We start from the raw sequence: 1,153,433 nt of genomic DNA, 5'->3' as shown, positions 1-1,153,433 counted from the left end.
TGCCTGATAGGCTCAGTTTTGCATTTTGTCTTCTTTGAGTAAGAGTCAAAAGTTAACAGTTCTATAATTATCTTCATACCTTCCTAGGTTTCACATTCCAGCTATTGCTATATAATAGAGATATGCATTCATTAACATGCATTGGCCCATTAGCGTGCCATCAAAAATGTTGTGTGGGGAAGATTGATTTAAAGTTAGCAGGGTAGTACAACATGACTTTGCAGCCACAACCACCATTTAAACATTCAAAATACTAATTTTAAGGCTTGGGGTCTGGGATATTAGTTAAACAGGGAAGAAGCAAGGTTAGGAAGGCTAGAATAAGGTAGCAAGTTAAGTTTAATTGGGGTAAGGGGATTGGAGATTAGATTTGAGGCAGGTACCAATCAGAAGTGCAGAAGAGAGAGGCAAACAGTAAACTTTTGGCAGGCTGAGTAGTTTGTTTTATAAGGGAGTTCAGGGGAGTATAGATTTTAAACCCTTCCATCCCAATATTTGGTAGTATTGTGTTCAGTTTTGTTCTTAGAGTATATGTATTTTGGTAGGGTATTTTGGGTAGGAGTGGGTAGGATGGGGTGTCATAGAAGAGAGGATCTTCCATCCTCATGTCAAGTTGTTACATGAATTTTACATTAACTTGAAAATAGTGTACGGGGATGGGAAATTAGATTCATGTGTCTTGAAGAGCTGGGTGACATGGAGGGACATAATAGAATGGGGTAGACCATCTCTAAGGGTGCCTGTCTCTAGGAACGTCACGGTGAAGGGGCGGGGACACCGCTATTATTGAAACAAGATGGGTGTCCATCTTTCGTTTAGATAATACAGTCCGGGACGCCCAAATCTCAACATTTAGGTCGACCTTAGAGATGGTCGCCCTTGTCCCTGGTTTTCGGCGATAGTGGAAACCGAGGACGCCCATCTCAAAAATAACCAAATCGAAGGCATTTGGTCATGGGAGGAGCCAGCATTCATAGTGTACTGGTCCCCCTCATATGCCAGGACATCAACCGGACACCCTAGGGGGCACTACAGTGGACTTCACAAATTGCTCCCAGATGCATAGCTCTCTTACCTGAGCCGCCCCAACCCCCCCCCCAAACCCACTCCCCACAACTGTACACCACTATCATAGCCCTAAGGGGTGAAGGGGGCAGGGGTGTGCTGGTAAATTTTTAACAACGGGCTCTCTCTCCAGGCATAGCCAGCCCTGAAATTGTGTGTGTGTGTGAGGGGGGGGGGGGAGAAAATACATGTCTCTTTCTCCCCTCCCTTGTGTGGGCACGCTAGGCATACCTTTGCTGAGCCCCACCAGCCAATAAATGGACTGCCACCATTCTCTGCTGCTTGTTTCTGGCTCTGAGCAGCATGATGAAACCTTCTTGCACTTGCAAGAAAAGCCTCAGCCTGATGCTCAGAGTCAGAAACAGGAAGCAGGAGCAGCAGCAGTCTATTTACTTGGGTGGTGGGGCCAGCATCACTGCCAGCAATGTAAAAGAGAATTCAGGAGGTGGCCCAAGCCCACATTTTGGGAGTCAGTTGTTAAAGTTGCCATGGGGAGGCCTACTTTAACAACTGGCTCCCAAAATTCTTAAAAACTTAACAAACGGCTCTCGCGAGCCCGTGAGAGCCCACTCCAGCACACCACTGGAAGGGACCTGCATACTGCTGTCATGGAGCTGGGTATGACATTTGAGGCTGGCATAGAGGCTGGCAAGAAATGTTTTTAAATTTTTTTTAGGGTGGGAGGGGGGTTGGTGACCACTGGGGGAGTAAGGGTAGGTCATCCCCGATTCCCTCCAGTGGTCATCGGGTCAGTTTGGGCACCTTTTTGAGGCTTGGTCGTGAAAAAAAATGGACCAAGTAAAGTCGACCAAATGCTCGTCAGGGACACTCTTCTTTTTTCCATTATCGGCCGAGGATGCCCATCTCTTCAGCACATCCCAGTCCTGCCTTCATTACACCTCCGACACGCCCCCGTGAACTTTGGTTATCCCTGCGATGGACTGCAGTTGAGGACACACAAAATTGGCTTTCGATTATGCCGATTTGGGCGACCCTGAGAGAAGGACGCCCATCTCCCGATTTGTGTCGGAACATGGGCGCCCTTCTCTTTCGAAAATGTCCCTGTTTGTGAGTCCCCAAGTCATGCTTGGACCAATTACAAAGTTCCTGGGTTAGTTCGTGACCATCTAAACTGGAGGGTTTCAGATTGATATGGATTGATTTGATAATGGGGATGGAGTGTTTGTAGGTTTGAATTTCTTGAAAATTAGTGATTAAAGCTGAGGTCAGTTTAAGCCTCAAGCAATATGTTATTTGTTTTATTTATATGTAAGTGGTTGTGAGCGTGTGAATGCCAATGTTCTGTGTGTCAACCTATGGATTCCCGCACAAACAATTGACTTGTGAACATTAAAAAATTCTAATGTATGTTTGAAAACATTTGTTAAAATAAATGAAACAAACCAAAAAATATCCCAATTGGAAAATAAGTCTGAAAAATATGAAAACAAACCAAAAACATTTTGCTAATTTACTATGATGATTTTACAACAGCAGGTATTTATGTTAATACTATTTTTAAAATGGCTTATATTTTCTCTTCCTCTGTCGCTCTTATGCTATCCACCATTTTTCTTTCTTTCTTCATAGAGCCTTCATCTCTTCTTTTCCCTATCCCAAGCCCAGCCTAACTTGTTCTATACGTGTCACTGTTCATCCCTGAATCTGAGTTTTCATTATAAATATAGCTATAGATTGGAGAGAAATAGAGAGAAAAATAAATAACCACATATATCTTTACTTGAGCTATCATTAAGTTAAACTATAAGAACAGCTGCATAAATGTGTCCAATTTTTTTTCTTATTTTTGCTTTGGAATTGAAATACACTCTTGCAGCAAACTATCTCTGACCAATCAGATGTGATTTATGTCATAGAATCAATTGCCTTCACAGTGATCAATGGCATCCCCAAAGCACTAAAGGACTCTCACCCCCCACCCCCCACCCCCCAAATACCTCATTTACAAATATCAGGCAAAGGACAAATAGAAGAAAGTAAAAACCAATTCAAATTGTAAGGAAAAATAAATACCTATCATCCCACATCATGGAAGAGAAAAGGTGGTGTGACACACAAAACTTAAAAAGGCAAAATTAGAATACAAGATTCCACTAAGGGCCCTCTTTACTAAGTTGCACTAGTGTTTTTAGCACATGCAAAAATTAGTGCAAGCTAACCATGTAGATGCCCATAGGAATATTATAGGCATCTACACAATTAGCATGCACTAATGCTTAGTTCACACTAAAAACACTAGCACTCCTCTAGAGCATCTTAGTAAACAGAGCCCTGCATTTCTAGATTAATTACAATTACAAACCCCATCTTAACTCCCAATCAGAACGTTAAAGAAATAAGGGAACTAATCCCGTTTCTTCATCAAAATTCCTCCAGTTGAGCAGGGTCAAAAAAGTATATTTATTTCCCTGATAGTTACAATAGGATTCTTTTACTAAGCTTAGTCATATGCGGGTCTTTCCCAAGCACTAAGGCCATTTTTACTGCAGTCATAACATGGCCTATTTTCTACATTTTTCTATTAATGGCCATTTGCTAATGTTGCATTGCTCTCACTAACAACTACTTCTGTTTCCAACAAGTGAAAGGACAGCCATGGGAGTTTCCATGGCCCTTGATCTGGCCAACCTGTACATCACTCATTTTGAGGAGACATTTCTAGAAGAACATCCATATAAAGAATATGTGATATTTTTTAAAAGATACATAGATGATATTTTTTTTTATATGGAGATGTGATACTAGCAATTTGGACTCTTTTTTCATGTGGCTTAATACTAGGAATGATAATCTTAAATTCAAAATTCACTACCACGAGTCTGAGATTAATGTCCTGGATCTCCTTATCCGAAAAAATAAATATTATTTCACTACATCTCTCTACAGAAAGCCCACAGACTGCAACTCATTCTTACATTTCAATAGTTACCACCACCATAATCTCAAGAAAAACCTTCCACTTTGCCAGTTTCTATGACTGAGAAGAATATGCTCAGACTACGAGAACTACTTTTTGATGCTGCTTTTAACTCCTAACCCTTGTTCACTTGTTCAGTAACCTTATTTTATCATCCCACCTTAGTAATTCCCTTATCTCTTATTTGTCCTGTTTGTCTGTCCTAATTAGAATATAAGCTCTGTCAAGCAGGGACTGTCTCTTCATGTTCAAGTGTACAGCGCTGCGTACATCTAGTAGCGCTATAGAAATGATAAGTAGTAGTAGTAGTAATTACAACAAACAGTCCAGCATTATGGTACAAAGATTATAAAGCAGATGATACTCCACAGAACATACTGAGAAAGGGTACCTAAAGGCAACAAGTGAGGATCGAGACACATTATTTGAAACAAAGAATAAACATTCAATACCAGATATCGTATGCTCTCTCAAATTCCCAAATACAACACTCCATCAGATGTCACTAGCACTTCTTGGAAGGACACACCTGTTTTCAAGACAAACAATTGGCCGTGGCCTATACATGAGAGAGGAATCTGAAAGAGATATTGGTTCCCTCTAAACTTCCTGATCCTCAAACAGAACACCAAGAGGAAGCACAACCAGGACATTACAAGTGTGGCTCTTGTAGCGTGTGCCCACATGCAGTGGAGATTACTTCATTCAGACAACTGGAGACTGGACATGAATACAAATTCTCTCATCACTCTAATCGTAACCCTGCCAATATCATCTGCATTATTCAATACCCGTGGAATCTGCACTCCTGATGTCTCATTAGGATACAGCGGGTCATTCTGTCAATGGCTTGAAAATTTTCATTTTTAAAACTTTGACAGGAAATTGGGGAAGAGAAATCACAGAGCACATGCTGTTGCGTGAAGAACAAAGACTCATTTTTCAGATGCAGACACTTACACCTAAAGGACTTGACATGGACATAGACTATGCACCCTTTCTATAGGTCTACAGTATACATTTTAAAAATTGCCTCTTTTCCCCATGATATACCCTCTAATACTGTCTCATTACGCATAGCATATTGATTATTCATTTCCTCCACTAGTGTCTTAGCTCAGTCTCATTTTCATAGTCAGTATTAAATCTATAGTGATGTTTTCATAGTGGTCATTATTGTTCCAATGTTTCATATTGAATCCATGTGTCTCTTTTTATCCTAATTGCATATCTCTGATAAGATGAATACATTTATCTTTTATATATTTCTCAAGTTATCAAACTGGATGTTTAAATCACATATATCCGTTTCTTTTTGCTTATTGGCATCATGCTCTACGGGTGTATTTAACGACATAATCATTATACACACTTTCTACAGTTTCTGCACTTGGATTGCTGTCTATCCTTTTTTATGACACCTATCCCCGCTTTATGCATGCGCATGACACGTTTTGTTGTTTGGTGCCAATTAGTCACTGACACAATCAGATAAATGTCAGTCTTTAATGTGCCACGCACTCTTATCCCTTGGTTTCATCAGTTGATTTCTTGAGATTGCATGCGATCAATTCTTAAAGGTAGGTCCATGTTCTAACATTTTATTGAAGTATTTTAATAAGACACGGGAGGTTACCCTGCCGAAGGGTTAGGGTTTACTAGAACACCCACGTTGTTCTCCACATCCGATGGGCCTTTACCACTCACAGCCAGACAGATTACGGAAGCTTTTCATTTCATATCACCACGGTAGTTTTTCAGATCTTAAAGTTATGCATTGCTTATATTTTTTCATGGAAGGACCATGGCGAGATACTTTTTTCCATAATGCATTTTTAAAAAATCCCATCTGTGATATCGCTGCTATTCACCACACTATGGATGTTATTTTGGTTTGGAGGAGTAGCCTAGTGGTTAGCGTGGTGAACTTTGGTCCTGGGGAACTAGGTTCAATTCCCACTACAGGCACGGGCAGCTCCTTGTGACTCTGGGCAAGTCACTTAACCCTCCATTGCCCCAGGTACAAATAAGTAGCTGTATATAATATGTAAGCTGCATTGAACCTGCTATGAGTGGGAAAGCGCGGGGTTCAAATGTAACAAAAAAAAATAATTCACCTGCAGTATTCTGCTCACGACGCTGTTTCATTTCACCTTACTATGAACACTGTAGATATCGTCTCACCACAGGTCATTTATGCCACACTTGTGCACTACATACCTTTTTTTGGTCTTTAAGAATACTGTCTTCAGCATTTTATGCATTCATTTCTTAAATACTTTTTTCTATGCAGTATACATTGGAAATTTCATGCATTTATTTTATGTAGAATCAAATCTCCACATCTTCATTTCCAGGTTAGCCTTTATTATGAATGTACGGTTTCCATCACTGTTTATAGAATTACATTACAATGTTCATGTTGTGCAGAACAGCTGGTTGATTACAACTGTGTTTATGACATTTGACTCCTTTTTAACACACTACGGTCCATTGCATCCATTAGTGTTTTGTTCATTATGATCCCTTTATGTTTTGTATCTTTTGTATCTCACTTTTTATGTGCCTTGGTTAGTGTTTATATGTACAATTACAGTTTTTATATGTAATTTACACCAATTATTACAGAAATGTGTTTATGTACTATAACCATGCTCATGCGATATGATGTCTTCATGATCTTATTTCTTATGATTTATGCATGGATATTCCGCCTGGCTATTAATGTTTTTGGCAAACACGATATGTTCTACTTTAAATTTTAGCTGCTCATTTATTATTATTATATTCAAGTGTACATATATTTAAGATTTCATTTGTTTTTATTTTAATATGGGTTTACCAGCTCTTATTAGTGCTTTTACATATTATTTATATTTATTTATATATAATTTATAGATTCCTGCGGCAGGCACCTAGAGCACCAAACACAGCTGCTGTGTCAAGTCTTTTTGATGTACCTTCAATAAACATCATTCAGTTGGACAGATACGTTGACTTAGTGGTTTTTGGACATGCCTACTCTTCACCCTACTCCTTGGTTTGATGTCTACAATTATAGGGTTTGGTGTTCCTCCACCTAATGTAGTTGTTCTTTCGACCAATATAAGATAGGTTCGCCACTAGAAGTTGTAGGTAAATGCAGGCACCTGGTTATAGAACTGTCCTTTATAAGTATAAATTTAGGCACCCAGCCTAGTAAATTATCAAAGAAGCCCAATATAGGAACATAACTCTCAGAGGCCCTGTTACTAAGCCATGTTAGGTGCTAACATTCGCCTAATGTAGCAAAAAATGGATTGTTAAAAGAAGGTGAAAAAACCCCACAAAGACAAATCAGACAAAAGAGACTCGACATAGCCGTGTTTCTTAGATAGTGTTCATGCAGAACTTTGTGCATCATGGCATTCAGCAGTCCTGACTGGCTGTTTATGATCTATCCATCAACCATCATTTTTGCTGTAACATATCCTAGATTCATACGACTCCTGGCGCAGACATATGTTCGCCAAAACACGGCCATGTCGAGTCTCTTCCAAGTCCTTTTAAGCATAGGAGCCAACTTTTCAAAATGATTGGGGGTGCTGAACACAACCCAATATTCTCCCTCTTCCTGCCACTACAAAAAAGAAATCTTAGTTTGCATTCAAGGATCTCCTGTCCCTCTCCCCCTCCATGTATTATCTCCCCTCTCTCTCTCTTGTGCTGGCCATGCAACATCTCCTCTCTGTTTTTTCCGCCATCCAACATCATCCATCTGTATTTCCCAGGATATCTTTTCTATCTCTCTCCGTCCCAATCCAACATCAGCACTTGACCCCACCAGACAGCAGAGCGAAGGAGGGAAAAGTAAAAGTTACCTTCCTTCTTGACTTCTTCAGCTTTTTAACATCGTTGTCATCTGGGGCCACTGGGCTGGCACCTTTCCTTGGCTTGTTGTACCTCTCTCTGGGCTGGCTCACTCTCTGAGATGCCTCTTCCCTTTTTCATTTCTGTTCTGATCGGGGGCAGGGCCACCCGCCGGTAAGCACACCGACCGTCCGTGACCACCACACACCATATAGCTTCGCCTTCAGCGCTCTCCCTCTGCAGATTCCCACCTATGCAGGACAGGAAAAGGAAACTGCTTACTCTACACTGTAGCCTGCCCTGCACAGCTTCCGGGCCCAGAAGTTGGAACAATGAAGCTGTGTGCAGGGTGGTCCAGGAAGCATGCAGGGACTGCAGCGGGAGCCGGCCCGGGAAAGACAGGAGTTGGTCGGACAGACATGCACGCACAGCGCCACTGGCCCACTGCCTAAGTTCGGACTTCGGCGGCAGCTCCGGTCCCGGAAGCTTCTCTGTGCTCTGCCTCGGCTCTGACTGTGCCTGTGCAGCACGATGATCACCATCCCGCCTATGCGGGACCGGAAAGAGCAGCAAGAGCCAGAGGGAAAGCTTCCGATGGCGAAGGCAGTGTCACGGAGACGAAGACCGAGTCAATCCGGATTCCGGAACATTGAAGGAGGAGGCGGAGCGGACAGACAGCACAGCGACAGCGGTGCAGCAGGGCAAGGATGGAGTCGGGTCAGAACGGTGCAGGGAGCGGGAGAGGGACCGGGCAGGAGCCGGGAGGGACTTTATGCCCCACTTCACATCGTCACGTGCCACTTCTGAATTATTGGGGGTGCTTGAGCACCCACAGCACCCAGGGAGTCGGCGCCTATGCTTTTAAGTGTGACATGGACTTTGACCTACAATGCTGAAGTAAAGCTATTGTTCTACCAGACTGGGACTCTGTTGTGTTTTTGTTTGATTGCCTTACTGTCCGTTTACTGCAAAACAAACAAACAAACAAGGGGATTACCATGGGACACACTACAGTGTCATGTGGTAGTTTTTGAATGTATATGCACTAAACATATGCTAAATAATTTTTTGTAATTTTTCTTTTGAAGGGGCATGTCAGGAAGGGCCGCCGAAAGGGGGGGACAGGGGGGACAAAATTCCCCGGGCCCGGGCCTCCAAGGGGGCCCGGCGCCGCCGCCGCAGTCCAGCCCACCCACCTGCCCTCTGTCGCTCCCTAGCATTGAATTTAAGCGCCTCACCTTCAAAAACACAGCAAGCAGAGGCAGACCACTCCTTCCTTCCGTGTCCCGCCCTCGCCTGACATAACTTCCGTGAGGGCGGGACAGAAGGAAGGAGTGGTCTGACGCTGCTTGCTGCGCATTCGAAGGTGAGGCACTTAAGGTCAGTGCAGAGGGCCTGGGGGTGGAGAGAGGGCCCGGAGGCGGGTGGAGGGGGGCCCAGTGACCTCGGGTGGGGGGGCCCCGGGAGCGGCCTTGTCCCGGGCCTGGCCCAGTCTCTCGGCGGCTCTGATGTCACGAGCAGAGAATGGGCATTCCTGTGCTAATCTGTTAGTGCTTCTATAATACTGGTTAGTGCACAGATAATGCAGGAACCCTTACTACCTACAAAATTGGTGTTGGTAAATGCTCCCACAGTCCAATAGTCCAATAGTGAATCGCTGCCAACCATTCGATTACAACTTTAATCAATGTACAGCCCTATTAACAATATAAAAGAGGAAGAAAAAGACCTCAATATGAATATGCACAGAAACATTGAGGTCCTTATATCAAGTAGGGCTGGACTGGATGGGCCATTTGGCCGTCATGTTTCTATGTTTTTAAAATTTTGCTGTGCACTAATGGTAACAGTTCATGGCCGTTAATGTGTAAAAATTAAAAAATCTGGATTTTTATGGTCATGGTAAAAATCATATTTTTACCGCAGCTTAGTAAATAGACCCCAAGTTAGAAGCATAAATCCTTTGAATATTAAAGACACTCCCCCCAATATTCAGCCAGTGGCAGTCAGCATTTTTTTTAAATGCCAATCATCGCCGGCTAAATTATCCCCGATTTTCAGTGCCAGGCCATATCCGGGCACTGGCATTGAATATCAGGGAATAATTTGGGGTGGTAAGGCTACTAGAAGATATGCGGGCTTGGATGATATTCAGCTGGGGCTGCATAAGAGTTACACTGCTCTAGCTGAATATCGGGCTGCTTCAGCCCGTATAAGTTTTTTTTGTTTTTTTCAAAAAATAAAAGTCCTCGAACACCCTCCGATCCCAATGTCCCCCTTTCCTTTCTTCCCAGGTGCATTAAGGCCCACCCCCCACACAATACCCTCCACCCCCACATCCCCCCCAACGGTGAAGGCAAGCCCCCCCCCCCCCCCCTGAGCTTACCTACATCCCTGGTGGTCCAGCGGGATCATTGGGGGCAGGAGCACAGCTCCTTCGCTCCTGCTCCTTGCAGCACTTAGGGAAAATGACACACTTATGTTGGCTTGGGGTAAATTATCTGACATGAATCATGTTTCGCTACTTGCTTTATCAAGGATATACCCGCTCTTGCTAAAACATATCCATCTGTCTGCAAGATGGATCTGGTTTAGCAGGTAGGAGGAGTATATCCTTGATAAAGCTAGTGGTGAAACATGATTCAAGTCGGATATTTTATCCCTGAGCTGACATAAGATAAATGCATTATTTGCTATATAATTAATGAGGACATAAATTCAGAAAAGGTAAATTGTATGATTGAAAAGACCAGTGAGGATGATGGTGCTTAAATCTCGACAAAATAAGATGCACTCACTGAGTAGCACTGCCGAAGTCTTTGTTAAGTTATAATATGCTAAACTTGTTTTAACTCCAGCATAATTGCATGAAGTGAGCATTTCAAGCTGATGTTTACATTTCAGCTACCAGGGATAAGTTTATCTAGCTTAAAGAATAGCATGTAGTATACTCATGCATGTAAGCACTACTTTTCTATGCATTTATTCACATAACTACCACTACTACTACTTATTTCTATAGCGCTACACCATACACAAAAAAGACAGTCCCTGCTCAAAGAGCTTACAATCTAGATAAGACAGCATAAGATGCCAAATTCACTAAATGGTCCGAAAGTAAGGCACTGTTAAGATCTGTACTATGCACCAGTTGCATGAAGGTCACATACCTTCTAATTCTGTAAATGTAGTCCAAAATTGCACACACAAATTTGGGAGCAGACCCAATTTGTGCACACAATTTAATTCAATAACATGCTAATTAGTGCCAATAATTGGCTTTGTAACAAGCAATTATTGGCACTAATTACATTTAATTGAAGTTTATGGAACCCTTTTACAAAGGCATGGTAGGCTCTATGTACATGCAGTGTGCCAAATCAAGACTACTGCCAGGCTAATGTGCCCTCCTGGTGGTAATTTTGGATTTGGCCCAAGCCCATTCCATGGCACAATTTATTTTTAATTTCCTACTGCATGCAGTGTTTCTGGAGTTAATCGGCAGTTGGCATGTGCCAACCAGTCACCGTGCGTGTAGCGCGTGAGCTCTTACCACTAGATCAATAGGTGGCATTAAGGGCTTAGGCTGTAAATAGACATGCACTGGTTTCAATTTTACTGCAGGCCCTTTCCTCAGTCCATTGGGAAAAAGCCCTTTTTTCCAGATGTGGTAAAAACTGGCCCAGCACACGGCCAAAGCATGCACCCATGCTACCGCAGGTCACTTTTTGCCATGGGTCAGTAAAAGGACCTCCAATGTAGGTGTGCACATTTGCACCACATTTCAGTGCCTGAAATTAGGTGTGATTCCCAGGTATAAGTGCTATTCTGTGCCAGCTTTAAGTGCAGCTTATAGAATTGTACATTTTTCGGTGCTGATTTTTTTTGTTGTTGCCATATATAGAATCTAGCCCTTAGTGCTAAGCAACCCTTATAGAATAGCACTTAGCACAGATTCCCACACCCAACTTTGGGAATGAGGACTTACTCCTCCTCAAACCTGGTGTAAATGCCCATACGCAACTAAAGGTAGTTAGGCACTTAAATGACCCTATTCTATAACACTGCATCTAAATTTTGGAAATGCCCCTGATCCACCTATGCCTCTCCCCTGGCCATGCCCCCTTTTGAGTTGTGAGCTAGACAATTTAGGCATGTAAGTCCTAATTAGTGCCAATTAACATCAATAATTGATTAATTGTTCATTAACTAATTAGTTTGCTCATGGATGCATGCATTCAGTTATAGAATTACCTTTCTGATGTGGTCATAATGACTTTTCTTAGCTCCTGCTGTAAGCAAATCATTCTTTGTGTGCATCAATGCAAGCAAGAATTATTTCATCCATTTTTTCCCATTTGAAATATGTTTTCCCAGGAAAACAGTTGACAAGATATGACAATCCACATAACAACAAATAAGGCCATTCTGACACAATGGGAAATTTCCTACAGATCATAGACAGGGCATGCCATCTGCCCTTCTAAAGCCCATTTTTGCTTGGCACTTATGCCTTCAACAATTCCTGTAATGGAAGAAAGCCATCTTAGCAGATGGTCATGGATGTAGGCAGTCAAGAGACCATTTATGTACCTAAAATGTGGTATTTAAGCCAGGGCATGTTGAACTTCTGTTCTTATTTAAGGGATTATAGCATAGCTGGCTCATGAGATAACAAGTATTTCGCATGACTAGTATATGAGATGTTATAGCTAATTTCTGTTTTCAAGGAGCACAAAGTGAAACTGGGTTATTCAGTTTACCAATCAACCATAAGAGGCATTTTATATAGTACCTAATAATATGTTATGATTGTAATTTTCAGTAGCCTATGTTGCTGTGAAATACACTGGTTCATTTGTATCTGTGCAGTGCAAAGCTAATTTTGGAACTGAAACTACCTGGATAATTTCCCTTTAAAAATTCTCTACATAATCTTTATACACATTTTGTGCCATAGTATTTCCATGGATGATAGAATTTAAACAAAATTATGCATGTGGATTCAATTCTATATAGGTTTAAACCACAGCTTATCCATGATCCCACATTTTTTAGTCATGGTAAAAGCATGTGCATCATAAAAGCATGCACCTACATAGCAGCTGAGAAGGAATGTTGTTCATCCAATGGAATATACAGTAACTGGATAGTTCCTTAGTTTAGTGTCTAAAGAACACTGGGGGTCTTTTACAAAGCAGTGGTAAGACCAACATGGGCTTACCGCTCGCTAATCCGTGACTACCGCTGGCCCAACACGGTCACCGGAGGTACTTCCAGCTGGAGTGTGAGCCATTTTCGGCACTCTGGAAATTGGTTTTCTGTAGAGTGGTGCTAACTCAGCAGTAATTGCTGTGCACTGCCCGGTTACCACTGGGTTACCACAGGAGCCTTTACCGCCACTTCAGTGGGTGGTGGTAAGTGCTCCCTGCTGCATGGCCACACAGTAAGAGTTATCTCACCTCATGGCCATTTGGGGGGGGGGGGGCATTTTACCCACTGCGGTAAAAGGAGCCCTGGAGTGTGGGAAAAATGGCCCCACCATTATTGCAGTGCCCTTTTTTCCGCAGCTTAGTAAAATGACCCCACTGTTCCCTCTAAGCTGTACGGGAATCCTCTACCTACAGTCCTGCCAGTGGAGGGTGCTGTTTCAGTATCACATTTTGAATAGAGAGGGTCAGGCAAACTCTGCAGGACTCCAGGAAACCTGCCTGTCCCTAGTGATTGAAAACACAATATTGAAGCACCCCTCACCCCCCACAGACACACACACACACACACTGGCAGCAATGCAGTTGAAGGACTCCTGCTCAGCAGTGCTAAAGAAGGGGCAACCCGGAATTACCACCGGCCCAACATGGCTACCAGTGGTATTTCCGCCTCTGGCGTGCACCATTACTGGTGCTACTGGACATTTTTAAAACTTTACTGCCTAGGTAGTACAGGAGCCATTACTTCCACCTCAATGGGTGGTGGTGGTAAGTGCTCCCCCTCCCCGCGCCTGGCCACACAGTATGTGCAAGCTTACCACTTGGCTGTGTGTTTTTTCAGGCTTTTATTTACTGCAGTAAAAAGGGCCCTGTTGTATAGCAAAAATGGCCGCCACCGCAGGGCCATTTTTACTGCAACTTGATATAAGGACCCCGATGTTTCTGTGCATATTCATACTGAGGTCTTTTTCTTCCTCTTGTATATTTTTAATAGAGTTGTACATCAATTAAAAGTTTTAATCGCACGGTTGGCAGTGATTAAAATTTGTGTGTAGCCATTAATACAAAACATAGGAAATTCAACCATTTTACTCCAGTGGTAAAAATGACCTTAGCATGTGGGAGACACCTGTGTAAGGGAACACTGAGGTCACTTTTTATTACTGTTTAATAAAAGAGCCCCTAATTATGTACCAAAAAATGGAGGTTTAAGTGAAAATTGTTTATTAAAGCAAATGTATGAAACAAACTAAAACAGGTATGAAAGAGCACAAAAAACAGTATATACACCAATATATTTTGGGACCCTTTTACTAAGCTGCACTAAAAAGTGGCCAGTGCTATCCTCAGCATGGGTCTTTCTTGTGTGCTGAGGCCACTTTTAGTGTGGTGGTAAAATAGCCCCATTTTCCATTTTTCCTTTTAGTGGCCCCAAGCTAATTTCTCCTTTGGCGCATGGCCATTAGCGTTTGAGCCCTTACTGCCGTCTATTTTGTAGGCGGTAAGGGCTCACGTGCTAACCACGCACTAATCAATTAGTGCACATGACAATGTAGTTGCACTAACTGATTAGTGCAGAACACGCCTACTCTCCAGCCCCAGACACGCCCCAGCACTAAAAAATAAATTATACCTTTCAGTGTGTATGTAACGTGTTAGTGCGTACCGCAGCTTAGTAAAAGGATCCCTTTGCTTTCTATGCATCCCTATTAGATACCTCATAATTTTTCAGAATAACATTCAGATGTTTGCAGACGCCAAGTGGTTAGGAGTAGAGGTAGAATACCAAGAGGGGCATTTTTGAAAGGAGTGTCCATGTTGATATCGACGTCCTCGCAAAATGTCCCGATCTAGGGGCGGGGAAACCCGTATTTTCGAAACAAGATGGACGTCCATCTTTCATTTCGAAAATACCATCAGGGACGCCAAATCCCTAGACTTGGTCGTTTCTGATTTTCGGCGATAATGGAAACTAAGGATGTTCATCTCAGAAACAACCAAATGCAAGCCATTTGGTCGTGGGAGGAGCCAGCATTTGTAGTGCACTGGTCCCCTTGACATGCTAGGACACCAACCAGGCACCCTAGGGGCATTGCAGTGCACTTCATTAATTGTTCCCAGGTACAGAGCTCCCTTACCTTGTGTGCTGAACCCCCCAAACCCTCCCCCCATAACCCACTATCCACCACTACCATAGCCCTTACGGGTGAAGGGGGCACCTAGATGTGGGTACAGTGGGTTTGTGGTGGGTTTTGGAGGGCTCGCTGTTTCCTCCACAAATGTAAGAGGTAGGGGGGATGGGCCTGGGTACGCATGCTTGAAGCGCACTGCACCCACTAAAACTGCTCCTGCATACTGGACCTGCATACTGCTGTCATGGACCTGAGTATGACATCTGAGGCTGGCACAAAATATTTTGAAAGATGTTTTTTGAGGGTGGGAGGGGTTTAGTGACCACTGGGGGAGTAAGGGGAGGTCATCCCCTATTCTCTCCGGTGGTCATCTGGTCATTTTGGGCACCTTTTTGTACCTTGGTTGTAAGAAAAACACGACCAGGTAAAGTCGTCCAAGTGTTCATCAGGGACGTCCTTGTTTCTTTCAATTATGGGTTGAGGATGTCCAAGTGTTAAGCATGCCTAAGTTCTGCCTTCACTACGCCTCCGATGCGCCTCCTTGAACTTTGGCCGTCCCTGCGACGGAAAGCAGTTGGAGACATCCAAAACCGGCTTTCGATTATACCGATTTGAACAAAAGATGGGCTTTCTTCTCTTTCAAAAATGAGTCCACAAGTAAACTGCAGTAAATCACGGTAAATATTAAGGGCCCTGTTTATGAAGGCACGCTAGCATTTTTAGTGTACGCTAACTGTGTAGATGCCCATAGGAATATTATGGGCATCTACACGGTTAGCGCATGCTAATTTTTAGAACATGCTAAAAATGTTAGTGCGCCTTTATAAACAGGGCCCTAAGTGCCAACAGCAGACTCCAGAAAAGGACAATAAGGAGGGTGAATGTCAACAATAAGACGTAGTACAGCAGCCTTTGTAAGGGGTAATAGTAGTAATTAGAACTTTCCAAAGGGAAGAAGGAGACAGGATTTTGGATTTATCTCAAGCCTTTTCAGTAGCTCAAGGTAAGGTATATTCATGTACAGTAGGTCTTTTAATGTCCAAGAAGGGCTTACAATTTCATTTGTGGAGGAATAGCCAAATGGGTTAAGTGTCTTTCTCCAGATCACAAGGGGTGACAGTGGGATTTGAATATTATCCCACTTTCAAACCATTAGGCTACTCCTCCACAAATGATATTTGAAATAACCAGGTATAATATACAGATGGCCAAGGCTATAATTATAATAACAAGTCATGCTAATCCTTTGTGTTGAGCTTCTACTGACTGAATTAGGTTCGTTTTTCCTTGAATTGATGACACTTTCTACAGGTATAGATATAGTATGCATATAATGAAATATTGTAAAATGAGTTGTTTCTCTCCCTTTCCCCCTTACACAGACACACAGACCTCTCCACTCCCCCTCCCCCCCCCCCCACACACGTGCACACATTTGCTCCTTTGTATCGGTCCATGATGCAACCGCATCTCGAATATTGCATTCAATTCTGGTCACTGCATCTCAAAAAAGATATAGTGGAATTAGAAAAGGTACAGAGAAGGGCGACGAAAATGATAAATAGGATGGCACGACTTACCTATGAGGAAAGGCTGAAGCGTCTAGGGCTCTTCAGCTTGGAGAAGAGATGGCTGAGGGGAAATATGATAGAGGTCTATAAAATAATGAGTGGAGTTGAACGGGTAGACGTGAATCATTTGTTTACTCTTTCCAAAATTACTAGGACTAGGGGGCATGCGATGAAGCTACAAAGTAGTACATTTAATATGAATTGTAGAAAATGTTTCTTCACTCAATGTGTAATTAAACTCTGAAATTCGTTGCCAGAGAATAAGGTAAAGGCGGTTAGCTTAGCAGGGTTTAAAAAAGGGTCTGGACGACTTCCTAAAGGAAAAATCCATAGACCATTATTAAATTGACTTGGGAAAATCCACTGCTTATTTCTGGGATAAGCATCATAAAATGTATTGAGCTTCTCTGGGATCTTGCCAGGCATTTCTGACCTGGATTGGCCACTGTTGGAAACAGGATACTGGGCTTTATGGACCTTTGGTCTCTCCCAGTGTGGCAATACTTATGTACTTATGGGTTATTCGAGTTGAGGAAAACTATTTGAATTTTCGTAAGAAGCGTAATACTCATCTTTTTGAACAAAAGCTAAGTCCTTCTTGATTATATATGCTGAAATGATATGCTAACTTGTATAGCTGTCTGTGTTCATTCCATCTAATATAATAATTTGTACCATCAATGTTCCATGGCTGGCTGGCTGGTTGGGTTCGTAACATCCTGACGTCAGCAAGCCTCCAGTGTTCCATTCCCTCTCAATCTCGCCCTTGCGTAAAGATGAAATGACGTCAGAGGGCGGAACAGTGAAAGGGAAGGAACGCTGGAGGCGAGCTGATGTTAGGATGTTATGAACGCAAGTAAGACAAGTGAAGGCAATGGAAACCTGGACATGGAAGGGAGGACAGAATCCAGGGACATCAAGGGGAGGGGAGGGCAGGGCAGGGCAGGGCAGAGGAGAAACGACATGGATGGGATGGGAGGAGAGGAGAGAATCGCAGAACACGGATGGGCGGGCAGGGTAGAGGGCAATCACTGGACATGGAGGGGAGGCCAGAATCGCGGGACATGGAGAGGGCAGGGCAGAGGAGAATCGCTGGACATGGAGGGAAGACCAGAATCGTGAGACACGGAGGGGACGGCATGGCAGAGGAGGATCGCTGGAAATGGAGGGGAGGCCAGAATCGCGGGACACGGAGGGGACGGCAGGGCACAGGAGAATCGCTGCACATGGAGAGGAGGTCAGAATCGCGGGATACAGAGGGGATGGGAGGGGAGGGAAGAATCGCTGGACATGGATGGAGGAGAGGGCAGGGGAGAGAGGAGAAATCGCTTTGATGAGAGCCCTAAAAACATAATCATCATTACAAGATAGCCTTGCTAGCGCCCATTTCATTGTTTTTGAGAAACGGGCCTTTTTTACTAGTATTCCATATTTAACTGTACATCGTGTCGGACCCTAATTTAGGGGAAACAGCGGTTTTGAAATGTTGAATGACATTGACATTGATCTGGGATTTGCACTGATCACAGGTTGTTTTTGTTTGTTTGTTTGTTTGTTTGTTTGATGACCTTCTGGGAATGCCAAATGGTTTTTGAATCATAAAACCTGAGCAGGTCATCTCTCTTTCTTTTGGTGAAATAATGAATTGCCCTCCAAGCCTGCAAAATAGCTTCCTCTTGCACTCACTGCTCTTCCAGAGTCCATAAGCAAAAGAACAGGCAGTGCATGCCCTGGAAAATCTGGCTGCCATATACTCCACAAGCATCCATAAAAGCCATTCTCAGGAAAATGCTTCCATCACCTTCTGCATGGTACAGATAAAGTGGGGTTTAATTAGTAAACCAAGCAAACACAGTGGCACATGTCCAACTCAAATGTTGAATATAATGAGTGTGGCTTTATTAAAAACACGATTACATTAACAGTATCTCTGTATTATAGAAACCTTTATAATATTTATAGTCTAAGCAAACATAACAAAATGTGTCATAAAAAGGTCCTAAAATAAAAAGTACACTAGGGCAGGACATGAGAGCTTTGTTGTAATTGAAGAGGCTGCAGTTATTCATATGAATGTGAAAAAGGAAATTTGGAAGAGTTATAGCTCAAACAAAGCCCTTGAACATGACTAAAAATAGACTGGGTTGAAATGGCTTCCACTTCTGTTAAGTGTAATGCTTTACAGCATACTGCTGGAATCAAAAACACTTTTACTTACAAGTTATACTCTACGCAAGAAAATATACTGTCCTTTATACTGTGGAATTTTGACCTTCTACTGAGGTTAGGGTGGGAACATCTCTGATTTGCTCACCATGAAACTAGTCTCTTTGATATGCACAGGAAAAATAATTCTGACATTGTAGCAAAAAATATATATCTATTTTTAACTAAAAATAATATTGTTCCTTCTTGACTCTATAGATTCTCAAGTAGGATTTCAGCTGGGAAAGCAGATGCGAAATAGCTATTTTGTTCTCCTACTAAAATTCAATATATTGGATTGGTTGACCCCTTTTCAGAAACAAAGAGGAAAAGTGCTACCCATTTAACAAAACAAAAAAAGAGAGGGAGAGAGAGAAATTGCCTGTCCTGAAAGCAGATACACGAGAAGCATATCCCCTTATAATGCCAGCTTGACAGAATACATTGTTACTTTTCTTTTCACCCATATCCAAGACTGTGGCAGAAAACATCACATAACAGAACATACGTTTCAATATATAGTGACAATAATGACAACAGACAGGAAGGATAATGACTTGAAAAGCTATGTAGCTGCGGTTTTCTGAGTCATTCCTCCTAATACTAACTATTTCAGGAGAATGAATCCAGGGGAAGAGTTGCAAAAATGTGTGGGATGGAAATGGGTCTGCAAAGCTGAACAGGTGAGAGGTACAGCTGACACATTTACAGGAGCCTGTCAATAGGGACTTCTCAGAGCTGTTTCATAAGACTATAAAAGACATCTTGGAGTCAATATGCTGACTGCCAGGAGACACCATCCTGAACTGAGCATGAGGATGAATAAAAGATTAAATGCAGTGCCAGCTGTAGACAAGCTGAGAGCCGAATGCTGGCACCCAGGCCTCACAGTTGTGGGTGCCTGCCAGGTGGAATTAGAACTTCAAATCTCCATCTAAACAGAAAAATCTCCTTAATTTTTGAAACAAGCAGAGGGACAAAATTGCAAAAGACTGCCAACCTCATCAAATAAATCAGCAGCAATGCTTTTAGTACAAAAAAAATAATGGCTGAAGCTGAGATCTATTTAAATGCCTCCTTGTTTGTTTAAATGTCTTGAACATTTACTTGCTGATTGATGCCACTGCTTTGGTATATTTTTCATTTTTGCTTTTATTTATTTATTGGTGAGCTAATTAGATTTGTAAGCTCACACAGCCAGGCGATGCAATCGATCACAGAGAAGATGGATTTGCCACTTAAGCTAGGCGCTTGTCTGACAGGCTCACAGCAGTTTAAGAAGTTGAACACAAAAAGATATACAGCAAACAAAGAAACAGGTGAAGTAGGTCATGGCTTGGAGTGGGTCAGGCTTGCAAAATGCTAGTGCCAACTAAGTTGCTAGGCTGCATGCTGCACCTGAAACCATGTGTCTAATCTTTGTCTATCGTATGACATTGTCCAAGTATATTGTGTTCATGGAATCAGTCCTGATACTGTAGTACAGACAGACAAAGGTAAGAAGATATGGAGGGTAGCCTGCCTGGAGTAGCAGCTACAGTCCTAATCACCTTACTATGCACACTAAATGGACCAATTTGGTCTTTATCTCTCATAATTTGTTGTTATTATGTTACTGTCAGGCTTATTTTCAAAAGAGAAGGGCACCCATCTTTCGACACAAATAGGGAGATGGGCGTCCTTCTCTCAGGGTCGCCCAAATTGGCATAATCGAAAGCCAATTTTGGGCGACCCAACTGCTTTCCATCACGGAGATGACCAAAGTTCCTGGGGGCGTCTCGGAGGCGTAGTGAAGGCGGGACTGGGGTGTGCCTAAAGAATGGGCATCCTTGAGCAATAATGGAAAAAAGAAGGGCGTCCCTAATGAGCACTTGGACAACTTTACTTGGTCCATTTTTTCTTACGACCAGGCCTCAAAAAATTGCCCGAACTGACCAGATGACCACCGGAGGGAATTGGGGATGACCTCCCCTGACTCCCCCAGTGGTCACTAACCACCTCCCATTCTGAAAATAAAACTTTAAAAACGTTTTTTGCCAGCCTGAAATGTCATACTCAGATCCAATGCAGCAGTATGCAGGTCCCTGGGGGGGGGAGGTATGTGTGTGTCAGCGGAGGCATAGCGAAGGTGTGGACGTCCTTGTTTAAAACATTGGACATCTTGAACAGCCCCCCCCCCATAAGGATGGCCAAATTTCAAGGGAGTGGAGTGGAGGAGTGGCCTAGTTGTTAGAGCACTGGTCTTGTACTCCAGAGGTGGCTGGTTCAAATCTCAATGCTGCTACCTGTGATCCAAAATCCAAATAAATAAGGGGGGGCATCAGAGGCATAGCAAAGGCATGGGCATCCTTCTCACAGAAACATCCAGGCATGGCCATCCTTCTCACAGAAAAATCCACATTTTGGATATCCTCAACTGCGGTCGCAGGGACGGAGGCATAGCGAAGGACATCCTTCACCCATACTCTAAAAAAAAAAAGACATCCCTGACAAGCACTTGGACATTTTCACCTGGACTTGCATTTTTCTAAGGTTGTAGATGGCAATTTATTTAAGGTTGTAGACGGCTATTATACACGCAGCTTGTCTGCATGTCTGAAGCCGTCTATGGCATGCGCAGAGCAGCCACGCATAATGCTTGGCTGCTCTGCACTGGCTTCCCCTTAGGAAGGAAATCATGTGCAAATGAGCTAACAGTGAGCAGCTCATTTGCCTGCGATTTCCTTCATGCATGTCTGTTCTTTTCCGAATCGCTAAGGGATCAGTAAAGGAAGGGCTTTTTCCATTCAGTTAGTGCATCAGTTAGTCCACTGCAGTGCCCCCTATGTGCCCGGTTGGTGTCCTGGCATGTCATAGGGACCAGTGCACTACAAATGCTGGCTCCTCCCATGACCAAATGAGTTGGATTTGGTCATTTTTGAGATGGGCATCCTCGGTTTCCATTATCGCCGAAAACTGGGGACGACCATCTCTAAGGTCAACCATCTCAACATTTATATTGACGATCTCTAAGGTCGACTTAAATGTTGAGATTTGGGTGTCCCCAACTGTATTATTGAAATAAAAGATGGACGCCCATCTTGTTTCGATAATATGGGTTTCCCCGCCCCTTCGCGGGGACATCCTGCGAGGACGCCCTCAGGAAAACTTGGGCACCCCGTTCGATTATGCCCCTCTATGGGGGTCTTTTACTAAGGCACACTGGGCTTTTTTGCACACGCTAAAAATAAGCATGCGCTAAATGCTAGAGACGCCCATAGGAATACATTGGTATCTCTAGCATTTAGCATGTGCTAAAAACGCCAGCGTACCTTAGTAAAAGACCCCCTTAGTTACCATTTCAGAGTTTAAGATTAGCCAGATAGCAGTGATATTTCTCTGAGCTATCCAGATAACATTATGGGTTAGATTCTGTTGGGGTTGTTTACTAAAGCTTAGCATGAGTCATCTGCAACAGGGCCCATAGGAATAAAATGGACCCTGATGCAGATAACTCAAGCTAAGCTTTAGTAAATAGGGGTATATATGGAAGCAAAAAATTCAGCGTAACCCCCCCCCCCCCCCCAACAAAAAAAAAAACATTCTATAAGCCATGCTTAAAGTTAGGTACAGTTTATAGAATAGTGCTTACATCTGAGAATTGTGCCTAACTGTAGAGACAGCCTTTTGCACCAACTTGTGTAAGCATCTATATTAGCATATATCCACATTATTCTATAAGAATGCACATTAATTTTAGGAATGAATTCAATCTGCCAATGACCCTCCCAATACTGTACCCCATTTTTCAACTCACATGTAAATTTTAGATGCTGATCCCACTCCTAAATTTAAGCAGGGGGTATGAGGGTGCACTGCCCCCCACCAAACAATGTGGAAGAGAAAAGGGAGGGAGATTATTTGTTCTAGTATGTTTTTTGGGTTATGTATGGGAATTGTCTTCCCTGGTGTGGTGGGAATTGGTTCAGTGGGAATTGTCATGGGTGGGAATTGTCCAGATGGGAATTGGTGGGTGGAAACTGTCTGGTGGGAACTTTCAAAGTGGGAACTGACCTACAACCAATTAAATGTGATTAGTGCCAATAATTGCTCATTACAAAGCCAATTATTGGCACTAATTAGCTTGTGATTGAATTAAATTATGTCACAAATTGGGCACGTGACCAGATTTGCACATGCAATTTTGGCGACTTTTACAGAATTAGGGGGTATCTGTTTATCTCAATGATAGATATAGCAAACCTAAAAATATTCATAGGTCATCTAGGTAAGAAAAGGAATATCCAGGTGAAGATGTGCACATTTTCCAAAGCATTTTACAAAAAACTCACAGAACATGTATCATTTTGTAAAGTATATTAAGGACGTGGAAAATACACGTGTAGATTAAGACACATATAGTGGGAACATCCTCTTTTAGAAAAGAACATGTTCAAAAAGTGAGCACAAGTCTTGGAGTTTTAACATGTAAATACCACTACTTACAAATTTCAGCTGTGATTTTGCAACCAATGGAAGTCATTTCAGAAGGATTTTGTGGCTTTCCTAATTGCCGATAGCAATATTTGGGGGGAAGTTATCAACATGTGCTACTGTTGATAGTTTATTTTACTTTTATAGCAACAAATAATATACTCTTCCCTTTAAATCATACCAAAAGTATTCACCTTTAGATAAACCTCTCTTGAAAAAACAGCAATTGAAAGGAAAAAGCCTCAGTACAGCTCCAGGTACCACAAACCCTTCGGAGCTGGAGTTATCATCATTGGCATTAAAAAAAACTTCCTTACTTTGCCATTAACAAATTTTATTAAATATTCCACAAGCGCTTTAAAATGCTGTACTTATCCAAATCCTTAAAAGGAGTACATATCTTTGCAGTTTCAGGGGCCCTTTTACTAAAGTACGCTGAAAAATGGGCTGCGGTCGTGTAGGTGTGTGTTCTGGGCACTCGCTGATCCATTTTTCAGTGCGCCTGTGAAAAAGGCCTTTTTAAAAAATTTTGCCGAAAATGGACGTGTGGCAAAATACAAATTGGTGCACATCCATTTCGGGTCTGAGACCTTACTGCTAGCCATTGAGTTAGCGGTAGGGCCTAACATGGTAACCGTGTAGTAATCTCATTCTGTATATCAAGGGGTCTTATAGAGCGTCATCTCAATCAAAAGAACTATTGCTTCAAGTCCTACAGTGACAGTAGACAGTGGCTAGCATTTCGCAAGGTTGCTTCAGGATATCATCTGGGACAAAAAATAAAATAAATAATTCTTATTCTCTCAACATTTCTATATACACACAGTAAATATCAGGGTAGATACCTTTCACAGTGCACTCATGCTGCTGTCAAAAAGACTCACAATTCAAACAAAAAATGGTTCCTCCCTTTATTCAATGACATCAAATACTGATCCATTTAGCAACCAAAGTCCAACAAAGTGGGAGAAACTCTATACCAAATGCAGTGCAAGCTTAGATTTAAGAAAATTCAAGTAAAGTTTTAATCAAGAAATATATACAAGGAAAAGCTATGATAAAAAAAAATGCAGGGAAAGCTTTGATCACCAGGGCCAGTCAATTTATCCATTTTATCCAAATCAGTCATTTCAGATAAGATTTGTATAGTCCATTTAAATAGATTGTAGAACTCCTGCTACTGGGATTCATGAAAAGAAGAGTCCTTTCCTTTTAAGTTCTACAATCTATTTAAATGGACTATATGAAGGTTATCTGAAATGACTGATTTGGATAAAACAATTTAAAAGGCCAATAAATGTTCTAATGCAGGATAAAAATCACAATCAGAACAAATATACCAGCAATTCTACTTGATATTAAGTTGTAAAATCTTGATTCTATTATTCAATCACACATCAGCTTGGAAGGAGCAGCATTACGAGTTATAGATCGACTAACACCCTGGCGTAGAACTTGAAACAGTGACTATGTTGGCGGCTGGTATGAGAAGGAAATTTGAAGGAAGCTTGAAGCAGACGGCACTTAAATTTTGAAGCTAACTAAGCTAAGTACTTATAGTTGAAAGAGATTATACACAATATATACATTTGCATGAGAAGTTTGTATGAGAAAGAAAAAAGAAAGAGTAAATATACTCTGGACTTTTTGTTGGGGGAGATCTATGATAATATAAGCAGGAGTGAGCTATTGACACACTCACTTGAGTCCCAGGTGGCTGTCTTTTGGCAGGGCCTGGCATGCCACATTAAGGATGAACTGGCGGGACAGAATCTCCCCACCAGTTTGGATGACCTGGTTTCCCTATTCATCAAGGTAGACATTTGCTTTCAAGAGAGGGCTAAGGAATATGGAGGTAAACTCCACTATGCAGTCAATGACCCCATTTCAGGATCTCTCAGACTCACAGACGCCAGCTTCTCGTGCCCCCCCCCCCCCCCCCCCCCCCGGAGTGTAGGGACAAAACAGGCCTTGCACATGTAATGCTATGAACCTGACTTTCTTATAACAGATTTAGGCCAGTGTCAGTTCCTATGCAGAGGTTTGTTTGCAGACCTCAGGCACATTGCTGACACATCAAGGCAAAGTAAATTTCAATACAACTCTGTTTATAGAATTGGGGGACTTCATGGTCAGAAGAAATCAGTTGGTTGGTCCTCCAAAGAAACAACACTGGAAAACATCAGACTTTGTTATTCTAGTCAGCATGGCACCAAACCAGAGGAAAGGGTATAAGAACCTCTTCAATACGCATGAAGCAAGCTGGCTGTTATTTTGGGCAGTTAACGCGAGAGCTGCTATCAGCTGGCCTAAACCAGCCACATGACGAAGGCTCATTAAGCTGTGGTATCACTTGCTTGTATGCTGTTGCCCAGCTAGGGAGAGCTTACCTCCTGACCGATTGGGACCACCTGCTGCTGACCAACCATCCTAAGAAAGAGAGTGTCTGCCATCCCAGCTTTGCTGCCTGCTTCCTTCATCAACTCCCTGACTGGCTTCAGTTCCAAAGATCTTGAGTGTGAGAGAGCCCCTTTTCCAGTGGTCAAGTTGCACTTCTCTCTTGTTTTATAGTGCCTAGGGTGTCAGGAGTCCTAATAATTCAGGACTAGGTGCAAGTGTGTGTTATCTTTGCTCCACCTTGATGGGTACTTAAAACTCAGTTCTTTACCATCATTTTGTCCCTGACTGACACTGTTTTACTGCTACAAGATAACAAGCTTACTGCTGCCAATATTTCCAATAAAATAGCTTTTCTATTTTTCTGATAATATCTAAGCCTTGTGTCCTATTCTTTCAATGTTATCTTGGACTAAGAATTTAGATCTATAGGAGGTTGTGACCGGTAGCATAAGTGACTAAAGTTAGGACAGCAAAAGAACTGTCCTAACTTTAGCTGCAACTCTAACCAGGCACCAGTCTGAACATTGGCTGGTTAGATTCCAGCTTCCCACCCTGAAGTAGTTACATGCCACAACCAATCCCCTCCCCCCCACTCACACCCAACCCACAAGGCTGCGGCTAAAGGTCACAGCAAATATTTTACAATAGTGAGTGGGTTTCACTACTGCCCATGAGACCCCAGTGGAACACCAGGTATTTATAAATAGGCCCAGAGGGACCTACTGGAGTGGGAGGTCAACAGGGGTGGCTCGGTCAGCACTTAACTATGTGTGGGGTGGCAGGGAAGGATGATCAGGGCCACGGGGGAGGGAGAAGGATTCAGAGAAGCAGAGAGCATCTTATAGGAGTCCTGGCCAATATTCAGCCAGGGCCCACATAAGTGTCTTAAGAGGATCCTGGCTGAATATCATCCAGGATCCAAATAACCTCCTGCAGCTTCCTTAAATTCATTTAGCCCCCAGATTTTCAATGCCAGTGCCCAAGCACAGGCCAACATTGAATATCCAGGGCTCAATCTGCCTTTGGCAGAGTTAAAAAAAAAAAAAAAAAAAAACAAACATCACCACAGGCTGAATATTGGACCTACTATTTATACACAGAGAAAATGTATGCATGAAAATTTTACTATTTACACATACAATTGCTGAACAAGCCTTCTGAAATGATCTGCATAATCAAAGAATGGTACCACATATGCCATTAATGACTTCTTAAATTTCTATACATTTCAACCTCAGCTCTCAAGTTGATGTGAAAATTGTATCCATTAATTGCTTTAACCCTCCCTTATTAATTCTGCTGGATATCTCTAGCCTACTGGCTATTTTAGAAATATCTGAAAGTGATCCTGTGTGGCAAATGAAACATGCCTACTAATTTACTAATCGTTAATCACATTAAAACAATATTGATCTCCCAATGGGACAGCAATGCCATTGTTTTTAACATTCATACCTGAATATACACAAACACAAATCACTCCTGACTCTTCATTCAAATCACAAACCACTCACTGTTTGTATACCTTCAACAATGAATAAAAGTCTACAAAATCCAACCAAAGCCCTACCATATCTTATAAAAAATCTAGACAAACCATACTTAAAGGAACAATTGTTACCAATACTAATCTTTTCTCTGAACTCATATTAAAGAATAATATATATAATTATAATTCAGTGGTAGCTAATCCTGGAAACTTTTTCTAAACTGCAAAATGTCACCTTCACCTTCAGATGTAAGATTAATTGACAGTTAGTTCCATTTGAAAAACCAGAAAATAATTGTTTACTAAGGGGCCAAGTTTCAGACCATGGGAGTTAGCCCAGCTAACTCCTGCAGTCGGCGTTGATGATGGATATTCAATGCCAGGTCATTTCCACTGACCGGCATTGAATATTTGGTTAATTTTGGGGCACTAAGAACATAGCTGCCACATCAGAATTCAGAGCTAGCCGGCTAAGATCATAGTGGCCAAATATAAACCTGCTATTGACGCAACCAGATTTAGCTGCCAAAACTTTGCTGGTGATGCACTGAAAATTGACAAATTGCTGGTTATATCATTCAATGTAACCGGCTATCCGCTAAGCACCAAATGGGAATATTCAGCAGGAGACAGCTGGCTAACTCCCACTGAATGTCAGTGGATAACTGGTTAAGTACCATTTTTAACTGGCCAGGTGTATTGCCTGGCTGGATAAATGGTTTTGAATATTGGACAGTAGATTTTTTTTCTAACACTGTTAGCAGAGGGTAAGAGAATACAATGTTTGTTGTGGTGACCAATTTATTATGATTTGACTGAAAAACCAAGTAAGATGACAAATAGGGAAAATTCCATATAAAATTTTAAATGAGATGTACAGACACTTGTAACCAGTGTAGAATTCCAAACAGAGGACAAAGCATCAAGCTTCTGTCTACCCCACATTACTATAGCAGAACAATTTTGAATCAACTAAAGTTTTAATAAAAGCTTATTTGGTAGACCTAAATGCAAAGGGGTATGTCTACTTAAGGGTGTTAAGACATAATGCATACTTAGCACACCTGAAAACATTTACTGCAAAGCACATTAGCATTTTTTGGTAAATAATCTATTTGTGCACATTAAGAGCACATTGTGAATATTTCTGTATTTATTTTTTGGAGGGGCACGCTAGGGCAGAGAATAGACATGGATGACCTATCAGCTAAAAAAAGGGGTGGGCAACCTCGGTCCTTGAGGGCTGCAACCCAGTCGGGTTTTCAGGATTTCTCCAATGAATATGCATGAGGTCTATTTGCATACACTGCCTCTATTGTATGAACATAGATCTCATGCATATTTATTTATTTATTTTATAAGATTTGATATACCACCTCTCACATAAAAATTATATATTGAGGCAGTTTACAATAAAAGATAAAATCAGTTAAAAAAAACTCACAAAAAGACAATAGAGAAAAAAAACTAGATGAAGACATCACAAGATACAAGACAAGAGGAAGGTGAAGTAAAATAGCACAACAATATTTAACCAGTAAGCAATGCAAGTACTGAGCACCTTGTAACAACACATTATCTGTGCAAGAATTCCTAGACCTGATTACTCAAATGACACTGAATTACCCTAGGCTGGTGATCATGGGAGATTTCAGTCTACACATCGAAACCCCAGATACCACCACAGTTGCCTTTCTGGACACAATGACAGTACTAGGATTCACACAGGTAATCAATTCTCCAACCCACAAAAGGAGTCACATACTAGACTTGGTATTCTACAAAGGGGTTGATATCCTAATTCTGGGATAACAGTATTGAAATAACACCCCTATCATGGTCAGATTATTTTCTAATTAAATTTTCCGTAAGTGACTACCTGAAACAAATGGCACCTCCCAGAGTTTGGAAGGAGATCAGAGAAAAAAAAAAAGCTAACCGTTTAGAATTTCCTAGAGGACTTGGACTATCCACATTTGGATGAAAAGACAACTACAGTGTCAGAACAGATTGACATTTGGAATACACACTTAGCCATGACCTTAGAGAAAATGGCACCACTAAAAAAGGTCTTATGCCCCACTAACAAACGCTCACCTTGGTTTTCTCCAGAATTTTGGATCCTTAAATGTGAAGGGCGGAAACTGGAAAGGAGATGGCGTAAATCTCGCCTGGATGAAGACAGGCTAAACTGTAGGAAGCACACAACAAAGTACCGCCAAGCCTTAACAGCAACCAAAAAACAATATTTCTCTCAATGCATTGCACAGGCTGCAAATTCAACCAAGCAGTTGTTCAGTATAGTAAACAGCCTACTGTAATCCCCACAGCAGAACCAACCTGCTCAGTCTAAACTTTACTGCAATGATCTTGCTGCATACTTTGCCAACAAAATTAAAAGTCTCTACCAGAATTTAGTCAGTCCTACCTAGTCTCCAATCAGTTAACCAGGAGTGCACAAACTTGCCCCCTCATGACAGAGACAGATGGAACACTTTTAACCCACCCCTCATTCAGGATGGGCATCCATTGCAATTTCCCCCAAATAGTCCCTTTCTCCCCTCAGTCCATCTTCAACACATTTTTTTTTTTATCTCCAGTTCTTTTTTTTTTTTCACTTTTCTCTCATTTCTTCTTCCTCCTCTTTCCTCCTTGTCCTCTTTGTGACTCTGGGCAAGTCACTTAACCCTCCATTGCCCCTGGTACAAAATAAGTACCTGAATAACCTGAATAAGGAGGAGTGGCCTAGTGGTTAGGGTCATAGGAGCCACCTTTTCAAAATTATTGGGGGTGCTAAGCCCAATGGAAATGACCCCTCCCTGGACACACACAATGATTTTCTCAATATTGGGGGTGCTCAAGCACCCACAGAGTCGGCTCCAATGGTTAGGGTGGTGGACTTTGGTCCTGAGGAACTGAGTTCAATTCTCAGCACAGGCAGCTCCTTGTGACTCTGGGCAAGTCACTTAACCCTCCATTGCTGTATTGAGCCTGCCATGAATGGGAAAGTGTGTGGTACAAATGTAACAAAACAAAAAAATATATATATGTAAACCACTTTGAATATAGTTGCAAAAACCTCAGAAAGGCAGTATATCAAGTCCCATTTCCCTTTCCCTTTTCCCCCATCTTATTTCCTTCTACAAAGGAGACTTAGAGGACCTATGGTAAACAGAAAGGTAATATTTCCCTCCCTTTCCCTCAAGAAACTACAACAAAACCTTTGTGAATTCAGCTCGCTTAAAATCTCTCACACTTTTCTCATCTGTGTTCTACACTCACTGACAGAATTCACAGAACTCCAACCTGACTACAGAAATCACTTAGTGATATTCTCTCCTTAGAAAACTCCCCCTCAGGGCTGGTCTTAGGCAGGGCCAACAGGGGCGGTCACACAGGGCCTCATGCTTCCAGGGGCCCTGCGGCGCTCCCTTCCGCTCCCTGCTATTGCCGTCTCCTTTATACATGGGCCACAATCTGACTGCTTTGCCTCTGCTTCCCAGAGCTGCAGGGTGCCCTCTTGGCACATACCTGAAGCCACCCTGGTGGTCTAGTGGATTCTTCAAGGCAGGAAAGATCCCCAGTCCTTCCTGCTTGCTACCAGCGCTGATCCTCTTGCTGCCGCATAACTTTTTAAAAATGGCTGCCGAGACTTCTAGCGGTGACCTTGCAAAACTTCCACTGAAGTCAGGAAAGGGGTGTTAGAAACTTGTCAGTAGTTTTCAAAAATATCCTGGTCAAAGAAGCTCTTTTTTTTTTTAATTGGAGGGGGCATTCAACAACCCTTTTCAGTGGTGTTGCCAGCTGCCCTTATACAACAGAGGACTTAACAATTTTAGTGACTCCCTCAATGAGATCTTTGATTGCTAGCTGTACTATCTTTGCTGGGCAGGGGTTAAGAGAGCAAGATGTTGACTGTAGGCCTTTCATGATTTTTTCAGAGCCTCCTCTATGAACTGTTTGAATACTTGCATGAGGGGAGGTGGGAAGGGGAGAGGGGGAGGGAGTGCTCTCCTCATTAGCTGGTGGAAGGATCAATAGAACAGTCTAGTTCTGTTGCAGAGTTTGCAGTGTTGGCCCCTAGCACTTAACATTATAAGTATTAAAAGTGGCATTGTCCATTTAAGGGGCACCACTGAATATGCATATAAGGGGTGATCACACCAGAGACTATCCGTTCACTTTTGGTCTGCAATGGGTAACTTATTCATTTAGGGGTCCTTTTACTAAGGCGTGCTGAAAAATGGCTTGCAGTAGTGTAGGCGTGGGTTTTGGGCTCTCACCAATCCATTTTTTTAGCATGCTTGAAAAAAGGCTCTTTTTTGCCGAAAATGGACATGCAGAAAAATGAAAATTGCCCGCGTCCATTTTGGGTCTGAGACCTTACCGTCAGCCATTGACCAAGCGGTAAAGACTCACGCGGTAACCGGGTGGTAATGACCTATGTGCGCCAAATGCCACTTGGCACGTCTGTTACGCGCACCCAAAAATCTAAAATATTTTTCAGACACGCATATTGGACACACGCCAAAATTGAAATTACAGCAAGAGCCACACGGTAACTCCATTTGGCATGTGTAGTCACTTACGCGGCTTAGTAAAAGGGCCCCTTAGTGGCCAAATATGGCTGTTAAATGGATAGCTGTTGGCCCAGACTCCACCTTTCTCCAAACTCAGCCCATTATTATCCAGATAAAAATCTGGATGTTTAATGGTTAAACATCACAATTTTACCCAGAGAGGGCTGCATTCTATTGGGCTCATTTTCAAAACACTTAGGGACTCTTTTACTAAGCCACATAGGCACCTACGTGCGCCCATCGTGTGCCAATTCAGAACTACTGCCTGGCTACCACATGGCCTGGGTGGTAATTTCATTTTTTACATGCAACCAGAACATGCGATGGAAAATTTCTGGCATGCTGTACTAACTGGGTGGTAATTGGCATTGTATGCGCACTGACAATTACCGCCTGGTTAACGTGTGAGACCTTACCGCTAAGTCAATGGGTGGTGGTATGGTATCAGGCTCAAAATGGATGCACGTCAATCTTCATTTTGCCGCACTTCTATTCCCCCCCCCCCCCAAAAAAAAGGCCGTTTTTGCAGGTGCACTGAAAATTGAACCTGCACGCGCCCAATACATGCGTCTGTAGCAGTGCAGGCCACTTTTCGGCACACTTTAGTAAAAGGACCCCTAAGAGTTACAAAGTTCCATAGAGTACCTTGAAATTTTGTAAGTACAAGTGCTTTGAAAATACACCTCTCTCTCTATATATATCACACCTAAAAGTCAGCGCCAAAACAAATATGCTTAGATGTATTGTATAAATTACTCCTAAACTTTGGTAAGGTTTATATAGTATGCCTAAATCTAGGCATACTTATAGAATATCCCAACACTCATTTTCTGTGACTATTTATTTATTTATTTATTTTGCACATTTATACCCCACGTTTTTCCCACAGTTTAGCAGGCTCAAAGTGACTTACAATGTACTGATAGGCTATCGCCAGACTATATTTAGTTGCGGCCACTTATGCCAATGAAAACCTAATATAAATGCCAACACCTAAATTACGCGTGGAACAGGCAATTCTATAGCACTATCCACCTTATAATCGAAAGAGAAAAACGCCTAGATTTCGACCCAAATCGGGAGATAGACGTTTATCTCACAAAAACGAATAAATCGGTATAATCGAAAGCCGATTTTGGACGTTTTCAACTGCACTCCGTCGCGGATGCGGACAAAGTTGATGGGGGTGTGGCGAAGGTGGAACTGGGGCGTGGTTATTGACTGAGGAGAGATGTACGCGTTAGGGCGATAATCGAAAAAATAAAGGCGTTTTTACCGAACATTTACGCCACTTTTGTTGGACCCTTTTTTCACACGAACAGGTCCCAAAAAAGTGCTCTAAATGACCAGATGACCATCGGAGGGAATCGGGGATGACCTCCCCTGACTCCCCCAGTGGTCACTAACCCCCTCCCACCATAAAAAAATGATGTTTCACAACTTTTTATTTTTACCATCAAATGTCATACCCACCTCCCTGGCAGCAGTATGCAGGTCCCTGAAGCAGTTGTTAGGGGGTGCAGTGGACTTCAGACAGGTGGACCCAGGCCCATCCCCCCCTACCTCTTACAATTGTGCTGCTTAATGCTTATTAGTCGTCCAACCCCCCCAAACCCACTGTACCCACATGTAGGTGCCCCCCTTCACCCCTTATGGCTATAATAATGGTGTAGACTTGTGGGCAGTGGGTTTTGAGGGGGATTTGGGGGGCTCAACACCCAAGGGAAGGGTGCTATGCACCTGGGAGCTCTTTTACCTTTTTTTTGTTATTGTAAAAGTGCCCCCTAGGGTGCCCGGTTGGTGTCCTGGCATGTGAGGGGGACCAGTGCACTATGAATCCTGGCCCCTCCCATGAACAAATGCCTTGGATTTATTCGTTTTTGAGCTGGGCGCTTTCATTTTCCATTATCGCTGAAAAACAAAAACGCCCAGCTCACAAATTGTCGAATAAAACATGGACGTCTATTTTTTGCGAAAATACAGTTCGGTCCGCCCCTTCACGGACCCGTTCTCGGAGATAAACGCCCATGGAGATAGACGTTTTCGTTCAATTATGCCCCTCCATGTGTACATTCTAGGAACACCCATGATCCACCCATGGCCATGTCCCTTTTTAGATCCATGTCTTAGAATTTATGTGCATCACAGTATAGAATACACTTAGGCATTTATGCATGTAAATTCTAATTAATGCTAACTAGTGTCAATAAATGGTTGTTCAATTATCAGCACTGATTGACTTGTTACACTAATTAAGTTGTGTGTGCAAATTCAGAATATGACCAGATTTGTATGAACAGCTTAAGTCACACTATACAGAATTTGGGGGATAGGGGATAAAAAATATCCAAATAGCTGAGTTATGAGTTAATCAAAGTGAGTTATGCATTTTCCTGCAGGCAATAATATAAGCCCTAAGAGAATGAGATCACAAAGATAGATTTTAAAAAGTGGATAGAGAAAGCAGTTTTAGGACTGGTCATGTAAGGCGCCATACCTTTTTTCTACTGGACTGTGTTGGAAAGTGAGCCAGAAAAGCATGTTTTCAATTTTCATGCTGTTGACTGTAATTAGCCAGGTTTCTGAGATGTAATTATCTTGAAATCTCTAAGCAAACACCCTAGAGGAAATCACCCGCTTAAAGACACTGCAGCATTAAAAATAAATTATCATATTAATGGTGGGGAGTATTAGTATGGCACTGACTGCTTGTTCCTCCTCCCCCACACTCGCCCCCTGAACATGTGCTCTTTTTAAGGAGTGCTGAAAAAGAAATAAATTCCGAGCAGAGTCTGTAACATTTTATGGCTTGGCATTTTGTTTGTGTTTGTATAATTAGAAAGGACATATAAATTAAGAGTCATGGGAGTAAACAAAGCACTTTCAAAGGGGGTGGAGACAAAATTCCCTTTTAAACAGCTTTCTGTGCAATTACTCTCAAGTTCTGTCAAGCTTGTATTTGGGGTGCTGTAATCCTTTCACCAACTGAGACAGCTTAAGTGATTTCATAAAGATTGTTTTATAATGGCAATAAACTGTATTTACATGCAGCAAGGATTCATATCCCCAGTCCTCAAGTGGCGCAAAGAGGTCTGTTTCCAGGATAGGCTTGAGTGTTCATCAGATATTTACATATATTGGGTTCACAGAACAGGATAATTGACACAATTTGGCTATCCTGAAAACCAGACATGTTTGCTGTCCTCAAGATCTAGAATGTGTATCTCTGTTATAAAAGGAACAATGCAAATGTGTAACATTCACCCTAAAGCTGTTTAGCATGAAGCAAAAAAGTGCAAAATATACGTGCTTAAACTGGGCTTACAGGATGCTAACAGATGTCTTTCTTTACCCCTCTACACACACACCTAGTGACCTATCCCATCTGCCTTGAACCTTCCTGGAACCCCACACATCATGACACCCCTGACATTACAGGCCTCTACATAAGAGTGGTGTAGATACAGCAGGCCTTGGGTTCTGGTCCATCCCCCCCCCCCCCCAAATTAGATTCAGGGCCCCTGGTTTGACTGGCAGGGGTCCCCAACCCCTACCAGCAGAAGCCTTCTTCTAGCACTGTTTCTGCTGCATTGCTTGCCCTGCTTCCCCTCACGCCACATATGCTCAATGTTAATGAAATTGAGCATGCGTGAAGTGTTGCGCATGCTCAATTTCACTAAAACTGAGCATGTGCGCAACGTGAGGGAAGCAGGGCAGGTAATGTGGCAGAGAACAGCACTGGAGAAAGGCTTCTGCTGACGGGGGTTGGGGACCCTGGTCAGTCAAGTTATATGGGGTTGAGGAAGGGGCAGAGAGCAGCGAGAAGGTGGGGCAAAATATGCCACCCCACTTTGGGCTCCAGCACCCCCAAACCTTGAAGTCTGGCTACACACCTGCTGAACATATGAAAGACAATTCAAAAACTGGGCACTAACTTGTGCACATACATTGCTTATGTAATCCCCCAATATATGGGGATTACTGTGCGGTGTTAGTTTATCCCTGGAGTCACTGGGAGGGAAAGAGTGGGATGTCCCTGGGTGAAAGGGAAGCCCAGCCCAAGGGGAGTGTTGTTGAAATAATTTGCAAAGGAAAAGAGTTCTTGGGAATGATTGATAGTTGGGAAGGAGTTAAAGTTAATAAAACGGATTATAGTGGGGAACACAGGGTCTTTGATTGCCTGTACTCCCGCGGGAATTCTTGTAGGAAAGGGGAGTCCTGGAGTTGCATAATAAACCGGGGCTGAATTAAGGAGTAGTTGCTGCCCTAATAGTGGCAACTAAGAAGGAGTAAGGAGCTCCAGGTGGGCAAGGGGAGCCCAACCCGAGAGCAGGAGATAGAGTATGGGAAGTCTATTCAAGGCCAGGGTGCATCTAATTTAGCCAGCAACTGTAAGAGTTTAAAGAAAATGCTGACCATCACCAGCTGAATATCGGGGAGGGGGAGGGGTGTATATGTGCACGTATCTGTGAAATTGCTAACAGGGTTCCTAAAAACTGTTCTATAAATATCCGCTTAACTTATGTAATGCTCATTTGCAAAACGTTATATTCAGAGGTACAGCATGAGTGACACATAGGTTGGTCTTCATTTTACACGCATAACATACAGAATACTATAAGTTACACACATCCTTACTACTTTTAGATGCCAACACTTACACAAGCTCTCAGGCTAGTGTAATTGTGGGGGCCTAAATATTAGGGGTGCCAATACCATTTATGCTAGTATTCTATAATTTGACTTAGATGCCTAGTTTCCATTATAGAATAGGTTACTACCATTCAGCCTAAGGGCACCTAAAAAGAGGCAGAAATATGTAAAAAAGAAGAAAGCTTCCTCACGGGTACAAAACACACAACAAACAAACAAGTAAGGAACAAACAAAAGTCCAAGGAAACCAGTCCTTAATGTTCCATTCCATTCATTCAAAACACAATATAAGTATGGTGCAACAGGAGATACGACACAACATGAGCTGTGTTTCAGCAATGTTGCCTGCATCAGGAGTCCAATCCTCTATAGCACTGTATGTTCGAATAAGAAGAAAACCAAAAAGAATAATGAAGCTACTAGTGTAGTAGCATTGACTGATGCTTCAGTTAAAATTAGCACATGAGCCCTTACCGCCTACAAAATATGTGCAGGTAGATGCTTACTGTTTTAATGGCCATCCACTAAAGGTGAAGCAAAACCACCAGAGGGTGGAAAAGAACAGCAGTATTCCACAAAAGATTAGTACCGGGTAAAGGAGTGGGAACAGAACCAGGCTGTTCAAGAAGCAGACCCAAGGTGTCCAATGTATAAAATATGGTTTTATTGAAAGAAGACTCTACAAGGTACCCTATTTCGGCACTACAAGTGCCTTCCTCAGGAGTCTGGATGTTTTGTCTCGAACGGTTAGTGGACAAAGCGCACAGGATGAAGTCTCTAGTGAATGTAATTGTGGTCTTGAAAAAGACCTTTTAGAAGATTAAGCTGCTCCACGTCGCTAGTTTGTTGTGTCGTGCAGCAGCGTAATCTTCTAAAAGATTAAGCTGCTGCATGTTACTAACCGTTCGAGACAAAGCATCCAGACTCTACACACCAGGATTTACGCCATGTTTTCGTTGGTGTAAATGGATGCACGTAGTTTTAAGCACTGGGATATCAACTAAGCATATTCTAAATGCCTTGCCTAAACCTAGGCGCAGCTTATAGAATTTGCTTAGGTGAAAATGTTTTCTGCACAGATCTTTTAGGCACCATATATAGAATCCCCCCTCCCCCATACTTTTCAGGCCTGCCAAAAATCTACTGAGAGCACATTGCTTGAAAACTGTGCATGCCATGGACAAGAGTAGCAGCTTTTCTCAAAATGGTGGGATATTTATACATGTAATACAGCTCTTTATTTGTGAAAATGCCATGCAAGCTTTTAAAAATGACTGCCATAATATCACTAGCAAAAGATACTTTTATAGAGTGTCTATTTCTTGAAATAGACCCTGAAACAAAAGAGCAGTAGAGAGAGAATTGATTCCATATTCAAACTGGTCACATTTTATATGAGCTTCAATGTATCTTCTTAACTCTATTATATTTTTAGTCAGTGGCACATAAATCCAGGCCTGAAAACTAAGAGTGTGCATTCATTTGAAAAGATATGAAGAATGTATACATTTCCCAAGTTATTTCATCTCATTTTTTTGTAACCAAAACAACAAGAAAAAAATTATCAGGTTAATATTCAGCATATAACAGTCACTCCCCCAATATTCAGAACCATTTAACCTGCCAGGAAGGGCACCTGGCCAGTTAAATGGTATTAGGCGGGGAGAGTCTGATAGGTACTGAGGGAGAGAGGGATCTTGGGGTGATAGTATCTGAGGATCTGAAGGCGACGAAACAGTGTGACAAGGCGTTGGCCGTAGCTAGAAGGTTGTTAGGCTGTATAGAGAGAGGTGTGACCAGCAGAAGAAAGGGGGTGTTGATGCCCCTGTATAAGTCGTTGGTGAGGCCCCACCTGGAGTATTGTGTTCAGTTTTGGAGGCCGTATCTTGCTAAGGATATAAAAAGAATTGAAGCGGTGCAAAGAAAAGCTACGAGAATGGTATGGGATTTGTGTTACAAGATGTATGAGGAGAGACTTGCTGAACTAAACATGTATACTCTGGAGGAAAGGAGAAACAGGGGTGATATGATATAGACGTTCAAATATTTGAAAGGTATTAATCCGCAAAAGAAACTTTTCCGGAGATGCGAAGGCGGTAGAACGAGAGGACATGAAATGAGATTGAAGGGGGGGGCAGACTCAAGAAAAATGTCAGGACGTGTTTTTTCACGGAGAGAGTAGTGGATGCTTGGAATGCCCTCCTGCGGGAGGTGGTGGAAATGAAAATGGTAACGGAATTCAAACATGCGTGGGATAAGCATAAAGGAATCCTGTGCAGAAGGAATGGATCCTCAGGAGCTTAGTCGAGATCGGGAGGCGGGGCTGGTGGTTGGGAGGCGGGGATAGTGCTGGGCAGACTTATACGGTCTGTGCCAGAGCCGGTGGTTGAGAGGCGGGGCTGGTGGTTGGGTGGCGGGGATAGTGCTGGGCAGATTTATACGGTCTGTGCCCTGAAGAGCACAGGTACAAATCAAAGTAGGGTATACACAAAAAGTAGCACATATGAGTTGTCTTGTTGGGCAGACTGGATGGACATTGCAGGTCTTTTTCTGCCATCATCTACTATGTTACTATGTTTAGCCGGCTATCCAGCGATAGTCAGCGGATAGCAGCTAGCCAATTATATCACGATATATAGCCGACTAGCCAGGAATATTTAGCACAAGTTAAACAGCCAAATGTGGTTGCATGAATACCTGGTATATCTTTGGCCAGTTTGAACTTGACCGTCATTGCTGAATATTAGCTTGGCCGGTTAAGTTCACACCACCAAAAATAAACCAGATATTCAATACCAGTCACTAGAAATGACCTGGCATTGAATATCTGGCATCACCGTGGAATATCGGGCCCACTGTTTTTGAAAAGCTGGCCACCGCAGGCTTTTTATACATGAATATTCAGCTGTGGGCCATATCCAAACATCAAAGCTGAATATCTAGGTATATTGCAGCCACCGTTTTTTATCAGTGGGAATGGGCAATGTTCAACCCTGTACCTGGATAAAGTTTGGACAGCCTTTTTTCTGTCCTAACTTTATCCAGATAGTTACCCAGGTAGCAGAGTGGTCTGCCTGGATATTCAGCAGCACCATGCGAATAAGTGTCTCTGAATATCCAAGTTTGCCCCAGTCAGTGAGATTGAACTAGGAAGAAGCCTTCTTATCCAGCTAAATATTGCTGAATGTTGTCTTTATATTTTTTCCTTGTGTCATCAATCGTACACATTATTGCTCCATAATGTGCACTATCCCCCGGATTCCATACAAGGCATGGTGAGTAGCACATGCTCAATTTATGTGTGCTACTCAATTTAGTAACAAGCCAATCAATGATAATAATTGGCTGATAACAACCATTTATCATCACTAATTTGCAATAATTAGAATTTACGCGTGATTCTTTTTCTGCATATTCTAAAAAAGGTGAGTGTAAATTCTAATGTGCATAGCTGAAAAGGGGGGCACGGCTATTGGAGGAGTGTGGGCGTATTGGGGACGTTATGCAAATTTAGGCTTTTTGTTATAGAATTCGGGGGAACATGCCTATATTTAGGAACAGGTGTTTCTACCAGGTGTTCAGTGGCATAAATGGCCACTCCTAAATGTAGGCGCATTCCCTGGTCCTATGCACTATTCTGTACTCTGTACGTAACTTTTGGTACATTATATAGAATATAGCTAGGCGCTTTAATGGGATATGTCTAGATTTTAGACGCCATTTACAGAATGTGGCCCTATGAGAGTTACTCTATAACAGACGCCTATATTTGAAGCCTATAGTGCATGGGTTCTCAACCCAGTCCTCGGAGCACACGTGATCAGCCAGGTTTTTAGGATATGCACAATGAATATGCATGAGATACATTTGCATAGAATGGAAGTAGTACATGCATTGTGGATATCCTGAAAATCTGACTGGCTAGGCGTGCCCTGAGGACTGGGTTGAGAACCCCTGCTATAGAGTACTATTGCAAATGTTAGAAAGTACACCTGTATGCTAACACCTAGATGTTAGCCAGAACACACATAAATAATAGAATACTATAATGTATGTACATAGTTGTATAATCTGCCCAAACTCCATCCATGTACTTGCTTAATGGCAAAGTATACACCATCAAAACAGAGCACATACTTTCCACTAGTTGGTATCATATAAGAAGTCATATATGCACATTTTTCCTGCTTAAAGTTGGGCAGCTCCATATAGAATTACCCCTGTTTCTCTATGGGTGCACTGTTGAAGAACAGTGGGTATATCTGATCAGTAGGGTATACTGTTGAGCAAAAGGGCACACTATTGTGCAGTGGTATACACGATGGATGGCACTGCTCCCAAATGGAAAAGAATATACTGATTATGAGAATCATTAATTGTTTGTGAGCTAGAAGCTGAGATAAAGGACCCACTGTTATTACGCCATACTCAGCTTTACCTATAGAGTGCAGATATTTCCTTCAAATTCAGTGGAATGTGTCTCCTGCAGTTTCCTTTCCTCCCAATCCACTTACTTGCAGACTGCAATGAACAGGATCTAGCAGGGCCATTAAGAACCACTCAGCTGGAAAATAGTCTAGGGCTTAATCCTTTTCACTGGGGTCTTATTTGATGTTGGAAATGTAACAGTATTTTGAATTCCAAGGCTTGTTAACTACTCAGCTACTCTATAGCACACTGATCACTTCAAAATAAGTTTCCCATTGCTTACCTGTAGGTTTGTTATACAAAACATAGGGCTATTAAATAAAGAAATTTGTCCATAAGCACAGAATGAAAAAAAAATCCTTTGTGAAAACATCCTAGAATAATTCCTTTCACTCTTTTTTAGATTTCCCCCATGCTTTCCTTTTCTGCCATTCTTTAAATTTGATATTTGAGTTTGTCTTGATTGTTATCTAGAAATTATTCTATCAAAAAGTTGTTGTTTTTTTTTCTTATATCCACAATTTAGAAATCTAAACAAAAAAAAAATACTACATTGTGGACTAGCAAACTTTCAACAAAACTTCTACATCAATCACTAAAAAGCCTCTTTACAAACTTTTAAACCAGTAAGAATATGATGCTCCTCACATATGAAGGACCAGGTTCAAATCTATAGAGTTTGTCTTGACATCTATGCCTGCTTCAAGACATGTGTCAACAGAATGTTTGGCTTGGGATTGAAGGCATGACAAGAGGCAATGGTGCATACCTTTCTGAGACTGTAAACTACCTCAAAATTACAAAATTGAGGCCCAGATGATCAAAAGCAAATGTGGCTGCTAGAGGCCATTAGCACCAGCATAGCACTTGCATTTCCCTATGTCCCAGGATCAGAGCTGGCGAGCGCATGTAACAATGAACTCATCAACTCTAAACGCTAATAGCATGCAAACATGCTAAACAGAGACATTAGTATTCCTCTCCCAATGTTCAGTGGACAGTGTGCCAAACTAGCATGCTGCTACCCAGGGGCGTAGCCACACTTTGGCGCGAGAGGGGTCCAGAGCCCAAGTTGAGGGGGCACATTTTAGCCCCCCCCCCGGCACCGCCGACCCCTCCCCCCGCCAGCCCATGTACCTGACGGTGGCAGCGGGGGAGTGTTGGCGGCGGCGGGAAGGGGGGTCAAAAGGGTCAGCGGCAGGGGGGGCCAAGGCCAAATCTGGGGGGGCATGCCCCATGTGGCCCCACGTAGCTACGCCCCTGCTGCTACCGCTGTAAACCCTATGCCAGCTTGGAGTTGGCAATAGAGTTCACAGAGAATTGGGGAAGAATGGGGAACACTGTCCTGCATGCATCTGCATGCAAACAGGCTCCCATCCCCGCAATTGAAGAGCTGCAGCTCCCCCAGCAATAAACCCAACCTCGATCCCCCCCTGCAAGAGACCTGACCCTGACCCTGACACACCCCACAGGAGCCCCGACTCCTGAACCCTCCCACCCCCCTCCCCCATTCCTTTAGATGATGGAGGAGGGAGTAGCACTCCCTCCTCCTTCCAGCATCGCCTCCAAAATGGCGGTGCCCTACCCTGCCCAGTGCATCCTAGGATGCGCTGAATGGGGCTTCACTACCATATATGGTAGTGAAGTGCTGCTCAGTGCATTGCTGCAGTAGAAAATATTTTCTATTTTACTGTGGGGAGCACTCCTGGCAGTAATTGACAACCTGTCCACGTTGGCACATTCTATCTGATTACTGCATGAGTAGCACATGAGCCCTTACCACTAGATCGATGGGTGGTGGTAAGTGCTCAGGTAGTAATTAGCTATGTGCTACTTATAATTTTAGTGCATAGCCATTTACTTCCCCCGTTAAAAAGAAAGCCTTTTTTCCCAGCCGCGGTAAAAAATGACCTAGCGTACACTAATTTCTTGTGTCCAAACTACTACAGGCCACTTTTTACCACTGCATAGTTAAAGGTCCCCCTAGTTTGGTAAAATATGACATATATGACTGTAAGTGACAACCCTGAAGCATTCAGACAATTCTATAAAGGGTGCTAAAAGTTAGGCATCTAAAATCTAAGTGGTAAGCACTGTTCCCTTTAAGCTGAGTGGGAGTCCTCCAACTACATTGCTACAAGTGTGTGTGTGTGTGTGTGTGTGTGTGTGTGTGTGTGTGTGTAGGGGGGGGGGGGTGCTTCAATATTGTGTTTTCAATTGCCAAGGACAAGCAGGTTCTCTGAAGTCCTACAGAACTTGCCTATCCCTCACTATTGAAAATGTGATAGTGAAACAGCACCCCCCACTGGCAGGAGTGTAGGTGGAAGACTCCTGCTTAGTTTAGGGGGAACAGTGATGGTAAGCTAGTACTCTATAATGGCAAATTTGTGCTCCTAATCTGTTATAGAATACTAGCATAACTCAGTAATTAAGGGCCAGATTCTATATAAGGTGCCTGAAAACTCCAAGCGGAATACATTTCCCTCTTTCCTTGCTGTGTTGTATTTTTCAGGCACTTTCCTTCTGTTTTTATATTTATTTTAGTATGTAAACTGCCTAGATGGCAATGCCATAGAGTGGGGTAAAAAGCGTGAATTAAACCTGGAAACTTTGTTACCCGGCTGGAAATTTTAACTGGTCTGAAATTGGGAAAATAACAACAACAAAAAAATGTATCCTGCTGACTCCTAAAGTTACCCAAGCCAGCCTTTTGAATATCAGCTTCTGTAGTTTCACAGCGTGTAGTACAGCAATATTATATCAGCCTTGTAATATCTGTCAAAAACCACAGTTATCAAAGTTCTGCAACCAGTTGATGACAATGAAATCTAATCAACAGAATAAAATTCACCGTTATGCATAGCAAACGATAATTTAGGGGAATTAACCCAAAGAGGGCTTTTTATTGCACTGCTTTTAGCTTTCATGCTGCTCCCTTTGAACTGTAAACATACAGCAGACAGGCAGAAGAGCAAAAATTTAATTACAATGCTATTGTTTTGATGGGTTTATACTGATATAAAGCATTACATGTTAAGCAATAAGAAGTAAATTAGACTCAATAGTGTTCTTTCAACCTAATCAACTATTTATGTAAAACAGTACTCATTGTTTAACTTCCAATCTCAACATCTTACAGATTTGCAAACAATTATTGTGCTTGCAAAAGCCTCATAGGTTTAAAGCAGCAAACAGATGTGAAGCTATATAATAGTCATGGGTTCCTATAAGATTAGAAAGAACAATACTATAACTCATGGAGGGACATTTTCAATATGACGGCCATAATCCAGTTTTGAACATTTTGCAAAAAAATGTCTAGAAATCCAGAGCCAACATGGTCATTTTTGAACCAGAAACATGTTTATCTTTTTGGTTTGAAAATCACCCTATTTTAGTTGTTTTATGTTCAGTGTATCTTTCTTTTAGGGCCATTTTCAAACAAAAAACATCCAAGAGAAAAACACACAAATATCAATCCATTAGGATGTCTGGGGGCAAACACTCAAACTATACTGGACAGATAGATATCCCAGCAGAGCAGTGGGGCAGCCTAGCGGGCACTGCAGTGAACTTCACATTATAACCCCCTTATAATGTATAGTGAGCCCTCCAGGAATAGCAAAATATTTACTGTATCAAACTTACACCACTACATAACCCTTATTTCTGCAGGTGTAACCTATATTTTGTAGGTTTTGGAGCACTCATACTTAGAGTGGGATATGGGCCTGGGTCCCCTTCTCTACAGTCCACTGCACCAACCATGAGGCTACTCCAGGGGCCTGCTTGCTGCTCTAAGAGGCATGACCATTATATCTGCAGCTGTCATAGAGCCTGGTATGTACTTTCACTTTCACCGCTTAGAGGGATGAGAGGGGGGCCAGTGACCACTAGGGGGATTAAGGGGGTTGTGCCTTTAGCCATTCAATGGTCATGTGGTCTGTTTGGGCACCTTTTTGGCACTTAATCCTTATTGAAACAGATCTAGCCAAAAACGTCCTATTTCTTGCTCTGAATGTTTTTACAATCTTCATTATCATAGAAAAATTTCCAAATCGTAAGCCCGCCCTAGTCCTACCCACAACATGCCTTCAACATGACCCTTTGAGATTTAGATGAACTGCAGAGAAAAAAAGTCTTATAAATGAGTTTCAAAAATAGCAATTTGGACATTTTTATGCCGCTTTGTGCCATTATTTTATTTTTTACATTTTTCTGTTTCAAAAAATGAGCCCCTTGACTTTTTCACCCAGTTCTGATCTCAGCTCAACACAAACCTGAATTAGTCACAGCCCTATTGATGTCAAGAAGGCAATTGATAGAATAGAAAACCAATATCATTTTAAAGCACTATTCTGGTTTGGATGTAGGAAGTAGTTTATTGAAATGATCCAAGTATTATATAATCAGCCTACCTCTCATTCAATGGTCAATGGTCAGATATAGGAAAAGTTCACTCTATCTGGGGGAACCGAGAAAGACTGCCTACTGTCACATTTGTTATTTAATATAGTCTTGGAACTACTTTTACTGGCTATAAGGCAAATTGGGACACTAAAAGGGCTGACGTTTGAAGGCATGGATTTTAAACTTGAGTCACAGCCACAGAACTCACTTGAGGTGATAATTCAACGTATCAATAAATAAACCAAATTTGCTGGCCATCAGATCAATTAGAACAAATCATAAATTATGCCAATGAATAACCATTCTACCCAAGTAGATATATTGTCTGATGGATTTCTATTGAGCCCCACAGGGTTTCAAATATGTTGGAGTTGAAATTGGGGCAGATATACCTCAACTTAGAACTTTTTTTTTTTGTTACATTTGTACCCCTTGCTTTCCCACTCATGGCAGGCTCAATGCAGGGTTAAGTGACTTGCCCAGAGTCACAAGGAGCTGCCTGTGCTGGGAATTGAACTCAGTTCCTCAGGACCAAAGTCCACCACCCTAACCACTAGGCCACTCCTCCTCACCTCAACTTCTCATGAATCAACCTGATTACCTTCCTACTTCTCTCCTTATCCTTTCTGCCCAAATCTGGCTCTCTTCCAGTCCATGATCAAACCTCCCTTTGGACTCAGTTCTGTTTGTTACCTCAGACACCATAGCTCCTCTTCACCCCATCTATATTTCATCCAGTTGCTCTAAATCCTGGTAGTATCTGGGCCTTCAATTCATCTACACAAACACCAGTTGCATCATGCAGAAAGGTCTAAATCTTCTGTCTCTCTAACTTTATGTATAGAAATAAGCCTGTGTTTATCATCCTGAAATCCAACTGTCCAAGGAGTGCTATTACATTAACAGCATATATATACTTCTGTAGATAACCAAAAAAAAAAAACTTTTTCAATCTTTAATGAGTTAACCAGTACTAGACGACCTGTCCTGACCATTATAGCCTCTTATAGCTGACACCATATTTTTTTCCTGACAAGGTATCCTCCTACGGGAACCCTATATCCTCCCCTCCATCCATAACCTATTTATCAGTCCCAGATTCAACCCCCTCTCACACTTGGCTCACCTTCAATCAAATCTCCTTCTATTCTAGAGAAGACACTGTCCTCTATGAAGGTCACAACTTCCCCACTTGACCTCATGCCTTCTAACTGGCTTTATTTACCCATTATGGTCTTCTGCTGATTCTATTAGCCCTTATTAATAACATTTTGGCATCTGGTATCATTCCTGCACCATGGAAAAAGGCTATAATCTGCCCTATTCTAAAAAAAAAACCAGTCCTTGGACCCTTGAATTCTATCCAGCTATTGTCCGATTTCAAACCTTCATTTCATTTCATAGTTGGCTGGAAAAGATTTGCCTTCCAACTACTTTCCAAGCATATGGAAAACACAAATGCATTGCACCCCCACCACTCGGGCTTTAAAATTAGCCATTGTACCGAGAACATCTTCATCTTCGTTTTAAACAAAGTCCATAATGCCTTTGATGATGGAAAGATTGCCTTTGCAGTCTCCCTTGACTTATCAGCTGCATTTTATGTTGTAGATCACCCACTATAATCTCTAGATTAGAGGATGTCAGATTAACTGATATCATCCTTTACTGGTTTACTTCCTTTCTTCACAACCACTACTTTCCTGCTTCATTACATGGTTCTGCTTCCTCCAAACTTTCTCTTCCCTCTGAATCCCACGAGGTTCTATCCTCACCCCACTGCTCTTCAATATTTTCCTAGGTTCACTTGGTCTTCTCATTCAAACTCAAAGCCTAAGTGCATACTATAATGCTGAGGATATTTTCTTACTCCACTTCACCTATTCAAAAAACCCTAATTTTACCTAACTGAACATCTGTTGGTTGGCTATTTCCCGTTGGTTAAATTCTAATCATTTTGTCCTCAATCCATCAAAACCATAGCCTGTTTGGCTCACAAGTTGTTCTACCCAGTCATCTCTTTTCCTTACACTCTACGGTTCATTGGCAGCCCTTGTTGATGACTTCAAGTACCTAGGAATATTACTCAATTATCAAAACCTTTTATAATTCACAGCTGTATTTAGATCCCATTTCTTTGCATTACAAGTGGAGGAGTGGCCTAGTGGTTAGCACACCAGTCTTGAAATCCAGAGGTGCCTGGTTTAAATCCCACTGCTGCTCCTTGTGATCTTGGGCAAGTCACTTAACCCTCCATTACCTCAGGTACAAGCTTAGATTCTGAGCCCACCTGGGACAGAGAAATATCCAGTGTACCTGAATGTAACTCACCTTGAGCTACTACTGAAAAAGGTGTGAGCAAAATCCAAATAAATAAATGTCAATTTTAAATAGTTAGATAATAAAATAAAAAGCTTAGATACTGAGTTTGATTCCCGGCACAGGCAGCTCCTTGTGACTGTGGGCAAGTCACTTAACCCACCATTGCCTGCCGCATTGAGCCTGCCATGAGTGGGAAAGCGCGGGGTACAAATGTAACAAAAATAAAAAATATCATGATTCTGCTTCCCAGATGACCCTCCTTCACACCCTTCTTTTTCAACACTGTTTATACAAGCATTACCCAATTTTCTCTTAGGCACACACAAACTGTACAAAATACTGCAATATGTATTTTCTCATATGCAAGATGCTTTGATCACGTTACCCTTGTTCTATTCTTCCATCATTGGCTTCCAGTAGCATTCAGAATTCAGTTTAAAATCATAACACTAGCATGTAAGGTCTTATTTTGGCTTTCCTTTGTATTTGACCCCCTGTGTAATATGCTTGATTTCTTTCTCACCATTCCATTCTACTCTTAGGACAAGGCTTAAATCTACATGTCAAAGTACCTTCTCCACCCCTGTTCCCTCACTCTTTACATTACATGCAGATTACAGCAAAAGAAAGGGAGATCAATTTATCTGGGATGACAAACAACATCCATTTCATTAAACAAAATTAACCCACATATTTTTTTAAACAAAACAGTTTTATGTTGCTTATGAAGGCTTAAATATTCCATCTTAGAACCTATTAAATAGGGAGAGAATGCCATATTGAGGCAGCCTGATAGTACAAAGATGAAGATAATTGTCTAAAAAGGCAAATCGAAACAACTGAAGGAAATCTTAATAAAACCTGATCCCCACATTAATTGTCTATCCAAAAGAAGGAAAAAAACCCCAGCTAAATAAAAAGTTATATTTCCATATAAAGACTGAAAGATTAAGGTACATACTTTAAAATGAACCCTTGCCATCGCTGGTAACCAATAAAGTTTATGAAAATATGGTTTTGCTTATTCATCCAATTTAATTGAATATGTAACAATTATTGCAAGATTTTAAACTGTTTGTAGTTTCTTCATTAAAGTATTAGAATATTAGAGTAGCCCACGTAAACTACATTACAATAATGAGTCTTAAAGATCAGTAATGATTGTAGCACAAATTTGATAGATGGTAACTCATAACATTTTCGAATAACTCAATTTTCTTAATAAGAAAAATACAACTTTTTACTATCTTATTTACTTGATTAACCATAGTAAATTCACCATCTACCTCAACTCCTAAAATACAGGTAGAGAATTCAAATTTAAATTTGGTGTTTCTAATAGTAAACTTTTCTTTTCCCATAATGTCCTTAATAGGACCTACACACACAATCAAGGTGATGAAAAAATGGAAAGTAGATGATGCTCTCAAGACAGCAAACATTTATTCAAATGCATCTCAGACTTGAATAAACTGGAATTTAAAATCTTGATTCCATTTATTCCTTCAGGGGTGAGCTCCAATATATTTTGTGGGTCTGGTGTCATGGTATGTCCCAGGCAGAGTCCTCTGCTCTGCACAGCAGGCTAGGATGGTAGTTCATTTTGCAGTATGGCTAGTATTGACCAAACAGTACACTTTTCCCTATGCAGACCCAATATTTGGAACTGACTTCCTTTCAAATGAGATCCTCCTCTCCTTTCATGACTCTGCAAACCCAGTTGTTTACAGCTGTTTAAAGTTAGCCTTTTGATTGATCCAAATTCATTTATTCTATTATACAAAATATTTTATTGTATTTTTATGCCTGTTTTACTGTTGTAAATTGCCCCGGGGCCTTGTATGGTTGTATAGGAGCAGTCTATAAGGCTGTTAACTAAATAACTGAAATGGCTAATGTGAGCCTAATGCAGCTAAAAATGGAGTACCATGGGACATGCTCAGGTGTCCTGTGGTAATTTTGAAATATATGTGTGCTAGTCACACACTAAAAAATGTTTGTTTTTTGGGGGGGCTTTTTGAGGAGGTGTGTCAGAGGCAGAGAGTGGCCATAAACAGGACCAAATACAGAATCAGGGATATTTAATACATAACAAAATCAATTTTCCCAGCAAACGTTCATAAAGTATCAATTTTAAACAACATCAAACTTACAAGTCTATTCATATTTACACTAAAACATTTTTTAGTAAGGTGATCCTGCGGTATCACAATGCAAGTGCTATCAACAATCACTTTCTTGTTGTAGCACTGCTTACTCCTCATTGGTCCCTCATTTTATCTTTAATTTTTATATCAAAAATTCAAAACATGGCCAGGTTTCACAATCTTCTTCAGTGTAGAGCTCTACTTAAACAAGACAAAGACTGAATAAGTCAGACTAAATAACAAAAAACTTGCAATTTATAATAAAAAAACAATTCACAAAAAGCATCTGCAGTCTTCTCATATATCTTCACAGATTATAGTAATAATGTCTGACGTCACAAAATATATATAACAGCAAGTAATAAGTAAGCTAACATGCTGATTGGATTCAGCAGACCACTAATATAATGCTGATTGGACAGAACAAATGTCACTCAACTGGATCATACCAATGATCACCACTCTAGTTCTGCATTAAGATCAGCAGGAAAAAGTGTTTTCAATTGAAAAATCCATCTTTGCTCCTTATAATTTAACAACTGTTCAACATTCCCACCTGAATTGAACACTGTCTAAAATGTGCCACCGTAAATCTTCAAGTTGATGACTGCAATCCCACCAGTGCTATACTAACGGTGCTGATAGTACCTGATTCTTGATTCGTGATTTATGTTCATTGAGATGAACTTTGATAGGATGACATGATCGTCCAATATATATAATTATTGACAAGGGTATATAATCATATATTAGCCATCTTACAGGTGATATGAAATCTAGATGATATACACTGAAGAGCTGTGGGACATACCCAATCAGTGCCCTCGATTGTTAAAGGGCACCACTGACATTCACCACATTCACCAGTAGTAGTTTCTGCATAATCCAAATGCTTATAAGATAGAAATTCATCAACTGTCTTACTCCGCTGTAAAGCCCAGATTGGGTGATTTTTAATGCATTTATGAATTTACATTATGTTACAATGTAAATGAATTAAAGTAGCAATTTTGGAACTCAATGTTGAAAATGGTAAGACAACCACCAACTTGTCTTCTTCTGTAGATTGTTTATACTGAAGGAGAAGATCACATTGGGCATATTTTGCCCTTAGATATGCCTTTTTACTAGCTTCATAGGGTAACCACATTCTATGAAGTGAGATGACAAATCAGTCTGAAATTCAAAATCATCCAAAGAGGAACAGATCCATCTTAAATTCAAAGACTGACTGGATGGCAGTCTTGCTCTCAGGTGGTATAGATGGAAACTAGAAAACTTTAACATAGCATTACGAGTCATAGGCTTTTGATATAAAGTGGTTTGAATAGTAACACCCACTCTATATATCCAAACATCCAGAAATTCCAATTTTTGACAATCAAATGCATTGTAAACTTAAGATTACTCCACAATGCATTCATCCACCGTGTAAACCCCAACAATTGGTGTTCTGACCCAGTCCAGATTTAAAAAATGTCATACAGATGATTGCTACAGCTTTGGATAAAAGGACTCCACCTCAACATATTTCTAAAGAGTTTTTATTACAACTAGCTTTTGTTTCAAATTCACTATTTTGAGCAAGTTCAAGGAGTAGCCATGGGAGCATCATTAGCACCATCTAATGCAATGTTATATCAATACATACAAACAGTCTTAATGCAGAACTAGAGTGGTGGTCATTGGTATGATCCAGCTGAGTGACATTTGTTCTCTCCAAGCAGCACTGTATTGGCGGTCTGCTGCATCCAATCAGCATGTCAGCTTAGTTATCACTTGCTGTTATATATTTTGTGACAGATGCCATCGCTATACTCTTTGAAGATATATGAGAAGACTGCAGATGCTATTTGTGAGTTGTTTTTTTATTATAACTTGCAAGTTTTTTGTTATTTAGTCTGACTAATTCAGTCTTTGTCTTGTTTTTGTGGAGCTCAACCCTGAAGAAGATTGCAAAACCTGGCCAAGTTCCTGGCCATGTTGGCAGAGGCTCCTTTCCTTTTCTAAGCAAAGTAGCTTTTGAATTTTTGATATAAAAAAATTTAAGATAAAATGAGGGACCAATGAGGAGCATGCAGTGCTACATCAAGAAAGTGATCGTTGATAGCACTTGCATTGTGATACCTGAGGATCCTCTTACTGAAAAAAAAATGGTTTAGTTTGAATATGAATACACTTGCAAGTTTGATGGTGTTTAAAGTTTATGAATGTTTGCTGGGGAAATTGATTTTGTTAGGGGCAGAGAGTGAGTGTTCCTGAACTAACCAGTTAGTGCATCTACATTACTGCAGGTTAACTTGGATCGTGTGTGAGCCCTTACCACCTACTAAATGGATGCTCACATGGCAATTTTTAAAAATGGATGCGCACTAATGGTGATATTAGTGCTTGGCAATTAATACATAAAATAGAATATAGGCCATTTTACAGCTACAGTGAAAATGGCCTTAGTGCTCAGGAAAGGCTGGCTTATGTGCACATTAAGGCCATTTTTTACATCACTTTTGTAAAAGGACCCCTAAATAAATCCCTACCCTCAATACCCACTGATCGCAACTTTGCCACTAATGGCAAATGATTGACAAGGTGGAATGCAGTTAATAGATCTAGATAGATCTGTTTCTTTATCTAAAGTAATGTCTCTGTGGATAACACCTTTTCTTAAACCTGACTGACACATATCTAAATCATTATGGGATCCTTACTAAGGGGCGCTAACAATTAGCATGCATTAACCCCTGGATTCTATATAGTGCGCTTAGAGTTAGGTGCTGAAATAGGCGCATATTCTATAATACTTCATGTAACTTAATTGACTTAAGAAGCTAATGAGTGCTGATAACAGCCCTTAACAAGCAGTAATTGGCAATTATCAGAATGTATGCATGGAAATCGCTAAGCGTATGCAATAAAGAACTGTGCTTAAATTGAAAAGTGTATAGTTCAAAATAAATAGGTATAGTTTAAAAGGAGTGTATTTATGGCTGTTTTGTGGGCATGTCAAAATTTTTGCATGTAATTACAGAATACAGGTCAGCGTGCCTAAATATATGCACATGGATTTACAACAGGTTTTTACTGGCGTAAATCGACACGTGTAGATTTATGCCTATGTTTACTAAGGTGTGCTATAGGTGCGTTAGCGTGGTTAATGGTTAATGTGAGTTAAATGCTAATGTGCGCATAGAAATGTATAGGCGTGTTAGCGTTTAACCTGCCTTAACTTTAAAGACGCATTAAAAACGCTAATGCACCTTAGTAAACATACCCCTTAGGCTCTATGATACCAATTAAGCATTTTCTATAAACCGCACCTAAATCTTATAGAATATGCGCACAGAGTTTTTAGGCACCATATATAGAATCTGGCCCTAAATCATAAGATGCCCATTATATTCCTATGAGCATCTAATCATTTACACATGCTAATCATTAGCATGTGCTAAATCTGTTAGCAGGTCTTAGTAAAAGGACCCCTATATTTTTCCAATTTTTTTGCAATTGAATTAGTGCAGCTCCTATCAATTTTGATAGACAACTGGTTTTTGAAATAGGTCTATAATTATAACACAATTTTCCTTATTTTAGAAGCCTTATTTATGACTTTTATGAGTAAATACCTGAATTTACACATGTATATGCATGTTTTAAAGATAAATGTGTAAAACAATTTTAGAAAGCTAGCACTTACATCCAGTGTGCGTTTTCTAGCAAAAAAGGTGCCGGTACTCAAATACCAGGTCACCTTTCAGGGGTGGGGTGATCACTGAGGGACCCAACTCACAATAGCCAGGCCCCCTGCAACCAGTCACAGAATCTATAAAAAGGCAGAATTGGTGTGCAGAGCCTGAGCTCTTTCGTTATAACTTGGGGACCATGAGTCAATTTTAGCAGACAATGAAAAAGGTGCCGGTACTCAGTAACCCCTCAAAAAAAGCCCTGCTTACATAGTAACATAGAGGCATATTTTCAAAGCACTTTGGGAGGCTAAGTTCCATAGTAACATAGTAGATGATGGCAGAAAAAGACCTGCATGGTCCATCTAGTCTGCCCAACAAGATAAACTCATATGTGCTACTTCTTGTGTATACCTTACCTTGATTTGTATCTGCCATTTTCAGGACACAGACCGTAGAAGTCTTGCCCAGAACTAGCCCCACCACCCAAACACCAGCCCCGCTGCATTTTTCCTTGCTCAGTTCTCATTGGACTTCCCATTCTAAGCTTTGTTGATGCTTTTAGCCACACTAACTACATATTTATCATTCATTAGTTTTTTTTAAAACTCCTGAGGCAGGTGGTGTTTGCCGAAACATGGTGCCGTGTCGGGTCTTATCTACTATTAAAGAATATTTTGCCATCTCTCATTTCCTTGGTTTTGCTCCCAATTTGTGTACACAATTTAATAGAATCACAAGCCAATTAGTGCCAATAATTGTTTTTTTTTTAACAAGCAATTATTGGCACTAATAAGATTTTAGGCACGGGATCCGTGACTAAAATTTATGTGCCCCGAAAAAGTGTGCATGGAAATGGGAGGGTCATGGGCATTTTGGGATGGATCGGGATCATGGTTTTTAAGTTGCACATATGCATGTGCTGTCAGATCTATGCACGTATTTGATACTACTGTGGAAAGGGCAGTTTTCAGGTTGGGGACTTTAAGTTGATACCTCCTTAGTTGATGTGTCCATAGAAATGTATCCTCCTATTGTCTCTATTCTAATTAGATTGTAAGCTCTGTCGAGCAGGGACTGTCTCTTCATGTTCAAGTGTACATCTAGTAGTGCTTTAGAAATGATAAGTAGTAGTAGTAGTTCCTTTCATCATCCCCAAAAAGATCTTATTCTCAGTTAATGCATAATGCATGTCTTTTTTTAATCTATAAGAAAACCATACATTACTTTCATATTTTACTTTGTATTCCAATGGTGACACTACCTGAAGCATCTCTTTGTTTAGTACGGAAAGTCTTAATCTTAGGGATAGATCACCCTTTTCTTATCAGGCACTTATGAAGCTGGTGTATAAAGCTTGCCAATAGAAACACCTGGCCAGCCATTTCCAGTCCTGTCATATCTTGCCCTGGTCCCTCCTCTGATCAGGTCCTGGAAGCAGGCAATGATCCCACCCCAGAATAAGTCTGGCAAGGAGGAGAATGTCCTATAGTTCAAAGTTTGCTTGAGGGCTTTGGCAGCCATTTTGTGAATGTCTTCATGATTTTCGTGTTGGTGCGTATGTCATATAAATGTATGCAGAGAGTCAGAAGTACACACTGTGAGGGTGCAGGTGAAAGGGGACCCGGGAAGGTGCGAAGAAAGTGGGTACAGGGTGCCGGGGAATCCCAACGGGGCAGATTTCATGTGCACAACACCCACATCCAGAAAGCTGGGCTACCGAAGGCAGAGAGGATGGCTGGGTTAAGGAAGAAGGGGAGGAACTACCAGTCCCAGAATCCTTCGCTTCCCCACCTGGCTGTGCAAGAGTTAGGGGAGGAGATAGAAGATTGGGAAATGGTCTCTGAGGAAGGTGATGAGAGCCAGCTGGAGAGATTGGGGGCGGGGGAAGTTGGAGAGGAGGATAAAATGGAGATTGCTGAAGGGCTAGGGGAGGAACAGATGGAGATTGGAGCCCTGGCTCAAACCCATAAAGCTGCTGTAAGAGGGTGGCTAGCTGTACCTTGGAGAGATTGGTAGGAGAGCGGCTAAGGCACTGGGGGAAATCTCTACTAAAGAGGAAACAGGTGCAGCCTGTGGGAGAGAAAGAGAGCTGGGCACAATTGAAACCCCAGCCTGAACCAGGTGGGAATAAAGCTGTGTAACCGTGCTGTAAGAAGGTACAAGAAAGACTGGGTAAACTGTTTCATACTAAAAAGGTCTGGGCTGCAACCTACCAAGCTATTGGGTTTTTCCCTCTGATATTGTACTGTTCCCTAAGTGAAGTAATCTGTGCTAAAGTGAAGTTATATGGACTGTTTTGAACCTGAGTTTGAAGTTATATGGACAGTTTTTGAACTTGAATTGTGCTCTGGGCTGCTAGCCTAAACAACCTGGAGTGAAGGGTGTTTGTTGATTTGAAACAAGAAAATAAAAGCTCTTACTTATAAACATTGGGCTTTGAATGTGCCTCTGTGAAAGGAACGGAGGGAGGAGGAAGTACTGGGAGTTCGCAGGGCCTGGAGCCCAGGCTCAGAAGAGCCGGATTGCTGTGGAGTGAAGGCAACAGTCATGTGGAGAAAGAGGCAGCTAAACAGGGTCAAGCCTGGCTGGGTCCTGGATGGGTGACCCAGCTACAGCATGGACATTTGTACATACTTCTTACAAGTTGGTGTGCACTTGTGGGGTCATATGCACACCTATTTTTTAAAGTGTGCACCCACATACAAGCATTTTATAGAATACTAGTAAAAAAGGGCCATTTCTGATACAAATGAAACGGGCACTAGCAAGGTTTTCCTCGGAGTGTGTATGTTTGAAAGTGTGTGTGAGAGAGAGAGTGTGTGTGTGTGACAGAGAGAGAGAGAGTGAGTGTGGGTGCGAGTGTGTCTGTGAGAGAGAGAGAGAGTGTGTGTGAGACAGATAGAGTATGAGAGTTTGTGTGTGATACACAGACTCTCAGTGAGACCGAGAGAGTGTATGAAATCGAGAGTGTTTGAGAGTGACTGTGTGACACATAGAGAGTGAATATGATACAGTGTGAGACATAGAGTGTGTGAGAGACAGTGTGTGAGAGTGAGAGAAAGACACTGACTGTGAGAGAGAGAGAGAGAGAGAGAGAGAGAGAGAGCATGTGTGTGTGACAGAGAAACCTCCTCCCTCCCTCTCTGGTCTCAGGACCCCCGCTCCCCCCCTCTCTCCCCCTCCCCTCCCCCCTCTCAGGTCTCTGGACCCCCTCCACTCTGGCCTCAGGACCACCCCTCCCCTCTGGTCTGACCCCCTCCCTCCCCCCTCTCTGTTCTCAGGATCCCCTCCCAATGTCTCCCCTCTTTCTTTCTGCATCCTTCAGTGTCTCCTTTTTTTCCCATACCCTTCCATCCAGCGTCTTCCCTCTTTCTCTCCCCATCCTTCCACCCATCTACCCTCTCTCCTGATCCTTCCATCTTATGTCTCTCTCCCCCTCCTTCTATCCACTGTCTCGCTATCTCTCTACCCCTTTCTGTTCAGTGTCTCTTCTCTCTCCACATCCTTCCAGTCTCTCCCCTTTCTCTCTGCATCCATTCATCCATTTCCCCTTCCTTCCATCGTGTCTTTCTCGCCCCATCCTTCCATCTGTTTTCCCTCTTTCTCTCCCCATCTTTCCATCTGTCTACCCCCCTCTCCCGATTCTTCCATCCAGTGTCTCTCTCTCTATCCCCTTCTTTCCATCCAGGCCCGCCCACCCAACACAGACCTGCCAAGTCTCCCATGAAACACGCGGCACCAGCTCCCATTTCCGGCCACTGCTGCTTCTCCTGTTGAGCAGCAACGGCCGGTACAAAAACAAAAAGAGCTATTTAAAGCACCAAAAATGTTTTTAAAAAGCAAGCCCGGCACCGCAGGCAGCCATCAGGCATTGGCTGCCGGCTCTGCAGCCGTGCCTCTCCACTCTCATGTCGCTGCGCTCCTCTGGGGTCTGCTCCAGGGGCAGTGACATGAGAGGCGAGAGGACCGGCTGCAGAGCCGACAGCCAATGCCTGATGGCTGCCTGCAGTGCCGTGCTTGCTTTTTAAAAGCATTTTTGGTGCTTTAAAAAGCTCATTTTGTTTTTGTAGCGGCCGCTGCTGCTCAACAGGAGAAGCAGCAGTGGCCGGAAATGGGAGCTGGCACCGTGTATTTCGTGGGAGACTTGGCAGGTCTGTGTTGGGTGGGCGGGCTTGTTGGGAAAGTGGCTGGGCCTGGGCAGTGACCTTGTGGGGGGTGGATGGGGAGCAGTGGCTGCGGCGACCTCGTGGGGGGTGGACGGGGGAGCGGTGGCAACCTCGTGGGGTGTGGAGAGGTGAGCGGCGGTGACCTTGGGGGGCGTGGTGGTGAGGGCAGCAGGGGTGTGGCCTCGTGCTGCTATCGTGCAAGCATGCACGTCTCGGCCCAAGGAGGTTGAAGAAAAGGGGAGACAGGGTCGAGGTGTTCGTTGGGGGGGTGGAGGGGGAGCGGTGGCGACCCTGGGGGTGAAGGGGGAGCGGCAGCGACCTTGGGGGGGTGTGGTGGCAAGGGCGGCAGGGGCGTGGCCCCATGCTGCTATCGTGCGGTTAGTCAGTGCTGGGTGTGACATTAGCCTGATCTATGGAGCCTAGCAGACCAACTCCGAAGAAAGCCACAGACATAGGCAGCATGACACATAGAACGTTGGAGGTGAGAATTATTATATAGGATAACTCAAAAAATGTCCCACATTACAAAAAGAAAGCAAAAATAACTCATAATAGGAAGGAAAAGCCTCAAAGAACTCTAAGCAAGTTCAACTTATAGAGCTGTACTAATAATAGAATGATCAATTCTTCATCATTGGCAAAAACCTTCCCTCTATCATACTAGCAATGTTTATAATTAAAAAATCATAATTCAAATGTAGGGCACAGATTTATCATCATAGATAGACACACTTAACTTAATAATGCATCTCAATCAGCCTCTCAAATCCCCAGGACCATTTCGTTCCTATTAAGAGTTTTTTTCACTTTCTTTTTGTAATGTGGGGCATTGTTTGAATTATATTATTATTTTCTTACCACATCCCTTTTGGATCTTTATAGAATACTAACATACATCTAGCCAAACTCCTTTTTTTGGCATGTACATACATTTGGTCAACCTATATAAAATTGCTCTCCTCCACTGTTGTTTTTCAACCACTTTTAAGAATTTAATACGTGCTGTTGTAAATAGATCAATCACAAAGTATTCTCAGTAGGAGCATTATACTCCAGTGCAAGCCCTAAAAGATACTTCTTGCCATTAGTTAGTTAATGGACTTATTATTTACTTAATTAATTTCAGTCTAACTGAATGTCAGGATACCAGTACCATTTACCACAGAAAATTAGTCTTAATTTTCTTTAGAGGGTTCCTCTTAACAATGCAAGAAGATCACTAAATAAATATCAGGAACACTAAAAGAATCTGCAGGCTGCCCATTTGGCCAAGATCCATGACATGCATGTGGTTTATTTGGCTACCAAGGAAGAATGGTGTCCCAAATAATTACATATTTTGTATTCATAAATGTATTCTAAATTATTTGGGACCCTTTTGCTAAACCGTGGTAGTTTTGCACTTACTGTGCATTAACAGCAAAAATTAATATATAGTTAAGTATAAAGCATGTGCAGTAAATTCAGGGGTCATTCCTTGAATTTACTGCACTGGACAGTTAACAAATGGGCACTGCATTTAGTGGTCTTTTTACAAAGGCATAGCAAGCCCAATGCCAGTTCAGGACTACTGTTGGGCTACTGCAAGAGCCCGGTAGTAGTGCCTGCCCTCAGCATGCACCATTTTCAGCACATCATTTTTTTAAATTATGCAGGAGACTTACTCAGTGGTAACTGGGCTGTGCCAAATGCTGTCTAGTTACCACCAGGCTACCGGGGGAACCCTTACCACCTCCTAAATAGGAGGTGGAAGAGCTCCCCCAGGAAATGGCCACCTTGCAAGTGTTTCACTTACCATTTCTGTTCCCGGCCCGGAAATACTTTTTACCTGATGGGGATAAAAGGGAGCCTCAGCAGGTGAAATTGTTGTATGCTGACGCCACCGCAGGGTCCCTTTTACCGCCGCTTGGTAAAGAGGGCCCTGTATGCCTGGGCCCTGACATGTAACACAGAGTGATACTAACTTGTTCCCAGCACCCACAACACCCCTGTCAGCTCTTCACCTGATCCCCCAATTCCCCCAACCTCCAATCAGCACTCCCACTCCCATGACCCCTAATCAGCATGCCCAATCCCCTCAACCGCTTCACAGTCCAACACCCTCTGATCAGCTCTCCTGATTCCACTACCCCATCAGCTTTCTTGATCTTACCAAACCCCTCTGATCAGCTCTCCAGATCCTGCCAACTTGCCAATAACTTTTCCTGATCCTTACAAACACCTCCCCCTCACCACCACCAAACCCCTTCTATGAAGTAGAACCTTTACCTCTTATCCCCAACCCGACCCTACTCTCAGCTCCCCAGAACCCACACCCATTCCTAGAACTTAACCAGAGGTGAGCCATGGTGTTCCTGTGACAAGAAGTGGGAACAGTCCCCTTATACTCCTGACTCATCTGGCTCTAGGCTCAAAATTATGTGACTGACCCTAGCAGTAGTCTTATGGCATTACCGCTAGAGGTCAGCCTTTCAAGTAAGGGAAGGGGTAAGGGGATGGTATTTGATATACTGCCTTATTTATTTTATACCTGGGGCAGTGAAGGGTTAAGTGACTTGCCCAAAGTCACAAGGAGCTGCAGTGGGAATTGAACCTGTAACCCTTTTTCTCAGGCTTCTGCAAATTGTGGAATATCATCAAAAACTATGGGGCCATTTTACAAAGCAGTGGTAAGCCCAATGCGAGCTTACCGCACATAAATCTGGAGCTACCACTGGCCCAACACAGGCACCAAATCATAATTCCAGCCCCAGTGTGCACCATTTCCCATGTTAGGGTAAATAGGGCCCTATTATTTTGCACAGTGGTTACCTGGCAGTAACCAGGCAGTGCCGTGTTTTACCCAGTTACTGCCAGATTAGCACGGGAGCCCTTACCGCCACCTCAATGGGTGGCATTAAGTGGCCCCCCTGGAATGGCCACACAGTAAGAGAAATCTTACCGCATGGCAATGTCTTTTTTTGGCCTTTGTACCTGCTGCAGTAAAAAGGGCCTCATCGCAGGGCAAAAACGGCCACCGCTGTTACCACAGATTGGTAAAAAGACCTCCATATTAATACCACAACCAAATTTAAGATAGACGTACCAGAAATTCGAGAAACAATGCAAGTCAAAATGGTCTAAAGATTCTAATCTCTCTCTCTCTCTCTTCACAAACTTCCAATATCATAAAATAAAATAGCATTTAGATTTAAAATTCACAATTTCAAAATCACTTTCAAAATACATGATTATTTTCTTGTTGTATTATTGCTGGGATTGATGTATTATCTATTTATGAAGTTGTAGAATAGATATTGACAAAATATAATATTTTCTTTTTTTTTTTCAATTTTTTATTTATATCATTTTTCACAGTTAACATCAATAGCAACAGATCAAATTTCACAGTAGATTAATACAATTTTGGTATTTTTACTTCGCTGAGACTATGAACATCGATTGCTAAACAAGATAGAAACCCTATTTACCCTCCCTCCCTATTCCCTCCCACCCTTTAGAGTGTTTGTATAATTGGTTCTATATGTTCACATTTGCAGATAACCAAGTGTTATAAAGGTCCCATATCTTCATGTGGTGTGCCAATTGTCCTTTGCGCATTGCGGTGAGTTTTGACATCAATTGGATGTAATTCAATTTTTCCAGCACCGATGGCAGGTCAGGTAACTGAGGCTTCCTCCAAGCTGCCGCCAATACCAGTTTGCCCGCCACAAACACCTGTGTGGCAAATTGGTGTACATGCTTTTTGACTACTGGCGGTCTAAAATGTAGAAGACAGTATTCCATGCCCATCTGGTATTGAATGTTCGTCACTGATTTTACAAAAGCCAATATCTTTTCCCAATATCGAGCTGCATGAGTACAAGACCACCAAATATGATACATATCCCCCTCCATCCCGCAGTCTCTCCAACATAGGGCTGAGCCCGACTTATACATTTTCACCAGTCGATTGGGAGTGTAGTACCAGCTATATAAAATTTTGTGCCCATTTTCTACCATAGCGCTGGACACTGATACTCTAAGCAATGATCTGAAGGCCAAAGCCCATTGTTTGGGGTCATATGAGGCCCCAAGTGCAGTTTCCCATCTATGTGTATAGTATTCTACTGGATAGGTGCGAGCTAGTAGCGCTTTATATAGCCTGGAGACACCCCCTTTCCCTCCTCCTCCCATCAATCCCTTCTCCAGTTGTGTTTCTTCCAGACTGAGTTCCTCTGCCGCTCTCCGGCTAATAAAATCTTTTGCCTGCCAATATTGGAATGCCTGAAGTGGGGAAAGTTCATGTTCCTGACAAAGTGTTTGGAATGATGGTGACTGACCTTGATCATGCATTTGTCCCAGCTCACATAGACCCATATTCTCCCATTCCTTGTACGCTGTATCTATTCTACCCGGGCCAAAACGCGGGGCAAATCTTAAGTATGTGTGTTTAAAATATATGCGCTCTGGGAAAAATTGTTCTCTAATCTTACACCAAATTGTGAGTGGCCACTGGAGGATTAAAGGGCTCTTTTTAATTATTTCCTTAAGCTTATGTATCGGCAACCAGGGTATTGCCCGGAGTGGATATGGGTCTAGCCAGCTCTGTTCTATACAGGTCCAAATTTTCCGTGTGTCTTGTAGCCAGATTGCCAGAATACGCAGGTGCGCTGCATAGTAATAACTGCGAAAGCAAGGCACCCCATCCCCCCTCTTTCTTTAAACTGATACATTGTCTCCCGCTGTACCTGTGGTGGTCTCCTCCTCCAGATGAAGGAGAATACTCTACCCTGTAGACCCCGAAAGAAGGAATCTGGGATGGATATTGGGAGAGCCATAAATAGGTACAGGAGCTTTGGAAGAACCACCATTTTTACAGCATTAATCCTACCTATCCAGGATAAATTCAGGCCTTCCCAACGCTCCAGTTCCTGGAATAAGTCCTGCACTCTTTTAGGGAAATTGTTATTAAAGATATCTTCCAGGCGGCGTGGTATGTTAACCCCTAGATACCTAATGTGCTTATTGGCCCATCTGTATGGAAACTGTTCTTTCAACAATTTTAGGGTGGTACTATTTAAGTTTACATCAAGAGCTTCTGACTTCTCAAAGTTGATTTTAAATCCGGAGACAGCCCCATATGATTTTATTTCATCCCCTATGATCGGGAAAGCTGTTACTGGATCTTTTATAGTGAGCAAAATGTCATCTGCAAACAATAAGATCTTGGTTTCAAATCCCCCCCCCCCCCTTCAGGCCCTTGATGACCGGGTTGGCTCTGATTTTAGTCGCCAATGGTTCCATTACCAGGGCAAATAGCAATGGGGATAATGCGCATCCCTGCCTAGTGCCTCTATGGAGTTGGACAGGTCGAGTTAAAGTCCCATTAATACGAACAGTTGCCTCTGGTGTCTTATATATAAGATGTAACCATTCTACAAATTTTCCCCCCATGCCCACTCTTTTCAAGACCGCGAAGAGGAATGGCCAGCTGACCAGATCAAAGGCCTTCTCCGCGTCAAGCGATAGTATACATAGGGGTGTTTTGGTAATTTGTGCCCCTTGTAATATTTGCAAGGTTCGCCTTATGTTATCAAATGTTTGGCGATGTTGCACAAATCCTGCCTGGTCTTCATGTATGAGTAAAGGAAGACATTTCTGCAATCTGGTGGCCATGATCTTAGAAAATATTTTATAATCTACTCCAAGCAGAGAGATCGGTCTATAAGAGCTACATAGTTGGGGATCTTTTCCTGGTTTCGGCAGAACTGTAATTGTGGCCAAATTCCAGGTGGGTGGTAAACCTGTTGATTCATCTAATGAATTAAACACTTTAAGTAATATGGGGGCTAGCAATTTCCCGAACAGTTTGTAGAATTTATTAGTAAATCCGTCTGGACCTGGCGCTTTATTAAGGGACAGACCACGGATTGTCTGTTCCACTTCTTCTAAGGTAATAGGGACTCCTAGCTGCTGGGCCGAGGGCTCAGGGAGTGTCGGAAGATCGATGTCTTCGAGATATTCTGTAATTTCTTCCTGCTCCCTTTCATCTTCTGGGCTATAGAGGGCCTTATAGTATCCCCTGAATGCTGATTCTAAAAATTCATTGTTTGAATGGATATTGCCCCCCTCATCTCGTAAGCCCCCTATTAAGTTCCTGCTAGCCTGTTGTGCTTGTTTGTGGGCCAACAGCCTGCTGGGCTTATTACCAAATTCAAAGTGTGTCTGTCTAACTCGTTGTAATTTTTTCGCCAGGTCTGCTAATTCAAGGTCATGTAATTGATTACGAAGTTCAAGCACCCGTGCCCTGCGGCTAGAGAGGCCTTGATCTATCCCCTGATGCAATTCTGCCTCAGCAGTAGCCAACTGTTGGCGCAATTCAGTTTCTCTAGCACAACGTGCCTTCCACACCCGCGATCGCAGTGCTATTAAATGGCCCCGAATAACAGCCTTGAGCCCTTCCCAAACAGTGGTTGGCGACACCTCCCCATTATCATTAAACTGAATATAGTCTCTAATATATTGTTCTATTTGGGAGATATTAGCTGGATCTATCAGCAATGCGTCATCTAGGCGCCAGGTTCTGTTTTTTTGGTGCGGTCCCTGCCCTGTAAGTTGAAGTATCACCGGTGAATGGTCAGACCATGTACTGGGGAGAATCTGCAGGTCTCCAGCTACCCCCACGAGGGAAGCATCCCCTAGCCACATATCGATTCGTGAGGAGGATTGATGCACTGCTGAGAAGTATGTGTATGCCCGCTGTCCGGGATTATCCCTTCTCCAGTAATCTAATAGCTGCCAATGTGTAATAAAGTCCTGAAGTTTTTTCCTATCTGGCTTGGCATAGTTTTTTGTGGAAGCTGAATTATCTAGGGATGGGTTGATTGTCAAATTGAAGTCCCCTCCTATTAGCAAGGACCCCTCAATATTTCTAGTAATTACCTGATCTATTTCTGTAAAGAAGTCTCATTGTGGTATGTTAGGCCCATAGATGTTTACCACTGTATATACTCGTCCAGCTAGTGCCAGGACGATCAGCAAGTACCTCCCCCCCCCCCCCCTGTCTTTTTGTACCTTTCTTATTTCCCAGGGCTTCTTGCCACTAAGTGCTATAAGCACTCCCTTGCTTTTCGTACCATCTGTGTTAGAAGCAAAATAAATGGAAGGAAAACGTTTATGTTTGCATAACTGTTCATATCGGGGTTTAAGATGTGTCTCCTGTATCAACCCTATGTCTATTTGAAGCCTCTGCAGTTCCCGAAATAGTAGCTGCCGTTTCCTAGGTATGTTTAACCCTCGTACATTGAGTGACATACATTTAATGTCTCCCATTATACCTTAATGTGCATGCTGGCCATCTTCTATCACCGCATGCGTTTTGGTCAATCTATGCCTATGAACCAGATCGTACATCATATCTCTGCTTTTCCCACTCTTTCCCTTCCCCTCCGTTATGTCCCCTCCCCCCTCCTTTATCCCCCTACATAGTGTAGACACCTCTGTGTAACCCAGTGTGTGTCTAAAGTAGGAGGAGTGAGCCATATTACAACTTCCCACAATCATCCCTTATACAACAGTAACAAAACTACCTTTCCACCATGTCTGGAGAGATGCTCAACTTGTGCAGCTCTTTCATCAGAAACAGTAACATTGTCATCAAATTTTGTTCCAATTTATCAGTCTCCACTGTTTCAAGTGATTCGTGATGCTGATTGCTGGCGTTGTAGCCTCCTTGGGCCTTTTCCTGCTCGCTGCCACTTCGGTGGAGCAGAGCTCCGAGTGAGTTGTTTCCCAGGGGTTGTTGCCGGTCTCTCTTCCTGGCCCGCAGCCTCTGGACACCTCCTGAATTGTTTTGATCTGATGTAATTTCCCATCTTTATAGAAGACCAAAGCAAAGGGATGTTTCCATCTATATTGGATCTTAAGCTCTCTTAAGTATCTTGTGAAGGGTTTTAATTCGCCTCTCCTCCTCAGAGTCGCTGCTGCCAGGTCTTGATAGATTTCAATTGCATATGTGTCCCATTTATACTCTGGGGCCTGCCTTGCCATTTTGAGCACCTTTTCTTTCAATTTATAACTGGAGAAGCAGGCAATGATATCTTTAGACTGATTATTGCGCGCTGGTCCCAGCGCTCTGTGTGCCCTCTCCAACTGTACTGTTTCTGGATCCATCGCATCTCCATGCGCTGTTAATAGGTCACTAACCAGTTTTTGAATCACTTGCTCGCACTCTTGGTATGTTGGCGTCTCCGGGAGGCCCCGAAATCTTAGATTATTACGACGGCCCCTATTTTCCAGGTCTTCAATTTTCTCCAACAATTGTTGATGCTCACCCTGCATTTCTGTCATCTGATGGTCGATGGCGCCCAGCGCTCCGCTTGTGTCTCTGTATCTTCTAGGCGCGAGCCCAGTTCTCGAATTTCCCGTCACAAATCGGCCCCGAGCATCGCCACCTCAATTCGCAGGGCTTTTAGGTCTGCGCTGATATTTTGCAGCCATGTTTGTAAGTTTGGGACCCCCTCTCCCTCTATTTCCATGTCTTTCAGCTGTTCCGGCTGATTTCCTGGGGATCTGGGGCTTTCTGCGCTCGTTGGCTCTTTTGCCTTCCAAGCCTCCGCCATCTTGTTTTTTGGCTCCGCCGCACCTCCGGTATAAGCAAACCGCGAGAGATCTTGTAGCGCTCGAGTGGAGCTCATATATAGCTGCAGTTCTTTATCTGGGCTCAATTTAGCCTGTATTTCGGCTCTCCTGACGTCTTTTTTTGCGTGATAAACGCTCGTTTTTTCTGCGGGAAGCAGGAGCTGCACTCTTAAGCGTTCATGCAGCTCGATGACGTCACTTCCTCCCCAAAATATAATATTTTCAATAGGTTCCAATAAGAATATTTAATAATCTGGAATACCATTCTTTATTTTAAGCATTGTTTAGTGGTGTCTTGTGTAGCCTAGTTGTAATAGTAATATTTAGCTTCCATGTATGAAGTGTGGCAGGTAGGTTTCATGCAGGAAGTACATCACTGAGCAGATCTTGTTACCATTAATATAAGAGAATATACATAATCAGTGTCTACTGAGTCACACTATTATCTTTTTAGCTCCTACTGGTATAAAACAGAATTTCTCAGTGTCAGAAAGGATTATAGGTGAAGAAGGTTTTTTTTTCTATATCTAGGTTATAAATGCCTACTCTGTGGGAGCACCCCCAATATAGTAGCTCATTCACTCTAGAACAATGGTTCTCAACCAGTGTGTCAGGAGGTGGGAGGTGTGTCACAACAAATTTGGTGTAGACAGCTATATAGTTTCTGAGTACCATATTTGCAGGTTTTTGTGTTACTTCACAGTATCTGGCAGTGGAGGGATTTTTTGTAGCTATTACTGAGGTTACACGAGAATTTGAATATATATTTGTTTTGTTGTATGACATATAAGAAATCTGGGATTGATGTGTTGCATACAGCTTTTTTTCATATAGGGGGTGAGCAAATTCATTCTAAACTTATAATTAAACAATGAAATATTTAGGCATTTTATTTATTTATTTGTTACATTTGTACCCCACATTTTCCAACCTATTTGCAGGCTCAATGTGGCTTACAGTCATGCAGATTTTGAAAGTGTTGCGTTCTTTGATTGGTAGCCAATGTAGTTTTTCTCGTAGTGGTTTGGCACTGTCAAAATGTGTTTTTCCAAATATTAGTCTGGCTGCTGTGTTTTGGGCAGTTTGAAGGTTCTTTTTGATTTGATCTTTGCATCCCGCATAGATTCTAGTCAGTGTGACTTAGTACCATTGACTGTATCAGGTTGCGGAAAATTTCCCTTGGAAAGAATGGTTTTTTTCACGTGTTTTAAGTTTCCACATTGCTAAAAACATTTTCTTTTATGGTGGAGTTCGCTTGGGTCTATAGTGATAGGTTATGGTCGATTGTCACTCCAAGAATTTTCAGGTTGTCTGAGATAGGGAGGGTGTAGCCTGGGGTGTTAGTATTTGTGGGTTTATATGTATTGTATTGGGATGATATGGTGAGACAGTGTTTTTTTTTCTTGTTCAGCTCTGAATTTTAGTGTTTGGTGTGTCATATACAAGAACATTGTCAGGTGTGTCACAACAGAAGAAAGGTTGAGAACCACTGTTACAGAGAGGAGTAATTGGTGTTAAGTGTAGCATTCCTCATCATTTTGAAACATTGACTTCTATGCACCAGGAAATTTTTATATTGTCTTTCAACCCTCTGTCTACCTTTGTTTCCTTATGTGCACCCTAGACTACATTATTTTTATTGTGCCACACCTACACCTGCTGTGTGGAGTAAAAACAGAAGAGAGGTGCTCTGGATCATCTCTTCTATAACTTTTGGCAATTCACTCTGTGGGTCCCTTATCCTTTATGTTTACTTCTCCTCTAGTATGTACTTCCTCTATGTATAATGGTCTATCACTTTTTATTGGTTTCACACTTCCATGTTGTCACGTTTTCACAGCTAGAACTGGGTTGTGAGCCCTTGGGCCACTGCCGAGGAGCGGCAGTGGCAGGCAAAACCACCCCACACCAGAGACTAGGCAAATCTCAGGCAAGCAGTTAGGCTTCACCTGCACTTGGCCACTTTTCACCTAGAGTTGAGCTCTGGGCTTCAGGTGGCCAGCAGGACTTGCTGGACAGGGCAGGACTGGATAACAACAAGGCAGCACAGAGACTGAGGGTCAGAGGGGAAAGGGAGGAACATGGGCAGCAAGGCAGGAGACTGGGCAAGGAAGAGAAAGCTAAAAGGCAGAACAGAAAGCTGAAGAACAGCCAATAAACAGGGAACAAACACTGAATAACAAGACACAGAGCTAAGAGCTGCAAGCAGCCCCAAAGCCAGAACACAGACAAACAGAAACTAAACACAGAATAACAAACAGGAAACCAGGCAAGGAAAGCAAGCAAACCTAAACTAAACACAGACTAACTAGAAACAGGCAAGAATCTCAGGCAAACAACTGGACTAGCAGAAGTGCAACAAGCACCAACATACCAGGGCCTTAGACGCAATGCAAAGGCAAAGGCAGAGAGAATTCAAATGGCTAATAAGCCCAGCAGGCAGCTGAGACTCAGGTGCAACAATCACCAGGCAACTAAGTGTCGGGCAGCCTGGAAGATCTGGACTGGACTGAGCTGAAATCCAGAACGGGAGACAGCACACCAACAATCTAATACAGCCAGCACACAGAGACAGAGACAGAACTAACTCACAAAGAACAGACAGAAGCCAGCTCAGAAGCTGACCACAGGAAATAAGGTGAGTCTGAGAGGGGTCACGGCCACAGACGTGACACATGTGAAGTCCAAAAGTGATCTGACATATGAGGTTAGATTCTATAAATAATGCCAAAAACAATCAGCGCCATAAAAACCCTGCTTAAGCGAGATTCTATAAGCCACGCCTAAAATTCAGCGTGGTTTATAGAATTCACACTTAAGTAGAGAGTTGTGCATAAATTTAGGTGTGGCCATTTGCACCAATGAAAACATGGTGCAAATGCTCGCACCTAAATTTATGCGTGGAGTACCATTATTTTGTAATTACATGCGTAACTTGAGGCCTCGCCCTGTTCTGCCCCAAAACGCCCATGACCTCCCATTTCCACACCCCTTTTTTTTTTAACCTCATGAAAATTATAGGCACGGATCCCGTGCCTAACTTTATGTACATTGGTCCCAATTAAATCTAATTTGTGCCAATAATTGCTTGTTAGCCAATTATTGGTACTAATTGTCCTGTTACTCAATTAAATTGTGCATGCAAATCAGGAATGTGCCTAAATTTGCATGCACAATTTTTGGCGACCTTCATAGAATCAGGGGGATGATCTGCTATGTCATTTTGCTTGCGTAGGTAGCCATGTGTGTAATTATGCCTCATTCACTCTAATTCATATATGCAGTTTTTACAGTTTTTTGGGGGATGGGGAGGTGTGGATTCAGGAACAAATGTATCAAGACAGAACAGAAATGGATTAACCTTATGAAATACATATGATCAGTTTTTTGTAGTTTCTTTATAAGGACTTAAGGGTAATTTGTTCTTTTGCACTTTTTCCCTAAAACTACACATGAAACAAATGTCTCTAGAATGATTAAATGAAGGAAGATTGCAATTATTGGATTGTATATTTCTAAGAATGTGATTATTCCAATGTAGGGACAGTTTGTAATATTCTGAATACTCAGGATGACCTGTCTTACAAAACCATTGTTCTGAAATCCATTAGGATAATGTGATATCTAACGTGTAAGATATTTGGTTGTCTTGGAAATAAAATTAGTATTCAAAAACTATAAAGACTTCTCAGACGTAGACATGAATTCATGGTGGAGCAAGGTATGCATTACAGTACAAGGCAGTAGCAGCTAGAACATTTGACAGACTGTCAGTTCCAAGAAATGTGGAAATCACTGGATAGGTATCCTTACCAATAGAGATCCTTGAAAAGAAAAAATATTTTTGTTTGAGCTTTTTTTTTTTGGAGATTTTGCAAACTTTTTATATTTTTATTATAATTGTATATATTTTATTTTTATTGCTAAATGTGGTTTCATTCTTTTAGAGGGAAAAAAAGAAATTTGAACTTAAGAGGAAGGCAATATTCTGACAGAAGTGCAAGAGATGTGTAATGGAGAGACCTTGGATTCTGTAGGAAACTGGGTTTCAAGAGACAGAGGGGTCCTTTTACTAAGATGCGCTGAAAAATGGCTTGCGGTAGTGTAGGTGCAGGTTTTGGGTACGTGTTGATCCATTTTTTAGCGCGTCTGTAAAAAAGGCCTTTTTTTGCCAAAAATGGACGTGCGGCAAAATCAAAATTGCCAAGCATCCATTTTGGGTCTCAGACCTTACCGTCAGCCATTGACCTAGTGATAAAGAATTCCAGCGGTAATGACCTACGCGCGTCAAATGCCACTTTGTGTGCATCTGTTACGCGCGCCCGAAAATAAAAAAATATTTTTCAGATGTGCATATCGGATGCACATAAAAAATGAAATTACCGCAAGAGCCACATAGTAGTCGGGCGGTAACTCCATTTTGGCACACGTTGGGCGCGCATAGATGCTTACGTGGCTTGCTAAAAGGGCCCCAGAAAGAGGCTTGGAGCTTTTATGTGAAGTTCTCTGCAGTGCCCCACTGCTCTCCTGGGATGTTTGTGTACCCAGTCCACTAACAATGCTGGCTCCTCCTACATCCTAATTACTTGATTTATCTGTTATCCAGTTTTTCACTTGGACTTTTTTTAAATTTGAAAATGGACCAAAAATGAAACGCACAGAGCACAGCATATAGCCATTTTTGAGAAAAATAAGATAGATATTTTACTGGTTTGAAAATGATCATTTTCATTACTCCATTTTTTTATGTCCAAAGTTAGACTTAGGCATCATATCGAAAATGGCCCTTTATATGTATTTATTGTGTTATTTTATAATGCTAACTGCTTCAGAGCCTTTACACAAGGTGATATGTAAGAATGAGAAATAAAAATAATCATCCAGTTGATATTCAAAATAATTTAAGCAGGAAGGAAAGATCTTTGCCTGCTTAAATCATGCTCTATGGGCTGGCCGCCAATATTCAGTGGCACTTAACTGGCCACTGAATACCAGCTTTGACCAGCTATATTTGAAGTGGGCTATAAAGGGTCATTCCTAAGGCAGATTTGAGGAGAAGGTTGAATTTATGTAGATGCCACTGATATTCAGTGCCAGTATCCACATAGTTAAGCAACTAAATAGGATCACTTCAATAGCAGTCCTAACATTGGTTGGTTGTTTATCTATGCAGGTGCTGACACTGAATATCATCCAGCATCCACGTAACTTCTGGGTTGCAGCCTGAAGTCTGCTGATCCCTCACTCCCAACCTCCCAAAAGAACATCAAGATCCCAAACCCACCATCACCACCATCACAGCAACCATTTTGAGGAGGCAGTCATGACAGGTAGGAGCAAATGGGCATTGTTCCTGCCCATTTTCTGCTAGATCAGGGATCAGGCAGGTAGGGCTGCCATAAACCTGAGGAGGATCTGGGAGTGTATTTGAATGTTCGGAGGGGGAGGTAAGGAAGGGAATCCAGGGGGTTTTGATGTTCTGGTGGGTTGGGAAGGAAGGAGAGGGGGGATCCAGGGCGGTCTGTATGTTCTTCTGGGAGGTGATTAAAAATCATGGAAGGGGAGAGGGCAGGACCTGGCCAGATATTATTATATGGGTCCCAGTGATATTCAGCTAGGACCCACATAAGTGTCTTATGTGAGTCCTGGCTGAATATTGGCAGGGACCTGCATAAGCTTCAGTAGCTACAATCAAACAAATTAGCACCAGATATTCAATGTTGGTATTCAAAAATGGTCCAGCATTGAAAATCCAGAGCTAATTCTGCCCCAGCAATCAGTATTTATAAAAATGCTGAACACTGATCTTGTTAGAAACCAAAGAATATTGATGACAAGAAGCAAAATAATTATCATGGGAAGTACCATAATGAAATGATTGAGTTTATTTGGTATACTACCTATCTCGGATTTCCTCTTCTTTGAGAAAGAAGGGAAATATGTTTGTGTCTTCATGTTTCGGAAGGTGAATAAAAGGTTAGTCTAAATTTGGGTGTGACAGTTCTTGGAGATAGGTCTATGAGATGAGTTGAGGGCATTTGTGGAATGTCTATCATGGCTTCTCCTGCTGTTCAGTCCAAGTTTCCAAGTTTATTTAAAATTTGATATATTGCTCATAAAACAATCTTAGTGGTTAACAATAATAATAATAAAAACAATAACCTTAAGAGAAAAGAATGGCATCATAGACAGGAAAGAGAAAGAAGAAAGCACACATATATCATATCAGCTGATACAGGAGAACCCAAGTGCCCACCCAGGCAGAGAATCAGGGAACACTAAAAAAAAAAAGGAAGATCAGCTAACAAAAGCAGCTGTAAATAAAAAAAAAAAAAAGCCTTCAACTGTTTCTTAAATAGTGGTAAAGATGTTTCTAGATGCACATCTAATGGCAATGTATTCCATAAAGTTGGACCAAATTTTTAACTGATTGTAAATGTTTAATGTTGGATTGTCGTGGACCATGATATAATGCATTGCAATAATCCAGTCAGTTAAATACAAACAAATGGAGCAGAACTCGGAGAGCTGAAATAGAGAAACGATGGCAAACTGAATAAAGTAACAAGTTTATAAAAACTACTTTTTATAACAGCAGAAATCTGGGGCCTTAGATTCAGATTTTGGTCCAGTGTGACACCAAGAACTTTCACAACAGAATAAAAAGAAAAAACTACCTCCATTTGTCACCGGAGTCAACAATTCCAGAGCACCGGGCTTTGCAAAAAGGACTCCCAAGCAGTTCTCAGGGTTCAACTTCCACCTATGCATAGTTAACCAAGTTGCTAGAGAATTGAGTTTATTTATCAAAACGTGTATACCTGTGGACGTTGTATGATAAAGAGGATACAAGATTTGGACATTATCAGCATAGATTGAGCCAATCAGAAGAATGGGGATGAAAAATATATTAAACAAAGTAGAGGCTAAAAGAGAACCCTAGGGAACCCCTGAAGGGAGGGAATAAGAACTTGACTGAGAACCAAGCCAATTCACTATATTAGTAAGACCAGAAAAATATGAGGTGAACCAATTTTTTGTAAGCGATGTAGAACTAACATATGATCAATAGTATCAAAGGCAGAAGACAAGTCTAATGATATAAGGGCCACAATCTTATCTTGAGCAAAACATGGATAAGGAAGCCCTCACAGTTAAGCTGTGAGGGTGTTAACATTGACTGAAGCCAGGCAGCCAGAAGAAGAAAGGAAAGGGGGGGGGGGGGAGTTGCAGGAGGGAGTTAGTTTGGAAGTAGTTAGTGTTTAGGTTAGCAACAGGAAAGGGAGAAAGGGGATTGGGTAGGAATTAAGGGATAGGATTGGCTGGAAGGGAAGTGCTAGGATAGGGAAGATTTGGGCGCTCAGAATTAGTTTTTAGTTAGGTAGGAGAGGGTTAGGGTGAATAGGAGGGAGTGAAAGAGAAGTTGGGGGGGGTTTAAAGTAGAAAAAACGAAACAAATACTTATGTCTAATCAGTGGAGCACTGGCTAGAGCACTGAGCTTGTAATCAGAAGGTTGCTGGTTCGATTCCCCTTTAAAGATTACCTGAGGTGGGGGAGGCTGGTGTTTGGCAGTGGCGTCTTAGAGAACATCACGACGGCACTTCCGGTTTCGCGGAGGTGAGGAGTACGGAGGGGAATTTGGGTTGGTTTTTTTTTGATTGCTGGGCGGACAAACGGGGTTTTTTGAAGTGTGTGTTACGTTGGGAGGGGGTGGGTGAGTTAAAGTGTGTTGGGAAGGCACTTCCGGTTTGCGAGGTGTTAGGGGTAGACTTTTTTATTGTGGCTGCTGTGGCCTAGTGGTTAGAGCACCAGCCTTATAATCATAAGGTTGCTGGTTCAAATCCCACCTAAGACAAGTCACTTCAGGGACAAAGTTTGACACAAACCCAGAATACTTGAATGTAACACACCTTGATCAACTACTGGAGAAAGTGTGATCACAGCTGCAAATAATGAGCACCAATTTTATTAGGTGTATGTCACATGGCAAAAGCAGGAAGCTAAGCAGGTGCAACCCTGGTCAGGAACTGGATGGGCAAATTAGGGGACCTAAATCAGCAGTGTAACCTTTTTAAAAGGAGAGATTAAGGGACTCAAAATTGAAGGGGTGTTTGCTTGGGAGTGGGGAGAGTGAGTGATTGTGGGTAATTGATTATATTAAATAAATAAATAATTATATATATATATATATATATATATATATATATATATATATATATATATATATATATATATATATATACTGTTTAATGGGGCCAAAGAAGATTGTGAAAAGTGGGGGTAAAGTGAGTGGAAAAAAGAAACATGGGATGAATGTGTCTGGAGGGGGGAGTGCTAAAGGGGGTATGGGGAATATAGGGAGAGATGCTGATGTTGCAGAAGGGGTGAATAGTGGACAAGGTGTGGAAATGGGGTGTCAGGTGGGATTGAATATCGAGCAGGAGAGGGGGTAGCAGGATGCAATGTGGGACGGCAACCAGTGCGATGGCAGGTGGTATGCGGACCCGTGGTGATGTTCCTTTGCAGGATGCTGCGGCGGAGGATCCGTTGGAGGGGCCTTCTTCTGGGAGAGCAATGGGTGAGTTGGAGGAATTGTGTGTAACTGGATATAGAAGGGGGCGGGGGGGAGGGGAAGTACGGGAGGGGTTAGAGATCGGGGTAGTTGGGAAAAAGGGGTGTCGGGAAAAGGTTTGAGAAAGAAGCTGCGGAATAAAAAATTTTTGCGGAATTTGTGTCATGTGGTAAGGCGGTTGGATAGTGAAAAAAGGCAGAGGAGGGGTGGAACAGGTGATCCTATGCAGGTATGGGAATCTTCAGACTCCTGGGATTCATCAGGGTCTTCTTCATCTTCTTCGGATGAAGTAGAGGTGGAAAGGGGGAATGTTGTAAGTGGGATGCGGGAGAATCAAAGGGCAGGTATATTTATGGGTTCGAGGATGGGTCATACATTATGTAATATTGCCCCTCTGGATTGTTATATAACGTTAAAATGGAAGCAGAGAATTTTAAAAGGAAAATATATAGATTTATTTGCCTTGTTAGTGCGTGATAGGGATGTTAATGGGGGGAAGGATGGGGGTAAGGAAGAAGGAAAGAAGAAAAGAGGGAGGGTACCAAAGACAATCATGAATTGGTTGTTAAGTTTTCATGTTTTTGCGAGTGTGTTGGGAGGTCAGAAACCTGCTCTTTATCCGGGTTTATGGAATTACTGTGATTTAATTTTGAGATCCACCCTGTGTTTAAATGTCCAAGAGGGGGATTGGGAGGTCGGGGAAGGTCGGGGAGGGGAGGAGCTATGGGCGGCCCAGGTGTGGGCTGGCAAGGCCCCTTCTCCTATTAAGGTAGCGGCGTTACAAAATTGGTTGGGTCTGTATCCGTGTGGTGGTGATGCATATTTGTGTGGGTAGGTTTTTCGGAAGGTTTCCCGATCCCGTTTGAGGGACCGGTGTTGGATCATAAGTGTAAGAATTCAGTATCTGTGATTCAGCATGCGGAGGTGGTTCGGAAGAAGTTGATGAAGGAGTTGAGTCTTGGGCGGATAGCAGGACCGTTTGCTGACCCGCCGCTTAAAAATTTGGTAGTGTCTCCATTGGGTGTGATACCGAAAAAAGAGCCAGGTACATACAGGTTGATTCATAATTTGTCCTATCCTGAAGGTTCTGGTGTAAATAGTTTTATTGATCCGGATTTGTGTACAGTGCAATATGCTAGTTTTGAACAAGCGGTGGATTTGTTGAGGAATTTGGGAAAAGGTGCATTGATGGGAAAAGCGGACATTGAAGCAGCTTTCCGTTTATTGCCAGTGCACCCTACAGCTTTTAGGTTGCTTGGATTTAAGTTTGAAGGTAAATTTTATTTTGATAAATGTATGCCTATGGGTTGTTCTATTTCTTGTAATTATTTTGAAGCATTTGCTACATTTTTACATTGGGTAGTGGAACAGGTTAGTGGTTGGGATTCTATTGTTCATTATTTGGATGATTTTTTGTTTGGGGGTCCAGAAAATTCATTGCAGTGTGCTTCCTTGATGTCAGCATTTAGAACGGTGGCAAAGGAGTTGGGTGTGCCTTTGGCTAAGGAAAAAAGTGAGGGCCCAGTTACCAAATTGGTGTTTTTGGGGATAGAGTTGGATTCAGTGAGAATGGAGTCTCGTCTGCCTAAAGAAAAGATTGTGGTTTTGCGTCAGGAGATTGATAGGGTATGCATCAAGAAAAAGGTGACGTTGAAGGAGATTCAGTCGTTGTTGGGGCATTTTAATTTTGCAACGAGAGTGATTCCTATGGGACGAGTTTTTTCGAGACATTTAGCATTGTTAACAGTTGGTTTGCGGAAGGCGCATTTTAGAGTGCGTGTGACACAGGCAGTGCGAGCGGATTTGCAAATCTGGAGAGAATTTTTGTCGGTGTTTAATGGAACTTGTGTTTGGCAAGATGTATTGGTTTCAAGTGTGGATTTACAATTATTCACGGATGCGTCGGGAGAAATTGGATTTGGGATTTATTTTGGAGGGGCATGGTGTGCAGAAGAGTGGCCTCAATGGTGGAGAGAGATGGGTTTGTGCAAGAATATAGCTTTGTTGGAATTATTTCCAATTTGGGTGGCTTTGTGGCTATGGGAACGGAGGTTGTGTAACAGGAGGATTGCCTTGTATTCTGATAACATGTCAGTAGTATGGGCAATCAATAAGCAGTATTCGTGTTGTCCGCTGTTAGTGGAGCTGTTGAGATTGATTGTGTTAAAATGTCTGCAATTAAATTTATGGCTAACAGCGAGACATGTGCCTGGTGTTTGTAATGAGATTGCTGATGCGTTATCTCGTTTACAGTTACATCGCTTCAGAGCTTTGGCTCCGTCAGCAGATTGGGAGCCTACACGGAGGTCCGAAGATTTGTGGCACAATTTTCAGGAGGTTGTGAGGCGCTGTTGATGAGAGCATTAGCTCCTAATACTTGGAAGGCTTATGGAGTTGGATGGAGGCGATTCCTATCATTTCTGGCTGACAGAGGTTGGGATTTGGTTTTCCCAATTTGTGAAGAGAGAGTGGTCCGACTTATTGCTTTTGCAGTGGATAATAAATGGTCGTTTGGGATGGTATCTCAGACGATGGCTGCAATAGCATTTGTGTCTAAATTGCTGGGTTGGGGAGATCCAGCTGGGAAATATTTGATTCGTAAGTTATTGTGTGGTTTTTCCAGAGAACATGGGAAATCACGAATGGAGAGGGTGAGGAGGCCGCTATTTTATGCACAGGTAGTGCAATTGTGCAAGGTATTAACCAATATTTGTTTTTCAAAATATGAAATATTGTTATTTCAGGTGGCTTTTGTGGTAGCCTTCTTTTCAGCTTGCAGGGTTGGGGAGTTGGTAGCTTCATCAACGCGAGCTATGGATGATGAAGGTTTGAGAAGAAGGGATGTGGTGGTGGAAAAGGGGGTGTTGCGTATATATTTAAGGAAGTCTAAAACAGACCAAGATGGAAAAGGCATTTGGATTAGTCTGCGAACGCCTAAGACTTTGGAATTTTGTCCAGTGCAATGTGCAGTGGAGTTCAATGGTGTAAGACCGGTGGGTGGTGAGGTTTGGTTGGTGCATAACAATGGTATGCCTTTAACGAGGTATCAATTTGCAGCAGTGCTTAAGAAAGGTTTGAGATATATGGGTTTGGAGCCGAAGGAGTATGAGACACATTCCTTTCGAATTGGTGCTGCTTCCAATGTAGCCCAAGAAGGGGGTTCAGTGGCTTTAATTCAGCGGGTGGGAAGATGGAGGTCTAATAGATATAAAGGGTATGTTTGGGATGAGAAGTGATTAGGTTTATGCTAATTGTTCTATTTTCTTTTACAGATGTATTGCCTCTGGACATATGTGTATGGATCTGCGGACATTCATATGTCTTTTGGGCACACAAGCATGCTCTGGAATCAAAGTGGGGATCCAACCTGGGATTGGTGGAATTCGGTATTCGAATCCGCTGGTTGGCCATACGAGGAATGACTTGGAAGCAGTTGTTGCCAGCATTACTGCAAGCTCGGCGATTTTCTTCTCCAGTTCTAATTTGTATTCATTTGGGGGGGAAATGATTTATGTGCTGTAAAAGGAGTTCAGTTAATTCGTTTAATGAAAGCAGAATTATTGGAGGTGATGAGTTATTTCCAGGAGCAGTGATTGTATGGTCACAGATTATTCCCAGAAGAGTGTGGAGGGGGGCAGTTAATCCAAAAGGTATTGAGCGGTTGAGGCGCAGGGTGAATTGGGAAGTGTCAAAATTTATGGGGAGAATGGGGGGTTTGGTGTTAGCACATGATTTGATCTCATCAGATTGTGCAGGTTTGTATAGGCAGGATGGAGTTCATCTGTCCAATATTGGAACTGATATCTTTTTGAGTGCACTCCAAGATTTGTTGGAGGATTGCTTAAAGAAGGATTTGGCGGCAGCTTTGGTTATGGGGGAGCAGTGACAAGATGGAGTCTGTCACCGCTTGTGGCCTGGATGAGGGGTTTAAGAGGCACCAGAAGCGGTTAAAGGAATTGTATGAAATATATGAAATGGAAATGAACTCGTGGGCGGAACCGCCATGAGTAAGAGGTGGCTTGACGGTACCGTAAGTCACCTGGGGGGAGGGGGGTAAGGGGGGAAGAAAGTGAGCCAGTTCGTTACCGAATGGATTAACATTATTATTAATCACACTGTGAAGTGGGGAGAAAGTGAGCCAGTTCGTTACCGAAGGGCTTAACATTATTATTAATCACACTGTGAAGTGGGGAGAAAGTGAGCCAGTTCGTTACCGAAGGGCTTAACATTATTAACCGCATTCTGAAGTTAACCTGGTGGAAAATTATATGTTACTAAGTTGATGTTAAGTAAATGAATTTATTAATATTTGGAAATAAAGCTGCAGCCAAATTTTATTCCAAAAAAGAAATTGTTGTTTGAATTATTTAAAAAATTTTAAGTATGTGTTAAGGGCTGCCTGAAGTGTGAATGTCAATGTTAGGAAGCCCTCACAGTTAAGCTGTGAGGGTGTTAACATTGACTGAAGCCAGGCAGCCAGAAGAAGAAAGGAAAGGGGGGGGGGGAGTTGCAGGAGGGAGTTAGTTTGGAAGTAGTTAGTGTTTAGGTTAGCAACAGGAAAGGGAGAAAGGGGATTGGGTAGGAATTAAGGGATAGGATTGGCTGGAAGGGAAGTGCTAGGATAGGGAAGATTTGGGCGCTCAGAATTAGTTTTTAGTTAGGTAGGAGAAGGTTAGGGTGAATAGGAGGGAGTGAAAGACCCATCCCAGCCCGCCCTTGGTGGAGGGGTGTGGGTGGGGACAAAATTTTGAGATGGTTAAGGAAAGTGGAGGATTTGGGGGTAAAGGGTAGCAGCTTTTAAATGGAAAGGGGTGCCTGGATGAGGGGTTTAAGAGGCACCAGAAGCGGTTAAAGGAATTGTATGAAATATATGAAATGGAAATGAACTCGTGGGCGGAACCGCCATGAGTAAGAGGTGGCTTGACGGTACCGTAAGTCACCTGGGGGGAGGGGGGTAAGGGGGGAAGAAAGTGAGCCAGTTCGTTACCGAATGGATTAACATTATTATTAATCACACTGTGAAGTGGGGAGAAAGTGAGCCAGTTCGTTACCGAAGGGCTTAACATTATTAACCGCATTCTGAAGTTAACCTGGTGGAAAATTATATGTTACTAAGTTGATGTTAAGTAAATGAATTTATTAATATTTGGAAATAAAGCTGCAGCCAAATTTTATTCCAAAAAAGAAATTGTTGTTTGAATTATTTAAAAAATTTTAAGTATGTGTTAAGGGCTGCCTGAAGTGTGAATGTCAATGTTAAGGTAGTAATCCCTACTAACGTTTTTTTAGTACTACTGTATGCCCTCTCCTAAACCCTGTTTGATTAGGATGTAAGATTTGAGTCCACTGCAAGAAATTCCCCAACTGCATAAGAACAATTGATTTTGTCAATTTTCCCAAGCAATGTAAATTAATGATAGAATGATAACTAGCAACATTATGTCTTTGAAGTTATCATTTTTTAATTTAGGAAGGATTGAGGTCCTCTTCCATAATGGGAGAACCAAGCCTTTTTCCAGACTCTCCACAACCAACATATGTAGTAATGGTAAAAGCATGGTAGAAACGCATTTAACAGAACATGACGGAATAGGATCATAAAAAGCTATAGTAGCCTTCAAAAAGGCCAATGACCTTCCCAGATCTGCCTGAGTAGAAGAACAAAGAAGACCTACATCTAAATGTTCAACAGTAGATATTTTGAAAACCTGATTACCTACTTCTGTTGACCAACTACATTTTCTGTTGGTGATTTTATTTTAATTTGGATTTTGCTCACACCTTTTTCACTAGTAGCTCAAGGTGAGTTATACTCAATAGTTTGTTGTCCCAGGAGGGCTCACAATCAGTTTGTACCTGATGCAATAGAGAAGTGGCTTGCCCAAGATCACAAGGAGAAACAGTGGGATTTGAACTGGCCGTGTCTGGATATCAAGAGTGGTTGCTAGTCTGGTCGTGAGCCCTTGGACCTAGGCTGAGGCCTAGTATAGCTTTTAGGCCAAGGCCTAGGATGAACCAAACAGGTACTATACATGACCCCAGCTACCACTCCCTGCACACACACACACACAACCAATCTTACACTTCCAGAAAGGGGAAGATAGGGCATTCAGGCGGGCTTCATGGCCTATCTGGAACCAATACACTCAGAATTCAAGCACGCAGGCCTCACGGCCTACCTGGAACTGAATCATACTTAGGGAGGGGAGAAAGGAAGTAAGCGAGGGGTCCCCCCCCCCCCCCCCCGGGGACCGAAGCACCAGCAACACCCTCGGTGCTAGCAGTCAAGGAAAAAGGGTAGCATACACAGGAACACGACAAGTGAGGGACTGAGATACAATACTGAAGGCAGCGGCCCTCAGCAAAACAGATAAAAGTCAACAGAAGGGAGAGCGGAGCCTAACACATACACTAGCACAGAAAGGGACCGTGCTCAGTAGACAGGAGACAATCCAGAAAAGGAAGTACTGGAACAGACACCAAGGGAAGACTGCAATAAACAGATAACTGCCAGAGGCAGAGAAGCTCTACAGACAAAGGGTTAAACCCAGCTCAGCACACAAACAGAAACCAGAGGCAGGGAAAACTGCAGACAATGGGTTAATGGGCAGTACAAAGAAAAACAAACAAACAACCCCCACGGAGAGAAACAAAGGGCAGGACCTGACAGGTAGAAACAAAAACAGTAGGAGGGGAACTCTGAAGAAAGGGCAGCAAACAACAAACTGGGACAGAAGGAGATGCAGGGGTTGACAGGAGAGGTGAGCTAAATAGACAGACTGACATCAGCTCAGCCCCTGACGGACCAATCAGGAGCGGTTTCAAGCATTCCCCTGTCTGACTAGCAGGCAGAATCATAACAGTGGTGCTCTGACCACTAGGCCACTCCTCCACTAAATAGCTTTCTCAAAATATATTAGCCTTATGGAATAGATATTACAAGTTGGATAAAAATTAAGCTGAACAAAGAGAAAAAATGGGCAATCATGTCTATCTTTTCTGCTAAAATATATAAAGAAAATTAAAAAAAAATGTATCACTAGTAAAATGCTGTCTTTATTATATAAAAAGTATACAACCTTTGGGCTGTGGCCTTACCTATTCTGCAGTATAAAAACATGTTGTCATTTATTTTCAAGAGCAAGTAGATGCAAAAGGCAATGTAACTTCATCCCCTCCTTTGTTTGCTGATCTGAAAGTGGAATAATCTGATGACATTATTGTTCAGTCATTCCGTTTCTGTAAACTGATTTATGAGTCATTTCCTTCCATACTGTACTCTGCTGGTGTTCTTCCATGTGGGCTGGAACAGTATACTATTCAGATGTGTGGTCTTGACTCTGTAGACTAATATTTTATAAACTAAAGGATACATTTTTCAATTATATAATGATTTGCAGACCTTTTTTTATTTTTGTTGAAAGTAATTCAAAAAATGTTATTTTTTTTTTCAGTTCACAGCCAAGAAAGGGTGAGAAAGATATACTTGTTCTAGTAGATCATAGCCATCCAAAGACAGGGCCAAATAAATCAGTGATGCCAGCAGTTCCTAATCTCCTGACTAGACTTTTAGTTCTAATGTACTTTGTTAGTCAGCAAATACTGACTCCAGATAGAAGAGTGACTATAAGAGAAAATTGAGCAGATGCTCATGGCTCTTGAGAAAAAAAAATACTTGCTAGGAGCTTGGCACTGGAAGTTCAAAGAAAAATGCTAGTAGCACTTAAAGTGGCAATCCTGACCAAAACATTTATGGTCTAAAACTCGGTCCAACCTTTATATTATATCAAAGAAAACCATTTTTTAAAATCCTTTCCTCCCTCCAGGGGTCTTATATGGCAGCCCCTGGAGCTTTTTTTTTTTTTTTAAGTTTAAAAATCTGCAACAGAAGAGATAGGAAGGCTGCTATCCTTTCCGGAAACTCCTGCATTCACATTCTGACTCTAATGCTGATGGCCCAAAAGTCTTTGAATAAAAGGGAGGCTGGGGGATGGACAGTACTGTGCAGGCTTGGAAGGAGATCCAAGGAGAAGTGGTGACAATTCAGGACCAGTCATAAATCCCAACATAATAGATGAACCATTTTGGCTGGAAGGGAAATGTAGGGAAAACAGACTTGCTGGTGAAGGGAGAGAGCTGAGGTAGATGTGAATGCAGAGTAGGGAAGGTATGCTGGTAGGAGAATGATGGAGGCAATGGAAACACAGGTGAGAGGAGGTACGCTGGCAGAGGAAGGGTAGAGACAACACAGCAGATGTTCTGAAATCCTTGGGGCTGAAAATCAGTAGGAGGGAATCAAGCAGGACCACACCAAGTTGTTCTCACCCTGTGCAGTTCACTCACCTGCATCCCTACCACCACCAGCAGCATCACCACCCTGCACTTTGACATTGTGAAGGAGAGCATAACATGCTGTTTCCAGGGCATTTACTAAATCTTAGTTTGCATTTTGGCATTCCTTTTTTTCCATGCACCAATGTTTTTTTGGGGCCATTTTTGCTATTCATGTTAGGTATTGCCACTTAGCATTTTATATCAAATGTGTGCTGAATGACTTTACTGTGTATGCTAGGGGAATACACCTTTTAATCTTTTTCAGGCTCTGGATTTTTCTCTTTTGTATATATGGAATCATAGGCTGAATCAGTGTGGTTAACCACAAGGGAGTTCTAAGCCATAAATCATGGGATTTCTATAGCAGCTCAGATTTTCAATGTGGATCATATCAAATTTTATTCATGCCATTCAAAGTTTTGATACAACCGAGATTACATTTGTATATCTTATCTTGGGGAAACCCATCTGGCAGCTCTTAACCCAAAGACCCCAAAATAGCACTTTCATTCCAGCCTCTCCCTTCTTCCATCAGCACATGCACATTCTTTTCTAAAGAAGCAGGTTCTCTCCAGTGGGAAAGGATTTACCTTAAAGAGCCTGACGTAGATTTCCCCTGCCCACCACAAACACTCAAGAGACCAAAATGGTAATGAATTGAGTTAAAACAAAAAAACAGCACCACGGGCCTTTAAAATGGAACAAAGTTCTTTAATGAATGAGCCTTGACCCGACACGGGCCGTGTTTCGGTGACTAGCACCTGCGTCAGGGGTCACAGTGATGACGTGGAAAACTTGGGGAATAACTCGAATATTTTCATCTACAATATTCCTTAAAAGCTTTTCATCCATTTGGATACAGAAAGTGAAGGTGCCTTGGTGCTTTATAACTTTTGCTACGTGAGACGTGGGGTAAGGAATATTGTAGATGAAAATATTCGAGTTATTCTCCAAGTTTTCCACGTCATCACTGTGACCCCTGACGCAGGTGCTAGTCACCGAAACACGGCCCGTGTCGGGTCAAGGCTCATTCATTAAAGAACTTTGTTCCATTTTAAAGGCCCGTGGTGCTGTTTTTTTGTTTGGACTTTAGTTTGTACTTTGTTCCCTCTCTTTTGTTATACTAATGAATTGAGTTAGCCTCATTCTCTTAGGATTCCATAGCTGACATCATGATTTTTTAGGTTGTCTGGGTCTCGGAGCCACCGAGAGGGAAGGCGGGGGGGGGGGCCTAGTGCCCGCACGGCACTAGCATGGCTCTCCTGCTCCTGTGTGTCACAGAGCAGAGTTATCACGTTAACTCTGGTCCTTCTTTCTGCCACATCTCGCCTCCTGTGTAGGAAGTACTTTCTTTTTGGATATGGCAGGAAGAAGGACCTGTGCAGCAGAGTGGAGCTAGCAGGAGAGAAGACAGGCAAGTAAGCAAGCCTGGGGTGGGGGTGGGGGGGCATGCGGGCCCGGGAGGGTGTTTGCTCTGGACTCGGCTTCATCTCTCAGCAGCCATGCTGGGTCTTGCCATGTCTGAGTTAGCCTACTTAATGGATCAGCCTTTTCCTTCTAATTTCATTTCCTGGGAATTTCCTCCTTAAATGTCTCATCCACTTATTTATAGATGACTTTAAAAATAGGGTGTAATTTAAATTTCTTGTTTACTTCTTAATGATGGTTACTTCTTGTATGTGCTTTTGCTTTACATATCCTATTATTTCTTATCATCAAGTGTTGTACTTGAATTTTGTTATTTGAAACTGCATAAAAATACAATAAATAATAAGAGACCAATATGAGATACTTGTATGAAACATATACTGCTTTTTGGTCGTCTCTTTTATGAAGATATACAGCATTAGATAAATGCTGTAGAGTCTCTCACACATCATGCATGGAGGGGCATTTTCGATATGACGTCTAAGTCCAACTTTGGATGTTTTGCACAAAACATCCAAAATCCAAATAGGAAAGATGGTCATTTTCAAAAAAGAAAAACATCTATGTTTTTTTTTAATACTATTTTGAACAAGGTTTTATTGTTTATCATTTATTGAGCTTGTTATACCGCCCGTGTTGCAGGCAAATCAGAGCGGTTTGCAAATAAAATAACAATAAATGCAAAACAACAGCAGAAAAGGAACACCAAAAATAGACAGGAAAGACCTAACTAAAGAACACTCAGACATTATAAAGAGAGTAAACTTTATCATAAAAGACAAACAAACAAGCAAACAAAAAATAAAGAAAAGAAAAGCTGGTGCCTAATTTTTCCACTGCAGAGCCAGTTCAAATCAAACCGCACAAGCTTGTTGAAAGAGGTGTGTCTTTAACAGAGTACGGAAGGTGGTATGAGACAATACGAGCTGGAGATGTTGTGGCAGTGCATTCTATAAAGCTGGTGCAGTTTTGTGCTTTGGGTGTTTTGTTTTTTGATCCATTTTTGAAAAAAACCCCAAAACGAATGAGTGCAAACATAAAGATGTCATGCCATTTGGATGTAGGAGGAGCCAGCTTTTTTAGTACACTGGTCCCCCAGACATCCCAGGAGAGCAATGGGACACCCTAGAAGGCACTTCTGTGCACTTCATAAAAATGCTTCCAGGTGCACATCTCACCTTTGCTCCCTTATCTTGTCCCATGAGCCCTCCAAAACCCACCCAAAGCACACTGTCCCCCACTGTCTCCCACTACAATAGCCCTTATGGGTGAAGGGGCACCTATATGTGGGTACAGTAGGGTTTTGGTGACTTTGGGAGGGGGTTACAGTTTCCACCACAAGTGTGACAGGTAGAGTAGAGATAGGGATCTGGGTCCCCCACTCCATATTGCACTGCACCTACGACTACACTACTCCAGGGACCTGCATGCTGTTCTAATAGACCTGACTTTAACATCTGAGGCTGTCATAGAGGCTGGTAATTCATGTTTTTATTCACAATTTTGGGGGATAGGAGGGGTTCAGTGACCACTTGGGGGTTATTGGGGCTCACTGCTAATTCCTTCCAGTGGTCATCTGGTCATTTAAGGCACTTTTTTGTGCCTTATTCATTCTGAACAGCTGAAGGAATCCCAAGGGAGAGACAAAACTGATCAAACAACAAAGAATCAATCCCAACAATGTGAAAGTCTGGCAATGCAATCAAACGGACATAAGTAGACAACTACTCAACTAAATTCCAAATTGAAATAAATTTAAATAAGGAGAGTTCAGTATAGGCTGTACATACAGCCGAGCAATACATCAGTGAGTCAAGCTGCCACAGAAGCGGCTCACTTGAAAAGCTGTATACATCATGAGATACTCTCCAAACGACACTCCACATTTTTGATTCATTGCATAAATACACAGTGCAATGTGAAATTACAACCAAATACAAAAAATAGAACTAATAATGTGCTCTACAAATGCCCTCCATCACCAGAGTCCACCTAATGGAGGAGAAAAATAAACTCCTTATTACTGAGTGAAGTAGAGTCCTTACACTTCATTAGCTCGTCCACACTGAAAAATAGAGAAACAAACAGAAGCAAACTTATCTGAATTTTCAGCTCACAACTCCGTCGCTCATACACTGTAAGTTCCAAACGTCCTAAAGAAATTTTCATTTCAAAAATCTTCCTCAGATACGCCAGTGTTAACATACTGAAAAATCCTCTAACTTGAATCTGTGTGGATAACATGAAAGAAAATTCTAGCCATTTCTAATGAAAATAACAATAAATCTATGTTAAAAATTAAGGGGTTCTTTTACTAAGTGGCAGTAAGCACTAATGCATGCCTTCTGTTGCTAAAATGTGCTAGGGGTGTGTTTGAGGGGAAAAGTAGGCATGCCGGTACTAATCAGTCAGCATAGCTACATTGCCATTCACCAACTGATTAGTGCATGGTTAGCATGTGAGCCCTTTGCATCTACTAAATAAGTGTTGATAAGGGCTCACACACCAATGGCCCTGCACTAATTTGGAAATTAGTGCCTAGCCATTAATGGAAAAAAATAGAAATGTAGCCAATTTACAGCTGGGCTAAATGGAGCCTAATTATAGCACATGGCCTCTTTTAGTGCAAATTAATAAAAGGGCCCCTAAGATAAAGTCTACTAAACAAGAATTTCCTGAATCTTTGATAACATTGATCACTTCTGATAAATAGAGAACGAACAATCCAGCATTTCGCAGATTGAAATGCAAATGTTGCATTGTGATTTTCTTTTCTGTTTTAATAACCTCACTGAAGGGTATAAAAAATGTTAAAAGTCTTTGGAATGCAATTAGTATGTTGTATGAGATTTCTCAATTTGCTGTATCGAGTATCTTGGTGCTTGACCCTAGAGAATCCTAAAAACAAATATAGGCATTAAAATAACAACAAGATTCCACAGAAAGCAAATCTAAACTTCTCAACAATGGAGTGACACTATCAAACTTATGTACTCCAAAAGTCATTTTGGCTGCTACATTCTGAGCCAATTGCAATTGTATCAATGAAGTAACTGTATAACCAAGATAAAGTAAATTGCAGTAGTCCAACTGTGATAGAATAACTCAGGGGCGTAGCCACGGGCGGGCCTGGACGGGCCTGGGCCCAGCCACTTTCCCTCCAGGCCCGCCCATCCATGATCCCACATCCCCACCATTCCGGAGAGCTGAAATTTGAAGCAGCGCTGTGCTCCACGTGCCTCGCTCGATGACGCCGGTCATAGTCGCGCCGCTGCGCATCAGATGCGCTTCGCCGAGCCGCCACTTCAGTTCAGCCGGCACAAGAAGAAAAACAAGCGCGGGGCCGTGCCGCTGCAGGCATGCGCTGTCAGCTCTGCCTGTCCTCTGCTCCCAGAACGAGAAATTGACATCAGTGGGGGCAGAGGATGGGAGAGCTGACAGTGGATGAGTGAAGGCTGCTGAGGGCGGCCCCACACTTGTTTTTCTTCTTGTCTTGATGCTGCTGCTGCTGCTGCAGAGGGCCAGAGTGAGAGAGGAAACATGGCTGGTAGGGGAAGGGTGTCCGAGAGAGCAGAGGGGAGAGAAAAAAAGAAGAGGACGCTGGAGAGTACAGAAAGAGAGAGCGAGAGATGGGGAGAGAGGGGGCGTGGAAAAGAGCAGGGGGGAGCAATAGAGAGAGATGGGGAGAGAACATGGAAAAGAGCAGGGGAGAGAAAGAGGGGAGAGCCAGAGAGAGATAGGGAGAGAAAGAGGGGACATGGACAAGAGCAGGGGACAGACAGGCTGCTGGGGAGAAGGAAGGGGAACAAGGGGGATACCCTGACTGGTCAGATGGAGAGACAAAGAGGAGAAATGCTGGATGAAAGGAGGGTGAAAGAGGAAAAATGCTAGAAGGAGGGGCAGAAAGAGGGAAGATGCTAGATGAAAGAGGGGTACAGAGAGAGAGACAGATGAGTAGAAAGATGGGGGAGAGAAGAAGGGGACATGGAAAATGGCAGGAGAAAGAGAGAGAAGCTGCTGGAGAGAAACTGGGGGAGACCTTAGCTGGTCAAATGAAGAAATGCTGGATGAAAGGAGAGAGAAAGAGGGAAATGCTGGAAGGAGGGAACAGAAAGAGGGAAGACGCTGGATGGAAGGGTAGGAAGAGAAAGAGGAAAGCCACTGGTAGGATGGTGGGGAGAGAGAGGACATGCTGAATGGAAAAGCGTAGAGAGATAACTGTCTAGAAGGAAGAGGAGATAGATGGAGACAATGGATGGAAGGATTGGGAGAGGGTAATAGGTGGAAGAATGGAGAGAGAATGAGGGATGACACTGGATGGAAGGGTAGGAGAGAAAGAGGGAAGATGCTGGATAGAAGGTTAGGGAGAGAAAGAGGAGACGCTGGATTCAGAGAGAGGGAGAGACACTGAAAGGATGGGGAGAGAAAGGGGGAGAGGATAGAGTTAATGAAAGACTGCAGAATAAGAGGAAGGAAAGAACAAAAGTGAGGAAAAAATGAAAAGGGATAGGTAGATGAAGTAAAAAGAGGGAAATTAAAGAATGGATAGTAAGATCGGATGAAAGTTCTGGAGTGCGGAGCTGCCTGGAATGAATGGCGGCTCCCGCTCAACTGCCTGTCCAGGACTCCAGTCCAGCCCACCACCACCACCAAGTGCACGCCATGCAGTGCACGTTTTACAGGAGGGTTGCGGAGCGGAGGTGAGGAGCACGAGCCTGGCCCTGGAAGGTTCTTCTTCATGATTTGACATTATTTTGAGGCGAGCCCAGCAGCAATAGGAGCCGGTAATAAAAATTTAAATACTTTTTTTTCATCATAATTTTTAACATTGTGTGACATGTGCTGTGTAAATTTTATTAAATTGAGCTAGCTGGGGCCTGCTGCCTGCCTGGGGCTGGTGGTCACTATTAAAATTTATTGTTGGGGAATTTCTGGGTTGGGATGGGCTCCTCATTGCCCTAGGTAATATGGGTGGGTAATATATATATATATATATATTGTAAAGAGGAGGTGGAACGATCTAGGGGACAAGAAGAGAAAAGGAGAGAAAGAGACTACAAATCCCAACATGCACTAAAGGAACCCAGTGGTAGGAGAGGGTACGTGCATTCCCGAGAGTCACCAGAGGAGGGCTGCAGGGAAAGGAGTAAGGCCGAGTCTCCAACCTGGTGGAGGAGGTGGTGGGACAAGTGGGCGGAGAAAGAAAAGATACAAAAGATCCTTAATGAAGAAAAGGGGAGGCAGCTGAGGGAAGGGCGGGGTGAGGAGAATATGGACTGGGCTCCTGAAAAGGGGGAGGAGGAGGCGGACCCATGCCCTATGGAACTGACTGAACCGGAGAACGCCCAGGAAGAGCCAATGGACTTTTCAGCGCTGGCTCAGCGAAAGCCCGGGAGATAACGGATGCCAAAGTGGGTCCAAGCGGGAGGAGGTCAGGTGAGAGTGTGACTGACCAAGAGGGTGGAGGCCCTTGGCTTTGTTCCCGCGCAGAGCCAGAGCGAGAGAGAGAGAGAGGTACGGCGTGAAGGACTTGTTCGTGTTTGAAAAGCTAAAGAAGGACTGGGCTGCGGCTCATGGGTTTTTGTTTCACAAGAGACACTTGCCTGTGAAGAGAGAACAGGCCAGAAGTTTAATGTGGGGTGTTTTTTTTTACTACAACTCTCCGGGAGAGGGAGAGGGGAAGCAGCCGAGAAACCCGGGACTGTATTAGTGATTTGTTTTTTGTGGCAAAGTTTTCCTCTTCTAAGAGGTAGAGGGGAAGTAGCTGCTGAAGCCTGGGCTGTGTATTGCCCGGCTTGAAGAGAGTAAAAGTGTGGAGGACTGGGACTTGAATAAAAAGCCAGACCAAACGAGAGACTCTCATTCTATCCCCTGAACAGTTTTCTTTGTGGTTTTTTTTTAATTGAACTGTACCTGAATTTGTTTGTGATTTTCGGAGCTGCGACGGACGAGTGAGCTTACAATTGGTGTTAGAAGTGGGATTCCAAGGTTGTTTCGTGACCTGTCGCTCGAGGAGGCCAGGACATACAAGGAGGAGAAGCCCGACGGAGGGGCCAACGCTGAGAAAAGCGCAGACCCAGCTTGGGTTCCGGTAAGCGGGGCCCAAATAGGGGAATAGAGGGTTCCTAGGATAAGGGAGAACTTAAGTGGTGAAATCGCACTTGGAGTTTTTTGTCCTCTGCTTTCTGTTCCGCAGGAGTAGCTGTTCCCAAAGCCAGGATGGACCCCAAGGAGATCTTCGCCTGGATGACTATGCAGTTCCAGAAACAGCAAGAACTGGCCGCGGAGATGGTGGAGGAGTCCTTGACGGCCGCACGAGAGCAAAACAGCCGGTGTTGAATCTGCTCCAGGACTTTTTTCAGAGGGGGATCAGTACCCCAAGGGATTTTGGAACCGGAGGGATCGAACAGGGCCCAGGAGGAAGCGGTGCGGTAGGACCTTTATCCATGAACTCACTTACCTGGGGAAAGTTGTCTGAGCAAAATAATGTAGATGATTTCCTGACCGCATTTGAGAGGGTGGCGGTAGCCGCAGGATGGCCGCAAGAGCAGTGGGCCATGCGGATAGCGCCTTCCTTGTCCGGGGAGGCTCTGGCAGCCTTTAGAGACTTGGCACCGGGGGATGCGGCCCACTATGGGCGGTTGAGAGAGGCCATTAAGGACCGATATGGACTAAGTACCCAGGCTTACAGGCGAAAGTTCCGGGCCACTAAATGGGAAAAAGGGGAAACCCCTAAAGCCATGGCCAATAAACTGATGGACTTAGTAAAAAGATGGTTGGAACCAGATCACCACACCATTGCAGAAATTCTTCAAGAACTGGTAGTGGAACAATACCTGCAGGGCTTACCCGGGGAGATTAGGGCAGGGCTGATCCAAAGGGGTTGTAAGACGGTGGAGGGCGTGGTAGCTGGGTTGGAGTGTTACCTGGAAGCCCAACATTGGGGCGGACCTGACCGGGGGGGGGGGAAGCCCCGATCTCAAGAAGGCTGGGGCCCCACAGTTCCTGGCCTTAAGAATGACCCCCAGAAAGGGAAGGCCGGTACAAGTTGGGTTGGAAAAAGGCCAGTAGGGCTAGAAGGCCATAAAAAAAAAGCCACCTCTTACGAGGGAAGGGGGTGTTATGAGTGTGGGAAAATAGGGCACTTCAAGAAGGATTGCCCAGGGCGCGAGGGATGGATCTCCCAGGTGGCCCATGGGTTTAGGCCACGGTATACTGCCAAGATAGAGGTAGAGGGTTTACCCATTGAAGCCATGTTAGACTCTGGGGCTGACCAGTCCATGATATCTAGGAGCTTATGGGAGCAAATAAGGAAGAGGAGGACAGGAGGTAAGGATACCTATGAAGGAGCAGTGGCCATTCAATGTATACATGGGGCCAGTACTCGTTATACCCTCCATAGAGTTAACTTAAAGGGGCCCACAGGAGAGGTAGAGATAGCCCTGGCTGTTCTGCCCAGGTTGCCCCAGGAGGTGATTTTGGGAAGAGACTGGCCTCCATTTGCTGAATGTATGGGAAAAAAAAGAGTGTTAGTAACTACCCGTGCTCAGGCGCAACGGGACCCCGAGGCAGAGGAAGAGGGAATAGGAGGTATTTTTCCATTTCAGGGAGAGGTCTTAGGGGAGCCTGGGAAAGTGAGGAGGGATAGAGCTTCGAAGAAAAGGGAGCAGAGGGGTAGATGGGGGGCATTGGAGCAGGTGCAAAAAGAAAGCTACCTGCCGGCGGCCCCTAAAGAATTGAAGGAGCAGTTTCCCCAGTTTCATAGGGAGCAGGCGGCTGACCCTACTTTAGAATATGCCTGGGAGAGGGCACGACAAGGGGAGGGCATTGAGGCTCCGGGGTTCCTGGTGGAAGAGGACCTGTTATATCGTAGGGTGCCAAATTGGGAGAACTCTGAAGGAGGGAGGCAGCTAGTAGTTCCCCAGGCTTTTCGGGCTCTAGTGGTAAGACTGGCTCATGACCATCCGTTGGGGGGGCATAAGGGCTCCCAGGCTACCCTGACTCAGATACTGGCGCGATTTTATTGGCCTGGAGTTTATGGGGAGGTGGAGAAGTATTGCAAGTCTTGCCCAAATTGCCAAAAGGTGGCCGACCGGCTCCCACCTAAGGCACCGCTAAGGCCCCTGCCCAGGGTGGAACAACCAGTGAGGAGAATAGCAATGGATGTTATTGGTCCGGTAACAAAATCGCAGAGAGGCTTCCTCTATGTTTTGGTGGTCATGGACATGGCCACTAGGTATCCCTGGGCCATACCGTTAAGGAGCATATCAGCGAAGGGCATTGCCAGGGAATTGATAAAAATCTTTTGTGAGGTAGGGTTCCCCCAAGAGGTTTTAACCGACAGGGGATCCAACTTCATGTCAGGCACCTTAAGACAAGTATGGGAGGCTTTTGGGATACAGCATATTCGGACAGCGGCCTACCATCCTCAAACGAATGGGATGGTGGAACGTTTTAATAGAACCTTAAAGGGGATGTTAAAAAAAGCGCTAGGCGAAGATAGGACAGGTTGGGACCAGCTGTTACCCTTCGTGCTATATGCATATAGGGAGAAGGTGCAGGACTCATTAGGAGTTTCTCCTTACGAACTAATGTTTGGCCGGAGACCCAGGGGAATTTTAGATATATTGCAGGAACACTGGGTACCTCCGGAAATGCCCGATCAGTCCGTGGTAGAATATCTACAGGATCTAAGGGCCAGATTGGATAAGTTACAGGAATATTCCCAGGATAGGCTAGAACAGAGCCAACACTTACAAAAGGAATATTATGATAAAGGTACCCGAAAGAGGGAGTTTGTAGCAGGAGATAGGGTCCTTATCCTAATCTCTGAGGACCCTCATAAGTTTGCCTCTAGGTGGAAGGGTCCCTGGGTGGTGAAGAGGAGGCTAGGGCCCCTCACGTATGAAGTGGCGAACGAGAAGGGTCGGGTCCAAACCTTCCATGTGAACCGGATGAAACTCTGGGTAGCAAGAGTGGGGTGGCAGACCGGGGTGGAGGAAAAGGAAGGAGAGGAGTTGGGCCCGCAAATAAGGGAAATTTTCAAGCCCGGGGAGCCAGGGATTAATCCCCGGTTGACCCAGACACAAAAAAAGGAAATAAGAAGGCTCCTGAAGGGGTTTGATGATGTGCTAACGGCATGTCCTGGAAATACTCACCTCATGGAGCATGACATTATAACAGAAAGGGGTAAGGTGGTTAGGCAGAAACCATATATGCTTTCCCCCTTGAAAAAGAGAGAGGTTATAAAACAGGTGCAGGAAATGTTAGATTTCGGGGTAATTGAAGAGTCAAATAGCCCCTGGTCAAGTCCAGTGGTGTTAGTGCCAAAACCTGAAGGGGAGTGGAGATTCTGCATTGATTTCCGCCAGCTTAACACCATTTCTCAAACAGACGCATATCCTATGCCCTATGTTGAGGAGCTGGTGGACAGGCTAGGATCCGCTCAATATCTCACTACCCTGGACTTGACAAAGGGGTATTGGCAGATTCCTCTTACTCAGGGAGCTCAAGCTAAGACGGCTTTTAGCACTCCCATAGGCCTGTACCAGTTTAAAAGACTGCCCTTTGGCCTGAATTCGGCGGCGGCGAGCTGTCAGAGGCTGCTGGACAGGGTTCTTCGACCACATCAGACCTACGCGGCAGCGTATATGGATGATGTGGTAGTACATAGTGCAAGCTGGAATGACCATTTAAAACAGGTGGAGGCGGTTCTGCAGGCTTTTAGGAAGGCAGGGCTTACCTTAAACCCCAAAAAATGTTATTTTGCTCAGTACCGGGTGAAGTATTTGGGGTATAATGTGGGCCGGGGAGAGGTGCGACCCTTATTAAACAAGGTCCAGGGCATCCAGGAGTTTCCCCGACCCAACACCAAGAAACAATTGCGTAGATTTCTAGGGATGGTGGGGTATTACCGCAGGTTCATCCCTCATTTTTCCGTCATAGCCGCCCCCCTAACTGACATGTTGCGAGGGAAGAATCCGGACCACTTGAGATGGGGAGAGGAGGAGTTGAGGGTCTTTGAACAGATGCAGAGGGCCTTGTGCCAGGAACCGGTATTGAAGGCAGTGGACTTCGAGAAACCCTTTGTCCTTCAAACCGATGCTTCGGGAAGGGGGTTAGGGGCCGTTATGTCCCAGGAGTATGATGGGGAGGAGCATCCGGTGCTTTATTTAAGCCGGAAGCTCCTTCCTCATGAGGATCATTACTCCACCATAGAAAAGGAGTGTTTGGCCATACGATGGGCAGTGCTGGAGTGTAGGGTCTATTTAGAAGGGAGAAAATTTAAGCTGGTAACAGACCATGCTCCATTGAAATGGCTGAATACGATGAAGAATAATAATGGGAGACTGATGCGATGGTACTTAGCTTTGCAGCCATTCCAATATTCCGTGGAGCATCGCCCAGGGCGATGTTTAGGAAATGTTGACGCCCTGTCCCGGGTAGATGAGGAGAGAGAGAAGAAGGAGGAAGAAGGGGTGGGAGGAAGCTTAAGGGGGGGGGGTATGTAAAGAGGAGGTGGAACGATCTAGGGGACAAGAAGAGAAAAGGAGAGAAAGAGACTACAAATCCCAACATGCACTAAAGGAACCCAGTGGTAGGAGAGGGTACGTGCATTCCCGAGAGTCACCAGAGGAGGGCTGCAGGGAAAGGAGTAAGGCCGAGTCTCCAACCTGGTGGAGGAGGTGGTGGGACAAGTGGGCAGAGAAAGAAAAGATACAAAAGATCCTTAATGAAGAAAAGGGGAGGCAGCTGAGGGAAGGGCGGGGTGAGGAGAATATGGACTGGGCTCCTGAAAAGGGGGAGGAGGAGGCGGACCCATGCCCTATGGAACTGACTGAACCGGAGAACGCCCAGGAAGAGCCGATGGACTTTTCAGCGCTGGCTCAGCGAAAGCCCGGGAGATAACAGATGCCAAAGTGGGTCCAAGCGGGAGGAGGTCAGGTGAGAGTGTGACTGACCAAGAGGGTGGAGGCCCTTGGCTTTGTTCCCGCGCAGAGCCAGAGCGAGAGAGAGAGAGAGGTACGGCGTGAAGGACTTGTTACGTGTTTGAAAAGCTAAAGAAGGACTGGGCTGCGGCTCATGGGTTTTTGTTTCACAAGAGACACTTGCCTGTGAAGAGAGAACAGGCCAGAAGTTTAATGTGGGGTGTTTTTTTTTTACTACAACTCTCCGGGAGAGGGAGAGGGGAAGCAGCCGAGAAACCCGGGACTGTATTAGTGATTTGTTTTTTGTGGCAAAGTTTTCCTCTTCTAAGAGGTAGAGGGAAAGTAGCTGCTGAAGCCTGGGCTGTGTATCGCCCGGCTTGAAGAGAGTAAAAGTGTGGAGGACTGGGACTTGAATAAAAAGCCAGACCAAACGAGAGACTCTCATTCTATCCCCTGAACAGTTTTCTTTGTGTTTTTTTTTTAATTGAACTGTACCTGAATTTGTTTGTGATTTTTGGAGCTGCGACGGACGAGTGAGCTTACAATATATATATATATATACAGTGGGGGAAATAAGTATTTGATCCCTTGCTGATTTTGTAAGTTTGCCCACTGACAAAGACATGAGCAGCCCATAATTGAAGGGTAGGTTATTGGTAACAGTGAGAGATAGCACATCACAAATTAAATCCGGAAAATCACATTGTGGAAAGTATATGAATTTATTTGCATTCTGCAGAGGGAAATAAGTATTTAATCCCTCTGGCAAACAAGACCTAATACTTGGTGGCAAAACCCTTGTTGGCAAGCACAGCGGTCAGACGTCTTCTGTAGTTGATGATGAGGTTTGCACACATGTCAGGAGGAATTTTGGTCCACTCCTCTTTGCAGATCATCTCTAAATCATTAAGAGTTCTGGGCTGTCGCTTGGCAACTCACATCTTCAGCTCCCTCTATAAGTTTTCAATGGGATTAAGGTCTGGTGACTGGCTAGGCCACTCCATGACCCTAATGTGCTTCTTCCTGAGCCACTCCTTTGTTGCCTTGGCTGTATGTTTTGGGTCATTGTCGTGCTGGAAGACCCAGCCACGACCCATTTTTAAGGCCCTGGCGGAGGGAAGGAGGTTGTCACTCAGAATTGTACGGTACATGGCCCCATCCATTCTCCCATTGATGCGGTGAAGTAGTCCTGTGCCCTTAGCAGAGAAACACCCCCAAAACATAACATTTCCACCTCCATGCTTGACAGTGGGGACGGTGTTCTTTGGGTCATAGGCAGCATTTCTCTTCCTCCAAACACGGCGAGTTGAGTTCATGCCAAAGAGCTCAATTTTTGTCTCATCTGACCACAGCACCTTCTCCCAATCACTCTCGGCATCATCCAGGTGTTCACTGGCAAACTTCAGACGGGCCGTCACATGTGCCTTCCGGAGCAGGGGGACCTTGCGGGCACTGCAGGATTGCAATCCGTTATGTCGTAATGTGTTACCAATGGTTTTCGTGGTGACAGTGGTCCCAGCTGCCTTGAGATCATTGACAAGTTCCCCCCTTGTAGTTGTAGGCTGATTTCTAACCTTCCTCATGATCAAGGATATCCCACGAGGTGAGATTTTGCGTGGAGCCCCAGATCTTTGTCGATTGACAGTCATTTTGTACTTCTTCCATTTTCTTACTATGGCACCAACAGTTGTCTCCTTCTCGCCCAGCGTCTTACTGATGGTTTTGTAGCCCATTCCAGCCTTGTGCAGGTGTATGATCTTGTCCCTGACATCCTTAGACAGCTCCTTGCTCTTGGCCATTTTGTAGAGGTTAGAGTCTGACTGATTCACTGAGTCTGTGGACAGGTGTCTTTCATACAGGTGACCATTGCCGACAGCTGTCTGTCATGCAGGTAACGAGTTGATTTGGAGCATCTACCTGGTCTGTAGGGGCCAGATCTCTTACTGGTTGGTGGGGGATCAAATACTTATTTCCCTCTGCAGAATGCAAATAAATTCATATACTTTCCACAATGTGATTTTCCGGATTTAATTTGTGATGTGCTATCTCTCACTGTTACCAATAACCTACCCTTCAATTATGGGCTGCTCATGTCTTTGTCAGTGGGCAAACTTACAAAATCAGCAAGGGATCAAATACTTATTTCCCCCACTGTATATATATATATATATATATATATATATATATATATATATAGTGCCCACCCATATTAGCACTGGGCCCAGCCAAATTATCAGGTCTGGCTACGCCACTGGAATAACTGCCTGAAAAAAACAACTTAAGATGTTCTTTAGAAAAGAATCATTCAATACATTGAAGCTGATACAATTTAGTAAACACCTTCTAAAGGACACTCTTGATTTGAAATTGGTGGAGGGACATTTTTGATAGTGCATCTAAGTCAGATTTTGGACATTTTGCACTAAATGTACCAAATCTAAAAAGGAGATATACCCATTTTTGAAAAAAGAAAAACATCTGTTTTTTGAAAACACATTTTTGAACATGGTTTTGTGCTTTGTGCATTTATCTTTTTAGGCCATTTTCAAAGGAAACTGCACAAGTTAAAAGTGCACAAAATCAAGCCATTGGGATGTAGGAGGGGCCAACATTTTTAGCAGACTGGTGTCCCAGACATCCCAGGAGATCAATGAGGCACTCTGGGGGCCACTGCTGTGGACTTCATATAAATGCTCCCAAGTACACATCTTTGCATTGCTCCCTTATCATGTGCTGAGCCCTCCAAAACCCACTACCCCAAACTGTACACCATTACAATAGCCCTTATGGGTTAAGGGGGCACCTATATTTGGGTACAGTGGGTTTCTGGTGAGTTTTGGAGGACTCATAGTTCTACCACAAGTGTAACAGGGAGGGTGAGGTATGGGCCTGGGTCCACCTGTCTAAAGTGCACTGCACCCACCACTACACTATTCCAGGAACCTGCATTCTGATCTAATGGACCTGACTGTAACATCTGAGGCTGCCATAGAGGATGGTGAATGCTATTTGTATTCACATTTTGGGAGAATGGAAGGGGGTCAGTGATCACTGGGGGAGTAAGGGGCTGTCTCTGAATCCCTCCAGGGGTTATCTGGTCATTTAGGGCACCTTTTTGTGTCTTATTCATTAGAAAAACAGGTCTAGACCAAAATGATGAAGTTTTCACCCTAGACATTTTAGTTTTGCTCCATTATGGCTGTAAAATGTTCAGATTCCACCTTTGAAACACCCCTGACACACACCCTTGTGATTTGGATACACTGTAGATGAAGTGCATAGATGGTCGTTTGTAAAACAGGTTTTGAAAATACCAATTTGAATGTTTTGAGAAGAAATCCATCCTATTGGCATTTTATGACATATTTTGGACAGTTTTCTCTTTCAAAAATGAGCTCCATAGTCAAATAAAACAACTTCTAAGTCCCTCAAGAATGGTTCCAAGGTAAATTCTTTACCATGAATCAGTACTCTATCACAGATTGGATGCTTAGATGAAGATCTTAACCATAGAAATTTGGTCTTATCTGCATTAAGTATTAGATGGTATTGCTTAGCTCAACGTTCCATTTTTAAGAAGGAAGAGTGAATTATTGGAGAAACATTAGACAATGAAGTAGAAAAATGAATAAACAATTTTCTATTATCCATATATATAAAGAAATATCTCATAAGATCAAATAAACCATTTAAGGTAGACATAAAATATTTAATAAAATTGTAGAGCATGAGGAGCCTTGAAGCACCCTGCACATGGCCTGCCAGGGTTCAGATATATCAGTTCTCACCCTCACTCTATAAGACCTAAGCTTCAAAATGCCATCATACAATTGTATATCCTTCCCTACAATTCATAGCTCTCTCAGTAGAAATAGGAAAAATTCATGATTGAGGACATCAAAGGTGGATGATAAATAAAGTTATGATTAATGCCTGATGTCATCTCACGAAGATAGATCTTGCATCAACCAATAATGAGCCTAACAAGGATTCCATACTGAAACCTCTACTACATCCTGATTGTGTCTCTATCACTGCTTCATGCATTTCCAAATATTCTCCCAAACTGTTTTGCTGCGATAGATATAGTTAGGACATCCTTTTTGCATTGTTACTGCTCAAGAAAAAAAAAAAAGAATCACAAAAAATCCTGGACTCCCTCCTTCCTCACGACTATCCATAGAAAGAAATCTACTTTTCTGGCAGTTCAAAACCCTACCTATACTTCACTTGCTAAATAAAACTTCCTGTAAATGAGAAGCCCTTCGTAAAAGGACTTAAATGCGTATACCCCAAAGACATGTAGGGTATAAATACTGAGATTTCTTAGAAGCAGAAATAATGCACAAAAATACATATTTTTCAGTATGAAGGTGCTTCTAAAACAAAGAGGGGGTGGTCCTCATTGTTATGCTGATAGGACGTAGACACAGGAGGAACATAAAGAAATATTGCTTTACAGAATGAGTGAGGGATGATGCATGGAATAACCTCCTAGTTCAGATTTAAAAAAAATCTCCTTGAATTTTCTCAAATATAATTAGTGTTTGATAATGCAGAACATAAAAACAATGGTCATTAATCATGATGACAGGGACAGACAGTTATGAGTCTATAGAAGAAGCTTTCCAATGTACCGTACAAGCATATTAGCAGTAAAATAATTACACTGATTCAGCCACTGTGGTTTCTGAGAGTCCAACAGATCTGACCTAACAGCATTTGTTTAACTAAGGCATTTATTAGTATGGTAGCACCCTTCTAATACAACTAGAATTCATGTGGATATAGCAACAGATCAGGGTTGAAAATCAAAGTGTAGGAGGAAAATCATTTAAATAGAATGTCAAAATGCTAATCTCGGAAAAGTGACAGGGCTGAGCTCAGTTTCTAACTCAGTCTCTCACGTTGTTCTAGTGGCCCTGAAACAAATCTTTGTATTTTTCTGGAGCTAAATGTATCCAACTACTGAAATTTATTAATACTAAGCTGTGGTAAGAGCTAGCATGTGCTTACCGCAGCTTAAAAGGGTTTACCACAGGACATGTTAAGGAATCCTGTGTTAAAAGCCCACTGTGTACATGCAAGTTACAGGGTAAAAAATGTTTCTTTATTTCTCTGAGGGGGCATATCTGTGTGACGGAGAGTTGGCGTGACAGCACAAATCAGTTAATTCAGAAACATTATGGGGTCCTTTTACCAAGCTGCGGTAAAAAGGGCCCTGCGGTAGCAGCAAGGGTCATTTTTCCCACACACCGGGGCCTTTTTTACTGCAGTGGGTAAAAAGCCCCTAAAAAATTGACCAAGCGGTAAGATTACTCTTACCGCATGGCCATGATGCAGGAAGTACTTATTGCCACCCATTGAGGTTTCAGTAAGACCTCCTGCGGTAACCCGGTGGTAACAGGGCAGCGCACCATGCTGCCTGATTACCGCCAGGTTAGCGCTGTGGTAAAAATGACAAAAAATATTTTTGTTGCACTAGAAATGGCATGCGCTCGAGATGGAACTACCACTGGAGACCGTGTTGGTCCGGCAGTAGTTCTGGGTTGCTGCACAGCAACCTTTTATTAAAAGGTCCCCTATCAGGGGCATTTTCGGAAGAGAAGGGTGCCCATCTTCTGAAACAAATCGGGAGATGGGCGTCCTTCTCTCAGGGTCGCCCAAATCGTCATAATCAAAAGCCGATTTTGGGCGTCCTCAACTGCAGTTCGTCGCAGGGACAACCAAAGTTCATGGGGGCGTGTCGGCACCGTAGCGAAGGCGGGACTGGGGTGTGCTTAACACATGAGCATCCTCGGCCGATATTGGAAAAAAGAAGGGCATCCCTGACGAGCATTTGGTCGACTTTACTTGGTCGATTTTTTTTTTCACGACCAAGCCTCAAAAAGGTGCCCAAACTGACCAGATGACCACCGGAGGGAATCGGGGATGACCTCGCCTTACTCCCCCTGTGGTCACCAACCCCCTCCCACCCTAAAAAAAATTTACATTTTTTTTTTGCCAGCCTCTATGCCAGCCTCAAATGTCATACCCAGCTCCATCACAGCAGTATGCAGGTCCCTGGAGCAGTTGTGGTGGGTGCAGTGGACTTCAGGCAGGCGGACCCAGACCTATCCACCCCTACCTGTTACACTTGTGCTGGTAAATGTGAGCCCTTCAAAACCCACCCGAAACCCACTGTACCCACATGTAGGTGCCCCCCTTCACCCCTTAGGGCTATAGTAGTGGTGTACAGTTGTGGGGAGTGGGTTTTGGGGGAGTTTGGGGGGCTCAGCACCGAAGGTAAGGGAGCTATGCACCTGGGAGCAATTTCTGAAGTCCACTGCAGTGCCCCCTAGGGTGCCCGGTTGGTGTCCTGGCATGTGAGGGGGACCAATGCACTACGAATGCTGGCTCCTCCCATGACCAAATGCCTTGGATTTGGTCGTTTTTGAGATGGGCGTCCGGGCTTTCCATTATCAACAAAAACCGGGGACAACCACCTCTAAGGATGACCTAAGGACGACCATCTCTAAGGTCGACCTAAATGTTGAGATTTGGGCATCCCCGACCGTATTATCGAAACGAAAGATGGACGCCCATCTTGTTTCGATAATAGAGGTTTCCCCGCCCCTTCGCCGGGATGTCCTTGGAGATGGGCGCCCTTAGAGATGGTTGTCCCCGTTCGATTATGCCCCTCCACGTATGCTAACTGATTAGCAGAGGATTAGCAGGCAAGACCTTACCACATCCAAAATAGGTGGTGGTAAGCATTCACATGCTTATGGCAACATTAGTACATGGTCAATAATTTGAAAAATGGAAAATAGGCTATTTTCCAGCTGCGGTAAAAATAGCCTTAGCATGTCGGAAAACCCAGTGTAGGGGCATGCTAAGGCCACCTTTTTCCACAGTTTAGTAAAAGGACCCCTAAGTATGATATTTTTTCTACCTTTCACCAATAGAAGTTCTTGAGTTACACCCACGAAAGGACTCCTTCATCTGTCACTTTAAAATCCAGATATTATTTGTTTTAACAAGACCATACAATATAACAGCACTCTATATTTGCAACATTGTAAAAGAGTGCTGGTTTGGGAAGCATACCAGAAACTTTTAAAATGACAGCAATGCATATAATTTATAGCATTAAATAAATAAATAGGGATCATTTGAGCCATCATAAGATTGCTATGACAATCTATTAGCTTTGTAATGAGAGGTATGTTCCTAGGGCAGACATTGGTATTCTGGAAAAATTATTTAAATTTCCCTTTATTTCCTTGTGAACTAGTAGTATGGATACTGTATTTTTCAATTAGAATCTGGAAATAAAGGTTAGCAAACAAAAAATAATGATGCCCTTTTACTAAGCCATTGTAGGCCTACCGCGTGCTAAAAATATATTATGCACTGAGTGCTTCCTGTGGTAGTGTGCTGCTTAGTGTGCAGTAATTATGTGCTGGAAAATATCAGTAAAATACTTCTTAAAGAGATCTGGGGGGGGGGGGGGTACCTAAAGATTTAGGAAAATTCAAAATATGAAGATTAAAGGCCCTGTTTACCAAGGTACACTAGCATTTTTAGCATGTGCTAAAAATTAGCACATGCTGTGTAGATGCCCATAGGAATATTATGGGCATCTACATGGTTAGTGCACACTAATAACGCTAGCGCACCTCTAGTGCAACTTAGTAAACAAGACCCTAAGTCTTCTATTCTAATTCTCCAATTGTTCAGTCTAACGAAAAACTGCCAATCTATCCACCGCAGCAACATTTTTTAAATCCCTGAAGGCCTTTAACTTCAACTCGAATCTGATTAACTTTATCAAGCAATGATAGTGGCTGCCAGTGCAGTTATGTTGACAAATCTCATTCACTTTGAATGGGCTCTGTTGGCATTGCTGTGAGGGAACCTCTAGCACAGCTTTATAAAAGAGGGCCTTGATTTGTAAAGTCAGTTTTTAGTGCTTCCATAGTCTTATTTCATGATATCAAACTTAGTCACCAAAGCAGTTACCTCTGTCGTTATTTTCCCAAGAGTAAGTGGGAGCTTCAAACACTGCTTTTGTGAATTCCTTTCTCAGCAGTTCTCCGCTCCATGTGTCGCCCTCACTAGGTGCGTCTGATGCTACTCCAACGGCAGCACTTGCACCAGCGCAGAACACCGACATAGCTGCTGGATATAGCAGAATATTTGCAGCTGGGAGAGACAAAGTTATTTCATGCTCCAATGAAGTGGACGCTCCTTTGCCCATCTCCAAAGCAGAGCTCTCACAGCCGAAAAGTGCCTTCGAGAACCCAATGGTGTAACGGTCCATCTTCTGTTAACTTAGGGCACTGCAGAGGCTAGTGAGGAAACAGCTTTAATGACCTTCTTTCTATTAGTATATGGCATAATCAAAGAAGCTTCACAAAGGCAAAAGTAAGAGTGCCAGCAGAAAGATCTCACTCAGGAACCTGCTGCCATGTTGACTCCTCCCCCAAAACATGGCCTCCATGGTAAGTTTTGCAACTGCACACACAAATCACATGCTAAAAGTATTTTCTAATTTTTCTGGAAGTAGTGTGTCTGGGGCAGAGAGTGGGCATTTCTGTGCTAATCAATTAGTACATCTACATTACCAACTGCTGACTGATTAGCACAGGATTAACTTTGGTAAGTGCTCACATGCTAGTTTTTGGAATGGTCATGGCCATTAATTAAAAAAATTGGAAAACTGGCAATTTCCCATCTGAAGTACAAATGGCCTTAGCACACAGGAAAGACTTGTGTAAAGGTCACTTTTTACCACAGCTTAGTGAAAGGACCCCAAAAAGAGCAAAAGATGCTATTATTTAGAAACATAAGTGAGTCATAAATGTCCCTATTTATTAACATCAGCGCACATATTATTTAGTTAATAGTCCTTATTGCAGTACTTCTCTACCCAGTCCTTGGAGTACAACCAGACAAGTTTTTAGGATATCTAGAATGAATATGTATGAGATAGACTTGCATGCATTGCCTCCTTGGTATATAAATCTATCTCATGCACATGAATTCAGGATATCCTGAAAACCTGAATGTTTGTGCGTGCCCCAAGGACTGGGTTAAAAAACACTACCTGAATGGATATAATGGGACCTTCATTAAATAACACATGCATTAAACAAGGGGCAGGCAATCTCAGTTCTTGAGGGCCACAACCCAGATAGATTTTCAGGCTTTCCTTGATCTATTTGCATACAACGAAAGCAGTGCAAATAGGTATTATGCATATTCTTTGAGGAAATCCTGAAAACCCAACTGATGGTTTTCAAAAACTGAGGTTACCCACTCTTGCATTAGCCTCTAGTAAAGTAACCATAATTTTTCCTCAAAATATTTTCCATAGTAGGAGGGGAAAACAGGTTTGTGTATTAAAGTGATTACAAAGTGATAGGAAATGATTTTTTTTTGGCTGGCAGTAAATTAAGAAAGTGCTATACTTTAGGGAACTCCGTTGATTCAAACTGGTGTAATGAACTATCAATGAACAACAATTTCACCAGTATTTGTTTCTATGACATGTAATAAAATTTGTTTTAATTTTTATATGCAGTGCTCAGAAATTGCTTGTGTGCCTTATGCCATATGTGGTTCAAACGGCCCGTAGCATCCAACCATCATCACACTGTTCCTACCCTCCTCCTATTTGCGAAATGACCATAGTCTGTTGCAAATGTAACTACTGTCTAGTAGTAAAAAAGACCACTTATCTGTAGGTCTCCTGGTGATAGGGGATAGGATCAGTGTTTGTTGCTGTCGAGGCCTTCACCATAGTGCTAAAGTAAAATTAAAATTCATGAATTGTGTGGTTAGCACATGGGCATTGCCATGTGATGATTAGCACAGAATTAACACGTGAGCTCTTACCACCTAGAAAATAAGGGCTTATGCACTAATGACCATTATTGCAAAAATAGGAAATTCAGCCATTTACTAGCAACACTAAAAGTGGCCTTAGCGTGCAGGAAAGACCACTTTAGTGCTGCTTAGTAAAAGTACCCCTGAATCTAGCTGGTCATACTTATTGGTGCTAATTGGCTTGTTATTAATTATATTGCACATGCAGATTGGGCACACATTTAAATTTGTGTGAACAATTTTTGGTGACTTTTACAGAATTACGGGGATAGAGCTGAAAATGCCGTTTATGTGCGTATTTTTACTTCCCCAATCTAACCCCCTATGTTGAATGCAGCAAAAGGTTGCATCACGTTAATTTTTATTTTCATTGAGAGAGGAAAGTTTTCAGACAGATGATATAAGTAAAATACTTGGCATTGACAATTGCCTTCCAAATGAGCACTGCATTCCCCATGACATCAAGATGGCAGATGGTATCAAGATAACTTTTGATCTGGACAAATGTGCTAAGGCAACTTTTCTTAGAGGGAATTTGAACAAAACTGAAAACATCCCTCTGACTGATGTCTGTGAGATAAAGGATCTTGAACAGGAGCAGATATATAAATATTTAGAAGTAGAGAAAGGAGCAGTAATCAAGCATAAATCACTGAGAGAAAAGATCAGCAAAGAATTTTAAAGAAGACTAAAATTGATATTGAAGAGTTCAGTAGCATTAAGGAATAAGATACAGGACATTAATCAGTTAGCAATTCCAGCACTCTTATAAAGCTTTGGAACTGTGGACTGGCCTCTTATGGACATATGGATGAGAAAACTCCTCCAGGCCCACAAGGTCATTTATAAAAACTTGTGTATGCCAAGACTGTACAATCCCCAAGCTGAAGGAGGAATGGGTCTCATAGATATAGATTATACCCAGCAAGCTACTATCATAGGCCCCTGGGCTTATTTAGCAGTGTCATCAGATCCAAATATATAAAAGATGTTGAAATATGAAAGTAAATGTCCAGAGTCCATCTCCATCTTTAAACTTGGAAAAGCATTCCAATGAATGGAAGGAATGATTAAGAATCCACTGATATCAAAAGGGATGGAACTTGCAAAGGAAGAGAAAATAAACTCTTCAAGGAACAAGATCAACAAATGAAAAAAATACAAGTGGCAAATGCATAAATACAGCAGGAAATACAAAGTTTTTCTAGGAACTATTCATTTGTCAAAACTAGACTCATGAATAGTTAAGAAGAGGTGAATTGAAACCCAAGGTTGGGTGATTAATAGTGGCAACCCTGGACAGTGGATTAAAGATATGATGGTTTACAGCAAGCATAGAAAAAAAAAACCTGGTATGATAGACATCTCTAGATTCAGTAAGAAAGACTTGGAAATGATCACTCACCTCATGGCTTGTCTGCAAAGCTCTGATGGCAGAATATTTCTATACAGAAAGGCACAACAAGGTGGCACATCTCATCTACTGGAAACTTTCTAAATGTTATAACATCACTGTACCAGAAAAGCAATGGGATATGACTTTATGAAAATTATGGAGAATGAAGAGTTTATGATCATAAGGGAAATCCTCATTCTGAATAAAAAGCTGGTTGCAAAGAAATCAGACTTAATGGTAAAAGAGGAAAACACCTGAATGAAATTGATCATAGAGGTGTCAGTCTCAAGTTATTACTCTGAATTGTGAAAGAAAAAAATCTCTAAATCTGAGGAAAAGCAGTCTGAGACCAAGAAAGTGTGGCATAAAGATACAGAAATGTTTCCCATTATTTTGGGTGCCAACACTTGATTAAAAAGAATTTCCAAGCACACTTATGAAGTCCAAAAAAGAAGATCTTTTTGGCACAATGCAAGTAATATGGCAAGCATTAGCAGTAAATTTGAGAGCCTGAGATCATACTTCACATATACTGGCTTAGGAATGAGGTTCATTACTATCATGGCATGTGCAAATCTTACCCATTTGAAAACATTGCTTTAAATAGTGAGTTTGAAAAAATATTAATGTAAAAACGTCCTTATTACTTTTTATAAAGGAGTGCCTTAGTTGAGGAATTAGACATCTGATGTCACTGCAGGAATTAAAGTTGTGCAGTGATACTATTCCACTGTTCTACATGGCACCTGACTTTCACAGATATCCAGATACAAGTTCTCACTATCATAGTGTTAATGCCTCCTATTGGTGTCTTTGTGGGGTTACCTGTTGGGCTGAAGGAAGAAGAATCCAGAGCCCAGATTTATAGGGAGGAGGGGTTCAATCTACTATCTTCCCCACCAAAACAAAAGTCTGGTCACCTGTAATGTGGGTACCTACCAAATTCTAGCACCATTGACCTCTTCCCTCCCATTGATGTTATTGTGAACTGACCAGAAAAAGCAGGATGCTTCTGGTAAGGCAGAAAGAACAATCCAAAAAGGGTTGCTCCCTTAAGGAGTTTCATTGTGGGTGAATGGGAAAGAATGGACTCATTTATGCTACTGTACATTAGTAATTTGATCTAAAATGTGTATCTGACCTTGATAATTAATCTCTGAGTGGTAATATAATGAGAAGTTACTTAAGATAAAAGTCCAGAATGTGCCTATTCCAGGCTATTTTATAAAGGCAACGTGAGACACCAATGGCAAGTCATTGAAGACTCTCCTAATCAACCCCAATTAAACACAAATTCACATGCACAAATTTACACCTGCGCCAAAGATAGTGTACATTTGTGCATTCATTCTATATGTATACCAGCATATTTTATAAAATATGTGCATACATGAAAACTCTGCCTCTGTTTCAGTCAATAAACATGTCCAAGAATTCCTACACATGTCCTCTAATTCAATAAACTTGTACAGCTAAACTTACCATTAGCACCCACATTTGAACGTGCAAGTTGTAGAGGGGCCCTTTTACTAAGCTGCGTAATAGCCTACACACACATAATGCATGCCAAATCATCACTACTGCCCTGCTAGTGTGTGAACCAGGTGGTAATTCTGAATTTGGTGTGCGCTGAATCTCATGAATCTCTAGATGCAGTAAAAAATGGTCCAGTGTGCACCGAAAAGACATGCTTGCACTACCGCAGGCCACTTTTTACTGCAGCCTAGTAAAAACACCCCAGAATTTATTTATTTTAGATTTTGCTTACACCTTTTTCACTAGTAGCTCAAGGTGAGTTACATTCAGGTACACTGGATATTTCTCTGTCCCAGGAGGGCTCACAATCTAAGTTTGTACCTGAGGCAATGGAAGGTTAGATGACTTGCCCAAGATCACAAGGAGCAGCAGTGGGATTTGAAACAGCCACCTCTGGATTGCAAGGCCAGTACTCTAACCACTAGGCCACTCCTCCACTCCTCTCTTAGCAGCCATTTTGAAAGACAGCCATGAAGGGGCAAGAGCAACAGGATTGCACTCCTGCCCTCAAGGACCCCGCTGGACCACCAGGGTGACAGGTAGGCCTGGGGGGATCTACCTAGACATTGGGAGAGGGAGGGGCAGGGTTTTTTCAGGAAGAGGGGAGGGAATTAGTAACATGGCGGGGGGGGGGGGGGTAGAATGGAGGCCAGGAGGGGGGTTGGGTGAGTTTTATTGAAACAATAACAATAATAATTATGCAGGTCCTAGACAATTTTCAGCTAGGGCACACATAACTCTCTTATGTAGGCCCAGCTGAATATCAGACAGGCCCGCATAAACTCTGGCAGCCTACCTGCTCACACTTAGCCCCCAATATTCAGTGATGGTGCCTGAACATGGCCCAGTACTGAATATTGTGGGCTAATTCAGCTGAATATCGGGGGGGGGGGGGGGGGGGTCTTTTGGCTGATATTGGTTTGCTGTTGCTTGTTAACCTTTGTTGTGATTCATATGTGATACTTTAGTGATGGATGGTTTTTTTATTTTTTTTCTTAAATAAAATTTAGTTATTGATACAACCAAAAATGACTTGGACTGATTCTGTTTACAGAATATGAGCTCTAATGAGATGGGTATTTTCAAAAGGCTGGTGAGTACCTAGCTAAAGAATCCAGTACCTGGTGGGATTAGATGCTATTAAGAATAAACTATGCCTTCTATAGTTGAATATCTTGCCCCTCACATTTAGAGCTTTTCAGATGGGGCCCTGCAGTACCTGTCTTCCTTGAATATCCTTTACACCCTGATACATATTCTGAGATCATTCAATGACCATTGTATGATTCTACCTGACTCCATGTAGCTCAGACTGAATCCACCAAACACGACACCTTTTATTTCACTGCCCCTACCCTCTGAAACTCTTTACTGTTGACTCTATATAGCAAACTACCTTTAAAGAATTTTAAAATATTCTTGATACCACCCTGTACTATTTTTTTTTTTTTTTTGCTGGGATGAATATTTGACTGTCCTACTACTATATTGCAGTTCCTTTCATTTATATTTTAGTCTGTACACCGCTTTGCCCTACTTGTTAAAGAAGTACAGCAAGTTTCAAATAAATAAATAAATACAGAGAAAATCATACAATTACGAAGTAAGATACCTGTCAGTACCATCGACTATGCTGAACTTGACTGTCTAGACCCAGACCCTGGTGTTTACCCAGCAGACAGAACCTGGACCGATTTTGAGACACTATCAGAGGATATTATCTCCCAAATGCTCAAAAGATTTGCCAAATCTCACTGCAAACTAGATATATGTCCAAACAACCTTATGACATCTGCTCCTCAACAATTTATAACAGACATAACGAAACACCTGAACTATATGCTACAAAACGGAATCTTCCCAAAGGAGAAAGGAAACATTCTACTCACCCCCATACCCAAAGACGCAAAGAAAAGTGCCAACGAACTAACCAACTACAGACCAGAAGCATCCATTCCCTTAATAACCAAACTAACGGAAGGGTTGGCGACCAAACAACTCACAAACTACTTAAATAAATTTTCAATACTCCACGACTCCCAGTCAGGATTTCGGTACAACCACAGTACTGAAACAGTACTAGTCACAAATTCAAACAGATGATTGCAACTGGAAAGAACATACTACTTCTACAATTCGACATGTCAAGCGCTTTCGACATGGTTGATCATGGAATACTACTACACATCCTTGAGTACTTTGGAATTGGAGGCAATGGTCTCAGATGGTTCAAGGGATTCCTAACCACACGATCTTACCAAATGACATCTAACTCGTCCACCTCAGCCACATGGATACCTGAATGCGGAGTCCCACAGGGATCCCCCCTCTCACCGACTCTATTCAACTTAATGATGATACCCTTGGCCAAACTATTATCAAACCAAAACCTCAACCCATACATATACGCAGGCGACGTAATGATCTACATCCCATTTAAACAAGTTCTACAGGAAATTTCCAATGAAATCAACCAAAGTCTCCATATCATGCATTCCTGGGCGGATGCATTTCGGCTGAAACTCAATGCAGAAAAAACCCAATGCCTAATACTCACCTCTCAACATAACAAGAAAAAATTTACAGCCATTAACACACCAAATCTGAACCTTCCAATTTCAGACACCCTAAAAATTATTGGAGTTACCATCGATCGACACATAACACTCGAGAACCACGCGAAAAACACAACCAAAAAGATGTTCTACTCAATGTGGAAACTAAAAAGAGTAAGACCTTTCTTCCCAAGGACTATTTTCCGCAATTTGGTACAATCAATGGTGCTCAGTCATCTAGATTACTATAACGCACTCTACGCTGGCTGCAAAGAGCAGATAATCAAGAAACTTCAGACAGCCCAAAACACCACAGCAAGACTCATATTCGGCAAAACAAAATATGAAAGTGCTAAACCCCTATGAGAAAAATTACACTGGTTCCCACTTAAAGAATGCATCACGTTCAAAATCTGCTCCCTAGTTCACAAAATCATTCACGGAGAAGTACCAGCCTACATGTCGGACCTGATAAACTTACCACCTAGGAATGCCAAAAGATCATCCCGCAAATTCCTTGATCTGCACTTCTCTAACTGCAAAGGTCTAAAATACAAATTAATGTACGCATCAAACTTTACCTACTTGAGCACAAAGTTATGGAACACACTGCCGCGCAACTTAAAAATGATCTACGAACTAATGAACTTTCGCAAACTACTGAAGAGCCATCTCTTTAACAAGGCATACTACAAAGACCAAGCAATGTGAATATACACAACCCCCCCAACACACACATATATATTCAGAACTATCTAACAATATCTGCTTGTTTATTCAAATATTATGTTTTATCATTATCTTGTTGCCCAAGATCTTTCTGTAACACTAAATGTCTATTTTCTAATATATTTCCACCACTCATGATGTATTGTAAGCCACATTGAGCCTGCAAAGAGGTGGAAAAATGTGGGATACAAATGCAATAATAATAATAATAATAATAATAATAATAATAATAATTAATTAAATTATTTTTTATTATTTTTTATTTTCCATATTTCTATTTTGCATTTATATAAAAATATAAGCAAATTAAATTATCTATATAATAAATATAAATATATACTAAACAACAAATATATATACAATACAAAAACATAATGTAAAAAATAATAATCAACAGAGACAATCATTTGCATCCATCACTGTGATCTGCTAGAATGAAAAAGAAAAGGTTTTCCTAAAATAATATGTTTTCAACCATTTCCTAAATGATGCTTCATTTCTAAAGGCAGTGAATTTCACAGTCCAATGAAGAAATGATCTTGAGCACAGTCCACTATGCACAGTCCATCAGTTCAACCATATTTGTAATGTAAAGTTGTCTAAAAATATATATATATATAAATGTGATTTACATTGGTAGTCAGTGGGACTCCACAGCATATGGTATATCAGGTTGAGAGGAGGTTGAGAAAAGAGAAACAGGCAAAGGTTGGAATATGGTTCAGATCTGCTGAATGAGACATCAAGGAGCCACACTGCTGAGAGTGTTGCAGGATATGCAACTGTAATTCAGGTGTGTGCTGCAGCTTAAATGAGTAACCATGGCCAGAATTTTGACTGACATAGTGCATGCCTGCAGTTGGAATCAGCTTGTGTGGCTGGTAAGGAAGAGGGCCAAAGTTGTCAATGAGGCAAAAGGGAGGTGGCAGAGATTGGCAGTAACAGTTGTAGTAACTGCAGGACCCTTGGGGAAACTCCTGCTACTGAAGCAGGTTGTTTGAAAGTCCACTGAGTGCCACAGTAGTTCCTGGATATAGAGAGCCACTGAGATCCTCTCTGATCACTGAGGGAATTTCTGCCACAGTAAAAAGAAAGGAAAAGAAAATGAGAGTGAGAATGGTTAGCTGGACAATTGGACTGGACATCAGAGGGGTGGCAGATTTGTTAAGGGTCAGCTATGCCAAGGTGTTTTCTGGTGATGAAAGAGAGAGGAACCCTGATTCAAATGGTGATCATGGCCATCTGTATTAGGAGCTGTCTATGGTGCTGGAAGGAAAATTTAGTTTAAGTAAAACAGGATGTGTTGAAATTTATTTGAATTAAGCTGATGTATACTCTAGCGTGCAAAAATGAGTACATTTAATTTGAGAGAAAACTGCATCAAATAAATTGCTCTTTATTTTATTGTGGAAAAAAAAAACAAGTAACTGAGAACTGACAATTGAAAATTAAGGAGTCCTTTTACTAAGCCTCGGCAAAAAGTGGTCTGTGGTTGTGTGAGCACATCTTTTGGGTGCACGCCAGGCTAGTTTTTACTGCGTCCTGGAAAAAGGGGTTTTTTAAGGGGTTGGAAAATGGACATGCGGCAAATTAAAAACCAGCGCACATCCATTTTCAGCCTGAGACCTTATCACCACCAATTGACTTAGTAGTAAGGTCTCATGTGCAACCCAGGTGGTAGGCATGCAGTGCATTCCCATAGCTGTTTATCACTGGGTAAGCACCATGTGGTAGAAAATAGAAAATATTTCTACCGCATGTTTTTGACATGCGACAAATTAAGAATTACTGCCCAGGGCATGTGGTAGCCAGGCAGTCATACTGATTTGGCATGCACTGGATGTGCATTGGGCCTTACACACTATCTGTAAATGAAATTCTGAAGAATATCAGAGAAAAAAAAACAGTAGAATTCTGAGCAGCTTGATGGTATATTTTTTATTTCAAAATAAGGCTGATGTTAAGATACTGTGAGCACAGAAGTTTAAAGTCTAGCATCCACATGCTAAAATATTGGCAGGCACTTTAGCTTGCCTGCAAAGGAGTCAAAATTAAAAAGATTTGCTCAGCTAAATCTGGGTTTTGGCAAGGTAAATCTAATAGGTAAAAACAAATCTGGTCCCATTAAATGGAAAACTTTCTGTTGGTAAAAGTGCAAGACACATAAAGGGGTCCTTTTACTAAAGGGTGTTAATCTCTAAAATGTGCTTAGCTCAGGGAAAACAGGCTACTGCAAAACATATTACAGGGCCCTTTTACTAAGATGTGTTAAAAAGTGGCCTGTGATGTTACTAGCATGGGGCTTTCCAACACACTGAGGCCACTTTTAGTATAGCTGTAAAATGACCACATTTTCCATTTATTCCATTAATGACCATCTACTAATTCCTAACAAACTTCTAAGCTGAAAACTTCACTATGCTCGTAAATCTCTTATCTAATCTATATTCAATGCTCAAGTTGCTATATATATAATCACTACTGGAGGAAAAGACCTCAAATGTCCCAGCTTGGCAGCAAGTAAATATCTTCATGGCAGCTTTCACTGGGCTCCAGTCTTCTCATCAGTGTATCTATATCTATACCTACATCTATCTATCTATCTATAGATATAGAAAAAGATATAGATATTTTTTTTCAAGAGAGCATACCATGGGTGGAGAATTGGCATGGAAGCATTAACCATCTAGTGCATTTACATTAGCATGTGCAAACTGGATAATGCAGAGTTAATGCAGGAGTGCTTGCCACCTCCTAAAACAGGAGATGGGGCTTCCATGTTACGTTTTTACAGGCACAATATGCTAATGTGAACATTAGTGCATGACCTGAAAAAATATTTTTAAAAGCCTGAAATTGTGCCATGTTAAATCAGGGATTAGCATGCAGAAAAGTGTTGAATTAGGATGCATTATGCTCAGAATTCATTGCACTTTAGTAAAAGGGGCCCAAAATTAAGAAAAAAAAAGAGATTAAGAGGTGATTCAAGGACAAGATGTTTGAATTTAACTTTGACATGATATTCAGAACTAATTGACTTAATTTACCCTCACAATTCCTACCTCATAAATATCTGTCCTAAATCTACCAGCTCAAATGTTGAGAAGGCTAATCTAACAGAATATTCAGATACAAGATAGTTGAGAAATACAGCTGCGTAACTAACAAAAGTTTACCAGCTAAATTTACCTGGCTACCTTTGTCCCTTTAACCCATTAGTGCCCGATGTTCCCATATGGCATATTACAGGAACATTGGGCACTAATGGGTTAAGAAGGAAGTTATTAATGTAGGCTATTCTTAAGGTGATTTATATTCCTGTCAATTCCAGTTATTGGTAACTAGATCTCACTGTATAAAATGGGATCTGTGCTAAAATAGGATGAGTTAATGGTAAAATAACACATCTTAATGGTAGACCACATTGATAACTACACCTCTATGGGGTTTTCAGACCACAGGAATTAGCTGGGCTAACTCCCATGGTCCATGATAATGCCATATATTCAATGCCGTGCCATTTCCAGAGACTAGTACTGAATATCTGGGTTATTTTTGGCTGGTATGAACTTGACTGGCCAAGCCAATATTTGGCACAGGCTGGTAAAGAAAACCAGCCAAAAATATACTAGGTATTCACTTAGCCAAATATAGCTACAAAACTTGAGCTGAAAATCAATGGATAGCTGGTTATATCTTGCAATATAACTAGCTAGCTGCTAGCCTCTAACTACAAATTTTCAGTGGATTATGGCCAGCCATGTCCCAGCGAAAATTTATGGATAGTTATCTAAATAGCATTTAACCGGCTAGGTGCTGTTCCTGGCGAATTAAATGGTTTTGAATATCAGGGAGTAAGTGTCTTACGAAGGTCCTGACTGAATATAGGCTAGGAGCTACATAGACCTATTGGCAAGACATGTCTTATCATACCTGGATATTCAACAGTGCCTGGTACAGCCTGGAATTGAATATCCGGGCTTAATTTAGCAAGCCATAGTCAGTCCTTAAAAAACACTGCTGCTTGCTGAATATTGACCATATATATGTCTATTTTCTCAAGCTGTTGAAGTGTCCAATATCCTTTTCCAGTATTGCATTGGACAGTAGGAAAAATGCTAGCGGATTAAGGTGGTTACCCATGCAGAAAATAAGCACATTTCTATAACCTAGATTTCCCTAGGAGCAGGTGTAAATCTATAAATGTGCATTCTCCTTTTGAAAAGGGGAATTGAATGTGTATCTTTTAGCCCTACTCTAGTCCTGCCCAAAACATGCAAAATCCCTGACTCCTTGCTTCATTTCTTTGAAGGCATGAATAAACATGTGGATAATGGTGAGCCAGTTGATGTAGTGTATCTAGATTTTCAGAAATCTGTTGACAAAGTTCCTCATGGGAGAATCCTGAAAAAATTTAAAAGTTATGGGATAGGAGGCAATGTCCTTCTGTGGATAAGGAATTGGTTATTGGACAGAAAACAGAGAGTAGGGTTAAAATGACTGTTTTTTCTCAATGGAAGAAGGTGAATAGTGGAGTGCCTCAGGGATCTGTACTGGGACCGATGCTTTTTAACATATTTGTAAATGGTCTGGAAAAAAGAATGATAAGTGAGGTGATTAATTTTACAGATGACACAAAACTATTCAAAGTTGTCAAAACATATGCAGATTGTGAAAAATTGCAGAAAGATCTTAAGAAACTGGAAGACTAGGCATCCAAATGGCAGATGAAATTTAATGTGAACAAATGCAAAGTGATGCACATTGGGAAGAATAATCCAAATCATAGTTACCTGATGATGGGGTCCAAATAAGGAGTCAGCACTCAAGAAAAAGATCTAGGTGTCATTGTAGGACAATACACAGAAATCTTGTGCCCATTGTATGGTGGTGCCCAAAAAGCAGACAGGATGCTAGGAATTGTTAGGAAAGGGATGCAAAATAAGACCAAGAATATTATAATGCTTTTGTATCATTACATGGTATGACCTCACCTTGAGTATTGCATTCAGTTCTGGACACCGTATCTCAAAAAAGTTATAGAGGAATTAGAAAAAGTTCAAAGAAGAGTGACTAAAATGATAAAGGGGATGGAACTGCTCCCATGTGAGGAAAGGCTAAAGAGGTTAGTTCTCTTCAGCTTGGAAAATAGACAACTGAGGGGAGATATGATTTTGGTCTAGACCCGTTCCAATTATACCTAAGTCACAAAAAGGTGTCCTAAATGACCATATGGCCACTGGATGAATTAAGGCATGACTTCCCCTTACTCTTCCAGTGGCAACTGATCCCCAAACACCCCCCAAAATGTGAAAAGAACAGTACATATCAGCCTCTACTATAGCTTCAAAAGTTCTATTAGAGCAGCAAGCAGGTCCCTGGAGTTGCCCAATGGTCAGTGCAGTGCACTACAGAGAAGGGGACCCAGGCCCATATCCCACTCTAACTTGTACACTTGTGATGAAATGTATAAGCCATCTAAAACCAACTAAATGCTACTGTATCCACATATAGGTGACACTTGGAACTATAAGGGCAATTGTAGTGGTGTATAGTTGGGTACAATAGGATTTTGGTAGGTTTTGGAGGGCTCCCCATACAATATAAGAGGGTAACAGTGAGATGTGTACGTGGGACATTTTATGTGAAGTCCACTGCCACACTCTCTAGAGTGCCCCACTGCTTGGATGTCTATCCTGCTTATAATCGAAATAGAAAAACGCCTATATTGTGACCCAAATCAGGAGATAGACGTTTATCTCACAAAAATGAATAAAGCGGTATAATCGAAAGCCGAATTTGGACGTTTTCAACTGCACTCCATCGCGGATGCGGACAAAGTTGATGGGGGCGTATTGAAGGCGTGGTGAAGGCGGAACTGGGGCGTGGTTATCGGGCGATCAGAGATGGGAGCCTTTCACCGATAATGGAAAAGAAATATGCGTTTTTAGCGAGAATTTAGGGCACTTTTCCTGGACCCTGTTTTTTCCATGAATAAGGCCCCAAAAAGTGCCCTAAATGACCAGATGACCACTGGAGGGAATCGGGGATGACCTCCCCTGACTCCCCCAGTGGTCACAAACCCCCCTCCCACCACAAAATATGCCGTTTCACAACTTTTTATTTTCACCCTCAAATGTCATACCCACCTCCCTGGCAGCAGTATGCAGGTCACTGGAGCAGTTATTAGGGGGTGCAGTGGACTTCAGGCAGGTGGACCCAGGCCCACCCCCCCCCCCCCCACCTGTTACACTTGTGCTGGTAAATGGGAGCCCTCAAAACTGCCCCCAAACCCACTGTACCCACATGTAGGTGCCCCCCTTCACCCCTTAGGGCTATAGTAATGGTGTAGACTTGTGGGCAGTGGGGTTTGAGGGGGATTTGGAGGGGATTTGGGGGGCTCAACACCCAAGGGAAGGGTTCTATGCACCTGGGAGCTGTTTTACCTTGTTTTTTTTTTTTAAAGTGCCCCCTAGGGTGCCCGGTTGGTGTCCTGGCATGTGAGGGGGACCAGTGCACTACGAATCCTGGCCCCTCCCACGAATAAATGTCTTGGAGTTATTCGTTTTTGAGCTGGACGCTTTCGGTTTCCATTATCGCTGAAAAACAAAAACGCCCAGCTCAAAAAAAGATAAACGTCCATGTTTTTCGAAAATACGATTCGGTCCGCCCCTTCACGGACCCGTTCTCGGAGATAAACGCCCATGGAGATAGACGTTTCTGTTCGATTATGCCACTTTATGTGGCCAGTCTGTTAAGAATGCTGCCCCCCCCCCCCCCCCATACATCCCAATGGCTTGTTTTTGTGTGTTTTCCCCTTAGACCTTTTTTTTTTTTTTTTTTTTAAATGGTGACAAAAGAAAAATGCACTGAGCACAAAACATCTAGTAAATAGCCATTTTGAAAACAAAAAGAGACATTTTTCTGGTTCAAAAATCACTATGAGCCCTGTTTACTAAGGTATACTAGCATTTTTAAAGTGTGCTAAAAATTTGCATACGCTAACTGTGTAGATGCCCATAGGAATATCATGGGCATCTAAATAGTTATCACACACTAATGCTTAGTGCGCACTAAAAACATTAACACACCTCTAGTGTGGCTTAGTAAATGGGGTCCTAGTTTTGTCACTTGATTTTGGTACATTTTCAGCAACACATATCGAAAATCATAATGTATTGATTTTCCTTAGCTTATTGTTTATAGTAATGCGTTATAATTTTTAGATTACATTATGTCTTGTCAACCTGTGTTAATTTTATTTTAATCCACCCAGGGCTTTAATAAGGGTGAAAAATTAAATGTAGGCCCAATAAATAAGGATTTGGGGTTTTAGAAAATTGAATTTTATGAATCCTGTTTAAAATGATAGTCGTAAATTAAAACTGCATGTTTTTTTACCGTCTGTCAAGTAGAGAAGGTATGTGAGGAGATAATTTTATAAAAGATTCTTCATTTGTAAAACCAATTTTATATGCAGCAAAGGAGTTCTATTTTAAAAAATGGTGGTTTACATGTTGATATATATGTGTACCTACAATTCATCAGATACTTATCCGGGGAATTTTGTATAAGTTGCTCAAAATTAGGCACTAGGATGATTCATGCTAAGCATAAATTCTATAAAAGCCATTCCACATGGAAAAGCCTTCATAGAATACTAACAGTGCGCATTTTCCTGATTTCATACAAGTTGCCAAAAATTGTGTGTGCAAATTTGAATAATGAGTCAATTAGGGCCAATAATTTGCTTTTTTAAAAATATCTTTATTTATAATTTTGAATTAGAAAACGCGAACATAATAAAACAAAAGAAAAACAAATGACAGTGGGTTAACATTGAATATAACAGACAGCATATTTAAACAAGTAATTTATAATGTAAACAAATAAAACAAGCAGTTATTAGCCCATTAAACTTGCATATTTGTCTAGCAATGACCAAGTTTTACGAAAGGACAAAACATGACCTGTTCTCAAAGCAGCTATTTCTTCATATCAAGCAATTATTGGTGCTAATTGAAATCAATTAACATGCAAGCACGTAAATTTAGGTACATGATTTGAGCCTAAATTTTGCATGTGTCCTGGGAAAGGGGCACATAAATGGGAAGATGAAAGGCATTTTGGGGTAGAGAATGTGTGTGGATTCAAGTTACATGCACAATTATAAAATAAGGGTGTTCCATGCATAACTTTAGGTGGGGGCATTTGCACCACATTTTCATTGGTGCAAATGGATGCACCTAAATATATACGTAATCCCCTGTGCTTAAGCATTATTTGATAAACCACAGCTAACTTTAGGCGCAGTTTATAGGATAGTGCTTAAGTAGGAATTTTTTCATTGTTGATCTTTTAGAAATGATTTGTAGAATTCACCCCTTTGTGCTTAATTTTTGGCATCATCATTTACACTTGCTGAAACTGGTAACAACTAATAACAGTTAAGAGTGAAATTACATATATTCTATAACAATGTATGTCAAAATTCTGAGAGCATCCTGACCCACCCATGCCTTTCCCATGGCCACACATGTTATAGAAAATTAGGCACACATGTTATAGAATAGGGCATAGGGAGATCCACATGTAACTCCTAATGACTGCCAGTTTTTGTTAACATCGGGCAAGATGCTGCTGAGGCAGGGCTAAAATGCTACCCCAACTGGGCCGAGATGCTGTACCCCCCCCCCCCCCCCGCCAAGTTCTGACATCTCCCCCTTTCTTCCTCTACCCCATTCTCCAAGTTTATCTTTTTTCTTCATGTTCCAAAATCTGGTGGCGGCAGCAATTCCCATATGAGGCTCTGCTGCCAGCACTGGTCTCTTCTCTACTGTGGTCTGCCTCTGAGGAAACAGGAAGTTACAACAGACAGGTAGCTGCAGTAAAGAGAAGAGGCAGGTGCCGGTGGCAGGACGAATGGTAATCGCGCCCGCTGGCGGCGGCTTTTGGAACAGGAAGAAAGAAGGCAAACTTGCGGAACAGGGTGAAGGAAGAAAGGGGGAGATGCTGCTCCTGAAAGTGTGCTGCCTGAGGCCCCTAGTGGTCTGGCCACCCCTGAATTTAGCACTTAATTTTGGATAACCTACCCAGAATCCCATCCTTTGTATGCAATGTGCATAGATATTCCCTTGAGCATAGCTTAAGTGAATCAGAGGAAGTGTTGTGCTGTCTGTGCACGTTTTATAAAATATGTGGGCATGCACATACAGTACATCCACACATTTACATCAACTTTGGAGCAGGTGCAAATCTGTGCATAGAAATCAGCATTCTACTGGGGAACTTTCTGGGTGCCTAATTTAGAAATGCATATCTTACCTTTACCACTTGGGCATAGGTTTCCTATTAGAAAATTATCCCTGGAGAATATTCATTGACTAAACATTGTCTATTTCCTTCTAATTAAATGCAAATAGAAAACAAATGACTAAAGAAACAAAGCATCATATCACCAATGACTTCATCAGCCTACAGAATAGTTCACTGGCCAACAGGCAGATTGAAAAATGACATAGAATATAAAAATAATGAAGAAATGGAAGAGAGTTTAGCTTTCATGGCACAGTTAATTTTGTCTTGTATTATAATGCATGCCTGATTACAGACCAAGCAAAAGCTGTTTTCCTTTCTAGAAGAGCTACCATTTGTCAAAGCTATAATTACTTTGAAGTGTAAGATAAAAGCAACAAATCCTATGCAATAAAATTACAGCTATTTCCCATTTTTCATTATCATGCACTTTGTTTTATTACACTGGCCTCTCAGAGGCTTACTGTTTCTCTGTTTCTCAGACAGCAGGAAATACAGAGCTATAGGAACAAACTTTAAAATGCAGTGTCACCCTATACATAGCTACAGAATAAAGACATAAAATGAATCGCATTTAGCAGCTGAACATTGGATGTATAGTTCAGGATAAAAATATGCATGTGAGTGGCAATTCTATAACTTAAATTTGAACTTAGCACAAGCAAATACTTCAAGTACAGGTAATAATTAAAGTGACCAAATCATACAAACTCGCTCCACACCAGTAAGTCCTCTTAGCAATTTTTTATTATGGGGCCCTCAGAAATGCTGTTCCAACATATGCTCAATTATATTGAAGACTGAAGCATCAAAGTTGCATAAGTCCAATTTTTTACAAGTTAGGTTTCCAGAGCCAACATCTTCAATCTATTTTTGTAATACAAACTTAGGGGCTCTGTTACTAAGCTGCGTAGGCATCTACTTGTGCCCAGTGTGCGCCAATTTGGAGTTACCACCCAGTTACCACATGGCCCTTGCGGTAATTTCATTTTTGGCGCACGTCCACTATGTACATCAAGTGGCATTTGATGTATGTAGGTCATTACCGCCCGGTTACCATGTGAGATCTTACTGCTAAGTCAATGGCTGGTGGGAAGGTCTCAGACCCAAAATGGACGCACACCAATTTTTATTTTGATGCATATCTATTTATGTCAAAAATTTTAAAAAGGCATTTTTTACAGGCACACTGAAAAATGAATCTGTGCATGCCCAAAATCACACCTACACTACCGAAGACATTTTTCAGTGCACCTTAGTAAAAGAACCCCTTATTATATTTGGGAGCCCTTTTACAAAGGTGCAGTAGAGCTACCGCATGGGTAGCGTGTGGTATAACAGCACTACTGCATGGTGTACCGTGGCACCCTGCAGTAGTTCTGTGTTTGCCATGTGGTGTTTCCCATGACAGAAAATATTTTTCTATTTTCTAGTGTGATAGGTGGGGAGTAGGCATGCTTGGCGGTAATTGGCCATTGACACAAGATGTCCGATTACCTCCAGGTTAATGCATGAGCCCTTATTGCCTACTAAATAGGAGGTGTATGAGTTCAGGCAGTTAATTGCCATGTGCCAATATTTAAATTAGCACACAACCATTTATGATTTCCATTAAAATAATGAGTAGACAGATGTGGTAGCCGTGTTAGTCCACTTTTGAAGGTAATCAATAGAAATAGAATAAATTAAAACATAGAAAAGAAAATAAGATGATACTTTTTTTATTGGATAACTTAATACATTTTTGATTAGCTTTTGAAGGTAGCCCTTCTTTGCCAGATCAGAAATAAGCAAATTTTGATAAGTAACAGCATATATAAGTGAAACATCAAAGTATTTCAGTGACAGTCTGAAAGGATGAAGGAGGGGTGGGCTAGGTGACAAGCAGGGAGGGCTGAGAGGATGAGGGACAGGGAGATATGCATGGTGATCAGACAGTGACAAAGCAGTGGAATTTCATAGTTTATAATGGGCTAGAAAACCAAGATCTTTGTTAAGTTCTGTCTGCTGGGTGACAAAATATTTAATCATTTTGACTTCAAAGGTCTTGCGTTCCTGTATTGTTTTAAAGTTTCCTTTCAGTATTCTCACCATAAAATCATTGGTTCAGTGCTCTGGTTTTTTTAAAGTGCTGTCCCACAGAGGTAACATCCTGGTTGGCACTGGCATTTTTCATATGATGTCTATGTAAATTAAATCTCTTCTTCAGCATCTGGTTTGTTTCTCCAATATAGCACCCTTCGTCACATTTTTTACACTGGATGACATACACTACATTGGAAGATGAGCATGTGAAGGATTCATTTATGTTGAATATTTTTCCTTCGTGAATGAGTGTGGGGTCTTGTGAAATGTTTTGGAATAGTTTGCAGCTGGATATATTGCAAGGATGTGTGCCATTCTCTTCTTTTTGGGTCTCTGTTGAGATCTTGCTTCTTACCAGCTTGTGTTTTAAATTGAGTAGGCTGTTGGAAGGCCAGCACTGGCGGGGATGGGAATATCTCTTTCAGTAATTCATCCTCCTGGAGTAGTGGCTGCAGATCTCTTATGATTTTCCTCAGTTTCTCCAGCTCCGGGGATCAAAACTCCTTTGGCTACTACTTACAATTCTGACTATGCAGACAAACTCTGCAAATGCACTAGCCAGAAACTAAGAAATGAACTTATACATCAACTCTACAAGAAGAAGAAAATGATTAAAACCCAAAGGGATGAAATCAAAAGGAACCTGCAGGAACTACATCCACACCTTATGAGACAAATAAAGGAGGACCTGAATAACACCCAAGTGGAAAAACAATACATTGCTATCCACAAAAAAAGAAATGAAGCTGTCTCCTCTCCTGCACAATCACAGAGAGAAAAACAACTTACCTAGGAGCAGAAACAGCGCTGCAATCCTAACAGTCCCAAACACTTGGATACACTTTACAATCCATCTGAGGTATGTGAAATTCAAATCTGAACAAACCACGATATCAAGGAAGTCTGCAAATACCATGCAGGCAAACCACCTCTGATCACCCTATCAGAAACGTAAATGAATTAGGGATAGTAAACCTCTCGAACTAACAATTATCACTGCATGAAGTCTCTGTACTCTCCAAAGGACTCTCATTTTGCCCATCCAGCAAGCTTGATGAAATTCGATTATACTCAGATCTTGAAGAATTCTTTAGAAAACATCGCTTGAAGGTACATTTCACAACAAAGAAACTCCCAACAAACTGGAACACAATTTTAAACGAAAGAACACATATTTCACCCCACAGTGTGGACAAAACAAAAAGCTGGACAACTACATAGAAAGTTTCAGGTATAGGGTAAAATCACAACTTTCCAGCCAAGAAAAGAAAGTTCTGTACAACCTTACTCCACCAGAAAGAGCAGCCGTAAGCAACCTACAAAACAACCAACGCATTATCATCAAACCCATAGACAAAGGAGGCTCAGTGGTGATTATGGACACAAAAAAACACATTGAAGAAGGGCACAGACAGCTCTCAGACAACACATACTATAGGAAACTAACTGAGGATCCCACACAGGATTATATAAAACAGCTGAAAGACCTTACCAGAACATTTCCAAAACAAGTACAGCCACATCTGAAGAAACCCATTCCAAACCAGCCTTCTGTGGGCATATTCTACATGCTACACAAAATCCACAAACCTGGATACCCTGGCAGACCAATCATATTGGGTATTGGCACACTCACGGAGGACATATCTGGACTTACAGAGGGGATTATGAAACCTCTCATGCACAAGACAAACAGCTTCATACAAGACACCACAGACTTTCTGAAGAAATTGAAAAATACCAAACAATTACCACCAAGCACCCTTCTGGTCACGATGGATATAGAATCACTATATAGCAACATTCCCCATGTGGATGGGGAATGTTGCTATATAGTGATTCTACATCCATCTGCAAATGGCACTGCAAATGGCAGTTTTCATGCACCCACACTACCTCAGGCCACTTTTTACCACAGCTTTGTAAAAGGGATCCTTAGTATGGTATATGGTACTCATCTCAAAATAAAATATTTTTACCATAAGGGTTTAGCATGGAGATATCCACCCAACATGAATTCACTTTGTGCAGCAACTGGTTCAAGGATTTGTCTCCTGAAAAAAAAAAATACATTTATTGACACATTCTAAAGAGCAAAAAACAACTTTTCATAAAGATTTCATCCAGCATTCCCAAGCTTTCAGTCTCATGCTGCATACTCCCCAAATCTACTAGAGCAAACATTGTGATGATGTCTTTTTCGAACATGATGTAATACTTCCTGATTTGCCAAGCCACAAAGCTGGTGCCTATGGTGCCATATACAATTGTGTTTAATTGAACATAAGTTGAGAATTACTACAAAGAACTTGCAAGCGCCATTGATGTCTCAATGGCTTCAAAAGAAACATTAAAGAGTCATTTATAACAGTTAAAGTCAGGTGGGAGGGTAGTAATTTTGATCAATATTTAAATTTTAAAGAACAATGCTGGATCTTTTCATTAAATACGGTAACACCATATGGGCTGAATGTGGAAATTTAATAGATAACTGAGGAAAGGAAGGAGGTATATTCTATATGATAATGAAGCTGAGCAGAATCAAATGGAGTAGGGAAGGGTCAGTAGACTTCCAATGCACCAAATGCAATCCATAAAAAAAAATATCTAAAAGTTTATTGAGATGCCAATAAGACTCAACATGGTGCTGTGTTTCAGCAATTACATGCCTGCATCAGGAGTCTCTGTATTTTATAAATACTATTGTTTTTCAGATTGTGCCAGCCTCTGTTGATATGAACACTTCATTGTATAACTTAAAGAAAGGCAAAAAAAACCCTGTGCATTCATTATGATGTGCTTGGACAGAGATTTTTTGCCTTTTTTTAAACAGTTATATACCAAACCTAGATCATGTGATTTTGGAAGAGCAATTAAAATTGATTGGTATGAGAGAGTCTGTCTTGAAGTAGTTTTCTACTTTTCTCCATGATAGATATTTTTGTGTGAAAAGAGATTTTGACAGTTCAAGTGATTTGCCTAATCCCACAGGAGTTCCTTAGGGATCCTGTCTCTCAACTATGTCATTTAGGGACCCTTTTACAAAGGTGCGTTAGGCTCTATGCGTGTGCAGCGTGTTCCAAAATAAGACTACCAGCAGACTATCGCACTCCCTGGCGGGTAATGTCTGGATGATTTATTTATTTCCTCCCATGCATGATGCTTCTGGTGGTAATCGGCTGTTGGCACGTGCTGACCAGTCACCGTATGTGTAGCGTATGAGCCCTTACCGCTAGATCAATGGATGGTGTTAAGGGCTCAGGCCGGTTTTAGATGTGTGCTGGTTTCAGTTTTACCACATGCCCTTTTCCCAGCCCATTAAAAAAAAGAGCTCCCCGCTGCATGGCCACACAGTGAGAGTTATCTCACTGCGTGGTCATTTTTTGGGGGGGGGTTTACCGGCTGCGGAAAAAAGGGCCCTGATGTGTGGGAAAAATTGCCCCCATCGCCAGCGCAGGGTCCATTTTCCTGCAGCTTAGTAAAAGGACACCTCAGCTTGTAACTGCTGTTGATAAATCTTCAGAGGTAGCATTCAAGGAACTAACCTTCCTCACTGTTTACTAAGCCACACTAGCGGCTGCAGTGCATTAATGCCAACAAAGCCCATTCACAATGAATGGGCTGTGTTGACATTACCACATGTCAACCACTAGTGCAGCTTTGTAAATAGGGGGGCTTCTGTTTGGATTCAATCAGACAATGGATGAGGGCTGACCACTTGAAATTAAATATTGCTAAAACTCAGATTTTATTTTTATTAGTTATTCCAAACCTCTTTTGAGTTTGAAAATGACATGATCCCTATTGTGGATAAAATTTATAATTTGGGGAGAATTATAGATTTCTCACTCAGTTTTAAATTTCAAGTTCTTAAAATTATAAAACATGTTTTTTTTAAGTTGAGACTGTTAAGATGATTAAAAGACTTGCTTAATTGTCTCCTTGTGGGAATACATAAGAATCAGTTGAATGCTCTTCGGGTAGCACAAAATTCTGTAGATTGGGTTTTAATGGGTTGTAGTTGGTTTGCTCATATTTTGCCTATTCTAAAACAACTTCATAGACTTCCTATAGGGTACATAATTAGATTTATGATTTTATGAATTGTTTTAAACATTTTTTAAAACATGTTTATGTGATTATTGCTACTAAGCTGTGTATTTACAAGCGATAAGGTTTGTAAATATAGCTCTGTTGAAAGTTGCACCATATAAATCGATCATCTATATTTTATGTCCCTGGACCACAATTTTGGAATAATTTGCCATTGGAAATGAGAGAGATTCAAAACCTGGGAGTATATAAAAAGGAACTTGAAATTATTTTATTTCAACAGGCATACCTAGGAGTTCAAGATGAGGAGGGGCATAATCGAACAGGGCGCCCAAGTTTTCCTGAGGGCATCCTCGCAGGACGTCCCTGCAAAGGGGTGGGGAAACCCGTATTATCGAAATAAGATGGGCGTCCATCTTTCATTTCGATAATACGGTCAGGGATGCCCAAATCTCAACATTTAGGTCAACCTTAGAGATGGTTGACATAAATGTTGAGATGGTCGACCTTAGAGATGGTCGTCCCCGGTTTTCCGCGATAATGGAAACCAAGGACGCCCATCTCAAAAATGACCAAATCCAACTCATTTGGTCATGGAAAGAGCCAGCATTCATAGTGCACTGGTCCCCTAACATGCCAGGACACCAACCGGGCACCCTAGGGGGCGCTGCAGTGGACTAACTGATGCATTAACTGAACGGAAAAAGCCCTTTCCTTATCGATCCCTTAGCAATTCAGAAAGGAACAGGCATGCATGAAGGAAATTGCAGGCAAATGAGATGCTCGCTGTTAGCTCATTTGCACACGATTTCCATCCTAAGGAGGGGAAGCCAGTGCAGAGCAGACAAGCTGCGTGTATAATAGCCATCTACAACCTTAAATAAATTGCCGTCTACAACTAAAAAAAACTCAAGTCCAGGTGAAAATGTCCAAGTGCTCATCAGGGACGTCTTTTTTTTTTTTTTAGTATGGGTGAAGGACGTCCAAGTGTTAGGCGCCTTCGCTATGCCTCTGTCCTTGCGACCGGCAGTTGAGGATGTCCAAAATGTGGATGTTTCTGTAAGAAGGATGTCCATGCCTTTGCTATGCCTCTGACATCCCCTTTTTTTATTTGGATTTTGAATCACAAGTAGCAGCAGTGGGATTTGAACTGGCCACCTCTGGATTGCAAGACTAGTACTCCAACCACTAGGCCACTCCTCCACTCCCTTGAAATTTGGCCGTCCTTGTGGGGGGGGCAGTTCAAGACGTCCAAAATGTTTGAAAGAAGGACGTCCACGCCTTCACTATGCCTCCGCTGACACCCCCCACCCCCACCCCATGGATCTACATACTGCTGCGATGGACCTGAGTGTGACATTTCAGGCTGGCAAAAAAAGTTTTTAAAGTTATTTTTTTCAGGGTGGGAGGAGGTTAGTGACCACTGGGGGAGTCAAGGGAGGTCATCCTCAATTCCCTCCGGTGGTCATCTGGTCAGATCACGCACCTTTTTGAGGCTTGGTAGTAAGAAAAAATGGACCAAGTCAAGTCGCCCAAGTGCTCCTCAGGGACGCCCTTCTTTTATCCATTATCGCTCAAGGGTGCCCATCTGTTTGTTAGGCATGCCCCAGTCCCACCTTCGCTACGCCTCTGACACGCCCCGTGAACTTTGGTCGTCCCCGCGACAGGAAGCAGTTGGGGTTGCCCAAAATTGGCTTTTGATTATGCCAATTTGGGCAACCCTGAGAGAAGGACGCCCATCTCCCAATTTGTGTCGAAAGATGGGCGCCCTTCTCTTTCGAATATAAGCCTGATAGGGTAAGACAAAATGGGAAGCTATCAGATAGTTGGAAAAATCCTTGTGGTGTACCACAAGGATCTCCTTGGTCACCTACACTATTTAATGTCTTCCTACGCTCTGAGTTTGGCGCTAATTGGAGAAGGTTATACAACTTATAGTTATGCTGATGATATTACAGTGTTGATTCCAGTATAGTTGTTTATAATTTCTACGTCACCAATTGATTAAAAATGTTTAACTCTGATTAGTTCTTAGATGTTATTTTATTGATTAAAGTTAAACACTGATAAAACTAAATTTTGACTTATTTATAATAATCCTGACCCATTAGTGGACCATATAATGGTGGATCAAACTAGATATATATATATATTATCTATTTTAATTACAATATTGGGGGTTTATGTTGATCAAAATGTATCCATTGAATATTAGCTTAGGGGCCCTTTTACTAAGTCACGTAGGTGCCTACGCACACCCATTGCATGTCAATTTGGAGTTACCGCCCAGCTACCGCGTGACTCTTGCAGTAATTTCATTTTTGACACGTCTGCTACGTATGCCAGAAAATAATTTTTATTTTCTGGTGTGTGGCAGAAACCAGGTGGTAATTGTCATTCTATGCGTGCAGATGATTACCGCACGGTTAACACGTGAGGTAATCAGTCAATGGCTGGTGGTAAGGTCTCAGACCCAAAATGGATGCGTGCCACTTTTTATTTTGCTGCATGTCCATTTTTGGCAAAAATTTTAAAAAGGCCTTTTTTACAGGCATGCTGAAAAATGGATCTGCGTATGCCCAAAACACACACCTACACTAGCACAGCCCATTTTTGGTGCACCTTAGTAAAAGGACCACTTGATGCCTTAACTAAGGGTGTTGTTTACTAAAGCTTAGCTCAAGTTATCTGCAGCAGGGCCCATTTTATTCCTATGGGTCCTGCTGCAGATAACTCGAGCTAAGCTTTAGTAAACAACCCCCTAAGAGTGCCTTTTGCCTTTTGAGGCGTTTAAGATGCATACGAAAGTTTTTTTGAATTTGAAGAACTGAGACTATTGGTACAGGCATTGCTTTTGTCTAAGTTGGATCACTGTAATCTCATCTATTTAGGTTCACCTAGACATTTCACTTGAAGGTTGCAAACAATCCAGAACACTGCAATAAGATTAATATTTTCATTGCAGAAGAAGGATAACATTTCTATATACTTTATTGAACTGCATTGGCTACCTATAGAGGCAAAGATCATCTTTAAATTATTATTTTATTTATTTATCTTATTTATAGCCCACCTTTATCCAAAGCAGGAAACAAATTTACATACGTAACAACATAAATAGTCAATATAATCAAAAAACATAACAATCTACTTCATTCTTCAAGAAAGGCCTTTACAAAATTGTGAGTCTTCAAAAAACATTTAAATTGTTAAATATTTTCACAGGTTCTCAAATGTCCCGGTGAAGCATTCAATAATGATGGACTAGCAAAATTCTTTTGTCTGTTATACAAGGATTTAAATGGTAAATGTCCAACTTACATATTAGATCATTTAGAATTTACTCCCGAAATTAGGGACAGAAGATCTTGATGTAACTGATTTGTTGCTTGTCCCTCTATTAAGGGAGCGAAGAGATTTAAACTATTTGACAGACTTCTCGCAGTTCAAGCATCTAGGCTTTGGAATGATTTTCATCTCTTAGTTATCCTTTTCTTTATTTAAGAAAAATGCATTTCATCTAAATTTCCTAAAAGGCAGTTTTGGTTTTAATTTAAACTTCTTAATCTGATTGTATAATCTGACTGTGTTTCAAACTGGTTTATTGATATCTGTGAATCTGAAAACTAGATTTCTGATTTCAAACTGCCAGCAAGTATTAGAAATCTTTCTTTTGCCAAGTTTCTGAGCTCCTTCCTTCCCCCACCCCATCTATCTCAGGTCACCTGTTTTTTGTTTTTTTTTCTGCAGCCATTTTAAAAGCACAAGTGTGTTTTCTGTGGAGAGCTGGGTTGCTGGTCTCTGACTGGGAGAAACTCAGATAAGATTTGTGCTGGCTATATTTGTGGCTTTTCTTACCCTAGAACTGTGTTTTTTTTGCACATCTCTACCTACTATCCTTGTCTTCCCCTTGTCCCAATCAGCTTTGTAGAAAAGAGGCTTAATACAGGCCTAAGATAGGTTTTACAGCAAACACATTCCACAAGTTTAGGTTTACTACTTATCACAACTTAACTCCACCCGAATTACAACTGTCTCAAATTGCTGAGGAGTAAAGTTAATCTTGTACACTGTCAAGCCTCATCATAAAATACCTATTCATACCCACTCAACAAATCAAGATGACTTTTATTCTTTGTAATAATTGTGGAGCTTTAGTTTCAAGGCCAATCATCTGGAAACTTAAGGCTTGTCCTATCTGTAATCAGCTCGCTAGTTTAAAACAAGAGGTCAGTAAATTAAAGCAGGAATTAGATGCACTTAAAGCAACTTCTAAGACTGCACAAAATCAAACCAAATTCACACCACTGCCTCAAAGGATAAAACCATCTAAGAATAGATGGTTCACAGTAGGCTCAGGCAGACTTCGTCATGTGACACAGAGGCATACACCCTCACAAGTGTTACCCCTATAGAATTCTTTTGCTCCATTAGAGCTCTGTGAGGTTCCTAAAAATAGAACTGAGACAGAAGAAACAGCAAAAGCAAAAGAAATTAAGGTGGAACAAAAAGATATGGAGGGACCCAAAGACAGAAAACACACCAAAATATCAAATGTTGAAACACATACCAGGAAAAGGAAATGTAAATGGAAAGTGATGACCACAAATGCTCGCAGTCTTGGCAACAAAGTTCGTGACCTTCAAGCCCTGATATTGGAAGCAGACTTAGACGTTGTTGCAATCACAGAGACATGGCTCAATGGTTCCCATGAATGGGATGCAAACATACCAGGCTATAATCTATTTAGGAAGGATAGAGAGGGTCGTAAAGGTGGAGGAGTAGCTCTATATGTGAGAAATGATATCACAGCAACCGAAATGACAGGGACCTGGGGTAAGGAAGAAGCGATATGGATCACCTTAAAAAGAGATGATAGAACCTCTGTCCACGTGGCTGTTGTCTACAGACCTCCAACACAATTGGAAGAATTAGATAAAGACCTGATCGTAGATATTCAAAAGTTGGGAAAGAAGAGAGAGGTGCTGTTGCTGGGAGATTTCAATCTGCCAAATGTAGATTGGAAGGTTCCGTCTGCGGAATCGGAAAGAAGTAGAAAGATTGTGGATGCTTTCCAAAGTGCTCTGCTCAGACAAATGGTCATGGAACCCACGAGGGAGGGAGTGACGCTGGATCTGGTGCTCACAAATGCGGATAGCGTGTCAAATGTCCGAGTGGGTGCCCACCTGGGCGGCAGTGACCATCAAACGGTTTGGTTTGATATGACGGCTGAAGAGGAGGGTTGCCACTCAAAACTCAAAGTCCTGGATTTCAAGCATGCTGACTTTAGTAAAATGGGGGAATACCTAAGGAAGGAGCTGATGGGCTGGGAGGACGTACGAGAAGTGGAAGGTCAGTGGTCCAGGCTGAAAGAAGCTATAAATAGGGCCACAAACCTTTATGTAAGGAAAGTAAATAAAAGCAAGAGAAAAAGGAAACTGCTATGGTTCTCCAAGCAAGTGGCTGAGAAAATAAAGGCTAAAGAGTTCGCGTTCCAGAAATACAAAAAAACTCAAGACGAGGAACACGGGGAGGAATACCGGAGGAAACTGAAAGAAGCCAAGAGAGAGGTATGTCTGGTGAAAGCGCAAGCGGAAGAACAAATGGCTAGAAAGGTAAGGAGGGGTGACAAAAATTTCTTCAGGTATATTAGTGAAAGGAGAATGACTAAAAAGGGAATTGTGAGACTAAAAGATATTGCAAACCGCTATGTAGATAATGATGAAGAAAAGGCAAATTTGCTAAATAGATACTTTTGTTCTGTTTTTACTGAAGAAAATCTGGGAGAAGGACCACGATGGACTGGCAAAAGTTCATTTGAGAATGGAGTGGATATAGCACCGTTCACGGAAGAGAGTGTGTATCAACAACTAGAAAAACTAAAGGTGGACAAAGCCATGGGACCGGATGGGATCCACCCCAAGATATTGAGGGAGCTCAGAGAGGTTCTGGTGGGTCCTCTTAAAGATTTGTTTAATAAATCCTTAGAAATGGGAGAGGTTCCGAGGGATTGGAGAACGGCGGAGGTGGTCCCTCTTCACAAAAGTGGTGATAGGGAAGAAGCTGGAAACTACAGGCCGGTAAGCCTCACTTCGATTATTGGAAAAGTAATGGAAGCGATGCTGAAGGAAAGGATAGTGAATTTCCTGGAAGAAAATTAGTTGCAAGATCTGAGACAACATGGTTTTACCAAAAGGAAATCGTGCCAAACGAATCTCATTGAATTCTTTGATTGGGAGACCGGAGAATTGAACCGTGGACGTGCTATAGACGTAATCTACTTAGATTTCAGCAAGGCTTTTGACACGGTTCCCCACAGGAGGCTCTTAAATAAACTGGATGGGCTGAAGATAGGACCCAAAGTGGTGAACTGGATTAGGAACTGGTTGACGGACAGGCAGGCGCCAGAGGGTGGTGGTGAATGGAGTTCGCTCGGAGGAGGGAAAGGTGAGTAGTGGAGTGCCTCAGGGATCGGTGCTGGGGCCGATTCTGTTCAATATATTTGTGAGTGACCTTGCCGAAGGGTTAGAAGGTAAAGTTTGCCTATTTGCGGATGATATTAAGATTTGTAACACAGTGGACACCCCAGAGGGAGTGGAAAACATGAAAAAGGATCTGAAAAAGCTAGAAGAATGGTCTAAGGTTTGGCAATTAAAATTCAATGCGAAGAAATGCAAAGTGATGCACTTAGGGAGTAGAAATCCAAGAGAGGCGTATGTGTTAGGCAGTGAGAGTCTGCTAGGTATGGATGGGGAGAGGGATCTTGGGGTGATAGTATCTGAGGATCTGAAGGCGATGAAACAGTGTGACAAGGCGGTGGCTGTAGCTAGAAGGTTACTAGGCTGTATAGAGAGAGGTGTGACCAGCAGAAGAAAAGAGGAGTTGATGCCCCTGTACAAGTCATTGGTGAGGCCCCACCTGGAGTATTGTGTTCAGTTTTGGAGGCCGTATCTTGCTAAGGATGTAAAAAGAATTGAAGCGGTGCAAAGAAAAGCTACAAGGATGGTATGGGATTTGCGTTACAAGACGTATGAGGAGAGACTTGTGGACCTGAACATATATACCCTGGAGGAAAGGAGGAACAGGGGTGATATGATACAGACGTTCAAATATTTGAAAGGTATTAATCCGCAAACAAACCTTTTCCAGAGATGGGAAGGCGGTAGAACGAGAGGGCATGAAATGAGATTGAAGGGGGACAGACTCAAGAAGAATGTCAGTAAGTATTTTTTCACGGAGAGGGTGGTGGATGCTTGGAATGCCCTCCCGCGGGAGGTGGTGGAGATGAAAATGGTAACGGAATTCAAACATGCGTGGGATAACTATAAAGGAATCCTGTGCAGAAGGAAGGGATCCTCAGGAGCTTAGCCTAGAATGGGTGGCAGAGCTGGTGGTTGGGAGGCGGGGCTAGTGCTGGGCAGACATATACGGTCTGTGCTGGGGCTGGTGGTTGGGAGGCAGGACTAGTGCTGGGCAGACTTATACGGTCTGTGCCGGGGCTGGTGGTTGGGTGGCGGGGATAGTGCTGGGCAGACTTATACAGTCTGTGCCAGAGCCAGTGGTGGGAGGCAGGGATAGTGCTGGGCAGACTTATACGGTCTGTGCCAGAGCTGGTGGTTGGGAGGCGGGGATAGGGCTGGCCAGACTTATACGGTCTGTGCACTGAAGAGGACAGTACAAATAAAAAAGTAGCACATATGAATTTATCTTCTTGGGCAGACTGGATGGACCGTGCAGGTCTTTTTCTGCCGTCATCTACTATGTTACCACGTTACTATGTAAGTGATTATCTTGATTCTTTTTTTAATATTGTAAACCACTAAGAACCTGGTGAATTCAACAGTATAGAAATGATTTGTAATGTAATGTGCCCTCAGATGATGTGAGCATCCAGCAGTCAACCATGCCTGATATCACTGCAGATGCCACAGATACAGAAAGGTCAATTGCAGGGGTACCATGATGTTGTTGCTTCTGGGGCTGAGTATGAAAAGGACTCAGCAGTGGGTTGGCTTAGTCCTGGTGATCTAATCGAGGGAGCTGTGATTCTAATGGTGAGACTGAAAGCTTTACCATTTGGCTTGCCTGGTGCATCTTCTTCCAAAACCAGGATCCTATGTATTAAACCCCTAGTAGTTGCATTAAACATTAAACCATATTTGTGGGCCACCCTATTTAGTTTGAATGCATATATTCCTAAAAGTATCTTAGAAATTTCCTCTATTGTATAAATATTGGAGGTATGAAGCAGAGCAATGAGTCCAACTTTCTCATCTCAGGATGACAGTACTGGATGAGATTCAAGGTTTTACTGTCAACGTAGTAATAGACAAGACCTCATGAATACAAAGAATTGAGAATTTGAAAAATCAAGCTTGGCATCTAATTTTAAAAGATTTGAACTTTCCAAAGGTACTATCTCATCTCCACTGGACTCATTTAATAACATCTGAGATAGCTGATGCCATTTTCAGACAAGGCTGTTGCTTTAGTCATTAAGATATGATTTTACCTGCAGTTAGAGATACCTCAGGCCATATTGTAGACTAAGAGAAAGATCAGTTGTTTATGAATAGTTTGGACCTTTCTGCACATCTTGAATGTTCAATGAATAAGGAGCAGCACGAAGCCTTTCTTTTAGTAAGTTTTGTTTTTGCGCAGGGCTGGAATATAGGTCTATGACTCCAACAAATTTGAACTTTTTCCAACCTTGCTAAACTTAGATACACTAAGGTTTTGAACCTCACTCACATTAACAGCCAAAGTTAAGGAACATTATGTATACAACCTCTATGTTAACTGTTGGAGTATTCCCTGCATTTTGGGGAATGAGTAGAAATGTTTGTTAACAGCATATCCTATAATCTGAAATGCAATTAGCAACACCTGTAGCTGACTGCACTGCAATATCTACTACATTAACTGTTCATACATGACAGCATTTTACATGCAGAATTTGCCTTTGATGAAATTGCATGTTGTATAAAATCTATTCACACGTGTTTGTCTATCCTGGGTGGAGGTGTTCCACTTCTGACTGTATTTAATAAAATACATGCAAAAGGAAGCAAATTTAAAATAACTAATTTGCTTGTGCTTTAGACCAGGTATAAATATCTGAGAATATTTTCCATGAAGTCATTTTAAGTGAGGTTTAAGCCTACAGTTCCTTTACCCAGTCAGCACTAATACCCATACTAACTAGCTAACTTCTTTCTCCTTAAATAACCAAGTGTCAGCAAAATCTAAATAAAAAATGCTCTATTTTTGTGATGGGCTAAATTTTCATACTTTCCATATCTTGGGAATTAAATTTTGCCAGTCAAAGTGGCTTAAATGGTTAATTTCTCATCTATATAGGTTAATCCTTTTGAAATCCATCCCTCTCCCCCTCCCCCTCCCCCATGTTCCTTTGGTAAAAAGATTTGACATACCATATTCTTATGGGAATGGTAGATAATGAAAAAGCACCAATTATTACTTTTTGGTGAATAACAATTTTACATCCTAGTGACACCATCACCAATTTCTACACAAAAAAATGCTGACTCATAAGGCTCTATTCACTTTACCCGAGGCCCCTCTCCTTATTGTTCATTCAAATGTTTAAAACGTGGAATGCTAAAATATACCAAGTTCTGAGCAGTGACTTAATTGTTTAGTAATTAGCCCATAAATCACAGTGACACAGGTGTATGCTCCTACTATATCACATTTCAAGCAGCAGTATGCTTTATTTACATAATTCATTGATCTTTTTTTTCTGGATCCCTAGAGAGAGTGAACAAAGAGAGGGGGCTGAATAGCAGAATCTTCTGCATCTCTTGGTTCCAGATTATACCTTGCAATATATTGTGAGTTTCTTCAATTGATTTGGAACATTAAGCATTCTGTACTCTGTTCTGTAAATATATTAATATATTTATCATTTTTACTTACATATATTTGTTTATTTGTGTTCATTTGATATTCCACTTTTTCCTAAGGTAAGATACAAGGTGGATTCACATGGAAAAGGACAGAATATATACATGAAAAGATATAGGATACCTTAATAATAAGAATGTCTCTTGATGCCTTGAGTACATTAGGAACAAGTAAACATCTTAGCACAGGCAAAACTTAAAGAAGGGAGTAAAAATACAATATTTTTGGTAATGACATAATGAGAGAAGCCTCTGTTAAGTGCTTAGGGAAAGGTGTAGCTGAACTGCCAAGTTTTTATTTATTTATTTTGTGAAAGATGAAGTAACACATTTCTAGGGATATTCATTGATTTTCAGCCATTTTTGGTTAGTATACCTCTGAATTATCTGAATCAATACCAAGCTCCAATCACTGACCATTATAGCCTAAGGGGCCAGGAAAACATCACTTATTTTGTCTTGGCTACAGTGAAACTCACTGAGGTTAAACTCACAACCTTTGGGAATAGAAGCTAGAGGCTTGCAGTTGAAGCCACAGGCACTACACAGTCCAGATGCAAAACAAGTGAACTTGGAACATACTGACAAGTTAAAGAGTGATAAATCACCTGGACCAGATGGTATACACCCCAGGGTATGGAAAGAACTCAAACATGAAATTGCTGATCTGCTGCTAGTGATCTGCAACCTTTCATTAAAATCATCAATAGTACCTGAAGACTGGAGTGTGGCCAATGTGATGACAATTTTAAGGGTTGCAGGGGTGATCTGGGAAATTACAGACCGGTAAGCCTGACTTCATTGCTGGGCAAAATAGTGAAAACTATTATAAAGTATAAAATTACAGAACATGTAGACAAACATAGTTTAATGGTACAGCGTCAGCATGGATTTAGCCAAGGGAGGTCTAGCCTCACCAATTTGCTTAATTTCTTTGAAGGTGTGAATAAACATATCGATAAAAGTGAGCTGTTTGATGTAGAGTATCTAGATTTTTAGAAGGCTTTTGACAAACTACCTCATAGGAAGACCTTGAAAACATTAAGGAGTTATGGGATAGGAGGCAATGTTCTGTTATGGGTTAAGAATTGGTTACTTGACAGAAAACAGAGGGTAAGGTTAAATGGCCATTTTTCTCAATGGAGGAGGGTGAATAGTGGAGTGCGGTAGGGAATGCTATTTACCGTATTTATAAATGATCTGGAAATCAGAACAAAGAGTGAGGTGATTAATTTTGCAGATGACACAAAACTATTCAAGTTGTAAAAATGCATGTGGATTGTGAAAAATTGCAGGAAGACTTTAGGAAACTGGAAGACAGGGCATCCAACTGGCAAATAAAATTTAATGTAGACAAATGCATAGAGATGCACATTGGGAAGAATAATCCAAATCATAGTTATCTGATGCTGGGAGTCTATTACTATTATCTACTTTAGGTATCAGAATTCAAGAAAAAGATCTAGGTGTCATTATAGACAATATACTGAAATCTTCTGACCAGTGGCAGCAGCCAGAAAAGCAAACAGGATGCTAGGAATTATTAGGAGAGGGATGCAGTTCAATTCCCGGCACAGGCAGCTCCTTGTGACTCTGGACAAGTCACTTAACCCTCCATTGCCCGTCGCATAGAGCCTGCCATGAGTGGGAAAGTGCGGGGTACAAATGTAACAAAACAAAAATAAGACCAAAAATATTATAATGCCTCTGTATGCGACCTCACCTTCAGTATTGCGTTCAATTCTGGTCACTGTATCTCAAAAAAGATATAGCAGAATTAGAAAAGTTTTAAAGAAGAGCGACCACAATGATAGAGGGGATTGAACAGCTCCCATATAAGGCTAAAGAGGTTAGGTCTCTTCAGCTTGGAAAAGAGACTACTGAGGGGGGATATGATTGAGGTCTACAAAGTCCTGAGGGCCCTATTTGCTAAACAGCACTAAGGGTGTGCTAGCATTTTTAGCATGACCTTTTGTTTCGATAATACGGTCGGAGATGCCCAAATCTCAACATTTAGGTCAACCTTAGAGCTCGTCGTCGTTAGAAATGGTGGTCCCCGGTTTTCGGTGATAATGGAAACTGAGGACGCCCATCTCAAAAACGACCAAATCCAACTCATTTGGTCATGGGAGGAGCCAGCATTTGTAGTGCACTGGTCCCCTTGACATGCCAGGACACCAACCGGGCACCCTAGGGGGCACTGCAGTGGACTAACTGATGCACTAACTAAACGGAAAAAGCCCTTCCTTTACCGATCCCTTAGCGATTCGGAAAGGAACGGGCATGCATGAAGGAAATTGCATGCAAATGAGCTACTCACTGTTAGCTCATTTGCATATGATTTCCTTCCTAAGCCAAAGATGGCTTCATACATGCAGACAAGCTACGTATATAATAGCCATCTACAACCTTAGAAAAATACAAGTCCAGGTGAAAACGTCCAAGTGCTCATCAGGGACGTCTTTTTTTTTCTTTTAAGAGTACAGGTGAAGGATGTCTTTTGCTAGTCTTTTATTATGCCTCAGGTACGGGGGAGGATGTCTTCCGTCGTCCAAAATGTGGATGTTTCTGTGAGAAGGATGTCCATGCCTGCTATGCCTCTGACAACCTCTGTATTTATTTGGATTTTGGATCACAAGTAGCAGCAGTGGAATTTGAACTGGCCACCTCTAGATTACATGACCAGTGCTCTAGCCACTAGGCCACTCCTGCATTCCACTCTGCTCCACTCCCTTGAAATTTGGCCGTCCCTGTGGGGGGGCAGTTCAAATGTTTGAAAGAAGGATGTCCACGCCTTCGCTGTGCCTCTGCTGACAAAGACATATCTCCCCTCCCAGGGACCTGCATACTGCTGCAACGGACCTGAGTATAACATTTCAGGCTGGCAAAAAGTGTTTTTAAAGTTGTTTTTTTTAGGGTGGGAGGGGGTTAGTGACCACTGGGGGAGTCAGGGGAGGTCATCCCTGATTCCCTCTGGTGGTCATCTGGTTAGTTCGCGTACCTTTTTGAGGCTTGGTCGTAAGAAAAAATGGACCAAGTAAAGTCGCCCAAGTGCTTGTCAGGGACGCCCTTCTATTTTCCATTATCGCTCGAGGACGTCCATCTGTTAGGCATACCCCGTTCTACCTTCGCTATGCCTCTGACACGCCCCCATGAACTTTGGTCGTCCCCACGACGGGAAGCAGTTGGGGATGCCCAAAATCGGCTTTAGATTATGCTGATTTGGGCAACCCTGAGAGAAGGGCGTCCATTTCCCGATTTGTGTCGAAAGATGGGCGCCCTTCTCTTTCGAAAATAAGCCTGTCTGAGGCTCATTTTCTAAAGAGAAAAATGGCCAAACATTGATATAAATCTGTATTTGGACATTTTTCTCACAAAAACGTCCAAATTGGTACATTTGAAATCAATTGTTAGATGTTTTTCTATGAAGTACATAAGTATAGCCATACTGCGAAAGACCAAAGGTCCATCAAGCCCAGCATCCTGTTTCCAACAGTGGCCAATCAGGTCACAAATACCTGGCAAGATCCCAAAAAAGTACAAAACATGCTATACTTCTTATCCCAGAAATAGTGCATTTTCCCCAAGTCCATTTAATAATGGTCTATGGACTTTTTCTTTAGGAAGCCATCCAAACCTTTTTTTAAACTCCTCTAAGCTAACCGCCTTTACCACGTTCTCTGGCAATGCATTCCAGAGTTTAATTGCATGTTGAGTGAAGAAAAATTCTCAGATTCGTTTTAAATTTACTAGATTGTAGCTGCATCGCATGCTCCCTAGTCCTAGTATTTTTGGAAAGCATAAACAGACGTTTCACATCTACCCATTCCACTCCACTCATTATTTTATAGACCTTTATCATATCTCCCCTCAGCTGCCTTTTCTCCAAGCTGAAGAGCCCTAGCCACTTTAGCATTTTCTCATAGGGAAGTCATCCCATCCCCTTTACCATTTTCGTCGCCCTTCTCCAAGCCTTTTCTAATTTCACTATATCTTTTTTGAGATACAGCGACCAGAATTGAACACAATATTCGAGGTGCGGTCGCATCATGTGCGATACAAAGGCATTATAACATCCTCATTTTTGTTTTCCATTCCTTTCCTAATAATACCTAATATGCTATTTGCTTTCTTAGCTGCAGCAGCACACTGAGCAGAAGGTTTCAACGTATCATCAACGACGACACCTAGATCCCTTTCTTGGTCTGTGATTCCTAACGTGGAACCATGTAAGACGTAGCTATAATTCGGGTTCCTCTTTCCCACATGCATCACTTTGCACTTGCTCACATTAAACGTCATCTGCCGTTTAGACGCACAGTCTCCCAGTCTCGTAAGGTCCTCTTATAATTTTTCACAACCCTCCCACGATTTAACGACTTTCAATAATTTTGTGTCATCAGCAAATTTAATTACCTCACTAGTTACTCCCATCTCTAGGTCATTTATAAATATGTTAAAAAGCAGCGGTCCCAGCACAGACCCCTGGGGAACCCCACTAACTGAAGTCTATCAGAAGTGCATTCAAATCACAAGGGGATATGTCAGAGGTGGGTAAAGGGTGGGAACTGGGCATTCCTAACACTTGGACGTTTTTATGCCATAATGGAAGAAAACAATAACATCCAGGGCTATAAGTTAGACGTTTTGGTCTAGACCTATTTTATTAATGAATAAGCCACAAAAAAGTGCCTTAAATGACCAGATGATCATTGAAGGGAATCAAGGATGACCTCCCCTTACTCTCCCCAGTGGTCACTAACCCCCTCCCACCCCCCAAAATGTGATTTAAAACATTATTTACCAGCCTTTATGCCAGTCTCAGATGTTATACTCAAGTCCATTAGAAAAGCATGCAGAACTCTGAAGTAGTCTAGTGGTGGGTACAGTGCACTGTAGACAGGTGAACCCAAGCCCATACCTCCTCCTACCCGTAACATTTGTGGTGGAAACTGTGAGCCCTCCAAAACTCACCTGAAACCCACTGTACCCACATGTAGGTGCCCCTTCACCTAAAAGGGTTATTGTAGTGGTGTACAGTTGGGGGTAGTGGTATTTGGGTGGGTTTTGGAGGGTTCAACAGACAATATAAGGGAGCAATGGTGAGATGTGTACCTGAGAGCATTTATTTGAAGTCCACTCCAGTGCCCTCTAGGGTGTCCCATTGCTCTCCAAGGATGCCTGTGTGGCCAGTCTACTAAGAATGCTAGCTCCTCCTATATCCCAATGCCCCTTTTTGCCTGCATGCATTAGAAGTTAGGTGCACTGTGTTACAGAATACACTTAGCGAGCTGTTTGTGTAAATTATAATTATTGGCAATTAGTGCTGATTATTGCTTGTTAAGTGCTGTTAACAACGCTGATTGGCTTGTTAAGCCTTTTAAGTTATGCACATTGTTATAGAATATGCTTAGATTTCAGTGCGGATCTCTAGGTGTGCTATATAGAATCCAAGAGATAAGGGCTGAATATCAGCACTTAAGTGGCCATGTACTGAATCCACCCTCAGAACACCCTCAGCGTAACTGGCTTTGAGTTAGACACTAACTGCGAATTTCAGCTGCATCTTCCAGCACTTTACAAAGGTAAACATGGAAATGTCCCGAAAATCATGAATTGTGGCATCTTGTAAGTGCAAAGGAGCCCCCTGCCTCACTTTCCATGAAAGATTCTCCTTGCCCATAAATCTGGTGAATTTCTTGATAATGTCCCTTGGCTTATTATTAAAAGGTAGACTTAGCACTTGATGTGTGCATTCTAGTTCCACGGGTAGTTGTTTATCTCATAAGTACATAAGTATTGCCATACTGGGAAAGACCAAAGGTCCATCAAGCCCAGCATCCTGTTTCCAACAGTGGCCAATCCAGATCACAAATACCTGGCAAGATCCCAAAAAGTACAAAACATCTGTCCTCCAATAACTGCCAAATGAATGCTTGCATAATAACTGGGATGTCCTTTTGACCATTACACTTTGGAACCCCTAAAAATTGAAGGTTCTTCCTTCTGCTCTGATTTTCAATGTCATCTGGTTTATATTGCAGCCCCATATACTCCAATGACAGAGCAACATCCTGACACATGCATCAACCAGGGCCTCAGTGTGCTCCACAACTTTCGTCTCTACATTCTTCACTTGCATCCAAATTGATGCAGGTCTCTATGGATGAACTCAACTCATATACCAAGGTGTCCTTATTGACCAGCAACTGAGCATTGTAGCCTGGATCTTAGCAGTAGGTAAAAAAAAAAAAAGCTTTTTGGCATGCCAACAATTTCAGGCGGTACTTTACTATCTGGATACATCTCCAGAGACGGCATATTATACACTCTGGTAGCCTCCTGTCTCAACTACTGTAACATCATTTATATGTCTTCCTCTTTATTTGATCAAGCATATCCAGGTGGTGCAAAATATGGCAATAAGAATCTTATGATTGTATTATCCTTCTTTTGATTCAACACCATTAGTTTTTTTGTTTAGGGAATACTAGATTGATCATAAATTTGTAGATATGATACTCCGTGTTAATTCCTTGCCAGTATTATTTTGTGTTTCCTGGGATGTTCTCAGTTTCTTCTATGTGACTCGCTTTGAGCTGTATCTGCGAGATATAAAAATTGGAAAGTAAGTAAGTAAGCAAGTGTAGGCCCTTTATGAAACTGCATCGGAGCATGTTTTTGATACGTGCCAAGCCCCCTTTTACTGCAGTGGATAAAAGGCAGGTCTTTCTTTTTTTCATGAAATGACTGTGTGGCAAGTGAAACGCGGCCATTTCAGGTGGTGGTAAGGGCTCTCACACTAACCCAGCAGTAATCGGATAGCACACAGCACTGCCTGATTACCGCCGGGTATACACCAGTGGATATGACGCCCGCTGGGTATGGGAACTACTGCCAGGCTGCTCTGGTAGCCTGGCAGTACTTCCCTTCTAGTGAGTGGTAAACCCGTATTGGGCTTACTGCCGCTTTGAAAAAGGGGCCCTTAAATAAATTGGCTGCCTATTGAATACAGATTCCAATATAAGGTCCTCATGCCTACCCACAATGTTCTTCACAATGGCTCATTCTTCTCCCTTTTCTCTCTGCTTGTTGCATGCACCTCACAAAGGGCTTCTTTTACAAGGCCGTGATAGTGATTCCCACATGACAAATGAGAGGAAGCCTATAGGAATTGAATTGGCTTCCTCTCATTTGCCGCACCGAGAATCAGTAGGGCAGCTTTATAAGAGAGACCCTAAGAGCATTGCATTCACTTCACGGTGGCTTTTTTTTATGTGTTATCATTATGACATGTGCAACTGGATTTATTTATTTATTTTGGTGCATTTTTACCCCACATTTTCCCACAAGAGCAGGCGCAACGTGGCTCCATGTCATAGTGGTTTCTTTTTCGTTGCACCCTTACTTTGGAACTCGGTCTCTACTTTCTTTTGAATAGAAGGGGTCTTTTCTCAAATTTTAAACACCCCTAAAGTTTTCTTTTTAAGCTGGCTTACCTGAGCCTGATACCCTCAAAGGCAGCCCCAAATGCAACCGGACTTTGTCTATTTTCAAATGTCTTTACTTGTTCAACCTGTCTTTTTCTGTCTTTTCTTTATTCCTCTATTCTTCAAGCAAAATGACATTCCTTTCTAACATTAAAAAAAATATTTTATATAAACTGCCTCATCATGTTAGCAGGAAGAATGGTATATTAGCTACAATAAACTATAAACCATAAACTCAATCTTTTCCACATTTTCCAAGCACATATTTTTAAGCTCCTAATGCATACTACCTAGACGATTTTTCACATTCAATTATGAGCCCACTCTGTCGCAGGATTCTCCTCTTCCCCCATTGAGGACTCAACTTCTGAGTCATAAAGCAGTATCCAGTAATGTGAGTCTGGGGATCAAGTGTACCATCTAACCAATGTCATCTGATTTCAGCTTTGAGATATCAGGCATGACTCCACTACAACTGCAGAGTCAGATAAGCAAAAAAAATTAATCTCTCCATGTAAGCTGATTCACAGTTTAATCAAAGGTAGATTGGAAGCACTCAAGCTCTGCATTCATCCAGAATGACAACACATCCATTTTAATTTTAAAAAATTGATAATTCTTATAAATACAACTGTCACGGTCCCAGGCTTTAAACAAACAGTCACAAACTCTGGAATCAATGTGAGCCCTTGGCCTACTGTTGTCGAGTGGCAGCAGGAGGCAAACCCCCCCAAGCAGGACTGGACAGGATTCAGGATGCACTTGGCTTGGCTGGAATCAGATTCGGGAATGGACTTGGTTTGGCTAGGACCAAATGCTGGAATGGACTTGGCTTGGCTGGAAGTGGATGCAGGAACAGATTTGGCTTGGCTGGAACCAGATGCTGGGATGGACTTGGCTTGACTAGAACAGGATTCAGGATACTCAAGCAGGATTCAGGATTTTCAAACAAGCTTGGCAGGAACAGGATTCAGGTTACTCAAGCAGGATTCAGGATTTTCAAACAAGCTTGGCAGGAACAGGATTCAGGATACTCGAACAGGATTCAGGATACTCAAACAAGCTTGGCAGGAACAGAAGCTGAAAGCAAACAGGGCAGAGACAAGCAGGAAGGGGACTGGAGCTGAAGACAAACAGGGCAGACACAAGCAGGATACAAAGCTGACCCACACAGACAAACAACAGAACTATGGCTGAAGGCTGAACCTAGCACACAAACAGACCGAGAAGAACAGAAGCAGAAGGGCACACAAGCACCCTAAACAAGGAATCAAGACAGAAGTGCCCACAGGCACACAGGCTATGAACAAAGCAACAAGAAATCAAGGCAGAAGTGCCCACAGGCAAACAGACAATAAACAAAGCAACAAGAAATCAAGGCAGACGTGCCCACAGGCACACAGACTATGAACAAGGCAGAAGTGCTACACTGCACACGGACTAATCTGGAGACCTTTGGCATTGCAAAGACACTGAATGAAAGTGCACCACTTCCTTATAAACAGGACAGAGGCAGGAAATACACACTGAACACCAAAGTGAGGCTTGAAACACAGAGGACATGGAAACACTACAGGAAAGAGGCAGGAAACACACAGAACCTAAACTGAGCCTTGAAACACACAGGAAAGAAACCCTACAGACAGTAGCCAGCACAGCAGCTGACCATTGGGACATAAGGTGAGTCAGAGAGGGATTACAACCACAGTCGTGACAACAACATGCATTAGTTAACAAATAGTAGGGCTCATTTGACTCATTAGAGATGAATTAACAAATAAGAACCTAAGAATTGCCATAATAGGTTAGACCAAACATTCATCTTGCCCAGTATCTTGCTTCCAACAGTAGCCAATCCAGGTCACGATTACCTGACCGAATCCCAAAATGTAACAAGATTTCATGCTACAGACTAAAGGGATAAGTAGTGACTTTCCCCATGTCGACCTCAATATCACTTTATGGATATTTCCTCCAGGAACTTGTCCAAACCATCTCCTCCATTGCCAACTCCAAGCTGTAGAATATGGGCAAAACCATGAACTTTAAGACCAGGGCCTAAAAGAATAAACAGTTAACTAGCCTGTGTGACTTTAGAAACTTATGAGATGCTGAAGATACCATTTGTTCTGGGAAAAGAGAAGTACCAAAAGGGTGCAGGCATTTCAGAGAAAAGAGAAGTCATAAAAACCTCATAAACAAGATAACGTGGGTTAACAATCTAAGGGGAATAACATAAGGGAAATAGATCCTGGGAAAAAGAGAACTGTAGGGACCCCTGTGGAAGTACCCAGTAAAAGTTGAAAATAACTTGCAGAAGTAAATGAATTGTTAGCTTGTCAATTTTAGTATATAAGCAGCTTGATCAGAGTATTACTTTGGAGAAGAGAGGGTGGCGAATACTTTTGTGTAGTAGTTCCGTTCTCCCATTGAGAAAGTCATTGATTGTATCTGCATTGTGTAAGTAATAAAAATTGCTTTTCTCAAACGTGGTCTTCCTAGTCTTTTATCACTCCAAATTGTGGGTGGCTGGTACATAGGAATTTGGGTTGGTGGTAAAAAGACTACACAAATTAAAAATAAACCTCTGTTCCTTTTATCTTGCTGCACTGTATGCCTGGAATAGACTTCCTGAGTCAGTACGTCAAGCTCCATCTCTGGCTGTACTCAAATCTAAGCTAAAAGCCCACCTTTTTGAGATTGCTTTTAACTCCTAACTCCTATTCACTTGTTCAGTACCCATGTCTGTTTTATCATTCCCACCATAAGTAATTCCCTAATCCCTTATTTGTCCTGTTTGTCTGTCTTGATTAAAGTGAAAGCTCTGTCGAGCAGGGACTATCTCTTACATATTTAGTGTACAGCGCTGTGTATGTCTAGTAGCACCATAGAAATGATAAGTAGTAGTAGCAGTATACAGAAACTAAGAGGGTCTCTTACTAAAGGTTAGCTTGCGTTATCTGCAGCAGGTCCCATTTTATTCCTATGGGCCCTGCTGCAGATAACTCGAGCTAATCTTTAGTAAAAGACCCCTTAAAAACTCAATTGATTCATTACAAAATCCAATAATTTTAAAATAAGTGATGACCAACATAAACTTTTGCAACACATGTGATATTTCACTTAAATGAGACCTGGCATTTCCTCATTTTCTTTAACTAAAGTGGAGTCTCTAATATCTGAACCCAGACTCCAGTTTTCTCTAGGACCAATGCAGCTACTAAAATTGTACTACTCAAAATTAAAAAATAAACAGTAGCTAATTGCTAGAGAGTAAGATTGATGATGAAGGGCTAAGCTTGATGATCCTTAAATGTGCAACAATAAAGTGTTTTATTTCTGCTTTAAAAGAGGTGATAAAACTGTCTTGCAACTGTCAGATCTGCTTATATTTTTTATCTGTAAAAAAATAAATGTTGCAAACAAGTACTTGATATAAAAACTACAGAAAAGTTCAGATTCTTTATAAAAGAGTTGGGTTTTCTGTACACTAATAAAGTTTTCAGCAGCACATTCATGTCTTCAGATAATATAGGGTAATAAAGGGCCCTTAGAATTTGGCTGAGGGCAGATTTGGTGGAGTGCACAGCCGAGCTATTGGGGATATGAGGGAGGGGATGTTGGGATTGGGGAAAAGGTATGAGGGTAGGGGATTTGTATAGGGAAGAACTGGTGTCAATTGCTAGGTGACTGGAATTTACTGGTATGATTGGCAGAAATTGTAACGGAGATGGAGACTGGGATGTGTGAAGTGGAGGGATTTTCTGGCAGGAATCATTTGGTGAAAGGGTTCTGTGGGGAGAAAGCAGGTGCATGAGAGTGGATGCATTGAACATTTTTCAGAGGAAGTTGAGCTGGGCAGTAAAGTGGTTTTGCGCATGGTGTGTTGTGAATTGGGGGTGGGGAATTGTGTGTGACTTAGTGTGACTTAGTGTGGCAGTTCAGATGCAGATTCCCTCCGCCTTCCCTTCTTTTCTATAGTGGGTTTCTGTTGGTGGTGAGGAACTTCCCCATTTGTGGGTCTTGTTTCTGCTGGCACACTTAGGAGCCTCTTGGTGACTGCAGGTGGGTCCCAGGGGGCAGCAGGCAGACTGTGTTGGGCCACATTGGAAGCCTTCAAAATTGAGGGTGGTGCTTGTGTCCAGAGTGTGTGCCTGCTTCCAGCTACGGCTGTAAGTAACACTTGGGCTGGTAGTCAGTGGTGGGATTTTGGGAGCCTGCTGTACATCTTGGGCAGAGGCATAGTTCCTAGATTCCTGCCCGTCAGCACTGATGTTCATGGCTGGTAGCCAGTGGTGAGGCTCCCAGGGTTGTGCTTTGTTGGGGGGAATTTTAATTTTGTACTGCACTGTGGGTGAGTTGTGTGCCCTTAGGTGCAGTTGGTACTTTGTGTGCTGCTTGTTCTAGTGATGGCTCCATGGAAGGGTGGAAGACCTGTGCATGGAAATAAGGAGCTGGGAGATAAAAAGAGTGAAGCAAGGCTGTGCAGGGAATGGGTTCAGGGGTTATGTTTGCAGTGGTGGAAGGTTCATGGGATGGGTTGGGAAGCAGGTCAGAGTCAGGGATGCAGATGAGAATATGGGGTAGGGAGGACAGCCGCTTATGGGACTCAGCCTCAGTTCCTTCTGGTGGCTGCTAGTCCTGTCCCAGTTATTGATGTTGACCATCCATTATTCCAGATATACAGTGGACTTCTACCACCTTGAGGTCTATGGTTTCTGGCACTGGTGAGTCTTTATGGGATTTGGGTGACTTGGGTCTGGGGTGACAACAGATGGGAGGGCTATGCTATCATACCTTGGATGATACTTGTGGGATAAGAAATTCTTGAAGTACCTTAAGCATGTGGATAAGAATTTGGATCTTGAGAAGTGGGTATTCTATTTGTATTGTGAACTAGGTATTCTATTGCAGTCTGGGAGGCATCTGATTCTTGAGAGTCCTCAACTTTGCCCTTCTCTGTCTCATCTTTGGATAAGGATCTGGGTGGTGAATCTGGAGATTTGCCTAAAACAGGGTCATCTCCGCATTTGCAGCCAGTGACGTGGGTGTCTAGACAGGGTCATACCTTTTGTGAAATTGTTTCACTAGATGCTCATTTTTCGCAGAAATTGTGGTTGAAAATTCTCAGGGGTAAATATATGGATGTTTTTTTCTTAATTGGAATGGGAGTAGGAAGATAGTGATAGGAAAAGGATGATAAGGACCAGCTGAAGAGGAAGAAGGGGAAGGTTTCAAGGAATATATTCAACTGGTTACTGGGTTTCCCATGTTTTTGGTGGGGCTAAGCTGGCTCTTTATCCTGGCTTGCTGAGCTATTCAGATCGTATCCTGTAGGCGTATTGGACCTTTGGCAGATGGGCCTGGCTGAATTATGATGAATTGTTTCAAAAAGGCCTTGCTAAGGATAAATTTGAAGCACAGGGATTCTGGAATGTTGATGTCTAGTTCACTAAAAACATCAAATACGGTCTAACATCTCGTATCAGTGTACAAGTAAAAATTACATACAAGTAAGTCTGTGGTACTCACTTCTTCAATACATACTGTAAACAACAGAGCTTCACTCATCATCGGCTCAAAAATCCTCCATCCACCTTGATTTGCTTCCTTCTACTTAGTTCCATTTTTATTTGCCATACATATCTTTATAATTTATAATTTTTATCATTTATATAAAATCTCCCATTGCATATTGTTACTGAGATATCTTGGCACACTTATCTTTATAGTCCGATAGGGTCCCATTTTGCCTTTTATTTTATTATTTTCAAGTGAATATACCGTGTGCTCTGAATTCATTATTGCACTGCACAAGGTTGATGGAGGGTTTTTGAGCCGATGATGAATGAAGTTCTATGGGTTACTGTCCAGCTTATAATCGAAAGACAAAAACGCCTATATTGCGACCTAAATCGGGAGATAGGCGTTTATCTCCCAAAAATGAATAACGCGGTATAATCGAAAGCCGAACTTGGACGTTTTCAACTGCACTCCATCGCGGAAGCGTACAAAGTTGACGGGGGCGTGTCGAAGGCGTGGTGAAGGCAGAACTGGGGCGTGGTTATCGGCCGATCAGAGATCGGCGCCTTTCGCCGATAATGGAAAAAAAATATGCGTTTTTAGCAAGAATTTAGGGCACTTTTCCTGGACCCTGTTTTTCCACGAATAAGGCCCCAAAAAGTGCCCTAAATGACCAGATAACCACTGGAGGGAATCGGGGATGACCTCCCCTGACTCCCCCAGTGGTCACAAACCCCCTCCCACCACAAAATATGCCGTTTCACAACTGTTTATTTTCACCCTCAAATGTCATACCCACCTCCCTGGCAGCAGTATGCAGGTCACTGGAGGAGTTGTTAGGGGGTGCAGTGGACTTCAGGCAGGTGGACCCAGGCCCATCCCTCCCCTACCTGTTACAATTGTGCTGCTTAATGCTTATTAGTCGTCCAACCCCCCAAACCCACTGTACCCACATGTAGGTGCCCCCCTTCACCCCTTAGGGCTATAGTAATGGTGTAGACTTGTGGGCAGTGGGTTTTGAGGGGGATTTGGGGGGCTCAACACACAAGGGAAGGGTGCTATGCACCTGGGAGCTCTTTTACCTTTTTTTTTGTTTTTGTAAAAGTGCCCCCTAGGGTGCCCGGTTGATGTCCTGGCATGTGAGGGGGGACAGTGCACTATGAATCCTGGCCCCTCCCACAAACAAATGCCTTGGATTTATTCGTTTTTGAGCTGGGCGCTTTCATTTTCCATTATCGCTGAAAAACAAAAACGCCCAGTTCACAAATTGTCGAATAAAACATGGACGTCTATTTTTTTCGAAAATACGGTTCGGTCCGCCCCTTCATGGACCCGTTCTTGGAGATAAACGCCCATGGAGATAGACGTTTTCGTTCAATTATGCCCCTCTGTGTGTATTGAAGAAGTGAGAACCAGAGACTTACAGTGGTATTTTCTTCCATTTTCTTCTCTCTCTTTTTTCACTTGTATACTGATATCAGATGTTAGACCATATTTGATGTTTTCTGTGAAGTGTTTTGTATAAGATTGTGGTGAAGTTCTTTGGGTTGGATGTTTGGCTCATTGCCATGACTCCCTCCCCTGTATGGCCATTTCATGTATGGATTTTCCTTAATCTAAGAGATCCTTTACACAATTTCACTCAATTGGCTTTCTAAAAATATTTTCAATATAGCCAAAAGTATATGGAAGTTATGCACATATTACTAATACTTAGGCACACACAATTACTCATAACATATAGACATATATTTTCACAGTTACATTAGTATTCCATAAAAGAAAGTATGTTGCTTTATAGAATAAGCTCCTACCAGGTGTCTTGTTCATAGGTGCCCAGTAAGCATCTCCAATTAGGCACACTAATAAAGCAGATAGTGAGCCTATTATTTAAGAATACTTAAATGGGTAAGTGTTCTTATGGAATATCTACATAAACCTGGCATTGGTGCACCTAGAAGTAGGCACAAACATTTATACCAGCTATAGAAAGCTATGTGTTATTTTCCAAAGTAATTTTACTTAAATGGTAAATGTCCTTTGGTGCTTTGTTCCTGTAGCAATTTTAGCACATATACTTTGTCTTTGAAATTTGGTGCTAAGTCATGTATATAATGCACTTGTGTGCTTGCATGAAGAAAGTCCAAAGTCCTTACTTAGAACAGATCACCCCAGGTGGCCAGGGTTGGGGATACTGTGAAGGCAACATTCACAGTTCCTAGGAAAGGAAATATGGTCATCAACAAGGGTGATGCCTGATGGTCGGATTTACATGATGCATAATTCCAAAAGGGGTTTTGGAGTATGGCTCCTGGCAACAGCACTTTTGCTGTAATGGCCAGCTTATGAACTGTGTAAGAGTCTATTAAAAGAGGAGGAAACAAAAACATGATTGAAGGCTTCTGGCACCTGAATCCCAACACTGGTTCTGACTGAGCTAGGAGAAGATGAAGAAAGGCTTACCTACTGGATCAAATACTGCTGATTTTGTCCATCTGGAGGCATTTAAAAAATAATAAAGCTGATCATCACTATAATAGTAGGGCACTCTTGAGAGACTTAAAATGTGCTGCTTGTCCTGTTGACCTATGTCCTTTACGATTCCTAGTAGAAAAAACACTGCAGATACCACTCAGAAGTGTATAAACAAAAGACCAAAAGCAAAGAAAGGTAATATTCTCTCTTGTATGTATACTTTTTATAATTTTTTTATATTTGGCATTTATTAAAAAAAAGTGGTAAAGGAGCAAAGGAGGAAAACAACCTCAGTAAGTTGTGGTTTGTTGCACACAACAAGAATTTGATAATCACCTTAACTGGGTTACAATGTTGTCCATACCACAGTACACAGAATAGATCATTTGTCCAGAAGAAAACCTCCAACATATTTTAATAATGTCGCACTGCTCCTAGTAACAAAGTTATCAAAATCTTCAATTATCTTCACTTAAGTCTTCAAAACCTCTTGCAACTTTGGGCTTCAATATAAAAAAATTACTTCATCCACAATTACTTTTCTAATCAAACAACAGAATCATAACAGCTTTTTCTTGTAGCAGGAGCGGACCGAAAGGGGACCCGTTTCACCATTTGACTTCCTCAGGGGAACTGAGCTCACTGCATCGAATCCCAGAGATACTGGGAGCATTAGTGTGTCGAGTGAGTCTCAATGCCGACTGCTGAACAGGGCCCCCAGAACCGACCAGCATCATATCAAACCCTGAGGTAACTTGAGGATTTGACATCGTCCTCATCGGCACCAAGGAGTCTCAACACTAAGCTTCGGTCGAAGACCAAAAAGCATCACCATTGGTCATCCTGATCACATTGTGCCGGGAGCTCTGGGGCATCAATGGACTCAGCACAGAAAAGTGCCAGTGCTGGGAGGATTACTCCCCCTCTGTCCAGGAGGTGCATGTGTGCCTGTCTCTAGGCAGCCAGGTCCCGACTCCTGTCTCGGCTCCATCTGTTCTGCAGCGTGTCATAAAGCTGACACTCCAGTCTTTCCCGGTGTCAGCCCTCGATAAGCATATCTGGGCCTTGCTCCCTGAGCTGCTGGATGGCATCTTTAAATGCTAGTACATTGGCCACACTAAAAGATGCATAAAACAGAGGATCGCTGAACATCTCAGCAATTTAAAGACCTGAAAGAAAGAAGTGCCTCTAGTGGCACACTGGGAGGAGTTGAAGCATAACGAATGTGATTTAAAATTTGTTGTTTTGACCCGTGTCCTATTTCTGCATGGTGGTGATGTTTTGATGGCTCTGCTGCGAAAGGAACAATATATTTTCAAATGGAACACAGTGACCTTTTGTGGTCTAAACAGGGAAATCGATGGAGTACCCTGTTATAAAGTTTCCTGCACTTTTGGACTTTTTTATGACATATATATAGACCCTCTGCACAAGTGCTGGTGTTTTGTTGGGGCCTGATTGAAGCTCTACCCTCAAGATAGCCTTACAGTGAAGTTACATTGAAATATTTGGTTTATTGTTTGTAATTATGGACTTTAGGCATGATATAACAGAAGTTATACCAGAAAGTTTTGTTTATTTTTTAAGCTCCTAGCTCTACTTGCTCTCTTATGCTGATGCTGATGCTGTTGCTGTCTGTAGGAACCGTCTGACTGCAGCTCTTTTGAGCGATTACTATATCCTCCTGATAACACCTTCACATGCGAAACATGGACCATGAGGGGGATAAAGTTTGCTGAAAATATGAACTGTGCACTCAAACGCTGAAATTGAGCTTCTAGGAATATTTTGTACTTTGATCCTTTTGGATCTTCTGGATTTTTTGCACTGATTCAACACGCATCAGAAAAAGTATTACACACCCTGGACTGTTGCTAATAAGAACGACACCTTTTTATATTCGGATCACCACAGCACCTTAAGATAAGTGCCAATATTCCTTATATTTTACTTACTGCTCTTTATGGTATTGGGTTGAAAGAGGATGGTTATTGGTGCTATGATGGTGACATGGAGGGGCATAATCGAACGTCGCCGGCGAAATAGGTCGCCGGCAATCTATTTTGGCGGCGGCACAACAGCTGGCCGGAACCGTATTTTTGAAAAAGATGGCCGACCATCTTTTTTTTCGATAATACAGTTTAGGTCGGCCAAATGCCAGAGTTTGCCAGGTTTGAGATCGCCGGTTTTGTTTTTCAGCGATAATGGAAAAAAATGTTGGCCATCTCAAACCCGGCGAAATCCAAGGCATTTGGTCGTGGGAGGAGCCAGCATTTGTAGTGCACTGGTCACCCTGACATGTCAGGACACCAACCGGGCACCCTAGGGGGCACTTCTAAAAATTAAAAAAATATATACAAACAGCTCCCAGGTCCATAGCTCCCTTACCTTGGGTGCTGAGCCCCCCAAATCCCCCCAACACCCACTCCCCACAACTCTACACCATTACCATAGCCCTTATGGGCGAAGGGGGGCACCTACATGTGGGCACAGTGGGTTTTGGGGGGGGGGGGTTGGAGGGCTCAACACTTAGCACCACAAGTGTAACAGGTATGGGGGGGGGGGATGGACCTGGGTCTGCCTGCCTGAAGTGCACTGCACCCATTAAAAACTGCTCCAGGGACCTGCATACTGCTGTCAGGGAGCTGGGTAAGACATTTGAGGCTGGCATACAGGCTGGCAAAAAAGTGTTTTATTTTTATTTTTTTAGTGTGGGAGGGGGTTGGTGACCACTGGAGGAGTATGGGGAGGTCATCCCCCATTCCCTCCAGTGGTCATCTGGTCAATTGGGGCACCTTTTTGAGGCTTGGTCGTGAAAATTAAAGGACCAAGTAAACCTGGCGAAATACTGCTTCATGCCGCTTTTTTTTCCATTATCCGCGAAAGCCATCCATTTGGTAGCCACGCCCATGCCCGCCCATGTCCCGCCTTCGCTTCACCGCCAACACGCCCCCTTGCACTTTCGCCGGCGTGGTGATGGGAAAGCAGCAATGGTGTAAAAAATGCGGCTTTCGATTATACCGATTTCGCCGCTTTTGCAAAATCGCCGGCCATCTCCCGATTTATGTCGGAAGATGGCCAGCGATCACTTTCAAAAATAAGCCTGATGGCATCATTACAGTCACATGAGACCTTGGTCTGTGTAATGTGCTACAAAAACTGAGCACCCCTTATACTTTATATAACATATTATTTTGGGTATTTAGCTTATTTTTATGTTTTCATTTTTTTTAGTTTTATTTTTTATTCCTGTACTTTATTATTGAGGTTTGTAGAATATTTGTAGTTAAAATTTAATGCCAACAAATGTAGAGTGATGCACTTGGGGTACAGAAACCCAAAAGAGAGATACCGGATAGGAGAGGAGATATTAATAAGCTCGACTCGGTAGGGAGACCTTGGGGTGTTGGTGTCTGAGGATCTAAAGGTGAAGAAACAATGCGAGAAGGCGATGGCTGTGACCAGAAGGATGCTAGGCTGCATAGATAAGGGTATAACTAACAGAAGAAAGGAGGCGTTGATGCCCCTCTACAAGTTGTTGATCAGTTTTGGAGGCCATATCTTGCTAAAGAAGTAAAAAGACTGGAAGTGGTACAAAGAAAAGCTACAAAAATGGTAAGGTATTTGCATTGCAAACCGTATGAGGAGAGACTTGCTGACCTGAACATGTATACCTTGGAGGAAAGGAGAAACAGGGGTGACATAATACAGACGTTCAAATATTTGAAAAGTGTTAAACCACAAACAAACCTTTTTCGGAGATGGGAATGTGGTAGAACTATAGGAAATGAATTGAGGTTGAAGGGGGGGGCAGACTCAGGAGTAATGTCAGGAAGTATTTTTTCACAGAGAGGGTGGTGGATATATGGAATGCCCTCCCACGGGAGGTGGTGGAGATGAAAACAGTAATGGAATTCAAACATATGTGAGATAAACACAAAGGAATCCTGTTTAGAAGGAATGGATCCACAGAATCTTAGCGGAAATTAGGTGGTGACACTGGTAATTGGGAAGCAAAACCAGTGCTGGGCACACTTCGGTCTACACCATGATCATGACTGAATAGATATGGATGGGCTGGAGTATAAATTTTAAGGGGTTTCAACATTAACTTTGGAACTTTCTTCTCAAGGACTGTCTTCCGAGGCCTGGTACAATCAATAGTACTTAGTTATTTAGACTACTGCAACACACTCTATGCTGGCTGCAAAGAACAAATAATCAAGAAACTTCAGACAGCATAGAACACGGCAGCGAGACTCATATTCGGTAAAACAAAATATGAGAGTGCTAAACCCCTATGAGAAAAACTGCATTGGCTCCCTCTTAAGGAACGCATCACGTTCAAAATATGTACCCTGGTCCACAAAATCATTCATGTAGATGCTCCAGCCTACATGTCAGACCTGATAGACTTACCACCTAGGAATGCTAAGAAATCATCCCGCACATTCCTCAACCTTCATTTCCCCAAATGCAAAGGACTAAAATACAAACTAATGCACGCATCAACCTTTTCCTACTTGAGCACACAATTCTGGAACGCGCTGCCGCGCAACTTAAAATCGATCTACGAACTAACTAACTTCCACAAATTATTGAAGACCCATCTCTTTAATAAGGCTTACCACAAAGGCCAACAAATATGAACTCCTCCACATATACCCAGAATTGTCTTTACTATTTGCTTATATATTAACATCATGCTTTTCACTATCATGTTACCCAAGAGCCTTCTGTAATACTAAATGTTCAATTCTCATGTATCTCTACTATTCATGATGTATTGTAAACCTCATTGAGCCTGTAAAGAGGTGGGAAAATGTGGGATACAAATGCAACAAATAAATAAATAAAAATAAAAACTTAGTACAAGAACAGTGCTGGGCAGACTTCTATGGTCTGTGCCCTGAGAATTGCAAGGACAAAGCAAACTCGGTTATAAAGTATCACATACCATGTAAAATGAGTTTATCTTGTTGGGCAGACTGGATGGACCTTACAGGTCTTTATCTGCCGTCATTTACTATGTTACTATGTATTCTTTCAAATGGAGAAGGTTTGCCATCTGGTGTTAGGGCAAGGTGCTAGATTCTGTTTACTGTCCTACACAGTCCCTGCTTAAATACTTTCTGCACCTTTCCAAGTCTAGTCTCAAGACTAATTCCGTAAGGGTTCATCTCAGTGCAATTAGTGTTTATCATCAGCATGTAGATGGTAAACCCATCTCTGGAAAGCTTCTAGTTGTTCACTTCATGAGAGGTTTGAGCCCCCTTTCAAACCTCCACCTGTGTCATGGGACCTCAATGTCATTCTCATCCAAACTGATGAGAACTCCTTTTGAGCTACTGAATTCCTGCCATCTGAAGTACTTCACCTGGAAGGTCATTTTCTTGGTGACTGTTACTTCAGCTCATAGGACTTCAGGCTTTAACAGTCAATGCACCTTTTACTAAGTTTCATCACAAAAGAGTAGTCCTTCGCACATACCCTAAGTTCCTGCCAAAGATTGTGTCGGAGTTACATCTGAACCAGTCGATTGTCTTGCCAATATTTTTCCCCGACCTCATGCCCATTCTGGCAAGAGCACCTTGCACACCTTGAACTGCAAGCAAACATTGGTCTACTACATGGAGTGGACAAGGCCCCATAGAGAGTCCACCCAACTTGTTGTTTCTTTTGATCTCAACAGGATGGTGGGTCACCATCAGAAAATGTACAATCTCTAATTGGCTGGCAGATTGCATTTCTTTCACTTATGCCCAGGCTGGGCTGACACTGGAGGGTCATGTCCAGGCTTATAATGTAAGAGCCATGGCTGTGTCAGTAGCCCACTTGTGGTCAGCCTCCATTGAAGAAAATTGCAAGGCTGCAAAGTGGTCCTCAGTCCACACATTCACATCTCATTACTGCCTTGAGAGGATACCCAACGCGATAGTTGGTTCAGGAAGACAGTGTTGCAGAATTTTGGGTCTAGAATCCAACTTCTCCACTCTAGTTCCATTTTATTGTGTTCCAGGCTGCACTCTCACTCAGTCTGTATATAGTTTCAGATTAATCTGAGTTATGCCCTCACCGTTGTGAGGTCCAATTTACCAATGATTGTCGTTTTCTGTGAGCCTGGATGCTAAGGATACCCCACTTGTGAGAATTAAATGCCCTGCTTGTCCTTGGAGAAAGCAAAGTTACTTACCTGTAGCAAGTATTCTCTGAGGACAGCAGGGTTTATATTCTCACAATCCCTCTCACCTCCCCTAGGATTTGTCTCCTATTTTTTTTCTGTAGTATTTAACTGCAGTAGACACACATGAGCAGCAGGCAGGAAGGCAACCACACATGAGTGGTGGACAATGTCTCATGCTTCTCATAAAGCTTGAACTGGGTAACATGGCACCGCGTTACCCACTTGTGAGAATATAAGCTCTGCTGTCCTCGAAGAATACCTGCTACATGTAAGTAACTTCACTTTTCCTTTGTTCCTGACTTGAAGAATTGTATTTACCAATATTTCCATTATATCACAGGCAGATGGTGATACGTAAAAAAATTACAATTCAAAAATAAATATTTTTTAAAATCAAGTTTTAATAGATATTAAAAAGACATATAATAGGTTAGCCTTGTGTTTAGGTTAACAGCTTTAAAACCAGGGAAGCCAAAGTTAAAATCCTTCTACTTTTCCTTATGACCACAGACAAATCATTGAGGGGCCCTTTTACTAAGGTACGGTAAAAAGTGCCTGCAGTAGTCTGGACATGTGCACGATGGGCCATTTTTTACCACAGCTGGGAAAAAAAGCTTTTATTAGTGGTGCACAACTATTCACTGCCTGAGCACCTACTGCCACCCACTGACCTAGCGGTAAGGGCTCCTGTGCTACTCGTGCAGTAATCAGTTAGCGTGTGCTAATTTGGATGTGTTGCCAATTACCACCAGGATGTCATTACAGAATGCTAGCTAAGTTGGCAATGATGCACCTAAAGTTAGGCACACACAATTATACCAGTTCAATGGCAGGTGTAAATGTTCGAGCCTAAGTGCTCCATGAGCTGTGCAGAATCTATAATATTCTATAAGTTGCATTTATATCTTGGAGACACATCCATGCTCCATCCACATGTGCACTCTCTTGTGGTTATGTGCTAATGCACCTATGTTCTATTTTATAAACTAGCATATAGTGAACATGCAATTAACTCTGCTCTTTTGCAGATAACGCACATGTGACTACATATACACAGTTAAAAAATTACCCTTCGCAACTGTAAACACTCCAGGGACAAGGAAATACTTATCATAGCTGAATGCAACTCACTCTGAGCTGGAACTAAAAAATTGTGAACTAAATTCAAATAAAATATACGTGCACATAAACACATTTTATTTCTTGCCAGTGAGATTGCTTTTCCCAAAATTGCTTTTCTGAATCGAAAGCTTTTTCAGATCTTGAAAGCCTCCAAAGATAATTTGATTTTTCTATAGTGAACTTTCTAGAATACCAATATCCTTTAAATAAACTTGTATCGATTCCCAGTGTCTTTGTATCTTTTTACAGGTTCAGAAGTATTGAAATATAGAGCTAGTCTCAGCCTTATATTTAAGGCATTTGTTGGAATTCAAAAATCCTATTGCAAAGTCTCTCTCTGGAACAATTGAGTATCTATGAAACAATCTGAAGTGTTTTTCCCTGACACGTATAGGAAATTGCACTTTGTGAACTGCATAAAACTGTTTCAGAACATATATTCCATTATCTCTCATCTTGTATCTTTGGACTATTTACTTGTTAAGGCTTTTTGCTTTGACCTGATGAGAGAAGAGTAGGGGTCAGTATTGCACCTGTTGCTGTAGCTAAAAGCCTCTCATGTTTTCTTGCTGAACATATTGTCTGGTTGTCTTGACTAGACTGTATGCTCTAAGGAGCAAGGACTGTCTATTATGAGGGAAAATTTATAACAGAGCACCCATACTCATTCCCAAATTGCACTTATTTTATGCCTATTTTGTAAAGGCAAAATTATATATGCAAAATCAGAACACAAATATTATATGATATTTTTTTTTAATAATGAGGTATCAGCATTCACTAAAGCCATCTTAAAGAGTGCTTCAACTTGTACAAAACTTTTGGCCCACAAACTGAGAACCTTCACCTATCTTTTAAATTAGAAACAGTTATGGACATTTTCTCAAATAAAAACAAAATTTGTTGACCGGGCTTTATTTCAGCTGAGATGTCAGCTTCAGGGATCGAATCAATGTATTATGTGTCCATGAAAACCAGCACTTAAACATGTATGTACCAGCACATAGGTTTATGTTGTAGAATAGAAACATAAATTTGTATACATACATGATTATCTGAGCTACTTTAGAAATATAAATGTATATGTTTCTGATGCTGTCACAGAGATGGGTATCCCTTGCTTTTTGGGGGGGAAGGGACATTAACCATTGGAGAATTAAAGAGCCAACCTCCCCTAATCCCTCTAGTGGAGTGCTGCTCAATTGGAACAAGCTGTCAAAACCTATGTGCTTGAGCTTAGTAGCAGGTGTAAATCCTGACATTGATCTATTTGGACATCGACATTTAGTTGCCTTCTGAAATGGAGAATAAATGTGTATCTTCTAGGCAAGCTCTAATCTCAAACACACCTAGACCACTCCCCACTACCATTTGCATGCATTTAGGTTTTTATTTAAGATACATGTTTAAGTACCAGTTTATGTACATTTCAAATGCAAATGGCCCTTCTAAAATGGTCACCATAATTGAATTCAGCTGATAGACTTTTTGTAGAACAAAACGTTCTCATTTGTGAAAACCATCTTCAGAGTGCAATTTTATTATTTTGCCTGCTATATTCACCTGAATATTTTATAAATCCCTTATTTAATGTTTTATCTGTATTGTAAACCGCTTGGTACTGTATTGTTAAGTGGTATACTAAATTTAAGAAACATAAATATTTGAATGGTTTAAGGAATCAATAGATGGTAAAACTGGAGACAAAGGCAACAATATCTTGTGATATTATATAATTCAGATTCATCATATATAATGTTATGGTTATAATTTAAATCCTTGTAAAGAAATACAATACTTTGATCCAGTTTAGTATATTCCCCTGAAAGACATTTTTTAGTTCTTGGAAAAAATAAATCCAGGACACCACAAATGTTTTACTTTCTCTAATCCTACTATCATGATTTTTTTTCTGGCTCCATTAGTCCACAGACCTCATATATATATGCCATGATGTTTCTTACAGACACTACTTCATCTTCTGATAGATGAGAGAGAGAGAGAGAGAGAGACCTGTCTTTATGAATGGATATGGCAGAAGAAGTATATCAAATCTGTTCCTATTTAAGTCAAAATTTTAACATTTTAATTTTATAAAAACAAGCCACATGACCACATGTTCAGAAGTACTGCATTTATTTGTGCTATCAAGTATTTATGTCTGATCCCATTCCATTTCATCCTGGAGCTTTTGCTAGCCGTAATCTGTTGAAATGTTTGGGATCTTGCAGGTATTTGTGACCTGGATTGGCCACTGTTAGAAACAGGATAATGGGCTTGATGGACCTTCAGTCTGCCCCAGTATGACAATGCTTATGTTCTGGGTGGGAAAGAGTTGGCCTGCCATTCACCTGTCCCATTAGGCTCCCAACTCAATTAGAATGGATTCCTACTTGGGTAGCAGTACTCTCAGTCTTGTTTTGCAGCTTCTTGAGTTTTTCCTATCATTACACCTAGATCATTGTACTGACTATCCTCTTACGAAGGGACACAAAAGATATCTCCCAATACATACAGTGGTGGAAATAAGTATTTGATCCCTTGCTGATTTTGTAAGTTTGCCCACTGACAAAGACATGAGCAGCCCATAATTGAAGGGTAGGTTATTGGTAACAGTGAGAGATAGCACATCACAAATTAAATCCGGAAAATCACATTGTGGAAAGTATATGAATTTATTTGCATTCTGCAGAGGGAAATAAGTATTTGATCCCCCACCAACCAGTAAGAGATCTGGCCCCTACAGACCAGGTAGATGCTCCAAATCAACTCGTTACCTGCATGACAGACAGCTGTCGGCAATGGTCACCTGTATGAAAGACACCTGTCCACAGACTCAGTGAATCAGTCAGACTCTAACCTCTACAAAATGGCCAAGAGCAAGGAGCTGTCTAAGGATGTCAGGGACAAGATCATACACCTGCACAAGGCTGGAATGGGCTACAAAACCATCAGTAAGACGCTGGGCGAGAAGGAGACAACTGTTGGTGCCATAGTAAGAAAATGGAAGAAGTACAAAATGACTGTCAATCGACAAAGATCTGGGGCTCCACGCAAAATCTCACCTCGTGGGGTATCCTTGATCATGAGGAAGGTTAGAAATCAGCCTACAACTACAAGGGGGGAACTTGTCAATGATCTCAAGGCAGCTGGGACCACTGTCACCACGAAAACCATTGGTAACACATTACGACATAACGGATTGCAATCCTGCAGTGCCCGCAAGGTCCCCCTGCTCCGGAAGGCACATGTGACGGCCCGTCTGAAGTTTGCCAGTGAACACCTGGATGATGCCGAGAGTGATTGGGAGAAGGTGCTGTGGTCAGATGAGACAAAAATTGAGCTCTTTGGCATGAACTCAACTCGCCGTGTTTGGAGGAAGAGAAATGCTGCCTATGACCCAAAGAACACCGTCCCCACTGTCAAGCATGGAGGTGGAAATGTTATGTTTTGGGGGTGTTTCTCTGCTAAGGGCACAGGACTACTTCACCGCATCAATGGGAGAATGGATGGGGCCATGTACCGTACAATTCTGAGTGACAACCTCCTTCCCTCCGCCAGGGCCTTAAAAATGGGTCGTGGCTGGGTCTTCCAGCACGACAATGACCCAAAACATACAGCCAAGGCAACAAAGGAGTGGCTCAGGAAGAAGCACATTAGGGTCATGGAGTGGCCTAGCCAGTCACCAGACCTTAATCCCATTGAAAACTTATGGAGGGAGCTGAAGCTGCGAGTTGCCAAGCGACAGCCCAGAACTCTTAATGATTTAGAGATGATCTGCAAAGAGGAGTGGACCAAACTTCCTCCTGACATGTGTGCAAACCTCATCATCAACTACAGAAGACGTCTGACCGCTGTGCTTGCCAACAAGGGTTTTGCCACCAAGTATTAGGTCTTGTTTGCCAGAGGGATCAAATACTTATTTCCCTCTGCAGAATGCAAATAAATTCATATACTTTCCACAATGTGATTTTCCGGATTTAATTTGTGATGTGCTATCTCTCACTGTTACCAATAACCTACCCTTCAATTATGGGCTGCTCATGTCTTTGTCAGTGGGCAAACTTACAAAATCAGCAAGGGATCAAATACTTATTTCCACCACTGTATGCAACGTGTCTGGCCAACTACATATTTTGACAAAGTCCATGGATACTTTTTCACTGCATTCTTTGTATGAGTTTTCAGTATGAAAACACATGCATACATTCATTTAAAGCTTACCTAGGTAAAAATACTCACAAAATTTTCATTAGTTTTTTCATTAGTCACGCTTTTCATTAAAAATGTTATGCATATATTTGAAAATGTAACCTAGCATGATATTTTTGTTCCCTGCTGTACCCCCCCCCCCCCAAACAAATCTTCTCAATGTGAGAGATTTTTACTTTAGCTTATTCTTTTTATCAATAGCAACTCAAATTGAGTTATATTCAGGAACAGTGGAAGGGTTTACAACCTATCTCATACTCAAGCCTCCATGAGTACAATTGGCACCATGACTATGTCCTTACATTCCTCTCATGCTACAGCTGTAACCACTTTGAACATCCTTGTGGGTGAGTGATGATCTATCAATAGGTAGATGAAACAAATTTGGGTTCCTGATTTAGAAATGTGGAGGTGGTCATTACTGATAATATCTATTCATGCTTTTATCTTTGTATTGTTTTTATTGTAAACCTTTATTTTTCAGGCTGCCTCAAATAGGGTTCTTTGATAAAACTATCCAGTGTGCAGTGACGGCCAAAAAGCAAACAGGGCGCTAGTAATTATTAGGAAATAGATGGTAAATAAGACCAAGAATACTATAATACCTCTATATCACTCCGTGATGCAACCTCACATTGCATTCAGTTCTGGTCACCATAACTCAAAATGATATAGCGGAATTAGAAAAGTTCAAAGAAGAGCTACCAAATGATAAAGGGGATGGAACTCCTCTCATATGAGGAAAGGCTAAAGAGGTTATGGCTCTGGGTTTCTGCCAGGTACTTGTGACCTGTATTGGTCACTGTTAGAAACAGGATACTGGGCTAGATGGACCACTGGTCTGACCCAGTATGGCTGCTATTATGTTCTAAATGGAGGGTTAGGTGACTTGCCCGTGATCACTAGGAGAGGCAATGGGATTTGAACCTGGCTTAGCTTCCTTGCTTTTCAGCCTGCTGCTCTAACCATTAAGCTCATCCCAGTGGTGTAGCCAGAAGGCAATTTTTGGGTGGACCAACAGGTTGCATGGATGGGTATTAGAGAAACACCTGCCACATGATATGCCCTGCCCACGCCCCTACTCCTACCGCACACCTACCCCACCCCCAATAAATTCAATGGGAGTAGCAGTGCTGGCCTCAGTGGCTGCAGGCCACATTGAGAGCTAGGGGAAATAAAAGAGGGTGCACTCTTCATCATCCACTGAACCACGGTTCTCCAACACACATATGCTTCCCCCAAATATGCCCTATATATTATAGCGGGGCCCTAAAATATCAATACATCAAGAAAACTGAACAAGCCAAAGTACTATAGAATACTACATAGAAAATTGATGCTAGCAGAATACTTTGGTCACACACACAGAACACAAATGCCAAATATAGAATAAATGACCACAAGCCATAAACAAATTAAATCAAAATCCCAAGAGGTCAGACCTTGCATTTAGCACAGCACAGAGAAATACAAAGAGATGCATTTTCTCCTATACTATGCAAAATATGATAGCACATGCAAGAGACAGTGTTAGGGGTGATACAAGTAGGGCAACTGCATTTGGCCCCCTAGCCAGAGAGAACCCCAGGCCAGCTGGAAGCTAAAGACAGTGCAGCCTGTTAGTAAGCTTTGGGGTCCCCTCCTAAATATCTGCCTTGGGCCCCAGCCATATCTAATACCAGCTCTGGCAGGATGTGCATTTCAAATCTGACATATTCAAGTCACAAAATAGAAACATAAAATTCTTTTTTTCTACCATTTGTTGTCTGCTCATTTTTTTTGTTCAAGTCATGTTGGTCCCAGTGCTGGTTTCTACATACTTCTGTCTTCTCTTAACTCACACACCAAGGTCTCATATCCATTTGATATTTCTACTCTCTCTCCATGTCCACAATCCATCTTCTTCCATCTCTGTACCTCTATCTTCCTCCATGTTTAGTATCTCCCTTTCTCTGTTTCCCTATATTTTTCTGTCCAGCTTCTCCCCTCTCTTTGTCCTCAGTGCCAATATATCTCTACCCTCTCTGACCCTACCCCATCCAGCTTCTCTCCCTGTCACTCCCTTCCCTTTTCAGCATCTGGTTTGGTTGCTTGATTCCCTGCCTGCCTGCCCCCTACCCCACCCTCCCTTCCTCCCTCCCTCACACTGTAGGTTTAGTATTTGTTCCCTTTTCCTTCATCTCCTTGGTCTAGTATCTCTGTTTCCCTTCTCTCCCTCCTTGTGCTATACCAGCAGTTCTCTCCCTTCCCTCCAGTTCTCCTCCCCCTCTTTCTCCCATATCCAGCAGCTCTCTCCCTTCCATCCAGATCCCCTCCTCCTCCTCTTCCTCCCACATCCAGAAGCTCTTTCTCTCCAGCCCCTCCTCCTCCTCCCACATCTAGCAGCTGTCTCCCTTCTATCCAGATCCCCTCCTCCTCTTCCTCCAGCAGCTCTCTCCCTTCCATCCAGTCCCCTCCTCCTCTTCCTCCCATGTCCAGCAGCTCTCTCCCTTCCCTCCAGTCCCTCTTCCTCCCTTGTCCAGCAGCTCTCCAGCCCCTTCCTCCTCTCCCTCCCATGTCCAGCAGCTCCCTCCCTTCCATCCAGATCCCCATCCTCCTTTTCCTCCCACCTCCAGCAACTCTTTCCCTTCCCTCCAGTCCCTTCTTCCTCTTCCTCCCTTGTCCAGCAGCTCTCCAGCCCCTTCCTCCTCTCCCTCCCATGTCCAGCAGTTCTCTCCCTTCCATCCAGATCCCATCCTCCTGTTCCTCCCACCTCCAGCAACTCTGTCCCTTCCATTCAGATCGCCTCCTCCTCTTCTTCCCACATCCAGTAGCTCTCCCCCTTCTCTCCAATCCCTTTCCTCTCACAAGTCTGGCAAAATTATCCCTTCCCTCCAGCCCCCCCCCTGTCCTCCCCCCCCAAAGTCCATCACTTACTTTAGTTCTGCCCTCCTGATCCTGCCCCAAACCAACATCCCTTGCTCGCTGTCACTGCCTTTTCTCCCGCGGCTCCAAGTACGGCCGTCCGGTAGGCAGCGTTCAGCATTGCCTGACTGCATGCCCTAAAATTCTTCTTCTCCACAGGCTCCGCTGCCTCAGTCCCTGCATTCTTTTTTTTGCCCGTCGCGCAGCGCTGCCATTCACACAGGCAGCTCTGTTCCCCCCCTGCCACGTCCATCTGGCCCTACATAAACAGGAAGTGCATCAGAGAGGGCTGGATGGACACGGCAAAGGGGAGCGGAGCTGCCTGTGTGAATGGCAGCGCTGCGCGACAGGCGAAAAAAAGAATGCAGGGACCGAGGCAGTGGAGCCTGGGGAGAAGAAGAATTTCAGGGCAGGCAATGCTGAACACTGCCTCCTGGATGGCCACTACTACTACTACTATTTAGCATTTCTATAGAGCTACAAGGCGTACGCAGCGCTGCACAAACATAGAAGAAAGACAGTCCCTGCTCAAAGAATCCGGAGCCGCGGGAGAAATGGCAACGACAGCGAGTGAGGGATGTTGGATGGGCGGGCCTGGAGGGAAAGTGGCTGGGCCTGGGCCCATCCAGGCCCGCCCCTGGCTCATCCTCCACCATTAATCTACTCATTGTTGATGTGCATTGTCATTGTTTCTATCTTTGAGCATAAAGATTAATACATTTTGTTAATTTGTATGGTTTGTCTGAACCCTCCACCCCCTTTTTTTTCTGGGATCTCTCATAGTTGAAATACAAGTAGACCTGCATCGTGATTTAGCAAGTCTAGAAAATAATTTCTTATGGTTGTTAAAAAGAATGAAAAATTGGTATCTGTCATATTTGGCTGCACTAGGTGCTCTTTCATGTGCAACGGTGTTATAAGCTGTTCTAGCTGTATCTAACAATTGTCTATTTTCCCTTAAGGACGTGTGTGTGTGTGTATGTTTTTTTTTAGCTAGAAGCTATCCATATTATAAAAGCTTACAGCAAGGCTCAATTTTTCTGTTTTTGGCAGAGGAAGAGATTATGTCTCCCATGATAACCGCGTTGCAGGTTTCCCAGAACAGTGCTGCACTTGGTTTGTGCTTGTCATTGTTGGCTGCGTAACTTGACCAGCTGTGCACCAGATACAGCATGAAGTGGTTATCATTAAATAGTCACAAGTCTAACCTCCAGCTAAACAATTCCAGGTGCTAAAAAAGATGAGCTAAACCCAAACCATAAAAGACTGTGGAACAGAACAGTTTTTACCCCCAATTTACCCATGTTTACTCTTCAAATTAGAACCCAAGATAAGAAAATATAGTAGCTTAAAATAAAAAATTTATAAGGGTTTGAGAAAAAGAAAAACCCTGAAATTAGTCTCTTGTATCTTATTAAATGTAAATGTGCCAGGACTGGTTTCTTGTGAGCCAGCACTCTGAAATTTCTCCTACTGATTGATCCCTTTAATGAGCTACCTTTACCATTCAGGCAGTGTTTCGCAACCTGTCCTGTAAGTATATCTACCCAGGCAGTTTTTCAGGATTGCCACAATGAGTCTGCAGGAGATAAATTTGCTCACAGAGGGGACTTAAGGGCCCTTTTACTAAGCCATGGTAGGCCTACAATGGGCCTACTGCATGCTAGAAAACACTAACACGGGATGTGCTGAGGCATCCTGTGGTTACTTTCCATTTAGGGCGTTCTAATCCCACACTGGGAAAATATTATTTATTTTACAGTGTGGGAGGCATGTCTGGAGGCAGAGAGTACAAGAGAGTCTGCTAACGCGGAGAACTCAGTTCCCACAAGAAAACACAAATGGATCAAGGAAGGGGTGGGAGATGGACCACAGGTGCCAGAAACTGGAAAGACTCAATCTTGGTTCAAATTGTTTATTGATAAAGGACTCGACACAACATTGTGTTTCAGCCGTTAGGCCTGCATCAGGAGTCTGTATGAAAAAGACCTTTTTTATGGTTTACCACTTTGCATTTCATCACACCAGGACACTAGATGTTCATTTGTTCTCCAATTCATACAGACTCCTGATGCAGGCCTAACTGCCAAAACACAACGTTGTGTTGAGTCCTTTATCATGAAACAATTTGAACCAAGATTGAGTCTTTCCAGTTTCAGGCACCTATGGTCCATCTCCCACCCCTTCCTTGATCCATTGGAGGCAGAGAGTAAGCACGCCAGTGCTAATCAGGTAGCACAGGCAAATTACTGTGCATTACCCAATTACTGCAGAAGTAGTGCAGGAGCCCTTACTGCCTCCTAAATAGGTGGTGATAAGGGCTCCTAGAGGTAATGGGCATGCGCTAATGGGAAAACTGGCATACAGCCATTAAAAAAGGCCATTTTAGAGCCACACTAAAAGTAGCCACAGCATGTGGGAAACCCACATGCTATTCTGGAGTGGCTTAGTAAAAGGACCCCTTACTGAATTGTATGCCAATCGATTTTATACATACTAATTGTGGCAACCTTGGAAAACAAATGGCTAGATATGGTTCCAAAATAAGTTTTGGAAACACTGATCTAGGGGTCATGCTGTTCTTCAAGCTCATTTCTTTTCATCTACTCTATGATTTCTGAATGGTCTGTCCTCCTTGCTAGTCCAATCACATTCTCTTCCCAGCTTTGATGTAAAGTTCTATTTTATATTTTTCTCTGCTCTTATGTTATTGTCTACCTTTTGTTCCTACTTCATTCCTGCCTTCCATAATATTCCTGATCCAATTTAACTTTAAAGCCTCCTTGAATCTGATTCCCGATTTTCACCCTTGGCATTAACCTAACTTCACATGAATATTCTCTCTCGTGAATATTCATGAGAGAGTTTTGCATGCAATGGCGGGAGTGCATGCAGATCTCTCTCATTAATATTCATTGTGGATATCATGAAAACTTGACTGGCTGGGGTGCCTCCAGGACCAGGTTTGGGAACCCCTGGAATATGGCGTAAATGGTCACACCTAAATTTAATCGTAGGTCCAGGTGCTACGCGTATTCTGTAAAGCATGCCCAACTTTAGGTGCGGGTTATAGAATAGAACTAAGGACATTTTATTCCATGCTAATTTTTTTGGCACTATGTATAAAATTTAGTTCCAAATGCACATGCAAGTTATACAAAATCAGCTCTTACACGTGCAGCTGTTAGTTTCACATAAATGCTAGTTGGGTACACAGTGTTAACTTTAGTGCATGGCATGCTTAGCATGTAAATTCAAGGGGGCATGCACAGGGGAAAACACATGGGTGGTGCATGTCCAACATTTATACATGTAACTTACAGAATACTGTAAATTACACACTAAAGTGCCACATTTAGACTCAAGTATTTACACCTGCTATTGACATGGTGTAATTGGGTATGCTTAAATGTCGACATGTAGATGCTGACTTCACTAGTATTTTATAATGGAATATGGGTGCCCAGATGTCATTATAGAATTAGTGCTCAGTGCTCTCCATGTAGGCACCAAATTTGTGGTGCCATTATAGAATTGTACCCATGCCACTTACGCATGCCATTACAGAATAGTGCATAATTCCTCTGCTGCCATTTAAATGCACACTTACAAAAGAAAGTGCTGGCACTCTGTACTTTTATGTGGGCAAGAGGCATGCAAATGTGGGTGCCAGTTATAGATTTGTACGTTTGAGGGGAAATTCTATAAATGGGGCTCAAAACTCAGCGCTGAAAAAATGGCATGGTATTCTATTACAGGTGTTCCGGGATGGGCGGCCTTTATAGAATAGTTTGTAGCGCTGGGATTCATGCCCAACTTTTGGAATAAGGAGTCACACCAACTGAAACCAGGTGTAAATCCAGGGACACAAGTTCAGTGCGGCTCCCCCAAATTCTATAACACTGCATTCATTTTAGGGGAATGCCCCTGGCTCACCCATGCCCCTCCCATGGCCATGCACCTTTGCAGATCCATGCAAAAACATGTAGGCACTATTCTATAAATGGGCATGTGTTTTCATGTGGACTCTACCATTTCTGCCCAGTTTCGGCATCTTACAACCGTTAGAACACTTTTTCATGCCAAAAATTCAATGCAGAAGTAGTGCCTAACATTTGGCACCGTATATAGAATTTCCCCCTTGGTGCACATACCCTGCATAGCACAATTCTTTTCTACCTACTTAGCGTAATGTTAATGCAAGGCACCTCTGTCAAAATTCCAAGTGGGCACCTTTTCTATGCCTATATTTTGAAATGCAATCCAGGCAACTATGCACTTTTGGTACCTAGAACTGTCCAAAGTAATGCACAAATTCTTAAACCAGTGGTTCCCAAACCTGGTCCTAGAGGCACCCCAGCCAGTCAAGTTTTCAAGATACCCACAATGAATATTCATGAGACATTTGTGTGCACTGCCTCCACTGCATGCAGATCTATCTCATCAATATTCATTGTGGAATCCTGAAAATGTGACTGGCTGGAGTGCCTCCAGGACTAGGTTTGGGAACCATGTCTTAAGCACAAATTAACACCTGTTATGAAGAAGGTATAAATCTGTGCATTTATTCTAAGCATGCCATGTACATAAGCACCACCACAATGGGAAAAGACCAAGGGTCCATCAAGCCCAGCATCCTGTCTCCGACAGCAGCCAATCCAGGCTTCAAGAACCTAGCACCCCCCCCCCCCCACACACACACACACACACACAAAAAATGTTTTTAAATGATGTTCAATGGACTTTTCCCTCAGGAATCTGTCCAATCCCCCCTTAATCTCCGTAAGGCCAGCTGCTGTCACTACATTCTCCGGCAATGAGTTCCAGAGTCCAACCACATGCTGAGTAAAAATAACTTTCTCCTATTTGTTTTAAATCTACCATATTCTAGCTTCATCTTGTGTCCCCTAGTTCTATTGTTGTTTGAAAGTGTAAACAAATGCTTCACATCTGTCCGCTCTACTCCGCTTATTATCTTGTAGACTTCTATCATATCACCCCTCAGCCGCCTTTTCTCCAAGCTGAAGAGCCCTAACCTTCTTAACCTTTCCTCATAGGGAAATTGTTCCATCCCTTTTATCATTTTCGTCACCCTTCTCTGCACCGTCTCCAATTCCTTTATATCTTTTTTGAGATGCGGCAACCAGAATTGGACACAATATTCGAGGTGCGGTTGCACCATGGAGCGATACAACGGCATTATAACATCCTTGTGTTTGTTTTCCATCCCTTTCCTAATAATACTCAACATTCTGTGCGCTTTCTTAGCTGCCGCAGCACACTGTGCAGAAGGTTTCAACGTCTTATCAATGATGACTCCCAAATCCCTTTCTAGGTCTGTGACTCCTAACGCGGAACTTTGCATGACAGCTGTAATTTGGGTTCCTCTTACCCACGTGCATCACTTTGCACTTGTCAACACTGAACTTCATCTGCCACTTGGACGCCCATTCCCCCAGTCTCGCGAGGTCCTCCTATAATCTTTCACACCCCTTCTGCGACTTGACAACCCTGAATTACTTTGTGTCATCTGCGAATTTAATTACCTCACTAGTTACTCCCATCTCTAGGTCATTTATAAATATGTTAAAAAGCAGCGGTCCCAGCACAGACCCCTGAGGGACTCTACTAACTACCCTTCTCCATTGAGAATACTGACCATTCAATCCTACTCTCTGCTTTCTGTCTTTCAACCAGCTCTTAATCCATAGTAATACCCTACCGCCGATCCCATGACTCTCCAATTTCCTCTGGAGTCTTTCATGAGGCACTTTGTCAAACGCCTTCTGAAAATCCAGATACACAATATCCACTGGCTCCCCATTGTCCACATGTTTGTTCACCCCCTCAAAAAAAATGCAGTAGATTGATGAGGCAAGACTTCCCTTCACTAAATCCGTGCTGACTTTGTCTCATCAGCCCATGTTTTTGTATGTGCTCTGTAATTTTATTCTTAATAATAGCCCCTACTGTACTTTTATACATTTTATATATTTTATAAAATATAAGCACTGAAACCTTTCCCTTACTCTGCCAAACCTATGCCCTACGAATGCCTACAATAAGTATATATATATATGCATCATCTTATTAGATGCACGAGTACCTTTCAGCATGTAAAACATGCTTTATAAAATTATACCCATGTTGTTTTTGTGATTATAACTTCTTTATCTCTGATATCCTCTTTAAGACAAAAGTAGAATAAAATCATGCCTTATAAGAAGAAATAGCATTGCTGTACTCAGTCTATGTATATTTATTTTATGTTCTTCATCATGTAAATGCATTTCTTATGGAAATATTTGCCTTTTTATGGAAGACCTTACGCAGCCTATATTCTGTGAGAAGAAATTATTTATTCATATTTAAGTCTATACTATAGGAAATCTCCTTGAACTATGTCAGATCTGACAGAGTTATGTCCCTCAATCCATGATAGCACAGTTCCTCTTTTTTTTTGGGGGGGGGGGGAGTATTGCTAATGTTTGCTGCTTATTATATTCATGTCATTCAACATTTTAACAGTCATCTCAGTTAAAGCTCAAATGAACCATGGTTTAAGTTGGCACACATTCATCCAAAATATTTATATGAAACAACTTATGAGAGCTTTAGAAGAAAACAAGGCCTTTACATTTTTTTTTTCAGATTCAGACTGTACAGTCCATGATTTTAATCAACAAAGTGTTGATGGCATCTAAAGATTGAGAAAACAATATCTTGCCCAGAGATACGATAAACTTATTAATGAATTGTCAAAATAATTCAGTATAACAATAAAAATGGCATTATCTTCCTCCATTTTTAGAAAGCCAAATAGTATGTGCTTTCCTCTGTTGATTTCAGTGTTTTGGTGCTTTATTCACAGAATACCCAACGTTTTCTGGATATACAAAGCTTAAGAAGATACATTTAATCCACCAAAGCATCTTCCTTACCTGAGAAAATGTCATTATTATTTTTTCTGTCAACCTTTGCTAAAGCTTTGTGCTTTTTCCTGCAGTGCTGTATTTCTCCCCATCCTATTTTTACTTGCATGTTCCCTCCTAAGACATCAGATATATAATTTGCTTCCTGTATTCTTATGATATAGTTCAAGTAAGGTTTGGATTATTTAATTCATCTACCAAACTTTTTGTCTAAAACATTGCACTTTATTTCAGCTGTTTCTCAAAATATTTTGAATCTCTGTTTCCTTCTGTAAACCCTCCATTATTTTGGATTCTTCAATATTCTCTTTAACTGATGTACTAAAACATTATTGCCATTTGTTATCTTTTGGGGAAAATACTTAATACACAAGTTCTTTAATCTTTGTCAGTAACATTCTTTTGGCTCTGTAGCAGAATATTCTTTCATATAACGTGTTTTCTTTGTGAGTTTTAATTTACTGTTTAACATTTTAGACATTTCCTGAAATCATAGAGATTGAAATTCAGCTGCTAGATGTTTAGTTAAAGGTAACTTACTTGTTATCTTCAAACAAAAAGTAAAAGAGGCCTTTTACTAATCTGTGGTAAGCATTAGCATGTGTTTACCACAGTTTAAAATGACTTACCATGGGATTTGCTTGTAATGGCCATTAATGTAAACCACAGAAAATCAAAGTTTTTATGACAGCTGTTCTGTTTTTTGAAGAAGCAGACTTCCCGACCAATTGTATTTTGGACATAGAATAACCGAAGATTGCTCATCCTTTGTGTCAAAACTCAGTGCTTCATATCACTCTACACCTCATCTGCTCAGACTCTTGAGGCAGGCGTGACCAACGCCGAAACACGGAACTGTGTTGAGTCTACCAGTTTTGAGTCTACCGGTTGTTATTTAAGAATAAATTCTGTGTATGATATCTCTGACTCCCTCGTGTTTTTGGAAGTGTCTTTTCTCTACACTGCTCCTTTGGTCAACTAGATTTGGCCAGTTATTTTTAACCAGATAGTGCTGCTCTTTGTAACTGTTTAAAATTTGACTGAACAGTGAGCTGTCCAGACAAAAGACAACCAATCCACAGGGCATGGAATTTGAAATAAAGATTTGCCTAGTTAATTCCTACAGTGAAAATGACACATCTTTTAAATATTGACCCTCAAGCTTATTAAGGCTGCATGGGAGGAGCAGGTCTGGAAGGAAGAAAGATAGTTGATGGTGGATATGAGCCTAGCAGGCCGGGACATAAAGAACCCAGTAGAAACTTCAATGTGCTACCTCTTAGCAGCCTATTGTCACTTATCAAGCAGTTTACTAGAAACATTGTTGCACAAATAGGGGAGAACAACAAAATTTAGCCTTTTTGATGTATTAACACACTTTTCTCTCTCCCTCATTCCCTGTTTCTCCTCACCTCTAATAAGATATTAGAAATGCAGAAATATATCACTATTCTCATTTACGCAGACACTGTCTTGAATTCTATGGCCAATAATTTCTTAGAGCTGGCTAATTATTCAGAATTGAAATGAGAAAACTATATTTTGTCCACCCTTGGCTAGAAGATCTATGATTACAGTTTATCACTTGCCTGATTTCCTTGATGAAGTGAAAAGTATAATAGATTGGGGTGGGGAGGTATATTAAATGTAATCTGTCTACATTTCAGTTAAGCTTTTAATGACTTTCCATATACAATATTATGAATAATCTAGCTGGTCTTGCAATTAGCACAATTATCAAGTGAGGCCAAATAGAGGGAGATTCTACATATGATGCCTGGAAAATCCATTTTCATCTACGCGTATTCTTTAAGATTTAGGCACGGTACATAGAATACGCTTAGAATATGCTTAGTTGATATCCCAGTGTCTAAAACTAAGCAAATCTATTTATAACAACAGAAACGTGTAAATCCTTGTGTGTAGATTTATGTGAACTAGGCCATATTCTAAAACAATTTGCAAAAATTTGGGAATGCCCACAAAATGCCCATTTTACCACCCATAGCCACGCCTCTTTTAAACTGTGTGCTTTAGTATTTAGGATCAGTTTATTATAGCTTACACTTATAGGCTTATTTTCAAAAGAGAAGGGCGCCCATCTTTCGACACAAATCGGGAGATGGGCGTTCTTCTCCCAGGGTCGCCCAAATCGTCATAATCGAAAGCTGATTTTGGGCATCCTCAACTGCTTTCCATCGTGGGGACAACCAAATTTCATGGGGGTGTGTCGGAAGCATAGCAAAGGTGGGACTAGGGTGTGCTTAACACAAGGGCGTCCTTGGCCGATAATGGAAAAAAGAAGGGCGTCCCTGACGAACACTTGGGCTTTACTTGGTGCTTTTTTTTTTTACAATCAAGCCATAAAAATGTGCCCTAAATGACCAGATGACCACCAGAGGGAATCGGGGATGACCTCCCCTTACCCCCACCAGTGGTGACTAACCCCCTCCCACCCTATGCAGATGCCTATATGCATACAACATGTGTCAAATTAGAACTACTACCCGGCTACCAATTTTCTACTGCGTGGCACTAACTGGGCTGTAATCAGCAGTGTACTTGTGCTGACGATTACTGCCCACTTAATGCGTGAGACCTTAACCCTGTCAGTGGGTGGTGGTAAGGTCTCAGGCCCTAAATAGACTTTTATTTTGCTGCATGTCCATTTTCGGCAAAAAAAGGTCTTTTTTGCAGGTGCCCTGATAAATGGACCTGCGTGCCTCCAATACACATGCCTACACTAGCGCAGGCCATTTTTCGGTGCGCCTTAGTAAAAGGGCCCCTTAGATACCAAGAGTGTGTTGGTAGGGCAGAGAGAGGGAGTATCCTAGGCAGGCGTACTACTTCATCTTCTACTATTGCTAACACTAATCATTTCTTTTGTGTTAGTAGCCATACACAGTGCTGTACACAAACATGTAAGTGACAGTCCCTGCTTGACTGAGCTAACAATCTATTCAAGACAGACAACAGGCCTACAATACAGAAGAGGATTCCCTACTTCACAAAGGGAATCCATTTCTGTATGTCAAAAAATTAAACATTAACATTTATAGCTGCCCTGAAGTTCGTATAAGTGCCAGCTTGAAGGAGTAGCTGTATATGCTGACATTTCTTCCCCCCTCCAATAATCCTGCTCAAAAATCTGCCCCATCAACCCCTGACATCAAACCCCTGACACTCCCCATAGCCCACCACATTTAATTCTCTCCATCCTCCCATGGCAGATCACCCATCTCAACATCTAATTCTCTAACCTGCCAAGGCAGAAAACTCGCCCCGGAATCGAATTCCTGACTTCCCACATAGTACTATCTGCCCAGTATCTGATTTGCTTATCAATCATTAATCCCTACCACAGAAAGGACCCCATTCAATCACCCCTCCCATGACAAGTGAAGAATAACCCCTGACATATATCCCTGAATGCTCCCGTACACAAACCCTCAACCCCTCATCCCAATCCCTTCCCTCTGCATGCAGAGCGGGCAAATAAAGACCTTCTTATTGGAGAGATTGGAAGCTGGTGAGGGCATTAGAATTAAGACAGAGGTCTGCCTTGAGGAGGGTTGGGGTGAGTTGTGCCATGGAGGTGGCAGGATTGGATGCTGGAATGGGTGAAGTGCTTTGAGGGAGGAATGAGAGAGCTTTATGTGTGTGTGTGAGGGGGGATCCTATGTCAGGGGATGATGGTGACAGACATCAGGGAAGGTGATCTGCCTTTGAGGGGTCAGGGGTGGACTATCTCTTGCCTGGAGGCTCTCTTCAGTGGGAGTAGAAATCCTACAAAGCAGCCCCCACACGTGTATGTGTATGTGTAAATGTGTGTGTGTGGGGGGGGGGGATTTCTCCACATGTAGCATTCTATAATTGGTGTTCTCTCTGTACATAGAGTGGCTTTCATGTGCAGTCCTATGTTTAGCAGAGCTTCTTGTAAAATACTATGAGACCTTTCCATTTCCTGATCTCAGGGTGTGAATTTCTTTTTCCACATAGGATTAAATAGGAATTGGCATCCAGAAAACTTTTGTGTCATTTTTGGGGGAAATTATTTTCCAATTAATGTTGTTGATAGTGTGCCTTCTTCTTAAAGAAGGTGTGTTATGTATACATAGTGCTTGAGCAAATAAATGGCACCCAAAGTTAGGCACTGGGATCACCCACCCTAAGCTACATCCAATAAAGAGTATTCTGTGTTGAGCATCCTTTATAGCATACTAGCTTAGCCTAACTTTGCATGTGAGAATTTATGCGTGCCAAAGACAGGTGTAAATGCTGGTGCCCAAATGACATCAGTTAGGCACACAAGTGCAGGCATTCTATAATATTGTGCTTAATTTCTGGAAATGCCCCTGACCCCCTCCCCCTCCAAATAGGCATATCCCCTTTGCAGTTGCATGCTAGGAAACTTAGGTGCATGTTATAGAATAGGGAATAGGGCAGATCTCCTAATTACTGCCAATTAACTGCTTGTTAACTCCAATAAATGATTGTTAGCACCTAATTGGCTTATTGGTTTACATGCAGATCTGGAATCCATGCCCAAATCTGGGTAACTAATGCAGATTCTGAGGATCGTGTCTCTTCTTTACACATAGTGAGCAATCTTTCCTGATAGAATGCACATACACCATGGCTTGCACATGCACCCTAGAGGAAAAGTGCGCACTATCCCCCGGATTTTATAAAGGTTGCACAAAATTGAGCACAGATCCCAGATCTGTGCACAAAATAATAAGTTAATGAACTCTAATGATTTAATTATTTGAGTAAATAAGCACTTAATTGGCACTAATTATAATTTGTATGCAGATCTGGCTGCATGCTATTCTATAACAAAGGGCATTTAAATTGGATTGTACATAACTCAACAGGGGGCATGACTATGGGAGGGGCATGGTGAGTCAGAGGCATTCACAAGATTTAGCTGTAGTGTTAAAGAATGACAGACATCTGCATGCCAGGATTTCAGGTTTCAGCAGCTGCCAGTCTTGGCGTCCAAAGTTAGCTACAGAAATCCATGCTAAGCACTCTTCAGTAAAAGGCGTTTATCCCAGAGCATCCTTTACTGAATAGCACTGAGCATGGATTTTCCCAGTGCCTAATTTTTGGTGTCATTTATAGAATCTGTCTCAATGTACACATAGGGCTAGATAATATATATGGCACCAAAAAAATCGGCACCGAAAAGTGCTATTCTATAAACCGCACTTAAATTAGATGCGGTTTATAGAATAGCGCTTATGCCCCGGGGTCATATGTAAATTTAGGTACCCGTATTTGCACCAATTAAAATGTGGTGCAAATGTCCGCACCGAAATGTATGCGTAGAGCCCCCTTATTCTACAGTCATGCACGTAACTCAAAACCACACCCCCTCTCTACCCCAAAACACCCATGATCCTCCCATTTCTGTGCCCCCTTTTGGGCCACGCTTAAAATGTACACGTATAAGTTCTAATTAAATCTAATTAGTGCCAATAATTGCTTGTTAAAAAGTCAATTATTGGCACTAATTGGCTCATTATATAATTAAATTATGCACACAAATTTGGTGTGTGCCCAAATTTGTTGCAATTTTTATTGAATTTAGGGAAAATGTGTACTCCTTAAGGAGAGGATTCATAATTACCAGAGCTCGACATTCATTTTAAATGACAGCCCATCCCTACTATTTTAGATCTGCTTTTACATCAACTGGTTCCTCTTTATCCACATTTATTCAAGCCTTAAAAAAATTTACAGATTGATGAGACAAGGCTTCCCTAAGTAAGGGGCATGTTTACTAAAAACTGTTAAGTGTTTGCACTTAATCCACTGGATTCTATATAGCATACCTAGCATTCTGTGTCAAAATCCAAGCATGTTCTATAACAATGCATGTAACTTAATTGGCTTAATAAGCTAATGTCATGGCCATGGGGGCTTTTGCAATCTGTCATGGCCATAGGGGCCTTTGCAATCTGTCATGGATTCAGGGATAGTGAGTCCTTGGACCGCAGCCGGGGCTGTGGCAGACAAATCCTCTGGGTTGGCACATAGCAAGAGTAACAGGATTCAACAAGACAAGAACCGGATCCAAATGAGGCAAGAAAAGCAAGGCAAAAGGGTGAAACTGGAACCCAAGCAGAACAAGGCAAGACTCAGAACTAGGATAAATCTGGGTTCAGAATAGGCAAGACAGAATTGAACCTTAAGGAGAACAGGGCAAGATACAGAACTAGATTAAAACTGGGTCCAAGAAGATAGACAAGACAGGGGCAAGGTAAGAACTGGATCCGGACAGGACTGGACAAGACAAGGCTAAGCACAACTAGACAAAGCAGACAGGCAAGACAGAAGCTGGATTCAGATGAGGCAAGAGAGCAAGGCAAAAGGGCTAAAACTGAACCCATACAGGAACATGGCAAGACAGAGGAACAGGGCTAGAACTGGGTTCAGACACGGCAAGGCTAGGCAGGGCAAGAACTGGATCCATTTATGAGAAGTCACAACTAGACAAGGCACAAGACCTGACATAAAAAGTAGGGCAGGAGCGAGACAACGAACAAACAGAAATAAGACTAAACACAAGGAAGGAATGGAGCTTGGCTGTAGCAAGAACCAGGAATGGAGCTTGACTGAAACAGGAACACAGTTTGGTTATAGCAGAAACCAAGAACATAGCTTTATTGTAGCAGGATCCAGGAACAGAGCTTGACTGTAGCAGGAAGAGAGCATGACTGTAGCAGGAATGGAGCTTGGCTGTAGCAGGAACAGGGAAAGGAGCTTGGCTGTAGCAGGAATCAGGAATGGAGCTTGACTATAGCAGGAACAGAACTTGGCTGTAGCAGGAATCAGGAAAGGAGCTTGGCTGTAGCAGAAACCAGGAACAGAGCTTGGCTGTAGCAGAAACCAGGAACAGAGCTTGGCTGAAGCAGGAAACCAGGAACAGAGCCTGGCTGAAGCAGAAACCAGGAACAGAGCTTGACTGTAGCAGGAATCAGGAACAGAGCTTGACTGTAACAGGAACCAGGAAAGGAGCTTAACAGGAACCAGGAACGAAATTTGACTGAAAAAGAAACCAGGAACGGAGTTTGACTGTACAGGAACCAGGAATGGACCTTGGTTATAGCAGAAGTTGGAGCAGGAACAGAGCAATAGCAGAAACAGGAACAGAGCTTGACTTAGGAGAAGCCAATTACAAGGTTTAACTATACCAAGAGCCAGGAGCAGGGTAAAAATGTAGTAAGAGTCAACAGCAGTGTTAGACAGTAACAGGAGCAGGGTCAAACAGTAACAGAAACCAGGAGCAGGATGTGACTATAGCATGAGCTAGGCTTTCAGGAACAAGGTTCAGAAAAGAGACAAACATGAACAAGCATTCAGGGTGAAGACTCGCAGGAACAAAGCCAGGCAGTAAACAAGGCATACCGGAATAAAGCCAAGCAGGAATTGGATCCAAACATGGAACACAAAAACAAGGCTAAGAGACCTCATCAGGGTTGCCAGGTGGAAAATTTTTTTCTAGCCCAATCCAGCCCAAAAACCAGCCCAAAACCCGCCCAAACACAAACCCCGCCCCTGACACCCCCACCCCCGCGTCATCACCCCCGCCCCCCGCCGTCATCGGCCCCGCCCACGCCGTCACCGGCCCCGCCTCCCACGTCACCGACCCCGCCTCCCTGTCATCGGCCCCGCCTCCCATCATCGGCCCCGCCTCCCATGTCATCGGCCCCGCCTCCCACGTCATCGGCCCGCCCAAAACGTCACTAACCCCGCCCAAAAAACGTCACTAACCCCGCCCCCCCGCGGCCGAAAAAGGCAAAAAGCCGCCCAAAAAACCGCACAGAAACCCAAAAAGCCGCCCAAAAAAACGCAACCCGCTGCGGGCAAAAATTTCCCACGGCGGGTCGCGGAAAACCGCCCAATTGGGTGGTAAAACCGCCCACCTGGCAACACTGGACCTCATGCAAAGGCAAATCATGAGTCACAGAGTTCTTTATAAAGGTCCTCACTGATGATGTCAGAACCTCTGATGCCCTGGAAAGGCTTAAACACAGGAACACCAGAGCAAGGCTTGGATAGACTCTGAAGTGAGGCTTGGATGCAGGAACACCAGAGTGAGGCTTAGATAATCTCCAGAATGAGGCTTGGGTAACAGGGAAACAGGCAGCAGAAGCATCAATGCAGGAAAAAGGCAGTCCGGAGAAGCCGCAGAGCCACATCACTGGAAAAAGGTGAGTCTGGATGCAGGGGGCACGGCCATGGCCGTAACAGCTAATCAGTGCTGTTAAGAGCACTTAACAAACAATAATGACCATTAATTGCCAATAATTAGAATTTATATGCATAACTCACCAAGCATATTCTGTAATGCACTGCACCTAAATTCTAATACATGCAGCCAAAATGAGGAGTGGTTATAGGTGGGGAAATGTGCATTTCATGGGCATTCCAAACTTTACGTGCACTGTTATAGAATATGGCCCTCTGCGTCTAAATCTATGTGCTGGGATTTATGCCATGTTTTTGTTGGTGTAAATGAAGATGCATAGATTTAGGCGCTAGAATATCAATTAAGCGTATTGTATATACTGTGCCTAAATATAAGCGCTGCTTATAAAATATGCTTAGGTGGAAATACTGTTTGGTATTTTTAGGCGCCATATATAGAATCTGGCCCTATGTGGGTTAACAGTAAAAAGTAACCCACCTCATGTGCAAAGCCTCTGGATTAACTGTTGGGGGCATGTCCAGCATTTCCTATACACACAGATAAGTTTCCTAATGTGCTTTACTTTCCGGCACTATGAGTGCAGATGCACTTAATACCACCTATTGAGGTGGCATTAGGTGAAGCTGCTTTAACTGTACAATTGACAGTGAGTGCTTCCTACCATGTACTGACTGCAATGTGCAGTCCATGCCCAATGTGCACCCATACCCCACCCAGCCCTGCCCCATCCCATGCTAACCCCTAGATTGTATATAGCGCACCTAGAGATCTGTGCTGAAATCAGTGCAGATTCTGTAGCAATGTGCGTAACTTAACAAGCTAATGAGTGCTGATATCAGCACTTAACAAGCAATAATGAGCACTAATTGGCACTGATTAGAATTTAGGCACACAACTCACTAAGGGGCCCTTTTACAAAGGTGCGTAGGTGCCTACGCACGTCCAACAAATGTTAAATTGGCACTACCACCTAGCTACCATGTGCCCTGGGGCAGTAATTCCATTTTTGGTGCGTGACTAAAACACATTGTGACCCCACCTCCGGAAAAAAGGGCTCACCCTACAAATACCATAGCAATACCTCAGATGACCCCCCTGTCAAACTAACAGAGGTGAGATTCAATCATTTAAAACTATCCTCGCTTTCTTGTTTCTAAATCAAGAAGGGAGATTAAACTAAATAAGAAACTCAGTTAAACGAATATTGAATTCGGAAATAAATTACATTTATTGACTTGCAAGTGATTTACTATAACATTTTTTCTTTTTCTTTTTCTTGTTAGGAAAATAACAAATATTCACTCCATCAACACTTAAAGAAAATTTGTCAGATAAGTATTTCTCTTAAAAAACAACGGCTATCACATCAAATTTTACAAAAACAGTGCTTAATATTTTTTCTCCTTGAAATTGTAAGGGCTGATTCTTTGCTTTGTTTTTTTTCTTTCAGGTTCTCTTCCAGTCGTGCATGCAAGGTAAGTATAAAATCTGTAGCTTTGCTCTACTTCTCACCCCTGATCCGTGATAAGTTTCTTTCTCTAGTGTTAATATTGAAGGATCAAAGGATACTTCCTTTAGCTTTATTCTAGTTTTTCTATCCTCTTCTTTCTTGATGTGGACTCCCGTCTTCACTGGCCAGCATGAACTTGATAGAAGATTTGACTAGCTTGTACTTGATAGCAGATCCGCTTCACACTCCTACTACTCTATCTCAAAGAACTTAAAGAAAGAAAACCTGTTCCCTACATATGCATTCCATTAGTATATTAATATTTTCCTATTTGCTAGCTACCCCAAGTAAATAAAAATATAATTAGGTATCCCTAAGCTATAACCCACCCTCAAAAGATTTTTGAAATAAAATTATATAAACTTCAGATTATGTTGTAATCTGATTTTTAAACTTATACCTGTTAACAGCTCTCAGGCATTAAAAATATAATTCAGAAGTTTCTTAACTTTCTTTGAATTATTTTTAACTTTCTCTAGATTATTTATTTATTTTACAGCACATCCCTCTTTATATATAAATTCCAATTCAATTTTCTTTAAAACAGGTAATGTCTGTATTTTTCTTCCTCATTAATAAAAAAAACAGCACACTCAAATATTAAGGCACTGATCCAGCTGTTCAGGATAACACCTCTGTGCTTCAGTTTTTATCTGAGCCCATATTATGAACCTTTTAGGTCACACCAGGTCAAAATAAATATTTTATTAATCTGAGCTCTCAAGAACTGGGCTAAATTAAAGTAGTAAAGTTTAAGTTTAGGTGAACTACCTCCAGCTCAGTCTCTCACTCACAAACCTCAGAGCCAAAAATACCCGCGGGCTCTTTGTAATTAACTGCTATGATTCTGTGCATGCACACACACTACATCCAATCACAATTTACAATTTTTCTTCACTGTTAAGTAATTTCTTTAACTTTTCTGAGGGACTCTGACACCTGCGTCCTCTCAGCAGCTCAATACCCACCCAACTGTCACTAAAGACAGTTTAGAATCTTTACTTAACCTCCCCGAGCTCATGCCTTAAGCACGAGCCTCCTGCCCCGTTAAATCTCTTTTTTGTTAAAAACACAGCCTTTTTAGACTCAATTAAACAATTTTTAAACATCTACACAAACACAGCTGTTCAATTAAAAACAAATATTTGTACCTTGTGGCTCCTTCAGCCCAAAAATCCTCTTTTCCTTGTGGCACGAGCCTCCTGCTTCTCTCTTCCACGAGCCAGCACCGGCTCGTGCCACCTCCGATGCACCCAGCTCTACTCCTCTTCAACCTGGCGCGTGCAGAGCCCACAACTTGACTGGCCACATTATTAAAACAAAAAAACGCTGGGAGAGTGCACCGGAGCACTCCCCCATTCTTCCTCCGGTCCCACGCCGATTCTATTTTAATTTCGGAACCGGCTCGGTACCTTAAAACAGAGCCGGTTCCCTTAAGAGAAGGAATCCTCGGGCCCTGCGTCAGAAATGTACGTGTGACATCATTACGTCGATGTCAGACGCTGACGCAGGGCCAATCAGAGTCCAGACTCTCTTCAGGCTTCCTCTCTTCACTCCTCCTCACTGCTCCTCGATGCGGCCTCACTACTGCCGCCGTAGCGCCAACGCGCCGATGCGCCAAAAACGTGCTGGGCCCTGTCATGGACACTGCCAACCAAAAAAAACATGCTGGTGCAGCGAACGCAGCCAAAAATCTCCCCAGCAGCTGACGCGACGACCCCGGAGCCAGGTACATTTTTTTTTTTAACCCTCTATGGGTTACAACATGATAGAAAATATTTTCTATTTTCTATCATGGGGCCCTTACCTGGCAGTAATCAGCAGTTGGTGCATGCTTAATGCCTGGTTAGCGCATGAGACCTTACCAATAAGTCAATGGGTGGTGTTAAGGTCTCAGGCCGAAAATGGACGCGCACTGGTTTTCATTTTGCTGCACGTCCATTTTACGGCACATTAAAAAATCCTTTTTTTTTTCAGATGCACTCAGGAAATGGACCAGAGCACATTCAAAACACGTGCCTACACCAGCGCAGGCCAATTTTGGGTACTCCTTAGTAAAAAGGCCCCTAAGTGTATTCTGTAATGATGTGCGCCAAACTTCTAATGTGTGCAGGCAAAAGAGGAGTAGTTATGGGCAGGAAAAAGGGAATTTCATGAACATATCAAAATTTACACACCTAATTATATGGCCCACTGTGCCTAAATCTATGTGCCAGGATTTATGCCAGGTTTTCATTGGTGTAAATGGATGTACATAGTTTTAGGCGCTGAAACATTGACTAAGCGTATTCTATAATTGGTGCCTACATATAGGTGCCAATTATAGCATACGCTTAGTTGGCACTGAATTCAGCACCAATTTTTTTAGGCACCATATATAGACTCTCCCCCTAACTGCTTAGCATGAGACTTATACCACATTGGCTGTTTAAACATAAGCTAGATATTAGCACATTCTAAAAAAAACCCTATGCTGTTTAAAATGCACCTTAGTAAAGATGCCCCTAAATCAATGATGATTCTGCCCCATTATACCATCTATGCGTTCAGTAATTATGTTATTGATAATAGTTTCTACCTTTTTTCCCAGCACTGATACCAGAGTCACTGGTGTTTAGTTTCCCAGACCATCCCTGGAACCCTTTTTAAATATTGATATTACATCAGCAGTCCTCCTTCAGGTACTTTAGACAATTTTAATGGCAGGTTACAGATTACTAATAGGAGAGCTACAATTTCATTTTTGAGTTCAATCACTACTCTGAGGAATAGACCATCCAGTCCAAGTGATTTGCATCTTCTAGGTTTACTGAGATTTGCTGCTGTTCCTCCAGCTCATCACCATTAAATACCTTTTCTGGCATGAGTAGCTTCCTTACATCTTCGTCAGTAAAGGCCAAAACAAATAATTAATGTATTCATTCCACTATGACCTTGTCCACTTTTTCTACAAAGAATGTCTGCTATTAAAAAAATGTTCAATTCCTTTTCCTCTGTAGATAATTGTTAGTTGGAGACACCTGCCTTACTTTGAAAAAGGCAGGTTTCTTCAACTGACAATTATCTACAGAGTGCAAACAGTGGGTAGGTGAATAAATACTCCACTGGTTTCTTACATTTTGCACTAATTGACCTTTTTAGGGGTTTTTTGGGAGAAATTGACAAAGAGTGAATTGCAGTGCTCAAGATAATAAAGTACAAAATTATAAATATCCTTGTAAACACAGCCTTTTCTAGGAAATGGCACAAAATTCTGATAAATTAGGGGGAAAAAGCTTCTTTTACTATTACTTTAACAAAGGTATTCCATAAATAGAATTGAATCCAAAACAATATTAAGGATCTGAGAGTTAAAATTCCTGTGAAAAGTTGATGCATGTATTGGGTTCCTATTCACTTACAATACCTCCGTTTTATTAAGGCTGATTTTGAGTTTGAAATGTCTCATCCATGAAACAATCATAACAAAACAAAGTTTCAAGTGATGGATCAGAATTCAGATTCAAATAAATGCTGGGTGCTATCAGCAAAGACAGTAAATTTAAGCATAGTCTTGTATTATTTCTCCCAGTTATCATTATCAAAAATAAGAAGGAAGGAAGGAGGACAAAACTGAGCTCTGTAAGACTGTACAATCTAAAGCTCACTTAGGTGCCCTTTTACTAAGGCATGGTAGGCCTACTCTGACCTACCGCCCACTAAGGGCCCCTTTTACTAAGCGGTGGTAAGCTCAATGTGGGCTTACCGCTCGCTAAACAGGAAGTACTGCTGGGCTACCACAGCAGCCCAATGGTACTTCTCACCCCTAGTGCGCCATCATATCCAGCGGAACAAAAATATATTAATTTTTGTAGCACTGGAGTGTACCCGGCGGTAATTGGGTAGTGCCGCGCGCTACCTGGTTACTGCTGGGATAGTGTGGGAGTCCTTACCGCCACCTCAATGGGTGTCGGTAAGGGATCTCTCTGAAATAGCCACACGACAAGTGCTTTACATGCCGCATGGCCACTTCCTGCAAAAAAAGAGAGATTTCCCTTTTACCTGCTGCGGTAAAAGGGGGCCTCAGCAAGCATGAAAAATATGTGCTGACGCCAGCACAGGCCCCTTTTGCCTCAGCTTGCAAAAGGAGTCCTAAAAGAGCACTCTCGTGGGATGCGCTGAGGCATCCCGTGGTAGTGTTCTGCTTAGTGCGCGCTAACCCATTCTGGAAAATATTTTTTTTATTTTCCAGTATGGGAGGCATGTCTGGGAGTGGGGAGTAGGCATGCCAGCACTACTTGAGTAGCATAAGCATATTACTGTATGCTAACCGATTAGAGCGGGAGTAAAGCAAGAGCCATTACTGCCTCCTAAATACGTGGTGGTAAGGACTCCTGGTGGTAATGGCCATGTGCTAATGGGGAAATTAGCATGTGGCCATTATAAAAATACCCTTGAACGTGGCCATTTTACTGCTGTGCTAAAAAGTGACTGCAGTGTGCATGGGAGACCCATCTGCTGACAGCAGTGCTGGCCACTTTTTAGCATGGCTTAGTAGAAGGGAAAGGGAAGGGAAATGGGATTTGATATACTGTCATTCTCTGTTTTTTGCAACTATATTCAAAGTGGTTTGCATAGTATATACAGGTACTTATTTGTACCTGGGGCAATGGAGGGTTAAGTGACTTGGCCAGAGTCACAAGAAGCTACAGTGGGAATCAAACCTAGTTCCCCAGGATCAAAGTCTGCTGCACCAACCACTAGGCTACTCCTTTTACTAAGCTGCAGTGAGCACTACCGTGCTTACTGAAGCTTAAAATGCCTTGCCGTGGGGCACGCTCAGGCATTGTAGGGGTATTTCCCTGTGTGTCTCACCTTGCTGGTCTTGGCCTGCATAATCCTATGACATCAAGATGGTGTCTGCAACCTATGACCTGCACAGCAGTGATTTAGCTAATTCAGCTTTCTGGAAAATCACTAGCAGACATGTAACACCAAGGACATGCAGTGGGCAAACCAGCCCCCTTTATCTCCCTGAGAAGCTGAAAGGCTCCAGCAAGCTGGGTGAGAAACAGAAAATGCATATCACAATGTAACAACTTGAAGGTCAAGAACAACGGATCCTTCTTGCCATGCAGTGAGCTGAAGAAGAGACAGATTGGGTTCCTGCAGTCACCTGACCGAGAGGTACTGGGAAAAGCGGGAACAAGAAGAAATCAGTTAGTCGGAATCCTTGGAAGAAGGTGGAAGCTGGGAAGAAGACCAAAGAGACCTGATTAGGTCCACCATCTTGAACTGTGTATCTAGAGGAAAAGTACAGTGTGGTTCAGCTACCTGCAAGGAGTGACCTGTGCCCTCCCTGTCTGCTGCAGAGTACCGGTCCTAGCTCTGACTTAGACTCCCTGCAAACTCAGCTTGAGTCTCTGAAGTATCCTGTGCCAACTCCCGAGAGACTGCCATGGAGGTCAGCCTGGTGAGAGACACGGTGATTTATTTCCTATTAGTCTGGGTTTAGTGAGTGGTAATTCCTGAGCAAAAGACTGGGTATAGTCATACCGTGATCAGGAGATAAGCTGCTAATAACCGTACTACCTCGTAACATAGTTGTAGCATTGCCAATTAGTGGTGTAATTTTACCTGGTAACCAGTAAGGATCAGAGTGTGTAGTGTGACAATATAGTTTGTAAGTTTATCAGCCAGTATATTTGTATTCAGCTAAAGCTTTGCCAGAGTTTCTATATTTGTAACTTATCTATATTTTTCTTATCTATAATAAAGCTAATATATATTTCAGCCTGCTTTCTCAGTTTCAATTCTCTCTATCGGAAGTAATTGGCGTAGGGCCAATCCAAGGTTCCCTCCTCTAGACCGAGTACAGATTATTTTGCTTGCAGATAGTTCTGTTTGGGGAACCTTGGCCACCGGTGACGCTGGGGGGAGATTTCTCTAATCAGTACCACCTGTGCTATAATCCTACAGCATCCTGCAATAATCATGACATCTGTGCACACTTCCCATGTGCTAAAAATTAGACTATACTTTTTTTAGCACTGGGGGCAGGTCGGGGGCAGAGAGTAGGCATGTACAGTGCTAATTAGTACAGCTATATCACTGCATGCTAACCAATTAGTGCGTAGTTAGCACATGAAATAGGCATTGGTAAGTGCTCATGTGTTAATGGCCCCGTGCTAATGGGAAAATGAGTGCATGGCCATTAATTTAAAAAATGGAAAACTTGGCCATTTTACCCATGTGGCAAAAATAGCCTTAGTGCACAGGAATGACCCACGTAAGCATGTGCTAAGGCCACTTTTTACTACAGTTTGGTAAATGGGCCCCTTAGTAATGTCCTTGCTTTGTTTTTGTTTATTTATTTATTTGTAACATTTGTATCCCACATTTCCCCACCCATTAGCAGGCTCAATGTGGCTTACAAAATACCGTAAAGGCGAACGCCAAGTCCGGTAGGGGTAAACAAATATAGATTGAAATAAGGGTCAGGGAAGGTTAGGGTATAAGGTACAATAAGGGTCAACGATATTAAGGAATATATAATGTCAAATACGATCTAAGGTTATGTTGTGTTGCAGAGTTGAAGCATTTAAGTAGGCCTTTCAAAACAGGTAAGTCTTTAATGATCTCCTGAAGTTAAGATGGTCGTAAATCATTTTCACAGTCTTTGGTAGTGCATTCCACATTTGTGTTCCTAAATAGGAGAAATTGGATGCTTTTTAACACATCTTCCTGAGTCTATCTAGTGGGAAAGACCTTATCCAGACTAATGCTTGGCTTCTCACACCTACGTTGAAGAATTTATCTAATAGCAAGCAATTCAGCATATCAAATGCTGCTGTGACATGTTATGCCATGTCTCCTAGGCACACCTCAGAAACATATTACAGCATTAAATCTGGCTTTATTGTTGTGATCAGTTCATCACAACAATGATGGCCTGGGAGGACATACGAGAAGTGGAAGGACAGTGGTCCAGGCTAAAAGAAGTAATAAACAGGGCCACAGACCTTTATGTAAGAAGAGTAAATAAAAGCAAGAGAAAAAGGAAACCGATATGGTTCTCAAAGCAAGTGGCTGAGAAAATAAAGATTAAAGAGTTAGCGTTCCAGAAATATAGAAAATCTCAAGAGGAGGAACACGGGGAGGAATACCGGATGAAACTGAAAGAAGCCAAGAGAGAGGTACAAATGGCTAGAAATGTAAGGAGGGGAGACAAAAACTTCTTCAGGTATATTAGTGAAAGGAGAAAGACTATAAAGGGAATTGTGAGACTAAAAGATACAACGAAACGCTATGTAGAAAATGATGAAGAAAAAGCCAATTTGCTAAATAGATACTTTTGTTCTGTTTTCACTGAAGAAAATCCTGGGGAAGGACCGAGAGGGACTGGCAAAACTACACCTGAGAATGAGGTGGATAGAGCACTGTTCACGGAACAGAGTGTGTATCAACAACTTGGAAAGCTAAAGGTGGACAAAGCCATGGGACCGGACGGGATCCACCCCAGAATACTGAGGGAGCTCAGAGAGGTTCTGGCGGGTCCTCTTAAAGACTTGTTTAATAAATCCTTGGAGACGGGAGAGGACTTCTTTTAGAAATAACTCTAAGACGGTGTGCTTACACTGAGATGGAAATACACCACTATTTAAAGACATATTAATAATACAGCCAATATGGCCTAAAGTGTTTTTTCCTTACTGGCACTAAACAGCTAAGAAGGCAATAGGTCTCCAGAATGGTGGAGGCCTGCCTCATCAAGGAGGTTATCCTACTCAGTCTGTAAATGTGTCAGCAAAAGGAGGTAAGAAGATCCTCAGGCTCAGTAGATAGTTTAAAGGAAAGGAAATCATGACATAAACCCTGGTGGACCAGAAACAACAATTTAAATTTAATCCGATATGCCACAGGCAACCAGCGCAGCTGAGTTCTGGACCATATGCAATACCTGCAAACAAGAATTCAGTCACTGATCTCCGATTGGTATCTATGTCTTAAAATACTAGGGATAAGATGGCAGAAATCACATCTAGATTGAAGCTGCAGACATTTACACCTGCTCAAGAGCAAGCATACATGTTCATAGTTAAATACATGTATATTTTATAAACATGTATAAATGCATATAAACATCCATAAATTTGCATATACATTTTATAAACATGCATAAAATCATGAACCACTCATGCTCCACCCAATGTCTACCCCCAAACATACACATGTACACATGGTTTGCATAAAGAGTGTGCCACTTCATCACACAATGCATATATTTACTCATACCTGTAATTGCTTTTATATGGAAGGCTGAACCTTAGCAGCAATACTGCAAGAATACTGCTAGGAGTCAGTGATGCTGCCATTTTGAACCCAGCACCAGATGGCATGGGAGTGGAGGGGAAGCACTTCTACCCCTTGCCACTGGATCACCAACCCTTGCCTCCTGGTCAGTCCCAGAAGTGTGTGGCCAGAGGGTATGGAGAGAGGATTGGATTTGGTATAGGTGAAAGTGGCATGTTCTATGTTATAGGGGCTTGGTGGGGGGGGGGGGGATCAGAAAGGATCTTTGATCAGGGGAGCTGGGGGATCAGAGAGGTCTTTGATTGCAGGGGAAGGATTGGAGGGTTGATCATGTGAGGACTGGAAATGGGGGGCAATGGCCAGGTAACTGTTATTTTGACAGCACCAGGTCTGTGTTACCTGCATGAGTCAATAGTGCAGAGTGACCATGCTATCATCCTAGGCATCTAATGAGGTACCCCTGCACATACATGTGCCATATATGGTAAATGCACGGCAGATGCAAGGCAAATCCCCTCCACTTTTGCACAGCCTTTGCACTTATTGCACATTAATTTTTGCAGTTAATTTGGTAAGTTCAAAACTTTACCACAGTTCAGTAAAAGGGCCCCACAAAGCCATTATATTTTGGTATTCTTGGTTTCATAAGATATGTTTTACCTTTATTTGCTTGCATTGAGGTGGATTCTATTCTATTCTAACTATGTTTTTACACCACCCACATTCCACACAGGTTCATAGCAGTTAACACTCAGATAAGGACCTCAACATCTGAAGGATGTATAATGAAGAACAAATTCATAGATAATCATATTAATTTTCAAAGAAATACATTTTCAAAGCCTTTCCGAAACATAGGTAGGATAACAAAGCTCTCTAAATTCTTACACCTTGAAATGGGAACAAACAACTTTAAATGGATTGACCTGAAAACCACATTACTTTTTCAATAATGTATTCTAAAAAAACTATATGTAAAGTACTCTGTGGGAACTTGGGAAAAAATGCAATGCATGAGCAAAACTGAAAATTTAGTTTAGTTTAGAATATTCAATTCAGAAGTCTCCTGACAACTTGAAGGGAAGATTAAATACAGTTACGGACTTAAATATTCAGTCACTGATCTCCGATTAGTATTTATAGCCTATGCCGTTGGAAATGATTAGTTATAATGACCAGAAGCTCATTTTCGTTTAAAAGAAGCTGAGCACACTGAAGATAACAGTAATGGGTCCATATTATAGCAATTATGCTGCATGAGATAAAGAAACAATTGATGGTAGCTCTGATTTGGAAGAATTAATGAGAATTTGTCTGCTATGGTTTTTGTATGCTGAGCATTATTTTCTCTTTCAGCACAATTCAGACAACTCCATATGTTAACAAAGCATATTGTTTGGACAAGGGAGGGCATGCAGCTAGGAGACCTATGAAATACTACACTGAGATTGCGTAGGTGTGCACCAGTGTTTACACTGTGTACCAATGTTATTACATCATGATCATGTTTGTTATCTGTGGGCTGATCTCAGCCTCTTTTTGTTTGATTGATATACCATTAGGTATGAAATATGAACACGCTCAAGCCAGACAAGAACAAAGACTAACATGTTTACCTGACAGAATATCTTATAGCATTACAGTAACATGGGAGTCTGAGACACTTCTATTATTATAAAGTACAAATTTTATATTTGGACACATTTCAGAGGGAAAAAAAAGAATACATTTGACTTGTTTAATTAGACATATACCCCCAGATTCTATATAGTGTGCTTAGATTTAGGCGTCAAAATCAGCGCGGATTCTATAACACTGCAAGTAACTTAATTGGCTTAACAAGCTAATGAGTGCCGATAGCAGCACTTAGCAAGCAATAATGAGCACTAATTGGCACTGATTAGAATTTAGGCACACAACTCCCTAAGCATATTCTGAAATGATGTGTGCCGAACTTCTAACATGCGGAGGCAACAAGGGGTGTGATTATGGGGCAGGGAAATGGGTGTTTTATGGGCATTCCAAAATTTAGGCACCTAGTTATAGAATATGGCCCAATGTGCCTAAATCTGGGCACTGAGATTTACACCATGTTTTCATTGGTGTAAATGGATATGTGTAGATATCGGCACTGAAATATCAAATAAGCATATTCTGTAAGTGGTGCCTAAATCTAAGTGCTGATTATAGAAAACGCATAGTCGACATTGATTTCAGTGCCAATGTTTTAGCGCCATATATAGAATCTCCCCATAGTGGGAAATTCTATTTATGGTGCCTTAAAAATCAGCACCATAAAACTACATGTTTAGCGTGATTCTATAAACTATGCCTAAAGTTAAGTGTAGTTTGTGCAGCACTGCGTACGCCTTGTAGTGCTATAGAAATGCTAAATAGTAGTAGTAGTAGTTTATGGAATATGTCACGTGCTGTTCTTGTGACTAACATTTAGGTGCACCCATTTAGGCCACCTAAAACCAGGCCTAAATACCTGTACCTAAGTTAGGTGTAGTTTATACACATTCTATAATAGTGTGAATAGTTTTTTTAAATGCCCACAACCTGCCCATTCCACGCCCATGGCCACATCCAACTTTAGACTTTGTGTGCATTAGAATTTACACGCACCACATTATAATACACCTAGACAGTTGTGCATGTTAATTCAAATTAAAGCAATTAGTGCCACTAATTGGTTGTTAAGTACCAATTATCAGTGCTGATTGGCTTCTTAATCAATTAAATTGTGCTCATAATTTGGCCATGCGACCAAATTAGCACACATTACTTAAGACACCAAATATAGAATTTGGGGGATAGACCATACATCGGTGTCTTTCTCTTCTGTAGGATAGCGACTCATTCAGTCTTCTACATGTGAAGTCTTGTGGAGTCTGAATTCAATCTGCCCTCATACCTGAGGCACTTTTCTTGTGTAGGATTACAGAACATGTCTTCTGTTTTAGTGGGCGGAGAATAGAATTCAAAATTTGACATTTCTATGTTGACTTTTCATAGAAATGGTTTATTTAGACTTAATAGCTCAGGTATAATGAAACATTGAATTGTAATAGTCCTACTTAACCTTAAGATAAGGCTCAGTTCTGTGAACCAAAAATTACCTAGGGCTAGATTCAGTAAATAGTGCTGAAATTTAGGCTGAGATCCTTTTATAAGTTGTAGGAAAAAGGGTCCTGCTGTAGCAGCAGGGGCCATTTTTCCCGTGTGCCAGAACCCATTTTACCGCAGCAGGTAAAATGCCCACCAAAAAATGGCCATGTGGTAAGATAACCCTTACCGCATGGCCATGTGGCAGGGAGCACTTACCGACACCCATTGAGGTAGTGTTAAGGTCTCCTGCAGTAACCCAGCAGTAACCAGGCAGTGCATAGCGATGCTCAATTACTGCTGGGTTAGCGCCACGCTACAGAAAAAAAAAACAAATTCCAAAGCAGCAGAAATGGCGCACACTCCAGCCAGAACTACCATCAATGACCACGTTGGGCCAGCAGTAGCTCCAGATTAGCTGCTTTGGAAAAGTCCCCCTTAGAACGGATTCCCATGCCCAACTTTGGGTGCGAGGACTTACACCAACTGAAACCTGGTGTAAATCCTGGTGCACAAGTTGGGTAGATAACACTGGTATTCAATAACACTGCTCCTAAATATTTGGAATATCCCCAACCTGCCTGTGCCCCTCCCATGGTCACACCCTCTTTTGGGTTGTGCATGAGACATTTAGGGCATGCAGTGTTACAGAATATCAGATGCATGCACAAATCCAAATTAGTGCCTATTAAGTGTCAAGCAACTCCAATTAACATCAATAATTGGTTGATAGTACCCAACTGACTAGATTGCATGAGAATCTGGGCTCCGCACCCAAATTCGAGTACCCAACTTTGGGCAATCTATATAGACCCTGGGGGATAATTTAGACATATCAGATTCTGATGGGACCACATCTACCTAAATATCTAATTTCTGTCAAACAAATTAAATTTACTGACTAGTATCTCATTGGATTGCAGTATGGTTGGGCAGATTATAGAATTTATAACGAATATTGTGATCAAAGGAGAGCCTACATATTGTGTTCTTGATGAAGAGATCCTACTGTAAAATAAATGATTTATCTTTACTTGAACATGAAATGGTTTCTATTTAAAAACTCACATTTACTTACATTGAAAAACATTATTAGTACCAATTATGTAGACTGTCAAATGTCAGAGCTTTCCATTTGCAAAATCCATCATCTTTTCTTCTGTCAAAGCAAACAGATTTCATGTTTCCATTGTCATCTGATTCTTACCATGACATTGCCATCTGAATTTTTTTCCATGTAATTTACTGGGTGTGTGTACCCCATCAGATAGACAACTCATTGAGAGTTAACACTGTGATTTTAGAAGGATTAGGGTTGAAAAACTGATTTGCATGAATAAATTGGACATGTAAGTAATAATTATAGACAAGGCACTATCCCTCCTCATTCTAGATTAAGTATCCTAAAATTAAGCACCAATTTGCTCACTCAGGGTGTCTTTTACTAAAGTTGACCTTGAGTTATCTGCGGCAGAGCCCATTTTATTCCTATGGGCCCTGCTGTAGATAACTTGAGCTAAGCTTTAGTAAAAGATCCTCTCAGACTGTAGACTGCCAGATTTGCACATAAGTGCTAGTTGGGCTCTAAAAGGTATTCTGTAATCTTAGCTCCCAACTTACATAGTGTATAATTGCAAGAGGGTATTTATTTGGGTGGGGAATGGGTGGAGCATGGGTGCCTTCAACAATTATACACACTTTATAGAATAGCATCATTTATGCACCAAAGAACAGCATTTAGGCACACACATTTATGCCCGTCAAAGACATGGCATAAGTAGGTGTGCTTAAATGTTGGTGCATAAATGTCAACTTACACTAGTATTTATACTGGAATCTGAGTGCCCAGATGCCATATCAAATTCACACTTACCCTGTAATTCTATAAAAGTTGCCAAAAATTGTGCATACAAATTTGGGCATATGCCCAATCTGCATGCACAATTTAATTGAATAACGAGCCAATTAGTGGAAATGATTGACTTTTTAACAAGTTTCAAATTTATTTTATTCTTGATATACTACCCTGGGAAGTACCGTCTGAGCAGTTCACAATGTAATAAAATCAGGTGAAACGAAAATGAAAAGAACTACAAACGTTGATAGGAAAGAAACAGGCAGGAACAGAGAAGGTGGGAGAGCAATGGATGCATTAAACAGACTGGTGGTGAGAGGTGCCGGCCACGAGGAGAATGAAAGGAAGGGACCCAATGCACAAACTGAACAGACATTATCATTTTAATTCAGGTGGAGAAAGCATCTTGGAATAGAAACATTTTTAAGGCTGTTTTAAATAGGAAGTAAGAGGGATCTATTCTTTGGGAGAGGGGTAGAGAATTCCACAGGGTGAAAGCTGTTACAATAAAGATCCAAGAATGGATAGTGAAAAGAAGGAACCATTAATCAATTATGCTGTGAAGACCAGAGACTGCGTATGGATATAGGGAGACAGGTACCATGAGATCCACAGTGGTTGTTCGGAATTATGAATCTTATGGGTGAGAACAAGGATTTTATATGGGATCTGATGAGCAACCGGTAGCCAGTGTTCCTGGCTACCAGAGTCATATGAACATATTTATGGGAATTAGTGATAATCTTAACCCCCCATGTTTTGTACTATATGTAGGCACTAATTGAAACCAATTAATATGTACATGCCAAAGTGCATTGCAAGTTCAAGCCCTTTCCTAAGTTTAAAATGGCTCCCTCCTGCTTTTGTCTGCACACTTTGATGAAGGCATCATGAGAAGGATGGACTATTTTTGTAGCATGTTAGCTGTTTTGGAAACCATGTTAAATACTTAGGAGTAATTTTAAAAAGTAGGTCCAGATGACCACCGGAGGGAATCGGTGATTACCTCCCCTTATTCCCCCCGTGGTCACTAACCCCCTCCCACCCTCAAAATAATTTTAAAAAATATTTTTCCAGCCTCTATGCCAGCCTCAAATATCATACCCAGCTCCATCACAGCAGTATGCAGGTCCCTGGAGCAGTTTTAGTGGGTGCAGTGCACTTCAGGCAGGCAGACCCAGACCCACCCCCCTACCTGTTACACTTGTGGTGGTACATGTGAGCCCTTCAAAACCCACCAGAAACCCACTGTACCCACATGTAGGTGCCCCCTTCACCCATAAGGGCTATGGTAGTGGTGTACAGTTGTGGGGAGTGGGTTTTGGGAGGCTCAGCACCCAAGGTAAGGGAGCTATGGACTTGGAAGCAATTTTTGAAGTCCACTGCAGTGCCCCCTAGGGTGCCTGGTTGATGTCCTGGCATGTCAGGAGGACCAGTGCACTACAAATGCTGGCTCCTTCCATGACCAAATGGCTTGGATTTGGCCAGGTTTGAGATGGCCGCCATTAGTTTCCATTATTGGCGAAAACCAATGTCTTCCATCTCTAAGGGCGGCCCAAATGTTGAGATTTGGCTGGCTCCGACCATATTATCGAAATGAAAGATGGCCGCCCATCTTTTTCGATAATACTGTCGGGTATGCCGCTTTACGGGGCTGTCATTAGAGATGGCTGCCCCGTTCGATTATGCCCCTCCACGTTACCACGTATCAATCACCGATCAAAATCTCCTTCCTGCCTCAAATGTGTATTTTTTATTTAAATCACTCATCTGGTCACCGTCCATTGTAAATATCTATTTACTTATTTTTTCATTTTTTTAAAAACTTCTCAATATCATGTCCATTTGTCATTTAATTCATATTGTACAATAACACTTATCTTTTCCGAAGCTGGATCCTGACAGGCACCCATTTCACTGAGGGCTCATCAGGGCATCACTTCCAGCTAACTTCTACAACATGAAAAGCCAGTGTTAAGGACACATCTAAAAATTCACAATTCAAAGTTTTCTTCATCTGTTCTTTACTTACTATTAATGTTTGCACATATTCAGCGCATACAGTTTATGTCCAAAAACATGGCGGTGGCCTTTCAACTTATAAACCCTCCTATTATGACATCACTGATTTTCAAATAATTTAAAGCTTATTGGATGAAACATACTGACATTCATCATACAAAACAATTCCAATTGTTCCAGAGTCTTTAGATGAAAAATCCATTGTTGTTCTCTTTGAAGCAATAATCTTTAAACATTGCCTCTATGTGCTGAAGATAGAATCTTATCTATAATAAAGCATTTAAAATCTTCAACGGTACGTGAGAGGAACTGACAACGTTGTACCAAAGGAGCCCCTATCTTCATGTGTGAAATGTTGGAACGATGTTCATTAATTCTTATCTACAGTGGTCTAATAGTTTTCCCCACATAGAGCTTGCTGCGACTGCAATGCAGAACATAAACTACATGATCTGACCCACATGAAGCAGAAAAACACAAATTGAAAAGCTTGCTATCAGCTGGATTCACACAGTTATTATTAGTCTCTATTGTCATCGGACAAGTTTTACAAGAAGTTAACCTACATTTTCTATGACCCACAACTTCAAATGGATTCACATTACGCTTTATAATTGGTAACTGTGCCAGACTGAGCAATTTCTTTAAATATTTTTCTTCATGAAAAAGCCAGTCTGAACTCTTGTTGTGCAAACACAGGGTGTGATTTCAAAATACCTTCTTCCTGCCTCAAATATATTTTGAAATACGCAAAAAAATATGTATTTTGAGGGGTGTGTCAGGGAGGCAAAGAGTAGGCGTTCCTATGCTAAACAGCACAACTATATTACCATGTGCTAACTGGTTAGTGCAGAAATACCATATGAACCCTTATCACCTATAAAATGGGTGTCAGTAAATGCTCAGATAGCAATTTTTAAACATGGCCACGCATTAATGGCAACATTAGCTCATGACCATTAAACACAAAAACTAGAGAAATCAGTCATTTTACAGCTAAGGTAAAAATGACCTTAGTAAGCTGGGAAGACCTGGGTAAGGACGTGTTAATGGCACTTTTTTTTATCACAGCTTAGCAAAAGGGTGCCTTAGTAAATAGGCCACTAAATGCAATATTTAGTCATTTTTAGCATAACTCTTGTGTTTACTAAAAATTAAAGATCTGATGTTCAGTGGCAGCAGCTGTCTGATCAAGTAAAAGGTCTGTACTGATGTTTTACTTTATTCATGCATTCAGCAGTGCTATCTGTTTAAGGAGTGATGCTGAATATATGTGTTAGCAGTGACTTCTGCCACCACTTATCCATTCAAGTTAGGTTGAATGAATAACATCTGCTCAGTGACAAAAATGCTGACACTACACACAGACCCTATTAACTCTATTTTCCAGTACAAATATAACTTTTTATGGGTATAGCTATAATTGCATGCTCTATAAATAAAATTTACACATATACCCCCGGATTCTATACAGCGCGATTAAAGTTGCGTGTGCAAATCCAGTCTTATTCTGGATTTGCATGTGCAATTTAATTAGTTAACAAGCCAATCACCATCAATAATTGCCTTAATTATTAACACTAATTGACATTAATTAGAATTTATGTACAGATCTGTCTAAGCGTATTCTATAACATGATGCTTGTAAATTCTAAGTCACATAGTTGAAAAGGGGGAGTAGCCATGGGCTTGGAAAGGGCGGGTAATGAGCTTTCCTAACATCTATGCATGTGGTTATAGAACACACCCGGTCAGCGCTTAATGTAGGCATTTATACCAAGTTTAATTGGCACAACTGCCCCTGCCTAAATTTAGGTGCGTAGACAGGTGCTCGATGTATTTTATAAACCACGTGGAAATTTAGGCTTATTCTATAAAGTATGCCTAGGCATATTTTATTTTGGTGCTGATTTTTTAGGCATGATCTATAGAATCTAGTCCATAACTGCTGGAATTCCTTTTATTAAAAAGACATGCAATTGGCATCAGTTTTTGAATATCATACCTATAGAGTCAATAGTGGGTTTTACAGTCCTTGCTAAGATACTAGCCACCAACTCCACCAGTCAATGATTGCAACCAGTGAATCATCCTGAGAAGACCAAATCCAGGTACCACTATTATAACAGATTCCATACTGTTTATGAAATGTTGCACATGCTATTTGAATTCTTCGCATGACATGTAGACATTACAACATTCACATTAAAATCTATGCAAAACTAGGTAATGAGGTGCATAATTATCTAAATCAGCTCATTATCTAAATTTGCATAGCTAAGGAGGTCATTTTAGTATGCTTTATATATATAAAGGCAAGCATCAATTTTAGAAAGCCATTATTTACATGATTATATCGACAGCAGGCACACTTTGAAATGTGGCATGTTGTAGGCATGGTTTGAATGAGCTGGTAGTGTATGCAATTGACATTAATTTTAAAATCTGGACATCAGCATTTACGCCTCTTCAAGGCAGGTGTATATGTCAGCCAGTGGCTTGTGTGGGGTTTGAACCAGTGATTGTAGAGGCAATTGCACTCATCTCTATCATGTTAAAAGCCACTTCTGAATTTCAGAAGAAAAAGGTTTTTTTTTTTTTTTGCTTGAGTTTTTAACTCTTCCTAGACATTTTGTCTGGTAAAATCTGGCACTTACACATTCAAAATCTTGAGTGATGTAGCTCTTACTTTTTAAAATATTTTAATATGTTTCTTTGTAAAAAGGCTTTTCCTACTGGATGTGTTCAGTAGTGTAGCCAGACTGCCAGTTTTGGGTGGGCCTAAACCCCTACCCCTGCTCTCTGCCCCTTCTCCTCACCCCCCCCCCCCCAGTGTCCTCCCCCAAACTCAAAATATAAATACCTTAGCTGGCAGGGATCCCCACTAGCTACAGGTCTCTTTTTCCAAAAGCAAGAAATCCTACCAAGCTTTGCAGTTGTTGGCATATCTCTGCTCTGCTGCCTCTACCGGCACCCTGCTCATACTTGCAAGCTGAGCATGAATAGCGTGCTTGCAGTGGTGGCAGCCCAGAAACACTGCTACTGACTTCAAAGCTTGGTAGGAGTTCTGGACACCAGTGGAGGAGGTCTTCAGCTGGCAGGGCTTGGCTATCCCTGCTGGCCACAGCAAAGGTGTGCCAATGCTTGGTGGGCTTGAGCCCAAAGTGTATTGGCCCCTGCCCACCCAGGCCCACCTGTAGCTATAAAACTGGATGTGCTGCTATTTGTATGTGTCTTTTTGTGAATGTATTTTGTAAAAAAGGATTTGGAGGAGTCTTTTGTAAAATATCAAGAAAATTCTGCATATCATGACATGAATATCCCAAATCCTACTTAGACCACTGCAAAATTGGGGTCCTTTTACAAAGGCACACTGAAAAATGGCTTGCGGTAGTGTAGGCGTGGGTTTTGGGTGCACACCAATCCATTTTTAAATATGCCTGTAAAAAAGGCCTCTTTTTTTGCTGAAAATGGATGTGCGGCAAAATCAAAATTGCCATGTGTTCATTTTGGGTCTGAGACCTTACCGCTAGCCATAGATCCAGTGGTAAAGAATCTGGGTAGTAATGACCTATGCGCGTCAGATGCCACTTGGCACATATTCATTACGCATGCCAGAAAATAAAAAATATTTTTCAGACGCGCGTAGAGGACGCGTGCCAAATTTGAAATTACCGCAATGGCCACACAGTAACCGGGTGGTAACTCCAATTTGGCATGCATTCGGCATGCGTAGGCACCTATGCAGCTTAGTTAAAGGTGCCCTAGGGGATTTAAGCATGTAAAAAATGTACAAATTTTAACATATGATGGCACTCATTTTCAAAGTACATAGACTTACAAAGTTACATAGGTCTATGTGCTTTGAAAATAAGCAGCAGAGCATCTAATGTGTGTAATTAAAATGGGCTGTTATTGAGGGGACCAAGATGGCGTCAAGGACAGATGCTTTGGAGGAGTGCTCTGGGTTATTTAGTCTGAGATAGTGCTGCCACACTCTGTGAGCTTAGCTGATGGAGAAGCGGAAAGGAGTAACCCATGCCCAGAAGCCTCCACCTTTGGGAGCTCCAAAGTGCCCAATACAGAACATGATACCTGGATTGCTGTCTTCTCAAGCAGTAGCTGTGAATCTTGCTTCGGGGGAAGCCCGAGATGGTGGCTTACCTCAGTACAGACCTGGCTTTTCATAGCCCCAAACAATGGTTGGCAGCTCCTCAACCCAGAAGTACAGCGGTTTGGAGGGAGGATGCCAAATCATGAGTTCAGGAGAATGGCATCACTCTTGCCAGTGAAGGTGCAGTTGGCTTGGACTCTTTTTGAGGACAATGTCCTGCTGTGGAGGGAGTTGGTGCCCAGGCTGCTGGATTGTCTACTTTTTCTGGAGGAGAGAGAGCTGTGTTTGGGGAAACCGGCAATAGTAAATATGGAGTTATAAGGGATCAATCAAAACTCTGGACAATTCTCTTAAAGCTTCATTCTTTGGAATGAGGTCTGAAGCTGGAGTTGTGCAAGCCAAGGTTCAATTTCATGAGGAACTAGTGTTAAAACCTGAAAAGTGTTAGGAACCTCAGGAAAGAAAACTGGAATAGGTGAAAAATGTGGAATTTACAATAATAAAACAATGTTTATGTTTATTGTAAACTTAATATACTGCCACTTCTAAAACAAGGTTGAATCTTTATAACAGAAATTAGAGAATATGGAAAATCAGGTGAGGAAGACCGATTTGAACTTCCCAAGATCTCTGATGGTAGCTCCGGTGGAGATGGTTTATAAGTACTTTCATGAGATATTGTGTATACCATATGAAAATATGCCACCCATAGTGAAAGCCCAATACTTTGTTTTTTGGAGGAGTCTGTGGATCATTTATTCCTATGGATGAAGTAGGGGTAGCCTCTGACTCTCCAAATTTGACAGCTTTTTTCAGAATGTTTAATGTCGTCACTGGAAGATCTATGTTTTTGGTATTCTTTGCAGGGGAGTAGCCAGACAACAGATATTGGGTGGGCCTAGGCAAGAAGTGGGTGGGCACCAAGTGTTCTCCACCCCCCCCCCCCCCCCAGGCACCAAAAATATATCTCAGCTGGCAGGAAAATGCTTCTTTCCACCATGGCAGTCTAAAACAGGCATACGCTGAAAACTGAGCATGCACAGGTGCCGGTATCATGGAGAGTATTGTTTTCGTTACCATCAAAGGGAAGTCTTCAGCTGGCAGAGCTTGAGATCCCCACCAGCTACCGCTAAATGTGTGCTATTGTTGGGTGGGCCTGAGCTCTAAGTGGGTGGGCCCCGGCCCACCCAGGCCCACCTGTGGCTACGCCACTGGTTCTTTGCCATGGAACACGATAGAGATTACATACTGTGTCTTTATTTTTGTCATTTGAATGAGCAATTCGTTGGATCTACAATACATATATTTTATGACATGGCTCAAGTAACAAAAAAGCGCAGAAAAGATTTATTGGCTTTTAGGCCAATAATCTTGGTGTTAGGTGTCACATTTATATTGAAATTTCCTGCTAAATATTGTTTATCTTTTAGTGGTAAAAATTATGTTTCCTTTGATTCAAATCGGTTGCATGATTTTTTTGTGTCAAAGGAATTGGAAGGGGTTGTGGTTAATTCTCATAATTAGCACATACCGGCTTCAGGGATTAAGTTGCCTTTTCTGTTACTCTTGAACTAGATTTATATTGTGGGGTTTTGGTATAGACCTTATTAGTATTACTTCCTGTGGCTCCCTCTTACTTATTTGTGGACTAAAGGATGTTCTTGTTTGAGTAGATTGTTTCTAATTTATTTTCTGTTTTCTGATGTCAAGTTTGTAATTGCTTGAATGTATAAGAAATTATCTATAAATAAAAAGATTTGTTTTAAATGGGATGTTATCAAGTCTTAATTAATGACAAAAGTTTCTATCAAGGTAGCAGTCAGGATGTTAAGGGGTAATTTTGGAAAGGACTTTTCACATGTAGACCCCATTTTATGCAAGTTAAATTACTCTTATAAAATTACCCTATGGGTTCCACGTGTAAAAGTATGTGAGGGGGCAAGAAACCATGTACTTTTATGTAACCTGCGTGTAGGCATATACCTCCGGATTCTATATAGAGCGCCTAGCATTCCGCACAGAATCCAAGTGTATTCTATAACACGTGTAACTTAATTGGCTTAACAAGCCAAACAGTGTTAACAGCACTTCAAGAATAATAATCAGAAATTGGCAAAAATTAGAATCCCTAAACATATTCTGTAATACACTGCATCTAAATTTTAATGCGTGCAGGCAAAACAGGGGCGTGGTTATGGACGTAGAAATGGGCATTTCATAGGCATTCCAAAATTTACGTGCATTCTTATGGAATATTGCTCTCTGCAACTCACCCCAATACCCAAAGATACAAAGAAAAGCGCAAGCGAAATAACCAATTACAGACCAGTAGCATCCATACCACTAATAACCAAAATAACCGAAGGAATGGTAACTAAACAACTCACAAACTATCTAAACAAACACTCAATACTGCATGATGCCCAATCAGGATTCCGATCGAATCACAGCACAGAAACAGTATTAATTACCCTCATGACTAAATTTAAACAAATGATTGCAACCGGCAACAATATACTCCTTCTACAATTTGATATGTCAAGTGCCTTCGACATGGTTGACCACGAAATCCTATTACACATACTCGAATATTTTGGCATTGGAGGAAATGTCCTAAACTGGTTCAAGGGGTTCCTAACCCAGCGGTCATATCAAGTCACATCGAACTCAACAACGTCTGCTGCATGGACACCTGAATGTGGAGTACCACAAGGATCACCCCTATCACCAACCATTTTCAACCTAATGATGACCCCCTTGGCAAAACTCCTATCAAACCACAACCTCAACCCATATATATACGCCGATGATGTAACAATATACATCCCTTTCAAACAAGACATTAAAGAAATCTTCAATGAAATCAACCAAAGTCTACACATCATGAACACATAGGCAGATGCATTTCGCTTGAAACTAAATGCAGAAAAAACTCAATGCCTGATACTCACTTCCCAGTACAACACGAATGAATTCACCACTATAAACACACCTAAACTAAACCTTCCAATCTCAGAAACGTTAAAAATCCTTGGAGTCACTATCGACCACCACCTAACACTCGAAAGTCATGCAAACAACACAACCAAAAAGATGTTCTACTGCATGTGGAAACTGAAAAGAATAAGACCATTCTTCCCAAGATCCGTCTTTCGCAGCCTAGTGCAATCCCTCGTACTCAGCCATCTGGACTACTGCAACTCACTATACGCAGGTTGCAAAGAGCATATACTGAGGAAACTTCAAACAGCCCAGAATACAGCAGCCAGACTCATCTTCGGAAAACCAAAATATGAAAGTGCAAAACCCTTACGAGAGAAGCTACACTGGCTCCCACTCAAGGAACACATCACTTTTAAAGTATGCACATTAGTCCACAAAATCATTTACGGCGAAGCCCCAGCCTACATGTCTGATTTAATAGACTTACCACCCAGAAATGCTAAAAGATCATCCCGAACTTTCCTCAACCTCCACTTCCCTAATTGCAAGGGCTTGAAATACAAGGTGCTGCACGCGTCAACCTTTTCTTACATGAGCACGCAGTTCTGGAACACACTACCACGCAACCTGAAAACGATCTATGAACAAACCACCTTCCGCAAACTATTGAAGACCCATCTTTTTGAGAAAATTTACGGAAAGAACCAAAACACATAAAGCCCACACTCATTGTTCAGTTATGCATCAATACAGCCACTCCTGAATTCTCATCCCCCGGAATCTCACCACACTCATACCTTTACTCACAGAAAATGTATACCAAGTGTTTTCCTGTTATTATATATTGCCCCTTTTTGTCTCCCTTGTTTCCTTCCAATGTTTCAGTGCTTTTTCCATGATTATACTCCTTATCGATACTTTAACTTTGACTCAAATAACTCATCACAATGTAATCCATAACCAAGTTGTAACAAATTGTATTTCCATGATTCATAATGTATTGTAAGCCACACTGAGCCCGCAAAAAGGTGGGAAAATGTGGGATACAAATGCAATAAATAAATAAAATAAATAAATCTATATGCTGGGATTTACGCCACATTTTTGTTAGTGTAAATGGATGTGTGTAGTATTACATGCTAGGATATTCACTATGAGTATTACTACTACTACTACTTAACATTTCTAAAGCGCTACTAGGGTTACGCAGCACTGTACAGTTTAACAGAGAAGGACAGTCCCTGCTCAAGGAGCTTACAATCTAAAGGACAAGTGTACAGTCAGTCAAATAGGGCAGTCAAATTGGGGCAGTCTAGATTTCCTGAATAGAGGCATAAGGGTTAGGTGCCAAAGGCGACATTGAAGAGGTGGGCTTTGAGCAAAGATTTGAAGATGGGCAGGGAGGGTCTTGGCGAATGGGCTCAGGAAGTTTATTCCAAGTGTAGGGTGAGGCGAGGCAGAAAGGGCGGAGCCTGGAGTTGGCGGTGGTGGAGAAGGGTACTAAGAGGAGGGATTTGTCCTGTGAGTGGAGGTTTCGGGTGGGAACGTAAGGGGAGATGAGGGTAGGGAGGTAATGAGGGGCTGTGGACTGAGTGCATTTATAGGTTAGAAGGAGAAGCTTGAACTGTATGCGGTACCTGATCGGAAGCCAGTGAAGTGACTTGAGGAGAGGGGTGATATGAGCATATCGGTCCAGGCAGAATATAAGACATGCAGCAGAGTTGTGCACAGATTGAAGGGGGAATAGATGGTTAAGTTCCTAAATCTATATAATACGCTTAAGTGGAAATGTTTTCTGCATGGATTTTTTTAAGCGCCATATGTAGAATCTGGCCCATTTGGGGGCATAATTTGGGTGGGTGTGGACTATTATCATGCACGCCCATGTTAATGTGCATTAATATTGTTGAATGTGCATCATTTATCACATATACCTATTTACTAATTACATGCATTAAACTCTGGATTCTATAAAGGACACACAAATTTGGGTACCCAAAATTTGACATGGATCCCAGATTGGCACCCAAAATAATTAGTTAATGGGCTTCAATAATTTAATTATTGGAGTTAACAAGTACTTAATTGGCACTAATTATGATTTGGGCACCAATATGGCTGTGCGCTATTTTATAACAATGGGTGCTAAATTGAATTGCATACAACTCAAAAGAGGGCATGGCTAAAGGAGGGGCATGGGCGGGTCAGGAGCATTCATAAAAGATGCACGCAATCTAGCTTATTTTCAAAAGGGAAGGACGCCCATCTTCCGACATAAATCGGGAGATGGGCGTCCTTCTCCTGAGGTCGCCCAAATCGGCATACTCGAAAGCCAATTTTTTTGCGTCCTCAAGTGCTTTCTGTCGCGGGGACGACCAACGTTCACGGGGGCATGTCGGCAGTGTACCGAAAGCAGAACGGGGGTGTGGTTAAGAGATGGGCGTCCTCGGCCGATAATGAAAAAAAGAAGGGCATCCCTCACGAGCATTTGATCGACTTTACTTGGTCCCGTTTTTTTCACGACCAAGCCTCGAAAAGGTGCCCGAACTGACCAGATGACCACCGTAGGGAATCGGGGATGACCTCCCCTTACTCTTCCAGTGGTCACCAACCCCCTCCCACCCTAAAAAAAAATTAAAATACATTTTTTGCCAGCCTCTATGCCAGCCTCAAATGTCATACCCAGCTCCATCATATGCAGGTCCCTGGAGCAGTTTTTAGTGGGTACTGCAGTGCACTTCAGGCAGGCGGACCCAGGCCCCCCACCTGTTACACTTGTGGTGGTGGTGGTGGTGGTAAATGTAAGCCCTCCAAAACCCACCCGAAACCCACTGTACCCACATGTAGGTGCCCCCCTTCATCCCTAAGGGCTATGGTAGTGGTGTACAGTTGTGGAGAGTGGGTTTTAGGGGGGTTTGGGAGGCTCAGCACCCACGGTAAGGGAGCTATGCACCTGGGAGCAATTTTTGAAGTCCACTGCAGTGCCTCCTAGGGTGCCCAGTTGGTGTCCTGGCATGTGAGGAGGACCAGTGCACTACGAATGCTGGCTCCTCCCACGACCAAATGCCTTGGATTTGTTTGTTTTTGAGATGGGCATCCTCGGTTTTTATTATCGCCGAAAACTAGGGACGACCATCTCTAAGGTCGACCCTCTCAACATTTAGGTCGACCATCTCTAAGGTCGACCTAAATGCTGAGATTTGGGCATCCCCGACCGTATTATCGAAATGAAAGATGGACGTCCATCTTGTTTCGATAATATGGGTTTCCCCGCCCCTTCTCTGGAATGTCCTTAGAGATGGACGCCCTTAGAGATGGTCGTCCCCGTTCGATTATGCCCCTCAATGTTACAGAATAGCAGAGAACTGTGCCGAACTTGCATGCCAGGAGTTACACTAGGTTTCAGCTGGCATAGATCCTTGTGCCCAAAGTTGAGCACAGAATTCATCATTCAATGCTATTATATAAAGAGCACTCATCCCAGAGCACCTCTTATAGAATAACTAGGAAAAAATGCCCGTTTCTGAGTGCAATGAAACGGGCACTAGCAAGGGGCCCCCTCCCTCCGTCCCTCGGAGCTACTTGCGTTACTTGTTCGGGGTTCGCGTTCGCCTCGCATTTCGGCCCTCGAGTGTTATAGCTCCGCCCTCGACGTCATGACGTTTTGACGCGAGGGCGGTGCAGACACTCCAGGGCACATCGGATATCTCGGGCGCCTCAACTTCCGTGGAGGCTTCAGAACGTTGGGGTTGCCTTTTATATAGAGAGATTTTATCAGCGCATATTTTTCAGCACCATTTATAGAATTTCCCCATAACAGTATTAGTGCACAATAGTAACACTAGATGTTAATCTTTCAAACAAAACATAAATAGGTGAAGTTTGCCTGCCTATTTTGGGAAGGGGAGCAAAGGGTATGGATGCTTGGATAAAAGCACTTTTTAAAAACCTATGCAAGTCTTTGAGCTGATGTAAAACCTGGCATAGAAATTTTTCCCTATACATGTGTGTTCCCTTTGTAAAATGGGAAATATATGTGCAGATTATACTCCTGCCCAAAGCCATGTCCAGACTTACCCCCTTGAAATCTCTGTATGGTGTGGATTTCCATATATAAACAGCAGCTTTCTAAAATAGATGTTTACACATCTATGCAACATACATGTGAAAATACCACTATTTACATGTGAATCAGATTAAAAGGACCAACTCAATGTGCAGGGAAATACTTTCCCAGCATCTACATGCTACTTAATAATTGTCATCAATGCCCAAAGAAATTATGAAAATCTTTAGCACATTTAAAAAGTTTTGTTGTGGATCCTCAGAAACTTAGCTAGCTGAATGTATGTAACTTTTTCAATTGCATACACTGCCTTTTCTCCATGTGATTTAATTTTTAAAGAATTATGGAGCAGATTCTATATAAGGTGGCTAAAAAAATCTGTATGCAAAACATGTCTGCCTAAGCATATTCTACGAGTGGTGCCTATATTTAGGCACAGTATATAGAATACACTTAGTTGATATCCCAGTGCCTAAAACACCAATGAAAACATGGCATAAATCCCCGCATGTAGATTTATGCACACTGAGCCATATTCTATAACTATACGCATAAATTTTGGAATGCCTACAGAATGCCCATTTCCTCACCTATAGCCACACCCATTTAAACTGTGCAGTTTATTATAGAATATGCTTAGGGCCTTGTTTACTAAACTGCACTATAGGCACACTAACTTTCTAACACATGGTAATGACACCCATTATATTCCTATGGGAGTCTCTATCATTAGTGCATGCAGATTTTTAGCGCACAGTAAAACGTTTGCACGCCCACAGTGCAGCTTAGTAAACAGGGCCCTTAATGAGTTGTGCACGTACATTCTAATTATTGCCAATTAGTTCTCATTAATGCTTAAGTGCTGTTATCAATGCTGATTAGCTTGTTAATCCAATTAAGTTACATACGTTGAATACACCTGGACATTGGCACGGATCTCTAGATGTGCTACATGGTAGTATATGTATAATATGCTATTTAGCTTTCAAAATGTCAGTCTTGGAGTCTCTGCCAACATGTCTAGGTTTTGGTAACTTCATCAGGGTAGAGGTCCGAATCACATCATTGTAATACTTCTTCCAACAGTGGGATGGTGGGGTGGAGGGTATTTATTATTTATTTATTGGGACTTATTAACCACCTTTATGAAGAACCAGTATTGACTTTTTCTACTTTGGGTTAATGTATCTATATGGAAATTTGTCGATTGTATTGCTTTCTTTTTTTTTTTCTAAATAGGAACTCAAATATTCACTTTCCCTGTAGCTTGAAATTTAAATCATTCTTGTATCAGTAGAACAGTGAAGGTTCTACTGGCAATGCAAATTTTCCATCAACAATACTAGAGGGCAAAGTTGTCGGTGGCCAGAAAGGTGGAGGACTACCATCTCATTTTCAAAGGGAAACTCCTTATAGTATTTCCCTTCGAAGGTGTAACTGGTACATAGTGAAGGAGGTTCAAACTACAGGAAAGAAAGTTATACACAGAGATTTGAAAATGCAGATTCTCTATAGACTTTTCTTTCACCTGTTAATATGTGTAAAACATTAATATAGTGAACACAGATGGACAGCAGACTAATGGAAGGAGATCTCTAAAACAAGGAGGGGTGTATGTGTGTGGCTGTAATAGAAGGTGTATATCTTTTATTCTGAAAAAATGAAACAAGCATAAATGTATGAAAATAAAAATGTACTTAGCAAAGAGTAAGAAAAAAGATGAAACAGTAGGAAGACAAAAAGAGAAAATAATTGAAACAGGAACACTGATACCAAGGCAATAACACAAGCAGATTGGTATTACGAACAATGCAGATACTGTAATACCACTGCTTTAAATATGATATACCTTCTCCTGATTCTCCGTTATACACCATTTTCTGGCCATTGTGAGCCAGAGAAAATCAGGAAAGAATCAGTCATGGAAGGGTTTAGTTTTCATCCTATACAGATTACCTGTCAGCCCTTCAGCTCCACTTCACCATTGTATTCTGGTTCAGTTACTTCTACCAGTTTCTCCTTTCCCTTCTCTTTCCCCCAGCATACATATGCCCTCATTCACTCACACATACACACACACTAACAACCTGAACTTCCATATTTCAGGGCTTTGGAGAGAAACACCCTTGTTCTCATTAATGATCTCCCCATATGTCATCAAAGCTGTACAAGAATACCACAGAGACTACTACTCACTAAACCAATACAACAAATCAGCTATTGGCAAAAAAAAAAAATAGTGATTTATTTCACGGTCTATCCTATGCAGGCAAAGAAAAGGCACTGTGTGGCTCTTAAAATACAGAAAAGAAAAAATGATCATCAAAATAGATACAATGGAAGTTTTAGGCATTAACCACTCATTGGAAAACGACAGCTGTTATTGTGACAGGCTCTGAGAATGGCACCCCAGGTAATCAGATCGATAAATAATTCATCCCTTTCTTTAAATTACAGACTATTAAAGGACAATAATGATTTTTCTCCTGCCATCCTCAGCCATTCATTAGGACCAGCTCTCTTCTTGTTCCCCCTCCTTTGTTGCCCCTTTCTATCATCCTTTAGTTGTCTCTAATTGCAGTAGGACTTGCAAAACTATTTAACTATCTCCTGGAAAGGAAGAGGGTAATAAAGAAAGAAAGAAAAAAAGCTACACTATATCATTAAACCATGTTGTATTCATTGAAAGATTTCTGGGCCAATGCAGAATCATTTACAGTACACAGAGAGCGGACTCAGCAATAAAACTTGTACTAAACCAAATTTTTAATGGGCTTGTTAAAAAACCACTTAATGAGCTATACAAAAAGATTTAGCATGCATGCAGTAAAAATGTCAGAAAGAAAAAGGAACATAATTGGGGAAAAACCTAGTGTAAAGAAATGTTAAAATGGTATGGCTGGAAGAAAGACAACAACACAAGAATGAGGTTCAACAGATTTTGCTTGTTTAATTTCATAGTTAACTGGACACGTCTATACAAGTTATCTTTTATCTGGAGAACTTGATGTCTGGCCAAAAGATAATTGGTAAAAGAGGAGGGAACAGAAAACATGCAGGGAATATGATTATCTTTTAATCATTACTATCCTCTTACAGATTACCAGTTAACTCTGGGTGGAAAAAAATGCTGTCCTAAAATTAACCAGGTAATTTTATCCTGTTAAGTTTAAGCAGAGATTTTCAGCTTTGCATACTTAACCAGTTAAGTCTTAGAATATTTGCTTATAGATAAGTGATGCAGTTATCTTTAACTACAGATTCTGCAGCTGATCATTGACCCCATAAAGATCAGAGAATATGCATTGTCAAACAATTATTAACAAGGAGACTTGAGTGTCCTGGGGAGCGGCAGAGTGAATGCACTTATAGGTCAGTAGGAGAAGTTCGAATTAAATGCGAGAATGGAGAGGGAGCCAGTGAAGTGACTTGAGGAGAGGACTAATGTGGGCATAGCGACTTTGGTGGAAAATGAGTCGCGCAGCAGAGTTTTGGACTGATTGAAGAGGAGAGAGATGGCTAAGTGGGAGGCCAGTGAAAAGCAGGTTGCAGTAATCTAAGCAAGAGGTAATAAGAGCATGGATAAGGGTTCTGGTAGAGTGCTCAGAGATGAAGGGATGGATTTTGCTGATGTTATAGAGAAAGAAATGACAGGTTTTGGCAATCTGCTGAATGTGAACATAGAAGGAGAGAGAGGAGTCGAAGATGACCCCAAGGTTATGAGCTGATGAGACAGGGAGAATGAGAGTGCTATCCACAGAAACAGAGAAAGGGGGGAGAGGAGAGGTGGGTTTAGGGGGAAAGATGAGAAGCTCGGTCTTGGCCATGTTAAGTTTCAGATGACGTTGTGACATCCAGGCAGCGATATCAGATAGGCAGGCTGAAACATTGGTCTGGATGATGGTTGAGATTTCGGGGGTAGAGAGGTAGATCTGGGAATCATCAGCGTAAAGATGGTATTGAAAGCCATGGGATGATATCAGTGAGCCAAAGGAAGAAGTGTAGATGGAGAACAGGAGAGCACTGAGAACAGAACCTTGAGGTACACTGATTGGTAGTGGGATAGAAGTGGAAGAGGATCCACCAGAGTGTACACTAAATGTGCGAAGCAAGAGGTAGGAGGAGAACCAGGAAAGAACAGAGCCCTGGAATCCAAGTGAAGACAGCGTATCAAGGAGTAGGCTGTGATCAACAGTGTCAAAAGTGGTGGATAGATCGAGAAGGATGAGGATAGAATAGAGACCTTTGGATTTGGCCAGAAACAGGTCGTTGGAAACTTTTGTAAGTGCAGTTTCAGTTGAATGAAGAGGGCGAAAGCCAGATTGCAGAGGATCAAGAACAGGATGAGATGAAAGAAAGTCAAGACAGCGGCGGTGAATGGCGCGTTCAAGTATCTTAGAGAGGAAGGGGAGGAGGGAGATGGATCGATAGTTGGAAGGACAGGTAGGGTCAAGTGAAAGCTTTTTAAGGAGTGGTGTGACCACAGCATGTTTGAAGGCATTAGGAATGGTCGCAGTGGGAAGTGAAAGATTGAGGATATGACGGATAAAGGGGTGAGAGTAGGAGAGATGGTGTTAAGAAGGTGGGTAGGAATGGGATCAGAGGAACAGGTAGTTCATTTTGAGGAGGAGAGAAGACGAGTTGTTTCTTCATCAGTGACTTCGGGAAAGGAGGAAAAGGACGGGGGGCTAGGGAGATAGGGGAACGGACAAGAGGAGGGACAAGGGGAGGGAGAGGTGGGGTGGCTTGGATGAGAATTCAAGGTTTATCTTCTGAACCTTGTGGTGGAAGAACTCAGCTAGGGTCTGAGGAAATAGTGAGGGGGGAGTTGGAGAAGGAGGCACCTTGAGGAGAGAATTCAGTGTGGTGAAGAGAAGTCGAGGGTTTGAGCCAAGAGAATTAGTCAGTTGGATGTAATAGTCCTGCTTGGCAAGCAAAAGAGCAGATTGGAAGGAGGTCAGCATGAACTTGAAGTCAGCAAGGTCACGAGAGTTCAGCCAGAAGCGTTCAGCGGAATGGGCACAGGAACTTATTATATGTAAAGTGGATTAACATAGAAACTACGCTATTTTAACTAAAAATGCTCTATGAAATTACAACTTTGCTCTTGCTCAGCTCAAAGTTTCCCTCAGGAATACCTATGTATGTGTGAGTGGGTGGGGAGGACAAAGCAGTAATAAACACCATTAGGAACACCCTAAGGCAATAAGAAAAGAGTAAAGTGACATCAATATTGGAAGGAAGAGCTAAAGACCCCAAAAATGGCAGGACTAGACCAAAAGTCTCTCCCTAGGTGAATCTTCATTTGCCCACACACCCTACACTGAGCAGCTCAAGGCCCTCTCCCTACCCCCTCACATCCAATATCTCCTCTTCCCTTCCCTTTTCTACCCTCCATAGTCCAGCATCCCCCTTTACCCTAGCTTCATTGGTGGCCAGCATCTATCTCCTTCCCTACTCCTCCCTTTAATGTCCAGCATCTCTTTATGGTGTCTAGCATCTATCTCTCTTTTCCTACCCTCCCCCCATGGTGGTCAGCATCTATCTCCTTCCTTACTTCTCCCTGCCCCCCTCTTTGCTCAGCATCTCCCTTCCCTCCCCTCTTTCCTGACCTGAGGTGTTCAGCAATTTCCCTTACCATCCTTGCCACCTTAGGGCAGCATCAACACATCAGTCAGCATGCCTACACAACACTCATCACAGCAGATGTGGTGCCTTAAGCTTTTGCAAATGCTCATGCCCTCCTAAGTCCCATGCCTTCCAAAACAGAAGTTTTCTATTAGTACACTGTCATATCAGTGACACCCCCTAAAGCATGCCATCCTAGGCTCACACTTGATTCACCTAGTGGTAGGGCCAGCCCTAGGAGATGGGCATAACTCCTAACATTCATCTAAAGACCTCAGATCTTCTGGGTGGAGGAAGGTTGCAAAGAAGCACCAACGGAGTTAGGTTAGAATCAGAGTTTTATGCAAAAGTGAGCATATTTGAGGGGTGTATGAAGAAGTATCTATCTTTGTTGATGGGTTTGCCATGGAGAATAATGGCAACAGCCTATTTTCAGTTACTGAGGCTGAAAGATCATAGGAAAGGGTTTAGGGCTCATACTTTGAAAGGAAAATTGGGATGCAGCCTAATGTCTCATCTGCACTATTCTTCTGTCACAAGGGGGTCTTTTTACTAAGGTGCGCTGAAAAATGGCCTGCAGTAGTGTAGACATGTGTTTTGAGCGTGCACAGAATTATTTTTCAGTGCCCCTACAAAAAATGCCTTTTTAAAATTTTTGCAGAAAATGGACATGTGGCAAAATGAAAATTGCTGCGAGTCCATTTTAGGTCTAAGACCTTACCGCAAGCCATTGACCTAGAGGTAAGGTCTCATATGGTAACTGGGCGGTAATGGTCTATGCACGTCAAATGCCACTTGATGCATGTAGCTGCTGTGCGTCAGAAAATAAAAAAAATATTTTTCAGATGTGCGTAGCGGAACGCCCACCAAAATTGAAATTACCACAAGGATCACATGGTACCCGGGCAGTAACTCCAATTTGGCGCACATTGGGCACATGTAGGCACCTATGCAGCTTAGTACAAGGGCCCCAAAGGAGCTACTAGTGACCATTTCAAAATACAGCTTCTGGGACAACAAGATTACAACATGTGAAAGAAATAGACTTCATCTTTGCTGTAGTTTTCCTGCTGCTATTACTTGGAAAGCAGAATGGAGTTTTCAGTCTAGTACCAGAACCTTTACCTGAAACCATCTCTACCATAAATTGTTTGTGCAAATGATGGCCACTGTTGGAAAAAAGGCCTGATAGATAAAATATTAGCAAAGAAAATCTATTTGTTAGGATTTACTTACTGTCTTTTTGAAGTTCACCCAGAGCAGTGTATAACAACAATTAGCCAGTCATAGGTAGTAGACAATTACAATAGTCAACATATTCAAATAACAGTAGATCTTAGGTAATAAATCATGCACAGTATGCTACTTACAATGTCAACACAATACACACCAAAACATCTTAATCAGGATTCAGGCCAGGTTATAGCACTGAGAAAATCATTAGTGATCTCTATTCTGCTCTCAGAACTGGAAAAGATGCTTTGCTTGTTTCACTTGACCTTTCCACAGCCTTGTCAGTCATTCTTTTCTTGCTATTCTGGCTGTCTGACCTGGGCATCTCTGGTACAGTTCATTGCTGGTTTTCTTCTTTTCTGTGTGGAAGGACGTTTTCCGACTCTCTTTCTCCTACGGCTTCATCTACCCACAATCTTGACTGTGGTGTGCCACAAGGACCAGTGTAAGCCCAACTCTTACTTAACATCTTTCTAAGCCTATTGACTACTTTGGTGCAGGAATGGGGATAACAACATTTCATTCTGCCGTTGACATCCTTCTTAGTCAGTACACTGACTCACTCTTTCCAGAACTTTCTTACTTTCAACATAGCTACATAGAGACTGTTTAGTCCTAAACCAATCTATTTCACTCAGTCAAGTTTATTATTGATGACTCCTCACAGAAAATCCTCCTTCTTGCTGTTCTTATCTTATGCTTGGACTATTGCATGTTCTGGTCTCACTCAATCAGTTATCTGCGGCATTCAAGATGTGTAAAACACTGCTATCTGAATTCTGTTGCATGCCTCAAGAATGGATCTCATCACCACATTTTTTCTACGTCACCATTGGCTTCTCATGCCATTCTATGTTAATTATAAGATACTCACCCTTGCCTATAAAATTTTACACTCTGACACTCCTTACAATCTCCCTTCATTCATCATTCCCTATATCCCTGCCAGAATATTGCACTCTCTTAATGATCATTACCTCTTTTTCCCTCTTGCCTCAAATGCTACTTCCAGCTCCCCTCTGTCTGGAACTTTCATTTCCTCAATTCAAAGCTGCAATAAAAAAACTCACATTTTTTTCAGGAAATTTTCAGAGACAGTCTTGGTGGTGTACAGCGCTGCGTAACCCTAGTAGAGCTCTAGAAATGTTAAGTAGTAGTAGTAGTAGTAGTGTTACAGTTAGCCAATGGTCAGCCCCAACCTCTGTTTAGGTTGATTATCAATCTCTGTTTGAATGCTTCAACCTTGGTAGTATCAGTGGCTTCTGTATAGAAACAGAGAAAAATAAAGGAAGATAAAGACCAAGCCACAAAAATGTGCCCTAAATGACCAGATGACCACCGGAGGGAATCGGGGATGACCTCCCCTTATTCCCCCAGTGGTCACTAACCCCCTCCCTCCCTCAAAAAAAATTTTAAAAAATATTTTTCCAGCCTCTATGCCAGCCTCAATTATCATACCCAGCTCCATCACAGCAGTATGCAGGTCCCTGGAGCAGTTTTAGTGGGTGCAGTGCACTTCAGGCAGGTAGACCCAGGCCCATCCCCCCCTACCTGTTACACTTGTGGTGGTAAATGTGAGCCCTTCAAAACCCACCCGAAACCCACTGTACCCACATGTAGGTGCCCCCCTTCATCCCTTAGGGCTATGGTATTGGTGTACAGTTGTGGGGAGTGGGGTTTGGGGGCTCAGCACCCAAGGTAAGGGAGCTCTGCACCTGGGAACAATTTGTGAAGTTCACTGTAGTGCCCCCTAGGGTGCCCGGTTGGTGCCCTGGCATGTCAGGGGGACCAGTGCACTATGAATTTTGGCTCCTCCCATGACCAAAAGGCTTGTATTTGGTCATTTTTGAGATGGGCGTCCTTTGTTTCCATTATGGCCGAAAACCGGGGACGACCATCTCTAAGGTCAACCATCTCAACATTTAGCTCAACCATCTCTAAGGTTGACCTAAATGTTGAGATTTGGACGTCCCCGAACGTATTATCGAAACAAAAGATAGACACCCATCTTCTTTCGATAATACGGGTTTCCCTGCCCCTTCGTGGGGTCGTCCTGCGAGGACGCCCTCATGAAAACTTGGGCACCCCGTTCGATTATGCCCCTCCACATAAATTAAAAGACACTTTTATATTAGGCTAGTATCCTTAATACTGTAGTAATTTTTAAATTATTGAAAAACTCAAAAACACTAAGATGAAGTCAGCAGTCCAGCAGCGAGAGGGGTGCTATCCAGTCTTTTGCATTGAGTGTCACATGTATGATTATCTCCCAGTTGGTGAGATGTCATATGTGTGTCCGTTCTCTTGAGGCTAGAGTAGCAGACTTGGTGGAGCTAAGGGAGACAAAGAGGTACATAGAGGAGACCTACAGGGATGTTGTAGAGAAGTCCCACCTCCAGTCTGGTAGCCCCTGTGCTACCTTGGAGGAGGGAGGTCTCCTAGAAGGAGAGCATCACCCTGGTACAGTAGGAAGTACTTCTGTAGCCAGGACCTGCCCACCAGGGGATGTACTATCCTATCGCATTAAGGATATGTCTCCAAGTGCTGCCTGGGCGAGAAGGTTAGGACAACTGTTGTAGTTGGCGATTCGATCATTAGGCGTATAAATAGCTGCGTGGCTGGTGGGCGTGAGGATCGCCTGGTGACTTGCCTGCCTGGTGCGAAGGTGGCGGACCTCACACATCACTTAGATAGGATATTAGATAGTGCTGGGTAGGAGCCGGCTGTCTTGGTACATGTGGGTACCAATGACATAGGAAAATGTGGGAGAGAGGTTCTGGAAGCCAAATTTAGGCTCTTAGGTAGAAAGCTCAAATTCAGATCCTCTAGGGTAGCATTTTCTGAAATGCTACCCGTTCCATGCGCAGGGCCCAAGAGTCAGGCAGAGCTCCGGAGTCTCAATGCATGGATGAGATGATGGTGCAGGGAGAAGAGTTTTAGATTTGTGAGGAACTGGGCAACATTCTGGGGAAGGGGGAGCCTATTCAGAAAGGATGAGCTCCACCTTAACCAGGGTGGGACCAGGCTACTGGCATCAGTATTTAAAAAGGAGATAGAGCAGCTTTTAAACTAGAAACGGGGGGAAGGCCGACAGTCGCTCAAAACAGAGAAGATAGGGTATCCTTATAGTGAGGTTGCAAAACAGACCGTAGTAGATCAGGCATCCTTAAATAAAATAAAAATCAGACAAAAGATTGCAATTTAATACTGTCAAGTACTAAGCATGATGTAAATAGGAACAACAAACATAGTTTGAAATGTCTATATGCAAATGCCAGGAGCCTAAGAAATAAGATGGGAGAGTTAGAATACATTGCACTAAATGAAAAATTATATATAATAGGCATCTCTGAGACCTGGTGGAAGGAGGATAACCAGTGGGACACTGTCATACGGGGGTACAAATTATATCGTAGTGATAGGGTGAATCGAATTGGTAGAGGGGTAGCATTGTATATTAACGAGAACCTTGAATCAAATAGATTGAAAATTCTGCAGGAAACAAAACACTTCTTGGAATCACTGTGGATTGAAATTCCATGTGTAAAGGGGAAAAGGATAGTGATAGGAGTGTACTACCGTCCGCCTGGCCAGGATGAACAGACGGATGCAGAAATGTTAAAGGAAATTAGGGACGCAAACAAACTGGCCAACACAATAATAATGGGTGATTTCAATTACCTAGATATTGACTGGGTAAATGTAACATCAGGGCACACTAGGGAGGTAAAATTCCTTGATGAAATCAAGGACAACTTTCTGGAGCAGCTGTTACAGGAGCCGACGAGAGAAGGAAAAATTCTAGACCTAGACCTTAGTGGAGCGCATGATATAGTGCGGGAGGTAATGGTGATGGGGCCGCTTGATAACAGTGATCAAAATATGATCGGATTTGATATAAGCCTTAAAGTAAGTATAGGTGGAGGGGCATAATCAAACGCGAACGCCCATCTCCATGGGCGTCTATGTCCGAAAACGGGTATGTGAAGAGGCGGGACAGACCGTATTATCGAAAAAGATGGGCGTCCATCTTTAATTTTGAAAATACGGTTTGGACGGACCAAATGCCATGGATTTGGTCCCTTCTGAGATGGGCGTTTTTTGTTTTTTTTAGTGATAATGGAAACTAAAAACGCCCAGCTCAGAAACGTCCCAATCCAAGCCATTTGGTCGTGGGAGGGACAGATGTACAACACCACCATAGCTCTTAGGGGTCAAGGGGCAACTACATGTAGGTACAGTGGATTTTAGAGGCCTCCCATTTACCACCACAAGTGTTACGAGTGGGGGGGATGGGCCTGGATCTGCCTGCCTGAAGTGCACTGCAGTACCCAGGGACAGGACTTGTTGCTGGTGTATAACCTTGGCACAGCAGTTGACACCTGAAGACTAATCTCGCTGAAAACGTCCTTTATTTGAATAAGCACCTTTACTCACAGTTAACTGCAGATCAGAGGTTGTGCCCCACTGGCAACAAGTCTCGCTGGTACTGAGATTAGCAGTAGGTCCGAGCTGGCAGAATGGTGTACAATGCCCTCTTTCAGCAACATTCAAGGTAAAAACTAAGTGCTGTAACGTGGCTAACCCATGAAAGGGATCTAAAAGTGTCTTACACAAATGGACTACCGGAAACAAAACAGGGCACACTCTGACCCAGTAAGCAGGGGGAAAAGCACCATGAGAGTAGAGCCTACCAACTACCAACATCGTGAGCATTTAATACAAGCTAGTGGAATCACAGAGCCCAATACCCTACACCCACCACAATGCATTGCTGATGTGACTCTGCAGTGCCCTTAACAGAAAAGGTGTCACACTCACCTGAGACCCACATCAGAACCAGGAAAAGGCTGTCAGAGGTAGAACACATTCTGCTGTCACGGAGGTGGGTACAGCATTTGAGGCTGGGAAAAAACGTCTGTAAAGTGGGGGGGGGGGGGGGGTTGGTGGGAGGGGGTTAGTGACCACTGGGGGAGTCAGGGGAGGTCATCCCCGATTCCCTCTGGTGGTCATCTGGTCAGTTGGGGCACTTTTTTGGGACTTGGACCTGAAAAAAAAGGGTCCAAATAAAGCGGACCAAATTCTCGTCAAAAACGCCCTTCTTGTTTCGATTATCAGCTAAAGACGCCCATCTCTCCTCGGGCGATAACCACGCCCCCAGTCCCGCCTTCATCACGCGTCCGACATGCCCCGTGATCTTTGTTTGTCTCCATGACGGACTGCAGTTGAGGACGCCAAAAATCGGCTTTCGATTATATCGATTTGGGCGCCCACGGGAAACGGACGCCCATCTCCCGATTTGGGTCGAAATATGGGTGTCTTTCTCTTTCGAAAATAAGCTGGACAGGAAATCAAATACGTTAGCATTTAACTTTAAAAAAGGAGTCTATGATAAAATGAGAAGAACTGTGAAAAGAAAAACTTAGAGGAGAGGCTGCGAGGGTCAAACATTTGCATCAGGCTTGGATGCTGTTCAAAAACACCATTCTGGAAGCCCAGGCCAAATATATTCCGCGTATTAAAAAAGGAGAACAGAAGACCAAACGACAGCCGGCATGGTCAATAAGTGAGGTGAAGGAAGCTATTAGAGCTAAAAGAAAATCCTTCAGAAAATGGAAGAAGGAACCGACTGAAAATAATAAGAAACAGCATAAGGAATGTCAAGTCAAATGCAAAGCACTGATAAGGAAGGCTAGGAGGGACTTTGAAAAAAAGATTGCATTGGAGGCAAAAACACATAGTAAAATTTTTTTAGGTATATTCAGGGCTTTTTTTGAGGGGGTACTTGGGGGTACTGAGTACCAGCACCCTTTTCATTGTCTTCTAAAATTGGCCCATGGTCCCCAAGTTTTAATGAAAGAGCTCAGGCTCTACACACCAATTCTGCCTTGTCAAATTCTGTGACTGGTTGCATGGGGCCTGGCTGTTATGGGGTGCATCCCTCAGTGATCACCCCACCCCTGAAGGGTGGCCTGGCATTTGAGTACTGGTACCTTTTTCGCTAGAAAACATGCACTGGGTATATTAAAAGCTGGAAGCCAGCAAAAGAATCGGATGGACCACTAGATGACCGAGGAGTAAAAGGGGAGGTCAGGGAAGACAAAGCTGTAGCGGAGATTTTAAATGAATTCTTTGCTTCGGTCTTCACCGAGGAAGATTTGTGTGGGATACCGGTGCCAGAAATGATATTCAAAGCTGACAATTCAGAGAAACTTAATGAATTCTCTGTAAACCTGGAGGATGTAATGGGGCAGTTCTACAAACTGAAGAGTAGCAAATGTTCTGGACCGGATGGTATTCAGCCAGATTACTGATAGAACTGAAAAATGAGCTTGCGGAGCTATTGTTAGTAAGATGTAATTTATCCTTAAAATCGAGCGTGGTACCGGAAGATTGGAGGGTGGCCAGTGTAACGCCGATTTTTAAAAAAAGGTTCCAGAGGAGATCCGGAATATTATAGACCGGTGAGTCTGACGTTGGTGCCGGGCAAAATGGTAGAGACTATTATTAAGAACAAAATTACAGAGCATATTCAAAAGCATGGATTAATGAGATGTGGAGGGGCATAATCGAACAGCGCCGGCCATCTATATGGCCAGCGCTGCAAAGAGCAGTCCCGAACCGTATTTCGTATCTTTCATTTCGATAATACAGTTGGGGCCGGCCAAATGTCACAGATGGCCAGGCTTGAGATGGCCAGCAACGGTTTTCACTGATAATGGAAACCGATGCCGGCCATCTCAAACCCGGCCAAATCCAAGGTATTTGGTCGTGGGAGGAGCCAGCATTTGTAGTGCACTGGTCCCCCTGACGTGCCAGGACACCAACCGGGCACCCTAGGGGGCACTGCATTGGACTTGAAAAATTGCATACATCCCTTACCTTGTGTGCTGAGCCCCCCCCCCAAATCCCCCCCAAAACCCACTTCCCACAACTGTACACTATTACCATTGCCCTTAGGGGTGAAGGGGGCACCTACATGTGGGTACAGTGGATTTTTTTTGGGGGGGGGGGTTGAGGGCTCCCATTTACCACCACAAGTGTAACAGGTAGGGGGGGCCTGGGTCCACCTGCCTGAAGTGCACTGCACCCACTAAAAACTGTTCCAGGGACCTGCATACTGCTGTCATGGAGCTGGGTATGACATTTGAGGCTGGCAAAAAAATAATTTTTAATTTTGTTTTTTTTGGGTGGGAGGGGGTTGGTGACCACTGGGGGAGTAAGGGGAGGTGATTCCCGATTCCCTCCAGTGGTCTTCTGGTCATTTGGGGCACTTTTTGGAGGCTTGGTCCTAAAAATAAATGGACCAAGTGAAGCCGGCGAAGTGCTCGTCAGAGCCAGCCTTCTTTTTTCCATTATCTGCCGAAGCCGGACATCTCATAACCACGCCCCGTCCCGCCTTCCATACCCTGCGGAAAATAAGCTGGAAAGTCAACATGGATTTAGTGAAGGGTGAACAAACATGTGGATAAATGTGAGCCGGTTGATATTGTGTATCTGGATTTTCACAAGACGTTTGACAAAGTACCTCATGAAAGACTCCAGAGGAAATTGGAGAGTCATGGGATAGGAGGTAGTGTTCTATTGTGGATTAAAAGCTGGTTAAAAGATACAAAACAGAGAGTAGGGTTAAATGGTCAGTTTTCTCAATGGAGCATGGTAGTTAGTGGGGTTCCCCAGGGGTCTGTGCTAGGACCGCTGCTTTTTAACATATTTATAAATGACCTAGAGATGGGAGTAACTAGTGAGGTAATTAAATTTGCTGATGACACAAAGTTATTCAAAGTTGTTAAATTGCAGGAGGATTGTGAAAAATTACCAGAGGACCTTACGAGACTCGGAGACTGGGCGTCTAAATGGCAGATAACGTTTAATGTGAGCAAGTGCAAAGTGATGCATGTGGGAAAGAGGAACCTGAATTATAGTTAAGTCATACAAGGTTCCACGTTAGGAGTCACAGACCAAGAAAGGGATCTAGGTGTTATCGTTGATGATACGTTGAAACCTTCTGCTCAGTGTGCTGCTGCGGCTAAAAAAGCAAATAGAACGTTAGGTATTATTAGGAAAGGAATGGAAAACAAAAATGAGGATGTTATAATGCCTTTGTATCACACCATGATTTTTATTATTTTTTTTTTTTTTGTTACATTTGTACCCCGCGTTTTTCCCACTCATGGCAGGCTCAATGCGGCTTACATGGGGCAATGGAGGGTTAAGTGACTTGCCCAGAGTCACAAGGAGCTGCCTGTGCCTGAAGTTGGAATCGAACTCAGTTCCTCAGGACCAAAGTCCACCACCCTAACCACTAGGCCGCACCTCAAACATTGTGTTCAATTCTGGTCGCCATATCACAAAAAAGATATAGTGGAATTAGAACAGGTGCAGAGAAGGGTGACGAAAATGATAAAGGGGATGGGATGACTTTCCTATGAGGAAAGGCTAAAGTGGCTAGGGCTCTTCAGCTTGGAGAAGAGACAGCTGAGGGGAGATATGCTAGAGGTATATAAAATAATGAGTGGAGTTGAACAGGTAGATGTGAAGCGTCTGTTTACGCTTTCCAAAAATACTAGGACTAGGGGGCATGCGATGAAGCTACAATGTAGTACATTTAAAACGAATCTCAGAAAATATTTATTCACTCAATGTGTAATTAAACTCTGGAATTCATTTCTAGAGAATGTAGTAAAGGCGGTTAGCTTAGCGGAGTTTAAAAAAGGTTTGGACGGCTTCCTCAAGGAAAAGTCCATAGACCATTACTAAATGGACTTGGGGAAAATCCACTATTTCTGGGATAAGCAGTATAAAATGTTTTGTACTTTTTTGGGATCTTGCCAGGTATTTGTGACCTGGATTGGACACTTTAACTGTTGACTGAATTCCTTTACTCTATCTTAACTGCTGATTGAATTCCTTTAGACATTATCACTCCCTATGCCTTAGCTGTTGCCTGCTGTCCCAGTCCTAGCCTTCCTGCCCTCCTCCTCTACTCCTATCACCTTAGCCACTTCACACCTACCCGCATCCACCTTAGACCCTATATATGGCCCCTATACACATTCTCTTCATCGCCCTGTCCCTTCCTAACCTCTTCCCCTCTCCCCTTCCACTGTCTACCTCAGGAACTCATTGCCCACCCTTGTCCCCTCCCGTCCTGCTCATTACTCCCCTACCCTACCTCCCCCACCCCCCACCACCTCCCCAGCTCTCCTGCACCCCTCATCATTCCTAGCTCTCAACCTTCTACACTTCCTCCCCACCATTAACCCATCCCCATTCCTCCTTAACACATCCCGTCTTCGTCATCTTCGTCGACCCTCCTCCCCCACCCTCCTCCACACTCTCTTACTCCTTCTCCTACTTTCCACAGGTGACATCAATCCCAATCCATGTCCCCCTCACCTCTCCTCTCCATATCCACGTAACCGATCCCAGAATGTCTCCAATCTCATCTCTATTCCCCTTCTCCCCCCCCCCCACTTCCCTCCCCTTCTCGTGTGCCCTATGGAATGCCCACTCAGTATGCAACAAACTCTGTCCTTTCCTGGTTCTCTTCCTACCTCTCCCTCCGCACCTTTAGTGTTCATTCTGGTGGATCCTCTTCTACCTCTATCCCTCTGCCTGTCGGCGTACCTCAGGGTTCTGTTCTTGGTCCCCTCCTCTTTTCTATCTACACTTCTTCCCTTGGTTCATTAATCTCATCCCATGGCTTTTCCTACCATCTCTATGCTGATGACTCCCAAATCTACCTTTCTACCCCTGATATCTCACCTTGCATCCAAACCAAAGTTTCAGCGTGCTTGTCTGACATTGCTATCTGGATGTCTCAACGCCACCTGAAATTAAACATGACCAAAACCGAACTTCTCATCTTTCCCCCCAAACCCACCTCCCCACTCCCCCCGTTTTCTATTTCTGTTGATGGCTCTCTCATTCTCCCTGTCTCCTTGGCAAGAAACCTTGGGGTCATCTTTGACTCCTCTCTCTCCTTCTCTGCTCACATCCAGCAGACCGCCAAGACCTGTCGTTTCTTTCTTTACTTGATGAAACAAACAGGAGGTAAAAACCCTCACGAAACCGTGAGATATGGAGAAAAAAGTGAGGAAGTTGAATGAGGATACCAAATATGTTTATTCACATAAAAAATGACGAAATTGTCATAAAAAATGACCCGACAAGCCGTGTTTCGGCCCAAAAGGCCTGCCTCAGGGGTCTTTAAAACCTCAGAGAGTGTGGCTTGAAGTATGTACTCCAAGGCAAGTGATAAAACAAGGTTCTCTTGGGTCTCCTCTCTTCTAAAAAGGTTTTTTTTATTTTTAAAAAAAAGGAAGAACGGAACAGGCTTCAGGGCAGCACCGAAACTAAATCTCGGGGTATGAGGGGAAAACTCTGAGTTTAACGAGCCTGTTCCGTTCTTCCTTTTTTTAAAAAATAAAAAAAACCTTTTTAGAAGAGAGGAGACCCAAGAGAACCTTGTTTTATCACTTACCTTGGAGTACATACTTCAAGCCACACTCTCTGAGGTTTTAAAGACCACTGAGGCAGGCCTTTTGGGCCGAAACACGGCCGTGTCGGGTCATTTTTTATGACAATTTCGTCATTTTTTATGTGAATAAACATATTTGGTATCCTCATTCAATTTCCTCACTTTTTTCTCCACGTTTCTTTCTTTACAACATCCGTAAAATCCGCCCCTTTCTTTCCGAGCACTCTACCAAAACCCTCATCCACACCCTTATCACCTCTCGTTTAGACTACTGCAATCTGCTTCTTGCTGGCCTCCCACTTAGTCACCTCTCCCCTCTCCAATCGGTTCAAAACTCTGCTGCCTGTCTCGTCTTCCGCCAGGGTCGCTTTACTCATACTACCCCTCTCCTCAAGTCGCTTCACTGGCTCCCTATCCATTTTCGCATCCTGTTCAACTTCTTCTACTAACCTATAAATGTACTCACTCTGCTGCTCCCCAGTATCTCTCCACACTCGTCCTTCCCTACACCCCTTCCCGTGCACTCCGCTCCATGGATAAATCCTTCTTATCTGTTCCCTTCTCCACTACTGCCAACTCCAGACTTCGAGCCTTCTGTCTCGCTGCACCCTACGCCTGGAATAAACTTCCTGAGCCCCTACGTCTTGCCCCTTCCTTGGCCACCTTTAAATCTAGACTGAAAGCCCACCTCTTTAACATTGCTTTTGACTCGTAACCACTTGTAACCACCTGCCTCCACCTACCCTCCTCCTTCCTGTACACAATAATTGATTTGATTTGCTTACTTTATTTTTTGTCTATTAGATTGTAAGCTCTTTGAGCAGGGACTGTCTTTCTTCTGTGTTTGTGCAGCGCTGCGTATGCCTTGTAGCGCTATAGAAATGCTAAATAGTAGTAGTAGTAGTAGTAAACTCTCCTTCACCCACGATTTGTTCATCTCCCGTTCCCTTCAACTGCTCGCTTTAACTGAAACTTGGATAACCCCTAACAACACTGCCTCAATCGCAGCCCTATGCCATGGAGGATATCTTTTCTCCCACACTCCCCGCCCAGATGCATGCGGTGGAGGTGTTGGGTTTCTTCTCTCACCCTCTTGTAGTTTCCAACCCCTCCTCCTGCCACAGTCTCACTGCTTCTCATCCTTCAAAACTCATGCCATCCGGCTATTCTACCTGACACCACTCAGAGTTGCAGTCATCTACCGCCCCCCTGATAAGCCCCTCTCTTCCTTCCTTACTGACTTCGACGCTTGGCTCACCATCTTTCTTGATCCCTCATCTCCATCCCTCATTCTTGGTGATTTTAATATTCACGTTGACGACCCATCCAACTCCTACGCTTCTATATTCCTCACTCTGACATCCTCTTTTAACCTCCGACTATGCTCTACCACCCCTACTCACCGTAATGGCCATTGTCTCGACCTCGTTCTCTTCTCTTCCTGCTCACCTTCCAATTTCTGCACCTCAGTCCTTCCTATCTCAGATCATCACCTAATCACCCTCACACTTCATCACCCTCCCCAGTGGTGTGCTGGAGCCGGCTCGCACCGGTTCGCAAGAGCCGGTTGTTAGTTTTTTAAGAATTTTGGGAACCGGTTGTTAAAGTAGCTACTTTAACAACCGGCTCCCAAAATTTAGGCTTGCCGAGTTGCCATGCCTCTTCTTGATGTTCGCTCTGTCCTTCCCTGTGGCTCGATCTGCATGTCTCACCACCTCCCCCCTACTCCTGATGCAGCTCCTTTACAGCGATTTTGTTTTTCAGTGGTGCCAGCCGGCAGGCAGAGTAAGAAAAAGCACGTTGCTTCAGCCAATCCTGTGGACTTTACTTCAGCCTGTCCCGCCCCTGGGACAGGCTGAAGAAAACCCCCGGATTGGCTGAAGGAGCCTGCTTTTTCTTACTCTGCCTGCCGGCCGGCACCACTGAAAATAAAATCGCTGTAAGTTTTCTGTTCCTTTTTGCTTTCCAGCTTAACCTGAGTCAGGTCAAGGTCTGATTCTGCTCTTTTCCGGTTCTCCCAACATTTTAAGAGAGAAAGTTCCGCCCCAATAGCCAGAGAAAGAGCTTCTAATCCTGCAAACAGGAGAAACAGAGAGCAAACTGCCTGCAGGAGCTACTGCTCTGGTAGGAGATTTCCCCCAATTTCCTGTCCTTTTCTCTGCAAACACTGCTGCAGCTTTCTAACCTGGGGCACTGCAAAGTCAGGAGCCTGAGCAGACCTGGCCCGAGGAAAGGAACTTTGGGGGACTCTACTGAAGAGAGGGAGAAAGATGTGGAGTCCTACAAAGGGAGATTTTGGTGCCCCAGGTTTTGTGTCTAACTGGTTTCTAGTTGCTAAAATCCTGCTCTGTGAATTATATAAGGACTCAGGGGAGGGAAGAGTGAGGAAGGAGATGAGATGAGGGAAAAGGGAGAGGAGAAAAACTGCACATGGATAGGGTTACCATATGGCTCCAGAAAAAGGAGGACGGATTGACATGGATGAAGAAAATAGACAGAAGCTGAGGACCAGAAATGAAGAAGAAAGCAGGAAAGGAAAGAAATAAATGGAAAGGAAGCCCTGGAAATGGAGTTAAGAGGACAGATAGCAGCAGAATTGGATACTGGACCAGCATGATCAGAAAAACAGTCACCAGACAACAAAGGTAGAAAAAAATCATTTTATTTTCATTATAGTGTTTGGAATATGTCCACTTTGAGAATCAGGTGCTCAACATTAAAAGTTTATATTTATTTACTTTATTTATGGCATTTTATCGCACATTAAACATGAATTAGATTGGAACCTGGGATCATTTAATTTTTTTTTCCTGGAGTAATGCATTGCCCCCCCAGGCTCTCTCCCCAGCTATAGCCAGATCTGCAATTTGGGGGGGGGGGCACAGAGGGGACGGAGGAGGGGGGCGCAGAGGGGGACGGGGGCGCAGAGGGGGACCGGGGAGAGAGCCTGTTGTTAAACATTTACCAGCACACCACTGACCCTCCCCCTCAACCTCGCCCAACTATAACCACTGCCTTCAGGAATCTCCAGGCCGTCGACCCCCCTACCTTATCCTCTCACATCTCCAATCTCTTCCCTTCCATCTCGTCTTCCGAATCTGTCGACATGGCTTTCTCTGCCTACAATGAAATTCTCTCCACTGCTCTGGATACCCTAGTACCATCTGTCTCTCGCCCCACTGAGCGCATTAATCCTCAGCCCTGGTTAACCCCTTGCATCCGTTACTTTCGCTCCTGCACCCGATCTGCTGAACGACTCTGGAGGAAATCTCGCACCCTGTCAGACTTCACCCATTACAAATTCATGCTATCCTCCTTCCAGTCCTCCCTATTCCTTGCCAAACAGGAATATTATTCTCAATTAACTAATTCTCTTGGCTCCAACCCTCGTCGCCTCTTCGCCACCCTCAACTCCCTACTTAAAGTGCCCTCCGCTCCCCCCCCTCACTCTCTCCTCAAACACTAGCTGACTACTTCCGCGATAAGGTGCAGAAGATAAACCTTGAATTCACTTCCAAGCCTTCTCCTCCCTGTGACTTCTTAACCCACTCCCTCAACCAACCTAACCTGGCCTCCTTCTCCTCCTTCCCTAAGATCACAGAAGAGGAAACTGCTCGCCTTCTTTCTTCCTCTAAGTGCACCACCTGTTCCTCTGATCCCATTCCCACCAATATGCTTAACAACATCTCTCCTACAGTTAACCCCTCAATCTGTCACATCCTCAACCTCTCTCTCTCCACTGCTACTGTCCCTGACACCTTCAAGCACGCTGTAGTCACACCACTTCTCAAAAAACCATCACTAGACCCCACCTGTCCCTCCAACTACCGCCCCATCTCTCTTCTACCCTTTCTCTCCAAATTACTCGAACGCGCTGTCCACAGCCACTGCCTTGATTTTCTCTCCTCTCAGGCCGTCCTCGATCCGCTTCAATCCGGCTTTCGCCCACTACACTCGACAGAAACAGCACTCTCTAAAGTCTGCAATGACTTGCTCCTTGCCAAATCCAAAGGTCACTATTCCATCCTCATCCTCCTCGACCTATCTGCCGCCTTTGACACTATCAATCATAATTTACTTCTTGACACACTGTCCTCATTCGGGTTCCAGGGCTCTGTCCTCTCCTAGTTCTCTTCGTATCTTTCCCAATGCACCTTCAGAGTATATTCTAATGGCTCTTCTTCCACCCCCATCCCGCTCTCTGTTGGGGTTTCTCAAGGATCTGTCCTTGGACCGCTTCTTTTCTCGATCTACACCTCTTCCCTGGGCTCCCTGATCTCATCACATGGTTTCCAGTACCATCTCTATGCTGATGACACCCAGCTTTATCTCTCCACTCCCGACATCACGGTTGAAACCCAGGCCAAAGTTTTGGCCTGCCTTTCAGACATCGCTGTCTGGATGTCCAACCGGCATCTGAAACTGAACATGGCAAAGACTGAGCTCCTTGTCTTTCCACCCAAACCCTCTTCTCCTCTTCCCCCACTTTCCATTTCTGTTGACAATGCCCTCATCCTCCCCGTCTCTTCAGCCCGCAATCTCGGAGTCATCTTCGACTCCTCCCTCTCCTTCTCTGCCCATATCCAGCAGACAGCTAAGACCTGTCGCTTCTTCCTCTATAATATTAGCAAAATTCGCCCATTCCTCTCTGAACAGACCACCCTAACCCTCATCCACTTGCTCATTACCTCTCGTCTTGACTATTGCAACCTTCTTCTCACTGGCCTCCCGCTTAACCATCTATCCCCCCTTCAATCTGTCCAAAATTCCGCCACACATCTTATCTACCGCGTGAACCGATACTCTCATATCACCCCTCTCCTCAAGTCACTTCCCTGGATCCCGATCCGCTACCGTATACAGTTCAAGCTTCTCCTATTAACCTTCAAATGCACTCAATCTGCAGCCTCCCATTACCTCTCTACCCTCCTCTCCCCGTATGTTCCCACCCGTAACCTCCGCTCTCAGGACAAATCACTCCTATCTGTACCCTTCTCCACCACCGTTAACTCCAGACTCCGCCCCTTCTGCCTCGCATCACCATATGCCTGGAACAGACTTCCAGAGCCCATACACCATGCGCCCTCCCTGCCCACTTTCAAGTCCTTACTCAAAGCCCATCTCTTCTCCCTTGCTTTTGGTGCCTAACCACCTTCCCCATTCATGATACATACACTGACTACATAGTTTGTAACCTTTAGATTGTAAGCTCTCTTGAGCAGAGACTGTCCTTCCCCATGTTAAACTTGTACAGCGCTGCGTAACCCTGGCAGCGCTATAGAAATGCTAAGTAGTAGTAGTAGTAGGATGCTGGGCTTGATGAACCTTTTGTCTTTCCCAGTATGGCAATAGTTATGTACTTATGTTCTTCTATTTGTTTTAATAGTATTTCCATGTAATTTCATCGAGTGTCCCCTGGTCTTTGTAATTTTTAAAAGAGTGAAAAAAATGATTCACTTTTACCAGTTCTGCACCACTCAGGATATTGTAGACTTCAATCACTTCCCCTTTCAACTGTCTCTTGTCTAAGATATAGTAATATGAGTTAGTTAGAATATAAGGGTGCGTAGCTTAAGAAAAAAATGTAAATGGAGTCAGAAAATGTGTGAGAAAATTATCTTAGCTAGAGTAAGAATGGATATGCAACTCCTGCTATCATTTGTGCAGTCAATTTTAGTCCTTATGTGTGTGACTAGCTAGTTAATTGCTTCTTCTATGAAAGGCTTGTGAGAAGAGTCAAACTTTTGTCTGCTGATAGTAAATGTCTTCTGCAAAATGGACCTAAGTGGTCAGGTTTAGCGCATACATAGGACTGTATAAATAGCTGTCCTATCTTTATGCGCTAACCTATGGCCATTTAAGTCTGAATATTAACTTAACTGGTCATGTGCTAGCTGGCGCTAAAACCAAAAATGCAATGCTGGCTTTGTGTGAGCTTTGACACTGAATTATCACATTTTTAAAGTTGGCTACCACAAAAGTAGTCAAGCAGGCTAAATGAACCATTCTTTGGAAACGTGTATATGAAAGTACTGGAAATGATATCCAAGGGTGGGTTTCAAGTGATGGTTCAAGATTTTGCAAATCAGAAGAATCCTGATTAAAAGTGGAATGAGCAGCAGTGTCAATTCATTTAAAACTATCTTGCAGTGATCAGAAACAAAAAAAAGTGTACAAGTTCTTCGGTGGAAGAGAAGGAACTGAGATTCTTACAACCAGAAGATGATAGTTCAGATTGCACTGAGAGCAGTTTCTTCAGTTTGTTAGTGACTTTCAAAATAACAGAATTACAGTATGACCTCTTGGCCTATTTTACACTGGAATGGCAGTAGTTATAACAGCTTTTATAGGCAACAGAGAGGCAGTCATGTGCTTCTTCAATTTCTTAGCACAGGTCATCATTAAACCAGGTCTTTCTAGAGGTAGAGTAAGTTCACAGGTATACTCCTGAGGGTTTTTTTTTTCTTTTTTTGCATTTCCATTAGGGGCAATGTTACCATTTGGGGCCTTTCTCACTAAGGAGTCCTCTTACTAAGCTGCGGTAAAAGGGGACTTGCACTAGTATCTAATATATTTTTGACACACACTGAGGCCCCCCTTTACCACAGTGAGTTAAAGGCTGGCCATTTTATGAGAACATAAATAGCTGTGCGGGAAGTGAACCACTTACCATACGGCCATTTCAGATGGGAGCCATTACCACCACCCGCTGAGATGATGGTAAGGGCTCCTGCACTAAGCTGGAAGCAACTGGGCAGTTCACAGTGCTTTCCGATAACCGCTGGTCACATTTTGGCACTACAAAAATCTAAAAAATTACTTTAGCACCAAAAATGGCACGCATTAGGGGTGTGGACTACTCACATACTGCTGCAGCAGCCCAGCAGTAGTTCTGGATTGGCATGTGGCAAACCCGTTGCCATGTGCCAGCCCTTTAGTAAAAGGGACCCTAAGGCATTTTAAGAACAAAAGAGTTGGTGACGGGGGCTTAATCAAACCTTTAGTACCATTTAGGAATCCTCAAGGAAATTGAAAGCATCAGTAGGCATATCAACTCTAGTTAGCTAGCATGATATAATGGGTAATTTTATAACAGGTTGCTTGATTAAGATGGTAAAACAGGCACCTACATGTCTTTATAAAATACTAACGATAAACTGACAGAAATCACAACTAGACTGAAGCTGTGGGCATTTACACCAGCTCAGGAGCTGGAATGCATATACAATTTGTGGGACCATACGTATTTTATAAAGAATATGTGTACTGTGAAACTCCACCTGTGTTCAACCCAAATTGTAGCCCAGAACATGCTATGCATATGCCGCATAAATGTACCACAACGCCACTGCACCTATTTTTAGGGATGTAGCCAATTACCCTTAAAAATGCTTAGTGATGTGTGTAGGCATCTGTAGTAAGCCTTTTACCTTTTAATGTGCTGCTTAGCATATATTTGCATATGATGCAGTGATTAATTTGTCACACATTATTCTAGACTTTTATACAAAATACTTAGCATAAATTTCAAACAGCCACCCATAATGCAATTTTAACTTTCATTAAGCACCAATTTTGCCATTAACACATGTTAATGCATTGTTACAGCTTAGTAAATTATGAAGTATCATTTGGAATGCTCTCTGATACAAATAGGAGGAAAGAAGAGTACTCAGAGGACTGGGGACATGTGATCCAGCAACTTGGAGAGTGCCAGGAGATGAGCAGCAGTATTCTAGACATATTGAAGATGAAAGATTTTAGACACATAAATAATAGAACATAGATTTATACATTCAGCATTAAATATGTGATATGTGAAAGATATAAATCTAGTTCCAGGAAAACTGTGCAAATAAGAGACAAGCTTGACAGTGTTAAGAGAAACCAATATAGAATGATGATAACAATCCTAGTTTCTCCTAGCTACTTCAAATTTCTCCTTTATTCTGTAATGTGAACACTATTATTTTCCATAATTATTTTTGCTGACACTTTGGAAAAAAGTACCAGGTGCAAATAACAAAAATAATACCCATTAGAGGAAACTAGAACCATACCTAAAGTCTGTAGCACACTACAGATAATTGCCTTTTATATAGATATAGAAATACCTACATCTGAAAGTTAGTTTTCTGATGATCAAGTCTTCTGTGAAAAAAAATATATTCCACCCACTGTATAAATTAACTACATAACAGTTGCAAAATAGAAAGGAAGCCTGGGTTAGGAGGAGGAAAAAAGAGAGAGGGTTCACAGAAAGGTAACAGGATTGACCTGTTTTGGAATAATTGAACAAATAGAAGTAAAAAAAAAAAAAGGTATTTTTAAAACAAGAGTAATTATTCTGGAATGCTACACAGACACAGTGCTTCTCAGGTTTTTTTGGTTCACTTCCCACACACAGACTTCTTGTAAGCTCCACTTTCTTCCCTGGTTTGTTTCCATTGCACATCACAATATGGCACTTGCATCATTTGTGCCTCCCCTGAGGGTCTTCTTGGTTGACAGGTGCCTCCAGCCTATACTTTCTTGAAAAGATGTGATGCCGACAAAGCTCCAAAGTTAACTGAAAGATAAACTTGCATCGACTTATCTTCATGCTGATAACAGTATTGTACAACATCGCTGCTTTGATTGCATCCAGATCAAGAATATTGTGAAAAATCTGCAATGGTTAACAGGGACTTCCTGGTTTAATGGAATACTTTTGAGCCATTTCATCCAAAGTGTTGATCCATGATTTTGCTTTGCTGTATAAGGCTACTGTCTCAGGTTCTTCTATCAGTGAGAGTGCAATCTCAATGCTTTTTGCGAATGGTGAAACCTCTGTTTGTGACTGATTTACTGGTTCCATAATGCTTATATTGGACAATATTCAAGGTGAGTTAACCAGCCGGAAATGGCTGCCAACCACTGCCCTATCTGTATGTGCTAATCCATGGCCGGTTAAGCCTGAATATTAACTTAACCTGTCATGTGCTAGCCTTGCTTTTAAAAAAAAATTGGAAATCAAATGCCGAAGCCAGCACAGGGCCTAGCATTGAGTTTATGGTTTTGGCACCAGCGATGGACAAAAACTGCCCCCTGCCACCATCTGAATATAGTCTACATAGAGGGGCATTTTCGAACAGGGACACCCATCTCTAAGGGCGCCCATCTCTGAGGATGTCCCCGCGAAGGGGCGGGGTATCCCGTATTATTGAAACAAGATGGGCGTCCATCTTTCGTTTTGATAATACGGTCGGGGATGCCCAAATCTCAGAATTTAGGTCGACCTAAGAGATGGTCGACCTAAATGTCGAGATGGTCAACCTTAGAGATGGACGACCTCAGTTTTCGCTGATAATGGAAACCGACGACGCCCATCTCAAAAACGACCAAATACAAGCCCTTTGGTCATGGGAGGAGCCAGCATTCGTAGTGCACTGGTCCCCCTCACATGCCAGGACACCAACCGGGCACCCTAGGGGGCACTTTTACAAAAACAAAAAAAAGGTAAAAGAGCTCCCAGGTGCACAGCACCCTTCCCTTGGGTGTTGAGCCCCCCAAATCCCCCTCAAAACCCACTGCCCACAAGTCTACACCATTACTATAGCCCTAAGGGGTGAAGGGGGGCACCTACATGTGGGTACAGTGGGTTTGGGGGGGTTGGACGACTAAGCATTAAGCAGCACAATTGTAACAGGTAGGGGGGGGGATGGGCCTGGGTCCACCTGCCTGACGTCCACTGCACCCCCTAACAACTGCTCCAGGGACCTGCATACTGCTGCTTGGGAGGAGGGTATGACATTTGAGGGTGAAAATAAAAAGTTGTGAAACATCATTTTTTGTGGTGGGAGGGGGTTAGTGACCACTGGGGGAGTCAGGGGAGGTCATCCCCGACTCCCTCTGGGGGTCATCTGGTCATTTAGGGCACTTTTTGGGGCCTTATTCGTGAAAAAACAGGGTCCAGGAAAAGTGCCCTAAATTCTAGCTACAAACGCATCCATTATCGGCGAAAGGCGCCCATCTCTGTTCGGGTGATAACCATGCCCCAGTTCCGCCTTCACCACGCCTCCGACACACCCCCGTCCACTTTGTCCGCATCCGCGACGGAGTGCAGTTGAAAGCGTCCAAAGTTCGGCTTTCGATTATACCGCTTTATTTGTTTTTGTGAGAAAGACGCCCATCTCCCGATTTAGGTCGGAACTTGGGCGTTTTTCTCGTTCGATTATAAGCTGGATAGTCTTAAACTTCTTGACTAATTTCACTGAATTAAAAAAAAAATTCTGTAGTAACATTTCTTCCCTTGTTCAAGAAAAGGATTAACAGTTTGAGATGATATGCTCTAAAACAGAGTGATCAGCAGGGTGGTGATCTTTTTACCTAAGAATGGGAAGCTGTTCAAAAAGTACTTGGTTTTGGCGTCAGCTGTGAGCCAGAATTTGATTCCAAATGTATCAGGTTTGCTAGCCATGTACTGGATAAAAGGACACCTTGTTTTAGTAGGAAAAAGCTGTTCATTGACCATCATGTTTTCTCCTGGCTTTTAGCAAGCAAGAAAAATTCTCAATAAAATAGTCTTAGACTTCTGAAATGGAGAAATTTTAACTATTTTCAACTAAATTGATCTTATCAACTTTATGTCAAACCACAAATGCCATAAAATTTCCAGAATCCATTTTGTTGTACAGTATCAGCTACAAATCTGGGTCCCCATACAGTTGGCCAAAGACTTTCCACAGGAAGGCCATTTGCATTGTAAGCATGACAGGCATATAATCATGCAATGAAAGTATCACGTTTCTCAAAAGAAATTGTCCAGTTGTTGTCTTGGAACTGTCTCCTTGCCTCAGTTTCAGTATACTTTTTATATGATGGAAGATAATTTTATCAATAAGCAACTGTCATAGGCTTCCCATGCTGACTTCTTTCATGTTTGACACAGGGTATTAGTTCAGGAGTTCTGAATTACATTTTGTTAGGCCCATATTCCCAGGGTAGAAGTGCTTTCAGTAAAACCTCTTATTGCTCTGTCAGAAACAGCTGACCTTTTGCTGGTTGGAGCAGGAACATATATGTTATGTCATCATCCAGCCCATCCAATAACTTACAGAGATCATCCACAGACTTGCGAAATCTTTCCTGATTGTCTTTCTTAAATTTATGGGATGACTGGTTGCATCCGCACTCACATGCCATTCTAATTGATGAGAGCTTTGAATCATATCTGTCCATTTCTGAAAGACTGTAAGATAGTTTGCTATTATCATTATCCAAAAAGCTTGAGTTAGACATATATTCCTCATTGCTCTTAGAATCTGATCCACCGCTATTTATGCTTTATTGTCCATGACTTCATCATCCAAAACTTGAAGTTATTTTAGAACTTCCACAACTGTAAAATGATGTTTACAAGGCATGTTTATCAAAAAATAATGCAAGGGACAATATTGGTCATGCACCACAGAATATAGAAGGGGGTAGATATTCAACAAAATGTAAATGGACAGAAATGGCTTCTGGCCATTTAAATCACTTGTCCAGGACTAACAGGGCATATTCAGTGGCTTATAACTGGACAGTGCCACTGAAAATGCCCAGTTAACATCTAATCTGGAGCAAGCTATTTTGTGGGCATTCCTGGGGTGAAGTCAGCACTTAGGTGCCCTTCTACTAAGCCATTTAGGCGCCTAAGTGTAGGCTGGGTAGTAATTTCATTTTTTATGCACACCAGAATATTTTCAGCGCACAGCACTAACCAGGTGGTAATCAATATTGTCCGCACACTGACGATTACTGCCTAGTTAATGCATGAGACCTTACTGCTAAGTCAATGGGTGGCGGTAAGGTCTCAGGCCCAAAATGGACATGCACCAATTTTCATTTTGTCGCACATCCATTTTAATATTATATGGGGGTTTATGATACTTTTCTGCTGTTTACTATTGGTTGTGTATGCTGTTGTGATTGACTCTTTGTATTATCTCTCATTATTTAATAAAGACTTCTTTAATTTCAAAAAAGGCCTTTTTTGCAGGTGCGCTGAAAAATGAACCTGCACGCATCCAATACACGCGTCTACAGCAGTGCAGGCCACTACTGGGCGCATCTTAGTAAAAGGACCCCTTAGCTGGTTAAGTGCTAATATTCAGCATTTAAGCGGTTAGGATCACCACACAAATAGGACTGCATAAAACACAGTCCTGTTTTTATACAATTCACCACAGCACTGTGCAGTTACTGCCAGGGTGGTCTATGGGCAGAGTTTAGAAAAGCTGGAAGTTATACTGGTATCAGCAATATTCAACATCAGTGTTTGCATAGATAACTGGACAAGTAGGACTACACAATAGGTAATCCTAACTTTGCCCATTTAGCTATGCATGTGCTGGCACTGAATATCTAAACAGCACCTGCATAACATTCAGGTTCGCACTGACAGAGATGTTAAATGCCAGACATAATCCAGCATAGAATATTAGGGTTAGATTCATCCTACAGTAGTCAGCAGCTTTAAAACTAGTGGTGGTGGTGGTGGAGGGCGAGAGGGCAAGAAGGGGGTCAGATTTTAAGTATCAACTGCCAAAATGCCAAAAAAAGCATTATTGCCTAGCATGGCATGACTTTACATGTATTGCTTAATAGCAAAGCTAAAAATAAGTCTGAGTGAAAGGACTCTGGATCCTTCTTATGACTAGAAGTGACTGAAGCAGCATTTACAAACCCCTTCCCCAACACACACATACTTTTTGTCTCTATTCAAAGCAGGATACCAAGGTCAAAGTCAAGTATTGGAAGCGAGGTCATCTCACCCCCTGAACCAATCAATAAACAATATTCTTCTCTGGCTGCATCTCAGCAAAATGTTAGCATAGCCCATTTGTCATCTTTAACCCCTCACTTCCTGCAAGAGTTCAGGGTCTCTAAAATAAATGCATCAACAGCTGCAGCAGCTTCTCACCAGCAAGAATAAAAAGATTGTTCATTTTCACAGATAGAGTTAGAAAAACAATTTCGCTTGGATTGGATGTGCATATGATAAGGATGTCTGATGAAATGCCCAGATGAACTCATGGCAGATAGGATATATCTACTTATCAAACTTAAGTTTTAAGCAAACAAACAAAATATTCTACCAATAGTGAAAATTTCCTAGGGTTATGCATGAGTACTATTCTGATATTATTAATATATTGTATTGACTGTATGGCAATAATTTGTATTTGAAAAATTATTGACTAGTCTAGCTGTAGGAATCCTGCAAAAATGTATTTGGCAAAATGTAATATTACCACTTAGATGTTGCTGTGGTACTGCTCATGATATTGTGTTTTCTGGGTTAGTATCATTATAGCAATGCTGTAATGTAATTGATTAAGATGAATCACTGTGGTCTTCCTTTGGTACTACTTGAGTACACTATTTTTATTTCTATTTATAATCTGCCTAAATGAAGGTAGAGTACAAATAAAACATACTTAATAAAATATAATGTAAACACATTAAGGGATCCTTTTAATACTGTGCGCTAAAAGGTGACCCTGGCTACCTTTAGCGTGTGGGTTTGCATGTGTTGCATCCACCTTTAGCATGCTAGAAAAATGGTCACGTTTTTATTTTTTGTAATGGCCATGTGCTAATTTTCCCATTAGCATGTGGCCATTACCATGGGAGCACTTACTGTCACCTATTTACCTTTAGGAGGTAGTAGGGGCTCCGGCACTACTTCCATGTTAATTGGGTAGTGCGCAGTAATGTGCATGTGCTATCTGATTAGCGCAGGCATGCCTACTCTCTGCCTATGGGCACACGTCCCATGCTGGAAAATAAAAAATATTTTCTAGTGTGGAATCTGCACATGCTGAGCGGGAAACTACTTCAGGATGCCTCAGGGCATCCTGCAGTAGTGACCTTTTACCACATGTTAGGGCCTACCGCGTCTTAGTAAAAGGGCCCCTAAAAGCAGATAGCAAGAAATAATTTGACACATATTCGTGTCTCTAAATAGGATAACAGTAAGGGCAACAAACATTTCCCCTCAGTATTATAAAGAGAAATCAAGAGATTATTCCTTGAAGATCATACCATTCCTTTATCTTATATCAATGCCATCCTGTATACCGAAGTCCTCTGTAAGAAGAAGACTTTTTAATTTTTTGTTTTTATTTCTCTGTATCTGATATCTTCTTAAAACATATTGGCAGGTGATTCCATGCTCGAGGCCATGCAATAAAGTACACACTCTTATCTCTTCAAAATGTATGTTTTTGAATGTGAGAATAGTTAATAAAAGAGCACTTTCCAATCTCAATAATCTATTAGACCTATTAATTTTCAGGATTGCTGATAGATAATGAGGAGCATTACACATCAGTACAATGAATCAGGACCAGCATTTTGAGCTTCACCCTTTTTTTTCAATTGGTGGCCAGTGCAGATTAATAAGATGTGGTGTAATATGTTGAAATTTAGAAATGCAGTAAGCAGCCATGCAGCCACATTTTACATTACTTGTAGTGAGCAAAGACAGGCAGATGGAAGAATTCAGTATAAAAAATTGTAATAATCTAATTTACTGATAACAATGCTCTGTAAGACTGTCCTAAAGTCACTCTCTGGGATCATAGGTTTCAGTGTACACAGCTGCTCGAGTTTTAAGAAAGACTGCCTGGTATTTAAAACCATTTATTTATTTATTGCATTTGTATCTCACATTTTCCCACCTATTTGCAGGCTCAATGTGGCTTACATTGCTCTGCCCTGGCTATTGCCATGGCTGAATAGAAATACAATTAATAATAACACAAGAATATGAGTAGCGTGGAGGGGCATAATCGAACGTCGCCAGCGAAATAGATTGCCGGTGATCTATTTTGGCGGCGGCGCTACAGCTGGCCGGAATCGTATTATCGAAAAAGATAGCTGGCCATCTTTTTTTTTGATAATACGGTTTAGTCCGGCCAACTGCCAGAGTTCGCTGGGTTTGAGATGGCCGGTTTTGTTTTTCAGCGATAATGAAAAAAAATGCTAGCGATCTCCAACCTGGCGACATCCAAGGCATTTGGTCGCGGGATGAGCCAGCATTTGTAGTGCACTGGTCCCCCTGACATACCAGGACAGCAACCGGGCACACTAGGGGGCACTTCTAAAAATTTAAAAAATGTATACAAATACCTCCCAGGTGCATAGCTCCCTTACCTTGGGTGCTGAGCCCCCCAAATCCCCCCCCCCAAAACCCACTCCCCACAACTCTACACCACTACCATAGTCCTTATGGTTGAAGGGGGCACCTACATGTGGGTACAGTAGGTTTTGGGGGGGGTTGGAGGGCTCAACATACCACTACAAGTGTAACAGGTGGGGGGGATGGGCGTGGGTCCACCTGCCTGAAGTCCACTGCAACCAACATAAACTATTCCAGGGACCTGCATACTGCTGTCAGGGAGCTAGGTATGACATTTGAGGCTGGCATACAGGCTGGCAAAAAAGGTTTTTAGTTTTATTGTTTTAGAGTGTGAGGGGGTTGGTGACCACTGGGGGAGTACGGGGAGGTCATCCCCCATTCCCTCCGGTGGTCATCTGGTCAGTTGGGGCACCTTTTTGAGGCTTGGTCGTGAAAATAAAAGGACCAAGTAAAAGCGGTGAAATACTGATTAACGCCGCTTTTTTTCCATTATCCGTAAAAGCCAGCCATCTGGTAGCCACACCCATGCCCGCCCATGTCCTGCCTTTGCTTCGCCGCCAACACGCCCCTTGAACTTTCGCTGGCTTGGCAACGGGGAAAGCGGCGATGGTGTAAAAAAAGCAGCTTTCAATTATACCGATTTTGCCGCTTTTGCGAGATCGCTGGCCATCTCCCGATTTATGTCGGAAGATCACCGGCGATCACTTTCGAAAATAAGCCTGATAGTGAAATAAAACATTAGGTATAACAAGATTGATAATGAAATAACAATTAACGCAGTAATGTACTAGAGTTTAGGTGATGGGTCGTTATGATATGTTCTATTGAAGAGATAGGTCTTCAGTGATTTCTGAAAATTGATAAGGTCACTTATTTTAACTGGCCATGAATGACTCCTTGCTGGTTAAATGGCACCTAACCAGTTATCCATCAATATTCAGTGGGAGATAGCTGGTAATCTTCCACTGAATATTGCCAGTTAGCAGTTAGCTGGTTATATCGCATGATATATCCGGCTATCCGCCGATACACATCACCAGTTAAGTTTGGTTGCCAAATTAGGCTGAAATATCTTTAGCTGAATATTGGCTTGGCCGGTTAAATTTAAACCGGCCAAAAAACACCTGGATATTTAATGCTGGTCACTGGAAATGGCCTGGCATTGAATAACCAGGCTCAGCACCGACTGCAGGAAGCAGCCCAGCTACATCCTGCAGTCTGATTATCAAACCCAGAGTCTTCTATCCCTATCCCAAATCTGGACCCTAGAGTGAGTGTTCAATTTGAAATGACTTCTAAACTCTGAATTTATTGAGATAAAGTGGAATTTTAGAAAGGATGTTCAAATTGGAATAGCGAAATCCAGATCGGGATGTCTCAAGTTCTGCTGGTAATTCAGAACAGCATCTGCTGACTTTGAACCTGTTCTAAGTACATGGAAAATGGTTACATGTGCTATGGCATCCATGTTTACAAAATAAATGTCTAATATATCAAGAGGTCAAAACAGACACATAAGCATTTATGCTATGGAATAGCAACATAAATATTTACATGCCTAAACATAAAAGTTTATCTCAACCATTTTAGAAACATACCCACCAATGTTCAGTGCTATTAAACCAGTCAAAATTGGCCGCTGACCACTTAAATAGTGTTTTTGTGGCTAACCATGAGATAACCGGTTATCTCCCACTGAATATGTGTAGTTAGTGCCTGCTACTAAACCAGCTATATTGTACAACTTATCCAATTAGGTGTGGCTATTCAACGCCAGACTGGATAAGAGTAGCGGTTAAATCAGACCTCATAAATAGCAGCCCTATCTTTAACCACTATAACTTAACCAGTCGGCTGCTGAATATTGGCTGAAGTGGGTAAGTATTTAGCAGCCAAAAAAAAATACTGGATAATCAATGGCAGTCATCAGCCTGGCATTGAATATCCGGGTTTAATGTCAGTGGTGGGCAGTCAAAGAACTGCCCACCAGTGGCTAAATACTGGTTAGTTTGGCTTCCAGACGGACATCATGCACTGGAGGATTAAGGGAGCAACCTCCCCTAATATGTTTTGTGGAGCTTTGCTTAATAGGACAACTTTTCAGAAACCTAGACGTACTAGCTGGCAGACAAATATCCTAATATTCATCTGTTAGGACACAGACATTCATTCCCATTCTTCAGTTTTAGACATGTATAACCTAGCTTTGTAAAATTTGAGCTTAGATGTTTATGCAAGACCAATGTTTAAGTGTCAGTTTATGTATGTCTAAAATATGATGGTGCTTCTAAAACAGGGTTGTCTAACCTCAGTCCTCGAGGGCCACAATCTAGTCGGATTTCCAGGATTCCCCCAATGCATGAGATCTATTTGCATACACTGCCTCCATTCTATACAAATAGATCTCACACATATTCATTGAGGAAATCCTGAAAACCTGATCTGGCGAGGGCAAAATTGGACACCCATGTTCTTAAATAACCACCATGAAAACTGTCTAACTCCACAGTTGAATCTGTGAGAGCACAGTTTGTGATGGCGCCCTACTAACTATCATCACTTCTATTTTAGAAAGTTTTAAAGAAAATTTGTTTTCTTTCAGCCATAAGGCTACATTCAATAAAAGTTCCTGTAAGAACTCCACGGCCTGATTTGAGGAGGTCCCAAAGGGAAGAAAGAGCCAAATGTCATTAGCATACAGACAATATTTTACATTCATTTTTTTAAATTTCCAACACAGAGGAACCAAATGGATATTACATAAAATTGCAAAAAAGGAAGATCCTTGAGGGACTCCCACTATCATTTTAGTAGGAGGGGAGAAAGATTCCCCAACTCCCACTTCATAAACCCTGTCACATAAAAAGGTGCAAAATTAATGCATTACCACACTAGATAAACCAAAAAGTTAAAGACAATCCTTCAAGATTTGATGATTGATTGTATCAAAAGTGGCAGAGATGACTAGAATATAAAAAATAATTAAAGCAATGGCCAAGGCCTATGTGCTTTATAAAATCTGAATTGGTAATGGTCCAGAAATTCTACTTTGTCTCGATACTCGCACAATTGTGTCAATACTGTCTTTTCTATTATTTTAGCTAACGCTGGTAAAGCTGAAATAGGGTGATAGTTTGACAAACGTTTAAGGTCTAATGTATGTTTTTTCCACAAAGGCCATGTTGGTGCCAGTTTCAGTGACTCTGGGATCTGACCTTATAGCAAAGAGGAATTTACGATTGAGGTTGAAACCATGCAAACATGATTTCCCATGTGTCTAAGAATTAATGAAGAACAAGTATCTTGAGATGCTAGTGTAGGTCTAAGAGTCTTCAAAATCTAATGGATTTCAGAAACCCCAGCCTTGTTACATCAGTCCCATATATGATCTATCCTGAATTGGCAGTTTTCTACACTGTCTTGTGCTATTTTCTTGGTGAAAATGGTACTAAAGTCAGTAGTCAAGAAATAATTTCTAGTGGTCAGTGGCTTTGTATTCATAGTCAAAATTCAGACTGTCTAGAGCACTTGTCTAGGTCTGTTAAGGGCACCTTTTATTTTTATTTGCTAAAAGGAATGTCTTGCTTGGGATTACAGACTGCTCAAGAGTTGGTATCCATAGACTTCCTGCAGATACATTCTTCACATCTGAGCTTTTGCCTTACAGTCTTCAGTGCCTTGTTTACCAAGCATGATTGCAAACTTTGGGGCTGATGTAGAATGCTTCCTGCATGGCTACCACAGGTTTAACAGTGGTTTACCAATGCAGAAAGGGTTTCAACAGAAGTCTTAACTCATGCAGAAATCCTGACCACACACCACCACCATCGTTCCCTACAAGTTGAGCGGAAGTCCTCCAACAGCATTGCTACCAGTGTGGGGTGGTATTTCAATATTGTCTTTTCAATTGCTGGAGGCAGACAGGTTACCCTGGAGTCCTACAGAGTTTTCCTGTCCCTCACTATTTTTTATTTTGTTACATTTGTGCCCCGCACTTTCCCACTCATGGCAGGCTCAATGCGGCTTACGTATTGTATACAGGTGCAAAACAGCACCTCTCACTGGCAGGACTGTAGGTGGAGGATTTCCACTCAGAGGGAACAGTGGTCACCATATTAAAATGAATTCAAATGTGTTATTTAGCTATTCTGTAGCATGCATAATTAATACAAAGTTTTGGCCATTCAGCTTCCATTGGAAAAATTATACCAGGTCCAGAGAGTCTACCAGTACCCCTTTTCTCCTCCCAACTTGATTACCCAACCCCAGATGCCTTTCAACATCACCCATCAGCCTCCCACCCTCATTATACTTGGTGTCTACTGGCACCCTAACCACCCAACCTCACTCAAAAAAATGCACTCGTTGATAAGTGGCACTCTCCATCTCTTCATAAGGCAAACTACCCTCACTGATACATCTCAGGATCCACCGTGCAAGGCAGGGCACCACCATTTTTTAAAAGGGTAGCACCAGAGGCAGGAGTAAGTAGACATCACCAATCACCGCTCAGGCACTAACAGGAAGGGTGACATTTTGTAATCAGGTGCAGATAACTGCCATGATTTTAAAGCAGCAGTAATTTAAATGTTCATTACTTATAGCATGCCACCTTAGTTTTTGAGCAAAGGTTTCATGGTAGAGCCATTCACTGTTGGCACTATTGTGAAGCCTTTTGCACCAGTCCCTTAGTTTACTACATTAACCTTTTTGGAGGGTTGACTACGTTATGAGCCATTTTAAGAGAGTCATTGCATAGTGAGATCTGCAATTCTATAATAATTGATATAAGAGCTGGAGGTATCCATGAAGATGTCAGACAAACTGGATCAATAAAAGGGAAAGGGATGAGATTTGATATACCACCTTTCTGTGGTTACAATTAAAGAGCTGGACATATTTGGGCTCATTTTCGAAAGAGAAAGGCATACATCTTTCCACATAAATCGGAAGATGGACGTCCTTTTCCCAGAGACGTGCAAATCGGTATAATGCAAACCCGATTTTGGACGTCTCCAACTGCAGTCCGTCGCAAGGACGTCCTAAGTTCAAGGGGGCGTGTCGGAGGTGTAGTGAAGGCAGGACTTGGGCATGCCTAACACTTGTTCGTTTTTGACCCATAATAAAAAAAAAACCAAGGACGTCCATGACAAACACTTGGACGTTTTCACCCGGACATGTTTTTTTAACGAATAAGGCATAAAAAGGTGCCCGAAATGACCAGATGACCACTGGAGAGAATCGGGGATGACCTCCTGTTACTCCACCAGTGGTCACTAATTCCCTCCCACCCTCAAAAAACATCTTTACGTTGTAACATTTTTATTGATGACATTGCGGCCATACAAGGTATCATGCCAATAATCAGTTGCATAATTACATATCAGCACAACTGTATGACATCTACATAGCTTATCGGCAGTCATCACATTTCTCCATAAATGTTTAACATGAACACAGACAGCAAGAACTTGTTATAGCCAAACATTATAAACGTAACTACCCCCAGCCCCAGCAGAAGAAAAGAAATCTGATCCAAAACCCCTACCTCCCGGAGCCCACTATCCTCTCCCCCCCCCCCAAAAAAAAAAAGTTCCCCTCCCCCCTCCCCGGTAACCCATTCCAGGAGGCTTCCAGCATTGCAAAAGTTAAATTGGCAAGTAGTAACGTTCAGACAGATCCCATAGGTAGCTTTCCGGGATCTAAACTCAGTTTATTGATAATGGAGCTGCGAGCTTTAGGGGCTAGAGTAATAATATATGGTTCCCAGACTAGGTAGAAACTACGCTATTTTTTAGGTTTATAACCAGAGTCTTGTAACTCCATCAAGAGTATGCCAGCCTCTATGCCAGTCTCAGATGTCATACTCAGGTCCATGACAGCGCATGCAGGTCCCAGGAGCAGTTTCAGTGGGTACTGCAGTGCACTTCAGACAGGCAGACCCATACCCCCTACCTGTTACATTTGTGGAGGAAACAAGCTCTCCAAAACCCACCACTGTACTCACATCTAGGTGCCCCCTTCACCCATAAGGGCTATGGTAGTGGTGTACAGTTGTGGGTAGTGGGTTTTGGGGAGGAGGTTTGGGGGTTCAGCACACATGGTAAGGGAGCTATGTTCCTGAGACCATTTTATGAAGTCCACTGCAGTGCCCCCTAGGGTGCCTGGTTGGTGTCCTGGCATGTCAGGGGGACCAATGCACTACAAATGTTGGCTCCTCCCATGCCCAAATGGCTTGCATTTTGACGTTTTTGACTTGGACGTCTTTGGTTTTGAAAATCGCTGAAAATCAGAAACGTCCATGTCTAGGGATGTCCAAATCTAGGGATGTCCAAATTTAAGGATTTGGACGTCTCTGATGGTATTTTTGAAATGAAAGATGGGCTTCCATCTTGTTTTGAAAATACCAGTTTCTCCGCCCCTGGATTTTGCCGTTTTGCAAGACGTCCAAATCGCAACTTGGACGTTTCTTTTGAAAATGCCCCTCATTATATACAGGTACTTATTTTGTACCTGAGGCAATGAAGGGTTAAATGACTTGCCCAGAGACCTCACTACTCTTTTACTCTTTCAAATGGTGATCTTAGGTAGCTTTCCTCCAATTGAAATCTTCAATGATATATAATTATAATCTGACCATGCTATCAGTAAAATGCTCAGAGGATAGTCAGGTGTAACATCTAATGTTTCAGGAAGAAAAAGTTTGCCCAGTACTAGTGTTGCTTCTTAATTACGGTGTTGCTTCCTAATCTCTGCTAAGCTTCTTTGGATCCATTCCTTCTAACCAGGATTCCTTTGTATTTATCCCATGCATTTTGGAATCCCATTACTGTTTTCATCTCCACCACTTCCTATGGGAGGGCATTCCAGGTATCTACCACCCTCTCCATGAAAAATACTTCCTGACATTATTCCTGAGTCTGCCCCCTTTCAACCTCAATTAATGTCCTCTAGTTCTAGCGCCTTCATGTCTCTAGAAAACATTTGTTTGTTTGCGGAATAATACCACGTTTTTCGTGGACTGACACTTTCCACCACAAGTGTAACAGTGAGAGTGGATAATGAAGCTGCCATAGAGGCTGATATGGACTATTTCTTTCACATCTTAAGGGGTGGGTGGGTGGGAGGGGTCATTCTTTAATTCATATAGTGGTCATCTAGTCATTTAGGGCACTTTCCTGTGGCTTAGTCATTATTAAAATAGGTATAGCTCAAAATGTCTTAGTTTTAGTCCTGGACATTTTTGTTTTGTTCCATTATGGCAGAAAAACATCCAAGTGTTAGAAATGCCCTAACCCCACCCTTAACAGGCCCCCAACATGCCCTGTGTAATTTGGACACACTGCAAATGAAATGCATAGATAAACATCTGCAAAATAGGTTTTGAAAATAGCGAGTTGAACATTTTGGCAAGTAAAATGAACAAATGTTGTTTTATGCCACTTTTTTTAAAGTTTTTCTTTTTTGAAAAAGAGCCCCATAGGCATCCATGCATCTTTATAAGATAGCCACCTTCTTGCTGTCTCAGCCTCTACATCCAGATGTGCTCTTAAATCGATCTGACTCCTGGTAACAACACATTGAGGGACCCTCTCGTAGTTTTCTTGGCATAATACAGGAGTGGTTTGCCATTGTCATCTTTTGTGCAGTATGAGGCACTACTACTGTGCATTACTGCTGCCCAATATAAGGGCAATCCACCATTTTCTCAGCACCAATGTTTGGATTACAGCATTTGTTGGAGAACTGAGCTTTAATGCCTATCTACATTCAATGGTTTAGGGTTCCTAAAGAAGTACATAAGTATTGCCATACTGAAACATACCAAAGGTCCATCAAGCCCAGCATCCTGTTTCCAACAGTGCCCAATCCAGGTCACAAATATTTGGCAAGATCCCAAAAAAGTACAAAACATTTTGCTTATCCCAGAATAAACTGTGGATTTTCCCCAAGTCAATTTAATATATGTATGCACCTTAACACAATACCACTTGTAATTCTGTCACCCGGAAATGGCAATCGCCATTACGGCAAATGTAAGCCACATTGAGCCTGCAAATTGGTGGGAAAATGTGGGATACAAATGCTACTAAAAAAAAATGGTCTATTGATTTTTCCCCTAGGAAGCCATCCAGACACTTTTTAAACCCTGCTAAGCTAACCACCTTTACCACATTCTCTGGCAACAAATTCCAGAGTTTAATTATACATTGAGTGAAGAAACATTTTCTCTGATTCATAGTAAATTTACTACTTTGTAGCTTCATCGCATTACCCCTAGTCCTAGTATTTTTGGAAAGCGTAAACAAATGATTCACATCTAGCAGTTCCACTCCACTCATTATTTTATAGCCATCTCTTCTCCAAGCTGAAGAGCCCTAGATGCTTCAGCCTTTCCTCATAGGGAAGTCGGCCCATCCCCTTTATCATTTTCGTCTCCCTTCGCTGTACCTTTTCTAATTCCACTATATCTTTTTTGAGATGCAGCAACCAGAATTGAACACAATATTTGAGGTGCGGTCGCACCATGGACCAATACAAAGGCATTATAATATCCTCACTTTTGTTTTCCATTCCTTTCCTAATACTACCTAATATTCTATTTGCTTTCTTAGCCACAGCAGCACACTGAGCAGAGGATTTCAACGTATCATCAACATCGATGCCGAGATCCCTTTCTTGGTCAGTGATTTCTAACGTGGAACCTTGCATTACGTAGCTATAGTTCAGGTTCCTCTTTCCCACATGCATCACTTTGCACTTGCTCACATTAAACGTCATCTGCCATTTAGACGCCCAGTCTCCCCATCTTGTAAGGTCCTATTGTAATTTTTCACAATCCTCCCATGTTTTAACGACTTTGAATAACTTCGTGTCATCAGCAAATTTAATTACCTCACTAGTTACTCCCATCTCTAGATCATTTATAAATATGTTAAAAAGCAGCGGTCCCAGCACAGACCCCCTGAGGAACCCCACTATCTACTCTTCTCCATTGAGAATGCTGACCATTTAACTCTACTCTCTGTTTTCTATAACCAGTTTTTAATCCGCAATAGGACACTACCTCCTATCCCATGGGCTGAACATCGGGTGGTTAGTTCTATTTAACACTCCCAATTAGACCTATGTACTGGTTACAATCTGACCAACAGGTAATCTGCTTCCTATAAAGTGGTAGATACACAGTGAAAGAGAATGAGAGATAATAAATGACCAAAGGGGCTACAGCATTCTGGCCATAGTTTAGCAGCCTGTGGCCATATTTAACCTTGGCCTCATTGCTTGACAAGAGAAACTAACATGAGAAACTGCTGGAAACTGTCATAGAGCTGTCAATATCCCAACAAGCCTGTCTTTCCTTTCTTTGCCTTTGTTTATTTTTGCTGGTTGAATGGTTTGTGGGTGGCCTGGTTATCCACATGTAGAGCGCAGAAAGAGAAAAAGAAAGGCATTGAACTGAATTTTAAACATGTCTCATTTTGCATAGGCCCCAATATAATAATAATATATTATTATTATTATTATTATTATTATTGAAAAGTAATTGTCTCTAATAACCACACTATGTTTCTCAAGATTTCTGTCACTAGTATTCAGAAAATTAATTCTGCATTTGTATCATGCTGACCTCTTTATACAGGGCCTTTAAAGGCTGATTCATTAGGGTACATCTTGACCGGAAAGCTCAAGATTTCTAGTATATTTTCCATACTGCAGCAGCTGCCTAGAGAAAAGTGTTAGTAATATTAACATGCTTTGCAGGTTAGAGAGTCTGTTCATCTTAACGTTGAGTAATTTGCCTGGTTAGAACATAGAATATTAATCCCTTACTAACATCCAATTTAGGGAAGAAATTACTAAACTGTGGTACAATATGACATTTTACTGCTGCTTAGATTCACCTCAGCTTAGTGACTTCCCCCTAAGGAAGGTAATTACTAACGTGTGTTGAAGAAATAAGGTCCAATTTTTACCTGTTAACATACTGGTTAGAAGGGGGGAGGAAAACAGGTTTTAATATACTGCCTTTCTGTAGTTACAATCAAAGTGGTTTATATATTATACACAGGTAATTATTTTCTGCCTGGGGTAATGGAGGGCCAAATGACTTGCTTAAGGTCATGGGGAGCTGTGGTGGGACTTGAACCTGGTTCTGCTGGTTTGTAGGCTGCTTCACTAGCCATTAGACCACTCCATCTGCATGCCTCTAGTTAAGAAGGATATTTACAGCTGACTTCAATAAAAGTTGAAGAGTACCAGGATTTCATCCATGCAAAGAAATTACAGGAATAGCCATTGAAAAGAGATATCACTCTGGTCAGATCTCAAAGGCAGCAAATTGAGAGGTGTCACTGGAGCATGGCTACACAAAGATTTTTTGCCCATTAGAGTCTCAGGAACTAGAGTGCTTTGGAGTAGGACAAGATATTGGAATGTTTTGCCCCTCCAACCAAAAAAGCCCACACTGGGACTCTAGAAAGTGGTTAAATAAGTAGTCAGTGCAATACCAATACCAAAAAACTGAAAAACAAGTTTAGAGAACACTTTACAAAGAAGCATATATAGAAAATTTTAAAATCTAAAGCAGGGGAAGGACCCTGACTTCTATTCAAGATGGGCCCACTTGTTTTGACTTCAGGCTTTGTGAGCAACAGTAAGTGGCAAGTGAAGATCTACCATGCTATATTCTTCCACCAAATCAACCAACTGTAATCAGCTTTCCTGTGTTTATGGTTAATTGACAAAGATCTGAGTTTATTTTGGAACTAGGCAAAAAAGCCATTATTATCATGAATAATGTTGAGACTTTGAGCTCAGACTCACAAGATCAGTCCATGTAGCCTGGCTCTCCAAGCATGACTGCTGTAGCACAAATACCTTTAATGAGGAGTGTGTCCTCTGTAGAGTTGCTGGCAGAAGTCATGTGTTGACGGTGTCCAGGTTGATGGTGAAATTGCAAGTAGATGGCATGTGATTACTTTTGATGCAATCAAGCCTGGTTATATCAGATCCAGGGCTTTCTATAGCAGCCTGCAAAGGCCTGGGAGCTCCCCTTGAGGCGAGTAACTTCACCAGCTATTACTACAACTTTATGGGTGAAAAATCCTCTAAGACTGAAAATATCCTACTGACCAATTGGTTTAGCCTTAGTTGAAGCTTTAGGATCCATAATATATCATTGTGTTAAATGTGGGGGTTGTGTTTTATCAGGATCAGTGGAAAATGAAAATAAATGCAGCAAACATTGATCTGTTGCAAAAGATTTATTTGCTACAAATTGAGGCATTCACAAAGCTGAACTACTGTATATATACAACATTATTGAGATATCATCTGAAGAAGTAACTTTGTTGGTTGCCCATTACTTGATTCAGAATCAGACTATGAAGCTATCTTTCAAATGTAGAGATATAAATATTTTGGGTGGTAAAGGACTAGATTCTATATATTACGGCTAAAAAATCAGCAGGAAAACAAAATACACCTAGGTGTATTCTATAAAGTACTTTATAGAATAAGCCTAAATTTCTGCATGGTTTATAAAATACACCAAACCTCCGTCCCTGCAACTAAATTTAGTTACGGGCAGTTGCACCATATAAAACTCGGTGTAAATGCTGATGCCTAAATTATGCATGGCCAGGTGTATTCTATAACCATGCTCATAGATTTTAGAAACACCCACAATCTGTCCATGATTTGGCCATTCCACCCCATGGCCATGCCTCCGTTTCAATTATGTGGCTTAGAATTTACACGTAGCATGTTATAGAATATGCTTAGACAGTTCTGCGCGTAAGTGAAGAAAGCTCCTCCTCAGCATCTCAACGGGATGCTATCTTGGCCCCATTCCTACTGTAACATTCTAACAGAAATGAAATCCATTCGTATCACAAAGCCCTTCATTGAATATCCCTCTCCAAAGTTCATCACCAAATTTACAGAAAAATTAGTTTCTGCTCAATTATGAACATGCTTGCATTAATGCCTTACATTACAGGATTTAGAGGGGAATTCATCAAGCGGCATTAGGGCCTAAGTTGCCTTAATTGACCCTTAATGCAACTTAAATGGCCCAAATGCTGCTTGGCAAAAAATACCACAATGATATTTAAAGTCCCCCTGGTTGCACAGTAATGCATGTGTTGCATTTCATTACTATGCAGGTACCCTAACATGACTTATAATAATACACTGTAAATAGTGTTAGGGCCCAAAACTTACTATAAATTAAGTCCAGCTTTTTGCCGGGGTTATTATACTTTCATGAGCATCGGGCTGCAAAGTTGCAGTCTGAGGCTCCTGGGTCTGCAGATCTGGGTCCCTCCTCAACTTAAGCTCCCTCCCACACACACACAAGGAACACCCACCCCATAGGAGCTACCTTAAAAAATCATTGATATTCCGGGGGGGGGGGGGGGGGGCAGATGAAGTCATTCAGGGATCCAGGAGGTTTTCAGGCAGGAGCAATGCCCAGTCACTCCTACCTAGTCCATGCGTCATCTTTAAAATGCCACCCCTAGTGGTAGTCTCATGCAACTACTGCTAGAGTGGTGATATTTTCATACCATGATTGTTTTTCAGTTGTTTGCAGAGAAATTCATATTGGTCTTGAGGAGACCAGTGTAAGTAACTTTATGCCCTTACCTTCAGGTTCTATATATGGCACCTGAAAATCCGCACAGAAACAGAAGTGTATTCTATAACAATGCACATAACTTAATTGGTTAATTAGCTAATCAGTGCTGTTAATTAGATGTTCACAATTATCAGTACTAATTGGCATTGAGATTTATGCGCACAACTTGCTATGTCTATCCTATAATGTGGTGTGCCTAAATTCTAAATTGCATAGTTGAAAAGGGGGCATGGTCATGGGCAGGGCATGGGCATTTCTAATCTCTATGTGCGTTATTATAGAATACACTCAATCTGCACATAATTTAGATGTCGGGATTTATACCAAGTAAATTGTGGCCTAAATAGAAGTGACCAAATTTGGTCATGTGGTGAGCTGCTCAGCGTATTCTATATACCACATAGAAATTTAAGTCTATTCTATAAAATTTAGGCATACTTTAGAGAATACTCCTAGGCGTAATTTTTTCTGCGTGGAATTTTCAGGCACCATATCTAGATTCTAGCCCTTAGTGTTTTGTTTTAAGGTGTGTTATATGTCCTTATGATAGAGATCAAATGTACCCCAGATGCAGGCAATTTTCTGCTGAAACATGTTGGGCTTTTATTAACACATGTTAGGACTATACAAGCAATTTTTTTTTTTTACTAAAGTTTGCTTTTAATAAACTTCAGTTGACTATTTAGCTAGTGACTGGTTCTTTTGGCTGTTTTTTTTTTCTTATTCCTTAAAAGTTAATCCTTGAAAATGTTAACATATGTTCTTCACTGGTTATCACTCCCCTTCTTTATCTACTACTCCCTCCATTCAGTGGACTCCCATTTAATAAAGTAATTCCTTGAAAATCCTAAAGTAATCTTTGACATGCAACTAATAGATTCACCTTTAAAGAAGTCTTTTCCATAGTGATACAGGATGTCATACAAGAAGAGAGAAGCCTGCAGCACCTCTACAGAATGAGTGTGTCAAAACTGCTGGTGCTGCTCAGAGAAGAAAAGTTTAGTTCGACAACTGTACAGTAGAAGTTTGCTCAGTTCAGCTTAGGCCTGGATCTCTGCATAGAAGGACATAAATGCACAATCATGGTGGTCATCATGTCCACTTGGAATGCTTTGTTGGTCACTGTGCTAATAATAAGGATATTTTTTCATTCATATACTTTCTTGAATATTCACATAATTACAAAACTCTAATATCAGGGCAGGGACAATTTAGGCTTTAGAATACAGGGCATCTGAAACATATAAATGACCTTAACCCTTAGCTTTATCACTCAAATAGAGTTGGCCTGGCAACTATAATTTCTTAGTTTTAGACACCTTATTAGATTTCTCAGCCACCAGATTCAAATCTGTATATCAAGGGACAGTGTGCTACCAGAAGGCTATATTCAGCCTATCAGCATGTTTCCAATTTATAGGAATCATTTATAAAGTGCTATCAGCACATGTAACAGGTTAAGAGCATATGGATCAATATCTTCAGGTAGGGTAAGAAAGTGAAATATTGTTAATTAATTGAAATAATTGAAATGGACACTGAAATATACAGTATTCCTCAACTGGCTATCCATATATCTTCCAAAAATGTTTGTACTATAAGGCAGGAAGGTAACATGTAGTAAATTGCCTGTGGATGAGTGATAACACCGACATAAATTATTCTGTGAGCCTGGCCCTTTGTAACTTATATGGGGACCAGAAAACTCTACGGGCCAAATAATAGAGGAATTGTGTTAAATTAGACCACAAAGTTGGCCTACTAACCTCCTTCTAAAATGATTCTCATATTTCCAGTGATCCCACCCAGTTGTCAGACTCCCAGACTTTTTGAAGATCCTTCCACATCTGATAAGAGCATTTGCTTATTATTTTATACAGATTTGATATGGTACAGTATGCTCCATTGTTAGAGTGGTAACACATTCCTCTTCATTTTAAGATTTTTTAGGGAAGAATTTAAATCCCTCTAAGCCTTGCCATAAGCAGTGCTTTAATTGAATCCATTTGAAAATTTACTATGGGGGAATACTATAATTGGCATTAAGTTCAGTAAACATGAGAACAGTATTATTTTCCACTAGCTGCCCTAATCTCACAATCCCTTTTCTCTCAGCCAGGCCAGTTTATTGATGATTATTAATGTGTGATCAAGTGTTAAACCAAATGTAAGCATTCAAAGATTTTCACAAGGGAGACATGGAACCTTCTCTAATATTTGAAAAACCTTAATAGTAGCATCATGAAAAACTGCAGACCATTTCAAATAGGGAAAGCATGTAATTAGTAGCGCTAGATCTTGTTCCAGCTGAAACCAAGAGGACTGCATCAGATAGCCACCCTGTTTCCTATCATAAAAGAGCAGCTACTGTTCCCTAGCAGCTTTAAGAGTGCAAAGAGCAATGTGTGACTAATTACTTTTCCATAAAAATTTGACAGAGATTATCTAATGATTTATAAAATGAGGTGCATTATCATCACCTTAATGACTTCAAGCTGGCCCCACCAAGATAGCATCATAGGATTTCATCAATGTATGTCATTATTAACATGTTTAGCTGCATTAATTGTTCTCTATCCTTATTTAATAATATACTTGGGGCCCAGTTTACTAAGCCGCGCTAGAGGCGCATTAGTGCTTTTAGCGCCTGCTAACTGTGTAGGCGCCCACAATATTCCTATGGACACCTACACAGCATGTGCTAATTTTGTGCACAAGCTAAAAACTCTAGCACGCCTTAGTAAACAGAGCCCTTAGTCTGCAGAGAAGCCCAATTAAATCCTAAATACTCATATCCCCACAGGTTGTCCTATTGTTCATCGGCATTACTTCAGATATATTCCAATTAACATGATATCCTGAAAAGAAAGAGAACTTTTGTATAATGTATATGAATGCCAGCAAAGACTTCCCAGGTCCGTCAGGAACAAAGGATATCATTGGCATATGCCCATCAGTTTATATTCGCCCTGATGAAAAGTAATACCCTTTATCATATCATCAGATCAAAATGGCTGTGCTGCTCATTACTATGTATTTGGCTACTAGGCCCACAAATTAGAGTTTTAAAATATCAATACAATACTCCTGTAATCATTATAAACAGAGCTAGAGAAAGATGGCATGGTCACAGGGCTAGCTAGGATTCACATCCCAAACAGGTCAAATACTCTGAATATGCATATGCAATCTCACCAAAAGACAGATTTATTCACAATAAGATCAAACAGAAAGTCTCCCCTTCACATCATCATATCATATATATAAAATAAACCTACAATAATTCAATATCTCATCTACCTATTCCAGTTGGTTATGTCAATGTTAGATCAGCAGCAAATGAAACTGAACTTATAAGAGAATGAATAGAGGAGGAACAGCTGGGTTTAGCATTAATCTCTGAAACCTGGTTGTCTACCAGGCTACAGGATCCTTCATCAAATCAGAAATAAAAAAGAGAAGGAATAGCTATCATGTACAAATATTTTTCAAAGTAGAACTAATCTCTGACCTTAACTCTTCCAACTTTGAAATTTTTTCATGCAAAATAAGTGATGAAACACTATCCTAACCTTAATGTATCATCTTTTTTTATCGTTCAACAGTTAGCTGGCAAGCTTCTGAAGGTGATTTTTCTATGTTCATCAATAATATTTGTAACACGTTCACAAATGTTTTATTAGTGGGCAACATCAGTTTACATTTAGACAACAGAAGAGATGTGAGACACCCTGAGCGAGGGTTGAGGGTGGGCCTTTGAAATAACACAGCCAGACAAAGGGATATAAATGGGGAAAAAAAAGTGTTTGTTTAATTGAATCCTGAGGCCTGTTACTTCATAATGCCAGGAACACAAGGAAAAATGTCTCTGTAGTTCAGGCCTCTGGCTGGCAGGCCCAAAACACAGTCTGTGGCTGGTGGGGCTACCATGCCTCAACACAGCCTGTAAGTCCTCAGTTCTTCTCTGAGTTATAGGGTCTGGCTCCAGCCAGACCTCAGTGCAAGGCTCATAAGTCTCAAACAGGAAACAACAGTGATTTACCTCTTCCAGGTCATAATCATTAAACGTTTGTTGTAGAGGCAAGTGCTGGGGCTTCAATTCTTCCTTCCCTTGGCCTCCTTAACCTCAGTCTGGCCCTGTCTTTTATGCTTCCTGGCTCGGACTTCACCCTTCCCAACTCACTTCTTCCCAGGACAGAACTAGTGTTCTTAAAGTGGCTCAGGCTGAGTGACTATTCTTAAGGATGAGGGGCAATGTTCTATAAACCCCTTCACAAGATGTTAAAACTAAAAGTCTACTTTACTTCCTTACATCTTGGCAATTATCCCAGTCACAAGCTGCTTCATCCCACACCAGAGGTCCCCTACTAGATCTCTTAGCCTATAGACTGTAATGAATATGTAGGAGGTATCACTCTGAATACCAAAATAGCTCTATAACCTAATTAATAACCTCTTAAATACTAAATATCAATAGCAAATGAAATCACCCCCAATGTGGAGGATCTAGCTATTTACTTCAAACAGAAAATAATATCAGAAGTAGTATAATGAAGCTAAAAGATAATCCCATTGAACATGAGAACCAGCATATCCGAACAGAGGAACAAAAGGTGACAGAAAATGATTTTCCTTCCAGTTGCCCACTCCCTAGAATGTCAAATCCTTTTAATTAAAATATTCTTCCTCTCAATGCATTTTAGACACTTGTCCAAATCACCTATTAAAAGCTGCCCTCAGCTTAGTGATTGACCTTCTTAAATCAAATATATCTTTTTTTGTTGTTGTTGACTCATGGTCATTTCCCTGAGATGAAGAGTTCTATAATATTAACTTCTATACCAAAAAATGTATAGGCTTCAAGAAACAATGTTACAAACTATAGACCAGTGGCATCCATTCCCCTTCTATTTAAGATAATGGAAGCTGTAGTAGCAGCCCAATTCATAGATTACCTTTCCTCCTTCTCCCTTCTTCATAATTCTCAATCCGGTTTCAGATCATGCTACAGCACTGAAACAGTTCTAACTACTCTTATATCAGATTTTAGGAAAGAAATTAGCTTGGGAAAAAGATAATGTATTTATTTATTTGTACACTTGATATATCGCACAACTGATCCTTAAATGCGACTAGGAGGCTTATTTACAAAAGAGAAGGGCACCCATATTTCTACACAAATCAGGAGATGGGCATCCTTCTCCCAGGGTCGCCCAAATCAGCATAATCAAAAGCTGATTTTGGGCATCCTCAACTGCTTTCTGTCACAGGGATGACCAAAGTTCATGGGGGCGTGTCAGAAGCACAGTGAAGGCGGAACTGGGGTGTGCCTAACACATGGGCATCCTCGACCCATAATGGAAAAAAGAAGGGCGTCCCTGATGAGCACTTGGGCGACTTTACTTGGTCCTTTTGTTGTTACGACGAAACCTCAAAAAAGTGTCTGAACTGACCAGATGACCACCGGAGGGAATCGGGGATGACCTCCCCTTACTCCCCCAGTGGTCACTGCCCCCCTCCCACCCTAAAAAAAAACTTTTAAAAATACTTTTTTGCCAGCCTCTATGCCAGCCTCAAATGTCATACCCAGCTCCATGATAGCAGTATGCAGATCCCTGGAGCAGTTTTAGTGGGTGCAGTGCACTTCAGGCAGGCAGACCCAGGCCCATCCTCCCCTACCTGTTACACTTGTGGTGGTAAATGTGAGCCCTTCAAAACCCACCCGAAACCCACTGTACCCACATGTAGGTGCCCCCCTTCACCCCTTAGGGCTATGGTAGTGGTGTACAGTTGTGGGTAGTGGGTTTGGGGGGGAGGGGTTGGGGTGCTCAGCACACAAGGTAAGGGAATATGTTCCTGGGAGCAATTTATGAAGTCCACTGCAGTGCCTCCTAGGGTGCCCGGTTGGTGTCTTGGCATATCAGGGGGACCAGTGCACTATGAATGCTGGCTCCTCCCACAACCAAATGGCTTAAATTTGATCATTTCTGAGATGGGTGTCCTCGGTTTCCATTATCGCCAAAAATCGGGGACGACCATCTCTAAGGACAACCATCTCTAAGGTTGACCTAAATTTCATGATTTGGGCGTCCCCGACCGTATTATCAAAACGAAAGATGGACGCCCATCTTGTTTCGATAATACAGGTTTCCCCGCCCCTTCGCCAGGATGTTCTGCAAGGATGTCCTCAGGAAAACCTGGGAGCCCCTTTCGATTATGCCCCTCAACGTGGTTTACAGACAACCAAACAGCAGCAGTGATCCAAGGAAGGACAAACATTGCAAGAGTTTATCCAAATGTCAACTTTAATGGAAACATGACTCAACCTGGTCAAGTTTTGGAAAAACCTTCATCAGGGATCTATAAACAATAAATATAATAAAATCAATAAAATTATAAGAAAGATCATCATTAAAATTAATTATATAAAAATGAAAATAATAGTAAGAATGTAAACTTCCCCACATAAGTTTCCACAATACAGCCACAGATTCAAAGCATATACTGCAATACCCTGTCAACATAAAAAAATCACATAAATAATATTGCCCATAATGTATAGCATCAAATAAGATAAAAATCCTAACCATATACAGCCTTTACTTAAATAAAATTCTCAATAATAATATTCATATTATATGGCTCATAGGGTGAAAACAATGTTAATCATATGGAAAATGACTATAATTTTAACTTAATACACAAGTAGATAATCCAGCAGATTAGCACAGTCCCAAAATAGGTGAAAGAAGGACACCAAAACGGAACATCAGACCAAGGGATATATTATCAAACATATAAACGGCGAGTGACCGTACTCACCGCAAATGCGCAGTAGAGACCTTCTCTGCCCCGCCCCCATGTCAATACGTGATGACGGGGGGCGGAACACAGAGGGTCTGTACTGCGCATTGCTGAGGGAGGGACACCGCCGTCTAACGCTCCCCCCACCCGAGTCGCCGCCGCCACCCACCTTTACCCGGTCGGGCCCTCGCTCCACTATTGAAACAGCGAGGGTCCGGGAACGCAGCACTGAGCTCTGCTGAGTTGCCGACATCGCCCTTCCTTCTTCTTCTCTGCCTCTGTCCCGCCCTCGACGACGTTACGTCACACGACGGCGGGACAGGCAGAGAAGAAGAACGAAGGCCGACGGCAGCTCAGCAGAGCTCAGTGCTGCGTTCCCGGACCCTCGCTGTTTCAATAGCGGAGCGAGGGCCCGGCCGGGTGGAAGGTGGGTGGTGACGGCTCGGTGGGGGGGCGCGAACTCGGCGGTGGGGGCGGGCCTTTTAACCCCCCCTTCCTATAATAGCCCGTTTTTACGGGCTCAAGGTCTAGTAAATGTATAAATAATAGAGGTCCTCCATATAAAATAATTATATCACAAAAAAGAGGGAGACAATAATGGTTCTAGATCTATTTACATATCTGCATGAATTATCAATAAAGTGACGTTACTTCAATTGATTTTAAAAAACAAACCAAAAAAGCAATTACTAGTATAAAAAGAACACAGCACAGATGCTAACCCAGTTAAACAAACATATGTGTTCATTACTATTACTATGCATACCTAAGTGGTTTACAACATCAAATAAAACATTAGTCAATGCTGATGAAAAGAGAAAGAAAAGGGGAGGGGGAGGAAGGGAGGGAGAGGAGGGGAAGGAAAGGAAAAGAAGGGGTGAAACCTGGTAGAGAAGAGAGGGGAAGACTCATGAAGAAGCAGAGTTAAAAGAATCAGAGGAAAGTTGTGACCAGGAGTGCTTTAAAAGACTGTAGTGGCATAGGTGCTCTAAGAGTGGAAGAGAGACTGTTTCAGCGCCAAGAGCCCAAGTAACTAGAGGCCCCTTTTACAAAGTGGTGGTAAGTCTAATGTGGACTTACTGCTTGCTAAAAAGGAACTACCGCTGGGCTACTGCAGCAGCCTGGAGGTAGTTCCCACCCCTAGTGCGCTGTCATATCCGGCATGTAGCCGGCGATAATAAGGCAGTGTTGTTCGCTGCCCTGTTACCGCTGGTTTAGCGTGGGAGCCCTTACCACCACCTCAGTGAGCGGCGGTAAGGGCTCCCCTCCCAAAATAGCTGTGCAGCAAGTGCTTCAATTGCCACACGGCTATTTCTTTAAAAAAAGAAAGACTTGCTTTTTACCCGCTGCAGTAAAAGGGGGCCTCGGCACACGTCAAAAACATGCACTGATTCCAGTGCAGGCCCCCTTTTGGCTTGGTAAAAGGGGCCCTAAATGCAGTATCAGAGAAAGGAGACAGGTGCAGAGCTGAATGTGAGGGAACACAAAGCAAGTTATCAGAAGAGGAACATAAACATTGAGCGAGTGACCAGGGAATAAGCAGTTTGTTTAGGTATGCTGGAGCATGAGGGTAACTGCATTTAAACATTTACCCCCCATTTGCTAAGCTGTGCTAGTGGCTGCTGTGCAGCAATACCAACACAGCCCATTCAAAGTGAAAGGGATGTGTTGGCATTAGCGAATGGCAGCCGCTAGCATGGCTTAGTAAACAGGGGCGTTAGTCACTTGTAGAAGATCAATTTTGTGGTATATCAAGTGTTCAAATAAATAAATCATGATACTATACTTTGACATGTCTAGTGCATTTGACATGGTGGGTCACAACAAACTACTAAATTTATTAGATTACTTTGGAATATGTTGAGAAGCCCTTCTATGGTTCCAAGGATTTCTTAAGACAAGATCATACCAAGTAAAAATGTCAGATTCCATCTCTCCTTCATGGTTTTCTGATTGCAGTGTGCCACAGGGTTCCCCTTTATCTCCCATTCTATTTAATATCATGATGGCACCATTGGGTAGTAAATTAGAGACAGAAGGGTTCCACACTTATTTATGCAGATGATTCTTAACCTGATGGAGAATCTTTGGCTTCTGAATTTAAATTAAAACTAAACAGAGAAAAAAAATAAATTCTTGTTAATAACCAATCCCTTTGAGCACATCCCTAACAATAGTTTTACCCTATGGAATCCACACTAAAAATATTAGGTGTGACTATTGACCATCACTTAACTTTTGAACCTCAAGTATCCATAGTAGTAGCCAAATTCTTTAATACCTTCTAAAACAAATAAGGTCCTTCTTCTTAATTGAGGTCCTTATATTCATGGCAAAGTCTCTTGTCTTAACATAAATGGACTACTGCAAATGAAGTTATGTGGGCTGCAAGAAGCAGGTATTAAAAAAAAAATCAGACTGCTCAAAACACCATGGCTAGACTTATCTATAGAGTATCATGCTTTGAAAGAGCATTGTCACTGTTAGTTAAGCTACACTGGCTCTCTATAAAAGCTGGAATCACCTTTAAACTCTGTGTATTCATTATCAAATATTACCTGGCATGGCCCCTGAATATATGCAACTGCTTGTTTAATTTCCTTTATGCAATGCTGTCCTTGGGGTTAGAAATTACTTAATACGTCACTTCCCAAACTGCAAGAAAATTGTCTACGAATCAGATCTTTTGGCTGATTTTACTTATCAGGGCATGAAATGGTGAAACTCCCTACCAAAACTAATTAGATGTCAATATAATCACATGAATTTCCATAAAATATTTAAATCATTTCTCTTAAAAAAATTCCTGCCAGTGGAAAATAAATTCCCAGTCTAATTCAATCAGATTACAACTTGTATACCCCTACTGAAGCTCTAACTTTGTTCAAGACACCTATTATCCCATTACTTAGGCGTCACCTTAGTTTCTCATTTGACATTTTCATCACATATATCTAATTTATGCAAAAACATTTTTTTTTCATTCTCAGATAGTTGTGCTCAGTTAGGAATTACCTGGACTTCCACTCACTCATCTTACTACTAATTTCCAGACTAGATTATTGTAATATCATTTATCTAGGCGCCCCTGGTAACGTGCTTAAACATCATCAAACATTACAAAAAAAGTGCCATTAGATTGCTTTGCCATGCTAAGAAATGTGATCATGTCTCCCCCCTACTCCAAAAACATCATTAGCTCCCCATCGGTCAAAAAATTATTCATAAACTTTTGACCATCACTTTCAAAGCTTTTTGTATTGGGTTCCCACAATATCTGCTTATAAATGCTTATATTCCATGAATCCTGTACAGCTCAATGTGGATTACAAAAGAAAAGAGAACTGGGAATAACCCAATGAACTTTATATATTAAAAATAAACTAAAACAGCAGATCATAAAAGCTTAATTCAAATATTTTTGAAAAAGCAGTGTTTTCAAAAGCTTCCTAAAATTCAAATAAACTAGCTGGCATCTAACTTTCCTTGGAAGGCAGTTCCAAAATGTGGCAGCCAGTTATATGAAAGATGGTTTTAAAATATTCAAATAATGAACACCTTTAGCAGAAGGAAAATGCAATACCAAAGGATCTCGTAATTTTGACAGTATTTCCATGGTGAGACAGTTAATAAGAGAACACATATAATATGATGCTAAACCATGAAGTAAAATAGTAACATGCGGAGCTTGAATATGATCCTGGCATAAATAGGCAGCCAGTGAGCTTTAATCAAGACAGGAGTCACCTGTTCATACTTTCCCATGGAATTAATTAGTCTAACAGTTGTGTTCTGCAGGATCTCAGAAGAATTACAACCTGCATACAAAGAATTACAGCAATCTAACTGACATACAACTAATACTTGTGTTAGAAGTTTAAATTAAAAAGATTCAAAACAATTACAAATTCTATGTAAACAGAAAAAAAATAACAAGATGGGCAATATGCTTTTGAAATGAGAAAGTGCCATCTAATATTATCCCCAGGACCTTCATTCAGTCATGCGAATATTCAAACTCTGATGCCACAGAGAATGAAATGGAGAAAAGGCAATAAAGAACTTAGGGCATCTTTTACTAAGGCATGCTCACGTTTTTAGCGTGCACTAAAATTGTGGGCGCACTAAACGTTAGAGATGCTAATACATTCCTATGGGCGTCTCTAACTTTTAGTGTGCCCCCAATTTTAGAACACACTAAAAACGTAAGTGCACCTTAGTAAAAGACGCCCTTAATCTTTCCAACATTTAATTTTAACCTATGACTAGACACCCATTTTTCTACAATATTGACATGATGTTCTGCCTGTGTTCTAGTGTCAAACATCACAATCAATTAGAGCATTATGACTCTGAGGAAGCAAGTGGGAATTACTCAATGACCTATAAGGAGAGTTGATTACTGGGACTGGCCATTCATTAACTGATTCAGTAAATTTCAAAGCCTAGTGGTTAGGGTGGTGGACTTTGGTCCTGGGGAACTGAGGAACTGAGTTCGACTCCCACTTCAGGCACAGGCAGCTCCTTCTGGCTATGGGCAAGTCACTTAACCCTCCATTGCCCTATGTAAGCCGCATTGAGCCTGCCATGAGTGGGAAAGCACGGGGTACAAATGTAACAAAAAAAAAAAACAACAACAAAAACAGCACATACCAAAGCATCCATTTTACAGAATACTGGAAAAACCTATACAACAGTCAACCAGTTTAAAATGTCACCAAGTTCAATCAAGCAAAGTCCAGAATAAAAACTCACTTAAGAGTAGATGGTTGTACATGTCACTGTGCAAACGGTACTATGAAAAGTGCCCTTTATAAGTAAACAACATTGCTTTTCACTTGTGAAAAAGGTTTTCTATAAAATTGTCTGACCACATAGACATGTTAAAAGTACATATGCATGCTAACACATGTGCATTTCATAAAACACAAATAAACACATATAAAGAACATACCCACATTTACACCTTAGGAGCAGATGTGAATTTGTGCATAAAAATTGCAAGGTATTGGGGATGTCTTTGCCTGCATAAAATATGGCATCCTGGCCCCAAGATTCCACTATAGAACACTAGCATAACATCAGCATTGACACATCCATATTTAGGAACACCATCATACACCACATACACACATTGTGCTAATCTGAAGTCTCCCCCTTTACAGGTGCAGAATCTGCATCTAGAACCAAAGATTTTGGGTTTGAATCCCAGCACAGCTAAAGTCAGAGAAGACTAGGGTAAAAGCCTAAACTAATCCAAATTTTGTTGCTATTATTTGGGTTTCTGCCAGGTACTCGTGACCTGGATTGGCCACTGTTGGATACAGGATACTAGGTTAGATGGACCATTGGTCTGACCTAGTATGGCAGAAGCGGTCTGACTGTATGGGCAACCGGTCAGTGCCCAAGGGCCCAAAGGCTTTCTCTACCCCAGCTCACTATAACCACAAAACAACAAAATACTGAAAGGAGGTAAAAAACTTGAATCAGGCTTGTAAGCTGTTCAAAAGCACCATCCTAGAGGTACAGGACAAATATATTCCGCGCAATAGAAAAAGAGGAAAAAAGACCAAACGTTAGTCGGCGTGGCTAAACAGTAAGGTAAAGGAAGCCATTAGAGCCAAAAAACAATCCTTCAGAAAATGGAGAAGAGAACCAACTGAAAATAATAAGATAAAACATAAGTAATTCTGAGCCAAATGCAAAGGGGAGATAAGGAGGGTGAAAAAGGACTTTGAAAAAAAATTAGCATTAAAAGCAAAAACACATAGTAAAAAATTTTTTAGATACATCAAAAGCAGGAAGCTGGCTAAAGAATTGGTTGGGCCGCTGGATGACAGTGGTGTTAAAGGGGCAATCAAGGAAGACAAAGCCGTAGCAGAGAAGTTAAATGAATTCTTTGCTTCGGTCTTCACCGAGGAGGATTTGGGAGGGACACCGGTGCCAGAAAGGGTATTTGAAGCGGGAGAGTCAGAGAAACTAAACGAATTCTCTGTAAACTTGGAGGATGTAATGGGTCAGTTCTGCAAACTGAAGAGCAGTAAGTCACCAGGACTGGATGGTATTCATCCAAGAGTATTAATAGAACTGAAACATGAACTTGTAGAGCTACTGCTAGTAATATGTAATCTATCCCTAAATCAGGTGAGGTACCAGAAGACTGGAGGGTGGCCAATGTAACGCTGATATTTAAAAAGGTTCCAGAGGAGATCTGGGAAATTATAGACCGGTGAGTCTGACGTCGGTGCCAGGCAAAATGGTAGAAGCTATTATTAAGAATAAAATTACAGAGCACATACAAAAACATGGGCTCATGAGACAAAGTCAGCACGGATTTAGTGAAGGGAGGTCTTGCCTCACCAATCTACTGCATTTTTTGAGGAGGTGAACAAACATGTGGACAATGGGGAGCCGGTGGATATTGTGTATCTGGATTTTCAAAAGGCGTTTGACAAAGTGCCTCATGAAAGACTCCAGAGGAAACTGGAGAGTCATGAGATCGGAGGTAGGGTATTATTGTGGATTAAGAGCTGGTTGAAAACTAGGAAGCAGAGAGTAGGGTTGAATGGTCAGTATTCTCAATGGAGAAGGGTAGTTAGTGGGCTCCCTCAGGGGTCTGTGTTGGGACCGCTGCTTTTTAATATATTTATAAATGACCTAGAGATGGGAGTAGCTAGTGAGGTAATTAAATTCGCAGATGACACAAAGTAATTCAGGGTCGTCAAGTTGCAGGAGGAGTGTGAAAGATTACAGGAGGACCTCGCGAGACTAGGAGATTGGGCGTCCAAATGGCAGATGAAGTTCAATGTTGACAAGTGCAAAGTGATGCATGTGGGAAAGAGGAACCCGAATTACAGCTATGTCATGCAAGGTTCTGCGTTAGGAGTTACAGACCTAGAAAGGGATCTGGGAGTCATCATGGATAAGACGTTGAAAACTTCTGCTCAGTGTGCTGCTGCAGCTAAGATTGTGCACAGAATCTTGAGTATTATTAGGAAAGGGATGGAAAACAAACACAAGGATGTTATAATGCCGTTGTATCATTCCATGGTGAGACCACACCTTGAGTATTGTGTTCAGTTCTTGTCACCGCACCTCAAGAAAGATATAAAGGAATTGGAGAAGGTGCAGAGAAGGGCGACAAAAATGGTAAAAGGGATGGGAGGACTTCCCTATGAGGAAAGGCTGAGAAGGTTAGGGCTCTTCAGCTTGGAGAAAAGGCGGCTGAGGGGTGATATGATAGAAGTCTAAAAGATAATGAGCGGAGTAGAGCGGACAGATGTGAAGCATTTGTTTACACTTTTTAACAATAATAGAACCAGGGGACATAAGATGAAGCTAGAATGTGGTAGATTTAAAACAAATAGGAGAAAGCTTTTCTTTACTCAGAGCGTAGTTAGACTCTGGAACTCGTTGCCGGAAAATGTAGTGACAGCAGTTGGCCTTGCTGAGTTTAAAGGGGGGTTGGACAAATTTCAGAAGAAAAAGTCCATTGAACATTATTAATTTAAATTTTTGTTTTGTTTTGGGGTTTTTGCCTGGTTCTTGAGGCTTGGATTGGCCACTGTCTGAGACAGGATGCTGGGCTTGATAGACCCATGGTCTTTTCCCAGTATGGCGGTGCTTATGTCCTTATGAGCCTCAGTGGGCCCTCCCTGGTCCCACCTTAAAGAGTCCTGGTGGTCTAGTGACCTTTTCATTTCTGCCCGCTGCTCTGCCAAGCACCGCTGCTGCTGAGACTTCCTGTGGTAGTCTTGTGATATTGCCTAGACCCACAAGACTACCATGGGAAGTCTCAGCAGTCATTCTGAAAGTGTGGCAGTACCAGGCAGAGCAGCTGCAGCAGGCAGGAAAGAGTAAGTTCTTTCCTGCCCTCGAAGAGACTACTAGGCCACCATGGCCTTTCAAGGTAGGACTGAGGAGGGCCCACAGAGGGTCAATTGTATTGTGCAGGGGGTGTGCTAGAAACAAAGGGAAGCTATAGTGTGCAAGAGAGCTGCAAAACAGAGGGGCCTGTAGTGTCCGGGGGGGGGGGGGTGCTGGAAACAAAGGTAGATGGGGTCAGAGGCGTAGCCAGACTCAGTATTTTGGATGGGCCCAGAGTTAACTTGGATGGGCCCTTCCACAGTCCCCTCCTTCCTAACATTTTTTAAAATACAGATTTTTTTCACCTACCTTACCCAAATCTCCCCTCCTTTTCTCCATGGCCTCTCACCCAGGGGCGTAGCTAGGTGGGGCCATGGGGGCATGGGCCCCCACAGATTTAGCCCTGGTCCCCTCTACTTTCGACCCCCCTGCCGCCAACCCTCCCCCACCACTTTCGACCCCCCTCCCACCGCTGCCAGGTACCTTTGCTGGTGGGGGTCCCCAATCCCCGTCAGCCAAAGTCTTCTTCAGCGCCACTGTCTGGCGCGTTCGCTGATCTGTTTCTGTGAGTCCTGAGGTCCTGCATTCACGTAACGTGCAGGACATGCATGCAGGACGTCAGGAGTCAGGACTCACAGAAACAGATCTGCGAACATGCCGGAGACTGGCGCTGAAGAAGACTTCAGCTGGCGGGGGTTGGGGACCCCCACCAGCAAAGGTACCTGGCGGCGACGGGGGAGGGTCGGCGGCAGTGGGAAGGGGGTTGAAAGTGGAGGGTGGTCGGCGGCTGGGGAGGCGGGCTAAAATATGCCCCCCACTTGGGCTCTGGACCCCCCTCCCGCTGAGGTCTGGCTATACCCCAGGTCTCGGCATCTGTGTTTCTGTCTCTGAACCCCGTCCTTCCCCAGTGTACCATACAGGCATCCTCAGCGCCTGCAGTGATTCATTCTCGCTGCTTGTGCCGGCCATGCAGGCTTCCATCTGCCACATGCTTTTGTCCCACCACTGACGTCATTGCCTGTTCCCTGTCTGATGGGGCATGGCAGATGGAAATCTGCGGGACTGGCGCAAGCAGGAAGAATGAATTGCTGCAGGCACCGAAGATGCCTGTATGATAGACCAGGTTCTGAGACAGAAGCGCAGATGCCGCAGTGCCACAGAGGAAACAGGGGAGAGAGCAGTGTGGTCCTGCCACTGGATGGGCCTGAGCCACAAATGGGTGGGCCTGTGCCCACCCAGGCCCACCCACAGCTACGCCACTGGATGGGGTGTGTATGTTCATACCTTGGCCAGGGGTGGGGGCTTGGTGGTGCAGCACAGGGCAGGCAGTAGCTGGGAGAGTCCAATGACTTTTATTGCCCAGGGGCCCAGATTACTGTCAGTCTGCCCCTGCAGTATTGCTATTCTTATGTTCTTATATTCTTATATCAGTGGCAAGCATAATTTGGTATGCCTAAGTCATCAAATGAGGCACATAATTTATAGTTTTAAATAAACTAAATGCGTAACTGGGAGACATGTCCATTGCTTGCCCGTGCTCTGCCCACATGCCCTTTTTGCAGTTAGGTGATATGGAACTTAAGAACTATCTTATGGAATAATATCTAGTGCACATAAGTGCTTTACTGTCAATTAATGGTGCCTTTGATGTATGTAAGTGGCATGCATCTCTAGGCACCAGTTTACAGAATTGCCCCAATATATGCATGTAAAAGGACTCCTTTTAAATAAGTAGTTTAAGGGTTAGAGTAGTGGCCTGGAAACCAGTAGCTCTTTGTGACCTTGGGCAAGTCACTTAACCCTCCATGCCTCAAGAGAAAGGAATGGCAAACCACTCCTGAATCATACTAACCAAACCACAAGGGGGTGGGGTCCCTCACTGTGTGGTCACCAGGAGTCAAATCTGGATCTGGAATTTTCTGTAACTAAACCTTGCTTTATAAAATGATCTCAAATGTGTGCTAAATTATAATGGGCTCCTTCTAGAAAGCCATGCTAGTGATTCTGGCATGGCAAATGTGATGAAGTCCATTCAATTCCTATGGGTTTCATTGCTTTTGCTGTGCCAGAATCGCTAGCACAGCTTTGTAAAAGGAACCCTATATTTGGCTTTTTTGGAAGGGGAGATAAATTGGCCTATTCAATCTGTCCAGCATGGTGTTTAGGGTTGTAACTGCCCTTTGTGCAGATTACCCAGCACCCCTCCCCCCATGCCATCTATTTAGAGTTGTTATTGCTGTTTCATGCATTATTGGAAGCTCTGCTGCTCCATGAAGTTACCTCAGAGCTTGCTACTACAGGTTATCTCAAACTTGCATTTCCATCCACTTACCACTAAGGATTCTCTATATTTTCTGACACTGTTTTGATTTCCTATGTGATCTTTGCTTGATGACCTTCTCCAGGATGATTTTCCAGCATATACCATCCTTTCCATCAAAAAATACTTTCTGACTGTTCCTGAGTCTACATCCTTGCAGCTTCATGTCTTGACACCTAGTTTTACAGTTTCTTTTCTATTGGAAAATATTTGCTCTGCATTAATAATACATTTTGGGTATTTAATATCTGGTATATCTCTTTTCTGTCTCTATTCCGCTAGGATATACATATTTAGACCTTGCTTGTCTTACCTTTCACTGTGCCATCTAGAATGTCTCTGGTCCTAGCCACTGTCCTGTCACAGTTTCTGTACCTTAAAATGATTAGATTCAATCACATCAGATGAGCTGATCCCATTTCATTCATCTATGCCCCATCTACTTAACCATTGACAGCCCCAGGCCTCACCACCTGTTCTTGCTTCTGTTGTTTTCCTGGCTGAAAGTATGAACAAATAACCTACAGTCCATATAATTCTTTGCCAGTCACCCCATGCTGTCCTTTCTCCTATTACATTAAGACCAAATAGCAATATTGCCAGTACTGCTGTCTCTTCACATAACTCCTGAATCTGTTTTCCAGTCACTAATGTGGCACAGCTGCTCATCATCCATGCTCAGTTCCCTCACAAGTGACACTGCCCCAGTCCGAAATATTTAGTATGTGTTCAAAATCTGGTGGTAACCTACTCTGCTATTTCAAGGAAATGTGTCATTAGTCTCTGATAATGAAAGCATAGAAAGCATTATGATCCCAACTTTGCACACAAAGAATAGGCCCTGGCTGAGTAGCCTGAACTGGGTACACCCCATATGCCCTACTGCTTCCCATTATGTTCCCTGAATAAGATCACTTTTCCAGATTAGTCTTGGGATGTATTAACCATATTTCAATATGATTTCCCATATTCAGGTAAAATGGATATTTCCCTACTTTCATTCTAAGGCACTACTGGAAATTAATGCTTCTCACTGGCAATCAAATGTATTATTTATGGATAATGCAGTTGGATAGAAAAAAAATTCATCCCAACCCACTTTTAAAAAACAATGAGCTGCTCATGATAAACAGCACATTATTCTGCAAAACATAGGAGTCAACTTTTCAAAATGATTGGGGTGCTACACCCAACACAAATGAATGCTCCCTCATCAGAGTAATAGAAGGCCACTTTAATCAAGCTACACTAGCGGCTCCTGATGCGGCAATGCTGACAAAGCCCATTCACTTTGAATGGGATCCATCAGCATTACTGCGTGGGAACTACTAGTACAGCTTGATAAAAGAGGCCCAGAGTTTGCTCAATATTAGGGGTGCTCAAGCACTCACTGCACAAAGCTAGCATCTATGGTGCAAAATGAATAACACAGCTTAGGGGCAATATTATAACCTAAGTACCCACATTTATGCAAATAAATGCACATAAATGTTTAGAATAATGGGATATATGCACATATGTACAAACATGCACATAAATGCAAAAATTCTTCCTAAGCACTGATCTGCAAGTATGCTATTAATTTAGATAGTGCATATTTGCAAGGAAGGCATTCACTGGTGCATGGGTGGGTCATGAGTGGGGGTTTACAGAATATTGTAAGTTAAACGGGTACATGTCCACATTTAGGTGTGTGCACTTAATCCAAATCTATGGCTGAGTTAAGCTAGTATTCTGTCATGGAACCTAGGCGCTTAAGTTCTTTTATAATATAGGGTCTTATCACGTTCTGTCAGGGCACCTAAATGGATGTGCCCAGTTATAGAACTCCCCCCCTATGTTATCAATGGAAAGATAACCTCTCCAGAGGTTCTGGGGAAAGGGGCAAAACAGTGGGTGTCAAGAGGAGAATTCTTTTCACCAAAGAATAGGGCATGGGTGTTAGATTTAAAGCAGATAGTTTTACATACATTATATGGGTGCAGAAGGGGGCATACCTTCACCATTACCCCAGAAGAACCAAAAAGCCTCCGTGTTGTGACAAGGCAAGCCCCAGAGATTCCTCGGTGAAGCAGTTGAGCCCAGAACTATGGGTCCCGGAAGTCCTTGCAAGAATGAGAGTAGTCCTAAAAAAATGGAATGGATTCCCAGCCCCAGCAGGGGGAGCAATGGCTCGAGGAAGTGTGACCCTGTTACTCCCTTCCCCACTACAGGGAGAGGGAAGGATGAAGCTCAGTTTCCCTGGCTTCACCATCAGCATATAATTCCCCAAGCTGTGAGAAGGGGAGAGCAGATTTCCTGGAGGCTCCAGTCACCAGGAGAGAGGGGAGACGAATGGAGAGAGAGATTCCATGGAGTATGTGGAGGAAGGAAGTAGACTGCCACTAGAGCTGCCTAAGGGAGAGCAGCCAGCTACCATGGAGTGGGAGAATTCAAAGGTTGCCCTGCCCAGCACTTGAAGGCAGTGGAGGAGGCCACACCGGGCATGGTGCTGAGTGGTGGGAGAGACTGCCAACCCTGCTCCTTACAGGGTTCCCTCTGTGCTGTGAAAAGGCAGGTGATTTGTGGTATTGGTTTGATGTGCAAAGACTGTCTATGAAGATTTATTCTGAACTGTTGTGCTATATTGGAAGTGTGCTGAACTCTTACTAAACCCTTCTGAAGGAGAGGGAAGAGAAAGCTAATGCCCTAATAGAAGACCTGAGGTCTTAAGGAGCTGAGCGTTTGCTGAGGGAGTTTGCAACCTAGACTGTACCTTTTTCATTTTGAAGATTATCTTATGAGGACTGTACCTTCTTCTTTTGAAGACTATATTAAGAGGGCTGTACCTTTTGTTTTTAAGAATATAATTATGATTTTTGGTACAAAATTGCCTTGATAATAAAATACTTTGGCCCTGAATCCCAGTATCAGCAGTATTCTGTCCTGGAACCCTGGGAGCTCCGCAGGCTTGCAGGCTCCACCCAAGAGGAGGAAGCGCCCCCCCCCCCCCCTTTACAACATCAGTACAAAGAGTCAAGCAGCACAGCGAAGGAGACAATGATAAAAAAACATCCAACAGACTCAAAGAGTTCACATTAGAAGTTTATTTCAAAATCAAACTGGACTCGACACGAATCATGTTTCAGCCATAAAGGCCTTCTTCAGTAGTTCCTGTGGTTTGATTTCTGAAGGCCTAATGATACTGTAAATGTTGAACCAAAAAGGGTAATCGAGTAGCAGCGTGCAGTCTAAATAACACAAAATGTACAGTCAGTCCACATATTTGATTGTGCACATCAGTGGACTGACTGTATATTTTGTGCTATTTAGACTGCACGCAGCTACTCGATTACCCTTTTTGGTTCAACATTTACAGTATCATTAGGACTTCAGAAATCAAACCAGTTTGATTTTGAAATAAACTTCTAATGTGAACTCTTTGAATCTGTTGGATGTTTTTTCAACATTTATGTTGTCTCCTTTCCTGTGCTGCTTGACTCTTCACCATTACCCCACCAATGATTTTCCCCAGGGGATGGGAAAAGAGGGTCTTTTATCTAATGGTGCAAGATGGCAGCTAACTAGGAGGGTGCCTGCATTGTGCTCCTCGGGCCCGCAGCCAAACTCAACTGCAACTTGACCTGGTCCACCATCCAGGGATGAGCCCAGAGCTCCCAATAAAGCCAAACCGGCAACAACGGGCTGGAGACTCTGGATCAGATCCTAAAGCTCCAGCCAGAACAGCAGAGGATCCAGACATAATGGTGAATCTGTACACACGATCCCCAACAGACTCTGGCCACAAATTAACTTTGGATGATATCAAATGGCCCTGAGACCTGATGAAGCAGGTACTACCACCCACAGATAAAAAGAACCACTACAGAAAGATCCTGGCTTGGGACACATGCTGACGTGGGGCTTTTCTCAGCAGTGGGGGATCTGGCTCCGTTGCTCCCAGGAGACTTTTGTTTAGTGGGAGGGTCACAGGCTGAACCTCTGGCCCCACGTGGATGGTGCAAATTCTTGGTTATATGAAGCTCACATAATTCTACTTCTTACCAATACTTCACAATCAAAATGTATCCAATGAACCACAACTAAAAATACTAGGAATTATTCTTGATAAACATCTATCTCTTGAAAGTCAGATTTCAGCAGTGGTATCAAGAGTTTCAAAACTCTACTGAAACTAAGGAGAATCAGAGACTATTTTCCCAGGAAATAATTTTGTCTTATAGTACAATCTTTGAGATTACCCCAACTAGATTATTGCAATGCAGCATATGTAGGATGCTAAGAAAACATGATAAAATCATTGCAGACCATTCAAAACACAGCATGAAGACTAATATACAAAAAAATCAAAATACAAAAGAGTAAACTCACTGCTTGTAATGCTGTACTGGCTCCCAATTAAAGCTAGACTAATTTTTAAAACTAGCACTCTAATATTCAAAATACTGTTTGAAATGTCTCCAGATTACATGTTAGACTTGATCGACCTATCGCCAAGAAATGCAAGTCCAGGAACTAGAGGTTATCTACTACTCCACCTACCCAATTGCAGAAACATAATCTACAGATCCATCTATACAGCTGGATTTAGATACCTGAACTCCAAATGGTGGAATGCAATACCAAAGGTCAGAAGCAGTATTACAAACTATCTTCAGTTCAGAAAAGACTTCAAAACAAATCACTTCAAGAAATTCTATGAATAATTGCCTGTGCCACAAATTTCCTAGTGCTTCCTATGCTCCACATTGATTGTAACTGTAACAAAACAATTTAACAAAAGAAAAACTACAAATTGCAAGCCACATTGAACTGAAACCTGTTTTCGGATAATTGTGGGATATAAGAATGAATTTCTAACATTGCTGCAGCTGTGAATACATGATGTTCTTAGTCACAGCAAGATTTACCACAAGATTCAATAGCCCATTGTACTAAGGTAAATTTTCCTGCCAATGTTTTACCATAGGTTATTAATAGGGCCTGCATTTGACCCTAAGGCAATGGAAGGTGAATTGACTTGCCGCAGGATTTTAATACTGGCATCCCTGGTACTCAGCCTACTGTTCTAATCATTATACTTCTCCTTCATTCAGCCTGCCACTACTTGAGGGAAAAAGTACTTTGGAAAATCTATTCTGTTAATAATAATAATAATAATAATAATAATATCATCAACATTTTTGAAAATAATAAAAGATTAAATGTCAGTAGACCAGCTTAGAAAGCCCACAGCTGGTGCTTTGTTGCATTCATAGCTCCATGTTTAAGCAAAAGGGGAGAGTCAAGGCTCCTTTTCTGAGCCATGACCTGCTCTACCTTCTGGCCAATTAATGCCATTTATCATCAATAATGCAGATTCAGTTGCTTAAGGGATGTCCTCATTAGGAGATGAGTGATGTGAAGAGACATGTGTCTTCCCCCAAGATGGCAATTTTGTCCTCTGAGACATGGATCCTCCCAAAAGTTCCAGCAGAGACAGGATCATAATCCCTCTTGTGAGTGATCATGTCACCACCAAATCCACAGCGGCAGGAGAGACCATGAGGGGAATGGAGTGTCTTGTCAAACTGCTTTGGAGATATGGTGAGAATATGAGAGTTGGAAGTTGGTGAGCACTGTTCCCTCTAAGCTGAGTGTGTGTCTTCCATCTACAATCCTACCAGTGTGTGTGTGGGGGGGGGGGGGGGGGGGCTGTTTCACTTTATATAGTCAATCATAGTCAGAAAATTAAATAATATAAATAAAATTATAAAATCAAGAAAAGGAATCAGAAAGCATGCTCTACTGTAGTACTGCACAAATTCACAGAGTTCAGGTGCAGTCAATCCATTGACAATCAACCTCTTATTTATACACCTGACTGCCTGAAGTTGGACACAATCATTTATACCAGCCACTTGGCTAATATAAGTGTTCACACCTAAATTAAGGCACAGAAATGCAGACCTACACTAGTATTTTATAATGGCAATTGCATGGGCAATGGTCGTTATAGAATCTTTACTTAGAGCTAGATCATATATGGTGCCTAAAAAATTTGGTGCAGAAAAAATCCCGCTTAAGCAGTATTTTATAAGCCACACCTGAAGTTCAGCTCAGTTTATACAATAACACTTAAGCATAAATATCACAAGTAAATTTAGAAACTGCCATTTGCACCAATGAAAAAGTGGTGCAAATGCACACACCTAAATTTATGTGTAGAGCACCGTTATTCTATAATTATGTATGTAACATAAAACCACGCCCTGATCCACCCTGAAATGCCCATGACCCTCCCCTTTTCACGCCCCCTTTTCTAGACCACATGTAAATTTACACGCATAAGTCTCAATTAAATCTAATTAATGCCAATAATTGCTTGTTAAAAACAATAACTACTAATCCTTTCTACAGTGCTACTAGATGTACACATTATAAGCAGTTACTTTCTCTGTCCTTGGAGGGCACACAATCTAAGTTTTTGTACCTAGGACAATAGAGGGTTAAGTAATTTGCTCAAGGTCATAAGGAGCTGAAGGAGGAACGAAACCCAAAGTCACCAGGATCAAAGTCTGCTGTACTAACCATTAGGCTACTCCTCCACACAAATCATGATTGCACCTAAATTAGTACATGCAATTTTTGGTGGCTTTTATAGAATCATCGAGTTAGTACGCAGCATTCTGGAGCCCAGCTTTAAGCAACCTTTTGAGAATAATCCTCTGAATATTTATTAAGAAAATATCTTAAAGAAGTTTTGCTGCTTCCTAATGTTGAAAAGATGATTGTTCCTAATTATTATTATCTCCTTAGTAATGTAATAAGACAAAGAGCAGGAGGGAGTGCCTGATGTAATGGAGGATTCTGTGGATTTTAATTGTACCAAGTTTACTAAGCTGCAGGGAAAGAGCCCTGTGGTAGTGGCAGGAGCTGTTTTTTCCTATGTGCCAGGGTCCTTTTTTACTGCAGTGAGTAAAAAACAAACAAACAAAAAACTGTCCATGTGGCAAGATAACTCTTATTGCATTGCTATGCGGTGGAGAGCATTTACTGCCATCTATTGAGGTAGTGATAAGGGTTCACGAAATAACCCAGCAGTAACTGATTACCGCTGGGTTACCACTGTGTTAGAAAAAATAAAAAATTTCCAAAGTGCCAGATATGGCGTGCTCGACCTGGAACTACTGCCAGCGGCCACACTGGGCCGGCGGTAGTTCAGGTTTAGCATGTGGTAAGTCCGTGTTGTGTTTACTGCTGGTAAGTAAAAGACCCCCTGAGTTTCTTGAATCATCTCAGAATGATACTGCAAAAACAGCCACCCTACTACTTTCTTTTATGTTTGAGCATATTAACCCCCCTGTTTACTAAAGTTTAGCTCGAGTTATTTGCAGCAGGGCCCATTTTATTCCTATGGGGCATGCTGTAGGTAACATGAGCTAAGATTTAGTAAACAACTCCCTAAGTCAGGAGAATATTATAGCTATGGATATTATAGCTATGAAGGCTTATTGTATGTGGTTTGTTCCACTCCGGTATGCTAGGAGCAATTTGTTCTGTTAAAATATTGTGTTTTAGAACTGGGAGGGTTTTTTTCTGTTTTTTTTTAAGTTTCTGTGTAAATGTTTGATAAAGTATCAGGAGGCCCATTATGTTTGAATAATGTACAATTGGAAAAGTTTCTTTTTGATTGGAATGCCTTATTATTAAATCCCTTTCTTTCATTCTTTTGGAAGAAAGGGATAGCCTAGTGGGGGATAGGTCTAAGTAATGATGCTTGTTAGTAATTGAGAGAGGGTGTCTTTCCTCTTTGGATTATTTTGGGTTTTCTTGTTGTATTTTATTCTTTGTATTCCCATCCTTCCAATTGATGTGGGTTTGAGAATAGCAGCATTGATTTTTATTTTTGCATATTGTTGCTTAGCATTTTCCTTTTAAATGCTACCTAAATATTTTTGGTTGATTTTTCCTTTTTGAAGTTGATCTAAAATGATAATTAAAAAAACAGAATGCATATATATTGGAGGCATGTCAGCAGACTTACATGCCCCATAGAAAGATCGAGAGGGTTTTACTAAGGCGCGCTCATGTTTTTGGTGCGTGCTAAAATTGGGTGCATGCTAAACGTTAGAGATGCCAATGCATTCCAATGGGAGTCTCTAAAGTTTAGCATGCCCCCAATTTTAGCGCGCGTCAAAAACATGAGCGCGCCTTAGTAAAAGACCTTCTGAGTTAGCACAAGTTGGAAACTTGTGAGCAGAAAAACCAATACTCCTGGCTCAGAACTAAGCCAAACCTCAAGAAATAGAGAAATAATTATCTTCAATGTTACTACATAAATATAGCACAACATAATAGTTAATTTCATACTAAACACTGTATGGAGTGCAAACAGAAATGGTAAATTTTAAAAAGTTACAATCTGCATCTAGAAATATTATTGAAGAAAGAAAATAAGCCACAAAGTGCAAAATAGTTTATATTCAAATGAACATACTAGAGGGGGTGTGAGGGTTTAAGAAGTAATTTGTAGAATTCAAAAGACATCTATAAAACATAATGTCAAGCAATTTTAAGCCATCTTACATAAGTGGAAAAGAAGCATTAGAAAATGAGGTCATTGAGGTGACTATAGAATTCTGGGTGGATGTTACATGGTCTAACTGATTGTTCAGCCTTGAGAGAGCTGCTTCAGCTACTTCTTGGAATTAGTACAAAGATCTGAACCTGCCAAAGGAGAATCCTATGCTTCTTTGAGCTTTGTATTAATATAACATTAGAAGTTACAGGTTGGTCCTACATCATTATTTATAGGACATATTAGAATGTCATTGGACTTGATTGAAGCTAGAGGAGAGTGTTGGATGCTGCCTATAAGGCAGTTAATGACAGATCAAACTATCTTACTGAAAAGAGTAAAATTGATATTTGCAATTGTCTGAATCTATTTTTTCCCCTTGCCTCTATTGTTAAAATGATCGAGAAGTGCTGAAACTGCAACATTGCCATGGGTGAATCTCTTGATAAAGGCGATTAATAAATCCCAATAAATAAATAAATAGATAAATAAATTATAAATATCCTATGGCATGGGTGCAGATTTACAGTAGTATGGATGGTCTGTTTCTCACATTCAGTATCCAGTCTTGGGATGAAGGATTTCCAGAAATCATGGGAAATGATATCTATTGCGATCTTGATGATAAGGGCACAATGTTTATTGTAAACAGTGTGATTATCAGCTCAGGTAGAAATGGTCTGCTTTAAATTCAGTTGGTTTGTTTTTCTGAGGCTTCAGTTTGGGACAGGAATACTCTATGGGACTATAAAGTGCTGGATACTAGCTTACATAATCACATTTTTGCAAATGTAAAGTGCATGTTTAAAAAGTGGTAGAACTGGCAGAAAAATCATGCTTAAAAACATGGCACAGGATTAAACACATAAATTGCATTATTTTTAATGGAGCAATATTCAAATCCAGATGCTAGTTGCAGGCCTCCAGTCTCATTTTCAAGGAGCAACTCCTTTTGAAACAGCTCCAAAGTGCTTTTCCCACCTTCAGCCAAACCCCCACCCCTTCTCTATATAAGTAAAAGTCTGCATGCTGGGAGGGGGAGGGGTTTTATAAGCAAGCTTATTACACAGGGAAACACCCATTTATTAGAATAAAAAAAAAAAAATAAAGAAATTAGCATTCAAAAATTCCCAGACCAAGAAGAAAAGCTAGTATTCTATCAAACTAATAAAGGAAGGCTACAAAGTCATAGACATGAATATAGAAAATAGTGACGGATGAAGACCATATGTCATCAACCCATCCACACCAACAGCTCATCTCTACAATCCCTCCTCCCTCAGGGCTCCTCTGTGCCTATCCCATGGTTTACTGAATTAGATATTGCCCTTGTCCTTACCATCCTTGCTGGGAGGGAGATCCATGTATCCACCAGCTTTCTGCAAATATTTTCTTAGATTACTCTTCTGTTATTCCCTTTCAAATCATCCTGTAACCTCTCATTTCAAAGCTCTTTTTCAACAGAAAGAAGCCTATCTCCTGCTCATTTTTACCTTGGAGTTTTTAATTCCTGTATCATGTATCTCCTATCCTGCCTTTCTACAGTCCACAAAAGCAGGACATATGTCTTCTAATAGTGTCACTCTTTTTACCCTGCTGCTAGCTGCTGAGCTGTTTTCATTGCTACATCTACTAACTGTTGGGTATTTGTACCCTTTCGGACCCTAATAGTTGCTAATCCCTGACGCAGCCTCTGGAGAGGTGAAACGTTGCCAAGTCGGTTTGTGTTTTAAAGTGGCAAGAATAAAAGCCTTTTTAACTACTAGAAGATGTATATTCTGCTTTTGTGGACTGTACTGCTCTTTCTACAGAACTTTTGTTTTCCTGTTCTGGATTTCCTTTCAGTGCCATTGGATATCTTTACAGACCACCTCAGCACTATCAGGAAAGAGCCAGGGCAGTCCACGGATAGAACTGGGTTAGTGACCAGAGTTACTGTATCTGGACAGCAATGATTTACAGCACTGTTATCTGAATAACTATCCAGATAATGTATCACAGCAAAAACAAAACAACAACAACAACAACAACAAAACATGCAGATAGAGGCCAAAGTTCACCGCTATTCATATAGCCCCCCCCCCCTGATTCTATATATGGTACCCAATTTGTGTGCACAATTTAATTGAATAATGAGCCAGTTAACACTAATAACTGGGTACTAATTTATTTATTTATTTGTAACATTTGTATCCCACATTTTCCCACCCATTAGCAGGCTCAATGTGGCTTACATAATACCGTCAAGGTGATCGCAAAGTCCAGTAGAAATTAAACGATTGGCAATAATTAGAATTTTTGCATGCACCTTACTAGGCGCTATTCTTAAGGCAAGGTTTATGGAATACTGCTACGTGTTTTTTAGCATTAATTTTTAGGCACCATTTATAGAATTTCCCCCATACCCCGGTGTCACATCTGTGGCCGTGACCACCCTCATGCTTACCCTGTTTCTGGGAGTCAGTGGCTATGCTGGCTTCTGCTTGTCTCTGTGTCTGTCTCTGTCTTAGTTTCTCTCTGGTTCTGTGTGCTGATTGCCTTACTGGACCTCACCTGTGGGGGCTATGCCTCTTCCAAGATGGCTGCCGCCTCCTCTATGCCAGTATCCAAGATGGCTCCTGCTTGTCATTCCTGTGGGCTCACTTCCTCTGTGTGTCAAGCCTCTGTTTGGAGGCAAGGAACTTCCTGCTTCTGTCCTGCTGGTGGTGACTCATCAGTGAGTTCCTTTATAAGGAAGGCCTGTGCTTGCAGTCAGGGCCTTCGCATGGTGTCATTGTCTAGTGTCATGCCCAGAGGCCGACAGGTTAGTTAGTGTGTTGCTGCGCTGCTTCTAAGCCTGTCTTCTGTGTGGGCTTCTTGCCCTTCTGTGTGGGCTTGCTCTTCTGTTTAGTACCTGTGGGCTTCTTGCCCTTCTGTGTGGGCTTGCCCTTCTGTTTAGTACCTGTGGGCTTCTTGCCCTTCTGTGTGGGCTTGCCCTTCTGTTTAGTACCTGTGGGCTTCTTGCCCTTCTGTGTGGGCTTGCCCTTCTGTTTAGTACCTGTGGGCTGCTTGCCCTTCTGTGTGGCCTTGCCCTTCTGTTTAGTACCTGTGGGCTGCTTGCCCTTTTGTGTGGCCTTGCCCTTCTGTTTAGTACCTGTGGGCTGCTTGCCCTTCTATGTGGGCTGGTGCCTTCGGTTCCCAGTACCTGTGGGCTGCTTGCCTTTCTGCGTGGGCTGCTAGCCCTTCTGCCTTTAGTCTGTGTTTGGAGCCTGCTGTTCAGCCCAGGTTTCCCCGTCTGTGTTTGCAGCCTGCCCTACTCCCTGCTTGTATATTCTGTGTGCACATCCTGAACCTTGTATATCCTGTGTGCACATCCTGGCTGCTAGTCCTTCTGCCTTCGCTGTGGAGGTAGCCTCTGCAGCTCAGTCCAGGTTTCCCCATCTGTGTTTGCAGCCTGCCCTACTCCCTGCTTGTATATTCTGTGTGCACATCCTGAACCTTGTATATCCTGTGTGCACCTCCTGGTCCCTGCTTGTTCATCCTGAGTCCTGGTTTTGGCTAGCTAGTGTTATCCAGTTTTCCGCTCTGCCTAGCTACCTTCTGTCCCGTGTGTCTACCTTGTACCTTGCTTGTATATCCTGTGTGCTTATCCGGATCCCTGCTTATGTATCCTGATTCCTGTATCTGTCTAGCTAGCGTGTATCTTCTGGGGGAGCTATCCTGTTCCCTGCCTCGACCTAGCTAGTGGGTTTGCCCTGGGGGTATTCCCAGTCTCCCCTTCTTCCTTGCTTGCATGTCTGCCCTAGTCCCTGCTCCTGATAAGCTTCTGTCTGTCTAGTCTGTCCGGTGTGTCTGGCTTAGCGGCTGCGTGCAGCGCTTAGTGCAGTCTAGTATTGTTCCCTCGTGTTTCCTAGACCCGAGGTGGGTCCTCTGGATCTTCAGTTCCGGCCTTGCCCTACAAGCCCTGTCGGCCGCCCGCACGCTAGAGCTCAACTCTAGCGGAAAAGTGGCTAAGTACAGGTGAAGCAGTTCCTGTTCTGCCGGTTCAGTTGCCTACTTCCAGTCCAGAGTTCTGGTCCTTCCGGACGTCCAGTTCCAAGACAGTCTTGCCTGCCTCTGCCGCTCCGCGGCAGGGGCCCAAGGGCTCACAATTCCCAGTGCTGCCTTGAGGACCTGACAGCATGCCAAGGCCCTCGAGAACGCGACACCTGGATTCTATATATCGCGTCTAGTGTTCTATGCTGAAATCCAGACATATTCTATAACAATGTATGTAACTTAATTAACTTAATAAGCTAATCAGCATTGATAATTGGTCTTAATGAGCAATAATAAGCACTAATTGGCAGTAATTAGAATTTACATGCTCAACTTGCTAAGCGTATTCTGTAATTTCACTGTGCCTAAATTCTAATGCATGCAGCCAAAAAGGGGCAATGTTACGGACAGGGAAATGGGCGTTTCATGGGAATTTCAAAATGTATATGCTCTGTTATAGAATAGTCCCCTGTGCGCATAAATCTACCACATTTCTCTTGGTATAAATGGATGTGCATAGTTTTAAGCACTATGATACCAACTAAGCATATTCTATACACTGTGCCTAAATATAGGTGCCGCTTACAGAATATGCTTAGGCAGATATGTGTTCTGCATGGCGTTTTCAGGTACCATATATAGAATCTTACCCACAGTATCAATTGTATAAAGTCATTAGGGTGTGTCTAACACATTATAGAAAAGTAGTGCAAAGCAGCCTTGGCACGCTAATATCTAGGTGTAACTAAGGGCAATTAAGTGCAACAATCCTGCACTTGTGCTAGTATTCTGTACACATTGGTGCACATTTGGTGCCTTGATTAAGGTGGACCTGATAGAATTCCCCTTTAAGGTGCTAGCCATGGGTGAATCATTTTTCTTGAAATTCCCATGTAAATATCTTATTACCTTCCAGGGAAGAATGTGTGTTCTCCAATCCATCTCATTTAGAAAATTTGTGTTTGAACATACCTTAAGCGATAATTAATAGAATAAGAGTAGGTAGTATGAAGATCCTTGTTTGAAGAATAGGTAGATGAGTGACTTGAGAATTAGCTTTATATTCTCTGATTTTTTTCCTTCTGTTTTTCCTTTATGATCTCAATTTGTTCTCATCAGGTCCCACATCTCTTCTCTTCTCTACCCTCAATCCGCCCATGGTCTGGCATATCCCACTTTAGGCAACTATCTTGTGCACACACCCCACCCCCCAGGGTTTTGAATCTCTCTGTTCCCCTTCTCACTGCAGGTCCAGCATTTCTACTGCCTCCTTGCTGTGGGTCCAGCACTTCTCTCTCTCAACTTCCATCCCTCCCTCCTCCTTGTGGGTCCAGCATCTCCCCTTTCCCTTCCCCCTCCCCTGTGTGGGTCCAGCACTTATTCCCTCACAGATACAGTACCTCTCCCTACTGCCCCTCCCCATTAATTTAGTATTGATCCTTCCCTTTCCTTCCTTCCCTCACCCTCTGTGGATCTAGCACCCCTTACTCTCCCCCCTCCTCCCTCCATAGGTGCAGTGTCTCTCCCTTCTATCCCTCCTCACAAGTCCACACCACTCATTCTCTTTCACCCTCATCCTTCCCCCTGGGTCCTTCAAACCTGAGTTCTTTACCAGCAGAAGTAGACATAATACAATACACAGGCGCCTTCCCTATGCCATATCCTGCCCATATGTAAACAAGAAGTTATGTCAGAGAGGGCGGGACACAAGAGGGAAGGTTCTAGCACTGACCCAGACAACATCTTATGGCTGCTGCTGTTTCTAGGTTTGTTGTATCCCAGGAGGGGGACTGATGGAGGAAGCAAGAAAGAGAGAGAGAGCGAGAGAGGTGTGAACTCGTGGGAGGGGAACCAAAGGGAGATGTCCTATATTCATAGGAGGTAGGAAGGGAGTGGGCAGGTAGAACATGCATACCTTATTATCTGCACCCAGGGCAGACCGCTCCCACCCCCCACCACCTGCTATGCCACTGCTTTTAGTTTCACTTAAAGGTGATACTTCTGTCCAATTATCGTTATATTAGTTGGTGGTTTCCTGATTTTCCTGTATATTCTTTTGAAATGTATATTGGTAAATTTTGAATAAATAAATTTGAAAAAAAATGTTAGTGCATAGTACATATTGACTGTACACACAGATACCTATGAATTAATACATATGCAATCAATTTGCATATGTAAAAAAGTTCTAGCATGCATACAATATAAGAATTAAAAATGATTGTGTGAAATAAACTGAAAATAGCACTCAAAAATCAGGGGAAAGTCTGAAAATGAAATACCTTTTTTTTTTTTTTACCAGGCACATCCTTAATGCTTACATCACAACCCCACCTCCAGTCTACACAAAATATTGCCCTGAAAATGCTTATGTGGAAGTCATAAAAACGTAGACACATAGGGGGCCTTGTACAAAAGGGTTGGCATGTGGCGATAGGCTTGTCATGTGCCAATCCGGAACTACTGCCGGGTTAGCATGGCTTACTGCCTGGTTACCACCAGGTTCGTACGGGAGCACTTATTGTCACCAAAATGGATGGTGGTAAGAGTTCCCCCCCCCCCCCCCCCCGAAATGGCCACATGGCAAGTGGTTCACTTACCGCATGTCCATTTCTTTTTGAGAAAAAAAGTTAGCCTTTTATCCGCTGTGGTAAAAGGGGGCCTCAGTATGCATCAAAAACACGCACTGACGTTAGCACAGGTCCCCTTTTACCACAGCTTAGTAAAAGACTCCATAATTTCCATGCATGTAATTTTTACTCCCATATGCAGTCATACAATTTTATAAAAGCCCTTTCTGCATTTGAAACAGGCTTTGAACTCAGAAAAGTCCCTATAAAAAGTGTACCCTTAAAGTTAAATGGTGGCCACAGTAATGAATATTGAGCTATTTTAAAGTATATCTGAAAGATCAAATAAATAGGAAAACATTAAAAACATGGTGTTTTTTGCAACAAATTAACCCCCCCCCCTTTTTACAAAGCCGCGTGCCAATGACAACACAGCCCATTCGCTTTGAATGGATAGTGTCAGCATTACAGCACCGGTAGCCGCTATTGCAGCTTTGTAAAGAGGGGGGGGGGAGGTATTTTTTCAGACAGGGCAGTTTTTTTACTCCTATTTCAGATTGGGTAGACCATGTGATCCTTATTTTCTGACATCTCCTGTAGTTATGTTTATTTTTGTCTGTAAATAACCTTTGAACAGCATTTTCTGAAAATGACAGCACATTCAAAGCCCTGATTGTTTTGGTCTGGAAATCAGCATTCAAACGTACGAAATCTTTAAAATTATCTTATCTGCTAGTAGTCTACTTCAGTTATTTTCCTTGGCTCATAATGCGTACATGTTATTTTGTTTTAAAACAACTTCCATGACAATAAAAAATAAGAACATATTGAGATGTTCAATAGTAGTTAAATAGTTTCTGAATAACTCTAATGCACTGTTCATCTCTAGCTTATGTCTTGATCTTTCATTTGTGAAGCCTGCTTCAGATCACATTATCAGTGATTCCTAATTCTTTTCTTACATAATTAGTGCACTTCTAAATGTTCAAGCTTCCTTTGTTCCCCTCCTCCTTCATATGATTAGTGTCCTTTTCTAATTAACAGCGATGAATTTCCTGTACTTGCCCTATCAATCTATTTTTCTTGAACTACTGTGTTTAATAGGGTCTTCTTCAGTACGCCAGAAACACCTCATTAATGGAAGTTAAAAAGGCATTGTTCATACAACTAACGTGCCCACAGGACTCCAGCAAAGAATTATCAGTTACTGTAGAACATGCAAAACTTACAAATCAAATGAAAATATATCAAGCTGAAAGTGTTTCTTGGACTGCAGTGAATAGAGGCTGTAAAGGAGGGAAGTCAAGGATCAAATCCATTTCTCCCACTGACACGTTTTGTAACCTTGAGCAAGTCAGTTCACCCTCCAGCGTCTTAGGTACAAAGTTATAAGCCAGTATTGGTAAGGAAATAACTGACATACCTCAATATGCAATTTGCTTTGAGCAGGAATTTGGAAAATATGAATAATTAATCTAAAATCCAATTCTGACATCAGCCCTTTTCACAATTCATAAACATACATCTATAAAATTCAGAGTGGAGTAGAATAGGTAAATGTGAATCAATTGTTTACTCTTTAAAAGAAGTACAAAGACTAGGGGACACTCCATGAAGTTACAGGGTAACACTTTTAAAAACAAATAGGAGAAAATATTATATTTCACTCGACAAATAGTTAAGCTCTGGAACTCATTGCTAGAGGATGTGGTACAACCAGTTATCATATCTAGGTTTAAGGACAGTTTGGACACGTTCTTGGAGGAACTATAAACTATGTGACAAGGCCATGTCACAAGCCCTTCTGAGCTGAGGCTAGAGTACTTGCCTCTGTGGGCTTATGAGACAAGTCTAACTGCTGATATTCAGCTGCACTTAACCACACAGTGCAGTTGAATATTCAAGGCTAACCTCACTTGCACTGTCTGGTTAGTGCAGAGGCAGTTTGAGGGCGGTGTCCATACTTCATCAGTTATCAATGATATTCAGGTAGCTATCTGGTTAAGTAAGCAAAATGACTAATTGGGCACTGCTAGTACTGAGAAGATGCGATTAGAGGTCATGGGCAACAGACGGTTAAGTGGCTTGCCCAGAGTCATAAGGAACAGCAGTGGGAGTTAAACCCGGTGTGACATTTTTTTTTGGTAGTGTTATGAGATTAGCAGTGTACTGATGGTGACTGACAGTGACCAGCCAACACCGGAAGTGCCTGGCCTAACACAACAGCAACCAGACGGCCTCAGTGAGGAGGAGACACAGGACCAGCCTGTATAGATTTCTCCAGAGGGGAGACCAGACGCCTTGTGGACAAAGGCTCATACGTTGGCAGGGCCGGGTGCCATGCCAGCTGAAATCCAGCAGATCTACATGATAGAGCAACAACAGCTAGGTCAGCTGCGATGTGAGGAACAGGAAAAGAAGCAGTGGCGAGAGGAATGGGAAGAGCAACAGCAGCGAGAGGACTGGGAACAGCAGCATGAGGAGTGGGAGTTCCAGCTGCAGAAATTATAGATGGAGATGGAAATGGCTCATATCCAAAGCTCCAGTCCAACCTCTGTGCCAAGGACCAAGGCAGGATCCACAGCCCGGATTGGACCCAACTTTTTTAAGCAGTTTGATGATACCCGAGATGACATTGATGAATATCTAACTTTCTTTGAGAAAATCTGCTGCCTCAATGAGATTCCTCAGAAAGACTGGATGCACTATCTGGGAGGAAAGCTCACTGGTAGAGCACTTAAGACATTTCAAGGACTGTCCATGGAGATGTGCTCCCAGTTTGAGGAAGTGTGCAAAGCTTTGTTGAACTGTTATGCCATTAACATCCCTAAGACCTATAAACTAAAGTTCCAGACTTTGCAATAGGGGGTGGATGATACTCACAGTGAGTTTGTGATTCAGCTAAGATACCAGCATCAGCGGTGGCTCAGTGGAACTGAAGTTAAGACCCTGAAGGATTGTCAAAACCTGATGGTCCTGGAGCAGTTTCTTCAGCATTGTCATCCAGAGGTAAGGAAACATATTCAAGATCACCAGCCCCATACTCCAGAGAAGGCGGCTAAGTTGGTTGGCAATTTTATAGCCATAGTTGACTATTGTCAAACCTGTATTGTGTGCCAAAGAGTGGGTAAGACACAAGATCACCCTTAAGCTCCCATGAAACCTTTACCCATTATCAGTGAGCCCTTTGAGAGAATAGCTGTGGATATAGTGGGGCCTCTAGCTGTCCCTAGCTGGACTGGGAAACAATATATATTGACAGTGGTGGACTTTACTACCAGATATCCTGAAGCGGTAGCCTTGTCCTCCATAGAATCAGAAAAAAATCCCACTGCCCTGCTAGAAGTATTTTCCAGGTAGGATATCCACAAGAAATACCCTCAGAGTAAGGGACACAGTTTATGTCTGAGCTGATCCAGAATCTGTGGGCACACTGTATGTACCACACCATATCACCCTAAAACTAATGGATTGGTGGAGAGATTTAATGGGGCATTAAAGCATATATTAAAGACTTTCGTAGAGATAGGAGACCGAGACTGGGAGAAGTATTTACCCCACCTACTGTATGCATACAGAGAAGTACCTCAGGAGTCTACAGGGTCTCCCCATTTGAGTTGCTTTATGGCCGGAGGGTGAGAGGGCACCTTGACCTAATAAGAGAACATTGAGAGGGGAAAATTGATACCGCTGACACCCCTGTAATTGAATATGTAGTTAATATGCGGCAGAGATTAGAAGAACTAGTGGGCTTTGTCAGAGATAACTTGCAAGCAGCCCAAACTAAACAAAAGACCTGATATGATCGTAAGGCCCGAAATAGAGAGTTTTATGATGGCAAGCAGGTACTTGTTCATCAAAATAAACTTCAGGCTAATTGGGCTGGACCTTACAAGATCATAAGGCACCTGAATGATACAAACTATGTTAAATCTATGGACTCTCAAGACAGAAAGCTGCGTACCTTTCATGTAAATATGTTAAAGGCCTATGCAAATCACACAGTCATGCAGGGCCAGTCTTGGGCAGGGATGACAGGGGTGACTGCACAAGGCCTCATGCTCACAGGGGCCCTGCAGCCTGTCATGCCCAGGCCGTTTCATTGCGATTGAAGTCGAATTGCTTGTTAAGAAGCCAATTATTGGAACTAATTGGCTCATTATCCTATTAAATTGCACACAAAAATCAGGACCGTGCCTAAACTTGTATGTGTAATTTCAGCAACCTTCATAGAATCAAGGGGGAAATGTGTTTCTTTATGCTTGCTTCATTTATTAATGACATGTGATAACATGGGATATTGATGTGGACACAGAAGAAACAAATCTCCGCAACAATGTACAGTATGCAACAAAACAGTGAAGATGACTCAAAAGAAGTAGATGACGATCCAGATGAAAAAAGTCTATTTATTGAAGGATGTACAAGACTCAACACAGCTGTGTTTTGGCCAACAGGACCTGCATCAGGACTCTATTACAAAGAATAATAAATAATAGAAATTAAAACAACTTAAATCATAACATGGGTTATGACATTGGCATTTTTCATATTTATGGCAATGACAGCCCATCCCTAGTAGCCAGTAGAACAAGGGTCCTTGGGGAAACAAAAAGCCAACATTATTCCAGAGGAAGTCTAAAATCCAGTAGGAATATAATTGTGTCCCAAAAGAGTGTGCCGGCAAGAATCAGAAATTCTAATCTCTTCTTTGTAACAGTTTGAGTTGTAGATTTCATAGAATGCAGTTACAAAGCAAAGATCAGGACCTCGGATCCTTGCAGGCACACCTGTCTTGGGACACCCTATTTCCCTTCTTTGGCTGTAGCTTACTTTTGGACCGCTATCGGGCTCCCTGACTCCACACCAACTATTGCCATACTTATTTCTCCAAATGTTTAAATAACTTTATTCTGTGAAAACTGCTTTGTACCTGTATTCTGCAAATATTGTACCTAACATTATTATAGTTGTTTGGTTTTGAAAACAACTTTTCCAGTAAAGACTTTAATTTTGAAGCACCAAACTTGTGTTGCAAACCATTTCCTTGCACTGACAAGAATCAAAGGATCTATATCAGGATTTGTAAGTATAGCAAGTTCTACCATCATAGAGGTGTACCTGGGAGGGGCTACATAAACATAGGGAATTTTTAAAATCTGCCTACCAGTAAAGAGTAGTGAGGCCCATTTAGAAAGGGATATATCCAGTTAAATAAGTATCCATTGAATAGATTGGCTTGTTTAAAAATTGGCCTTTCACAGTGTACAACTACTATTCTATTTCTCATTTCTTATCTGGTTACCATACCTTGCTTTTCCCCCTCTCTTCTTGACCATCTCTGGATTGAGGACAGCAGACAAAGGTCTCCAGTTTGAAGATAAGAAGGTGCCCCCCCCCCCCCCCCCCTGACAAGGCATAGACACTTTTATGCCCCCTCCCCCCCCCCCCACACACGCACACAAGGAAGCCCATTCAAGCTGTTACCATTACACTCAATATGAATTCATCTCTGAGGACATTATAACAACCGTCAGTCTAATTGTATAATTTACACCTGCTCTGTGCTGCAAATTTGATGGAAGTGGCAAAAATCTTTAATGAAATGTTACATTGTTTTAAGAATTTTCCAGAGGATATCATCGCTAATTGATCCTGATCTGTGAAAAAAGGCACCTGGGAAATTAATCATGTGAATGTGTTATAACCAAACAGAATATTGTCTTTCTTTTTAAAAACATTTTTCTTATATGGATCCCTAGTGACACTACTATTGAATTGACAGAGAGGAAAGAACTGAGAGTATCTTTGATTTAAAATTGTATATGATAATAAAGACTATTTAATGCAATATGTTATTGAACTTAATATAATGGTTTATAACAACAATAATAATCATCATCATAGCAAATATAGGGGCCCTTTTACTAAGTTGCGTTAAAAATGGCCAGCACTGTTGTTAGCACATGGGTTTCCTGCTCGCTACGGCCACTTTTACTGCGGCTGTAAAATGGCCACATTTCTATTTTGTGCTGTAATGGCCACATGCTAATTTCTTAATTAGCGCACAGTGTGACAAAGAGAGGGAACTAAGCACAAGCAAAGTCCAAGCAAAAAAAAAAAAAAAACAGCACAAAGGGCCTTTAAAAACAAAAGGGACACAATACTTATATTGAAAACCTTTTAATGATCAAATCTGATTGAAGGCAGACCCGACACGGGCCATGTTTCGGTGCTACTGCACCTGTGTCAGGGGTCACACTAATGACAGGGAGGCTTATACAGACAAATTCAGAACATCTGTTGACTTTCAAAGTTGTCTACAAATGTATTCCTCCATATGTCATACAATATTGAGCTCACGCACACCTTGAGAGTGAATGTCAAATTAACAAAGAAAAGGAAAGCAATTTGACCGTGTTGGGTGCCCCTTCAATCAAATTTGATCATTAAAGGGTTTTCAATATAAGTATTGTGTCCCTTTTGTTATTAAAGGCCCTTTGTGCTGTTAATTAGCGCACAGACATTACCGTGTGAGCCCTTACTACCTCCTATTTTGAGGGGCTAAGGGTATCCATGCTAATTTTATGCTAATCAGGCAGCACGTGCAATGTGGTGTGCCATACAGTTAACAAAGTGCAAAAAAAATGCAGATAAGTGTTCGGTGATCTTTCAGCACATAGTGTGTTCGGTGTTCTTTCAGCACTTTAAAAAAGTTAAAAGCTATGAACAAAATACATAAAAAAAAAATATATAAAAATATATATACCATCATACCACTGTGCTGTGAGATACAGTGGTGGTTGGGGTTCTAGTCAGTGATTATAAGTAATCACAGAAGCTTAAAGGTCCCGATACAATTTGAGGACAGAAGTCAGGTGATGTGATGAGACTGTTCCCCGCATAAGACCTTAAATCCATGGTGGTATATAGAACAGTGGTGGAAATATAGGTTGAAGTGAAAGCTTTTTGTGAGTACTGAGCCATATATTCTGTGGGAGTAATTGATAATACGATTAACAAAGGGCACACTTACTCTACGCCCATTGACTTGCTCCAACGCTAAATAATATTTTTATTATTTAGCACAGGATTAATGCACACAGATTGGAATGCTACCTCAGGATTCATCAGCGCATCCCACGGCAATGTTTTTTGTCACGTGGTAAGCACACATTAGTGCCTACTGCTGCTTTGTAAAATGGCCCCAAATAAATTTCTTTTCAATTTTCCTCTCTGTATGTGGAAGTTAAAACCATTAGGCCAAGGATCTATGCAATAGGTACTGTCAGGGCCGCCCCCACAGTAGACACACCCCTTTTACCAGCCATGGCATCACTGAAAATATTACACCAGTATAGAAGAAAAATAACTTAGCACACAGACCAGGAATTAGGAGAACAGACAGTCTTGCCAACTCTGAAAAACAATGTGTTATTAAAATTTCAGAATCTAACAAACAGATCCCTATTCAGACACTTGGCCTTGCAGTCACACATGTAGAACAGAGATAGCCCCTCTTCAAATTCTAGCTAGGACAGACTTAATCAGCATAAACTAACATATTCTACAATCTGAGTTGGACAGACTAACAGGAGTTACTGAAGTGGGAATGAAAGATAGGTGATGGTTAGGAATTGAAAGCAGGCATCTAGCCCTCCTGTCCTGTGAGTTGCTATGTTGGGGGTGGGGGGTGGGGTGGGGTGGGGTAGAAAAGGGTGGGTCAGGTGCAGCACTAAACAGCAGTCTCTGACAAAACAAGGGTCCAGGCTCTGCTGTGCTGTCTCTGTCTGAGCCCTCTCTGGGCAGAGGACAGAGGTTAGCTGAGCTCCCACAAGTTATTTCAGAGCCAGATTCAGTTGGAGCAGTGACGTCCTCTGACAAACACAAGGAGGATATTTCTCTGCTTGGGAGGGGGGAGGGGACGGGACAGAGAGCTGACAGCTTTGAAGCCAGACTGAGATGAGCAGCAGAGATTAGATACTCAGCAGAGCTTGATTGCTTGCAAAGTGACGCCCTTGAAGGCAGGCACCCTCCTGCAGTGCTTACCCTGCTTACCGGGTTTGACTGGCCCTGGGTACTGTATAAATGTTTTAATGATGTAGGTGTGACAAACCCTTTAAGACTTTCACATTTCTTGTTCTTTTGGCCACTGTCAGGGTGCTGGGCTCGATGGACCCTTGGTCTGTCCCAGCATGGGGATGCTTATGTACTTATGTACTTATATCCCAATATGCTCCTGGCAATAGGACCATACCATTTATTAGAGCATCCTCATCTGGGCTTGCTGCAATGGTTCCACAGAGCCAACAACATTCTTTTTAAGGTGTTGAAATATTCAGGTCCCTTCGCCATATGGATAATGTCAGTTTGGTTTAGAACATGAGTAGCCATACTGGGTTAGACCAATGGTCCATCTAGCCCAGTATCCTGTTTTCCAAACAGTGGCCAAGCCAGGTCACAAGTACCTGGCAGAAACCCCAATTATGGCAACACTCCATACTACAAATCCCAGGGCAAGCAGTTGCTTACCCTGTCTGTCTCAATAGCAGACTATGGACTTTTTCTCCTGGAACTTGTCCAAACGTTTTATAAACACAGATACGCTAACCGCTGTTACCAAATCCTCCAGCAAAAAGTTCCAGATCTTAACTATTCGTTGAGTGAAAAAATATTTCCTCCTTTTTGTTTTAAAACTACTTTCATGTAATGTCCTCTAGTGTCCCCTAGTCTTTGTACTTTTGGAATGAGTAAAAAATCGATTTACTTCTACTCATTCTGCATCACTCAGGATTTTGTAGACCTCAATCATATCTCCCCTCATTCATCACTTTTCTAAGCTGAAGAGCCCTAACCTCTTTAGCCTTTCCTCATATGAGAGGAACTCCATCCCCTTTATCATTTTGGTTGCTCTTCTTTGAACCTTTTCTAATTCTGCTATATCTTTTTTGAGATACGGCGACCAGAACTGAATGTACTACTCAAGGTGCGGATGCACCAGGGAGTGATACAAAGGCATTATAGTACTTTTGATCTTATTCATCATCCCTTTCCTAATAATTCTTAGCATCCTATTTACTTTTTTGGCCACTGTCGCCGCACACTGAGCAGAAGATTTCAGCGTATTATCTACAACGACACCCAGATCTTTTTTCTTCCCCACTCTGATGAAATGTTAATGGATTTTTGATACAACACAATCTATTTAGCCTTTGAAAATATACATATAGTATTCTTAAGCGTTCACTGGCCACTAGTGAACACAACAGTTTGTTTCAAAATTGACCGCAGGTGTAAGAGCTGGGATGAACTCTCTGGGTCTCCTCACCTTTTTGAACAAACAGGACTTGTGGGACAGTTGGACTGGGACAATCTTGTATTGATATTTCAGTACTGGGCTGTTCTTAATTCTCTGTTTTTAGGCTGTTTCATAGCCTAAAAGTACTATGGATTTTGCCTACTTTCTCTTTCAGCACTTAACTGGGGTTTGGTCTAATTGGCTTAAAGGCAACAGCAATTCCTGAGTGGTAAGGCCTAGCTGGCCTTAAAGAAAGCAGCTTCCAAGGCTATATATGAGCCCCCTTTGGACTCCTGCAACATCTTCTTCTCCCTTGGACTCCAATGGCAGGACTTTCTCCAGAATTTGTGGAGAAGACACCCTCTGGCTAGTGTGTGGCAGGCAGACCCAACATCTATTACCTTACACAGCAAAGTAAAGTCAAACTAGGAGCAAGGACTACAGAAATATCCTGCTACAGTATGAGAGGGGTGGGGGCATGGTTCTGGCACCACTCTACATACTGTGGCACAGGGGCCTTCTTAGGCAGAAGCAATCTCCTGCTATACAATAAAATGACAGCATTAACATTTTGAAAGCTAACAGCAACAGGATTGGTCCTGTCCAAGAAGATCTATGGACCACAGATAGGATATGTATCGGGGTGGAGGGGGAAATGGGAGAACCAAAGAAACTCAAAGAGGTATTGAGGGCCAGGTGGTCCCATGGAGGCTCATGGGAGTAGCCAGGTTCTTTTTAAAATAGCTGTCACAAAAAAAGACAGGTTTTTGTCTTCTATTTCATATTATAAAAAAACAGACTGAACTAATAAGTGTTACATGATCACACTCTTTCTTTTTAAATTAGAAAACATGCTTTGGGGGAAAAAAAATTTCAACAATTATGTCCTTTTACTAAGGGTACACCACTCCTTGTTTAAATAAAACATGCTCTGTCCAAGATAAGCACAGCCAGTCTATGAAATTTGAAAATGCACGCTTATGGTGTCAGCATTGTTAAAGAACATTTTCCAGACCTGAATTCTGGAATCTCTAGCTGAATGTAGGCCCTGCTTGTGTTAATAAGGTGAAATGGGATCTTTACCCCATGCAGCCAAGGTCATTACTATTCAGCAATGAAATGCATAAATCACCATTTCCGTATGACACACAGCATTGTAATCTGTGATAAATTAAATTATATTTTGTTAGCTAGGGGTTGTGGATGTTCTGAACTTTATTAATTATTTTTTCAAAACTTTGTTGAAACCTTTGACTAACAACTGCATGAAATTTAAGTTAGGAATCAATGTTTCAGTGGTAGATGCAGTTAACATTATGAAATGTTTATGATATAAGCATTAAATAACAGGGGCTGTTCCTTACACATATGTGTAGAGTGCTTCACAGGTCTAACAGTTTTATAGCAAAAAGTAGTGTTAATAATTAGTAATGAACTAGAAGTAGCAAAGGGACAGATGCATTTCACCCCAACGGTGACTGAGATGTGACTTCATTGAGGGGTTCTTTTACTAAGCTGCGGTAAGAAGTGGCTTGCACTAGTTTGGATGTGTTAAATTAGTGCACACTGGGCTATTTTTTTTAACCAAAATGTAACCAGGGTTAAAAGGAAAACATAAAAATAAAAAAAATACTTACCTGGGTCTTGGGAAGCAGTGGGGGTGTGCTGCAGGAGGCAGGGTTTTGTTTTTGGGCCGTTTGTGGACGGATTGCGGGGGGGATGCGCTGTGGGAGGCAGCTTTGTTTTGTTATTTTTTGTGGAGGAAAGGGGAGGTTTGCGCCGTTGTTTCAGGGCGCTGCCCGAGTCTTGGGGTCGCATCGGGGCCGATGTCGGGCCCATTTTGGTGGTCGGGAGCGCTGCAGGAGGAGAGTAGCGCTCCCGATGTGTTTTGGGGCTCGTTGGGGCCGGAAATGGTGCTGCTGGAAGCGCCGTAGTTTTTGGGGTGGCGCCGCGATTTCCAGGTGCGGCGCTGCCGTTTTAGGCTCCCGGGGACGATTGGGCGAGTCCCCGGGAGCGAAGAGAGTCGGCGCGGGAGTGAAGAGTGAAGAGAGGCGGCGATGGTTGGGTACGTCCCCGGCCGCTGAGGGGTGTGTCGGGGGTGCGCGCGTGCGCACTAATTGGTTTTTTTGGGGGGAGCTCCGGCGAGGCCTACAAGCCGGGGCCTCGATTTTTAAGCCGGAGCTCCAGAAGAATCGCGGTTTTTGGGGCAAATTTTTTAAATGGCTCCGTTTTCGGCCCAGGACCAGCGGGACCAGATCCATTGGTTGGGATCAGGTGTGGAGAAAATCGGGAACAAGGTAAGGGGTCGTTTGGCCCGGAATTTTGATTGGTTAATTTTAAATTTGCATATTTGGGTTCAGGGTATTTTTCTTTATTTTTGTGGGGGGTTACATTTATAAATTTTAATATTTTTGGGGGGTGTTCTGGTGTAGTGTGGGTTTTAAGGGGTTAATTACATGGTAAAATTTTAAATTCGACGTAGCAGGTAGAGGGGAGGGGGATTGAATTTTTAGAGTGGGTTTCAAATTATTTTGGGATTTTTGAGGGGGGTTTAGGAGAGATAATTGCGGGCGGACTGTAAAAAGTGGTATTTTAAAATTTTAAAAGCAGGATTTAATAGGGAATGGGAAGTTTAATTGGTGTAGAAATTTTGGGGTGATTTGGATATAGTTTTATAGGGTTTTTATTTAATTTTATTACTTTTCCATTAGTTTCTATGGGGTTAAAATGGGGATTTTGCACTGCTGGCCAGAATTCCGCTGGTCAGCAGTGGAGATTGGAATGTTGGTACTAGTCAGGGATTGGCTGAAAGGGTCTTGGAACGCAAGCCAGGGCTGGTTTGGAACGCAAGCCAAGGCTGGTTACCAAGGCAACCGGGGAGTTGCAGTTGGTCAGAGTGAGATTGTTGGTCAGAGAGAGTGGAGGTGTTGAGGAGGTGCTGGTAGTGAGAGGAGGGTTTTAATGGTAAAAGTTAGGATTTTGGGAAAGGTTTCTGGTGATTGATGGTGAATGAAATTAAGGTGTGTAAGGAAGGTGTGATTTATATTATAAGTTTTAAAATTTTGTTAGGTTTATAGGAACTGGGGTATAAGGTAGGAGTTAAGTGAAATTGGTTAATAAAGGGTTATTGGGGTAATAGTAATTGTAGCTTAAGGTGTATTTGGGTAAGGGTTTAGGGATAAATTTAAGGAATAATTCAAGGAAAGTAAAGTCATAGTTTAAGGAAAATTGACAAATGGGAGTTTGAATAAGAGTGATTAAAAAAAAAGTGAAAGAGTAAGTGTGTGAAAGGGACGATCAATCTCTCTCACCACAAGTGCAAGGAACAAAACCTAAAGTTTAGATCTGGAAGATAGGGAACATTTGGTTATTTTATTTTTAAAGAAAAGTTGGCCACAGTTTTTGAACAAATCCTTTAGAGTTCCCGTACGAAATCAGGAAGAGAGGGTTTTGCTTCCTGTTCATTTGCTTAAAGGAAGGTTTAGGAGGAAGACTTCAAAAAAATAAAACTTCTGTTGACAACGGGCCCCCACGCAAGAAAGACGGCGACCAGAATGGAGAGTGAACCAACGACAGCTAAGTGACATTCTGGGACACAAAAAGTGATTAGAACTAAAGAGAGAAAGACTAATAGGGGGAAAAAAAAAAAACAATACTTACCTTATTTCCATGGTGAGAGGGGTGGGCTGCTTACGGAGACCTGAAAAGAGAAAAGAAAACACAAAAGAATCAAATTCAGGGAAATACTCACAAAGAGAGAGAAAATACAGAGAAAATTTGGGTTTGCTAAGGTTAATTTATACTTATCTGAGTTTGGGGTGTGTTCTGACCAAAGTGAACCTAAAAGAGAAAAGAGGTACAAAAATTAGTAAGATATCACAACAAAAGAGTAAATCTGCACATTGTATTACTATTATTATTTACTTTAAATGTTATAAGATTTGTTATAGTGCTTTCTGAAATTAAAATCTGTCTTAATGTTTAAAACTTTAATAGTGTGGTGGTTTTAGTTAATTTGGTTAAGTATCCAATTTAGTTTATTTTTCCTCCTACATCTTTTTGAAAGGGTGGGACGTGGTTAGTATTCCTGCACCATCCCCTGAGCTCCGTGTGGTACCCAAGATTAGCCACGACTACTAACAACAGGTGTTGGGTAAACCACCACAGATACAACGGAGCGCAGGGGGGTGATGACAGAATGGCCTTATTTTAATGGGGCAGTAAATGGCCATGCACTAATATTAAAAGTAGCGTGTGGCAATTTACTGCCTGAGCCCTTAACTCCACTTAAGGGCTCACGTGCTACTCCTACGGTACTCAGACAGCGTGCGTTAATGTGGCCACCCTGACAATTACTGCCGGGAACACTTCCATGGTGGAAAATAGAAAATTATTTTCTAGCGTGGGAAACAACGCGCGCTAACTTTGAAACTACTGCAGGGTGCACACGCTACCCCGCCGGTTGTGTTGTTTTAGCACACACTACCCGCACGTTAGCCCTATCATGGCTTAGTAAAAGGGCCCCTTAGTATTTAGTAGCAGATATTATTTTAAATAGTCAGTCATTTTATAGCTGTCTGGACTCCACCAGCATGCAGAGAGAGAAAGAGAGAGAGAGTTACAAGCATGAGCACTTATGTATTATGAAAACAGACTTATAAAGTTTTCAGGTTGTTTCCCCACTCACTAGTAATCTAAACTAGTCCAAAGATAAAACTTTGGAAATTAATAACTATGTATAATTACTGGGGTTGATATTCAAAGCAATTTAAACAGCCAGAAATGGCTCCTGGATATTTAAATCAACTATCATTCATCAGCAATTACTTTATACTTAAGGTATTTAAACCGCAACAGGTCAAAACATAAGTCCCAATGCAATGATGGTCTTTACTGCACACTTCAGCGGTGTAACTCACTGAAAATAAACTTTCAAACACAGTGAGATTGATAACACCAACCTCTTCATTGGCATGGCAGGAAGTTCTTTTGCAAACATTTACTCATTTCTAATACTTAATTATATTATTTGCTTTACGAAATGCCACTGTCGGTTGGGAACATAATCTGACATGACTCATGTTTCGCTTTGAAAAGCTGTTTCAAGGAGAGTCCCCTGTTAATAAAATGGAAGGTGTGAACACATGTTTAAGCCCCCCCCCCCCTTAAAGAAATATTCTGACCATCTATAGTAAACTACTCTCAAATACCTGCTTTAAAGACAGCACCAGCTTCACTGGTCAGTATTTAATCATGGTGAGATGGTGGTCACAGTAACTCCTATTCAGTGCTTTTTTTGTAGAAAAAAAGGTGCCGGCACTCATTATGGGCGGGGTCACCACATATGGCTCCACCCCTATGATAGCCACACCCACATTAACCACACACCCCTATACCAGCCATGGCGCATATAAACAGACATCATTGAAAATATTATAGTACTATAGGAGAAAAAAATAACGTGATTTTTTTTCATTATAAATAATCTCTGTAAGCTCTTACAGCTCCAGTATACCCAGTTCAAAATAAGACAGCCAATGTAAATTCTCAAATTGGACATATTACAAACACTAAAATGAAAATAAAATGATTTTTTTCTACCTTTGTTGTCTGGTGACTGTTTTTCTTTCCATATTGGTCCCAGTCTGTGATTCTGCTTTCCTTTGTTTTCGCTTAACTCTTCTGTGCCATTTGTCATTTTTGTCTCCTTTTTCTTTGCTTTCTTCAATATTTTTCAGGCTCTCTCTCTGTCCAGATTTAATTCATTCTTACTATCCATTCTTTAATTTCCTTCATCTACCTGTGGCTTTTCATCTTTTCCTCACCCTTGTTCTCCCCATGCCCCTTCCTCTTATTCTCCAGTCTTTCTCTATTCCCCTTTTCCATCCAGCAGCTCTGCTTTCTCTCCCCATCCTTCCATCTGTTTTCCCTCTCTCTTTCCCCATCCTTCCATCTGTTTTTCCCTCTCTCCCCAATCCTTCCATCTGTGTTTTTCCCTCTCTCTCCCCATCCTTCCATCTGTTTTTCCCCTCTCTCCCCAATCCTTCCATCTGTTTTCCCCTCTCTCCCCAATCCTTCCATCTGTTTTTCCCTCTCTCTCCCCATCCTTCCATCTTTTCCCCTCTCTCTCCCCATCCTTCCATCTGTTTTCCCTTCTCTCTCCCCAATCCTTCCCTTTGTTGTTTTCCCTCTTTCTCTCTCTCTCCAATCCTTCCCTCTGTTGTTTTCCCTCTTTCTCTCTCTCTCCAATCCTTCCCTCTGTTGTTTTCCCTCTTTCTCTCTCTCCCCAATCCTTCCATCTGTTTTTCCCCTCTCCCCAATCCTTCCATCTGTTCTCCCCCTCTCTCCCCAATCCTTCCATCTGTTTTTCCCCTCTCCCCAATCCTTCCATCTGTTCTCCCCCTCTCTCCCCAATCCTTCCATCTGTTTTTCCCTCTCTCTCCCCATCCTTCCATCTGTTTTTCCCTCTCTCTCCCCATCCTTCCATCTGTTTTCCCCTCTCTCCCCAATCCTTCCCTCTGTTGTTTTCCCTCTTTCTCCCCAATGCTTCCCTCTGTTGTTTTCTCTCTTTCTCTCTCTCCCCAATCCTTCCCTCTGTTGTTTTCCCTCTTTCTCTCTCTCCCCAATCCTTCCCTCTGTTGTTTTCCCTCTTTCTCTTTCTCCCCAATGCTTCCCTCTGTTGTTTTCCTCTTTCTCCCCATCCTTCCATCTCCTCTCTCCCCAATCCTTCCCTCTGTTGTTTTCCCTCTTTCTCTCTCTCCCCATCCTTCCATCTGTTTTTCCCTCTCTCTCCCCATCCTTCCATCTGTTTTCCCCTCTCTCCCCAATCCTTCCCTCTGTTGGTTTCCCTCTTTCTCTCTCTCCCCAATTCCTCCCTCTGTTGTTTTCCCTCTTTCTCTCTCTCCCCAATCCATCCCTCTGTTGGTTTCCCTCTTTCTCTCTCTCCCCAATCCTTCCCTCTGTTGGTTTCCCTCTTTCTCTCTCTCCCCAATCCTTCCCTCTGTTGGTTTCCCTCTCTCCCCAATCCTTCCCTCTGTTGGTTTCCCTCTTTCTCTCTCTCCCCCCAATCCTTCCCTCTGTTGGTTTCCCTCTTTCTCTCTCCCCCCAATCCTTCCCTCTGTTGGTTTCCCTCTCCCTGCCAAGTTTCCCGCGAACGGCGCAAAGTCGCGACGCACGCGGCACCAGCCCCTATTTCCGGCCGCTGCTGCTTCTCCTGTTGAGCAGCAGCGGCCGCTACACAAAGAAAAAGAAGATTTAAATAAAAATTGAAACCTGGCTGAAACGCGGCACCCCGGCACTGTAGACAGCCATTAGGCATTGGCTGTTGCCCCGCAGCCGCTCCTCCTCTTGCCTCTATGTCACTGCCCCTGGAGGAAGACCCCGGAGGAGCGCAGTGACGTAGAGGCAAGAGGAGGAGCGGCTGCGGGGCAACAGCCAATGCCTAATGGCTGTCTACAGTGCCGGGGTGCCGCGTTTCAGCCAGGTTTCAATTTTTTTTTTAAATCTTCTTTTTCTTTGTGTAGCGGCCGCTGCTGCTCAACAGGAGAAGCAGCAGCGGCCGGAAATGGGGGCTGGCACTGCGTGCGGGACATGGACTCACGGGGCGGGGGGAGCAAAAAAAAAAGGTGCCGGTACGCCGTACCGTTGCGTACCGGCACAAAAAAAGCACTGCTCCTATTTAATAGCGTGTTAACGTCACAAATGATTTGGGACTTATGTTTTGACCTGTCCTCCATATTTAAGACACTTGTCCAGGGCTAATCAGACATATTAAGAGAAACTTAACCAGACAGTGCCACTGAAAATGCTCGGTTAGCACCCAAGCTAATATCAGCTACTTTGTGGGGTGTTCCAGAGGCACAGTTGGCACTTAGCCTGTTCAGTGCTGATATTAGTTATTTAACTGGCTTGGATAACTGCAAAAATAGGACCTCATAAATCATAGTCCTATCTTTATGCAGTTCATTGTAGCTGGTTGAGAGCTGAATATCTCACCCAGCAATGTTTTACCCCACCACATATGCCCAGATATTCAAATCTGGTGTTTGGACATGGCCTGACATTAAATATCTGGGAATAAAGCCTGCTATGATCAGCAAAACATTGATTGCTGGTGACTGAATACCAGTACCCATTATTTCTATTATCTGTGATTTGCTCCATTGTCTCAGGATCTATAGTGAAACTATAAATTTCTGGCTCTTGGTTGCTATTTATCTATGAAATACATACATGCAGTGCTAAAGTTTAATTCTGGCAGATATTGTAGTAACTGCTTAGTTTTCATAGTAATCCCTTATCCCAGCAGTAGGAACTGTGGAGTGGAAGCTGCAAAAATGTATAGTCTGGTTTTATTTCTTGGACCATGCATACTTTACAGCAAAAAAGTGGAGCAGACCCACGCAGAAAAATAAAATAGTATTTCTTCAATGCAGATACATAAAAATAGCATACAATTTTCCTCTAACTGCCCAACATGGCCATGTTTCGCCCTCACAAGGGCTGCATCAGGGCAGGCTGACACCCGGGGCGGATCGCCGATGCACCCCCCCCCCCCCCGGGTGCAGCGCCTCCCCCCCAGTGAAACGACCCCCCCCCCCCCCCCGGGTGCATTTTTACCTGCTGATGCAATCAAAGTCACCATCTCCCTTAGCAACAGCTTGCCTGGCAGTGGGGAGAGGGGCTGAAGGCACCAAAGTGTGAGGATATGTGTGAGAGTTTTTTGAGCCAGAAAGTGTTTGAAAGTTAGTTTTTCTCCAAGTGCTTAAGTACAGAGTGAAGGTAAAGTGAGCTGGAAGTGAAAAGTGTGGGATTTGTTCAAGAAAAATCTGAAAACTGATTTCTTATTACTTGTGTGCTGTTTGAAAGTTGTAATTAAGACTGAGGGAGAGAAACCAATTGTGTGACCATGTGAAACGGGTCTATTTAAGCGAATTAGCCTCAGTTAAGTCCCAAGGGAAACTGGTCTTCAAGGCTTAAGGTTGGGCCTGAAGTAAAACAGCTTGTGTGTTATGCATGATTTGCAAGTATGACAGTATAGAAGTTTCAACCCTTTTGGAGAGACCGAGTTACTGTAGGCAGTGTGACTGCAGTGTGCAAAGAAGAGTGCCCTTCTTTAGTTAGGATAAACAGTGAAAAGTATAGGATAATTATTTAGGGTTGCAAAATTAACATTTATTTTCTCAGCTAGAAAGCCCCAGTAATCCCTATGTGCCAGCTAGAGCTGTTCCTGATGTCAGATAGGAAGAAAGTCATTTTTATTGATTTGTTTTCAATTGTGAGGCAGTAGGTTCTAAAGCTGGAATAAAAGAACCTGAGCTCCAAAGGTCAAGCAAGGTGAAGAAAAGATGCACAAAGAGAAACCAAAGTAAAGAAGCCTGCACCTCCACATACAGCAAAGGAAAGGACATTGAGAAGTCACTGAGTGTAGTCAAACTTACCTTTTCTGGGGACTGGTTCAGGGTATCTGCACCTGAAAAACATAAAATAGATCACAAAGTATCAATTCTTATGACATACACTATAGAAGAATTATCTTACATTCTTTCTTTTGTTCTAAAGAAAGAATGTAAGATAATTTGGTCAATGCTTATCTGATTGTTTCACTGCTGTGGTATCATATCTGATGGTTTCACTGTTGTTCCAGAGTAGTATTACTGTACCTCTTAAAAGAGATGTAAACTGCTGGTTAAATTATTCTAAATGAAGAACTGTTTCAATATATGTTTATGCAATAAAAGAACCAATTTTTGCTAACTTGAATACCACGTTTTCTATACCCCAAATCAAGTTTAAAATAAAGAAGTAACTTGTACTTACCATCTGTCTGGTTACTGGGTCTCAAAATCCTTTTACCTTCATTTCCTTCTCTTTGTTTTGACCTAAGAGAACATGGTTAGTTTAATGTACTCTGTTACTTGGAATTGTTTGATGGCTTGATGTAAGCGGCCGAAGACGACTACAATCAATGGTAAATGATAGAGCCATCAATACAGGCCTGAGGCAGCAGATAATTACATTTTTGGTAGAGCCATCAATACAGATCTGAGGCAGCAAAGTATTATATTTTTGGCATAATCAATAGGATTTTGGGCCATTTGAACCCTCTGGAGGTTAATTTTTTTCCATTTTTGTCAATTGAAATACTAAGTTTGAGCTATAACTGGAAATTTGTCCAAGAAGGTTCAAGCAAAAGCTCTGGTTCCTGTGTAATAACATATGTTGTGAGATGTTGGGTTTCTTTCAGAGGTTCCTGGGAGTAAGAAGGCCCTGTTTCCAGAGAAGTATCTATGATCTCCAAAGGAGGAGTAACAAAGAAGAAAAAAGTGAAGGAAGATTTGGATTCAAGTTTAGAGGAGTGGAAGAGAAAATATAGAAGATGTGTGTTTTCTAAAGAATAAAGAATGGCAGGAATGAAGGCTTACTACTGGTTGAAGGTATTCTTGAAGAATTTTGAAACTGGAACAGGAGCACAGCTGGATTTGATCCAAGAGAGATACTGGTAATACCTCCAGTGGAGAAATGTGAGAGATGGAACTGAGAGATGGAACTGAGCGAAGAGACTTTTTTGGGAGTTTATGGGAAACTGATGAGGTGCTGGTTTACTTCAGTGTAGATGTGGGTCCTGAGGAAGAGCTAGTTCTGTATGAAAAAAACTGAAGACTCTGTCCATCGAGAAAGTCTGTCCAATTTGCTCTGGAAGTGAGGTGTGGTAGCCATGTTAGTCCACTCTTAAAGGTTATCAATAGAAATCAAACAAAATAAAACATGGAAAAGAAAATAAGATGATACCTTTTTTATTGGACATAACAATACATTTCTTGATTAGCTTTCGAAGGTTGCCCTTCTTCGTCAGATCGAAAGCTAATCAAGAAATGTATTAAGTTATGTCCAATAAAAAAGGTATCATCTTATTTTCTTTTCCATGTTTTATTTTGTTTGATTTCTATTGATAACCTCTGGAAGTGAGATACTTTGAGGATTGTAATCCACAAACATCAGCTCAAGAAGGAGGGGAAAGTCCACCTTTCTAGTGGCTGGAGTCCGCTGGAGGGCAGAAAGGAGGAGTCAAGTGCTTGTTACCAGTGTGGTCAATTTGTCATGCCAGCAGGGTTTACAGCACCCATCTAAAAGTTCAGAAGTTGGTGTCTCCGAAGCCTGTTCCAGTTTAGAGAGTACAAAGCTCTTCAAGTTTTATCAAGTTGTTCATCAGGTGGAGATACCTGAAGAAGAAAGAAAATTTTTGGAAATGAGGTTAGAGTGGCTAGCATGCAGCTAGCTATGAAAAGTCAGATGCAGCCAGAAGAATTGAGACCAATACTGGTGATCTTTCTGCCGTAAGGATGGAAGAAAAAAATTGCTAATGATGAGCACCTGATGCAGACCTGGCAAAGGGTGGAAGAAGTGGGCTGTGTGAGAGAACTGGTAGTCCTACAAACAGAGGAAGAAAAGTCCACTGGTGGTGTGATTCTGTGGAGACAGAGGAAGAAGTAAAAGTTACTTCAAATACTGAAATACTATCTTCTGATTGTTGACTGGAAACAGAAGTCAGTGAGGTCTTCATGGAAATGGAAAAGCAGAACTGTTAATGGAAGAGGTTTGCCCAGAGGAAGGGACAGAGACTTGCCCTGGAGAAAGGACAAAGTAACCTGTATGACTGCTCCCTGTGGCAGGAAGGGAAGGTTCGAGAAGAAAAGTCTGGCTGAAGATGGAAGATGTGCCTGTGAACTTGGATATCACAACTAAAGAAATAGATTCTGCTGTTAAAAAAAACCTTCTTTGATGGGGAGATAAAAACCCTTCACCAGAATCATTTAAAATTGTATGCATGAGATATGGACAGCACATTACATGACCAGTAAATCAGAAGGTAATTTCTAAGAAAAGGTCTGTAATGGTTAAAAAAGGTATTGTAAAACCTGAAAAAGCAACAGAACAGAAATGGTATATTATATGATCATATTAGAATTGAGAATGTGAATAGGGAAACAGAAGCTGATGTGACTGATACAAATGTGAATGAGACAGTGATTGTGCCTACATATTGTTCAACTGTGAGTGAGAGAACAATTGCACCTACATGTTGTTCAACAAGGTTGACAAAAGGAAAATGTTCCAACTTTCTCACCAAACATTACGTCTTGAAATGAAAAATGTTGTAAGAAATGTAGCACCTGTTTTGATCTGAAGTTGCAGGGCCGTGCCTAGGGTCTCTGGCGCCCCCCTGCAGTTGGCCCCGCGCCCGCCCCCCCGAAAACGATCGCTGCACTACTTGCCCTCTTCTCCCCAGATCCTTTTCTTTTTGTTTAAATTTACCTCTGTCCGGTGGCAGCGTAGCATTAGTGAGAAGGAGGCAGCGCTCCCCCGCCCCGACGTGTCAGTCTTCCCTTCGCTCAGTTCCCGCCTTCTTCTGACATCATTTCTGATGTCAGAAGAAGGCGGAACTGAGCGAAGGGAAGACTGACACGTCGGGGCGGGGGAGCGCTGCCTCCTTCTCACTAACGCTATACTGCCGCCGGACAGAGGTAAATTTAAACAAAAAAAAAAGGAACAGGATCTGGGGAGAAGAGGGCGAGGTAAGCATGGTGTGGCGGGGCTCCCCCCAGAGGATGGCGCCCTCCTGCCATGCTTACCTCGCTTACCGTGTTGGCACGGCTCTGTGAAGTTGGTTACTTCAGACTCCATGTAAAATGAAATGTTTGTGATAGAAATTGGGAAATAGTAAATTGGAATGTTTGTGTGAAATGTTGGGGACACCATTTGGTTAAAGAGGGCGTGAATGTACCCTGTGGGTTAATTTTTATATATGTTTTTACCAGGAGTCTGTGACAAGGGAGAACAGGAAAGTGCCTATGACAACTTACTTGTCACGGTACATATTAACACCTAACACAGCTTAGTAAAAGGGCCCCTATATTAGTTTCAATAGATATGTAAAATCTTAGCATTATCCAGAGGTTTTTCCAGAGTAGTATGGAGTTGTTTAGAGTATAACTAATCTAAACTCGATCTTCTACTGTTGATTTTCTGATAGTTTGCAGTGTCAACCTGAAATTCAAAGGATTTATGCTCTTATTGTAAGAGTCTTTTTATTAAATTGGGCTGAAATTTGGGTTAGTGCATTTTGCTGTGGGATTTTCCTGTGCACTAAGCCCAGATTTTATGCAGCATGTTTTACTTAAAAAAACATCTTTATGCAGGATATGTGCTAATTTAGTCTATAGTATTTACATGGCCTGTTAGGGTTAATGCGGGAGCACTTACCACCTTACCACTAGCTTACACCTGCTGAAACCAGGTGTAATTCCCGGTTCCCAATTTGGGTGCATATCCCTGGTATTCTATAACACTGTGTGTAAATTTAGGAATGCACCCATGCCCACACCCCCTTTTGAGTAGCATACCATCGTGCACATTGTTATAGAATAGCAAGTAGTAAGATATGTCCGCAAATTCAAATTGGTGCTGATTAGAACTCAATTATTGGCACTAATTGGCTTGTGAGCCAATTTAGGGGCCCTTTTACTAAGCTACAGTAAAGAGGACTCTGCATTGTTGATGGTGAACGTTTGTGCCACTCGCTATGGCCCTTTTCACCACCAAAGAAAGAAATGGCCATATGTTAAGATTACACTTACTGCATGGCCATGCGGGGGGAGCACTTACCGCCTCCCACTGAAATGACGGTAACGGTTCCTGTGCTCACTCAGCAGTAAATGGCCAGTGTGCAAGTAACCTCCTGTGGAAATATTTTTCAAATATTTCCGCTAGAGCCAGAAATGATGCGCACTGGGAGTGGAACTACCGCCTGCGCCCGCATTGGGCCAGCGGTAGTTCTAGATTGCCACACAGTAAGCCCGCGGTGGGATTACTGCTGCTTTGTAAAAGGGCACCTTAGTTGGAATACATCTTGATTTGGTGCCCAAATATCAGTGCCCTACTTTGGGCATCATCCCCCAGATTCTATATAGCACACTTAAAGATCTGTGCCAAAATTTAGGCATATTCTATAACAATGTGCATAACTTAATTGGCTTAATAAGCTAATCAGCACTGATAACAGCACTTAACAAGCAATAATTAGAATTTAAATGCACAACTCACTAAGGGGCTCTTTTTCAAAGGCGCGCTGAAAAATGGCCTGTAGTAGTATAGATGCATGTTTTCAGCGTGTGCAGAATCATTTTTCAGTACACCTGTAAAAATGCCTTTTTAAAATTTTTGCTGAAAATGGACATGCGGCAAAATGAAAATTGCCGCACACCCATTTTGGGTCTGAGACCTTGCTGCCAGTCATTGGCCTAGCAGTAAGGGCTCACGCAGTAACCGGGCGGTAATGATCTGTGCACATAAAATGCCAATTACTACCCGATTAGCGCCCGTGCGCCAAAAATAAAAATATTTTCTGGTGCGCTTAGCGGATGCGTGTCAAATGTGAAGTTACCGCAAGGGCCACACAGTAGCCGGGTGGTAACTCAAAACTGACACATGTTGGGCGTGTGTAGGCGCCTACACAGCTTAGTAAAAGGGTCCCTCGTATTCTGTAAAAAACTGTGCCTAGGTATGGCTATGGGTGGGGAAATGGGCATTTCATGGGCATTCCAAAATTTACATGTACAGTTACAGAATATGTCTAAATTTCTATACGGATCTCTAGGCGCCCAGTGTGCACAAATCTATATGCAGGGAATTAGGCCACATTTTTGTTGGCCTAAATGGACGCACATTGTCTTAAGTGCTACGATTTCTGCCTAAGTGTATTCTATATACCATGCCTAAATCTAGGCACCACTTGTAGAATATGCTTAGGTGGAAATATTTACCATGTGGAATTTTTAGGTGCCATATATAGAATCTGGCCCCATATGTAGAATTCAGGGGTTAGTGTGCAACAACAGGGAAACTGCCACAAAATACTTTAGCACACTTTGCAATTAGCCTTTTCTTGAGCACTATTCAAATGTTAGAGTTTAATGCGCTTTAGAAAAAGGGCCCCTTAGAGAATTATGCTCATAAATTGGCCTCTGAAAATTTACTAGGACTGAATGCATACATTTCTTCTCAAATTTTCACTTAATTTAGGAGTGGATTTAGGGTTGGGAAATGAAGTTAGGAGCTTAACACTAATTTTCAACACTAGGTTCAAAAATCTAGGCAAATAAATGTCAGGCTTAAATTTATGAGCATAACTTTTAGCCTCCTAAATTAAAACACATTTTCACCTGAAAAGATATGATCCTAAGTTTGGCTGAAAATAGGGCACAAATTGATGAGAGTCATTTAGGAGCTCAGAATTTCACGAATATTAGGTCCTGTGTGTTTCTGAGCTTTTTATACATGTAAGGATAATTTCACTGTATATATAGTTATAAATATCTCTTTCTATGCTGATTATTTGTAAATAAACATAAACTTGGTTGGTATTGGCATTAAATAAATGGAAATTCATATCATTATTATTCTCCCTCCTATCCTCTTCTCAGGGCTTGACTTCCTAAAGACTGCTTCAGGACAGCTGTTGCTCAGGAGCATTGCAGTTCTTCACAAGATAGCTTAAGAACAGTATATTTTCATTGTAATATTTACTCGGGTTATGTAGGGGTCCCATAGGCAGGGCATTGTCCCTTGATTTTTCTTTCTTATAGATTCAGTAGCTTTTCATTTCTGTGACTTTCTACTGATGGATCCAGTGAAAGGCTCAAATCATCATTAGAGCATGGCAAACATATTTAACCTTGGCAATATGTAGCATTATAGTCAATAGAAGTTATTACACATCTTTTGGAATCAATATACAATATATGAGACCTAATCACAGCTTTTGTACTTCAAAGGCTGTAAATATCTGTCTTCACTCCAATCCTCAAGGGCAACTAACAGGTCAGGTTTTCAGGATATCTCAAATGAATATGCATGAGAAAGATTTACATACAATGGAATTAATAAGCATCCAAATCTCTCTCAAAAATATTCATTAAAGTTAATACCGTGACTGCATAATCAATTTCCAATAACCTTTATTATCCTTTCAATCTGCACTTCAATGTACTTATAACTCTATTTATACTTGTATCTCTGTACTCATATCCCATTCATTCCTCACAACACAGTTGATGACCACTGGGGGAGTAAGGGGAGGTCATCCCCAATTCCCTCCGGTAGTCATCTGGTCAGTTCGGGCAACTTTTTGAGGCTTCATCGTAAAAAAAAAAGGGACCAAGTAAAGTCGACCAAATGATCCGTCCTTCTTTTTTCCATTATCGGCCAAAGTCGCCCATCTCTTAACCATGCCCCCGTCCTGCCTTTGGTACACTGCCGACATGCACTTGTGAACTTTGGTCATCCCCGCGATGGAAAACAGTTGAGGACGCAAAAAATTGGCTTTTGATTATGCCGATTTGGGCGACCTTGCTACTACTACTACTACTTAACATTTCTAGAGTGCTACTAGGGTTACGCAGCGCTGTACAAATTAACAAAGAAGGACGGTCCCTGTTCAAAGGAGCTTACATTCTAAAGGACGAAATGTCAAGTTGGGGCAGTCTAAATTTCCTGAGTAGAGATGTAGTGGTTAGGTGCCGAAAGCGACATTGAAGAGATGGGCTTTGAGCAAGGACTTGAAGATGGGCAGGGAGGGGGCCTGGCATATGGGCTCAGGGAGTTTGTTCCAAGCATGGGGTGAGGCGAGGCAGAAAGGGTGGAGTCTGGAGTTGGCAGTGGTGGAGAAGGGTACTGAAAGGAGGGATTTGTCTTGGGAGTGGAGGTTACGGGTAGGGACGTAAGGGGAGATGAGGGTAGAGAGGTAAGGAGGGGCTGCAGATCGAGTGCATTTGTAGGTTAGTAGGAGAAGCTTGAACTGTATGCGGTACCTGATCGGAAGCCAGTGAAGTTACTTGAGGAGAGGGGTGATATGAGTATATCGGTCGAGGCGGAAGATAAGACGGGCAGCAGAGTTCTGGACGGACTGAAGGGGGGATAGATGGCTGAGTGGGAGGCCAGTGAGAAGTAGGTTGCAGTAGTCAAGGCGAGAGGTAATGAGAGAGTGGATGAGATTTCGGGTGGTGTGCTCAGAGAGGAAAGGGTGAATTTTGCTAATGTTATAGAGGAAGAAGTGACAGGTCTTGTCTATCTGCTGGATATGCGCAGAGAAGGAGAGGGAGGAGTCAAAGATGACACCGAGGTTGCGGGCAGATGAGACAGGGACGATGAGGGTGTTATCAACTGAGATAGAGAGTGGAGGGAGAGGAGAAGTGGGTTTGGGTGGGAAGACAATAAGTTCGGTCTTGGCCATGTTCAGTTTCAGGTGGTGGTTGGACATCCAGGCAGCAATGTCAGATAAGCAGGCCGATACTTTGGCCTGGGTTTCCGCAGTGATGTCTGGTGTGGAGAGATAAAGCTGGGTGTCGTCAGCATAAAGATGATAGTGGAAACCATGCGATGAGATCAGGGAGCCCAGGGAAGAGGTGTAGATTGAAAAAAGAAGGGGTCCAAGGACAGATCCCTGAGGAACTCCAACAGAGAGCGGGATAGGGGTGGAGGACGATCCATGAGAGTGTACTTTGAAGGTACGATGGGAGAGATAAGAGGAGAACCAGGAGAGGACAGAGCCCTGGAACCCAAAAGAGGACAGTGTGTCAAGAAGTAAGTTGTGATTGACAGTGTCAAAAGCGGCGGAGAGGTCGAGGAGGATGAGAATGGAGTAGTGACCTTTGGATTTGGCAAGGAACAGGTCATTGCAGACTTTAGATAGTGCCGTCTCTGTCGAGTGAAGGGGGCGACAGCTGGATTGAAGAGGATTGAGGATGACATGAGTGGAGAGAAAATCAAGACAACGGCTGTGAACGGCGCGTTCAAGTATCTTGGAGAGGAAGGGTAGGAGAGAAATGGGGCGGTAATTGGAGGGACAGGTAGAGTCAAGTGATGGTTTTTTTAGGAGTGGTGTGACTACAGCATGCTTGAAGGTGTCAGGGACAGTTGCCGTGGAGAGAGAGAGGTTGAGGATATGGCAGATGGTGGGGGTGACAGTAGGAGAGATGGTGTTAAGTAAGTTGGTAGGGATGGGGTTCAGAAGACCAGGTGGTGCATTTTGAGGAGGAAAGAAGATGGGCGGTATCCTCTTCAGTGATATCAGGAAAAGAGGAGAAGGAGGCCTGGGCTGGTTGGTTGAGGGAGTGGGTTATAGGATGACGAGGAGGAGATGGTTTGGTGGTGAATTCGAGGTTGATCTTCTGCACCTTGTCGCGGAAGTAGTCAGCCAGTGATTGAGGAGAGAGTGAGGGGGGGTGGGAGCGGAGGGCACTTTGAGGAGGGAGTTAAGGGTGGTGAAGAGACGACGAGTGTTAGAGCTGAGGGAATTAGTCAATTGGATGTAATAGTCATGTTTGGCGAGGAATAGGGAGGATTGGAAGGAGGATAGCATGAATTTATAGTGAATGAAATCAGTATGGGTGCGAGATTTCCTCCAGAGGCGTTCAGCCGATCGGGCATAAGAGCGAAAGTATTGGGTGCAAGGGGTCAGCCAGGGCTGGGGATTAGTACGCCTTGTGGGACGGGAGATGGATGGTGCAAGGGTGTCCAGAGCAGAGGAGAGAGTGGCATTGTAAGTGGAGACAGCCTGGTCGATAGACTCGGAGGACATGATGGAAGGGAGGAGATTAGAGATACTAGAGGATAAGGTGGGAGGGTCGACAGCCTGGAGATTCCTGGAAGTAGTGGTTAATGTTGGGCGGGATTGAGGGGGAGGGTGATGAAGTATGAAGGTAATCAGATGATGGTCAGAGAGAGGAAGAGCTGAGGTGCAGAAATTGGAGGGTGAGCAGGTAGAGGAGAGGACAAGGTCAAGAAAGTGGCCAGATTGGTGAGTAGGGGTGGTGGAGCTCAGTTGGAGGTTGAAGGAGGAGGTTAGAGTGAGGAACTGAGAAGCGTATGAGTTGGATAGGTTATCAGTGTGTATGTTAAAGTCTCCAAGTATGAGGGATGGGGATGAGGGCTCAAGAAAGACGGAGAGCCAGGCATCGAAGTCGGTAAGGAAGGAAGAGAGGGACTTATCAGGGGGGCGATAAATGACTGCAACTCTGAGTGGCAGCGGGTAAAATAGACGGAAGGAGTGAACTTCAAAGGACGAGAAGCAGTGAGACTGCGGTAGGAGGAGAGGTTGAAAACTGCAGGAGGGCGAGAGTAGTAACCCGACGCCGCCACCATGGCCAACTGGGCGGGGAGAATGGGAGAAAAGATAACCTCCATGTCATAGGGCTGCGACTGAGGCAGAGTCATCAGGGGGTGAGCCAGGTTTAAGTTAGGGCGACCCGATTTGTGTCAGAAGATGGGCGTCCTTCCCTTTCGAAAATAAGCTAGATAAGGTATCAAGATAGCAAATAAATGAAACTAAGATTGATTAACTTGTCCTATAGAGCAGGATGTCTACTTATAAACATCATAGAGTAACTCTACTTGTTTCACTGAGATCACAGCTGTCTGCATGTACATCTGCTTACCCATCAGTTTTAAACAGCCTGCATAGTAGTTTGGTTATGCTACAGGGCATGCTCATTGTGGTTCATTAGTAAAGAGGGATGCTAAAAAATTTCTCCAGTTTTTGTTCTGAAATCTCCATAAAATTTATTTCAAGTTTTGCATACCAGCACATGAATAAATTCACTGGGCTAGTGAGCCATTGCAGATTTTCACTGAAAAAAATCTGTGACAGTTTCCTTTACAATGTGCAATTGCTGTCCCACTCCATCAAGAATAATCAGATTTTCCAATAATCAAGGGCAATTTCAAGAAAACTATCCCTTGTTTCATTTATGGTTGAGTGATCTTAGGGCACTCATTGTTGAACCAGGTAGATGTCTTAGAATGGCCAAAACTCTGTCCATCTGCAGAAAAGATATAAATTGTGATTTTTGAACAGGCAGAATTTGGATATTTTCCACTGATCCAAATAGCAAGGGGGTCTGTTGGTGAGCATATTGTGAGTGTATTTTGGGTGGGACTTGGGCGGCCTCAAAATTATGACTTCTTTCAGTAATAATAGAACAGAAAGATACGTCTAAGTCTAAAGAGAAGTGCGCCCTTTTTATCTATACCTGTTTCAATCATGTCCAAGTTTAAAAAAAAGATGCTCTAAATGATCAGATGACCACTAGATGGATTACGGCTCCACCCCTCTTTAATCCTCCAATGAATGCTGTCCCCCTACCATTCCCCTAAGCGTGCATTTTTTGTAGAAAAAAAGGTGCTGTACTCATTATGGGCGGGGTCCCCACATATGGATCTGCCCCTATGATAGCCATACCCACATTAGCCACACCCCTTATACCAGCTGTGGCGCATATAAACAGACATCATTGAAAATATTATACTAGTATAGGAGAAAAAAATAGTGTGATTTTTTTCATTATAAATAATTTCTGTAAGCTGTTACAGCTCCAGTATACCCAGTGCAAAATAAGACAGCAGATGTAAATTCTCAAATTGGACATATTCCAAACACTAAAATGAAAATAAAATTATTTTTTCTATCTTTGTTGTCTGGTGACTTTGTTTTTCTATCCATATTGGTCCCAGTCTCTGATTCTGCTGCTCTCTATCTGTTCTCTTAACTCTGTTTCCATTTATTTCTTTACTTTCCTCCTTTCTTCTTCATTTCTTGCCCTGTATCCATAAGTAAAAGCTGGATCCTCCTCTGTGGAATTGACTGGAGGAGGTATAACGTGGATCCAGCTTTTGCCTATTTTCTCCATCCATGTGCAGTTTTTCTCCTCTCTTCCCTTTCCCTCATCTCCATCCATGTGCATCTTCTTTTTTTCTTTCCTCCCCTCCATCCATGTCCAGCACTTCTCCTCTCTCCTCCTCTCCATCCATGTCCAGCATTTCTCCTCTCTCTTCCCTCACCTGTATCCATATAAAGCAATAATTCTCTCTCCCCTCTCCTCCATCCAAGTCCAGCATTTCTCCTCTCTCCCCACCATATCCATCCACCCATATCCAGAAATTCTCCTCTATCTCCTGCTCTCCTCTCCATCCATTTCCAGCATTTCTCCTCTCTCCCCTGCCCTGCCCTCCCCTCCCATCCATGTGCATCTCCTTCCTGTCTTCCCTCCCCTCCATCCATGTCCAGTGAATCTCTCTTCACTGACCTCTCCTCCCATCCATGTCCAGCATGTCTTCTGTCTCCCCTGCCCTCCCCTCCCATCCATGTCCAGCGATTCTCCTCTCTCCCCTGCCCTCCCCTCCCATCCCATCAATGTCCAGCGATTCTCCTCTCTCCCCTGTCCTTCCCTCCCATCCATGTCCAGCGATTCTCCTCTCCTCTCTCCCCTCCACTCCATGTCCAGTGATTCTCCTCTCCTTTCTCACCCTCCCTTCCATGTCCACTGACTCGCCCCAGCCTCCACCCGCCCCTGAGATCATTCAAACCCCAGCCCCACCTGCCCGCCCCCTTCCGTTCGTGCACCCGGCTGTGCTCTCTGCATTGCAAAACTTTTGTTTACCTGAAGTCGCAGCGAACCGGCAGTGAAAGCAGCAGGCAGGCATGCCTCCTCGTCGCTCGCTTCACTTCCCTTCCCTCTCAGTGCGTCCCGCCCTCACGGAAAGGAAATTACATCAGAGGAGGGCAGGACACACTGAGAGGGAAGCGAAGCGAGCGATGAGGAGGTGAGCCTGCCTGCTGCTTTCACTGCCAGTTCACTGCGACTTCAGGTAAACAAAAGTTTTGCAATGCAGGGAGCACGGCCAGTGCATGAACAGAAGGGAGTGGGCAGGTGAGCCGCACCGCATAAAAAAGGTGCCAGTATGCCGTACCAGTGCGTACCGGCACAGAAAAAGCACTGCCTTTAAGAACTGAAACTGAAAGGGGATACCAGGCACTATGACAGCATCAGGTATTATGGACATACCAGACAGAGCTGCTAGCATCTACCAGGACTTGCCTAGTGGTCAGTGCGGTGGACTATGAACAAGGGGATCCAGGTCCAAATCTCACTCCCCCTAGTACATTTGTTGTAGAAATTGTGAGCCCTCCTAAACCACCAATTACCTATTGTACCTAAATATAGGAGACACCTGCAGAGTGGAAGGTGATTGTAATGGTGTACAATTAGGTACAGTAGGTTTTAATCTGTTCCTGGAGGGATCACAATACAAAATAAAGGAATTATGGTGGGAATTGTACCTGGGATTTGATATAGTTCCTTTCTGTGGTTACAACCAAAGCGGTTTACATATTATACATAAATATTTATTTTACATCTAGGGAAATTGAGGGTTAAGTGATTTGCTCAGAGTCACAAGGAAATGCAGTGGGAATCAACCCTGGTCCCCCTGGTTTTCAGGCTGCTGCACTAACCATTAGGCTACTCCTCTACTCCACTCTATGGCAGGGGCAGGGGCGGGTCAGAGGTGTTCCAAATATGTAGGCACACTGTTATAGAATACCAGGTTTATGTATCCAACTTGTGCACCAGGATTTACCCCAGGTTTCAGCCCTTTACAGAATAGTGCTTAGTGCAAATTTTTCCTAGCACCTAAATTTGGGCACCATTTACTGAATCCAGCCCAATAGGGGTAATTAGCGGCTGAAAGTCATGCAATTGGTGGTATTCTAGTCATTTATACATATAAGAGACCACTTAAACATGTAAATGACCTTTTTATAGAACACTGCCTAACAGAAAGCACAAACCATGATTGATGGTGTTTTTCCAATGGGCATGCCTATAGAATTCTATTGTTTTGTGTGTATGTGCTAACATCTAGGCATGTGCATTTATATCAGCATTAGGGCTGGTGTAAGTGATGGTGCGTCTACTTTTATATATAGAATAGGTTTAAATAGATGACACAACCAGCTCCCATGTGGGCATCCTGTTCTAGAATTATCTTTTATGTGCTGTCCCAGACTAGGTACCCTGTTATAAAATTGTGTGTGTGTGTGTGTGTGTGTGTGTTATTTTTAAAAAATGAGTTGTAAACCTTTTCAGAATCAAATGATTAATTATATTTTTGTACTTCAGACTACTGTCCTATATTGTTGAGCAAAATAACTACTGCACATGCTATTAGAACACTTTTCACATCTGCCCCCATAGTTGAAGATTTTGTACCAGGGGCGTAGCTAGGGGTGGGCCTGGGTGGGCAGAGGCCCACCCAATCTCAGTTCAGGCCCACCCACAGTCTTTGTCTGTCCCTCCAATCAGTGCAGCGCCAATAGGCTGCACTTTCAATTCAAGCACATGAATGGATACAGCCGGAAGCAAACAGCAATCCTCTACTCTTAGGTGCCTAATTTTTTTTGTCTGCAGCCCTGTGGTGCCTGAAAGGGGAAGTCGGGATGTTAGTGTCGGAAGACAAAACACTGGTGAAAGGGCTTTTGCATCTGCAGTGATTTTCTGGTTCCAGGCAAACTCACAGTTATGTCCCAGCTGGCCGTGCAGTCCTCCCTGAAAGTGTAAAATTTCTAACCCTCAAATCTCTGAGGAACTTACTTCACACAGGTTGGTAACAAAAGTCTTCCAAAACTTTGTGGCTCATCATTAAAGCTGTTAAGGGACTATTAAAGTGGTATTGAAGCCATTAGCAGTTTGCAAGACAAACCAGCCCTTTGGCCGCTTTTTTTGTGATGTAGTTGAAAATAAGCCATAAATATCCTGTTTTCAAAGTCTGCTTCCCATGTCTAAAAACAGTAATGGGGGATCTAATAATAAAAACTTGAAAAGTTCCTAATGTGCCTTTAAGAAAATACAATTGCAACCTGAATTAGAACAATGCAAATCCCAGAGCACCAAAATCTTTATTTTAGTGCAAGAATCTAATTCCTCAGGGGTTCTTGATCTTATTTTAGTTTCTCCTATTTATCTGCATTGTCATTTGGAAACGTTGGGACAGGATGTCACCTAATATTGAACATCGAATATCATAGCAAAATCTTCACAGAAGCATATAACTTTCATTTTTCATTAGACAATTAGAATTTTGTTTCTTAAATGTTTTCTTTTTAAATATATAAAAACTGCAGTTTCCCTGTCTGTCCATTTGTAAAAGAGAAATAAAAGTTAATAAGTAGTTTGTAGAAGAACACAGGTGATACCGCTTACTTGGATTGAGTAAAGTCTGCATTTAGCTCTGGAAAATAACTTTTTGGTTTTTTATACATTGAAAATGTCATATTGAGGCTTAAAGACACTGTGGTTTTGTTGTTGTTGTTTTTCTGGTCTTGTTTTGTGCACGCCTTCAAGATAAATTCTGATGTCAGAAAACGCTTAAATATTTTTAATGGACCCCACCCGTGCGAATTTTGTTTTAATTTCTGAATTTTCCCGTCTCAGTCTCATGTGGCACCTGCCCTGCCCCCCTCCCCATGCCTCTGCGGCACACACAACAGAATCTGCCGAGGCTCTTCTTCCAGGCCGGGTCTCCTCTGCAGTACTGTGCTGTAATTGCACCACTCACTGTGCCTGTGCCAGCACTGAGCTCCTTTAGGACCCGAACTCCCTCAGCTGGAGAAGTTGGATTGGGCCCTCAGTGATCACCCTTCAGCCCCAGGCCTCAGTCAACACTGCACCATAGCCATAACAGGCACACACTGGAAGGAGACAACACAGTAAGTTCTCAGCACCACTTGCACACTCACTGGCTGCATACTGTGAATATCTATAGCTTCTTTTGAGAAACTCAGAGCCCAAGTATACAAATGTTTTATATGCTTCTGGGTGGGGGTGGGCTCTTCACTGCCTATGCAAAAAAAAGAGTATATTTAATGTTAGTGGATTTTTGGGTGGGGATGGTCTCTGCAGTGCTCCAGTAAAAAAAAAAAAAAACAGTTTTATATTAATGTTGGTGGGTTTCTGGGGACAGGCTAAATGCCCAGGTTCAATTTTTTAAAAAGTTGTATTTTTCATGTTGGTGGGTTTTTGGTGGGGACAGCTGGTGTGCTTGAGGATGGGGGGTAGGGGAGATTGGGAAGGGCAGGGGATATGCCAGACTATGGGGGGATTGTTAGGGGGTAGGACAGGGCTGATGCTAGGCTACAGGAAGAGGTGGGGGTTAGGGTAGGGCTCATACCTAGCAACAGGGATGTATGTTGGGGAAGGGAAAGGCTGATGCTGGGCTATGGATAAATTTCATTGCTCTGATTTTATTGCAGGATCCTATCATGTGTTGAGTTATTTGCCATTATAGTGGCCTTATGTCTGGTGAAGTTTACAATATGGGATAATGTAATTATATTTTAAAATATTGTTTTTTTCCATTAAGTATGTAGGTTTATGTTGATGCAGGTCAGCAGTTGAGCAGGCTACTTAGAAACCCATCATCAAGTGCATTCTAAGGCATTAGTTTGTAGTATCCCAAGAAACACTATTCAAACCTATATACATAGTGCCCACCCTTATTAGCTCTGGGCCCACCCAAAATGTCAGGTCTGGCTACGCCACTGCTTTGTACCAATTTTCAACGAAGAAAGTACACATACAGGTTCCTTTAAAAAATTGCCACAGGAAAGCGTACCCTCTCCTCTTCCTTCCAAGAATTGAACCTGTCTCCTCCCCCCTCCACACACACGCAAGCACACACACACACATGTGGGTACTTTTTCTCTTCAAAGCAACACACATAGATTTGAACATTTATTCTGTACAATTCCCCCAATTCAATCATGTTCCAGAGCCCATGTATTTATTGCTGGGGTAGAACTACAGGTGTTGTTGTTCCCAATACATATTTGTATACTGGGGTAAGGAGGGAATGGTTTTTATATGCTCAATTTTCCTGGGTAAAAAGGCACTTATCCAGGTAAATGACTTCTGAAAATTGCTCATCCCATAATATTTTAGACAGAATTATATGATTTTCCAGAAGCACATGCTTATTATTAATCTATCTCAATGTATGTTACTGAGTGAGGCACCATGGGAAAAAATGAAGAACATATTAAACAATTATTGTAACATTTGAAAAATAACTTTTATAAAAAGCAAAATTGCAAAATCAGTACTTTCTTGGGTCAAATATATGACAACTGTGACTGACATGCCCTCTATCTTTTACAAACCTATTTCCTCCTGAAGCCAAATCCGATTATCTCTACCCTCCTCAAAGAATTGCTCAATAAACCGAATAGAAATCCCTAATTAGAATTTCACAGGCTAGAGTGCCAACTTAGAAACAATTAAATAGGAATCAGAAGTTCGGTCAGTTACCTCTAGTACCATTTCTTCCTTTCTGACTGCTTCTCTCTTTTTTTTCTTATTTGTATTTTCTTTAAGTGAAGCCATTAATCTTACTCAGGGACTCCAGCAACCAACACTGGCTCTGACAGCAAGGGTCCTGACTTCCCCTCTAAGCTCTGTTGAAAACACAGTCTGGGGGCCTTCATACTTCACTGATTCCCCAAGACTTTTGATTAGAGGGAATAGAAAAGGGGGCTGGTAAGGTCATGTGAATGGGAAAGAGAGTGAGAAAGAAAGAAGGGTGTTTAAAATCCCACTGGTATCTACTAGGCCAGTCAAAAAGGTCAAAGTATTTTTCTTTCCCTGAACTGTCTCTCTCTCTCCTTGCTCTCTGACACACAAATATACCCAGTCCCATGAAGAGATACTTGATAAAGGGGGTAATGAAGTGGAAAGAGTGCTACAGGACAAACTAGGCCACACACATTCCTCCCATGATGCTCTATCTGGTTGCTATGGAGATTAGAATGTTCATTTTTTGGAAGGTCTTCTTCTCCTTTCCTGCTATAACCTTGATCTTTTAACATTTTGATGAAAGATAAGGAATTTCATTCTTTCTTATCTAGTTATGGCTGACTGGCCAGTCATCCAGGCTGTTCCTGATGGACAGATCCAATTGGGAAGCTGTCTAAGCATGTTTCTGAGTATGTAGCTGATTCAGAGATGATAAGAGAAATAATAATAAAAAGGAAAACCCAGAGGTGAAGCTGTAGCTAATTAAGATTGATATTCCAAATGACTTTGTAGGCCAGATAACAAAGACCCAGCTCTGCACAATATGAAAAAGATTAAGGAGAATAAAAAAGTGAAGGGCAGGGAGGAGAAGAGAGCATAAGCATCAGAAAATGGTCAGACGTTAGGGGTCTGCAGGGAGAAGTTTCATAATATTGGACTGATTTTGCTCTGGCTATTACTGGTATGCAGCTAACTTTTATTGAAACTACAGTTTGAGGAATACAGAAGTGAGGTTTTTAAAAGATGGATGTCATATTGAACAGTCTTATACAAATTTTCTTTAATAATTCTTCCAGAGTGGAGGAATAGCCTAATGGTTAGTGCTGTGGCCTGAGAACCTGTTATGGTGGGTACAATTACCACTGCAGCTCCTTGTGACTCTGGGCAAGTTACTTAACCCTCCATTGCCCCAGGTACAAATGAGTACCTTTATATATTAGGCAAACTGCCTTGTAACCACATAAAGGCAGTATATCAAATCCCCTCCTCTTTCACTAACTATGACAATCCTGACATGTAGTAGCACTAGAATAGCAATGGGTAGTTTGTTTCATCAAATCTGAAAAAAATAAGATTATCTTCCTTCCCTAAATTTCTAGCTTTATGTACCTTTACAATTTATTTTAATCCATACCTGTAACATTCCATACTATTCTAGTTCTTTCCATCCAACATGGCTTTTATTCTACCTGTCCAGGCTCAGAGCACCTCTATGATACCATCCTTAAAATACTTTTCTGTGCTGCAGCCCACATTTGCCACCCTTTTTTTTTAATTCCAGAAATGGGCAACAGCTGGCTTGTTTATTGTTTATGAACAAATCAGTATCAACTTTTCTGACTGGCACTTTGCCTCCTCTCCTGTTTTACATTTACATCTGCCTCTGTCTCTATCTAGATGTAGATAAGATTCTTGAAGCATTATGGGTTTCAGATGCCTCTTTCACAAGCAGAAACACAGAGATGGCAATGGAAGTCTGCAGTAGAAGCAAGGTTTTGCTGCTGCCTAAGGAGGTTGATTGTGCTGTTCAGTAGGATTTCCTGGCACTCTTGCAAGGTTGATTTGAAATGAGCCCCTTTACGACACTACTGGTTTTAAGGAAGAGAGGAATTTTTAAAATGTGTGTTTTTGGGACAAGGGGGTCTTTTACTAAAGATTAGCTCAAGTTATCTGCAGCAGGACATAGGAATAAAATGGAACCTACTGCAGATAACTTGCTAACCTTTATTAAAAGACTTGTGGATACAAAATACTGAAGGATATTTTGCCTGCTTTTTCTGCAGGTACTTTTTCCATGGAAAATAATATAGAGATGAAAACATAGGCCTGATACTGCTGAATATCAAGGCAGACTGCCACAGCTCTGTGGAGCCCTTTTACCAAGCCGTGGTAGGGCTACTGTACGGGTAGCATGCGCCAAATTGTCCCTACCGCCAGGGTAGCATGGTACCAGGTGGTAATTCTGAAGTTGATGCGTGCTGTTTTCCGTGGTAGAAAATAATTTTCTATTTTCTAACGTGGAGGTGTTCCCAGTGGTAACCGGCAGCATGGCCACTTTGCCACGCGCTGCCTGATTACTGCACAAGTACCACATGAGCCCTTACCACCAAGTAAACAGTTGGCGGTAAGGGCTCAGGAGGTAAATAGCCACGTGCTACTTTTAATATTAGTGCACGGCAATTTACTGCCCCATTTTTAAAAGGGCCTTTTTACCTGCTACAATAGCGCAGGCCTTTTCTACCATATCTTAGTAAAAGGGCTCCGGTCTGGGGGTAGAGTCTGGGTAGAGCTAAGAGTTACCCAGTTAGGGCTGAATTCTGTAAATGGTGCCGAAATGTGCACACTGAAATAAAAATAAGCATTGAGTGCTTTTCTTAAAATGATGCTCCAAGTTGGACACTATTTATAGAATAGCACTTAGTGCCGAGATCCATGCCCAATTTTGCTGCTGCAGAAAGGGAATGTGCAACTGAATGTCTCAGATCTGTACCTTGAGAAAGTATCAAAACCTGGCCATGAAGGCAGAGGCTCAGTTTTGAAAATGCTAAGTAGGTAAGTAGCTGAATTAAATTTCATGTTTCTATGCTTATTTAAAAGTATTCTACAAAAATGGATCCTTGAAAAATGAGTAGTACTGTGTAAGAAAATTTATGAATTGTAGTACATTGACCAAAATATCTGATGATCTGTTTCTATACATTAATAAATAAATAAATAAAGTAAGTAAGTAAGATGGTGTGAGAACTGATGACAAGTTAAGGTTAAAGTAATTTAGGGCCCCTTTTACAAAGCAGTGGTAAGTCCAACGCGGGCTTAAAGCTCGCTAACAGGGAAGCACTGCCGGGCTTTTGTAGAGCGACTGAAAATTCAGGCAATTCAATGATTTTTAAACTGGATCTTCACAGGCAGTAAGTCAAAAAATATTTTTTTGAAATCCAGTAAAAATACATGCAACTTCTTATCATACACATTCAAAGATATTCTAAAGGCATATATCTTTTTTATATATATTTATATCTTCAAATCATCTCATAAGAGTTTCCCCAGAACCTCAGTGATGTTAATCGCTATCAATTTCAATCTATAACGATATAAACAACATCAAAATCTTCACTGGTTCTTTTACACATAGCCTCCTCTTATAAATATCAAAATGTTTTTAAGCTTATCTTATTCAATCTTGCTCTATTGTCGGACCCAGGGGGACAGCTGTCTGACATACATGTTTCGCCCAAACATGGGCTGTCTCAAGGACATTCCCCCTGTATTCTTATCAGCATCAGCTCAGCAAAAGTTACTCATAAGCCAAGATCACTGAGGTTCTGGGGAAACTCTTATATGCCCTTAGAATATTTTTGAATGTGTATGATAAGAAATTGCATGTATTTTTACTGCATTTCTTTTGTAGGACATTTTTACCGACTGTGGTAAAAGGGGCCCTAGTGTCCGTCACTCTCCCTTTAGTGTAACTCAATTTCACTAAAAGGAGCTTGCAGAACATGAGGGGAAGACAGAGCAGGGCAGGCAATGCAGCAGTGCCAATAACCGGTACTGGACAACGCTTCAGCTGGCGGGGGTTGGGTGGGGAGCGGCAGGGTGCTGGGGGGGTGGCGAGGTGGTGGTGGGGCGGCGACGGGGTGGCAGACCAATATGTACCCCTCCACCTCGGGCTCTGCCCCCTCCTACCTCGAGGTCTGGCTATGCCCTTGGCGGCAAGGGCCACATACTATTAATTTTAGTGCACAGCCATTTACTGTCCCACTGAAAAATGCAATTTTTTCCCAGCCACAGTAAAAGAAAAATGGCCCACCATGCACCAAAAGCTTGTGCACACACTACCACAGGCCACTTTTTACTGCAGCTTAGTCAAATGACTCCTTAGTGAATCTGCATTACCACATGATAAAAGATTAGTGCAGGATTAGTGCGCGAGCCCTTACCACCTACAAAATGGGTGGTGGTATGTGGTCACGTGCTAATTTTTGTTAGTGGATACACACTAATGGCAACATGACAGCTAGAGCTCCATTGCTATAAGAAGAGCATTATTTACTGGAGCCTTCAACTTGCATTTTTTCAGAATTGGTTCTTTCAGTGCTTATTGCATGAATTAGCGAATGTGTTGTAGTCTACATATACTCACCACTTTCAGGAATTTATTAGTTTCTTATATGAACATTAGTGCATGGACATTAATTGAGAAAAAAAAATCAGCCATTTTTTGGGTGCATGAAAGATGACCTTAGTGCATGGCAAAAACCTATGAAAGAGTGTACTAAGGCCAACTTTTCCTGCAGCTTGATAAAAGGACCCCTTCAACAGTAAAGAAAGAAAAGCTGCAGCAAAATGATATAAAGCCAGTCAAGTTAAAATCCCCCAGGAAAGAGAACATACTTCATACCCGGGTTTATCAATATCAACAACAGATGTTGACATAATACATCCTACAGACAACCTTTTGGCAGCTAACAAAAAAAAAACAGAAAACTGAGACGGAGCAAAGAAAACAAATTTCTGTAAAAAATATTTTACCACACATGTGTGTGGAAATTGAAGAGAAAACTTCCAGTTGTAAGACCCCGGTCTCAATAGCTGGAATTGCCCTTATTTTCTTTGGGTTTCTTTTGAAACATCTGTGAAAACACAAATTTTAATCATCAAAAACAATTTGTGATGATAATGAAAATAAAATTTCAACACTAAAGGAAGTTATCAAGGTGTGGTAAAAGGTGGGCTTTTACCACACACAGCTTGGAGTTGCCATCTTGAGGTGTCTCAATACCACAGGCTGCTGACTTCCATGGATTAATTTAAAAATGTTCTTCTTATGGATGGGGGTCCTGGGGTTTCCTGTAGGTGGGCTGGGTTGTTAAAAAATTTAAGAATTTATTTTTAATGGCTATTTTAGTTACTTTTGGTGCGGAGCACCTTACACTGCTCAGGACGTTGATTTTCAGAATCTGACAGTGGCGCCTACAAGTTTAAATTTATTTTAACATGTGGTACCACTAGACCACCAGGCCACTCATGTACAGGCACGAGGTGGAATAGAGGGAAGTTATAGAAGTTGGGAGCTTACATCAGGGGTGGAGGCTTTCATCAAGGGGGAAGTGACTGGATTGGGAGTGAGGATTTGATCTTGCGGTGGGGATGTACTTCAAGAGGGGGGAGACCCTCAGACATCCCTGATATTGGCCAGGAGCATCAGGCTGCAGCTTTGCAACCTGATGCTTCCGGGACGCTGGAATAATGCTGTTTGTGAGGTGGCTCACAAGCAGCATTATTTTTTTGCCACAGGATTCAGCAATCTGCGGTACTGAGATCCCATAGGTTTGTTGAATCTGGCAATAAATCAAGATGCAGTAAAAGGTGATCATTTACTGAAATTTAATTATCTCTCCACTTAATTTTAATTTCCTCATTTTTCAATTTGTATTTCATTTCATTTTGTTCAAGGGGACCTTTAACTAAATCACATTACGCACTAATATGTGCTTAACATGGGAAAAGAGGCATACTGCAAAAAGCATTAAAATGTTTTGCTGTAATTTGCCTGTCAGTGCGCCTAATTATTTTTGATTTTTTTTCAGGATGGGATGTGTCATGGGCAAGGAATGGGCATGGAAGTGTTATCCAGCTAGTGGATTCGCATTGGTGCATGCTAATTTGATAATTTAGACTGAACATAGCAGCATTTACCCAAAATTCTATACATGGTGCCTAGAGTTATACATGGTAAAGTGGTTGTGCACCCAATTTATGCATGTAACTTAATTGAATAACGAGCCAATCAGCGCTGATAATTGGGTGGTAACAACCTCTGATATGGGCTTGACAGCTTTTCTGGAAGTCAGTCAAGGTACTATTAATATTAGGTTCACTCTGCTGATCAACTTGGCTTCTGACCTGTATAAAAATCTTATTTTTAAAACGTATTTTCAGAAAAAGGACGTTTCTTTATGTGATGCAAAAATTTCTGTATTTCCAGATGTATCCAGAGCTACTCAGCTCAAGCACAGAGCTTTTTTTAGCCATGAAGTCTTGGGTTGTAGGGGTGCAACATGCTTTCTTAAGTTTCTGTGTAGATGTCTTCTTGTAATTCAGGGGAAAGAATTTATATTTGTTTCATTTCAATTGAAGCAATTTCTAAAGGGACATGAGAAATAGATTCTGCTTTTGAGTTAATTTAGAGAGTACATATTGAGATAATACGGATCTAGATTTGGAGTGGGATTTTCTCTTACTTTTGCCCCCCCCCCCCCCCTGTTTACCAAGCCATGCTAGCAGCTGCCACACGGCAATGCCAACACAGCCCAGTAAACGGGGGGGGGGGGGGGGGGGGGTACTTTCTTATGTAGTTTTATGATTGTTTGGTAAAATTGCCTCTTTTGATGTGGGCTTGTGGATTTATGTTAAAATTATTTGTTGTGATCGTTTTTCTTTCTTTTCCAATCCTGTATTGTGTCTGATTTGACACTGTACTTTAAAAATCCATAAATTAAAAAATAAATTATCCTCACTAATTGGGCTTAATTAAGAGTCAGGTGCACATCGGATCTGCACCTAATTTCTATCACATGTAACTATATGGTGGCATGGTTAGGGACATTCCAGGGGCATTCCCAAAATGTGCATGCATTAATATAGAACCTAATGTCTGCATTTAGGCCTGCTCAGGATAGGCCTAATTCAAGACGCCTGCATTTAGGTGTGGTTATGTGCTAAGCACGATTCTATAAAGGACTCATACCCCTTATAGAATCAAGCTAAGCACATTTTTTGGCACTGATTTTATTCAGCGCCATTTATAGAATTTACCCCTTAGTGTCTCCTAAATAGGAGGCTATAAGTGCTGCCACATTAATATGATTTGCAGGTCACAAGAGCTAATGGAAAAATTAGTGCAGTACCTGCAAAAATAAAAAATAAAAAAGCCTTATTTTAGGGGAATGTTAGAAATGGCCTTAGTGCACAGGGCCCCAAAATAAGCCCCCCCCCCCCATAGATAGATAGATAGATAGATAGATAGATAGATAGATAGATAGATAGATAGATAGATAGATAGATAGATAGATAGAGATATAAATCCCTCAAGGAGTAACATCTCATAGAGGCCCAGTATTGGATTCAAGGGTATTCCCCTGGATAACAACTCAACAAAAGACACAAAAGGAAGGCCATGGAGCCAGCCAAGAAAACTTCAATGCTACCATTTAAAAACTAAAATGCTCCCCCCTCCTCAGGCCTTCCCTTAAGTCCCAACACCCTTAAACTTCACTTGCTCCATCTGTGGTGTTGCCACAGTTAAATTGGGTCATTCCTATTTCATAAGGAGCAATTTTCAAAATGGCACAAACCAGCCCTAGAGCCATTTTGTTATAAGGCAGTATGCAATAATACAGAAACCCCAATGAATTTTACCTGGAGATTTTTTGCAAAGGCATTCCTCATCTACCAAATGACTTCTGTCAAGGCATCTCTGAACACAAATACAAGTTTTTCCTGCATGTCTTCCCTTTATTGTTTTAGTGCTCAGTAACAGCATCCCTGCCATCCAACAGCCACGTTCAAGTAGTTCTGGTACATTTCATCTTTGAGAGATTAGTTTTATTGTGTGAGTCCTAAAATAAAATAGTAAAAGAAAAAAAGTCATAAAAGATGTATTGAAATAAATTTCCTACATTTCTCTTGCGGCTAAAAGCTCTTCTGATACTATAGCTGACAATAACAGCATTTTCATTTTGTCTTGCTCTCTCTCCTCTCTCCCCCACTCCCCTGAGCTTCCCATCTGAACAATAGCCTGGGGTTGTTGGTCCTTTCTCAATCCACAAAGCCATTTTCAATAAGATTTGTCTGCCCACTCAAGGCTCCACTCTTGCCTTCATATCCTCAGAGATCTCTGGTGTCTCGTTTGCTCTTCTATCACTGGAGTCACACGTGTGTTGATTGCAAACAGTACCCCATTATTCTCTCTTACTGCCCTTCCCCACACCTCCCTCTCAAACAATAAAAGACTAGATAACATTCCTACTGCTGATGGGGTTTCTGTCATCTAATACTCAGATAATAAGCAAGGTAGTCTCGTTTTCTGATAAGAATTATGGCTCTTGAGATACAATTGAGATAGGTGCTGATTTTAAACCCTTGTCCTTGTCATTCTATGCCTAGTAGTGTAAAAGATAATATATCCCCCCTCCTCATGCACACACACAACAATATTTGTTATATAATGTTAGATTTTAAAAAAAACATGCTATGTGATAGCCTGTTTTCACATCATCTTTGAAGATAACATATATTAGATATTTAGTGTTCTTTTATTAAGCTGTGTTAGGTGCTAATGTGCATCTAAACACAGCAAAAATGGCCTAAAATGGGATGCACTAAAGCATTCTTGTGCAGATGATCAGAAGCAAATGCGGGCGCTAGAGGATATTAATGCCATACTAGCAGCTACGTTTGCTACCGCACCATGATCAAAGCCCCCAAGCATGTGAAACAACGCGTTTGCAGTCTCTGACCGCAAGTAGCATGCAAATGCATGCTAAACAGGGCTCTTACTGCAAGTACCTTGCAAATGCTTGCTTAACATACCCTTCCCAAGAATCAGTGGGCAGCACGCCAAATATTGGCCCACTGTCAGTGGCAAACCCTACACCAGCTCGGAGCTGTGTTAGGGTTTGCAGACCATTGGGGAGGAATGATAAGCCCTGTCCAGCATACATTTGCACGCTAGCAGTCCCCACCATTCTCCCAAATATAAACCTTCCTACAGGACTCCTCCTCAGGAACCTCAATCCCCCACCCCAAGCCAGCACATTTGAGAGAAACATACAGTCAATTTTGCAAAACATCCAAAGTCGGACTTAGACATCATATCAAAAAGCCCCTCCATGTAACTTTGTAAGTCTAAGTCCTTTGAAAATACACCTCCAATTAGTTTCTATTTTAGGGACCTTTTTTACTAAAGTATGCTAAGCCCTAACGAGGGCTTAGCATGCAAGAAAAGGCTTACCACAAAACTCATTAAAGCACTTTAGATGCAGAGACTTACACCAAGGTTTTGATGGTGTAAATGGTTAAAACCACATGTAGTCGCTGTTCCTGGCACTTTGTACTATTCTATAAATAGCATCTAATTTTAAGCACCGTTATAGAATAAAGCTAAGCACTATTGTTTTTTTGGGGGGGGTGCTGATTTTTTTAGGCATCAGTTATAGAATTTCCCCCCTTAGTCTTCCTCCTAACATAGAAGTTGATAAGTGCTCCCACATTAATTTTATGGAGATCTCATGCACTAATAGACAAATCAAGTGTGGGACCTGTAGAAATATTTTTTTAAATAGAAAAAGCCCTGTTTTCTTGCTGTATTATAAAATGTGGTTTAGCGGTTGCAAGAAAGTCTTATGTTAAAACACGCTAAAACCCATTTTTTTTTAAAACATTTTTTTAGTAAAAGAGCCCCTTCATGTTTGCTACCAAATACAGGGGTCCTTTTACTATGTGTGCTGGAAAATGGGCTGCGCTAGTGTAGGTGTGTGTTTTGGGCATGCGTTTAGATCCATTTTTCAGTGCGCCTGTAAAAAAGGCCTTTTTTAAAATATTTGCTGAAAATGGACATGCTGCAAAAATAAAAATTGTGGTGTGTCCATTTTGGGGTCTGAGACCTTACCCGCCACCCATTGACTTAGCAGTAGGTCTCATGTGTTAACCGTGCGGTAATCACCTATGCACATAGAATAATGGACTACCGCCCGGGATTCCGCCATACACAGGAAAATAAAACTGATTTTCCAGCGTGCATAGTGGACACATGTAAAAAAACAAAATTACCACCCGGGCTGGGCGGTAACTCCAAATTGATGCGCATTGGTGCCTATGCGGCTTAGAAAAAGGGCCCCTCTGTGTTCCAGGAAAAAAATGCATATAGTGATTACAGACAAAAATTATGCATTATACCGTGACTTTTCCCACTTTTGTTCCTATGCAGATTTCAACCCTCGACCACACCATGTTGATCTTGTACAACAGCATTGTACAAACTACAGGCATTTTGAATGTCATGGTACAAATTTGGGTCAAGAGTACCCTTTATTACAACTTTCTTACATGAGCTGGTTTGAGATTTCCTTTACTTATTTGTGAGCTAAACAAAGTGGGGACTTATTTATAAGGTGTAGAGCAGTTTTGTACCAGTGCTACCCTCTGGAAATATGGGAATTTTGCTAATGAATCCAGTGGAAAAGTTATCCCAGAGCAATTACTAACAAACAAAAAAAACAAAAAACAAAAAAAAAAACCTCTTCAAATGTTAAGTTGCCTTCACTATTGTTACTCAAGATGAAAAATGCCTCTTTATTAAAATAAAGTTTACCATTTACCAGCAAAATTATATATAATATCTATATACTATATATATATATTATATATATATATATATACATACACACACAACAATTTATTGGACTCCAAACGAAATGATTTCACTTTGGGATTAAGGAAGTCAGATTACAACCAGTATTGGAATTTAGTCTAGAGATTGGGGTTAATGTGCCTACTATTGCAAAACGTGTCAGGGGATCCTTAATGTTTCACAGAGTGCAAGGAACCTTAGTTTAAGCTTCATCTGAAAGATGTTAATAGCAGTGTGCCACAAACAGTGTTAATTACAGTGTCAAAAAGAAGAGTGTGTCTACTAAACCATAAACATTACTTGCTACAGCACTCAGTGTTCAACAGAGAAAGAGGAGCAAAGTAAGACAAGAACAAGCACACAAGACAGCAGAAAAGAGAGTCTGAAGGGATGTTTATGCCGGGTTATAGAAAGATAGATATATTAACAAGAGTTGTTTATTGTGTGGTCACTAATTTGACTGTTAGTGTTTAAATTGGGATATATAGCCAAACTTACAACTGCTGATTGCAAACAGAAGAAGAAATCTCAATACAAACAACCATAAAAAAAAAGATGGACGACATTGCCAAACTCATCCATCTCTGCTGACTCATTCTATGTCTGCTTCACTGGTGAGTCCTTTTACCAAGCCATGCTAAAATGTGGCCAGTGCCGGTTGTCAGCAAGGGGTTTCTACACACTGTGGCCACTTTTAGCGTGTCTGTAAAATGGCCACACACTAATTTCCCCATTAATGTGTGGCCATTACCACAGGAGCCCTTACCACCACCTATTTAGGAGGGATTAAGGGCTCCTGCGCTACTTCCATGTTAATCAGGTAGCAGACCAGTGCGTTTTTTCTAGCAAAAATGGTGCCGGTACTCAAGTGTTAGGCCACCCTTCAGGGGTGGGGTGATCATTGAGGGACCCACCCCACAATAGCCAGGTCCCTTGCAACCAGTCACAGAATCTATGACAAGACAGAATTGATATGTAGAGCCTGAGCTCTTTCATTAAAACTTGGGGTCCATGGGTCAATTTTAGCAGACAATGGAAAAGGTACCGGTACTCAGTACACCCAAGTACCCCCTCAAAAAAAGCCCTAGCATAGACAATCCTACTCTTCACCCATGTTCATGCCTCCCGTGCTGGAAAATAAAAAATATTTTACAGCGCAGGATTAGCATGTGCTGAGCAGGAAACTACTGCAGGATGTCTCAGTGCATCCCATGATAGTGCCCTTTTAGCGTGCAGTAGGCCTGTGTTAGGCCTACTGTACCTTAGTAAGTTCCCTGCTTGACTGGGTGCCCTGCACATGGAGTTTCTGTTCCTGTTCTAAATACAGTATGCTAGGAATGTGAGTTTGTACATTACAATAAAATGAACATCAGCCTGATAATATCTAGAACATAGACAGAATTAACCCTTTATCTAATCCTGCTACTATCAGTATCCCCAGGCCTGGAATCTATTCTGTAGACAATAGAATCCCACTGAGGTTTCCTATCATCAAGCATACAACCTAAGGAAAAAGAGAAAGTTATGGGAAAATATGGGCCCATTTGTAGAGATAACAGCTAGTAAAATCAGTAAGCAGGCAAAGAAGAGGTGGAGGAGTTGGCTAGGATAAGAAGTATCTAGGGAAAAAATAAGGTTTTATTTATAGAGTATACACAGAGATCCTAGTATTCATAATTAAGAACAATCTAGAAAGGAAATGAAGGAAAAGAAGAATTAAGAAATGTGTGATTCTTTAGATTACAAGTGAACTATTACATCAAAAGAAATAAAAAATATATCCCATGTACACAAGCTGGCCAATATTTAAAACCATTTAATCATCTTAAAAATTAATTTTGAAAATAGTCATTTGGACATTTTTGCAAAAAAAATCATCTGCAGTTTTGTCCATTTTTTTGGTGTTTTTCAGTTTTGAAAATGAGCTCCGTGGAGGTGCATAATCGAATGGGGCGCCCAAGCTATCCTGGGGCCATCCTCGCAGGACAGCCCCGTGAAGGGGCAAGGAAACCCGTATTATCGAAACAAGATGGGCGTCCAACTTTCGTTTTGATAATATGGTCGGGGATGCCCAAAATCTCAAACTTTAGGTCGACCTTAGAGATGGTCGACCTAAATGTTGAGATGGTCAACCTTAGAGTTGGTCATCCCCAGTTTTCGGCAATAATGGAAACTGAAGACATCCATCTCAAAAACTACCAAATCCAAGCCATTTGGTTGTGGAAGGAGCCAGCATTCGTAGTGCACTGGTCCCCCTGACATGCCAAGACACCAACTGGGCACCCTAGGGAGCACTGCATTGGACTTCACAAATTGCTCCCAGGTGCATAGCTCCCTTACCTTGTGTGCTGAGCACCCCAACCCCCCCCCCCAAAACCCACTCCCCACAACTGTACACCACTACCATAGCCCTAAGGGGTGAAGGGGGGCACCTACATGTGGGTACAGTGGGTTTCAGGTGGGTTTTGAAGGGCTCACATTTACCAGCACAAGTGTAACAGGTAGGGGGGGGGGGGATGGACCTGGGTCCGCCTGCCTGAAGTGCACTGCACCTATTAAAACTACATAAGTACATAAGTATTGCCATACTGGGAAAGACCAAAGGTCCATCAAGCCCAGCATCCTGTTTCCAACAGTGGCCAATCCAGATCACAAATACCTGGCAAGATCCCCCCCAAAATACAAAACATTCTATACTGCTTATCCCAGAAATAGTGGATTTTCCCCAAGTCCATTTATTAATGGTCTATGGACTTTTCCTTTTGAAAGTCGTCCAAACCTTTTTTAAACTCCACTAAGCTAACCGCCTTTACCACATTCTCTGGCAACGAATTCCAGAGTTTAATTACACGTTGAGTGAAGAAAAATTTTCTCCGATTCGTTTTAAATTTACTACATTGTAGCTTCATCGCATGCCCCCTAGTCCTAGTATTTTTGGAAAGCGTGAACAGACGCTTCACATCTACTCGTTCAACTCCACTCATTATTTTATAGACCTCTAGCATATCTCCCCTCAGCCACCTTTTCTCCAAGCTGAAGAGCCCTAGCCACTTTAGCCTTTCCTCATAGGGAAGTTGTCCCATCCCCTTTATCATTTTTGTCGCCCTTCTCTGCACCTTTTCTAATTCCACTATATCTTTTTTGAGATACGGCGATCAGAATTGAAAACAATATTCGAGGTGCGGTCGCACCATGGAGCGATACAAAGGCATTATAACATCCTCATTTTTGTTTTCCATTCCTTTCCTAATAATACCCCTCAACTTACCATGTTGATTGATGCATCCCTTGTCCCTTACCCTGCCTAGTTCACGCTGTTAGTTTCTCCCCTCCTACTTGCTTCTTTTATGCTTGCCTAAGCTTTTAAGTTTGTACTCTTATTTAATTCTCTGTAAGCCACATTGCGCCTGCATGAGTGGGAAAATGTGGGATATAAGTAACAAACAAATAAATAAATAAAATAAATAAATAATACCTAACATTCTATTTGCTTTCTTAGCCGCAGCAGCACACTGAGCAGAAGGTTTCATCGTATCATCAATGAGGACATCTAGATCCCTTTCTTGGTCCGTGAGTCCTAACGTGGTACCTTGCATGACGTAGCTATAATTCGGGTTCCTCTTTCCCACTTGAATCACTTTGCACTTGCTCACATTAAATGTCATCTGCCATTTAGACGCCCAGTCTCCCAGGGACCTGCATACTGCTGTCATGGAGCTGGGTATGATATTTGAGGCTGGCATAGAGGCTGGAAATTTTTTTTTTAATTTTTTTTAGGGTGGGAGGGGGTTGGTGACCACTGGGGGAGTAAGAGGAGGTCATCCCCAATTCCCTCCGGTGGTCATCTGGTCAGTTCGGGCATCTTTTTGAGGCTCGGTCACAAGAAAAAATGGACCAAGTAAAGTCGACCAAATGCTCGTCAGGGATGCCCTTCTTTTTTCCATTATAGGCCGAGGACGCCCATCTCTTAATCATGCCCCAGTCCTGCCTTCGCTACAGTGCCGACATGCCCCCGTGAACTTTGGCCGTCCATGCGACAGAAAGCAGTTGAGGATGCCCAAAATCGGCTTTTGATTGTGCCAATTTGGGCGACCCTGAGAGAAGGACGCCCATCTCCCGATTTGTGTCGGAAGATGGGCACCCTTCTCTTTCAAAACTAAGCCTGATAGTCTTTCAGCCCCCATCAATTCAACTACTGAACCAATATGCATTCCTAAAATTTCTGGGCAGACAATACAAAATAGAAAGGAAACAGAACACAACAGAAATGGAGACATGTCCCCCAATCAGAGAAATCACAAACTGTAACCAATAGAATTCCATTTATGATTTCTATTGTCAAACAAATCCTAAGGAGGAAGAAAAAGCTATGAGGGAAGGATACGCAAATTTGCAGAGATGACCGCTAGTGAAATCCCTCAGTAAACCAGTAAAGAAACAATAGGAGGACGTGTTTAGGATAAAAAGTATCCAGGAAGAAATAAGGTTTTATTTATAAAACTAGCTGGAGAGGAAAAGAGGAAGGAAGAAATTTGAGGTAGAACTAAGGGGTCCTGTACTAAGCCGTGTAGACACCTACACGTGCCCAATGCAAGTCAATTTTGAGTTACCCGCCTGACTACTGCGTGGCCCTTGCAGTAATTTCATTTTTGATGCGCGTCTGCTACACGCGCTGGAAAATATTTTTATTTTATGGCACACAGGCAGTAATTGACATTTACATGCATAGACCGTTACCACCCGGTTACCGCGTGAGACCTTACCACTAGGTCAATGGCTGGTGGTAAGGTGTCAGACCCAAAATGGATGCACGTCAATTTTCATTTTGCTGCAAGTACATTTTTGGCAAAAATTTTAAAAAGGCATTTTTTTTAAAGGTGCACTGAAAAATGATTCTGTGTGCGCCCAAAACACACGTCTACACTACCGCAGGCCATTTTTCAGCACAGCTTAGTAAAAGGGCCCCTAAAACCTTAGAATGAGAGATTGATAGTTGCAACCCAGGACAGTGGATTATGGATGATATGGTTCACAGTAAGCATAGTAAAAGCTGGCACAACAGACACCTGAAGGTTCTTTAAAAAAGAACTGGAATGTTTGCTTATCTCCTACTTAGTTGTGAAATATTGGAAGTGTTGATGGCAGAAATTTCTATTTGGAAAGACAGAATAAGATGTAATATCTCATTCACTGGAAATGTGCAAACAATTCAAGGTCAACATTCAAAGTAATTTAAATGGCCAGAAATGGACCCTGGGCCTACACAAAATGAATAAAAACATGTCTAATATATGTTGGCCATGTGCCTCACATATGGGAACCTAAGATCACATGCTATTCCTCTGCTATGTAGAGCAAACCTTTTAAGAACAGGTCTGGAGAAAAACGTCTGGTGTTGTGCACCCAGGAACCCTTGCTTATTCTTAGATATTATTCTGGCCAAGCATGTGTGTGATAGATGTGATGGAGAAAAATGAGAAATTATCTAGACTTATGATAGCCATTGCAATGCAAGACATTTTGAAATGCTGGGAGAATATGACACATTTCAATGTAAATTTCTAGTAGAACTCATTATGTTTGATGTTTAAGTCAGAAGCCATTGCAGCAGAAAAAGAATGCCACAATGACATGTTCAGTGAAATTGGGCTCCTCTTCATCATTATGTAGAAATGTCGTGATAAATAGATGCTCTCTAAATCAAAAATATGATTCTAATGGGTTTAGCAAAAGGGGGAGAGGAGCGTATATAGGGAATATCTTGCCATCTTGCAATAAGTGTGTATGATGCAGCTGGAAGATATTATTATGTTGTTACTTTGATAATCAACAATAAAAATGTGAACAATAAAAAAATGTCATGGGATAGGAAGCAATATTGGGAATTGAGAGCTAAATAAAGGATAAGAAACAGAGCAAAGCACTAAGGGGGATAGTTACTAAAGTATGATAGAAGTAGACCTTTTATTGCACCTTAGTTTACCACGGGAGTCACTGACCTGTGGTACTGCAGATTAGTGACTCCTGCAGTACAGGAATAATGTAATTTACGATAAGCCTCACAAGTTGGATTATTCTTGTCCCCAGGAGCATATCTTAAAGTGGCTGGTGCTAGAAAAATTTAGCCCTTACATTTCTCAAGAATATAGCTGCCCCCCCCCCCAACCCCTGAAGACAAATTAGTGAAGCTCTATCCCCCTGCTCCAACAGAGGATTCCCCCCCCCCCCCCCCCCCCCCCCCCCCCCCCCGCCTGAGTCTATCATAATGCTTCCCTGATGTCTAGGAGTTTATGGTGCAGGAGCAATCCCCAGTTGCATGTACATGTACAGTTTGCAAAATGGCAGGCATATGTAAGTAAAGGAGTAGCCTAATAAAAGAGTATGCTAAGAAGCAGGCCCAGTTTAAATCCCTCTGTGGCTTCTTGTGGTCATGGGCAAGTTATTTAGGGTTCCTTTTACTTAGCAGCTTACCGCTCGCTAAAAATGAAGTACCACCGGTCTATCGCAGCAGTCCAACAGTAGTTTCCACCCCCAGTGCACTGTCATATGTATTTATGTAGTGCCAGTGTGTACCCGGTGGTAATCGGGCAGTGCCGTATGCTGCCCAGTTACTGCCAGGTATGTGCGGGTGCCCTTACCGCCACCTCAATGGGTGGCGGTAAGGGCTCCTCTCCTAAATGGCCACATGGCAAGTGCTTCACTTGCCATACTGCCATTCCCTCAAAAAAGAAAGACTTATCTTTTACCCACTGAAGTAAAAGGGGGCCTTGGCGCACATCAAAAACACATGCCAACACCAGCGCAGGCCCCCTTTTGCCACAGCTTGGTAAAAGGGGCCGATTACTTCCATCGCCTCCAGTACAAACTTAAACTGTAAGCCTTCTAGGAACACTAAAATATGTATTGTACCTTAATATCTAAAAGAAGTGCTGACACACTTACACATGTGGAATGCCAACTTCAATCAGTAAATGTCAGCACTTGCAAATGTAAATTGCTGTTTTCTCCATTCAGGTTTTCAACATGTCTCTTTGTAAAAGAGCTGTTTCTGCATGTATTTTAGAAAAGGTTGTACATCGGTTTTTGCTTTGTTATGTTTTTTATTCATATTTATTCCCATTTGTTTTTTCTATTATATCCTTTCTATGGAAAGATTTTGAGACAGTACTACAAGTGAGATTTGTTTTGGTATTTTACTTTCAAATTTTCACTTTATTTATATGTTTCTTATATTTAGCCCTTACACTTTATGTCATCTTTTTCACATGCACACACTATATCTTTTGGGTTATGGACATTGTCCACTTTGTATGATTGAATTTTGCACATTTTTGTAGTAGTTGACTTTCATATTAACTATACACACAGTTGCAGCACTTTCTCTATGAGTCTGAACAAATCACATTATTCTTGTGATACTTTATATATTTTTTTTGTTTTGTTTCTTTGCATGTAATCTAACAACCCCCTCCCGTATTCTGGTATTATTATGTGAGTTCCGGAATCAGATGATTGTAGTTGGCTGGATTTCGGAAACTCACTGCAGAACACCGGAGATGTTGTAGAAAAACACTATCCTCGTCTTCCGTCCTCTAAGAGCGGAAAAGGAAAAGGAAACTAATTTTGGATTAAGAATGATGATATCTCCCGAATTCAATGGCACCAGACACTATTGGTAAAATAATTCATGGATATTTTATTTATTATCAATAATCTTTCACTTTAAAGTAGAGTGAATAAGTAACAACGTATTCGGAACAAAATTTTATTAATTAACTGTTAAAAACAAGTTTTACTAATTAACTGTTCAAAAACCACAATACTACTAATTCTATTTTCTTTCTTTCAGAGATTAACCCATCAGCACATAAAACCCAACTACATCAGATAAGTATTATTTTTAATTCTTCCTTAAAACTCTATTTTTTATAACTAATGTTTTCTATACAAGCAATTTACTTCCTTTTATTTTTCTAAACAAGAATTTGATTCTTTCTGTGTTGTTGTTGTGTTTCTTTTAGGATCCACCTTCGTCAGGGAACCTAGGATCACAGGTAGGTATGTAAGTTTTAATTAATTTGTGTCTCAAGTCACTTAGCTGATTTATAATGCTGCTTTCCTCTGTAGTGCAGGAGTCTTTCTTGCGTTGGGGCCCAGTTGTTCACTCTGCTCGCCATCCAGATGCCTGACTCTTCATCCTAAACCTAACCTTAATAACTTAAAATGGAAGAAAATCCTATCTCCCTGCTAGAATTTTTTATTTAAAAACTTTAGGTGTCAATTTGGAAACACTTGGGCCATATATATATTTTCAAAAATAAAATACATTAAAAATCCCTACTCTTCCGGACCTATACTTTTTTTCTTTTCCCTGCACTAGAGGAGCACTAAAGCCTTCCACTCATGCACCACCTTCCCACTTCAGCCAACTCACTTTAATCCCTATTAACCTTCAAACCAACCCCTTTATAATTTAACTCTATTTCATATGACTTTCCACACATTCCCTCTCTCTCATTCCCAACATCCGAATAACCTTTATTTCTTATTCTCTGTTACACCATTCAGTCACCTAAAACACCTATATTCTCTATCCACCTCAGACACTCAGCCAAACACATCCACTCACTTCGGTGTCTTCAGCTCCTCTGCCCAACTGTCCACAGCCCCGTTGCCTTAGCAACGGAACTGCGGCCAGAGTTCCGCAGACCCCTCAGCCAATCAGTTGTACTCCCCAAGATTCCGCTTTACTCTGCTGACCAGCGGAATCTTGAGCAGCACAACTGAATCTCCATTTTATTTTTACTTTTTCCATAGAAAATAATGGGAAAAATATTCTAAACCAAATTTAAAAATCCCAATCCACCCAAATTTCCCCCAAATCACACCCACATATTAAACATTACCTCCTCTATTAAACCCTGTTTTTAAAATTTAAATCTACCATTTCTTTCACGTCCGCCCTAATTTTTTCCCCAAAACACCCCCTTAAAAATCCCAAAATTATTTCAAAATTACCTCAAAAATTCACATACCTTCCCCTTAAACTACCACGTCAAAATTAAACATTTTTTACACAATTAACCCCTTCAAAACCACTACCCTCAAAATCACCCCTAAAAAATATTAAAATTATAAAACTAACTCACCAGAAAAATCATAAAAAATTCCCCGAACATGAATCCGAAAACAGAATTTAAATTAAACAAAACCCTGATTTTTAAAAAATAAAAAAACTACATTTTCACAATTTAAAAATAAATAAATAAAAATCTTGGGTCTACAAACCCCTTACCTGGAACGGGATTTTCCCCTCACTCGATCCCTGCCTTCGGTTCCGGTCCTCAACGTCCCTGGGCCAAAACGGAGTCGAAAATAAAAAAGCACCGAAGCTGGCCCCAAAATTTAGGCCCCGGCTTCAGCCTACACGGGAAAACCCGCGTTCCCGATATGTGCATGAGGCGCGCCGCCTCATGCACACGCCCCTCGACATCTTGCCGGCCCTCTTCTTTGCTGGAACCGCTCTTCACTCCCGGGGCCTCGCTCCTTCGCCCTGGGAGCAAAAAGAAAACCTTCAACGCTGCCCCCTACAGCGTCCTCACTCCCGCACCAGCCCCCAAATCCCGGGGACGCTCAATCGTCCCCGGAAACAGAAAAACCCGGCGCCAACATCCCTCTGGCCCCGCTTCGGGCCCGAATGCTCCTCACTCCCGGAGATGTGCTCAATCGTCTCCGGGAGCCCCCCAAAAAACCAGCGCTGCATCTGGCAGCGTCTTCCTCGTCGCACTTTCTCCTCCTGGCCCACATTGCTCCCGGAGCGCTCCAAACAGCACCAACCTGACCCCAACGTGTCCCCAGAAGCCCCGGAGCCCAGGTAAGTATTTTTTTTTTATTATTTCTTTAACCCCAGGTTACAGTAACTTTTTATCTATGTATTGATACTTAGACTCCTGAAACAGGCATACTATTCGCAAAACATGCAATTGTGTCAAGTCCATCCTACTTGTATTTTGGCAATAAAGACTTTTTATCTACCTACCTCTGGAGTCCTATTTGTTTTTGATTGACTCATATCCCTTCCCTACTTTATTAGACTGTACTTTTCTCTGTAGGGGGATCCTTCCTTGTTCTTCAGGCGCTGTACATTGGCAGATCCTTTTCTATACTACAGGAATTGTATACATCATCACCTAGATGTATTCATTCTAATTTCTTCATTGTTTATGTTTATTTATTTATTTATTTATTACATATGTACCCCCGCGCTTTCCCCGCACATGGCAGGCTCAATGCAGCTTACATAGTAACAATATAATAATTACAAAGTCATAAGAAGAATATACAGTTTGCGTTAAACGCAAAACTAATGGAGTTCACGGAAAGTAAGTTTAAACGCAAACTAATGGAGTTCACGGATAGCAAGTTTACATTTATTCACATTTGGCTATACTGCTTTGCTAACTGCAGATCAAAGTGGTTTTCAATCTAAAAAATACAAAACAAATTAGGAATAAAGGCGCTATAAAAATTAGACAGGAAAGTATAAATTCCATGCATACCAAATTAAGTCCTAAAAAAGGCAGACAGAGCAGAGTAAAATAAGAAAAGGAAAAAAGGACAGAAACAGAAAGGAAGGAGTAGGGAAAGAAAAAGGCATTAACCCAGTAGTATGGCATCAAAGTCAATCTAGCAAGAAGCAAATGCAAATGAAACAGCCAGGCTTTTAAGGCAGATTAAAGTTTTTTAAAGGACTCAGCTCGAGTAGGAAGTAGCAAAAATTCCATAAAAGAAGGAGCTGCAAAGAAAAAAGCCCATGCCTGGAAGAGACCGGGTGACCCTGTTTCAAACCTGGTAGCACAAGACGTGGTCATTCAAGAACGAAGTGAACGGGCTGGAAGAATAGAATTGTAAAATATGATAAATATAGAGAACCAATCTTAAGTGACTTGAAAGTAAGTATAAGAGTTTTAAATACGATTGTGTTCAACTGGGAGCTACATGATGATCCCAAAGCAAGGGGAAACATTATCATAGAGTCGGGCATGACATAAAAGTCTGATGGCAGTATTTTGATGCAGGACTGCCACATCTGTAGTGCTTAATTCATAGAGACTCTGTCTTGTCTTTGTATTGTGTTGAGAATTGTGACTGTATATTGTCCCACTCAGATGATGTGGGCTACCACATTTCTAAGTAAATAAATATCTAGGGATTTAAGTACTACAATATACTGGAATACAAATCCAAAAAGTAGGTATGGTGACAAGTGACCCCCCCCCCAAAAAAAAAACAAACAAAAATGGATCACACCCAATTTCTCCATATGCCAACATTTCCAAAACATATTAAAGTACAAAGTTGCCAAACTGAATTTCCTAAACAATTGAAACATCAATGAGCTAATACATTTTGCTGTGGAAATGCCTGCATTAATATAGATTTCTCTTTTATTGTCTCTTGTGTACTGTTGTCGATAGACAGTTCATTTTGCATATTGAGTTCCATTTCCAAAAGCTGCTCTAACTGCACATTTCAGGAATTTTGCAATACAGTCATAACAGTTCATACACAGAAAGGACATTGATGGAATCAATGTTTTTCTTTTAATAATGTAATGCACTCACAAAACACAGTGCAGGTTAGACAAATTCTATTATAGGTACAAACAATACTGAGAACAAAGAACTGCCTATGAGAACAACATTGAACTGACCAATATAATCCTTTCATTGTTTACATTGATTAAAGAGGAGATTTGATATTTGTTTAAATTCATGTTTTCTTTAGTCAAGCCTATTGTAAATAGCTTCTTGCACACTGCAATTGGGTTTCAGATTATATGGATTATATTGTCTCTCGGGGATTTGATTTTAATGTTGTTTTATTTGTAGTGTTTATACTTTTGAGACTGATGTTTTAACTTGCCCTCTTTGAGCAAATATGGTAAGGTGGATTATAGAATTGAATAAATCAAACATATAAATGGCAAGAGGCGTACTCACTCGCAAATGTGCAGTAGAGACCCTCTCTGTCTCGCCCCCGCGTCAATACGTGATGACGGGGGCGTGACAGAGAGGGAACCTGCGCACCTGCGAGTGAGGGAACTGCCGTCGCCACCGCTTCCCCCCCCCCCAGGGTTGCCGCTACCGCTCCCCCCACCCACCCGGAGTCGCCGCCGCCGCACCCACCCTCCACCCGGCCCGGGTACCTGGCTTCACTATTCAAAACCGCCGGAACGCAGCACACAGCTCATCTGAGCTGCCGTTGGCCTTCCTTAACTGCCTGTGTCCCGCCCTCGCCGACGTTACGTCACACGAGGGCGGAACACACGCAGAGAAGAAGGAAGGCTGACGGCAGCTCAGATGAGCTGTGTGCTGCGTTCTGGCGGTTTTGGATAGTGAAGCCAGGTACTCGGCCCGGGTAGAGGGTGGCGGAGGGGACTCCGGGGGGGGGGGCCTTTCAACCCCCCCCCCTTCCTTTACTAGCCCGTTTTTACGGGCTCAACGGCTAGTAAATAAATAAATAAGAAGTTGCTCTATGATTTGAAAAGGGGTGCAAACCATGGCATGAAAAGACAGAAGGCTGAAGGGCAGAATGGGAAGAGTGGAAGCCAATGATGAACTGTAATTCAAACTCCTTTGACACACAAAGGGCTGGTCCTGATATTATCAGTGTGTCAAGATTTTCCACATGCCCATCATGGGGAGGGGAAAAGTCCATGGCACATATTTCACAAGCAATACCAGGAAGAAAGAGTAAAAGAGACAAGGTCAAAGCACATAACAGTGCCAGTAAGAACAAAAAAGAAACAGAGAAAAATGTAGGCAGATAAAGACCATATGGCCGTTCCAGTCTGTCCATCCATGCCATGTACTTTCCCTATCACTCCCTTAGGGATCCTAAGTACTTGTCCCAAGTTATTTTGTATTAAAATACTGTTTTCATCTCCACCACTTCCATCCAGAGGTCGCTCCATGAATTCACTACCCTTTCAGAGAAGAAACATTTCCTCAGGTTACTTTTGAGCTTATCCTCTTTCACCTTCATCCTATACCCCTCGTTCCACAGCTTCCTTTCAATTGAAAGAAACTCATCTCCTGTGCATTTATGCCACTTGGAGGGGCATAATCCAACTGGCCGCCCATCTTTAAGGATGCCCATCTTTACGGGCACCCCGGCGAAGGGGCAGGGCATCCTGTATTATCAAAACAAGATGGGCGTCCATCTTTCGTTTCAATAATACGGTCGGAGCCGGCCAAATCTCAACATCTAGGGCAACCGAAATGTTGAGATCACTGACCTTAGAGATGGCCGGCCTCGGTTTTCACCTATAATAGAAACCGAGGGTGGCCATCTCAAAAATGGCCAAATCCAATCCCTTTGGTCGTGGGAGGAGCCAACAATCATAGTGCACTGGCCCCTCTCACATCCCAGGACACCAACTGGGCACCCTAGGGGACACTGCAGTGGACTTCACAAATTGATCCCAGGTGCATAGCTCCCTTACCTTGGGTGCTGAGCCCCCCAAAACCCACTCCCCACAACTGTACAGCACTACCATAGACCATAAAGGGTGAAGGGGGGGCACCTAGATGTGGGTACAGTGGGTTTCAGGTGGGTGTTGGAGGGCTCACATTTACCACCATAAGTGTAACAAGTGGGGGGGGGGGATGGGCCTGGGTCTGCCTGCCTGAAGTGCACTGCAGTACCCACTAAAAACTGTTCCAGAGACCTGCATACTGCTGTGATTGAGCTGGGTATGACATTTGAGGCTGGCATAGAGGCTGGAAAAATGTTTTTAATTAGTTTTTTGGGGTGGGAGGGAATTGATGACCACTGGGGGAGTAAGGGGAGGTGATCTCTGATTCCCTCTGGTGGTCATCTGGTCAGTTCAGGCACATTTTCAAGGCTTGGTTGTGAACAAAAAGGGACCAAGTAAAGTCGGCCAAATGCTCGTCAGGGATGCCCTTCTTTTTTCTATTATCGGCCGAGGATGGCCATCTCTTAACCATGCCCCCGTCCCGCCTTCGGTACAATGCCAACATGCCCCCTTGAACTTTGGCCATCCCTGATTATGCTGATTTGGCCGCCCCTGAGAGAAGGACACACATCTCCTGATTTGTGTTGGAAGATGGGCGCCCTTCTCTTTCGAAAATGACCTGGATAGGTATTTAAATGTCTCTATCATATCTTCCATCTCCCGCCTTTCTTCCAAAGTATACATATTGACTACTACTACTACTTATTTCTATAGCGCAACTAGACGTACACAGTGCTGTACACTTGAACATGAAGAGACAGTCCCTGCTCGAAAAAGCTTACAATCTAATTAGGACAGACACACAAGACAAGTAAGGGCCAAAGGAATTAATAAGGTGGGAAAGATAAAGAGTTAAAAGCAGCATCAAAAAGGTGGTCTTTTAGTCTAGATTTGAAGACGGCCAGAGATGGAGCTTGACTTACTGGCTCAGGAAGTCTATTCCAGGCATATGGTGCAGCAAGATAAAATAAACGGCGTCTGGAGTTGGCAGTGGAAGAGAAGGACACAGATAAGAGAGATTTACATGATGAATGGAGTTCCTGGGGAGGAGTATAGTGAGAGATAAGAGTAGAGAGGTACTGAGGAGCTGCAGAGTGAATGCACTTGTAAGTCAATAAGAGGAGTTTGAATTGTATGCAGAAACAGATAGGGAGTCAATTAAGTGACTTAAGGAGAGGGCTAATATGAGCATAGTGACACAGACAAAATATAAGTCGTGCAGCAGAATTTTGAACCGATTGAAGGGGAGAAATATGGCTTAGTGGCAGACCTGTGAGAAGCAAGTTGCAATAGTCTAAGTGAGAGGTGATAAGAGTGTAGATTAGGGTTTTGGTAGTGTGCTCAGAAAGGAAATGATGAATTTTGGTGATATAGAGAAAGTTTTAGCAGTCTGTTGGATACGTGTGGAGAAAGAGAGAGAGGAGTCAAAGATAACCCCAAGGTTACAAGTTGATGAGACAGGGAGGATAAGAGTGTTATCCACAGAGACAGAGAATGGGGGAAGAGGAGAGGTGGGTTTAGGGGGAAAGAGAAGAAGCTCAGTCTTGGTCATGTTTAGTTTCAGATGGCACTGAGACATCCAGGCAGCAATGTCAGACAGGCAGGCTGATACGTGGGCCTAGATTCCTTCTAAGATTTCTGGTGTGGAGAGGTAGATCTAAGAGTCTGGGAGATCTTTTAGTAGCCATCGTCTGGGCTGACTGCATCCTGCTTATATCATTCTGAAGGTGCTCCAGAATTGTACACAATATTCTAAATGAGGTCTCACCAGAGTCTTATATAGGGGTATCATCTCCTCCTTTTTCCAACTGGCCATTCCTCTCCTTATGCACCCAAGCACCCTTCTAGCTTTCACCATTGTCTTTGCTACCTGTTTGACCACCTTAAGATCATCACATATGATCACACCCAAGTCTCACTTCTCTTAGCCTAGTGGTTAATGCAGTGGATTTTGATCCTGGGGAACTGAGTTCAACTCCCACTGCAGTTCCTTGTGATTCTGGGCAAGTCACTTAACCCTCCATTGCCCCTGGTACAAAAATAAGTACCTGAATGTATGTAATCTGCTTTGAATGTAGTTGCAAAAACCTCAGAAAGGTGGTATATCAAGTCCCATTTCCCTTTCATGCACAAAAGTACTTCATTCCCTAAACCGAACCACTCGCTTAGGTTTTTGCAGCCCAAATGCATGACCTTACATTTTTTAGCATTAAATGTAAGCTGCCAAATTCCAGACCATTCCTCTAGCTTCACTAAGTCCTTCCTCATATTACTTACACCATCAGGGGTGCCTACCCTACTGCAGATTTTGGTATCATCCATAGAGAGATAGCCCTTCAGCAATATCACTTACAAAAATGATAAAAAGAACCGGCCCAAGAGCCGAACTTTGTGGCACACCACCAGTAACATCCTTTTCCTCAGAATGAGCTCCATTTACCACGACCCTCTGTTGCCTTCCACTCAACCAGTCAGTCATTTTTTGTCATCTATGCAGAAACCGTGTGACAGGTTTTGCTAAAATCTAAATACACCACACCTAGTGCTCTACATAGGCGGTCAGTGGCCCAACTGTTTGGGGAGGCTAAAGGGGGCGGGGTTAGGGGTGGGGCCAGGGGTGGAGCTTAAATCCATAATTGTCTGATAACACACAGAAAAATAAATAAATAAAAATAAAAGTCACAATTAATACCTTTTATTAAATTTAGATATTAGATATGTATCATATGTCAAATAATAAAGTGGTTGCTCAAAGCATATTCTAACCACAATCGCTCAACTGCAAAACACTATGCACAACTTTGTGCAAAACACTATGCACAACTTTGTGCAAACCCACACTCAGAACCTTACTGTACCATAAATATTACACTGGGCAGAACCTAATACACCAATATACCACCCATACGGAAAATGCAGACCGTCAACAATATGAAACAATTCTCATGTAGAGCCACAAAACACCCTAATTCATGGTTAATGTGGGATAAAATGCCATAAATAAGTAAATAAATATAAACTTTTAATGTTGAGCACCTGATTCTCAAAGTGGACATATTCCAAACACTATAATGAAAATAAAATGATCTTTTCTACCTTTGTTGTCTGGTGACATTTTCTGATCATGCTGGCCCAGTATCCGATTCTGCTGCTATCTGTCCTCAGGTGTCAGTGCAAGTCTTTTTGGTATGAACTGCTCATGTGCAGGTCAGGAAGTCATCCTCGTTAAATATCTCCCTGGCAACCCAGGACACCTTCAGCCAACCCCCTTGCTCTCCCAGCAGTAAGGTAAACAAATTAAACCATAAACCAATTTCTACAACTGGGCTTTCACTGCAGCTCCTGCTGTGAGGATGGAGATAAATCAACAATTTAAACCCCCCAGAGCAGCGGGACTCCACAGCTGATCCATCCTGCTGCAGCAGGGAAACTTAGGGTCCCCAAGCCTCTTATACCGGGCGCCTATGGTGCTCTACCTCGACTAAAGTGATCACCCAGTCAAAGAAGTGAATCAGATTTGTCTGACAAGACCTGCCTCTAGTGAAACCATGTTGCCTCTGGTCCTGTAATTCATTGTATTCCTAAAACTTTACTATTCTCTGTTTTAAAAGCGTTTCCGTTAATGTACTTACCACAGAAGTCATACTTACCAGCCTTTAGTTTCCAGCTTCTTCCTTATTTCCGGTTTTATAGATATGGACAACATCTCTTCAGATATCCATTCCATTCCTAACATTAAGCACTGTGAAGATAGCACCGTTAGACCATTTCAGCATCCATAACCTAAAAGAATAGCAACACAGAGAAAGGTACTTACCCAGTAACTGGTATTCAATACAAATTTTTATGTAAACAGAACTAAAATGCTAGTGTTACAACATGAAGAATAACATTACAAAATAAAAACTCAGAAATTATGTATAACAAACTGAGTGGAAGACAAATCACATGATCATAAAATGTAAAAATAGTTGAACTGCTAATATAAATAACACCAACAGAATTGTATAAATACTATGTATCCTTTTATCCCTGGTAAATGTATCCAAACTGACTCTCACTGAAACCAGGAAAACAATCACCAACAAGTGGTATTATTCTTCATTAGCTTCTTTATTTTAGAGCACCCTCAGATATTCCCACTATAAACAACACACAGTATATCTCTGTGGCTTAGTGGTGTAGCACCTCATTCATCGGGTTGCTCTTATTATTTATTTTTTTTAGAAACGCTATATCCCAATGCAAGTGCTATCAGACTGGTGCAACTATTTTTTGTATTTTCTATGTGATTTTCTTTGTGCCCAACCAGTCCTATGTACATGTTCCCTGCCTCGCTATTTTCTCAATGTACATAATAATGCAAGGCAGCTACTATTTAAGCATAACAAGTCACTTATCTGAGTCGCGCCATGACTGCATTGTTGTTATGATGTATCCGCATTCCTCCAAATGACTGGAGATCACATTCAATCCTTCGCCTTCCCCTGAACATGCCCGACACCGCGGGTTTCACTCTTCTTTCTTCAGGGACTAGGGTTAAGGCGGCCTCCTGCTCACCATAATATCAAGGCACCAACTGCAGTCCTTTGAAAGTTCCACTCGCAAGGCTTTTAAAAGCGCCTATTCAATGGCTGCATTCTGGGACCTCCCACTGTGATGTCACTACAAAAATGAAAACTTTATTAACTCTGCAAGATGAAATAAATAAAACAGCCCAAGTTCTTAAATTAGGAGACTACATCATAATGAAAGTGTGTTACACAAAACTATATGATGGTATGCCACTCAATGTTCTCATTAAGACCTGTTGGATTAATAGTATTTAATTTAAAAATCCACCACTGTTCACGTCGGGCCAATCTACTGGTCCGATCTGTTCCTAAAGGGACATCAATGATATGGTCCGCTATGAACCACCGTAAATCAGTAAATTTGTGATCCAATTGAAGACAATGAGCTACTAAAGGAGGGCAAAAGACCATACGGGCTGTATTATGGGCAGGGAATTCGCTCCTTAAGAAGCCTGAAGCGAAATGGAAAATTTCTGTAGAGTGAGCCCGGCCGCAGTGGTCTTGAAAAGCACAGATAAGTAATGTTTAATTTACAGTCCATATATAAGGAGGTTTTTTAAAGACTGATGAGGAGCTCAAATTATTATCCAGAAGGGAACATTCCCCAATAGTGGATAGATGTATGCAATGGACTAGTGTTCTCAGGAACAAAGATCGTTGAGTGTCTGAAGTCTTTTTTCCTCTGTATAAAAATGCTAGAGAGTCACACTTGCTAGTTATAGATAAACATCTGCAAATTAGGTTTTTAAAATACAGATTTGGACATTTATGAGAAGAAATACGTCTAAATGCTGCTTTATGACAATTTTTAGATGTTTTCTCTTTCAACAATGAACCCCATAGTCTCATTGTAAAATGGGAAATATGCATTTTGATCTACCCAACCACACTTAAGAAACTCAAACCTAACAAGTCTCCCCCTCCCTTTAAAATCTCTGGGAGTGATATTCAGCCTGCAAGCTAAACCAGTCTCAGATACTCAATACCAAGATGTGCATGGCTCCCAACACTGAATATCGAGATATGGCTGCTGATCCTGAATTTTATCGGGCACTCACTGATATTCAGATCAGTGCCCAGTTAACTCAGTATATAAAGTTAGCCTCACTTAAATGATTTAAACAGCCAGGAGCCTCTCTTGCAGACAGATGATCAAAACCCTGCGCTGTTCCAAACAGCGCTCCAAAAATAGTGCTGGAACAGCGCGGGGCGTTATTAGACCTATGATCAGAAATAATTGCATGCAAATTTAAGCACGCAATTATCTCTGCTCATGGGGTAGAAGTGCGGGAGATTTGTGCCTGAACATGCGCTCAGCACAATCCTCCCGCACCTGTTTGACAGGTCTGGGCTGTCAAAAGCCCAAACCTGTCAAACAGAGGGGATGGAGGTCCATGGGACCACTAGGCCCCAACTACCCCTGCCCCGAGCAACGGGGGCTGGAGGTCCAGTGGACCTCCAGTCTCCCTGACGATCCCCCCAGGTTTAGGGAGGGCTGGAGATCCGTTGGGTCTCCAGCCCCCCTAACTCCCCCAGCAAAGGGTCCCTGGTGGTCTAGTGGGCGACCAACCAACCCCCCCCCAGCGACAGGGGGGCTGGAGATCCAGTGGGTCTCCAGCCCCCCCTAGTCCCCCAGCAAGGGGTCCCTTGCGGTCCAGTCCCCCACCCCCTACCTTGTGTGTTGGAGGAGGGAGGGTAGCCTGCCTCCCTCCTCTTCCTGCAATGCCACAAAATGGTGGTGCCCAGCCCTGCCTAGTGTATCCTGGGATACGCTGGGTGAGGCTATACATATGGGATTTTTTGCTGGGGGAGTTAAAGGGGGCTGGAGACCCACCGGATCCCTGAACCTGGGGGGGGGTCGTGGGGGGGACTGGAGGTCCGCCGGACCTCCAGCCCCTTGTCGCTGACAGGTTTGCTGTTGGGGGGAATCAAGTAAAATATTTGCATGCCCACTTTCTCAATTGTATGCAAATACCTCTCCTGCGTCTTTGTAGAGGGGGTTGTTGGTTGGTAGGCAGTTGCCTATATTGTACTCAGAATCTGAATAACGTTTCTACATAAACAGTATTTGTTGGGAACAGGGCTGTAACCAGAACTTTCTGGAAGGCCACAAGCAGCTTCTCTTTCTCTCTTTCTCTCTCTCTCTTTCTCTACACTCCCCACTCTCTCAATAAGCCAATCCACTCCTAAGGCTCGTATTCTAAGTCAACTGTTTACTCCAGTCAGGTCATTTCATGCAAACAAATAGTATGTGCAAAGGGAGGAACAATTCAAGAAGCAACAAATGGCAACTCAGTTATTTACAATGTCTCTGGTACTTGATATGCCCAACTCCAAAGCCTGGAGAAAGTTCAACGATCCTTCCTTTAAGGCTACTACTATGGATAGTAGGACATCAGTACAATTCAATAGTATACAATGTCCACATTATTTTCAGTTGCAACTGCAAGGAGACTCAGGGAGAGTTTCTTTCTAGTGAGGTTCAGCTGGGATATTGTTGTTTTTCTTAGGAACACTGTAGATATAGATGGTTAAAGTTTTACTTCAGTCCAGTATATATCCCTGGACCACCAGTAGATGGAAAGATTGTTTTGCTGGAGAAGGCACATGTGATCCAATTTATCCTTTTCTCCTCAATATATCAGAATAGATGAAGAGGGCTCTCCATTTCCTCAGGTACCCCAATAGGACAGATGATTATGTTGCTTCTGTCACCTATATGCTCCTGGGTCATTCCTTGATCTTTTATATCAGCTAGGATAACACAATATAAAGTCTGTAGTATCTATAAGGCTAAGGCTTTAAGCTTTAAGGGCTCTTTCTTTGTGTTTACGGTCAGAGGCCAGATAGGCAAAGAACCAAAGACAGTTATTCAAGAGAGAAATCGGCTTTTATACGCAGGGAAGTTTCCTATCAGAATTGTTCCCTCCCTCTGGTTATAACACCAAGTCACTATGTACTCTCTCCTTCTAGAAGAAGCTGGAAAGTACAATGGCTGAAAAGTGTTCTACCTAGCAACCTCTGTTGTCATACATTAAATAAAATATCATTGCTTATAGTAGAGGCTCTGCAAGTCTACGCAGGCACTCATAGTGCAAGGTTCCAGCTTTCCTACATATCTATTAGGAATATCCTGAAAATCTGGCCTTTTTATGACTCTCAGAAACTGAACTCGGAGAAGCATGCTTTAAACATTGGATTTTGGTTGGCTTTAAGTGTTAATTTTTGTTAACTTATTAACTTGCTTGTGTAGAGACAAGGCTGTTAACAATTTGCCTAGGTATAAACTATATTTCAAAGGTCTGATTTCAGTCTTCGAGAACCCAGTTTTCACAATATGTATGAGAACAATTTGCATGAAAGATTGACTGGCTGAAGGTCCCCTAGGGCAAGTTTGAGAATGACTAGGCTAGCCAGCAGGAACAGATTGCTCTGTTGGAATAATGGGAATCCCCTGTGGTAGCTGATGAAAACAAACAGTTGCCTCCTCTGCATCTGTCCTCTTAAAGGTGCAGAGGTTGCAAGCCAGCAGTATAGGAATAGCTGCCAGTTCATGAGCTTCTGTGATTTTAAGAGGGCAGATCTAGAGGGGATATACTGCTGCTATCAATTGAGCCAGGGCTTGCAGGGATAACATCGAGAGCCTGGAACAGCACAAACTGTAGCACTGAGGTTACGAATGAGCAGGAAGGAAAAAATGAGGAGAGAGAAAGGGCCAGGGATAGAAATTTCATACCCTTGCCAATTTTTGGTCACAATCCAACTCTGTTAGACATTGTGAGAGCAGACACATGTAATATCCAGGCTGCACAATCTGGCAAACTCTATAGATACTTCCATCATTGGCCTTTGTTTCAGATGAGGGATTCCAAGTGGTCTGAGGCATAACTTTAGTAGCCACAGTTCATTAAGTACAGGCTGATCCTGCCTTGTTTAGTTTTTGTAATTTCTTTCCCATGACACATTGACATTTTTGTGTTGTGCCTCTCCTTCTATTTGGCTCTGAAAGAAAGGTAGAAAAAGGTTGTATATTAACATTTTTCATACAGATTCCCTAATAAAACAAGTATTTTCATTTGATGAATGCATTTTTTTAAGTTCATAAAATTTTATTGGCATTTTCAAATTTTTAAATATAACAGACTATAAAACAGGGAGAAGAACATCAACCGCCTACAAGACGGTAATAACTAAAACACTAGTCTAAGGAGCTGTTCACAATCATGTAATTTGATAGACTGCAGTATATAATAACATGCATTATTATTGTGAATAGAAAGGCAAAGCGTAGTAAGCTAGAGCACCCAACAAAAACTTTACAATTATTATATTCAAGCATTAAAGAAAGATAGAGATAAAAGCCTAAGAATCAATTACAGATGGATAAGAACAATTGAAAAGTTGAACCCGAAATGTCGAGTTGGAGCTAGTATAGGTGGAAATGGGTAACCAGATTTTTTCAATCATTTTGGATCTGTTTGAAAATTTGGCTGCTTTACATTCATATTGATGAACCATAAGAACTGTCAACCACCAAAAGGATATATTCCAAGAGGTAGAGGATTTCCAATTACGTAAGATTATTCGAATAGTCAGCGTAATCAAGATGTCAAACAATCTTGATTGACAAATAGATAGATGATCAGCAATAGCTAGTGAGTGAAACACAAGGAGGAAGAAATTGGTAAAATCTTCTGAAAGATAATCCAAACAGAAGACCAGAAGGAGTATATATTTGCACATGAAAATAGCATATGCACCAGATTATCCAAATGAGCATTATAGTGCGAGCATAGATTAATGGTAAAAAGATTAGCATGGTGAAGTCTACTAGGTATCCAAATAGCTTTATAGAAAACAAAATAAAGTGATTGCATTAAGCAGGTAGAGGCTGATGGGTGAATAACATGAGGAAAATGATTGTTCCAATCAGAAATATCTCCAGACCAAGAAGTATCCTCAGACCACAATGACAATGTGATTTTAGTAAGAGGAAACTCCTTAGATCTCAAGAGTTTATAGAACAAAGATGTAGTATGACCCTGTACTGACCCGATATAGCAATATTTAAGCAATTCAGAGGATGAGAAAGATTTAAAGGAGAAAGTTATACAATGTTTTAGTTGATAACAGTGATAAAACTCTGACCCTGGTAATCGGTATTTAATCATCAATTGAGAAAAGGTAGATATAAAGTTATTATGAATGATATGTGCTAACATATTAACGCCCAAGGGGCTCATTTTTTGAAAGTGAAAAATGTACAAAAAGTGTCATAACGCACCATTTGGACGTTTTTCTTCTCAAAATGTCCAAATTGGTATTTTCAAAAGTACCTTAGCCAATATTTTGCAATCTAGATTCAGTAGGGAGATGTGCCTATAACTAGATACCTTGGTAGTATCCCTACCAGGTTTAGGAAGAACAGTAATTTGTTCTTCTGTAAAGTTACCTTGGTCCATAGGATGTAGGTGGAGGTATGTAAATAAATCACACAAAATTGGTGCCAAAGATGTAGCAAGCACCTTATAAAATTCTGCAGGATATCCATCAAGACCCAGAGCTTTGTGTGTTAAAAGAGATTTTATAACAAGTTGAATTTAATCAATAGATATAGGTGTGTTCAGTAAACTATACTGAGAGTCTGAGAAAGTCGGAGGAGGCAGATATTGAAAGAAAGTTTCAGCCACATCTATAGGAACATGAAGAGAGGAGGTGAATGGCTTCTGGTAAAAGTATTCAAATTCCTTAGTGATAGAAGAGTCATGATTAAAGAGGTGCCAGTGTTGGACACAATATTAGCCTGCTGCAGATAACTCAAGCTAATCTTTAGTAAAAGACCCACGTCAAGTTTATTCAAAATTTCTTATCCCATCCTTTGGGCAGCTTACAATCTATCAATAACACAGAAAGAAAAAAAAACGCTAAAAACAAAAAGAAAAGAATGAACAATGAAAGTAAATGACAAAGTAAGAAAAGGGGAGGAGGGATGAACTACAAAATTTCTATAGGAAAGGAGGTGTGGCAAAACAAAAGGGGTCCATAGTAGCATCCAAAGGGAAGTTAAAATCACAAAAACATCCAAATCAGTATTTTCAAAACCTATTTTTAGATGTTTTTCTATGAAGTCCATCAGAAGTACATCCAAATCTCAAGGGGTGTGTCAGGGGCATGTTCAGGGCAGGACTTAAGCATTCCTAAGACTTAGGAATGCCTAAGTCCTGCTGTGAACATGCCCCTGACATGTTTTAGACATATTTTATAAATTACAAAAAATCAGGAAGATTGCTTTAAAATATGGAGTATGTTTGATGTGTTGTGAATGTATACTTTACCCTGTATGTATAGTTTGTTTGTAAAAGAGTTATTTACTTTCAGTTTCCCTTTCTGATGAAGATTTTTGAAACTCCGCCAGAGTTAAAGGGAGCAGTTATTGTGATGGCAAGAATGGAATGGATGTTTGATATGTGATTTTAATGAAGCACGAGCACAATATACCCCAAGGGAAGTGAAATAACTGTGTGGATAAATATATGTGTATATTGTACTTTTGGTGTATGTAAGATATGTGGGGGAATTGAGATCAGGGTGTCATGAATTAGCATATACTTCCTTCAGGTTCAAACAAATGTTGTACTGTATGTTCTATTATTTATGTATTGGATGGTAATAGAAAATGCACCATATTACCTGGGTAGAGGCTTGAGCTTAAGTTTAATAGTATCTGATTTGAGCAATTTATGATTTATATATATCATGCTATAGGTATATACTGGTGGTAAAGATCCATTTGGGCTCAGCTGTATGTACATACATAATTAGGAGGCGGAACATCGTATGCGCAATGATGGTTCCATTGTGACACCACCACATATTCCTCTTGGGGATATAATGGGTGTAAATGGTATGGTCTGAGCACATTTTAAACACTTTAAAATATTTTATAACACTTTAAAGTGTATAAACAGAAAAGATAAATTTATTTTGAACCCAAGTTTGTTATAGTGATGTTTTAGACTTAGACATGTTTCAGCTATAATGGAACAAATCAAAAACATCCAGGACTAAAACTAAGACATTATGAGTAGCAAATCTCCTGGGTCAGATGGCATTCATCCCAGGGTACTGATGGAACTAAAAAATGAGCTTGCGGAGCTACTGTCGTTGATATGTAATTTATCCTTAAAATCGAGCGTGGTACCGGAAGATTGGAGGGTCGCTAATGTAACGCCGATTTTTAAAAAAGGTTCCAGGGGAGATCCAGGGATTTATAGACCGGTGAGTCTGACGTCGGTACCGGGCAAAATAGTAGAGACTATCATTAAGAACAAAATAACAGAGCACATTCTAAAGCATGGACTGATGAGACAAAGTCAGCTTGGATTTAGTGAAGTCTTGCCTCACCAATCTACTGCATTTCTTTGAAGGGGTAAACAAACATGTCGACAAAAGTGAGCCGGTGGATATTGTGTATCTGGATTTTCAGAAAGCGTTTGACAAAGTCCCTCATGAAAGGCTCCAGAAGAAATTAGAGAGTCATAGGATCGGAGGTAGTGTATTGTTATGGATTAAAAACTGGTTGAAAGATAGGAAACAGAGAATAGGTTTAAGTGGTCACTATTCACAATGGAGAAGGGTAGTTAGTGGGGTCCCTCAGGGATCTGTGCTGGGACCATTGCTTTTTAACATTTTCATAAATGACCTGGAGGTGGGGGTAACTAGCGAGGTTATCAAATTTGCTGATGACACAAAGTTGTTTAAGGTCGTCAAATCGCGGGAATATTGTGAAAAGTTGCAAGAAGATATTGCGAGGCTAGGGGACTGGGCATCTAAATGGCATATGACGTTCAATGTGACCAACTGCAAAGTGATGCTTGTGGAAAAGAGGAACCCAAACTATAGCTACATCATGCAAGGTTCAGCGTTAGGAGTCATGGAACAAGAAAGGGACCTGGGAGTCATCATTGACGATACATTGATGATACATTTCCAAGTGCAGGGCATGAGTAGTGAGGTCTGCAGTATTCTGCTGTATAATCGCTAGCTGAGCAAATTTTCAGCAGGTCATGGCCAGTCATAAACCACTGAAAATTTGCAGGTAACTGGATATGTTGCATTTAACCGGCCAGGTGCTGATCCTGGACTATTAAATGCTTTTGAATATTGGGTGGATTAAAATTATACATTTTATTGCTCCTAGCATCTTGCAAAACAGAAAGAGCACATAAGCATAGGGCCTCTCTTTATCTGGGGAAAATTTGTGCTGCCAGAGTCGCCAGTGTACAGCTGTACATCTGTGCAATATTTGCCCTAATTCCCACTTCTAATTTGCATAATTAGATCATATTAAAGCAGCTTCTATTAATGTCAACTAACCTCACATCATGCGTAGTGCATTGATTCAACTCTATCTTTTCAATCTTGTTTTGCTAGGCATTCTTGGTTTTCTGTTTTAGTAATACCTGTAAGAAAGCAGGGTACAAAAGCTATATATTGGTTAGTGCAGAGGGTTGCAGACTTGGGGAACCGGGTTTGATTCCCGCTGCTGCCTGAGGGTCAACAGTGGGTTGAGATCCTGGGGAACAAGGTTCAATTCCCTCTGCAGTTCCTTGTGACCATGGGCAAGTCACTTAGCCCTACATTGCTCCAGGTACAACACGTAACTTAGATTGTGAGACTGTTAGGGATAGTGCAAGGTACTTGTAATAGAAACTGTAAACCGCATAGAGGGGCATAATCAAAAGGGGCGCCCAAGTTTTCCTGAGGACGTCCTCGCAGGACAACCCGGTGAAGGGGCGGGGAAACCTATATTATTGAAACAAGATGGGTGTCCATCTTTCGTTTTGATAATACGGTCAGGGACGCCCAAATCGCAAAATTTAGGTCAATCTTAGAGATGGTCGTCCCCGATTTTCGGTGATAATGGAAACCGATGACGCCCATCTCAGAAACAAACAAATCCAAACCATTTGGTTGTGGGAGGAGCCAGCATAGGTCACTGGTCCCCCTCACATGCCAGGACACCAACTGGGCACCCTAGGGGGCACTGCAGTGGACTTCAGAAATTGCTCCCAGGTGCATAGCTCCATTACCTTGGGTGCTGAGCCCCCCAACCACCCCAAAAAAAACCCATTCCCCACAACTGTACACCACTTCCATAGCACTAAGAGGTGAAGGGGGGCACCTACATGTGGGTACAGTGAATTTGTGGTGGGTTATGAAGGGCTCACATTTACCACCACAAGTATAACAGGTAGGGGGGGGGGGGGATGAGCCTGGGTCCGCCTGCCTGAAGTGCACTACACCTACTAAAACTGCTCCAGGGACCTGCATACTGCTGTCATGGAGCTGGGTATAACATTTGAGGCTGGCATAGAGGCTGGCAAAAAGTTTTTCTTTTAGGGTGGGAGGGGGTTAGTGACCACTGGGGGAGTAAGGGGAGGTCATCCCTGATTCACTCCGGTGGTCATCTGGTCAGTTCGGGCACATTTTTGAGGCTTGGTCGTAACAAAAAATGGACCAAGTAAAGTCGCCTAAGTGCTCGTCAGGGATGCCCTTCTTTTTTCCATTATCGGTCGAGGACGACCATGTGTTAGGCACGCCCCAGTCCCACCTTCGCTACGCTTCCGACATGCCCCTGTGAACTTTGGTCATCCCCGCGACAAAAAGCAGTTGAGGACGCCCAAAATCGGCTTTCGATTATGCTGATTTGAGCGACCCAGGGTGAAGGACGCCCATCTCCCGAGATGGGTGCCCTTCTCTTTTGAAAATAAACCTGATAGTCTCCTCGGGGATCACTTGTGGTATATCAAGAGTTAAAAATAAATAAAATATTCAGTGATAATGCTATAACTACCCTAAGATTGTGGGCCTCTTTTACTAAACCATGCTAGTGATTCCTGGCACAGCAAATGTGCTGTAGCCCATTCATTTTGAATGTGCTGCGTTGCATTTGCCGTGTGGGAATCGCTAGCAAGGTTTAGTAAAAGAGGCCCTTTATGCAGTGCTATTACTGTAAAAGAGATCTATTTTGCTGTTACAAAGGCACAACTAAAAAGGTCAGGAATCCTATCTTCCAGTTTAGCCTCGCCAAACAGATCTGCTTTTGACATGCAGCAAACGCTCAACACGAGATCAGTTTCAGCAGATCCACTGGTGATGCATTAAACCCTGTAACAAAAAAAAAATCAGTTGTGCTTTAATTTAAACTTCGGTGCTGCTTTAAATAACTTCTAAATAATTACCCTTTTAAAGAAAGCTTTTACAAACTTGTGCATGTTAAGACATTTAGGGGAGGAACAAAATAGGCTACCATTAAGACATGTTATTTTACTGTTAACCTGTTATTAGTAACTAGGTCTCACTGCTTGAAATGGGACCTGCCCTAAAATAGCACAAGTTAGTGGTAAAATAACACACCATAACAGTATCCCACTTTAATAACTATGTCCCTAAGTCATATTTAAATGAAGGAGACTTGAGGGAGGTAGTTCAGGTGGTGATCTTGCTGCAGTTAGAATATTGTCATTTGTTGTGTTAGGAGTTATTCAAATTATTTTTAGGGAGGCTCCAGTTAATACAGAATAATGGAGCTAAAATGATCTATAAAGGAATGAGATATGACTATTGGGCTCATTTTTGAAAGAGAAGGACGTCCATCTTTCGATACAAATCGGAAGATGGACGTCCTCACAGAAACGTCCAAATTGGTATAATCAAAAGCCGATTTTAGATGTCCCCAACTGCATTCCATTGCAGGGACGGCCAAAGTTCAAGGGGGTATGTCAGAGACATAGCAAAGGCGGGACTTGGGCATGCCTAACACTTGGACATCCTTGACCCATAATCGAAAAAAAGAAGGACGTCCCTGACGAGCACTTGGACGTTTTCACCCAGACCTGTTTTTCTTACAACTAAGGCACAAAAAGGTGCCTGAAATAACCAGATGACCACTGGAGAGAATTGGGGATGACCTCCCGTTACTCCCCCAGTGGTCACTAACCTCCTCCCACCCTCAAAAAACATCTTTCAAAATATTTTATGCCAGCCTCTATGCCAGCCTCAGATGTCATACTCAGGTCCGTGACAGCAGTATGCAGGTCCCTGGAGCAGTTTTAGTGGGTACTGCAGTACACTTCAGACAGGCAGACCCAGGCCCATACCCCCCCTACCTGTTACGTTTGTGGAGGAAACAGCGAGCCCTCCAAAACCCACCACAAACCCACTGTACCCACATCTAGGTGCCCCCCTTCACCCGTAAGGGCTATGGAAGTGGTGTACAGTTGGGGGTAGTGGGTTTGGGGGGGGGGGTGGATCAGCACACAAGGTAAGGGAGCTATGTACCTAGGAGCAATTTATGAAGTCCACAGCAGTGCCCCCTAGGATGCCCGGTAGGTGTCCTGGCATGTCAGGGGGACCAGTTCAGTACAAATGCTGGCTTTTCCCATGACCAAATGGCTTGTATTTGGTCATTTCTGAGATGGACGTCCATGGTTTTGATTATTGCCGAAAATCAGAAACGTCCATGTCTAGGGACGACCAATTTTAAGGGTTTGGACGTCCCTGACGGTATTTTCAAAACGAAAGATGGACGTCCATCTTGTTTCAAAAATACAGGTTTCCCCGCCCCTGAATCAGGACATTTTGTGAGGATATCCAAATCAAAACTTGGACATCCCTTTTGAAAATGTCCTTCCACGCCAATCATTTTTTAAATATTGTTACATTGGCTGTCCATGGATCTATGGATTGCTTTTACATTACTTACTCTTGTATAGAATTCTTCAAAATATTGGTCCTATGTATTTGAGTAATTTGTTGGCTCTTTTACTGAGATGGACTTGCAGATGTAGTGCATGTTAATGAATTAGAGTGCAGTAAGGGGCCCTTTTTCTAATCTAAGTTAAAAGGTACCCTGTGCTATCGGTGGTGGCCGTTTTTGCTGCACGCCAGGGTCCATTTCACTGCAGCAGGTAAAAAGGGCAAAAAATGAAATATCCATGTGGTAATTTCGCACTTGCTGTGTGGTCATTTCAGGAGGAGCACTTACCATTACCCACTGAGGTAGCGGTAAGGGCTCCCGCACTAATCCTTCGGTAACTGGGCAGCGTGCGATACTGCCCAATTATTCCAGGAAACTCCCTGTGGAAATATTTTTTAAATATTGCCGCTAGCACGGGAAATGGCGCAGACTGGGGGTGGAACTAATGCCGGTCTCTTAGCTAAGTGAAGCACGTCCAAAAAGGATGTTTTTATTATTGGGGGGGACGACGTCCAAAAAGGATGTCTTATTGGATGGACGTCCTCAACTGCACTCTCCTGCTACGATCGAGCCACATTGGAGCCTTCCTGCAGCAGGCCTTGGAAGGGGTGAGTGGCGTGGCATCTTCCTTTCAGGCGGCACAGAGGCGTATTTGGCATGCGCAGAGCAGCCAGCATAACGCTTGGCTGCTCTGCACATGCTCGACCGGCCAACTGGCCGACTGTTTACCGATGGAATAGAGAATGCAAGTGAGCTACAACAAGCAGCTCATTTGCATTCCTTTTCCTTGATGCTTGCCCGTTCCTTACCGATTCGCTAAGGGAATCGGTAAGGGAAGGGCTTTAACGATTTTTTAGTGCATCTTGGCCTTAGTTTGCAGCATAGTCACAAATAAAAGGTATGCTCATCAGAGAAGAACTACCCTGCTACTAGTGAGGAGTCATAGCTTTTAACAGCAACAGATGCCACTTCCATGAAGAACGTACCGCACACATTATATATTTGTAAACGGAAGAATAACTCCCACATTCAAATACCGTAAACTGGTATCTTCTACTTGCTAACAGTTGAATCAAGGGCAGTAACCACTGTTATTATTATTATTATTGTTATTATTACTAGTACTATTACTACGGTCTTATAACCAACAAAATACCAAAAGTTCACTGTGGGTAACAATAGACTTTGCTGAACAAACATCAGGATTACAATATTTTAAACCACATTATGCAATCATTTTCAAAAAATACGCCATTACCACAAATTAGTAAAAATTCTTAAAAAGAAATGTCTTAAGAGCTTTCCTAAACTGAAGATAACCACAAATTCTTAAAAGAAAAGAAGGAAGAGAATTCCAAAACTGTGCAGCCTGATAGGAAAAAGTAGATTGAAAAATTCTCTTTGCCTTTACATGGTGAAATAGGTGAAATTTTAATAAAAATTGATTTCTTGTATATCTAGAAATAAAATTATTAAGGAAAACAAGATGAACATCTAAACAAGCAGGAGTCGATGTATACAGTGCTTGATAGGTCAAAGCTGATACCTTAAATTGAAATCTTGCCTTTAATGATAACCAATGCAAATGGAATAACAAAGGAGTAATATGATCACATTTGTCTGCTGCAAAAAATAACTCTTGCTGCTGCATTTTCTACTCGTTATAATTTGGACTTCTGCAACTTTGTGCAACCAATATAAATAGCATGACAATAGTCCAGTTTTGAAAGTATCAAAACCTGAACAATCAATCTAAAGACAGACAAATCAAAAAATTTCCAAATAATTATTAATTTCTTTAATAACAGAAAATAATATCTGCAGAACAGAGTAAGTTACAAATCTAATGGAGAGGGAAAATAGCCTAACCTTTCACCAACTGTTTTGCTGCCAAGGCTGCTGTCCTCACTTTGTACTAAATGGTTGCAGATCTAGGGCAGATGAGACTCATCACCATAGCACTGACATGATTAATGAATCTGGCTGCTGAGATGTTTAAAGTAATTAGGGGGCAGTACATTCTGGAGGACGCCAATGAAAACAAATGTGTGATTTGCAACAATATATAATAATTTATAATCTGAAGTGCCACAGAAAATATTTTAATTGAAATGATTGAATTGTGAAATGTTACCATTCTCTTTTCATATGGTAGGTAGGCTTTGAAATGGTGTCATTTACCACAAAATAATATAAAAGCCCACGCTGGCAGAGCACATCATGAGAATTCAGCAGCCCATCTCTATCTCATTACAAATATCATGGGAGGACTTTAATGGCAGTGCTAAGCATTGCCATGAGAAGAAGCTGGGCTTTGATTCCTACGCTAGTGGGATCCTTTGAGTAAGCTGAAGTAAAAAGTGGCTTTAGCACACCCATACGCAGGTCTTTTCCTGTACTAAACCCCAAATTCTATATATAGCGCCATAAGTTCTGTGTACTAATGAGGCCACATGGCCAAATTGTGCACACAACTTAATTAATTAACAAGCCAATTAGCGCCAATAATTGGTACTTAACAACCAATTAGTGGCACTAATTGGCTTTAATTAGAATTAATGCATACAACTTTCTAGGCATAGTCTACAATGCAGTGCTTATAAATTCTAATATGCACAAAAAGGGGGCATGGCCATGGGTGTGGGTGTTTCAAAAAACTATGTGTGCTATTATAGAATATACCCAATCTGTGCCTAACTTAGGTGTAGGTATTTAGGTCTATTTTCTATTTATTTATTTATTTATTTATTTTATTTGTTGCATTTGTACCCCACATTTTCCCCCCTATTTGCAGGCTCAATGTGGCTTACATAGTACCTCCGGTGATGAAACAAATACAGAGTGATGTTGTTACAGACACATTAGATAATTAAGAGAAGAAGAAGAATATATTGTTCATTGCAAGTTTTGGTTTCGTTGTGTTGTTGAGTTCAGGCATTTAAGTTGGATCAGTAGGGTATGCCTTTTCGAACAGATCGGTCTTTAGTGATTTCCGGAAGTTGAGGTGATCCTGCATTGTCTTTATGGCTTTTGGTAATGCGTTCCATAGTTGCATGCTTATGTAGGAGAAGCTGGATCCGTAAATTGATTTGTACTTGAGTCCCTTGCAGCTAGGGTGGTGAAGATTTAGATATGTTCGTGATGTTCTAATTGTGTTTCTGGTTGGTAGGTCTGAGATCAGCCATACAACTCGGGGCTTCGCCATAGATAATCTTGTGGACCAGGGTGCAGATTTTGAAAGATTTTTATGGCTGTGGAACAATCGGCTCCGTAAAACCATGCAGTTAGTGTGATTCTATAAACTAAGCCTAAAGTTAGGCGTAGTTTATAGAACACACTCATGTGCCATTCTTGCAATTAAAATTTAGGTGCACCCATTTAGTCCACCTAAAACAGGAAATAGCAACAGGCATAAGTATACTTCTTCTCCAATTCGACATGTCCAGTACATTCGACATGGTGAACCATAGTATACTGCTCAGACTCCTAGACTACTTTGGGATTGGTGGAACCATACTTAGTTGGATTAAGGGTTTCCTAACCACCAGAACCTACCAAGTGAAAGTGAACACTACCATATCATCACCCTGGAAGGCAGATTGCGGAGTACCTTAAGGATCACCACTATCACCGATCCTTTTCTACCTAATGATGACCCCATTAGCCAAGTCCTTCCACTCAGGGCCTTAACCCATTCATCTATGCAGACGACATCACAATATACATACCTTTCAAACATGATCTGACAAAAATCACCAATGAAATTAACCTTGGCTTCCACATCATGAACTCATGGGCAAACGCATTCCAACTAAAACTCAACACAGAAAAAACACACTGCCTCATCCTCTCATCCCAATACAACACGAATATACCCACAAACCTAGTCACCCCAGACTACGCCCTTCCCATTTCAGATAGCCTGAAAATCCTTGGTGTCAGAATCGACCAAAACCTCACACTCGAGACCCAGGTTAACTCTATAATCAAGACAATGTTCCACTCAATGTGGAAACTTAAATGCGTGAAACCATTCTTCCCGAGGGCAGCTTTCCACAACCTAATACAATCAATGGTATTAAGTCATGCTGACTATTGCAATGGACTTTATGCGGGATGTAAAGAACTACTGATAAACTACAGACTGCTCAAAACACAGCAGCCAGGCTTATCTTTGGAAAATCACGATTCGACAGCACCAAACCCCTACGAGAAAAACTGCACTGGCTCCCAATCAAAGAACGTATTACTTTCAAAATCTGCACCCTGGTCCACAAGATTATCTATGGCGAAGCCCCGAGTTGTATGGCTGATCTCAGACCTACCAACCAGAAACACAATTAGAACATCACGAACATATCTAAATCTTCACCACCCTAGCTGCAAGGGACTCAAGTACAAATCAATTTACGGATCCAGCTTCTCCTACATAAGCATGCAACTATGGAACGCATTACCAAAAGCCATAAAGACAATGCAGGATCACCTCAACTTCCGGAAATCACTAAAGACCGATCTGTTCGAAAAGGCATACCCTACTGATCCAACTTAAATGCCTGAACTCAACAACACAACGAAACCAAAACTTGCAATGAACAATATATTCTTCTTCTTCTCTTAATTATCTAATGTGTCTGTAACAACATCACTCTGTATTTGTTTCATCACCGGAGGTACTATGTAAGCCACATTGAGCCTGCAAATAGGGGGGAAAATGTGGGGTACAAATGCAACAAATAAAATAAATAAATAAATAAATAAATAGAAAATAGACCTAAATACCTACACCTAAGTTAGGCACAGATTGGGTATATTCTATAATAGCACACATAGTTTTTTGAAACACCCACACCCATGGCCATGCCCCCTTTTCCGCTTCCAGACATGCAATTCATGTGGGCCCCCCACACCCACCAAACTAGATGGGTGTGAATGGGCTGTGTCGGCATTAGTGCATGGCAGCCACTAGCATGGCTTAGTAAACAGGGGTGTTTGCAGTGGTGTGCTGGTAAATTTTTAACAACGGGCTCTTTCCCCGGTCCACCTCAGCACCCCCTCCCTGTCCACCACTGCGCCCCCCCCCCATCCACCTCTGCGCCCCCCAAAATTGCAGAGCTGGCTATAGCCGGGGGGGGGGGGGGGCAATGTATTACTCTCTCCAGGAAAAAAAAATTAAATGATCCCAGGTTCCAATCTAATTCATGTTTAATGTGGGATAAAATACCATAAATAAGTAAATAAATATAAACTTTTAATGTTGAGTACCTGATTCTCAAAGTGAACATATTCCAAACACTATAATGAAAATAAAATGATTTTTTCCTACTTTTGTTGTCTGGTGACTCTTTTTCTGATCATGCTGGCCCAGTATCCGATTCTGCTGCTATCTGGCCTCTTAACTCCGTTTCCAGGGCTTCCTTTCCATTTATTTCTTTCCTTTCCTCCTTTCTTCTTCATTTCTGGTCCTCAGCTTCTGCCTATTCATCCATGTGCAGTTTTTCTCCTCTCTTCCTTTCCCCTTATCTCATCTCCTTCCTCACTCTTCCCTCCCCTCCACCCATGTCCAGCATTTCTTCTCTCTCCCCTCCTCTCCCCCTGCCCTCCATCCACCCATGTCCAGCGACCCTTCTCTCCCCCTTGCCCTGCATGCACCCATACCCAGTGACCCTCCTTTCCCCTGCCCTCCATCCACCCATGTCCAGCAGTGACCTTCCTCTCCCCTGCCCAGCATGCACCCATACCCAGCGACCTTCTCTCCCCTGCCCTCTATCCACCCATGTCCAGCAGTGACCCTCCTCTCCCCTGCCCTGCATGCACCCATGTCCAGTGACCCTTCTATCCCCTGCCCTCCATCCACCCATGTTCAGCAGTGACCCTCCTCTCCCCTGCCCTGCCCTCTATGCACCCATACCCAGAGACCCTCCTCTCCCCTGCCCTCCATCCACCCATGTCCAGCAGTGACCCTCCTCTCCTCTCCCCTACCCCAGCAGCTCCCTTCTCTCCCCTGCCACCCCCTCCCAACTTGTTCCGCAAATTCTCCTGCTTCCTCCCTCCCTCCGGATCCGGTCCCTCACCGACCCTACCTTGGCCATCAAATTCTTCGGGGCAGGCAGTGTTGCCTGCCCGCTGCCAATGCTGACTCTCCTCTGCCGCCCGATCGCGCTTCAAAATGGCCGCCGAGACAGAAGTCTCGCGAGGCTGCCTCTGGAAGTCTCGGCGGCCATTTGTAAAGTGCAAATAGGCAGCGGGGGAGAGTCAGCGATAGCAGCGGGCAGGCAACACTGCCTGCCCCGAAGATTTCGATGGTCAAGGTAGGATCGGTGAGGGACCGGATCCGGAGGGAGGAGGGAGGGAGAACCAGCTCGCTCTTTCCAACAACCGGCTCGCAAGTCCGGGCAAAATTTAACAACCGGATCTAGTGAGCCGGAGCGAGCCGGCTCCAGCACACCACTGGGTGTTTGTCATTTCCATTGTTATATCTTCAGAAATCTTGTAGGGTTTTTATTAGACACAACGGAGGGACATGCATAGAGGATGCTCAGTTAGACAGACTTCATTATATAGCTAGTTTGATTGAAAGAAGATCATATGCACATCAAGTTTCTTTTAATTGAATACAAATGAGAGATCAACTAAATCTATCAAGATTTGCTTTTGAATTATTACAAATTAAAAATTAATAAAAATAAAGATTTTTTTTTAATTTGTATAATGTGCTCAGAACCTGGTGCCCTATATTTGAAAGGGGCAACCATAATTGCACATTAAAGACTATGAAAACAATCTGGCCTTATGTTGAAAATTTCTAAAAATAATTGTGATACAAATGGCCAACATTGCTCTTTTCACCACTTCACAATACAAGATCTCATAGTGCTTGCAATAATAATATTAGACTTATCTGGCAGGTTTAATCTTACAAGATGATGGAGCTTCTTCCAGGTATGGTCATCCACTTTCTCCACAAACTTAATCCTGATCAGTAAAATGCATTCATTCCTCTCCCCAACACAGGCTGTGTTTCACTGAAGCTTCCTCCGAGGGGGTTGATGAGACCGACATTATCATTGCCTCTCTTTGTTCTTTAACTGACAGCAAGAGTAGATCCATAATTATAAAACTTTATGGTTGGGCATTAGGTTATGACACTTAGGGCCCTGTTTACTAAGCCATGCTGTAGGCATACTATCATTTTTAGTGCACACTAAAATATGTGTGCTAATGCTAGAGACACCTATATATTCCTATGGTAGTCTCCATGGGTGTCTCTAGCGTTAGTGAACACTAATTTTTAGCATGTGCTAAAAATGCTAGCGCATCTTAGTAAATAGGGCCCTTATTATTCAGATTTTGAATCAAATTCATTTTTGTCTGCAAATGGAAAGCATTTCTCAGAACCTATTTTCCTATATTCTCTGTACTAGGTAGGTGAGATTGATTTATCTCACTGGTGGGCTAAGAGTTAATCTATAAAATAACCGTCTCCTCCTTATTACAAGGAAAGAACTGATTAGACACTTGATGAATGGGGTAATTTTTCAGAACTATAATTAACACACTGCATGGCTTCCTGTATAATTGATATTTAATGCTTTCATAGTAAGCCAGTTATGATATTGGAAAAAATATGATTTATATTGGAAATTGCACACTTCTGAGGTTTGATGAGTTTTATTCATGATGCACAGTTGGTTTAGAATGGGCACTGGGTTAGTGATGAAACCTGGGTACAAACTAGAACTTTAAGTTCATTATACCACAAAAACTACAAGTTTAAGTTTGTTGTACTATCAATCAGTTTTCATGATAGCTGGAGCTACAAGAGAGAAAGAAAAGTCTGTACTGTACACACATTTCCATATTAAATTGGAAGCCTGTGAGCATGACTCATACATTGTGATGTGAGGTTTACCATCTGTATTTAATGCACAAGAACTAAGGTAATGTTAACAAAATGATTCAAGCCAACAAAAAATGTTTTTCCTAGATAAGGCAACAATCCTTAAACAGAAGGACCATATTAAAGAAGGTCAGCTGGGGATGTTTCTCTTGTTTCTAGACATTGTTTCCATAATTAGGAATTTCATTTCTTTTGTTGACTTAAATCATGATTTTAACATTACTTAGTTACATAGTTGGTTTGCTTGAAAGAAGATCAAAGATCCATCTAGTTAGTTTTAATTGAATACAGAAGATAGATCGTGATCACAGACTTCTGGATTTAGAAAGAGCAAAGTCAATTCAGAGAAACACTACAGCAATGGCAGAGTCTGCTCACAAGCATTATGAAATAAGACTTGAGGACCTGAATAATCATTTTCTATAGGAGAGTCAGGAGGGGGAATATGATAAAAACATTTAAATGCTTCATAAGGGGTAAATAATATAAAGAGGTAATCACTATTTGCTGGAAAAGAAGTTCAAGAGCAAGGGTTAAGTTTTGCCGGTCTGGAATAATTTAAGGAATATTCCTTCATAGAAATGGTGGTGATACATGAAATGACATTGTCAAGGAAGCGACAGAGGCAAAATGAATATTGAAAGCCAAGAAAGTATGTGATAAAACAGAGGATCTATAGTTGAGGAGAAGTGAGACTTCAGTTGGAGATTAACCTGCTCCTTTATATAAGAACAGGAAAATATACTTTGTGGAAGAATAGACCTTCTGATATTTTACTACTATTATATTCTATGAGCCCAATATTCAGACCACGGGAGTTAACCCGGCTAACTCCTGCAGTCAGTGCTGAACCCAAATATTCAATGCTGAGCTGTTTCTGGTGATCTGCATTGAATATCTGGTTTATTTTTGGCTAGTTCAAACTTTACCGGCCAAGCCGATATTCAGTGCTGGATGGTTAAGTTTGAACCGGCCAAAGATATTCCAGGTATTGATGTTGCCAAACATGGCCGCCAAACTCAACCTGAGAATCGGAGATAGCCAGTTATGTCACATGATATAACTGACTAGCAGCTAGCCGCTGTGATTTTTCAGCAGGTCATGGCCGGCCATGTCCTGCTGAAAATTTGTGGCTAGCCAGTTATGGGACATTTAACAGGTCAGATGCCCCTTGATATTCAAAATGCTTTTGAATATCAAGGGACATGTTTCTAATATAGGCACACCTTCAACCATCAGCTCATCCTAACATACCCAACCCATTCAGATTCATCTCCACTCAGTTCTCACCTCATAGGACTTGCTGGACAGACTTTCTTGAATTGTTTTTGCTCTTTCTAAATATAGAAGTTTGTGATCTCTCATTTGTACCTGAAAACAACTAAATAATGGGGCTATAGTTTAATGAATTAAATTCTTTGCCCAACTCAATATCAACTAAATCTGTCAAGATTTCTCTTTAATTATTACAATTTAATAAAAAAATAAAAATAAAGAAATGTTTTAAAATTTTTGTAATGTACTCAGAATCTGGTGCCCTATATTTGAAAGGGGTGACCTACCATCCCATCATCAAACAATAAAGTTCATAAAAATAATCTTGCCCATGATCCAGGCAGCTACAGTCTTTTCAGGACTGACTACAAGACAGTTCTTATGAAGCCAGGAAGAAAAATTAATACAGTATTCAACTTTGTGAGACCTGGTTGAAGCGGGTCAACATTATGCACCAATACAACACCATTAGCATAATAAAATACTAAGATACCATGATCTTGAATCCAATTAGCTAGAACACATAAAACAATATTGAATAGCAGGGGAGCAAGGATTGAACCTTAAGGTACACCACAGTAAATAGCATTATATTCAGAGACAGAGGACGCAAAAGACACAGAAAAGAAATGATTTGAGAGAAGAGAAACACTGATAGACAATTCCAGCAATACCAAGATCGAAAAGTCTTTTAAGGAGGAGATGGTGATCAACCAAATCGAAAGCTGCATAAAAGTCTAACAACAACAGAAGTGCAATATTTCCTTCATCAAAGGCAAAATGAAGATCACTGAAAAAAGTAATAATAATGGTTTCACAGCTATGTCCAATTCGAAATCCCGATTGATGTGAGTGAAGAATATTAAGGTTATCTATAAAAAACAGTCAATTGCTGGAAAACAATTCTATCCATTAGTTCAGATAGAAAACAGAGATTTGAAACTGGTTGGTAGTTGACTGTCAGAGAATGGTCAAGAGAAAGTTTTTTAACTACAGGACATACTAGACTACTGGCATATATGCATGCATGTGTGTAAATTCACTCAGAAATACCAAAAATCTGAGTAAGCTTTATTCTATAAAAAGGCACCTAAATGCAATGATGCATAGTTTGAAGGTGGGCAGAATCTTGGTAGAACATGGGAGGGGTGCACAATTCATGCATAAATAGTTGAATACTATAATTTATATGTGTTTCAGCAATTTAGGCACGAACATTTACACCAGTTCTATGGTTGGTGTAACGGCTTGTGCTTAAATTATAGGCATGTATTCTATCTGTTATGCTAGTATTCTATAAAGGAAAGTAGGTGCCTATTTTCTTTTATATAATAGGCACTAAAAAGTCACTGTCTAAGTGCCAAATTCTATATATGGCGCTATTAGTTACATGCATCAATTTGATCACATGCCCAATTTAATGTGCATAACTTAATTGAGTAATGAGCCAATCAGCACTGACAATTAAGTGATAACAACCAATTAGCACTAATTGGCAATTCACTCAGGGGTCTTTTTACCAAGATGTGGGAAAAAGGGCCCTGCACTAGCGGCAGGGTTCATTTTTCCCATGCACCAGGGCCGTTTTTTCTGCAGCTGGTAAAAGCCAAAAGAAGAAAGCCATGTGGTGAGATAACTCTTATCGCATGGCCATTCCATGGGGAGTCACCCATTGAGGTGGTGATAAGGGCTCCTGCACTAACCCAGTAGTAACTGGGCAGCGCATGGCGATGCCCAATTACCGCCGGATTATAACCGTGCAAGTCATTTCCAGGGGTTTCCTTTTTCCTCTGGAAATGGTGCACACTCAGGGCAGGACTGGCACTTAAACATTAATGTTGCATGGACGTCCAAATACCTGATTTTACAAAGCCAGGATGTGAACGTCTAAAACTGAAGAATGTGTATCTGGCAAAGGGGTGTGGTCTGGCTGTGTTCTGGGTGGGATTTCGGGGGGCTTAAATAATAAGCATTCATTCCTCATTGCAGATGGGGAAGGCATGCCCATGTCCAAAAAGATAGAAACCAGAAGCTAGAACAGCTACCTAGAATGTCCAGGGGACTTTTTTGAAAAGATCAGTAACTGTTTTCACTTATCCTATGTTAACTATCAAACATGTCAGGGGGTTAGAGCACAGCCTGTTTGGTAAATGCCTCTCTTTAGGGTATATTTGTGTAAAGAGATTCTATATCCATGGTCACGAGGGTAATATTACCTGGGATTGACAATTCATCAAGAATGCTAATAATGTGTGAAGAATCACATGTGTAAGAGGGAATGGAGGGGATCAAGGGTTTTAGGAATATGTCAACAAATGTGGAGAATGGTACTAGAATAGATCTGATAGCAGACACTATTGGTCTGCATGTTGGTGAAACAAGTGACTTGTGAATTTTGGGTTAAAGCATATATGAATGGAATTATGGGATGAGGATTTTTCAGAAAATCATATTCTTTGTCATAAGGAATCCTGCTGCTTTTCCAGTGTCTAGTAAATGTACCACCTTCTTCCAAAAGGTCATTAGCTAATATTTTGTAAAAGTTCTCACCCTGAACCTGTCTGTGAATTTCATCAATGTAATCTTGTTTATTCAAGATGACCAATGCACTGTTTTTATCGACTTGTTTTATAACAATTGATTGATCATTTTTCAGGTAAATGTTGGCCTTCCTCAGCCCCTGCTAGATTAAATAAATATTTCTTATTTTCATGTTCAATAACTCAATATCTCTAAGAATGAGTTTTTCATATGCCTGTATGACAGGATTGGTGTTACCAGGTGGATTCCATGTGCTCTACTGTTTCACTATTGATTGATCAATGACATTATTGCTCACAAAATAGTCAATAATTTTCAATTTCTGTTGAATTTGAATAGGTCAACTCTAGTGTTGAAAGCATTATATTTATGCACTGGTACAAAGGATATACCAAGACTGAAATCGCTACATCATTTACTGGTCTTTCTTGACTTAGGTGTGTACTTTTTTTCTTTGACAGATCTTGTCTTTTGCTCTGTCTCTGTTGTATGGTAGATCTCCTTGTCTTCCTCCTTTCCCTCTCCCTCTCCCTTTGCCTGTATAGTATGGTAGGTTCCCTCTGGGTGGTCTTGGTGGTTTCTGAATACTGGCATTTGTATTTGGTACTTTTCTCCATAATTTCCCTAGCTCAAAAACCTGTTCTGAAACATTTTGTTTTAGTGGTGTTGTATAAAGTGACACTAATGGGTCCTGATGTACAAACTTTTATCTTGCAGATGTTTTGGCATACGGAGGGACCTAGAGTCCCTGAGGTGCAGGTTACGCCGCATACGTCAGGAGAACCCAGACATAATTAGGAGTGTGCGATGGCACCTCAGAACTCGATGTATTAAAAACAGGGCACCTGTAGTCCTTTGTAAATGTATTTATTTAATAATGCAAATTTCATGTACAATATCAGTTTCCATGTGGCTAATAGGCAAATAGTAAGTCATAACACCTCTGTCCCAGATCAAGGCCTGAGGTTGCAGCTACCCTCTCATGAGTGTGGCTGCAACTTCCAACTAACCTCCTCTGAGATGAATGAGATGACATGCAAAGGAATGGCTGACATTGCAACAGCTACGGCAGGGAAGGGTGCCTCACTTCTGTATCCCCCTTTCTGGGGTGGATACTGTTTCATGGTATTCCTGCCTGATGTCCTGCTCTTAGTGGATGTCATAGCATGATTTTAAAGTAATATAAAGCAATAGTGCTTCCACCACCCCTCCCCAAAAAAAAAAAAAAAAAAGAAACTGGTCATCCAACCATATTCACAATTCAAAATGCTAACATGCTGCTGAGGAATAAGTGTGCCGTGCCAACACATCTTGTGTACTCCTTTTTCAGACCAGCTTCCAGGGTTCCCTGTCATGTCATCTCATGCATCTCACACCCCATGTGTATAGCCCAGGTCTCACCACTGACCATACCTTTCCCCATCCCTGCCTCATGCCAGCCAGCCAGCTCCTGCACTATGCAAGCCATGTTGAATGTGCTGACCTCAAGGACAATCGTTTTACATACACAGGGCAGCAGCAATATCAATGGTGGTGGATTAGGAGGAGGAGGAGGCAATGGTGGCATCATGGGGGGGGGAGGAGGAGGAGGGGGAGATACAGCCGTCAACACCACAAGCACCATCACCAGCACCACCCGAGAAGTACAATGCTGCTGTACTGCACCTCCTGCAGCAACTGGTTCATACCCAAAAGCATTTGCTGCAGGAGGTGGTATCGATGCGTCAGACAAATGAGCAGCACTTTGGGGCATAGAGGCAGCTCCTGGTGCTGCCCATAAACCTGCTGCAAAGGACCATGGAGGGGGGGAGGAGGACAAAGCCCTCATTGAGAACAATTTTTTGGTTCAATACACGTTTCATATTTTTCAGATAACAGGGTGTGTGTCTCTACTTTGTGCACTACATATTATCAAATGCTGGAGTTAATGTGAGAGGAGGCAGCAATCTGGGTTGCATGACAGGTCAACTGTCACAGAGAAACTTTGGAACATATGTGTCATAAGTGTGGCCATATAGAAGGCCACCTGTTCCTTCCAAACTGCATGGCTGTATTGTAAGGGAGGGAAGCTGGGTGGCCTTTTCTGTTGAGGAACAGAAATGTCCATCCAGCCTCTCCCCCCTTACCATAGAGCCCCACAGCACAGAGTTGTGTGAATAATAGGTATGTTGTCTAGCACTAGCGATCTGCGAAGTACAAACTTGCAGATAACCATACGTAGTGCCTAGACTATGTTTGCTCTCTGTACAGCAGACAACCTTCCTCGCAGCCAAACCTCATTGGTGAGGGCCAGGAAGGAGCTACAAACAGCTGGGTCATCTTTTCACATTGAATGTATCAGCAATGGTATGTAGTGCTGAGGAGAAAACGGAAACCAAGGGTAAAAGCATTAGATGGATGTTTACTTCATCACAATTGCAATAGAATACATCAGTTACAGAATGGCACAGGCTAGGGGAATTATATAGGCACCAGGCTGTAGCCACCTGCAGATAATTTAGAATAGGAACTGTAACGAGAACCCCTCTCCCTCACCATGACTTAAGGGCTCAAGGCCATGGTAGACACGCAGCTGTGGCCACCTAGAAAAAGGTTTGCAGGATAGAATTTAGAAATGTTGTTGTTCCATAACTATGGAGGATTGTAGGACTGTGTTCAATAATGTGGAAAAAAACATTCAGTGCATATATGCTTAGTCCCCCCTCCCCACCCCCAACAACCTTGAGAATGGGTGGGCACTTCATAAAAGGGGATTGGGGTTCACCACATAAAGAAGGATGGAACCTACTGGGGAGACACATGAGGTGCAAAGCGGGAGAAAAACTACCAGCTGTGGATACCCGTGAACCTGGTGAAAATAGAGGTAAGATTTGAATGCAGAGAACATACAGAGAATAGGGAGCCCTAGACCATGAGGGAATCACACATCCATTCTCAGGGCCTCTTCCCCTCCCCCACACCACTCCACCCCACAGGCAGCCACAACTGAGTGTGTCCAATAGAGAACAAAACATCTGTACAATTAATTGGGTAGAAACAATCATGGCTCTCAGAGTCCAGTGTATTAGAGTTCACTGCTGCCTCTTGCAATCCTCTTGACTAGCTGCAGTGCTGTAACCTGTCCTATGTTTATTTCTTAGATCTGCCTTCAAGGTGCAAAAAGTGTTTGTTTAGCACCTACATAGCAGAAAGGGAAGAGGTGGCTGAGAGGTATGAGCTTACCTTGAACTTGTGGTGCCCAGGTCCCAGGGACCAGAGGCTGGCTGCTTCAACAAAGGAGAGAGAATGGAGGGTAGTGAGGGAGCGCATCACACACAGCAAGCAGCTCCTGGAGGGTAGAAAATGAAGAGTTGGTCAGATATAGAGAATGCAGAGTATATGCTAAGCTGCATAGGCGCCCGATATAAGAGGCTTGGGGAGGCATAGCCACAGCAGGATAGATCAGCTGTTTCTATAGAAATGCTAAATAGTATTAGTAGTAGTTCTCCTGTCAGTCCTGCTGCTCTGGGGGGTTTAAATAGCAGCAGCTTCAGTGTGAAAGCCGTCTCTAGTCTTGTATATAACCAGTTGTAATTTGATTATCTTACTGCTGGGAGAGCAGATCAGGGGGGTTGGCTGGAGGTGTCCTGGGTTGCCAGGGAGATATTTAACTAGGATCATGAACATGAGCAGTTCACACCAAAGAGACTTGCACTGACCCCTGAAATTTTAAAAGTGCTAAAAATAAGTTTTAAAAGTATTTGCATTAAATCAAATTGCAGAATTTAGGTGCTAGGAAGTGGGATTGGTATGCTATGTACTCAAATTTGCTCAAGCCATATGCAAATTAGTTCATTTTTGGGAGGTTCTCATTTGCATATTTATGGGTAAAAAGTGTTGGAAATGTTTACAGCCTTAATGTTAGAGCATGGCTCTGATCAAAAATGTGAACTTTGATCAAAATACGAAGGGTTTAGCTAGTGTTTTTGACTAAAAATTTCCATTAGAGTGTCTGTATGTTAATCTGCATTCAAATAGAGCCAGTGGTGTGCTGGAGCCGGCTCGCAACGGCTCTGAGAGCCAGTTGTTAATTTTTAAAGAATTTTGCGAGCCGGTTGTTAGCAGGGACGGGAGTTGGGACAAAGTTTCTTTTTCCTGGCTGGAGGCACGCGCATGCCCGCACACACCAGCTGCCCTGCCTCCTCGTGCTGCAGGCTGGTTCCAGTCACATGCCGAGGGCGGCGGGGGGGGGGGGGGCAGGGGTCGGGTGCAAACCAATGTGTGTGTGTGCTTCTGCTCTGGGCTCCGTCCGTGCTGCACCAGCGCGCGCCTTACCTCTCTGGCTCACTTGTTGTCTCCTCCCAGTGGCTGTCTCCTCCCAGCAGGCTCCGTCCTCTTGCTCTCTCTTGGCCTCGCCAGTGCCCCCACCCCTTCCTATTGTGGTAGGCTCCTCTCGCTCTCTCTCCGTCTCTCTAGCAGAGTCCCACCCATCAATGTCACAACGCCTGCTTTCTCCCCCTGCAGCACCGTGTGCGTGCGCACCAGTGAGTGCGCCCTTTCTGCTTCGGCTCCTGTAGACCTGCACGTGTGTTTGTCGTGATTCCTCTCACAGCTGACCACCACCACACTCTTCATCCTTGCAGCCAGCCACACGCTAGTATGTAGCGCCTTCTCTTCTGCTTCCTGCATTGCTAATGCACGACACCCTGCCCTGCCGGACCACTAGTCTATCGTCGTCCTCTTCCATCCAGCCAGGTAAATTTTTAACAACAGGCTCTCTCCCATAGTAGATGGCGGCAGAAAAAGACCTGCATGGTCCATCCAGTCTGCCCAACAAGACAACTCATGTGTGCTACTTTTTGTGTATACCCTACTTTGATTTGTACCTATGCTCTTCAGGGCACAGACCGTATAAGTCTGCCCAACACTATCCCCGCCTCCCAACCACTAGCCCCACCTCCCAACCACCGGCTCTGGCACAGACCGTATAAGTCTGCCCAGCACTATCCCCGCCTCCCACCACCGGCTCTGGCACAGACCGTATATGTCTGCCCAACACTATCCCTGTCTCCCACCACCGGCTCTGGCACAGACCGTATAAGTCTGCCCAGCACTATCCCTGCCTCCCAACCTCCAGTCACGCCTCCCACCACTGGCTCTGGCATAGACCGTATAAGTCTGCCCCGCACTATCCCCGCCTCCCAACCTCCAGCCCCGCCTCCCATTACCGGCTCTGCTATCCAATCTCGGTTAAGAAAAGATCATTTTATTTTCATTATAGTGTTTGGAATATGTCCACTTTGAGAATCAGGTGCTCAACATTAAATGTTTATATTTATTTACTTATGTATGGCATTTTATCCCACATTAAACATGAATTAGGATGTTTTGTGGCTCTACATGAGAATTGTGATATTATGATCCTTGTTGACGGTCTGCATTTTCCGTATGGGTGGTATATTGGTGTATTAGGTTCTGCCCAGTGTAATATTTATGGTACAGTAAAGTTCTGAGTGTGTTTTTGCACAAAGTTGTGCATAGTGTTTTGTAGTTGAGCGATTGTGGTTAGTATATGCTTTGAGCAACCACTTTATTCTTTGACATATGATACATATCTAATATCTAAATTTAATAAACGGTATTAATTGTGACTTTTATTTTTATTTATTTATTTTTTCTGTGTGTTATCAGACAATTATGGATTTAAGCTCCACCCCTGGCCCCACACCTAACCCCACCCCCTTTAGCCTCCCCAAACAGTTGGGCCACCGACCGCCTATGCTAAGCTGCCAGCTAACACCCAGTCAGAAACTTTTTGAAAGGAAAGGTACACAACCCACACACCAGTTATCTTTCATGAATTGGCCAAAAGGTATCCCCCCCCCCCCCCCAAAAAAAAAAACAGGTGTACAAAAGCATACAGTGGCAAAAACAAGGTTTACTATAACTGAAGCTAAAACGCTTAGAAATACCATCCCATAATCTAAAGAAATTCCTCTAAAGTGCAAGCACAGAGAAAGAGGTTTTAAAGAGGTGCCAAGAAAGGGAATGCAAACTTCCAAACCAGAAGAGCAGCTGGACACGTTTATCATTTTCACCTGTAATCGAAATTAGGGCGTCCAAAACACAGAGCAGCTGAAGACATCCATAGTTCCCACCCATAAGCGAAATTAGGATGTTCAAATCGGCAGAGCAGCTGGGGACATTTAGGGATTTTGCCCATAATCGAAATTAGGATGTCCATCTTGGGGCGCCCATGACACTCTTACATGGATGTCCTTGGGACAGTAAGCATCCTTCTTAGTATTTTTTAATTTTTGCATCCCATTGTTAGAATGGCACCAAAACAGGCACCCACCCGCAAGGGTAATTTCAGTGACCCTGAAATTGAACTGCTGGTACAAGAAATACAAAAAAGGCACACACATCTCTTTGCTACCAGGGGTCAGAGGCTGGCTGCTTCAACAAAGGGGAGAGAATGGGAGGCAGTGAGGGACTGGGTCAACGCAGTCTTCCATTGTGGCAGGGATGTAGACGACTGCAAGCGCAAGTGGCGCTGGCTGAAATGCGATGTGAGGCAGAAGGCAGATGACACTGCTATACGCAGCAGCAGCAGCAGCAGCAGCAGCAGCAGCAGCACACAGGACAAAGAGACAAACACAGACAACAAACAGGTAAGGGAATGAAATGGGGACAGTGAATGGAGAGGGCTGGGGGAGGGGATGGGGGAGATAGAGGAAGGAGTAGTAGTGTCTGGGGTTGAGGGCTAGAAGGGGTAGGGAAAGCTGAAAAGGTAAAACACAAAAGAGGCAGGTGAGGGTGAAAACGTTCCGACTAGGGCACATAGACAAAGGTAACAGGTACTCAATAACTCCCAGCTTTCCCTCCAAACAACAATTTTGCCACTCTACAACTGCACAAAATCGCTAATGGGTCTAAAGATGACTTACTCCTTACCATGAATGCTTTTATATCAGGTCTAACTAAGGATGCCCATGTTCCCGGCCATGTGAAACCATTTCGCTACCCGTTATACATTGGAGGCGTCCATCTCGTAACGCCGCCCAAAACACGCCTCTAACACGTCTCCTGTGGGGACATCCATAGATGGACGTCCTTGAACTGAGGACATCTTTATGGCCCTGTTTCGATTATTGGATTTGGATGACTTTCTTTCACAAGGACGTGCCTTTTGTGTTGCTTTATGGACGTCCTTCTCTTTTGAAAATGAGCCCAATAGTGTTTGTTTTGGCACCTATTTTTAAGGTGCCATATATAGAATTCCCCCCAGGTGGCCTAAATTTGTGCACCTATATTTTAGCTGCAAGAATGGCACATGAACGTATTCTATAAACTACTTTAGGCATAGTTTATAGAATCATGCTAACTGTAGTTTTTCGGCGCCAATTTTTAATGTGTCATATATAGAATTCACCCCTAAATGTCTAGTATTTCTATATTGTTTTGTTTTCTTTTGCCAAGCATATACAGTATTATATTTATAATCTTGTTCATCATGTTTGAACTTTTCAATTGTTATAGTTTCATTTCTTTCTTAAAATGTTCAAGTTTATTATAATCATCATACAGTATATTAAAACAAATATTGGAGTTCCTTGTCTAAATCCTGTTTTACTTTATATGCTTTTCTAGAGGCAGTCTGAATGAGGAAGACCATAAGATCCAGTGAAAATTTATTCAGTATTGCTTCCCACTTCATTAGGAACTCATTGGTTCTTTATTTATCATCAACCCTCTGGGGATCATTTTATAGCAGCAATAGTCTAATAAAGTTGAGGAGTGTAGCTCAGTACATACCATACGTTTTCTCAGTTTGATGGCCTCTTCCCAGTGTTCCAAGTAATTGCCATATCATCATTATTGTTGTTTTCCCTGAAGAATGTTTTTTTGGGAGGTCTTGCAATTGTGCATTTGTGAAACTTAAATAATTCCTCCAGGGTGAATACGACATCTTGCCTTGAAGACACATGGTAGAATGATGGGAGGCGATGATCTGCAAGTGACCTTGTGATGCTTGTATGACTGAAATCTGGTCAATCATATACATTCCTAAAATTTAAAGGAAGACAAATTAGCAATTGTCTTCTTTTTTATTATTATTTTTTTTATAACTGTTTCTTTTCCAGAAGTTTCAGAAAAGTAAAGCATTGAATGAAAAGGTCATTCTCTTTTAAAAACTGGGCAAGCACATATGGGCTTTTTCTAATTTTCTTTGTTCAATTCATAAAGTTAATCCCAGAAGAACATCTGAGACTCTTAAATCTTCCTTGCCCACTGGCGCTCTGTCTAAACTAGAGCAAGTTCATTTGATTCCCTCTGCTAAAGTTTACCCAACTGAATTGAATAGCAATAGTTAATAATAAAAAGGGAATTTTCAAAGACATTTCCATGAATGAAAATGATATGAAAGAGTTTTGCCTGTATAAAATCAACTTTCTGAAAAATGCCTACCCTTAAAATAGCTAACAGCTTGTTACACACAATGTAACTCAGATCAGTTCCTTATAACTTGTTCAACTGCACAAAGAACCAGTGGCGTTCCTAGGGGGGCTGACACCTGGGGTGGATTGCCGATGTGCCCCGCCCCCCAGGTGCAGTGCCCCCCCCAGGTGCACGCCACTGGGGGGGGTGCCACGCGCCTGTCCGCTTCGTTCATTTCCATGCTCCCTCTGCCACAGAACAGGAAGTAACCTGTTCCGGGGCAGAGGGAGCACAGAATGAACGTAGCGGACAGGCGCATGGTACCCCCCCCCCAGCGGCGTGCACTTGGGGCGGACCGCACCCACCGCCCCCCCCCCCCCCCTTGGTACGCCACTGCAAAGAACTTGCCTTTAGTTTAACTAGCCATACCCATCTATTTATCCCAACTGATTCTGGACCACCCATCTTGTCCCTATCCTGCACTTGGCCTCTCAGCTATATGGTAAGCTGTATTGTAAAAAAGCATTAGCATTATAGCAATGTTATTTGAATGTTCTAATTGTGTGTTTATTAGATATTTCATTAGTATTATGCCGACATCTTATTATATCTCTGTTATTTGAATTTCAGTGCTGTTAAATGTGCATATTTTTGATCCTGTTTCAAGGTAGTCCTATTATTTCAAGTTTACCTGGCCAGTTAAATGGCACGTAACCAGTTATCCACCAATATTCAGTGGGAGATAGCTGGCTATCTCCCACTGAATATTGCTGGTTAGCACTTAACAGATAGCCAGTTATATTGCACGATATAACCAGCTATCTGCCTATATCCAGTGCATCACCGGCTAGGTTTGGTGGTCAAATTAGGCCACCAAAAAAGCTGGAATATCTTTTGCCAGTTTAAACGTAATTTGCCAGTGCTGATTATTTGCTTGGCCTATTAAATTTAAACTGGCCAAAAAAGCACCCAGACGTTCAATGCTAGTCACCGGAAATGGTCGGCAATAAATATCTGGGCTCAGCACTGACCATAGGAGGCAGCCTGGCTACATCCCGTTGTCTGAATATCGGGCCCTTTTTGTATACTAGTGTTGAATAACTAGAATTTTTTCTACAATGGTGGTTGGTATTTAAAATAAATGCCAACCACCAATCCTGAGTATTGACTTGATATATGTTCTGCCTTTTACAGCAGACAGAAAGTTGAGGGAGTGTTGTGCTGAAGTTCTGGGACCGATCATAGAGCAAGGGATAAAACATTAATACAGTGAGAGGATAATCTTACAAAAGGTTGCCTAGGTTTGGAAGTGAGGACATCTACTTTTAGCCTATGTTATAAAGACACAGGCTAATTATGTGTCTTTATGGGTACAAATCCTGCAAAAGGCACACAGATACATCCGAGTTTGAGCATAGTGTTGTTTTGCAACATTGTCCTTTTTTCTGCATGAAAGATTGGATTGCACAGTATATATTAGCATACGCCATACTTTCAGACTTCTGAGGTAGGCGCCTTAGCGCCAAAACACAGCAGTTGTGTCGAGTCTTTTGCTGTATTTTCAATAAAAGACCACACAAAAGAATTATTGCATCTCCCTTGTGTCATTTGTAACAGCCGATTCACTCTACTCTTTGGTCTGTGTGTGCTACGGTTGTAGGGATAGAGCATTCCTCCACGTCTAGTGGTCATCCTCTCTATTCTTTTCTTTATTAATAATCATGCACTAAATGTCACTATTAGCATGTGGCCATTTAAAATAATGACCACATAAGCACTTACTATTTTGTAGGCGGTAAGGGGTGACGCGGTAATCCTGTGCTAATCAGCATACAGTATTGTAGCTGTGTTAACTGATTAGTACAGAAACACTCATTCTGCTCCAGACATACCCTCTCCGCATAAAAATAAATAATTTTTTTAGACATAGTTAGAATGTGCTGATTTCAAACGTACTGCAGGACACCTGAGTGTGTCCCATGGTAAGCCCTTTTAAACCGCGGTAAACACATGCTAGCGCTTATTGCAGCTTAGTAAGAAGCAGTGGCGTAGCCACAGGTGGGCTTGGGTGGGCTGGGACCCATCCACTTAGGGCTCAGGCCCACCCAACAGCAGTACATATTTAGTGCTAGTTAGAGGGGATCCCAAGTTCATCAGCTGAAGACCTCCCCCTGATGGTGCTGAAAACACTGTTCTCCACTTCAGCAGTCTAAGCTTCCTAAGCTGCTGATATTGGCCTCATCACATAGCAGGGGGGTCGATGGGGGGGAGGAGAACACTTGGTGTCCACCCACTTCTTGACTAGGCCCACCCAAAATCTGCTGTCTGGCTACACCCCTGGTAAGAAGACACCTTAGAGCAACAAGCATTCCAAATAAACAGCTTTTTTTTGTAGGACCTCCAAACTTACCGTCACTCCCTAGTGAAAAGCTGACTATACTGTGAAAGGGTGTATTCTATTAGTGTGTACCCATTACTGAATATGAAACATCAATTACTTCCCATGTGATGAAAACGTATCTGAATAAACTATTTATATACTACTATGTCTGTATATCGAAGGAAAAAAGGCCTCACAGAGCTCCTAGATTGTCGCAATCTACTGGAGCTTAAACAGATCTTATATAATCCTCTGTTCATCATTGGCCAAAAAAACCTTCAATATTGATATTATATCACTAGTTGCTGCAAAATCATCGCTTGCTACAATATCTTCCATTTGAATCAATATACTTTCAATTAAATGTCTCTGCATCGAGTGCTCAACAATTCTATCTGCGTGAAAAGAAAAGTTTTTGAAACTGAAAGAAAACCTATCTTTCAGCATATCATGCTACCGGCACTTGCAACTTCTTCTGCTGGAGCTAGTTCCTTCTCCCCCTCACCCCAAGCCGACGATGGCCAGCGTTTCGTACTGCTGCTTCAGGGTGGCGGGGGTGCCTTTGAAACTGGCTCTAGTTAACTCTTCAGTGCCTCTCTAGCGATTGTGCATTTCCACACCCTAAATTTAATTACGTTTAGTGGATACCCATTACTGAAGCCTTTTTTTTAAACATGCACATGCAAAAATGTAGGTTATTACATAAGATAATATTTTAGAAGACCATTAAACTTTTTACCACACCCATATTAAAAGATTTTTGACAGTTTTAGTGTATACTACATCTCCGGAGATCAAGCAAGTAAAAATTTAAGAAAATGGATAAATACATAAAATAGGCCACTCCATATAGATTGCTGCATTATATTCAATGGTATATCAATACCAATTGTGTTATCCATAGATCATTGTTGATATAAAGAGGCTCATTCTCAAAGCACATAGACTTACAAAGTTACATAGGTTACATTGTAATTTTGTAAGTCTTTGTGCTTTGAAAATGAGCACCAAATTTTACCAAACCAACCTTTCCAGGATATATTTGCAATTTATATGTCATTTCTATTTTAACAATATCATTGAAGATCATACTTGAATTCCCTTAAATATAACGCAAGGTGGCACACAAAGATAAAATAGCTGGTTTTGTCCTATTTTGTGCATTCAGGGTCAGGATAATATGTGCAATCCTAGCCTCTGACTGCCTGGAGTAGATTCCAAATGGAAAGACAATTAAACATGTCCAGGAGTATTGCTAGTCACTGTCTCACAGAGGGCCTATTTACAAGGCTCTTTCCCATTCTATGTCTATGGGAAAAAAGCATTGTAAATCTGGCTCAGAAGTTCTGATACCTTATCATTCCTTTTGCTGAAATGGTGAGGAAAGTGGCCTCAGATCGATGCCTTCTAATGACAGTGATTGCAGCAAGAATGGAAAAAGCTATAAATTTAAGCCATTCCCTTTACTGTTTCGAGATTGCAGTCTTTAGGTCAAGCACAGTTATCTTACTAAGGAAGATCAAGAGATTATGATCCTCAGGCTGTTTGTGAAAGTGAGAAGTTAGTATATGACCTTCTATTACCATTGTAAAATTTGCTACTTGAAGGGCTGTTTTTTGTTGTTCTTGTTGTTATGTTTGAAGTGGTTTTATATGGTTTTCACATAATATAAATCAATCAATCAATCAATCAATCAACAAATTAGAAAACACATAGAGCAGTGTGACTAGAATGATTAATGGGATGTAATGACATATGAGGAAAGGCTATGGAGGTTGGGACTCCAGTTTGGAGAAGAGACAGCTCAAAGAAGATTGGGCTTTACATTGATTAAAATTTAGAACTGATTCCCTTCTGTTCCCTTCCCCTCTATGGGCATCATCTTCTTTTTTTGTTTTTTCTATCCCCTATTTCCAGCATCTGTCCCTCTCAAATAACACCCCCCCCCCCTCCCAAATGCATCTATCTGTCTCCCTATTCCTCTTTCTCGAGGCACCTCTTCCTGCACTCCTGAACCTCCTCACCCCCCAACCCGAGTTCCACGGTCAGCATCTCTCTCTCTCTCTCCCTTTTTTTCCTGGTACTTCTGGCCCTCCAATCTTGCCTTTAATGCCGCAGAGAGGCATGCTGCTTCTCTCACCCACTTGAAGTCTCTCTCTGTAGCATCCTGCTCAGAACCAGGAAGTTCTGTCAGAGAAGGCGGGATGCTACAGAGAGAGGCTTCAGAAGAATGAGAGAGCAGCATGCCTTCAGAGCGGGTGAGAGAAGCAGCACGTAATTTAGGGGTGTGGAGAGAAATGGAGCAATGCTCGATGAAGGTGTGAAACCTGCCATTAATGTGCATTCAAATTTTAACGAACATTAAACATTTAGGTCTAGATTCTATATATGGTGTCTTAAAAAGTGTAGAGGAGTGGCCTAGTGGTTAGGGTGGTGGACTTTGGTCCTGGGGAACTGAGGAACTGAGTTTGATTCCTAGCACAGGCAGCTCCTTGTGACTCTGGGCAAGTCACTTAACCCTCCATTGCCCCATGTAAGCCGCATTGAACCTGCCATGAGTGGGAAAGTGCAGGGTACAAATGTAACAAAAAAAAAAAAATCAGCGCTGAAAAAAAAATACACCTAGGCATCAAACCTATAAATGGCAAGTGACTGACTCACCTGCAAATGCGCAGTAGAGACTTCCCTCTCTGTCCCGCCCCCGCGTCAAGACGTGATGACGGGGAAGGGGGGCGGGACAGAGAGGGAAACTGCGCTGAAGGGGAGGGAGGGAACCGCTGACGTCGCTACCGCACCCCCCCCCAAGGTAGCCGCTACCGCCCCCCCACCCCCGGAGTCGCCACCACCCCCCCTTCACCCGGCCCGGGCCCTCTCTTCGTTATTGAACTTACAGCAGCGCCGAAACAGCAGCAAGCAGCTCAGCTTCAGCTCCCGTCGGCCTTCCTTCCCTGCCTGTGCCCCGCCCTCGCCGACGTGACGTCACACGAGGGCGAGGCACAGGCAGTGAAGGAAGGCCAACGGGAGCTACTGCTTGCTGCTGTTTCGGCGCTGCTGTAAGTTGAATAACGAAGAGAGGGCCCGGGCCGGGTGAAGGGGGGGGTGGTGGCGACTCCGGCGTGGGGGGGGGGGGCGGTAGCGGCTACCTTGGGGGGGGGAGGGGACATGGGACGTCTCAGAAGGAGGGGGGCCTTGGAGCTGGGAGGGAGGGAGGGAAGGAAGGGGGCCTGGGGAGCTGGGGGGGCCTGGGGCCTTGGAACTGGGAGGGAGGGAAGGGGGCCTTGGGAGCTGGGGGGGCCTGAGGCCTTGGAACTGGGTGGGAGGGAGGGCGGGGGGACTTGCAGCTGGGAAGGGGGGAGGACTGGAGCCTTGGAGCTGGGAGGGAGGGCAGGGGGGCCCTTACAGTTGTGAGGGAGAGCAGGGGGCCTTGGAACTGGGAGGGAGGGAGCTGGGGGGCCTGGGGCCTTGGAACTGGGAGGGAGGGAGGGCGGGGGGCCTTGCAGCTGAGAAGGGGGGAGGACTGGAGCCTTGGAGCTGGAGGGCAGGGGGGCTGTTACAGTTGTGAGGGAGAGCAGGGGGCCTTGGAACTGGGAGGGCGGGAGGGCAGGGGGCCTTGGGAGCTGGGGGGGAGGGCCTGGGGCCTTGGAACTGGGAGGGAGGGAGGGCAGGGGGCCTTGGGAGCTGGGGGGAGGGCCTGGGGCCTTGGAACTGGGAGGGAGGGTGGGCAGGCAGGGGGCCTTGCAGCTGGGAAGGGGGGAGGACTGGAGCCTTGGAGCTGGGAGGGAGGGCAGGGGGGCCCTTACAGTTGTGAGGGAATGGGGCCCCTTACAGTTGTGAGGGAGAGCAGGGGGCCTTGGAACTGGGAGGGAGGGAAGGGGGCCTTTGGAGCTGGGGGGGAGGGCAGGGGGCCTTGCAGCTGGGAAGGGGGGAGGACTGGAGCCTTGGAGCTGGGAGGGAGGGACAGAGGGGGCCTTGGAGCTGGCAGGGAAGGAGGATGGCAGGGGCTTTGCAGCTGCAACGGGAGGGGGGCCTTGGGGAAAAAAAACATTCCAATACCCGCCCGTTTTTACGGGCTTAACGGCTAGTATTCTATAAACTATGCCTAAAACTAGGTGCAGTTTATAGAATATGCCTAGCACCCATGTGTGTGACTAAATTTAGTCAAGGGCATTTACACCAAGTAAAATTTAGTGTAAATGCCTACACCTAAATTAGATGTGGAGCAGGTATATTCTGTAACCATGCATATAAATACCCATGACTGCCCATACCATGGTCATACCCCCTTTTCCAATCTGCATCTTAGAATTTACGCACATCACTTTACAGAATATGCTTAGAAAGTTATGCACATAAATTCTAATTAATGCCAATTAGTGTCAATAATTGCATGTTAAGTGGCAATTATCAGCCTTGATTGACTCATGAAGATAATTAAGTTGCACACGCTAAACAGAATACAACCTGATTTACGTGTGCAGCTCAAGTCGCACTATATAGAATCTGTGAGTTAATGCGTAAATCACATTATTAATGCATTAAGGGGGTCTTTTAGAAAAGCAACTAGCATTTTTAACATGCACTAAATGCTAAGATGCCCATAGGAATATAATGGGCATCTTAGCATTTTTGTGCATGCTAAATTTTAGCATGCACTAAAAACACTAGCACGCCTTTGTAAAAGGGGCCCTAAATGTGCAACCCTAAAGGAGATATGATAGAGGTCTATAAAACCATGAGTGGAGTGGAACAATTAAGCAAAGTCAATTGTTTATCTTCTAAAAAAATACAGACTAGTGGACACGCCATGAAGCAACATATTTATACTTTTAAAACAAGTTGGAGAAAATATATTTAAATCAATGGATAGCTAAGCTCTTGAACTTGCTGCCAGTGGATGTGGTAAGCAAAGTTAGTGTAGTTGGGTTTTAAAAGGTTTGGACAAATTCCCGGAAGAAAAGTCCATAAACTTATTAAGGTAGACCTGGGAAAAGCCACTGCTTATCTCTGCTGGTAAGTAGTATGAAATCTTGCTACTTTTTAGAATCCTGCCAGGTATTTTTGATCTGGATTGGCCACTGTTGGAAACAGAATGCTGGGTTAGATGGACCTTTGGTCTTACCAGTATGGTAATTCTTATGGGACCCTTTCATTTAATGCAAGCTTAGCGTGTTAATGGACATTAGCATGCACTAAGTGCTATAAAGTCCAATATATACCTATGGGCTTCTTAGAATTTAGCATGTGCTAATTCTGTTAGTACATGCTAATCTTTAGTAAAAGGGCCCCTACATTCTTAACCAATGTTGAACTGTTGTATAATATACAAATAAATATCACACCAACATAGCAGAAGGAAACAGTCACTGTATAAATATAGATAGATAGATAGATAGATAGATAGATAGATAGATAGATAGATAGATAGATAGATAGATAGATAGATAGATAGATAGATAAAACACTTTACAACTTTGCTGCAGTTAAGGAGAAAGGTGTGGTAGCCATGTTAGTCCACTCTTAAGGTTATCAATAGAAATCAAACAAAATAAAACATGGAAAAGAAAATAAGATGATACCTTTTTTATTAAGTTATGTCCAATAAAAAGGTATCATCTTATTTTCTTTTCCATGTTTTATTTTGTTTGATTTCTATTGATAACCTGCAGTTAAGGGAAAGGGAATGGGATTTGATACACTGCCTTTCTTTATTTACAATCAAAGCAATTTACATATTACATACAGGTATTTTTTGTACCTGGGGCAACAGAGGGTTAGATGATTTGCCCAGACTCACAAGGAGCTGCAGTGGGATCAAACCTGGTTCCCCTGACTTTCAGACCCAGTGCTCTAACCATTCAGCTACTCCTTCAGTACACCAGTTACAACTGGTAATCATGCTTTATAACAAATATGAGGAATGACTGAAACAACCATGTCAAAATCTAAACAATAGGTTTGCAAAAATGTTCCAGGCTGACACCCTAGCTATTCCTGCAGTCTGTATTGACTTGCTAAATTCATATAATTAAGCAATATCAGCAGATAAGTACCATAGATGAATAGCTAAACTAAGATATTTTTTTTAACCTGAAAGATAAAAAGATATTTATCTTGTTTATTTTTAATTGTATCATGTGATCATCTTTGAAGATGAACAAAACAATTATTCTCTCCACTGTGATGAATATTTTCTTGAAAACTCAAGAATGTTCTCCTTCATGTAAAGCTTCTCATCAAATTAACCAGAAATATCTCATTTTACCTAACTTTCATAAATGCTTATAATGTAAATGCTGGACTTTTCAAACCAAATCTCAAGGGAGAGAAGCTCAGATTACAGTAATAGGTCTCAGTCTGCATAATAGCTCTAAGATTAGCCCATTTTTATACACATGACATCCCTGGACATTATTGAATGAATGTATAATGAAAAAGTGATTGATTGATTGATTGATTGATTGATTGATTAAAATTTATTATGCATTCATTCCATGTCACCTAGAGACCTCATTATGAGTGAAAACTGAACCATGATATTCATAGATAGATAGAGAGACACTGAAATTTTAAAAAGTACAAATTGCACACATATAAGCACATCTTATGGCAATAATGTGCATGCTTGTATACATGCTTCTAGTTGACAAACTTTGGGTGGAGTAGGAGTGGATCTTCAGGGTACACACATATTTTATTAAGTACATTTGTATATGTTTAGGGGTATGTTTACTGAAGGGAATTACGTTTTTGTGCTTTTGCACCTTAACAGCAAAAATTAAGATGCGATACGTGCAAAGCCTATGTAGTAAATGGGGTGTGTGCCTTGCATCTGTCCCACATTTAGCACACAGGACATACATTTACTACATAAGCACTTAGCTCAATGATCTTGAGTCTCTGAAAAAAAGTTCCCAAAAGAATGGTACCAACATATTCTTTATGCAGGATCACATGATCATCTGTAACCAATCAAAAAGCAGTCATCCAATCCAATACCTCATCTAAACTGCCCAGTTGTATAGACCGTACAGCAAATAACCAATATCCCCCCCCCCCCCCCAATAGCTTAATAGTCATGATCTCCTCCATCTTTATATAATGGTATTAAATCTATAATTTAACATTGCATATCATTAATACTATGACATTTCACAATCTAATGAGACACTAGAGGGGTTGTAACAAGTCCAGTGCATAAGTGTCTCACTAGATTGGGAAATATCATAGTATGGACAATCTGCAATGGTGAATTATAGATTTAGTACCATTACATGGAGAAGATCATGACTATCAAGACTCTATAGCATGCCTTTATATTAAATCATATCGACTACTGCAACTTACTGCTTGTGGGTTGTCTCTAAATATTCCCTTAGTTGTCTCTGGCATGTGAAAAATATGGCTATGAAACTGATTTTCAGATCCAAAAAGTCCTATCATATTACACCGGTCCTGTATGACCAATGTTGATTCCCTCTTGCCAGGTACTTGTGACCTGGATTGGCCACTGTTGGAAATAGCATACCGGACCTGAAGGACCTTCGGTCTGTCTCCATATGGCAATGCTTATGTTCTTATGTTCTCTTAACACACACTGATGTCAGCACCAGCCCCCTTTTGCCGCAGCTTGGTAAAAGGGACCCTAAGTTAGGTGCAGGCATTTACATCAGGTTTTAGTTGGTATAAAAGATCACACCTAAATTTAGTCAAGGGTATGGGCACTATGTGTATTTTATAAACCACGCCTACCATTAGGTGCAGGTTATAGAATTGCACTAAATGCTGGATTCTAGATATCACGTCTAGTGTTCCAGGCTGAAATCCAAGCATATTCTATAACAACACATGCAGCTTAATTGGCTTAACAAGCCAATCAGTATTTTTAATAACACTTAACAAACAATAATGAGCACTAATTGGCAATAATTAGAATTTACACGCATAACTCACTAAGGGGCCCTTTTACTAAGCTGTGCAGGCACCTACGCACACCCAACGTGTGCCAATTTTGAGTTGCCACTCAGCTACCACATGGCCCTTGCGGTAATTTCATTTTTGATATGCATCCGATATGCATGCAGAAAAAAATTTTATTTTCTGGCTCATGGGCGGTAATCGGGCAGTAATTGGCATTTCATGTGTGTAGACCATTACCGCCCAGTTATCACATGAGACCATACCGCTAGGTCAATGGTTGGTGGTAAGGTCTCAGACCCAAAATGGACAAGTGGCAATTTTCATTTTGACGCACGTCCATTTTCGGCAAAAATTTTAAAAAGACATTTGTTACAGGTGCGATGAAAAATGATTCTTCAAGTGCCCAAAACACATGTCTACACTACTGCAGGCCATTTTTCAGCGCACCTTAGTAAAAGGCCCCTAAGCATATTCTGTAATGCAGAGCACTTAAATTATAATGTGCAGAGCCAAAAAGGGGTATGGTTATAGGTGTGAAATAGATGATTCGTGGGCGTTCCAAAATATACATACACTGTTATAGAATATGCCCCTCTGTGCCTAAATCTATGCACTGGTATTTATGCCACATTTCCCTTGGTGTAAATGGATGTGCATAGTTCTAGGTGCTGGGATATCAACTAAGCATATTTTATATACCATGCCTAAATCTAGGTGTTGTTTATAGAATACACTTAGGTGGAAATTTATTCCATGTGGATTTTTCAGGCACTAGATATATAATCTAGCCCTAAGTGCATTTTTTTCCATACCAATTTTTCCAGTGTCATTTATATATTCTAGTCCAATGAGGCCAATGTTCTAGCTATGCAATATTCTGTAAAATCATCTAAATGCGTTGGCATATAGTTTGAAGGTGGGCATATAAATGGGTACAGTCTGGGTGGAGCATGAGTGGCGCACAGTTATATGCATACATAATAGAATCCTATACATATATATATATATTTTTTTTTTTTTTTTACCAATCTAGGTGTTATGATCCTATTGGGACAGGCAGGGTAGTGACTGGGTCTCACTCCTGATTGGCCTTATCAGGGATTGGGCTAACATGTGAGGCAGCTGACGTCAGATGCCAGACTCTATTTAAACATACCTCTGCCTGCATAGGATGCTCTAGCGTTATCTCCTTGAACTTAGAGTTTACCTTGTTTCCGCTTAGTCTGTAAATGTGGCACAGAGTGAATTCTCGGTTGGTTGCATTATTCACTTTGTCTGTGTTTGTTCTGTGAGTCTGTAGAAGCCAGCTTCTTCTCTGATTATTTAGCTGCTGTGCAGCTGTGTTCAGCTTCTCTATGTCCATTGCTTCACTGCATGCTTTGCCTTTCCCTTCCCTGATGTGCATTAGACTTAATAACTGGCAGTAAGTGCATCTAGTAATCCTGAGCTAATCAGTTAGCATGTAGTAATATACTTGCACTGATTTGTGCAAACATGCCTCCTACATGAGAAAAAAAACTTAGCACATGAGTACTGTGCGCAGATTAGGAACATACCACAGGACACTTGAGTGCATCATACAGCAAGACATTTTAAGCTTTGGTATGTACATGCTAGCACTTACCACAACTTAGTAAGAGGGCTCCTTGGGTACCTGCAACCTTGACAGGCCTATGGTTAGTGTAACTACAGGCATGTAAATGGAAGTTGTGTCAATACTGGATTGCACTAATATTCTATAACGGAATTTGGAAACCCAGATGTTATAATCAAATAGACTTTTACCGCATAGTATCAGGGCACCTAGAAGGAGGCACCCATTGACACCCTAATTCCATATATGCACTCAAAATTGCACTTAATTTAGGCATGAGAATTTACAACAGGTTTAAGTTGGTATAAATCCTTGCACCCAAATTTTATAAAGAGCATCCAAATCTGAGAGCCGTTTATAAAAAAGCACTTTGATGTAATTTTTGTCGATGCCCATATTTGGGCATCATTTACAGAATTTAGTCCTAAATGTGTTATTGCATAGGTCTTGTAATAAATTGCACTATTTAATTCTCCTATAGATTCATGGAAAGTAATTTATCTAAATATGACAATATTTAATACTGTGGCCTTTAATTAAGCTGGTGTGCAATTTTTACTTTTGTGTTTATTGTACATTGTATGTTGTCTGGAGTTCCTGTGGAAGTAGGTGACATATAAATTTTGCTAAATAAATACATTTGTAAATTCATTCTCATATCTTAGGAGCGCTTCTGATGTATTATGTTACTCATTTACTGAGCAAAGGCTCAAAATCTTCTCTTGCAAAATATAAGATTAAAGCTGGGAACATGCTGAATAACAAATGGTTTTGATTTTCTTTCTCATTGCATATTTAAGATGTTCTTGTGGTTTAATATCTAAAGATATTAAGCTGAGAGCAAAGAAAAAATATATTTATTAGGTTCCATTTTTCTTCTTTTGTATTTTTCTACTGCCTTTAAATTAGTTTCAGATGTCAACAAAAGATTAATAGAATGCTATTGCACTGAGGCAAGCAAACTCATTCCACGTGTGATCACCTTTACATTCAGTTTCAAATCTTAGGCACAAACCCTCTCATTGTATAACAGGTCACTTAAATTTACATACCAAGGGTTAGATTCTATATATGGCGCCTGAAAAATCCATAAGCAGCGCCTAGATGTAGGCGTAGTATATAGAACATGCTTAGTTGATATCCCAACGCCTAGGACTATGCACATCCATTTACACCAAGGAAAGTGTGGCATAAATATCAGCATATAGATTTAGGTACAGAGGGCCATATTCTATAACGGTGCAGGTAAATTTTGGAATGCCCGTGAAATGTCCATTTCCATGCCCATAACCATGCCCCTTTTTGGCTCCACGCATTAGAATTTAGGCACTGTGTATTACAGAATGCGCTTAACAAGTTGTGTGCACAATTTCTAATTATTGTTCCTTCTTGCTTGTTAAGTGCTGTTAAAAACTCTGATTGACTTGCTAAGCCAATTAAGTTACATGTGTTCTTATAGAATATACTTGGATTTCAGCATGGAACTCTAGATGATATATAGAATTCAGCAGCAATTTCACATGTAAATCTACTGAATATTTTAACACTTGGAAACAGGTAATATAGTAAGCAAATGAGTGAGTATATCAGGAGGAAAAAAGCCTCGAGAAGCACCTTTATCCCACTAAGGTGGCGGGTAAAGGGCTAGGGCTTCTTCATCATCGGCAAAAACCTCCTGGTGTTCTTAGCCTGCCTTTATATTACAAGAGGTTGTTTTGTTTGATCCCCCATCAACTCACCACCTTGAGAAGGTAAAAATCTTTCCACAGAGCCTTATTAAGGGAGCATTCACATTCTAGTGGAAATAGGGATGAACCACATTGTGTAGGTCATTTTAGAAGGCCTGAGTAATATTTGCATGTATGAAATGACTGAGGCATGTAAGCATCTATTTTAGAAAGATGCTATTTACACATGTAAATCAGCAGCATGCGCAGATTTCAAAGGTCAGAAAAGTATTCATGCATTTCTGATTTTGCAGTGGCAATATACACATACTTAAACAAAAGTGGAGGTCAGTGTTAGCTAACTGCTTCTCTGGACTTGGGGTTTCCATGAATGATCAAGAAGGCAATTGTGCTTAACTCTGCAGTATTTAAAACCAACTGAAATATTCAAAATAAGAGAGTTTTTCACTTGGCCCCTAAGTGGCTATTCCTGGATGTCCAGAAAATCTGGCATTTCTGTATATAAGTGCTAACACTTGCACATGTAGGAAGGAATTCAATAAATGGCACTGAAAATTCAGCATCCAAAAAAATTTAGCACTAAACATTATTTTACAAAGGCAGCATACTCTTTATAGAATAGAATTTAGCGCCAATTCAATGCCTATTGGGCACAGGGGGGGGGGGGGGGGGGGGTGTGAGATCAACACTTACATGTTCAAAACCCAAGTGTTGCTGCTCTTTTTTTTTTTTTAATTTAAGCCAGGGTCTTTCAGACTGGTATAGTTTACCTAGGCAGCTGCCTAGAATAAGCACAGCATCAGAGCACATTTTCAACTGCCAGAAATCTCATGCATACCTGTTGCATGGGATTTCTGGCAGTTGTTACTTTATCAGGTTCACCATACACAGACGTTTCAACACCCTAAGAAATTACATTATTTGTAAACCACAGGGATTCTTAAGGCAGGCCTCTGCAGCTGAAACAAGATTTGTGTCGAGTCCAGTACTTTTTTTTGGAATAAACTTCTGATGTGAACTCTTTGAGTCTATTGGTTGTTTTTCATCATCTTTAAAGTCTCCTTCGCTGTTTTGTTTACTTAGTTTGACCAGCATGAAGGTTCTGGTTTCTTCTGTGCTTGTCGATTGTTAAGATTGCACCACTGGGTTGTTATTCCAAGCCCCTGATGCAGCCCTTTAAAAGGGCAAAACACAGCCATGTCGGGCTTCTTATTATTCACTCAATTGAACTTTTTACGTAAACTCTGTGGTGATTTCATCTTTTTTCACTCTGTTCTGGATTTTGTGAGTCATCTGCCTACTTGTTTTCTTGGGCAGAAGACAATATCCACATACACTCCACAATTCATACATAAAGCAGGCCATGTCAACAGGAGTGCTCTGAACCAATGTCTTCATTTAAACTTGTTGTGGCAAGGAAATGAGACTTTACACTGGTGCAGAAAATCGCAATAGCAGAGGCAAATGGCCTGCAAACTACTTACACAAGCTCTCCTCTTTACTTCTGTTTGTCTTCCTTTATCTCTCCATTCCATCTTGAGTCAAATAAACACTAACAGGCTTATTTTCAAAAGAGAAGGGCGCTCATCTTTCGACACAAATCGGGAGATGGGCGTCCTTCTCTCAGGGTCGCCCAAATCGGCATAATCGAAAGCCAATTTTGGGCATCCTCAACTGCTTCCCGTTTCGGGGATGACCAAAGTTCCCGGGGGCGTGTCAGAGGCGTAGCGAAGGTGGGACTGGGGCGTGCCTAACAGATGGGCGTCCTCGAGCGATAATGGAAAAAAGAAGGGCGTCCCTGACGAGTACTTGGGTGACTTTACTTGGTCCATTTTTTCTAAGACCAAGCCTCAAAAAGGTGTGTGAACCTACCAGATGACCTCCGGAGGGAATCGGGGATGACCTCCCCTAACCCCCCCCCCCCAGTGGTGACTAACCCCCTCCCACCCTGTAAAAAACAACTTTAAAAACTTTTTTTGCAAGCCTGAAATGTCATACTCAGGTCCATCGCGGCATTATGCAGGTCCCTGGGAGAGGAGGTATGTGTGTGTCAGCGGAGGCATAGCGAAGGCGTGAACGTCCTTCCTTCAAACATTTTGGACGTCCTGAAGTGCCCCCCCCCCCCACAGGGATGGCCAAATTTTAAGGGCGTGAAGTGGAGTGGAGGAGTGGCCTAGTGGTTAGAGTACTGGTCTTGCAATCCAGAGGTGGCCAGTTCTAATCCCATTGCTGCTACTTGTGATCCAAATAAATAAAGGGGGTGCCAGAGACATAGCAGGCATGGACATCCTTCTACTACTACTACTACTTAACATTTCTAGAGCCCTACTAGGGTTACGCAGCGCTGTACAATTTAACAAGAAGGACAGTCCCTGCTCAGATGAGCTTACAATCTAAGCTCACAGAAACATCTACATTTTATACGTCCTAAACTGCCATCGCAGGGACAGAGGCATAGCAAAGGACATCCTTCACCCATACTCTTAAAAAAAAAAAAAGACGTCCCTGACGAGTACTTGGGCATTTTCACCTGGACTTATATTTTTCTAAGGTTGTAGATGGCAATTTATTTAAGGTTGTAGATAGCTATTATACATGCAGCTTGTCTGCATGTATGAAGCCGTCTTTGGCATGCACAGAGCAGCCATGAATAATGTTTGGCAGCTCTGCACTGGCTTCCCCTCCTTAGGAAGGAAATCATGTGCAAATGAGCTAACAGTGAGCAGCTCATTTGCATGCGATTTCCTTCATGCATGCCCGTTCCTTTCCGAATTGCTAAGGGATCGGTAAGGGAAGGGCTTTTTCCGTTCAGTTAGTGCATCAGTTAGTCCACTGTAGTGCCCCCTAGGTGCCCGATTGGTGTCCTGGCATGTCAGGGGGACCAGTGCAATATGAATGCTGGCTCCTCCCATGACCAAATGAGTTGGATTTGGTCTTTTTTGAGATGGGCGTCCTCGGTTTTCATTATCGCCAAAAACCGGGGACAACCATCTCTAAGGTCAACCTAAATGTTGAGATTTGGGCGTCCCCATCCGTATTATCGAAATGAAAGATAGATGCCCATCTTGTTTTGATAATACGGGTTTCCCCACCCCTTCGCGGGGACGTCCTGCAAGGACGCCCTCAGAAAACCTTGGGCGCCCCGTTCGATTATGCCCCTCCACGTGGTCTTTTAACACGAGTTAAACTTTAGTAAAAGACCCCCTTAGAAAATTAACACTAAGGGGCCCTTTTACTAAGCCACGTAATGCTCTAAGCGTGCCCAACGCGTGCCAAAATGGAGGTACCACAAGGCTACCTCATGGCTCTTGCTGTAATTTCATTTTTGGCATGCGTCTGATATGTGCAGCCGAAAAATAATTTTTATTTTCAGACATGCATATCGGACGTGCATATTGGACATGTGCCAAGTAGCTTATGATGCATGTAGGTCATTACTGCCCAGTTACCACTTGAGACTTTACCACTAAATCAATGGCTGGCAGTAAGGTTGCAGACCCAAAATAGACACACAGCAATTTTGATTTTGCCACACATACATTTTTGGCAAAAATTTAAAAAGGGCTTGTTTACAGGCTCGCTGAAAAATAGATCGGCACGTGCCCAAAACCCACGCCTATACTACTGCAAGCCATTTTTCAGCGCATCTTAGTAAAAGGACCCCTTAACGTCTTGTCTCTACACCACTGTAGCAATATTGCTTTGCTATTGCTCTGACTTTGTAAGGCTCTCCTGACAAAAGAAAAAAAAAAGTCTTGCTTAAATTCTGAACACATACATATAGCTGCCAATCCAGGACTGTGTAATGCTTAAGAATTTTACAGGAATCATGAAATACCTTCATTCTATGAAACTGGAAAAATATGGTGCCTGATATTTAAAGTGATTTAACTGGTCAGCAATGGCTGCTGACCAGTTAAATCACACATAACCAGCTATTGGCAAATATTCAGAGGGCGATAACCATATTCAGAGGGAGTTGTTCTGTCTGTTTGTCTGTCCTATTTAGATTGTGAGCTCTTTGAGCAGGGACTGTCTTTTCATGTATGGTGTACAGCGCTGCATATGCCTTGTAGCGCTATAGAACTGATAAGTAGTAGTAGTAGTAGCCAGCTATCTTGGTGATGTTTTGGGGTGGGTCACACTTAGGACCCAATATTCAGCTCTAACCAGGCCAACGACTGGTTAGCGCTGAATATCAGCTTTAACTGTTTTTTAGCTGGTGGTCAAAAATGAAATCAGATATTTAATGCTGGTCGCCGGAAACAGCCTGGCACTGAATATATGGGTTCAGCACCGGTGGCGGGCTTTAACTGCACTGCCTGCCACCGGTGCTGAAAATCAGGAAGATAAAGTTTTCCTCTGTGACTGAATAGAAAATGTGAAACTGCCAACTTTCATAAAGCACCATTACCAAAGAGTCTGAATAATTCAGTCAATACAGTGCATAAAAAAAATTCTAACAGTAAAAATCAATGTTCCTTTTCTAGATAAACAAATACACTAAATATATTAAAAAATCTTTCCTTACTGTGCACTGGAGTAGCCATTGCTTCAAAATGTCACAGGAGAAATGCAAACTCGTATAAATGAAAATCTTTCATGTAAAGGAGACACAACAGTTTTGCTGTAAGCAGTTCTCTTACTGTTTTAATTATCAAAGTATGGGGTTTTGATTTTGCTCATACTCTGTTCAAGATGAGTTATAGCAAGGAACAGTCACTCTTTTCTCAGACGGTTAACAATCTCAGGGGCCCTTTTACTAAGGTGCATAGGCACCTATGCGAATCCAATGTGCGTCAAATTGGTACTACTGCCCGGCTACCGCATGCCCTGGGTGGTAATTCCATTTTTTATGTGCACCCCAAAACATGCTGTAGAAAATATTTTCTATTTTCTACCTCAGGGTGCTTACCTGCCAGTAGTCGGAGGTTGGTGCACACTGGACACTTACCACCTGGTTAGAGTGTGAGACCTTACCGCTAAGTCAATGGGTGACATTAAAGTTTGACGTCAAAAATGGATGCGCGCTGGTTTATATTTTGCTGCACGTCCATATTCCAACACATTTTTAAAAATCCCCTTTTTTCCAGACACGCTCAGGAAATGGACCAGTCCACATCCAAAACACACACCTAACACCAGCACAGGCCACTTTTGGGCACACCTTAGTAAAAGGGCCCTTGAGTTTGTTCTGAGACAAATGGAGGGTTAAGGGACTTGGCCAATTTCATGAGGAACAGCAGTGCATAAGTATTGCGATACTGGGACAGACCAAAGGTCCATCAAGCCCAGCATCCTGTTTCCAACAGTGGGCAATCCAGGTCACAAATACCTGGCAAGATCCCAAAAAAGGTAGAAAACATTTTATGCTGCTTATCTCAGAAATTTGGATTTTCCTCAAGTCCAATTTAATAATGGTCTATGGACTTTTCCTTTAGGAAGCTGTCCAAACCTTTTTTAAACTCTGCTAAGCTAGTCGCCTTAATCACATTTTCTGGCAACGAGTTTAATTACACGTTGAGTGAAGAAACATTTTCTCCGATTTGTTTTAAATTTACTATTTTGTAACTTCATCACATGCCCCCTAGTCCTAGCATTTTTGGAAAGCGTAAACAGACGTGTCACGTCTAACCGTTCCACTCATTATTTTATAGACCTCTATCATATCTCCCCTCAGCCGCCTTTTCTCCAAGCTGAAGAGCCCTAGCCGCTTTATCCTTTCCTCATAGGGAAGTCGTCCCATCCCCTTTATCATTTTCGTCGCCCTTCTCTGCACCTTTTCTAATTCCACTATATCTTTATTGAGATGCGGCGACCAGAATTGAACACAATATTCGAGGTGCAGTCGCATCATGGAGCAATACAAAGGCAATAAAACATCCTCATTTTTGTTTTCCATTCCTTTCCTAATAATACCTAACATTCTATTTGCTTTCTTAGCCGCAGCAGCACACTGAGCAGAAGGTTTCAACATATCATCAACAACAACACCTAGATCCCTTTCTTGGTCAGTGACTCCTAACGTAGAACCTTGCATGGCTTTCTTGCTTATCATTAGAATTTAATTCTTTGTGGGTTTTTTATTTCACAGAGTTCGCCTTCTTCCTAAAACTCCCTTAATCAAACCAAATTTGAAGAAAAACCCTATCTCCCTGCATAGGCATAGTTTGACTCTTTTATTTGGGGGGGGCAAGGGATGGGGCGGAGCATATTAGCATATTCATTTGCATATATACATATGCAAATGAATATGCTAATATGGAGGAAGGAAGGGAAAAAGAGCTGGCTTTTTGGGGGAATAACCATAATGAATATGTATGAGATATCAAGCCAGCTCTTTCTCCCTCCCTTCCTTCCTTCTTTCCTCCTTACCCAGCACTCCCTCTTCATCTCCAGTAGTATTTCCCGCCCCCCTTTCCCATACCATACCAGTGTTGACCTTAGAAATGCATAGGCTCTATATGTAGATCCTTCAAGAGGTAGTGTGTCGTGATTTAGGCTCTACACCCTTTCTGATGTTTTGGTGCCACCTCAGTAAGGCCAACACACAATCTCTCCACTGCAAAACGCTATACACAAACTTGTACAAAAACACACTCATATTCTTACTAAACCATAACAGCACTAATTCCAAGGACAGACTCAGCATGCAGCAATACCAGAAAAATTGAAACTTACATGCAAAATATCACAGATACACATTTCCAAAAGCTGACATATTCCAATTAATAAATTCTGAATAAAATACTTTTTCTACCTTTGTTGTCTCATCATTTAGTTTTTCTATTCGCTTTGGTCCCAGTGTCTTCTGTTTTATGCAGTGCCTTCTTTATGCAGTAGCCCTGTCTCTACCCTTCCTCGAGTTTCAGTATCTGCCCTCAATGTGTTCCTCACCCCGATCTTCATCCTGTTATTCCTGTGTTTTTTGTTAATTCTCCCCTCTTCCAGCACCCTCTCTTTCTATTTCCTCCTTTCTATACAGCACCCTCTCTCCCTATTTTCACTCCTCTGACCAGTATATTCTCTTTCTCTCACCCTCTTCTGTCCAGCATATCCTCCTTCCCTTACTTCAATCCAGCATCCCTCCATGTCCCCTTCCCTTCCATGTCAGCTTCTCCATTATATCATTATTTCTCCTATGTCCAGCATATCCCCATCCCCATACAATGTCTAGCACACCCCCCCCCCATCATTTTCTTACCTCCCCATTTCCAGCATCTCCCCTGTCTTCTTACTCACCCTATGTCCATCATCTTCCAATATCCCTTTTTCCCTCCCAGCATTGTCCCTGTATGCCCTTATCCCCTCTCTGTCCAGCATTGTCCCTTTGTGTCCCTGTCTCTATGCTCCCTCAATGACCAGAATCTCGCTTCTCTGTCTCCCTGACACTCTCTTTTCTCTTCCCTTCTGTCGCGTGCACGAGGACCTTGGCACACTGTCAGGCTTCTTCCCCGGGAGCACTGGTTTCGTGAGTCCTTGGACCACTACCGTGGAGCGGCAGTGGCAGGCAAGATCACCTACAAGGTAGAGATAAGACAAGACTGGACCGGAACTCCGGACTGGAGTTCTACACTGGAACACTCGGAACTGGAACGCACCGGACAGGTGCGCACTGGAGTGGGGCCTGCTGGACTGGACACACTGGAGTGGCCCCACTGGACAGGAACATACAGGAGTGAAACCCGCTGGACTGGAACACACTGGAGCGGAACTGGAACACCCTGGACCTAGGCTTCACCCACACTTGACTGCCTTCCCCCTCGGGTTGAGCCCTCAGGTTCTGGCAGCCGGTAGGACTTACAGGAACAGCAGGAATGAAGATCCAGGAGTGCCCCCCGGCACCTAGGAGAAGGCAAGGCAGACAAGCAGGAACTGTCCGGGTTCTGGCAGTCAGCAGGAATCAACACAATGACTAGTAGACTGTACCCAGGCTAATAGGAACGCTATACCCAGGCAACCAGTCATACACAGGAACATACACAGAGCAAACTCAGGAGACTTAGAAAAGCTATACACCAGCTAACAACAAAGCTGTGCCCAAGCTAACAAGTCATGCACTGGAAACATACACAGAGCAAACTCAGGAGACTTAGTAAAGCTATACCCCAGCTAACAACAAAGCTGTGCCCAAGCTAACAAGTCATGCACTGGAAACAGACACAGAGAACTAGCAGAGCTAGACACAGAAGGGTAGGAAACCCATAGAGCAATAAACACAGAAGGGCAGAAACCCTACAAGCGATAAACACAGAAGGGCTGAAAACCCACCGAAGGGTAGGAGACCCACAGAGCAATAAACACAGAAGGGCTGAAACCCTACAGAGCCATAAACACAGAAGGGCTGGAAACCCACAAGCGATAAACACAGAAGGGCTGAAAACCCACAGAAGGGTAGGAGACCCACAGAGCAATAAACACAGAAGGGCTGAAACCCTACAGAGCTATAAACACAGAAGGGCTGGAAACCCACAAGCGATAAACACAGAAGGGCTGAAAACCCACAGAAGGGTAGGAGACCCACAGCGCAATAAACACAGAAGGGCTGAAACCCTACAGAGCTATAAACACAGAAGGGCTGGAAACCCACAAGCGATAAACACAGAAGGGCTGAAAACCCACAGAAGGGTAGGAGACCCACAGAGCAAATAACACAGAAGAGCTGGAAGCCCACAGAACAATAAACACAGAAGGGCAGAAAACCCACAGAACAAAAGACAAGGAAAGCAAACGGTGCTAACAGCACACTAACCTCGGGACCTAAGGCACTGCGGAGGAAATGGCAATGCAAAGGCCAGGACTGTAGTTTCCAAGTCACTAATAAAGCCCCTCAACACCAGAGCCACAGGTGCAGCAATCACCTTGCAACCAAACAGAGGCTTGACACTCAGAGCAGGCATCCCATAGAAAGTAACAGCGGGAGCCATCTTGGATACTGGCAGAGACGAAGAGGCGGCAGCCATCTTGGAAGAGGCAAAGCCCACACAGGTGAGATTCAGTAGGGCAATCAGCACACAGAGCCAGAGAGAAACTAAGACAGAGACAGACACAGAGACAAGCAGAAGCCAGCACAGCCACTGACTCCCAGAAACAGGGTAAGTATGAGGGTGGTCACGGCCACAGACGTGACAGTACCCCCTCCTCAAGACCCCCCTCTCGGTCTCCCTGAGGAGGTCAGGTGTCCAGGGGTAACTGTGGTGAAACCTTCTGATCGGTTTCAACCCCCAGACATGGATCACTGGACTGGAAGTCACAAAGAAGTTCAAAACTGGCAGACAGGAGCGGAACTTGTCAACAGGAGGCTCCTTCCAATCACCGCTGGGCCAACTCAGGAACTTGGATGCATCAAGAGGAACCACATTCAAAAGGCACCCTTCTCCGAGGGAACCCAGACTGAACTCAGGAAGCAAACCGGGACTGGGACCCGGACTAGAGTCAAAAAGCAAACCGGGCCTGGGACCCAGGCGGGCGTCAGAAGCTTGACTGGAACTGGAACTCAGAGCAGGCTCAGCATCTTGGCTGGAAGTGGAACTAGGAACGGACTCAGCATCTTGGCTGGAACTGGAGCTCGGAGCAGGGTCAGCATCTTGGCTGGAACTGGAACTTGGAACAGACTCAGCATCTTGGCTGGAACTGGAGCTCGGAGCAGGGTCAGCATCTTGGCTGGAAGTGGAACTTGGAACGGACTCAGCATCTTGGCTGGAACTGGAGCTCGGAGCAGGGTCAGCATCTTGGCTGGAACTGGAACTTGGAACTGGCTCAGCATCTTGGCTGGAACTGGAGCTCGGAGCAGGGTCAGCATCTTGGCTGCAACTGGAACTTGGAACAGACTCAGCATCTTGGCTGGAACTGGAACTTGGAAGAGATTCAGCTGCAGGGCTGGACGCACCCCTCTGGCCGGACTGGGACGTCTCTCTAACATTAGCTTCAGGCGGCGTCTGCCGAGCAGGGTTCAAGAGGAGACGGCCCTGGGATCCCCAGAGCATGCTAGCAGGCTGAAATGCAGAAAATGGGTTTCTCCGGGCCCCAAGCCGTTGAACACATCTTCTCTCAGCTATTGCTTCGGACTGAACAGGAGCTGCACCGGGACCGGGACCCGGACTGGTATCAGAAGCTTGACTGGCAGGGCCCCTCAAACTGGACTCAGGAGCTTGGCTGGGAGCGCCCCGCGAACTGGACTTTAACTGAGGCTTGACAGAACACACCCTTTGGACAGGGATCGGAGGCTCGAGCGGAAGCGCCACTCGAACTGGCCTTCGGAGCTTGATTGGAGGTACCCTCCAGACTGGAAGCGGAGGTGCCACCTGAACCACCCTGTGGACTGGCATCGGAGGCTTGGTTAGAAGCCCCCCTCGAACTGGACTTAGTGGCTTGACTGGACGGGTCACTTGAACAAGAACTGGAGACTTGACCCGAAGCGCCACTTGCAAAGGAATCTGAGGCTCCATCGAAGGCTTCCCTCGGACTGGACTTGGAGACTTCAAAGGGCGTGCCACTTGAACGAGGACTGGAGGCTCGACCTGGAGCGCCACTTGCATAGGAATCTGAGGCTCCGTCAGAAGCACCCCACGGACTGGACTCAGAGGTTTCAGAGGGCGTGCCAGTTGAACGAGGACTGGAGGCTCGACCTGGAGCTCCACTCGAACAGGAATCCAAGGCTCCATCGAAAGCCTCCCTCGGACTGGACTCGGAGCCTTAAGTGGCATCGTTACTTGGACTTGAATTGGAGGTTCAGTATGAAGCATCCCCTGGACTGGACTCAGGCTCTTAAGCGGCCGCGCTACTTGAACTGGGGTCAGGGGCTTGGTCCGACGCCTCACTCGGCCCGTCCTCAGAGACCTGGTCAGGACCGTCCCTCGGAACGAACTCAGAGGCTTAACTGGCGGCTTCACTCGAACCGGAATTGAAGGCTCCACTTGAAACTCTCCTTGGACTGGACTCAGCGCCGGTGGACTGGAATCCCGAATAGGAACTAACCCGCTATGGTACCGCAGGCTGCTCTGCTGAGGAGACCAGAGCGGAGGAATTCCCCGGCGTCTTCTTTCGGCCTCAGCTTCTGGAGTATCCCGCAGAGCTGGCTCCTCCAGGAGTCTGAGGCGGTACTCACAGAGCGAGATAGCAGGATTCATGTCAGAGACTGGGCTATGGCGGACCAGACGCCACCAGAGACGCTTTCTTTCAGCTGCTGCTTCAGGAGTAGCCTTCAGGGCTGGATCAGACAAAAGTTTATCTCGGTACTCCCGAAGCGTCATAAAAGGACCCAAAAAAGAAACTGGGCTGACATAAAGATCAGAGTCAAAATCAGAAACTGCACCCGGATTGTCCACAGGGAACGAAGCTGTGGACAGGTAGCCAACCTGGACGGCTGATCTTGCCGGACTCATGGCCTTTGCATTCTGTCGCGTGCACGAGGACCTTGGCACACTGTCAGGCTTCTTCCCCGGGAGCACTGGTTTCGTGAGTCCTTGGACCACTACCGTGGAGCGGCAGTGGCAGGCAAGATCACCTACAAGGTAGAGATAAGACAAGACTGGACCGGAACTCCGGACTGGAGTTCTACACTGGAACACTCGGAACTGGAACGCACCGGACAGGTGCGCACTGGAGTGGGGCCCGCTGGACTGGACACACTGGAGTGGCCCCACTGGACAGGAACATACAGGAGTGAAACCCGCTGGACTGGAACACACTGGAGCGGAACTGGAACACCCTGGACCTAGGCTTCACCCACACTTGACTGCCTTCCCCCTCGGGTTGAGCCCTCAGGTTCTGGCAGCCGGTAGGACTTACAGGAACAGCAGGAATGAAGATCCAGGAGTGCCCCCCGGCACCTAGGAGAAGGCAAGGCAGACAAGCAGGAACTGTCCGGGTTCTGGCAGTCAGCAGGAATCAACACAATGACTAGTAGACTGTACCCAGGCTAATAGGAACGCTATACCCAGGCAACCAGTCATACACAGGAACATACACAGAGCAAACTCAGGAGACTTAGAAAAGCTATACACCAGCTAACAACAAAGCTGTGCCCAAGCTAACAAGTCATGCACTGGAAACATACACAGAGCAAACTCAGGAGACTTAGTAAAGCTATACCCCAGCTAACAACAAAGCTGTGCCCAAGCTAACAAGTCATGCACTGGAAACAGACACAGAGAACTAGCAGAGCTAGACACAGAAGGGTAGGAAACCCATAGAGCAATAAACACAGAAGGGCAGAAACCCTACAAGCGATAAACACAGAAGGGCTGAAAACCCACCGAAGGGTAGGAGACCCACAGAGCAATAAACACAGAAGGGCTGAAACCCTACAGAGCCATAAACACAGAAGGGCTGGAAACCCACAAGCGATAAACACAGAAGGGCTGAAAACCCACAGAAGGGTAGGAGACCCACAGAGCAATAAACACAGAAGGGCTGAAACCCTACAGAGCTATAAACACAGAAGGGCTGGAAACCCACAAGCGATAAACACAGAAGGGCTGAAAACCCACAGAAGGGTAGGAGACCCACAGCGCAATAAACACAGAAGGGCTGAAACCCTACAGAGCTATAAACACAGAAGGGCTGGAAACCCACAAGCGATAAACACAGAAGGGCTGAAAACCCACAGAAGGGTAGGAGACCCACAGAGCAAATAACACAGAAGAGCTGGAAGCCCACAGAACAATAAACACAGAAGGGCAGAAAACCCACAGAACAAAAGACAAGGAAAGCAAACGGTGCTAACAGCACACTAACCTCGGGACCTAAGGCACTGCGGAGGAAATGGCAATGCAAAGGCCAGGACTGTAGTTTCCAAGTCACTAATAAAGCCCCTCAACACCAGAGCCACAGGTGCAGCAATCACCTTGCAACCAAACAGAGGCTTGACACTCAGAGCAGGCATCCCATAGAAAGTAACAGCGGGAGCCATCTTGGATACTGGCAGAGACGAAGAGGCGGCAGCCATCTTGGAAGAGGCAAAGCCCACACAGGTGAGATTCAGTAGGGCAATCAGCACACAGAGCCAGAGAGAAACTAAGACAGAGACAGACACAGAGACAAGCAGAAGCCAGCACAGCCACTGACTCCCAGAAACAGGGTAAGTATGAGGGTGGTCACGGCCACAGACGTGACACCTTCCTCCTACCATCCATTCTCCCTTCTTCCCTCCTACCAGCTAATCCACATCTAACAATCCCTTCTCCCCCCCAATCCATCACCTCTTCCTCTCTGTTCATCATCCCCCCCAAAAAAATATCCAGCACAGCAGACCTGCACCTCTCTCCCTCCATCCTGTAGATCCTCCTTCTGCCCTCCATTCACCCCTACCCACATGGTTCCATCACCTCGCTCCTCCTAAAGGTGCAGCTGAACAGTACCTCCATTTTTCTCACCCCCCCCCCCCCATCCCGGTTCCAGCGTCTCTCCTTTTTCCTTCCTCCTCACTCACTTGCATTGATCGCTGCCGGTAGCGGCACTGCAGCCAGCCAGCAATAACAGCAGTCTGCCTCGGCCTTCCCTGCTACATGTCCCGCCTCCTCTGGTACAACTTCCTGTTCCGCATAGGCGGGACGTGTGGCAGGGAAGGCCGAAGCAGACTGTTGTAATCGCTGCAGCGCCGCTACCAACAGCCCCTGGTACCGAAGTTGAAGCGGCGAACGGGCGGCCGGCAGTAGTAAAGGCAGCAAGTAGTAGCAGACAGGCTCGACTCCGCTTTCCTGCCCTCTCTGCGTCCCGCCTTCCTCTGATGTCATTTCCTTTCAGGCGGGACGCAGAGAGGGCAGGAAAGCGGAGTCGAGCCTGTCTGCTACTACTTGCTGCCTTTACTACTGCCGGCCACCCGTTCGCCACTGCGGGTCGTCGTCGTTTGGGGGGGCAAAGCCCCCCCCCCCCCCCCCCAGTCTATGCCCATGTCTCCCTGACACTGTTCATAAAACTCCAATAAGTGACGTTAAGGGATTATTAACACATAGTGGCCATTTATACTAATTAAAACAAAATTAACTAAAATAGTCCCTTTCTTCCAGGCCTACTGCTTTACATTTATTTCCCTGTTCTGAGGTGGGCAAAACAAAACAAAACACAGAAGCGGTCACTCTGTCACTTTACCAACACTCTAGTACTCTTACCTCTTCTCTCTCAAACTTTCACTCCTTTCACCAAAAATCTTCAAGTCACCCACGCTTCAGTAATTTAATCTCAACCCCCCTAACTAGCAAGATCATCTTTAACAATGCTTTACATCATCTCTACCCACTCTGCCTTGCACATCAGCCCAATCCATACAAACTCTTTTAGAACTGCTGTCTTTTACCAGTGTGAGTACCAACACTAATCACAGGATCACTATTTCCCTGTTTAACACAAAACAGTAACCTGAGAGCCCAGGTAAGATTGTTTTAAAAATTTTATATATATATATACATTAACCATATATGTTAAATTTTTGGTTTCAGCTACTGGTGGCAATGATTTGCTAGGGTATCTCCTATCCTTCTCCTCTCTCACCCACCCCTTGCTCTGTTCTTCTTTTTTATTTTGCTTCTAGGATAAAGATTTTCCTTCTGATTTACCTCACTGGGTAAGTCAGCCTCATCTTCAGTTAAATGATATCCATTTGGATTCTACCTACTACCCTAGTTCTGAAAAAGTCAAGACCCCTCAAAGACACCCGTCCCAGCATATAGGGCTAGATTCTATATCCTCATTATTCAAAACCATTTAGCCAGCCAGGAACATCACCTGGTCGATTAAATGGCACATAACCTCCTATCTGGTGATTTTCATCTTAAATAACTGGTATATCTTTAGTCGGTTTAAAGTTAACTGGCTGTCTTTGAATATCGACTTAGCCGGTTATCTTTACACCAAGCTAAAAATAAACCAGATATTCAATTCCGGTCAATGGAAATGGCCTGGCATTGAATATCCAGGCTGACCACTGACTGCAGAAATTAGCCAGGCTCTCTCCCGCAGTCTGAATATTGGCCCCTATATATCATACCTAAGAAAATCAGCAGAAAATATATTCCTGGGTGTGGTTTATATAATATGCCAAGTGCCCATCTGTGTGAATAAATTTAGTTGTGGGCAGTTATGCCAAGTAAAACTTGGTGTAAATGCCAACGCTTAAATTAAGTATGTATTGGGTGTATTCTATAACAACACACATAGTTTTGAAATACCCATGACCCTCCCATTCCATCCCATCGCCACACCCGTTTTTCAACTATACGCCTTAAAATTTACGTGCATTACTTTACAGAATACAGTTAGGGGCCCTTTTACAGAGCGGTGGTAAGCCCAACTTACCAACTTAGGCTTACCACTCTCTCTTCCGGGACTACAGCTGGTGGTAGTCCTGCCTCAAGCACGCGCCATTTCTGGGGGAAAAAGAAAACCCCTGGAAATGGCTTGTGTGGTGATTAACTGGTGGTAATCAGGCATCACCATGCGCTTACCACCAGGTTAGCGTGGAAGCCCTTATTGACACCTCAGTGGATGGTGATAAAGGCTCCCCACTACATGGCTACACGACAAGAATTATCTCACTGCATGGCTATTTGGTGGGGGGGAGGCTTTTACCTGCTGTGGAAAAAACAGCCCTGGCACACGAGAAAAATGCCCCCCACAGCTAGCACAGGGTCCTTTCTCCCACAGCTTGGTTAAAATACCCCCCCCCCCCCCCCCCAGGCAGTTGTGTGTTTAAATTCTAATTAATACCAATAATTGCTTATTAACTGACAATTATCAGTGCTGAATGGCTTATTAGCTAATTAAGTTAAGCACACAAATCCAAAATATGACTGGATTTGCATGCACAACTTAAGTTGCACTATATAGAATCTGGGAGATGTCTTTCTGGTTTTATTAGACTGTAAGTTCAAGGCCACCGTCAAATTTGTCTGATATACCGCAGTATACCACCATTCTGTGGTTTTTACTGCAACATTGAAGGTGGTTTACATAGTATATACAGGTACTTATTTGTACCTGGGGCAATGGAGGGCTTGGCAGCATGCCTGCGTTCAGTGGTAGCTGCACTGGGAATTGAACCCACTTCCCCAGGATCAAAGTCCACAGCACTAACCACTAGGCTACTCCTCCACTCTGTCTTAATGGTTTTACAGTATCATTTAAAATGGGAAAAATGGTTAAAACAACAAAAAATAAAACATCAACAGGAAAGAATAGAAGAAAATACAAGGAAGGAAACAAAAGGAACAAAAATCACAATGTCTGAAAGGATCAGGGAAAGAGACAAAGGGAGAATGAAAAGGGAAGAAATGCACCATAGGCAATTGATAACAGGCATAGGCGCTCCGTATAAGAGGCTTGGGGAGGCTAAGCCTCCCCAGCCCAGTTGTGCCCTTCGCCGGCTGCCTCCCGCCCCCCCTCCGAAATTTAAAACTTGATACCTGCTCGGGGTTAAGGGAAGGCGGCGTCGGCAGCGACACAGCACATCAGCACCAGTGAAATGCGTGCTGGCTCGGCGCGCCTTCAGCTTCCCTTCATTCTGTCTCTCAAGCACTGGTCCCGCTTAAGAGACAGAACGAAGGGAAGCTGAAGGCGCACCGAGCCAGCAAGCGCTTCACTGGTGCTGACGTGCTGTGTCGCTGCCGACGCCGCCTTCCCTTAACCCCGAGCAGGTATCAAGTTTTAAATTTCGGAGGGGGGGCAGGAACTGGACCTGGTGCTCGGTGGGAGGGAGGGAAGGAGGAAGGCCTGATGCTGGGTGGGTGGGAAGGAGGAAAGCCTGATGCTGCTGGGTGGGAGGGAGGGAGGAAGGAAGGAAGGCAGGCAGGCAGGCCTGATGCTGGGTGGGAGGGGTGCCTGGTGCTAGGTGGGTGGGAGGAAGGGGTGCTTGATGCTGGGTGACAATTATGGGTTTAAGCTCCGCCCCCAACCCAAACCCCTTTAGCCTCCCCAAACAGTTGGGCCACCGACCGCCTATGATAACAGGGTAAAGCATCAGAAAGAAATAGTTTTGCTGAAAAGCTTGAGTACACAGGTAAACCTTGAGAGTTTTTTTTTTTTTTATTTGATAGGTGGGTTCTGTTCGAATATAGAGGGGGATTGAATTCCAAAAAGATGGTGCAGAAAAACTAAAGCAGGTGTTACAGAGAGAATCAAGCTAGATAAGATGAAAAGAAGGAAATATCAATAGTTCCTATTGAGAAGAACATAATATACATTGTGAAGCATATGGAATAAGAAGATTTGATATGAGCAATGGAAGGCCAGACTGCAACATTTGATAAACAATAGTGAGATATTTGAAGGTTGTCTTTTAAGAGACCACGAGCCAATGATCTGAAGTTAGCAGAGGGGTAACATGGCTTTATTTTTTTTTACCAAAAAGTAGTTTGATAGTAGTATTCTGGACAGATTTGGGAAAGTGATAGGCTATCACATAAAGAGTTACAGTAGTCCAGTTTTAGAAGCTACTACTGACTATTGTGTGTCTATAAAGTGATGCAGTTCTATACAAATTATAATAGTAAAAATAACAAAAACAATAATGAAAGCTATGGTTGTGACCATCCATCATCAAAAATCTCTATTCTTATCATATTGATAAATCCAGACAAAAGATTGCAGAATGTGCAAATAGAAAGTGACTTTTATGAATGAAAATTTGAAAACGAAAGTGAATTTCAAGAATACAGAGTGGAGGAATAGTCCAATAGTCACAGCAGTGGGCTGAGAACCAGGAATGTTTCATTCAAATTCCACTCCATTTCCCTGTAATCTTGGACAAGTCACTTATGTTTATGAACCCTCCATTGCCTCAGGTACAACTTCCAGGGCTAGAAAAATACCTATTATACCTGAAAGTAAATCACTTCAAGAAATGAGATTTAAAAAAAATAGTAACAAAAATATATCAGTCTATTTCCAGGGGCATAATCAAAAGGGACAACAAGTTTTGTTGAGAACGTCCTCGCAAAATGTCCCGATGGAGAGGCAGGGAAACCCATATTAACGAAACAAGATGGACGTCCATCTTTCGTTTCGATAATACAGTCAGGGACATCAAAATCTTGAAATTTAGGTCATCCTTAGAGATGGTCGTCTCTAGACTTGGTCGTTTCTGATTTTCGGCAATAATGGAAACCAAGGACGCCCATCTCAGAAACGACCAAATGCAAGCCATTTGGTTGTGGGAGGAGCCAACATTTTTAGTGCACTGGTCCCCCTGACATGCCAGGACACCAACCAGGCACCCTAGGGGGCACTACAATGGACTTCATAAAATGCTCCCAGGAACATAGCTCCCTTACTTTGTAAGCTGAGCCCCTCAAACCCCACCTCAAACCCACTACCCACAACAGCACACCACTACCATAGCCCTTACGAGTGAAGGGGGCACCTAGATGTGGGTACAGTGGGTTTCTGGTGGGTTTTGGAGGGCTCGCTGATTTTTCCACAAACGTAACAGGTAGGGAGGGGGATGGGCCTGGGTCCACCTGCCTGAAGTGCACTGCACCCACTAAAACTGCTCCAGAGACCTGTACACAGCTGTGATGGAGCTGAGTATGACATCTGAGACTGGCAAAAATATTTTTAAGTTGTTTTTTTGAGGATGGGGGGTTAGTGACCACTGGGGGAGTAAGGGGAGGTCATCCCCGATTCTCTACAGTGGTCTTCTGGTCATTTAGGCCACCTTTTTGTGTCTTGGCTATAAGAAAAACAGGACCAGATAAAGTCGTCCAAGTGCTCGTCAGGGACGCCCTTTTTTTCCATTATGGGTCGAGGACATCCATGTGTTAGGCACACCCAAGTCCTGCCTTCACTACGCCTCTGATATGTCCCCCTTGAACTTTGGCCGTCCCTGCGACGGAAAGCAGTTGGGGGCATCCAAAATCAGCTTTGATTATACCGATTTGGACGACCCTGTGAGAAGGACGCCCATCTTTCGATTTGTGTCAAAAGATGGGTGTCCTTCCCCTTCGAAATGAGCCTGACATTGATCAGGCAAATATTGGACCATAAGTAAAACCAATTGAGGGAGGAAAAGAGTTAAGAAAAAATCAAACTGGTGCTTTATTTTCAGGCAAGTAGGTCATTTGACTGCTTTAAATATAACACAGCAGCTATGGTTGAGATGATAGAATAGTTTAGTGTGCTCCCATTATTTCTAGCTTAGAGACTATTCCGTTCACTCTTGGAGGACATTTTAATAATCACTGGCTTCCTTCTCTTGCAGAAAACATAATAATGAAAAGTTAGAGATGAACTGCCTTCCCATCACCTTTTTGCCTCTGTAGCAATAAATTCCATCAAGTGATGTGCTTCAAGGTCACTCACCCAATCTGAGATCCCTGGCGTAAATCGTTCCTTTAGAGCAAAGATTGGGCAAGACTAACTTTAATCTCTGTGTGTCTGTAAAGAAAAGAAGTGCAAAGCAGTTTGTAATCCCTCTGGCAGCATCACACTAAACAAGCTGCTAAAAGCACAGACTTTCCATAGGGTTTTATTCACACAGTGTCAGTGTGTTTACTATTTTCAGTTTCATGTAAAGTCAATAGCACAGACTTTAACAGACACTAAAATGTATGTCAATTCATACAAAGCATATATATGTATATATAGATATAGATATATAGATATATAGATAGATATAGATATAGATATATAGATATATTCACAACTAAGCATATAGATCAGCAGAGGATATATCTCTTTCACCCAATGTGGGTCTTGGAAATTTGCTTCCAATTTACTCAAAAAATTGGAATCAGCTTCTGGCTAGTTGAAATCTGATTGCATTATTTTAAAAGGGATTTACTTAAATCTGAAATATTCAAATATAGTGTGAATTCTGAAATACTTTATATACAGGTGTGAAACTACTTCTGAAATCTGACTCAACAACATCCAGAATTAATGAACAGGGAGACTGGATTTATGCTGTGAATTTTTCAGGCTTTTCCAAGACCATATTTCATCCATGTTTGAATTTGAATTTATTATTTCTAATCTACCCTTGTCCAGGGTGGAGTACAAAAATACATACATAAAAAACAAATTGATCAAAATTAAAAAAAAATAGTAATATGCAATTACAGAAAAGAGCATACAGCAAAATGCCATTTCTGCAAGGAGTCCAAGCAATCTACATCTATTCTTCAAGTAGAATTATAAGCTTTATATAATAAAAGGTTTTTCAAACTTTTCTTGAATGTAGACAAGCAGGTTTCATGTTTAAGCCACAATGGCAGGTTATCCCATTCAATGGGTCCATGAATGGAGAATGCGCCAGTCTGTGTAATCTCTAAACGCACATGTCTGAGTGTCGGGTTGACAAGTTCACTTTTATGTTTGAACTGAATTATTCAAAGCCACCAGATCTATACCCTGCTACTAAGCAGGATCCAGTGGACATAAGCCATTCCACACGCATGTAATCTGCCCACAGGGCCACTCGTGAAGAAGTTAAGGGGCCCTTTTACAGAGCGGAGGTTATGTAATTCAAAACAAAATTCTCTGCCTGGCCCATAAGGCCTACTATCATGGAACCCCCCTCCTATCCAGGGATATAGCCATGGGTGGGCTGGCCCGGGCCCAGACCTACCATCTTTGGGCTCAATCCCACCCAACAGCTGCATACTGCTGTGGTAACTGATAGGGATCCCCACAAGCTGAAGATCTCCTCAGAGGTGCCCAGAAACTCCTGTGCACAGCTCGACAGTCAGCAGCTGCTTCCCGAGCTGCTGATGCCAATAATCTGTGCATGCTCAGTTTTCATGCATGTTTAAAGTGCCAACAGCAGCAAGGGGGGCTGGGGCTACAGTGGTGCCTTCCATCGCCTGCCTATACATGCAACAGTATGAATCAGAAAATATAGACATCTCACCATTTTTTTCAAATATTTTGATGTGGAAACCTTTTTTAAGAGATGTAATCTTAAGAGCCACTGATCAGAAGCAAATGCAAGTGCTAGAGGCTATTAGCACCATACTGATGCCTGTGTTTGCTACCGCCCCATGATCAGAGCTCCCAAGCGAGTGAAACAATGAGCTCGCGGGCTCTGACCACAATTAGCATGTAAATGCATGCTAAACAGGGCTCTTAGCGCAAGTAGCATGCCTTCCCAATGATGAGTAAAGCTTTATCTCTCCACACCAGACATCACTGCGTAAACCCAGGCCAAAGTATCGGCCTACTTAACCGACATTGCTGCCTGGATGTCCAACCGCCACCTGAAACTGAACATGGCCAAGACCAAACTTCTTGTCTTCCCACCCAAACCCACTTCTCCTCTACCTCCACTCTCTACCTCGGTTGATAACACCCTCATTGTCCCCATCTCATCTGCCCGCAACCTCGGTGTCATCTTCGACTCCTCCCTCTCCTTCTCTGCGCATATTCAGCAGATAGCCAAGACCTGTCGCTTCTTCCTCTATAACATTAGCAAAATTCGCCCTTTCCTCTCTGAGCACACCACCCGAACTCTCATCCACTCTCTCATTACCTCTTGCCTTGACTACTGCAACCTACTCCTCGCTGGTCTCCCACTTAGCCACCTATCCCCCCTTCAGTCCGTTCAGAACTCTGCTGCACGTCTTATCTTCCGCCTGAAACGATACACTCATATCACCCCTCTCCTCAAGTCACTTCATTGGCTTCCGATCAGGTACCGCATTCAGTTCAAGCTTCTGCTACTAACCTACAAATGCACTCGATCTGCAGCCCCTCCTTACCTCTCAACCCTCATCTCCCCTTATGTTCCTACCCGTAACCTCCACTCTCAAGACAAATCCCTCCTTTCAGTACCCTTTTCCACCACCGTCAACTCCAGGCTCCGCCCTTTCTGCCTCGCCTCACCCCATGCGTGGAACAAACTCCCTGAGCCCATACGCCAGGCCCCCTCCCTGCCCATCTTCAAAGCCTTGCTCAAAGCCCACCTCTTCAATGTCGCCTTCGGCACCTAATCACTACACCTCTACTCAGGAAATGTAGACTGCCCCAACTTGTCATTTCGTTATTTAGATTGTAAGCTCCTTTGAGCAGGGACCGTCCTTCTTTGTTAATTTGTACAGCGCTGCGTAACCCTAGTAGCGCTCTAGAAATGTTAAGTAGTAGTAGTAGTATGAGTAGGCAGCATGCCAAACATTGGAGCGCTGTCCGTAGCAAACCCTATGCCAGCTCAGATCTGGCATTAGGGTTTGCAGACCATTGGGCAGGAATGGTGAGCCCTGTCCAGCATGCATTTGAATGGTAGCAGGCCCCCCACCCCCCTCAATATAGCCCCCTGCAGGAGCAGGAACCCGGACCCCCACACTCCAAGCCAGCAACATGGGTGCTGGAGGTCCAGCAGACCTCAGTCCCCCTGACCCCCCTGATACAAGTTCATGGGGGGCTAGAGAAATGGTGAATCTCCAGCCCCACTTACCTCCCTCACATCCCCCTCCAATAAAGCCCTGGTGGCCCAGTGGGCTACAAATCAACCCCCCCCCCCCCCCAACCTGGTGGTCTAGCAGCCCTCTTCCCCATCCCATGTACCTTTGTTGGAGGAGGGAGGTAGTACACTCCTTCCTCTTCTAGTGATGGTGCCCAGCCCTGCCCAGTGCATCCTGGGAATGCACTGGGCAGGGCTGGGCACCACCATTTTCAAGGCCGCCCTGGAAAAGGAGGGAATGTACTAAAAAAACTACTATTGCTTTCTGAATATTCCTATGGGGTCTCTATTGTTAGTGCATGCTAATTTTTACTGTGCGCTAAAAAGTTTGCACACCTACATTGCGGCTTAGTAAACAAGGCCCTATATGCACTACATGTTTGAACTGTGACAATATCATTATTTTGGTGCATATAAGTTTGGACTCAACATTATTGTGGACTTTATCTGGACTTTTATTAATCTCAATGTGTGATGATGAGTAGGGTGGTTGCTGCTTTAGTGATAAGCACATGGTTCTGAGCACACATCATATAATTTAATATATTATTGATTGTTGTATTAATATATAAAATAGTTTTTTGTTTCAATTAGCCACCTAGACCTATTTTTTTATATTTGACAATGAATATTCATGAGAGAGATTTGCATGCACTGCTTCCACTGCATGCAAATCTCTCTCTTAAATATTCATTGTGGATATCCTGAAAACCTGACTGACTGAGGTGCCTCCAGGAGCAGGTTTGGGAACCACTGGCATATGCTCTGAAGTACATATGCGCTGGATTCTCTCCTGGTCTACTCTCTTTCCCTGCTTTCTCCTTTTTCTCTCTATACTATTGCAAGTATGTTTGTTTGTTCTTTCCTATATATACACTAGTAAAAAAAGCCCGTTTCTCATTGAAATGAAACGGGCGCTAGCAAGGTAATCACCTTCTGCCATTAATGTTTTTAAGGGAAGTTCCAGCATCCCCCCTCCCTCCCTCCCAATTCCAGGGTCCCCCCTCTCTCCCTCCCAGTTCCAGGGTCCCCCCTCCCTTCTTCCCAGTTCCAGGGTCGTCGTCCCTCCCTCCCTCCCTTCCAATTCCAGGCCCCCTCCCTCCGAATTTTAAAAGTCATCCTGACTTACCTCGTCGGGGTTATGGCATCCAGCAGCAGCGGTAAAAAGCTCCCACCTTCATTTCCTGTTTCCGCAAGGGCGGGACCAGAGCTGAGAGACAGAGAAGGGAAAACTGAAGTAAGTGCCGAGCCTGCACGCTTTTTACCGTGCGAGGTAAGTCAGGATGACTTTTAAAATTCGGAGGGAGGGGGCCTGGAACTGGAAGGGAGGGAGGGACGATGACCCTGGAGCTGGGAGGGAGGGTGGATGCTGGAACTGGGAGGGAGGGAGGGGGGACGGACGATGACCCTGGAACTCAGAGGGAGGGAGGGAACGAACTTTCGGTGGGTGAATATTATATGCAGCCTTCCCTTCCCTCCAAGGGCGGGGCACTGAGAGCAAGTGTGAGGCCTGTGGTTGGTCCCTTCTCCTTCTGACGTCGCATTTCTTTCCCTGGCAACTATACAGAGTTCCCTCGAGGGCAGGGCGATTACAAACCCTATGGCAGTGTGGCAGTGTGGCTTCACTGCCACACTGCCACGGAGTCAGCTTCAGAACATTGGAGGTACGAATTATTATTTACTAGTAAAAAAGGCCCGTTTCTGAAGGCAAGGAAACGGGCCCTAGGCAGGCAATTTCTCCCCCCCCCCCGTGCTATGGCCCCCTCGACCCCCCCCCCCCCCCCGTGCCGGCGAAAACCGCCCCCTGCCGCAGCGCCACCGTTCTGGACTACCTGTGCTGACGGGGGACATCAGACGCACGCAGAGAAACTTGCAGAGGAGATGAACAACGCGAAGGGCACAACAGCACTTCGGCTGTCGGGGGTTTAGGTCCCCCGTCAGCACAGGTAGTCCACAACGGCGGCGGGGGGGGGGGGGTTTTCGGCGGGCCGGGGGGGTCGAGGGGGCCAGAGCACAGGGGGTGACAGATGATTCCGAGGCAGGGGGAGGAGTAGGGAATACTCCTCCCCTTGCCTTGGAATCAGCTGTCCTGACGTCAGTGACGTCAGTGCGTGTCTACCTAGCAGACCACCACCTCCAGGGAGCCACGGTCCCAAGCACAGAACGTTGGAGCTGAGAATTATTATATAGGATTTATTTATTTATTTGGTACACTTGTATCCCACATTTTCCCAGCTTCTACGGGCTCAATGTGGCTAACGTGGAGGGGCATAATCGAACGGCGCCAGCCAAATAGATGGCCGGCCATCGCTATGGCCGGCGCCGCGAACGGAGGAGCAAACCGTATTTTCGAAATGAGATGGCTAGCCATAGACATACCATTATCGCGGTTGAACCCAGCCAAATTAGATCCGGCCAAAGCATAGTAAAAAGGCCGCCATTAAACATTCCATTATCGCAGTTCAAACCAGCAAAATCAGGGCCGGCCAAAGTATACGAAGAATACGGTACTTTTGAGAAATACGTTACTGTACGTGATACTTTTCAATGTTCCTTATATTTTCCCTGTATCTGGATGTCCGCAACTACATGCACTATACTTGCGGAACATGCATCTAGGGGAAATATATTGTGTATGAAGTTCGCACACTTGATAATGATCCTTAAATGCAAACTCCCATATAAGGGAAACTCAGCACTTAGGCCCCGCACGCATGATGGCCATGCGTCACAGCCGGCCATGCATCACAGCAGGCCATGTGGAGCCATTATACATGGCAAGACATGCACGTACTGACCTATCCATATATGGAATGGCAAACCATATATGGAGCCTTGTGTTTAAGGCCACCCATCACGCATGGCCGGCCATATAAGGCGAGGCACGTTTTCTGTTCTTCAATTAGAAATATGGCTATGAGAAGGGAGCCTAACTTCTCTGTGGCAGAGAACCTGATGTTAATAAACCTGTGCTTGAAGCACAGGCGTATAATCTTCCCCTACCACCACTACCTGCCCCCCAGGGCTCGCTGCATCCGAACCTGGGGTGAGATCAGGGACAGGTTACAGAGGTAAGTGTTTCACATACACCCCCCCCCCTCCTGTAGCTACACATATAAGAGCTCCCTCAGCAGTGTAAGCACAAATTGTAGTCTGCATTCAAGGGTAATCAGTGATATGTGTACATGCTCATTCATTAATACAATCTAGGTACTAAAAAAGAAAAACATTCCCACATCCCTATAATACTGCACACAAACAGTTCTCTCTGTCCTCATGTCCCACACCCCTCCAATCAGTGTTCTGAATCTCTTCTAGTTGATTTACAAATGAATTTGTGTGCTGAAGGCAAGAAGGGCCATCCCCTGACTCCTGCTGTACAAACTTATATCTTGCAGAAGATTTGGTATCAGGAGGGACCTAGAGTCCCTCTGGCGGAGGTACCGGCGCATCTGGTTACAGAGCCCTCACATGATCAGGGCAGTGAGAAGGCGCCTCAGGGATCAACGTAAGTATTATAAACAGGGCACCTGTACTCATTTGTAAATATATTTCATAATGCAAATGTCCTGTACAATATCAGTTTCCATGTGACTAATAAGCAAGTAGTTAAGTCATAACACCTCTGTCCCAGATCAAGGCCTGAGGTATGGCTGCTACTTCCAAATAACCTCCTGTGAGATGAATGAGATGGCATGCCTCATTTCTGTATCCCCCTTTCTGGGGTGGATACCGTTTCATGGTATTCCTGCCTGAGGTCCTATTCTTAGTGGATGTCATTGCCTCATATTACAGTTATGTGCTCCCCCCACCCCCCTCCCACAAACCCAAAATAGTCAGTCAGCCAACCATAGTCACAAATCATAATGCAAACATGCTGCTGAGCACTGAGTGTGGTCTGCCTGTGTACTCTGAGTCACACCAGCATCCAGGGTTCCCTGCAGGGTTGCCAGGTAGAAATTTTTTTTCCAGCCCAATCCGGGCCAGAAACCAGCCCAAAACCCGCCCAAACACAAACCCCGCCCCTGACACCCCCACCCCCGCGTCACCGGCCCCGCCCCCGCCGTCACCGGCCCCGCCTCCCACGTCATCGGGCCCGCCTCCCCGTCATCAGCCCCGCCTCCCACGTCATCGGGCCCGCCTCCCCGTCATCAGCCCCGCCTCCCCGTCATCGGCCCCGCCTCCCACGTCATCGGCCCCGCCTCCCACGTCATCGGCCCCGCCCAAAACGTCACTAACCCCGCCCAAAAAGTCACTAACCCCGCCCCCCGCGGCCGAAAAAAATCAAAAAGCCGCCCAAAAAGCCGCCCGGAAGCCTAAAAAACCGCCCAAAAAACCGCAACCCGCCGCGGGCAAAAATTTCCCGCGGCGGGTCGCAGAAAACCACCCAATTGGGCGGTAAAACCGCCCACCTGGCAACACTGGTTCCCTGTCATCTCATCTCATGCATCTCACACCCCATCCCCCGCCTCAGGCCAGTCAGTTCCTGCACTATGTAAGCTATGTTGGATGTGCTGATGGCAAAAACAATCCTGTTACATACAGAGTGCGCCGGCGGCACTAGGAGGAGGCACAGGAGGAAGAGGCTAGAATTTAGAAATGTTGTTTCATAACTATGGAGGATTGTAGGATTGTGTTGAATAATGTGGAAAAGACATTCAGTGCATATATACTCCCCCCTCCCCACCCCCAACAACCATGCCCATGAGGGATGCACACACACAAGAGGGGCCTCTTCCCCTCCCGCACCCCACAGGCAGCCACACCCGAATGTGTCCAATAGAGAACAAGACATCTGTACAATGAATTGGGTAGAACCAATCATGGCTCTCAGAGGCCAGTGTATTACAGTCCACTGCTGTCTCTTGCATTCCTCTTGACCAGCTGCCCTGCAAGATGCAAGAAGTGTTTATTTAGCACCTACATAGCAGAAAGGGTGAGAGGTATGAACTTACCTTGAACTTGTGCTGCAAGAATCTGTTGGCTCCAAGGGACCAGAAGCTGCCTGCTTCAACAAAGGAGAAAGAGAATTGGGAGCAGTGAGGGAGCACATCACACACAGCAATGAACTCCTGGAGGGTAGAGAATGGAGAGCTGATTGCAAGTAGAAAATGCAGAGTATATGCTAAGCTACCAGCCAACATCCAGTCTGAAACCAAACCCACACACCAGTTATCTTTCAAGAATTGGCAAAACAGTCCCCCCCCCCCCCCCCAAACCCAAACCCAAACCAAAACCACAAACAAACAAGTGTACACAAGCATATAGTGGGAAAAACAAGGTTTACTATAACTGGAGCTCAAACGCTTTCAAATGCCACCCCATAATGTAAAGAAATACCTCTGAAGTGCAACACAGAGTAAGCTGTTTTAAAGAGGTGCCAATAAAGCAAGTGCAAGCTTCCAAATGGGAACAGCAGCTACGGATTTTTATCACCCTTAATCGAAGTGAGCACACCCAAAACAGAGCAGCTAAGACCACCCATATTTCCCAAACCTATAATCGAAATTAAGCCGGCCATCTTTGTTGCAATAATACGGTGAGGCCAGCCAAATCTCAGTATTTTGGCCGGTTTTAGATATGGCCGGCATTGATTTCCGCCGATAATGGAAACTAATGCCGGCAATCTCAAACCCGGCCAAATGCAAGATATTTGGTTGTGAGAGGAGCCAGCAGTTGTTGTGCACTCATTCCCCTGACATGCCAGGACACCAACTGGGCACCCTAGGGGGCACTTCTAAAAAGTAAGAAAAAAAATTACAATACCTCCCAGGTGCATGGCTCCCTTCCCTTGGGTGCTGAGCCCCCAAAACCCACTCCCCACAATTCTACACCATTACCATAGCCCTTTGACATTTGAGGCTGGCATAGAAGCTGGCATAAAAAGGTTTTTATTTTAATTTTTTTTTAGTGTGGGAGGGGGTTGGTGACCACTGGGGGAGTATGGGGAGGTCATCCGCCATTCCCTCTGGTGGTCATCTGGTCAATTGAGGCTTGGTCGTGAAAATAAAAGGACCAAGTAAACCCGGCGAAATACTGCTTAACGCCGCTTTTTTTTCCATTATCCGCGAAAGCCGGCCATCTGGTAGCTACGCCCATGTCCCGCCTTTGCTACGCCACCGACACGCCCCCTTGAACTTTCGCCGGCGAAGCAATGGGAACGCGGCAATGTTGTCAAAAATGCCACTTTTGATTATATCGATTTCGCCGCTTTTAAGAAATCACCGGCCATCTCCCGATTTATGTCAGGAAATGGCCGGCAATCACTTTCGAAAATAAGCTGGATAGTAACATAGTAGATGACGGCAGATGTGGCAGGAGATGGGATGCACGGTCCATCCAGTCTTCTCAACAAGATAAACTCATATGTGCTACTTTTTGTGTATACCTAAATGAGGTAAACTTGAAAACAGTAAATTGAAACCTAACAGAACTATCATGAAACAGTATCAAAAATATACACATTTGACAGTACTGGAGCTCAAATATCAGAGATATAATACAATGCTAGCATAATACTAATGATACACCTAATTAACATGCATCACAATATGACTTAAGATACCTGTCAGTACCAACGACTACGCTGAATTCCTTGACTGTCTAGACCCAGACCCTGGCGTATACCCAGCAGACAGAACCTGGACCAACTTCGAGATATTATCAGAGGATATCATCTCCCAAACGCTCAAAAGATTTGCCAAATCTCATTGCAAATTAGACATATGCCCAAACAACCTGATGACATTTGCTCCTCAACAATTTATAACAGACCTAACGAAACACTTGAATTATATGTTACAAAATGGACTCTTCCCGAAGGAGAAAGGAAACATTCTACTTACCCCCATACCTAAAGACGCAAAGAAAAGTGCCAGTGACCTAACCAACTACAGGCCAGTAGCATCCATTCCCTTAATAACCAAACTAATGGAAGGGATGGTGACCAAACAACTTACCAACTACCTAAATAAATTCTCAATACTTCACGACTCCCAATCAGGATTTCGGTCTAACCACAGTACTGAAACAGTACTAGTTACTCTCATGACCAAATTCAAACAAACGATTGCAATTGGCAAGAACATACTACTCCTACAATTTGACATGTCCAGTGCTTTCGACATGGTTGATCATGGAATACTTCTACACATCCTCGAATACTTCGGAATTGGAGGCAACGTTCTCAATTGGTTCAAGGGGTTCCTAACCACACGATCATACCAAGTGACATCCAACTCAACTGCATCAGCCACATGGATACCTGAATGCGGAGTCCCACAGGGATCTCCCCTCTCGCCAATTCTATTCAACTTAATGATGATACCCTTGGCCAAACTACTATCAAACCAAAACCTCAACCCATACATATACGCAGATGACGTAACGATCTACATTCCATTTAAACAAGACTTAAATGAAATTTCCAATGACATCAACCAAAGTCTTCATATCATGCACTCATGGGCAGATGCATTTCAGCTGAAACTTAATGTAGAAAAAACCCAATGCCTTATACTCACCTCTCAACATAACACGAGCAAATTCACCACCATTAACACACCAAATCTGGCCCTTCCAATTTCGGACACCCTAAAAATTCTTGGAGTTATGATCGACCAACATCTAACACTTGAAAACCACGCGAAAAATATAACTAAGAAGATGTTCCATTCAATGTGGAAATTAAAAAGAGTAAGTCCATTCTTCCCAAGGACCGTTTTCCGCAACCTGGTACAATCAATGGTGCTCAGTCATCTAGACTACTGCAACACACTCTATGCTGGCTGTAAAGAACAAATAATCAAGAAACTTCAAACAGCCCAGAACATTGCAGCTAGACTCGTATTCGGTAAAACAAAATATGAAAGTGCTAAACCCCTGCGAGAAAAGATACATTGGCTCCCACTCAGAGAACGCATCACGTTCAAAATATGCTCCCTAGTCCACAAAATCATTCACGGAGATGCCCCAGCCTACATGTCTGACCTGATAGACTTACCACCCAGGAATACTAAAAGATCATCCCGCACATTCCTTAATCTTCACTTCCCTAACTGTAAAGGTCTAAAATACAAACTAATGCATGCGTCTAACTTTTCCTACTTGAGTACACAGCTATGGAACGTATTACCGCGCAACCTAAAAACGAAATACGAACTTACTAACTTCCGTAAATTACTGAAGACCTATCTCTTTAATAAGGTTTACCACAAAGATCAACAAACGTGAATATACACAACTCCTCCATATATATTCAGAACTGTCTAATAATATCTGCTCGTTATATTGTTATATTGTTATGACAATGTTATCAAATCTATGTAAGCCACATTGAGCCTGCAAGGAGGTGGGGGAATGTGGGATACAAATGCAATAAATAATAATAACTATCATGTTTTATCACTATAATGCTACCAAGATCCTTCTGTAACACTAAATGTCTATTTTCTAACCTATTTCCACTATTCATGATATATTGTAAGCCACATTGAACCTGCAAAGAGGTGGGAAAATGTGAGATAAAAATGCAATAAGTAAATAAATAAATAAATAAATATAGCTGAGGGACCAAGAGCAGATATATGATGGGAACAAGATGCGTTGTACAGAGTCAGTTGGGATAATTTGATGGTTAGCCAAACTCAAGACAAGTTCTTTGTACAGTTAAGCAAGAGATAAGGAACTGATCTAAGTTACAGTATGTGTAGCAAGCTAGTCCAGGTGCAGAATGTGTGTATAGTCAGTCACCCTGTGTATTAAAGGCTTGGGAGAAGAGCCAGGCTTTCATCTGCTTCCTGAAGTAGAGGTAGTCTCGAGTTACACGTAGCCCCTCGGGAGTAAATTCCAGAGTATGGGAGCTACTCCTGAGAAGGCTCGCTGGTGGGTATCACATCGTACAATTTCTTTTGACAAGGGTACAGATAGTGATGAATCTTGAGAGGACCATAGAGGACTTTTAAACAACAAGGGGTCTTTTACCTCCAAGCTGCTAGTTTCTTCCAGAGTACAGTAACCACTGTGGCTAGTAGCCACTTTCTCCAGGTGCTTCTAGCAGGTGCTGGAAAGTATGGAATAGAAAGTCAGTATCTATATCTACTTTCCCAAGAACAGAAACAGGTGACATTTAGGCATACTTTTATGCAATGGCCAGAGTTCCCAATGTGCTAGATGCCCCGGGCAATTTTGGGACAGGGAGGAGTCCTACCAAAACTACAAGCACTATCATTCCATCAATGTACAGGTAGTGTTTGATGTCTACATGGTCATAACCAACATGGCACTGAGATTCCTGCACATGTGATCCTCCACCAGTCTACCCTGTTTAGACAGTTCACTGAAAGACAGTTACTGTTTGTAAAGTAAAAGCTCCCTTTACAATCCTCACTAACCTATTAGGCAGCCTCTAATTGGAATTCTCTTCCTTCTTTTCTTAGGCAAATTACCATTGGGCACCTGACTACCCCAGTGATAGGGTCAATTTGGCTCACACTGCCTGTGCTTTAACCCTACTACAGCTTGATAAAAGGGCCTCTATGTCCCCCTCCTCTCTTCAGTATAAGCTACACCTCCAACTCCTGAGTTCCATACCCACTACTATCTAATAGCACTGAAAATGAACAACTGCACATAGCTGGTTTATGTGGGCTAATTTAAAGGAGTGGAGATGAGGTGAGGGAGGGGTGAAGGACGTGCTGAGCATGTACCCCGGCAGCCTGAATTAAAATGACATGATTAATATTATTTCAAAGCACCGTGCATTTTGTTTGCCATAAACATCGCATATTGTGTTACATCAATGTAAATTGCATTCATGCTGATTAAGTGTAAAATACTTCTCCTTTAATAAATTGTGCATTAATTAAGTCCTCTAAATACTCTACCTTCACCAAGCCAACAATTCTCCCCTCCTCCTTGCTTTTGAATGTCATATAAAGAATGCCTGTTGATAGAATCCCCTTCCTCCCTCCTGTTAGATATATATAAAACATATTCCCATCACTGGATCTGCTCCCTCCCTCTCTTTCAACTATCCTTTTTAAAAAACAAACTAATTCCCACTTTCCCCCAGTTTCTATATATGGTGACCAAAGTTGCACCCACAAATCAGTGCGAATAGCCGATTTCTGAATGTATCTTAATGAGCCAATCAGCACCAATAACTGGCTACTAACAACCAATTATTGGCATTAATTGAGAGTTACGTGCATATGATATTCTATAACGATGTGCATGGAACTCCTATAGCATGTAATTTCAATGGTGTGAGGACAGGAGCATTTCGGGGGGCATTCCAGGAGCAGTCCCAGAATTTACATTCATTGTTACAGAATAGAACTGATTGGCACCTAGCTTAGGTGACATTTACACCTGCTTTCAGCGGGCATAATTGCCATCACCTAAAGTTAGGCATCATTTATGCACGCAAATCCTTTATAGAATAGTGCTCAGTGCTTCAATTTTTTAGCACTGATTTTTCGGCACCATTTATAGAATCTAGTCCTTTGTACTTATGGAGTCGATCTTTGTAAATATAGAAATTGTTTAGTACTGTAGGAAATCTTTGCCCTGCATATTCGCAGGTGCAAACACAGACTCCAACAATTCCATTTTTCCCCCACTTAAAAATGGAGGCAATTTTGTAGGTTTATTTACTCAAAGAAATCCCTTTGAAAAGTGCTTTCTTGAAGTACAGAGAACAGATTTAAGAACAAGCTATATTGCAAGCTATATTGCTATGAATTATGCAATCAAAAGTACCATTGTACCGGTACCAGTTCACACCAAAAGGATTTTGAAGAATACCCTTTCATACCAAACAGAGAGACTGTGCTACACAATCATTTATAAATGATAATAATTCTAACTAAAACATTTTGGTGGGTAATGTTGAGGCTTCATAAAATTGCCTTGGCCACTCCATTGTCAAGTTTTTGGGATATCCGGAAAGTATACGCTTGAATGAAATTTGCACATTGTGGAGGTCTGGATCATATAGGTTTATCCCATGCAAATTTATTATATATATCCTTTAAAAAAGCAACTGGCTGTGAAATCATCAAAATAAGTTTAGTATGGCTCAGGTTAGGGTTTGCACTGCCACTGGCTGTGAAGAGTTAAAAAAAAAAAAAGTCAGTCAGACCTGTCCCTGTCAGTATGAAACAACTCAACCTGATTTGAACCTTTCAACCTGTTCACTCAACACTTAAAGAAGGTTTAAATGGTCGATGGTCACAGTAGAGAAAATTTAATTATTTATGGAAGAGAAGTCTATTGATGTGAATGATTTGGGGTAAGAGGGGGGCTATTTTCCAATAACAATGTCACCCTCAAGATGAGGACAAATAGAGTCACTCAACTAAAGAATTCAGCAGCCCTATTAACATTGTAAGTTTATGCAATCAGGAAGAATAAGAACACAGATGAGTGGCAGAAAGAATGAGATGAGGGGAGGAAAATTAGGTAGCAGGATAAAATGCTGAAATGAAATTACGTGAACATCAGTACCAGCATGATTTAAAACCAGGCAACAAGAAAAGTGTGACATCCAATTTATCAGATGGAGAGAAGGAGAAACAGTAATTAAATCTGCTGATCTTGTTAACCAATTTCTGCAACAACTGCCCCTGAACTGGAGACTGGGATAGAGTAGTAATAATGGTGGGAAAGGGGGGTTATGTTGGCATCAGCCACAGTGGAAAGGGAAATTAGCTTTTCACGCATTATCGAGTTAGTTTCACTTCTCCCATCTTTAATTTATTTGTCTGCATGTTTTCCGGTGCTGAAAGACCAAGGATACGTGTCCCTTCATTATCTAATTAAACTTGATTTTCAAAGAAGAAAACTTGTAAAATGTAATGGTAAGACAAATATAAGGTCTAGAAGCCTTACCTGTCTTTTCCTTACAGAATAAGAAAAGATAAGGTTCTGGAAGCAGAAATAACTTCTTATAGTGCATTCTGTCTCAGCTGAATTCAGAATTGATCTGAGCTGACAGTGGTCTAAGGCTTTCAGGCTGAGAAAAGTACCTACAGTCAGTGGCCAATCAAACTTCAGGGTATATTTAGAAAGTTTATTGAGACAAAATCTTAAAATGGTATTTGATGCAGATCTGCATTTTGATGCAGAAGCGCCTGTTTCAGGAGTCAACAATGTCAATATGGATGATTGTAGATAAAAATATTCACAATTCTAGTTGATTGAAATATAGGTAAAACACATGGAGGGGCATTTTTCATATGACATCAAACTCCAGCATTGGATGTTTTGCTCAAAACATACAGAATCCAAATAGCAAATTTAGCTATTTTTGAAACAGCAAAACGTCTATCTTTTTTTTTAATGGCCACTTGCTAGATGTTGTACTCTATCAGGTGAATTTTTGAAAGAGAAGGACGCCCATCTTCCGACACAAATCGGGAGATGGGCGTCCTTCGGGAGAGGGGCGTCCTTCTCTCAGGGTCTCCCAAATCGGCATAATCGAAAACCGATTGTGGGCGTCCTCAACTGCTTTCCGTCGCGGGGATGACCAAAATTCACGGGGGGGGGGGGGGGGGTGTCGGCACCATACCAAAGGCGGGACTGGGACGTGATTTATAGATGGGCATTCTTGGCCAATAATGGAAAAAAGAAGGGCGTCCCTGACGAGCATTTGGCTGACTTTACTTGGTCCATTTTTTTTCACGACCAAGCCTTGAAAAGGTGCCCAAACTGACCAGATGACCACCGGAGGGAATCGGGGATGACCTTCCCTTACTCCCCCAGTGGTCACCAACCCCCCACCCCCCAAAAAATGTTAAAACATTATTTTCCAGCCTCTATGCCAGCCTCAAATATCATACCCAGCTCCATCACAGCAGTATGCAGTCCCTAAAGCAGTTTTTAGTGGGTGCAGTGCACTTCAGGTAGGCGGACCCAGGCCCATCCCCCCCTACCTGTTACACTTGTGGTGGTAAATTTTGAAATTTTGAGCCCTCCAACTCCCCCCCCCCCCCCCAGCACCGAAGGTAAGGGAGCTATGCAGCTGGGAGCAATTTATGAAGTCCACTGCAGTGCCCCCTAGGGTGCCTGGTTGGTGCCCTGGCATGTGAGGGGGACCAGTGCACTGCGAATGGTGGCTCCTCCCATGATCCAATAGCTTGGATTTGGTCATTTTTGAGATAGGTGTCCTTGGTTTCCATTATCGCTGAAAACCAGGGACGACCATCTCAAAAACGACCTAAGGACGACCATCTCTAAGGTCGATCTAAATTTCTTGATTTGGGCGTCCCCGATTGTATTATCGAAACAAAAGATGGACATCCATCTTGTTTCAATAATATAGGTTTCCCCGCCCCTTTACAGGGCCGTCCTGTGAGGACACCCTCATGACAACTTGGGCGCCCCGTTCGATTATGCCCCTCCACATGTTTATATTTTTAGTCCATTTTCAGAAAAAAAAAACATCCAAGTGAAAAACACACAAAATCAAGCCATTGGGATGTAGGAGGAGCCAGCATTCTTAGTAGACTGGCCACACAGACATCTCAACAGAAAAATGGGGCACCCTAGTGAGCCATATACCTACTGTACCCAACTGTACACCACTGCAATAACCCTTATTGCTGCAGGTGTTACCTATATGTGAGTACTGTAGGTTTTTGGTAGGTTTTGGAGGGTTCACACTTTCCACCAGAAATGTAACAGAGTTGATTATTGGCCTGGGTCCCCTTCTCTACAGTGTACTGCGCTGACCACTAGGCTACTCCAGAGACCTGCTTGTTGCTCTAATAGGACTAGCTATAACATCTTGAGGCTATCATAGAGGCTGGTATGTACTGTTTCTTTAATATCTTTGGGGGTGGGAGGGATCAGTGACCACTGGGGGAGTAAGGGGGGTCATTCCTTTATTCCTCCAGTGGTCATTTAGGGAACTTTTTTGTGACTTAATCATTATTAGTCGATGTTCCTGGGTTCTAGTGATGGGGAATAGGTTGAGGTCTTATCCCAGAATTTGGTAGCTTTTATCTTACCACTTGTAAGAAACTTGGTCAGCTGTGTTTTCATTTTTTTTGTTTGACACTACTTCTTTCAAGTTTAGGGTGCAGGTGAGTTTGTTGTTATCTGACCAGGTGATGTCTGGTATGAATATGTCTTTGTGAATCAATAATCTGTGTGTGAAAAGGTCTAGTAGGTGGCCCTTGCAGTTTGTTGAGCTCTTGATTGCTTTGGGGATATCCCAGGATATTAAGACTTTAAGGACTTACCAAGTATGTGGATCATCTAGATTGCCAATGTGAATATTTAGGTCTCCTATGAACGCTACATTAGAGTAGGTAGTATATATGTTGGAAATGAATTCTATGTAATCATCTCTGGCTTTTGCCCAGCTGCCAGATAGTTTGTAGAATAATGTGCAACAGCGTGTCTCCTTGAGGATGGGATCACTTATAGTGAACGTTAGAATTTCTAGGGATGGGCTAAAAAGATTTGATACTGTAGCACCCTCTAGGTTTCTGCGATGCCTTGACCCAATTCAGCAGCAAAGCTACTGGTGTCACAGTGACTGATGGCGAGAAGGCTCCCCTGGGTCAAGGCACACATCCACCCTAAACCGCTCCAAGTCAATAATAAAAAAAAAAAACTGTGTTAAAAGAAATTAGAGAACGTGGGATAACTCCTGAGAAACTTGCACTCAGATTTCTCAATAAACAATTCTTTATTACACATCAAATTGAAAAGATGTTTTTATAAATTGCTTTAAGTTCATTAGTAGTTATTGGTAAATTCTCTTCATAAAACCTTAACTGTAGTACAATTTTCGTTATCATATGCACTCTTTAGAATCAATTACTTCTTTAACACAAAACTCCCAACAATTGTAGCACTAACAATGGCATTCAACAAATCTTTTTTTTTAACTACTTTTTACTTGCAGGAGAACTTCTTCCCACTATGGAGTCTTTGTCAGGTAAGTATATTAAATTTTATTTGAGCTTCCTTTCTGCTCAAATTTTATCAAAGGATGTATCCATTTGTCCTGAAATTTCTCTGTTCTTCTTCTTCTCAGATCTGGAACTCAACAGGAACCCTATCCAGATAAGTAATGTTCTCTTCAGCTCTTAAAATGCTTATAAAATATTGCTTAAGCGTTTGTTTAAAATCACACTAATGTCCCAAAAATAATCATTTGGTTTCTTTTTTTTAAATAAATATGTGTGCACACACAAAAAATATATACTTCTAACACTTGTTGTTCTTCAGGCGCCGTTGGTCAATGACTTTCCTCTCCCACGCTCAGGAACTGCTTCACCTTGTCACCATCACAGGAACAAAGACCCTGCTGTAGCTCTGGTACTGTACTGCTGTAGCTCTGATGCTGCAGTTCCGCTGTGACACTGACACTGGTACTGCACTGCTGTAACTCTGATACTGCTATGCCAGTTAAGAAGAAATTTGACTCTCTTACGCATATCAATATATATAAATGGTGAGTGTCGTACTCACTCGCAAATGCACAGTAGTAGAGACCCTCTCTGCCCCGCCCCCGCGTCAATACGTGATGACAAGGGAGGAACAGAGAGGGTCTGTACTGCGCATTTGCGAAGGACACCACCATCGCTAACGCTCCCCCCACCCGGAGTCGCCGCCACCGCCATCCACCTTCCACCTGGTCGGGCCCTCGCTCCGCTATTGAAACAGCGAGGGCACGCAGCACACAGCTCTGCTGAGCTGCTGTCGGCCTTCCTTCTTCTTCTCTGCCTGTGTCCTGCCGTCGACGACGTTACGTCAAACGAGGGCGGGACACAGGCAGAGAAGAAGGAAGGCCACGGCAGCTCAGCAGTAGAGCTGTGTGCTGCATGCCCTCGCTGTTTCAATAGCGGAGCGAGGGCCCGACCGGGTGGAAGCTGGGTGGTGACAGCTCCGGGGGGGGGGGACGAACTCGGAGGGGGAGCGGCAGCGGCAAACTCGGCGGCAGGGTGGGGGGCCTTTCAACCCCCCCCCCCCCTATACTAGCCCGTTTTTACGGGCTGAACGGCTAGTACTCTTAGATTCTATCAGGAAACTTTCACAAATTAGCCCCTACATGAAACAAAGTTTCCCTCTGTACTAGTCTCTGGGTCTGAGCCTTTAAGCCCTGACTTCCCAGAACCACCTCTTCTGATTTGCCAGATTCAGAAGATGTGGCAGGAGTCCTCTCTGAGCCCCCTTTTCCAAAAAGATTAAAATTAGCCTTCCCTATTTCACACCCTTAAATACCTGTCATGACTGATTCAGGTTTTCCCCAACCTCAATAACTTTGTTTCAGATAATCAAAACTCCACCTGACCTTTTCCCCAAAAGTTTTCCAGTCCTAATCATTTAATTTTTCCTGGAGCGCACATACAGACAGCACACACCCTATTAAAGCAGCTTCCTAACAGCTTTTTTCCTTTCTAAACAAGCTGTAGTCAGGGTTGCCAGGTGGAAAATTTTTTTCCAGCCTAAAGGAGCCCAAAATCCAGCCCAAAACCCGCCCAAACTCAAACCCCGCCCCTGACACCCCCGCCCCCGCGTCATCACCCCGCCCCCGCCGTCATCAACCCCGCCCCCGCCGTCATCGGCCCCGCCTCCCCCGTCATCGGCCCCGCCTCCCCGTCACTAACCCCGCCTCCCACGTCACTAACCCCGCCCAGAAACGTCATTAACTCCGCCCACCGCGGCCGAAAAAAGCCGGCGGAAAAACCGCAAAAGCCGGCGAAAAAACCGCCCCGAAGCCAAAAAGGAGCCCAAAAAACCGCAACCCGCCGCGGGCAAAAATTTCCCGCGGCGGGTCGCGGAAAACCGCCCAATTGGGCGGTAAAACCGCCCACCTGGCAACACTGGCTGTAGTCATAACAACCAGAACTCTGTGACATCATCTGCCCCTTTTTGTCCAATCAAAAGTCCTAACACAAAAGTCACAGTTTTTTTCTCTAAACATGGAATTCAGAATCTTAAAGTGCCAGCTCCATTTTGAAAACTGAGATCCTATAGACTTTAATGCTACAGGAACATTTTCCAAATATTTTGGCAACCAAATTTAGCACCCATTCCTCGTTCGCTGCACAAGTGTAGCACATCTCTTCAGTCATCCCCACCATTTTAAATTTTAAAAATCCGCCCTTCCTTACAAATGCCACATTTTCCTCAATAAAAACAATTAAACTAAACTCCCCAAAAACCACTTAACAAGTTCCCTAAAATTCCCCTCTATCATGAGTAACCATTTAAATTTTTAAACGCGCGTCCAAAGATGTGCAGCCCCTCCAAACTGCACTCTTCCACTAATCAACCCCAAATTAACTCTCCTTTAAGTCAAACCCCCATAGCTCACCTGGATAAGACCCCCTGGATACCCTTGCTGACAAAGGACATTTAATTAATTAATTTTCTCCAAAGTCCTGTCCAGGCCTCGAGTTCCGGCCTTTTCATAGCTCCAGAGCCTTACTGAGCATGTGCAAGCTTGCAATTACCCAGTAATGCTCTCTGCCTTCCCCTCACTAGCAGGGTTGCCAGATGGGCGGTTTTCCGCAACCCGCCGCGGGAAACTTTTGCCCGCGGCGGGTTGCGGTTTTTTGGGCTGGTTTTGTTTTTATTGTGCGGGTTTTGGGGCGGTTTTTCGGCTGGCGGAGGGTGGGGCTAATGATGACAGAGGCGGGATTTGTGACGTTTTGGGCGGGGGTTGCCGACGTATTGGGCGGGGCGATGACGGTGGGGCGGGGTGATGACGGAAGGGGTGGGTCTGATGACGGCGGGGGTGATGACGGAAGGGGCGGGGTTGATGACGGCGGGGGTGGGGTGATGACGGAAGGGGCGGGGGTGATGACTTCGGGGGTGGGGTGTGTGCGGTTTTGGGGCGGGTTTTGGGTGGGAATTTTTTTTTTTATATGGCAACCCTGCTCACTAGAAGCCAGCATCTGTCAGGGCTGATCACAAGCAACTCCTGCTGTGAGCCTCCCTGAAGCCACTAGCCACCAGGGAACAGCCCAGAAACAACCCAAAATGGGTCAGAAATGCTCTGGACCCTAAACATGGGTCCCAACAAATCCAAAAGCTAAAACTGGGTTAAAATGACCCCAAAATGAACCAGCACCTCCAGGACAGCTCTGTATCAATCCCAGACCCAGGAAATGGATCAGAAAAGACCCAGACCTCCTCAAAAATCCCTCCCTCCAGGTATAAATTTGATAATTTTTAACTCTGTTTACAATACCATTGTCATGTTTAGGAGTACATTGTAAGTAACCACTAGGTCACCCCCTCTTTTTGAGGTCTGTGTCATATTTAGTATCTTATAATTGAGGGGCATAAATCATTCAGTATGGGATCATCTTAAATCCATAGCCAGGTCTCTGTGATTAGTGCTAATCCCAGATCAAGGAAAGGAGGGATTTTCTGTTCCTAATGCATCAAGGAACCACTTCATAGAGTGGATAGAACTCCTCTTTATTTCATAAAGGAGAATATTGGTCACCATACACAGTATTCATTTTATATTAGATTATACTTGACCGCTGATGCAGGTGCTGTGCGCCGAAACATGGCCCGTGTCGGGTCCATTTTGAATATTAATTAAAGAAACTGCTTCCCATTTTCTGAAGGCTCTTGATGCTTTTTGCAATATTTTTAACACTGAATGGATATCACTCAGGACTGAGGTGATAACTATTTCGGTACAAGGATAACTGCAAAAACACACTTGATGTGGGAGAAAGTGCTTTAGTCTGTTCAACAAATGAGAGTAATTGTGAATAAACTATTTTCTCAGTGAGCTCTGATAAAAAATAAAAGTTATAAATCAGGTGATAATTGGAGGCAATTGTGCTATCTAGAGAAGGTTTATTTTTAAGTAAGGGGTGACCTGCTGCCTGTTTCCACAAACTTGGAGCTAAGCCCATGGATAGGCTATGACAGACCAAATTAAGGGCCAATGGAAGTAGGCCTTGAGAGTCAGATTTAAGCCATGAAGGAGGAATATGATCCAATAGAGAAAAAGAAAAGTTCATCGAAGAGAGGCCTTTTGAAAGTTCAGTGAGGGAGGGCAGGGAAAAAGAGGACCAAGATGCTCAAGCTATCTGCAGCAGGGCCTTGTTGCAGATAACTCAAGCTAATCTTTAGTAAAAGACCCCCTCGATGAGGTATTAGAGAGAACAAGAGAACAAACAAAAACAAGATAAGTTGGGATGTTAGTAGATCTATCAGAGACAGGTAGTGAAGCATAAAGATTGATTACTTTAGATTTGAAAAATGAAGCAAAATTTTCTGCTAGCATAGAGAAAGCCGATCCAGGGTTAAATGGTTGTATATGTTGGTCAATGATTCAAAAAGGTTTGTTAAAGTTTGTACGGTAATTTCCCTGTTACCGTGCGTTAAAATACATGTTATTACATTTTTCTGAAATTTTCTCTGAGGGGGCAAGGCCTTGGCAGAGAGTTGGCATAGAAGCATTATACTTAGTGCATGCTAACTGATTAATTCAGGGTTAAACCAGGAGCACTTAGCACCTCCTAAATAGGAGGCAGTAAGTGGTCCCATGTTAGCATCCTGCATGTACCATGTGCTAATAATTACATTAATGCATGACTTGCAATAAAAAATTGAGGGAATATCCTCAAAAGATGCTGCATTTAATCCAGCCTTGGCCCCTAAATTTGTTAAGGTGCACTAATCAACAGATTGATCATTAAAAAATGCACATTCCTAGAAAATAGCTATCACCCTCCCTACCAGTATCCCCTCACTAAAAGCCTTGGCAGTGGGCACTGCTGCTTACAGGTTTCAAACTTGTGCTGATTCTAACCTTTTCTATTGTATGAATGCCCATATATTCATTATATATGTATGTACTTTTCCAGAACCCCTTTTGAAATTTAAATTTCTTTTCCTAGAACAAAGATTCTGACCTTTGACAAACCTTATCATAAATTCCCTGCCTTCTTTTCCTGCTTTTATTGTAAAAGTCAGATATGAATATATGAAAGATTCATTTTTTGTGAATTGTGAATGAACATATTAATGTTTATGAACAATATGACAGGAGAATAAATGTACAGTAACATGGTTGTAAACTTTGGAGACGTGATTGTGTACACACTTTACATCTGAGAATCCTAGTGTATGCTTAGATCTATATTTTTAATTTTCTTGATGACATCAAGACTACGTGGAGGGGCATAATTGAAAGTGGCGCCCAAGTTTTGCTGAGGATGTCCTCGCAAAACATCCCGGTAGAGGGGCGGGGAAACCCATATTATCGAAACAAGATGGACGTCCATCTTTCGTTTCGATAATACGGTCATGGATGCCCAAATCTTGACATTTAGGTCATCCTTAGAGATGGTCGTCCCTAGACTTGGTCGTTTCTGATTTTTGGCGATAATGGAAACTAAGGACGCCCATCTCAGAAATGACCAAATGCAAGCCCTTTGGTCGTAGGAGGAGCCAGCATTCGTAGTGCACTGGTCCCCCTGACATGCCAGGACACCAACCGGGCACCCTAGGGGTCACTGCAGTGGACTTCAGAAATTCCTCCCAGGAACATAGCTCCCTTACCTTGAGTGCTGAGCACACCAATCCCCCCCCAAAAAAAACCCACTACCCACCACTGTACACCACTACCATAGCCCTTACGGGTGAAGGGGGCACCTAGATGTGGGTACAGTGGGTTTGTGGTGGGTTTTGGAGGGCTCACATTTACCACCACAAGTGTAACAGGTAGGGTGGGATGGGCCTGGTTCCATCTGTCTGAAGTGCACTGCACCCACTAAAACTGCTCCAGGGACCTGCATACTGCTGTGATGGACATGAGTATGACATTTGAGACTGGCATAGAGGCTGGCACAAAAGATTTTTAAAGAGTTTTTTGAGGGTGGGAGGGGGTTAGTGACCACTGGGAGAGTAAGAGGAGGTGATCCCTGATTCTTTCTGGTGGTCATCTGGTCAGTTCAGGCACCTTTTTGTGGCTTGGTCATAGGAAAAGCAGGACCAGGTAAAGTTGTCCAAATGCTCGTCAGGGACGCCCTTTTTTCCATTATGGGTCGAGGACGCCCATGTGTTAGGCACGCCCAAGTCTTGCCTTCGCTATGCCTCTGACACGCCCCCATGAACTTTGGTCGTCCCCGCAACGGAAAGCAGTTAGAGACGCCCCAAATCGGCTTTTGATTATGCCAATTTGGGCAACCCTGTGAGAAGGACGCCCATCTTCCGATTTGTTTCGAAAGATGGGCGTCCTTCTCTTTCAAAAATAAGCCTGATAGTGAACTTGTCTCAGTTAGGGTAGAACCAGTCAGCTTCCAAAGAGCGGAGTGCATGGGAGGGAGTGTACGGGATAATCAGCGATGTAAGTTAGGAAGGGTTACCAAAGTGAAGAGTCTTCTGAGCCAAGAGAAGAATCTTAAATTGTATCCGATCAGGGGCGTAGCCACGGGCGGGCCCGTGTGGGCCTGGGCCCACCCAATTTCAGGTCAGGCCCGCCCAGCAGCAGGAGAGACTTCCGGGTTAGTGTTTAGTAGCGCAAGGAGATTGTTGAGCGGCAGCCAGCACTGGCAGGCAGCGTGTGGGAATCGCTGCGACTGCGAGCGGAGCCTGCGAGTAGAATCGCTGTCAGGAACATTGCTGCTGGGCGGGCCTGCAAGGAGGGTGAGATGCTGCAGCTGCACGGGGAGGGGGGGGGGAAGGGATGATAGGGGAAGATGTAGCATGGGGGAGGGAAGATGGAAAGAAAGATGCTGCACAGGGGGGAGGGAAGATGGAAAGATGAGGCTAGGTTGGTGGGTGAGGGAGATGCACGGGGGAAAAAGGGAGAGATGCAGCAAAGGGGTGGAGGGGTGAGGAAGGGAGAAGTCTTGGCTGTGTATGAGGTGGAGAGGAAGGATACATGCTGCATACAGAGGGGATAGGTGGGGAGGGGGAGAAATGGTAGGCATAGGGGTGGAGAGGAGGGAGAAATGGTGGGTATAGTGGTGGAGGGAGGGCGGAGCAGAGAAACTTTTGTGCCCACCCACTTTGGGCTCAGGCCCACCCAAAACTGGCTGTCTGGCTACGCCACTGTATCCGATATGAAAAGGGGAGCCAGTGTAGTTTTGACAATGGGGGGGGGGGGGGGGGTAACAGAATCAAAATGCTTAGCTTTACATAATAAATGAATGGCTGAATGTTGTAGTGTTTTAAGGCTGCAAAGTTGGAACTCTGTGGGAGACCGGTGTATACAGTATTGCTGTAATCTATCTGGTCACAAAAGAGAGGGAAAAACAGCATACAAACACAATTAGGCAAACAAAAAAAGCAAACACTGGGCCTTCAGGATTGAGAAAAATGTAGACCTTTAATATCACAAATTCCCGACACGGGCCGTGTTTCGGCGTACAACCGCCTGCATCAGGGGTCAATAAGCTCCTATCGGTCAACTTGCAAACTGTGGCGCAAGAGGTAAGTGAAACAATCGGGGTAAAACTCCCGTTGTTTGAACAGCTCGTCTATATTCAGAAAGACGCCTCCAATACTGAAAACCACCAAAAGTAATCTATCTGGGACATAATAAAAGCAAGGAGTACGGAATGTAAGGAGGTGAAGTTCAGAAGATGTCTAATGGAATATAGGTGACAAAGCCAGAAGAAAACCTTTTTTCACAACTTGAAAGATCTGGTTCTCAAATGCAAGTCTGGAATCAATCCTAATGCCAAGGTATCTGAAAGAATCTACCAGAGTGATAGGTCAATGAGTGATAGCGGGTCTGTTGGTTTAGACAGTATTCCCAAATCCAACAGGCAATAGTTTTTGCTGGATTGAGAACAATTTTTTGTGATGATAACCATTGAGATATAGTGAAGTATAAAGTGGAGATCAATCCAGACAATATGAAGAGACAGGGTATCAATAAGATATCATCTGCATAAATTAAAAAATGAATGTTCTTGTAATAGTGTCGCCAAGGGGCTAATGAAAATATTGAACAAAAGAGGAAAGAGAACTAATCCTTGAGGTACCCCACAGCAGAGAGGTATTTTAGAGGACATGCCTCTCAGAGTAACAATTGAGAAGCTACAATCAGAAAGAAGTGAACCAACCAAGTAAGAGTGTGATTATTCAGACAAATGGCTCTGATAGTAACAGCGAATGATCCACAAGATTGAATGCTGCAGAGAGGTCGAGAGAAACTAAGAGAGCAAGTTGACCTTTATCTAGAATTGAGTGCAGCTAGCTAGTTTCAGTACTGTGGTTTGCCCTAAACATGGCTTGTCTTGGGTGTAATACTTTCAATTGCTCAACATGTCTGAGCAGTTGGTGGAGAACATATGAAGAATTAGACTCTATATGCTCAAAGTTTGCAAAGCCATATTGCTATTTTGATAATTGCCCTACTTACTTAATGACGTTGGCATCAAGAATATTTAAGAAGGATCTATTTCATTGGATAGAGGATTGTTTTGATTGTGGTAACTTCCAAAAGAATTTTCTGAGATAGTTCTTACACCTATATTGAAAATCCCTTTAACATCTAAGGATGATGTGGCTAATTATAGACCTCTGAGCTCAATATCTTATTTTGTGAAGATAATGAAGACCTGTGATGAAACAGCTGGTAGATTATCTAGATCAATATGGATTGTTACACAGGTCCCAGTCGGGATTTCACATGAACCACAGCACTGAAACTTTGCTTTCTACACTTTTAGATAGTATTAGATATTTTTTGAATAAAGATCAAAGAGCCCTTGTTATGCGATATGGTTGATCATGAAGTACTGCTTCAAATCCTTGATGACTTTGGGGTAACTGGTAAAGTTTATTCATGGTTAAAGGGCTTTTTTACTTTTGGTCCTAAAGAGTTAGAATGCAGAGAGTTCTATCTGAAAGCTGGTCTTTACCATCTGGAGTGCCTCAGGGTTCTCCCTTGTTTCCAGTTTAGTTCAATTTACTTATGTCCTCTTTGGGTAAAAACTTAGAAAAGGAGGGTTATACCAGTTTTATATACACAGATGATATCACTATAATTTTTCCGGTTATAAATGATCTAAAAGATATACATAATAACATCTTTCATTTTTTTTCAATTGTGGCAAGCTGGAGGAATTCTCATTTTTTTAACTAAATAGAGAAAAAAACTTCATTTTTATTATAGGAACAAAACAAAATCAAATTGTGGATTCAAACTTTATTATTGATGGAGAATTGTTATAGATCGCTCCACTAAGATTCTGGGAATTATTCTAGATGATAAACTATCTAGGGAATAGCAAATCAATTTATTAGGGAGGAGTTCCTTCTATGTTACGAGGAAACTAATAAGTATCTGACAATATCTTTCTGAAGATATGTTTAGACTGGTGGTCTAATCTCTAGTCCTTAACAAACTGGGTTATTGTAACATTGTGTATATAGGTTTAACAAAGTGTTTATTAAGAAGGATTCAAACTACTCAAAATATGGCTGTATGATTAATCTTTTCTCTCAAAAAATCAGATTGAATTACACCATTTTGTATTTATGTGCATTGGCTTCCGGTTGAGGCTAAGGTGTTGTTTAAGGTGTTTAAATTGGGTTCTATGATATTTAAGATTATATATGGCTTGATGCCCCAATATATGATTACTCTTGTTTGTTTTTCAAAATTGTGACAATTTCATATGTTCGAAATCTCTCTCTATTCTCCTTTCCTGGCCCTCAAGGGATTGTGTCAAAGAAATTACCCATCTTTTTGCATACCAGGTAGCTGGCCTATGGAGTTCCTTTCCACTGAAATTAAGGCATATCAGTGATTATGATCTTTTTAAGAAAGAGTTGAAAACATTTTTGTTTGTGAAACACATAATGAGAAATTCATTTGTTAATCTATGCTAGTCTTTGAGGGTGTCTCTATCTGATATAAAAATTTGATATTAATTAGTGATGTTGATTATTCTGTTACATCCTGGATCTGGATCTAATATCTTTTATGTAATCCGCTCTGAACTATATGATTGGTACTAGCAGACTATAAATGAATTAACTGTAATTGTAACTGTAACTCGGCAATCTTTGAGAGTATGCAGAGGTTGGAGATTGGACAGAAATTTGTTTATTCACACCTTCAAAGAACTGTACCAAATTTGTGCAACAAGATTTCCCTTGGCTGAATCCATGTTGACTTTGTCCCATTAAACCATGTTTGTCTACGTGCTCAGTTATTTTGTTCTCTTCTGCTCCTCCCACTCTGACACATCCTAATATTCTGTCACTCATTCCCCACATCATCTCTTCCCTCATGTCATTAACACACTTTCACTTTAATTCCTACATTTTCTAGCACCCATGTCTAACCCATCTAAATATTAACAAGACAGAATTTCATTCTCAGTCCCAATGAAATGAAATATTTTTACATTAATAAAATTAATTCAAATCATTAACAACAGCCACTCCCTCTTTAAAGAAATTACACTATTTTTTTGCCTTGTCCCACCCAAAATTTCATCCATTCAAATGAATATGAGTTAGATGTTAAAACATATCCTTGCTAGAAGCGAGTCCAAGATGGCCGCTGAGTGAACCAGACGTGCTTTTGAACTCCGGGGGTTTCTTTCTTATATTTGAATTTTGAAAAATGCCGAAGAGGCGAGGCAGAGCTGCTGCTACTGCAGCCCAGCAGCAAAGACCTAGCACTCTTTTTGGCCCGATTGATACGTACCTCCAGAGAGCCATGGGTCCGAATTCGTCGGTGAGCGGTTCGCAGGGGCAGCCCGAGGCTGGAGAGCGAGGCTTGCCCTTTGAACTGGAAGTGTCTTTGAGCCCCGACGGAAGGACGCCACCCCCTCAGCCTTTGCGAAGCAGTTCCCCGCTAGTAGCGCCCATCGCTCCAAATTCCGATGTGTTACGGGGTGAATTAGGGCGGGAGGCAGCTTTGGTGATAGCGGAGAAACAGGGGGGAGAATTATCTACTCCCCTGTCTGCCGGTACAGCGGAACATCTTTCTGAGGGGGCACAGAGGAAAGTGGAAGGTGAGAAGCATGCTTCAAGCGATTTAACAGAGGATGTGGCTTTTAAAAAATTTACTCAAAAACCTAAAGAAGTAACTTTGGATAGTGTGTGGCTGTTGATATCAGAACTGGGGAAAACTTTGTGCCCCCAGGTGAAGAAAATTAGTGAAGAAGTTGGGATTTTGATTGGAAATGTGAAGTAAATAGAAAATGAGACGAAATTACTTAAAGCAGTAGTTGCTAAACAAGAAAAAGAAATCCTACAGATGCAGACACTTCAAACAACTATGGTTAAAGATTTGCTTAATTTACGAAGAAAATCTGAAATTCTTGAGAACATTTCAAAGTCTAACAACTTACGCTTTATTAATTTCCCTCAACAACCATTAACCTCGCCTAGAGAAATGCTAAAAAATTATTTTCAAGAAGGTTGAGGAAAAAGACATACCACCATTCTCACAGGTTTATTATTTACCTGTGAGAGGAATAGAGAATCTATATAAATAAAATCCCCCCTCAGAGTTCTGAAGCTCACTCCATCTGTGGCAGTGAAGCCCTGAACTCCTGTCCTCCTGGTAGGCTAGGCTACTATTGGGACTACTCACCCTCAGTACTCAGCCACGCCCATCTGCTCCCTATAAAACTCACCCTCAACGTTCTATTGGCTTCTGACGTCACTGAAGCCAAGGTTCGTATGTTCGAAGCTCTGAAGCCTCGAAAAACACAGTCTCTGGGCCCCGCCCTCACATCAAACGTTATGACGTTGTGGGTGGAGGCGGAGCAATTCACCAACATCGACGACGGGGGGGGGGGGGGCCGGCCACAGGAAAGCCTTGCTAGCGCCCGTTTCATTGGCTCCAGAAACGGGCCTTTTTTACTACTTTAAAAAAAAAAAAGAAACTGCCAAGGGCGCCAAAGGAGAAGAGCAGTGCCGGTAAAGTATCAGCACTTTCTCTGAGACAACAGGTTAATCTCCCCCCCCCCCCCCCCCCCGCAACCACGAAAGAAAATCCTCCACCTCTTACTGCTCCGGACTGCAAACGGGAAGATTCACTCTTTCCTGCTCCTATTTGAAGGGGGACATGTGGTGCAGCCCCTCCCCTTCATTAGTGCTGGCTGTTAACTTAAAAAGAGTGAAGGGGAGCAGGGACGGACAACCACGCAGGGACTGCAAACGGGAAGATTCACTCTTTCCTGCTCCTATCTCAAGGGGGACATGTGGTGCAGCCCCTCCCCTTCATTAGTGCTGGCTGTTAACTTAAAAAGAATGAAAGGGAGCAGGGACGAGGACGCAGCTTCATGTTGCCTTAATCTTTGCTTTGGCCCGATATGTCGAGTGCCCCTCCCCACCCCTGACTGGCCCTGCCGCTCCCCCCTCTGTGAGCAACAGATTAAAATAGAAGCTAGGAAAGAAGCTGCTCTGAAGGAAAGAAGTGCAATAGCCAGAATTCAATCTTTTACTAACCAGTTTCCAGTGTCAGTCAGAAAGGTGGGGATGAGTTCAAAACAAAAAGGCACAATTTATACGGGATGATGACGAAGAAAACAACACTTGCAACGGAAACTCTACTCAGGAAATGTAGTTTCTTCAAAGTAATGGATGTGCAATAACTTTTTTTCTTCTATGATTTCATTCAACAAAATATCTGCAGGATGGGGTATGGGGAGAACGTTTGGCATTTTGTGCCTTGATCAGTGAAATTTCATTATGTTGTCGTATGAGATTAAAGCCCAAACAAGGTCAAAACATCTGTTGTATCTAATTATTATGGCATGATATGCTACCAGGGCTTAGGATTAAAGAGCACTTTCACCTCCAGAAAAACAAATAATAATAATTGTTTTTAAAGTGCTGCAGACCAGATACAGGATGCTTGAAAATGTATTTGGCTGAACATTAAGGCATATTTTACACACACACACACACTCTACGGTGTTAAACACACACACACTCCATCTCTCACACTCCCCCACTCCCCCCTCCAAGTCTGCAGATCCCCCTCCGTGCATGTCAAGCCCGCGCCTACCCCTCTGTTGCACACACACACACACAATGTCAGTCACACACGCACACAAACTTCAACATTCTCTGACACACACACACTCTGTCGGTATCTCACACACACAGCAAAACTCTCTCACACACAACCACGCTAGGAGGCTCATTTTCAAAGCACTTAGCCTCCCAAAGTTCCATAGAAACCTATGGAACTTAGCCTCCCAAAGTGCTTTGAAAATATGCCTCCATGTCTCTCTGTGACACACACACACACACACACACAATCAATCGACATTCTGTCTTTCTCTCTCCCACACACACACACTGTCACAGTCTATCTCTCTCTCACTCACATACACATACACTCTCACATTCACTCTCTCTCTCACACACAGTCACTGTCAAACACACTCTGTCAAACATAAATACTCAAAGGAAAACCTTGCTAGCGCCCGTTTCATTTCTCACCGAAACGTGCCTTTTTTTACTAGTCAACAAAGAAATGAACAACCTTTGGACGTTTCAGCTCTGCTTGAAATGTTCAATACAGCACTGATAACAGCCACAACATTATTGGCTACTGTGGTGCTTTCCTCGGACAAGGCCTGGATTTTAAGGAAATTCTTTCAAAAGAGGGAAAAACATTTTCGTGGTTTGCATATTAGTGTTTTTCCAGACCTTGCCAAGGAAACACAGAAACGTAGGAAACAGTTCCTGCAAATAAAGCAAGAAGTATTGCAATTGGGTGCCACATTCTATCTTAAACACCCGTGCAAGTGTATAATTAATTATCAATCTGTGAAGTATGTTTACTTTGATCCTGAGCAACTTTCCTCTTTCATAACAGCTAGACGCACCCCAATATAATTTTGTAGGACCAAAACATGTCTGTTTCTTATTTCTTATTTAAATAATATATCTTGATTTGTCTCCAGTTTAGGGATATTGGACTCCTATTGTGGACTTTTAGGAAGCTATAATATATAATTTCTTAATTAATAATGTTAACTGAATATGTTGTTCTTTATAGCCGATCTTTTCTGTTACAAGTGATATACTTGTCTATTATATGTTATAACTATAAATAAAGAATAAAAAAAATTAAAAAAAATATCCTTGCTTTTTCTTACAAATATCTCTTTGTTAGCTCAAAAGTTAATTCTGCAAAGATGTTGTAACTGATCGTTAGAAACTTTACCTCTGTCCTTGTCTGACTTAACCTCTGTTGGAATTAACAGTGACCAGGACAAGAGTAGAAGGGCCTCAGAATTAAAAAGCGTTTTGATAGAAATGTCAAATCAAAAGTTAGTTTGTAGACTCTTGTGTGACTCCCTTAATCTGTCTTGATATGTATGGTTCTGTAAAATCAGCATGCTCCAGACATTCTCCAGATATCCAAAATTAACAAAAGTGACAAGTAGTTGAAAACAAAAATCTTAAAGAAACCCAACTTTTTTGTAACATCTGACATAAAGGTCAAATAAGGAGATTTTTGGTATTTCCTTTCCCACCACTACTGATTACTTCAGGTTTTGTTTAACAGTGGGTCCCACCAGCTGCTCCTATATTGCCTAGAGCTTCTGGGCTGACAAACCACCCAATTTGTACAGACTATTTGCCAAAGTTAGAAGCATTGAATACTTATTAGCAAATAAAGCAGCATGAAGTCACTAATCATTTATTTTCACATCAGCTATTCTTATCTTTTCCACTTAATGCATTGCACTTTGGTAGTTGTCACTTTCTTATTAGATACATTTTTTCAGCATATTTTACTATTCACAATCAGTTTTATTCACCAGTATTGGTAGCCATTTGTTTAATGTTGTTTATTTTAAATAATTTATTTTAATTAATGTAACTATTACCGGACCATTTTATCCTTCACTGATGCACATTTTATACTTCTCTTTAATTGCTGTACTTATTTTAATTAATTTCACTTTTACCTGATCACCTCACTAGTATTCCTGTACTTATTTAATGTTTTTATATTATGATTTTTTTAATTGTACATTTGGGTTTATCAAAGCAGATTGTTAGAAAAGTCCAAACCATTCAAAATGTAGCTGTCTGACTTTTTCTCTTAAAAAATCTGATCATATCACTCAATTTTTTATTAGACTGCATTGGCTCCCTGTGAAAGCCAGGCTGCTTTTCAAATTGGGTTGTCTGTTATATAAGATAGTTTATAGTTTATATCCTTGTTATATGCTCTCTTTATTATGTTACCCAAATTAATCTGTTGTCACGAAATGCCTAGTCACCCACCCAGGGCTACCTCACAGCTGTTTGGAGGGTCTACCCCCAGCATAGTTCAGGTCCGCCTGCACCTGCCGCTTGTGCTCCATACTAGCACTCTCCTCACACCGACTAGGTCCCAACCACCTCTGGGCGAGTCTCCCGCTCTCAAATTATCCCCAGTGATTTCTAGGTTACTGGGGCCACACTTCCAGTGATCCCACAGTTCCCAGAATACACTCACAGACCCAACACAAACCACCAGGATTCTTAATCAGTCCAGACAAGCAGAGTCAATTAACTAAATTATGTATTGTCACAGAACTTGAACAATGAAACAGAAAAAGTGCAATCAGCAAACTATAACAGGTAACTGAATATGGATCAATTATTAAACTAATTAAACAGGTGTATACTATCTAAATAGTATCTGGGGAGATCAGGACATATGGAGGGGCATAATCGAATGGCGCCGGCGAAATAGCTGGCCGGCCATCTTCAGGGGCTGGCGCCGCAAGGGGGCGGAGCCAACAGTATTTTCGAAATACGGTTGGGGCTGGCTAAATCGATCGCCGGGTGTAGAGGAGATGGCCGGCTTCATTTTTCAGCCATAATGGAAACTGGGCCCGGCCATCTCAAACCCGGTGAAATGCAAGGCATTTGGTCGTGGGAGGAGCCAGCATTTGTAATGCACTGGGCCCCCTCACATGCCAGGACACCAACCGGGGCACCCTAGGGGGCACTTCTAAAAATTAAAAAAAATAATAACAATAGCTCCCAAGTGCATAGCTCCCTTACCTTGTGTGCTGAGCCCCCCAAATCCCCCCCAGAACCCACTACCCACAACTTTACAACACTATCATAGTCCTAAGGGGTGAAGGGGGCACCTACATGTGGGTACAGTGGGTTTTGGGGGAGGTTTGGAGGGTTCCCATTTACCACCACAAGTGTAATAGGTAGGGGGATGGGCCTAGGTCCACCTGCCTGAAGTGCACAGCACCCACTAAAAATTGCTCCAGGGACTTGCATACTACTGTCAGGGAGCTGGGTATGACATTTCAGGCTGGCATAGAGACTGGCAAAAAAGTTTTTTTTGTTTGTTTTTTTTGGGTGGGAGGGGGTTGGTGATTCCCTTCGGTGGTCATTTGGTCAGTTGGGGCTCCTTAGTGAAGCTTGGTCGTGAAAAAAAAGGGACCAAGTAAAGCCGGCAAAATGCTCGTCAAGCCTGACTTTTTTTTTCCATTATCGGGCGAAGCCGGCCATCTCTTGAGCATGCCCCTGTCCCTCCTCAGTCCCACCCCCGTCCTGCCTTCACTACCCTACCGACACGCCCCCTGAAGTTTCGCCGGCTCCGCGACAGAAAGCAGTTGAACCCAGCCAAAATCGGCTTTCGATTATACCGATTTGGCCGGGTTCAGGAGATCACCGGCCATTTCCCAATTTGTGTCGAAAGATGGCCGGGGATCTCTTTTGAAAATGAGCTGGATAGCAGCTCACCAGTTATCAAATATAACTGTTTCCAGGGCTTCAGCAAAGAGACCTCTTCTCCTTGGCTGAAACTGGGCCTATCAGAGCCCAGAACAACAATATAAAATAGCTGGCCACATCAGGTACTTGTCAAGAATCTCTAAACCCTAAACATTACAGCTGCTGCTTTGGAGGGAAAAACTAGGTAAAGTTCAGTCATCTACTGAAATGCACAGCTTACTGAAGAAGACAAAAGTTCACAGTATGAGGACATCAAACGGAAGTTAATGGACTAAGCAGATAAATATAAAAATAGGACTTCCTTCTTATTTGTGTCATTGAGGCGTGCTTCCAAAGTTCCATAGAAACCTATGGAACTTTGGAAGGCTAAGTGCTTTGAAAATATGCCTCATTGTCTCCCAACTGTATGTATAAGCCTTGCTACTTTTGGGACTATATCCTGATCTGAGTTTCTCTTATTTTCTAACCAATCTGATTCCTGTAAACTGAAATTTACATGCACTATTTGTGGCTACTGCTTTTATTAGTGTCTTTTCTTTCGGAACATTAAAATTTAGACACTACAGATCAGAGGCAAGTCTTCACTGGCAATGTAGAGGAAAGATACAGGCTCATGGAAAAGTAGTGTCAAATCAAATCTTATATGACATATCAGAGACAAATAGGACAGTATTTCCTACTGGGGTTGGCTTCAATGTACTTATTGACAAGAAGAAGGGCTTTTTGCATATCTTGGGGAGCTTGTTCCATTGAAACAGACGAATAGGCTGTTATTGTAAAACCAAAACAGCAGCTGTATAAGCTAAAGAAAGACAGAGGCACAGCAATTCAGCAAGCCAAAATTAAATGATTAAATTAACTGTTTAGCAGCCGAGTATTACTGCAAAATGAAAACATTTTAGGGCCACATGTGCCCTGCCCTAACTCAGCCCACTATTGTATAGATGGTATCTAGAAATTTAGCAATTTAAAAAGTCCAATCTCAGCCATATAATTTTTTTTTTCAAATATACATATTGAGGGGCATAATCGAAAGGGGTGCCCAAGTTTTCCTGGAGACATTCTCGCAGGATGGCCCTGTAAAGGGGCAGGGAAACCCGTATTATCAAAACAAGATGGGCGTCCATCTTTCGTTTCGATAATATGGTCGGGGACGCCCAAATCTGGAAATTTAGGTTGACCTTAGAGATGGTCGTCCACGATTTTCGGCGATAATGGAAACTGAGGACGCCCATCTCAAAAATGACCAAATGCAAGGCATTTGGTCATGGGAGGAGCCAGCATTCGTAGTGCACTGGTCCCCCTGACATGCCAAGACACCAACCGGGCACCTTGGGGGCACAGCAGTGGACTTCAGAAATTGTTTCCAGGTGCATAGCTCCCTTACCTTGTGTGCTGAGCCCCCCCCCCAAAAAAAACCCCACTACCTACAACTGTACAACACTAACAATAGCCCTAAGGGATGAAGGGGGCACCTAGATGTGGGTACAGTGGGTTTGTGGTGGGTTTTGGAGGGCCCAGATTTACCACCACAAATGTAACAGGTAGGGGGGGATGGGCCTGGGTCCGCCTGCCTGTAGTGCAATGCACCCACTAAAACTGCTCCAGGGACCTGCATACTGCTGTCAGGGAGCTGGGTATGACATTTGAGGCTTGCAAAAAGGCTGGCAAAAAATATTTTAAAATTTTTTTTAGGGTGGGAGGGGGTTAGTGATCACTGGGGGAGTAAGGGGAGGTCATCCCCAATTCCCTCCGGTGGTCATCTGGTCAGTTCAGGCACCTTTTTGAGGCTTGGTCGTAAGAAAAAATGGACCAAGTAAAGTCGCCCAAGTGCTCGTCAGGGGCGCCCTTCTTTTTTCCATTATGGGTCGAGGATGCCCATGTGTTAGGCACGCCAAGTCCCGCCTTTGCTATGCTTCTGATATGCCCCCGTGAACTTTGGTCGTCCCCACGACGGAAAGCAGTTGAGGATACCCCAAATCGGCTTTCGATTATGCCGATTTGGGCGACCCTGGGAGAAGGACGCCCATCTTCCAATTTGTGTCAAAAGATGGGCGTCCTTCTCTTTCGAAAATAAGCCTTATTGTCACCTGAAACCAAAAATGTTGTAAGCACAATTTTTGCATAACATGAGATAGATATATCTCTGTACCCATTCAAGTAAGATCTTCTTGAATGCCAAACTCTTGTTTTGATATTTTACTACATTAATGTTAAAAAATAAATACATTTGATATATTATCTATTCTCTATTTTTACATCAAGCATACATACAACACTTTTACTTTCAGGGGTGATATGACTTATGCGTTGGTCAGCTGATGGGTAATGATAACCACCAATGTACACAGAGCCCAAAGCACATATCAGTGTAATGCTTTGTCCTTTCTTGTAGTTTGTTTATTCTCTAGTGTGATTTGTCCTTAGGAATGTGCATTCATTTTAAAACTAATGGTAAAGCATAATGAATAAAGGCTTTTGTTTGTTTGTTTTCTATATATGTTTATTGAGACATGTTATACTAATTCTGAGACAAGACAGATCTAAGGACACTGTTGGCATATCTATGGCCAGTTCTTTCAATTTTTCATAGTGTCCTTACCATTCACTCCTTGCAACTCTTTGAACAATTTGTGTCAACTTTCAAATGTTTTTGATTTGTTCATTTTTGTAGCATCACTTTTTTAACAGCTGTTGGTACAAGCATGCATGTCTTTTTCATGCTGTTCTATTGATTCACTTATTTGTATAATTAACACTATTACACAGGTCACTGCTTCTCACGATTTTGCACCTTTTCTTTTTTTGTTTTCTTCTATACCTTCACTGCCATTTTTATGTGCATGTGCAGAGTTCTCCGTTGTTTTGTGGTACCAAATCCATACCTCTGCCACCGTTTAAATACTTGGAGCCCTTCATTGTTCCGTTTCTTTCGAGTGCATCACATAGAGGGGCATAATCGAACGTCGCCGGCAATCTATTTTGGCGGCGGCGCAACAGCTGGCCGGAACCGTATTATCGAAAAAGATGGCCGGCCATCTTTTTTCCGATATTACGGCTTAGCCTGGCCAAATGCCAGAGTTCATTGGGTTTGAGATGGCCAGTTTTGTTTTTCAGCGATAATGGAAAAAAATGCCGGCGATCTCAAACCCGGCGAAATTCAAGGAATTTGGTCATGGGAGGAGCCAGCATTTGTAGTGCACTGGTCCCCCTGACATGCCAGGACACCAACCGGCACCCTAGGGGACACTTCTGAAAATTAAAAAAAAATACACAAATAGCTCCCAGCTGCATAGCTCCCTTACCTTGGGTGCTGAGCCCCCCCCCAAAATTCCCCCCAAACCCACTCCCCACAACTCTACACCATTAGCATAGCCCTTATGGGTGAAGGGGGGCACCTGCATATGGGTACAGTGGGTTTTGGGGGGGTTTGGAGGGCTCAACACTTAGCACCACAAGTGTAACAGGTAGGGGGGGGGGGGATGGACCTGGGTCTGCCTGCCTGAAGTGTACTGCACCCATTAAAAACTGCTCCAGGGACTTGCATACTGCTGTCAGGGAGCTGAGTATGACATTTGAGGCTGGCATACAGGCTGGCAAAAAAAGGTTTTTATTTTTATTTTTTTAGTGTGGGAGGGGGTTGGTGACTACTGGGGGAGTATGGGGAGGTCATCCCCCATTCCCTCCAGTGGTCATCTGGTGAGTTGGGGCACCTTTTTGAGGCTTGGTTGTGAAAATAAAAGGACCAAGTAAACCCGGCGAAATACTGATTAACGCCGCTTTTTTTCCCATTATCCGCAAAAGCCGGCCATCTGGTAGCCACGCCCATGCCCGCCCATGTCCCGCCTTCGCTACACCGCCGACAAGCCCCCTTTAACTTTTACCGGTGCGGTGAGGGGAAATCGGCGATGGTGTCAAAAAAGCAGTCTTCAATTATACCTATTTCGCCGCTTTTGAAAGATTGCCGGCCATCTCTCGATTTATGTCGGAAGATCGCCAGCGATCACTTTCGAAAATAAGCCTGATAGTAAATTTTAGCACTTTCAAGATAAGCAATCTACGAGTCTCTCTGGCGTCTTTCTAAAGGTAGTTCTTTTTTTTCTTATCTATCTTGCATTTTTACTCAGCCCTTGTGCCTGTCTAGTACCTGCACAGGTCCGATAGCTTCTCCTTGTCATCATATAAGGCTCGGTGAGATAATATAACCTTGGTACATAGTTCATATCGTATCTCCTTCAGTATGTCGTTTGGTGTTCTGTCATCACTATAAGTTCACATTTTTAGCCTCAGCACCAGTTATTCACACCTTTCATATACTACTAGTAAAAAAGGCCCGTTTCTGTTAGAAATGAAACGGGCGCTAGCAAGGTTTTCCATGGAGTGTATGTTTCAGAAAGAGCGTGTGTGTGAGAGATGGAGCATGTGTGTCAGAGAGAGAATGTGAGAGAGAGAGAGAGAAAGAGAGAGAGACAGAGTGTATGTGTTTGTGCGAGAGAGTGTGTGAGAGACAGTGTTTGTGTTTCTGTGTGACACTGTGTGAAAGAGAGGGACAAAGACAGTGAGTGTGTGAGTGAGAGTGTATGTGGCGGACAGAGAATGAGTGACTGCGTGTGTGGTGTGAGGAACCCCCTCCCTCTCCTCTGCCCCCTTGTAGCCAGGCATGTGCAGCGACCCTCCTCTCCCCGTGTTCCCCCTGCAGCCACCCATGTCCAGCATCCCCCTGCAGCCACCCATGCCCATCTACCCTCCTCTCCCCCTGCTGCGTCCTTCCTGTCTCCCCTGCTCCCCCTGCAGCCACCTATGTGGTCTCAGCCCCCCCCCCCTCAGCATCCCTCCTGTCCCCCTGCAGGCACGCATGTGCAGCGTCCCTCCTCCCCTGCCCCCCCTGAAGCTACCCATGTCCAGCGACCCTCCTCTCCTGTGCAACCACCCATGTCTGAGGACACTCCTCTCCTTTTTCCCAGTTCCTCCCCTGTGGCCAGCCATGTCCATCGACCCACCTGTCCCCCCCCCCCCGATGACCACCAACCCTTCTGTCCCCCTGCCCGCCCTGCAGTGTCCATCCTGTATCCCCTGTCCCCCTTGCAGGCACCCATGTGGTGTGTGGAGCCCCATCCCTATCTACCTGTTCCCTGCCCCCCCTGCAGCCACCCATGTGCAGTGACCCTCCCCTCCCCCTGCTTCCGTCCAGCCACCCATGTCCAGCAAGACCCCCCCTTCCCCCCCAGCCGGCGCAGCACCCAAAGAAAGCCCCTTGCCCCCCTTCGCGCATCACCCGACCCCCCCCCCCCCACTGTGGCACATCACCAAGCCCCTCCCCCCTCATCAATCCCCTCGCCACCCGCAACCGCTAATACAAACTGTCCGGCAGCTGCTGCTTCTGCTATTCAGCAGCAGCAGCCCGTACATAAAGAAAACAAACAAAAAAAATCCTCCTAAAACGCACCTCCATTGAGAAGCATCTCACATTGGCTGAAGTCTCAGCATGCGCTCCTCCTCTCCCCTCTGACGTCTCGGCGTTTCTCCGGGGTCTTCCGGCAGGGGCACTGACGTTGAGGGGAGAGGAGGAGCGGCTGCAGAGACGTCAGCCAATGTGAGATGGTTCTCCACGGAGGTGCGTTTTAAGAGGTTGTTTTTTTGTTTGTTTGTTTTCTTTATGTACGGGCTGCTGCTGCTGAATAGAAGCAGCAGCAGCCGCCGGACAGAGTTTGTATTAGCGGTCGCGGGTGGTGAGGCGGTCGATGTGGGGGGGAGGGGCTTGGTGAAGCTGTGGGGGAGGGGTTGGGTGATGCGGCAAGGAGGGAAGGGGGTAGGGGCTTTCTGATGCCCCGTTGCACGGGTTGTTGTGGCGATGCGGTGGGGGGGCACTTAGAGGTGCACCGTCGAGGCTGTGTGTGTGTGTTTGTGTGTGTGTGTGTGTTTGTGTGTGTGTGTGTGTTTGTATGTATGTGTGTGTGTGTTTGTTTGTGTGTTTGTATGTGTTTGTGTGTGTGTTTGTGTGTGTGTGTGTTTGTGTGTGTTTGTGTGTGTGTGTGTTTGTGTGTGTGTGTGTTTGTTTGTGTGTGTGTGTGTGTGTGCGTTTGTTTGTGTGTGTTTGTGTGTGTGTTTGTGTGTGTGTGTTTCTGTTTCTGTTTATGTGTTTGTCTGTGTGTGTTTGTGTGTGTGTGTGTGTTTGTGTTTCTGTGTGTGTGTGTGTTTGTGTGTTTGTGTGTGTGTGTGTTTGTTTGTGTGTGTTTGTGTTTCTGTGTGTGTGTTTGTGTGTGTGTGTTTGTGTGTGTTTGTGTGTTTGTGTTTCTGTGTGCGTGTGTGTTTGTGTGTGTGTGTTTGTGTGTGTGTGTTTGTGTGGTTGTGTGTGTGCGTGTGTGTTTGTGTTTGTGTGTGTGTGTGTTTGTGTGTGTGTTTGCATTGTGTGTGTGTGTTTATGTGTGTGTGTGTTTGTGTGTGTGCGTTTGTGTGTGTGTTTACGTTTGTTTGTGTGTTTGTGTGTGTGTGTTTATGTGTTTATGTGTGTGTGTTTGCTTGTTTGTTTATGTGTGTGTGTGTTTGCGTGTGTGTTTGTGTGTGTGTTTATGTGTGTGTTTGCGTTTGTGTTTGTGTTTATGTATGTGTTTGTGTGTGTGTGTTTCTGTTTGTGTGTGTGTTTGCATTTGTGTGTGTGTTTATGTGTGTGTGTGTTTGTGTGTGTGCGTTTGTGTGTGTGTTTATGTGTATGTGTGTGTGTGTGTGTGTTTATGTGTGTGTTTGTGTTTGTTTGTGTGTGTGTGTGTGTTTGTGTGTGTGTTTGCATTTGTGTGTGTGTTTATGTGTGTGTGTGTTTGTGTGTGTGCGTTTGTGTGTGTGTTTACGTTTGTTTGTGTGTTTGTGTGTGTGTGTTTATGTGTGTGTTTGCTTGTTTGTTTATGTGTGTGTGTGTGTGTGTGTTTGCGTGTGTGTTTGTGTGTGTGTTTATGTGTGTGTTTGCGTTTGTGTTTGTGTTTATGTATGTGTTTGTGTGTGTGTGTTTCTGTTTGTGTGTGTGTTTGTGTTTGTGTGTGTGTGTTTGCGTTTGTGTGTGTTTTTATGTGTATGTGTGTATGTGTGTGTTTATGTGTGTGTTTGTGTTTGTTTGTTTGTGTGTGTGTGTGTGTGTTGTGTGTGGGGGGGGGGGTTGCGGGTGGCTTTTGTGGTCGTGTGGTTGGGGAGTTTGCCAGCAGTCTGTAGTGATTCCTAGGCAGGGGGAGGAGTACGGAAACACTCCCCCTGCCTGGGTCGTTGTTTGTTGGAGGGGGTTGCCAGTTGGTAGGGGTGCCTTTATGGATCCCTTTACTCTCTATGTTCCGCCCTCGAGGGTGGGGCAGAGAGACATGGTGAGTTGGATGGCTTCACCACCATGAACTTACGAACTGTTTAGGGATTTTGCAGATGGCTTCAGCAGGTTGTCTTCAGAATGTTGAGGTAGCGTTTTATGTACAGATGGGGCATGGCTGAGGGTGGGTCTATGAGTGAGGGTGACTGGTCCTAGCCTATGAAGACTACAGGATTTTTGTGCTTCTCTGCCTTGGAGTGAGCTTCAGAACGTTCAAGGTGGGATTTATTAATATAGATTAGTACTGGTTATTCACTTTCTTCATTTACACTTAGTCACTTTTTCATATATCCTGAGCCTTCATGGTTACATTCTTTTAAGAGTGCACTGCACATCAATTTCTTCTGGTGTTTTCTGGTAGAAGCTATTTTTGAGCTTTTCCGATGCCATTCCCAAGGCTTTTCTCTCCTTTCTCCAACATTTTCTCTTTTAATTAGACTGCATGCTTCTAACATAATTGCTTTTTTATCTAGACTGTGTGTCTCTTTAGTACCCACACACATGCAAGTTTTTTTATTTCATCAAACATATGCATGGTGTAACACACTTCTGCACACATTTTATATTATGTCTCTTTTTTATCTTTTCTATTGATCTACATGATGCTCCCACTTTTTTTTGTCTGCACAGAGCCTTTACCTATTCCCACTCGTATGCCATATTTTTCTGCCACATATACTTACAGCTGAATCCATTGTTTATGTATTTTCTTTAGACTGCCTTATCATTCATCGTACATATTCAATGATACAGTTTTTTACTCTTGCACTACTTTTCAAAGGTCAGTATTCTTTCTGTTGCCAGTTATAAATTGATGAAATATGCATATTGCAGTTCAAAGTTGCACTTTTAAATATTGATTTCATTTTACACTCTTTTTTACCCATTGTGATACATTTTTATGTGTTTTTGGTATTGTCACACCATCTTATGATGTTTTACAGATAGCATGTTATTTAGTATACACCTCTGTGTTATCCTTTTTAAGGTATATGAATATTCATCACATACCGATATTATATAAATATTTGTTTATTTTTAAATTGAAGTATGCTTTTAACATATTATTGCATGAATTTAATTATTTATTAAATACCCTTTTAATGTATTATTGTATGGATTTATTTTATGTACCACACTACTATTCTATTATTCTTTTTAAGTCTTATTGTAAATACATCTATTGTTTTAGACTCCTGAGGCAGGATTTCAAGCCGAAACATGGTACCATGTCAGATCTTCAAAGAAATATATATGAGTGCACCAACGACCAATAAAAAGTTTACTGATCCTATGGTTTCTCTGTGAAGACCTACTTCTTGTTCCCCATTTTCCTGGTTTTATAAAAAACAATTTTTTTTCTTACAGTGCATCAGAAAATAGGCTTAATATCAAATTCACCCAGACAAACCTATCTATGGAGGCACTTGAATACACCATCATGTACCACTCTAATGAGCTACTTTCCCTCCAAAACTATGACTCTAATCTTACCCTGTTGGTGTGGTCTTCATACTGGCCATTTCAACAATCCTTTGAGGCCAACATTGCCTCTCACCATGCCTAGTCATATAACTTGCGCTATTTCTGCTTTCACTTTTCTTGTTCTCTCTCTTGTTAAATAGATTCTTGATCGTCACCCATTTAGCAGCATTATCACTTTCCTGCATATTTTCAAAGGAGATGGCTGGCCATCTTCCGACACAAATCGAGAGATGGCCAGCCATCTTCTGAATCCGGCCAAATCGGTATAATCGAAAGCCGATTTTGGCCGGCTCCAACTGCTTACCATCTTAGAGCCAGCCAAAGTTAAAGGGGGTGTTTAGGCAGGGTATGGAAGGTGGGACGGGGACATGGTTACGAGATGGCTGGCCTTGGACGATAATGGAAAAAAGAAGGCCGGCTCTGACGAGCACTTCGCCGGCTTCACTTGGTCCATTTACTTTTAGGACCAAGCCTCAAAAAAGTGCCCCAAATGACCAGATGACCACCGGAGGGAATCGGGGATCACCTCCCCTTACTCCCTCAGTGGTCACCAACCCCCTTACCTTGGGTGCTGAGCCCCCCAAATCCCCCCCAAGCCCACTCACCACAACTCTACACCACTACCATAGCCCTAAGGGGTGAAGGGGGGCACCTACATGTGGGTACAGTGGGTTTTTGGGGGGGTTGGAGGGCTCCCATTTACCACCACAAGTGTAACAGGTAGGGGGGATGGGCTGGGTCCACCTGCCTGAAGTGCACTGCACCCACAAAAAACTGCTCCAGGGACCTGCATACTGCTGTCAGGGAGCTGGGTATTACATTTCAGGCTGGCATAGACGCTGGTAAAAAAATGTTTTTTTAATTCTTTTTTGGGGGTGGGAGGGGGTTGGTGACCACTGGGGGAGTAAGGGGAGGTGATCCCCAATTCCCTCCGGTGGTCATCTGGTCAATTGGGGCACTTTTTTGAGGCTTGGTTCTAAAAATAAGTGGACCAAGTGAAGCTGGCCAAATGCTCATCAGAGCCAACCATCTTTTTTCCATTATCGGTCGAAGCCGGCCATCTCATAACCATGCCCCTGTCCCGCCTTCCATACCCTGCCAACACGCCCCTTTTAACTTTGGCGGCTCTGTGATGGAAAGCAGTTGGAGCCGGCCAAAATCGGCTTTCCATTATACCGATTTGGCCGGGTTCAAGAGATGGCCGGCCATCTCTTTCGAAAATAAGCTGGATAGGATCCATATTGCTGTGTTTTCTACCAAATGAAGATGTTTAGGGAATCATTTTTGAAACAGAAAAACATCTTAAAAAAACATAAAGCAGCAAATGGACTTTTGTTTTTTGCAAAAACATCCAAATCACTATTTTCATAACTCATTTTTAAGACATTTGTCTCTGCAGTTCATCTAAATCTCATCGGGGCATGTTAGGACCATGTTTTGAGTGGGACTAGGATGGGCTTTTGACTTGGATGTTATTCTGCAATAATGGAACATTGTAAAAATGTCCAGGGCAAAAAACAGGATGTTTTTGGCTAGACGTTTCATAAATGTCTAAGTGCCAAAAAGGTGTCCAAACTTACCAGATAACCACTGGAGGGATAAGGACATGACCCCCCCTTTAATCCTCCAGTGGTCACTGACCCCCTCCCACCCACCTAAGAAGTGAAAGTGTCAGTACATACCAGGCTCTATGGCAGCTGCAGATATAATGGCCATTCCTCTTAGATCAGCAAGCAGGTTCCTGGAGTAGCCTAGTGATGGGTGCAGTGGACTGTAGAGAAGGGGACCCAGTCCCTATCCCACTTTAACTGATACACTTGCGAATTAATTCATAATGATCACCAGCATACTACTCCTAACAATATACTCCTTATCCTTGATCCACCTAACACTAACCACCCCACTTGCTGAAAGCAACATAATACCCATACAACATAAGCATCAAAGTCTGACCAGACACACCACATCTCACCAAACAACCACCAAAACAAAGAAAGAACACCAACATGCGGACAGCCTCAGCACAACGGAAAGAAAGGTCATAGCAAACCCACACCAACAAAGAAATGACAATTGACAAAAATCCACATAACACCGAACATAGATGACCCTTACCTAAAAATTCAAGTGGGTTACATCAATGCCAGCTCTGTAGTAAACAAAGCAACAATAATAACAGATTGGATCATGTCTGAAAACCTCAACCTGCTTTTCATCAATGAAACCTGGATCCATGATCTAAAGGACCCTATAATTCTAGACCTATGCCCCTCGGGATACAAAATCACTCACTGGACTAGGAAGGAAAAGAGAGGCGGAGGCATAGCACTAATCCATCGTTCACACTTCACAACTGTAACCACTGCCGAGTCCATAACAACCCAACTTGAAATCGCCTCAATTAGAATCTACCATACCACCCTGCTTGACTACTTAAACTGCATCTTGTTTTATAGACCACCAGGTAATTGGAACGAATGCCAATAACACTTCATGGACTTCATATCAAACACCCATGTAACCAACCCCAATGTATTAGTACTGGGAGACATCAACCTTCACCTAGAAGACCCAAACTCTACCAACGCACGTGAATGCAAATCAAACTCAAACATATCATCACCATGGAAAACAGACTGTGGAGTATCTCAAGGATCACCAATATCACCGCTCCTTTTCAACCTAATGATGACCCCACTAGTCAAGTCCTTATCCAATCAAGGCCTTAACCCTTTCATATAAGCAGACGATGTCACAATATACATCCCATACAAACATCATCTAACAGAAATCACCAAAGAAATCAAACTCAGCTTAAACATCATGAACTCATGGGTGAATGCATTTCAACTAAAACTTAACACAAAAAAAACACACTGTCTCATCCTCTCATCCCAATATAACACGAATAAACCCACCAACATAACCACCCCAGATTACTCCCTCTCTATATCAGACAGTCTGAAAATTCTCAGAGTTACAATTGACCGAAACCTCACACTAGAGAGCCAAGCGAAAGCTACAACAAAGAAAATGTTCCACTCAATGTGGAAACTCAAACGAGTGAAACCATTCTTCCCGAGGGAAATATTTCGTAACCTGGTACAATCCATGGTACTAAGCCATCTAGACTACTGCAATGGAATCTATGCGGGATGTAAAGAACAAATCATAAAGAAACTCCAAACTGCTCAAAACACAGCAGCCAGGCTCATATTTGGAAAAACGAGATTCAAAAGTGCAAAACCCCTATGAGAAAAACTACATTGGCTCCCAGTCAAAGAATGTATTGCATTCAAAATCTGCACCCTGGTTCATAAAATCATCTACAGTGAAGCACCGGGATACATGAGAGACCTCATAGACATACCAACTAGAAACACATCAAGATCAACACGAACATACCTAAATCTCCACTACCCAAGCTGCAAAGGACTAAAATACAAATCAACCTATGCATCCAGCTTCTTCTATATAAGCACAAAATTATGGAACGCACTACCAAGCGCCGTGAAAACAACATATGACCACCTAAATTTCCGGAAACTACTAAAAACTAACCTCTTCATAAAGGCATACCCTAACAATCCAACCTAAATGCCTTTACCCTACAACTCAACAAAACCAAAGATCGTACTGGACATAACTTAACTCTTCCTCCTTATGATTCCCCAATGTGTCTGTCACACATGAACTTTACTCTACCATAACCTCACCCTGTATTTGTTCATACCAATATTGGCAATCACCTCTATGGGACTATCACATTGAGCCTACAAATAGGTGGGAAAATGTGAGATACAAATGTAACAAATAAATAAAAAATAACTTCATATGTGCAGTTATAAAATTACCATTCTATATCTCTGTTTATAGGTAGTATCTCTGTTTGAGTGCTGTGGGGTTCTTCATAGTATTCTTGATGCCTTAGTGTAGAGTTGCCTCTGTAGCAGGTACTTGCCAGCAAGCTTTAAGCAAGTTTGATTAAAATTGGATGTAAAACCCTACTATTAGAGTGCAAAATTACTTGCCTCATTGACTGAAATGGAAATAAATAAAACAAATGATCCAAATAATCCAGAATCTGTAAACAAACTGAAACAGTGATTGTTCTAAAAATGAACTGAACTAAATTGTTTCCATTCACATCCTTACTCCCTTCCTTTGGCAGCCAAATTACATTAAGGAGGATAACAAATTAGAGAAAAACAGAAATTTCTGGAAACTTATAGAAAATCAAGTGAACAGCAGAACAGTTTAGACTTGTTTTTTCTGAAATACTGATCTGAGGAACACCATATGAGGCCACTAGTGGGAATGAAAAACTAAAAAAATACACCATTGGTTATAGCAAAACATAACTACCTTCTTCCATTCTAGCTACATTCCATTCAGAATTGAACTATATGTGACTACGTAAGAAACTGAAGTCCTTGCTATTCGATAAACTTTAAATTGCCACCTTCTGTTCTTCTTACTTAGATTTGAACTTTATGCGGCTATGTAAAATACTACAGTCCTTGCCATCCGTTTTAAGCTTTCATTATTATTTCTATCTGTTCTTCTGCTCATGTGTAGCTTCTTACACTGTAAACTGCCTAGAACCTCAAGATGGGATTTGTGCAGTATATGAGATGCAGATTAGATTAGAGATTATAAGTACATAAGAACATAAGTAATGCCACACTGGGAAAAGACCAAGGGTCCATCGAGCCCAGCATCATGTCCACGACAGCGGCCAATCCAGGCCATGGGCACCTGGCAAGCTTCCCAAACGTACAAACATTCTATACATGTTATTTCTGGAATTGTGGATTTTTCCCAAGTCCATTTAGTTCTGGTTTATGGACTTGGCTTTTAGGAAACTGTCTAACCCCTTTTTAAACTCTGTCAAGCTAACCGCCTTCACCACGTTCTCCGGCAACAAATTTCAGAGTTTAATTACGTGTTGGGTGAAGAAATATTTTCTCCGATTTGTTTTAAATTTACTACACTGTAGTTTCATCGCATGCCCCCTAGTCCTAGTATTTTTGGAAAGCGTGAACAGACGCTTCACATCCACCTGTTCCACTCCACTCATTATTTTATATACCTCTATCATGTCTCCACTCAGCCGTCTCTTCTCCAAGCTAAAAAGCCCTTGCCTCCTTAGTCTTTCTTCATAGGGAAGTCGTCCCATCCCCGCTATCATTTTAGTCGCCCTTCGCTGCACCTTTTCTAATTCTACTATATCTTTCTTGAGATGCAGCGACCAGAATTGAACACAATACTCAAGGTGCAGTCGCACCATGGAGCGATACAACAGCATTATAACACCTGTTTTCCATACCTTTCCTAATAATACCCAACATCCTATTCGTTTTCCTAGCCGCAACAGCACACTGAGCAGAAGGTTTCAGTGTATTATCGACGACAACACTCAGATCTCTTTCTTGGTCCGTAACTCCTAATGTGGAACCTTGCATGACGTAGCTATAATTCGGGTTCTTTTTTCCCACATGCATCACCTTGCACTTGCTCACATTAAACGTCATCTGCCATTTAGCCGCCCAGTCTCCCAGTCTCGTAAGGTCCTTCTGTAATTTTTCACAATCCTGTCGTGAGTTAACGACTTTGAATAACTTTGTGTCATCAGCAAATTTAATTACCTCGCTAGTTACTCCCATCTCTAAATCATTTATAAATATATTAAAAAGCAGCGGTCCTAGCACAGACCCCTGAGGAACCCCACTAACTACCCTTCTCCATTGTGAATACTGCCCATTTAACCCCACTCTCTGTTTCCTATCCTTCAACCAGTTTTTAATCCACAATAGGACATTTCCTCCTATCCCATGACCCTCCAATTTCCTCTGTAGCCTTTCATGAGGTACCTTGTCAAACACCTTTTGAAAATCCAGATACACAATATCAACCGGCTCCCCTTTGTCCACATGTTTGTTTACTCCTTCAAAGAATTGAAGTAAATTGGTCAGGCAAGATTTCTCCACACAAAAGCCGTGCTGACTTGGTCTCAGTAATCCATGTCCTTGGATGTGCTCTGTAATTTTGTTTTTAATAATAGCCTCTACCATTTTCCACGGCACCAACGTCAGACTCACTGGTCTGTAATTTCCTGGATTTTCCCTGGAACCTTTTTTAAAAATGGGCGTTACATTGGCCACCCTCCAATCTTCCGGTACCACGCTCGATTTTAAGGATAAATTGCATATCACTAGCAGTAGCTCCGCAAGCTCATTTTTCAGTTCTATCAGTACTCTTGGATGAATACCATCCGGTCCAGGAGATTTGCTACTCTTCAGTTTGCTGAACTGCCCCATTACGTTCTCCAGGTTTACCTTGAAGTCAGTAAGTTTCTCCGACTCATCCGTTTGAAATACCATTTCCGACACCGGTATCCCACCCAAATCTTCCTCAGTGAAGACCGAAGCAAAGAATTAATTCAATCTCTCCGCTACGTCAATGTCTTCCTTGATTGCCCCTTTTACCCCTCGGTCATCCAGCGGCCCAACCGATTCTTTTGCCGGCTTCCTGTTTTTAATATACCGAAAAAAAATTTTACTATGTTTTTTTGCCTCTAATACTATCTTTTTTTTGTAATCCCTCTTGGCCTTCTTTATCTGCGCCTTGCATTTGCTTTGACACTCCTTATGCTGCTTCTTGTTATTTTCAAACGGTTCCTTCTTCCATTTTCTGAAGGCGTTTATTTTAGCCCTAATAGCTTCCTTCACCTCACTTTTCGACCAGGCCGGCTGTCTTTTGGACTTCCGTCTTTCTTTTCTAATTTGTGGAATATGTTGGATCTGGGCCTCCAGGATGGTATTTTTGAACAGCGTCCATGCCTGTTGTATAGTTTTTACCCTCTCAGTTGCCCCCCTAATTCTTTTTCCCCATTCTTCTCATTTTATCATAGGCTCCTTTTTTAAAGTTAAACGCTAATGTATTTATTTTTGTTACATTTGTACCCCACGCATTCCCACTCATGGCAGGCTCAATGCGGCTTACATGGGGCAATGGAGGGTTAAGTGACTTGCCCAGAGTCACAAGGAGCTGCCTGTGCCTGAAGTGGGAATCGAACTCAGTTCCTCAGTTCCCCAGGACCAAAGTCCACCACCCTAACCACTAGGCCACTCCTCCACTTCCTGTGTATAGTTACTTCAAGGTTGATATCAAAACTGATCATATTATGATCACTGTTATCAAGCGGCCCCAGTACCATAACGTCCCTCACCAGATCATGCGCTCCACTAAGGACCAAGGCTAGAATTTTTCCTTCTCTCATCGGCTCCTGCACCAGCTGCTCCATAAAGCTGTCCTTGATTTCATCAAGGAATTGTACCTCTCTAGCGTGTCCCGATGTTTCATTTACCCAGTCTATATTTGAGTAATAGAAGTCACCCATTATTATTGCATTGCCTATTTTGTTTGCGTCTCTGATTTCTTTTATTATTTTTGCATCTACCTGCTTATCCTGGCGAGGCGGACGGTAGCACACTCCTATCACCGTCCTTTTCCCTTTTATACATGGAATTTCAATCCACAATGATTCAAAGGTGTGATTTGTGTCCTGCTGAATTTGTAATCTATCTGAGTCAAGGCTCTCGTTAATATAAATGCTACCCCTCCACCAGTCCGGTCCACCCTATCACTACAATATACTTTGTACCCCAGTATGATAGAGATTGGCTGGGTGTTTTCTTAGGACTGGGTTGAGAATACCTGAACTACCCTGATATATAAGGCCATTGTTAGACAGGTGCACGTTTAGCAGACTCTGCTGATTGGAGGAAGGCCTTGTGATGGTCACCATAAACAGGCCTATAGGTAGATCTATAGCGTGGTCAGATATCAGAAATAAAGATCTGTATCCAGCATCTAAGCTTCCTGTTTTATTTTCACTAGCTCTCTTCTGAAGAAGTAGAACTTACTAGGCTATTCATAAGCCTGGATGCTAGGAAAGGACAGTGATGATAGACTGAGTAGAGTGGAACGGGTAGACATGAATCACCCAAAAATACTAGGAGTAGGGACACGAAATGAAGCTAATAAGTAGTAAAATTAAAACAAACCATAGAAAATATTTCTTCACTCAATGTGTAATTAAACTGTGAAATTTGTTGCCAGGGAATGTGGTAAAAGCAGTTAGCAAGGTTTTAAAAAGGTATGGATAATTTTCTGAAAGAACAAGCCATGATTAAGATGGACTTGGGAAAATCCACTGCATATTTCTTATTTCATTTGGGATCTTGCCAGGCAAGGTTTGTCCCAGTATGGTAAAGTTTATGTTATATTATGTTATGACTGTAGTGAGCATAAGGATTACAAAAAACACATTTTTCATCACCATTCCAGGCTCCACTCTAGCCTTAAGCTGGCCCTTCTGACACAGTGGGCATTTTATTAGTTTCGTATATGATAAATCAATTAAAACACAAAGACAGTACTCTGCTAATTTATCACAAAAAAAAAGACGGTGAACCATACTGCACAGATGCAGCACCCATTCCAATCTTATTCATCTAGTCAAGTCATTACTTATCCAATTAGATCTGTTATTCACAATCTGTAACCTATCATTAAAATTAGCCGCAGTGCCATAAGATTGCTGGGTGGACAAAGTATTGTCAGTTTGTAAAAGGGGCTCCAAGACAGATCTAGGAAACTGTAAATAACTGATCCAAAGCTCTACAGTATTTGGAGCCTTAAGAATTATTCAGAAATTGCATCTGAATTTGTACTTTTTTACAGTTCATCTCTTCTTTGAGCTAGGTGGCTCCGATTTGAGACTGTGACTTATTACACACTAGGAAAGAAGGCCCGTTTCTCAGAGCAATGAAACGGGCACTAGCTTTTCGGGGGGGGGGGGGAAACACATACGGAGAACAGTAGCGATTTTCCTGGGCCGCCCCGTGGCTCGTCGCAGTTGTAGCTGGTTTGTGCGCCGCCGCTGTTGTAAGCGTTGTCGTAGCTCTGTGTGGGTGGCGATTTTCCTGGGCCGCCCTCGACGTCATCACGTTTTGACGCGATGGCGGAGCACAGGTATAGTAATAAAACTCACCCTCAACATTTGCTCTGCCCTCGATGTCATGACGTTTGACACGAGGGCGGGGCCCGGTGGCTTCACCACCTCGAACCTTCGAACCTGAAGGAACTGAAGTCAGTGGCTTGGCTTCACTGATGTCAGTGTCCTCAGAACATTGAGGGTGAGTTTTATTATAGTAATTAATTATGCATTTGGTATATTATTTTATCAACAAAAATTATATATCTCTTTCTACCTTATCTACAATCTGTTAGCAAGCAACTATGGCTGCCCCTGGGCAATGCAATTTCAAACAGTCACAAAAATGTGGAGAAAAAAAGACATCAGGTATTACAGCGACACCTCTTTGTCAAAGGACAAGCCTTTTGTATAATGAGGGAACTGTATCAATCATGTGTCTTAAAAAAAAACTCCACAACACTCTTTTGCCACTGGCTTAACCATGTGCTATGCAAACATTTGTAAAGGAGACTTAAATAATCAAATCTAAATTCAAAAGACTTGGAAAGAGTACTTATCTTGGCTGAAGAATTATCCTGCTTTATGAACCCAGCCTCGCATCCACTGTACTCCACGCTTGAATAAAGTCCCGACAGGGTTGCCCTGTTTCGCTACAATATAGCTGCCTCAGGGGAATATTCGTATGTATAAAAAAATCCAAGCTTCTAACGTCTCGCCGTCTCCACTTTACTCTGGTTCAAAACATGGCGGACGGTCTCTCCGCTTTCCCAATCTGTTCATATACTCAGCGTCTGACGTCACCCGAGAATGCTCCAATCACCTGGACTACTCGTCAGAGAAACACTTTCCATTCGATAGCTACATTTAAACCCCTGGGTATGACAGTCTTAAGCTCAAATATCCATCGTTGTTCTCTTTGTCTTAAAAGACGTCTAATATCACCTCTTCTTTCCGAAACTCTCATTTGTTCTAATGCTATACACCTCAATTCTGAAAACTGATGATGATGTTGTATGCAATGCGAGACCATAGGTTCATATGTCTTCCCCGCTTGGATACAGTGTCTGTGTTCTATTAATCTAGTTTTTAAAGTACGAGAAGTCTGTCCCACATAACATAATACACAAGGGCACACTATGATATATATTACATTCACTGAAGTACAATCTGTTGTAGCATGCAACTTGTATATCTTTTCAGAAATGGGATGAATAAATTTATCAGAATTTAACATAATGTTACACACAGAACAGTGACCACAAGCACTATGAAACCCATCTTCATGTCTTCTAATCATGTCTCGATTCCAAACCTCTGCTGGACATAAGGTATCATTAAAATTACTGTTGCGTTGAAAGGCGAAAATCACTCTCAAGTCCCAAAAACAAGGGTGAACTTTCAACATAGGTAAATGTCGTCTGACGATCTTAGACATTCTGTCAGTGTGGGCATTATAACGTGTTACAAATGTTAACACCTCTTCTGACCCCTGAGTCTTTTGGTTGGGATATAACAGCCAATCTCTATGATTATTCTTAGCTCTCTTCTTAGCTTTAGACACCAATTTCTTAGGGTAACCCCTGTTAATCAACTTCGATTCCAACTGATTAGCCTGTTGTTGGTAACTCATGGTGGAAGAACAAATCCTCCTATATCTAAGGAATTGTCAAATGGAATACCCAGGGGTTTAAATGTAGCTATCGAATGGAAAGTGTTTCTCTGACGAGTAGTCCGGGTGATTGGAGCATTCTCGGGTGACGTCAGACGCTGAGTATATGAACAGATTGGGAAAGCGGAGAGACCGTCCGCCATGTTTTGAACCAGAGTAAAGTGGAGACGGCGAGACGTTAGAAGCTTGGATTTTTTTATACATACGAATATTCCCCTGAGGCAGCTATATTGTAGCGAAACAGGGCAACCCTGTCGGGACTTTATTCAAGCGTGGAGTACAGTGGATGCGAGGCTGGGTTCATAAAGCAGGATAATTCTTCAGCCAAGATAAGTACTCTTTCCAATCCTTTTGAATTTAGATTTGATTATTTAAGTCTCCTTTACAAATGTTTGCATAGCACATGGTTAAGCCAGTGGCAAAAGAGTGTTGTGGAGTTTTTTTTTAAGACACATGATTGATACAGTTCCCTCATTATACAAAAGGCTTGTCCTTTGACAAAGAGGTGTCGCTGTAATACCTGATGTCTTTTTTTCTCCACATTTTTGTGACTGTTTGAAATTGCATTGCCCAGGGGCAGCCATAGTTGCTTGCTAACAGATTGTAGATAAGGTAGAAAGAGATATATAATTTTTGTTGATAATAGATTCTACCTATTCCGTTGGGTATATTATTTTATCCCATTTCATGCATTTTGTCTTATTGGTTCAATACACTGTATTGTATTATGCTTTGTATCTATTCCACTATTTTGAGCCTTTTGTGTGTGTGTATTACATTAAAAATTTTAAGCTTAGATTTCACAAAAATTGCTCAAATATTAAGCAGATTATTGTAATGCGGTCGTTATAGATTTCCTCCCCAAATCTATGAAATATCTTCAACTTATTCAAAATACACCTGCTAGGTTGCTGGCCATGTTGCAGCATGGTCTGTAATGAGAATTGTGAGGACTCTTCATTGGTTTCTTGTTGAGGCAAATATTTTATTAAAGCTGTAATTTCAAAGTTTAAAGCATTAAGAGCTAGATTCTATATATGGTGCGAAAAAAAAAGCGGTGCCGAAAAAAAGCACTATTCTATATTTAAGCTGCACTTAAAGTAAGGCATTGTTTATAGAACAGTGCTTACACCAGGAAATCGCGCCAAACTTTAAACATGGCCATTCACACCAACTGAAATGTGGTACAAATATATGTGCTTACATTAGGTGCATATCCCTATTACTCCATAACAATGTGCATTAATTTTAGGAACACCCTTGTTCCAATCATGACCCTCCCATTTCTGTACCCCCTTTTTCAAATCACATTTATTTATTTATTTATTTATTACGATTTATTTACCATCTTTTTAAAGGAATTCACTCAAGGCAGTGTACAATAACAGTAAATCAAACATGAGCAATAGACAACTACAGCAGTAAAAATATTCAAATGCAAAGTATGGCATAGTATACATTTATTTATTTATTTTATTTATTTGTTACATTTATACCCCACATTTTTCCACCTTTTTGCAGGCTCAATGTGGCTTACATAGTACCATGAGGCGTTAGCTACCTCCGGTGATGAAACAAATACAAAGTGATGTTATGGTCGAATGAAATTCATGTGTTACAGACACATTAGGGAATCGTAGAGAAGAAGAGTTATGTGGAGGGGCACAATCGAATGGGAATGACCATCTCTAAGGGCGTCCATCTCTAAGGACGGCCCCCTGAATGGGCGGGGAAACCCATATTACCGAAACAAGATGAACGTCCATCTTTCATTTCGATAATACGGTCGGGGACGCCCAAATCTCAACATTTAGGTCGACCTTAGAGATGGTCGACCTAAATGTTGAGATGGTCGACCTTAGAGATGGTCGTCCCCCGTTTTCGGCCATAATGGAAACTGAGGATGACCATCTCAAAAATGACCAAATCCAAGCCCTTTGGTCATGGGAGGAGCCAGCATTCATAGTACACTGGTCCCCCTCACATGCCAGGACACCAACCGGGCACCCTTGGGGGCACTGCAGTGGACTTCACAAATTGCTCCCTGGTGCATAGCTCCCTTACCTTCGGTGCTGAGCCCCCCCCAACCCCCCTCAAAACCCACTTCCCACAACTTTACACCACTACCATAGCCCTTAGGAATGAAGGGGGGCACGTACATGTGGGTACAGTGGATTTTGGGTGGGTTTTGGAGGGCTCACATTTACCACCACAACTGTAAAAGGTGGGGGGGCCTGGGTCCACCTGCCTGAAGTGCACTGCACCCACTAAAAACTGCTCCAGGGACCTGCATACTGCTGCGATGGAGCTGGGTATGACATTTGAGGCTGGCATAAAGGCTGGAAAAATGTTTTTTATTTTTTTTTTAGGGTAGGAGGGGGTTGGTGACCACTGGGGGAGTAAGGGGAGGTGATCCCCGATTCCCTCCGGTGGTCATCTGGTCAGTTCGGGCACCTTTTCGAGGCTTGGTCATGAAAAAAAGGGACCAAGTAAAAGTCGACCAAATGCTCATCCGGGACACCCTTCTTTTTTCCATTATTGGCCGAGGACGCCCATCTCTTAACCACACCCCTGTGAACTTTGGTCATCCCTGCGACAGAAAGCAGTTGAGGACGCAAAAAATCAGCTTTTGATTATGCCGACTTGGGCGACCTCGGGAGAAGGACGCCCATCTCCCGATTTGTGTCGGAAGATGGGCGTCCTTCCTTTTAGAAAATAAGCTAGTGTTCATTACGAACTTTGGTTTCGTTGTGTTGCAGGGTTCACACATTTAAGTTGGGTCAGTAGGGTATGCCTTTTCAAACAGGTTGGTCTTTAGTGATTTCTGGAAGTTAAGTTGGTCGTACGTTGTTTTCATGGCTTTCGGTAGTGTATTCCACAGTTGCGTGCTTATATAGGAGAAGCTGGATGCATAAATTGATTTGTACTTGAGTCCTTTGCAGCTAGGGTAGTGAAGATTTAAATATGTTTGTGATTATTTGATTGTGTTTCTGGTTGGCAGATCTATGAGGTCAGTCATATATCCCTGGGCTTCGCCATAGATAATTTTGTGGACCAGGGTGCAGATTTTGAAAGCAATACGTTCTTTGATTGGGAGCCAATGCAGTTTTTCTCAAAGGGGTTTGGCGCTTTCGAATCACGATTTTCCAAATATGAGCCTGGCTGCTGTGTTTTGAGCGGTCTGTAGTTTCTTTCTGAGTTGCTCTTTGCATCCTGCATAAATTCCATTGCAGTAGTCAGCATGGCTTAGTACCATTGATTGTATCAGGTTGTGGAATGTTGCCCTCGGGAAGAATGGTTTCACGCTTTTGAGTTTCCACATTGAGTGGAACATTTTCTTGATTGTAGAGTTAACTTGGCTCTCGAGTGTCAGGCTACGATCGATTGTAACACTAAGGATTTTCAGGCTGTCTGAGATTGGGAGGGTGTAATCTGGGGTGTTTAAGTTTGTGGGTATGTTTGTGTTGTATTGGGATGAGAGGATGAGATAGTGTATTTTTTCTGTATTGAGTTTTAGTTGGAAAGCATTTGCCTATGAGTTCATGGTGTGCAAGCCGAGGGTGATTTCGTTGGTGATTTCTGTCAGATCATATTTGAAAGGGATGTATATTGTAACTTCGTCTATATAGATGAATGGGTTGAGGCCTTGGGTAGATAAGGACTTGGCTAATGGGGTCATCATTAGCTTGAAAAGGATCGGTGATAGTGGTGATCCTTGATGTACTCCGCAGTCTGCTTTCCATGGTGATGATATGTTTGAGTATGATTTCACTTGGTATGTTCTGGTGGTTAGGAAACCCTTGATCCAAGTGAGTATATTTCCACTAATCCCGAAGTATTCTAGGAGTCTTAGTAACATATTATGGTTTACCATGTCAAATGCACTAGACATGTCAAACTGGAGGAGAAGTATGCTTTTACCTGTTGCTGTTTCTTGCTTGAATTTGGCCAGGAGGGTGGTTAGCACTGTTTTGGTGCTGTGGCGGGGGCAAAATCCTGATTGTGATTCATGTCGTATTGAGAGTTTGTATATGTAATCGGTAAGTTGTTTGGCTACCATACTTTCCATCAGTTTGACTGCTAGTGGGATAGATGCTACTGGGCGGTAATTGGTGAGTTCATTTGTTTTTTTCTTGGTATCTTTTGGTATGGGGGTGAGTAGGATGTTACCATTTTCCTTAGGGAAGAGACCTTGTTGGACCTTGTTGGTGGGCTGTGAGATCTGTTTTGAAGTGATCAAGGGCGGATTTTATTAGGTAGCTGGGGCAGGAGTCCAATTTGCATTGAGTGTCAGAGGTTTTATTAATCACATAGGCCATTATTTCGGCGGTGAGGAGAGTGAATTTTGACCAGGTTCAGTCCACTGGGTATTCTCCTGAGGTTGGGTCCAGGCCATTAATGAAGTTTTCGATATCGGTAGTGTTCTGAGGAAGATTGTTACGTAGTTTTACAGTTTTTTCATTGAAGTATTTGGCAAGTTTGTGTTCCGATGGGATGTCTGAGTTGGTTGTGGTGACCGAGGTAGTGTCCAGTAGTTTATGTACGAGTTGGTATAGTTTCTTCGTGTCTTTATGATCTGGTCCTATTTTGATTTTATAGTATGACCTTTTGGTTTGTCTTATTGCGTATTTGTATTTTCGTTGTGTTTGCTTCCAAGCATTAAGTTTCCTGGTTTGTGTTTTTAGTTTTTTCAGTTCGTCGTTGAACCATGGTACTGGATTATGTCTATGTGATGTTTTTGTTCGTAATGGTGCTATTTCGTCTAATATGTTTCTGCATCTTTTATCCCATTCAGACAGGAAGTTTATGGAGTCTGTTTGTGCTGTACATTCGTTATTATATATCTGTTGCCAGAATGTGTTCAGGTCTATTTGGCCTCTTGTGATGTAGGTTGTATGTTCTTGTGTACGATATGAACCCTTTTTCCGCCAATTTAGGGATAAATTTCGTTTCTAGTGATCAGTCCAAGGTGTTTCTGTCCATTTAATATCTGTTATTATCAGGTTCTAGTCAGTGGACAATTTGTGTGAGATGAGGTCAAGTGTGTGCCCTTTAATGTGGGTTGCTTGCATGTGTGGCCATTTAAGATCCCATGAATGGAGGAATTCCTTGCATTCGCGTGCGTTGGTAGAGTTTGGGTCTTCTAGGTGAAGGTTGATGTCTCCTAGAACTAGTATGTTGGAGTTAGTTACACAAGTGTTTGAAATGAAGTCCATGAAATTTGACTAGCTTTCGTTCCAGTTACCTGGTGGTCTGTAGAACAAGACACAGTTCAGGTGGTCAAGCAGGGATTCGTTGTGGATTCTAATTGAGGCAATTTCAAGTCGGGTTGTTATGGACTCGGCAGTGGTGTCAGTGGTAAAGTGGGATCGGTAGATTAGTGCTATCCCTCCGCCTCTCTTTTCCTTTCTGGTCCAGTGAGTGATTTTGTATCCTGGGGGGCAAAGGTCAAGGATTATGGGTCCTTTTGATCATGGATCCAGGTTTCATTTATGAAGATAAGATTAAGGTTTTCTGAAGTGGTCCAGTCTGTTACTGTAGTAGGTTTCTTTACAATGGATCTGGCGTTGATGTAACCCATTTGGATTTTTTGGTATTGGGCTTCATTGTTTGGTGTTATATGAATTTTTGTTAGTTGTCATGTCTTTGTAGGTGGGTGTTTGTTATGACCTTTCTTTCCGTTCTGATGTTGGTATTCTACTTATAGTTTGGTTGTTGTCAGTTTGATGCGGTGTGGAGTATCTGGTCAGTTTATGATTGTTGTGCAGTATGGGTATTATGTTGTTTTCTGCAACTGGGGTGGTAAACGTTAGATGGATCAGTGATAAGGAGTAGATAGCTAGGAGGGATTTGACGGTATTCATTTTGGTATCAATACAATTGGGCTGTTAGTGGGCCGTGTTCGATAGGGAGGGGTGAGGTTCTTCTTTAAGTTGTCTCCTGTTGGTTAATTAATTCCACTTTGAGTAGTCAGTGCTATTGGAGTGAGCTGTGACGCATCAAGACACATCTGAGTTGCTTTCTTAGCGGGGATTCCGGTTGGTGAATATTGATGCAGGTATTTACTCACAGTCAGATGTTTAGAAGTGCTGTTCCCAGGCACAGAGACTCCGTAATTCTGAGTGTTGTGTCCGTGGTTTGTGGTAGGAATTTAGAATAGGTAGTTATATTGCTGGACAAAACAGTTTTCGATCAATTTGAGGTAGTTCAGGCTGAGTGGGCCACTCCGCACCTATGCTTCTTTTTGACACCTCCTGCGGTCCACTCGCGGTCCAGTGCTCTGCAGTGTGCCTTGGGGCGTAGGGATCCAGTTCCTCTCCCTGATTGGCCAGCGCTTCAGTCCCGCTACTACAGGCGGCGTTGGCGGTAAAGCGCCATATAGATCAGCCTCATGTGCACCACCGGCGGCTGCTTCTCTCGCACGCTCTCTCTGGTTGTGCAGTCGCACTCCTGGTTCAGTGGTGTCGTTCACCGCTGGTTTCTTCACCCCGCTGCCTCGGGCAGTTGTTCAGCTGGCTGGTGGATCCCTCCGTGGTCAATGGGGTTAGTCCGGCTCGCCGTGATGGCCCGCTCAGCTGCTGGGTAGTGCCTCAGGCAGTGTCACGGCTCCGATTGGGTGGGAGCCACAATCAGTGCTTAGCGGCGGCGCTCGGCGGTGGCTGCTTGATTGGTAGTGGCTGCGTCTCTGGGTGGGAACTCAGCAGGGCAGCACCTCGTGTGGTGTCACGGCTCCAGCTGGGTGGGAGCCATGGTCAGGCTCGTCAGCAGCGGTTAGGTGTTCAGCTGTGGCTGCGGCTCTGGCAGGGTGGGAGCCCGGCAGGATGTTCGGTTGCGGCTACGGCTCTGGCAGCTGAACTGCACCCAAATTGACATGCATAAAGTTCAATTAAATTTAATTAGTGCTAACAATTATTAACACTAATTAGCTTTCTATTTAATTAAATTGCACACACCCAAATTTGTGTTTGCTATTTTTGGCAACTTACAGAATTAGGAGGTAAGGGGCCTATCTGTTAAAGTGTGGTAAGGATTTGCAATTGAGGATGACACATGACTTTAAGACTGGGAGTTGTAGATAGAACAATTTTATTATAGCACCAACAGTTAATACCCGACATGAGTCTGTGTTTCGGTGGACAAACCACCTACTTCAGGGATCTCATACAAACACAGTGTATAAAACAAGCATTAAAAGTGTAATTATAAAATACAATCTTAGAAAACTTAAAAAACTCCTTTGTTGTCATCCTTGGATCAATATATAGAAACATCCTGGTTTTTTTTCCCTAAGGATTTGCTGTTACCATACAGTAATTGCCAAAATTACCACACAGTTACATCAAAGCCTATATATTAAAGCAACTTCCCATAAAATGAATGTGGATATTATTTCATTACTGTGTATAAAATTTAATGGAGTTACCTGTACCTGTTTATGTGACAGTAACAGCACAGCTTCAGGGCCGGTCTTAGGGCTTGGCGACCGAAGCGACCGCATAGGGCCTCGCGCTCAAGGGGGCCCCGCGCGGCGTGCCTGAAGTCGCCCCGCCCCGACCGCCCGAGCTCCAGTCCCCCCACCCTTTGGATTTTAAAAGTTACCTCGCTTTGACGTCGGGACGGGTTACAGCGTCGGCAGGTAGCAGCAGCAGCAGCCAGTGAAAAGCGTGCGAGCTGCTTGGCTCTTCCTTTCCCTCGCTCAGCTCTGGTCCCGCCCTCATTTCCTGTTTCCACGAGGGCGGGACTAGAGCTGAGCGAGGGAAAGGAAGCGCCGAGCAGCTCGCACGCTTTTCACTGACTGCTGCTGCTGCTGCTACCTGCTGGCGCTGTAACCCGTCCCGACGTCAACGCGAGGTAACTTTTAAAATCCAAAGGGAGGGGGGAGGGAGCTGGGTGGAAGGGAGGGGGGCCTTCGGAGCTGGGAGGGAGGGAGGCCTTGGAGCAGGGAGGGGGGCCTTGGAGCTGGGGGCCCTGGGGGGGGGGAAGCCCTGGAGCTGGGAGGGAGCGGCTCAGAGGAAGCAGCTCGGAGCGAGTGGCGGCCGGCCCTGGAGCTAGGGTTGGGGCGGGGCTAGGGTGGGGCCCCATCAAATTGGTCTGCATAGGGCCCCACACAGCATTATCTGTTGTGTTAAGTGCAAAGATGCAGTCCTTGTCCATTCTCTGCCATGTCTGCACCCATTCTCCATGCCATTCTGCATTAGTTGTTAATGCAGAAATTAGTGCACACCAACTATTAAAGATGCTGTGTTAACAATTAGCATGTGTTAATTGTCACAGCATAGTAAACAAGACCCTAATTGAGATGTGATGCCAATTTACCCAGTTCCAGGCTGGAGATTTTTGGCCAGTCCTGATGTTGAACTTATATCCCAAAGTAGTGTGCGGTTTGTAGTGCCTGATCCTGTCCATTGAAATCAGTACTGCAAGTCCCCTGGAGGGGCATTTTTAATAGAACATCTAAATCAGAATTTGAACGCTTTACAAAAACGTCCAAATTCTGAACAGGAAAGAAGGTCATTTTCAAAAAAAATAGACGTCTGTGTTCGAAAATGCTATGGACGTCTTGTGATTTGGACAACCTTATTATGGTCCATTTTCAAACAAAAAAACTTCCAAATGCAAAATATCCAAAACAAAGGATGAGTGGCATAATGGTTAGTACAGTGGGTTTTGATCCTGGCAACATGGGTTCAATTCCCCCTGCTGCTCTTTGTGACCTTGGGCATGTCAAATGCACAAGGGGCATTTTTTTAATATGAAATCTAAATCTGGACGTTTTTTGTAAAACGTCCAAAATCAGAACAGGAAAGGTCATTTTCTACAAAAATGTCTATTTTTTCCGTTTGAATATGCTGTTTGGAAAAACACAAGGCTTAGATGTTATAAAAAAAAATAGAAAGATTGGCATCAGGTAAAATAGTGGAAAAGTGACATCCCAGGAAAGGAATAGGGCATCCTTGGGGGCACTGCAGTGGACTTTCTAAAATGCCCCCAGGTACACATCTCACCATCGCTCCCTTACCTTGTTTGCTGAGCCCCCCCAAAACCCACTACCCCCAACTGTACACCACTACCATAGCTCTTACAGGTGAAGGGAGCACCAATATGTGTGTACAGTGGGTTTTTGTTGGGTTTTGGAGGACTCACAGTTTCCTCCACAAATGTAACAGGTAAGGGAGGCAGAAGCCTGGGTCTACCTGTCTGCAATGCACTGCACCACTACTAGACTACTCCAGGGACCTGCATGCTATTCTAATAGACCTGAGTATAACATCAGAGTCTGGCAAGTAATACTTTTAATCACATTTTTTTTTGGGGGGGGGGGGAGGGTGGGAGGAGGTTAGTGACCACTGGTGGAGTAAGGGCATCCCTTTGTGTGGAGTGGAGGAGTAGCCTTGTGGTTAGTATAGTGGACTTTGATTCTGGGGTAGTGGGTTCAATTCCCACTGCAGCTGTTTGTTATAAAAACAGGTCTAGTTCAAAACATCTAAGTTTTAGTCCTAGACGTTTTTGTTTTGTTCCATTATGGCTGAAAGAAGTCCAAGTCTTAGGAACGCCCAAGTCCCGCCTTGACCATGCCCCTGTCACGCCCCCTTGAGTTTTAGATGTCCTTCTGATGAACTTCAGAGAAAAACATCTAAAAAAAGGTTTCGAAAATACTGATTTGGACGTTTTTGTGAGATAAGTGCCCAAATGCAGACTTATGTCACGTTTTTCTCTTTTGAAAATGAGCCTGATAGTAACATAATAGATGATGGCAGATAAAGACCTTTATAGTCCATCCAGTCTGCCCAACAAGATAAACTCATAGCATAAGATATAATATGATACTACATATGCATTCTTGATCTTGATTTGTCCTTGCCATTTTCAGGGCATAGACTGTAGAAGTCTGCCCAGCACTGTCCTTGTTCCCCAATTTCTGAAGTTGTCATCAAAGCCCCACATCTGCCCATTCAAATCTGTCCAGCAAGCTAATTAGGGCATAGACCATAGAAGTTTTGCTCTATAATTGCTCCCACACTTTGGAATACTCTCGCAGACGTAGTATAGTTGCAAAGAGATTATCTAACTTTCAAGAAGGTAGTAAAATCAGGCTGCTTCAGAAATAAGGATCATGCTAGGTTTTTTTTTTAGTACTAAGCTGATTTGCTTTTGATTAGTCTTTCACTGGAGTGAAGGAATTGTCTAATAGATCAGTGGACTGACAAACAGAGAAGCCAGGTTAAGATTCCACTGTGTTTTCAAAAAAATCACATAACTCTTTATTGCCTCAGGTATGAACTTAAATTATAAGCTCTCTGATATTTGGACAATACCTATTATACCTGAATGTAACTCACTTTGAACTATCTGAGAAAGGTGTGAGTTAAATCCAAAACTGCCCTACTCATTTTTGCATTGTTTTATTTGTCATATTATCTGATGTATTTCAAGATGTTTTTTGTTGTATGTTTTGTGTTTATTGCACATCACCATTCTTTCAGCCACCTCTTCTGGAACCCACATGAGAAAGACACTTTACATACTGCAAAGTGGGAACCTAGATTTGTGGGCATCTATCTGTGGTGGCATCATGCCAGTTGGTTTGGGGCCAATCACCCCATGACTCATGGGCATGCTCTTGGGGGGACTGAGTACGCATAGGTGATAGTTTCTCTAAGGAGGGATTTGTGACCCACTATTATGTAGAGGTATCAGGGGCTCCCAGCTTTGACCTTGAGGGATGATTCACAGGGCAGCATACCTAACTTTGAACCTCACAATAGTATATACAATCAGAGTAGGCTCTGGGGCATGAAAGGCCAGACATTTGGGTGGTAACACATGCTCTCACAGCCCTTTGTGGCCACTGTACTATTCTCTTTGCACACATCTTTGGCAGGTACTTGTGTGCCCTAGGAGTTAGGGCTTTGAGCCTGTAAAGTAGGGTATGTGGGTTTGAATCCCACTGTGGGTCTTTATGGTTACTGTTTTATTTTTTATTATCCCCTGCATTTGAATTACTGTTTTATTTACCATGCCTTAGCTACTGCAATGTGCTAGGTAGCTGTTTGTGATGTGCTGGTCACTTTTCTATTAGTCACAGAAGGGTGCTGGCCAACATCCCACCCCCTCCCCTTCTTTTCAGTGTCATCTCACAGGTTTGGGGTTGACTGCAACACTTTCTAGTAGATATGGGGGTTGTAGACACAATGTACTGAGGGTAGATGCATACACAGGTCTTGATCCAGGACAGAGATATTATAGGGGTGCAATGTCAGTAGTACTTACATCAGGCCCTGAGGCACTTCCTCATAGACTGAATGAGGCCTGGGTCTTCCCACTGCATGTGCCTGTACCAGTGCCTGGCACCTCAAGGTCCCTTTGGATGCCAAATCATCTGCAAAACATAAGTTGGTGGAGACAGGTTCAAATGATGGGACTCTTGGCTTGACATCCCTAGTTTTTGTTTTGTTTTTTAGTACAGTTTGTGCAATGCTTCTCACATAGCCTGTGACAGATGGCAACAGTCAGATTGGGGGGGGGGGGGGGTGAGGGGCTGGTTAAACAGTACACAGGCACAAGTGATGAGTGAGCTGAGGTGACCATGGGGACAGAGAATGACATGGTGCCTTTTCTGCAGAGCATATGCATTGTTGCTGGAAGGTGGGCAGTGGGGTAAACAATGTGTGCCTTTGGGTGACTGCATGTACTTTTGTGAGCTGCTGCCAATGTGTCCATCAGTATGTTAGGGGGTCCAGAAATGTTCAGTCCCTAGTTTCTGCATGTATTAGTTAGTGGAGGGGACCCCATAGAGCTGGGGGACATATTTTGGGTTGCTCTGCACATGACGCCATGAGCAGAGGGGAGGGGGCCTGATGGTCTTCCTTCAGAATTCAGTCTATGTGACCCTGCCTTTGTATGGTGTTTGCGTATGACTGGTGATGTGATCCTGGAGGGCTCTGCTTCACACCACCTTTCCAGGCTGCTCCTGATGGATCTCCATGCCCTCATGGAGACTCTGTAGGGTGGTAGGTGGTGGTTCCTTTTAAATATTTCTCTCCTGTGCCTGAAGGACTCCTGCATTGAGAAATTGTCTCTTTCCTAAGAAGCATGTTGCCCAGATTCAGGAATGCCCTTCCGCATGCAGAGGTATATATGTAAATTTTGCATGTGGAGAGAACGTACTGGTGTTTCCACAGACATTTTTTTTCAATATGGGGACCACTACTGTCATTGTATGTTTTCCATAGTGTATTTCCGATTGGCGAGGAAAATTATCTCAGAACATCTATCTAGCTTATTTTCGAAAGGGAAGGACGCCCATCTTCAGACACAAATCGGGAGATGGGCATCCTTCTCCCGAGTTCGCCCAAATCAGCATAACTGGAAGCTGATTTTTTTGCCGCCTCAACTGCTTTCTGTGGTGGGGACGACCAAAGTTCACGGGGGCGTGTCGGCAGTGTACCGAAGGCGGGACAGGGGCGTGGTTAAGAGATGGGCATCCTCGGCTGATAATGGAAAAAAGAAGGGCGTCCTTCACGAGCATTTGGTCGACTTTACTTGGTCCCTTTTTTTTCATGACCAAGCCTCGAAAAGGTGCCCAAACTGACCAGATGACCACCGGAGGGAATCGTGGATGACCTCCCCTTACTCCCCCAGTGGTCACCAACCCCCTCCCACCCTAACAAAAATGAAAAAACATTTTTCCAGCCTCTATGCCAGCCTCAAATGTCATACCCAGCTCCATCACAGCAGTATGCAGGTCCCTGGAGCAGTTTTTAGTGGGTGCAGTGCACTTCAGGCAGGCGGACCCAGGCCCATCGCCCCCCACCTGTTACACTTGTGGTGGTAAATGTGAGCCCTCCAAAACCCACCCGAAACCCACTGTACCCACATGTAGGTGCCCCCCTTCTTCCCTAAGGGCTATGGTAGTGGGTTTTTTTGGGGGGGTTGGGGGGCTCAGCACCGAAGGTAAGGGAGCTATGCACCTGGGAGCAATTTGTGAAGTCCACTGCAGTGGCCCCTAGGGTGCCTGGTTGGTGTCCTGGCATGTCAGGAGGACCAGTGCACTACAAATGTTGGCTCCTCCCATGACCAAATGGCTTGGATTTGGTCATTTCTGAGATGGGCGTCCTCAGTTTCCATCATGGCCGAAAACTGGGAATGACCATCTCTAAGGTCGACCTAAATGTTGAGATTTGGGCGTCCCCAACCGTATTATCAAAACAAAAGATGGACATCCATCTTGTTTTGATAATACGGGTTTCCCCGCCCCTGCGCCGGAATGTCCTTAGAGATGGACCCCCTTAGAGATGGGCATCCCCGTTTGATTATGCCCCTCCACGTGGTTTGCAGTGCATCCTTTTATTGCAAGTTTTTCTTATGTATTTTCAAATATCAGAAAATGTTTATCTACGTGTTCCAAGATGGAGTTAGTTTTTTTGCACGTTTTGTGATAGATATTTATCAAAAATGCCCCTCCATATATAGAACAAAGTAAAAAGAAGAAGAAAATCCCCCAATGCAAAAATCAGCAGAGAAAAGGAAAAAGTGGGTGAGGATAAATCCAATTCCAGCACAAGGATAAATTTAATGAGTTTATAGGACAAACTCTTAAATAAATTTATTGAGTAGACCTTTATTGAATAGACTCAGTGCAGATCTGCATTTCAGCGCAGAGGCTCCTGCCTCAGGAGTTGATAAATTAGGTTGAATGAATTTGGTTAGCACGGTTCACAATCCGTTCCGGGCCCTTACCTGGGCTCCCGCAGCGGAGAGCGAAGGTCGACGGAGGCCGCGGGATCCAGGGCGGCGAAGACGAGCCGCCGACGGGGCCGGCACTGCCGCGGGCCGCTCCGAGGCCGGCGATCCGCTGGAGCGAGCGCCGGCCTCGGAGAAGGGGATACGCCGGCCAAGATGGCGGCGCCGGCGTCGTCGTCTCCCTGCGCTGGAGCGGACCAGCGAGCCAGCCCCGCCTACTCGCGCCGGATTGGCGCATTGATGAGGAGACCCCGCCTGCCTGGCAGGCTGGCCAATCCAGGCGTCCCTTGCCTGCCTAGGCCGGGGGGATTGGCTCCAGCTGATTGGAAGGGATGGACTGGCGGGGGATTTAAACAACGGAACGGGAAGAGTCCAGCGCTTCTGTTTCATATGTCAGAAGCCCACACAGTGGATCAGAAGGGTTGCCTTCAGAGACTGTGTCCTCTTCAGCTAGCCGACCTTGCTAGCCACCTTCAGAGACTGTGTCCTCTTCAGCTAGCCGTCCTTGCTAGCCACCTTCAGAGACTGTGTTCCTCTTCCAGCTAGCCGTCTTTGCTAGCCACCTTCAGAGACTGTGTTCCTCTTCCAGCTAGCCGTCCTTGCTAGCCACCTTCAGAGACTGTGTCCTCTTCCAGCTAGCCGTCCTTGCTAGCCACCTTCGGAGACTGTGTCCTCTTCAGCTAGCCGTCCTTGCTAGCCACCTTCAGAGACTGTGTTCCTCTTCCAGCTAGCCGTCCTTGCTAGCCACCTTCAGAGACTGTGTCCTCTTCAGCTAGCCGTCCTTGCTAGCCACCTTCGGAGACTGTGTCCTCTTCAGCTAGCCGTCCTTGCTAGCCACCTTCAGAGACTGTGTCCTCTTCCAGCTAGCCGTCCTTGCTAGCCACCTTCAGAGACTGTGTTCCTCTTCCAGCTAGCCGTCCTTGCTAGCCACCTTCAGAGACTGTGTTCCTCTTCAAGCTAGCCATCCTTGCTAGCCACCTTCAGAGACTGTGTTCCTCTTCAAGCTAGCCGTCCTTGCTAGCCACCTTCGGAGACTGTGTCCTCTTCCAGCTAGCCGTCCTTGCTAGCCACCTTCAGAGACTGTGTTCCTCTTCAAGCTAGCCGTCCTTGCTAGCCACCTTCAGAGACTGTGTCCTCTTCCAGCTAGCCGTCCTTGCTAGCCATCCTCAGTGACTGCATTCCTTTTCTGCGCTAGCCGTCCTTGCTAGCTGCCCTTTAGAGACTAAGTTGCTGACTATCAGCCAGGCCGACCATCACCCCGCGGTTCCAGCAGTCCTGCTGGCCGCCTGCAGCAGGGGGCTCAACCCTCGGTGAACGGCGGTCGTCGCGGGTGAAGATTCGGGGTGCGCGGCGGTCCTCGGAGGTCGTACCGGGCCTCAGGGAACCTAAGGGCTCACCAATAACCACAACAGGACAGTAAGTCAAGAACAAAATACCCAAAACATTGATCTTGCAGATCAACAAATAGTGCTGGTACTCAAAATCCTTGAGGAATACATCCAAATCTTCAAACATGTTATTGAAATTGTTGGCAGCAAGTAACAGACGCTGCCAGCTACAATCCAGGAATTGACAAGTTTGAAGGTTTGGCTGTATTCCTCAAGGATTCTGAGTACCAACATTATTGCTGATCTGCAAGGATCAAGTGTTTTGGGTATTTTGTACTTGATTTACATATGATTGTGAACAGTGATAACCATATTCATTCAAACAGAATTGTCGACTCCTGAGGCGAAATGCAGATCTGCGTCAATTCTATTCAATAAATGTCTATCAATAAATTTATGTATTTTAAAGTTTGTCCTATAAACTCATTTATTTTTTCCTTATGCTGAAATTGGCCTCTTTTACCAAACTGCACTAGCGATTCATGCTCGACAATGCTGTTGAAGCCCATTCAAAAAATGGACTTTGTCAGCATTGCCATGCCGGGAATCTCTAGCATGGTTTGGTAAAAGAGGCCCATAGTGATATCCATTAAGTATACTTAAAATCAATTCATATACTAGATCAATAGTAAAAATCAGTTAAGAAAATGTCTTCTGTATTGTAATAATAGTGATAAGAATCAATATATAGGACTATACTCACATGATCACAATTTCAAATAGAGGCACAATCCAATTGTTCTCATCAATGTTGTAAATTTATGACAAATAGCCAAATAAAATATAAAGTGATGTTCCATATTAAGCAAATTCATATGAATCATAAAAAACACAAATTTTAGTTAATAACAGCAATTTGATTCAAAAGTTAAAATAACCCAAAATTGGATGTCTGAATTCTGGACATAGTACTAATTGCAATTCATTTTCAGTCAGCAAACGTGTCATGTACTAAAGGTTTCAAGTGAGTTTGTGAATTCTAATTAGCCAATCTCAGTTTTACGTGATGACTGAACCAGGGATGTAAAATCTCAATTACCTTCTCAAGCATTGCTTAGATTATTTGATACCCTTACCTAGCCACAGAGAACCTGAGAAACCTTCTACAGAGTATCTCTGACAATTAAGTATGAGCATTTATATCAGCTCTATGGCTGGTATAAGTGTTTGTGTCTAAATGTTAAGTATCTATATATACCGTTATGCTATTATTCTATAAGGGAAAGTAGGTGCCTACCTACCTTTGTTAGAATAGGCTCCTGCCTTGTGGCCTCCAGCCATCTAATTGTAGATGTCCAGTTATAGAATTGCCCCCTTAGGGCAAGATTCTATATAAGGCATGGTGAGTAGCAGGAGTTAAATTGTGCGTGCTGCCAATTTATGCACACTACTCAATTAACGAACCAGTTAGTGATGATAATTGGCCAACAATCAATCATCATCACTAATTGGCAATAATTGGAATTTATGTACACTTCTTTTTAGATGCATTCAAAAAGAGGTGCACATAAATTCCAATATGCACAGCTGAAAAGGGGGTGCTGCCATTGGAGGAATGTAGGTGCGTTGGGGGCTTAAATCAAATTTACACACATTGTTATAGAATTCGAGAGAACACACATACATTTGGGCACAGACATTTATGCCAGGTTTTCAGTGGCATAAATGGCTGCATCTAAATGTACAATACTAAATTTGAGGCAAACTAACAATATTCAATCTCGAACCATATGAATATTTAATATGAAGCTTCCTAGTATCCAGTATAAATTCCGTGTGTATTCAGTGAAGCTTGTTCAAATCTATCTTACTCAAATACTTAAGCTTTTTAATCACTTTAGATATACTATAATACACTTCCCAGTGACCTCAGTGATGTTCACCGCCAACAATATAAAATTTTTTGGGCGATGTATATAACATCAACTTCTTCATAGGTTCACTTTAAAATAACATTCTCTTTTATCTCAAATATAGCTTATATACTTTTTTTGAGTTATCTTATTGAAAACTTGTTCAGTCGGACCCAGGGGTTCTATTGTCCAACGTATACGTTTCACTCGAAAGCAAGCTGTTTCAAGGACATTCCCCTGCAATACAGTACGGTGAATATCCTAAATAGTATGCTTTACTTAGACATAGGTTTAATGCTAGCGTCTGGGGAAGCATATAACATAAAATGTCCTAGTCATGATTTTCAAAACTCATATTTGAGACGTTTTTCTCTTCAGTTTGTCTAAATCACAAGGAGGCATGTTGGGACGTGTTTTGGGTGGGCCCAGAATCTGGACGTTTTTCAACAATAATTGAACAAGATAAAAAATGTTGGCAAAAATTGGGACAATTTTATCTAGTCCTGTTTCAATTACGACTAAGTCACAAAAAAGTGCTCTAAGTGACCAGCTGACTACTGGAGGGATTAAGGTATGAAGAAGAAGAAGAAGGAAGTGGGAAAAGGCCCATGGACTCCAGAGACGTGAAGGACAATCTTATACTTAAAATGGATTTATTGATCAAAGACTCTCTGTGGTCCTTTTCCCACTTCCTTCTTCTTCATTTTGAGTATTCCCGTGGGATTACAGAGTTCTCCTGTGACGATTGTGAGCCCTTGGCCCAGAAGCTGCTGCGCGAGGATCACTCAACCACCTCTGCGTAGACGTAATCCCAAGAGTATCCCAAAGAACTGGACTGGATTGCAAGAGGAGGTGAACTAAGGTAGCTTTAATGGCAGCAAAAGAAACACAAGTCAAAAGGCAAACAAACGGCTCAGCAATAACGTAGGAAAGAGAGGACAATAAGCAGCCTATCTGCACATCCTAACACTAGCTAAAATAAAGCAAAACATAAGGCATACAAGTCTAATAGTAAAACTGCCTAGCTGTACAAGAAAAGCAAACACAAGAGCACAAGGGACTAGGCAAAGGCCTGCTCTGGCGGGGCAATGGAAAGCAATAGCACTTAGCTGAAAGCGGTGAGGCCACTGGCAGTCAAATAATGGTTCATTCTGTCAGGACTCTCATGTAAGCCTTGGGACCTCCGCAGCAGGCTCAGAGCAAGAGATGAGCAGCAGCAGCGCAAAGGAACTCAAAATAGGCTCTTATAGAAGAAAACAAACAGTCACAGAGGCGCCTGAGCAGACTGCTCCCAGGGCAATCAAGTTTAAGCAAAACAATGCTCGAGCCAAAGCTCCCAGGGCAAACAAGGTTTAGCAAACAATGTCCGAACCAACGCTCCCAGGACAAAGGGATTAAACAAAGCAATGCCTGAGCCAAAGCTCCCAGAGCAACTGACACACAAGTACAGTGCAGCAAGCAGGAACCAGGAACAGCCCACATGGATCCCTCCACACTCCAAGCACAGCCACCTTGTCCAGTAATACTTCTTGTCCCAGCACACACAGTCCAAAACACAGCACAGGGCCTACTCACTGCAGCCAGCAACCAGGGACTCACTGTGGATGATTAGGGGCTCAGCTGAAGGGCAAGAAGCTCTCAGGACTCCAAGGCTTGGAAGCAGGCTTCAATGGAACATAGCAAGAAGAAGAAAGCTGCAGCAATGCTTCAGGCCACGGCCTGACAAGGAAACAGCAGATGGAACCAGCAGAGCCTCAGACAGGCCTGAGCTAAATCAAGGATCATTGCCAGAACACTGAGTGCACACATAAACCAGCTTAAGAAGGGCTCAGTACTGGTGACAACACCAGCTTGGCTTTCACCACTCTACAGTGACCCCCCAGGTCACTGTCTAGAACTGCAGGTAAAACTAATGGGTCTAGATGAAATAGGGCACTGACGAGCAAGGCACGGACATCAACGACCGTGACATCTCCACATCCATGGATTCTTTGGGTTTAAGGTATGACCAACCCCCTTAATCCCCTAGTGGTCACTTACCCCCTTCCACCCATCCCCAAGGTGTGACAGTGACAGTATATACCAGGCTCTATGACAGCATCTGAAGTTATGGCCATTCGTGTTACAGCAGTAGCCTGGTCCCAGGACTAGGCTAGTAGTCAGTGCAGTGGACTGCAGAGAAAGGGATCCAGGTCCATGTCCCATTCTAACTAGTACACTTGTGGTGGAAATTGTGAGCCCTCCAAAACCCACAAACTATCCACTGTACCTATATATAGGAGACACTTGCAGGTTTGAGGGCCGTTATAGTGGTGTCCAGTTAGGTAAGTAGGCTTTTTGAAGTTCCTGGAGGACCTACAGTACAAAATAAGGGGCCCTTTTACTAAGACATGAGAGGGTCCATGTGCATATGTGTATGCCAAATCAGGACTACCACCAGGCTATCAATCCATGCAGTAGAAATTTTTTTTTTATTTTCTACTGCATGCAGCTTTTCTGGTGGTAATCGGCAGTTGGCACACACTGAATGGTTACAGCGCATGTAATGTGTGAGTCCTTACTGCTAGATCAATCGATGGTGGTAAGGGCTCAGGCCATAAAAAGGTGAGGATCTGGCCCAAGGTGTCGGCAGTTTAGGGTGCCAAAACACCCAGCCTCTGACCTCAACTGGTTTACAGGTAAGCCTTTTCTTTCCCCCCCCCCCCCCCAGTCCAGTCTCTCCCCTTTTCTCTTCCCCCTCCCTGTGTGTCTGGCACTGCTCCTTCACCTCTCTTATTCCCAGTGGTCCTGTAAAGTTTACATTGGTCACTGGTAACAGCAGCAGTATGACAGGCTGCTTTTGCCCAGCCCCAGTGCCAGACCAGCGGTGAGGGGGACAGAGGAGGGGGAAAGAAGGAATGGACCAGAGTTAGGGGAAAGAGATGCTGAACCTGTGGGGGGGGGGAGAGGGGAGGGAGGGCACCAGAAGCAATGCGATGGGGGGGTGCCACCAAAGCAAGTTGGCTCAGGGCACCACTATCCCTTGAGCTGGCCCTGTCAAAAAGTATTATGTTAGGTATTTTTTTTATTTTCACTTAAGTAAAATGTTTAATGTATTCTTCACTGTACTTTTACTTAAGTATTAAAAATATATACATTTATTTTTACTTTTACTTAATTACTTTGAGTTAGTACTTTGAACAACACTGGTTTTCAAATTCCTTTTAATAATTCTTGTATTTAGCTGTCCATTAGGCCTAAAAATATAATGCTTTTGAAATTTACAAAACACAATTTCAAGAGAGTAAATATAGAGCAAGGGTTCTCAACCCAGTCCTTGGGCCACACCTAGCCAGTCAGGTTTTCAGGATACCCACAATGAATATGCATGAAAGGAATCTGCATACATTACCTCCATTCTATGCAAATCTATCTCGTTCATATTCATTATGGGTATCCTAAAACCTGACTGGCTAGATGTGTCCCGAGGACTGGGTTGACAACTCTTGAAATAGAGGCATGTTTACTAGAGTAAATGCTGAACTGTATCCAACATCTATCCTGCATTTACAGCATAAGGCAGACACCTACCATATGGGGCTATGTTATGTGCCTTGACAGATCTCCTCCTGTTTCCCCTACTACCTCCCAAACTAAGCCTCAGAACATTTGACCCCCACTTCCCGAATATCTCAACATATATTCCCCCCAGCACACCCCCCCAAACATCAGACTCCATCCTTCCTGAGCAAATCCTGACCCATCCCCCATCTCCTGAGCCCTCCCCTTGGGACTCACCCAGGGGTTCTCCAGTAGTCTAGTACCATGAAATGGGAGTGATCATCTTCTGCTTCCATCTCATATGGCTCTAGATTTCAAAATAATATTGATGCCCCTAGTGGTAGTCTTGTGGTACTTTTGCTAAGAGTCATCCTTCCATATAGTCAGGACAATCAAAATTTGCAATGTATTTTACGTGAGGATTGCTGAATATATTTAGTTTTTTTTATAAAATACATACAAGTCCACAGAAAAAATATATGTGTTTGGAGGCATGCGCCAAGGGAACAACCATTCTGGAAAAAAGCACATTTAAATAGAGCAGCAAAAGTGGGGGCTCTTTCATTGTAGGCATTTACATGTATAGGCAATAGAGTTTGCTATCTACTTCTAAACATTAGCATTTTCACATGTAAGTAGCAGATTTTGAAAATCTTCACATCCAGGGGAAGCCAATTAAGAAGCCAAGTTCCAAAAGGCAGGGGGGGGGGGTATTTTATTTTGAGGTGGTTTTGAACACCAGAGAGCTCAGCACAATTCCCTCTCAATTATTTCTTTAATCGTCAGCTCCAGATAGGCAACTACCTACAGCTATGTGTGACTTCAAGCAGGTGTAAATGGCAATAGGGACATTCTTTTGACGTATACATGTACTATTGTATACTTTCACTATGCCAGGACACATTCCCAGTAAATCTGTGCAAACTGCCTGCATATGCAAATATGTAGTGCCGCTTCTAATATCGACAGTTATACGTACATGCTGATTTACATGAGTAAATGACTTTTAAAAATATTTGTAAACCCTCTAAAATCACCTCCACAGGTAGTTTAGCTGGACAGGGAGCAGAATTTATAACTAGTTAGATTTCAAATATTTATTTTGCGGAGACAAGATGGCGTCATGAGGAGAACGCAGCAAGGTGGCTCTTCACTCGTTTTCCTCCATCCTGAAACTTCTTACCTATATACATGCCAAAGAGGAGGGGTAAACAGCATGTTGGCCCCGCTACACCTGTGAGACCATCGGGGCCGATGGACCACTTTGCCGTGCCTGGATGTTTTTTGAGGCTACTTACCTCGCTGCTGGAGGGAGCAGTGGGAGGTGTCATGCTCCCCCAGCTTGAGGCTGAGATCTCACTCAGCCCCGATGAATGGAGCCCTCCGATAATGCTGGCGATGGAGCTGCGACAGGGGTGGGAAACCCCTTGTGTTACTGACCAAGGAGTGCTTCCTACAGCGGGGTCAGATTGCAGCGTGGATCCGTCGAATGTCATCTGTGGAGCTGAGGCATCGGGGAGAGCCAGTGTTTTGGCAGACTCCAGAGCAGTAGTGGAGAAGCAGCCATCGGGTCAAAATTCAGCTGAATTGACCTCTCTTAGTAAGTCATTTTTGCCTGCTAAACCAAGTATTATTACCTTGGATTCAATTTGGGAAGCTCTTATGGGCTTAGAAACTTCTTTTTCAGAGAAATTGCTACTGGTGACTCAAACTACTAAATTGCCTTTGGGAAAAAATCTCAATCTTGGAAACAAGAACACTCAACATTGAGAAAACAAAAGAAATTAATAATGACAATATAAAATCTCTTCAACAAACTCAGCTCAACTTGATTAAGGAAAATACGTTACTACACTATAAAACTGAAAATTTAGAAAATCAACTAAGAGCTAAAACTCTAAGGTTGATTAAATTTCCTAAAATTACATTTATTGCCCCTTTAATAACTTTTAAGAAATATTTATCAGAAATACTGAAGATTCCTGAACAGGCTTACCTGCCAGTCTCTAAGATATATTACTTGCCAACATATAGAAAGGATAAAAAAAGAAAATATTAATTAAGTTTAACAAGTAGCAGAAGTTTCATTTGACATATTGAACCTTTCACAAATAATTCAAGATGACGAGATGGGTACTACACCACCAACTTTAATAGTAACTTTTGTTTTGCAACCAGATCGTGATTGGATCCTGAGACAATTTGTTTGTCACAGGGATGAACCTTTTATGAATAGCAAGATTAGAATATTTCCTGACATTGCAAGAGTAACTCAAAGAAGCGTCAATTATTTTTAAAACTTCACCCCCGGGTCCTACAATTGGGTGGTTTATTTTGGCTAAACTTTCCCTGTAAATGTATATTGAAAGTTAATTCAGTTAAATATATCTTTTATGATCCAACTCATTTGAGTTCCTTTCTAGATTCGAGGGTTGCTATAACTCCTAATCTACATCCAGCAGTATTACCATCATTGACTCCGTAATTGTTATTGATATGGCACTAAGTTTCTCTTCTATTTCCTTGCTAACTTTAATTAGTGGAATACATATTTCATGGAATTGTACCTTGTTTTCTCTCCTAAATTGTGGACTTGAGATTGGAGGGGGGAATAATATACTTTTTGTTATTTGAGTATTTGTATCATTTGAATTTACATTACTTATGTCCCTCTATCTTTCATATCAAGAGTTTCCTTGAATTATTGTGAATACTTATACAAATTAAAAATAAAAAAAAAAAGAAATATTTAGTTTGGGCCATGTTTACAAAGGTGCACTAGCGTTTTTAGTTCACGCTAAAAAATAGCGCTCGCTAACCGTGAAGATGCCCATAATATTCCTGTGGGTGTCTACAAGGTTAGTGCACACTAATTTTTAGCGTGCACTAAAAACGCTAGCACGCCTTTGTAAACAGGGTCCTTTATTTAGTTCACAATTTATATTCCAATTTTTTTCCAAAGTGGATTGCAATAAAACATCCATAAAGTTAACATAAAACCGATATCAACATAAAAACATTACTTGAATCCTACAGATGACCTGCATATGTTTAAAAGCTCGTCTTAACTGCTTACAACATTTGACTATTAACCCTTATATCTGCATATCACAAAATAACATGGCTAAAAATTAAAGAATTGGAAAGTTATATTTTTGATGAACTGAAACTTATAATTGCAGTGCTTTCTGTTGGAAAATAATTTGCAAACTTCTATCTTGCTGTGCTGAATTTTAATTAGCTGAATATGTTGATCAAACATTTTTGAATGATTCATCTGCAAGAATTCTAAAACACATTAGTAGGTTCAAAGTATTAGGGTCTGTGCCAGTCTAGACCCTTTGCAACAGATGCCTTCATTTCAGGTCATGAAGTGAGAAAGAGAACATGTATATAGGTAGTGTTTTTGGTTTGAATGGAAAGTTTTTCCAAATGTTTTTCACAGTGCAAGAACACTAACCTTTCTCTGTGATCTTGGTATTTCAACTATTTCTCTTCAGTACCAGGGATGTTTTATTTTGATGTATGCTGGAATCCACAGTGGGATAATTGTTTAGTTGTATCCTTTGATGAATTAATTGTTCTGTTTGATCTGCTAGTCTCCCAGGAAGCTATCAGAAACAAGATGGCTTGCCTAACTCCAGAGTTTCTGACATAATAAGGTAAACACAACAAAGAAATAAAAGGAACTGGTAAACATTATTTCTAAAGATGTGTGTCATGCTGGAGGGGATTACAAGAAAATATATATTTCAGTGAGCACTACAAACTGACAAATTGTTACTACTAGCCGGGTCTGTATTTTGCGATTGGAACATATGTTATACCTATTTCTATGCTATAATACTAGTTCCAGAATAGAGTTCAGTTTCATTTTTTGAAAGAGGTAGATCTCTGTGGCACATACAAGGGATGATGTACCAAAGGATTTTTCTCATGGGCTTAAGGAGGATCACAGTGAGCACTTCAGCAGATGATGTGTGGGTTGCTAGGTGTCCCTGTGAGGGTAGGAACAAGTTTTCTCCCCAAATCTTGCTGAGTACCTTCATGTGGTGATCCTGTTGTATAACATCTATACTAAATCTCAGCAAGGCAACACTGCTATATAAATATGGTAGCAAAGAAATACATACTGGACACATGTTGCCCAGGATAAAATGATGCCCACCTCTAGCTTATGCACTAGGGCACTAGTGCAAAACCTTCAGGAGAAGAAAACATCCCTGATGCAACCATGGGCCATGGTAAACTTGTTCATGGGCCCACTGCAGCAGGATTTAAACCAGAGAAACTGATGAAAAACTTAAGAGGATTAAAAACTGTTAGGTGGACTCTTGAAGATAAAAAGGAGATAATGCACTGCTATTATTACACTATAATTACAGAGGGTACACAAATAGAAGTTGTCAGAAATTGAAGGAAAGAGGAAATTTATTAATGGATAAGCTTCAAAAGACAACCGATGCCAATCTTAGATTCTTGGCTGGACAAATTAAAGCATGGTTCCTGAGTGAGGATAACTTGAAACAGCTGAGTGATGCTACAGAAAGAGAAATATAGAAGAAGAAAGGGGATTTAACAAGAAGAGGTGTCACATCATTTGGAGGCAGCAACGGGAAAGATTTCTGTGACAGATGAGGTGTAGACGGAGAGAAGAGCTCCAGAAATGCAAGATAGTATGATAAACAAGGGACAAGACGTCAATTGAAGAGGAAGAATTGCAGGAGAAGGGCGAAGAAATGTAGGAATTAGCAGTTGAGCTGCTGGCTTATATAGATATAAATAAATTTGCTGGGCTCCAGGAGAGACATGGGGGCATATTTTCAAGGCATTTAAACTTACAAAGTTTCAGAGTAACCTATGGACCTTTGTAAGTCTAAGTGCTTTGAAAATGAGCACCAAAGGTTGCCAAGTTGAATTTAACACCTATAGTAAGGAGTTTGATAAATAAGATAAGGTCATAATTTGTATAAAAAGACAGACTTTGGATATTATGGAAATTAACCAAATACACTATTGTGTAGCCAAAAGTATTACAGAGAGGCTTTTAACATTGAAAATCCAGGGCCAAAAGACAAAGAGAATGGCAAATCTTCCTTGTAAACTTGTATTGAGGGAAAAATAAAATCTTTGCGAACAGAAGTGTGTCCTTGATACATGGGTACCTAAAAGGATTATAATCAACAAAGATACTGAGGAAGATCCAAAATATCAAATTGAAACATGCTACATTGATAGAGGAAGATCTTAAATTCATATGCTCAAATAATAAATTGAGAGTAACAGCTAAAGAACAAACATTGTGGAGATATGAAGAAAACAGAAAAGATAGATATCAAAATAAATTATTTTAAGAAAACCCAAAACAATTCTACAGGGAACTGGGAAAAATACCCATACAGTGGATAAATGCAATTTATTAGATGTGAATAGAATTTCTTTTGGGAACTAATAACATCTATTGTTTTTTTTAGGGGAATTGTCCTTGAAACAGCCAGGAGGCGAAACATGGTATCATGTCGGATTACATATTCCCCATAGACCGATTTCATCTAAGCTAAGTGGGATCTGATTCTATTATCCTTTAAGATTCTATGATCTTTTAAGAACTTGAATACAACATTCACTTTGCATTTGCACATGGAATATAAAAAGAAAAATCTATATATATAAACAATTTAGAAAATTAAAGGAGATCAGTGACGAACAGGAAGGTGGCGGCTTGAACCATAAAGTGCCCTACAGCTCCGATTGACTGAGGTCTCATAAACATATTAATATCATTTTTTTTGCATAAGTGCTAATCTGGATGGTATTTGTACATTAGCATGTCATCCTTGAGTGTCAAAGCATTGCACATAGTGCAGAATGCAGCTGTGAGAACGATAACAGGGCTGGCAAAATTTTCCCATGTAATACCTGTGCTCAAGCAATTACACTGGCTTCCTGTTCTACAAAGGATCTAATTCAAAATGTTGACAATTATACATCATTTTTTGTTTGCTATTGCTTCATATTATCTGAAACACGTTGACTATTTACCATCCAAGACGTGTACTGTGGTCAGAAACTGCTATAAGACTTTCAACTGATACAGCAACTCAGCTACAATGTGCAGATACACGGGCCACAGCTTTTATTCCTGCTGAGATTACATTGTGGAATCCACTGCCTGGCCAGTTTCAGAACTGTAGTAATGCAACACAGTTTTGAAAGTTGATGAAGAAAAAATTGCTTGTATCAGTTTTTCTTTAATTTTTTTGAAGATTGAAGTTTTTATTATGGATTGTTTTGTTTTATATTTTGTTATGAATAGTGTGAATGTTTTCTTGTAAACCACCTAGTTATAGGTAGTATAGAAAATTTTAAAATAAATAATAAATAATTGGGTTTCTGCCAGGTACTTGTGGCATGGATTGGCCACTGTTGGAAGCAGGATACCGGGCTAGATGGACCATTGGTTTGACCCAGTACTGCTATTCTTATGCTCTTATGTTAAAAACAAAACTTAAACTTCTGCATGTGTGTGGATGTGTCCAGTGGCACTTAGATGGCAAATCTGGCTGTGAGGAACTAAGGCCTTTGCCAGGCAGACAGCTATCTTAAACCATGTACGGCTATTTGGTTTATGATGGGCTAGAAAGGGCTTTGGTAACAACTTTAGTAGCTGGAATGTAAGAATGCCAGGCAGACTTTTACGGTATGTATCCCACAAAATTACAAGACAGATTCGGATAGGCTGGAGTGGTCTTCGACAGCAATTAAATACCCAGTGTATCTGAATGTAACTCACCTTGAGCTACTACTGAAAAGCTGTGAGCAAAATGTAAGGACAGTGTGGGGAGGACTTCTGCAGTCTTTGTCCCAGAAATGCCAAAGAAACACCATGATCAAGTATTTTATATCACACTCATGGTTGGTTTAATCATGAATTGATAACGAGTGTGACTGTTGGTCAGACTAGATGAACAAGTCAGGTCTTTATTTGCTGTCATTTACTATCAGACTCATTTTCAAAAGAGAAAAACGTCCAAAAAGTGACATAAGTCTGCATTTGGAAGTTTTTCTCACAAAAACGTCCAAATCAGTATTTTTGAAAACTCTTTTTAGACATTTTTCTCTGAGGTCTGTTAGAAGTGCGTCTAAATCTCAAGGGGGTGTGCCAGGGGGCATGTTCAAGGCGGGACTTGGGCATTCCTAAGACTTAGCCGTTTTTCAGCCATAATGGAACAAAACAAAAATGTCCAGGACTAAAACTTAGATGTTTTGAGCTAGACCTGTTTTTATAGCAAATAGCTGCAGTGGGACTTGAATCCATTACCCCAGGATCAAAGTCCGCTGCACTAACCACTAAGCTACTCCTTCACTACACACAAAAAGGTGCCCTTACTCCCCAGTGGTCACTTACCCCCTCCCACCCCCAAAAAAATGTGTTTAAAAATATTACTTGCCAGCCTCTGATGTTATACTCAGGTCCATCAGAATAGCATGCAGGTCCCTGGAGTAGTCTAGTAGTGGATGCAGTGCACTGTAGACAGGTGGACCCAGTCTCCTACCTCTCCCTACCTGTTACAGTTGTGGAGGAAACTGCGAGCCCTCCAAAACTCACCAGAAACCCACTGTACCCGCATATAGGTGCCCCCTACGTTAGTGGTGTACAATTGGGGGTAGTGGGTTTTTGGTGGGTATTGGGGGGCACAGCAGACAAAGTAAAGAAGCAATGGTCAGATTTGTACTTGGGAGCATTTTATGAAGTCCACTGAAGTGCCCCCTAGGGGGCCCTATTGCTTTCCTGGGATGTCAGGGGGACCAGTGTACTAAAAATGCTGGCTCCTCCTATATCCCAAAGGCTTGATTTTATGCTTTTTTTTTTTTTTTAATGGACCAAAAAAAATAAAACGTCCAAATCACAAAACCTATTTTCGAAAACAAAAGATAGACATTTTTCTTTTTTGAAAATGACCTTCTTTGCTATTCAGATTTTGGACGTTTTTTGCAAAACGTCCAAAGTCGGACTTAGAAGACATATCATAAATTCCCCTCCACATTACTTATGTAAGATATTGGCCAATCTTTCTATTTAAAAGATAAAGTCTTATCCCCCTGTTTACTAAGTCGCGTTAGCAGCTGCTGTGCAGCAATGCTTACATAGCCCATTAGCATACGGCAGCTGCTAGTGCGGCTTAGTAAACAGGGGGAAGGTGGTTAAATTTTAATCCATGCAATTAAGTATATGAATGATGTGTTTGAGACTGGGAATACAGAAAAGTTAGTTTGTATCCTTGTTAATACTGAAAAAAAACCTCACTAAGGACCTTTTTACTAAGAAGCACTAAAAAGTGGCCTGCACTATCCCCAATGCAGTCTTTACTGCATGCTAAGGCTACTTTTAGCACTGCTGGAAATGGCTGATATTTCTATTTTGCCAATAATGGACAGGAACTAATTTTCCTATTAGTGCGCGGCGATTAGCAAATGAGAACTTACTCACATCTATTATCTAGGCAGTGAGGTCTCATTCGCTAACTACACGCTAATTGACTAGCGCACAGCAATAGAGATGCACTAACCGATTAACTCAGAGCACGCCTACTCTCCGCCCCAGACCCACCCTAATGCTAAAAAATAAAAATTATTTATTAGCTCATGAGTAGTATGAGCACATGCAAGAACTACTGTGAAATGCCTGAGTGCACCCCCGGTAGTGCTTATTAACCTGTGGTAAATATGTGTTAGTGCTTCCCGCAGCTTAGTAAAAGGACACCTAAGTGCTTTGACTTACATGCCCTGTCTCCTTGCATCTCTGTTTATTTAGTTCTCTCACTCATAGAAAGATATCAAGTCAAAAGCCTGAAACACTGGCTATTATAATAATGTAATCAAGACAATGGGTGTGCATGTGTGTGCACATCTACCATCCTAGAACATCTTCAAGGTGGGAATAAATTATTATCAGTTAAAACCCTAGAACGCATATTGGGGGCCTTTTAGGCCCCCATGCTTACATTTTTGCTATTATCTGCAAAATTACTTTAGTTAGAATTTTGAAACTCAAGGTATTACTCAAGTATGTCATTGTTGATAATATCCAGTTGTTCATATAATTTTTTTTCATAGGCATTATGGTGTAACAATGCTTGTTTGGTGAAAACTACATCTGTACGAATTGGGGGCCTTTTAGGCCCCCGCTGTTTTTATCATGTTCTCAGAAGTGTTTGTGTCTCAAGTTACTTTATTTGTACTCAGTAATGCTGGTGGAGGGGCCAGGGTGTGGATAATAACATGTGAGGATGTCATGTGATTTTTGGAGGGAGTGATAAGGCCATGACATCACCTCAGGTCCTCTGAACACTGAGGACAGTATACACTGTGAGCTAATTGCTGAAGGACCTGTGATAAGATAAGCTGTTGAGAGGAAATCTGTTTCATTTTCTAACATCTAGTCAGCAATGGCACAGTCTTCCTCCAAGTGTCTGACTGACCAAGAGATTGAAGCGATTATGTTTCAAAGCGATGATGAAAGTGAACTATCTTTGTCTGATGAAGAATATCTGCCACCAGCTAATCAAACATCCTTATCCAGTGATTCTTCTGATGATGAAGAAGTGAATCTAGTGGATCCTCAAGAAGTGATAAGTAGAACATCCAAAACGAATGTTTTTTGGGACAGTAATCCTACATTAGTCGGACGTACTCCAATACACAATATTGTGAGACAGGCTCAAGGAGCTGTGGGAAGTCCCAGTTACTTTACCCCTAAAGATGTATTCTGTACTTATTTTTCTGACAATATTGCAGAAGAGGTCCTATTATGTTCAAACCTAGAAGGAAGACGTATCGCTTCAGCAAAAAATAAGTCCTGGAAAAATATCTCAAAAGAGGAACTTTATGCATATATTGGACTTTTCCTGCTGGCAGGGAGTCAAAAATCGTATGATGTCCCAATACGAGAATTATTTCTGGACCCACTTTCTGATCCACACTATAAGGCGACAATGTCAGTGGGCAGATATGAGGAAATTAGAAGGATCATTCGCTTTGATGATAAGCGAACTCGTGCAGCGAGGTTTGAAACAGACAAATTAGCCCCTATCAGTTATATCTGGAACATATTTATCAAAAATTGCACAAAACTTTACAATCCTAGTACTAATGTTACTGTAGATGAGCAACTTGTACCGTTCAGAGGACGCTGCAAATTCATACAATACATGCCCAGCAAGCCAGTCACGTACGGTATAAAAATCTTCTGGATGTGTGATTCTGCAAATTATTATGGCATAAATGGCGTAATCTACTGTGGCAAAGAGGTTGGTGCACCAGTACAGAAGGATCTGGGGTCTGAAATAGTCAAAACTCTTGCTGTTCCAATATTCAATTCAGGTAGAAACATCACCATGGACAATTATTTCACCAATGTTGAACTAGGCAATTTTCTGCTTGCAAAAGCTATTACACTTGTTGGTACTATAAAGCAAAACAGACGAGAAATTCCAGCAGCACTCAAACACAATCGTCAGCGAGCACTTTATGAGAGTGTCTTTGGATTCAATAACAAAGCGACTTTGGTATCTTACAAGGCAAAGAAGGAGAAATCTGTAATTTTACTCAGTACCATGCATCACGATTGCAGTGTTGACAGCAATAACCAAAAATTGAAACCAGAAATCATCCTGCATTACAATGCAACAAAAGGAGGTGTAGATAAAATGGATGAGATGGTGGGAGAATATTCGTGTAAGAGGCAAACAAAACGATGGCCTGTAGTACTATTTTCAAATATGCTTGATGTAGCAGCCCTAAATTCATTCATTATTTATACAGAAACTCATCCTGAATTTCATGCACAGAGGAAGGACAGGAGACGCTTATTCTTGAAGGACCTTTGTCATGAACTTGTAATACCTCACATGATAGAGCGAAGCAACTTGAAATGCTTGCCAAAGAAAACTAAAGAAGCAATGAAACGGTGTGGCGTACAGTTTCAGATTACTCCAGAGCCAGGAGAAAGAAAACAAAAGCGTTGTTTCATGTGTCCAAGAAACATAGAGAGGAAAACTGAGCGATATTGTTCCACTTGTAAGGAAACTGTTTGCAAAGAACACTCTTCTGAAAAAATAACATGTCAGAATTGTTTGGAAGACTAATATAATAGAAAAGAAAGTTAGAATAAAAATGTAGCTGCAGCTAGTTTGCTATAGATTTCTATGCATTTTTGGGTGTTTTCATGTCTTTGCGTGAAATTTGGGAAAAAAAAGATTTTTTGGTGTTTTCTGTGAAAAATTATAATTAAAATGTTGTCCACTATTCATATTTTATTGAGCAATTTTGAAATAAACTTGTGAAAGTTATTTAAGTGTGTTTTTCTACATTATGTGCATGGGGGCCTAAAAGGCCCCCATGACGTTAATATGTATATTTTTAACGTCATGCGTTCTAGGGTTAATGGGAATTTTACTATTTCTGTCACACATGATTGGTCACCCATCCATTTCTTGCTTTCATAGTTTATAGATGATAGATAAGAATAGATGGTGCTCACAATTTCTCTTTATAAAATGCATGCATGTTATCCTATATTTACTGTATAATAATATAATGAGGCCCAGGCCTGCATCCTATTTTGTTCCGTTGTGAATGGCTTTACCTGTTGTTGGTTTCCACCCCCTCAAACACACACACACACACTGCACTGCCTCTGCCTTCTTTTGCCCCTCTCAGCAAATATATGAGGACAACTAATCATTCACATTTTCCCTGGGAGCTGCAGCTGTTAGTACTCTCCTCTTAAATAAATATCTGCTTAGCTTGTACCAAAGGGGACCTGAGCTGGCCTTTCTCTTCCTCTTCACTAGTGCTGCTGCTGGCTCTACATCTTTCAGAACAATCAAACTTCCCTCCTCTGCTTCTACCACCATTTTCATGCCTATCCCATCCACACAGTGAGTTGCTCAAATTAGATTGTAAGCTCCATGGAGAATAGATAGTCTCTTTTATATACAGGTACTGCCGCAGGAGGTGCCTAAGAAAACTGGCTGCCCAAAGGCAGGTGCAGGAATTATCTAAGAGAACTGCCCACTGAAACCTGGTGACTCGGTGAACGTTCACATGCAGGTGGTATGAAGAAAGAACCTGCCAGCCCATATTCTAATGAAGTGGTGTAAAATGGGTGCTAGTGATATATAAGCAATCTTGCCATGCCTGCAGGCCATTGATACATTGGTCATTCATTTGCAGGTGGTATAATAGGAAACCTGAAAGCCTTAAGGCTATTGAAGCGGTGAACATTTAGGTACAACTGGTATCTTCACGCTTGCAGGCTATTGAAGCGGTGTGTAATCAGTTGCAGTTAGTATATAAGAAACCTTTAAGACTAGATGCTATTGAAGCAGTTTACATTTAGGTGCAATTAGGATATCCAAAACCCGTGAGCCCAAAAGGCTATTGAAGCTGTGCTTGGTCAGGTGCACTTCCTATAGCAGAAGACCTGCAAACCAGAGGTTGTTTTTTTGATGTGTACATTCAAGTGCAGTTAGTATAATAAGAAACATGCTAGTCCGAAGTTGTTCAAGTAAATGAACATGCAAGTACAGGTAATCTGCCAGAAACCTGCAAGCCTGAGGCTACAGAAGCAGTGAACATTCCGGTACAGTCAGAATATCAGATATCGTCAGGCCCGAAGGCCCATGCAGCCATATACATCCAGTGAAACAGCCTAGATTCTGGTGAGGGTAGTACATATAAAAAACTAGTCTGCCAACAGCTATTGAAGTAGCATACATTTACATGCCGTTAGTATATAGGAAAAACTTAAAGGCCTAAGGCTATTCAGCTACATGTGGTATGTAACAAGAGTGTACATTAAGGAGCATTGAGAATAGAAGAAACCTGATAACGCTTAGACTGTTGAAGCTTTGCATTTGCTGGTATGCTTAGTATAAAGTAAAAACTAATAGCCTGAGGTTATTTAAATTTTGGAACTTAGTTACTATATAATGACGATTAGTACACAGAAAAAAACTGCTAGCCCAACAGCTATTGAAGTGGAGTGCACCCAGGTGCAGTTAGTGTATAAGCAAAACAACAGTACCAAAGTCTATAGCCATAGTGCACATTCCCGGTGTGCATTCAGGTGGAGTTATAAGAAACCTGCAAGGCCGGAGGCTATTGATGCAGTGTACCTTCAGATGTCCACCTCTGTGCCTGCTAATTTGTAACTGGAGCCTTTCTCACCCAGGAATGTTTGGTACGATAGTGAAGTAACTTGAATGGGGTAAAGAAAGTGAGGAACTGAGTTCGATTCCCACTTCAGGCACAGGCAGCTCCTTGTGACTGGGCAAGTCACTTAACCCTCCATTGCCCCATGTAAGCCGCATTGAGCATGCCATGAGTGGGAAAGCGCGGGGTACAAATGTAACAACAAAAAAAACTGCCATGCACCCGCTCTGACACAGGCTAGCCACACCTGCATAATCCACAATGACTGGCCAGGGCACTCAAACACTATTAAAATCCTGATGCAACCCCTGGCATACTATCAATCCTGGACAAGTCTGCATCTGTGACTTCAGGAAGGAAGAAGTGAAATGGCAGGCTATTATGCAAACACTTCCCGTATTCAGGCCAAGGTGCGAACCCTGAGGTTGCTGTCTAAGAGCACATAGCTGGAGCTGCTCACAGGAGCTGAAGGCTTGTCTGAAAAACAACACTGAAGAAAAAACTGCAGCAAGCATGCATGCATAGAAGATGTCCAGTACTCCTTTAGAAGAAGGTATATAATTCCTTGTTGCAGTATTGTGTACAGTAACAAATAAAATGGCAGCTACTGCCTTTGCACAATAAACTGTCCATGCACCTACAGGCAGATGATCAAAAGCCCCGTGCTGTTCCAAACAGCGCTCTAAAAATAGTGCTGGAACAGCGGGGGGCGTTATTAGACCTATGATCAGAGATAATTTCATGCAAATGTAAGCACGCAGTTATCTCTGATCATGGGGTAGAAGTGCAGGAAAATTGTGCATGAGTATGCGCTCAGCACAGTCCTCCCGCACTTGTTTGACAGGTCTGGGCTGTCAAAAGCCCAAACCTGTCAAACACAGGGGCTAGAGGTCCATGGGACCACCAGACCCCAACTACCCCTGCTCCAAGCAAGGCAAAACAGGGGCTGGAGGTCCGGCGCTCGGGGATTCTGATCATGGGGCGGAAGCAAACACCGGCGCTAGTATGGCGCTAACAGCCTCTAGCTCTGGCGTTTGCTTCTGATCATCCCCCTGCTAGTTATCAGAAGACAATGCACCCTTGAATGCAGCTATTGCCAGACAATAAAAACATCCCACCTCTACTAGGGCATGCTTGTAACTGCTTCCCTGCTGTGGCTTGGGTCCTTGAGCTCACTCCCGCTGGAACTGAAGCCATGTGTGGGGAGCATGCATTTGCAGCAAAAGTAATTAATAGAATATCTGTCATAGGAGTATGCCTAGCTGACCTCACTTCAAAAGTGCATTATGATAAGCTTTGTAGGCATTAGTGACAATAAACCTGCAAATGATGGCCTTAGGTTTGAAACGGAGATGCAATAGGATATGATCTCATCCAGATGGATGTTGACCTCATGGGTATGACCTATGGGGTATAGTAGATGGCCACTATACAGGGTTTACCATGGTCTCCTGTGACCGCCCTATGCCCAAGGATGTAAAAACTATATTGCTTAAAGTCCTGAAGAGCCATTCACATGCAATAAATAAATAAAACCAGATCAAGAAATTAAACAAAATCCTCCCTTTGTTTTAATTTTTTTTTAATGCCCAGCAGTGGTCATGCGGGTAAAGAGCATCCTCTACCAGCCAAAATTGAGTGTTGATCACCACCAGTGAGACCATAGAGCTGCCCATAATAAACTGGCCTCATGTACTGCTTTGTATGCACTGACCATGTGGAATGCATTGTGAACAAAGTTCATTTGCTCATAACAAAGATGGTGCCACCACAAAAATCATGCCCTTAGTACTGGGAGCACACCCCCTAACTAAACACAGGATCAGCATGGGACAGCATGGGCCACCACCCCTTCTGCTCCGCAGCAGCCCGCTCTGGTCTCCTAAGGTCTCCCTTGCAGGCACAAGGCATACTTAAAACATCAGACCCACCGAGAGTCCACAGCCCAGCTCCGACCATGCACCCCGACAGGCTCAACCCCACATGAGTCCCCGAGGTACATACCAGCAATCACCTAAAGTGTGCAGCCCAGTGAGAGTGCAACAGTTCAAGGGCTTAAAGAATGCAGCATAGCCTGTGGGGAGTGCTAGCACAGCTCTGTTGAGGAAAGAAATTTCCTGCGGTCGAAGCACCAGCCACCGTGCCCTTATGGTGGAGCATACTGAAGAGGAGACAAGAAAAAAACACACTCCCACCTCATAGAAGAACTGCTACACCACACATAAACGGGCTCACGGAGGCCTCGTAGGGTGCACCTGAACAGGCAGTCCACCAACCCCCTCCCCCCCGGATCCCCAATGCTGACCGTATGGGCAGTGGCGTAGCAAGGGCGGGGCGGTGGGGGCAGTCCGCCCCGGGTGTCAACGGGAGGGGGGTGCTCCGTCCACCCCCCCCCCCCGGCGCAGCGCCTCTCACTCCCCCCAACAGTCCCCACCTGCCTACCAGCTGAGCTCCGACCGGCACCTCCAATCTGCAGCGCTGCTGACTTTAAATGAAGAAAACCATCTCGTCGTTGGCCCTTCACTACTGAGTCCCGCCCTCGAGGAAATAGGAAGTTATATCAGAGGGTGGGACTCAGTAGTGAAGGGCCAACGACGAGACGGTTTTCTTCATTTAAAGTCAGCAGCGCTGCAGATTGGAGGTGCCAGCCACAGCTCAGCTGGTAGGCAGGTGGGGACTGTCGGGGGGAGTGAGAGGCGCTGCGCCGGGGGGGATGCCGACGCCAGGGTCCATGCCAGGGGGGGTGCCGACGCCAGGAGGGGTGCCGTTCCACGCCGGGGGGGGGGCACCGTGTTGCACTGCACTCAGGGGGTGTGCGCGCAGCGCCGATCTGCCCCGGGTGTCAGCCAAGCATGGAACGCCACTGCGTTCGGGGCAGGCAAATGTACCAACATTGTACTTGTTGGCCAACAGAGCCTTCAAATGAAGGCCAAGTTATGGTGTGCTGCGGAGATTGTTGAAGGAAGCACTCAACTCACACAGCTGAGGTAGCGGCTGAGAACACAGAATTGGGATTCACCGCTAACAAACGCACACAAAGGAGAGAGAAAAACTGCCACTCTATCAGGCTGATTTTCGAAAGAGAAGGACACCCATCTTTCAACATAAATCGGAAGATGGGCATCCTTCTCACAGGGTCATCCAAATCGGTATAATCGAAAGCCGTTTTTGGAGGTCCCCAACTGCTTTCCGTTGCAGGAATGGCTAAAGTTCAAAGGGGTGTATCGGAGGCATAGCGAAGGCGGGACTTGGGTGTGCCTAACACATGGACGTCCTCGACCCATAATGGAAAAAAAAGGGCATCCCTGACGAGCACTTGAACGACTTTACCTGGTCATGTTTTTCTTACGACCAAGGCACAAAAAGGTGCCCGAAATGACCAGATGACCACCGAAGAGAATCGGGGATGACCTCCCCTTACTCCCCCAGTGGTCACTAACTCCCTCCCACCCTCAAAAAAACTCTTTAAAAATATTTCGTGCCAGCCTCTATGCCAGCATCAGATGTCATACTCAGGTCCATGACAGCAGTATGCAGGTCCCTGGAGCAATTTTAGTGGGCACTGCAGTGCACTTCAGGCAGGCGGACCCAGGCCAATCCCCTCCCTACCTGTTACATTTGTGGAGGAAACAGCGAGCCCTCCAAAACCCACTACAAACCCACTGTACCCACATCTAGGTGCCCCCCTTCACTCGTAAGGGCTATGGTAATGGTGTACAGTTGGGGGTAGTGGGTTTTGGGGGACGGTTCGGGGGCTCAGCACACAAGGTAAGGGAGCTATGTTCCTGGGAGCAATTTATGAAGTCCACTGCAGTGCCCCCTAGGGTGCCTGGTTGGTGTCCTGGCATGTCAGGGGGACCAGTGCACTACAAATGTTGGCTCCTCCCACAACCAAATGGCTTACAATTGGTCGTTTCTGAGATGGACGTCCTTGGTTTCCATTATCGCCGAAAATCAGAAACGACCAAATCTAGGGATGTCCAAATTTTAGAATTTGGATGTCCCTGACGGTATTATAAAAACTAAAGATGGACGTCCATCTTGTTTTGAAAATACAGGTTTCCCCGCCCCTAGATCGCGATGTTTTGTGAGGACATCCTCATCAGAACTTGGACGTACCTTTTGAAAATGCCCCTCCACGTATGATAAGCGAGTTATTGGAACAGCAGGCAAAAAAGGCGATAGGCCTCTTGCAAACGCCATGCGTAATTTCTCCCATGGCCACCCCCCCCCCCTTTTCTCCTCCTCCTACACTTCTGCTCTTGCTACCTCCCTCCCTATTTCTATCTCTGATCTATCCTGCTTGGGCCTGCCTGCGAGCTCCTCTCTAATCATCCAATCCCCTCCCCCCACCCCGTCCTGACCTTCTTTCTGTCCGGGCCGTTACCCATTTGTCTGGGTCAGCTTCCTTTTCCTGTGATCTTTGGATGTTTTGCAGATGTTTTGCAGAAGATAGTAACTTTATCTCTGACCATCTCTTTCCGAATACAGGAGAGAAAATGGTGCTCTGCTTGTGCTTTCCTTCAGCCATAGGATTTGAGAGAAGTATCATGGATAGGCTTGTTTAGCTGCTTGTCAAAACATTTTAACATGATTAGTGAAGTGACTCATGATTCTCTCTTCTTCCCCTCCCAAAGTAACTCTACTCCCATAGGTTGTATTTCAATGGTGTTGAAAGCAAATGTACATGAATGAGGATTTGGCTCACTCTGGCCCTGTTGTCATTCAGTTCATTTAAAGGTATATGTAATGAAAATGTCCTTATTTGTATCATTTTAACATTCATTCAAAAATAAATACACATCCCTAATACAAACAATTGGAACAGTAAAAAAAAAAAAAAGAGAAATATTCCAAAATAATAACTCATTTCCAAAAAGAGAGCAGGGCTGATTTGATGTTTTTAAAACAGAAACATAGGAGCCAACTTTTCAAAATGATTGGGGGTGCTGAATTTTTTTTAACAGGTGGCGCATTCCCCGCCCCCTCCCTCCCCCTCGCTGCCCCCTCCCCCAAGTTCCAGGCCCCCCTCCTCCGAATGCCAGTCCCAACCCCAGCCTGATCTCTTCTCCCACAACAGTCCTCCGCCGGTCCATCCTCGCCTTCCTGCATGCCGCCCAGAATTTTAAAACTCATCTTACCTCGGGGTCCCCACGGCAGCAGTGAAAGGTGAGCAGGCTCGGTGCTTCAGCCTTCCCTTCTCTCTCAGCTCTGGTCACGCCCTTGCGGAAACAGAAAATGAGAGCGGGACCAGAGCTAAGAGAGAAGGGAAGGCTGAAGCGCCGAGCCTGCTTGTCTTTCACTGCTGTCGCTGAGACGCCGAGGTAAGATGAGTTTTAAAATTCTGGGCGGCACACAGGAAGGCGAGGACGGACCGGCAGAGAACTGAAGGAGAAGAGGGTGGGCACCGGGCAGGTGGGCTGGCTGGGAAGGGAACTTCCAACTTCCGGTGGGTGCAGAGCTGGTCCTAGGATTTCTGGCACCCTCTTGCAGCCTATTAGTCGGTGCCCCTACCCATCCAGGGGTGGGATCACAGTAGTCACACCCCTTTTACCAGCCATGGTGTCATCGAAAATATTACACCAGTAAAGAAGAAAAATAACTTGTTTCTTTTTTGTTTTCATTATAAATAGTTTCTGTAAGCTGTTACAGCTCCATTATACTCTAAATGACACAAACCAAATTAGCATACGAGAACAGACAGTCTTGCCAACTCTGAAAAACAATGTGTTAGCAAAATCTTAGAATCTAACAAACAGATCCCTATTAAGACACTTAGCCTTGCAGTCACACATGCAGAACAGAGCTAGCCCCTCTTCAAATTCTTCAAAAATTAACCTGAAATCCTAAGAAGTTAGACCCTGCATGCAGCACAATACCAGACAAACAGAAAGAAACACATTGCTATACATTGCAAAATAAGACAGCAGATGTAGCAGATGTAAATTCTCAAAGTGGACATATTACAAACACTAAAATGAAAATAAAATGATTTTTTTCTATCTTTGTCTGGTGACTTTGTTTTTCTGATTATGCTGGCCCAGTATCTGATTCTGCTGCTATTTGTCCTCTTAACTCCATTTCCATGGCTTCCTTTCCATTTATTTCTTTACTTTCCTCCTTTCTTCTTCATTTCTTGCTCTATATCCATAAGTAAAAGCTGGGTCTTCCTCTCTCCCTTGTCCTCCTCCATCCATCCATATCCAGCAATTCTCCTCTCTCCCCTGCCCTCCTCTCCACATCAAGCAATTTCTCCTCTCTCCCTGGGCCTCTCTGCCTGGGCCCTGTCCTCCCATCCATGTCCATCCGTGCTCCTCTGTCCCTTGCCCACCTCCATCCAGCCATATCAAGCAATTTCTACTCTCTCCCTGGGCCCTGTCCTCCAATCCATGTCTATCCGTGCTCCTCTGTCCCCTGCCCACCTCTGTCCAGCCATATCAAGCAATTTCTACTCTCTTCCTGGGCCCTGTCCTCCCATCCATGCTCCTCTACATAAGTACATAAGTAATGATACTGGGAAAAGACCAAGGGTCCATCGAGCCCAGCATCCTGTCCACGACAGCGGCCAATCCAGGCCAAGGGCACCTGGCAAGCTTCCCAAATGTACAAACATTCTATACATGTTATTCCTGGAATTTTGGATTTTTCCAAGTCCGTTTAGTAGCGGTTTATGGACTTGTCCTTTAGGAAACCGTCCAACCCCTTTTTAAACTCTGCTAAGCTAACCGCCTTCACCACTTTCTCCGGCAACGAATTCCAGAGTTTAATTACACGTTGGGTGAAGAAAAATTTTCTCCGATTTGTTTTAAATTTACTACACTGTAGTTTCATCGCATGCCCTCTAGTCCTAGTATTTTTGGAAAGCGTGAACAGAAGCTTCACATCCACCTGTTCCACTCCACTCATTATTTTATATACCTCTATCATGTCTCCCCTCAGCCGTCTCTTCTCCAAGCTGTATAGCCCTAGCCTCCTTAGTCTTTCTTCATAGGGAAGTCGTCCCATCCCCGCTATCATTTTAGTTGCCCTTCGCTGCACCTTTTCCAATTCTACTATATCTTTCTTGAGATGCGGCGACCAGAATTGAACACAATACTCAAGGTGCGGTCGCACCATGGAGCGATACAACGGCATTATAACATCCTCACACCTGTTTTCCATACCTTTCCTAATAATACCCAACATTCTATTCGCTTTCTTAGCCGCAGCAGCACACTGAGCAGAAGGTTTCAGTGTGTTATCGACGACGACACCCAGATCCCTTTCTTGGTCCGTAACTCCTAACGTGGAACCTTGCATGACGTAGCTATAATTTGGGTTCTTTTTTCTCACATGCATCACCTTGCACTTGCTCACATTAAACATCATCTGCCATTTAGCCGCCCAGTCTCCCAGTCTCGTAAGGTCCTCTTGTAATTTTTCACAATCCTGTCGTGATTTAACGACTTTGAATAACTTTGTGTCATCAGCAAATTTAATTACCTCGCTAGTTACTCCCATCTCTAAATCATTTATAAATATATTAAAAAGCAGCGGTCCTAGCACGGACCCCTGAGGAACCCCACTAACTACCCTTCTCCATTGTGAATACTGCCCATTTAACCCCACTCTCTGTTTCCTATCCTTCAACCAGTTTTTAATCCACAATAGGACATTTCCTCCTATCCCATGACCCTCCAATTTCCTCTGTAGCCTTTCATGAGGTACCTTGTCAAACACCTTTTGAAAATCCAGATACACAATATCAACCGACTCCCCTTTGTCCACATGTTTGTTCACTCCTTCAAAGAATTGAAGTAAATTGGTCAGGCAAGATTTCCCCACACAAAAGCCATGCTGACTTTGTCTCAGTAATCCATGTCCTCGGATGTGCTCTGTAATTTTGTTTTTAATAATAGCCTCTACCATTTTCCCAGGCACCGACGTCAGACTCACCGGTCTATAATTTCCCGGATCTCCCCTGGAGCCTTTTTTAAAAATGGGCGTTACATTGGCCACCCTCCAATCTTCCGGTACCACGCTTGATTTTAAGGATAAGTTGCATATCACTAGCAGTAGCTCCGCAAGCTCGTTTTTCAGTTCTATCAGTACTCTAGGATGAATACCATCTGGTCCAGGAGATTTGCTACTCTTCAGTTTGCCAAACTGCCCCATTATGTCCTCCAGGTTTACCGTGAAGTCAGTAAGTTTCTCCGACTCGTCCGCTTGAAATACCATTTCCGACTCCGGTATCCCACCCAAATCTTCCTCGGTGAAGACCGAAGCAAACAATTCATTCAGTCTCTCCGCTACGTCTTTGTCTTCCTTGATCGCCCCTTTTACCCCTCGGTCATCCAGCGGCCCAACCGATTCTTTTGCCGGCTTCCTGCTTTTAATATACCGAAAAAATTTTTTACTATGTTTTTTTTGCCTCTAATGCTATCTTTTTTTCATACTCCCTCTTGGCCTTCTTAATCTGCGCCTTGCATTTGCTTTGACACTCCTTATGCTGTTTCTTGTTATTTTCAGACGGTTCCTTCTTCCATTTTCTGAAGGCGTTTATTTTAGCCCTAATAGCTTCCTTCACCTCACTTTTCAACCAGGCCGGGTGTCTTTTGGACTTCCGTCTTTGTTTTCTAATTTGCGGAATATGTATGGCCTGGGCCTCCAGGGTGGTACTTTTGAACAGCGTCCACGCCTGTTGTACAGTTTTTACTCTCTCAGTTGCCCCCCTAAGTTTTTTTTTTACCGTTCTTCTCATTTTATCATAGTCTCCTTTTTTAAAGTTAAACGCTAACGTATTTGACTTTCTGTGTACAGTTACTTCAAGGTCGATGTCAAAACTGATCATATTATGGTCACTGTTATCAAGCGGCCCCAGTACCATAACATCCCTCACCAGATCATGCGCTCCACTAAGGACCAAGTCTAGAATTTTTCCTTCTCTCGTCGGCTCCTGCACCAGTTGCTCCATAAAGCTGTCCTTGATTTCATCAAGGAATTGTATCTCTGTAGCGTGTCCCGATGTTACATTTACCCAGTCTATATTTGGATAATTGAAGTCACCCATTATTATCACATTGCCCATTTTGTTCGCGTCTCTGATTTCTTTTATCATTTCTGTCCCCTGCCCACCTCCATCCAGCCATATCAAGCAGTTTCTCCTCTCTCCCTGGGCCCTCTCCTCCAAGCCATGTCCATCCGTGCTCCTCTGTCCCCTGCCCACCTCCATCCAGCCATATCAAGCAATTTCTACTCTCTCCCTGGGCCCTGTCCTCCAATCCATGTCCATCCATGCTCCTCTGTCCCCTGCCCACCTCCATCCAGCCATATCAAGCAATTTCTCCTCTCTCCCTGGGCCCTGTCCTCCAATCCATGTCCATCCGTGCTCCTCTGTCCCATGCCCACCTCCATACAGCCATATCAAGCAATTTCTCCTCTCTCCCTGGGCCCTGTCCTCCCATCCATGCTCCTCTGTCCCCTGCCCACCTCCATCCAGCCATATCAAGCAATTTCTACTCTCTCCCTGGGCCCTGTCCTCCAATCCACGTCCATCCGTGCTCCTCTGTCCCCTGCCCACCTCCATCCATCCATCTCAAGCAATTCTCCTCCCTTCCCTCCCTGTACAGCAATTTCTCCGCTCTCCCTGGGCCCTGCCCTCCCCTCCCATCCAGATCTATCCATCAATGCTTCGCTCTCCCCTGCCCTCCCGCTCCCATGTCCATCTGCCCTACCCGCCCCTCTTCTCTAAATATTTTAAATTTACCTCCGTCGCAGCAGCTGAGCCTGCGCAGTGTCAGTGAAAGTGCTGCCCCCTAGCCTTCCCTTCGCTTCGCTGGTTCGTTCGTTCCCTGTCAGTGTCTCACCTTCTTGTGACATCATTTCTGCGAGGACGGGACACTGACAGGGAACGAACGAGCGAAGCGAAGGGAAGACTAGCGGGCAGCGCTTTCACTGACGCTGCTTAGGTGGTACGGTCGGAGGGGTAAGCGGCGCCCCCCGCCCCTGCCTGGGCGGGTGAAAACATTGGGGGTGCTCGAGCACCCACAGCACCCACGGAGTTGGCGCCTATGAACAGAAATGTAAACTATTTAAACACTAGTGGAGGATATCAATACAATTCCACTGTACACTGGAATGGAAAATTTGCATTAAGTCCTATCAAAAAGAGATTATTGAGTCAAAGAAAAAGTATTATGCCTCCAATATAATACAGGAACAGAATAATACTAGAGAACTGTTTAAAATAGCCAAGTGACTTTTATATGCATCAGAGTTGAGAAAGGTCTGGGTAAATACAGTACCATCAAACAAACAACTAGTGTTGCATTTCAAATCTAATAAAGACAAATTGAAAAAGACAAGCAAAGAAGAAAAGCAGGGAAATGTCGTGATGTTGTAGTACGTTGGTCCCTCAGGGAGACTCTCAGGAAACTTCTTATCTGAGCGATTTAAACAGCGATATTCTGAGTGACATCAAATAAAGAGTAGATCATGACAGGGTTAGAGTAACTGTTAAGAATTTCAGCCAGTAGCCCATCCCACATGTTGTCAATTGCTGAATAATATGATAAATGGAATTGTGAGCTTGATCCATGTCTACCCTACTTATTCAAGGACCTCCCAGAATTGGTTATAGAATGAATTGACCAATCCATTCATTTGACATTGGCAGCTAGAAGCTATCCAACAAGTCAGAAACAAATTGTTACGTAATCAAAGATTATAAATGAGAAAGGGTACATTGCATACTGTAGTAATTATTGGGCAATAGCGACTTTACCATTTTTATCAAAACTTTTAGAAGCTACAGAAGCTGAACAATTACATTTCTATCTAGACAGCTTTGGATTTCTATTTTATCATCAGTCAGGGTTTTGTCCATATTATAGTACAGAAACAGTGAAAGTTGCATTTACCGAAAGAATTTAAATCCATAATAGACAATGGAAATAGTCAATTATTTGTACAAATTGATCTTTCAGCCAACATTCAGTTTAGTACATCATAATCACATATTATTTAAAATTAAATAAACTGGGCTTTCAGGCAAAGACTGGAGGTAGTGAGCAGATTTTTTGAAAGACAGGCAATCGTTTGTGCATGAAATGTGGAGTGCTCCAGGGCTCCCCATTTTCACTTATGCTATTTAATGTATATTACAATCTTTAAGCCAAAAAAACATAAGAAGGAACCAATGAAGAGATTTCCACTGAGCTAGTTAAAAAAAGCTTCAATTTATTCAATAAATTCAATTATATCCAACACAGGGATATGTCTACTAAACGGCGCTAGTAAATGGGCTTAGCCTGTGCTAACACAGGACTTTCCTGCATCCAAAGCCCATTTCTAGTGCATCCAGAAAATAAGGCATTTTTAAGTATTTCTTTTTCAGGCTGTGCACTTTTTGCATTAGTGTACATAACCTGAAAAAAAATTGACAGTGAGCACTTACTGCCTCCTATTTAAGGGTTCCCGTTATGAACAGGCTAACCAGTTAGTGTACACAAATGTTGATATGCTAGCTGAATTAATTAGTTACTTATTTTAAAACATTTATAGCCTATTCAAGGTGGGGGGAATTCTATATATGGTGCCTTAAAACTGACACTGTAAAACCACACAGTTATTGGGATTCTATACATTACGCCTAAGTTAGGTGTGATTTATATAATATGCTCATATGCCATTCTTGCTTCTAAAATTTAGGTGCACCCATTTAAGCCACCTGAAACCAGGCCTAAATACCTGCACTTAAGTTAGGTGCTGATCAGGTATATTCTATAATAGTGCGCATAGTTTTTTTTTTTTTAATGCCCACAACCTGCCCATTCCACGCCCTTTTCAACTGTGTGTATTAGAATTTACATGCACTGCATTATAGAATATGCCTAGAAAGTTATGTGCATAAATTCTAATTAAAGCCAATAAGTGCCACTAATTGGTTGTTAAGTACCAATTATCGGTGCTGATTGGCTTGTTAATCAATTAAGTTGTGTGCACAATCTGGCCGTGTGACCAAATTAGTGTGTGCAACTTAAGGTGCCATATATAGAATTTGGGGATGGGTGTGTATGTTATGTACGAACCCCCTGTCTGATCCGTCCGCCCCACCCCCACCCATGCCTTATAATCATCTCTGCTCCAGTCTTCGCCTGGGCAGTGGCAGCAGCACTCATAGGCTGCCTGTGGCCTGCACCGGGACTTTCTCTAAATCATCCCGCTCCTTCTGATGCAACTTCCTGTTTTATGAAAGGCAGGATGCTTCAGAGAGAATGGCCCAATGCAGGCCACAGGCAGCCTATGAGTGTCTCTGCCACTGCCGCCCCTTCAGTGCTGGCAGCCATCAGAACTTAGCTGCCCATAACCCAAAATCTAGGGAGAGATGTCAGGTATCAGAGGAGCCCAAGAAGAAAAGAGTAGAATACAAGTGCATAGGAACTCACCAGGAAGACTCAGAATGGAAGAAAGGCTGGAACTTGACAACAGCTATCTACAAAGTCAAAGGCATCTTCTTCAGAAAAGGAATGGGAATGCAGCAAAGGAGTCAAGTACTAAGCAACATGGCAAGGTGCAGATCAAGCTCTGGAAAAGAGGTGTAGTCAGGGCTTGGTTTCTATAAACACCCTAGACAGGAACAAGATGGCCTCTGAAAGAAAGTGGCAGACATAGCTCAGGTAGGACAACCAGTAAACCTACTGGAGTCTTCTGACACCTGCTGGCTAGAGGTCAGAGGTTCACCTGGACAAGGCTCTTCACTGAACTGAGCCATCTATAGGTTGGCAAAAGAGTCGCAAGTTTTTATAATTAAACTAAGGTATTATGATGTTCAGAAGCCATGGTGAGAATGAGTATTGTTATCATGAAGAGTCAAAAGGTGGTACAGGTGCTGAGATATTGTTGCTAGATTGTAACAGTTAGAATCTATATAAATAAATCCCACCTTGAACGTTCTGAAGCTCCCTCAAACTGTGGCAGTGAAGCCCTGAACTGCTGTAGTCCTCCTGGTAGGAAAGGCTATTCGGACTACTCACCACCGCCCTCAGCCACGCCCCATCTGCGACCTACGCCATGCCCCAACTGGACATAAAAAGCACCCTGAACATTCTGAACCACACTCTGAGGCTTCAATAGTTCGTATGTCCGAAGCTCTGTAACCACTTTTAAGCACAGTACATCTGTGCGCCGTCATGACCTGGAAGAGCGTCACAGCTGCAACACACACGGATGAGCGTCACACCAATAGGAATAGAACAAGGGAGGAGCGTCTGAGGCGAAGGCGTCAGTCGGGAGGAGTCATTTTCTACGACTGCACCGTTGCCACGCAACGGAATGCAATCACGCCTCATGCACCTATCAAACAACTCAAAAAGAAGAAGGGAGGGAGAGCCGGCACAGGGTGAGCCGCTCTCACATTTCTCCCAGTCAGCGGACTCCGCCCCTTCGTCCTTCTGGAGCCTCTGATTGGTTCTACTCCCTGCCCGTCTCCCCTCCACTCCCCGTCCCCATGGCAGCCACTGCAGGAGGAAGAGGAGGCGAGGTAAAGGATCCCGGTGTCCTCTCAGCTTGGCCCACGAACAGTTTGCGGCAGCGGAGGGAGCGACAAGGGCCAGGGAGTTACGAGCTGTCTGTCACCTTCCTTCCCGGCGGAGCATGAAGGTTACTATGGACTTTGAGGAGTGCCTGAAGGACTCCCCCGGCTTCAGGTATAACTGCAGACTTCCTCTTCCCCCTCCCCCACGGTGCCTCACCCAAGCCCCTACCCCTCCCCCCTCGCCACGCGCGGCCAGCATAGGACGAAGGGAGATCCGGCACAGGGTGAGCCACTCTCACATTTCTCCCTGTCAGCGGACTCAGCCCTTTCGTCCTCCTGGAGCCTCTGATTGGTTCTACTCCCTGCCCGACTCCCCTCCACTCCCCGTCCCCATGGCAGATGCTGCAGGAGGAAGAGGAGGCGGGGTAAAGGATCCCGGTGTCCTCTCAGCTCGGCCCAGGAACAGTTTGTGGCAGCAGAGGGAGCGACAAGGGCCGGGGAGTTACGAGCTGTCTGTCACCTTCCTCTCCAGCGCAGCATGAAGGTTACCGTGGACTTTGACGAGTGCCTGAAGGACTCCCCCCGCTTCCTACTGAAATGGGCCTCTCTCTATCTCTTTGTCCCTCTCTCTCTCACACACAGTCTCACAGACACACACACACTCTCTCTCTCTGACACAAACACACACATACTCTGTCTCTCTCTCTCTCATTCTCTCTCTGACATACACAATCAATTTCTCACACACACATACACTCTGAGGAAAACCTTGCTAGCACCCGTTTCATTTCTGACAGAAACAAGCTTTTTTCCTAGTATGTAATGTTTTTGCAGCATCTGCTACTATTGGTTGATAATTATGTTATTTATGTTAAGACATCTTAAACTTTTATGTATATACTAGTAAAAAAGGCCCGTTTCTGTTAGAAATGAAACGGGCGCTAGCAAGGTTTTCCTTGGAGTGTATGTTTCAGAAAGAGCGTGTGTGAGAGATGGAGCGTGTATGTCAGAGAGAGAGAATGTGAGAGAGAGAGAGAGAGAGAGAGAGACAGAGTGTATGTGTTTGTGCGAGAGAGAGAGTGTGTGAGAGACAGTGTTTGTGTTTCTGTGTGACACTGTGTGAAAGAGAGGGACAAAGACAGTGAGTGTGTGAGTGAGAGTGTATGTGGCAGACAGAGAATGAGTGACTGCGTGTGTGGTGTGAGGAACCCCCTCCCTCTCCCCTGCCCCCTTGTAGCCAGGCATGTGCAGCGACCCTCCTCTCCCCGTGTTCCCCCTGCAGCCACCCATGTCCAGCATCCCCCTGCAGCCACCCATGCCCATCAACCCTCCTCTCCCCCTGCTGTGTCCTTCCTGTCTCCCCTGCTCCCCCTGCAGCCACCCATGTGGTCTCAGCATCCCTCCTGTCCCCCTGCAGGCACGCATGTGCAGCTTCCCTCCTCTCTCCCCTGTCCCCCATGCAGCCAGCCATGTCCAGCGACCCTTCTGTCCCCCTGCCCCTCCTGCAGCTACCCATGTCCAGCGACCCTCCTCTCCTGTGTAGCCACCCATGTCTGAGGACACTCCTCTCCTTTTTCCCTGTTCCTCCCCTGTGGCCAGCCATGTCCATCGACCCACCTGTCCCCCCCCGATGACCACCAACCCTTCTGTCCCCCTGCCTGCCCTGCAGTGTCCGTCCTATATCCCCTGTCCCCCTTGCAGGCACCCATGTGGTGTGTGGAGCCCCATCCCTATCTACCTGTTCCCTGCCCCCCCTGCAGCCTCCCATGTGCAGTGACCCTCCCCTCCCCCTGCTTCCGTCCAGCCACCCATGTCCAGGGAGACCCCCCCTTCCCCCCCAGCCGGCGCAGCACCCAAAGAAAGCCCCTTGCCCCCCCCCTTCGCGCATCACCCGCCCCCCCCCCCCCCACCGTGGCACATCACCAAGCCCCTCCCCCCTCATCAACCCCCTCGCCACCCGCAACCGCTAATACAAACTGTCCGGCGGCTGCTGCTTCTGCTATTCAGCAGCAGCAGCCCGTACATAAAGAAAACAAACAAAAAAAATCCTCCTAAAACGCACCTCCATTGAGAAGCATCTCACATTGGCTGAAGTCTCAGCATGCGCTCCTCCTCTCCCCTCTGACGTCTCGGCGTTTCTCCGGGGTCTTCCGGCAGGGGCACTGACGTTGAGGGGAGAGGAGGAGCGGCTGCAGAGACGTCAGCCAATGTGAGATGGTTCTCCACGGAGGTGCGTTTTAAGAGGTTGTTTTTTTGTTTGTTTGTTTTCTTTATGTACGGGCTGCTGCTGCTGAATAGAAGCAGCAGCAGCTGCTGGACAGAGTTTGTATTAGCGGTCACGGGTGGCGAGGCGGTCGATGTGGGGGGGAGGGGCTTGGTGAAGCTGTGGGGGAGGGGTTGGGTGATGCGGCAAGGAGGGAAGGGAGTAGGGGCTTTCTGATGCCCCGTTGCAGGGGTTGTTGTGGCGATGCGGTGGGGGGGCACTTAGAGGTGCACCGTCGAGGCTGTTTGTGTGTGTGTGTTTGTGTGTGTGTGTGTGTTTGTATGTGTGTGTGTGTTTGTTTGTATGTATGTGTGTTTGTTTGTTTGTGTGTTTGTATGTGTGTGTGTGTGTGTTTGTGTGTGTGTGTTTGTGTGTGTTTGTTTATGTGTGTGTGTGCATTTGTTTGTGTGTGTTTGTTTGTGTGTGTTTGTGTCTGTGTGTGTGTGTGTGTGTTTGTGTGTGTTTCTGTTTCTGTTTGTGTGTTTGTCTGTGTGTGTTTGTGTGTTTGTTTGTGTGTGTTTTGTGTGTGTGTGTTTGTTTGTGTGTGTGTGTTTGTGTTTCTGTGTGTGTTTGTGTTTCTGTGTGTGTGTGTGTGTGTGTGTGTTTGTGTGTGTATGTTTGTTTGTGTGTGTTTCTGTGTGTGTGTTTGTGTTTCTGTGTGTGTGTTTGTGTGTGTGTGTTTGTGTGGTTGTGTTTGTGTGTGTGTGTTTCTGTTTGTGTGTGTGTGTTTGCATTTGTGTGTGTGTTTATGTGTGTGTGTTTCTGTGTGTGTTTATGTGTGTTTATGTGTGTGTATGTGTTTGTGTATGTGTGTTTGTGTGTGTGTTTGTGTTTGTGTGTGTGTGTGTGTGTGTTTGTGTGTGTGTGTGTGTGTTTGTGTTTGTGTGTGTGTGTGTGTTTGTGTGTGTGTGTGTGTGTGTGTGTTTGTGTGTGTGTGTGGGGGGGGTTGCGGGTGGCTTTTGTGGTTGTGTGGTTGGGGAGTTTGCCAGCAGTCTGTAGCGATTCCTAGGCAGGGGGAGGAGTACGGAAACACTCCCCCTGCCTGGGTCGTTGTTTGTTGGAGGGGGTTGCCAGTTGGTAGGGATGCCTTTATGGATCCCTTTACTCTCTGTGTTCTGCCCTCGAGGGTGGGGCAGAGAGACATGGTGAGTTGGATAGCTTCACCACCATGAACTTACGAACTGTTTAGGGATTTTGCAGATGGCTTCAGCAGGTTGTCTTCAGAATGTTGAGGTAGCGTTTTATGTACAGATGGGGCGTGGCTGAGGGTGGGTCTATGAGTGAGGGTGACTGGTCCTAGCCTATGAAGACTACAGGATTTTTGTGCTTCTCTGCCTTGGAGTGAGCTTCAGAACGATCAAGGTGGGATTTATTAATATAGATTATTTTCTTCTGTTTTGATATAACCTAACTGAAATCCATTTTGAAAGAAGAGAGCCATGATTTCCAGGTTAAATGAAATGTGCAACTAGCATGGCTTAGTGAACAGGGGTGTTAATATGTAATGCTTTGTATGTGACAGTTTGATAACTTAAATATCCTCCTCAGTACTTAGGGGGTCTTTTACTAAGCTGCGGGCACTTTTTTAGTGTGCAGTAATGATTAGCATGCGCTAACCGCTAGATATGCCCATATACAGTGCAATCCACTTAAGTGCAAGGGTCTGGGACCAAAGAAATGAATGCAGTTAAGCAGAGCGTGCAGGGCACTTAACTGTTGTGACCCAAAGAAGCTTGACATCTGATAAACATATGTACAGTACTGTTTATTATACGTACAGTATACAGTCTCCGTTAACTGACATTAGGCTTACTTTAAGTAATCAGTTATAGTCCTCTGTACAATCTTGGGTCTGTGAGTTCCATTGACTACATCTGCCAGACGGTAAAAACTGTCATTGCACTGACATCCAGTGGCCTCCAGATAGGCCCGCACAGTGTTGAGACTCTCCAGCGCTCTTGCAAAAGTGACAGGAAGAGGCTGTTGAATTTCATCAGCATGTGCCTCGCTGCTCATTTCGTCATCTGTTCCATCATCAGCCATTGTTGCCTGCGTGTAGGTGCATATCTTGACATCAGTGCTGTCTTCAGCTGTTTGTAGATCATAATCAACAGCTACTGTATGTAGCGATGGAACTCCTCTTCAGTAACACCAGCTGGGATGTCAATAACCTCTTCATCTGATGCGTTTGCAACAGCTGCATCTGTTTCATCCCTTTCCACAACCTTAACAAAGCTTGCCCACTTGCAAGTTTATCCTTGCCAGTCTGGTCATCCATAACGCTCATCAGACAACGTAGCACAAGAGCCCGATAATGTTGTTTGAAATTGGCTGTTATGCCCTAATCTATAGGTTGGATCAGAGAGGTAGTGTTTGGTGGCAGGAAGACCACCTTGATGTTAGACAGCCTGACATCATCCCTGTGTGCAGCACAATTATCACAAAGCAGCAAAAGCTGACGCTTTTGTACCCGCATTCTAGTGTCTAACTTCTTTAGCCACTGCTTCCAAATTTACCCAGTCATCCATGAATTTGCGTTAGCCTCGTATGACACAGGAAGTCACTTAACTTTCTTGAAGCAACGGGGCTGTTTGTTCTTTCCAATGATTAGGGGTTCCAACTTCTTACTCCTATCCATATTGCAGCAAAGGAGGATCGTCAGGCGGTCCTTCAATATTTTACTTCCAGTAGTTTCAGCATGTTTGAATGCAAGTGTTCCATTAGGAATCGCTCGCCAGTAGAGACCGTTTTCATCAGCATTGAAAATGTCACGAGGTGCAAACTCGTTCAAGATGGTAGGAAGAACTGAAGCAACCTAATTTTTAGCACCAAAGTCATCAGCGTCTTGTTTCTCACCATGCTGTTTCTTGAATTTTATGCTGTTCCTCTCCTTCCATCTTTCCAATCATCCAACAGTGGCTTTGAATTCAGTTAGTCCAAGACTTTCAGCTAGCTGGTTAGCTTTCTCCATAAGCAGTGGACCACTGACAGGAAACTGTCTGCTCCTGACTCGAGAAAACCACCAAAGAAGAGCATCTTCTACTTCCTCAGCTTTTCCCGCCTGTTTTCGTTTCTGTTGTGGATTTGTATTGTTTTGCCAGTCTTCCAGAAGCTGGTCTTTCTGCTTCGACACGTGAAATTTAACTGGGATTGACACCATATTCTTTAGCAATAGATGCTTGACTATGTTTGTTTTCTAATTTTTTAAGAACTTCTATTCGTTCAGCCAGTGTTAAAGTTTTACAGTTCCGCCGCTGCGAAGACGACGATGACCCCGGTGTACGCTCTTAACAACATTCTTTTGCTTATTCTGCCTGTGGCAGTTAAAGAGGCAGTAAATTTGAAATCTCGTTGGTTGTCACATGCCAATCGGCTTCCATATTCCATGTGCTCGCTTATGCGGAGTCTTCCCTGCAGAGGAGCGGTCTTGACAGGGCCGTGCCTAGGGTCTCTGGTGCCCCCCTGCAGACTATCAGTTGGCACCCCCCCCCCCCCCGGTGTGGCACAAGATGCAAAGGAAATAGGAGCTGAAAGACGGAGTGCATCTTTGTGGGATTGCTGAACAAATAGTGGGTTTACAACCACTTAGCTTTTTTTTAATTCTTTATTTATAAATTTTCACATTTACATCTCATGACATAAACATAGGAAATATCAGAAAATGCTACTTAACAAAAGAAACAAAATTACTTATTACCAAATTGGTTCCAAGTAAGAAAATATGAAATTATATTAGTCCCCAATAAGTTGAGACAAGATACTAGGAAATTGAAAAGAAGACATGCCTATTAAAATAAGCCAATTATTTATAACGGAAGGGACATAGTTGGTCTCTACAGCCAACATAACAACGCTTTAATTAAGGGGGCAACACATTAGATAACTGAACATTTTCCTTAGATGAAATAAATTGTGATAATTTTTGAGGGGTGAAAAATATATAATTATTGGAACCAAACGTTATATGACATTTGCATGGGAACTTCAGCAAAAAAGTGGCACCTGATTTTAAAGCTCTAGGTTTATAAAGTAGAAATTCCTTTCTTCTCTTTTGCGTGTTCCTTGCTAAGTTGGGGAAAATCTGTATTTTTTTGCCCCCAAAATAAGTCATTTAAATGGCGAAAATATAATCTTAAGATGTTATGTCTATCCAGTTCAAGTGCAAAAGTCACAAGCAATGTTGTTCTCTCTGTAATAGACTCCAGAGAATTTTCAAGGAATTCAGTCAAGTTCAAGCTTGAAGTAGCCTGAGATTGTTCCTTAGATGGTTTCACAGTTCCAGTAATATACTGGAGCCGTGTTATAGGGGGAAACCCCTCCTTCGGAATCCCCAATACCTGACCAAGATATTTTTTAAGCATTTCGCCTGCTGGTATTAAAGGAGATTTGGGGAAGTTCAACAATCTCAGGTTATTCTTCCGATTATTATTTTCCAAATATTCTAACTTTCTTCCTGAATTTCTTTTTCCTTGACTAAAGTTACAGTTAAATTCTTTAGTTGTTTAACCTCCTTTTCCATCACAGAAATTTTTCCCTTATGTTCTTGAACATTTAAAGATAGATCTTGAGTAGTCTGTTTCAATTCCACTATCTCGCCCTTAATAGAAGCATTCATCTGCAGTAACATTCCGTTTACCTCCTGTATTGTGTCCCTCAAACTATCCAAAGTCACCAATACTGGTCTTTTTCTTCCTCCGCTACTCTCAGGAGTCATACCTTGAGTTACAGGAGCAGCGACCTGCGTCTGCCCCTGCTTTGCTGTTTCCAAACTCAAGGTTAATCCGGCGGTGGGTCCTCCTTCCACAGACGGCAGAGCACATGCTTCCAGCAGCAGTGGCCCCACCGCCAGCAATTCACTTCCGGGTTGTGGAGGCGCGGTGAGAGCGGGAGGACTCAGCGCCGCTCCCTCAGCGCTGCTCTCATCTCCCGGAGGGGTTGAAGTCGTCGAAGTAGAGGTCAGCTCGCCAAGGATCCCGATACCAAAGTTCTCCAATGTCGATTGCCTGGAGATTGGTGTCGACGTTGGTACCACAGAGGTAGGTACCAGCGTTTTTGCCTTTCTTTTCACCATCTAAACAGTTGGAGAGAGAAATTCTCGAGGTCATACAGAGAAGATTCTGAGGAGCTCTGGGATCACACAACCGTTATCGGCGCCATCTTGCCTCTAGCTTTTTGTGCTTTCATGTTCACAAAATTAGTAATTAAATCTTTGATATCTAACTGGGCACATATATCATTCTCATAGCAATCGTGGCAAGGCTTACAAGCTTACCGTCTCCTGCTCTTGATCTAATCTCCTTGACTGCCACTAACACAAGCAGAATGGCACAATTAAACCTCCCTCCGCAGCTGTCATTGCACCATGGCTCGACCCTGGACATAAAGCTGCAGCTTCCCGAGAGAACTATGTCAAGCTGCCTTAGTTGCTCTGCCCCATGCTCCTACTAATGGAGATGAGACTGGGAGCTAGGGTGGCATTATACATTAAGGGGCTCCAAAGACCATCTACAAGCTTTCTTAGCTTAAGCCAAACTCGGGGCCACTTGTAACATGAAGGTCCAGGGTAATTGCCCCTGTTTGCTACCCCCTAACGTTGCCCTTCTGGGAGAAGAGTGGAGTACCAGACAAGGAGCGCTATGCATTCACAGGTACACTCTCCAGCTTATTTTCGAAAGTGATCGCTGGCCATTTCCCGACATAAATCGGGAGATGGCCGGTGATCTCTGAAAAGCGGCCAAATTGGTATAATCGAAAGCGGCTTTTTTGACAGCATCGCTGCTTTCCCATCGCCTCGCCAGCGAAAGTTCAAGGGGGCGTGTCGGTGGCGTAGCGAAGGCGGGACATAGGCGGGCATGGGCGTGGCTACCAGATGGCCGGCTTTTGCGGAAAATGGAAAAAAAGCAGCGTTAAGCAGTATTTCGCCGGGTTTACTTGGTCCTTTTATTTTCACAACCAAGCCTCAAAAAGGTGCCCCAACTGACCAGATGACCACCGGAAGGAATCGGGGATGAGTTCCCTGTACTCCCCCAGTGGTCACCAACCCCCTCCCACACTAAAAAAATAAAAATAAAACATATTTTGCCAGCCTCTATGCCAGCCTCAAATGCCGTACCCACCTCCATGACAGCAGAATGTGTTCTATCCTTTGACAGCCATTCCCTGGTTGTGATGTGGCTCTCGGGTGAGTGACACCTTTTCTGTTAGGTGCACTGCACAGTCACATCAGCAATGCATTGTAGGGTAGTGGGCTCTACTCCCATGGTGCTTTTCCCTCTTCTAACTGGGTCAGGGTGTGTCCAGTTTTGTTTCTGGTAGTCCATGAGGTAGTGGCCATTTTTGTAAGCCACTTTAAGATCCCTTTCATGTGTTACCCACGTTAGAGAACTTAGTTATTACCTTGAATGTTGCTGAAAGAGGGCATTGTACACCATTCTGCCAGCTCTGACCTACTGCTCATCTCAGTACCAGGGAGACTCTTTGCCAGTGGGGCACAACCTCTGATCTGCAGTTAACTGTGAGTAAATGTGCTTATTCCAATAAAGGACTTTTTCAAAGAGATTAGTCTTCAGGTGTCAACTGGTGTGCCAAGGTTATACAGTAGCAACAAGTCCTAGAGGCCTGCGTGTATGCAGGTCCCTGGAGCACTTTTAGTGGGTACCGCAGTGCACTTAATGCAGGCGGACCCAGGCCCATCCCCTCCCTACCTGTAACACTTGTGCTGGTAAATGGGAGCCCTGCAAAACCCACTGTACCCACATGTAGTTGCCCCCTTCACCCCTAAGAGCTACGGTACTGTTCTACATTTGTGGGTAGTGGGTTTAGGGGGGGTTGGGGGCAGGGGCGTAGCCAGACAAAAGATTTTGGGTGGGCCTAGGCAAGAATTGGGTGGGCACCAAGTGTTCTCCCCCCCCCCCAAAAAAAAAAAAAGATTATCTCAGCTGGTGGGAAAATGCTTCTTTCCACCTTGGCAGCAGGCATGCACTGAAAACTGAGCATGCGCAGGTGCCGGTGTCATGGAGAGTAGCGTTTTCCTTACCATCAGGGGAAAATCTTCAGCTTGCGGAGCTTGGGATTCACACCAGTTACCACTAAACATGTGCTACTGTTGGGTGGGCCTGAGCCATAAATGGGTGGGCCCTGGCCCACTGAAGCCCACCTGTGGCTACGCCACTGGTTGGGGGGCTCAGCACCCAAAGTAAGGGAGCTATGCATGTGGGAGCTTTTTCTGAAGTCCACCACACTGACCCCTAGGGTGCCCAGTTGGTGTCCTGGCATGTGAGGGGGTCCAGTGCACTACAAATGCTGGCTCCTCCCACGACCAAATGCCTTGGATGTCACCGGGTTTGAGATGGCCGGCATTTTTTTCCATTATTGCTGAAAAACAAAAACAGCCATCTCAACCCCGGCGAACCGTATTATCGAAAAAAAAGATGGCCGGCCATCTTTTTCAATAATATGGTTCAGGCCAGGTGTAGCGCCGCCGCCAAAATAGATCGCCAGCGATCTATTTCGCCAGCGACGTTCGATTATGCCCCTCCACGTTTCCCCAGGCTACACAACAGCTTCCAGCTGCGCTGGGCCCCGTAAAAGCTTATTTTAAGGTGGAATGAAGAGGATCTACCTTTCACTCAGTTTCAAGGGCTACCCAGCAAGACGAGAAGAGTATTCACCAAAGGTGAAATCAGTGAACCAATTCAGTAATCCTATTTGTTGTTTCTTTAATAAGAAAGGGAAGTGCTAATAAACTTTATACAAAGGAGATCCAAAAGAGGGCAGATATCCAAGCTGCCAGCTTGGCGTTCCCTGTTACTTGGCTCTTTTCCTGCCAGTGTGAGAGAGCGTTTGACCCGAGGTGGCACTGGCAGCTGCAGGAGCGCCCTCACTGCCTGCCTTGCCTTCCCCTTCCTTTTTTTCAGAAACAGAACAGGCTGTTAACCGGTTTAGACTGGACTGACGGCAGAAAAAACGAGAGCGCGAGGAGGCCAAAATAAACAGTACCCCTCCCCCTGCAATGCACTGCAGCTCGACTAGAAATTGGAGAGAGGGGAAGGGCGAGAAGCGGTGTGCGCAGCGATCCGCAACCAATTTAAATTTACTTTCATCGTGGCAGCAGCTGCGCAGCGTCATTGAAAGCGCTGCCGATGTCTCCAGCCTTCCCTTCCCTTCGCGCTCGTTCATTCCCTCAGTGTCCCGCCTTCTTCTGATGTCATTTCCTTGCGAGGGCAGGACACTGAGGGAACGAACGAGCGCGAAGGGAAGGCTGGAGACTCGGCAGCGCTTTCACTGATGCTGCTCAGCTGCTGCGACGTCGGAGGTAAATTTAAATAAGGTAAGCGGCGAGGGTAAGCATGGTGCGGCGGCACCCTCCAGAGGTCAGCGCCCCCTGCGGTGCTTACCCCGCTTACCGTGTTGTCATGGCCCTGGGTCTTGAACCATGAATATAAGTGAATTTTGCACTTATCAGTGATGCGCTAAAGCAAAGTTTGTCCCCATAGAAATTGATGGTGCCAAAAACGGGACCGAAGAACGGCATGCAGTTAAATAGAGCATGCGCTTATCCGAGGTGCACTTAAATGGAGTGCACTGTATTACTATGAGTATTTCTAGCGATTAGTGTGTGCTAAAAACTAACTTCACTCAGCAATGGTTGCTGCGGGCTCTGCTGCACAGACTTACTAGATAGAAAAGTAATTAACTTTGTATGCCAAAAAATATATTATTCCTGCATATTAGATTTTACATTTAGCAGGATAATACAACAATGGAAGATATTTCAGAGCATAGTGTGAAAAACGTCCTACATTTAAACTGTGTTAGATGAGAAACATCTGGAAATATTCTGACTTTATGCCCCAAAGACTATTTATCTGGATTATGGGAAAACAACCTCCGTACTCAATTTCCATCTGGTTCTAAAATAAAAGTAATTAATATTGCTGCAGAGCTTGTGTTGTGTTCATAGAGGTTTCCTGTGCTAGTGAAAGGAAACTAGGCCTACCAGAAGAAATCAACAATGATAGATAATACACCTTTGCAATTGGACAAATCCCTTCTCCAGGGATTGGGGAACATTCCACAGAATAGTTCTTGAAAGCTACACATCAGAAATTGTCAGACTCCTTAGAAGGTTGTCTCCTGTGAGTATCTCATTGTAAATGAATTTTGCAAATTTTCCAAGTTTCTTTTAACAGCAGAGGTATGTTTGATTGATGCCACTTTGAAGTCCTGCGTTTCATCCATTTCCTGTCTCAAAGCAGTAACTATTCTAAAGAGTTTCAGTGTTGATATAACTGAACTTACAATGCCCTTGTTTTCTCTCCAAGGTCCTTGACCTCTAGTATTAATGTTTTTTTTTAATGTCCATTAATGCTGACCAAGGAATTTCTATTGTAGTAACTGTAGGAGAAGTTAAAGCTTCTATGTGGCTCACATCACCACCATTACTGCCTCTGCCTTATTCTAGAACATAGGTGTCAGAACAGGTGAAGCCACAGGTGCCATAGCACCCCCATAATTTTACTTCCTTCCCTTTCTCTTTCCCTGTCTCCCATGTCCAGCATTTCTCCCCTCCTCCCAGCCATAGTCTGTCAGTATCATTCTTCTTCCATGCAAAGTGTTGATTTATTACCTATCTCCCAGACCCCACTCCAGACGACCATGATGTCATTTTGTTAAACAGATTATAGTGTCATCTCCTGGGAAAGAGAGGTAATACATCAATACGTCTTCCAGAAGGAAGAAGAGAGATGATGGCAGGCCATGGGGGGAAGAGGAGAGAAATGCTGGAGACCAAGGGGAAAAGTGACAGATAGGAAAGGAGAGAAATGCTGGAGACCATGGGGGTGGAGAGAGATGCTGAAGAGGTGGGGGAAGGGAAGTAAGGAGAGAAATGATGAACACCATGGACTGATGGTTGAGAAGGAGAGAAGTAGAGAATTAAGAGGTAGGGAAGAAGAGAAATGTTGGACACTATTAAGAGAGGGGGTTGAGAGGTAGAGGAGAAATGTTGGACAACAGGTCAGAAGTTTAGAAATTTGGAAAGAGAAAAGTATTAGACACCACGAGGGGAAGGAGCAGGGTTTGAGAGGTAGGGAAAAAGTGAGATGCTGGATGCCATTTGGTGGGAGGGGGCTATGGAATGATAGGTAATGGAAGGGGTGATTCTGGGGTTGGGGGCTAAGCTAGAATAGAGTTGGGGATAGAGCTAGGGCAGGGTTTGGTGTGGAGATGGGGGCAGAGCTTGGGATCCCCCAAACAAAAAGGCTCATATGTCATATGCTCACACCAACTCTGCTTTCTTCCAGCACAGTTTGTGTTACTATTGGTATTGCCTCTGTCTTCTAAGATGTGGTTTGTGCTGCTACCATCATTTCTTTCCTTCCTTCTAGTAAGGAAAGGATCAGAAATCATGGATTTCACAAAGAGGAGGAGGAAGGAGAGGAGGAAGAAGGAAAGGAGCAACATGGCTATCAGCAGGGAGGAATTGGTTTAAACAGACCAATCTTCTCCTTTCTCCTAGTCCTCAGGTTCGTATGCAATGACCTAGGTCCTCAGATTTGGGAATGTACAACTAAGGTATGAAGAAATATTCACAACCCTAGTTCCAGCACAGGCTAGGGGTAGAGGAATTTTTGACTGGTTAGAAATATCCAGTTTGCTTCCTTTGAGTGGAGGAGTAGCCTATTGATGAAAACAGAGTTGCAATCAAGAGTAAATCAGAGTTCAAATCCCACTTATCCTTCTAATTTGTGACCTTGGGCAAATCATTTTATTTTCCACTGCCTCAGATATAAACCTAGGGCCAGATATGCTATAACCTGCATTAACATACATTTTTTATACTTAATGAAGACCCCATTATGGTTACTGAAGTCTAATTTAGGGTGAAATGACATAGAATGTTATCGGTCACTCCACTGCGTGTCAGTTAAGTGTGCAACTATTAAGTGCAAATCTCTTGAGCAACTGTGACATTTCAGCATGTGTCAGTTCAGTCTGGGGTCAATTTAGCAATTAGGGGGTCTTTTACTAAGCCACAGTAGCGTTTTTAGCTCGCGGTAGAAATCATCTAGCAATAAACACCAAGATGCCCATTATATTCCTACTAGCCTTTGAGCCCGTAAAAACAGGCTGGTATTGGGGTTTTCCTTCCCCTCCCCTCCCCCGCGAGGTCACCACCGCTCCCCTCCCCCCCCTCGGAGTCGCCGCCTCCACCCCTCCACCCGGCCCGGGCCCTCTCTTCACTTCTGAACTTACACATCCATTTGCCGAACGCAGCAACGCACATCGGCTCAGCTGCCGTGGGCCCTTCCTTCTCTGCCTGTGGCCCCGCCCTCCTGTGATGTAACGTCAGCGAGGGCGGGACACAGGCAGAGAAGGAAGGGGCAGCTGAGCTGATGTGCGTTGCTGCGTTCGGCGAATGGATGTGTAAGTTCAGAAGGGAAGAGAGGGCCCGGGCTGAGTGGAGGGGTGGCGGCGGTGACTCCGAGTGGGGGGAGGAGCGGTAGCAACCTCGGCGGCGCAGTTTCCCTCTCTGTCCCGCCCCCCCCCCCCATCATCACGTATTGACACGGGGGCGGGACAGAGAGGGAAGTCTCTGCTGCGCATTTGCGAGTGAGTCGGTCACTCGCCATTTATATGTTTGATGGGTGTCTCGGCATTTACTGCCAGCTGATTTCTACTGCAAGCTAAAATGGTACCGCAGCTTAGTAAAAGACCCCCTATGTCATTTAAGTGCGTGTCAGTTCAGCATGCATCATTTCTGTGTGCATTATCAGCATATGTATTAGCATGAATTTAAGCGTCACTTGTTTTTATGTATTAGTGTGTCGGGGACACTGTGTTGTCAAGTTATCACTGAGACGAGCACAGTGATATTGGTCAGAATGCCTTTTATCCATGGATTGTAAGTAAAGATGGGAGAACTACATGTCTACAAAGGGACCTTGGTAGTAAACACTTTTAAATATTTGATTCGCAGGGCAGCTGTTCTTGGTGAGACAACCACGATAGTATTGGGGTAAGAAGTAGGGATTAAAGAATTCTTATTGAGAACAGAAAATTCAGGGTACCTTTTACAAAGGCACGGGAGGGCTAACACATGGGTAGCACACCCAATCGGCACTACTGCCAGGGTAGCGTGTGCACCCAATGATAATTCCAATTTTGGCATGCGCCAAATCCCATGGTAGAAAATAATTTTCTATTATCTACTGCAGAGGGCGTTCCCAGCATTCCCATGTTGGCATACACTGCAGGGTTACCACGTGGGTAGTGTGTGAGCCCTTACCGCTGGGTCAGTAAATGGTGGTAAGGGCTCAAGCCGTGAATAGGTGCATGCTAGTTTTAATTTAGCACAGGCCCATTTTTCGGCCCATTAAAAAATTGCCTTTTTCCCAGCCACTGTAAAAAATGGCTCAGCACACGCCTAAATGTCCCGCCCACACTACCGCAGGACACTTACCGTGGCTTTGTAAAAGGACCCCTCAGTTAGTGCAACATTCAAGAATTTATATCTATGTTTGAATATGATTAATCAGTGGTTGTGGGGTAATCATCTGAAGCCCGGCGGTAATTCTGAAGTTGGTATGCGCTGTTTCACACAGTAAAAAAGAATTTTCTATTTTCTACCATGGGGGGCATTCCTGGCAGTAATTAGTAGTGTGGCCACATTGCCGCATGCTAACTGATTACCGCACGAGTAGTGTGTGAGCCCTTACCAACAATTAAATAAGTGGCGATAAGGGCTCAGGCAGTAAATAGCCGCATGCTACTTTTAAAATTAGCATATGGCGATTTACTACCACATTTTAAAAAGGCCTTTTTAACCCCCATGGTAAAAAATGTCCCAGCGCATGTTATTTTCATGCATCCAAAATATTTATGAGGAGTAAGTACTGCTGAGAAACAATGTGCACTCTTTGGCAATACCACTGAAATTAAATTTTTAGAAAACACAACAAATTGAAAAATCCTAAAAATGATAAGAGAAATCAAACTAAATAATAATATTAGCTCTGCACACCCCTGTGTTGGAGGCATATCGTTTGAGGACATTTTGTTGTTGTTTGAATATGTGAGATTAGAAGTCTCCAAAATGAAATGTTAATTAATAGGATGTTGCTTCTGTAATTTAGATTTTTTTTATGGATATTTGTTTTTGTTTAGTTTTATTTTGTATAAATTCTTTTGTAAATTTTGTCAATTGAATGGTCAATGGAGGTGTTTTTGAAGGGTTTTTGTTTTGTTGGGGGGGGGGGGGGGCAGTAATGATTGCTGATGCCACCTCTAGGTTTTTATTGTAGATTCCTTATAGTTTTGCACACCCAGTTTTTCCTTCTATTGTTTTTTGCCATATTATTAAAATAATTTTGAGATAATTTTCAGGAATTGTTATTTTGATCTCTGGTGGAGTCTGTTTAATAATTTTTTTTATGTTTCCTGTTTACTTTTTGGACATCAATTTAGATGCTGAGTCATAGGATGATGGGGTTAGTGTCAGTTTTTAGAAGAGTTGATGATCTAGAAGACATTGATGAATGGGTTTAAACATAGCAATATTGGAAGTGGAGTTTTGCTGTAATACACCCCCCCCTGTTTACAAAGCCGTGTGGCATTGCCAACACAGCCCATTCAAAGTGAAAGGGCTGTGTCAGCATTATTGCACAGCAGCCGCTAGCTAATAACAATGAATCATATTGCTAGACACCTGTAGCCCAATGTTTTCATCCAAGAATATGTGGAGGAGCATTTTAGTTAAAACGTCTAAGTCCAATTTTGGACATTTTGCTAGGAACGTTCAAAAACTGAGTGATGAACATAGCCATTTTGGAACCTGAAAAATTACTTTGTTTTTGGTTTGAAAATTGCCTTTTTCATAGATGCTTTGTGATCAGTGCATTTTTCTTTTGGGACCATTTTGGAAAATAAAACATCCAAGAGAAAAACATCAAAAAAACAGTCATTGGGATGTATGGGGGCCATCAGTCTTAGTAGACTAACCACACAGACATTCCAGCAGCATAGTGAAGCAGCCTAAGGGGCACTACAGTGAACTCCACATAAAAGGTACCAGGTACACATCTCACTATAACCCCCTTATATTATATGGTGAACCCTCCAGGAGTAGAAAAATACCTACTGTACCTCACTGAATGCCACTACAATTTTTCTCAAGCTTACAGGTGTCACCTATATGTAGGTACAGCAGGTATTTAGTGCATTATAGAGGGCTCACACATTCCACCACCACCAGTTAGAATAGGATATGAGCCTGGGTCCCCTTTTCTACAGTCCACTGCACTGACCACTAGGCTTTTCCTGGAACCTACTTGCTGCTCTAATAGGAATGACCATAACTTCGTGATTAGGAGTCACCACCAAGAAAAAGGATCTAGGTGTCATTGTTGATGATACATTGAAACCCTCTGCTCAGTGTATGACAGTGGCTAAGAAAGCAAATAGAATGTTTAGAATTATTAGGAAAGGAATGGAAAACAAAAATAAAAAAATGTTATAATGCCTCTGTATTACTCCATGGTGTGACAAATACCTCAAACACTGTGTGCATTTATGATCACCACATCTCAAAAAATATATAGCAGAATTTTTACTTTTTAATTTATTTGTTTGTTACATTTGTATCCCACATTTTCCCACCTATTTGTAGGCTCAATGTGGCTTACATAGTACCAGAGAGGCCTTTGCAGGCTCCGGTGTGAACAAATACAGGATGATGATGTGGTAAGATCAAGTTCATGTGGCACAGCCACATTAGGAAATTGGAGAACGGAATTAGAAAAGGTATAGAGAATGGCGATGAAAATGATTAAGGGAATGGGATGACTTCCCTATGAGGAAAGTTAAAATGGCTAGTGCTCTTCAGCTTGGAGAAGAGATGGCTGAAGGGAGATATGAAAGAGGTCTATAAAATACTGAGTGGAGTGGACTGTGTAGATGCAAATTTTCTTGTTTACTTTTTACCAAAATACTAGGACTAGGGGCACGCAATGAAGTTACTAAGTAGTACATTTAAAACAATTCGGAGAAAATATGTTTTCACTCAGTGTGTAATTAAATGCTGGAATTTGTCACCAGAGAATGTGGTAAAAGCAGTTAGCTTAGCAGGAGTTAAAAAAGGTTTGGATAATTTCCTAAAAGAAAAGTCCATAAGCCATTATCAAGATGGACTTGGGAAGATGCATTGCTTATTTCTAGGAGAAGCAGCATAAAATCTGTTTTACCATTTTTGGATTTGCCAGGTACTTCGTGACCTGGATTGGCCGCTTTTGGAAACAGGATACTGGGCTTGATGCACCTTTGCCCTGTCCCAGTATCGCAGTGCTTATATTCTTATATGTTCAATTATCTGCAAATCAAGTCATAGTGACTGCTTAAAGAAGAAAGTTGAAAAGGGCCCTGTTGTCCCACTGATTGCAGTGTGAGTCATCAAAGCAGTTCAGGCACATGTCAGTTGTTCTCTTTCCAGTAGAGATATGTGAGAGGACTTTCAGTGGAGGACAGAACTTCACTGGTAAGTTATTTGCTGGGACATTGCTTTTAAAACTTGGGAAAACATAGGATGTAATTCTATAGCATAGGTGCTAACATTTATGCATCTATTATGCATATAAATGTTGAGAATAATTCTAGTTATGCACATATATGCACTCATACACAAATATCAGCCAAAATTCTGCCGAAGTGCTATTCTACAAATACATGCTTAACAGTGTTATGATCGACACTCAAACCATTCAGACACTTATTCTGTGTTATCTCCTACTTCCAGCTAGCTAAGGAACAAAAATCAGAGGAGAGAGACAGCTCTCAGTCCATGGATGCTGTTGAAAATCATTCACAGGGCATTGGAGTTGTGCAGGCAGCACCCATGGAGACCGAGGAGAAAGAAGGAGACATTCCAGTGCCACCAACATTGCCATTTGTGAACTGGGAGGAGCCTGCAGAGGGTGCAACAGAAAGTGTTAGTTTTGGGCAGCAGTGTGCATTACAACATCTTCAGGAACAGGTGTTCAACGGACCAAAAGAAAGCTATCAAGGCACAGAAAGCTAAAATTGCAGGGCTGGCTGTTGTTCCTGATGGAGAGCTACTCGAATAGCAAGAGAGTCAGGCCATGGTATCAAAGATGCACTCCATCAAGTCCATGATGCAGGTCATCTGCAAGAAGATGGACAGTCTCAGTAGGGTACTGGAGGGACATCAGACCACTGAATCCATTGCTTCCACAACCAACCCTCCTACACCCAATAGGTTGAGACCAGCTGTGAGGCATCAAGCTGTAAATGTGCCATTGCTGCCACTTCCTCTGACTCCAAGCCGAGTGGTACTGTTGGCATAATTGTGACACCATCCCCATTGCAGCCACTACAGATACAGAGTGGTCCACCACAAGGGACCACAGTTTTCCCTAATTTTCACAAGGCTGCACACAATTCAGGGTTGCTGGATAAAGCAACTGGGAGCTCCTCATCCAGCAGTCCAGAATTCCATGCTAGCCAGAGTATGCCAGTGGGGGAGGACAGGAGCTCTTAGGGGGTGAGGGGAAAGAGAAGGGCTAGAAAGTAGACGGAGCATAGATGGGAGGGTTCGAACTATCTCAGGGGAAGGAAAGAGGTAGGTTGAATGGGAGGGCTAGAGGGTAGATGGGGCACAGATGGAAGGGTGGGATGGTAGAAGATATGAATCAATATTGGACGTGTGCTTACTTATACATATGTAGATAACCTAGAGTTCTGCTCTTTTAGGGAACAGCAGACACTTCCAGTGGCTCTACCAAATAATACTTCTGTCCTACCTGTGATTGACACCTTTTGGAAGGAAACTGTGTTATTATAACCACCAAGCCCAGTGGGAGTAGCCTTGTCTTTGTCTCCTGCTCCCTAGCCATGGCATTATTGATGTAAGGGGAGCTTATGACTGGCTAGCCCTGCCAATGCACAGGGGTAGAGAGAGAGAGTGTGGAATACAATAATAGAGCCATTCAGCTGCTGCATAGATTCATAGAGGAACCCGGAGAATTCCCCTGCCTTCACAGAAGTATAAGGAAAGGAACAGTAAATCATAATACCTGGAGAAGATAGAGGAAGCAAAAAGAGTTCCATAACATCAATATGGATTAAGGAACCAGCAACAGAGTCCCATCTCAAAAGATCCCTAACAACAAGGACTTAACATGGGTTATGGTAATCTAATGCATATGCTTGAATGCTCAGTGAGCTCTTATTAATGAAAGATAAAGAACTTACAGAGACACTTACCATCTGGAAGAGGGGCCCCATATAGTGTATGGTTACAGAGAATAACATTCTATCCATACAAAAGATTCCCAAGAAACAATCTACTAAAAGACTTAAGTGTTAAAAACATTGTGAGTGCTAAATATATTTTCCTGCTTTACTACTGCTGTATAGAGTTGCTACAAAGCACTCATTCCAAGTTTTCTTGAATAATCCAAATTATAGAAAACTTTTTTTGTTCAGAACTTACATTCTGAACTGGACTGCGTCAATGAGAGAAAGAAGAGTGCTGAGTGAGTGGATTACTGTGCCAACTAGGCTCCCAGCTTTTGTTGATCCCGGCCCTGACCTCTCTACAAACTTTTAAATTTACTTGAATTAACCCACCCTGATGCTCATCAGGCAAACAAGGGTTACTGACACTTAAACAGCTGCAAAATGTAATGGCACTTATTGTCAATATTTGGCACTAACACGTATAAGTGAAGTATGCCCCTATTCTATAAAGGTGGTGCCTAAATCCTGTAATGCCTAACTACAAAGGGGATGTACACGTGGATAGTTTGGGGCATACCAACTATTCTCATGCACACTTTACAGAACACTGATAGTTATGCAGGCAACTACTGCATTTAGGCATGGAGGGCAGGCACAAGTAATTACACTTAGATTTAGTGGGGATGGGACTTGATATACCACCTTTCTTTTGTACCTGGGGCAATGGAAGGTTAACTTACCCAGAGTCACAAGGAGCAGCAGTGGGAACTGAACCCAGTTTCTCAAATTCTCACACTACTGCACTAACCACTAGGCTACTCCTCTACACCTTGGCTGACAAGCTAGTATTCTATAGCAGCTTTAGGGAATAACTTAATAATTATAGACTTCTGGCTTAGTGTTCACTTTTGGGCACCAGAATTGCCCCCATAATGAAGAGTACTCATTTGTATCTGGTGAACCACTACGCTATGCTTATGAGTAAGTCTGAGAAAAAAAAAGCTACAAATGTTTTCAGTTTGGAAATATATTGCAACTGAGGCAGAGAAGTAACAGTCTCTTTATACAGGAAGGAAACTTGTGCCTAATTTTTTTTTAAAGTACAAAAACTGTATTGAATTTTATATATAAAATATTTCTCTACCTAATAAAAGTGTGGAACTCTGTAATACCTCAATAACAGGTTGGAAATGTTCATCTTTTAGCCCTATGGGGGAAAGGGAATGGGACTTGATATACTGCCTTTCTATGGTTTTTGCAACTACATTCAAAGTGGTTTGCATTGTGTATACAGTACCTGGGGCAATGGAGGGTTAAGGGGCCCTTTTACTAAGCCTCGTAGGTGCCTACGGGTGCCCTACATGCTTTAATTTGGAGTTACCGCCTGGCTACCACATGACCCTTGCAGTAACTTCATTTTTGATGCGCAACCGAAACCGGGTGGTAATCGTCATTCTATGTGCGTAGATGATTAACGCATGGTTAATGCGTGAGATCTTACTGCTAAGTCATTGACTGGCATAAGGTCTCAGACCCAAAATGGACGCATGTTAATTTTTATTTTGCCGTATGTCTATTTTTGGCAAAAATTTTTAAAAGGCCTTTTTTACAGGCGCGCTGAAAATTGGATCTGCGTGTGCCCAAAGCATGAGCCTACATTAGCACAGCCCATTTTTGAGTGCATCTTAGTAAAAGGACCCCTAAGTGGCTTGCCCAGAGTCACAAGAAGCTGCAGTGGGAATCAAACCTAGCTCCCCAGGATCAAGTCTACTGTACTAACCACTAGGCTACTCCTCCACTATGGAAACTAGCACTGGTTGATTCCACCCTAGGAATGTTTTATTCTGTAAAGATACATGTGTGAGAGCTTTTAGTTAATAGTTAAACCATTTTCAAGAAAGAAACAAAATAAATTCATTTCCAACTGGATGCTGTTAATCCCTTTTGAATCAGACCAGATGTTTCCTAGCCAAAAGTGTAAAATTCAGCTTCATTCCATATCCTTTCAACTCAGCCATTCAAAGGAGAAAATCTAATCTGCAGAACAAAGCAGCCAGTCCAGGAGTGCAAGCAAGCTCCTCATAGCTGGGGATTGTGATCAACCCTGTCTCTCTCTTAATTTTCTGTTCTGCATGAGCCTGATCTAAAAACCTTTTTCCCCTAATGATACTTGGAATCAAAGGCTTGAGTTTTGTCTGCCAGATAAAACTGGGAGAGATCACTGAACATCTGCGTCCTTAACGCACCATTAAACTTTTTTTTTTTTTGCTCTCCTGAGTTGTCAGGAAATGGGAGGAGGATGATGTAGTTTTGACCTTTCCCTCCCGAATCCTGAGCTGGGTACCTCCCTAGAGTTTCAGCAAGGCGGCAGATTAAAGGAAACTGCCAACTCCAATGAAAATTAACAGAATGGATACAACTTCAATAATCTTTTACTACATTTAAAATAAAATAATAAAAATGTATTTGTAAAATCAGACGATCCAACTAGTGGATGGTGAGTTATCACGGAATTATAACAGATGAACTTTTATGGTTGGTTTTCTCTTTCTTCCCTTGATATGGGCTATGCTAACATAGTATAATATGATATATATAATTTCCTTTTTTCTGATTTATTCCTATGCCATTTTCCGTGATCTTGACTATTTGAAACTGTATTCAAGTATTTCAAAATCTCAATTGAAAAAAAACCTGAGCATGATATAATTTACCTCAACAGTTGCAATCATCACATGGAATCTTATTTTCCTAAGTACAAGCTTTCTTTTATAATGAAGGCTTCTTCTAATTACAGCTAAAATCATTTGTGTTGATATTGTTACTTTCATCCCATCTATAGTATATTTCTAATACATTAGAAACACACATGGTTGCATTTGAGTAAAACAGTCTGCATATTTCTGACATTTGTATTAAATCTGTTGCATACTTCTGATATCTAAATTAAAAGTAGACGTGAAAAATTCAAGTTTTTTCAGGAAAAAATCTAGAAACATTTCGGCCAGTATTCAATGAAGAACTGGCTTATCCATGGATTTTAAAACATTGGGTGGATGGGTAGTTATTAAGGTGCAGTAAAAGTAGGTCAGTATCGTAAGTTAGCCACTCCTATGGTACAAGAATAACACAGTTGCAAGCAGTATTACTTTACCATCCTGGGAGTATCAGGCCACAAAGCTACAGCTCAATGCACCTGGGCACTTTAAAAGGCCCAGCATGTGATACTCAGAGATGCCCCTTCCCCTTCCCCCCATGACTCCCTAAGATGCCTTCAGTGCCAGACACCCTCACAAGCCCCACAAGCATATACTGTAGACATATAGACAGAAAATACCTTATTAGAACCCAAAGGGATCACCTATTTGCAGGCTCAATGTGGCTTACTGAGTGTTGTTATGACAAAGTCATGACAGGATATTGGATACAATCAAAAGTAAGCAGAAGATGGATGAGGAATTAGAGAAGATGATGTTAGATAGGATAGTTTAGGAGGTGATTTGTGTCTTTAAGGGTTCTTTTTGTAAGCTCTATTGAAGAGATGTGTCTTCAGAGATTTGCGAAAGTTGCTTAGATTGTCCATAGTTTTAAGGGCTGGGGGTAACCCATTCCATATCTGTGTACTTCTGTAGGAGAAGGTAGTGGCGTATGCCTGCTTATATTTAAGTCCTTTACAGCTGGGAAAGTTCAGATTGAGGAATTTGCGGGCTGATCTCTTGGCATTTCTGGGCAGTAGGTCCACAAGGTTAAACATGTACAGTGGGGCATCTGCGTGAATGATCTTGTATATGATCATGCAGATCTTGAATTCGATACGTTCCTTGAGTGGAAGCCAGTGAAGTTTCTCTCTTAAGGGTTTCACACTTTCATATTTGGTCTTTCCAAATATGAGTCTGGCTGCGGTATTTTGGGCTGTTTGGAGTTTCTTAATAGTCTGTTCTTTGCAGCCAGCGTACAGAGTGTTACAGTAATCCAGGTGACTAATTACCATCGATTGTACCAAGGTACGGAAAATGTTTCTCGGGAAGAAAGGCTTAACTCTTTTGAGTTTCCACATCGAGTAGAACATCTTTTTTGTCGTGTTCTTCATGTGGGTATCGAGAGTGAGGTTTCGGTCGATGGTAACTCCAAGAATCTTCAGGTTTTCTGATATAGGAAGGATGCAGTATGGTATGGTTATAGTGGAGTAATTGTTTGTGTTGTAATGAGAAGTGAGTACTAGGCATTGAGTTTTTTTCTGCGTTGAGTTTTAGCTGGAATGAATCTGCCCAGTTATGCATGGTTCTGAAGCTTTGGTTGATCTCGTTGGTGATTTCGTTTAGATTGTGTTTGAACGGGTTGTAGATCGTGACAGCTAAAAGTTTGGCTAGAGGTATCATCATTAGGTTGAAGATGGTTGGTGAGAGGGGGGATCCTTGAGGAACTCCACATTCTGGTATCCATGGAGGTGATCTTTCGGAGTCTGTTATTACTTGGTAGGATCTGGTGGTGAGGAATCCCTCGAACCACTTGAGGACTGGGCCTCCGACTCCGAAGTATTCTAGTATATGAAGTAGTATTCCATGATCAACCATGTCGAAGGCGCTTGACATGTCAAATTTTAATACGAGTATGTTCTTACCAGTGGCAATTGTTTTTTTTGAATGAGTTCATTGCCGCCACTAGTAAAGTTTTGGTACTGTGATTTGATCGAAATCCTGATTGTGACTCTTGTATAATTGAGTATTTAGTTAGATAATCAGTGAATTGTTTCATGACTATGCCCTCCATTATTTTGGTTATGAGCGGAATAGTTAGGTCAATTGTGCTTTTCTTTAACGTCTTTTTGCAGAGGAGTGAGTAGGGTGTTTCCTTTATTCGTGGGGAATAAACCGTTTTGGAGTCTGTGGTTTATTTGGTCCGTAAGGTCTTTCTTGAATTGTTTGGGGGCGGCTCTTATTAGGCTAATGAGGCAAATGTCTAGTTTGCATTGAGACTTGCCATATTTTTTAAGCCATTGTGAGAGTTCATCTACTGAGATTTTGTCGAAGTTGGTCCATGAACGATCTGCTGGGTATTCCTCAGGTTTTGGATCAAGGCATTCAAGGATGCTTGTATAAAAGTTAATCTGTTATAATTCCGTGATAACTCAAATTAGAAACAATCTTTATGAAAGGAAAATAAATAAATAAAAGAAGGGAAATGGATATGGTTTTCCAAGAACCTGTTTTTAAAGATAAAGGCAAAAAGATTAACATTTAAAAAGTGTAACATATTTTAAAAAAGAGGAGCAAGAGAAGAACATTATCTGAGCATTGGTATTAGCTTACTGAGTCATAGGCATCTGCAGGAATTTATCTGGGAACTAGTGACATTCAGACCTGTACCTGGTTAATTATCTAGATTAAGTTATCCTAACTTTCTCCAGACTCTTGCCCAGTTAGTGAACTGAGTATCTCCAATAACTGGGTAAACCCCAGTGTACCACAGCTCTGCCCCTGGAGCACCCCTGCATTGACCTAATAGTTCCAGAGTGGTCACACTGGATTTTCCTTTAATTAGGAATCTTTGTCCATTTGGCTATAAAAACGTCTACACTTATCTAGAGAAGGAAAATGGGGTGAGGGTATAGCCTTAATATATATATTTTTCAGATTAATGTGAGCCTTTTTCTTCTGTATATTATTTTATTGCCTGCCTGGAAAATGGTTGTAAGCTAGAGAAGAGTTTTATGAGTTTATAATTAGGAATTTTAATCATGTATTATTGATTAGAGATATTAACCTTCATTTAGAAGATTCATTAGATCCAACAATTAGAGATTTATTTGATTTATTAGAGTCTATAAATCTTCATGTCCCTGTTTTTAGTAGAACCCATGAAAGGGTCATCATTTAGATCTATTAGCTTTTCTAGACATTCATCATTGAATTTTATGATTGAGAATATTAATTGGCAACCCATTATCCCCCTGATTCTGTAAAGGTCACCAAAAATTCTGCATGTAAATTTAGGCATGGTTCCGATTTGCAAATGCAATTTAATTGAATAACAAGTAATTAATGCCAATTATTGGCTTATTAACAAGCAACTATTGGCACTAAGTATATTTAATTAAGTGTTACATGCATAAAGTGAGACACGGGATCCACGCCTAAACTTTACATGCAACGCAAAAAAAGGGAACATGGAAAGTGGATGGTCATAAGCATTTCAAGGCAGAACAGGGTGTAGCTTTGAAATACGTGCATAATTAGAGAATAAAGGTATTCCACATGTAAATGTAGGAGTGGGCATTTCGTTGGTGCAAATGGTCATGCCTACATTCATGTGCGACCATAACACTTAAGCATTATTCTATAAACCGCACTGAACTTTAGGCACAGCTCATAGAATTTATTTATTTATTTATTTATTTATTTATTTATTTTTAAAATGTATATATCACCTATAATTAGGTGGTTTCCATAAAAACATTCATAATCAACCACAAATATAAAAATATTACTCAGCAGCACTCAGCAGACTCACATATAATTACCAAAATGCAGAAACAAACAGTTTTGTTTTCAAATGTTTTTTAAACTGCTTAAGGTTAGAGCATCGCCGAAACTGGCCAGGTAGTTCATTCCACAAGGAGATTCCAGATGACACAAAAGCCAAAGTTCTTGTATCAGCATATCACAATTGCATTACTGCACCAATAGAAATATGTATAGTAGAATCTGATCTTAACATACATCTGGGATGGTACACATGCAGTGCTTGCTTCAGATAAAATGGAGCAGAAGCAAAACAATGCCTGATGAACAATTGTCAGCACCTTAAAATGAATCATTGTGCCACTGGAAGCCATTATAGTTGCTTAAGAGCAGGTGTCACATGGAAAATCTAGATAAACCCACAACTGTTCTCACAGCAGCATTCTGGGCTATCTGCAATGTCTTAACTCCTGAAGCAGCCATACCATAACACTTAAGCATTTTTTTTTTTTAGCACTGTGACAGAACAGTGTGTTTTAAGCCTGTGATAATTGCTTTGGTATTTTCCTGCAATGTATTTCTCTAGTTTGACCAGCAGGCTATGCATGATTATATTTAAAGCTGTTAAAGAGAACTGACCTTTTAACACAGAGAAATGGAAAGTGTCTGCAGTGATGTAGACAGCAATTTTCAAATGTTGTTATTCTAGGCTCTGATTGGCCTGGAGTTTGACATTACCCAGGAGTTACTGGTTTTGCCTCCAGTTTCAGTCTGAGAGAAGAGAGAGAGAGAGAAAGAAAGAAAGAAAGAAAGAAAGAAAGAAAGAAAGAAAGAAAGAAAGAAAGAAAGAGAGAGAGAGAGAGAGAGAAGCTCTATGAACAGTTATATGTCCTGATCTCCCCAGGTACTACTCAAATAGTAAACAAATGTTTAATTAGTGTTATAATTGATCCATATTTCAGTTACATGTTATTGTTCTGCTGATTGCAATTTTTCTATTTCACTGTTCAAATCTTGTGACAATACGTTATTGGCTCTGATGTTCTGGACTGATTAAGAATCCTTGTGGTTAGTTTGTTGGGTCTCTCAGTGCTTTCTTGGAACTGCTGGACTACTGGGTGTATAGCCCCCAGTAACCTTGAAACTACTGAGGATAATTTGAGAATGGGGGACTCACCCAGAAGAGGTTGTGACCCAGTCAGAGGGAGGAGGGCACTAGTAAAGAGCACAAGCAGCAGGTGCAGGCAGACCTGAGCTGTGCCAGAGATAGACCCTCTAAGTGGCCATGGGGTAGCCCCAGGTGGTTGGCTAGGCATTTAGTAACAGACCTTTGTCCTTCATTTTTGTGGCAATGGTGGGGCTGTCAGGCTCACTATGTGGCATGGGGGTCACCATCCACTGAGAGGTTCAGAGTGTTTTTTTACCTGAAACCTCAATATACAGCGCACAATGAACAAGTGTACCAGTAAAAGGATCCCTTCCAGGTTCGGGGGGGGGGGGGGGGGGGGGGGGTTGGTAGTGTTAGGAGATTATCAGAATGCTGATGGTGACTGGCAGCAGCCAGAAGACACTAGAGATGTCTGACCTAACACAAGAGCAACTGGGTGGCCTCAGTGAGGAGGAGAAGCAGGACCAGCCTGTGTAGAGTTTTCCTGAGGGGAGACCAGACTCCTTGTGGACAACAGCCAGTGCATTGGCAGGGCCGGGTGCCATGCCAGCTGAAATCCAGCAGATCTACATGATAGAACAGTGGCTAGACCAGCTGGGTGAGAGAAATGGGAAGAGCAACAACAGCTAGACCAGTTGCAGCGAGAGAAATGGGACTGGGAAGAGTGGCAGCGGTGAGAGGAACGGGAAGAGTGACAGCAGAGAGAGGAGTGAGAACAGCAGCGTGAGGAGAGGGAGTTCCAGCTGCAAAAGTTGAAGATGGAGATGGAAATTACTTGTATCCAAAGCTCCAGCCCAACCTCTGCACCAAGGCCCAAGGCAGGATCCACAGCCTGGATCAGGCCCAACTTGTTTTCACAGTGTGATGACACCAGAGGTGATATAGATGAATATCTAACTGTCTTTGAAATAATTTTCTGCCTCGATGACATTCCTCAGAAAGACTGGGTGTGCTATCTGGGAGGAAAGCTCACTGGTAGAACACTTGAGGCATTCCAAGGACTGTCCAAGGAGACGTGCTCCCAGTTTGAGGAGGTGCAAAAAGCTTTGTTGAACCGTTATGCCATTACCCCCGAGATTTGCAGACTAAAGTTCTGGACTTTGCAAAAGGGGGCGGATGATACTCACAGTGAGTTTGTGATCCAGCTAAGATACCAGCACCAGCAATGGCTCAGTGGAGTTGAAGTTAAAACCATGGAGGACTGCCAAAACCTAATGGTCCTGGAGCAGTTTATTCAGCGTTGTCATCCAGAGGTGAGTGAACATGTTCAAGATCACCAGCCCCATACTCCAGAGAAGGCAGCTGAGTTGGCTAACATCTTTATAGCTAACCATCCCCAGTTGGCAAAGAGAAGCTGTCCTTATCCACAGCAGCTGGGATCTAAGGGCAGCCAGGGCCCTAAGCCATATATTACTGCATCCTCAGAGAACTCCAAAAACCTAAAGACTTCAGGCATGAACATTCTTGTTACCAGTGTGGGCTTACAGAACATTTCAAAGAAGATTGCCCAGATAATCCAAAGTCTGCATTAAACAGCCTTTCAGTTCCTGCACCTAAGCTGGTGGCTTTCATGGGAGGCTCCAGTTCCATGAAGAAGGCCCACTCAGTTGCCGAAGCACAAAATGTTACTGTTCATTCATCAAGCAAGGAAGCAGATGAACTTGCACAATACCACAACACCCCAGTAACTGTGAATTAGACCCAGGTAGTTGAGCTTGTGGACACTGGCTCTAGCATGACTTTATTACGACCAGAGCTAGTGCCAGAAGATGTAATTCTTCTGGGGTGCAGTGCAGAGGTGGTGTTAGCCAATGGATCCAGAGAGACTGTACCCATTGCTCGAGTATTCCTGGTTCGGGGTACCAAGCCTGGATACAGAGCAACAGGCATAATGAAAAACATGCCGGTACCAATACTGTTTTAGACCAAAATGGGTCCAATGAACATTACCCTTGATATTAGAGTCATCATTTCCACTATGGTGACCCATAGTCAGGTCCAAGAAAGCCCAACAAGCAGAAGCAGCAGAGATCACCTCTCTAGTTCCAGATCCTAAGCCAATCCAGGTGGAACCAGATCACCAAGCAGCAGGAGGAGGAGCTCCAGTGCTTCTAGCAGTACCATTTCCAGAGGTGACCAGGGCCGTAAGTATGTAACAGCCTGACTTAACTGTGACACACCTAATGATCAGACTGTTGACCATGATTTGTCAGACTCACCAACAGAGACCCTTCCAGATATGGATACTGATATAGGACAGAGACATGCTTTTCAGGAAGCATAGCGCTCTGACCCTGACCTGGAAGCCCTGAGACAGAGGGCTGCTCAACCAACCAGTGAGACTTGTAAAGATTGTATCCTATGGAAAGGGGGCTTGTTATACTGAGAGACTGATCCTGTTCATCCTAATAGGCCCCGGACAGCAGGCAAGCAGCATATAGTGCCCAGGGCATACAGAGAACAACTCCTACAGATTGCACATGATTTTCCACTAGCAGGACATCAGGGAGTGACATGCACACACACTAGATTGGCATAGAACTTCTATTAGCTGGGAGTATCTTGAGCCATAGCTGACTATTGTTGAACCAGTGATGTGTGCCAAAAGGTGGGTAAGACCCAAGATCACCCCCCGAGCTCCCCTGAAACCTTTACCCATTATCAGTGAGCCCTTTGAGAGAATAGCTGTTGATATAGTGGGGCCTCTAGCTGTTCCTAGTCAGACTTGGAAAAGCTATATATTGACAGTGGTGAACTTTGCTACCAGATATCCTGAAGCGGTAGCCTTATCCTCTGTAGAATCAAAGAAAATTACCACTGCCCTGCTAGAAATATATTCCCGGATAGGATATCCATAAAAAATACTCTCAGACCAAGGGACACAGTTTATGTCTGAGCTGATCCAAAGTCTGTGGACACACTGTGGAGTGAAATTTATACTTATCATCCCATATCACCCTGAAACTAATGGGTTGGTAGAGAGATTTAATTGGACATTAAAACATATGTTAAAGACTTCTGTGGAATCAAGAGACCCTGACTGGGAAAAATACTTACCTTACCTACTGTTTGAATATAGAGAAGTACCTCAGGAGTCTATAGGGTTCTCCCCATTTGACCTGCTTTATGGCCGGAGGGTGAGGGGGCCCCTTGACCTAATAAGAGAACACTGGGAGGGGAAAATTGACAATTCTGACACCCCTATAATTGAATAGGTAGTTAATATGCAGCAGAGATTAGAAGAATTTGTGGGCTTTGTCAGAGATAACTTACAGGCAGCCCAAACTAAGCAAAAGACATGGTATCATAAGGCCCAAAATAGAGAGTTTTATAAGGACCAACAGGTACTTGTTTTAGTCCCAGTTTATCAGAATAAACTTCAGGCTAATTGGGTGGGACCTTATAAGGTCATAAGGCACCTGAATGATACAAACTATGTTATATCGATGGGCTCTTAAGACAGAAAGCAGTGTACCTTGCATGTAAATATGTTAAAGGCCTATGCAAATCGCACAGCCATGGTACTAGCTATGTGTAGCCTACCAGAAGACTGTCAGGATAGTGAACCCATACCTGACCTCCTAGCAGAGACCTTACCAGTGGGATCTATACTACAAATTGTAGTGGGAGAGCAATTAACCCCTACCTAGAGACCACAGTTAGAAGCAGTATTGCAAAGGTATGCTGATGTGTTTTCTACTAAACCAGGAATCACCCATTTGGCTAATCACAATGTAAACACGGGTGACCATGACCCACTGAAGCAGAGTGCCTATCGAATATTTGGTGAGGTGGAGAGGCAAATGAAACAGGAGATTGATGAGATGCTAGCCCTAGGTGTTATAAAGAAGTCTCATAGTCCCTGAGCTTCTCCTGTAGTTCCTATTCCCAAGAAAGATGGCACAACCCGCTTCTGTGTGGATTACAGGAGACTTAATGAATGTACTATATCTGATGCCTATCCAATGCCCTGGATGGACGAGTTACTAGACCACTTAGCTGGGGCCTAGTACCTGACTACAATAGACCTTAGCTGAGGGTACTGGCAGATTCCCATAATAGCTGCTGCTCAGGACCGATCAGCATTTATTACCCCATTTGGTCTGTATGAATTACTGTGATGTCTTTTGGAATGAAAAATGCCCCTGGTACATTTCAGTCCTTGGTGAATCCTCTGTTAGATGGACTCCAGGAGAATGCAGAGCTTATCTTGATGACACTGCTGTGTACAGTCAGATTTGGGATGACCTGATCCATTTGAGTGGAGTACTGGACCGAATCAGGGAAGCCCGCCTGACTATAAAACCCAGCAAATGTCAGATGAGGATTGCAGAAGTGCAATATTAATGGCACAGAGTGGGAAGTGGGCATCTGAAGCCTGAACCATCTAAGTTGGAAGCTATACAAAATTGTCCCACTCCCCAAGCTAAAAAGCAAGTATTGGCATTCCTTGGAACAGTGAGTATTACAGAAAGCTTGTTTCTCACTACAGTATCATAGCCAAGCCACTGACTGACTTGACTAAAAAGAGACTACCCCGAATCGTTACCTGGTCACCAGAATGTTAAGCAACCTTCCAAAAATTAAAGACAGCATTAGCTACCGATCCAGTACTAGTTGCACCTGATTACCAGCAAAGATTTGTGGTACAGACTGATGTCTCGGCATATGGTATTGGGGCTGTATTTAGTCAAGTAAATAGCAGAGGACAGGAGCACCCCATTCTGAGTCACAAGCTTCTTGAAAGAGAAGTAGTCTATGCCACTATTGAAAAAGAGTGTCTGGCATTAGTGTGGGTCCTCAAGAAATTACAAACATATATGTACGGGTGAAACTTTACTGTCATCACAAATCACAATCCATTGGTCTGGCTTAAGAGAGTCTCAGGAGAGAATGGGAAGCTACTCCAGTGGAGCCTGTCCCTGCAAATGTACAACTTCATGATACAGCACCAGAAAGGCAGTGAACATGGTAACGCTGATGGCCTCTCCAGAAAGGAAGAGCCAGAACAGCCCTGACATAGGACTATAGAGACCCGATCAGTGGTCTGTAGAGGCCGCAGTCCGGGGTCTCTCTCTTGAGGAAGGAGGTGTAACAGAACAGTGTTTTTTAAGCCTGTGATAATTGTTTTGATACTTTTCTACAATGTATTTCTTTAGTTTGCCCAGCAGGTGAGGTGGTACATAATTATATTTAAAGTTGTTACAGAGAACTGACCTTTCCGTCTTTAGTTAATACAGAGAAAGGGGTGCCTACAGTGATGTAGTCAGCAATTTTCAAATGTTGTTATTTTGGGCTCTGATTGGCCTAGAGTTTGAAGTTACCCAGGAGTTACTGGTTTTGCCTCCAGTTTCAGCCTGGGAGACGAGAGAGAAATCTCTTTGCTGAAACTCTGTGAACAGTTATATACAGTGTATCCTGATCTCCCCAGGTACTACTCAGATAGTAAACAAATGTTTAGTTAGTGTTATAATTGAGCCACATTTTAGTTACCTGTTATTGTTCTGCTAATTGCAATTTTTCTGTTTCATTGTTCAAATCTTGTGACAATAAATCTATTAGTTATTGGCTCTGATGTCCTGGACTGAGTAAGAATCCTGGTGGTTTGTGTTTTGGGTCTGTAAGTGCTTTCTGGGAACTGTGGAACCACTGGGAATGTGGCCTCCAGTAACCTAGAAATCATTGGGGATAATTTGAGAGCGGGAGATTCACCCAGAGAAGATTGTGACCAAGTCGGTTGGGACCAAGTCTCTTACTGACCTTTAAATGCATCCACTCTATGACCCTTCATTACCTCTCCTCTCTCATTTCTCCCTACATTCCTCCCCGTGAACTCCGCTCTCTGAGCAAGTCTCTCTTGTCGTCCCCCTTCTCCTCCACCGCTAACTCCAGACTTTGCTCCTTTTATCTTGCTGCACCTTATGCCTGGAACCGTATTCCCAAGCCCATACGTCTAGCTCCATCTCTACCTGTTTTTAAATCTATGCTGAAGGCTCACCTTTTCACTGCTGCCTTTGGCTCTTAGCCACTACTCATTGCCCTCCTCCTCCCCTGTTCCTCTTTACCCTGTAATTCCCTTGCCCGTAATGTCTTGTCTGTCTGTTTTACCTAGATTGTAAGCTCTTTGAGCAGGGACTGTCTCTCTATGTCAAATGTTCAGCGCTGTGTGTGTCTGGTAGCGCTATATAAATGCTATTATTTTTATTTTTGTTACATTTGTACCCCGCGCTTTCCCACTCATGGCAGGCTCAATGCGGCTTACATAGGGCAATGGAGGGTTAAGTGACTTGCCCAGAGTAGTAGGAGGAGGAGGTTGCTAGTGTAGAGCACAAGCAGCAGGTGCAGGCAGACCTGAGCCATGCTGGGGATGGACCCTCTAAGTGGCTGTGGGGTAGCCCAGGCGGGTGGCTAGGCGTTTCGTGACAGGCACCAATTTTTTAGGAGCTATTTACTGAATCTTCCCCTATATGGACAGATCACTACGTGTTGGGTTTTGTGATTCAATGGAAAAAGAAGGGTACTAATCAGATTCCTCCTTCATTTATCACCGAAATTTAGGAGTATTTTGGAGCAAAATTAAACAACAGGGAATAGAACATGAATTGCTGGATTTGTTACAAAAAAATTGGAATTTAGTGTAGCTGGGTCCCCCTTCCAGGACCCAGCTGGGTTTGACCTTGCTTAGCTTCCTTCTTCACCTGACTGTTGCCTCTCTTCACACCACCTTGGCCTGTTCTGGGAACTCAGTGCCAGTCCCCCTGAGAGCTTGCAGGACTTCCTCCTCTCTCTATTGTTTCCACAGAGGCTCAATCAAGGCAAAACGTTTATAGAAAAAAAAACTTTATTTTCTTGCTTCCATTCAGCATAGACACAAAAGGAAAACACCTTACTCCCAGGTTGTTAAGGTTTGCTGCCAAAGTCTCATTCAGGGTTTAAACAGTCCATGTAACTTCACTCCTTTTAACCAAAATTACTTCTTTTGGGAACAGAGCATATCCAGAAAGGAAACCCAGCAGCTCTGTCTTGTGTAGCCCCAGCACTTTCCAGTATCAAACAGTTTTTCCTGCTTCCTCTAACAGCACAGATAAACAGCACTTCTCCCACCTTGTTCATGCTGGGGTTTGAATTGTACTCAGCTCCTGTCTCTTCCTGAGACCAGCACCTGTCCCCTCTTTAGCAGAGACCTCCCCCAGTGCCTCAGCCTCTCTCCTCAGGTCTTTCACCACTGTCTCCAAGGAGCTGCCAGCCACTCCCTCACAATACCTTTCCTCGTTTGGGCCAAAGCCCCAAACTCCATCGGCTCCTCCTCTAGTCCTTTAGCAACCTCCATTTTAACCTCATCCCCAGCTTCCTCCGCCCCCAACCTCTCCAGCTGGCCCTCATTACCTTCCTCAGAAACCATTTCCCAATCTTCTATCTCCTCCCCTAACTCCTGCACAGCCTGGTGGGGAAGAGAGGGATTCTGGGAATGGTAGTTCCTCCTCTTCTTCCTTAACCCTGCTAGCCTTTCAGCCTCCGGTAGTCCGGCTTTCTGAATGCCGGAGTGGTGAGTATGAAATCTGCCCTGCTGGGGTTCCCCTGCTCTCTGCACCCCCTTTCCTCGTGACTTCTGTGATCCCTTCTCACCTGCCTGCTCACATTAGTTAGTTGTGAAATTTTAGATGAAAACAAAGTTGAGAGCAAATAAGAAAGTAAATCTATGAATTGATGAAACTCTTCACAGCAGAAACAATTTTGCAAATGTTTAGAAAGGGCATGGAGGAAACAACACTCCAATAGAACAAGAATGTATTGGAGAAATAAGCTAAACAATACAAACGTCTACTGAAAGAGAAAAATAAAAAATATTTTTCTCATATGATTGGAATTGATGCTATTGATTTGAGGAAGTTGTTTAAAATACTGAATTTATTTTTTTAAATAATCCAAAAGATCTACGTAGGCTTCAACTTTGACTATACCAACTGCAAATGCATTAGCTATGTATTTTAAAGAAAAAGTTTAAATAATTTGTCAAGAGCTATTAAGAGAATGTTAAAGTTGTCAGGATATTGTATGTTATGAAGATGAGAAGGTTCTGGTGGATAGAACATGGAGTGATTTTCATTTACCCTCTATTAAAGAATTTACTAAGTGGTTCAAGAAATGTAGTGGCCCTTTTACAAAGGGGCACCAAAAAGTGACCTGTGGTAGTGTGGGCATATGTATTGGATGCATGCTGCACTTTTCTCCACCATGTCTAGAATAAAGGAGAGTTTTTTTGGCTGGGAAATGGACGTGCAGGAAAATAAAAAGCAGTGTGTGTCTATTTACAGCCTCAGCCCTTAATGCCACCCATTGACTTAATGGTAAGGGCTCATGTGTTACCCACATGGTAACCGTCCAGCGCATGCCAACCGCCATTTACTGCCAGGAAAGTCCCCGTGGTAGAAAATTATTTTCTACTGTGGGGTTTTCAGCACGCACCAAACTTGGAATTGCCACCAGGCACAAGCTGCACATGCATAGGCCCTTACGCACCTCTGTAAAAGGGCCCTACAATTCTGCATTTTGGTCTTTAGGATATTTGCCCGACCTACCTAATGAAAACTGCTCCTCCTTTTTTCCTGATATGGTTAACAAATTGGATTAATTCTTTACTTTTATGAGGGAATTCTCTTTGAAGGGAGGGAATATAATGTTAACTACAATTCCCAAAAATATATATGATGTAACTAATTATAGGCTGGTGGCCTCAATATTATTATTCACCAAAATTATTGAGGGCATAAATGACCACCTGCAATCATGTTTAGATTCATTTGTAATCTCATATTCCTCTTAATTCGAATCTCTTAATCAATATAGTACTGAAACAGTTATGGGTAGCTTGTGGACGGAAGGAAGATCTATGTTAAGTAAAGGACATAGAGCACTCTTATTGCAATTTGATTCATCATGTGACTTTAGCTTTGTGGATCATGACCTCTTGTTTCTTACTCTCAGTGAATTAGGTTTTCAGGAAATGTTTTAAATTGGTTTAGATTTAAATTTCTATAGTGAGAAATTTGGTGGAGCTCCACTGGACTTTTGGAAACCTGATTGTGCCTCAGGGATCTCCCTTAGCACCATCTTTGTTTAATATACTATTAAGCATGCTGGGATATAGACTAAGAGGTGGTAAAAGCTCACATGCCAACTCTGTGCTAATCGGGCAGTGTGTGGCAATGTGGCTGCACTGCCAATTACCGCCAGAAATGACCCCCATGGTAGAAAATTATTTTGTACTGTGGGAAACTGTGCATGCCAACTTTGGAACTACTCCCAGGCTCCGACACTACCCTGGCGGAAGGGCCAATTTGATGAGCTGTACCCGTTCAATAGCCCTATGATCCTTTCTAAAAGGACCCTTAAGTCAGGCTGGTTATATATCATTCATCTGTGAAGATGATGTTATTTATTTATTTGTTGCATTTGTATCCCACATTTTCCCATCTCTTTGCAGGCTCAATGTGGCTTACAATACATCGTGAATAATGGAAGTATATAGAAAATAGATGATTAGTATTACAGCAGGATTTTTGGTAGTGATAGGAATATAACAAGCAGATATTGTGAAACATTTCTGAATATATGTGGTGGAGTAGTGTATATTCACATTGGTTGATTTTTGTGGTATGCCATGTTAAAGAGATGGGTCTTCAGTAGTTTGCAGAAGTCCGTTAGTTCGTAGATCGTTTTTAAGTTGCGCGGCAATGCGTTCCATAACTGTGCGCTCAAGTAGGTAAAGTTTGACGCGTGCATTAGTTTGTATTTTAGACCTTTGCAGTTAGGAAAGTGCAGGTTAAGGAATGTGCGGGATGATCTTTTGGCATTCCTAGGTGGTAGGTCTGTCAGGTCTGACATGTAGGCTGGTGCATCTCCGTGAATGATTTTGTGGACCAAGGAGCATATTTTGAACGTGATTCGCTCTAAGTGGGAGCCAGTGTAGCTTCTCTCATAAGGGTTTAGCACTTTCGTATTTTGTTTTACCGAATATGAGTTTAGTTGCAGTGTTCTGGGCTGTTTGAAGTTTCTTGATTATTTGTTCTTTGCAGCCGGCGTAGAGTGCGTTGTAGTAGTCTAGATGACTGAGCACCATAGATTGTATCAGGTTGCGAAAAACTGACCTTGGGAAGAAAGGTACATAAGTACATAAGTAGTGCCATACTGGGAAAGACCAAAGGTCCATCTAGCCCAGCATCCTGTCACCGACAGTGGCCAATCCAGGTCAAGGGCACCTGGCACGCTCCCCAAACGTAAAAACATTCCAGACAAGTTATACCTAAAAATGCGGAATTTTTCCAAGTCCATTTAATAGCGGTCTATGGACTTGTCCTTTAGGAATCTATCTAACCCCTTTTTAAACTCCGTCAAGCTAACCGCCCGTACCACGTTCTCCGGCAATGAATTCCAGAGTCTAATTACACGTTGGGTGAAGAAAAATTTTCTCCGATTCGTTTTAAATTTACCACACTGTAGCTTCAACTCATGCCCTCTAGTCCTAGTATTTTTGGATAGCGTGAACAGTCGCTTCACATCCACCCGATCCATTCCACTCATTATTTTATACACTTCTATCATATCTCCCCTCAGCCGTCTCTTCTCCAAGCTGAAAAGCCCTAGCCTTCTCAGCCTCTCTTCAAAGGAAAGTCGTCCCATCCCCACTATCATTTTCGTCGCCCTTCGCTGTACCTTTTCCAATTCTACTATATCTTTTTTGAGATACGGAGACCAGTACTGAACTCTTTTTAATTTCCACATAGAGTGGAACATCTTCTTAGTTGTGTTTTTCGCGTGATTCTCAAGTGTTAGGTGTCGATCGATGGTAACTCCAAGAATTTTTAGGGTGTCCGAAATTGGAAGATTCAAATCCTATCCCTAGAAGCATTCATTATAAAACAGTGTTTTCTGCCTTTTTTACATATTTAGCAGCTCACATTTGGAATACTTTACCAGCTCAGATTAGATCCTTTACTAGCTATTCTTTGTTTCGGAAGTTTTTGAAAGCTTTTCTTTTCAGAAAATTCTTATCTTGATTATTATTACTCAATAAGAGTTTTCGTAATTCTTCATGGATTGCCTGAATTTCTAATTGTGATCTGCATAGAATTTGCTGGGTTCTTTGTACAGTATTGCATTGTAGGGTATATAATAGTACTGTGTAATTAAGTGCCACTGAAAATCTGGAGATGGCCCACTCCCCACAATTTAGCCAGGCAAGAGCCTTTCCTGCTTGGTTACAAATTCTGAATATCTACCCCTATACATGCATTTCCCATTTTATAATAGAAATATTTAGGGGTCCTTTTACAAAGCTGCGGTAAAAAGTGACCTGCCGTAGTGTGAGTGCATCTTTTTGGCACGCACTGGGCCACTTTTTACTGTGGCTGGGAAAAAGGCCATTTTTTAATACTTAAGCAAAATGGTCACATTTATTTATTTGGATTTTGCTCACACCTTTTCAAGTAGTAGCTCAAGGTGAGTTACATTCAGATACAGTGAGTATTTCCCAGTCTGTGGAGGGATCACAATCTAAGTTTGTACCTGAGGGGATGGAAGTTTAAGTGACTTGGCCAAGATCACAAGGAGCAGCAGTGGAGTTTGAACCAGACATCTCTGCATACCATTAGGCCACTCCTCCACATATAAATTTAGGTGCCACCATTTGCACCAACAAAAATGTAGTGCAAATGCCCACGCCTAAACTTACTTGCAGATATGTGCACAACTCAAAACCATATCCCCATTGTGCCCCAAAACACCCCTGACCATACCCTTTCCACGCCCTCTTTTTCAGGTTGTGCATAAGTTTTAGGCATGGATCATGCACCTAACATTACGCACGTAACACCCAATTAAATCTATTTAGTGCCAATAATTGCTTGTTAAAAAACAATTATGGGCTTGTTATCTTATTAAATTGCATGTGCAAATTGGCACTGCACCTAAATTTGCGCACTCAGTTTTCGGTGACCTTTACAGAATGAGGGGGATAACTGTCTGGAATATGGCTCTTATATGTACAACTGTCAGCACTCATATATGAAAGTAGTGAAAATCTGCATTTACATGTGTAATTATTGGCACTTCCATGTAGAAGCTGCCAAGTAATGCCACTCTTTTTCTGAATGTATAGATTTGTGAAACTGATACTGTCACTCTGCTTGTCAGTAAATATATTGTATTTGCCAGCATCATCATACATAGTATTCAAAAGGATCCGTGTTCAGCAGTCTTTTGTAAAATATTGGAGGAATTGATAACATCCTACTGAAATCTTATGTGCAAAGTAGGTCATCACACCTTTGAAAAATTAGCCCATAGTCATAGCACTCCTACTGCTTTTTCAAATTTCAATATTCTCAGAGCTACCAAGTTATTGCAGCTGACAAGTTATTTATGTGTTTATGTTTTATTATTTACTAGTAAAAAAGGCCCGTTTTGGACAAAAATGAAACAGGCGCTAGCAAGGGGACACTACAGTCCAGGGGCAGTGACGTCAAAGCTGAGAGGAGGAGCAGATGCACAGCTCAGAACCCATGGCTGACTGCGGGGCTCTGATTCCTTCATAAAAACATTTTCGCAGGTTACCTTTTTAAATTTGTTTTGTCTATTTGACAGAGACTGGGGAGGACGCGGCACACAGCTGATGTAGGACAGAGGGTGGGTGTGTTCGGCGGCGACCTGCTTTGGGTAGGTGGGAGGGTGGAGTAGTGGGTGTTGCGACTTTGTGGGGGGTGGAGCAATGGGTGTTTTGACCTGGGGGGGTAGAGGTGGTGAGCGGTGGCAACATGTTAGGGGGGGTGGAGGGTGGTGGTGGTGGAAACTTGGGAGGGGGTTAAGGGTGATGGGCGGTGATTGGGGGGCCGTGGTGTTGGGAAGTTGGTAGGGGTGAGGGCCGGGGACTTTGGGGTTGTGTGGGCATCTGGCTGCTTGTTTGCCTGCCTGCTTCCCTCCCTTCCTTCTTTCTCACGTTTTTTTGTTTGGTGGAGTTTATGTGCTCCGCCCTCGACGTCATCACGTTTGACGTGAGGGCGGGGCACAGACATGGTGTGTTGGAGGGCTTCACCACCATGAACTTACGAACTGGTGTGTGAGTGCCTGCAGTGACGTCAGTGTCCTCAGAACGTTGAGGGAGCATTTTATTATAGTAGATATGCTGCCTTTATCCAAGGTGGGTAACAAAGCAGCATACACAAATTAAAAAACAACAAATGACCAACAAACATTTATACGGCAGAACAATTAGTCATTAAAGTTCTGGCAAATCAAAACAATTCATCAATTTTGCCAAAAAGATGACATTTAAGTATTGCTTTGAATGATGATGTCTGTTGTAATTTCAACATTGAAGGCAACTTTATTTGGGGGAGGGAGACGTTTTGGTCAATCCTGGTGGAATTGGTAGTCTCTGACTCAATCCATTGAAATGAGTATGCAAGTTCCATAATGCATCATGATGGAGGTGTTAGAAATCTTTGTACTGGATCTGGATAACTTGGCATCTCTGCATTCCATTTCACCATCTTCTTATGATCAATGGAAATAGCCAGCCCTGCCACTTCTAATTCTATTGTTTCTTTGCTCATGGTATGTCATTCTGCCTCTCAGTGTCTGTGTTACGGTTATCTCTAACTAATTAAGAAGTAATCATAAATGGGAGACATCTCTTAATCTAGGAAATAGACATTTCAAACCCATGAAGCAAGGGGATAAAATCAGGATACTGTTAGCTTGTCTCCTTTGGCTACTCCTCTGTAAACCACTGTGAACTGGCAGCTCAACTCAGATTACAGGTAGGTCATCCCATGAAATGTGGACAAACTGGGCTCTGTCCTGCTACAAGTCATATTCCCAAATGTAGCTAAGACCTAATCAGCATTCGCTGGTGTACAGTGTCCTGCTGATTCTGCTGCTTACAGGCTCCAAAGTCGATAAAGCATCTTGGGTAAATTAAAAAAAAAACTCAGTAACCACAGACAAATCAATAGCATAAGAACAATTGCCCCAGGCCCTTCCTAATGGCTCCACACACATACACACAAAAACACTTTACAAAGTAAACATTTATGAGAGGTAATTAATGAACTAATCATGCTTTCCTTGATTTTTCTTCAAATTAGAATTTTTCAATAGTATTTCAAAATGGGCTCATACTGGACAGCAATAAGCATGTTAATAATTAGCAGTGATACACAAGTAAAATGAGAGCAATTTATTGTATTTGCTAGTTCTTTTGCTGAGATGTCACTAGTTCCTGTGATTAGTTGCATAAAGAGTAAAATAACTCAATTAGGCTCCCATTCCTTTTCATTTCCACAGAATGCAAGATGGGTAATGAGATAAAGGAAAACAAGACTGATTAATATTCTCACCATTTTGAGATTATAAAACAACCCTGAAAATGCTATGTAGTAAATGAATGTAGGAAAAAAACAACTAATCCACCCAGTCTATTCTTTGTCTGCTAGCCATGAAATATGACCGACTGTAGGATATCATTATATGCAAGACAACTTTTACCATTTTCCTCTACTATACTGTACTCTCTGAAATAGCTTAGCATAGACGGTACTTGTTTTAAAGATAGCCCCCAGCTTTCTTCCAGAAAGTCCCACAATAACTAAAACAACCACCAAGAAGTGCAGCTGTTACCCAAACATCTATCCTCCCAGGTTACCACAGTGTTTTCCAAAAGCAACCCAACTACACCAGCTCCCTACACTAGTTTGCCAGCATAAGGAGTACTTAGGTTTTCATACAAAGTAGCTATGGATTTTGAAAATGGCTTCTAGTTATTACAGTTACAACAATTACAATGTTCATTTATAGGCCGCGCATAAGCAAGAACTTTGATCAGAGTGGTTCACAAAACCAAATGGGCCCTGCTGTAGATAACTCGAGCTAAGCTTTAGTAAACAGGGGGTGGGCAAGAATAGGAACAAACCTTAGACTACAGATAGTCAGCTCTCTAATACAATTAAAATTATATTACTATACATTTATAAAACAACCAAGACTAACATTTTCCAAAAACTCTTAAAGTTGGATTCAGCACGTATTTTTAGAGGTAGTCCATTCCACCCTTTGGCCGCTGAATATGCAAATGCACATGAAAACTCTGATTTATATATAGCACACTGAGGCAAAGGAAATTGAAGTGCTAAAAATGTCTAGAATTACTTTCATAATTCTTCTTCAACACAATAATCAGATTTAACATACACTGAGGGGTTTGACCATATAAAATCAAAAACACCAAACAACATAATTTAAAACTTTTATGAGCCTCCACAGGCAACCTGTGTAACTTATGTAATCCTGGTCTTGCAAGTCTGGACACCAGCTAGCTCATCGTGGGTCAGGGGTACCAGAGACCAGGGTCACAAAATATACAAGGGGCCCTGTTTACTAAAGTGCGCTAGTATTTTTAACGCATGCTAAAATTAGTGCACACTAAACGGTAGTTGCCCATATGTTTCTATGGGTGACTTAGCATTTAGCATGTGCGAATCATTAGTGTGCACTAAAAATGCTAGTGCACCCTTAGCGCTGCTTAGTAAACAGGGCCCACTGAGCTTGGTGCAAGCTGAGGCTGGATAAAATCCAGAAGGCCGTAGGGTGTACAGCCGTGTTTATATTAGTCCGGGAATAAGTAAATTTCACTCTCACACCAAGAAAAGACTCCAGTACAGGTTTTTTAATGCAATAAACCCTCTGCAACAAGCAGTTCAAGAATTCTTTCAGACTTAAATCAATTTGTAATCCAATTTGATATCAGATGTAAACAATAAGTCCAGAGCCAAACAGGGATATAGTGTATCTTCTCAAGTTCAATGTATAACTCCTACAATATGTACATATTTACAGCTCCTCCTGTCCATACCCATCCCTTCTGGGTGTAACAACCTAATGCTGTGACTGCAGCGTTTTCCAGCAAGCGGATCTTCCTTTGCATCAAACATTCATGTCTGTCCACACTCCTCTCCCAAAGGAACACCTCTCTGGACTACCACCTTTGACTCTGAACAAGCTCTTTCCTGTTCCTGCTCCCAGCCTGGGATCCCCTACTTCCCACCTGGAGCACTCGTCCTCTTCATGGTTATTGCTATACTGGCAGAAACCTCCTCCTTGGCCAGCCTTAGTTTCTTGAACCCATCCAGGGCTCCCCCCCACCTCCACACAGGTCCCAGCAGGGTAACCAAAGTCCTTGTGCAATCCTCTACAACATCATTTATTATCTCTAAACTCCTCCGATACTGTCACAACAACCAGGAACGTTTTCTTAAGCACTTTCCCCACAAACACTCCCTTTGGGCTGGGCTTAACACTCTTCCTTACGAATCAATTTTCCTCCCCCCCCCCCCCAGTAATTCCAGAAAGGGGATCCCCACAACTCAGCAACCCCAAATATAATGGAGGATTACACTTATATAACAATAGTTTCACACTTTCAAATCTAGAAACTCTAAATATTAAACATGCTGCTGTGTTTGCAAAACCTGCAGGCTCTGACGAACTAACACTGACTGCCCCAATAAATGCTTTATAACCAGTAACAAGGCTGTCGCTTGGCAATTCAGATTTCTATTCACAGAATCATTCAGGTGAAACGGACCATCAGAGGTGAATTTCCATTGAGCTCTAGGCTTATGTATGACTTTGTAGAAGTTGATGTCACACCTTGTATCGTCATCAGTCAGTACATATTTTTAGCATCACTCATATTTCTTAATTACTGGTTTCCTGTATGCTCATATGCTTGCTTATAATCTTTGTTTCACTGATTTGATAACATAGACACTCTAGGGTCCCCTTTTTCTCGCTGACTTCAGAATGGGGGCCGGATTTAACATCACCGGATGTATGCTTATATGTTTGTGTATACTGTGAAACCTCGATAAAGTGGAAAACGGGAACCAAAGCTAGACCCATGGTCTAACGGGGATTGTGTTATACTGGAAACAATGGATATAGAGCCTAATGACAATAAACTATTGAAACTTTTGTTGTTGTTTTAATACCATATAAATATAGTAGGCTTGGTGAAATAATAGAAAGATAGTTCAGTTTATCACGTACAGCATTTAGTGTAATATCGCCCATTATAGTAAGTTACTTTCCAGTTAACTTTCATAGTGCAGTGTAATACAGTCCAGTGTATATGAACCAATACATGTCAATGCAGACTTAATAGATTAATGAAAAAAATCAGTTCTGTTTGTGTTCCATTCTTATGCTGCTTACTGTGAGCAAAGTCCAGGACACTTCCATACATTCCAGTTTGTGTAGCTGCTGGGGTATCAAGAGTGGACTCGGGGCATAATTGAACGAAAACGCCTATCTCCATGGGCGTTTATCTCCGAGAACGGGTCCGTGAAGGGGTGGACCGAACCGTATTTTGGGAAAAAATAGACGCCCATGTTTTATTCAACAATGTGTGAGCTGGGCGTTTTTGTTTTTCAGCGATAATGGAAAATGAAAGCGCCCAGCTCAAAAATGAATAAATCCAAGACATTTATTCATGGGAGGGGCCAGGATTCGTAGTGCACTGGTCCCCCTCACATGCCAGGATATCAACCGGGCACCCTAGGGGGCACTTTTACAAAACCAAAAAAACAGGTAAAAGAGCTCCCAGGTGCATAGCACCCTTCCCTTGTGTGTTGAGCCCCCCAAATCCCCCTCAAAACCCACTGCCCACAAGTCTACACCATTACTATAGCCCTAAGGAGTGAAGGGGGCACCTACATGTGGGTACAGTGGGTTTGGGGGGGTTGGATGACTAATAAGCATTAAGCAGCACAATTGTAACAGGTAGGGGGGGATGGGCCTGGGTCCATCTGCCTGAAGTCCACTGCACCCCCTAACAACTCCTCCAGTGACCTGCATACTGCTGCCAGGGAGCTGGGTATGACATTTGAAGGTGAAAATAAAAAGTTGTGAAACATCATTTTTTGTGGTGGGAGGGGGTTAGTGACCACTGGGGGAGTCAGGGGAGGTCATCCCCGATTCCCTCCAGTGGTCATCTGGTCATTTAGGGCACTTTTTGGGGCCTTATTCGTGAAAAAACAGGGTCCAGGAAAAGTGTCCTAAATTCTAGCTAAAAACGCATACTTTTTTCCCATTATCGGTGAAATGCGCCCATCTTTGTTCGGCAGATAACCACGCCCCAGTTCCGCCTTCGCCACACCTCTGACACGCCCCCATCAACTTTGTCCGCATCCGCGACGGAGTGCAGTTGAAAACGTCCAAAAATCGGCTTTCGATTATACCGCTTTATTCGTTTTTGTGAGATAAACGTCCATCTCCCGATTTAGGTCGGAACTTGGGCGTTTTTCTCGTTCGATTATAAGCAGGTTTGTCACTCTCATATCCATTGGAACTCACAGCATGCTTCAGCCATCACATTGATACTATTCTCTCACAATTCCCTCAATATATTCTCCTGCCATTCCGCTACTGAATTTTCTGTTATTTCTGCTTCTTCTTGAGTGAAACTTTCAAGTCCTCGGCATCACTGTTACCGCTGATCTCTGTGATGCCAATTGCTCCTCCCAATCCTTTCATCCAACAGCGCTCAATTTTTGTTGCCTTAATGGCTCTTCAGACTGTCTCTCCTAGCCTGAAGAAGTCTTTAATGGTGGCTTAATGAAGATAATCAGGGATTGAAACATCACTTCCAAGCATAGATGTCATCAACTCTCATCTGTAGTGTTCCTTGAAGACAGCACCTTTATCAAGTGGATGAATAAGCAAAGTGGTGTTTTTAGATAGATATTCCACTTTGATTTTTCCACTTCTGCTGGGGGATACATATAATACAAATCAGAAAAGCATGCCATTAACTATTTCCTGTACTAACCATCGTAACTGGAAGTAGGCGTTGCAGCATGTGGTGACCAAAGAAATCAAGTGTCATTCAGAACTTCAAAGTTATAATGCAAACTTTGAAAAAAGACAGTTTCTATATAATGAATCAACAAATTCACATTGTATTTTTGGGAGCCATTATCATGACTACGTTATATCAGAATCCATGTTCTAACAGATCGCATTATACCACGATTGCAATCTATGTTTGTTTGCTCTAACAATATTTTCTTCTATCATATTCAGATTTAGAATTCTTATCACCCCTTTATTTTAGATTTTGTAAACTGTCCAGAAGGTCCCCCCATTGGATTGTAAATTAAATTTTAAACAAACTTGGAAACTTGGGAAGCTCATGTTAAAATCTATGCATTCAGTCATCAGGGTACAGCTCTAATACACAGGTTTCTATATCAGCCTTACAGATTATCAGAGCTGCCAAGGAGTCCCAGTTTTTGAGAGGGAGATATCTGTCTGATATCGCTGCCTGGATGAACATGGCTAAAACCGAGCTTCTCATCTTTCCCCCAAACCTACCTCTCCTCTCCCCCCCTTTCTCTATTTCGGTAGATGACACTCTCATTCTCCCTGTCTCATCAGCTCGTAACCTTGGGGTCATCTCGGACTCCTCTCTCTCCTTCTCTGCTCACATTCAGTCTTGATTATTGTAACCTACTTCTCACTGGCCTCCCTCTTAGCCATCTCTCTCCTCTTCAATCAATCCAAAACTCTGCTGCACGACTCATTTTCCGCCAAAGTCGCTATGCCCACATTAGCCCTCTCCTTAAGTCACTTCACTGGCTCCCTATCCATTTCTGTATTCAATTCAAAGTTCTCCTATTGACCTATAAGTACATTCACTCTGCCACTCCCCAGTACCTCTCCACTCTTGTCTCCCCCTATGTCCCCCCTCGAGTACTCCGTTCTGTAGATAAATCTCTCTTATCTGTCCCTTTCTCCTCTACTGCTAATTCAAGACTCCGCTCCTTTTATCTCGCTGCACCTAATGCCTGGAATAGACTTCCCGAGCCTGTACGTCTAGCCCCTTCTTTGGCCGTTTTCAAGTCCAAACTCAAAACACACCTCTTTACCACTGCTTTTGACTCCTAACTCACTTGCCCTGTCCTTTATCCTCACTGCTTTATTCCCTTACCCTTAATTGTTCTGTCTTAAGTGTACTGTCTTATCTAGATTGTAAGCTCTTTGAGCAGGGACTGTCTTTGTGTATGGTGTACAGCGCTGCGTATGCCTTGTAGCGCTATAGCAATGATTAGTAGTAGTAGATCTTAGTACACGCCCCAACCCCACCCCACCCTGCCTTGATTCCACCCACTCTACCTCATGGCTCCACCCCCTGGCATGCCTCAGTCCTGCAGTCATTGCAGAAAATATTTTATTTACACCAGTGACAGCAGGGATGGGGTAAAAGGGAGTGTTTCTGTTCACTCTATTATACCCCCTATCCAGCATCTATTCCACCCAGGGGCATAACCGCAAGGGAGCCTCAGCCTCTCCCCCCACTGAGCTTAAGCCCACTCCAAAATTGTGGCACTGGTTGAATCTCTGGCAGAGATGCCCAAGCTCCGCTAGCTGAAGAGGTCCACTTCATGAGCCCCCTACCGTGCTGTTTGAGCAGTGCAGCAGTCGGCAGTGGTATCAAATAATTAAGAATAATGAACAATGTCCCTTCATATCAAAGATGTCACATTCGCTAATGCTGATGAATTGATGAGGATTTATAAACAAAAATATCAATTGCTAAGGCTTCATCCACTGTTCCCATTATACCACTTTCATATTACTCAGATCCCATATCCAGATAGATAGGGGTGGGATTGCTTCCTGTGTTGTTTATGGGATTTTTCATTTTATTTAGTTTTGTTGTTGTTATTGTTGTTGGTTTTTTGTACTTTGCAATGTCATCAACCCACCTATTTAATAAGCCGTACAACGCCTAACAAGTACTATGTAAGCCACATTGAGCCTGCAAATAGGTGGGAAAATGTGGGATACAAATGCAACAAATAAATAAATAAACAAGAGGGCAATAGAGCACATTTTTAAGCAACAGTACACACTATTGAAGAGAAAAAAAAAATTGAGATGTGTTTTCCTGTCATTTTGGGGTTAAAAACAGCATGAACATTTCTCACGTAGCTTCAAACAAATGTACATCTCTTTCAGGTAGTGAGGCATTGCAAAGTGAAACAAACTGTTTTTAACATAAAGCTCTTTTATAAGATAGGTAAATTTAATTTCAGCAATATGCTACTGAATTTGAAGTGAGGTACTACTACTACTACTTACTACTACTTAACATTTCTAGAGCGCTACTAGGGTTACACAGCATTGTACAGATCAACAAAGAAGGACGGTCCCTGCTCAGAGGAGCTTACAATCTAAAGGTAGAGGGGAAGCTGCACTCCACATGCAAGTTAGGGGGAGATGAGTACAACCCACTATATGAAAAGGGTATTAAAAGTGCAGTATGAAAATTGTGGAATTTCTGTGAGTTCTTTCACAATTCTTATAATCTTTATCTATCTTTCTAAACAGTGGCTAACTATGACAGTGTTTAGTTTATTGTTGAAATAATGTGTAGACAAAAACATGAAATCAAGCTAATCATGTCTTATATTGAAATCAAACAGCTATAATCAGAAGAACAGCAGGACATATAAAGAAAAGCACCTTCTCCCTACTTTAGTCAGAATATCTATTTTTCTTTTTCAATCATGGATATTTTGGAAAAACAGGAAGACCTAATGGAAAAACTTGATGAACATTTGATATGCTAATGATACTGTATCACTGGCATCTATGAAAGATGACCCAATGAAAGGTAAATTGATTATATAAGATTTATTATATCAGCACATGAAAATTATAGTATAAACAGCCAAAAGAATGTCATAGAAATATTTGTTGAAAGAAAGAAATAGAAATAAATAATACAAATATCTAAATAGCGTGGTCACAGAAATTAAAAAAAAAAAAGAAAACAATTGGGAAAGCAAAATGTTATTTTTGGGCTATAAGTTCTTAGGACGAGCTTAGATTTCAATGGAAAGAAAATGATAACAAAGGCAAGCATTTTCTCAAGGGTAGGATGATAAGTGGGAAAGCAAATCTAGTAGAAGATCTCGCCAAAAGGAAAATGTGATTTGCTCGTTGTATATGTGGAACCTCTAGTGGCAAACTGAATAATAGTGGAAGGAATAGTAAAAAAACAAAAGAGGCAGAGGAAAACAACCATCTGTGGCAGTCTACGATGACATTAAATATAGCTAAGATCTGGAATCAATAAAGTAAAAATGAAAACAGATCACAGAGAACTGGTTCCCATAGTTATGTTAAAGTGCATTACATTCAGATAACTTTGACAACAGTCTTCACTGTAAGGGGTCTATAATACCTTCTGTATTACTTTATTTTTACAACTAATTCAATTATGAATAAAGAGGAACAAGATTATAACCTATTTAGAAGACTAATAAAAATGCTCACACCAGCATTTCCTAGATTAACACAAGTTCATCCATATGTTGCAATCCCTTATAAGAACACATAGGACCGCAAAAGAAAAGGAGGGGATAAGCAGGGAGGAACTCTAGGGAAAATAAAATTTAAAAAGCAGAAAGAAATTATTAATAAACTGTAAGAAATACTCTGACATTATGCAGATTTAATTTTGCTAACAAAACCCAAATTTTGGGGTCCTTTTACCAAGCTGTGGTAAAAGGACTCCTGCACTGGTGTCCCAAGGCACACTCTTACCACAGCCAATAAAAGGCTTTTTTTTGGTTTTAAAGAAGGAATTGGCCATTTCCTTAGGGATCCCTTACTGCCTCCCAAATAGGAGGCAGTAGGAGCTCAGGCGGTAGCTCGGCAGTAACCAGGCAGTGAGTGGCACTGCCTGATTACTGCTGGGCATGCACCCAGTGCTAGAAAATACAAAAGTCCTAGTTGCTTCACATCAAAAGCCCTAACTCCTAAGTGAACCCAGCGGTAGGCTCGATTTGGCACAGAGCAACAGGTACTGCTGTTTTATAAAAGGCCCCAAAATCTCCAGACAAAATAAAAACCAAAACAAAAGAAGATAAGAAAAGGAACCACTCACAAGATCATGAACATGAAAGGGGGTCATTTTCAAAGGGATTTGCCACAATAAAATGATAGGGATGTGCACAGAGCAGAAACTTTCCATTTGTTTCTAGCTCCATTGACCTTATTTTGCCTAATTTTTGGATTTTTGGTTAATTTCACAAGTTTTAATAAAATTGTGTGCATTAAAACTTTTTAATGTACTATTCAACTTGTAAGTTAAAAGAAATTAAATCAATTTAGCAGGCACTACACTTTTTAAGTAACATTAATGAACTGAATATTGCCCTTCCCATCTGCAAGGAAAAGTACATGTATGTCAATAGCACACATACTTTTTCCAACAGGGAAAAAGGCAAAGTTAGGGGCAGACCAACTAAAGTACACATGCATATTTTATTTTCAAATATCACACCTTGTTTAAGCCTTGCATTTTGTACCTGGGGCTAATCAGCACCCTATGCCAAAAACTGAAATTAGTTTCCCTTGTGACAAATAAAAACCCACCAACAGTATTTCCATTACAGTTACAGTTTATTAAAATGTGATATACCCCCTGTATTGTCACAAAAAAAGAGACTCCTAAGCCCCTTCCCTTCTTTGCAAGCTAGTATAAACGGGCATGTGTATTTTATCAGGACCACGTTTAATCATCCATGGCAACAAATGGATGGGTATTCTGGTGATTTACATGTCTATGTGAACACGTGTGTGCATAAATAAAAATAATATTCTGTAAGTACATGCATATCTTTGATGGTGTGCACTTTGCATGTGGGTGTTCACATGGGCAGGGTCATGGGCAGGGCACACAATTACTGTGCACATATATTCTATAGTAGTGGTTCCCAAACCTAGTCCTGAAGACACCCCAGTCAGTCAGGTTTTCAAGATACCCATGATGAATATTCATAAAGAGAGATTTGCATGCACTGCCTCCATTATATACAAATCTCTCTCGTGAATATTTGTTGTAGACATCCTGAAATCTTGACTGGCTGGAGTGCCTCCAAGACCAGGTTTAGGAACCTGTCCTATAGAATACTATCCAGCCTTTAATCGAAAGAGAAAAACGCCTATATTTCAACCCAAATCAGGAGATGGGCGTTTTTCTCGCAAAGGTGCCCAAATCGGTATAATCGAAAGCCGATTTTGGGCGTTTCCAACTGCACTCCATCGCGGAAATGAATAAAGTTGACGGGGGCATGTCGGAGGCGGGACTGGGGCGTGGTTATCAGCCGAGGAGACATGGGCGTGTGTAGCTGATAATCAAAAAAAAAGGCGTTTTTACCGCGATTTTGGGTCACTTTTTTTGGACCCTTTTTTTTCACGAACAAGTCTCAAAAAGTGCCCCAACTGCCCAGATGACCACTGGAGGGAATCGGGGATGACGTCCCCGGACTCCCCCAGTGGTCACTAACCCCCTCCCACCAAAAAAAAAACCCACTTTAAAAACTTTTTTCCCAGCCTGTATGCCAGCCTCAAATGCCGTACCCACCTCCATGACAGCAGAATGTGTTCGATCCTCTCACAGCCTTTCCCTGGGTCAGATGTGGCTCTCGGGTGCACTACAGGGTCACATCAGCATTGCATTGTGGTGGGTGTAGGGTATTGGGCTTCGTGATTTCATTAGCTTGTGTTACAGTCTCACAATGTTGGTAGTTGGTAGGCTCTTCTCCCATGGTGCTTTTCCCCCTGCCTACTGGGTCAGAGTGTGCCCTGTTGTGTTTCCTGTTGTAGTCCATGCGGTAGTGGCCATTTTTGTAAGCCAGTTTTAGTTCCCTTTCCTGTGTTAGCCACGTTAGCAACTTAGTTCTTACCTTGAATGTGGCTGAAAGACGGCATTGTACACCATTCTGCCAGCTCTGACCTACTGCTAATCTCAGTACCAGGGAGACTCGTTGCCAGTGGGGCACAACCTCTGCAGTTAACTGTGAGTAAACGTGCTTATTCCAATAAAGGACGTTTTCGGAGAGATTAGTCTTCAGGTGTCAACTGCTGTGCCAATGTTATACAGCAGCAACAAGTCCTAGAGGCCTGCGTGTATGCAGGTCCCTGGAGCACTTTTAGTAGGTACCGCAGTGCACTTCAGCCAGGTAGACCCAGGCCCATCCCCCCTACCTGTAACAATTGTGCTGGTAAATGGGAGGCCTCCAAAACCCACTGTACCCACATGTAGGTGCCCCCTTCACCCCTAAGAGCTATGGTAGTGTTTTACATTTGTGGGTAGTGGGTTTTGGGGGAGGGGATTGGGAGCTCAGCACCCATGGTAAGGGAGCTATGCATGTGGGAGCTTTTTCTGAAGTCCACCGCACTGACCTAGGGTGCCCAATTAGTGTCCTGGCATATCAGGGGGGCCAGTGTACTACCAATCCTGGCCCCTCCCACGACCAAATGGCTCGGATTAGGACGTTTTTGAGCTGGGCGTTTTTAGTTTCCATTATCGCTAAAAAAAACAAACGCCCAGCTCAAAAACGTCCATTTTTTCGAAAATACAGTTCGGCCTGCCCCTTCACGGACCCGTTCTCGGAGATAAACGCCCATGGAGATAGGCGTTTGCGTTCGATTATGCCCCTCCACGTTTACATATGTATCTCAAAACAGCACAACAGCAAAGGTGACAAAGAGGAATCCCAAGATCTGTCATGGTTATGAATAATACTTTATTATGTTGAAAGAAAGACTCTACACGAATTCGTGTTTCGGCTAAAAAGCCTTCATCAGGAGGCTGTTCTGTGCAGAGCATCCTTTACAGAATATTAGCTTGGCTTGGAATATCCTGGCACCTAACTGGACATTATTGAATCTACCCCATTGACTGAAAGCATTCATAGATCAGGGTTGGGAACAGGTTTGCACATACACACAAAATAACCCAGAGAATATGTGTATGGTAAAGAGCAAGTGTAAATAGAAGTGTATAAATTCATTGGGATAATTCAAAAACAGAACTATGCATACTTTTGTTTTGAAAATTTGCCAGTACAGGCAAATTACCTCTTTTCAGGGTCCTTTTACTAAGGTGCGCTAACAGATTTAGTGTGTGCTAAATGTTGCATAGCCCATCATATACCTATAGGCTGCATGGCACTTAATGCACACTAATTTAAATCCATTAGCACATTTTAGGAAAAGGACCCTCATATCTAGTAAATGGTAAAAGGGCAATTTGAGTAGAAAAAAAGTAGGGATGGGCGAGTGATCTTCCAATATAATACAGTGGATAGAATGAAATAATACAATCTTTATTAGTAATGTCAACTATATCAGGATTCCACACACATATGAAATGATAAAGGGACTCAACATGGAGAATCCTGTTTAATCCTGTACACATTAATTGATTTGATTTGCTTACTTTATTTTTTGTTTGTTAGATTGTAAGCTCTTTGAGCAGGGACTGTCTTTCTTCTATGTTTGTGCAGCGCTGCGTACGCCTTGTAGCGCTATAGAAATGCTAAATAGTAGTAGTAGTAGTAAGTAATGAACATCGATGAAGATGCCAAAGGTCAGTGTCAAATTGCAGCAACAAATATACTAAACAGAAGTACAGTAAGAACCCACATCTAGAACATAAATACTGCTTCTAAAATAAACACCATATCGTAGCTTCGTATTTCAACATAGGTTTTTATACAGTCATATAATATCATCAGTTTTGTAACCATTTATTCCATTGTTGATTAGGATACAACAGTACAATAACTATTATTTTCTAGACACAAATAGATTTTTATAATCATATTATAAACACTAAAGTAGATAAACACATAAATGCTTGGAGAGAAAAGCATTTATTTCTTTTCTTTCTTTCCACTCCATTCGTATTCTGCCCCTGTATGTTTGCTCTGTTTCACCCTGTCAGCCTGTCGCTTCATCCATCAATCTGACTCTCCTTTCTTTAGTAGACCGTGACCAGATTAGTGGGCACTTCACTTCTCTGCCCTCTTCAAGATCTTTGATATAAGATGGCAATGAAGGGCAGATGGAAGTGACCCAACCACAGAGGTGTGTATGTGTGTATATGCTCAAATTGTATGTCTGCATGTGTGGGTATGTGCAAAGAGTAGCCAGTAAACAAATTACTGAAATAATCCTGCAGTCCTTTTCACTAGTAATGAATAACCCATGCTCCCCGAGGAATGCTATTGAGGTCTACTGTAGTTAACCCAGAACTAAAAGAGACAAATCCATTTGCAATAAAAGTATCAGCACACAACAGAGAGCAAGGTAATGCAATAAACACCAGTTAGGTATAAAGCATTTTAATCATAAGTAACATATATTGAATAAAATCAATCATAAAATACAAACACAAATACATCAGCTGCTGAAAGCTCACTAAGGGCTCCTTTACGCTAAGGCAGCCTGCGGTAATTTTGCAATCTGCATATGCAAAACATGAGCTAAAAATATTTTATTTTTATGCAGAGGGGTATGTCTGTGGGGATATGGTGGGCATTTCTGAGCTAATCAGCATATCTGCATTACCATATACTAACTGATTAGCACACATGAGCCCTTACCATCTAAAAATAAGTGTTGTTAAGTGCTCACGCACTAAGTTTTGTTAATGGCCACACTCTAGTGGCAACATTAGTGAATGCCTATTCAGCAAATGGAAAATCGGCCATTTTCTGGCTGTGCTAAAAATGGTCTTAGGGTGTGGGAAAGACAGATTTAAGATCACTCTAAGGTCACTTTTTTGTGCAGCTTAGTGAAAGGAGTCCTAAGACAGAAAGTTATCAATGCAAGTTACCATTAAAACATATTATTTTACTGTTAACACATTATTAGTAACTTAATTGCATTAAATGGGATCTGTGCCTAAGTAGCATGAATTAGTGGTAAAATAACATGTTAACATTCACCTTCATTGATAAGTATACCCATAAATGTCATAAATAACATTAAGAAATTAATAAAATGCCTAATATGTTTCGGCAAACTGCCTGCTTCACGGGCTAAGGGGGTCTTTTACTAAAGCTTAGCTTGAGTTATCTGTAGCAGGGCCCATTTTATTCCTTTAGTAAAAGACCCCCTTAGTAAATGTAAATAGATAACAGGAAAGCCACTCAGGTCAGCTAAACGCAAAAAAGACTAAGGAAAAAACAAAAAGAAAAAAGGAAAATATAGGAACCCAGGCCAATTCAAACATCAGTTCTACAAACTATATAAAACAAATTGACAAGTTTTTACCCACACACCATGAGAAAAGGCTCAATTAAAAGATCTGTCAAAAGTTAAACCACTGTAATAAGTGTACCTCAAAAATAACCATAAAAATAGTTATAAAATTCAAAAAAATTAATAATCATAAACAATCGAACTCATACTACAAGTCTACCTTGTATTGCCACAATGAAAACTGAAAATAAAAATATTTTAAAAATACCATTTTAGCCAAAAAATCCTCTAGAAGCTTAAGGGAAACACTTAGCTCAGAATAACTGTAATTAAAACATTGGACAAACTTAAATGCAACCATGCGGCTATCAAAGGGCAGTAAAACACCAGGGATTTTGAACCCAACTAGAAGCACAAGCATTTAAAAATAATAACTAAGGCAGCCTTTAAACACAAATGTAAGCTAGCCAAACAAATACAGGAGCTCTTTTACTAAAGGACGATAGAATCTGGGTTTAGCATGTCTTAACATGGGACTTTCCCATGCACTAAGACCAGATTCATTACACCGGTATGTACAGCTTTATTTATTTATTTATTTTGCAAGTGCCATTCAAATTTTTTCATTAATGCACAGGACTTGCAAAAAATTAATGTGAGGCATTTACTGCCTTCTCTGCATTAACTCATACGCTAATACAAATTCGCTAACTGGATAAAGCTTCCATTCTCATTCTGCATACATGGCACACCCCCTCTAAAAATATATATATATATTAAACAAATAGTTAACATGCCCTTAGCATCACTAACAGCAAAATACCACAAAACCCTTTAACATGTTTTAGGTAGCCTGTTTTTCATGTGCTAGACATATGTTAGGACTTAAAAGCCTTTAGTAAAAGAGCCCCACAGAAAGAGACTCTACAACAGTAAAAATGAAATAAAAACCATAAACTTCCCTTTCTTGAAGGATGCACAGTAGAACCTGCCTAAAAGCAGGGAAAGTGTTCCTATGTTAGCTGAAAAGTCCTGTAGTAAACATGATTGACAGCTGAAATATTTCAAAACTTGAAAACTAGCATAAAAAATCTTTAAAAGCCCATTTTGAAAAGGACCCTTTTTTACTTGGTCTTCTTAAGTTTTTCAGGGGTCCTTTTATTAAGCTCCATCAGTTGTTAACGTGTGGTTAGCGCACTGTGGGGCCCTTTTACTAAGGCGCACTGAAAAATGGCCTGTGGTAGTGTAGACGCGTGTTTTGGGTGTGCACAGAATTATTTTTCAGCGCACCTGTAAAAAATGCCTTTTAAAACTTTTTGCCGAAAATGGATGTGTGGCAAAACGTAAACTGCCACGTGTCCATTTTGGGTCTGAGACCTTACTGCGAGCCATTGACCTGGCGGTAAGGTCTCATGCGGTAACTGAGCAGTAATGATCTAGGCACGTAAAATGCCGATTAGTGCCCAATTACCGCCCACATGCCAAAAAATAAAAATATTTTCCAGTGCGTGTAGTGGGTGCATGTAAAAAATGAAATTACCACACAGACCACGTGGTAGCTGGGCGGTAACTCAGAATTGCCGTGCATTGGGCATGCGTAGGCGCTTACGCAGCTTAGTAAAAGGGACCCTGTAAGAGCTAACCACGGTCAGGTCAACCTGCTTTTTCAGTAAATATTCCAATAGTGCATGGGAAGCTGCACATTAATTTCATTTTTGATTAGGAGGCATTTACTGGGCAGAGCACAGGTGCAAATTGGCTAACATGCTGTTAACATGAAGGCATTTACAACTTCCTAAATAGGATGTGCTAAGGGGCCCTTTTCCAATGCAGGCTTACCTCGCTCCAATCTGGAGCTACCTGCCGCCCAGCGCAGTAGCCAGTGGCAGTTCCAGCCCCAGCGTATGCTAGTTCCTATGCTAGGGAAAATAGGTCCCTATTTTCTAGCACAGCAGTTACTCAGCAGTAATTAGGAAGCGCCGCATGCTAACCAGTTACTACCGGGTTAGAGTGGGAGCCCTTACCGCCATCTCAATGGGTGGTGTCAAGTGCTCTCCCTCACATGGCCAAGCGGTAGTGAAATCTTTTTTTGACCTTTTTACTTGCTGCGGTTAAAATGGCCTCAGTGCATAACACAAATGGCTCCCACTGCTAACACAGGACTCTTTATACCACAGTTTAATGAAAGGGCCTCAAAGTATACCTGCAACTTTAACACATGGTCAAAATGTAAAAATGTTTGGAAAACTTTTCTTGCTGCCACAGTAATTTGGACCAGTAGTCATCGTATGGAGCATTGCAGTCTCAGATGAGTTATTAAATGGATGTTTGATGACAGGTTCCTGATGAAGGAGTGACTTCCGAAACGGAACTTTGTAGAACCCAACTGGTTTCATCTTATTGTTGAGATAAGTTCTTTACCTTGACTGCTATTAGTCTTACTTGAGACAAAAAATCTTTTTTGGACACTTTTTATTAGTGAACTGTCTGAGAATTTTTTCATTAGCGATTGTTGCTTGGTTTTGACTACTTCATTTAAGTGTTGATTCCAGAGAATACATATATATATATATATATATATATATATATATATATATATTCATTTTTTTTCATTGAAGCACTGTTCACTGCTCACTGTTATTTTGGTGCACTTCATTCACACATAGTTGTGCCTGATGATGGTGTGAAGTTGTGAAGTTCCAGCCAGGTTGTGAAACTTATTCTATTTGACTGTGAGCTACAGAAGAGCATTGTCTCTGTTCCCTACTTTAGTAATCCCACACTGAGGACTCAACTAACTACATTAATTATTGTTTTTTTAAAAGGTGTATGTTCTCTGTTATCCACACTTAATTTTTGAAAGTATTTTTTGTATTTTTGGATATTGTTCTTACTTTCTTCGGCGTTCTAATATATTATTGCCACATTAATTTGGGCATTAAAATCCTGGGTTACTGCGCTATAAGCCAAAAAAATGCACTTTAGTAAAGCAACCTTTTGATGCTTTGTTTTCCAATTTTTAATATAACAGAGGGTCTTTCATGTGCCAACAAAGACATTTTACATGGACCTTGCCAAAAGGGTTACATAGATGCATATTTTCAAAGCACTTTGGGAGGCTAAGTTCCATAGGTTTCTATGGAACTTTGGGAGGCTAAGTGCTTTGAAAATGAGCCTGATAGTAACATAGTAGATGACGGCAGAAAAAGACCCGCACGGTCCATCTAGTCTGCCCAACAAGATAAACTCATATGTGTATACCTTACCTTGATTTGTACCTGTCTTTTTCAGGGCACAGACCGTATAAATCTGCCCAGCAGTATTCCCCGCCTCCCAACCACCAGTCCCACCTCCCTTCTCCATCACAGACCGTATAAGTCTGCCCTTGATTTGTACCTGTCTTTTTCAGGGCATAGACCGTATAAGTCTGCCCTTGACTTGTACCTTACCTTGATTTGTACCTGTTTTATTTTATTTCAGGGCACAGACCGTATAAGTCTGCCCAGCGGTATTTCCCGCCTCCCAACCACTGGTCCCGCCTCCCATCTCCATCTCAGACCGTATAATCTGCCCAGCAGTATTCCCTGCCTCCCAACCACCAGACCCGCCTCCCATCATTGGCTCTGGTACAGACCGTATAAGTCTGCCATCTACTATCCTCGCCGCCAAACCACCAACCCCTCTTCCCCCCACCTGCTCCTCAATCCAATTTTGGCTAAGCTTCTGAGGATCTATTTCTTCTGCACAGGATTCCTTTATGTATATCCCACGCATGTTTGAATTCCGTTACCGTTTTCATCTCCACCACCTCCCGCGGGAGGGCATTCCAAGCATCCACCACCCTCTCTGTGAAAAAATACTTCCTGACATCTTTCCTGAGTCTGCCCCCCTTCAATCTCATTTCATGTCCTCTCGTTCTACCACCTTCCCATCTCCGGAAAAGATTTGTTTGCGGATTAATACCTTTCAAATATTTGAACGTCTGTATCATATCACCCCTGTTCCTCCTTTCCTCCAGGGTATACATGTTCAGGTCAGCAAGTCTCTCTTCATACGTCTTGGAATGCAAATACCATACCATTCTTGTAGCTTTTCTTTGCACCGCTTCCATTTTTTTAACATCCTTTGTAAGGTACGGCCTCCAAAACTGAACACAATACTCTAGGTGGGGCCTCACCAACGTCTTATACAGGGGTATTAAAACCTCTTTTCTTCTGCTGGTCACACCTCTCTCTATACAGCCTAGCAATCTTCTAGCTTCGGCCACCGCCTTGTCGCACTGTTTCGTCGCCTTCAGATCCTCAGATACTATCACCCCAAGGTCCCTCTCCCCGTCCGTATCTATCAGACTCTCCCCGCCTAACACATACGTCTCCCTTGGATTTCTACTCCCTAAGTGCATCACTTTGCATTTCTTCGCATTGAATTTTAATTGCCAAACGTTAGACCATTCTTCTAGCTTCCGCAGATCTTTTTTCATGTTTTCCACTCCCTCCGGGGTGTCCACTCTGTTGCAAATCTTGGTGTCATCCGCAAAAAGGCAAACTTTACCTTGTAACCCTTCGGCAATGTCACTCACAAATATATTGAATAGAATCGGCCCCAGCACCGATCCTTGAGGCACTCCACTACTCACCTTTCCCTCCTCCGAGCGAACTCCATTTACCACCACCCTCTGGTGTCTGCCCGTCAACCAGTTCCTAATCCAGTTCACCACTTCGGGTCCTATCTTCAGCCCATCTAGTTTATTCAAGAGCCTCCTGTGGGGAACCGTGTCAAAAGCTTTGCTGAAATCTAAATAGATTATGTCCATAGCACTTCCTTGATTTAATTCTCCTGTCACCCAGTCAAAGAATTCAATGAGATTCGTTTGGCACGATTTCCCTTTGGTGAAACCATGTTGTCTCCGATCTTGCAACTTATTTGCTTCCAGGAAATTCACTATCCTTTCCTTCAGCATCGCTTCCATTACTTTTCCAATAACCGAAGTGAGGCTTACCGGCCTGTAGTTTCCAGCTTCTTCCCTATCACCACTTTTGTGAAGAGGGACCACCTCCGCCTTTCTCCAATCCCTCGGAACCTCTCCCGTCTCCAAGGATTTATTAAACAAATCTTTAAGAGGACCCGCCAGAACCTCTCTGAGCTCCCTCAATATCCTGGGGTGGATTCCATCCGGTCCCATGGCTTTGTCCACCTTTAGCTTTCCAAGTTGTTGATACACACTCTCTTCCGTGAACGGTGCTCTATCCACTCCGTTCTCAGGTGTACTTTTGCCAGTCACTTGCGGTCCTTCCCCAGGATTTTCTTCAGTAAAAACAGAACAAAAGTATCTATTTAGCAAATTGGCTTTTTCTTCATCATTATCTACATAGCATTTCGCTGTATCTTTTAGTCTCACAATTCCCTTTTTAGTCTTTCTCCTTTCACTAATATACCTGAAGAACTTTTTGTCTCCCCTCCTTACATTTCTAGCCATTTGTTCCTCCGCTTGTGCCTTCGCCAGACATACCTCTCTCTTGGCTTCTTTCAGTTTCATCCGGTATTCCTCCCTGTGTTCCTCTTCTTGAGATTGTTTATATTTCTGGAACACTAACTCCTTAGCCTTTATTTTCTCAGCCACTTGCTTGGAGAACCACATAGGTTTCCTTTTTCTCTTGCTTTTATTTACTCTCCTTACATAAAGGTCTGTGGCCCTATTTAATACTTCTTTCAGCCTGGACCACTGTCCTTCCACTTCTTGTACGTCTTCCCAGCCCATCAGCTCCTTCCTCAGGTATTCTCCCATTTTACTAAAGTCAGCACACTTGAAATCCAGGACTTTGAGTTTAGAGTGTCTGCCCTCCACTTCAGCTGTCATATCAAACCAAACCGTTTGATGGTCACTGTTTCCCAGGTGTGCACCCACTCGGACATTTGACACACTATCCCCATTTGTGAGCACCAGATCCAGCGTCGCTCCCTCCCTCGTGGGATCCATCACCATTTGTCTGAGCAGTGCACTTTGGAAAGCATCCACGATCTCTCTACTTCTTTCCGATTTGGCAGATGGAACCTTCCAATCTACATCCGGCAGATTGAAGTCTCCCATCAACAGAACCTCTTTTTTCTTTCCTAATTTTTGAATATCTGCGATCAGATCTTTATCTAGTTCCTCTAATTGTGTCGGGGGTCTGTAGACAACACCCACGTGGACAGACGTTCTATCCTCTCTTTTTAAGGTGATCCATATCGCTTCTTCCTTTCCCCAGGTCCCTGTCATTTCAGTCGCTGTGATATCATTTCTCACATATAGAGCTACTCCTTCACCTTTACGACGCTCTCTATCCTTCCTAAATAGATTATAACCTGGTATGTTTGCATCCCATTCATGGGAACCATTGAGCCACGTCTCCGTGATTGCAACAACATCCAAGTCTGCCTCCAACATCAGGGCCTGAAGGTCATGAACTTTATTGCTTAGACTGTGAGCATTTGTGGTCATCGCTTTCCATCTACATTTCCTGGTATGCGTTTCAACATTAGTGAATTGGTGGTTTCTTTTCTCTTTGGGTACCTTCATATCTTTTTGTTCCACTTTTATTGTTTTTTCTTTGGCTTCCGTTCTGTTTTCAAGAACATCACAGTGCTGTAATGGAGTAAACGAATTCTGTATGGGCAACACTTGTGAGGTCGGATGCTTTATTGTCACATAACAAAGTCTGCCTGAGCCTACCGTGATCCATCTATTCTTAGGTGGTTTTATCCTTTGTGGTAGTGGTGATAATTTGGTATTGTTTAATCCAACCCTCTGTAGACCCCCACTGGCTCTTTCCACACGAAGGTGTACAGAGGGTTTGTTCTTCTAAGATCCTTTTAACCGCCTCCCTGAATTCCAGTGACACCCCTTCCCATGGGTATCTGCGTTGGGGAGGCATCAGAAGGCTCAGTTCAAATCTTATTCCCATGACCACAGCTTTCTGTCTATTAGGATCTAAGTGTATCTTGGGCCATTTATGTTCCCACATATATACTATTAAAAATCAACCCAATTTGGTTCAGTGAGTGCGCCTTACTTGTGTGTGGATTATTTTGTAGCACAAATGACAGGTAAAGAATAAATAGAAATAAAGACAGAAATAGTTCACAGAAATAAAGTGTTTATTCTCACGAAAATCAGGTCTTCTATTTGGTACAATCGTCAGACAGATTTTAGGTTCAACTGCACAGAGCTCTGCCGTCGGAGAAGCGTTGGGGAAAGTTCCAAAGATCTGTCTAATTCTCATCTCTTTTATAGTCTTTGGTCCCAATACAAGTCTATGGAGAGGGATTTTTTTCTCTAATATTACTTAATCTGTGAGTCATGACCTCCGGTCAGGTGCCCACCTGCCCCTCCTCCCAAAGATTGCTTAATAATTTCAACTTTTACACTTTCACTTCCTCTTTTCTGATCTTATGACACAGATCATGTGGTTTTATATCTTATGATACCAGGAGCCATTTTCTCTAAGACATTCTCCATCTTAAGAACCAAACTTTTATCATTTTTATCTCTAATTTCCTCATCTTAAGTGTTACACTCAATTTGAAAGTTGTACCAGGTTTCATTAAGACTCACCAAGCAGCCCTGCTTTTTGCAGGCTCTCTGCTATAAGGCCATCAACAGGTTATTAGGCCTAGTCAGTGCTTTTCAGCTGTTTCAAGCTGTGCAGCTTGGCCCACCACCATTCCAGTGGATAGGTCTCAAGCTAGAACACATATTAACAGTATGATTCTGTGCAGTATGATATTGTGCGGTCCTAGATGCTGCTTTGAGTGCATCTAGTTCCTGTTTTACTTTACTGAGCTCATGTTTTAATCTAGTGAGCTGCAGACAGATAGGACAAGCCTTAAGTCTCCAGATAATTGGTCTTGAAACTAAAGCACCACAGTTATTACAGAGAATAAAAGTCATCCTGATTGGTTGAAATGGGTATGAACAGGTGTGATACAGTGAGAACAGCAGCCTATGGCTATGTTGGCTGTGATTCTTATTATTAGAGCAGTAATCCTTAGCTGGTGAGTAGAAGACTGGGGATTCCTGTGATGAGGGGATTTCTTTTCAGTGACAGTTATAGTATGGGTGGAGTTAATTTGTGATAAGTAGTGTATTTGGGGAAGTTATTTATGAAATGTCCGTCTTGGGGTGGGTGGGTTGAGGGGTAGGGTGGGTGGGCTTAAGTTTAAGACTTTAGGAATGTGTCTGCTGTAACCTATCTCTAGTGCTGCACTTAACTGTACCAGAGGAAATACCCAAGTGTACAGTTTTAAGGATTAGGACATGCAAATCACTATTTTAGCAGAGTAAGTAGATAGCAAAAAACAGGAAAGATATAAAGATACAAATGCAGAAGAATTAAGCCAGAGCAATTCTTATCTGTGTCCTTTAGGCTCCTCCTCCAACACAAGCTATCAGCCACACCTTAACCTACAGATTTACAAGCCAGATTGGGGGAAGGGTACACTTTTAGGGAACAAACAAAAGATCTAATTCTTTTGGTACTTTTCAGATTAAACAGATATCAAACCACAGTAAGTAAATCACAATATTAGCAGATCTGTTTCAGCTTCTATGAAATAGATAACTTTGTAGAACATGGACCTTTTGGGGACAACCAGCACCTCATAAATAAAGAAGGGAGAAGATACTATCCAATGTTTATATATGTTTATGTCTTTTTACATCATGTATTCATAATTTTATTTATAATCTAATTCAATTTATGATGTCTTCATTCCTATGTATTTATATTGTTGTTTTTCATATATATAGATACTTAGGGCCCTGTTTACTAAGATGTGCTAGCATTTTTAGCGTATTCTAAACAATTAGCACAAGCTGTGTAGACACCCATAGGAATATTATGGGCATCTACACAGCGTACGCTAATGCTTAGCGCATGCTAAAAATGTTAATTCGCCTCTAGCGCGGCTTATAAACAAGGTCCTTAAACTCCTGAAGCAGGCATATTATTGCCAAAATACGGGACTGTGTCAAATCCATTGTATCTGCTTTCTCACAATAAAAACATTTGTTTATTCTACCTCTAAGTACATAAGTACATAAGTAGTGCCATACTGGGAAAGACCAAAGGTCCATCTAGCCCAGCATCCTGTCACCGACAGTGGCCAATCCAGGTCAAGGGCACCTGGCACGCTCCCCAAACGTAAAAACATTCCAGACAAGTTGTACCTAAAAATGAGGAATTTTTCCAGTCCATTTAATAGCGGTCTATGGACTTGTCCTTTAGGAATCTATCTAACCCCTTTTTAAACTCCGTCAAGCTAACCGCCCGTACCACGTTCTCCGGCAATGAATTCCAGAGTCTAATTACACGTTGGGTGAAGAAAAATTTTCTCCGATTCGTTTTAAATTTACCACACTGTAGCTTCAACTCATGCCCTCTAGTCCTAGTATTTTTGGATAGCGTGAACAGTCGCTTCACATCCACCCGATCCATTCCACTCATTATTTTATACACTTCTATCATATCTCCCCTCAGCCGTCTCTTCTCCAAGCTGAAAAGCCCTAGCCTTCTCAGCCTCTCTTCATAGGAAAGTCGTCCCATCCCCACTATCATTTTCGTCGCCCTTCGCTGTACCTTTTCCAATTCTACTATATCTTTTTTGAGATACGGAGACCAGTACTGAACACAATACTCCAGGTGCGGTCGCACCATGGAGCGATACAACGGCATTATAACATCCGCACACCTGGACTCCATACCCTTCTTAATAACACCCAACATTCTATTCGCTTTCCTAGCCGCAGCAGCACACTGAGCAGAAGGTTTCAGCGTATCATCGACGACGACACCCAGATCCCTTTCTTGATCCGTAACTCCTAACGCGGAACCTAACCTGGAGTCCTTTTTGAGGACATACATGTTTCCTTTTCTGATAGAGTATAACAAGAGTCATATGACGTTTCTGTAGCCTTTATAAGCAAAATATAGGTGTAGCCTAGTGGTTAGAGTGCTGGGTTGGCAACTAGCGAAACTCAGTTTAAATCCTGCTACAGCTCCTTGTGATTTTGATCAAGTCATTTAGGGGTCTGCGGCAAAAAGTGGCCTTAGTGTGCCCTTACGCAGGTTTTTCCCACGTGCTAAGGCCAAAAAATTGACTTTTTGTGGTTTTGGTATTGATGGCCATTTTCTAATGTTTTCCATTTTGTAGGCGATAAGAGCTCACGTGGTATTCCTGTGCTAACCAGTTAGCACATGGTAATATAGCAGCACTAACTGATTAGCACAGGAATGTCCTCTCTCCACCCCCTGACGTCCTCTGTAAAAAAGAAATTATTGTTTAGTGTGTGGTTAGTGTGCTCTAATTTAGCAATTACCACAGGATACCTGAGTGTGTCCAATAGTATGCCATTTTAAGCTGTGTTAGGCACGCATTAGCACCTAACACAGCTTAGTAGAAAGACCCCTAAACCCTCTATTGCTTCAGGTGCATACATAGAGCCCTGTTTACTAAGGTGTGCTAGCGTTTTTAGTGTATGCTAAAAATTAATGTGTGCTGTGTAGATGTCCATAGGAATATTATGGGCATTTAGCACACACTAAAAACACTAATGTGCCTCTAGCTTGGATTAGTAAACAGGGCCCCCTTAGATTGTAAGCTTGCTGCGAAATGCCTAATGTACCTGAAATCAACTTACTTTGAGCTACTACTGAAAAAGGTGTAAGTTAAATCCAAATAATGTCATCTTATGTATATGTATCCAAGGTATAATCAGAAATTCAGAGCAATTATAAAGGATATTTCACCTCTAAAAGTTATATGAGTGATTCTTGTACTCTTTGTGCTGTTAGGTTTAGTGATTAGGATAATGTTAGCAGCTTCCTTCTGGTTTGTCTTTCTGGCCACTTTTTTTCATGATCTGTGATATCTTCATACCAACATTTACACTTGCTATTTTATTCTCTAAAGCACTGATCCACTAATCCTTGCTTTTTCCTAAAATTCTGACCCCCTCACCCCTCATGGTCCTATCACTGTCTAAGAAGTAGACTAGTAAATGGCTATGGCAGTCAATGAATATTGGCTCTATACCAGCACTGCAACTGACTACAACATCAAGTCACCATTCAAACTATCACATCACTACATGAAATTCTGCTGGGCGGGGAGGGAAGGGAAGGGAAGGGAAGGGGGGAGGTGTCTTGGATCCTGATGTTAATATTGTAAGAAAATAGCATTTTTACTATTTCTCATCTTTAAAGAATTGTTGCTTTCAGTGATCTGGGCTTCTGGGCTGATAACAACCTAACCAAGGATATCTTTATGCCTCATCTCATTATTTTGATGGAATATTGCATATATATTATAGTTTATTTTTCTCTACTTCCCTGGTTTTCAAAGTTTGGCAGTCAAATGGCCGCAATCTCAATTTTTCCATTCATGGCCACGCACAAATTTTCCAGTTGGCACAGGAGCCCTTACCGCCACCTATTTACTAGTCAGTAAGGGCTCGCACGCTACACCCATGCTAACTACTACTACTTAGCATTTCTATAGTGCTACCAGGGTTACGCAGCGCTGTACAAGTTTAAACATGGGGAAGGACAGTCCCTCCTCAAGAGCTAATCAGCAGCATGCACTAATTTACTCATAAGTGCAGGGCATGCCTACTCTCCGCCCACAAACATGCATTTTAAAGCGGGATTGGCGCACACAGTAATGCCTCTTAACGTGCAGTAAGCATGCATTAGTCCTTACCACCACTTAGTAAAATGGCCACTAAATAACCTATAGCAATTGGGTAATTTCATAACAGGGCAGTCAGCCTGATATTTAGTGCTATTTAACTGATCAGAAAAGATGTTAACTGGTTACATAGCGCTTAACCGGCTATGTGCTGATATTCAGCAGGGGTTAACTGGCTACTATCCTCTACTGAATATCCACAGTTAGCGGCTGGCAGATAACTGATAATATCACATGATATAACTGACTGTCTTCTGATTTTTAAACCAGGTTTGGATGTAATATTTGGCCATGCCAAACCCTGGTATATCTTCAACTGGGCTAAGGATGCCTGTCTGACATTGCTGCCTGATGTCTCACCGCCATCTGAAACTAAACATGACCAAGACTGAGCTTCTTATCTTTCCCCTAAACCAACCTCTCCTCTTCTCCCATTCTCTATTTCTGTGGATAACACTCTCATCCTCCCTGTCTCATCATCTCGTAACCTTGGGGTCATCTTTGACTCCTCTCTCTCTCCTTCTCTGCACATATTCAGCAGACTGCTAAAGCCTGTCATTTCTTTCTCTATAATAGGGGAATGGGGCTTGATATACCGCCTTTCTGTGGTTTTTGTAACTACATTCAAATCGGTTTGCATAGTATATACAGGTACTTATTCGTACCTGGGGCAATGAAGGGTTAAGTGACTTGCCCAGAGTCACAAGGAGCTGCAGTGGGAATCAAACCCAGTTCCCCAGGATCAGAGTCCGCTGCACTAACCACTAGCCTACTCCATCACCAAAATTTGCCCTTTTCTTTCTGAGCACACTACCAGAACCCTTATCCACACTCTTATCACCTTTCACTTAGACTATTGCAACTTGCTTCTCACAGGTCTTCTACTTAGCCATCTATCCCCCTTCAATCTGTTCAAAATTCTGCTGCACGACTTATATTCCACCAGTGTCACTTTGTTCATATTAGCTCTCTCCTCAAGTCACTTCACTGGCTCCCTATCCATTTCCGCATACAGTTCAAACTCCTCTTATTGACTTACAAGTGTATACACTCTGCAGCTCCTCAGTACCTCTCCACTCTTATCTTTCCCAACACTCCTCCCTGAAAACTCTGTTCACTGGGTAAATCTCTCTCATCTGCACCCTTCTCCTCCACCGCTAACTCCCTTTTATCTTGCTGCACCATATGACTGGAATAGACTCAATGAGCCGGTACATCAAGCTCCATCTCTGGCCGTCTTCAAATCTAGGCTAAAGACCCACCTTTTTGATGCTGCATTTAACTCCTAACCCTTACTCACTAGTTAAGTACCCGTATTTTATCATTCCCACCTTTGTTATTCCCTTATCTCTTATTTGTCCTGTTTGTCTGTCCTAATTAGATTGTAAGTTCTGTTGAGCAGGGACTGTCTCTTCATGTTCAAGTGTACAACTCTGCGTACATCTTGTAGCTCTGTAGAAATGATAAGTAGTAGTAGTAAGTAGTAGTAGTAACCAGCTATATCTAAAAATCGACATAGCCAATTATCTTCAAACCGGCTGGAAAATACACAAATAATCAATGCCAGTCATTGGAAATGGCCTAGTATTGAATATCCAGGTTCAGCATTGACAATGGGAGTGAGCCTGGCTATCTCCCGTGGTCTCACTATCAGGGCCAGTGAGGCTGATAGGACAGGAAGGCACCTATTAAAAAAACACATTAAGGTCAATTCTATAAAGAGCACCTTAATTTAGGTACCAGATACATGCATTAAGAATAGGCACATATACGCATTTAAATGACATCACAAATCAGCATTTTCACACATATGTGTTAGGTACTTTTCTATAAAATTGGCATACTAGTCTTATGGCACTAACAGAAAGTGGGCTGTACAAGTGGGCAGAACATGGGTGTGTCATGGGCATTCTGCCTGGCAATATACACACCTTACAGAATAGTATTAGATGCACACATTGCAAATTCCACTTAAACTGTCACGCCTAAGTATTGGCAAATCAAAGAGGCTTTGTGATACTATTTTATAATGGACTAGGTGCACCTTAGTGCTAAGCACGCTTCTTAGTCACACCTACATATAGGTATCACTTTATAGAAATGCCCCCAGTCACCTATGTGTCTTCAGAACATAACTTGCCATTCCGGCAATTGCAGTCATTAAGCACAATAAGGTGATTTGAGCTGCTTTATTTTACTCCTAATGAGTGGATTTGAATTGGGCTTTGACCATATCATTGGAATTTTGGCTCATAGATGTGACAGACCCCTGATGCAGGCACAGTGCCACCAAAACATGGCCCGTGTCAAGTCTTTGAATAAAGAACCATTGTTTACTCCAGTCTTGAAGGCCCCTTGTGCTGTTCTTTTATGCTTTGTGATGTGTGATGTGATGTTTTTCTTGTATACCACAAACCAGCAGTGGCGTTCCTGGGCTGGATGGCACCCGGGGCAGAGCGCCGATGCGCCCCCCCCCCCCCCCACTAGATGACACCCCCCCCCCCCGGGTGCACGCCAGTGGGGGGGTGCCGCAGCACGCGCCTGCTCCTCCGAGTTCGCTAAACTTCGTTCGTTCGCTGCAGCTCCCTCTGCCCCGGAACAGGAAGTAACCTGCCTTCATCAAATAGTTCTCAAAAGCATTCGGCATTAAGACTCCTGATGCAGGCCTAACGGCCGAAACACGACGTTGTGTCGAGTCTTTATACCTCAATAAACATCTTTATTATTATATATCCTTTCAGTCTTTGGAATCCTTGGTCACCCTCCCACTTTTATTTCATTTCTTGTTGTTGTCCGTGGGGCGTCTAGAGTTCTCCGCCTTCTGGCGGATATTTTTTCTCTATGCATATAAACAGGCATCATTGAAAATATTAAACCAATATAGGAGAAGAAAAATAACATGATTTTTCATAATGAATCATTTCTATAAGCTGTTACAGCTCCAGTATACCCAAAATGACACAAACCAAATTAGCATATAGACCAGGAATTAGGAGAACAGTCTTGTCAAATATGAAACACAATAGTTTATCAAAATCTCAGAACCTAACAGATCCTCATTCAGACATTTGGCCTTGCAGTCACACATGCAGATCAGAGATAGCCCCTCTTCAAATTCTTCAAAAATTAACCTGAACTCCTAAGAAGCCAGTCTTTGCATGCAGCACAATACTAGGAAAACAGAAAGAAACATGTTTCCTCCTATACAGTGCAAAATAAGACAGCAGATGTAAAATTCTCAAATTGGACATATTCCAAACACTAAAAATAAAATGATTTTTTTTCTACCTTTGTTGTCTGGTGACTTTGTTTTTCTGATCATGTTGGTCCTAACCTCTTATTCTGCTCTTTATCTGTTCTCTTAACGCCATTTCTAGGGCTTTATCTCCATTTGTTTCTTTACCTCCTTTCTTCTTCATTTCTTACCCTATATCCATAAGTAAAAGCTGGATCCTCCACGGACTTGACTGGAGGAGGTATAGAGTAGATCCAGCTTTTGCTTATTTTCTCCATCAATGTGCAATTTTTCTCCTCTGTTCTCTTTCCCTCCTCTCCATCCATGTGCATCTTCTTCTTTTCTCTTACCTCACCTCCGACCATGTCAAGCAATTCTCCTCTCCCCCTGCCCTCCCCTCCATCCATCCATCCATGTCCAGCAATTCTCCTCTCTCCCCTGCTCTCTTCTCCATCCACGTCTAGCAATTCTCCTCTCTCTCCTGCCCACCCCTCCATCCATGTCCAGCGATTCTCCTCTCTCCCCTGCCCTCCCTTCCATCAAATGGAGTACAGAGGAAAGTGGGAAGTGGACCAAAAACTTCAGAGGTTGGGACAGTAGAGTCAAATATAGAAAATATTTTATTAATGACTCGACACAGATCTGTGTTTCAGCCACAGGCCTGCCTCAGGAGTCTCGAAGGTGTATTTAACCAAGTAGGTCAATTCACATTGAAAAAAATGGAAACAGTCTTAAAAAATACCTTAGGGAAGTCTTTCGGTTTAAACTTGCAACAGCGCATCACGTAGTGCAGTCAGCAGTGTCAGTGAAAGAAATATTTTCTGTATTTGACTCTACAGTCCCAGCCCCTGAAGTTTTTGGTCCACTTCCCACTTTCCTCTGTGTTCCCTGCTCTCCTCTCCATGTCCAGCAATTCTCCTCTCTCCCCTGCCCTCCTCTCCCATCCATGTCCTCTCTCCTCTGCCTTCCCCTCCAGTCCATGTCTAGTGATTCTCCTCTCTCCCCTCTCATCCCCTCCCATCCATGTCCAACGATTCTCCTCAGGAGAAGCCATTCCTCTCTCCCCAGGTCCAGGATCGGGACACCTCTTCTCTATCCCGCTAACACTCTTGTCTGGTACAGTTCTATAAGAAGAAGAAGTAAATCCTTTACTCTCCCGAGGCCTTATCCTCTGTGCTGACACCAGAATGTCCCTTTACCGCGGCCCACCCTTGAGGAAGAAGGAAATTACATCAGAAGGGAGGTGAGAGACAGCATAGAGAAGTTCCTGCATCAGTGCAGCGGATCTGGTCTCAGTCCAGTAAGTGTGCCATGTGGACTTGGTTTCTTTTTCTTACATAGTGGGAGAGAGATCCAGACCTGGAGAGTATGGAGTGGACTGAGGGGCCACATGGAAGGGAAGTACTGGGCCCTCCACTGCCTTGGGCACTCGGGCACTGCCTGGTTGCCAGAACGGTCAGTCCATCCCAAGAGGAAATGAGAAGTTTAAAAGGTGCTGGTACGCCATACTAGCATGTACCGGCACAAAAAAATCCCTGCCACTAACTCCTTCTAAACTGAAGTTCAAAGCAGTTTAACAATAAAAAACCAAACAAAGGTTGAATTTAAGACAAAAATTGTTTAAATAGATAAGTTTTCAACTGTTTTCTGATAGAGAAATAATTATTAAACCTACGTAATACCTGGGGTAAAGAAATCAAGAAGCTTTTTTTTTTTTTAATATATATTTGTACCCTGCACTTTCCCACTCATGGCAGGCTCAATGCGGCTTACATGGGGCAATGGAGGGTTAAGTAATTTACCCAGAGTCACAAGGAGCTGCCTGTGCTAGGAATTGAACTCAGTTCCTCAGGACCAAAGTCCACCACCCTAACCACTAGGCCACTCCTCCACTGCTTGAAAACAGAACGACAATACCAAAGTCTGTTTACATCTATTGCCATTAACGGACGCCAATAGAAGACGAAGAGGATCTCAGACTGTCAAGTGCCCACGAATATGAGGAAAAGAGACTGATTTAAGAAAGTATTCTGGTGCAGAACAATTGAATATTTTAAAAATTAAACATGCCAGTTTAAACATAATCCCAGATGGGATTGGAAGCCAATATAGGGTAGCTAGAGCAGCTTTTGAACTGTCAAATCTCTTCAAACCTAATATAAGTTTGGCTGCCTTATTCTGCAATAACTGAAATTTGAAATTTTTTGTGTAAGAGAGGCATACAAGGCATTACAATAATCTAAACAGCTTTAAATAAATGCTTGTACTAGAATAGTAAAAATTATATTTGTCAAAATACTTTCAAATACAACTTAGCTGGCGCAATTTGAAAAAGACAACTCGTGATAAATGGTTCACTTGCAGGCTTATTTTCGAAAGAGAAGGACGCCCATCTTTCGACACAAATCGGAAGATGGGTGTCTTTCTCCCAGGGTCGCGCAAATCACCATAATCGAAAGCCGATTTTGGGAGTCCTCAACTGCTTTCTGTCGCAGGGACGACCAAAGTTCCCGGGGGCGTGTTGGAAGCATAGCAAAGGCAGAACTGGGGCGTGCTTAACACATGGGCATCCTTAGCCGATAATGGAAAAAAGAAGGGCGTCCCTGACGAGCACTTGGGCGACTTTACTTGGTCCATTTTTTCTTGCGACCAAAAAGGTGCCCGACCATATGACCACCGGAGGGAATCGGGGATGATCTCCCCTTACTCCGCCAGTGGTTACTAACCCCCTCCCACCCTTAAAACTTTAAAAATATTTTTTGCCAGCCTCTATGCCAGCCTCAAATGTCATACCCAGCTCCCTGACAGTAATATGTAGGTCCCTGGAGCAGTTTTAGTGGGTGCAGTGCACGTCAGGCAGGCATACCCAGGCCCATCCCCCCTACCTATTACACTTGTGGTGGTAAATGTGAGCCCTCAAAAACCCACCACAACCCCACATCTAGGTGCCCCCCTTCACCCGTAAGGGCTATGGTAGTGGTGTACAGTTGTGGGTAGTGGGTTTTGGGGGGGTTGGGGGGCTCAGCACCGAAGTTAAGGGAGCTATGTACCTGGGAGCTTTTTCTGAAGTCCACTGCAGTGCCCCTAGGGTGCCCAGTTGGTGTCCTGGCATGTCAGGGGGACCAGTGCACTATGAATGCTGGCTCCTTCCACGACCAAAGGGCTTGCACTTGGTTGTTTCTGAGATGGGCGTCCTTAGTTTCCATTATCGCCGAAAATCAGAAACAACCAAGTCTAAGGACGACCATCTCTAGAGATTACCTAAATGTCAAGATTTGGGCGTCCCTGACCGTATTATTGAAGCCAAAGTTAGCCCATCTTGTTTCGATAATACGGGTTTCCCCGCCCCTTCGCCGGGACGTCCTGTGAGGACATCCTCAGGAAAACTTGGTTGCCCCTTTCGATTATGCCCCTCCACGGGTTCTGTTGAGAGACCCTTCTTTCTGCTTTAGAAAATGCTTGAACAAATTCTGGAGAAATAGCACCTAGATTGTGGGCACTGATAATTATGCCTGCTCAAGAAAACACCTAAATGTTAAGGCATAAAGTAGATGCATACATGTTAGTTTGTAAAATATACACCTATGTTTTAGCTCCACACATGTTTCACCCAGATTGTGCACACCTACTTGCACTGTACATACTTTTAGGTATGACTTAATTTTATTAGATGCCTATTGCCCATAAAACAGCATTTTTATACATCTATATATAATGCATTTGCATATATAGATAGACATAGATGTAGATATGTACATATCTAGAGAAATATAACAAGACACTATAGATAGATAGATAGATAGATAGATAGATGTGTTGGTGTGTCTTCAGTTGTGTCTTCAGGAGATTTTCAAGTAGCTGATTGAAACATGGTGGGAAGGCTGAAGTGATGAAGGTGGACGTTTTGAGGTTTTATGAGTTGTGATTTTCCTCTTGTCTTGGATGGGGTAGTACCCTGTTTCCACGAAAGTAAGACATCCCCCGAAAATAAGACCTAGTAGAGGTTTTCCTGAATTGGTAGATATAAGGCCTCCCCAGAAAGTAAGACCTAGCAAATTTTTGTTTCAAAGCAGGGCCGCTGAGAGCCGGACAAGGCCGCCCCCCCCCCAACCAAGGTCGCCGGGCCCCCCCTCCACCCACCCTCCGTCGCTCCCGGAACTAACCTTAAACACCTCCTTTCACCTTCGCAGCAAGCAGCAGCAGGGCAGACCTTACCTTCCTTCCGTGCCCCGCCCTCGCGGACGTTACATCAGGCGAGGGCGGGACACGGAAGGAAGGAGTGGCCTGCCCTGCTGCTGCTGCTTGCTACTAAGGTGAAAGGAGGCGTTTAAGGTTAGTTCCGGGAGCGACGGAGGGCGGGCGGGCGGGCCAACCCCGATCCAACCCCGATGTTTCCCCGAAAAATAAGACAGCTCCTGAAAATAAGACCTAGCGCATTTTGGGGGGCAAAAATTAATATAAGACAGTGTCTTATTTTCGGGGAAACACGGTATGTGAACTAAATAATAACATTATGGAATCTGGAGAGAGTTTTCTAGCTTTTTTTTATTTCAAGAGTCAACGACCCGATATTCAAAGTGATTTAAATGGCCAGGAGAGGATCCAGGTCATTTAAATAACCTGTCCGGGGCTAACTACACATATTTGGTGACACTTAACTGGATTGTGCTGCTGAATATCCATGGTTAGCACTAAGCTAAAACCAACTAATTTGTGGGTGGTCCTATGGGTGGAACTGGCACGTGATTAAGTGCTGATATTCAGCACTTAACTGCATAAGATTACCACATAAATTGGACCTCATAAAAAGCTGCCCTATCTTTATGCAGTTCAACTTTGTAGTTAAGTGCTGAATATTTCATTTAATTGCATAAGTGTTATTCGGCCATTTTTGCCTGGATATTCAATGCCTTTGAATATCCAGGACTACAGCAGACTGTGGCCAAAAATATGCTGGCTGACGCCGGCTGATTATCGGCCACTATATGTCTACTATTGCAAAGAAGTCTTTGTTGGTTAAAAAAATACATTCATATTTAATTAGAGATGATTTGATTAAGGTGACTCTTGCTTTAGTGTGAAAGGGAAATGGGACTTGATATACCACCTTTCTATGGTTTCTGCAACTACATTCAAAGTGGTTTACATGGTATATAAAGTACTTATTTGTAACTGGGGCAATGGAGGGTTAGGTGACTTGCCCAGACTCACAAGGAGGTGGGAATTGAACCCAGTTCCCCTGGATCAAAGTCCACTGTACTAACCACTGTAGATTGGGCCATCTTGTAGTGGCCTTCCCCTGCTGGGTCTGCTTTCATCACTCTACTTTGGCCCAGAAGAAATTCGTTTGGTGTGAGTCCTTCCACCACCCATGCTCCAGCACTGCCGAGTCCCATCTCTCTGCAAGCTTTTTATCAGAGAGGGCAGAATGTAGCAGGGCTTTAACATGACCCTGGTGCTGCCATGATAAATAAGGTAAGCATGGTGGAAGGGAGGGATCCATTCCTGTCTGGCACTGTCCTGCCATGTTTATCTAACTGTGTTATGCTGACCCTGAGACATTGCTGAAAAGGCTACTGTCTGTTTCAGTGTGCTGTTTAAATGGTTCTTTCCTAGGGTCAAAAAACAGGGGTTTATCAATGTATTATCATTAAAAAAAAAAAGTGTGGCTTTTTCAATGGATTCCCATTTTATTCTATTTAATAATTGAAAACACAATTCTTTTTTTCCAATTTTTGCATACATTTAGTAAAGGAGTGGTTAGAGCACCAGTCTTGACATCCAGAGGTGGCCGGTTCAAGTTCCACTGCTGCTCTTTGTGATGTTGGGCAAGTCATTTAACCCTCCATTGCCCCAGATACAAACCTAGATTATGAGCCCTCCTGGGACAGGGAGCTACCTAGTATACCTGAATGTAACTCACCTTGACCTACTATTAAAAAAGGTGTGAGCAATTTCCAAATAAAAATATTCTTACATCCCTTTCCCACATAAAATATTAGCTGTCTCATTAACACAGCTTTTTGTCCACAAAAAATGTGCACATTAATACAGATTAAAACGATGGTCCTTCACATTCCCTGGCAGAGATTATTAAAAAAAGCAAACAATAGCAGCAGGGAAGCAGGAAGCAGCTAGAGCAATTATCCCCAATCCATGCAATTAACTTTGATTCTGTGCCATAGAAGAAACAGGACAGGACTCTGATACAGTGAGTTTACAGGCAGCAGCAAACTTCTGTGGAAGTTCCTTGGCAGAGATTTAAAAAAAAAAAAATAGCAGCAGGGGAGCAGAGAGCAGTTTGAGAAGTATGACAGGGCTTAGATACAGTAGCAAGATTACAGGCTTCTATGCAAGTTCTATGGCAGAGATTTTTTTTAAAAAAACACAACAGCAGGCTGAATTGCTAGCTGAGAGAAGGGAAGTGAAAGGGAGCAAGCCTACAGGCATGGGAGAAGTACCACAGAGCTCAGATATGCAAGGACAGCAATTAAAGAATCATAGGCTGAGCGGAAGAAGTAGTAAGCAAGCAGGCATAGGAAAAGCACAATCACACTGCTATGCAGCAGCAGTGTTAAAAATGAATTGTTGGATGAGAGAGAAAAACTTAAAGGAAGAAGCTTACATATAGCAGCAGATTTCAGTGGGTCTTTGCAGGACTTGGTTTTAGCAGCATCACCCACAAAAACTGCTTTATTTCTTTCCAGAGCACAGATAAATCAATCTCCTGTATGGGTAAGTAAGGGAAGAATGGGAGGATGAAGGCCACAAGGTTATTATAGTAAATTAGGCTGTTTCCCTGCCCTGCATTGTGACCATATGACTGAAGCTAGAAAAGCAGCGTCTAGCGGAGGCAGTATGGAAGGAGAAGCACAGATGGGCAATCACTCCAGCTCCAATTATGCAGGTCAAGATGACATCACCTAAGTACTGCAAATTTCAGAGTTTATAGTTCATAGTTAGTACATAACTCACTTTTATTTGATATCCCACCCATCGATGGATATTGTCTGAATGGTGTACACATTAAAGAGGTATAAGAAAATGGAAGGGATACACACAAGGACTAGGTTTCAAAATTCATTAATAAAATCCTAAAAAGGATTATGTAAGTTTAAGGATAGGACTAAGACACAAAAAGAGGGTAGGATATTAGAAGACTAAAGATTGTGGAATGAAGAGAAGAGCCAAGGCAGTCCAAGAGTAGACTAGTCTGGGGAAAATGCTTTGGTCAAGAAAAAAGTCTTCAAGGCCTGTATGAATTTTTTTAAAAGGAGGTCTCCAATCAAATATTAAGGGAAAATTGATTTTATAGGGTAGAGACCACAACATTAAAACAGGAGCCTTGAGTATATTCATGCCATACATGTAAGTAGAGGGGTAAAGAAAGGAGATTGTGTCACAGTGAACCTAGTGAATGAATGGGATGAGAGAACTAAGAAAAAATGGAAACCCTAAATAGAAGACTTGCTGTGCCAGCATTACCGCCGGCCTTTATAAAAGGGTGGGTTAATGTACAATTATTGTATTGTAAAAGGGATACAGTATGAGATGAGGAGCTGATGCTCTTCTCAAAGCAGAAGGGGTTACCCAATCAAATTATTTTGTTGGAGAATGTAGTATGATTTCCTAACCAGTGTAGAAGTTTGCAAATCAAAGGTGAGAGAGCAATTAATTATAACATCTTGGATTTTTACAGAGTCAATCAGTGGAAGTAGGGTCTTATGGATAGTAGGCAAACAGGGTAGAGGGATGGAATTGTGATCAGAGACAATTTTCGAAGTGTTAAGGTTGAGACCATTGGTGAACAATCAGCAACCTGATTAAGTTTAGAGAAAAGATCGGAAATGAAAGAAGGAGAGGTAGTCAGCAACTGCATCAACTTATATAAAGAACGTCAGGCCTAAAGATTGCATAAGAAGTGCTAGAGGTGAAAGATAAATATTGTATAGCATGAAACTTAATTTAGAGCCTTGAATGACTCCACATGGAAGGGATTGGACTGTAGATTGGGAACCCATCGATGAACATGAAAGAATCTATTAGCAAGAAACATAACCAATCAAGTACTATGCCAGTAACATTGAGGTCAGATAATCTACAGGGGAGAATTGAGTAATCTACAAGATCAAATGCAGCTCTTATATAAGAATAGAAGTACTAAGACTAGGGGGCATGCGATGAAACTACAGTGTTTTCTTCACAGTGTTTTCTTCACCCAGCGCGTAATTAAACTCTGGAATTCATTGCCGGAGAACGTAGTGAAGGCGGCTAGCTTGGCAGAGTTTAAAAAGGGGTTGGACGGTTTCCTAAAGGACAAGTCCATAGACCGCTACTAAATGGACTTGGGAAAAATATGTAACATATACCCCCGGATTCTATATAACGTGCCTAGAGATCTGTACCGAAATCCAGGCTTATTCTATAACAACGTGCGTAACTTAATTGGCATAAGCTAATTAGCGTTGATAACAGCACTTAACAAGCAATAATGAATACTAATTGGCAATAATTAGAACTTATACGCAGTGGCGTAGGAAGGGAGGTGGTGGGGCGGTTCACCCCAGGTGCATGCCGCTGGGGGGGTGTCAGCTTCACTGGTTCCTTGCTCTCTCTGCCCCGGAACAGGCTACTTCCTGTTCCGGGGCAGAGAGAGCAGGGAACCAGCAGAGCCGACGCAGCTCCCAGCGACGTGCACTCCGGGCGGAATGGCCCTCCCGCCCGCCTGCCCCATTTTCTATGGTAGTGGAAGCGCTCCAGTGGGGGGTGCGTGCGCCGAGGGGGGGTGCGCCGTGCTGCACCCGGGGGGTGCGCAGCAGCGACCCGCCCTCGCTACGGCACTGCTTATACGCACAACTCACTAGGCATATTCTGTAATGCTGTGTGCCTAACTTCTAACACGTGCAAGCAAAAAGGGGTATGGTTATGGGTGGGAAAATGGGTGTTTCATGGGCATTCTGAAATTTATATGCACAGTTACAGAATATGGCCCTGCACTGGGATTTACGCCATATTTTCATTGGTATAAATGGAAGCGTGTAGTTTTAGGCACTGGGATATCAACTAAGTATGTATTACATAGTAACATAGTAGATGACGGCAGAAAAAGACCTGCACGGTCCATCCAGTCTGCCCAGCAAGATAAACTCATGTGTGCTACTTTTTGTGTATACCTTACCTTGATTTGTACCTGTCCTCTTCAGGGCACAGACCGTATAAGTCTGCCCAGCACTGTCCCTGCCTCCCAACCACCAGCCCCGCCTCCCACCACCGGTTCTGGCACAGACCGTATAAGTCTGCCCAGCACCATCCCCACCTCCCAACCACCAGTCCCACCTCCCACCACCGGCTCTGGCACAGACCGTATAAGTCTGCCCAGCACCATCCCTGCTACCGGCTCTGCCACCCAATCTCGACTAAGCTCCTTAGGATCCATTCCTTCTGAACAGGATTCCTTTATGTTTATCCCACGCATGTTTGAATTCCGTTACCGTTTTCATTTCCACCACCTCCCGTGGGAGGGCATTCCAAGCATCAACTACTCTCTCTGTGAAAAAATACTTCCTGACATTTTTCTTGAGTCTGCCCCCCTTCAATCTCATTTCAATCTCATTAATACTAAGTATGTATTAATGTCTGATAGCACATGCTAAGCTTTAGTAAAAAGGTCCATTGGGGGCCCTTTTACAACACCATGGTAGAGCTACCACGGTGCTGTCATGCGCCAATCTAGCACTCCTGGAGGCCTACTGTAGGAGCCACTGGTACTTACCCATGTACCCCGTTTCTGGTATGACAGAATTTTTGTTTTATACCACTGGGAGTTTACCCAGTGGTAATTGGGCAGCTCCACCCGCTGTCTGGTTACCACCGGGTTAGTATGACCTTGTAAATAGGTGGCAGTAAGGGCTCCCCCCAGAAACGGTTATACAGCAAGTGTGAATTTACCACACAGCCATTTCCTTTTTTGCTTGTTACCCACTGTGGTAAAAGGAGTCTCAGCGCATGGCAAATTCACACACCAATGCTACCACAGGGCCCCTTTTACTGCAGCTTGGTAAAAGGAGCCCTTGGTGACTTATCCATTCACATGGATGCAAATTTACAAAATGGTCACTTATGCAGATGGCACCCACTGACAATTTTATGGCCTTGAATACTGACCCACTATTGCTCCTGCATTCTATATGAATATCAGTGCCATTGCACAATACTTTACAAGTGTTAGTATAGATTCCTGACACCCCATATAGCAGTCTGCCTTGTATTTGCTATGTTATCAACTTTAAACCAAACAGCAGATTTCACAATAATTTATGTTCTGTGATTATAGTTTTGTAGACCATTTTGGATGGTTCTCATTGCTCTGGAAAAGCAGTCCATAAATCAGGGTTAATCATTTTCTGGTTGTGACCCCATGATTCTGGACTAATATAATTTAATGCCCCTCTAGAGGTGCAGAATAATAATGCATCTATGGAGATCCCACCCAGCTCTGATTCCAAGCAAGGGTTTTGTGACTTCATTTTTGGTCCCAATCCACATTTTATAAAACAAATGTTAAAAATCCTACCTTTATTGGTAATTTTATCATTCACAGTCATGAACTACCACAAAGTATAACTTCCCACTCTTTGCTCTGCATTCCCCCTTTATGGACCTTCTTTCTGCTAGCTGGAGGATTGGCAATATAAATGTATAGTGAATTTTCCTTCCCGATATATCGGCCCTGGGGAATCCCTCAAGGATGCCCATATATCGGACTCCACTCAGAAGGCTGTTCTTCATTAAGTCTCAGTAGGTTAATATCTAGTACCTGAATCTGTGTGCGTGTGGGAATAACAATGTCTTAGTATGCCCTGCATCCTAGTAGAAATAACTAGGTCTCACAGCATCAAATAAATAGGACAGAAGGTAGGGTTCAGTAATATAAGAGTTTATTCTTACCAAAGGCACATAAGACAGTCAAGCCCATCAATCAGATTTCTGGTCTATCTGTCAGCATCTCTGGTTGACATCTGGAACTGTCCCAGCTCCACCCACATTTTCTCTGTCTTATATACAATTTTGGTCCCATTATAACGAATAGCTCTCCATTTACCCCCGTGTTAAACTTGTTTATCCCAAATTCGCTCAACCGCAACCTTGCCACATCAGAAGTTCCCTCTTACTATTTCTAAACCATTTCCTTGCACCTACAAGACTTTTTCAAGAAGGCAACTGCTTTTTCTTAACTTAGATGCAGAGAGGAATCCATTTTACAGTTTTACAACTTCCATTTTGATCTCAGATTTTCTTGACCTAACTTTTCCTATTCAGATCATTCAGGCCTTAGCCTAGGTTTAATAACTGCACTTGGTCTTTCCATCAGGCCTCAATCTGGGCTAAAAACCAGGCCATGCTTTTCCAGCAAGCTCCTAGCTATTTTAGAGGGGCATAATCAAACGTCGCTGGCCAAATAGATCGCCGGCGATCTATGTTGGCAGCGGCGCTACAGCTGGTCGGAACCGTATTATCGAAAAAGATGGCCGGCCATCTCTTTTTTCGATAATATGGTTTAGCCCGGCCAAATGCCATGGAGTTCACCGGGTTTGAGATGGCCGGGTTTGTTTTTCAGCGATAATGGAAAGTTATGTCGACCATCTCAAACCCCGGCCAAATTCAAGGCATTTGGCCGTGGGAGGAGCCAGCATTTTTAGTGCACTGACCCCCCTGACATGCCAGGACACCAACCAGCCACCCTAGGGGTCACTGTGCTGGACTTCAGAAAAGCTCCCACGTGCATAGCTCCCTTACTTTGGGAGCTGAGCCCCCCCCAACCCCCCCCCCCCCAAAAACCCACTACCCACAAATGTACTGCACCCACTAAAATTGTTCCAGGGACCTGCATACATCCTCTAGGACTTATTGCTGCTGTATAACTTTGGCATACCAGTTCACTCCTGAAGACTAATCTCTCTGAAAAAGTCCTTTCTTGAAATAGGCACGTTTACTCACAGTTAACTGCAGATCAGAGGTTGTGCCCCACTGGCAAAGAGTCCCCTGGTACTAAGATTAGCAGTAGGTCAGAGCTGGCACAATGGTGTACAATGCCCTCTTTCAGCACCATGCAAGGTAAGAACTACGTTCTCTAACGAGGGTAACACAGGAAAGGGAACTAAAACTGGCTTACAAAAATGGCCACTACCGCATGGACTACAACAGAAAACAAAACAGGGCACACTCTGACCCAGTTAGCAGGGAGGGAAAAGCACCAGGGGAGTAGAGCCCAGTACCCTACACCCACCACAATGCATTGCTAATGTGACTCTGCAGGGCACCTAACAGAAAAGGTGTCACACTCACCCAAGAGCCACATCGCAACCAGGGAAAGGCTGTCGGAGGATACAACACATTCTGCTGTCATGGAGGTGGGTACGGCATTTGAGGCTGGCATATAGGCTGGCAAAAAAGGTTTTTAGTTTTATTTTTTTAGTTTGGAAGGAGATTGGTGACCACTGGGGGAGTATGGGGAGGTCATCCCCCATTCCCTCCAGTGGTCATCTGGTCAGTTGGGGCACCTTTTTGAGGCTTGGTCATGAAAATAAAAGAACTAAGTAATGCCGGCGAAATACTGCTTAACGCCGCTTTTTTTTTCCATTATCGGCAAAAGCCGGCCATCTGGTAACCACGCCCATGCCCGCCCATGTCCCACCTTCGCTTATCTTCCGATACGCCCCCTTGAACTTTCGCCGGCGAAGCGACGGGAAAGCAGCAATGCAGTCAAAAATGCCACTTTCGATTATAACGATTTCGCCGCTTTTAAAAAATCGCCGGCCATCTCCCGATTTGTGTCAGAAGATGGCCGGTGATCACTTTCGATTATAAGCTGGCTAGCCATCAGATTTCTGACCTGGCCAGTGTCTCTAGCAGCCTGAGCTCTATGGCTCAGCCCTCCACTATTCCAGTGGGGGGTCTCTGGCTGTATTATATCTTAACAATAGTCTTATCAAAATCATAGGTATGACAAAAATGAAATTATATTTAAGATAAAAAAATAGATGTTGGTAAGTTGATATACATTACAGCATGTGTACTGTTCTAGGAAAAGTATAGTGTAACTAAACAGTCAGCTAAACCATCCCCAAGTAGAAGTTTTACCAGTAGACTCTCAATTGTTAAGCAAATCTTCTTTATTGTAGTACTCATAATAAGAAAATCCAATGTACAGTTCAGTTGCTTAGAAGAGAATTGTTGCCTTCTGCACATAGAGTATGTATCTAGCCATCCCAGAGGTGAGGAGATGGCCAGAACCTCAGCCCAGCTGAGAAGAAAAGCTGTAATACTGAAAGGAGAATAATGGAGAGAACCTCAGGGAAAATAAATGGAAAATAACTTGGAGAGATGGTGAAAAATCTTGATGGAATTGCTGTAGATTAAAGAGCTAACTTATATGGCACCCCTTTGCATTTTGGCAAAGCACCCCTCCCTCAGGTAGCGCACACCCTCCTCCTCCAAGCAAGTGGGTGAGCGGAGCAGGCACGTGCTATCAGCTCCACCTGACCTCTGCTCCCTCAGATATCAACTTCCTGTTCTGGGACAGGGGACTGGCAGAGCCGTCAGTGCGCACCTGCTCCGCGCACCCCCTTGCTGCCGGCACCTGGGGCAGATCATCCCCACTGCCCCACCCTAGGTATGCTAGAGCTGATCACAAAGGCATGCTAACAAGACTAGGCTCTATCACACAGCCTACAGGGATGGACAGGGAGGGCTGGCCCTAGCTTATAGCTAACAGATAATAGGGAAAGCTCACAAGGAGTCAATCACAGCATACTGCAAACTACAGGAGGGGGCCCCAGTACACAGTGCTATCTATTATACAGACAATGCAATTGAATACAGAAAATACTCATATTAAATGTACATCACAATATACCCTGCTTCCATGAATATGGAGGTAGAGAAGAGCGCACATTCTTTTATAACAAGGATTCCTCAGGAATCCCAGGTAGTTGGGTTTTCAAGAAACCCACATTGAATTTGTAGACTTATTTGCAGCAGAACATGTCCCAGAGGGCAGTTTTAGGAATCATTGCAGAGAGAAAGGTATTTTTAGAAGGTAGCCATCTATGCATCTTCTGTGATATAATTTCCAGTTCAAGTCTTTCTCTTCACAAATGGTATGCTTATAGTTCATTGCAGGTGGACTTTGATATCTAGTTCTGGATTCTTGTTTTTCTGCATTGTGAAAGACCTTCAAAGCTGCACCACCCGGAAACAATGTTCTACAAGAATGAACACACACAGTGAGTTAGTTATCTGTCTGCCACTTGCACATACTTTAAAATCGAGCTTACTGACTCATAGAATAAATGAACCTGAAGCAGAAAGCCATATAACATTAGGATAAGAAGAACACATTTTAATGACTGGTAGGGAGTAATTCCAAGACACTGTTTCACAAAGTAGTCCAATATTGTTTCTCACCTCTAGAAGACACTAAGTAATAAATATTATTATTCTGTACCTCAAAACATAGAAATTAGATGTGCCAATTCTTTTAAATCAGATAAGCTCCCAAATGAGATTTGTAAAAATAAAACGTGTGGGAAAAAATCAACAGACTTCCCAATGATGAAAAGAAGACCCCAAGATTGAAGATGTAAATGTTTATTGAGAGACCAATATAAATTAGACTCACATATTATGGAAAAGCAAACTATACAATAATATCATATCATATCTTTATATAAAATGTTAATATTAAGTAAGTAATGTAGCTTAATCTAAACCCAGGTGACATATAAAATGATCAAATCAATCGCATATGTTTATACAGAAATAATATTGAATTTGTAAAGCATCCTACGTTCAATATAAGTAGCATATTTTGTAATAGTTATTAAATTAGTAAACAGGGAGATTCTATATATGGCACCTGGAAAATCTGCTCGTAAATCATTTTTGCCTAAGCGTAATTTATAAGATTTAAGCGTGGAATATAGAATACACTTATTTGATATCCCAGCACCTAAAACTACGCGCATCCATTTACACCAACAAAAATGTGGCATAAATCCCTGCATGTACATTTACTTGGACTGGGCCATATTCTATAACAACGTGCGTAAATTTGGGAATGCCCACGAAATATCTATTTCTGTGCCTACAGCCACCTCCCTTTTGAACTGCATGCTTTAAAATTTAGGCTCACTTCATTACAGCATACACTTAGCGAGTTATGCACATAAATTCTAATTATTGCCATTTAGTGCTCATTATTGCTTGTTGTGCTGTTAACAAAGTTGATTGGCTTATTGAGCCAATTAAGTTACGTACATTGTTATGGAATACACTTAGATTTAGGCACAGAACGCTTATCACGATATATAGAATCCAGCAGAGAGTGTCTTGACAATGAATTCACAGATACCAATTTATATCAACGTCAACCATACTTGATATATGTTGCTATAGGTGACACAAACACTGAAGGACAACAATAAAAGTAAATGTGTTCCATATAGCTCTTTATCCATACCACTCTTGCGCTAAATTGTTTTGGCATATCTCAGCAAACGTACGATTCAGTATATTTGTGTGTGGACATACAGAACAATAGTTCATTCATTTGTGTGATTCTGATATAATTATTGTTCCATAATTTTAGTGATGCTCTGCTTTGATGAGACATACTCTCTAAAACATTCAGTATGGGGGCCTTTTACAAAGCCGCACTAGCGTTTTTAGCTCGCAGTAAACATCAGCTGGCGGTAAATGCTGAGACACCTATAGGAATATAATTAAGGGAGGGATGGAACTTGATATACTGCCTTTCTGTGGTTTTTTGCAACTACATTCAAAGTGATTTACATAGCATATGCAGGTACTTATTTGTACTTGGGGCAATGGAGGGTTAACGTTTACCACCAGCTGATTTTTACTGCAAGCTAAAAATGCTTGCATGGCTTTGTAAAAGACCCCTCATATGTCACAAAACAATTCAGGGTTGTTAAAACTCATGAAGACTGTGAAAAATTGCAGGAAGACTTCAGGAAATTGGAAAACTGCATCCAAATGGCAAATGAAATTTGGACAAATGCAAAGTGATGTACATTGGGAAAAATAATCCAAATCAAAGTTCCACCTTAGGAGTCAGCAACCAAGAAAAGATATAGGAGTAATCAAAGACAAAGCAATACAATACAATATAATGGACATTTATAACCTGCACAGTACACTGAAATCTTCTACCCAGTGTGCAGTGGCAACCAAAAAAGCAAACAGAATGCTATGAATTATTAGAAAAGGAATAGAAGATAAGATAAAGAATACTATAATGCATCTGTATGACTCAATGGTGTGACCTCACATTGAATATTGGATTAGATTCTATATATCACGCCAAAACATTGGTGCCGAAATGAAATACATCTTAGCGTATTCTATAAAGTACACCTAAATTTAGGCATACTTTATAGAATAAGCCTAAATTTCTGCTTAGTTTATAGAACACACCAAGCACCTGTCCACGTGACTAAATTTAGTCACAGGCAGTTACACCAATGCAGGTCAGTATTCAGGTTAGAATTGTAATATTGTATTCAAACTAAGATTTAGCAAACCTACCCTACTAACTGAATTACTGTATCTACTCCAAGACTCAGCAAACTGATAATTTATATCCTAAATCTCTGATTCAACATTGAAATTCAGAATTCAGTTTAGATCTGCTGTGTTTAAACTAATGTCATGTTCAAACTAAGCCTCAGCAATCTGATATTACTTGTCTTAATTTCTGACTCAACACTGAATGTCAGAAGTTAGTTTAGAACTTCTGTACTTAAACTAAGACCCAGCAAACTTATGCTACTATATGGAATGTAGTGTTTATAATTATGATTCAGCAAACCTATTTTACTATCAGAATTTAACTTACAGTCAAGATGTTGTAATAAACTAAGACTGTATACGAATAAATCTCACAGTGCAGTACAGCAATGTAACACTTCCTCAAATCCTAAGCAGACAGGAAAACCATGGAGCCAGTAACGAGCGACCCGAAAGATAAGTCGAAGGTCATCTTCCACAATTGTCCTTGTTCCATTGGAATCGAACTCCTGGTTAAACCTTTACAATATGAGTAACATCTGCTTTACCACACCCCACCACCACCACCACCACAAAAAGAAGACGCAATGCACACTCTAAAAATACTTCCAGGCCCCTACATACGTACACTAACTAATACAACATAAGACGTACCACAAGACAAACATAACATCATACCTCGACTGTACAACCCACACCACTCAACCAGATATACTACCCTACATCACATTAAAACAGACAACAGAAAGGATCCCTCCATGACCAAACAACAGAAAGGGTCCCTCCACGAGCCAAACGCAGCAGTCAACAAAAAAGGGACCATGATAATCCACTAAGACAACTAAACAACTAGTAAAAGTCCCCCAAAAACACGACAACAGAAGTAAACCACAAACCAATTCATGTGGGATATATTAACACGAGATCAGCAGTGAACAAAACAGAAACCATAAAGGACTGGATCACGGAGGAAAACCTCAGTCTAGTATTCATCAATGAAACATGGATACATAACAAAGAGGATCCTATAATCCTAGACCTCTGCCCTCCAGGATATAAAATTCTACACTGGGCCAGAAAGGAAAGAAAGGGAGGAGGCATCACACTAATCTACTAATTCCTACTTCATAACTGAAACCACTGTTGAATCCATAACACCGCAACTCACCTTGATCAGGTTAAAAGACAAACAGCTACATAACCATCTATTCTGCATCATACTCTACAGACCCCCAGGAAACTGGAGTGAAGCCTAGACAAACCTTATAGACTTTATATCAAACACAAATGTAGCAAACCCAAATGTGTTAGTAACAGGTGACATTAACCTTCCTCTAGAAGACCAAAACACAAACCGCACAAGAGAATGAAATGAATTTTTTCAACTATGGGAATTCCAAAGACCACAGGTGAACTCAACCCATGTGAAAAGTCATGCACTAAACCTTCTAGCATACAAATTGTCAGATGACCAGAACTTCTTAATAAAGAACCAAAAATGGTCAGAAACTCCATGGTCTGATCACTTCCGACCACATATGACCCTGTACTAGAAGATAAAAGACAAAGCCGAACCTCATACAAAACAAGAGGGAAAGTCAACACTACATCATTCTGGCAATCTATGTATGAAAATCAATGGTCATCACCAACTGACTCCACAGAATATCTCACAGAATGGGCCAAAAGATGTACCACTATCCTATATGAAATAGCACCCATATGAACCAAAATCTCACAATACCACAACACAATCCTTACAGTACAATGAAGAACTAAAAGAGCTAAAGACACAATGTAGAAGAAATGAACAATCATGAAGAAAAAACAAAAATGAACAAACAATAACCTCATGGAAAGAAACACACAAGAGCTACAAATTCAAAATAAGACAGGCCAAAAGGAAATTCTACAAAGACCAAATAGGCAACGACTATAAGGACTTGATGAAACTATACAAGTTAGTGAACAATCTACTGGACACCCAAACAGTCTGCTTCAAGTGGAAAAAAGTGGGGTATAAATGTTCATTAATAATAATAATAATAAAGAACCCCCACTTGCAGATGAACTATCCAAATATTTTGAAGAAAAAAATCACCAACCTACGAAAAAATCTACCTCAAGAAAATACCAATCTCGAAGCCGTCATAGATGAACTAGACACTCATCCAAAAGAAACACCAGTGGACCAGACCAGGACAAATTTCACCCAATTGTCCATAGAGATATAGCTCAAGCAATTAAAAAGCTCTCCTCTGCTCACACTCACTAGATGCATGTCCCAACTATGTATTGAAAACATCCCCCAATTGCTTCATCGAAGATCTTACATCACACCTTAAGTTCTTGCTACATGAAGGCCTATTCCCACTGGATAGGGGAAACATCCTGCTCACACCCATCCCAAAAGACACCAAGAAGAAAAACAGCAACATCTCAAACTACAGGCCAGTTGCATCAATCTCATTAATGACTAAGATATTGGAAGGCATAGTAACCAAACAATTAATGGGATACATCAATAACTTCTCCATCCTGCATGAATCTCAATCAGGCTTTAGATCCAACCATAGCTGATAACACTCCTGACCAAATTCAAACACAAAATCTCAATAGGCAGAAGCATCCTACTACTCCAGTTTGACATGTTGAGTGCATTTGACATGGTGGATCACCAAATTCTACTAAAAATTCTCAACAAATTAGGAATTGGAGGGAAGATACTCTCATGGATTCAGGGATTACTGACCACCAGGTCATACCAAGTAAAGTCAAACTCAATAATCTCTCTACCCTGGAAGGCAAAATGTGGAGTTCCTCAAAGCTCACCACTCTCACCATATTATTTAACCTAATGATGCTTCCACTAGCCAGGTCACTATCCAAACAAAGCCTCAGTCCCTTCATAACATCACAATTTATATCCCTTTCAAAAACAACCCATCAGAAATCATCTGTAACATCACAAACGGCATGAACACTATGGCATTCTGGGCAGGGGCGTAGCTACGGGTGGGCCTGGCTGGGCCCAGGCCCACCCAATTTCAGACCAGGCCCGCCCAGCACCAGCCCCAGCTCCCATTGCCGGCCACTGCTGCTTTTCCTGTTGAGAAGCAGGGCCGGCGCTACAAAAAGAAGAAGTGCTAACGCTAAGGACGAAAAATGCTTAATAAAAAAAAGCGCAGCACCGGCAGGCACTGTCTAGGCAGCCTTGAGGCATTGGCTGCTGGCTCGCACAGGCTCCTCCCATCTCCTACGTCACTGCCCCTGGAGCGACGCTGGGGCAGTAACGTAAAAGACGGGAGGAGCCTGCAGAGCTAGCAGCCAATGCCTCAAGGCTACCTAGACAGTGCCTGCCGGTGCCACGCTTTTTTTTAAAAACATTTTTCATCCTTAGCGTTAGCGCTCTGCTCAGTCAGCTGAGTGCTTCTTCTTTTTGTAATGCCGGCCCTGCTGCTCAACAGGAAAAGCAGCAGTGGCCGGCAATGGGAGCTGGGGCTGGCGCTGGCATGCAGGGCGGGCCTCGAGGAAAGGAGAAAAGAGGGAAAACATGGAAGGATGGGGAGAAAAAGAGGGAAAACAGATGGAAGGATAGCAGAGAAAGGGAAAACAGATGGAAAGATGGCAGAGAATGAGGGAAAACATGGAAGGATGGCAGAGAATGAGGGAAAACATGGAAGGATGGGGAGAAAGAGGGAAAACATGGAAGGATGGGGAGAAAGAGGGAAAACAGATGGAAGGATGGGGAGAAAAGAGGGAAAACAGATGGAAGGATGGCAGAGAAAGAGGGAAAACAGATGGAAGGATGGGGAGAGAAAGAGGGAAAACGGATGGATGGGGAGAGAGACTCTGGATGGAAGGATGGGGAGAGAAAGAGGGGAGATGGATGAAAGGATGCAGAGAGAAAGGGGAGAGACTGGAAGGATGTGGAGAGAGAAGGGACACTGAACAGAAAAGGGTAGAGAGATACAGAGACACTGGTTAGAAAGAGGGAGAGAGAGACATTAGATGGAAGGATCAGGAGAGAGGTTAGATGGATGGAAGGATGGGGAGAGAAAGAGGAGAGCTGCTGGATGGAAAAGGGGAGTAGTGAAAGACTGGAGAATAAGAGGAAGGGGCATAGGGAGAACAAGGATGAGAAAAAGATGAAAAGCCATAAGTAGATGAAGGAAATTAAAGAATGGATAGTAAGAATGAATCAAATCAGGACAGAGAAAGAGAGGCAGAAAAATATTGAAGAAAGCAAAGAAAAAGGAGAGAAAATGACAAATGGCCAGGAAAACCTGGCAGAAGAGTTAAGCAAAAACGAAGGAAAGCAGAATCTAGAGACTGGGAGTGACACAATGAGAAAAAGTAAATGGCCATACAAGAAAGGTAAAGAAAATAATTTTATTTTTAATTTAGGATAAAGTAATATGGTACCTGTGTTAATGAAGTTTCAGAGACCAATACTTCCTTCCTTAGGTCAGGCGAGGATACCGTAACAGCATTATACTGACCTGAGGCAGGAGGTTTTGGCCTCTGAAAGCTCACTGAAAAGGGTGTTAGGCTATTAAATACATTTTCTGAAATCTGATGCACTGAAAAGCAGCACTTTACCCTGTGTGACAAATGCATCTGATTAGCGTGACTAAATTTTGCTGGGGGAGGGGGGTAGAGAGAAAATTTTGTGCCCACCCACTTTGGGTTCAGGCCCATCCAAAAAAAAAAATTACAAACAACATAAAACACAGCAGCCAGATTCATTTTTGAAAAAAAAAATGGTTTGAAAGTGCCACACCCCTTCTCCAAAAACTACACTGGCTACCGATTAAGGCTCACATAACCTTCAAAATCCCTGGTGTACAGAATAATTTGGGGGCAATCACCGAACTATATGATCAACCTAATAGACTTACTAATCCGGAACGCAAATAGATCAGTGATATCTTACCTAACCCTCCACTTCCCAAGATGCAAGGGCATCAAATACAGATCAAGTTACACACCCAGCTTCTCCTACATTGGCACAAAGATCTGGAATACACTACTGAAAGACCTCAAACTTAAGGATAACTATCTTAACTTTAGAAAACAACTGAAGGCTCATCTTTTCAGAAAATTCTTCCCAACAGAACCAACCAGTTTACCGAATTGCATCACCAATGAACATTACAAAGGTCAGAAAGGACACAAGACTCCATTTCTTAATCTATCCCATACACACAACACACCTAACTGAAACAAAATTAAATTCCATTACCCAGTCAATTTCAAGACACATGCTCTGCTCATAAACCTACCCAAATTCTACCCTGCTCTTAACAAACCGCTATGAATCCTATACAGTCTCTCACTGTTTTATACAAATTGTAACCATGTTCGACAACAAATGTAACCATTTTACTCTTGAATCATGTAAACCACATTAAACCTACCAATGGGTGGGAAAATGTGGGATACAAATGCAATAAATAAATAAACAGTGTAAATCCCAGCACTTAAATTATGTGTGGACCATGTGTATTCTATAACAATGTGCATAGATTTTAGAAATGCACATTACCCACCCATTGCACACCCCTAGCTATACCCCATTTTCAACTAGGCGACTTAGAATTTATTTGTATCACGTTATGTAATATGCTTAGACAGTTCTGCGTGTAAATTCTAATTAATGCCAATTAGTGCCAATCATTGCTTGTAAAGTGGCAATTATCAGCGCTAATTTGCTTGTTAACTAATTAAGTTGTGCGTGCAAAATCCTGAACATAGTAACATGGTAACATAGTAGATGACGGCAGAAAAAGACCTGCATGGTCCATCCAGTCTGCCCAACAAGATAAACTCATATGTGTATACCTTACCTTGATTTGTACCTGCCTTTTTCAGGGCACAGACTGTACAAGTCTGCCCAGCAGTATTTCCCGCCTCCCAACCACCAGTCCCGCCTCCCATCACCGGCTCTGGCACAGACCGTATAAGTCTGCCCTCCACTATCCTCGCCTCCCAACCACCAACCCCTCTTCCCCCCACCTGCTCCGCCACCCAATTTCGGCTAAGCTTCTGAGGATCCATTCCTCCTGCACAGGATTCCTTAATGCATATCCCACGCATGTTTGAATTCCGTTACTGTTTTCATCTCCACCACCTCCCGCGGGAGGGCATTCCAAGCATCCACCACCCTCTCTGTGAAAAAATACTTCCTGACATCTTTCCTGAGTCTGCCCCCCTTCAATCTCATTTCATGTCCTCTCGTTCTACCACCTTCCCATCTCTGGAAAAGATTTGTTTGCGGATTAATACCTTTCAAATATTTGAACGTCTGTATCATATCACCCCTGTTCCTCCTTTCCTCCAGGGTATACATGTTCAGGTCAGCAAGTCTCTCTTCATATATCTTGGAACGCAAATCCCGTATCATTCTCGTAGCTTTTCTTTGCACCGCTTCCATTTTTTAACATCCTTCGCAAGGTACGGCCTCCAAAACTGAACACAATACTCCAGGTGGGGCCTCACCATCGACTTGTACAGGGGCATCAACACTTCCTTTCTTCTGCTGATCACACCTCTCTCTATACAGCCTAGCAACCTTCTCGCTATGGCCACTGCCTTGTCACATTGTTTTGTCGCCTTCAGATCCTCGGATTCTATCACACCAAGATCCCTCTCCCCCCCAGTAACTATCAGACTCTGACCGCCTAACACATAAGTCTCTCATGGGTTTCTACTCCCTAAGTACATCACTTTGCTTTTCTTCGCATTGAATTTTAATTGCCAAACCTTAGACCATTCTTCTAGCTTTACCTTCTAACCCTTCAGCAATGTCACTCACAAATATATTGAACAGAATCGGCCCCAGCACCGATCCCTGAGGCACTCCACTACTCACCTTTCCCTCCTCTGAGCAAACTCCATTTACCACCACCCTCTGTCATCTGTCCGTCAACCAGTTCCTAATTCAGTTCACCACTTCGGGACCTATCTTCAGCCCATCGAGTTTACTTAAGAGCCTCCTGTGGGGAACCGTGTCAAAAGCTTTGCTAAAATCTAAGTTGATTACGTCTATAGCACGTCGATGATTCAATTCTCCAGTTACCCAATCAAAGAATTCAATGAGATTCGTTTGGCATGATTTCCCTCTGGTAAAACCATGTTGTCTTGGATTTTGCAACTTATTGGCTTCCAGGAAATTCACTATCTTTTCCTTCAGCATCGCTTCCATTACTTTTCCAATAACTGAAGTGAGGCTTACTGGCCTGTAGTTTCCAGCTTCTTCCCTATCACCACTTTTGTGAAGAGGGACCACATCCGCCGTTCTCCAATCCCTCGGAACCTCTCCCGTCTCCAAGGATTTATTAAACCAATCTTTAAGAGGACCCGCCAGAACCTCTCTGAGCTCCCTCAATATTCTGGGGTGGATCCCGTCCGGTCCCATGGCTTTGTCCACAATAGCTTTCCAAGTTGTTGATACACACTCTCTTCCGTGAACGGTGCTCCATCTACTCCATTCTCAGGTGTACTTTTGCTAGTTCCTCGTGGTCCTTTTCCAGGATTTTCTTCAGTGAAAACAGAACAAAAGTATCTATTTAGCAAATTGGCTTTTTCTTCATCATTATCTACATAGCATTTCGCTGTATCTTTTAGTCTCACAATTCCCTTTTTAGTCATTCTTCTTTCACTAATATACCTGAAGAAATTTTGTCTCCCCTCCTTACATTTCTAGCCATTTGTTCTTCCGCTTACGCCTTCACCAGACGCACCTCTCTGTTGGCTTCTTTCAGTTTCATCCAGTATTCCTCCCCGTGTTCCTCTTCTTGAGATTTTCTATATTTCTAGAATGCCAACTCTTTAGCCTTTATTTTCTCAACCACTTGCTTGGAGAACCATATCGGTTTCCTTTTTCTCTTGCTTTTATTTACTCTCATTACATAAAGGTCTGTGGCCCTATTTATTACTTCTTTCAGCCTGGACCACTGTCCTTCCACTTCTTGTACATCATCCCAGCCCATCAGCTCCTTCCTCAGGTATTCCCCCATTTTACTAAAGTCAGCATGCTTGAAATCCAGCCTACTAGCCAATCACCTGACTGACTGACTACCACCCACCCTGAAACCTGCCTGCATCCCAGCCCATCTTCATACCAACTCATCACTCCCCTGCCCAACTGCTCACCCTCATCTGCCTGTCTCCCAGCCCACCCACCTGCCCTGTGAACACCTCAGTCACTACTCATGGCCCCCATTCACATCCTATTCCTTGCCCTGTCCCTCCCTAATCTTTTCCCCCTCCCACCGCTGTATACCACACGATCTCACTACCCATCCCTGTCCTCCTCCGTCCCGCTCACTACTGCAATACCCTACCTACCCCTATACCCCACCACCTCACCATCCCTACTGTCGTCCTCCTCCTTCCTAGCTCTCAACCTTCAATACCTCCTTCCTGCCATGAACCCTTCCCCTTTCCTCCTCAGTGCATCCCGTCTTTGTCGCCCTTCCTCACCCACCCTTCTCCGCCCTCTCTTGCTCCTTTTCCTGCTATCCGCGGGTGACATCAATCCCAACCCAGGTCCCCCACACCTGTCCTCGTCCTCATCTCATCTATGCAAACGTCCCCGCGATATCTCCAATCTCATCTCTATTCCCCTCCTCCCCCCCTCCTCCCTCCCCTTCTTGTGCGCCCTGTGGAACGCCCACTCGATCTGCAACAAACTTCCTTTCACCCACGATCTCTTCATCTCCCATTCCCTTCAACTGCTCGCCTTAACTGAAACCTGGCTCACCCCTGACGACTCTGCCTCAATCGCAGCCCTATGCCACGGAGGTTATCTTTTCTCCCATTCGCCCCGCCCAACTGGCCGCGGTGGCGGCGTCGGGCTACTACTTTCGCCCTCCTGCAGTTTTCAACCTCTCCACCTACCTCAGTCTCACTGCTTCTCATCCTTTGAAGTTCACTCCATCCGTCTATTCCACCCACTGCCACTCAGAGTTGCAGTCATCTACCGCCCCCCTGATAAATCCCTCCCTTCCTTCCTTACCGACTTCGATGCCTGGCTCTCCGTTTTTCTTGAGCCCTCATCCCCATCCCTCATTCTTGGTGACTTCAACATTCACACTGATAACCCATCCGACTCGTATGTTTCTCAGTTCCTCACTCTTACCTCCTCCTTCAACCTCCAACTGAGCCCCACCACCCCTACTCACAAATCTGGCCTCTGTCTTGATCTCGTCCTCTCTTCTACTTGCTCATCCTCCAATTTCTACGTTTCAGCTCTTCCTATCTCTGACCATCACCTAATCACATTCACACTTCAGCACCCTCCCCCTCAATCTCGCCCAACACTAACTACTACGTCCAGAAATCTCCAGGCTGTTGACCCCCCCCCCACCTTATCCTCTAGTATCTCTGATCTCCTCCCTTCCATCATGTCCTCCAAATCTGTCGACATAGCTGTCTCTACTTACAATGCCACTCTCTCCTCTGCCCTAGACACCCTTGCACCGTCCATCTCCCGTCCCACAAGGCGTACCAATCCCCAGCCGTGGCTGACCCCTTGCACCCGTTACCTTCGCTCCTGCGCCCGCTCGGCTCAACGCCTCTGGAGGAAATCTCGCGCCCATACTGACTTCATTCACTTCAAATTCATGCTATCCTCCTTCCAATCCTCCCTATTCCTCGCTAAACAGGACTATTACACCCAACTGACTAATTCCCTCAGCTCTAACCCACGTCGTCTCTTTGCCACCCTCAACTCCCTCCTCAAAGTGCCCTCTGCTCCCACCCCCCCCCCCTCACTCTCTCCTCAATCTCTGGCCGACTACTTCCGTGACAAGGTCCAGAAGATCAACCTCGAATTCACCACCAAACCTTCTCCTCCTCTTCATCCTATAACCCACTCTCTCAACCAACCTACCCAGGCCTCCTTCTCCTCTTTTCCTGCTATCACCGAAGAGGAAACCGCCCATCTCCTCTCCATCTCGAAATCCACCACCTGTTCCTCTGACCCCATCCCCACCAACTTACTTATCACCATCACTCCTACTATCACCCCCACCATCTGTCATATCCTCAACCTCTCTCTCTCCACTGCAACTGTCCCGGACACCTTCAAGCATGCTGTGGTCACACCACTCCTCAAAAAACCATCACTTGACCCTACCTGTCCCTCCAACTACCGCCCCATTTCCCTCCTACCCTTCCTCTCCAAGATACTTGAACGCGCCATCCACAGCCGCTGCATTGATTTTCTCTCCACTCATGCCATCCTCGATCCACTTCAATCCGGCTTTCGCCCCCTACACTCGACAGAAACGGCACTATCTAAAGTCTGCAATGACCTGTTCCTCGCCAAATCCAAAGGTCACTACTCCATCCTCATCCTCCTCGACCTATCCGCTGCTTTTGACACTGTCAATCACAACTTACTTCTTGACACACTGTCCTCCTTTGGGTTCCAGGGCTCTGTCCTCTCCTGGTTCTCCTCTTATCTCTCCCATTGTACCTTCAGAGTACACTCTCATGGTTCGTCCTCCTCCCCTATCCCGCTCTCTGTTGGAGTTCCTCAGGGATCTGTCCTTGGGCCCCTTCTTTTTTCAATCTACACCTCTTCCTTAGGCTCCCTGATCTCTTCTCATGGTTTCCACTATCATCTTTATGCTGACGACACCCAGCTTTATCTCTCCACACCAGACATCACTGCGGAAACCCAGGCCAAGGTATCGGCCTGCTTATCCGACATTGCTGCCTGGATGTCCAACCGCCACCTGAAACTGAACATGGCCAAGACTGAACTTATTGTTTTCCCACCCAAACCCACTTCTCCTCTCCCTTCACTCTCTATCTCAGTTGATAACACCCTCATCGTCCCCGTCTCATCTGCCCGCAACCTCGGTGTCATCTTCGACTCCTCCCTCTCCTTCTCTGCGCATATCCAGCAGATAGCCAAGACCTGTCGCTTCTTCCTCTATAACATTAGCAAAATTTGCCCCTTCCTCTCCGGGCACACCACCCGAACTCTCATCCACTCTCTCATTACCTCTCGCCTTGACTACTGCAACCTACTCCTCACCAGCCTCCCACTTAGCCATCTATCCCCCCTTCAGTCTATTCAGAACTCTGCCGCACGTCTTATCTTCCCTGTTAACCGATATACTCATATCACCCCTCTCCTCAAGTCACTTCACTGGCTTCCAATCAGATACCGAATACAGTTCAAGCTTCTCCTACTCACCTACAAATGCACTCGATCTGCAGCCCCTCCTTACCTCTCTACCCTCATCTCCCCTTTCGTCCCTACCCATAACCTCTGCTCTCAAGACAAATCCCTCCTTTCAGTGCCCTTCTCCACCACCGCCAACTCTAGGCTTCGCCCCTTCTGCCTCGCCTCTCCCCATGCTTGGAACAAACTCCCTGAGCCCATACGCCGGGCCCCCTCCCTACCCATCTTCAAATCATTGCTCAAAGCCCACCTTTTCAATGTCACCTTCGGCACCTAATCACTACATCTCTTCTCAGGAAATCTCATCTACCCCAACTTGACATTTCGTCCTTTAGATTGTAAGCTCTTTTGAGCAGGGACCGTCCTTATTCGTTAATTTGTACAGCGCTGCGTAACCCCAGTAGCGCTCTAGAAATGTTAAGTAGTAGTAGTAGTAGTAGTAATACTCAGTGGCAGATAACTGGTTATCTTCTGCTGAATATTACCGGGTAGTGCCTAGAGTATAACCAGCTATATCATGCCACTTATCTGGTTAGGCACCGATATTCATCTCATAACCGGATAAGTTTTATGGTCAAATAGGACCACATAAATAGCAGCCCTATCTTTAACTGCTAAAAAGTTAACTTATTAGCCACCGAATATCAGCATAGCCAATTAACTTTTCACAGTTTAAAAAAAAAACAGATATTCAATGCCAGTTGACAGAAACAGTCTGGCACTGAATATCTGGATTTAACACCGGCAGTGGACAGCAAAAGCACTGCCCGCCACTGGCTGATTAGTGGACCCAATGTTTTAATTTAGATTTGAACTTTTTAACATATACAAATTAACTTTACATGCATTAATGAGTAGGCTAACACACATTAAATCAATTTTGGGTGCAATAAAATTTTAAGGCATATTAATGAACTGAATATGCTCTAATAAATGCATCCAGAAAAATGTAACAGTAAAGCCAGGTACATGGGAATTCTGTAATAAAGCACTACAATAGTGTCGTTGCTGTTTAGATTTTTTTTGTGAGGGGGTGGGCATTTATGGCAGTTTTCTCCTGATCTGTGGCTTCTCAGTTATGGGCCCTCTTAGGGGCTTAGCCACGGGCGAGCCCTAGCATGTCCTCCCCGCCGGTGCTGCCTTGGTCCCTGCATTATTCTTTTCTTCGCCCGTCTCCGGCAGTACTGCCATTCATTCTCACAGGCAGCTCCGCTCCCCTCTGCTGTGTCCATCTGGCCCTACGTAGACAGGAAGTGCATCAGAGAGGGCCAGATGGACGCGGCAAAGGGGAGCAGAGCTGCCTGTGTGAATGAATGGCAGCGCTGACGGCAATGGGTGAAGAAAAGAATGCTGCAGGGACCGAGGGTAGCATGCATTGTGCTCCCCCTAGGACCTGGACTCTGCTGGAGAAGTTGGGCCCTCAGTGATCAGTTTAGTCACAGGCCTCACCACTCCCCCACAGCCACAAATAGGTACAGGAGCCACACACAGTGCTCTGCACCACATGCATCCTGACTGCATAGGGTGCATAACTGAAGTCTTTTCGGAAACTCAAGCCCAGGTAAAACAAAAGTTTTAATGCTTACTATGTAATGCAAGTGGGCTACTGGGTGAGGGTGGGCTCTTCACTGCCTGGGGGGGGGGGAGTTATATGTAATGTAATGTTGGTGGGTTTGTTGGGTGTGGGCTGGAGGTGGGGGGGGGGGAGGGCTCAGTTCCCAGGTTAAAAATTTTAAAAAAAGTTTTGAATTTTGTGTTGGGTTTCTGGGCAGGGATGGGATCAGTTCCCAGGTTTAAAATAATAATAATAAACAAAGGTTGCATATTTCACGTTGGTGGTTTAGGGGTGGGGATGGTCTCTGCAGTGACCAAGATATTAAAAAACAAATGGTTTTATATTTAATGCTGGTGTGCTTTGGGGGGGGGGGGGGTGGATTTGAAAGGGCAGAGGAGATGCTAGACTATGGGGATAGGGCAGGGTTGACGGCATCATGTGCGTTGAGATCTTTACCATTATAGTAGGCTTATGTCTGTTCAAGTTTTAGATATGGGATAATATAACTATATTAAAAAATATTGGTTTTTCTATTAAGTATGCATGTGGTTTATGTTGATGCAGGGCAGCTGTTGGGCAGACTACTTAGAAATCCATCATCAAGTGCATTGTAAGGCCTTATTTTGTAGGATCCCAAGAAACACTACTCATACTTATATACATAGTGCCCATCCATATTAGCTCTGGGCCCACCCAAAAAGTCAGGTCTGGCTACGCCACTGCGTTCTTACCAAAGTGCAGAAGGTTTTGCACTAAATGTATGTTTAAAGCAAAAATGAACATGTGGTAAGCACAAAGCCTTTGGGGTACATGTAGTGGGGAATGCCCTGCATTTATCACACAAGGCAGTTACTGCACATGCACCCCATTACATGCATTTGCACTATTAGGCATTGTATGTAACGGGTACATGAACACAGCAAATAAATAAAGCTGAACTGATAGAGCTGTGCAACCCCCTTTCCATATCTTTCTATCTGATCCCCTCCTTGACAACAAAGCCAAAGCCTCCTCCCAATCCTCTCCCCTGATATCAAAGCTTCACCCATCCAGACTCTAAACTCATTATTTTACATGTAAACCACTTTGATTTTACCTGAAAGGCTATATAACAAGTTTTAATTAAACATAAACACTGGGGGTTAGGAGCAATTGGTGATCCCTTCTGTCCATCTTTGGACCCAAGCATCATATGTACACTGGAATGGGCGAAAGCCCAGAGGTCTCTAAAAAAACAAATCAGGAATTCTGTTTCTTTCTTTCTTTCTTGGACAGAGGTGCCAGTATAAGAAGCTTGGGGAGGCGTGGAGGAGAATTTTCGAAAGGGACGTCCAAGTTGCGATTTGGACATCCTTGCAAAATGACGAAATCCAGGGTGGGGAAACCTGTATTTTCGAAACAAGATGGACATCCATCTTTCGTTTCGAAAATACCGTCAGAGACGTCCAAATCCTTAAATTTGGACGTCCCTAGATTTGGTTGTCCCTGGACATGGGTGTGTCTGACTTTCAGCGATTTTTGAAAACAAAGACATCCATGTCAAAAACGTCCTAATGCAAGCCATTTGGGCATGGGAGGAGTCAGCATTTGTAGTGCACTGGTCCCCCTGACATGCCAGGACACCAACCGGGCAACCTAGGGGTCACTGCAGTGGACTTCATAAAATGCTCCCAGGTACATAGCTCCCTTACCTTGTGTGCTGAGCCCCCCAAACCCCACAACTGTACTCCACTACCATAGCCCTTACGGGTGAAGGGGCACCTAGATGTGGGTACAGTGGGTTTGTGGTGGGTTTTGGAGGGCTCGCTGTTTCCTCCACAAATGTAACAGACAGGGGGGGTATGGGCCTGGGTCCACCTGTCTGACTTGTACTGCTGTACCCAATAAAACTGCTCCAGGGACCTGCATGCGCTGTCATGGACCTGAGTATGACATCTGAGGCTGGCACGAAATATTTTTAAAGATGTTTTTTGAGGGTGGGAGGGGGTTAGTGACCACTGGGGGAGTAACAGGAGGTCATCCCCGATTCTCTCCAGTGGTCATCTGGTCATTTTGGGCACCTTTTTGTGCCTTAGTCATAAGAAAAACAGGTCCGGGTGAAAACATCCAAGTGTTCATCAGGGACATCCTTGTTTTTTTCAATTATGGGTCAAGAACGTCCAAATGTTAGGCACGCCCAAGTCCCGCCTTCGCTACACCTCCGAGACATACCCTTGAACTTTGGCCATCCTTGCGACGGAGTGCAGTTGGAGAAGTCCTAAATCGGGTTTCGATTATACCGATTTGGACGTCCCTGGGAGAAGGACGTCCATCTTCTGATTTATGTTGAAAGATGGACGTCCTTCTCTTTTGAAAATAAGCCCATAAACCTCCCTAGCCCCAGCTGGAACCTTCAACAGTTCTCCTCCCTCCCACTGCCACTGATGCAGAGCTCATCATCTTCCCAAGATGGTGGCAACCATAAAAGGAATCTGATGACATGCGGGACCAGTTTACTGAGTACGCTGCCATTCACTCCTGCTGGTCACATCCCCAGAGAGAGAACAGGGTAATGGATGGAGGAGAAGAGATACAGAGAAAGAGAGAGAGAGAGAGAACAGGGTAATGCTGGATGGGAGAGAAAAGAGAGAGAGAGAATGGGATAATGCTGAATAGGGAGAAGAGATACAGAGAGAGATATGAAACCTCCCTAAGAGGTTTAACTTTTTTTTTTACCTTGGGAGGGGCCACTGCATTCCGGAAAGGCTACCACACTCCTCTACGGAAAGTCTGGGAAAATGTTTGGGCTGTTCATGGCCCTGGGACAGGTCCTGATAGCTATCTCTTTCATTGGTGGTCAGAGCTATTTTTCTTCTGAGCTCCAGAAGGGTTGTGGGGGTTTCTGGAATGAGGTTTTTTGGGGCCAAAGCATCTAAGAAAATGGCCAACTTCAGCCTAGGTGATTACCCATAGCATGCGCAATTGAGCCTGCTCAGCCAGAGTTCTGCGAAAATCGTGGTTTGCCATCACTGGCATTTGAGGTTACTGGGACCGAAAGAAAGGTGGTCGCTGGGGCTGAAAGCAAGGTGGTCACCAGGTGAGGAGCCTAAGGGGAGCAAGGTAAGGGGTCTGGTGGCCCAGAAAAAGAGGGGTTTTTTTAAATTATGGTTTCTGGAACGAGTGTGCTGACACTGAAGGGGTTAATTTATTTTGTTTTGTTTTGCTTTTGTAGTTATGGGTTCCTAGGAAACCTCTTTAGATGAATTAGTGGAGTGGTTTTTCTTAAGAAAATTTTAAAGTGGAGAAATACTAAGGTTGACATGTGGGATGATTTTAAGGTCTAGGATAGTTTTTTTGGAAAATCCTCAATGGAAGACATTTATGGGAATTTTTATTAATTTTTTGAAATGGTTTTGGTGGACTCCATGAAGTTTAAAATGATTTTATAAAGAAAAATTGAAAGATGTCCTTAAATAAAGGAGCTTTTATAAACTAACCCCCCCCCCCCCCCACCCCTGTTTACAAAGCCTTGTTAGTAGCTGTTGCGCGGCAATGCCAACACAGCCCATTCAAAGTGAATGGGCTGTGTTGGCATTAGAGAACCAACAGCCACTAACGCAACTTTGTAACCGTGGGTTTAAGACCATAGATCTGTGGGTAAAGACATGCATGGGTTGCACAGCAAATTTTAATTTGTTTGACCTGGATTTGACTAAAATATATATTTTTTAATGTCATTTTTCCATTATTCCCCATGTGAAAATTTAAAACCAAAATGGAGAATGGAATGTTAATGCAGGATTCCATGGGGAACTTGTTAAAAAAAAACACACACACACACTTTAGGTTCTTTAAGCTATTTGATTGGTTAATTATGGTCAGATTGCCCAGCCAAACCTGGGTTTCCATAGTAATGTGGCCTGTGACAGTTGCTCAGAAGAGACCTGGAAGTTGAAAGAAGCAGATGTGTGTAAGGGTGTACATTCCTTCACTGTGTGTGTGAGGCCTAGTGCAGTGTCTGAGGGGAAAGAATTCTGTTACAACTTTTACCTAAAAGTGTGAGGTGACTGACAACCATCTATGAGAAAAAGCTAGTGCAAGGTTTTTGACAGAAGGGTTAAATTAAATGTTCTCTCAGTGTGTCTGATATTATGATCTGATAGAAGTGATTGGAAAGAGTTGGTGACACTTATACTTACAAGAGGGATCCTTTTACAAAGTGGCAGTAAGCTCAACAAGGGCTTACCGCTCGCTAAAAGGGAAGTACCGCCAAGCTACCGCAGCTTCCCAGCGGTAGTTCCCACCCCCAGTGCGTGCCATTTCTGGTGCTACAACAATATTTTTATTTTTGTAGCACCAGTGTGTATCTGACAGTAATCAGGCAGTGCCGTGCACTGCCTGGTTACCACCGGGGTAGCATGGGATCCCTTACTGCCACCTCAATGGGTGGCGGTAAGTGCTCCCACCCGAAATGGACACGCGGCAAGTGTTTCACTTGCTGCATGTCCTTCTCTTTTTTAAAAACCTGCCTTTTACCCACTACAGTAAAAGGAGGCCTCAGCGCTCGTCAAAAGTGAAGTAGAAGAACAAAGCTTATATGTGTAAAGTTCAGCTGAACTAGTTTCGCATTTTAGTTGTATTAAAATTGTGAGTGTTTACATTTCAAGAAAAGTTAACATATTTAAAAATAATATTATACTCCAACTACAGTTACAAATTTAAGCATTTTTTGACAACCTACCTTCCTTGTACTTTATCATCTACAGGAAAATCCTAAATTAGGGTTTTTTTCCTTCTTATAGCTTTGAACTGTAAGGACGGAGTTAGTTTATATTGCATAACCCTGCCCTGAACCACAGCTTGAGGTATCCACCATGACTACCAACATCAGATATAGTAATGCTGTGTACCTTCAGGAATGGGGTGAGAGAGAGAGAGAGAGAGAGAGAGAAAGAGAGAACAAAGTAATGCTGGATGGGGAAGAAAAGAGAGTGTATGAGGTAATGGTGGATGGGAAAAAAGAAACACAGAGAATGGGGTAATACTGGATGGGAGAGAAGAGGTAGATAATGGAGTAATGCTGGATGGGGGAGAAGAGAGATGGGTTAATACTAGATGGGGAGAAGAGAGAGAATGATTGGGTAATGCTGGATTGGGAGAAGAGATGAAGACAGACAGGCTAATGCTGAACAAGGGAGAAGAGACAGTGAAAGAGGAGGAGAAATGCAGAATGAGGGAGAAGTGAATGAGAGAGAGAGACAGAAAGACAGAGAGATAGAGTAATGCTGGATGGGGGAGAAGAGGCACAGAGAGGAGAACAGGGTAATGTTGAATGGGGGAGAAGAGACAGAGAGAGAGAAAGAGAGAATAACATAGCAGTATAGCTTATATTCTGTAGTCAATCTTGCGATTCTACGTGAATTACCAATTCCAAGAAGCTGGACATTGACCAGGAGATAACAATAACAAATAATAAAATACAATAACACAAAAACAATCTCATAGAAAAAGTCAATCTTTAGTATTCAGGACATATTTCCTAAGCAAGTAAGTCTTCAAATTGTTTCTAAAATACATATAATTAACTGCAGACAGTAAGAGACCTAAGAGATCTTAGGTTTCTTACTGGTGGCTTGAAATGAGAGTAAATTGAACAAGGGGAGAGAGAGAGAGAGAGAGAGAGAGAGAGAGAGAGATTTGGATGGCAAGAGGAGAGAAGGAAGAGTAAATGAAAGACTGAGGAATAAGAAGAGGAATGAGAGGGCCTGGATGAGAGAAAGATATGGGAAATTGAAAGTAGAAGCAGAGAAAAAAGGGAGATTGAAGACTTGATAGTAGGAATGAATGAAATCTGAATGGACAGAAAGACAGAAAAATAGAACACTGAAAGAAAAAGATCAGTGTCAGAGATGGATGTAGTGGAGAAAGTGAAAAGACAGGAGTAGAGAGAATAACAAATGTGCAGAAGACCTTGGAGAGAGAGCTAAGAGAAGACAGGAAAGCAGTAACCAGAGATAGGGACCTACACGTTTTGAAAAAAATAAAATGGCCAAACAACAAAGGTAACGAAAAGAATTGTAATTTTAATTTATGGTGAATTAGTATTGTAGCGCTGTTAGTCCAGTTTAAAGGTTAAAACAACACGAAAAAAAAAAAGAACCCGAAAATTAGGTAATAGCTTTTTATTGGACTAATTCAGAAGACAAAACCACCTTCCTCTGGTTAGATTTTGGCCTCTGAAAGCTAGTCAAAAATGTTTTGAATTAGTCCAATGAAAATGTATCACCTTATTTTCCAGTTTTTGTTTTATTTTTATTTTTATTTTTTTGAGGTTTGTCTGATAATAGATTTTGGATCTGGATTTAGCTCATGCCTTTCTCAGTTAAGGTGAGTTACTTTAAGGTACAGTAGATATTTTCCTGTCCCTGGAGGACTTACGGTCTAAGGGCCCTGTTTACTATGGTGTGTTAGCGTTTTTAACATTCCAATTAGCATGTGCACTAACCGTGTAGGCGCCTATAGGAATATTGCAGGTGAGTACATGGTTAATGCTCATTAAAAATGCTAACACGCCTATAACACGACTTAGTAAACAGGGCTTTAAGTTGGTACCTGAGGCAATGGAGTGTTAAGTGACTTGTCAAGTGTCAGTGGGATTCAAACTCTGGTATCCCTGGTTCTCACTCTGCTGTTCTAACCATTAGGTACAGATAATATATATTCTAAACATGTTTGGTAGCTCAATAATAAACTAAAAGTCAGTAGATCTGAAGCTTTGGTGGTCATTTGCCCGTCTACCAAAAACATTGATAAGCAAATGATTGCCGGTAACCATAGGATTTCTATTATAATGATGCTGAACACAACTGTTCACATGGCCAACAGAAAGATGCTGGACTAGGGGGATGGGGGTTAATGCTGACTGGGAGCCAAGTGTTACAGTATCTGCACATAATACTACAACTACTTTTCTGTTTAATATGTTGTATTATTTTGGTGCATTATTTTGTTTTTTTGGCATATAATTCTCTGGAGTATATTCACTGTGAATATTACTGTCAGTAACATCCCCTGCTGTGTTCAAAAGTGACCCGCTGTCCATTTATTGCTGACAGTAAATGGACCCCAAGAATTTTAATTTGCCCCTCCATGCTCCAGCCATTCCATACTCTAGCCTTGCCCTCCCCATACTAGCCCTGCCCCAGCCCCGCCTTCATTAGCCTTCCCAAACATCTGAGTCACTGACTGCTTATGGGTTGAGACTTGTTCGCCCACAGAAGCTGTGAATATTGACCCCACAGCAAATGATCTGACCCAGATCTTGATAAATAACTAAAATGAAAACATGAAACAGACATTTGAAACTGTTTTATGCCTCTTTTAAGTGAACTTATTGTGATAACATTTATTAAAAACATAAGCTGCTGGTGGTCACATGCTTGTTTAGTTTATGAAATGTTTGGTATTTGTTCAGTTAATGTACTCAGTTCGTGCACATAGAATACTGCCTGCCCTCAATGCAATCATTAAAATTGACAGCATTTTTTTTTTTATTTGAATTTTTACTATCTGTGCATCTAGATTCTGCTTTTTTGTATTCATAACACATGAAAGCCCATTTAATGTAATTGTGCCTTCACCAAAACATGCATCAGATCCCCAGCAAAGATGAAAAACTCTCCAGCTGAGTTCTGAAAGACTGTGAGAATTCAATCAACACAGAAATACTTATAGATGTGTTCCTTCCTAGAATTGTTTTACCTGAAGTACCATTTACTTTGAGAGACTGACACCGCACAAGAAATATCCTACGCACTGGATACTTTTTTCTGTGCAATATCCAAGTAAAAATATTGTGATTTGAATCCAACTGTGCAAATATGACCATCTCACAATGAAGATGAAACAAATAGACCAACCTACAAAGAGTTTTCCTCAACAAATTGAAATATTGATGCAGTCACCTAGGGGCTCATTTTCAAAAGAGAAAAACATCTAAAAAGTGGTATAAAGCAGCATTTGGACATTTTTCTCACAAAAAACGTCCAAAACAGTATTTTTGGAACCTATTTTCAGACATTTTTCTATGCTGTTCTTCTGCAGTGCATCCAAATCTCAAGGGGGCGTGTTGTGGGCGTGCTAAGGGTCAGATGTGGGTGTTCCCAAGACAGATGTTTTTCATCCATAATGGAACAAAACCAAACCATAAAGGACTAAAACCTAAGACCTTTTAAGCTAGACCTGTTTTTATAACGAATAAGGCACAAAAAGGTGCCCTAAATGACAAGGTGACCACTGGAGGGAATCAGGGGTGATCACCCAATACCCCCCCCCCCAGTGTCATTAACCCCCTCCCACCCTCCAAAAATGTGAATAAAATATGACTTACCAGCTTCTATGACAGGCTCAGATGTTAAAGTCAGGTCTATTAGAACAGCATTCAGGTCCCTGGAGTAGTCTAGTAGTCGGTGCAATGCACTATGGAGTGAGGTCTCAGGTCCCTATCACACTTGTGGTGGAAACTGTGACCCCTCCCAAAGTCACCAAAATCCAACTGTACCCACATATATATGCCACCTTCACCCTATTGTTGTGGTGTACAGTGGGGGGGGGGGTAGTGGGTTTTGGATGGGTTTTGGAGGGCTCGGGGGCTTCATTTTTATGAAGTGCACAGAAGTGCCCTCAAAGGTGTTTCATTGCTGTCCTGGGATGTCTTCTAAACATTCTGGCTCCTCCTACATCCCAATGGCATGAATCTCTATGTTTTGCATTTATTCATTGGTTTGGGTTTTTTTTTTTTTTATTAACGGACCAAAAAAACACAAAACCTTGTTTGAAAAAGTATTTTTTTAAAAAGATAGACATTTTTATTTTTTTGAAAATGACCTTCTTTCCTATTTGGATTTTGGATACTTTGAGCAAAATGTCCAAAGTTGAACTTAGACATCATATTGAAAATTCCCCTCCTAGGGCCCTGTATACTAAGGTGCGCTAGTGTTTTTAGCACGTGCACAAAATTAGTGTGTACTAACTGTGTAGGCATCTATAGGAATATTGTAGGCTCCTACACAGTTAGCGTGCGCTAATGGTTAGCTTGCACTAAAAACGCTATGTGCCTCTAGCACAGCGTAGTAAACAGAGCCCCTAGTTAGTTAGATTTTAGTAAAAAGATCTTGGTTTTCTAGCACATTATAAACCATAAAATTATACTGCTTTGTCACCCTTGATCACCATACGTATCTCCCTGTCCTTCATCCTCTCAGCCCTCCCTGCTGCTCACCTCAGCAACCCCTCCCTCATCCTTTCAGACTGTCACTGAAATACTTTGACGTCCCACTTATATATGTTGTTACTTATCAAGATTTGCTCATTTCTGATATGATGAAGGGCTACCTTCGAAAGCTAATCAAAAAATGTATTGTTAGTCCAATAAAAAAGGTATCATCTTATTTTCTTTTCTATGTTTAATTTTATTCTATTTCTATTGATTACCTTTAAAAGTGGACTGACACGGTTACCACATCTCTCTAGTAAAGTATTTGATACTGTTCCTCAAAGGAAGCTCATAAATAAACTTAGTGCTTGAGGGTGGGACCCAAGGTGGTAAACTGGATCAGAAAGTGGCTGACTGATAGGTGGCAATGGATGGTGGTAAATGGAATTCACTCAAATGAAGGAAAGGTAAGTAGTGGGGCCAATTCTGTTTAGTTTATTTGTGAGCAATATTGTCGAAGGGTTAGAAGAAAAACTATGCATTTTTGTGGATAATATGAAGATTGACGACGGAATGGACCCCCCCCCCCCCCCCCCCCCGGAGGAAGTGGATTGCATGAGAAATGATCTACAAAATTTAGAAACTTGGGCTAATATTTGCTAATTAAACTTTACTCTGAAGAAATTTAGGGTAACACATTTGTGGTGCAGAAAGTCAAAGGAACTGGAGGTGAAATTATGATGTGCATGGACCAGGAAAGTGACCTTAGGATAATGATGTCTGAGGATCTCAAGGTGGCAAACCAATGTGAGAAGGTAGTAGTTAAGGCCAAAACGATGTTTGTCATATACAGAGGGGCATAAGCAGCAGAAAAAAACGAGGTGATAATGTCCCTGTACAAGTAGTTAGTGAGACTGCATTTGAAGTACCTTGTTCAGTTTTGGAGAACATATCTTACCAAGGATGTAAAAAGACGTGAAACTGTTAAGAGGAAAACAACCAAAATGATATAGGGTCTGCACCAGAAAATGTATCAGAAGAGACTTAAAGAACTGAGTATGTACATATAAGTACATAAGTAGTGCCATACTGGGAAAGACCAAAGGTCCATCTAGCCCAGCATCCTGTCACCGACAGTGGCCAATCCAGGTCAAGGGCACCTGGCACGCTCCCCAAACGTAAAAACATTCCAGACAAGTTATACCTAAAAATGCGGAATTTTTCCAAGTCCATTTAATAGCGGTCTATGGACTTGTCCTTTAGGAATCTATCTAACCCCTTTTTAAACTCCGTCAAGCTAACCGCCCGTACCATGTTCTCCGGCAACGAATTCCAGAGTCTAATTACACGTTGGGTGAAGAAAACTTTTCTCCGATTCGTTTTAAATTTACCACACTGTAGCTTCAACTCATGCCCTCTAGTCCTAGTATTTTTGGATAGCGTGAACAGTCGCTTCACATCCACCCGATCCATTCCACTCATTATTTTATACACTTCTATCATATCTCCCCTCAGCCGTCTCTTCTCCAAGCTGAAAAGCCCTAGCCTTCTCAGCCTCTCTTCATAGGAAAGTCGTCCCATCCCCACTATCATTTTCGTCGCCCTTCGCTGTACCTTTTCCAATTCTACTATATCTTTTTTGAGATACGGAGACCAGTACTGAACACAATACTCCAGGTGCGGTCGCACCATGGAGCGATACAACGGCATTATAACATCCGCACACCTGGACTCCATACCCTTCCTAATAACACCCAACATTCTATTCGCTTTCCTAGCCGCAGCAGCACACTGAGCAGAAGGTTTCAGCGTATCATCGACAACGACACCCAGATCCCTTTCTTGATCCGTAACTCCTAACGCGGAACCTTGCAAGACGTAGCTATAATTCGGGTTCCTCTTACCCACATGCATCACTTTGCACTTGTCAACATTGAACTTCATCTGCCACTTGCACGCCCATTCTCCCAGTCTCGCAAGGTCCTCCTGTAATCGTTCACATTCCTCCTGCGACTTGACGACCCTGAATAATTTTGTGTCATCGGCGAATTTAATTACCTCGCTAGTTACTCCCATCTCTAGGTCATTTATAAATACATTAAAAAGCAACGGACCCAGCACAGACCCCTGCGGGACCCCACTAACTACCCTCCTCCACTGAGAATACTGGCCACGCAATCCTACTCTCTGCTTCCTATCTTTCAACCAGTTCTTAATCCATAATAATACCCTACCTCCGATTCCATGACTCTGCAATTTCTTCAGGAGTCTTTCGTGCGGCACTTTGTCAAACGCCTTCTGAAAATCCAGATATACAATATCAACCGGCTCCCCATTGTCCACATGTTTGCTTACCCCCTCAAAAAAATGCATTAGATTGGTGAGGCAAGACTTCCCTTCACTAAATCCGTGCTGACTTTGTCTCATCAGTCCATGTTTTTGTATATGCTCTGCAATTTTATTCTTAATAATAGCCTCCACCATCTTGCCCAGCACCGACGTCAGACTCACCGGTCTATAATTTCCCGGATCTCCTCTGGAACCCTTCTTAAAAATCGGAGTAACATTGGCTACCCTCCAGTCTTCCGGTATTACACTCGATTTTAGGGACAGATTGCATATTTCTAACAGTAGCTCCGCAAGTTCAAAGTTGTATACCTAGGAAGAGAGGGGAGACAGGAAAGATATGATACAGACATTTAAATTATTGAAATTTAAAAAAGGAACAAAATAATCTTTTCTAAAAACAGTGAGGCAATATAACTAGAGGGCATGAAATGAAGCTGTAAGGAGAGAAAATGAAAAGCAACATCAGGAAATACTTTTTCACAGAGAGGGTGCTGTATGCCTGGAATGCTATTATATGGAAAATGGTGGGGTAAAAAACAGGAATTCAAAATTTATGGGATAAACACAGAGGTTCCTGATATAGCATAAAAAGACCTTGAAGACGCTCTATTTTACTGTAGCTTACCCATCTGATTAATTATTGAAGGCTTGAACTTGCTTTGCCTTCCGGTCTGGATACTGACCGCTACTCCCTCTCACTTGTTTTGATTGTCGTCTTTCACATTCCCTACCCCCCCCCCCCCTTTATGTGATGTTTTATGTTACTATTGTAACCTAGATTCCCTTTTGTGTCTCTCATATTTCCTTTTCCCTAAGTTAGGTTTGTATTTCTTTATAGGCAGTTTATCAAGTAAATTAAACCATAACCCATAAAGATGGAATGAAAGTGTTGAGCACTTCCACTGACAGTAACATTTAAATAACCTTCACACACACACACACACACACACACACACAAAAGAGAGAGAGGAAGAAGGGTAGGGAAGGGTACACTGCAGTGGGCATCAGTTAAACCTCAAAAACAAGGGAGAGGGGAGCAACAAGCATGGAGTCATTTGTACAACCCTGGCTGCCTTTCTAGTCAGACTGAATGAACCATTTTGGTCTTTATATGCCTTCATTTACTATGTTGCTATGCAATAGCAAAAACTGTAATACATTAGGATCTACCTTTTCAATCCTGAATTTTACTTAATTCCAGCAGAGATATTTGTATTGAAAGCTCCTCCTATTTTTGCCATATCCATCATTGGTAGCTTAAGTAAATTAGTGCAATATTGACTATTGGAATGCCAGGCAGGTATCCCACTGAAATACATAAAACATAAATAAAATGGCAACATCTGGAGAGAGGACTTATGGCAGGAATAAAAAATAGGGATTCTTTCCATAATATTTATTTATTTATTTTATATTTTATAAAATTCTTATAGCTCACCTAGTAATCTTAACATATATTTTAAAAAAAGCACTGTAACACAGTAAGGGGTGAAATCTATAAATTGACTCTAACGTAACTTCCTGTTTCCTCAGAAGTGGGCCGCAGTAGAGAGAAGAAGCATGGCAACAGGGCAGCATATGGGAATTGCTGCTGAGGGTGACTTTTGGAAAACAACAAAGAAGGTAGACTCAGTGAAGGGGGTTGTGGAAAGAAGGGGGCAATGCCAGAATGTGGCCGGGGGGGGGGGGGGAGAGACAGAGAGAGAGAGAGAGAATGTGATGGGAGAGATGTTGGATGGGTGGGGGCGATCAGGGTGCTGGGGGTGCCATCTCATCCCTCACGTCAGGCAGCAGATTGCCAATGGAAATTCCAGTACAGAATGCCAGTGGGACACATGCAGTCAAATGACTTGCAGGTCCTGAACAACAGGCAGTTATTCCTGCTATGGATGAGAACAGTTTGGTATACTGCCCCACTAACAATCTAGGGAGTCTTTTATAAAGCGGCAGTATGCCCAACATGGGTTTACCACTCGCTAATCCAGAACTTCTGCTGGCCCAACATGGTCGCTGGTAGTAGTTCCAGCGGAAGCGCGCGCCATTCCCGGCGCTCTGGATTTTTTTCTGTAGCATGGCGCTAATCCGGCAGTAAGGGCTTCCCACCGCATGGCCACGCGGTAAGAGTTATCTTACCGCGTGGCCATTTTTGGGGGGCATTTTATTGGCCACAGTAAAAAGGGCTCTGGCACACAGGACAAACAGCCCTTGCTGCTACCACAGGGTCTGTTTGCCCACGGCTTAGTAAAAGGACCCATAGGTGATTTACAACAATAAAATGATATTCAGAAATGAAAAGAATGCCATTCAAGCAGAATAGGAAAGCAGAGAGAGAGAGGGAAGAAAAATGGAGGAAAGCATACTAACAGTGAGCAGTTATCTGCTCACCAAATCAAGAACAAAGGGCTAGATTCTATATATAAGTACATATAAGTACATAAGTAATGCCATACTGGAAGAAGACCAAGGGTCCATCGAGCCCAGCATCCTGTCCGCGACAGCGGCCAATCCAGGCCAAGGGCATCTGGCGAGCTTCCCATGAAAAATCATGCAGTAAAAAAATACGCCTAAGCGTATTCTGTAAAGTACACCTAACGTTTATAGAATTGGCTTAAATTTCCATGCAGTATATAGAATACACCGAGCACCTCTTCACATGCCCAAATTTGGTCATCTCCATTTAGGCCATGTTTTACTTTGCCTAAATCCAAACGCCTAAATTAGGTGCAGAGTAGGTGTATTCTATAATAATGCATATAGATTTTTGAAACATGCATGACCCATCCATTCCACGCCCATAGCCATGCCTCCTTTTTAACTATGTGACTTGGAATTTACGCACAACACGTTACAGAATACACTGAGCAAGTTGTGCGCGTAAATCTTAATGCTAATTAGTTCTGATAATTGCTTGTTAACATCCAATTAACAGCACTGATAAGCTAGTTAACCAATTAAGTTATGCGCATTGTTATAGAATACACTTCGATTTCCGCAAGGAAATTAAGGCAAACAGCACAAGACAATGGTCAATCCAACCCAGTATCCTGTTTTCAACAGTGGCCAATCCAGGTCACTAGTACCTGGCAGAATCTCAAATAGAAATTAGATTCCATGCTACCAATCCCACGGGCAAGCTCTGGCTTTTCCCATATCTATAGCTGACTATGGACTTTTCCTTCAGGAACTTGTCCAAACCTTTTTTAAACCCAGATATGCTAACCACTGTTACCACATCCTCTGGTCCCAGAGCTTAACTATTCATTCAGCGAAAAAATATTTCCTCTTATTGGTTTTGAAAGTATTTCCATGTAACTACATTGAGCGCCCCCTAGATACACCAAGTCACATGACTAATTTATAGTATTCTAACAACTATGGGCCAGATTCTATAAATGGTGCTGGAAAAGATCAGTGCTAAGCGCAATTCTGTAAAGGGCAATCAACCTTATACCTGTTGAAATGTGGTGTAATTCCAGCATCAAAGTTGGGCACAGAGACTTCCTTATTCTATTATTTTCTCAGAACTCCACTGACCATCCGATGTCCACACCCCCTTTCGGATTGAGCATTATAGGATTTGGGTGTCCAAGGTTATGGAATAGCACACAGGCAGATGTGTGTGCAAACCTAAATTATTGCCAATTAACTTCAATGATTGGCTTATTAAACAATTTATTTGCCCATGTATCTTTGATCCATGCCAAAATTTTGCACTCTAATTTGGGTGCCATATATATTCAATCTGAGATTATGCGCTTAACTGAGAATCATGCCCTTGGCCCACTCTCGCATCACCCATGTGTTTGCCCCCCTTACAGTTAGGCACTATGGCAATTAGACTCTACCTTATAGAATAGCACCTGGTGTACATAGAGGGGCATAATCGAACGCGAACGCCCATCTCCATTGGCGTCTATGTCCAAAAACGGGTATTTGAAGAGGCGGGACAGACTGTATTATCGAAAAAGATGGGCGTCCATCTTTCATTTCGAAAATACAGTTTGGATGGACCAAATGCCGTGGATTTGGTCCCTTCTGAGATGGGTGTTTTTTTTGTTTTGTTTTTTTGCAATAATGGAAACTAAAAACGCCCAGCTCAGAAACGTCCCAATCCAAGCCATTTGGTCGTGGGAGGGACAAATGTACAGCACTACCATAGCTCTTAGGGGTGAAGGGGGCAACTACATGTGGGTACAGTGGGTTTTAGAGGCCTCCCATTTACCACCACAAATTTTACAGGTGGGGGGGATGGGCTTGGGTCTGCCTGCCTGAAGTGCACTGCAGTACCTACTAAAAGTGCTCTAGGGACAGGACTTGTTGCTGGTGTATAACCTTGGCACAGCAGTTGACACCTGAAGACTAATCTCGCTGAAAACGTCCTCTACTCACAGTTAACTGCAGGTCAGAGGTTGTGCCCCACTGGCAACGAGTCTCGCTGGTACTGAGATTAGCAGTAGGTCCGAGCTGGCAGAATGGTGTACAATGCCCTCTTTCAGCAACATTCAAGGTAAGAACTAAGTGCTGTAATGTGGCTAACACATGAAAGGGATCTAAAAGTGTCTTAGATTCTTTAGATTCTTTAGAATCGTTCTTTAGATCAGGGCCGTGCTAACACGGTAAGCGAGGTAAGCATGGCAGGGGGGCACTTCCCTCAGGGGAGCGCCGCCGCACCATGCTCACCTCGCTCGCCCTCCCGCAACATCCCTTTTCTTTTTTCTTTTTAAATTTACCTCTGTGGTGGCAGTTCCGGCAGCGCAGCGTCAGGGAAGGAGGCGGCGCTCCCAACGTCTAGCCTTCCCTTCGCTGTGTTCCGCCTTCTTCTGACGTCAAGGATGACGTCAGAAGAAGGCGGAACACAGCGAAGGGAAGGCTAGACGTAGGGAGCGCCGCCTCCTTCCCTGATGCTGCGCTGCCGGAACTGCCACCACGGAGGTAAATTTAAAAAGAAAAAAAAAAGAAAAGGGATGTTGGGGGGAGAGAAGAGGGCGGGCAGTTGAACAATGGGAGCGGGAGGGCAGGGGAGAAACGAGAGCATGGATGCGAAGGGGGGGCATGGATGCGAAGGGGGGGGGAGAAGAGGGCGGGCCAGGCTGGGACATGGGAGCGAGAGGAGCATGGATGCGAGGGGGGGTCATGGAAGGGAGAGAGGGGAATTGCTGGATAGGGATTAATGGAGGGGGCAGGGGACAGAGGAGCATGGATGGGCATGGATTGGGAGGGCAGGGCTCAGGGAGAGAGGAGAAATTGCTGGACATAGAGGGGAGGGAAGAGAGATGAAGGAGATGAAATGAGGGAAAAGGAAGAGAGGAGAAAAACTGCACATGGATGAAGAAAATAGGCAGAAGCTGAGGACCAGAAATGAAGAAGAAAGGAGGAAAGGAAAGAAATAAATGGAAAGGAAGCCCTGGAAACGGAGTTAAGAGGACAGATAGCAGCAGAATCAGATACTGGGCCAGCATGATCAGAAAAAGAAAGTCACCAGACAACAAAGGTAGAAAAAAATCATTTTATTTTCATTTTAGTGTTTGGAATATGTCCACTTTGAGAATTTACATCTGCTATCTTATTTTGCAATGTATAGCAATTTGTTTCTAAGAATATTGCTGACAATTCCTGTCAGTGTGGCAAGTGGTGAGCGATCATTTTCACGGGGGGGGGGGGGCGGGGAGGCGCCGCCGCCGCCAACTGATAGTCTGCAAGGGGGGCGCCAACTGATAGGCTGCAGGGGGGTGCCAGAGACCCAAGGCACGGCCCTGCTTTAGATTGTAAGCTCCTTTGAGCAGGGACCATCCTTCTTTGTTTAATTTGTACAGCGCTGCGTAACCCTAGTAGCGCTCTAGAAATGTTAAGTAGTAGTGTTAAGTAGTAGTAAAAGTGTCTTACACAAATAGCCACTACCTCATGGACTACCGGAAACAAAACAGGGCACACTCTGACCCAGTAAGCAGAGGGAAAAACACCATGGGAGTAGAGCCTACCAACTACCAACACCGTGAGTATTTAACACAAGCTAGTGGAATCACGGAGCCCAATACCCTACACCCACCACAGTGCATTGCTGATGTGGCTCTGCAGTGCCCTTAACAGAAAAGGTGTCACACTCATCCGAGACCCATATCAGAACCAAGGAAAGGCTGTCAGAGGATAGAACACATTCTGCTGTCATGGAGGTGGGTACGGCATTTGAGGCTGGCATACAGGCTGGGAAAAAAAGTTTGTAAAGTGGGTTTTTTTTGTGGGAGGGAGTTAGTGACCACTGGGGGAGTCAGGGGAGGTCTTCCCCGATTCCCTCCGGTGGTCATCTGGTCATCTGGGGCACTTTTGTGGGACTTGGACCTGAAAAAAAAGGGTCCAAATAAAGCAGACCAAATTCTCGTCAAAAACGCCCTTCTTGTTTCGATTATCAGCTAAAGACGCCCATCTCTCCTCAGCCGATAACCACGCCCTAGTCCCACCTTCGCCACGCCTCCGACATGCCCTGTGATCTTTGTTCATCTCCGTGACGGGCTGCAGTTGAGGACGCCAAAAATCGGGTTTCGATTATACCAATTTGGACGCCCACGGGAAATGGACGCCCATCTCCCGATTTGGGTCGAAATATGGGCGTCTTTCTCTTTCAAAAATAAACTGGATAGGCACCTGTCAATAATGGTGTCCTTGATGCATATAAGTGATGCCTAACTCCAGTTACCAGCTTATAGAATTGGCCCATTGCTGTTTAATGTAAACAGTGAGAGAGACCAAAAAAAAATGTGATTAGGAGCAACTTTACTTATGAATTAATTAGCTATTTTATTCTGAGAAAAGATGTTTGTGTAAAGATTCATTACTGTTTAGTTTGGAATATGAAATTGGCACTTGTTCCAAAAATGCTTCTCCATCTCCCTTTCTCTTTGTGTCTGTGTGAAAGAAAATTAATACATGATGTGTCACACCAGTCACTGCTATGTGCTAGAGGAAATGTACATTTCCCTTGTTTTTGATTTTGGAAGAGAATATGAAATGGATAATCTAATAAATTATTCTTGGATGCATAGGGAGGTATTGTTCATTGCTGCTGACCAGAGGTCATACAAAGGAATGAGGGACAACATTGTGTTGAAAAACATGTCAAGCATTGTATTTCTTGAAGTTACATTATACCTTTTTAGGAGCAAGAAAGTCAGACTGCAAAAAAATCATTATAGAATAAATGGATGGGAGGCCTGTGTGCACTGATTAGCTTTTCTCTGTGTAGCCAGTGTTAGGCATGTGGGTTCTCTCTATAACAGCTCATGGAGAGGTAGAATTGGATCTTCTATTTGTCTCCCTACCGATTGAGCAAGCAGTGTTCCATACAGAAATGTTATGTTCTTAAGGATTTATAGGGTTTGTTTGTTTTTTTATCTCTGAGGCAGATGGTTCGTACTTTCTTTTCTGCTGCTTTAGGTTTTCCAGTAGAGTTAGTTCTAGCTTTGGCATTTGGGTTCATGGACAAAAGTGGCATCTTTTTTATTATGGTAAAAATGTTCCCTTGGTGTCCAGGTTAAATAGTTAGTCCAGTAGAATATAACTATCTGGCCACCACCCCAAAACACAAATGTGTCACTGCTCACTCCATGAGGCATGATTTAAAACTTATCAGGTTGCCAAAGCCCAGATGGTGTCTACTAATAGATCTGAAGGAAGTGTTGTCCAAGGTACTAATAAGTGGGGGTAGGGTTCATGATGAATCTCCCCTGATTTTTTCAGGCATTCACCCAAAGTACCACTGTCAGTAGTTCTCACTCCTATTCTCCTAATGAATTTTCTGGGATTTTCTCAAGCATCCCAACATGCTCCCTTACCAACAGAGAGCACTTGTCTTGAAACCTGGATTTTGCCATTCACTGTGTGAGGGTATAAATTTGAATACATTAGAGAAATATACCCTACATAAAGGAGCTCAATTTAGAAGCATCCAGATGTGCAAATAGCACTGGGGATACATATCTTTTTTTTAAATTTCCCCATCAGATTTTACAGATGTTCTGAGGCATGCACAATTGCCAGGTCACAGTTTACATCTGGGATCTAAACCAAGGGGCAAGTGGCATAACCGAAGCATCTCTCACCCCCTTTGGATTCCCTTGAAAGTATCCATAACACTATTCATCATCCCAGACCCTCCCCCCCCCAAAAAAAAAAAAAAAATCAGCAGTAACACCTATCACTCCCTGGACCCTCCAACATCTGCACTAACACCTTCCACCCTGGACACCTGCACTGCTCTAGCCAGGGTCTCCTTGGTGTCATTGGCCAGGCTGCGCTGTCAGTACCCAGGTTCAAAATGGTGCCTCTGACTCCCAGTGGTTGTCTTCTGGTACTACTAGGGATCAAGCTACCAAATAAAGGACGCACATAGGTCACAAGCCTAATACAGCATTACCACTCTTGTGTGTTAATTCCTAAAAGGGCTTATTTCAAGTAATTTTCTGACATTTACAACAAATTATCTGCCTCCGATTTCCTTAACAAAATAGGGGGATATGTGAAAATAAGAGTCAACAACCAAGTTTGCTGGTACACAAATGGCCACCACCCCACATATGTCCGAATAGCCTCATGAAATCTGCTCCTCAAAAATTCATAATAAACCTAACAAACCACATAAACTACATGTTACAAAAAGGACTCTTCTCAAAAGAAAAAGGAAAAATCTTACTCACACCAATTCCTAAAGATACAAAGAAAAACACGAGCGAAATAACGAACTACAGACCAATAGCATCCATACCACTAATAACCAAGATAACCGAAGGCATGGTAACTACACAACTCACAAACTATCTAGACAAACATTCAATACTGCATGATGCCCAATCAGGATTCCGTTCGAATCACAGTACAGAAACAGTATTAGTCACCCTTATGACCAAATTCAAACAAATAATTGCAACCGGCAACAATATACTCCTCCTACAATTTGACATGTCAAGCACCTTCGACATGGTTGACCATGAATCCTACTACACATACTTGAATACTTTGGCATCGGAGGAAATGTCCTGAACTGGTTCAAGGGGTTCTTAACCCTGCATTCGTATCAAGTCACATCAAACTCAACCACGTCCAAAGCATGGATACCTGAATGTGGAGTCCCACAAGGATCACCTCTCTCACCAACCATATTTAACCTAATGATGATCCCTCTAGCGAAACTCCTATCAAACCATAACCTCAACCCATATATATACGCCGATGATGTGACAATATACATCCCATTCAAACAAGACACCAAAGAAATCTCAAATGAAATCAATCAGAGTCTACACATCATGAACACATGGGCAAATACATTCCGCCTGAAACTGAACGCAGAAAAAACCCAATGCCTGATACTCACCTCCCAATACAACACAACTGAATTCAATGTGTTAAACACACCAAACCTTAAACTCCCTATCTCAGAAACGCTAAAAATCCTTGGAGTGACTATCGACCGCCACCTAACACTCGAAACCCACGCAAACAACATAACCAAGAAGATGTTCTTCTGCATGTGGAAGTTGAAAAGGCTAAGACCATTCTTCCCAAGATTCGTCTTCCGCAGCCTAGTTCAATCCTTCGTCCTTAGCCACTTGGATTACTGCAACTCATTATACGCAGGATGCAAAGAGCAAATACTGAGGAAACTTCAGACAGCCCAGAACACAGCAGCCAGGCTCATCTTCGGAAAACCTAGATACGAAAGAGCAAAACCACTACGAGAGAAACTACATTGGCTTCCACTCAATGACCGCGTTACTTTTAAAGTCTGCACATTAGTCCATAAGATCATTTACGGCGAAGCCCCAGCGTACATGTCTGATTTAATAGACCTACCACTCAGAAACGCTAAAAGATCATCCCGAACTCACCTCAACCTCCACTACCCAACCTGCAAGGGCCTGAAATACAAGACGCTATACGCGTCAACCTTCTCCTACAAGAGCACGCAATCTTGGAATACACTACCGCGCAACCTAAGAATGATTAACGAACAAGCCTCCTTCCGTAAACTACTGAAGACTCACCTGTTTGAACAAACCTACGGAAAGAGCCAAAACACATAGAGACCACACTCACTGTTCACCAATGCAATGCACATCCACTTCTTATCCCTCATCCCGCTATCCAGTCAATCATATATTTATTCACAGAACTATATACACCAAATGTCTTGGTGTCCAACAATGAATGTTTTTTCCCATTGTCTCTTTCCAATGTTTCTAAGTTGATGTCCCATTGTTATATTCCCAATGATATTCGAATGTCTTGCACAACCCTGTTCAATGTAATCCATAACCTAGTTGTAACCAAAGTATTTCTATTATTCATATCTTATTGTAAGCCACACTGAGCCCGCAAATAGGTGGGAAAATGTGGGATACAAATGCAATAAATAAATAAATATCTTCATAATTTGGACTGATGGAGAAGAAAACCATTATATCTACATCTCCTTCAATGCATCCAATTTCACAATCAAACCCAAAATGGACTACCCCATGGAAAGTATCAGCTTTATGGACATGGCAGTCTCAATCTGGAATGGTCATGTAGAAACATCAGTATACAGGAAACCAAATGACAGATGCAACTACCTTCATAGTTCCATTTTCTATCCTCTGCATATAAAAACATTCATAATATACAGCCAAACTACATGATACCATTGTATTTGCCCTAACCCACAATACAGGAATAAACACATTAAAACTCTGACATAATCCTTTGGACAAAAGGGTTATCATCCCAACATCATCTCCAAGGATATTACATTCTAACTCAAAACACTTAGGGGGAAAGTCTTCTACAATACAAGGAAAGGAAAATCATGGAATGTGTACTGCTAGTTGTACTAACAAATAATCCTGAACTAGAAGACCTAAAGAAAAGTATTAAACAGCTTCAACCCTATTTCTGGAGGATGAATTATTTAGTAGTCCTTTTACCAAGCTGTGGTAAAAGGGGGCCTGCACTAGCATCAGTGCGTGTTTATGATGCACTCAGGCCCCCTTTTACCACAGTGGAAAAGAAATAGCCATGCAGTAAGTGAACCCCTTGCCGTGCGGCCATTTAGGAGGGGAGAACTTACTGCCACCCATTGAGATGGCGGTAAGGTTTTCCGTGCTAAAATGGTGCTGCCCAATTCCCGCTGGGTAAGTACTGTCGCTACAAAAATAGAAATATTTTTGTACCACCAGAAATGGTGCACACTGAGGGTGGGAGCTATAGCCCAGCATCAGTTTCAGATTGGCGCGCGGCAAGCCTGTTGCTGTTCTCCATACCATTCCTAATAATGCCCAACATTCTATTCGCTTTCCTAGCCGCAGCAGCACACTGAGCAGAAGGTTTCAGTGTATTATCAACGACGACACCCAGATCCCTTTCTTGGTCCGTAACTCCTAACGTGGAACCTTGCATGACGTAGCTATAATTCGGGTTCTTTTTTCCCACATGCATCACCTTGCACTTGCTCACATTAAACGTCATCTGCCATTTAGCCGCCCAGTCTCCCAGTCTCGTAAGGTCCTTCTGTAATTTTTCACAATCCTCTTGCGAGTTAACGACTTTGAATAACTTTGTGTCATCAGCAAATTTAATTACCTCGCTGGTTACTCCCATCTCTAAATCATTTATAAATATATTAAAAAGCAGTGGTCCTAGCACTGACCCCTGAGGAACCCCACTACTACCCTTCTCCATTGTGAATACTGCCCATTTAACCCCACTCTCTGTTTCCTATCCTTCAACCAGTTTTTAATCCACAATAGGACATTTCCTCCTATCCCATGACCCTCCAATTTCCTCTGTAGCCTTTCATGAGGTACCTTATCAAACGCCTTTTGAAAATCCAGATACACAATATCAACCGGCTCCCCTTTGTCCACATGTTTGTTTACTCCTTCAAAGAATTGAAGAAAATTGATCAGGCAAGATTTCCCCACACTAAAGCCATGCTGACTTGGTCTCAGTAATCCATGTCCTTGGATGTGCTCTGTAATTTTGTTTTTAATAATAGCCTCTACCATTGAGCCTGCCATGAGTGGGAAAGCGCAGGGTACAAATGTAACAAAAATAAAATACAATTTTCCCCGGCACCAACATCAGACTCACCAGTCTATAATTTCCCGGATCTCCCCTGGAACCTTTTTTAAAAATCGGCGTTACACTGGTCTTGCAATCCAGAGGTGGCCGGTTCAAATCCCACTGCTGCTACTTGAGATTCAAAATCCAAATAAATAAAGGGGAGGTATAGCAGGCATGGACGTCCTTCTCACAGAGACATCCTTCTCACAAACATCCACATATTGGACGTCTTCAACTGCTGTCGCACGGACGGAGGCATAGAAATATCCAGTGTACCTGAATGTAACTCACCTTGAGCTACTACTGAAAAGGTGTGAGCAAAATCTAAATAAATAAATAGAGAAGGACGTCCTCAACTCACCTTGAGCTACTACTGAAAAACAAATATACAGTGTACCTGAATGTAACTCACTTTGAGCTACTACTGAAAAAGGTGTGAGCAAAATCTAAATAAATAAATAGCGAAGGACGTCCTTGTATTTTTAGAGTGCTTTTATCACTCCCAACATGGTGGTCCACCCACCAATACCTAGGAAGAAATAAATCACCCAAGGCTGCATCAGTTTGCTCTTTATTAGATACCTTATTTATTTTCAAGTATTTGTACAATTAGCAGATCAGTGATATCTCACTGGAAGTATGGAATATTGCTATGCAAAAGTACTTCTATATCTGAAATTCCAAAGAATATATATATGCATTCAAATACTTTTATTTATTATTCTCCAAATATATGTACAATCAAATGATTATGGGAATACAGTACCACAGCTGCACATAGGTGTTCTCTGGGTCTAAGGCCGAGATGCACTAAACGTTTTTCATCGTTAAATGAGCCCTCAAGGAAGAATTTCCTATCCTTTCCATGCACTAAAGCCTATTTTCCGACGACAGTAGCAGCTAACGAAAACTGAATGCAGATGAGCAATTCTTCTACAAATCCCATTGAAATGACATGCACTAACCTTTTCCGATTCGTTTAATGCAGGAGAACACCGTGAAATCTAACAAGAGTCTGTACCTCTCGTTAGGGCTGTCTGTCTGCTAGAAGTTAACAAAATCCAATAAAAAAAATAACTGGGGGGGGGGCGAAAACGCGTCAGGGGCGTCCTTTATTGACGCCCCAGGTCGCCGCTGCTCCCCTCTCCCTCAGCACCAAAAAAGAAGAAAAAAAAAAAGGATCGGGAGGGGGCAAAGGCACTCGTCATGAGCGTCCCGTATAGACGCCTTGACCCCCCCTACTCCCCGCTCCCCCCCTACATCAGAGGAGGGCGGGCCCAGGAAGAAAGAAGGGACGTCTGAGGAGGCCTTCTGACTCGCCGATCAGCTGTTCTTGCCCGTGCAGCAGAGGTGAGAGGCGCTGCATGGGCCGGTAAGGCAAAGGGGGGGGTCGTTGGACAGGGGGAGCGGCAGCCACGACCAAAGGGGGGGCGGCGGGGGCGGGGCACGGGACCGGAGCATGGCAGGAGGCGGAGCTAGTGTGGGAGAATACAGGAAGGGAGGAGGGCCGGCCCGGGGCTGCTAAAATTGGAAATTTTTCGTGCGGGGGGGGGGGGGAAGCGGTGAGCAGCGGGGGGGGGCAAGACGTCCATACAGGACGCTCATGATGAGTGCCTTTGCCCCCTCCCAAACACACGTGTTTGTGGGGTTTTTTTTTTTGTTTTGACAGCTGGACCTTTGTGGCATGCGCAGAGCAGCCAGCATAAAGCTTGGGCTGCTCTGCGCATGCTTTAGGCACTGATTAACGACGGGTTTAACGATTCTGTGATACATCCTACTTTGCAATACCGATCCGAACATTTCTTGAGTGTTTTTGTAGTGCATGCCTCGTTTTTTAAAAATCGTTAAGCACTTTTACGATTCTTATTTATTTACATTTGGTTGATGCATCTGGGCCTAAGTCTCTCATGTTTTATTTTAGGGTCTTTTTCACCGTCACTCCAAATTACCAGCTAAAGCCAATTTACAGATATAAAAGGCTCAAGGATACTTATGAGAAAGCAATAGGATTACTTGCCAATTCAGATACAATAGGATTACTTGCCAATTGATTGGTTACTCATGGGAGAGAGCCTCCTTGCTTGCACAAAGGTGCTGGCTGTGACAGTCTCACACCAAAGAAATAGGAAGTACAATCACTTATATATGCTCATTAACATAACAGGTCATTCTGACAATAATCCCATTTATTGGATATATGCTAATGTAATGGATATATGCTAATGTAATGGTTAACACTGATTGGCTATGGTAATGAGTTGATTAGTATTTCCTGGAAAAGCTTAATAATAGACCAGCTCTTACTGGAAGACCAAGTCATCTTCCTGCGTAGTTATCTTGTTCTGTTTTTCACCAAAACACCTGTGAACACAATGTTGCCAAACGATGTTACTCTGTTTTTCCACTTACGCCCGTTCCTTATTCTGCTGCATCAGAATGTCACAACAGATCAATCACACTGAAGTTCAGGTTAGTCATGGGCCTGAAAGGTTTTCTCTCATTTTAGATCCTGAACCAAAGTCTCAGGCCTTGAAACAAGGATCTCAGTTATGGTAACAATAATCATCCTCAACTGCCATCGCAGGGATGGAGGCATAGAGAAGTTTTTAAAGTTTATTTTTTCAGGGTGGGAGGTGATTAGTGACCACTGGGGGAGTCAGGGGAGGTCATCCCCGATTCCCTCCGGTTTTCATCTGGTCATTTAGAGCACATTTTTGTGGCTTGGTCGTAAAAAAAAGGAACAAGTAAAGTCGGCCAAGTGTTCATCAGGGATGCCCTTCTTTTTTCCATTATCGCTTGAGGGTGCCCATCTGTTAGGCACGCCCTAGTCCCGCCTTCACTACGCCTCTGACATGTCCCCAGGAACTTTGGTCGTCCTCGCGACGGGATGCAGTTGGGGATGCCCAAAATCGGCTTTCAATTATGCCAATTTGGGCAACCCTGAAAGAAGGACACCCATCTCCCGATTTGTGTCGAAAGATGGGCGCCCTTCTCTTTTGAAAATAAGCCTGATAGACATATAAGGCAGACACACAGGCAGTATGCATGCAGTGTGTAAAACGTAGACCAATGGCTGACACAAGTATCACAACAAATCACCTTTCACACTAGGAAGCTAGAAATGAAACTCATCTGAAAACACATTTGAAGCCACACACAAGTAGCCACACCTGATTTTAAGAGATAGCTAAATTCTTATAGACTATCATCCACCCTGTAATGACAGGTCTTCCTATCCTTCACAATCCTTTGATGATGATGAAAATTGGATCTGGGTTCACCTGAAAACATAACAAAGGAAGCATCATTTACTTCACAGTCTACTAAAGGTCAGAGCAATCTGTGAAAATATAGCTATTCCTGTTTGCTTTTGCCCTGTCAGGAATTTATGACAACATTCAGCTTCGTAAACACAATGATGTATTGGAAAAATGGCTACTTACAAAAGCTGGAAGAAAACTTGCCAGGTTGATCATTTGTGTCCTAATACCAGTCCAGAAACACCAGCTGTGCAAGGCAGACAGGTGGACAGTAGCAGCTGAGCAACTGAATGCAAAGTTGATGGCCATCTTGGCTCTCAGTCAGGCAATGGGCAACAACACATCATCCCAGCAGTTTTATGGTATATAGTACCACTACAATAAACAATACAAATCAATTTTGTGCAAATTTTTATAAGCCAAGCTCAAATGTGTGCACTACAAGTCGTGTACCTCAGCAAGTATAATACAAATAATACTTTGAAATCAAAAATGTTATTTAAATAATTTAAGGCAAACAATTATCCATTGTTTTTTTTAACATATTTTAAATAACTAAAAAGCATCACATAATATTTTTATAGAAAGCATACATATGCTATAGTAAAACACAAGCCCAACATGTGTGGAAGGTGTGTCTGTCTGCCTTTTGTGCCTACTGGCTGAAGAAGATATAATAGTAATAATAATAATAGTAATGACATATACATGTATGCTATTATTTCCCATTTTTTGTGGGTAACACCAAACTGAGAAGTTTGACATTTGGAGATAGCATGAAGATACTTCATAATTAAACAATGGTATTGCAAAGAGGGCAGTTGAAAATTTGCCACCATACCATCCATATATAAGCAGTTATATTTGACACATCTTGGAAAATATGGTAGTCATTTTAGAAACACTATTTGTGTTTTAGACGTGGATGTCCTGGCACATTTATTTTATTTTTGTTACATTTGTACCCCGTGATTTCCCACTCATAGCAGGCTCAATGCGGCTTACATATTATATACAGGTACTTATTTGTACCTGGGGCAATGGAGGGTTAAGTGACTTGCCCAGAGTCACAAGGAGCTGCCTGTGCCTGAAGTGGGAACTGAACTCAGTTCCTCAGGACCAGAGTCCACCACCCTAACCACTAGGCCACTCCTCCACCAATTCACACACCAACATTCACATCTAAACCATATAAAGTGTTATTCTACAATACCCCAGAGCAAAACATCTATGCAGCCAAAATGTCAAAAAAGTCAGGAGACGTGCCAGGAACATTTTGGGGGGCATGTTATGGATGGTGCGCCATTACCAATGTGTATTAGTGATTCTAGGTAGCATGTTGATAAGCAAAGAATGCATAAGAAATGTTGAAACTTACACCAACTATAAAATGCAAGTAAGTGCTGCTGCAACTTGTTGTTGTGACTTCTTGCTTGGTGCTGACAGAAGGAGAGCCGATATGAGAATCTGTGAGCCTGACTGCCATTTTTGTCTATCCAGGACTGTCCATGTGTCACCCCCTATTAGTCCCACCCCAACACAATCCCTCTGGAGTTCATCTCTCAACCCTCTGCCCACCTCTATGAACACCTCCCCTGCAACCCGTCCCCTCCCAACTGTGGACACCCTCGACATCCATCTATGACCCAGGCCCAAACAAGTCCTTCTTTGCTTGCTTCTCAGTCCCTAGCCCCATGTTCTGTCTGTGTCTATGTATGTGTGCAAGTGAGTTGGTGTGTGAGTTGGTGTCTGAGCAGTAAGGTGCTACTGCACTGTGTATGAGTCTGGGTGTTGGTGGTGGAGAGCACTCTGGGTACTAATGGTGGGGAGCACTCTGAGTGATGGAGGTGGGAATTGTAGGCCATGAGACACCATAAAATGTGGGTTGTGGAGGCAATGCTGCATGAGGCACATTTATTTATTGCATTTGTATCCCACATTTTCCCACCTTTTTGCGGGTTCAGTTTGGCTTACAATAAGAAATGAGTGATGGAAGTACAATTTGTTACAAATTGGTTATGGATTACATTGTGCAGAATTATGCGAGACAATCGAAGTGTCGTTAAGGAGTGCAACAGTAGAACACAAACATTGAACATTGGAAGGAGACAATGGGAGCTTGAGGGGCAATAATAAGGCTTAAAGACATATGGTATACATATTTCTGTGAATAAGGGTATGAGTGATGTGGGATTACGGGGGATGAGAGATCAGAAGTGGATTTATATTGCATTACTAAACAGTAAGTGTGGATTTTATGTATTTTGGCTCTTTCCGTAGATTTTTTCAAAAAGATGGGTCTTCAATGATCTGCGGAAGGAAGCTTGCTCGTGGATTGTTCTTAAGTTGCGTGGCAGTGTATTCCAGAACTGCGTACTCATGTGAGAAAAGGTTGACGCGTGTAGCGTCTTGTATTTCAAGCCCTTGCAATTGAGGAAGTGGAGGTTGAGGAAGGTTCGGGATGATCTTTTGGCGTTTCTGGGTGGTAAGTCTATTAGCTCAGACATGTAGGCTGGGGCTTCGCCGTGGATGATTTTGTGAACTAATGTGCATACTTTAAAAGTGACGCGTTCCTTGAGTGGAAGCCAGTGCAGTTTCTCTCGTAGTGGTTTTGCGCTTTCATATTTTGGCTTTCCAAAGATGAGTCTGGCTGCCGTATTTTGGGCTGCTTGAAGTTTCCTCAGTGTATGCTCTTTGCAACCTGCGTATAGTTAGTTGCAGTAGTCCAGGTGGCTGAGTACAAGGGATTGCACTAGGCTGCGAAAGACGGATCTTGGGAAGAATGGTCTTATCCTTTTCAATTTCCACATGCAGTAAAACATCTTTTTAGTTGTGTTGTTTGTGTGAGTTTCGAGGAGGAGGAGAGGAGGGCCAACAGCCACATCCTTACCATGGGATATAAAGGCAAAGGACACAATTCCTTGATTTCATTGAGGAGCAGTGCATAGGGTGCTTCCACTTCAACAAGGCAGCCATTTGCATCTCTGTGCACTTCAAAGTCACTTCTGCACTTGCCTTATTGGCCACTGGCAGTTTCCAGAGTGTCCAGTCAGTCATGTCCCAGTGCATCACATAGTTCCTATCAGCTGTTCTTATACACACCACTGACTATACTGCATTCCCCCAGACCCAGCTGCAGAGACAACACACACTGACTCAATTCTATGAGGTTTTCCACTCCCCCTTTGTCTTCAGTGTCACTGACTACACCCATGTGGCACATTCATGTCCCCAAAACAGAAAGAGCCCATCTACTGCAACAGAAAGGCTTTCACTCCCTTAATATGCAAGTAGTGTACAATGCGCATTGAGCCTTCCAACACTTCCCGGATCCTGCTATGACTCATATATCCTCAGGGATGCATGACCATTTTGAGAAGTAACAGATCACGGACAGATGGCTCATAGGTAAGATATCCACATAGTAACACACACACAGATGCCACCAAAACCCCAAACCTTTGTGTGCCAGAGCCTAGCTCAAGACAGCAATGTTCAGGCTTCTGGGATTGTATCCAACAACACATACCTGGTCTCCCTCTCACCCCCACACCTATTCTTTCCCCATCTCAGAAAGGTGATTGGGGCTACCTTCAGGGGAGGAGGCTAATGAACCCCATCATCAGATGTCACAATGAGGCAGAGGAGCACTATAACAGAGCACCTCATCAAAACCAGGGTCATCATCAAATGCACCTTTGGACTGCTCAAGAAATGTATCAGGTGCCTAGATAGATCCACCAGGGAACTGCTTTACATACCTGAAAAGCAAGGGCATAGCTACTATTGAACGAGCCCAGCATAACACCCAAGGCTGCCCAATGGTAGGGGCCACCAGCAGCTGAACCCTCCTGCACCCCTGTAAGTCCATCATCCTTCCCTTCCCTTCCCTTCCACTACCCTGGTACCACTCCAGCACACACCCCACTCCTACAGACATGTTGTGGTCATCGTCAGAGACAGCTCTGAACATAGGCTACCTGCAAGCTGGTCCAACTAGGGCCTTCCTTGTGCCATGTCCTTCTCTGATGCAATTTCCTGTGGGTGGGACGTGGTGCAGGGAAAGACATGGTAGGGCCAGCTCACAGGCAGCCTGTGTTCAGAGCTTCCTCTGCCAACAACAGCTACATGTCTGGAGAACCGGCAGGGGTGGTGGTGCTGGAGAAATGCTGGATATGCAGAGGGGGAGGAGGGGTGCTGGAGAGGCGCTGGATCTGCAAGGGGGTAGAGGAGAGATGATGGACTTGGGGGGAGGGTAGCAGAAGGAAGAGAGAGAGAGACCCGGAGCAAGGGGAGGGGAGGCAAGATGATGAACATGGGGAAGCAGAAAAAAGAGAGAAAGAGAGACCTGGAGCAAAGGACAAGAAGAAATACTGGATCTGAGGAGGGGGAAACAGAGGGAAGAGAGAGAGTTGGAGAAACATGTGGACCAGTGGAGGGGAGGGAGGGAGGGAAAGAGATGCTGGACCACAGGGTGGGGGAAGGGTCAGGGGTGGACAGTGTAGGAGCAAGAAAGAGATAGGGAAGAAGCCAGACATGGAGATGGACAGGGACACAGAGAAGAGATGCTGACATGGAGGGAGCATGGAGATAGGGACACAGTGGCATTGTTGGACACAAGAGGAGGGATAGGGACACAGAGGGTGATGCTGAACATGGGGGGATGATAGGGACAGGGACACAGAGGGGGGAGACACTGCACAGGATGGATAGTCAGCATGTCTGAAATCCAGGATTTTGAGTTTTGTGTGTCTGAACTTCTCTTTAGCTCTTATATCAAACCATTCAGTATAATGATTGCAAATGCCCTGGTGGACACCAACCTGGATGTTAGATATACTTTCCCCTTTTGTCAGTACAAGATACAGTCTCATTCCTTCCCTTGTGGGCTCTGTCACCATTTGTCTAATCAGGGCATTTTTGAAAGACATCCACAATCTCTCTACTTCTTTCTGGTTCCACAGATGGGACTTTCTATTCCACATCTGGCAGGCTGAAATCTCTCAACAACAGCACCTCCTTTTATTACCAACTCTTTGGAGTGGTTCTATGAGAACCCTTAAGTAAATCTTGGCAGTCAGCATCCTTAGAATGTTTGTATCCCTTGGCAATACATGATACTGTATCTCCTCCAGAGACAAATTTGCCTATTTCACTAACTCTCATTTAAATTTCTTTTTTTTTTTTTGTATGTAATCCCTTTAATCATAGAAATTGACTAATAGGTAAGTTTTCTTTGAGGAAATGTGTATGGTGACTAGTAAAATGAAGCAATATGTTGCATCTATAAGTTTGTGATAAATGTGGTATGAAAACATACACTATCATATTTAATTATTATGTCAAGGTATGGGATCTCTTCATGAATGTATGACATTTAAAATATCAAGGAGCCCTTGAAAGACCTTGAAAGACCTGATCGCAGATATTCAAAAGTTGGGAAACAAGAGAGAGGTGCTGTTGCTGGGAGATTTCAATCTGCCAGATGTAGATTGGAAGGTTCCGTCTGCGGAATCGGAAAGAAGTAGAGAGATCGTGGATGCTTTACAAAGCAGTTTGCTCAGACAAATGGTGACGGAACCCATGAGGGAGGGAGCGACGCTGGATCTGGTGCTCACAAATGGGGATAGCGTGTCAAATATCCGAGTGGGTGCCCACCTGGGCAGCAGTGACCATCAAACGGTTTGGTTTGATATTACAGCTAAGTGGAGAGCGGCCACTCATAACTCAAAGTTCTGGATTTCAAGCGTGCTGACTTTAGTAAAATGGGGGACTACCTGAGGAAGGAGATGATGGGCTGGGAGGAAATACGAGAAGTGGAAGGACAGTGGTCCAGGCTGAAAGAAGCTATAAATAAGGCCACGAACCTTTATGTAAGGAAAGTAAATAAAAGCAAGAGAAAAAGGAAACTGATATGGTTCTCCAAGCAAGTGGCTGAGAAAATAAAGGCTAAAGAGTTGGAGTTCCAGAAATACACAAAAACTAAAGAAAAGGAACACGAGGAGGAATACAGGATGAAACTGAAAGAAACCAAGAGAGAGATACGTCTGGCGAAAACGCAAGCGGAAGAACAAATGGCTAGAAATGTAAGGAGGGGTGACAAAAATTTCTTCAGGTATATAAGTGAAAGGAGAATGACTAAAAAGGGAATTGTGAGACTAAAAGATACTGCGAACCGCTATGTGGATAATGATGAAGAAAAAGCAAATTTGCTAAATAGATACTTTTGTTCCGTTTTCACAGAAGAAAATCCTGGAGAAGGACCGCGATGGACTGCAAAAAGTATAAATGAGATTGAAGTGGATAGAGCACCGTTCACGGAAGAGAGTGTGTATGAACAGCTTGAAAAGCTAAAGGTGGATAAAGCCATGGGACCGGATGGGATCCACCCCAGGATATTGAGGGAGCTCAGAGAGGTTCTGGCGGGTCCTCTTAAAGATTTGTTTAACATATCCTTGCAGACGGGAGAGGTTCCGAAGGATTGGAGAATGGCGGAGGTGGTCCCTCTTCACAAGAGTGGTGATAGGGAAGAAGCTGGAAACTACAGGCCGGTAAGCCTCACTTCGATTATTGGAAAAATAATGGAAGCGATGCTGAAGGAAAGGATAGTGAATTTCCTGGAAGCCAATAAGTTGCAAGATCCGAGACAACATGGTTTTACCAAAGGGAAATCGTGCCAAACGAATCTCATTGAGTTCTTTGATTGGGTGACAGGAGAATTGAATCAAGAACGAGCTATGGACGTAATCTACTTAGATTTCAGCAAAGCTTTTGATACGGTTCCCCACAGGAGGCTCGTAAATAAACTGGAAGGGCTGAAGATAGGACCCGAAGTGGTGAACTGGATTAGGAACTGGTTGACGGACAGAAGCCAGAGGGTGGTGGTGAATGGAATTCGCTCGGAGGAGGGAAAGGTGAGTAGTGGTGTGCCTCAGGGATCGGTGCTGGGACCGATTCTGTTCAATATATTTGTGAGTGACATTGCCGAAGGGTTAGAAGGTAAAGTTTGCCTATTTGCGGATGATACTAAGATCTGCAACAGAGTGGACACCCGGGAGGGAGTGGAAAACATGAAAAAGGATCTGAGGAAGCTAGAAGAATGGTCTAAGGTTTGGCAATTAAAATTCAATGCGAAGAAATGCAAAGTGATGCACTTAGGAAATAGAAACCCTCGGGAGATGTATGTGTTAGGCGGGGAGAATCTGTTAGGTACGGACGGGGAGAGGGATCTTGTGGTGATAGTATCTGAGGATCTGAAGGCGATGAAACAGTGTGACAAGGTGGTGGCCGTAGCTAGAAGGTTGTTAGGCTGTATAGAGAGAGGTGTGACTAGCAGAAGAAAGGAGGTGTTGATGCCCCTGTATAAGTCGTTGGTGAGGCCCCACCTAGAGTATTGTGTTCAGTTTTGGAGGCCGTACCTTGCGAAGGATGTAAAAAGAATTGAAGCGGTGCAAAGAAAAGCTACGAGAATGGTAAGGGATTGCGTTACAAGACGTATGAGGAGAGACTTGATGACCTGAACATGTATACTCTGGAAGAAAGGAGAAACAGGGGTGATATGATACAGACGTTCAAATATTTGAAAAGTATTAATCCGCAAACGAACCTTTTCCGGAGGTGCGAAGGCAGTAGAACGAGAGGACATGAAATGAGATTGAAGGGGGGCAGACACAAGAAAAATGTCAGGAAGTATTTTTTCACGGAGAGAGTAGTGGATGCTTGGAATGCCCTCCCGCGGGAGGTGGTGGAAATGAAAACGGTAACAGAATTCAAACACGCGTGGGATAAACATAAAGGAATCCTATTCAGAAGGAATGGATCCTAAGGAGCTTAGCCGAGATTGGGTGGCAGAGCCAGCCGGTGGTGGGAGGCGAGGATAGTGCTGGGCAGACTTATACGGTCTGTGCCAGAGCCAGTGGTGGGAGGCGGGGCTGGTGGTTGGGAGGCAGGGATAGTGCTGGACAGACTTATACGGTCTGTGCCCTGAAGAGGACAGGTACAAATCAAAGTAGGGTATACACAAAAAGTAGCACATATGAGTTTGTCTTGTTGGGCAGACTGGATGGACCATGCAGGTCTTTTTCTGCCATCATTTACTTTGTTACTATGTTTTACTATGCAATGGTAACCCTAACGCGTGGGTAGCACACGCCAAATTGGAACTATTGCAGGGGTAGCACGGGCACTCTGCAGTCATTTCAAAATTGGTACACACGGTTTCCCGCGGTAGAAAATAATTTTCTATTTTCTACCACAGGGGGCATTCTCGGTGGTAATTGGCAGCATGTCCACATTGGCGCATGCTGACTGATTACTGCACAAGTAGAGTGTGAGCCCTTACTGCTAGGTCAATGGATGGCAGTAAGAGCTCAAACAGTAAATAGCCACATGCTACTTTTAATTTTAGCACACATTTATTGCCCCATTAAAAAATGCATTTTTTCCCAGCTGTGGTAAAAAAATATGGCCCAGCGCTTGCCAAAAACAAGGGCCCACACTACCACAAGCCATTTTTTATCACAGCTTAGTAAAAGGACCCCTAAATTAGGATCTCTGTTGTTTAGCCAGATTAGGAATTGCTCAAGGATTGTTAATGATCCTGACCATATTATGAATATATCATCTGTATATCTTTTCCAAAGAAGAATATTGTCAACAAAGGGATTGCTCTTCACACATTGATCCTCAAATTGAGCCATGTATAGACTTGATAAATCAGGCACCTATTACAGTGCCTTTAATCTCTTTATAGAAGGTACCGTTGAATTTGAAAATAAATTCAGTTAATGCAATCTTATCCATTTCTATAATGAACTGGTTGTTATACGTGGATGTGGGTTCTTACTTGATAGAGATTTTCATCTACTACAATGGTTTCTTTTTGTAGGATGTTAGTATACAATCCCTCAATATCAAAGCTCTGTTAGATGCTAACACACACTTAACGCAGCTTATAATGGCATACTGTGGGATATGCTCAGGTGTCCTGCTATAACTGCCACATGTGCACATGCACAGCGTGGAGGAATGCTCTATCCCTACGTCCATAGTGTACACAAATCAAAAAGTAAGGGTGGGTTGGCTCTTCCAAAGAGTTCTTTGGAACAGGCAACCCATCCTACTCTTTGATTTGTATACATGGGCACATGCTAACAACACACTAAAAAATATTTTTGGGAAAGGCCGTGTCAAGGGGCAGAGAATGGTGTTCCTACGCTAAACAGTTAGTGCATCTACATTACTGTGCACTAACTGGTTAGTATATGGATAATGCATGAGTCTTTACCATCTACAAAATGGATGGTGTTAAATGTACATGTGGTAATTTTTTTAATGGCCTGGCATTAATGGCAACTGCGCATGGCCATTAATGCAAAAAAAACCTAAATTAGCCATTTTTATGGCTACAGAAGAAAGGGCTTTGGCACGTGGGAAAGGCCCGCTTAAGAGTACACTAAGGCCACTTTTTACTGTAGCTTAGTAAAAGGATCCCATGTCAATTCCATGGATGACACTAGTGAAATGTAGACTATTGTTTCTGTTAGTAGATTAATGCCAAGTCCTTTTGTTTCCTTTTAATACAACTATGTGCTTTATTTATTTATTTATTTATTTATTTAGTAGCATTTGTATCCCACATTTTCCCACCGATTTGCAGGCTCAATGTGGCTTACATTTGCCGTAATGGCGATTGCCATTTCCGGGTAACAGAGTACAAAAGTCATTGCATTAAGGTGTATATATACATGGTAAAGAAGAATACATTGTGGTAGTGCATATTGATTCCTGCGTGATAGGATTGTAACCTACATTAGGTCATCGACTGTAGAGAAACCTTATTCAACATAAGGATTTCTTTTGTTTATGATTTTAGAAAGCTATAATATGGTGATTTCTGTTAGAAAGGGCCTACAGAAGTATAGTTCCATCCCTAAAGAGTTCCTTTCTACCAAGTTATTTTTGCAATTATGTTAAAAGAAAAAGCAATATATTTACACCTTTCTCACACCTACTTTGCACTCCTCCATCTTAATTTTCACAGCATTGTCCTATGGATTCAACCATGCCCAAATTGAATCCACACTGGTTTAGAACCCTTCCCTATTTCAAAAGTATCATGAATGCTTCTGAGCCATACTAATAGCTCCTGTGTACCCAAAACATTAATCAAAAAAGGAGCAGTGTGATATTAATCCCATTATTTGAACCTCTGTGTAAATACTGAAGCATTCTAGCACGAGTGTACAAATTCATATTTCCTAAATTGCTTTCAAACCATAATGCTTATTTATTAATGGTTTAGAATAAAAATATTAAATGTAGAACTACTTCAGCTGTGTTTACTGAATCACCATCTGTGTACAAGCAGTGGTGCTGTTTGTAATTAAATTATGGCAGCTTTAACAATGTTTAATGACATCACACTGTAGGTGTCTTAGTCTAGCAATGTGGCATATTGTATATTGGTGAGTACTAGCATAGACAGCTGGATTGAACTCCACAAGGTATGTAACTAGTTATTCAGAAACAGGCATATTGCGTGGTGCTAGTTGTTTCCTGGAAAAAAACAGCTGACCCGTGAGGAGTGGCCTAGTGGTTAGGGTGGTGGACTTTGGTCATGGGGAACTGAGGAACTGAGTTTGATTCCCAGCACAGGCAGCTCCTTGTGACTCTGGGCAAGTCACTTAACCCTCCATTACCTGCCGCATTGAGCCTGCCATGAGTGGGAAAGCGCAGGGTACAAATGTAACAAAAAAATAATCTAGTTGAGATATAATTTTTTTTTTATAATTTTTATTTTATTTTGTAAATTTCTATACTGCACAATCTACCATTTGTGGTGGTTTACAGGAAAACATACAAAATCATTTTATACAAGCAACATATAGAATCACATTTAAAAAAAAAAAAAAACATCGACCTAGTTTTTAACAGGACAGCACTATCTACAGCCTAAATAACTACTCAGATAATCTGAAAAAGCACCCTGAAAAAGATATGTCTTTTAGCATCTGTTTAAACAGTCACAGATTTGATCATTCGCATTGATAGAGGTAACTTATTCCACAGTAAGGGTGCCATGATATAAAAAAATTGAGGCTCTATATTGTTGCAAAAACACTACCCGTGAGGTACCCCTCTGAAGGGACACCACCTTGTAGAGGTGGAGAGGCTTGTGTGTTTCAATGACTTAGAGGGCTATGATGAAGGCTTACCCATATCAGACAGGCCTCTGAGGAGAAACCAGACAAAGAGTGTCCCAAACTGGGAGAGTGTTAAGATGGTGACCTGAAGTTCGTATGCTCAACTGCCCAGCTGCCCTCTGAAGTTTCATCTTCTTTACGTAAATTTCCTCTCTGCAATTGCAGTTACCTTAACTAAGAGGAAGGGGACAACCGGCGGTCAGCTGCTGATGGCCAGCGTTTTATCCCCTGAGCAGCAAGTGTGGGACCGCTGCGTGACGAACTGCCCACAGATGAAAGGGTTGGCGAGTCCTTTGATTAGCCCCGCGAAGGAGCGTCGACGCTCTTGGATCTGGAAAAAACAACTCCATCACTCCCAAATTATTCAACCACCATGTCCAAAGGAGTGGAGGAGTGAGTTAGAGGTATATGATGAAACGGAGGACGTTTACAGCAGAACCCGAATCAGCGGAACCACTCCTAAACACCTATGAGAAATCAACTTAGAGTTTTTGGCTCCCGTGGAGGTTACATTGAATACCATCTGGAAGGCGCTTCGGGACCTAACGGTGGCAGTAAATAATTTTGTTTCAGATATAATTTCATTAGAGAGTTACAGTGGGGGAAATAAGTATTTGATCCCTTGCTGATTTTGTAAGTTTGCCCACTGACAAAGACATGAGCAGCCCATAATTGAAGGGTAGGTTATTGGTAACAGTGAGAGATAGCACATCACAAATTAAATCCGGAAAATCACATTGTGGAAAGTATATGAATTTATTTGCATTCTGCAGAGGGAAATAAGTATTTGATCCCCCACCAACCAGTAAGAGATCTGGCCCCTACAGACCAGGTAGATGCTCCAAATCAACTCGTTACCTGCATGACAGACAGCTGTCGGCAATGGTCACCTGTATGAAAGACACCTGTCCACAGACTCAGTGAATCAGTCAGACTCTAACCTCTACAAAATGGCCAAGAGCAAGGAGCTGTCTAAGGATGTCAGGGACAAGATCATACACCTGCACAAGGCTGGAATGGGCTACAAAACCATCAGTAAGACGCTGGGCGAGAAGGAGACAACTGTTGGTGCCATAGTAAGAAAATGGAAGAAGTACAAAATGACTGTCAATCGACAAAGATCTGGGGCTCCACGCAAAATCTCACCTCGTGGGGTATCCTTGATCATGAGGAAGGTTAGAAATCAGCCTACAACTACAAGGGGGGAACTTGTCAATGATCTCAAGGCAGCTGGCACCACTGTCACCACGAAAACCATTGGTAACACATTACGACATAACGGATTGCAATCCTGCAGTGCCCGCAAGGTCCCCCTGCTCCGGAAGGCACATGTGACGGCCCGTCTGAAGTTTGCCAGTGAACACCTGGATGATGCCGAGAGTGATTGGGAGAAGGTGCTGTGGTCAGATGAGACAAAAATTGAGCTCTTTGGCATGAACTCAACTCGCCGTGTTTGGAGGAAGAGAAATGCTGCCTATGACCCAAAGAACACCGTCCCCACTGTCAAGCATGGAGGTGGAAATGTTATGTTTTGGGGGTGTTTCTCTGCTAAGGGCACAGGACTACTTCACCGCATCAATGGGAGAATGGATGGGGCCATGTACCGTACAATTCTGAGTGACAACCTCCTTCCCTCCGCCAGGGCCTTAAAAATGGGTCGTGGCTGGGTCTTCCAGCATGACAATGACCCAAAACATACAGCCAAGGCAACAAAGGAGTGGCTCAGGAAGAAGCACATTAGGGTCATGGAGTGGCCTAGCCAGTCACCAGACCTTAATCCCATTGAAAACTTATGGAGGGAGCTGAAGCTGCGAGTTGCCAAGCGACAGCCCAGAACTCTTAATGATTTAGAGATGATCTGCAAAGAGGAGTGGACCAAAATTCCTCCTGACATGTGTGCAAACCTCATCATCAACTACAGAAGACGTCTGACCGCTGTGCTTGCCAACAAGGGTTTTGCCACCAAGTATTAGGTCTTGTTTGCCAGAGGGATTAAATACTTATTTCCCTCTGCAGAATGCAAATAAATTCATATACTTTCCACAATGTGATTTTCCGGATTTAATTTGTGATGTGCTATCTCTCACTGTTACCAATAACCTACCCTTCAATTATGGGCTGCTCATGTCTTTGTCAGTGGGCAAACTTACAAAATCAGCAAGGGATCAAATACTTATTTCCCCCACTGTACATGGACAATTCAACTGAACCCTTTGAGAGTAAAAAATTGATATAACAAATGATTCTACATGAGCAAGAAGTGGTTATGATAATAGACCAGAAATTTTGAATAATAAAATGATTATTATAGATGATTAATATCGAGATTATTGTTTTTCCCAGAGTTCCGGGTATGACTCCTAAAGTTTTCCTCAGAAATATTTCCTCAAATTATTACTTTAAAAGGAGTGAAGCCTGTGAAAACTGGGATTACTTTAATCAGTGAGATTTGAATTAGAGACTTAAGTACATGTATTGTTAAATAACTTCCTGGTTTTTAAAAGAGAAAGAATGTAATCAGATGTATTATTTCTAACTAATATTGGACAATAAGTATGCTTTCAATGAAATGATTTGACTATACACCGTATTGGCCTTGAAGAAGCCAACCAGATGATCAATGTGGAATAATGAATTAGACGAGTAATATCTGGGATAATCAGGTTAATACCACTTTTTTTTCTGTTTACTGTTTAATTGATCTCCTTATCTTGTTTCACTCTCCCTATTTAGTGGTCTAAGGAAGAGAATGGAATTACCTGACTGAAATAATTCTTACATATTATTTTCTCTGTATTTCCAGCAAGTTGTTTTATTGCTTGTAAAAATTTAAATGGTTATAAATAAAAAAAGTTTTTTAAAAAACACTACCCGTGAGGTAAGTACATCTGACCAGCTGACATAGATGCAAGTTGGCAGCAATGACAAATGGAACAGTATTAGTTATTACTTAATACTAACAATGTAGGTCACTGGAAGACAGTTCCTTTTTAATCAAGCCAATTCTAACATGAGCAGCTGGTGGATAGTAGCTTAGATATATGTATATCAGGTGCTAATAACACATACAAGCAACCCTAGAAATAAAATGTTATAATTCGCATTATTGTAAAATTATATATAATTCATCAAACATAACATTGCAATCATGTGCTTTATACCTGTGTTTACAAAGGCATGCTATAGGTGCCTTTAAAGTTAAGACGTGTTAAACGCTAACGCGCCAACGCATTCCTATAGGCGTGATAGTGTTTGACGTGCGTTAGCGTTTTATGAGCATTAAAAACATTAATGCACCTTAGTAAACATACCCCTTAGTGTGAAAATCAGAATGTGATATTGAACTTTCTTAACCAATTTTATATTGTCTTAATGCACCACCAAGAGGTGTGTATGTCAAAAAGCATAATTTTTTAAAAAAAAGGTCACATTCGATATTACAAACCAACCAATGTTAATATTATTTATAAACTGTTAAGCAGAGAAGACACCTCAGTTAAAATTTAAGACTACTAGATACAGATAAAGGAGCACTAGATTCAAAAATGCACCATATAGTTGTTACTATCCTGATCAACTGTAGATTCTGTCATACAGGTATATGTGTACCCTATTAAAGAAACTGAGCTTTAATACAAAATCTTAGTGTAGTCAAAATTGAATTCAGATGAAACTAATCACAGGAATGACCTCAGGTCTAATTCAAGGTTCAAACCCCTTGGGCTGACTGTATAGAAGTTGAAAATCAACCGCTGGTCTTCTCAGTAGTATCGTATCCACGTCTCCTCCCCTCAACCTCATGAGTAGTTGTTTAATTACGTGATCCTAAATCATCAACTCTAAGGTTATGCTCTTGCCAGTGTGTGACTAGAGGGGCCGATTGAATGTTCCTACTAATACAATTATGGTGTTCAATCAACCTGGTCTTCACCATCCTCTTGGTCTTCCCTATGTATAGTAGATTGCATGGACAAACAGCGACATAAATGACTTATGTGGTGTTGTAGTCCGTGGAATGTTTTAAGTGATGGTGCGATTAGTGACCGGATAAGTAAAGCTGTTATGACCAAGTTAGAATGAAGAGGTATGTCCACAGGCAAACACGTGTCCATGATTCTTGATTACAATATCTTCTAGAGACCAATTCCTCAATATTTACACTACACTGATATGTTACAAGAAGCAGATGATTAAAAACTGAATACAAGGTAAGAATGTTTGAAAACGGCATATGTCACCCCACAAATCCTAGTGGTATAAGGCAGTGCACATATCAGTCTATAAGTTTCTTCCAAGATATAATTTTGAAACAGATTTCGATTAGTAAACCATGTTCTCAAATAGCTTATTTAATAATAACCTGTATTTATTTTCCATGAAATGTTGCATGAAATCTCTAGCATGACATGTAAACTCATGCAAGGAAGCACAAATTCTACTAATTCAAAAAACAAGCCCAGCTTTTAATTGATATGGGTGACAGCTCTGAAATCTAAGAAAATTATTCTAATCCACTGATTTTCTGTAGAAAGTGGTAATCAATCTTCCTTTCATCCTGTTTTTTAATATCAAGAAATAAATTTGAGCATGATGATAATGCATTACAAATTGCAAATCTGAATCTAATAATCTCAGGAAATGTTTTAATTGGTTCAACTTCTCCTGAGTATCGTTCCATAAATATATACATCTCTCTCTCTCTATCTATCTATATCTATCTATCTATCTATCTATCTATCTATCTATCTATATATATATATATATATATATATATATATATATATATATATATATATATATATATATATATGTATCTCTCTCTCTCTCTCTCTCTCTCTCTCTATATATATATATATATATATATATATCCTGTGCAGATAGATTTTCTATGGAAAATGATGTGTTTAAATCTGAAACTACAATCTATGTATAATTTCTGATCTTATCCAAAACATGCCCCCAGGAATGCTTTACCTATCGGGCTCATTTTTGAAAGAGAAGGACGTCCATCTTTCGACACAAAACAGAAGATGGATGTTCTTCTCACAGAGACCTCCCGTTACTCCCCCAGTGGTCACTAACCCCTTCCCACCCTAAAAAAAAACATCTTTAAAATATTTCATGCCAGCCTCAGATGTCATACTCAAGTTCATGACAGCGCATGAAGGTCCCTGGAGCAGTTTTAGTGGGTACTGCAGTGCACTTCAGACAGGCGGACCCAGGCCCATCCCTCCCACCTGTTACATTTCTGGAGGAAACAGCGAGCCCTCCAAAACCCACCACAAACCCACTGTACTCATATATAGGTGCCCCCTTCACCTGTAAGGACTATGGTAGTGGTGTACAGTTGTGGGTATTGAGTTTTGGGGGGCTCAGCACACAAGGTAAGGGAGCTATGTTCCTGGGAGCATTTTATGAAGTCCACTGCAGTGCCCTCTAGGGTGCCTGGTTGGTGTCCTGGCATGTCAGGGGGACCAGTGCACTACAAATGCTGGCTCCTCCCATGTCCAAATGGTTTGCATTAAGACGTTTTTGACATGGACGTCTTTGGTTTTGATATTCGCCAAAAGTCATAAACGTCCAAATGCAAGGTCGTCCAAATTTAAGGATTTGGATGTCTCTGATGGTATTTTCGAAATGAAGGATGGATGGCCATAGTTTTTTGAAAATACGGGTTTCCCCGCCCCTGGATTTTGCCATTTTGCAAAGACGTCCAAATTGCAACTTGGACATTTCTTTTGAAAATTCCCCTCCTCATATTTGAACCAACGTATGTACTTTATGCCACATTGAGGGAAGGTAATATCAAACAGCATATTTATTCTAGTAAATTACTATTTGAAGCATAAGAACGTAAGAAAGGCATGCTGAATAAGACTGGGATGTTTCAAACTCAGTATCCTGTCCTCTGACAGTGGCCTGGAAGATCCCAAGTACCTCATAATAGCTTTGAAAACTGACTTCCTCATAGGTTTGAAAACTAACTTCAAACATTGATGGTTCAACATAAAAAATAAACAGCACTAATATTACTACAGTTTAACATAAACAGGATACTGAAGAGAATTTGGCACTGTTCTGGCAAAATTAATGAAAACATACTTGTGTGAAATAATCAATTCTGCGGTTCACAGGGCATATGGTCAAAACACTTAATCAAATTACTGATAAATTTGCCTTACTTGTTCCAAGTCATACTTGAAATTAATGGAAGTAGAAACAGACTGTGAAAACTGCTCAAACAAATAGAAAATATTGAGATGTGTTCTTTTTCTGGGCCCAAAAATACTACTTAACTAGTAATAATAGTAATAATAGTGAGCCAATAATGCTGCCCAAGGTGGATTATTACAGCCTTCAGCTCCACCATAGGTCTCCATTGCCCTATGTCTAGTGTTTTATCTCACAGCAACACCACACTTCCTCATCTCTGGATTAATCAGATAGCTGCAGGAGAGAACACACAGCAGATACAATCTGCAAAGCCTGAAGCATCCTGCTGCAGTTCCAAAGTAATCTGAAACAATACTTAAATAACCTATGCAATTGGATTTTGAAATAAAAATGTTCAGTTTGTGCTTTATTTGATATTAGTGTGGCTGCGTATTGTCATAACGCTTTTTAAACATCACTATTCCATTTGTAAGATTGAATATCAAGTGTGAGCTTTGCAAGGGTTCTGTGGCTTTCATAAGCTGCCTAAAGTGACATATGTATTGCATAGAAAAAGAAACACATATGCATCCCTATTTTGAAAGAATATGGAAGTCAGAATTGAAACGTCCAGGTCAGGACGTCTCCAATTTCAGTAGTATTTTAGAACAGAATCTACTGACAAGGAGGCAGTTCTAAATATAGAAAAATTGAGGTTTATACGCCAATTTCAGGTGGTATAAAAATCCATTTAAAAAAAAACATGTAGCTCCTTTTTAGTAAAGTCATGGATGTTGGCATATAGACATTGTAAGCAAAACATGTAGTCTGTGACATATTTTACCAAAGCAGGATTAAAAGTAATAGCATAATGAAAGATGAATATATCTCTGCCCCCTGACCAAGGCTTCCTAAAGGCATTCAAAAATGTATACCACATCAACAGCAATATTCAAAATGTGGTAATAAAAAACATCTGAACAAAATTACAGAGCATATACATAAGCATGGATTAATGAGACAGAGCCAACATAGATTTAGTGACGGGAAATCTTGCCTCACCAATCTACTACATTTCTTTGAGCAGGTGAACAAACATGTAGATAAAGGTGAGCCGGTCGATATTGTGTATCTGGATTTTCAAAAGGCATTTGACAAAGTACCTCATGAAAGACTCCAGAGGAAATTGGAACGTCGTGGGATAGGAGGTAGTGTTCTATTGTGGATTAAAAACTAGTTAAAGGGTAGAAAACAGAAAGTAGGGTTAATCAAGGTCAGGTATACAAAAAAAGTAGCACATATGAGTTTATCTTGTTGGGCAGACTGGATGGACTATGCAGGTCTTTCTCTGCCGTCATCTACTATGTTACTATCCTGCTTATTTTCGAAGGAGAAGGGCGGCCATCTTCCCACACAAATCGGGAAATGGCCGGCTTTCTCCTAAGGCCGTCCAAATTGGTATAATTGAAAGCCAATTTTGGACAGCTTCAACTGCTTTCCATCGCAGGGCCAGCCAAAGTTCAAGGGGGTGTGTTGGCAGTGTACCGAAGGCGGGACGGGGTTAAAAGATGGCCGTCCTCGTCCGATAATGGAAAAAAGAAGGGTGGCCCTGATGAGCATTTGGCCAACTTTACTTGGTCCCTTTTTGCTCACGACTAAGCCTTGAAAAGGTGCCCGAACTGACCAGATGACCACCAGAGGGAATCGGGGATCACCTCCCCTTACTCCCCCAGTGGTCACCAACCCCCTCCCACCCAAAAAAAAACACATTCTTTTGCCAGCCTCTATGCCAGCCTCAAATGTCATACCCATTTCCATCACAGCACTATGCAGGTCCCTGGATCAGTTTTTAGAGGGTACTGCAGCACACTTCAGGCAGGCGGACCCAGGCCCACCCACTCCCACCTGTTACACTTGTGGTGGTAAATGGGAGCCCTCCAAAATCCACCCAAAACCCACTCTACCCACATCTAGGTGCCCCCCGTTACCCTTTAAGGGCTATGGTAGTGGTGTACAGTTGTGGGGAGTGGGTTTTGGGGGGGTTTAGGGGGCTCAGCACACAAGGTAAGGGAGCTATGCACCTGGGAGCAATTTGTGAAGCCCACTGCAGTGCCCCCTAGGGTGCCCGGTTGATGTCCTGGCATGTGAGGGGGAACAGTGCACTATAAATGTTGGCTCCTCCCACGACCGAATGGCTTGGATTTGGCCAGTTTTGAGATGGCCGCCATTAGTTTCCATTATCGGCGAAAACCAATGTCTGCCATCTCTAAGGGCAGCCCAAATGTTGAGATTTGGCCTGCCCCAACCGTATTATCGAAACAAAAGATGGCCGCCCATCTTGTTTCGATAACACGGTCGGGTATGCCGCTTTACGGGGCCATCATTAGAGATGGGCGCCCCCTTTCAATTATGCCCCTCAATGTTACTATGTTACTTCTTCTTTACCATCATTAACAGCGGTCAGAAAATGCACTATGCTGTTACCACCATCTTGACTACTCCCCATCCCCTTTATCATTTTTGTTGCATTCTCTGTACCTTTTCTAATTCCACTATCTCTTTTTTGAGATATGGTGACAGAATTGCACACAGTATTCAAAGTGTGGTTGCACCATGGAGCGATACAAAGGCAATATAACATTCTCAGTTTTGTTTTCTATTCCTTTCCTAATAATTCCTAACATTCTATTTGCTTTCTTAGCCGCCACTGCACATTGAGCAGAGGGTTTCAACATATCATCAACGATGACACCTACTTTTCCTGACCGGTGACTCGAATGTACAAGCAGGAGCTTAGCCTAGAATGGGTGGCAGAGCTGGTGGTTGGGAGGCGGGACTAGTGCTGGGCAGACTTATACGGTCTGTGCCGGGGCTGGTGGTTGGGCGGCGGGGATACTGCTGGGCAGACTTATACGGTCTGTGCCAGAGCCGGTGGTGGGAGGCAGGGATAGTGCTGGGCAGACTTATACGGTCTGTGCCAGAGCTGGTGGTGGGAGGCGGGACTGGTAGTTGAGAGGCGAGGATAGTGCTGGGCAGACTTATACAGTCTGTGCCAGAGCTGGTGGTGGGAGGCGGGGTTGGGGGTTGGGAGACGGGGATAGGGCTGGCCAGACTTATACGGTCTGTGCCCTGAAGAGGACAGTACAAATAAAAAAGTAGCACATATGAATTTATCTTCTTGGGCAGACTGGATGAACCGTGCAGGTCTTTTTCTGCCATTATCTATTATGTTACTATGTTAATGTGCATCACATAACTATGGTTTGGGTTCCTCTTTCTTACATGCATCACTTTGCACTTGCTCACATTAAAAGTCATCTGCCATTTGGATGCCCAGAATCCCAGTTTTGCAAGGGCTACCATTATTTTCATTGGTGGTCCATTGGTCAACAGACAGGAGCAATCCCTAGTATTCAAAATGGTGCCCCTGGTGGTAGACTTGTGCTATTATCACTAGGGGTTATATTTCCATATAAGGGTGAACTTGATTGGTGAGCTAGGAATGTGATCAGGGGTTGAGGTCTTGATTGGGGGGGTTGGAATGTGATTTTGGGTGAGTGATTAGATCGGGTGGGAAAAGTGATCAGAGGAGTGAGGGCCAGTGATAGTGATCTAGAATTGAAACCAAGGACCCTTTAATCTCTGGCTGGGACCATTGGGCCATGGCTTTCAGACCTAAAACTCCTGGTAAGGTAAAATAACCCTAACTTTTGGCTGGGGTTATTTTACCTGGATTTTCTGCCCATAATGCAACTTGTGATGTGCACCTTGTGAACAGTGCAAGTCACATTCTGGTATTTACATAGTAATTTGCATGTTTTGCATATCATTACTATGTAACAAATCAAGCTGCGTTAGGGCCCTTTAAGTTGCATGAAGGGGAAAAACACACAACTTAAAGCCCTAAGAAGGGTCTTGTTTTCTGCTGTTGCTACATCCCATGCGATCTCAGATTTCACCACTTTGGTGAACTTCTACTGGAACATTCAGGCATGGCCATTAATAGGAAAAATATAAAATCAGCCATTTTCTGGCTGTGGTAAAAATGGCCTTAATGTGTGGGGAAAATCCACATAAGGTGCACTAAGACCACTTTTCACCACAGCTCAGTAAAAGAACCCCTTAGACAATAATGATTGCTCCTACTAATAAGATGCAAAATTTACCACCAAAGAACACATAGCACTTTGGCTCTGCCATTTTATACCTATTTTCATCAAGCCATTTTCAAAGAGTTATTGTTTCCATAAGAAATGGGAAAAAGGGAAATAATCTAGGAGGAACGAGCAATGTTGTATGGGATACTATATGGCGTTATGTAATGCTTTGCCTCCACTGGCTCCCTATCAAAGAGTGAATCAACTTCAAGATCCACAAGATTATCCACGGTGAATCTCCGGACTATATGCTAAATCTGATTGACCTTCCATCAAGAAACATGGCTGAATTGTCGCGAAATTACCTCAACCTGCACTACCCCAACTGTAAAGGACTCAAGTACAAAACATATTATGGATCCAATTTCTCCTTCCTAGGCAGCCAACTCTGGAATGCCCTCCCCAGACCTATCCGATCAATCCGTGACCATCTACCCTTCCGGAAAGCACTAAAAACCCATTTATTCAAGCAAGCCTATCCAAATGACCCAAACTAATGAAACTCCTACTAATAATCAATATTGGAGCTATAGGAAGTCAAATCTATCAACAATCATATAATCATAGACTCCTACATGAAAATAAGTAGTGTCAAATATGAATTTAATATATAGGGGAAAAGCCTCAATCCCGGCGTGGGCTCCTTGTGTTCAATGAAGAGAGCGAAAAGCCGATTGAAGTAAGGAAAATTAAGTTAAGGTTGGAGGTGGAACTGTTTATACTTATAAGCATCAAGTATATGATATATATTTTCTGATAGATACAGTTGATTGACCCGCGGACCCTGAAGAAGAAGGCGAAACTTGGGCTGAGTCGGGCCAAACTAATGAACCCATCTACTTAACAAATACCAAGAGACAACGACATTGACCCAATCTATATCTCCCACCTTAATCCCTTCTCCACTACCTATCTCTACCTACTTATCTATTTTACTACTCAGTTATACTTAATTTTTACTCTCTCTACAATATTCTGTATTCCCTATTACTGTGTAAGCCGCATTGAACCTGCTTTGAGTGGGAAAGCGCGGGATACAAATGTAATAATAAATAAATAAATATTTCATTGTTGTCTAATTTGTCAGTGATATGTAATGTATGCCCCTTTTTTCTACCTTTAATTTTTTTCTTTAAACATAATGTAGATTTGTAGGTTTGTTTATTTATTGCAATTTATTAACCACCTTTATGAAGAAATTTACTCAAAGCAGTGTACAGCATTTATAGCTTGACACATAACAATAGTACAATGTACAAATATAATCATAAATACAGTCAATAAGTTAACCTTGGAGATGGCAAACTGACCCCCCTGTTTACTAAGCCGTGCTAGCGGCTGTCGTGCGCTAATGCTGACACAGCCCATTCACATTGAATGGGCTGTGTCGGCAGTGCCACACGGCTTAGTAAAGAAGGGGGTGAATCCTAGTAATAAGTCTAACGTGATACAGTATCAGAAAATGCAAATGTTATAACAGCACAGGTTGTACGCTTCTCTATTGTAATCAAAGAGTCATTAAGCAAGTATGTAAATAAACCAAACTAAACAGCTAAAACAAATGTGGCTTTAGCTCATTTGGAACAGAATTACAGCAAGTTCAAATCCTTAGCTGGTAAATGAGATTATACTTCTGTGGAGTTTTCAGCATAGGAACAATAGCTACACATTTTGCAGAGACTGATTTGAATGCATTTGAGAAAGCCGTTTCTATCTTTTGAGATTGAGGGGATATGACAGAACAGCATAATAAAAGGAGGAATATGAGACACCAGGCTAAGGTAGATGGACGTTTTCCTTCTAAAGTAGCAGCAAGCATGCAGTTACAGTTTAACATAATAGGCTGCACATTGACATATTGTGTTAAACTAAGCTAACAGTGAATGCAAGAGTAGTTTGAAAGGCGCAGTGCCCATCTTATCATTCTGAAGGAGTACAACATACAGCTGGTGTCCGTGTACCGGCTGCTTATTAGCTCAGTGTTCACAGTCAGGATTCAGTGCAGAGGTACTTAGCTTGCATTCTTGCCTTTCCTTGTCTGTAACCTTCAGCTCTTTCATTTGCTATCTTTGTTAACCCATTTTCTCCCCATTGCCTTCTCTAGGTAACCACTAGTCAATTATATTAATAATTAGAAGCCGATATTCAGAGGGACTGATTCAAGTGGGAGCAGTTTCTATGTGGATAAGTCTCGCTGACTGGATCATACCCAGATTTTCAACAGCATTTACTCAGATAGTGTCACTGAAACTTTGGTCAGACCACTTCAGCTCATCTGGACAGTGCTGGGACAGTCCAGAGGCAGAGTTTTGGTGGAGCCAGGAGCTATCTGGTTAGCAGCAATATTCAGTCTGCTAACTGGGTTACTTCCAGATAATGTGTTGGTGTCCTAGACAGTCGGCACCAGTATCTAGCTACAGCCCAGTGCTGAATATTCAGGTACAAAAGGCCCACGTTAGCCAGTACTGTAAAAAAAATAAACAGTTTTACTCCATTAATAACGATTCAGGAACAGTAAGACCCTGCCAAGAGAGTTTAAAATCCTTCTGGAACAGAATGGAGACAAAATCCATACAAATACAACCCTGTCAAAGCTTCTCCTAAGCCATAAGAAAATACTCTGGTGGTATTATATCACTACCCATCACCAACATCCAGGCTCATGCATACATCAGGATATTTTTGATGTGATAAATTATTTTCTCTTGGATTTTTTTTATTTTATTATTTTTCAAACAGAGATTAAAAATATGTAGTAACTTGGCACTCCACTGCGGGAAGTGTCTTTAAGGAACTATGTTCACCGAACTTCCTGGGTTGTCTTGGTTTTATCCTCCTTGTGTGCTGAGGCTCGTAAACTGCGGAAGGAATATGAGGAAATAAGGAACAGCTGCCAGGGTGAAAAGTTTGCATGAAGTTTGAACATTATTTAAAAATAATAAAGAAGGTCAAATAAAATATGTGCTCCTTTTACAAAGCAACGGTACTGATTAGCGGCACGCTGAATGCAATTCCCCATGGGCTTTTTCGAATTCAGCGCATGCTAATCAGTAGCACGACTTTGTAAAAAGAGCCCTATATTTTAAGCTCTAGAAAAGGTCAAAAGAAGACCAAACAGTAGTCAGCATAGTAGAATGGTGAAGTGGAAAATGCAGTGAAAACCAAAAGGGTGTCATTCAGAAAAAGGAAAGCAGACCCTAATGAGGAAAACAACACAAGCAAGATATATACAAAAGAGTAATAATAAAGGGCAAGAGAGATTTTATAAAGAAGTTTACATACAGGCAAAAACTAATACTAAAAGCTTTTTCAACTACATTTTTTAAAACTTTTAACCATTTTTTTTATTGGTAATCAAGATACAGAACAGCAACCTTACAAATATAATACCAACACATATCATAAAATCTTAAAGTGTTATGCCATCTTACATTAATATTATAAACATCACCATTTTATAAATGACACTAAAACCATTATCCCCTTCCCCAAATATCCACTTCTCCTCCCCCCCAATACAAAATTAATTGCTAAACTGGAAGTTATTAATCATCCCCCTCCAATTCTCAATTCTGCATGGTTAGAGAGCTTGGACTCAGATAGCTCCCTAATACCAGAGTATGACTTCTTCTCCCCTGCAACTGCCTTAGCAGCCTCCCCACCCCACCTCCTCCATCTCTCCCTCCCCATAATTAAGGGATAGTTTTTTTACTATAATTTACTAAAGACTGGAATTAACTAATTGGAATGGCTCCTCCAATGTGAGGTGTGAAATCTAGATGATTTAAGATATAGCTTCTCGCCTTTGGTGTCAACAATTGAATATAAAATCCCCAAACAGAATAAAACTGCTTCTGTTGTTTAAAGGTAAGGTATACCTGTCAGAGCTCCATTAAAAGTAAATCATGTAGTCTACTGTGTTAATGCCAGTGAGAAAGAATATCTCCTGGGTCCAGTATTGTAACATACACTTTTTCCCCAATATGCATGCTTTACACAAAAGCCTGTTTTTATTGTTATATGTACATTTTAAGCTTTATGTTTACAAAGTTATATACTATTTATGATTTTATACATTTCCATGGACCTATATTTATGTATCATATTTTAACTTGTAGACACCTGAGGCAGGCGATGTTCGCCAAAACACGGTGCCATGTTGAGTCTTATCCACTATAAAAGAATATGTTATCATCTTTCATCTCCTTGGATTTGTTTGGAAGTGTCCTGTTGATCACGTTATTCCCTTTCCTCTGCTTTACACAAAAGCCTGACAGGAGTTGGTTGGGTTGTCTGATGACCAAGGGGTATAAGGAGCATTCAAGGAAGATGAAAAAATAGCAAGACTGGAAACTTTCTTTTAGAATAATAAATGAGACCAACAAAATCAAATCAGTATAAATATAGAAAATGTAATAAAGCAATCAAAAGTACTGACTAGAAAGTTAAACACAGCTCATTGGAAATGAATCAGCATGGGTTTATCAAAAGTAAGTCTTAGCTTACCAATTTATTAGATATTTTTGTAAGGTATGAATACACATATGGACAATAGAGAGCCAGTTGACAGTGTATTTGGATTTTCTCAAAGACCCTCATAATAGACTCCTCAGGAAATTAATAAGCTATGGGACAGTAGACAATGCCCTATTGGTGATTGGAAACTGGTTAAAGAGAGGATAAAAAGAGTAGGAATAATGGTAAGTTATCTAAAAGGGTCAATACTGGAGTGCATCTATGTTGTCTAATGTATTCATAAAGTAATCTGGAGAAAGGAGTGAGGGATGATGTGATCAGGTTGCAAGATAGCACAGAATTATTCCAAGTCCCTAAAACAATAGATACTGTGAGGAATTGTAGAAGATTCTTGTGAGTCTATGAGATTGGGCACCTAAATGGCAGACGAAATGTAGACAAGTGCAAAATGATATACATAGGAAAAATTAATCCCAACTACAGATACAATATGGTGGATATATATTTGAATCATTGTGGACAGTATTTTGAAATTTTCAGATTTTCACCCAATATGCCTTTGTTGCCAAAGAAGCAAATAGAATTTTGGGGGTTATTCAATAAGGAATGGAGAAGAAAAATGACAATATTAGACCTCTTTATAGGTCCATGGTGGGGAAAAACCTTGAGTATTGCATGGAGTTCTTGTTGCCTCTTCTAAAAAATGGTATAGCAGAGGTAAATGTTTAGAGAAGAATGACATGAAAAATATGATTAAATGGTCAGAACACCTTTCTTATAATGAAAGGCTAAATAGGTTAGAAACAGAGAAACATGACGGCAGATAGAGGCCATATGACCCATCCAGTCTGCCCATCCTCTGTAACCCCTAATTCTTCCTGTTCCTAAGCGATCCCATATTATCCCATGTCTTTTTAAATTCTGGAACAGTCCTCGGCTCCACCACCTCCACCGGGAGGCCATTCCACGCCTCCACCACACTTTCTGTGAAATAATACTTCCTTAGGTTACTCCTAAGCCTATTCCCTCTTATCTTTGTCGTATGCCCCCTCATTCCAGAGCTCTCCTTCATTTGAAAAAGGCTCTCTTCCTGTACATAAATGCCCTTAGATATTTAAACATTTCTATCATGTCCCCTCCCTTCCTCCCTCCCTTCCTCCCTCCTCTCTTCCAGCTTATACATGTTGAGGTTCATAAGCCTGTCCCTATAATTTTTGCATTCAAGACCGCTTACTAATTTCATAGCCGCCCTCTGAACCGACTCCATCCTGTTTATATCTTTCCGTAGGTGCAGTCTCCAGAACTGCACGCAGTACTCCAAATGAGGCCTCACCAGTCTTATACAAGGGCACTATCACATTCTTTTTCCTGCTGGTCATCCCTCTCTTTATGCACCCAAGCATCCTTCTGGCTTTGGCCATCGCTTTTTCTACCTGTTTTGAAGCTTTAAGGTCGTCAGACACAAGCACCCCCAAGTCCCGCTCTTCCTTTGCACACTAAAGCACTACATCCCCTATACTGTACCGTTCTCTCGGATTTTTGCGACCCAAGTGCATGACCCTGCATTTTTTAGGATTAAGCCTTAGTTGCCAAATATCGGTCCATTCCTCTAGCTTCGCTAGGTCCTTCCTTCGCTAGGACACTTCAACTTAGAAAAGACTGAAAAGATACATCATAATATATATAAATCTAAAATCAAAATAAGAAAGAAAGAAATAGAGAGGAAGAGCGTCTCAGCATCTGGAATTTCCCTCAGCCTGGCCTCTCTCGGAAAACCAACTACAGAACTGCCACATACTACCTACAGTCCATCCTAACATGTCCATGAACCTTTTTAGTCTCTAACTCCCTTTCCCTTTTTCTTCTTCCCAGTTCCTTCTATCCTATTTTATTTAATTGTAATTGTATATCCACTGGTCTGGCGATCGCCTTATCAGTACATTGTAAGCCACTTTGAGTCCGCATGCATGTGGAAAAAAGTGGGGTATAAATGTGCATAAATAAATAAAATCAGTTGGCTCCTGTAAAGGATAATGACTCCATTATGAACACTTCCCAGATCCAAAAGACAAAACTACTCTTGTGAAATATGTCCCAATCAATATTCCCTGGAGTCAGAAGTTCAGAGACTTATTTAAGAAGTTTAGCAGTCCATGACTCTGTGCAATCAAAGGAAAGCTGATTTATTAAATAGATCAATGGCTGAAATGAGGAAAGCTACAACTCTGTCCAATGGGGAGTTGGCTTGTCTGAATCTGCCCACTGTTGTTGAGGATATATTGGAAGACACTGTTCCTCAATCTATACTGAAAAAGTCTAAAGTTTGATCAGAGCGATATTTAGACAGATGATCAGCTGGTTAAAGATTTACCTGAACAGTGTAGGGAAACAGAAAGTTCTTGGATGATTCACTAAAGTATTTGACTGAGGAAGACACCACTTAGACTGGAGCAGATTTGTTTGTTTGCTTTTTTTTCACTGACCTTAACATTTTTAGTAGAGAAAGACATGAGGGCAAATTTGTCCCCTTCACCACCCCACCACCATAGGTTCTGTCTCCATTCCCATCCCGCCCCTGCGGGTTTTGTCCCCATCCCCACCCCATCTCTGCAGATTCTGTCCCTGTCCCCGTGGGCTCTGTCCTCATCTGAAGAAGCCTTGGACACTTAAGATTTTATATTTAAATTTTTTAAATTAAAGTATATAAAGGAACAATATGCTGTGCAACTATAAACTGTTGTTTATAAATCACAAATAGAAAACAATAATAACAATGAGAAACTATAATAATCCCTGCACCATCACCACCACCCTCTACCCTTCCAACCCCAACAATAGCTGACTTCTACTACCCCAAGGAACCCTAATCCACCCTCTTAAAATGTCCAGCGGTAAAAAATACAACCCATTCTGTATGTCCTCGTGGGGAAGAAATATGCCCTATAATGCACTGTTATGATTTCTTAATCTATGGATGAATAATAAGTCATCAACAATCTCAGGATTCAGTCTAGCTCTCCTGTCTTCCACAGTCCTTCCTGCATTAGAAAAATATTTGCAAAAGATGTGCTGGTAGCAGGAATATACATGATGCCCTATGCAAATTTTGCCAGATATGGCCAGCATGTTTGCTTGTTTTTCCAAAAATGAAAACATCATCTCCTGCATCACTTGAACATAAATAACTGTCCAATTCATTAACAGCCTTCAGAGTAGAGAATAACACGGGGACAAAGTTTGTCCCCATTCCCATAGACTCTGTTCCCATCCCCGCCCTGTCCCCTTGGGATCTGTCCCCATCCCCTCAGTCTCTGTCCCCGTCCTGTCCCCGTCCCCATCTCCTTGTTACTATAGGTCCCCATCCCGGGGTCATTCTCTAATTTTTAGCACTTTCCAACAAAACACAATCTATTAGCACAACTTTTATAAATACAATTCTTTCCAAAATTGGCATTACAAGGATAAATTTATAGAAACAGAGAAACTTAGAATCATGATAGCAGATAAAGGCCAAATGGCCCATCCAGTCTGCCCTTCCTCAGTAACCACTAGCTCCTCCTTTTCCTAAGGGATCCCATGTGCCTGTCCCACACTTTCTTAAATTCCGACACAGTCCTCATCTCCACAACCTCCACCAGGAGGCCATTCCATGCATCTGTGAAATATTATTCTCTTGGATTCCTCCTAATCCTATGTCCTCTTAACTTCTTCCTATGCCCTCTTATTCTGGAGTTTTCCTTCATTTGGAAAAGGCTCACCTCCTGTACTTTAATGCCACTGAGGTATTTAAACGTCTCTATCAAATCCCCTCTCTCCCACTTTCCTCCAGCATATACATGTTGAGGTCCATAAGCCTGCCCCTATATGTTTTATGATAGAGATCATTTACCAGTTTTGTAGCCACCCTCTAGACTGACTCCATCCTCTTTATATCTTTACATAGGTGCAATCTCCAGAATTGCACATAGTACTCCAAATCGGGCCTCACCAGAGACTTATACAAGGGCACTATCACCTCTTTTTTCCTGATGATCATTCCTCTCCTTATACACCCAAGCATCCTTCTGGCTTTGACCATTGTCTTTTCTACCTGCTTGACCACCTTAAGGTCTTTGGACACAATCTCCTTCAAGTTCCATTCTTCTTTCACACACAGGGCACCTAGGATAAGAGAGTAAGAAGGCACCTACTTAGGCAAATGCAAATATTTACATGAGCCCTATAAATATTTATGTTTATGTATAAATTATAGTATTTTATAATTTACATGCATACTGTGCGCTCCGCCCAAACTCCACTCATGTGCACATCCACTGGCAAAGTATATACATCATATCATGGCATGTACTTTTCACCTAATTGGTATTCTGTAACGGGTCACTCATGTATGAATATTCCCACATCCACATATAAATTTCCCAAAATGAATACATATTTTACCGCTTAAAGTATGTGGCCCCTTATAGCACTAGCCGCTAAAAATCAAGAATAGAAATCAAAATGAAACCTTATAACATTCATTAAATAAAAATGTTTTCATTATTTCTCCCAAGAACTCCACAAATTCTTTTATTTAAAAGTTCCATGGGCAAAGAATTCTATAACTGAGGATTCATAATTAAATAGGCCTGTATTCCTGTGACCTCCCTCTTGGCACACATAGAGAAGGAGTGTTGCAAAGGCAAAGATAAGAGTCTAAGGTGGTTAGTTTAGTACCTCTTTTCCTGTTCAGGACATCTGAAAACCGACATTTATAAGTCCATGCATTTAATACAGGAGTACTTAGTGCCTCCTAAATAAGAGGCAGTAAGTGTTCCCACGTTAACTCTCAGCTGGTGCTGTGCATTAATAGGAATACCTGCAAATAAAAATTAAAAGTCCAAAAAATATCTATGTTAAATCTGGACTAAGCATGCGGGAAAATCCAGCATTAGAATACATTAGGCCTAAATTTCAGTGCACTTTAGTAAAAGAGCCTCTAAATGCACTAAGGCAGCTTTCCTAGGAGGAAAGTTTAAGTACAACTGAAAACATCTCTCTGACTGATGATTGTGCCATTAAGGAATTTAAACAGAAAGAAATATATAAATATCTAGGAGTTGAAGAAGGAGCAACAATCCAGCATAATGTAGTGAGAGGAAAGACCAGCAAAGTTACCCTTCTAAATGTTTTTTTTTTTTTAAGTCCAAGAATTTTATTGGTTTTAAAAAAAGACAATCAATTTATCAATCAATAACATCAAGATGGGCAAATTGCTGCACATGAAGGGAAGGAAAGGAGGGAAATGCCCACGAAGGTAACAAAAAGGAAGGGGGGGGGGGGGAGAAATACTACATACGAAGGGAAGGAGGAAAATGCTGCACATAAAGGGAAGGAGAGAGGGAAAACCGGTTTTGAGGAGGCAGAAAATTTGAAGAAAATTGAGTGTGAAAGATTGTGCCAAACAGATATAAGGTAGGAAATGAAGAAGAGAGGAGGTGAGAAAAGAAATAGCAACTGGGAAGGAGGCCCCGGAAACAGAATTAAAAGCACAGACAGAGGAAAGCAGAACCAGAGATTGGGATGCAATACAGATGCAGCAAAGCAAACAGCAGACCACCAGTGTAGAAGGTAGAAACAAAGGCTTTAATTTCATCAAACAAATGCTTGTGCCTGATGTGGCCATGTTTTGTCAAATAGGCTGCATCAGAGGCAAGAACTGTCAATTAAAAAAAAATCTAATTAAAATCATATTAAAATGATTTGCCATATACACATAAAACAAAATTAAATAACATAGATTAAATTATAAAAACATATGCAAATTATCATTATCCTAAGCAAATACCAGTATCTACAATGTACACATGTAGACAGTGTAACAGTATGCACTGTACTTACTCTGTGCATTGGTGTTGCAAGTGAATAGCTGAAAAAATAAAAAACCCCAGAAGACACCCCTCTGCAAAAACACTAAAGCAAATCAAGAGCAGAGGTGATCCAGGGAGTGAAGAGCAGAAGAAAGTTCACTAGAAAATGATTTTATTGAAAAATAATTCAACCTGGCCAAGTTTCAGTTGCCTTCCTCAGGGGTCAATCAATGTACATAAATAAAACAAAAACAATTACATACATAATAATGCAAATAATTTAACAGATTATCATTTTAAAAAATAGACAAACAATAAAATATCTATTACCTGTAAGGTCTTCCATATAAAATCAAAAAGATTGAAGAAAAATATTTGTTATACCTGAGGATATACAAGAATAATATAGAAACATATATCACAGGAATCTTCTAACCATACAGGGTAAAGCAAACAGTTTATGCTATAATAGACAATGAATTTGAAAAGATATCATGTACTACATATAGCATAATGATTGTAATTTATCCATAACAAATTTCACAATTGTATACATTTCAATACAAGTCTCTACACAATCCATTTATTACTTGCACTCAGTGTTTCTATACTAAACCCTAGCTACAACAACTAAAGCTGAATGCAACACTGTATCCTGCTATGTATTGCTCTGGGTATTTCAATGCAACAAAATTACAAAGGACACAGTAAGGCTGATTTTTTAAACCTCTAAGTAAGAAGCCCTAAACAAAATATATAGATAATTCATGAAAATATGTTGATCATACATGGTAGGAGACATTGCACATACACTACACATGGTTCATGTATAACTAACATACAAAAGGCTCTTACTATAAAATTGTATAAATGACAAACAACTTCTTATTATATATCAGTACCAAAATTCTATGGAGCCACAATGAACATATAACCAAAAGTTATATATGGAAATAGTTTAAGGAATTTGCTTTAAAAATATTTTTTCAATAAAAATATCAAAAATTTCAAAACTGTGCAGAGTATATAATTAAAGAAACTGTCAATTGCTTAACGTTTCCTCTGGGTTTCAATTGCAACTTGAGCATTCAGAATAGAATTGAATAGTTTTTTGTTTTTTTTTTAAATCGCCTCACAAGCCAAAGGTACCTTGTTAATAGGACACCTCTGATCTGGCCAACATCATAGGCTCCTCCTCCTTCCGTGAAAACACCCACAGAGTAAAAACTTCCAAAAAAACTTTTAATCACGGAAGACAAAAAAGTCTGTGGCAGAAAAACACGTCAGGACGGGTCTTATATGTATCTAAATTCTGATGCTTTCAAATAGCAATATAATGTTCACATTTTCATGATTGAAAAAAATCTTTAAACCAATCATATAATATTGAGAGTAAAACAGGACTTGAAGTACTTGCAATTTCGCTCCCACTCATTAATTATATAAAGTAGGAAAAAAATAGAGACTGAATACAACAATTTTAGCATTTACACCTATCGTGTTTAAAGAGCTTGAAAGTACTTAGCTTTAAGCTGAACACAGTCTCCGCTGTTTCAATATAATCATTTGCTGGTTATTTTCATGGGAGGTCAACCCTCTATCCTGATCTCTCATTCCATTCAATTTATCAATTGGATCACCATCAATTTCTCAGTTGGATCACCATGTATTTCTTCATTTGATGGTATATCTTACACATCTAATTTCCTCATTTGATGTTATGTCTTTCTCGACAGAACAGGGACCCAACTGTTTCGCTACTTCCTCAGGAGAAGATCAAATGTTATTTACCCATTTTCAATCCAAGCGAACAAAATGGCACAAAATGGTGTTTGTTTAAGTAAGACGCCTTGAGATGTTACTCCACCCTCTGAAAGGCGTCTTTCCAAAAATTCCATCCAATCAGCAACTGAATCTCAGAATAGACCAATCCAAAAGGAGGGCTCCCCATTCAAACATGCATGAGTTACCAATCATATAATTTTGACATCATCATATTTCGAAAGCCTCTACCAATTGTAACTTGTTTCAATAGAACGCTTAACCACAAAAAAGGAGGTAAAAACCCTCATGATGCCGTGAGATATGAAACAAAAAAGTGAGGAAAACAAATGAGGATACCAAATAAAGGAAAAAAGAAAAAAAGGAAGAAGGGAAGAAAAGAAGAATGAGAATAATAATAATAAATAATATATAAATAAACAAAATATGTTTAGACTGAATGTTCTTATTTTGAATTGATTTTTTATTCATTTATGACAAATTGTTCAGTTTTGATGTTTATGTGTCACTTTATAATATACAATATACTTATTTTTAATGTTATATTTTATTTTTAAAGTTCTGTTTAGGTTGTTCAAGACCCCTGAGGCAGGCTTTTGGGCCAAAACACGGCTGTGTCGGGTCATTTTTTTATATAATAAAGCATTTTTGTATCCTCATTTGTTTTCCTCATTTTTTTGTTTCATATCTCAATAGAACGCTTCCCATTCTAGAGGGCCATTTAACCCCCTAGGGCTAACTGTTTGCAGATAATTATCGCCAAAAATCGGGGACAACCATCTCTAAGGTTGACCTAATGTTGAGATTTGGGCATCCCCGACCGTATTATCAAAACGAAAGATGGCCGCCCATCTTGTTTCGATAATACGAGTTTCCCCGCCCATTCGTGGGGACGTCCTAAGCCCTCAGGAAAACTTGGGTGCCCCGTTCGATTATGCCCCTCCATGTTACAATAAATATATGAATAAATAGCATTCCATATGTCCAGCATAAATAAATATTAGTAAACCTGTATACGTACAATGTTTTTAATAATTAGTCCTAATACCTGTTGTCTCATAAAAACACAGATTAGATTCCTGATTGAGTCCATTTGGGGTTACTGTGTTGAACATAATACAATTTCTGGTCTTCTTGTAACAACAGTCTATTCAAATCTCCACCTCTTCATGATACAGAAAGTTTGCTGACAACCACAAATCTTGGATGGTTAAAGGAGCTTCCATACTATATGCAATGCTCCACCTAGGGTTTCTCAGTTGCTTTCCAGGTGATTGCACTTTTATGCTCATTAATCCTGGTTCTTAATTGGTGTCCTATCTTTCCTACATGCAATAATCCACATGGATAAATAAAGACATAAATGACTCCGGATCTACAGTTTGAATAATGTCTCAATTCAAGATCTACTCCAGGTTTTGGATGTGTATGATTGATTCCTCAGGTGGAACAATTCTCACAAAGAAAATAACCAGTGACACATGAAGTACAGAGGGTACTAGCATATCTTTCAGATTCTTTTGTCTCTTATATGCAATCAATTCTTTATCTGAGAAGCTAGAAATACCTTGGATCACGTGACAATATTTACGATTTTTTTTTGCCTACAAATTAAGCGATCCTGCATTGCTGGAGCCCATACGCTTTGTTCTGTTCTATTACCCTCCAGGAAGCTGGTCTGCCTCGGAAAACTATTTTACTGAATTTCTCTCAAATATTTGTGTTAAATGTGCTAATGTTTTATTAGTAGGTGATATTAACGTGTATCTTGAAAATCCTAGGAATGTCAAGAAGAAGAGCTTACTTGATTTTCTTGCCTCAGACATATGATGATAAAAGAAAGGGCAAACAATTTTATTATCACTCTTGTTATGTACAGTATCGCAGTCTAATAGTGCTTTCCTTTCTAGCTTTTATTCCTATTCAATCTTTCTTTAATATGTCTAACTGGATATACCCCCCCCCCCATTTCTTTGGAGGAGTGGCCTAGTGGTTAGAGTGGTGGACTTTGGTCCTGGGGAACTGGGTTTGATTCCCACTGCAGGCACAGGCAGCTCCTTGTGACTCTGGACAAGTCACTTAACCCTCCATTGCCCCAGGTACAAATAAGTACCTGTATATAATATGTAAGCCGCATTGAGCCTGCCATGAGTGGGAAAGCTCGGGGTACAAATGTAATAAAAAATAAAAATAAATAAAAATCACTACCCCCTCCCCAGTTATTAAGCCGTGATAACGACTGCAGCACAGCAATCCCAACACAACCTATTCAAAATGAATGGGCTGTGTTGGCATTAGTGCACAGCAGCCGCTAGTGTGGCTTAATAAACAGGGGGGTAAGTGTAATCTTCTGTTCTGGAGCAGATACATTTAACTAAAAAAATTACTATAAGGTAAATTCTTTTTGAGTGATATACTGTGACAGCTCTTATAGTGAAGCATCTTGTTCACATCGGTGTCTTTCTTCTATTTTTATACATAATCATAATGTCTAAAAGTGGTATCTTTATTCTGTCATAATTCATCTGAAATTTTAAATTACAATTGTTTCCATTTAACCATTGGTGGAAGGAAATGAACTGACTCTCACTACCTTTCCACCTGATCAGGATGGACTTTTTTTTTTTTCTAAAATGGTCCAAAAAGAAAGATGCAATGAGCACAACAACATCTAGCAAATGGCCATTTTCAAAACAAAAATACATTTTTCTGTGTTGAAAATGGCCATGTTAGTTACTGAATTTTTGGACATTTTCTGCAAAACATCCAAAGTTGGATTTAGATGTTATCAAAAATGCCCCCTCCACATCTCTTTCTGCACATGCTCCATTCTACTTAATGTTGCTAACTCAAGCATAATATTTTACTACGGAATGAACATCCCTATAATGCTGTGTTGAGAAAGATAGATCCTTGGGTATGTTATACCAATATTCATTATATTCTATAGAAGATATAGAGAGAATTATAACAAGTTGCTGCATTCTGTCTTCATGATCAGAGGATCCCTTTCCAGGGGTCAATATTACCTTCCAAGCATCTCACAACTGGAGATCTATTATGGATTGGATTTTTACAATCCTTATAGGATCTGGAGGTAGCTTCACAACGAGTATGACAAGGAGTGTATTACTATACCAAGCTGACCTGGACATTTCCCTTTTTGGGGGGGATGGGGGGGGGCTCTGGGACTCCTAGTACGTCTACTCACCACATTGGCAGCTCCCTCTTTGAAAATAAACTGGAGCATAATCAGACTACTCTCATTGAATTTTACCACTCCAACACAGGGGCTTGTTGGGTCATCCCATGATGTCTAGACTCTAGAGAATGTTTGAATTCTGATTTGAACCAAGTTACAGACAGCCTGGAAATCTGGGCAAAGATTACAACCAAAATCAGAATCAGGCAACAGCTCAAATATCTCACCCTTAGTTAAAACTTTGCTTTGTAAAGTATACCTGCAACAATTATAGTGCACTGACTACAGATTGTGGACTAGCTTGCAAGTATGAAACAGAACACTGATTTATCTGGTTTATAATTCCCAACAGCGCATTACAATCCTAGGAAAGAGGACGGCAAATTACATCCATACAGTTAGGCTAAATTACTTATCCCTAATTATAATCTGGGCATCTCTGAGTTTTAACATGTTTTTCTGGAGATACTTTAGCTCATAAAAATAAATGTATCTGTTCAACCTAGGTTATTTTCCCTTATTTTTCTGTTTGTTACTGTTTATTTAATGACTTTATTGGTGTTTGCTTAATTTTTTGAATTGTTTGTCCACTGATTTCTTCTGCATAGTAAACCATCGTGTGTGCCAATGAGGTGTGGGTTTTATGGCTTCTTTGCCCTGTCTCTCTTCGAAGCCAAGAGGCATTCTCTGAATAAAACCAGATGGCATACCAGTGGTTCTTTTCTGATAATCAAAAACATTTTCTTACTCCTACTCAGTGGCTGGAGATTTTGTTTATTTGATATTATCCTGTAAGGCAGTGAATCTGTCCAGTCCATCAGAAGGCAAGGTACACAACTCTTAAGATATTATTCCTGTAATAACTTTTTTTTTTTAAGATGGTACCTTGCCACAGCATGCTTGAACAAAAATAACCACAGGCTTAATTTGACTTCAGACTTGGCTTCATTTTCTGTCTCCATCTTCCCAGCTTTGAAAAGTAAATATTGTACTGAAAGATGCTATCTGTACAAATTTTCCTTTCCTCTCCTGCCCTTGTTTTCATTTTATTCTGTTGGATTTTCTATTCATTTTTTTACTACAGGGTTTAAATTTTGTACTCAGCCTCCTTCTCTGTGGTACTGCAGGGCTTTTATTTTTGCCATCAAAATCACAAGCAGGATGTCCTTGGAGGCTTAAAGTACTTCAAAGGTACCAGGTCCAATGTGTAGCAAGCGATAAAACCTCCACAGCATGTGTTGGATAAATTAATATACCCTCTAGAGCCCTGGACTCTCAGTCCCAGCAGCACAATAATGCAATGTAATTCAAAAGAGAGGAGGGAGGAAGTTGTAATTAATGCATGCAAATTGGTTGATATGCAAATGAAATGATATGTAACGTACCAATATGCAAATCGTCAAGTTAAAAGAAAAGTTACTGATTGCCTTAATCTAGAAGCATATTTTTCACACAGCTTGTTTTTTTTTTAATTAGGGTAATTTAGGTTATTAATCTTTTTATTCTTAAAAAATAAATAATAAATGCACAAGGCATTCTGCTAAAGAAACAGTTGGTGTATGGTGCAGAAAACTCAGAGGAATGCTTTCCCAACCTTCTTATTTTACAACCCCTTTTTGACAGTCTAAACTTCACTTTTTCAAAGCTCAACTAGCAGCTGCCGTGCAGCAATGCAACACAGCCCATTCAAAGTACCTGCAGCTGCTTGCATGTCTTTGTAAAAGGGGGGCTACAAAATTCCATGATATTTGGGGATCCTTTTAGAAAGGTGCGCTAGCGTTTTTAGTGTGCACAAATGATTAGTATGCGCTAAACACTAGAGATGCCCATAGGAATATATGGGCATCTCTAGCATTTAGTGCATGCTTATTCTTAGAGCATGTTAAAAACACTAGCACGCCTTTGTAAAAGGACACCTTAGGGGCTCTTTTACTAAATTGTACCACAGGACATGCTCAGGCATCCTGTGGTAACTGCCAAATCTGCACACGCTAACCATGCACTAAAAATTCTTTCTATTTTTCTTGGAGGGGACATGTCGGGCAGTGGCATTCCTAGGGTGGCTGACACCCGGGGCGGATCGCCGATTCGCCCCCCCCCCCCCCGGGTGCAGCGCACCCCCCCACCAGCAAAAGGACGGACACCTCCCCCCGGCGAAAGGACGGACACTTTTCCCGGGTGCATTTTTACCTTCTGGGGGGGGGGGGTGCCGTGTGCCTGTCGGCTTCGCTCGTTCCCTGCTTCCTTTGCCCTGGAACAGGAAGTAACCTGTTCCGGGGCAGAGGGAGCAGGGAATGAGCGTTGCCGGCAGACGCGCGTCACCCCCCCCCCAGCGGCGTGCACCCGGGGCAGACCGCACCCGCCCCCCTCCCTTGGTACGCCACTGATGTCGGGGAGAGTGGGTATTCCAGTGCTAATTAGTGCTGCTACATTATTGCATGCAAACTGGTTACTGCAGGATTACTGCATAAGTCTTTACCACCTACAAAATGAGTGTCAGTATGCTTACACAGTAAATTTTTTTAATGGCTATGTGCTAATAGACAGAGAGCCTCCCAAGTCTACTTTATAGATGTGCAAACAAGGGGGAAAAAGGACCTCAGACATCATTTTAGCTAAGCACATTTTCATCCTCATGATGCTTTTTAATTTAAAAAAAAAAAAACGAGTGACAGTCATAGATGAATTGATATGGCTGAAAGATTGGCTATATAGTTTAAGTTTTGATGGGGTTTTTTTGGATCAGTGATTGACATGGTGCTTTAAATGTGCTTAAGAGTCACAAACAACATGGCAGTTTGAAAATCTAGTGATGTCTAAGGTCCTTTTTTTCCCCTTGTTAGCAAATTTGTAAAGTGGACATGGGAGGTTCTCTGTTTATTATAGTTTTGCACTATCAGGGTTGAGAGAACCAGAATTTTACAGCCGTTTTTGGTACACATGCTAATAAAAACATTAGTGCATGGCCATTCATACAAAAATTAGAAAATTGGCCATTTTACTGCTACAGTTCTCATTGCAGATTTCCCGAGTAGCACTTTACATGATAGGTTAAAAATACTCCTACAGTTTGCTCAGAAAATGGTTTTTGACATGATTCTGCACTGCTGAAAAATGTTTCTTCTCTTGATGTAAGAATTTTACATCTTTAAATGAGAAAGGATAGAGCGAAGACTGTCCTTGAGTTCTTAGAGCCATCTAATAACTTCACCTCTTCTCGCAAAATATTGTGTTGAAAAACTCTTATTTAGATAAGTGTAATAAAATCCTAGACCAGATGGTGCCACCTGATTTCATTTTCTATTTTACCAGCTGTTTAATTTGTTTTCATTTTAATTCCCTACATTTCCAGTCTCTTTCTTCCATAACCATTCAACTTGCAATAGACATAAAGGAAGCCACTGCTTCCCTTGAGATTGGTAGCATGGAATGTTGTTACTATTTGGGTTTCTGCCAGAGGTAATTGTGACCTGGATTAGCCACTGTTGGAAACGGGATACTGGGCTAGATGAACCATTGGTCTAACCCAATATGACTAGTCTTATTTTCTTATTTGCATTATTCACAGTATTTCCTCACTATATGAAAACCAGGCTGTACTGTAAGTTCTTGTAGAAACATAAGCAGGATGCAGCTCTCTTTAAAGGTTAAAACACTGTCAGGTATATATAAGAGGCAAACACTACAAAATGTGATCCGTTTACTAGGTAACACTCGTAAATATGACCAAGTACCACTGCAGTTTCTACAGTATCATTGGTTATCCATTTCTTATGAATTAAGTTCAAACTACTTGGGATCACTGGCTGTTCCTTAAACCCCAGCTAGGGCTTTAAGATCAATGTTGCATCACAGGTTGGTTATTCCCTCTTTTGCGCGGACTCTGGGAGTTTACTCATGTACCTTCTTTTGGCTTGAGAAATCTATGCAGAGGAATCACTGAAAAATTTTTAAAAAGTCATTGAAAACCTTTTTCTTTGTCCAAACGTTTTGTTTACTTGACTTTATGGAGGCGGAAGCTCACAGTAGGATATTGGTATGATCATTTTTCTTTTCTTCTTTCTGTTCTGATATTCTTGTGTGAATGGTATAAGTCTATCCTGTTTTGTCTGGTGTTATTTTATCTCTGTTGATTTTATTTTGTAAACCACTGTGATCCCTCACAGCCAGGCAGTATAGCAAATTTTAATAAGTGAGAAATGATTATTCTATGTGCATTTAGTTCTGCTCTGGTAAATGATTATTCTATGTGTATTTGTTCTGCTCTGGTATTAGGCTTATGGGGGTGTTTTTTAAAAGTCCTCCTATGTCAAAGTAACAAAAAGCTGCTTATTTTAAGCCTATTTTATTTAAAAAAAACATAGACACCTATGTACCTTTATAAAATAAGACCATCCCAATAGCATGCAAATTGTCATGCACAACACTTTGTCTTGAACTTTCTTTTTCAAAATTCAAATCAGCTTTTAAGACTGGGCTGGGATGAGTTATTCTGCCTGGACAATGATTGCCATAGGCTAATATGCAGTGTGACTAGTTGACTCATTTTCCTGTGTTAACAAGAAGCACTGTTCTTTGATTGGTCCTTTGGAATATTTGGTGTCTCCTGCATTTCTTGTCCTATCAATATAGTGGTGTTCCTTTCATTTTCTTGTGACATTATAGATTATAAATGGCTCTGTTGTACATTCATGAAGGGTGGTATATCAAGGGCATTGAACTATAAATATGTATACAGCTGCAAATTTGTATAATATCTCTTCTCTGCATATCATAGGGATTATATACATGGAAAATGCCTTACCCCTATATATTACCTCACCTCCCACCACAGGGACCCAAACAAGCTCATTTTCAAAGTACTTAGCCTCCCAAAGTTCCATAGAAACCTATGGAACTTAGCCTCCCAAAGTGCTTTGAAAATATGCCTCGGAGCGTGTGCTGCTATTTAACTGAATAATCAAATAAGAACAGTATCAAGTTGTTTGGGTCTACCTCACAGTGGGGTTCAAAGTGATTCTCAGCCCCCTCCCAGCCAGATGGGTTTTCAGTATACCCATTATAAATATACATGAGATACTGTCCATTTGTACACATTGGAGGCTGTGCATGCAAATAAATCACATGCATGTTAGGGATACCCTGAAAACCCAACTGATTAAGTGTAGAGGGGAAGGGGGACGGGAGAAACCAAGAACCAGTTTGAGTATCATTGATCTATCACATAATCACTAGTGGCCACCATCATAATGCTGGAGTTTTTTTCTGAACTTTTTTCTAAAGGTCTGCAAATTCTGCTGGAGACTCTATTACATTCTTTTTTTTATTGCATACTTTCCGAAGTCTTTTGCAGTTATGCAGGAGTTTTTTTCAGAATGTTTTCTATCTGTTGAATTCTTCTGGAGGCTCTGATGCATGAGTTTCAGAACTCTTGAAAGGTGAATATACTGACTCCTTCAACAAATGCAGAGCACAAACAGAATACAATGATTCCAGTTCTTTGTGCTTTGGGGATGGAAAAAGAGCAGGGTAAGGGAAAAAGCTGGTATGCCATCAGAAAAAAAAAAAAAAAAAATTGACAATTCTGGTAGAGTACACATCTCATGTGAGAGGTTCCACAAGATATATTAGAGCAGGGCTTCCCAAACCATGGGTCATGACCCCAAAAGGAGTCATGAAACCCACATCTGGGGTCATGATCTGGGCAAACTCTCCATAAAGACATCATTGGCCTGCATCTCTAGAGAGTTATATGCTTTCTGTAGTCACACGAATGGAGTTGCAGTTACAGAAAGATTGCTGTATTAGAATCTTAGAGTGTGCACTTCCAGTGCTATGATGCAATCCCAAATGGCTCACGTGGAAATTCCTATTAGGAATCAAACCTTGGTCTCCCACTTGGCAGAATGTGTTGAATCATTTGGCACCATTTCCAAGAGGTAAAAGATATCCTGCTGTGGTATTAACTTTCTCTCTTTCTCTCTCCCTCTTTGTCTTTTTTCTGAAAACTGTTCTCTGGCTTTCATGATAAAGAGCTGTTAAAAGCATATGGTGCCTGAAGGAGTCTAATTAGAGCAATTAGCATTACTAATTTTATTTCTTAAATCAGAGCATAAACAGAGATCTTAATTATATGAAACACTGACGTCCATGTTGCAAAAAGCAAGATACAATGGAACAGCACTGTAGAGAGAGGTGAGAAACAACTCAAGAATTTATGTTCTTCTGCAACCTTTGCTATTATGATTTTTCCATTGATTTTGTAAATAAAAAGGAGTTCCTATACTACTACTACTACTACTATTACTACTACTACTACTGTTACTGATTTCTATAGCTCTACTAAGATAATGGTTCCTCTCACATCCAAGCCGTGGTGCTCCCACATCAGAGGCTTCATGGGCAATCAAGCATCATGAGCCTACCATAAGGGACTCTCGTTAGATGACCAGATACATCCCAAGGAAAACCAGAATCATTGTGTATGCTACTTGATCCTGAGAAGTGTGTTCCACTAGTTCCTGAATTCTAGCCTTGCTGTTTCTCCACCTTGATCACCATCTTAGAAGGTGTCTAGTTCCTGTTACAGTTTCTCCTCTAGCTCTTGAATGCCGAGGTTCCTGAAGAAGGATTGGTTCTGAAACAGAGCTCTTAGAGCCAGTGGTTTGAGAGTCTGTGATTAGTGCAGCTGATTTTCATTTCAGCTTCAGATAAGTGTTTGATTTCTTTCAATGACTGTTATCAAAATCATTTGTTAAAAACTAGAGGAACTCAGTTTACATTTGTGCTGGGGATGTTAGATACTCTTGATGCAGTGGATGTACATACTACTTATTTTGATTTATTTTGAATCATTTTTGCACAAGTAGCACACAAATTGATTCTGGTTTACTCTGGGATATATCTGGGCAAAGTGACCCTTATGGTATGCTTAATTGCCCATAAAGCCTCTGATGCAGGAGCACCACAGCTTGGATAACTGAGAAGAACCATTATCTTTACAAAAATTTAAAACTCAGAAATTTGTAGTATTGCACCCCCTTTTTGTAGTTGCACTAGCGAATTGTATAGTACTGAAGAAGAGGGATTACATGATTGCAACTGTACTGGAGAAACATAAGTTACACAGCTGAATTCTGAAGAGCAGGTTGCAGTAGTCTCAGAGGCAAATAATGAGACTGGATAAGAGTTATGGTTCTGTGTTCATAAAAGGATGGATTTTAGTGGTTAGCAAGGAATAAAGCAGGCCAATATACAAAAGCACTTATCTAGCTATCAATATCTACTATCCAGATAGTGCAAATGAATATCTTTACAGAGCACATCAGCACCATCCTTCTCATTCTGTAACAGACATCTGTTTTAGTGCACATTGTATGTCCCATTAGAGAGTTTAGTGGGATTTTATAAAATACATGCACAACTGCCTTAAGGGTGGTGGTATCAATGTGGGCTACCATTAAGATGTTATTTTACCACTAACTTATGCTACTTTAGCATAGGTCCCTATCATGAAATGCCTAGTCACCCACCTGGGATTACCCTGTCGCCACTTAGAGGGTCTATCCCCAGCACAGGTCAGGTCCACCTGCACTTGCCGCCTGAGCTCTACACTAGCACCTTCCTCCCACCAATTGGATCCCAGCTGCCTCTGGGCAAGTCTCCTTCTTTCAAATTATACCCAGTGACTTCTAGGTTACTAAAGCCACACTCCCAGTGGTCCCACAGTTCTCAGAAAGCACTCACAAACCCAACACACAAACCATCAGAATTATTTATCAGTCCAGACAAGCAGAGACAAGAAACTAAATTGTTTATTCTCTTAAGAATTGAACAATGAACAAAAAATGTGCAATCAGCAAACAATAACAGGTAACTGAAATATGGATCAACTATATCAGTAACTAAAAATTTGTTTACTTTCTAGAAAGTACCTGGGGAGATCAGTGTCACGGTGGTGCCCAGGTTCCTTGCTCTCAGTCACTTCACCCCCCCCCCCCCCGGTGGTTAGACCTGGTGGCTACTTTGAACTGATGGCTTACCGTTTCCCATGTTCCAGAAGATATGCTGATCCGGTCCGGATCTTCCAGCCTTCCAGATTGTTTTGGGAGTTTTTTGGAACTAAGCAGTACCCGTACCTGGTGAACTCCCTTGTATGCTGCCTTTATTAACCACCTGGGAAGGTCTCTAGTTTGCCTTGCAACAGAGGTCCTCAGAGGAGTTTCCTTTGGTGAGAGTTTGTTGCAGTGCTGCTGTGCTATTTCCTGATTGTGGCTTTGACCCTGCTTGTCTCCTGGTTTATTCTTCTGTCTGCTGCCCGCCCAGACCCGGCTTGTTTTCTGGTTTTGTCTGCTGCTTGCTGCCTGCCTGGAACCCCGGTGTGTTTTCTGGAAGTACCTGCTGTTCGCCAGCCAGCTGCTGTTCCTGCAGTTCTGCCTTTTTGCCCTGTCCAGTAAGTCCTGACGGCCGCCTGCACCCAGGGGCTCAACTCCTGAGGAACGGTGGTTAAGTGCAGGTGAAGTTTGGGCTGAATTCCTGTCCTGCTTGCTCCAGCTTCCGTTGCCTCAGCTGCAGTTCTTGCCTGGTAGTTCCAGTCCTGAAGTTGCTGGTATGTCTGTTCTGCCTTGTCTGTGTTTGGGTGATTCCTCCTGCTGCTGCCACCCTACGGCAGTGGCCCAAGGGCTCACTAACCCCGAGGTTCCACGAGAAGCGTGACAATCAGGACATATAGCTGCACCCAGTTATCAAATATAACTGTTTTACAGGGCTTCAGCAAAGAGCTTTCTCTCTCTCTCTTTTACTGGGCTGAAACTGGAGCAAAAGCCAGTACAATCCAAATGAAAAGAGCTCCTGGGCAAATCAGAGCCCAGAACAACAAGTTTCAAAAATAGCTGATTACATCACTATAGGCATTTCCCTTATCTGTGTGCTAACTAAAAGAAGGAACGGTCATTCCTCTATAACAGTTTTAAACATATTCACCATCTGCTGATAAAACTAGAGAAATATATTTTAAGAAATATTCAATACAATTTACATGCTTAAAAATGTGCTGTTCTGTCACAGTCCAAACAAAAAAAAAAAAACAGCACCACGGGCCTTTAAAAATGGAACACAGTTCTTTAATGAATGAGCCTTGACAAAAAGACCCGACACGGGCCGTGTTTCGGTGACTAGCACCTGCATCAGGGGTCACAGTGATGACATGGAAAACTTGGGGAATAACTCGAATATATTCCTCTACAATATATTATTCCTTACCCCACGTCTCATATAGTAAAAGCTACAAAGCACCAAGGCACTTTCACTTTCTGTCGGGTCTTTTTGTCAAGGCTCATTCATTAAAGAACTGTGTTCCATTTTTAAAGGCCCGTGGTGCTGTTTTTTTTGTTTGGACTTTAGTTTGTACTTCATTCCCTCTCTTTTGTTATATCCTGTTCTGTCACAGTCCCATTTTATGCAATGAGACCTAATTACTAAAGTTAACAGTAAAATAACACATCTTAATGGTAGCCCACATTGATAACCCTCCCTTAGAGTATAAGTGCTGGGGGGCATACATATGGATGAGGATTCCAGTAACACACATAATTTACAGAATATTGTAAGTTATGTGCTAAAGTACTTCATTTAGTTGCTAACATTTGCACCCCAGCCATAAACCTGGCATAAGCAGACATGCAGTGGCGTTCCTGGACTCGATGACACCCGGGGCGGAGCGCCAATGTGCCCCCCCCCCAGGTGCAGTGCGCTCCCCCCCCCTCACTAGATGACACCCCCCCAGGTGCACGCTGCTGGGGGGGTGCCACGGCGTGCGCCTGCTCCTCCGAGTTCGCTAAACTTCGTTTGTTCGCTGCAGCTCCCTCTGCTCCAGAACAGGAAGTAACCTGTTCCGGGGCAGAGGGAGCTGCAGCGAACGAACGAAGTTTAGCGAACTCGGAGGAGCAGGCACGCGCCGCGGCACCCCCAAGCGGCGTGCACCTGGGGCAGACCACCCCCACCGCCCCCCCCCCCCCCTTGGTACGCCACTGTAGACATGCCTAAATGTAGGAGTACTGGTGCTGACATGCTAGTTTTCTAATTAGCACACAGACTTCTTTCCTTGCTACCTGGATCAACCCTGACCCTCTACTCCTTACTACCTCCCCCTTTGGTTCCTCATCTAACCTGCCTGGGGCCTGCCTGTGAGCCCTTCCCCCATCAACTGGCCCTCCCAGACCTTGTTTTCTGGCCGTTTGTGTGCCTGACTGCCTATACATCTAGGTCAATTTCCTTTAACAAGTGTTGGTACTTGTGATTGTGTTTCTAAAAATTAGAAATACTTTTTTAAAATAAATAAATTAGGCTCATAAATCTAGGTAAACAAATGGCAGGCTTAAATTTATGAGCATAACTTTTAAGCTCCTAAATTAAGATGAATTTTCAGCAGAAAATTTATGCTTTTAAATTTGGCTGAAAATAAGGCACAAATTTAGGAACCTAACCTAGAAGCATAAATTTGGGATTCAGCATTTTCTGAATATTGGGCCCATATGTTATAACATATATGTGTCCATCACAACTCTGCTTCTGCTCCACCCAAACTATTCTCCAAGGAACACCTGTAAGCAAATTACGTAGAAGTAGGCACACCCCCCAAATTCTATATATCACGCCTTAATTTCCGCATGGAAAGCAAAGTGCATTCTACAACAATGTGCATAATGTAATTGGTTAACTAGCTAATCAGTGCTATTAATTGGAAGTTAAGTAATTATAAATACTAATTGACATTAATTAAGATTTATGCCTACAGCTTGCTAAGGGGCCTTTTTACTAAGCCACGTGGAGGGGCATAATCGAACGCCAACGCCCATGTGTAAGAACGTCCATCTCCGAGAACGGGTCCGTGAAGGGGTGGGCCGAATCGTATTTTCGAAAAAGATGGACGCTTATCTTTAGTTTCGAAAATACGGTTTGTGCCAGACATTGGATGTGGGCATTTTTGAGATGTGGGCGTTTGTTTGAGCTGGGCGTTTTCGTTTTTCAGCAATAATCGAAACCAAAGCGTCCCAGCTCAAAAACGACCAAATCCAAGGCTTTGGGTCGTGGGAGGGGCCAGGATTCGTAGTGCACTGGTCCCCCTCACATGCCAAGACACCAATCGGGCACCCTAGAGGGCACTTTTAAAAAATAGGAAAAAACATTAAATTACCTCCCAGGTGCATAGCTCCTTTACCTTGGGTTCTGAGACCCCCAAATCTCCCCCAAAACCCACTCCCCACAACTCAACACCATTACCATAGCACTTAATGGTGAAAGGGGGCACCTACATGTGGGTACAGTGGGTTTGGGGGGGGGTTAGAGGGCTCCCATTTACCACCACAAGTGGTACAGGTAGGGGGGGATGGGCCTGGGTCCGCCTGCCTTAAGTGCACTGCATTACCCACTAAAACTGCTCCAGGGACAGGACTTGTTGCTGCTGTATAACCTTGGCACAGCAGTTCACACCGTAAGACTAATCTAGCTGAAAACATCCTTTATTTCAATAACCACGTTTACTCACAGTTAACTGCAGATCAGAGGTTGTGCCCCACTGGCAACGAGTCTCCCTGGTACTAAGATTAGCAGTAGCTCAGAGCTGACAGAATGGTGTACAATGCCCTCTTTCAGCAACATTCAAGGTAAGAACTAAGTTCTGTAACGTGGCTAACACACAAAAGGGATCTAAAACGGACTTACAAAAATGGCCACTACCTCGTGGACTACCGGAAACAAAACAGGGCACACTCTGACACAGTAGACAGGGGAAAAAGCACCATGGGAGAAGAGCCTAGCAACTACCAACATCGTGAGACTGTAACACAAGCTAGTGAAATCACGGAGCCCAATACCCTACACCCACCACAATGCAATGCTGATGTGACCCTGCAGTGCACCCGAGAGCCACATCTGAGCCAGGGAAAGGCTGTGAGAGGATCGAACACATTCTGCTGTCATGGAGGTGGGTATGGAATTTGAGGGTGGGATAGAGGCTGGGAAATAAGGTTTTTGCAAGTGGGGTTTTTTTGGTGGGAGGGGGTTAGTGACCACTGGGGGAATCAGGGGAGGTGATTCCCGATTCCCTCCGGTGGTCATCTGGTCATTTAGGGCACTTTTTTGGGACCTGTTCGTAAGAAAAAAGGGTAAAAAAAAAGGTGTCCTAAATTCTCGCTAAAAACGCCTTTCTTTTCTCCATTATCGGCTGAGCGCGCCCATCTCTGCTCGGCCAATAACCACGCCCCAGTTCCACTTTCACCACGCCTCCAACACGCCCCCGTCAACTTTATTCGTTCCCGCAACGGAGTGCAGTTGAAGACGACCAAAATTGGCTTTCGATTATACCGATTTGGCCGCCCACGGGAAATGGACGTCCATCTCCCGAATATGGGCGTTTTTCTCCTTTCGAAAATAAGCAGGATAGGCACCTACGTGTGCCTAATATGTGTCAATTTGGAGTTACCGCCCGGCTATAACATGTCCCTTGCGGTAATTTCATTTTTGATGCACGTCCATTAAGTGCACCGGAAAATAATTTTTATTTTCTGGCGTGCAGCATAAACTGGGCGGTAATCGTCATTCTACACATGTAGACGATTACCGCATGGTTACCGCATGAGACCTTACTGCTAAGTCAATGGCTGGCGGTAAGGTCTCAGACCCAAAATGGAAGCTTGCCAATTTTTATTTTGCCACACGTCCATTTTTGGCAAAAATTTTAAAAAGGCCTTTTTTACCGGCGCACTGGAAAATGGATCTGCGCATGTCCATAACATGCGCCTACACTAGTGCAGCCCATTTTTCCACACACCTTAGTACCAGGGTCCCTAAGTATATTCTGTAGCATTTCAAGTCACATAGTTGAAAAGGGGGTGTGGAATGGGGTGGGTCGTGGGCATTTCTAAAATCTATGTGCATTATTATAGAACACACCCAATCTATATCTAATTTAGGCATTGGGATTTACGCCAAGTAAAACATGGCAATGGACATTACCAAATTTGTATAGAAGAGAGTGGGATGTTTGACCACAGACAAACAAAATCTGGAGAGATGAATCTTTAAAATGCTTGTTTATTGATGAGAAAAGACTTGACACAACCGTTGTGTTTCGGCCATTAGGCCTGCATCAGAAGTCTCGCTCGGCGGAGTTGCCGTGTGGTGGGTTTCAAATACCGAAGTACAGCTGATGCTTGCGTTAGGAAACACAAGATGTGTAGATCTATAAAGTGGGTCTTTAAAAAGACCTTTGCGAAATGACTTACTCGTAGACAATAAAAATGTCAGCGTGAAGCATGAAAAGATCTACACATCATGCGTTTCCTAACGCAAGCATCAGCTGTACTTCGGTATTTGAGACCCACCACACAGCAACTCCGCCGAGCGAGACTCCTGATGCAGGCCTAATGGCCGAAACACAACGGTTGTGTCAAGTCTTTTCTCATCAATAAACAAGCATTTTTAAGAATTATCTCTCCAGGTTTTGTTTGTCCGTGGTCAAACATCCCACTCTCTTTTATACTTGTGTTCTCCCGTGGGGCGTTCGAGTTCTCCGCTTGTTTGCGGATTCTTTTGAACATTACCAAATTTGGTCACATGGACAGGTGCTTGGCGTATTCTCTATACCACGCAAAAATGTACGCGTACTTTAGAGAATACACATAGGCATATTTTCTTTATCGCATAGATTTTTCAGGCGCCATATATAGAATCTAACCCACAGTCTTTCTGTGTGCCTTTTTGTTGACACACATATACAGATGCCCAGTTTTATAAAAGATCTTTTCTGTGTAACACAGAATTTTCACTCAACAAATGCTTTATAAATTACCCTCATCATATCATTATTCCATCTTTTTTTCTAGTACTATTTAGTTAATTATGGCCATAATGAGTAGAATGATTTGTGTGTGGCAAACATTTGATAACCAGATTGGGTTTATTATCTATCAAAATCAGATAACTTCAACCAGCATATCTAGAGACCATGGCCAATCACTGCTGTTCTGTTGATTTATGAATTAAAAGAAGCTTAAGGGCTCAATGAAGCAGACTTTTACTTTTAAATTGACTATTCAAAGCTGTATGAAATCTGTGATTTAAATTTCTTAATAGCTCCTTGTTTGGTCAGATAAATGAAATTAAATGGTGTTCTCCAATTCTTTTACAAATGGAAAGATATCTAGTATTAATCGTAGCCTAGTTAGCGACTTCTGAAAAGAGAGAGACCTAAGAACAAATAGATATGGAAACTAAACTACTGTCTTATTGCTAGGGGTGGTCAATCTTTATTAAGCTTAAATCCACTAGCTGTGTTTTGGTTAGCTGCACAGTCACTGCAGAGGGCTAATTTGGATGAATTCAGTTTCCAGTGTTATGTCTGGCACTTCTTCACAATATTTGATTTATTGTAAAATATTAAAAAGCATAAAACCAGGCATTCTTGATTGAATGGCAGAGCAGCAGAACAGAATCCATGGGGAAAGGGAATTATCTTTTATTCTATGTTCTAGGGCATCTATCAGTGGTCTCAGGATAGTTTGCTGGGGAAGAAAGACAAAGCAGCACTTGTTCCTTATATAATTTGTCTTTGTCTTTTTCATGTCACTTCCAGCTTTCCGAGGAATCTCTTAATGAATATTAACACTGTTCTTTCATCAAACTCTAAATTTTGTTCTTCTAAGTTTTAGATGATGCTGATTCTTCTCAAAACTTTTTCCTGTTATCTGCACTTACTTGACATTTCCTCTGAGAAAGCAGCAGCAGAATGACTGATTAATGGCTGGGTAACTTCTGAACCCTAGCACTGTCAGCAGGAAACATTTTGTATTCTTCTACTACACTGTATTCTTATGTTCCTTCTCTCTCTCTCTCTCTCTCTCTCTCTCTCTCTCTCTCTCTCTCTCTCATTTCTTTCAAGCTGTATTTTTATCACATTTCATGGAAAACAAGTACATGCATAACAGAGTTTTGGGTCCAATGTAACAGATGCCAATTTAATAGTGGGAACATAAGGGTATAAAATATCCCTGAGGCTGTGCGGTAGGGACCTATTTTATAACTGAATCTAAATGTCTAGGTTTCATTATAGAATATTAGTGTAACTTAATATCAACACATAACATTTAGGTGCCCACAGTTACACCAGCCATAGGGCTGGCATAAGTGCAGGTGCCAAAATACGGCAGGGACCCAAGTAATTGGGAGCCCTGCCTAAGTCCTGCCTGTGCTTCTACAATGTGGATGTTATTTATGTTAAGCAGGTGTTTTGGCCTGAAATGATGCCCAGAAAGGAGAGAGCACACAAACTTTCTCAAAGATAACTGCAGCTTATTTACAGATAGTACCAAGCCTTTAAAAACAAATACAATATATTTATAGCTAATATTAATAATACATCACCACAACAAATGATGACATCCTGGCTCAGACAAGCGAGGTGATTAATTTGCAGGTAACACAAAATTATTTGAAGTTGGTAAAATACATGTAGACTGAAAAATTGCAAGAAGACCTTAGGAAATTGGAAGACTGGGCATCCAAATGGCAATGAAATTTAATGTGGACAAATGCAAATTGATGCACATTGAAAAGAATAATCTGAATCATAGTTACCTGATGCTAGGGTCCATCTTGGGAGTTAGCACACAAGAAAAAGATCTAATACACTGAAATCTTCTGCCCAGTGTGTGGCGGTATCCAAAACAGCAAACAGGATACTACAAATTATTAGGAAAGAGATGGTAAATAAGACCAAGAATACTATAATACCTCTATAACATTCCTTGGTGTGACCTCACCTTGAGTATAGCATTCAGTTCTAAACATAAGAATATAAGAATAGCCATACTGGGTCAGATCAATGGTCCACCTAGCCCAGTATCCTGTTTCCAACAATGGCCAATCCAGGTCACAAGAACCTGGCAGAAACCCAAATAGTAGCAACATTCCATGCTACTAATCCCAGGGCAAGCAGTGGCTTCCCCATGTCTGTCTCAATAGCAGACTATGTACTTTTTCTCCAGGAACTTGTCCAAACCTTTTTTAAACCCAGATACGCTAACTGCTGTTACTACATCCTCCGGCAAAGAGTTCCACAGCTTAACTATTCATGGAGTGAAAAAAATATTTTCTCCTATTTGTTTTAAATGTATTTCCATGTAACTTCCTTTGTACTTTTTGAAAGAGTAAAAAATTGATTCACTTCTACTCATTCTACACCACTCAGGATTTTGTAGATCTCAATCATATCTCCTCTCAGCCATCTCTTTTCCAAGCTGACAAACCCTAACCTCTTTAGCCTTTCATCATATGAGAGGCGTTCCATTCCCTTTATCATTTTGGTTGCTTTTCTTTGAACCATTTCTAATTCCACTATAACTTTTTTTAAGATACAGCAACCAGAACTAAATGCAATACTGGAGGAGTGGCCTTGTGGTTAGGGTGGTGGACTTTGGTCCTGGAGAACTGTGGAACTGAGTTCAATTTCCACTTCAGGCACAGGCAGCTCCTTGTGACTCTGGGCAAGTCACTTAACCCTCCATAGCCGTATTGAGCCTGCCATGAGTGGGAAAGTACAGGGTACGAATGTAACAAAAATAAATAAATAAAAGGTGAGGTTGCACCATGGAGCAATACAGAGGCATTATAGTATTCTCAGTCTCATTTACCATCCCATATCAGTATTGTTTTGCTTTAATTGTAACTGCTTTTTGCTGCATCCATAAAGCTGCTGCCCTAGGTGACTGCCTGGTCTTGCCTAGTGCTTGGGCCAGCCCTCTTACCTACTACTACTTAACATTTCTAGAGCGCTACTAGGGTTACGCAGCGCTGTACAAAATAAACCAAGAAGGACGGGGGATCTACTCTGTTCTATAGCACTTCTTCAGGCCATGAGCATTAGAACAGACAAGCTCAATATTGGTGAAGTAATTAGACTGTTGATGCTGCATATACATATTCAGAGCAAGGATGGACAATGGTTTTCCAGTTATTGAGATAAAAGTCACTAGAGGTCAAATGTCAATTAAAATTGTTTTTTAATCATCAATATGCAAACATTTACCCAATAGATATGTGAAGTCCACCAGAGGGTGATGCAGCAAAGCTCTAACAGACTTCACAAGTTTATTGGTCAGCCTTTGCTTGTTGATGATTAAAAAGCAATTTTAATTGACATTTGACCTCTAGTGCCTCTTCTCTCAATAGTTGGAAAGCTGTAGTCCATCCCTACTGTGCTTTGTCTGTTGTACTTTTCATAGGATGGCTTCTCTCCCTTTGTTTATATTTGTATATGTAAAGGGTTAAAAAAATATAAAATTGGTGTGTGTCCCCTTTAAGGGGCTTACCTGGGGCTGGTTGTGCCCCAGTTTTTCTTCTGACCCTCATTTGGGTCTGATGATTTTCGGGGTCTTTTCATTGTGCCCCATTCGTTTTGTGACCCTCAGGAGGGTCCGATTGTATTTTGGGCTGTTTTGGGCCCATCGGGGATGGTGGCCGGCATTTTGAGCTGCCCCAGGCTTGCTCCGATATTCTGGAGTCCCATTTCGGGACCGGAGCAAGTCCTGGGGCTAAAGAGGCAGAGGGAGCAGCTGAAATCGTGGGTGGCGCGATTGGCGCGCCACCGCGATATCGCGATCGGAGTCGGGAGGAGAGCTTGTTTCCCTGCATGTGCGCTGGTTCGGCGCATGCGCGAATGCAGGGAAACGCCGGTAGGCCGCAAAATGAAGCCTGGGCCTCGATTTTGATTTTTGGCCCGAAGAAAAGAAGAGGAGCGTCGGAGGGATACCGGGACCCTCAGGAAGTAATTTGACTCCAGGGTACACGTTAGGGGGCCAAGGTAAGAGGTCCTATGGCCTTACTTTAATTTAATTTGGTTTAATTTTTAGCTTTTTGAGGTGTTTTGTTGTCGGGCCTTCCCTAAAATTTTTAAAATTATTATTTTAATGGTTGGGGGGTCTGGGGGGTCTGTTTAGATAAGTTGTGTACTTTAAAATTTTTAAAAGTAATTTTAAAGGGATTTTTTAGGTTTTTCCAGTGCGGAGTGTCGTGCGCTGCTCTGGAAGTGTTTTTTTAAAATTCTGATGATGGGGTTTGAGAGCGCACATGTGACTTTATACATGTGGAAATTTTGCTAATTTTTGGTAAAACTTTTATGGGGTTTTTGGGTGAAAATATGTTAAAATGGTGTATATTAATGGTTTAACAAAAAGAAAACGTGGACTGGATTCAGAAAAATGTGACTGGGATGGTGGTACAATTTTTGTTAAAGTATAATGTGATTTATTATGTATTTTATATGGAAATTCATTTTTCCCATATACTTTAATGGGAAAAATGTATTTCAAGATGGAGAATGTGTCTAGATTCTCAACTGAAAAAGTTAGCTGACATTCTGAAAGTCAGCAGCTGATTGGTCCGTTTGGGTCAGATGGCCAAGCTGTGATGCTGTTGCTAGGGGAGACGAGTCTGTAAGACAGTGAGAAGAGCTTGTGTCACTGGAAGAGATAGACCTGTATGCTAGGGGTGCTTCAGGTGTGTGAAAGGTTTGAGATTTAATGTGGGAGAAGAGCTTGTGTCACTGAAAGAGACAGACCTGTATGCTAGGGGTGCTTCAGGTGTGTGAAAGGTTTGAGATTTAGAGTGTGAGAAGAGCTTGTGTCACTGAGGGAGTCAGACCTGTGTGTCAGTGGTGCTGCAGGTGAGTGGAACTTGGGTGTTAGTGAGTGAGAGGAGTTACTGTATGGCAGGCGTGCTGCAGGGGTGTGGAAGATTTGAGTGCTAAAGGGTGAGAGAATCTGCAGATGTGGGTAGTGTAAGGGAGAGAAAGATGTATGGTTTTGAGAGTGAGTGGACCTGGCTATGAGAGAGCAATTAAAGTCAACAATAGCCTTCTCATTATTAGTGAGGGAAACACAGTGAGATCAGAGTAGAGAAAGGGAATAATACTTACCTGTTACTTTGAAATTAGTTAATTGGCCACCAGTTTTGACTTAAATTCCCAGAATTTCTGCTTACATTCATCAGGGAGTATCATCCACTCCATAATAACCTGGACCAGAACAACGAGCTCCAACGCAAGAAAGAGAAGAAGGCTGAGGAAGGTTTGCAGCTGTCTTGCAGCTAAGTACTTACCAGCACGAGCTTTGGACAAAAGATCGAATTCAATTAAAAGATTACATACATACTTACCTTTGGGTTCTTGACTGTGAGACCTGGGAAAACAACACAAACAACACAAAGAATCAGTCCTTTACATAGAAAAAATAATTTTAACATTATTGTTCAATATTTTAGGTAAAAAAAAGGTGAATACTTATCTGATGTATTGTTTGAAAGTAGTTCCAAGCTGTTATTGATTGCTATTAAAGAAAAGAAATAGAATTTCTGTTAACACCTGAAAGAAATTGAAATGCTGAAATAATTTGAAATAAGTTTAAATAAATTTAGATTTGTAACAATTTCCTTGGTTTGGCAAAGGCTCTGATCATTTTGCGGGGAAAACACTGTGACATCTTACAGAGCCTGTTCCTTCAAGTGAGCGCACTTATGACATCATAGTGCGGGTTTACATATATACATGTTTTACATAAGCTATTAATCATTTTTCAGATTTTGCTTACTTGATCTGTGAATAATCAAAAATGCCTACTACTCATTCTTCTTTCTTTTATGTAGCCCCAAAATCATGGAACGACCTTACCACCTTAATTAGAGCTGAACTTTCTTTTTCAAAATGTAAACAACTTTTAAAGACTTGCTTCTTCCAACTGGCCTTTGGACTCAATGTTAATTGAGAAAGATGGGGTTTTTAGTAGTAGATGAGTTAACACCTGTCTTTGCAGAAACTGACATCTCTTATCCCTACACTCGTCTCCTTCCATTGAATGCATGTTTGCAGTCCTGTTCATATTGACATTCCTTTCCATTTCTTTTAGTTTTTTATTTTGTACACTTCTTTGGCAAACTCTGTTGTATTAGAGGTATATCAAGTTTATAATACACTATAAACTATAAAAGGCTCTGTACTTCAATGAGCTATCAAGCTTCTTGCTACTAACATTCTAAAACATGTATTTTACAAAAACTGAATTAATCTCTTTTGCTATTGCTACTAAGCAGTGTGGGGGAAGGTAGTGAACTGAACTGAAAACTGGTTCAGAGATAGATAACAGAAGGTGGTGGTAAGTGGAGTTGACTCCAAAGAAGAAAGGTGATGAGTGAAATCCCTCAGTGATCAGTCTTGTTCAATAATCAATATCTTCATGAGTGATATTGGAGAGGGATTAGTAGGCAATGTTTGTCTTTTCACTGATGATAGTAAGGATTGCAATACAACAGATACCCCTGAGGGGGTTAACAAAATGAAAAACAATGTAAGGAAGTTAGAGAAAATAAATGAGGGCTTGGCAGCTGTTTCCATTTAAAAAAACAAAAAGTACAGGAATATGCATTTGAGGTACAAAAATCCCTGGAACAATGCATGATTGGGCATGAAATATTGATATCCAGTAAGCAAGAATGGGATTTTTATGCTTTCAAAATCATGAAATACTAGGGGTCAGAAAGAGGCATAAATAGTAAAATGAAGATAGTGATATTATAAAATGCTTTGGTAAAACATCATCTGGAGTACTGCATCCAGTTCCAGAGGCCATATCTCCAAAAACATGGACAGAGTAGAAGCAATGCAGAAAAGAAAAGACTACCAAACTGGTGTTGAGTCTGCATCAAAAGCCCTATGAAATAAGTCTATGAAATATGGACTAAAATATGCATTCCCTAGAGGAGAGGAAAAACAGGGGAATATGTTTAAGGCATTCAAATACCTCAAAGATATTTTATGTTTTTTTCTTATGTAAAATATCTGTCATATTATAGATGGTTTACAAAATACCTGCTTGCATGTGTGGTTTTATTGTGCTTCCCTTTTGTAGGACCCTGGTCTCGCTGTCAGACGTTCTGTGAAGGGTTTTGCCCGCCTCCCTCTCCTCTCTGCTGTCGCGTGACCCCCACAACCCTAGTCTCACTGTCAGATGCTCCATGATGGGCTTTGCCCACTTCCCTCTCTTCTTTGCTGTCACATGACCCCTGCGATCCTGGTCTCGCTGTCAGACACTCCATGAAGGGCTTTGCCTGCCTCCCTCCCCTCTCTGCTGTCACGTGACCGCAACAGCCCTGGTCTTGCTGTCAGATGCTATGTGAAGGGCTTTGCCCACCTCCCTCTCCTCTCTGTTGTCATGTGACCCCAGCATAAGCAACACTAACTGGAACTACTGGCAGACTTTTTCCTTTATTAATTGCTCTTGCTAGTTGCTTGGTAGGGTTCTAGCACTTGCCAAAGGCATGTGCCAATATATTTCTCTGTCACCATCCTATTCCTCTATTCATCATGATCCCTCCCCACACTTTCTACTTGGTGAGTTATTTAATTTTCCCATGACTCCTACACGTGGGGTCTACCTCAGAATTGAAAGCAAAATTGATACCATTATCATTACCTATCCCAGTTCTATGGGGAAATCATCCACCACCATGTTGTCAGCGACAACGTTCCCCACCCATGGTTTTTCAATTACAGTTCATGCCTAAACAGAAAAACTTGCATAGCCCTTTAGATATCACTGTTGACTTGTTAAATTGTAGATCTCTTCATTCTAAGTCTTGTTTTATCTGTGACCAGATTGTACGCACAAACTGCTCCTTATTATGTTTAACTGAAACATGGATTAAAAATGGGGAAGAGAGGCAAGATGGCGACGGGAAGGAAGTGTTGAGAAGCGTTCCGAATCACGCACCTCTAATTTCCTGAAAACAGTTTATCCCTTTTACGCCAATATGCCTAAGAGGAGGGGAAGACAGAGAACCGGACCCGTGGTTTCTGCTTTGCTGGTACCTGGTTTGATTGAGCGCTTCTTGGTTCCGGGAACGATGTCAGGAGTGGGAGCTCTGCAAACGGTGACTGCGGGGAGAGGAGAGCTGCATTCCCGTCCAGAGTTGGAGACAACGTTGAGCCCCGAACAGAGGTCGGCTCCTCCCATGCCGGCAGACATGCCGAGGAGGGACCGAGAAGCCCCAAGTTCCCAAGTGGTGGCGGGGTCTCCCGGAACGGGACCCAACCCGGAAGTTAGCCTGCCGATGTTAACCGCACAGGCAGTGCGGGAATCGAGTGGAGGAGAAGCCTTGACTGAGGATCCATCGATGAGGGAAACAGGTTTGATAGTGGAAATCTCACAAAGGGAGTTACCAAGTAAGTCTGCTTTAGGGGAAAAGCCAGATAATATCACCTTGGAAGCTATCTGGGAAGCTTTGAAGAGTTTGGAAAACTCTTTATCTAAAAATATTTCCTCTATATGTGAACAATCTCAAATTTTTCTAAATAAAATACCTGTAATGGAGACAAAGTTGCAAAATCTGGAAACACTAACGGAGAATAATTCAAAAGAGATACAAACTATCCAACAATTACAAGTTAATTTGATAAAAGAAAATTCATATCTCCAGAACAAGATAGAAAATTTGGAAAATGCTCAGCGATCTAATACATTCAGATTGATAAATTTTCCAAAACAACCTATGATAGCACCTGCATTAACTTTTAAAAAATACATGTGTGAAGTTCTGGAAATTCCTGAGACTGCATTTCCTCCTATATCAAAAATCTACTACTTATTACCATATAAAAGAAGGGAACAAGAACACGAGGAGGGTCAAAGACCCAAAACGTCTTTCGATGTTTTGGATTTGAATCTAACACAGACACTAGAAGATGACAACTTAGGTTTGGTGCCAATGACTTTAATAGTCTCCTTTGTGCTGCAGCCAGATAGAGATTGGATTCTCAAGCAATTTTTTCTTCATAGAGACCAACTTTTTATGAACTTTAAGATAAGAATGTTTCCGGACGTTTCTAAGGCAACCCAGAGAGGGCGCAAAGAATTTCTTAAGTTACGACCTAAGGCCTTTCAACTTGGGGCACTTTATTGGTTAAACTTCCCATGTAAATGTGTTATTAAATTGAATTCCATTAGATATGTTTTCTTTGACCCCAAACAACTTAATTCTTTTTTGGACTCTAAAATAGCCTTGCTACCCTCAAGTCAGCCAAGACAAATAGTAACATCTACTCCGTAAATATTAGGAATCCCTGGAACTTCCTCCCCTATCCCTAAAATTCCTAAAGTAAAGGTTTTCAAATATAAATAAAAGGGTTGAGATATGCCTTCACTGTTGTGGACTATAGATGTACAAATTTAGAAATACTTATATTCTATATTGCAAAACTGAATATATATTTTTTTGATTTTTCTTTTGTTAAAGTATAGACTTATTGATAACCAATATAGGATGTAAAATATTTGAGCCGTTTTCTTTTGTAAATATCTTTGCTGATTTCAAGTAGTATCTTGAAGTTATTTGTAAAATTTAAAATAAAATAATAATTTAAAAAATGGGGAAGAATCGTATCTTTTTAACTCACTTCCTCCTGATTATGATGTTCTTTCTGTATCTAGATCAGGTAAACTTGGTGGTGGTCTTGCCATTAGTTCCAAAACAAAATCTAGCTATACCACAGGTAATCTCTCCCTTTTCCTACCCAGAACTTTTGGTCATTAAATTAGACTCCGATTGCCCGCTCTTATATTATTTTACTGCCTCCCTTCATTACCAATGGACAGATGGGATTTATGCTTGCAAACCATTGTGGAAGCCACTATTTACTATTCAAATCTGATTATCTTAGGCAACTTTAACATTCACTTGGATGACCCCAGAAACTCCTGAACAAACTATTTCAGGATTTTTTTGTCTGATCTCAACCTCTGACTATGGATTTCCTTCCTTACCCACCAAGCTGGTCACACTTTGGATCTTTTACTTACCCAAGCTAGTTCCTTTATTTCTCCATCTTCCTTTACTGTCTTTCCTATTTCATGGTCTGATCATGTTCTTATTACCTTTACTGTAACATTAGCTATTAAACCTCATTCCCCTTCTCAATCCCAAGGCTTCTGGGTTCAAAATCTTTCTGCAGTTGAAACTGAATCCCGATCTCCATCCATTTTCTCAGTACCATCATATTTTTCATTACAATCAATAAATTGTGAAGAAACAGTGTGTTTTAAGCCTGTAAAGTATATTGGATATTTTCCTGCATTATGTTCTGAAGTGTATTTCTCCTATGTGGCCAGCAGATGTGCATATTTTTGCTTAAAGCTGTTACAGAGGGCTGACTTCTTTTTCTTTTAATTGGCACACAGATAATAGGAAGTACCTGTAGTGATGTAACCAGTTTTTATTTGAAATTTGATAGTTCTGGAGTTTGAAATGACCCAGCAGATGCCTGCTGTTGCTTCAGTCTTAGCCCACAGGAAAGAGAGACAGATCTTTTTGCGGAGGCTTTGTGAAGTGGAGTAGTAGCCTAGTGGTTAGTGCAGTGGCCTTCAATCCTGCGGAACTGGGTTCAATGCCCACTGCAGCTCCTTGTGACTGTGGGCAAGTCACTTAACCCTCCATTGCCCCAGATACAAAATAAGTACCTGTATATACAGTATGTAAACCACTTTGAATGTAGTTGCAAAATACCACAGAAAGGCAGTATATCATTTCCCTTTCTATATTCTGACCTTCCCAGGTACTGTTTAGACAGTATATATATGTTTAGTTAGTGTTATAATTGATCCACATTTCAGTTACCTGTTATTGTTTGCTGATTACACATTTTTTGTTCATTTTTCCAGTATGAGAATATACGCATTTGCTTGTTCATTCTGCCTGTCTGGACTGATAAAGAATCCTAGAGGTTTGTGTGTTGGGTCTACGAGTGTTTTCTGGGAACTGTGGGACTACTGGGAATGTGGATCCAGTTATCTAGAAATTACTGGGGATAATTTGAGAGCGGGAGACTCGCCCAGAGGCAGTTGTGACCCAGTCAGTGGGAGAAGGGTGCTGCTTTCAATTCCTAACCCTTATTCACTTGTTCAGAACCCTTATTCTATCATCCTTACTTTAATATTCCCTTATCTCTTGTTTGTCCTGTTTGTCTGTCCTAATTAGATTGTAAGCTCTGTCGAGCAAGGACTGTCTCTTCATGTTCAAGTGTACAGCGCTGCGTACGTCTAGTAGCGCTTTAGAAATGATAAGTAGTAGTAGTAGAGAGCACGAGAGGAAGGTGCAGGTGGACCTGAGCTGTGCTGGGGATAGACCCTCTAAGTGGCTGCAAGGTAACCCCAAGTGGGTGGCTAGGAGTTTTGTGATATAAATGAACAGATTGATCTCTGGCATTCTATCCTATCTAAGGCAATTGACATCATTGCTCCAAAATATTATGTACGCTCTCAGTTTTCCCAACAGATACCTTGGAATCATGTTGGCCTCTGATTACTAAAAAGGCAACATTGCACAGCTGAAAGAAGCTGAAGGCGAACACAGTCTTCAAAAGACTTACAAGCGTGTAAGTAACTGCACAGGGAATATAATTATCAGTTTAAAAAAGCCAAACAGACTTTTGTTCTTAGGAGTCTTAAATAATCTACTAACCATAGCAAAGATCTCTACTCCGGGTTTTTTTTTTTTTTTTTTTTTTGCAATTTCTCTTCTCAACAGCATATTTCCCAGGGTAACATGCCCTCTGCAGTGATCCTCTCTGATTTTTTTCATTGTAAAGTCCAAAATTTAAGGGAAGATATTCACACTGGCCCCTATAACTTAGTCTCAATTCCCGCTTCTAACTCTGTTTTCCTGAATATAGCTCCCTAAACTAACTTTGCAGGAGCATCTACTTGTTCTTGCTTCCAATATAGTTTTCTTATCCAAAACTATATCTAACCTGAAACCCTCATTCAGTCGCAGTGATCCATTGCCTTCATCCTGGTATAAGTTACCTACCTTTGATTTACTTCCAAATCTTCTCACTATTGTTAATCACAGTCTTGAGAGTGGTATCTTCCCATACTCCTGGAAATTAGCCTCAGTACAACCAGTTTTGAAAAAACCTAACCTTGATCCATCACTCTCTGAACATTATCACCCAATAGCCAATCTCTGTTATGCATCAAAAGTCTTGGAAAAAACTGTTTTTTCTCAACTTAGTTCTCTGAAAAAGTCTTTCCCTTGCATCCCAGACAATCTGGTTTTTTTTTTTTTTTTATTTGAAAGAAGTCTTTATTGTTCAATGAAACATAACATAACATACATTGCTCAAACATCAAATAAGTACTGTTCTATTGTAAATACAAAGAATCCGCTAATAGTTTCTGCACTATGGTGATTAACAGTTTCATCATTCAAATATTAACATCACGTAACTTCAAAATTTTTGTCGTTTATTCCTTTTTCCCCCCCCCCTTCCCCCCAATCTAACAATACCCCCCCCCCCCCACTACCCACCCTCCCTCCTAAAGGACACAGCTGACCATTAACAATCATATTACACTCGGATAACCAACATGCTAGACTGATAGGTCTTCAGAGGGAACATTGTTCCAAACTAATTTCCATTTTCCCATCTGGTTTTTGCGCTCAGCCATCAATCTCTCCATTTCACACACATACCTCAGTTTGCGCATCCATTTCGTTATTGGGGGAACCCCCTCCCTTCGCCAGTGTGAGGCTACAACCACCCTTGCCGTTCCCACCACATGTTTCGCCAGGGTCTGTTTACATGCTGTTAAGCCTGCAATCCGAGCAGAGAACAGGAACACCTCAGGAGCCCATGGGATTATACCTCCCAACCATTTCTGCATCCTAAAGTGGACCGCTCTCCAAAATGCACGGATTTTGATACAGCCCCACCATATGTGCCCCATTGTGCCCCTGTGGCCACACCTCCGCCAACACATACCCGAGGAAGACGGAAATATCCTCTGTAAACGAGCAGGTGTAAGGTACCACCTATATAATACTTTCACTGCGTTCTCCTGCAGGGGTACATGTGTCGACACTCTCACCACGCTTCTTTCTATTCTCTCCCACTCAGGCTTTTCCAGGCATATACCCAGTTCCCTTTCCCATCTATTCCTGTGCTCCTCACTACAAATTGTTTGCTTACTTATGATGAGGTATAGGTGACTGATCAGGCCTCGAGAGGTAGCAAACTTCTCGCACATTTCCTCCAGCTCCAGCGTTTGACGCTTCATCACTTCTCGTACCGCTTTAGTCTGGAGAAAATGCGCTAGTTGACGATATGCAAATTCACCTCCCTCTACCCCTGGATATCTGTCTTTCAAGGCCCGAAAAGACAGCAATGAGTCCCCGTCAAACATTTGACCCCAATTTCTCACCCCTGTCTCATACCATTTAGTAAATACCCCCTTGGTGGTACCTGGTAGGAATAGAGGATTAAAAGCTATAGGGGTGCCTCGGGTCAATATGCATTGTCTCTTAGGGAATAAACTGTCCCAGTAATAAAGTGTTATAGCTATAGAGGGGCAGGCTCGCTCCTCCAGAATTCTGAAAGACTTTGGTAACCACATAATTGCACTCAGCGGCTTCTCGCCCAGGGAATGTTGTTCTATATGCACCCACTGACGGTCAGGGTAATCCTGATGCCATTCAAGTGCCGCTTTCCCTTGTGCTGCTCTATAGTACCAGGCAAGATTGGGCACCCCTAGCCCCCCCCCCTCTTCCGCTCCTTGTATAACAGTGACCTCGCCAACCTAGGGTGCTTTCCGGCCCAGACGAACCGCACCAATTTATCTTGTAAAGAAGCTATAAATCGCCTGGGCATCATCACAGGCAGCACCTGGAAAAGATAAAGTAGGCGGGGTAGTATGTTCATTTTAAGAATAGCTATTCGCCCAAACCAGGATATTCCCAGTTCTCCCCAGCGCTCTAGGTCCTCCGCAATAGTTTTACCCAAACCCTTATAATTAGCATTAAAGAGTTCCGAATAATCCCCAGTCAAGTTGACTCCTAAGTACCTGATTTGTTTATGAGCCCATTGGAATGGGGAGGAGATCTTTAGGGTGTCCACCACGTCCTCAGGAAGCGTCACATTCAGGGCCTCTGATTTGGCCATGTTAACTTTAAACCCTGACACAGCAGAGTATTCCGCTATTGTACTCTCAAGTTGTGGAAAGGTGGTTAGAGGCCGTGTTATCAGCATCAGTACATCGTCAGCGAATAGGGCTATTTTATGGGTTCTATCTGCTATTCTGACTCCAGAGATATTAGGGTCCGAGCGCACTCGAGCTGCAAAGGGTTCCATCACCATGGCAAACAACAAGGGTGACAGTGGGCACCCCTGTCTGGTACCTCTGTATAACGTAAACATCTCGGAATTTCCACCATTGACCCGGACACAGGCCCTTGGGGATTCATAAAAGGCCTGAATCCACCTCCTAAACTGCATTCCAAACCCCATAGTTTCCAATACCTTATGCAGGAAGGGCCAGTGAACCCGGTCAAAGGCTTTTTCCGCATCAAGGCTTAAAATACAGAGCGGCTTCTGATTTCGCTTAGCTATCATTTATTCGCCCTTCGCTGCACCTTTTCCAATTCTACTATATCTTTCTTGAGATGCGGCGACCAGAATTGAACACAGTACTCAAGGTGCGGTAGCACCATGGAGCGATACAACGGCATTACAACATCCTCACATGAGATCATATTTAATAGGATTTACCTTATATTAAGATCTGTGATTCCCATTACTGACAGTTAACTTTATTTCCCATATTATTTTGCAAGTATGCTGTTTTACATGCCAAACCTTTTTAGTTCTAAGATGTACAATAACTAAAGCAATACAACTCTCATTTTTGAACTTCCAAACCACATTAAATTCCAACTTTTGATGACTTAGGGCCTCTTTTATCAAGTCACGCTAACTGTTCCCACTCAGCAATGCCAACAGAGCCCATTCAGTTGAATGGGCTTTGTTGACATTATCGCATTGGGAGCTGCTAGTGCGGCTTGATAAAAGAGGCCCTTAAGATAAAACTATTAAAACGAATGATATTATACTTACCACTATAATTGTGAACACAACACACCCTCATCAAGGAAGACATCACATTCATGTCTGCCATATCTAGCTGAATTGTTATCATAGTATTCAGTTGTAGAGGCCGTATCTTGCTAAGGATATAAAAAGACATGAAATGATTCAGAAAAAAGTGACAAAAATGGTATGGGGTTTGTGTCTCAAGACATATGAGGAGAGACTTGAGGACTTGAACATGTATACCCTAGAGAAAAAGAGAGACAGGTGGATATTATACAGATATTCAAATATTTGAAAATATTAATTTACAAACAAATCTTTTCCAGAGATTAGAAGGTGGTAGAACAAGAGGTCATGAATTGAGGTTCAGGGGGGCTGACTCAGGAATAATTAGGAAGTACTTTTTCATGGAGAGGTTGGAAGATACCTGGAATGCCCTCCCATGGGAGTTGGTAGACATGAAAATGGTAAAAGGAATTCAAAAATGCATGGGATAAACACAAAGGAATACAGTATAGAAGGCATGGAACTAAAAAAAAACACCAGTAATTGGGAAGCAAAGCCAGTACTGGGCAGACTTCTATGTTCTATGCCCCGATAATGCCTGGACAGATTCAGCTTCAGTAACTAGAGAACAAGGCCAGTGCTGAGGAGACTTCTACAGTCTGTGTTCCAAAAATGGCAAGGACATATCAAGGTCAAGTATACATATAACGTATCACATCATACCTTACATGAGTTTATTTTGTTGCGCAGACTGGATGGACCATTCAGGTCTTTATCTGCCATCATCTACTATGTTAATCCATTATAACCATTATATAGGATTTCATTTTTCAGTGAACAACTTCCCTAACCCTCCTCATTAGCACTTTGACACTTGAAGTCTTGGTTTGACAGATGTTTCTTATTATTTAGCATCTGCAGTATAGCTCCATTCTCCAGGGTGATAAGCTGTATTGCTGCTGACCTCTGATGACACTAAGAATTATGCAGAAAAAGCTGACTGCACAGGAAAAAGTTTCTGTTACACCTATGGTTCTTTTATAATCAACATTGCCAAGAAAGAAACACTGTATGTGGTTTAAAGCAGTAACACCTGGACTTTTTCAAACATCAGGTACTTCTCATTTTCCTCCAAGGCAGATCCAAACACTGGAGACTATCTTATGTTGGTGTGTTTATTTGTTTTACATTTTATTGTGTATGTTGTTACCCATTTAAGCAGGCTATAAGCGATATAATTAATTAAGTAAGTAATTGTCTCAGCTGTATGGATATTTTCAACTGTCCTTTTTTCCCCTGAATATTCCTAGCAATGCAACAACCTAAATCAGTAGGTCCCAAGCCAGTCCTGGGGGAACCACAGCCAGTCCCTACTGAATATGCATGAGAGAAATTTGCACACAGTGGAAGAAGTGCATGCAAATCAATCTCATGAATATTCATTGCAGATGTCCAAAAAACCTGACTGTCTGGGGTTCCCCTAGAACAGGTTTGGGAACTACTGGCCTAAATACTATCAACATTCTCTAGTCTCACTTGAACCTATGCCTACAAGTCCATTACCTTTCTTCCCAAAAGAAACGTCTTTATGCTATCCAACCTCCACACTATATAGTTCAAGTTATGCCAGGCTTTTATTTAAACTCCATATAGTTTCCCTCTTTCTCTTCCTTCCCTCAAGCCTTTTCCTTGCTTAATACCAGGAATTTGCTGCCACTTACAATAGCACAACAGACAAGAAGAACAAGAAGATCTTTGCTGATCAGGAGAAGGCTTGGTAGCTCTAACATACAAAGTTGTACTGTCACAGGTTCCCAGGGACAGGAAGGAAGGACCCTCACACTGTCTTCTTGATCTCTTATGGCCCAACCCCAATTTCTTATATTGTAAAAACTCTGGCTCTTCATCTCCCAGCTATCACTAAACCAATCCTTCCACTGACTATTAAACATGAGCTTTAAAATCTCAACATGTTTTATTATTCAGATCTTTTTCTCAGTCAGACACACAGGGAACTTCATGGCACACATATACATGTAAGACTCAGTCATATACAAGGCCAAAGTAAGATATTTTGGTACATAAGGCAGAATAGCAAATTGGCAATCCCTCCAAGTTATTCCGTGGATAAGTAAAAATAAACTGATTTAATTTGTTTCCCTCCAAGAAGCACCCAAGGAAGGTGCCCTGCAAAAATACAGCTTCAACTTTGATTCAATACACAGCCTTGACTACAGACACTTTCACAATGTATAAATCTTTATCAGAAAGAACCCTGTTCAAGCATCTCATGTAAAGCAAGAATAAAACAGAACCCACAAAAGAAGGTTCTTGAGGTAAAGCATGTAGATATTTAAACAAAGAAAACAGAGAAAAATATAGGAAGTCTGCCCATCCATACCATCTACTCTCCCTATCACTCCCTTAGAGATCATATTTCTTTATTTATTAGGATTTATTTACTGCCTTTACAGCAGTAAAAATATTCAAATAACAATACAAATTATGGAGTGTATACTACTTACAATGTCAACACAATATATAACAGAATATTTTAACTGACAGTGTAGGGTATAATATCAACACAATATATAATAGAAAATTTTAATTGACAGTGTAGGGTATAAGCAAAGATGGAACATATAGATAGGTAGAGTAAGAGGAGTTAGAAAATAAGGTGACTAATTACAAAAAAGTTCCTAAGATCTCTTGAATTCAGATACTGTTTTTATCTCCACCACTTCCACAGGGATGCCGTTCCGTAAATTCACCACCCTTTCTGTAAAGAAGTATTTTCTCAGGCTACTTTTGAGTTTATCCCCTTTCATCTTCATCCTATGCCCCCTCATTCCAGTGCTTCCTTTCATTGAAAGAGACTCACCTCCTGTGTATTCATGCCACATAGGTTTTTAAATGTCTCTATCATAGCTTCCCTCTCCTATCTTTCTTCCAAAGTGTACATATTGACATCTTTAAGTCTGTCCCCATTCGCTTTATGACAAAGACTACAGACCATTTTAGTAGCCGCCCTCTGGACCGACTCCATCCTATTTACACCTTTTTGAAAGTATAAACAAAAGCATATGCATAATAATAGAGAAAAAAAGGCAGAGTCCCAGGAATGAAACCATGAAAGGCAACAGAAGAGCCAAGAAGCAAGGTGATAGAGACCCTCTTATTCCTGTTTTGAAGGAACCCTCTCAGTTTGCCATGTCATCTCAAAAAGTCACTCTCAGAAAGGTCAATTGCTTCCCTGAGACTGTGTATAACTAAAGACAGTTCTACACACCAGCGTCAGGTAAAATGTATATTTATTTAAGAAAATTATTCTCACAGCAATTTGTGTCTTCAGATGAGACAAAAGAACTGCTCTGTCCTCCCCAGCAATGGCCATACTCCCTGTGGGGCTCTCAGCAACCTTAGTGCTCTCACAGCAGTTAAAGGGCAGCTACCTAAAAGAAATACCCAAATTAAAGAGGAAATAACCTTCTTAATGAAAGGTTCTTTTTTTCTACCTTATGGATATAGTGTTATCTTTTTGCTTTATGTCTGTATTGAAATTTAAATTAAAGAAACATATGCCTTCCAGTTTCCAGGTATCCTCATCACAAAACAATAAATGAATATAATAAAACTGCATTACAACTTGTTACTAATTGCAGCATTTAATTCCCTGCTCATTGGTAGAGAATGTGGCTCCAGAGCATGACCGAGGTACACTGACAGAAGAGAATGGGGCAGCTTGACCTTCCACTGTCAACACTGATTCCTTTCTGTGGTTAAATGATGCATTTTTCTTTTCACTACCTTAAGTTTCTAGAACAATCAGAACATCGTTTACATCTCCATAATACCATATTAACCAGGAAATGCTATCATTCAATACCCTGGTGTTTTACTTTTCATCTTTAAATCCTTTCCTATTCTTCTACCTTGTGCATACATACACAGTGGAGATTTGCATTAAGTGGGCATTCTGTTTGGGCACCTAAAAATGTTAAATATATGTAAATCAGTTCCACACATGTATACCTATGAGATAATGCACATATAATTGATGTGTGCACCTAGAAAAGTTCTTGTGCACCCACAATGCATGCTCAAAAAATGAATGTGACATAAATTGAAAAAATATCCCCAAATTAGGAAAAATACATTTAAAATGAAAACAAACCGGGGAGCTGACCACCAGACGTGCTATGCTGAGCTCCGGAGATTTTTTTTTTCTAAACTAGTATTTCCTTAGTTAACAATGTCAAAGAGGAAGGAAAAGACTAAAGGTGGTCCCTCCTTACCCTCGGCGGACCCTACTCTTCGTCAGTTACCAATTACAGCATATGCAACGCCATCTGCATTTAGGGGCGATCCATTGACCAGCACAGAGAGGAGTCCTGGTCAGGAAAGTGAGATATCACTTAGCCCATGGAGTCCAAGGCAGGCTCTAGAAGCAAAAAGCCCACTGGGAGGAATGCACATCAAGTCATCGGAAGTTGGGGCTTTTGAACGAGCTAAGCAGGGTTTTCCCCATGTTATTGCGACGCTTCAAGAGGGAGATTCTCCCGAAAATCAGAGCCTTTTACTTACCCCCTCAGAAGCTGGGCAGAATTTGCCGGGGCCAGAGTCAACATATGAAGCGCTGGTGGGAGTAGAAAAGCAGCCTAGCCCTGAGATAGCCTTGCAACTGTTGGAAAGACCAGCAAAGGTAACATTGGAGTCTTTAAGGTCAGCAATGGAATCCCTGCATAAGGTTTGTCTTATGTCCAACTCAAGATCGAATGCCTCAATGATGGAATCTTTTCAATCTCGACTTACTCTTCAGGAATCAAGTTTAAAAATTTATGAAATATCTTTAACTCAAGTTAAGGAGGGGGAATGTAAATTATTACAGAATGCTGAAGTGGTTCACCGTAAATTGGAGAATCTAGAAAATGGAGCTAGATCATTAAACTTGAGAATATTAAATTTTCCTTTTGTTAAATATAGCTCCTCGAGGGATCTATTTCATAAATTTCTAAAAGAAGTTCTTAAATATTCTGAAAATGGGCTCCCCATTACAAAAACTTTATTACTTGCTATCTTCATCAGTTCGGGCAGCCAAATTAAAAGATCAAGTGGGGGTAAATGTGTCCTCTGATAGTCTGGATGTCTCAGCGCTTTTGGAGAAATCGCAGGATGAGGTGGAATACCGGACCACCCTGCTGGTTTCTTTTGTATTTCTTCAGGATAAAGAGGCTTTGATAAGACTGTATTTGACATAATCAGTCCCACTTCTTTTCATGGGAGAAAAGATTCAGATATTTCCGGATGTTTCAAGATAGACATAGGAAAGAAGAAAAAGATTTCTGTCTATGAGACAAGAAGCCTTGACTTTGGGTGCTAAATTTCAATTCAGGTTCCCATGTAAATGTGTTCAATGTGTTCTTCAGATAGATAATACGACATTCCATTTTTTTGAACCTTTACAACTTTGATCTTTTCTGAATGCAAGAAGTCCTAAAAATGACCTACAGAGACTTTTGGACTTGTAGAAAATATAATGCAGTTCTATGATCTTCTCTGCGCCTTTTTCTTCTCTTTTTTTTATTTATCTTTGTTAATTTCCTCTTCCTCTTTTCAGGAATAGAGTATCAGTTTCCCCTCTTATTGTGGACTACAGCCTATAAATGTTATTGGAGATCAGGGATTTCCCTGGATAACAATTTCTGTGTAAATTTTGGTGGATTGCTTGACAAAGTTAGCTTTGGAATTATGTTAAAAAAAATTTATAAATAAAATATTTTTTTTTAAAATGAAAACAAACCAATGTTTTAAAATGGCTGTGTAGGAACAGCACAGTGTACCAAATTGATTCACCCATTCTATCAAAAAAATGGAGGAAAAGACCTCAGACGTCACACAGACCATTTTCTTATCACAAAATACAGCGGGTTAACTGGTCACTGTGTATTGACAAATTGACTCACTGGTTAAAAACATGCATATGTATATATTGTAAAAGGGTCCTCCACTTCTGTTTTGGGGTTGTAACCAAAAGCCCAGTTCAAGGCACAGGGTTCTGGTGCAGCACCACACCTTAATCCGGACTCAGTTCAAACAAAACGTTTTAATGCAGACCCAGTTCCACAAAACATAATCAAACCCCAAACCCCCCCCCCCCCCCCCCCAGTTCAAAAGTTCAATTAAAGTTCAGCTCACAAACTTAAGTAAAGTTCAGTTCAAAACCTCAAGGAAAAAAAACCATGAGCACATCACCTTTCTTCCTGTAGCACTCCAGCAGCGCTGGCAGTTCACCTCCCACTCCACAGTAACAAACTCCCGTGGCCTCCCAAAACTGCCTTTAAGTGCTGGAAAGGTTGGCTTTTGTATCTTCCCAGTCCATGCTGGCTTGCTCCTCTAAGCAAGGAAGTTCTGGAGACAGGTCCTTTCCCTCCTCCACATACTCCATAGGTTCAGTTAGCTCTTCACAGACTTTCTCCTCTCTCACACTTCTGAGAGCTTTCAGGAGATCTGCCCTCTCTTCCTCACAGCTGGGAGGAATTATATATTGATTTCACACCCACGGAAATTGGGCTTCTTGACCGCTGCTCCCCCTGCTGGTAGCTGGAGTAACTGGTCCCCATTTCCTGGAGTTACTTCCATTTCTGCTAATGTTCGAGGTCCCTTCCATGTTTTGGAGTCCACACCTCTCTTTCAGTCTCCCAAGGGATTCTGGGTATGGTAGTTCTGGGGTTGGCTGCTTCTGTCTATGGTCATGTTTACCTGCCTTATCACATACCCCCTCCCTCAAGAAATTGCGACTCTCGAACACCGTAGGAAGCTTTTCCAAAGAGTCCACAATTCTTGACAGAGCATCTGCATTCTCATGGAGCTTTCCCACCCTGTGCTGTACCGTAAAAGTAAAGACCTGTAGGGCCAAATACCACCTAGTAAGACGGGTATTCTGACCTTGCATCTGCTATAACCACTTTAATGGGGCATGATCGGTAATAAGAGTAAAAGGGCTGCCCTGCAGATAGTATTTCAAGGTTTCCACTGCCCATTTTATGGCTAAGCACTCCTTTTTTATCACGGCATAATGCTGTTTGGCTGGCGTTAACGTCCTACTCAGAAATAGGACAGGGAGTTCCTCCCCTTTGAACTCCTGGAAAAAAACTGCTCCCAACCCCATTTCAAAGGTGTCTGTCTGTAAAAGAAAGGGCTTCCCAAAGTCTACACCTTTCAAGACTGGTTCACTACACAAGATATTCTGCAGGACTCTAAAATCTTGTCTCCCTTCCTCTGACCATCTTAATACATTAGGGTGTGCCATATCGGTCAGGGTGCTTGACATCTCTACAAACCTAGGGATAAATCTGCAGTAATACCCTATGAGGCCAAGAAAACTTCTCAGCTGTTTTTTTGTCATGGGTAAGGGAAAGTCCCGTATACCCTGCACCTTGTCTGTCATGGGTTTTATGACCCCTCCTCCCACTCTATACCCTAAATACGTCACCTCGGTACTGGCAAAAACACATTTCTTTGGGTTTACCGTCAATCCAGCTTTCCTTAGGGACTTTAACACAGCTCTCACTCGGGGCAAATGAGAATCCCAGTTTGTGCTAAAAATTACAATGTCGTCCATGTAGGCAGCTGCATACTCTTGATGCCAACGAAGGAGCCGGTCGGCCAATCGTTGGCAGCAAGCAGCTGCTCCATTCAACCCGAGGGGCATTCTTTTAAACTGAAATAAACCTATAGGTGTGCAGAAGGCTGTTTTAGGTTTTGCCTCTTCAGTCAGGGGAATTTGCATAGACGGTCGGTGGCCCAACTGTTTGGGGAGGCTAAAGGGGGCGGGGTTAGGGGTGGGGCCAGGGGTGGAGCTTAAATCCATAATTGTCTGATAACACAGAAAAAATAAATAAATAAAAAGTCACAATTAATACCTTTTATTAAATTTAGATATTAGATATGTAACATATGTCAAAGAATAAAGTGGTTGCTCAAAGCATATACTAACCACAATTGCTCAACTGCAAAACACTATGCACAACTTTGTGCAAAAACACACTCAGAACCTTACTGTACCATAAATATTACACTGGGCAGAACCTAATACACCAATATACCACCTATACGGAAAATGCAGACCGTCAACAATATGAAACAAGGGATCATATCATCACAATTCTCATGTAGAGCCACAAAACACCCTAATTTATTTATGGGTTACTTATATCCCACATTTTCCCACTCATGCAGGTGCAATGTGGCTTACAGAGAATTAAATAAGAGTACAAAGTTAAAAGCTTAGGCAAGCATAAAAGAAGCAAATAGGGGAGGAGAAACTAACAGCGTGAACTAGGCAGGGTAAGGGACAAGGGATGCATCAATCAACATGGTAAGTTGGGGGGTATGTCTTAGCAAAGAGGAATGTCTTTAACAACTTCTTAAAAAGGGCATGGTCCACTTGAGTTTTAAGGTGACGAGGTAGCGAGTTCCAGTGTTTGGGATTCCAATAACGGAAGGACGAGGTGAAGATTTTCTTGTACTTGACACCCTTACAATTCGGAAAATGGAGGTGGAGATAGGACCGAGGAGCAGGGTTGATATTTCTAGGCGGAAGGTCGATCAAGGGGAGCATGTAATCCGGGGCAGCCCCATAGATGATTTTATGTGTTAGGGAGCAGATCTTAAAAGCAATGCGCTCCTGTACAGGCAGCCAATGAAGTTTATAACACAGGGGTTCGGCGTGTGCAAAACGCCTTTCTCTAAGGATGAGCCTCGCCACAGTGTTCTGAGCTGTTTGGAACGTTTTCAATAAGGAGGCCTGGCAACCCACATAAATTCCACTACAGTAATCCAGATGAGATAGGACAAGCCAGTGGACAAGGGTACGAAACAAGTCTCTGGGAAGGAGGTATCTGATGCGCTGCAGCCTCCACATGGCCTGGAACATATTTTTGGAGACCAAGTGTACATGATCAACCAGCTGGAGATGTGAGTCCAAATGCACTCCTAAAAGCCGCAGGCTGTTGGCAATCGGGAGGGCAGAGCCCAGAACTGGAAGCATTGTGTCAGATACATGAGCATGCGTGGATGAGAGGATGAGACAATGAGTTTTTTCCCTGTTTAGCCTGAAGCGGAACACCCTGGGCCAATGTTCTAAAGTGGAGAAAAAGGCATCTATGAGGTTGCAACTTCTGATACTGTGGAGTGAAAAGGGATGTAGACTGTAATATTGTTCGCATAGATGAAAGGGTTGAGGTCCAGGTTTGCAAGTGCTGTGGCTAAAGGCATCATCATAATATTAAATAGGGTAGGTGAAAGGGGAGAGCCCTGAGGGACCCCACAGGAAGCATTCCACGGCTCAGAAGTGTAGGAGTTCACCATGACCTGGTAGGACCTTGAAGTCAAGAAACCCTTGAACCAATGCAAAACTGGCCCTCCTATACCAAAAGAGTCCAGTAGGTGAAGCAGGAGTTCATGATCCACCATGTCAAAAGCGCTAGACATGTCAAATTGCAGCAGAAGAATCTTCCATCCAACAGATAGTTCTCATCGAAAGTTAGATAAGAGGGTGACCAGGACAATCTCTGTGCTGTATTGAACTCGAAAACCTGATTGCGAATGGTGGAGGATATCAAAGTTAGCCAGAAATTTGTTGGGCTGAAAATTGACCAGACTCTCCATCAGCTTGATAACTAGAGGTATCGAAGCCACTGGGCGATAGTTAGAGATGACATCTGGCTTGATCTTTAAATTCTTTGGAATGGGAGTGAGGAGGATGTTACCATGACCTGGCGGGAAAAATCCTGCGCTTAACATATAGTTGAGGTAACAAGTCAGATCTTCGATGTAACATTTTGGTGCGACTTTTAGGAGATGGGTCGGACAAACATCTAATCTTCAGCTTTTATTTGTGAATTTACGTAAAGCAGCAGCCACCTTGTCAGGCAACAGGCGATTGAATTTGATCCAAATGTGGTCAGCAGGGCAAGCACCCAAAGGCATGGCCAAGGATACCAGGAAGTCGTCCACATCAGAGAGGCAGCTTACGGTTGAAGACCGCAGGGTAAGAATTTTCTCCTTGAAGTAAGATCCAAGTTGTGTAGCTGAAGGAGGATCAACACTGGAGCGATCTAGCTTGCGAGTATCTGGAAAGGTGTTTAGCAGCTGATATATCTGTCGGATGTCCCGGCCAACTGCCTGCATCTTAGATGAAAAGTAGGTGCGCTTTGCGAGTCGGATGGCGTATTTATACTTGCGGTGACTACTTTTCCAGGCCTCCCGAGCCAGATCAGATTTGCATTTACGGCAAGTTCTTTCCATACATTGTGCCTCACATATCAAAACTCTCAGATCTGTTGAGAACCAGGGTGATGATCTACGAATGTACGAGGATTTGAGACGCAGGGGTGCAATTGTACCCAGCATAGCATTGCAAGTGTGATCCTAGTCAGAGAGGTAGGTGGGCGAGGATGGTTGCAGATCCAAGCCGTGACTATAGAGAGACCTCCAGAACAAGCTGGGGTCGATGACACCTCTGGTGTAATATTGGCGAGTCTGACAAGGCCAGGGGAGACCTGAGGTTTGCCAACGCAGGGTGATCTGCAGCTTAAAGTGGTCCGACCAAGCCGTTTCCAGCCAGCCAATATCATGAAGAGAAAAGTTCTGATCATCTAAAAATTTAAATGAGAGGAGGTAAAGTGAATAACCCTTACCCTTAATTCATGTTTAATGTGGGATAAAATGCCATAAATAAGTAAATAAATATAAACTTTTAATGTTGAGCACCTGATTCTCAAAGTGGACACATTCCAAACACTATAATGAAAATAAAATGATCTTTTCAACCTTTGTTGTCTGGTGACTTTGTTTTTCTGATCATGCTGGCCCAGTATCCGATTCTGCTGCTATCTGTCCTCTTAACTCCGTTTCCAGGGCTTCCTTTCCATTTATTTCTTTACTTTCCACCTTTCTTCTTCATTTCTTGTCCTACATGCATAAGTAAAAGCTGGGTCCTCCGCAGACTTGGCTGTCCAGTGGATCCAGCTTCTGCCTTTTTTCTTCATCCATGTGCAGTTTTTCTCTCTTCCTTTTCCCTCATCTCATCTCCTTCCTCACTCTTCCCTCCCCTCCATCCATGTCCAGCATTTCTTCTCTCTCCCTTCCCTCTCCTCCATCCATGTCCAGCAACTCTCCTCTCCCCTGCCCCCCTCCAGTCATCCATACCCACCCAGCGATTCTCTCCTCTCCTCTGCCCCCAGCCATCTTCACCCACCCAGTGATTCTCTCCTCTCCCCTGCCCCCCTCCAGCCATCCACACCCACCCAGCGATTCTCTTCACTCCCCTGCCCCCCTCCAGCCATCCATACCCACCCTCAACAATTCTCCTCGCTCCCCTACCTCCGTTGCAGCAGCCACAGTGAAAGCCTGTCTCTAGCCTTGTAGGTCTTCCTTTCATTTCCGTCAGTATCCCGCCCTCGTGGAAAGAGGAAATGATGTCAGAAGAAGGCAGGGCACTGACGGGAACGAAGGGAAGTCTTACAAGTGAAATATTCAGATCCTTTTCTCAATAGATAAACCTCAAACTTGTAAATTTCCACCAATCTCTTTTCACTCATATTTTCTCATTTACCACATAATCAGGCACTCTTTTATAATTTCAGTCAACTTAGATCAAACAACAATTCTCTCTTTCAATTCTTACACACAGAGCTCAAAGCTGCATGTCTGTCTTAGCCAAATCATCAGTTGCTCTCTTCTCTGTGTTCCCGGGCAGAATTCTAACAGGAGCTGATCATCCAATCAGAGAGCTCTATTTGAATGCAGATTAACATACTGACACTCTAATGGAAACTTTTAGTCAAAAACACTAGATAAACCCTTCGTTTTTGGATCAAACTTCACATTTTTGATCAGAGCCATGCCCTAACATTAAGGCTATAAACATTTCCAACAATTTTTACCCATAAATATGCAAATGAGAACCTCTCAAAAACGGACTAATTTGCATATGGCTTGAGCAAATTTGAGTACATAGCATACCAATCCCACTTCCTAGCACCTAAATTCTGCAATTAGATTTAATACAAATACTTCTAAAACTTATTTTAGCACTTTTTAAATTTCAGGGGTCAGTGCAAGTCTCTTTGGTATGAACTGCTCATGTGCAGGAAGTCATCCTCGTTAAATATCTCCCTGGCAACCCAGGACACCTCCAGCCAACCCCCTTGCTCTCACAGCAGTAAGGTAAACAAATTAAACCAATTTCTACAACTGGTTACACAAGGCTAGAGACGGGCTTTCACTGCAGCTGCTGCTGCGATGACGGAGGTAAATCAACAATTTAAACCCCCCAGAGCAGCGGGAGTCCTGGGAGAAACAGCTGATCCATCCTGCTGCGGCTGGGGAGGCTTAGCCTCTCCAAGCCTCTTATACCGGGTGCCTATGGGAATTTGCCAATATCCTTTGGTAAGGTCTAATGTAGTTAGATATTGTGCCTGCCCCAATTTATCTAGTAATTCATCGATTCGGGGCATGGGGTATGCATCAAATCGGGATATGGCATTAACCTTCCTAAAATCTATACAGAACCGTTAGGACCCATCTGATTTTGGCACAAGGACTACAGGGCTGGACCAGGGGCTACAGGATTCCTCTATTACCCCTAGCTTCAACATCTCCTGGACCTGTTTAATAATCTCCCTCCGTCGAGCTTCAGGCACTCTATGGGGTCTTTGCCTGACGGTCTTTTCCGGCTCTGTAAGAATATCATGGGTAATTAGGTGATTTTTCTCCCGGAAGGGGGTTAAGAACATCCTGAAACTCCTCCAATAAGCCTTCTACCGATTGCCTCTGTTGAGGAATTAGGGAAGTCCCAATTATGGGTATACTCACTTCCTGTATATCACTAAGCTGGGGGCCCAAATCCTCTTCTAGGGCGACTACTAGTCCTTCCCGCTCTGTCCATGGACGTAAGACGTTTATGTGATAAGTCTGTACCTTACCCTTTTCATTTTTCACCTGGTATGACCATAGGCCAACTTTCCCCTTTATCACGAAAGGTCCCTTCCACTGTGAGGTGAATTTATGAGGGTCAGAAGGGATCATCACCAATACCCTATCCCCTGCCTGAAAATTCCTGACCTTCGTGGATCTGTCATAATACCCCTTCTGTGTTTCCTGACACTTTTCTAAATTGCTATGAGCGTATTCAAAGAGACGCCGTATTTGGGCCCTCAACTCTTTTAAATATATGTCCACTGCCCTTGGCTCCTCTGCTTTCTCCACCCACCGCACCTGTATTATATCAAGGATCCCCCTGGGTAGTCGCCCGTATACCAGTTCAAATGGGGATACCCCTAAAGATGCCTGGATAGTCTCCCTACAGGCATACAGAGAGAATGGGAGTAATTGATCCCAGTCCTCATATCGTCCGTTTAACCCTTTTCTTAACATTTGTTTGAGGGTCTTGTTAAAACTTTTGACCAACCTACCTGACTTAAAATTGGAGCCCTGGTCTGTGAGAATTTCTCTCAGAAAACCCACCTCACAAAATAGCTTCACCAATTCACTGGCAATCCCTTGAGCCTTTATATTTCGGAGGGGTATGGCCCATGGGAACCTAGTAGCCCTATCCATAATAACTAAGATGTATAAAAACCCTCTCGGGGTCTTGATCAGGGGACCAATAATGTCCATGGCCAAGCTCATCATGGGTTCCCATATAACTGGCAAGGGCAGCATAGGGGCCTTGGGAGGGTACCGATCGACTAACTTCTGACACTGGGGACAACCATGACAATAGTTTTAAACCTCCCTATGCACCCCTGGCCAATAAAAGCACTCCGGCATTTGCTTTAAAGTATTCTGGGATCCCTTATGGCCTGATAAGGGAAGATCATGGGCGCCCCTGAGGATAGGGTCCCTAAATATCCTAGGGATTACTAATTGCCGCCTAACTGTCCCTTCTACAGGTTCCCATACTTCGTGGTATAATAACTCATTCTCAAGACAGAAGCACGGGAGACTTCTTGAGAGCTCCCCTTCTGTTTGCTCAAATGCCCTCTTCAAAACGGGGTCAGCTCTCTGTTCCTGAGCAAATGTGGGAAATCTCTTTAGCACTTTTTGGGAATCCAGGTCATAACCTCCCCTTTTCCTATTTCCTTCAGGGCTTTGGCTCTATCCTGTCTTTCGGAAAGCCGAGTCTCCTTAGTTTTCCTCCCTTTCCACGGTGCCCCCAATATCTCCTCATGAAAGGGGAATATTTGACCAATAGAGTCCTCAGAAGTATGGGGAGTCTCTGTTCTGGCTTTCTGAGCTCGGGTGGTTACCCAACCTGGTGATCCTTGCAGACGTCGGGTAAAAGGACCCCAATCCCTTCCCAGTATGAGATCAAAGGGTAGTTTAGGTAAAACAGCCAAATTCAGCTGTCCATTAAAAAGGGGGCAATGGAGCCCTAATCTCTACACCAGATATGCTGTAGCGGCCCCATGAATACACTTTATGTGTATGATGCCACAATACCTTCCTACCCCCTCCTTAGAATTTCCCCTGATCTTATTCCACAAGGTCCAGGACGTCATCGATTGGTTAGCCCCCGAGTCTAAAAGTGCCTTTATGGCTACTCCTTCCAACTGGATGTCATAAAAGAAAAAGGATTCTTGGTCCCTTTCTATTTGTCCAGTGAATCCTACCTTTTCCTTGCAGTCCTTAAGAAAATGGTCCCCTTTCCCACATCTGAAACACCTTCTCCCTTTTGGCTCCTGCTCAGGGGCCCTGCTTCCTTTTTCCCTGGCTTTGCCCCTACCTTCTTCCCGGAATGGGGTGGCTATCTGTCCTAAAGAGTCTTTACTGCTTGGGACAAAAGGATTAGAGGGGAGGGTTTTTTTTGCTTCATAAAGCAATTCTGCTCCCTTGGTCACTTCCTCTAGGGAGTGAGCACCCTGCTTAATTAGCCACTCTCTAACGGAGCTGGGGATAGGATCTTTACGTTTTTGAGCTAAGGCCCGGGGTCTTCCCTCCTCCCTTGAGGTAGTCTCCCGAAAGAGTCTCCTGTAATGGTCCATAGTTAACCCCAGCCTATTTTTAATGGCTGCAGTAGCCTGTCCATAGTCCATGGCTTGGGCTGGGGACATAGCCCTATAGGCTGCCAAAGCCTCCCCTGTTAAAGCAGCCAACTAGCCTCACAGCCCACTGCTCTTGTGGCCATTTTACTGCACTTGAAATTCGTTCAAAAATCACTATAAAGTCCTCCACATCATCTTTTTCTCCCATGCTCCCCAAAGAAAAAGGTCCATAGTTAGCGTGTCCTACCAACATGGGGGAGTATTCCGGAGTGAAGAGGGCAGCGACTTTCTGTAGCAAGTCCTCTATTGCCCACATCTGGGAATAAGGGGCCCCTGTTGCTCCCTCGTAGCTTTTACCATCTGTCATAAAGCTTGCTGAGAGCCTTCCTGCTGCTTCTGAAACTGGGCCGTCATCCAATATAACATCTCTTTCTGCTCCATCCTTGGCTGCAGGGATCCTACAAAACAAACAAAAAAAAACAAAAAACCCCAAGTGTGGTACTTTTTAAAAGCTTATGCTTTTTCCCCCTTATGAGTACAGCCTGGGTCCTGTAAGGCCTGGTTTCCGATCCCTTAGCTTCCCCGCGTATCCAGCTGTGCCCACACCAGGTACTACTTACCTTGTATGACCGCTGATCTGCGCCTTCCTAAAGGTAGCCAAGGTCCTCTGTAAGCGACTCCTCCACGTGGATATTCAACACTTCTGTCCCATCTGGGGTGCCAGTTGTAAAGGGGTCCTCCACTTCTGTTTTGGAGTTGTAACCAAAAGCCCAGTTCAGGGCACAGGGTTCTGGTGCAGCACCACACCTTAATCCGGATTCAGTTCAAACAAAACGTTTTAATGCAGACCCAGTTCCACAAAACTGCAACCCTCCTCCCAGTTCAAAAGTTCAATTAAAGTTCAGCTCACAAACTTAAGTAAAGTTCAGTTCAAAACCTCAAGGAAAGAAAAAACCATGAGCACATCACCTTTCTTCCTGTAGCACTCTTGCAGCCCTGCAGCAAGCAGGGCTGGAAGTTCACCTCCCACTCCACAGTAACAAACTCCCGTGGCCTCCCAAAACTGCCTTTAAGTGCTGGAAAGGTTGGCTTTTGTATCTTCCCAGTCCATGCTGGCTTGCTCCTGTAAGCAAGGAAGTTCCGGAGGCAGGTCCTTTTCCTCCTCCACATACTCCATAGGTTCAGTTAGCTCTTCACAAACTTTCTCCTCTCTCACTCTTCTGAGAGCTTTCAGGAGATCTGCTCTCTCTTCCTCACAGCTGGGAGGAAATATATATTGATTTCACACCCATGGAAATTGGGCTTCTTGACCGCTGCTCCCCCTGCTGGTAGCTGGAGTAACTGGCCCCCATTTCCTGGAGTTACTTCAATTCCTGCTAATGTTTGAGGTCCCTTCCATGTTTTGGGGTCCACCCCTCTCTTTCAGTCTCCCAAGGGATTCTGGGTATGGTAGTTCTGGGGTTGGCTGCTTCTGTCTATGGTCATGTTTACCTGCCTTATCACAAAATGTGTACTATTTAATACTTCAATTGTGCCATTGTGGCTAAAGTCATTGAAACACCCCTGGTTGCAAGATAAGTGTTACTCCATTTTGCTATTTTTTCTGTGCTTTTGAATATGTGATATTTATATATGTATATTTAAATGACTTTAGCCAAGATGGCACAATTGAAGTGTTAAATATACATATATAAATTATCACATATAGAGGTTTTTGACCAGAGATTGAATTTGTAAATTACTACTACTACTACTACTTATCATTTCTATAGCGCTACTAGACGTACGCAGCGCTGTACACTTGAACATGAAGAGGCAGTCCCTGCTCGACAGAGCTTACAATCTAATTAGGACAGACAAACAGGACAAACAACAGATAAGGGAATATTAAAGTGAGGATGATAAAATAAGGGTTCTGAACAAGTGAATAAGGGGTAGGAGTTAAAAGCAGCATCATATTGTAAATATACAATAACTAGTTAACCCACTGTATTTTATGATAATAGAATGGTCTGTGTGACATTTGAGGCTTTTCCTCCATTTTTTGATAGAACAGGTGAATCAATTTGGTCCACTTTGCTGTACTCATGCCATTTGTTGGCATCTTTTCTGTGTATTAAGATTTAACATTCTACACTGATTGTTGGACAATCTTGGATTTTGTGACCATTCCAAGACCCCTGACGCAGGCGGTTTTGCCAAAACCTGAACCATTTCAGATCTCATTAATAAAATATGGAGTTGACGCCCCCACTTTTGAAGGCTCCTTGTGCTTTTGTTGGTTTGATAAAATGGGATGAAAAACTTTGGAAAAACAAAGATTCACTATGAGGTTCTGCATTACAAAAGTTAGTATAATATGTTGCCAAAAACTACAAATGGTATTTCCCCAACTGGTTAAGGACAAGTAACTCCCAAACCATTATGTTGTGGCCCCTCAAAAGAGGGCTCTGATGAACCAACCTATAGAGAAGGTTTGGTTTTTTGTAGAAATAGAAAGAACTTGAGAAAACTCAAGAATGCTAGAAGAGTTTCAGAGAGAATGTTCAAGAGCAGTCCACCTAGAAAAATGCTAGCTAATGCCACAAGGCAGTATAATTTTGAGGCTATTGATGATGAATATACATGATATACTGTATATTTGCAAGAACTGAAGGTGATGCATGTAAATGTATGTCATGCATAATCATTGTGGATAGCCAGGCAGTATACTGAAAGACAGGATTGAGAAATATTATAGCAGGAGTGTGAAATTCTGACCATTGAAGATTAGAAATTGGCTTGGTTTTGAAGATAAACATGCATGAAACATATATGTATATGTAGACTAAAAAATAAAGAGATGAATTTGCATATGTGCCCCAGTGTGTGCAAATGTATCTCATTCACATTTGTTGTGGATATCCTGAAAATCTGACAGGCTATAGGGTCCACAGGACAGGATTGGGAAGCCCTGGCCTAAGGGGTACTGAAAGACTGGGTTTAGAATCAGTGGACTAGACAAGCTTTCATCTGCCACCATCCCTTAATGTCTATGAGTGGCACCTGATTCTTTCAGCTTTGGAGGAGACTAGGGCACTGTGAATCACCATATGCCTGAACTGTCAGAGGAAGTTGTATATTTCAGAAGACAATAGCATTTTTATAAAAGGCTTGAGGGTTAAGGGTTCCTTCTGAATTTTATGCTAGACAAGATATTCTTTTTATAATCTTATTTTCACAGGATTACATACGCAGTGTGCGTAGAGTCTCTGCTTTCCTCCTTTACCACTAATGAGAGGATCAGAACAGTAGCTAATCACCTGAGCCAGGTGGTATATAATACAGAGTTTGATAGCATTAAAAAATGAAGTTACAGACCAATTGGTATTTGTAATCTATCATTGGAGATTGGCCAACGTAATTCCAGTTTTTAAAAAGGGCTCCAGAGATGGTTCTGTAAACTATAGTCTGTTAAACCTGACATAACTTCCAGGCAAAAATGAGGGAAGATTAATGACACCTTCCCTTCAGTATGCCACCCACAGCATTCACTTAAATAAAGACACAATCCACACATGAAATGGTTGAATGAACACAGATTTCTGTAGTCTTGGCAAAATAAAAGTTCACTATAGTAGAACAACAGTAATAACAGTTATGGTGATGTAGGGAAAAGACAAGCAAGCATATGAAGCACCTTGGGGAGCAGTTATGAATGTGCTAAGGGAACAACACACAATGTGTGCCTCTCAACATGTGTTAAACATTAAGATTGTGTTATTTCACTGTTACACTTCATAAGCTGTGTTATTTGAGGAAAAATAATTCCAGTTTTGAGCTGGTATTATTTTTCCTATCTCAGGAGCATTGGGTTGCTAACATGCAGCCTGATACTCCCATGTGCATCTTAAAGGAGCTGGTGCATATGAAAATGATGCATGTGAATTTGGACTCTATAGCGAAGATTGGGTGGCAAAAGTAGTAATTGGGAAGTAAAGCCAGTGCTTGGCAGACTTCTATGGTCTCTGCCCTGATCGTGACTGAAAAGATATGGATGGGCTAGAGTGTAAATTTTAAGGGACTTCGACATTAGCTTCAGAACTTTTAGTACAAGAACAGTGCTAGGCAGACTTCTATGGTCTGTGCCCTGAGAATGGCAAGGACAAATCAAACTCAGGTATACATATAAAGTATCACATACCATGTAAAATGAGTTTATCTTGTTGGGCAGACTGGTTGGACTGTATAGGTCTTTATCTGCCGTCATTTACTATGTTACCTCCTGATAGCCCCACATCCCACAGAACACCACCATCTGAACAGAACCCCCTGTGACCTATCAGAGGTTCCCTAGTGTCTAGCAGCTGGAGCAGGATCAACCCTCAGTTGCTCCTGCCCCATCAGGCTCTGGGTTCATAATGATGCCTGTTCACCCCTAGTGGCATTCTTGTGGCACTACCAATAGGTGTCAAGTTACCAAATAAATGATTTTCTCTTATTGGAAGCTTAGCTCTATTGGTAATATAATAAGACTAACAATAGTGGTGAATCAGTGCCATTTTGAACTCAGAGTCCAATGGGGGCAGAAACAACTGGGGGATTGATTTTATTCCAGTCGCTAGATACCAGGAACCCCCCTCCCTTGGTAGGTTCTGGGGAAGAGAGGATAAGGAGTCCAGGGGGTATCTTTGGGGATGTTTGTCTTGGGGGGATAGGGGTGTCTTCCAAGAGGTGAGGGCTACAAGAGGGTGGAGCTGTCTTCGGAATGGGGCTCCTAGCCACAGAGGGGGGACTGGCTGAAAAAGAACAAACTTGTGCATCTGGAACAGTCAGATCTCCTGCTTTAGACTTAGCCTGGCCTCAGAATGACATCCTATAGTATATCTCCTATCAAACTGAGCTCTCTTTTTCATCAAGCACTGCCATTTCCTCCCCTCACCCTCCCCACTGACAGTTTGAACTTCGTGGGTGTGGCTTGGATCTCTTTCAGGGAGAGAAAACTAACAACTTATAGCAGCAGCTTCAGAGAGCATTTTCCATCTCACAGATAGGCTGCAGAGAATACCTTCTCCTGCTTTAGACTTAGCCTGGCCTCAGAATGACATCCTATAGTATATCTCCTATCAAACTGAGCTCTCTTTTTCATCAAGCACTGCCATTTCCTCCCCTCACCCTCCCCACTGACAGTTTGAACTTCGTGGGTGTGGCTTGGATCTCTTTCAGGGAGAGAAAACTAACAACTTATAGCAGCAGCTTCAGAGAGCATTTTCCATCTCACAGATAGGCTGCAGAGAATACCTTCTCCTGCTTTAGACTTAATCCTACCCACCCTACCCCTCTACCCACCCACCCCTAGAGTGACATGTCTTATATAACCTCCCTATCAACCCACTCATTACTTTACCTCACCCATTTCTATTCTTCTATCACCTTCTCCCACTACTCCAACCAGAGTTACACCTAATCACACTGACCACCCTTCAACATCTTCTGTCCTTCTGTGACTGTTCTCTTGTGCTTGACTGCTTAAATATTTTAAATTTAAATGCTTTACTTTTTGTCTATTAGATTGTAAGCTCTTTGAGCAGGGACTGTCTTTCTTCTGTGTTTGTACAGCGCTGCGTACACTTTGTAGCGCTCTAGAAATGTTAAATAGTAGTAGTAGTAGTAGATCATCACAACAAAAATGACTTTGTGTACCTTCTTTCAGGAACATTGTTCATGATCATACCAGGCACTCAATTTTCTCAGTCCAGGGCCCTGAGCACTAGAATATGCTACCACAGCAACTTAGATTACAATCATCATTACAATGATTCATAACTGACCTTAAAAACAATTTTATTCAATGATGCATACAGAGAAGGGCAATGAAAATGATAAAGGGGATGGGACAACTTCCCTATGAGAAAAGATTAAAATGATCACGGCCCTTCAGCTTGCAGAAGCAATGGCTGAGGAGAGATATGATAGAGGTCTATAAAATATTGAGTGGATTGGAATGGGTAGATGTGAATTGCTTGTTTACTCTTTCCAAAAATACTAGGATTAGAGGGCATACAATGAAGCTACTAAGTAAATTTAAAACAAACTGGAGAAAATAATTCTTCACTCATCATGTAATTAAACTCTGGAATTAATTTCCAGAAAATATGGTAAAAGCAGTTAACTTAGCAGGGTTTAAAAAACATTTTGATAATTTCCTGAAAGAAAAGTCCATAAACCATTATTAAGCTGGACTTTGGATGATCCACTGCTTATTTCGAGGATAAACAGCATAATATCTGTTTTACTCTTTTGGAATGTTGCCAAATACTTGTGAATTGGATTAGCCAATGTTGGAAACAGGAAACTGGGCTTGATGGACCTTTGGTCTGTTCCAGTATGACAACACTTATGTTCTTATGTATGTTTTTATGATACAGAATCCTTAATTTTTAACAGACTGCTAGGGGTTGGCCTGGATGGCATAGCTCCCCTTCCCCCTCATGTGTTAACCCCTAACTATCCAATTAAATGTTGGAGTTGTAACCCCCCCCCCCCCCCACCCTCCCCACTCTGTCCTGTTGTCTCCCTCTTTCTACGCTATAATTAGATTGTAAGCTGCTCAGATAACCCTGTTTGTGGGTGGAAAAAAGACAAATCTCTGATAAACTTGGAAAGGTGGTTGGTGCCAGTTAAATAGGAGCATTGGGCAGTGAGAAGCAGAATAAGACAGCTGACAAGGTTGAGTTACTGCTGAGTTACCGCTAGTTAGTGACTCCCACAGTAAATTAATCTGTGATAAAATGAGATTTTTCTACAACTTAGTAACTTTCAGGGAGAGAAAACTAACAACTTATAGCAGCAGCTTCAGAGAGCATTTTCCATCTCACAGATAGGCTGCAGAGAATACCTTCTCCTGCTTTAGACTTAGCCTGGCCTCAGAATGACATCCTATAGTATATCTCCTATCAAACTGAGCTCTCTTTTTCATCAAGCACTGCCATTTCCTCCCCTCACCCTCCCCACTGACAGTTTGAACTTCGTGGGTGTGGCTTGGATCTCTTTCAGGGAGAGAAAACTAACAACTTATAGCAGCAGCTTCAGAGAGCATTTTCCATCTCACAGATAGGCTGCAGAGAATACCTTCTCCTGCTTTAGACTTAGCCTGGCCTCAGAATGACATCCTATAGTATATCTCCTATCAAACTGAGCTCTCTTTTTCATCAAGCACTGCCATTTCCTCCCCTCACCCTCCCCACTGACAGTTTGAACTTCGTGGGTGTGGCTTGGATCTCTTTCAGGGAGAGAAAACTAACAACTTATAGCAGCAGCTTCAGAGAGCATTTTCCATCTCACAGATAGGCTGCAGAGAATACCTTCTCCTGCTTTAGACTTAATCCTACCCACCCTACCCCTCTACCCACCCACCCCTAGAGTGACATGTCTTATATAACCTCCCTATCAACCCACTCATTACTTTACCTCACCCATTTCTATTCTTCTATCACCTTCTCCCACTACTCCAACCAGAGTTACACCTAATCACACTGACCACCCTTCAACATCTTCTGTCCTTCTGTGACTGTTCTCTTGTGCTTGACTGCTTAAATATTTTAAATTTAAATGCTTTACTTTTTGTCTATTAGATTGTAAGCTCTTTGAGCAGGGACTGTCTTTCTTCTGTGTTTGTACAGCGCTGCGTACACTTTGTAGCGCTCTAGAAATGTTAAATAGTAGTAGTAGTAGTAGTAACTACCCCTCCTTAACTGTTACTTTCAGGCTTATTTTCGAAAGAGAAGGGCGCCCATCTTTCGACACAAATCGGGAGATAGGCGTCCTTCTCTCAGGGTTGCCCAAATCAGCATAATCGAAAGTCAATTTTGGGCGTCCACAGCTGCTTCCTGTCTTGGGGACAACCAAAGTTCCTGGGGGCGTCGGAGGTGTAGCGAAGGCGGGACTGGGGCGTGCCTAACAGATGGGTGTCCTCGAGCAATAATGGAAAAAAGAAGGGCGTCCTTGAGGAGCACTTAGCCGCCTTTACTTGGTCCATTTTTTCTTACAACCAAGCCTCAAAAAGGTGCACGAACTGACCAGATGAGCACCAGAGGAAATCGGGGATGACCTCCCCTGACTCCCCCAGTGGTCACTAACCCCCTCCCACCCTGAAAAAAACAACTTTAAAAACTTTTTTGCCAGCCTGAAATGTCTTACTCAGGTCCATCGCAGCAGTATGCAGGTCCCTGGGGGGGGGAGGTATGTGTGTGTCAGCGGAGGCATAGTGAAGGCGTGAACGTCCTTCTTTCAAACATTTTGGACAGCCTCAACTACCATCGCAGGGATGGAGGCATAGCAAAGGACGTCCTTCACCCATACTCTGAACAGAAAAAAGACGTGCCTGACAAGCACTTGGACGTTTTCACCTGGACTTGTGTTTTTCTAAGGTTGTAGATGGCTATTATACATGCAGCTTGTCTGCATGTATGAAGCCAATTTTGGCATGCGCAGAGCAGCCACGCATAACGCTTGGCTGCTCTGCACTGGCTTCCCCTCCTTAGGAAGGAAATCGTGTGCAAATGAGCTAACAGTGAGTAGCTCATTTGCATGCGATTTCCTTCATGCATGCCTGTTCCTTTCCGAATCGCTAATGGATCGGTAAGGGAAGGGCTTTTTCCATTCAGTTAGTGCATCTGGCTGAGGTAAGGGAGCTATGTACCTGCGAGCAATTTATGAAGTCCACCGCAGTGCCCCCTAGGGTGCCTGGTTGGTGTCCTGGCATGTCAGGGGAACCAGTGCACTATGAATCCTGGCTCCTTCCATGACCAAATGGCTTGGATTTGGTCGTTTCTGAGATGGGCGTCCTCACTTTCCATTATCACTGAAAATCAGAAACGATCAAGTCCTGGGGACGACCATCTCTAAGGTCGACCTAAATTTGCTGATTTGGGCATCCCCAACCATATTATCGAAACGAAAGATGGACGCCCATCTTGTTTCAATAATACGGGTTTCCCGCCCCTTGCTAGAGCCGTCCTGCAAGGACGTCCCCAGGAAGACTTGGGCTTCCCTTTCGATTATGCCCCTCCACGTCTCCTTTATCTCCTTTCAAGTGAATCTGTCTTACTAGAATATTTAATTTTCTCAAGGCATCTCTTCTCATTTTCTCTTCTCTTCTCCTCTTATCCTTTCACTATAGACTCTTGGAGAGCTTCAAACTTCTCACACACAAGCTCCTTGACCTTTAGGTAGGGTCTGTAGGAATTCCAAAAAACAGTTATCACAGACTCTGCCTCTTAATTTCCTTAGGAAATCAAAAAAATCAATAACTGATAGTGTATTATTAACTCCTTAGGTCATCCTGACCTCAGAAACCTCTCCTTGAAGTCCAGATACTCCGGTCTTCATCCATGACCCTTTTCACAGGTAAGAAAATGTCAAACCTTAGTGGTGCACCTTCATCAAAACTGGCCATTCCTCAAGATGGGAAAAAGGGCCAAAATCCTCTCACACCAGGGGTTTTTCATACTAATAAATGGCACCATCACATTATTCTCCAGATTCTATAAATGGTCTTTTAAATTGCATGTGTAAATTTTGGCACATATCAATGTGCGCATGCAATTTAATTCAATAATGAGCCAATCAATGCTGATAATTGGGCCCTAACAATCAATTATGAGTACTAATTAGCATTAATTAAAATCTGTGTGAGTAAATTTATGCACCCGAATCCGTGCATAAAATTTATGAGCAGATCAAAAAAGGGGATGTAGTCATAGGAGGGTCATGGGCAGATCAGAGGTGTTGCTACAGTTTATGCGTGTTGTTATAGAATAAGGAAGATCTGTGCCTAATTTAGGTGTAAAGATTTACAGCTGGATTCAATTGGTGTAAATGGATTCACCAAAAGTAGACATGGCTCCTGGCACTAAGCACTATTCGATAAATGGGGCCTAACTTTGAGCACCGTTTATAGAATAGCAGTAAGCTCTTTTTATTGTTGCACCAATCTTTTGGCACCTTTTAAACAATTTACCCCTATGATATATGCACCATGGGTACTACTAGAAAAGAATATTATTATTTGCATATGTTATTACACATATCACCTTGCTAGGGTACAGTGGGACCACTGAAGCTACATTAACAAATGCTGGCATAGGATAAGTTAATCTCTGAAGTTAACAAATGTTAGTAAGGGGTATTTTTTTATGTCCCTTACAAATGTACGGATCAGCAAATTATGAAACAACAACAACAACCACAAAGTGGTTCAGTCTTCAAGGGCTCTTTCAAAATTTGCTAGAGATCTGCCGATAGTGCATGAGGCTTTACAGTTGCTGATGAGTTTAAAATGGGGGCCAGAGGTCTTCAATAATGTTAAAATGTTGTCAACCAAGCAAAAGCTGCCACAAAGTTGGAAGTGAACACAGCAGGAATAAAAGTAAGGTACAGTTTTAAAATCTCTTACAATGAAAGAGTAAAAGAAACTGAATTTAAAAGTCGGCTTGTTCCTTTAAATTAAAGTGTCATTTTAATATTGACTTTGTGCACCCTGAAATGACTATGAATTTACTACACATGGAGGGGTCCTTTTACTAAGGTGCGCTGAAAAGTGGGCTGCACTAGTGTAGACACGTGTATTGGACACACATAGGTCTATTTTTCAGCGCACCTGCAAAAAGGGCCTTTTTTGGGGCTGAAAAATGGACGTGCTACAGAAGGATTCAAACCCTGGTGTCACTGAGTTTACATGAGTATTGGGCTACATTCTCTATATCATGCCTAAAAAATTAGAGCTGAAAAAATACACCTAGGCAAATTCTATAAACTACACCTAAATTTAGGCATGGTTTATGGAATATGCCTAAATTTAGGTGTAGTTAAGTACATAAGTAATGCCATACTGGGAAAAGACCAAGGGTCCATCGAGCCCAGCATCCTGTCCACGACAGTGGCCAATCCAGGCCAAGGGCACCTGGCAAGCTTCCCAAACGTACAAACATTCTATACATGTTATTCCTGGAATTTTGGAGTTTTCCAAGTCCGTTTAGTAGCGGTTTATGGACTTGTCCTTTAGGAAACCGTCCAACCCCTTTTTAAACTCTGCTAAGCTAACCGCCTTCACCACTTTCTCCGGCAACGAATTCCAGAGTTTAATTACACGTTGGGTGAAGAAAAATTTTCTCCGATTTGTTTTAAATTTACTACAGTATAGTTTCATCGCATGCCCCCTAGTCCTAGTATTTTTGGAAAGCGTGAACAGACGCTTCACATCCACCTGTTCCACTCCACTCATTATTTTACATAGTAACATAGTAGATGACGGCAGAAAAAGACATGCATGGTCCATCCAGTCTGCCCAAGATAAACTCATGTGTATACCTTACCTTGATTTGTACCTGTCTTTCTCAGGGCACAGACCGTATAAGTCTGCCAAGCAGTTTTTCCTGCCTCCCAACCACCTGCCCTGCCTTCCATCACCGGCTCTGGCACAGACCGTATAAAAAAGTCTGCACTCCCCTACCCTCGCCTCCCAACCACCAACCCCTCTGCCCCCCACCTGCTCTGCCACCCAATTGTAGCTAAGCTTCTGAGGATCCATTCCTTCTGCATAGGATTCCTTTATGCACATCCCACGCATGTTTGAATTCCGTTACCGTTTTCATCGCCACCACCTCCCGCGGGAGGGCATTCCAAGCATCCACCACCCTCTCCGTGAAAAAATACTTCCTGACATCTTTTCTGAGTCTGCCCCCCTTCAATCTCATTTCATGTCCTCTCGTTCTACCGCCTTCCCATCTCCGGAAAAGATTTGTTTGCGGATTAATACCTTTCAAATATTTGAACGTCTGTATCATATCGCCCCTGTTCCTCCTTTCCTCCAGGGTATACATGTTCAGGTCAGCAAGTCTCTCTTCATATGTTTTGGAACGCAAATCCCATACCATCCTCGTAGCTTTTCTTTGCACCGCTTCCATTTTTTTGACATCCTTGGCAAGGTACGGCCTTCAAAACTGAACACAGTACTCCATGTGGGGCCTCACCAATGTTTTATACAGGGGCATTAAAACCTCCCTTCTTCTGCTGGTCACACCTCTCCCTATACAGCCTAGCAATCTTCTAGCTACGGCCACCGCCTTGTCACACTGTTTCGTCGCCTTCAGGTCCTCGGATACTATCACCCCAAGATCCCTCTCCCCGTCCGTGCCAATCAGACTTTCCCCGCCTAACACATACGTCTCCCTTGGATTTCTACTCCCTAAGTGCATCACTTTGCATTTCTTCGCATTGAATTTTAATTGCCAAACGTTAGACCATTCTTCTAGCTTCTTCAGATCTTTTTTCATGTTTTCCACTCCCTCCGGGGTGTCCACTCTGTTGCAAATCTTGGTGTCATCCGCAAAAAGGCAAACTTTACCTTGTAACCCTTCGGCAATGTCACTCACAAATATATTGAACAGAATCGGCCCCAGCACCAATCCCTGAGGCACTCCACTACTCACCTTTCCCTCCTCCGAGCAAACTCCATTCACCACCACCCTCTGGCGTCTGCCCGTCAACCAGTTCCTAATCCAGTTCACCACTTCGGGTCCTATCTTCAGCCCATCTAGTTTATTCAAGAGCCTCCTGTGGGGAACCGTGTCGAAAGCTTTGCTGAAGTCTAAATAGATTACGTCCATAGCACGTCCTTGATTTAATTCTCCCGTCACCCAGTCAAAGAATTCAATGAGATTCGTTTGGCACGATTTCCCTTTGGTGAAACCATGTTGTCTCGGATCTTGCAACTTATTTGCTTCCAGGAAATTCACTATCCTTTCCTTCAGCATCACTTCCATTACATTACCAATAACCGAAGAGAGGCTTACCGGCCTGTAGTTTCCAGCCTCTTCCCTATCACCACTTTTGTGAAGAGGGACCACCTCCGCCGTTCTCCAGTCCCTCGGAACCTCTCCCGTCTCCAAGGATTTATTAAACAAATCTTTAAGAGGACCCGCCAGAACCTCTCTGAGCTCCCTCAATATCCTGGGGTGGATCCCGTCCGGTCCCATGGCTTTGTCCACCTTTAGCTTTCCAAGTTGTTGATAAACACTCTCTTCCGTGAACGGTGCTCTATCCGCTCCATTCTCAGGTGTACTTTTGCCAGTCCCTAGCGGTCCTTCTCCAGGATTTTCTTCTGTGAAAACAGAGCAAAAGTATCTATTTAGCAAATTGGCTTTTTCTTCATCATTTTCTACATAGCGTTTTGTTGTATCTTTTAGTCTCACAATTCCGTTTTTAGTCTTTCTCCTTTCACTAATATACCTGAAGAAGTTTTTGTCTCCCCTTCTTACATTTCTAGCCATTTGTTCTTCCGCTTGCGCCTTCGCCAGACGTACCTCTCTCTTGGCTTCTTTCAGTTTCATCCGGTATTCCTCCCTGTGTTCCTGTTCTTGAGATTTTCTATATTTCTGGAACGCCAACTCTTTAGCCTTTATTTTCTCTGCCACTTGCTTGGAGAACCTCTATCATGTCTCTATCATGTCTCCCCTCAGCCGTCTCTTCTCCAAGCTGTATAGCCCTAGCCTCCTTAGTCTTTCTTCATAGGGAAGTCGTCCCATCCCCGCTATCATTTTAGTCGCCCTTCGCTGCACCTTTTCCAATTCTACTATATCTTTCTTGAGATGCAGCGACCAGAATTGAACACAATACTCAAGGTGCGGTCGCACCATGGAGCGATACAACGGCATTATAACATCCTCACACCTGTTTTCCATACCTTTCCTGATAATACCCAACATTCGCGATTTAACGACTTTGAATAACTTTGTGTCATCAGCAAATTTAATTACCTCGCTAGTTACTCCCATCTCTAAATCATTTATAAATATATTATAAAGCAGCGGTCCTAGCACGGACCCCTGAGGAACCCCACTAACTACCCTTCTCCATTGTGAATACTGCCCATTTAACCCCACTCTCTGTTTCCTATCCTTCAACCAGTTTTTAATCCACAATAGGACATTTCCTCCTATCCCATGACCCTCCAATTTCCTCTGTAGCCTTTCATGAGGTACCTTGTCAAACGCCTTTTGAAAATCCAGATACACAATATCAACCGACTCCCCTTTGTCCACATGTTTGTTCACTCCTTCAAAGAATTGAAGTAAATTGGTCAGGCAAGATTTCCCCACACAAAAGCCATGCTGACTTGGTCTCAGTAATCCATGTCCTCAGATGTGCTCTGTAATTTTGTTTTGATAATAGCCTCTACCATTTTCCCAGGCACCGACGTCAGACTCACCGGTCTATAATTTCTCGGATCTCCCCTGGAGCCTTTTTTAAAAATGGGCGTTACATTGGCCACCCTCCAATCTTCCGGTACCACGCTCGATTTTAAGGATAAGTTGCATATCACTAGCAGTAGCTCCGCAAGCTCGTTTTTCAGTTCTATCAGTACTCTAGGATGAATACCATCCGGTCCAGGAGATTTGCTACTCTTCAGTTTGCCGAACTGCCCCATTACGTCCTCCAGGTTTACCGTGAAGTCAGTAAGTTTCTCCGACTCGTCCGCTTGAAATACCATTTCCGACACCGGTATCCCACCCAAATCTTCCTCAGTGAAGACCGAAGCAAAGAATTCATTCACTCTCTCCGCTACATCTTTGTCTTCCTTGATCGCCCCTTTTACCCCTCGGTCATCCAGCGGCCCAACCGATTCTTTTGCCGGCTTCCTGCTTTTAATATACCGAAAAAAAATTTTACTATGTTTTTTTTGCCTCTAATGCTATCTTTTTTTCACACTCTCTCTTGGCCTTCTTAATCTGCGCCTTGCATTTGCTTTGACACTCCTTATGCTGTTTCTTGTTATTTTCAGACGGTTCCTTCTTCCATTTTCTGAAGGTGTTTCTTTTAGCCCTAATAGCTTCCTTCACCTCACTTTTCAACCAGGCCGGGTGTCTTTTGGACTTCCGTCTTTCTTTTCTAATTCGCGGAATATGTATGGCCTGGGCCTCCAGGATGGTATTTTTGAACAGCGTCCATGCCTGTTGTACAGTTTTTACTCTCTCAGTTGCCCCCCTAAGTTTTTTTTTTACTGTTCTTCTCATTTTATCATAGTCTCCTTTTTTAAAGTTAAACGCTAACGTATTTGACTTTCTGTGTACAGTTACTTCAAGGTTGATGTCAAAACTGATCATATTATGGTCACTGTTATCAAGCGGCCCCAGTACCATAACGTCCCTCACCAGATCATGCGCTCCACTAAGGACCAAGTCTAGAATTTTTCCTTCTCTCGTCGGCTCCTGCACCAGTTGCTCCATAAAGCTGTTCTTGATTTCATCAAGGAATTGTATCTCTGTAGCGTGTCCCGATGTTACATTTACCCAGTCTATATTTGGATAATTGAAGTCACCCATTATTATCACATTGCCCATTTTGTTCGCGTCTCTGATTTCTTTTATCATTTCTGTGTCTACCTGCTCATCCTGGCGAGGCGGACGGTAGTACACTCCTATCACCATTTTTTTCCCTTTTATACATGGAATTTCAACCCACAGTGATTCAAAGGTGTGATTTGTGTCCTGCTGAATTTGTAATCTATCTGAGTCAAGGCTCTCTTTAATATACAATGCTACCCCTCCACTAAATTAGATCCTGCAGTGGCTGTTAGATTCTATCTGTTAATGCTGTGGTACAAGGCTTTTAAAACTAAGTGGAAAAGACTATGGAGATTAGCTGTTTTCTGTTAGCTGTTGAAATTTGCTTTTTAAGTTTGCCTAACACTAACCTACAATTCCTCCTTTAAATCCCAATCTTTAAGTTCCCAAAGCACAAGCAAAGTAGTGTTCACTTACCAGAGAAATGTCCTCTTCTCTCAGAACTTCTCAGTAAGAAAGTTCAGTGGGACCTTCCCTCTTTATATACTTTTGAATCTAAGGGGCCTCTTTTGAGCAACCTATGCAAGTATTCTACTTCCCCCACACCTTAATTATCACTTAATTGAGGTCACTGGATGAGATAACTCTCCAGCAGCCAAGGAAAAGAAAAATAACTGCCATTTAGAACAAAGGAGTTCCTACCTCTAGAAAAGGTTTCAGTTTAAAACTAGGTCACTGGATGAGCTAACTCTCCAGCAGCCAAGGAAAAGAAAAATAACTGCCATTTAGAACAAAGGAGTTCCTACCTCTAGAAAAGGTTTCAGTTTAAAACTAGGTCACTGGATGAGCTAACTCTCCAGCAGCCAAGGAAAAGAAAAATAACTGCCGTTTAGAACAAAGGAGTTCCTACGTCTAGAAAAGGTTTCAGTTTAAAACTACGTCACTGGATGAGCTAACTCTCCAGCAGCCAGCAGCCAAGGAAAAGAAAAATAACTGCCGTTTAGAACAAAGGAGTTCCTACCTCTAGAAAAGTTTCAGTTTAAAACTATGTGGAAAATGCCTATTTCTAGAGAAAAGTTCAGTTTAAAACTGTGGGGAAGGGGTTTATACACTATGGCAACTAGTTAATGGTGCTTGCGTTTTTCTCTCTCTCTCTCTATCTCTTTTTATTTCTCTAAACTAGGCCCTGCTTGCTTTTCCCCCTCTCTCTCTCTTTTTATTCGCCCTTAATACTAAATTAGATCCTGCAGTGGCTGTTAGATTCTATCTGTTAATGCTGTGGTACAAGGCTTTTAAAACTAAGTGGAAAAGACTATGGAGATTAGCTGTTTTCTGTTAGCTGTTGAAATTTGCTTTTTAAGTTTGCCTAACACTAACCTAGTTGATAGAATATGCCCAGCGCCCAGTTCCTGCAATTATATTTAGTCACAGCCATTTAGGCCAACTAAAACCTGCTGTAAATGCTACCACATAAGTTACATGCAAAACAGGCATATTCTATAACACTGCATATAAATTTGAGGAATGTGCATGGCCTGCCCATGACCACACCGCCTTTTCAGATCTGCATCTTAGAATTTACGCACAACACTTTATACAATACAACTAAAAAGTTATTTGTGTAACTTCTAATTAAATCTAATTAGTGGCAATAATTGTTCATTACGTGGGAATTATGGGCCCTGATTGACTTGTTAAGCCAATTAACTTGTATGCGTAATACAGAATATGACCAGATTTGTGCATGCAACTCCAGTCGCCTCCCAGATCTACTTCTCCACACCAGAAATCTCAGTCGAAATCCAGGCCAAAGTATCAGCCTGCCTGTCCGACATTGCTGCCTCGATGTCTTAGCGCCATCTGAAACTAAACATGAGCAAGACTGAGCTTCTTATCTTTCCCCCTAAACCAACCTCTCCTCCTCCCCCATTCTCTATTTCTGTGGATAACACTCCCATCCTTCCTGTCTCATCAGCTCGTAACCTTGGGGTCATCGTTGACTCCTCCCTCTCCTTCTCTGCACATATTCAACAGACTGCTAAAACCTGCCATTTATTTCTCTATAATATCAGCAAAATTCGCCCTTTCCTTTCTGAGCACACTACCAGAAACCTCATCCACACTCTTATCACCTCTCGCTTAGACTATTGCAACTTGGTTCTCACAGGTCTCCCACTTAGCCATCTCTCTCCTCTTCAATCTGTTCAAAATTCTGCTGCACGACAAATATTCCGCCAGTGTCGTTATGCTCATATTAGCCCTCTTCTCAAGTCACTTCACTGGCTTCCTATCCATTTCCGCATACTGTTCAAACTCCTCTTATTGACCTATAAGTGCATTCACTCTGCAGCTCCTCAGTACCTCTCCACTCTCATCTCTCCCTACATTCCTCCCCGGGAACTCTGTTCACTGGGTAAATCTCTCTTATATGCACCCTTCTCCTCCACTGCTAACTCCAGACTCCGTTCCTTTTATCTTGCTGCACCTTATGCCTGGAATAGACTTCCTGAGCCGGTACGTCAAGCTCCATCTCTGGCCGTCTTCAAATCTAAGCTAAAAGCCCACATTTTTTTATGCTGCTTTTAACTCCTAACTCTTGTTCACTTGTTCAGAACCCTTATTTTATCATCCTGACTTTAATATTCCCTTATCTCTTGTTTGTCCTGTTTGTCTGTCCTAATTAGATTGTAAGCTCTGTCGAGCAGGGACTGTCTCTTCATGTTCAAGTATACAGCGCTGCGTACATCTAGTAGCGCTACATAAATGATAAGTAGTAGTAGTATATAGAATCCGGGGGATTATGTGTGTAAGTGTTTAGATTGATCAAATTTATATGCATATGAGTGCACATGAACTTGTAAATGCTACAGCTCTTCCTAAGTACTATTCTGTAAAAGCCTGCTTAATTTCCATAATGTATATTTTCAGAGAGGGTATTCACATGGGAGGAGCATGGGCAGGGCCCCCATTTACAGAATTTACAAAATAAGTACATAAGCATTACTATACTGTGACAGACCAAAAGGTCCATCACACCTAGTATCCTATTTACAACAGTGGCCAATCCAGGTCACAAATACCTGGCAAGGTCCCAAAAATGCAAAACAGATTTTATGCTGCTTATCCTAGAAATAAACAGTGGATTTTCACAAGGCTATCTTAATAATGGCTAATGGACTTTTCTTTTAGGAAATTAGTCAAACTTTTTTAAAACCCTGTTAAGCTAACTACTTTTAAATATCCTCTTGCAATGAATTCCAGAGTTTAATTACATTTTGAGTGAAGAAATATTTTCTCAAGTTTATTTTAAATTTACTATTTAGTGGCTTCATTGCATGCCCCCTAGTCCTAATATTTTTGGAAAGTGTAAACGAGCGATTCACATCTACCTGTTCTACTTCACTGAAGAGCCCTAGCCACGTTACCCTTTCCTCATAGGGAAGTTGTTCAATCCCCTTTATCATTTTTCACTACCCTTCTACCCTCCCTGTCTCAGACAGCCTGAAAATTCTCGGAGTAACAATCGACTGTAACCTATCACTAGAGACCTAAGCGAAATCCACCATAAAGAAAATGTTTCTCTCAATGTGGAAACTCAAATGCATAAAACCATTCTTCCCGAGGGAAATATTTTGTAACCTGGTACAGTCCATAGTACTAAGCCACGCAGATTACTGTAATGGAATCTATGCGGGATGCAAGGATCAAATCATAAAGAAACTTCAGACCGCCCAAAACACAGCATCCAGGCTTATATTTGGAAAAACACGCTTTGACAGCACCAAACCACTCAGAGAGAAATTGCACTGGCTACCAATCAAAGAACACTTTCAAAATCTGCACAACTGTTCATAAAATTATTTACGGCGAGGCACCAGGATACATGACAGACCTCATCGACCTGCCAACCAGAAACACTACAAAATCTGCACGATCATACCTAAACCTCCACTACCCAAGCAGCAAAGGACTCAAACACAAATCCACCTATGCAACCAGCTTTTCCTACCTAAGTGCACAACTATAGAACACATTGCCAAAAGCAGTAAAAACTACACTCGACCACCTAAATTTTCAGAAAGCACTAAAGACAGACCTGTTCAAAAGAGCATATCCCACCGACCCAACATAAAAATGACTGTTCACTTGCGACACAATGCAACCAAAGACCGTAACGAACATTACCTGACTTTTCTTCCCCCTTTTCCTCTCTAAGTTCCCCCAACTGTACCTACCATACATGTAACTACCATACATGTACCTCATTCCACTACATCACTTTGTATTCATCCATACCATGTATTTGTTCAGACCGTAACCGGCAATGCCGTTATCGGTTATATGTAAGCCACATTAAGCCTGCAAAAGGTGGGAAAATGTGGGATACAAATGTAACAAATAATAAAAATTATCTGTACCTTTTCTAATTCTGCTATATATTTTTAAAGATGCAGTGACAAGAATTGCACACAGTATTCGAGGTACAGTCGTACGATGGAGACTTACAAAGGCATTATAACATTCTCATTTTTGTTTTCTATTTCTTTCCTAATAATTCCTAACATTATATTTGCTTTCTTAGCCACCACTGCATACTGAGCAGAGAGTTTCAACATATCATCAACAATGACACCTAGATCCTTTTCCTGGGTGGTAACTCCTAATGTTGAACCTTGCATCAACTGGCTAGTTTGGGTTCCTCTTTCTCACATGCATCACTTTGCATTTGTTCACATTAAATGCCATTTGCCATTTGGATGTCCAGTCTCCCAGTCTCATAAGGTCCTCTTGCAATTTTTCACAACCCTCTTGCGATTTAACAGCTTTGAATAACTTTCCAGCTTATTTTCGAAAGAGATCGCCGGCCATCTTCCGACACAAATCTACTGAGGGCAGGGGGAAAATTGTTGGACATGGATGGAGGGGAAGGAAGACAGAGGAAGGAGATGCACATGGATGGAGGGGAAGGGAGAGAGAAGAAATGCTGACATGGATGGAGGGGAGGGAAGAGAGAGGAAGGAGGTGATATGAGGGAAAAGGAAGAAAAGAGAAAAACTGCACATGGATGGAGAAAGTAGGCAGAAGCTGGATCCACTGGACAGTCAAGTCTGCGGAGGACCCAGCTTTTACTTACGGATGTAGAGCAAGAAATGAAGAAGAAAGGAGGAAAGCAAAGAAATAAATGGAAAGGAAGCCCTGGAAACGGAGTTAAGAGGACAGATAGCAGCAGAATCAGATACTGGGCCAGCATGATCAGAAAAACAAAGTCACCAGACAACAAAGGTAGAAAAAATCATTTTATTTTCATTAAAGTGTTTGGAATATGTCCACTTTGAGAATCAGGTGCTCAACATTAAAAGTTTATATTTATTTATTTATTTATTTATTTATTTATTTATTTTCTTATTTATGGCATATTATCCCACATTAAACATGAATTAGATTGGAACCTGGGATCATTTAATTTTTTTTTTCCTGGAGAGAGTAATGCATTGCCTCTCCCCCCCCCCCCCCCAGGCTCTCTCCCCGGCTATAGCCAGCTCTGCAATTTTGAGGGGAGGTGGACGGGGGGGGGGGGGGGGGGCGCAGAGGTGGACCTGGGAGAGAGCCTGTTGTTATACATTTACCAGCAAACCACTGTCTAGTGCCCACCCATCCAACCTGTTGGCCCACCCAAAAATTGACTTCTGGCTACGCCACTGGTTGGAATACTAGTTGGGTGGAATAAAAGAAGAAAACCTGGACCTGAACTGCTGGGGGAACTACAAGGCTAGGAGAGTTGTGTAACAGCCAGAGGGCTAGAGAAGCATGGGATCCAGGGCTATCATAGTATATATGCTGTAATTGTGTTCTTTATAATAGTCTCTACCATATTGCTGGGCACCGATGTCAGGCTCACTGGTCTATAATTTCCCAAATCACCTTTAGAACACTTTTTAAAAATTGGTGTTACATTGGCCACTCTTCTATCTTCCAGTACCATGCTTGATTTTAAAGATAAATTATATATTACTAACAATAGCTCTGCAAGTTCATTTTTCAATTCTATCAGTACTTTGGGATATATACCATCTGGTCCAGACGATTTGCCCCATTACATCTTCCAGGTTTACAGAGATTTGTCATATTGCCCCATTATATTTTCCAGGCTTACAGAGATTTGTTTCAGTTTCTTTGACTCATCAGTTATATAAGTTATATACATATCTCTGACATTTAGGCACAATTTTATTTACACTAGCTAAATGTTCACACCTATTGTTTAAGTACATATGTACCATTCCTTTATAGAATATTCTGCTTTTATAGATGCGCTGTTATAGATTTCCCTGCATGTGACTTAGGGGGAAGATTTCAATGTGGGCTACTGTTATGATCAGTTATTTTACTGTTAACCCCAATTTTTAGTAACAAGATATCGCATAAAATGGGACCTGCGCTAAAAAAGCATGAGTTAGTGGTAAAATAACCTGTCTTAATGGTAGCCCATGTTGCTAACTTCCCCCCTTGCTTGTGGGAAGTTTGCACTCACAGTCTATGCAGCTATTTCTGTAGCTAAAGTCCTTGCCAGGCAAAATATTTTCAAAAGGGAGTATCAGAGAGTTTCTCTTTGAAAATTAGCTTTCAGGCACCCGCAGATCTACAACCTTTCTTCAGGCTTGGAAAATCTGGCTCTTAATATAAAACTTAGGCTCATTTGCATTTTTTTGCCCATCTGAATGGCAGGCCCAACTAAAGTGATTGAAGGGTTTACTCCTGGGGGAATTCTGCGCTACTGTGCAATGCAGAATTTACACAGAATTCCTCAACTCTACAGAATGCACAGAATTCTGCCTTTCCCATTGTTTTGCAGCACAAATTTTCACTTTCCAGTTGCCTCCCTCCCTCCCTCCCTCCCAGCACAGTTACCTAATGGCAAAAGGAGGAGCTGCACAGCCGCAGTTCGGTCTGCTTCCTCCCCTGCTGCTTTGGTCCCCAGCATTTCCTTCAAGCCTGTACACAGGCCTGCATGACTCAGAGGAAGAGTTGGGCCTGTGACAGCAGAGAAGCAGGAAGCAGCAAAAAAAAGTAATGTGCAGTTCCTCCTCTTGCCGCACTGGAATGGTGAGTGTGCAGGGAGGGAGGCAGGGAATTGGAGGAGAGTCTGAAAAAAAGGTGGACAGGGCATGTAGGGGGCTGGGAAAAAGGTGGATGTGTGTGTGCAGGGAGTGGGGCTCAAAAGGTGGATGGAGTATGTGGGGGGCTAGGAAAGGTGGATGGAGTGTGGGGGGCTGGAAAAAGATTGATGAGGTATGTATGTGTGTGTATATGTGTGTGAGCGTGTCATGGTGGAGGTCTGCAGGAAGGTGCATAGGAAATGCCTCTAGTGATGGTGGGGGGGGGGGGGGGGGGGGGGGGGGGATATTTCATGCCTGGGGAGAAATGCCAGCATAAGCTAATGTGAAGAGCCCTTTAAGTGACTTATTTATCATATTGCTCTAATGAAGGTTGTTAGTAATGCTTAGTAGCGGCCTAGTTTAGCAGCATGTGTTAACACAAAAGTTAGTGTGTTAGTGCAATTTGGTAAATAGATATCATGTGAGGTTAGTTTTGCAAATTATCTTGTTCTTGTCAACTTTGTCTTAGTGTGGCAGTGACTGTAGCTCACTCCCTTTGACTTTTTTCTTGTTTCTAGCTTGGCTAAAATGTGGGCAAAGCATGAGCGTGCTGAATTCATTTTGTTATCTAGGACACGGCAGGTGCCTATTTTTATAAATTGGAACACCCTGCAGGAAATTAGAAATCTGAACAGCCCAGAGCATAAAGCCAGCCACGTATGCTGCAAAGCCTCATCTCACAATGCTGCAGGGATCTCGGCCAGTTGCCAGAGTGAACTCAAGTCACCTGCATGTTTGCAGCCAGCTGACCTGCAGCTTTTATTAACCACTACTGATTATAGGATTTGTCTCTACCTCCGTCCACTTTCTGTTGAATCACTACTGATAAGCAGATATTTGCCAAGGCCTCTTAAAATGTAATATTGTTAAGGCACATCAGCACAACCAGAAGTCTCTTTTCTTTTTCTGAAATTTACTTTATTGAATAAATGTAGATAGTTTACTCACAGTCAGTAGATGTTCAGAAGTTTATGCCCCAAGGCAAGAGGCTTCGTAGTTCTGAGAGCTGCAAGGGTGGATGGAGGTAGAAATCTGAAGAAAGGAATCTTGTTGCAGAAGTGGGAGGGTGATTAAATAGATTAAAGCAGTTCAGAGATGGGATGCTGGATTTATACAATATCTTATGAGAAAAAATGAATGAGGTGAAAAGATGAGTGCTCTTCAGGGGGAGCAGAAGGACAAGTGCTGTCCACTGCAAGATGGAGAATGAGCCTCGTGGCAACAGGAAGGTCAAGAAATGCCCCATACAAGCCCAAGGAGGGGGAGGTAAAGAAGCCAATAAGGACAGAACCTGAGATCAGGTAGCAGGGTGTTTACAGAGGGCAGTCCTTGATTGGAGAAAAAGGTCATACCCTAGTTGACCCATCATAAGGTTACCATATTTTGTCCCCCAAAAAGGAGGACACATGCCCCGCCCCCACCACTACCCACCCCGCCCCTGTCACGCCCTCACTCCACCCTGCCTGCCACGCCCTCGCTCCGCCCCTGTCACATTTTCCCCTCCCCCCTGTCACACAACCCGTCACCCCCCTCCCCTTACCTTACTACTGCCCTGGTGGTCTAGTGATCTCTTCGGGGCAGGAAAGAGCCCCCTCTTTCCTGCCTGGAGCGCTGCCCTGCATGCATCCTTCGTGTTGCTGATCTTGGCGTCGATTCAAAATGGCCGCCGAGAGTTGAAGTCTCGCGAGGTCACATCAACTCTCGGCGGCCATTTTGAATCGGCACCGAGATCAGGAACACAAAGGATGCATGCAGGGCAGCACTCCGGGCAGGAAAGAGGGGGCTCTTTCCTGCCCCAAAGGCGGAAGAGGTCTCTAGACCACCAGGGCAGTAGTAAGTAAGGGGAAGGGAAGCTAGCAATCTGCCCGTTTGTCCAGAAATCCGGACAAATGTGCAGATTGGCAAAACCCTATTGGTTGCCCGGACATGTCCTCAAAAAGAGGACATATTCGGGTAAATCCGGACATATGCTAACCCTAACCCATCAGGACAAAAATAGTAAGAATAATCAGGAAATGATAGCAGGTAGACAAAGCAACCAAACTTGGCTGAGAAAGGGAGGAGGTCTTTGTAGGAGAATAGACCACTAGTAACAAACTTTATACAAATATGCAGGAGTGGCTGCAGAACACGTAACACTACAATTCACATGATGCATTGCTCATATTGTTACAAGAAATAATTTACTTGGGGCTAGCTAGAGCACTCGCTATATTTATAAGTTTTAATTCTCCACAAGTTGCCGATTAAAGCAACAAGATTCACAATTGCAATTAATAAAAGGAATTAAGTATATTTATTGGATTACATTAACCTGCATTACCAGGTTTAAGAAAGAACAGACCATATATTTAACTTCAAAGGGTTTATTTTAAAATACAAATCATGTAAATAATATTGCAAGAGGTCGTTCTTTTAAGGACCTGGGAACAGACAATTTGTGCCAAAACAACAAAATAACAGGCTTAAATAACTTATATAAAAGTATTTGTTGCAGAATTGTTGAGGCTGAGAGAGAGAGAGAGAGTGAAGAAGGAATCCTCTCTGCTGAAGGAGTACTTTTCTTTTAAAGTTGGTTGCTGGAGCCTGGAGAGAAGTCTTGTCTGGATGTGTGTGTGTAGAGTTCAGCAGAGGAACCAGGTCCCAAGAGCAGCAAATTCCCAAGAAGCTGCAGGTCCCAAGAAGCTAGAGAGCTGGGCTTTTCCAGGCTTTTTTTATACAGTCTGTTTTCAGGGAAATATGAGTGCATGTCCTGTGTGCATTTGCTTCCTGGTTTGCACTCGACCCTGGGCATTTGCAAAGCATTGTAGTATCTTGGTCTCATGTCTTATGACATCACAAGACTTCCTGTCTGGATTTTGCTGACAAATGGTCTTTTGAAGTGAAAAGGCTTCCTGCTCAGTCTCTGTAGCAGATACACATTATACTTTCCTTTTGTCAATAGGTGTGTGCATTTCTACCTTCACAGGTTTTCTGTCTCCTTGCCTCTTTGATCTTTGTTGTGTTGATCAGCCAGGCTTTTGATCAGAGGAAGAAAGTTAAACCTTTGAAGCGGCCTCTTACTTGTTTGTCCTTTTGTTAAGTAGTAGAGGTGTTAATGGCTTTTAGGTGAACGCCTAGCCAAGCTTTTATTAACAGTCCTTCAAGTGGGAGAGGAAGTTTGAAGACTTCTGAAGTAGTGCCTTTTGTCCTTTTAAATGTTCCCAAAGGGAGGAGGAAGAGGGACTTGAAATGAAAGCCAGATCAGTTTATAATGATTCTGTCCCAATAAGTCTTTAAAAGCTGTATTTCTATATTGGTGTCTGATTCAGCACAATTAATAATTATGCTACACATTTAATTCTGATGATTAAACGCTATATCTTTGCAGTGAGTGACTGCAGCAGTGAAAATCCTTAGAAGTGAGGATAACAGTAAAGGAATTAAACACATTTTAGGGCCACATTATAAAACTAGTGTAAGGCTCTTGGGGACAGAACAATAGTAAGATAGCCTAGTACACTATGGAGTTAATTTTATAAGTGATTTGTGCACATAGAACAGTGTTTTGCTCTCTCAAGTAGGCACTTATAAAATTAGACTAGTGTATAAAGACATTTTAAAAAGTACTAGGATAGTGGCCCGGCGGTACTTCCAACCCCTAGCGTGCCGTCATATCTGGCGCTGTAGTATACCCGGCTGTAATAGGACAGTGCCATGTGCTGCCTGGTTACTGCTGGGTTAATGCGGGAGCCCTTACCAGCACTTCAATGGGTGGCAGTAAGGGCTCCCCCCCCCCCCCCAAAATGGCTGTTTGACAAGTGCTTTACTTGCCGCATGACCATTTCCTGCAGGAAAGAGAGACTTCTATTTTACCCACTGCGGTCAAAGGGGGCCTCAGCGTCCATGAAAAACACATTCCGATGCCAGCGCAGGCCCCCTTTTGCTGCAGCTTGGTAAAAAGGGCCCTAAGTGCTTTGTAAATGAGCTCCATAGTCATCTGATAAGTTAAATGATTCAAATTATCCATTTTTTTTAATATCCAGAGAAACAAATCATATGTTCCCCATCTGCTGCTAAACTCAAAAATCCCTTTGAATATTGGGCCAACAGTGCCTATGTTTATGCAATATGGAGGGAATTGAATAAATGGCGCAAAAAACCTTGGTGAGCACTAAGCATTATTCCATAAAGGGAGTGAGCCCTTTATAAAATAGCATTTGGCATGGATCCGGCGCCTAACTTTTGGTAGACAAGACAACAAGGAGATGGAATCCAAAAGCTCAAAGACAAAGTAAAAAGCAAGCACAAGGAGCCTTCAAGTTAGGGGCATCTCAGCTTTGCTTTATTGCTCAGACCCAACATGGTCCGTGTTTCAGCATAAAACGCCTGCAGCAGGGCTCTAAAGTTGGTATCTGTTGCCAAGGTTATCAATAATCCATTTTCACTATACACCTTAGCCTTGAAAAAGATAAATGTGCTCATCCGGAAAGATGCCAAAACTGGCAACGCAGGAAAAAAACAAAATTCAAAGCTTATACTTCCTACACTGTGCTGAACAGAACTGCTGTGAGTAGATTCTATTCTGCCTAACTTTTGGCGCCCAACTTAGACTCACTTCGGGCAAATTCTGTGAATCTGCGCACACTTTTGGGATGCCCCTGGCCACACCCCCTCTTTAGAAACACGAGATTGAAGTTAGGCACCATGCTTTATAGAATAGCCCACAGTGAGATGTGCACACAAATATTTATCACTGCCAATTAACATCAATAATTGGTTAGCACCCAATTAATGATGTTTCCAAACTCATTAGTCAGTTTATTTGTGTATGCAACTCTGATTCATGCACAGCTGGGCATCAAATTTGGGCACGATATATATATATACACCTGGAATCAGGAGGTATATATGTTGGTGTCCCCAAGAGCAGAGATTGGATGGAGCTGAGGCAGGAGCGGCACTTATAAGATACAAGTGTTTTTATCAGCACATAAGGCAGAAATTTACTCCTGCCTATAACTCTATATAGTATGTTTTGGGTAGGTTGCCTTTATAGAATTAGCCCCCTCCCCCTGTTTACTAAGCCATGCTAGCAGCTACCATGTGCTTATGCCGACACACCCCATTCTCTTTGAATGGGCTGTGTTGGTATTGCTGCGTGGCAGCCGTTAGCACAGATTAGTAAACGGAGTCGTAAGTAAAGAAAACTGGTATAAAAAAAAAAAATTTTTGTTCCACAATCCAGCAAATAGGATCTTCCAAAATCTTTAAAACATTTTATGGAAACTTCTTTTCCAATAATAGTTGTTGAGATTCACTCTTCGTAGTAGATTCCCTTTCGGTTTGACTGTTTATTGAATGCTCCTTGAAGAAGTCCACGGAGGTTGAAAACATAACCCAGGTCGGAGCATAGCTGCAAAGAAGCAGCATTCTCAGACCTGTGTAAATGATAAAATCTTTTGAATTAAGCTGTTGGAGGTCCATTTTGGAATTTATTTGGAAGAATGAGGAGACTGAAGAATTTGATATTGAGACAAAGAGTGTCAACAACATTTCAAATAAATAGGCACTGTTTTTATGAACTGTTTGAAAAGCTGCAGTGCACTTTATATGAATGAAAATATTTGATGCTAGTTCATTATAGTTAGTAAGAAAAAAATTAATGTTGTAACATTGGGAGAAATTCAGCATAAGAGCTGCATGAATTTATTCCTGCTGTTCCTAATTTTGGGTTTGTTTCGGGGATTTTTTAGTTCACAAGTGCCATTTCCTGCTATGCCACTTTTTTCTGTTCTAGGTGTCCAACCAATGTGCGAAAGTTGCCTGTAGATTCTGCTGGCATTTTGTTTCCTGGGGTTTTTTGGCTTGTTTTTATTCTTTTAGCAATCCAAGAGCTCCTAGATTGTCCTTTTGGTGAACTTTTGTTTCCAACAGGAGACAAAAAACAGCAAAGGTGGTCTGGGAAGGAGCAACAACCAATGATACAAATTTAGGGGCCCTTTTATTAAGCCATGCTAAAAAGTGGCCTGCAGTAGTTTTAGCACGTGGCTTTCGGCTACATGCCAGATGCCACTTTTAGTGTGGCGGTAAAATGACTGCATTTTTACTTTTTTCCCTTAATGGCCATGCGCTAATTTCCCAATTAGCACATGGCCATTAGCGTGAGAGCCCTTACCACCATCTATTTTGTAGGCACTAGGGGCTTCTGCACTAATCTGGCACTAATGGTTGTTACGTGGCTATACCCTCACACTAACTGATTAGCGCAGGGAATACCCACTTTCTGCCCGTAAACATGCCCCATGCATGCCCCATGCATAGCATAGGATTGGCACACAGCCATTGGAGATGTACCACAGGATGCCTCAGTGCATCCCACAGCAATCCTTTTTGGCCCACAGTAGGCATACGCTAGTGCCTACCGCTGCTTAGTAAAAGGACTTCTTTATGTTTTATTGGGGCAGATCACGTTTTGAGTTCACGTATAATTATAGAATACTAGTAAAAAAAAGGCCTGTTTCTGACACAAATGAAACGGGTGCTAGCAAGGTTTTCCTCGGCTCCCCTGCAGCCACCCATGTCCAGCGACCCCCTGCCCCCCCTACAGCCACCCATGTCCAGCAACCCTCCTCTCTCCCTTGCCCCCCTTCCAGCCACCCATGTCCAGCGACCCTCCTCTCTCCCCTGCCCCCCCTCCAGCCACCCATGTCCAGCGACCCTCCTCGCTCCCCTGCCCCCCTCCAGCCACCCATGTCCAGCAACCCTCCTCTGGACATGGATCAGCTGTGAGGCATGTTTTTTTCCCCTGGGTTCTGAAGTTGACATCATAATGGCTACGGTGATGTCAGCCTGATCTACGGAGCCTAGCAGACCAACTCGGAATGAGCCACGGTCCCAGGCAAGTCAGAACGTTGGAGGTGAGAATTATTATATAGGATAAGTGCTCCACGCATAAATTTAGGTGCTGACATTTACACCACATTTTCATTGATGCAAACAGTGATGCCTCAATTTACACGTGACCTCTCCGCTCAAGCGTTATTCTATAAACTGTGCCAAACTTTAGGCGCAGCTAAAGGAATACTGCTTAAGCGGGGGAGGGGGTTGCTCTGATTTTTTAGCTGCCAGTTATAGAATTTACCCTTATGTGAGAATGAGTTGGAGATAGATTTGCCTATTTTCAATCTGTCAGGTCATGTGACTGAATCAACCTGAAATCAATGTATTATGTAAAGGCCTTACATTTGTTCCCTCTACTCAATATATTGCCTTTCAGACACATGTAGATCTCTTTCGGTTCACTAGAAAATTGCAATTAGTGCATTCTTTCTCTAAAGTATAGCGAGACATATTGATCTATCTGTTGTCAAGAATAACTCAAGATGGCTACCTCCAGGCCTCACTGATTTTTTTATGTGGGGAGATTATATATGTTTGTACTATGCTATTGTTCTGATTTGATATAGTGCATGCCAATTCCAAAATTACTGTGAGATGCCTGAGCGCACCCTGCAACAAGGCATTTTGTGCTGCAGTAAGCACATGTTAGTCCTTGAAGCAGCTTAGCAAAAGGACCCCTAAATGTTTAAATAATTGCAAAGTATTTTCAAATTATGTAAGAGGTCCCATTTTTTCCAGACACCATGTAGTTCAGATGGAGCAGGAGCAATATTGCAAGTACATGTATGAAATATGCGCGCAAATTTATATGATCTTCAGAGCATGTGAATTTGTGTGCTCCTAAGGCTAGTTCTGGATGCCAATTCTACAAAAAAAAAAACAACAACAACACAGGTGTCTATGTTGCCTTTATAAAATAAGGTGCCTTCTTGGACTTTAAACTAGACATTCTGTTATAAACCTACCACCAGTATGACTGGCAAGAAATTTGTTAGCAGCATGCCCAAGTTAACGTGTAATTTTAACACATGTAAATCTCTTAGGATTACATAGTAACATTGTAACATAGTAGATGATGGCAGAAAAAGACCTGCATGGTCCATCCAGTCTGCCCAACAAGATAAACTCATATGTGCTACTTTTTGTGTATAACTTACCTTGATTTGTACCTGTCCTTTTCAGGGCACAGACCGTGTAAGTCTGCCCAGCACTATCCCCGCCTCCCAACCACCAGCCCCGCCTCCCACCACCAGCTCTGGCACAGACCGTATAAGTCTGCCCAGCACTATCCCCGCCTCCCGCCACCAGCTCTGCCACCCAATCTCGGCTAAGCTCCTTAGGATCCATTCCTTCTGAACAGGATTCCTTTATGTTTATCCCATGCGTGCTTGAATTCTGTTACCGTTTTCATTTCCACCACCTCCCGCGAGAGGGCATTCCAAGCATCCACTACTCTCTCTGTGAAAAAATACTTCCTGACATTTTTCTTGAGTTTGCCCCCCTTCAATCTCATTTCATGTCCTCTCGTTCTACCTGTCTGTAGGATTCCTCTCTGCCCCCTTGTTAAAACATTTTTTTTAAGTCTTCCTTTTTCCATTAGAAGAGGGCATGTGGGGAATGGGTAAGGAATCCTCAGAATATTTCCTGCATTGTCTTGACTTGGATGTATTGTTACAGAAAATCATGTTTTGCTCTACTCATGCACAAGCCTGTTAAAGGCTATTAAAAGGTGTTGCAAAATGGTTCATATTAAAAGCACACAAACTAAATAATGATGCTGCAGCAAAAGCTGGTCTAGTAAAAAAAGAAACAAAAAGGAAAGATACAAATAAACACCAAGGGCTCAATATTAAAAGAGACAGCCATTACATAAAGAAAGCAGACAATTTATCTGCATTTCCTTGTAGCCAGCATTCATTCACCCTATATATTTGGATGAGACTGCTCAGTATGAGGTTCTGAACTTAAACAAGTAACTTATCTGTCTGAAACTAGGGATGCTGGCCATCTAACTGGATACATTTATCAGGATAGGAGCTGGATATCACTGCCATATGAATAAATGTAGACCCTTCTGCCAGAATGCTTCTGGTCAGGGCCAGCTCCAGGGTAGGTGAACCTTCAGTTGTGTACCTCATTGCCCCTCCCCCACACCCACACCCACAATGAAGAACCATCTCACCTTCTCTACCCCTCCTGTAGGCCAATGATCAGAAGCAAACACAGGCACTAGAGGCTGTTAGCGTCATAATAGCACTTGCATTTGCTACCGCCCCATGATCAGAGCCCCTGAGTGCATGAAACAACGCAACTAGCATGCAAATGCATGCAGAACAGGGCTTTAGCACAAGTAGCATGCAATTGCATGCTAAATATATTCCTCCCCAGTAATCAGCGAGCAGCACGCCAAACATTGACGCGCTGTCCGCGGCAAACCCTGCATAAGCTCGGAGCTGGTGTTAGGGTTTGCAGACTATTGGGGAGGAATGGTGAGCTCCGTCCAGCATATATTTGCATGCTAACAGGCCCCTTCTTCCCATCATTGCAGCAGCTCCCCCCCCAGGCAGAAGCAGGAACCCAGACCCACCCCCTACCCCGTTACATGGGAGCTGGAGGTCCGGTGGATCTTCAGTCTCCCTGAGCCCCCCGACACAAGTTCAGGGTGGGTCTCCAGCTCTCCTAACCCTCCCCCCAGCATCCCCTCAAATAGCCCTGGTGGCCCTGTGGGCCGCGAGTCAACCCCCCCCCCCCCCCAACTAGGGTTACCATACAGTGGTGGAAATAAGTATTTGATCCCTTGCTGATTTTGTAAGTTTGCCCACTGACAAAGACATGAGCAGCCCATAATTGAAGGGTAGGTTATTGGTAACAGTGAGAGATAGCACATCACAAATTAAATCCGGAAAATCACATTGTGGAAAGTATATGAATTTATTTGCATTCTGCAGAGGGAAATAAGTATTTGATCCCCCACCAACCAGTAAGAGATCTGGCCCCTACAGACCAGGTAGATGCTCCAAATCAACTCGTTACCTGCATGACAGACAGCTGTCGGCAATGGTCACCTGTATGAAAGACACCTGTCCACAGACTCAGTGAATCAGTCAGACTCTAACCTCTACAAAATGGCCAAGAGCAAGGAGCTGTCTAAGGATGTCAGGGACAAGATCATACACCTGCACAAGGCTGGAATGGGCTACAAAACCATCAGTAAGATGCTGGGCGAGAAGGAGACAACTGTTGGTGCCATAGTAAGAAAATGGAAGAAGTACAAAATGACTGTCAATCGACAAAGATCTGGGGCTCCACGCAAAATCTCACCTCGTGGGGTATCCTTGATCATGAGGAAGGTTAGAAATCAGCCTACAACTACAAGGGGGGAACTTGTCAATGATCTCAAGGCAGCTGGGACCACTGTCACCACGAAAACCATTGGTAACACATTACGACATAACGGATTGCAATCCTGCAGTGCCCGCAAGGTCCCCCTGCTCCGGAAGGCACATGTGACGGCCCGTCTGAAGTTTGCCAGTGAACACCTGGATGATGCCGAGAGTGATTGGGAGAAGGTGCTGTGGTCAGATGAGACAAAAATTGAGCTCTTTGGCATGAACTCAACTCGCCGTGTTTGGAGGAAGAGAAATGCTGCCTATGACCCAAAGAACACCGTCCCCACTGTCAAGCATGGAGGTGGAAATGTTATGTTTTGGGGGTGTTTCTCTGCTAAGGGCACAGGACTACTTCACCGCATCAATGGGAGAATGGATGGGGCCATGTACCGTACAATTCTGAGTGACAACCTCCTTCCCTCCGCCAGGGCCTTAAAAATGGGTCGTGGCTGGGTCTTCCAGCACGACAATGACTCAAAACATACAGCCAAGGCAACAAAGGAGTGGCTCAGGAAGAAGCACATTAGGGTCATGGAGTGGCCTAGCCAGTCACCAGACCTTAATCCCATTGAAAACTTATGGAGGGAGCTGAAGCTGCGAGTTGCCAAGCGACAGCCCAGAACTCTTAATGATTTAGAGATGATCTGCAAAGAGGAGTGGACCAAAATTCCTCCTGACATGTGTGCAAACCTCATCATCAACTACAGAAGACGTCTGACCGCTGTGCTTGCCAACAAGGGTTTTGCCACCAAGTATTAGGTCTTGTTTGCCAGAGGGATTAAATACTTATTTCCCTCTGCAGAATGCAAATAAATTCATATACTTTCCACAATGTGATTTTCCGGATTTAATTTGTGATGTGCTATCTCTCACTGTTACCAATAACCTACCCTTCAATTATGGGCTGCTCATGTCTTTGTCAGTGGGCAAACTTACAAAATCAGCAAGGGATCAAATACTTATTTCCACCACTGTATGTCCGGATTTACCCGGACATGTCCTCTTTTTGAGGACATGTCTGGGCAACCGGGCAGGTTTTGCCAATCTGCCCATTTGTCCGGATTTCTGGACAAATGGGCAGGCTGGTGGGCGGGCTGTCCTATAGAACAAATGGGCAGATTGCTAGCCTCCCCTCCCCTTAGTTACTACTGCCCTGGTGGTCTAGTGACCTCTTCCACCTTCGGGGCAGGAAAGAGCCCCCTCTTTCCTGCCCGGAGCACTGCCCTGCATGCATCCTTCCTTTTTGTGATCTCGGCGCCGATTCAAAATGGCCGCTGAGAGTTGACGTGACCTTGCAAGACTTTAACTCTCTGCGGCCATTTTGAATCGGCACCGAGATCACCAACAGGAAGGATGCATGCAGGGCAGCGCTCCGGGCTCTTTCCTGCCCCGAAGACGTCACTAGACCACCAGGGCAGTAGTAAGGTAAGGGGAGGGGGATGATGGGGAGGGGGGATGACGGAGTGTGTGACAGGGGGAGGGGAAAATGTGACAGGGGCAGAGCAAGGGTGTGAAAGGGGGTGGGGCAGGTGTGAAAGGGGGCATGGTGGGTGTATGGTGGGGGCGGGACGTGTCCTCCTTTTTGGGGGACAAAATATGGTAACCCTACCCCGACCTGCTGGTCTAGCAGCCCTCTTCCCCACCTGCTACCTTCGTTGGAGGATGGAGGTGGCCTCCCTCCTTTTCCACCGGCACCACCTTGAAAATGGGGGTGCCTTGCCCTGCCCAGTGCATCCTGGGATGCACTGGGCAGGGCTTCACACCATATAAGGGAGAAATGTGTCAACTGTACCTTCCTATCAGATGACGGTATGTGAAATATGTTTATCTTTATATTCACAGCACAGATTGAACAGGACCCACATGGGTAGTGTCCTATAGACAAATTTCTTATTGATTTTATATCATCAGGCATTGCAGATGGTACAAGCATATCTCTTAAATTTTTTTCAAATGTCCCCACACTGATACATACCGTTCTGCTGTTCTCTGTAACATGCTGTAAGTTTTTTTAGTCACTCAACGGCTCCCATGCGTCTAGCAAGTCTACGCCAGGATAGCACACATCAGAAGTGTTTAGCATGTGTAAGTAATGCTCCACTTTATACACTCCATCATTCGGCATCTATAGGTATTTATTGGTATACATTGTTCTCTTTGGTTGTTGCCGCTCTTAGCTGTATAGCACCATTTCCCCATGATGTCTTACCATTTTCACATTTGGTTTCTACAATAATTGTGTTTTCCTGTTTGTTAAATATTGCCTAACTGGTGTTTATGTTTATTTTTTATTTTTGGAAGTAGAGAATTGCTGGTTTTTTATTTCCTTGGTGTTATGATCTGTCAACTGCCAAGTGAGTGTTTCTTATTTTTTCTTTTATTTGAATTGTTTTTGCACATGTGACTATAGCCACATTTTTTTCTTTTTCTTCTTTATAGCTGTTTATGATTGAAATCATCACACACCATTCAGAATGCTTGTTATTATAGTTCACAGTATAGGTATGTGTCCTGTCCCTACTACATATATAGAAGTATGTTCGATCTTTATTTATTTATTTATTTATTTATTTATTTATTTATTCATATCATATGTTTTTCATTTTTATTTATATTATGTTTTATCTATATAATTTTGATGTCATGGTGTTCACATTCTATGTTAAATATCATATTTTATTATTTATTGTTCATATTAAACATCATATTTTTTGTATATGTCTATTTTATATTGAGTTTATTTATATGTGTATTTTAATTTTGGGCTGTTTGTTATTTTGTAGCCCCTGACGCAGCCCTTTTGGGAAAAACATGGCCTGTGTCGGACATTTTATTTGTCTGAGACTCTGCAATAAAGTATTTTTGGACTGATCGCTGATCTGCTGTGTTCTTTTCCACTATAGCAATCTAATACAGACTTCCCTTTAGTGAGGTTAGAATGTGGTAGCACTTAATCCTGGGCCTATGAGTGAAGCCCTGCCCAGTGCATTCCAGGAGGCACTTGGCAAGACTCGGTGCCATCATTTTTGAGGTGGCACTGATGAAAGAAGAAGGAGGCCACCTCCCTCCTCAAATGAATGTAGGGAGTAGGGAAGAGGACCACTAGACCACCAGGTTGAGGGGGGTTCACTCGCAGCCTACTGGGCCACCAGGGCTATTTGAGGGGATGCTAGGGGGTTAGGGGGGCTGGAGACTTACCGGATCTCTAGTCCCCCCTAAACTTGTGTCAGGGGGTCGGGGGGACTGGAAGTCCGCTAGACCATCAGCCCCCATGTCGTTTGGCTCGGGGTGGGGGTACTAGGCCACCAGGGTTTGGGTCTGGTGGTTCCATGGACCTCCAAGCCCTGTGTTTGACAGGTCTGGACTTTTGACAGCCCAGACCTGTCAAACAAGTACGGGAGGATTGTGGCTGAGCATGCTATTATCTCTGATCATAGGGGCGGTAAAGCCCTGCGCTGTTCCAGCACTGTTTTTAGAGCGCTGTTTGGAACAGTGCAGGGCTTGTGATCATCTGCCCACTGGTGTCCAGCATCTCCCCTTACCTCTCCCCATGTCTAGCATCTCATCTCTTCTCCCCCCGCACCCACCCATGTCCTATACCTTTCCCTTTTCCCTTCTTCTTGCTGGGCCTGTCTCTGTCACCACTGCCACCCCCCACCCCCCGAATCAGTGCTGTGCAGGGTCATTCAGAACAAGCCCACATTCAAGCACTGTCATGTCCTACACTGATCTAATACAGACTTCCCTTTGGTGGGGTTAGATCGTGGTAGCACTTAATCCTGGGCCTGTGTATAAAGGGCACATGCTGCACTGAAAGCAATATTAAAGTTCCACCGTAGGTCATTCCTTTTCATAAGTGGATACATTATAGCTATCCATTTTGCAGCCACTAATATTAAGAAAAAAATCACACTTATGTGGTCAGCATCCACTGCTGTCTGACTAAATGCTTTTGAATATTGAACAGATAATGCTTGCCAAATGAACTTCTAATCTATTATCACTCTGTGCTATGCAGAACAATGATTGATGTTAACATGCAATATTATATACTCTGCAAGATGTGCTGAACGGTTAAGAGCATCTGGTAATCTATCATCTTTCCAGGATTTTTGCAACTGAATTAAATTTTTCCAATTGGGCTTTAACTTGTCAAATCTTCAGCACTCCCCTGTGAGAATGATGCTGAGGGGGGGGGGGGATTTTCAAGGGGACTTTTATGAGTAAGAGTATGTTTACCCACAAAATTGTTCCCTTTGGAAATTTCCCTATGTCCTTTTAAGAGAAAAGCATACCTACTGCCAACAGCACACAGACTTTTCCCTGTTGAGTAAAGATGAGGCATGGGGGGGGGGTGCAGCAGCCCTCAATTAACCATTAAGCAAAATAAGCACATGCCTAGGGCACCAAGGGAAGGGGGCATCAGAGTTTTTTTCCTCCAGCTATCATGCCTTTAACTTTTTCGCTGCTGTCTGTCACACCCATTATCCAACATGAATTTCAATGTTTTTCTAATCATTATAAATATATATGGTGTTTTGTTTTGTACAATAATGATATTCTCAGCACTTATTGAGTCTTAATATCTTGTCAGTAAAGGAATGGAAGAGCAAAGGGGCACCACTCTTGGGCTGTGCTTAGGGTATCAGTTGGTCTTAATCCAGCCCTGGGGTGTAGTCAGTCCCCAAAAAGTAAGCCTGTTGATTTCATTTTCATATCCTTCTTTTCACTGATTTACCCTGTCTACTTTTCACCAGCAATATAGGCAGATTAAATACATCCCCAGCATAAGCTCAGCAGTAGATATTCAAAGGGAGAGTCTGCAGCCAGTTTTATTTTGAAAATTGATTTACAAACCAACAGACACCGACAATTGCCCTTTCCTCGTTTTATATTTAAAAAAAAAAAACCATACAGCATAATTAATGGATTGTAGACCAAATGAATTCTTGCTTAAAGACTGGAGGCGATGAAGAATCAGTATATCCTGGGGCAAGACATGATTATTTGAGGGGATGTAGAGGAGCAATTATTTGTCCAGAAGTGAGCAGATATTAGAAAATGATACCACACTGTTCCCTCTAAGCTTAGGGGGAGTTCTCCAACTACATTGCTGCCAGTGGGGGGTGCTGCTTCAATATTGTGTTTTCAATTGCTAAGGACATGCAGGTTCTCTGGACTCTTGCAGAGCTTGCCTGTCCCTCACTATTGAAAATATGATAGTGAAACAGCACCCTCCACTGGTAGGACTGTAGGTGGAGGACTCCTGCTCAGTTTAGAGGGAACAGTAGATACAGATAGAAATAAAAAGGATAGAGGGAAAAACAGGATTGGCTTAATATATGTTGAGGCTGCTAGAAGAAGGAACATATGGGAAAAAGGACAATTTAATCACATATGGGCTGATATTCAAAATAAATCATGCATTCACTAGCAGCCAGCAAGCACACAATTTACTTATTCTTATATTTTCAAAAAGTATACTGATAGTGTTAGGCTAAGTACTATCTTTATAATTGTGGGTCAGGTTAGAGGTGGGGTTAAGGCAGCCTTAAAAAGTATTGGTTTAGTGGATATATTCAACCTATATGAATAGCAGTAATTAATATATCTATTCCGTTAAGCTCTGGTACCAACGATTAACTTAGCATGGTCACCACCAACCATTCCTATGCTCCCATTATAGCACACACACCCACTGAAACTCATACCACCCACACAACCCCCACCACCCTTAACCCCCACACTCCCACTCAGTCCTCACTAAAGACCTCCCACTATCTAAGCTCTCCCATCCACTACCCTTGCCCTCTTGAACATAGTAACATAGTAACATAGTAGATGACGGCAGAAAAAGACCTGCACGGTCCATCCAGTCTGCCCAACAAGATTACTCATATTTGCTGCTTTTTGTGTATACCCTACTTTGATTTGTACCTGTGCTCGTCAGGGCACAGACCGTATAAGCCTGCCCAGCACTATCCCCGCCTCCCAACCACCAGCCCCTCCTCCCAACCACCGGCTCTGGCACAGACCGTATAAGTCTGCCCAGCACTATCCTCACCTCCCAACCACCAGCCCTGCTTCCCAACCACCGGCTCTGGCACAGACCGTATAGGTCTGCCCAGCACTATCCCCGCCTCCCAACCACCAGCCCCGCCTCCTGATCTTTACTAAGCTCCCCCATAATCTAGGCATCCCATAGGAACTCCATATACTTATTTGTCCTATGACTTAGCTCCTTCATCTTTCTCTGCCAACAATTTTGAAAATAGTCCAGAAAGCTAAAGTCAGTAACATCAGGTGAACCAGCACCATTTTGAAAATGGTGTCAATTCAGCAGAACTCAGTTTCCTGCTCAGGTGATGGGAAGCCATTTTTAAAATGGTGCTTGTTAAAATGAGTACACCAATTTCAACACAACCAGCAACATTTTTATATAACATTAGTTCGTCTATTATCATTGACTTGAACTGAATCAATAATATTTAAAAATAGCTGAAAAGAAAGAAGAAGAGCCCAAACTACAAGAGAGGTAAGTATATGGAGGTCCTGCAGGGTGCGTAAATTTTGATTGTCACCTCACCCCACCTCAAGTCAACCAATGGGCTAGTCCAGTTCTGGGTTTGCTGCACGCACACATTAAGTTGAAATTCTAATTGTCGTTCTGAACTCCCTTAGATAATCAAAACTACAGTTTATTCATGAAACAGGGAGTACCACCCCACCCCACTCCCTATACTTGTTTATGATACATATATGCTTTAGTTAGGAAATGATGGCAATATTCTATCTACATTGTAATGAGCTTTATGTACAATATGATCCAGGACATTTTACTTCCTTTGTTGTAGAGCTGTTAGTATATTTGTCCCATATTCCCCAGATACTTTGTTTGGTATTAAAACCTGAGTAGAAGTGCTGAGGTGGCAATTTTTGCTATTGCTCTAACATAATCAGCCATATTTTGCCATCCAACAGCAATTTGCATACTATTATTACCCATAATGTTTTGCAAGGCAATTTTGTTATAAACATTTGCACTAATTCACTATCACCTAATTATGACAGAGATAATTACAAAATGCTTTTCCATGAAGGGAGATTTCTGCATCTGTGTGTGTGTCTGTATCTGTCTGTTTATTTTGGAAAAGATTTTACAGGTCATTATCACTGTAAAATGGAGCATGATTTGCATCTGATGTTGATTTTTAATATATTTATTTCCTTGGATGTTGGAGGAGCTGGGGATTAACATAGCCTACTAGAGCTCTGCCACTGACTGATATTGCCCTCAAATTAATTATAATACTGCTACTAACCCTTAAGGTGCCTTCAGTGTGTCCTTAATAGAGGCATAATATTCTGAGTGAAGAGATCAGGGGCAGTGAGAGGTTAGTGGGTTTTGGACACTTCTATTTTGGAAATATTTTTAGAAAAGTGGTATTGAATAAAACTCATGACAGCATCATAGCTCATGCTCTTTCTTTTCATTTCCTGTCCTGAGACGAATAGTTAGAAACCCATATCATGATGTTTAGGCCTTCAGCAAAATGGAAACTTCTTAGGGTCCTTTTCACATTGCTAAGATTTGGAAGAACCTGAGGATGATCATTTCATAAGAGGAATGTTAGTTCCATACTCCTTGATTACCTCAACACAATGGAGTTTGTGCTGGAGTCAGAGGAAGGATTACCAGTGCTGGGACTCTCCTATGGAATTTTATTATGCTTGAGGAGAAAGCAGTGGTTCATCTTTTATATTCATTGTGTGGCCATGTTTCTAAAATGAGGCCACTGTGTCCAAGTATCATAGTCTTTGAAGGGAGTATTTATACAGCAAGTCCCTTTTTATTTGAGTGGGAATTAAATTTTACAAGTTGGCTGTCTCCATCAGTGGTATATCAAGTGTCTATAAATAAATAAATAAATGTCACTGAATTGATATAAAGTAAATTTTTTAAGAAAAAAAGTTGTCTTTCTTCCTCTTTTTTGCCTACCAGAGAGCTCAGTAGCTAAGCATCTGAGGCCTTGTGGTGGGTTGGGCCCCAAATTACCAATCCAGGCTTCAAGAATATGAACTAGAAAGACAGGAAAAGAAAGGCAATTGGCTTTATTCCTGCCAGGCTCAAGGAGTAGTACAGGGTATTGTGAGAGTCTGGACTTGTGGTATTGAACTAATGTCTGATAGAGATGGACATTTGTTAGTGTACATTCGGGTCATTATTATACCTTTAAAAAGTTTAATGTGCTCCTTTATTTGAAAGTCTGAGTCCTAATGGTAATACCATGAAACTACTGCTAGGGGAACTGATGCTGTCATTTTGAAGCATGAAGCTGCCAGAGACCACTCCTGTCATCCCCCTCCCCCTTGCAGGGTTTGCTGAATCAGAGGGGGTTAGTGAAAGGGGATCAGGATACAGGTAGACTATTTTGGAAAGGCAATTAGGGAATTGGGGGTCCTTTTAGAAAGTACCACACCCTTTAAAATGCTCTGTACAGCCTACAGTCTAGTCAAGCTAGACAAATAGCACAATTTTCTGGAAAGAATCAGGGAAAATATTTTATCTCAAGGTGGATTAATAGATACAGTTTAATTAAATATAGGGATCAGTTTATCTAATTGAGTACAGATGTAAGAATTGAATATTTTCCCTAGAAACAATCTATTAGAAAAACAGGAAATAATTGTGTGGGTATCCCAGGAAGACTAGGAGTGTACCTAGAGTGGCACAAATCTGGGGGTGACGCTGGTACTGGTACAAGCAAGACAGTCATCAGCAGCCAAACACCCCTAAAGTAGAGTGAGAATGGCTGGCATGGTGCCTTGAGCAAATGCACACACTCAAGGCCTGCACACACTCAAGGCATTTGAGGTTGGCATACAGGCTGGGAAAAAAGTTTGTAAAGTGGCTTTTTTTTGGTGGGAGGAGGTTAGTGACCACTGGGGGAGTCAGGGGAGGTCATCCCCGTTTCCCTCTGGTGGTCATCTGGTCAGTTGGGACACTTTTTTGGGACTTGGACCTGAAAAAAAAGGGCCCAAATAAAGCGGACCAAATTCTCGTCAAAAACGCCCTTCTTGTTTCGATTATCAGCTAAAGACGCCCATCTCTCCTCGGCCGATAACCACGCCCCCTAGTCCCACCTTCACCACGCCTCCGACACACCCCAGTGATCTTTGTTCATCTCCGTGACGGACTGCAGTTGAGGACGCCAAAAATCAGGTTTTGATTATACCGATTTGGGCGCCCACAGGAAACGGACGCCCATCTCCCGATTTGGGTCAAAATATGGGCGTCTTTCTCTTTCAAAAATAAGCTGGACAGTGAGCCAGTGTGCTTTGCTCATAGGGGGAAAGTGGCGCATAAAGGCATTACTCTGGAATTCATTACCAGAGAATGTGGTAAAGGCAGTTAAGTTAGCAGAGTTTAAAAAAGGTTTGGACGGCTTCCTAAAGGAAAAGTTCATAGACCATTATTAAATGGGGAAAATCCACTATTTCTGGGATAAGCAGTATAAAATGTTTTGTACTTTTTTGGGGATTTTGCCAGGTATTTGTGACCTGGATTGGCCACTGTTAGAAACAGGATGCTGGGCTCAATGGACCTTTGGGCTTTCCCAGTTTGGCAATACTTATGTACTTATGAAGAAACCAATAAGCCAACTAAATCATTTACTTGTTTAAAATAACTGCCAGACCCTTAGTTTGTGTATAAATTTGAAATGTCAACTTTCATTTGAAAGGATCACGAACAGCCATAGTTACAAAGACTGTTTTTATTTATTTGCTTCTTTGTCTCTTTGCTTACCCCTGTTCATCCAAAATGATCCAATGTGGTTTGCACATAAAACATCAAATGAAATGTTAAACAAACTATAACAAAACCAACAGAATCTGAATCATCAACCACCCTTGATGAACAGACAGTCAGATGGGAAAAACACTGGCAACCCCCCTAGACAGGAGCAAGAAACATTTTAAATGTCTTACAGAGGGAAAATAAACTAAGCTTACTCCTGAGTGTAAGAGGAAGTCTGTTTCACATTACTGGTGTTATGGTTGAAAAAGCTTGAGACCCTCAATATTTCAAACATACTAAGGATTTTATTGGAATATCTTGACTGAAACACAGTGACTGATACCAACTCAGCTTTTCCAGAAGATCAGCAAGCTGTTCCATCAGTAAAACTTGAAAACCAAGACCAGTAACTTGAACAGTATTTACTCCCAAACTAGGAGTAAGTACAGTTGTTCAATCAAAACCTGATGGGGACTTTCTATTACCCCTTGACCCATAATTACGTGTGAAGCTATGTTCTGGACCACTTACAGTCTCCCTAGCAGCTTTTCTGAAAGACCTACATGAAAAAGACAGCACTCGTCAAAAAAGCTAATATCAGGAACTTGCATCACGGAACGCAATGCAGTCCCTGTAACTCTTTGCCTGTTGCAACTTGTAATACACATTTTGAACCACTAATGAGATCTGGGACGGAAAAGACCCATTAGAATCCAAATTTAAGAAAACATGGGATAAACACATAGGATTTCTTAGAGAGAAGAAAGGATAGTAGATGTTATGGTTAGGCAGATCACAGATGAGCCATAAGGTCTTTATCTGCTATCATTTTCTCTCTTTCTATGGTTTTCTATATAAAACCAACCCTAGCTCTCTAACGGGCTTATTTTCAAAAGTGATCGCCGGCCATCTTCCGACATAAATCGGGAGATGGCCGGCGAAATCGGTATAATCGAAAGCTGCTTTTTTGACAGCATCGCCGCTTTCCCGTCGCCTCGCCGGCGAAAGTTCAAAGGGACGTGTCACCAACGAAGCGAAGGAGGGACATGGGTGGTCATGGGCGGTCATGGGCGTGGCTACCAGATGGCCGGCTTTCGCAGATAATGGGAAAAAAAAGCGGCGTTAAGCAGTATTTTGCTGGATTTACTTGGTCCTTTTATTTTCACGACCAAGCCTTAAAAAGGTGCCCCAACTGACCAGATGACCACTGGAGGGAATGGGGGATGACCTCCCCGTATTCCCCCAGTGGTCACCAACCCCATCCCACACGAAATAAATAAAAATAAAGCACTTTTTTGCCAGCCTGTATGCCAGCCTCACCCCCTCCCATCCTCAAAAAAATTTAAAAAAATATTTTTTCAGCCTCTATGCCAGCCTCATATATCATACCCGCTCCATGATAGCAGTGTGCAGGTCCCTGGAGCAGTTTTTAATGGGTGCAGTGCACTTCAGGCAGGCAGACCCAGGTCCATCCCCCCCTAACTGTTACACTCCCTTCACCCATAAGGGGGTAGTGGTAATGGAGTAGAGGTGTGGGGAGTGGGTTTGGGGAGGATTTGGGGGGCTCAGCACCCAAGGTAAGGGAGCTATGCACCTGGGAGCTTTTTTTTTTTATTTTTTAAACATTTTTAGAAGTGCCCCCTAGGGTGCCCTGGCATGTGAGGGGGACCAGTGCACTAAAATGCTGGCTCATCCCACGACCAAATGCCTTGGATTTCGCCGGGTTTGAGATGGCCGGCATTTTTTTCCATTATCGCTGAAAAACAAAACCGGCGATCTCAAACCCGGCGAACTCTGGCATTTGGCCGGGCTAAACCGTATTATCGAAAAAAAAGATGGCCGACCATTTTTTTTCGATAATACGGTTCCGGCCAGCTGTTGCACCGCCGCCAAAATAGATCACCGGCGATCTATTTCGCCGGCAACATTCGATTATGCCCCTCCACGGGACCTTTTTACTATGCTGTGATAAAAAGTGGCCTGCGCTAGTGTGGATGCATGAAATTGGCACATGCTGGGCCATTTTTTACCACGGAGAGTAAAAAGGCATTTTTAAAAATGGGGCAGTATATAGTCATGTGGTAATATTAAAAGTAGTGTGCAGCTATACCACCAACTATTTACTTGGCGGTAAGGGCTCACGTGCTACTTGTGCAGTAATCAAGCAGTACACGGCAATGTGGCTGCACTGCCAATTACCGCTGGGAATCTTCCCCCCTCCTCCAGTAGAAAATTATTTTCTACTGCGGGAAACTGCACGCACCAACTTCAGAACTACAACCGGGTGCCTGAGCTACCCCGGTGGTAAGGTCAATTTGACGTGTGCTACCTGTTCAGTAGCCCTACCATGGCTTAGTAATAGGGTCCCTAAGATATTATTTTCAAGGAACAAACAAGTTCCTGTTCATTGGTCTAGCAGACAACTGGTGCCAATCCAAATCCCTAAACGTCAACAACTCCATTTCTAGGTATTAGAAGCAAAGTGGCTCTCCTTCAGCTATGATATGATCTCTATGAAACACTGATTTAGGAACCCTTTCACTAAAGTGCTGTAAACCTTTGCAATGCAATAACAGTTGGGAGCATTCCCGGCATGTTCCCATACAGACTCTGAAACTGAAGAGTGGGAAATAGACTAGGCAATCCAAAGACACACAAGGAGACTTCAGCCCTAGCGGACTCTCACCAGACCCATACAGACTCTTCACATATTATACATATACCTTTACATGGCTACACTTTGTTCTATTTGTGCAGTTTATTTAACCACATAAAGCTACATGGAGGGTGACTAAATTTTTATTTACCATATTTTCATGCATATTACATGTGCGTTATATGCATGTTTACAAACTTGGATACCCCTCTCAGCACTATATGCATGAGCACATTATACCGAAGTTTTTTACATTTCTGGCCAGCTGTTTCCCTTTCCCTTCCTCTCCTCCCCCCACTACCTGGAATCCACCACACACCAGCATCTCTCTTCCCCTAGGCTTTCTCATATCGTGCCTTCATTCTTTACCCTGCCATCCCCTCCCACTTAGTTTGACAGAAGGGCTGCTGCCTTTGGGCTCCCTGCTGTCCACTCAGCTCTCCTTGCCCTCCCTGCAATCCTCCTTACTTGGTTTAGGAAACTGTTCTAGCAGTAATTTTAACAGGCAGCCTTGTGTGTCATCAGGGAACTTTCCTCCTCTGATGTAACTTCATATTAGAACCACTGCTGAAGTGGATTCCTAAACCAAGTAAAGAGAACTGCTGTGAGGGGAAGGAGAGGAGAGTGGACAGCAAGGAGCCGAAGACAGCAACCTCACCACTGGCCTAAGTGGTAGAAAATGCTGGGGAGGAAATGAGGCTATGAAGTGGAAAGCCTAAGAGAAGACAAGACCCTGGTGTGCAGAGGACCATGGGGAGGGAGACGGGAGGAGAGGAAGGAAAATGGAGAGATACTGGCCATATTTTACACATATAAGGCCAGATTCTATATATGGAGCCTAGAAAATCTGTGCGGAAAACATTTCTGTCTAAGCATATTCTATAAGGGGTGCCTATATTTAGGCACGGTACATAGAATATGCTTAATTGATATCCTAGCGCCTAAAACTATGCACTTCCAATTGCACCAACAAAAGTGTTGCGTAAATCCTGGCACATAGATTTAGGTACATTGGGCCATATTCTATAACTACATGCGTAAATTTTAGAACATCCCTGCAAAGCCCATTCCCCGCCCATAACCATGCCCATTTTTGGCTGCACATATTAGAATTTAGGCGAAGTGCATTAATTAGTGCTCATTATTGCTAGTTAAGTGCTGTCAACAATGCTGGTTCACTTGTTAAGCCAATTAAGCTATGCACGTTGTTACAGAATATGCTTGGATTTTTGCTTAGAATGCTAGGCGTGCTATATAGAAACCGGGGGATAACATGTGGGCGTTATACATGTGGGTGCATTATATGAGGTTTTCTTTCTACAGCCACACCCAATTTGTGCAAGTTAGATGTCTGTGTGTGCTATACATTCGAGCATGTTATATGCGTAAAACTATGGTATTTATTTATTTATTTATTGAGATTTAGTAACCACCTTTATTGGTGTACGGAAGATACAGTTTAACATAAAACTTATAATTTAACAGCATACAAATAGAAAATGACCTAATATAAGCATGAATACAGTCAATGAATTCTGTCTGTCTTTCTCTTTGTTCTGTACAATTCTTTCAAGTCCTGCTCCAATTTAAGCTGCATAATTTAGCATATTTAGGGAGCAATTTTCTAAAAAGGTGTTATGCAGAAAGTCCAAAAAAGTGCCTATTTTAAAACTATTTTATAACAGCAACATAGGTGTCTATACTGCTTATTTTCAAAGGAGTAGGGCGACCATCTTCCGACACAAATCGGGAGATGGTCAGCCTTCTCCTAATGCCACCAAATTGGTATAATCGAAAGCTGATTTTGGCCGGCTTCAACTGCTTTCCATCGCAAGGCCGGCCAAAGTTCAAGGGGGCGTGTCGGCAGAGTAGCGAAGGCGGGGCGGGGGCGTGGTTAAGAGTTGGCTGGCCTCGGCCAATAATGGAAAAAAGAAGACCGGCCATGACGAGCATTTGGCCAACTTTACTTGGTCCCTTTTTGTTCATGATCAAGCCTCGAGAAGGTGCCCGAACTGACCAGATGACCACCGGAGGGAATCGGGGATGACTTCCCCTTACTCCCTCAGTGGTCACCAATCCCCTCCCACCCAAAAAATAAAATTAAAAACATTTTTTTGCTAGCCTCTATGCTAGCCTCAAATGTCATACCCAGCTCCATCACAGCAATATGCAGGACCCTGGAGCAGTTTTTAGTGGGTACTGCAGTGCACTTCAGGCAGGCGGACCCAGACCTATCCCCCCCCCACCTATTACACTTGTGGTGGTAAATGAGAGCCCTCCAAAACCCACCACAAACCCACTGTACCCACATGTAGGTGCCCCCCTTCACCCGTAAGGGCTATGGTAGTGGTGTACAGTTATGGGTAGTAGGTTTTGGGGGGGCTCAGCACCAAAGCTAAGGAAGCTATGCACCTGGGATCAATTTGTGAAGTCCACTGCAGTGCCCCCTAGGCTGCTCGGTTGGTGTCCTGGCATGTGAGGGGGACCAGTGCACTACAAATGCTGGCTCCTCCCATGACCAAATGGCTTGGATTTGGCTGGGTTTGAGATGGCCGCCATTTGTTTCCATTATCGGCGAAAACCAATGGCGGCCATCTCTAACGCCGGCGATCTCTAAGGGCGGCCCAAATGTTGAGATTTGGCCGGCCCCGACCGTATTATCGAAACGAAAGATGTCCAGCCATCTTGTTTCGATAATACGGTTGGGTACGCCGCTTTATGGGGCCGCCCTTATAGATGGCTGGCCCCGTTCGATTGTGCCCCTCTATGTGCCTTTACAAAATATGCATTCAGAACCAGCCTCAGTAGAGCAGAAATTTGTATCTTTTTTACAAGTGGAAAGGAGCTTTTATAAAATAGTATCACCACATACACATTCTGTTTCCCTTCCTCTCTCCTGTTTGTCCTGTACACTCTGTTCTTGATTTATTGTCTGGTTCTCTTCCTCAAGCTAGTCACATTCCCTCCATTCCTTGTCTGGGTATGTCCTCCTCTCTTTTTTTCGGTTTTTCTCTTTTATTGACAGAATGTAATTTTCTTTCTAGCTTTATATAATTATCATGTAAACTATCAATTTGCCCTTGCAGGACTTTTGGCAGTGTGGCAGTGTATCATCGTCTGGAAATTTCATATATATACATTAGGGCTGTACATTGCTTAAAATGTTTTTATCACGATTAATCGCAATTACAATTTTTAATTGTACAATTAATCACATGGTCCAAATGTTAAAAAGTTCAAATAAATTTAACATGTACATAGTTGTTTACATTTTCTATTGTTCCTAAATGTTCAAGAAATAACTTTGATTCCAGTTTTCTTAAAAAAAAAACACAATTACTTCAAACGGTAGTGCATTTTAACCTGTAGTAAGCACATGTTAGTGCTTACTTCAACTTAGTTAAAGGACCCCCAAGTTTTTGTACCCATGGCAATGGAGTATTAAGTCCCTGATATTGAGACCGTGGGAGTTAGATTGGCTAATTGCTACTGTCGCCAGTGAACCCAGAAATTTAATGCTGGGGCCATATCTGGCCACCAGCATTGAATTTCCAGTGATTTTTATGGCTCCACAAACATAGCCAGTTAAGCATATATTCATTGGCTGACCAATTAGGTTCTAGCGGCCAAAGATAGACCTGGTATTTACGCGGGTCTATCTGGCCGCTAAACTTAGCCAGTCACTGAAAATCATCAGTAACCAGCTATTTCACATGACATAGAGGGGCATAATAGAAAGGGACGCCCAAGTTTTGCTGAAGATGTCCTCGCAAAACGTCCCAGTGGAGGGGCGGGGAAACTCGTATTATCAAAACAAGATGGACGTCCACCTTTCATTTCGATAATACAAGCGGGGATGCCCAAATCTTGAAATTTAGGTCGTCCTCAGAGATGGTCATCCCTAGACTTGGTCGTTTCTGATTATCAGCGATAATCAAAACCAAGGACACCCATCTCAGAAACGAACAAATGCAAGCCCTTTGCTCGTGGGAGGAGCCAGCATTCATAGTGCACTGGTCCCCCTGACATGCCAGGACACCAACCAGGCACCCTAGGGGGCACTGCAGTGGACTTCATGAATTGCTCCCAGGTACATAGCTCCCTTACCTTGTGTGCTGAGCCCCCCAAAACCCACTACTCACAACTGTACACCACTACCATAGCCTTTACGGGTGAAGGGGGGCACCTACATGTGGGTACAGTGGGTTTCGGGTGGATTTTGGAGGGCTCCCATTTACCACCACAAGTGTAACAGGTAAGGGGGGATGGGCCTGGGTCTGCCTGCCTGAAATGCACTGCACCCACTAAAACTACTCCAGGGACCTGCATACTGCTGTGATGGACCTGAGTATGACATTTGAGGCTGGCATAGAGGCTGGCACAAAATATTTTTAAAGATATTTTTTGAGGGTGGGGGGGTTACTGACCACTGGGGGAGTAAGGGGAAGTGATCCCCGATTCTCTCCGGTGGTCATCTGGTCAGTTCGGGCACCTTTTTGTGGCTTGGTCGTAAGAAAAAACAGGACCAGGCAAAGTCGTCCTAGTGCTTGTCAGGGACGCCCTTTTTTTCCATTATGGGTCGAGGACGTCTATGTGTTAGGCATACCTAAGTCCCATCTCCACTACGCCTCTAACACGCCCCCGTGAACTTTGGTCATCCCCATGACAGAAAGCAGTTGGGGACACCCAAAATCGGCTTTCGATGGATGCCCATCTTCCAATTTGTGTCAAAATCTGGGTGTCATTCTCTTTCGAAAATGAGCCTGATGGTGATCGGGCTAGTAGCTGACTAGGATATTCAGTAGGAGATAGCCGGTTATCTTCCACTGAATATTGACAGATAGCCAGCTTGAGGATTTTTACCAGCCAGCTGCCGTTCCTGGCCGGTTAAATACTTTGAATATCAGGTGCAAAGTGACTTGCCTAGGATCACAAGGAATCATAGTGGAACTCAAACCCAGTTCCCCAGGTTCTAACAGATTTAGCATTCACTAGCAATTAATGCACCCATAGGAATGAGCAACTTATCATTTAGAACACGCTAATCATTAGCGCACCTTAGTAAGAGGACCCCCTAAGTAAGCATGAACAAACACACCCTTAATAAGCATAAACAAATATACCATTAGTAAGGATGCACACATCAGTGCAAACAGTGATATCTTTTTTATTATTTTATTTTATCTTTATGGAATTTTTACAAGGTTTATCCAAGACCAAATTATCTTGACCAGAAATTTCCATCTTAAGGAAAACAAATTACATTATATAAAGCAAAAATAATAGGAAAATTTATACCACTAAAGAAAGAAATCCAAGAAAGTAAACCCTAGAGAGTATTCAAAATAAGAAAAAGAAATTAGTCAAACCAAACATATTCAAATTCCCAAACAAACTCAGGTCTCACTAACACTACCAGAAGTTACAATCCTAGACTGAATAAAGATTTGCAACTGAGATGATTCATAAAAAACATAAGAAACTTCCTTAAGTTGAATCACGCATTTACATGGAAAACAAAGAAAAAACTTGGGGACCTTCTTACTAAGCCATGGTAGCCACTAGCGTGAGCCTATCACATGCCATAAAGCACTGCTGCAAGGCGCGCTGAGGTTTCCCATGGTAGTGTGCCAATCTGCGCACTAACAGTTTCTATTTTTTTGGCACAGGAGGCATGTCTGTGGGTGGACAGTAGGCATGGTCTGCACTAATTGGGTAGCATGAGTACGTTGATACGAGCTGCCCGATTAGCATGCGATTAGCGTCAGAGCCCTGACTGCCTAGTAAATAGGTGACAGCAAGAGCTCCTACTGTAAATTAGCATGTGACCATTACAAAACAATACACAAATGTGGCCATTTTACAGCTGCACTAAAAATGGCCACCGTGTGCAGTAAACCAACACACTACAACTGCACCAGCCACTTTTGAGTACGGCTTAGTATAAGGTCCCTGTGGTCCTCACTGATGAAACTTCCTGCGCATAACAAGAAATTTTCTCCTTTCCTGGGTTTTCTTACAAACATCTGGATATAAACACAATGTTGATCGTAGACATTCTAAATTCTGTAACAAAAATGATGTGACTGAGTATTTCTCTTGAGCAAATACAAAAGAAATGACCAATGTTGTTCTTTTTGTAACTAACTCTGGAAGTTTCCAGAAATCCAGTAACATCCAAAGAATCTTCTGATATTCCATCAGTTCCTCCTGCTAACTTAACTGAAGGAACATAATAGATTATTCAAGGGAAGCATAGCCGAGATATGAAAGTTCAAAATCTCCCTCATGTGTCTGTAAAGCAGATCTTTAGGAGGGATAGACAAAACCTGAGGAAAATTCAGTATATAATATTCAAATGCCTCAAGGCATTTTCAATGTTCTCTGTCTTAAGATGAACCACAATTTTGTCCAAACCTGAAGTAGCTTGGATCTCCTTTAATTTATTTAAATCCTGTTCCAAACCTTCTACCTTGTTGCAAGTTGCCCAAGACAATTTCTCTTCAACTTGGGATTGAGCAACCAGTTATGCAGAAAACTGTGCAAATACGGAGCACAACGTATGGATAGAATCCACAGTTGACCATATGTCATCCATGGTAATCTTACTTGGATGGACCAATGGAGGCACTATCAGCAGTAGAGGTAGGTCATACAAGCTGCTCATTGCCCCAGCACTCTTCTGTACTCCTCGTGCTTGTAGTTCTTCTGGGGAAACAGAGACCAGCCAGGAAGCCACACCTACTGCTGGAATCAACTGTTGGGAAGATGCTCCTCCAATAGCAACAGAGAGACCATCATTGTTCCTTTGTGGCTAGAGGCCTTCTGCTCCATGGAGAGCAGGCAGTGGGTTGGGAATTTCATGGCTCAGCAACACTTCACTGTCCAAGAGGGAAATTCTAGGGGTGCGGTTAGGTTGAGAAGGAAAATACTCAACATTGTCAAAAGTGCAAATGCTGGTTTCCTTCTCTTAGATGCTCACAATAAAGCACAGATGAAAGCATGGGTGGTTTAACACAATTGAGGCAAGGCTGGTGGGTGTGGACCCCAAAGTTATTGAGAACCAGAAGGCAGCCAGATTGCAAATAGTCAAACATAAAAAAAAAACAATCTAAAATTGCAGTTGCATTATAGTCAACATATAGCTGGATAGGAATAAAGACCTGAGAAGCCTTTGCAGAGATGAACATTCTAATATCCATGCTGATTGCATGCATAGGACAAATGAGAAGCTGGTTTCTTGGAACAAAAATATACTTTTTTAATGAGAAATTTCAAGAAAATGAAGGAGTTAGGCTTATTCCATTCAATATGGCTGAATGAGTTAAACGGTGGCCTTGTTGGATCTAAAGTTACGTTTTCTTAGCTCTATGTAAACTGTTCTTGCACCCAGTGTTGATTATATAATTAGAAAGTTTTGAACTGGAAGCAGTCTTCATAGCCAGCATTGTTCATATAGTTACATGTTCAGAAAAGTTTGGAACTGGAATTAGAAGTTTGGACTTGGAATAAAGGTTTAAAAGCATATCCATTAGAAACAAAAAGAGGGGCATAATCGAAAGGGGCATCCAAGTTTTCCTGAGGACGTCCTCGCAGGACGTCCTGGCAAAGGGGCAGGAAAACCTGTATTATCAACACAAGATGGGCGTCCATCTTTTGTTTCAATAATACGGTCGGGGACGCCCAAATCGCGAAATTTAGGTCGACCTTAGAGATGGTCGTCCTTAGAGATGGTCGTCCACAATTTTCAGCGATAATGAAAACCGAGGACGCCCATCTCAGAAACGACCAAATCCAAGTCCTTTGGTCATGGGAGGAGCCAGATTCGTAGTGCACTGGTCCCCCTGACATGCCAAGACACCAACCGGGCACCCTAGGGGGCACTGCAGTGGACTTCAGAAATTGCTCCCAGGTGCATAGCTCCCTTACCTTGTGTGCTGAGCCCCCTACCCCCCCCCCCCAAAACCCACTCCCCACAACTGTACACCACTACCATAGCATTATGGGTGAAGGGGGACACTTACATGTGGGAATAGTGGATTTGTGTTGTGTTTGAAGGGCTCACATTTACCACCGCAAGTGTAACAGGTAGGGGGGGATGGGCCTGGGTCCACCTTCCTGAAGTGCACTGCACCCACTAAAACTGCTCCAGGGACCTGCATACTGCTGTCATGGAGCTGGGTATGATATATGAGGCTGGCATAGAGGCTGAAAAAATATATATATTTTTTTTGAGGATGGGAGCGGGTGTGGATGTTTTTGGATGTTTTTCTATGAAGTCCTTCAGATGTGTGTTCAAATCACAAGGGGGCATGTCAGGGGTGTGCTAAGGGCGGGATCTCGGCGTTCCTCTACACTTAGACGCTTTTCAGCCATAATGGAACAAAACAAAACTGTCCAGGACTAAAACTAAGACATTTTCAGCTAGACCTATTTTTATAATGAATAAGGCACAAAAAGGTGCCCTAAATGACCACTGGAGGGAATCAGACGTGAACTCCCCTTACTCCCTCGGTGGTCACTAACCCCCTCTTACTCCCAAAAACGTGATTAAAAACATTATTTGTCAGCCTCTATGCCAGCTTCAGATGTTATACTCAGGTCAATTAGAACAGCATGCAGGTACTTGGAGTAGTCTAGTCATGGGTGCAATGCAATGCAGATAGGTGGACCCAGGCCCATACCTCCCCCTACCTGTTATACTTGTGGTGGAAACAATGAGCCCTCCAAAACTTACCAGAAACTTACTGTACCCACATATAGGTGCCCCCTTCAACCATAAAAGCTATTGTAGTGGTGTACAGTTCGGGGAAATGGGTTTTGGGTGGCTCAACGGACAAGATAAGGGAACAATGGTGAGATATGTACCTGGTAGCATTTATTTGAAGTCCACTGCAATGCCCCCTAGTGTGCCCAATTGCTCTCCTGGGATGTCTGTGTGGCCAGTTTACTAAGAATGCTAGCTCCTCCTACATCCCAATGGCTTGATTTTGTGCGTTTTTCACTTGGACATTTTGGGGGGTTTTTTCAAAAATGGACCAAAAAGATAAACGCACAGAGCATAAAAACATCTAGCAAACAGCCATTTAAAAAAAAAAAAAAAGAGATAGAAGTTTTTATTTTTTGAAAATAGCTATATTCCACACTTGAATTTTGGACGTTTTTAGCAAAACATTCAAAGTTGGATTTAGACGTCATATCGAAAATGTCCCCCTATGAGGCCACCCGAATAATAGCTAAAAGTAACAAGGCTGTGTAATAGGTGAAGTATACTTCTGAGGGCTTCTCCTTTATTACTTATAATTTATTCATCACATTCATTGTGTGTCAGACAACATAGGTTTATAGTGACACTTCTTTCATTGAATCATATTATAAAATGGCCATGCAGGCATCTGTGTAGGAGAGTAACTTAATGGTTAAAGCATCTGGGTAACAATGAAGGCGGAGAAACAGATGCTGGTTGAAATCCCACTGTTTGAAGTTTGTTTTTTAATTGTGAGTTCTCCAGTGAAAGAAGGATACCTACTCTTTGCTCAGTGGAGAACTGCTCCATCTCAGCATCCTGGACATGCCAAGCACCCATGTCTAAATACAGATGTCCATCTTTTTGGATATGGGCACCCTGTTCCCTTCTGAAAACAAGCCCAGATCATGTTTTCTTGCCCATTTCACACACTTACTTACAGCCCATCTAACCACCCCATTCATTTCTGCCTCCTCCAAATTCCCATCAGTCTTGCCATCCCTATCACCTCCACTTCACTATTCCCTCCAAATTCTCAGTCTCTCACACATAATTAGCTACTCTACCCCCTCAACACTCTCTCACTCAATCACTAAGTCCCAGACAAAGCTACCATGGATTTAGTCAAGGGAAATCTTGCCTCACCAATCTATTACATTTCTTTGAAGATGTGAATAAACATGTGAATAACGGTGAGCTGGTTGATATTGTATATTTGGATTTTCAAAAGGCATTTCACAAAGTACCTCATGAAAGACTCCTGAGCAAACTAGAAAGTAAGGGGATCTAATCTAATCTGGACCTTGTATACCACACAAATCCCAGCAGGAGGTTCGAGGCAGCTTACAGAGTGGAGTTAGTACATGGTTAAGGGAACCATGGAGCAGGATAGGAGGAAGAAGGAAGGGTCAGTAGTGGGGAGGGATTTGGTAGATGAAGGGTCCAAAGTGATAGGAGGTAATGTCCTATTGTGGATTAAAAACTGGTTAAAAGAAAACAGAGAGTAGGGTTAAATAGTTAGTATTCTCAATGGAGAAAGGTAGATAGTGGGGTTCCATAGTGGTCTGTGTTGGAACTGCTGTTTTTTAACGTATTTATAAATGATCTAGTGATGGGAATAACTAGTGAGGTAATTAAATTTACTGATGACACAAAGTTACTCAAAGTTGTTTAATTATAAGAGGATTATTAAAAATTGCAAGAGGACCTTATGAGACTGGGAGACTGGGCATCCAAATGGCAGATGGAATTTAATGTGCACAAGTTCAAAGTGATACATGTGGAAAAGAAGAACCCAAACTATAGCTACATGATGCATGGCTCTATATTATGAGTCACAGCCCAGAAAAAGGATCTAGGTGTGTTCATTACTGATCCGTTGAAATCCTCTGCTCAGTGTGCGGTGGCATCTAAGAAAGCAAATAGAATGTTACGAATTATTAGGAAAGGAATGGAAAATAATAATGAAAATGTTATAATGCCTTTGTATTGCTGCATGGTGTAACCACACCTTGAATACTGTGTACAATTCTGGCCACCACATCTCAAAAAAGATATAGCAGAGAAAGGTGACAACAATGATAAAGGGGATGGGATGACTTCCCTATGAGGAAAGGCTAAAAAGGTTAGGGCTCTTCAGCTTGGAGAAGAGACAACTGAGGGGAGATATGATAGAGGTCTATAAATTACTGAGTGGAGTGGAATGGGTAAACGTGAATCCCTTGTTTACTCTTTCTAAAAATACTAGTACTAGGGGGCATGCAATGAAGCTACTAAGTAATAAATTTAAAACAAACCAGAGAAAATATTTCTTCAATTTACATGTAATTAAACTCTGGAATTTGTTGGAGAATGTGGGAAAAACAGTTAACTTAGTAGGATTAAAAAAAAAAGGTTTGGATATTTTCCTAAAAGAAAAGTCCATACGCCATTATTAAGATGGACTTGGGAAAATCCATTGCATATTTCTAGGATAAGCAGCATAAAATCTGTTTTATTGTTCTGGGATCTTGCCAGGTACTTGTAACCTGGATTGGCCACTGTTTGAAACAGGAAACTGGGTTTGATGGACCTTCGGTGGCAATGCTTATGTTCCTATGTTCCAAGTCGCATCCATATTTTGCTCTGTTCCTCTTCCTTCCTCTCCCAAGTCCCATTCAGCTTTTGATCTCCTTCCCCTGCCCCTCTGAATCCCATCCAACTCGTACTCCCCTTACTCCCTGAGTCCCATCCAGCTTGTGCACCCCTTCATCTCTGAGTCCCATCCAGCTTCTGCTCCCCTTATCCTTCCCCCTCAAGTCCCATCCAGCTTCTGTACCTCATACCCTCCCCCCCAAGTCCCATCCAGCTTGTGCTCCCCTTCATCTCTAAATCCAATCCAGCTTCTGCTCCCCTTCATCTCTGAATCCCATCCAACTTCTGTTCCCCTTCCACTTCCCCCAGAGACCCATCCAGCTTCTGCTCTCATTGACATGTTTGCAGGACCCCCCCCCCCCCCCCCGAGCACAATGTCCTGGAGGCCCAGTGGACCTCCAGATCCCCCTACCCATCAAACATAAAGGACCTCCACCCCCCTCCCCAAATCCCCCCAACAATAAAGAGATTACCTTCATGCCCTTCCCGTTGGGCTCTGTTTGACAAGTCTGGGCTTTTTTTTTTTTTTTTTACAGCCCAGACCTGTCAAACAACTTGTGCAGGAGGATTATGCATTGGGTGCATGCATCTTCCCGAAGAAGTACTACGATCATCAATGTTAATAGCTATTAGCGTTGATCATAGAGACGCTATTTCTCTGCGCTGTTACAGTGCTAATTTTACAGTGCTGTTCGGAACAGCAGGGGGGTTTTGATCATCAGCCCATCAGTTTGGAATTATCTGTATCTTAATAAAAAGGAGGTGAAAGGTTCATAGAGAGAGACATTCATGCACACAAAGAAAGCAGGTAATTAGAAAAGGATCATTTAATACATTCATTCCACTGTTCACATTCTTATTGATAATGGTCCACTTTGCCACAGAGAACAATTCAAAGTTTAGCCTTTTTCTGTGTGTATTATTGCCATTTGAAAAGTTTTGCTTTACAGCTGAGGTGTGGATGCTGTTCCGCCATCTGCTGACTGCAGTTCATTAACCATTGCAGTCATTTCAGGAGTCTCAGAAAGTAATATAAAGGTAAATTCAGATATAAAGAACCCAGAGCCATCCATCCTAATGAGAGATAGGTTTAGAAGTACAGCATTGGGTGAAAGGTTGCTTCCCATTAGACTTTGTTTAGGATTACAAAACACCCACTTAATTTGAGCTGCTCAGCGGGTGGAGCAAGATTGGAGCAATTAAACTGCCTTTCTTCCCTAAGGAGGACTTTAACAATGTGACTGTTAGAGAAGATTGCTGTGGGAGGTCTTTGTTACACCATCTCAGAGCACAGGGAAGTGGGGTTCATTTAGTTCTGGCCTGCATCAGAGTTTCATTTGTCAAATCACATTATTAAAAAATAAGCCTTTTTGATATTAGATGTGGATTCAATGCTTAAGAAAGACCTACAGTGCCCATGTTATTCTATTGCAGAATTTACACACAGATCAGCTACTGCACCTCAAATTTGACAGGTTATAGCAATCCCCTATCACTATTGCTAGAGTAACTCCTCCACTACTCTGCCAGTGTACCTCAAACATGATTAAGTACACCTTTTGCTAGTACATTATTGAATTTGTCATTTTCTGAATACAGATTTGCAGCTGAGGAAAATTTCTTCATGTTTCTGTGTGCAGATAAACATCCCAGGAGAAATAATGTAAATCCTATAGTATTTTTATTTCTGACTAGACGCAGTGCTGACTTCAAAGTCTTATTTTCAGGAAGCAAAAGTAGGGCTTTGCTCTCCTTCAGGTTAACTGTGGCAAATGAGGAAAAAGGAGGAGCATTTGGAAAACACTGTAAACTAATGCCCATGTTATGGAAAATAATATTCTGGATCTCAAAGCTGTGATGGAAGAAGCTGATTTGGATTTAGTGGCAGTCACAAAGACATGGTTCACAGAGAACCATGACTGACATATAGTTATACTGCACTGTAATCTGTACAGGAAAGACAGTATAGGAAGAAAGGGAGGGAGTATCATTATATGTTTAAAATAATATTAAAGCCACACAGTTGCAGGACCTACAGGGTAAGGAAGAGGCACTGTGGGTCAATCTGGAAAGAGGAAATGGAAAATGTATTTACATTAGCTTGATATACAGGTTTCCTTCACAGACAGAGGAAGTGCTACTATTAGGTGATTTTAACATGCCAGATGTTGATTGAGGTATCTCCTTTGTGGGATCTTCTAGAAGCAGAGAGATCCTGGATTTTCTACAGGGAACAATGTTCCAGCAATTGGTAATGGGATGCATACAAAATGCGCACATACTATGCTTACAAATAAGGAAAGTGTTTCAGATATTGTAGTAAGTGATCATCTGGCATCCAGTGATCACCAGATGGTGTTGTTCAATATTAACAAAGTGAAGACTGAAAGTATAGCTTAATTCTCATATCTCTCACTGTGAATTATAAATTATCAACCTTAAATTCAAATTTAAATGTAAATGAAGGAAAAGACCTCAGATTTCTCGGCTCGGCAGCAAGTATAATCTCTTAGTGCCAGCTCATCGCAGACTCCAATCTTATCATTGGACCAAAAAAACTCCAAATTTTCAATTTTATTAATTTTTGCCATTTTTTAATTTTTGATAATTGTGTATATAAACATAAACACTGTACATAAGTACATAAGTAATGCCATACTGGGAAAAGACCAAGGGTCCATCGAGCCCAGCATCCTGTCCACGACAGCGGCCAATCCAGGCCAAGGGCACCTGGCAAACTTCCCAAACGTACAAACATTCTATACATGTTATTCCTGGAATTTTGGATTTTTCCAAGTCCGTTTAGTAGCGGTTTATGGACTTGTCCTTTAGGAAACCATCCAACCCCTTTTGTTTCATATTTCAACATATTCTTCAGCACTTCTTATCTACATGTAGTGCAATAGCAAAAAATAAACATGAAGACACTTAGCTTTTGCTTTTACCCAATGGGGCTCTCCGTTTCACTCTTGTACCAGGCTTCATCAGGGGACTAAGTGCTTCTAAAACTGATCCTCTCCTTTTGCGCCCAACTTCAAAAATGGCACCAGGTGACAATATCTGTAAAAAAGAGAAGCTCATAAATTAGTCAGGGAGGCAAATATACAAATGGAACTAAAAATAGCTAATATAGTAAAATGGGGACAAGACATTTTTTTAGATAGGTTAGTGATAGGAAGAAGTTCAAAAGTGGCAGTGTGAGACTCAAAAGGGAAGGGGAAGACTATGTAGAAGCTGATAATGATGAGATAACTGCTTAAGAACTATTTCTGTTCTATGTTTACAGATGAAGGGCCTGGAGCAGGCTTGCCTCACTTCTGGCTGGAATTTCATTTCACATGTGAATGACCCCTGTTCCAGGATGGGGACAGAGAGCAACTGAAGGATTATGTGGAGATGATTGTGGACTGACCCCCTGATATTCAGGGCTATTTAACCAGCCAGAGTGGCTGCTGACCAATTAAATAGCACTTAACCTGCTATCCTCCGATATTCAGCAGAGCATAACTGGCTATCCCCACTGAATATCCCTAGTTAGCGGCTAGCAGCTAGCTGGTTATATCACATGCTATAACCAGCTATTCGCAGATTTTTAAAGTGAGTTCATCAGCATATTTGGCCACGTGAAACCGTGGAATATCTTTGGTCTGTTTCAAGAAAACTGGTGAACTCTGAACATCAACTTAGCTGGTGGAGGTGTAGCCTAGTGGTTAGAGCACTGATCTTGCAATCCAGAGGTAGCTGGTTCAAATCGCTGCTGCTCCTTGTGATCTTGGGCAACTCACTTAACCCTCCATTGCCTCAGGTATAAACTTAGATTGTGAGCCCTCCTGGGACAGATAAATAGCCAGAGTACCTGAATGTAACTCACCTTGAGCTACTACTAAAAAAGGTGTGAGCAAAATCTAAATAAATAAATCTTAAAATCAGCCAAAAACAATCCAGATATTCAATGCTGGTCACTGGAAATGGCCCAGCATTGAATATTTGGGCTCAGTGCTGACAGCAGAAGTTAGCCAATCTAACCCCTGAGATCTCAAATCAGCCTCTAAAAGTTTAAACAAGATTATAAAGTACTTTGTTCTGGTTTGCAAGTAGAGGAGATTTAAGATAGAACTGAACTGTGAGTTTGAATGCCCTGATATCATGGGAAGACTATGTTTTGCACTGTGCTGACCATCTGAAGAAAAAACACCCTGAATTGTACAGACCAAGTTGAACAGTTTACGAACTTATAAACAGAGTGGCTGAGTGGAAGGCAACAAAAAGGTAGTGGAAAATTAGCTCATTCTGAGGAAAGGGATGCTACCAGTACTGTTCTTAGGAATGGCCTAGTGGTTAAAGCACCAGTCTTGCAATCCAGAGGTGGCTGGTTCATATCCCACTGCTGCTGCTTGTGATCTTGGGCAACTCACTTAACCCTCCATTGCCTCAGGTACAAACTTAGATTGTGAGCCCTCCTGCACCAGAGAAACATCCAGTGTACCTGAATGTAACTCATCTTGAGCTGCTACTGAAAAAGGTGTGAGCAAAATCAAAATAAAATAAGGAGAGTGGAAGGCACCAGAACAAAGTCCAAGATAAACCAGACAGTTCAGTTTATTTCTTCAAACCAAAGGAAGTATTCACAATACAATGTTCCCATGCAGTATACAGGATGCACTTGACAGAGAAACATGAAGTCTGCCCATCCTCTGTAACCTCCTGTGGAGGAGTGGCCTAGTGGTTAGGGTGGTGGACTTTGATCCTGGGGAACTAAGGAACTGAGTTCAATTCCCACTTCAGGCACAGGCAGCTCCTTGTGACTCTGGGCAAGTCACTTAACCCTCCATTGCCCCACGTAAGCCGCATTGAGCCTGCCATGAGTGGGAAAGCGTGGGGTACAAATGTAATTAAAAAAAAACCCCTAATTCTTCCTGTTCCTAAGCAATCCCACATGCTTATCCCATGCCTTTTTAAATTCTGGAACAGTCCTCGACTCCACCACCTCCACCGGGAGGCCATTCCATGCCTCCACCACCCTTTCTGTGAAATAATACTTAGAGTCCCAACACAGGCCGTGTTTCTGCAGAAAATGCCTTCATCGGGGGACCACTTGAAAATATGAAAATATAAGTCAGTATAATGTAAAGAATGTAAATGTGAATGACAAAATGAATGAAAAGGAGAAGAGGACACTATGAACAAAAAATAATACAACTAAATGGGATAGTGGGTGAAATAACTAGAATAGTAAGAATGGAAACAGAAAAATAGATTTAATGATAGAGAAATATTAAAATCCCAAACTGAACAAAATAATGTATACCAATAAACAAACCCTAAAGGAATGTATAGTACAGGAGTGTGAATAAGATAACATAGATTCTGAAACATGTGAAAGGAAAACCAATTGAGTACAAAAAAGTGTGACTGTGGGAATCACACTTAGATATAAAATGAACCATGTGATTTAAAGGGTCAGAAACTCAACCAGGAAAAAACCTCTACGTCCATACAACAATAGTACAAAAGAAGTAGAGGATGACACAAATGTCGATCAGTTGTTGTGATGGACACAGGAAACCTCCACCCACAGCACCAACAATGCAGACCTGATACGGGTCGTGACCCAGCAGGCACAGCCACCTGCGTCAGGGGTCACAAGTCCCACTCTGAATGTACAAAACAAGAGATATTTGGTGCATAAAGTTAATTGAACTGATAGAACTCAAATGTACTGTGAACTGAAATGCAACCACAAACAGTGTGTGGCATTGCGTAAAAAAGTTGTGATTCTAGTAATGAGTCCACTCGGTGCAGGTATTCAAATGCTGAAACAACAGACATGTGCATCCCACTGGTGCCAAAACTTAGCCAGTGTGGTACATGACTGCTGTTTCAGCATTTGAATACCTGCACCGAGCAGACTCATTACTAGAATCACACCTTGATTTTTTACACATATGCCACATACTTGCATTGCTGGTGCTTTGGGTGGAGTTTTCCTAGCTCCATCCCTATGGCTGATTATCATTTGTCCCACGTGATTTAAAAGAAAACCACAGAAGTGGAAAGAACATCAAGGTCCCACGGGGAATCACATGGTAAAACAAGAAGTGGGAACAGGATCAGTCTCTTCAAAACAGACCAAAGATGTTCAATATAAATTATGAACTTTCATAGAGGATGACTCAACACAGTACCATGTTTCGGCACAAACGTGCCTTCCTCAGGAGTCTGCATAAACATAAATTAATCACAAATATAAACAGAAGCAGATGAAAGCCTGGCTCTTCAGGTGAAAGCCTGGCTCTTCTGCCAAGCCTTTAGTAGTACATAGGGTGACTGAATTTTCACTCATTCTGCACCTGAACTAGCTTGCTACACACACGGTAACTTAGATCAGTTCCTTATCTCTTGCTTAACTATACTAAGAACTTGCCTTGAGTTTAGTTAAACATCATATTATCCCAACTGACTCTGCACCACACATCTTGTTCCCATCACATGGTAAGCTTTATTGTAGAAAATCATTAACATCATTAATCTATGTTAGTTGAATGTTCTAATGCATGCTTTTAGGTGTATCATTCGTATTATGCTAACATTGTATTATATCTCTGGTATTTGCATTCCAGTGCTGTTAAATGTGGAGGAGTGGCCTAGTGGTTAGAACACCGGTCTTGCAATCCTGAGGTGGCTGGTTCAAATCCCAGTACTGCTGTGCCTTGTGATCTTGGGCAAGTCACTAAACCCTCCATTGCCTTAGTACAAACTTAGATTGTGAGCCCTCCTGGGATAGAGAAAAATTCAGAGTACCTGACTATAACTCACCTTGCGCTACTACTGAAAAAGGTGTGAGCAAAATCTGAATAAATTAAATGTGTATACTTCTGATACTGTGGAAACTGTACAAAGCAGATCGTTAATAAACCAAGATATATTTTATTGATATAACAAAGTTAAAATATGCATACAATAGCCCGACACAGGCCGTGTTTCGCCCAGCTGGGCTGCTTCAGGGGCTATATAGTAGTTCTCCACTACCAAAACAGAAATTTGCTGATAAATTAGTTATGGACCTGAGGTTGTACGAACAGCCTCTTATCTCACATTTGGCGATAAGAAACTGTTCGTATGACCTCAGGTCCATAACTGTTTCTGCATTTCTGGATGAGCCGTTTTTTTCAGGATATCGATTGTATACTTGCTTTGATCAGCAAATTTCTGTTTTGGTAGTGGAGAACTACTATATAGCCCCTGAAGCAGCCCAGTTGGGCGAAACACGGCCTGTGTCAGGCTATTGTATGCATATGGGCTATTGTATGCATATTTTAATTTTGTTATATCAATAAAATATATCTTGGTTTATTAACGATCTGCTTTATACAGTTTCCACTTTGGAGTTTGCGGATCGTCTGCCCCTTTGCTTTCTTGGACTACTTCTAATACTGTTTCACAGTAGTTCTACTATTAGGTTTCAATTTACTGTTTTAAAGTTTACCTCATTTATTGTATTTGTGTTTATTCTTGGTTATTTTACTACTGGTATGCTGTTATTTTACTATTGTTATGCTGTTAACAAAATTGTAAATTTTATGTTAAACTATACCTGCTGTACACCGCCTTGGGTGAATCTCTTCATAAAGGTGGTTAATAAATCCCAATAAATAAATTCATAAATAAATAAATATAGAATACAATATAATATAAAATGTTAAAAGGAAGCTTAAAAATGAGACTGCACAGATACACGTAATTTCACATATAAAATGTGTTATAATGTGTTAATTAAAGGGCTAAAAATAATGATGCATAAAAATGAGTTAGAAATCAAAGGAATGAATAAAATACAATTTAAAATGTGTGGGGGAGGACAAGCAAACATTGTTTGTAAAAGGTATATGAAGTGCAATGGTCTGGAGAAGACTATTTCTTTAAGAAACAAATAAACGAGAAAGAAGTGTCTTTCAAAGCAAATGTAAGGGAGAGAAATCAAGAGTATAAAACAGTAGTTAAAAACCATTTGTAGGTATGTATACATAGTGCTAAACAAAAACTAACCTTTGGACAATCGCTTCCTTTTAACATTTTATATTATATCATATTCTATATGTTTATATTTGTGATTATTTATGTTTATCCTAATCTGAAGTGGTTAAGTGTAATAATCCTGTGTAACTCCTCATATCAAATTCTGAATTATTATCTTGCAAACTAAAGGCGTGTGCAAGTTATCTAGAGATGGAATTTTAAAGGGAATGAGATTTTTTCAAGGGAAAATGCCTCTGAACGTCAGCGGTCTGAATGTTTTTGTCTTAACAGATTCTCTGAACCACCACTCTTCTTTGGCAAAACAACCCAGTTTACTTATATTTGTTTCTTTTTTGACTGTTTCTTAATATATGTGATTGGAAGCAAGTATAGCTGAATATAAATGTTGTAACATAAATCTTCCACTTACCTTAATGTTCTTTGCCTGTCTGTAGTATCAATCCAGACACCAACAGGGTCCCGTTTCGCCCTTACTTGTGGGCTTCGTCAGGAAAAACTATGGTGTGGTTCACAGTAACTCAAACTGATTAACAACAGCGGACTGAAGGAAGAGCACCAATACACATATAATATCGGAAGTATAGTCTGAACGCCATACGTCTGAGTTACTGTGAACCATGGCCTTTGCAATCTATCACAATTTGGGATGAGCCCTTGGGCAGCAGACAAGGAGATGCCATAATGGGTCAGACCAATGGTCCATTTAGCTTCCAGCAGTGGTCAATCCAGGTCACAAATACCTGGCAGAAACCCAAGTAGTAGCACCATTCAATGCTACGAATCCCATGGAAAGCATTGGCTTCCCCCATGTCCATCTTAATAACAGACTATGGGCTTTCCCTCCAGGAACTTGTCCAAATATTTTTTAAACCCAGATTCGTTAACTGCTATTACCACATCCTCTGGCAAGATGGTAAAGAATTCCACGATGATACCCCTTAACAAAAAATATAGTATTAGCAATTGTATAAAAATGCACATTCTTAATAGGAGGAGGGCGTAACACCAAAATGTTTTGCAATCTGGATGAAAATTCAAATAAATAGAAGCCATATTAATCAATAAATCCAATGTAAAACCATACAGAATCTCAAAGAACAGACAGGCTGTCTTAAAAATAATTCTTTCATTGACAGAAAGCCAATCCAATTTACAAATGTATTCAGAAACATTACTAATCTGAGCGGGAGTTCTCCATCTTGAGTCCTGTCAGTGGGTGGTGCTGTTTCACTATCACATTTTCAATAGTGAGAGACAGACAAGTTCTCCAGGACTCCATGTAACTTAAGATTGAAAACACAGTGTTGAAGCACCACCCCCTACTGGTAGCAATGCAGCAGGAGGACTCCCACTCAGTTTAGAGGGAACAGTGCTGCGAAGTACCCAGATATACAGTGCTATTACCAAGATAGGGGGTGGCACTAAATATCCAAGCATAATTCAGCTGGCAGCAGTCAGCTTTTAAAGGAACGCTGACCACTGCTAGCTGAATATTAACCAGTGAAACTTAATCTAAGGCACTGAACACCTCTGTATCGGTAAAAGGCTCTGTATTGGCCAGTAAAAAAGAAAAAAAAAATAGTGTCCTTGTAAATGCACAAACCAATATGTGCAGTTTCCATACAAAATCATTCTCTGAATAAGGCACATTTTAATGTGGAAAATGCACATTTCCTGAAAAGTGCTGCTTTTCTCTATACACATGTACAGAGATATAAAAAAGAAATCAGATTACCCACAGCCATGAAAATTTTGTTTTCTCTCTGATGTTCCAGCTCTAGGGTTTAAACTGACAGCTGTGTTCTATGCTGTTATAAAACAGAGAATAGACACCCAGGTTAATCCTTGTATATTCCTTGCACAAATCTTCAGTTCAGCAGCATTCTTCTGCAATCTAGGACACACAATATTAAGTTGTCTCTGTTTGCCAACTATCCCACACATCTTAACCTCTGTCATAAAGTTTCCTTCCTGCAGAACCTTTGGTAATGGCATAGAATCATATGCCATCTTAACAGAGCTGGTCTTGCATGCACAGATTTTCCAGTGCTGGGATCAGTGAGGAATGCTGCAAAGGGATGGGGAGCCCACTTTATTTCATTTCCCATGTTGTTTGTTTGTTTTGCTTTGGTTAGTCTCCATTTTCGATTTGGAAGCAATGTCATCAGGACTGGCTCAAGGAGCTGTGGTGCCCTGAGCCAACTTTTCTATCCTTCTTCCACCTCACCCCGCCACCAATGCCTGCAATCCGATATCTCTTCTTCCACTGTCTTCCCCCCTCTGGTGATCTAGTATCTCTTCCTCTCAAGTCCCCCTACCCCTCCCCCATTGATGATAAAGGGTGTCAAATCCCAGTTTGGCATTTCTCCTTCTCTTTTCCCTCCCTCCTATCCTGTGGATATCAAACTGCAGGCAGAAGAACAGAGGGAACGGTGCCTTGGACCAGTGCCTCACCTGGTCCATAGGTTGAGCTGGCCCCGTAGGTCATTAAGAGTGGGCATTTTTTCAGAAAAAGTGTGCACTCTTTCTGGATGGTTTGCACATGCACAATAGTTCACAAATGTGTGCACTATTAGGAAGTGTGCATGCAAATTGTGACTCCACTTGTGTTCTACTCAAAACCCACCTTGAATATGCCTAAACCTGGGTCACATAAAAGTATGCACATTTTCGTCATTGAATATACTTTTATATGTGACGTAATCTTATAAATCCCATCTATCTGAATGCTTAAATGAATTGTCTTTCAAACTTCAGTGCTTATTAAATTATTTTTGTTGTGCACATTAGTTTCAACAGGGACTCGCCCAGACTTCTCAGGTCTTATAGTGTCCACTCATTTTTAATCATCGCACATTTTTTAAAATTATTTATATATGCCCTAAAGTTCAGTCTTTCTCTAAAAATTCAATATTGAAAATCCATATACTTCAGTATTTAAATTGCCACTTAGTTTAGAAAATTCTGGGTCCCGACATAGACCATGTTTTGCTAGATCTCCTTCTGGATCAGAGATGCTTTCAGTGCCAGTCCAATGAGTCACTAAAGATTTCCTTCTGAATACTTCAATAACAGTGCTTAACTTACATTCTCACCGGATCTGTCACCAGCATCGATCAATTCTACAAGTCCAACCTGAGTTGAGGGATATTTATTTATTTATTATTTATTTGTTACATTTACAAACCACATTTTCCCACCTAATCACAGGCTCAATGTGGCTTACATAGTACCAGAGAGGCATTTGGAGACTCCGGTGTAAACAAATACAAAGTGATGTTATGGTAAGATATAGTTCATGTGGCCCAACCACATTAGGGAATAGTACAACGGAAGAGTTGTGTTATGTCCATTACGCACTTTAGTTTTGTTGTGTTGCAGGGATCAGGCATTTATGTTGGATTGGTAGGGTATTGTTGCCACCCCTCTCGGCTGGACTGTAGTGATGTGCTCCCAGATACCTGTTGTTTGTAGTCGTGGCGAATATCCAGAGAACACACACTCACAGCCGAGGGAGTGGAACAAATAAACTAACCTCGTCCTTTACTCTAAAAGAATAAAGGAGGAAAAGAATCTAAATTTAGGATTTGTTCCTGAAATGGAAGGACCAGACTTTCAGATTTGCAAATTATCTCTTTCTTTATTGAATACAAATGCAAGCACATTTTCATTCAAATAAACTCAAATTCACAATTAGTGTGTGGCTTAATAGAACTGCAATAACATATTCAACATTCAGATGTAGTTTTACAGGTATACCCTTAACCTTTTCTGTTTCTTTCAACAAAATCACCTAAAAAGGTAGAAAAGAACCTTTTCAGATAAATATTTAAATTGTCTTTTTGTCAAAATCAGATATTTGTTTCTATACTCTTTCCTTGCTATTGATGTCAGAATTTACGTCTTTATGGGTATTATGGATGTTTGTGCAAGGATCTCACTTGAACCCAGAACACTTAAGCATGTCAGGAAAACATGGATTTTTTTATATTTGATGTTGTTCTGTTCTTTAGTTTTCTCTTAAAATGTTGTAAACCAAAAAAAATGTATATGTCCTTCAACACCCTTTGCCAATGTCACTTAGTTGTGGTTGAATTTATTTAGGTGAGGTCTTCCTTGCGTTGGAGCTCAGCCGGAACCCTTCAGAGGATAATTTCTCCAGATTTCTTCTTCCTAAACCTCACTTATAAAGAAAATAATCAGGGAAGAAAAACCTTACAACTCCCTGGCTTTTTCAGGTGCTAACTCCTCTCTGGTGACAATCAGTTCTCAATACTGTGGCCACACTCTCTAATTGAAATAAAATAAGTTAAAGGAGGACTCACTTCACAGCCTATTTCTCACTATAAATTCCCTATTCTATAAGGCGGCTGGAAGCTTTTACACTCCATTCAGGGATCTTACACAGTAACACATCCCATATTCAAATTCCATCTCACAGACTTCACATTTAAACATAACATTTCCCTGCACAGCTATCAGATCAATCTGGAGAATATAGCACACATACAAAAACAGTGCTGGATTTTCTTTAATCTGCAGTCTGATTCCAAACCCTGTCCTGAACTCAGAACTCTCACCAACAACACACCTTTCCCACAGACACAGCTTAATGGCTTCTTTCTTCAAATCACAGATTCACCTCTCAGTCCTTCCCCTGTGTCAGAGTTAAAATCCTTACACACTTTTTCCTGACAACCTTATAGTTTCTTTCACTTAGTATAACTACCAGCAGAAATCACAGTCTCTCAGAACCTGAGTCTCAACTGTTTTCCCCTATTCTAAAAAGAGTAGGCAGCCATGTGTCCACTTAATACCTGAGCATACAGACTCTCATTCCACCTTCCTTGACCTTAAATTCCCTTAGAACTTAACCATTCCATTTACTGCCTGCAGGGACATACTTCTGTTTCACTACAAACCAAACTAAATTTGGTTTAAAATTTCTCACAGCTTTCTATAAGTACAACTCTCTCTCACCCAGAACACATCAGGTTTCCCCACATGTATTCAGCAATACAACCATAAGAAAGGCAGTCTGTTTATTTAAGTACTCACTTTTAAGCTCAAATCATCTCATTCTCAGCACCAAAGCTCACCTTCACTCACTTTCAATATTAAAGTACCCTTTTTCAATATCACATTTCACTTTAAACTCATAAAATATACTTTTATTCCTCTTACATTATACAGACTCACAACATACGTTTTTTCTTTCTCACTCCATGTTCACAGCCCATCTCTTCAGCTCACCCAGTCTCCCTGGCAACTCACCCCCCCCCCCCCCCCCCCTAGAGGATCTGACATCACTCAACCAATCAGCTTGTCAGAGAAAGACAGTTTTTTTTCTCTGATCTGTTTAGAATCTCCCTCCCCCATAGAAGTTACTGCAAAACTTACTACACAGAGAATTTCAAAGTTAATTTTAACCTGACGTGTACCCAAAACAGCAAGAAAACTTTTATAGTACAATCCCCACTTAATCATGGTTTATTTCTTGAAAAATAAAACCATATTTAAGAAACATCTCACACTTTCTTCAGCTAACTCTATTAACAATTCCCAAACTAAACTTTATACCTTTTCCAGCCAGCAACATTCACCAAAACCCTGGAACAGCCCCAGAGCCCCAGGAAAAAACATTTAATATATGTTACCATATATTACAGTATGCCTTTTTAAACAGGTTAGTTTTTAGTTTTTTTCCGGAAGTTTAGGTGCCATATTGACAGCAATAAGAGACTCCAGAGGAAGGCCCATTGGCTGAAACACGGCTGTTTTGCTACTTACAATACATAGAACGTAGAAGTGTGGCTTGCACTGGCCTTAATTTCCAACCACTTGTGATGCCATCTAAGCACCACTCCAGTCCATTATAATGCATCAACAACCATGAGGCCATTTAAGTTGTTTTGATTCCATCCTCTTTCTATTTAGGGATCCACTGTGATTATCCCACACATTTTTTAAATTTCCTCACTGATTTTGTTTCCACCACTTCAAACAGGAGATTACTCCAGGCACCCACCACCCTCTCCATGAAGTATTTCTGATGTTTTTCTACCACCCTGCAAGCTCAATTCATGCCCTCTAAGTCTATCAGTTGCCCATCTCTGGAAAAGATTTGTTGTATATTAATACTTCTCAAGTATTTAAATACCTGTATCATATCTCCCCTATCCCTCCTTTCCTAAAGTATACATATTCAGGTCTTCAAGTCTCTTTTCATACATTTTTTGGTGCAAACTCCATACCAGTTTTATTGCCTTCCATCAGAACTGCTTCAAGTTTTTTCCCCCTAATTCTATATAGCATGCCACAAGTTGGACGTCAACAGGGGCAAAGGGCAATTAGGCACCTAACCGCACTTAGGTGTGTTATTCTATAAGTGAGCACCTAAGTGCTTTAGGGGGTCTTTTACAAAGTGTCAGTAAGCCTGACACAGGCTTACCGAACGCTAAATTGGGACTACCACCGGCCCAATGCAGCTGGTGGCGGTAGTTCCGCCTCCAGCAAGCATCATTTTGGGGGGAGAAAGAAAACCCCTGGAAATGGCTTGCACGGCAGTAACCCAACAGTAATTGGGCATTGCCATGTGTTGCCCGGTTACCACCAGGATACAATGGGAGTCCTTATTGCTATCTCAATGGGTGGCGGTAAGGTCTACGCACTGCATGGCCACATGGTAAGAGTTCTCTTACTGCATGGCCATGTTTGTCTGGGGACTTTTTACCTGCTGCGGTAAAAGGGTCCTGGTGCACAGAAAAAATGGCCCCTGCCACTAGCGCAGGGCCCTTTTTCCCGCAGCTTGGTAAAAGGACCCCTTAGTGCCTAACTGCAAAGAATGGGGCATGGGCGAATCACACACTTAGGTACCAACCGGCCAATATTCAAAGTGGTTTAAATGGGCAGGAGAGGTTCCTGCCTGCTTAAATCACCTTTTGCTGCCTAACCCAAAATATTCACAGGCAGATGCATCAAAGTCCCGTTAAAGCACCGATTAATATTTCCAACTCGGTAAAAATTATCGACTTAGAAATAGCGACAGATGATCAAAATGAATGGCATGCAAATGAGCTGCTCGGAAAAACAGCGAGTAGCTCAGAAGGGGGGAATGCAATTGGTCACCCGAGTATGCGCAGAACAGCCAATCGCTAAGCATGGCTGTTCTGTGTTTGCTGCAGACGTCTTTCATACACTCATACAAGCTGCATGTATGAAAGCAGTGTGTAGCTTTTTTTTTTTTTTTTTTCAAATATTTTTTAATCAACACTAGCTGTCTCCTCTGCAGCACTCTCTTTCCTGTAGCCAGACCTGCCTAATGACCCTCAGCAGCAGTGGAGCCAGTGTTGATGAGAGAAGGGAAGCAAGCCAGATGAAGGAGAGAGCAAGGGGCTACTTGGCAAGCGGAGAAGGGGATGGGGGTAGGCACTAGAGATGCCTCAGCCACTAGGCAGCTGCTATTTCCAAGGTAATGGGACGGAAACAGCAGTACTGACAGCTCCTGACTACCCGTAAAAACTTAATTTTTAAGGTAGGCAGTCCTTTCTGTGTATTGCTAGGAAAAGGGCTGTGCATCACTCGGAATATACATTTGAATAGTAACTAGCTCATTATAATAACTTTGCATACAATTATCGTTAGTTGCTTTTGTGACAGGAAAAGAGCCCACAGAACCCCTTTGTGCATGTCTCGCTGAACTACGTGCTCGCTTAACCAGCTAAAACCAGTTTCACAAAATCCAAGCATGTACGGGGGAGGCTCAGCACAGTAGCAGTAGCTTATAGAAAGTGGATCACCACCAGCCACAGTAGCAGAAGCCCAGTGCAATTTTAGGTAGCCTCAACCCAAAGTGGGTGGTCCCAGGCCCCAACGTCTCCCTCCCTACCTCCCATAGCTAAGCCACTGCTTGGCAGTCTATTTACAGGGTGGTTCGCTATTGCCTACCCCTTTTATCTGTATCCCCCTCAAATAAGGGTGGGTACTCCCTTACCAATGGAAAATGGCTGGATGGTGGAAATGACCAGAGGCTTGCTACCTGACAGAAACCCCAGTACGGGATTCAAACTGATGTCATGGGTGCAGTACACAAGTGACCTACTAATTGCATCATAAAGGGTATTAAACCATATATACTATTTTACAATAAATTTAATTAGAAAAAAGCAAGCAAGAAAGCAGTAGGGGCTGCATCCTACAAAAAAAACCTGGCAGGTACATATCTGATTTAAGAGCTGTAAATTTTAAATAACATGAACAGAATGTTCATCTCTGCTCAAGCTGCAACAGGTACATCATGAAGTCACTGCAGTGCTAATGAGCTACGGCACAGTTAATGACATGAAACCAAAAGTCTTTAAAATCATGTGAAACACTTGCAACAACAAAGGGGCATTTTTATGATGGTTTCACAGGCAATTCTCTAGCCTAACATGCAATGGGCATTGGGTCTTACCTACACAGAGTCCTCTGCAGGGTCAATGAAGGATATATGCCACTTTTGAACCGTAGCTGGTTTGAGAATAAAGGGGAATAGGTTGTTTCAAGAAAAGATTGTCAGCCTGATATAAAAAAAATAAACACTTATCTAGATAGCAGCAGCTGCTGTCCAGATAACAGCCCTATCCAGGCCCCATCCATGCATTTTCAGCGGCACTTGAAGAACAGTTCTATAACAGTGCACTTATTGTATAAAGGAAAGTAGAAACTTAATTTCCATTATAGAATACTAGTGCTATTATTAGATTCTGGATATACCTCCTTTCTGTGGTACAACCAAAGAGATTTACGTATTACATGCAGGTACTTTCTGTGTCCCTAGTATGCTCAAAATCTGGGCTTTTGCACCTAGGACAATGGAGGCTTAAGTGACTTGCCCAGGGTTACAAGGAGCTGGAGTGAGAATTGAATCCAGTTCCCCTGATTCTCAACCCACTGCACTAACCAGTAGGCTACTCCTCCACTCCAGTGTAATGGCTAAAATACATGCCTATAATCAGGGGCAGCCAAAGGCAATCTGCCGCCTGAGGCAGGGACGAGATGCCACGCCTGCCCCCGTCCCTGCCCGGTCACAGTCTGGCATCTCCACCCTTCCCTTCTCAACCCTCTTCCCCACGTTGACCTTCTTTTTTCTTTTCCAAAAGGCAGCAGTGGAAGCGGCAGTGATTCCCATAGACTGCCTTGCCTCCAGCACAGGCCTCTTCACTCTACTGTATCCTGCCTCTGAGGAAACAGGACGTTACGTCAAGAGGCGGGCCGTAGTAGGGAGAAGAAGCTGGTGATGGTGGCAGGGCAGCCTATGAGAATCACTGCTGCCGCCGATGCTACCACTGCTGCCTTGTGGAAAACAAAAAAAAAAAGAAGGTAAAAGCGGGGAAGGGGGTTGAGGAGGGAAGGGGGAGATGCTGCTCCATGGAGACTGCTGCCTGAGGCCCCTGCCTCAGTTGGCCTAATGGTAGGGCCGCCACTGCCTATAATTTAGGCATGAGCGTTTATTCCAGCCACAGAACTGGTGTAAGGGTTCACACTTAAAATTAAAAAAAAAAACAACATGTAGGGGTTGCTATTCAAAGCAATTTAACCAGCCAGAAATGGCTCCTGGCAGGTTAAATCGCCTGTTGGGGGCTAATCACTAATTTTTAGTGACAGGTAACTGAATGGTGCCACTGAACATAACTGGTTAGCAACGAACTGAAAGCCAACTATTTTGGGAGTGATTTGGGAGCAAAGTCAGCACTGATACTCAGCACTTAACCAGCCAGGTTAACCACATAAATAGGACCACATAAAAGTCAGTTCTATCTTTATGTGGCAACCCAGAGTCATAGGAGCCAACTTTTCAAAATGATTGGGGGGTACTGATTTTTTTTTGTTTGTTTACATGTGGTGCATTCCACCCTCCCCCTCCCCCTCATCCCCCCTCCCTCTCCCCCTTAACCCCTCCCCCTTGTCCCCCTCCCTCTCCCCCGTCCCTCTCCCCCTCCCTCGTCCCCTCTCCACCTCCCTCCCAGTTCCAGGCCCCCATTCCTCCAAATTCCAGGGTTCCCTCCCTCCCTCCCAGTTCCAGGGTCCCTCACTCCCTCCCTCCCTTCGAGTTCCAGGCCCCCTCCCTCCAAATTTTAAAAGTCATCTATCTTACCTCGTCGGGGTTAGGGCAGCAGCAGCGGTAAAAAGCATGCAGGCTCGGCTTGGTGCTTAGTTGTTTTCCCTTCTCTCTCTCTCTCTCAGCTCTGGCCCCGTCCTTGCGGAAACAGGAAATGAGGGCAGGACCAGAGCTGAGAGAGAGAGAAGGGAAAACAACTAAGCACTGAGCCGAGCCTGCATGCTTTTTACTGCTGCTGCTACCCTAACCCCGATGAGGTAAAATAGATGACTTAAAATTTGGAGGGAGGGGGCCTGGAACTCGAAGGGAGGAAGGAGGGAGGGAACGAACTTCCGGTGGGTGAACAAACATCCGGTGGGTGAAATAGGCACCCACGGAGTCGGCGCCTATGCCCATAGTCAGTTAAATGCTGAATATCGCACTTAAGCAGCTATATCTTAGCCAGCTCCAGAAACCCAGAAATTCAATGCTAGTGCCCGGACAAAGCCCAGCATTGCATTTCTGGGTTTAATGCTGGTGGTGGTCAGTAAAACACTGATCACAGCTGGCTGAATATTGGGCCCTTAAATTATAGCATTCTATAATTTATGCATGCTCCTCCCAGACTTCACCCACATGTACGTCCACCTTCACACTATACACTACTGCATTTAGGTGCCTTGTTATAGAATAGCACTTAGATTGAATTTTGGCATTTACACACATACATGAATATGTTGGTATTATATTTTTGACAGATAAATATTAGCTCCTTCTTATAGAATTACCCCTTGTATGGATAGTGCTCCTTAAATTCTGCCTTCTTTTTCAGTGTCCCCGCTCTCTGGAACTCCCTTCCACCCAACCTCCGATCTGAACAGTCCTATGCTAAATTTCATGCTTCCCTAAAAACCCACCTTTCCTCCCTAGCCATTTGCCCAAGCTCCTTCAGATAACGTTGGTTGTCCTTTGAACAGCAGGGATTCTTTTTTTCATTCTTCATATTCCTCTCCTTTCCTGGCCTGTATATACAATGGAGTTTCTTTTTGTTTTGTGTTTTATTGAAAACTGCTCTGGTTTATTCTGTAAGCCACTTTGGTTGCTTTAAGTGAAAGGAGGTGTTATCAAGTATCAATCCTATATAATAATTCTCACCTTCAATGTTCTGAAGCTGCCTGGGACAGTGGATCCCTTGGAGGTGGTCAGCTTCCTTCCGTAGATCAGTGATGTCACAATGACACTGCTGAAAGAATCCAGTAGCGAACAGCGACCTAGGCAGGGGAGGAGTAGTTTCCTACTCCTCCCCCTGCCTAGGAATCAGCTGTCAGTGCCCCCCCCTTTGCGCATCACCCAAGTCCCTACCCCCCCTCGGTGCATCACCAAAGCCCCTCCCCCCGGCGCATCACCCAAGCCCCTACCCCCCCTTGGCACATCACCCAAGCTCCTACCCCCCTCTTTCTCCCCTCCAGCCACCCATGTCCAGCGACCCTCCCCTCCCCCCTCGGCGCATCACCAACCCCCCCCCCGGCGTATCACCCAAGACCCTACCCCCCCCGGGCACATCAATCCCCTCGCCACCCGCAACCCCCAATAGTAACCCTGTCCGGCCGCTGCTGCTTCTCCTGTTGAGCAGCAGCGGCCGGTACAAAAAGAAAGAATAAAAAAAAACAACAACCTGAAAAACGCGGCTCCGTAGACAGCCATCTGGCATTGGCTGTCATCTCTGCAGCCGCTCCTCCTCTCCCCTGCACGTCACTGCCCCTGGAGGAAGACCCTGGAGGAGCGCAGCGACGGCAGAGGGGAGAGGAGTACTGGCTGCAGAGACGACAGCCAATGCCAGATGGCTGTCTACGAAGCCACGTTTTTCAGGTTGTAATTTTTTTTTTTCGTTTTTTTCTTTTTGTACCGGCCGCTGCTGCTCAACAGGAGAAGCAGCAGCGGCCGGACACCGTTACTATTGGGGGTTGCGGATAGCGAGGGGGTTGATGTGCCCGGGGGGGGGGGGTAGGGGCTTGGGTGATGCGCTGGGGGGAGGGGCTTGGGTGATGCACCGAGGGGGGCAGGGGGGAGGGGAGGGTCGCTGGACATGGGTGGCTGGAGGGGGAGGAAGAGGGGGGGAAAGGCTTGGAATGATTTACAAATTTAACAATTATTCCTTCTCATTATAATACTTTACTAACAACTGTATGATTACCAAAACCACACTAAAAAAAAAAAAACATTGCTAGTGCCCGTTTCCTACAAAACAGAAACGGGCCTTTTTTACTAGTAAATGATAAACGATAAACTTCTTAGAAATTGCTCCAGGTAGTGCTGGGACACAGCGAGGGCAGAGCATAGTAGGTGATATTGAACTGCTATACAGATAGCTATATGGATAAAGTTATGACACTTGAATATCACTGCTCTGTGTTATCACTAGTGCTGGTCACTGCTGATGTGGCACTGAATATACATGGACAATTAAACACCGAAGCCAGTGTTTAAAACAAATGACAATTACAGGATTTCAATATTGACCCCTGTATGTCTTCTGGTAAAGGGAAGACAATAATGGCCACCAAGCCCTGTACACTGGAAGAAAATTCTGATCAGCCACCATATCTCTGTTCAATTCCCTTGTATAAGTGGTACAAAGTGGCTGAATAAAAATGCAATGAAGCTGTAATAAGTGCCAGTGTTTGAGTATCGATGTCCTGACTTCACAGACCCATGGGGAGAAGAGAAGAACAGAAATCAAGTCATCCTTTCAACATCTGTGTGAGCAGATGGTAAAAGCAGCCAATCCCATGGACAATTCAAAGTATGTTGAAAAGGCTGGCATATACAGGCAAATGGATATCCACAAGAGAGAAAACGGTGAATATGCAAATTCCACTTCTGTCTCTGATACTTATAACATCATTTTCTGAGACACCAACACTATTTCTGCCTGACACATCTTCTTAGTATTTACTTTGTTTATAGTTTATATAGAGAGGTTTTTATCATATATTTGAGGTTCCGGAAATGGTGCCAGAGGCTAGAACAAGTGTGCATACATACCCCACCAAATAGCTTCCCTGCTGGCTCCTGAACCACCCAACCTACATAAGTGCTTGCTGACTCTAGTGTGCTGAAATTAGATCCCATGATAGAAAACCATAAGCCATGCAGGAGGCCTAGTGCAGGCAGGTACTGCAGAGGATGTTTCACCAGGTGACAGCTAATCCATTCTGCATTTATAGGGGTCGATATTCAGCAGTACTTTAGAAACAGCTGTGACCTGCATAAGTCACGCCGACCAGGTTCATACTTGGATTTTCAGCACCTTGGAACAATGTGGATAGTTCCAGAGTGGTCTACGGGCACACTTTGTGTGGAGGCAGGAGTTACCCAGTTAGCAATGATATTCAGTCCACTAACCAGGTAACTACCTGGATCAAGTTAGGTCAGAGAAAAAGTACTGCTAACTTTATCCTGTTCTTGTTGAGTACTGATCTGAATATCTCTGGTATCCAGGTATGTGGAACTGGTCAGCCTACACCTGGATAGTCAGAGCTGCCTGGAATATGAATACTGGCACTGAATATCTGGGTATAAAAAAAAAATCATGGCAGCTGGTATTTTAAACACTGATCACCATGGCTTGAATATCATAGGGATAGTTTATAGGGTTTTTAGTATGTTTTTGGCATCCTTTATATATTAGGTTAGTCTTTTTGAAAATAGTCTTCTCTAATACCACTCTTGAGGTTTTGGAATGATCAACTTTACTGGTGATATTTGTGTTTGAGCAGGATTTAAATTCTCTTTTTCGTTTATATTTCAAAAATTCTCAGGAACTGTTTCTGGACAGAAAATTTGGATTTTTCCAGATATAACAAAGTCCACACAAGAGAGGAGGAAGCTTTTGGCTTTAAAACAAGTTAAAGATCTAGGAGCTTCCCCTTATGTGAGGATTAAGTATGTCTTTTTTGCTACTGATCAGTTAAAGTCTTTCACTGAGTTAAAAAAAAAAAAAAGCTATCTTTGCCTTCTACTTAAGCTTGCAGAAGACCTTAAATTTTACCTTGGAGTGGAGGAGTGGCCTAGTGGTTAGTGCAATAGACTTTGATCTTGGGGAACTGAGTTCAATTCCCACTACAGCTCCTTGTGACTCTGGGCAAATCACTTTAAACTTCTATTGCCCTGGTACAAAATAAGTACCTGAATATATGTAAACCGCTTTGAATGTAGTTGCAAAAACCTCAGAAAGGCGGTATATCAAGTCCCATTTCCCTTTCCCTATTTGAGATTCTAATGGAATGTTGAGATTCTGTTGATACCATTGGAGATTCTACATGGAATGTTGCTACTATTTGAGATTCTACATGGAATGTTGCTATTCCACTAGCAACATTCCATGTAGAAGCCTGCCCTTGCAGATCAGCAACGGGACTGCACAGGCTTCTGTTTCTGTGAGTCTGACATCCTCAGACAGGGGGTCTTAGCAAGTGCGGGGCCCTATGCAGACCAATTTGACGGGGCCCTTTCTATCCCTTCCATCCACTGTCTGCCCTTTCTCTCTGCCCCTTCAATCCACCATTTGCCCTCCCTCTCCCATCTATCCGGGTCTGCCCTCCCTCTCGCTCCCCCTTCCATCCAGGATCTGTCCCTCTCTCTGCCCCTTTTTTTCAGCCCCCAGTTCCAGCCTCACTATCCCACCAGTCCCCCGTTTCAGCCCCAGCCCTTTTCTCAAACCAGTCCCGAGCTTCAGCCCCCAGCCACTCCTCCCTGTCCCCTTTTCAGCCCCCAGTTTCAACCCCAGTCCCCAGCCCTTTTCTCTCACCAGTCCCAAGCTTCAGCCCCAGCCACTTCTCCCTATCTCCTTTTCAGCCCCCAGTACCCACAGTTTCAGCCCCTGCCCCTTTTCAGCCTCCAGTCCCAGTACTAGCCCCCTTATCCCACCTACCCTCCTTTTCAGCCCCCAGTTCCAGCCCCCTTCATCCACATGCCTTGTATTAGAGCCCCCCTTTTCAGCCCCAGAACCATTCTCCCACCTGACCTACGCATGCCCCATTTTCCCACCAGCCCCATGCATGGCCCCCATTTCCCATATGGCCCCTTCTCAAACCCCAGTTCCAGCCCCCTTCTCCCAACTGAGAACCCCCATCCTACACCCTTCTCCCATCTGAGTCCCCCTTACCCCCTTCCCCCAACTGAGAACCCCCATCCCACACCCTTCTCCCATCTGAGTCCCCCTTAACCCCTCCCCCCAACTGAGAACCCCCATCCCACACCCTTCTCCCATCTGAGTCCCCCTTCCCCAACTGAGAACCCCCATCCCACACCCTTCTCCCATCTGAGTCCCCCTTACCCCCTTCCCCCAACTGAGAACCCCCATCCCACACCCTTCTCCCATCTGAGTCCCCCCCGACCCAACCCACCTACCAACTCTGTTCTCCTCCTGCTGCACCCACTAACTTAAAAAAAAATTGAGAAGTGCCGAGTAGCAGGCAGCGCCTCGCGTCTACCCTGCTAGTAAAAATCTTCTGCACATCGTCGGGCTGGCCTTCCCGCATTAAGTCCCGCCCTCCTCTGAGGTAATAGGCTCTTCCCGCATTAAGTCCCGCCCTCCTCTGAGGTAATAGGCTATTACCTCAGAGGAGGGCGGGACTTAATGCGGGAATGCCGGCCCGACGAAGTGCAGGAGATTTTTACTAGCAGGGCAGACGCAAGGCGCTGCCTGCTACTCGGCGCTTCTCAATTTTTTTACAGAACAGCGATCGATCGTCGGGGGGAGGGGTGGGAGCGGCGGGCGGGGCGACCCTAGGCGTGCCGCGCGGGGCCCTATGCGGCCGCCTTGGTCGCCTCGCCCTAAGACCGGCCCTGTCCTCAGACTCACAGAAATGGAAGCCTGCGCGGCCGCGTTGCTGATCTGCAAGGGCAGGCTTCTATATGGACTGTTGCTAGTGGACGAGTAGCCTAGTGGTTTCTGCAGTGGACTTTGATCCTGGGGGATTGAGTTCAATTCCCCTCAGCTCCTTGTGACTCTGGGCAAGTCACTTAACCCTCCTTTGCCCCTGGTACAAAATAAGTACCTGAATATATGTAAACTGCTTTGAATGTAGTTGCAAAAACCTCAGAAAGGTGGTATATCATTTCCCATTTCCCATCATGTTAATAGCCTTTCTTCATTTCTAAGTTTTCCTTTTTCTTATTCTCTATGGGGGTCTTTTATCAAAGATTAGCTCGAGTTATCTGCAGCAGGGCCCATTGGAATAAAACAGGACCTACTGCGGATAACTTGAGCTAGCTTTTAGTTAAAGACCCCCCTATATTATTGTTCTCTGCCCCACATATTATTGTGGTCTACTTAAGAGCTGTTTGATTTCCTTTTGTCATTTGTGATGCTATTCCTTAAAATTTGCATGCTCTGTGTTTCTGGAGCAAGTTTATTCTTGTGATAATTTGTTTTTAAATTTATAAATAAAGAATTAAAAAAAGAAAATTGTCTTCCCTCTATGTGATTATGGGCATTGTCGATTTAGGTATGTATCTTATTCTGCCTATTGTGGAAGAATTCCTGCAGGCAGGGTTAATTCAGGAGAGGCAGCAACATGTGTAGGTCTGAGTTTTCAAATCAATGCACATTGTTTCCCTGAAAAAGCACCTTGAAAAAAGCAGGCATAAATCTCTACAGGTACTTTTTTAGGGACAATAGTCACATAGCTTTGCTTTGATTGTTGCAGTAAAAAGTACTCATGGAGTTTATCACAACGTGAACAGTTTATTATGCCTATAATAATTTAATATTCTTTTGTAGGAATGGATGAACCTCATCTGCTTCCAAAATCTTTATTGGATCTATGATCATTGAAATCTGTTTACTAATGTGCTGTATGTTAACTGTAAATAATGCACTATTTTGCCATTAACATGGATTAAGCAGCAAAATCATGCATTATTTGCTCAATGTATGTTAGTTTTCCAGAACACAAGCTCAGTAATAATACAATTCAAAGCATGCAAATGCACAGAAAGCACCTCATCATTATGCAAATCAAATAATGCAACTTAAGGGAAATTCTACACCTGGGTGCACATATTTATTACGTGTGTGCATGTACAGAATGACAGCACTTTCATTTGCAATGATATGGAAAATGTGAGCAACATATCCGATATTGTTGCATTAGCAAATAGTCACAACCAGGAAAAAAAAAATAAAATTTATGTTATATTGTTTGCCAATAGTACACACTCTTTAGAGTTTCCATTGCTCATGTGTGAACTATCATGCATGCACAAACTTGTGTGAACTCTTTCAGAAAGAGTGTGCCATCTGTGTACATATTTTTTTTATTACATTTGTGCCCTGCACTTTCCCACTCAGGGCAGGCTCAATGTGGCAGGCAATGGAGAGTTAAGTGACTTGCCCAGAGTCACAAGAAGCTGCCTGTGCTGGGAATTGAACTCAGTTCTTCAAGACCAAAGTCCACCACCCTAACCACTAGGCCACTCCTCCACATAGGGCTACATTCTATATATGGCATTTAAAAAATCAGTACCAAAGCATACCCATGTAAACAGTATTCTATAAGCTGTGCCTAAAGTTCGATGTGGTTTATAGAATGCACACTTAAGTGGAGAGTCGCACGTAAATTTAGGTGTGGCCATGTGCACCAACGAAAATGTGGTGCAAATGCCCATGCCTAAATTTACATGTGTGGCATCATTATTCTGTAATGACATGGGTAACTTGAAGCCACGCCCCTATTTCACTCTGAAACACCCATGACCCTCCCATTTCTGCACTCTCTTTTTTGGACCATTTGTACATTTTAGGCCTGGATCCCCTGACTAACTTTATGCACGTTGGTCCCAATTAAATCTAATTAGTGCCAATAATTGCTTGTTAAAAAGCCAATTATTGGCACCAATTGGCTTGTTATTCAATTAAATTGCAGATGATCCATGCGCAGTCCAAAAAAAGGGGGTGCAGAAATGGGATGGTCATGCGCATGGCTTCAAGTTACATGCGTAATTACAGTATAATAGTGCTTCACATGTAAAATTAGGCGCGGGTATTTACACCACGTTTTCATTGGTGCAAATGGCCATGCCTAAATTTATACACAACTCTCCTCTTAAGCATGTATTCTATAAACCATGCCAAATTTTAGGCACGGTTTATAGAATACTGCTTAAGCAGGGGGGATTTGGTGCCAATTTTTTAGGCACCATTAATAGAATTTACCCCCAGGTGTCTAATGTGTGGCTTGATGCTCTTGGAGAGTCTCTTAAAGAGGTCACTGCTAGTAACATAAATCCCCTACCTTGCCTTTGCACTTAAGATGTGTTGCTGTTGCTTGCTAATTTATATTAACTGCAAAACCCTAATGCTGTTTAGTAAACATGGCTCTTGTCCTGCCCCCATATTCAAGGAGGCAGGGGTGCATTATTATGCATATTTAGCATGAGTAGTATTTACATGTTATTGCATTGTGTGTGTAATAGATAGCACTGTGCACTGGGGCTCCCCCTCCCCCCTCCATAGTTTGCAGTTCCTGTGATTGACTCATTCTGAGAGTGTATCCTTGCTTTCTGTGTGTATTGTGAGCTTTACATATTAGCTATTAGCTCTGAGCCAGGGGTGTAGCCAGACCTCGGCGGAAGGGGGTTCCACAGCCCAAATTGGGGGGGGGGCACATTTTAGCCCGCCTCCCCAGCCGCCGCCATTCCACTGCCGCCACTCTTCCCCCGCCGCTTCTGACCCCTGCCGCCGCTGCCACTGCAAGGTACCTTTGCTGGTGGGGGTCCCCAATCCCTGCCAGCTGAAGTGTTTATCTGACCCATGCTGGTCTTGCACTTGCTTCCTCTCCTGTTTTCAGTGCGCTGTGCACTGCACGCTCAGTTTAATTAAAATGAGAGCATGCACAGTGCGACTGGAAACAGGAGAGGAGGCAAGTGCGAGACCAGCACGGGACAGATAAACACTTCAGCTGGCGGAGGTTGGGGTCAGGGACCCCCACCAGCAAAACCGAGGGCCCCAGAGCCAATTTTGGGGGCCCAGGCCCCTGTGGCCCCCCCATAGCTATGCCACAGCTCTGAACTAGGGCCAGCCCTCCCTCTCTGCCCCTATGGCTGTGTGAGACTGTCCCAGTCTTCCTAGCATGCCTTTGTGATCAGCAGCTGTTCTAGGGGCTGATCCCTCCTGAATCTACTGTGATTCCATCAAAATTCTTCATCATTTCCCAGAGCATTCTCCCAAGGCATTCCCCAGGTTATTTTCCCCTTTGAGTATTACAGCTTTATCTCTCAGTTGAGCTGAGGTTCTGGCCATCTCTTTGCCTCTGAGGTGGCTAGATATAAGCTCTATGTGCAGAAGGCAACAATTCTGATCAAGCAACTGAACTAATGTTGATTTTCCTTATTTGCTATGATTGCTACATTAAAAAAGGGTTGGATTAAGAATGGTTTGACTGACTGTTGAAGATCTGTCCTCTCATCTAAACTAGAACAGCACAGTGAAGAATTTTGGAATTATTCCAGTGGATTTTACTAATAAAGTTTGTAGTGGACATTCTCAAAGTATCACAGGTGTGGATAACAGAGCAGGTCCAATTAAGTGCAAGTTGCATACAGAGCGATTATAAGCATTCCTAATTGTGAAAGTAACAAAGTTAAAATTGTATTGTTTTGAAAGTACTTGTAGGGTCAGTTTGAGTGGAAATCTGGACTGTTAAAATTAAGTCTGATAACACTTGCTGCTGAAGAGTTATATGGAAGGCAGTTCTGGTGCAGTCAAGGAAGCACTCTCTCAGAGGAACTTTATTAAAGATTAATAAATTGCATGGCTTGGAACATTATTGTGTGAATTTAAGTGAGAGACCGGTCTGTTTGAATAACTGAGAATTTAGAGCTTGCATTCAAGGCCATATGCAAAGGATTGTACAGACTCCATTGGCCCTTCTAGATAATATGGAGCCAGCTTCCTGCAAAGAGAGGCAAGCCTGTATAATTAATTAGCTGCAGCCAGGTGCTTTGTACAGAGCAAGAAAATGTACCCCTTCCTCCATTTTTAGGCTATTTAGAAAAAAGAAGGTTGCCATATAGGAACTTTCAGCTTCCTTCAGTCTGAAGCAAAAGTATCTATTTGAACTCAACCCCCCCCCCCCACCCCCCACCCCCACTGTTCCTGCAAGGCATCATTTTGGCACAAAACCATGGTTCACTCTGCAAAGGTGTTCTAAGAGAAATCAAACATATAAATGGCGAGTGACTGTACTCACTCGCAAATGCGCAGTACAGACTTCCCTCTCTGCCCCGCCCCCGCGTCAATACGTGATGACAGGGGCGGGACAGAGAGGGAAGTCTCTACTGGCATGCTGCAGACGTCGGAACCGCTCCCCCTTCCCCCTCCCCCTCCCCCGGAGTCGCCGCCGCCCCTCTGTCTGGCCCGAGCACTGTGAACTTACATCACCACGCAGCAGCAGGCACATCAGCAAAGCTGCCATCAGGCTTCCTTCCCTGCCTTTGTCCCGCCCTCGCCGATGATACGTCACATGAGGGCGGGACACAGGCAGAGAAGGAAGCCCGCCCTGACTGCAGCTTTGCTGATGTGCCTGCTGCTGCTTCCTGAATGATGTAAGTTTACAGTGCTGCTCGGGCCGGGTGGAGGGGCGGCGGCAGCGACTCCGGGGGAAGCAGGGCGGCGCCGACCTCGGGGGGGGGACTCGGAACCCCCCCCATTCCAAAAGTAGCCCGTTTTCACGGGATCAACGGCTAGTAAAAACATAAGGAAGGGGTTTATTTTACCAGTACAAACATGGCAGATTTTATTGAGTCACACAAAGCAGTAACTGAGCAAACTGAATAGAACACAACTCAAGCCAGTACGGGAATTGAAAAGGATCCTGAAAGATCCAGAAGAATGATACATTTGTTTACATATAAATCTAAAGAGAATTATGAGAAAGAAATACACAAGTACCTCATTGTCTTGGAAAAACTCTGGCTCAAAGTAGGGCAAGAAATGCTTGAGGTTTCAAAGAGGAGAATGCCTGAGGGTCACTGCACAAAGCAATTGCAGGCCATCCATAACAAGCACCAGCAAAAATCACTAAAGTTATTGCCAGTTCCTGGGCAGAACTAATACAGCAGATAGCTGTTCTGGGGGCTGATCTCTCCTAAATCTGTGATTCCATCAAAATTCTTCACCATTTCCTAGAGCATTTTCCCAAGGCATTTCCCAAGTTTGAGTATTACAGCTTTAGCTCTCAACTGGGCTGAGGTTTTGGCCACCTCCTTGCCTCTGAGGTGGGTAGATAAGGACTCTATGTGCAGAAGGCAACAATTCTGTTCAAGCAACTGAACTGTAAGTTGATTTCATTTGCTATGATTGCTACAATAAAGAAAAGTTTGATTATGAATTAAGAGTCTACTGGTGAAGTTCGTGCTTGGGAATGGTTTAGCTGGCTGCTGAAGCTTTGTCACCTCACCTAGCCTAGAACAGCACAGCCGTTACCCATATAGCTATCTGGGTACTGGTGCTGAATATACCTTCCGGCTATACCGTGGCACTAACCAGATACTGCAAAAGTGGTTAGAGATGATTTTCAGTGGTATTGTCCAGATAATGCTGCTGAAAATCAGGATCAGCACTATCAAGTAAGCACCACTGAATATTGGGCAAAAATTCTTCATCTTTCTTTCTTCCAATCATGATCACTTTTTTTTAATTAACCTGAATTTCCCACTGTGCCTCATGATTCCCAGTGGTACAGCAGCAGTTTCTCTTCTGGTTAAACCCATCCTTGTTCTCACAGAATACTTTGATCACTATCTTTTGGCTCTTCTGGCTGCAATGGCTAGTCCAGTCAATGAGAAAGTTGTCTTCCTGGCTCCTCTTGAAGTTCAAATACCCTTTCCCGTTGGCTGGCCCCTAGCCCTCTTCCTACTCTTAACTCAATCTATCTCCTCCTGTGAACCCTCAGAGACCTGGAAAATTCATAGTTTAACCATATGATACTGATAAAAACATTTGTAGAGCCCTAGGTGCCTTTACACATTGTTTTAACAATTCCGCCATCAGAAAACATTTCATAGTTGTCAGAAGAGGAAATTAAAAAAAAAAAGTCAAAGGACCTTGTATTCTTAAAAGTTTGAATGATGCCAACAACAGTCAATACCAACAGTTTACATGCCGACACACTGTTTATCATTCTATTGTGGTATGGGTACCTACAAATAGAAGCTCACTACAATATATTTGTGTGACACCCAATATTGGATTGCTTGATTCCTGACGCAGGCACCACTGCCAAAACACAACCATGTCATGTCCAATCCCTTGTGCCACTAACACTTGTTGTTGAATGAGGAGTACCTTGTGGTTTGTTGTTGGCATCATTAAAACGTTTCAAGAATGCAAGGTTCTTTGACTTTCAGGGGCATTTTCGAAAGAAAAGGGCGCCCAAAAAGTGACACAAAAGGCACATGGGCATCCCCGTGAAAAAAGGTTGCCCAAATCCAATAATCAGAACCGGGCCGTAAAGGCATCCTCCGCGCAAGGACGCCCATCTATGGTCGTCCCCACAGGGGGCATGCTAGGGGCATGTTATGGGCGGTGTTGGGCACCCCCAGCGTATAACGGCTTGCGAAATGGTTTTGCATCGGTTGGAACATGGGCGTCCTTAGTTAGACCTGAAATAAAAGTGACCAGAGTAAGGGGGAAGTTGTCTTTAGACCCATTAGCGATTTTGTGCAGTTGGAGAGTGGCGAGAGCGTTGTTGGGAGAGAAAGCTAAAAGTTTGTTCAGTACCTGTTACCTTTGTCTGTGTGCCATAGTCGGAACATTTTCCCCCTCACCTGCCTCATTTGTGTTTTAACTTTTCAGCTTTCCCATCTAGCCTCCAAACCCAGACACCACTACTCCTTCCTCTATCTCCCCTATCCCCTCTCCCTATCCCTCTCCATTCACTGTCCCCAAGTTCATAATTCATTCCCTTACCTGTTTGTAGTTTCTTTGTCTTTGTCCTGTGTACTGCTGCAGCGTGTTTGTGGAGACTGTCATTTGCTGCTTGGAGAGTGAGTGGATAGAGGGTGTGGCAGGAGAGTTTGTAGTGGGTGTTTGTCGGTGGTGGGAGAGTAAGTGGCAGCTTCTGTTTGTTGCTGCTGTGTTTCACCAAGTTGGTAGGAAGAGGTGAGCACTGGTGGCACTGCATTGCACCTTGTAAAGGGGGGGGGGGGGGGGTCCGCTTCCTCCTCTTGGATGGAGCCAGCAAGCCTGCGGGGCTCCCAGGGTTCCAGGACAGAATGCTGCTCATACTGGGACTCAGGGCCAAAGTATTTTATTATCAAGGCAATTTCATACTGTAGATCCCCTATGGGTGAGGTTTTTTAAAGAGGATGGCACGATGGTAAAATCACGGTGTAGGGTCCCATACTAAACTCTCACCACTTAGGGAAGGTACAAAGAAAGGTGGGGAAATTCTGTATTTTGTATATTATACAGTGTGCAATTTAAAATGTTAAGCGAATTTCCCTAGATGTTACAAAATTTTAATGATGACAATATTGCACACTAACTTTTAAATTATAATAATTTATTGCACAAGATGTTTCTTTTTAACTTTTCAGAAAATGTATCAACTTCCAATCAATAAATTTTCCTCCGAAATTCTCAACACCACAGATCAGATAAGTAGTACAAATACTTTCTCTGTTACTCAGAACTTACTTTAACTATGAAATTTTAACAAGAAAATTGATTCTTTGTGTCAATTGCTTTCTTACAGATGTCCACTTCCTTCACTTTGCAATGTAACTGAATCTCAGCATAAACCTCCAGGTAAGTATTTACTTGTAAGTTTAAAGTCTCTGAAACGGTGTAGGTGGTGATTTTTGTACTTAGCTGCTTGAGTTGAACTTTCTTGAATGATAGTAACTTTTGTCTTTCGTGGTAGTTGGTGCACGTGTTGCTCCTGCGATGGTCCTCCTGCGCTGCCCAACAGCCTCTGTACTTGTACTCTGGTTAACCAAAAGAAATTGAAACCCTGTCTCCCTATCCTGTGGGAATTTTTATAGGGATTTTTGTTATCAAAACTGTGGCCAACCTATCTAGAGTAAATCAATAGATAATTAATGTTCCCTATTGCAGGACCTGCCTTATTACTTTTCCCTGCCTAATGAGGAACACTCTTCCATGTATGTTAATCACACCTTGTAACCAGTCACACATTTCATACCTCACTGCCCTCATACACAGCAGTTCAGCTAAGGACAACAGTCCTGTTTCAATGTTTAATCAGCACCAATTCTCACTGCAGACCGGTGCAAGGTGATCACCACCCTGCTTCGTGGCAGGGTAGTGGGAACACACCAGATTTGTACACTCACCCTTCACCAACAGGCTTCTACACAATTTGTAGCCCCTCCAAACTCAGGCAGACCCCTCAGTACAACCACCCATTGACACATATACATTGCACTCAAAGTGTCAGTCAAATGCACTGTGGCCACAACTCTGCTCTGAGACAGATCAACGGAAACACAACAGTTTTCCTGCACACTCACTGTCACTAGCCACCTTCACTTGTTACCAGCAGGCTAATATACAGCTTACAGCCTATTTCAACTCAGGCAAGCCTTTCTGTATAACCACTTATCAAATTAATACATATGCACTCTCTCAGTGCCAGTCAGGTGTGCTGTGGTTTTCAGTGTGATTATCAGCCTGTCTAGTCACACAAATTTCTTATACATACATGGGCAGATCATCTTTCATACAGGTATATCTTCCCTTTACCTACAGTCTCTCAGCTTTACTGAATTCCACTCTCTCTGTATCACCAGGTGTTCTGATTCAGTCAAATTATACTCTATTGAGGTTTTCCTCCTCATCCACACTCAATTTTCCAGGCACACAGACAGAGCACCTCTCATACCGGTCCTGTCTCTTCTGTGTCTACAGTTCCTCTCACCTTGTATCAGACAACTCTTTATTTAAGCTCTCTCTCCTGTATAAATCAACTCTTACACACACACAGGTCTGTCTTCTCCTGTGTCTTCAGTTCCTCTGACCTGGTCACCAGCAGGGTAGCCAGGTGGAAAATTTTTTTCCCACCCAATCCAGCCTAAAAACAGCCCAAACCCCGCCCAAACTCAAACCCCGCCCCTGACACCCCCACCCCCGCATCATCACCCCGCCCCCGCCGTCATCGGCCCCGCCTCCCCGTCACCGGTCCCGCCTCCCCGTCATCAGCCCCGCCTCCCCCGTCATCGGCCCCGCCCAGAACGTCACTAACCCCGCCCAAAACATCACTAACCCCGCCCCACGTGGCCAAAAAAAACGCCCGAAAAACCGCGGAAAAGAAAAAAAAGAAGCCCAAAAAACCGCAACCCGCCGTGGGCAAAAATTTCCCGCGGCGGGTAGCGGAAAACTGCCCAATTGGGCGGTAAAACCGCCCACCTGGCAACACTGGTCACCAGCTCTGTCTCCTCTAGCAACAGGACTGCAGCTTGGCCATATGACCTAGCAGCACCAATAGGACGCTAGCTTGTGGCAGGTGAAACAACTTTTATAGTTTGTAAACTTTTCACAAACTCCATTTTGAAATCAAATTTTCCCATTAAAGTGTATGGGGAAAATGGATTTCCATACAAAAGACACTATAAATTACATTACTCTTTAATAAGAATTATACCATCATCCAGGCCACATTTTCCTGAATCCAATCCATGTTTTACATTTTTTAAACCATAAACAGGCACCATTTCACATCATTTGCATGTAACCCCCCCCCCCCCCCCAAAGTGCCAGTAGACCCCGGAGCAGCCCTAGCAGACCCAGGATGGCTCTTTTACAGGGGACACCCAGCATTTTATTTATTTTTTTAATACCCCATCTACAATACCAAAAATCATAATATATTCTTCAAAACAAAAGGTACAGCCCTCTTAATATAGTCTTCAAAAGAAAAAAAGGTACAGTCCAGGTCCCAAAATCCCTCAGCAAACGCTCTGCTCCTCAAGACCTCAGGTCTTCTATTAGGGCATTAGCTTTCCCTTCCCCCTCCTTCAGAAGGGTTTAGTAAGAGTTCAGCATACTTCCAATATAGCACAACAGTTCAGAACAAATGTTCATGGCCAGTCTTTGCACATCAAACAAACACCAGAAATCACTTGCCTTTTCACAGCACAGAGGGAACCCTGTAAGGAGCACATAAGCACTATCCCCGCCTCCCACCACCGGCTCTGGCACAGACCATATAAGTCTGCCCAGCGCTATCCCTGCCTCCCAACCTCCAGTCCCGCCTCCCACCACTGGCTCTGGCACAGACCGTATAAGTCTGCCCCGCACTATAATTCTAATTTTATCTTGTGTCCCCTGGTTCTATTATTGTTAGAAAGTGTAAACAAACGCTTCACATCTGTCCGCTCTATTCCGCTCATTATTTTGTAAACCTCTATCATATCACCTCTCAGCCGCCTTCTCTCCAGGCTAAAGAGTCCTAGCTGTCTTAACCTCTCCTCATAGGGTAGTCATCCCATCCCCTTTATCATTTTTGTCGCCCTTCTCTGCACCTTCTCCAATTCCTTTATATCTTTTTTGAGATGAGGCGAGCAGAACTGAACACAATACTCCAGGTGTGGTCGCACCACGGAGCGATATAACGGCCTTATAACATCCTCATGCTTGTTTTCCATCCCTTTTCTAATAATACTCAACATTCTGTTCGCCTTCTTAGCCGCCGCAGCACATTAAGCTGAAGATTTCAACGTCCTATCCACGATGACTCCCAGATCCCTTTCTTGGTCCTTAACTCCTAACGTGGAACCTTGCATAACATAACTGTAAGTTGGGTTCCTCCTTCCCACATGCATCACTTTGCACTTGTCAACATTGAACTTCATCTGCCATTTGGACGCCCAATCCCCCAGTCTCACGAGGTATTCTTGTCATTTTTCACACTCCTCCCACGACGAGACGACCCTGGATAACTTTGTGTCATCTGCAAATTTAATTACTTCACTAGTTACTCCCATCTCGAGGTCATTTATAAATATGTTAAAAAGCAGCGGTCCCGGGGGGGCGTGTCAAGATGGCGCCTTGAGCAGGTGTGCTAGAAGCGAGCTCCTGCCTTTTGCTTGTGGAATTTAAAATTATATACCTGTTTTTTCCTGTAATGCCGCACACCAAGCGTAAAGGGACAACTCGGGGGATTCCCCTTCACCCCGCGACGTCCACACCGGCAAGCGGAGGTTTGGAACGCTTCTTCCCTGCATTGTCCCGAAGAAGCGGAGCGGAGTCCTTAGCGAGTGGGGCCGGTGAAGCGACCTCCCCGCAGGAAATAGAAGTTTCTCTCTCCCCGCCTTCTACGACGCCTCCTTGCCCCGCAACTGCCTTGAGCGAGTCGGGGTTTCTCTTGGAGCCCGGAAAGGGCTATCCTGGGGAGCCCAGAGGGGAGCCTGGCTCTGTAAAGACAACTGCAGCTGCAGAGGAGACGGAGGTGAGCCTGGGTAAAATCTGGCTGAAGTTATTGGAAATAGAAAAAACCTTGAGACAATCTTCGGATGAGGTAAAGACTTTGAATTTCAATGTACAGGAAGTGAAAGGCTCCCTAGATTTGGCAAAACAAGATTTTACTTTAAAGATTGAGGCCTTAGAGAGAGAGACAAAACAAACAGAAGATTTTAAAATGGCAGTGGTAAAAGACAATATGGAAATTAGAAGAAAACTGGAACAGGTAGAGAATTTCAATAGGAGATTAAATCTTCGAATGTTGAATTTTCCCAGAATACTGGGAGAATCTCCAAAAGATCTGTTCCAGAGATATCTAAAAGAAAATTTAAATTTTCCCCAAGAAGTATTTCCTCCTCTGGATAAAATATATTATATTCCAAGCACGATGAAAAAAGTCGGGACAGAAAATTCTATTGATTTACAAAATGTCACAGCCATTTTGGAGCAAACAATTGAGGAATCACCAGAAAGGGGGACATTGATAATTTCCTTTGTATTTCAACAGGATTTAAATGCAGTTATGCGTCTTTACTTTAAATCTACTAATCGAGAATTTGCAGGTCAAAAGATTTGGCTTTATCCGGATGTGACTAAATCCACACAAGAAAAACGTAAAAAGTTTCTATCTATGAGGTCTAAAGTATTGGAAATGGGAGGTTCTTTCCTCCTGGCTTACCCATGTAAATGTGTCATCAGGTTGAATCAAGCTAAATATATATATTATATACCTGAACAGCTTCAGACTTTTCTAGACACTAAACAACGTTAGAATTGGAATTATAAATGGGACTGACGGTACCATAAAGTTTTACCAATATGTTTTGATTTTGTATATCTTCACTATTTCCTGCCTCCCCACTATTGAGGTCTAAGGAGCCAATATTTGTCTTTATTTAGATGATTTGTTGTATATAATGGCTGTATTACACTTTTGCAGTATGATAATTTCTGTAATGAGTATATAAAAATTAATAAAAATTATAAATAAATTAAAAAAAAAAAAAAAAGCAGCGGTCCCAGCACAGACCCCTGAGGGACCCCACTAACTACCCTTCTCCATCGAGAATACTGGCCATTCAACCCTACTCTCTGCTTCCTATCCTTTAACCAGCTCTTAATCCATAATAATACACTGCCTCTGATCCCATGACTCTCCAGTTTCCTTTGGAGTCTTTCAAGCGGCACTTTGTCAAATGCCTTCTGAAAATCTAGATATACAATATCCACCAGCTCCCCTTTCCCCTTTCTCCACGTTTGTTCACCCCCTCGAAAAAATGCAGTAAATTTGTGAGGCAAGACTTCCATTCACTAAAACCGTGCTGACTTTGTCTCAGTAGCCCATACTTTTGTATGTACTCTGTTTCTCCCACCTCTCAGCACTACGCCCGGTGTGGCCTCCTCCACTGCCTTCAAGTGCTGGGCAGGGCAACCTTTGAATTCTCCCACTCCATGATAGCTGGTTCCTCTCCCTTAGGCAGCTCTAGTGGCAAGCTACTTCTTTCCTCCACATACTCCATGGAATCTCTCTCTCTCTCTCTTTGTCTCTCCTTCTCCCTGGTGACTGAGAGCCTCCAGGAAATCTGCTCTCTCCTTTTCATAGCTGGGGGGAACTATATACTGATGGTGAAGCCAGGGAAACTGAGATTCATCCTTCCCTCACCCTCTAGTGGGGAAAGGAGTAACAGGCTCACCCTGCCTCGAGCCATTGCTCCCCCTCCTGGGACTGGGAATCCATTCCATCTTTTAGGACTACTCTCCTCACTCATTCTTGCAAGGACTTCTGGGACCCGTAGTTCTGGGCTCATCTGCTTCACTGGGGAGTCTCTGGGGCTTGACTTGTCACAACCTGTAGTGTGGGGAAATGGAGGCACTAAATGCACAGGTGGCTTACATGTTGGAGGAAGAGGGGAGGCACCGCAGGAGGTACTCACGCCCCAGAGTTTCCAGGCCCCGTAGCAGTTTCCTAGACCTCACTGACCTGAAGTGTCTCACTAGATACCGCTTTGATAGGGCTGCCATTCAGCACCTTTGTGACCAGCTCAAACCCCTCCTGCAGCCCAGGACCCATAGGAACAACCCCATCCCTGTGCACCTAATGATCACTGCTTCTCTATCTTTTCTGGCCACTGGGAGTTTCCAGTCTGTCCTAGCTGTGAACACGGGTCTCACCCAGGCTTCCATTTCTAACTGCCTCACCCAGTTCCTTGATGCCTTCCTTACCCACACCTCTGTGTACATCACCTTCCCCACCACCTCCCAGGCCCTGCAGAACAACATGGCTGACTTCTACGCCATAGCTCGCTTCCCCTTGGCCATAGGCGCCATTGACTGCACACATGTCGCACTCAGACCCCCCTGGGCATGAGAGGCCACTTATAGGAACAGGAAAGCATTCCACTCAATATGCAAGTTGTGTGTGACGCCCAGGGGGAGATTCTAGACATGTGTGCCCGATACCCAGGTTCCACCCATGACGCCTATATATTGCAGCACTCAGGAATCTTCCACAGGTTTGAGCGAGGGAAGATCACCGGCGGATGGCTCCTAGGTAAGTGCAGCATGGATCTGCCCAAACTATACCTCCACCAACAGGCAGCCCTCAGCACTGTCTCCCTCCAGCTCACTCCACAACCCACTATTCCCCCCCCCCACCTCCACAAGGTACCCGCTCCAAACAATACACACTCATCTTTCACATCCTGCTTCTCCCCAAAGGTGACAGAGGCTACCCACAGCAGAGTTGGCTCATGACCCCCATAGTGCACCCACAAACAGGGTCAGAGGTGAACTACAATAGTAGACATCGGACCACCCGTGGCATAATCGAGCGTACCTTCGGACAACTTAAGAACAGGTTCCGATGTCTGGACCATTCTGGAGGTGAGCTCCTGTACAGCCCCCAAATGGTGGCAAAGATATTCCTCAAAAGGTAGCAAAGATATTCCTGGCCTGCTGGCATGCTACATAATTTGGCAATGTGCAGAGGACAGGCCCTCCCAGAAAAGCCACAGCCACCACAGCAGCAGCCCCCCCCCCCCCCCAGATGAACAGGATGAGGAGCCCCCCTCCACCTCCTACCCACAGAGCAGAGTGCACACCAGCTGAGGGTTAGAGCCAGGCAAAGACTGATTGAGACAAGTTTTGTGTGAGAGTAAGTTGACATTTATTTCTATCACTGTGTATTTACACACCAACACCACCCCCTCCCAACACCATCACCTGCTCTGTGCATATTCCCCTCCCTACAACCCTCACCCCCCAGCATGTCCCATCACTTTCCCCGCCCCCCCCCTGGCCCGTCCCTGTCCCCTCCTACCCCTCCCACCGTGTTCCTTTGCAGCTGGTGCTGTAGGGGAACTCTGTTGACAGTCCTCTAATGAGCTCCCACTCTCCTCCTCTGTGTCCACAAGTCAACCTGCTGCCTCGGCTGCCCTGTGGAAGTCCAGCCACCTTGCGCTCTGTGGCTTGCCCTGCAACCTGGGCACAGGACCCAGAAGGGGAGCTGGTGTGGTGGCTGCTGGACCAGAGGCTAGGGAGGCTGAGGATCTCAAGCTCCACTTCTTAGCAGGTGGTTGCTGTGCAGTGGTGGAAGTCAACGCCAGTTGTTGTTGCTGCATCAAGGCTGTATTAGGTGCTCTCAGGTCATGGTGTAGGCCCTCGATGCTGTGCTCCAGCTGTTGGAGCTGCTGTATCACATCACGTTGGGCCTGTATCGCTTCCCGTTGCACCTGGAGGGCTTCCCATTGGGCCTGGAGCGCTTCCCGTTGCAGCTCCAATTTCTGGCACTGGTAGTCTTCCATCTGCACATTCTGGCCCAGCAATTGTGTGACGAGGCACAGTAGCTGCCTCCTCTGGCTGGATGGCCTCTGCTGAGGAGGTGCCCCCCTTCTGCATCTTCAGCTTCTTCTTCAGTGCCACCATCAGCAAAGGCTGAGGGTGATAGAGGGAGAGCCTCTGCTGTGGGTGGTGGAGGGAGAGCCTCTGCTGCTGGTGGTGGAAGGAGAGCCGGCACTGCTGCTGCTGCTGGGTCCTATGGTTCCACCCCATGGTCCTGTGTGGTTTCTTGTGCAGGCCCACTGGTTTGCTGCTCTGTGTGCTGGGGCTGGTGGTCACTAGGGCCAGCTTCTTCCTCTGACTGGCTGTCATCACCTTTATAGCAAGAGGGGAGGAAGTGTGTTGGTCAAAATAACCCACTTTTGTTTTTCAGCATTCATATACATAGCCCCACAGGCAAAGACCCAGCAAAGAGATGGTGAGGAATGGGATTGGCAGGCAAGCCACAGATGTCATTGTACATGGTACAGAGCTGGAGACAAGGAGCGCACTGTACTACAGAGACTGATGTGCAAGAGAGCCACACAAGCAGGTGGGTACACATAGAACTGTGGAAGGAGTGCAGAGGACACAGAGGTGTGGGAAGGAGATATACTTCTCCTCCATTTTGACATGTCGAGCGCATTTGACATGATAAACCACGACATACTACTAAGACTCCTTGGCCGCTTCGGGATTAAAGGAAATGTACTTAATTGGATCAAAGGTTTTCTAACCACCAGAACTTATCAAGTGAAATCAAACTCAAACATATCACCACCGTGGAAAGCAGCCTGCGGATTACCTCAGGGATCACCATTATCATCAATACTCTTCAACATGGTAGGATGACCATTTTTTTGAGAGGGGGGAGGAGGAGGAGGAGGAGGTGGAAGCACTATTTCTTTACATTACTTTCAAATCATGCTATGACATCCACTAAGAGCAGGACTTCAGCCAAGAATACCATGAAACCATATGCACCCCAGAAAGGGGGATACAGAAGTGAGGCATGTCATCTCATTCATCTCAGAGGAGGTTAGTTGGAAGTTACAGCCACATTCATGGGAGGGTAGCTGCAACCTCAGGCCTTGATCTGGGACAGAGGTGTTATGACTTACTAGTTGCCTATTAACCACATGGAAACTGATATTGTACAGGACATTTGCATTATTAAATAAATACATTTACAAATTAGTACAGGTGCCCTGTTTATAATACTTACATTGAGCCCTGAGGCACCATCTCACTGTCCTGATCATGTCAGGGCTCTCCGTCTTCATTCTGCGGAACCTCCGCCGGAGGGACTCGATGTCCCTCCGAATGCCAAATCTTCTCCAAGATACGTTTGTACACCAGGAGTCAAGGGATGGCCCTTCTTGCCTTCAGCACACAAATTCATTTGGAAATCAAATAGGAGAGACTCACAACACTGATGGGGGGGGGGGGGGCATTACATTGGTACAGATGATGTCATTGAGGTGGATGTGAGGACAGAGAGTACAGTTTGTGAGCAGTATTGTAGGGATGTGGGAATGTTTTTCCTTTCTAGTACAGGGGTGTATCTGCGTGGGGTCACAGGGGCCTGGGCCCCTGCAGATTTTGCCCTGGACCCCCCTACCGCCGTCAACCCTCCCCTGCTGCTGTTGCTTAGTTTTGTTGACGGGGGACCCTAACCCCCGCCAGCCGACTCGAGGTCTTTAAAGTTCTTCTTCGCCCGCCGTGGCTGTGCTGTTGTTGATAGCTGTTGAATCCAGTTCGGAGTCCGAACTGGATTCAACAGCTATCAACAACAGCACGGCCACGGAGGACGACGAAGAACTTTAAAGACCTCGAGTCGGCTGGTGGGGGTTGGGGTCCCCCGCCAGCTGAAGAAATATTTTTAAAGGCAGCGGCAGGTGGAAGTGGACCTCGGCTGGCGGGGGTTAGGGTCCCCCGCCAGCAAAGGTAAGCAACGGCAACGGGGGAGGGTTGGCAGCGGGAGGGAGGGTGGAGTCGTTTGTGGCGGGGAGGTCTGGCAATGGCGGGGGGGTCTGGAATGGCGGCGAGGGGGTCTGGCAATCGCGGGGGGGGGGGGGGGGGGGGGGGGGCGGTGGGGGGGGGGGACTAAAATGTGCCCCCTCCCTCTGGCTCTGGCCCCCCCTATCACCGGAGTCCAGATACGCCCCTGTTCTAATACATAGATTCTATTAATGAATGTGCATGTGCACATATCACTGATTACCCATGAATGCAGACTACAGTTTGTGCTTACACTGCTGCGGGAGCTCTTATATGTGTAGCTACAGGAGGGGGCTCTGATAGCCCAGGAGGGGGGGGAGCAAACACCTCTCCAACCTGTCCCTTATCTCACACCAGGCTTCGAAGGAGACAGTCATGGGTGGTGGTGGTGGTGGCGAAAAAGAATTCTTAGGTGCTTTAAGCACAGGTGCACTAGGCACAGAGTCTCCTGCTCACTAAAATTTGGCTCCCGTCTGAGAGCCATGTTTCTCAGTGAATAACTGTTGGAAAATGTGCATCGCCTTATATGGACACCCATGCGTGATGGACGTCCTTACACGCACAGTTTCATATATGGATGAGCATTCCATATATGGACGGGTCAGTACGTGCACGTCCTGGCATACATAATGGCTCCACACATGGACGGCCATCACGCATGGACGTCCATGGACCATCGTCACGCGTGCGGGACCTTATCTGGATGAGTACATATTCACACGTGCAGAGCCTTCCTTATATGGATCATTATCAAGTGTGCAAACTTCATATATACACAATAAAATATGTATGTTCCTTTTATTTCCCATAGCTGCATGTTCCAGAAGTACAGTGCATGTAGTTGCGGATATGCAAGTACGGGGAAAATATGAGGAACATTGAGAAGTATAAAGTACAGTAACAAGGACATGTTTCTCACAGAACTGCTGAAGGACGTCCCTGTTACAGGGCCGGCATTCTTAGGTCGGCCTAGTAAGATGGACGTCCTTCGGCAGTTCTGTGAGAAACGCGTCCTTGTTACTGTACTAAGGACGTCTTTGCAGTATTTTTCCTATACATTGGGCGTCGCTGATTTGGGCGTTTTCAACTGCGATAATGGAATGTCTAAGGACGTCCATACTATTTTTCCATTATACCTACCTGATTTTGCCCGACTTCATGAGGGCGTCCTCATTCAGACTTGGACGACCTTTCGAAAATGCCCCTCTTTGTTTTATAGATAGATAGATAGATAGATAGATAGATAGATAGATAGATAGATAGATAGATAGATAGATGTTTTCTCACTATTCTGCTGCTCAGAAGATACCATGAGGATTTCTTCCTTCTTAATTTGTTTCCTCTAAAGAACATATACAGAGCTGGCTTAACTTATGGACCAGACGAGGCTGCGGCCTGTGCAGGGAAAAAAGAAGATCCAGCAACCCCCTTCCTTTTTCTGTCGCAGGCCACTTCCCCCATCTACTTTTAAAGACAGTTTGCTCCTCCCAAACACAGATAGCATTTCACCTAATGCTACCCACGTCAGCACCCTGGCATCTTCCTTCTGCCCTACACCTGTGGAAGCAGGAAGTTATGTCTAAGAAAGGGTTGGGGCATGGCAGAGGGAAGATACCACAGCACTGCTGAGTTAGATGAAATGCTGTCGGTATTTAGGAGGGGAAACTGCTTTTAAAGGTAGACCGGAGGGATAAAATAGCTTGAGGGGGGATGCCGATGGGGGAGAGGCAAGCCAATGGGAGGGTGCCAAACCAAAAGTTGGCTCAGGGCACCACAGTCCCTTGAGCTGACCCTGAAAGTATACCATTCCAGAATGTATGTATTGCCCACATATTTTTAACTCCTAATAGCCTTCGAACTAATGGATCTTAGTGGCAGAGCCTTGACTTCAGGAATCAAACGGTTAACCTGCATAGAAAGCACCATACTGCAGTAGGTAATTTCTATACAGTTTTTATTTCTCTCTCTAGGAAGTGTTTGTAAGGGAATATGAGCCTGGGCTATGCTTAAATGGTTCCCGCAGGTTTAGAAGCACTAGGCAGGTTCATTACCAGTGAGTGATGGGCATGGGCTTCAGCTGTGCCACTTTCTCTCCAAGACCAACAGATAAATAAATGAATAATTAAACAACTACAGTGGCTGCAAGAGAGGGGAGATCCCTCCTGGTCAGAGCTGCGGTTATTAATGAATAAAGTACACAAATCCCCTCGCATTCGCTCCCCTTCTACCTCCCCAACTTCATGAATAAACCTTAAATCCCTCTCCCTCCTTTCCTTCACCAGTAGTAGCAATTAAAACATTCTTCACCTGAGCCAGGGAAGCTGTATGGGGATGGAACATTTATTTATTGCTACCACCGTTCTGTATATGGGAATTTAAAACAAAAACTCCAAAATCAATAGCCCAACCTTTCATCTTGTGTTTCTGTACACCCCCCCCCCCCCCCCACCCAACACACACACGCACACTTTTTTATTATTTGTTTTCCACTGCAGTTTCTCAACATGGCAGTACCACTTTGATGAATTGAGCGGTTCCCATTAACCCACAACGTGTGGGCTCACAGTGCAGGAGTCTCTCTCTCTCCCCCCCCCCCCCCCCCCCCTATCAATATTTGATGAGGGTAATTTCAAAGACTTGTTTAGTATGATCTCCACATAAGGAGTGCTTTGGTGTATTTATCACGTTTGGGGTGTAATTACATTCAAATCCTGAGACGTACTGTTGCTAGGTTACTGCCACTTGCAGTTGGAGAAGGGTTTTTGTATGTGCAGGAGAGTTCAGTCTTCCTGCCCCAGGCTCCCCCCACCCTCACTCATTATCTACACTTCCTCTTCTCTCTGCCTGTTTCCAATATTAAGGGTAAAGAGACTGACTAGAATTAAACAGTAAATCCTTGTAATGTATCCTCTGACTGTTAGGCAGAAGGGGGTCTGAATATCTACTTTAACACATGGGGAGGAACTCAGCAGCCCAGCATTCAGTGCAGCTAAACCTTTAAATAACGATGTTCAAAGCAGCTGGGGAGTGGAGAGGTGGACTGAAGGGCAGGTTGTTAAAAAAAAAAAAGCTTCAGGGAAGAAACTCCGTGGACAGAATAATAACAACAATGTTTCTCTTCATCCTCTCCCCCACCCCCCACCCCGCAGCACACGCTTTTTCTCCCTCCCCCCCTTAGGATGCTTGGGGGTGGTATCAAAGAATGAAGCCTCAGGATAGTGCAGATGCTGAAACAGTTCTGCTGCATGATGTTCTGTATGGTTGCCCTTGTCCAAGGATGTGATTATAAACACAACGTGAACCACTAATTCAAACAAAAGAGAAAGAAATGATTAGCTAATATGCACAGCATAACAATTTAAAAAAAATGTTCAGTATCATTATAGGCAATCACCTCACCCCCAGCCCCCTGTGGAAGATCAAATACTGGCTGCTAAAGCAGTTATGACTGATGAATGTGCAGCCACCTCAAGAATGGAATATGCAATTGCAAATGGATAAATATCGGTTAATTGTCCCAAGACTACATTGTGTAAACACAGGGAAAGATCAAGGAAAGGAGCTTAAATGGAGTACTGAAGGTTACAGCAAAAAAAAAAAGAAGATACAGAAATTAGCAATCTGAGAGAGGGGTGATATTTCATAGCTGTAGAATGCAATGGGAGTAATTCTATAAAGTAAGTACTAAGATTTACGTATCAGTTATGTGCATATATGCTCATATCTATTTATTTTAAAATTTATGTTCCATATGTCTGCACATAAGCACACAACTGCTAAAAATACAGCCTTGTCTTATATAGCACACGTTTTCTAGTAAATTCTATATAAGGCACTCAAAATTGTAAAGCAAATTTGTGCATGCACCCAATTTGCACACATAATTTTATTGAATAACGAGCCAATTAGCACCAATAACTGTCATTAACAATTATTGGTACTAATTGGCAACAAATTGAATTTACGCATGCATCTTTTTATAGTCTGCATTCTATAAAAATGTGCATGTAAATATAAATGGTTTCTGCATGGATCCGAAAAGGAAGCATGATCAAGGGAGGGGCATGGGCTCATCAGGGACGTTCCTAGAATTTGCATACAGTGTTATAGAATACGGCAGATTTGTGCCTAATTTAGGAGCAAGGATTTACACTAGGTGTCAGTTGATGTAAATCCTCTTGCCCAAAATTGCGCACAGATCCCGGCACTAATATTCTATGTGTGGCACCCAACTTAAAGCCCTGTTTATAGAATAGCACTTTGCGCTCATTTATTTCAGCGCCCAAATTTGTGCGCCGTTTACTGAATTTAGCTCTTTATGGGTAGGCATACACATAGGCAGAGTCTTGGCAGAGCATGTGCAGGGCTCACACTTATGCCTGTAAGTTGTAGCATACTATAAGTTACATGTATATCTCCAGCATTTAGGGGTGAATTCTATAAATGGTGCTGAAAATATAGGCACTGAAAAAAAACATTTAAGCGGTATTCTATAAGCCTTGCCTAAAGTTTGGTATGGTTTATAGAATAATGCTTAAGTGGAGAAGTCACACGTAAATTTAGGTGCCACCATTGACACCAGCGAAAATGTGGTGTAAATGCCCACGCCTAAATTTACATTTGCAGCACCATTATTCTATAATTACGCATGTAACTCAAAACCACGCCCCTGATCTGCCCCAAAATGCCCATGACACCCCCATTAATTACCATATTCGCTTTTTCAGGCCATTCGTAAATTTTACATGTGTAAGTCCCAATTAAATCTAATTAGCACCAATAATTGCTTGTTATTATTCTATTAAACTGTGCAGTTTTGGGCACTTTTTTTTAGAATTGGGCTTAGTGTGAGTACTTACACCACCCTATAACTGGCGTAAGTGCTTATGCCTAACAGCATTTGCATGTAAATGCCCAGTTATGCTAGTGTTTTATAAAGGAAAAAAGGTGTCTCAGTATTGCCACACTATTATAGAATTACCCCCATGACTGAGGGAATACAAATGCGGAATATCTCCAGCACAGTAAGAGGCCCTTTTGCCAAGTTGATGTAAGCACTAATGCATGCTTACCACAGCTTAAAATGCCTTGACACAATGGACTGTAGGCTGTCTTCTAATCATTTGATTCCAAACTCTACCAAGTCGGTAGCTCTCTGGGTTTCAAGGCTCTGTCAGCTCCCTGTCTTAACTTCCTCTATTCAAGGTCTTCCAGTTGACTCCAAGTATCTTGGAGTCATTATTGACTTCCCCTCAGACTTCTTCTGTGGTACATTCTAGCTTTGCTGTGCTTTTCTCAGTACGTATCCTCTGACCCTTCTTTGACTCTGAAGCCTGTGCCACTGTGCTTCACGTGCTACTCATTTCAAAATTAGATTATTGCAATGTTGTTTACACTGACCTTCCATCTTACTAAATTAAAAGATTGCAGCTTGTCCAGAACATGGCTGTACACGTGCTCATGGGACTTCACAGATTCAACCACTTAAACAACACCACTGGATTCCCATCACTTTTCGTATACAATATAAAATCTTGGTTCTTACACAGAAAATAATCTCCACTCAGACCCCATCCTATCTATCTTCCTTGATTACTCCATACTGCCCTACATGTGTCTTATGCTCCTTCACCCAAATCCAGTTGACTATTCCTGCTGTACCCCTTACTAGATTACAGTCCACTCGCCACTCAGCCTTCTTCTTTTTGTCTCCATCATTATGGAATGCTTTACATTCTTCTCTCTGTGCTGAGCAATCTTTTGCATAATTTAAGATTGATCTCAAGACGTATCTATTTATGACCATTTACTTCTCTGTCTTGGAGCCAACATAGTGACTGTTATGGTCTGCCCTCACTGACTGTATGTTTATTCCTCTCTACTTTTTTTTCTCCTCTTTCCTGTTTACTGTTGGAGTTCCTTTTCCTTCTACATAGTAACATAATAACATAGTAGATGACGGCAGAAAAAGACCTGCACGGTCCATCCAGTCTGCCCAACAAGATGAACTCATGTGCTACTTTTTGTTTATACCTTACCTTGATTTGTATCTGCCATTTTCAGGGCACAGACTGTAGAAGTCTGCCCAGCACTAGCCCCGCCTCCGAACCGCCAGCCCTGCCTCCCACCACCGCTCTGCCACCCAATCCTGGCTAAGCTTCTGAGGATCCATTCCTTCTGAACAGGATTCCTTTATGTTTAGCCCACGCATGTTTGAATTCCGTTACTGTTTTCATTTCCACCACCTCCCACGGGAGGGCATTCCAAGTATCCACCATTCTCTCTCTGTGAAAAAATACTTCCTGACATTTTTCTTGAGTCTGTCCCCCTTCAATCTCATTTCATGTCCTCTAGTTCTACCGCCTTCGCATCTCCGGAAAAGGTTCGTTTGCAGATTAATACCTTTCAAATATTTGAACGTCTGTATCATTTCACCTCTGTTTCTCCTTTCCTCCAGAGTATACATGTTTAGGTCAACAAGTCTCTCCTCATACGTCTTGTAACGCAAATCCCATACCATTCTTGTAGCTTTTCTTTGCACTGCTTCAATTCTTTTACATCCTTAGCAAGATATGGCCTCCAAAACTGAACACAATACTCCAGGTGGGGTTCTCACCAACAACTTATACAGGGGCATTAAAACCTCTTTTCTTCTGCTGGTCACACCTCTCTCTATACAGCCTAGCAACCTTCTAGCTATATAGCCACCGCCTTGTCACACTGTTTCATCGCCTTCCGATCCTCAGATACTATCACCCCAAGATCCCTCTCCCTGTCTGTACATATCAGACTCTCACCGCCAAACACATATATACATCTCCCGTGGATTTCTATTCCCTAAGTGCATCACTTTGCATATCTTTGCATTGAATTTTAATTGCCAAACCTTAGACCATTCTTCTAGCTTCCGCAGATCCTTTTTCATGTTTTCCATTCCCTCTGGGGTGTCCACTCTGTTACAAATCTTAGTATCATCTGCAAAAAGGCAAACTTTACCTTCTAACCCTTCGGCAATGTCACTCACAAATATATTGAACAGAATCAGCCCCAGCACCGATCCCTGAGGCACTCCACTACTCACCTTTCCCTCATCCGAGCGAATTCCATTAACCACCACCCTCTGGCGTCTGTCCTTCAACCAGTTCCTAATCCAGTTCACCATGTCGGGTCCTATCTTCAGCCTGTCAAGTTTATTCAAGAGCCTCCTGTGGGGAACCATGTCAAAAGCTTTGCTGAAATCTAAGTAGATTACGTCTATAGCACATCCCTGATTCAATTCTCCGGTCACCCAGTCAAAGAATTCAATGTGATTCATTTGGCACGATTTACCTTTGGTAAAACCATGTTGTCTCAGATCTTGCAACTTATTGGCTTCCAGGAAATTCATTATCCTTTCTTTCAGCATCGCTTCCATTACTTTTTCAATAGCCGAAATGAGGCTTACTGGCCTGTAGTTTCCAGCTTCTTCCCTATCACCACTTTTGTGAAAAGGGACTACGTCCGCCGTTCTCCAATTCCACAGAACCTCTCCCGTCTCCAAGGATTTATTAAACAAATCTTTAAGAGGACCTGCCAGAACCTCTCTGAGCTCCCTCAATATCCTGGGGTGGATCCCGTCCGGTCCCACGGCTTTGTCCATCTTTAGATTTTCAAGTTGTTCATACACACTCTCTTCAGTGAACAGTGCTCTATCCACTCCATTCTCATTCGTGCTTTTGCCAGTCAATCACAGTCCTTCTCCAGGATTTTCTTCTGTGAAAACAGAACAAAACAACATTTGTATTGTTTATAGTGCATATAAGCTGCTCTGATTGTATGAAGGGCAGTATATCAAAAATAACTAAAGTAAACTAAGGTGCCTCTCGTGCACTAAAAAATACATTTTATTTTTTGGCCAAGGGGCGTGGCTGGGGTAGAGAGTGGGTATGTCTGTGCTAATCAGTTAGTGCAGCTACATTGCCACGTGCTAACTGATTAGCACTGGATTTGCACGTGAGCCCTTACTGCCTACAAAGTATGTGGCAGTAAGGGTTCACACACTAATTTTTGTTAATGGCTGCGTGCTAATAGCAACACTTTTATACACTTCCATTCCATAAGGCTTTGTTTGTGATCAAAAAAGTTTTGGAGGAACAGTCTAAGCCGATGATGTTCCTTCTGACTTTCTTTTGGAACTTGCACGTTTGGCTCTAAGTGAGAATGTTTTTTTCTTTTTTAATTACTTTGTTTAATTACTTTGTTTTTGCAGGTTTCGGGTGTAGCAATGGGGGTGACTTTTGCTCCCTCCATTGAGCATTTGTTTATGGGCAAATTTGAGAGATTATAGTTGGAAAACTCTCCATACAGGAGCAAGATCTTCCTGTGGCATCGATATATCTACAATGTTTTCCTAATATGGACAGGTTCCAGTGGTGGTCTACCTGGCTTTGTAGGTTGGCTTAATGGGCGCATTTGATTTTTTTTTTTTTTTACAAAATACATTTTTTTGGATGTTTGTATTTCATTTGTGACTAAGATATTCAAAAAGTCCACAGATCGCAATACTTTGTTGGAATATAGGAGCTGTCATCCCAGGGCTTTAAAGGACAGTCTCCCGTTTTCACAGTTTTTAAGGTTTCACTGGGTTTGCACCAATCATGCACCAATGATGATGATTTTAGGCGATAATCACAAATTTTGTTCAATGATTTTCTGTCAAGGGGTTACCAACGTATGGTATTAAGATCAGCATATGAATGAGCCAAGTTCAACCAGAGAAGTTGGTTGTTGACATCTGAGAGTTCTCCCGTTCAAGGTTCTAAGGAACTTTGTGTAATGAGATTTTTGAAGAGTGGGGAAGTGGTGGCCAATGTTCTACATAAAATTTGAGAAATATGAAGACACATCCAGTGTTTTCTGATCAACAACTTTTGGTAGCTTTTTCCATAGGAACAAACTTAAAAGAGATTCTTAGTCCAGCTATGTTGCCCAGTTGTGAGATGGTTTCATCAACTGACCAGCGGTTGGTCATTTTAAGTGTGGCAATTGCAAGACATGTAAAATCACCATTGAGGGTAATAAGTTCATTAACCCATAGTAACATAGTAACATAGTAGATGACGGCAGAAAAAGACCTGCACGGTCCATCCAGTCTGCCCAACAAGGTACAGTAACTCATATTTGCTGCTTTTTGTGTATACCCTACTTTGATTTGTACCTGTGCTCTTCAGGGCACAGACCGTATAAGTCTGCCCCGCACTATCCCGCCTCCCAACCACCAGCCCACCTCCCAACCACCGGCTCTGGCACAGGCACAGACCGTATAAGTCTGCCCAACACTATCCTCACCTCCCCAGCCCTGCCTCCCAACCCCAGCTCTGGCACAGACCGTACAAGTCTGTCCAGCACTATCCCCGCCTCCCAACCACCAGTCCCGCTTCCCACCACCGGCTCTGGCACAGACCGTATAAGTCTGCCCAGCCCTATCCCCGCCTCCCAACCACCAGCCCCACCTCCCGATCTTGACTAAGCTCCTGAGGATCCATTCCTTCGGCACAGGATTCCTTTATGCTTATCCCACGCATGTTGAATTCCGTTACCGTTTTCATTTCCACCACCTCCCGCGGGAGGGCATTCCAAGCATCCACTACTCTCTCCGTGAAAAAATACTTCCTGACATTCTTCTTGAGTCTGCCCCCCTTCAATCTCATTTCATGTCCTCTCGTTCTACCACCTTCCCATCTCCGGAAAAGATTCGTTTGCGGATTAATACCTTTCAAATATTTGAACGTCTGTATCATATCACCCCTGTTTCTCCTTTCCTCCAGAGTATACATGTTTAGTTCAGCAAGTCTCTCCTCATACGTCTTGTAACGCAAATCCCATACCATTCTCGTAGCTTTTCTTTGCACCGCTTCAATTCTTTTTACATCCTTAACAAGATACGGCCTCCAAAACTGAACACAATACTCCAGGTGGGGCCTCACCAACGACTTATACAGGGGCATCAACACCCCCTTTCTTCTGCTGATCACACCTCTCTTTATACAGCCTAACAACCTTCTAGCTACTGCCACCGCCTTGTCACACTGTTTCGTCGCCTTCAAATCCTCAGATACTATCACCCCAAGATCCCTCTCTCCGCCCGTACCTATCAGACTCTCCCCGCCTAACACATACGTCTCCCGTGGATTTCTACTTCCTAAGTGCATCACTTTGCATTTCTTCGCATTGAATTTTAATCGCCAAACCTTAGACCATTCTTCTAGCTTCCGTATGTCCTTTTTTCATGTTTTCCACTCCTTCCGGGGTGTCCACTCTGTTACAGATCTTAGTATCATCCGCAAATAGGCAAACTTTACCTTCTAACCCTTCGGCAATGTCACTCACAAATATATTGAACAGAATCGGCCCCAGCACCGATCCTTGAGGCACTCCACTACTTACCTTTCGCTCCTCTGAGCGAATTCCATTCACCACCACCCTCTGGCGTCTGTCCGTCAACCAGTTCCTAATCCAGTTCACCACTTCGGGTCCTATCTTCAGCCATCCAGTTATTTAAGAGCCTCCTGTGGGGAACCGTGTCAAAAGCTTTGCTGAAATCTAAGTAGATTACGTCCATAGCTCGTCCCTGATTCAATTCTCCTGTCACCCAATCAAAGAACTCAATGAGGTTCGTTTGGCACGATTTCCCTTTGGTAAATCCATGCTGTCTTGGATCTTGCAACTTATTGGCTTCCAGGAAATTCACTATCCTTTCCTTCAGCATCGCTTCCATTACTTTTCCAATAACCGAAGTGAGGCTTACCGGCCTGTAGTTTCCAGCTTCTTCCCTATCACCACTTTTGTGAAGTGGGACCACATCCGCCGATCTCCAATCCCTCGGAACCTCTCCCGTCTCCAAGGATTTATTAAACAAATCTTTAAGAGGACCCGCCAGAACCTCTCTGAGCTCCCTCAGTATCCTGGGGTGGATCCCATCCGGCCCCATGGCTTTGTACCTTTAGCTTTTCAAGTTGTTCATACCAGGATTTTCTTCTGTGAAAACAGAACAGAAGTATCTATTTAGCAAATTTGCTTTTTCTTCATCATTATCCACATAGCGGTTCGCAGTATCTTTTAGTCTCACAATTCCCTTTTAGTCATTTTCCTTTCACTAATATACCTTGTGAGAAGGGAGAGGCTGTCCTACCCTGGTTAGGCCCCTAGAGGGCGCTGTTCCCCTAAAATGTCCAGGGAGAAGGGCTGGGTGAGTCGCTGAAGGGAGCCAGTAAGAGGAGGTATAGCTGGAGGTCGCTAGGACCGGGGAGAGTCCTGGAGGTGGAAACAGGTGCAGCAGGTTATGGGCTGGGTCCTGTTTGGCCATTAAACACTTAAGACCCCACCAGAGTGTGAGGGAGAGAGGAGAGCTAGCAGATGAAGAAGAGAGCTGGTAACTGAAGCAGGAGGATCCCCATGAGAAGTACTGGCTGAGCCCTTTGGACTGGTGGTGAACTGTGTGCAAAGCAAGGAAGCTGGCTGGGGTAAGAAGGCCTAGAGTGCCAGGTATAAGAACTGTGTGTTACAAGGACGGACTGGGGTGTCCGGGTTACAAGGAAGGACTGGGGTGTTCATGTTACAAGGAAGGACTGTGTGTCCAGGTGTTTAAGCTGGAAGATTGAACTGAGTAGGAAGAAATGTTTAAGCAGGAAGAACTGTTTAAGCTGGTAAGAGTGTGCCCCAGGAGGCGGGAATTAAAGATTTGTATGAGACATATCCTGTTGGTGAGACCTGACTCTGTTTGCCTTTTGAGAAGCAGGTCACCCTGAGCAGAAAGGGGTAGTAGAATAATTTGCATAAAATCTGCATACTGTGAACCAGCTCACCCTGAGTGAAAGAGGGACCTGGGATCCTGAGGTGGGAGCTTCATCTTCACAGTAGCCTCATCTTCACAACCTGAAGAAAATTTTGCCACCCTCCTTACATTTCTAGCCATTTGTTCTTCTGTTTGCGCTTTCGCCAGTTGTATCTCTCTTTTGGCTTCTTTCAGTTTCATCCGGTATTTCTCCTCGTGTCCCTTTTCATGAGTTTTTTTGTATTTCTGGAACGCCAACTCTTTAGCCTTTATTTTCTCAGCCACTTGCTTGGAGAGCCATATCGGTTTCCTTTTTCTCTTGCTTTTATTTACTTTCCTTACATAAAGGTTCGTGGTCCTATTTATAGCTTCTTTCAGTCTGGACCACTGTCCTTCCAAATCTTGTATTTCCTCCCATCCCATCAGCTCCTTCCTCAGGTATTCCCCCATTTTACTAAAGTCAGCATGTTTGAAATCCAGGACTTTGAGTTTTGAGTGGCCACCCTCCTCTTCAGCCGTCATATCAAACCAAACCGTTTGATGGTCACTGCTGCCCAGGTGGGCACCCACTCGGACATTTGACACATTATCCCCATTTGTGAGTACCAGATCTAGCTTCGCTCCCTCCCTCGTGGGTTCTGACACCATTTGTCTGAGCAAAGCACTTTGAAAAGCATCCACGATCTCTCTACTTCTTTCCGATTTCGCAGACGGAACTGTCCAATCTAATCCGGCAGATTGAAATCTCCCAACAACAGCACCTCTCTTTTCTTCCCCAACTTTTGAATATCAGCGATCAGATCTTTATCTAGGTCCTCCAAATGTGTCGGAGGTCTGTAGACAACACCCACATGGACAGAGGTTTTATCCTTTCTTTTTAAGGTGATCCATATCGCTTCTTCCTTTCCCCAGTTCCCTGCCATTTCAGTCGCTGTGATATCATTTCTCACATACAGAGCTACTCCTCCATCTTTACGCCCCTCTCTATCCTTCCTAAAAAGATTATAGCCTGGTATGTTTGCATCCCATTCATGGGAACCATTGAGCCATGTCTCTGTGATTGCAACTATGTCCAAGTCTGCCTCCAAGATTAGGGCATGAAGGTCATGAACTTTATTGCTTAGACTGTGAGCATTTGTGGTCATCACTTTCCATCTACATTTCCAAGTATGTGTTTTGGTTTTAGTGATTTGGGGGTGTCTTTTCTCTTTGGGTACCTTCATATCTTTTTGTTCCACCTTCTTTGCTTTTTCTTTCTCTTCCGCCTCAGTTTTATTTTCAGGAGCATCACAGTGCTGTAGTGGGGCAAAGGAATTCTGTAGGGGCAAAACTTGTGAGGGCGGATGCTTCTGTGTCACATAACGAAGCCTGCCTGAGCCTACTGTGAACCATCTATTCTTAGGTGGTATTATCCTTTGAGGCAGTGGTGAGAATTTGGTATGATTCTGTGCAGTATGATTTTGTGCAGTCCTAGAAGTTGCTTTAAGTGCATTCAATTCCTGCTTTACTTTGCTGAGCTCCTGTTTTAAACTAGCAAGCTGAAGACAGATAGGACAAGCTTTAAGTCTCCAGAAGCTTGGTCTTGAAACTAAAGCACCACAATTATTACAGAGAATAAAAGTCATCTTGATTTGTTGATAAGGGTATGAACAGGTGTACTATGATGGGGTTCTAATTAGGGTGGAGTTAATTTATGATCTGTAGTATATTTGGTAAAGCTATATAGGAAGTGTCAGTCTTGGGGTGGGTGGGCTTAAGCATAAGACCTATGGAATGTGTTTGCTGTAACCTATCTCTAGAACAGCATTGAAATGCCCAGAGCCACAAGTGTAAGGTGGGGGGAATCAGAAAATAATCTTATCTGAGAAGATCCGTCCAGCTTCTGTTCTGTGTAGAGACAAAAACCACGTGGAGAGAAAAAGCTCCACCTGTGCTATGCAATTACCTTACAACAAAAGCAGATGGGGGAGAGAAGGAGTTTCACACAGAATGGAAGCAGAGGAGAAAAAAAAATACAAGAGAAACTACTACCGATTTTAAAGCACTTGTTAAATCCAGTTCCTAGATTATCAACTATCAAATACAAATAGCCAATAAGCAGTTTTAAAATCAGTTACATAGAGTACAGATATCAATTAGAAATAGCCACTAAGCAGTTAGTTAGGAAACACAGATTATGAGATCACAAGTTTAGCTGAGCAGTTGATCACATTTATTTTTCCATAAGTAGGACTGACTGCAGATCTGAATATGTGATTTATATCTTGAAATGCCCCTGCAATAAAATGTATGGAGGCAAAACCATAAGAAAGTTGCATATTAGGATGAATGAACATCATTTTAATATCAGCCAGCAGAAGGCTGTAGCACCATTGGTACCACACAGTATAATTGCACAACATCTCTTGGTGCTTCTCTGCACAGTGGAAGTAGCGGTGAGCTTTATCAACTGTCTCCTGCCTGCTATATTTCATGTGCGTTGGCCCCACTTTTGACTGAAAAACTATCTGAGTGTGAGTGAATGAGTTTCCCACTAGCCGGTGACGTCACCTCTGGAAGTTTAAAGGGACGCCGAGTGCTGAGGCATCTCACTGAAGGGGCATGATGAAGGGGCATGTTTAGCCCTTTGTACGCCCCTTTATACACACATTTGTATATATTTACGGAGCTTTGGTTAAATGTTTGTCTGATTTAGTGATGGTTAGACAATGTTGCCCTAAATGGGAATGGGCCTGTCAGTGGTGTTGCTAGGGGGGCTGGCACCCGGGGCAGATCGCCGATGCGCCCCGCCCCCCCCGATGCAGCGCAGAACCCCCCCGGTGAAAGGACACCCCGCGAAGGACCCCCCCCCCCCCCCCCCGCCGGGTGCACGCTGCCGGAGGGGTGCCGCACGCGCCTGTCCTCCGTTGTTCCATGCTTCTTCTCTTCCCCCGGAACAGGAAGTAACCTGTTCCGGGGCAGAGAAGAAGCATGGAACAACGGAGGACAGGCGCACGTGGCACCCCCCCGGCGGCGTGCACCCGGGGCAGGCCGCACCCACCGCCCCCCCTAGGAACGCCACTGGGGCCTGTAGATCTCATAAAAAAGGAGGTGGAGTGGGTATCGTTCCTTATGCTGTGCTTAGTCATCTGATTTTGCAGTAATTTTACTACATTCTTTGGCAATGAATTCCAGAATTTAATTACATGTTGAGTGAAATATTTTCTCCAATTTGTTTTAAATTTACTATTTTGTAGCTTCATTGTGTGCCCCTAGTCCTAGTATTATTGGAAAGAGTGAACAAGCGATTTATGTCTACCTTCCACTCCACTCATTATTTTATAGAACTCTATCATATCTCCCAACAGCTATCTTTTCGCCAAGCTGAAGATCCCTATCCACTTTAGCCTTTCCTCATTGGGAAGTTGAGTGAAATATTTTCTCCAATTTGTTTTAAATTTACTATTTTGTAGCTTCATTGTGTGCCCCTAGTCCTAGTATTATTGGAAAGAGTGAACAAGCGATTTATGTCTACCTTCCACTCCACTCATTATTTTATAGAACTCTATCATATCTCCCAACAGCCATCTTTTCGCCAAGCTGAAGATCCCTATCCACTTTAGCCTTTCCTCATTGGGAAGTTGTCCCATACCCTTTACCATTTTTGTCACCCTTCTCTGTATCTTTTCTAATTCCACTATATCTTTTTTGAGATACGGTGACCAGAATTGCACACAATATTCGAAGTGCAGTCGCACCATGGAGTGATACAAAGGCATTATAACATCCTCATTTTTGTTTTCTATTCCATTCCTAATAATACCTAACATTCTATTTGCTTTCTTAGCTGCCGCCACACACTGAGCAGAGGGTTTGCATCATCAACGATGACACCTAGATCCCTTTGCTGGTCAGTGACTCCTAATGTGGAACATTGCATTATGTAGCTATAGTTGTGGTTCCTCTTTCTCATATACATCACTTTGCACTTGCTTATATTAAACGTCATCTGCTATTTAGATGCCCAGTCTCGTGAGGTCCTCTTGTAATTTTTCACAATCCTCTTGCAATTTGACAACTTTAAATAACTTTGTGTCGGCAGCAAATTTAATTACCTCACTAGTTACTCCCAGCGGTCCCAGCACAGACCCCTGGTGAACCCCACTATCTACACTTCTCCATTGAGAATACTGACCATTTAATCCTACTCTCTGTTTTCTATCTTTGAAATAGTTTTTTAATCCACAATAGAACACTGCCTCCTATCCCATGACTCTCCAATTTCCTCTGGAGGTCCAGAAGAAATAAAACCCACCTGGACCACCTAATGCAGCCTCTGACCGGACCGGAATGGACCGGAACTGAAGTCGAGCTGACCCACAGTTAACCGAGAGTTGCAGGATCGCGACGGCCTTGCTAGAATCCAGCACGAGGGAGCGAGCCTGGGACTGGCCGAGACGGCCTGTCCACAGCTGGCCTCGTGGTCTCGACACATCCACTACACATCCCTGGCCGGACAGGCCCATTTGGGCCTAACAGAGCCGGCCGGATCAACCGGACTGAGCAGAGACCGGACCGGAGTGGAGGCGGAGTGGAATCGACTCCCGTGCTGAGACGGCGCTGCAGCGCTCTGCAGCGAGTGGACGAGCGGGTGGGAGGCTCGGGACTGATCGGAGTTGTCGGCCTGCCGCGCCCCAGGTCTGACTAATCAGACCGGGACGAAAGCAGCCGACCCGTCGACCGACGACCTCGCGGAAAGTTGTTGAAGGAGTGGAGCTCCTCACGAACCGGACGAGATCGCCCATGACCACGTGGAGACAGGCTCCGGCCTTGAATCGCCTCCAGTGCCGCTGGTGGACCGTCTGCCCACGGCCACCTCCAGCCCTGTCGCGGACCACCCGCACGTGGACGCCTGACGCTGCCATCCACGGATCATCGAGAGACTCCACCGGTGCAGACAACCGTTCACCTGCGGACACCCACCCTGAGCGACCGTCTGACCATCAAACCTGCCCGGGTGCTGCTGACCAGGCACTTGGGGAGAGAGTGAGGTGCCTCACGGGAGCTCTGGCTGCTCTGTTGCTTTGAAAGCAGCCCAGCCCGGTTGCTCTGAAAGCAGCCCAGCTGCTCCAGCTTGCCCCAGTCCACCCGAGCCAGCGTCTCTCTGCTTGCCTGCTCCAGTCCAACGGCTCCAGCTTGTTCCAGTCCACCGACCCAGCTTCCCTGCTTGTTCCAGTTCATCTGCTCCAGCCTGCCTGTTCAAGTCCAACTGCCCCAGTGTGTTCCAGTCCGCCTGATCCGAGCTCGTTCCAGTCCGCCTGATCCGAGCTCGTTCCAGTCTGCCTGATCCCAGCTTGTTCCTGTCCGCCTAACCCCAGCTTATTCCAGTCCACCGATCCAACTTCCCCCTTGCTCGTTCCAGTCCGTCTGCTCCAGCCTGCTTGTTCCAGTCCAAATGCTGTAGTGTGTTCCAGTCCGCCTGATCCGCCTGCTCCGAGCTCGGTCCAGTCTGCATGATCCCAGCTTGTTCCAGTCTGCCCGATCCCAGCTTGTTCCAGTCCGCCGATCCAGCTTCCCCTGCTTGCTCCAGTGTTCCAGTCCGCCTGTTCCAGCTTCTCCCTGCTTGTTCCAGTCCGCCGATCCAGCTTCCCCTGCTTACTCCAGTGTTCCAGTCCGCCTGTTCCAGCTTCTCCCTCCTTGTTCCAGTCCATCTGCTCCAGCCTGCTTGCTCCAGTACACCTGCTCCAGCCTGCTTGCTCCAGTACATCTGCTCCAGCGTGTACCAGTCCGCCTGAACCAGCTTCTCCCTGCTTGTTCCAGTCCATCTGCTCCAGCCTGCTTGCTCCAGCTTCTCCCTACTCGTTCCTGTCCATCTGCACCAGCTTGTTCCAGCCCACCTGCTAGCTTGTCAGCCACTGACTTACTTGCCTGCCTACTAACTTGTCAGCCATCGACTTACCTGCTGTCCATCTGCACCAGTATGCTCCAGCCCGCCTGCTAGCTGTCAGCCATTGACTTACTTGCCTGCCTGCTAACTTGTCAGCCCTTGACTTACCTGCTCTCCAGCTTCTCCCTGCTCGTTCCTGTCCATCTGCACCAGTATGCTCCAGCCCGCCTGCTAGCTTGTCAGCCATTGATTTACTTGCCTGCCTGCTAACTTGTCAGCCATTGACTTACCTGCCATTACATTGACTTACCTGCTCCCCAGCTTCTCACTGCCTCTCCCTGCTCGTTCCTGTCTATCTGCACCAGCTTGTTCCAGCCCGCCTGCTAGCTTGGCAGCCACTGCCTCACTTGCCTGCTTGCTAACTTCTCAGCCATTGACTTACCCGCTCTCCAGTCCATCAATCCCCCCAATTCCAAGCCTCCAATTCAGCTTTTCCGCTCTATCTATCTGCTTCTCACCTCAGTCACTACACATACACCTGTCACACCGCAATCACTACTTATGGCCCCTGTCCACATTCTCTTCCTTGCCCTGTCCCTTCCTAATCTTTTTCCCCTCCCCCTATCGCTGTCTACCGCTGGAACTCATTGCCCACCCATGTTCCCTCCCGTCCTGCTCGCTACAGCAATACCCTATTCACCTCCGTCCCTCACCACTTCACCATCTCTCTTGTCCCCCTCCTCCTTCCTAGCTCTTAACCTTCAACACTTTCTTCCTGCCATTAACCCATCACCATTCCTCCCAAGTGTCACCTTCGTTGCCCGACCTCCCCCACCCTCCTCCGCACTCTCTTGCTCCTCCTCCTGCTATCCGCGGGAGACATTAATCCTAATCCGGGCCCCCCCTCACCTGTCCTCCTATCCATGCAAACGATTCCGTGATGTCTCCAACCTCATTTCTATTCCCCTCCTCCCCCCTCTTCCCCCCCCCTTCTCATGTGCCTTGTGGAATGCCCACTCGGTCTGCAACAAATTGCCCTTCACCCACGATCTCTTCATCTCTCGTTCCCTTCAACTGCTCGCCCTAACTGAAACCTGGCTCTCCCCTGACGACTCTGCCTCAGTCGCAGCCCTTTGTCATGGAAGTTATCTCTTCTCCCACACTCCCCGCCCAGCTTGCCGTGGTGGAGGCGTCAGGCTACTACTCTCGCTCTCCTGTAGCTTCCAACCCCTCCTCCTACCGCAGTCTCACTGCTCCTCATCCTTTGAAGCACACTCCATCCGACTATTCTACCCATTGTCACTCAGAGTGGCAGTCATTTACCGCCCCCCTAATAAATCCCTCTCTTCCTTCCTCACCGACTTCGATGCCTGGCTTTCTGTTTTTCTAGAACCCTCATCTCCGTCCCTCATTCTCGGAGACTTTAACATACACATTGATGACCAATCCAACCCTCACGCTTCTCAGTTCCTCACTCTAACATCCTCCTTCAACCTCCAGCTATGCTCCACCTCCCCTACTCACCGAGATGGCCACTGTCTCGACCTTGTCCTCTCCTCCTCCGGCTCTCCCTCTAATTTCCACGCCTCAGCTCTTCCTCTCTCCGATCATCACCTAATCACCTTCACACTTCTTCACCCCCCCCCCCTCAGCCCCGTCCAACTTTAACCACTACCTCCTGGAATCTCCAGGCTATTGACCCTCCCACCCTATCCTCTAGTATTTCTAATCTCCTCCCCTCTATCATGTCCTCCGGGTCTGTCGACAAGGCTGTCTCCGCTTACAATGCCACTCTCTCCTCTGCTCTGGACACTCTCGCACCATCCACCTCCCGTCCCACAAAGCATGCTAATCCCCAGCCCTGGCTGACCCCTTGCATCCGCTACCTTCGCTCCTGCGTCCGATCTGCTAAATGCCTCTGGAGGAAATCTCGCACCCATTCAGACTTCCTTCACTACAAATTCATGCTATCCTCCTTCCACTCCTCCCTATTCCTTGCCAAACAGGACTATTACACCCAATTGACCAACTCTCTCAGCTCCAACCCCCATCGTCTCTTCGCCACCCTTAACTCCCTCCTCAAAGTGCCCTCCACTCCCACCACCCCCCCTCGCTCTCTCCTCAATCACTGGCTGATTACTTCCGTGACAAGGTGCAAAAGATCAACCTTGAGTTCACTACCAAGTCATCTCCTCCTCTTCACCCTTCAACCCTCGCCCTCAACCAACCAACCCAGGCCTCTTTCTCCTCCTTTCCTGTCATCACCGAGGAGAAAACCGCTCGCCTTCTTTCCTCCTCGAAATGCACCACCTGCTCCTCTGATCCCATCCCCACCAACTTACTTAACATCATCTCTCATACTGTCACCCCTCCATCTGTCATATCCTCAACCTCTCTCTCTCTCTACTCTGCAACTGTCCCTGACACCTTCAAGCACGCCGTAGTCACACCTCTCCTCAAAACCATCACTTGACCCTACCTGTCCCTCCAAGTACCGCCCCATCTCCCTCCTACCCTTTCTCTCCAAAATACTTGAGCGTGCCGTTCACAGCCACTGCCTTGATTTTCTCTCCTCTCATGCCATCCTCGATCCACTTCAATCCGGTTGTCGCCCTCTACACTCGACAGAAACAGCACTCTCTAAAGTCTGTAATGACCTATTCCTTGACAAATCCAGAGGCCACTACTCCATCCTCATCCTCCTCGATCTATCCGCCGCTTTTGACACTGTCAATCATGACTTACTTCTTGCCTCACTGTCCTCATTTGGGTTCCAGGGCTCTGTCCTCTCCTGGTTCTCCTCCTATCTCTCCCACCGCACCTTCAGAGTTCAGTCTCATGGATCTTCCTCCACCCCCCATCCCCCTATCTGTTGGTGTTCCCCAGGGATCTGTCCTTGGACCCCTTCTGTTCTCAATCTACACCTCTTCCCTGGGCTCGCTGATCTCATCTCATGGTTTCCAGTATCATCTCTATGCTGATGACACCCAGCTATATCTCTCCACACCAGACATCACCACGGAGACCCAGGCAAAGGTATCAGCTTGCTTATCCAACATTGCTGCCTGGATGTCCAACCGCCACCTGAAACTGAACATGTCCAAGACCGAGCTCATCATCTTTCCACCAAAACCCACTTCTCCTCTTCCTCCACTTTCTATCTCAGTTGATAACACCCTCATCCTCCCCGTCTCATCTGCCCGCAACCTCGGAGTCATCTTTGACTCCTCCCTCTCCTTCTCTGCGCATATCCAGCAGATAGCCAAGACCTGTCGCTTCTTCCTCTTTAACATCGGCAAAATTCGCCCTTTCCTCTCTGAACACACCACCCGAACTCTCGTCCACGCTCTCATTACCTATCGCCTTGACTACTGCAACTTACTCCTCACCGGCCTCCCACTTAGCCATCTATCCCCCCTTCAATCTGTTCAGAACTCTGCTGCACGTCTTATATTCCGCCAGAACCGATATACTCATATCACCCCTCTCCTCAGGTCACTTCACTGGCTTCCAATCAGATACCGCATTCAATTCAAGCTTCTTCTTCTTCTTACCTACAAATGCACTCAGTCTGCTGCCCCTTACTACCTTTCTACCCTCATCTCCCCTTACGTTCCCGCCCGAAACCTCCGTTCACAGGACAAATCCCTCCTCTCTGTACCCTTCTCCACCACCGCCAACTCCAGGCTCCGCCCATTCTGCCTCGCCTCACCCTATGCTTGGAACAACCTTCCTGAGCCCATATGCCAAGCCCCCTCCCTGACCATCTTCAAGTCTCTGCTTAAAACCCACCTCTTCATTGCTGCGTTCGTCCACGCTCTCATTACCTCTCGCCTTGACTACTGCAACTTACTCCTCACCGGCCTCCCACTTAGCCATCTATCCCCCCTTCAATCTGTTCAGAATTCTGCTGCACGTCTTATATTCCGCCAGAACCGATATACTCATATCACCCCTCTCCTCAGGTCACTTCACTGGCTTCCAATCAGATACCGCATTCAATTCAAGCTTCTTCTTCTTCTTACCTACAAATGCACTCAGTCTGCTGCCCCTTACTACCTTTCTACCCTCATCTCCCCTTACGTTCCCGCCCGAAACCTCCGTTCACAGGACAAATCCCTCCTCTCTGTACCCTTCTCCACTACTGCCAACTCCAGGCTCCGCCCATTCTGCCTCGCCTCACCCTATGCTTGGAACAACCTTCCTGAGCCCATACGCCAAGCCCCCTCCCTGACCATCTTCAAGTCTCTGCTTAAAACCCACCTCTTCATTGCTGCGTTCGGCACCTAACTCTTACCGTTCAGTAAATCCAGACTGCCCCAATTTGACCGTTCACTTGTCTTCTAGATTATAAGCTCTTTGAGCAGGGACTGTCCCTCTATGTAAATTGTACAGCGCTGCGTAACCCTAGTAGCGCTTTAGAAATGTTAAGTAGTAGTAGTAGTACTTTGTCAAATGCCTTTTGAAAATCCAGATACACAATATCAACTGGTTCACCTTTATCCACATGTTTGTTCACCCCTTCAAAGAAATGTAATAGATTGATGTGGCAAGATTTCCCTTCACTAAATCCATGATGGCTCTGTCTCATTAATCCATGCTTTTGAATATGCTTTGTAATTTTGGGGCCCTTTTACAAAGGCACGTTAGGCTCTACGTACATGCAGCATTCACTAATATGAGACTACCGCCAGTGTACCATGCCCCCCCGGCGATAATTTCAGATTTATTTATTTCCTCCCATGTGCAGCGTTTCTGGCAGTAATTGGCAGTTGGCACACATCGACCAGTCACCACATGTGTAGCGTGTGAGCCCTTACCACTAGATCAATAGGTGGCGTTAAGGGCTCGTGCCGGTTTTAGGCGCACGCTGGTTTCAGTTTTACCGCATGCCCTTTTCCCGTCTCATTAAAGAAAAGCTCTTTTATTCAGACACGGTAAAAACTGGCTCAGTGCACACCCAAAACACGTGCCTACACTACCATAGGCCACTTTTTATCTTGGCTTAGTAAAAGGACCCCAATGTTCTTTATAATAGTCTCTACCATTTTGCCCAGCACCGAAGTGAGGCTCACCGGTCTATAATTTCCCGGATCACCTCTGGAACTTTTTTTAAGAATCGGCATTACATTGGCCACCCTCCAATCTTCTAGTACCATGCTTGATTTTAAAGATAAATTATATATTACTAGCAATAGTTCTGCAAGTTCATCTTTCAATTCTATTAGTACTCTGGGATGAATACCCTCCAGTCCAGGTGATTTGCTACTCTTCAGTTTGTCAAATTGCACCATTACATCTTCCAGGTTTATAGTGATTTCATTCAGTTTCTCTGACTCATCAGCTTTGAATACCCTTCCTGTTACCAGTATCTTCATTTAATCTCTCTGTTATGGCTTTGTCTTTCTGAGTGCCCCTTTTACCCATCGGTCATATAGCGATCCAACTGATTCTTTTGCCAGCTTCTTGCTTTTAATATACCTACAAAAACTTTTTACTATCAGGCTCATTTTTGAAAGAGAAGGACGCTCATCTTTCGACACAAATCGCAAGATAGGCGTCCTTCTCACAGGGTCGCCCAAATCGGTATAATTGAAAGCCGATTTTGGGCATTCCCAGCTGCTTTCCATCGCGGGGATGACCAAAGTTCATGGGGGATTTGTTGGAGGCATAGCGAAGGCGGGACTTGGGCATGCCTGACACATGGACATCCTCGACCCATAATAGATAAAAAGGGCGTCCCTGACGAGCACTTGGATGACTTTACCTGGTCCTGTTTTTCTTATGACCAAGGCACAAAAAGTTGCCCAAACTGACCAGATGACCACCGGAGAAAATCAGGGATGACCTCCCCTTACTCCCCCAGTGGTCGCTAACCCCTCTCACCCTCAATAAAAATCTTTCAAAATATTTTGTGCCAGCCTCTATGCCAGCCTCAAATGTCATACTCAGGTTCATCACAGCAGTATGTAGGTCCCTGGAGCAGTTTTAGTGGGTGCAGTGCACTTCAGGTAGGCGGACCCAGGCCCATCCCCCCCTACCTGTTACACTTGTGGTGGTAAATGGGAGCCCTCCAAAACCCACCTGAAACCTACTGTACCCACATGTAGGTCCCCCCCCCTTCACCCATAAGGGCTATGGTAGTGGTGTACAGTTGTGGGGAGTGGGTTTGGGGGGGATTTGGGGGGGCTCAGCACCCAAGGGAAGGGAGATATGTACCTGGGAGCAATTAATGAAGTCCACTGCAGTGCCCCCTAGGGTGCCCGGTTGGTGTCCTTGCATGTGAGGGGGACCAGTGCGCTACAAATGCTGGCTCCTCCCACGACCAAATGGCTTGGATTTGGCCGGATTTGAGATGGACGGCCTCGGTTTTCATTATCGGCGAAAACCAAGGCCGGCCATCTCTAAGTCCGGCCATCTCAACATCTAGGTCGACCATTTCTAAGGTTGACCTAAATGTTGAGATTTGGCCGGCCCCGACCGTATTATCGAAACGAAAGATGACCGCCCATCTTGTTTCGATAATACGGTTGGCTCCGCCACTTCCCGGGGCCGTCCCCAGAGATGGCCGCCCTTAGAGATGGGTGCCCCCGTTCAATTATGGCCCTCCACGTTGCTTTATAAAATAGCCTCAAAAAGATACCAACATCAAGGCTAAAAATGCAACCTTGTAAACATACATCTGTTTGGGAACAAGTTTGGTTCTTAAATGCGCATAGGTACGTATTTTGTAACCTATGATTGTACTTCATTATTTTATCTTTATCTTTATTTAAAACTTAATATGCCACCCATCTTTTTAGATCTAGGTTCTTTATAAACAAATTCAAATATTTAAAACAAAAATAAAATACAATTTAAAACTAAAATAATAAAAAATCTCCATTAATATAAGAAAGACTCTGCCTTTGCTCCTCCTTAACTATGCTACTGAACACATTTGCATTCAGATTCTACATAGTAACATAGTAGATGACGGCAGAAAAAGACCTGCATGGTCCATGCAGTCTGCCCAACAAGATAACTCATATGTGCTACTTTTTGTGTATACCCTACTTTGATTTGTACCTGTGCTCTTCAGGGCACTGACCGTATAAGTCTGCCCAGCACTATCCCCGCCTCCCAACCACCAGCCCCGCCTCCCAACCACCGGCTCTGGCACATACCATATAAGTCTGCCCAGCACTGTCCCCACCTCCCAACCACCAGCCCCGCCTCCCACCACTGGCTCTGGCACAGACCGTATAAGTCTGCCCAGCACTATCCCTACCTCCCAACCACCAGTCCCTCTTCCCACCACCGGCTCTGGCACAGACCGTAAAAGTCTGCCCAGCACTATCCCCGCCTCCCAACCACCAGCCTCGCCTCCCGATCTCGACTAAGCTCCTGAGGATCCATTCCTTCTGCACAGGATTCCTTTATGCTTCTCCCACGCATGTTTGAATTCCGTTACCGTTTTCATTTCCACCACCTCCCGCGGGAGGGCATTCCAAGCATCCACTACTCTGTCTGTGAAAAAATACTTCCTAACATTTTTCTTGAGTCTGCCCCCCTTCAATCTAATTTCATGTCCTCTCGTTCTACCACCTTCCCATCTCCAGAAAAGGTTCGTTTGCAGATTAATACCTTTCAAATATTTGAACGTCTGTATCATATCACCCCTGTTTCTCCTTTCCTCCAGAGTATACCAGTGGCGTAGCCATGGGTGGGCCTGGGTGGGCCTGGGCCCATCCTATTTGGATTCAGGCCCACCCAAAATGTTGGCACTCTTGCTATGGCTGGCAGAGAGCCCCTATATATTCAGTTAAGTTTAAGCCAGCCAAAAAAACCTCCAGATATTTAATGCCAGTCACTGGAAACAGCCTGGCATTGAATATCCGGGTTTAGCACCAGCGTCGAGCGGACAGCACATTGCCTGGCTCTGGCTGACTATCAGCCTGATTATTATTAAAATTATTGGTTTAGTTAATATAGGTCCTAAGAAATCCTAAGAAATAGGTAAATAGGCCCAAGATCATACAGTGACAAAGGGAAGATATACTCACTCCATATGAAGCCACTAGCTACATAATACATAATGGTTCCAATTATTATACCATGTAAAGAACATGGGCCTGTTATTTAAAGCGATTTAGCTGGCCACTGACTGGTTAAATTGCTTGGTCGGGGCTAGCTAACTGCCACTGAATATCGCAGTTAGCGCTGAATACAAAGCCGGCCATGTTGGAAGCGTTACGGGGGCGTTCAGCACTTCGCTGCTTAAGTGCTGATAATCAGTCCATAAGTGGCCAGGTTTACCACATAAATGGACCGCATAAATGTCCTAATTTTATGCTGTAACCCATGGCTGCTTAAGTGATGAATATCAGCTTACACGTGTTAGTCGGCTTAAAAATAATCATTCACAGCCAAAGCTTGCACAGGTCCCAGCTTTGAATATCCGGAAATAATGCCGTTGAGGGCAGCTTACCCCAATGGCTGAATATTGACCCCTATATTGTTGGTGTCATGTTTATTTTATGAGACAATTTGGCCAGGATGATTTTAGTTCAAAGTATTTCAGAAAGTAAATGTTCTAATTATTGACGTCAATACTGGATCTTGTGCACCAGTGCTTCTCATTTTGCATTCTACCTACCACTAGTAAACCTTTTACTCTCTCTCAAAATGGTGCTCTATTATTAATATATCCACTATAACCATCTCATATTTTCTGTGCCATTGCAATGTGCAGTACATTATTTTCTTACTGTCTTGATAGCATCATCGCAGTAAATATATTATCCTTCCAGAGTTCTGATAATGACAGTCTGACTTCTAGTTTATTCAAAATATGCTTCTAGCAGCAGTGTAGTAAAGTACTTTTCTTTTGTTTTGACAGCTCCATCAGTTTTATAACTCAGATCTGCTGCATTATATAACTGTACAGTACTGCATAACAAAGAGAGAGTGGAAGGGAGTACTTGGAATTAGAATATCAGGCTTTCTTGTGAATGGATTTGTATGTCTTTCTGTGACTTCAGTGTGCCCTTCTGAGGGATGGGAGCTTGGACTGGCCTATTTCCTATAGACCTACCCTTATTTAGTATAAAGTGACATAAATTTATTTGGAGAAATGTGTAATATTTATTTGCAGTTGCTGAATGTATTGCCTCCGGTGGGTTGGGTTAGCCCATTACTAGGGCTGATCCTAAGGGGGTGCAGGAGTTGGGGCATATCACCTGCTCCCCCATACTCCTCTCACAAGACAAAAAAACGAAGGATTGAAGGATGATTTTTTTCTCCACCCAGGACTGAAATTGAAAAGCAGTAGCAGTGTGGGGAGGAGATACACCTCCTAGTTTGATAATGATATATCCACCACCATGATTTGGGTTCCACCAGTTCCTGGCATGCCAGTATTGCAAAGAAACATGAACTGATGTCAGGCATTATTGGTGAAGTTTCCATGGTGGCATGGGTCTCCAAAACTGCAATGCTTGAGGCAGTCATTTTTCATTGATAAGGGCACCCTGCTCATGAAGAAAAGCAAAAGATCAAGCTCACGTTCCCTACCTGATTTGAAGACATAATAGGGCTTGGATTGCTCTTGGACTTTCAGTTTATTTAGCCAGGGCAGCAAAAATAAGCCAATATTGTAGTTATCATGTTTAGTGAGTCTCTAGTGCTCTCAATATCTTCTTCTACATACTCAATCTATTATGTTTCTTTCTCTTTGAGAAGTTTAAATGGTACCTATAGGAGAACAGCTGCAAAGAACCTACACTGCTGTAGTACTGACCATAGGAAGCAGCTTTGTTGGTTTCAATGGGTGCTGACTACCTCCATAACGAGCAAGCTCCTTCACTGTATCCAGGGCTGGGTAATTTGTATAATGTTTGGCATCCCTAATCATTTTGAAATGTTGGCACCTATGGTACTGACACAGTAAGATAATAAGTAAATTATCTGCCTTTTCCCCTGGATTCTATATAGGTCATCAAAACATAGATGCATGAATTTGTGTGCGCTGGGCAGATATGTAAGCAAATCAATTGGTTAATGAGGTGTTAATTAATATTGGACAATTGTCACCAATTTGGATTTGCACACACATCTGCCCTTAGGCACTATTCTATAACTTTCCTAGTGTGCATCTCAAAAGGGGTGTGGCATGGGAGGAGCACTGGTGGATCAGGGGGCATTCGTAGAAATTAGACATGATATTATAGAATACTAGTGGAACCAAGCCTGTTTCGTCAAAAATGAAGAGGGCCCTAGGAAGGCTCTTGTCTAAGAAATTTTTCCTCTCTCCCCTGCCCTCCCCTCCATGTCCAGCGATTCTTCCCTCCCTCCCATCTGCTCTGTGTCCCGCGATTCTGACCTCCCCTCCATGTGTAGTGATTCTCCTCTGCCCTGCCGTCCCCTCCATGTCCCATGATTCTGGCCTCCCCTCCATGTCCAGCGATTGTCCTCTACCCTGCCCTCTCCTCCGTGTCCCGTGATTCTCTCCTCTCCTCTCCCCACTTCCCATCCATGTCCATCGATTCTCCTTTGTCCCGGCCTCCCCTCCATGTCCAGCGATTCTCCTCTGCCCTGCCCTTCCTTCCATATCCCGCGATTCTCCCCTCGCCTCCCATCCCCTCCATGTTCAGTGATTCTCTTCTACCCTGCCTTCCCATTCGTGTCCTGCGATTCTCTCCTCCAATCCCATCCATATCGTTTCTCCTCTGCCCTGCCCTCGATGTCCCTCGATTCTGTCCTCCCCTCCATGTCCATCCAGCAATTCTCTTCTGCCCTGCCCTCCCATTCGTGTCCTGCGATTCTCTCCTCTCCTCCCATCCCATCCATATCGATTCTCCTCTGCCCTGCCCTCCCCTCCCCTCGATGTCCCTCGATTCTGTCCTCCCCTCCATGTCCAGTGTTCTGTTGCTGCCTTCATTTGGGTTCGTCAAATCCTGACATCAGCTCGCCTCCAGCATTTCCTTCCCTTTCATTGTCCCGCCCTCTAACGTCATTTCGTCTTTATGTGAGGGCGGGACAGTGAAAGGGAAGGGAACACTGGAGGCTTGCTGAAGTCAGGATGTTACAAACCCAGCCAGCCAGCCAGCCAGAGAACGTTGGAGGTACAAATTCTTATATTAGACTATGGTTTGTATGCTTAATTCCCGCAATGTAGGTGCCAACATTTACACAAAGCTTTAGCAGGTGTAAATGCTGGCAGCTAAAGTTAGGAGCAGGAATCAGCTCTTAGCACAATTCTATAAAGGATGCTCATCCCGGAGTGCCCTTTATAGAACAGTGCATAGTGCTGATTTTTTTCTGGTGCTGATGTTTCATCACCATTTATAGAAACCCCATTTTATGCTTTTCATTTAGCCAGTGGTTCCCAAACTTTCTCCTGTCATGGCGCCCCTAGGCTACACATTTCCTCTCGTCTCCACACACCCCCATCACCGTTGCTGCTACCGCCAATGGTATTGAGCCCTACCTTCTATTCAACTTCTGCCCACCTTCTCTCCCTCCTCCATGCAACTTCTGCCCACCTTCTCTCTCCCTTCCATTCAGCTTCTTCCCACCTTCTCTCCCCTTTCCATCCAGTTTCTCTCCCCCTTCCATCCAGCTTCTGTCCACCTAAATATTAAGCAATCATTTGAAAACAGCTGCAAGAAAATCTAAGCTTTTAGTTAAACAAATACAAGCACTGCAAACATAAAACATTAGGGCAGTAGTTTTTTTCGAATTCAAGTTGGCGGCATGTACTTGAGAGGTAGTAGTAGCCCTCTTTCTTCTTAAAATTATTCAAAAGTGACAGGGCAAGGCAGAGCAGCAGTTCGAGCCCCCCCCCCCCCCCCACTTCCAGTTCCTCCATTCGTCGGTCCGATGGATCGGCACCTGAGGACTCCAGGGGCTGGATGTGTGATCGGGAGCGGTCCCATAGAAGACGCTGGCTTGATTGAGGAACTTTCTGCGTCTTCTGGGCTTGAGATGACACTGAGCCCTGATCAAAGAGCTCCTCCCCCGCAACCGCAAGGCTCTAGCTCTCCCCTGTCTGAATCGATGGGGTCGCCGTTGGAAAGCGGGCAAGGCTCCGGATCAAGGGAGGCTCTAGCACAGCGGAGAAAGCTAGGAGAGGAAGTAACACTCTCCCGGGTAATTAGGCCTGCTAGGACTGAAGCGGATAATCAGAATGCTTTTGACCAAGTGAAGGCAGGAGTTTCAACGTTGGGAACCGTACCTAAATTTCTTACCACAAACCTGAAGAGGTAACTTTAGATTCTCTCTGGTCACTAATTTCACAATTAGGTAAAACGTTTCTAACACAAGCAAATACTATTTCACAGAAAGTCTCCAATATGGAGCAGAGAATAGAAAAGTCTGAGACTGAAGTTAAATCCATAGCTGTACGAATGGAACAAATGGAAAAAATACTCTTAAGGTGGAAAACACACAGTTTTCAATGATTAAGGACTTATCTAATTTATGGAGTAAATCTGAAACTTTTGAAAACTACCTTAGGAATAACAACCTTCAATTTATAAATTTCCCAATGGTAACTTTGGCGAGGCCATTGGACATGTTGAAACGTTACCTAAAAGAAATACTGGGAATCCCAGAAGACAAATGTCCTCCTTTTACGCAAGTTTACTACTTACCAAAAAAAAATGTCAGAGCTACAATGGCAAAATGCCTTAGATGCTTCAGTTCTATTGGATACCTCGGACTCGTACTTAGCCACTGCGGCTATTTTGGTAGTAACAGTGGCATTGTTACCGGACAAGCAATGGTTGTTTTGTATGTTCTTTAGGACTAGAGAGAAAACCTCTTTAGGTTTCAAAATTAAATTATTTCCTGATCTCTCAAGGGAAACCCAACGAAGGTGTAAGCAGTTCCTGGTATTAAAGCCAGGTGTCTTCCAATTAGGGGGTACTTTTTTTTCCTAAGGTACCCCTGTAAATGTATTGTTAGGTATAATGCAGTAAAATATGTATTTACAGAGCCTACTCATTTAACAACTTTCATAGCATCTAAAAGATCATTAGGAGGATAAATAAGCTTGAATAGTTAATTGTCAGCCTTAACTCTTAAGTATAATATTTCCTTAGTATATTACCTTACTTTCCCTCATTTTTCTTTTTAGAAATGTTGAATGTCATTGTATGTGGACTTGAGTGTTTATGTTGTATACATTGTCTTTATTTTGTTTATAAGGCTATGTTTTCCTTAATTTTACGAGAAATATAACACTTTTTTTGTACAAGTATACATTCTCGATTTAAAGATGTAAAACTTATAAATAAATAAATACATACATAATAATAATAATAAAAAAACATTAGGGCAGTGATTCCCAAACCTGGTCCTGGAGGCATCCATTAAAAGAACTTCCCAAACAGTATTAAATAGGAAAAGAGGCACCTAATCACACCAAAAAGAGAAATACAAAGATCAGCAAAAATGTGGATGGTCAAGTTAAATATAATGGAAACAAAGCTAAATACAATAATATTATTGGAAAATAATATAAAAGAGTAAAAATACCTATGTACTTTATTGAGATCAATAGTACAAACAAATAAATAAATATTTTACACAAAAATATGAATTAAAAAAATTCCTCCCTATATGGACATATTTTGGCATAGTACCTGCATCAGGATTGCAAACCCAACAAAACAAAGAAACAAAAACATAGACAGAAGATCATAGCACAGAAGATTGTAATTTCTCGTGTTTTTGGGTGCCCTAGGAGATTATAAAACAGTAAGAAGAATTATGTAGTAGTTTAATTGTTAATTTGCAGTGAAGGCAGCTTCTTATCTAGCAATTTTCTCCATGCAACCGCTGCCAAGAATGAGTAATTAGTGTTTACCAGTTGCCTTTCTTACAATGGTGTTTTACAAGGTTCTGTATGGGTCTGTGACCAAGCAATTTGACATCATCACTTTGGTGTGTCCAATTACATTTATGACTGATAATCTTATTATATACTCCACTGCCGTTAGAAACATTTGTTACTGATTTGGCTTAAGAGCGATTGTTACAGTTAGTTGAGGTCAAGATTCAAAACCTCTTAGAAAGCTACTTTATAACAGTTGTCTAGGATGGAAGACCAGCTAGGCACCCATGTTGAGGCTATTTTATAAAATAGCCTTATGAAACCTGCACAATTGCAGCTAAAACACATTCAGTACATGTACACCTGCAAAGTGATGCATATGTGTTAGGCGGTGAGAGTCTGCTAGGTATGGATGGGGAGAGGGATCTTGGGGTGATAGTATCTGAGAATCTGAAGGCGATGAAACAGTGTGACAAGGCGGTGGCCATAGCTAGGTGGTTACTAGGCTGTATAGAGAGAGGTGTGACCAGCAGAAGAAGAGAGGTGTTGATGCCCCTGTACAAGTTGTTGGTGAGGCCCCACCTGGAGTATTGTGTTCAGTTTTGGAGGCCGTATCTTGCTAAGGATGTAAAAAGAATTGAAGCGGTGCAAAGAAAAGCTACGAGGATGGTATGGGATTTGCGTTACAAGACGTATGAGGAGAGACTTGCGGACCTGAACATGTATACCCTGGAGGAAAGGAGGAACAGGGGTGATATGATACAGACGTTCAAATATTTGAAAGGTATTAATCTGCAAACAAACCTTTTCCGGAGATGGGAAGGCGGTAGAACGAGAGGCATGAAATGAGATTGAAGGGGGGCAGACTCAAGAAGAATGTCAAAAAGTATTTTTTCACGGAGAGGGTGGTGGATGCTTGGAATGCCCTCCCGCGGGAGGTGGTGGAGATGAAAACGGTAACAAAATTCAAACATGCGTGGGATAAACATAAAGGATTCCTGTGCAGAAGGAAGGGATCCTCAGGAGCTTAGCCTAGCATGGGTGGCAGAGCTGGTGGTTGGGAGGCAGGGCTAGTGCTAGGCAGACTTATACAGTCTGTGCCGGGGCTGGTGGTTGGGCGGCAGGGATAGTGCTGGGCAGACTTATACGGTCTGTGCCAGAGCCAGTGGTGGGAGGCAGGGATAGTGCTGGGCAGACTTATATGGTCTGTGCCAGAGCTGGTGGTGAGAGGCGGGACTGGTAGTTGGGAGGCGAGGATAGTGCTGGGCAGACTTATACAGTCTGTGCCCTGAAGAGGACAGTACAAATAAAAAAGTAGCACATATGAATTTATCTTCTTGGGCAGACTGGATGGACCGTGCAGGTCTTTTTCTGCCGTCATCTACTATGTTACTATGTAAAGTATGGCATGTAAAATTCTTTCTAACTTTTCTGTATGTGTTTGTCATCATTTTTCTCTTTCCCTTCTAGATCAGACACACACACCCTCTTCCCTTTCCCTTCTAAATCAGAGACACACACATGTATACACATACACACACACAGAGTACAGACCTGTGGTGAAGAGGTGCTGAAAGGAGAGCTGCTGTACCCTGTGGCTGCTGAACAATGCAGAGGGGAGGGGGCCCCCCTGCAGGAGGGCCCCAGGCTGAAAGGCCTAGCACACTTGGAGCTGAGAAACACTATGAAGGGGAGGCTTCCTCCACCCAAGCCCCAAGCATGCAACCAGGAGAACCAGGAGAGCCCAGGCCTGTGGACGGAGGAAGGACCAGAGCCCAGCAGCGCTTGCTGAGGAGCCAGCTCACCCTGACTGTAAGTCCTGGCCATAACATTCCTAAGCTGGGTGAAGAACAGGGGGCAAGAAGGCAGGGCCCGGGTTCCAGAGCAGGGTTCTCTGCATCCAGTATCAGAGGAGAGGTGGTGGAAGAGAATAGCGGAGAGTCTGAAGAGGACGTTAGTGAGGAAGAAGAGGAGGAGAAGGAATCCAGGCCTAGGGCCTGGCAGAAGAAAGAGGCCCAGCATATGACTCCTGAAGAGGTAATTAGATCAGTGAAGAAAATGAATCGAGTAGAAGGTGAAATAGAGGTACTGAGGAAGCGGCTGAAGCTAGCAAAAACTATGTGTAACCTGGCTTCCACTGGCCCACGAGACAAGTATGTTAAGGGAGTTGAAGCACTCCAGAAGCGGCTTACAGCAAAACAAAGGCAGCTGCAAAAACTAAAGAACTGCAGAGATAATCCCCTTCGTGAGGTTTTCCTGAACAGGGAACGCATGCAGCAGACCCAGACGCAGTCCCAGATCCAGCAGGAAGCAGAACCCAGAGACACACAGGACTCCGTGGTTCCAGACACCCCAGAGGCTATGCTGGAAGGGACAGCAGGGGAAGAGAAACAGCAGCAGCCAGAAGGAGGAAAAGACAAGACTGACACAAATAATTCCCAGTTATCACCAGTATTTTATTTCCTACAGGATTCCCAAGAGCTAGGTGCTCCATCCACTTACCAGCCTTGTAGAACAGAGGCTCCTAGTCCAGTTGTGGCAGGTACTGTGGATAAGGAGGGGCTCCAGCACTGCATGCAGCAAGAGAGCCTGGCAAGTTTGGAACACAAAAGAGCTATGAAACTGAAAAAAATTCAAAAACGTCCCTTATACTTAGAGAGCTGGCAGGGCATAGCCGAACCCACAGAGAAGAGCTCAGGTTTGCTGGGAGAGACAGAGAAGAAAGACAGCCTGGAGAATCAGAACAGTTTGAATGCTGAGGAGAATCAGAACAGTTTGAATGCTGAGGTAGGAGAAGAATCACTACACACTGAGCAAGTACAGAAGTTACCAGGAACAACGGGAGGGAAAGTAGAGCAAAAACAAGGGGTTTTGCAGATGGAGACAGAGACTAAAGAGGATGGGAAAGTACAGGAATGGAGTAGTGGAGTACTACAAGAGATGGAAGAAGCTGAGAGCAAATATGGTGGACAGAGGGCGGGAACATCGTGGGAACACCACAGTCACTCATGGACAGAATTGATAGGGCAGACCTCTGAGCAGGGCTGTCCAAGAGCTGCCATCCAATCTCAATCAGAAGTGCTGATGACATCATGGGGGAAGCTCAGTGACAGGCAGGGGCTCCCAATAGATTCTGCCACTCAGAAACAAGAAGAAAGAGCAGAAGGGAGCTTCTCAGAAACTCATGCCCATCAAAGCAGGAGTCCCAGAAAGGAGAGAGAGAATTGTGGAGAGTGTCAGCTGCACCAGGAGGCGGAGCCAAGACCCAGATCGAGTAAGACAGGGCATGGAGGAGAGTGTCAGCTGCACCAGGAGGTGGAGCCAAGACCCAGACTGAGTAAGACAGTGCCAGATACAGAGAGAGTACATGAAGGAGAGTGTCAGCTGCACCAGGAGGCGGAGCCAAGACTCAGACTGAGTATGACAGTGTCAGAAACAGAGAAAGTGCATGGAGGAGAGTGTCAGCTACAAGAGGAGACAGATCCCAGACCTGGTCTGAGTGGGACAGTTGCAGAGCAAGGGAACGAGTGCTGGTTGGGAACAGCAGCAACTGGCAAAGGACTGGAAGTAGAATATTGCAGAGGGGGAAGAGACAGAAACAGCACAAGTGAACTGAACATAGGGGGGTTAGTGGACATGGGAGAGGAGGGAGGGGAAGAGAGGGGGAGGGGAGGAAGGCAGGAAGGGAGTGGGGAAGGGGGGAGCATACTGGTATCAGCCCCTTTATCCTTTGCAGCAGTAGTACGGGGAGGAGGGGCAGAGACAGGGAAGGAGGAGGGGAGGCAGGAGTCAGACATGGAGACAAGGGGAAATCCATTTTCTGGTCCGTTGCGGGGTCCCGGGAGCGGTGTTACCCCAAAACGTCGAAATGTTGTCCAGCTGCGTTGGGTGGGCACAGGGGTAGCACCACCTAGAGAGGTTGTTTTAAGAATGGTATTCTCCCTTGGCTTTATCCCTGAAGATTTGTATGCATGCATACACCCTGTGGGAATCCCTGAATATGATATTAGTTTCTTAACAGGGCGAGGTTTGGACCTGTTTTGGGAAAAGTACACAGAGGTGCAGCATCAGGGTAGATGGGTGGATTTTAAGGCTGTCCCCATCAGTAGACAGGACGCAGTCCAGATTACCATTTTGGTACGTAATGAGTCTCTTATGGCTGCAGACCTGTCATACTGGTTGGGACGGTATGCCGAAATTAGGACCCCATTAAGCAAAATACCAGACCAGAGTCGTGTGTGGGCGGGGGGGTGGAGTGCCCTTGTAAAATTAAAACAGGCAGGCTATGTCACCCAACATATACCTTCAGCCGCATACATTGGAAGGGATCGAATTCAATGCTTTTATGCAGGACAACCCAGACAGTGCTACAGGTGCGGATCTTTCCGTCACTTAAGCATGTCGTGTACAGTGTTAAAGTGCTCGCGATGTGGTAGTGCAGATCATGACACCAGCGACTGCACTACCATACGCTGTAACCTGTGTGGAGGCTTGGGGCACCCTTTTAGCAAGTGCCCACAAGCATCGCACAATCAGGTAGAGGGAGAGAGGAGGGGGGAGGAAGGGGCACAAGCAGAAACTACAAGGATACAAGGACAGAAGTGGGAAGCATTAAAGGGATTAATGGATAAATCAAATACCGGTATTCATACAGAGGCAGGCACTAAGGGAAAGGGAAAGGGGGAGAAAAGGGCATCAGGTTTGGATCACATTCAAAGAAGGGGTATTTGTGAAAGGATGGAAGAAGGAGGTGGGGAGAAGGGGGGAGAAGAAGGGGAAGCATGGACCCTGGTAGGGAAACATGGAGGGAAGGGGGGTCAGAGGAAGGAGGGGAGGGGGCTAGCCCGAGCGGGGAGAACAGATATTCTGGAGAAGAGCCAGAGTAATCGATATGCAGTGTTTCAGGTTTCAGGTGAAGGAGAGGGTGATCTTGAGATGAATCCACCCCAAAGGGAGGTTTTGGAGGAGAAGAGGAGGGAGGGGAGGGGAGGGGAGCGAGGAATGAATCATCTGAAAGACTTAACAGAGAGGAGCCAGCAGTGTTACCCCCAAGTCTAACATCACATCCTACTAGTTTAACGAAGGGCCTCATGCAGGAAATAGAGGAGGGTAAGGAAGGGATGAAAGGGGAAAGGGCTGGTCCAGAGGAAACCAAGAAAAAAAAGGGTAGAAAGAAAGCCGGGGAAGATGACTCAGAGTGGGAGGATTTGGAATTAGAAGAAATTATAGAGGATCCTGAAGAAATGATGGGGGCAGGAATATCTGTGAAGAGGGATTGCGGTGAAGAGATGAGGAGGGGTAAGAAATTTAAGAAATAAACCATGGCTGCCTTGTCCTTAATCTTTGCAACTCTGAATGTAGCCAGCATAAAGGCAGAGAGAACTAGATTTGTCGCCTTTAGCGATTTGACCCAGTGCAAGGTAGACTGCATCCTGTTGCAGGAGACTCATTTGGATTCTTTGCAGCTCCTGCACCGGGCCAAGAGAGATTGGAAAGGGGGGCCCTCATTCTGGTCTCTGGCCAAAGAAAGATGCGCAGGGGTGGCTATTCTTTTTGCCACCCGAGAAGTGGAGATTACGAGGGAAATAGAGGTGGAGATAGGGAGGTGTGTTGTCTTAGACGTTTTCATTAGAGGGGTAGCAGTGCGAATCATTAACTTTTATGGGCCCCAGATTAGTTGGGAACGCAAGCAGCTGTTGCTCCGGGTGAAACCGTATTTATATACAAGCAAATTGGTGGTATTTGGAGGAGACTTTAATATGGTCTTACAGCAAGCAGATAGAAAGGGGTCCAGGCGTCAGGTGGGTTATGACAGCCTCCAGCTGGCAGCAATTGTAAAACAGGCAAGACTGGAGGTGGCGGGAGGGAAGGGGTTCACTTTTAGAAGGGGAGACACGGAGAGCCGTATTGACTGGCTCTTTGTAGGCGGGTTGGCTAAGTTTCAGGGGCAGCCGAATAGATGGACGGAATATTCAGATCATGCCTTAGTTTCCACAGTCTTAACAATATGCGAAGGGGCGCAGAAAGGCCCAGGATTTTGGAAACTGAGTGCAAAGTTATTAGAAGTAGAGGAAAACAGACAAATATTTGAGGGTTTTTTAGCAGACCAAGAAACACTATGGGAGGTGATGGATGATAAGGGAGCCTGGTGGGACATGGTAAAGGGGCGAGTCAAGGCCCTTTTCCGGTCCCTAGCCAGGAAGCAGAGTCTGGGGTTACAGGCACAGTGCTGTCGTCTTCGTAAGCAATTGGACCACGCGGTCTCCAACCATCTAGAGAAGGGAGAGATAGAAGCTTTGCAGGCCCAGTTGAGGCTGTTGCAATATGATCGATACGCTGCTTTGCTTCTGGAAAGGGAATATGGGCATCGGTATTCCCCGGATCCTTTCCAGAATTGCAAGGTAGCAGTAGGACACAAGGTCATTTATGCTATGAGAGATGAAGCAGGGCAGCGATTGACGAACCAACGTTCAATCGAGGCCAGGGTCATTCGGTTTTACACCCAATTGTGGGGGAAAGAGAGCTTGGTTTCTAACTTCATGCTATCATACGTGCAGAGTGCCCCAGGCTTGGAAAAGGTTTCGGAGGGGGAGATGGAACAACTGCTTAAGCCCATTACCACAGGAGAGGTAGATGATGCTATTGATACGCTATCAGCACGTACAACTCCGGGTCCCGATGGGCTGACCCCAGAGTTCTACAAAAAATTCCGTGTGGTCCTGATTCCAGTGTTAGCTGCAATTTTTAATAATTGTTTGCAGAACGGGCGTTTGGCCCCTTCACAGCAGTGTTCTATTTTGGTTCTCCTCGCAAAGAAGGGAAATCTGGAACTTATCGAGAACTGGAGACCCATAAGTCTTCTGAATGTAGATAGGAAAATAATGGCCAGGATTATTTACAACCGCCTGGCTGGGGCAGTGGGTGGTCTCTTGTCCTCAGCACAGTTTTGCTCGGTGAAGGGGAAAGGGGCAGTGGAAGCAGTTTGTACCATCCGTGAAATAGTGGAAAGGAGTCAAGGTGGGACAAAGGGAAAGTATTTGCTGACCCTTGATCAGTCTAAGGCTTTTGACAGGGTGTCCCAGGAGTACCTATGGCTAGTGCTTCGGTGCTATGGGATACCCGACCAGTTTATAGGGTGGATCCAGACTTTGTATCGCAATGCAAGGAGTAGCACTCTAATAAATGGTTGGGTGGGCAAGAGCTTTGCAGTGAGGTCAGGGGTACGGCAGGGGTGTCCCCTCAGCCCCTTGCTGTACGTCCTTTCCTTAGATCCTTTCCTCAGAAGGTTGAGTGGAGGGTTTAGCGGTCAACTAGAGGGCATCTCTTTGGGTTCACACACATGGCGATGTGTCGCCTACGCAGATGATGTCACAGTAGTAATCAGTAGCAAGGAGGAAGCCGAGCGAGTTCAGACCTGGATGGCAGAATACACACAGGCTGCGGGGGCCCAGATAAACCAGGATAAGAGCTCCGCAATTTGGGTAGGACAGGGCAGACCAGCTTTCAAACTTCCCAGTCAGTACCCAGTAGCAAGGGATGAAGTACGGATCCTGGGTCTCTGGGTAGGCAGACAGGACTATGATACGATCAACTGGGAGAAGGGGCTGGGGAGAGTCGAGGAAAGGGTGGCCCAGTGGAAATCATATAAGTTGCGGTTTGTGGAAAAACTGCATGTCATTAAGACCTATCTGATACCCCTTCTCCTGTTCATATCCAAGGTCTGTTTACTGCCTATATCGTTACATGCCAGAGTATACAGCTTGTTTTTCCAACAGCTATGGGGGAACAGGATGAATATTATCCGGAGGGAGGTGACCTATTTGCCCAAAAGGGAGGGGGGGTTGGGAATGGTCAACCCTGTGGTACATTTTAGTTGTTTCTTTTTCCAACAAAATCTGGGAGGGGTCTTGCGGGAAGGGAGGCCGGCTTGGGCAGACTGCATGGCCTCCTGGCTTCAGCGGTACTTGAGGGATTGGGTGAGGGGAGGTCAGGCAATGCCCCTGCGAGGGAAGGCGGGATACTTGCCACAGTACATCTCACCTCTGTTGAGATTGGTGAAGAGATGGGGTATCACAGTACAGGAAATCCAGAAGGAGGACAGGAGGCAGCTACAACACCGCATTATTCAGACACACTTTTCAACACGTCTAGCCTTGAGGGACTGCCCAGGTCCACTACAGGAGGAAGGTCTGGCTTTCCTCAATTCATCACGCCTCCCCCGGAAGATTGCGGACATGGCCTGGCTGACTTTCCACAGCCGGCTTTATGTTCGAGCTAACATGAAAAATAGAAACAGCAATGATCGTAAGTGCCCGAGGGGGGAGTGCGTGACGGAGGATGAAACAATGGACCACTTCCTCCTCAAGTGCCCGTTCAATCAACAAGTCTGTCAGGCAGTAGCCCGCCAATTAGGGATTCCTTTCTTCCACCAGCTATCTTATGCAGAATGGGCCTATGGAGGGTTTCCAAAAGGAAAGGGGTGGTGTAGGGAGACACTGTATATCATCGCTGCAGCCCTTTGTTACTTCCTGTGGCAGGCACGCTGCCAAGCTTCATTATATCGGAAGTGGCTGTCTGTACAGGAGGTGGCAGGGGATGTGGTACATTTTGTCCAGCAGCTGGCAGTGAGGGAGAAGGAGCATTGTTCTGGACTACAGTGGGCAAGGCATTGGAGGGGTTTTTCGTTTCAGCCTCCCTGAGTGGGAGGGTTTGTTGAGGGGCGGGGGTATTGGCCAGTAAGGTTTTATTTATGTATTAGTTAGCGGGTTTTATTGCTTGTTTTATCGCTTGTTTGTATGCTTGGTTTGTCTTGTTGCAAGTTTCAATAAAGACAATATGACACACATGCAAGCAACATAGATGCAAACATGTGCCCAGACACACACATGCAAATACCAGTGTTCCCTCTAAGCTGCATGGGAGTCCTCTGCCTGCATTCCTGCCAGCAGGAGTGGTGACTCAAAATTACATTTTTTTTTTTTATAATTTCTTTATTATATTTTAACATAATAAGTACATCTCCACATATTTGCAACAATCAACCTATGCATAACATATTCATCTCTTCTGCTATAACAATATTTGCGAATAAACACTTAACAGTCTTTCTCCCATTCCTCCCCCCCCCCCTTTCTTAGTGTGGTGATTTACATGTTTCTTTCATCTTTTCATAAGGTTGCCAAATTTGTTGAAACCTATGCAATTGGCCTTTTCTCAATGCGGTCAGTTTCGCCATCTGATGTAGGTAATCAAGTTTGTGCTTTACGACTTGAATATTTGGTACCTCTATCTGTTTCCATGCTCTTGCCACTATCATTTTGGCCGCTGCAAAAATTTGGCTAGCCATTTTATGTTGGTGTACCTTACATTTTCCCGGTCGGAAGTGCAAGAGACAATATTCCGGCCTATGTGGGTATTCTATCTTTATGACTTGGTATACCATTTCTCGAATTTGGGTCCAGAATGTTTGCATCTTGGGACATTCCCACCATATGTGCATAAATGTACCTCTATTACCACATTCCCTCCAGCAATTCGGCGATATCTTATGATATATTTTTTGTAATCTATCTGGTGTATAGTACCACCAGTACCATATTTTATAACCATTCTCAGCCACTGATTGAGTGATAGAGGCCTTCAACAAATATCTAATTCCCTTCATCCAGCCTTCTCTTGTAAAGGTTTGTTGTAATGCCCCCTCCCATCGTCTAATATAATGATCTTGAGGGCTGGACATTTTTAATAGTGCTTTATATATTCGTGATACTCCCCCTTTGCCCCCTCCTCCCTTAAGTGCCTTTTCTAACCTTGTTTCTGTAAGTTCTAGTTCTTCCCCTGCCCGTCTTTTTATGTAGTTTCGCAGGCTATGATAATATGCCATATCCCGTTCTTCCAACTCGTATTCCTCTTTTAATTCTTCAAAATTTTTAATTTCTCCATTATTCCATATTTGGCCTAGCATATATAGTCCCTTTCGGGCCCAATTTTTATACACATTTTCTGATTCTCCTAGCGGAAACCCTGGAGCCCCACATATATCCATTTGTAAAAAGTATTTTCTCTCTGGAAACACCTTTCGTCGTATCCGTAACCATGTCTCCAGTAATAGGCCAATACCCACTGGTACCCTTTTAGTTAGTGACATAATTTCAGTCCCCTTCTTCCAAAGTATACCTCCTATATAGCGGGTGCTCATCCATGATCGCTCCCAATGCAGCCATTTTTTATTGTTTCTAGGAGTCCATTCTGCCAATATTCTTAGCTGGGCTGCTTGGTAATATAAGTGGAGATTTGGTACTCCCATTCCCCCCTCCACGGGCAGTTGGAACATCATATCCCTATTTACCCTGGGAGGTCGCTTCCTCCATATGTAAGCAAACATTTTCCTATTTATTTGTTGGAAAAACTTTTGTGGGATGGGTATCGGAATGGCCATAAACAAGTATAATATCTTTGGTAAGAGTATCATTTTTATAGCTTGGATTCTTCCCATCCATGATATAGTAAGTCCTTCCCACCTATCCACTTCCTCAAACAGTTCTTTAACTTTTTTGGGGTAATTTGCTTGATATAATCCTCCTATTTCCGGAGTGATCTGTATCCCTAGATATCTAATTGATTTATTTGTCCATGTAAACGGAAACTTATCTGTTATCTCCTGCACTTCCCTAGGTGGTGTTGTAAGATTTAATATTTCTGATTTATTTATGTTAATTTTAAATCCTGAGACCCTTCCATAGTTTGCCATCACCTTCATTGTCTCTTGTATTGATTGTGATGGATGAGTTAGTGTCAAGAGAACATCATCAGCATAAAGCATTATTTTATGTTCCCTTTGTCCCCTTATTACTCCCCTTATATCTTTGTGTGTCCTTATTTTCATAGCTAGGGGTTCGATTGATAATGCAAATAATAATGGTGAAATTGCACATCCTTGCCTTGTGCCTCTGTGTAACTCTAGTATATTAGTATGTGTCCCATTTATCTTTAATACCGCCATCGGTTTCGTATATAGTAGGCGCAACCATGTCATAAATCGTCCTTCTATACCTATCTGGCGTATTACTGTAAAGAGAAACTCCCAATCTACACGATCAAATGCCTTTTCCGCATCGACCGAGAATATGATTGTTGGTGTTTTTTCATCTTGTATTTGTTGTATGATATGCATTAATGTCCGAGTATTATCATGTGCTTGGCGTCCCCTAATGAAGCCCGCCTGATCCTCGTGCACTAATCGTGGCATTACCTCCTGTAGGCGGCGTGCCATTATTTTAGTAAAGATCTTATAGTCCGTGTTCAGGAGAGATATTGGCCGGTAGGAGCCACATTGTAGTGGGTCTTTCCCTGGCTTTAGGAGTATGGTCACCTCCGCCATCCTCCATGAGTATGGTAACTCTTGCGCCTCTTCGAAAGCGGTAATAGTGTTCAGTAATATAGGGGCTAAAAGTTTTGCAAATTTTTTATAAAATCTAGCAGGGAAACCATCTGGTCCGGGAGATTTGTTGTTTGGCAGATCTGTTATTGCCTCTTCTATCTCTTCTAATGTTATGGCTTTTGATAGCGCTTCCTGTTCCCTTCCCGATATTCTAATCATCCCCAGGTCTTGTACGTATTGCTCCATGTCCTCCCTTGATGTTTCATGTTCTGCTTGATATAGCTGATTATAAAAATCCCAAAATACTCCTGCTATTTCCTCTGTTTGTGTTATTAGTTCCCCTGAAATGTTATGTATGCCATGTATATAATTGCGTTGTGCCTGTTTTTTAAGCTTATTAGCCAGTAATCTGCTTGTTTTATTTCCAAATTCATAGTATTCTTGTTGTATTTGTTCTAACTGTCTGGCTATATCCGCCAATTGTATTTCATTAAGTTGACTTTTAAGTTGGCGTATTTCTTCTGTTTTTTTACTATCTGTTGGGTTTTTTTTATGCATATTCTCTAACTTCATGATTTGCTTCCGCAAATTAGTTTCTGCTTCTGTTTTTTTCTTATTGATATAAGCTTGCTTTGCTATGCATTGGCCCCTAATGACTACTTTCAGACCCTCCCATATACTTGCCGGTTTAGCCTCTCCATTATCATTGAACTGTATATACTCTTTTATATTATTTTCTATTTCTAGGGCACTTTGTGGGTCCATCAGTATTGTTTCATTTAGGCGCCATCTTCTCTTCCTTGCCTTCCCTCCCTCTCCCGCCACCTCCAATAATACCATCGAGTGGTCCGACCAGCTGCACTGTTCTATTTCCACTAGTTTGATATTATTGCTCAGTCCTCTGCCCCCTAGCCAATAGTCAATTCGTGAATAGGTATTATGTTTGGGGGAGAAAAAGGAGTAGTCTCTCTCTGTCTTATGTCTCTCTCTCCATATATCTATTAGATCCCATCGGGCCATCCACCTTATAAGGGCTTTCCTATCTGTTTTTGCATATTCTACCCTCCCTCCTGAGTTATCTAATTTAGGATCTAACGTGAGATTAAGATCACCTCCCACCAACAATTCCCCTTGTATATTTTCCTCTATCACCTTTTCCACTGTGTCTAAAAATTCTTTTTGCCCCACATTAGGAGCATACATACACACTAGAGTATATTGTTTATTATATAATGACACTACCATCAATATATATCGCCCCTTTTTATCTTTCACTGTAGTATGCACTTGCCATGGGAGGGATCCCGATAGCGCTATCAGGACTCCTTGTGTTTTTTTATTCTCCCTATTGGAAGCACATTGGACAATTGTATATCTTTTATGTTTCATCAGATGCTCGTGATCTCTTCTTAGGTGAGTCTCCTGGAGAAACGCTACATCTGATTTTTGTCGGGCCAGTTCTCTATACACCTGCCTACGTTTCTGTGGCGTATTAAGGCCTCTTACATTTAGTGTTATACATTTAAACATTTTACAACTTGTAATAATAAACTTTCAACATATTTATCACCATATTGTAACATCATAACATTCTGTCCCCTTTTTTTTTCCCCTCTCCCTCCATCCCGTAATTCTCCCCTATGTTTTATCTTCCCCCCGCTCTCCCCTCTTAACTTCCCTCCCCCCTCCCACTCCCTTCCCCACATCCAGAGCACTCGTTTCATCTCCATAAAAGATAAAAACGGTGCTTTATAGAGAGGAAGTGACCCCTTTGCCCTTCTCTAGTTAGTTATTACCATTTTTGATTCCCCCTCCCCGGATTTTATATAGTTTTAACATTTCCCTCTGTTCTTTCCCCTTATCTACTTGCCTCTCTCCTTTCGTTCGATTAAATCTTTCAGAGACTTATTTTCCCTGATAGGTTACGCTCCACCAAACAAAGCCTTATCTCTAATCATATCAACTATTGAGTATTTCAGTTCTTATCATTACCCTTAACATTTAAGTTCATGTGAGGCGTCCCGCTGACTGCTGGCGTTGCAGGCGTTTGCGGCCTACTCGTTGCCATTTTGGGTAATTTCTCATATTTGTCTGGGACCGCCTCGCTTCCCCATCCGCAGATGTTGATGCTGGGATATCTTCGGGCAGCAATTCGCGTGCTTCTGCTAATGTTTTCACCTGGTGTTGTCTCCCATCTTTATAGAATACCAGGGCAAATGGGTGTCTCCATCTATATTGAAGTCCCATCTCTCTTAGTCTCCTGGTGACTGGTTTCAGGTCAGCTCTCCTTCTCAGTGTTGCTGCCGCCAAATCCTGGTATATCTCGATTTTGTATGTGTCCCATTTAAAATCTTGTTTTTGGCGTGCTGCTTGAAGAATTCGCTCCTTTAGCTTATAATCTCGAAAACAGGCAATCAGATCTTTGGGAAGGTTATTTCTTGTAGCCCCAAGGGCTCTATGAGCTCTGTCCAATATAACTTGTTCAGGTTCCAGGGGCCGCTCAGGAGTCGCCACCAATGCGCTTACTATCTGTTGTATCACCTTCTCCGTTTCTTGGTAAGTGGGAGACTCCGGCAACCCCCGAAATCGGAGGTTATTCCGTCGGCTGCGGTTTTCCAGATCTTCTATCTTGTCAGCCAGTGCTTCATGTCCCAGGTCTATATCATGAACTCTCCGGTCCAAGGCCACCATGTTTTCTCCCTGTTCTTCTAATCTTGTCTCTGTTTCCTCCACTCTATGACCAAGTTCTTTTATTTCGCTTCTGAGGTCTGCCCCCATCTTAGCTAAATCAGCACGCATAGCTTTTAAATCAGAACGGATTTCATTCAGTAAAGTTCTTAATTCTGGGAGGGATTCCTCCTCCTGGTTCAGTTGTTCTGGCGTCGGGAACATATCTTCTGTAGAGGGGTTACGTTTTCTGTCCCCACTTGCTACATTTTCCTCTCCTCCGGCCGCCATATTGTTTTGCCTCGTGCTTCCCGCATATGCGAATTGGGAAAGGCTTGGCGTCGTGGCGCTAGGCTCCATCGCTTTTATTTTATCTTTTGTTTTTCCGTTGCGCTGATGGGCCCGCTCTCTTGCGCTCTAACACGAGGCCGAAGTTTGTTTCTCTCCCCGCCCTTCCTCCACCTCTTCGCGGCGTCTGAGGCAAAACTTCACCGTTCGCTACTGGCGGCAGATCGGAGCCAATTTTCTTTTACCTGCACTGTCAGAGACTCAACACCCTCCGGTATATATTCTTTAATTTTTGCTTACGGTAGGGAATCTTTCTGTTTTCGCTATGGGCAAACAGGAGTTCAGCATTTATGCTTCCATTGCTCCCGTGACGTCACTTCCTCCCCACTCAAAATTACATTTTAACTTGTGAGGGGCAGGCAGGTTCTGCAGGACTCCCACTGAACCTGCCTTACCCTCACAATTGAAAAAGTGATTTTGAGACACCACCTCTATCAGCAGGAACATAGGCAGAGGATTCCTGCGCACCTTAGAAGAACAGTAACATTTGCATGTATGTGTCTGTGTGCATGTGTTTGTATTTGTGTTGCCAGTCTGTGTATGTGTGACTCTGTGTGTGTGTGCCTCTCATCTAGACGGGAGAGGGGAAGGAGTAGTTTGAATCATTTGGAAAGAGTAATAACATGATACCAGGTGTGATAATATATATAACAGTACAGAGAGGGTTCAAAGTACAGAACAAAGTCCAAAATACAACAAAAAGCACCAAGACCCTTCAGAAACAGGACACTGTTCCTTTAATTATCAAAATCAATATTCCAGTATAGACCCGACACGGGCCGTGTTTTGGCGCAGAACGCCTGGTCAGGAGTCAAGTATGATCTAGTATAGAGTGCATATTGTGACCAGACTTCTTTTTTTATGAGATTAAAAAAGGAATTTGATATGCTTTATGAAAAAGTTACTTAATGCATTGGGAGTAAGGAACAAACCAAACTAAGGAATGAAGAGACTCCTTGCTCCCAATGTACGGAGCAACTTTTTCATAAAGCATATCAAGTTCCTTTTTTATCTCATAAAGAAGACATCTGGTCACAACAGTGGCGTACCAAGGGGGGGCTGTGGGGGCAGTCCACCCCGGGTGCAAGTCAGCAGGGGGTGCTCTGCTCTCGCTGCTCTATTTGACTCGTCGACCCTGTCTCTCTTCTGGGTGGTTCTGCGCGGCGCGCCTTGCTTCTGCTCCACCCCCTGCCAAATTGCTGCCGCTATTGCCTCTCCATCTCCCCTGGCCGGAGTCGCCGACGGTCCCGCGCCTTCCTGCAGCAGCCTCTAGCCCTGTGTGTCACCACCGCCACTGCCTGCTTCTCACCCAGCAGACTAGCAGTGGTAGCGTAGCAGTAAGAAGAAGCAGGAAGATTGAAGGGTCTAAACTACCCGTGGCTGCCGATCCCGCCCCTCTGACGTCACTTCCAGTTCTGGAGCACAGTCGGCAGACACGAGCAGGTAGGGCCCTGCGATCTTGGCTTATTATTTTTTTTCTGATGATAGTTTGAAGCAGGAGGAGCAACAGCATCGGGGTGGGGGGGGGGGCGAATGGATCCAGTAAAAAGGATAGAGGGCAGACAAGGGAGAGGGCAGACTGTGACAGTGGATTGAAGAAAGGGCAGAGATAGAGAGGGCAGATGGTGGATGGAAGATGGGGCACATAGAGGGGGAGAGAGAGAAGCGGGCAGACCCTGGATGGAAGGGAGAGAAAGGGCAGATGGTGGATGAAAGGGGCAGAGAGAGAAAGAGAGGTAGAGAGGGAACACCTTGAATGGAATGGACAGATGGTGGATAGACGGGGGGGGGGGGGGGAGGACATATCCTGGATGGAAGGGAGAAAGAGGGAGAGCAGACCCTGGATGGATGGGAGAGAAAGGGCACATGGTAGATGGAAGGGGCAGAGAAAGAAAGGGCACATTCTGGACGGAAGGGATAGGAAGGGCAGATGGAAGGGGCAGAAACAGAGAGAGGCGAGATCCTGGATGGAAGGGAGAGGGAGAGATGGCAGACCATGGATGGATGAGAGAGAGAAAGGGCAGAAAGTGGATGGATTGGGCAGAGAGAGAAAGGGCAGATCCTGGATGGAAGACAGAGAAATGGCAGCGGATGGAAGGGCAGAGACAAAGAGGGCAGATCCAGGATGGAAGCAAGAGAGAGGGCATACAATGGTTGGAAGGGGGAGAGAGAGGACAGACAGGGGCATACGGTGGATGGAATGGGCAGAGACAGAGAAAGCACACACTGGATGGAAGGGAAAGAGGCGGCAGACACTGGATAGAAGGGAAAGAGGGCAGATGCTGGATGGAGGGGCAGAAAGAGAGAAGCCAGACACTGTATTGAAGGGGCAGGGAGAGAAAGAAGGCAGACACTGGATGGAAGGGGCAGATGGTGGATGGAAGGGAGAGAGTGAAGAGAAGATGAGGAAAGCAGGAACCAGTGACAGCAAAGCTAAATAAAAGATTTTTTTTATTTTTTTCTGCTTTAGATTAAAGTACTATTGTAGCTGTGTTAATACATGATTATAAATAGAAAATGGAAATAAAGGTAATTTTTATTGGACTAATTTTAATACATTTTGACTAACGTTCAGAGACCAAAACCCCCTTACTCAGGTCAGGACAGGATACTGTAATAGCAGTATACGGTATTGACCTGAGGAAGGAGGTTTTGGCCTCTAAATACTAAATGTATTAGTCCAACAAAATGGTATTGTCTTGTTTTCCTTATTTGTTTTGTTTCTATTTGTTAATTTGTAAAGCGGGGATTGGTATTTGCTAGTTTTTTTTCAAATTTACATCTGCTATCTTTATATTTTGCACAGTAGTAGGGGACATACATCACTATCACTGTTTCTGTGGTGTTGCATTGTATGCAGACTCTGCCTTCTTGGGGTTCAGTTTAATTTTTGTCTAAATATTTATATTGTTTATATTTTATTTAAAATTTGCTATACTGCTAATGCTCACTAGCAGGTCTTAGCGTTCACAATGATTAAAACCAGTTTGTGGTTACTTATTCTATAATGGATTAGGGTGTATCTGTGTCTGTGAAAAAGACATGGTTTTCTGTTGGCATTGACTATGCAGGATTGACGATCTGTGCTGTTCTTGCTGGTTTAGTTTTACAATAGATGTTTGATGTTCTACTGCTCACTGCAATGTTTAAGATACTGCCTTTTCCTAGGTACAATCTTGTGTGACTCGTAGAAGTTACTGCTTAAGATATGGTAGGTCCTGGATGATATTTGTTGTATTTTGTATTCTCAGTATGTATAATACTGGATTGGGGGGGGGGGTGTTAAAAAATGATCTGCCCCGGGTGTCAAATACCCCAGGTACGCCACTGGGTCACAATATTCACTCTATACTTGATCATATTTAACCTCTGACGCAAGCGCTGTACGCTGAAACATGGCCCATGTCGGGTCTATACTGGAATATTGATTTTGATAATTAAAGGAACTGTGTCCCATTTCTGAAGGCTCTTGGTGCTTTTTGGTGATAATATATATATAACTATTAGATGTCACTGTCAACAGATTACCAAGGATAGATTTAACTGTAGGGTGCCACTGTTTCAAAGCAGCAGATACTGACATCCTTCTCTACCACTAGCCTGCAGTCACATAGCAAGCATCCAATAGTAAAGGACATATTTCAGTCGGTAGTTATCACCAGGCATAGCAAGCATTAGAAAACTACTTCAAAGAAAATTAAATATACATCTGAATCATTAACGTTCAGCCCAACATGAAGAGTGTGTAGAGTGAAAGCATTTGTATTTGTGTGCCTGTCTGTCTATATGTGTGTGTGTGTGTCATATTGTCTTTATTGAAACTTGCAACAAGACAAACCAAGCATACAAACAAGCGATAAAACAAGCAATAAAACCCGCTAACTAATACATAAATAAAACCTTACTGGCCAATACCCCCGCCCCTCAACAAACCCTCCCACTCAGGGAGGCTGAAACGAAAAACCCCTCCAATGCCTTGCCCACTGTAGTCCAGAACAATGCTCCTTCTCCCTCACTGCCAGCTGCTGGACAAAATGTACCACATCCCCTGCCACCTCCTGTACAGACAGCCACTTCCGATATAATGAAGCTTGGCAGCGTGCCTGCCACAGGAAGTAACAAAGGGCTGCAGCGATGATATACAGTGTCTCCCTACACCACCCCTTTCCTTTTGGAAACCCTCCATAGGCCCATTCTGCATAAGATAGCTGGTGGAAGAAAGGAATCCCTAATTGGCGGGCTACTGCCTGACAGACTTGTTGATTGAACGGGCACTTGAGGAGGAAGTGGTCCATTGTTTCATCCTCCGTCACGCACTCCCCCCTCGGGCACTTACGATCATTGCTGTTTCTATTTTTCATGTTAGCTCGAACATAAAGCCGGCTGTGGAAAGTCAGCCAGGCCATGTCCGCAATCTTCCGGGGGAGGCGTGATGAATTGAGGAAAGCCAGACCTTCCTCCTGTAGTGGACCTGGGCAGTCCCTCAAGGCTAGACGTGTTGAAAAGTGTGTCTGAATAATGCGGTGTTGTAGCTGCCTCCTGTCCTCCTTCTGGATTTCCTGTACTGTGATACCCCATCTCTTCACCAATCTCAACAGAGGTGAGATGTACTGTGGCAAGTATCCCGCCTTCCCTCGCAGGGGCATTGCCTGACCTCCCCTCACCCAATCCCTCAAGTACCGCTGAAGCCAGGAGGCCATGCAGTCTGCCCAAGCCGGCCTCCCTTCCCGCAAGACCCCTCCCAGATTTTGTTGGAAAAAGAAACAACTAAAATGTACCACAGGGTTGACCATTCCCAACCCCCCCTCCCTTTTGGGCAAATAGGTCACCTCCCTCCGGATAATATTCATCCTGTTCCCCCATAGCTGTTGGAAAAACAAGCTGTATACTCTGGCATGTAACGATATAGGCAGTAAACAGACCTTGGATATGAACAGGAGAAGGGGTATCAGATAGGTCTTAATGACATGCAGTTTTTCCACAAACCGCAACTTATATGATTTCCACTGGGCCACCCTTTCCTCGACTCTCCCCAGCCCCTTCTCCCAGTTGATCGTATCATAGTCCTGTCTGCCTACCCAGAGACCCAGGATCCGTACTTCATCCCTTGCTACTGGGTACTGACTGGGAAGTTTGAAAGCTGGTCTGCCCTGTCCTACCCAAATTGCGGAGCTCTTATCCTGGTTTATCTGGGCCCCCGCAGCCTGTGTGTATTCTGCCATCCAGGTCTGAACTCGCTCGGCTTCCTCCTTGCTACTGATTACTACTGTGACATCATCTTCGTAGGCGACACATCGCCATGTGTGTGAACCCAAAGAGATGCCCTCTAGTTGACCGCTAAACCCTCCACTCAACCTTCTGAGGAAAGGATCTAAGGAAAGGACGTACAGCAAGGGGCTGAGGGGACACCCCTGCCGTACCCCTGACCTCACTGCAAAGCTCTTGCCCACCCAACCATTTATTAGAGTGCTACTCCTTGCATTGCGATACAAAGTCTGGATCCACCCTATAAACTGGTCGGGTATCCCATAGCACGAAGCACTAGCCATAGGTACTCCTGGGACACCCTGTCAAAAGCCTTAGACTGATCAAGGGTCAGCAAATACTTTCCCTTTGTCCCACCTTGACTCCTTTCCACTATTTCACGGATGGTACAAACTGCTTCCACTGCCCCTTTCCCCTTCACCGAGCAAACTGTGCTGAGGACAAGAGACCACCCACTGCCCCAGCCAGGCGGTTGTAAATAATCCTGGCCATTATTTTCCTATCTACATTCAGAAGACTTATGGGTCTCCAGTTCTCGATAAGTTCCAGATTTCCCTTCTTTGCGAGGAGAACCAAAATAGAACACTGCTGTGAAGGGGCCAAACGCCCGTTCTGCAAACAATTATTAAAAATTGCAGCTAACACTGGAATCAGGACCACACGGAATTTTTTGTAGAACTCTGGGGTCAGCCCATCGGGACCCGGAGTTGTACGTGCTGATAGCGTATCAATAGCATCATCTACCTCTCCTGTGGTAATGGGCCTAAGCAGTTGTTCCATCTCCCCCTCCGAAACCTTTTCCAAGCCTGGGGCACTCTGCACGTATGATAGCATGAAGTTAGAAACCAAGCTCTCTTTCCCCCACAATTGGGTGTAAAACCGAATGACCCTGGCCTCGATTGAACGTTGGTTCGTCAATCGCTGCCCTGCTTCATCTCTCATAGCATAAATGACCTTGTGTCCTACTGCTACCTTGCAATTCTGGAAAGGATCCGGGGAATACCGATGCCCATATTCCCTTTCCAGAAGCAAAGCAGCGTATCGATCATATTGCAACAGCCTCAACTGGGCCTGCAAAGCTTCTATCTCTCCCTTCTCTAGATGGTTGGAGACCGCGTGGTCCAATTGCTTACGAAGACGACAGCACTGTGCCTGTAACCCCAGACTCTGCTTCCTGGCTAGGGACCGGAAAAGGGCCTTGACTCGCCCCCTTATCATCCATCACCTCCCATAGTGTTTCTTGGTCTGCTAAAAAACCCTCAAATATTTGTCTGTTTTCCTCTACTTCTAATAACTTTGCACTCAGTTTCCAAAATCCTGGGCCTTTCTGCGCCCCTTCGCATATTGTTAAGACTGTGGAAACTAAGGCATGATCTGAATATTCCGTCCATCTATTCGGCTGCCCCTGAAACTTAGCCAACCCGCCTACAAAGAGCCAGTCAATACGGCTCTCCGTGTCTCCCCTTCTAAAAGTGAACCCCTTCCCTCCCGCCACCTCCAGTCTTGCCTGTTTTACAATTGCTGCCAGCTGGAGGCTGTCATAACCCACCTGACGCCTGGACCCCTTTCTATCTGCTTGCTGTAAGACCATATTAAAGTCTCCTCCAAATACCACCAATTTGCTTGTATATAAATACGGTTTCACCCGGAGCAACAGCTGCTTGCGTTCCCAACTAATCTGGGGCCCATAAAAGTTAATGATTCGCACTGCTACCCCTCTAATGAAAACGTCTAAGACAACACACCTCCCTATCTCCACCTCTATTTCCCTCGTAATCTCCACTTCTCGGGTGGCAAAAAGAATAGCCACCCCTGCGCATCTTTCTTTGGCCAGAGACCAGAATGAGGGCCCCCCTTTCCAATCTCTCTTGGCCCGGTGCAGGAGCTGCAAAGAATCCAAATGAGTCTCCTGCAACAGGATGCAGTCTACCTTGCACTGGGTCAAATCGCTAAAGGCGACAAATCTAGTTCTCTCTGCCTTTATGCTGGCTACATTCAGAGTTGCAAAGATTAAGGACAAGGCAGCCATGGTTTATTTCTTAAATTTCTTACCCCTCCTCATCTCTTCACCGCAATCCCTCTTCACAGATATTCCTGCCCCCATCATTTCTTCAGGATCCTCTATAATTTCTTCTAATTCCAAATCCTCCCACTCTGAGTCATCTTCCCCGGCTTTCTTTCTACCCTTTTTTTTCTTGGTTTCCTCTGGACCAGCCCTTTCCCCTTTCATCCCTTCCTTACCCTCCTCTATTTCCTGCATGAGGCCCTTCGTTAAACTAGTAGGATGTGATGTTAGACTTGGGGGTAACACTGCTGGCTCCTCTCTGTTAAGTCTTTCAGATGATTCATTCCTTGCTCCCCTCCCCTCCCTCCTCTTCTCCTCCAAAACCTCCCTTTGGGGTGGATTCATCTCAAGATCACCCTCTCCTTCACCTGAAACCTGAAACACTGCATATCGATTACTCTGGCTCTTCTCCAGAATATCTGTTCTCCCCCGCTCGGGCTAGCCCCCTCCCCTCCTTCCTCCGACCCCCCTTCCCTCCATGTTTCCCTACCAGGGTCCATGCTTCCCCTTCTTCTCCCCCCTTCTCCCCACCTCCTTCTTCCATCCTTTCACAAATACCCCTTCTTTGAATGTGATCCAAACCTGATGCCCTTTTCTCCCCCTTTCCCTTTCCCTTAGTGCCTGCCTCTGTATGAATAGTGGTATTTGATTTATCCATTAATCCCTTTAATGCTTCCCGCTTCTGTCCTTGTATCCTTGTAGTTTCTGCTTGTGCCCCTTCCTCCCCCCTCCTCTCTTCCTCTACCTGATTGTGCGATGCTTGTGGGCACTTGCTAAAAGGGTGCCCCAAGCCTCCACACAGGTTACAGCGTATGGTAGTGCAGTCGCTGGTGTCATGATCTGTACTACCACATCGCGAGCACTTTAACACTGTACATGACATGCTTAAGTGACGGAAAGATCCGCACCTGTAGCACTGTCTGGGTTGTCCTGCATAAAAGCATTGAATTCGATCCCTTCCAATGTATGCGGCTGAAGGTATATGTTGGGTGACATAGCCTGCCTGTTTTAATTTTACAAGGGCACTCCACCCCCCCGCCCACACACGACTCTGGTCTGGTATTTTGCTTAATGGGGTCCTAATTTCGGCATACCGTCCCAACCAGTATGACAGGTCTGCAGCCATAAGAGATTCATTACGTACCAAAATGGTAATCTGGACTGCGTCCTGTCTACTGATGGGGACAGCCTTAAAATCCACCCATCTACCCTGATGCTGCACCTCTGTGTACTTTTCCCCAAAACAGGTCCAAACCTCGCCCTGTTAAGAAACTAATATCATATTCAGGGATTCCCACAGGGTGTATGCATGCATACAAATCTTCAGGGATAAAGCCAAGGGAGAATACCATTCTTAAAACAACCTCTCTAGGTGGTGCTACCCCTGTGCCCACCCAACGCAGCTGGACAACATTTCGACGTTTTGGGGTAACACCGCTCCCGGGACCCCGCAACGGACCAGAAAATGGATTTCCCCTTGTCTCCATGTCTGACTCCTGCCTCCCCTCCTCCTTCCCTGTCTCTGCCCCTCCTCCCCGTACTACTGCTGCAAAGGATAAAGGGGCTGATACCAGTATGCTCCCCCCTTCCCCACTCCCTTCCTGCCTTCCTCCCCTCCCCCTCTCTTCCCCTCCCTCCTCTCCCATGTCCACTAACCCCACTATGTTCAGTTCACTTGTGCTGTTTCTGTCTCTTCCCCCTCTGCAATATTCTACTTCCAGTCCTTTGCCAGTTGCTGCTGTTCCCAACCAGCACTCGTTCCCTTGCTCTGCAACTGTCCCACTCAGACCAGGTCTGGGATCTGTCTCCTCTTGTAGCTGACACTCTCCTCCATGCACTTTCTCTGTTTCTGACACTGTCATACTCAGTCTGAGTCTTGGCTCCGCCTCCTGGTGCAGCTGACACTCTCCTTCATGTACTCTCTCTGTATCTGGCACTGTCTTACTCAGTCTGGGTCTTGGCTCTGCCTCCTGGTGCAGCTGACACTCTCCTCCATGCTCTGTCTTACTGGGTCTGGGACTTGGCTCCGCCCCCTGGTGCAACTGACACTCTCCTTCATGTACTCTCTCTGTATCTGGCAATGTCTTACTCAGTCTGGGTCTTGGCTCCACCTCCTGGTGCAGCTGACACTCTCCTCCATGCCCTGTCTCACTCGATCTGGGTCTTGGCTCCGCCTCCTGGTGCAGCTGACACTCTCCACAATTCTCTCTCTCCTTTCTGGGACTCCTGCTTTGATGGGCATGAGTTTCTGAGAAGCTCCCTTCTGCTCTTTCTTCTTGTTTCTGAGTGGCAGAATCTATTGGGAGCCCCTGCCTGTCACTGAGCTTCCCCCATGATGTCATCAGCACTTCTGATTGAGATTGGATGGCAGCTCTTGGACAGCCCTGCTCAGAGGTCTGCCCTATCAATTCTGTCCATGAGTGACTGTGGTGTTCCCACGATGTTCCCGCCCTCTGTCCACCATATTTGCTCTCAGCTTCTTCCATCTCTTGTAGTACTCCACTACTCCATTCCTGTACTTTCCCATCCTCTTTAGTCTCTGTCTCCATCTGCAAAACCCCTTGTTTTTGCTCTACTTTCCCTCCCGTTGTTCCTGGTAACTTCTGTACTTGCTCAGTGTGTAGTGATTCTTCTCCTACCTCAGCATTCAAACTGTTCTGATTCTCCTCAGCATTCAAACTGTTCTGATTCTCCAGGCTGTCTTTCTTCTCTGTCTCTCCCAGCAAACCTGAGCTCTTCTCTGTGGGTTCGGCTATGCCCTGCCAGCTCTCTAAGTATAAGGGACGTTTTTGAATTTTTTTCAGTTTCATAGCTCTTTTGTGTTCCAAACTTGCCAGGCTCTCTTGCTGCATGCAGTGCTGGAGCCCCTCCTTATCCACAGTACCTGCCACAACTGGACTAGGAGCCTCTGTTCTACAAGGCTGGTAAGTGGATGGAGCACCTAGCTCTTGGGAATCCTGTAGGAAATAAAATACTGGTGATAACTGGGAATTATTTGTGTCAGTCTTGTCTTTCCCTCCTTCTGGCTGCTGCTGTTTCTCTTCCCCTGCTGTCCCTTCCAGCATAGCCTCTGGGGTGTCTGGAACCACGGAGTCCTGTGTGTCTCTGGGTTCTGCTTCCTGCTGGATCTGGGACTGCGTCTGGGTCTGCTGCATGCGTTCCCTGTTCAGGAAAACCTCACGAAGGGGATTATCTCTGCAGTTCTTTAGTTTTTGCAGCTGCCTTTGTTTTGCTGTAAGCCGCTTCTGGAGTGCTTCAACTCCCTTAACATACTTGTCTCGTGGGCCAGTGGAAGCCAGGTTACACATAGTTTTTGCTAGCTTCAGCCGCTTCCTCAGTACCTCTATTTCACCTTCTACTCGATTCATTTTCTTCACTGATCTAATTACCTCTTCAGGAGTCATATGCTGGGCCTCTTTCTTCTGCCAGGCCCTAGGCCTGGATTCCTTCTCCTCCTCTTCTTCCTCACTAACGTCCTCTTCAGACTCTCCGCTATTCTCTTCCACCACCTCTCCTCTGATACTGGATGCAGAGAACCCTGCTCTGGAACCCGGGCCCTGCCTTCTTGCCCCCTGTTCTTTACCCAGCTTAGGAATGTTATGGCCAGGACTTACAGTCAGGGTGAGCTGGCTCCTCAGCAAGCGCTGCTGGGCTCTGGTCCTTCCTCCGTCCACAGGCCTGGGCTCTCCTGGTTCTCCTGGTTGCATGCTTGGGGCTTGAGTGGAGGAAGCCTCCCCTTCATAGTGTTTCTCAGCTCCAAGTGTGCTAGGCCTTTCAGCCTGGGGCCCTCCTGCAGGGGGGCCCCCTCCCCTCTGCATTGTTCAGCAGCCACAGGGTACAGCAGCTCTCCTTTCAGCACCTCTTCACCACAGGTCTGTACTCTGTGTGTGTGTGTGTGTGTGTGACTGTCTGTATGGTTCTGTGTCTATTTGTATCTGCATGTATGTTTGTGTGTGTATCTGTGTATTTTTGGTGTATGGTTGTGTGTGTGGGTGATATGTTTATGTAGACTGGGTGAAGAGGGAGCAGTTTCAAAGAAATAATTCCTTAACTGTTATGTTTCAATATATCAATGTTTCTATGCTTTAGCTGCTGAAACTGCCTCTCCTCTAGAAATCTGTTGGGCCTTTATGGAGGAGGTTTTATTTCTCTAGGTCCAATCTGGCCCATTTTCAAACTCAGTGTGTTTTTGTTTAATTTTTCCCTCATGCTAAATGTAGTTCCATTCCATTAAATTTTTAGAGAGTAATTTTGCTCTCATACAGGCAGACAGACAGTTGTGTAGATATTCTCAACCCCTTATGCATAAAACATTCTATTGGGTAGAAAGAATAAATAGGGCTCCAGGGATGATCCAGGAAACTATGGACTAGTGAGCCTGGTGTCAGTTTTGGCAAAATGGTAGAAGCTATTAAAAAAAACAAAAAACAAATCACTGACCATATACAGTAGGTACAGTCAGCATGGGTTTAACAAGAGGAACTCTTGTGTTAGGCAGCCATTCTGCAAACCTACACCTGTATCTCCTGCAAACACAAAACTGTTGAAACCCCCTTCTCTTAAGATCAGCATCCCTCCTCCTCTAGCATCAGAGCACCCCCATTCAATATCTCTCCCAGACCAGAACCCCATTGATCAATCAGAGTCCCCCCCCCCCCCCCCCCATCCTCCGGATCAGAACTCCTTCATCCCCTCTTGAAACCAAATGGCAAGTCCCTTGTAACAGTCCTGAACCCTCCATCCATGCCACCTATGGCAGCCCTGGACCCCCCTCCACCAATCCAAGGGTCCTACCTTGAGGTAATCTTGGTGGTCTAGGGGTGAGGGTCATTCACAGCCCCTCTTTGTACCCACCCTGTCTGGCTCCAGGAACAAAAATTGCACCCATGACCCCAGCAGTAGTGTCTCCCTGCTCTCTCATACATTCCCCTTGTTCCTTGCTGCCCCACTAACTCATCCTTCCTCACTTCTCCTTTCTTGCACCCATTCCTCATCTATCCCCCTTGCATATTTTCCCCATAGTACCCTTTCTCTCCTTCCTTCTCTCTCCATATTTGCCCCTTCTGACTCATCTTGGCTCCTCAGCTGTCTACCTCTCCTCTCATATTTCTCGTTTCCCCCTTCCTCACCCTTCCTCTTGTCTTGCCTTTACCATCTGTATTCCCTTCTTTATTTCTCCCTCCTCAAACCCTCCCCTCTTAATGCCACTCTTTTCTCCTATCTGTCATTGTCCCCTCCCTATCCTACCCCCAGGTATTTTCTCTCTCCATCCTTCCTCCTGGTACACTATTCCTCCCTTTTTCCTGTCTAGTCCTCAAAGAAAAGCACTGGGAACAGAAGGCCAAGAGATAGATAGATAGATAGAGAGAGAGAGAGAGAGAGAGAGAGATAGAGAGAGAGAGAGAGAGAGAGACTACAAGGACTAAGAAAGCATATTTGATTTAAAAAAAAAAAAAGCATGACAGGAGTGAAAACCAGAGTTTAGTTTATGCCCTAAAGACTCCTGAGTACTTCAGGAGCGAACAGATATAGGACAGTGAACAGATATAGGACAGTGACTATCAACTCTCCTGCGACAGAAAGAGGCACTTTCCAAGAAGCAAAGGGTTGCAACAATTGTCCTGTCAGAAGAGAAACTTAACCAATGCAGAGAAATACCAATAGTTATTAATATCTGGAACCTTTTTGATATTTTTGCAACTGCTTTACTATGTTTTTACGGGCTGTTTGCATTCTCATTTTCATACCCCTACTTTTGTATATATTTGTACATTTTGGAAGAGCCCAAGAAATGGAAATTTTATTATACTATAGATCATTCTCACTCTATCTTTTCACATCATGCCTTTAATGTGCCTGCCTGATACTTATTTCCAATTCTAAAGCTATCCATCATGGGACAATTTGTGTGCTTTGGGGGAAAAGGAGTTTTGGGAGATTTGTACATTTTTGCCACAGGCACCACTAAACTTGTTTGTGCATCTGCCTCCGGGGTCAATCTCAGCTCAACTTATCTGAGAGGTTCAGTACATACAAATAAAAGCACTGCAAACATAAAACATTAGGGCAGTGATTCCCAAACCTGGTCCTGGAGGCACCCATTAAAAGAACTTTACAAACAGTATTAAGTAGGAAAAGAGGCACCTAATCACACCAAAAAGAGAAATACTGTAGATCCCCTATGGGTGAGGTTTTTTAAAGAGGGTGGTACGATGGTAAAATCACGCTATAGGGTCCCACGCTAAACTCTCACCACTTAGGGAAGGTACAAAGAAAGATGGGGAAATTCTGTATTTTGTTTATTATACAGTGTGCGATTCAAGATGTTAAGCGAATTCCCCTAGATGTTACAAAATTTTAATGATGACAATATTGCACACTAACTTTTAAATTATAATAATTTATTGCACAAGATGTTTCTTTTTAACTTTTCAGAAAATGTATCAACTTTCAATCAATAAACTTTCCTCTGAAATTCTCAACACCACAAATCAGATAAGTAGTACAAATAATTACTTTCTCGGTTACTCAGAATTTACTTTAACTATGAAATTTTAACAAGAAAATTGATTCTTTGTGTCAATTGCTTTCTTACAGATGTCCACTTCCTTCACTTTGCAATGTAACTGAATCTCAGCATAAACTTCCAGGTAAGTATTGATGTGTAAGTTTAAAGTCTATGAAATGGTGTAGGTGGTGATTTTTGTACTTAGCTGCTTGAGTTGAACTTTCTTGAATGATGGTAACTTTTGTCTTTCGTGGTAGTTGGTGCACGTGTTGCTCCTGCGATGGTCCTCCTGCATTGCCCAACAGCCTCTGTACCTGTACTCTGGTTAACCAAAAGAAATTGAAACCCTGTCTCCCTATCCTGTGGGAATTTTTATAGGGATTTTTGTTATCAAAACTGTGGCCAACCTATCTAGTGTAAATCAACAGATAATTAATGTTCCCTATTGCAGGACCTGCCTTATTACTTTTCCCTGCGTAATGAGGAACACTCTTCCATGTATGTTAAACACACCTTGTAACCAGTCACACATTTCATACCTCACTGCCCTCATACACAGCAGTTCAGCTAAGGACAACAGTCCTGTTTCAATTTTTAATCAGCACCAATTCTCACTGCAGACCGGTGCAAGGTGATCACAACCCTGCTTCGTGGCAGGTCAGTGGGAACACACCAGATTTGCACACTCACCCTTCACCAACAGGCTTCTACACAATTTGTAGTCCCTCCAAACTCAGGCAGACCCCTCAGTACAACCACCCATTAACACATATGCATTACACTCAAAGTGTCAGTCAAATGCACTGTGGCCACAACTCTGCTCTGAAACAGATCAGCGGAAACACAACAGTTTTCCTGCACACTCACTGTCACTAGCCACCTTCACTTGTTACCAGCAGGCTATTATACAGTTTATAGCCTATTTCAACTCAGGCAAGCCTTTCTGTATAACCACTTAGCAAATTAACACATATGCACTCCCTCAGTGCCAGTCAGGTGTGCTGTGGTTATCAGCTTGTCTCTTATACATACTGTATACTGGCAGAACATCTTTCATGCAGGTATATCTCCCCTGTACCTTCAGTCTCTAAGCTTTACTGAATTCCACTCTCTCTATACCACCAGGTGTTCTGATACAGTCAAATTATACTCTATTGAGGTTTTCCTCCTCATCCACACTCAATTTTCCAAGCACACAGACAGAGCACCTCTCATACCGGTCCTGTCTCTCCTGTGTCTTCAGTTCCTCTCACCTTGTATCAGACAACTCTTTATTTAAGTTCTCTCTCCTGTATAAATCAACTCTTACACATACACAGGCACAGCACCTTCCACACACATAGGCCTGTCTTTTCCTGTGTCTTCAGTTCCTCTGGTAGTATCCAGCTCTGCCTCCCCCTAGCAACAGGTCTGACCTAGCAGCACCAATCAGACGCTAGCTTGTGGCAGGTGAACCAAGTTTTACAGTTTGGAAACTTTTCCACAAACTCCATTTTGAAATTAAATTTTCCCATTAAAGTGTATGGAGAAAATGGATTTCCATACAAAAGACAGGATAAATTACATTACACTTTAAAAAGAATTATACCATCATCCAGGCCACATTTTCTTGAATCCAATCCATGTTTTACATTTTTTAAACCATAAACAGGCACCATTTCACATCATTTGCATGTAACCCCCCCCCCCCCCCCCAAAGTACCAGCAGACCCCGGGGCAGCCCTAGCAGACCCAGGATGGCTCCTTTACAGGGGATACCCAGCATTTTATTTATTTATTTTTCTAATACCCCATCTACAATACAAAGACCATCAAAAATGTAGATGGTCAAGTTAAATATAATGGAAACAAAGCTAAATAGAAATGCTTGCACTTCTATATTCCCATAAAAATGATTTCCATTCTGTTTTCCAACTTATCATACTGTCTTGCTTGGACTACAGTAATATGTTTTTTTTCTGGGCCTCACTAACTCATTAGTTCAAGAGTTATAGATGGTTCAAAACTCTGTGGTATGTTTATTAACCAACTGTTCTTATCTGCTGCATTCAACTCGGTGAACCAGGATATTCAAGGGTCCTTTTACTAAGGGGTAGTAAGCATTAATGTGTGCTTCCTGTGCAGGGCTGCTGAGAGGGGGGCGGGGGGGGCATAATTCCCTGGTTCTGGACTTCAAGGGGTGGCCCAGGCCCGGTGCCAGTAAGCTTCTTATTGCTACCTGCTTCCGGGTCTGTCCTCCCCTTCTCCTGCGTGCCGCCCAGGACCCAGATGATTGCATTAGCACGATATCGCGTTAATGCAATCATCCGGGTCCTGACTCCCGCACGGACAGGAGCAGGAGAGGCCAGAGTGAGGGAGCAGACATGCAGGAAGCGGCTTGGCGGCGCCACACCCGCCCCCCCCCCCCTTGGAGACAAAGACAGAAGGGTAAGGGCGGGCTGACAGGAGTAGTGCGAATGGGGGGGCAGCGTAAATGGAGGGACGGCACAACTGGTGGTGGGTGGCTTGCAGCTCTCCAGTTCTGCCCCAGGCCCAGCTATGTCTCTCGGCAACCCTGTTCCTGTGCACCAAAATACACTACCGCAGGGCATGCTCAGGCACCCTGTGGTAGTTCAGGAATATGTTTTCTATATATGTATTAAGTAATAATTATTATTATATCTCTTGTTAGTAATTGGTCACGGAACATATATTTATTAGAAAGTAGTTATAGTAAGGATCACAGAGTAGGTAGGTGTCCTATCTTTTGCTTTTTTACCTATATATATATATATATTTTTTTTTTTTTTGTTACATTTGTATCCAGTGCAGTGGACTTTGATCCTGGGGAACTGAGTTCGATTCCCACTGCAGCTCCTTGTGACTCTGGGCAAGTCACTTAACCCTCCATTGTCCCTGGTACAAAAATAAGTACCTGAATATATGTAAACCGCTTTGAATGTAGTTGCAAAAACCTCAGAAAGGCAGTATATCAAGTCCCATTTCCCTTTCCCTTTTCCCACCTATTTGTAGGCTCAATGTGGCTTACCATTATATATATACAGTGCAATCCGCTTAAGTTCAAGGGTCTGGGACCAAAGAAATGCATGTAGTTAACCGGAGCGTGCACTTAACCGTTGTGACCCAAAGAAGCTTGACATCTGATAAACTTGATTTGACTCCCTAGGAGTGGTTCATTTTATTTATTTATTAACCGCCTTTATGAAGAGATTCACCCAAGGTGGTTTTGGACTCTGAACCCTGCATTTTTTTTGGTACCTCAAATTATAATGCACAGGGGCTCTTAACACAGAAGAGATTTCAGAAGGTGAGTATTTTACCTGCATTAACCAGTTGTTTGAAAATGCAGCTAAAGATCAGAATGTTCTACAACATATATGCTTTTAACCACATGGAGAGGAGCTGTTTCTTGGGATATGCTAATGATACGGGAAGAAAAGTGCATACATAGACTGCATTTTCAAATCTTTGTGCATACGTTTCTATCCAAAAGATTATCTGCAAGTAACGTGTATTTTCATATTGAAAACTGGTGCAGGTAAAAAGTATATGTAGTCTTTTTTCCAAAATGGACAGTTTGAAAATTGTCCCCAGTCAGACTCAGCAACAAAAGCAGCAATCGCAGCTATGCATAAAGAAAAACTTGGAATTCTCAAGGGTCCTAAGCACATCTAGAGAACCAGATGCAAACTTTGATTTGGCAGATGATTCATCTCCTTCTTTAAGGAACTACAAACATTTTGCAAACAAATAGGGGGCAACTTTCAAACTATGCATTTTGAGGCAAAATTCATAGGTACTTTTCACCTGTAGACTCTGCACTAATTTTACAAACTGAAGTACATAACACCTGACCTATACAAATGGCAGGGGCAAATTCTACAGGTATGAACTACACGGGAAGGGTGGGGTGAGGGTGGGGGACAATTTGTGAGCTCCCCATCCTCCAGATGTTGGTGTTGGAGGTTGTTAGAATGAAGACCTCAGATGAAATTAACATGCGTTTCCTGCCAATGGAGGAAGCATATAATCCAGCTTATCATTACTTGATGTGCCAACAGATCCCACTAGAATTTTTGCGCTCATTGCAGCTGACATTGTGGAGGCATGTACATGGAGTTACATGTTGATTTATGGCCGAGAAACACCAGCAGGGACTGAGTGTAAGGGTTAGATTTGGGCATGTAAACTCTAACCCTACTCACACTCTGGCCACCCCAGAATATCTCTATGCTTTACAAATGGTATGCACATAATTTTTTGGTGTAACATAGGTGGGAAATTTTCATTGAGGCCATTTTTGTGGGTAAAGGCAGAAGTGTCTTTGAAAATTACCAGAGCCGGTGATGGGAGGCGGGACTGGTGGTTGGGAGGCGGGAAGTACTGCTGGGCAGACTTGTACGGTCTGTGCCCTGAATAAGGCAGGTACAAATCAAGGTAAGGTATACACATATGTTTGTCTTGTTGGGCAGACTGGATGGACTTTTTCTGCCGTCATCTACTATGTTACTATGTTACTATGGTGAAAACTCTTGGGGTTGCTGAAAAGATAAAGCACGTACAGTATATAGCCTCTGTTAACTAACATTAAGCTTACTTGAAGTAATCAGTTATAGTCCTCTGTACACTAATGGGTCTGTGAGTTCCATAGACTACGTCTGCCAGACGGTAAAAACTGTCACAGCACTGACATCCAGTGGCCTCCAGATAGGCCCGCACGGTGTTGAGACTCTCCTGTGCTCTTGCAAAAGTGACATATGGAGGATGTTGAATTTCGTCAGCATGTGCCTCGCTGCTCATTTCATCCTCTGTTTCATCATCAGCCTTTGTTGCCTGCATGTAGGCGCGTATCTCCACATCAGTGCTGTCGTCAGATGTTTGTAGATCATAATCAACAGCTACGTAGCAATGAAACTCCTCTTCAGTAACACTAGCTGGGATGTCAATAACCTGTTCATCTGACACGTTTCAAACAGCTGCATCTGTTTCGTCCCTCTCCACATCCTTAACAAAGCTTGTCCGCTTGTAGCAGTTCACAATGGTTGCCTGTGTAACCTGATTTCAGGCTTCTTTCTGCATATGCAGGGAATCCAACAGTGATATATTACGAGCCAGTTCAACAGCACGTTTATCCTTGCCAGTCTGGTCATCCATAATGCTCATCAGACGACGTAGCACAAGAGCCCGATAATGTTGTTTGAAATTGGCTATTATGCCCTGATCCATAGGTTGGAACCAAAGAGGTAGTGTTTGGTGGCAGGAAGACCACCTTGATGTTAGACAGCCTGACATCATCCCTGTGTGCAGCACAATTATCACAAAGCAACAAAATCTGATGCCTTTGTGCCCGCGTTCTTTAGCCACTGCTTCCAAATTTCCCCAGTCAACCATAAATTTGTGTTGGCCTCGTATGACACAGGAAGCCGCTTAACTTTCTTGAAGCAACTGGGCTGTTTGCTCTTTCCAATGATGAGGGGTTCCAACTTCTCACTCCCATCCATATTGCAGCAAAGGGGGATCATCAGTCGGGTCTTCGACGTTTGAATGCAAGTGTTCCATCAGGAATCGCTCGCCAGTAGAGACCGTTTTCGTCAGCATTGAAAATGTCACAAGGTGCAAACTCGTTCAAGATGGTAGGAAGAACTGAAACAACCCAATTTTCAGCACCAAAGTCATCAGCATCTTGTTTCTCACCATGCTGTTTCTTGAATTTTATGTTGTTCCTCTCCTTCCATCTTTCCAACCATCCAACAGTGGCTTTGCCGGATGTAGATTGGAAGGTTCTGTCTGCAGAACCGGAAAGAAGTAGAGAGATCGTGGATGCTTTCCAAAGTGTTTTGCTCAGACAAATGGTGACGGAACCCATGAGGGAGGGAGCGACGCTGGATCTGGTGCTCACAAATGGGGATAGCGTGTCAAATGTCCGAGTGGGTGCCCACCTGGGCAGCAGTGACCATCAAACAGTTTGGTTTGATATAACAGCTAAAGTGGAGAGCAGCCACTCAAAACTCAAAGTCCTGGATTTCAAGCATGCTGACTTTAGTAAAATGGGGGAATACCTGAGGAAGGAGATGATGGGATGGGAGGAAGTACAAGAAGTGGAAGGACAGTGGTCCAGGCTGAAAGAAGCTATAAATAGGGCCACGAACCTTTATGTAAGGAAAGTAAATAAAAGCAAGAGAACAAGGAAATCGATATGGTTCTCCAAGCAAGTGGCTGAGAAAATAAAGGCTAAAGAGTTGGCATTCCAGAAATACACAAAAACTCAAGAAAAGGAACACAGGGAGGAATACCGGATGAAACTGAAAAAAGCCAAGAGAGAGTTACATCTGGCGAAAGCGCAAGCGTAAGAACAAATGGCTAGAAATGTAAGAAGGGGTGACAAAAATTTCTTCAGGTATATTAGTGATAGGAGAATGACTAAAAAGGGAATTGAGAGACTAAAAGATACTGCGAACTGCTATGTGGATAATGATGAAGAAAAAGCAAATTTGCTAAATAGATACTTTTGTTCTGTTTTCACAGAAGAAAATCCTGGAGAAGGACCGCGATGGACTGGAAAAAGTACAAATGAGAATGAAGTGGACAGAGCACCGTTCACGGAAGAGAGTGTGTATGAACAACTTGAAAAGCTAAAGGTGGACAAAGCCATGGGACCGGACAGGATCCACCCCAGGATATTGAGGGAGCTCAGAGAGGTTCTGGCGGGTCCTCTTAAAGATTTGTTTAATATATCCTTGCAGACGGGAGAGGTTCCGAGGGATTGGAGAACGGCAGATGTGGTCCCTCTTCACAAAAGTGGTGATAGGGAAGAAGCTGGAAAGTACACGCTGGTAAGCCTCACTTCGGTTATTGGAAAAGTAATGGAAGCGATGCTGAAGGAAAGGATAGTGAATTTCCTGGAAGCCAATAAGTTGCAAGATCCGAGACAACATAGTTTTACCAAAGGGAAATCATGCCAAACGAATCTCATTTAATTTTCTGATTGGGTGACCGGAGAATTGAATCAGGGATGAGCTATAGACGTAATCTACTTAGATTTCAGCAAACCTTTTGACACGGTTCCCCACAGGAGGCTCTTAAATAAACTAGATGGGCTGAAGATAGGACCCGAAGTGGTGAACTGGATTAGGAACTGGTTGATGGACAGACCCCAGAGGGTGGTGGTGAATGGAATTCGCTCGGAGGAGGGAAAGGTGAGTAGTGGAGTGCCTCAAGGATCGGTGCTGGGGCCGATTCTGTTCAATATATTTGTGAGTGACATTGCCGAATGGTTAGAAGGTAAAGTTTGCCTATTTGCGGATGATACTAAGATCTGTAACAGAGTGGACATCCAGGAGAGAGTGGAAAACATGAAAAAGGATCTGAGGAAGCTAGAAGAATGGTCTAAGGTTTGGCAATTAAAATTCAAAGCGAAGAAATGCAAAGTGATCACTTAGGGAATAGAAATCCATGGGAGACGTATGTGTTAGGCGGTGAGAGTCTGATAGGTATGGACGGGGAGAGGGATCTTGGGGTGATAGTATCTGAGGATTTGAAGGCGACGAAACAGTGTGACAAGGCGGTGGCCGTAGCTAGAAGGTTGTTAGGCTATATAGAGAGAGGTGTGACCAGCAGAAGAAAGGGGGTGTTGATGCCCCTGTATAAGTCGTTGGTGAGGCCCCACCTGGAATATTGTGTTCAGTTTTGGAGGCCGTACCTTGCTAAGGATGTAAAAAGAATTGAAGCGGTGGAAAGAAAAGCTCGAGAATGGTATGGGATTTGTGTTACAAGACGTATGAGGAGAGACTTGCTGACCTAAACATGTATACTCTGGAGGAAAGGAGAAACAGAGGTGATATGATACAGACGTTCAAATATTTGAAAGGTATTAATCCGCAAACAAACCTTTTCCGGAGATGCGAAGGCGGTAGAACAAGAGGATATCAAATGAGATTGAAGGGGGGCAGACTCAAGAAAAATGTCAGGATGTATTTTTTCACGGAGAGAGTAGTGGATGCTTGGAATGCCCTTTCGCGGGAGGTGGTGGAAATGAAACGGTAACGGAATTCAAACCTGCGTGGGATAAACATAAAGGGATCCTGTTCAGAAGGAATGGAACCTCAGGAGCTTAGTCGAGATTGGGTGGCAGAGCCGGTGATGGGAGGCAGGGCTGGTGGTTGGGAGGCGGGGATAGTGCTGGGCAGACTTATACAGTTTGTGCCAGAGCCGGTGGTGGGAGGCGGGGCTGGTGGTTGGGAGGCGGGGATAGTGCTTGGCAGACTTATACGACCTGTGCCCCAAAGAGGACAGGTACAAATCAAGGTAGGGTATACACCAAAAGTAGCACATATGAGTTTATCTTGTTGGGCAGACTGGATGGACCATGTAGGTCTTTTTCTGCCGTCATCTACTATGTTATACGTTACTATGAATTCAGTTAGTCCAAGAATTTCAGCTAGCTGGTTAGCTTTCTCCATAAGCAGTGGACCACTGACAGGAAACTGTCTGCTCCTGACTCGAGAAAACCACCGAAAGGCATCGTCTACCTCCTCAGCTTTTCCCACCTGTTTTCGTTTCTGTTGTGGATTTGTATTTTATTTATTTATTATCTCATTTGCTTTGCCAGTCTTCCAGAAGCTGGTCTTTCTGCTTCAAGACATGTGAAATTTGACTGGGGTTGACACCATATTCTTTAGCAATAGATGCTTGACTTTGTTTGTTTTCTAATTTTTTAAGAACTTCTATTCGTTCAGCCAGTGTTAAAGTCTTACAGTTCCGCTGCGACGACGACGACGACCCCAGTGTACACTCTAACACCATTCTTTCGCTTATTCTGCCTGTGGCAGCTAAAGGGTCGGTGAATTTGAAATCTCGTTGGCTGTCACGCGCCAATCAGCTTTCATATTCCATGCGCGCGCTTATGAGGAGCCTTCCCCGCAGAGGAGCGGTCTTAAACCATGCATGTAAGCGAATCTTGTACTTATCAGTGGTGCACTAAACCGAAGTTTGTCCCCATAGAAATTGATGGCACCAAAAACGGGACCGAAGTATGGCATGCAGTTAAACAGAGCATGCGCTTATCTGACGTGCACTTAAATGGAGTGCACTGCATATATGTTTTTAAGATAGAAAATTTGGTACATTTATATTACTTATTCATTTATATAACATCTTTCAATGACTGATTCTGTTGTTTTGATCTATTGATTTTATATGTTTATATGTATTGAATAATTAGCTACTCATGGATTTTAATATGCATGTAAGATTGCTGTTTTATTTGTTATTTATTATTTTGTATGTATAAGTACAGTATATGTCTCCCTGAGCCAGTACGTCAGGCTCAGTCTCTGGCTGTCTTCAAGTCTAGGCTTAAAGCCCACCTCTTTGCTACTGCTTTTGACTCCTAACCATGACTCTCTTACTCAACACCCTCACTTATCACCCCTACCACTGCAATTTCCCCACCCCTAGCTGTCTGTTCGTCTGTCCAATTTAGATTGTAAGCTCTGTTGAGCAGGGACTGTCTTTTCATGTTAATTTATACAGCGCTGCGTAAGTCTAGTAGTGCTATAGAAATGTTTAATAGTAGTAGTAGTAGTCATACATTTTATTATATAGTTCATTTTTTCAATGGGTATGTTTTATTTATTTATTCTTTGTGAAGAGGATATATATATATATATATATATATATATATATATATATATATATATATATATATATATATATATATATATCTGTGTGTGTGTGTATAGATAGATAGATAGATAGATAGATATAGCTTTTTGATTATCTGTGTCACGGTGTTATTGTACTATCAGCTGATATTGTTTTATTTATTTATTTATTATTAATTTGTATGTTTTATTTGATTTTTATAGCCCTTGATGCAGCCCTGCTGAGTGAAACACGGCCTGTGTCGGGCAATATACTCCATCCTGCTTATTTTTGAAGGAGAAGGGCGCTCATCTTCCGACACAAATCGGGAGATGGGCGTCCTTCTCCTAAGGTCGCCCAAATTGGCATAATCGAAAACCGATTTTGGGCTTCCTCAACTGCTTTCCGTCGCGGGGATGACCAAAGTTCAAGGGGGCGTGTCGGCAGTGTACCGAAGGCGGGATGGGGGCGTGGTTAACGGGCGTCCTCGGCCAATAATGGAAAAAAGAAGGGCATCCCTCACAAGCATTTGGCCGACTTTACTTGGTCCATTTTTTTTCATGACCAAGCATCAAAAAAGTGCCCGAACTGACCGGATGACCACCGGAGGGAATCGGGGATGACCTCCCCTGACTTCCCCAATGGTCACTAACCACCTCCCACCCTGAAACAAACAACTTCAAAAACGTTTGTCTTTTTTTTTTTTAAGTATGTCCTTCGCTATGCCTCCGTCCCTGCGACTGCAGTTGAGGACATCCTTCCCTGTGACGGCAGTTGAGGACGTCCTTCCCTGTGACGGCAGTTGAGGATGTCCAAAATGTGGATGTTTCTGTGAGAAGGACATCCATGCCTTTGCTATGCCTCCAACACCCTCTTTATTTATTTATTTGGATTTTGGATCACAAGTAGCACCAGTGGGATTACAACCGGCCACTTCTGGATTGCAAGACCAGTGCTCTAACCACTAGGCCACTCTGCCACTCCTCCACTCCACTCCCTTGAAATCTGGCCATCCCTGTGGGCGGGGGGGGGGGTGCAGTATGCAGGTCCCTGGGGGGGGGAGGTATGTGTGTGTTAGCAGAGGCATAACGAAGGCGTGGACATCCTTCTTTCAAACATTTTGGATGTCCTCAACTGCCCCCCATAGGGATGGCCAAATTTCAAGGGAGTGGAGTAGAGTGGAGGAGTGGCAGAATGGCCTAATGGTTATAGCACTGGTCTTGCAATCTAGAGGTGGCTGGTTCAAATCCCACTGCTGCTACTTGTGATCCAAAATCCAAATAAATAAACAAAGAGGGTGTCAGAGGCATGGATGTCCTTCTCACAGAAACATCCACATTTTGGACATCCTCAACTGCCATCACTTCCCCTCCTTAGGAAGGAAATCATGTGCAGATGAGCTAACAGTGAGCAGCTCATTTGCATGCAATTTCCTTCATGCATGCCCGTTCCTTTCTGGACCGGTAAGGGAAGGGCTTTTTCCATTCAGTTAGTGGGACCAGTGCACTACAAATGCTGGCGCCTCCCACGACCAAATGACTTGGATTTGGTCGTTTCTGAGATGGGCGTCCTCGCTTTCCATTATCGCCGAAAACCGGGGACAACCATCTCTAAGATCGATCTAAATTTCATGGTTTTGGCGTCCCCGACCGTATTATCGAAACGAAAGATGGACGTCCATCTTGTTTTGATAATACAGGTTGCCCCGCTCCTTTACGGGGCCGTCCTTAGAGATGGGCGCCCCTGTTTGATTACCCCCCTCTATATGTTAGTTTATTAATAAAATTTGTTTACATCTACCACTGATCTGCTTCGTTGTTTTCCACGCTTCCCTGGGAGCATGTTTGGGTGCATTGAGTAGCTACATTGCTTCACGCAAACCAATTAACACATGGTTAGCATGTGAGCCCTTTCCGCCTACTAAATAGATGTCGGTAAGGGCTCATGCACTAATGGCCATGCATTAATTTGGAAATTAGCACCTGGCCATTAATCAGAAAAACAGAAATGCGTCCATGTTACAGACATGCTAAAAGTTGCCTCAGTGCACAGGGAAACCCACACCCTAATCATAGCTGCAGACCACCTTTTAGCACAGCTTAGTAAAAGAGCCCCTTAAATTGATAAACTCAGTGAGAGGACTGTTGGGGTGAGTGTTATGCTGGTTTCCTGGATTCTTGAAAAACAGATCATTTCAAGTGAGTTGGTGGATGAATATATCATCAAATTGGTATATGGTCTAGGGAGTACCTCAGTATCCTCCCTCTAATCTAATCTAATCTGACTGCTGTAATTGTCTAGTGCTTATGTTTGACTTATTCTTGCTGTATGCCACCTTAAGTGAATTCCTTCAAAAAGGCAGTAAATAAATCGTAATAAATAAATAAATAATCAATTCTGTTTAATGTTTATCTAAGTTGTGCTGAGTTCTTCATTCTTTGAAAATCAAATTCTTATCATATGCAGATCATATTATAATACATTTCCCTGTATCTTTGAATATACAAGGTGTTTTTCAATTGATGAATGATGTGTTTGGTAAGATCTATAACTGGATCTCAGGCAATACATTGAAAATTAACCCAGATAAAACAAACATTCTTAGGTATAGACAAACTGCAATTCAGGCCAAAGTTGGCTTGAATTGAGGTCCCAGCGAAATCTGAAATAACAGTCCTAGGAATCATAATTGATTCAGGTCTGACAATGGAACCTTATATTAATGACACAGTTAAACTGTTTTTAGGCTGAAAAAGTGATATTGTCTTAAATATTTTTTAAAACCCAAGCAATTACCATTGACAATTCAGGCTATGGTACTTACACTATTGGACTATTGCAATATTGTTTTTCTTGGTCTTCTAGAGAAACAATTGAAACAACTTGAAACCAAAAAATTAAGCTGCTGAGTTAATTTTAGGGGACAAAAGATTTGACCACATGAACCCCCTCTCTGATTCAGCTCCAGATTTGAATTTAAAGCATTAACATTTATCTTTAAGATTTTATACAGCCTAAGTTATTTTGTAACTTTATAAAGTTTCCTCTAAACACCTTCAATTACTCCAAGAGTTAAAATTGGTTATACCAACAAAAAGTATATGTCGATCAACTATTACCTATAATAGAACATTAATTCTCTTCCTTTGAACTATGGAAAAGTAAAGGTTATTTGAGTTTTTGCTGGCTTTTTTGAAACATGGCTGTTCCAGAAATATATAAGAACTTAGCCCCTGAAAAAAAAATAGTGTGGAAACTAGTATGTAGTATTATAAAATCTTGGGAACCTGTTTACTAAGCTGTGCTGTAGATGCACTAGCATTTTTAGCATGCTAGAGACACCCATATATTCCTATGGGTGTCTCTAGTTTTGGTGCGTTCTAAAAACACTAGCGTACCTTAGTAAACAGGGCCCCACTTGGATTGTAAACCTATCCTATATAATATAATGCACCGCCAACATTCTGAAGCCGAGAAAGTGAAGCCTTCAAGCCTTGAAGCATTCCTGCAACGTTCTGGAACTACGTGTCATCAATTGAGGAGATGGAGCCTTATAGAGCACACGAATGCTTGAAGGCTTCACTTTCTCACACACACACACACACACTCACTCTCTGTCTCTCACATATACTCTCACACACTCTCTCTCTCACACACAGGCTCACACACACACTCTGTCTCTCACACTCTCTCTCTCTCTCTGACACAAACACACACACACACTCTGTCTCTCTCTCTCTCTCTCTCACTCACTCATTTTCTCTCACATACACACTCCATCTCTCACCCACACACTCTCTCTCAAATATACACACTCCGAGGAAAGGGGGGCATGGAACACGCTGGAGAGGAGAGGGAGGGGGCATGGAACTCGGAGGGAAGGGGGAGCCAAGAACTCGGAGGGGAGGAGAGAGAGGGAGGAGAGGAGAGGGAGGAAGAGGAGAGGAGAGGAGGGAGAGGGAGGGAGGAGGGCCTGCACCTCGGACAGAAGGGGGGCCTGGAACTCGGAGGGGAGGAGAGGGAGGAAGGGAAGGAGGGGGCATGGAACTCGGAGCCCCACACACACACACTCACTCTGTCTCTCACATACACTCTCTCTCACACACTCTCTCACTCTCTGACACAAACACACTCTCTCTCTCACTCACACACACACACTTTCTCTCTCACACACACACTATCTCTCTCTCAAACATACACACTCCGAGGAAAACCTTGCTAGCTCCCCTTTCATTTGTGTCAGAAACGGGCCTGTTTTACTAGTAGATTATAATATGTTAATTATATTGCATTTTTATTATTGATGTATTGGATGGTCCTCTGAATTGTTTTAAACTGATTCAGCTCTTTTTGTAATCCGCTTGGAACTTGTGGGAAAGTGGAATATAAATGTCTAAATTAAATTAAATTTAACTAAATCAACATGTTTATCCCTATTTTGGTTCACTTCACTGGGCTACCTATTGCCAGCTGGATAAAATTTAAAGTGTTGATGCTAATGTTTAGAATTTTTCATGACAATACATCATCATATCTGAAAGATTTAATAAAGAAATATAATCCTGTTTGAGCCTTCCACTCTGTCACCAAGCAGCTGGTGTCACAAAAGTTGGGAGCAGAGGTAAGATAAGTAGGCAATTCATGTGATTGCATGATTGTGGAATGCCTTACTGCAGAATCTTTCAGAGAAGGGGGGAGGGTTACCTTTTCAGAAATAGCTTAACGCTTATATATTTTGTGAGGCTTTGGGTTAGTAGATGGGTTGATTTTATTTCTCTGTTTTTTTCCCCTAATATTATGTGTTTTTAATTAGATGTGTATATGTTATTCTGTAATTTACCAAGGGTAGGGGGTTCCTCCTCTACATTGGTAGACTGTAAAGTTCTGAAAAAAATTGTTATATATATATATTTTTTTTCAGAACTTTACAACGCTAATGCATGTTCAGAAAAAAAAAATATATATATATATTTCTGAACATGCATTAGCTATGCCCCATGATGATTCCCACTCATTTCCATCTAGTCTGTTTTACCTGTTTTGCCAAATGTCCAGATCCTCCTGCTGTCTTAGAAATGCCCTCTTCTTCCTTCTTTAAAAGCAAAAGGAAGAAGAAAGAACCAGAGGAAACTGCTACATCACAGAAAACTCTTGCAGGGATTCCTTTTCTGGACTTCTAAACCCAAGATCTCCCACAGAGGATACTCCTCCAGTGCACCTGTCACTCACATAATGCCTGACCCCAAAACAAGGTTTATGAAATGCCCCAGCTGTGGAAAGAAAATGAACTCCACAGACTCCCACAATCTCTGTGTCTAGTACCTCCGCCCATACAGATAGACTTCTGCTCATATTGCAGGAAAATGTCTCTGTGAGCCAGACATTGCATAAGGCTCACTCTCAAAGAGTTTCTCACCAACTAGCCTTTCTTTGGAAACTACCCCACTGAACCTGCATGCCATGGCCCTGCTCACAATGCTCCTCTGGCCTCTTCAGGACCCTCTGGCCTTTCTCTTGCCCTAGCCTTTCATGACATGGCTCTGGACTCCCAGGACAGCCCCAACAAGGCTGTTCAGCATATGACTAACCAACAAGGCATAGACCGGCCTTCATCCGCATGCAGGACTAGTAATCATGGTGCCAGGGTCCTCATAAGGCATCAGGAACAAACACAGGACCATCCCCAAGCTGCCAGAACTAAATACCAAAACCAAAGGATCTCTCCACGCTGACTTCCATATACCCTACTGTGTCAGGGATCAGTATGGTGCAAAAAGCTCCCACCAGTGCAATCGGAACATCAATATCTACTCCAACTTTAAGCATGAAAGCAGCTGTACCTACTTTCCCAAGCAGTTGGTCAAATGCTCCATATCCTTCTCTTAACACCACTGCCAATACAACCTTGGAAGGGACTTCCTCTTCCATTTGTTCTTATTCCCTTCACATCTATCATGCTTTCTGTCTCCCATCCTCACCAACTGCTCCTGGATCTCTTCAACAACTTATGGTGCAATATCTCCAATCACAGACTTTGGAAATCACTGTCAACTAGATGGACTCCACCCCTGTGGACATGATTCTTACACCATTGACAAGGACTCCCAATGAGGCACCTTTATTCCTGCCTCTATCCCTATACTCTCACTGTCTGATCTTCTCTCCAGAACCTGCACTATCCAAAAGCACCAGTGATTACCTCTACCTCTACAAAAACATTTCCTGTTATTTTAGATTAGGACTGTATGTTTAATGTAAACTGCTTGATGTTTTCACAATAAGCGGTAAATAAAAAATTAAGAAAATTGTAGTCTGAAAGTTTTCATGTGCTCAGACAGATAACACGTGAAAACTTTCAGACTACAATTTTCTTAATTTTTGTCAGCAGGCACCCCCCTCGGGGGTGATACAGGCTGAAAGAAGGCCCCTGGGATTGGCTGAAGCAGCTTGTTCCTGCCGACGTGTACCTGCACTGCTTTAAAAAAATTTATTGCGCTGCAGCCGACAGAACAAGAGGCAAGGAGGTGCGGGGGGGGGGGGGGGGAGGACAAAAACTGAGTGCAGAGAGGTGTTGGGGAGGGAAGTTTGCAACCATGAGGCCACTGTGCTGGAGCCGGCGGATGCCAGCTGCGCATGAGTTGTGTTTCACTCCCTTGCAGAAAGCTAAAGTAAGTGTCTTGCTTCTCGGAAAAGGAGCCAGGGAGTGGGAACAGACCCTGGTGCACACAAGGGTGAAGGGCTCGTTCATGCAGGCATGCCTAGTGCTCTTTCAGGTTGGAAAGGATGCTCTTAGAACTCACTTTAGCCCCGTGTAGGCTCTGCAGAGAATATAGCAGCATATTCAGTTTTGTAGTGAGATATTTTTTGACTTGCTCCAGTTTGGCTGAGTTTGTATACATTACTTGCGTGGTTCCTACTATAGATATATGCGCAACTGTAGAGTATATAATGGGACAACTTAAAATTTGGACCAGATAGGCTGTGCCCTTTAGTTGTCTAGGAACACATTCAATACCATTCATGTGCAATTATTATTTATGGAGCATCGTTAGGTTAGGCAAGGCTAAGCAAGAAGTATAAAGTATAGGTGATGTGGATAAAGAACAGAAATAAAAACGGATATAGAATTATTAACCTGAAGGACTTGCAATCAGTCTCCTGTTGCTTTTGGTGAGATTTAGGGCCTGATGTAGTAATCCTTTTTTTATTTGTTACATTTGTACCCCACGCTTTCCCACTCATGGCAGGCTCAATGTGGCTTACATGGGGCAATGGAGGGTTAAGTGACTTGCCCAGAATCACAAGGAGCTGCCTGTGCCTGAAGTGGGAATCAAACTCAGTTCCTCAGGACCAAAGTCCACCACCCTAACCACTAGGCCACTCTATTTCCTTACATGGTATAATGTGGTGTGCCATAGCCCCACCAATATTTTGCCCAATATTTTGGGCTGGGGATTGACATCTCTGGCCCCTGCATGGCTGTAGGAAACCCACCAATAGTTTTAATGTTAAGGAAAATAACATTTGGGATGTTGGCTGTTGTATTTCACAACCAAACCAAACGATAATGAACCTCACTTCTAAGCTAGGGTATTTGGAGTATGATTTCAGTAGTGCTGTAAGAAGCTTATGTTCTCATACTGAGTTCAAGTTTAACAGTGCCAGTAAAGAATATTATAAAATTCTTAAATATTTTCATGTTTACCTTTTACCCTATAATGTACACACACAATCTACAATACAGATATTGTAATTGTTCATTGTTGGCTAATTTGGGGATTTGCAAGGATAACATTTAAAAGACAAAGTGGGTGAAATATATAGTCTTTGTGCCATCATGTTTTATGTAGTTTGCTCATTCATTCCAGTGCAACATGTAAGAAAAATAAATTTGGGCTTGTTTTTGAACTGATATCACTTGTTTTGGGTTTGTGTTTTAAGCAAAATGTGCTTGTTTTTCCATGACTACCTGGCAACACTGCTGGCAGAACAAGAAGCAAAGAGGTGTGGGTGAGCTGCTCTATTTACATTGTGGTTCTTTATTGTTGGTAGCATTCTTATTTGATCTCACTTACATTTTTAATCATGCTGGCTTGTGCAGCATAGGGATGTACACAGCGAAACTATTGGTTGCATCTGTTAGAGTACTAATTTGTTCTAAATTGTAAATCAGTGTGTGGAGCTGGTAATAGGGACTCCCTGTAGTCGTGCAAAGATGTTTTCACCTAATAAAGGGCCACCAAAAATGTTATGAGAATCAGGTGCTTAACATTCAGGCATCTTTTTTCACTGTGCCTACATTAAAAGAAAAAGATGGCATGTGGGAACTTGCTCCTTTTGTTTTGTGGGTTGCAGTGGTATATTATAAAAATGCACTTGCCTTTTTTGTTACTACCATTTCACAAAAAGGTATTTAATATTGAGGGAAGGGCTTCTTTCATGCAAAAGTTCTGTACAGAGTCAGTCTAAATGTGTGAACATTGCCCAGTTCAGCACACTATTAAGCCACCAAGTTCATACAAAGTTAATTATATTCAATGAAAAATAAATCTCTTAGCTGAGGCTGCTTACTATGTAAATATTCTATCACTGTTTCATTATTTCTACCAATAATTACATATTAAGGGCATTTCCTTTAAACTTTGTTTTAGAGTTCCTTTTACTAAGTGGCAGTAAGCCCAACATGGGTTTACTGCTTGCTCTAGAAGTACTGCCAGGCTACCGCAGCAGCCCAGTGGTACTTCCCATCCCTACAGCACCATTATTTCCGTTGCTACAAAAATGTATTTTTGTAGCGCCAGACTGTACCTGGTGGTAATCTGGCAGTGCTGCTCACTGCCCCATTACCTTTGGGTTAGAGCAGGAGCCCTTACTGCCACTTTAATGGGTGACAGTAAGGGCTCCCCCCTGAAATGGCCACGCAGCAAGTGCTTTACTTGCTGCCCGGCCATTTCCTACAGGAAAACGAGACCTTCCCTTTTACCAGTTGCGGTAAAAGGGGGCCTTGACACGCATGTAAAACACATGCCAACACTGGCACCAGCTCCCTTTTGCCACAGCTTGGTAAAATAGGCCCTAATTTGTTTATCCAGTCCATACATGCACATGGATTTGCTTTTTAAACCCAAAGGTGAATCCTAAGAGAGGTTAATTAAGTTTAAACTGTGTTTCTGACTTTACTTGTTTTTGGACTGCTTTGAGTCCTGCTGATCTGTACATCTTCTGTCTTGAATTTTGGAAGCTGGAAATGAGAAAATAATTAAGTTTTGGATGTACTCTGTAGAAGCTTTTGTTTACTTTTGCAATGTGTATAGATGCCCACAAGAAAAACCTCAATCATTGGCCTTCAAATTCCAGAATAGCGGTGGTAAATCTCCAGCTTTGAAATGGCCCACCCTTTTATCTCTGAATTTCTTTGCTGGCAGGGATACCAAGCCCCGCCAGCCAAATAAATGGACTGCTGCAGCTCCTTGCTGCTTGTTGCTAGCTCTTAGCAGCATGCCAGGACTTCTCGAGCAAGTATGCATGAGAATTCCTGGTATGCTGCTCAGAGCCAGAAACAAACACCGGGGAGTGGCGGTAGCCCACTATTTGACTGGTGGGGCTCGGCAATCCTGCTAGCAAAGGTTGCCTAGTGTGCCCGCATAGGGGGGGAGGAGAGAGAAGAATGTTTGCCCCCTAGTCCACCTCGAGGCACCCCCAAATTGAAGGGCTGGCTATGGCCAGAGAGAAAGCCTGTTGTTAAAATTTTTCCAGCACACCATTGATTTAGACACATCTATGGAAAATAAGACTGTCACAGTCAGCTTCACATAACAGTCCAAGATGTTATACTGGGATCAGTATATCCCTAGACCATGACTGCTGGAAACTGGAAGGGCATGACAGTGAATGAAAGACACTGCACATCCTGTTTCTTGTACACTTTCTCTCAGCCCCCTCCCCCCCCCTTGCTGCTATCGAAAGGCAGGATGCTGGGCTAATGAAACTGTGCTGACCCGGTTTTGATAACTTGCATGTTCATACCTCAGTTCCAGCTGACTTCAGCAGGGATTCACTGCCTGGAGACACATGGCTACCTGAGTCTCATTTAGCAGGGATGAGGATGATTAGTCTGTAGAGAGCTACAAAGATAACTAGTCCTTGCTAACAATGCCAAATCTATACTATATACCGGTAGACATACCTAACATCCAGCTAAAACTGTGCAATGTCAGGACATTACTCCACAGAGACACAAAGACAAGTCATCAGCACTGGAAGGATATTATTGCCATTGGGAAAATGTCCCTAAAACCATAATCCTGCTTATGTCAACTGGCAATATATACTAAACAAAAAAAGGACAAGCTGATTCCAAAGGATTGGTAGATAATGGGGAAAATAGCATAGAAATAATTTCTACAGTGAAATGCTACCTTAAAAGATGCAATCTCGTCTCTCTCATGCAACTAATTGATACACATTGCAAAAATTGACTTGTCCTATGACCCAGACTGAAAATTTCAATGTCTTTCCTGCTAATTGCATTGAAATTGCATTCTCTGAATTCAATTTTTTATTAAAGGAGAAGAAATTTATGGCTTTCTTTCTCAAATTATGGTTCACCTGAGTGGATAATTAAAACACTATTAAAGAAGATACATTTTTAAGTGCAATTACGCCTACTTCCACCGTTGGTGGAGGACTTTGGAAATATTTGCAAAACAGCTCACATGTTCTGTTGTGTCACTTTGGTAATTGCTGCTTGTCACAGTATCCATAGTCTGGTCTGGGAAGAGAAAAAGGTATTTGGGGAACGAATGCATTTGCTATTCTAAAGTAAGGTATTACCCATACAACTGTGGTACTGATTTTTTTTTTTTTTTTGGGCTTTTGCCTAGTGTCAACTTTTCAGAAGATTCATGCAAATCTATACCCATAGCACATTTCCTATACAATACTTGTATGATGGCTAAACACAAAGGAAACCAGCTTTAATCAGCAGAGAATGCACACTGAGGATTCATACATGAATTAAAGATCACTGCAATGTGCTACATGGTATTCTGTGGCAAATTACATTGATTTAGTGTCCATGGTACATTGTTCCCATGAGGACTTCCAGTAAAGAAAAGACACATTTTATTATAATAAAGTTGTCTCGAAATATGAACAGTTGGAATGCTTATGTAGTACCCCTGTGCAATATTACCATAATCTTGATAAAGGTTCTCCTTGTGAAATCTAATAGTACTTAAGAGAACTTTATTGCTTTTTTTCTTCATCTGATTGTGATTAGAACATAAGAATAGCCATACTGGGTCAGACCAATGGTCCATCTAGCCCAGTATCCTGCTTCCAGCAGTGGCCAATCTAGGTCACAACTACCTGGCAGAAACCCGATTAGTAGCACCATTCCATGCTACCAATCCCAGGGCAAGCAGTGGCTTCCCCCTTGTCCATCTCAATAACAGACTATGAACATTTCCTCCAGGAACTTGCCCAAACCTGTTTTAAACCCAGATACGCTAACCACCGTTACCACATCCACCGGCAATGAGTTCCAGAGCTTAACTATTCCTTGAATGAAAAAAATATTTCCTCCTATTTGTTTTAAAAGTATTTCTATGCAATTTCATTGATTCAAAATGGATCTCAAATCAGAACCGGAAAGAATTGGCACTAGGCATTAATCTACAAAGGGCACTTATAGCCAATTTTCATATCTAAAGATGAGCACCAATATTTACAGCAATTTTTGGGTGGGCCAACAGGTTGGATGGGTGGGCACTACAACGTTTTTGAAAGAGAAAAAACAGAAACCTGATGCACCCATGCTCTGTTCCTACCATGCCCCCCATAACTTCAATGAGGGTAGCAGTGCAGGCTTCAGTGACTGCAGGCCAATTGAGAGCTAAGGGCAGTACAATAGACTGCATGTCAGCCCCATTGAGCCATGGTCCTCCAACACACATATGGTATTGAAGCCAAACACATTCTGCGTCCAGAAGACCTCCTGGCCTTCCACCAACAATGGATACAGAGCACAGCAAGGACATTTCCCCATAAAACTCATCATACAAAGAAATTTTGGTTTCTAGTGTAATCTCAATAACATACATATTATAAATTAATTTTAAAAAAATCTATAAAACAAAAGTCACTGAGAACCCACAGCAAATCTACAATGCCAACACTAACTTCCAAAAACAAGGATCCTACCTATGAAAAGGAAGTGCATTAAATATTATAGTGGGGCCCTAAAATACAAATACATTTATCAGGAAAGCTGAACAAGCCAAATTACTACAGAATGCTACATAGAAACATCATGCTAACAGAATACTTCACTCACACACAGAGAACACAAATGTCAAATACAAAATAAGTGACCACAAACTCTAGAAATATAAATGAAACAGAAACCCCAAGAAACCAGACCTTGCATGTAGTAAAACACCAGAGAAACATGAAAGAAATGCATTTCCTCCTGGGCAAAATGTAAAGACAGCACATGCCAGGGATGGTGTTAAGGCTTGCAACTAGGGCAATTGTGCCTGGTTCCCTGGCCAAAGAAAGCCCACCTGCTGGAAGTGAAGACGTAGCCTGGTAATGGACTTTGGGGTCCTTTGGTAAATTTCTGTCCTGGACCCCAGCCATGTTTAAAATCAACTCTGGCAAGATGTACATTCCAAATTCAACATATTATATTCACAACATTGAAAATAAAATAATTTTTTGTACCTTTTTGTTGTCTGGTCATTTTCTTTTTTTTTTTTAATCTTTATTTAAGTTTTTACCAAACATAACATTTATGAGTGATATTACACTAATTAAATTAATATTCCATTCATTACAAGAAAATTATTCTACACAAAATAATACTCTTTCTAACGACCACAATAATATGAAATTGATCCAAGAAAGAAATAGAAAAAGAAATTCCCTGCTTAGATAAGCAGTTTCACATTGAGTTAAATCAAATAAGTAACTACATTCCCAAGTGGGTTACTGAAAGCCTGCATACAGCATTGCATAAGTGACTAGACTTGTACTTTGACCTCTTCTCTGCTTTTTAGAAAATCTTCTAATTGTTTTGGGTCAAAAATTGATATTGCTTAGACTGCAAGATTAATCTACATACACATGGATATCTCAAAAGAAAATTTGCCCCGATCGTCAAAGCTCTCGGGCGCAACAACAAAAACATCTTGCGTCTCTTTTGAGTTTCCCTGGATAAATCCGGGAAAACTCTCACTTTTGATCCCAAAAATAAAGAATCCAAGTGCCTAAAGGAAAGTCTGAGAACTGTGTCTCTGTCCATTTCCAACGCAAAGGTTACAAGCAGTGTAATTCTTTGTGTTATCACCTCAAGAGACGACTCTAGGAATGCAGTAAGATTCATTGCTCCTTGTTCTGGTAAATTTAGTGATGTTTTAACATCAGTCTGTAAATAATAAGCTCTAATTATTGGGGGCAATGAATTTTCAAGCATGCCCAGGGTCTCCGTCAGATATTTTTTAACCATTTGCATCGAAGTAATCAACGGTGACCTAGGAAAATTTATAAATCGCAAAGTTAGTCTCTTAGATTGATTTTCTAAATATTCCAGGCATCTTAAGGTAAAGTTCTTGTCTTTTACTAAAGTTTGTTCCACAAGTTCAAACTTTCCAACTTTTTCAGACACTCTTTTAACTTCAGAGGCTTGGCTTTCACTAGACTTTAATTGAATCAACGCAGTCTCTGACAAAACTTTTATTGTCTCCATATTTTTAAAAAATACTGTTTGTAATGCAGATTGGGTCTTGGAAGACAAGTCCCAAAGTGACTCCAAAGTCACTAGGGCAGGTTTTACTACCTCTCCCATTATACAATCCGGTAGAGGGGCTTTTGAAACTTGTTCCAGTATACTCACTGTCCTTAATGAAACGACAGGAGTAGTTGTTATTTCTGGTTCCTCCAAGTTTTCAGCTCCAGTTCTCCTCTCCTGCAAACTCCCTCCCTGCTCAGCCTGGTCTCTCTCCATACCGGCAGGGCTTGCTTGGAGATTTTCCCTTCCGGGTTGTGGGGACGCCGCACGCACAACAGGGCTAAGGGAAGCCCTGTCTACGCTGCTGTCCTGCTCCGAAGCGCAGGCTCCCGCAGTTGGAGTAGACACCATCTGGGGACCGGGCAACACCGTGAAACGGTCCATCGTCGTCTGCTGCAGCTGGGGCATTCCGCTTGGGACAGAGGGAAACTCCCAAACCCTGCCTTTCCACTTGCCCATCGTCCGACGGGTAAGGTGCTCACAGCGGCGTTCGCTAGGGCCAAATCAAAGCGCGTCTGTTGATGCTACTCAGTCCGTCGCCATCTTGGATCTGGTCATTTTATTTTTCAAATCATATTGGTCTCAGTCTCTGGTTTCTGCTTCCCTCTGTCTTCTCTGAACTCACTTGCCAGGGTCTCCTGTCTATTTGACATTTCTTCTTTATCCATGTCCATCATCCGTCTCTGTTTTCCTATATTTCCTTGTCCAGTATCTCCCCTGTGTTCATATCCCCTCATCCATCATCATTCCTCTGTGCACCTATGCACCCCATGCCCAGCATATCCCTTCTGTGTTCCTATTCTCCCCCTTGTCTGGTATCTCTCCCCCCTCTCTGTGTCCATATACCCCCTTCTCCAGTGTCCATCATTATAGCTCTATTCCATATCCCCCCTCCTTGTCAGGCATTGCCCCTCTGTGCCCATATGCCATTGCCATCCCCATACAGCATCTCACATCTTTGTGCCTGTCCCCATGCTTCCACCTAATGCCTATCATCTCCCTTCTGTATCTGTACACCTCCCTATGTCCCTTTTCTCAGTCCTCCACACCAATGTGTCTCTCTCATCTCTGATCCCACCCCAACCAGCTTCTCTTCCTCCCTCTTTCCTTCCACTTATGTATCTGGCTCTTTCCCCTCCCATAGGTCCAGCACCTTTCTCTCTTTGCTCCAGCCCTCTTTGCAGGTCCACATCTCTCCTTTCCCTTCAGCCATCCCCTGCATATCCAGCACCTCTCCTCCAGCACCCCCCCCCCCGATGTCTAGCACCTCTCTCCTTTTTATCCAGCCCCCCTACGTGTCCAGCACCTCCCCTCTCCCCTTCATTTCAACCCTCTGCATATCCAGCACATATCCCCTTTCCCTCCAACCCCCTATATCCAGCTCCTCTCCCCTTCCCTCCAACCCCCCCCCCCCGCAACTCCAGCACCTCTCCCCTTCCCTCAAACCTCCCCCCTGCAAGTCCTGTACCTCTCTCCCTTCCGTTCTCTCCAACCCCCTGCCCCTCACAAGTCTAGCACCTTTCTCTTCCCTTCAGGCCCCTCCCCTCCAAGGGCCAGCATCTCTGTATCTTCCTTACCCCCCCCCCAAAAAAAAAGTCCAGCACCTCTCCCTTCCCTTCAGTCCGCTCCCCTTGCAGAGCCCGCTCCCCTTTGTCTTCCTCACCCCCCATCACACACACACACACACGTTCAGAACCTCTCCCCCCTTGCAGAGCCCGCTCCCCTTTGTCTTCTTCAACCCCCCCCCCCCACACACACACACATCCAGAACCTCTCCCTTCCCTTCAACTCCCTCCCCTTGCAGGGTGAGCAGACCACTGTCTTCCTCACCCTCTCCCACCTCCGCCGCAGCGCTTGTATTCAATGCTATCGGCGCTGCCTCCTCCACCTCACAGTCTCCGCCTCCCACCCCCGTGGCAGCACTCACAATTTGCTACCAGTGCTGCCTGATATCAACTCACAGACACGGAGCCGACGACCTGCTCCAGGACCTTCCATCTGCCGCGTGCGTTCTGCCCTGTGTAAACAGGAAGTTGAATCAGCGCGGCAGAGGGAAGGCCCCGGAGCAGGATGTTGCGCCGCGTCTGTCAGCTGTCAGGCAGTGAGTGCCGGTAGCAAATTGCAAGCGCTGCTACGGGAGTGGGAGACAGAGACTGTGAGGTGGAAGAGGCAGCGCCAATAGCGTTGAATACAAGCGCTACGGCGGGAGTGGGAGAGGGTGAGGAGACACGAGACACGGTGACAGAGGTGAGGGACTTGGATGGGCCTGACTCAAAACTGGGCGGGCCTGGGCCCACCCAGGCCCACCCGTAGCTACGCCCCTGATTTACAGCAGCTGAAACCTGATGTAAATGCCGACACTGAACTCATTATACATGACCCAGCAATAAACAATGTTTTTACTTTCAGTTCTTCTATATGTAGCAGAACCAAAAGTAAAAACACTGTTTATTGCTGGGTCCTGTGTGAAGAATTTAAGTTTCCCTGCAAAAAGGTTATGACCTTGAATTTGATTTATCGAGTGGCGCTCAACTCATGGCATTTTGGCAGTTAAATGATGCTATTCTAAAAAAACTGCTTGTTGCATGCTATGAGTTTTAGGCACTCGGAGTTATAGAATAGCGCGCAAGCAGATGCACTTACAAATCCAAATTAGTGGCAATTAAGTGTAAATATTCATTGTTAAGGCCCATTAATTCATACTTGTTAGCTCGTTAATTTATTTAGTTGCATGCACATCTTGGATCCATTCCGAAATTTTGGCAACAATATTTTACAGCTATATGTAGAATCCAGGGGATAATTTCAATATCAATGGATTGTGAGAATAGCATTTTTGGAACATTCTCCATGTATCTACTGGTTAAATGAGGTAAATGTAAAGAGTGAGTAGGCCTATGTGGCTGACAAACCTTTGAGACGATCTGTTATTTTTGTAAGACGTATCTTTACACAACAGCGTTTTGAGGTTCATGTATACATGTTGGAAGATGCTATCAGCGTTTAAAATTAAGATATAATCAGTGTGATGATAGTTATATTTGATGACGCTTGGTAGCTTTCACGGACGGTTGGGGTTCATTTGGTTTTTTTTTAAATAACACGTTGTGCAAATCAATACCGATATACATATATAACCTGTGGAATATTATTTATAGTAGCAGATCTTGACATTGCCAGTATGCATATATATTGACACCATCAGTATTTGTAACAGCAATAGAGTCCAGTACGGGGATAGCTTTAATTTCTGGTGTTTGTTAGCTTGCTTGAAGATACTATCACATTAAATGTTAGGCTTTTTCAAATGTTGTGTTTGAACACAAATCCATTATAGATATAGACTTATATACAGATGCCGTTAGTATTTACAACAGTTGAGTCCAGTGTGAAGATATTATCATATTAAATATTAGGCTGATTTCAGACGTCTATATAGATTATATTTTTTGATTTGTCCCTATTGATGGTGATATACATTCAATGCGAACTAGGTCCTGACAGAGCACCACAGTAATTTACATGATTGACATATTGATACATATTCAATTTATAGAACTCTAGGAGGGGCATAATCGACCAGAAACGCCTATCTCCATGGGCGTTAATCTCCGAGAACGGGTCCGTGAAGGGGCGGAGTGAACCGTATTTTTTAAAAAAAATAGACGCCCATGCTTTATTCGCCAAGGTGTGAGCTGGGCGTTTTTGCTTTTCACCGATAATGGAAAATGAAATCGCCCAGCTCAAAAACGAATAAATGCAAGGCATTTGTTCGTGGGAGGGGCCAGGATTCATAGTGCACTGGTCCCCCTCACATGCCAGGACACCAACCGGGCACCCTAGGGGGCACTTTTACAAAAACAAAAAAAAAGGTAAAAGAGCTCCCAGGTGCATAGCACCCTTCCCTTGGGTGTTGAGCCCCCCAAATCCCCCTCAAAACCCACTGCCCACAAGTCTACACCAGTACTATAGCCCTAAGCGGTGAAGGGGGGCACCTACATGTGGGTACAGGGGGTTTGGGGGGGTTGGACGACTAGTAGCATTAAGCAGCACAATTGTAACAGGTAGGGGGGGGATGGGCCTGGGTCCACCTGCCTGACGTCCACTGCACCCCCTAACAACTGTTCCAGGGACCTGCATACTGCTGCTTGGGAGGAGGGTATGACATTTGAGGGTGAAAGTAAAAAGTTGTGAAACATCATTTGTTGTGGTGGGAGGGGGTTAGTGACCACTGGGGGAGTCAGGGGAGGTCATCCCCGACTCCCTCTGGGGGTCATCTGGTCATTTAGGGCACTTTTTGGGGCCTTATTCGTCAAAAAACAGGGTCCAGGAAAAGTGCCCTAAATTCTAGCTACAAACGCATCCATTATCGGCGAAGGGCGCCCATCTCTGTTCGGGTGATAACCACGCCCCAGTTCCGCCTTCACCACGCCTCCGACACTCCCCCGTCAACTTTGTCCTCATCCGCGACGGAGTGCAGTTGAAAGCGTCCAAAGTTCGGCTTTCGATTATGCCGCTTTATTTGTTTTTGTGAGAAGAACGCCCATCTCCCGATTTAGGTCGGAACTTGGGCGTTATTCTCGTTCGATTATAAGCTGGTAGGTGTCCTATGATCTTATGAATCCGCTTTTAATTATTTATTATTTATTTTTTATTATTGTTTCATTACTTATTTTCTTGATTATTCACTTCACCATTATATTTCCACTATTTTATCATTCACATTATTTATATATTGATATACAAAGAATCATAATTTAATACACAGTACACTATCTTTTGGTATTTGATACAGGTATTTTATAGGTTTATCTATTATTTTTTAATTTTTTTATTGATTATTATTTTTTCATTATGTCACCATTTGATTATTTTCATTGTCTCATTATTGAGATGTCGTCATTGTTTACTAAAAATTGTTTTTTATTTAGGGAGACGCTGTTTTGTGCTGCTTATGCTGGTTTTTTAAAAAGAAATTTCTTTTATTCTTGGTCTGATGTGCAATTTGCGAGTAAGTATTATATATCTATTTATCTTTATTTTTATTTTTTATTATTTTCCATTTTTATTATTTTTTATTTATTTTCTATTTTATTATTTGTTTTAGTTTTTATCATTTTTTCATATAATCATGCATTTTATATATTTGTTCTTTTCTTTTAGCTGTTCTTATTTAAGAAAGATACTAACTAGGTAGGTGTCCTTAATCTTATGTTTCTTAATGGTTTTACAACTCATTTCAAGATCAAATCTTTATGTTTGCGCCTGTGCCCTTTCTTTGTTGGTAATTTATAATGTATGTGTTTTTAATTTACAATGTAGAGGTTTTTTGTGATATATATTTATATATATTTTAAGCATTTCTATGTTATATTTTTGAACATTAGTTAATGTCTAATGTAATTTTATATGTTTATTTTAATATACTTTTAAATGTTCATATTATTTTTGAATCAAAAGTTACTCTCTATGCTTACAATTCATGTCTATGGTTCACATGTACATTATCATTCATATTGATGTTTTATATATTTTTTAAAATATATTTTATAGAGATATGTTTTTTAATTTATTATGTTTGTTGTTCATTATAGCCCCTGACGCAGCCCCTTTGTTGGGCGAAACACAGCCTGTGTCGGGCATTTGTCAAACATAAGGTATCATCAATAAAGAATTTTGGATATTATACTGATCTGCTGGTTTGTTCTCCACATATCAGGACCTTCCATAACATGGGACCCTTGAACTCTAGCTGAACTATGGGGCTGACCATAAGCTCCATGTTAAAATACAGAAACCAAACCAGCCTTGTCTCTTCCACATTGCATGCATAGACATAAAGTTCTGATTTTTCTATGAAAACTAAGACTACATCACTATCAGGCTTATTTTCGAAAGGGAAGGACGCCCATCTTTCAACACAAATTGGAAGATGGGCGTCCTTCTCACAGGGTCGCCCAAATCGGCATAATCGAAAGCCAATTTTGGGCGTCCCCAACTGCTTTCCATCGCGGGGATGACCAAAGTTCATGGGGGCGTGTCAAAGACGGGACTTGGGCATGCCTAACACATGGGCGTCCTCGACCCATAATGGAAAAAACAAGGGCGTCCTTGATGAGCACTTGGACGACTTTACCTGGTCCTGTTTTTCTTACAACCAAGCCACAAAAAGGTGCCCGAATTGACCAGATGACCACCGGAGAGAATCAAGGATCACCTTCCCTTACTCCCCCAGTGGTCACTAACCCCCTCCCACCCTCAAAAAAACATCTTTAAAAATCTTTTGTGCCAGCATCTATACCAGCATTAAATGTCATACTCAGGTCCATCACAGCAGTATGCAGGTCCCTGGAGCAGTTTTAGTGGATGCAGTGCACTTCAGGCAGGCAGACCCAGGCCCATCCTCCCTACCTGTTATACTTGTGGTGGTAAATGTGAGCCCTCCAAAACCCACCAGAAACCCACTGTACCCACATCTAGGTGCCCCCCTTCACCCGTAAAGGCTATGGTAGTGGTGTACAGTTGTGAGTAGTGGGTTTTGGGGGGGTTGGGGGCAGTGGTGTGCTGGTAAATTTTTAACAACAGGCTCTCTCCCTGGTCCACCTCTGTGCCCCCCACCTCTATGCCCCCCCCCCTGTCCACCTCTGCGCCCCCGCCAAAAAAAAAAAAACATTTGCAGAGCTGGCTATACCCGGGGAGAGAGCGTGCTTTCAAACAATCCTTACATCCAAATTTACCTTCTTTTAATGTAAAAAAAAATCCTTTATCCTCCATCTTTTAAGACACTGCCTACCTGCTGGATAGTGATGGCACAAGGAAAGCAAGTGAAGACTAACTCAAAATAACTTGGCTGCTCCTTAGATGGGCACTAGTATTACGATATTGAAGATGCGACCATACGATGACTCTGCGGTTATGCTCCACTAATAAGTTAAAAGATTAACTGGATTTCTTGAAAGGATTATATAAACTTAGGATGCAGGACTAGGGACACACACATACACGTATTTAGCCAATATCATAATTCTTCATGTACAGCCACAAAACAACCTTTTATGGTGGATAGTGTTCACAATGAGCTCCTTTTATTATCGACCAGATAGAGACAAGAGTTTTCAGTTTTGACACAGTATAATTTATCACAAGAACAAAATATAAGAAAACCAATGGGCTGCATTAGGGGCTTATGGCCCATTTATGTTTAAACAAAAGAAATCTGCAAGAAATAAAATATTTTTATTTTGACTAATAAAACCACTTGTCCCTGAAACATGTTCAAAACAGAATAATCCATTTGTGTATCTAAAAGGTAAACTTCTACAAAACAGATTAAGATCTGATTCCATGCGCCCCAATGAAAGGAGAGTTTAATTCTACTTCCATTTAATTTCAATATATTCCATCATCATCTTTATAACACAAGGCTTCCCAAGGTAGATTACAACAACAGTTAAGATGAACCCATCAGGAAACAGGATATCCTCACTGAAATTTGGCCTTCTGTATTGTATACAGACAGTGTATTTATTATTATTATTTTTTTTAGTGTAGAAAAATGAGCAAAAAATACAAAGTTTAAGATTGCTATTTCTACCAGCTATAATAATTTTTAAAGATGTTTTAGTGATATTCAATTGTTATTTCATGATATTTATATTATATGGAAAGCTTTCAAATAAATAAAAAATCTGTCCAATAAGTAAAAAAAAAAAAAACGAAACAAAAACTTTTGTCCTCCACAGTTTAAGGCACTGCCTATCCAATTGAAACAGCTTTAGACTTGTTACAGATGGACCAAGAATTAAAAAAAAAAAAAAACGAGAATATGGATGCAGCAGATCGTAGGTTTGATTGCTTTGTTTGGTTTGAGAGTTCACTAGAGGACAGCTGTGGGGGGGGGGGGGGGGAGTGAAAACAAAGATTAAACAAATTGGTTTCCTTTTTTACCGTGGAGTAGATCGGCTGCCTGCAGCTCATCACGTCAAACCTCCTTGGTCCCGACAGTGTCCTTTGCCTGCCTGCAAGTAAGTAACGATCCGGTCGCACTGCGGGGGGGGGGGGGGGGGAAGAGGTTGAAGGAGGGAGGCAGGGAGAGGGAGCGGATACGGGAGGGAAAAAACAAAGTTTATTGCATGGGGCAGTGGGAAGGGCAGCAGCAGAGAAGAGAGAATCAGGAACTCCATGATGCACACGAACCTCTTGCCTGCAGTGCAGCACGAGGAGGCAGGGTTGCCACACACCACGCATGCACCAATATCAGGTGACAGCTGGTGTGTTTGGGCATGCATGCCTCCAGCCTCCTGCTGCAATTTGTGAAAAAATAAACCCCATTCAAGTCCTAGCTGAGAGCAGAACAACCGGCTCTCTAAATTGTTTAAAAATTAACAACCGGATCTGCAGAGCCGGTGAGAGCCGGCTTCAGCACACCACTGGTTGGGGGGCTCAGCACACAAGGTAAGGGAGCTATGTTACTGGGAGCAATTTCTGAAGTCCACTGCAGTGCCCCCTAGGATACCAGGTTGTTGTCCTGGCATGTCAGGGGGACCAGTGCACTATGAATGCTGGCTCCTCCCATGACCAAAGGGCTTGCATTTGGTCGTTTCTAAGATGGGCGTTCTTAGTTTCCATTATCAGCAAAAATCAGAAACGGCCAAGTCTAGGGGCGACCATCTCTAAGGATGACCTAAATTTCAGGATTTGGGCACCCCCGACCATATTAGCGAAATGAAAGATGGACGTCTATCTTGTTTCGATAATACGGGTTTCCCCGCCCCTCCGCCGGGACATTTTGTGAGGACGTCCTGGCAAAACTTGGGCGTCCCTTTCGATTATGCCTCTCTATGCGTACAAAAGGGAGACTCCAGGATGACTACAATTGCACCTTCTGAGATGGAGCTGTATGTTATCATCTTCTGAACCACTTTTCTGCTAAACAGTGCAAAATATTCTGGAAAACCCTATTGATATGCCTCCTCAGCACTGTGCATTAAGGGGTTACTTTTATAACACCTTTTCCTGCCTGATCAGTGAGGAGGTGGGTGCTGTAATTCTTGCGGGTGAAACAATTATATCCACAAGTTGCATCGCTGAGATCGGCAATAAAATAGTTAAGTCACTGTGGTAAATTAGTTAAGGTTGTATATAAATTTGCTTTATTGGTATTTTGGTATTTTATAAAATAGGCATTTAAATTGCAACACTATCCTATGTTCCATGCAAATGTGATGTATTCCCTGGCTGTGAGGTGAATGGTTAACTAACAGGGGCTCCTTAGGCTTGCAGCAGACAGGGTACAGGACATGATGAAATATTGTTTAAGGTAAGTTTAATGTCACTCCCACATCCAGGCAACAGGAACATGATGCAGGAGCCAAGGATGATAGGCACTGGAATTCAGAGGCAAACAAAAGCAAGGCAACTTGAGTACAGATGCAGAACCTTACAAAATGCAGGACCTTGTGGCACCAGACAATAAATCAGGAGCAGCAAGCCAAAACAATAAACCAGCAGAGGACAAGCCCAGGGGCAGGGCATAAATATCCAAGCCCAACTTGGGCTGGTCCCCACTGGTTTCTGGCCTCTTAAAGCTTGAACATGCCTTCATTTCCAGACAGATAAACCCAGCACTAGCCCAACATCCAAAGAAGACTGTTTTCTGAATTCCAACCATTTACTGGAAGATAAATATAAGTAATGTATTTACAGTATATAGAAATTGTTTACTTTTTTGACCACTGCCGTACATTGAGCAGAAAATTTCAGTGATAGTGTCTATTTTTTTGGGTGTTGACTCCCAAGGTGGACCCTAGGGGGTGCCTCATGCTGAGGCTCTTGCAGTCAGTCTGAGCTGAGAGGTTGAGGAGGAAGGAGCTCTGCTAGTAGGCTCTGTGAGTGGAGGTGGAGGGGAGCTCAGCTTGTCTCCCAGCTGAGGGACAGGATGGGTCCTGGAGGAACAAGAACTGGCAAGTCTCAGGCTTCAGGGCCTGGTAGGACCAGAAGAGAACCCCAGGAAAGGAGGTTGGAGGGCCCAAGCACCTCTGGCTTGGAAGCGAGAGGCCTGGGGAAGAAAGAACAGGATCCAAAAGACCAAAGAAAGTCCCAGAAGATTCAAGAACAGGTCTAAGAAAAACCTCAGCAAACCCAAGCACAGTTCCATAGGGACTTGCAAGTAAGTCTGCAACAGCAAACCACAACCCAAGTGCTGCCAGGGCAGCAGGAAGAATGAGAAAGCCTTGTGGAGAAAGGCAGAAAGATCTTGTTTGGAGAAGGTGGGGAAGAAGAAGATCCCACTTGAGAAGTAAGAATGGTGGAGGAGACTAGTGGGGATTCTGATATTGAATCTGAAGAACTGGATGAGGAGAAGGAGGAAGGAGAGGAGGTAAGCCATATGTGGCCCAAAGAAGGAAAGAATATGTCCAAAGTTGTTGTTGTAGAAGGAGTCAGAAGACTAATGAGTTTAGAAAAAGCAGTGGAAAGTTTGAAAAAGAGACTTAAGACAGCAGAGTCTATGACAAACTTGGTTCCAAAAGAGTTCCAGAGGCAGTATAAAGAAGAGGAAAGAGATGTACAGAAAAAACTGCTGGAAACACAGAAAAGGGTTAAAGAAATGGCTGAGGCTCCAGTCAACCCACAGAAGAAAGTGTATATCAAGAGGGCCAGAATGGCAACCATGCAAAAAAGAACAGTGTTTTTTCAGAACTGAGAATCCAAGCCAGAAGTTCTAGGATGACAGAGAGAGGGGAAAGAAACAGCAATTCAAAAGCAAGACAAGAAGTGCAGCATCTGTGGGAAAACTGACAAAGTTATGGAACAGCAGTGCACTAAAGAACAACAGGTTTCAAAAAGAACTGAAGAAATGAGCAGTCATAGGGTTACCATATTTTGTCCTCTGAAAAAGAGGATACATGTTCCGCCCCTGCCCATGCCCCACCCCTTGCCCCACCCATTACCCCACCCATGCCCACACCCCCTGGCACATATTCCCCTCCCCTGGGTCACATATTCCACTCCCCTGCCCCCCCCCGTCACTTCCCCTCCCCCGGGTCACCTCCCCTCCCCTTACTTACTATCTACTGCCCTGGTGGTCTAGTGACCTCTTTGGGGCAGGAAAGAGCCCCCTCTTTCCTGCCCGGAGCTCTGTCCTTGCCCTGCATCCTGTTGCTGTGACGGTCTTGGGATTCAAAATGGCTGCCGAGAGTTTGAAGTCTCGCGAGGCTGCTTCAACTCTTGGTGGCCATTTTGAATCCCGAGACTGTCACAGCAACAGAATGCAGGGCAAGGCAGCGCTCTGGGCAGGAAAGAGGGGGCTCTTTCCTGCCCCGAAGAGGTCACTAGACCACCAGGGCAGTAGATAGTAAGTAAGGGGAGGGGAGGCTAGGATAGGCCCACCACCCGCCCATCCGCCCATTTGTCCAGAAATCCAGACAAACAGGCGGACTGGCAAAACCCAGACATGTCCTCAAAAAGAGGACATGTCTGAGTAAATCCGGACGTATGGTAACCCTAAGCAGTCAGTTTGCATTTACCATGGAAGTCACAGGGACAAGATGTGGCGAGACAGTCCAGTCTGATTCCCAGCAGAGTGGCTGCAAAACAAAAGACAAAAGAAGGAAAATAGCTTTAAGAGACTTGTACCCAGAGAAAAACAGAAACTTTTACAAGAAAATAAGGAGAACCAGAGGACAATGAAAGTGGAAGTGTCCCACAAGTAGGCACTAGAAACTGGAATGGCTGAGCAGTGGAGAATCTTTGTGGGAAGGTCTAAAAGGTCTGGAGGAGACTTGGAAGGAGGAATCCTGGCAAGGAAAAGGTATAGAACTGACTGATTTGACTGAGGAAAAGATGGAGCAAGCATAGTGTCTGTCAAATGTTTTGAATGTAGCTGGAGAAAAAGTTGGAGAAAAAATGGTGGAGGAGAGCGGTGTTTCCAAGCAAGATGAATTTTTGTTGAGCAGCATGGTTTCTCTGCTTGCTGGGCTGGAGGTGATCAAAGCAGAGCAGTTGGAGCTGGAGGGACATATTGTCAGCTTCATTGATGTCAGACAAAGGAATCCCCAAGCCATTAACGTGAAAATTTACAGAACTGCGGTAGGGGAATTGGAGCCTGGATCCTTGCTGTATGCAGAAGAGGTAGAGACCGGCAGTCTTTTCCAGACAGGTACAAGTTGGACGGCAGCAGGAGGAGAAGTGAGAGGAGTCCCGCAGCAGAGGACAGCGGTAGCAGCAGGCATACTTGCTGGTGATCAAGAGAAAGTTAGTACAGAGGAATGCAATCCGGAATGAAGCAGTACGGGGGATCCTGAATGTGGAAGAATGAGGAGTGTGCCAGGAGTCCAGGAGCAGAGCAGCACTGTGGTGGAGTGTACACTTCACCCGATACAGGAATAGTTTATGCCAAGCAGGAGATACCAGGAAAAAAGGAGGAGAAAGTTGTCAGTGCTGTGGAATGCCATGTTGCAGGTACTTTGGAGCAGAGAACAGTAAACTCCCAAGTAAGTTCGATGGAACAGAGGGCAACAGCTGGTGAAACATCAGATCATAAGTACATAAGTACATAAGTAGTGCCATACTGGGAAAGACCAAAGGTCCATCTAGCCCAGCATCCTGTCACCGACAGTGGCCAATCCAGGTCAAGGGCACCTGGCACGCTCCCCAAACGTAAAAACATTCCAGACAAGTTATACCTAAAAATGCGGAATTTTTCCAAGTCCATTTAATAGCGGTCTATGGACTTGTCCTTTAGGAATCTATCTAACCCCTTTTTAAACTCCGTCAAGCTAACCGCCCGTACCACGTTCTCCGGCAACGAATTCCAGAGTCTAATTTACCACACTGTAGCTTCAACTCATGCCCTCTAGTCCTAGTATTTTTGGATAGCGTGAACAGTCGCTTCACATCCACCCGATCCATTCCACTCATTATTTTATACACTTCTATCATATCTCCCCTCAGCCGTCTCTTCTCCAAGCTGAAAAGCCCTAGCCTTCTCAGCCTCTCTTCATAGGAAAGTCGTCCCATCCCCACTATCATTTTCGTCGCCCTTCGCTGTACCTTTTCCAATTCTACTATATCTTTTTTGAGATACGGAGACCAGTACTGAACACAATACTCCAGGTGCGGTCGCACCATGGAGCGATACAACGGCATTATAACATCCGCACACCTGGACTCCATACCCTTCCTAATAACACCCAACATTCTATTCGCTTTCCTAGCCGCAGCAGCACACTGAGCAGAAGGTTTCAGCGTATCATCGACGACGACACCCAGATCCCTTTCTTGATCCGTAACTCCTAACGCGGAACCTTGCAAGACGTAGCTATAATTCGGGTTCCTCTTACCCACATGCATCACTTTGCACTTGTCAACATTGAACTTCATCTGCCACTTGCACGCCCATTCTCCCAGTCTCGCAAGGTCCTCCTGTAATCGTTCACATTCCTCCTGCGACTTGACGACCCTGAATAATTTTGTGTCATCGGCGAATTTAATTACCTCACTAGTTATTCCCATCTCTAGGTCATTTATAAATACATTAAAAAGCAACGGACCCAGCACAGACCCCTGCGGGACCCCACTAACTACCCTCCTCCACTGAGAATACTGGCCACGCAATCCTACTCTCTGCTTCCTATCTTTCAACCAGTTCTTAATCCATAATAATACCCTACCTCCGATTCCATGACTCTGCAATTTCTTCAGGAGTCTTTCGTGCGGCACTTTGTCAAACGCCTTCTGAAAATCCAGATATACAATATCAACCGGCTCCCCATTGTCCACATGTTTGCTTACCCCCTCAAAAAAATGCATTAGATTGGTGAGGCAAGACTTCCCTTCACTAAATCCGTGCTGACTTTGTCTCATCAGTCCATGTTTTTGTATATGCTCTGCAATTTTATTCTTAATAATAGCCTCCACCATCTAGCCCGGCACCGACGTCAGACTCACCGGTCTACAATTTCCCGGATCTCCTCTGGAACCCTTCTTAAAAATCGTAGTAACATTGGCTACCCTCCAGTCTTCCGGTACTACACTCAATTTTAGGGACAGATTGCATATTTCTAACAGTAGCTCCGCAAGTTCATTTTTTAGTTCTATTAATACTCTGGGATGAATACCATCAGGTCCCGGTGATTTACTACTCTTCAGCTTGCTGAACTGACCCATTACATCCTCCAAGGTTACAGAGAATTTGTTTAGTTTCTCCGACTCCCCCGCTTCAAATATTCTTTCCGGCACCGGTGTCCCCCCCAAATCCTCCTCGGTGAAGACCGAAGCAAAGAATTCATTTAATTTCTCCGCTACGGCTTTGTCCTCCTTGATCGCCCCTTTAACACCATTTTCGTCCAGCGGCCCAACCGACTCTTTGGCCGGTTTCCTGCTTTTAATGTATCTAAAAAAATTTTTACTATGTATTTTTGCTTCCAACGCTAATTTCTTCTCAAAGTCCTTTTTTGCCCTCCTTATCTCCGCTTTGCATTTGGCTTGGCATTCCTTATGATCTATCCTGTTACTTTCAGTTGGTTCTCTTCTCCACTTTCTGAAGGATTGTTTTTTGGCTCTAATGATTTCCTTTATCTTACTGTTTAGCCATGCCGGCTGACGTTTAGTCTTTTTTCCCTTTTTTCTAATACGTGGAATATATTTGTCCTGAACCTCCAGGATGGTGTTTTTAAACAGCATCCACGCCTGATGCAAGTTTTTTACTCTGCGAGCTGCTCCTTTCAGTCTTTTTTTCACCATTTTTCTCATTTTGTCGTAATCACCTTTTCTATAGTTAAACGCTAGCGTACTTGATTTCCTAGTTTCACTTCCTTCAATGCCAATATCAAAACCGATCATATTATGATCACTGTTATCAAGCGGCCCTCGTATCGTTACCCCCTGCACTAGATCATGAGCACCACTAAGGACTAAGTCTAGTATTTTTCCTTCTCTTGTCGGCTCCTGAACTAGCTGTTCCATGAAGCTGTCCTTGATTTCATCAAGAAATCTTATGTCCCTTGCGTGTACAGATGTTACATTAACCCAGTCTATATGCGGGTAATTGAAATCCCCAATTATTATTGTGTTGCCCAGTTTGTTTGCGTCCCTGATTTCCTTTAACATTTCCGCATCCGTCTGTTCGTCCTGGCCAGGCGGACGGTAGTACACTCCTATCACTATCCTTTTCCCCTTTGCACATGGAATTTCAATCCACAGTGATTCCAAGGAGTGTTTTGTTTCCTGCAGAATTTTCAATCTATTTGATTCAAGGCTCTCGTTAATATACAATGCTACCCCTCCACCAATCCGATTCACCCTATCACTACGATATAATTTGTACCCCGGTATGACAGTGTCCCACTGGTTATCCTCCTTCCACCAGGTCTCAGAGATGCCTATTATATCTAATTTTTCATTTAGTGCAATATATTCCAACTCCCCCATCTTATTTCTTAGGCTCCTGGCATTCGCATATAGACATTTCAAACTATGTTTGTTGTTCCTAAGTACATCATGCTTAGTACTTGACAGTATTAATTGGCAATCTTTTGTCTGATTTTTATTGTTATTTAAAGATACCCGATCTACTACAATCTCTTTTGCAACCTCACTATCAGGATACTCTATCTTCCCTGTTATGGTGATATCTTTGAAAGATACCTTATCCCGAACCATGCTCTTTTGAGCGACTGTCGGCCATCCCCCCATTTCTAGTTTAAAAGCTGCTCTATCTCCTTCTTAAACGCCGATGCCAGCAGCCTGGTCCCACTCTGGTTAAGATGGAGCCCATCCTTTCGGAATAGGCTCCCCCTTCCCCCAGAATGTTGCCCAGTTCCTAACAAATCTAAAGCCCTCCTCCCTGCACCATCGTCTCATCCACGCATTGAGACTCTGGAGGACAGAAACCAGGGAGACTGCAGGAATGGAGGTATACAGAACTGTGGATGAGGGGCATCAGGTGGGGGCAAAAGAAAGAGAGGGTGACAGCAATAACATGGGGGGAAGCAGGATGCCAATGATTTTGTGTGAAAAAGGTCAAATGTGTCAATGTTTTTGTGTGAAGAAGAAGGGGGTGGGGAAGGCAGAAAGGGATGGGAGGCAAGAGGAGAAGCACGGGAGTGGGTTGGGTTGGGAAAGGAGGGAGGGATTGTCTTTTGCACAGGTGGTAGGAGGGAGAAATAAGGGAGGTTTGGGTAAAAAGTACACAGGAGAATTGGGGAGGCCCTTCAGTTAGGCATCAGAATGTGGTACTATTAAGGTGGGTGGGGTAGGGTGTGATGCCAGGGAAGGAGAGGGTTTTGAGGTTGGTTTTGAGCCTCAGGTTTCTCTCAGGAGACCTTTGTATGCATACACCTAGTCAACATGCCTAAATATGTCATCAGTTTTTTGACACAGAATACCATGGAGGTCTTTTGGGAGAAATATGAGGGAGTAAGGGTCAAGGGAGGGTAGAAGGGTTTTGGGGTAGTTCCAATAAGCATGCCAGAAGTAGTGGAGGTCACACTTCTAGTAAGGAATGAGTCAATCCCAGGAGCAGACCTGATGTATTGGTCAGGCAGGTAGGGTCTCATTTAAGAAAATTCCAGACCGTAGCAGGGTGTGGGTGGGGGAGGGGGTTGGAGGGCATTGGTAAAGTTAAATCAAGTTGAATATATTGTTCAGCATTTCCAGCAGCTGCATTTATTGGTAGGGACCATATACAATGTTTTTAGTTCTTTCCGGAAACTTAGGTGGTCGTTCGTTGTTTTTATTATCTTTGGCAGAGCGTTCCATAGTTGTGCGCTTAAGTAAGAAAAGCTGGATGCATAAGTTGATTTGTATTTGAGTCCTTGAGTACTTGGGTAGTGGAGATTTAGATAAGTTCGTGCTGATCTTGTTGTGTTTCTGGTTGGTAGGTCTTTGAGGTCTGTCATGTATCCCGGGGCTTCGCCGTATATAATTTTATGAACCATGGTGGAACGTTCCTGTGGTAGAGTTGGAAAGGTTGGGAAGTAGGATTGAGAAGCAGGTGGGAAGGTTGGGGGAATCTAAAGGGAGGGATGGAGAAGGGAGAGAAGGGAAAAACTAACTACCTATCCTCTGATCCTATTCCCACTCATCTACTTAACACTATCTCTCCTACTGTCATCCCTTTTACCTGTCATAGCCTCAATCTTTCACTGTCCACTGCAACTGTTCCTGATGCCTTCAAACATGCCGTAGTCACACCACTCCTTAAAAAACTTTCATTGGACCCTACCTGTCCTTCCAACTATCGCCCCAGCTCCCTCCTCCCTTTCCTATCCAAGATATTTGAACGTGCTCTTCACCGCCGTTGCCTTGTGTTTCTTTCATCTCAAGCTATTCTTGATCCACTTCAATCTGGCTTTTGCCCCCTTCATTCAACTGAAACAGCGCTTGCTAAAGTCTCCAATGATCTGTTCCTGGCCAGATACAAAGGTCTCTATTCTATCCTCATCCTTCTCGATCTATCTGCTGCTTTTGACACTGTTGATCACAGCCTACTCCTTGATACGCTGTCCTCACTTGGATTTCATGGCTCTGTTCTTTCTTGGTTTTCTTCTTATCTCTCCCAGCGTACCTTTAGTGTATACTCTAGTGGATCCTCCTCTACTTCTATCCCACTGTCAGTTGGTGTACCTCAGGGATCCGTCCTGGGACCTCTTCTTTTCTCCATCTATACTTCTTCCCTTGGTACTCTGACCTCATCCCATGGTTTTCAGTATCATCTTTACGCTGATGACTCCCAGATCTACCTCTCCACACCAGAAATCTCAGCCGAAATCCTGGCCAAAGTATCAGCCTGCCTGTCTGACATTGCTGCCTGGATGTCTCAGCGCCATCTGAAACTAAACATGACCAAGACTGAGCTTCTCATCTTTCCCCTTAAACCAACTTCTCCTCCTCCCCCATTTTCTATTTCTGTGGATAACACTCTCATCCTTCCTGTCTCATCAGTTCGTAATCTTGGGGTCATTTTCGACTCCTTTCTATCCTTCTCTGCACATATTCAGCAGATTGCTAAAATCTGTTGTTTCTTTCTCTATAATATCACCAAAATTCGCCCTTTCCTTTCTGAACACACTACCAGAACCCTCATCCACACTCTTATCACCTCTCGCTTAGACTATTACAACTTGCTTCTCACAGGTCTCCCACTTAGCCATCTCTCTCCTCTTCAATCTGTTCAAAATTCTGCTGCATGACTAATATTCTGCCAGTGTCGTTATGCTCATATTAGCCCTCTCCTCAAGTCACTTCACTGGCTTCCTATCCGTTTCCACATACAGTTCAGACTCCTCTTATTGACCTATAAGTGCATTCACTCTGCAGCTCCTCAGTACCTCTCCACTCTCATCTCTCCCAACATTCCTCTCCGGGAACTCCATTCACTGGGTAAATCTCTCTTATCTGCACCCTTCTCGTCCACTGCTAACTCCAGACTCTTTTCCTTTTATCTTGCTGCACCTTATGCCTGGAATAGACTTCCTGAGCTGGTACGTCAAGCTCCATCTCTGACCGTCTTCAAATCTAAGCTAAAAGCCCACCTTTTTGATGCTGCTTTTAACTTCTAACTCTTGTTCACTTGTTCAGTACCCTTATTTTATCATCCTCACTTTAATATTCCCTTATCTCTTGTTTGTCCTGTTTGTCTGTCCTAATTAGATTGTAAGGTCTGTCGAGCAGGGACTGTCTCTTCATGTACAAGTGTACAGCGCTGAGTATATCTAATAGCGCTATAGAAATGATAAGTAGTAGTAGTAGTCTTCTTTGGTGAGCTAGGTTGTGCAGCATGCAGTAGACCATGAATATTTTGGCCACCTTTTCAGGACTATAGAGGAGTTCCCCTCTGAAATGGTCCAGACATCTGAAGCGATTCTTGACTTGGCCAAAGATGCATTCTATGATGGTGCAGGTGCTCTTATGCCTCTTATTATGCTCCTCCTATGCCTCATTTTGAGGGTGGACTATGGGAGTCATGAACCAGGTTCACTGGGGTTAGCCTCTGTCGCCTGGGGGGAAGGGGAAGCAAAATCACAGGCATGGGTGTGTACTGGCTGTTATGATGACGTTGTGGAGGTGGGGTAATTGTTCGAGGGTTTGGGGGCATCTAGAGGGAGGGAGTGTGTTGAAGATTAGGATGGGAGATAGTATGGAGTTTGGAAATTCCTGTAATGCTTACCTAGGAGCCAGCTGCTAGTGATCTCCCCTCGGTCAAACCTGCGATAGATTCCTAAATGCTGAAGGATGTAGGAATTGTGGGTGGAGCCTGAGTAATGGGTACATACATCCACAATCTCCCCCTGGACATCACACACAACCTGCATGTTCATGGAGTGAAATGATTTTCTATTCCTGTGGTTCTCCTTGTGTGCCTAGGAGGGGCCTGAGTACAACCTGTGTGCAGTTGATGATGCTATGATCGAGTGCCTGGGCAGTAGTGGGGAAGATAATATAGTCTGAAGTGAGGGTGAAGAAGGCATCGAAGAACTGGGCAAAGCATTTGGAGATGGTGGTCTGGGTGAGGACTGCATTGACTACTAGCATTGACTGGAAGGTGCCAGTGGCCAGAAAAGCAAAGGAGGCAGTGATGTTCAGGTGGACTGACACAGGATTATTCCTGTGTGTCCTGGACTGGAGGAGGGGTTGTAGCTGGTCACAGAGGAACTATGGCAGCCCTGTTGAAGCACAACCTTGTCAGGTATTTCTGGTCAGTATAGTCCAGGAACTGGGTGTATGGCCTGAAGAATCTCTAATAGGGACATCTCCTCCGGGGCCACTCCTCTAAACTCCCATCCACCTCCAGCAAGTCTCCATCCAAGGGTAACCATTTACACACAGAAGTGTCTTGTCCACAGTCATTAGTCTGTATGACCCACTGGGGTTTGTGGCTCCAGTCACCATTCAAGTTAGATCCCTACTGAGAGAACTTTCACAAAGTACTGATGAGTGGGATGTTCCATTGCCACCAGAAATATGACAAGAATTAAAGAAATGGAAGTATTCTCTAAAGACTGTTAAACAACCTTACACCCCACATACTTACATCCCTGCAACACTCAGTACTATCTGTCACAAAGAGATTCGCATTGTCTCAGATGCTTCTGAAAAGGCCATAGCAGCAGTGGCCTACTTGAAAGCTACAGACACAGATGGGCTATCTCATGTAGGATTCATCTTTGACAAAGCTAAGTTAGCACCACAACACAATCATAACAATCCACGCTTAGAATTGTGTGGAGCAGTGCTAGCAGTAGAGATAACAGAAATGATGCTCAATGAAATGGACATTCAAATAGACTAGTCAATTTTTACACTGACAGTAAAGTTGTCTTAGGCTACAACTACAATCAAACAAGGAGATTTTATATGTACATCAGCACCAGAGTTGAATATATACAAAAGTCAACACGACCAGAAAAGTGGCATTATGTGCCAACTCACCAAAATCCAGAAGATTGTGCCACCAGAGCTGTGCCAGTGTCTTGTCTAGTGGAAACCATGCGGTTGTCAGGACCAGACTTTCTTCTAAAACCTGACCACTCATCTCCAGTGACAAAGAACTCCTTTGAACTTATAGATCCCAACAATGATGCAGCGATCCATCCAGAGATGACTGTTCTTGCTACTAATGTTGTGCCTGTAAGCAACTTGGTAGAACATCATTTCTCTCGCTTTTCAAGTTGGGTAACACTCAGAAAAGCAATAGCATACCTTATTCATATTGCATCTTCATCTCATCAGTCAGCTGATGAAAGACCCAGCACTTGTCAGTAAATGAGATTGTCTGAACAGAGAGTATCATCCTTCATTGCATCCAACAAGAGGCATATGTGGAAGAATTCAAATGCATCAGTAGAGGCATGAACCTTCCAAAGAGTAGCCCTCTTCTAAAGTTGAACCCCTTCATTTACAAGGAAGGCCTGCTGAGAGTAGGAGACTGCTTCACCCAAACAGAACTAGAGAGAGGTGACAAGAATCCTCTGATCCGCTGATTGTCCCAGGTCAGCACTACATATGAACCTTGCTTGTGCCACATTATCACGAGCAAGTTAAACATTAAGGACGACATTTCACAGAGGGAGCTATCAGAGCCACAGGATTATGGACTGTGGGAGCAAAACATAGCATCACCTCTATAATACCCCAGTGTGTCAAGTGTCAGACTACAGGGCAAGCAACAAGAACAAAGAATGGCAGATTTGCCAGCAGATCGGCTCAGTACTGAAACACCATTTACCTATTTGAGTCTAGATGTGTTTGGGCCCTGGTCAGTTGTGACAAGGACAGACAAGAAGTAGAGCATCCAGTAGTAAATGTTAGGCACTAATTTTCACATATATGAGCATTCGAGCAGTTCATATTGAAGTTATTGAGTCAATGGACACTTCAAGTTTTATTAATGCCTTGTGAAGGATTTCCTCCATCAAAGGTCCAGCTAAGCAGATTGATTCCGATTGCAGAACAAACTTTGTGGGTACTTGCAGAAAATTGAATATCACGTCCACCAAATTAGACCAGTCTGCCATTGAACGATACCTATGTGGCCCGAAATGCACCTGGAACTTCAATTCTCCTCACTCTTCACAATGGGAATGAATGATTGGAATAGCTCATCGTTCCTTTGATGCTATGCTTCTGGAAACTGATCACCTTCAACTAACACACAAAGCTCTGACAATTTTTCTTGCAGAAATCACAGCTATCATAAATGCCAGGCCCCTAGTTCCAGGGTCTTTAGATCCAGAGCTTTTTACACCAGCTATGCTTTTGATACAAAAAACTAATGTCGTTTCTACTCCACCTGAAGATTTCAAAGGTAACAACATCTATAAGCATCAATGGAAGCAGGTTCAATACCTTTCAGACATCTTTTGGAAACGGAAGACAGAATACTTTCCTACTTTGCAATATTGGTATAAGTGGCAGAATAACCAACCGAACCTACCCTCATTTCCCCTTACGTTCCCGCCCGTAACCTCCGCTCACAGGACAAATCCCTCCTCTCAGTACCCTTCTCCACCACCGCCAACTCCAGGCTCCGCTCATTCTGCCTCGCCTCACCCTATGCTTGGAATCAACTTCCTGAGCCCTTACGCCAAGCCCCCTCCTTACCCATCTTCAAATCCTTGCTCAAAGCCCACTTCTTCAATGTTGCTTTCGGCACCTAACCTTTATACCTTTCAGGAAATCTAGACTGCCCCTATTTGACTGACTGTACATTTGTCCTTTAGATTGTAAGCTCCTTTGAGCAGGGACTGTCCTTCTATGTTAAATTGTACAGCGCTGCGTAACCCTAGTAGCGCTTTAGAAATGTCAAGTAGTAGTAGTAGTAGTATTGCTGAAAGACAGCCAAGCAAAGTGCAGCAGTTGGCCATTGGGGCTCATCACCAAAACTTTTCCAAGTCTGCAAGCTGGAAATAAAGATCGTGAACCAAGAGATGCCAAAGACCTTCATCCGATCAGTCATCAAAGTGATTCTTTTACCCCATGAGAAACCCTGAACACCGTGGACCGTTGTCCACTCCAGAGACTCAAAGACTTTTCTGTCTCTCTTGTGTGTTATTTGTTTGTTTATGTTGTCTGTCTCTTGTTTCAGCGCCTGCGACACTGCAAGTGAGAAGTTGCCTGAGTTACAGTGAACCGGTGACAAACAAGAAGTTGTCAACCTTCAAGATCCAGCTTTTTTTATGGACTTTGCTTAGACTTTGTGGTATTGATAGTTGGAAAATTTAAGTAGTGATATCTACTGATATCAGGCGGGAAGTGTCTGCCCCCATTTGCATGGAGGCAAGGTGCATGTTGTTTATATGTATATGCTGAACGTTCAGAAAGTGGTTTGCAAATATATGGTAATAATCATTTATGTAGAATGGAGGAAAAAGCCTCTGTAACCCCGGTCAAAAAAACCTCTGGTTGTATGACACACGGGGTGGAGTTCTTCATCGGCTGAAAAAACCTCCAAAATGTTTTCAACTTTAATTTAGATTTGAAGTCATGTACTTGTTATAGCAAAGCATAAAGCTTAAAGCACTTATCCTATGCGTCCGACGGGGTCCCGTTTTACCGTTTTGGCTTTGTCAAGGAACCAGACCTCTTGTCTTGCTTAGCTTATGATGATATCTGTGAATTAAAACCACAGTGATAAGCCAACCTCCAATCTACCGGTGAACCCCACCCCGTGTGTCATACAACCAGAGGTTTTTTTGACAGGGGTTACAGAGGCTTTTTCCTCCATTCTACATAAATGATTATTACCACATATTTGCAAACCACTTTCTGAACGTTAAGTAACACTTCTATAGAATTTTGTGATTGAGTCCTCAGTTCAGTGAAAGGTCCTATATGTATATGCTGGACATTGTTTATATCAGATTGTATTGCCTATAACAGTTTACAGCAGGGAGTGCCTTTGGACTACAAATCTTAGTCTTCCTACAGTGCTCTGTAATAGGCTTTTCCTGAGCACATGTCCCAGTTCTCTATGTCTTATGGGATTGTTGGCTGGCTCTTGCCCCTGTGCATGCTTTTCTAAGATCTATAAGCTGACCTGCTATACCTTGTTGCATACTCTCCCTTTAGGCTACTGTAAAATAACCAAGTTTTTTTTGACCAGTTTAAAAGTATTCACAGCATCTACTCTCTTAGCTTGGTGCTGAGATCTCCTGGCTCCCCTTATATACAGAGTGAGCTCCTAGAGAACAGACTCCCAGGTCTGCAAGGCAGACACTCTTGTCCAGCACATCTAAGTCATTTTCTTTTGTTTGAATTTGCATTAAGGAAGATTTTGGCTTAAGAGTTCTGAGTCTTCACAGTGATGTTCTATACTCTGGTTAACTGCATGCTAATCTCCTAAGTAGTGAGAGCCTATCAGGAGACAGAGCAGAACAGTTCCTATAGGGACCATCTAGTTTGATTTATGTAGATAAATAGAAATGTTATCATACAAGGAAGATTGAAATTGATACTTATTTGACTGTGTTAGGGTTTCCTACAAGGAAAGCTGAGTAGTATAAATATATTTGCTGATGTAAGAAAGGAAATAGAAGTTTATTGGATGTAAACTGGAGCCAGTACTAATAGCTAAGACATCTTAAATTTCATTTTCAAATTCATGAACACTCTTAGGACAAGATTCAGTAAATGGCACCCAAATTTGGATGCCAAAAAAAATCCGCGGTGAGAATAGCACGTAGCACCAGTGGACCCATGCCAAACTTTGGGCGTAAGGATTTACACCAACTGAAACCTGGTATAAATCCTTGTGAGCAAGTTAGATGTGGATCCCTCACATTCTGTAATACTGTGCATATCTTTATTGAATACCCCTGACCTTCCCATGCCCCTCCTATGACAATGTCCCCTTTTCAGTTGCACTGCACATCTTTATAGAATAGTGCTTAGCAAGATGCATACACAAATCCTAATTAGAGCCAATTAACTGCAATATTTTGTTGTTAGCGCCCAGTTATTAGAAACAGAGAAACAGAGAAATATGACGGCAGATAAGGGCCAAATGGCCCATCCAGTCTGCCCATCCTCAGTAACCACTGTCTCTTCCTTTCCTAAGAGGTCCCACATGCCTGCCATACGCTTTCTTAAATTCTGACACAGTCCTCATCTCCATAACCCCCACCGGGAGGCTATTCCATACACCCACCACCCTTTCCGTGAAAGAGTATTCTCTTAGATTCCTCCTAAGCCTTTTTCCTCTTAACTTCATTGTATGCCTCCTCATTCCTACATTTTCCTTCATTTCAAAGAGGCTCACCTCCTGTACATTAACGCCACTGAGGTACTTAAACTTCTCTATCATATCCCCTCTCATCTGCCTCTCTTCCAGCGTATACATGTTGAGGTTCCTAAGCCTGTCCCTATTTGGTTTATGACTGAGACCACTTACAAATTTTATAACCGCCATCTGGACCGACTCCATTCTGTTTATATCCTAGTTATTGGCCCGTTACTTAAATAAAATGTGCACTCAACTTGGGTATGCAGTTTTGGGCGCCATATATAGAATCCAGGGGTTAATGTTTTAATCAGTTTTCAAACTATCCAGACTGTTACTGGTTTTCAATGATTCATCTACATCATTGTTCTTCACATAAACCATTGAATATGTTTGTGCAATAAATACACCTTTTGCACTCTATTTAACCAGTGGCTTTGCTAATGCACACACTGCTCAAACCAAATTGAAAGACTTATAAAACCTTTTGGTTCTCCGTATTACATAACATCATTATCCCCAGATTTTCCAGGAAGATCTTTTGTGTTATCTACCGCATCCTGCTCTACCTACTGAGGCATCGCCCTAGATAATCAGCCACATAGACTAAAATTTGGTATTCTGGGTAGCCAGTAGGAATGCTCTCAGTGATAAGCAGGGATGCAGGTTAGAGATAGATAGATAGATAGATAGATAGATAGATAGATAGATAGATAGATAGATAGATAGATAGATAGATAGATAGATAGATAGATAGATATCATTCTGTGTCGGTATAGATTAATATGTGTAGGAAAAACAACTAGCATAGTACCACAGTGAGAACAAGGATACTTGAACATGAAAGTTGCATTAAGCATATGATTAAAACAACTTCTTTAGTGGAATATTGCTTAGAATGTGATCATTTGTTTGAAGATTAGTTTTGTCATCAATGTCATCAAGCAATCTGACTTATGTCTCAATTTAAAAACTAGACTCATAGTAAGATGTATGAAATTGGTAACTCTTAATAAACTTGGGCAAATTGAACAATTACCACATTTATAATGGCCTTGTTTGGCCTCCTCATTTCTCTTCTTGTCTGGCAATACTGATGAGGTAATGCTGGAGGCCATGAAAGGAAAGATTAAGTATTGTAGTAGATGGGGAGGAGGGAGACAGGTTTCTGAGGGAAGATCAGCTTTCAGTTGCTACATTTCAGGAATGAGGGAGCTGGCAGGGAATATCTGTTTTAGGGACTGTGTATAGGGGGGGGGGGGGGGGGGGGGGGGGGGAATCAGTACAAAGGTGTCCTGGGGTTAAGGGAGAATCTATCTTAATTTGTGATTGGTGCCCATAGGGAAGAAGGGAAGGGAAATTATATTCTGGAATGTTTTTCTTTGGTTCAGAGAAAGGATATCTAACTGAACAGATTTCAGCCTGCTATTGTAGCTCCTAAATTTGTCTACTAAATATATCTAATTTGTCTACTAAATATATGCACTGAATATAGCACTGACCAGCTAAAGTTTTAAGTTCACCTCCAACCAAACTCCCTATTATCTTGGTAAATTTTGTTTGCACAGTGATTACTGTATGTGTGAACAAGCTGATTTTTACTACATAAATGTTTTGCTTATCAACCTCAGTGGATCCTTGGAGATTTTCTGTCAACAGCTCTCAGATAACCCTGTAGATTTTGTCAAGTCTCTCTCTCTCTCTCAAATTCACACAAAGCCTTGCTTGAAGGCTTCACTGCAGTTACAGCAGGGTTCGAGACTCTTTGACAGTTATTCTAATTTCTATTTCATCATCCAGTAAATAGTATGAAATTAATAACAAAGCTCCCCCCCATTTATTAAGCTGCACTAGCGGCTGCCGAGCAGCAATGCCAACACAGCCCATTCAAATTAAATGGGCTGTGTGGGCATTAGCGCACAGCAGCCGCTAACACAGCTTAGTAAACAGGGGAGATTTGTTGGGAGTTAGCTGGAAAAATATTGAGGGTTGAAATATTTCTCATCTCCCCGAGTAAATTCTGCCCCAGTAAATTGTAGCACATTTTTTGTCGGTAAAGCTTGCTTTGCACACAGAAAAGGGATTTTATACAATTGTACAGTTGCATATATGCATAGAAAGTAGGCAGATGGAAATAATGTGTCCACTTTTATGCAGTCTACGCCTAAGCATTCCCAGGGCAGAGTTGTAATGGCATAATGCCTGAATTCACATGAGTCTCAAAGCTATAGGGAAAGAGCTGGGACTTAAACAGCACAGTGTTTCAAAAACCAGTGATCTTAAAGAAAGCAAAGGTACCTTGACAACTGTTTATTAGGGCAGCACCAATTTTTTGTTTTGTCTTGTTTAGACTTTGCTTTTGTTTTGGGATTCATTTCGTTAAAAGTGTTTGCTATTTGGAAATAGTGAACGCTATTACTGACAAACTAAAAATAACACAAAATGTGTGTGTGTGTGTGGGGGGGGGGGGGGGGTTCTATTCACTTTGTTAATGACATGCAATATGTCAACATCTCCTACGTCATTGCAAAACAGCTCTTCCCTACTGCTGAAGTCTTCAAACAGAGAAACCATTGCACTGATTAACCTCAGCAATGGCTGTTACTATATGCCTGCTAACATATTCTAGAGTACCCGGCCCTCATCCTCATTCTGGATTTTTTTCTGCTGTGCTCTGCCTCTCTACCCAAGCTCACAACAGAAAGCGTAAAGTGGATGGGAGGAAGAGCCACATGCTTGAAGGACAAGGCATTGCTCAATAGACAAAGAGAATGTATTTGGAAATGCCTCCCTCCTTGAGGACACACTCAATGAAAAGTTTGAAGGCAAGCTGATGGGGTGGATATCATTGACACACACTGATCAGCAGTGTGGAAGTCTCACATGGGAAGATATTTGGTGGCTTTCCTTCAGTTCTTTTGGATCCAAAGTGGCCCCCATTTAAAAATTAGGGAAGACTGCTGTTCTAGAGGATCAACACCCATAGGAGCCAACTTTTCAAAATGATTGGGGGTGCTGAAATTGTTTTTTACAGGTGGTGCATACCTCCTCCCCCTCCCCTCCCATCCTCAGAGTTCCAGGCCCCCTCCCTCCCTCTGGGTTCCAGGCCCCCTTCCCTCCCTCCCTCCGAGTTCCAGGCCCCCCTCCTCCCTCTCTCCCTCCCTCCCTCCAAGTTCCAGGCCCCTCCCTCCCTCCGGGTTCCAGGCCCCCTCCCTCCCTCCGAGTTCCAGGCAGACCCCCCTCCCTCCCTCTGAGTTCCAGGCCCCCCGAATTCCAGTCCCAACCCTAGCCCGACCTCGTCTCCCACAACAGTCCTCTGCCGGTCCGCCCTCGCCTTCCTGCGTGCCACCCAGAATTTTAAAAGTCATCTTACCTCGGGGTCCCGGCGGCAGCAGTGAAAGGCGAGCAACCTCGGCGCTTCAGCCTTCCCTTCTCTCTCAGCTCTGGTCCCACCCTCATTTCCTATTTCCGCAAGGGCGGGATCAGAGCTGAGACGAGAGAAGGAAAGGCTGAACCGCCGAGCCTGCTCGCCTTTCACTGCTGCCGCCGGGACCCCGAGGTAAGATGACTTTTAAAATTCTGGGCAGCACACAGGAAGGTGAGGGTGGACCGGCGGAGGACTGTTGAGGGAGAAGAAAGTGGGCACTGGGCAGGTCGGGCTGGTGAAGGGAACTTCTGGTTCCGACTGCCGGCGGGTGAAAATATTGGGGGTGCTCAAGCACCCACAGCATCCACGGCGTCAGCGCCTATGTCAACACCAGCACCATACATCAACCTAGCAAAGTGACTCTGGCTTCCTTCCACTATGTCCATACCATCCATGCCATGTAGGAGCAATAATATACATAAGTACATACGTATTGCCATACTGGGAAAGACCAAAGGTCCATCAAGCCCAGCATCCTGTGTCCAACAGTGGGCAATCCAGGTCACAAATACCTGGCAAGATCCCAAAAAAGTACAAAACATTTTAAACTGCTTATCCCAGAAATAGAGGATTTTCCCCAATTTAATAATGGTCTATGAACTTTTCCTTTAGGAAGCCGCCCAAACCTGTTTTAAACTTTGCTAAGCTAACCGCCTTTACCACATTCTCTGGCAACGAATTCCAGAGTTTAATTACACATTGAGTGAAGAAAAATTTTCTCCAATTCGTTTTAAATTTACTACATTGTAGCTTCATTGCTTGCCCCCTAGTCCTAATAGTTTTGGAAAATGTAAACAGACGCTTCACATCTACCTGTTCAACTCCACTCATTATTTTATAGACCTCTATCATATCTCCCCTCAGCCGCCTTTTCTCCAAGCTGAAGAGCCCTAGCCACTTTAGCCTTTCCTCATAGGGAAGTCGTCCCATCCCCTTTATCATTTTCGTTGCCCTTCTCTGCACCTTTTCTAATTCCACTATATCTTTTTTGAGATTCAGCGACCAGAATTGAACACAATATTCGAGGTGCAGTCGCAGTGGACTACAGCTAGCATATGGACTTTAACACACTGCCACAAACAGTGCCCCAGAGAACCGTCTCCAGATACAGTAAGTATCTTGAAACTTGGAACTGATTGTTACACAAGTGAAAAAAATTTTGAAAAAACTTTCTATGATCAATCTTGGAGGTAGGCAGGGACGCAGTGCAGTGATGTTTGAGTGATTAACGGATTAAACTCAACTATGCGGAGTGATGGCCAATACGCACAACTGAGCACTGTATTATTCATCAGTATATTGATTATGTATGTGAGTTAGGAGCACTTGATGAGCATGTGAAAAAAAATTTGAAAAAATTAAACAAGGGTTTCTATTTTGAAAACAAATTGATTGATTTATGAAACCAGGACGGAATTAGTTACCCCAGTTTTTTTGTAGTAGTTATAGAATACACACAGTCCACACATAATTTAGGTGTTGGCATTTATACCAAGTTTTACTTGGCATAACTGCCCATGACTAAATTTAGGCTTATTCTTGTAAAGACTTCCCAGAGCACTTTGCTACCAGGAAAAGGCTTGAATGGGAGTCAAATGATTTGAAAAAATAATTTTATAAATTTCTGGAGATGAAAATATGGGTAATCAACTTTCTCTTTAGGACTAACTGACACCTTCAAAATCTCTGATAAAGGTATTTACAGGTGCAGTGGGGCTAAAGTAAGGCTATATTTAGTGGCTGAATCTGACAAAGTTCTTCCTCATGCCACCAGCAGAGAACAAGCAATTCACTTGGGGGGTGGAGATTGTTGCCTGGTGGTCTATCCCCAATGGAAAATTATAGTAATCTACTCTCATAGTAGATTACTATAATTTTTAAAGCACGTTCTTTAAATTTTCTTACAGTAAAATATTTTGAGCCCAATGCAACAGCCTCACAGCTGGTGGATAGATTTCTGCATATTAATTATACACCAGAAAATTTCAAACTAGCCAGCAAAATTCAACTATTGCCAGCATGTACTTTCTACATGGACAGCAAGAAACAGTACTGAATAAAACATACTAACCCCTAATTCTATAAACTTGCTTTCCCCGGATTCTCTATATCATGCCCAAATTTCCTTGCCCATCTTTTTGCACACATCAGAGATGTGTATGCGAATAAATTGACTAATGAGCTTAGAAACAATCAATAATTGGGCGCTAACAGCCAGTTATTGATGTTAATTGGCAATCTTAAAATTTTGTGTGCACATCTCACTATAAAACATGGCACCCAACTTCAATCATGTGTAAGTGAAAAGGAGATGTGGCCAGGGACATTCCAAAAAGTTGCACATGGATTTATAGAATTTTCCCAAAGCACGCCTAAGTTGGGCATCAGCATTGGCACCTGCTTTTAACAGGTGTAAGTATGGTGCCCAAAGGTTCAGCATTGGATCCATGCCAACAGCTATTCTATAACAAGTGTGCTCCCTTTATAGAATAACGTTTAGTGCTCAAGGTTTTTGGTGCCATTTATTGAATTCCCTCCTTTGCATCCAAAGTTGCATACACAAGTTACAGCATGTGCAATTATAGACAATAATCAAAATGGGTGAAGAAACACAAAAATTCTAAATACAAAAAAAATCGCACTCTAAAGAGAATATCCAGCTCATAATCGAAAGTGATCGGCGGCCATTTCCCGACACAAATCGGGAGATGGCCGGCAATCTGGGAAAAGCGGCGAAATCTGTATAATCGAAAGGTGCTTTTTTTGACAGCATCACTGCTTTCCCGTCACCTCGCTGGCGAACGTTCACAGGGGCATGTCGGCGGTGAAGCGAAGGCGGGACATGGGCAGGTATGGGCATGGCTACCAGATAGCTGGCTTTTGCCGATAATGGAAAAAAAAATACGGCGTTAAGCAGTATTTCGCCGGGTTTACTTGGTCCTTTTATTTTCACGATCAAGCCTCAAAAAGGTGCCCAAACTGACCACATGACCACCGGAAGGAAGCAGAGATGACCTCCCCGTACTCCCCCAGTGGTCACTAACCCCCTCCCACCAACAAAACCCCATTTTAAACACTTTCTTTCCAGCCTGTATGCCAGCCTCAAATGCCGTACCTACCTCCATGACAGCAGAATGTGTTCTGTCCTCCGACAGCCTTTTCCTGCTTGTGATGTGGCTCTGGGGTGAGTGTGACACGTTTTCTGTTATTTGCACTGCAGAGTCACATCAGCAATGCATTGTGGTGGGTGTAGGTATTGGTAGTTGGTAGACTCTACTCCCCTGGTGCTTTCCCCCTGCTTACTGGGTCAGAGTGTGCCCTGTTTTGTTTCCTGTTGTAGTCCATGCGGTAGTGGCCATTTTTGTAAGCTAGTTTTAGTTCCCTTTCCTGTGTTAGCCATGTTAGAGAACTTAGTTTTTACCTTGAATGGTGCTGAAAGAGGGCATTGTACATCATTGTGCCAGCTCTGACCTACTGCTTATCTTAGTACCAGGGGACTCTTTGCCAGTGGGGCACAACCTCTGATCTGCAGTTAACTGTGAGTAAACGTGCTTATTCAAATAAAGGACTTTTTCAAAGAGATTAGTCTTCAGGTGTCAACTGGTGTGCCAAAGTTATACAGCAGCAATAAGTCCTAGAGGCTGTATGCAGGTCCCTGGAGCAGTTTTAGTGGGTGCAGTACATTTGTGGGTAGTGGGTTTTGGGGGGGGGGGGTTGGGGGGCTCAGCTCCCAAAGTATGGGAGCTATGCACGTGGGAGCTTTTCTGAAGTCCACCGCAGTGACCCCTAGGGAGCCCGGTTGGTGTCCTGCCATGTCAGGGGGGTCAGTGCACTAAAAATGCTGGCTCCTTCCATGGCCAAATGCCTTGGATTTGGCCGGGGTTTGAGATGGCCGACATAGCTTTCCATTATCCCTAAAAAATGAAGCCGGCTATCTCAAACCCCAGCCAAATCCAAGGCATTTGGCTGGCCAGAACCGTATTATCGAAACAAAAGATGGCCGGCCATCTTTTTCGAAAATACGGGTCTGGCCAGCTGTTTGCGGCACCGCAAAAATACATCACCAGCCATATATTTCACCAGCGCCATTCGATTATTCCCCTCTATGTCTCAAAAACAATCCAAAGTATTATTCATAATGTAAAAAATAGGAAGGAAAAGCCTCAAAGAGCTCCAAGTCTCAACTTATAGAGCTATAATGATCCAAATGATCTACTCTTCATCATTGGCAAAAAAATTCCTTATAGTGCAAAATCCAAAATCAAAATAATAGCACCTTGAAAAGTGTACAACTTAACTACTGTCCAATCAAGATAATTTAAAAGTTCATTCATAACACACTTACCTTAGGAAACTATAGGTGTAGTTTGACTGTTCCATTTGGTGGGGTAAAATGTGGACTGTTGACACATTATCATATTCATTTGCATATATACATCTCAGGCATTTTCATTATGGTTATCTCAAAAAACAGTACTACAAAATGGGTGTGGATTAACACAGCACTCTTGCAAATTCAATCTAAAATCCACCATTGAAAAATAACAAACATATGAGGGAAAGGAAGGAAAAAGCCTCAAAGAGCTCAAAATCAAAACTGATTTAAAGAGCTATTAAAGATCAAAATGATCTCACATTTGTTCATCATCGGCAAAAACTCTTCCAGCTTCTAAATTATATGGATATACAGTGCAATCCACTTAAGTGCAAGGGTCTAGGACCAAAGAAATGCATGCAGTTAACCGGCGCGTGCACTTAACCGTTGTGAGCCAAAGAAGCTTGACATCTGATAAACATATGTACAGTACTGTTTATTATTATACATACAGTGTACAGTCTCCGTTAACTGATGTTAGACTTACTTGAAGTAATCAGTTATAGTCCTTTGTACACTATTGAGTCTGTGGGTTCCATAGACTACATCTGCCAGACGGTAAAACTGTCATAGCACTGACATCCAGTGGCCTCCAGATAGGCCCGCACGGTGTTGAGACTCTCCAGCGCTCTTGCAAAAGTGACAGGAGGAGGTTGTTGAATTTCATCAGCATGTGCCTCGCTGCTCATTCAGCATCTCTCCCTTTCTCTCTCTCCCCTTTGCAGTATCTTCCATGTCTCTCTGTCTCTCTCTCTCATTCCTTTGCATCCAGTGTCCTCCCCCTTCACAGCATCTCCCATCTTTCCCATTCCTTTCCTTCCAGTGTCTCCCCTTCCCCATACCATCAAGCAGCTCCCCCACTCTCTCTCTCTCCTTTGCTGAATCTTCCATCTCTCTCATTCCTTTCCATCTAGTGTCTCTTCTTCCCCCTTCCATCCAGCATCCCACCTCTCTCCTTTACAGTCTTTCTCATTCCTTTCTATCCAGTGTCTCCCCTTTACCCTTCCATCCAGCATCTCCTCATTCGCAGCATCTCCAATTTCTTTCATTCCTTTCCATCCAGTGTCTCCCCTTCCCTCCAGCATCTCCCTCTCTTTCTCTCCCTGCCTCCCCTTCTATTCACTGTCTCCCCCTCTCTATCCTCTTCCATTCACTGTCTCTCCTTTCCCCGTTCGATCCAGTGTCTCTCCTTTCCATCTTGAATGTCCTCTCTCACTCCCCTTCCCTGATGCAACTATCCAGGATCTCTTCTCCCCCACCTCACCTGTCCCCTCCTCCCTGGGGCAAGGATAGAGACATAGGTGCCAACCCACTAGCTTTTCCTCCTGGCTACTGTTGTAGCAGCCTGGAAGAAACATGAGCTTCCATGCTCTACCCTACCTTTCCCTGCCTCTAACTCACTATCCCCATCCCCCCTCACACGACCTGACTGCAAAGCAAAATAAAAATGTGTGCGTGGCTATAGTCCTCCTGAGTGCTTCACTGTTGGCTTCCCTCCTCCTCTCTGGAAACAGGAACTTACATCATGAGGTGTGGGAGGGAGGAGAAGGGAAGCCAGCAACAACACGCACAGGACTACAGCCCCATACTCATTTTCATTTTGCTTTGCAGCTGCAGCAGGGTGCGGGGGGATGGACAGTGTGAGCGAGATGGGCAGGGAAGGGAAGGGCCGAGCATGGAAGCTCGCGGTTCCTCCAGGCTGCCACAGCAGTGGCAGGGAGGAGAAGCCAGTGGCTGGGTGCTTATGTCCCTACCCCTGCCCGTAGGGGCAGCTTGTTTGGGGGGGGGCAATGCCCCCTCACCCCCAAACCTATACCCATGTAGGAAACATCTTGCAAGCCAGCTTCTCAATTCCTCCAGGACCAACAGTGGCCAGCATTTTGCAAAGTTGCATTTCAAACTGCTGCAGGGGACTCTCAGGCAGAAGCCACTTTACCAGCCCCAGTCATATGGACCCTGATGCAACAGTTTGAAATGCGATTTTGCGAAATGCTGACCACCATTGGTCATGGGGGAATTGAGAAGATTGCATGCAAGATCTTTCCTAAGGTAAGTGTGTTATGAATGAACTTTTATATTATCCTGATTGGACAGTAGTTAAGTTGGATACTTTTGAAGGTGCTATTATTTTGATTTTGAATTTTGTAGTATAAGGAAAGTTTTTGCCAATGATGAAGAGTAGATAATTTGGATCATTATAGCTCTATAAGTCATTGAGACTTGGAGCTCTTTGAGACTTTACTTTTAAATTTTTACATTATGAATAATACTTTGGATTGTTTTTGTAACTATAGACAATATACAGACATATGGAAGCTACTGCTTTCCCTGAGATTGGTAGCATAGAATGTTGATACTATTTGGGTTTCTGCCAAGTACTTGTGACCTGCATTGGCCACTGTTGGAAACAGGATACTGGACTAGATAAACCATTGTTCTGACCCAGTACAGCTATTCTTATTCTTATGTTCATATAACATGATTGATTTACAAGCTTCTAATTAGCATTAACAACCAACTATTGGCTATAATTTTATTCATTGGTGCTAATTGGTCTAATTAGCAGTTATGTGCATAATAGCCCTTAGTCAATAATCTGTAAACTGTGTGTGCAAAATCCAAAGCACGTAAGTGCAAAGGAGGTATGGACCTGGGAAGAGCATGGGCGGCTCAAGGGTGTGCCCCGCACTTACGAGGACAGGTTATAGAATACTAGCAGTTACACACCTAACTGCTAGAATTTAGGCATGAGCATTTACACCAGCCATTGAGCTAGGATAAGTACTTGCACGTAAAATTAGGGGCATAACTGCAGACTTACACTAGTATTCTATAATGGCAGTTGTATGTGCAGTTGCCTATATAGAATTAGCACTTACCCCCTAATTCTTTAAAAGTCACCAAACATTGTGTGCGCAAATTTTGGCACATGCACAATTTAACTGAATAACAAGCTAATTAGCAGCAATAATTGCCTTTTAACAAGCAATTAGTGGCACTAATTAGATTTAATTGGCAGGATCTGGGCCTAAAATTTAGGCATGATCTGAAAAAGGTGGCACAGAAATGGGAGGGTCATGGGTATAATGGGGACATTCCTAAAATTAACATGTGTTATAGAATAATGGGAATATGCCCCTAATTTAGATATGTACATTTGCACCACGCCTAAAGTTAGGTGCGATTTCCGGGTGTAAGTGCTATTCTATAGACTGCACCTAGCTTTAAGCACAGCTTATAGAATAGTGTTTTTTTCGCACCGATTATTTTGGCGCCACATATATAGAATCTAGCCCTTAGTGTGCACTATCCCGGCACCAAACTTTAGGCAATCAACAGAGAATTATCCCTTAAGAGTTGAAAGGAAGATATATAAAGGACAATTCTATAATTGGGCACCATCATTAATGAGCCACAAATGTAAAGAATACCAGCACTTTCACAGGTAAGTGTTCACTTAAGTGGGTAAGTGGCAGCCATTCAACTAAACCGTGTTCTGTAAGGGTGTGTGTAAGTGACATAGCATGTAACTGCAAAGGAAGCATTCAGTATGGGAAGGACATTGGTAGTGCTGTCACTTACACACACACCTTACAGAATGCTGTACGTCATGAGCGTTATGCTGCATTTATGCAACCGCAGTTATGCCAAGTCTATGGCTGGAGTAGGTACGGGCATGAAAATGTAAGACGCTCCGTTGCTGGGTTATGCTAGTATTCTATAACACTATCGTGGCGTCCAGATGCACTTGTGGAATAGACTCACTGCACAGAATCGGAGCTCCAAAAAGGGGGAATCCACTTTGGTACTGGTTGCTCAAATTTCCAGATAACTACTTTATGATTTGGATTGTAAGTTGGGATATTCATAACTGGACAATTAAAATTGCACCATCTGCTGGATTTATGCACTAACTTTTGGCCACAGTTATATATCAGCTTTGAAGGTATTATGTCTATCCCTAGAACGCATATTGGGGGCCTTTTAGGCCCCCATGCTTACATTTTTGCTATTATCTGCAAAATTACTTTAGTTAGAATTTTGAAACTCAAGGTATTACTCAAGTATGTCATTGTTGATAATATCCAGTTGTTCATATAATTTTTTTTCATAGGCATTATGGTGTAACAATGCTTGTTTGGTGAAAACTACATCTGTACGAATTGGGGGCCTTTTAGGCCCCCGCTGTTTTTATCATGTTCTCAGAAGTGTTTGTGTCTCAAGTTACTTTATTTGTACTCAGTAATGCTGGTGGAGGGGCCAGGGTGTGGATAATAACATGTGAGGATGTCATGTGATTTTTGGAGGGAGTGATAAGGCCATGACATCACCTCAGGTCCTCTGAACACTGAGGACAGTATACACTGTGAGCTAATTGCTGAAGGACCTGTGATAAGATAAGTTGTTGAGAGGAAATCTGTTTCATTTTCTAACATCTAGTCAGCAATGGCACAGTCTTCCTCCAAGTGTCTGACTGACCAAGAGATTGAAGCGATTATATTTCAAAGCGATGATGAAAGTGAACTATCTTTGTCTGATGAAGAATATCTGCCACCAGCTAATCAAACATCCTCATCCAGTGATTCTTCTGATGATGAAGAAGTGAATCTAGTGGATCCTCAAGAAGTGATAAGTAGAACATCCAAAACGAATGTTTTTTGGGACAGTAATCCTACATTAGTCGGACGTACTCCAATACACAATATTGTGAGACAGGCTCAAGGAGCTGTGGGAAGTCCCAGTTACTTTACCCCTAAAGATGTATTCTGTACTTATTTTTCTGACAATATTGCAGAAGAGGTCCTATTATGTTCAAACCTAGAAGGAAGACGTATCGCTTCAGCAAAAAATAAGTCCTGGAAAAATATCTCAAAAGAGGAACTTTATGCATATATTGGACTTTTCCTGCTGGCAGGGAGTCAAAAATCGTATGATGTCCCAATACGAGAATTATTTCTGGACCCACTTTCTGATCCACACTATAAGGCGACAATGTCAGTGGGCAGATATGAGGAAATTAGAAGGATCATTCGCTTTGATGATAAGCGAACTCGTGCAGCGAGGTTTGAAACAGACAAATTAGCCCCTATCAGTTATATCTGGAACATATTTATCAAAAATTGCACAAAACTTTACAATCCTAGTACTAATGTTACTGTAGATGAGCAACTTGTACCGTTCAGAGGACGCTGCAAATTCATACAATACATGCCCAGCAAGCCAGCCAAGTACGGTATAAAAATCTTCTGGATGTGTGATTCTGCAAATTATTATGGCATAAATGGCGTAATCTACTGTGGCAAAGAGGTTGGTGCACCAGTACAGAAGGATCTGGGGTCTGAAATAGTCAAAACTCTTGCTGTTCCAATATTCAATTCAGGTAGAAACATCACCATGGACAATTATTTCACCAATGTTGAACTAGGCAATTTTCTGCTTGCAAAAGCTATTACACTTGTTGGTACTATAAAGCAAAACAGACGAGAAATTCCAGCAGCACTCAAACACAATCGTCAGCGAGCACTTTATGAGAGTGTCTTTGGATTCAATAACAAAGCGACTTTGGTATCTTACAAGGCAAAGAAGGAGAAATCTGTAATTTTACTCAGTACCATGCATCACGATTGCAGTGTTGACAGCAATAACCAAAAATTGAAACCAGAAATCATCCTGCATTACAATGCAACAAAAGGAGGTGTAGATAAAATGGATGAGATGGTGGGAGAATATTTGTGTAAGAGGCAAACAAAACGATGGCCTGTAGTACTATTTTCAAATATGCTTGATGTAGCAGCCCTAAATTCATTCATTATTTATACAGAAACTCATCCTGAATTTCATGCACAGAGGAAGGACAGGAGACGCTTATTCTTGAAGGACCTTTGTCATGAACTTGTAATACCTCACATGATAGAGCGAAGCGACTTGAAATGCTTGCCAAAGAAAACTAAAGAAGCAATGAAACGGTGTGGCGTACAGTTTCAGATTACTCCAGAGCCAGGAGAAAGAAAACGAAAGCGTTGTTTCATGTGTCCAAGAAACATAGAGAGGAAAACTGAGCGATATTGTTCCACTTGTAAGGAAACTGTTTGCAAAGAACACTCTTCTGAAAAAATAACATGTCAGAATTGTTTGGAAGACTAATATAATAGAAAAGAAAGTTAGAATAAAAATGTAGCTGCAGCTAGTTTGCTATAGATTTCTATGCATTTTTGTGTGTTTTCATGTCTTTGCGTGAAATTTGGGAAAAAAAAGATGTTTTGGTGTTTTCTGTGAAAAATTATAATTAAAATGTTGTCCACTATTCATATTTTATTGAGCAATTTTGAAATAAACTTGTGAAAGTTATTTAAGTGTGTTTTTCTACATTATGTGCATGGGGGCCTAAAAGGCCCCCATGACGTTAATATGTATATTTTTAACGTCATGCGTTCTAGGGCTATACAATCCTTGCTGCTTGGCTTTGTTTCTAACTCTTTCAACATTAGCTTTCCAGGGCCTTTGTTATAATTCATAGCAGCTTTTTATATGACACCTTCTTGTACATTTTTCAATATATTTATTAACTGATGTTTCAAAACTGCTTTTAACACATTGATTAATTGATACTTTATGCTCTGATATTGGTGTTGATGTTCATTCTGTGTGGGAGACGTAAGGTAATTAAATTCGCCGATGACACAAAATTATTCAGGGTCGTCAAGTCGCAGGAGGAATGTGAACAATTACAGGAGGACCTTGCGAGACTGGGAGAATGGGCGTGCAAGTGGCAGATGAAGTTCAATGTTGACAAGTGCAAAGTGATGCATGTGGGTAAGAGGAACCCGAATTATAGCTACGTCTTGCAAGGTTCCGCGTTAGGAGTTACGGATCAAGAAAGGGATCTGGGTGTCGTCGATGATACGCTGAAACCTTCTGCTCAGTGTGCTGCTGCGGCTAGGAAAGCGAATAGAATGTTGGGTGTTATTAGGAAGGGTATGGAGTCCAGGTGTGCGGATGTTATAATGCCGTTGTATCGCTCCATGGTGCGACCGCACCTGGAGTATTGTGTTCAGTACTGGTCTCCGTATCTCAAAAAAGATATAGTAGAATTGGAAAAGGTACAGCGAAGGGCGACGAAAATGATAGTGGGGATGGGACGACTTTCCTACGAAGAGAGGCTGAGAAGGCTAGGGCTTTTCAGCTTGGAGAAGAGACGGCTGAGGGGAGATATGATAGAAGTGTATAAAATAATGAGTGGAATGGATCGGGTGGATGTGAAGCGACTGTTCACGCTATCCAAAAATACTAGGACTAGAGGGCATGAGTTGAAGCTACAGTGTGGTAAATTTAAAACGAATCGGAGAAAATTTTTCTTCACCCAACGTGTAATTAGACTCTGGAATTCGTTGCCGGAGAACGTGGTACGGGCGGTTAGCTTGATGGAGTTTAAAAAGGGGTTAGATAGATTCCTAAAGGACAAGTCCATAGACCGCTATTAAATGGACTTGGAAAAATTCCGCATTTTTAGGTATAACTTGTCTGGAATGTTTTTACGTTTGGGGAGCGTGCCAGGTGCCCTTGACCTGGATTGGCCACTGTCGGTGACAGGATGCTGGGCTAGATGGACCTTTGGTCTTTCCCAGTATGGCACTACTTATGTACTTATGTTATGTACATATCAGAGACTTCGAACTAGTTGTCTGGATATTTTACAAGAATGAGTTATTACAATTTTTATCAGAAAATAAAGTAGGTTCCAATCTTTGTTGCCTTTTGCTTGATTTTCTGTCTTATGCTGATTTTTCATTCTCTGGTCCTGTCTTTGTTCCTTTTATTTATTTTTTTTCTCTCTCTTGCTCTTATCCTCTTGTGTTCTCTGTTTTAACTCTTCCTACCTTTGTCTTTCCTTCACAGTGGTTACATTAGTAGTGTCTCTTCCATTTCCCTCTTTCTCTCTTTTCTTCTCTTCCTTCTTGTTAGCTCTTCCTATTCTTCCTCTTTTTGCCAGTTCATCTTTCCCCATTCTTGCTGCTTTCTCTTGTTCTCTCAACTATTTCTCACTTATTTTCTCCTACATTATCATCCTAGATTTTCTCCCTCCCCTCATGAAATCCTTGACCTCCAGCCCCCCTTCATACTCATCCCTAATCTTCCACCCTTTCTCCAATAATGAGTTCTTTGTTGCTATCCCTCAACCCAGCAACCAGTCCCCCTTTTTCTCCTTCCATCTTCGTTTCCTTCTCCTTAACTTCCTCCCTATCCAAGTTATTCTTTTACCCTTTCTCCCTGCCCTCTTCCCTGGTCTTCTCTTCCTCTGTCCCTAATCCTTCCTTGTCCACACACTCCTTCTATATCATCTTGGATTGTCTATCCCTCCCCTTCATTCTCTGTCCACTTTCCTTCCACTTTCCATTCCAGGTTTGATCTACCCTCTTCTTCATTCCCAGAAAGTTTATTCTTCTGGCATTTCTCCATCTCTGAACACAAAAGATACTTTCTGCCTACAGCCAGCTTTGGAAGACCTTCCTTGCTTGCATCCCCCACCTCCACCCTTGGAGAGCTCTCAACACATTCCCCTCTTGCTTCTAGAAGGCTCTGCTGACATCCTTCTTTCTACCCTAGCCTTTAGAAGTTTCTCCCGACAATTACTCTCTTCCTTCTTCCTCCTTCCTCCTCAGTAAAACTATATTGCATATTTCCCCCTCCCTGAAAATTGTGACTAGTTGACCACATTACTAACTGCCTATCTCCCCCAATCCTCTGTGTTCCTATTCCCTTATGCAGTTTGCCTTTGTGAGCCTCCCCACAAAGAACAAACAGCACAGAACCTGAGTTTTACTCTTCACTACTGGCACAACTCATTCTCTTATCTCCCAGCATAATGAGTGAACAGACCCAACTTATCATTTATTTATTTTTACATTTGTACCCCATGCTTTCCCACTCAAGGCAGGCTCAATGCAGCTTACATAATAATATGGATTACATAGTATTTACAGAAAAAAATGAGTTAATTATAGCAGAATAAAAGAAGTAGGTAGAGATGGGGATGTGTCTTTCACTTCTTTTTCTTTGCCACCTAGAGAAGCAGGCAGAGCTTAACATACACTACCTGAAGCTTCAATTTTTTATTTGCAAACTCAATCTCATATTGAGTGGTCCCACAAACAGGTCATTGAAGGTCTGTAGTGCCATCTGTTCCTCAATCCAGCAGAGAGAGAGAGCGGAAGACATAGGTATAAGCCAGCTCTAGGCTATATTTGTTCATTCTGCCAGTGGATGAGAGGAAGGAGGAGTTGGAGGAGAAAAGGAAGATGCTAGGCTCAGTTGCTACTAAGACCATCAACCAAGCCTCCTCTTAGAGCTGCCACCCTATGTGAGTGCATAGTTTGCACAGTGAGTTGTGCCAGCCTTGCATTCCAGGTGTTCATCACCCTTTCCATGAAAAAGTATTTTCTGACATTGCTCTCAAGCCTACCTCCTTTGTGCATTAATAACTTTCAAGTAATATTTGAGCTCTTCTACAGCAGATGATCGTCCACCTGATTTGATGGTACTTGTACATACCTGCCACTATAAATCTGGTCGGTGTAAAATCTGCAATATTACTGTAGAGATCACTGAATTAAAAAATCTAGTTGATCAGAAAACCTATAATTTGAAGCATTTTATGAACTGTAATAGTTCTTTTGTACTGTATGTTATTTGATATCCGTGTCAAAAACTATATGTAAGGAAAACTATGAGAAGAATTAGAATGAATGAATGAACAGTTCATGTTTGCATCAGAAAAGACTAGAAATGCCACTGGTATCTCATTGTCCTTCTGAGGCACATTCTTTTGATAATCTTGAGTGTGTTGCCATAGATCATGTGGTTAAATACAAAAGGGGAGACTGGGGGAAAAATTGCTCCTGCTGGTACAGTCTGGATTTATAGGTTGAACTGTATGGAAACTTTAGTAAACATTTGTGTTCAATGGAAAGGGTTCCTTTAAAGTATAGGATCTCCATATTGTCTGTTTTTTAAAAATTATCATAAGACCTTTTATGAGATTTTGATTGGTTGATTTGACAGCAGTGTCTTTATAACTGCTGGCTCCATTTTGAAACCTTCAGAAGCATTTGAAGATGTGACTGACCACACAGCAGAAGGTTTAAACTTAGCCAAAGTAGAAGCTCACCAGGACTACAATTGGTTTTTCACTAATATTATGAATAATATAGGGCTTCTTTTATAAAGTCACGCTAGTGATTCCTACGTGGTGAATGAGAGGAAGCCCATTCAATCCCTACAGACTTCCTCTCATTTACCATGCAGGAATCACTAGTGCAGCTTTGTAAAAGAGGCCCACAGTCTGCAGATTGCATTTATGGATACATGTTTATTAAGAAGCTATTATAATGAAATGGATGGCTCCGTTGAGCAAGCCAAATTTTTCAGATAAGATTCCCATTGATGTCTGCTGCTGCAATATATTGCTTAAGAATGTGGATTGCAGAAAGGTATTTAGAATATAGCAAAGTTTTACGCAATAGTTTTGTTCAATGCTATACATTTTAGGAGAATTTTCTGACTAATGATGGCTTTAATCAAAGCTCACTAATCAGCAGTTTTCTCCAATAGAAAGGTGATAGAGTTCCTGAAGTCTTTTCCTCCCTAAAATTAATTTATTTCAATTGGTAAGGGATTGTATTTTGACTTACATCTATTTGATTGATAGTAATTAAATAAATATACATGTAGGCATTCCTGAGGATAGACAATGGGTGGATCAGTGGTGGGATCAGCTGGCATACAAACACACAAAAGTGCTTATTTTTAAAGCTGATGGATATCTTAAAATGCTTGAAAAAAAACCCCCGTCCATCTGCTAAAAACATCCACATCTTGGTTTTGAACATGAATTTGTCAGTTTCACACTGCAGTGCAGTTCATCCAAATAGCAAGGAGGTGTGTTGTGGGCATGTTTTGGGAGGGACTAGGAAGGGCCCAAAAGTAGGACATCCAACAGGGATTTTTGAATAGGAAGAAAAGTAGGATGTTTTTATCTAGACCTGTTTCAGTCACGTCTAAGTTTCAAGAAGGTGCTCTGATTGAGCAGCTGGCCACTGTAGGGTTTAAGGCATGACCTCTCCTTAGGCCCCCAGTGGCTGCTGCCCCCTTCCCTCTCCCCTGAAAGTGACCCTGGAAAGGAAAACCAGGCTCTATGTCTGCTGCAGGTATTATGGTCATTCTGAAAAAAGCAGTAAGCAGGTCAGAGGAATAGCCTGGAGGTTAGGGTAGGGGGTTATGAGCCAAAAGACCCAGGGTCAAATTCTGCTTTGACTCTTTTTTTTTTAAATAATTCTGAGCCTTCCAGAAACAAACAGATACCTACTGTACCTAAATATATGACACCTGCAAACCTGAAGGCTATTGAAGTGGTGTACATTAGGTACAGTAGATATTTTTCAGGGCCTAGGGGATCACATTTATTAAAAAAAAAAAAAAAAGAGTAACAGTGGGGGTTTGAATCTGTGTCCCTTGGTGTAGAGTCCACTGCACTAACCACTAGGCTACTCCTCTATTCTGCATGGAGATCTGTATGGCCATATTTTTGAAAATGATTCCAGACAAACGTTCATGTCCCTGATTTTTTGTCATACAAAAGTTGGATGTTTCCCTTTGGAAAATGGCTATTCATTTTGGATCTTATCAGTGCAATAACGTCCACCTCACAGCCATAGTCAAACAGGAAATCTAGATGATTTTCCTGTTTAAAGCTGTGAGATGGCCGTTTTTTGTTTTGTTTTGTTTTTGAATGTTATGAGAAGGATGGGAGGTTTTTAGGACTTAGACTATTTTTGAAAATGTCTCTCAAAGAAAGTTACTCCTGCCTCAGTGTGGGAAATTTGAGGAGGCAATTTTATAAATGTACATAAGTTCATATGTTGCCATGATAAAATATGTACAGCTTATGAGCCTCTGTGCCTTCGCATCCTATGTACCATGCTATCAAGCTATCCACAAAATAAGCCACACAATATTATGCTTCTCTTTTTCTTCACTGTACTTTACAACAGTACTTCAAAAAATGGTCTTTATTAAATCACTATCTACATGTCCTTTGCATCCTACTGTATAAAAAATTCTGTTTGAATAGGCTGCCTGTATGCTTTCCGCTTCACTCAGCTCATGGTCCTGTCATCCAACGTCATCCCTTTTGTAAAGAAAAGTGGACCTTTGGAAAGACATATTAATTTATAGACCAGACTGAGGTAGGAAGGGAAATTAAAATTACAAAATGAAAATGAAAGAAATTGGTCTATGCCCCAGTTACAAGCATAGTAATCTCTTCTTTGTATTGTTTTGAATCGAGTTTCTGCAGAGATGTGATTCCCAATGGAGACTGCAGTTTAACAGAAAACTCTACACTGAGCAATCTTTATGAGATGCACCAGCAAGCAATAATATTCACACTCTATCAAATACGAGAGTTAATGTTAAATCATTTCTAACACTGTATAATCTGCTGTCTTACAAGTTCCTAGTATCCTCAAAAGCAGACAAGTATGAGAGAGAAGCAAAATAACCACATATGTTACCATCTGATGGATTCATGCATTCGGTGTATCTTTGAGGCATCGAAACCAATATATATCAATTGCATAAGGTGTGCTTAGGCCCAATAAACTGTACTGTTCATACTTTAGATAGTTTAAAAACTACCTGTATCTCCTGCAAGGAGAAAAAGAGCAAGGGTGCCAGCAAGGAGGGCAATGCGTGGGAATCATCTAAAATTAAATATGGCTAAGACTTGAATTATATTACTTGTCATGGTATCCTTCCACTGATGGAAGGTTTTTCCTTTCCATTTTCCTATGTCTAGCATGGGGAAAGTCTCAGAAGGTCAGGAGCTCCCAAATGCCTGACTGCTCCAGACGCCATCTTGGTCCAGTTTTTTTCAGGTTAAAAGATAATCTAACTGCGGATAACTGGTAATCCAAAGTATAAAGATGCCATGCTTTTAGTACTGTAATGGGTTATTAATAGGAATACCTAAAAATATGTTTAGAGCACTTCGAGTAACCCAAAATTTATTAATTGATTTATTTATGTATGCTGTTGAAAGGACCCTGGTAGGATGTCCGGAATATGTACATATCTCTCCAGTGCTGAAAAGATTACAGACCCTGTTTACTAAGCCACGCTATAGGCGCACTAGTGTTTTTAGCACAAGTTAATGCTAGAGACACCCTTAGCAATATATGTGGGTCTCTAGCATTTAGCGCATGCCAATTTTAGCTTAAAATGCTAGTGCACCTTAGTAAACAGGGCCCTACATTGGTTAACCATTGAAAAAAGGATAAAATTTTACTTTTAGGGCCCTGTTTACTAGGCCACGCTATAGGCACACTAGCGCTTTTAGTGCGCACTAAAAATTAGCACATGCTAACACTAGAGCCGCCCATAGGAATATATGGGCATCTCTAGTGTTTAGCATGCACTAATTTTAGCGTGTGCTAAAAATGTTAGTGCACCTTAGTAAACAGGGTCCTTTGTTTTTAAAGTTTTAAATAAATGAAGGGCAATATATCACGATTAAATAAACTGAAGTAAAATCACTGGTATAGGATCAAAACAAAAATAGGTTGGCTTCTAGAGTGAGAAAAAAGAGAAGCTGAAATTCTGATCATGAGGTTACAGATACACTTAACTAACTACAGAAACAATGATAAGGTCTTGAGGAATCAAAGATAATGAAACAGAGCCTACGTAAGATCATTTGTCTCATAGGGCTGCCTAAGGACTAGGAACGTTTCATCTAGAAAGATAGCAAACCCCTCAACTGGTAGCTTAGAGATCTCTCCTGCTGTTCATAATAAATGTACAAACAGCAATTTGCAATTGTCACACTGTATCAAGGAACAGGCTAAAACTACCCAGTGCTACTGAGATATTGCATATCCAGGTGATGGTTTCCACCTCCACAGCTGAACAGAAAGCATTAAATCACTAAGGAGCAAGCCTGTCCAGGTACAGACAAACCAATATTTAGGAAGCTGGAGAACCCCAGTTTGCAGGATAAGAGGTAGATACTGTTAATCTCCTGAATTCTGCAGATCTTATGCCCTTGAAGACTCAAATACTGGTAATTATGTTTGCCTTGCTGATTCTTTGAATTCCTGTTAGATATTGACAAAAGATGAATTTGTGTTCTGGTTATTTACTGCTTAGGAAGCCAAGTTTAGTTCAGCTGACCAGCCACAATAAACCTTCTGAACTATTCCTATTGTGGCCCGGGCCAGCTTAACCATTATGCAAACTGGGAGGTTGCCTAGGGTGGCAGCTTCTGGGATCTGGGGGATGTCAAACAGCAGCTGAAGTCAAAGCTAACCAATAGGTCCCAAAAGCTACACAAATTCAAAGAACAGGTATCACAATAATTTAACTTGCAGGGATAGCAGATAGTTTTGGAAGTTTCTTTCATTGTGTACAATGTAAAAAACAATGCTTATTATTTAAAAATATAGAGGTTGTTATTCAAAAGTGCTTATGCAATTAGCATCCGATGCGTAGTGCATAAGTTCTTCAATTTAAATTCTATGCAGACCAAAAGAGAAATTTTGACTGGACAACTGGATATCCACCAAATGTATCCATATAAAATTATGGTCTGTAGATGGGACCAAAATGGGTGTGGCTAATAGCAATATTCAGTCATCTAGATAAATTTTGCCATTTAGGGGGACTACACAAATAGTAGTCCTAACTTTAGATAGAAAAATATCTACTTCTCATTACGTGGTGGCTATGGATCTTATAATTGCACAATGTAGAGGGCAATTCTGTAATAGTACACCTATATTTAGATGCCTAGAGAGTATCTATATGGTACCTGTTCTATAATAGAAAGCAGGAGGCAACTTTCCATTACAGAATACTAGTAAAACAGGCTAGATGCTTATCCATAGTTTTGATGTAAGCACTTACATCAGCCATAGATCTTTGTAATTAATGTGCGTGACTATGTACCCTGTCCATATTCTTCCCAAATACCACCAGTATGAATGCTCATCCTTCGACTACTCACTATTGCATTTTTACAGAATAGCGTGTAAACAATTTACACACATCTGCCAGTATTGTCATCATTTACATTCTTATTCAATAGGTTTGGTAAACATGAGCATTTCCTTTATAGATTTGTCCCTGTGATGTTCAGTTATGGCTTTTTACACTATCATTTTGGGAGGGGGTGGTTTGGATTGATCACGAGAGGGAGGGCTTAGGAGTCTGAAATAGAGAATTACGGGGACAAAGATTCATCCCTATTCCCTCCTGCAACAAAAGATTTTTTCCCGTTCCCACCCCATCCCTGCAGTTAAGCAGACTTTGTAACCCAACCCCCACCATCCTTACATTCTCCATCCCCATCCCCTCATCATCCCTGCAGTCTTAATTTTCTTCCCCGCATCTCCCTACTCAAAACAGAAATGAAGATTTTATGGGACTAACAGGCATTGCAAATAAACATTTTAGGCCTATAGTTTAAAGGACAAATAAAAATATTTAATACTGAAAGTGAAACAGTATTTAATACTGATAATGAAACACTAATAATAATAAAAGCATAAGAAACCATTAATTTTTGTTTCTTAAATACTGTATGTGTTTGTAAAATTGTCTATTTTTTTAATATAATTGAAGTTATAGCCGATGACTGATTGATAAATCTCAAAATACAAGGAAAAACCTCAGATTTTTTTCTAACCCTAGGTTCCAAAAGAAGATCTCCATTTGTTATATAATGCTCATTTATATGATTTCTTAAATTAATTTCTCCAGGTATCACTTTTCCCAAAATTTAACTTTCAACTTCTCTGATTATATTGTTGGGTAGTGCCACGTGGAGGGGCATAATTGAATGAAAACGTCTATCTCCATAGGCGTTTATCTCCGAGAACGGGTCTGTGAAGGGGCGGACCGAACCGTATTTTCGAAAAAAATAGACGTCCATGTTTTATTCGACAATTTGTGAGCTGGGCGTTTTTGTTTTTCAGTGATAATGGAAAATGAAAGCGCCCAGCTCAAAAATGAATAAATGCAAGGCATTTGTTCGTGGGAGGGGCCAGGAGTCGTAGTGCACTGGTCCCCCTCACATGCCAGGACACCAACCGGGCACCCTAGGGGGCACTTTTACAAAAACAAAAAAAAAGGTAAAAGAGCTCCCAGGTGCATAGCACCCTTCCCTTGTGTGTTGAGCCCCCCAAATCCCCCTCAAAACCCACTGCCCACAAGTCTACACCATTACTATAGCCCTAAGGGGTGAAGGGGGGCACCTACATGTGGGTACAGTGGGTTGGGGGGGTTGGACGACTAAGCATTAAGCAGCACAATTGTAACAGGTAGGGGGGGATGGGCCTGGGTCCACCTGCCTGAAGTCCACTGCACCCCCTAACAATTGCTCCAGGGACCTGCATACTGCTGCCAGGGAGGTGGGTATGACATTTGAGGGTGAAAATAAAAAGTTGTGAAACATCATTTTTTGTGGTGGGAGGGGGTTAGTGACCACTGGGGGAGTCAGGGGAGGTCATCCCCGATTCCCTCCAGTGGTTATCTGGTCATTTAGGGCACTTTTTGGGGCCTTATTCGTGAAAAAACAGGGTCCAGGAAAAGTGTCCTAAATTTTAGCTACAAACACATACTTTTTTTTCCATTATCGGCGAAAGGCGCCCATCTCTGTTTGGATGATAACCACGCCCCAGTCCCGCCTTCACCACGCCTCCGACACACCCCCGTCAACTTTGTATGCTTCCGCGATGGAGTGCAGTTGAAAACGTCCAAGTTCGGCTTTCGATTATACCGCGTTATTCGTTTTTGGGAGATAAACGCCTATCTCCCGATTTAGGTCGCAATATAGGCGTTTTTGTCTTTCGATTATAAGCTGGACAGTCTCCTATATCTTAGAAATTGTGAAAAGGGACAACTGTTCTTAAGATGAACCAGATGCATACTTTTATATGCTAAAAAAAAATTCTATCTGTGGGTTTGGAATAAACTTCCGTGCTCAGATAACTGCCTTCTTTTTTAATCCACACATCTAGAAAATTGAAATGCTCATAATAGAAATTACAGTCAAACTTGATGGTAGGATAACATCCATTAAGTTCTTCCACAAATTGGAGTAACTCAGCCAGTAGTATTCTGTAACAAAAATGTCATCTATGTAACTCCCCCAGTATACAACCTCATTGTACCTTGGTGTGGGATAACCACACCTGATTCACTTCTACCTCATTTGACCACAACAAAATCTTGTATTTGTTATCAACCAAAATGGCAAACGCCATTACGGTACTTTGTAAGTCACATTGAGCCTGCAAATAGGTGGGAAAATGTGGGATATAAATGTAACAAATAAATAAATAAATAAAATAGTTCATTTTTTTCAATCCATGAAAAAACAGTAAATCCATTCTCATGGTACACACACGCATACACCTCATTCACATTTTTCCAGCTCCCTCCACCCCCTCCCCCCCCCACACACTCTATACACCTTTTTCCATCCCCCCACATTCCATCCATCTTTTTCCAGTCCTCTCTCTGCATCCACACTCCATCCACCTTTGTTTACAGCCCCCACAAACACACACCACCTATCTTTTTTCCAGGCCCTGCACACACACCATCCATATTTTTTCAGGCCCCTCCCTACACCCACATTCCATCCACCTTTTCTCAGCCCTGCTACCTGCATCCATACTCCATCTATATTTCCAGATCCCCCCCCCCCTGCACACTACGACTTCCCACCCCCAAACCTCAGTAGGACCTCCCTGAGCCTACCTTGAGGAGCTCTGATGGTCTAGTGGTCTCTTCAGGGGTAGGAAAGAACCCCACTTTTTCCTGCCCACTGCCACTGCTCTGCCTGATGCCATCACTTCTTTATAATGGCTGCCAAGCCTTCCTGTGGCAGAGGGCAGGAAAGAGTGGGGATCTTTCCTGCCCCCAAAGAGGCCACTAGACCACCATGAGGGGCATAATCGAAAGGGGTGCCCATGTTTTTCTGAGGACATCCTCGCAGGACGTCCCAGCAAAGGGGCGGGGAAACCCCGTATTATCGAAACAAGATGGGCATTCATCTTTCATTTCGATAATACTGTCGGCGATGCCCAAATCACGAACTTTAGGTCAACCTTAGAGATGGCCGTTGCCAATTGTCGGCGATAATGGAAACTGAGGACGCCCATCTCAGAAACAACCAAATGCAAGCCCTTTGGTCATGGGAGGAGCCAGCATTCGTAGTGCACTGGTCCCCCTGACATGCCAAGACACCAACTGGGCACCCTAGGGGGCACTGCAGTGGACTTCAGAAATTGCTCCCAGGAACATAGCTCCCTTACCTTGTGTGCTGAGCCCCCACAAACCCCCCAAAATCCACTCCCCACAACTGTACACCACTACCATAACCCTTATGGGTGAAGGGGTGGGCTTTGAAGGGTTCACATTTACCACCACAAGTGTAACAGGTGGGGGGGGGTGGGCCTGGGTCCGCCTGGCTGAAGTGCACTGCACCCACTAAAACTGCTCCAGGGACCTGCATACTGCTGTCATGGAGCTGGATATGATATTTGAGGCTGGAAAAAATATTAAAACAATTTTTTAAGGGTGAGAGGAGGTTATTGACCACTGAGGGAGTAAGGGGAGGTCATCCCTGATTCCCTCCAGTGGTCATCTGGTCATTTAGGGCACTTTTTTGTGGCTTGGCCCTAAGAAAAAAGGACCAGGTAAAGTCGTCCAAGTGTTTGTCAGGGACACCCTTCATTTTTTCATTCTCGGTCGAGGACGCCCATGTGTTAGGCATGCCCCAGTCCCACCTTCGCTACGCCTGCGACACGCCCCCATGAACTTTGGTTGTCCCCACGACGGAAAGCAGTCAAGGACGCCCAAAATTGGCTTTTGATTATGCCGATTTGGGCGACCCTGTGAGAAGGACGCCCATCTTGCAATTTGTGTCGAAAGATGAGTGCCATTCTCTTTCGAAAATAAGCCTGCATGGCTCATTAAGGAGTCCTTTTACTAAGCTGTGTAAAGGCTGTGTATTTCGTGTGCCAAATCGGCAGTACCGCTCATCTAGCGCCTGAGCCAAGTGATAATTCCAAATTTGGGGTCACCGAATCCCATGGTAGAAAATAATTTCTATTTTCTACCAAGGGCTGCTTACCCGGCGACAAACAGCAGTTGACGTGCACTGCATGCTTACCGGCAGGTAGCACATGAGACCTTACCGCTAGGTCAATGGGTGGCGGTCAGATCTCAGGACGAAAATGGATATGTGCTGGTTTTAAGTTTAGTGCATGTCCATTTTACAGCTCCTTTAAAAAGGCCCTTTTTCCTAGACACAGTAAAAAAATTCCCAGTGTGCGCCCAAAAGATGCGCTCTCACTACCACAGGACACTTTTTACAACAGATTAGGGAAAGGACCCCTCAGGTAGGCCCAGGGAGGGCCCTGAGGCTCAGGGTGGGGTGGCCCGCCATTTATTCCTATTACCGCAGAACAGTGGCACAGCTACATGGGGCCAGGGGGGCCTGGGCCCCCGTAGATTTGGCCCTGGACCCCCCTACCGACGACCCTCTCTACCCCCCTCCCGCCGTCGCCATGGGCTACCTTTGCTGGCGGGGGACCCCAATCCCCGCCAGCCAAGGTTCTCTTCTTCCCGCAAAGGCTTCGTTCTGTTTTTCACGTCAGAAACAGAACAAAGCCTTTGTAGGAAGAAGAGGGCCTCGGCTGGTGGGGATTGGGGTCCCCCATCAGCAAAGGTAGGCGACGATGGCAGCGACGGGGGAGGGTTGGCGGCGGGTCGTCAAAGTTGGTGGTGGTGGCGGCGGCGGCGGCAGGTCGGCAATGGCGGGGGGTCAGCAGCACCAGGGGGGGCTAAAATGTGTCCCTCACCTCAGGCTCTGGACCCCCCCTCCTGCCGAAGTCTGGCTACCCCCCTGCGCAGAAGTACTATAGTTTTGGTGCCCATTCCTGCAGCAATACCACATGACGGTTTACTGTTACCATGGAATCCCCCAAATTATCCCCATTACCACACTAATTACCGCATCACTCTCTAGTCTGAAAGTTAACTGATGGGATAGGAAATGCCTTAGGTTCATTTAGGGTGCCCAGTACCTTTGTACCAGCTCTGGTTGTAGCTGCTGTAGGCTTTTATTGTACCTAAGCAATATACACAGGCAAAACATTTTTGGTTTATTTTCAAAACGTTTCTCAATTTTTTGTCATTTTTCACTCAATTTCACATAACTTCAATAGAAAATTTTAATGCATGTTGGAATTTTGTAATGCACATTAACTTTATGCATGTTAATTCATAGGTTTATGATCATTAAATTGATTTAGCATACACTAACGGTTTTAGGTGTGGTAACAGAGACACATCCGTAGTACCTGCCTCCAGTCTACCATATATTTTTTCTCAACCTAGATTCTTTCTCTGAACATCTGAAAAGAAAAATGAGGACTAGTTTCATGAATTACCTCTCAAGGAATTAGATCTAATCATCATGCAGTGCATATAATATTATGATACAACTAGTAGAAAAGGCCCATTTCCGAAACCAATGAATGTGGTTTTTTTTTTGTGTGTGTGTGTGTGTATGTGTCACAGAGTTATTTTGTGTGTGTGAGGGTGCGGTGTGTGTGCAGGTTGTTGATGTGTGTCTTTTTTGTTTTTTGCTTGGGGGTTGGGGGATGTGCTGTGCTGTGCTGGCAAAGTGGGATGGATTGGTGTGTGGCTTTGAGGGTGTGTTTCTGTTGTATTGTGTGTGTGTGTGGTTTTGTCTGTCAAGGAGGTTTGTGGAGGGGGGTCTTTCTGTTGGTGAAATGTAAATGTGGTTGTAGGGGGGTCAGCCTTTGTTGAGTGTTGTTTTTTTTTCCCATGCTTTTTTTTTGTGTTGTGCTGAGGCAGCAGTGTTGTTTTAGATGGGCGGAAGGTAGAGGAGCACGTTCTTTGTCTGTCGGTATTTTTTTGCCGTTTCAGGGCTGCTGTAGCGGAATGCTGGAAGAGAAATGTGCTGTTGGAAGCAGCGCTATCTTTTTCCATTGGGCTGGGGTTCTGGGCATCCTGGAGGTGGGTGACGGCTTGCCTGAGGACGGGGATGGTTGTTTTAAGTTGGCGGAAGGGAGAAGAGCAAGGTCTTGGGCGGTCGGGGGGGTGATCCGGTATGTTTGGTCCATTTCAGGCTGGCTGCAGGGGAATGCTGGAAAATTTATGCGCTGCAGGAAACAGCGCCGTCTTTTTCCGGGTGCTCGGGGAATCCCCGAGGTGGGAGACAGCTTGCCTGAGGCTGGGGATGGTTGGGCACGTCCTTGGCCGCTTCGGCAAAAGGGGAAGAGGAAGGGGGTGGGGAGTTACCTGCAGCCGCCTGAGAAACCATGTATTCTTTGTTTGTTTTGTATTATTAGTTTGCATTTCTGTTGAAGAAAGAGTGGATGCCTTTCGAATGATGGAGGTGGTGCGTCGGTGTGCGGTTGTTTCGTTAGTTTGGCAGCCAGTCTCCAGTGATTCCTAGGCAGGGAAGGAGTACTCCTCCCCCTTCCTTGGTCGCTGTTTGCTGCTGGCTGGGTCGCGAGTAATCCTTCCAGCTGGGCCGCAGCTTGTCCTGTTCGCCCACGTCCCAGATGGTGACGGGCACGTTGTTTTCCGGCTCCTCTGACTCCATGTCAAGCGATCCCAAATATAGTCTGTGCTATAGGCCCTCTGGCACTCTTCAGTACTGGCATTAGGCATTTAAAAATTCCCCCCCCCCCCCCCGGTCTATTTTTGCATATACCCACAGTAGGAATATTCTTCTCTCGTTCCAGCGGTGTTTCTGTGCTCTCCGTGCTGCACAGATAATGAGCCATTCTGCTGGGGAATGCTCCTCCCTTATTGTCACATAGTTTCCTCTGATTGGTCCGTCTTACGTTGCCTAGTGTTGCCTGGGAACGGTGTTGTGATGGTCCTTTGTGTTTCAGAATGTTGAGGGTGTTTATTCTGATTGGTCCGTCATGCGAGGGCGGGGCAGAGAGACATGGTCAGTGTTATGGCTTCACCACCATGAATCCATGAACCCTTCAGTGAGTGACTGAGTGACTTCAGAACGTTGTCTTCAGAACGTTGAGGGTGAGTTTTATTATAGTAGATAGCCAGTATGAACCAATCAGATTCACTGAGTTTGAGGTGGTCTGTGAGTCCTTTTCTTGCTTGACAATTTTTATGTGTTCAAAGAATTTCTGATGGAGCTGCTGAAAGCATTTCAAAAAATTAATTGGATGCATAGTCCCTTAGACTATGTTAATATTCTAATTTCTACTACAACAATACAATTGCACTTCACTATTTTCTTCTTATTTTTTTATAATTCTATTCTGATGATGACATTTGCATTGGATGGGAGGGGATGGTTTGAAAAACAATACAGAAAGTAAACTATGATATCACAATATATGAAGCAATTTTTCCCTTTATCATAATATGAAGGTCCTCCTTAAAAAGTATCATTTTTTAATCAACAATATTAAGTATCACTGCTTGTTGTGTACACATTTTCAGTGCTGCAAATATATATGGTATGAATGGAGGACTGAATTTTCAAAATCTCCATAAGACCTTATGTATGATAGTCCTTAAAAACAAATGTTTGGTTACATATTATTTTTAGAACCTAGTTATGGAATGCTGTTTGAAGATTAATATTGCCATTCATTCCTTTTGGGATATATTTTGTTTGAATCTGGAAGGAAACTATAGGAGGGTATAACTATATTCTTGGCATTGCTGAGAGGATTGATTAAACAGGATGACTCTACCTACCACATTATACCCTGGAGATATTTCTTTTTTTAGTCTTTTTCTTAATGATTGTAAATATATTAAAACCATATCAGTCTAGAATCAACCAGTGAGGCCATGCAGAGGAACTTGCCAGGAAAGCTTTCATTCCTGCTCAGCTCTACAGAAACTTGCAGGTGACCTGCCTCATTAGGGCTGTACGAAGTCTCCAGGAAACATATGGAAATCATCAGCATGTCTCCTGTACTACCTTGCAACAAATTAGTTTGTCTGTGTTACTTTATTCTGACTTGCTGATTAAAGAAACCAGAGCCTTTTTCCTCCTTCACTTCAAATATTTGCTACTGAATGATTAGGGAAAGCAATGGCACTAGCTGTCGAAGGCTTGTGTCCAAAAGCTCTCAGTTTAACCATACTGCAGATACAGGGTGGTTAGAGTTCCCTAGTTCAGGACAAAAAAAAAATACAATCAGCACTCACTCGGGGGAAGTTTTGTCCACAGTATGATTTCATTAAACAAAACACAGAAAACAGCTCATAATTCCAGACATGATGTAAAACAGGATGCAGCCTCAATGTCTTCTCAGCAAGACCAGTTAAAGAATACAAACCAGGCTGCAACGTTCCCCTTTTCTCCTTAAGGAGGGAAGTTATCAATGTGGGCTACTATTAAGATGGGTTATTTTAGCACAAGGTCACATTTTATGCAATGAGATCCATGCTAAAATAGCATGACTTGCAGTAAAATAACCAGTCTTAACAGTAATCCACATTGATAACTGCCCCCCCCCCCCTTGCAATTGACGAAATTTACTAAGGACAAATCTTCATGATTAAAATGTATTCTCTCTACCTGTTCTTATGATTTATTTAAAAAAAGGCAAGTTTATTAAAGTTTATTAGCATGATCAAGTTTGAGCTACTATCTGGAATGAAGCCACAAAGGAAATCTACTGTAGCAGCATTTAATTTTCAAAAGGACAACTAAGATAAAATGAGGAAAGTGGTTTAAAAGGACTAACTGCAAAGTTTAGGACATTAACATCAGGCATGGATGTTGTCTAAAAATACCATCTTGGAAGCCCAGACCAGATGCATTTCACGTATTTACAAAGGTAGAAAGAAGAGAAAACAACAGCCAGCATGGTTAAAAGGTGAAGTGAAAGAGGCTATTCGAGCCAAAAGAATATCCTTCAAAGAATGGAAAAAGGTTCCAAATGAAGAAAATAAGAAGCAACATAAGCACTGCAAGTTAGATGCAACACATTGATAAAGAAGGCTAAAAGAGAATATAAAGAGAAAATTGCCACAGAGGCAAAAACTTACAGTAACAACTTTTTCAGGTACATCAGAAGCAGAAAGTCTGTGAGGGAATCCATGGAACTGTTTCATCATGAAGGAGTAACAGGGGCACTCAGGGAGGACAAGGCCATAGTAGAGAAACAATGAATTCTTTGTTTCGGTCTTTACATAAGAAGATGTAAGAGATCTATATGAACCAGAAATGTTTTTCAAAAGCAATGATGTGGAGGAACTGAAAGAAATCTTGATGAACCTGGAAGACATACCACCTTATAATTGAAAGAGAAAAACGCCTAGATTTCGACCCAAATCGGGAGATAGACGTTTATCTCACAAAAACGAATAAATCGGTATAATGGAAAGCCGATTTTGGACGTTTTCAACTGCACTCCATCGCGGAAGCGTACAAAGTTGACGGGGGCGTGTCGGAGGCATGGCGAAGGTGGAACTGGGGCGTGGTTATCGGCCGAGGAGAGATGAGCGCCTTTCGCCGATAATGGAAAAAAAGTATGCGTTTGTAGCTAGAATTTAGGGCACTTTTCCTGGACCCTGTTTTTTCACGAATAAGGCCCCCAAAAGTGCCCTAAATGACCAGATTACCACCAGAGGGAATCGAGAATGACCTCCCCTGACTCCCCCAGTGGTCACTAACCCCCTCCCACCACAAAAAATGATGTTTCACAACTTTTTATTTTCACCCTCAAATGTCATACCCACCTCCCTGGCAGCAGTATGCAGGTCCCTGGAGCAGTTGTTAGGGGGTGCAGTGGACTTCAGGCAGGTGGACCCAGGCCCATCCCCCTACCTGTTACAATTGTGCTGCTTAATGCTTAGTCGTCCAACCCCCCCAAACCCACTGTACCCATATGTAGGTGCCCCCTTCACCCCTTAGGGCTATAGTAATGGTGTAGACTTGTGGGAAGTGGGTTTTGAGGGGGATTTGGGGGGCTCAACACACAAGGGAAGGGTGCTATGCACCTGGGAGCTCTTTTACCTTTTTTTTTGTTTTTGTAAAAGTGCCCCCTAGGGTGCCCGGTTGGTGTCCTGGCATGTGAGGGGGACCAGTGCACTATGACTCCTGGCCCCTCCCACTAACAAATGCCTTGGATTTATTCGTTTTTGAGCTGGGCGCTTTCATTTTCCATTATCACTGAAAAACAAAAACGCCCAGCTCACAAATTGTCAAATAAAACATGGACGTCTATTTTTTCGAAAATACGGTTCGGTCCGCCCCTTCACAGACCCGTTCTCGGAGATAAACGCCCATGGAGATAGACACAAAACTATTCAAGGTTGTTAAAACACATGCGGATTGTTAAAAATTACAGGAAGACTTTAGGAACTTGGAAGACTGGGCATCCAAATGGCAGATGAAATGTAGTATGGACAAATACAAGGTGATGCACATTGGGAAGATTAATCTGAATCATAGTTACTTGATGCTAAGGTCCACCTTAGAGGTCAGCACCCAAGAAAAAGATCTAGGTGTCATAGTAGACAATATGCTGAAATCTTCTGCCCAGTGTGCAGCAGCAGCCAAAAAAAGCAAACAAGATGCTAGGAATTATTAGGAAATTAGCGTGTGACCATTAATGGCAGAAATAGGATTTCATAATAAAAAGTGAGGAGAGTGGATGAGGATACCAACAATTATATATTTATTCACTTGAAAAATAAAAAGTTAAAAAATAACAGTGTACATAAAAATGACCCGACACGGCCGTGTTTCGGCCCAATGGCCTGCCTCAGGGGTCTTTGTAACCTCGGAAGATGTAACATGGAATGTGTACTCCAAGGAAAATAACGAGACACAATTGTAGACATCTCTTCGGAGAGGAGTATTAGAAGTCCGTTCTGCTTTTTAATATATATTCCATATATATATTTTTTTTTGAAGAGAGGAGACCAGAGAGGATTGTGTCTCGTTATTTCCCTTGGAGTACACATTCCATGTTACATCTTCCGAGGTTACAAAGACCCCTGAGGCAGGCCATTGGGCCGAAACACGGCCGTGTCGGGTCATTTTTATGTACACTGTTATTTTTTAACTTTTTATTTTTCAAGTGAATAAATATATAATTGTTGGTATCCTCATCCACTCTCCTCACTTTTTGTTTTATTTCCCACGGTTTCGTGAGGGTTTTTACCTCCTTTTTTGTTTTTGTTTTGTTGAGAAATAGGATTTCAGCCATTTTACAGCTGTGCTTAAAAAGTGGCTGGAGTGCGTAGGAAACCATTTAGAGGAAAAGGATAGAAAATAAGACCAAGAATACTATAATGCCTCTGCATTGCTCCATGGTGTGACCTCACCTTGAGTATTCATTTCTGGTCACCATATCTCAAAAAAGATATAGTGAAAATAGAAAAAGTTCAAGGAAGAGCAACCAAAATTATAAAGGGGATGGAACTCCTCTCATATGAGGAAAGGCTAAAGAGGTTAGGGTTCTTCAGCTTGGAAAAGAGATGGCTGAGGGGAGATATGATTGAGGTCTACAAAACCCTGAATGATATAGAACAAGTAGAAATTAATCAATTTTTACTCATGGCGTTTGCCATCAGATGAAATATGAAGATGCAAGTGATAAATTAGACAGCACTAATTCTAATGCAGATGATAATGACAATGATGATGATAAAGCATTGTTTGCAAAAAGGAATTCAAGTGTTTCAGTCAGAGATTCCCTTGATCAAAACCTGCAGACTCAATCAGAAGACATCAATAAAATTGCAGCCTTGCCTGATTTGAAGCAACTTTTTATAAGACTGAATGTACTGCTTTCTGCCAGTGCAGTTGCTGAAAGCCTTTTTAGCTGTACTGGTTTAATAATGACTGACATGGGTGGCAGTAATTTTCAAAATTTAATTTTACTAAAAACAAAGTGGAGTGAATTGTACAGCAATAAAAGTTGTTGGGATAAAAATGTTAACAGTAGTTGCATTCATTGTAGTCATGGTACTTTTACTTTTACTTAAAATGTATTCTATCAGGCAATAACTTTTTCACTTTCACTTAAATAAAATTTTTAATGTGTTCTTCACGGTACTTTTACTTACGTATTAAGCTATTCATTTATTTTTACGTTTACTTACGTACTTTGAACAGCACTGCCCCTGAAAATATTGTTTTGAAATCAGTGTTTAAAGGACAGAGGGGTCCTTTTACAAAGCGGCAGCAAAAGAGGGACTGGCTGGTGTCAGCGCGTGTTTTTGATGCACACCGAGACCCCCATTTCTTGAAAAAAACAAAGACATGGCTGTGCAGCAAGTAAAGCACACGCCACACAGTCATTTCAGGGGGGAACACTTACCACCACCCATTGAGGTGGCAGTAAGGGCTCCCGCACTAACCCGGCAGTAACCGGGCAGCATGTGGCACTGCCCGATTACTGCTGGGTGCACACCAGCGCTACAAAAATTGAAATATTTTTGCAGCACCAGAAATGGTATGCTGTGGGGGAGGGAACTATCGCCAGGCTGCTGCGGGAGCCCGGCAGTACTTCCCTTTTTGAGAGCGGTAAGCCCATGTTGGGCTTACCACCACTTTATAAAAGGGCCCCTAAGTGGCCAGCAGTAGTTTTAGTATGTGGGTTTCCCACGCACAAAATCAACAAACAAAGTAGGTAAAAGACCTCACGCACCGTGAGATATAGAAAAAAAAGTGAGGATAAACCAAAACTTTATTAAGGATTTTCAAGAAACGACCCGACACGGCCATGTTTTTCAAAGGACCATACTCCATTTTCCACAGAGAAGAGATTGAAGGAGGCATTGTATTACTTAATAATTGAGCATAAACTGCTACACCTGAGTTTGATTAAGACCCCTGAGGCAGGCCTTTGGGCCGAAATACGGCTGTGAGCCGTTTCTTGAAAATCCTTAATAAAGTTTTGGTATTCCTCTAAATGGTTTCCCACGCACTCCAGCCACTTTTTAGCACAGCTGTAAAATGGCTGAAATCCTATTTCTGCCATTAACGGTCACACGCTAATTTCCAAATTAGTGTGCGGCCATTACTGCCTGAGTCTTACCGCCTCCTATTTACTAGATGGTAAGGGCTCACGCAATACTCGTGTGATAATCGAGCAGTGTGCAGCAATGTGCCCGCACTGCCAATTACCACCATGAATGCCTACTCCCTACCCCCCTACCCCCGTGCTAGAAAATAAAAATATTTTCTAACATGAGAAATGGCGCATGATGAATGCAGTACTCCTGCAGGACATCTGAGTATGCCCCACAGTACTGTTGTTTTGCCACATGCTAACCACACGGTAGCACTACCACACATTCATAAAAAGGCCCCTAAGGGAGTAACATTAAGCCCATGGGGGTCAGCATTCTGTTTAAATGCTGGTGCTGTGGGGTTTTATACCCAGATATTCAGCACCATTATCTATCTAGGTATGACTTGGTCATTGGTGTTTATCTAGGTACTGACAATATGCAGACTGCTCCCAAGATAAAGAAAGGAGAGCCTGTTTGCTGTTTGGATCACTACCTGGTTCAATCATGTATCTTCCTTGCACCTCATACGTGACCTCATATGTGGCCAAAGGATAAAATTAAGTCCAAATTTCAGATTTATTAAGCACTTCAAAAACTATGCACAGCACATGAATCAGATGAATTTATATTTCACATCTCCTACTTTTTCATTTTTAGAAAAGAACATTACCATAAAGTCAAGATTTGTATCTCTTTATGCTTATATACTCCTGCTGTTTATCCATATCCAGAAATTCTAATCCTCCATTTATGGCATCAGAATCATTTCTATGCCAACTAATAATGATGTCACGTTCCAAGGACTGTGATGACTGATAGGGAGAAGCAGAGTGGAGCAGATAAAATCGAAACAATGGGTAATTCTCATAATAAATGCTAAGGGTATGGAAAATGCAGACTATAGAGGAATATGTGAATTGTGTCTACATATTGCTATTACATGTTTATCCTGGGGTGCAAATCAAGAATGAGTAGCTCTCTAAATGGCTCTCTATAGTGGCCAACAAAAAAAAAAATGAAGACAGAAAGGCCTGTAATGAAATATAGACACTTCTTTCTGTTTCCCAGTGATTTGATCATTAAACTCATACAGATGTTCTATTTCACATAATTTGAAATATTTCTGGCACAGATATTTAATAGTTCTCTACGCCAGCATTTGAAAAGAATGTTGTGATTGGCAAAATATAGTTGTTGCTAAATGACAGAGGTACTCACTCTTTTTCCATTTTTCTCAAAAGGCCACCCAGAATCCCTTCCTGCTCCATGGCTAATGAGGTCATAATTTATGGGTCACTGCCAGCAGCAGCAGCAAGGTAAGTTAGTCCTAGATTTATTTATTATTGCAAACATACTTCTTTCTTGGACTTACAGTCCCCACGTCCCTAAAAATGTAAAATTACAAGTCCTATAATTCTGTAGAATTGGCATTTAAAAAATGTCAGTCTACTCTGGAGTCAGATGATCCATTGAAAATCCTTTGAAATTTTCATTTTTAGAAATTGAATAATTCAGGCCTTCTGACCATGTACAATTAAAAGGAAAAAAAAAAGGAAGGGAAGAAATCCCCCCTCAAAGATAGATAGATAGATAGATAGATAGATAGATAGATAGATAGATAGATAGATAGATAGATAGATAGATAGATAGATAGATAGATAGATAGATAGATAGATAGATAGATAGAAAATAAGAAAAGGTCAAAGAACAAAGAACCTTATGCTCTTAAATCAGCCTTTAATGGTTCCAACATCTCATTCAACTACAAGTAATGGTGGCACAAAGGGTAGGAATCAACGTCATGTTTCAGCTATAATGCCTGCATCAGGAGTCAAAGAAAAGGAGCAGAGCTGAAGAAAATCTTTACATTTAAAAGGATTTTATTCACCACATTACATAAAAGAACCAGATGTGCAACACAGGCTGTGTTAAGCCAATTGCAAGGCTGTGTAATCTAATATAATAAAACGCACCGTGAACGTTCTGAAGACAACGTTCTGAAGTCACTCAAACACTTTCTGAAGGGTTCGTGGATTCGTGGTGTGAAGCCACCCAGCCGTCTCTGCCCCGCCCTCGCGTCAAACGTCATGACGTCGAGGGCGGGGAAAAAAAACGGATCGCGAGGGCACAAAAAAAAAAAAACTGATCGCACCCATGCACGGTGCGTTTTAGTATATTAGATTTACCTCCGTGGTGGCGGTTCCGGCAGCGCAGCATCAGGGAAGGAGGCGGCGCTCCCTACGTCTCTAGCCTTCCCTTCGCTGTGTTCCGCCTTCTTCTGACGTCAATGATGACGTCAGAAGAAGGTGGAACACAGCGAAGGGAAGGCTAGACGTCGGGAACGCCGCCTCCTTCCCTGACGCTGCGCTGCCGGAACGGCCACCACGGAGGTAAATTTTAAAAAACAAACAAAAGAAAGGGATGTTGGGGGGATAGAAGAGGGTGGGCAGCAAAGTTGAACACTGGGAGCATGAGGGCAGGGGAAAAACGACAGCATGGATGCGAAGAGGGGGGGGAAGAAGAGGGCGGGCCAGGCTGGGACATGGGACAGAGAGGAGCATGGATGCGAGGGGGGGGGTCATGGAAGGGAGAGAGGGGAATTGCTGGAAAAGGATGAATGGAGGGGCAGGGGACAGAGGAGCATGGATGGGCATGGATTGAGATGGCAGGGAGAGGGGAATTGCTGGAAAGGGATGAATGGAGGGGGCAGGGGACAGAGGAGCATGGATGGGCATGGATTGGGAGGGCAGGGCTCAGGGAGAGAGGGGAATTGCTGGAAAGGGATGAATGGAGGGGACAGATGGGCATGGATGGATATGGATTGCAGGGCAGGGCTCAAGGAGAGAGGGTAATTGCTGGATAGGGATGAATGGAGGGGACAGATGGGCATGGATGGATATGGATTGCAGGGCAGGCCTCAGGGAGAGAGGGGAATTGCTGAATAGGGATGAATGGAGGGGCAGGTGACAGAGGAGCATGGATGGGCATGGATTGGGAGGGCAGGGCTCAGGGAGAGAGGGGAATTGCTGGATAGGGATGAATGGAGGGGACAGATGGGCATGGATGGATATGGATTGCAGGGCAGGGCTCAAGGAGAGAGGGTAATTGCTGGATAGGGATGAATGGAGGGGACAGATGGGCATGGATGGATATGGATTGCAGGGCAGGCCTCAGGGAGAGAGGGGAATTGCTGGAAAGGGATGAATGGAGGGGGCAGGGGACAGAGGAGCATGGATGGGCATGGATTGGGAGGGCAGGGCTCAGGGAGAGAGGGGAATTGCTGGAAAGGGATGAATGGAGGGGACAGATGGGCATGGATGGATATGGATTGCAGGGCAGGCCTCAGGGAGAGAGGGGAATTGCTGAATAGGGATGAATGGAGGGGGCAGGTGACAGAGGAGCATGGATGGGCATGGATTGGGAGGGCAGGGCTCAGGGAGAGAGGGGAATTGCTGGAAAATGATGAATGGAGGGGGCAGGGGACAGATGGGCATGGATTGGGAGGGCAGGGCTCACACTCTCTCTCTCATATACAATGTCTTTCTGACTCTCACTCTCACACACTCTGTCTCACACTGTATCACATTCACTCTCTATGTGCCACACAGTCATTCACACTCGCTTGGTCTCATACACTCACTCTCACAGAGAATCTGTGTCTCACACACACTCTCTCTCTCGCACACACACACACACACACACTCTCTCTCACACTGTGTCTCACATACACACTTGCACACACTCTCATTCTCACACACACACTCTCTCACAAACACACTCACACCCAGACTCACTCTCTCTCTCTCTCATACACACACACTCACACTTTCACTCTGTCTCTCACACAGTCACTCTCACATACACTCTCCCAAACATACACACTCCGAGGAAAACCTTGCTAGCGCCCGTTTCATTTGTGTCAGAAACGGGCCTTTTTTACTAGTCTACTATAATAAAACTCACCCTCAATGTTCTGAAGACAACGTTCTGAAGTCACTCAGTCACTCCCTGAAGGGTTCATGGATTCATGGTGGTGAAGCCAGAACACTGACCATGTCTCTCTGCCCCGCCCTCGCATGACGGACCAATCAGAAAAAACACCCTCAACATTCTGAAACACAAAGGACCATCACAACACCGTTCCCAGGCAACACTAGGCAATGTAAGACGGACCAATCAGAGGAAACTACATGACAATAAGGGAGGAGCATTCCCCAGCAGAATGGCTCATTATCTGTGCAGCACGGAGAGCACAGAACCACCGCTGGAATGAGAGAAGAATATTCCTGCTGTGGGTATGTGCAAAAATAGACCCCGGGGGGGGGGGGGAATTTTTAAATGCCTAATGCCAGTACTGAAGAGTGCCAGAGGGCCCATAGGAAAGACTATAGTTGGGATCGCTTGACATGGAGTCAGAGGAGCCGGAAAACAACGTGCCCGTCACCATCTGGGACGTGGGCGAACAGGACAAGCTGCGGCCCAGCTGGAAGGATTATCCGCGACCCAGCCAGCAGCAAACAGCGACCAAGGAAGGGGGAGGAGTAGGGAAACACGCGGAGAGTGATTCCCTACTCCTTCCCTGCCTAGGAATCGCTGGAGACTGGCTGCCAAACTAACGAAACAACCGCACACCGACGCAGCACCTCCATCATTCAAAAGGCATCCACTCTTTCTTCAACAGAAATGCAAACTAATAATACAAAACAAAGAATACCCATTTTCTCACGCAACTACAGGTAACTCCCCACCCCCTTCCTCTTCCCCTTTTGCCAAAGCGGCCGTGCCCAACCATCCCCAGCCTCAGGCAAGCCGTCTCCCACCTCGGGGATTCCCCGAGCACCCAGAAAAAGATGGCACAGCTTCCCGCAGCGCATGTTCCAGCATTCCCCTGCAGCCGGCCTGAAATGGACCGAACATACCGGATCACCACCCGATGGCCCGAGACCGTGCTCCTCTCCCTTCCGCCAACTTAAAACAACCATCCCCGTCCTCAGGCAAGCCGTCTCCCACCTCCAGGATGCCCAGAACCCCAGCCCAACAGAAAAAGATGGCACTGCTTCCCACAGCACATTTCTCTTCCAGTGTTCCCCTACAGCAGCCCTGAAATGGCCAAAAAATACTGACAGACCAAGAACGTGCTCCTCTACCTTCCGCCCATCTAAAACAACACTGCTGCCTCAGCACAACACAAAAAAAAAAAAAACACGGAAAAAACAATCCACCACTCAGCAAAGGCTGACCCCCCTACAACCACATTTACATTTCACCAACAGAAAGACCCCCCTCCACAAACCTCCTTGACAGACAAAACCACACACACACAATACAACAGAAACACACCCTCAAAGCCACACACCAATCCATCCCACTTTGCCAGCATAGCACAGCACATCCCCCAACCCCCCAAGCAAAAAAACAAACAAAAAAAAAAAGACACACATCAACAACCTGCACACACACCCCACCCTCACACACTCACACACACACACACAAAATAACTCTGTGACACATACACACACAAAAAAAAACACATGCTAGCGCCCGTTTCATTGGTTTCGGAAACGGGCCTTTTTTACAAGTGGACAATAAAGACCACTAGGTGTAAAATATAAGTATTACCTATGTGATAAAATAGTAGCTCTCTCTCCAGCACGCTCTGCAGCACAAGTTTTAAATATAAGATTTTCTTCAGATCTCATCCCTTGCTTTTTCCACATTGGATTTTGCAGATCATCTGCCCTATTGTTTTTTTGCATCAGGAGTAGAGAATGACATGGATCAGGGATGGGGACCTGTGTTAACTGCGGGGATGGGGATGAGGACAGCCCACAGGGTGGGGACAGACCCTGCGGGGACAGGACAGGGATGGGGACAGATCCCATGGGGATGGGGCAAACTTTATCCCCGTGTCATTCTCTACTTTGAAGGCTGTTAATGAATTGGACAGTTATTTATGTTGGAGTGATGCAGGCGATGATGTTTCCATTTTATGGAAAAACAAGCAAAAGTGCTGGCCACAACTGGCAAAATTTGCATGAGGGATCCTGTACATTCCTGCTACCAGCACATCTTCTGAGAAGACATTTTCTATTGTAGGAAGGACTGTGGAAGACAGGAAAGCTAGACTGAATCCTGAGATTGTTGATGACTTATTTATCCACAGATTAAAACATCATAACAGTGCTTCATAGGTCATATTTCTCCCCCACTAGGGCATACAGAATGGGTTGTATTTTGTACCCATGGATATTTTAACAGGGTGGATTAGGGTTCCTTGGGGTAATAGAAGTCATCTATTGTTGCGGTTAGAAGGGTAGAGGGTGGTGGGTGGTGGGGGGAGGGGGATTTTATTATAGTTGCTCGTTGTTATTATTGTTTTCTATTTGTGATTTATAAACAACAGTGGAACAGCATATTGTTCCTTTTTATACATTAATAAAAAGACGTAAATTTAAAATCATATGTGTGTGTTCGAGGCTTCTTCAGATGAGGACAGAAGCTGCGGGGATGGGGTGGGGATGGAGACAGAGCCTGCAGGGACAGGGTGGGGATGATGACAAAAACTTTGGGAATGAAACAGGGATGGAGACAGAACCTGCGGGGATGGGGCGGGGACAGAAACAGAACCGATGGGGTGGGGACAGGGACATACTCCGTGTCATTATCTAATCAGGAGTCATACAATCCAATGGTTATGTCAGGGAATCATTGCTGATAGTTCACATGCCAACGCGTTCTTCAGCATTTTTTTATGGTTTGGATTGCTATAGAGAGACGCTTAATACTAATTTGTGTGACATAACCATTGAATCATATGACTCCTGATGCAGGCATAATCCCCGAAACAATGCTGCCGCCATTACTTGTGCTTGAGTGAGAACATTGTGCATTACTCCTTGTTGGAAACAGTAAAGGATGTTTTGAAAGCATACTTTTCTTTTATATATATATCACTTTGCCACTCTGGAGTAAAGGAGAAGCAGGGGTGATATGATACTGAAGTTCAAATATTTGAAAGGTATTAATCCGCAAACGAACCTTTTCCGGAGATGGGAAGGTGGTAGAACGAGAGGATATGAAATGAGATTGAAGGGGGGCAGACTCAAGAAAAATGTTAGGAAGTATCTTTTCATGGAGAGAGTAGTGGATGCTTGGAATGCTCTCCCACGGGAAGTGGTGGAAATGAAAACGGTAACGGAATTCAAACATGCATGGGATAAGCATAAAGGAATCCTGTGCAGAAGGAATGGATCCTCAGGAGCTTAGTCAAGATCGAGAGGCGGGGCTGGTGGTTGGGAGGCGGGGATAGTGCTGGGCAGACTTATACGGTCTGTGCCAGAGCCGGTGGTGGGAAGCAGGACTGGTGGTTGGGAGGCAGGGATAGTGCTGGGCAGACTTATATGGTCTGTGCCAGAGCCGGTGGTGGGAGGCAGGGATAGTGCTGGGCAGACTTATACGGTCTGTGCCAGAGCTGGTGGTGGGAGGCGGGGCTGGTGGCTTGGAGGCAGGGATAGTGCTGGGCAGACTTATACGGTCTGTGCCAGAGCCGGTGGTTGGGAGGCGGGGCTGGTGGTTGGGAGGCGGGGATAGTGCTGGGCAGACTTATACGGTCTGTGCCCTGAAGAACACAGGTACAAATCAAAGTAGGATATACACAAAATTAGCACATATGAGTTATCTTGTTGGGCAGACTGGATGGACCGTGCAGGTCTTTTTCTGCTGTCATCTACTACGTTACTATATATATATATATATATATATATATATATATATATATATATATACACACACAAGCAAAATCTCCGTATTCCTGATCCACCTTGCTAAAAGTCCGATAAAAAAATATTACCATTTTCCACCTGAATTCTAAAGTGACATAGCACAGAAACAGATAAATCAGTCGGCCTACCACAGTGAAGGACACAGATTATGAGGAATGGGCAGAAAATATTGTGTCCACCAACACAGTAGAAATGATTCGAGTTACTGTGAGGCATCTGGCAGAGATGCTAACAGCATGTGTAGACTTCAAGTTAGAGACAGTGCTGAGATTCATCAGTTGACTGAGACTATCCAAGAGCATGCTACCTGCATAGATGATGCAGCGGCCTGAATCAGGATACCGAAAGACTCATGGACTACCAATGTGAGGAAAGTGTTTCTATCTCAGAGGAATGATGAATTAGAGAATTGTAACAGACACAACAATCACTGAATTCTGTAGTCCCTACTGCCTTCTCTGCAATGAGGCTGCCAAAACTGCTCAAGACGGACAGTAAGAACAAGATTAGGATTGAATGGATATACCATGCATTGGCTTCAGATCCTTAAGAAGGAAACAGACTTAAAGCTATCATACTGAGTGTTCACAACTTCTAGAACAAGGTTAAAATCCTTGCAGTGGCCAGAACGAAGGGGATAACAATAAAATGGTAGCATAGAATTTTAAATTTCTAGGACTTTTCAGCAGAGCTGCAGAAGAAAAGACAATTGTTATTGGATATGAAGAAGGAGCTAAGAAAGTGATATGTCCAATATGCATGACTCTACCTTGCAAAACTACAAGCACTGCACTGGCATCTTACAGGAACTTTCACCATTTTGGAAGAGATGTGAGTAGGTTTCTACAGGAGCTGCAGAAAGGACAATATAATGTGGAAGCTGCCTGATCACTGTGATGGGTTTGGCATAGAAGTGGCCCTTACCATACTGGAACTGAATCATGAGTATTAGAAATGTGAGTCAAAGCAGCGTTAACAGAATTGATGAAACAGACTTAAAGAACTACTTTTATTATAAATTATTTCATTATTATTTTAGTCCTGAAACAAGTGGATTTATTTTTCATGTGGTAAAGAGTGGGAGCATGATGGAGGGGGGAAGATGTGAGCAAGTATACAGTAACCATGAGGCCTTTTACTAACGGACTGTGCTAGTGTAGGCACATGTTTTGGGCATGTGCAGCTCCATTTTTCAGCATGCCTATAAAACCGGCCTTTTTTATTTTTACCAAAAATGGATGTGCGGTAAAATAAAAATTGGTATGCGTCCATTTTGAGTCTGAGACCTTACTGCCAGCCATCGACTTAGCGGTAAGGTCTCACGCGTTAACCCTGCTCTAGCTACACGCATAGAATGACTATTACCGCCCGGTTTCTGCTGTACACCAGAAAATAAATATTATTTTCCGGCGCGCGCAGTAGACACGCATCAAAAATGAAATTACCATAAGGGTCACATGGTAGCCGGGCGGTAACTCCAAACTGACGCATGTTGGGTGCACGTAGGCACCTACACAGCTTAGTAAAAGGACCCCTGACTGTCTCAGGAGCATGGTTTGGGAAATGGAAGGAGATTATTTAAAAGTAAGTGTGAATATGTGGTTCAGATGAGGAGTTTGAAATACAATTAGGAAAATAGCTCTTGCCGTATTCCAGAGTAGAGAAGTGCAGATCTATAGAGGTGGAAGGTAAGTGGCAGAAGCATGGTCATATGGCAGGAAATGAAGTGGTTGGGCTTCATGTAAAGTAGAAGGAACCTTCTGTACTGGTAGATTTTCAGGGATCAGGGTGTAATGATAAGTAGTAGTAGTAGTAGTAACTGTCTGGGAATACATCCTGCAACAATTTGTGAGGGAGCAAACAAGGTTGATGTGAAAAAGTATGGAGTATCACGCAATTGGGAAATAAAGGGAAGTGGGAGGTGGTGAAGAAGGAACAAGACACAAAGATTCAGGCCATACAATAGGGGAAGGTAAGGAAGAAGCTGACTGCCATGGAATGGTGGATGAACCCCAAGTTATCTCCCAAGTGGGGAAAGGGGAGGGGGAAGAGGGACAATTCTTGAAAAATGGAGAGAAGAACAGAATGGAGATGTGTCAGTGATGCTACAGACAGTTAAATACTTGAAATGTATTACTATAGAAACAAATCTTTTCCAGAGAAGGGGACATAATAAAGCAAGGGGACATGAATTGAGGTTGCAAGGTGGTAGACTTAGGAGTATCTAAGAATGTCAGGAAATTCTCTTTCACGGAGAGGGTGGTGGATGCCTGGAATGACCTCCAGAGATAGGTGGTAGAGACAAAAATGTTAACAGAATTCAAAAAGATGTGGGATGAACACAGAGGATCTCTCCTTAGAAAATGGGTGGTATAAAAAAACTAAACTTAAGTGGCTGCCTATGTGTGGATGAGTCGAGTGGTACTTAGATGATGACTCCAGTTGTGAAGAACTAAAGCCAATGCCGAGCAGACTTGTACAGTCTGTGTTCTGTATATGACAATCTGGTTTAGGATAGGCTGGAAAGGATTTTGACAGCAACTTCAGTAGCTAGAATAAGAAGACAGTGCTGAGCAAATTTTTATGGTCTGTCTCCTGCAAATGACAAGACAGATTTGAATAGACTAGAGTGGGCTTTGACGGCAACTCCAGTAGTTGGACCATAAGGATGGTGCTGGTCAGATTTCTATGGTCTGTGTCCTAGAAAAGCCAAAGAAAGTCTATGATCAAGCATTTTATATCACATTCCTTGTGGTTTAATCATAGTTGATAATGAGTATGACTGTTGGGCAGACTGAATAGACCACTCAGGTCATTTTCTATGTTACACGTTACTCTGTTACATGTTGGACTGAAGTTTAGGGAAGGATTTCTTGGGTACAGAAGGTAAAGGGAGGTTTAGAGGAAACATGAAAAAAGTATAGTCATGGAACATGAAGCAGAGAAGATAAATCTGATAGCATGAAAACAGGTACCATGTTAACATTAGCAATAATATGACATCTGCCCTGCATATAATTTCTTTGAATGTCAGGGACTTTTCTTTGCTAGATTTTTTTTTAAGGCAGGAGGCATATTTGACATTATTGCAGGAGATCCATTTGAATTCACTTGAACACAATAAACTGAAACATGACAAGGAGGGGCAAGTGTTCTCAGCATCACATAAAAGTAAAAGCAAGGCTATTTTTATATTAATATGAGAAAAATAACCTTTACTTCATATCAGTTGTTTGCTGACCAGGAGTAAAGATGTTTAATAGAGGATTGCATGTTGAATTCACATCTCAGCAAACACTGGAGCCCTTTTACAAAACGGCGGTAGGGATACCGCATGGGTAGCATGCTCAGAATCAGCAATACCACGGGGCATCCTGAGGCATTCTGCAGTATTTCTGAGATCAGCGCTTGCCATTTCTCACACTAAAAATGCCTTCTTCAGGCAGACACCAACTTTGCTCAGCTGTTACTTCACAGATTTCAGTATATCTGGAATAGTGTTTCACTAGAGTACATACCAATTGAGTACTTTATTATAGGACCCCTGAAAAAGGCATTTTTATTATCACTCTTTTGTTGCCAAAACACTGCAGTGTTGGGTCATCTATGTTTAGGAGTACCTATGGATAATTACTTTTGGATATTGTTCCTTGAAGACTTATAAACTGAGATATTTTTCAATATCCTGGTTTGTGGTGGTTGGCTCCTTCCATTCCTTTTTCTTGTTTTGACTTTTTCACAGGAGGATTTTGTTTCCCTTTTTGTGATAGATGTGGGGAATGCCACTGCTTGTCACTGGGATCAGTAGCATGAATCTTGCAACTATTTGGGATTCTGTCAGGTACTTGTGACCTGAATCGCCCACTGCTGGAAGCAGGATGCTGGGCTAGATGCACCATTGGTCTGACCCAGTATTGCTATTCTTATGTTCTTATGTACTCATTTTCCCATAAACAACCCTGATAATAATAATTGACAAGCAAAGGAATTTCCCTAATGAGTATATAACAGTTAATATGCATATAAACTATCTTATGCATAACACAACTCTTCCATTGTACGATTCCCTAATGTGGCTGTGCCACATGAACTTTACCTTACCACAATATCACTTTGTATTTGTTTACACCGGAGTCTGCAAACACCTTTCCGGTACTATGTAAGCCACATTGAGCCTACAAATAGGTGGGAAAATGTGGGATACAAATGTAACAAATAAAAATAAAATATTCATTACCACCCTAAAGAACTAACCACACACAACACCTCTTTTCTATACCAGTTTATTTGTATTTAACAATATTTTTTTAATCCTTTATACAATAATTCCAATACAGTTTCCCCTTACTGATTTTATCAAATCCAATCATACACACTGTCACAACCATTCACCCTCTACCCAAATTAAAATGCTTCCACACTCTTTCCCTTAAAGTTTTGATATGGGCACACTTGTGTATTGCAATCACTATACATCAAAATACATTTTTGCAGCTACATGCCACAGCATCCAGTTCTCATAAATGTCTCACAATAATAATCCATCCATAGATGACTTGAACAAAACTTGCTGGCAGTAACTGCAAATCAAATAAACTCCACAGATGACTAGCTTATTCCAATGTCAGATTTCTTATACCGTGTCAGTCCATCTCCATGTCCAATATTCATCAACTCCTTCAGTAATCAAGTGAAATACTTAAATCCTCCAAATGATGTCCAGTGCTGTGGTGGTTCCGCTTTACATCACTCTTCTCAAATCCCCTGTTAAATCCTTCAGCAATTAAAGCTGGCATCAAACCCAACGTAGATGCTGCATTTCACAACCCACCATCAGCGTAGATTCAAAACTCTTTTTGGTTACACAACTGGAGTGGGCCTCCAGCAGTTGCCAGGAGCAATGGCTGTACAAAAAGATAATTTTTCAATACCTTTTTAAACTGTTATGAAGTACAAAATCATACATATCCAGGCAAACTATTCCACAATAGGGGTCCATCAATCAAAAAGTAGATTGCTGATGGATGTCTCTACATAATGTATTTTATTCAAATTTGATACAAGCGCAACATCTCCCCCAAGCAAAAAAGAACACATTTTAAAAAGCATTTGTACATATAGCAGGAGAGATGGGTGGGTAGCTAGAAATTTTTCATTCCATATCATTCCTGTGTCATTTTCAGAAATTTTCATTTTATTCAGGTTTTCTTGGCCATTGTGTTATTATGGATGCAACATCTTTAAGAGTGTGCCCACTTTACAAGTAGAGCACGATAATTATCAGCAAACAAAAAAATGCAAAACATTATTTTTCTGCTTGTTTCTGATATGCTACAACATGGGATATGTCGTTTGGACATTTCTTATGTCATTGCAAATGAGTGCCTATCTCTGGTTAACTTAAAGAATGCACTGACATCCCTCTAAGGTCAACTGAGCTATTCCCTGGGATAAGCAGCATCCCAGATAGTCCAAGGAGGTGGGGGTCTGTCTCTGAAGTTTCAGCTACCTGTGAATGGGAAGGCTCCTTAATTCAATGACAAAGCCACATACCCCTGAATAAGGAGTGGTGGAGCCCTGGGTACTTGTCTGTCTTACCCACTCTTGCCAATGACACCACTCAGAATAATAAAAATATTTTTAAATGAATATAAAATAGTCTAAAACTCTCCAAAGTCACATAAACCAAATGACTGTTTCTATTCAGAATTTCCACCTCACCTCTAACCAAACAGACTGATTCAGTCTTTTTCATCCCCTGTCCTTCATTGTATGCACAATGTTGTAGTTCTGATTTTCTTAGGGCAATCAGGGGGTCTTTTACTAAAGCTTAGCTCAAGTTATCTGCAGCTGGGCCTATAGGAATAAAATAGGCCCTGCTGCAGATAACTCAATGACAAAAATCAGATCTACAAATCCATCATGCAATTGGGCAAAACCAAGACTGGATCATCCTGTTTGATTGACTTGAGGGAGGTAGGAATCCTGTCATTCATCTGCCTGTCTTTAATTGCCTCCACCTGGCTTGCCCAGCCTAGTCTGTAGCTGTCCCTTATCCACGTCCTCTGTAGTTGGCACATCTTCTCCTAGCCCTTGTCTATAGCTGCCTCTCACACTGCTCCAAATCCAAGGCTGACTCATCTTTTCTCCAAGCCCTAGCTCTAAGAGGGTAATTCTATAACCAGGCATCTACAATTAGGCATCCGGAGCGCATGCAGTAAAAAGGAGCCTAATATGTAAAGGAATGCTGATGCTTTATTTTCCTTTATAGGATACTAGCATATGTATATAACTTACATTTAGGTGCTCTCACATACGCCAGCCTTAGAGCCCTTTTAATACACTTTCAGTGAACCTTCCCGTGAATCCTTTTCTACTGCCATCCATTGGTGTGCCTTAGGGCTCTGTTCTGAAAACTCTTCATTTGTCTTCTACACCCTTTCCTTTGGTACACCGATCTTCTCCTATGAACTTTAGTACCACATTTATTTTGCCAACATCAAGATCTACCTCTCTATACTAGAGTTCTCACTGAGAATCAAATGTCAGATCTAAGCCTACATTTCCAACATTATTGTTTGATTGAACGATCATTGTCTTAAGCCAAAACAGATCTTCTTATTCTTGTCCTAGATCCCCCCCCCCCCCTTTTCTGTTCAGTAATAACATTGCTGCCATCCCTGTATCCTTGGCTCTTAACTACGGGGTCCTCTTCAATTCATTTTTTTCATTTTCTGATCACAGCTACAGTACTGCTAATAAACATCACTTTTTCTCTACATCATCTCCAAAATCTGTCCTTTCTTTTCTAAGCATACAACCAAGACCCCTTTATCTGCTTGTTCATCAGCTCCTGCCTAGACTACTGCAACCTGCTTTTCATGGGTCTACTTCTGAATGACCTCTCTCCATTAAAGTACAATACAAAATTCAATGACATAACTCACTGACTGTTAATAACCCAGAACTTCCGTCGGCCCAACATGGCTGCCAGTGGTGGTTCTGCCCCCAGCGTGTGGCACTTCTGGTCCTGCTGGAATTTTTGTAAAATTAATAGCACAGGGGGTTACCCAACGGTAATTGGGCAGTGCTACACACTGCCTGTTACTGCCACGTTAACGCAGGAGCCCTTACCATCACCTCAATGGGTAGCAGTAAGTGCTCCCCCCCAAAATGGCCTTATGGCAAGTGTGAACTTAGCACATTTCTTTTTTTTTTGGCCTTTTTACCCACTGCGGTAAGAGGGGCCCTAGCATGTGGCAAAAATGGCCGCCACCACTAGCGCAGGGTCCCTTTTACTGCTGCTTAGTAAAAGGGCCCCTAAGGCTGTTAGATAGCCAATAGCTTCCTTACACTATGCAAAAAAAAAAAAAAAAAAAGCTGATTAGCAACAACTCATATAAACAGCATTTTCCTTGAAATATTTCCAGACAGCATATCATAATCTGATGACACTTTCTTAAAATTGTCTGCAGTTTTATCCCACCTGGTATAACCCTGCTCAGTCATAGCCTTGATATTTATCCAAGGTCTCATACTGGTTTTCCATTCTGCTTCCTGACTATATAGATTGTGAACTTCAAAGAGGAAAGACTGTGTACTAAGGGGGAAATTCTATAACTAGGTGTCTACAATTTGGTGACTGGAGGGCACATGGCAGGAGCCTATTCTATAAATGAAAATAGGCTCCTACTTTCCTTTACAAAATACTAACATAACTGGATATATACCAGTGTATATTCTTAGGCATAAGCATATACGACAGCCATGTATCTAGTGTAAATGTTAGAGCCTAAGTGCGGCAGACAACTGTGTAACTTACAATATTCTATAAGTTACATGTATAAGTGGGAGACCCACACAGATCTCACCCCTGTGTATAGCCCCTTGCAAATATGTGCTATGTAAGTTAAGCTATTTTGCAGAATAGTGCTTCAGTGGCATGCTAACATATACACATTTAAGTGCGCACAGACCCACTTATATGCTAGTATTATAAACATTTACATATGTAACATGCATATAAATGTTAGAGCCTAGAGTAAAGAACTGTCCCATATGTGTCTCTATTTGGCATTCCGTGCATCTCATATGTGCTATACAAATCATGACAATGATTGGATCAAGAAAAATGTTTACCACAAACCAATTGGACCATGGTTATGGTACTATCAATAAAACATAAATTTAAATAAAACAAGCCTCCATTGCCCAGAGTGAGATTATGTTTTATTGATAGTAGCATAACCATGATCCAGTTGGTTTGTGGTAAACATTTTTCTTGATCTGATTAGTATACTAGTGTTTTACCTTCCAATATTCTTTCATTTCTTATATAAAGATAATAATTGCCCTACATATTTTTCATATGATACATGCTCCTTCCTCACTTTCTCTGTGGTTTCTTTGATTTTCGGTCTCAATATCTTCGGTCTCCAAAAACTGAGTGCAAGAAAAGTTTAAACCCAAAAGATTCTGTTTCTGCTGAAAAGGCATATATTGATGAGGATAAGCCTCTATAAAGAGCGAATCTATTTTTATTAGTATCTAATTTTAACACTTTTTTATACTTCAGGCCCCCCCTGATGTGTGATATCCTCACTTCCTTGTAGTCATATCTGCAACAAATGACTAACAGAACAAGTTCCTTTACCACATCTCTTCCCAAACTGGATTAGGTTTGTAATTACATTAATTAGTTTTATAGCATTTCTAGATGTAAATAATGGGATTTTATGTTAAACAACATAAAAGCCAACTCTATTATGTTGTTTAACATAAAACCCCATTTTATGTTGTTTAACATAAAACCCCAAACAACATACTCTATTTGATAATGTTGTTTTATTTTACAGTAATTTTAATTAATCGTTCAGCGTGTTTGACAGCACTTTGATATTTCTGATTGTCATTCTGAACAGAAACAAATGATTTTGTGAAATCTGGTAGAGCTATGATAGGGGTTTCATCTCGCTAGGGTTCTTTCTCCTTTAATCTCCACGGCTTGGACTGCAAAACAGTCAGCATGAAAACAGCAGCAGAAGAAAAGAGCAGCTGGATCAGTCCATGTCAAACAAGAAGACGCAGAGAGAACATGAGTGTTCACGGGGAGGAACAAGAACAGTGCAACTAATAAGAAAAGCTAGTGGAATCCAACCGTCTCTGTTTTCTGTCTGTATTACTTGAGTAAATGAATTCTTGTGTTACATATTATAAAATCGCATTAAAAATTTATTTTTAAAAATATTACCTCTTCTAACCTTGCTAATTTCTTCTTAAGGTACTTGCCCTTTTACAAAAGTTAGTATTTTTGAAATTTAGGACTGATTTTTTTGTGACTCCACTTCAGAAGTTATATCATACCTTCCATTTGAAAATCTCTGGTACTCAGGAGAGCACCTACCTAGACATTAAAGATACCTTCTCCATTTGTGGTCCAGTATTTTCTCTTGCTGTGTTTGTGTACACTGCTGTGTACATCTAGTAGCAAAATAGAAATTAGTAGTAGTAGTATCAAGATGGTGCCTATTTGGAACCTATCTATAAACAAAAGTTAGTGGCTACTTTTCTTATTAAAATAACAGAGTAACTTGGTAAATAAGTGCACATAGGAACAGAATCCGTAAATGGTGTCCAAATTTGAGTGCCAGAAAAAAATCGGTGTGGAGCGCTATTCTATAAAGAGCACTCTGAGGGGCCCTTTTACCAAGCGACGGTAGGCTCACTGTGGGCTTACCACATGCCAATCTCGAGCTTCCACCAGCCCAATGCAGGCGCTGAAGGGAGTTCCACCTCTACATGCGGCATTTCCAGCACTAGCAGAAATATTCAACAAATATTTCCATAGGGGGGTTATCCAGCGGTAATCAGGCAGCACCATGCGCTATCTGGTTACCACCGGGTTAGCACGGGAGCCCTTTCCAACACCTCAATGGGTGGAAGTAAGTGCTCCTCCCTGAATGGCCATGCGGTAAGAGCAATCTTACCACATGACATGTCTTTATTCGACCTTTTTACCCACTGTGGTAAAAAGGGCCTCACACGTGGCAAAAACGTCCCCACCACTATTGCAGGGCTCTTTTTGCCACAGATTAGTAAATAGGTCCCTGAGTTGAGCGCTCTTTATAAAATAGTGGTTATAGCCTATTCCCACGCCCAATTTTGGGTGCTGATATTTATGCCAGCTGAAACCTGGTATAAATACCAGTGCCCAATTCTTGGCAGTTGGGTATGAGAATAGTAGTATTCTATAACTTTGTGTGCAAATTTTTGAAATGCCCCTACCACGTCCCTGGCCACACTCCCTTTTGAGTTGCGTGCTAACGTATTTAGGAGCATGGGGTTTTAGAACATTGTGCAGGAAGACGCACATGCAAAATCTAATTACTGCCAATTAACTGCAATACTTGATTGATGACATCAATATATTGCTAGTTAATGGCTTATTAACTAATTAATTTGCAGGCACATCTTTTCTCCATACACAAATTTTGGCACCCAAATTTGGATGCCATTAAATTGTATTTTGTAAACTGTAATCTATTATTTTCACTAAGCAGTACAGTAAATTGTATAATAAGCATAAACTAATAGGGGCCCTTTTAGAAAGCGGCGGAAAGCCCAATGTGGGCTTACCACTCGCTAATAGGGAAGTACCGCTGGGCTACTGCAGCAGGCCAGAGGTAGTTCCCTCCCCCAGCTTGTGCCATTTCTGGGGCTGCAAAAATATTTCAATTTTTGTAGCGCTGGTGTGTACTCGGCAGTAATCAGGCAGTGCTGCGTGCTGCCTGGTTACCTCCAGGTTAACGTGGGAGCCCTTACTGCCACCTCAATGGGTGACAGTAAGTACTTCCCCTGGAAATGACTGTGCAGCAAGTGCTTCACTTGCCACATGGCCATTTCTTGAAAAAACAAATACCTGCCTTTTACCCGCTACGGTAAAAGGGGGCCTTGGTGCACATCAAAAACACGCCCCCTTTTGCCGCAACTTGGTAAAAGGGACCCTTATAGAATCCAGAGGATATTTTTAATTGTGAGCACTTATGCCTACCGTTGTCTGGTGTAGTTACTCATTCCTAGATTTGTGGCTTATGCACATAAATTAGAGTATTCTATTCTATTATTTATGCATTTAAATGTGTGCCCAGTCCAATATTCACCCAAACTCCACCCATGTGAACACCGACCTGCAAAGTATGCACCATCAAGGACTTAATAGCACACAGCAAATTGTCATTTGCATGTGTATAAACTCATTTATGCATGTAAATGACTAGAACACAGCATTTATGTAGGTTTTTGCTACCTAAATCTAGGCAATGCCTTACAAAACTACCCCCACTGTCCCTTTCATATACATTTTATTAACTGATTCTTCGAGAAGATAGGCCTGTTTAAAAATAATAGTTCATTCAGGATAGATTTAGCTGCTCTGCATATTAAATTATGCGCTGGTTTTCTGTGAGTTATTTATTTTCATTTTTTTAATAATCTGTCATGAGTGCCGCATGCCTGGTGATTGGTGCAAGCTTAGAAGCAATTAACTGCATGCAATTAACCTTTGAATCCATCCTTCATGATGATCATGTCAGACTGTTTTTTCTATTTAACAGCTGTTACGTGCCATTAATTGGATATTACAAAGACCGCTTCGTTAAAAAAAAAACAGTCTGAAACCGTTGATCAGATATAACAAGAAAGGAAATTGCACATGTAAACTACCATGTCAACATTCAATAGTTGGTTATGTTGAAAAGCTGTTATAAAAGTGTGCATATCATACCCAGATCTCCACGTATAACTATTTATAGCTTTGAAATCCTTCTTAATGCATTTGACCCTCTCGACTGGTTGACTGTTTTGTAAATCCTTAAGGCTCTGTATGCTAGACTGTGTACCATGAACACTGCAGCTATTGTATCCAGCCCACACTTGCCAGGATTCCAACAAAAGCTCTCCAACTCTCAACTCTGATCTTGAAGGCAGCAAGTACAGCATTGCATCTGTTTCAGACTTCTTCAAAACAGGGCCGCCGAGAGACTGGGCCGGGCCTGGGACAAGGCTGCTCCGTCCCTGCCCCCTGGGCCCCGCCCCCACTGCCACCCCCCAGGTTGTTGTTGCCCCCCCCCCCCCCGAGGGGAGCCCGGCGCCACAGTCCCACCTGCCTCCGCCACCGGGCCGGGCCCCTTCCACCCAAACCCCCGCCAGCAGAAGTGCTGTCTTCTGACTCCGGCGTGCCCGGCCCACACAGACGCGCTCCTCTCAGCTGATCTTCGCTGTACTCTGCAGGGCTTCTGTGCGTCTGACATCCTGCACGTCAGACGCACAGACACACAGAAGCCCTGCAGAGTACAGCGAAGATCAGCTGAGAGGAGCGCATCTGTGTGGGCTGCGCAATCCGGAGTCAGAACAGAAGACAGCACTTCTGCTGGCAGGGGTTCGGGTGGAAGGGGCGCGGTGGTGGGTGGGACTGTGGCGCCGGGCCCCCTTGGAGGCCTGGGCCCCGGGAATTTTGTCCCCCCTGTCCCCCCCTCTCAGCAGCCCTGCTTCAAAAAGCTCTTATCTGGAACAGTCTTAATAAGTACCACCCATCTTGTCCCCATCTATATATCTGGACTCGGCCCCTCAACTATATAGTAAGCTGTATTGTAGAAAAGCATTAGTATCACAGCGATGTTATTTGAATGTTCCAATTGTGTGCTTATTAGATATTCCATCACTATTATGCTTACATCATATGCTATCTCTGTTATTTGAATTTCACTGCTGTTAAATGTGTATATTTTTGAACCTATTTCACGGTAGTCCTATTATTAAATTTCAATTTGCTGTTTTCAAGTTTTCCTCTTTCATTGTATTCATGTTTATACTGTACTTGTTCATGTTACTTTTGTTGCATGCTGGGAGTTTTGCAATTTGAAAACCAGAACTGACTCCCTTGCTCCTTATTACACACAATACATTCATTTTGGAATTGCCTTCCTAAAATATTTAGGAGTCCTTTTACTAAGCTGCACTAAAAAGCAGTGTGCACTATTTTTAGCATGTGGGTTTTCAACACGCAGAGGTCACTTTTAGCATGGCCACAATTTCCTTTTTTCCATTAGTGGCCATGTGCTAATTTCCCAATTAGTGCATGGCCATTACTGTGGGAGCCTTTACGGACACCTATTTTGCAGGTGGTAGGGGCCCCAGCACTAATCCTGCACTAATGAGTCAGTGCATGCCAATACTGCTATGCTAAACAATTAGCTCTCTGCCTCCAAACCCACCTCCCATGTTAAAAAATATAATCTGTTTTTTAGCGCATGGAAAGTGTGCAACAATTCCAAAACTGCTGTGGGACATCTGAGCACGTCCTGCAGCAGTGCCTTTTTAACCTGCTGTAAGCAGCTTAATAAAAGGACCCTTAGAAAGTATTTTTCTTTTTTTTTTTTAAGAAAGCTCTGAAGACTTATATGTTTCTGTTTGCATTTCAGAAGGAAACTGGGGCTCGAGTTGCTGCAGGATGGGTATTGGCCTTCTGAAATTCAGTTTAGATCTCATGATGGAACTAGGGGTGGGTGGTTGATATATGACCTTTGTTGCTGTTTTATGTATGTTTAGTGATAATTGTAAGCTGCTGTGATATTAATTTGAAGGGTGGTATAGTAAATCTAAAGTAAACAAAAATAAATAACTACATCTATCCTGCTCTACTTGGGCTCTGATACCAGTATCCCCAACAGAAAAGACTGGAAAATAGACTCCAAGTTTAAAAGAGAAAACAATAGCCAGCATGGTTAGAAGGTAAATTAAAAGAGGCTATTACAGACAAAAGATTGTCCTTCAAAGAATGGAAAAAGGATCCAAATGAAGAAAATAAGAAGCAACAAAAGCACTGACAAGTCAGATGCAAAGCACTAATAAAGAAGGCTAAAAGATAACATGAAAAGAACTTGCCACAGAGGCTAAAACTCATAGTAACAACTTTTTCAGGTACATCAGAAGCAGAAAGCCAGTGAGGAAATCTATGGAATCATTAGATCACGAAGGAGCAAAAGGGGCACTCAGGGAGGACAAGGCCATAGTGGAGAAATTGAATGAGTTCTTTGCTTCTGTGTTTACGGAAGAAGATATAAGAGATCTGCCTATACCAAAAATGGTTTTCAAGGGTGATGATGCAGAGGAACTGAAAGAAATCTCAGTGAACCTGAAAGATGTACTGAGTAGTAAATCACCTGGACCGGATGGCAAACAGCCAAGGGTACTGAAATTGCTGATCTGCTTTTAGTAATATGTAACCTGTCATTAAAATCATCCATAGTACCTAAAGATTGGAGGGTGGCCAATATGCTGCCAATTTCTTAAAGGGTTTTAGGGGTGATCCGGGAAATTACAGATTGGTAAGCCTGATATTGGTGCCAGGCAAAATAGTAGAAACTATTATAAAGAATAAAATTACAGAACATACAGACAAACATGGTTTAATGGGACAGAGTCAGCATGGGTTCAGCCAAGGAAATTGCCTCACCAATTTGCTTCATTTCTTTGAAGGCATGAATAAACATGTGAATAAAGGTGAGCCAGTTGATGTAGTATATCTAGATTTTCATAAAACTTTTGATAAACTTCCTCATGAGAGACTCCTGAGAAAATTAAAGAGTTATGAGATAGGAGGCAAGGTTCTGGTGTGGATTAGGAATTGGTTATTGGACAGAAAACAGAGGGTAGGGTTAAATGGTCATTTCTCTCAATGGAGGAGGGTGAACAGTGGAGTGCCACAGGGATTTATACTGGGACCAGTGCTATTTAACATATTTATAAATGATATGGAAATCAGAACGATCAGTGAGGTGATTAAATTTGCAGATGATACAAAACTATTCAAGGTTGTTAAAACACGTTTGAACTGTGAAATATTGCAGGAAGACCTTAGGAAATTAGAAGACTGGGCAGTCAGACAACAGATGAAATTTAATCTGGACAAATGCAAAGTGATGCACATTGGAAAGGATAATCTAAATCATAGTTGTCTGATGCTAGGGTCCACCTTGTGGGTCAGCACTCAGGAAGAAGATCTAGGAGTCGTTGTAGATAATACACTGAAATCTTATGCTCAGTGTGTGGTGGTGGCCAGAAAAGCAAACAGGATGCTAGGAATTATTAGGAAAGGGATGGTGAATAAGACCGAAAATGCTGTAATGCCTTTGTATCGCTCCATGGTACGACCGCACCTTGAGTATTGTGTTCAGTTCTGGTCGCTGTATCTCAAAAAAGATATAGCAGAATTATAAAAGGTTCAAAGAAGAATCACCAGAATGATAAAAGGGATGGATCTCCTCTCGTATGAGGAAAGGCTAAAGAGGTTAGGGCTCTTCAGCTTGGAAAAGAGACAAATGAGGGGAGATATGATTCAGGTCCACAAAATCCTGAGTGGTGTAGAACAAGTAGAAGTAAATCGATTTTTTACTCGTTCCAAAAGTACAAAGACTAGGGGACAGTTGAGGACATTAGTGGAGGAGTGGCCTAGTGGTTAGGGTGGTGGACTTTGGTCCTGGGGAACTGAGTTCAATTCCCACTTCAGACACAAGCAGCTCCTTGTGACTCTGGGCAAATCACTTAACCCTCCATTGCCCCATGTAAGCCACATTGAGCCTGCCATGAGTAGGAAAGCACAGGGTACAAATGTAACAAAAAAAAAAAAAAATTACATGGAGATAATTTTAAAATAAATAGGAGGAAATATTTTTTTCTCTCAATGAATAGTTAAACTCTGGAACTCTTTGCTGGAGGATGTGGTAACAGTGATTAGCGTATCTAGGTTTTAAAAAGTTTTGGATAAATTCTGGAGGAAAACTCCATAGTCTGCTATTGAGACAGACATGGGGAAGCAACTGCTTGCCCCGGGATTGGTAGCATGGAATGTTGCTGCTAATTGGGTTTCTGCCAGGTACTTGCGACCTGGCTTGACCATTGTTGGAAACAGGATACTGGGCTAGATGGACCATCGGTCTGACCCAGTATGGGTACTCTTATATCCTTATGTTCTAAGAATTGCTGTGACAATTCAGCGTAACACCCAGCATGACACTGTAGCTCAGTAGTACTGAGCCTCGGGGCTTGTCATGCTTTCTCCATGGGCTGCCTCTTTCAGGTGGTCATGATCAAAAGCCCCGCGCTGTTCCAAACAGCGCTCTAAAAATAGCGCTGGAACAGCGCGGGGCTTTACCGCACCGATGATCAGAGATAATGCATGCAAATTTAAGCAGCACAATTATCTCTGATCATGGGGTAGAAGTGTGGGCGAATTGTGCCAAGCATGCGCTCAGCACAATCCTCCCGCACTTGTTTGACAGGTCGGGGCTGTCAAAAGCCCAAACCTGTCAAACCCTCATGATCAACAGGGCTGGAGGTCCATGGGACCACCAGGCCCTTTCTACCCCTGCCCCGAGCAACGGGGGCCAGAGGCCCGGCAGACCTCCGGTCCCCCCGACGATCCCCAGGTTCAGGGAGGCCTGGAGATCCCGTGGGCCTCCAGCCCCCCCAAACCCCCAGAAAATGTCAAGTGTCCGCCGGCCAAACCACCCTCCCACCCACCCAGCGAGCGATGGGAGGGGGCTGGAGGTCGCTCGCTGGGTGAGTGGGATCGTCGGGGGGACCGGAGGTCTGCCAGACCTCCAGCCCCCTGTTGGCAGCCTGGCAGGTTTGCTTTGGGGGGGAACGGGGGCCTGCCAGCATGCAACTGCATGCTGGACAGGGCTCACCATTCCTCCCCAATGATCGACAAACCCTAATGCCAGCTCGGAGCTGGCGTAGGGTTTGCCGCGGCCAGCGACCCAATCTTTGGCATGCTGGTCGCTGATCAATGGGGATGAATGCGCTGATCCCTGTTTAGCATGCATTTGCATGCCACTTGTGCAAAGAGCCCTCGAGCGCGTTGTTTCACGCGCTCGAGGGCTCTAATCATGGGGCGGTAGCAAATGCCGGCGCTAGTATGGCACTAACAGCCTCTAGTGCCGGCGTTTGCTTTTGATCATGAGGGCCTCAGAGAATGTTAGTTTTCAATAATTTTATAATTGGTATCTTTTTACAGCAGCTCACGTACTTTGCATCTTCTTATGTTGTAACAGTGTGAAGATCTTTATTGAATCAGCTGCTACTGACAGGGTGCAAGTAGTGTCCATAGTTCACAAGCAGATAGTTCATGTGGGGGCCCTTTTACTAAGGGTCAGTAAGCCCAAAGTGGGCTTACCGCTTGCTATTCCAGAACTGCCGCTGGGCTACCACAGTAGCCCGGCGGTAATTCCCACCCCCTGTGTGTGCTATTTCCAGCACTACAAAAATATGTTCTATTTTTGTAGCACTGGTGCTTACCTGGTGGTAATTGGGCAGTGCCATGTGCTGCCTGGTTAGTGCTGGGTTAGTGCAGGACCCCTTACCGCCACCTCAATGGGTGATGGTAAGTGTTCCCTCCCTGAAATGTCCATGCAGCAAGTGGTTCACTTACCGCATGGCCATTTCTTTTCAACCAAAAAAGACAGTCTTTTACCCATTGCGGTAAAGTGGGCCTCTGTGAGCGTCAAAAACACGCACTGATGTTAATGCAGGCCCCCTTTTACTGCAGCTTAGTAAAAGGTCCCCATAATTTTAGAGAAGATATGCTAATTCATGGATTCTAATTGGCTAAAGGTTTTCAGGGTTTGGCTGGAGTTCAGAGCATAGAATTCCCTTTTAGATAACCACTGTGGCCATCACAGGTGTTCTGATGGATCCCCTACATTTTATAAACTATTTTCGTACTGAGTCTAAATGAAATTTGAAGACTTTTTTTTCTTGGTACCCTTTATCTTCTGTTTCAATATGGCTAATCCTTAATAGCCTCAGGAGGTCTGAAACAAAGACCTGCATGTTGGTATTTATAAAAGCAGGAAATATTTATTGCACATGTATTCTAGGGCAGCAGGCATTCACTCTTTAAATATTCTGCAGCACAGCTTATTTTCTCCTTAAAATAGTTTTCTTAATTTTTAACGGTGACCCTGCTCTCAGGGAGAATTTGCAGACAGCAAGTAAATGAGATTTAATTAAAATGCAGTACTGAGTGAAGGGCAGAATGTAATTTGCTGCTTCATTGCCAGTGCCTTCTAATTTTTTTTTTCAGTATATCACTTCTTTTTAGTTTCTGTGAGGTCATTTTTTTTTTTAAATTTGCATTCCATTCTCAACTGGACAAATTTTAGCCAGCTACATGTTGGCTGGGTTTCCATCAAACCTAGGTCCCTGTTTACTTAGCTGTGCTAGCGTTTTTAATGTATGGTAAAAATTAGCATGCACTAATGCTGGAGACACCCATATATTTCTTTGGGTGTCTCTAGTGTTAGCGCGCAGTAAAAATGCAAGTACACCTTAGTCAACAGGGCTCTTAGTCTTCTAGGTATAACACACTCCTGATCTTAGCTGAATAGCCCTGGAAATGAGCTTTTTCTTGCTAGGAACCTCCTGAAGCTCTAGTCCTCTTCCCACCCTCTTCCTGAAGTCCCTAGTGAGTTCCATCAGACCTCTGATACTTGGTGCCTGATGCTGCTACTTGTAGAAAAAGAGTGTTAACAGGTGGGATTGCTCCCTTTCCCCCCCCAAAAAAAAAACCTTGAAACAATGCTGAAAGTATTTATATGTTTCCATAAACTATACAGCTGTATATTCTTAAAACAGCTCAAACTATTTGGGCTATTAATCCGTATAAGACATCATCATTCAAAACAAAAAAAAAAAGAAAGAAGAACCTCTGGTGCTTTCCAGCAGTTACCCTCCTATTTTCCCCTTTTCCTACTGTATGTGTAGGAATGCAGCTAGGCCTGTGGGTGCTGTAAGTTATATGCAGAGTAACCTGCTGTGTCCAGGTTGAGTCTTAACTTCTAGCCATTTTCTCTATTTCGCCTTTGCTGGGTGGACTGAAGTTTTGCCTTTGCTGAGCTTCTGAGTTTACTCCCCTCCTGGCAGTAGACAAATCAGTTTCATTGTCTGTGCAACTCTTTGGGGCCCAGAATTATATCTCTGTTCTGCCACTAGGTCTATAACCCCTCTTGAGAAGACCAAAACTCCACCACCACTCCATTACCACACTTCTGGGTCCAAACCCTTTGACCAAATTTCTGCCACTGCTTCAAAGTTATGTTGCTCCTCCTGGACTGAGTGGGGTACTGTGCCTACTGCTAATAGCTCTGCAAGACCCATGGTTTGCCCCTTGATCCTCACTAGCTGGGAGGATTGCTCAATGATTCTAGCCCAGCCGAGACCTTGATCTGCCATTCTGCTTAGCTCATCTATGAAGAACTATTTTATTTGATAGCCCTTCCCTCTCAACCACAAGTCTAAGAACTAAGTTGAATGATACTGAGAGGAGGCTTACCAACCTCTCCTACAGTCTGCTTGAATTTTCCTTTCTCGAACCTCTCCTGCAATCTGCTTGGAATTTCCTTTCTTTCTCTGAAAAGCAATTGCCTAGGGTATCAGCCACATACTTCTGCTTTGGGGTGAGAATCTGCCTACGTAATGCAAGCATTCAACAAATAAGGGGTTTTGTGCCCTTTCTTGCAGGCTATCTGCAACTCCCTCTTCAGAAGTCCACTGTCCACTCCAGAAGCCTATTTTGTATATAGCAGACTGTAGAATTCAGCAGTGAGGAGTATTTGAATTCTCAGTGGTTATCTTTAATTCACCAATAAAATAAAACCCTCTGCCTGGCTTTATTTGTATGCAGGCAGACTGTTGTCCTTCAGGTGATCTTTCTGACCTTCCAGAGAAAGATGGACAGACAAGTGATAGAACAGAAGGAGTATTCTGCATAATCAGTGGGAGGCCCTGGTTGCAACAGAATCCTCCTCCTCTGACTATAAAACAGAGACTCCTCACGAAAGCAATGTCGATCAGATATAGAGTTTTAAATTTAGCCCAGTGTTGTACTGGTAGCCAATGAAGTTTTTGTAAAAATGGTGTGATATGGTCACGTTGCTTGCAACCTGTGAGTCTTGCTGGTGCAGACCCTTTGTAGTCAGACCATTGTATAGTGCATTGCAGTAATCCAGCCTTGATGTTGTTACGGCATGTACAACTGGGGTAAGATTTACCTTCTTGATGTAAGGAGAGAGGCAGCGTAGCTGTCACAAATAGTAGAAGCAGGAGAGAGGGAATCAAGATGGCGTTTTGAGCAGGAGTGTGGACACGATGCCTTGTATTCTGCCGAGAAATCTGCCGTGTGGGCTCCGTTTACTGTCTGAGAGATGGGGAAGCGGAAGGGGAAAACTGCGGCACCTACCTCCCTGGTCCCGCATTCAACGCCGTCCACCCACCAGACAACTCTCGACAGCTTTGGCATCGCCTCCCAGGTTCAACGGACTTCCGTTTCGACTAGCCCTGCTCTTTCGGGAGCGGAGCGCAGCATAGAGGGAGTCTCATTGAGTCCTCCCTCACTTACAGCACCCCAGCAGCCCGGTGTCGTATTTTCCCCACAGGGGCCATGGAGAATGGAGGAGTACCCAGCCATAGCCGTGGGAAGGAGTGTAGGGAGAGATGAGGGTGGAGAGGTAGTGAGGGGCTGCAGAGTGAATGCAATTATAAGTCAATAAGAGGAGCTTGAATTTTATACGGAAACAGATAGGAAGCCAGTGAAGTGACTTCAGGAGAGGGCTGATATGGCCATTACGACTTTGGCGAAATATTAGTCGTGCAGCAGAATTTTGAACAGATTGAAGAGGAGAGAGGTGGCTGAGTGGAAGACCTGTGAGAAGCAAGTTGCAGTAATCTAAGCGAGAGGTGATGAAAGTGTGGATGAGGGTTCTGATAGTGTGTTCAGAAAGGAAAGGACGAATTTTGGCGATATTATAAAGGAAGAAACGACAGGTTTTAGCAATCTGTTGAATATGTGCAGAGAAGGAGAGGGAGGAGTCGAAGATGACCCCAAGGTTACGAGCAGATGAGACAGGAAGAATGAGCGTGTTGTTGACAGAAATAGAGAATGGGGGAAGGGAAGAGGTTGGTTTAGGTGGGAAGATAAGGAGCTCAGTTTTGGACATACTGTGCTTCAGGTGGCGGTGAGACATCCAGGTAGCAATGTCAGAGAGGCAGGCAGATACCTTGGACTGGATTTCTGCCGAGATTTCTGGTGTGGAGAGGTAGATCTGGGAGTCATCAGCGTAAAGGAGAAGAGGAATCTGAGCTACTTTGTGAATACCAGTAAGGGGCTCTGGTCACAATCCTTGGAGATCCAGGAACAACTTAAGGTGAAGGATTAAAGTACTTATCAACTCTGCAGGAGCACCTTTGGGTTCCAGCACAGATAAAAGAATCCTAATTAAAGATGCATCTTTTGAACTCAAGGACCCATGCTAAAATGTTCACAGTAAAGTGAAACTCTACTGCGAAGCTAGTGCAGAAAAATTGCCATGATATGCTCAAAGTAATGAGCATGCCAATTCATGCTGCTTTAAAATTACGATGGTAATCTGTTGCTCAGCGCAAAATGTCAACCTTCCCGTCAGTACCTGAGTGGTGATTGGCTCAGGCATTGACAGGAAAGTTGACATTTAAAAAATGCATGCTGCAACAAGCCTATTACCCCCAACCCAACCTAACACCTCTTCCTGCCCTCCCCCTACAAACATATCCCTAGTGTATAGTGGCATCCACCCCAACCTGACCTCCTTCCCCTGGTGTTCCAGTGGCCCCCCTCTCTCCAGTCAAATATACTTGGTAGTTCAGTCCCTCCCGCCTCCCCCCCCCCCCCCAGCTAGGCTAGGCTAGGCCAGGCCAGACTCAGCCTGGCTCTCCCAGTCACTTGGCCTGTTGGTCTAGCAGAAGCCATTCCACCCTCAGACCCCCATACCCCCATAGTTTGTAGGAGATAGGAGCAATGCCCACTCACTCCTACTTCTACAGTTGCCATCTTCAAAATGGTGGTGCCCTACCCTGCATAGTACATCCTGGGATGCACTAGGCAGGGTCCAGCTACCATATAAGGGCGTTTCCACTAGACCACCAGGCCAAATGATTAGGGGGGCCAGGCCTGACCTAGCCTAGCTTAGCCGGGGGGGGGGGGGGGGTACTGAACAATCAGGGCATTTTTTAATTAGAAGGATGGAGAGAGGGGGCCACTAGACATCAGGGACTATTGTTTTTATACTGGGGAAGAGGGACCAAGGTGCCAATGTTCTAAACAGGTCTGGTCGGGTTGGGAGGGGGACAGACCACCAGGGTATTTTGGGGCTGGTGCAGCAGTGTGGTCGAGTTGGAGGGAGAGAAGTAGTGCCACTAGACACATCTCCTCTCAACCAACCCTTCTAATGTTGCCATGGACATGGGAGAAAGTTTTCCATGCTAAACACACTTGAAAACTTTTTTTGTTGTTGTTGTTAGCATGGCTGCAGTCTGCACTAATGGTCTCAGTAACCCTTTTATATTAATTCACAAATAGAAAAGGTAAGCAGTGCATCTGTTCTACACACAGAAATGGGTTCTAGAAAAGCTGATGACTGAGTTCCAGACTGAATATATACAGCACATCTGGTGGCCAGGGTCAGAGGTTTAATGGTCTAGATTCATACCAGTCTGGTTGTCACTGCTTGAAGGCACTATTAGCTTCAATTACTGATATTTACATCATTTAGGCCCATATTTATTAAAGTGTGTTAAGAATTTGCACCAAAGGCCTGTTTACTACAAAAGTTAAACCTCTGTGGTAACTATTGCAGATGTCCCATTATACTTCTGGGAGGGCAGTTATGCACTTAATGCAGAGCAAGGTTCCCTATCATGTATTAATGGTACAGCATGCATGACTTGGGTGGGAGGTTTAGTACTGTAGTGCTTTTAGGGTACAGTGTATAAGTCCTGGGTGGGGGTAGTTTTCTAGCTTTTGTTATTATGGCTTTATATTCATGTGATTTTTTTTTTTTTTTGTATTTTATGTAGAGACCACTAAGGTTCTGCCTGGAACCTTCAGTTGCTCTACCAGAATAAAGTTGTTCTGGCCTTTTTCTCACCCCACAGTTTCCAGAATAGGGGCTATGCCTTCCTTCCTAATCAGCATGGTAGGAAAGTCTTGGCAACTATAAATACCCAGACCAAGGGGGAGGGGGATTTTTGTCTTTTAATTAGATCCTTAGCCAATGTACCTACAAACTAAGGGACCAGGTTTTGCCTCAGTGTCCCTGGCTCTTTGCGCTGAACAGCTATCCAAGGGAACTAACATAACTTTTAAGCTCGAAACTGCAGCATCTGTGAGAATCTGCCTGAGAGAATAGAAAACTTGTGGACTATTTAAGGGAGCACAGATATGGGGACCCTGTCTTGCACCAGTATCTGAGTAGATAAAGAGGAAAAGTTGCTACATAATCCAGGTGGAGTAGAAGAACCACCAAGGTAAAGTCTCTGGGGGAAAAAAAAAAACAGCTTGTTTTTAAGAACTGTAGCTAATAAGTGAATTACAGAGGAGAACTTAAGATATTGTAACTCAGCTAGGACGGATGCAAGGGGACAGTGATGTACCAAGGGCGAGGCAGTAGAGGCGGTCCACCCTGGGTGCACGCTGCAAGGGGGTGCAGAGAGCTGACAACCACGCGACTGCTCCCTGCTCTCCCAGGAGGTAAGAGCGATGCACTTGGGGGGTGGAGGTGATACGCTAGGGAGTGTCGTGATTCGTGAGGGGGGGTGATTTGCTGGGGGGGGGGGGGGGGGGCACAGTGGTGATCCGCCCCGGATGGCAGTCAACCTAGAAACACCATTGCAAGGGGAGTGACTGCTCTCCTATACTGATTTTGAATAAAATGACACCTATGCAGATCAGCCCTTCTGCTTCACACTGATACCTATTTTACAAAGGTCTGGCTCCCTTGACCTCATAACCTGGCTACGCATCTGCTGTAACTGTTTCTATTTACTGGTGTAAATGGTTATTCTGAATTCCAAGTCTGAGTACACCATTCACAGATTGGAAAATATCTAATTGTGTGGACTACTTTATTGACTGAAAGGAAAGTGCTGAATGTGTGGACTGAGTGCCAGCCTCCAGGGCAGGGGCGTAGCCAGACAACAGATTTTGGGTGGGCCTAGGCAAGAATTGGGTGGGCACCAAGTGTTCTCCCCCCTCCCCCTTCCAAAAAGAAATTCTCAGCAGGTGGGAAAACGCTTCTTTCCACCTTGGCAGCAGGCATACACTGAAAACTGGGCATGCGCAGGTGCCGGTGTTGTGGAGAGTAGAATTTTCATTACCATCAGGGAAAATCTTCAGCTGGTGGAGCTTGGGATTCCCACCAGTTACCACTAAACATGTGCTACTGTCGGGTGGGCCTGGGCCATAAATGGCCCACCCAAGCCCACCTGTGGCTACGCCATTGCTCCAGGGACTCCACAATGTTTCTCTTTCAGAACACAGAGAGCACACTGCTGAGGTTTTTTTTTAAGCAAGTTTCCTGCTATTCCCTTGAAATTTTGGGAACAGCCAGTAAGACAGTCACAAGTTACTTTACCCTCACTGGTTCCGATTGGTCAATATTGTTTGTTATGTCACAAATAACACAGTACTACCTACGCAAATTATTTTATTCAATGTGAAGTTATCTGTGACTCTTCCAAATATGCCAGCCCTCAGATATTTGGGAAATTGTAGACAAGCAGCTAAGGGCCCTGTTTACTAAGGTGCGTTAGTGTTTTTAGCACACCTACACTTAGCATACGCGCAAACCATGTAGGCGCCTATAGGGATATTTTAGGTACGTACATAGTTAACGCGCATATATGGTTAACGCGCGTTAAAAATGTTAATGCACCTATAACACTGCTTAGTAAACAGGGCCCTTAAATAATTAAACAATTACTAGCTTAACAGCAAAATATTTGCTAAAAAAAATAAATATTCCTAGTTACCTTTTGTGCTAGCCTGGAAAAAAGATGTGGTTCTTCATATCTTTAAAAAAAACCTCTTTGTTTCCAAAAGGTTGTTTTACATCAGCTTAATAATTTTCTAGACAAATCTCTCATGCTTCATCCATACCAAGCAGGTTGTGGCGCACAAGCCTCTCTTTGTAGCTCTTTTGTGTAATACCCTGACTCCAAGAAGTGCCAAACTCTGGAGAATTTGATGGTTGTAGTCATGTCCACAGCAAACCAAAAAAGGGGGGACAAAATAACCCTACGTATAAAACCAGACTAGAACAAAGAGTAAGGACAGACAATAGTCTTCCAGTAAACCCAAAAAGAGGCTTGCAGAAATAGATTTTTAAAAAAAGCTTTATTCAAAGCACCATCTTTCCCTGCTCTCGTTGTCTGGCTTCTTCCGGGAGCAAGAGTGCAGATGTCAGGTTTCTACAATTTGGTGAATATGTATCTATATGACATTTAGCTGCTGTGACAGTTGCTGTTTTCTTCATGGTTTGTCTGTAGCATCTGACTGGAAAGGATTCAATATCATTGTATGACAACTAATTCATAAGACTTGACACAGAGCCATATTTCAGTATTAGAACGCCTCTAATACTGAAACATGGCTCTGTGTCAAGTCTTATGAATCTTCTGTCACTGTAGTCGTGGCCAACCAAAACCTGACACCTGTGTGGGAGTGTACAATTCACTAACCTCTTCCACAAAATTCTAGATTATGTGGAGAAAATTTTTCTAAATTACAGAATTTTCCAAAATTCAATAATCAAGTCAAATTTGATGTTAAATTTTGTTATTTTAGTCAAAATGTGGATGCATTGAAGAATACCAAGTTCCAAGTAAAATCAACAAAGAGGCCTTTTCACTAAATTGGGGTAAAAAGTGGCCATAGCGTGTACTTATGTTGGTCATTCCCTCGCGCTAAGGCCATTTTTACCGCACAGGTAAAATGACTCATTTTCCTATATCCCTTATTAATGGCTACATGCTAATTTTTCCAATTATGTAGGCAGTAAGGGCTCACAATCTGTTAGGATGTGGCAATTTAACTGCACTAATTAGTGCAGAAAATGCCCACTCTCTATGCCAAGACCTGCCCCTGAGCTAAATATATAAATATATATTGCATATGAGTAGCGTACGCACATCTAAAACTTACCACAGGACTCCTGAGCACGCCTCAAAAGTATCAAGCAGTCATTTAAGCTCAGATACAATAAAATCTGGGAGGCAAAGGGATTGATATACTAAACAATTTTACAACCATTCTGGTCAGTAATGTATAATAGTTGAAATATGGTCCCAAACCTCAGTCCAATATGACTGTAGGGCAAGACAGGACATAATCATATGTTGAAAAGTACCAATAGTCGCTCCAGAAGGCCAGCATACACTCAAGTCTTCTTTTTCCTGTTTACTTAGTTTGAGCAGGGTCCATACAGCTTCTTGTAGGAAGAAGTAAAGAGACTGTATTGTCGAGGCTGAGAGAAGAGGTCTATTAATTTTCATCCAAATAAACCCCCATTGAACTGTTGTAATTGAAGACTGAGTGTCAGCCTCCCATATCCCTCTCACACCCAGACTCATAGTATTATGTTCCTTGGTAACAAAAACAAAACAAAAAAAGAGAGACAGCCATGTGATGCTATGAGCAGTTCTAGACATGCCTCTTGAGAGCTGCTCGGGTCCCCATCTCTAATCATCTTTCATTGGGGCATTTTATAGCTCTGCCTATGGATTATGGACAAATATATCATCAGGAATGTCTAATCCAGCATTTTTCAACCGGTGTGCCACTGTATATTGGTGTGCTGTGGCAGCTCCCCAAGTGTGCCATGAGGAGTGTGGGAATCCCCTCCAGATCATGCGATCTTCTTCTTCCCACTCCTCGGGTCTCTTTCCTGTTCGCCGTAATTTTTTAAACTTTGCAGTTTCCGGCAGGTATTAGAACAGGCTTTATTCTGGTCAGCCCAAGGGGCCTTCCTTCTGATGTGACTTCCTTTTGCCATGCAAGAGGGACGTGGCAGAGTGAAAGCCAAAGGACGCCAAGGGAAAGCTTGTTCTAAAGCTGCCAACAATGCAAAATTTGAAGAATCGGAACAGAAATAAGACAGAGGCCAAGTTTGTGGGAGGAGAAAGGTAGGAAAATAGATTAGACCTGCGGGAGAGAGGACACAGGCTGCCCATAAAGGGAAGGGAAGAGAAAAGAAAAGAGGAGACAGGCTGTACATGAAGGGAAGGAATAGGGGAGACAGGATAGATTTGAAAAGGAGGCAAAGAAATTGAAGAAACTGATCATGAAAGATCAGTACCAAACAGACATAGAGCAGGAGGTGAGAAAAGAAATTGCAAATGGAATGGAGGCCCTGGAAATAGAGGGTCCCTTATACCAAGCTGCGGCAAAAAGGAGTCTGTGCTGGTTTCAGCGTGTGTTACTGATGTGCGATGAGGCCCCCTTTTACAGCAGCGGGTAAAAGGTAGGTCTTTCTTTTTTCAGGAATGGCTGTGTGGCAAATGAAACACTTGCCGTGTGGCCATTTCAGGGGTGGCGGTAAGGGCTTCTGCACTAACCTTGCGGTAACCAGGCAGTGATTACCACCAAGTACACACCGGTGCTATATGATGGTGCTGGGTGTGGGATCTACTGCTGGGCTGCTCCGGTAGCCTGGTGGTACTTCCATTTTAATGAGCAGTAAGCCCGCGATGGGCTTACCGCCGCTTTGTAAAAGGGGCCCAGAGTTAAGAGCACAGACAGAGGAAAGCAGAACTAAAGATTGGGAACAAGATGATTGGAATAATAAAATCACCATACTACAAAGGTAGGAAAATGATTTATTTTCAGTTTAGTGACTGAATTATGTCAGGCTCTCTGCCTAGGATGGAAACTGGGTTTTTTTTAAACAGTTATGGAGAAGCTCTGTGAATGAAAGGAGAGAGTGAGGGCTGGGAGCAATCTAATCCAGGATGTAAAAAAAAAAAAGTTTTATATTTAATTCTGTTGTGCTTCAGGGTGGGCTGTGGGGAGAGTGTAGGGAAGGGCAGGGCTGATGCCACACTATGAGGTAGGGGGTAGGGCAGGGCTGACACTAGCTACAGGGGGGGTGGAGGGTAGGAAAGGGTAGGGCTAATGCTGGACTACATGAATGGGGGAGTAGGAAAGTGAAGGTTAGAGCTAATGCCGGGGTATAGGGAGGGATGGAGGAGTAGGGAAGGGTAAGGTTGATTTCAGGCTACAAGAATGGATTGGGGGATAGGAAGGGAAGGACCCATAGTGCCCATCCATATTAGCTGTGGGCCCACCCAAAATGTCAGATCTGGCTACACCACTGGAGAAAGTCATGTTCTGCATCTGCAAATGAGATGAAGGATTCTGCTGGCATGTGGTGTCTGTGTAGGAATCTGTAACAGTCCAGTTTCCAAGCAGCAGGTATATTTGTGCTCTATTGTATTTCAGTAGCATAATTAAATGAAAACCATGTATGCGCGTTAACCATGTACGTACCTAAAATATCCCTATAGGCGCCTACATGGTTTGCGCGTATGCTAAGTGTAGGTGTGCTAAAAACACTAACGCACCTTAGTAAACAGGGCCCTTAGCTGCTTGTCTATAATTTCCCAAATATCTGAGGGCTGGCATATTTGGAAGAGTCACAGATAACTTCACATTGAATAAAACAATTTCCGTAGGTAGTACTGTGTTATTTGTGACATAACAAACAATATTGACCAATCGGAACCAGTGAGGGTAAAGTAACTTGTGACTGTCTTACTGGCTGTTCCCAAAATTTCAAGGGAATAGCAGGAAACTTGCTTAAACTATTTCGGATTACAGGTATGGGTGGGGATGGAATGGATCATAGCAAGGATAGGCAGTTATGGATTAGATTCCAATGGTGTACCTTGACAATTGTTGCACCTTGTGTGTCATGAGATGAAAACGTTGAATCACTGGTCTAATCCTTCAAAGCCACCATGGAAGAAGGAAAAGCGGGGCCGGACTCCTGTGGCCAATATGGTGGTATCACCTCCTTCCCTGTCACAGTCACAAATACTCTTGGATTCCTTGATAACAGAACTTGCCAAATTGGTGGGTTGCTCTTTGGATCCGTGGTTCACTCAGCTCTTAGAACAACTGTCTGGATTTTCTGCACTTACCTCCAAACTAACTCGCTGCATGGGACAGCTGGAGGTGCAGGTCTCAGAGGTAGAAGATGTTCAGCAGGCCTATGTCACGGAGCTGGATCAGCTAACTCAGGAATATCAACAGAAACTGGACGACCTGGAGAATCGCTCCGGACAGAATCTATCCCGGATTAAAAATTAAAGCAAACGCTGGAAATTTGGCTTGTAGCAGTATTTCCTGAGGCAGCAGAGGGTGGCGCTATTCACCTTGATTGAGCCCATTGCGTAGGACAGTGACGCTCCCGGGATCTGCACCCCCGAATTGTGCTTGTGAAATTTCACTGCTACTCCCAGAAGTCAACAATACTCCGGCTTTACAAAGGACGCAGAGAAGAAACAAAATTTGATGTTATACAAATCAAGCTTTTTCAGGATTACTCAGCGGTACTTGCAGCACGTCAATGTACCTTCTCCTCTGCATGCACCACACTGGTGGAAAAGCAGCAGAGGTCTATGTTACAGTATCCAGTGACTTTGAAAGTGGTTACTGAGGGCCAATGGATTTCCTATGCATCTCAAGAAGCTATTCTGGACTGGCTTAATTGGGCCTTGCCAACTCGCCTGGCAGAAGAACCAGGCCCTCTTTATTAGTCGAGCTATACGTCCTGTCTGACTTTTAGAGTGGATGCAGAGTCTCTTGCATTTTGCCCGAGAGCACAGGTCGTTATGCCATTGTGCATCTAATATTAAATGATCACTTACGATGTATGAGTTATGCTAGTGTTGATTTATCTTGTGAACAAGGGATGGGGTACCCTTTGGCTCTAAGGTGGCTCACTGTCCCTGCCGATTACACATGGGGAGGGAGAGATATGGGGAAGGGGAGGGGGTTGAAGGGGTATTGGGGAGGGAGAAAGGTTGGGGTGGGGAGAAAGGTTGCTAATTCTATTTTTAGTAGTAGTGTGTTGCATTCTGCTTGGCATGTATATTGTGGTTTGTCACTGTATTTTACCCTTCCTCTGTTAATATCTCATACTACTGCTTCTGGACCTTTGCGTCTTCTTTCTGTGCTATATCCCTGGGCTGAGGCTGGGCAGCCTAGGGTATTGGGTTTGTGGTCAGCTTGTGGGTCAGTCATTTATATAGCTCTTACGACTGATCCCACCGTTCCCCTTATTGTTTCCTGGAACATATCTGGGATCCCATTGCCAATCAGTCTAAAATCCTTGTTCTTTTAAAGTGTCATTAAGCATTCATCACCTGCTTACAAGAGATTAAGCTCTCGGATGAAGAACACCTTAAGTTATGGCAACAGTGAGTGTGGGAGTGTTTTTTTCCTCCTCGGTGGGATGCCAGGGAAAGTAACAATTTTGCTAAACAGGGGCTTATCTGGTTCAGCATGGCTCTTGTCATGGGATACGGCAGGACGTTATGTCCTAATACACTTGAACTACTTAGGTCAGGAATACTATATGTGTTCTATGTATGGGTCCAACGCATACGACCCCTCTTTCTTTCATTCTTTAATTAACTTGGGACTGAAATACGATGATGCCCCCTGGATACTGCTTGGTGACTTTAACCAAATCTCTAATCCGATGCTGGATCACTCTTCACCGCAGGCTTGTGGTGTTCTTGGGAGGGGTAAGGATCTGCCATACCTCTGTAAAACCTTGAATTTAGTGGACCCATAGTGACTGTTACGCCCCCACCTCGCATGATTATATTCATCTCTCTCAAGTCTGCCATTCGTAATCCAGGATAGATTACGTTTTGATTTCAGTATCTCTTTTTCGAGGGTTACACAGGCAGAAATAGGACCTATGGAGGTTTCTGACCATACCCTGCTGTGGATAGACTTGTTGTTGAGCCCACGGGCAAGGAGCTTAAGATGTTGGAAATTCACTTCTTATTTAGCGGAGGATCCTGACTTCTGGGGTTTCTTGGTGCAGAGGTGGGCCTATTACACAGAGATGAACAGTCTGCACCACTACCCTGTTCTGGGATGCCTCGAAAGCGGTACTCTGTGGGGACATTATTGGTTATATGTGTATCCGCAGTAAGAGTCTTTGTCAGGGTATTCTTCACTTAGAACAGTGTTATCCGGTGGCCAAACAAGCGCATATAAAATGCCCCTCGGCACTAACTATGAAACAATGATGGCTACATTGGCCGTCCTAAACTCCCTCATTCATGAGCACACATAAAAATTGCTTTTTAGCTGTTGGTTCTCCTATTATTGCTATGGGAATAAGGCAAGCAGACTACTAGTGCGAATTTTGAAAGCTTGGTCATCCTCTACTTTTATTTCCTCATTGGTCCCATTCAGTGGTTCTTGTGTCCATCGGCCTATAGACATTGTTAAGCTTTTTTTAAAAATTACTTTTCATGTATGTACTCAGCAGACCCACGGGCCCCTCACTATGTGAGTATTTGGAGGACTCTGGTCTCCCGAGGCTCTCCACTGATATGCAATTGCAGTTGAATATGCCTCTACAGGCACGGGAAGTCCAACAGTCTATAAAATCTATTTATTCCAACACATCACCCAGGACCAATGTTATTTTGTCAGAATACTATAACGTCCTTGCCCCCCAGCTGTGTGCCCCCCTTACTGCTTACTACGATGCAGTGATCACAGGTGGGTTTTGTCAGGGGTCGTCATTCAGTCCTGAATGTGCAGAGAGCATTGTTGGCGGTGGCATAGAGTTGTGCTTTTTCAAACTCCGCTCCTGTTAGTCTAGATGTTGAAAAAGCATTTGATCATGTGCATTGGGAATATCTTTTTTCTGTGCTGTGGTATGTGGGAATTACAGGATGGTTTTTACAAGCTTTATTGGTGAAGGCGGTTAGCTTGGCAGAGTTTAAAAAAGGGTTAGACGGTTTTCTAAAGGACAAGTCCATAAACCGCTACTAAATGGACTTGGGGAAAAATCCACAATTCCGGGAATAATATGTATAAAATGATTGTACGTTTGGGAAGCTTGCCAGGTGCCCTTGGCCTGGATTGGCCGCTGTCGTGGACAGGATGCTGGGCTCGATGGACCCTTGGTCTTTTCCCAGTGTGGCATTACTTACGTACTTATATACGTCACCCCAAGATGCCATCGTGGTGAATGGTATGGGGTCCCCTTCTTTCTCAGTGGCTAAGGGCATGAGACAAGGTTGTCCTATTTCTCCCTTGTTGTTTCTTTTATATTTGGAACCCTTCCTCAGATCTATTATTCGAGACCCCAAGGTGTCGGGTATTGTCCTTCCTCAACTCTCAGTCAAAGTTTTGGTGTTTGCGGATGACATCCTACACACACTTATTGTGCCACAGTGCTCTTTGTCTCATCTATTAGAGAACATCTGGGAGTTTGAGTTTATTCTGGTTTTCGCTTTAACTTGCAAAAATCAGAGGCTCTACCAATTTAGTCATCTATATGGACCCATGGGGAAGGGGAGTTTCCTCTTAAATGGGCGGACGGTCACTTGAAGTATCTGGGTATCTACAGTCCATCTGATTTGACCCAATTATGTACGGTCAATCTTGCCCTTCTTTGGACCTCTACGAGGTCAACGCTCAGAATGTGGCAGACTCTGCCCTTTCCTTTAATGGGACATGTGGCCCTATATAACATGATTATAATTCCTAAATGGACATACAAATTGAAAGTCTTCCCATTATTTTTGTTTCAACATGAAGAGTGTATTCTGCACTGTATGGTTACTCAATTCTTGTGGCGAGGCTGCCGTCCCCAGCTCCCCATATCCCGAAGATACTTGCCCCATCTCCAGGGTGGCTTGGGGGTATTAAATGTTAAGCTGTTCTCCATCACCAGCTGTATGAGACACCTTACTGATTGGTTTCTTGGTACAACATTTTTCTCATGCACAGCTGTGGAATGCAGGCTCCTGGAGCCACACCATTTTTAGTTTCTGGCTTCAGACTGCATTTGCAGCTGCTTATATTCCCCCTTTCTTTGCTCCCTATCTGGTCCCAGTTCATCGGGCATGGTATTGAATGTGTAAATTTTTTTAATTGAACCCTATGTATCCCCGCCAACCCTCCTGTGGGCTTCCTTATCTACTGAGGTATGGGAGATGCTGGTGGAAACACTTGGCTTAAATGCACAATTATCAGTTCCACTTAAGTACTATCATGGTCACCTACGGGAGAATTTGCCTGTTTTTGGCTATGATAGTTTGGTAGTGAAATGGTCGCAAGACCTGTTTTTTCTCTTGCAGGGTACCCAGATAAAATCTTGCTTGCTGAGTGTATACAAATTTGCAGTAGGCGCAGAATTTTGAGAACTGCAGTTTAAGTTTGTCATGCTTCTCTGTATTTCCCCACATAGATCCTTTCGGGCCACTCTGAGGCCCATATATGATTGCCCTAAATGTGCAGACGTTGGGGCGCACTTGGGCCACATGTTTTGGTCATGCCCTGATTGCACACCATTTTTGAACCTACCTATGTGCTCATGTATCGCAATTGTGGCATATTACTTGGAATCCTGGCCCCCTTCTTTTGTTTGAAATATTCCAGTTGCGAGGGCCGGTACCTGCCGACATGAAAGCCTTTTTAAAGCGTTCATCCCTACTAGGGAAAAAGTCTATTCTAAAGGCTTGGCTTTCCTCAGACCCACCCACTATTCAGCATTGAAGGGCATCAATGATCACTCTGAGCGCATTGGAGTGCAAGGACATTGGAGATCTCTCTACTGCCCAAGGTGACTGATATCTTCCACAGTGGTCTCCATTTTGGGACACTTTGACTCCTTTGGCCCAGAGCCGCATTCTCAATGGCTAACACACTGGCATAGTTTTCTAATTGTACAGTTGTAAGTTGTGGGTGGGGGTAAGGAAGGGTGGGTGGGTATGGTTGATTCTATCTCTTCATATATATGATTTGTATTGTTGACTGTTTGCTGTGTTGCTACAATTCACTTATTCTAATAAAAATGATTTATTTTAAAAATAAAGATATATGCTGGGTTGCAGATCTTGTTTTAACAAACCAATAACATTTGATTCCTTGTTTTGTAACAGATTATGGAGAACTTGTCCAAATCTTTTTTAATCCCAGATACATTAACGACCATTACCACATCCTCTGGCAGCGAGTTCCAGAGCTTAACTACTCTTCCTCCTATTTGTTTTAAAAGTATTTCCATGTAATTTCATTGAGTGTCTGTCACATTCGTGAGTTCTTGTGCCCGTTGGGAGCACAGAGGCGAAGACTCAAACCTGCGCTCCATTGGGCAGCCGAGCAACCCCACGGCTTCACCTGTGGTGACCGCCGTTCCCTGAGGGTTGAGCCCCCAGGTGCAGGCAGCCGACAGGACTTCCGGATACAGGCAGGGGTCAGACGGCCGCAGACAACAGGCAGAGAGCAGCTAGGTACAGGCAGTTGTAGGTCAGGCACCAAGCAGAGAGAAGTCAGGAATCTAGCAGGAACCAGGTCAGGCAGCGAGCAGAGCGCAAACAGGATTCAAGCAAGTAACAGATCAGGAGGCAAACAGAAAGTTGTCAGGACTCGGGAAGGTGTCAGGTCCAGCAGCAGGCAGAGAGCAATCCGGTCTTCAGGCAAAGGTCAGGTCAGGCAGCAGGTAGAGAGTAATCCGGTCTTCAGGCAAAGATCAGGTCAGGCAGCAGGCAGAGCGTAATCCGGTCTTCAGGCAAAGGTCAGGTCAGGCAGCAGGTAGAGCGTAATCCGGTGTGCAGGCAAAGGTCAGGTCAGGCAGCAGGTAGAGCGTAATCCAGTGTGCAGGCAAAGGTCAGGCAGCAGGCAGAGAGTAGTCAGGATTCTAGCAGAGGTCAGATCAGGTCAGGCAGCAAGCAGTAGTAGACAAAGTCACACAGGAGCACAAGCAAATCTACCAAAGTAGAAGCCGAAGTGCTGAGAGGAGTAGAAGCTCCTAAATAGCCCCCACCATCAGGAGCAACAGGAGTCAGTTGGGGAGAAAGGCTCTGGGTTGGCTGGCAGCTGGAGGAGGGTGGAGCCGGGGTGCGGGAGCCCAATCCTGGCAGCCAGAGATGGAGCAAGACCTCCTGCGCTCCCGGGTCCCGCACCCGGAAGAGAAGGAATCACCGGGGCACTGGCTCTGCCAAGATGTCCGGCGCCCCACCGCAGGGACCAGGACGCCCCCCCCCGGACCCGTGCCCCCGGGCGAAGACATGACATGCGGCCGCAAGACCGTCGGCCCAGCCACAAGGGCCGATGCCCGACGCTCCCTCCCCCGGAGGCGGAGATGCAGAGTGGAGCAAACAAGGAGCGGGGCAGGCGACGAACGCGCAGGTGAGGAACGTGACAGTGTCTCCTAGTCTTTGTACTTTTTGAAAGAGTGAAAAATCGATTCACTTTTACCCATTCTCCACCACTCAGGATTTTATAGACTTCAATCATATCCCCCCTCAGCCATCTCTTTTCCAAGCTGAAGAGCCCTAACTATTTTAGCCTTTCTTCATATGGAAGGAGTTCCAGCCCCTTTATCATTTTGGTCGCTATTGAAAATGTGATAGTGAAACAGCACCTCCCACTGGCAGGACTATTGGTGGAGGATTCCTGCTCAGCTTAGAGGGAACAGTGTCACCCATACTCTGCAGTGTATGCACCATAAATTCATGGCTTAAAACTAGATGGCTCCTTTCAGAATTACCTCCTTAGTGATCCGGGGGTCACATATAGCATATAGAATATGCACTTCTATTATAAAGATCCCTCAAGGAACTTATCACATTAGAATGAAAGCTTCAAGCTCTCTCTATGTGTTGCTGCTTTATGACTTCCCATTGGTGTCATCTTCAGACTGTCAAGAAATCTTTGAAAAGGGTTTCAAAATTTTTCTGTTGTTCATCAACACTTTGGGGGTCGTTTACAAAGGCGCGGTAGCGTTTTTAGTGCGTGCTAAATGCTAGAGGTGCCCATAGGAATATATGGGTGTCTTTAGCATTTAATGCATGCTTATTTTTAGCACATGCTAAAAACGCTAGTGTGCCTTTGTAAAAAGTCCCCTTTGAGAAGATATGTTAAAAAAAAGTTTTTTTAAGAATTTGGAAAACTGGCTTGAGCATTGAGTATGTTCTTTACTGAGTTGATTTTCCATCTTTGCCTGCTGGTCTTGTCAAGCTTATGTTACTGAGCACAGATATAGATTGCTGATGACAGCTACTCCTTTGATGTTATGGGAATTAGCTGCACAGTGCTATCAAAGGAATTTCTTTTATTATCTTTGATCCTTGTTTCTCTCTGCCCCTGCTCCCAAGACAGTTGACTGGGTGTTTACGGGTCCTTTTGCTGGCCAGGACCTGGCAGGGAAATCTCCCCAGCTCCTGTGGCAGCAGCGGCAGCCTCTCCACCTCTCACATTTATGATGCACCTGCAGCCCACTTGCCCCTGATTAACCCAAGACCTCTGTCTCCAGTACTTTATTGAAAACAGACTGCTATCACAGCTATGCTGTGCTTTTAATAAACTGATTTAGTGAAACAGTATTTTTGCTGTTGAAATCCATTTTCTTTTAGTTGAGAAACATTCTATTATGTTCGTGTAATTTCTCAGGTGTTTCTTATTATGTAGAGCATATATCATTTTAATCCTGAGAATGCTGCCTTCACATTCAGAAAAGGGTATTTCTATGTATATTTTGGAAGAGGGAATGGATTTCTGTGCTTGGTATTGAGAGAACCTTGGATTGGGGGTTATGGAGAGGTGGGTTGGAGGGGATTTGCTAGATGAAATGGGAAGCAGAGAGGGAGGTTTGAATTGGAGAATGGGGGTGTGTCCCTATCTCTGCCCTTGTCCTGGTTCTATGACATTTTAACATCCCCACTCCTCTCCAATTGCCTTCTTTCTAAGCTCTGATACACAAACATGTACATACACATAAATGAGGTCAATCCCTTTCACACTTACATTCTTCCCTTCTCTTTCTTAAACATTCCTCCCCCTCCCTCTCCTATCATTGCCCCCCATCATACCTCGAGCCTGTTTTCTTAGTCTCTCCTCTTTCTCACCACCATAACAATCATTTCTCATATACTATCACAGTAATCTCTCTATCAGCTCATTTTATTCTCCTAATGACCTCCTCTCTTCCCCTAGCCCATTGCTCTTTTGCAACCCTGGACCTGACTGGTACTACGGCACTATGCTACAACAAGCTAAAAAAACACGAATTGGAGGACGTTGTGATATACATTAAATTGTGCTCTTTGATGTTTTGTAATTCTGATCTTGTTATGAGATTGTACCTTATATTGTTGGTGATTTGTTAATAAAGACCTCCTTTAAATAATAATGAAAAAAAAAAAGAACAGAGGATAGTGTGAGTTATAAATATTTTGAACAAACAAACAAATAACTCCAAATCCCTGAGATAGTTTAAGTCTTTCTCTCCTTAAGCCTACTGCTAGTTGTAGCAGAGGGTAAATGTGGTTCAAAATAAGTTCCACATACAGTTCTGTTGACAGCTATGAACAGGCTCAGGCATTCTGAGGCTTTGAAGCAGTTCCTTTCAAATCAGGTTCCGCTGGAATGTTGTTGGTTCCTCAGGAACACTGTAGATTTAGATGATAAAGTTTCCTTCTACCCATTAGATGTTCCTGGACCACCAATAGATGGGAAATGTCCATCTCCCAGCTGGAAACATGTAGCCCAATCTCTCTTTTCTCTTCAGTTTCTCAGAAACTTATTTAGATTGTGAGCTCATTGAGCATGGACTGTCTTTTCATGTTTAATGTACAGCGCTGCATATGCCCTGTGGCGCTATAGAAGTGATAAGTAGTAGTAGTAGAAGAGATATAAAGGGTTCCTCATTCCCTCAGGCACCCATCAGGGCAGATGCTAATGTCTCCTTTGTATTGTATCACTCATTGGCCTCCTTATACCATCTAGTCTAGCACGATATGCAAATCTTTAGTATTTCTGAGTCTAGATGGCTAGGGCTTTAGGATTAAAGGGCTGACTCCTCACACATTGGGTCAGAGGCTAGGGAAGGAAAAGAGCCAAAGACAGTTTATTAAAATTGTATACAGAGGGTTCTTACTGAATAGTTCCTTCTTACGGTTATAGCATCAAGTCATTAGATTCTTTCTCCTTCTGGAAGAGGCTAGAACTTCTAAGTGCTAAGTAATGTTTCTCCCTAGCAACTACTAATATCAGACAAGTGAAATCATGGGGACTGATATTTAGTCCACAGTGGTAAGCGTCTGGCAGGCCACTTACATAAAGTTAGGACTGCTGTTATACTGTCCTAACTTTATGCAGATACTTAGCCAGAAAAATTGCCGCTAACAAGCTAAGTTTCCACTCTGCCCTAACTCCACCCCCAAATCGTCCACAAACTAGCTGGCTTCAACATAGGTGGTTGGAGGGTTTATTCAGCAGCACTAACAAGTTATGTGCTGCTGAATATCCCCAGATAGCCCTATACAAGTAATTAAAATGACAGAAGCCTCTCCTGACTGATTTGAATCACTTTGGAATGTCTACTCTATACTGTTTTAAATCAAGGCTCTGGAAATCTCTGCAGGCACATGATCCCTATAACACTCCCAGTCCTTTGGGGGACATCGATAGATCAGGATATTCCTAATGAATATCCATGAGTGAGATTTGCATTCCTACTACCTCCATTGTATGCAAATCTCTTATGTATATTTATTAGGGGTATCATGATTAGGAGTATTAGGACCTGTTAGCAACTCTGAAGGAGTGGGACTGAAGACCAAGGTCCTGTAATGCATTACATGTGATGGTTTCACAGTGGTTGGAGTTGGAGGAAGATTACATGGCACATGGAGATAGAGTATTATTTGCATAAATTTTTGCAGTGTGGTAATTGATTTAGAAAAAGCTGAAATTATGGAAGTGAATGCCAAGCTGCCTACTGAGAAAATAATATATGAAACTCAGGATGTTGTACCATGTTGCCAATCAAATTCGGTGTCATATTAAGATGATAATCCATTCTTGAGTTTTCCTCTTCCTAATGTAATCCACTGTTGTTTGGTCTATAAAATGCAAGAGATAGAAGTCAGAATACCAGGACTGTTCTTAATAAACTCATGATAAGATCATTTGGTTGCTAACACTGCAAATGCTTGAAGCACTGTGACCTCACTAAAGTCATGACGCTTTTCCTAAAATAGAGCTAAACTTGATTTTTGGAAAAAGATAAAAACATATGAAAATAAATGGAAAAAGTGATGTGATTTCATTCATGCTACATAATGTCTCCAAATGGATTTTGTGCATACCATGACAGAAATAAGTCATTACTCCTGTACAGCACTGGTTAGTTGTTGTTGATCTGTTGTCATTTTCTTGTCATAGTTCTTAATATAAATATTAGAACTAATTTTTTTTAAATCACTCCTACACTAGGGTGTGCTGGAGATCATTTAAGACTCTCATATATACAGCTAATACTTTCCTCAACCCTTGCATTCTTCCAAACAGTGCATCCTTCTGAAGTTCATAAGGTGAATTATGCACAGTCAGTATATCAAGATGTACTTGTAAATTCTTTATAATCAGGCTGTGGTACTCAATAAAGGAGCTCTTTTACTAAGGTGCTTTAAGCAGCTAGTGTGGGTTTTACCATGTGATAGACATTATTTCAAGCCTTGCTTTAACCTCTATAGCACGTTAAAACCAGCAACGCAGTACAAAAACCCATACTAGCTGCTTGCCATGGGTAGGGATGGGAACCAGGCATGACTTGGGCAGGTTGGAAGTAAGGCCAGCTGTGAAAGGTTGCACAGGAGTCAGTGCTGCATGCTAGTTCTCATGAGTGTTGATAATGCAGCAGCATTTACTGCCACCTCAAGAAGAGTCACTAAGAGGTCATTTTACAAAGGCGCGCTGAAAAATGGCTTGCGGTAGTGTAGGTGTGGGGTTTGGCCATGCGCAAATCCATTTTTCAGCATGCCTGTGAAAAATGCCTTTTGGGGGGGGGGGGGGGCGAAAATGGACATGTGGCAAAATCAAAACTGCTGTGCGCCCATTTTGAGTCTGAGACCTTACTGCCAGCCATTGACCTAGTAGTAAAGAAGCCAGGCAGTAATGACCTACGTATGTCAAATGCCATCTGGTGTGCATCTGTTACGTGCATCCAAAAATAAAAAATATTTTTCAGACTTGTGTATCGGACACGCGCCAAAATGAAATTACCGCAAGAGCCACGCGGTAGTCGGGTAGTAACTCCATTTTGGTGCATGTTGGGCATACGTAGATGCTTGTGTGGCTTAGTAAAAGGACCCCTAAGTGCAGCCATGCTACTGACAGTCTGGTAGGATGGCCACAGACCGATAGGTATTGTTCCTCAGTTGCCCTGATCTGTTACCTCAAATCCCCGAACCCTGATCTCATTTCTCCAATGAGCCCCTCCCCGACTCAAAGTCCAGTCCACAACTTGCTAAGGAATTCCTCACTCCAGCTCCCCCCCCCCCCCGAGCTCCCTAACACCCCTTGACTTGCCTGGAAATGATCCCTAGTAGTCTACTAGGCTGGTAGCAGCCCCCCCCCCCCCCGCGTCCAGCCCCATCCAGCTCCAGGTATCAAAATGGCCACCATGATTCCTAGTGATAGGCTCAATGTTGGATGCTTGGCATGCTCTTCTGTGAGAGGTGGTGGGTGGGGACAAAAACAGTGACCAAATTCAAAAAGGTGTGGGATAAAATACAAGATAAACAAATTAAACAATAAAAATCAGTTACACAATTATAACAATATAAAAATGAACTGGTGTCCATGCAGAATGGTATATGACAATAAATAAAAAAAATTTAAAAATGAGATTACACTATTAAAAAAAGTGAAAACATGCAGAATTGTATGTGTATATACATATATACTATCTTATGATCAGACATGCTATGGTGTATGTGAAGTAGCTACAACAAGGTGCAAAAGTGGAAATAGGTGAAATCTGCCAATCTTACCAAAAATGTGTAAAGAAGACTAAGCTGCGCTAGATAGTGCTAAAAATTAGCTGGCGCTAAATGCTGAGATGCCCATTAAATTCCAATGGATATCTCAGTGTTTAACGCCAGCTGATTTTTAGTAACATACATACATAGTAGGTGATAGCAGAAAAAAAACCTCTATGGTCCATCCAGTCTGCCCAAGAAGATAAACTCATATGTGCTACTTTATATGTATACCTGACCTTGATTTATATGTGCCATTTTATGAGCTAAAAACACTAGTGCACCTTAGTAAAAGCCCCCCCCCCCCTTAATGTATGGATTGTGTGGGAGATGATGTTGACATGTTGTTGTTTTTTAAAATTTTTTATTTATAATGATTTTAATTTTTACAAACGATAAAACAACTTGCTGGAAATACAGAGAAAGTAATATGTAGGAATTATTTCAGTCAGGTAATTCTATTCTCTTCCTTAGACCACTAAATAGGGAGAGTGAAACAAGATAAGGAGATCAATTAAACAGTAAACAGAATAAAAAAATTGTGGTATTAACCTGATTATCCCCAGATATTACTTGTCTAATTCATTATTCCACATTGATCATCTGGTTGGCTTCTTCAAGGCCAATACGGTGTTTAGTCAAATCATTTCATTGAAAACATACTTATTGTCCAATATTAGTTAGAAATAATACATCTGATTACATTCTTTCTCTTTTAAAAACCAGAAGTTATTTAGCAATACATATACTTAAATCTCTAATTCAAATCCCACTGATTAAAGTAATCCCAGTTTTCACAGGCTTCACTCTTTTTATGAGGAAATATTTCTGAGGAAAACTTTAGGAGTCATACCCGGAACTCTGGGCAAAAACAATAATCTCGATATTAATCATCTATAATAATATTCATTTTATTATTCAAACTTTCTGGTCTATTATCATAACCACATCTTGCTCATGTAGAATCATTTGTTATATCAATTTTTCACTCTCAAAGGGTTCAGTTAAATTGTCCATGTAACTCTCTAATAAAATTATATCTGAAACAAAATTATTTACTGCCGTTAGGTCCCGAAGCACCTTCTAGATGGTATTCAATGTAACCTCCACGGGAGCCAAAAACTCCAAGTTGATTTCTCATAGGTGTTTTGTAGTGGTTCCGCCGATTCGGGTTCTGCTGTAAATGTCCTCCATTTCAGCATATACCTCTAACTCACTCCTCCACTCCTTTGGACATGGTGGTTGAATAATTCGGGAGCGATGGAGTTGTTTTTTCCAGGTCCAAGAGCGTTGACGCTCCTTCGCCGGCGCTAATCAAAGGACTCGCCAACCCTTTCATCTGTGGGCAGTTCGTCGCGCAGCGGTCCCACACTTGCTGTTCGGGATAAAATGCTGGCCATCGGCAGCTGACTGCTGGTTGTCCCTTTCCTCTCAGTTATGGTAACTGCAATTGCAGAGAGGAAATTTACGTAGACGAAACTTCAGAGGGCAGTTGGGCCGTTGGGCATATGAACTTCAGGTCACCATCTTACCACTCTCCCAGTTTGGGACACTCTTTGTCTGGTTTCTCCTCAGAGGCCTGTCTGATATGGGTAACCCTTCATCATAGCCCTCTAAGTCATTGAAACACACAAGCCCCTCCACCTCTACAAGGTGGTGTCCCTTCAGAGGGGGACATGTTGTTGTAAATTAATGCACATCATTAAAATTCTCTTGAGAGTACAAAATGACTTTTTCAATAACACCAATAGTTGATCCAATGGAGTCCAATGGAGACCCTGGAACCAGCAGCCAGCAGTCAGCACATGCATATCAGGAGGAAGAGGGCTAATCAGCGGTAGCTAAGGGTTCACAGGAGGGCATTGTGGGAGAGGAAGAGCAAGAGAAGGAGCAATTAGTGGTGGGACCCCCCCCCCCCCCCCCCCGTGGCGTGGACTGGGTGTATTCTGTAACAATGCACATCTGTAACAACGCACATAGATTTGAGAAAAGTCCATGACCCACCCATTCCACGCCTATGACCACGCTCCCTTTTCAACTATGCAACTTAGAATTTACACGCATCATGTTATAGAATATGCTTAATTCAATTCCACATATACATCTGTAGTTTCTTCTACTACTGAGGACCGTCAGAGGTGGACTTCCTTGGGAGAATCTTCTCTCATGATTAGGAAGTAGGTTTCATACTTAGTTCTTCATTGGTCCCAGTGAGTTAAGTTAAGTAGAAGAAACTACATATGTATATGTGGAATTGAATTGACTAATTTAGAACTGTAGTTACAGATTATTTACATAGGAGTATTGGCTTGACAGTGGGCACTTATAGAATATGCTTAGACAATTCTGCACGTAAATTCTAATTAATGCCAATTATTATCAATAATTGCTTAAGTGGCAATTATCGGCGCTAATTGGCTTGTTAACTAAGTTGTTAACTAAGTTGTGGAATAGTCCAGATTTGCATGTGCAACTTAAGTCGCGCTATATAGAATTCAGGGGAAAATGGGAGAAAAGCCCAGATAATTTAGATTCATATCCTTTCAGCTTGTCAAAAATGCAATTATTTTCTTACATTTTCCAGAAGTTTCCAACTGGAGGTTACATTCTTTTCTATCCTTTGTAGTTTCAAAATGTTATTTATCTGAAAGAGCTGCGTCAGCATCTACGCGCACCCAAAGCATGCCAAAATGGAGTTAACGCCCAACTACTGTGTGGCTCTTGCGGTAATTTCATTTTGGGCACACGTAGATAAGTACATAAGTATTGCCATACTGGAAAAGACCAAAAGTTCATCGAGCCCAGCATCCTGTTTCCAACAGTGGCCAATCCAGGTCACAAATACCCGGCAAGGTCCCAAAAACGTACAAAGCATTTTATACTGCTTATCCTACTACTACTACTACTACTTATCATTTCCATAGTGCTACTAGACGTACGCAGCGCTGTACACTTGAACATGAAGAGACAATCCCTGCTCGACAGAGCTTGCAATCTAATTAGGACAGACAAACAGGACAAACAAGAGATAAGGGAATATTAAAGTCAGGATGATAAAATAAGAGTTAGGAGTTAAAAACAGCATAAAAAATGTGGGCTTTTAGCTTAGATTTGAAGACGGCCAGAGATGGAGCTTGACATACCGGCTCAGGAAGTCTATTCCAGGCATAAGGTGCAGCAAGATAAAAGGAACGGAATTTGGAGTTAGCAGTGGAGGAGAAGGGTGCAGATAAGAGAGATTTACCCAGTGAACGGAGTTCCCGGGGAGGAATGTAGGGAGAGATGAGAGTGGAGAGGTACTGAGGAGCTGCAGAGTGAATGCACTTATAGGTCAATAAGAGGAGTTTGAACTGTATGCGGAAACGGATAGGAAGCCAGTGAAGTGACTTGAGGAGAGGGCTAATATGAGCATAACGACACTGGCGGAATATTAGTCATGCAGCAGAATTTTGAACAGATTGAAGAGGAGAGAGATGGCTAAGTGGGAGACCTGTGAGAAGCAAGTTGCAATAGTCTAAGCGAGAGGTGATAAGAGTGTGGATGAGGGTTCTGGTAGTGTGCTCAGAAAGGAAAGGGCGAATTTTGGTGATATTATAGAGAAAGAAACGACAGGTTTTAGCAGTCTGTTGAATATGTGCAGAGAAGGAGAGGGAGGAGTCGAAGATGACCCCAAGGTTACGAGCTGATGAGACAGGAAGGATGGGAGTGTTATCCACAGAAATAGAGAATGGGGGAGGAGGAGAGGTTGGTTTAGGGGGAACGATAAGAAGCTCAGTCTTGGTCATGTTTAGATTCAGATGGCGCTGAGACATCCAGGCAGCAATGTCAGACAGGCAGGCTGATACTTTGGCCTGGATTTCGGCTGAGATTTCTGGTGTGGAGAGGTAGATCTGGGAGTCAGCAGCGTAAAGATGATACTGAAAACCACGGGATGAGATCAGAGAACCAAGGGAAGAAGTATAGAGGAAGAAAAGAAGAGGTCCCAGGACAGATCCCTGAGGTACACCAACTGACAGTGGGATAGAAGTAGAAGAGGATCCACCATACACTAAAAGTACTCTGGGAGAGATAAGAAGAAAACCAGGAAAGAAAAGAGCCCTGAAATCCAAGTGAGGACAGCGTATCAAGGAGTAGGCTGTGATCAACAGTGTCAAAAGCAGCAGATAAATCGAGAAGGATGAGGATAGAATAGAGACCTTTGGATCTGGCCAGGAACAGATCATTGGAGACTTTAGCAAGCGCTGTTTCAGTTGAATGAAGGGGGCGAAAGCCAGATTGAAGTGGATCAAGAATAGCTTGAGATGAAAGAAAGTCAAGGCAATGGCGGTGAACAGCACGTTCAAGTATCTTGGATAGGAAAGGGAGGAGGGAGCTGGGGCGATAGTTGGAAGGACAGGTAGGGTCCAATGAAGGTTTTTTAAGGAGTGGTGTGACTACGGCATGTTTGAAGGCATCAGGAACAGTCACAGTGGACAGTGAAAGATTGAGGATATGACAGATAAACAGGATGACAGTAGGAGAGATAGTGTTAAGTAGAAGGGAGGGAAATAGTGGATTTTCCCCAAGTCCATATAATAACGGTCTATGGACTTTTCCTTTAGGAAGCCGTCCAAACCTTTTTTAAACTCCGCTAAACTAACCGCCTTTACCACATTCTCTGGCAATGAATTCCAGAGTTTAATTACACATTGAGTGAAGAAACATTTTCTCCGATTCGTTTTAAATTTACTACATTGTAGCTTCATCGCATGCCCCCTAGTCCTAGTATTTTTGGAAAGCGTGAACAGACGCTTCACATCTACCCGTTCAACTCCACTCATTATTTTATAGACCTCTATCATATCTCCCCTCAGCCACCTTTTCTCCAAGCTGAAGAGCCCTAGCCGCTTTAGCCTTTCCTCATATGGAACTCGTCCCATCCCCTTTATCATTTTCGTCGCCCTTCTCTGCACCTTTTCTAATTCCACTATATCCTTTTTGAGATGCGGCGACCAGAATTGAACACAATATTCGAGGTGCGGTCGCAACATGGAGCGATACAAAGGCATTATAGCATCCTCATTTTTGTTTTCCCTACCTTTCCTAATAATACCTAACATTCTATTTGCTTTCTTAGCCGCAGCATCACACTAAGCAGAAGGTTTCAACGTATCATCAAAGACGACACCTAGATCCCTTTCTTAGTCCGGGACTCCTAATGTGGAACCTTGCATGACATAGCTATAATTCGGGTTCCTCTTTCCCACATGCATCACTTTGCACTTGCTCACATTAACCGTCATCTGCCATTTAGATGCCCAGTCTCCCAGTCTCGTAAGGTCCGCTTGTAATTTTTCACAATCCCCCCGCGATTTAACGACTTTGAATAACTTTGTGTCAGCAGCAAATTAAATTACCTCACTAGTTACTCCCATCTCTAGGTCATTTATAAATATGTTAAAAAGCAGCAGTCCCAGCACAGAGCCCTGGGGAACCCCACTAACTACCCTTCTCCATTGAGAATACTGACTATTTAACCCTACTCTCTGTTTTCTATCTTTTAACCAGTTTTTAATCCACAATAGAACACTACCTCCTATCCCATGACTCTCCAAATTCCTCTGGAGTCTTTCATAAGGTACTTTGTCAAACGCCTTCTGAAAATCCAGATACACAATATCAACCGGCTCCCCTTTATCCACATGTTTGTTCACCCCTTCAAAGAAATGTAGTAGATTGGTGAGGCAAGATTTCCCTTCACTAAATCCATGTTGACTTTGTCTCATTAATCCATGCTTTTGAATATGCTCTGTAATTTTGTTCTTAATAATAGTTTCTATCATTTTGCCCTGCCCCAACGTCAGACTCACCGGTCTATAATTTCCCGGATCTCCTCTGGAACCTTTTAAAAAAATCGGCGTTACATTGGCCACCCTCCAATCTTCCATTACCACGCTCGATTTTAAGGATAAATTAAATATTTCTAACAATAGCTCCGCAAGCTCATTTTTCAGTTCTATCATTACTCTGGAATGAATACCATCTGGTCCAGGAGATTTGCTACTCTTCAGTTTATAGAACTGCCCCATTACATCCTCCAGGTTTACAGAGAATTCATTAAGTTTCTCTGACTCGTAAGCTTCGAATACGATTTCCGGCACCGGTATCCCACCCAAATCTTCCTCAGTGAAGACCGAAGCAAAGAATTCATTTAATCTCTCCGCTATGGCTTTGTCTTCCCTGATTGCCCCTTTTACTCCTTGGTCATCTAGCGGTCCGACCAATTCTTTTGCCAGCTTCCTGCTTTTAATATACCTAAAAATCTTTTTACTATGTACGTCTGATGTGTGTCTGAAAAATTATTTTCAGAAGCGCGTATCGGATGTGCGCCAAGTGGCATTTGATGCGCGTAAGTCATTACTGCCCAGTTACCATGTGAGACTTTACTGCTAAGTCAATGGCTGGCGGTAAGGTCTCACGCCCAAGATGGACATGTGCCAATTTTGATTTGGCCACACATCCATTTTCATCAAAAATGTTTAAAAGGCATTTATTGCAGGCGTGCTGAAAAATGGATCTGCATGCGCCAAAAACACGCCCCTACACTACCACAGGCCGTTTTTCAGCGCACCTTAGTAAAAGGACCCCAGAATGTGCTCTCTTTGCAAATAGTGTACACTCTTTGTGAAAAGTATGTACTCTTTCAGAAGAGTGTGTACTAATGATACTCCAAATCTTGGGTTTTTACTGTCATTTCAGAAAAAAATTTACATGAAATGACATTGATCTTTTCCATGTCATTTCAGATGAATGCACATTCCTAATATCCATAGGGAAGCTGGGTCAATACAGCTACATAGTAACATATAGTAGATAACGGCAGAAAAAGACCTGTACGGTCCATCCAGTCTGCCCAAGATAAACTCATATGTGCTACTTTATATGTATACCCGACCTTGATTTTTATCTGTCATTTTCAGGGCCCAGACAGTAGAAATCTACCCAGCACTACCACCCAATCTCTGTTAACCTTCTGAGGATCCATTCCTTCTGAACAGGATTCCTTTATGTTTATCCCACGCATTTTCTGTAATACTAGAGTGGATTGGACAGTTACTCCAGTTTGGGGAATTTGGATCTGTAAAAGGGTGGCTTGTTGAAGTTGTATATTCAATGTTTTCAATTTTTGTGTTTCTCAATAAAATTATAAACAAACAAAAAAAAGGGTTAGTAGCTACACTTTTGAAGTTGAATGTTACCATCTCTGCTGCCAGTATTGAGTTTGTAATCAGATCATCTAGAGAATATCTCATATTACATTTCCCAAGTTGTAAAATCTTAACCTACAAAACTATCCATAATGCTAATTTTTCTTACCAAACTCTGGAACTCATTATCCAAGTATATCAGATACTCAGTTGATATGTCGTTTAGAAGTTTACTTAAAGCCCACTTCATTAGATCTGTGTTCAGCTAATATGAAAAGATTTTTTTTAATTGTTGTATTCTTGTATTGTCTTGTAATGTGTTTTCTTAATTTATGTAAGCCGCATTGAACCTGAACTTTCTTGGGAAAATGTGGGGTAGAAATGTCATAATAAATAAATACTTATACCTAATACAGAACAAAACATAGAAAAGAAAAAAGATACATTTTTTATTAGACTAACTCAATACATTTTTCATTAGCTTTCAAGGGCAAAACCTTTTTCAGATCAGAAAATGAGCAATTGTTGACTAATGTCAGAATATATAAGTCAAACATAAAGCATTCCAATGACAGTTTCAGGAAGAGAGTGGGGTAGGTTAGATGAGAAACAGGGAGAACTGGGTGGATGATTAGAGGGTGACAAAGCAGTATAATTTTATGGTTTATAATATGACAACAAAGATCTGGCTTTTCTAAGTCCTATCTAATGAGTGTCAAAATATTTCATCATTTTGACTTCAAAGGTCTTACATTTCTGGGCTGCCTTAAAATTTCCTTTTAGTATTCTCACCATAAACTCATTGATATAGTGGTTGGGTTCTGTAAAGTTATATAATTAATTTTGATTTTGATATTAAGGCAGATTCCATGTTTTTCCCCCCAAAACCTGTGAATAAGTCTGACAAACACCAAATTAAACTTTTACTAGATAATGGATGCTTTTGCCATCCAACATGGCATTGCTGGAAAATGTGTTTTCCCATAATTTCCTGAGGGGTCCTTTTACCAAGCTGTGGTAAAAAGGGCCCTGCAGTAGTGGCCGGAGCCATTTTTGCCATGTGCCAAGGCCCTTTTTACTGCAGCAAGTAAAAAGCCCCTAAAAAAGACATGGCCATGTGGTAAGATTATTCTAACTGCATGGCCCAGGGGGGATGGGGGGAGCCATTCAGGTGGCGGTAAGGGCTTCTGTGTTAACCAGGCGGTAATCGGGCAGCACAATTAACACCATGTTAACACCAATTTTCCATAGCATCGGAAATGGTGCACGCTCGAGGCGGAACTATCACCAGCGGCCATGTTGGGCTTGTGGTATTCTGGGTTGCAGTGTGGTAAGCTTGCTGCCGCCAGGCAAACCTTTAGTAAAAAGGTACCTTAATGAATTGAGGTGTTTTCAGTTTTAACAACTAAGCTGTTGTGTACATTAAACTCATTCTCTGATACTGTTGTTGACTGACACATAAGCCTGTCTTTTTTAAGCTCTTTGCTTCCCTGTTCCCGAGTTCCACATCACCTGTTGGGTTTTTTTCATATGTTGTATTGTCAGTTGTTAGATGAAACTTGAAACTGACTTCTATGAAAGCCAGGAGTGTGAGATACTGGGGTGAGTGAAGAAGCAGAATAACTCAATCACACCAGTGAACAGTTCAAAAGCAGCATTTATTTTGACAGTTTCCACTAACAAAAGAAAGAGCTTTGCAGCAGCTGAAATCATTAATAAACAATACAACTTAGCATTAGTTTTCTAAAGCAAACAAACAAATGAATACTATTTTTATCCTTGAGGGATAGGCCTGTCACTCTGAATTCTGAATTCCTACCCTGGTCTATAGGTTTTATAGTCTCATTCTCCTTCAGGCAGCAAATAAGAAAAGGCTGCCTCAATCTGTCCTAGGGGCCCCATAACCAGTCTGGTTTTCAGGCTAGCTGCAAGTGGACATGCATGAGGTACATTTTGCATATACTGAGTCTGTCATTGCATGCAAATTTATCTCATGCATATCCATTGTGGATATTCTGAAAACCTGACTAGTTGTGGGGTCACTATAACGGGTTTGAGAAGCCCTGAAGTAAGGAATTATTTGAACCTGCCAGAGCTACTCCCTATTTAGCAGCCACAACCTAGGCCAGAGGCCTGCTCTGGCTTTATTCAGAATAAAGATAGGGGGGTTGAAAATATACATCCAGTCTGTGAAAACTGGTAATAGGTATCTCTACTCTGTTACATGACAGCAGTGCTTTTTTTGTGCCGGTACGCAACGGTACGGCGTACCAGCACCTTTTTTTTTTGCTCCCCCCGCCCCGTGACGGACGCAGTGCCAACCCCCATTTCCGGCCGCTGCTGAGAAGCAGCAGCGGCCGCTACACAAAGAAAAAGATTAAAAAAAAACTTCAAACCTGGCTGAAACGCGGCACCCCGGCACTGTAGACAGCCATTAGGCATTGGCTGTTGCCCCGCAGCCGCTCCTCCTCTTGCCTCTACGTCACTGCCCCTGGAGGAAGACCCCGGAGGAGCCCAGTGACGTAGAGGCAAGAGGAGGAGCGGCTGCGGGGCAACAGCCAATGCCTAATGGCTGTCTACAGTGCCGGGGTGCCGCGTTTCAGCCAGGTTTGAAGTTTTTTTTTTTTAATCTTCTTTTTCTTTGTGTTGCGGCCGCTGCAGTGTTGCCAGGTGGGCGGTTTTACCGCCCAATTGGGCGGTTTTCCGCGACCCGCCGCGGGAAATTTTTGCCCGCGGCGGGTTGCGGTTTTTTGGGCTGGTTTTTGTGCTTCGGGCGGTTTTTTCGGCCGCGGGGGGGCGGGGTTAGTGACGTTTTTGGGTGGGGTTAATGACGTTTTGGGCGGGGTTAGTGACGTGGGAGGCGGGGCCGATGACGTGGGAGGCGGGGCCGATGACGGGGAGGCGGGGCCGATGACGGGGAGGCGGGGCCGATGACGTGAGAGGCGGGGCCGATGACGGGGAGGCGGGGCCGGTGACGTGGGAGGCGGGGCCGGTGACGGCGGGGGCGGGGTTGATGACGCGGGGGGGGGGGGTGTCAGGGGCGGGGTTTGTGTTTGGGCGGTTTTTGGGCTGTTTTTTGGGCTCCAGTGGGCTGGAAAAAAATTTTCCACCTGGCAACCCTGGGCCGCTGCTGCTCAACAGGAGAAGCAGCAGCGGCCGGAAATAGGGGCTGGTGCCGCGTGCGTCGCGACTTCGCGCCGTTCGCGCCAAACTTGGCAGGGAGAGGGAATCCAACAGAGGGAAGGATTGGGGAGAGAGAGAAAGAGGGAAAACAACAGAGGGAAGGATTGGGGAGAGAGAGAGAGAGGGAAAACAACAAAGGAAAGGATTGGGGACAGAGAGAAAGAGAAGGAAAACAACAGAGGGAAGGATTGGGGAGAGAGGGAAAGAGGGAAACCAACAGAGGGAAGGATTGGGGAGAGAGGGAAACCAACAGGAAAGGATTGGGGAGAGAGAGGGAAACCAACAGAGGGAAGGATGGGGAGAGAGAGGGAAAAGATGGAAGGATTGGGGAGAGAGGGGAAAAACAGATGGAAGGATGGGGAGAGAGGGGGAAAAACAGATGGAAGGATGGGGAGAGAGAGGGGGAAAACAGATGGAAGGATGGGGAGAGAGAGAGGGAAAACGGAAGGATGGGGAGAGAAAGAGGGAAGACGCTGGATGGAAGAATGCAGAAAGAAATAGGGGAGACACTGGAAGGATGGGGAGAGAAAGCAGAGCTGCTGGATGGAAAAGGGGAATAGAGAAAGACTGGAGAATAAGAGGAAGGGGCATGGGGAGAACAAGGGTGAGGAAAAGATGAAAAGCCACAGGTAGATGAAGGAAATTAAAGAATGGATAGTAAGAATGAATTAAATCTGGACAGAGAGAGAGCCTGAAAAATATTGAAGAGAGCAAAGAAAAAGGAGACAAAAAAGTGACAAATGGCACAGAAGAGTTAAGCGAAAACAAAGGAAAGGAGAATCACAGACTGGGACCAATATGGAAAGAAAAACAGTCACCAGACAACAAAGGTAGAAAAAAATCATTTTATTTTCATTTTAGTGTTTGTAATATGTCCAATTTGAGAATTTACATTGGCTGTCTTATTTTGCACTGGGTATACTACTACTACTACTACTTAGCAAATCACGTTATTTTTTTCTCCTATAGTACTGTAATATTTTCAGTGATGTCTGCTTATATGCGCCATGGCTGGTATAGGGGGTGTGGTTAATGTGGGTGTGGCTATCATAGGGGTGGAGCCATATGTGGTGACCCCGCCCATAATGAGTACCGGCACCTTTTTTTCTACAAAAAAAGCACTGCATGACAGTGTCCAGTAGTTTGCTGGACAAAGCTTCAAACCTGTAAAGTGACATTGTCCACCCCTTCCCCCTTCCCCTTGCAATCTCACACATGGACATGGACAGATTGGTGAAATTGTACTCCAACCTCGCTTGGCACTCAGAATTAACACCCTTCTTGTCTACACCTTCCAATGCATGCCCTAATATTTGATGTTTTAATATATTATGGACTGTCAAGATAAACCTGACCACTTTAGGCCAATGATTAAGGGAGTAATTTTATAAGGAATGTTTGCATATAAAACAGCATTTCACATACAGAAATCACCGTTTACAACATTCAAACTATAAGCACCTAAACTTGTGCACATATACCTATACACACATGCTTGTTCAACCTGGTTGGAAGCATTCCTGAGGGTGGAGTTTACACTGATGCAGATATGTAAAATAAACTGGCAAAGAGGGGTGTGCACAGCCAACAAAGTTTGTTTAAAATAAATTTTCCCAGTTTTCAGGTATTTTTCATGTTTGTTTCACCTCTTTATTACTTACATGTGCATTGTGTGCACACCAAAACTTTGCAAATCAATTGTACACATGCAAACTCATAGGTACACATGTATGTAAGCAATTTGAACACACTTCCAATTTTTAGGCACCCAAATGAACAGAAAGTACACTTGACCAGATTTATTTCTTCCACTTGGATGAACACCAGGAAGAGGACCAGGACCTGGAACATTCAGTAGCAGGTTTTGGTTTGTAAGTGGATTTTATTTTATATATCTTATTATACCTTCTGTTTATTTTTTTACTTCTTTCCTATCATTAATTGTAAATTCCTTTTGTTTATGAATATTTTTCATATTGTGTAATCAACAATTTTACTTTATGTAAGCCACCTAGATGGCTATCGAATAGCTGATGTATCAAATACATTGGAAACTTGATCCCTACTGCCAAATGTGTGCATACCCACCAGCAAGAGTAAATGTGTGTGATTACTTTTTCTGGAGTAATTTTTTAAAGGGAAAGTATGTGCAGGTAGCCTGTTATAAAATTATTCTCCACGTACATGCCACGAAGCAATGGTGTGTACTTTACAGGTTGGCATTCACAAGGGTGGAGTATATGTTGGGGCACATAATTACACATTCAAATTATATAACCTTAGGGGCCAATATTCAGACCGTGGGAGGTCGCCGGGCCATTTCCAGTGACTGACATGAAATATCCGGGGGGTTTTTGGCTGGGTTAAATTTAATTGGCCAAGCCGATATTCAGTGCTGGCTGGTTAAGTTTAAACTGGCCAAAGATATACCAGCTATTTTGGCGGCCTTGGCCACCAAACTTAGGTGACAATGCGCTGAATATTGGCAGATAGCCAGTTATATCGGGCGATATTATCACCAATCCTTAAAGCATTAACCGGCAATATTCAGTGGGAGATAGCCAACTGTCTCCTGCTGAATATCACCGGATAGCCGGTTAAATGGTTTTAAAAATCAGCCGCTTAGAATTTACACGTGTTCTTTTGCAATCTAGACTGATATAAGTATTGTGCCTATAATATGGGCACATAAAGCTAGTATTCTATAAAGAAATGTAGAAGCCTACTTTATAGTATATGATCAAAATAGGCACATTCTTGGCACATAAATCTAAGTGTTCCCTCATAGGTACCCTTCATGTGTTTTCCAGATATTTTTTTACCTATCATTTATTATACTGGATTATCTCCTTAATTCTATAAAAGTCACTAAAAATTGCAAGCACAAATGTAATTGAATAATGAGCTCATTAGCACTAATAATTGGCTATTATTGGCACTAATTAGATTTAATAGCAATTATTGGCACTGATCAGATTTAATTGGGATATATGCACGTACATTTAGGTGTGGGATTGTGCCTAGATTTTAAGTGAGAGTTCAAAAATGGGGTGTGAAATGGTTATGGGTGGAACAGGGGCGATCCTAACATTTATATGTGTTGTTATAGAATGAGGGGGGATATGTGTCAAATGTAGGTGTCTACATTTGCACTACGTTACAGTTGGTACAAATAGCCAGGTCTAAAGTTAGGCATGATTCCCAGGTGTAAGCACTGTTCTATAAACCATGCCTAATTTTAAGCATGGCTTATAGAATAGCGCTTTTTCAGCGCAGGGGCATAGCCAGATCTCGGTGGGAGGGGGGCCAGAGTCCGAGGTGGAGGGGCACTGTTTAGCCACCTCCCCCCACTGCCGACCCCCCTCACCGCCGACCCCCCGCCACTTTGGACGCCCCCCCCCCCCCCGCTGCAACTGGAAACCCCCCTGCCGCCACCACCGCCCGCCCCGCCGCCGCATCAGGTACCTTGTTTGCTGGTGGGGGTCCTCAAACCCCGCCAGCTGAAGAGTCTTCTTCAGCGCCAGTCGACTCCGGCGCCTTCGTTGTGGGATCATCTGTTTCTGATGCCTTACGTCCTGCACAGGGCTACATGTATGGTGCAGGATGTAAGGTGTCAGAAACAGATGATCCCACAACGAAGGCACTGGAGTCGACCCGTCAGCAAACAAGGTGCCTGATGCGGCGGCAGGGCGGGGGACAGGCGGCGACGGCGGGGGGGTTCAAATGTAGAGGGGGCCAGGGTGTAATCTGTGGGGGCCCATACCCCTGTGGCCCAATGTAGCTACGCCCCTGTTTCAGCGCTGACTTTTTGGCACAATATATAGAATTCACTCCTATATCCATAAATCCCATGTACATGTCTGTTCTGTTCACAAGCCTTCTCTTGCCTTTTCTGGGCCACAATGATACCCACAGTACCACAAGAAATAAAATATCATTTTGGATGCATAGACCTTACTAGGCAAGAGATGAGCATGTTGAGGATGGCAAATGCAAAACATGGGCTCTTCAAGAAGCAGACCCAAGGCGTCCAATGTATAAAGTATAGTTTTATTGAAAGAAGACTCAATAAAACCATACTTTATACATTGGATGCCTTGGGTCTGCTTCTTAAAGAGCCTGGTTCTCTTCCCACTCCTGTACCTAGTACTGTTCTTTCATGGGACACTGCTGTTTTTTTTCCACCCTCTGGAAAAGGGTATGCTATGAAATATGTTTTGATTTTTCTTTTCAACAGCCAGAACCAAATTTTGGTATAAGCATCACGGGCGTTTGCATAGGGTGCCAAATTTCAAACACCACAGGCACCCCAAAAGTGATGCCTCTTTACCCCATTCTCAGATCCTCAGAGGTAGGGGTGTCATTCCCTCACCCTGGTCTTCTTCCTAAGGATGCACTAGACTTCAGATAAATTTAAAAAACATATTTAGATTCCCGAGGAACAGTACACTGTTTTCACATAATCTTGAAAAAACTGATTAGATTCCAGAGTAGATTGGTACCTCCACGTATGTGCACTTCAGCTAGGGTGTCTGAGATTTCTTCTACAGCATACCTAAAAGAAGTCATATTAAATATCATCTAAAAATATTGGGGCTGATAATCAGACTGTGGGAGGTAGATGGACTGCGTCCCGTGGAAAGCACTGAGCCCGGATATTCAATACTGGGCTGTTTCCAGTGACTGGTTGGTTGGTTCCAACTTAACCAGCCAAGCTGATATTTAGCGCTGGTCAGTTAAGTTAGAACTTGTCAAAGATATTCCAGGTATTCATGCAGCCAAACATGGCTACCAAACTCACGTTGATAATCGCCAGATAGCCGGTAATATCATGTCATATAACTGGCTAGCCACTAACTGCAAATTTTCAGCAGGTCATGGCTGAAAATTTGTGGATAGCCAGCTAAATAACATTTAACCGACCAGGTGCCATTCTTGGCCAATTAAATGTCTTTTAATACGGGGGGGGGGGGGGGGGGGGGGGGGGGTGTGTCTTTCCTATTGAAGATAAAATGTGTAAAAGTGAATCTCTGAAGTTAATGAATACCAAAACATCACTGTAAGTTTAGTTATGATCAAAATTATGTGTTTCAATTTCTCTCCTTATTTTCACTAACTTTTGTTTAAATGTTATCTGCACACTTAAGGGTCCTTTTACTAAAGCTTAGTGTACAGTAACGAAATTAGTATGCACGAAATGGGCTTCTTAGCATTTAGTGTGTATTAAGCTTTAGTAAACGGGCCCTTAGCTTATTGTTAAGGTGGTGGTGGGGGGGGGGGGGGGGGGGAGGGGTTGCAACATTTTCTATTTTCTCTTTTTTGTTCCACTTCAGATGGAAATGATTCTGGGATGCTCACACTGAATCTTCATTAACAACTATTTAGTGATTTATTTTCTCTCCATTTAAAGGATCCTCTTATTCTTGTGGTCTCCATTACAACAATGGTCTTGAGTTGCAGTTTGTGGCCCTGGTGATCAACTTTAGAGACGAAGGACAAAGACGACTACTCCCCACAGGTAAACAATAGATATCAAGGAGTGGTTACAACCAAGAAGACACTGGCATTCACTTTAGTTGCAAAAGTTTATTCTGGAGTCCCAGGGCAAATTATATTGACCTGACACAGGCACATTTCGATGCGATCCACCTGCATCAGGGGTTTGTATATCTGCCAATTCTTTTGTATTCTCTCCAGGTGTCTGTAAAGCATTAATGGCTTGGTTGCTGTCTAGTGACGAGAGTCTGGGATGACAGCCGTAAAATTGAAACTCTTTTGGCAGATCATGCCAAAACACAGTCATGTCAGGTCAATGTAATTGACCTTGGACACCAGAATACATTTTTGCAATTAAGGTGGACTCCAGAGTCTTCTATTCTTCTCCTTGGTCCTTTGTATGCATGTGGGGACTTGCCAATTTCTTCATCATCTCTAAAATTGGTCACTAGGGGCCACAAGCTGCAGTTCACTGTATTCTGGCTTATGTACATTTTGAGTCTGATCACTAGGTGTCACCACGGATTGATGACTGAAAGTCTTCCTCTCAGTGACTGTGAATGTTGCCTCTGCAGACTGGTCCAGGAAACAGAAGACCTGACCCAGGAATCAGAACTACGGGGCCCTTTTACAAAAGAGCAGTAAGTCCAACACGGGCTTACCACATGCTAAAACTGAACTACCGCCAGGGCAATGTGACCACCGGCAGTAGTTCCGGGTTGCGCGCACACACCATTTCTGGTACTCCCCAGAATATTTTTGTCCAGCGTGGCGCTAACTCAGAGTTAATCAGGCATCGCCACATGTTGCCTGGTTACCACTGGTATACCGTGGCAGCCCTTACCGCCACCTCAATGGGTGTTGGTAAGTGCTTTGCACGCCGCATTGCCATTTTATCTTACCACATGGTCATTTTTGGGTGGTCTTTTTACCCGCTGAGGTAAAAAGGGCCCTGGTGCATGGTAAAAACAGCCCCCGACGCTACTGCTGGGCCCTTTTGCTGCAGCTTAGTGAAAGGACCCCTACGTTCTTAATAGCAGTACCATTGAAATATTAGCTTATGCATCAGAAAAGCACATACATTGCAGGTGCAGTCAATTATACCTGCTCAAGCAGGTGTAAATATCCATGTTAGATTATTTAAGTAAAGCATGTAAATTAGTGTATTTTGTAATCTATGCAAATACTTGCAAACTCTGGCAAAACTCTGCCCAAACTCTGCTGCTGTTGTACATGCCTACCGGCAAAATACAAGCCACCATGACAACATATGTACTTTTACACTGGCTGGAATTTTATAGGTCATTTACACATGTATTTGGCTACATACATACCAACTGATATTTAGCACTATTTAACCAGCCAGGAATGGCTCCTGGCCAGTTAAATAGCACTTAATCTGCTAAGTACTAATATTTAGTGCAAGACAGATGGTTATCTCCACTGAATATTAGTGCTTAGCACATTCCTCTAAATTCTACATATCGCGCCCAGTGTTCTATGGCGAAATCCAAGCGTATTCTATAACAATTCACATAACTTAATTGCTTAACAAGCTAATCAGCATTGATAACATCACTTAACCAATAATGAGCACTAATTGGCAATAATTAGAATTTACGTGCACAACTTGCAAAGTGTATTCTGTAACGCAAAGCACCTAAATTCTAATGCGTGCAGCCAAAAATGGGCATGGTTATGGGCAGGGAAATGGGCATTTTGTGGGTATTCTGAAATTTATATGCACTATTAGAGAATATGGTCCTCTATGCCTAAGTCTATGCACTGGTATTTACGCCAAGTAAAACATGGCCTAAATGGAAACAACCAAGAGGCACTTGGCATATTCGATATACCATGTGGAAGTTTGAGCCCATTCTATATAATTTAGGTGTACTTTAGAAAATACGCCTAGAAACATTTTTTACCTTGCGGATTTTTCAGGTGCTTTATAAAGAATCTGGCCCATATCGGCTAACCAGCTATATTGTGTGATATACCCGGCTAGCCATGAATATCCAGCGCTTCGCCAGCTAAATTTAGTGGCCAAATCAGACCACCTAAATAGCAGTCCTATCTTTGGCTGCTATAAACTTAACTGGCCGGTGCTGAATATTAACTTGGCTGGTTAAGTTTAAGCCAGCTGAAAATAAACCCGGGATATTCAATTCTGGTCACTGGAAATGGCTCGGCACTGAATATTCGGGCTCACCACCAATCGTGGCACTTAGCCATCCAGCTTCCCACGAGCTGTATATCGGCCAGACAGTGTCTGAAAAAAAACAGGACCCCCAACATTTTTCCAAATAACCACAAAACAGATGTACTATTATTAAAAAATGATTACTACCATTGGCAGATATTAATGCAAGATGCTGTAAAAACTGGATGATCCCTGTTTTGAAAATGATATCATTCAAGAAGTGACCGTTAAGATCAATTTTAGAAAAACAGCACTTAGCGAAAAAAATAAGGCATATGGCACAAAGCGTTTGCTGAGGGAGTTTCCTAATAAGGGTTGGACTGATGTATTTCAAAGGCCATATTAAGGAGCCATTTTACTAAACTGCGCTAAAAGATGACCTGCGCTATGACTAGCACGTGGGTTTCCTCACATGCTGAGGTCACTTTTAATGCAGCTGTAAAATAGCCAATTTTTCATTTCCTCAATTAATGATCATGTGGTTTCACAATTAGTGCATGGCCATTAGAACGTGAGCCTTTACCGACACCTATTTAGTAGGCTAAATGGGCTCACCTGCTAACCATGAGCTAATCGGCAGGCATGCTGCAATGTGGCTGTGCTAACCGATTAGCACTGGGCACGCCTACTCTCCACCCCCAAACATGTCCCCATAAGTGTGTGCATATGCCAACACTAGTGCGGGACACTTGAGCGTGCCCTGTAGTAGTGCATTTTCCCGCAGGGAAATTAAAAGGACACCTAACACTTAAACAATTGCAAAGTATTTTGAAACTATGTAAGGGGTCCCATTGTTTCCTGACAGAGGGGTCCTTTTACTAAGGTGCGCTGAAAAATGGCCTGTGGTAGTGTAGGCAAGTGTTTAGGCCGCACGCAGAATCATTTTTCAGCGCACCTGTAAAAAATGCCTTTTTAGGGGGTCTGAAAATGGACATGTGGCAAAATGATACTTACCTTCTAAAAGTACCCTCTATTTGACTATTTTAATGATGTGGAGGGGCATAATCGAAAGGGGCACCCAAGTTTTCCTGAGGACATCCTCGCAGGACGGCCTGGCGAAGGGATGGGGAAACCCGTATTAAGATGGGCGTCCATCTTTCGTTTCGATAATACAGTTGGGGTTGCCCAAATCTTGACATTTAGGTCGTCCCTAGAGATGGTCATTTCTGATTTTCGGCGATAACGGAAACTAAGGACGCCCATCTCAGAAATGACCAAATGCAAGCCCTTTGGTCATGGGAGGAGCCAGCATTCGTAGTGCACTGGTCCCCCTGACATGCCAGGACACCAACCGGGCACCCTAGGGGGCACTGCAGTGGACTTCAGAAAAAGCTCCCAGGTACATAGCTCCCTTATCTTGTGTGCTGAGCCCTCCAACCCCCCCCCCAAACCCACTCCCCACAACTGAACAGCACTACCATAGCCCTTACAGGTGAAGAGGGAACCTAGATGTGGGTACAGTGGGTTTGTGGTGGGTTTTTGAGGGCTCACATTTACCACCACAAGTGTAACAGGTAGGGTAGGGGATGGGCCTGGGTCCACCTGCTGCGATGGACCTGAGTATGACATTTGAGGCTGGCATAGAGGCTGGCACAAAATATTTTTAAAGTTCTTTTTTGAGGGTGGGAGGGGGTTAGTGACCACTGGGGGAGTAAGGGGAGGTCATCCCCGATTCCCTCCAGTGGTCATCTGGTCAGTTCGGGCACCTTTTTGTGCCTTGGTCGTAAGAAAAACTGGACCAGGTAAAGTCATCCAAATGCTCATCAGGAACGCTCTTTTTTTCCCATTATGGGTCGAGGACACCCATGTGTTAGGCACGCCCAAGTCCCGCCTCTGCTACGCCTCTGACACGCCCCCGTGAAGATTGGTCGTCCCCGCAATGGAAAGCAGTTGGGGACGCCCAAAATCGGCTTTCAATTATGCCGATTTGGGCGACCCTGTGAGAAGGACGCCCATCTTTTGATTTGTGTTGAAAGATGGGCGTCCTTCTCTTTCGAAAATAAGCCTGAAAGTGAACAAGAAGATACAATACTTAACATCTAGGGCAATCATTTGTATGTTTGTTGCAAAGCCTGTTGCTATGCAACAACACACACACATGCAAAAAGGGAAGGTAATGTCAGAGAGGTTTTTGCTAAAGGGAAAAATGATAGGGTTTAATATCCCAGATAATTATTAATTACAGATGGTTTTCTGGCTACAGTTTTCAAGAATCATTGATTATGACATAACCCAGTAGACAAAAAAGAACACTGGTGAGTAACTCTAAAGATGCAATTCACAGATCTGATTTTAAAACTAGCTCATAAGTCCAAGATGTGACATCACTTTTTTCAGAAGCAAGAGGAAATGACCTTAAAGGTCTCCTGGAGAAGCAAGTGTACCTTTGACCAAAGGTTTTTTGGCAAAATATCTGTTTTGTATATAATGTATCCACTGTGTTATATAACAAAGAATAGCAAGCTGTATTGCAGGTTCAGAGTTTTGATGTTTACATGCTGATAGAGGCTTCAGGGGCCCTTTTACAAAGGTGCACTGAGAAATGGTCTGCGGTAGTATAGATGCGTGTTTTGGATATATATATATATATATATATATATATATATATATATATATATATATATATATATATATATATATTGGAGCAAATTGCTCTCAGTGTTTCTGTGCAAAAAAACAAAACAAAAAAACCTACAAATGATTCTTATTACTACTACTTCTTTTCATAATGGTGGGAGGGGGTAGGTTGAAAGTGCTTCAAATATGTTAATTTCCTCAAAAATTAAGCAAAATCAGAACATAAAAGAGGGAGCCTAATGATTTTGCGTTAATTGACAATTCTATTGTCTGCATTTTTTTCCTCACTAGTACTGCTGTTTTTAAATAGATGTCTCATCAGCAGAGCAACCTTAAACCATGGCAGAGCTAAATGCATCCCTTGATTGTGCCCAGCCTGTGAACAGAAGCCCATTTATTTCAAGTAGACCTACCATAGAGGATCGTTAATCAAAGGAGAGAGATGCCATGATCACTCTGAAAGGTCAGAATACAGAAGTTTTGGGATATGTATTTAACTGGTTGCTGTGTCATTGAATGACACAGAGCTCTATGCGGGATGCATTTCTCACCAGTTTTTATTCACCATTCATGATAGCAGAAAGCAATCAAGCTGGTTATTTGCTGTGGATGGTTTTATGTTTTTTCTTCATATTAACGTAAGATTTATAATTGTTCATTCCTTATCTGAGAAAAAACAATCAGCAAGAAGGTGGAATAATGCACACAAGAATGGAGGTGGAAAAAAAAACACATTGGGGTGAGGGAAGTGAGAGGAAACACACTGTCATTTTCCCAACATAGCTAATCATAACATTTAGGGGTCCTTTTACTAACAAGAAGGAACCGACTGAAAATAATAAGAAACAGCATAAGGAATGTCAAGTCAAATGCAAAGCGCTGATAAGGAAGGCTAAGAGGGACTTCGAAAAAAAGATTGCGCTGGAGGCAAAAACAGATAGTAAAATTTTTTTTAGGTATATTAAAAGCAGGAAGCCGGCAAAAGAATCGGTTGGACTGCTAGATGACCGAGGAGTAAAAGGGGCTATCAGGGAAGACAAAGCCATAGCGGTCTTCACCAAGGCAGATTTGGGTGGGATACTGGTGGTATTTGAAGTTGATGAGTCAGAGAAACTTAATGAATTCTCTGTAAACCTGGATGATGTGATGGGGCAGTTCTACAAACTGAAGAGTAGCAAATCTCCTGGACCGGATGGTATTCATCTCAGAGTACTGATAGAAATGAAAAATGAGCTTGCGCTGCTATTGTTAGAAATATGTAATTTATCCTTGAGCGTGGTACCGGAAGATTGGAGGGTGGCCAATGTAAAGCCGATTTTTAAAAAAGGTTCCAGAGGAAATCCTGAAAATTATAGACCGGTGAGTCTGACATCGGTGCCGGCCAAAATGGTAGAGACTATTATAAAGAACAAAATTATAGAGCATATTCAAAAGCATGGATTAATGAGACAAAGTCAACATGGATTTAGTGAAAGGAAATCTTGCCTCACCAACTTACTACATTTCTTTGAAGGGGTGAACAAACATGTGGATAAAGGTGAGCCGGTTGATATTGTGTATCTGGATTTTCAGAAGGCGTTTGACAAAGTACCTCATGAAAGACTCCAAAGTAAATTGGAGAGTCATGGGATAGGAGGTAGTGTTTTATTGTGGATTAAATACTGGTTAAAATATAGAAAACAGAGAGTAGGGTTAAATGGTCAGTATTCTCAATGGAGAAGGGTAATTAGTGGGGTTCCCCAGGGGTCTGTGCTGGGACCGCTGCTTTTTAACATATTTATAAATGACCTAGAGATAGGAGTAACTAGTGAGGTAATTAAATTTGCTGATGACACAAAGTTATTCAAAGTCGTTAAATCGCAGGAGGATTGTGAAAAATTGCAAGAGGACCTTATGAGACTGGGCGTCTAAATGGCAGATGACGTTTAATGTGAGCAAGTGCAAAGTGATGCATGTGGGAAAGAGGAACCCGAATTACAGCTATGTCATGCAAGGTTCCACGCTAGGAGTCACGGACCAAGAAAGGGATCTAGGTGTCGTCGTTGATGATACGTTGAAACCTTCTGCTCATTGTGCTGCTGCGGCTAAGAAAGCACATAGAATGTTAGGTATTATGTAGGTGCACTGAAAATGGCCTGCAGTAGTGTAGGCGCAGGTTTTGGAAGTGCACAGAATCATTTTTCAGCGCATCTGTAAAAAAGGCTTTTTTAAATTTTTGCCAAAAATGGATGTGCAGTAAAGTCTCACGCAGTAACCAGGTAGTAATGACCTACGTGTACCAAATGCCACTTGGCGTGCATCCGATACGCACAGCAAATAAAAATTATTATTCTGCTGCGCTTATCAGACACGTGGCAAAAATGAAATTACTGCAAGAGCCAGCACACATAGACGCTTACATGGCTTAGTTAAACAGCCCCTAAGGGCTCTGTTTATAAAGGGGCTCTAGCGTTCGTTAGCATTCGCTAAAAATTAGCATGCACTAACTGTGGAGGAATATTGTGGGTGCCTACACAATTAGCGTGCTAATTTTTAGCCTGCACTAACAAACACTAGTGTGCTTTATTTATTTATTTATTGCATTTGTATCCCACATTTTCTCACCTATTTGCAGGCTCAATGTGGCTTACATTGTCCCATGATGGCAATTGCCATTCCAGAATGAGAGATACAAGTGGTATTACATAGAGAACATGAATGACAAAATAAAATTGAGCAAACAGGTATAAAGAGAACACATTCAGGATAATAGGTAAACGGGTAATGCGTTAAAGTTCATATGAAAGATCATTGCAGTATGCCTTGTTAAAGAGGTAGGTTTTCAGTAATTTCTGAAAGTTGGTTAGGTCGCTTTGTTTTTTCACATCAAGTGGTAATGCATTCCATAGCTGTGTATCTATGTAGGAAAAGCTTTGTAAACAGGGTCCTTAATATTTTTTAAGTTAATTACAGAAACATTCAAGAAACTTGCTTTCCCTATTTACTCACCAAATTAGTCGCTCCAGTGACAATATATCAGAGTAGTGTTTTTATTTGTAATTTCTAGCACTTAAATCTCCAAGTGCTGGAAATTACAAATGACTAAAAATTACTAGAAATATTGCTTCTAGTGTCCTGTCAAACACTTCAATGCTTTCTTGCCACAAGCCATCTTTTTTATTCTTTTCACAGCGGTAATCTATGGAGGACTCTGACCTGCATACAATGTATCTTTTCCATTGTAATAATCATTCCACATACTGTGTTCTCAGTTAGTGGGTTGTACTTTACACCTGCTGCAAAAAAACTAGCAAAAAAAAAAATCCTTTCTTGGTAGATAGTCACCACTGCTAACACCTTCTTTCTAATCTATGCTACCTAAATAAGGTCCATCAAAAGAGTATAGAACAATAAAACCATCTTTGCGGAGTCCCACCTGTGGCTGGTTATGCTTATATTAAAATCTTTTCAAAGTCCTATTGTGTTCCAAGGTAATTCCTGCTATATAAAAAAAAAGTGTTTGCCTATTTATAAAGAAAATAGAATTGCACTTCTTACAAAGTCTTCTGTTTTCTGGAGCTCTTGACAATAAAAAAAAATGATTTTCTTTGTTATAAACAGCTGTCTTCCTACTCTCTCCCCCCTCTCTCACCATTTGGCTCTCATAAACACATTTCTTTTGCCATAAACATGCTTTTTCATTGATGTAACAATAAAACACAGCCCATTATTTATGTCCACCATTTAAAATAATCATCCATCATGTCATCTGAAATCAGTAAAAAAGAGGAAAAAAATGGCTCTAAAGTTGTCAACCGTTATAACATTTTTTTTCTCCAATTTCCTAAAGATTCTTGTTCTCAGTGAAACCCAGGGCTCTCTATTTAATACAGTGCATGCATCTGGAATCTTTCTGTTCTAACAAAAAGATAAGATCGTTTGCAAATTACATTTGAATAATTTACTATTAATCATGAATTTAAAATGAATTATAAGGCACTATTTGCACATATACGTAGCATGGAAAGGGGATCCGAGTGATGAAAACAGAAAGGCCATAAGCAGTGGCAAGTTAAGTATAAAGTTTTAATAAGGAGGCCAAAAGAGACTTGAAAAGAAACTTCTAGAACTTACAGTAAAATCTTTTTCAAGTACATTAGATATAGGAAACCTATGAGGGACCATTACATAACAAAGAGGTAAAAGGGGTACCCAGGGAAGATAAGGCCATAGTTGAAAAGCTTAATTGATGTTCTCTTTTTCTTTGCTGAGGAGTATGCTCAGAAGATATGCATGCCAGAACTAGACTTTGATGCTGATGATTTAGACAAAGTGAAGCAAACCATGATGCAACTGGATGATGTAAGAGAGCAAGCTGATATGCTCAAGGGTAGCAAATCACCGGGTCTGGATGGTAGACACCCTAGGGTTCTAAAAGAACTCAGACATGAAACTGCAGACCTGTTACAAGGTCTTGCCTTACCAATCTGCTAGGTTATTTTGTTTTTGAAGGGATCAATAGACATGTGGCTAAGCATGAGCCAGTTGATATGGAATATGAATTTTCAGAAGGAATTTGATTGTCTCTGATAAGACGTTCCTGAGTAAATTAAAAATGTCAAGGGAAAGGATGCAATATTTTAAAGAAAGAAAACAGAGTATGGCTAAATGGTCAATTTTCTCAACAGAAAAGGGTGAATAGTAGAGTGCCACAGGAATATAAGTTACATGATCAAATCTGCAGAAGACAGAAAATTGTTTACAGCTGTTTGATCATGAGCTGATTGTGAGAAATTGTGGAGGAATCTTGTGAGACTGAGTGAATGAGCACGTGGAGATGTGCAAAGCGATGCTCATAGGGAAGACTCATGTTTCCACAGAGTTACCACCCAGGAAAAGGATATAGGCGTCATTGAAGACAATAAATTAATATCCTCTGCTCAGTGTTCACAAGCAGCCAAGAAAAGCAAACAGAATGCTAGGAATCATTAAGAAGAAATGGAGAATAAGACATAGAATATCATGATGACTCTGTATCACTCCATGGTACAACCACACCCTGAGTATTATATGTAATTCTGGTGACCACATCTCAAAGAAGGTATAATGGAATTCAAAAATGTTCAGAGTAAGGCATCAAAAATGATGTTTGGGAGTGGGAGGGGAGGGCAGGGGAGGGAGGAGAATCGCTGGACATGAGATGGGAGCGGGAGAGGAGGGCAGGGGAGGGAGGAGAATCGCTGGGCATGGATGGGAGCGGGAGGGGAGGGGAGGGAGGAGAATCGCTGGACATGGATGGGAGCGGGAGGGGAGGAGAATCGCTGGGCATGGATGGGAGCCGGAGGGGAGGGCAGGGGAGGGAGGAAAATCATTGGACATGGATGGGAGCGGGATGGGAGGGAGGAGAATCGCTGGGCATGGATGGGAGTGGGAGGGAAGGGCAGGGCAGGGAGGGAGGAGAATCGCTGGGCATGGATGGGTAGAGGGGGCAGGGGAGAGAAAACAATTGCTGGGCATGGATGGATAGAGGAGGACAGGGGAGAGAGGAGAGTTTCAGGACATGGATGGAGGGGAGGGAAGGGAGAGAGAAGAAATGCTGGACATGGAGGGAAGATACAGGAAGGAGATTAGATGAGGGAAAAGGAAGTGAGGAGAGAAACTGCACATGGATGGAGAAAATAGGCAGAAGCTGGATCCACTGTACAGTCAAGTCTGCGGAGGACCAGAAATAAAGAAGAAAGGAGGAAAGAAAAGAAATAAATGGAAAGGAAGCCCTGGAAACGGAGTCAAGGGAACAGATAGAGAGCAGCAGAATCAGATACTGGGCCAGCTTGATCAGAGAAACAAAGCCACCAGACAACAAAGGTAGAAAAAAATAATTTTATATTCATTATAGTGTTTGGACTATGTCTACTTTGAGAATCAGGTGCTGAACGTTAAAAGTTTATATTTATTTACTTATTTATGGCATTTTATCCCATATTAAACATGAATTAGATTGGAACCTGGGATCATTTAATTTTTTTTTCCTGGAGAGAGTAATGCATTGCCCCCCCCCCCCCCGGCTATAGCCAGCTCTGCAATTTGGGGGAGGGGGCGCAGAGGTGGATAGGGGGCGCAGAGGTGGATGGGGGAAGCGCAGTGGTGGACGGGGGGCGCCGAGGTGGACCGGGAGAGAGCCTGTTGTTAAAAATTTACCAGCACACCACTGACTTCAGGAGACATTGTTGTAGAATTTAACCCATTATCCACCTTATAATCAAAAGAGAAAAACGCCTAGATTTCGACCCAAATCGGTAGATAGACGTTTATCTCACAAAAACGAATAAATCGGTATAATCGAAAGCCGATTTTGGACGTTTTCAACTGCACTCCGTCGCGGATGCGGACAAAGTTGATGGGGGCGTGTCAGAGGTGTGGCGAAGGTGGAACTGGGGCGTGGTTATCGGCCGAGGAGAGATGTACGCGTTAGGGCGATAATCGAAAAAATAAAGGCGTTTTTAGCGAAAATTTAGAACACTTTTGTTGGACCCTTTTTTCACACAAACAGGTCCCAAAAAAGTGCTCTAAATGACCAGATGACCATCGGAGGGAATCGGAGATGACCTCCCCTGACTCCCCCAGTGGTCACTAACCCCCTCCCACCACAAAAAAATGATGTTTCACAACTTTTTATTTTCACCATCAAATGTCATACCCACCTCCTTGGCAGCAATATGCATGTCCCTGGAGCAGTTGTTAGGGGGTGCAGTGGACTTCAGGCAGGTGGACCCAGGCCCATCCCCCCCTACCTGTTACAATTGTGCTGCTTAATGCTTATTAGTCGTCCAACCCCCCCAACCCACTGTACCCACATGTAGGTGCCCCCCTTCACCCCTTAGGTCTATAATAATGGTGTAGACTTGTGGGCAGTGGGTTTTGAGGGGGAGTTGGGGGGCTCAACACACAAGGGAAGGGTGCTATGCACCTGGGAGCTCTTTTACCTTTTTTTTTGTTTTTGTAAAAGTGCCCCCTAGGGTGCCCGGTTGGTGTCCTGGTGTGTGAGGGGGACCAGTGCACTACGAATCCTGGCCCCTCCTATGAACAAATGCCTTGGATTTATTCGTTTTTGAGCTGGGCACTTTCATTTTCCATTATCGCTGAAAAACAAAAACGCCCAGCTCACAAATTGTCGAATAAAACATGGACGTCTATTTTTTTCGAAAATACGGTTCGGTCCGCCCCTTCACGGACCCGTTCTTGGAGATAAACGCCCATGGAGATAGACGTTTTCGTTCAATTATGCCCCTCTATGTGTAAGGTTATAAAGCAGTGGTATCCAAACTGTGGGTCAGGCCCCCAAATGGCGTCATATCATCAGTGATAGGGCCACAGAAATAGGGCATCTTCCCCCTTCCTTTGGATCTCAACTGTTATCCACGTCCAGTAGTGGAAATCAGCATGGGGCCTGTGAATCAATGAACATGCCTAGACACTGCTTCTTCCTCCCGTGTGAGCTTCCTGTTAGTCTGGAAACATGGGATGTACAGAAATGGTTTTTGTTTTTTTTTTCATGTGCTATCTATAGTGTTTTTTCATGTGCCATCTTTCTGAAAGAGTTCACACTAATGCAGTGGTTCCCAAACCTTTTTGGTTCACAGTACCCTTAGTGTCTGAACAATTTTTCGCGGCATCCCCCCTCCTCCCCGGCCACACATCATGTCCAATATTTCTCCCTCTCTCCCCCATGCACCACACCCCCTCCAACCCATGCCCCCTTGTAACCCATTATAATCCATTTTTTACCTTGTTCCTGTGGAGAGGATGAAGAAGAGCCCGGAAAAGAGCACAGGAGGGAGGCAACATAATGTCCTGCAGCCCCATCCTCCCTCCCTAACAGCTGAGTAGTGAGCAGCCAGCGTCCCGAGCGGGAGCAGGCCTCCAAACATACAGGCTGCCGGCATCGGCAGCGATCTCTAAGCAGTGCCTTCAACCTGCCCTGGAAGCCTTCTTCTTACAAACACTTCCTGTTCCCGCGTAGGCAGGATGCTGTACAAAGAAGGCTTCGGGGGTAGGCCAAAGGCAGTGCTTGCATCGCTGCTGGCAACCTACAGCGGGAGGGCGGTGGAGAAAGGAAGGTAAATGATACCGCACCAATCACTGGAGCTCAGTGTGAACTCCAATCTGCCCCGAGGCACCCTTGTGAGTTTGTTGTGGTGCACTGGGGTGCTGCGGCACACAGTTTGGGAAACACTGCACTAATGGGAAAGAGTGTACACTCTTTGCTAACAGTGTGACTTTATTGAAAGACTGTGTGCTCTTTCCATTATGACATAATGAAAACCCTCCTGAAAAAAAAAGTGAATACTCCCAGAAACAACATGAAACAAAACTTTTCTGGCTATACATTCCTACTGGAAACCCACATGGAGTACTGGGATCTGTAAGTACACACTGACATCTAGAGCTCTGTGCTAACTGTGGCTAATGTTGCTGCCGGTGCAGTTACCTTTATGCTTTGGATAAGCATGGAGAGGAAGAAATGGATGAGAACATGGAGGGGAGTGGGGGAGTCTGCTTTGCTTGCATTAATCTGAGCTCATGTGAATTTTTTAAGCATTAAAATGGGGTCATATAGGGTAAACGCTTGCAACACACACTGTTATAAAAGCATCTGATTAGCTGACAGATTCATATAGCAAAGAGAACCTTATCCTCTATGCTAGCCACTCCCAACCCAGTCCTCAGGGCACACCTTGTCCCATCGGGTTTTCAGGATATCCATAATGAATATTGATGAGATAGATTTGCATGCACTGTCTCAGTTGCATGCAAATCTAACTCATGCACTCCAGTCTTCCAGATGCACTTTGTACTGGTCTTGATTTTTCTGTCCCTATTTCCAATCACTATAGGATTGTTTTTCTGAACTTTATACTGAGAAAGCAGAATGGTCAGTTTCAGAAAGCTTATGCTCCATCCCCTTAATGCTACAAAGTTATATGCCCAAATTTCTGACCAGCATGAAAATTTGCATGTGTAACTTATAGAATAAGGTAAGTTATGTGCATAACTTAGGACCCCTTTTACAAAAGCGCACTAAAAATAAACACACACTAAATGTTAGCAATGCCCATTAATAATTAGCGCGCAATAAAAATGGTAGTGCAACTCTGTAAAAGGACCCTGATGAATTAATTAGCTGCTAATTGGTCTTAATACCAATTATAAACAATAATTTGTTGTTAATTGGTACTAATTGGCTATTATGGACTAGATTCTATATCTGGCGCCTGAAAAATTGATGCTGAAAATATTTACGCCAAGACGTATCCTATAAACCACTCCTAGATTTAGGCATGGTTTATAGAATATGCCTAGCTGCTTTATAGAATACAACTAGCAGCCATGCCTGCACCTAACTCTAGGAGTGTCCATTTACGCCAAGTATAAGTTGGCGTTAATATTGGCACTTAAGTTAGGCGTGGAGCAGGTATATTCTATAACCGTGTGTGTAGATTTTCAGAACACCCAGTGTCTGCCAATTCCATGCCCATGGCCACGTCCCCTTTTTGGCAGTGTGCATTAGAATTTACACGCACCACTTTACAGAATATGCCTAGCAAGTTTTGGGCTTAAATTCTAATTAATGCCAATTAGCAGGGCCAGTCTTAGGGCGAGGTGACCGAGGCGACCGCATAGGGCCTCGTACTCAAGGGGGCCACGCGCGGCGTGCCTCCGCCCTGACCGCCCGAGTTCCAGTTCCCCTCCCTCTGAATTTTAAAAGTTACCTCGTCGGGTTACAGGCAGTGGCAGGCGGCAGCAGTGAAAAGCGTGTGAGCTGCTTGACGCTTCAGGAGCCTTCCCTTCCCTCTCAGAGCTAAAAGAGAGAAAGGAAGGCTCCTAAAATGCCGAGCTCGCACGCTTTTCACTGCTGCTACCTGCCGCTGCCTGTAACCCGATGAAGTAACTTTTAAAATTCAGAGGGAGGGAGGCCTTGGAGCTGGGCAGGAGGGAGGGTCCCTGGAGCTCAGAGGGAGGGGGATGGTCCTGTAGCTCGGAGGGGATGGCCCAGGAGCTCGGAGGGAGGGGTGGCCGCCCTGGAGCTAGGGTGGGGGCGGGGCTAGGATGGGGCCCCATCAAATTGGTCTGCACAGGGCCCCGCACTTGCTAAGACCAGCCCTGCCAATTAGTATCAATGATTGCTTGTGAAGTGGCAATTATCGACACTGATTGGCTTGTTAAGTAATTAAATTGCATCTGCAAATCCAGAATATGACCAGATTTGCACACACAATTTCGGTCATGCTGTATAGAATTTGGGGGTATGCGCATAACTGTCCTTAGTCAATATTTTAATAGCTGTGCACTCAAATTCCGGAGCAATGGAATGGACTCTGGGCTGGTTCAACCCTATCAGGTGAATCTGGAGCCATTTGGCAACACTAACTCCATCACAGTTTCATTTAATTCCGCTTCAGAAAGGGGAATTTTTAACAGAGGCATTAAAAATAATAATTTCTATTTTTTATTTAACATTTTGAATTTTTATGTTTTTTCTTCATGTAACCCATCTCAAATCTCATTTGTAGAACAAAGTGGGATATAAATGCCATTGTATAGTAGAGTAAATGTAATTATAAATATGCTAATATTTTTAATTTAAAATGAATGTCTGCTTCCTAAAGAGAAAGAACCAGTCATTCTTTTTATGCAGAAAGTCACACCTGTGCAGTACAGAAACACACTTTTATAGGTAAAATGTTCCTTTTTAATTCTTTATTCATTTTTATTGAGTGCAATTTTCATGTATCTTTTAGTACAATTTATTTTTGAAAGTTACTGTAACAAACTCCAACAATTTCAACACAGTCAACAAATTGAAAATAATATACAATGCATCAAAATACAGAAATTTACATACATCTTTGCTGGGTGCATTGACAATGGCAGGGTGGGATCAGGTGGCTCTCTCAACACCTCAGCTTTATTGACTGACAGTCATTCGCTCAAAGTCTTCATGACATCACTGTGGAGAGGTCACAGGTCATCTGCAGGGGAGCCTATCTTTGCTGCATAGCCTAAAGAAGGGAATGGGGGTGAGTTGGACTAGTCTGCATCCACTGTTTTGTATAATAATTGGATTAAGTGCCCCTAAAAAAGAAAGCAAATAAGAATAGAAATAAGTATATAACATAAAAAGAGTTAAAATGTTGACTGTACCTGAGTACTTCACATTTGACATTTTTCTGTAGTATACAATACATTATAGAAGGTTGTTGTTAAGGTGAGGTAAAAACAATTATGTTTTATTGCACCTTAATTCAAAATGGAAGTCAGTAACCTGCGGGATCTCAGAATCACAAGTTAGTGACTCCAGCAGTGCATGAATAACACAACTTGTAATCAACTTTGTAAGCTGAATTATTCTTCCTGTCTGTGGCATCAGTCTGCAAATACATGACCTGATGCTCTGGAGAGTAGTCTTAAGGGGGCTGGTGGTAAATAACTGCATCCTTTGGGTTGGACCATGTCTAACGAACACAGAACAGAAATATACCATATCATTCACAATACAATACTATGCACTGTAGATTTTCTGAATTGGTTTACTGTTTTGTTTCAATCTACTGCTTTCTACCAGTTTTTCCTTCTTTTGTTTTCTGACCTTTCCAGAATATTGTACAGCATACCATATTAAAGTTTATACTTATATGAGTTGCTAATTTTAGAATCAGAAACCAAATTTAATTGCATAATTTTTTACTATGAAATGATATCGAAGTGAAGAACTTATCAAAATATCTGTATGCATATGTCATGTCCAGCCACTCCAAGCAAACAGAAAGTCTGCTATCTGCTAGCTACGGTAGTACTGGCATATATGTCCCAGAGTCACTTGAGATGTTCAACAGTATAGAAGAATCACTATTTGAGTAGTAAAAGCCACTTGGATTGATATCAAAGGGAAATACCTGGATAACTTCAGTACATATTTGGATTTTCTCTTAGCTCCAGCTATCAGAAGATATTTAGCAACATTACCGAGAAACTGCCACTCAATATTCATACGCACCACCTCAACATAATTCAGATACTGGGCAATTTTTAAAACCTGGCTGGTTAAATGACACATAGCTGGCTATCCAGCAACATTCAGTGGGAGATAGCTGGCTGTCTCCCGCTGAATATTGCCAGTTAGCACTTGGTATTCTCCGCATTGCTGGCTAAGTTTGGTTGCCAAATTAGCTGGAATATCTTTGGCGCTGAATATTGACTTGGCTGATTAAATTTAAACCAGCCAAAATACACTCAGATATTCAATGCCGGTGACCGGAAACTGCCAGTATTGAATATCCAGTCTCGGGGCCAACCACAGCTCAGCTACCTCCCATGGTCTGAATATTGGCCCCATAGTGCCAAGGTGGTCCATAGATGGACCTGAAGTACAGTTCATAGTTACTCAGTTGGTGGAGATATTCAATCTGCTAACCGGATAACTATCTGAATAAAGCTAGACAGCATAAAGGTTTTTCCTAACTTTATTCTGTTTGCCATCCAGATAGTGTTGTCAATCTCACCGCTATGCAGACAGTGGGGCTGGTCACTGATAATCATTACCAGCTGCTCTCTGGACACTGGTAACAGATTCCAAGGGTTCATTCATTCCAAGCAGTTGACCTTAACCTTAGGAGGAAATAGCTACTGAGGTCTTAAAGCTATTTCATCATAAGGTTAAATTCATTTATTTTGTTTGGAGAAAGGTAACCTCTGCCTTCCCTGCACATTATAAGCAGCTTATCCTTCTCTTGTATCTGAGCTCAGTTTACATCTAGGCCTCCTCCTGGACAACAAAGGAAAAAGCCATCAGTGACCTAAATCAACCGAACCATCCATGGACATCAGACCCAGAAACTGCAAAGTGGAAACAATAACTACAATTTGTAAGTTGAAATGCATCCAGTCAATATTCAGCTGGCAGAGGTCAGTGTTTTATTAAGTCTCAAAGTACTGTGGTAGTACTGTGAGATTGACAGCCATTTTGAGGCGGGAGTTAGCCTTGGCAGAAGTGACTGGGGATCATTCCTACCCCAAAGACCACTAGACCACCAGGACATGTAAAAGTAGACCTGGGGGGCCTACAAAGTGTGAGGGAGCATGTTAAAGGCGGGAACTGGGCGTTCCTAACACTTGGATGTTTTTCAGTCATAATGGAACAAAACAAAACCGTCCAAGACTAAATCTAAGATGTTTTGAGCTAGACCTGTTTTTATAATGAATAAGGCACAAAAGGGTGCCCTAAATGACCAGATGACCACTGGAGGGAATCAGGGAGGACCCCCAAATACCCCCCTGTGGTCACTGACCCTCTCCTACCCCCCATAAATGTGAATGCCAGTATGATTTAGCAGCCTCTATGACAGCCTCAGATGTTAGAACCAGGTCTATTAGAGCAGCATAAAGGTCCCTGGAGTAGTGTAGTGGTCAGTGCAGTGCACCATGGTGTGGGGGACTCTGGTCCCTATCTCCCTCTACCTGTCATATTTGTGGTGGAAACTGTGAGCCCTCCAAAACTCACCAGAAACCCACTATACCCACATATAGGTCACCCTTCATCCATAAGGGCTATTGTAAGCTCTCTTGAGCAGGGACTGTCCTTCCCCATGTTTTAACTTGTACAGCGCTGCGTAACCCTTGTAGCGCTATAGAAATGCTAAGTAGTAGTAGTAGTATTGTGTACAGCTGTGGGCAGCGGGTTTTGGTTGGGTTTGGGGGGGGCTCAGCAAACAAGGGAGCAACGGTGAGATGTGTACTTGGAAGAATGTTTCTGAAGTCCACTAGGATGCCTCATTTATCTCCTGGGATGTCTAGGAGACCAGTCTACTAAAAATGCTGGCTCCTCCTACATCCCAATGGCTTGATTTTCTAAGTTTTTCACTTGGACATTTTGTTTTTGAAAATGGACCAAAAAACAAAATGTCCAAAGCACAAAACCTTGTTAGAAACAGTATTTTCAAAAACAAAAGATAGATGTTTTTCTTTTTGAAAAATGAGCTTCTTTCTTATTCAGATTTTGGACGTTTTTTGCAAAACGTCTAAACTCAGACTTAGATGTCATATTGAAAATGCCCCTCCACGCACAGCTCCTGGCATTGAATATCCAGGTTTCAGCAATCACCCAGAAGTTAACTAGGCACTGACCAATATTCAGATTGGTGCCCAGTTAACTTTAGTATATAACGTTAGGCCAGCCTTTTTGCTTACCTAGCTTTATGTGGGACTTAGCTGGTTATTAGACTGAATCAGCTGGTGCTCGGTTAACCGACTAAGTAGGCATTCTGCTCACGTTCCACCCCGTCCCTAACCTAACTGGTTACGAAATGGCTGGTTAGTGGGGATATTAAGTGGAAGTAACCGGTTAGGTGACACTGACTATCGTGTGCTGGTCCCACCGCAGGTTTACCAGGCTGGGAGCCTCTCCTGTGTGGTTAAACACTTTTGAATATCGGGTTTCCTTTTTTCCTTATTCTCATTTTCTGTATAAGTTTTGTATTGCTTGGACCTGTACCTTGAAATACTTAATTTAAAACACAACTTTACACTAGTAGAGGAAAGTGTCTGGAAAGAGGTGGAGACGGTATTTTACAGAAAACAGGTATAACAACCACAGCAGCTACTGCCCTAAATCTTCCTGTTCTGTGTTAGGTCTTTATATAGTTTTAGTAGCTTCATTTTCTTCACTGGGCAATTTCCTCTGGCCTTTGTATCAGCACCAGCCTGTAGCTCTGGCACTTGGCTGTTTTTACAGACATCTATGCCCAAAGGGCTGGCATTAATAAAGGAAAACCTGACACCCTGGGTGATCCAATGGCGGCATGAGACACTACTCTAATAAAGCACAAATGTATTCTCGCATTTTCTTTTTTTGTTGTTGTTTTGTTTTCTAACTATGCATAAGGAAGCAAGAGCCTCACATTAACCCCCCCCCCCCCACCTCCTCCAGATCTTGCCAAGCACAAATAACGAAAATGGGCAGAGATACCAAACAAGAGATCTTATAATGGGCAATTTAACTGGCAGGTGTTCCTCTGCATGCAGTGGTGCATTTCAAGTAGTGAAAGATACTAAAAGCATTTCATCTAAGTTATTATGATTATTGGTGTGAAATATAGGTATGCATTATAATGTAGCAAATAAATTCTCAAGCTTAATGTAGATATGTTTATTACCCCCTTAGACCATAATATGTAGTGAAATTGGTTTTAGAGGTATCATGTGATCAAAAACAACTCTCAGCAGCCAAATGGCATGTTACAAAAAATGTAACAAATGATAAGGTTACAAAGGGACTAAAAGTCTTAGATACTTGCCACTGTGCATATTGGTTTGTATAATCTGACTGGCTGACGAGCTAATGTGATTTCTTAATGTCATAAGAACATAAGAATAAACATACTGGGTCAGATCAGTGGTCCATATAGCCTAGAATCCTGTTTCCAGCAGTGGCCAATCCATGTAAAAGTACTTGGCAGAAACCCAATTAGTAGCACCATTCCATGCTACCAATCCCAGGGCAAGCAGTGACTTCCCCCATGTCCATTTCAATAACAGACTATGGACTTTTCCTCCAGAAACTTGTCCAAACCTTTTTCAAACCCAAATACACTGACCGCCATTACCACATTCTCCAGCAATGAGTTCCAGAGCTTCACTATTCTTTGAGTGAAAAAATATTTCCTCCTATTTGTTTTAAAAGTATTTCCAAGCAATTTCATTCAGTGTACCCTGGTCTTTGTACTTCTTGAATGAGTGAAAAATCAATTCACTTCTACCCGTTCTACACCACTCAGGATTTTATAGACCTCAATCATAACCCCCTCAGCCATTTCTTTTCCAATGTAATGGCAGAACTATTAAGAACTAGACAACACAGTTAACAGCTACAAAGCAAGCAACAAAATTATTACAATCACCTTTTTTGAACTCTATATTTTTTTCAGCCGTGAAGACTTGTTCGTGTTTGAATGTGTGTCTTACTATTATGAACCTAAGTAAACCAGAGGGCTGCTCTGCTGATTCATTTCACAGTCTTTCTGCAGGGTGATACATTTTAAAGGATGAATATACTACCACCCCCAGCAGAATGCATTAGTGCTGCATCTGGACATCTATAAGGCACATGATATGTGAAGGGTAATTCAATAACCTAGAAGCTTACATTTGCATGTGTGTTGTGCATGTAAATGTTTAGAATACTAGCATTTTAATTTACATCTATACATTTATGTTTATTAATGCCCAAATTCTACATATGGTGCTTAGAGTTACGCATGTTAAACTGGGGGCATGCCCAATTTAACATGCATAACTTAATTGAATAACAAGCCAATCAGAACTGATAATTGGTGATAACAACCAATTACCAGTATTAATTGGCCCTAATTAGGATTAACATGCATATTGTATTCTATAAAGATCTGCACGTAAATCTTAACACACATAACCATTTGGGGGCATTTTTGAGGCATTCTGTGGGTGTTCCTAACTTGTATGTGCATACAAATAGAATCACACCAAACTGTAGGCGTCTACAATTAGGCCTGCTCATAGAAGGCCTAATTGCAGGCACCTATAGTTAGGCGCAGTTATGTGCTAAGCATGATTCTATAAATGGCACATACCCCTTATAGAATTGCGCTCGTTAAATTTTCAGCACCAATTTGTAGATGCTACTTATAGAATTTGGCCCTATGAGTTTGTTGAATTACAACATTTTGGACAAGCCAAGTCTAAGTGATTTACAACTAAAAAAGCTAAACAAAACCAAAAAGCAAGAAAAGAACGACAATAAAACGGACATATCCTGCACATAAATGCCAGGGTACCATCTAATCATTAATCTGTACAAACACATATAACTTGCTTATCATGTAAATGCAAGGGGAGCTCACACAGGGGTAGAGCATGTGCAGAAGATAGGCAGGGCTCCCCACTTATATGCATAACTTACAGAATGAGCCAAGCAATAGTAGAGAACGCCACAAACCAAAACGAGCTGAAGGATAATGAGGAAAGGTCTTTAATGAAAGCACCAGTGACTGGACCTGACATGGTCTGTGTTTTGGCAGAAAAACTGCCTGCTTCAGGGTTCACAGTAAAACTACAAAAATAAAACAGAAAGATCTCAGTCTCCATAAAACCTGAATTTTTATGTCAGAAAGCTCAGTTTTGGCTAAATTGAAAACGGGGATGACTATTTCCAACTGTTCCACCTCTGCTAGGGGGATATTGGAGTGGAGGGAGCATGCTCTGGTTGGTTCTCAGGTTAGGTCTCTGTGGAGGTCGCCCTCTGCCTGGGATTGTCTCCTTGGAAATTCCTGGCATGTAAACAATCCCATCTGTAATATGGATATAGAGTGCTTCAATCCCAAATTTTCTCTAAAAAAGCATATGAAGGTCCTGGAGTGGGAGAGATCAGACTAGCTAAAAGAGAATTATATGATTCTCCAGACTCACTCCTCACTCTGTTTGCATTTAAAAGACACTTTGTATTTTTAAGATCCTTTGCATTTTAAACACTCTTTTTAAATGTACTTTTAAGACACATTAGTTGCATGTCTCTTTAGATACAACTCTGTTTTAATTGATTGATGTATTTTACTTTTTATCCTCTGTTTTATTCGGTCTGTTAGTATGGAAAAATTATGTTCTTAATGGTCTTAACTGATAATTTTCTTTCCTTTAATCATACCAGACTAGTCCAGACTAATGGGTTGTGTCCATCTACCGGCGGAAGGAGATAGAGAAAATAGTTCCAAGTGAACCGCCCCTTAAGGGTATCGTGCAGCCTGGAATGTTCAGTATTTCGAATAGCCAAGCAATGGTGGTCTGAAGTCTAAAAGAAAACACAGTTAATACAAACAGGCAAACTCTTGGAGCCAATATGCAGAACCTCACTGTTCCTGCTTGGCCGAAGGCAACTGCAACCTCCCCTCACAGTAAAGTAAGCGGGAGGGAATGGTCCATACCGACCTTGCCCAAGCACATAGAGATCTACCCCTGAATCCAGGGAAAGAACTCTGTGATCCCAAGTAACAGGAGTCATACAGAGCTGGCACAACAAGTGGCAGGAGATTGAATAGAGATGAAGTAGGCAGTGCTATAGGACATCCCACTGTATTGAAGTGTCATGGAACAGCCAGGGATACCTAAACGAAACAACACTCTGACAGACATTAGCCAGGGAGGGCATCTGAACCGCTCTGGTATGATTAAAAGAAAGAAAATGATCAGGTAAGAACATAATAGTTTCCTTCCTTGTCATCTATACCAGACCAGTCCAGACTAATGGGATGTAGCAAAGCAATTTCCCAAACAGTGTGCCACACTTCATAGAAGAAAGGAAGCAAGGCCCAGAAACCACCCAGACCTGCGCCTAGTGAGAGAATCAAACTCCACAGAAGAAGAAGAGACTCCAGAGAACCAACTAAGTGGAGTGCTAGTCTCTCCAGGAGAACCATGAAGAAAAGGGCAGCAGCATACGAAGGTACAAGCGTAGAAAGAGAGTACTCCTAAACCAGCTCGCTCTGGACTTAGGGATGAAAGAACAGAGCCAAGAGAACAAAAGGAGACAAAAAGAAAGAGAGTCGAGAGTCGCACTGCGGAGAAAAGACCCCCAAGGTGCCAAGAAGACACAAAAGGAACAGAGATGAATTCAAACTCCAGCAATGGAGAAGCTTCTTGCCAGCCACCAAGAGGCTACGGCAAGAAAAGATGCCACAGGAATGGCAGCTAACAGGAGACAAGGCAGCCTTGTCTAGCAATCTAACTGTGGTAAGCCATAGCTGCCGAGAAGTTACTATATCCAACCTGCAGAAAAGAGCTGGGGTTGACCAACAAGGTGAAACAGTGCCCCACAGGCAAAGGAAAATACGGTCCACAGTCAAAGACTGAACTGTACTCGAGGGACAGAAACAAAGTTGAGCTCATCAGGCAAAAGTAGGATGCATGCTCAACGAGAACAAACAGATTTCCACTCAAAGCACACAAACTAAGCCACGCACCACAGGCAGAGAAGGAGTTGCACACCTCTGGCAAAGATAGAAATGCACTGAACAAGCAGAGAAGAAGCTGAGAGTAACAGAGGATGAGCAGTGCCCCACTGAAAGAGCTGGATGTTAGAGGTACCTGCAGAACTGAAGCTGCGGTAGCGACGGAACTGTGTATAAAACGCAGACAAGGAGCTGCTTTCCACACACAAACAAGGAGCTGTGCTCCAGACACCAGCAAGGAGCTATGCTTCCTACGCAGACATGAAGCTGTGCAGCACCTGCAGTCACATAGCGTTGCTCAACATACCACCCTGGAACTGCGCCCAACCTGCAGAAAGGAGTTGTGCTAAACACATAGAGATGGAACTACACTCAACAGGGGGTGGAGCTGTGACTTGCATGCAGACAGGGAGCTGCGTTCCATACGCAGTGAGAGAGAGAGCTGCATGCCATACACAGACAAGGAGCTGCGTTCCACAGGCACACACAGAGCCATGTTCTACACGAAAACACAGGACTGCGCCCCACACTGAGACCTGCACAGAAAGAACTACACTCAACATGCAACAATGGAGCTGCGTTCAACATGCAGAGATGAAAGGTTGCAGGATATGCAGCGAAGGAACTTCACTCAACATGCCATGATAAAGCTATCCTCAACATACAGCGATGGAGCTACAGCCAACCTGGAACTGTGGAGCAGCACTCAACGTGCAGCAATGGAGCAGCGCTCAACATGCAACGATGGAGGGAGCAGCGCTCAAATGCAGTGATGGAGCTGTGCTCAAATGCAGTGATGGAATTGTGCTCAAATGCAGTGCTGGAACTGTGCTCAACATGCAGCGATGGAGCTGTGCTCAAATGCAGTGATGGAGTTGTGCTCAACATGGAGCGATGGAGCTGTGCTCAACATGGAGCGATGGAGCTGTGCTCAACAAGCAAAATGCACAGATGGAGCCCTAGGGAACAGCCAGAGAAGAAGGTGCTGCCAGGAGGCCAACAAGAAAGGAGCACAACTTGTGGAAATGCAGACCTGGCGCTGCGTTTCTCCTGGCCAAGAGGGACAAACTACAAGAAGAGAAGGCCCCATGCCCCAAGAGACACTCTCAGCCCCCAAGTGGTCTCTGAGTCACAATGACCACCCTCCTGGGTAACTGAGACGGAGCAGCAGTCAACGTAGAGAAAGAACTCCCACCAAGAGGGAGGTAAGCACCACAGGTCTGGAATCCTCAGACCATAGGGAGCTAAATGCAGCCGTAAGGCAGTGAGCAAGAAACAACTCTCACCAGGCCAGGAACAAAGAGGAAGATGGCCACTAACATCAAACCGAGGAAAAACCAGCTAAGGGAGAGTCAAACTCCAGACCCTAAACACAGCCACTTTCCTGTAGAAAAGTAGAGAAAAGCACAGAGCTAAGAGGCAATAATCCAGATGCACAGCAATAGATCTGCTCAGCAGCAAAGAACTGAGCCCCTTACACAAAAAGGAAGGAGTGTCAAATGTGCCAGGAGAGAGGCGCCTGAAAATAGAAAAGGCAAAATCCGCTTGTGCCACGCTAAAATTCCCACCCGAAAGCAAGGGAAAGCAAGGAATAGCTGTGGCAAACTAGTACTAAAAAGGCACATTCCCGTAAAGAGACACTGAACTGAGTCCAAGCAAAAGACTAGCAAGAATGGCGCTCCCGAGGGTACTCAGAATAGGGATATGAGCTAGCAGTTGCACACCAAGGACAACTCGGACCCCCGCCACTGCAGACAAACCGGAGCAGACAGGAGGGATCCACAGGGACGAGAGAACCAGAACCTCCCTAAGGAAGGAAAAATTGCTGCCAAAACAAGAATCAAAGCAACTGGTACCAACTCTGAAAGGTCCAACATCAGAATCAGACGCCAGCTAGCGAAATTCAAAGAAACTTCGCAATCAGTCCCCTAAAATACATTGCCAAAGGCGGGAAAATAAATCAGGTAACAGGCAAGAGAAAGAAGGAAAAACAAAGTTTTTTTGTGTTTTTTTTTTTAACAGCCTCCATCACTAGTGACAGGAATAAATAAAGATTTACCTCAGAGGCAGAAAAGGAGGGAAAAACAAGGTTCCTTTTTTTTTTTTTTTTTTTTGTAAACAACCTTCTTTACTAGTGATATGAATAAATAAAGGTTTACCTCAGAGGCAGAAAAGGAGGGAAAAACAAAGAGAGGCATAATCGAAAGGGGCGCCCAAGTTTTCCTTAGGACGTCCCGGCGAAGGGGCGGGGAAATCTGTATTATCGAAACAAGATGGGTGTCCATCTTTCGTTTCGATAATATGGTCGGGGATGCCCAAATCACAAAATTTAGGTCGACCTTAGAGATGGTCGTCCCCGATTTTCAGCGATAATGTAAACCGAGGAGGCCCATCTCAGAAACGACCAAATCCAAGCACTTTGGTCATGGGAGGAGCCAGCATTTGTAGTGCACTGGTCCCCCTGACATACCAAGACACCAACCGGGCACCCTGGGGGCACTGCAGTGGACTTCATAAATTGCTCTCAGGTGCATAGCTCCCTTACCTTGTGTGCTGAGCCGCCCAAACCCCTCCCAAAACCCACTACCCACAACTGTACACCACTACCATAGCCCTTATGGGTGAAGGGGGGTATCTACATGTGGGTACAGTGGGTTTCTGGTGGGTTTTGAAGGGCTCACATTACCACCACAAGTGTAACAGGTAGGGGGTGGATGGGCCTGGGTCCGCCTGCCTGAAGTGCACTGCACCCACTAAAACTGCTCCAGGGACCTGCATACTGCTGTCATGGAGCTGGGTATGATATTTGAGGCAGGCATAGAGGCTATAAAAAATATTTTTTAAAAAATGTTTTGAGGGTGGGAGGGGGTTAGTGACCACTGGGGGAGTAAGGGGAGGTCATCCCCAATTCCCTCTGGTGGTCATTTAGGGCACATTTTTGTGGCCTGGTCGTAAGAAAAAAAGGACCAGGTAAAGTCGTCCAAGTGTTCGTCAGGGACGCCCTACTTTTTTCCATTATCGGTCAAGGACGCCCATGTGTTAGGCACGTCCCAGTTCCACCTTCGCTATGCCTCCAACATGCCCCTGTGAACTTTGGTCATCCCCGCGACGGAAAGTTGAGGATGCCCAAAATCGGTTTTCGATTATGCCGATTTGGGCGACCCTGTGAGAAGGACACCCATCTTGCAATTTGTGTTGAAAAATGGGCGCCATTCTCTTTCGAAAATAAGCCTGAAAGTTTCCTTTTTTTTTTTTTAAAACAACCTTCTTCACTAGTGACAGGAATACATAAAGGCTTACCTCAGAGGCAGAAATTCATATATACCTACCACCACAGAAGAGAAGAACCCCACAGGGGAGAAAAGTTGCGCCATGCCACAATCAACCATCACCCTGCTATAAAGACAGCCAGGGGAGGGCAGGGAACCAGGGTCACTGGATATCACCCTAGCTGGCAGAAGAAGAACTCAGGACCACTGAGTATCATCTAAAACTAGCCCAACACGGCTACCAGCATACCCCTGGCTCCACTGTCATCAGAAGAATCTAGGACAGGAGCTACCAGCCAGCAATCCAGAGCAGCTGCACGATCCATCCACCATCTGCTAGGAGACAGAGAAAATACTGAACATTCCAGGCTGCATGATACCCTTAAGGGGCGGTTCACTTGGAACTATTTTCTCTGTCTCCTTCCGCTGGTAGATGGACACAACCCATTAGTCTGGACTGGTCTGGTATAGATGACAAGGAATACAAGTTTTATGCATGCACTCTTGATTTGGTTATTAATTTTTAGTCATATGTCCTTTTTTTAAAGTGTATTTTTTGACATTTTACCTATTTTTTCATGTTTTTCATACAATAGCTTGCCTTATATAGTTAATTTTTATGTGCAACTTATTCAAGAAAAAGATAAGAACATAAGCATTGCCATACTGGAACAGACCAAAGGTCCATTAAACCCAGCATCCTGTTTCCAACAGTGGCCAATCCAAGTTACAACCACCTGGCAAGATCCCAAAACACAATACATTTTATTCTGCTTATCCTAGAAATAACAGGTGGATTTTCCCCAAATCCATCTAAATAATTGCTTATGGCCTTTTCATTTAGGAAGTGATCCAAACCTTTTTGAAACCCTGCTAAGCTAACTGTTTTTATCACATTCTCTGGCAACGAATTCCAGAGTTTAATTACACGTTGAGTGAAGAGATATTTTCTCCAATTTGTATTAAATTTCATACTTTGTAGCTTCATTGCGTGCCCATTTTGTCATGGATGCTAAAAAAACCCCAAAACAAACACAAAAAGAAAATTCTATATCACCTATAGCAAGGAGTTTGTATTGAATCACTTACAGTATGTTCTAGTACAGTGGGACAGGAGGGGAGGCATTACATTATGAAATATAGATGGTACCCTATTTGTTTTTCATTATTGTGTTTCTGTGTAACATGATATAAGTTTAAGTGTCAGAGTTATTAATTGTGCTGAATCAGATACCAATGTAAAAATACAGCTTTGAGATCATCTAGCCTGGATTTCATCTCCCCCTCCCTTTTTCCTGGGAAACTTTTGACAGCCAAAGCTTGGCTAGGTAGTTAACACCTCTAGGACTCTTAACAAAAGAACTATTCAAACACAAACTAGTAAGAGGCTACTTCAAAGAGTGTTTTTAAATTTACTCCCTTCCTCTGATCAAAAGGCCTTCCTGAGGGTGAACAAAGGATCAAAAGGCTCAAAAGGCAACCAGTAGACATAAGAAGACAGAAAACCTGTGGAGGTGGGAATCCACACACCTATTGACAAAAGGAAAGTATAATGTGTATCTGCCACAGAGATTCAAACAGGAATCCTGTCGTTTCAATAGACTATTTGTCAGCAAAATCCAGACAGGAAGTCTTTTGATGTCATAAGACATGAGACCAGATACCACAATGCTTTGCAACTACTCAGGGTCGAGTGCAAACCAGGAAGCAAATGCACACAGGGCATGCACTCATATTTCCCTGCAAACAGACTGTATAAAAAGCCTGGAAAAAGCCCAGCTCGCTCTCTTGGGAATCTGCTGCTCTTGGAACCTGTTTCCTCTGCTGAACTCTACACACACACATCCAGACAAGACTTCTCTCCAGGCTCCAGCAACCAACTTTAAAAGAAAGTACTCCTTCAGTAGAGAGGATTCCTTCTTCACTCTCTCTCTCTCTCAGCTTCAACAATTCTGCAACAAAGACTTTTCTGTAAGTTAAAACCCTTTGATTTAAACCTGTTACTTTGTTGTTTTTGGCACAAATTATCTGTTCCCAGATCCTTAAAAGAAACTACCTCTTGCTTGCAGTTGTATTCTAAATAAACCCCGTTTGAAGCTAAATATATGGTCTGTTCTTCATATATGTTCTTAAACCTGGTAATGCAGGTTAATGTAATCCAATAAATATAACATCTAATTCCTCTAATTCATTGCAATTGTGAATCTTGTTGCCCTAATGGGTAACTGGTGGAGAATTATTCAATACTAGTAAAAAAGGCCCGTTTCTGACACAAATGAAACGGGCGCTAGCAAGGTTTTCCTCGAAGTGTGTGTGTTTGGGAGAGTGTATGTGAGAGTGAGTGTTTGAGAGTCAGAGTGAAAGTGTGAGTCCAATCCATGCTCCTCTGTCACCTGGCCCCTCCATTCATCCCTATCCAGCAATTCCGCTGTCTCCCTGAGGCCTGCCCTGCAATCCATATGCATCCATGGCCATCTGTCCCTTCCATTCATCCCTATCCAGCAATTCCCCTCTCCATGAGTCCTGCCCTTCCAATCCATGCTCCTTTGTCACCTGGCCCCTCCATTTTTCCCTATCCAGCATTTCCCGTCTCTGCCTGAGGCCTGCCCTGCAATCCATATCCATCCATGGCCATCTGTCCCCTCCATTCATCCCTATCCAGCAATTCCCCTCTCCCTGAGTCCTGCCCTTCCAATCCATGCTCCTCTTTCACCTGGCCCCTCCATTCATCCCTATCCAGCAATTCCCCTCTCTGCCTGAGGCCTGCCCTGCAATCCATATGCATCCATGCCCATCTGTGCCCTCCATTCATCCCTATCCAGCAATTCCCCTCTCCCTGAGTCCTGCCCTTCCCAATCCATGCCATCCATGCTCATCTGTCACCTGGCCCCTCCATTTTTCCCTATCCAGCATTTCCCCTCTCTGCCTGAGGCCTCCCCTGCAATCCATATCCATCCATGGCCATCTGTCCCCTCCATTCATCCCTATTCAGCAATTCCCGTCTCCCTGAGTCCTGCCCTTCCAATCCATGCCCATCCATGCTCATCTGTCACCTGGCCCCTCCATTTTTCCCTATCCAGCATTTCCCCTCTCTGCCTGAGGCCTCCCCTGCAATCCATATCCATCCATGGCCATCTGTCCCCTCCATTCATCCCTATTCAGCAATTCCCGTCTCCCTGAGTCCTGCCCTTCCAATCCATGCCCATCCATGCTCATCTGTCACCTGGCCCCTCCATTTTTCCCTATCCAGCAATTGCCCTGTCTCCCTGAGGCCTGCCCTGCAATCCATATCCATCCATGCCCATCTGTCCCCTCTATTCATCCCTATCCAGCAATTTCCCTCTCTCCCTGAGTCCTGCCCTCCCAATCCATGCTCCTCTGTCCCCTGCCCCCTCCATTCATCCCTTTCCAGCAATTGCCCTCTCTCCCTGAGCCCTGCCCTCCCAATCCATGCCCATTCATGCTCCTCTGTCCCCTGCCGCCTCCATTCATCCTTTTCCAGCAAGTCTCCTGTCTCCCTTCCATGACCCCCCCTTGCATCCATGCTCCTCTCTCTCCCATGTCCCAGCCTGGGCCGCCCTCTTCTTCCCCCCCCCTTCGCATCCATGGTGTCGTTTCTCCCCTGCCCTCCCGCTCCCATTGTTTTTCTTTTGTGGCCACCCTCTTCGCTCCCCCAACATGGTTTTATTTTTTTTTCTGTTTTTAAATGTACCTCCGTGGTTCCGGCAGCGAAGCGTCAGGGAAGGAGGCGGTGCTCCCGACGTCTAGGTTTCCCTTCGCTGTGTTCCGCCTTCTTTTGACGTCATCCTTGACGTCAGAAGAAGGCGGAACACAGCGAAGGGAAGGCTAGACGTTGAGAGCGCCGCCTCCTTCCCTGACGCTTCGCTGCCGAGCGTTGCGATTGGATGAGTGTCATTGCTCCGCCCTCGACGTCATCACGTTTGACGCGTGGGCGGGGCAGACACAATGCGATCTCACCCCCTTCACTTTTGGCTAACAGAGGCTTCATTCGAACGTTGGAGGTGCGTTTTATATAGAGAGATATATCTTGAAACTTATAAATATTAGTGAGTGCTCTAGATATCCCCATGTATAAATTAATTCTTGCTATATCTGTACTGTTTTGTCAGTTCCACTTCTATGGGAATGATACAGGTACAGGTTGGGTATTGAGGGGGTTGGGAGGGAAGGGGGAAGGAGTTATATTGGTGGGAGTGATTTACTATTGTTTTGTATTGACAGTAGGGGCTATAATAAACCAAGGGCCCTGTTTACTAAGTTGCACTTTAGGCATGCTAGCATTTTAAGCGAGCGCTAAAAATTACCGTGCACTAACACTAGAGACACCCATATATTCCTACGGGTATCTCTAGCGTTAGTGTGCACTAAAAACACTAGCACACCTTAGTAAGTAGGGCCCCAAGCTCTCTACTATTTTTGTCTTCTAGTTGTGATGTGTTTTTCTCAGTTGTATATTACTGTTTCAATAAAAAGATTTAAACTAAATAAAAAATACAAAGAAAAATAAATAGAAAATTAGGGATTATCTGAAAAGGGACAGAGAACAAAATTTGCCCTTGAATTTCCTTTTCTAAGCAAAATTTCACCTTCCCATACTTTATAAGAGCCTGCCAAATATTCAAATGTTTCGATCATGTATCCCATCCCTTTCCTTCAGTGAGCATAGTTTGAGAGTCTTCAGGTCCTGTTTACTAAGCCGCACTGTAGACACGCAAACCTTTTAGCACACACTAAAAATTTGTGTGCACTAACACTAGAGACACCCGTAAGAATATAATGGCTAGTGCATGCTAATTTTTAGAGCACGCTAAAAAGTTAGAACGCCTACAGTGTGGCTTAGTAAACAGGGCCCTTAAGCTTTTCTTTTTATAATTCATTTTTATTCGAGAAAGCATATCCCCCCAATTAACGCTCAGTCTTCACCTTCCTCATATTACCAATACCAATTTAACCAATGTGTATTGCCCTCGAGTTCTTTCCCGTCCTTCAGACTTTTGTGTCCTTACTCTCCTTATATTGTAATCTTTGTAACATTGCAAGCCACATTGTGCTCGCTCTAGTGGGAAAATGTGGGGTATAAATGTACAATAAATAAATAAATAAATAAATATTTTAATGTCACAACCGGACATGAACAACACTGAAACAGAAATATAAGACGTGGAGGGGCATTTTTGATATGACTAAGGGGCTCATTTTCAAAGCACTTAGCCTTCCAAAGTTCCATAGAAATGAAATACTGTGTGTTAAGTTCACTTCCAGGCCTGCTCCTGCCTCCAGTTCCATTTCCTTTTTGTCTACAAATTGAGCCCTGTCCCTGACCCGGCCATGCCCCTCCCCTGGCCACATCCCCTTTGGAGTTGCAAATAGGAGTGTACGGCAGATCTACTGATGACTACTGATAACTGTCAATTAGTGCTTGTTAATGACAATAATTGATTGTTATCACCTATTTACTTATCATTTATTTAAAACCTTCTATTCTGCCCACAACTAAGCAGATTACAAAGCAATATACATAATAAAAGCATAACAAATAAAATCTAAGATAGAACACAAACAGATCATGTAATCCATGCCCAAAATTGTGCACCCAACTTTGAGTGACCTATACAGAATCTGGGGGCATGTAACTTAGCCAACATTCTGCATAAAGTAATCTTTTAGCCTGGATATGTTCAGTGATATCCTATAATATCAAATATCCCCAAACATTTACCTATTTGTGTTAAGGACTTAGCTTTGCAGCTCTGATAAAATCATCAAAATCTAAAAAACGTAGTGCTGATTTAAACTGCTTCTGTAACAGATTTGAAACCTTACATCTTGGTTTTAATTGCTCTGGAAGGTTGAAATGGCCCATCAGAATGGCCAACAGCCTTTTCATGTGAATAAAGTTGAGATGCTCAATCAATATAGCATGAATCAATGCTAATGTGTTTTGGTTCACAGAGTTAGTGCTGTCAGTTTGGAATCATTGATAAACTGCCATCTTACTGTCTTCTCTTGTGTTGCCAGGAACGTTGAGTGATTTAAAGTTAGAGAAAACAGAACTATGAACTGGGAGAACCCTTTGGCAATCAATCATGGGCCCAGCTTGAGAAAGCTAGTGTCTCCAAATGGCATTGTTTTTTTGCATTATATCAAACAGGGTTACACTTAGGGGGTCCTTTTACTAAGCTGCGGTAAGCACTAAAGCTTAAAATGCTTTACTGCGGGGCATGCATAGCCGCCGAGAGGGGGGGCAGGGGGGACAAATTCTCCGGGCCCGGCCTCCAAGGGGGGGCCTAGTGCCGCAGTCCCACCTACCCTCCATCGTCGACCGTCTGCCCCCTGCATTGAAATCGCAGTCTCACCTCCGTGAAAGCAGCACTGCAGGCAGCAGAACGCCCCCCTCGTCTGATGTAACTTCCGCGAGGGCGGGACACAAGGAGGGAAGGAGGGCCGAAGGGAGGCGTTCTGCTGCCTGCAGAGCTGCTTTCACAGAGGTGAGACTGTGATTTCAATGCAGGGGGCCCGGCCCGGTGGCGGATGGAGGGGGGAGTGGCAGCGACCTCGGGGGAGGGTGGAGGGGGAGCGGCGGGGGTGACCTCGGGGGGGGGTGGAGGGAAGAGCAGTGTCTGCGGCGATCTCAGGGGGGAGCGGGTGGCGACCTCGGGGGGTGGAGGGGGGAGCAGGTCGACGAGGGCAGCAGGGGTGGGGCCACGGGGGCGGCCTTTCGTCTGGGCCCGGCCCAATCTCTCAGCGGCCCTGGGGGCATGTTCAGGCCTCCCACGGCAATTTTGGCATCAGCGCATGCTTCCCATGCCCTAAAAAATAGATTTTATTTTTTATCGCTGAGGGCAGGTTGGGGCAGAGAGTAGGCGTGCATTGCGCTAATTGGTTAGTGCACCTACATCGCCACAAACTAATTGATTAGTACATGATTACCACGTGAGCCCTACTGCCTACAAAATAGGTGTCGGTATGTGCTCACGTGCTTATGGCCATTAAATCAAAACATAGAAAAAGCAGTCATTTTACCCATGTGGAAAAAACATCCTTAGCACATGCTAAGGCCACTTTTTACTGCAGTTTGGAAAAAGGGCCTCTTAAAAACTAATTCAATTTTTAAAAAACATTTCAGTAACATCAAATCAAATAGTCTCATTTATTAATATGTATTGTGAGGACTCTGAAAGGAGTCCAGTTCCAGTCATGCTGAGACCGGGACGAGGAAGAGGTTTTCCTTTGAAATGTAATGATTCTTCTTCACTAATCCCTTCTAGACAAAAGGTTCGCCCTCTAGTGGTCAAAGCCCCAGTGAAAATTCTAGTTAGGGAGAGAAACTACCAGTCCCAGAAACCACTGGGGCAACAGCAGGACTCTCAGGAACTGGAGGGAGGGGTGAATGATTGGGAAATGAGTTCTGATCCAGGAAATGAGCAGCAGCTGGGGGAACCCAGGGTGGAGGAGGAGATGGAATGGGATATAGAGGAAGGAGGAGAAGAGAAAGAGGAAGAGTGCATGGAGGTTGGAGGGCTTGCTCAAACTTCCTCAGGAAAGGTAAAGGCTCTGGTGGCGGGAGTGTGGCCCAAGCTGTGTATACTTGGAGAGGAGAAAATAATCCAGTGGGGAAGCCACTGGTGGAAGAAGCTAACCCATAAACTATCTAAGGGTAGAAGATAGTGCTGATGAGGGGAGGCTACAATTGGGAGCAAGACAAAGATTTGCTGTTTGTGATATTCAGAGTTAAGATTGGACTGTGTTAATAAACTGAATGTGGGAAAAACTGAACTGACTCTTGCATTGTTGATGAGGAAACTGCTTGAAGATTAAGACTGTATTAAAAGGTGCTGAGAAAATAAAGACCTGTGGTTTTCAAGAACTATAAGACTGCTGAAGTTTTGTGTGTCCCGGTTGTGAGCTGATCCTGGGTGCAGGTCAGCTGGGGAGCGGTTAAACCAGGACAAGCAGTGCAGCGAGGAGGTGGTTTGGAGTTCATACCAGGGAAACAGTCAGCCAAGCTAAGCAGGATTAGCTCTGGCCACCACATGGAAGGGAGACCCAGCTCACAGTATTCATGTGTTAATATGCATTAATGCAATTTGAATGTGAATGTGGAGGGGCATTTTCGATACGATGTTCAAATGGCAAAAATAAGCTGGAAAATGATTAGAAATACAAGTCCATACTGAAATAAATAAATGTGTTATGATATTCAAAAATACATTAAAAAAACCCAATTAGAACGAGGACGCACTGTAAATGTCATGGAAGTTCTGAGATAAAAGTCTCTCATTTCTCTGCGAATCAGAAATACACTATACAAAACATGCAAGACCTGTACTGACCCCTGCATCGAGAAAACATCTGTGGCAATGGCAGCGCATTCTCTCCACGTATAAAACGTGCATATATATCTCCTGCACGTGGAGGAACATACCTCAGTGTGGATAGTCATGTCTATTCAGAGGGAGCCTAATTTCAGTGTGCCAGAGACAGAGCTCCTGGCCCTCCTGAGCAAACAAATTTCAAGCGCCACCAACACCTCCCACCCCAAAACACCTCTATGAGGGCATGGAAATCGATTAGAGGCAGCCTGGAAAAGTGAGTGTGAAGTAGTGACCTCCAGGATCACAGCACCACTCATGTGCATGCACCATTCATAGGCAATGCACCATTCATAGGCAGGGTCACATACAGTGAGGTCCCTTTGTTGCTGAAATACATGTAATTGATTTAGTATAAGACAGAATAACGAAACATTGGTGAAATCAGAATGTATAGAATATGCAATGACAAGTAATTATGAGGCCCCCTCCACTAACCATTTCAATGCTGAAATGAGGAGCGGCATATATCTGACCCCCCCCCCCCTCATGCCACCATTTTACCCCACGCCTACATACTGATGTGAACGTTAGCAGCATCTCATTAAAGTACATTGAGCCACCTAAAGACATACCTGCTTTACCCCACTGCCCATCCCCTCCTCCCAACAACAGTGCACATGCTCAGACAACCATGCCATTCTCTGTCCCCCTGGCCACCTCTGCTCACACAGCACTTGTGTCTGTGCACTGCATACCCACTCCCTCAGCCCCCCCCCATCCCCCAATCTGGCTGTAGCCATCTGTCACAGGCCATGTGAGAAGCATTGCACAACATGTCTTAAACAGAAATAATGTATGTGACTCAAAGGCTATCACCTGAACTGTGTATCCACCAGCTTTTGTTTTGTAGAAGATTTGGCATACACAGGGATCTTGAGGCACTCAGGCACCGTTACCGTAAGATATGGCGGAAAGATCCAGGCCTCATCTGGTGCCTGAGGGAGCACCAAAGGGCCTAATGTAAGTACCACTGACATTGCACCCCTATAACAGCTCTGTTCTGGATCAAGGTCTGAGTATGTAGCTACCCTCATTACAGTGTGACCCTAACCCCCATATCTACTATAATGTGCTACAGCCAAACCCAAATCTATGAGAAGACACGGAAGGGAAGGTAGGAAGGAATGTTGGACAGCACCCTCTTCGTACACAAGGAAAAGTATCCAACATGTCACACACAGCTATCAAGGATATAGCAGCAGCTATGGCAGGGTAAATAATACTGTAACCAGAAAAAAACACAGTGGAAATCACACTCAAGTCACTGAACTGAACTATGAACATAGAAACATGACAGCAGATAAGGCCAAATGGTCCATCCAGTCTGACCATCCTCAGTAACCAATAACCCTTTTTCTGAGGGATCCCACATGCTTGTCCCACGCTTTCCTAAATTCTGATACAGTCCTTGTCTCCACGACCTCCACTGGGAGGTCATTCCACGCATCCACCACCCTCATCCTAAGCCTATTTCCTCTTAACTTCATCTTATGCCCTCTCATTCCAGAGGTTTTCTTCACTTGAAAAAGGCTCGCCACCTGTACATTAATGCCACTGATGTATTTAAACATCCCTATCATATCCCCTCTCTCCCGCCTCTCCTTCAGCATATACATGTTGAGGTTCATAAGTTTGTCCCTATATGTTTTGTGACTGAGACCACTAACCAATTTTGTAGCCACCCTCTGGACCAACTACATCCTGTTTATATCTTTCTGTAGGTGCGGTCTCCAGAATTGCACAGTACTCCAAATGTGGTCTCACCATAGACTTATACAAGGACATTATCACCTCTTTATTCCTGCTGGTTATTCCTCTCTTTATGCACTCAAGCATCCTTCTGGCTTTGACCATCACATTGTTTTTATTTTACAGGTGTATGTGTATATGCATTAGGTATTATGTGTTATACAAGATTATTATGTATGTTGGTGTAATCAGTCTAGAAAACTGGTGATATATTGGAATATAAATGTTTAAATAAATAAATTACGGTAATTGGCTCATTAGCCAATTTAGTTATACTTGCATCTCAGGATAGCACACAATTTTGTGTGCGTAAATTTGCATACTATTTATAGAATCCTGGGGATAGAGTGGGCTGTGCCATCACTATAGTGGCTTTTTTACTACCCTAACTTTATCCAGACAGTTATCAGGATTGTGATCTGAATATTGTCATTCTCTAGATAACTTGTCACTCGGCCAACACACTATCTTGGTATTTGATAGGGCCACTGAAATCAATAGATAGCCTCACCCAGGGGAATTATCTGGATAATGGCTGCTATTATCTTGATAATTCCTTGTCACGATTGTGCCCATGTTTCATGCTCTCATTCATTTTGCCACCTGGTGGTCAGACCTGGTGGCTGCGATGGACTGTCTGCTTGTTTAGAAACCTATGGAACTTTGGAAGGCTATAAGTGTTTTGAAAATGAGCCCCTTTATCATGTATTGTCACACCCAATCCCTAAACAGTGAGAATGCAAATGGAGGAAGGAGAAACATACCATTTTGTCATTTGTCATTATGTCTCTTGAACTGTCTTTAAGTTAGAAGCATGATTGGCTGTCTGTGGACATAAACAACTTCAGTGCATCATGACAAAATACTGTCTGATAAAGCACAATGTTTTATTTTTCTAAATTATTTTTCAAAGAACAAGTTCATACTCCGTGCTGTGTCGTGAAGGATTTGAGTAAATTCAGCTATCTTAAATAAAGCGATCCATTGCTGGAAAATCTGCAGAAATCAAATTATATGGTGCAGTTCTATAAAATAAACTGCATTACATATGTAAATGCTTAGGATACTAGGATATATGCATGTATGTGCGCACATAAGCATGTATATGTGCAAAGGGGGCATATATAAGGCAGGGCATGAACACAGCCTGGGTAGGCCTCACATGCATATAACTTATAGAATACTGTAAGTTACATATGTATCTGCTGCATTTAGGCACTACTACTTTACCAGCTCTATCACTGTTGTAAGTCCTCCCGCCTAAATGCTAGATGTATTAACACCCAGTTAGGCTAGTATTCTATAAAGCAAAGTAGGCACCTACATTCCTTCATAAAATGGCTACCTAATTGCAGATGGCTTGGTACAGAATTGCCCCCTATATGGCTGAACAAAATTCAATGCAAAATTTCACAAACTGGAAGATTTACCTATATTTCTTTGGATGTCCTAGAAAATGATGGGTTTTTCCATACTTATTGCAGGGAAATCCCCAAATTTGGTCAAATTCTCCTTAGCCTAAAATCTTCCTTGATTTGATTTTTAAAAGTTGCACATCCCTACTGAAGGGCTTTGATGCAACCTCCAAATACCGCCGGTCTCAAGTTTACAAAGAGCACAGGAAAACCCTGCAAAACCTTCAATTCATATCTTATACTATATATTATCCCTTGTGTAGTATATGTCAGATCAATTCAATATACTTCAACTTTATCAGAGTTAAATATTATCCAAAGACTCTAATGCTTAATTATTCACAGGTATGATATCATTTTGTAATAATTCACAGTGGGTGACATCATATCTGTGAACAATAATACTGACAATCACTCCCATTAATAATGTACTTAACATGCTATTCTAGATAAAGTGCAGAATCTGAGAGGAAAAGCTTATAATCAATCTTCTCTATAAATGCTGCAGTCATAGTAACACGCACTCCAATGGAAAGAAGTGCTGCATGTCAGGGAAATTACACTAGTCAATCACTTCTGGGGGATATGAAAAAGATTTGAAACACAACCGAAGGGCCCGGCCCATTGGAAGTTTGAAGCTGCCACTTTAAATAACAAAGCGACAGTCCATTGGGTTCTCACAGTCAGCAACCAACAACTGGATATGTTGTCCTTGTAATTACATCCTGCCCATGTCCTCTTGCCTTAGCATACTGATTTTTTTTTTTAATTCCCTCCATGTTTGACATTTTGATTATATTAAAATTCAGCACTTTTCTGCGAGAAAATTGCTTCAGCAAACTCTGGGAGCAATGAAACTTGTATTTAGTGATCTGGAGGTCACTACAATAGCTCGTTAATCCACGGAAAGAAGGAAATAAAATACAAATGGAGAAAGAAGAAAGGAGAGAAAAAAGAGTGAGTCTGTGGAAACTATGACAAAGCAAGAAAAGGGCAGGAAATACAAGGAAAAGTTGAGACAGAATATGTGAGAAGATGAAAGAGACTGACAATGAGAAAAATAGAGGTGGTCAGCATGAAGAAAAGAAAACAGAATGAAACAATATGGGAATAAAAAAGTAGTCAGTGTGAAACTACAAGGCAAGTAATATAATGCTTTAAACAAGTTGTGAGAATAATGAGAGAGATGCACGTATTTTGAGCAGAACTAGTATCTGTCCTCGCAGGTCTTATGTTTCCTTTTTAATCCTTCACATTTTGGGGCCTATTTATTAAAGTACAGAAAGTTTTTGTTAATTGCTAAAATTATTGCACAGAAACTGCAAAAGCTTTGCTTTAACTGTTGGGTTGTTCCCAGCATCTGTGGAGGAGTAGCCTAATGGTTGATTCCCACTGCAGCTCTTTGTGACCTTGGGCAAGTCACTTAACCCTCCATTGTCTCAAGTACAAAAACCTCCTAGGGACAGAGAAAGTACCTTTACAGCACTGTGTATGTCTAGTAGCACTATAGAAATGATTAGTAGTAGCATCTTCCCATATATTTAACACAGAAGAAATGTCTTTTAATCCACGTTAACAGCATTGTACTGTTAATTGTACCACATTATTTGTAAGTATCATCTGTAAGGCATGGGGTGAATTCCATATATGGCACCGAAAAAGCGATCCAAGATGGCAACCGATGCTGACACCCTGTAGCTCTGCTCTGAGCACCTCTCCTCATAGTGATACTTTTGTAGACCCTTTATCTGAATTCTGATGCCTAAGAGACGGGAAAGAATAAGGAATCCCCCTCCGATTTCGAAGCTGATCGTGACAGCTTTGGGGCAGTGAACTATTGAATAGTTTCCTCTGTGGCAGGTGGGATGGAGACTGCTGCACTACTGGACAGTGATGCTTCACTGAGCCCAATTTCTACACCACTATTGTCAGTTCTCTGGAACCTGTCTGGGGGTGAGGAGCAAGGGGGGCTCAGCTGATGGTCTCAGCTTCGGGGGAAACACCTAGCCATGTTGCTATTCCACTTTCTAGGATGGCGCTGGAGGATCAGATGACTCCTCAGATGGAGAAGGAAGAGTGACCACAGAGACTTCCTTATCATCTCTGACCATTCCTCCCCTGGTAAAGCCTGCAGTTGTCACCTTAGAAGAGCTATGAAAGGCAGTGGAGTCTTTGCACACTTTCCTGCTTACAGTGGGGGAAATAAGTATTTGATCCCTTGCTGATTTTGTAAGTGTGCCCACTGACAAAGACATGAGCAGCCCATAATTGAAGGGTAGGTTATTGGTAACAGTGAGAGATAGCACATCACAAATTAAATCCGGAAAATCACATTGTGGAAAGTATATGAATTTATTTGCATTCTGCAGAGGGAAATAAGTATTTGATCCCCCACCAACCAGTAAGAGATCTGGCCCCTACAGACCAGGTAGATGCTCCAAATCAACTCGTTACCTGCATGACAGACAGCTGTCGGCAATGGTCACCTGTATGAAAGACACCTGTCCACAGACTCAGTGAATCAGTCAGACTCTAACCTCTACAAAATGGCCAAGAGCAAGGAGCTGTCTAAGGATGTCAGGGACAAGATCATACACCTGCACAAGGCTGGAATGGGCTACAAAACCATCAGTAAGACGCTGGGCGAGAAGGAGACAACTGTTGGTGCCATAGTAAGAAAATGGAAGAAGTACAAAATGACTGTCAATCGACAAAGATCTGGGGCTCCACGCAAAATCTCACCTCGTGGGGTATCCTTGATCATGAGGAAGGTTAGAAATCAGCCTACAACTACAAGGGGGGAACTTGTCAATGATCTCAAGGCAGCTGGGACCACTGTCACCACGAAAACCATTGGTAACACATTACGACATAACGGATTGCAATCCTGCAGTGCCCGCAAGGTCCCCCTGCTCCGGAAGGCACATGTGACGGCCCGTCTGAAGTTTGCCAGTGAACACCTGGATGATGCCGAGAGTGATTGGGAGAAGGTGCTGTGGTCAGATGAGACAAAAATTGAGCTCTTTGGCATGAACTCAACTCGCCGTGTTTGGAGGAAGAGAAATGCTGCCTATGACCCAAAGAACACCGTCCCCACTGTCAAGCATGGAGGTGGAAATGTTATGTTTTGGGGGTGTTTCTCTGCTAAGGGCACAGGACTACTTCACCGCATCAATGGGAGAATGGATGGGGCCATGTACCGTACAATTCTGAGTGACAACCTCCTTCCCTCCGCCAGGGCCTTAAAAATGGGTCGTGGCTGGGTCTTCCAGCACGACAATGACCCAAAACATACAGCCAAGGCAACAAAGGAGTGGCTCAGGAAGAAGCACATTAGGGTCATGGAGTGGCCTAGCCAGTCACCAGACCTTAATCCCATTGAAAACTTATGGAGGGAGCTGAAGCTGCGAGTTGCCAAGCGACAGCCCAGAACTCTTAATGATTTAGAGATGATCTGCAAAGAGGAGTGGACCAAAATTCCTCCTGACATGTGTGCAAACCTCATCATCAACTACAGAAGACGTCTGACCGCTGTGCTTGCCAACAAGGGTTTTGCCACCAAGTATTAGGTCTTGTTTGCCAGAGGGATCAAATACTTATTTCCCTCTGCAGAATGCAAATAAATTCATATACTTTCCACAATGTGATTTTCCGGATTTAATTTGTGATGTGCTATCTCTCACTGTTACCAATAACCTACCCTTCAATTATGGGCTGCTCATGTCTTTGTCAGTGGGCACACTTACAAAATCAGCAAGGGATCAAATACTTATTTCCCCCACTGTATAATCGAAAGAGAAAAACGCCTATATTGCGACCCAAATCGGGAGATGGGCGTCTTTCTCCCGTGGGCGCCCAAATCGGTATAATTGAAAGCCAATTTTGGGCGTTTCCAACTGCAATCCACCGCGGAAACGGGTAAAGTTGACGGGGGCGTGTCGGAGGCGTGGTGAAGGCGGAACTGGGGCGTGGTTATCAGCCGAGGAGAGATGGGCGTCTTTAGCTGATAATCGAAAAAAAGCATTTTTACCGCGATTTTGGGTCACTTTTTTTGGACCCTTTTTTTTCACGAACAAGTCCCAAAAACGTGCCCCAACTGCCCAGATGACCACCGGAGGGAATCGGGGATGACCTCCCCAGACTCACCCAGTGGTCACTAACCCCCTCCCACCAAAAAAACCCCACTTTAATAACTTTTTTTCCAGCCTCTATGCGAGCCTCAAATGCCGTACCCACCTCTATGACAGCAGAATGTGTTCTATCCTGTGACAACCTTTCCCTGGTTCTGATGTGGCTCTTGGGTGAGTGTGACAACTTTTCTGTTATGCGCACTGCAGAGTCACATCAGCAATGCATTGTGGTGGGTGTAGGGTATTGGGCTCCGTGATTCCACTAGCTTGTGGCAAATGCTCACGATGTTGGTAGTTGGTAGGCTCTACTCCCATGGTGCTTTTCCCCCTGCTTACTGGATCAGAGTGTGCCCTGGTTTGTTTCCGGTAGTCCTTGAGGTAGTGGCCATTTTTGTAAGCCAGTTTTAGATCCCTTTCACGTGTTAGCCACGTTACAGAACTTAGTTCTTACCTTGAATGTGGCTGAAAGAGGGCATTGTACACCATTCTGCCAGCTCTGACCTACTGCTAATCTCAGTACCAGGGAGACTCGTTGCCAGTGGGGCACAACCTCTGATCTGCAGGATGTTTTCAGAGAGATCAGTCTTCAGGTGTCAACTGGTGTGCCAATGTTATATAGCAGCAACAAGTTCTAGAGACCTGCGTGTATGCAGGTCCCTGGAGCACTTTTAGTGGGTACCGCAGTGCACTTCAGCCAGGTGGACCCAGGCCCATCCCCCCCTACCTGTAACACTTGTGCTGGTAAATGGGAGGTCTCCAAAACCCACTGTACCCACATGTAGGTGCCCCTTTCACCCCTAAGAGCTATGGTAGTGTTGTACATTTGTGGGTAGTGGGTTTTGGGGGAGGGGTTGGGTGCTCAGCACCCATGCTAAGGGAGCTATGCATGTGGGAGCGTTGTCTGAAGTCCACTGCACTGACCTCTAGGGTCCCTAGTTGGTGTCCTGGCATGTCAGGGGGGCGAGTGTACTATGAATCCTGGCCCCTCCCACGACCAAATGGCTCGGATTAGGACGTTTTTGAGCTGGGCGTTTTTAGTTTCCATTATCGCTAAAAAAAAAACAAATGCCCAGTTGAAAAATGTCCATTTTTTTGAAAATACGGTCTGTCCCGCCTCTTCATATACCCGTTTTCAGACATAGACACCCATGGAGATAGGCGTTCGCGTTCGATTATGCCCCTCCACGCCTCTCAATCTTTGGCCAAACAGCAGGTGACTGAGTCTGAGGCAAGTATACTCAAGGAAAAAGTTTGGACCAAGAAGTAAAAGGTATTGAACGTACACAATCTTCCTTGGTGGTGGACATCGGAGATTAGAACTTATGGAAAACAAGGCAAGGGCATTAAACTTGCAAATATTAAATTTTCCTTGTGCTTTTTCAATGGCTCCTAGAGAGAATTTCCAGAAGTATTTAAAGGACATTTTGAACTTTTCGGAAAATACTATGCCCCCATTGAACAATATCCTATATAATAAAACTCACCCTGAACGTTCTGAGGACACTGACGTCACTGTCAGGTCCTCCGGGCACTTCCTTCCGGTTCGAAGGGTTCGTGGTGGTGAAGCCACCGAAATCACTGTGTTGGGGCCCTGCCCTTGCGTCAAACGTGATGACGTCGAGGGCGGAGCAATGGCGTCAGTGGCTTCACAACCAACGACTCAGCAGATTGAAGGTGGCATGCCGAGGTCCGCAACAATGGCGGTCAGTGCCTTCAGAACGCCGAAGGGGTTCGGGGGGGGGGGGGGGGTTCGGGAGGAAAACTGTGCTAGCACCCGTTTCATTTGCGCCAGAAAGGGGCATGTTTTACTAGTATAATATATTTTGTTTGCTGGGAATGATCAAGGAAGGCCTAAGCAAACTGAAGTTTCCGTACTCGATGTTTCAGGCTTATTGGAAACTTCTGGAGATTTTGTGACTGATACTGTAACCTTGTTGGTGCCATTTATTTATTTATTTAGATTTTTGCTCACACCTTTTTCAGTAGTAGCTCAAGGTGAGTTACATTCAGGTACACTGGATATTTCTCTGTCCCAGGAGGGCTCACAATCTAAGCTTGTACCTGAAGCAATGGAGGGTTAAGTGACTTGCCCAAGATCACAAGGAGCAGCAATGGGATTTGAACTGGCCACCTCTGGATTGCAAGACTGATGCTTGTTTTTCTACAAGACAAGGACTCAGTTATGCGTTTGCATTTTTATTTTCAAAATGTGGATTTTTCTTGTTTATAAGATTTCCTGATGTGTGTAAGAAAACCCAGGAGCGTAGGAAACAGTTTATTGCTTTGAAGCAGGAGACTCTTGCTCTGGAAGCAAATTTTTTTCTTTGGTTTCCTGTAAATACAAGATTCAGCTGCGTGAGATCATTTATGTTCTTTATGATCCTTTTTAATTGCAAAACTTCATTCAGAGTAAGAAATCTGGTGTAGGAGCAATCACTATTAATGTGTGAGCTTATGGAGAAGTTATTCTTCTTTTTCTGGTTGGGGTCAACGTTTATTGCAGCTAAATGTTTATTTCCTTAGTTGAATATTCTCTGTTAAGTTCTATTCTTTGGATCCCTCTTAATGGGGTCTGTAATGGGAATATGTTATCAGGCACTATTTTACTCGCCATAATTGTTATTTTTCCTTTTTTTACATTTTTCTTATAGTGTTGGAAAATTTCTATTCAAGATTGTTCTCTTGATGTATAATTATAAAACTTACTAAATATTATTAAAGATATGATGCTGAAAAGCGCTATTCCATAAGCTGCACTTAAAGTTAGGTGAGGCTTATAGAATAGTGCATACGCCCAGGAATTGAAACGTGGTGTAAATGTAGGCGTGCATTCCCGTTATTCTTTAAGAATGGGCGTAAATGCTAGGAACTTCTCCGTTCTACCCATAATCCTCTTATTTCTACATCCCCTTTTTTTACTCATGTGTAAAATCTAATTCAATCTAATTAGTGTCGATAATTGTTTGTTAAAAAGCCAATTATTGGTGCTAATTAGCTGATTTTTCAATTAAATTGTGCATGCAGGAATTAGTGTGCGTTGTCAAGCTGCTGGGCTAAGCTCAGTAAATAGGCCCCTTTTTCATTCCTATTTTTTTCCCTAATTTTTCTCCTCTTTGTTTCCCAGTAAAGTTGATCTCTTGTTTAAATATGCATCACGGTTCCTAGAATAAGATCAGTTAATAGGTATAACTACTGCATTATAAATCCCATTTCCAAACAGTAATACTATGGAATAACTATGAACTCTTAATAACAGCCCAACTAACTTTATGGGGAAGGATCTATTTGCAAATTAGACTATTGAATATTTCACTGAAGAAATACAGAATGGAAAAAGCAGAGGAGCCCTCATACGTCCTGTGTAGCTATCAGCAGCAGAAGTAAGAGATTTATCTCTCAAATGGCAATGCAAGCATTTCAAATGCTGGTTCAGCACAGACTTTGTCCAGTGAACTTCTACTGTGTTAAATTGATCCCTACATATCTCACCTACTAGGTGACAGCGCAAGTCACTTAACCCTCCATGCCTCGGGAAAAGGCAAAGGCAAACCACCCCTGTATCATGCCAGGAAAACCACAAGGGAAGGTCCCTCATCATATGGTCATCAAGGGCACATCTAGAGGTGACAGTGACTGCTACTTGGCAGAGCTCCAATGAAGGGCTTAGGCTAGGTGTGCCCTGAGGACTGGGTTGAAAACCTCTGGCTTAAAGAAAGTTTGTCAGATCAAGGTTCTTACATACAAAGGTCCAAATTGTATGTTCCATGTTTTTTTTTTCTATTATATTCTGTGGATGTGACTGCTGGATCATCAAGAAACAGGACAGAAAAAGTATTGATGTGTTTAAGATATGGTGTTGGTGGCAAATCTAGTGAAAACCATGGATACCCGAAAAGAAAACCAGCTCGATCCTGGACTAGATCAAACCTGAACTCTCACACCAGGTTCAAATAACTAGTTTGAAACTATTCTAAACATCCATTTAAAAAAAATAAAATAAACATCCAAAATATTAATGGGTCAAATGGGCACACGAACATTTATACTGTGGAATAGCAACATAAATGTTAAGTGCCTGAATATAGATGTTTATTTTAGCCATTTTAGAAACAAACATTTATTTTTTTTCAAGCAGTCACAGCTTGACATTGAGCACTGTGGATTTAAAGAGGCAACTCCCCCTAATCCCTGTTGTGGAGCATGCTCATAAAGAGCACCTTTCTAAAACCTGTTAAAGACGTAATCATTCATTCCCCTTCTGAAATGGGGATAAACCTTAATATTTTAGGCTTTCCCTATTCCCGCCCACAACATACTACATGAATCCTCCTTTTCATCTGTACAAACTCCAGTATGAGGTTTATATCCTGCCTAAGCAAAGCTGGAATTTAGATGTTCTGTGCTGTATGCTTGCATGTTAGTTTCTTTCTCTTTGACTGATTGCATGTATATCCGTCTTATTTTAATTTGGAGTTCTTTTCATTTGTTTGATGATTTTATATATCTCCTAGACTTGGCATGCCCAAATTTGGCGATTAATTGTTTACAATAAACATAAACATGTTTATGCAAGATAAACATTTAAGTGCCAGTTTATGCATGTCTAAAACATGACTGGTGGTTCTAAAAGATGCACCATAATTTATAAGTCTAAGGCGAAAGCGTGGTAAGGTTTTGCACTCACCATTCATTAATTGCAAAAACTAGCACATGGTAAGTGCAAAACCTGCATGATTAATGCAGGGGGAGTGTCCAGCATCTGCCCTGCATTTACCACAGAAAACAGACACGTGCCGCATGGCACCGTGTTACTAGCAGTGGCAGATAGCAAGGTGCTCCAATGCTATCTGTAACACAGTGCAGGCCTATTCAAAAATAAATAATTATAATGCAGCACTGCCATGGCACTGTATCCACCCCCTACATCCGATTCCCCTTCCCAACACCCTCTGCATTCTCAGCACCCACATCTGAGACATCCCCCCATTTCCGATCCCCTCCATATACTACTACTACTACTTAACATTTCTAGAGCGCTACTAGGGTTACGCAGCGCTGTACAAATTAACAAAAAGGACAGTCCCTGCTCCAAGGAGCTTACAATCTAATGGGCAAAATGTCAAGTTGGGGCAGTCTAGATTTCCTGAATAGAGGTATGGTGGTTAGGTGCCGAAGGCGACATTGAAGAGGTGGGCTTTGAGCAAGGCTTTGAAGATGGGCAGGGAGGGGGCCTGGCGTATGGGCTCAGGGAGTTTATTCCAGGCATGGAGTGAGGCGAGGCAGAAAGGGCGCAGCCTGGAGTTGGCGGTGGTGGAGAAGGGTACTGAAAGGAGGGATTTGTCTTGAGAATGGAGGTTACGGGTAGGAATGTAAGAGGAGATGAGGGTAGAGAAGTAGGGAGGGGCTGTAGATCGAGTGCATTTGTAGGTTAAAAGGAGAAGCTTAAACTGTATGCGGTACCTGATCGGAAGCCAGTGAAGTGACTTGAGGAGAGGGGTGATATGAGCATATCGGTCTAGGCAGAAGATAAGACGTGCAGCAGAGTTCTGAACGGACTGAAGGGGGGATAGATGGCAAAGTGGGAGGCCAGTGAAGAGTAGGTTGCAGTAGTCAAGGCGAGAGGTAATGAGAGAGTGGATGAGAGTTTGGGTGGTGTGCTCAGAGAGGAAAGGGCGAATTTTGCTGATGTTATAGAGGAAGAAGCGACAGGTCTTGGCTATCTGCTGGATATGCGCAGAGAAGGAGAGGGAGGAGTCGAAGATGACTCAGAGGTTGTGGGCAGATGAGACGGGAACGATGAGGGTGTTATCAAAAGAGATAGAGAATGGAGGGAGAGGAGAGGTGGGTTTGGGAGGGAAGACAATAAGCTCAGTCTTGGCCATGTTCAGTTTCAAGTGGCGGTTGGACATCCAGGCCGCAATGTCAGCTAAGCAGGCCGATACTTTAGCCTGGGTTTCTGCAGTGATGTCTGGTGTGGAGAGATAAAGCTGGGTGTCATCAGCATAAAGATGATATTGGAACCCATGAGAGAAGATTAGGGAGCCTAGGGAGGAGGTACAGATTGAGAAAAGAAGGGGTCCAAGGACAGATCCCTGAGGAACTCCAACAGAGAGCGGGATGGGGGTGGAGGAAGAACCATGAGAATGTACTCTGAAGGTACGGTGGGAGAGATAAGAGGAGAACCAGGAGAGGACAGAGCCCTGGAACCCAAATGAGGACAGTGTGGCGAGAAGTAAGTTGTGATTGACAGTGTCAAAAGCGGCGGATAGGTCGAGGAGGATAAGGATGGAGTAGTGACCTTTGGATTTGGCGAGGAACAGGTCATTGCAGACTTTAGATAGTGCCGTTTCCGTTGAGTGTAGGGGGCGAAAGCCGGATTGAAGCGGATCGAGGATGGCATGAATGGAGAGAAAATCAAGGCAATGGCTGTGAACGGCGCGTTCAAGTATTTTGGAGAGGAAGGGTAGGAGGGAAATGGGGCAGTATTTGGAGTGACAGGTAGGGTCAAATGATGGTTTTTTGAGGAGTGGTGTGACTACAGCATGCTTGAAGGTGTCAGGGACAGTTGCAGTGGAGAGAGAGAGGATGAGGATATGACAGATGGGGGGGGGTGGCAATAGGCGTGATGGTGTTAAGTAAGTTGGTGGGGATGGAGTCAGAGGAACAGGTGGTGCATTTCGAGGAGGAAAAAAGATAGGTGGTTTCCTCTTTGGTGATATCAGGAAAAGAGGAGAAGGAGGCCTGGGTTGGATGGTTGAGGGAGTGGGTTATGGGTGGAGAGGAGGAGAAGATGGTTTGCTGGTGAATTCGAGGTTGATTTTCTGCACTTTGTCGCGAAAGTAGTCAGCCAGTGATTGAGGAGAGAGTGAGGGGGGGGGGGTAGGAGCGGAGGGCACTTTGAGGAGGGTGGCGAAGAGACGACGGGGGTTAGAGCTGAGGGAGTTAGTCAATTGGGTGTAATAGTCCTGTTTGGCGAGGAATAGGGAGGACTGGAAGGCGGATAGTGTGAATTTGTAATGAATGAAGTCCATATGTCATATCCTTCCTAAAGGCCCTACATCTTGGCACCCCCCTCCCCTGGAATCTACTTGGTGTCTTCTTCGGTAGCTCAGTGGTCCCAAATGGGAATGGTTCCCTTCTGCTCCTGCCTGGATTTGGCCATGCTCCAAAATGGATGCCATGAGTCCTAGCAGTAGTTTCACAGTACTACTGCTAGGGAGCATCTTTCTATATAAGGAAATTTTGAATGTTTGTGAATGGGGGCTATAGATTTTCTCCTTATATGGAAAGAATGGTAGTACCATGAGACCATTGCTAGGTGTCATGGAAGCTATTTTTGGAGCCCAGTTGAGAGCAGAGAGGGACTGCTCCCACTCAGGACCACTGAGCTATTGAAGAAGACCCCAAGGTAGGTCCCAGGGTGTTTGAGATGCTGGAGGAAGGGCAAGTTCTGGGAGGAGTAAGATTTCTTCAGAGCCTGGGGTTTATGACTGGGCTGGGTTTGTGCACAAAGGTAGGATGGAATCAGTCATGGCCTTTGGGGAGAGGGGAGGATCTAATATGTGGTGGGAACTATGGGGGGATTGGATGGATGCGGGGTTGGTTTCAGGGGTTCAGATATGTGGGGGCCTTGGCTGGGGGCCACATGTTTGAGGTGGATCAGATATTGGATGGTATATCTCAGGGGTGGGCGCTACAATCGGGAGAATATTGAGGGAAGCACTACTATACCTCGACTAACAGCAGCCTCCTTAACAGGCTACCGATAGGGCAGTTGCACTTACCACCTCCTCCTGAGGTAGCAGTTAGTGCAGCCATGCCATCAGAGTTATGATAGCTAGTACACGATACTGTACCATACACTAGTTGTCACAGCCAGCCATGGCTACAACCTACCCAAACCATGCCTGGTTCCTGTCCCCTACCTGCGTCAAACAGTTAGCTCTAGTTTTACCCATCTTGCTGGTTTTTAAACATGGCCGATATTAGTGGGGGTTCATGCTAACATCTAACCTATCTTTGTAAAATAAGCCCCAAAGTGGCAGTATTCAGTCAACAAATGTCTTAATTAAACATCTAGGTGAGCCACTAATAACAGTTTTAATTTGAAACATCTAATTTGGATGTTTCATGTAATGGTGTTTATTTTAGAAGTACTATTTGGGTATTAGACATGCATAAACCAGCATTAAGGGTTGCCATGCGACAACGGGTTTGCTGCATGGCAATCCAAAACTACCACCAGTCCAATGCAGCCTCCAGCAGTACTTGCACCTCAAGCATGCACCATTTCCGGCATAATGAAAAATATTTGTTACATTTTTACTGTGGCGCTAACCCGGTGGTTATTACTGCTGGGTTACCGTGGGAGCCCTTACCTCCACCTCAGTGGGTGGCGGTAAGAGCTCCCCACTGCATGGCCACGCGGAAGAGTAATCTTACTGCATGGCCATTTTTTAGGGGCTTTTTACCCACTGTGGGAAAAAGGGCCCTGGCACACGGGAAAAATGGACCCCACCGCTACTGCAGGGCCCTTTTTACCACAGCTTGGTAAAAGGAACCCTAAGTTGTTCATACTGTACAAATGTCTAAGGAGGGAAATTATCAAGGTGCAGTAAAAGGCAGGCTTTTTGCATCTTGAGTTACAACAGGAGTCACCAACCTTAAGTACTTCAGTAGTGTTATTTCAGACCTAAATAATGCTGCATTAGGGCATCACAACCAGCACTGGAGCCCTTTAGGGGCATTTAATGCAGGTTAGTACTCTAACATAGCTTGATAACTAGTCCCTTCGCTTGCAATTTTAGAAAGCCAGGATATACCCATCTAAAACTGAAAAACATGCATCTGGCAAGGTTCAGAGATCTGGGTGTGTTTTGGGAAGGACTTGGGTAGGCTTAAAAAATAAGCAGATTGATTAAATGTGTAGAATCTCGTATGTAAGATGCAATCTGTGGTACGAATGGTCTGAAGAAGTGATCAATGAAGATGGATAGCGGTTCTAAAATGGAACCATTCACAGAAATAAAGGGTCTACCTGGGGGTTGATGTAAAGTCTTGTGAACCTTAGGTAAAATATATATTGTAGGTATTGTGGGATGTTCAATGAGGAGGAAATCTCTTTCTTTTTGATTAATGAAACCTGCATGGTGTGCAAAATGAACGATCTCTTGAATGTCTTTCCTTAGTTCTTCTGTAGGATCGACTGAGAGTGGCAAGTAATATTCGGGGTCGGAAATCTGTCTCTAGTTCTGCAACATAGTCGTGACGATCGAGTATAACAATCCCTCCTCTCTTGTCAGCCGGTTTGATGACAGATTTTTGAGTGCCGTGCTTTCTTCTCTGGTCAGGTTATAATATCTCATATTTCCCTTTCCTTCAGCTATAGAGATGTCCTCTAAAACACATTTTTGGAAGGCAAAAATTAAAGGGTCCATAGGGCCGGGAAGTATCCATTTTGGTTTGTTCTTAACAACAGACGAAGAGAGTTGTTTGTAGTTTTCTAGTAAATTTATAAACATCAATTCTCGTCTGAAAAGAATCATACCTGGCCGTGGGGACGAATGAGAGACCTTTTTTTAAAATGTTCAATTGAATATCACTTGGATTGAAGTTGGATAAGTTGAAGATTGGCAAGTCTAGTGCCATGGTTGCACTGTGTGCCAACCTCTTCCCCTGTCCTGAATAGGGAAATACATTCTCCGTTGATCTCTGCCTCGATAATTCACGTTGTTGGGTCTGTCCTTGTCTTTGTCCCAAAGTCGATCTAAAAAAAGGAGAGTCTTGATTGATATTCGGAATAGCGGCCAGGCTACTGGGAGGTGAGGTGAAAAAAATCACCTGAATCGCTGTGTATCCGCTTCCTGTTGCGTGTATCTAAAGGTATAGGGTATTTGTAGAAGTCCTACAGCCACATTTCCCTTGGTCTTTTATTCAGTGATAACTTAAAAAGGTATATTTTGTTTTTATACATTTATCATCTAAAAATGTTATGTTTTTCGTTTAAAAGCAACATCCACATAGTCTTAAATGTTTTACAAATTTTTGCTAAATGTTTTTAAAAACATTAAAAAAATTTTTTTAATTTCTTCCACCCACTCCAACATGATACCATTTACGGTCTGATTACAATAAAACAAAAAACATTTTTTTGTATAATTTGATTTGCAATCTATATATCCCACACAGAGTTGCTTTTCTAATTTATTCATTGCGCACATATATATATTGTTTTTTCTTTCACACATATATTTCTTATGATCATCCACACAATATACTGAATTGTTCTGTATATGTCACTATGTTTATATGTACTTTTTATTATGATTATTTTTAATCAATCATTTATTTTAATTTCAATTATAATTGTCAATTACATATTTACTTTAATTTTATTTCTGCATAGATTTGTTTGACCCTGATGCAGGCTTTGATGCCGAAACACAGCCGTGTCGGGTTGTCATTTTATCATTAATACAGGTTTTTTGGATTTCCTCTTCAACTCGTCTTCACTTTTTGTGTCCATTGAATTCTAGTTTGATCCACAAAACTATAGGACAATATTTCTTATAGAAAGGTAGGTTGATCCAAATATGTGTAGCCCAGTGTTTAATTCAATAGCATGTAATAAAAGGTATTGCTTAAACATCCCACTTATATTTTTTTCAAAACATTTTTTTTGGTGGGGGGGGGGGGGGGGAGTGTCGTCAGAAAAACAGTATACTCGCATTTCTCATAGTGCTAGAGTTGCCTTTCCTCAATGGTCCCACTTTTTAAATGAACACCTCTTCTATAAAAATTATTTTTAGGTTAAAGTACACTTTGCATCAACATGCTCTTTGCAGTTACTTATCTTGAAGGTGCGATTTCAAACTGCTGCTTAAAGAGTTCTCACTGAAGCACCAGGTCCGACTTCAGTGACAACTGTTTGAGCAGCAGTTTGAAACAGCACTTTCAAGATAAGTAACTGCAAAGAGCATGTCGATGCAAAATGTGCTTTACCTAAAAATAATTTTTATAGAAGAGGTGTTCATTTAAACAGTGGGACCAGTGTGGAAAGCCAATTCTCATTTCTACATCTTTTCTAAGATACCACACTATGGACTATAATATTCAGTAAATGCTCCTCCAAAAATGGCACTGAAAGAAAATAGTATGAAATGCTATTCTAGAAATGGCATTCTGATTTGGGGGCCATTTATAGAATAGCGCTTAGAGCAGATTTCTGTGCCAAACTGCACGAGGAGTTACATCAACTGAAACCTGGTGTAAATCTTGACGCATAATTTAGCTGCAGAATCCCACTATTCCGTAATACTGAGCGCATCTTTGGTGAACGTCCCTGACCTGCCCATTGCCCCTCCTGTGGCCATGCCCCCTTTGAGCTGTTTGCTATCAGATTTGCATGCGGATATTTTTAGAATAGTGCTTTGCAAGATGCATACACAAATCCAAAACTGTTAGCAATTAATGCCAATTATTGGCGCTAACTGGCTTGTTAGTCAATTTAGTTGCATGCACATCTCAGGATAGCATGCAATTTTGCGCACAGAAATGTGTGCGCCATTTATAGAATCCAGAGGCATATGTGCATTTTCAGCAGAGCTGACTGAACAGATAGCACCACTGGATATATATATATTATTTTTTTTTTTAAACTAAGTTATACTTTTAAATTATGTGTTGATCATGCAACTAAATATTTTTCTTATATATAGTAAGAGGGTCTTTTTCTTTAAAATATCACACATATTCAAATTATAACAACATTCCTACAGTAGTGCTATATAGTTGCTACACTGCTGGTGAGGGCTCTTGTGAGTTTCAGACTGCAATGCTATAGATGACCAACAGAATGATCCGGTACAACAAGAATAATGTTCTACATTGGAGAATGTGACAAATACAGAAGAAACCAGTCTTCGCAAAAACAACAATAATAAACAAAAACAGCGAAGATGACTCAAAATAGCAATAAAGTGAATAAATGGTTTTTTCCTGTTTTCATCTTCTTTTCCATTTATTCACTTTATTGCTATTTTGAGTCATCTTCGCTGTTTTTGTTTACTACATTGGAGAATGCCATGATCTCATATTATTTGGTAATCTTCAAGAATAGTAATGCATTGCATTTGGCAGATATCCAAACTTACAGCATCAAAAGAATGTCTTTAAGCTCTCTGCTATGCATGAATGTCTGTTTCATCTCATTGTGCCATCAATAGCCATACTGAGTCAGACCAATGGTCCATCTAGCCAAGTATCCTGTTTCCAGCAGTGGCTAATCCAGGTCACAAATACCCAGTAGAAACCCGAATCTCAGCAACATTCCACGCTACCACTCCCAGGACAAACAGTGCCTTCCCCATGTTTGTCTCAATAGCAGACTATGGACTTTTCCTCCAGGAACTTGTCCAAAAATGTTTTAAACCTAGACACGCTAATTGCTGTTACCACATTCTCTGGCAATGAGTTTCAGAGCTTAACTATTTGTTGAGTGAAAAAATATTTCCTCCTATTTGTTTTAAAAGTATTTCCATGTAACTTCATTGAGTGTCCACTAGTCTTTGTAGTTTTTGAAAGAGTAACAAATCGATTTACTTTTACCTGTTCTACACCACTCAGGATTTTGTAGACCTCAATCATAAATATCCTCATCCATCTCTTTTCCAAGCTAATCATTTTGGTCATTCTTCTTTGAATCTTTTCTAATTCCAGTATATCTTTTTTGAGATATGGTGAAAAAAATTAAACATAATACTCAAGGTGATCTCGTACCACAGAGCGATACAAAGGCATTATAGTATTCTTGGTCTTATTTGCCAGTGCCCCTCCCCCTCTTCTTTCACTATGACCTTAAAACAGTTTCATTCAGCTGCAATTGATATTATTAGATTAACAGGACAATTTTAACAGCCATTTCTGAGAGAAAAGCAGTGCCCTATGTGCAAAAACATCACTTATAAAGATGAATGCACGATAAAGGGGCAAGTCTATAACATAGGTGCTAATATTGATGTGTCTATTGTGTACATATGTGTGTTCCTGCCAAAATTTTACCTAAGCGTTATTCTGTAAACAGCCACTTAACTTACACAAGGGGAATTCTATAAATGGTGCTCAAAAATCAATGCCGAAAAATTGGTGCTAAGTGCTATTCTATAAGGGGCACATGCCGATTGCTGCACCCAACTCTGGGTGCCAGATTTCTGCCTGCTGAAACCTAGTGTAAATCTTGGTGCCCAAGTTGGGCACAGAGACCCATTACTCTATAAAATAATGCCCAACTTTTTAAAGTGCTTCTGACTTACCCATGCTCCTCCCATTGTCACGCCTCCTTTATGGGATATAGGTGCCCAGAGTTATAGAATAGCACACAGCCAGACATGCAAAGAAATCCTAAATTTTGCCAATTAACTTCAATAATGGTTGCTAGTATCCAATTACAGTACAGTCTTGACTGAAAGCCCACCTCTTTAACATTGCTTTTGACTCGTAACCACTTGTAACCACTCGCCTCCACCTACCCTCTTCTCCTCCTTCCTGTACCCATTAATTGATTTGATTTGCTTACTTTATTTTTTTGTCTATTAGATTGTAAGCTCTTTCAGCAGGGACTGTCTTTCTTCTATGTTTGTGCAGCGCTGCGTACGCCTTGTAGTGCTATAGAAATGCTAAATAGTAGTAGTAGTAGTAGTAGATTATCCGACTTTCGCTAATCCGAGCATCTGGCATATCCGACAGACCACTGCATTGCTGTTAAGAAGTGCACAGGTTCTCTTCCTGTTTTCCGACTTCACACGCTGCTGGTTAGTGTTAATAAACAATTCTGTATTTTAAATACAGATACGCTATGCCTGTTCTTTATATATAAAGCAGGTTTTCTGTGCATTCTGCTGTCTTGATTTCTGCGTCATACAGTACTGTTATTGACTGGAGAAGACAACTCAGGTGAGGCTGAACATTCAGTGATCTTGAGAAATGGGGCTCTGCTTGGTTCTGTATTTCTGTATATGCAGTTGATAAATATGGTTTCCCTTATTTGGTTTGTACCTGTATAGTATTTCTGTTCACATTGCCTGTTGCACAATTGCTGTGCTGTGCATACTGCTCTGTATTTGTGCTGAAATTGCCTGCTGTATAATTTTTCCCATTGCTGATTAGTGACAATAAACACTATTTTAATTAAAGATACCCTATGCCTGTTCTTCATGCATAAAGTGTATTTTCCATGCATTGTTTGAGGGGCTACCATTGTTTTCCATATTATCTGACTTTTCACTTATCTGACAACGGCTCGGTCCCGTTTATGTTGGATAATCGAGACTGTACTGTATTGATGATTAAAAGCTGGTTAGCCAATTAAGTTGCACGCACATCTCGGGATTATACCCAAATCTGGGTGCCAAATATAGAATCTGGGGGATAGTGTATATTTTGCAAGGGGGTTGTACACATGGGTGGAACATGGGCACAGCATGGGTGGATCTCAAACTTATGCATATAACTTAAAGTATACTGTAAGTTACACTGGTATCTGCAACACTTAGACACTGACACACCAACTCTATAGTGTAAGTGCTTGTGCCAAAGTTCATATGTTATTCTAGTAGTCAATAAATGAGAGTGGGTACCTAATTTTCTTTATAGAATAGGCTCCTATCACATGCTCTTCTGTATAGAATTGTATTTTATATGCACAAAGCTAAACGTGTAGCCAATGCACATGTAATCCGCCAATGGGGATCAGGGCCGCCGAGGGGGGGGGGCGGAGGGCAAGACTGCCCCGGCCCTGCTAGAAGAAGCCTTTCTCCAGCACTGCTCTCCAGCGCATTGCCTGCCCTGCTTCCCTTCATGTTGCGCGTATACTCGATTTTAGTGAAATTCAGCATGCAGTATGTGGAGTTGTGGCAGGGGCAGGGAGGTGGGGCAAAATGTGCCCCCCCCCCCCCCGACATACACTTTGGGCTTCAGCCCCCCAATCTTTGAAGTCTGGCTGCACATCTGGGAAGAAAGGAGTGGCCTGAGCGAGTGAGCAGCGGCAACTGTGTCCTGAGTGTGGGGGCGGCGGCAGCAGTGTTCCTACCCCGGGCCCAGCTCTGTCTCTCAGCAGCCCTGATGAGGATTGCTAACTGGATAAGAGACCCCTCCTTTGGAGTCACTGGGAGACAGGAAGCTGAGAGAGTGAGAAGCCGAGCCCCAGAGGGAGTGTTTATGGGAAAGTTGCTGAGGGAAATGCTTCTGGTTACTGAATGACAGTAGGGGTGGAGTTTGGAAATTTATAAAAGTTATGGTTACACTGAGCACATGGTCTTTAGTTGTCTCTACCGCTTGCCAGGACCCGTGCACAAAAGGGGGTGACTTGGATGGGATCAATAAACTAAGGCTGAACCAAAGGGAGGTTTTATTCCAGTCTGAGTATTAACTGAAGTAGAGGAATGCTCCAGGTGGGAAGCAGGGGAACCCAGACTGAAAGCAGGAACAGGGAAGGCACCCATTTGGAGCCAAAGGAAAAAACCCTGAGAGGTATGCATTTGGGGAGAGAGTGGACAAGCAGGGAGGTCCGGTCCATAATGAAGGTCGCTTGCTGCACCTGTGCTGCAGGCACAGCCTTAGATGGTTCACCCAAAAAGGATGGGTAATGGAGTGGAAGAGTAGTAAGTATGTACGTACCATAGCAGTTGGACTACTAAACCGTACCAAAGTTCTGAAGTGCCACTTAACCTCAATTTTTCACTAAGTTATCTGGTTGGATACAAATTGACTTGTGGATACCTAAAGAACTGCTTGCCTCTAGAATGTATAAGAAGTCTGGATGAACTGTCTGTTGTAGAGTTTAAGTCAAGTTCATGTTTTGATTATAAAACCTGGACTGGAGTCTTTCTTTGAGTGAGAGCGAAGTATATTTACTCCCAGACTAAGAAAGAAAGAGAGGTAACCCTAAGTTTGGCTTAACATCTTAAGGCCTATTGGATTTTATCCCGTCCCAGTCTGCACTCAGTTCTGAGTGTTGAATAAAATTGTATGTTTGTGGTAGTGACGCTGGTGTGAGAGTGAGACCTAGGTTACACACACATGACTTTACCCAAACTGACCAAAGAGTACTTGGGAACAGAACTGCATATACTTTTGAAAATGCATGTGTAAGCATGTCACTTAGCCTAGAAAATTTGTGTGTCACAGAGCAGGTGTAAATGAAAGTTCCTAAATTCCCTTGGGTGACATTCAAAACAGAAGTATTCACATACTTTAAAATATGCCAGAACTCTCCCGAGGAAAAGTATGTGCACACTATCTACGCATGTCCTCAGTTATAAAATTATCCCCTAACTATTCATTATAATCAACAGGCAGTCCTGATGGATCTAGATAAGAAGAAGACATTGGGCATCACACCTTTAAGAAACAAGTCATAAACCTCCTTTGCTAGGGTTTTGATTCAGTTTTCATATTCATTTTCTACTATTGGATTTAACTGTACTACTTCTAATTTACTTTCCATTGATGTATGCTATACTTACATTTATGTTATATGTTTGTTGTAAGACATTCTGGGTATCTGCCATATACGTCACAATTATTATTATTATTGTTGTTGTTGTATCCCCACCATTACCTCTTTCTATTCACCAGGACAGAATACTTTGGAGCACTTGATAGTGGACCATCAGTCTAGACCAGGGGTTCTCAACCCAGTCCTCGGGGCGCAACTAGCCAGTCAGGTTTCAGGATACCCACAATGAATATGCATGAGATAAATTTGTATACCATGGAGGCAGGGCATGCAAATCTATCTCATACATATTCATTGAGGGTATCCTGAAAACCTGACTGACCAGTCATCCCAAGGACTGGGATGAGAACCTCTGGTCTAGACACAAGTATGTACAGCTTAATTGTAGATCTCCCAGATTAGGCTTGTCCAAGTTCAGTCCTTGAGGGCTGCAAGCAGACCAGGTTTTCAGGTTATCCCTAATGGATATAAATGAGAAAGATTTGCATTCCACTACATAAACTGTATGCAGATTTCTCTCACTCATATTCATTAAGGATATCCTGAAAATCTGGCCTGCTTGCAGGCCTCAAGGACTGAACTTGGGCTAGCCTGTCAGATCTCATTACAAGTTCTTTGTTTTTTTTGTAATTTTCTGACACTGTTTTTGTAAAAAGCACAAACTTGGTACGCGCTTGCCTCTTCCAATTATTGCACAGGGCATACAAGTATCCTTCATAAATGCATGTTGCAAAATTACATTTTGGTATGGGTGCCTACGCAACAAAAGTTCTGAGAGCCCATTAGCAAATCTGCAGGTAGGTTCCCCTGAGATTACTGTAGCTCTAATCTGAAATGAGTTCTCCAGCTTTGTCTGAGATAAGTAGGCAAGGATAGTGTCTGTTATCATTCCCTTAAAATTCTCTCTGAGGATGCGTCCTCTGAGCACCATGTCTCTGGAGAAGGCAAGTCATCAGTGAAGCATGCCTTCCCTCTTAACACAGAGGATAATTTGACAGTGGCAATTAGCTCAAATGGGGCTCACATTTCCCAAAGGGAGAACTTCTTCTCGTTAAAGAGTTAAAAATGTGCTTCTCCACATTCAAATTGATGCTCTACCAGCAGGTGTGCAACAACAGACAGACACGCTCATTGCTATCAACCGAGCAGTATCATGTAACGACGGCAAACATAATGAACTACTCAGGATCAGAAAGGAACTGCAGCAGTTACTTTTTATATTATTACAATAGAAATGTAATTTAATGTCAGTGAGGACTGCTGAAAGTGATCACTGGACTGTGGATATTCTTTTACTGAGACAATGCTCACCATAGTTCTTGCTTCTGATGTCTTGATCAGTTTTAGATATCAAAACAAAGCCTGCCCAAACTGATTATTATAATGCAGAATAGGAAGATGTGACATTTCATCAAAATACATTGGTAACCACATGTCAGGTGCCACTGGTCTTCCCTGAAGAATCCTTCAACAGACTGCAGTATTCAGTGGACTTAAATCAGATGCTACACATAAATGTAAATCCTATTGATATGACCATTTGGATATATAACACAACCTCCCCTAATTCTATACATTTGTGCACTCAAATTTAGACATAGCACACAAACTTGTGAATGCAATTTACAGAATAAGGTTAGTTGCGCGCAATTTTATTTAATAACTGGCTGTTAATTGTAGTTAACAGTCAATTATTGGCTTTAATTCATGTTAATTAGTGCTAATTGGCACCAATTAGCAATTGCAAGCACAACTGCCCTTAGTTGTTGTTCTAGAAGCTGTACGTGAAAATGCTATTCTGCACAACTTCTAAGGGGGCGTGGTGTGGGAGGGGCATGGGTAGGTCAGGGGTGAGCCTAGGAGTTAGGCTCGCAGGTTATAGACTACTAGGAGCTACACGTCTAACTGCCAACAGTTAGATGGGAGTGCTTACACCAGGCTTTGACATGGAGTAAGTGCTCGCACCTAAAGTTAGGGGCAAAACTGCAAAGTTACACTAATATTCTGTAATGGCAGTTCCGCACGGAACTGCCATTACAGAATTTGTGCTTAGAGCACATCATCCTGGCACCTAAATTTTGGCTTTCTTTCTTTAGTCTACCCCAAATTGTCTACATTATTTATCTAGGACGTCCATCAGAATAGTCATTCTAGCTATATAATATGGCTATACCATGTCTGCCTCCCAAAATGTGGCCTTATAAATTTCAACAGATGGAAATTCCTTGAGTTGTTCAAGGTCACATAGTTCATGTAGGGTAGGAAAATCATACTGTCTCTCCAAGCTCCATAGCTCTGGGCTCTTAGTAATGTATTACCCTGCCAGAGCTAATCATGGTTGAGCTAGTCAAAATTTAGTTAGACTTCTGAGTCCTTAAAACATTATTCATGGATGTTCTCTAGTGATACATCTCAACTAAAGCAGAATATTTGAATAGACAGAAACTGTAGCACTTAAATATATTAGTTTTTAGGTGACAAAAGAGTATTACAAGTACATTTAGGGCCAAATTTTATAAATCGCACCTGAAAAATCGGCCCTTAGACATGCCCTTAGACATACTATATAGAATATGTGCATGTGCCATTCTTGTGACTAAAATTTAGGTACACCCATTTAGGCCACCTAAAACCAGGCCTAAATACCTGTGCCTAACTTAGATGCAGATTGGGCTAATCCCATAATAGTGTGCATAGTTATTTAAAATGCCCACAACCCGCCCATTCCATGCCCATGGCCATGCTCCATTTTTGGCTGCACGCATTAGAATTAATGCGCACCATGTTATACACCTAAAACATTGTGCAAGCAAATTCTAATTTGTGCCAATTAGTGCCACTAATTGGTAGTTAAGTTGACTGGCTTGTTAATCAATTAGTGTGTGAATACAATTTGGCCATGCGACCAAATTATCGCAAACAACTTAAGACACCATTTATAGAACTTGGGAGTTAGCAAATATCCTTGGCAGTGTCAACACAGGCATTCTACATTTTTCTGGTGTCTTCTGCTCTATCATTTGTTGAGAATCTCTCTAATACATCTGAATCTTTAGCAGGTCCCTATTTTAAAACTGAGAAATCATGTTTCAAAAATTAAAGTGGACTTGCATGTCTGACTTAGACATAAATTGAGTGTTTTACCTACAGATAAGAAATACTAAAATTACTTTAAGTCAAGAACATTGTAGGATTTTTTACTAGAAACTGTGGCTCAATAAGAACAAAACTATTTACCTTGTTTAAGGAGTGTCCTAACTATATAATAACTTGTTGGGAGACAGAGAGGAAAGACAGGGGAGCTACTTTTGTTGTTCTGTATATTAATGTAGCTTACACCTTTTGGGTCTCTTTTCATTGTACAGAATCTTTGAGAAATTTGATAGATCTTGAAGGAAAACACTGGGAAATCTCTAATAATACAACAGATTTCTGTCCATGCTCTTCCAATCCATCAGACAGGTAGCTACATCACTGAAATAAACAGCGTCACTAACTGGCACTTTAGATGGAAATCTTGGCCTTCATGCCAAGGGCTAAATGCTCAAGGCGGGTAAATTATTCTTTTGTAAAATTAGAAAGTCCTTCTCCTGGAAGAATGAGCCATATTGGTGCGTAGCATGCATGAAGATGCCTGGTATCAGTATATCCCTTCTATGAATAAGTAAAATATTTCTATGTATAGCTTGGTTCTATTCAATGATATTAAATCTACATTGTTTAAGTTCTTTTTTTTAACTAGTATAAGCTGCACTGATAGAAATTAAAAAAAAATAGGTCAACCTCTTTAATGAGCTTATATTAGAATCAGTGATCAGAATAAAATTATCTCAAAGAAAACCAACAAAGTAGGTGGACAGTCATGCTGTAAATAAAGGGTTCATTTATAAAAAAAAAATAATAAACAATCTGGTAGATACTTAAAGCAATTTAACTGGCCAGAAATGGCCTCTGACCGGTTAGATCACTTGTTTGTGGATATCTGCTAATTTTCATTAGCACTTAACTGAAAATTAACAGTTGGTGCCTAAGTGAAAACTGGCTATTTGGGGCATTCCGGGGGCGGAGTCTGCAGTTGGCTAATTAAGTGCCCATATTCAGCATTTAACCGGCCAGGGTAACCATATAAATGGAACCCCATAAAACACAGTCCTACTTTATGTGGTAACCCACTTAAGTTCTGAATATCGACTTAGGCTATGTGGTAGCCGGAACCATATAAACTGGATATTCAGTGCCGAAGCCCGAACATGACCCAGCATTGAATATCTGGGAATAACATTGGTGGTGGTCAGCAAAATGCTCACTGCCATCAGCTGAATATTTACCCCAAAGTTTTTAAGGCTCGAGTGATTTTTGGTAGCTGGAAAACTTCGTGGTGGTAGTTCTTAGTAGATTTTCCTTACGGACTTAGGGGAGAAAACTTATCATTGTGGGCCATCATTAAAATGTGTTATTTTACTACTAAGTGGGGGGAAGTTATCAAGATGCGGTAAAAGGCAATTTTTTACTGCATCTTCATTTACCACAGGAGTCAGTAACCTGCAGTATAACAGTCCTACAGGTTGTTGACTACTATGTTAAATGAATAATGATGATTGAAAAAACAACTTGCAAGCTGCATTACTCCAGCAGCCTGGGAGCATCGAGTCTCAAAGCTGTGACCTGACATTCCCAGAGCATAGCATAAAGGGCTGTTGTTGTCCTCTACTCCCGATCAAGCCCACCCACCCCAATCACATTCCCCAACACAATCAAGTCCCCCAGCCCTCGCGATCACATCCTTCCTGATCAAGCCCCCACCACCTTCACATCATATGGGCTCTCACTATCTATTAGGGCCTACCAGCCCTGTACCTAGTGGTCCAGTGATCACTGTACAGGAGTGATCCCCAGTCAGTCCTGCCCTATTGATGCCATCTTCAAAATGGCACCCATAACAGTAGTCTTCTGCTACTCCCGCGAGGGGTCATGTATTCTTATATATGAGACTACTACTAGTAGCACCATTTTGGAGATAGCGCCAGAAGGGCAGGAAAGACTGGAGATTGCCTCTGTCTGATAACCACTGAACCACTAGGTACAAGGCTGGTAAGCCTTAGTAGATGGTGGGGTCATTTGGGGAGGTAGGGGGAGGCTTGATTGGGTTGGAGGATGTGATCAGGGGGCACAGACTTCTTCCTAGTAGTCTTTAAATTTTGCAGTTAATCTATCACCAATAATTTCAAACCAGAAATGATGGCAAACAAAACTGTAACAAAATGTACATATACTTGGGACAGATTAAAAAAGGGCAATGAGAAAAAGAGGGCTGAGTTTCACGGGATGTTGGTTGAAATATGGAAACTTTCATGATCATCTTATCCAAAAGAGTACAAGACCAAAAAAGGAGTGATATTCTGCAGGTGGTGGAGCCAGTGTCAAATGCCAGCTCGGATATATACTTAACTAAATCAGTACTGAAAGAAATATATAAGCAGATTTAGTGGAGTAGTGGTTCAATATCAACTACGGTATCAAATTCGGCTGGCCATGCTCAAGACAGTTTCAGTAATGCTGTTCACCATAGGTAGAAAAGAAAAAGAATTCACAAAGTTAACATTCAGCAGTGTGGCTGCCACCTAACATTTATATTTAAAGTTATATGTATTCTCAGCAACATTATCTATATATGCAAGATTTACACTGATGTACTGATGGAAAGGTACAGGAAATATACAAAACCAAATTAAAAATAAGACCTCATAAAGACCGTTGTCAACGATACTGAGGCTTAAGTTTAAATATAAACACTCAACATTGTAATCGGTCAAAACATAATCTAAAAACCTCCAAAATTGTTTGATAGCTCAAAAAATATCAAAATTTTAATTCTCATCTATAAAGTCTATCAAACACATGAAATTACAAAAAATCTATATATGCGCCTCACTGAAATTCCACATACAGCTTTAAAAAGAAAACAATATGCAAAAAAATGGCACAAGGGACAGATGGACATGTTTCTCACACAAAAACGTTTAAATCATATCATTTTTTAAAAAGTATAATTCCGATATTCAGCCAGAGAAAAGCATTTTGAGAGTGGGCACAACGTGGGCATGAGATGGGCAGTGTTACGTGCTGTACTGTTTTTGCTATAACAGAACGCAAAATGATTTCCCTGCACTGGAAAAAACTGTGAATTAGACCTGCTTTAGAAGTGACTAGCTCAAGACCAAACTTGTCCTGGGACCCATTTGTGAATTTGCTGAGTTGGAGAGTGGAGAGGTGGAATTGTTGATTTGTGAAAAGAAGTGGAGAGTTGCTGAGTGGTTTGTTACTTTTGTTTGTTTGCCCTGTCTGAGCCTTTTGACACTCGTATTTCATGCCATGCCTCCTTTATGTCTCACTTCCTCAAGTCCTTGCCACATCTGTCAGCCCCCCAGCCACACCTGTCCCTTGCTCTGTGGTTGGCACAGAGCCCGGATATTCAGTGCCAGGCCGTTTCCTGTGACCGGCATTAAATATCTGGTTTACATGTTGCCGGTTTCAGTCTGCTATTTTGGCAGCCTAATTTGGCCAATGATGCACTGAATATTAATGGATAGTCGATTATATCACACAATATAACTGGCTATCCACTAAGTGCTAACCAGCAATATTCAGCGGGAGATAACTGGCGATCTCCCGCTGAATATTGCCAGATAGCCAGTTAAGTGCCATTTAACCAGACTGGCGCTGTTCCTGGCTGGTTAAATGCTTTTAAATATCGGGGAGCAAACACAGCAGGGGTGAAAGTGAGGGAAGTTCCAAATGACCAAGGCAAACAAGAAGAGTGTCCAAAAAGTTATTACCAAAGTAAGCTTACCCAAAAGAGCCTACACAGGTCGTGTTTTAGCTCAAGGCTTTCCTCAGGGGTTGCAGCAGTTTGGATCAATCAACTTCACAGAACGTGAAAATGGAGAACAATTAAAGCGCTGGAGCAATATAATTGCTTAGAAAACTGAGTACGCGCCTACATGGCTCTTGCTGAACTGTTTGTCATGCCATGTAGGCATGTACTCAGTTTTATAAACAATTATATTGTTCCAGCACTTTAATTATTCTCCATTTTCACATTCTGTGAAGTCGATTGATCCAAACCGCTATGACCCCTGAGGAAGGCCTTGAGCTGAAACATGGCCAGTGTAGGGTCTTTTGGGTCAGCTAACTTTGGCAAATAAATTTTTGGATGCTCTTACCTCTTGCTTGCCTTGGTCATTTGGAACTTCCCTCACTTTCACCCCTGCTGTGTTTGCTGACCATTTTGTGGAAGTTGCATGTACCCTCTTTCTTGTTTAAATATCGAGGGGAATGCTAGTAATTCTGTACGCGGGTGCTACTTTTTAGGTGACCTGGTGCAGCTCAGTGAGAGTCTATTCTATAACAACATCTGGCCACCCAGATTCTGTTACAGAATATTAGCGTAACCCTCTATTGCAGCACCTTACATTTAGGTGCACACAGTTATACCAAACATAGAGCTGGCACTAACTGCTGGCAGGGTGTGCGAAACTTGCAGTAATCTGTATGTTACACACATAACTGGGAGTCCTGTCCATGTGTATGCCCCTTTTGCAGTTGTGTGCCATAGCAGTTGTGTGTGCCCTTATAGAATGGTGCTTAGGACACTTACACACTAACCTCCAGTTCCTATGTATGGTGTCAAAATTGTGTGTGCAAATGTGCCCAATTTGCACATGCAATTTAATTGAGTAATGAGCCGCTTAGTGCCAATAATTGCATTCTATCAATTATTGGTGCTAATTTGCAACAATTTGGCTTTGCGCGTGCATCTTGCTAAGCGCCATTCTATAAAGATGTGTGCATAAATCTTTTAACGCGCAACTGAAGCAGTGGAATGGCCATGGGAGGGGCATGGGCGGGTCAGGGGTGTTCACTAAAGGTGCAGGGGATCTATGCCTAATTTATGCTTGAGGATTTACACCAAGTTTCAGTTGGTGTAAACCCTCACACCCAAAGTTTGGCACAGATCCCAGTGCTAAGCACTATTCTATAAATGGCACACAACTCGGAGTGCTGATATAGAATAGCGTTCAGGACGCATTTACTGAATCTAATCCTAAGTGCTAATATATGTGCATACCCACTACAAGTGGACAAAAAGGATTCATACAGTTCTTCAAAACAGGAGGAAAAGATCTCAGACGTTGCTAAGAATTATTCACCTGCCTATTAACAAGACAAGATAATGATCTTACAGTGACTAATGAAATCACTGGTCAAAAACCTCCTTCCCATCCCATATTTTTTTCAAGCTAATTTTTAAAGATTTTCAAAATAATTTCACCACGATGATTAAACACAATTCTTCAAATCTTCAATCCATGCCGGAAAATATAACTGCTCATTAATAAGTGGAAAATGCATATCTTGCATTTCATTCTAAGAAACATATTTCAAGGGTCATTAGAGCAGCTTAAGAATGAACACTTATCTGAAGCAGCTGAATCCCACATGTAACCACAGACACCTAGTTATAGAATTGCTTTTAATGAGGTCAGTTTTCAGCAGAATGTGTGCCTAACAATTTGGAATAGCTAGTTCTATATATGTCATATTATTGGTATAATCATTGGTGGTGTACATATGGTGATCACCATTGAATATACAGTACAGTCTTGATTATCCAACCTTCACTAATCTGACCATCTGGTAAAATCGTCAAACCCCTCCGGTGACATCATCACATTGTCATTATGAAGCGCACTGCTTCTCTTCCTGTTTTCCGGCTTCACATGCTGCAAGGAAGACATCTTTGAGCCATGCTTGAGATGAGATAGTGCTCCGCTGCTGATACTCCTTCATGCACCCCTCATCCAGGTTAAGAAGTGTGTGGATTATCTTCCTGTTTGTGATTTGAGCCCATGTTCTATGCATGATGTTTGAAATCTAGGACCCCACTTTTGCAGTGAGGGAACTGTTTTTTTATTTGAGACCATGCTTTCATGCATTAATTTTTTTTTAAACCACAGTTCTATGCAAGGGAACCATCATTTTTGGATCTGGGACCCTGCTTGTGAGTGATGGAACCGGTGAAAAAGTTTGAAGCTGAAATCTTTCTTTTATAATATTACAGCATGGCAGTAATGTTTGGACCCGGGACTCCACTTGTTCAGCAAGGGAACCACTGAAGAAGTTTTAAGCTGAGATCCTGTTTTTACTGTATAACATTACAGCATGGCAGTAATTTTTGGATCTGGAACCCCACTTGTGCAATGAGGGAAGTGTTGAAAAAGTTTTGAGCTGACACCTTGCTTTTACAGCATGGCAGTAAGTTTTGGCCAGTTGAAAGAAAAAAAAATTGCTTTGTCTATAGAGCAGAAACTTTTGCAGAAAGGAAGTGCTAAAGAAAGTGAATATTAAAAATGTTTTGAGCTGAGACCTTTCTTTCCTGCCAGGGAATCATTTTTGATCTGAGACCGTGCTTTTGCAGAAATTTTTGGACCTGCACTATGTGATCTGAGAGCCTGCTTTTCTTGCCAGGGATCCATTTTTTTATCTGAGGCCGTGCTTTTGCAGAAACAGAACCACGTAAGATTCTTGTGCACAATCTTCCTGAAACTGAAAACCATTTAACCAGCCAGGAATGGCACCTGGCCAGTTAAATGGCACTTAGCCAGCTATCTACTGATATTCAACAAGAAATAGCCGGGTATCCCCCACTGAATATTCCCAGTTAGCAGCTAGGAGATAACCAGCTATATCACACGATATAGTCAGCTACCCCCTAATATTCAATGCATAGCCAGCTGTTGTAAGCGGTCACATTGGGCCACACAAATAGCTAGAACATCTTTGGACGGTTTAAACTTAACTGGCTATCTCTGAATATTTACTTAGCCAGAAATCTTTAAACTGGCCAAAAATAAACTGGATATTCAAAGCTAGTCACCAGAAACTGCCCGGCATTGAATAACTGGACTGACTGCAGAGTTAGCTGGGCTCCCTCCCCCGTCTGAATATCGGCCCTGATGAGTTTTATGCAGTACAGTATGTACACCTACTGTATTCCTGTTTGTTCATTTACATTTACAGCACTTTCTTTATTTACTCTCATTCTTAGATCTGAAGGGTTTCCAGTTGCAGTTCTGCTGTCTTATGGGCTTTGCTTGGTTCTGCTGTCTTGATTTCTGCTTCATACAGTACTGTTATTGACTGGAGAAGACAACTCAGGTGAGGCTGAACATTCAGTGATCTTGAGAAATGGGGCTCTGCTTGGTTCTGTATTTCTGTATATGCAGTTGATAAATATGGTTTCCCTTATTTGGTTTGTACCTGTATAGTATTTCTGTTCACATTGCCTGTTGCACAATTGCTGTGCTGTGCATACTGCTCTGTATTTGTGCTGAAATTGCCTGCTGTATAATTTTTCCCATTGCTGATTAGAGACAATAAACATTATTTTAATTAAAGATACCCTATGCCTGTTCTTCATGCATAAAGTGTATTTTCCATGCATTGTTTGAGGGGCTACCATTGTTTCCCATATTATCTGACTTTTCACTTATCTGACAACAGGCCGGTCCAGTTTATGTCAGATAATTGAGACTGTAATGTATTTTAATTAAAAATATCCTACTCCTGTTCTTCGTACATAAAGTATGTTTTCAGTGCATTGTTTGAGGGGTTACCATTGTTTTCTGTATTATTCAACTTTTCACTTATCCAACAACAGACTGGTCCTGTTTACATCGGATAATTGAGACTGTACTGTACAAGTATATGTAGACATTAGGTAATATGTAAAACTCAAATGTCTAAGCACCAAATATCAATAGTTATATAAAGTACATGTACAAGCCAAACAATGACATTTCTGTCAACATATTGAACAGGCTACAAATTCATCCAAGCAGCTCTTCAAAATAGCAAATGGTCTGCTGCTAACCATGCAACAGAACCAGCCTTCCCAATTAAAAATAACCAGCAATGATTTTATGACATACTTTGCTAACAAAATTAAAGGTCTCCATGAGAGCCTACAGACAGTTCCATTGAGCCTCCCCCTATGCACAGCCATCTGGAACTCATTCAACCAGGTCACAGAGAAGGCTCTCAAAAAAAAAAATCTTGAAAGGTCTATGGCCAACATCCTGCCCTCGTTATCCTTGATCAGCAAATATAGTAGAGCTAAGCAAGGGCCTTATTGAAGGGGTCACTAAAATTGTTAATTCCTCTCTTGTTGAAGGGCAGCTGCTAACAACAACACAAAAAAAGACTGTGGTGTGTCCCCTACTGAAAAAGAGCTTCCTTCACCAGGACAAGCTTGCATACTACCAACCAGTTTCTATCATCCATTTCCTGGTAAAACCTATAGAACAGTCAGAATTCAACTCAGTGACTGGCTAAATGAAAGAAACTGTCTAGACCAGTGGTTCTCAACCCAATCTTCTGGACACACCTAGTCAGTGAGATTTTCAGGATATTCACAATGAACATGCATGAGATTCATTTGCAAGCACTACCTCCATTCTATGTAAATCTTTCTCATTATTTATTCTTTATACAGAAGCATGATATATTACAATTCATAAAAATGTCAAAGTGAATTACAACAAAACTATAATAAGTAAAAGTAGAACAGAAAGTGAAGGAAAGGACAGTAGTTGGTCTTCACAAAAAACAAAGCCCCGGTCAGCCATCACCTAGTGCCTGTTCAAAAAAAGTAGGTTTTAAGGGCAGATTTGAACCTTTGGAGAGTATGTTCTAATCAAACAAATTTTGGAATAGAATTTCATAACAGGGATCTAATATATAGAATGCTGAGTCTCGGGTAGCCTGCCAGTGAGGCTATTCATGCATATTCATTTTGGGTATCCTGAAAAGCTGACTGGCTGGGTGTCCTGAAGACTGGGTTGAGAAGCCGTGGTCTAGACCCATGTTAATCTAGCTTCAGACCTGGGTATGACATGGAGACAATTCTTGTATCCCTTCATCATGATCTCCACGGTAACAGTGACAGGGGATCTGCCTCTAGTACTTGTGCTACTGGATTTCTAAGCAACCTTTGACATTGTGGATCATACAATCATGCTTAAAAAGCTGGCAGAAACAGGTATCGGTGGCACAGTATTTACATGGTTCAAATCTAATTTGCCAAGCAGACAACAATCAGTTTTATTCAGCAACAGGACATCATCACCTTGGTCACTGAATTGTGGTGTATCATACAGTCAGCTATTTTACTTAATTTCTACCTCATGCCTTTGACTGAACTGCTTCCGTTAATGGACACAGAATTCTACATCTGTTCCAATGATGTGCTACTCTCAAACCCCCTGAATCAGATCTACCCATATGTTTGAGTAGATTGAGTGTCCGTCTAACAGCAACTCAGCAATGGGCAAAAAACAACAAACTCTACCTGAACCCAAACAGATTGTGTAGGTTCCTAACACAAGTGGACAGGTACCTGACTTCAAAATACCATTTGGGAAGTATATGTAAACTCCCCCTAAAATCACAGGTCAGGAATCTTGGGATACAGCTAGAATAACAGTGTGGGATTCAAACAACGTTTAAAAACTGTTTCTATCTCTCGGGTTATCAAATCATTGGCAACAGGAACTTCACCGGGCCCAGGCGGATCTTCCAATGAATAATATAAAATATTATCTTTTCAGGTGTGTGGCACTTTGGGAGCCTATTATGATTCTGTGGTGGAGCAGGGTTTTTTTTTCTCCTTACGAGAATGAAGCATTGATAACTTTGCTCCCAAAGCCGGGTCAACCGTGGGATCAACCAGAATCTTATTGGCCGATTCTGGTCACTGCATCTCAAAAAAGATATAGTGGAATTAGAAAAGGTACAGAGAAGGACGACAAAAATGATAAAGGGGATGGGATGACTGCCCTATGAAGAAAGGCTAAAGCGGTTAGGGCTCTTCAGCTTGGAAAAAAGACAGCTGAGGGGAGAAATGATAGAGGTCTATAAAATAATGAGTGGAGTGGAACAGGTAGATGTGACTCACTTGTTTACTCTTTCCAAAAATACTAGGACTAGGGGGCATGCAATAAAGTTACAAAGTAGTACATTTATAACAAATAACATAAAATATTTCTTCACTCACTGTGTAAATAAGCTCTGGAATTTGTTACCAGAGAAAATGGTAAAAGCAGTTAGCTTAGCAGGGTTTAAAAAGGTTTGGATAACTTCCTAAAATAAAAGTCCATAAGCCATTATTAAGATGGACTTTGGGAAAATCCCCAAGCATCAAACATTGCTTTTGACTCGTAACCACTTGTAACCACTTGCCTCCACCTACCCTCCTCTCTTCCTTCCCGTTCACATTAATTGATTTGATTTGCTTACTTTATTTATTTTTTGTCTATTAGATTGTAAGCTCTTTGAGCAGGGACTGTCTTTCTTCTATGTTTGTGCAGCGCTGCGTACGCCTTGTAGCGCTATAGAAATGCTAAATAGTAGTAGTAGTAGTAAGAAAGAGGAACCTCTCGCAGATGGTATCCAGGAGAAATCTTTATTAAATAACAATCTTCAACAAACAATCAAAGGGAAAATCCACGCTTATTTCTAGGATAAGCAGCATAATATGCATTGTACTGGTTTGGGATCTTGCCAGGCATTTGTAACCTGGATTGGCCACTGTTGGAAACAGAATGTTGGGCTTGATAAACCTTTGGTCTGTCCCAGTAAGGCAACACTTATGTGCTTATGTGCTTTGTTGAATGTCAATTTAAAATTTCTGGCCCGAGTGCTCACTGATTGTCTGGCCCCCTCATATTCCTTTGTTAGTGGGGAGTCTCCAGGTGGTCTTTGTACGGGGCCACCAATCTGTTTCAAATGTACGGAGGTTCCTCCTCTCTATTGCCCACAGTCATATTACTCAGGAACTGGTATTTTTGGTCAGTTTAGATGCTGAGAAAGTATTTGATCAGGTACGTTAAGACTCTTTCAGGTCTTGGTATAGGTGGGTGTGGAGGGTTGGTTCCTTCATGCAATTGAAGCACTGTACCAGGAGCCTATGGCAAGACTGTTTGTTAATGGGATCCCGTCTCAATCATTCAAAGTTCATAGAGGTACTCGACAGGGGTGCTCTCTTTCTCCTCTTCTATTTATAATCTATTTATAATATACCTAAAAACTCTGCTCTGGACAATCCAACTTAACTCCGATGTCTCGGGGGTGTCGCTTCCAGAACAGACGGTGAAGGTGCTGGTCTTTGCCGATGATTTGTTTTTGACTCTTACTCAACTTCAGCAGGCATTACCACATTTGCTAAGTATCATTAATGAATATAGCTTCTATTCGTGGTTTTGTTTCAATTTGTAGAAATCCGTGGCTTTGCCAGTGCAGTCTTCTATTAAAGACAGCTGGGAGGGCCCCTTCCCTCTTCAATGTATGACAGACGTTGTTAAATATTTGGGAATGTACAACCCCTTGGACTTGCCTCGTCTCTATAGAGTAAACATAGACCCCATCAAGAAACAGCTGGGGGTAATGTTGCAGGGGTGACAGAACTTACCTCTCTCACTGTTGGGTCATATTGCTTTATATAATATGCCTAGTAAAAGAGGCCCGTTTCTGATAGAAATGAAATGGGCACTAGCAAGGTTCCATGCCCCCCTCCCTACCTCCCTCTCTCTCCTCCGAGTTCCAACCCCCCTCCCCTCCGAGTTCCATGCCCCTCTACTTCCCTCTCTCCCTCCCTCTTCTCCGAGTTCCAGGACCCCCCTCCCCTTCGAGTTCCAGGACCACCCCCCTCCCTCCCTCCCTCCCCATTCCACGCCCCCCTCTTGTCCGAATTCCAGACCCCCGTATCTCCCTCCCTCTCTCTCTCTCTCCTCTGAGTGCAAGCACAACCTGTCCGCCTGCCCCTCGCCTTCCTAAGTGCCGACTGTAATTTAAAACTTGTTACCTCGTGGTCCAGCGGCAACAGTGAAGTGGAACAGGCACAGCGCTTCAGACTGCCTTCCCTTCTGTTTCAGTTCTGCTTCTGGTCCCACCATAATTTCCTGTTTCCAGAAAGGCAGGACCAGAGGCAGAGCTGAGACAGAAGGGAATGCAGGCTGAAGCACCGCTCGCCTTCACTGCTCACGCCAGACCCCGAGGTAAGAATTTTTAAATTCTAGCCAGCATGCAGGAAGGCAAGGGGCAGGCAGAGGACAGGTCGTGCTTACACTCGGAGGGGAGAGAGAGGGAGGGAGGGAGGCGCGGGGGTCTGGAACTCGGAAGAGAGGGGGGCATGGAACTCAGAGTGGAGGAAAGGGAGGGAGGGAGGGGCGGGCGACCCTGGAAATCGAAGGGGAGGGGGCCTGGAACTCGGAGGAGAGGAAGGGAGATAGGGAGGCATGAAACTCGGAGTGGAGGGGGCTGGAACTCAGAGGGAGGATGGGGGGAGGGAGAGGGGCGATTCTCCCGCGATTCTCTACTCACCTCCAACGTTCTGTGGCTGGCTGGTGCTGGCTTCCCTTCCCTTTCACTGATCCGCCCTCTGACGTCATCGCAAGGGCAGACCAATGGGAAGTGTGTTACGAACCCAGGCATCCAGATGTAGAAGTTGGAGGTGCAAATTATTATATAGGATTCTCCTCCTCAAATGGGTTTACATATTACAAATTCTCCCTCTTTTTCTTAAGTACAGAGATATGGCAACAAAGGACGTTGTCTGTCTACTTGTGGCAGGGGAAATGAGCCCAGCTTCCCATAACACGTGTAATGCTCCCCAGTAATAAAGGAAGTCTTGGTCTACTAAATATCAAACTCTTTTCAGTGGCGAGTAGTATGTGCCACCTTATGGATTGTTTTCAGAACTCTCAATTTTTTTCCTGTACCAGCACAGAGATATAGTTATTTCACCCTAAACATTTTGAATATTGGTTATAGGCTCCGGCTGGCAAGAGGAGATCCCTGGGGCACTTTGTCATGATTTTTAGACCATTGCACCAGACCTGGCATTGGGTATGTAAATTTCATGGGGACCCAGCTGAAATTCCTCACAAAGTTCAGCAAAGGGTTTCAGTGTCCCTCACTCTCTTAGAACTGTTAGAACATGATATAAATAATGAATCCCCCTTTTTGACCCTCACAGCCACTCCTCTAAGTTTTCTTTTCACCGTTCTTCTCATTTTATCATAGTCTCCTTTTTTAAAGTTAAACGCTAACATATTTGATTTCCTATGTATACTTACTTCAAAGATAATATCAAATCTGATCATATTATGATCACTGTTATCAAGCGGCCCCAGTACCATTACCTCCTGCACCAGATCATGCGCTCCATAAGGACTAGGTCTAGAATTTTTCCTTCTCTTGTCGGTCCTGTACCAGCTGCTCCATAAAGCTGTCTTTGATTTCATCAAGGAATTTTACCTCCCTAGCATGCCCCGATGTTACATTTACCAAGTCAATATTGGGGTAATTGAAATCACCCATTATTATTGTGTTGCCCAGTTTGATTGCGTCCCTAATTTCCTTTAACATTTTTGCATCCGTTTGTTCATCTTGGCCAGGCGGACGGTAGTACACTCCTAACACTATCCTTTTCCCCTTTACACATAGAATTTAAATCCACAGTGATTCCAAGAAGTGTTTTGTTTCCTGCAGAATTTTCAATCTATTTGATTCAAGACTCTCGTTAATATACAATGCTACCCCTCCACTAATTCGATCCACGCTATCACTACGATATAATTTGTATCCCGGTATGACAGTGTCCCACTGGTTATCCTCTTTCCACCAGGTCTCAGAGATGCCTATTATATCAAATTTTTCATTTAGTGTAATATATTCTAACTCTCTCATCTTATTTCTTAGGCTCCTGGCATTCGCATATAGACATTTCAAACTATGTTTGTTGTTCCTATTTACATCATGCTTAGTACTTGACAGTATTAATTTGCAATCTTTTGTCTGATTTTTATTTTTATTTAAGGACACCTGATCTACTAAGGTCTCTTTTGCAACCTCACTATCAGGATACCCTATCTTCCCTGTTTTGGTGATATCTTTGAAAGATACCTTATCCTGAACCATGTGCTTTTGAGCGACTGTCGGCCAGGTGATTTATCACTCTTTAACTTATTGATTTGGCTCAATAAGTCTTCCAGGTTCACCAAGATTTCTTTCAGTTCCTCTGCATTGTCACCCTTAAAAATGATTTCTGATACTGGTAGATCTCTTACATCTTCTTCCATAAAGAATGAGAAAGGAGATGGAACCACTGTTTCCTCTAAGCTGCACACATTCTGCTAAGAGGCCACGCAGCTGTCCTGGCTCATTGTGCAGCCAATGCACTGAGATCTGCTCCATCTACCTCCCAGTGTTACTGTATGCTGCTGCTGCTTTCCTAAACCATCAGCAACAGCGGCAGCAAAACAAAATACAAACATAACGGGGCTGCAGTGTACATACCCTCGGCTGCCAGTCCCGTCCCCCACCAACATCACTTCTTGTTCTGGCACAGAGCCAGCAGCCACACATATGTACAATTTGGCCCCCTGATACTTATATTTTATTTTGCCACCACTGCTGCTGGTTTGAGGAAATAGCAGCAGTGGGGGTGTCAGGGAAGGAGGCAAACGGTGGACTGAAGATGGGAAGTGAGAGGTGGAAGACACTGGATGGAATTGGGGAGGAGAGAGAGGACAAATGCTGGAAGGAAGCGGGAAGGACAAAGGGAAACATGCTGGATGGAAGTGGGGAGGGCACAAGCTAGAAGGAAGTGGGAAGAACAGAGAAGCATACTGTATGCTGGATGGAAGTGAGGAAGACAGAGAGACACATGTTAGATGGAAGTGGGGTAGATGATGTAAGGAAGTGGGGAGGACAGGGAGGCAGATGTTGAATAGAAATGGGGAGGACAGAGGGGAACATGCTGGATGGAAGTGGGGAAGACAGAGGGGCAGACAATGAATAGAAGTGGGGAGGTAAGAGAGGGCAAATGCTGGAAGAAAGTGACCTGGATTGGTTACTATTGGAAGCAGGATATGCTACAAAACATTTTTGAAAATTTGGTTTCTTAATAAGCCATTAGAGTCTGGTGAACATCATCTTGTGAGTTGCGAACCATGCCTTATTATTACTCTTTCCAGAAATCTTTAAAGACATATTTGTTCTGTCAATACTATGTTTAGATAACATTTTTATATTTTCTTGTTATTTTGTTCAATTGTTATCTGCTTTGAACCTTTGTTTGGCAGTTGGCAGAATACAAGTGACATATTAAATTACATTACAGTAAACCAAATGTCCTTTCTATAGCAGCCCTGGTTTTCCTGTGTTTCTTCTTGTACCACTATTCTATAAGCTTTTGAGCTATGATGGTGATTTTTCTTAAGGGATTAAGCCTTGGGTTTTGCTTTTGTCACTGAGGTCTTTTTTCTCCACATTACTCCATATTTAATACTTTGGGTGACATGTTGCACCTATTATATACAGATTGGGTTTTGGTTTGGCGATTGATGGTCTACCCTTCTGTGTGCTGCTTATACACTGTCCAGCCGATATTCAGCCCATGGGAGGCAGGCCAGTTAACAGTGGCGTAGCCAGGGGGGGGGGGGTGCCAGGGGAGCGGCCGCTCCCCCAAATGGAGTTCTTCCAGCTCCGGCGCCTATTTTTTTCTCAATGTGTTGCATTGAAAATGTGCGCCAGCGCTGGCGGAAGTCCACTCTCGCTCCCCCCGCGTCATCAACCTGGCTCTGCTTCTGCCAGTTAAGTCCCATGATATTCAGTGCTGGGTCATTTCCAGTGACCGGCATTGAATATCTAGGGTCTTTTGGCCAGTCAAGTTAATAGTGCTGGCTGGCTAAGTTTATAGCAGCTACAGATAGAACTGCTATTTTGGTGGTCCGCTTTGCCTGCTAAACTTAGCCAAAGAAGCACTGAATATTATATCGTACAATATAGTCAGTTAGCTGCTATGGGCTAGCTTCTATATATCACGCCTAAAAAAATCAGTGCTGAAAAAAAATATACCTAGGTGTATTCTATAAACCGGTCTTTAGAATATGCCTAAATTTAGACATAGTTTAGAGAATACTCCCAACACCCATTTTTGCTACTATATTTAGTCAAAGCCATTTACACCAACAAAAACCTGGTGTAAATGCTGATGCCTAAATTACACACGGAACGGGTATATTCTATAACATTGTGTGTAAATTCTAGGAATGTCCACAACCCACCCATTCTACGCCCATGGCCACGCCCTTTTTAGATCTGCATCTTAGAAATTATGCTCATCACATCGTAGAATACACTTAGGCATTTGTGAGTGTAAATTCTAATTAATTTCAATTAGTGTCAATAATTTATTTATTTATTTCAGTACATTTAAACCCCGCCTTTTGCCATAGCGTTATAGCCCCAAAGCGGCTTACAATGAACTAATCAAAATAAATACATTACAGTTACAATTTAGAAACTAGGGTGGGAGAGCAGGAAAGGAAGGGAAAGGAAAGGGAAAAAAAGACAGAGATGACCGACAAAAGTCCTGGTGGGCCAAGAAGAGAGATGAAAAACCAAGCTGACGCCGAGAAGACCAGCAAGATGATCCCCAATTTGTGACAGCAGCAGGGCCCAGAAGGAACAAATGAAGCTGGAGACAAACTTCCACAGCGACACAGCCATCCGAGCAGGGAACAAGATGGCGGACCAATGGTTGTCTTCTGCTTCCTCAACCACCGGGGCACTCCTCCTTAATTGATTGTTAAGTTCAATTATCAGCACTAATTGGCTTGTTATGCTAATTAAGTTGCATATGCAAATCCAGATTTGCGCTTGGAACTCAAGTCGCACTATAAAGAATATGGGGGTATGTGCTAATATTCAGCGGAGATAACCGGTTATCTTGCACTGAATATTAGTTCTTAGCTGGTTAAGTGCAATTTAACCTGCCAGGAATGGCTGAAGATCAGCTGGTATATATCTACAAACATTTAGGAATAATGAAATGATGGTATAATCACAGAACAATCAGAAACAAAAGCTTCTGTTAGATGCTGATCTGCATAAGTCTTCTTACAAAGGTTGCCTAGATTAGCCTTTGAAAACTGCAAATGTGAATGACCTTTTCAAGAGCCTCTGCAATCATTTGTGACACCCAAAATGTATCCTACTCAGTGTTCCCTTATGTTGATTCTACTGTATGATTCTGGCTCTTTAAAACGGTATCATAATATATAGTATAAAATGTTCCTTGCTGGACAATAAAAATATTTTTCCAACCTTTTGGACCTAAAATTCCTGCATTTGCTACTATGGACTACAAATCCTAGAATAAATTGTGACTGAACTTAAAAAGCCAAAACTGAACAGAAACTTCCTTGAGAAATAAGTGGGTAGTATAACGGGTAGATGTCACAGAGATGCAGTTGTAAAAGCTCAGGGGAAACATTTTCAAGAAAAAGACTAGTAGTTAATTTCTGCTGGAAGAATTATGTAAATTTATTCCTCAACTATTTATGAAAATGTACAGTCTTAGTTTAAAAAGAATTACTTTGATAAGTATAAACTATTAAACACCACATCATCCCAAGCCTACTGTATAATGTCTAATATGGTCCCCAATTAAGAAGTCAGCATATTTGTCAATACATCCAGTTGTTATACATATGCTGAATAGCAAGAAATAAAGCCACTAAGTACCTTTATGTTACAGCTGGATCCTAGCTACAAATTGGCTGGAAATCATCAAAACACAAAAGAAAGATTAAAATAACATGAAGATATTAAGAGCACTAAAAACTGACTATAGTACCTTAAAATATTGCTGTTAGCTTGCTCTTATTTAAGAGCTGGTTGCCTGCTGTTTTCATTGCTTTTTATGGGTTGTCTTCCAACAATGATTTAAAAATTAAAATCCTTCCATGCTTTGCAAGCCTGCTCATGAGGAAGGTTGTTAAGAGCATAAAACATACTCCATTTATTTAAAAACATAAAAACATGCGCATTTACCCACTGCTTTGCAAGCACATCTATTTGTATCTGTTACTAGGGATTTCAGTCAGAAAAAACTCTCCAATATAAGACTGCTGAACCAGTGAACTCAAGATAGTCAAGCTAGGCTGAGCTCTTCATCTGAACTTTATATATTTTTGTCTCACTATTTATATTTGTCATAAATGTTTTATGAATGTCTGTTAAGAAGAGAAAAGGTAAGGCAAGGAGTTCTTCCACTGTTCCCCCTCCCCCTACGATGGGACCTTTGGATGCTTTTTCTGAAGTCTACTGCAGTGCCCCCTAGGGTGCCTGGTTGGTGTCCTGGCATGTGAGGGAGACCAGTGCACTAGGAATGCTGGCTCCTCCCATGACCAAAGGGCTTGCATTTGGTCGTTTCTGAGATGGGCATCCTTAGTTTCCATTATCGCCGAAAATCAGAAACGACCAAGTCTAAGGATGACCATCTCTAGGGACGACCTAAATGTCAAGATTTGGGCATCCCCGACCGTATTATCAAAACGAAAGATGGACGCCCATCTTGTTTCGATAATATGGGTTTTCCCGCCCCTTCGCCGGGACGTCCTGCGAAGACATCCTCAGGAAAACATGGGCACCCCTTTCAATTATACCCCTCCACATCGTTTTGAGACATGGTGACCAGAATTGCGTGCAATACTCAAGGTGAGGTCGCACCATGGAGCAATACAGAGGTATTATAAAATTCTTTGTCTTATTTTCCATCCCTTTCCTAAAACTTCCTAGCATCCTGTTTACTTTGTTTGGGTGCCACCACACACTGGGCAGAAGATTTCAGCTTATTGTCAACGATGACACCTAGATTATTGTCTACTGCTGTACTGTAAGTCAGTCACTGTTTGATCTGTGTTCATTAACTAAAAGCCATTTGATACAATTAAATATTTCTTTAGCAAAAGTAGCAATCATTTTTATTTTTGTGTCTTCTTTTTGGTCTCCGTAAATATGGTAACCCTATATTTGTGTGATGATTATGATTGTTGAATTTAATTAGCAAAATTTTGGGGTGGGGCTGAAGGCTAGGGATCGGAAAGTTAATTGAGGTGGGGGAGGGTGTAAAGCTGAAGGTTCGTCTAAGATGGAAGAAGAAAGTACTATGATGATGTGTTGATTCTAAGTGTGCACGTTTTGGACTTGGCAGGAAAAAATGATGATCGTTTAAGCTATGTAATGCAAGGTTCCACGTTCGGAGTCACCGACCAAGAAAGGGATCTTGGCGTTGTTGTTGATGATACGTTGAAATGCTCTGCTCAGTGTGCTGCAGTGGCTAAGAAAGCAAATAGAATGTTAGGTATAATAAAAGGAATGGAAAACAAAAGTGAGGACGTTATAATGCCTTTGTATCGGTCCATGGTGCAACCGCTCCTCGAATAGTGTGTTCAATTCTGGTTGCTGCATCTCAAAAAAAGATATAGTGGAATTAGAAAAGGTACAGAGAAGGGTGACGAAAAAAGGTACAGAGAAGGGTGACAAAAATGATAAAGGGGATGGGACAACTTCCCTATGAGGAAAGACTGAAGTGTCTAGGGCTCTTCAGCTTGAAGAGACAGCTGAGGGGAGATATGATAGAGGTCTATAAAATAATGAGTGGAGTGGAACAGTTAGATGTGAATTGTTTGTTTACTCTTTCCAAAAATACTAGGATTAGGGGGCATGTGATGAAGCTACAAAGTAGTAAATTTAATACGAATCGGAGAAAATGTTTCTTCACTCAACGTGTAATTAAACTTTGGAATTCTTTACCACAGAATGTGGTAAAGGTGGTTGGCTTAGCGGAGTTTTAAAAGGGTCTGGACGGCTTGCTAAAGGAAAAGTCCACTGACAATTATTAAATTGACTTGGGAAAATCCACTGCTTATTTCTTGGATAAGCATCATAAAATGTATTGAGCTGTTTTGGGATCTTGCCAGGTATTTGTCACCTGGATTGGCCACGGTTGGAAACAGGATGCTTGGCTTGATGGACCTTTGGTCTGTCCCAGTGTGGCAATACTTATGTAGTTATGTACTCTTGCAGACTCACCAGCCTGACCCAGACTCATCCAATCTCTCCGAACCCTCCTGAATCACCTCCTCATGCTATCCCTCTCATGCTCATCTCTCTTGCTCTCCCTCATTCCTCACCCTTTGGCTTACATCTCCAAATCCATCCCCTTCTCTCATGTACTATCACAGGCCTCTTCCCTTCTTTTTAACATGTTTTCATCCCAGACTCATTCACTCTCAGAATCTTCTGGATCACTACCCCCAGACTTTACATCCCCTTGCCTCTATCAGTGTTCATCCCTTCTCTCTCACCCCTCAAGTTTATTCCCTTTTCCTCCACCAATGTTCAATTCCTCACTGTCTCCTCTCCCCACACTCAATCATTCATCCACTCTCAGTATCTCAGGCTCACCAACTCCACTGCCAAAAGACTCTCTTTCCCTATCCAACATCTCATCTCTTTCTCCTTATTCTCTCCTCCACTGTGCCCAGCATCTCCCCTCTGCCTCTCTATTCCATCTCCCCTGCGTATAGCACCTCCCTTCTGTCTCCTTATTCCCCTTCCCATTGTTTAGCATCTCCCCTCTCTCTTCCATCCCTTTAGAAGATAGTCCAGCATAAAACCCCCATGGTCCAGCATCTCCTTCCTTCCTATTTCCCCCTCTCCTACCTCCTGTTGCTGTCATGGCAATATTCTGCCAGACTCACGGCAGTGACAGCAGTAAGACACGTAATTCAGTGCAGCTGTAAAGCTTTTGACCTTCTGTGCTGAGGTTGCTGTTGGGTCCCACTCCCTTAGAAACAGGAAATATGATTCAGAGAGAGCAAGATCCAGCAGAAGCCTGTGCTCAAAGGTCTGCAGTTGGTGTGACGCACCTGTTTTATGGTACAATGTAGCAGCAGCAGCGTAGGGTTTGTGGGATGGCTTAAAAGAGCATTTTAGTCAAGGACGGCAGGCCAGATAAAGGCCATGGGACCTATGTTTGACACTCCTGCACTAGAGGCTCCCTGAGATGCAGGGGGTAAAGATAGCAGTCATAAATAGGGAGAATCACAGGCAGCATATCTGCCTTCCTACTCTATCTAACTCTGATTCAGAAGCCTGAGGAAATTTGAAATCTGTGTCCTGTCTAGCATTCTGATTGGTCAATCTTTCTCTGCACTTCCAGTAGGTCTTTGAGACAAGTGATCAGAGGAACAGTATGGTCCCATGAGACAATGACAGGCTGAGGCAACCATGCTGAGAAGGGCAAGAAATGCCATAGAATCAATAAGCCAATAATGTCTTGGCTGCATTTTGAGACAGCAGTGAAGGCATGGAATGATGGAACAAGAGGCAATGTAGAAGGACATTACAGATATTGACAGTCATGCACAGTTCCTAAAAGGGCATATATTATCTGTACGGAGCTTGGATAAGACTATTCTAATAGCAGATTCTTTCCTTTATAAAAAGACACAATTTGGAGAACTGAACCAGGAGAAATAGTCCACTATTTGTGAGTTTCTTCCAGGCAGCTAAATAGCTAAGAACTTAAATGCTTAAGTGTTATTTACATGCCAGTGGCATAGCCATGGGTGGATCTAGTTTGGAATAAGGCCCATGCAAAATTGTGTCACTCTTGCTGGTGGAGATCCTTAAACCCCACCAGTTGAAGATTTCCTCTTCCTCAGGCAGCCAGTGCTCTTCCAAACGGCAGCTAGCAGCACTTGCCTTGAGCTGACACCAACACCGACCCCTCTGAACATGCTCAGTTTTCACACATGCACAAGAACTGAGCATGCATGACATGCCAGCAGCAGAGTCAGCTTAAAGAAAGTGTTGTTGACTGCTGTTTGGAACAGAGGAGGCTGCCTGAGGAGGAAATCTTTAGCTGGCAGGGTTTGAGGATCCCCACCAGCTCAGGTATTTAATATTTTGGGTTTGCGGGCAGAAGGAGGGACGGACAGCAGAGCAAAGCACAGCAGTGGGGGGAGGGCAGGGATGAGCAAGGGGGCATGAATTGTGTGCCTACCCACCTTGGATTCGGGCCCACCCAAAATCAACTGTTTGGCTATGTCCCTGTTCTATGCAAGGTCAGCCCTACAACTGAACAACTGCATTTTTTTGCATATGGACTCACTTTTCAACCCTTTTTTCTGTCCCTACTGCCTTATGCAAATCTGGCCCCATAATGAGTCTCACCACATGGCCCCACATCCTTCTACTTCTCTCGCAGGCCACCCCTGTTTCCAAGCGGTGTTGGAAATCCCAGAAGAAGCTATGCCACCTTTTCACAAAGGTATTGTACATTACCTTCGATCAGCTAGGCACTGTGAAAATCAGCAAACAGCTATTGCTTGAAAGCCTGGATCTTATACAATTTTTCAAGCCATTGCAGGAGGAAGACATGTATCAGGCCAGACTTCTGACCTTCAGGAACTTAGCCTAGAATGGGTGGCAGAGCTGGTGGTTGGGAGGCGGGGCTAGTGCTGGGCAGAGTTATACGGTCTGTGCTAGGGCTGGTGGTTGGGAGGCGGGACTAGTGCTGGGCAGACTTATACGGTCTGTGCCGGGGCTGGTGGTTGGGCGGCGGGACTAGTGCTGGGCAGACTTATACGGTCTGTGCCGGGGCTGGTGGTTGGGCGGCGGAGATAGTACTGGGCAGACTTATACAGTCTGTGCCAGAGCTGGTGGTTGGGAGGCGGGGATAGGGCTGGCCAGACTTATACGGTCTGTGCACTGAAGAGGACAGTACAAATAAAAAAGTAGCACATATGAATTTATCTTCTTGGGCAGAATGGACCGTGCAGGTCTTTTTCTGCCGTCATCTACTATGTTTATTCACTGAAAATAGACAAGGATCAGATATAAAAACCTTCCTTTTGCCATAAAGATGCTATATTTATGAGTCTTAAAGTACAAATCTAGCTGGATGTTTGTAGAGTGGCAAAAGTAAGGCAGATTTTGGGGGTTTCACCTTAAGATAGGAAGCTCATTATTTAGCAGTAGAAATTAATTTTAAATTCCTGACCATTTTTCAAAAACCTTATCTACATCTCCCTGCGGTATAGTTATAGTTTGTGAAAATTCATGGTTTTATGCAATTTTCTTTGTGTTATATGAGGGGGGGGGGGGAGTTATCAACATGGGCTTCTATTAAATCGGGTTATTTTAGCACAGGGTCCCATTTTATGCAATGGGACCCTGGGCTAAGATATCCCAAGTTAGCAGTAGGCTCATAGTTAGGAATGAATTTGTAATCAGCTTATTAGGCAATTTTACATACAATTTGCTAAACAAAGCCCACTAAAACACCTAACAGCACATGCTGTTTTCTGCAAACGTGATAGCATGTACTATTTTGCATTTGAAAAATCTAATGTGAGCTATTTGGCATTTTCATGCACTATTGCATCTGCAGGTTAGTAGACTGGCCCCTTTGATGGCATCTGCTGCAGTAGCTCTGACTTTTTGCCCTCTCTATGTGCATAAATAATGTGGTCGGGCCCGGAGAGCCTGAATAAGCCTGTGTTATCAGACCTTCTGCCTCTCCTCATTCTGTCTGGGAAATGATAAAACATGCTGTACATCCCAGGAGGCACACACTGCATACAAATAATAGTACAACCCACAGCCTGGCATGCTTTATTGCTAACAGATACTATGGAAATCATTCCGTTCACTGGAAATGATTTCCACTGAGCTACATTCACCGACCATTTCTGTAGCATATAATGTAGGGATATCATTGCAGAAGCCCACTGTTGCAGAATACAGCAATGATCATCTTGGAAAACTGAAGAATCTGAAAGGTGCAGGCTGAGAATCTGTCACTACATTGTCCTGTTACCACAGACTAGAAGAAATGTCTATGATTGTACTCCCACCCATGCTCCTCCCCTCCCCCAGGGTGTGCTGGTAAATTTTTAACAATGGGCTCTCTCTCTGGGTGTAGCAAATCATGCAATGGGAGGGGGGGGGGGGGGGGCAAATGGACTGCCACTGCTCCCTGCTGCTTGTTTCTGGCTCTGGCGCAGGCATGAGAAGTCCCAGCCTTCTGCTCAGAGCTGGAAACAAGAAGCAGGGAGCATCAGCAGTCTATTGAAATGCCTGGCAGGGCTCAGCATCCCCACCAGCAAAGTGAAAGAGAATTCAGGAGGGGGCCCGAGTCCACATTTTGGGAGTCAGTTGTTAGCCATGGTGGCGGGGACTACTTTAACAACCAGCTCCCAAAATTCTTAAAAACGTAATAAACGGCTCTCGCGAGCCGTGTGAGCCCGCTCCAGCATACCACAGCCCTCCTCCTTTTAAACAGCAGACTCACTTGTTTTAAAAAAGTTAGTTTCAACTGTTTTCTACACACACATATATATTATGTGTATGTTTTTTTTATTTATTTCGTAGGCTTCATATGCCACTGATAAATCCCATACAGGTGACTAAGCGGTTAATAAAGACAAAAACAGTAAGCTGTGCTGAAGATTCCATTCCATTGCTTATATATCGCTTAAATGAGCCAAGGAATCAAAGCGGTTTATGAAAGAATATACTAAATTAATAACAAAACATTATTCAATACCTATCATACAAATAGAACTTCAAAGCCTTCCTAAACTTTAAGTAATTTGGGATTGTTCAATTAGAGACAGGAATAATATTCCAAATCTTGCAAGATTGATAAATACAAGCAGTGGCATAGCTATGGGGGCCATGGGGACCTGCCCCCCCCCCTCCAATTGGCTCTGGGCCCCCTGGTTTGGCTGGTGGGGATCCCCAACCCCCACCAGCTGAAGCGTTTGTCCCGTGCTCAGTCATGCCGCGCACCCTCATTTTAGTGAAACTGAGCATGTGCGACACTTTGCGAATGCTCAGTTTCATTAAAATGAGCGTGCACAGTGAATTTGAGAAGAGCAGGGCAGGCAATGTGAGACCAGCATGGGACAAATGCTTCAGATGGCGGGGGGTTGGGGACCCCACCATCCAAGGTATGATGATGCAGCAGTTATGGCAGAAAATGGAGGGGGATGTGGCAGTGAGGCAGGCCAAAATGTGCCCCCCCACTTGGAATTTGGCCCCCCTCCCCATCAAGGTCTGGCTGTGCCACTGAATACAAGAACTACCATGTCTACTTTTATATCGTACATTTTTAACAGAAGGAAAGCCCAATCTTACAAAAGAATAAACTGACAGTCTACTGGAAGGATACATTAATAACTTGAGTTATCTGCAGCAGGGCCCATTTTATTCCTATGGATCCTGCTGCAAATCACTCGAACTAACCTTTAGTAAAAGACCCCCTGACTGTGGGAAAGTGGACAATTACCAGTGAAAATCTTGTAAACTAAACAAGCTACTTTAAAATCCACTCTCGCTTTCACTGGTAACCAATGAAGCTCTCTAGCGAAAAGGGTACCGGTACTCAAATGCCAGGCCACCCTTCAGGGGTGGTGTGATCACTGAGGGACCCACTTCACAATAGCTAGGCCCCCTGCAACCAGTCACAGAATCTAAGACAAGGCAGAATTGTTGTGTAGAGCCTGAGTTCTTTCATTAAAACTTGGGGACCATGGGTCAATTTTAGCCGACAATGGAAAAGGTGCCCGTACTCAGTACTCCCTCAAAAAAAGCCCTGCTCAGAATAGGCAACATATGATCATATTTCTTACAACCAAATATTAGTCTAGCTGCAGTAAAGTACTGCAATAATCAATCTGTGAGAGAATTATCATCTATACTATCAAACAAAACTGTTCTGGAAAAAAAGAAAGAATGCACTGCCCGCAGCTGACGTAATTTAAAGAAAATCCTTTTACATACAGAATTTATCTGATTTTTCATATTCAACTACGTATCAAGTACTATTACTAATACCCTTGAAGAGGTTTGAAACTTTAGGTTCTCTCCCGAATTTATAGTAATAGCCAGGGCTTTTTTTGAGGGGGTACTTGGGGGTATTGAGTACTGGCACCTTTTCCATTGTCTAATAAAATTGACCCATGGACCCCAAGTTTTAATGAAAGAGCTCAGGCCCTACACACCAATTCTGCCTTGTCACAGATTCTGTGACTGGTTGCAGGGAGCCTGGCTATTGTGGGATGGGTCCCTCAGTGATCACCCCACCCCTGAAGGGTGGCCTAGCATTTGAGTACTGGCACCTTTTTTGCTAGAAAAAACCGCACTGGTAATAGCTGTTGGCATATCCAAAAACGCCTCACAAAAGTAAAGCAATTTTGTTTTATCTGTATTAAGGTTTAAGTGGTTTTCAGATGCCCAGTTTTCTGTTTTATTTATACAGTCCTGTATCAGTTTATAAACCTCTTCAAATCCTGAAATAGGTATTATAAAAATATCATCCGCATAGGAGAAAATGTGACAGAGAAAAGGGGGAGGGGATAAAAGAAAAGGGGAGGGAGAGGGGGAGTCACAGGGCACTAGGGAGGGATAGACTAGGCGGGGGTGGGGGGGTTCAGTCAAAAGCAGCAGAAAAAAGAAAGGCTTTAAAGAGAGCCTTTAATGTACAGTCAGCACATAGGAACAGACTACAGCACAAACGAGCTACAGTATTGTGCAATATTTTCCTTATCACATGCTGCACTGTATGCTAAGAATTTTCTAGAAATATTCTTGGGAAGGGATGTGGTATGGGTGGGGAATGGGCATGTTTGCATTAACCAGCTAGAGCATTATTAGAGTGTGCTAACAGATTAACGCAGGAGGTGCTAAGTACTCCTGTGTTAAGTTTTTGCAGGTCTCACATGCTAATGGCAATATTAGTGCATGACTTGCATACATCAAAAAAAACACAAAATGCCCTAAAACAAACACGATAAATTTGCAGGAAGCACATGGGATACTCCCATGTTAAGCTGTGTTACCTGCAAATTTTAGCATGTTTTATCCCTTTGAGAGTTATGCTTAAAATTTGGCCTCTTTGAAAATTTACTAGGCCTGAGTTCATAAATTTCATTTATGAGCATAAAAAGTAGATGGAAATAGGAGCAGATTTAGGGCGGAGAAAATAAGTTAGGTTCTTAGTACTGATTTTCAGTGCTGGGCTCAGGAACAACAGGCATTTCACTAGCCAACAAGAAAAACTTCAAATCCAAAAGCAGCAAATAAATATAATTCATCTGAATAATACTTTAAGACGGGAGGAAAAAGACTTCAGACGCTCAGTTAAAGTGCAATAAATGCACAATTTATCCTCAGTGATAAATTGTGCATTTATTGCACTTTAACTGAGTGTCTGAAGTTTTTTTCCTCCTGTCTTAAAGTATTATTCAATTGAGTTATATTGACTTGCTGCTTTCATTTCTAGGCTCATAAATCTAGGCAAACAAATGGCAAGCCTAAATCTATGAGCCCAACTTTTAAGCTCCTAAATTAAGATACATTTTTAGCTGTTGGCTCCTATGAGATCCCTCCTTTACAAATTGCTGCTGCTCCTTTGCTCATTGATACCTCTCGCTTGGCTCATATTACGCCAGTACTTAAGGAGTTTACTGGTTACCCATCCAGTGGTGAATCAGGTTTAAAATTTTGCTGCTAATTTTTAAGACTTTAAGCAACAATGTGCCAGGTTCTGTGGCTAGTTCTTTGAAGTTCTATCAGCCTGCTGCTGCATTGCATTCTTCAGACACACCTTTGCTTGAAATGCCTTCCTTTCATCATATTAAGCTAACTTAATACTGTTCTACTATTTTTTTTATGTTGAGGGTGCAAGGCCGTGGAATTTAGTGCCCTTTAATTTAAGAGGCACAATGATAAGTAGTAGTAGTAGTTCTTCAGTTCCTTTGTGCCCAAGCTTTTATGTTGCTTTAAGGCTGGGTGTTTAAGCTTGACAGATTTGTTTTAGTCAGGAATCTTTTACTGCATGTATCTATGTATGTCTTCTTTTAAAATTATATTATGTATGTTATGCTGTGATCTGCAGAGTTGTGGGATCATGTGGAACAGAAATGTTTTAAATAAATAAACAAATATAAGGTTCTCCAAAGAAGTAGCTGCAACGTCCAAGGTAACATGGATTCACCAAAAGTAGATCATACCAAACAAATCTGATGGATTTCTTTGAATGGGTGACTGAAGAACTAGATCTGCTGGATGTGGTTTACTTAGATTTCAGCAAAGCTTTTGATACTGTTCCTCACAGGAAGCTAATGAATAAATTGAACAGCTTGAGGATGGCGCCCAGTGGTAAACTGGATCAGATGTCTGTTCTACTTTTTGTGGACCTCTTGCAATCATTTGCAGACTACAGTTTTCATATATTTATCTGCCTTTTTGCAAATGACATGAAGATTAGCAACATAGTGGATTCCTCAGAAAGAATGGAAAGCATGAGAAAGTGATCCACAAAGATTAGAAGCTTGGGCTAATGCTTGGCAAATAAACTTTAATGTGAAGAAATGTGGAGTGATGCATTTGAGTTTCAGAAATGCAAACGTGCTTTATGGGATAGGAGGGGAGAGTCTGATATACATGGATTAAGAAAAGGCGCATCAGTATGATAATGTCTGAGGATCTCAACATGGTGAAACAATGTGATAAGGTAGTGGTCAAGGCCAGAAGAAGGCTTAGCAGCATAGAGGGGGTATAACCAGCAGAAAGAATGAGGTGACAATATTCCTGTAGAAGTCATTGGTGAGACTGCCCTTGGGGGTCCTTTTACTAAGGTGCGCCGAAAAGTGGCCTGCGATGGTGTAGACGTGTGTATTGGAGGCGCAGGTTCATTTTTCAGCGCATCTGCACCTGATGTGCTGTGTACCTGAGACCTTTTATGTGAAGTTCACTGTAGAGCCCCCCAGGCTGCCCCACTGCTCTGCTGGGATGTCTGTGTGGCCAGTCTAGTAGGACTGCTAGCCCTCTGACATCCCAATGGCTTGTTTTTGTGCATTTTTCCCTTGAAAATGGCCCTAAAAGAAAGATACACTGAACATAAAAACATCTAAAATAGGGTGATTTTCAAACCATAAAGAGAGACATTTTTCTGTTTCTAAAATGACCATGGGGATCTTTTACTAAGCAGAGATAAAAAGTGGCCTGCACTATATTTAGCACATGGGTTTCCCATGTGCTGAGTCCACTTTTAGCGTGGCAGTAAAATGGTGACAATTTCTATTTTCTCCTTAATTGCCATGTGCTAATTTCACATCTAGGGCGTGTGAGCCCTTACCACCACTTATTTACTAGGCAGTAAGAGCCCCATGCTACAATATCTATATATATAAAAGGCAACACTGAAGCCTCCAGCCGGAAGTGTGAAGCGCCAGAGATATCCGGTTTCCCCATGAGTGAAAGAAAACAGCACAGCAGGAAATCCCACGAAACTGTGAAGGACTCAGAGGGGGGAGGGGAGAGAGATGCCCTCGCTCTCTCTGTAACAAAAACACAGAACAGCAGGAAACAACACTGAAGGACTGGACTATTAGATTGTAAGCTCTTTGAGCAGGGACTGTCTTTCTTCTATGTTTGTACAGCGCTGCGTATGCCTTGTAGCGCTATAGAAATGCTAAATAGTAGTAGACTGGACTCGGAGGGGGGAGGGGGAGGGAGAGAGGGCAGAGGGCAGGACACACACACTCCCACATGCACACTCTGAAGAAAACCTTGCTAGCCCCCGTTTCATTTGCATCAGAAACGGGGTTTTTTTTACTAGTATTTTATATTTTTTAGCATGGGATTAGCGCGCACCAATCCCAGAACTACCATTGGATACCTGAGCACATCCCATGGTAGTGCCTTTTTAGCATGTGGTAAGCATGTGTTAGTGTTTACCGCTGCTTTGTAAAAGGGCCGCCATGTTTGGCACTAGGTTTTTGGACATTTTTTGCAAAACGTTCAAAATCAGATTTTGAAGTCATATCGAAAGTGCTCCTCATAAACAACTCATACAAATTTTTAAAAAAGAGTATACAGGGGAACAACTAGCACAGTGGCAGGTAAAACCCTAAGGAAAACGGGGTAGGGGTGAAGGGGAAACCTGCCAGAGCAGCAGGTACAACCGTGGCCCCCTTTCTAGACAGACTGGATGGGCCATGCTGGGTTTTTATCTGCCATCATTTACCATGTTACTATACTTTCTTCAAATGTGGACAGCAGCTGGGCATGTAGCTTGGCTGGCTGATCATCTGACATTGAGACTGCTGGATTTATATCAAATCAATCTCATATTGTGTGAAATACTGAGAGAGCCCTATGCTCTGTGGCCTAATTAATAGCTCATATTTCCTTCCCACGTGCTGTTTTCCTTCCTCACATTTCAATTTTTCTTTACAAATTATCTCTTATTTTACTGCAAGCACGAACCACACTGAAACCCAATATGGTACCAAAATAATTGTTTAGCTATAAAATAAAACAAATCCTTAATCTACCCCTTTCTTTCTTCATACATCATACCTAAGTTAGAAGAAATAAGTTTTGGGAAGCTCTTTCTGCCGCTACATATTACATAGATGGTGCTTCATGGCTTTTCATGATCTGTGGTAAGGGTATGCCTTCATCTCAGTTTATTCAGTTAATTTGAGTGTCTAAACGTTTTTTGGGGCATACAGACTGCTTGTGCACACATATATCTTCCAGTTACCCAGATGCAAGCAATCTGCATGTGGAAAAAGTTTTTTAACATGCTTATAAGGAACAAAATTAAAATGAATTTGCACAAAAACATGAAAAAGAACCATTTTTTAAAAACCACAACAAAGTTTTAATTTAAATTAAGGCTAAGGGATAGATATTCATCCAGGGGTGCTCAGTGCTTTGCTGACCGCTACTGGCTTTATGCCTGGATATTCAGTACTAGGCCATATCTGGGCTCCAGCATTGAATTTCTGGGTACACTGGCCAGACCAAACATAGCCGGTTAAGTACAATATTCAGCGCTTAAGTGGCTATGGTAACCGTATAAAGATAAAACTGTGTTATCCTAACCACTTATCTGCTGAATATCAGCACTTAACCAGCTCAACTCTACACTGCATCAACCGGCTTACCTTTATCCATATGTTTATTCACGCCTTCAAATAAATGAAGCAAATTGGTGAGACAAGACTTCTCTTAGCTGAACCCATGCTGACTCTGTCCTATTAAACTATGTTTATTTATGTGTTCTGTAATATTATTCTTTATAATAGTTTCCACTGTTTTACCCGGCACTGATGTCAGGCTTACCAGTTTGTAATTTCTCGGATCACCCCTGGAATCCTTTTTAAAATTGGCATTACATTGGCCACCCTCCAATCTTCAGGTACTATGGACAGTAAATAAGACCGAAAATACTATAATGCCTCTGTATCGCTCCATGGTGCAACCTCACCTTGAATATTGTGTTCAGTTCTGGTCGCTGTATCTCAAAAAAGATATAGTGGAATGAGAAAAGGTTCAAAGAAGAGCAACCAAAATGATGAAGAGGATAGAACTCTTCTCATATGAGGAAAGGCTAAAGAGGTTAGGGCTCTTCAGCTTGGAAAAGAGAAAACTGAGGGGAGATATTCAGCTTGCAACAGTCAGCATTTTTATGTCCACCGCCAACGACATGTCCGGACGCCGGCACTGAATATACGGCTGTCGGTTGGCTGCTAAAACTTATGCAGTTAAGTGTAATATTCAGCCCTTAACCGCATAACATAGGACTGTTCTTTATGTGGCCCAATTTATGCAGTTATTTTGTGCGGTTAAGCGCTGAATATAGGCACTTAACAACATAAGTGCCAACTCCACCCCTGGAACACCCATAAGTTAACCAGATTTGGCTCAGGAGCTAACTACGAATATTTAGCGGCACTAACCAGTTATGTGCCACTGAATATTCATGGTTAGCTATGAACAAGAGATTTAAACAACCAGGAAACTCTCCATACTGTTTAAATCGCTTTGAATATCGGCTGGTAAACTTCTAATTTGTTCTTTCTATTTCTTGTCCCTCTGTCTTAACTAGACTATAAGTTCCAAGAAGTAGTACTGCCTATTATGTGTGTTTAACAAGTGCTGCATATTTCTGGTAACATTATCAGGCCGATTTTCAGACCACGGGAGTTAGACTGGCTAACTCCCACAGTTGGCGCTGAGAGCCGATGATCAATGCCAGGCCGTTTCCAGTGACTGGCACTGAATATCTGGTTTAACTTTGGCCAGTCAGATTTTAACTGGCCGCCAAGCTGATATTCAGCATTGGATGGTTAAAATCAAACCAGCCAAAGATATTCCAGGGTTTCACATGGCCAAATATGGCCGCCAAACTTGGCCAGTCTGACTTTAAAAATTGGTGGACAGTTAGTTATATCATCAGATATAACCGGATATCTGTTAGCTGCTAACTGGCAATATTCAGTGATACATGGCCAGCCATGTACCGCTGAATATCGGCAGATAGCCAGTTATTCCACATTTAACCAGTAGGAGCCAATCCTAGCCTGTCAAATGTGGCTGAATATTGTCATCATTGGTCTGTGCCAGCATCACCTCAATGAGGGCCAGATTCTATAAATGGCACTGAAACATGGAAAAGTAGAGGCTGAACAAAGGCGAATCCACCACTGGAGACGTTAAGTATCAAACTTTATTAATACAGATATTGAAGGACCTGACACGGCCTGTGTTTTGGCGTATTACACCACCTACATCAGGGGTCAAATAAATAATTTGTCCAAAAAGACTTATATCCCACTTTACATATATCAGAAAAAGAAAACTGTGATCCTTCCGTAATGATTGAAGGACATGCACAAATAAACTACCGCTTGCAAACTCTATGGGATCTGCTCATTTGCGCAAGTCCTTCAATCAGTGCGCATAATTTTTAGGAATGCCCATAAGCCACCCATGCCCCTCCCATGATCACGCCCCCTCTTTAAAGCCACATATTAGAATTTATGTACACCACTTTACAGAATACGCTTAGAAAGTTGCATGAATAAATTCTAATTAGTGCCAATTAATGCTGACAATTGCTTGTTATTTGCCAATTATCAGGGCCAACTAGCTTGTTAACTGATTAAATTGCACAAGTTAAGTTACTTGTGCAATTTGGCCACACTGCCAAATTTGCATGTGCAACTTTAGTTGCCATATATAGAATCCGGACCTGAATGTCCAAAGTAAATACAGTATGGGCACAGTGAGGGCATAGGAGAATTGTTAGTTTCAAGGGTTCCCAGCAAGACAATAGCAATAAAATATGTAAAAGAAATGAAACACTGTTATCGCTTTCTAATAATTTACATGCATTTTCTTATACAATCCAATAGCAAACTAAGGGGTATGTTTACTAAGGTGCGTTAGCGTTTCTAACGTGCCTGTAAACTTAAGGCATATTAAACGCTAATGCGCCTATACTTTTCTAAGGGTGTGTTAGCGTTTAACATGTGTAAACCATTTACATGTATTAAAAATGCTAACGTGCTTATAGCGCACCTTAGTAAACATAGGCGTAAGAGGTCCTTTTACTAAGCTGCAGTAAGCGCTAGCATGTGCTTACCACAGTTTAAAAGGGCTTACAATGGAATGCACTCAGGCATCCTACAGTAAGTTCCCAACTGGCACACACTACCCAAATGCTAAAAATATTTTTTAATTTTTCTGTGGCACGGGCAGGTCTGGGGACAGAGAGTGGGCAATTCTGTGGTAATCAGTTAGCGCATCCACATTACCGCACACTAACTGATTAGTGTAGGATTACCACAGGAGCCCTTACTGCCTACAAAATAGGTGTCAGTAAGCGCTACCGCAGTCGTCTTTTTTAATAGCCACGCACTAATGATGACATTAGCGCATGGACACTACAGAAAAAAATGGAAAATTGGCCATTTTACTACTGCGGTAAAAATGGCCTTAGTGTGCAGGAAAGATCCGTGTAAGGGCACGCCAAGGCCACGTTCTACCGCACCTTATGACAAGGACCTCTACGGAAACAAAGAGAACCACTGCTAGCTACTGTTTTCATCAATGATTTCTATTCAAGTATAAGACCACTGAATTGACACTACGGCCCTTTGCAGACCTGCAAAGCAAACAAGCGGCAAAAAGAATGTGACAATTTATTGTGTTTCACTTCATAGATAAGTACTGCTGTAAAATCTTGTTTCTTCCAACTGAGATTAATTCGCCAACTGAGACCTATTCTTATCAAATCAAATCTGGTAAAAAAATATTTCATGCCTTAGTTACAAGTCGTCTGGACTATTGCAATTCTTTATACCAGGAACTGTCATAAAACAGTCTGGAAAAGGCTTTAGCTGGTTCAGAATACAGCAGCCAGACTGGTGACAGGAAAGAAAAAGTTTGATCTTATTACACATATCTTGATGGAACTGAGTTGGCTACCTGTTGCACTGCAAATCTCATTTAAATTGCTTTTGGGAACTCCAAAATATTTGTCAAACTGGTAAAATACTTATCTTTACCTGCTTTGCGCTCCCTTCAAACCTGTCTGCTGAAATTCACTACCAACTGAGCTCAATAGCATTACTAGTGATTAAAGTTGTACCGAATAGCATATTTTACTATTTGGACAAATAATGAAAAATATTATTCAGTCGAATACGAATACAAATACAAATAATGGACATTGAGTGTTAATATAACAAATAATAAAAGAAGCAATGTGAAATTAGAGATCAAGTGTTTATTTCAATATGATTTAGCAAAGTAGACCTGGATTATTCATATTCAAACTTAAATCACTATTTGGCTGAATATGAATAATGTATTCGGGGCACTTATGGGGGACCAAATTGAATCGAATACAAATATTCGGTACAGCCCTACTAGTTATTCTGTGTTTTTGCAAAACTCTAAAACTTGGGGCTCTTTGTACAAAGCTGCGGTAAGCACTGTGTGCTTACCCTAGCAAAAAATGGCAGGGCGTGCTGAGGCATACCATGGTAATTTCGGGATGTGTGTGCACTATCTACATGATAAGAATAAAATTTAGTTTTTCATGGTGAGGACATGTCTGGCGGCGGAGAGTGGGTATATTCCTCATTAATTGGTTAGCACAGCTACATTGCTGCGCACTAACGAATTAGCATGGGATTAGCGTGTGAGCCCTTACTACCTACAAAATGGGTGGCAGTAAGGGCTCATGCACTAATCTCTTTAATGGCCATGCGCTAATGGCAAAATTAGTGTGTGGCCATTAATACAAAAAATAGGAAATTCCGCCATTTTATCCCAGTGGTAAAAATGGCCTTAGCTTGCAGGAAAGTCCCCCGTAAGAGTGAGCTAAAGCCATGTTATACGGATATTTGGTAAAACTGTCCCTTAGCTATTTGAAAATAGCTATGGATTGCTTGTGGGTTGATTTTAGATTTATGATTTGTGTCACACAGAGGGGCATAATCGAATGGCGCCAGCCATCTATATGGCCAGCCCCGTAAAGCAACGCCCCAACTGTATTATCAAAATAAGATAGCCGGCTATCTTTCGTTTTCGATAATACGGTCTGAGACGGCCAAATCTCAGCATTTGGGCCGGCTTTAGAGATGGCCGGCACTGTTTTCTGGCGATAATGGAAACTAATGCTGACGATCCCAAACCCAGCCAAATCCAATGCATTTGGTTGTGGGAGGACCCAGCATTTGTAGTGCACTGGTCCCCCTGACATGCTAGGACACCAACTGGGCACCCTAGGGGGCACTGCAGTGGACTTCAAAAAATTGCTCCCAGGTGCATAGCTCCCTTACCTTGGGTGCTGAGCCCCCCCAAACCCACTCTCCACAACTCTACACCACTACCATAGCCCTAAGGGGTGAAGGGGGGCACCTATATGTGGGTACAGTGGGTTTTGGGAGGGTTTGGAGGGCTCCCATTTACCACCACAAGTGTAACAGGTAGGGGGATGGGCCTGGGTCCACCTGCCTGAAGTGCACTGCACCCACAAAAATCTGCTCCAGGGACCTGCATACTGCTGTCAAGGAGTTGGGTATGACATTTCAGGCTGGCAAAAAAAATGTTTTAAAATTGTTTTTTTGGGTGGGAGGGGATTGGTGACCACTGGGAAGTAAGGGGAGGTGATCCCCGATGCCCTCCGATGGTCATCTGGACAATTGGGGCACTTTTTTGAGGCTTGGTCCTAAAAATAAATGGACCAAGTGAAGCCGACCAAGTGCTCGTTAGAGCCGGCCTTCTTTTTTCCATTATCAACCAAAGCCGGCTATCTCGTAACCACGCCCCCGTCCTGCCTTCCGTACCCTTCCAAAACGTCCCCTTTAACTTTAGCCGGTCTTGCGATGGAAAGCAGTTGGAGCCGGCCAAAATCGGCTTTCGATTATACCGATTTGGCCGGGTTTAGGAGATAGCCGGCCATCTCCCGATTTGTGTCGGAAGATGACTGGCCATCTCTTTTGAAAATAAGCAGGATAGTCTCCCTTGATCTCTCTATGGCCTTCGACCTTATTGATCATGCTTTCCTCACCTCGCACTTAGGGGTCCTTTTACTAAGGTGCGCTGAAAAATGGCCTGCGGTAGTGTAGGCATGTGTTTGCCTTTTTTATTTTTGCCGAAAATGAACATGCAGCAAAATCAAAATTGGTGCGCGTCCATTTTGGGTCTGAGATCTTACCATCAGCCATTGACCGAGCGGGAAAGTCTCACATGGTAAATGGGTGGCAATGACCTACATGCATTAAATGCCACTTGAAATAAAAATTATTTTTCAGATGCGCGTACCGGATGCACACTAAAAATGAAATTACCATAAGAGCCATGCGGTAGCCAGGTGGTATCTCAATTTTGGCATGCGTAGACACTTACGTGGCTTAATAAAAGGGCCCCTTAGCTTCTCTTGGAATTTCTGGAACAGTTCTTCGTTGGTTTTCATTATTTCTTTCATCTCGTTCTTTTATGGCAACGGTTTCTTCTGTCAAATCTTCCTCTCGACAGCATCACTGTTGCGTTTCCCACTTTTCCCCACTTCTGTAATCTTTTCTTAAGTCCATTGGCCTCTCTCATTCAGAGTTTCTGCATTTCACCATATATTTATGCTAATGATATCATTCTGCTCTACTATACTAATTCAACCCTGCCAAATATTGCTCCCCCCTACCCCCCCAGACAGCAGACTTCCAGCTCCCTAACCCCCCCCCCCCCAGACATAAGGGCATGGGGGGGGCTGGAGGTCCGGTGGATCTCCAGACCCCCTAACCCGAGGTTAAAAAAAAAATCCCTGGTGGCCCAGTGAGCTACACCCCCCACTCACCCTGGTAATTTAGCAGGCCCCATCCCATACCTCGTGGGTGATGGAGGAAGGAGTAGCGTTCCCTCTTCTTTCAGCGCCGCCTCCTAAATATCACACTTAACTGGCTATGTTTTAGCCAGCTCCCTCGCCTGGAAATTCAATGGTGGAGCCCAGAAATGGCCTGGCATTGAATTTTTGGATTTAATATCATTCAGTGGTCAGCAAAACACTGATCACTGCTGGCTGAATATCAGACCCTAAGATTATAGAATTAAGAGGTAAGGGGGTTATTTAGGTAGTAGCAATTACGCAGCAAATTATGTGCATGCATGATTAAAATACTAGCATATATATATATATATATATATGTATGTCAGCATATAAATGCCAATAATCCACATAAGCCCTATTCGGGAACTACGTGCTTTGACAGAAATTATAGAATTGCCCTCTATGGTTTAATACTATAAGAACTACCTAGTTTTAAGTAGGAAGAATGCACATAAATGATGGCATTCTGGTCCTTTATATACGTTAGTGGACACATATCCCCCAATATTCAATGCTATTTAACCACCTTAGCTGCTAACCGTTATATTGCACAATATAACCAGCTATCTGTTAATATTCAGTGCGTTGCCGGCTGTTTGGGCCACCAAAATAGCAGGCCTATTATTGGCCACTATAGACTTGACCAGCCAGTGCTGAATATTGGCTTGTCTGGTTAAGTTTAAACCGGCCAAAAATAAACCACATAATCAATGCCAGTCACTGGAAATGGTCCAGCATTGAACATCCGGCCTCACCGCCGACCGAGGGAGTGACTCCTGCGGTCTGAATATCGGCCTCATATACATGTAAATGACCATATTCTGGCTATGCCACACCAATAATCGATGATGTATACTTTTTAGGTTGGCATTCACATGGGCAGAGTTTGGGTCAAGCATGGTGGAGTGCAAAATTACACGTGTAGATTACAGAATAATAGAATTTACATGAATTCTTTTCAGTTTTAGGTGTAAGCATTTACATCACTTCGATGGCTGGTTCAACTGATTGTGCCTTAAACGTAGGCACATTATCAGCCACTTGCTCTAGTATTCTATAGGCTTCCGATAAGTGCTTTTCTAGTTCATAAATCTGGGTGCTCTGTTAAAGAATTACCCACCACATGCTTGGAAGAGAAAAGAGAGTATTAGCTAAGGAAATTTTGGTGGTTAATGTCAACTGTCGCTTTAAAATGAAGTTACACATTAATGTTGTCACTGATGATAGCAATAATCAACAAGATGTTCCTCTATGCCAGCTGGATTAGATAATACAAGAAAAGGCTTAATATAATAAATGCAACTTTATTGCATAGCTATATTGCTGTTATCTGGCACTGCACACTGATTGCTGCCTAAGGTAATGCTAATATCAGGACACTTCTATTTTCAAATGTTAATGGTGCACATTCTAGTACTGTGATTATATAGAATAGGGTTAGAATATTCGTCATATCCAGGCACAGGTTTTTCTTCCCCTTCTCTCCATCTTAATTTAGCACAGTGTGGGTTGGAATGCCCTAAGACTCTGTTTTCATCTGCAGTTACAGCTTTACACCCTGAATCACACATAGTAAATGGTCCTTTAACAAACAGCACACCATCTGTCCACAGCTGTTTGCAAAACTTCACCATCTTCCCTAGAGTCTCAAAACAAGATTTTTACTTTTGGTTTTGCAGTGATCTTCGCTATTTTTTTAGGCAGGAGCAGATCAAGCAAACAACAACAGCAAAAAAACAAAAACAAAAAACAAACCTTCAAGGTGATAGCCAAAACCATTTTTGGACAAAGCAGCCAGTTCCCCAGTCCCCCTCTGTTCCTTCAGAGCAACTCATGAAATGAAAACAATATCTAGTCCCCAGCTTTCTCTTACCCTCAGTCCTTCTCCTCCCACACACTCTGCCCCTGCTTGTCTCCTCTAACACTGAGATCCTCACTCCAACAGACTTTGGATTGGATTCAGTATATGGCGCAAAAAAATCAGTGTCCCCAAAATACTGACATTGAACAGTATTCTATAAAGGGCAGTCCGAATAGTGTGTAGTGCCAAAATCTGCGCCCAACTTTGGGCACAAGCATTTACATAAACTGAAATCAGGTGTAAATTCTGGCCTGCAAATTCTATAACTGGGTACATTTTAAGGAAACGCTCAAGTCCCTCCAATCATTACACCCCCTTTTCAGATCCATGTGGAACTACTTAGAGGCCCTTTTACTAAGCTGTTGTAAAAAGGGCCCTGCGCCAGCGGTGGGGGACATTTTTGCCATGTGCTGAGGTCCTTTTAACTGCAGTGGGTAAAAAGGTCAAAAAAAGACATAGCCATGCAGTAAGACTGCTCTTACCGCATGGTCATATGGGGGGGGGGGGGGGGGGGGGAGAATTTACCTCACCCACTGAGGTAACCCCCTGCAGAAATATTTGTTAAATATTTCTGCTAGCACCGGAAATGCTACGCACTGGAGGTGGAACTACTACTACTACTACTACTAACTAGCATTTCTAAAGCGCTACTAGGGTTACGCAGCGCTGTACAATTTAAACATAGGACAGTCCCTGCTCAAAGAGCTTACAATCTAAAAGACAAGAAAACAATCTAAAGACAAGTGAACAATCTAGAGGACGAGTGAACAGTTAGTCTGATAGGGTGGATAGATTGGGGTATTTTATATATCTCGAGTGGTTAGGCGCCGAAGGCAGCATTGAAGAGGTGAGCTTTAAGCAGAGATTTGAAGATGGGTAGGGAAGGGGCATGGCGTATGGGTGAAGGAAGATTGTTCCAGGCATGGGGTGAGGCAAGGCAGAATGGGCGGAGTCTGGAGTTGGCAGTGGTGGAGAAGGGTACTGAGAGAAGGGCTTTGTCCTGTGAGCGGAGGTTACGGGCGGGAACATAGGGGGAGATGAGGGTGGAGAGGTAGTGAGGAGCCGCGGACTGAGTGCATTTGTAGGTAAGGAGGAGGAGCTTGAATTGTATGCGATAACTGATCGGAAGCCAGTGAAGTGATTTGAGGAGAGGGGTGATATGAGTATATCGGTTTTGGCGGAATATAAGACGTGCAGCAGCGTTCTGAACTGAATGAAGGGGGGATAGATGGCTGAGTGGGAGGCCGGTGAGGAGTAAGTTGCAGTAATCAAGGCGAGAGGTAATGAGAGCGTGGACGAGAGTTCTGGTGGTGTGCTCAGAGAGGAAAGGGCGAATTTTGCTGATGTTGAAGAGGAAGAAGCGACAGGTTTTGGCAGTCTGTTGGATATGCGCAGAGAAGGAGAGGGAGGAGTCGAAAATGACTCCGAGGTTGCGGGCAGATGGGACAGGGAGGATAGGGGTGTTATCAACAGAGATAGAGAGTGGAGGAAGAGGAGAAGTGGGTTTAGGAGGAAAGACGAGGAGCTCGGTCTTGGACATGTTCAGCTTCAGGTGGCGGTTGGACATCCATGCCGCAATGTCGGATAAACAGGCCGATACCTTGGCCTGGGTCTCCACGGTGATGTCAGGTGTGGAGAGGTATAGCTGGGTGTCATCAGCATAAAGATGATACTGAAAACCATGAGACGAGATCAGCGAGCCCAGGGAAGAGGTGTAGATTGAGAAGAGAAGGGGTCCAAGGACAGATCCCTGGGGAACTCCAACAGATAGTGGGATGGGAGTGGAGGAAGATCCATGGGAGTGTACCCTGAAGGTGCGGTGGGAGAGATAAGAGGAGAACCAGGAGAGGACAGGGCCTTGGAACCCAAAAGAGGACAGCATGGCAAGAAGTAAATCATGGTTGACAGTGTCAAACGCGGCGGAAAGATCGAGGAGGATGAGGATGGAGTAGTGACCTCTGGATTTGGCCAGGAGCAGGTCGTTGCAAACTTTAGAGAGTGCTGTTTCTGTCGAGTGCAGAGGGCGAAAGCCGGATTGAAGTGGATCGAGGATGGCATGAGAGGAGAGAAAGTCAAGGCAGCGGCTGTGAACAGCGCGCTCAAGTATTTTGGAAAGGAAGGGTAAAAGAGAGATGGGGCGGTAGTTGGAGGGGCAGGTAGGGTCAAGTGAAGGTTTTTTGAGGAGAGGTGTGACAACGGCGTGCTTGAAGGTGTCAGGGACAGTTGCAGTGGAGAAAGAGAGGTTGAGGATGCGACAGATGGCGGGGGTGACAGTATGGGAGATGGTGTTGAGTAGGTTGGTGGGGATGGGATCAGAGGAACAGGTGGTGCATTTCGAGGAGGAAAGAAGGCGGGAAGTTTCATCCTCGGTGATCTCAGGAAAAGAGGAGAAAGAGACCTGGGTAGGTTGGTTGATGGAGAGGGTTAAAGGGTGAAGAGGAGGTGGTGGCTTGGTCGTGAACTCAAGGTTGATCTTTTGCACTTTGTCGCGGAAATAGTCGGCCAGTGATTGAGGAGAGAGAGAAGGGGGAGTAGGAGCGGGGGGCACTTTTAGGAGGGAGTTAAGGGTGGTGAAGAGACGACGAGGGTTGGAGCTGAGAGAATTGGTCAATTGGGTGTAATAGTCCTGTTTTGCACGGAATAGGGAGGAGTGGAGGGAGGATAGCATGAATTTGTAGTGGAGGAAGTCTGGAAGGGTACGAGATTTCCTCCAGAGGCGCTCAGCGGATCGGGTGCAGGAGCGAAGGTAACGGATGCAAGGAGTCAGCCAGGGCTGGGGATTGGTGCGCTTTGTGGGACGGGAGATGGATGGCGCAAGGGTGTTCAAAGCAGAGGAGAGAGCGGTATTGTAGGCGGAGACCGCTTTGTCGACAGTTTCGGAGGACATGATGGAGGGGAGGAGATTAGAGATAGTAGATGATAAGGTGGAGGGGTCAATAGCCTGGAGGTTCCTGGAGGTGGTGGTTAAAGTTGGACGGGGTGGAGGGGGGGGGGGTGAAGAAGTGTGAATGTGATCAGGTGATGGTCGGAGAGAGGAAGAGCTGAGACGTGGAAATTGGAGGGTGAGCTGGAGGAGGAGAGGACGAGGTCAAGACAATGGCCGTCACGATGAGTAGGGGTGGTGGAGCACAGCTGGAGGTTGAAGGAGGATGTTAGGGTGAGGAACTTAGAAGCATGGGGGTCGGATAGGTCATCAGCATGTACGTTAAAGTCTCCGAGAATGAGGGACGGAGATGAGGGGTCAAGAAAGACAGAGAGCCAAGCATCAAAGTCGGTAAGGAAGGAAGGGAAGGATTTATCAGGGGGGCGGTAAATGACTGCCACTCTGAGTGGTAGCGGGTAGAATAGCCGGATGGAATGGGCTTCAAAGGATGAGAAGCAGTGAGACTGCGGTAGGTGGAGGGGTTGGAAACTACAGGAGGGTGAGAGTAGTAGCCCAACGCCTCCGCCGCGGCCAATTGGGCGGGGCGTGTGGGAGAAGAGATAGCCTCCATGGCAGAGGGCTGCAACGGAGGCAGAGTCTTCCGGGGAGAGCCAGGTTTCGGTTAGGGCGAGCAGTTGAAGGGAGCGAGAGATAAAGAGATCGTGGGTGAGAGGCAGTTTGTTGCAGACTGAGTGGGCATTCCACAAGGCGCATGAGAAGGGGAGGGAGGAGGGGGGAAGGAGGGGAATAGAGACGAGATTGGAGACATCCCGGGATCGTTCGCAAGGATAGGACGGGGACAGGTGAGGGGGACCTGGATTAGGGTTAATGTCTCCCGCGGATAGCAGGAGGAGGAGCAAGAGAGTGCGGAGGAGGGTGGGGGAGGTTGGGCGACGAAGGCGACGAAGACGGGGTGTACTGAGGAGGAAAGGGGATGGGTTAATGGCAGGAAGGAAGTGCCGAAGGTTGAGAGCCAGGAAGGAGGGGGACAAGAGGGATGGTAAGGTGAGGGATGGAGGTGAATAGGGTATTGCGGTGGCGGGCAGGGTGGGAGGGCAGCGAGTAGTTCTAATGGTAGACAGTGGGAGTGGGGGGGAAAGGAGATTAGGAAGGGACAGGGCAAGGAAGAGAACATGGACAGGGGCCATAGGTGGTGACTGAGGTGTAACAGGTGACAATATAGTGACTGAGGTGTTAAGCAGTTAACAGGTGTTAATGGGTGACTATGTAATGACTGAGGTGTTAAGCAGATAGATAGGGCTTGAAGCTAGGTTTTGGGTTGGCGATTAGATAAGTCAATGGCTGATAAGCTAGCAGGCAGGTAGGTAAGTCAATGGCTGAGAGGCTCGCAAGCAGGCAGGCAGGTTACTCGATGTGTTAACAGTCAGATGGATTGGAGCAAGCCGGAACAAGCTGAAGCAAGCAGGAACAAGCCGGAACAGGCAGGTACAGATGGACAAGCTGGAACAAGCAGGAACAGATGAACTGTGTCAGGATGAGCAGACGGACAAGCTGGGATCAGGAAGACTGGAACGAGCTGGGATCAGGAAGACTGGAACGAGGTGGAACACGCTGGAGCAGAAGAATTGGAGTAAGCAAGGAGAGGCTGGGTCAGGCAGGCTGAAACACACTGGAGCCGATGGACAGCAAGGGGAAGGCTGGATCGGCAGCTGAAACTAGCTGGACACGCTGGATCCGGTGGACAGGGGCAAGCCGGAAGAAGCTGAATCAGGCGGACTGGAACACACTGGAGCCGATAGACTGGAAGGATCAGGCGGGCTGGAACAAGCTGGGCTCAGGAGAACTGGAACGAGCTGGAACACGCTGGCTGGATCAGGCGGGCTGGAATACGCTGGAGCCAATGGACTGGAACAAGCGGGCTGGAACACGCTGGAGCCGATGGAGTGGAACAAGCGGGGGAAGCTGGGTCAGGCGAACTGGAACAAACTGGGATCAGGAGGACTGGAACAAGCTTGAACACGTTGGGGCGGATTGACTGGAGCAAGCAGGGATTGACTGGAACAAGCTGGAGTGGGCTGGATCAGGTTGGAATGGGCTGGAACAAGCTGGAGCATTAGAGCAGGAACGAGCTGGCACACGGGCTGGAACAAGCTGGAACAGGCTAGGCCAGATGGGCTGGTATAAGCTGGATCAAGTTGGAGCAGAAGACAGCGGCACCGCAGGACTGGAACACGCTAGGACAAGCAGGTGCAGATGTACTGGGGCAAGTAGGAACAGCCGGACTTGGACAGGCAGGTGCAGGTGGACTGTAGCAAGTCGGAACAGACGGACTAAGCAAGCTGGAACGGATGGCCTGGATCAAGTTGGAGCGGATGGACTGGAACAGGCTCAGGCAGATGGGCTGGAACGGATGGACTGGAACAAGCTGGAACAGGCAGGAGTAGGAGTAGCAGGGCCCGAGTAAGCTGGAACAGACAGATTGGGACAAGCAGAAGCAGGAGGGAGCAGAGCAGCGGGCTGGAGCAAGCCGGGTCGGAGCAGGCTGAAGGGCCAGAGCAAGCCAGGACAGAGGGCAGGCGGCAGACAGGCAGGACCAGAGCCAGTGAGGGCCACGGGACATGAACATGAGGTCCTAGGGAACAGCTGCCTGTGGACACCTGGCTCCCCAAGCTCCCACGTCAGCAGGATTAACACCAGGGCCAGCTGCCCAGGTCTCCTGGCTCTCAGATGGGCTAGGGAGAACGGCTGCCACGTGGACGCGTGGTCCCGGCCGCCCTCCGCCGACTCACCACCCTACCTCAAACTCCCACGCTGTGCCGGTCGCCAGGCAGCGGAACGAGACGGCTGCCACGTGGACGCGCGGTCCTGGGCCGCACAGCTTCGATTGCCCCGCCACCGCTGCTCTCGACCTCCTGCCTGCTTGTGCGCTGATACAGCCACGCCGATCCGTACAGCGACACGAGGCAGTAGGAGGCGCTGACTCCGTGAGCGATTCCCTCCTTGGCTACTGTCCTGGGGTTCACGCTGCGATTGCGAGACACTGGGAACCGACCCTTCGATCGGTTCTCAGCGGAGCTCTTCGCAGTGCTTCGTCTCGGTCCGTTCCGGTTCGATCTAGGACGGTCCAGGATAGCGCTGAACAGCGCTGGTAAGTCCTAATCTTAGGACCTCCGGAGCTCAACACGGAGCCTCCTACCTGGCGGCCATCTTGCCATATGAAACTACCGCTGATGCTCATGTTGGGCCAGTGGTAGCTATAGATTGGCCTACAGTAAGCCCACGGTGGGTTTACCGCTGCTTAGTAAAAGGGCCTCTTAAGTGTTATTCTATAACAGGGCACGTGAGTATAGTTCTGGGCCAATCTGCCAATTTGGGGCTTGTCCGTGCTGAAAAATTGGTGTGCAAATAATACATAACACTAGATGTCAAAGTAAGATTTCTCTAGTTTATTTCCCCAGTATATGCTCTCCTTCCACCCCATTGTCCAATCTAACCTCACCTTTCATATCAGTTATCTTCCACCCCTATATCCTCCAGAATAGCTCTCAACCCAGTGTATTTATCCCCTCTCACTGTCTGTGAAGGCTTGCTGCTGTTACCACCTTTGGAACCACTGTTCCAATTTCCCAGTGTTGTCAGAACAGCACAAGAATTTGAACATTGTGTTAGCTTGAACTCACTGAGAGCTGCCTAGCGCTGAAGGACAACCAAACTGCTGATCTGCAAACAGCACCAGCTGCAAGACTCCAGAGAAGGTGGGGGCATGTGAGTCCTGGGGCAACTGTGTCATGGAGTCTCGGGGGGGGGGGGGGGGGGCTATTACAGACTCCCAGCCTTTACAGTGTATAACACTTTACATTCTATCTGAGCTTCCTTCTATTCTCTGAACCCTCCTCCTCCTCCCCTTTCCCACAACTGTTTGTTTTACGAGATAAATTACTTGAAGTACAGCCTATCAGCAGTCTCCCAGCAATTCTATAACGTGCTTAAAAAAAAAAAAAAAAGATTGGGCCAGGATTTTGTGGTTGCCATAGAAATGTAGGAATGAAAGTGACAATTGAAAAGAATCTCAGAGAGTAAAAGACGAGATGGAGAGAGGCAGAGACAGGCTAGGCTGATGCATCCTCAAGACAGGGAGAAAGAAAGTGAGAGAACAATGAAGAGAGTAATGCACTTCTGAACAAAAAAAAAGCAGAATAATATAACTCAATAGACAGGCAGCATATAAATGCAACAGATAAGGGATTAAAAAAAAACCCAAAAAACAAAGGAATGGCTTCCACAGTGGCACTTATGGACTTTTCTACTGGCACTCAATGAAGTCAACTGGAAATGGAGCCCTACTAAATTTGACACCTGACAAGCTGATAATTTAGTATATTTGGAACTTCATGGTACCTAGGCTCAAAAGCTTCACTGTCTATTCTGCAAATATATGTGATAAATAATTTGTAACTTGCACTAGCATGACCCAGAACACGATCAAAGAATGGCAATATCTGAAAGACTGTACAATGGTATTTGACATGTAGAGTATGTTACTGAAGTGCAATAATACATCATCTCCAGCCAGTAATGTGCTACAAGATAGTTAAAACAGAGAAACAATGAACAGACAGAAAGTAAATAAAAAGAGAAAACTAAAATAGGGGAGTTTAAGTGCTCAATATAAAAAAGGTTTCATAGAAAGATTATAAATACAACACGAAACTCAGGTCACAGTGAAAATAAAGTACATTTAATAGTAGGCAGGTAGGTAAACAGATAGGGCCCAATATTCAGACTGCAGTGGGGAGCCCAGCTTACTCCTATGGTCAGCGGTCAGCCTGGATATTCAATGCAGGGCTGTTTCCGGTGACTGATATTCAGCACTGGCCAGTTAATTAAAACAGGCCAGAGATATTCCTATTTTGGAGGCCTAATTTGGACGTCTACCTTCAAACTCCTAGTGGGCACTGGCAGCGGCAGTGATTCACACACATTGACTGTGCCCAGCCCAGAGTCTTACCCAGTCTGACACAACTTCCTGTTTCTAACAAGGCAGCACAAGGCATGAAAAGCTCTGGGCTGGGCGCAGGCAGCATGTGTGAATTGTTGGTGCTGCTAGAGCCCTCTAGGAGTTTGAAAGTAGGCCGGGCCAGGTTGAGAGGGAGTGGAGATGCTGGATTGCAGGCAGGGAGGAAGGAAGAAAGAGGGAGAGATTTTGGAATGGGATTTTGACACCCTTAAATGCTGGCGGGGGAGGGGAGACGAGAGAAAGGAAGATATCAGATTGTGAGTACGGGGCTGGAGTGGAGAGAGAGAGACTGGACTGTAGGTGTGAGGGAGGGGCAGCAATGCAGAAGTTGGCTCAAGGCATCAACCTTGGGTTTACTACCATTGTAGTATTTAGATACACTCTCAGTACAAAGTGGATAAGCTTCTAATATTCATGCACATGTTGTCTCAGTTTTGTGGATAAAAGGAAGACATCACTATTTCCAATGCTAGGAACTGGACACCTATTAGAACTGAGCAATAAATTCACTGGAAAATGCGGAAGACAAAAAAACAGAGATGCAATTAGATAAGAATGCTGCCTGTAAAGGGTTAAAAATTCAACACAATCATGAAAAAAAGAAAGAAAGAAGGAAAGAAAGAAAGAACCATGTGCCTAAGCAATGACTGAACAATAAACCCCTCCAGATCAACAGATTAGTATTTGGCAATATGCCACTGTCACAAATCAGCTCCACAGTACCCTGGCCCCCAAGAAAAAGAAAAAAAAGTGTTAATTGTTAAATTGGCTGTCAAATAGAATATCTTATGAGCTTACTGAAGGTGGGGGTGGGGGGAGTTTTATTTGAGCTACAAAAATAAATGATAATGGGCTTTGAATGGATGCTTCTGTTTGCCATGCAGTTCTTTAGAGAAGACTAACAATTGTGTCTCAAGGAGGGAGGAAACTGGCCCTTTTTATATTATGGGTCTACTAAAACTGGGACACATTATTCCACTGGCCCCACTTCTAGCTGAGAAAATACTCAAATTATTCAATTAAAGACATAGAACAAATACACCAACTAACAGAAGGCGGCTATTTAAGAGAAGTAGAGACAAAATTAGAATTAAACTCATGTACACATCAGACAAACCTGAACCAAACCTTTTGTGTTTTGCTGGACTACAGTCCAGCTACATTGAACTGAACAACCAACCCACTGTACAACAGTTCCCTGTTTGACAGGGAGTGGGCAATGCCAGTCACGTTTTCAAGGATATCCACAATGAATAATCATGAGAAAGATTTGCACACTCCACTGCTTGCAAATCTCTCTCATGAATATTTATTATGCATATCCTGAAAACCTGACTGGTTGGGGTGCCTCCAGGACCAGGTTTAGGAACCACTGGCCTTGGCTGTATGGTTAATCAAAACAGAAATTACACAGAAGGTTTGTAAGTACATAATTATTGTCTGAAAAAAAAAGCAGCATTTCCTCATTAATAACAGAATTCTTATACTAATTAGAATTAAGTTTTTTTTTTCAAGCAAAGCTAACATTGCATGGTTATAATGTTTCAGATGTTAATGAGGATTATGCAGCGCAGAGCAGTGGCAGCTGTATAAGCCTCTGCAGAAAATTGGAATTTTTAGCTATTTGCAATAAACTTTATTGGGGCAACAGGATAATTTTCCAGAACAGATGCTTTGCATGGGCTTTTGGGAACATACAGACCTTCATCTCTAACCAAAGTTCTTATGCAATCACGCAATTCAAAAATCTTCAGGTTGGTCCTAAAGAGAATTTTGTCCTCCATTCCCTTCCCCCCCCCCCCCCCCCCCACCAAACAAAATGCTGGAATTTTGTTACATTAAGGATGCAATTCTGCAAATAGTGCCTAGATGTACGCGCCACTTAAAGTGTATCATAAGCACTAATAATTGGTGCACAGGTGCTTTTATATAAAGTGCTGCCAAGTGCTATATGGCTGGATTCAGTAAATGGTGCCGAAAGTTTGGCTCCGGAAAATATTCATGCTCAGTGTTATTCTATAAAGAGTGCTTTGGGCTAAGCGTATATTCCGGAACCCAATTTTGGGTGCAAGGACTTACACCAACTGAATATGGGGGTGCACAAATTGGGCATGCAGCCACCATATTCTACAGCACTGCATGTAATTCTTCAGAACACCCCTGCATTGGAGGCAAAAGCACATAGTAAAAATTTTTTTTTAGGTATATTAAAAGTAGGAAGTCGGCAAAAGAATCGGTTGGACCGCTAGATGACCGAGGAGTAAAAGGGGCAATCAAGGAAGACAAAGCCGTAGCGGAGACAGTAAATGAATTCTTTGCTTCGGTCTTCACCGAGGAAGATTTGGGAGTGATACCGGTGCCAGAAATGGTATTCGAAGCTGACGAGTCGGAGAAACTTAATGAATTCTCTGTAAACCTGGAGGATGTAATGGGGCAGTTCTACAAACTGAAGAGTAGCAAATCTCTTGGACTGGATGGTATTCATCCCAGAGTACTGATAGAACTGAAAAATGAGCTTGCAGAGCTATTGTTAGAAATATGTAATTTATCCTTAAAATCGAGTGTGATACCGGAAGACTGGAGGGTGGCCAATGTAACGCTGAGGAAATCCGGGATATTATAGACCGGTGAGTCTGACGTCGGTGCCGGGCAAAATGGTAGAGACTATTATTAAGAACAAAATTACAGAGCATATTCAAAAGCATGGATTAATGAGACAAAGTCAAGGGAAATCTTGCCTCACCAATCTACTACATTTCTTTGAAGGGGTGAACAAACAGTGGATAAAGGTGAGCAGGTTGATATTGTGTATCTGGATTTTCAGAAGGCGTTTGACAAAGTACCTCATGAAAGACTCCAGAGGAAATTGGAGAGTCATGGGATAGGAGATAGTGTTCTATTGTGGATTAAAAACTGGTTAAAAGATAGAAAACAGAGAGTAGGGTTAAATGGTCAGTATTCTCAATGGAGAAGGTAGTTAGTGGGGTCCCCAGGGGTCTGTGCTGGGGCTGCTGCTTTTAAACATATTTATAAATGACCTAGAGATGGGAGTAACTAGTGAGGTAATTAAATTTGCTGATGACACAAAGTTATTCAAAGTCGTTAAATCGCGGGAGGATTGTGAAAAATTACAAGAGGACCTTACGAGACTGAGAGACTGGGCGTCTAAATGGCTGATGACATTTAATGTGAGCAAGTGCAAAGTGATGCATGTGGGAAAGAGGAACCTGAATTATAGCTACGTCATGCAAGGTTCCACGTTAGGAGTCACGGACCAAGAAAGGGATCTAGGTGTCGTCGTTGATGATACGTTGAAACCTTCTGCTCAGTGTGTTGCTGTGGCTAAGAAAGCAAATAGAATGTTAGGTATTATTAGGAAAGGAATGGAAAACAAAAATGAGGATGTTATAATGCCTTTGTATCGCTCCATGGTGCGGCCGCACCTCAAAATATTGTGTTCAATTCTGGTCGCCGTATCTCAAGAAAGATATAGTGGAATTAGAAAAGGTGCAGAGAAGGGCGACGAAAATGATAAAGGGGATGGGACAACTTCCCTATGAGGAAAGGCTAAAGCAGTTAGGGCTCTTCAGCTTGGAGAGGAGATATGATAGAGGTCTATAAAATAATGAGTGGAGTTGAACGGGTAGATGTGAAGTGTCTGTTCACGCTTTCCAAAAATACTAGGACTAGGGGGCATGTGATGAAGCTACAATGTAGTAAATTTAAAACGAATCAGAGAAAATATTTCTTCACTCAACGTGTAATTAAACTCTGGAATTTGTTGCCAGAGAATGTGGTAAAGGCGGTTAGCTTAGCGGAGTTTTAAAAAGGTTTGGACAGCTTCCTAAAGGAAAAGTCCATAGACGTTATTAAATGGACTTGGGGAAAATCCACTATTTCTGGGATAAGCAGTATAAAATGTTTTGTACATTTTTGGGATTTTGCTGGGTATTTGTGACCTGGATTGGCCACTGTTGGAAACAGGATGCTGGGCTTGATGGACCTTTGGTCTTTCCCAGTATGGCAATACTTATGTACTTATGAGCCTCACATTCCCCTCCTGCAGCCATGCTCCCTTTTGGGTTGCATGCAAGACGATTTGGGGAGTGGATCTTTATAGAATCGTGCATAATTATTGATTAGCAGCTTGTTAACTAATTGATTTGCACATGGATCTCAGGATTGCGCCTAATTTTCTGTGCCAAAATTTGGGCGCCATTTATAGAATCCGGGGATAATGTGTAACTGGAGGGGGGCATATATGTGGGCAGAGTATGGGTAAGCCACGGGTGTGTCTCCAAGTGATGCGCATAACTTATAGAACATTATCGGTTACTCACATCACTTGGCACATGTTGGCGCAACCTGCCATTGACATAGTAGAATACACTGCTACTATTTTACAAAGGTATCTAGTGCACTGCACTGGTGCTCCTAAATGGAGATGCCAATTTATAGAGTTTTGTCATTTTTTCAAAAGGAAGATGGAATTCTTCAGACAGAACTCTCATAAATAATAATTATTCTTTCATAGGATCAGTGGCGAGACACACACGTAAACAGCTCACTAGCATCTGCTAGCAGCATGCAGTCAATGTAGAGGTTGAGGTCTCTAATGAAGTCTGCATTTTCTCTGAAACAAATGGTGGATGTGCCATAAGCTCTTGAACTAGTTTTTCTGTTGATTTAGAAATTAACGATGGGTACAAGCCCTTAGAAAGCACGATGACTTGATTCTGCCAAAAAAAAATCTAATACAAGAATATTTGCATGGCTAGTTCAAACACAAGGATAATGGTCTTAGCGGTTATTGGGCTTAATTTTGAATAAATTATATGTTGAATATGTCCTATTTCACTTTTTCCTATACTTGAACTGCACAGAAAGTTGTATCATTCGTTAGGGGAATTAAAGAGTAAAGTTAAGTGTAAAGGGAAGTCATCTGCATTATTATCTGAGAGAGATGTTGATTTTTACTGATTGCATGGTGTGATTTGCATAGATTGTGGGCACAATGATTTTCAGATTTGGGACTAGCATTGAGCTGATTTTCATATATTGTACATCAGGTGAGGTGACCTGCTTCAACCAGGCCTTTTAATAGAAGAAGTAACTAACTTGCTAAACACACACACACACACACACTCTCTCCCTCCCCCCCCTCCCCCCCCCCCCCCCCACACACACACATACATGCTGTAGCGGGACATGTTTATCCACTCCTACCCTAGCTGAGATAATTAATCACTTTCTCTGACCTCATGTGCAACTTTCTTTAAATTAGTCCCCTTATTTTCTAACTCCTCTTACTCTCTTACCTATCTATATGTTCCACCTTTGCTTATACCCTGCGATGTATATTAAAATGTTTTATTACTTATTGAGTTGATATTGTAAGAAGTATACTATGTCATACTTTGTATTGCTTGAATATTTTGACTGCTGTAATTGTCTATTGCTTATGTCTGACTTATTTTTGCTGTACACCACCTTGAGTGAATTCCTTCAAAAAGGTGGTAAACAAACAAACAAATAAAGTGTTTAAATGCAAATAGAGCCACTTCTCCCCCCCCCCCCCCCCCCCACACACACCCCAAAACTCTGTTGTGATGTTTGGATCTTCCTACACTGTCGAGTTACTCAATAAAAGCTGAGGTGTGTGACTAGCAGTTACCCAGCTTGCAAGTGTATCCTCTTCGCTAATGCTTTGGTATACACTGTTAGCCTCATTTGCTCTTACCTCTGCTTATTACCCCTGTCTGGATATGCATTCCACCCCTAATCACCTTACATCCAGTAGTGTAGCTAGGGGGGGGTGCCATGGGAGCGGTCGCTCCTCCAAATGGACTTCTGATGGCGCCTATTTTTTATGCGATCTGTCGTGTTTACAATACGTGCTGGCAGCAGTACGCTCTCTGCTCCCCCCACGCCTTCACCCTGGCTATTCTTCTGCGTACGTCATGTTACTGAGCATGCCACAGATACTGTTGGCATGGAGCAAATGATGAAACTGAGAGTGTGTCCCATGCTTACAAGGAATCAGGGACTTCTTCATACTTTTGGCTGTGCCTTAGATCTGCAACTCACAGCAGATGAGCCAAAAGTCAGAGGTTTCATCTTCTCCTACCGCACTTGAAAAAATACCTGAAGACACTACAATGTGGAATGCCCTCCTGTGGGAGGTGGTGGAGATGAAAATGGTAATGGAATTCAAACATGCGTGGGATAAACACAAAGGAATCCTGTTTAGAAGGAATGGTACTGCGGAATCTTAGCGGAGATTGGGTGGCGACGCTGGTAATTGGGAAACAAAACGGGAGCTGGGCAGACTTCTATGGACTATGCCCTGATCGTGACTGAAAACATAGGGATGGGCTTCAGTGTAAATTTTAAGGGGCTTCGACATTAGCTTCAGAACTTAGTACAAGAACAGTGTTGGGCAGACTTCTACGGTCTGTGCCCTGAGAAAGGCAAGGACAAATCAAACTTGGGTATACATATAAAGTATCACATACCATGTAAAATGAGTTTATCTTGTTGGGCAGACTGGATGGACTGTATAGGTCTTTATCTGCCGTCATTTACTATGTTACAAATTCATGCATCCATTCCTATAAGGATTCCTGAAGAAGGGAGTGTTAGCTCCTGAAAGCTAATCTGAAAACGCACTATGTTACTACAATATAAAGGTATCAAATTGTTTTGTTGTTTATCGACCTTTGTTTCCATGCAACAAATCTGCAAAGTACCAGCAAAAACCCTGATGAGATTCTGCTCCAACTAATCCATTATTTATTGATATGCATTTTTATTCCGCTCATTCATATTCGTTCTACAACATGCCTATTTATTTTAGGGACATACAGCTACCTTCTCATAAGTATCACATACTTAATTACCGCTCTGACTGGCCCCTTGCGTCTCTTCCCACATTCCTTAATTACGTTCTCTGGAGATTCATGCAACTCCGTCACTTCATCATTCTTGTCAGCAGAAACATTTCCTTTAAGCACACTTATCCTTCGTTGGCAAAATGCAGATATTTCCATTTTTATTTAACAGACACTGCAATATCTGTATAAAACATCATCCCTACCACCTCTTTCTCACCTCTACAATTGCAAAATGGCTGCTTCCAGAGACAGCAGACAGTTCTTCAAGGTTTAAGGTTTATAAACTTGATTAATAGGCAGATGCTAAGAGACAAATATGGGTGCTAGAGCCCATTAGCTTTGGACTAGTGCCTGCATTTGCTAACGCAAAATGTTCAGAGCCGGCGAGCGTGTGAAATAACAAGCTCACCAGCTTTGAACGCTAAATAGCATGTAAAATGCATGCTAAGCACAGCCATTAATATTCCTCTCCAATGCTAAGCGTGCAAAACAAGTGTGCTGCTCCCACAGCAAATCCTACAACAGCTCAGAGCTGGCATTAGGATATCCCAGGGCACTGAAGAGGAATTGGGAGACTCTGTTCAGCACGCGCTGGCATGATTCCTGGACCCCTACCCCCCCAAACTCAAGTGTCTGGAGGTCCACTGAGCCTCCAGTCTTCCCCCACCATGAATACAGAACCCTGGTGATCCAGTGGGATCCTTGGCCTCCCTCTCTCCCTGAAAGCTAGCCCTGGGAGTCTAGAATCCTGCTCCCCCCTCCCCGATACCTTAAAAAAAAGTGATTCCAATCTCAAATAGAAGGAGGGTCTAGCACTTCCTCTCTCCTCCTGCAGGAGCTGCCTCAAAATGGTGGTGAACTACCCTACCAGAACTACCATATAAGGGAGAAACCTTATATGGTAGTTAAGCCCCACCCAGTGCATCCCAGGATTCACTGGGCAGGGCGCAACCATTTTGATGTGGCACCTACAGGAGGCAGGAGGGAGCAATAGTCCCTCTTCCTGTTTGAGACTGAAGTCACTTTTTTTTTAATGTAAAAAGAGGCTTGTGGGGGAGACATCAGACCACCAGGGATAGCTTTCAGAGGGGGGGGGGGGGCTGAGCCGGGCCAGGCCAGGCCAGGCCTGGCAAGGAAACCACTGGACCACCAGGGTTCTGTATTCACAATGGGGGGGGGGGGGGTTGGAGGTCCACCGGATCTCCAGGCACTTGTGTTGGGGAGGGGGGGCTTGGAGGTCCACTGGACCACCAGGACTTTGGTTTGACAGGTAATGGCTTTCTTTTTTTTTTTTTTTTTGGAAAGGCCAGACCTGTCAAACCTCTTCTGCAGGAGGATTGTACCTTGAGTGCATGCCCAGGCACAATCCTCCCACAGACGTCCCCCTATGATCAATGCTAATAACGCACATGAATTTGCATGTTATTAGCGTTGATCATTGGTGATTTAATACCCCATGCTGCCCTGGTATTACTTTTCCCCGAGTTGTTTGGAACAGCGTAGAGAACTGACTATAGTCACCTTAGTGCCTTTCATCAAGGAGATCACAGTAGTGTACAAGACAAAAAAAAGGGGGGGGGGTCCTAACAGAACGTCAAGGGAATTTAGTACACACGCTCCCCCTAATTCTATAAGAATGGGCACCCAATTTTATGCTTAGCACACAAAGTTGGATGCCCAATTTATAGAATAAGGTCAGTTGTGCATGCAACTTAAGTTACTAATTGGCTGTTAATTGGCTTTAACAGCCAATTATTGGCTTAAAGTGGTGTTAACTGAACATGCAGCTGACTTAGTTGGTAAGCTGCACCTGAAATTTCTGTTGCGCCCAATTTCTAGGGAGCATTGCAATGGAAGGGGCATGGATGGGTAAGGCATGCCTATGAGTTACGTGGGCAGGATATAGAGTAATAGTGGCAAAAGGCGGGGTATAAATGATCTAAAATAAATAAATAAATAAATAATTGCCAACAGTAAGGTGTGAGAACTTACCTCAAGCCTTGACATGCCATAGGTGCTCGTGCCTAAGGTTAGGCGCAAACTGCGTACTTATGCTAGTATTCTATAATGGCAGTGCTGCTTGGAACTGTCATTATAGAAGTCACACTCAGCGTGCATCGTCCTGGTGCCTAAATATTATATGTATTGAATTTACCCTTCTGGGTATAAAGTAGGAGAATGTTGCTATATAGTAGATAATAGATTAGAGGTTCAATTTCAAAACACATAGACTTACAAAGTTACACAGGTTACTAAGGGGCTCATTTTCAAAAGAGAAAATGCCTAAAAGCAGCATTTGGATGTTTTTTTCACCAAAACGTCAAAACTGGTATTTTCAAAACCCATTTTCCAGATGTTTTTCTATACAGTTTATCTCCAGTGTATCCAAAACTTACAGGGACATATTGAGGAATGTTAAGGGTAGAATTTGGGTGCTCCTAAGACCTGAACATTTTCCAGCCATAATGGAACAAAACAAATACATCCAGGACAAAATCTAAGATGTTTTGAGCTAGACCTATTTTAATAGCGACTAAGCTACAAAAAAGGGGGTCATTCCTTTATTCCTCCAGATGATCACTGGAGGAATAAAGGAATGACCCCCTTCTTACTCTTCCAGTGGTCACTGATACCCTTCCCCAAAGATGTAAAAGAAACAGTACATCGTACCAATGGTTCAACACTCAAAGGATAAGAGAGTATATAATATCCAATATACAACAATCAACCTCTCTTGCAGTGGCGTAGCCAAGGGTGGGCCTGGATGGGCCCAGGCCCACCCAGTAGCAGAATGCCTATGATGTGGCTGGCAGGGATGCCCAAGCCCCACTAGCCGAAAACTCCCAACAACCGTCCCTCCTGCATACCAGCCTTCCTTCTGATGTATTCCCACCTATGTGGAAACAAGAAATTGCATCAGAGGGAAGACTTTGGGGCCATCATGAGCAGTGTGTATTAGTTGCTGCTCAGTGCCGGTGAAAATCTGCTATTTAAAAGGTACGCGGGGTAGGGGGGATGTTTGAGAGACTATATGACATGCAGGCAAGAGAGTGAGAGACCAAATCACTTATGGGACAGGGCGGAGTTCTTCTGCCCATCCATCTTGGACCCAAGCCCACCCAAATGTGGGTGTCTGGCTACGCCCCTGCTCACTTGTATAAACTGCAAAGTACTGAAATACAAGGCGCTGCACACGTTAACCTTTTCTTACATGAGCACGCAGTTCTGGAACACACTGCCGCGCAACCTGAAAATGACCTACGAACAAACCACCTTCCGCAAATTATTGAAGACACATCTTTTTGATAAAATTTACGGAAAGAACCAAAACACATAAAGTCCACACTCACTGTTCAGTAATACATCAATACATCCTCTTATGAATTCTCACCCCCCGAAATCTCACCACACTCATACCTTTACTCACAGAAAAATGTATACCATATGGGGTTTTTTTTTACTATTATATATTGCCCTTTAGCTTCCCGTTGTTTCCTTCCAAAGTTTCACTGTTCTTTTCCATTGCTATATTCCTTAAAGATACTTTGATTTTGTCTCGTATAACTCTTCACAATGTAATCCATAACCAAATTGTAACAAATTGTACTTCCATCACTCATAATGTATTGTAAGCCACACTGAGCCCGCAAAAAGGTGGGAAAATGTGGGATACAAATGCAACAAATAAATAAATAAATAAAATAATTTTCCTATGGAGTGCAAAATATGAGAAAGAAAAAGCCTCTGTAGCCCAACCTCCACCCTATATATGTTAACAGGGTAAGGAGAAAATCAATGGGTCCAACTTTCTTTATCGGCATAAAAAACCCTTTACTCTTAACTCTTGCAAAAAACTCCACAGGAAGTTCTTAATAGATCAATCCCCAAAACACTAAAAAAAAACACTTAGCTTCTGGGTTGGTGATAGATGCAAAAACATGCAAACAAAGTCAGTTACACCCACTGTGGCCAAAGTTTTGCTACCGTGGGCTGTTTCAAGGCTTGCATGACCAATCAGTAACGTTGGGCACAATTCGTCTTCAATCCACCAGGATATAGTTTATTAAGTACTTTACAGTTTATACAAGAGAGGTTGATTGTCGTATAAAGAAACAGTACATGCCAGGCTCTATGACAGCATCAGATGTTATAACCAGACCTATTTGAGCAGCAAAAGGTCCCTGATAATAGCTTAGTGGTCGCTGTAGTGCACTATGGAGAAGGGGACCCAAGCCCATAATCCACTCTACTGCACTTGTGGTGGAAAGTGTGAGCCCTCCAAAACCTTGCTGTACCCACATATAGGTAATAACTGCAGCCATAAGGGCTACTGTAGTGGTGTACAGTTGGGTACAGTAGGTTGGTGGGTTTTGGAAGGCTCATTATACAATATAAGTGAGCAACAGGAGGGCTCATTATACAATAAAAGTGAGCAACAGTGAGATGTGTACCTCAGAACTTTTAGGTGAAGTCCACTGCAATGCCCCCTAGGGTTCCCCACTGCTCTGCTGGGATGTCTGAGTGGCCAGTCCACTAAGAATGCTGACTCTTCCTACGTCCAAATGGCTTGATTTTGTGCATTTTTAACTAGGATATATATTTTTAATAGGCCAAAAAGATAAACGCATAGAGCACAAAAACATCTAGCAAGTAGTCATTTTTGAAAAAAAAAAAAAAGACATTTTGCTATTTCAAAAATTGCTATATTTGCTATTCGGATTCTGGAAGTTCTGAGCATAATAACAACCAAAGTCGGTCTTAGACGTCATATCGAAAATGCCCTTCCATGTAACTTTGTAAGTCTATATGCTTTGAAATTGAGCATCTAATCTAATCTAATAGAAAGCTTGCTGAGCCTCTGGTCCCACGTGACATACAAAAAAGAAGCTTGAAACAATATTCGAGGATTTACAAAATATTAAAACTATAATTTAAATCATAAACAAAACAAAGATCTACGATCTATCAAATGAAAATGTTTCAGTCTTTTGCGGAATAACAGATAATTTGAAATCCATCAAATAAAATCTGGTTAGGCATTCCAGGTAACAACAGCCTGAAAAGCAAACAGAGAATTAAATGTACGCTTATAATGAACACCCTTAACAACCGGATAACGAAGTAACAGTTGGTGCAGAAGACGAAATAACGAGCAGGAAGAAAGTTGAGAAATTAACTCAACAACTGGAATAGGAGCATTAACTTGTAAAATATGTAAAACATTACAGGTCTGTAAATTCCCCCTTTAAGAGAATACTAAGATTTGTGAGGTAGGGAGAAAAATCATTTACTGTTTACATATGCTAATGCTGTTAAAGTGCATTATTTGCCACAGGGCCCTTTTTTTTTGTAATGAGCCCTGCGGCAAATAACGTGCGTTAACAGAGTTATTCATGCTATTAGTAAATTACTCCCTCAGCGAACAATTTTCAAAGTCTTTGCATGGGTAAATAGCAAATTATACATGTTAATTGGCCGTCTGAAAATCACCCTTCCACAGCAGAGCTAATTGATGCACCGTGATTTAGCTGCATTTTGAGAGGTGTTCCTGGAAGTAGGGTTTGGTATGATCAGAAAAGAACATGTGTAGACAGAGTTTTAAAGTCTAGGCCAGTCATCTTCCATACAAAATCTATCCACATAAACAGCAGGCATATGAGTGGCCATGGGCAACTGGGATCCA

Source organism: Microcaecilia unicolor, chromosome 10, assembly GCF_901765095.1.
Source record: "Microcaecilia unicolor chromosome 10, aMicUni1.1, whole genome shotgun sequence".
Taxonomy (NCBI): domain Eukaryota; kingdom Metazoa; phylum Chordata; class Amphibia; order Gymnophiona; family Siphonopidae; genus Microcaecilia; species Microcaecilia unicolor.
This window is presented reverse-complemented; position numbering follows the sequence as displayed.